This window comes from Trichosurus vulpecula, chromosome 8 (assembly GCF_011100635.1).
Source record: "Trichosurus vulpecula isolate mTriVul1 chromosome 8, mTriVul1.pri, whole genome shotgun sequence".
NCBI classification, from domain to species: Eukaryota; Metazoa; Chordata; class Mammalia; order Diprotodontia; family Phalangeridae; genus Trichosurus; species Trichosurus vulpecula.
The window spans coordinates 249,710,860-250,864,292 of record NC_050580.1 but is presented as its reverse complement, the minus strand read 5'-3'; the positions used below and the strand labels follow the sequence as shown (position 1 = coordinate 250,864,292).

Genomic DNA, 1,153,433 nt, shown 5'->3' with positions numbered 1-1,153,433 from the left:
ACCAGGTCCCTCCAAAAACCTATAAAAAATGGCTCTGAACAAATTCTAGAACTGCAGAACCCACAAAATAGCAGAGGGAAGCAGGGCTCCAGCCCAGGACAACCTGGATGGTTGCTGGGTGAGGTCTGTTGTGCACGGAGCTGGGAGTGGAGGGGAGCTGAGCCCAGTGTGGGTGGCGACAGGACCAACCAGACCGGGAGCCAGGCGGAACAGACCCTAGCACTCTGAATCAGTGAGCTGTGGCAGTTACCAGACTTCTGAAACCACAAACACCGAAGACAACAGAGAAGGTCAGTGGGAAAAGGTGCGGGGGACAGAGTAGAAGGAGTTCATAGTTCGGCCACTGCCCCGGGGGCAGCGGGGGTGGTGCAGCTACAGAACTACAGCTGCAGTTGCTTCTGGCTCCAGGCACACCTGGTGGGAGGAATTAATTGGGGGATCAGAACAGGAGTGCAGAGCCTGCTTAAGATCTGAGTCCATTCCAGGTTGGCGGTTCTTAGGGAAGGAGGAGTGCTGGTGTGGCAGAGCTGGCTGTATAGAAATAGCTCTGAAAACAACAGTGCATCCCCTGAAGCTTGGAACAAAGTACTCTCTACTCTACAAGCAGTCATACACCCACGAAAAACTCAAGGGTCAAGTAAATTGACTGGGAACATAGCCAGGCAGCGAAAACAGACTCAGATTCAGTCTCAGACTTTGGAATCTTTCTTTGGTGACAAAGAAGACCAAAATATACAGCCAGAAGAAGTCAACAAAGTCAAAGAGCCTACATCAAAAGCCTCCAAGAAAAACATGAACTGGCCTCAGGCCATGGAAGAGCTCAAAAAGGATTTGGAAAAGCAAGTTAAAGAAGTAGGAGAAAAATTGGGAAGAGAAATGAGAATGATGTGAGAAAATCATGAAAAACAAGTCAATGACTTGCTAAAGGAGAACCAAAAAAATACTGAAAAAAATGCTGAAGAAAACAACACCTTAAAAAATAGACTAACTCAAATGGCAAAGGAGCTCCAAAAAGCCAATGAGGAGAAGAATGCCTTGAAAGGCAGAATTAGCCAAATGGAAAAGGAGGTCCAAAAGACCACTGAAGAAAATACTACCTTAAAAATTAGATTGGAGCAAGTGAAAGCTAGTGACTTTATGAGAAATCAAGATATTATAAACAGAACCAAAGAAATGAAAAAGGGAAGAAAATGTGAAATATCTCATTGGAAAAATCACTGACCTGGAAAATAGATCCAGGAGAGATAATTTAAAAATTGTTGGACTACCTGAAAGCCATGATCAAAAAAAGAGCCTAGATAGCATCTTTCAAGAAATTATCAAGGAGAACTGCCCTGATATACTACAGCCAGAGGGCAAAATAGAAACTGAAAGAATCCACCAATTAATTGCCTCCTCAAAAAGATCCCAAAAAGAAAACTCCTAGGAGTATTGTTGCCAAATTCGAGAGCTCCCAGATCAAGAAGAAAATACTGCAAGCAGCCAGAAAGAAAAAATTTGAGTACTGTGGAAACACAATAAGAATAACACAAGATCTGGCAGCTTCTACATTAAGAGATCGAAGGTCTTGGAATACAATATTCTGGAGGTCAATGGAGCTAGGATTAAAACCAAGAATCACCTACCCAGCAAAACTGGGTATCATGTTCCAAGGCAAAATATGGATTTTCAATAAAATAGAGGACTTTCAAGCTTTCTCAGTGAAAAGACCAGAGCTAAATAGAAAATTTGACTTTCAAACACAAGAATCAAGAGAAGCATGAAAAGGTAAACAAGAAAGAGAAATCACAAGGGACTTACTAAAGTTGAACTGTTTTGTTTACATTGTTACTTGGAAAGATGATGTGTATGATTCATGAGACCTCAGTATTAGGGTAGCTGAAGGGAATATGCTTATATGTGTGTGTGAGTGTGTGTGTGTGTGTGTGTATACATATACATATATATTTATATTCATATATATATATGTACACACACATATATATATATATTTATATACATACATATATATTTATATTCATATATATATATGCCCAGGGTGAATTGAATATGGAGGGATGATATCTAAAAAAAAATAAAATAAAATTAAGGGATGAGAGAGGAATATATTGAGAGAGCAAGAAAGGGAGAGATAGAATAGGGTAAATTATCTCACATAAAAGTGGCAAGAAAAAGCAGTTCTGTAGGAAGGGAAGAGGGGGCAGGTGAGGGGGAATGAGTGAATCTTGCTCTCATCGGATTTGACGTGAGGAGGGAATACCATACACACTCAATTGGGTATCTTACGCCACAGAAAAGAAGAGGGAAGAAGATAAAAAAAGGGGGGGATGATGGAGGGGAGGGCAGATGGGGGTGGAGGTAATCAAAAACAAACACTTTGGAAAGGGGACAGGGTCAAGGGAGAAAATTCAATAAAGGGGGATGGGTTGGGAAGGAACAAAATATAGTTAGTCTTTCACAACATGAGTATTGTGGAAGGGTTATACATAATGATACACATGTGGCCTATGTTGAATTGCTTGACTTCTTAGGGAAGGTGGGTGGGAAGGGAAGAGGGGAGAGAATTTGGAACTCAAAGTTTTAAAAACAGATGTTCAAAAACAAAAAGAAAGTTTTTGCATGCAACTAGAAAATAAGATACACAGGCAATGGGGCATAGGAATTTATCTTGCCCTACAAGAAAGGAAGGGAAAAGGGGATAGGAGGGGAACAGAGTGACAGAATGGAAGGCTGACTGGGGAACGGAGCAACCAGAATATATGCCATCTTGGAGTAGGCGGGAGGGTAGAAATGGGGAGAAAATTTGTAATTCAAACTCTTGTGAAAATCACTGCTGAAAACTAAATATATTAAATAAATTAAATAAAAAACAAAAAAAAAGGAATAGTCAATGTTGGAGCAAGATAGGTACTTTAGTGCATTGTTGGTGGAGCTGGGGATAAGTGCATCTCTTTTGAAAAGCAGTTTGGGGTTTTTCAAATAAAGTGAGTAAAAAGTCCATACTCTTTGACCCAGAGATTCCATTACTTGGCTTATACCCCAAGGAGGCCATTGATAATTTTAAAAAGTACCTATATGTACTTTTTATGATAGTGAAGACTTGGATGCAATTAGTATCTAATTAGTAAGAGGTTAAGATTCTCTTACTCAGAGAAGGAGGGGATAGGAGAAGCACAATGTAGAGAGGTTTTGAAGGGTAGAACAAGGCAAAAAGACAACTAAATGCAAAAGGTATCAGTTTTCTCAGTAAAATAGCAGCTAAAGGCCTTGCTAAGAGGGAAGGGGCAACGATAGCAGCCTTGAATAGAATGTTTTGAACAGCCACTGCATGGAGTGTGATAGAAATCGATAAGGGAAAAGTAAAAAGATTGCTGTGGACTAGTGCTGGCCAGTTAAGATTAAATAGCAAAAAAATTTATGTCAGACTTCATTTTGATGGTTACATGACTTCCCCTAGCAGCTTCAGCAGCACAAGCATAGGAACAGAGAAGGCAGCTCAGGGTTTGACTTTGCAAGGTATGGATAATGTGACAGGACTAACATCTACTAATGTTTCCCCTGACTTGGGGTAGGCCCAAGCACTCCCTTTTTCCCTCCTCTGACAGGGGTGAGCTTTCCCTCACAGGAGACAAAACTGTCCCTGGTATGTGATTGGCTCCGGCTTCCCTGGCAAAGCTTCTTGGTCATTTAAGGACATAAAAATTCCAGCTAGGTGGATTCTAGGCCTCTCATACTTGGATTGCCATATTCTGATGACCTGCTAACCAGACTCCTTTCCGTAAGCAAGAATTGGAAGGCCGCATCTACCAAAGCTGAAGGGCCCCTGTATCCCTGTTGCATATCTGTGACATGCTCCTTTTTGTTAACTTGTCAGTGATGCCTTATTCCATCCTCAAATCAAACCTGAACTAAGGGAATGCTGACATTAGGCCAGTCCTTTACAAACATCAATAAGATAAAGGTACAAGGAATTCCAGAGTAAGAGAGTAAAACTGAACAGGTCAATGGTATGGGGTCAGAACTGCGAAGAAAGGAGAGGCCAGAATAGATACTATGGTTATTTATGGATGTCTGGGTAGGTATCGTCTGAGAAGTGCGCTTATTTGCCAAATTTGTATTCTGTAGCTACCTGTCCAGATTTCTATCCCAAACCTTCCTTCCTCTTTTTAATAAATAGTACCTATCTTGAACAATGGCATATGTTAAAGATGATATTTCTGTGATTCCATCTGTCCATACAAAACAGCTTTAGTAGCCGTCTGTGTTATGCTATCCTAATGGATTATTTTATAATTAAACAGATGGAAAAACTCTAGTTAGTACAAGAAGAGAGGAAATCGACAAAATTCAATAAGAGGTCATGAGCTTTAGTTAACCTTCCTGAAACATGGCCTGTATATCTGAATAGTTCTAACCTTATATGTGTAGTGTTTAGCTTTTGTTAACTTTGAACTAAAAAAATAAAAGGGGATTTTAACAGTCGCTTTTATTCTTATCTAACAGCATGAAATTTTTCATTCAGTAAATAACGTAGGCACAACACTGTACCAAGTACTGTGGAAGACAAAAAGTATAAGACAATCTCTGCCCTCAAGAAGCTTATCATCTAAAAAGGGACTTTCTGTCTTAGATCTCTTATCAGTTTTTTTCTCTTTTGAAGTAAACTAACAGTATCATTAGAAATTGCTGTTTATTTAGCTTATGATTACTAATTACTATTTAAGTTGTCAATGTTAAATGCTTCCGTTATTTAATTTAGAAATTCATAAGTCATGTTATGTTTTTTCCTTTTCTGCCTTGCTCATAATAAATGATTGTAGAAATAAACCAGGTGGGGTAAGAGAAGTTTCTTGTAAACATCAGCAGAGTAATTAAAGGAGTAACTAGTAAAGGGAAACAAGAAGGGGGGTAGAGAAAAAGTGTGAAAAGTAAAATTAGATGCTGAATATTATTCTCTGTTTTAAGGACCTATACAGCAGCTGTAGTTATATGATGTCATAATTAGTTGAATGGCAAAACAAATTTAGTCAACAACTTCTTATTTTTTAATCAAGCAATTTTTTGAAACAACTTAAAATTAATGTTAAAATGTTTTTTTTTTTAATTTTTGATGTTAAAAATTTTTGGTTAAATCTCTGCAAGTTATTGGCTGAAGTTTGATCTAGTTTGGATATGTTTTCATAATAATCAATTTGAATTTTTTAAATGAATTATTGGATATCATATCAGATGGGGCACAATCAGTAAAAGGCAAAGGTGATCTGAATAAAGAGCCAGGAGCAGCAGGTAACTTTGTGAAGAACTGACATTGTGTTGAGGTCAGGGAAATTAAGTGGCAGGTAAATTCAGGTAAATTCCTTAATACCTTTTAAAGAATGAAAGGCTATAGCAACATCCCATCTGGATGTTTGCAGTTGATGAAGAAATGTGCCGTAAGACTATTTCTGGCACTTTTAGATACCTAGGCTTTTAAGTGGATTTGGGCAAAACTGATTAGAGAAATACCTTTTTTAAAAATGCATGAAGATGTAAGACATAAACAAACACTGTGAATCAAGGAACTAACATTGATTGAGTTGACAACCAAGTCAATTAAAAAATTGAATAAGTAGGTCACCTCAGACCTTCACCCAATTAAAGAATCTGTATCTTAGAGCTTTTACTTGAGCAAAATTTCTTGTGAAATAATCAGTAAGCTTGAGTAATGCTAGATTAGATGAATCATTTATACAGTAAGATCGTTAGGAGATTATGTGTGAGAGGGAGAAATGAAAGGAAAATAGAGATGGAAAAAAGCGACTCTTCATAAGTCATTGCCGTTCTTGGAGATAAGTTATAGTCCTAGAGTTTTAAAGATAGATGTTTTAATAGTTAAGATTATCTATGTGATAAATCATTTCCCATCTACTCAATCCATGATCTGTATTCTCTGAAATTTCCCCAAAATGAAATTCAACTCAATTAAGTAACCATTTGTTAAGCACCTATTATATTCAGGGAATTATGCTAATTGCTGGGGATAGAAAGACAAAAATGAATCAATCCCTGCCCCAGCATGTTTATTATAGTCTGCTGAGGGAAAATGCAACATATATAGTTGTGTAAATGCAAATGAATCTGAAAATGCAAAGTAATTTCCTGACTTAATAACTGGGAAGATGATGATGATGACGAGGACGATGATAGCAAACATTCATCGAGCGCTTTGAGGTCTGTAAAGTTTTTTACACGTGTGATCTCATTTGGTACTCACGACAACCCTACGAGGGAAGTCCTAGTATTATTCCTGCTTTATAGATGAGGAAACTAAGGCTAAGGCTACATCCTTTAGCGTCTCTAGATCAGTCTTCTCTCTAAAATGAGAGGGTTGATCTAGATTTTCCCTAAGGACTCTTCTACTCTAACATTCTGTAGTGACAAGCATCGGTTCATTTCCATGCCTCAGTGACAATCAAGAGGCATGCTTTATTCATATTCTCAAATGGCTCTGTCATCTCATTATTTTTAAATATTCCTTCCCACAATGTAGATTGCAACCCACACACACCTGCCCATCCTGTATACCTTTTGCTGGTCCTCCCACAAATTGGCCACCAGATGCGTGGCCTTCTTCACTTTCTCCTGATATAATGCAGATACCGGTGAGGTGCAAGGGCAGAGCACCTGTCCGTCCTCACTTTTTACTTAATCAGAATATCTACTTGATTGATTGATTGATTGATCCAGCAAAAGAGACTGAGAAAGAGCGGTCTGAGAGGTAGGAGGAGAGAAGCAAGAGAAAACCCAGAAAGGAGAGAATGTCTAATGGGACAAGGTAGTGAAAGAAGTCAAGGGTAATGATTGAGAAAGACCATTAGATTTGGCAGCTAGGAGATCTTTTGTAACCTTGGAGGGAGCAGTTTTAGGTGAAAGATGAGGTCAGAAGCCTGGTATGTAGATGACCTTTTCAAGGAGCTTAGCTGAGAAGGGAAGAAAAAAATACATAAAGATGATAGCTGGAGCACATGGCAAGATCTAGTTAGGATTTGTTTTAAGGATAAAGGTGAACCGGCCTTGTTTGTAGGCAGAGGGAAGGAACTAGTAGATTGAGAACAGAGGCAATGTTGGAGAAGCCGGAAGATCAAGGACTTATATGGCAGGGTTGGCTTTCACGTGGAAAAAGACCCACCTCGTCATCAGCTATTGGAGTAAAGAAGAGGATAGTATCAATGAGATGTGTAATGAGGAGTAGGGGAAAAGTCAGGCCTCAATTTGTTGGGTAAAATCTGAAGCAAAGTTCTCAGCTGAAAAGGTGGGAACAGGGGGTGGCCTAGGAAGCTTGAGAAGAGAAGATATGGAATGGCAGCTATGATGAATGGAATATGGAATCAATTGAGGGGAGCAGAATTGCCTTGCTGCAGTGAGGGCCCAGGTGAGATGAGATCTGCAGTTACGAGAGAATATATAGATAGTTCTGGAAAAGATGGTCAGGAATTCAGGGCCATCCGAAAGAAACCAAGTCTCAGTGAGTGCCCGAAGATGGAAAGAGAAAGCTGAGGTGGTATAAGATAAAAGAAAATTTGTTAATTTTTTGTTATTGTTCAGTCATTTCAGTTGAGACTGGCTCTTGTGACCCCATTTGGGTTTTTCTTGGCAAAGATGCTAGAGTGGTTTGCCATTTCCTTCTCCAGCTCATTTGACAGATGAGGAAACTGAGGCAAACAGGGTGAAGTGCCTTGCCCAGGGTCACCCAGCTAGTAAGTGTCTGAGGCCGGATTTGCACCTAGGAAATCTTCCAGACTTCAGGCTCGACGCTATCCACTGCACCCCTCAGCTGCCCTATCGCTGTGCTCTTTACTGCTAATTCTGTAAACACAGCCCTGTTGTGTCATGGCCAGCTGTCCCCCTCCCTGCTGTAGGTCCTCTTCTCTCAGACCACTGAAGTTGGATGGAATCTGCGACCCTCAAAGGATAAAGACGAGCGATTGGCACGCCACTGCAGGCTAACTTCAGGAGTTTTGTTTTGGGCCTTTGTTTCCCTGGCTCACGATTAGCTTTTGTTTAGGTACCAAGAAATGTAGTTGGGCCTGTTTTCTCCCATCGCATCCCCAACCTTCTCCCCCCACCCTCTTCCCAGTAACCAACTTTCTTTAGGCCCTAAGCAAAGGTTAGATTCAAAGACTCCACCCTAAAAAGGAGTTTGGAGAGGGTGTTCTGGGTGAACCACAAAAAGTCTTTGCATTTAAGTCTCCTCCCCTCTTCTCTTACTCCTGCTGGTCAACTTTTTTGTCCTGCTAAGTGTTAATTACAACCAACACTTCACTTGGGGCTCTTCCGTCTTCCACCATCTTCTCTCCCTGAGCTTCGTGTTCTTCTGCATTGAACCCCTTCCCCTCTCCAGTCTCTGGCTGCTCTGATTCACTAGCCCGTGACCCTGCCAAGGGGTTAACTCTCAAAGTCTGTACCTATTGCTACAACTCTCCTGAGGGATGCAGGGCTGGTGTAACGGAGGGCTGTGTGAGGAAGACACCAGAATGAAAGAGATAACTGACTGATGGGCTCCTGTTTTTTTCCTGTAAGAATTAGCTTTTGGAACTCTTTTCTCTTCTTCTAGGAATTACTGATTTGGTGGCATAGTTGGGCATTCTTCTTGTCTGAGCTATGGAAACAGGAGTTGAGCCCAATGTTACCTTTCCCCCTGCCATCTTCCAAGAATTGCTTGGCCTTGTTTTTCTTAAGTCAACAGTGTTTTAAGGATTACATATTGTTCCATTGTCTCAGGCTTCTAGGAGCTTAATCTGGTCATTCTACTTTTCCTTTATTCTTATGTTTCGATTGATTTTTTCTTTCCATTTAAATGCTCTGTCAGATCAATCAAAATTTTAATCATCAGTTTACAGAGTCTTATAAGCATTCAAAACACTCTCTAATAGTTTATCTTCCCCACTAGTGTTTAAAGCTAAAGTTTACGACAAAACCTGTAATATTGATTAGATAAGAGAGTTACTTTTTAATGAAATTCCTCTAATTGATACACCAGTGCTTCGATTAAACTCACATTATTCTAAGGACACACTTCCCAAAGACAGCAATTGTAATTAAAGGATTAGTGGAAAGTTTCCAAATGTATACTTACTATCTAAATTTAAAATATTTTGGCAGGTTTTTTCCCCAAAAATTTTTTGGAGTTTTCAGTTATGGTAATGAAATAACAATGTAGTAGATACCAGTGTGTCCCCTTCCTCATCACTTACTTAATCTTCCATCTGCCCCCATTCTTGAGAGATTGCCAGTGACTCTTCAATTGAAAGATTCAGTGGCCTTTTATGCAGACCTTATCCTCCTTAGCCAGAAATCACTTTAAAATAAAAACAGAAATGTCAATAATTTTTTTAAAATGAATGAATGTGTCACTCTAAATTGTTGGAGTACCAGATTCATAAAGGAAATTCTAGAAGCCGTATATATGACAGAAGGGCAATGGCATCTATAGAGGAGAAAGAATGCAGGAGCTTAGGGTCAAAAGACCTGAGTTTGAGTAACAGTTCTAAAACCAAATACCTGTGTGACTGTGTTGAAGTCAGTTACCTCTCTGAAGCATACCTTCCTCATGCTGAGACAGAGAAAACACTTTATGAACCCTAAAGTATTATGTGAAGATGAGCTGTTAATATTATGTTACTACCATTCTCCACAAAAATCCTCTCCCCAGCAAGCCTTATCATAATGTTGTCCTGATCTGTATCTTACCTCTGGACCCACATGGCTCTGGAGGAGAAAGCGAGGTGGGTGATTCTGCACAACCCTCCCTCACTTAAATCCAATTCATTTCCCAGTCATGGCATCATCTTCCTGATGTCGTAGTTCCACTTAGAGAATGAAGGACAAACAACAACAAAACAGACAGTCTTAATGTGGAAGTGACCTTGGGTGCTTTAATTCTGTGCCAGTCGAGCTGTAGGAGGTTTTAAAACGAGATTAGTAAGGACCTGTTAACAAATTGTCTCCAATTTGAGGACTAGCCTAAGTATAGAAACGCTCATCACCACAAGGCTGGCCAAGTATTTGCCCATGGCAACCTATGATCCAGATAAAAATACAAAATAGTCTTTAGTCCTACGTACTTACCCTTTTACTCTTGATGTAACTGTGGTAAATTAGTAGGAAAGGGGGCATAAAGGTTAACATTCAATTTTCAAACCATCTAGAAACTCCTCATACTCTTAATGTTAAATTTTTAAGCAGTAAGCAACAACTCAAAACACTAGTGGAGGAACTGAACCATAACCATGTTGACCCTCTTTAAATTCATAAAACCAAAAGATCTAGAAAGCAGCTTGGCCAAAAAAAAAACAGGTTAGACCTGAATCATACTAATATATATCAATCACACCAAAAATACCAATATAAGTTCAAAAAGGAGAATTTACACATATAAAAGTCACATAATTTTTTTTAAATGGAGGGAGTTGGACATAGGCATTTTTTACAGTTGTGTCTGACTGAAGACTTTTTAGCCCAACAAGGAATAGAGAATATCGTAAAATATAAAGCAAATAACTTTGATTACATAAAAATTTTTATATAAACAAAACTATAAAGTTAAGATTAGAAGGGGAACCGCCACCATCAATTGAGGGAAAAACACATTTTTGCCAAATATCTCTTGGCAATTCATTGGAATTCTTACCATATTAATGTCCTTCCTAAAATATTGCTATGTAGAACTGGACACATTGATCCCAATGTGGTATGGATCTGATCTAGAGCCAGACATCCTGGAGAGTGAAGTCCAATGGGCCTTAAGACCAGAGTATACTGTAACTATACTTTTCTCGTACTCATCCCTCATTTTCTTATTCTCATTATGCTTTTCTTAATACAGCCTAGGATAGAATTAGTTTCTTTGACCGCCATATCACACTCCTGACTCATTGAACTTCCAGTCCATTAACAGCCCCAGATAAACTTCTGACCATGCCTCATTTTATGTTCAAGTTGATTTTTTGAACCCAAGTAGAGGACTTTATATTTATCCCTACTATAGCATATCTTACTAGCATCAGCTCAGCATGATAGTCTGTTGGGATCTTTTTTGGCTGTGTCATCCAACACGCCAACTATCTAGCATGCTAGATTTGTGTCAACTGAAAATCTGTTCCATGCCTTTCACTACATCATTAATAAACAACAAAGCGCCGGGACAGATTTCCTCTGCTAGAAACCTCCCTTTCAGTTGATTTTAAGCCAATGTGATTACTCTTTGGGTCTAGTCATTCTAACATATCTGAAATTACTTAACTGTACCAACGTCAAGGCTATAACTCTCTCTATATCTTGTTCACAAAGATGACTTTGTTCACAAGGACTTAACCCAGTGCTTTGTTGAAATCTCGGTAGACCATCCCTTCTTGGGTCACTTCCTTCTGGTGGAGGGGCTTACGTAGCTCAATGAAACTATAGGCTATGCCATGCAGGATTACCCAAGACAGGTCATAATGGAGAGCTCTGATAGAAGGTGATCCCCTGGAGAAGGAAACAGCCTAACTGAATGAAAAATTTCAGAGAATAGCAAAGAGAGATGAGAAGTTTTTCTTAAATGAGTAATAAAAAGAAATAGAAGAAAACAATAGAATGGGGAAGACAAGAAAATTAGAGATATCAAGGGAACTTTTCATGAAAAAATGGACATGATAAAGGACAAAAATGTTAGGGACTTAAAAAAAGTAGAAGAGATTAAGAAGAGGTGGCCAAAATATACAGAACTATACAAGAAAGATCTTAACATCACCAGTAACCACCATGGTGTGTTTCCTGATCTAGAGCCAGACATCCTGGGGAATGAAGTCAAATGGGCTTTAAGAAGCATTGCTAACAATAAGTCTAGTGTAGGTGATGGAATTCCAGCTGAGCTATTTAAAACCCTAAAAGATGATGCTGTTAAAGTGCTGCACTCAATATGCCAGCCAATTTGGAAAACTCAGCAGTAGCTACTGGATTGGAAAAGATCAGTTTACATCCCAGTCCTAAAGAAAGGTGATGACAAAGAATGTTCAGATGACCAATGCAATCACTTCACATGCTAGCAAGGTTATGTTTAAGACTTTGTAAGTTAGGCTTCAGCAGTTTGTGAACCAAGAATTACCAGAAGAGCCGGCTGGTTTTCAAAGAGGCAGAGGAACTAGAGACCAAACTGCCAACATTTGCTGGATTATGGAGAAGGCAAGGCAGTTCCAGAAAAACATTTGCTTCTTTGACTACGTAAAGCCTTTGACTGTGTGGATCACAACAAAATGTGGTGAATCCTCAAAGAGAGAGAGGTATCAGATCATTTCACTTGTCTCCTGAGGACCCTGTACGCAGAACCAAACACAGAACAATTGATCGGTTTAAGATTGGGAAAGGAGTACAACAAGGCTGTATATCACAACCTTATTTATTTAATCTGTATACAGTGTGTATCATGGAAAATGCCAGGCTGGACAAGTCAAAAGCTGGAATTAAGGTTGCCAGGAGAAATATCAATCTCACATATGCACATGATACCACTCTAATGGCAGTCTCTGGATAAGTGTGAAAGAGGAGAGTGTAAAGGCTGGCTTGAAGCTTAACTTCAAAAAAAAGCCCAGAATCTTGGCAGCTCATCCCATCACTTCTTGGCAGAAATGGAAACCATATCAGATTTTATATTTTGGGGCTCAAAGATCACTGCAGCCATGAAATTAAAAGGCGCTTCCTCCTTGGGAGGAAAGCTGTGGCAACAGCATACTAAAAAGCAGAGACATCACCTTGCTGACAGAGGTCTGTGTAGTCAAAGCTGTGGTTTTTCCAATAGCAACTTATGGCTGTGAGAGTTGAACTATAAGGAAAGCTGAGTGCCACAGAATTGATGCTTTTGAATTGTGGTGCTGGAGAAGACCTTTGAGAGTCCCTTGGACAGCACGGAGATCAAGTCAGTCAGTACTTAAAGAAATTAATTCAGACTATTCGCTAGAACGTCAGATACTGAAGCTGAAGCTTAAATACTTTGGCTACATAATGAGAAAACAAGACTCATTGGAAAAGACTCTGATATTGGGAAAGATTGAAGGCAAAAAGAAAAAGGGGGATGGCAAAAGAAGAGATGATAGATGGTGTCATGGAAGCAACAAACCTGAGCTTGGACAGACTTCAGGATTTAGTGAAGGATAGAAAGGTCTGGCATGCTATGGTCCATGGGGCCATGAAGGGTCAAACACTGCTAAATGACAGAATAACAATAACAAAGGTAAACCACACCTACAGCATTCTCCTGCTCTATTAGGCCAGAAACTTTGTTTGAAAAGGAAATAAGCTTAGTCTGCCATGATATGTTCTAGGTCACTCCTTCCCTTTTGAGACATTCACAGACCACATAATTGTGCTGTGAAATAAAGTTAAATTCACTGACCAATGCTGTGCATATTACATAACCTCTTCCTTGTATAACAAGTTGGGAAAATATTTGCCCTTCTCCAGTCCTGTGGTATATCTCCCATTCTTCAAAATCTTTTTGAGATCAGTGGCGGTTGTTCAACAATCACGTCCAACGGCCTTTTCAGGATGCTGGACCTGGTAACCTGAACTCATCAGGGCAATGAAGCTGTCTCTTACTATGCCCTTATTCATTATGGTTGCATTGGTATCATATTAGCCATTTTTGTTCTGTACTTTCCCATTCATAGATAATTCTCAGCAGAAGTAGAATAAAAATTGGGTAGTTCGGATTTCTCTCTACTTTTCCGTTATCATTTCTCCCATCTAACAATAGGCAGCTTTGATAGTCCTCTTTTTCCCTATCAGAGATTTTTTTAAAGAAGAAACCCCAATGTTTTTATGCTCCTAACATTCATAACCAGTCTCAGCTCATTCTGAGCTTTAGTGCCACTAACTATTCTTACAAGACTTTGACACATTTTCTTCATTCATCTTCCACTGTCTGCCCTTAATTCCATGTCTTTTAAACATCTATACTGTCCATTGAGTTCCCTCTGTATCCATATTGGTTTCTTTAGACAAATCTCTCTTTTTATTCCTCCTTGGAATCGTTTCTCTTTGTCTTAAGATTACATTCTTGAACCTGGAAAAACCTACACAACATAATGCTGAGTGAGCGGAGCAGAGCCAGGAGAACGTTGTGCACAGCCACAGATATATGGATTCTGTGAGGACCAACCCTGACATACTTCGCTCTTCTCAGCAACCTAAGGTGCAAGGACAACTCCAGGGGACTCACGATGGAGAATGCTATCTTCATCCAGAGAAAGAACTGTGAAGTTTGAATATAGATTGAGGCGCACTACATACTCGCCCTTTTTGCTTCTCTTTTGTTTTTGTTTTTGGGTTGGTTTTTTTTTGGTTCTGTTTCTTCTTTTTCATTATTCATTCCATTGGTCATAATTCTTCTCCACAACTTGATTAGTGTATAAATTAATTCAATGCGAAGTTATACATGATAGTTATATGAGATTCCATGCCGTCTTGGGGAGGGAGGGTGGAGGGAGGGGGGAAAATCTGGAACTCAAAATTATGTAGAACCGTGTGTGGTAAACTAAAAATAAATAAATAAATTTAAAAATAAATAGATAAGTACATTCTTGAGCACTACCCATCTTCTCTGGTTTAATCTCCTTAAGAGTCCTTTAGCTTTTGGGACCTTACCTATCCCTTCTTTGAACCCTCTAAAAATCTGTTCCCCTTAAAATATAAGGTACCTGGCCAGATTATTTTGGATATCATTCCCTCTCCTTAATCACAAATTCTAAATTGGAACAGTAATTTATCTAGAATGTTCTCATTGTTTCTACTTCAGCAACTAGTTTCTTTTTAATGTTTAGAATTAACTCTGAAATAGTAGTTCTTGTCATTTTGTCCACCTTTTAAAGAATGAAATTATCGTTAAAACAAGGTAGAAATTTATTAGGTGCTCTGCTTTAGATGTTCTAATAATTATAATATCATACTTCTGGGTCAGACGTTTTACCTGTTTCCTGAACTCATCATCTATTTCCTCCTTGTAGTTTAGCACAAGAAATCATGTTAAAATATTACTGATGAAGATGACAGAAGATTACAAGAAGCTACATAGCTTCATTTAGCAATGAAAACCTATCAAAGAGGTAGCATATTGTATTGGGACAAAAAACAAAACAAAACATGGGATTTAGATTCAGAAGAACTGGATTTTAATCTCAGCTTTGCCACTTAGTGTATGACATTGTTTAAGTCATTTAATCTCTTTTGACCTGTTTCCTCCTCTGTAAAATTAGCAAGTTCATCTAGGTAACTTCTGAAGGCCCTTCCAGTTCCAAAACTATCATTCAATGATACAAGCCAACATCCAGACTAAAGTGAAAGCCAGCTAATCTAGAAAATCTTGAAACTATCTGTAGTTTGAAGGATTAAAACATGAAAAATAACACAAAGTAGAACAAAGTATCTAGCATTTATATAAAGACCTATATTATCAATGATAATGGGACCATCATATTTAGACTTCAGTGTCTCACTTTGGATATACTGTGTGAGGAAATGACTAGAATGTTGTGAGATGAAATCGAGAAAAGTAGCTGAACCCGACTAAATACTGTAGAAAAAAAATCTGCCAATGGTCACATAATTTTTAAAGCACTCAGGAATCTGGGGGTTTTCAAGATATCTCAAAGAGAAGATTCCAAAGTAATGAAAAAGATCATAAATAGTGCTTTTAACTAAAGGAAAAAATGACAAAATAGAAGACATCAGCAAATACTAACCCATGTGCCTGACTACTTTCTCATGTCTATAAAATATGAGAACTATGTACCTCTCAAAAATATCTTTGATGGAAAGCTAAGGAAATAGATGTTTGTAGACCATTTTCTATTTCACACCATATCTTCATAGTCACACAGCTGATTGAGAGGTATATGGGATATCGGATCCACAAAGGCATAGAGCTGGGTGGCAAAGTATCACAAGGAACAGCAAGTCAACGTGGCTAGATCCTAGTACTCTGCCGGAAGAGTAAAGTGTCAGAAGACTGGAGAGGTAGGAAGGAGTCATGTTGTGAAGGTCTTTAAAAGCTAACCAGAAAGTTCTGTTCAACCTTGCAGATAATAGTTTACCACTGAAGTTTATTGACTAGTGTGTATGACACGGTCAGACCTGCACTGTAGGAAGGTCACTTTGGCAGCTGAGTGGAGGATGGGCTGTAGTGGGGAGAGATTTAAGTCAGAGAGATTAACCAATTGCAGCAGGCGCGAGGTGATAAGAGATGCCAAGAGATGCCAAGATGGCAGCAATGTCAGAAGGGAGAAGGGAGCGTAGATAAGAAAAAAAGTATTAGATCAAATGAGCAAACAAGATAGAGACTCCAATAGGAAATAATATGAAGCAAAAGAAATTGACTAAGACCGATCTCATTCATGTATATTGATGCTAAATTTTAATGAACTCTTAGCAAAGCAATATATTCAAATGTGGTGGCTAGGTGGTGCAGCGGGTAGAGCACCGCACTGAGAGTCAAGAACTGAGTTCAAATTTGGCCTCAGACACTTATGAGCTGTGTGACCCTGGGCAAGTCATTTAACTTCTGTCGACCTCAGTTTCCTCATTTATTAAATGGATACAGTAATAACACCTACCTCCCAGAGTGGTTGTGAGATTCAAACAAGACAAGAACTGTAAAGTGCTTAGCACAGTGCCTGGCAAGTAGTAAGCATTATGCAAATGTTGGCTATCATTATTATTATTTGGTGATTATCACCAGGGTCAATCTATATCTTAAATGAAAGTATGGTTCAACATCACAGAAACAATAAGCATCATTAATAATATAAAAATTAAACTGACATGATCATATCAATAAATGCTTTGACAAAGTATAGCACTGGTGTTAAATATCCTAAGAAGCCAAAGTGTGGAAGGCCCCTTCTTTCGTATGCCTATTTAATTTTAATTTAATATGCATATATTTAATACACACATCTAAACCCCAAAGTCAGTAATTATCTGCACCAGTGAAACACTATAGCTTTTCTAGTAAATGAAGAGGTAAAGGAAGGCTAGAAGAAGGCCAGTCCGTCTTTCCCGTTGCTGTTTGGCACAGTCCTAGAAATCCAAACTATGGCAATAAGACAAAAAGAAAATTAAATTATAGAAATGGATATAAAGAGGAAGCAAACTTGTCCATATTTGTAGAATCTTTCTTGAAACAGATTATATTTTCAAACCGTTTCTTCCCTTCACGGTTAATATATTCCATATTTTCCACTGTTATGTAAAGTGAAAAAATAGTTGTGGGGACAGGGGTAGGTACCAAAATTACTTTCTTCAAACTTTGGTGGATGGCCTGTTGCCATAGTATTCTATAATTTTGCAAACACCATTTAGCCCTTCATAGTTTTAAAACTTGTGCTCTTATCCCCTCTCAGTCTTAGTCTTTTCCAACTGGTGTTCCAATTCTATAACTCTTCTCATTATATTACATTATAGTTCTCTGAGCTTTATTGGACTTTATTAAAAAGACATTTTGGATAATAGTAGGAATTTTTTCTTTATAAAGTATGATTCATTTTTTTATGTCTTGTATTGTTGTCCATAGGCCCAAAGGTTGTAAATACTAGGAACGTGTTACAAACTGTAACATAAATAATTAAATGAATACATCTTTGCTGAACTGATGCCAAATTTCATGTTAGTTTGGTGATGAATATAAATGAGGAATGGATGATGCCCGAACTTATTTTTACTAATGGAATGCAAAGTTTAATGGAGAAAAAGTCAATATACAAGCATGCCGTATTAGCTACTCCAGAAAAAAACAGCTAATTGAATCGAATACTCAAATAATTTTAGTATTTTTTTCCATAACTAATAAATTAAGGATAAATCAGATTGAGCTAACTTTACTAAAATGTTACCGTTAATAGAATAGCTTATATCCAGATAGCACTTTATGGTTTGCATAATATTTTGCATGTTATCTCATTTAATCTGTGTGAAAATCCAGTAAGACAGGATATTCTGTAACTAGCCTCATTTTACAAAGGGGAAAAAAGGGATAGAGTGTGGCTCGTTTTAGTATCAGAAGACCAGGGTTTGAGTCCTGGCTCTGCTGGTTGTGTGGCCTGGAGAAGTCACATGATCTCTGTAAGTCTTCATTTCAACATTCTTTGATTGCGGGGATTGGAGTAGATAATCTCTCAGTTCCCTTCCACTTATAAAGTCCTTTGACTCTGTGATTTCACTCAGATCACACAACTTGTAAGTGACTTAGCCAGATCAGAGCCTAGATCTTGTGAGTAAGAATACCATACGTCCCACTGCCTTACAAGAAGTCAGATCAATTACTATAAGCATCAAAACAAGCACTCAGAATATCCAAGGCTTCAGAACAAGTAACAAAAAGCATTAAAAACAACTTCTAGACTCGAACTGAAGCTTCATTTTAATTAAACTGTACCCAAAGCCTTTTAGTTACAGTTGGGTCAGAAAAAGATTCAAGCTGTAGTAAGTGATGGTTTATCTATGTATCAATACTTAAGCTCCTAAGGATCAGCCAAGGAGACAAATGGTAGTATTATCCTCCTTTCCTGCTAGTGTCCCCATTGAGTGAGAAGCCCACCAGAAGAAAGACTCCCTAGAAAGGTATTAGTAGCAGAGCCACAGCTTGATCAGAGGAATTGTGGTATAATGGATAAAATGATGGATTAAGAAAGACTTGGGTTCAAATCCTGCCTTTGACACTTATTGGCTGTGGGTCATTTACACTCTCTGAGCCTCAGTTTCTTCCTCCATAAAATGAGGAGAATACTTGTAGCACCAATTCCATAAGTTGTTGTTAGGCTCACATTCAATATTCTATGTTAAACACTCTGAAAACTTTGAATTTTGCTACTACCTCTCACAGCGCTGTTCTCATACTGCCCATCTCGTAGGACTCTTGTCCATGGCCTCCCATCCTTCCCAGGAGGCCCATCTAACATGTGGGGATGGATATTCCTCCAGTTTTCTTTACATTGTGTGGATGCCAGTGGAGCACATGGCTTATCCATTAGTTATCCTTCAATCCCACTAGAGCAAGACCAAACTTTAAAGCATTAGATAAATGTCAACTGTCATTATCAACTGTCATTATTAATATCTTCAACCAATCATCACAGATACCAGAGAGAATGGCCCTGTGACCTCTAGGGACAACCAACATGGCATTTAAAAGGATCCACTTCAGATAATATTACTGGATATAATATCACATGCTGCTCAAAAGCTTCTAAAATTTCTGGAAAATTATGAAGAATTCCAAGTATTTCAAAAATCACTTTCAGACAACACAGGTTTTTCTGTTTGAAAGTACTCGGTAAACGTTTGAATAAATGGATAGATGGATTGAAGGAATAATTATGCAGACACACAAGAGTCAAATTTATTTCTTAATAGTAGTCAACTCAAAGTTTTGTTTGGAAGTAGTAGACTCGACTATTATTAGGAAAGAACATCACTTTCTATAAAGAACTAAAAATGCGTATCACCTAGAGGGCAATGGAAAGGTGCATGGTAGAGATAAGAAGGCTGAAACATATAACCAATGGAGAATTCCATAGAAGAACTGGAGTAATGGATGTCACCAGGAAATGTTATAATAGGAAGAAAAGATGGTCTGGTCACATGTCAAGAGTGAAAGATGACAAGAAGTGCCAGAGACTCCCCTGGTACCATTGTGGCATCAAAAAAAGGCTAGAAATTCCTTCAGCATATAGGGTGGATCTCCAGTAACAAACTTGGGAGAATACAGTTGAGAACAACACTGAGTGGGCAGGCATGAATGGTGGTGATCCGGCTTGCTGTAGGGAATTTGTGAATGGAGAAACTATGGATTCATTTGAATATTTAATAGCAAGCAAAACATTATGTCGTCCTAGAAGGTGATAGAGAAAAAAATCCTTCAAAAATTGAATTCTTTACTTTTCTTTAACCTAATTTATTTAGGATTTATGTAGTTTTAGGTTTTAGGTTCTTATGTAATTTTATTATGTTCTTGAAGAAATATTCCACATTGAACATACAATGGGAAACAACTGTCAGTCTCCAGTGAATGTCTTCTGAGACTCAAGAAAGCATACCTTCCCGTCTCCTTTCCTACCACATAGGGTAGTTAGTCCCTTTTTATGAGCAGTGTATTGGAAATGGTTCGATGCTTGTAGTTCACATTTCAACTCCTCCTCTATTTGTTGCATTAGCAAAGTGAAACTCATTAAATGTCATTACTCCAGCCCATCTTCCCGAGCGCATGAACCCAAGGAACACTCAGCTTGCTCGTATGGCCACACATAATCTCTCCTACATTATGCTTGAAAGTTCGGCTTGCTTCCGAACCCTCAGTCAAAGGATATGAACTTGGTACTTTCAAAAAGGCTGCATCTGTGAGCTCAGCCATTATACCATCTGTTAAAGTGGTCAGAGTTCGTTTTATTGCCTCCTTTGTGGAAGGACTTGCTGCTGTAAAAGCCTGTGTTATTGAAAAACATAATTTTCCTCATCATTATGCTTTCTTTCTAGCCGGATCATAACCTGCTAGAAATCTATTGAGCATAGAGTGAAAAGCTCTTCAGAATAGCAGTTCTTAAGGAATTAAATGATTACCATCTCTGTCCCATTTCTTTTATCTCATAATCAAGTTCAAGATGATACTAGATATCTCTGTTGAAGTGATTATATATTTGAAATAGAAATGGCTTTATCTCCATTTAGTGATCACAGTGTTGAAGGCAGAACTATTTCTCCTCATTTGTGTTTAAATATGTTTATAGTTCTTTACAACTGTCCTTTTGGTTAAAGACTTGAACTACATTTTAGAGAGTAACTCGGCTAATGGGAGTGTTTCAGAATGCTTTATTCATGTTAATGATGGGGATAATGAAAATCTACTTTAGAATCTGAGAATGTTAAGGCTAGAAGAGACCAAAAAGATCACCTCGTCCAACTCTCGCTTTACAGATGAGGAAACTGAGGCCTGAAGGGGTGAAATACTAAAGGCCAGGTAACTAGTTAATGGTCACAGCAGGGCCAGCACTTGGGTCTTTACCAACTGTCAAGTCTGGTTCTTTTCACTCATCCACACGGCCTCCTTAAACAATATCTTTATCGTTCGACAAGTTTGGTTTGGGGGAAAGAGGAGAGGGGTGGTGCAGTGAGAAGTATGGAATAAAATAGACTAGAAATGCAGCATACAGGTCCTTTTGAGATTGGTTCAAGGTCATCATATAAAATTAGATTGTCTTGATCATCTTATGGCAAAGTCTGAACAAGACTATTTACCCAGACTTGTCAGTTACATACAAGAAAGAAAACTTAGATGATTTAGTAGGATAAAGGCTTAAATTGCTTTGTCACCTATAGCAATAAGCCTTTTCAAAGCATGAATAGAGATTGCTGTTCCTAAAACCAGCCCCTGAATGGTTGGCACAAGGGTTCACATTACCGTTTTATCAGATAAAACTCAAAATTGCATTTTAACTACTTTCAGACACAAAGGACAGCTCACACAGTTCAAATTTTGGCAAGTCCTCTCTCAGTTTTTCAGGGACTGATTACCATGGCATTTGATTTCTTATTAAGGCTGCCTGAATTTTTATTATTTTCCCACTTACTAATTCCTCTATCAAGGAGTGCAACTGAGGAAATAATTTGATGTGACAATCCATCTAGCCCGTTATTTTATTCTGGTAAAGTGTTTAATGATGAAGGAAGCTGAAACCAGAGGCAAAAGTGCTATTTTTCATTTATCTCCTTGTTTATCCAGATTTTCATTGTCTTCCGAAGCCACAGAATAAATAATATGGCACAGCACGTAGAAAACATTTACTAAGTTGTTTCTGTATAACAAAATGCTTATTGACCATGCTATCATTCCATCTTGGTGCCCTCTTTCTTGAGTTCCACGTTTTTGTTAAGTAAAACATTTTTCACTTTTCTGTTTTAACTGTTAGATCGAATTATTGAATCATTTTGAATGTTAATCTCTTTTGTCTGGGGTTGTTCCTATTTCACTAGTGATCAGGAACAGTGAATGGAGAGCTAGACACACCCATGTAAAGCACCTAGTAATGTACAGGACCGCATCAAAAATAAGTGAGACATAGTTCCTGCCTTCAGGGGGCTTCCAGTCTAGTCTGGCTAGGTAAGATAGGCACAGAAATAAATAATAAGGTAAACTCTGAAAAGACATGAGATAGAGAGTTAACATGATTTAAAAAAGACTCAGTGCATATTTTATAGTAACAGTGGATCAAATTGCTTTATCTTTTCAACCAAAAATTGTACTTTTTTATATTAGGGAATAGATGATCTCTTCCTCGAAGGAACTCAGTCTAATCACACTATTTGCTATTGGCAGAATAAATGAGATTAAATGAAATAGGGTCTTTAAAAAAGAGAGAGGAAGAAAGAAGAGGGTTCCTATTCTTATCCTTGTTAAATGACATTTCTGTTTTCTTAAAACTAACACTTCAAGATTCCTTTTGAAGGCAATATTTAGTTTCAAACCTGCTCTAAAAATAATTTTCCAAATAGAACACTCCAGCCTTTTCCAAGTGGTAAGATCCTTTATACCTGAATGATAGTATGATGTGACATGCTATGCTGATGACAATTTAAATGCCTCCTTGAGGGCTTCATCTCTCAAAATAAACTTTCCACTACAAGTCATGCATCAACGTTAAGTCATACAGTCATCTAAAAAGGAATCGAAATTGTCTGAAGATCTTTCCTGTGTTTACTTGAGTGTGTGAGTAGCTTTTCTTAACATTGGTGTGTTTAAAGGAGTGAAATTAATATACGCATTACCAACTCGATTACTGTGGAACCCTGCAGGAGTTTCTCATCGACAAAGAAGGAAGCAGTACAAGAAGAAAGGGCTAGACTAGAGCTGGTTAATCAGAAGAGAAGGCAGCTTGTTGGAGAAACTGTCAGCCTTACAACTTCAATTGGTGGGTCATTTCATCCCCGGCAGGCGCTCCCTCCATAAAGTGTAATTTTTTCTCTCACTGTTTGTTCAGTATGACAGTTTTGGCTCTAATACAATGGCGGGTGTTGACTTAGGTTTAAATATTTCCCCTCACATTCAAAAAATGGTGAGGGAGGGGAATAGGGAAAAGAGAGAGTTCCCCTCCCCCTTTTCCCTCCTTCACCATCTCCAACTCATGAAAATTTTCCTAATTTAAACCTCTGCCCCACTGTTGCATTTCAACTCTTCATGTTCCAGTTGAAGCTATCATCCGCAGTATCAACTTTCAGAGCTCTGTGTGGTTGTCATGGTATCTCAGAATAAAAAATGTCAGTAAGTTTATTGTTTAGAAATAACCCCAACAGTCAGCAGGGTACCTAGATACATCCATCTACACACACCACGAACCACACATACCGTCTAAAAATCTGTAGTGTTGGCTCCTCTGCATCCAGGATGTGGACGTGACCAGGTGTTAAAAGTCACTTCAGTTGCAGGATATAAAATAGACTCAGATAAATAATCAGCATTTCTTTATATTACCAATAATGTCCAGTAGGAAGAGATAGAAAGAGAAATTCAATTTGAAATAACTGCAGACTCCCTTACATCAATCCTGTCTAACAAAACATGTGATAGAATCCACCTGGATATTCCCAGTCAGCCGTGAACTTTTGATGACTTAGTGACATTTCACAGGCAAAACCACACTCCCGGTAGCCAAGCTCTGTACTATTTCCCAGTGAACTCTGGGTAAGATACTTGCTCAGTAGATACAAAAAGTGCATGTTCCTTTAAGAACTGACCAACCCCCTAATCACGCCTCGACCACTCCTTGATCCCACCCCAAAACACCTAATTGACAAGTTTCATCCCTAAATCTTGTACTTAAACTTTCCCTTTATGGTTGCAGGTTCTCTAAGAACTCTTGCACATTTTATTTACATAAAGAGTAATAAATCTTTGCCTCCTTGACTTAAAGAATGCTTGGGTCTGCGAATTCATTCCAGGTGGCCTTGCCTTGGGAACTTTGGTTTGGGATTTCTACATCCCTGGGTTCATTTCTCCTTCAACAGTAGAAGCAGGATGGTGGCATCTGCCAACTTCCTTCCTTAGACTTAGTCCTCCAAGGGAGACCATGAAAGGTGACAATGAAAGGAACAAGTAGTAAGGTGTAAGACTCTGTTTATTATCATAGGTGCTTGCACCAACAGCAAGAAAGCTGAGGGGAAAAAAAGACACTGAGGAACTGAAGAATTGGCATTTCTCACTCCCTTCCCCCTGCCTTATTGCAGAGGGATTCAACTGGCATCCAATCCTGATCGTGTCTTTGTAATCTGTTAAAAGCTACATCTGCCCACATGTACAAAAATATTTATAGCAGCTCTCTTTGTGGTGGCCAAGAACTGGAAGTTGAGGGGATACCCATCAATTGGGGAATGGCTGACCAAGTTGTGGTATATGAATGTAATGGAATACTATTGTTCTATAAGAAATGATGAGCAGATGGACTTCAGAAAAACCTAGAAAGACTTGAAAGAACTGATGCTGAGTGAAGAGAGAAAAACCAGGAGAACATTGTACACAGTAACAGCCACAGCGTGCGATGACTGATTTTGATAGACTTAGCCTTTCTCAGCAATGCAAGGACCTAAAACAATTCTGAGGGACTCATGGAAAATGCCATCCACACCTAGAGAAAGAACTATGGAGTCTGAATGCAGAGTGAAGCAGACTATTTTCTTTTTTTGTTTTATTTTGTTTTGTTTTGTTTTTCTTTCTCATGGTTTCTCCCATTCATTAAAATTCTTCAATACAACATGAATAATGTGAAAATGTGTTTAATAGGAATGTATATGTAGAGCCTGTATCAGATTGCATGCTGTCTTTGGGAGGGTGAGAAGAGGGAGGGGGAGAAAATTTTAAACTTATGGATTTAAATGTTTAAAACTAAAAAATAAATAAACTAATAAAAATAATTAAAAAACAAAAAGAAATAATAAAAAATAAAAGCTATCTATGTCTAAAAAAAATAACTGCAGACAACTTAAAATACTTGGGAGTCTCCTGCCAAGACATACCCAGGAACTATATGAACAAAATTATAAAATGCTTCTTACACAAATAAAGTCAGATGTAAACAATTGAAGAAATATTAATTGCTCATGGGTAGGCTGAGCCAATGTAAAAAAATGACAATTCTACCTAAATTAATTTACATGTTCAGTGCCATACAAACCAAATTACCAAAAATTATTTTATAGAGCTAAAAAAAATAATAAAATTCACCTGGAAGAACAAAAGGTCAAGAATATCAAGCAAATCAATGAAAAAATGTGAAGGAAAGTGGTTTAGCAGTATCAGCTCTCAAACTATACTACAAAGTGATAATCATGAAAACAATATGGTACTGGCTGAGAAATAAGAGTGGTGGATTAGTGGAATAGATTAGGCACACAATACATAGTAGTAAATGGCCATAGTAATCCAGTGTTTGACAAACCCAAAGATCTAAGATCTTGGGCCAGCAAATCACTATCTGACAAAAATTACTGAGACAACTGGAAAGCAGTTTGGCAGAAACTAAGTATAGACCAACATCTCACACCATATACCAAGATAAGGTCAAAATGAGTACACAATTTAGACATAGTGATATAAGTCAGTTAGGGGAGCATAAAATATTTTACTTGTTAGAGTTATGGATAAGGGAAGAATTTATGACCAAACAAAAGATAGAGAGCAATACAGGATGTAAAATGGATCATTTTGGTTACCTTAAATTAAAAAGAGGTTGCACAAATAAAACTAATACAGCCAAGATTCAAAGGAAACTGGGGATAAAATTTACAGCATTACTCTGATAAAAGCCTCATTTCTCAAATATACAAAGAATTGAGTTAAATTTATATGAATATGTACCATTTCCCAATTGAAAAATGGTCAAAAGATACAAACAGGCAATTTTCAGAAGAAGAAATCAAAACTAACTTAGGAAAATATGCTCTAAATTACTATTGGAGAAATGCAAATTAAAATAACTCTGAGGTTCCATCTCTGATTGGCTAACATGACAGAAAAAGAAAATGACAAGTGTTGGAGAGCATGTGGAAAAATAAAGATACTAAATGCACTGTTGTTGACATTGTGAAAGGATCTAACCATTCTAGAGAGCAGTCTGGAACTATGCCCAAAGAGCTATCAGACTGTACATACCATTTGACTCAGCAACACCGCTACTAGGTCTGTATCCCAAAGAGATCAAAGGAAAAGGACCTATTTGTACAAAAATACTTATAGCAGCCCCTTTTGTGGTGGCAAAGAATTAAAAATTGAGGGAATGCCCATCATTTGGGAACTGGCTGAACAAGTTGTGGTATGTGATTCTAATGGAATACTATTGTGCTATAAGAAATGATGAGCAGGACACTTTCAGAAAAACGCGAGATGACTTATGTGAACTGATACAAAGTGAAAAGATCAGAACCAGGGGAACAATGTACACAGTAACAGCAATACTGTACAATGACCAGCTGTGAATGACTTAGCTATTCTCAGCAGTACAATAATCCAAGACAGTTCTGAAGGACTTGTGATGAAAAATGCTATCCACCACCAGAGAAGGAACTAATGGAGTCTGAATGCCGTTCAGAGCATACTTATCCTACTTTATTATTGAGTTTTTTGGCCTGCATTTTCTTTTGTAACATGGCTAATATGGAAATGCTTTACATGACTGCCCATATATAATCTATGTCAAATTGCTTGCCTTCTCAAAGAGAGGGAGAGAAGGGAAGGAAGGAGAGAATTTGGAACTCAAATTTTTTTAATGTTAAAAAATTTTGTTTACTTGTAATGGAGAAAAAAAATTAATTTAAATTGAAAAAAAAGTCACCAGTAGAGTATTGAGGAATTACCTGTGTAATTCAGCCAAAGAATATTATTGACTGGGCTACTTCAGAAATAATTCATATTTTGTTTTGTTTTTCCAAACTACCCTTATGTGAATTATTTTAGTGAAATGTAAGTTTAATCAGAATCATCTAACCAATTGCCACAACCCTCAGTTTCACTTTAGTTGTGTAGGCACAGCATGAAATCTGAAGCATAAGGCCAAATATTTGAAAACTTCAGAAAAGAAGAAGTAGTCACTCCTCCAAGCTTTCCAGTGATGTAAGGAAAATCCAAGGTTTGGCCTTGAATTATCTGAACATTTTGGGCACTGTGAAACTACTACTACATGCTTTCAAAATCATCGTTTTACGAGTATATTTTCTAAAAAATAACGATGGTCAGGACAATTTGTAGCATCTTTCTGTTTTTGGATAGAAATTTTCCATGCAAGAAATATTTGTTACTTATACAATAAAATGAACCTGGTGTGACTTCTTTATCAGTTAGTGTTTTCCTTCAGACTGTTCGAGAAGCAGTGTGACCTGGCTTAATAAAAGATTCACACAGTATAACACTGGCTTATAGAACTATCTCTACAATTCACACTTAGCCTTAACTATTTAAGTTAATGCTTAATTAGAAAAAGAAATGGCATATTCCTTCTTATTGAAATCAGACTAAAAGGAGAATACATCTCCAGGTTTATCTTGGTGATAGGCTTTTTATAAGCAGGTTTTAATACAATGAATTGGAAAATGTTAGTATTTTAATAGATTTCACAACTGTCAGAATCTAGTTGAAAGAATTAGAGCTGGATCTGTTTGAAGTTCTCTCTATAATCTCTGATAAGCACTTTGAAAGTTCTGAAATAAGTTACACAAATGAGGAGTTGCTAGAATACCAATCATGCCATTGGAGGAAATCCTTCTTGGATTGTATTACAAATGCAGTTCACATTCATTTAGCTATTTACATTGGTTCTAGGTTGCCTACATTTTCAAATCTAATCTCAACCTAGTGTTCAGAGCCTTCCATCAGTTGCCACAACTGTCTCATAAAACCCACTTCATGTTTCTCTTTCCTGAAAACCATTCTGATCATTCCTTTTAATACCACCTAAGAACTTTTATGTTTGGCCCATGCTGTAATCTTGTATTTGTCAATAAATGAAATTGGCTGCTTAATGAGGTCCCTGTAACTGACGTTGTTCAAGCAAAGGCCTGATAACCATTTGGGAGTGCTGGTTAGAGTAGGGGGTCAGATTAGATAGCATCTGGAGTCCTTTCTATTCTGAGGTTTTATAATTTCACGGAGGTGAGCTAATGATGCAGCATGAGTGAGGAGTGGTAGATGGCACAGTAGATAAAGCACTAGGCCTAGGCAGTGGTGACATTCAGCCAGTTCGCACCGGTTCGGGTACCTAATTTTAGGTTGAGTTTGGCTAACTGGTTATTAGCGCGGGCAGGGCCTGCACGTGCTAGGTCAACGGCTGTGGCAGTGCCCCAGCTGGGTTCCGTGGTCGTTACTTTATTTGAATCTTACCACTAGGCCTAGAATCAGTAAGTTTTCAGTCATTTTCGATCTAATGACTCTTTGTGACCCCATTCAGGATTGTCTTGCCAAAGATACTGGAATGGTTTGCCATTTCCTTCAAGAAGATCTGAGTTCAAATGTGCCCTCAGACAATACAGTGTGACCCTGGGCAAGTGACTTAACTTCCATATGCCTCAGTTTCCTCATCTATAAAACAGGAATGGTAATGGTAGCACACACCCCCTCCCAGGGTGGTCGTGAGGATTAAATGAGATATTTTAAAAGCACTTGGCACGGTGGCTGGCACGTAGTATGTAAATGCGTATTCACTTTGTCCTTCCTCTCTCTTCCCCTCCCCTCCTCTCCTCTCCCCCCCTCCTCTTCCATTTCCTCCCCTCCCCTCTTCTCTCCTCCCCCCTCCTCCTCCATTCCCTCTCCTTCCCTTCTTCCTTCCCTTCTCCCTTTCCTTCCTTCCCTTCCCTCAGGTGCTAATTGTAAAAAACAAAAACCCCAAGTTGGAAGCTTCCAAAACTTTGAGTGGATCCTTTGTAGAGTACCTGTGGAAGAATGTGGACAAAAGTCGCCAAGGGTGAGGGGCGTGGGAGGGTAGAGGGAACATGTACAAACATGAGATGACAGATTCGTTGAAGTATTGATAAGTTCCCTTGGGTGTATGCTCAGCCTTACTTCCAAGTTGGTTATGTATATTCCTCAAGGGTTGGGGGTCATATATTCAATTTATGTTTTAATCTCCAAGTAGCACCTTGTTCACCTAGGTAATTATAAGAGCTAACATTTACGTAGTGCTTCAGGGTTTTGCAAAGCACTTTACGGACTTCATTTCATTTGAGACTCATAATAACCCTGTGAGGTAGTTATACTAGGTGTTATTGTCCCCCTTTTATGGAAGAAGACCCTTAGGTGGGGAAAGATTAACTGACATGTGCATTGTCACACAGCTAATAAGTACCAAAGGCAGAATTTGAATTCAGGTCTTCCGGCGGCTGCTAGCGTTCAGTTGTTTTTCAGTCATTTCTGACTCTTTGAGATCCCCATTTGGGGTTTTCTCAGCAGAGATACTGGGGTGGTTTGCTATTTCCTTCTCCATCTCATTTTACAGATGAGGAAACTGAGGCAAACAAGATTAAGTGCCTTGCCCAGGGTTGCACAGCTAGGAAGTGTCCAAGGTCAGATTTGAACTCAGAAAGATGAATGTCTTCCCAATTCCAAGCCCAATTTCTACCCACTGCACCACCTAGCTGCCCCTCAGATCTTCCTAATTAATCTGCAGAGGGAAGACACTAGAACTGAGGGGGCTCAGAATCCATTTATTCCAAAGCATTTAGGAATGGCCTCTTCTCCCCATAGTGCAAATCCGTGTCTGTCACACCTGGCTCTTAGGGGGTACAATGGATATACTTTCTGGAATCAGAAACACCTAATTTCCAATCCAGCTGCAGAACCTTACTAGCTGCGTTACCCTGGGCAAGTTGCTTACCTTCTCCCAATCTCAGTTTTCTCATCTGTAAAGGGGCTGGGGAGGTAATAACACCTGCCTCACTGGGTTATTGTGAAGATAGGTGTGATAACTTATGTAAAGCTCTTTTCAAACCATAAAGAGCTGAATGAATGTTAGCTGTGTTAAAGAGTAAGGTGGTACAAGTAGATAGAGTGCCAGACTTGGAATCAGGAAGATCTGAGTTCAGATTCAGCCTTATTAACTGTGTGATCCTCTGCTCCTTCATCCGTAACATGGGAGTCAGAACAGCATTCCCCTTCCAGTATTGTTGTGAGGAGCCGATGGGTGACATGGGTAAAGTTCTATCTAAGCACTAGCTCTTACAGCCTGTCCCAGCTTTCAAACCTGGTGCAAAATCTGCCTCCAAGAAGCACCCCCTCCCTTTTTCCTTTCTTTTTTAAAAAAATTAATCCCATCCAACTATGGTTCCCTCATTTGCTCTGAATTGCCACAGCACTTGTGTTCTTGCTTTGGATGACACTGGGATTGGAGGAGGGGACTGAGGCATGAAGAAAGATTGTGGGATAGTACAAAGCATCCTGGAATCCCCAGAGCATCCGATGAGACCTCCTGCCTCTAACTGTGTATGACCTCAGAACAAAGGGGTTTCACCAGTTGGGGCTTTGGCTTCCTCCTCCATAACATGAAAGGAGTGAGAGTAGATGGGCTTTAGTTGAATGACGTGCTGATTTTATTGATGTTCTTAAGCCATTTTATATAGCCTTTAATGTTTGCAAAGCGCTTTACATACATTATCTCACATGAATGGACAGATGGATGGATGGATGGATGGATGGATGGATGGATGGATGGATGGATGGATGGATGGAAGGATGGATGGATGGGTGGATGGATGGATGGATGGAAGGATGGATGGATGGATGGATGGATGGATGGATGGATGGATGGATGGATAAGTGGTTGGAATAAGCATTTATTGAGCATCAGCCATGTGCCAGGCACTGTGCTATAAACATTATCTCGTTTGATACTCACAACAACCCTGAGAGGTAGATGTTTTTGTTGTTTTAATAGTTATTATTGTTATCCCAGTTTAGAGACGACTATCTGGCATGGTGGATGGAGTGCCATGCCTGGAGTTAGGAACTCCCGAGTTCAAATCCAACCTTGGAAACTTACTAGCCTTGTGACACTCTACCTCCATCTACCTCAGTTTCCTTAAATGTGAAATAGAGATAATGATAGCACCACCTTCTGAGAGTCATTATGAGGATCAAGTGAGATGCCTCGCACATAGTGTTTAATAAATGCCTATTCTTTCCTTCCTTCCATTTTAAGAGACTGAGGCTGAAAGTGGCTTCCTTGGGGTCCCAGAGCTTACAGATGTCTGCGGTAGGACTCAGCCTCGGGTCTCCCTGCCTCTAAGCCCAGCACTCTATCCATTACGCTCTGTAGCTGCCTCAGGGCAAAAGCTTCTCTCCACCTCATCACAATTCCAAATCTGGGTTTCTCTACCTATCTGGCACTCAATAAATGGCTGGACCAGACAAACTTCATCAAACTCTTCTGTAATTATCATTCTCAATAGGAGACATTTACAATTTACGAACTGCCTCAGCATGGTGTCCTGAAAATTTTGGAAACGAATCTTTTTTTTGGGGAGAATACAATTAGAACTAGAGGAAGCACTTGTCAGCGTAGAATCCTGTGGAAAAGAACAATGAAGCTTTATGTTCCACCTCCTGCCTTCCTAACGGTATTTTATTTCTCTCCCCAAATCACTGCAAAATTTTACCCGCATGATCCATCTGCTGTCCTCTCACATGAATGATTTGTGTGTTGGTGCAATGGAATATTCCTTCAGAATAATGCAGTTTCTGCAGTAAAAAAAAATGTAATAATATATCTTCCCTTTTAAAATTACAGCTATGAAACTCATACTTTTGCTTCATTTTCCTCTTGACTACCAGCCTTGTTCACTGTGATATGATGAGGAAAAAAAGGTCATGAGACATTAACTATTTTACCCTTCTACATTCCAAAATTCCATAAATTCAGCAGTACAGCCTATTCTGTGCATTATTTGGATAAACATGGGTACTGATCTGTAAATTAAAAATTGTCTCTCAATCCTGTCCTCCGTTGTAAAAGTACTTGGTTATATTGCTTAATACTGTGTAAATGTTACTGCAGTGAGAACACTAGCAAAGAAAACAAGGAAAGTAAGCAACAAATAATATAGTATTATGATAGAAGAATTACTGAAAGCAAATTTTTGAGATCAGGCAAATACATCCCCATTCCGTTATCTCAGTAAATGAATAAAGCAGAAATTATCAGGAGCTGCTCCTCCTCAATGCCACTTTTGTTGATTGTTCATTTAAACCACACAGTAAGACGTGCAGTTCAAATATACCAGTCGAGAAGAGGAAAGGTACTGTTCATCCAAACCGCGTCCTTAAGAAAGAATATTTCAGCAGTCTTGGGAGTCTTCAGTTGTATAATTTAATGAGAGGAGCAATTTGTATTCCATAGACAGTAATGTGTGATACCAATCATTACCAAATAGCCAGTAAAAGATTTATTGTTCTGCTTTCAGTTCTGCATAATATGAAATGCTTCTGTATGTTTTCGCCAAATAAGTAACATGAAGCTATGGAGATAGCCGGGCATTTTAGACCAACCCGTTGCAACTGGGGTTTGGTCTAGGACAGAAAAGTAGGGATTTTCTGTATTTCAAAACAGTGAAAAATTGGTATCAGACTGTCTAGGACCATTACAGACTTGGACACTGTTGAACAAAATATTCCAGAAAGTTTATTTTAGAACTCGTTATTTTAAAAGCTTGCTTTACAGGTAATTCAACATTAACAGCCTTTTGTGATTTCAGATGTAAGGGTCTTCTCGAGGTATTACTCTTAGGCAGACAGGTGGCACAGGGATAGGGTGCTGGACCTGAAGTCAGAAAGACCTAAGTTCAAATGCAGCGGCAGGTGCTTATTTTAAAGCAGTATGATCCTGGGTGAGTCACTTAACTTATATGCCTCTGTTTCCCCATGTGTGAAAGGAGGATAATAAGAACACCCACCTCTGAGGGTTGTTATGAAGATAAAATTGGGATATTTATGAAGTCCTTTCAATCTTTAAAGCTATTTTTATACTCTTTTTTCAACAGTAAGATATATATATATATATATATATATATATATATATATAGGATACATGAGGTTTTAATAATTCAGAGGAGATTTTTGACAACTGGTCATCAAACACCCTTTCAGATACACTCCTCTGGATGTTATTAACAGTCACTGAAGGTCGGGTTTGTTGTTTGTGGTTTTTGAACTGAAGATTCCGTGTGTTGTTTCTGTAGCCCATCCACCTTTTGCTCTTCAATTCCTACAAGGGCGAGGGTCTTTGTTCCAATAGCAAAACAACAGGGTACCTGCCTTTGGAGATTTGGGGACCTGCACAGATGGCAGGTGGAACCCCCTCCTCCTTCCCCAGAACCCTAGGGAACCGGCTGGCGCAGCAGTTCGTTGAGACTTCCTAAGCGTTTGAGCTGTCCCAGAGCGGGATCAGCCCCTGCCCGGACGCCTTTAAGCACAGACGGAACCGTTCCTTTGGCAGAGATTTTGTGGGTCAGATTCCCATTGAGGGACAACGGCCCGGTTGACTCCTGAGCTTCCGCGGCACCCCGTTCAGCGCCCCTCGCACGCAGGCACAAAGATGGGGTATCAGACGGCGCCTGCCTACGAGGAGATGGCAGTGTGTGAGGGGGTTCGGTCAGAGAGTCGGGGGGTAGAGGCCCCTCTTCCTGGGGTAGGGGGAGAAGCAAAAGCAAAGGTTTGCGGGGGTTGGGGTGAGCTTGGGTTTTTTCAGTAAATATGTATATATGATGATGGCTTTGGCAATAAACGTTCTCCACTTCGGCACCGTCATGTATTGAATTTTATTAGAAAGGGTTTTTGTAGGAGTGCCACATGTGCCCCCAAGGCTTTATTTCTTATTTTGTTCATGGGTAGCACAGTGAATAGAATACTGGACTCAGGAGGACGTGAGTTCAAATGCAGCCTTAGACACTTAATAGCTGTGTGACCCTGGTCCGGTCATTTAACCTTGGTATCCTCAACTGTAAAATAGGGATCGTAGCAGCACCTGCCTCCTATCGTGAGGATAAAATGAGATAACATTTACAAAGCACCTCATGAGCCTTAAAACGCCACATCAAGGCCAGCCAGCGGTTGATACGGTTTCATATGACACAGAAGGTGCAGCTATAAAATGCCGAGAATGACTTTGCGTGCACCTTCCGGAATGAGTTCAGTGATCTTTACGCCTCACACGGAGGGCAGACACATCTATCCTATTGCATTCGATGCCGTTAGTTTCGTGGGCATTGTAGAAGAGGCAGTGTGGTGTGGTCCAAAGAACTTGGGTTATCTGGTAACGAAGGACCTCCCTTTGAGCCCTGACTCTTGTTACCTGCTTCCTATGTCACTTAAACGATCCAATTCGGTCATTTATTAACCACCCTCTGCCTCAGTTTCCCTACCTGTAAAATGAAGACACGCCCACTTCCCAGGGTTGTTGTAAGGATGAAATGAGAATTTACTACATGCGGGTAACCCTTCATGCCAGGGACTGGATGCAAAAATAATATAGAAAACAATAGCCCCAGCCGTCAAGCCATTACACTCCAGTGGGTTGAGGGATACAGTATGTTCACTGAAAAGAAAAAAAAAAAAACACGAACATTTGAGGAGGAAGAGAATCCCAACAGCTAGGAGCATCAAGGAAGGCTTTCCTTAGGAGGCGGCCCACGAGTCAAGCCTTGAGGAAGCTCGGGTTCACAAGGCAGAGGTGATCAGGGGATTGGAGATGGGAGAGAAAATATTCAATTTGGGGAATAGTTTCCCTGCGGCCTTCACTTTCCTCCTCTCTAAAACAGGAGGGGTTGGCCAGATGATGCTTTAAATACTTGGATCCTCAGACCCATGCAACTTTGCAAACGAAAGGAAAATACTCTCGTGTGCTCCTGAAGCACAGTTTTCTAATCAGCCAATTTAATCTCTTTTTTTCTTTTCTTCAGGGAGGTAGATCAGGACTCAGATGGACATGTCAGCTTTAAAGACTTCGAATACGCAATGAACTATGGTCAAAATGAAGCAGAAATATCCGAATCTACTTATGCCAAATTCCAGAAGGCAAGGGATTTTAACTTGGGATCAACACAACGTCCGGCGTTTTGAGAAACTGCTTTCAAGGCTGTTGTAAAATTTATCCTGTTCTTAATAGATTATAAATATATAATTGAGTCTGTTTTCATGTTGAATCATTCCAATTTACCAATAATATCACTTTAATTATGCACTCCCCGTGATTAGACTCTTTCTTGATTCTGGTTTTTAATGTGACTTTTAGCTTTTATAATGGCCTAGTCTCTTTGCTAATAATACATTAGAGGAAGTTGGAATATGATATGATAAAAATTTAAGTGTCTCAGAATTCTAGCGGATAATCACATGTAGATTATTACTGATAAAAGGAGAGTCTATTACCTGGCCAATAGCCTTAAAGGAGAATGTATTAAAAAGTGAAATGTCCAAATTGTAATTCCATTTGGAAAGGCTGATTAGAAACATTAATGTAAAGGGAATTTGAAGGAAGAGGTTGTTGAAGGGCAAACCAATTAAATTGAGAGAAAGAAGTTACTTTTAAGCCTTTATGGCAAAAACTGAGCAGAGTTTCTATTCTCATCAATTTAATAGTTGCTGGACTGGATAAGGAATGGTGGAAACACCATGGAAGAGGAAGAGGTCATGGAGTTTCATTTCCCAGGTATACATTGTGAATATATGTAAAAGATACGTGCACTTACATACGATAACTTAATTGTATATGCCAGAATACCTGCATAGTTTAGAGTCATTGATTCTTTCAACAACTGCTTCCTGAGTTTTGGAATTGTGAACTATGCAGATGCAAAGAAAATTAAGACATTATTCCTGATCTTATGGAGCTTAATCAGTCAGTCAGCCAGTCACTAAACATTTATTAAATCCCACTGTAGGCCAGATACTGTGCTAAGCCCTGGAGACACAAAAGACAGTCCCTGCTTTTAAGGAGCTCACTGCCTTTATTTAAGTTTCACTGCTGAATCTGGAGTTGACTTGCTGATGATAAAAAAGTTTCCTGAGATGCCATCAGTCACTTCCAACCACAGCTATCTTCTCAGCCAGCCTACTATCCCAGAATCCGCCTTCTGAAATGGAGTAAATCCCTGAACATCACAGCACATTTGAGCTTTATTTCAGATCTTTTACCACCTCCTGCACAAAAGTTTATAGCATTAATCCAGTATTTATCAGAGGTGAGAGGGACGGGCATGTAACAGATATTCTCATTTATCCCAATAGCTTTTAATATCACTATCAAACTACTTATTCCTCTCCAGGCTGCCCTCAGGACTTTCTCTACCCTACCCTTGAAACCTCTTCATCCCAGAACTCACTCTAGCCTTGGAATTCACACATTGGAAGTATCCCCACCCCTCTTCCTTTGATCGGATAGTTCCTCCTAGAATTTCCATTTAAGGAGGTCACCCAGGCCTACCATGCCTCATTTCTCTGTGGGCTGCACTCTGGACTTTTTCTAACATGTATATGTATATACACACACACACACACATATATATGTATATGTAATGTATATATACATATATATGTGTGTATTTACACACACATACACATACATATGTATATATATATATGCACATACAGTCTGTGTGTATATATATATGTATCTGACAAACAGACGACACATTTTATAGCAGCCACTTTAACACTCTGCTTTTTTGCTCTGTGCTTTAAAACATCAGAAATAAGCAGCCTCCCATCCTTAACACTGCTGTCACTCTGCCTTAGATACGTGTAGATGTTTTCGATATAGCTGTGTCTGTATCTCCAATAAGGAAAACTCTTAGCTTTGTATGTTTTAAAATGAAAGCACTCTATATCTCCTCTGGATTTCATAAGAACCTCTCTATTGCAGATATCAAAAGCCTTTTTTGGCTGATTGATCTCTCTAGCTTGCCTGTAAGTGGCTATCAATTGAATAATATGGTGATGGGTTTTTCAATATCTATGCGTGGTTTCTCAGCGACAGATTGCAATAGCGTTGCCAGTTCCATGCTGTGTCTTTCCTTCAGAAAAATAGTCGTAGAATCTCAGAGGTAGAAAGGACCTCTGATCAGGTCCTCTACTCTGACTCATTCCTGAACAGTAATCCTTCCTACAATATCCCCAAGAAGAGGTCATCCAGTATCCACTTAAAGTTCCCCAGCAGAAGGAAATTAACTTTCTACCGAGGCAGCATACTATACTTTTTGACGGTTTTAATTGTTGGGAAGGGTTTTTTTTTCCTTATATAGAAGAAATATTTTACCAAATCAGGTAGATTTGTTGAGAGCTTACTATGTGCCAGGCACGACCCTAAGCACTGGGGTACAAAGAAGAAGACCAAAAAACATGGAGTCAACACCTGCTCTCAAGGAATTCGCAGTCTAATGGGAAGACAACATACAAACAAAATATATTGTACACAGGATAAACGGGAGATAATCTCAGAGGTAGGGCAGCTAGGCGGTGCAGTGGATGGAGCACCAGGCCTGCAGTCAGGAAGACTCATCTTCTTGAGTTCAAATCTGGCCTCAGACACTTACTTGTGGTGTGACCCTGGGTAAGTCACTTAACCCTGATTGCCTCTCAAAAAAAAAAGACTGGAAAGGTAGGGAGGGGTCAGAAAATAAAGAGCTTTAAAAGCCAAACAGAACATTTTATATTTGGTCCTAGGGGAAACAAGGAACCATTGGAGTTTGTTGAATAGGTGGGGGATGTGGCCAGGGCTACACTTTAGGAAGATCATTTTGAGAGCTGAGTGGAGTGGGGAGAGACTTGAGGCAGGAACACCAACCAGATAGCTCTTACCATAACCCAGGTTTGAGGGCACCGGGTTGGTGCCAGTCCTCAGAGAAGAGAAGAGGGGTGAATACCAGAGGTGTTAAAAAGGTAGAATTGGTGGAACTTGCAGCTGATTTGATATGGGGCATAAGAAACGTCAAGTTGACACGTAGGTTGTAAGCATGGGTGACTGAGAGGATGGTAACAATAACCAGGAAGTTGGTAAGAGGGATCAGTTTTGGGGCAAAGATAATGAGTTCAGTTTTTGCCAGTTCTGTCTTTCGGGACCAAGTGAAAATCAGGTCTTTCTTCTATGTGACAGCCTTCAAACAGAATCATGCACTTGGGCCTGGAAGGAACATTCAGGGCAGGGGCATACTGGACTCAGCTCTAGGCCTTGGGGTTAATTTTTCAGCTTGAACGTTTACACCTCAGAAATCAGCAAAGGCTATGAATCAGGGCTTTATTTATTGTTTCGTTGAGTAACATTAAAGAGGATCGAGAAAGGCTTCATGTAGAAGGTGGGATTTTAGCTAAGAGAGTTGAAGGAGACCAGGAAGTAGAGATGAGGAAGCAAAGGATTCTAGACACAATAGACAAGCCTACACAGTTTAGACCTTAGAAAGCGGTGGAGAAAATGTTAACAATGCAAATTAAACTTTAAAGTGTGTCGCAAGGATATATACTTTTTGAGAACCAGTTAAACACTTATCAGTACACCCTTGCTTATAGACCCTCTAAGCACCTAAGTCCAACCTCCTGATTTTAAAGGAAGTTCAGTGACTTGTCCAAGGTCAAACATAGTAAACAGAGCCAGACTCTGAACTCAGATCTTGACTCCAAATCAAGTGCTTTCTCTACTGTATCAAATACTTGAATTTAATTAACATTCTCAAATATTTTCTTCTTCAGATCAAGCCTCATTAATTTCCTTAATCCTTTTACAGCATCATTCCAACTCTCCTCAACATCTTGGTTGTCTTCTTAATGCACTCCAGTTTATTGGTATCCTTTCTAAAATGAACAGCATTCTCTGGATATGGTATAATCAGGGCAGAGAACACTTGAGTAAATAAGAACTATGGGACACCTTCCCCTCCCCTTCCTGCCAGTGCTCCCTTCCCTTTTACATTTCCTGGCTGAGCATTTACGTCCACTTCACCCTGCATCCACACCCAAGCAGGAGAGAACACAGGATCCCCACTCCACTCCAAACCTTAGTTCCACTCCTCCCCTCCCATTGACAGTAGGCTGGGCACCTCCAGCCCTTTCCCCCTTGCTAGTCTACTCACAGCACCCAGATGTGCAGGGAGTCACCAACTGCAATCCTGCAATCACCAGGCTAGACCATCTGCCTTCTGCTGGACCCTTAGGTCCACTGGACACTGACCTTCCACCGTGTACTCCAGATCCTTAGGCATTGCTATCTGACCTGCTAATTAATGCACCCGAAGACTCCTGGACCTTCCAATCTGTCCTGGAGCTATACATCCTCAGGACCACTAGACCCATCTTCCCTGCAGCCCAAACTCCTCAGATTAGAATATGAACTCCTTAAGAGCAAAATCTATTTTACTTTTCTTTTCTGTAAACCAAGCCCTTAGCACCATGCTTAGCATATAGCAAACACTTAATAAATGCTTTTGTGTCCACTTGTTCATCCATTCTTGGCACTGTGCTTCCGGTGTTGCAGCCTAAGGTCTTTTTCTAGTAGACTTTTCATTAGCAGACTATCGATTGAATAAAACAGTATTGGTTTGGTCAGTATATCTACACTATGTCATAGCTACCAAATAGATTGTAAAAACATTGAAAGCTCAATATCTCAGTGTCTACCCCTTCCTAAATTTAAACAGCTGATCTTTAAAATGCAAGTGTAGCTGTGTAAGGGAAAGGATGTTATTGCTGTTCCATCATTTTAGTCATGACTCACTCTTCATGACCCCATGGACCTCTGTACATGGAGTTTTCTTGGCAAAGATACTGGAGTGGTTTGCCATTTCCTTCTCCAGTGACAAACAGAGGTTAAGTGACTTAACCAAGGTCTCACAGATAGGAAATTTCTGAGGCTGGATTTGAACTCAGGTCGTCCTGACTCCAAGCCCAGCACTCTATCCACTGTACCATCTAACTGCCTCATTATAAAGCTGGTATACCTTGGTTCAAATCCCAGCCTTGCCAATTGACCTAAAATTAAGGAACTGGACAAGTTCCCTTCCAGCTCTAGGGAAGGACCTATAATCTTATGACTTTACTTTTCCTATTATAAATTTCATTTTATTAAATCTAGACTTCCATTCTAGCTAGTCAAGTTTTTGGTGGATGATGACAGAAGTTTTCCACTGTTAGCTATCCCTCCAATTCTGTATCATCTGTCCCATCCCCCAGTAGAATGTAAGCTTCCTAGGGGCAGAGCCTATGTTATTTTTCACTTGGGTCCACATTACAAAGCACAATGCCTTAAATATAGTAAGTATTTTTAATAAGTGTTTCTTGAATTAATAAAATCTGCAAATCTGATAAGCATTTTATCCATGTCTCATTTCAAGTAATTGATAAAAATGTTGAAGAGACCTAGACCTAGGACAGTGCGCTGTGGCACTCCACTATTGATTGACCTCCGGGATGACATCAGTCCATTAATTTCCATTTTTTTTTTGGCCTAGTCATTCAACCAGCTGCAGCTGGTTTTATACCACACTAATTTATTATTCTGTGGCTATTTATACTCTCTCCATCTTTTCCATAAAAACGTCTTGAGAGACTTTGGAATGTACCTTGTTGAAGTCTGTGCGTGCCGTATCTGTGGTATTCCCCTGATCACCGCATAGAAGTGGAAATTAGTACAGCATTACTTGTTCCTGATAAAGTCATGCCAGTTCAAAAGAATCACTTTCTTCAAATGCTCATTACCCATTCCTTTACAGAGGCGTTCTTGAATTTTGCCAGAAGTCAAAGTCAAGCTCACTAGCCCATAGTTTCCAGAATCCACCTTCATTTTAGTTTTTTTTTTTAAAAGTGTAAAAATGTGCATTTCTTGTCCTTTAGCACTGTCCTCCATGGTTTTACAAAGCAAAACATTAGCAGCCAAGCTATCACATTTAAAAGTTCCCTAGCATATAGTTTATCTAAGCCCACCTACTCACTGGAGGCTGCTAAATACTCTTGGTAGTTATTCAGTCGATTTTCAGTTGTGTCCTACTCTTCATAACCCCCTTTGGGGTTTTCTTGGCAAAGATACTGGAGTGGCTTGGCATTTCCTTCTCCAGTTCATTTTACAGATGAGGAAACTGAGGCAAATAGGGTTTATTGATTTGCCCAGGGTCACACAGCTAGTCAGTGTCTGAGGCCAGATTTGAACTCGGGAAGATGAGTCTTCCTGACTCCCAGTGAAGCGGTTCTATCCACTGTGCTATCTAGCTGCCCTTAGATACTCTATTACCATATTTGAAATTTGAATTTCAAATCCCTATTAACACTTTTAGGAGGTTTCCTCTTTCCTAGTCTAAAGGTAATTCACTTTAGGAGAGAAATCAGAAGGAAAATAGGCATTGAGTTCTACTTTCTCTCCCATCTACCTCACCCAGAGGTGATTTCCCTTTGAGCTTCCTCTTATCCCCAGATAGCTTTAAAAAACCCTCTTTGTTTATCTTAGTACTCATCACTAGCCTCAGCTAAACTATCATTCCTTGATACTTTTGAGATCCTCTTCAGTTTTCCGCCCTTGCTTCCATGTTGTGTACATGTCTCTTTAATATCTAAGTTGATTGACATGTTTCCCTGTGCATTCATGCAAGTCTCTTTATCACTGTTACTTCTTTACTAGAATTACGTGCGCTTGTCATCAGAATTCCATTCTTGAATTTAAGTTTCCCTGGAAAATCTTACGCCATGAGATCCCACCTAGCTTTTCTCTGAACCCTTTGAAATCAACCCTCCCAAATTCCAGGTTGCATGACAAACCATGGGGGCCATTTCTTTCTTATCGATTATTAAAGGTGCTCACTTCCTCCCAAGGTTCCCAGCATTTTGACTTTGGACATTTCTTGCTCTGTTTGAGTCAGAATCATCTCCAAAATAACTTCTTTCATCCACATTCCAAAGAACAATATTATCAGAAATGAGAGTCAAGAATACCTCAGCTGCATAGATACGAATGTTTCCATGATGCCAATTACTTTGATTTCAACATTTCTAATTAGTTTGCCTGAAGGCTTTATCGTTGAAAAATGAAACACTTTGCCATTTTATGTTGGAATCGGTGATTAATATGGGAGTGGAAGTAGGATATAAAGAGAAGTAGGATCGAGAGAGAGGCATGAATAGAGGGCTAACCTTGGAGTAGGAAGGACCTGGGTTCAAGTCCAACCCATGACACACATGGGGCAGGTTTACGTGTCTGCTCCCAGACAATTCCAGAAGATCATGAGTTACAGATAAGTAGCTAATCTGGATTGATGGAAGAAGTCTCCACACGGAGTCAATTATACAGATGAAATAACACCCCCCACACACATACCACCACCCTCACCTTTTAAAAAATATGTATTTGTCATTTAGCGGATTATACACAGAATTTTGATTGAAAAGGTCCTATCTTCTGCATTACTGCTGACTACAAGTCCTTCTCCCTTGAATAAAAAGTTAAATACATAAAAACACTAACGTTAAAAAAACAGGGTTTTACATCATTTCTGACTTAAAATAGCCATACGTTTGTGTACTTTACAAGTTTAATAGTAAATATACAATTCAACAAGCATCTATTAAGTATTTCCTGTGGCTAGGAACTGGATTAGACAGAGTTTCTATTAGTTACCAGTCCTACCCTCCTATAGTTTATGACCTAGTAAAGGGATAAGACATACATAGATATGAGTCTCTCACTACATATGCCCCCCTCTCTCCATAATTACTGGGACAGTGGAGAAGGAGGAGAGGTCAAGCTTGGCTGGTAATTGGAAGAATCAGAGCAGAAGTGATAGGGTGCAGTAGCAAGGCAGAGGTGATGGGTAGACTGAGTCAAGGAAAGAAATGCCAGGGCAGACTATCTCAGAATAGGCCAGCTGTTGAGTTCTCCCTCCTTGAATTGAACGCGATGAGCTAGCCACAAGAAGAAGCATGTTAGCAACAGGACAGCAAAGAAAAAAGAGCCATACCCAAGAGCTTCAGTCTGTACTTACTCCTACATCTCATGCCTCATTCTTTGATAGGAAGAAAATGAGTTGTCTTTGGCCCAGAGTTCCAAAGTCTTCACCTAACTGGCTCTTCTGAATGACATGAGTAGGACATCAAATGGGCCTATGTTTTATTGTCTTACTCCTTTGTCTGCTTATGGGACGAGTAGCTGCAGGTGACTAAACAAACCAAACAGTCCCAGAACTCCTGCCCTTCGAACAGTCTATGCAGCAATTAGGGTAGGAGCTGAAATAGGTAGTGGGCTTGCAGCTATATGGCATGTGTTTTATTATTGTTCGTCCTTCATTTTCAAAGAGGACCAATGACATCACAAGGTGACATCTTTTTTTTAATTAGATTTTTTATTTTTAGTTTACATGTTCTTGAGTTTCAAATTTTCTTCCTTCCCTCCCCTCTCCCTTCCCCCCAAGCCAGCATGTAGTCTGATATAAATTCTATATAAACCTTCGCATTAAACTTATTTACACAATAGTCAAGTTGGAAAGAAGAATTATGACCAATGGAATGAATCATGAGAGAGAAGAAACAAAACCAAAAAAGAAGAGAAAAAAGCAAATAGTTTGCTTCAGTCTGCATTCAGACTCCACAGTTCTTTCTCTGGATGTAGCTAGCTTTTTCCATCATGAGTCCTTTGGAGCTGTCTTTTGAGCCTTGTATTGCCGAGAAGAGCCAAGTCTATCAAAGTTAATCGTCACAAAATCAATGTGTCTGTGGTTCTGTATGATGTTCTCCTGGTTCTGCTCTCCTCACTCAGCATCAGATCATGTGTAGGTCTTTCCAGGTTATTATGAAGTCCATATCTTCCCCATTTCTTATAGCACAATAGTATTCCATTACATTCATGTACCACAACTTGTTCAGCCATTCCCCAAGTGATGGGCATCCCCTTCATTTCCAACTCTTTGCTACCACAAAAAGAGCTGCTATAAATATTATTGTACTTACAGGTGCAAGGTGACATCTTGACTTGTGTGAGAATTGTATTTAAGTGAAGCAGAGTTGTGCAAAGTTGTCAGCTTCACCATCTTCCAGAGTCATCCCAGTCTAGTGGCAGGACAAAAGTCAAGGTGACTCATGGTGGCCCAGAATGTAGTGGATGACCTTGGCATCTTCAGCGTCTGACCAAGCTCTAGCCCTCCATTATGGCTGCTCCAGCCAGCCGCCTTTGTGGCCATTGAAACAAATTGCTCTCATCTGTCCGTTCTACTGGGGGAGGTCTTCATATGCTTGGGGTAAACATCTCCCTACCTCACTGATAGGCTTGAGGATTCTCAGTTACCCTAAACCTGGTTTAGCCCGTCTGCCCAGGACGTTTCCCGGGGTGTGGCCATTGAGCAAGCGGCAGCTTCTTAGAGCCACAACTGAGAGTTGGGTGAATGAGGTAGACACCAAAGGCGGATGAGCATCTCTGAAAAGGGCTTGGCAAGCCCTCGTATCAGAGGTGCTAGTGCTCCTTAGATGAGAGGAAGTGTGGTACAATGGATGGAGAGCTGCCCTCTAGACTAGGAAGACCTGCCTTTCAGTTTTTACCGCTGACACGGGCTGGTTATGTGATCCTGGGCAAATCACTTACCCTCTCAATGCTCTGAGCAATTACCCAAGTCAACAAGTTCCAGAGAAAGCACTTGCACTGACACAGTTGAAATCACAGGTCCTGTTCCTATCCATAGCTATTATTTATTGCTTTTGCTTTTCCTAAACCAAGAGTAGAACGCTGTATACAGGTGACTATGTTCAGTTGTAATTTTATTATGCCAAGGTCATGTGACCAGGGCTCACTGAACACAACAAACGCAAGGATGTGGAGCTGATTGTGTCTACTGACAGCACCATCTACACTGATGAGACAGTGTGGGCATTCCAAGAGAAAAGGAGCTAGATAGACAGTAAGAGGCTGTTTACTCTCTGAGAACCACAGAGAACTCAGCATTTCCGTAACACTTGTGGCCAGAGATATGCTGGTAAACATTTAACTGGATCTCGGTGGGGGGGGTGGGGTGGAGAGAGGGGAAAATGTACGCCAACATATTTTTAAGTTTAATCTGCATTTTCTCCCAACAAACTAACAAGCAGACCCTCATTTGCAGCATTTGCTGATTCCTAAAGTGTAAATACTCACAATAAAAATTTAACAATTGGCTCCACAAGCAGGTGGAGGAGGGTGGGAGGGTGGCATGGTAATTTAGAGGACATGCAAGAGAAAACAACCTGGTGAGATAGCAAGATGATAATTTGGAACCTGTAGATTGGTGGCATCAGACTTATATTGACCTACTGTATTGATATGTATGAATAGTAATGTGATTCGATTGCCTCTGAACCGCATCTGGTTTTTATAGAGAAACTTCCTGATGGAACTTTCCATCCCTCTCAGAGAAGCAGTTGGAACAGCTCTCCTTGAAATATTGGAGGTGGCATCAGATTTGGCGCCATGCCACTCATAATGTGGCAATGTCATTGCAAATCTGAGAGAGCTGCAGCTTTGAGACACTGAAAATGATTTTATTTTAATTTAAAACTGATTTTCCTGGTTCTTCAGTGTTTTTATCATTATGTCATTGGAGTTTCACTGTTTAATGTATCTAGTTGGATCCATAGCTTATTACACCAAGCATCCGCAGGACATACAAATGGATTCATAAAGTAGATTTTTCACATTATATTAATAAGAAAGTAATAACAAATATCACTTTTACCGCACCATGGTATCATAGGAATAGTGCTAGACTTGTATTCAAGTTTCACCTCTGAAACTAATTGCATGGCCCCAGACAAGCCATTTCCTAATGCAGAGTTTCCTCAAGTGGGTGTTCTCTAGCTCTGCTGAATCAGAGGTCCCACCAAAATCTTACCTATTCACTCAAGTCTTATTCTGGTCTTTATATTTCTTGTTTATCAGTGGAAGCTCTTGGGCTGCCCATGTGGCCTCCCTTCCTCTCACCATGTGAGCAGCCCACCTCCTTTTCCAGCTGTGCCTGGCTTCAGTGATGATGCCTTTCACACTGTTGTTGTTAAGTCATCTTTCAGTCATCTCTTACTCTTCACTATCCCATTTGGGGTTTTCTTGGCAAAGACACTGGAGTGGTTTGCCATTTCATTCTTCAGCTCATTTTACAGATGAGGAAACTGAGGCAAGCAGGGTTAAACGACTTGTCCAGGGTCGTACAGCTAGTATCTGAGGCCAGATTTGAATTCACAAAAAGGAGTCTTCCTCACTCTGCGCCCAGCACTCTAGCTACTGTGCCACTTAGTTGCCCGTGCTTTTTACACTATTCACATATGTAAATGGTAATAACTGCGGCTTACTCAGTTCTAGCACATGCCTTTCTGTTGTCCCTTGAGTCACCTGCCATCTTGTTTCTTCGGAGATCAATCAATGAATCAACAAGTATTATATGAACCTATTGTGTGCCAGGTGTCATGCTAGATTCAGGAAGTACAAAACCAAAAAGGAAACTTTTCCTGCCCCCGAGGAGCTTGCATTCTACCGGAAGGAACAATATGTACATTATATAAGCAGATGCAAAATATGTACAAAGTAATTTGGTGGGGATGGGGAAGACACCCTAACAATCGGGGCTGTCAGGAAAGACCTTGAGGAGCATTTCAACTGAGCTTTGAAAGGAGTTTGGGATTCTAAGAAGTAAAGGTCATGGAAAAGTGCTTTGTAGGTGGGGGTATTCCCTGTGAAAATGAACAGAGGTGGAGATGGAATGTTATGTGTGAGATCGTGATGTTGCATTCTAGCCACGTATCATCACCAGAAGAACATTGTCATGGCAGCAAGTAGCTTGGTATCATTGGAAAGTACTGAAAAGTTTCCAAAACAATCTAACCCAATCTCTTCCTGTACAACTCAGGACTAATCTGTTGCCTATTGGTAGAACTGGTCTAAAATATAAATGCTGATAGACCAATTGGTTTACCCATCCAACTTCATATAGTCTAGGAAATATTCCATCTTTATCCATTTTGGTTTTACTGTGTGGATGGCTAAGCTAGTCCTCTTGATTGACATGGGTGTCATGAAGCCTACATTCAGCACTATGTCATCTGTGAGTATCTGGAGAACCTTGCCATCTTATAGCAAATCCATCTTTTATTAAGACTACCCTCCATGAAATTGATGAACATGCCTCTCTATTTTATGTCTGACCTAGTGTCGATCCTCATTAGATCTTCAAGAAAAGTATCTCCATGGTCATCTCTGCCATAGCATCTTATCTGATTTTAATATACACATGGATGGTACCTGATCTGAAATTAGTCTTCAAAGCTACATTTTTCTTCTGCCAAGTCAAATGTCTTTTCTGAAATCACTGAACTATGTACAATGGAATATGAAACACTAAATTTCTCAACTAACTGTGGGACTATGAAGATGATATGCTGTAGAAATTGATCTTTGAAAGCCTGCTTGTTGTTCCTTTCTCATGATTTCACCAAAGAAACTCTAGTTATGTGTTTAGCCTATTCTGTAAAACAAATTAATTAAAATGAAAAAGGTATATGGTCATCAGTGTCTTACTGGTCACTTTTTTGGGTAAAAGTAAATTTTTTATCTTTTTCATTCTTTTGGAATCTTTCCCCCAAGGAATCTTGAAAATCAGTCCCTTGATTCCTTTTTTTTAAATAACTTCTGACATATATTTCTTTTGTTTTTGGTGAAGACCAGGTGCTTTTCCAGATTTCAGCTTTTTAAGATTATGGAAACCATTGACTTTGCTGCTAGCAGGAATGCACACCAAAGGCCTCAAAGTAGAAGAATAAAACTGGGACAGAGGTTATCAGCTTCAATGACTCTACCTGGCCCTTTCAATCTTGCTCCAAGTTGGTTTGAACGGCAACCAAGATATTATAAAAGGTGAAAAGAATCTCATGACTCTAGCACAAATTCCTTTTCAATTTTTCCATGTGGATTTCCCAGGATGCAAAATAATGACCAGTCTATTGAAAGAGACAGAATTAATTTTCTAACCCTGAGTCAAAGAGACTGAGAGACCAAATCTTGAACCCAAAAAAAGGAAAAGAAGTTGAAATGACATGGCTAATTAATTTTAGCATGAGAACTAATGGTGGGGGGGTGGTATTTGGTTGCCCAGTTAAGTGTGGCTACAGCTGTGTTGCCAAGGACTGTGAGTGAAAGAGGGAAAAGGTTGCCTAGCAGCTTCATTCCAACATATGGCAGCAGAGGACCTGAAGAGTCTGAAGACCAGCAGATGGTAGCAAAGAGCAACTCAGCCCATATGCGAAGTAGCCTCAATTGAAGGTACCCCACGGTAATGGAGGTGTCCGGCAAAGAACAGCCCAGCAGAGATAATGGAGCATCATAGAACTCCAGCTCAGTGAAATCAGGTCACCTGATGGCATCAAGTATACATGGTTTTTGAGTGATTTGGTTTTGACCCCCAACCATAACATATCCCAAACCTGGGTATCCAAAGAGGCCCACAAGGCTACATAAATATTCATTAACTTCAAGGTATTAAGTATCAAGGTACATACTAACCCAGGATGGAGGATTTTGTCAAGCTCTTAATAGAATTTCTCCATTTCTCCGTTCTGTACAATAGATGATGGTGCATGAGTGGCAATTATCTTTACAGCTGTCGATCTGCACTCAACATGAGTACTGTAAGGTGAAATAATCAAGATTCCCTGAGATTTCAACAATTGCTTTATTTGTTTCTCCAAACAGAACCTGTGAGCCATCCTTCCACTGAGCCAAAACTTCTTTATAAATGAATGAATGACGCATTTATTAAGTACTTACTATATACAAAGGACTGTGCTAAGCTGCTGGGGATGCATATAGAAAAGTAAGAGAGCCCCTGCTCTCAAGAAGCTCATATTCGGATGGGGGAGACGATACATATGGAAGGTTTCAGCTACAAATCAGATGGAAATATCCCATGGTTCTTAGGGTGCAAGGCAAAGAAGATGCTAATATCCTCTTCTTTATGTGTTCTTCTTTCATTTATAGTAAAAAATATCAATATGGATGTGGTTTCATTTCCCCCAGTGATGCATTAACTTGCTCATTGGAAAAAAATCATGCATTAAAAATCCGTAGTGGTATTCAGCCAGTTCGCACCTTTCAGTAGAACAGTTCCGTGAACCGGTTGTTGGCAGGGGCAGGGCCTGCACCCACCACGTCAGCGGTGGCAGTGGCACCTCATCTTGATTCTGTGGAGAACCAGTTGTTAATTTATTTGAATCACACCACTGTTAAAAATATGAAAAGTTAAACTAATGTTTGTAGGTGGTCTAAGAACAGTGGGATTCTTAATACCTTCTGCCCCCTTTCTCCTTACTTTCCCATTGTGACTGTGAAAACAAAGCCATAAAAGGTCATTCTGTTTTCAATCTGTTTCATAGGACACCATAACCAAAAAATTCATTACCTAACAGCCAACTTACCTTCCCTGACTAGGCTGGTCCAACTTGCCTTACTTGGCTAGGTTGAACTATAGAAGCAACCACGTTCTGCCTCTGAACCCACGCTTGACAGAAGTTGCCAAAGCTTGAGTTCTTCAGGCATAGCATTTAAGAAACCAGGGTGATCTTCCTACCGCAGTGAGGCATCATGGTACAAGTTGCCAGGAACTGAAATAATTCATAAAACCAAAAACGGAAATAAAAATAAACAATCACAATCTAATCCCCAGGGTTTTAACTAGACTCCTTACCCTCTATTTATTGTTGCTGTTGAGTCATTTCAGTCATGTCTGACTCTTCCTGACCCCATCTGGGGTTTTCTTGGCAAAGATACTGGAATCGTTTGCCATTTCCTTCTCCAGCTCATTTTATAGATGAGGAACTGGGGCAAACAGGATAAGTGACTTGCCCAGGGTCACACACCTAGTAAGTGTCCGAGGAGGGGTTTGAACTCATAAGGATATCTTCAGTATTTAGTACAATTTAAAGAGCTTAAGCTCCTTACGTATAGGTAAATAGACAAATTTATATATTAACAGGAACATGTTTAGATTTATTTTTATATTTTGCGGGAATATATATCAAACATATTCCTGCTATCTTTTGGAAGGGCTGAGGAGCTATAGAACTTTCAGTAGTAAATTAATTCTCTGTAGTAGTGAGTGGTATCTTTGCAGCTCAGGTGAATGAATGAATTTTTAAAAAGTATTTATTAAGTGCTTACTATTTGCCAAGCGCTGTGATAGAGGCCACCAGGGGTCTAATATATAGCTTCTCAGGCAGACCTCTATTAACAATTAAAAGGGTGGAAGCCATTAAAAATGTATAGTGGCACTGATGGTACCTCTAATGAGCTGATTTATATTAACTTGTGGAGACCACAGCCGAAGTCATTCCCAAAAGCCATTCTTCACCTCCTTACCCATGCCAGCCCTGACCTTCTGACCACTGGCTTTATGATCAGAGTCCTTTGGTCCAAATTCTGGTTTTATCGCTTACTATTGGTGTGACTGGACATGCCACTTATCCTCTCTGGATCTCAGATTCCTCTACTAAAAATGAACTTCTAAATCCCTTGCAATCCTAAATCTATGAGCCTATAATTCTCCTTTGGAGAACACTCAACTCTTTCCCTGGGGTCATATCCCTGATCCCAGTAGCCATCAATGTACTACTTTTAGTAGTCTTGGCAACTGCTTTTGTTCATGATTGATGATTAAAAAAAAAAAAAAAAACAAAAACCGCTGACCAATTTCTCTTAGGTTGAACGGACTTCTCTTTATCTCATCCTCCTCTTCAGCAGTTAACCTGTGCTTGATTAGGTTTTATTTGAAGAATTCAGGGCTGTTGTTGATCCTTTGAATGCTGACCCATGTGTGAGAGTACATGGGTAGGCAATAGACCATCTGGCCCTCATCTTAGCTTAGATCAATAGGGGGAGGTTATGTGACCAGGGATTCCAGTAACTCAGTAATAATGGTATATAATTACCCTGCTCTCTGTTATTGAGTTTTGAATACACTAGACAAATTGAAAGTCTAAGAAGCAAAAAGCCTCTTTTTTCATTCATTTTGTTTTTGAGGAGGATAAAATTATATGAGCTCCATAGCCCATGCCTTATACAAATGCAAAGTTTACCATGGCTGTGATTGAAATACTGATTACAGTCTCCCTTTTTTTTTCAAAATCAAGTAAGGGGAGGGGTGAATAAGAGCTTATTAATTTTCTGGGTTTTTCTCTTGGAAATGAACATGCTGGCACAATTTTAATTGGGTTTTAGCTGTTGTTGTTGTTTTAATTCTCACAGCGATGCCTTGGCTGTGCCTTTGGGGACTACAGAGAGAAACCGGCATCTGGTGTTTGAGGATTCTAGGGATTTGCACCATATTTTTGTGTAATAACTATACAGTAAATAAACAGAATGAATAATTAAGTGAATAATGAGTTTCTCAAAAAAGATGACTCTTCTAAAGATATCGACAGAAAATCTCACATGTGTTCTTCACTCCCACTTGGTGTTTCTCCTGTGTGCCATTGGTGTGTCATATGCCCCCGTGGAAATGAGCGAGAGCATTTTCCAGGCAGAAACCAAGAGTGCCATTAATCAAGGTGGTTAGATCCAAATAAGATGCCTCCCTCCTCTTTTACTTTTACTTGAAAACACAAGGATATCAGGTTTAGGTATTTTTTTAAAAGACTATCCCCATGCTCCTCCCCTAGATGTAGATTTCCCTTATTTAAATGGTCACACATTTGAGTTTCATTGAATTCATTACTTCCCCAGAAAGAGCGCTGAATTTGAAATCCTGGCCCTGACTCTTACTACTTGTATTTACTAAACAGTTACTACACAAAAGTACCTATGTGACCTTGGGCAAGTCTCTTAACTCAAGGTCTCAGATTCCCCAACTGTAAAATGACGAGGTTAGACAAGGTAGCATCTGAGGTCTTTTCCAGTTCTAAATATTTAACACTGACTACATGACCTGCTAAAAGCCATGTTAGGTGACTAATACTGGTCATCGCCTACGTCAGTTGTCTCTAAGAATACTGTTTTATTGTGTACCATGATCAGAAAAAAACCCTCAAAAATATACCACTATATACAGGTATAAATTATAAGATATACATGTACTATTATGTTACCCTAGCATGTACATTATACATAAACAAAAACAGAAATTGAACAGGATGAAGTAGAAATTAAATGAACAGTACTTTAAATGCTTTTCATTTTGTTTAATTTTTTTGCTTTCCAAAAAGTATTTTTAATTAGATCATAGAACAACGTGATTGGATATGGATTCTTTTTAAAATATTAGTTGAACATTTTATGATTGCCATAATTCAGAAGTTTGGTTCTAAGATCAATTTATTTCAGTATTTGGATGTAATAGATGTCATAGCTTTAAAAAAAGATACATCACAAAGATATGTAGACCCAAGTGGAAAGAGGGCATGGACGGCTTGACTAATTAAATCATGATACTCATTTTTCAATCTTATCTACCAATTATACAAAGGCTTTTTTGAAATTTGTCTTTTCATCTTCCCTAATGTCAATCGATAATTACTGCAAACTAACCAGGTGGTGCTAGATTTTTAATATTTAACAAAGGGATTTAAAATCCAGGGAAATTCTATTTGGAAGAGTTTTAAAGAGAATTAGAAAATTATTTTCAAATTTTTTAAAGTGAGCGGATATGAGTGTTTTAGGCATATATCGTGTAGTTTTAGGGTAGCAAATCTTGGAACAATAGAAACCTTTCCGTTTTCAAAATTTTCTCTCTATGTAGCACTAGTTTGTCTGGAAAAGCAGTTACTTTCTTACTCATTGTTAAAAATATCACCTTCACCTTAGAAAGACAGATTAAGTGTGTGTGTATGTGTGTGTGTATATGTGTGTGTGTGTATGTGTGTGTTTAATATCTACAAGGCAACGTTCCACCAATAACCATTTCCATTGTAGAAAAAGTACATTGGATCATTTTTTAAAAAAGAAACACGAATAACATCTTTCCATTTAACAGTTCTTCTATGTATTTTGCTCTGAAATCATCATTTTTTAACCTGATAATATGGCTAACAAAGAGCTTATATCAAGAGTAGAAGTATTGGCTTTGCCATTTTCTTGGTCTTAAATTGTGTTTGCACTCTTTGTATTATTGTCAGTTTCTTTGCAGAAATCTTTTTGAAGTCAATTATCCATTTTGTGTGTGTAAAACTGGATAAGATCACCTATAATCTTGATCAACCGAGACTAGGTAAACTAAAATCCATCATGGTCCACTGAAAGTGAGCAAACCAATGGGGATGCTACTCTGTTAACCACTCCATATTGTAGAGCTGACTCTTCCCTGAGGATACCTCAGATACCACTCATGATATGGCCACCCGACACAGAGACTAAGTGAAGTGTCAATATGTATAATAAATATAGAGAAGGGCTGTCCAACCTTGGGTTTTTATTGAAACAATAGACAATATATTTTGATTTGCCATTTTAGTGAGAGCTCTGCAGTAGCTCAGCTTCGTTTACTAAAGCATTTGTGTAAATTTCTGTGCTTGTAGGCGGGCCGCATAAATCGCACTGCCGGCCACATGCGGCCCCCGTGGGCAACATTTTGGACAGCCCTGATGTAAAGTATTAGTGTAATTTTATATATTTTATATTTATGTAGCATTAGTATAATTAATATAATTATATTATAGTATTTGTACAACACCCCACTGGAAAACTCCCTCCAGCTGGTACTTGACACTTGAGGATTGGGTCCCCAGAGGGGTGAGTACTACTGTCTAGTTTAGGGGTAACTGCAAGGATAGATATTCCTACTACTGAAATTTCTGAGCCCCCACCATTGTGCTTTCCATTATAAATCAGGACTAAAACTAGTTAGCATTTAGCAAAGGTATTTATACTAAGATGGTACAGGAAGAACAGCTGGTATAAAACATTTCCTTAAAAAAACTGGGGTATGTCCTCTCACACATATGCACAGGTTCATGGGAAGAATGGGCTCAGACCTTGAGTACAATGGTAGGGAGGAAAATACGTAGGGCACATGTGTGTCCATGAGTAACTCACAAATCCTGGTACTTTCTGACCTGGAAGTCCTTTCTTGAGTCCACAGCCAGTATTCGTCTTGCTTCTTGAAGATGCTTGCTCTCCTGAGTGACCATCTTTTTGCATCCGTGTCTGTCCTCAGTGTGTCTTTCCACTTCCTTTGCATATGTTTCCCCCGCTGTCAGCCACTGACACTCTGGGGACACCATAACTGCCATCTCATAAGCCACCCTGGCTTCCCGACCTTTTGAAGCTAACAGAGTCACTAACAGTCACAGGATCGTCATTCACCTAAGATGAGGAAAAAACAATTACAAAGAGACAAAGCAGGATATGTACTCCCACAGAGGCCTGGTGGGTGGCACGGAAGCCACCAGCTTTCTGAGCTGAGTCTTGGGACTTGCTCTAAATAGTCCTCATACTTCACAGTTGGGGGGAAAAAGATCTTCAAGAACTGAAGGCTTGTCTTTACATATCCCCTGACATATTGATTCTTGAGGCTCGGCAGCCACTTAGAGGACTCTTTAGCATCACACGGTACAATCCCCTGCACATGGCTAGAGGTGGGCTCCCCCAAGCTCCTACATGGTAAAATGGAACCAGGCAGGGACTTACTATGAAGTAAGACTTGATTTCTTTTTATTTTTTTTTCAGATAAAAACTACATGGAAATAGGAGTGCTAATAGTTTCTTCCCACACCCCAGTGAATCATCATGCATGCCCCACTTTAGCGTCCACTACCTTAGACGATCTCTGAGCTCCCTTCTAACTCTTAACTGAGTAACACTGTAATGACCAGAAGTTTGGCTTATATAAATAGCCTCCATTGTTTAGACAGCTAGGTGGTGCAGTGGATAGAGCTCCAGACCTGAAGTCAGGAAGATCTGAGTTCAAATCCAGCCTCAGACACTTTCTAGCTGTGTCACCCTAAGCAAGTCACTTAGCCTCTATTTGCCTCAGTTTCCTCATCTGTAAAGTAGGGGATAATAATAGCTCTACCTCCTAGGATCGCAGTGAAGACCAAACAAGACAGTAATGGTAAAGTACTTAGCGCAGTCCCTGGCACACAGGAAGAGCTCCATAAATGCTCACTATTATTATCATCTCAAGGTTGGCTTCTAGAAACAGCTCCCATGTTTAGACAGCTAGGTGGTGCAGCAGATAGAGCGCTGGACCCAGAGTCAGGAAGACCTGAGTTCACATTCAGCCTGAGACTCTTACCAGCTGTGTGACCCTGGACAAGTCACTAAACCCTTGCCTCAGTTTCCTCAGCTGTAAAACGGGGATGATAATAACATCCACCTCTCAGGGTCGTTGTGAGAATCAAACCAGACGTTCGCGAAGCATTCCTCGGCACAGTTCTTGGCACGTAGGAAAGGCTCAGTAAGGGCTTGTTCCCTTCCGTCTCCACTTCAGACGAGGCATCTTATCTCTGTAAGGGAAAATCTTACCTGTACACACATGGTGTGGCCTTCGAGTCTCCAGAACAGCGTTGAAAGCAAGTAAGTTAGTAGGGGAGATGAGTGGTGACGCCGTCTGTTTTAAGCAGCACTTAACAAGAGAGCACGCTAATAAAGAACTAATAAAGAACTTCGTTAAGTGGCTGAAATCGGTAGCACCCACACGATACAAGCATCTTTCACCAAGGCGTAGATCCATCCATACGTCACTAATAATATGCTCCCTCCAGGTCGGAAAGCATCAATTCGACGTGCGTTTACTGAGCATCTAACGTATGTCGGGAGCTGTAGTCAGCACCGGGGATACGAAGGCAAAAATGAAACAGTCCCTACCCTCGAAGAGCTTATGTTCCGCTGGAATGGCTCCTCCCATAGTTCATGATCATCAACGAAATAGCGAGTTATTTTTTTTACATATTTGCATTTTTTACATATTTACATATTTTACATACATATTTTACATTACATTACATACGCATTACAAATTTTACATATTTTTTCACATAAGAAAAGCAAGGATCCAAACTGCATCACCCACAAGGCAGTCACCAACTTCTCAGCTGATGAAATATTGACATCGAGTACTTGAAATGGGTGAGTTCCTGAAGATGTGTCCTACTCAGTGATACTCAGAAGTACGTGGTTTGCATGTGTGAGGTCAACCCCGGCATCTTCATCAGGCTCGAAGATCTCAAAGTGTTGTTCTAGAGGCAGAAACAACAAATAAAACCTCGCTTCCCTACCAGTTGCTACCACACCCAAAAAACAAAGCAGTGTCCCCAACACGTAAAAAGTGGAACATTTTCTGTACGAAAAGGGAAAGTGAAGAAGCCATCTTTGGTGCTACCGAATGACTGCTCCAGTATCTGTGCAAAGTTGGGAGATGACAGCACCCTCCCTCTCTCCAGTCTTGCTGAGATCTTGGCTAGCTATGCCGAATATCCTTTAATAAATCTTGTTTGGACATATAAGTCTCCTGCATGAGATTTTCTTTTTTCTCTCCCCTGCATAGACACTGACTTACCATATAATCAATGGGTTTGAAGAGTCTTTTGCCACCAAATATAAGAATTGATACAGAGGACAGGGAGATTAATCAGGGCTCGTTCTCATCATAAAACACCTAGAACTCCCCCAAGTAGCCCTCATTCAAATTTCTATACTGAGTAAACCCTAATTCAAGTACCCATTTAGAAGTGGTACTTGTCCATCATATCAGGAGAAAAAATGTCCTAAATCTTTTTAACAATTCCAACTGTGTTTTGTCCAATGTTAAAGCAACCACCCAAAGATATTTTTATCCCAGTCCTATGAGATTATTTGCCTCTCTAATACAAGAAGTTTTCCTTCAAACTAGTTAATGTGAATTTTATGCTTACTCGTTGCTTCAATTCAATTTATTTTAAAGCAGATTCTTTGGGGGGAAATTGTAAAACTCATTTGAATTGATTCTTTAGAGATTCTGTTTTAAATGAAGTGCTATAAAATTGGCAAAGTGAAAAAGTAGGATTGAATTGCATTCTTCAGCTCTCCATTGGATCCTGAAATCCCTTTTTTGACAATGGCCAGGGTTTTGATATGATATGATTTATACAATTTTCATAATGTTTTTCCTAAACATGGTTTCATTTAAGTTTTGGATATTTGATCACCAACAGTACCTTAAAAAACAGCAAAACAACTAATTCCATATCCAAGCAAAGGATTGGCTGAGAGAAGGAGAAGAAGTCTGGTACTTTGATGCAAACCTACGCCCAGCTCCACACCCAACCTAAAATGACCTCCTCATTCAAAAGCGGATGTTTTCATTCTGGAGAGCGAACCTTTGCAGATAAACCCCGGGGTGGGGGTAAAAAAACTCCTCCTCCTCCTTCCTCCCGCTTGGTACAATTTATACACCTCCTTTTCATATCTGATGGATTTACAGTTTGGGGCAAGTGTGGAAATAATAGTTGGGAGGCCTGATGGCTCAGTTTCCTGTCACGCACAGTACCAGAGAGGTGTTCACTACTCCATCAGCCCTAATCAGAAACAGCAGTTAATATATTGAGAAAGGGGCCTCATTCATTGAGAAAGGGCTTCATTTTTATTGATTTAGTTGTGATCAATGACAATATGACAAAATACATGGAAAGCACATGTCTACTTCGAAGCTAGGACCCTCCTCCTTCCAACCCCCACCTCTTCCAACCAGCTTCTTTTGATGTCCTTTAAAAGGGGGCTTTATTTTGGGTTGCCTTTTTCCCCCGGTGACCTCTAAATAGTGACATCCGCCCCCTGTTGATTTAGTACATAGCCATCGCTGGCAGTTGGAGTTTTTTCCTAGCATCAGTCATAGAATCACAGATTTAGAGCTAGAAAGGTCCTCAGAGGCCGTCTAGTCCAACCCTATCTTTTTACATATGAGACACTAAGGTTGGGAGAGGTTAAGAAGAGACTTACCCAAGGTCACACTGGTGAGTGGTTGCTGTTCAGTCCTTTTCCGGTAGTATCTGACTCTGCACAACCTCATTTGGGGCTTCTTGGCAAAGAGACTGGAGGACTTTGCCATTTCCTTCTCCAGCTCATTTTACAGATGAGGAAACTGAGGCAAACAGGGTTAAGTGACTTGCCCAGGGTCACACAGCTAGTTAAGTATCTGAAGCCAGATTTGAACTTGAGGAGATGAATCTTCCCGACTGCACTGCACCACCTACCTTCGGCAAGGTCCTTAGAGGTCATCTGGAGACCCCCCCCTCCCTCATTTTACATATGAGGAACTAAGATTAGGAGAGGTTAAGAAGAGGCTTGGTGAAGGCGACACTGGTAGGTGGTAGATCTAGGATTAATCATAATCATAATCATATTTGTAGATTACCTTTAAGGTTGGCAAAGTTCTTTAGATATTTATTGCATGAATGAATTAATCCATAGTTTCTGGGCCCAAAATTAGAATAATAGGTTAGTAAGTAGTCCGCTACCACCCAACAGGCACCTGCTATGTGCAAGATTCTCTGCCCTGTAGATGCCAAGATAAAACCAAAGAGAGTACCTGCCCTTACCAAGAGTGAAGTGCCGTTCTCAACCCTCTTGCACCATGGGATTCCTACACTTTCCTTAGGGTACATTGTGCATGCTACATGACATATGACCGTCTGACATAGACCAAAAGTGGACACAACCATCAATCCAGATATTAAGTATTAATAAAACTTAGCTTCTTTTTAAAGATGAAAATAAATGGAAATAAATATACTGATATTTTCTTACCACACCCACTCATATTATCCTGGGCACCCCGTAGAGTATGCACGCCTCACTTTGGAAACCACTGGGCTGGACAGTAGTATGGCATGTGGAGTTGGAACCAACCGGTTGATGGGATCCCAAGAGCGGTGATTAGTGGTTCCCTGCCAGCTTGGAAGAAGTGCAGTGCCCCAGGGCTCTATATTTGGCTGGATACGGCCTAACACTTTTTATCAATGACTTCAATAAAGACATAGCACGATTATCAAATCTGCAGATGACACGAAGGTAGAGGGGCACAGTCGACCTGCTAGATGACAGAATTGGGGTCCAAAAAGATCTCAGTAAACTATGAGACAGCTAGGTGACACAATGGATAAAAAACCGGTCCTGGAGTTAGGAAGACCCGAGTTCAAATCCAGCCTCAGACATTTACTAGCCATGTGACCCTGGGCAAAGTCTCTTTACTGCCTGCCTCAGTTTCCTCATCCATAAACTGGCAGTAATGATAGCGCCCACACCCCAGGACGGTTGTGAGGATAAAATAAGACATTTGTAAAGCGCTTTGCAAACTTTAGAACGCTAAGTAAATGCTAGCTCCTGTTATCATTCTCATCATCATTCTTGGTTTGTTTGGGGTTTTTTGCAGAGGGGAAGGCAGGGCAATTGGGGTTAAGTGACTTACCCAAAGGCACACAGCGAGTAAGTGTCAAGTGTCTGAGGCCGGATTTGAACTCAGGTCCTCCAAGGCCGGTGCTCTGCTCACTGCACCACCCAGCTGCCCCATCATCATCCTTTTTTAAGATTGGGCTGAATCTAATGAGATGAATTTTTGGTAATGATAAATGCAAAGCCTTAGATTTATGTTCAAAAAAATCAGTTTCACAAGTACAGAATGGGGAAGTTGTAGACAGATGAGATTTTATCTTAAAAAGATCTTGGGATGTTAGCAGACGGAAGCCCCAATATGAGTTAATAGTGCTCTGTGGCAGCCAAAGAAATGATGCAGTATTGCCAAGATCATAATCCTGCCGGACTTTGCTATGGTGGGAATGCTTTATCGGCCACATAGAACAGTCTCTTTGCTGTTTGCTAATGTTCATTATGGCAGCTGGGTGGCGCTATGGATAGAGCACTGAGTATGGAGTCAGGAAGACTCATCTTCCTGAGTTCAAATCCAGCCTCAGACACTAGCTGTGTGACCCTGGGCAAGTCACTTAATCCTGTTGGCCTCAGTTTCTTCATCGGTCAAATGAGCTGGAGAAGGAAATGGCAAAACTCTCCAGTGTCTTTGCCAAGAAAACCCCAAATGGCGTCACAGAGTCTGACATGACTGAAATGATTGAACTCATCCCCCTGTCTTTCCTGCCTCCTTTGGTGTGTTTTCTCTCCGCTTCCCCATTAGACTGTAAGCTCCTTTGGGGGCAAGTGTTATCTTTCTTTTTATTAATTGTATCCCCAGCACTTAGCACATAGTAGGTGCTTAATAAATGTTCATCGGATTGGATTTGGAAAGGAATCAAACCTTGGATATAAAACTTGGGGTCTCCTTTCCCCATTAAGACATAATGATCAGGAGTTTTACTTGAACCTTAAAGCTACATTTCCCCCAAACTGATGATAAAAATGCAAAATAATCATCAGTCTTATGTGGCCACCCTCCCTCCTTCTGTTCTTCCATGAAGACACCACAGTGGTAGAAGATCCCTATGGCCCTGTGGCCCCCTCCTCCCATCAGTTAGTTCCTCCTGGAACCTCCATTTTGAAGAACTGCCCAGAGCCAGGGGTGGGGAACCTGGTGGGGAACTTATGAAGTTTGGATTCAATCAAAGGGCCGCACTTGAGGACCTAGAGGGCCACATGTGACCTTGAGTCAGCAGGTTCCCCATCCCTGGCCCAGATCATCCATCTTTTACTCCATTCCTACCCCTGCTCCTGACTGTATTTTGCCACCAGGGCTAAACTGCCTTCTCATGCTGGATGATCCCTATGCCACTGTAGCTCCTCCTCTCCTGGAACTACCATTTTAAGGAAGGCTAGCCATTCTTCACTCCTTTCCCAGTTCTACTTCTAACTCTCCAGGTACTTCCTCCCCTTCCTACCCCAGCACACCTCCCACCCCTGGCCTTTTTTCCATTTGTGTTTGTATTCCCAGTGCTTAGCCCCGTGCCTGTTATAATAAAGGCTTATTGACTCAAGAAAGGGACAGAAGGTGCTATGAATCACACAGTTTTTTAAACTGTCTATAGGTATTTACTTAACCATTAGTACTCTAAATATCTTAAGAAGGAAAGCATTTTTTATAGAACCTTTCTTCACATCGCAAGGAACACCACAGCTTCTTCAAATATAATTTTGGAAACACCAGCTTAAAATGTGAAGAAAGAAATTGAAAGAAAGCTCAGTGGACCCATATTTAAATGACTACAGGTTTCCCATCCTTTGTTCTTTGTCTCTGAAAAGACGTCAGAGTTGAACTAGAGTAAAACAGTCAAGAAACATTTAAAATCTGCACAATGATCTTTGGAAAGGGCCAATATAGATATTGTGACGTAATACAAAAGCACAGAAAACCTCTTGCAAAACAAGAAATATATACAACAAACATACATATATACATAACATGTATATGTATGTACGTAACGTTCCATATGAAGAGAGACCAGAACATGTAACTGCGATACCCTTTAAACAGTTCTAAGAAGCACACTATATAAATGATTTAGATATCAAGAAACTTAGTTCAGGAAATAGGAATTTCATCTTCATTCTGTTCCATTCTAATGTATAGCTTCCAATTTGAGCCGAGTAAAAATTAATTTTAATATATAATATATGTTTCATATATTATTATATATGGTAATATTATATAATTGAATATAAGTGAAAATGTATTATAACAATATATAATGAAAATGCATAATACAATATATTAATAATATATAATTTATTATGTAATATGCACCGCCATTCTTAAAAATGTCCATCCATAGCATGCAGCTCCCCTACACAGAGAGATTACTGTATTTGAAAAACTATAAAGCCTTAGAGAGACCTCCACAATGGGGATGGCCCATTAATCTGAATTGACTGGCTGGTTGACTGAACTGACCACGTTAGTCAAAAGAGCCAAATCAGTTGTGCATATAGGCATAGACGGAGAACAAGATCAAACACGAACGATCAAAAGTAGCCAAAAAAAAGTAAGAATGAGCCAAAGAGAAATCAGTCAGCAGAAAATTTAAAATGTTAATACAAATTGAAAGGGTGCTCTAGTGCAGATTGAGACGTATTCTTTTGGACATGGCAGATGAGTAGATTTGTCTTGCTTGACTATGCTTGTTTTTTACAAGGTTTTATTTTCTTTTTTAATCTGGGCAGAGGGATTTGAAAGGAGCGGGAAGACAGTGATGATAATGATACCCCCCCAAAAGAAAGAAAAGATCACTGGAGCATTTTTTAAAATGAATAGAGAACAGGAGTTCAGAAGGAGTCATAGACAAGCAGGACAGCTTTGAAATTAACACATTAAGTTTATAATATAATTTAGAAAAGAAATGAAAGTTACATGTGGAGATTCAGGATTTCACATGCAATATCTTTCTGTTCTTTGTATGTACAAATGTCCATGTTTGTCGATGTTTACCAAGTTCTGTTTAACAACAACAACAAAATTAAAACTACTATTTTTTTTAAAGAGTTCTATATGTGGCCAGGCTACTGAGAGTTGTCTAAAAGTGGGATGGAGAGTAGAACCAGGAGGACCCTAGGTTCGAGTCCTGCTTCTGAAAATATACTCCCTGTGTGACCACGGCTCTCAGTGTCTCTCAGGCACTTACTTTATATAATAAGTAACAGTTGAGTTACCAGATATGCGTCTGTGGTGGGACCTTATAGACTGGGGTATCATGCAATGATTTCCAGTAATGAAATCACAAGTCCAGAGTGGACAAGTTCCAAGAGTGGGATTGGTTGCCCTCAGAAGGGGTAGTTTCTTCCTTCCAGGAGCAGAAGGCAGGGTGGCCATTTGTCAGGGATGTTATAGAAGGACTGCCTGTTTAGGGAAAGGTGGGACTAGACTGGCCTCTGAGATTCCTTCCAATGGAGCTGTGGTTATTCTGTGATCACTAGAATCAGATTTATCCTCACTATAACAAGGATTATAGGTCAGGCTGATGAATATTTTACAAACTGATTCAAGATCTCTGAGTTGATAGATTTAAAGGAAAAAAAATTCAGTACCACTGGAGTGGACAAGAGACTGGACAAGTAAAAACACCTTAACACACTGCCTTGCATATGGTCAGTGTACAATAAATATTTATTAACTGAGGACAGCCTACTTTAGATGAAAGAGAGGAAGGAATAGAAGATACAGGGCCAGGCTTGGAGTGGGTAAGACCTTGACTAAGTCTTGCTTCTGTGTGACCAGAAGCAAATCACTTAACCTCTCAGTGTCGCAGACAACTCTGTAAGAATATTAATTGTGAACTGAGTTAAGTTCCCCACACTGGTGCGATACCTCTCTCTCCCGCCTCCACCTCTGAACATGGTACATGAATTCTTAAAGTACCTTTCAGCCCCATGATTTTATTCCACCAGTAGAAAAACCAAAAACGTTCAAGATTGCAAAGGTCCTAAAGAGAGGCTAGGAATGAGACTGAGAAATTCTAAGCCCTTGATTGAAAGGCTATCGCTCAGAATCCTAGCTTTACCTTTCAACTCTCTCTCTGTAAAATGGAATTCATGCTTATTAGTTGGATTGCTATGCCAAACACTATGATATATTGCTCTTCTGAATTAATAGGAGCTTAATAAAATCACTTTAAGCTAATGGCAACAAATGCTTTCAGCAATTTGATTACCCAGTAATACGCTGTAATTACTACTATTATTTCCGTTCAGGTAGGCAACAATTACTTAGGTCTCTAGGTAAATTTACAGTAGAAGGAAAAATTGAATTTAAAAACTTAGCACCATTTCTCAAAAGCAAATTCAAAATCAAACACTAATACCCATTGCAATTAACGATCCCTTCAGTGTACTCTGTGTTTTATTCTGTATTTGAGATTATAGGATCATGGGGTGAGTAAGTTTTAGACCTGGACAGGACCTTGGAAATCATCTAGTCTAGTTCCCTCGTTTTACAAATGTGGAAACTACAGCTCATTAAATTTAAGTGACTTAACCAAGCCCTCCCCGGTGCTAAGTCCCAGAAAAGAATTCCCTCCTAGATCTTTGCATTCCAAACCAATCAACATGCCAATGAACAAGCACCTACTATGTGCCCGGCACTGGGGAGACAAAGACAAAAAAAAATCCACATACTGAAGGCATTTGCTTTCTATCAGAGGAAACAATATGTAAACGAATATGTAAATACCAAATATGTAGAAATCAAATGCTAAATAAATATGGTGGGAGAGGCACTGGCACTTGGGGCAAGGGGGAGAATCAGAAAAGGAGTCACGTAGTAAGGGACTCGAGCTGAAGAAGTAGCACAATGGTGGTCGCTGTTCCATACCATTTTAGGAGAGGGTGGGGAGTGGAATACTCTCTGGTCAAAGTGGAAAATAACTTCAATCATTTGGATCATTCAAACCTAAGTTTATTAGCCTAGGTTATATGCCTTCTGAAGTGAAAGTGAGGCTTCCACCTTGACTATTTAAAAAATTGTCTCCAGGGCAGCAGGTGTCCAAAAGTCTGAGGAACTGGGTTGAAATTATGCTATTAACTCACTGTATGACCTTGGGTAGGTCATATTTTAGGAAGTACATTAACAAACTAGAGCAAGTCCCAAAGATGATGGGGGAACTAGAGACCGTCATACAAAGATAATCTGAAAGGACTAGGGATGTTTAGCCTAGAAAGGAGAAGACTTAGGGAAAACATAATATAGCTATCTTTAAAGGTCTGGAGGAGGAGATAGGCACAGCCTGCTTGGCCCTAGAAGATAGAGCTGAGAACAGTAAGTGTAAGCTAGAGAGGGACAGGATGACGTAAAGAAAAACTTCCTAACAGGTATAGCTGTCCAAGAGTGAAATAGGCTGCTTCAGGAGGCGATGGATTTCTCCTTACCTGGAAATCTTTAAGTAAGGTTCAGATAGACGTTTGCTCGGGGTGTTATAAAGGAGATTATTCCTCAAGTGTTGATTGGCGTAGACGGCCTGTGGGGTTTCTTTTAACTCTGAAATTCTATGATTAATTTCCTGTCATTGGCTTTATTTTCCCATATGGAAAATCATGGGTTTGGAATTAATGATCTCTAAGGTACTCAAAAATTCTTGGAGATCCGTAAGAAAGTTCTATAAATGCTACACTTCCCCCTGCTAATGTAGACCTGACTGCTGGCTGAGATAGGAGTATTATTATGATAAAATTATAAAAAGACTCAATTGAATAAATGGACCTTGTGTCATTGACTAATTGCCAGATTCTTGGCCACCTGGACTAGAAACCATGCTTGGCCTCGCAGATTCAACCCTTTCAACTCTGGGACTCCCCCCCAGGGTCCTTGTGGCTCTGTTTGGTGAATGGCTCATGTGTGATCCACTATATCGGACTGACTGCTCCAGCTATCCTTCATTTTACTCTCCTGCCATGTTCTTGACAACCACCTTGCCACCCATACCCCCCACCTTGCCACCTGTGCCTTCCTTTTCCCAGTGCTGGAATCATAATCAAGTCAATACTACCTCTCCCTAAACCTTCTCAAGCCAAAATATCCCTGGACATCACTCCCTATGTTTTGTGTGCCCCTATTAGAATGTAAGCTCTTTGAGAGCAGTAACTGTCTTCACTTCTGTTGTTGTATCCCCAGCGCCTGGTATAGAGGAACTGCTTGATAAGTGCTTTTTTATTCCTTCCTTCTTTCCTTCCTTCTTTCCTTCTTTCCTTCCTTCCTTCTTTTTTCTTTTTTAATGACTGGGTCTCCCTATCTTGTCCAGGCTGGAGATGCAGGAGCTGTCTGGGATACTGAGAGGTCAAAGGGCTTGCTCCTGACCATATACCTAGAGGCCGAACTTGAACCCAGATCTTCCTGACTCCAAGACCAATCTTACATCCATTATTATGTGCTTCACCTCAAATATTAGTGTTTTAATTAGGTGAGGTGGAGAATATGCTGGGCTTAGAGTTGGGAAGACTTGAGTTTGAATCCTGCTTCAGACATTTATCACCTCTGTGACCCTGGGCAAGTTACTTAACCTGCCTGTCCGTCATCTGCAAAATGAAGAAGTTGGACTCAGTGGCCTCTAAGGTCCCTTCCCGATCTGAATCTATGATTCTATGAATGGCCAATCTGTGGATCTTTCAAAATCTAAATCAAACAGCTTATTTCTATCTGGGATGAGGGTCTTCGCCTTTCTCCATGATCCCTCTACTCTGATCAGCTTCAAGATGTTCCCCTGATCAGACTTCTGATCATTTAAGGTCATGGAAGTGGCTCTGTACCTATGTGTCTGAGGTGATTCACATGAAAACAATCTCTTCCCCCTTTTTGAGTCTTGCTCCATGTCAAATGCCACCGCCATGACTTGGCCCATTGTGGTGCTTCATTTTTATTTACTTTCTCTCTTGGCTCTTATTGATTCACACAGCTTTAATTATCACTTATACACAGATGATATTCAAATTTGCACTTCATTTCCAACCATTTCAGATGATGTCACCCTTTGCATCTCCCCAAATTTGGCTCATATCTCATCTTGGAAGAGCCACAATTTTCTCTGATTGAATATGGATGAGATTGAAGCTTTGCAGTTTAGTTGTAAATAAACCCTAAATGTATTGGAGTTAATTCATCTCATTGATATCCTGCCCCTCCAGTTAAGAGTATGGGTGTTCTTTGACTCCAAATTATCCCTCTCCATTCACCAGGAGTCTGTCACTGCCAAATGATTAATCTCCACAAAATATCCAAAGATATTTGACAGTTTCCATCATCCTTGATCTTGGCCTGGATCCTGGTTATCTCACAGCTGGAATTCTGCCGCCATCCTTTGGAAAGGCCTCCTCTAAGCCTCTTGTTTACAGCCTGCTCAGAATATTTGCCGCACTTCGGACTGGGCCTGTACATCACAATGCCCAAGACACTCTTTCCTTTAGGCAGCTCAGCTAGTTCTTGTGTGCTGGATAAAATGTTAATTGTTAGCATTATAGTAAAATCCTGCGCAATCATGCAAAAGCTTCTGATGGCGTGCTCTAAACTAATTACCTTTTCCCTCATTCCTGCGTGCTTTCTTCTTTCACTCTCTATTTTTCTTCCAGAATTCTTTTCTTTCTCCTTTTTTCCTTTTCTCCCTCTTTCCTTTGTCTTTTTCTCCCTTTCACATTTGTTTTCTCTCTCCTATTTCTTTTTTTCTCCCTCTCTTCCTCCTTCTACCTTCTCCTCCTCCTCTTCCTCCTTCTTTCTCTCTCTCAAGTTTTATGCTATTGTTTCTTCTTGTTCTTAGGAAAGTGCCTTGCACCCACATTAATTTATAAAGGACGTATGAAGAAATATGTTCTATGCATCCAGAGAAAGAGCTGATAAATAGAAGTATATGTAGAATAATTTTGCACATATATATATATATATATACTTATTTGTGTTTCATGGTGGCCATCTCTAGGGTGAGGGGAGGGAGGAAGAAAAGAAAAGAAATTTACATGATAACTTTGTTGTATATTTAAAAGGAATAGCAAGTTGTACATAAGAAATTTGCAGTTTCATGTACAATCATTTTTATTATACTATGTTATGGAAATGTTTCTTTTGTTCCATAACTTAAAAATAATTTTTTTTAAAAAAAGAAAGTACCTTGCCCCAAACCTTGCCTTTAAAATTAGATTTCTAAAATCCAAATTTTTATGTGAAAGCATCAAGAATGTGTACGTACATACATTTCAAATATTAAGATAATCTTTTCCCTTTGCAATCTTTTGTTTCTTTTTTCCAATCTACATTTAGATGTTTTACATAACTCAGTGAAATGATTATTTCAACTGGACTGAACTTGAAATGTCCAATCACATACACCAATGAGTACAAAAGAGCATGTTTAGAGTTGTCAATTAGCTGATTTGTCTTCCTTACTTCAGTGGGAGCTAATGGTTCATTCAACACATTTTAATTAAAAGCAAATACATGGAGGCCTGCTGAACATTCTGGTGTCTGCTAGCTTAGCTTAAAGAGGAATGGCAAATATTTCTATCAGTGACCATATTAGATTTTCCATTTCTCACCGTAATAATCGCTAATCTTATTATTTTCAAGATGACAGCTGCACTGAGTTAGGCTGCTTTTAAAGTGTATTTCCTTACCCTACGGATTTATAACAATTTTTTTCCAGTGTCCCTTGAGTTTCTAAAAGAGGACTGCTGCCAGCAATGCCAGTTCCTTGGATGAAATCCCATCAGGATCAAGACTTACAGACCAGCTGTGTTCAGTGGTGAAGGTTTGTGTCAGTAAAGCAAGGACCCGATCTGCTCTGTGTGTCGCTCTCCATCTCTAACTTAGTAGATCAGTCTTAGAAAGTTGCCTGAGGCCCCGAGCTGTTGAGTGACACAGTCAAAGAGTAAGAGGAAGGGCTTCATCTTAGATTTTCTTGACTCTAAGACAAGCACCATCTCTATTACACCACACTGGGATTGGGGAGCGCTAGACATTCTTTGTCTATGTCACTCACCCAATGGAATGGCAAGGAAGTCTATGTCCTGTTTACAAGAGCTTTTTCTCTGTAAAACATGTGCATGTGAGTATGTGTATACATCCTATGTGTGTATATAGGTGTGTATGTATACACATTAAGCGTTCAATATTTGGATAAGAGCAATGCAACTTATATTGATGAGGTCCTTTACCCTTGAGTCTAAATTAAAATGTGACAGTACTCAAGTGAATCCACAAATGCTAATAACCTGTTATGTGCGAGGTATTCTGTGAAATTCTATAGAGACTGCAAAGGTTAATCGGAAATCCTTCCTGCCCTCGAGGTGCTTAGAGTATAGTGGGGGAGATAAGAGATAGATACACAAAATGTGAACGGCCATATCGTTGTTCGTCCTTCATTTTTGAAGAGGACCAATAATATCATGGAGTGATGTTTTGATTCATGTGTGAATTGGATTTAAGTGAGGCAGTTGCACAAAGTCATCAGCCTCATTCTGTCTTCCAGTGTTATAGAAGTTCAGTGGCAAGACAAAAGTCAAGAAGACCTGTGATGGCCCAGAATGCAATGGATGACCTTGGCATCTTCAATGTCTGACCAAGTTCTAAGTGCTCTACGGCACCTGCTTCAGCTGCTTTCATGGCTGTCAGAATAAATTGTCCTCATTTTCCCATTCTCCTGGGGAGGAAGCCTTCATATGCTTGGGGTAGACATCCCCATAATTCACCAATGGGTTCAAAGCCTGTTGGATAACCTCGACTTAGTTTAGCCCATCTTCTCAGATGGTCAGTGTGGCCAGTGCACATGCTACAGCTTCTTGGAGCTACGAGGGAGAGTTGGGTGACAGGTGACCACCAAAGGTAGCCCTGAAAAGAGCTCAGAAAGTCCTCACACCAGAGGTGCTAGTCCTCCCCAAACATAACTTAAAGAAGTATAGGGAGTAATTGTCATCGGTATAAAAGGCCAATGCTACATGTTTAGAGGAGGAAGAAATCACTAGGATTTCTTAAGGACCACATACAAACTTTATCTGGCATTCAAAACTCAGTCTTATCTCTGCCTGCCTCTCCAACCCTATATTTCCATTTCTTCAAACCAACCCTCTATTTCAACCCAACTGGTCTACTCCTTGTCCCCCAAACAAATCATCAGCATTCATGCCCCTAAGACTTTTCTCATGCTGTTCTTCCCTCTTGGAATGCTCTCTGTCTTCATCTCCATGTGTCAAAGTTCTACCCTGCCTTCAAAACCAAGTTCAAGTCCCACTACCTCCAAGAAGTCTTCCATGACTACCTCAATCCATAGTAATCACTTTTCCCCCTGAATTCCCATATATATGTGTCCTGTACATGTGTTCATGTAGTTTATGTATGCCCACATGGGCAACCCAAATGAGGACAGCAGAGAGGCATGAATATGTACCTCTTGAATCTCACCCATCCTTTCCAAGGGAAACTTTGATTCTCACCCAAAGGGAAGCCAGAGATTAGAGCCACCAGCCTAGCTTCTCTGCTCTCCTCAAAGGGTACAAGACTAGAAGTACATCAATCTTCCCCCCCTAAATATTACTAGTCTAGGGAAAGTGATTTCATTTTTAAGCTCAAGTTACTTTCCTGGTCACTATCTCTTAAAAGGGCAGGTTTATATTCCAAGGTTTCCCACAAAATGATAGTTATGAAAACAGTATTATAAATAGTGAAGTGCAAAAACCAGAAATCAGAAAAGTTATGCAGATTAGACTATGCCAGATAAGAAAAGAGTGAACTAGTTCTCTCACTGGAAGCAAGATATGAGAGAGAGACAGAGAGACAGAGACAGAGATGTAGATGTAGATGTAGAAACAGACATACAAATAGAGACCAAGAAAAAAACAGAGTCACAGAGATGGGAGAGACAGAGAGATAGAGAAAGAGAGTTTCCAATCTCATCCAGGGGAAATTCCTCAAAGTCTCAAGAGAAGCAAGCTGCAAATTTGAAACATGGTAGGAGAGGCAAAGGGGTTTCCCTTACATGTCTGTCACTTTCCAGATTCTTTTCTTTTTTTCTTCAGGTTTAGGTCGGAACCACATATGCCCTCTCTTGAAGCAGGAAGAAGAATGTCTCTCTTCTTTGATGGTCAGCCAATTCTGCCACTCATGCGAGCATGCAGCACCAGAAAATCGTGCTCTCCACCAATGAAGAGAGTCTCATGCAAATACTAAACTCCAAGTTCCCTATGTCCTATATCCTCAAGTTCTTGGAGGGAACAAATTCTATCTTGTGACTCTTTGTATCTCTCTCAGTGCCTAGCAGAGGCATGGGGAACCTGCAGTCTCAAGGCCACATGTGGCCTTCTAGACCCTCAAGTACAGCCCTTTGACTAAATCCAAACTCTACAGAATAAATTCCTTTAATAAAAGGATTTGTTCTGTAAATCTTGGACTCAGTGAAAAGGCTGCACTTGAGGATCTAGAAGGTCACATGTGGCCTCGAGGCTGCAGGTTCCCTACCCCTGGCCTAACACAATGCCCTTCCTATATGTAATAGGTGTTCAGTAAGTGTTTATTGATGATGATGATGATGAAGGTGATGATGATGAAGGGAAAGGTAGTTGTCATTTGGCAGGGGAAACAGAGTCAGCAAAAATTCAGAATATTTTCCCCCAAAATAGGAATATTTGTGATAGCAGGGAACATTGGTGTAAAATGTCAGGCAAACGTATAGCCGTTGCCTATTTTTGCCCCTTGGACACTGGAGGTCCATTGCCTTTAATCTTCAGCAAAAGTTATAAAACTAACTTTTATAATGTGACAGTGCTTTTTTAGACTCTGATAAAAGGAAATTTTATACAGCTGTGTAGCTACTAACGTTACATTGCTTTTGATCTATGAATCTTGGAAGTTGTGAGGGTCTGTTTTTCAAAATTCAAAACTAAGACTTAAAAGAATGAAAAAGTGCTTCCTGTGTTACAATTTTGATTACATCCCCTCTCGGGCGGATTACTATATGTGCACCAGGATGAGGTCAATATATACACCCATGGAGAAGAATGATGGCTTGTGAATTGGGTATCTCTTCCTAGTTTGATATGGGAGGAATTGATCACAGTGCTTGAAAAGGAAGGAAAAAGCTAACCAGCTATCACTATTTTCTCTTGTTAGAGTCTCTAGATTTGAGGTTAAGCTACCCTTATCCTTCTTCCTCTAAAAATGCATCTGTCCTGGTGGGATTCCCATTGGAAAGGAGCTTCAGCTGGAGGCTGACAGATGAAGATGGTGCCACGAGGTCCTTGACCCCTGCTGACCCATTCTTGGTTTCCCACCTCTCTACTCATCTGGAAGGTATTCTCTAGCAATTTCTCCTTAGTCCAGAAAAGTTCCTTCTAAATCCTGGTGTCAGGTGGGCCTCCAGACTTGCCTGTGGATGAACCAATGAATGAACAGATCAGCATATTTCTCAGAATCCCAGAATTTCGGAGTGGGAAAACCATCTACTGCAGGGGTTCTTGGCCTTCTTTGAATCATAGAAGCTCTTTGGCAGTCTGGGGAAGCCAATGGACCCCTTCTCAGAATAATAAAATACATTAATCCTAATTGCCTTTATTAGTATAGCTAGCACTTACATAGCATTTACTATGTGCCAGGCCCTATGCTAAGAGCTTTACAAATATTAGCTCTCTCATTTGGTCCTCACAACAACCCTGTGAAGGAGAAGCTATTACTACCCCCATTTTATGGTTCAGGAAGCTGAGGCAAACATATATGAAGCTACTTGCCCAGGGTCACACATCTAGGTTGAGTACAGGTCTTCCTGACTCCAGATTCAGTTCTCTGTCCCTGTACCGCTGTAAAATACATAGGATTACAAAGGAAAAGAACACAATTGAAGTATAGTTGTCAAAATATATTTATTGAAAAGTTCACAGACCCCAGGTTAAGAATGCTTCATCTAGTCCAATCCTCCTGCCCAGTGCCAGAATCCCTTTTACAACAGTCTAGAGAATCCAACCTCCTCTCAAACATTCCCAGTGACTGGGAATTCCCTCTGAGTAATAGTGATAAGCGCTCACATTTCTATACTTGGGGGCAAGAGTGGGAAAGCACAGGGCAGCTAGGTGGTGCAGTGAGTAGAGCACCAGCCCTGGAGTCAGGAGGATCTGAGTTCAAATCCAGCCTCAGACACTTGACACGCTTACTAGCTGCGTGATCTTGGGCAAGTCACTTAACTCCAATTGCCCTGCCTTCCCCCCTCAAAAAAAGAGTGGGAAAGCATTTATTCGGTGTCTGCTGTGATTTGTCCATCACAACAACCCTGTGAGGGAACAGATGAGGGAACTTGGGCAGACAGAGCTTAAGTGACTTGACCAGGGTCACATAGCTAGTGTTCAAGGCTGGATTTAAACTGAGGCCTTCCATCCACTGCAGCATCTAGTTGCCTCTAGACAGAGCAGCCCTGTGAGTTTGGTCATTACTGTCATCCCCAAGGTGGCCTATTGCATTTTCGTGTAGCTCTAATTGTTAGGAAGCCCTAAATTGTATTGACCTGAAATCTGACACCCTGCAACTTTTATCTATTGCTCCTGGTTTTCCTCTTTGGGGTTCTTCTTCCAAGTAATAGCTATTAAATTATTCGAAGGTAATGCTAGGTCTCGATTAGTATGAATAATGAATCCCCTGGAAGTGGCCACATTATTCATATTCAGCCGTTATATTTCCATTGGGCTCGAACAAATTACCATATTTGACAAAATTATAACTTCAAATAGTGCAGATCTGAATACATGTGTGTGCTTCAAGGGATTTATTATTCATACTACTCAATACCTAACCAGAGTCATCTTCTCTCCAGTCTTCTCTTCTCCTTCAGCCAGTCCTTGGATAGCATGATTTCAAGGCTGCCCATCATCCTCATGGTTCCTGTCTGGGACCTCCAACTCATCACTGTCCTTCCAAAAATGTAGCAACCCAAACTAAACACATACTCCAGATGTGCACTGACCAAGTCAGATTTTAGAGGATAGTTCTTTCATTATAAGAATATCCCAACCTGAAATCATGGAGCAACCCCAAGACAATACATCAAAACTCTCTCTGGCCTTTCAATGTTCTGTCTTGACCATTGCTTTCATTCGGAAGTGTTTCCTTTTCTTCCTTCCCTTCCTTCCTTCCTTCCTTCCTTTCTTCCTTTCTTTCTTTCAATTTTTGACATGGGTGCTTTTTAAAAATTGAATTCCAAATTCTCTCCTTCCCTTCCCTCCCTCCTTCCCTGAGACAGTAAGCAATTTGATATAGCTTATACATGTGAAATCGTTCAGGCAATGTTTCTTAAATAGAATGATAGGATATTAGAACAGGGAAAGACCTTAAAGACTGTCATAGTTAAAATGCCATTTTATAGACCAGAAAATTGAGGCCCAGAGAAGCAGAGGGCCTTGCCAACAGTCACATAGCTCATTAGCAGCAGTCAGGATTGAAACACAGATCTTTTCATTCTAAATCCACCACTCTCTACCTTATACCCCTTTAAAGTGTTGGCATGCTGCATTCCGAGTACAACACGCTTCTTAGACTGATGACCAAGTTTGAAAATGATGGCAGCTACCTGCCTTTGGATGGGTTGCCCCATAGAACCACTGGAATTTTTATTTTTGGATATACGCACTCTGAATTCATAAAATTCCCCTAGCCTAAACAAATTGTGCCAACATCATAATGGCTTCTTTTCCACACAGTCTGCACTTCTGGAACACTACCATCGTTTGAGCGGTGTATTGCCATTTCGTGCACATTATATTGTGCAGGCAGCATGTGTGAAACTTCCTTATAATAATATCATGTTTTCTTAAAGCACTTTAGCACAATGTCTTTGCTAATTGTATAATAAATGGCTGCTAATTAATTGATTACAGGCAGCCATGGCACGTGGAAAGCACTGAGATCAAGGCTCAAGCTCAAGCCTCCACTGTGTCCTTTTACTTACTCGGATCTCACTTACTTACTTTACTTACTGGACTCTTGGACACATTTCTTCACCTGTCTGACCCTCAGTTTCCTTCTTCATCTCTTGTATTGTTGCTGTTTAATCATTTTCAGTCATGTCCAATTCTTCATGACTCTATTTTTTAGGGTTTTCTTAGCAAAGATACTGCATTGGTTTGCCATTTCCTTCTGCAGCTCATTTTCCAGATGAAGAAACTGAGGCAAACAGGGTTAAGTGACTTGCCCAGGGTCACACAGCTAGTAAGTGTCTGAGGCTGGATTTGAACTTAGGGCTTCCTGATTCCAGGGTCAGCACTCTATGCGCTGTGCCACCTACTTGCCCTCATCCATACTTACAGTACGAGTGTATCAGTAAGGCAGTAATAACAATGTAGATGATAATTGTCCAAATGCCCATGTAGTTCTGTATCACAAAGTATATGAGACTCTCCACATAGAAGGTAGAAGAAGTGAACCATTTATGCAGACACCGGAGAACCACATCCCACAAGCCATTTATCCAGTCTGTCAGAGCAGTAAAACATTCCATACACAATATCACAACTTGGAGCCTCGCCTTCCCAAAACCTCTCCGACCCCCTGCTGGGGTCTTCCCTAAAACAAACTCATAGTACAGCTAAGTCAGCCTGTTCAGCTCCAACTATCACAATGGCGGCCATTGGCAGCCATTACTGCTCTCTCTCTCTCTGCATTTCCTGTGACATCACTTCCTTTTCCTGTCAGGAAGCTCCTCCCACCACATCTGACTCAGGCTTCCTGTGATGTAAGCAGGTCACATGGCCCATTAATGGGTGGGAAAGATCTTCAAATCTCAATTGCTACTACAGCGAGACAGTGGCATTGTGAATAAAGAGCAGGCCTCAAAGTCAGGAAGCCCTGGGTTCAAGGCCAGTCCCTGACAAATTCTAGCTTTATGACCCTGGGCAAATCCCCTAGTTGCCCCAGGAACCTCTCTAAGTCTGTAAGTTGCAGGGCAGGTGCCTATCTTCATTGGCAGAGTAAGTTTCCTCAGTGGCAGGTCCTTATAACAACGAAATCACAGGTTCTGTCAAAAAAGAACCACTATCTCCCTTACGAGGTAACTCTCAGTTAAATGTGAGGTCTTAAACAATAGAATTTGTGAAGGCAGAGGCCCTCAATTATCTAAACTTTGTATTTCCCACTGCAATCAGGACCCTACCTATTAGATTATAGACATCTGTACTCCAAATGTCCATAGGGATTATTTGTGCCCGGCCTGGGGTAGGGCATTCTGAGCTCACATTGGTCTGATCAGCCACAGTTGGACACACTGTACCTTGACCCCAACACAATGATATCATTTTGTTCCTCCTCGAGAACAAAGGACAACCAACCAACCAACCAACTCTACAGATAGTAGATACTAAACACATTTGTTGAATGAATGAGAACCATTATTACAATGCCACAGTGTCCATATTCCCCAGTCAATCATATTTTTTTTTTACTCTTCGATTGTTACTCTGATTCACTTAAATTCTCAAGCACTGCTCTGTGGACAATACACTTATCCCTTTCACAACATGACTTTTCCCATTGTGGTTTTGATATATTGGAGGGGGGTCGGCATAAGGAATTAAATGGGAATTTTGGGGGAAGTTTTGCAGAAGCCACAGATGACATGTGAAGACACAGAAAAAGCTTAGAAACTCAGAAATGCATAAAATATATGCTTTGCATTGTATAATATTAATATATTTTATCTTTTAATACCATAATAATTCAGACTTCTACGGTATGAAGGGATAGCCAAAAAATTTTACTCATATTTCCAGGTCATGGGGGCACCTAACCCCTATTATGTGGAAGGGATAACTGTATTATAAGGTCCTGATATCAGTCAGTCAGTCAACTAGCATTGTTTAAGCTCCTACTGTATGTCAGGCACTGTGCTAAACCTGGGAGGGATGCAAAGAAAGTCGAAAAACAAACTTTCAAGGAGCTCACAGTCCAGTGGAGGATTTACGTATTGCTGTTCCTTAAGAAAGATGCCCAGTCTTTGCGGGGTAGAAATAGAAATCTTTACTTTGGGAATTCTACATCTTTGTCTCGGTTCTTTTGTGCACTCTTGGATGATTTGCATGTACATTGGGATGGTTGGTCCCTCACAATGGCCTTGCTTCACTTTCCTCCCCTCCCATCCTTTCAACACTCTTGGTCTGGGCTTTACTCCAAACTCAAGACTTTCCTCTTTAATCTTCTTATTGGGTTAAATTATTTCTGTTAAGGTGCCCAGAATATTTTAAGCATCCCTACCTTCTGAACATAAGCTTCTTTGTTGTTCTTTTTCCCCTTGACTGTTCCAAATGTATCATACTGATAATGAAACCAGAAAGGCATTTACTCTCAATATGATTTTACGAAAGTAAATAGCTCAGAGCCGCCATTTAGGAGCTCTGTTATTAGGTTCATATTGATGTCAATTTCAACATGCCTGTTAGGATTCTAGTAATTTCTACGGAAGCGACTGTGTCTGTGTTTATATGATGTCCAAAATTCCTTATATAGTTATCATATTGCAACATTATACTGCAAAGTTCCCAGCATAGTGAAAATATATGCAATAATGGGATATTTTATTTATGAGCTTCTGCAAAGAATTCCAAGTACTTAGTGGGATCATGGGGACCCAGGAAAATTCTGAAAATTGATACAGTGCAAAGTATGGTGATTTTTCCATGTTCACTGTCAAGGAAGGCCCTGCTCAGGGTTTCTTGGCATGGTTCTCAATGTCATTGACCTTGATCTTCCCTGCCCCATATAAAGAAATGGAGTCTCTGTCAATTAAAGGATTCTACTCAAGATGAGCCCTTTCTAATAAGCTTGAAGGGATATTAACGTTATTTTAAATGCCGCATTTATATAAATCTCTGTCATTATTATTCCCCCTTCATCCTCCAGTAGGACCAGTGACATCACGAGGGTGATGTCTTGACTTGCACATGATTTAGAGATGAGTGGAGCAGAGTTGTACAAAGTTGTCAGCCTTACTCTTGTAACAATCGTGTGGCTTGCTGCTACTATGGCTGTATAAGACCAACAACACCAGCACACAGAAGGGCTGCCAGCGCAGGTCCTTTGATCTGCTTTTCTAAGGAAAGCAGCTTTAAGGGGTTAACGATCTCACTTTAATCAAACATACATATATCATTTACTTAGTTCAAGGGGAAAAGCCAGCACCCTGAGCTTCAGAGCAAATACAAACAGAACTTACAAACAGAAAATATCAGCAGTAGACATGGTTACCGGGGAAGCACCAACATCTGGGTTTTCAAGCTGAGGGGCTCCTTAACAACAGCTACCCACAGTCTCATCTGGTCAAATCACACAACACTCTTCCACTGAGTGAGAGCCCCAAAGCAAAACTCCAACCTCAGAGCTCTTATACCCTGTTCAGGGCCCCGAGGGCTGGGAGCCTACTTGACAAAAAGGTGTGGGGGCCCGGGGCTCGGGGCTTTCTTGTTTCTGAAGTAGGTCAAAGACTTTTGATTCCATCAAAGAAACAAAAGACAATAAGAAGTCCTCTTTGCTTGCCATTACATTTGAAAGGCAAGACTCATCAAAGGTACTAGATTACCTCAGTTTTCTAAAAGAGGAAACAACAGAGTCCCACCCTAATTACCATAACAACTCTCTCCTCCAGAGTCATCAAAGTCCAGTAGCAAGACAAATTTCAAGATGACCAGTGATGCCCCAGCAAATCTCATGAAAAGGAAGGTCTAGGAATACAGTATGCAAAAGGGAATTTTGTTGTTGGTCAGTCATATCCAACTTTTTATGATCTCATTTGGGGTTTTCTTGGCAAAGATACTGGCATGGGTTGCCATTTTCTTCTCCAGCTCATTTTACAGATGAGGAAACTGAGGCAAACAGGGCTAAGTGACTTGCCCAGGGTCACACAGCTAGTAAGTGTCTGAGGCTGAATTTGAACTCAGGAAAATGAGTTTTTTCTGACTCCAGACCCGGCACCCTATCCACTGTACCACCTAGCTGCTCTAGGCAAGGGAATACACTCTACTATTTTAATAGGATAAAAAATGGGACATCTTTATTTTCTTTTATCTGCAAACAATATATTTTTGAGGAAGGAAGTATGGTGCAAAAGGTGATATTTTTCCTTTTCAAAATTAGTGGCTCCTAAAAAGCTAAATAGTTCTTTCAATTCAATTAACAAATATTTATTATATGCCCACTATGATCAAGGCACTAGCTTAGGTCCTGGGGATGCAAAGATAAAGTAAGATAGTACCTGACCTCAAGAGTCTTGCAATTTTACTGAAGCAACAGGAGGGGGAAGTGAATTATGCATGTGTGCCTCTATCTGTGTCTGGAGATAAATTGTGCGCAAATAACTATAATTCAAGGCAGTATGTGATAAGTGCAAAGGTGATGTCCAAACAACTCACTAAAAGAAGTTTGAGGAAGGAGATACCACTTTCAGCTGGAGCTATAAGGAAAAATTTCCTGAAAGTAGCACCCAAATTGGGTTTGGAACGGCTTTAGCTTCCGACTCTAATGGTACTTGACTAAAATGCTATGTAGTTTTTTTTCAGATGATATGTTTGTCAAAATGTTTAGTTGGGGCACAGCTAGGTGGCACAGTGAGTAGAGCACCAGCCCTGGAGTCAGGAGGACCTGAGTTCAAATCCAGCCATAGACACTTGACACGCTTACTACTGACCCTGGACAAGTCACTTAACCCCAATTGCTCTGCTTTCCCCCCTCCAAAAAAACCAGAAACAAACAAACCCCTCAAAATGTTTAGTTGGCAGAATTTGCAGGTTTATTATTAAATTATTAAATCTAGATTATCATTCTATTCCATCAAGATTTGGGTGGATCGTAACAGAAGTCAACTGATATACTGGCTTCCCCTCCGAGTTCTACGTCATCTATCCTTCCAGTAAAATACAAATCCCTTGAGAGCAGGTACTTTTTTGCCTTTGAATTCTCGTCACATAGCATAGTATCTTACATATAGCAAGCAGTTGATAGATATTTGTTGAATTGGATGGAATGTACAGATTTGATAAGCATCCCATCTATGTCTTCGTCCAAGTAATTGACAAAAATTTTTAAAACATCCAGACCAAGGACAGCACACTGTGGCATTTGATCTCATTGGGGATCTCCCTTCAAGATGACATCATTCCATTCATTTCCATTTTTTCTGGTCTAGTCATTTAACCAAGTTCAAATCCTTCTAATTACACTGTGGTCCAGTCCACATCTCTCCATCCTTTACATAAAGATAACTTGAGAGACTTTAGCAAATACCTGGCTAAAACCTATGCATACCACATCTATGGGATTTTTCCTGATCTGGTCATCACATCAAAAAAGGAAGTGATATTAGTCCAGCATTACTTGTTCTTAATGAAACCATGCTGACTCATAGGAATCACTTTCTGCAAATGCTCATAAACTGTTCCTTTACAGAGGCATTCTAGAATTTTGCCAGGAATTGAAGTCAAACTCACTGGCCATAGTCAGAGGATATGCTGGAGCCAGCTTGTAATCCTTTCAAGAGTCCATTGTTAAATTTTCAGTGGGAGCATTTACATTTCAGAAATCATCAGTGGCTGAAAAATCGAAGCTTGATTTATTGTTTTGTTGATTGTCTAGACTTAAGAAAGTATTAAAATGCAGTTTAAACCTCCAAGTGTATTTATATGCATTTTTCCAGAGATCCCTGTTGGTAAACATTTACGAGCATATCCCTACCCATAGTTTCCAGAATCTGCCTTGATCTCCTTTATAAAAATTTAGAATAATATTTTGTCCGTCTCTTGTCCTTTATCCTTCACCATGGCTTTTCACCATGGCTCCATGGCTTTTCAAGAACATCAGTAGTCCGGCAATCATATTTAAAAGCTTCCCATCATATAATTCATCTGTTGCTGTCTTGAACCCATTGGTAGCTGCTTTCTTAGAATATCTGTGATTATTTTGGATTTCAAATCTCTGTCAACTATGTTTTGGTTCACTTATTCCTAGTCTAAAGGTCATTCTCCTCATCTGAGAAATCAGAAACAAAATGAGTAGTTCTGCTTTCTCTTCATCACTCCATCAATCCCAAGTATCGCCAGCCATGTAGTGAGAATGAAGGACATTGTATGAACCACCTCAATATTGCACCGCCACTCAGAAAATGTAAAAACACCTAGACCCTCTAGAGGGTCGTAATCTTTTTTGTGCCATAGACTCTTTTGGTCATCTGGTGAAGTCCCCATGGGGTTCTCAGCTCCTTGAGAGAAGGGACTAACTTTTGCCTTTCTTCTTATACTCCAGTGCTTAGCCCAGTGCCTGGCATATCATAGGAGCTTAATAAATGCTTATTGTTGTTGTTGAAGCCTATGTACTGCCATCTTGGAATGATTTTAAATGCATAACATGGAACACATCAGATTATATTACATTGAAATAATTATCCAAAAAAGCAAGTTCACAGACCCCAGATTAAGAACTCTTGTCCTTGGGGGCTGAGCCAAGATGGCGGTTGGAAAGCAGGGACTAGCGTGAGCTCCCCGCCGAGTCCCTCCAAGAACTCTTGACCTAGAAGAAGGCCTTTAGTACAATGGGAAGATTCACTATGGACTGTCTACTACCTACTATAGACAAGAATCTTGGAGAAGACATAGATGGATCTTGACCTGCACTGGTGAAGAGAATACACACATTAGTGAGATCACAGAACCAATGAAATCTTGAAAATCTACCTGTAACCTCCTATTTAGACTTTAGTAAAATTTTACTTAGGGCTGGTCAAATATTTTAGAACTCTCAATGTGACTTTTTCCCTCAAAATTTCTCCATCTTCCAATAACACAACATCAGATTTTAAATTCTGTTTTTATTATTGGGACAACGGTAAACTTACAAGAAAAGAGGTGAGTCAGATAAACGATGTACTGAAATTCACTTGGCGACACTGAAAAGAACATTAAATTAGATAGCAACACTTTCTTCTTCTCTCCATCTGTCTTTCTTTGAATCTCCATCCAGGTGAAAGGAGCTTGCATTGTAGGAATGCAAAATATACAATAGGCTCCTTGGCAGAAAGATCTAATATGGATGGAATGTTTCTATGGCTAAGGCATGTCAGAGACATTTATCTAAAGCTATATTTTCCTCAGTGGAATATTGGTAAAGCAAAATACCATTCCCCAAAACAACTTCAGCCGCTTTGGCTGTCTGGTTATACAAGGCAGATATTTAATAAAATCTTTATTGAATTGTGAGACCATAGATCTAAAGCTGGAAGTCACTCTAAAAATCATCTGGTAGGCTCCTTATTTTGCAAATAAAGTCTAGAGGTTAAGTAAATTGCCCAAGGTCCAACAAGTAGTAAGTGGCAGATCTGAGATTCAAACTCAGTACTCAAACTGTAACATGCTGCCTTCCTGATTTATAATAATAAAAATAATGACTGACATTCACATCTTGCCCCTCCCTTGGAATGTAATTTCCTTGAGGACAAGGAGTATTTTTTGCATGGTATATGACAGATAACAAGTGCTTCGTAAATATTTGTTGACAAACCGATGTCAATATGGTACATTAAAGCTTGAAAAGCAATCTATATTCAGAGTGTCATTTGGCCCTCACATCAACTTTCTATGATACATACTACAGGTGTCATTATGCCTACTTCATGATGGGAAAACTGAGTCTACGATAAGTTATGTGTCAGTAGCAGGTCTGCATCTAGTTCCTCTTGACTGAAAATCCAGCATTCTGTCTACTTTGCCTCTAACTGCTTCTCTGATTCCTGAACCTAAAGAATAGAGATGTTAGAACTGATCCAACCATTCTGGAGAGAAATTTGGAACTATGCCCAAAGGGCTATAAAACTATACATACCCTTTGATCCAGCAATACCACTGTTAGGTTAGCAAACTTGAGAGATTTTTAAAAAAAAAAAGAAAAGGAAAAAGACCTATATGTGCAAAGATATTTATAGCAGTTCTTTTTGTGGTAGCAAAAACTTGGAAATTGAGGGGCTGTCCATCAATTGGGGAATGGCTGAACAAGTTGTGGTATATGAATGTAATGGAATACTATTGTGCTATAAGAAATGATAAGCAGGATGTTTTCAGAAAAGCCCAGAAAGACTTACATGAACTGATGCAAAGTGAAGTGAGCAGAACCAGGAGAGCATTGTACACAGTAACAGCAATATTGTACAATGATCAACTGTGAATGACTTAGCTATTCTCATAAATACAATGATCCAAGATAATTCCAAAGGACTTGTGATTTAAAAAAAAGTTATCCACTTCCAGAAAAAGAACTGATGGAGTCTGAATACAAATCAAAACATATTTTTTAACTTTATTTTTCTTGTTTGGTTGGGTTTTTTTGGTCTGTGTTTTCTTTTACAGAATAATGGAAATGTGTTTTGCATGACTGCACACATATAATCTATATTAAATTGCTTGCCTTTTTAATGATGGAGAAGGGGTAGAAGGGAGGAAGAGAATTTGGAACTCAAAATTCTAAAAAACAAATGTTAAAAATTGTTTTGGGGGCAGCTAGGTGGCGCAGTGAGTAGAGCACTGACCCTGGAGTCTGGAGGACCTGAGGTCAGACCCGGCTTCAGACACTTGACGCACTTACTAGTGTGACTTGGGCAAGTCACTTAACTCCAATTGCCTTGCCCTCCCCCCTCTAAATTGTTTTTACACATAATTGGAAAAAATAAAATATTTTTAAAAGAATATAGACATTAAAACATCCTTATCTTACAGTGCTAATGTATAAGGAAGGGTTTGATCCCCATATGGTCATCCATTCAATAAACATTTATTTTTATTATAAATAAAATTATGAATAAAAAATACATTTATTAAGTGCCAAAATACATTTATTAAGTGCCTAATATGTGCCAGGCATTTTGCTAAGTGGTGGGGATACAAAAAGAGGCAAAACATAGTCCCTGCTCTCAAAGAGCTTACAATCTAATGGAGGAATAGCGGAGGTATATAGGATAGAGAAGAGCTCATCTTTGAATTAGGGGGTACCACAAGGGAATATCCTAGTCCCCACATGTAAGGAGTATGTAGCTGATTCTGCTGGTTCAGGAAACTTTCCCCTAGAATGAATGGATGAATGAAAAATTTATTAAGTGCTTACTATGTGCAAAGAACTTTGCTATTAATCCAGAAGAACTAACCTATCTTGGGCTAGGTTTCTCTCGGTTTAACCTCAGATTTCCTGGTCAAAATCATCCACATGTAGTATTTCTCAAAGATACCATGACCTTGGCTTGCATCTCACCCCCGCTTAGAATTTTGAGCTCGAGGAAGATCTCTAGTTATAGTGTATGTCTTCTCATTTCTCATTAAGACTCTTGTCTCTATCCTAGCTTCATATAATCCAAAAGGATAAAATACTTATATAACAAGTTTAGGTTCTCTTACAAGAAAGAGATGGGGGAGGGGGAGAAGGAAAGAAGGAAGGAAGAGAGGGAGGGAGGCGGGAGAAAGGGAGGAAGGGAAGAAGGAAGGAAGGAGGGAGGGAAGGAAGGAAGGAAGGAAGGAAGGAAAAAAGAGGAAAAGAAAGAGGAAAGGAGGAAGGGAGAAAGGAAGGAAAGAAAGAAAAGAAAAGAAAGGAAAACAAAAGAAAGGAAAACAAACGAAAAGAGAAGAAAAGAAAAGAAAGGAAAGGAAAAGAAAAGAAAAGAAAGATAATATACAGTATTGCAACTATCTAAATAGCTGCTAGCTTCTCAGGCAAAAAGTTCCTGTGAGGTTGGCTCCATTAAAGGCTTGAGTTCACAACTTCATTTCTTGGGCTTCATACTTAAAGTTTCTAAGGGAAAAGGGACAGAATCATTCCATCACCTTTCCAGCTCCTGTAACCCGAGTCTCAAGAAGTCACAATGTCTGCATTAAGTTCCAGCGGCATCCCCAGCAAAGAGTTCCTATCTGAAAGCCAGAGCTGACCTTCTCAGCAGTTGGCCCCAGAATACTAAGTCTGCTTCTTCTCTGGCTGGACACCACCAAATCTCTATATAGCAATTCTTTAAGACCAGAATATCTTAAGGAATAGTTGCCTAATCTGAACTGGTAGAAGGAGTTCTCTCTCCTCGAAACTCCCAACACAGAAAATCTCAGATCTAACCCTTGCCACCTGCCAAAATGTACCAGGCATTGTGCCAGTCTCCGAGGATATGACCAAAATTCAAACAGTACTTACCCTCAAAGAGTTTATCCTCATGGGAGAATGGAACAGAACGTGTGAGTTGGAAACTGAGAGAGACAGAAAGGCACCATAGAGACAGTTGCCCTTCAGCTGATTCTTGAATGAGCTTAGGGATTCCAAGAGGAAGAAGTGAAGTAGAAGGGCATTCCAGGCACAGGGGAGGGCCTATACAAAGGTGTGGAATGTCAGGAACTGGATTATATTGAATTAAAGTACTGATGATGTTGGGAAAGACTGAAGGCAAAAGGAAGAGGGGATGACAGAGAAGGAGATAGAGAGATAGTGTCAGGAAACAAAGAACATGAAAGAGGACAGACTTCAAGAGATAGTGGAGGATGGAAGGGCCTGCCATGCTGTGGTCCACGGGGCCAGAAAGAATCAGAAATGACTGAATGGCTGTACAGCAACACTGATGACTTCGGTTCTCTAGAACTGCATGACTATAGAGTCTGGAGCCATAAAAGGCTGATGAAGGAGGGAGAAGCCATGGAAGGCTTTGGACAAGACTTAACCAGGTAACAATAATTCCACATGATTGGAATACTGTTTCAGAGCTCACCATGCGTTCATTTGATATTCCTAACAATGCTTTGAGTTAGTTAGGCGAGATGGAATTACCATGTCTCAGATTGGGAAGGGATGTTAGAGGCCATCTAGTTCAACTAAAACTGAAATATCATTCACTCTACAACACAGCTGAGAAGTCATCATCTTGGCCTCTGCTTAAGCAATCCCAGTGGGATGGACTCCTCCCAAAAGGGCTTGTTCTAACTTTGGTTTGCCCTAATTGTCAGGAAGTTTCTCCTTCTATTAAGTCTAAATATTCTACTTTAGCACTTCCATTTTATTTATTTATTTATTTATTTTGTTGTTGCTAGTTCCCTGTGGCCAAGCATGACAAGTCTAATTCCTTCTCTAGGCTTTCCAGTATTTGAAGGCAACTATCATATCCCCCAGGCAGCTAAATGGCTCAGTGGATGGAGTGCTGGGCCTGGAGTCAGGGAGACCTGAGTTCAGATCCAACCTCAGACACTTATTAGCCGTGTGACCCTGGGCAAATCACTTAACCTCTGTTTGTCTCAGTCCATTGGAGAAGGAAATGGCAAACCACTCTAGTATCTCTGCCAAGAAAATCCCATATGGAGTCACAAAGATTTGAACAAGACTGAACAACTGAGCCATCATATTCCCCGAGGGTTCTTTCTGCCAGTTAAAAATCCCTGGTTCTTTCAACTGACCCTCCATGGTAGGCTCAAGGTCCTTCGCCATTTCGATTGCTCTCCTCTAAATATTCAATAGCCTAACAACATGTTCCTAAACTTTAGTGCTCAGAACTGAATGTAATGCTGTAGGTGTGGTCTCACCAGGGCAGAATGTCAAGGGCCTGTCGCCTCCCTAGTCCTGGATATTGTGCCTCTCAGTACGAGAAGGAAATGAGTATTTATTAAAGCACCTACTATGTACAGGCACAATGCTGAGCACTTTACAAATATTATCTCCTTTGATCCCCACAGGAACCCTGGCCAGGAGATGCTAGCATCACCTCCATTTTACAGCTGAGGAAATGGAGGCAAAGAGAGCTTATGTGACTTACCCGGGGTCACACACCTAGTAAGTGTTTGAGACTGGATTCGAACTCACATCTTCCTAAATGCAGGCCTAGCACTCTACCCATCGCACAACCTCGCTACACATAGCCCAACTTTGAATCATCGAGTTTGCAACTCACTGAACCCCCAAATCTTCTCCGGACCAACTCTGATCAACCTTTCCTTCCTCATCTTGTACATTTTTTAAAATTTATTTTTATTGGGGCAGCTAGGTGGCGCAGTGAGTAGAGCACCGGCCCTGGAGTCAGGACGACCTGAGTTCAAATCCAGCCTCAGACACTTGACACATGTACTAGCTGTGTGACCTTGGGCAAGTCACTTAATCCCAATTGCCCTGCCCAAAAAATAAAGAAATTCAAAAAGTTAAAAAAAAATAAAAAAAAAATTTATTTTTATTTTTAGTTTACAGCACTAAGTTCCACAAGTTTTTGAGTTCCAAGTTTTCTCCCTTTCCCTCTCCCTCTCCTCCCCCATCCCCCCAAGATGGCATGTAGTCCAACAATTTACCTTCACATTAAACTTATTTACACAATCGTCAAGGTGTAAAGAACTATGACCGATGGAACGAACCATGAGAAAGAAGAAACAAAACCAAAAAAGAGGGGGAAAAAAGAGAGTAAATAGTTTGCCTCGATTTGCATTCAGCCTCTACAGTTCTTTCTCTGGATGTGGATAGCTCTCTCCATCACCTCATCTTGTACTTTTGAGGCTGATTTCTTTAACCCAAGTGTAAATCTTCATATTTTCTTTTTTTTTCTAGCTTCATATTTTCAGTGAATTAACATATGTAAAGCACTTGGCCAATCTTAAAGCCTCAGATAAATGCTATAAAGAAATATAATATTTAAATAAATAATAAATAAGTTGAATAAAATAAAAATAACAAATATACAAATTGCCCATCCTTATTGCATTTTACCTCACATAAATATATCATAACATAAAAAGAATAAAAATATAAATTACCCACCTTTATTGCATTTCGCCTCATTAGATGTAGCCAGATGGTTTATCCTTTCAATATCATTTTTATTTGACTCTGTCATTCAGAGCTATCTCTCCCATATTTATGCAGATTTGGTAAGTCTAACAGCTCCATTTTACAGATAAGGAAACTGAAGCTCAGAGAGGTTAAATAATATAACCAAGGTCTATAGTTATTAAGTGGCAAAGTCAAAATAGAATTCAGATCCCGTCTGCTAGTCCTGTGTTACTGCTGGGTTTTTTCCCACTGCAGTATGGAGTGGGAGGCGGGGTATGTCATGATAGAAGCTAGAACCGATTTGAGGAAGGCCGCAGAGATGAGAATGGACATGGTATATTTCTGAGATGGCAAGGAGACCAGCCTGTCTAAAGGGAAATCTATGTGTTTGTGAATTAGAAGTAAAAGAAACGACAAGGTGCACTGAGTTCAGGGTCTACAAATCTGAACACCCCGGGCCTATTCTGCTCTAACTCCTCTGGTCGCTTGCTCCCTTTGATTCCCTGCCCGGTTCCCAATTCCTGCTTTCCATCCAGCTGCCTCTTATTTCTGGAACATCTTCCTAATTGATACATGCCGGGTCCCATGAGCTGACGAGGTTTCAATCCACAGAAACAAATGATACGAGCTTGGATGAAAAGCCAAACAAAGCTATAGTAAGCAGGGGGTGTTTGAAGCGAGCAGCATTATGAAGCAGGTGAATTTCAGGGAGGTGTTTTTAGAAGAAGGAACCTGGCCTGTGTCAGCTCCTGGTCCATCTCAGTAACAGGGCAGTTTGGTGGCAGGTTTTAAATGAAACAAAAAGGGGGACAGGGAGGAGGAGGGTTAAAAGGAACTCTCCAGCCCAGTGGAAGATAGAGTATGTAGCAAGAAGAGGAAAGAGTTCATCACTCTCTGTCATCTCGTGTGTATCTATAGACTGTTCAGTCCTTAGGGCAGGAGACCTTGTCTTTTGTGTTTTGTAAAACATTATTGTATAAAGAGCCGTGGGCACAAATAATAATATGGTCACTGCACTTAGGACTCAAGCCAGCAGAGAATACGTGGTGCTTCAGAAGCCCCGGCCGGCAGTAGATTTGGGCTTAACGAGAGGCCAATCCATCCAGGGCAAATGTCAGCTGCTGCACAAGGCCAAAAGAGGGATGTGCAAAGGAGAGAGCCCACAGAAAGGAGGGAGGGCGCAGGAAATGTATCTGCATGGAGCCAGCACTGACATCATGTAGCCTAAGGGAGTCAGTCAGAAATGATAAGCGGGGGAATGGGAACATCAAAATGCATACCTGCAAGTCATATGTGTGGGGACAGAAAGAGAGAGAAGAGAATTTGGATTTTCCATCTGTCAGTGGAAAATACCTGTGGGTGCTGGCAGTGGATTGGGGGCAACGAGCAAGGGAACACGGTCTCCCCTGCCCCTTAGCTGCTCTGGATGGTGCTCATAAGCAAGCTGTTTTCTCTCCCCGCCTAACCTGTTCTTACTCAGGGGAATGAGGAATCCAAACATGGGTTGAATGGGAGAAGGAAAAGTGTAAGTAGAAAGAAGCCTGGATTCAGAGTCAGGAGACCCAGGTTCTAATCCCAGATTTGTGTCAGCTGTGTCATCTGTGCTGGCTGTGTCAGTCAACAAACATTACTTATTAAGCACTTACTATGTGTGAGACACACATAGTAATAAGACTCTCAGTGCCCTCATCTTTAAAATGAAGAAGTTTGAATGGATAGTTTAAGGTCCTTTTCAGTAATTCAATTCTAAGACTATGAGGGGGAAAAAATTAACTCCTAAAATTGATCCAGAGACACAAGCGGCAGCTAGATAGTGCAGCGGCTGGAGTATTAGGCTTGTTTTCAAGGAAGAGTGTGTTCAAATACTGGCTCAGGCCTTTACTAGCTGTGTGACTCTGAGCAAGTCACCTAACATCTCTGTGTCTGAGTTTCCTCACCTGTAAAATGAGGTGGGGGTGGGGGAACCCGGATGACCTCTCTAACTTCTTGTTCAGCTCTACATCTATGATTTTAGGTACTGCCAGCTCTTTTCTGTCTTGCTCTTCAGCTGCAGTTATCCCCAAAAAGGCAACTAACTCATACAGTATCCATACGATGAGCAATTCTTAATTTGGTGTATATCATAGAATTACCGAATTTCAGATGGCTTTTGCAAGGATTAAATGAGATCATGTGTGTCGAGTATTTTGCAAATTTTTATTTTTATTTATTTAAATTTTTATTATTATTTAGACCAATCTCCAACTGAACTATGTAAGAGTCTTTTCACTAATACCATACACCTCAAAACAAGGACATGACCAATCAATAAGCATTTATTAAGCACCTACTATGTACCATTGAGTCAATGAGGATGACCTTAGGAAGATTCCTTCTCCACGGAAAGAATAAGCTCAGAAAGGTTGATTGAGTCAATTTAATCAATAAGGATGACCTTGGGAAGATTTTTCCTCCATACGTCACCTCCCCAGGCTTCAATATGACATCTATCTCTACGGTCCCTTAAGATTCTAAAGTTCCAACACCCCAATCCAAAGGAGGATTAAGAGACCAGATCCACAGTGTCTACTGCTCTGGTGTTCTGCCATTGGCTATTAGCTAAATATGAAAAGCAAGAAACTCTCAACACTGGAAAGGGTGCTAGATAAGGAGACGTGAGACCTGGGGTTGTGGTCCCAGTTTTTTGGAACCATGAGACTAAGGAATTACATGACCAGAGGCAGTTCCATAATTATTAAGCACCTACTATGTGCTAGTTCTAAGGATACAAAAATGAAAAGCAATGTTGTCCTTGTTCTGAGGGAATTTACAGTCTAATAGCAGGTAATGTGATGTGTAAATATATAGAGGCAGTATGGTGAAGTCTAGGGGTGGAAAACCTGCGGCCTTGAGGCCTTCTAGATCCTCAAGTGCTGCCCTTTGACTGAATCCAGTAAAGGCCACTCTTGAGGACCTAGAGAGACACATATGGCCTTAAGGCTGCAGGTTCCCCAACCCTGGTGTAGTAGATAAAGAGCTTGAAGCAAAAAAGTCTGGGTTCAAGTCTCCCTTCTTATGCATACTGGCTATTTGAGCCTGAAAGTAATTTATTATCTCAGTACTGTAGCAACTCTCTCTCTGTTGCTCTCTCTCTGTCTCTGTCTGTCTGTCTGTCTGTCTCTGTCTCTCTCTGTCTCTCTCTCTCTCTCTCTCTCTCTGTCTCTCTCTGTCTCTCTCTCTCTCATTTGCAGACAAGGGACCAACCTAGATTGGTAGAAAGAGCTTCCTCAAGTAGGAGATCCCTATACCAATTAAATCTTAGGGCCAATCTCTAACCCTATTCCATGAGTAAACAGGGCATCAGGTAGAATGCGATAAGTGTAATAAGAGAGATCTAGACAAAGTCTTGTAAGAAATTTAAGGAAGGCTATGTCCCTTCCAGCTGAGGGGATCAAAGACAAGTTCCATGAAAGAGGTCAAACCCAAGATGAGCCATGAAGGATTTCAACAGGTAGAGTTGTAAAGAGAATATGTTCCTGGCAAAAGAGAAAGCCCATGTGATTATGTAGAGGTAGGGAAGAGAAAAAATGAGATTGGGAAATAGCTAATTTTATAGTTTTTTGGAATGTAAATTGAAATGTCTCTAAAGGTAAATTAGAACCCAATTGTTGGTCTTGAATGCCAACTAAGAAGTTTGTATTTGTATTACTCATTGGGCAATGGAAAACTAAGTGGTGCCGTGGATATAGGGTGAAGCCTGAAGTCAAGAATGCCTGAGTTCATATAGAGTCTCACACCCTTACTAACTGTGTGACCTTTCACAAGTCACTTAACCTTGGTTTGCTTCAGTTTCCTGAACTGTAAAAGAGGAATAACGAGAGCCCCTACCTCGCAGGGTTGTTGGGAGGCTCAAATGAGTTAATATATTTTTTCTTTTTCATTTAGTATTTTATTTTTCCCCAGTCACATGTAAAAACAATTTTTAAAAATCATTTTTAAAACTTTGAGTTCCAAATTCTCTCCCTTTCTCCTTTCTAGAAGGCAAGCAATTCAATATAGGTTATACATGTGTAGTCATGCAAAACATTTCCATAATAGTCATGTTGTGAAAGAGAACATAGACAAAAAGCCCATGAGATAACATTTGTAAAGTTCTTAGTACCATGCCTGGCACATAGTAGGTGCTTTATAAAAGTTTATTTCCTTCCCAGGGGGAGCCGTTGAAAGTTTATGAGCAAATAAAGGACTTAGGAAGAAATGTACATTGGCACGATTATTTTTGGCAAATGTATGAAGGACGGATTGGATACGCAAGAAAATGGAATCAGGGAAACCAATTAGGAAGCTATTGTTCTGGTCCAGAAAAAAAGGTAATAAGGGACTTCTAAAGTGGAAGCCATGTGAATGAAGAAGATAGGACCGATTCAAGAAATATCAATCAATAAGATTTGGCAACTAATTGAAGGTGGTAGATAAAGGAGAAGGATGTAAAAGATGACTCTGAGTTCCAAAGCCTTAGGAGACGGGGCAGCTAGGTGGTGCAGTGAGTAGAGCACCAGCCCTGCAGTCAGGAGAACCTGAGTTCAAATCTGGCCTCAGGCACTTTACACATGTACTAGCTGTGTGACCTTGGGCAAGTCACTTAACCCCAATTTCCCTGCCAAAAAAAAAGCCAAAACAAAACCAAAACCTTAGGAAACTGGGACAATGATAGTTCCATCAACAGAAATAGGGAAGTTAGTGCAGACATGGAGAAGAAGATAGTGATATTCAGTTGTAGAAATGTTGAGGTGCCAATGGGACAACCAGTTAGAAATGCCCAGAAGGCAGTTGAGAGTGTGAGACTTCAGTTCAGTCTTGTGGATGAGTACATAGATTTTGTGTTCATCTTCATAGATGTCTCCATTGAAGTCATGGGAGTGAGGTCACTAAAGGAATGAGTGTCAGTAGAGAAGAGATGAAAACCAGTTACAAAATCTTGGGGGATAGCCATACTCAGGCAATTGGAGAAGAAAATCAATCAGTGACGAAGAAAGAAGAGATCAGAAAGACAGAAATCTAGGACAGCAGCGTCATAGAAACCAACAGCACAAAAAAAAGAAGGTGGTCAACAGTGTTGAGTGCTAGATAAAGGTCCAGAAGTATGAGTACTAAGAAAAGACCAATGAATTTGACAATCAAGAAGTAACTAGAGAGAGGAATTTCAGTAGGACATTTAGGATGGAAACTAAATCTCAAGAGGCTGAGGAGTGAGTGGGCGGTACAGAGGAGGAGAAATGGAGAATGACATCTTGAGGGAATAATATGGTCTAATGAAGGTTTTCTCAGCATATCAGAGACCAAGGTATGTTTATAGGCAAAGAAGGAACCGCAATAAAGGTAATAGTTGAAGCAAAAGCTAGAGAGGGAATAATTGATGGAAAGGAGGAAACAGGGAGGAAGAACATCAAAAAATGGTGGGGTTAGTATTAGCAAGACAAAAGGAGTTGGCAAATCAATTCATGTCTTTGGAACTCAGTTTCCTTATCTGTAAAGGGTTTAATTTATCTAGAAAATTGGATAATAATACTTATACTACTCATCTCACAGGGATACTGTAAGGATCAAATGATCGAATATTAGCTCTTCTCTTTGGATCCTTCACAACTGGCCCCAAGCCATGTTATATATTACTGCCCTTCCCTGTCCAGTCTGTGGATTATCCACACTGAACTTCGCCCTGTTCCTCACTTATGAGCTCCTCATCTCATACCTTTGCACAGGTTGTCCTGTACACCTGGAATGCCTTCTCTCCTTACTTCTGCCTTGTTTCTTTCAAAACTCAGGCCACATGCCATCTTCTGTAAGGGGCCTTTGAAAGGACTGTGCTGGTAAATGTTTAACAACCAGCTCTCTGGAGGGGAAATGTGCATACAACACGCTTTTAAGTTTAGTTGGCAGTGTTAACATTTTCTGCGCTATTTCCTTAAATCTAGATAATCAACAAAACAATAAATCAAAAAGAGAAAAGGACCTACATGTACAAAAAATATTTATAGCAGCTCTTTTTGTGGTGGCCAAGAATTAGAAATTGAAGAGATGCCCATCAATTAGGGAATGACTGAACAAGTTGGGCTTTATGAATGTAACGGCATACTATTGTGCTGTAAGAAATGATGAGCAGGCAGACTTCAGAAAAACCTGTAATGACTTATATGAACTGATGCTGAGTGAAGCGAGCAGAACCAGGAGGACATTGTACACAGAAGCAGCAACGCTGCGCGATGATCAACCGTGACTGACTTAGCTCTTCTCAGCAATACAACAATCCAAGACAATTCCAAAAGACTCATGACAGAAAATGCTATTATCCACATCCAGGGAAACAACTATGGAGTCTGAATGCAAATGAAAGCATAGTATTTTCACTTTTTTTTGGTTTTTGTGGCTTTTCCCTTTTGTTCTGTTTCTTCTTTCACAATATGACTAATGTGGAAATATGTTTAACATGATTATATCAGATTGCTTACCATCTTAGGGAGGGAGAAAAATCTGAAACTGAAAATTTTATAAAAATGAATGTTGAAAACTATCTTTACATGTAATTGGAAAAATAAAATGCTATCTACTAAATTAAAGAAAAAGAAAAAATAATAAATCCAGGTCTGATTTATGACATTTGCTGATTTCTGAGGTGCAAATGCTCACAGTGAAGATTTAACGGTTCATCCAGCTGGTAGGAGCTGGTTCCAGACCCCACTGGCTGCCTACATCCATCGCCACTTCTCCATCACTGCCGTACACTTCTTCCTTCCAATTTCAGATCCTGGAAGCCAATAACCCTCTGGGCTAATGAATACCTTTCCATTTCTTTGGTTATTCAGGCCCATAGCCCTATACTGAGAACAGACAAAGATGCTGATTCTCCAGTCTCAACTAAATATCATAGTTGTCACCTCCACCTCAGTCTGGATGAAGAACTTCATTCACCTTTTTCTTTGGCTCAGGCTACAAGTTGTATGGGCAGCTAGATGGCGCGGTGGCTAGACTGCCCAGCCTGGTGTCAGGAAGAGCCTTTCATCTTCCTGCATTCAAATCGAGCCTCAGACACTTACTAGCTGAGTGAGGGCAAGTCACTTAATCCTGTTTGTCTCAGTTTCCTCATCTATAAAATGGCCCGGAGAAGGAGATGGCAAACCACTCCGGTATCTCTGCCAAGAAAACCCCAAACGGGGTCGCAAAAAGTCAGACACAACTAATTGACTGAACAACATAGGTAGTGTGCCTCCCATTGTGTCTACACCTCCCAAAAAATCTTTCACATTCACACCTCTCTCTATTTACCTTACAACTCTAATCTTCACAGTCCTTTCCCATCCTCCACTCAGGCTCCCAGAAGCTTCTTAAAAGAAACTAGAAATACCTGCAAAGAAAAGGCAAAGCTGACCACTGTCCACTCTGCTACGATGATGATGGTGGCTAGCATTTACACGGTGCTTTAAGATTTGTGAAGCACTTTACAGATATTATCTTATTTGGTTCTCCTAACAACAGTGTGAAGTAGGTGTTACTTCATGGGATAACGGGATAATTCCCGTTTTACAGATGAGGAAAATGAAGCAGGATGGGGTTAAGAGCTTGCCCAGGGTCACACATTCATCTGAGGTCAGATGTGGACTCAGCTCCTCTTGACCCTTGGGCCTGCGCTCTTATCAGTTACGTCACCTTGCTGCCATGCTGCAGTAACAATAGGTCATGTCTCTGTTGTATTATTACTATTATTATTATTATTATTACAGGCAACTTGGTGATGTGCCGGATGGGGTGCCCGGCCTGAAGTCAGTGAGATGAGTTGAAATCTGGGCTCAGGCCCATACCAGACTGTGTGACCCTGGGCAAGTCACTTCACCCTGTTTGCCTCAGATTCCTCATCTGTAAAATGAGCTGGAGAAGGAAATATTATCTCTGTCAAGAAAACCCCATTTTCTTCAAGGGGCCTTTCCAAACCTTCCTCTCCCACTCACCCCCAGTGCTGTGACATTATTTTTCATTTACACATCTATGTTTATCTTGAATGGACAAGTTTATGCCTGTAATCTCCCCCCTTAAAAGGTGACTTCTATAAGAACAGGGCCTCTGATTTTGCTTTTCTTTGCATCTCAAATGCTTAGCACAGAGTCTGGGACACGATAAGTACTTAATAAATACTTGTTGATGGATTGACTGTAGCTGTTTAAATTTTCTGAGAACAATAACATCGATGTTTCCTCCTCCCCCCCCCATCTAGTCTTCTTCCTCTCAGGGAGAGTGAGTTCCCATTCCAAAGCTTATCTCTCTTCTTTAAAGTTGCATTTATATTTCTGTTTAATTAGTTTTGAATACTGGCTTAGATAAAGGTTTGATCAATCATAGCTGCATCTGCTACTGTGAATCTACAGAGTTATAAGATACAACAGCAGAGAGAAAGGGAGAAAAAGGAACAGTGAACATTTAGACCTCTTCCCCACTGCCCCTCAGAATTGTCAAGGGGTCATACTGGCTGGGGGCCCCGAAGCTATATGATAGAGAATATGATTTCATATTTTATATGAATATATTATTTCTTATCCAATAAAACATAACTTCCCAAAGTGAGACAAGTATGGATCTGGTCCTTTTCCCCTAGGCCAAAACTTTAATATAATAGTGCCTGTCAGATAGGGCATGGACTGCTGTTGTGGTCACAAAGCCTTTTTCCCCACTGCTCTCCTCCACATAAGCTTAGAGAAATCCCTCACTAGGGCGGGCGGTTGGAGGGAGGGAGTGGGAGGTAGAGTCAATGACAATGATTTTAACACAGGTCGTATTAGATGAGAGGAGAAAAGGAAGGGCTATGGAATAGCAATGTCCGCACTCCAAGGGTGAGGGCCACAGGAAAGGCAGCGAGATTCCAGTAGTGGGTCAGCTGGTGAACTTTCCCACCTCATACAAACAGCCTCTCAGTAGTTGGTTATACTTTATTTGTTTGTTTATTTATACTGTGTTACTGTAAAACAATAAATCAACATTTATTAAGCCCTACTACTGCCAGGCACTGTACTAAGGGCTGAGGACACAAAAACAGGCCAAAGAGAGACTCTGCCTCAAGGAGTTTACAATCTAATGGGAGACACAACATGCAAAGAAATATCTAGAAAGCAAGCTATATACAGGATAAATGGGAAATGACAGAAGGAAGACGGTAAAATTAAACAACACTGTCAAAGTAGCAATGATTCCAATCTAGTACCTGGGAAGGATAGATGAGGAGGTTAAAATACAGGAACCACTTAAGAATGTCAAAATACATGGAAGCTTTTCTCAGGTAAACCTTCTATCTATCCATCACGTGCCCTGCTAGAGTATTTTTTTCTGCCTTTCTGAGTTGTTCTTCTGGAACCCTAAATGGCTGATCATTAACATTCATTCAACAAGCATTTATTAACCATCTAACGTGTGTAATCCCCTATCATTGGAAGAAATATAAAGCCGATAAGATCAATTGAACAAAGTTGTCAGTCCGGTAAATAAGGCCTGAATTATTTCAGTTTCCTGAACAAAAAATCAATTGCATGTTTTCCTTGAGCAAAAATTATTCTCAAAGCAAACTGGACCCACTAACTTTAGGGATCCAAACTGGCCAGGGCAAAGTGCAAAGAAAGCAACAGGAGACAGGCAATATAAGGAAACATTATAAGAGAAGAATAGAAAAATAAAGGTCAGCTTTAAGAACCTACTATAATGTGACCAATCGTAAAATCATAGTCACATAGATATAAAACCATTATTCCCAATTACTCAGAGTACCATTTCCAAAAGTTACTCATAGTATATCCACTTCTCTATGGGAGATCATTTATTTCAGAGTAGTAATAAGTGCTATCCCCTTGCCTAGGATGCGTCCTGGTGTGGCAGAAGAATCAAAGGACCTGGGTTGAAGTTCTGGGTTGGCCATTCAGACTCCATAGGAGCTCAGACAAGTCACTTAACATCTCCATCCTTCAGTTTCCTTATCTGTCAAAAGATCAGATAACAATGTATAGGAAAGTACACACATAAACTGCAAGGCCCTGTACGAAGTGGGGGGAAAGCAACAGTAATTAGCTCATTTACTAGTAATTTGAACAAGAGATGGGAAGAAACCAAAGACAATAAGATTGTCATTTACGAGATTCCAAGAGAGTCTGTCATAAAGAAACTCCATTTGGTTCAGAATTACTCTATTTTAAAAATAAGTTCTTCTAGATAATTAGTTTCTTTTTTATGAAAAAGAACTGCAGCTAATATTTATATAATGGTTCAGGGTTTGCAAAGAACTTAACAAATATTATCTCCTTTGATCCTTACAATGATCCTGTGAGAAAGGCACTGTTTTTACTCCCAGTTTATAGTTGAAGAAACTGAGGCAGATAGAGGTTAAATGACTTTCCCAGGGTCACACAGATAGTAAGTGTCTGAGAGAATTTGAACTCATGACTTGCTGGCTCCAAAATCAGCCCTCAATCAGGCCACCTAGCCATATCACAGAATCACAGAATCTGAGATTCAAAAGGGACCCCAGAGGTCATCAAGTCCAAGTCCTCTACAAAGATTCCTTCTACATTCTCTACTTGAAGATCACTAGAGATAAGGGAATCCATCATTACCCAGGGTAGCCTATTCCAACTTTTGGGTCGTGCCAATGGTTAGGGAATTTTTTTAAGCTGAAATTTGCCTCTCTGTAATTTCTGTCTTATTCTTCATATCCCTCCACTTCATTTTCATGACTAAAGGAGAAATACGGATATATTATACTTTCTAAGAAAAAGTGGAGGAGGAAGCGTTGAAATGGGCATCAATATAGAGTTTATCCAAATCTAAGGAGGGCAGGAATTAATAGTTCAATAACCTTAAGGATTTGCAAGTATTTCTAATAGCCCAAAGACATTTTAAAGTCATTTTAAAGATTAGTTTATAGGTTCAATAAGCTAAATATTTTTAAAAGAATGTATGTGGAGACAATAAAATTATAAAATACAATTTTGCTTTGTCTGCATGATATTTTCTATTTCATGAGGCATCTCAGGATAGACGGAAATTCTTAACCTGACATCTGTCAACTTTTCAAAAAGATTTTTAACTAATATTTCAATATGATTGATTTCCTTTGTAATGCTATGTATTTATTTCATGAATTTTAAAACATCCTGATCTTCCAGATTAGACCTCTATTCAGTGGAGTAGAGAAGTACTCAGCTGAGGTCTCTCACTATTCCCTTCCAAATAACTTTAAAAAATGCCTCAAATCAAATCCTGGAGTGGCAAAGCAAATAAAATAACAACGTGAGACATTCTTTCAGCCCAAGACAACTTAAGAAGCCAGAATGAGGGATCTGTGATACAAGAGAGGAGGCTGATCCAGAGCCTGGGTGGATGAACCCTGGTGATGGAACTAGATGGAAGCAACAGAAACAGCAGCAGCTTCAGGGGCTCTCAAGCCAGAGATAGTAAAGGGACCTGGCAACTGGTCAGAGAGAGATTCTAGGGTACAGCTGTGTTAGCACTAGAAGCGGGACCAGATGCTATTTGGCAACTCTATTGTCTGTACCTACTTCTGGGTTCAAGGACAAAAAAAGGGTACTTTCTGTCAAGAAGGAGTGGGATCCCTGAAGGGCAATATCACTTCCAGCCCTAAATGTTCAGGGACCCCAAGGTCCTAAGAAAGGAAGGACCCAGAGAAGCAATGTTGATTACAGTTCCAAGGGATCAAGGGCCCTTCAGGATGAAGTACAGACCAAGAGAGCACTCCTCTCCCCAGATTACACAACCTGGGAAGCACCAAAAACTTTGAAACCCTCAGAACTAGCTCTAAAAATAGCAGTGAGAAAAAGCATGAAGTTTGAGACAGAGCTTCTCCCCCCTCCACCACAAACTCAAGGGGAACAGAGTCCAACATGAATATAAAATTCCAAATTAAGAAATAAAGTGGAAAAATGAGGAAACAACCAAAAAAGAACTTGACCATAAAAAGCTATTAGGGTGACAAGGAAGATCAATAAAGAAACTCAGAAGAAGACAATGAAGTCAAAACAACCACAAGCAAAGGTTTTTTTTTGTCTTTTTTAATGTGAATTGGACACAAGCTCAACAAGAATTCCTGGAAATGCTAAAAAAATTCAACATCAAGTAAGCATGGTAGAGGAAAAATTAAGTTAAAAAAATGAAAGCAAAGGAAGAAAATTATGAAAAGACAATTAAGAACTTGGTAAAAGTGGCAAAAAAAACACTGAAGAAAATAACACCTTTAAAAAAAGAATGAGTCAAATGGAAAAAGAGGCGCAAAAATTTACTGATGAAAATAATTTCTTAAAAAACAGAATTGACCAAATGGGAAAAGAGGTACAAAAGCTCAATGAAGAAAATAATCCCTTCAAAATTAGAATTGGGCAAGTGGAAATTAATACCTTCATGAAACATCAAGAAACCATAAAACAAAGTCAAAAGAATGGGAAAAAATAGAAAAAAAAATGTGAAATCTCTCATTGGAAAAACAACCTGGAAAATAGACTGAGGAGAAATAATTTAAGAATTATTGGGCTACCTAAAAGCTATGATCAGAAAAAGAGCCTAGACATAATATTTGAAGAAACTACAAGGAAAACTCTCCCAATATCCAAGAACCAGAGGGTAAAATAGAAATTGAAAGAATCCACAGATCACCACCTGAAAGAAATCCCAAAATGAAAACCCCCAGGAATATCATAGTCAAATTCCAGAACTCGCAGGTCAAAGAGAAAATATTTCAAGCAGCAAGAAAAAAAAAACATTTAAAAACCATGTAGTCACAGTTAGAATCACACACGATTTAGCAGCTACCGTATTAGAGGAGCAGAACACTTGGAATATGATATTCTGGAAGGCAAAAGAGCTGGAACTACAGCCAAGAATTACCTACCCAGCAAAACTCCCCTTCAAGGAGAAAAATAGATATTCAATGAAATAGAAAACTTTCAAACATTACTGATGAAAAGACCAGAGCTGAATAGAAAACTTGACTTTTGAACAAAAGACTCAAGAGAAACATAAAAATGTAAACATGAAAGAGAAATCATAAGGGACTCAATAAAGTTAAACTGATTACTTACTCTACGGGAAGATGATACATCTATCTTCTAAGAACTTCATCATTATCGGGACAGTTAGGAGGATTCTACACTGAAAGAGTGTGTGGAAATGAGTTGATTATGTTGAGATGATATAAAAGATAAATAGGTTTAAAAAAGGATGATCAGGGGAAAGAGGGGAGGGGAAAAATGGAGAAAATTATCTCAGTACAAGAAGCATTCAAGAAAGAGCTTTTACAATAAGGAAAGAAATGGGGGAGGCGACCCTTAGACCTCATTCACATCTAAATTGTTTCAAAAAGGGGAAATAGCTATATGCATACTCAGTTGGTAATAGAAATCTGTCTTGCCCAGCAAGGAAGTAGGAGAGGAAGGAGATAAGAGCAAAAGGGGTGCGTGAATAAAAAAAGAGTTGGTATAATGGTAATGGAATGGGAAGATCTTTCCCATCCATTCATAGGTCTATGTGACCTGCTTTGAGCCAGAGTCACGCGGAGCCTGGGGTGGGAGGAGCTTACCGAATAGGTGGAGCAGGGAGTTGGAGTGAGTTAGAGCTGGAAGAGAGAGGAAGCAGAGAGAGCAGAGCAGCTAGTGTGAGTGAGACAGGGAGGGGTTTTGCTTAAGGGAGTTTGTTTGTGGGGAGGCCTGATGGAGGGAAGGCTTGGGGAGGGCAATGCCTCCTGCATTGATAATGCCTATAGGTTTCTTTGCTAGTATGATGAATTTGGCTTTCTGGTGTTGGAATAAATGTCTTGGTTTTGTCTTTGAGTGAGAGATCCTGTTACACCTTGCTATTCCAACCTGGAAATACGCCTGTGTATTCATAGCAGCCACTGTAGGTATCATATTGGCGATATAGTAGGACAGATAAAAGAAGGCAGTCATCAGAAGCAAAACAGAGAAACGAGGGTAAACAGAAGAAAATAGGATGGAGAGAAACGGACGCTTAGTAATCATAGCTTGGAATGTGAATGTGATGAACTCACCCATAAAACAGAAATAGATAGCAGAATGAATTAAAACCAGAATCTAACAGTATGTTATTTACAGGAAAACAAAGAAACACACACAGAGTTAAAGTAACGGGCTGTTTCAGCTGAAGTAAAAAAAAAAAAAAAGGTAAGGGTAGCAATCATGATTTCAGAGAAAGCAAAAGTGAAAATAAACCTAATTGAAGGGGATAAGCAGAAAAACTACATCTTGCTAAAAGGAACCACAGACAATGAAGTAAAATGAATACTAAACATATATGCAGCAAATGGCATAGCATCCAAATTCTTAAAAAAAAAACTTCAATGAATTACAGGAGGAAATAGATAGTAAAGCTATATTAGTGGGGGACCTTAACTTTCCCCTGTCAAAGCTAAATAAATCTAACCACAAAATAAACAAGGAAGAAGTCAAAGAGATGAACAGAATCTTACAAAAGTTATATATGAGAGACCTCTGGAGAAAACTGAATAGCTATAGAAAAGAGTATACCTTTTTCTCACCTGTGCATGGCACCTTCATAAAAACCGACCATGTATTAGGGCATAAAAACCTCACAATAAAATGCAAAAAGGCAGAAATACTAAATGCATCCTTTTCAGATCATGATGCAATAAAAATTCCATTTAATAAAGGGCCATGGAAAGATAGATTAAAACGTAATTGGAAACTAAATAATCTAATCCTAAAGAATAAGTGGGTCAAAGAACAAATCATAGAAATAGTTAATGATTTTGTTAAAGAGAATGACAACAATGAGATGACATTCCACAATTTTGGGGATGCAGCCAATATTTCTAAATGCATACACTTCTAAATGCATGCATCAATAAAAGAGAGAAAGAGCAGATCAATGAATTCAGCATACAACTAAAAAACACTATAAAAAGAACAAAATAAAAACCTGCAATAAAACACCAACATGGATATCCTGAAAATCAAAAGATAGGTTAATAAAACTGAGAGTTAAAATTAGTTAATAAATAAAATTAGGGGCTGGATTTATGAAAAAACACCAATAAAATGGATAAACCATTGGTTAATTTGATTTTTTAAAAAGAAAGAAAAATAATTGACTAGTATCAAAAATGAAAAAGGTGAACACACCACCACTGAACATGATTAAAGCAATTATTAGGCATTATTTTGCCCAATTATATGCCAGTAAAGCTGACATTCAGTGAAACGGAAATGAATGAATATTTACAAAAATATAAATTGCCCAGATTAACAGAAGAGAAAATAGAATACTTAAATAAACCCATCTTGGAAAAATAATTTGAATGAGCCATCAGTGAGCTCCCTAAGAAAAAATCCCCACAACCAGATGGATTTACAAGTGAATTCTACCAACATTTAAGGAACAATTAATTCCAATACTATATAAGCTATTTTTTAAAAAAATCGGTAAAGAAGGAGTCCTACCAAATTCCTTTTGTAATGCAAATATGGTTTTGATAACCAAACCAAGGAGAACGAAAACAAAGAAAACTACAGATCAAGTAGCAGTGATAATAGACATCTTTTGTCATGCCTAGATGGCTCCACTGTCCTCATCTGTAGGATGGACATAATATTAATAAATATAAACATGTAATATAATACAGTATAACATAATATTTATACTACCTACCTCACATGATTGTTATAACAAAGAAAAACTTCAAGACTATTTATAAATGTTAGCTGTACAATAGCTTCTGTTTTTTACTTTCATTTTAGTTCGTACTCACCTCAACTCATTCATTCATTCTTCATCCAACAACACTGATTGACTCATTGAAGTATACTTATTTTAACTGACATTTACAAACAATACTTAGAATAATTTAGAATCTCTTAGAGGTAAAGAAATAAAAATTAAAAATAAAGTCGGTAAAGTTGTATGTGAATTGGCTGAGCTAGGATCAGAGAAATGAAAAGTAGAAAAGCAGGAGAAGACAGTTTGGGAGAAAAACAAAAATAAAAACAAAGAAAGGGTAGGAAAACAAAGGATGCTAGCAGTCAGTGGTCTCTCCAGGGACAGAGAAGAATTGAAAAGCAGACTCCATCCAGTTAGACGTGCAGCCCTATACACAGATAAGTATCATACTGTATCAGTCTGTTGCGAAGTACAATTGATTTTAGTTTTGTGTATGGATTTTTAGGCTAAAAACAGTAAGCACTTTGGAGTGGATAGATGGAAAGTGAATGGTACCGGGGCCAGAAAGAGAGCCCAGTGCTACCTAAGGAATGCCTCCTCTCTTCCACTAAAGACATAATGACTCTGAGTGGGACTTCTATCATTAATGGAAATGTCCCACACACATTTTGCCCAGCTAAGAAAACAAAGGAAATTAACCAACAAATGACATTCAAAAACAAATCAAAACAAAGCCAAAAATAATTAACATCCTGACTAGAGGTGCCTAAAAACAATGAATTTAAGAGAGAAGACAGCAAATCTCTCCCGTAGATAATTGGTGGCAAATGTTTTAGTCGTTAAAAAGGAACATTTTTTCAGTTCATACACAGCTAATGGGGGCTAGGGACCCAACATTCCAAAAAGAATTCCTTTCGTTCAGTGTGGTTCTGCAATTTGTTATTTTAAGTAATTTATGCAGATATTTACATAGACTAGCAAGCATATTTTTGAGTCGATCCATTCTGTAACCTCACTTATCCCTGCAGGTAGTAAACAATAAATACTAGTATTAAATGTTACCCAGGGTTTTGTATATGTGTATACCAATAAAACAACGTACTTATTAGAGACAATAACTGCTTTCTACCATGCTTACCCTGTACAAATTATGTATGCACTCAACTCCCAATCGAGAAAATAGTTTATTCCCTGCCTCAAGCTTTATATTCACATGAGAATTCGAAAAGCTAATTCTCGATAGTAAAAAAACTGTAAGATAGCAAGATACATTCTCCTACAGAATACAGTAAAATGGTGATGGAACTGAAAATCAGGAGTTTTCTGTGAACCTTACCCTCACTCTTTCTTTTCCCCCACCCCCCAATCTATTCTATCAATCTAAGAGTTGAAATTCTTCCTAGAGCACCTGAAAAGATTTAGAAAGAACAGCTATGTTTGCTGCATACTGATAGCCATCCCTAATCTATTCTGAGAAGGTCAAGTTTTCCATAGTTAAAGCCTGTTTTGTTATTTAGGCCTGGAAGAAGTTAGAGGCATTTTCTTTTAGAAAATAGAATTTAGATTGAGCATTCGATTTCGGAGTGTCATATCCCATACCTACACGGAATAGGTTAGATGTTGCAAGGATAACTTCTCAATAGGAGAAGTTGACAGGTTATGTTTTCTCTTGTTAGTGACCTATGGCATCTGCTATCTTCACTTCCTCAGAAGCCCGCTACACTTGAGATTTGATGGGACGCACAGAAAGACTGGCTCTTCTGTAGCTGGAATCACAGCAAAGGGAAGGAGCTGAAATTGACTGAAGACGAGTTAAGAAACACATACCCAACATTGCAGAGCACCAGCAGTGAGAAGAGTGAGGGAGAGGAGGAGGAAAAAAGAAGTCCAATGAAAACCAGCCTCTCTCAGAAAACCATGCAAAATCCTACCTTTTCCTGCCGCTCAAAGGTGTTCCCCAAGCCTGGAGTCCCCCGCTTGGACCCTTTCTACCAACCCAAGGCACAGCTCACCTTTTAGATCCTTCATGATGTCAGTCTCTTCTTGAGGCTTCTTTTCTGTACTATTATCAAATTTATGAGCCTGTGATCACACCATTCAGAGCTTGGTTAAAGACTATTGTTAAATGTTCTCTGTTTCAGATACATCTGTTTTTAATCCCCCAAAGAAATCATAAGGTCCTTGGGGGAGCTAGGACTTTTTTCCATTTTGTATCCCCAAGACCAGACACAGTGTTTTGCACATTTTAGGTACCTAATCGATATTTGCTGAATTTGATTTATTTATGTTTGTAGTCACTTGTCTTGTCCTCTAGTGCCTAGCAATGAATGTTTGAATGACTGATGAGTAAGGAAGGGGTGAAGTTCACTTAATCCTGTATAATTTGAGCCCAGTCCTACTCAGAGGTTTGTTGGAGCTGATTGTTAAATTTCCCAATGTAAATACTTATACCTCATAAATCTACAAATACTACAAATCAGGGCCTGACTTATTTTGTTATTGTCCAAACTTAAAGTGATGAAAAAAATGTTAATAATGCAGATTAAACTTAAAAGTATGCCAAGAACACTTCCCCCCACCCCGAGAGTCAGTTGTTAAACATTTCCCAGCATCCATTTCCTAAGAAGACTTCATTTGGTGGTTTATACTATAAGTCTTCCAGAGAGATATGAGAAGAAAGGTAATCAAGCTGAGAGCAAAGGTTAAATGAGATCAGAGACTCAGGATCATAGATTTAGAACTTTAAGAGGTCTCCTTTTACATACCAAGAGCATTGGACCTAGAAAGGTGTTCTATTCAAGGTCACATAACTTTAAATGGCAGAATAAGAATTTGAACACAAGCCCTCAGTTATCTCTTCATTACACCACACTGAATCCTAGTTTTCAGTTTTTGTACTTGGAGAGTAGAAGAGAGTCACTTAATCTCCTTGGGCCTCGGTCCCCTCATCTGTAAAATTGAAGGGGTTAAACTACATGGCCTCCGAATTCCCTTCTATCTCCAAGTTTATGATGCTATGAGATAATTCCACGTACTCACTGCATCTGGGCAAAAGAAGCTTGGATGTTTAAAAAACATACAATTTATTTTTTAAAAAAGAGGTGTAAGTTACAATGAATTTGGAGTCGGAAGATTTGCAATTTGCTTTTGCTACTTACTAATTATAAGTATAACCTTAAGTCTCAATTTCCTCATATTGGACTAGTTGAACTCTCTCACTTTTACATCCGAAGATTCCATGATTGCAAGTCAAATGCCAAGGCTGCCCTGAGCAGAAAAAAAGTAGTCTGCTATGAAGAATTGAGAACAATTCTTTGCTTCGAGAATGAAGGCTCTTTGAGGGCAGATTGTGTTTTATTTCATTTATGCGCTCCCCAGTGGAGCCTGAAACAGTACCTTGCCCACAGTATGAGCTTGATAAATTTATTGGATTGAGCTGAATTTATTCCAAGAAATTAAATTGCAGGGGGAGGGGGGGGGGCGCGGGCGGGGGATGTGCCTTATTTAAGCAAGAAAGGATATGTAAAGTGCATTGCAAATTTTAAAGTGCTGTACAAATGCTAGCTATTATCATTATTCTTTAAATATTTAAATTTGCAGGGCTCCTTTGATGTGTTGATTAGTTTTGCTTAAAAAAATTCTCGGGGCAGCTAGGTGGTGCAATGAGTAGAGCCCTGGCCCTGGAGGCAGGAAGACCTGAGTTCAAATCCAGCCTCAGACACTTGGCACACTTTACTAGCTGTGGGACCTCAAGCAAGTCACTTAACCCCAGTTGCCCTGCCATCCCCCCTCTAAAAAAATTGATTATAAAAAGATTATAAAAAAATAAATTCTCTTCTTTTTACAAAAATTCTTTGTCATAAAGTAGAAGTTCTTGGGGAGGGGAATGTCCATGAACTATTCTTGAATTTTTTTTGATAACTGTATTTCAATATAACTGGTTTCTATTGTAATTCTCTGTATTTTAATCATCTAAAAACATTATTCTGGGAAGGGGTTCATAGGCATTGGAAGACAGTTAGAGGGGTCCATGACCACAAAAAACCACAAGAACCCTTGTTATATGGTATGGTTCTCTGGGAAGGAGAGAGAAAAGGAGAAGGGAGAAATCTCCTACCTTACTGACTGCTCCTTCTCAGTCTCTTCTGCTGGATCTTCATCTAGGTCATACCTGATAATCATGGGTGTCCCATGGGTGTCTCTTGGGCCCTCTTTTCTTCTTCCTCTATACTATTTCACTTGACGGTCTCATCAACTCTCATGGATTTAATTCTTATCTCTATGCTAACAATTCTCAGATCTACTTAATGCAGATCTAACCTCTCTGCTGACCTCCGGGATCACATCTCACATTGCATATTGGGCAGCTAGAACTAGATAGAGTTCCTGTAGACATCTTAAACTCCACATGTCCAAAACTAAAGTCATTATCTCATCAACTGCTACTGTGAATCACACGCTAAACCACGTAAATGCATTTCACAGGATTCCTACTATCCTTGATCTAAACCTTAAAAAGTTTTCAATGTTGAACAAGTCTATCTCATTTTTCAGACGAGGAAAATGAGGCCCAGAGAATTAGAATGATTTCTCTTAGGTCACTCAAGCAATAAGCATTAGAGATGAGATCTGAACCCAATTCCTCTGGCTACAAAGCCAGTGCCCTTTGATACTACCCAGTTCCTGTTAACCCACTTGGGCTAAGCAGCTGAATTCCTCATTCTGACACCTGACGCACTCCATTTCAAACTCCTTGTTTACCCAGGTGAGGAAGCCTAGAAAAGGTATCAGATGCATCTGAGTCCTGAGCTCTGAGACAAAAGGCTTTTGGACCTACTTACAGATTAGTGATCCCCTTCTAAACCACCCTCCCATGGTATTACTTCCTTCCCTCTATAAATCAGTTAAAATGATTAGTTAAGTAGAAATACTCTGTATGTAATTCCCTTTCCTAATAAGTCACCTCTGAATTTTACTTATACATCAGGCATACTGAAAAGTTGAGCGATCTAAAATGTCAGTTTATTTTAATATGTGCCTTTTGAAAATGTAACCTTTAATCTGGGCATTTATTTAGAATTTTTAAAAAATGAAAACAGATGTATCCATGTGGTTTTTGCTTAAAGCTAAAAATAATCAGAATATCACCCCTTTCTCCTTGATTATCTTTTTTCTCTAGGCTTTTGTGCCACTGCTCTCCCCTACTGCTCTTCCTAACTATCTGACCATTCCTTCTCAGTCTTCTTCACTAGATCTTCATCCATGGAATTCCCACAAACTCTGCAGGTAATACAGGACTTTTTCCATCTATGCTATTTATATTGTGTTGTGTTGTTAAGTCATTTTTTCAGTCATGTCTGACCCATCGGACCGGGGTTTTCTTGGCAGAAATACTGGAGTGATTTGCCATTTCCTTCTCCATTTCATTTTACAAATGAAGAACTGAGTCAAACAGGGTCACACAGCTAGTAAATGGCTGAGGCCAGATTTGGACTCACGAAACTGAGCATTCCTGACATCAGGCCCAGCACTCCATTCACCAGACCACCTAGCTGCCAGTTTATATGATATAGGGATTCAATTTATATAGTATAGGGATTCAGTTATACTATACTAATAATTCACAAACCTATTTATCCAGCCCTAATCCCTCTCTCGACCTCCATTCTCACATCTCCAACTGCCTGTTGAACATCTCAAACTGGATGTCCCACAGACATCTTAAGCTCAACATGCTCAAAACTGAACTCATTATCTTCCCTCCTTTTACATTTCCCTATTACTGCCAGGATCCCATGATCCTTCTAGTCAACCAGGCTTAGCTCCTCACTTTCTCACACAATCCCTCCATATCCAATCAGTCCTCAAGTCCTGTCTTTCTATCTTTGCTTGTAACATTTGTTCTAAACCGTCCCCCTCTCTCCTCTGACAGTGCCACCACCCTGGTGAAGGTCATTATCACCTCAGGCCTGGGCTACTATAATTGCCTGCTGATGGGTCTCCCTGCCTCGAGGCGCTCCAGTCCATCCTCCGGGTCAGCTGTCAAAGTGATTTTCTTAAAGGGTAGACCTAACCAAGTCACTTCCCTACTCAATAAACTCTAAGGGCTCCTTATCCCCTCCAGGATCTAATTTAAAATCTTTGGTTGTCATTCAAAGCCCTTCATAACCCCTGCCTTTCCATTCTTCTTACATCTCTCCAACCCCTTCATCCCCCAACTCTTCCATCCGGCTACACTGGCTTTCTCGCTGCCCCTGGAACAAGACGCTCCAAAGCTGGCATTCTCTCCGGCCATCCCCATGCCTAGAATGCTTTCCCTCCTCATCTTCACCCGCAGCCTTCCCTGGTTCCCTTCAGGTCCCAGCTAAAATCCTGCCTTCTACACGAAGCCTTTCTCTGATCCCCTTTAGTTCCAGTGCCTTCTCTCTGTGATTATCTCCAGTTTATACTGTAAGTAAATCTCGTCTTTGTTAATTGTTTGCATAGTGTCTCTCCCGTTAGCCCGAGCTCTTTGAAAGTAAGAACTTTCTTTTGTCCCCCAAATTTAGCACATTGCCTGGTACTGGTAGGTGTTTAATAAATGTTTATTGAATGACTGTAAAAACAAAAGAGATCAATAAATTTAAAAAAAATACCAGGGAAAATAAAACTTTTTAAAAGAGAAAAATTTCAGCGATCTTTGTTCTCCAGACTCAGGGCACAAAACGAAAACAAGAGGTCCAGGGAATCGACGGGGCTCACTTTGATCCGTGGATACGAGGAAAGCAAGATGGGCGGGGGGGCGAAGGCGGCAGGGACTGGAGACATTCTGGCACCGCTCCGCCTCCTGGGTCCCCTCTTAGGAGAAACAGAGGGCGGTCTCCCCACGCGCATGCGTCTAGTCCGGATGTCTATATGTTATGGCCAGGAAAAATACTAGCCAGAGACCGCAGAAACACTGGGAGGGGAAAACAGACGTCAGGATGCTGTTTCCTAGGCGACGGGACTCCGCCCCAAGCTGCTGTTTCCTAGGCGACGGCACTCTCTGCCTCCTCCCTCTTCCTCAGGATTGGGGAGGAGAGAGAGAGGAGGGAAGTAGGTGGGGTCATTGGTTGCTATGGTACCGAGGCCACTTCTGTCCAATCGCTGGTTTACCGGAGGGATGGAGAGTCTCCTTCTCTGGAGGGTAAATGAGCTTGAGGACTGGATGCGTGTGAATGTGGCTGACTTGTGTGTAGACGTGCTAGGCCGGTTGTAGGCGCTTAATAAATGCTTGCTGATTTCTTGTCTCTTAGTAGAGCTCCAGCTGGGCCAGATAAACGTCCTCACTTCACTTCTGGCCCCATATATAGACATTGCAAGTTGTGTGTAGACTTATTAATAGGCAACTAGACGACAAGCGGAGTCGCCGTACCTCAACTAAGGATAGTAAAGAGGTTCTGGAAGAGTGGTTTATAGGATATTTGCAGTTTAGTTTATAAATTAAAGAGCTGCTTTAGTTTATGGGATATGAGTTAGATCTGTAAGGGAAGGGCATCTAGACCCAACCCTTCTTACTGAAAAAGAAACTGAGTACCAGGGAGGGGATGTAAAAAATAGGAGGAAGTCTAAAAATAAAAAAAAAGTTATCTTTACAGTTTGCATATATTTAGAGGATGGACATGAATTTTGAAACTTCTGTCTTGCAGCTAAGAGTTGGAATTGAGTTTTCAAGGACTACCCTGAAATCACTAACATGTACTCCTGAAGAAAAAACAAATGAAGCTCGGACATACTGTATTGGCAGCAGTAAGAAATTCAACTGATGAATTTTTATGGAAATAATAAAATGTCTTATTACAAAAACCAAACAATCCATCACATGTTTTTATATTGTAGAAGAAAACTGGTCCTGTGGGTTTCAGTTTGAATTTTAGAACACTGATTAAATGTTAGGAATAGCATCATTTGCTCCAAGGAATTATTTTCAACTTTTTCACAGTCGAAAAAGATTCTAGAAATCTTCCATATTCCACAAAAATAAATTATATAATTCATCTTTTTCAACCACAGGATAAGTTGTAAATCTGCTTGAAAGAGAACATGAGCTCATTTATAATTACAGTAAAGTTTTAATAGAACTAACATATGTGTCCCAGAAAGATCTATTAGTGCACTTCAAAATGAATCCTGTATTTGTCTCATAAAAGCATTCAACTAGAGGATCTTCTTTCTCAATTATTGAGAATATTTTCATAAATGATATCATTTGCTTTTTATTGGGAAAAATTATAAATTATTTAGACCCTTTTTTTCTTCAGCATTGTCATTTATGGATTGGTCAGTTTTTCTCTTAAAGATTGGGTTACTTAAGATGTCTATTCCTTTATTATTTGGAGTATTTTGTATTTTTGTGAGTAATTATTCACTTCTTTCAAGTTATCAGCTTTTTTGGAATATAAATGCATTTGTTCCTGTTTAGTCATTCAGTCATGTCCGACTCTTTGGGATCCCTTGGAATATAGTACTCCCCATCCTTCCAATCTGAGGGGCTCATCTTCCAATGCCATATCTTTTAGCATTTTAACAGTCCATGGTTTGTTTGTTTGTTTGTTTTTAACAAAGATACTGGAGTGATTTGCCATTTCCTTCTCCAGTGGATCATCTTTTCTCAGAGCTCTCCACTACGATCTGTTGTGTTGTGTAACCCTGCATAGCATAGCTCATGATTTCGTAGAGCTATACAAGCCTCTGATCCAGGAAGGGATATAAATGCGTAATTTCTGATAATCTTTCATTTTTCTGTCAATTACTTGTGAATTCACCTGGTTCATTTTAATTCTGGCAATTTGATTTTCTTCTTCTTATTCTTTTTTTGGATCAAATTGGCTAATGACTTATCAGTTTCGTTATTCTCTAAAAACAGCTCTCAGGTTTTTGTTTTTCATAATTTTGATAGTAGGTTTGCTTTCAATTTTACCTATTTATCCTCTAATTTTAAATATGACATCTTTTGTGATTATTTAAATATATTAAATTTATTTAGTTTTTTAAAATTATATGCTCAATTCATTGATCCTCTTCTATTTTCTTGCTATATGTTTTGGAGCTATAGTTTTTTCGCTGAGGACTGTTTTAGCTGCATCCCTAAATTTTTGGTAGGTTGTTTCATTGTTATCATTGCCTTTCACGTAGTTACTAATTGTTTCTTTGATTTGTCCTTTGTCCCACTTATTCATGATGTTATTACTAAGTCTAAACTTATGCCTCTATTTTTTTCTGAAGTTCCCTGTATTAATTACTATTTTTATTACATTGTGGTGTATAAATCATGAGTTTAACCTTTCATCCTTCTGACATTTACTTGTGATTTCTTCGTACCCTAGCACAGGATCATTTTTTTGTAAATGAGCCATTGATGCTAAGAAATACATCTATTCTTTAATGTTCTTATCCATAAGACACCAGAATTCTTTTACATCTAATTTTTCCAATAATCTACTTAGCAATATGGGGGAGGGGGTCTGTTTATCTTTCTCTTAGACTTACTTTGCTTTTGAAGAGGAATATTAATGTCTCCAGAAAATATTGAGTTATTACTGTTTTTTAGTTTTTTTCTTACTTAGATATATGTCATTTGCTCTACGTATTTAATAATAGAATTGTTTTATTTCTTATGGTATCTTTAAACACAATGCAATTTCTTTGTATATTTCTCTTGATATTATGAATTTTTATTCTGACCTTGTCTGAAATCACAATTGTAACTTCTGTTCTGGGGGGACCACCTGACACATAATTTCACTCCAGACTTTCAGTTTCGTTTTGTGTGCATCTTTATTTTTTAAATGTGTTTCTTGTGTGCAGCAAATTGTAGAATTTGCTTTTCTTATCCAATCCCATTCAGTGATTAAGACTAGGTAAGAAATTTTTTACCTAGTCAAAATAAAGCAATCTGGGAGAGGAAGACCCCCAATGTTTCTGGCCAAAACAGAAACAATTAGTATTTACACTCAGTCTGAGCCTTCAGATCCCAAATAATGACCAAGTGAGGCTTGGGCTGGCACTCATTGTTGGCCAGAGTGATTTGGGTTTAAGGCATGGTCCTTAAAAAAGAAATCTAGCCTGTAAACCCCAAGATATCTTGGGAGGTTTCTGTGATTAAAATTTATATTCCATTGGGCAGAGCATCCACAGGTAAGGGTATGATTGCCTATGTAGACAGAGGGAGAGGAGAGAAGGAAGGAAAGAAGGAAGGAAGCAAGGAAGGAAGGAAGGAAGGAAGGACTGTGACATCAAGAAGGTGATGTCATGACTTGCAAGTGAAAAGGATTTAAGTGAGAGAGGGCTGTGCAAAGTCACCAGTATCACTCTCTCTTTCCATGTACTTAATATAAGGTAAATCTGGGGGTCAAAAGCATTGCTCTGTCCTTTGTCATATTCATCTATTAATATGATCATTGACCACATTATCTTCTTTTCCCCTCTTTTTGTTTATTTGTTTAGTTTTATTTTATTTTGTGAAAGACTTTTTTATGAGTCTTACTCTTTGAGATCTTAATTCAGAAACAGGACATTGTGGTATGGTAAAATATACTTAATGTCTGTCACTTGGCTTTGTACATGACCTATGTGTTCTTCTTGTGATGCTGTCCTCTTTTGACAAATTTTCATGCACATCATATTTTTGTGCTCGAGATATGTCATTCTGTTTCTCAGAATAGCCACTCTCGTAGAGATATTCTCTATAATGACTTTTCAATTACCATTTGTTTTATTGATTTTTTTGCAAGAATTTTGATTTTCACTTTAATTTCAGTACAAATTTATTTCATTTAAAAATTTTTCACTTTTGAACGATTATGGGCTATCTTGATTTTGTTCTATTATTTCTGGGAGTCCTATTGAATTTGTTATCTTGTTTTCTTTTGCATAGGGTGTACTCAGGTCACTTCTGGAAAAGTATAATGTTTCTTCATTGTGTTGTGACCTTTTCTTGATTCTGTACTCGTTTTTCCTTCTTTCTTTGAGTTTCTTTGCTGACTTTTTCACCTGGGTGCATCCCAGTCTTTCCCTGTCTGCCTTCTTGCCCTTTGCCCCTTAAACTTTTGCTCATGGAGCTTTGAATCAGGTCTCTGCTCTGTTCAGCATCTTCCCTGGTTACTGTCAGGACATTTTCTCTTTTCCAGATCATTAGCACTAGACAATTTCAGAGCCCACCTCAAATTGAGAGTTGAGGATGACTGATTGGCTTTCTGACATGTAAAGAAACTCAAGGAGGGAAGGGGGAGAGGAGGGAGAGGATGATTGCACCTAAATTTATATGCAACTTCCCTCTTTCTTTCACACTGGTGAGAGGCTTCCACCCACACCCTTTCTGGCTTGGGTAAATAACATGTTCCACCCCGCTTAGAGGGGGTGGACATTGGAGGGTCAGCCTGAGTCATTACCAAGTAGGCAGTGATAGAAGCCACTCCAAACAAAGCTTGAAACAGAAGTCTATATGGTGGTTTGTGTGGTGGGGATGAGTGGGGGCTCAGCCTTCTGTGGTTATCTCAGTAGGTAAAAGAATTCTTAGGAATCCTAGATGCCAGGCAACTGAGACTGGTTTGGCCTTTTTCCTTATCAGGTTCCCAGTTCCCAGTTGCTTTCAGAGCTACCGTGTTTCTGAGGGGATTAAAGTAATAAAATCAATCAGTCTGACTGCTGCCTCACACAAATTAAGATGAACTATTGCAATGAAACTAGGGTTAACTAAGTGGGACCCAACATGCTGACTTCTTCAAAGTTTCTAGCAATATTATGAGAATGTAGCACCACCATTTTTCCTGCTTCTAGAAGGTTTGTTACAACTTCAGAAACTTCCCAATGTGCAAGGACGATTTGTGCTATATCATCTGTGTGTCATCTCTCTTACAACCAGATACCCTAAGGGCAGAAAAATGCAGGGTTATCTCTTCTACTCATCTTCCAATTTTCCTCTGGCCTTGGACCCTTATTCTGAAGCTCTCAAGATTTTGTTTAGTCTTCTAACTTCATCCTTCACCATGTCATAAGTAACAGGGTAAAAATAACTTTGGTAGAGAGTAGGTAACATATTTAGCTTGTTTTTAAAAATGTTAGGGGGTACCTTTAGATAGATTTATACTTTGTCTTTTTAGGGAAATGCTGATTATTTTAACTTTTATATTAGCGGTTAAAACCACTACTATTTTTGAATAGCTAAGGCATGAGCAAAAAACATTTAATTTTCTTCGGTGAGATTTGAATACTCAATACACTGTTGACAAATAACTGAAGTGTTCATCAAACCCATAGTCTGAAAAACTAACACAAATTAAAAGTCCTTCATCGCATCCATTCAATAAAAAATACTGTATGAAACTCAATATTTGTATATATTTTAATAAGGTAAAAAATTCCATTTCTATCATGAAATATTCTGTTTTTGTTATCATCTAGTTGTTTCAGTCATATCCAACTCTTCATGACCCCATTTGGGGCTTTACTGGCAAAGATACTGGATTGTTTGTCATTTTCTTCTACAGCTCATCTTACAAATGGGGAACGGAGGTAAACAGGGCTAAGGGACTTGCCCAGGGTCACACACCTGGCAAGTGTCTAAGGCCAGATTTGAACTCAGGAAAATTACTCTTTTTTGCCTTCAGGCCCAGAGTTCTATCCACTGGGCTGCCTAGCTGCCAAAATATTCTATTAACCCTTAACAGATTTTTGAAAAATAATACAGTATCCATCTCAGAAATAAATGTCGTTTACCAGAGCTGTAACTGCCAGTTTTGGTTGCTGGGCCTGGTATTATGACCCCATACCTTCAGTTCAGTTTGATAATTCATGATGTGCAAATGACAAAAAACTAATCGAGAGAAATTCCATTGGGCTGGGGGTGAGCAAGGGATTATTTATTATAAGGGCCTACAGATGGGTTTTATTTATAATAGTTAACTGGGTGCTAAGTTCAGTTGTTCCTACAATGATGAATGAGCTCATATGTTGCACCTTTCTGCTCTCTGAATTTCAGCACACTGGGGATAAGCCCTAGCTATCTACTCTAGTTACCGCTCTGACACTTGCCATACAATCAACATCTAGGATTCTATTTCAATCTAAAACAGGGTTTCTTAACCTGAGGTCTGTGAACTTATTTTTAAAGACATTTTGATAACTGTATTTCATTACAATTGGTTTCCTTGTAATCCTATGTATTTTATTTTATGCATTTAAAAACATTATTCTGAGAAAGGATCCATAAGCTTCACCCAATGACCAAAGGGGTCTAAAGCTAAGAACCCCTGTTCTGAACCAAATGCATTAAGAAGTAAGCCTCTCTTTGTGCTATCACCAAGAAAGCTTAAAACAGGCCCAGAATTAAATATAAATGCATTTGGTCTTGCTATATTATCTAGTGTCTTACAAAACCATTTTTGAATGTTTTATTTGGAAAACTGATCCATAAGGGTATAAAATCTTATATAGATATTGCAGATAATAAGTTAGATATGAAGTAAGAAGGAGAAGGTTTAGTGAATTGCATATGGAGGTCCCTAAAACAAACAAAAAACCTTACATTTCTAGCAACAATATTTTCTACAAATCATGGAACACTCAAATCTATAAAATTGTAGGTCACCCAAAAGGCTGTGGCAAGACTCATAAATTACCAATGAAAAGCTGAGTGAAAGAAACTATATAAAATATATTTTAATATAACATTTTTCTGATTCTAAACTTGATAAATACCAATAAACATGAATGTTTCTGCATACAGAGAATAGAAAAAGAGAATTGTCTATGAAAACAAATCTCCTTCATGTACCTGCATTTCTTCCCCAAATCATTTGACAAATTCAACATATTGGTTTCAAAGCCATGTAAAAGATATCATCAAAGAGATGTAGAACCACAAAAGGTATGGTTTCAGAGAAACTTGAGATGACTCGCATGAACTGATACAAAGTAAAGCGAGCAGAACAAGGAAAACAATTTCTACAATGGCAACATTGTAAAAATAAACAACTTTAAAAAAGTCAAGAACTCTGATCAATGCAATGACCCACCATGATTCCAGAGGACCAGCGATGAAGAATGCTATCCACTTCTTGACAGAGATATGTGGGAATGAAGATGCAGAATGAGACATACATTTCTGGACATGGCTAATATGGAGAATTTGCTTTTCTTGACTATGCATACTAAATAAAAGTTTTTTCTTTTTTCTTTTTCTTTTTTTCTCATAGAGAGGGAAGGAGAAATGATAGAAGATAAATGCTTATTAATTTTTTAAAATTTTAATTTAAAAAGTGAATCTGCTTAATGCAGTAGCTCTACAATTACAACTGTAGTAAAAACGTTGTTTGTCATTAAAAGGTATAGTAGAAAAAGTACTGTGTTTGTACTCAGATGACCTTGATCTGAGTCTCAGCTCTGTCACTTTTATACTTGTATGACCTTGGGCAAACCATTTAACCTCTGTGGGCCTCAGTTTCCTCATGTGTAAAACAAGAGGAATAGAGTAGATGCCCACTAAGGTCTTTTTCAACTCTCTATGGTGCTATGATCCAAAAACATATAATGGTTGGAATTTAGTAAGAATAGATATTGAATTAAGATGTACAAAAGGTATGCATGTGCTTAGTACTTTTGATGGGTCCTCTCATCCTTCACCCATTGCCCCAGTCTTCTCCTTTGCTTTTTAAGATAAATTTTTATTGATGCCTTTTGTTATGACATGATAGCCCTTCCTGGACAAACCAATCTTCTTTTAAAATAGCTTGCATTTAAAAAAGCGTAGGCAGAGGACAAAAGAAAACTTAGAAGGAAGTACCAAAAAGCTGGGAAGCATTGAAAACAATGTGTACTATCTATTATATAGTTTTTTTTTTAAAGTAAATAGTCTGAAATGGAAATTTATGGTCTTATATTGAATCCTTTCCTTATGCTCTGCTGTGCACATGGAAGTGTTCTCTTTTTTCCTCCTTTTGTATTTAAGTTTAAGGTGAATGAAAAAATTTTTAAAGAAATAAATTAATAAAATAGCTTGAATTAAAGAAATGAAGGAATGAACGAATAGATAAACGACAAAATAAAATAGTTTGACTCTCAGCATGTGACAAAATCCCTAGATTATGGGATGTTGGGAGAATTCTTTCTGACTCTGTGAATCAGCTCTAGCATTTCTAAAACATAGTTTGAGCAAGTGGCTGATGAGATCTGCTACATAGCTGGTTTTTGGTCCTTTGTCAATTCAGGATTCATTACACATCTGATTTAACACATATACTTTACTGAACATTCTGGAGACAGTGCAGAATAATTAAAGAGGCTCTATAGAAAATGAATGGATTTATTACCGTGCCTTATTTTATTAATGACGCTGGCATGCTCATACTATTTACACATAACCTCATACTGGGTAACATTTATAGAGTGCTTACCATGTGCCAGGCACTGTGCTCAGCATTTTACAATTATCATCTCATCTGAACCTCACAACAACCCTGAGGGGCAGTTACTAACATTATCCCCATTTTACAGAAGAAGAAACAGAAGTTAAGTGACTTGTCCATAGTCACACAGCTAGTAAGAGTGTGAGACACTCTGAGGGCCTTCCCCTCCCAGAATGATACTTTTGTGATAGCAATCTGAGCCATCTTTGTCCCAATTCTTACTTAGCCCTAAGTCATTTAATGGGTACAAACTAAGACCTGGGAAAGATCTAAAGTTGAAAGGGCCAAGGTCATCCCCTGGGCCATTGCCTGCCATCTTAAGTTTTGCCTTGCCACTGGACTACAGTGACTCTGGAGGAGAGAGTGAGGGTGACGACTTTGCACAGTTCTGCCTCACTCAAATCCAATTCACTAGCAAGGCAAGGCATCACCCTCGTGACATCATTGGTCCCCTTCAAGACTGGATTTGAACTCAGTTCTTGCTGACTCCAGGCCCAGAGCCCTGTGCACTGCATCATATAGTTACCAAATGGCAAAAGGAAATAATCAGTCTGCCTCTGTTCCAGCTAATCCTCAGGAATTGCAAGACTTTTCAACTTTATCACTTATGATTATATTTTCGGGTACTCTGTGTTTATCAGACATAAAATCCATTTTGCAGACTTACCTTTTCCTATTTTCCAAATAATCAGTGACCTTAAGCTTTAAGCATCTTATCGTTATTACAGACTACCAAGCTCTCACCTAATCTAGCATTAAACTCTTGATTTACTGACTTACCTATGCTACTTCAGTCTCTTAGAGATTTAATATAATATGTACTCTAATGAAACATTTTATCATAAGAATAAACCAACCTTTCTCCTCCAGCTTTTTTTCCAAGCTCTTCATTTGCCGACACACTTTCATCTTCTCTATTCACATTGTAGAAACATATTAAAAACCTCATTTTTTGTAAAACTGAAAATATTAAGAAATAATATTTTCTTCTAAAGCCCTTTCCAGAGTCCTGGGAAATGCCTCTTGGAAACGTGAGTGATAAGTGAGAAGACAAAAAGGCTTTTCTTAGAGAAATGGATTAAGGATGGTGGCTTAAGTTTTGTCTAGTATACATCTTAGCCTAAAGTTATTGGTGCTGGGACCCACCCTTCTCCACTGAGAAAGGATTGATGGAAGGAAAGAGGTCCTTCTATTTATTCCCAGAATGAGAGAATGCTAAACTCAAACTGCATTTTAGGATGTCATTTCCTTTTCCAAGATTCCTATAAATGTTACCTGAAATCTTCTTGGGTCAGTGAGTCATGGTGGAAGGCATATGCCAGTCTGGACCTCTCTCTCTCTCTGTCCAAGCTATAAATGGCTTGAATATATATGGTTGTTGTTTAGTCATTTTTCAGTCATGTCTGACCCTCAGTAACCCCATTTTGGGTTCTCTTGGCAAAGGCACTCAGGGGGTTGCCATTTCTTTCTTTTATCCAGCTCATTTGATGGATGAGAAAACTAAGGTAAACAGGATTAAATGACTTATCTAGGGTCACATAGCTAGTATATGTCTTCTACTCAGGAAGATGAGTCTTCCTGACTCCAGGCCCAATGCTCTCTCCTTTGAATCACTTACTTGATCCATATACACACATACATACAGTGAGTACCATATGTCTTAAAGCAGTTATATCTAGTACATACATTTAAATATATGCATATGTATTTGTTCATGTATACATGTATATGTATATATACATAACGCACTACACACAAATACATAAATGTATATACAGGGTGTCCCAAAAGTATTAGGGCAGTTTGGGACCATTCTGTATATCTGCTGTTCAATCTTCTTGAACAAAACTAATAAGTACAGTACTCTGGTTTATGAAGGCAGGTAATAACAACATATATCGGTAATAAATAATACATAGGTATTAATAATAACATATATACATCATATAAAAAAGATCATTATTTCCATTTAATTTTTCTGACTTTCTACTCATTTATTCTGATCCTTCCTTTTCCCAGTGTCCCAGCATATTTTGAATAAAAGACAATGATAAACAAAGTGTGACATTCTCCTCGTGTCCGTTTCCACAGTCGCTTCGCCCATTTGGTTTATGACTTTCCTTTATTCAAATTAATCATCTCTCTGTTAGACACACCACCGGGAAAGATTGTCTAAGGTGCGTGTTGTCATGTTGGCATTGAAGAACATTAATGGAAGTTAAATGCAGAAATTCTAGCATGCTGAGATAAGAGCTTACGAAAGTAGAACCTTGTTAATTTACTCCTCAGTCTTTTCAAAACTGAAAGATTGAGGATGGCTCATTAATCTCTAATATTTATGTGGTTTTGATATTATCAGGCATGGCACTCCCCCCCCATTCTTTATTTTATCCTTGTCTTCTTTCAGCTTGCCTGATAATTCATTTAATTGGATTTTCCCTACATTAAGGAGGTGGGTAGATCCACATTTGACCATCATCAGTCTATGATCTAGTCTCCCAGCACAAACATCACTTTTGGCCTTAAAGTAGGTGCATAGTTCCCCCATGTGCTTAATTCAGAGGAAAAATTTAAGGCAGAAACAGGACCAGAGGGCACTTAAAGCCTGCCTTTTATGATCAGGCTTAGAGCTCACCTTTGCATGCAAAATATGTGCACTTGGAAAGCTCCAACAGTGACTGTGAAAAACTAGTTAAGAGCACAATTTCCAAAGGTAACTAGTTCTTTTTCTCTTTTACCCAAACAACAGAGAATAGTCCTCTCCAACCCCATGATTGCCTCCTCCCATTTCATCCTAAAGCTCATCATTCCCTATGTAACCAAACCTTCCTAGACCTTAGGGATACTCCCCTATCTCTGTTGTTCAGTCATTATTTTGTTGTTGTTTTCAGTTTTGTCTGACTCTTCTTGACACCACTTGGGATTTCTTGGTAAAGACACTGGAATGGTTTGCCATTTCCTTCTTCAGCTCATTTCATACATGAGGAAACTGAGGCAACCAGGGTTAAGTGACTTGTCCAAGCTTTTCCAGCTAAGAAATAGACATTTCTGAATGGTAAGTGTCTGAGGCCAGATTTGAACTCAGGAAGATGAGTCTTTCTGACTCCAGGCATGGCCCTCTCCAGGATACAAGGCACCCTGTAGTAAAGCTAGTGATAACTAAAATAATTTTCCTTCCTCAGACTCAGAGTTTATATATAATTCCAGAGGAATCAGTCCTTGTCTGACCAACCCAAGCTAAGCAGGTAACGGGTACCCCCTGTAGAGGTAGAGAGTATATAGGCAGAGGCAGGTATTTTTCTGATAATTAGGCCCTAATTAGGCCCTAACCTAGCTGGTAATCTGTAACAACAATGTTACTTGCAGCTACTGTGGCTGTGTAAGGCCAATAACACCAGCGCACAGGAGGGCTGCTAGCACAGGTTCTTTGATCTACTTTTCTAAAGGAAAGCAACTTTAAGGGGTTAACAATCTTACTTTAATTAAACATACATATACCATTCACTTAGTTTAGAAGAAAAAGTCAGCACCCTGAACTTCAGAGCAAATACAAACAGAAATTGCAAACAGAGAAAATAACACAAATCAACAGACAGGCTTCTAATTGTCTGACCATAGCAATACATACATAGTTACCAGAGAAAGAAGCACCAACTTCTGGGTTTTCAAAGTCAGGGAGCTCCTTAACAGCTTAACAGACAAGACTGGCCAAATCACAAGAACACTCTTCCAATGAGTGAACCCCAAAGCAAAATGCTAACCTGAGTATATATACTGTTTCCAATCAAGGACTCTTGATTCAGTCAAAGACTCTCGATTCAAACAAAGGCAAGACTCAATCAAAGGCACTTGATTGCCTTAGTGCTGAGAAGCACTCCAAAAGAAAAAACAGCAAAAAGTCTCACTTTGCTTGCCATTACATCATCCTTAAGGTGAACAAAGAACAAGACATAAGAAAAACAATTTAGGAAAGATTGGCCGATACATGAGCTAAATGGTATTCAAGGATAGAGTTCTGGGCCTGGAGTCAGGAAGACTCATCCTTCTGAGTTCAAATCTGGCCTCGCACACTTACCAGGTGTGTGACCCTGGGCAAGTCACTTAACCTTGCTTGCCTCAGTTTCTTCATGCATAAAATGATCTGGAGAAGGAAATGGCAATTCACTCCAGTATCCAATCTCTCTGTAGGGTGGATAGTAGACTTCCATGTATGGTTCATCCTCTGTTTTACAATAACCGAAGTAAAGACAACATTGTCTTTGCTTTGGTAAACTATTTAAAGCTATCACTGTTAATTCGGGCCTGGCTATTTTTGGTGTTGTTTTCACTTACATTTTTGTAGTCATAACATATACTTTTCTGCTTTTTCCACTTTGCATCAGCACATATTAAACCATTCTAGTGGGAAGAGCTGTAGACCCGGAGTCAGGAAGACATAAGTATGAATCCCACCTCACGCACTTACTTGGCTATGTGAGCCTGGTCAAGTCACTTCCACAAGTCTCAGTTTCCCCATCTCTTAAGTGGGATTAATAACAGCACCGACCTCACAGAGTTGTTGTACAGCATCGAATGAGATAAAACCTGAACAGTATTTTGTAAACTGAAGCCAATATAAATGCTATCTGTTATTTTTTAATATCTTAGCAGAGATCACTTTCCTATTCAACAGCTAAGAAAGTGAAGCTACTCATAATGGGACAAGGGTCAAGGAGAAGATCCAGAAGGAGGGAGGAGAGGGCACTGAGAAATTGAAACATGAGGCGAGAAGATGCCAAACACAAACTCTACCTCCTCCTCCATCCCTCCTGACCCTGTGAACTTCTCTACTGGGCCCCAAAACCGTGTTCCTATTTCTCCATACTTGTCTTTATACATACACCAAGAGCCAAGTCAGACACTCTCATATACTCAAGTACCATGTGTATTACAGATGACACACAATTCTCCCTCCCTACCATTACATTTTCAATTCAGTTGCATATCACAGTTAGATTGCAGGACATCTCAAACCGTCACTAGTGGCAATAAAAACAGTTCATGAAAGAGCTCTCAGAATTAGGAAACCTGGCTTTGAATCCATAACAAGTACTGTTTGTGGGAACAAGGTCACCTCTTTATTTTAAATTTCCAAGTCAAAATTTTCTCATTTGTAAAAGAAAACAAGTTGAGTTATTACAGGGTTGTTCCAAGAAAGCCTTTTATGACATATGTGATACAGTGAGCTTGGAATCAGAGGATCTGGGTTCAAATTCATTCCCTGCTACTTACTATCTCTGACCTGGGACAAGTGCATATTCGTCTCATTATAAATGAATGAATGAACAAAAAAGCATTTATTAAATACTTACTATGTGCCAGGAACTGTAAAATGGCAAGAGGGAGTATTGGGCTAGAATTCAGGGGTGTTCCCTTAGTTACCTTTTAGCTCTAAATCATGATAAACGTGAACTATTTGTGTATTTTTTGCATTTTTTGTATATTTGTATAGTTAACACTTAACAAATAATTTCCTCACAATAACTCTGAGAGATAAGTAGTGGTAAGTACCAGTTAAATACAATTATTATTATTATTAATTATTAAGCATGTCTTTTTGCAAAATAAAAAAAAGAAAAATAGGTTCCTTTGCCTATGATCTTAACTTCAAAATGAAGGAAAAAGGGGAGGGGGAGGGAAGAAGAGGAAGAAGGGAAGGACTTTCCAAAGATGGGAGGGAATTCGAGGCAAAGATTGTACGAGAATAGGGATGCCTGAAGGCTTGTTGAAAGTTGAGAAGTCTTTGGGGGAGGAAAAACAATCAATACAGGTTATGAATCTTTTAGTATGGTCTGATGGTAAAAAGTGTCTCTCTTTTTTGAGATTTAAAAATAATTGCCCCTGTGCATTAGCTTGGGTTTCTTGTTTAAAGGGAGGAGGTTTAGGCAGGGGTGGGGAGAGCAGATGAAAGAAAAAGGAGACGAAATAATACAAAAGCACTTTGTTTCAAAAGGATTTAAAAATATTAGACTTGCTACACATGTGCTAAAAAATGGATGATATATCCCTAAGTGACGCCTGGTATATGAGCTGCAAATGCAATGTTCTCATTGAGATCACGTCTGTTACATGGGGGCAGTTACTGACAATGTCGTCAAAATAAGAATTATGTTTTTTTCCTCCAAAGAATAATTTTTCTTTATACTGTTCAAGGCCTGGATTCCTAGACGTATATTCCAGAAATGTGGTCATACTTGAGATCAGCCCCAGACAGTTGGCATTATCCTTCTTTCAGAGGTTGCTTCTCCTTCTTCCCCTGCTCCTTTCATACCAGCTAGTCTGCACTGTAAGGAAGCAGACACCATATTGAATTCTCGAAGGATGCGATCTCTGCCATCCAGCTGCTTATAATCTGAGTCAGTCCACGTAGGGTCATTTTTTTGTTTTGTTTTGTTTTTTGCATTTGGAAGTTGCATTCTATTGTAAATATTCTTGTTTTGCTATTTTAATATATTATCCCTTTGGGAAGTGATGGAAGGAGGGATGATGAGGTTAAAAAAGATTGACAAGAACAAGAAGAATAAGGATTAGTTCATTCATTCATCTAGTATGTCGAAAGTGAAAATCTACAAAGCACCACAATCAACTATCTCACGAATACCGCTTTGATCTCTGTCCAAGTGAGCTAGCGTTATGTCTTCCTATTAAGTTTTTTATCTATAGTCAGCCTCAGAATGTGGACACTTTTTGCTTCTACAGTGAACATGTAAGAACCAAAGAAACAAAGACAGATGATACTGAGAGTAATAGCTAATTCATTAACTGTTAGTTTAATAACTGTTACTCTCAGCATCACCTGTCTTTTTAAACAGTTTAATAACTGTTAGTTTATTAACTGTTACTCTCAGCATCACCTGTCTTTTTAAACAGTTTAATAACTGTTAGTTTATTAACTGTTACTCTCAGCATCACCTGTCTTTTTAAGCAATTTAATAACTGTTAGTTTATTAACTGTTACTCTCAGCATCACCTGTCTTTTTAAGCAATTTAATAACTGTTAGTTTAATAACTGTTACTCTCAGCATCACCTGTCTTTTTAAGCAATTTAATAACTGTTAGTTTAATAACTGTTACTCTCAGCATCACCTGTCTTTTTAAGCAATTTAATAACTGTTAGTTTAATAACTGTTACTCTCGGCATCACCTGTCTTTTTTAAGCAGTTTAATAACTGTTAGTTTAATAACTGTTACTCTCGGCATCACCTGTCTTTTTCAAACAGTTTAATAACTGTTAGTTTATTAACTGTTACTCTCAGCATTACCTGCCTCTTTTTTCTTTGGCCTTATAATAAAGGACTAGAGATTGAGCCTGGAGCTATGATGTCATTAGTAAAAGGAAGTCCTAGCTGGGGAAATTCACTCTGCCAATGCAGGTCAATATCTTCTCTACAGCTTACAGTCTTTGAGGGTTGTCTAGAGTACCAGGTGGTTGGTTAATTGACTTGCCCAGGGTCATGCATCTGGTATGTGTCAGAGGTAGGACTTGAACCCAGGTCTTCCTGGCTACAAGATCAGCTTTCTACCCACTATTCCATACTATTGATTTAAAAGTTGATACTCTAAATATGAGATCCTTATCTAAGAACCAAAGAGTTGATATACCAGAGGAGATGCTGAATGATATCAATATTGATACTTTGGTTATAAATGAAACCTAAGAATCTAAAAAGTTGCAGCTAATGGAAGCCTGGTATACGGGTTGTCTCCTAGAAGAGACCAACAAAGGAGCTATGTCTAAGAATAAGAATTTCACACACAATTTCATGGAGAGCTTGGTCATCTCCCTATGCAAACAAAAGACTACCTCAAACACAATTGCGGCTTATTTGCCGATGTCTATCACAGAGGATGAGAATGTAGAAAAATTATTTGAATGAAAATGTAGAAATATTATTTAAAGAACACAATAAAACCCTTTTAATTAAATTAACATGCACTTTAATCCTGTTGGTTGATAATATCAAAAGGTCCGATTTTGCTAATTACAAGGAGAAAAATACCAAAGTGGATGAAGAATGCCTGTTGCCCAGATTACACCATTCAGTTATATAAACCTATGGTAATCACCCATATGTATTTGTATCTATACATACATATAAATAAAACCAAAGAATCTAAGAAGTTGTAGCTAAATGGAAGGCCAGCACATAGATTCCTCGCTACATACACACATATGCCTCTTGGACAGAACAAATTGGCCTATAATTAAAAAGAAGAGCAGATCGTGAGGCCTTTAGGAAATTGCAAAAGTCCTTTAATGCCTCCCTGACTGGTGGCTAGGTGACTGTGTTGTTGTTGTTGCTGTTGTTGGTCCTTCTTTCTTGAAGAGGACAGATGACATCACAACAGCCATATGTGAATTGGGTTTAAGTGAGGCAGAACTGCGCAAAGTCGTCAGCCTCGCTCTCTCCTCCAGAGTCATCAGAATCCAATGGCAAGACGAGAGCCAAGATGACTGGCAATGTCTCAGGATGTAGCGGCCTTTTAAAATTAAGGTCTTTCCTAGGTCTTGGTTTGTCTGAGGCAGGGGCCATTAATGACTAATGGCTAGGTAAGAATTGGGACAAAAGATGGCCCAGTTTGCCATCACAAAAGCATCAGTCTAGGAGGAGAAGACTCTCCCAGAGTTTTGGGCCAGAACGGAAAATAGTTGCTATTTGCACTCACTCTAAGTGGATAGAGCGCTGGGCCTGAGGTCAGGAAAACTTATCTTCCTGAGTTCAAATCTGGCCTCAGACGCTGTGTGACCCTGGGCAAGTCATTTAACCCTATTTGCCTCAGTTTCCCCAGCTGTAAAGTGAGCTGGAGAAGGAAATGGAAAACCACTCCAGTATCTTTACCAAGAAAACCCCAAATGGGGTCACAAAGAATGGGACATGACTGAAACAACCGAACAGCAACCAAACTGTCCAAGAAACGAAAGCTCATCTTTTTAATAATAGTATTGTACCAGTGTTGTTGTATGGCTATGAATTATAGAACACTGAAGTAGCTGACAAATTAAGAATGAACATCGCTCAGAGGGCAACGGAGTGGGACGTTGTGTTAAGCAGTCTGCAAAGATATCACAAATATGGAAATCTGAAGAAGAATGGGAGTAAAGGATGTCATCAAGAAAATGCATGATTGAGAAAGAAGATGGGCTGGTCATACGGTGAGAGCAAGGAGGGATTGATGGAGAATGCTAATGCTCCACTGCCAGCCTCACTCTCTTCACTATTTTTTATGTATAACCAATAGGGGTTATTTCTTTATTGCATTTTGCCATTTTTAAAAAGAAATGTACATTGGAAATCAGTGCTGAAAACCAAAAAGTATTAAATAATAAAATATGGAATTAAAAAAATGTACAATCAAGTTGGAACATATACTCTTTTTTTAGAGGCAATCAGGGTTAAGGGATTTGCCCAAGGTCACACAGCTAGTAAGTGTCTGAGGTTACATTTGAACTCAGGTCCTCCTTACGCCAGGGCTGGTGCTTTATCCAGGAAGTGAGGAAGGCCCTGATGTCTTGGATGGATCCTCTGTGGAGAACTTATGGGAGGACATGATAACGAATTGCTCAGGAGCAGGAGGTATGGATGAGTTGCTATCCATAACCTTGGAAGGAACATCAACATTGATAAGATTGCAGATATATTTGAGTATGCTTCAATATTCAGTGACTTTAATGCGTAGGTAATCAAGGATAAAGGATAGGGACTGGAGACTAGACCCGTGATTTCATTGGTATTGGGAACTCCCATGTGAGAAGATTCTTTAGACCAATGTAAACTGGGGCCTTCTCCTATCGTCATGGGGAATTAGTCACCTACAGCAATCATATCAAATTTAAATAGAAAAAGTGGGGTTTTTTGGTAGATGAGAATTGGAAATTGAGAGGATACCCATCACTTGGTGATGGACTAAACAAGCTTTGGTATATGATCGTGATGGAATATTATTCTGCTGTAAGAAATGATGGGCAGGATGATTTCAGAAAAACTTGGGAAGACTTACAGGGACTGATGCAAAGTGAAGTGAGTAGAACCAGGAGAACATTCTACACAGTAACAGCAATATTATACTATGAATGACTCAGCTATTCCCAGCAATACAATGATCCAAAACAACTCTGAAGGACTGATGACGAAAAATGCTATCAATCCTCAGAAAAATGCAATACATCTTCAGACTGAAGCATGCTATTCCTCACTTTCATTCTTTTTTTTAAATTCAAGTCTTCTTGTACAAAACAACTGATATGGAAATATTTTACATGATTGCACTTGTACAAACTATATTGGATTGCTTACTGTCTCAGGAGGGGGAAGGAGAATGAGGGAGGAAAGAATACAATTTCGAACTCAAAACTTAAAGTTTAAAAATTGTTTTAACATGTAATTGGGGAAAAATATTAAAACATATAGAAAGGTGGGCCACTAAATCATACATAAAGATCCCTGTGGATGCATATTGAATTAGAAAACCACATACTAACATTACCTATGTCTTATGGTATTTTTATTTATTTGGTTAAATATTTCCCAATTACATTTTAATTTAGTTCTTGGAGAGCATTGTATGCAACACAAGGCATGTATTTGATACCTCTGACCTACAGTACTGAGAAGTTATATGATTTGTCCAGGTTCACATAGGCAGTATATGTGGGAGGTGTAATTTTAACAAGGTCTTCCTGGCTTTGAGACCACTCTATCCACTATGCCATGTTGCTTCTATGAACATAGAGGAAGATAGTGAAAAAAATTGTTGGAAGATACGACTTAGGATCAAATAGTGAAAAAGTACAAAATGTTCTAGTCTCCACAGGAGCCTCACACTCTTCTTGAATATTTTTTTAACATCACAATAATTTCCTTATATAATCTTTCATCCTTCACACCGCAACTTTCTTGCCACCAGATGCTTCTTTGTAACAAATCCAGTCAAGCAAAAACAACCAATACAACAACTTGTCTGACCATGTCTTTCACATTCAGCGTCCATAATCATCGGACATCTGGATTCAATATCATTCAATTCATTGATTTGGAATTCAGTTGTCTTTTTGTGTTGTTCTAATTTACATTATGATGAGAAAGGCATGCCATGCACGAGAACTGGTTTGAAACGGCTCTAACCTGATCTATTCATATGGGCAGCTAGGTTGCATAGTGGATAGAGTGCCAGGCCTGGAGTCAGGAAGACCTGAAATCAAATCCAGCCTCAGACACTTACTAGCTGAGCAAGTCATTTAATGCTGTTTGCCTCAGTTTCCTCATCTGTAAAATGATCTGGAAAAAGAAATAGAAAACTAGGCAAGTATCTCTGCCCAAAAAACACTCAAATGGGGTCACGAAGAGTCAGATAGGATCACAATGACTGAACAACAACAACTGATGCTAAAAAAAAATTTAGAAACAGATAAAGGAAAAGACATCAAAACAGATTATCACCATTTCTATTAGACATTTAATGTAAAGTAAATTATACAAAGGGGTGGCAAAAAGACTTCATATATTGCCTTGGTCAACAAATCTTTGATTTTTTTCACCAAATAGACACAGGGCAGTCAAGGGTAACACCAATTTAGGATATAAACTAATTGGCAAAACTTCACAAGGAGAGTGGCAGAAGATTATGTATAATGTTGCTTCACAAAACAGGAGTAGTGGAGTGAAAAAAAACTTTGCAGAAGGTTTGATTTGAGACCAATTAAAACCACCCCAAGAATACTTAAAGATAAAACTAGGTGGCAGACAACAATTAGACTAAAAATGGAAAAAACTCACCAACATTCTTACAACAAAGCATTTTATTCACCAATGACATTGGTGCCACTAAATTTGGCCCGAATGTACCATGTATGGAAATGGAAATAGCCGTAAAGAAAATGAAGCCAGGAAGAAAAGCTAGCCCAGAACAAATATATACAGAAATATTCTATGATAGAGATGACACGGCTTTCAGAGTGTTGTGGGATCGATTCTCAAGATATTGGAAAAAATGAAACATAGTGGATAGCTGCAAAAAATGACAGATGATATTACTACTGAAAATAAGTGGTCCAAAGCAGAATTGTCAAGACATGGTTCACAAACCAAATCTGCCCCACCACCTGTTTTTGTGCAGGCCTCAAGATAATAATGGTTCTTACATTTTTAAATAAAGCTTTATTATATTTTAAAATGCAAAAGCCATTCTTAACTCGTGGGTAGTATAAAAACAGAGTCCAAATGGAAGAGGGAGTCTGTCTTGTTGACTATGGGGAAAAAAAGATTTCCTTTAGTAGAGCAAAATACAGCTTTAAAAGCTTTCCTCCCCCCAAAAAATCTCTTTTTTCCAAAAATGTTTTTTATTTTTATTTTCAGTTCTAAATTCTCTTCCTCCCTCCACCCACTCTCCTCCACCCATTCCCTGTAGATGGTGTTCTCCAGACATTCACTCTTTCTGATAATAATTGTGCTCGTTGTATTATATACTTAACCACTACAAAGCTTCATAAATGAGACCAAAAGACCTTGGCCCAACCTTGGAAATACCAAGTGGATGAAGACTCTCTATCATGCAAACTTTAACATATAATGGGATTAACAGCTCATTGAATTAGTCTGTCAATACATATATCTTGTCAGTCAGTATATATGGTTTCTATAGATAGGCAACAAACTGAATAGGAATAGAACTGACCATAAAGAAGAGGATGGTCTAGACCTTCAACCTCCCTGCATCTTAGTTTCTTCATCTATAAACTGAGGTTTTCGAGCCTTTGAAAACTTATCTGGTTTTGTATCTTAAAACTTCCCCACTTCCCTTTAACCAGAAACCCCAAATGAGAGCAAGAAGAGTCAGACATGATTAAAACAACTGAACAAGAAAGCTCTATTGGAGTGCCCCAGGTATCTAGTCTTATCACGACACCTTGGCAACAGATTGCAGTGAGGAGTTAAGGATGATACCGATGGGGGCAGCTAGGTGGCGCAGTGAATAAAGCCTGGCCCTGGAGTCAGGAGGACCTGAGTTCAAATGCGACCTTAGACACTTGACACTTACTAGCTGTGTGACCTTGGGCAAGTCACTTAACCCCAATTTTCCTGCCTTTTCCCTTTCAAAAAAAAAAGGATAATGATACTGAGGTTGTGATACTGAGGGACTGGAAGGATGGTGTTGACCTTTATGGTAATAAGGAAGTAAAGTAATACAGTAATAGGGGAGGGTGGGTTTAGGGGACATGTTGAGTTTAAGATGTCTACTGGACATCCAGTTCAAGACTCTGAAAGGCAGTTGGAAATGAGAGATTCCAAGTCAGCAAAGAGATTGGAGAGAGAAAGGCAGATTTGAGAATCATCAGAAGAGATGGTAATTAAATCCACAGACACTGATAAGATCAGCAAGTAAAATAGTTTAGAGGGAGAAGAGAAAAGGGCCCAGGACAGAACCTGAAGGACACCTGTGCTTACGGGGCATGATCTGGAGGAGGATCCGGCAAGGGAGACAAAGAAAGAGGTGGAAAATTGGTAGGAAGAAAACCTGGAGAGAGTGGTGTCCCGAAAACCTAGATAGAAGAGAGGACCAAGGAGGAGAGAATGATCAACGGTATGAGAGATTTCAGAGAGGTCAAGGGGCATGAAGATGGACTTGAAGATATCCATATATGCATATATCTGTTCCAACCAGATTAAAATTGGGAATTCCTGGATGCCTGAGCACTACATCTGATTATATAGTCAGATCTTCCTCATCTAAATGCTGTTATCTTGACATTTATTAACAGGACAATTTATTATTTATTTATTATTATTTATTTACATCAAAATACATTTCTGAAGTCCCCTGAGACTGAGCAGTTGGCACTTTTTGCTGGTGCTAACAGAAGCTAACCAGAATAGAACAGAAGTAGCTAGATGTTGCAGTGGATAAATAGCCGGACCTGGAGTAGGAAAGATGAGTTCAAATCCAGTCTTAGACGTTTGACCCTGAGCAAATTATTTGAACTCTCTTTGGGTCAGTTTCCTCACCTGTTAAATGAAGATGAAAAAAACCTACCTTCCAGAGTTGTTGTGAGGATAAAATATGATGTTGTTTGTAAAGCACTATATAAATGCTAGGCATTATTTTTTATTAATATGATCATCATGTCTCCCCCAGGATAAGCTCCTCACCCGGTATCTCATCCACACCTTCTCAGCACCCTCCCTGTGTCTCCCCTCTGACTGGCAGGCTGGAGAGCAGAACAACAAACTCCTCCCCAAGCCTTCCTATATGGAGAGCTCAGAACTCTTCAGCTAGACGCTCCATGGAAACATCAGCGCTCTCACCTCTTTTCAGCTTCCTTTTGTGTATTGCCTTCCCTCCCGTTAGATTGTAAGCTTCTTGAGACTGTCTTTCTTTTTCTTATTTGTACCTGCAGTGCTTAGCGCAGTGCCTAGCACCTAGTAGGAACCTAATAAATGTTTGTCGACTGCCTGACTGACGGACTACAAAGCATCTTCATCTACACAGTTAGCAAAGTAGCAGAGTGGGAACCCAAACTGAGAATTAGCATTCTCTCTAATCATAAACTCCTGTCCTTCCGCCTCTTCCTCTGCCTGGGTTCCAAACCCGCTCTTCCTCCTCACTGTGCCCTCCTCATCATCATGCCTCTTCTTTCTCCCAGTATATTATCCCTGACCTGGCCTAACTTTTCCCTCTCCCCGGTCTTGCCCCTATAGCTAACAAGTTCCCTACGCTCCGTCCTCTGTCTTTGTCTCCTTGTCCCCTCATTCTTCCACTGCCACATTTTCCTAAGTCTCAACTAGTAGTCACCCCACCCTCTGACTTCTCTTTCTTACTCCCATGCATATAGGTAAAGTGTCGGACCCAGATTCAGGAAGACTGAGGCCCAAACCCTGCCTGTGACGTACTAGCTATGTGATCATGCGATGCTCAGCTTCCTCAACTATAAAACTGTGATAATACCTATAACACTTACCTCAAAGGGCTGTCTTAAAACTCAAATTAGATAATACACGCAACGTGCTTTATAAGCTTTAAAGCAGTATGTAATTACTTACGGTGCCGATGATGATTTACCACCATGCTGGCTGGATCCGCTACAAAATCAGGTTATTTAATATTACCTGGGGATAATTAAGCGCTACTTCATCATGCTTTTAAGGCTACTTTCTATCTGCTCTGCTTTTATCCTGTCTTTAAGTATGTGTTACGGCCCCATTCACTCCTACTGACAAATAGAATATAAAATCCTTGAAGGCAAGGATGGTTTTTGTCTTCGTTGCCCCAGCACCTAGCGTGGTTCCTGGCCTCTAGCTGGCATTTAACAATTGTTTGTTGATTGATTTCTTGGAAATATGTTTGTCCTTCTTTATTAACCCTAAAACTTCGCTTGTCAAGCCCACTAGGCTGCCCCCTATTCTTCATCTCCCAGCAAATGGTCTAACCTCCTACTTTACTGAGAATCTAAGAATATCTATCATGAGCTCCTTTACCTCCCGTATGCAACACCTCAAAGCTTCTTTACATCTTCCCTCGCCCTTCCTTTGCTCCAGTCTCTAAAGAAGAGATGGCAGTCCTTGCCAGGACCAACCCCTCTACTTGTGTCCTTGGTCCCATAATTTCCTTTCTCCTCCTTCTACTTACTAAGCAATAGGCAGATTCCCACCTCATAGGTCTTTTGCAAAGAAGACGTAAAAACTTCTAAACTTGGTGCCCTTTCCTTTGTAGGTCTTTTAAAAAGGGGGCAAAAGAAACCTCCTGATTTAACTCTCAATTAACCAAATTTTGTCTAACCAACACGGCTACTCTATTGCTCTCACATGCCGTGTGCAAAGCAGTCACTGGATGAATGCGGTCATGTATTTTTGCTAGAGCTGAATATTTTCCAAGAGATAAATTTGTCTAGAATGTTGGCTGAGTTGTATTCAGTTTTATGTTTGCACGCATAGTACTGCTGCTTCAGTAGACATGGTTTACTCCCAATCTGCAGTAAGTCTTTCACTCCTTCAGAAATACATATTCTATTTTTATAGCTCCCACTCTGTGGTGCTTGCTATGCTAAAGTCCCGGAGGAAGCCTGCTGTGTTTGAGGTCCCAGAGAAATCCTGAATATATTTCCCTACTAAACTACGACTTAGCTGTTTGCAGTATCCTTCCATCTTCGTGGTTTTGCAGTAGAAGAGGGTTCTGGGAAGTTAATTTATACCTGATATATGATTTCCACTTTGAAAACAGTGTTTATATCACTAACCCAAAGATATACTAGGAAAGTAGGTCACAGAAAGACTTAAAAGCACTGGATTTCTACACCGTAGTAAGAAGGGATTTTTTTTAAACAAATGTTGAAATCAAACTCTAGTTTCCAATGTGCTGAAATGTTGTTCTTGCTGTGAAGCAACAGCTAACAAATCCAGTAAGCAATCCAGCCTCTGAAACATGAGCCAGAAAAATATGGAGTCGTTTTAAATTAACGAGGATTGCTTGCTGTCCATATCTCTTATAATAGTGAAGAACATGAAGGCTCTGCGTTTCATGGAGCTTTTAACTCTGTCACTGAAATGCCATGAATGCTCAGACTTTAAACTAAGTCTTGCATTTCTCCATTGGAAAATAAGGCAATGAAGAAATAAATAATTGATCTGACAAGTTTTCAAGTACATTAAATTACTTCTCATAAGCATGGGGGTAGGATCAAGGAGGTCGAATGCTATGAGTAACACAGGACTGAGGGTTAGCAAAGTGTGACCAGTGGAAGAAGAAGGAGAAAAGGAACTCAAATATGTCCCAGTGCTACCTTTAGGTTCCTAGAGTGCAGGGATTCTTAACTTTTTGTGTGTGCCATAGATCCCCTTGGCCGTCTGGTGAAACCTATGGACTTCTTAAAATTATGTTTTTTAATGAGTAAAATACATAAGATTACAAGGAAACTAGTTTATTGAAATGCAGTTATCGAAATATTTTTTTAAAAAATTCAAGTAAATGAACCCTTTGGAATCCACCCATGGACTCCTTTGGGGGTGTGGAGATGGGGGGAAGATTCATAAGCCCTAGGTTAAGAACCCCCACTCTAGCCCATTTACGTCCACATCAAAACCACTGCTTTTGTTGGTCAGTGGTTTTTAGTTATGTCCAATCTCATTTTGGTTTATTCATTTTAGTTATGTTCACGATCTCATTTGGGGGTCTTTTTTTGACAAAGACACTGCAGTGGTTTGCCATTTGCTTCTCCAGTTCATTTTACAGATGAGGAAACCAAGGCAAATAGGTTTAGGTGCCTTGCGGGGGGTCACGTAGCTAGTAAGTATCTGAAGCCAGATTTGAACTCAGGAAGATGAGTTTTTCTGACTCCAGGCCCAGCACTCTAACCACTGTACCACATGCGTGCCTATTTTTGTCTGAAACTTCCCCTAGCAACTAGAATTAGTCACCTGACACCACAATAAAGCAAAGTTATTTACTTAAAAGGAATTAAAAAGCAGATACTAAGCTATTTCCCCAAATTACCTCTTCCCATCCCTCAGGTCCCCGATAGATACAGTTGCAGCCATCTCTGCTCCAAGATGTCTTATTAGCCCAGGACTGCCAGCAAAAATGAACAAACAAACAAACAAAAACAGAAATGAAGAAGGTACAAATGAAAAAGGTCTGTTAGATGAACAGGGGCCTCGGGGTCTGATAGCACAGTGCCTTGGCACATGGTAAGTGCTTAATCAATACTTGTTGACCTGATAGACGCTTTAGACTCAGTGTCCACAAGCTTTGATTGGCCCGATGCAGGACAAACCACCTGTTAATAAGAACTGAAGGAGTAAAATACAGCTGCAGGATGTGGCTTTAGGTCCTCTTGCCTTTACTTTGCCTTCCTCTCCAGCTCTCCTTTCTGTTTCTGTTGCTCAAATCCCCAAAGAAACTTTTTTTTTGCAAGATTCCTTGGCTGGCTAACACACCAATAAAGGGAAAGATGATAAGGCGTGATGGGCGATCTCTGCCCCCTATTATGTCTGCACAGATAAAAAGGCCAGGCCAATCTCCACCTTCTCCCTTTTCCCCTACCTCCCATTACACTTTCTCATGGAGGCAGAAATGTGGTATATACGATGGCAACTAGACTAGATATTAGACCTTTACTTCCTCTGAATTCTTTAAGGTCTCCCTAGCCAGGAGCAGTGGCTCACAATTATAATCCGGGTTTCTCCACCTTGTGGTATTGTTGACCTTTAATGCAGTCCTTCAACCTCTCTGCATCTGTTTCTTCATCTATAAACTAAGATTTACAAGCATTTGAAAATTTAATCTGGTTTTGTGTCTTAAAATTTCCCCACTTCCCTTTAACCAGAATCAACTATCTGTTTCATCTTCTGGGTGTTAAAAAGCCCTTATAGGGAGGCTTTGACAGGTTATTTGGGGGTTTGGGGTTTTTCAGAGGGGTTATGTTTTGTTTGCACCAAACGTCTGATTTCAAGGGGTAGTACACTCCCCATCACGGAAATGACTCCACCAAAACAAAGTTTTGGAGACTCTCAGGATTAAGCACGTGTGACAAAAAAAATGCAGTGACTCACCTGTGATCTTATAAAGTCAGTGTGTGTCGGAGGGTCCCCTCCCAGATTTATATTTTTGTGATGGCCTAATTTACTGTCGCAAAAAATGGGCATTAGCTTAGACAAACTGAGGCCTGGGAAAGACCTGAAGTTAAAAAGGCCAAGGTCATCCACTGCACCTGGGCCATCGGAGGTCGTCTTGGCTTTTGCCATGACACCAGACTCTGATGATTCCAGAAGAGAAAGTGAGGCTGATGACTTTGCACAGTTCTGCCTCCCTTAAATCCAATTCACAAGCAGATCAAGACAGCACCCTCTTGATGTCATTGGTCCTCATCAAAAACGAAGGACAAACAACATCTCCTACTACTACTACTACCACCACTACCACCACCACCACCACCACTGCCGCCACTACTACAACTACTACTATTACTACATGTCAGAGGTTGGATTTGAACCCCAGTCTTCCTGAGTCCAAGGCAGGGTTGTGCTGGAGCCAGCTCACAGGCAATTGCTAAATTTTCTGCGTGGGTATTCATTCATACCTCAGAAATCAGCAAACTATAAATCAGGTTTGATTTATTGTTTTGCTGACTGTCTGGACTTAAGAAGGTGATGGATAAAACATTAATAATGCAAATTAAATTTAAAAGTATATCTTGCACATTATGTTCTGCCTCCAGCCATTTGTTAAACATTTACCAGATCACTTCTGCTCCAAGGTGAGTTCTCTAATTATACCACAGTACCTCTCAAAGGTTATCTTTTCAGAGATACGCAGTCACGTGTTAACTTTTCCTCCCAAAGAATCCTAGGATCAATTTCCCTTGGCCACTAAATATTCTCTTTTTTCCTTTTAAAAAATAATTTTTTTCTCTTATTAATCTGTCCCTCCCACTAACTTACCCTATTGAGCGAATTTTTAAAAAATGAAAAATGAAACCCTCAGGACATAAATGCACAGTCTGGCAAAATAAATTCCTGTATCAGGCATTTCCAGAAATATATTTCTGCTTCATTGTAAGTTCTTCATCTCTGGCAGGAGAGGAGTGTCGTGTTTCATCTTCATTCTCTAGGGCTTAGGGTTTGGGCTTTGTGGACCTTGAGCTTGAGATGGTCAGAGTTCAAATGTCTTTTAAAGTTGTTGTATGCCTAGCTCCACTCATTTCACTCTGCTAGTATTGGTAGAGGTCTTCCAAGTTTCCTCTGGAACTGTTCATTTCATCATTTCTTATGGTGCAATGCTATTCCATTACATTCATATACTGTCATTTGTTTAGCCATTCCTCAACAGGAGGACAACCCTATTAGTTTCCAACTTTTGGCCACCACAAAAAGATTTCCCAAAAGTATTTTCATATGTGGTCTTTCCCTCTTTTATTGATTTCTTATGGGGAATGGAATGCTCTAGGCCTAGTAGCTAGGTCAAATGGTATAGATGGTTTAGTAACTTTGGGGGAATAGTTTCAAATTCATTTTCAGAATAGCTGGACCAATTCACAGCTCCACCAGCTGTCTAATATCTTATGGATCCTCTAACATTTGCTGATTTCTTCTTTAGTCAATCTTTATCAGTCTGAAGGGTGAGAGGTGGAACCTCAAAGTTGCTTTAATTTGCATTTCTGTAATTATCAATTTAAGAGTTTTTTTAAATACGACTATTGATAGCTTATATTTCTCCTCTTGAAAATTATCTATTTATATATATTGACCATTTATCTACTAGAGAGTACTTCTTAGTCTTATAAATTTAAATGTATTCCTTAAACATCTTAGATGTGAGACCTTTATCAAATAATTTTGCTGTAAGATGTTTTCCCCCAGTTACCTGTTCTCTTTCTAATTTTAATTACCTTAGGTTTGTTTATGCAAAACCTTTTTACTTTCATATGATCAAAATTGTTTTTCAAGCAGTTTTTGACTGAGAGTGCATACTTCCCTCACTAACTGTAGTCTTTGGGCTTATCAAACACTATGCTACCATGCTTGTTTGCTTCTGTATACTGTATACCTAATCTGTTCCATTGATCGATCTCTTTCTCTTAACCAGAACCAAATGATTTTAATGATTACTGCTATGTAGTACAGTTAGACATCTTTTATTTATAGGGCCCACCTTCTCATTTTTTCATCATTTCTAGAACTTTTGTTCCTCCATGAATTTCATTATTTTTTTTCTAGCTCTATAAAATATTCCTTTGCTACTTTGGTGCAGTCCTGAACAAGTAAATTAATTTAGGTAGTATTGTCATCAAAATTGGCTCAACTTATCCATGAGCAATTAATGTTTCTCCACTTATTTAGGTCTCTCTTTATTTTTACAAATAGTGTTTGTTTTATGGTTGGATTCATATAGTTACTGGGTGCATCTTGGTAGATAAACTCTCAAATATTTTATGGCTTCTGTAGTTATTTTTAGTGACAAGCATGCCACAATGTGCTTCTACTGGGTCCCTGGATAACTTAACTTCCTCTGTTCTTCCATGGGGAGGAGGGAGAAGAAGCTACTAAAGAGGGATATGGATCTAAAGACAGGCAAAAACATCCCGGGGTTGAGGAAAAACCAGAGCCTTATGATGGGTGAAGTGAAATCAGAGCCCTTCACCTCCACCTGAGCCATGTTCTCCGGGGACCGGGGATCATAAGAATGAAAGATGAAGGCTGCAGAAGCTTAGGGGCCCTCAGAGCAAGTTGGAAGGGGTGGGAAAACTCAGACCCTAAGAAAAAGACAGTAGCCAATCCATGAGGAAGCCATATGGAATGGATACAAAGTGTCTGGAGTCATTCATGCCACTGAGCTTCACTCCCACTCTTGCTGTTTCTCAAGAAATAAATGAGTTTTGTTTATTCCCAATTGTTTTCCTTTTGTTTATTCCCAATCCTTTCTGCTTTATTATTTCTCTAAGATAAAATAGTTAACAATTGTGCCACTAGAGCCATCTCATTGGGTAACTCAAAACATAAAGTAGTTTGCAGAACGGCTTATTAGACATTTTACATTTCACCAGCACTGTCTCCCTTAAAGTTCACATCTTTTGTAGGCCAGACCAGAGGGCTTGGGCACATTTTCTTATTAGTGACTTTCTTTTCTGATATAGAAGCTTCTATTGAGTCCAATCAGCTCTAATCATTGGACCCAGGACTTCTGGATCTCTCCAATTCTCCAGTTCCCATCTTGGATATAGCTTGTTCTCTGATCATCATTTCCATCTCCTCCTCATTGGGAACTTGGACTTTGCCCCTGGAACCATCCTAGGCTCTGATAAATGAGATCTCACCTTATCTTAAATGATCCCGGCCTCTACCTTTTTCCCCAACATTCTTAAAACCATCCTATTCCTTGTGTACCCTTCTTCCTTACTTTCCAGCTCCATTTTGCATGTTATTTTCTCCAATTAGAATATTATCTTATTGAAGACAGAGACTATCCTGCTTGCTTTTGTGCTCTGGAACTTGACACAGTGCTTAGTATTTAGCAAGCACTTAAATACCCTCACTGACTTCTTATCTATTCATCTATCTATCCATCTGTCTGTCTGTCTTTCTATCTATCTAGAACAATGATCAATTACATACTCATGAAAGAAAACATAGCTCCTTCCAAGGGCAGAGCCAAGATGGCAGGGTAGAGAAAGAATTCAGCTGAGCTCTCCAAATATTCCATTCCAAACAACTTTAAAATAATTCCTCAAATCAAATTCTGAAGTGGCAGTGCCAACAATAGGTCAGAGGGAGACATTCTTCCAGCCCAAGACAACACAGGAGGTTGGAAATATCTGTGACATGGGAGAGGAGGCTGAGTCAGATATAAGAATTCCAAATCAAGAAAAGGGGTAGAAAAATAAGCAAACAAAAAAAACCTGACCATAAAAAGCTAAAGTAACAGGGAATATCAACACAAAAACTCAGAAGGCAATGAAAGTAAAACAGCCACAAGTAAAGCCTCAAAGAAAAAAATGTGAATTGGACAAAAGTCAACAAGGATTCCAGAAAGAGCTAAAAAAATTTTTTGAAAACAAGCAAGAGTGATAGAGGGAAAATAAGGTAAAGAAATTAAAGCAAAGGAAGAAAATTATGAAAAGAAAATTAAGAGCTTGGCAAAAGAGGCAAAAAAAAAATACCTGAAGACAATAACATCATAAAAAACAGAGTGGGCCAAATGAAACAAGAGGTACAAAAATTCACTAATGAAAACAACTCCTCAAGAAGCAGAACTAGCCAAATGGAAAAAAGAGATAACAAAAGCTCGCTGAAGAAAATAATCTCTGAAAAATTAGAATTGGGCAAGTGGAAGCTAATACCTCCATGAGATACCAAGAAACAATAAAACAAAGATAAAAGAATGAAAAAATAGAAGGAAATGTGAAATATATCATTGGAAAAACAACTGACCTGGAAAGCAGGTCAAATAGAAGAATTCAAAAATTATTAAATTCCTGAAAGCCACGATCAAAGAAAGAGCCTAGAAATCATATTTCAAGAAATAACTAAGGAAAACTTCCCTGATAGCCTAGAACCAGAGGCAAAATAAAAATTGAAAGAATCCAACAAATGCCACCTGAAGGAGATATTAAAATGAAAACTCCCAGGAATATTATAGTCGAATTCCAGAGCTCCCAGGCCAAAGAGAAAACATTTCAAGCAGCAAGAAAAACTATTCAAATATCATGTAGCCACTCAGGATCACATAACATTTAGCAGCTACCAAATTAAAGGAACAGAGGGCTTGTAATATAATAATACGGAAGGCAAAAGAGTTAGGATTACCACCAAGAATCATCCACCTGGCAAAACTCAGTATAATCCTTAAAAGGAAAAAAAAAGCCCATGGATATTTAATGGAATAGAGGACTTTCAAGTATTCCTAATGAAAAAAAGAATAGAGCTGAATAGAAACGTTAACGTTCAAATACAAGACTCAAGAAAAACATAAAAAGGTAAACAAGAAAGAGAAATGATAAGCAACTCAATAAGGTTTAATAAATAGTTTAGTTTATCTTACTATATGGGAAGATAATATATGTATCTTTTAAGAACATTATCATTATTAAGTCAGTTAGAAGGATTTTACATAGAAAGAAGATTCAGTAGTGAGTTGAGTATGTTGGGATAATGTAAAAAATGGATAGATGAGGAAAAAGGGATACCCAAGGGGAAGTGGGAAGGGAGAAGAATAATGGGGGAAATTATCTGACATAAAAGAGAAGTGCAAGAAGAACTTTTACAGTGGATGGAAAAATGGGGGGGCGGGGAACAGACAACACTTGAACCTCACTCACATCTAAATTGGTTTGAAGAGGGAAAATACACATATTCAATTAGTAATAGAAATGTATTTTACCCAACTGAGAAGTAGGAAGGGAAGAAGAAATGAAAAAGGGGTGGGGTATGTGATAAAAGAGAGAGTAGATGAAAGAAGGCAGTAGTCAGGAGCAAAGCAGACTTTAGAGGAGGGACATAACAAAAAAAGAGAAACAAGGATAAACAGAAGAAAATAGGATGGAGGGAAATGCACACATAGTAATCATAATGTGAATGTGAATGGGTTGGACTCACTCATAAAACAGAAGCAGATAGCAGAAAGGTTTAGAAACCGGAATCCAACAATACATTAACTAGAAACACGCTTGAAACAGAGAGACACGTACAGAGTTAAAAGAAGGGGTTGGAACAGAATCTACAGTATTATGCTTCAGCTGAAGCAAAAAAGGTAAGGGTAGCAATCATGATCTCAGACAAAGCGAAAGCAAAAATAGACGTAATTAAAGAGGATAAGCAGAAAAACTACAATTACATCTTGCTAAAAGAAACCATACACAGTGAAGTAATATCAATATTAAACATATATACACCAAGTGTCATAGCAACTGAATTCTTAAAGGAAAAGTTAAATGAATTATAGGAGGAAATGGGCAGTAAAACTATACTCATGGGGGAACTCAACTTAACCTCTCAGAACTAGATTAACCATAAAACAAATAAGATAGAAGTCAAGGTGATGAATACAATCTTAGAAAAGTTAGATATAATAGATCTCTGGAGTAAACTAAATGAGAATTAAAAGGAGGATAGCTTTTTTCAGCTGTGCATGGCACCTTCATAAAAATTGACCATGTATTAGGAACAAAAACTTTACAACCAAATGCAGAAAAGCAGAAATATTAAATGCATCCTTTTCAGACCATAATGCAATAAAAAAATTACCCAAAAAGACCACAGAAAGGAGCACAGAAGCATATTTCAAAAGGTCATTTAATACTAAATAATTTAATCCTAAAGAATGGGTGGGTCAAAGAAAATCATAGAAACAACTAATAATTTCATTAAAGAGAATGACAACAATAAGACAACACCAAAACCTGTGGGATGTGGCCAAAGAAGTACTTAAGGGAAATTTTATATCCTTAAGTGAATACATCAGTAAAAGAGAAAAGGAGCAGAACAATGAATTGAGAATGCAAAAAAAAACCTAGTAAAAGAACAAATTAGAAATTGCTAAGTAAATACCAAAATGGACATCCTGAAAAATCAAAGAATAGATTAATAAAATTGAACTAATAAATAAAACTAGGAACTAGTTTCATGGGGGGAAATGGATAAGCCACTGGTTAATTTGATTTAAAAAAAAGAAAGAAGAAAAATAAATTGCTAGTATCAAAAATGAAAAGAGTGAATGTATCACCAATAAAGATAAAATTAAAGTAATTATTAGGAGTTATTTTGCTCAATTATATGACAGTAAAACTGACAATCTAGCTGAAATAGATAAATATTTGTTGTTCAGTCATTTCAGTTATGTCTGAATCTTCAGGATCCCATTTGGGGTTTTCTTGGCAATGATGCTGAAGTGGTTTGCTATTTGCTTCTCCAGTTCATTTTACAGATGAGGAACTGAGGCAAACAGGATTAAGTGACTTGCCCAGGGTCCCAAAGCTAGTAATGTCTGAGCTCAGATTTGAATTTAAGAATATGAGTCTTCCTGACTTCAGGCCTGACATTCTATCCACCGTGCCACTTAACTGCCCCAGATGAATATAAACAGATTAACAGAAGAGGAAATAGAATATTTAGATAGACCCATTTTAATAAAAGAAATTGAACAAACCATCAATGAGCTCCCTAAAAAAAACCACCAGGATCAGATGGATTCAAAGCAAATTCTATCAAACATTTAAGGAACAATTAATCCTAATACTATATAAATTATTTGAAAAAATAGTTTATATAGTAAAGAAGTATTCCTACCAAATTCTTTTTATAACAAAAATATAGTTTTGATTCCTAAAACAGAGAGAGGCAAAAACAGAGAAAGAAAACAGAAAACCAATTTTCTTAATGAATAGTGATGCAAAATTTTTAAATAAAATACTAGCAAGGAGATGACAGTAATATATCACAAAGATCATACACTATGACCAGATGGTCTTTATACCAGGAATGCAGGGCTGGTTCAATATTAGGAAAACTATCAGCATAATTGCCCATGTCAATAACAATAAAAACAAAAATCATATAATTATATCAACAGATGCAGACAAAGCCTTTAACAAAATACAATACCCATCCCTAATAAAAAAAAACACTAGGAAGCATAGGAATCAGTGGATCCTTTTGTAAAATGATAAGTAGTATCTATCTAAAACCAAGAGCAAGCATTATCGCTAATGGGGATAAACTCGAAGCCTTCCCAGTAAGGTCAGGAGCAAAGCAAGGATGTCTGTTCTCACCACTATTTTCCAATATTGTACCAGAAATGCTACCTATAGAAATATGACAAGAAAAGGAAATTGAAGGAATAAAAATGGAGAACGAGGAAACAAAACTCTTACCCTTTGCAGATGATATGATGGTATACTTAAAGAATCCTAGAGAATCAACTAAAAAACTGGTCAAAATGATTAACAACTTCAGCCAAGTTGCAGGATATAAAATAACCCCACATGAATCATCAGCATTCATAGATACTGCCAACAAAACCTAGCAAGAAGAGATAGAAAGAGAAGTTTCATTTTAAATAATTGTAAACAGTATAAAACACTTGGAATTCTATCTGACAAAACAAACTTAGGGATTACGTGAACACAATTGCAAAACACTTTTCATACAAGTAAAGACAGATTTAAACAATTGGAGAAATATTAATTGCTCATTGGAAGGCTAAGCCAATATAATAAAAAATGACAATTCTACCTAAGTTAATTTATTTATTCAGTGCCATACCAATCAAACTACCAAAGAATTATTATATAGTGCTAGGAAAAAGTGACAAAATCCATCTAGAAGAGCAAAAGTTCAAAGATATCACGGGAATCAATGAAAAAAAGTGTTGAGGAAGGTAGCCTAGCAGTTCCAGATTTCAAATAATATTACAAAGTGGTAATCATCAAAACAATCTAGTTCTAGCTAAAAGATAAAGAGGTGGATAAGTGGAATAGATTAGGTACACAATAAAACAACATCGTAATCTAGTGTTTGATAAGCCCAAAGATCCATGCTTTTGGCATAAGAACTCAACACTTGACAAAAATTGATGGGAAAACTTGGCAGAAGCTAGACATAAACCAACATCTCACACTGTATAACAAAATAAAGTCAAAATAGATAAATGATTTAGACATAAAGGGTGATATCATAAGTAAATTAGGAGAACATAGAAAAATGTACCTGTCGGATTTATGGATAAGGAAAGAGTTTGTGATCAAACAAGACATAGAAAGGATTATAGGAAGTAAAATAGATAATTTTGATTTTATGAAATTAAAAAACTTTTGCACAAATGAATCTGATACAGCCAACATTATTAAGAAAATAGGCAACAGGGAAAATTTTGCATCAAATTTCTCTGATAAAGGCCTCATTTCTCAAATATATAGGGAATCAAGCCAAACTTACAAAAGAGTCATTCCCTGTTGATAAATGGTCAAAGGATATGCACAGGCAGTTTTCAGAAGAAGAACTCAAAGCTATCTATAGTCACATCAAAACAAACATGTTCTAAATCACTATTGATTAGAGGAATGCAAACTAAAACATATCTGAGAGAATATCTCACGCCTATCAAATTGACTATCATGACAGAAAGGGAAAATGACAAATGTTGGAGGGGATGTGGAAAAATTGGGACACTAATGCATTATTGGCAGGTTTTGAACTAGTCTAGCCATTCTGGAGAATAATTTGGAATTACAACCAAAGGGCTATAAAACCATGTATACCCTTTGATCTATCAATACCACTACTAGGTCTGTATCTGAAACAGATCAAAGAAAAGGAAAAAGGACCTATTTGTACAAAACCATTTGTAGCATAAGATAAGTCAAATTGCTTGTCTTCTTGGGAGGGGTAAAGGGCAAAAGAGAGGGAGAGAATTTGGAACTCAAAATTTTTTTAAATGATGGTTAAAAAAAATTTTACATGCAATTGGGAAATGTTTAATGAAATAAATAAAACTATATCCCTACATGGGAAGATGATACTTGTAATTCTTAAAAAACATATCATTAATAGTACAGCTAGAAGGAACATACATAGGCAGAAGGTAAGGGTATGAGGGAATGTGAGGGAATGACATAAAAAAATTAAGGGATGAGAAAGAGGAGTACAATGGGTGCAGAAGAAAAGAAGAGGTAGAATGGGGTAAATTATTTCACGTGAAGAGGAACAAAAGACCCATTAGAAGGGAGAGAATGATGGGTGGCTGGATGATAGGCATTGCTTACTCTCATCAGTATTGGCTCAAAGAGGGAATCATATATATACACAATCAGTTGAATATAGAAATCTATTTTACCCAACAGGGAAGTAGGAGGGGGAGGAAATTAAGTAAAGGGTGACGGGGATTGACAGAAGAGAGGGCAGATTAGGGGAGGTGGTAGACAGAAGCAAAACACTGGTGAGGAGGGAAAGGGTAGAAGGAGAAAGAGGACAAATGGGAGGAAGAATAGGATGGGGGGAAATACACAGGTAGTAATCATAACTGTGAATCCGTGTGGAAGCAACTCCTTTCACAGGGAATCTAGAGTTACACAATTTGCTAAACAGGAGAAGTAAGAGAAAGACAGAGACAGAGAGAGAGGGAGAGAGACAGACAAAAGCTATTTTTTCTTAAAATGTCCATTTAGTGACCACTTTTTCCACCTCAGCAGCCAATGAAAGAGATCTTTTCATCATTTCCAAGCACTCACGTACTTCTGTGTTGGGCCACCACATGATCAGAAGCAGTCAGATAGTTCATCATTTCAGAGTGTTGACCGGCCAGCATATAAGGCTGGCCAAAATCAGGAAGGGAAGATCTGACACTGCACCATGAGAAAACCTTTGTTACACTTTCATTGCTGATCTATGTATTTTGTTATTCAAATTCAGCCAAGAAAGAGTCCATGTGTGTTAAAATACATTGAAAAAAGAAGTAAAAGATTTTAAATTGTGACATACATTTACAAAAGAGAGAGGTTATTTTTCTAATTGCTGGAGATACAAGCCAGGAAAAAAAATCAAATTATTAATTCCTATTTGTATAGCTTCCCCAAAGCAGTGAAAGATCAGAACCACCTAAGATACAAAACGTATCAGCTGTTGGTGGAGGGAGTTGAGAACTAGTATTTCTGAGGCTGTTGACCCAGGCAGTTCTTCCCATTGTTCTTGTGACAGCAGATTTGAAAGGAAAACCATTTCCACAGGGAGGAGAGCTGAATGTGTTGACTAGAGAGAAATTCACACATGAAGGGAAGAACTGAGAAAGAATGAGCTGGTTTTGGCAGCATAGGGGTCAGCCAAGAGGAAGTTACTTAGTGCCTTCCTCATCAGACTACAGAGCTCTAATAATTAATTATTAGATTTATAGCTTTTGCTCTTACCTACATTTTCACTTCCAAATAAATATATCTCCCTCTCAAAGACTAAAAAAGGAGACAAAAAGCTGGTCATCAAAAAAAAAGATAATAGTAATTTTGGTGTCACAGCAGCATCAGCACATCAACCATGTTTGACAACATAGGTGCTTTCCCACACCTGTAGACTCCCGTCCTCCATCTCCGTAAAGAAGGGAGGTGGGCAGCTAGCTAGTTTTGTCTTTTCTTTCTGGTCATGATACAGCTCAGTTTCCATGTCCAACCCAACTTGTGTTACCCAGCTCTCTTTTGCTTGAAAATGTGCTAACAACCCTCAGCGAGTCTGATGATAGGGTAAAGTTTACTTTTACTATCAATCATGCCACTGGAATTCAAATCCTCTCTCTGATTGCTTATTACCTGTGTGACCCTGGGCAAGTCGCTTAACCTCTTGGGTCTGCATTTTTACCTGTAAAGTGAAAGGCTTGGATTACATGACATCTGAATTCCCTTCCAGCATTAGATCTGATTCTATAATCCATAATTTGATGAGGCAGTGTGTCATCACTGGAGTAGTTCTGAATCACAAAATATAACAGACTCTCTGTATAGAAGACAGAACCAAAACATTTATTCAGACAGCAGAAAGCCAAATCCCAACACCAGTAAACCAAATCCATCATAGCAACAAAGAAGTTCATACACATTATCACAGCAAGGAGCAACACCACCCCAAAGCCTTCCCCCTGCTCCTGCCTTCCCACAAATCCTCGAAATCCTAGCTATCTGCTTGTCTGCACCCCCTTCCTCCCACCGCTCTAAGTGCTCTGACCAACTTCCTGCTCCACCCTTCCTGTTCGACCCATTCAGCAAGCTCCTCCCATCATGTGTGACTTAGGCTTCCATGTAATTTAAACAGGTCACATGGGCCTATTAATGGATGGAAAGATCTTCAAGTTAAGCAAAAATACATTAACAATACAGGCAGGTAGATAGACCAGTGGACAGAGTACTGTGTATGGAGTCAGGAAGACCAAAGTTCAAATCTAGCTTCAGATATACTTACTAGCTGTAAGAATCTGGATAAATTACTTAATCTTTGTTCATCTCAGTTTGCTGGACTGTGAAATATAGATGAGGAACAACCAGGTGGCGCAGTAGATGGAATGCTGGGCCTGGAGTTAGGAAGACTCATCTTCTTGAGTTCCCATCTGGCCTCAGACACTTACTATCTATGTAATCCTGTGCAGTCGCTTAACCCTATTTGACTCAGTTTCTTCATCTGTAAAATGAGCTAGAGAAGGAAATAGCAAACCACTCGAGTATTTTTTGCCAAGAAAATCCCCGACGGGTTCACAAAAAGTCAGACACAATTGAAAACCACTGAACAACAAAATAGAGACAACAACACCTTTCTTGCAGGGTGGTGAGGGTCAAATGAAATACTGTTTGTTTAAAAAAAGTGCTTAGCACTGTGCCTGGAACATAGTAGGCACTATATAAATGCTTCTCTTCCCCTTCTCAATGGCCCCTAGTTGACTTGTTCCTCCACTTTTCAAGTTCATTGCAAGTATAAAAATTATTTTGTATACTATGGCTTAGAGTGACCAACTAAACAGGCTAGATTCTCACCTTCTAGAAGCTTTCTCCACACTCCAAGCCTCATCATTAAGAACTTTACTTACCCCTGCCCCAACTTTAGAAGACTAGAGCATTACCAGACTTCTCCATTTGAGAACATATCTCTTACAGAAAAACAAAGATATCCTGTGTTCTCAATGTACATTTGTTAGGTAATAGTTGGTGAAAAGGCATAATTTATACCTGCCTGAGGGGCTAAAAAACTACTGTAGCAAAAGGAAGATCAGGAAACTTTAAAATTTCTTATGCCTGCTTTTCCTGCAGACACGCACATGAACAAAACACAGCTGTAACTAATATGACCGTTTAGATCCAGCTTAAATTGCTGCCAGTCTTCATTAATACTCTCTTACTTTGGGTCAGATGCTATGAAACAACTGTCCAATCTGCCATATAGAGAATTCATCAAAAGGATGGCAGCATGGGATAAAACCCCTCGCTTGAGAATTGGCTTGCATTCTGTATGCAGACTAACTTCCAGAGAAGGCCCAAATCTAATTTAAACAGGGACTGCATGGTTTTTTGATGGAGAAATGAAAGGGCTGCAGCATGGCCAATCTGATATTGGGCTATTGTAATGCACTTTGATGATTCCATGACTGATTTAGGTGAAATGGTTGTTAGTAATCATGAAGACAGTTGAAATGAGATCAGCCATGATATGATCCAGGCCTGTCTAGCCATAATATGTGTGTATGCAAAAACACATGTATTTATATATGTATTATATACATATTTTATGTTTGTGTGTGTAAGGGGAATGAAGGAAATATGCATTTAATAAGCACCTACTATGCGCCAGTAATCATGCTAAATGCTTTACAAATGTTATCTCATTTAAGCCTCATAACAACCCCGGGAGGTAGGAACTATCAGTATCTCCATTTCATAGTTGAGGAAACTGAAGAAGTAGAGGTAACTAAGTAGAAGTAAAGTCACTTGTCCAGGATCACACAGCCAGTAACTGGGGCTGGATTGGAAGCAGGCCCAGTCCTCTAACCACTGTACCACCTGGCTTCCCCTGGGGGGGACTGGTTAATATACAGAGAATACCAATGAGCTCAGCAGATTTCCCACGTAGGAGAAGCTGGAAAGCCTCCTTCCAGGAGAACTGTGACAGCGTGTAATGGAAGTGCTTTGGGGAGACATTGGAGAATGAATAGTCAATCTGTAGCTGGTTCCGGAGTGTTACCCACGCTGTGAATAGCAGCCCCCTCTTTGATTGGACACACAGCATGACCTGGACATGCCTTCACAAAGGCACTAGCTGCCAGAGCTTCGTCCATTTTGCTCTTTGGCTATGCTCTGATGGTTTGACTCCTTCACTGCCGACTTCTGTGGAGAGGCAGTGACATAAGGAGAGAGGCATTGGCCATTCCTCATGCCCACCCTTCAGGCCATATGGCCCCAAGAAAATGAGCCTCAGTTTTTTTCCCTAGCCTCCAAGTACCTTTGCCCATTTTTGTAGTCAGCTCAGTATGGATGCCCTGAGGAGCAAGGACTGACCTTTGGGAGTGACCTTTGATCAGCTAGTCAGCAAGCATTTATTAAGTGCTTACTATGTTCCAGGCCCTGTGTTAAGTACAGGATAGAGAGAGACAGAGAGAGAGAGAGAGAGAGAGAGAGAGAGAGAGAGATCCTGCCCTCAAGGAGCTTATGCTCTAAAGGGAAAAGACAACATACAAAAAGAAAGCTAAAGGGATGGACACAGGGAAGCAGAATGTGGGAGAAGGGGGATTGAAAGAGTTTGGATTTCAGCCTAAGAAGAAGTGAAGAAATGGCTGGCCTGGGTGCCTCTCTTAAATGGAAATTCTGGGAGAAGCCATTCAGTCAAAGGGAGGGATTGAATAGACTGAGCATACTTTTGAACTGTGAAGTCCAGGGCTAAAGTGATGGAGAAATCCAGATTGTAGCCTGGTGTGAAATACAGAGCAACCCAGCACAGCGGAAGCTGAGACAAACACTCATCTGGCAAAAAATATCTCCTTTGCATGTGAACTCAGTGGGACCAGTGTTAGGTAGAAACTGTTAACAGGCTCATTCCTCCCAGAGACTGACATAGGATAAAGAGCTAGAGCAAGGGTGGGGAACCTGTGGCCTGGAGGCCACGTGTGTTGTTCTAGGTGGATGCAGTCTTTTAACTGGGTCCAAGTTTTACAGAATAAATTCTATCATTAAGGGGATTTGTTCTGTGAATTTTGAATTCTAAGGGCCGCACTTGAAGACCTAGAGAGATATGTTTGTACTTTCATTCTTATTTATATCTTTGAAATAAATATCCCTTTGCAAAAGTTAATGGATGTTAAATGATACTAGGTGTCTAAGTCACTGGTGTCTAAGAAAAGAAGAAACACTACTAAACCAGTTGGAGCTTGACCTAATAGCCTTAAACAAGGGAGATCCCCCAGCCCCGTAGGATACCCTTAGAAACCTGAAGGGGGTAGCTAGGTGGCACAGTGAATAGAGTGTTGGGCCTAGAGTCAGGAAGACCTGAGTCCAAATTCAGCCCCAGACACTTAGTAACTTCGTGACCCTGGGCAAGGCACTTAACTCTTTTTGCCTCAGTTTCCTCATATGCAAAATGAGCTGGAGAAGGAAATGGCAAATCACTCCAGTATCTCTGACAAGAAAACCCCAAATGAGGTCACAAAGAGTTTTCCAGGACTGGAAAACAACAGAACAACAAAAAGAAACCTGAGGGGCCTCACTCTGGGAGAGCGATGACAGAGCACGATCACTACATGCACTCACATACATATGTGTGTATATGTATGTGTAACATATGTTTTACATGTACATATTTTATATATATATATATATATATGTATTATGTGTAGAAAGAGAGAGCTGGAAAGAATTCAGAATGTGCATATCTATATCAGAAAATTAGTTGTCATCAATGCATATTTAAGATACCGTGAATTATAATCCAACTACTTAGTCTAAGAAATTGGTCTATCATGCATGGCTATTGATAGATAATTATTCAATTACCTATTTTAATCTACTATGAAAGCTGTAGATTTATTCCCACAGGAGAAAGGGAAAACATTCTATTGCTAAAATAAAAGCTGCCTTTTCTTGGATTAGAAGTCAGGGGATACTGGGTAAATGTTTTGATTTCTTTTTCTACAATAAAAACCAGATGGGCTAAGCTAACAACAGTAACACAAGCAAAAAAGGAAGAAGATTGGCAGAAAGAAGTCATATTTGGTAATTAACTCAATTGTTATATCTTACATTACTTAATGAGATATTCATAAACTTAGTTTGCAAGATAATGTGGCTCATGGTCTCTGATTTATCCCAATATAATTTTCAGCCCCTGGTTCATTTTTTTCCTCCAGAGATAATTAAGTAACTAGACAATAATAAAGTAGGTCTTTTTTATTAGAAACAGAAAATTCTATGCCCACAAAGAGCACTTTTAGTAAAATCTCATGTATTCATTTAAATATTTATACATTCAAATCTGATACTCCAATTTATATGCGCCTCCTCTGTAGATGGATTCACAATATGAATCTAAGTAATTACTAAGAATGTGCAACATAGATTTTTTCCAGAAAGATTTGAGTTTTAGAATAAGTATGAAAAATAAATGCTCTGCGTGTTTACAAAGTGGATATAAAGTGTAGAGCAGGAATGATTATCCAGATCATTCAGTATTTAAAATACTGCTTTTGAAGAAAAAAGAAGCTATTTTTATCTTGCCTATCCAGATGGTTTATCCACATATCTTGCATTCAGTGGCTAATTATTCAAACCTTCACCTAAAATCCAAGAATATTAGGACTCAAAGATATCTTCATTTTATAGATAAGACTGATAACTCATAATTCTTAAATTTTTTAAAAATATACAGCTTCTGAGTGATCCTAGGAAGATGCAACTCAACAAACATTTTAAAAGCATTTACTGTGTGCTAGGAACTGTGGACAAAAGGATAAAAATTAATATAGTTTCTGCCTTCCAGGGGCTTATATTTGACTAGACCAAAGGTTATACTTTTCTAACTATATGATCACTAGTTTCTGTCTCAATGACTCCCAGTGTGGGCCAGCTTGGACTTCCTAAGCCATGCCCACTGTAATTAACAATGTTTGTTGCTGTATGTCCCTACTTGATTACTTCCAAATAACTTAAAATTATTATTAATATAAATATAATTGTTTGTTATGTTAATGAAAATGGGAAGATCTTTTCCATCCATTAATAGGCCTATATGACCTGCTTGAGTCACATGGAAGCCTGAGTCACACGAGCCTGTGGTGGGAGGAGCTTGCAGAATGGGTGGAGCAGGAAGTTGGAGTTAGAGCTGAGAGACAAAGGGAGCTGGAGCTTAGAGAGAGGGAAGGCAGGCAGAGAGAGTAGCAGCTAGCATGAGTGAGAGAGGGAGTGAGTTTGTTTGTGAGAAGGCCTGATGGAGGGAAGGCTTGGCAATGGCAGTGCTCCCTGCATTGATAATGTGTATAGACTTCTTGTTTACTATGATAGATTTCTTTATTACTATGATGGATTTGGCCTTCTGGTCTTGGAATAAATGTTTTGGTTTCATCTTCCATGGAGAGAGTCTGTTACATTTTGTGATTCAGAAATATGCCGGCATATTCATAGCAGCCGCTGCGGGTATTGCATTGGCGCTATGTTATCACTAACAATAATGCTAGACATTTACATAGTGTTTTATGGTTCACAAAGTATTTTATATACATTCTGTCACTTAAACCTGTGCGGTCTATAGTAAGCCTCTTAAAGATGATTATTTTTATAATATTGCTGTTACTACATTCTCCTGGTTCTTCTCACTTCACTTCGCATCTGTTCGTGTAAGTCTTCTAGGTTTTTCCAAAACCATCCCCCTCCTCATTTCTTATAGCACAATAGTATTCCATCACAATCATATGCCACAATTTGTTCAGACATTCCCCAGTCGAGGAGCATCCCTTTGATTTCCAATTCTTTACTACTACAAAAAGAGCTGGTCTTATAATATCTTTTTTAACAAGGAGAGAAGCAAATAAATAGTACAGTGGATGAAGCATTGGATCTGAAACAGGAAGAACTGAGTTCAAATCTGGCTAATAATACTAATAAAAGTAGAGTTCCCCCCCAAAAAGGAAAAGAATAGTCCAACGTTTTAGTGCTGCATTTTAAAAGAATTATTGATAAATTAGAACAAGTCAGGATAAAGGCAAACAGGACAGGGAGATTTGAAATGATAACATATGAGGACAAATGAGGATCTAAGGATGTTTATCCTGGAGAAGAAAAGACTCAGAGGAAATCTGACAGTTATCCTCAGATATTTAAAAAATGTCAAGCAGAGTAGGCTTAGACTCATAGTTTGTTGTGAGGCTTAAATGAGATAACAGATGTGATTTGTTGTGGTGGTTCAGGGGCTTTCAGTTGTGTCCAACTCTTTGTCACCCCATTTGGACTTTTTTTTCAAAATTGTATGAGTGGTTTGCCATTTCCTTTTCCAGCTCATTTTATGGATAAGGAAACTGAGGTGAACAGGGTGAAGTGACTTGTCCAGGGTCACACGGCTAGTAAGTGTCCTCAAGAAGAGGACTCTTCCTGACTCCAGGCCCAGTGTTCTATCTACTGCTTCAGCCTTTTGCAAGTCTTAAATACTATACAAACGCTAGTCGTTACATTATTATTGTTATCCTACAGTTACCAAGCCTCCAGTCTAGTGATGCTTCATTCCCTCAACATTTTAGGGCACACCTATGGAGATCAAGCAGTGTTTATACAAAGGTGTGCCAGCTAGTGTTTTAAAAGCTAGGGCTGGGAGGTGGGGGAGGGAGGCACGGAGACAGGCATGGAAATGGATATACACCATACACACGTTTAGATTCAATCTGCATTATTGACATTATTTTAAATCTAAGCCAATCAACAAAACGATTTATTATGCCCTGAATTGTAGCCTTTGCTGATTACTGAGATGTAAACGCTCAGACTGAAATTTTAACAATGGGCTCTCAAAAGAAGGCATGAGCTGGCTCCAAGCACCCCATGGTTAGACTTGTTCTAGCAAATGATGAAAGGCAGAACTAGGACCACCAGATGCTGGCACAATATAACAAAGTTCTCTCTAACAATTAGGACTCTCTAAACCTGTAATGGATTTCCTTGAGAAACAACGAGTTCTTGAACTGAAGGTGTTTACATAGAAGCCATGTTCCCATTTTGTAGATGTTATAGAATGGACTTATGCAACAGATAGGGTCCTGGACTAGATTGGATTCTTTGAACTTTGAGATTCTTTGATTCTATGATTATACACCGGGGGGTTCAAAGTTCATGATCTCATTCTGTTTTTGCCATTAAGAAATGGCTCATTTTCTTTAACCTGCTCTGCCCAGGGGTGGAGCCAAGGAAGAAACCTAAAAGGCAAGATGGCAAAAAAGTCCTCCAAGAGACCATCTCGGACTTTGCATGGTGCTACAGTTCTGGGCCTTGGTCAGTGGCCAGCAGAATTAACAATTCCTAGGCAAAGGAGCGTGCCATTCAAGCTGGCACTGGAAAGATTTCAAGAAGCCGCTGTTGAAGGAAGAGGGAAGAAATTCCAGGTGTGGAAAATACTGTGAAAAAAACCTAAGAGACAAGAAGGTTTGGATGTGTTCAGGCCTTCAGCATCCTCAACATATGTGTAAATTATTCTCTTTGTGGATTCTGTAAAGATGAGAAAGCAGACGTCAATACGGATTAATTAATATCATTTCCTAAGGAAGTTTAACCAATGTAGGTGAATTGACACAGCAAGGAAACCAAAATAGCCTGGAAACCTCTGCCAACAAACCCTCCTTCCCAAATAGAGAGAGATAACGGCCAAGGGCAACGTCCTTAGAATGTAAAATTTTTTTTTAAATCATACTGAAAAGGATGCTGCAAGGTTATAAATGATATTGGTTCATCAAATAGCAAGAAGCAGTCAAAGGAGGAAAAAACAATTTGACAGAAATTTTCTAATTAAGTCAAATCACATCAAGGGCATTTAAGGATAAAACTAGAAGGAGGAAAACAGAAGGAAAATGAAAAATGTTGATGAAAATTTCCAAAATAAACTTCTGTTCTCCTTCAGTGATGATGGAGTGACCATATACCTACTCTAACATCACATTCACCAATGTACTACATTTGAAAGTAGATATGGCATTAAAGAAAAAATTAACTACAAACAATTATAATATTGATAACAACACCTAGTATTTATATAGCACCTACTATGTGCCAGGCACTGTGCTAAGCACTTTACAAATATTATCTCACTTGATCCTCACAACAACCCTGGAAGATAAGTACTATTATTATCCCCATTTTACATTTTGGGGAAACTGAGGCAAAGAGGATCAGTGACTTGCCCAAAGTCACACAACTCATAGGAGCAGCTAGACTAAATCATGTATACTCAAATGTCCTTGCTGGAAGGGACATAGCTTTGAAGACATGAAGGGATAATTCCTCAAGCTATCTAAAAGAGATTTCTAAAAGATAGCAAAAGTTTGGTAATAATTACCTTATTGTTCCCAAAATACCCTAATATTACCAAAAATAAAAGGTGACTGGAAAAATATTAACTACTAATCTATATATGCCTACTTTTCCATTTTTCCAGATCTTTTTGAGAACTGTCTACTCACATATTATAAGCATTTTTGTTGAAGGTACAATAAAGGAAGAGATAGACTTTTCCAAGCAATAATTTATAGTAGAATATATATTTACATTCATTCCATTGACTTTAAAATGCTGTCTGCTGACTGTCTATATTTTTAAAGCATTTTACTTGGTAGAACAAAATTCTACCTTACAGGCTCTCTTCCAACAAAGCATCTCCAATGGACATTGAAAAATCATACAAGACTCCCCTCGGCAAGCTCCAGGCTCCTGGTTTTATGTCTCACTTGATATTAATAATCAGACAGTCCTCAGACAAAATTGTTCCTGTTGTTCCATCTTTCCCTAAGAGGAGGAGAGTGGGCAGGATTGCCTTTGGGAAATTCCATAATGCATTTAATGATCCCAAGCTTTTCCCTGAAACAAAGGGGCCATCTTTTCAACATCAATGGTACCACCGCGATACTATGTGGCTTCGAGTTATAGAATAAAGCTCGTTTTATTTGGTGTTTATTAAGTTCAGAATTTTAAAAGAAAAGAAGAGGAAACAAAACAGTAGTCTCCAAAGAACTAAAATGATCAGTCCCTCAAAAAGCAATGGAGAAGCATGTGGGAAGTGTAATTAGGCTATAATATTTAACCAACATAACTGTGCAGGAGAAGCAGCATAAAAGAGATCAGCAAAGAAATGTCTAACTGGAAAAGCAAGTGAATCAGTTATGCAGCAAGATGGAGGAATAGCCAGTAGACAGCCTGAATGGAGTCCTCCACAGGCAGTGAGACGTCAAAAGAACAAAAGGAAGGCTCCAGAACTTTGAGTGGACCTCCCTCCGAGGATTTGTGGGAGGACGTGGAAATGAGTCGCACATAATAAGATGTGGGCAGGTTATGATCTGTATTGTTGAAGAGAATACCTACATCAGTGAGATCATGGAGCCATCATTAAAGCATCGGAACAACAGAAAGTAGCCACGTGGGTTGTGCTTAGCATAGTCCCTGGCAATAGTAATATGGCCGTTCAGCTGTTTTCCGGTTGAGTCTGACTCTTCAAGATGCCATCTGGGGTTTTCTTGGCAAAGATACTGAAGCGGTTCGCCATTTCCTTCTCCAGCTCATTTTACAGATGAGGAAACTGAGGCCAACAGGGTAAAGTGGTTTGCCCAGGTTCACACATCTAGGAAGTGTCTGAGGCCAGATTTGAAGTCAGAAAGATGAGGCTTCCTGACCCCAAGCCCCACACTTTGTCTTACCGCACCACCTAGCTTCCATCTGGCAATAGTAGCCGCTTAATGAAAAATAGTTGACTGACTGACTGACTGATGGATGGTTATTATATTGTTGAGTACCATTTGGGGAGGTAGTAATCATGGCCACTTCCCAATTACTTTGTTATCTTCTCCTTTTTCTGGTTTCTTGAGACTCAATCCCACATCACCCTCCAAACTGTGTCACTCAGCCCAATCTAGCTACTTTGCGCATTTGTTTTCTTTAGTACCAGTTTTACTTCTTCATAAAGCAAATGAGGAGCTGTCATGATAGAGTCCAAATACAGGGACTCCGTTGTCCTCAATGGAAAGAATAGTTTAGGGTAGAAATTCGAACAGATTTTCCCCATTTTTTGTGTTTGTTGTTCTTCTTCCAATTTCATCCTTAAATGCTCTCGTAACGATCTGATTTAATTGGATCTCATGCCATGCTTTCTGCAATGTGGTTTTTCCCTACATCATTTCTCACTCTTTTATGGGGTGATACTGCCAATAATCTTCCACCATCCTCCTCCATAAAAATTGACAAAGAGTTTATATTCCAAACAAGTGTCGCCTTTGATTGCCACATGGCTCCACTTGGCAGGGAGACGGAGTATCTGCTGACTAAGGGAATATCTGCAATTTTTGAGTCTCCTCCCCACAGCCATTGATTTACAACAACAGTTAACTTCTTTAGTTAATGGTCATTACCTACGATAGATACACAGCTGAATAGAAAAAATCCAGGTTCAAATCCAGCCTCAGGTACTTCCTAATTGTGTGACCTTTGTGGCAAGTCACCTAACTTCTACCTCAGGTTGATCATTTGTAAAATAGGGGTAATAGTAGCTCATACCCCCCAAAGGTTGTTGGGAGGCTCAAGAGAAATAACATTTGCAAGGTACTTTGCAACTCTAAAAGCAGTATAGAAAAGAGTTCTTTTTTATAATATATTATACATGATATTACATAATATCATATATCATATAATATATTATTTATATTATGTACAATATATTATATACACATACATGTTATATATAATATATTATAATATATAATTGTATATTACATATAATTTTATATAATTATGTATAATATATTATAATTATATTATATTATGTCATATCATATATTATCATATCATACAATATATTATGTTATATTATATTATTATATAACTATGTTAATATTAAATAATATATTGTATTGCATTATATTATATTAATATATAAGATAATATATTGTATATAATATATAATTTTATATATTGATATAACATATAATATAATGATTATATGTCATATATTATACAATATAATAATATATAATAAATTTTGTTATTGATAATAAGAGCTAACATTTACATAGCACTTACTATGTACCAGGTACAGTGCTAAGGACTTTACAATTATCATATCATTTGTTCCTCACAACAACTCTGGGAGGTACATGTTATTATTATGTCCATTTTACAAATGAGGAAACTGAGGCAGACAAGAGGTTAAGTGACTTGCCCAGGATCATAAAATTAGTAAATGTCTGAGGTCAGATTTGAACTCAGGTCTTCCCGATTCAAACCTCTATCCTCTATTCACTGTGCTTCCTACCTGGGATTATCTAATTCACATGATCTGTAGATCCATGATTTTGTTGGGGAATTCCCAGTGTGGAAATTCACTCACCAATACAAATCACTTAGTGGATCAATCTTAAGGGGTTGTCTGAGATGCATATTTGTCGAAGATTCTCCAGCTAAGAAGTTTCAGAGGCAATTGGAATCCAGATCTTCCTGACACCCCAGCGTTCCATCCATGCTGCCCCTTTTTTGTGCTCATAGGTTTAAAGCTAGAAGGCATCTCAGAGGCTCTCTAATCCAAAATTCCTCATTTTACAAATAAGGAAAGTGAGATCCAAAGAGTTAAGTGATAAACAAGTCACACACATCAGAGGTTGAATTTGAACCCAGGACCTCTGCATTTTTTCCTCTGTACCACCATGGATCTGCCATCTAAATAATCATGTTGGAGCTGTTTTGATTGCATAACATATCTTCTCTCACTTATTCTTTATTTTTTCTAATTTGGTGTTGGTGTTAATTATCGCACTGGCAATTCCATAGCCTGACTGTACACAGACTGCTGAAACAGAAATGGATCCCACTGCAGTAACTAGTCATTTTCTGTCTGCTAAAAGACAGCCAATTTCATTTTTATGACGTTATTAGGGAAACACACTTCTGTAGAGTCTACAAGGCACACGTAATTTTTTTTCTTGATTCCGCATCATATCTTCCAATATATTTTCCCCATCTTCCCCATGCCTACCTTTGCATTGGAGTCACTGAACATTAAAGTATATGTTGATTTAATTTGGAGAGTATTATCCAGTTCTTTCATAGAATTCTTCTAGCTTTTCAGCCTCTGCAAAATATGTTGGTACACGTTGTCACTGAGTCATTTCAGTCGTATTCCATCCTTCATGACCACACTTGAGGTTTTCTTGGCAGAGATACTGCAGTAGTTTGCCATTTCCTTCTCCAGCTTATTTTACAGATGAGGCACTGGGGCAAACAGGGTTAAGTGATCTGCCCAGGGTCATGCAGCTAGCAAGTATCTAAGGACAGATTTGAATTCGTGAAGATGTCTTATAGCTAGCAAGTGTCTCATCTAGCTACAGGGTCATATAGCTAGCAAATGTCTGATGACAGATTTGAACTCATGAAGATGACTTCTGGGGTCCAAGCCCAGTGCTCTATCTACTGTGCTACCTAATTGCCCCATGTTGGTACATAATCTGCAATTATTTATCTTCATGATGGCCTTTTGGTTTATGCTCATCATGAACACTGACAAGCGGGATGATCGAGTGTTCTATGAAATGATGCTTCTTGCTGCCTTCAGATAAAACCAACTCTGCCCATCCCTTTATTGGCCTCTCCTGGTAGAACACTGAGACATCCTTCTAATTAAGTCGCAACCTCTGATGTCTTCTGTTTTCTTTATAGTGATATGACAGTAGGGTAGGCTACATGTGAAATTTAGGGTATGTTTCAACAGCAGTGACATTCCACATCATCTCAGCTCTTATACTGCCTTCTGTAAGCCTACAGGATGGAGGTTATGTCATTGAATTAATTGCCCAGCAAGGGAGTGTAATTCTTGGTTTATCCAATAGGTGGCTGTCTACTCAAGTCAGAGTTTTTCTGATGAGCTTCTGTGATTCTTTTTCTGATGTGCATGCATGAGCTCATTTCCACCAAGCTACCATGGCCTCAGATTGCCAGACAAGAAAGAAACCAACAAGTTTCTGAATCTAAACTAAGGCATGGTCAATCAAAAAGTATTTTTAAGTGTTTAGTAAGTGCTGGGCACTGCGCTTATCCCCAAGGATGCAAAGAAAGGCAAAAATATGGTCCTTGCTTTTAAGGAGATCCAATTCTATTGGGAGAGACAACATGCAAAAAATTTATACAGACCAGACATAGGCAGTGCAAATGGAAAGTAATATCAGAAAAAGGCACTAGTTGGGGTAGGGGACTGGAAAGTCCTACTGCACAAGGTGGATTTTAAACTAAGATTTAAAGGAATACAAAAACACCAGGAGACAAAGATGAGGAGGGAAAAACATCCCAGGTATGAACAGTGAAAAAGCTCAGAACTTAGGGGATGGAGTGTCATGTGCTAGAAATAGAGAGAAGATTGGTATTGCTGGATTAGACTGACACCTGTTGGACAAGCTAAGAATTACACTTCCTCTTTGGGTAATTTAGTGACATACTGCCATGCTGTAGACTCTCAGAAGGCAGTACATGAAATGTCATGGAATATTATTATTAATGTAGAGTACATTGAGGGAAGTAATGAGCAAGAAGACCAGAAACATAGGAAGGGATCAGGTTGTAAAGGGCTTTAAAAAAAAAAGGCAAATAGAGGATTTCATATTTGACACAAGAGCCTGTAGAACCACTGGAGTCTATTGAGGAGGGGAGTGACATGGTCAGAACTTCTTGACAGCTGAATAAAAGATCAACTAGTCAATATGGCTCTGAATTATTGGAAAATTATAAGAAAATATATGACTTCACCCCTAGCACAAATCTGAAATTTTCCCTTTTCAGTCAACAACCCCCACATAGGCTACAATAATTCAATTCACAAGGTCCACATGGTTTATTAAACAGCAAAAAGTGTTTAGGGGATGAGAATGAGAACATTTATATTCTCCAGACAGTAAAATATCAGTTCTCTTTCTTCTTTAGAGTTGAATGTTGCCACATTCCACTTTCCACTTTCTTAAATAACAGAATTCACACACACACACACACACACACACACACACACACACACGTATATTCACATATAAATTATACAGTGTTTCACACTTCATCTTATATCTTAAAATACACAGATATTTCTATTTTATTCCCAAAGTTGCATATTAAGTACATCTTTAAAAATAAAGCTTTGTCATCCTGAGACAAAGAATAAGATAGGAGAATGTCAATGTAGGAAAGTATCAGTTTTCCCCGAGAGTATGTGAAACTGATTGATATCCTGTCTCTTTGGAAGACAAGGCAAGGATCCCCAATCTTAGTTTCCAGTCAAATTTCTCATTTGGGAAACTTTACCCTTGTAATAAATAAGCATAGTCAGGCAAAGTGAATCCACACAGGAACCATGTACAAAAATATATATCTCTTTCTGTGTTTGTTTCCGTTATTTCTCCTTCAGGAACTGGAAGAATGGGTAAATAAAAAGGACAAAATAACTGGACAAAAACTTATCATGATGCTGCAGACTTCCAAAACGTAAACCCAGAAGTAAATAATTCCAAAAATTAGCAAGCAAAAACTCAAAGAGGAACAGTTTGGCCACAAGATCAACTAGAATTCCTGGAAGAAATGGGGTAAGAGTATAAAAAAAAACAAACTAAAAAATTATAAATGAAATGAGAACACTAAGAGAAAGAATTAGAAAAGAAATGAGAGCTTTAGAGGGAAAACTAATAGCTTAAGGCACAGCACCTTACCCAAGTGACATACTCCTTGAAAATTAGAAAGGACCAAAAATAAATTAATGACTCCTTGAGACAGTAAGACATATTAAAACTAAGTCAAATGATTAACAAAACAGAAGAAAACATAAGGTATCTCATATTTTAAAAACTTACCTGGAAAACAAATTAAGAAGAAATAATTTAAAAATCATTGGACTACCTGAAATCCATGATCAGGAAGAATCTGGGAGATCTAGGCATGTTTGTAGGCAGGCTGGAAAAAGCTAGTGGGATCACAAAGGTACAAATAGGACAGTTCCCATTTGCAAGAATGGCCACCTTTTTATCTGAGACTAGAGTAATTTATTCCAACAAGCATATATTAATATGCCCTGCATTATGTAAGACTCTGATGGTATGAAGATAAAAAGGAAAATAATTCCTCTTCTCAAGAAGTTGACTTTGGAGGTGATGGTGCACATTCTTTGAGAAAGCAAAGACTGAAATGGTCCTTCAGAGTCATGGGTGCACAGAGGTACAAAGAAGTTTGCACTGCTCTATTTTTTTATGAATCAGCTCCCACTCCAGCTGTTGATCTGGCACCTTTTACAGTCTTAAGTTACTATGAAGGAAGAGAAAAGCCTTTTCTAATAACCACCTGTGTTATTCCAGGCTGTAGTGATCCCCTGCTGCTTAGAGTCCCTTTCAACTTATCTCCCTTGGAATATTTCCCAGGACAAGTTGTCTTTAAATAATAAAGTTCTCTTTCCTCCTGATGGGCAAATGCTTGTAATGACTTCCATGAAACATTTGGGTCATTTTTAGCCCTTGTGGCATTTATGTGATTCTCATCATTACAAAATATGTCCCATTAAGATGATGCATAATCCGAAGAGAAGTTAATGAACCTGCACCCTGGCCGGATAATTCAAACTTTAAGGGTGATATTAACTAAAATAAAATAAGAAAAAGAAGAAAAATCAGGTTCATTGTACACCAGAGAGTGCAGGCTTTATCCTCTTGGTTCATAAAGCCAAATCTACTACTCAAGAGCTTCTCAGAGTGTTATTAGAGGAGCCGAAGAACACCATCTATGTACATAATTAAGTACTCCCTTGGGAACCATAAAAGAACTGGTCCTGGCTCCACAGGGAAATGTGTGTGGGGCTTGATTCACAAGCCAGGAAGAGAACGACATTACCTTTAACCTCGGTATAATACAGAAATGGAAGATATTGCATGTGCCTATATGCCGTAGGAAAGAAAACATTTGCTCAGCACCTGCTGCAACACACACAGTTGTAAAGGGAGCTGAGATTATATCGGATCCTTCCAGTCTTTAACTTAGGATTTAATGTGTGTACTAAAACGGTAGAAGTATAAGACCTATATTTGACCTATTGGAAAATTTAAGGAAAAAGCCTAGCGTCAATCGGTTGGGGAAGGGGAAGGATTGTTTAGGAGGCAGCTGGGTCAGAGCAGAAAATGTCACTGGATTCGGAGCCCAAGGACCTGGGTTTGGATTCTGGCTCTGCCACTTACTGCCTATGTGAACTTGGGGGAGTTGCTTCACCAGTCTGGGCCTCAGTTTGCTCATCTGTAAAATGAGATTTTTATTTTTGGAGTGTATGATCTCTAAGGTCTTTTCTGGCTCTAAATCTATATGATCCACTAATCTCTTTTTTGGTTGCCAAGAATGGAATTTACAAAGCAAATAGCCACTGGTTTTGCAAAACCTACTGAAATATAAGGTCTTGTGTTCCCCTCATGACTCTGTAGCAGCTGTGAACTATCAAATACTATTTCTAGGAGTGTGCTGACATCAGTCGATGATCGTACACCAAGCTGTTTTGGCATGACACACTGTGCACATTGAGGCTGTGGAAATGGAAGAGCTAAATGGATAATGTTAGAATTAACTCTATTTGCTGCATCAGGACCACATCCAGGTTTGCCAAAGCAATACCTTCCGGTATCACTCAGGAAGAACCATGGCCCAACCTCTAAAAAGACTATACTGTTGTGGGAGATCAGAAAAAACTTATTTATGGTAAAACAAAACGGTAGAGTCCTTCCAAAAGTATGAAATGTAATTCCAAACTGATTTTATAGACTATTTTTTCATCTAGGTCCTTTTTCTTTCTTTTTAAAAATAAGTTTAATTGTTGTTGTTTGTTTTAATACCACAGGAATTCCCATATATACATCTCCTCTCCTGCCCCCACCATAGCACCTCTACCATCTCACCCAGGCTGGAAGTGTGTCAGCCACTCACAAGCCAATCTCAGCATAGGAACCTCTAGGTAGGGCCAGTTTTCCTCTCCTTAGGCAGCCTGGTTTCCACATATGGCTCTTTCACCCCTCCCCCCTCTCAGGGGCTCACCATATTGATGCTGGATTTATTAAGGACACCTGATTGGCTTCCCACATTGTAGTTCAGAACTCTCAATCTTAAGTGATGTATTAACCTCAGCCTCCCCCAGTAACAGAAAACACAGGTATTTGCCACCATCTCCACACTGACATTTTGTGAAGTAAAATGGAGCCTCAAAAATGAGAGCTTCTACAAGGTGACTCCCACATATTTTATAAGCTCATATAAGATTTCATGATGGATTTAATAACAGAAATAACTTTATTCAATAATCTTCTGACTTGACATTAAACGAGGCATGAAACATTGAGACATACTTACCAAAATATTTTGTCATTGTTACTGAAGACACTTAGGGCAGAGTCCAGATGGAAGGAGTTCGTGTAGATGTTGACATCTTCCAGATACCTCTTTTTGCAGGTGGCACTACACTGATTACATTAAACCCTGAAATAGTACGGTTCTTCCCTATTGAGCTCCATGACCATTCAAAATTTCAGTCTAACAATACACACAAGCAAAACCAAGTGGGTGAAGAATGCCTATGTTCTTTATTATTCTATGTAGTTAGATGGGCTGTCCGTCGATTTGGTCCATTAGTACACATATTTTGGACAAACACTGCAAATGAACAACAAGCTGGTCCCAGAGTGGAAGAGGAGGAAGACAGAGGGTGATAGATAGATTTTGAGAAGCTGGGCAAAACTTTCAACTATAGCAGGTGCCTGAGACTTACAACTCAGAGAAGGTAGAGATCACTATAGGTTGTTTACTTCCCAAACTTGGCATTCCATCTCCTATCTTGGTGGCTTTGTGTATAAACTGTCCTTTATACCTATAATTTAATCTCTTCTTACCTCTGCCTCTTAGAGTCCTCAGTTTCCTTCGAGGTTCAGCTCAGCTGTAACCTCCTATAGAAAGCCTTTCCTGATCCAACTAGTTGTTAACAATTTCTTCTTTCTCAAATTATCATATATTTGCCTCTCTGGTTATATATTATATTCCTAAGTATACCAGAAGCTCCTTGAGGGCAGAGACTATTTTTGGTTTTGTATTTATATCTCTAGCACCTGACAACAAATCTTGTAAATAATAGCTATTTAATAAATGCTTGTTGAATTGAATCCGATTAACTGATCCTACACTAATCCCTGAAACAAAACTCTATTTAAAAAAACACAGTATTTTCCTGGTAATGCCACGTGACTATGAATCATAGCACATCACAGCCTCTGAAGAATCAAAATTGTAGGGTATCTCACAGGGCAATTGATGAGCACAAATGGGCTGTAGCATATTATAAATTATAGCTTGTATACACAAGAAATGTTTTAAGAGAAATTATCCAGAAGATATGTGTTCTGAAAAGGAGATGGGCCAGTTATGTTACAATAGTGATGGAGGAGTGATGGAAAGCCCAAATCCTGCACTGCCACCCAAAGAATGGTAAAGGATCTAGAGGAAGGCCTTTAGAACAGTGGATTCCTGGACCTCTTCCCATTCTTACCCTTGTGGAAGATTTATGGTAGGATACAACCAAGAATCACACAGAATGAGAAGGTATGGATAGGTTGCAATCTGTACTGTTGAAAGAGGTGCTCACATCAATAAGCTTACAGACATATTGAAATAATGAGGTATTCTCTCAATGACACTGTATAAGTACAACTCACGGGGCAACACTATATCTGAAAAATTAAAATTACAGGTAGTTCAAAGGGCAATGAAGAAAAGGTATGGTAGACATAAGAAGGCTACATGATAATCAGCCATAGTTAGGGGAAAGCAGCATGGTACAGTGGAAGGAACACTGATTCTATGAGGCAGAGGACCTGGGTTCAAGTCTTACCTTTAAAGCTTGCTACCTCTGCCTCCTTGTGTAGGTCATTTAACCTCACTGGGCATTGGTTTTCTTCTTAATCTGTAAAATGAGATGACCTTTGAAGTCTCTTCCAGATTTAGGTCTCTGATCTACATAAAAAGTCCTTATTATGTGTAAGCAGTTGCAAATGTATATTATCTAACATCGAAGATTGGTGTCACAGTGGAAGACAGAGTAACAGAGTGCTGGTGGGCAGTCAGAGATACAGGGCCCAAGTCTAAGTTGAACCTGGGCCATGGAACAAAGTGGGACTTGTGTTGTAGAGATTTGTTTAAATGCATAAGATCTGGGATCTGGCCAACTCTGTCTCCAGGGAGACTGCTATTTCCACCTTTCTGGGGAGCAGGAAGAAGGTCTTGCATCGACATTCATTCCTTCTTATAGCTCCAAGAGGGCTGTTGTGTTAGAATTTTATCTATTACATATCAGATATTTTCAGTCTAGGGGTTCGGTGTTCTTTTGGAGTTCGAGATAAAAATCATTTTCCCTGGTCAGTCCAAAGGAGAGGGTAATAGTTAGCTTGAGTTCCCATCCACAAATGCTAATTACACAAAAGCCAATCAATCTAAAAACAGTAACTAACCTAATATGGCCTACATACTGAACACCTCTAATTTGCTACTCAATAAACTCCCCAAAATATCTCTCAAACTCAACATGTCCAAAGAAGAGTTCATCCTTTTCCCCCTCAAACACACCGTTCTTTCTAAGTTTGCTATTTCTCTAAAGGGTACCAAAATTCTTCCAGTTATCCAAGTTTGCAACACTAGAATCACCTTCAATTGTTCTCTCTGTCTCTCATCCCTTATGTGCAATCAGTTGCCAATTCTTACAGATTCTACCTGAGTAACAGCTTCTTGCATATAAATCACTCTCCCCACTCATACCACATCCACCCTAGTTCAGGCTCTCAACAGCTCTCATGTGCACTATTGCAACTACCTCCTAATTGCTTTTCCAATCTCTAATCTCTCTCCTCTCTATTCCATCCTATACACAGCTGCCAGATCTCAAGATGTTAGCAAGAGATTGAGTAACTATGGATTGTCTTATCTGTAGCATTGGCTTTAGCATTTATGCTTGGCTGAGTAACACAATTCCATTTTAATACTTCATAGATTCATTATTTCATTCTCACAGGCACTCCCTTCACCTGTGTAGGTCTTGGTTAAAATATTCATTACTCTATAGTTCTCCTGTTGATGAATATCCTCAAATTTAGCTATGCTTGGACAACCCTGGAGCCCATACATGGCAGCATCTTCCCCAGCTTGTATTTCACAGGCATAGTCCTCAGAAACCTAGAAGTCAATATGGTGAAGCATCAAAGCAGTATTTCAATGGAAAAACAAACTTGAACCAGTCAATTTAATGAATAATCATTTATCAAGCACCTACTACGTACACACAAGTAATCAGCAAGCATTTGTTAACTCTCATTCATTAAGCAAGCAAGCCACCGTACTAAATGCTAAGGACACAAAGATGAATAAGACATAGTGCCTACCAACACGGAGCTTACTACAATCAAGGAGTTTTACATACCCGATATACAAAACCACAGACTGCAAAATTGAGAACTGGAAGGATTTCTTGTATTAAGCACAAGCTGACTCATTGGTTCTGCCATCTAGTGGCCAGATTTACATCCTCAGCAAGATGCTGAGGAACACTAGCTAATTATGTTTAGAGGGTCACAGATTTAGCATTTAAGGTCAAGTCAACAAGTATTTATTAAGTACTTAATATGTGCCAGGGACTGTGACAAGAGTTGGGAACACAAAAAGGCAAAAGTCACTCCGTGCCCTCAAGGAGCTCACAATCTAATGTGGGATGTTAAAAGTCCAGCCACCTAATGGGATCATAGATGTAAAACTGGAGGAGACTTTCAGGGATGAGGAGACTAAGACCCAGAGCGATTCAATGACTTACCCTAGGACATACAGGTAGTAAGGGCCAGAGCCAGGTTTCTAACTGTAGTCTTTCAATTCCAAGTCAAAGTCTCTTTCCATTACATGATACTGCCTCCCCAACATAGGTAACTAATACCTAATAAAAATTAGAGCTTTATCTGAGATGACTCACCATTCTTCTCACCCTCAAAAACCAAAGCAAACTATATGGCACCATGAGGCCATATGTAGTTTTAAAAATCATATTTACAACCTAAATTCTTGCTAGAATACCTTACATAAAAAGAAATATTTGTAATTAGGTTTCCTCTTCTATTACTCTGCTCTCTCAGTTTCCAAAAATTCATAATGTAAAACTGACACATGTGTAAATTGATAACTAAATGTGGGTTATTGGGTCAGAATAAATAGTATTCAAACCTTTGAACCAAGAAGTGTGATCATATCACCCTCCCCACTTACTCTCCAACTCAATAAACTACAGAAGCTCCTTACAATCTCCAGGATCTTCTTGATACATCTATATAGAATAAATAATATAAATATAATATTTCTCAAATACAATAATGTTCTCTGGCTTTGAAATCTCCTCACAGCTTAGCCACTTCATCCCTTTCCAACGTTCTTATATTTCACTCCCCCCACATAGTCTAAAATCCACTAACACTACAAGACATGCCATCTCTCAGTTCCTTGTCTTTTCTCTAGCTCTCCCCCATGCCAGGAATCCTCTCCCTCATCCCTGCCTCTGGACTTCCCTGGCTTCTTTCAAGTCCCAGCTAAAATCCCATCTTCTACAGAAGCTTTCCTCAATCACCTCCTTAATGTTAGTGCCTTCCCTCCGCTGATTATTTCTAATTTGGCTTGTATATAGCTTGTTTGTACATAATTGTTAGCATGTTGTCTCCCTCATTAGACTGTGAGCTCCTTCAGAATAGGGACTTTCACCTTTTTATTGCATGTGCTTGCAGAGTAAGTAATTAATAAATGCTTGTTAATTGAGTAATTGATTAAAGTCCATTTAAACAGGTAGTAAGAATTATTTATATTGATGTATTGTTACAAAGCTTTTTCATATGCATTATTTTATTTGATCCTTATAATAACCCTGGGAGTTAACTGGTGCAGGTCACAGAATCTCAAAATTAGAATAGGCCTGAGAGGTCATTTAACTGGAGGTTGGACAAGATGACCTCTAAGGTCCTTTCCAGCTCTAGAGCTATGATCCTTTGATTCTAGCCTAAACAGAAATTCCTTCTATGGTGTCTACAGCACTAATTAAAGACCCTTGACATCCAAATCCTTAACAAATAGTCATTCAGCATCCTTTTCAAGGCTTCCAGAGATACGGAACACTCTGTGGATTGAGGCAACCCACTTTTCTTTAAGGTAGCTCTTTTTAAAAAAAATTTATTTTCAGTTCCAAAATCTGTCCTCCCCATCCACCCCTCCTCCCACTGAGAAGGCAAGGAAAACAAAACTCATTACAAATATATAAATATATATGTATATATATGTGTATATATATATATATGTGTGTGTATATATATATGTACATATATACACACACATATATGGAGAGAGAGAGAGAGGAAAAACAAATTCCAGCAGTAGATATGTTGAAAGAAAGGGGGAGGGAAGGAGAGAAAGAAAGAAATAGAGAGAGAGAGAGAGAGAGAAAGAAAGAAAGAAAGAAAGAAAGAAAGAAAGAAAGAAAGGAAAGAAAAGAAAGAAAAAAGAAAGAAAAAAAGAAAGAAGGAAGGGAAGAAAAAGAAAGAAAAAGCTTTGATCTATACTCTGAGTCCATCAGTTCTCTCTCTGGAGGTAGATGGCATGTTTCCTCTTTAGTCCTTTGGATGTGATGGGTCATTGCATTGACCAGAGCTACCAAGTCTTTCACAGTTGATTAGCCGTTTGTTGTTGTATACACTGTTCTTGTTCTGATCGCTTCATTTTGTATCAGTTCATATACGTCTTCCCATGTTTTCTGAAACCATTTTCTTCATCTTTTCTTACTGCACACAGTATTCCATCACATTCACACAACTTGTTCACCTATGTCCCAGTTGGTGAGCATAACCTGTTTCCAGTTCTTTGCATGCATGCATACGCGTATGCACCCATGTGCACGCACACACACACACACACACACACACACACACACACAAAATGCTGCTATAGATACTTTTGTACATATGTGCCCTTTCGCCCTATCTATGATCTCTTTGGGATATAGACGAAGGAGCAGTATTGCTGGGTCAAAGGGTATGACCAGTTTTATAGCTTTGGGGATATAGTTTCAAATTGCTTTCCAGAGTGGTTGGATTAGTTCACAGTTCTACCAACTGTGTACCCATGAGTGTACTCATTTTCCCACATCCTCTCTAGCATTTGTCATTTTCCTTTTTTGTCATCTTAGTCAATTTTGTGGGTTTGAAGTTGTATCTCAGAATTATTTTAATTTGTTTTTCTCTAATTATTAGTGATTTAGGGCACTTTTTTCATATGACTATTGAGAGGTTGTATTTCTTCTTATAGAAACTCTATTTATATCCTTTTACCATTTATCAAATTGGGAACTGGCTCTTACTCTTATAAATTTGACTCATTTCTCTATGTATTTTAGATGTGAGACCTTTATCAGAGAAACTTGCTGCAAAGATATTTTCCCCCAGTTTCCTACTTTTCTTCTCATTTTAGCTGCATCAGTTTTGTTTGCACAAAAATTTCTTAACTTTAATCAAACTATTCACTTTACTTCCTGTGAACCTTTTTATCTCTTTTTTGGTCATGAACTCTTACTGCATCTGTACATCTGATAGGTAATTTCTTCCACGCTCTACTAATCTGCTTAGGATAGCATCCTTTATGCCTAAATCATATACTCACTTAGAGCTCACTGTGGTAAAACTTTATTGCATTGTTTGAACCTATCCCTGAATGGTTGAGAAGCCATACTTGTGGCTGAGTGTATCAGTAAGGCAAGATTCATGACCTCGAGGAGGACCATGAATATGCCTGTATGGTTCAGATTTAAGTATGAAAAACTCTCTAGTAGAAGGCAGAGGAAGTATAACATTTATTTAGACAGCAGAGTACCAAATCCCAAAACCAATGACTCCAATTTGATATAACAGTAATTATATTCCAAAACCAGTAAGCCCTCTTCAATGTAGCAACAAGGAAATTATAACACAGAATTATAGCAAGGAACCAAGTCATCCTTTAACCTTTCCCCCTGCTAAGGCCTTCCCATAAACAATGATTTGCGAATCTGAACTATCTGCTTGCCTGTGTCTTCTCCTGCAGTTCCGAGTCCTTCCAGTCTCGTGGATTCTCTTCACTCTGTGCTCTGCAGTCTCTCGAGATGCTGGCTCTCTCTCAATGTCTGCTCTCAATGTCTTTTTGATGTCTGCTTCTCAATTCTGCTTCTCTCACACTCTGGGCTCTCTTTATATACAGTCCTAGCCAGCATCTGATTGGCTAGAACCCAGGTCTCTGATTGGCTGAATTCATGTACATTTGATTGACTCGAACTCAGTGCACATACAATTGGCTCTGGTCTTAGCACCTCTCCTTAGGGCCCTGGGGGCTTACTCCTAGTTAGTGAAAAGGTGTGGATCTGGAGCTTCGCACCTGGTAAGTAAAGGGTGCAGGTAAACTCCCTATTGAATGGGCAGGGAAGATCTTTAATCACATTAACACCACACTTAAAGACCATATTTGTTTAATACTTAACTCAGATTATTGTGACCCCAAAAATTTCTAGGGAAGCCAGATCCAAAGATGAATATAAGGAGTTTTCTCCCACTATACATCTCAAGCCACCTACGTGCCTTATACAGAAACTGCCTCTGTGCTGGCCGGTTAGCTGCTGTTTGCTTGTTCCTTTATTTAAATCCTACATACCGTATAACTCACAGACACTTGAGAGGAGTGGGCTGCCCTTTTTTGACTCTACCCGATGACTTAATAAAGAACTTCCTTCTAAATTATTTCAGTTCTGGTTTTGTTCTCGGCACATCACCACCCTAGTATATGACGTGCAATGCTGGTCTATATCCAATTTCTGCCAGACTACTTTCCAGTTTTCTCAAATGTTTTCTGTCATATAGTGAGTTCTTGCCCCAGTAGTTAGGGTCTTCGGGTTTATCAAACGCTAAGTTACTATGTTTATTTGCTTTTATATACTGTGTTCCTTATTTGTTCCACTGATCACCCTCTAATTTCTACCCAGCACCAAGCTGGTTTAATGATTATGTGGTACTGGAAAATCAGTTACCGTTAGGAACCCCTGAGATCACTCCTAGCTACCGACAGGCACCCCCAGAAAGAATGAACTCAGGTATCTTTGACACTTAGCAAACCTCCTGGGACTCCGTGGCTCCTCCAAGGAATGTCAATAGATAGGACCATCCCACTGAAGGATAACCCGGCAGACCCTTTCTAGCAGATATCCCTGGGGCTCCGTGACTCCACCAAGGAATGTCAATGAGATTATCCCGGTAGTACGATAACCTGACTGAATCTTTTGATCAGCCAGGACCTTTGTTCCTGTCCCCCCCATGCTGTACCCACATATCCTATAGAAGCCAAGCCGTCACCCCAACACGCGGCCATCGATTTGTGGTGCCGTGCCCCGATGGCCGCCGGCTAATAAATTCTCCACTTAAACCTTACGCTCCGTGGCGCGTCTCGCTCACTTCTGGTGCAACAGTTACAGTGTCGTGGTGTAGCTCGAGACCTCGTCCTTCCTTCCCGCTTTTCTCTCCATTGACTCCCTTCACATTATTGTCCTTTTTTTCCTCCAGATAAATTGAGACTGAGAGACAGACAGACAGACAGACAGAGACAGAGACAGAGACAGAGAGAGACAGTGAGACAGAGAGACAGAGAGACAGACAGAGAGGGAGGGAGGGAGAGAGGGAGGGCTCCCCCTTTGAACAGGAGGAAGCTACAGCCTTAGACAGGGATATGGAGTAAGGCCTCTATCAGAAAAGCCATCATACATGGAATTACAAGTATCCCTAGGGATTTATAAATATCTTTAAGATTAACAGTTGCTTAATCAGGAATTTCTGTTTTGTTTCCCTCCTTCATTCTGTAATAGTGTGAATTATACATCCACAAGTGGGTAATTGTCCTCAGGATCCTAGGGAATTCCCTGCATATGTTATCCCACGAGTTTTGAGGGTGGAGGGATAGAAGTAGGGGTAGGAGGGAGGCCACAGATATAACTGGAATAGAATAACTGGGGTTTTATCCCAAGGCAGAAAATTTTGAAGGTGCTAATAGTATCAGACTAAAAGGAAATTGCTCCTTCTTCCATCTGCCCCACCCTTGCCTCTTCTATGGGGCACTGCCCCTCTCCCCTTCAGTGGCTTATAAACCTTTTGGTGTCATGGGGTTGGGCTCTCTTCCTCTGGTGGCCCCATATCCTAGGTGTTCTTACCACTTCCATTTACCCCTACAAGGCTATTCAGCCCAAGGTGAATAATATAGCCCAATGGCTATTTATGACTCTGCCATGCAAATAACCATAATAATAATAATAATAAACACTTATATAGCATTTTGAGGTTTTCAAAATATTTTCTATACCATATAGTATGTTGTGTGTGTACGTATAAACTGACTTGATGTTCACAAGGACTCTCTGAGGGACATGCTGCCATTAATCCTATTTTATGAACAAAAAAACTGAGGCCGAGATCTAGAGAAAACTTCCAAAGTGTACCTGGGCCATTTACGTCCTAACAGAATGTCTGACATAAAGATTACTTATGGTATATGTCACTTATATCACTCAGCTTCGAACCCATATTCTGCTCTGTAGCTGAGATTGTTCTGAAAGTTCTAAAGAATTACAGTAGGAAGAAATGGTAGATTAAAGGTAGGCTGAACCCTTTAGGGCCTGGTCTGCTATATTCCACGGGGTCACAAAAAGTCATACACACCTGAACAACAAACCCTTTAGGACACAACTGGCTTGTCAGCGCAAAGAGAAGCTGACCTGAGTAAGCCTATTGAGCACAAAAAAGGGCCCAGGTGCTACTGAGTGAATATCCCAGAGAGTCTGGCATTACACAGGCACTTATGTGTGTTCTGCCAGTGTTTCAGCACCCTGGGAAAGCAGCCCAGGGCCTGGTCTCACCCTCAGGTAGGTGGCTAATTCCCTGGGGAGTGCAAGTCTGTGATGATTCAATAACTCAGACACAGCCCAAGGAACATATTTGCAAAGCTAATTAATTCAAGACTACCCTGTTCCCTAGGGACATGGTTGAGAGCCCCAGATGTTACCCTGATGACTAACCGACAGGATCCAACCAGTTGCCAAGTCCTGAAGATTCTAGCTCTGCAATATTTTTCAGATCAATTTCCATCGTTCACTTTAAGCCATTCCTAATCCCGGAAGGCACTCCTAGCCTCACTTCCACCTATCAGAATCCTGTCTCCCCTAAGCTCAGGTACCACATCCTCTATGAAGCCTTCCCTCCTGGCTTAAACTGTTCATACTACATCCTTCCCCCAGTTATGGAGCACATATTGTATCCTCCTGTCAGAATGTAAGCCCTTTGAGGGCAAAAATATTTGTCTTTGCATTCACTTAATTAACCTCTTTGGGCCTTGGTTTCTTTATCTATAAATATATTTTGTTGCAGGTCAGTTGTTTTTCAGTTGTGTCCAACTCTCTGGGGTTTTCTTGGCAAAGACACTGGAGCAGTTTGCGGTTTTCTTCTCCAGCTCATTTTACAAATGAGGAAACTGACGTACACAGGGTGAAGTGACTTGCCCAGGGTCACACAGCTGGTCAGTATCTGAGGCCAGATTGTATGACCTCTGAGTTTCCTTCCAGTTCTAAATCCTGGTTGGAATTCCTTGAATGGATTCTTATCCTTTGTTTTAGTTTGGCCAACTAAAGATTAGTACTGAATATCTATAAAAGACAGGACGAGAGGAAAGCTTTTCAGAACAATCTCAGGGGCAGAGCGGAATATAATTTACAATATGGGTACTATTACTGAGTACATGATGATGAGGATGGTCATTTAATTAGTAATTAGTAATGATAATTACTAATTAATACTTTAGTAATTATAATTACTACTAATAATAGCTCACATTTTTATAACTTTAAGTTTGCAAGTGATATACAGGTTATACATATTTGATTCTCACAACAACCCTGGAATGTAGGTACTCTTAATATTCCCCATTTTACAGAGGGAGAAACTGAGGCTGAGAGAAATTATATGATCTCCCAGGGTCACACAGCTAGTAAGCATCTGAGGAAGGATATGAACTCAGATCTCTTAACTCCAAGCCCAGCACTTTTATTTTTTGAGCCATATATTAATTAATTGAACCATATATTATAGGGTCTAAGTTCATGGGAGGTCAGAAGAAAGGCCAGTAATGACAACAGGTAACATTTATAGGACATGCAGCTAGGTAGTGCGATGGATAGAGTGGAAGTCGGGATAGCCTGGAATCAGGAAGACTTATTTTCCTGAGTTCACATCCATCCTCAGACTCTCACTAGCTGTGTGACCCTGGACAAGTCACTTAACCCAGTTTGCCTCAGTTTCCTCGTCTATAAAATGAGCTAGAAAAGGAAATGGCAAACCACTCCAGTATCTCTGCCAAGGAACCCTCCAATGAAATAATGAAGGATCAACTGAAAATGTCAATCAATCAACAAGCTTTCGCTTGTTACATGCCAAATTGGATGCTGAGGTCGGAATACAAAGACAAAAGCAAGACAGTCCCAGGAAAGGCCTCCCAATAAGCAGCGACACTAGAAAAAAGGATTGAAAGAAACTAGAGATTCCAGGAGGAAGAGTTGTGGGAGGAGAGCCTACCAGGCATAGGGGACTGTTGATACAAAGACACGAAGGTGAGAGATGAAGCTCAATGTGTGGAAAACACCAAGTAGGCCCAGTATGGCTGGACTGTGGGAGGCATGGAGTGGAACAATGTGCAAGAAGACTGGAAAGGCAGCAAGCGGTCAAGTTGTGAAGAGTTTTAAATATAAAATAGAGAAGTTTTTATACAGAAAGATGAGGACAATGTGGGTCTAAGCAACTAGGAAAGCTTCGTGAAAGAAGTGGCACTTAACCTGGATCTTGAAGGACCAGTAGAATTTGAAGAAGTAAACAGTGGGGAGGGGAAGGAGGGCATGTTATTCTTTTATATACATACACACACTTACACACACACATACACACATATACATATATACATATATATAATACACATATATAAAGTATATTTATGCCTATCTATACGTACATGTTTATACGTACATATATGTACGTGTATGTGTATATATGTATTTGTATATGTATGTACATTTATACATACAGAGAGGGAAGAGGAGAAAAAAGCAGTTAGGTGGCATGGTGGAACAGTAGATAGGACTCGAGATGAAGAGGAAGATCTGAATTTGAATCCTGCCTCATACATTTGCCAGCTGTATCATGACACTGGGTAAATCTCTCAGCCTCAGCTTCCTGATCTGTCAAGTCAGAACAGTAATGGCATCTCCCTCATGGGGTTGTTATGAAGATGAAGTAAGTCAATACGTGTAGAGCACGTTGCAAACCATAAAACTCCACATAAATACTGTTTTTATTGTTAGAAGTAATTAGTGGTCACTAAAATTGATTGAACGGGAGGGAGGAGGGCAATGTGAACTTTAGGAAAAGCACGTTGGTGGCCATGTGGTGTATAGAGTGGAACGGGAAGATGGACTGACTCGAGGCAGGAAGACCTAATGCAATGTAGTCCAGGAGAGAGTGGAGAGGAGGAGGCAAAGCTGAGAGATGTGAGAGTTGGAAAGGAACGACCTGTGGGGTAGGTGAAAGTGACGTGGTGTGAGCCCAGATGACTGGAAGGATGGCCGTCCCCTCAGCAAACATGGAGAAGCCAGGAAGATGGTGGGTTTGTGGGGAAAGAAAGGGAGCTTCTGTTTTGTACGAGTTGAGCTTGGATGCCTACATCCTGTCTAAAGTGTCCAATAGTCAGTTATATGCAAAACGCTTTACATAATTTCATTCAGTGCTCACAACAGCCAAGTGAGGTAGGTAGGTCAAGTGTTTTTATTCCATTTTATAGCTGAGAAATGGAGTGTCAGAGGAACGAGAGCAACATGAGGCTGAGTAAGTAGTCTGGGAAGACTTCATGAAGGGTATAGCACTTAACCTGGTCCTCTAAGTATGAGGAGGATTTGAATAAGTCAGTGGTGGTGGTGAGGAGGAGGAGGAGGAGAGGAAGGAGGAGGAAGAAGAAGGGGGGAGGGGAGGAGAGGGAGAAGGGGAAGAAAGAGGAGTGGCAGGAGAGGGAGAGGGAGGGGAGGAGAGGGAGGAGGAGGGGAGGAAGAGGGAGAAGAAGGTAGAGGAAAGGGAGAGGAGGGGGGAAGAGAGGGAGGAAGAGAAGGAGGAAGAAGGGGAGGAGAGGGAGAGGAAGTGGGAAGAGAAGGAGGGGAAGAAAGAGGAGGGGGAGGAGATGGAGGAAGAGGAGGGGAGGAAAGGAAGAGGCAAGGGGCAAGGGGAGGGGGAAGAAAGGGAGAGGAAGGGGGAGAAGAGGGAGGGGGAGGAGAGGGAGGAGGAGGGGAAGGAAGTGGAGGGAAGAGACAGAAGGAAGAGGAGGAGAGGGAGAAAGAGTTGGAGGAAGAGAATGAAGAGAAAGAGGAAGAGAAGGAAGAAGTGAAGGAGAAGGAGTAGTGGGAAGGAGGTGGAGAGGGGGAGAGAGAGATGGAGGAAGAGAATGAAGAGGACCAGGAGGACAAAAAGGAGGAGAAGGAAAAGGAAGAGGAGGAGAGGAAGGAGGAAGAAGAGGAGGGAAGAGAGGAGAGAAGGAGTAGTAGCAAGGATTCCTTAGAAGGTACTGGACTAGATGGACGCTGAGGTCCCTTCCTACCCTAAAATTCTATCATTCTATTGTTCTGTGAAGGTGCAGACAGTTAGGTCAGCTAGATTTGGAAGCAGGAGACTTGAATTCAAACCCCAGCTCTGACAATTTTTTTTTTACCTCGGTACTTTGGACAAGTTACTTAACCCTTCTAGGGCACATTTTCATCTCTGGTAAAATGAGGGGATTGAAACTAGAAAACTACTAACATCCCTTGAAGGCAAAGGCTGTTTGGGGTTTTTTATTCTTATCTTCAGAGTTTAGCACAGTGCCTGAAATATAAGAAATGCTTGATTAATCTAGGATCCAGATGAGGGAGCATAGGATTTATATCTGCAAATAATCCTTTTCATTGCTATTGGTTTTTTTTTTAAGAAAAGGAAAAAAAGAAAAAAATCCTTACAATTGCTAGAGTGAAAAACAAAGTACTAGACTATGAATCAAGGGGTCTGAATTCTAACCCCAGTTCTGTTCTGACGTGCTGTTTGACCTTGCATAGTTTTTTTAAACTTCCCTAGGCTTCAGTTTTCTATGAAAATGAGAGGTTTTGAACTTTTTATCTCTGAGAAACTTTCGAGTTCCAAGTGTTCTATACTCTTTGGCCATGAGGAGGGGAAAGGGAAGAAATAAAAAAGGAGGAAAGAAAATAAATAAAATGAAATTTTATTTAAACTTTTACTCTAAAAGAAAAAAGAAAAAGGGCAAAGAAAAAAGGGAAGAAATAAAACAAAATAAAGGTCATGATAGTTCACATATACAAGAGACTAAATATGCAAACACTCGAGATATTTTAGGGTTTTTTCTCCCACTTTGCAACATAAAACTTTTATCCGCAGCTTACTTTTAAAAATTGCTTCCCTGCTAAGAAACTACAGGACTTTTCGATGCAATTACACCTATTCTACATACAGGCAGCTCTCTTCTTTCTCTTCTTTTCCATTAATGAGCCATTGATGACTCATGAATGAGTTTTAAGAACCTCTTTAGCGACTATTTTGTTCTCATGAAAATCCTTTCCCATTCGTGCCCTTCCAGGTGTTCTATTTGTGGTTGCCTTGATTGGTTATATTGGTGGCATGCTCATTTAATTACAAAAGATTTCTTTTGCTGGCTTCAGCTTCCTCATTGGTAAAATAGAGGGTGGAAGACTTCTCCCAAAGGTGATAATGATGTGTCAGTTTCCAATGTAACCCAGCTCTTCTGAGAAATACTACAGCAAAGAGCAGTACATAAAGACATATTTCAATAAAACTAAAGAGATTGGTAAGCTCCTCCTTGAGGTCTAAGACTGTGCAAGATGATAACCAGAAACCTGCAAGTGTCCCCAGAGAGTGATGTCCTGTAAATGGGACCAGAAATGAAAATCAGGTCCCAACCTGGCAGAGAACAACCCATAACAGAGAACAAACCCTTGTGACCAGGCAAAAAGATAGAAGGGCTGAGGGAATCAGGCCATGCCTGGGTCCCTTCTGGAAGCCTGAAGCCAATTTCATCTCAGATGTCTGGTCAGGGACAAGGGACAAAGTCAGTTCCCAATAGATGTAAGGAGATTGAGATGGTGCAGAAGTCAGCACAAAGTCTTTGCACCACCAGAAGATAGAGCGAAAAGGCAGGGATTACATGGAAGTCAGGGCCAAGTCAAAGTTGTAAGGAAAAAAAAAACCACTTTTGAAAAAAATACAACATCCATTTCTGTTTTTAAAAAAGCATCAGAATAAATGGGCCTTTCTTAAATATGGCAAACTGTATCTTTCCAAAATCAAGAGCAAGCATTATCGATACAGGAGAAACACTGGAGGCCTTTCCATTAAGACCAAGGGTAAAACAAAGAAGTCCACTGTCACCATTATTACTTGATATAGTTCCAGAAATTGCTAGCAATTGTAATAAGACAAGATAAAGAAGGATTTTCATATAGCAATTACAAAACCTGAAAGGAAACAATAGAAAAGGAAGTCCCGCTTAAAATAACTAAAAAATGCATAAAATATCTGGAGATTCATCTACCAAAGCATACATCAATTAAGGAGGTTGTTTTCTTTTTTTCCCAAGGTAGTTTATGTTTTCAGGCTTTTGTTCATCAAACTCTACATTATTGAGGTGACATTTCTTACTCTTCTTTGTCTAGTCTGTTTCATCTACTTTTCTATTTTCTGACTAGTACCAAATAGTTTTGATGATTACTGCTTTATAATATAGTCTGAGTACTGGAAGTGTGACTTCCCCTTCATTCCTACTTTTTTCATGATTTTCCTTGATTTTCTAAATCTTTTTCCTCCTCCAAATAAATTTTCTTATGACTTTAATTGGCATAGCACTAAATCCATAAATTAATTTTCATAATATTGTCCTATGCCCAGATGAACAATAAATATCTCTCCAATTATTTTTTTTCTTTATTTCTTGAACGAGCACAAGTTCAAGAATTAAAAGGGAAATAGAAAAACAAAGTAGGAATGAAAGAGGCTTAGAACTACCTTCTCTGAAACTTTTCTATAAAGCAGTGGTCTCCAACCTGAGAGCAATGTCATAATCTCAAGAAAACTGCACAACCCCAGGGAGTATATGATCAACCAACCTCTGAACACATGACTCATATCCAGCCCTAGTTATGCTGACAAGTGTTTAATAACCATTTCTCAGGGGGGAAATGTATATACAACACACTTTTAAGTTTAATCTGTATCATTAACATTTTTTTCTTTCACTTACTTAAGCCTTGACAATCAACAAAATAATAAATCAAGCCCTGATTTGTATTTGCCAATTCCCAGGGTGTAAAAGCTTTTAATAATGGGCCAGAAAGAACCAGCTGGATTTCATTCTTGTATCCTACCCTCCCTTCAATAGTCAACTTCAGAACTTGTCTCCAATATCTACACCTACTTTTCACTTCCTATAGTGCCACACTGTCCCAATTCACCCTACCCCCTTTTCATTTTTTCCAAACTCCCAACCTTTTCCTTTGTGAGTTGAGCATCCCAGTTCAGGATAGCAATAATACAATCCCCACTCCCTCACTCAGAGCAGCTATACATTAGGAAAAGGCCATTATCAGAAATAAATTGGAAAACAAAAGAGATATTTTTCACACCTATGAATAAAGAGGGAATTTTTAACTAAACAAAGGAGACAGATTACCATAAAAGATAGAGTGGAAAATTTTGATTATATATTATAAAAAAAAAACCATGCCACTAAAATTAGGGGAGAAATATTTAACTGGGGAAAATCTACATAACAATTTTGTCAGATAAAAGTAATATTTAAAACATATAGGAAATTGATATTAATATATGAGAACAAAAGTCATCCCCCAATAGATAAATTGATAGAGGAGAAGAACAGCGGTTTTCAAAAGAAAAAATGTTATTACCAAACAAGAGATAAAAAGTATTATGAGTTGTGAAATATATAATCTTGATTATATCAAATATTTTTTATTTTCTTTTTTAATTATTATGAATTTGACAAACACCAACATTTCCTTATGCCAAGGAATACAGAAAGAATATTGTATATGACACTGTGAAACTCTTATATATGCTTGCTTTATGTTTAAATTTAACATGATAGTTTTAACCTTGTCCTGCCTATCTCTGTCCCCTTCTGAAATACCTTCTGCTCCTTTCTTTCCTTTTCCTCTCTTTTTTAAGCTGTTTCACTAATGCTTTTTTTTCTAAATTTATTTTTAGTTTTCAATATTCATTTCCACAAGATTTTGAGTTACAATTTTTTTCCCCATCTCTTCCCTCCCACCTACCCTAAGATGGCATGTATTCTGATTGCCTCTTTCCCCAGTCTGCCCTCCCTTCTATTACCCCACTCCCCAATCCCCTCTCCCCTTACTTTCTTGTAGGGCAAGACAGATTTCTATACCCCATTGCCTGTATATCTTATTTCCCATGTGCATGTAAAAACAACTTTTTCTGAGCATTTGTTTTTAGAACTTTGAGTTCCAAATTCTCTCCCTTCATCTCTCCCCACCCACCCTCCTTGAGAAGGCAAGCAATTCTACATAGGCCACACATGTATCATTATACAAAACACTTTCGTAACAGTCATGTTGTGAAAGACTAACTATATTTCCCTCCATCCTATCTTGTCTCCCTTTATTCAATTTTCTCCCTTGACCCTGTCCCTTTTCAAAAGTGTTTGCTTTTGATTACTTCCTCCCCCTATCTGCCCTCCCTTCTATCATCCCCCCTCTTATCCCCTTCCCCGCTACTTTCCTGTAGGGTAAAATACCCAATTGAGTGTTTATGTTATTCCCTCCTTAAGTCAAATCTTATGGGAGCAAGATTCACTCATTCCCTTTCACCTGCCCCCTCTTCCCTTCCAATAGAACTGCTTTTTCTTGTCACTTTTATGTGAGATAATTTACCCCATTCTCTCTCTTTCTTTCTCCTTCTCCCAATATATTACTCTCTCACCCACCCCTTAATTTTTATTTTTTTAGATATCGTCCCTTCATATTCAACTCACCCTGTGCCTTCTGTATATATATGTATGTATGTATGTATGTATGTATGTATGTATGTATGTATGTATATTCCCTTCAACTACCCTAATACTGAGAAAGGTCTAATGAGCTACAAATATCATCTTTCCATGTAGGAATGTAAACAAAACATTTCAACTTTGGTAAGTCCCTTATGATTTCTCTTTCCTGTTTACCTTTTCATGCTTCTCTTGATTCTTGTATTTGAAAGTCAAATTTTCTATTCAGCTCTGGTTTTTTCATCAAGAATGTTTGAAAGTCCTCCATTTCATTGAAAATCCATATTTTGCCCTGAAGTATTATACTCAGTTTTGCTGGGTAGGTGATTCTTGGTTTTAATCCTGGCTCCTTTGACCTCCAGAATATCATATCCCAAGCCTTTCGATCCCTTAATGTAGAAGCTGCTAGATCTTGTATTGTCCTGATTGTGTTTCCACAATACTCAAATTGTTTGTTTCTGGCTACTTGCAATATTTTCTCCTTGACCTGGGAATTCTGGAATTTGGTGACAATATTTCTAGGAATTTTCTTTTTGGGATCTTTTTCAAGAGGTGATTGGTGGATTCCTTCAATTTCTATTTTACCCTCTCGTTCTAGAATCTCAGGGCAGTTTTCTTTGATAATTTCTTGAAAGATGATGTCTAGGCTCTTTTTTTGATCATGGCTTTCAGGTAGTCCAATATTTTTTAAATTATCTCTCCTGGATCTATTTTCCAGGTTGGTAGTTTTTCCAATGAAATATTTCACCTTGTCTTTCATGTTTTCATTCTTTTGCTTCTGTTTTATAATTTCTTGATTTCTCATAGTCACTAGCTTCTATTTGCTCCATTCTAATTTTTAAGGCATTATTTTCTTCAATGGCCTTTTGGACTTCTTTTTCCATTTGGCTAATTCTGCCTTTTAAGGCATTCTTCTCCTCATTGGCTTTTTGGAGCTCTTTTGCCATTTGGGTTAGTCTATTTTTAAGGTGTTTTTTCTTCAGTATTTTTTGGGTCTCCTTTAGCAAGTTGTTGAGTTATTTTTCATGATTTTCTTGCATTACTCTCATTTCTCTTCCCAATTTTTCCTGTACTTACTTGCTTTTCCAAATTCTTTTTGAGATTTTCATGGCCTGAGACCAATTCATATTTTTCTTGGAGGCTTTTGATGTATGATCTTTGAACTTTCTTGACTTCTTCTAGCTGTATGTTTTGATCTTCTTTGTCACCAAAGAAAAATTCTATAGTCTGAGTCCTTTTATGCTTCCTGCTCATTTCCCCAGCCAATTACTTGACTTTTGAGTTCTTTGTCAGGGTACGACTGCTTTCAGAGTGGAGAGTGCTTTGTCCCAAGCTTCAGGGATTTTGTGCTGCTGTTTTCAGAACTATTTCTATTCTGAGGTGGTATGATGCTCCTCTCCTGGCCTGTGCTCTGGTCTGTGGGTGTAAGCACTCCTTTCTGCCATGTAATTACCAGAACTTCCTCTTCACAGCCATCACACGCTCTACCACACCAGCGCTCGTCCTCCCCCAAAGACAGCTAACCAGGACTGTGACCCAGATCCAAGTAGGGTAAAGCAAGAGAACCCTGCCTCAGTGCCAGCAAAGAGACCCCTGCACTCCCATTCTGATCAGCTGCTTGATTTCCCCCATCATCGGTGGTCCTGGAGCTCCAGAAGCAGTTGCCACAGCTGCAGCCACCTCCAACGCCCCGGAGCTGGGGGTTGGACCATGTACTTCTCTCACCCAGGTCCAACAGTTTTCCCACTGACCTGCTCAGTTGCCTTTAGTGTTTGTAGGTTGAGAAGTCAGGAAACTGCCACAGCTCAGTGGTGCAGTGCCCTGAGACCTGCTCTGCCTCATCTACTCTGACCTGGTCTGTCCTGGTGCAGCCTGTGCTGGACTGTGCTCCACTCTTATCACAGTGCAATAGACCCTTCCCAGCAACCATCCAGGCTGTCTTGGGCTGGAGACTTGTTTCACTCTCTCATTTCATGGGTTCTGTAACTCTAGAATTTGTTTAGAGTCATTTTTTACAGGTGTTTGGAGGGATTTGGGGGAGAGCTCAAGTGAGTCCCTGTTTTCATGCTGCCATCTTGGCTCCACCCCCTCAATTATATTAAATGTAAAAGTTTTTGTGCAAACTAAGCCAATGCATCCAAAATTAGAAGGAAAACAGAAAGCTGAGAAAAAAAATTTTACACCAAGTGCCAATAATAAAGGCTTCATTTCTCAAATATATAGAGAACTAAGTCAAATTTATAAAAATAAGAGCCATTTCCCAATTGACAAATGGTCAAAGGATATGAATAGGCAGTTTTCCAACAAAGAAATCAAAGCTATCTAGATACATATGAAAAAATGCTCTAAATCATTGTTGCTTAGAGAAATGCAAATTAAAATAACTCTGAAGTGCCACCTCACACCCCAGATTGGCTAATATGACAGAAAGGGAAAATGATAAAAGTTGGAGGGGATGTGGGAAAATTGGACACTAATGAATTGTTGGTGGAGTTGTGGATTGTTCCAACAATTCTGGAGAACAATTTGGAACTCTGCCCAAAAGGCTACAAAATTGTGCATACCCTTTGATTTAGCAATACCACTACTAGGTCTTTATTCCAAGGAGATTTTTTTAAAGGGGTGGGGGGAGGGAACCTGCTTGTACAAAAATATTTATAGCAGCTCCTTTTGTAGTGGCAAAGAATTGGAAATTGAGGGGATATCCATCAACTGAAGTATGGCTGAACAAATCGTGGTATATGATTGTAATGGAATACTATTGTGCTATAAGAAATGATAAGCAGAATGGTTTCAGAAAAACCTGAAAAGACTTACATGAACTGGTTCAAAGTGAAACAAACAGAACCAAGAGAACAGTGTATACGATAACAGCAATATTATACAATTATCAATTATAAATGACAACTATTCCCAGCAATGCAATGACCTAAGACAATTCCAAAAGAATCATGATGAGAAATTCTATCCACCTCCAGAGAAAGAACTGATGGATTCTGAATGCAAATCGAAGCATACTATTTTTCACTTTGTTTCATTTTTTCATGGGGTTTTTGTCTGTATTTTCTTTCACTACATGGCTTATATGGAAATATGTTTTACATGATTGCATATGTATAACCTATATCAAATTGCTTACTATCTCAGGGAGAGAGGATGGAAGGGAGGGAGGGAAAGAATTTGGAACTCATTTTTTTTAAATGAATGTTAAAATCATTTTTATGTGTAATTGAGAAAAAATAAAATATTGTTTAAAAAAGAAGACATGAAATCTAGCAATAACTAGATGAAAAAATGCTCCAAATTATTAATAAGAAAAATGTAAATTTTTTTAAATGCCAAGCTTTGGAGTTTTTAACTCATCAGATTGGCACTGAGAAATTGGCCTTACTCAGGGTCACATAGATTAATAGACATCAAAGGCTGGACTCAAATCCTTGTCTTCCTGCCTCTTAGACCAGCCTTCTATACATTTCAATGTGGCTACAGTTGTTTTACTTATTAAATTGAAAAGCCAATATGTGGTCAGGAGACCTGGATGTCATGAGATCACAGTTTAGGTAATCTAGTCCACCCTCATTTTAGTTTATCACTTGAAAACAATTTCTTCTTTATTATGAACATGATACACATGAACGGTTCAATATACAAAGAAGAACAGAAAATTGTACATGAAACTGAATTTCCCTTGTGTGCAGTTTCTTTAAAAATAGCGTATGTTAAATTAAACATGGTGGCAACAAATTTGCCTTGCACACTTATGTTCTAAACTTCTTTCTGTTTGCTTCTGTGTGTATTTTAATGTTTCATTGAGAATATTTTCTTTAATTTCTTTTTTCTATCACTGTTATTACCCATCAACTGTCCTCCTTCCAAAAAGGAGCCCTTCCTTATTAAAAACAAATTTAGTCAAGCAAGCCAAAACAAAACATTGGCCATAACTGAAAATGTTTATCTCATTTTGTATCTCTAGTATTTTTTAATCTACCAATCTGCCAATCTGCCAATTCAGATAGAAAAGAAATAGTGTCTTCTTTTAATAATATCTCACTTATCTAAAAGTCATTTATCTCAACACACTTGAGAACCACAAAGGAAATAGACAAAAAAAGACCTCCATAAGAAGCTAAAATAGATATTGCTAAAACATATTTTTTCCTCAATCAATCAGTTAAAAAACAAGCATATTAAGGGATCACATTTAGGAGAAAGAAAAACAATTTTTAAAATCACCAACAGAAATTCAAAAGCATGGTGTTCTGGATCTGTTTAGTGTGAAGGGGAAACCACATATGTGAATAGCTCTTAAGGATATCACTATATTACAATATGGCAAAATAATCAATGCTTTCAATAATTAACTTAAGATATGAAAAAAATTAAATTTCCTGGCACTCTATCCCCTGTGCCACCTAGCTGGCATGGCAGGCGAAAGATGAAATGACCGAGGAAACAAAGGTTTGAGCTTCTGAGCATATTGATTTGTTAAGTAATGCAGGCCAACTGCCTAACAAATTGGGACCAGTTGCTTTCCTCAGCTTTGGTACTAGAGCCTGAATACAGGGGGAGAGAGACTTTTATGCATTAAACACAATTAATCAAATAAAGCCAATCAATTAAAAGAAAACAGTTAACCAGGATACAAAATTAGGTAATCTGATTTCTAATTGAAGAAAAGATTAGGGACTTTCCAAGTTTGGTTGGGGGGGAGTGAACAAGTGCAGTTCCCTGAAATCAGAAAAGGATCTGTTCCACTCCCCCCGAGAATCTGCAAATAATCAAAGGAACGTGGAAACAATGACTGGTTGATCAGTACAGGGCCAGTTTTCAAATAAAACATACGAGTCCCTTGAGATGCACAATTGTAAGAAAATTCCTTGCATCAGTCTTTGGGTCTGACTGAATTTCTGGTCAGCATAAGCTAGGTCCTTAGTTAAGGGTCTCTAAACAGCAGGTAAAAGTGGTCCAGTTTCCCAGACATGGAAGGTTAAGTTTAAACAATACAGTAAAGTTTTCTCCCAATCCCCACAATTGAATAAAGTTTCTCCCAGGACAGAAATTGGACTACATCCATAACTGAACAGAAAGGAAACTGAGCTAACTCCTGAGTTGAGTCACAAGAGGGAATCAGTGTGGTTCACTCAATTCCCACCACGACTTACTGCTCCGATCCACCTAATTCCTTCACTGCCCCCATTTGACAGAGAACTGGTATTAAAACCAGGAAGACTTGGGTTCGAGTGTAGTTTCTTACACAAATGTGACTGAGTAAATCGTTTAATCTCTCAGTATCTAGGCAGCTCTTTAAAACTGAAGTTGCAAAGAAGGTATAGACCAACATTGATAGAGAAGGCTTCTTCACGAGGAGTTCCCTATATCAATGCAATTATAAATCTAGCTTATTGAAAACTCTAAGGATGAACAAAAATATTTATAATTCTTTTTGAGATGGCAAAGAATGGGAATCTGAGGAGGCACCCCCCAAATTGGGGGATCACTGAAAAAGTTATAATATAGAAATGCGATGTGATATTATTTGTAAGAAATTTTGAAGAAAATGGTTTCAGAGAAACCTAGGAAGATTTATATGAACTGATGCAGAGTGAAATGAACAGAACCAGGAGAACAATTTATACAATGATGACAATATGGTAATACCAAATGACTGTGAAAGAATTAGGGACTCTGATAAGTGTAATGACCAACCATGATTCCACAAAAATGATGAAGCATGCTACCTACTTCCTGATAGAAATGTGGTGGACTCAGACTACAGATTGAAATATATATATATGTATATATATATATTTTTGGACATGGCCAATAGGGAAATTTGTTTTGCTTTACTATATGTATTTGTAACAGGGGTTTCATTTTTCTTTCATTCTCTATTGGGGTAAAGATAGAGTAGGAGAGAAAAGTACTTCTATTAGATAGTTAGATAGATGGATAGATGAATGGATAGATAGACAGATAGATAGACAGACAGACAGATAGATAGACAGATAGATAGATATAGATATAATTTTTAAAACAATAAATATTTATTAAATTAAAATTTCTTAATGCTTATTGGCTTGACTTGACAATCTCTATCATATAGGGAATAAGTAGTAGGGCCAAGATTTGACTCCGGAATTTTTTCAGATACAAAAGTTTACATTTAAAAATTGTTCCCAAAAATGGTGCCTAAAGAAAGAGTTTCAGTTTTCTATAAAGAGTTTCTTTATAGAAAATTCACCGTGATTGAAATTTTTTCTTCCTCATGGCTGGATAAATGCGGTAATGCTAAAATGGCACAAATATCAATACTTCAAAAAGCATATAATTTTGTCAGCGTAAGCGCACCCTCCACTGAAGGAGGTCATGCTCTCTTTAGTCTGAGATTTCCTGAGGCTGAAAAATCCGTCAGCCTCTGGCCTACCTAGTGACGGTCCTCTCCAAAAGCAGTAAGGCTGATCTTTAGACAGCTGATGCCCGGCTCATTACCAGCCCCACCCCCCATCTGGCAGGATTTGTTCTATTTATTCCGTATTACCAGAGCCTTCAGGAACCCAAGAGTCTTTCCTTGCCACGCTGCCATTATATCCTCTCAAGATAGGAATAGACCATTTAAACAGAAATATCAACGCAGTGCTTCCAACTGTGTAAAATCCCACAGAAAATGCCGTGGCACAGCTGCCATTCCACAAGGACTCTGGGAGATGCGGCAGCTGGCCTGTTGTAATGAGCATTTGCCAAGTTTGGGTTGACGTCGGATTGGGTCAACATCGCAGCAACTGCAGTGGGAATCATTGTTGGCAGGAGTTGGGTCAGCTCTGCAAGCAGGACCTCAGACAAACCCTACAAGGCACACACTGGACTTGGAATGGTTAATCAGGGTTCACCCACAACCCTTCACAGAGTTCCCCTCACGTTCCCTAGCACTTTGGGGCTTTTTTTTATTTTTCTGAATACAGTTTTTTCTTTTTGTAGTTACTCAGTCATTTCAGTTGTTTCCTGTTCTTCATGACCCTTTTTGGAGTTTTCTTGGAAAAGATACTGGAATGATTTGCCATTTCCTTCTCCAGCTCATTTTACAGATGAGGAAACTGAGACAAACAGGGTTAAGTGACCAGCCTAGGGTCACACAGCTATTAGGTGTCTGAGGCCAGATCTGAACTCAGGAAGATGAGTCTTCCTGACTCCAGGCCTGGTGCTCTATCACTTTTATTTTCCAATGCACCTCTCCTTCCTCTACAGCCATCCCTTACAATAAAGATTTCTCCAAAAAGCAGTTCAGCAAAACCAACCAACATATCAACCCCATCTGATAGCGCATGCAATACTCTCTACCACTTCTACAAAGTTCATTTCTTGACTCTTCTTTGGGGCCAAGTTTTGTTTAACATTTGGGAGTCAAAAAATAGTCAATATATTGACAGGTTTTGCTAAACTGCTTTCTTTTTAAATCTTTGTTGTACAGGATAGGAGTAGTGGAAGGAGAGAAGAGAAGGAGATACAAATAACAACAATAGCTAGCACAAGGGTGACAGAGTGTATAGAATGCTGAGCCTAGAATCAGGAAGATCTGAGGTCAAATTTGCCACTAGGAGGGGACTAGAGGTCCTTCCTGGGCAAAGACTGGATTGTAGACCAGGAAAGCAGTGACCATACCTCTCCCAGAATCATCTCATCTTGGAAGCACCAAAAACTTGCAGACACCCCTGAACTAGCTTTGAAAACAGCAACACAAAGAAGCCTGAAACTTGGGATGGTGCCTTCCCACTCCTAGGTGAACAGAGCCCAGCTTTAACATAAAGTTCAAAGTCAAGAAATAGACTGGAAAAATGAGCAAACAACAACAGAGAAAAAAGAATTTGATCATAAAAAACTACTATAGTGGGAGAGAAGACCAACATATAAACTCAGAAGACAACAATGTGGAAACAGCTACTGAAAAAAAAACCTCAAAGAAAAATGCTAATTGTACGCAAACCCAACAAGAATTCCTGGAAGAGTTAAAGAAAAAGACAAGTGTGGTAGAGGAAAAATTGGGGGAAAGAAATGAGTGATGCAAGAACATTATGAAAAGAGCATTAAGAGCTTGGCAAAGAGGCACCAAAAATACTGAAGAAAATTACATCTTAAAAAACAGAATTGGCCTAATGATAAAAGAGACACAAAAATTTATTGAAGAAAAGGACTCTTTAAAAAGTAGAATAGGTCAAAAGGAAAAGGAAGTACAAAAATTCACTGAAGAAAAGAATTCCTTAAAATTAGAATTGCCCAAATAGAATAAGAGGTACAAAATCTCACTGAAGAAAATAATTCCTTAAAAAATAGAACAGGCAAGTAAAAACTAATGTCTCCATGAGGCATCAAGAAACAGTAAAACAAAGTCAAAGGAATAGAAAAATAGATGAAAATATTAAATATCTCACTGGAAAAACAATTGACCAGGAAAATAGATTGAGGAGAGATAATTTAAGAATTATTGGACTACCTGAAAGCCATGATCAAAGAAATAGCCTGAACATCATATTTCAAGAAATTATGAAGGAAAACTTCTCTGACATATTAGATCTAGAGGGTAAAATAGAAATTGAAAGAATCTACTGATCACCTCCTGAAAGAGATACCAAAATGAAATTTCCAGGAATATTATGGCCAAATTTGAGGGCTCTCAAGTAAAAGAGAAAATACTTCAAGCAGTCAGAAAGAAACAATTCAAATATTGTAAAGCCACAGTCAGGATTACGCAAGATTTAGTGGCTTCCATGTTAAAGGAGCACAGAGATTGGAGTATCATATTCTGGGAGGCAAAGGAGCTTAGATCACAACCAAGAATCAACCGGCTAAACTGAGTATATAATCCATCAGGGGGAAAAATGGAAATTTAATGAAATAGAGGACTTTCAAGCATTTCTGATAAACTGAGCAGAGCTGAATAGAAAATTTCATATTCAAACACAAGACTCAAAAGAAGCATAAAAAGGTAAGTATGAATGAATAATCATAAAGGTCTCAATAAAGTTAAACTGTTTGCATTCCTATATGGAAAGATGATTCATAGGACTCCTAAGAACCTTATCATTATTAGGGCAGTTAGAAGGAGTTTCCATAGAGAGAGGGCATAGATATACATCAATTATGTTGAAGTGATCCCTCCAAAAATGAAGGGGTGAGAAAGGGGAATACACTGGGAAAAGGGAGAAGGGAGAAGTAGCATGGGGAAGTTTTTCTCACATATAAGAGTCATGCAAGGAAGAGCTTTTACAATGGAGGGGAAAATGGGGGGAGGTAGTAGGAAATGCTTGAACCTTACTCTCATTGGAATTGGTTCAAAGAGGCGTGTGTGTGTGTGTGTGTATACACACATATATTTATGGTGTACATATATATGTATATTACGCACATATATATATACATGCATACATATATGCATATATATACACATACATATAGTACATATTCGGTTGTGTATAGAAATGTAAATTAAAAGGCAAATAGGAAAGGAAGGGTTAAGAGAAAGGTGGGGGGGAGAAATGATAAAAGGGATGACAGATTAAGGGAGGCACCTGTTAGAAGCAAAACAGACTTTTGAGGAGTGACAGGATAAAGAGAGAGAGAAAAAAAACAGAAGAAAATGGGATGGAGGGTAAAGCATAGTAATCATAGGATGAGCTCACTGATAAAACAGAAGCAGATAGCAGAGTGGATTGAAAACCAGAATCTAACAGTATGTTGTTTACAAGAAACACACTTGAAACAGAAAGATACACACACAAAGTTAAAATAAAGGGCTGGAGCAGAATCTAATATGCTTCAGCTGAACTAAAAAAAAAGCAGAGGTAGCAATCATTACCTCAGACAAATCAAAAGCAAAAAATATCTAATTAAAAGGGATAATCAGGGAAACTACATTTTGCTAAAAGTTACCATAGACAATGTAGTAATATCAAACATTTTTACAGCAAGTTTCCCTAATAAAGTTCTCATTTCTCAAAAATATGGAGAACTCGGTCAAATTTATAAAAATAAGAACCATTGATAAATGGTCCAAGGATATAAGCAGGCAGTTTTTAGAAGAACAAATCAAAGCTATCTATAGTCATATGAAAAAATGCTCTAAATCACAACTGATTAGAGAAATGTAAATTAAAACAACTCTTGAGGTATCATCTCACACCTAGCAAAAATGACAAATGCTGGAGGGAATGAGAGAAAAATAGGTACATTAATGACCATTAATGAACCATTCCAGAGAATAATTTGGAGCTGGGCCCAAAGGACAATAAAACTGTGCATACTCTTTGACCCAACAATACCACTACTGGGTCTGTATCCCAAAGAGACCAAAGAAAAAGGAAAAGGACCTATATACACAAAAATATTTATAGCAGCTCTTTTGTGGTGGCAAAGAATTAGAAATCAAGAGGTTGCTCATAAATTGGGGAATGGCTAAACAAATTGTGACATATGATTGTGATAGAGTACTATTGTGCTGTGGGAAATGATAAGGGGGTGGTTTCAGAAAAACATGGCAAACTTATATGAACTGATGCAAAATGAAGTGAGAAGAACCAGATCATTATACACAGTAATGACAATGTTGTAATGATGTCCAGCTGTGAAAGATTTGGCTGTTCTGATCAATACAATGATCCAAGAAATGACGAGGGGGTGATTTCAGAAAAATATGGCAAACTTATATGAACTGATGCAAAATGAAGTGAGAAGAACCAGATCATTATACACAGTAATGACAATGTTGTAATGATGTCCAGCTGTGAAAGACTTGGCTATTCTGATCAATACAATGATCCAAGAAAATTCCAAAGGACTCGTAATGAAAAAATGCTATCCACCTTCAGAGAGGGAGCAGATAAACTCTGACAGCAAACTGAAGTATAAGTTTCTGACTTTATTTTTCTTGCTTTAAAAACCGGCTAATATAGAAATATAATTTGCATAATTTGATAGGTATAATCAACATCATAAACTTGTCTTCTCAGTGAGTAGAGGAGGGGTGTGAGGGAGGGAGAGAAATTGGACCTCGAAATTTAAAAAGAACCAAATGTTTAAAATAAATAATAAATTTAATTTTTTAAAAGTACAAACTGACTAATGTTATCTTTACGTAATCTTTACATCATCTTCCATGGAAAATTCTCAGTGTCATAAAGCACTATAATGTATAAGCTCTTATAAGGCAAGAAGTAGAATTTTGGAATGTTCTTCTGCACAAAGAATAGCCCACCAAAGAACACTGACAACAGTAAAATAGTCATTAAATACATGGAGTGAACTGTTTTTTTAAAGTGCCCTCAGATATTTCCTAACCATGTGACCCTGGACAAGTCACTTAACCTCTGTCTGCCTCAGCTTCCTCACCTGTAAAAGGAGTATAATAACAGCCCCTACCTCCCAGGATCAAATGAAATCACACAGCACAGCACAGGGCGTCCCTAAAGTCTAGACACATAGGACATCTCGTTAACATCTCATTAACATCTCACTAACCATTTCACCAGACCTTCGCCCCCATGCCATCTTTTTCTGGGGCATGCTAAAGGAGAAGGGGTACTCAATGAAAATCACAGATGCAACACACTTGGTTGAACCCGTAAAGAGTGAATGTGCTAAAACTGACAGTAATGTGGAGTTAGTGCATCGAGTTCACGTGAATCTCACAAAGCACATCAATCTTTGCATCACAAATGATGGAAATCATATTGAAGATGTTATTTGTTAATATTCCAATTAAATAAAATGCTGTTGAAAATTTCATTCATTTCATTTCTTGAAAATATGTATTTTTGCCTATGTGTCCACAGTTTAGGAACACCCTGTATAGACAGCAGGCACTTAATAAATGCTTATTCCCTTCCCCTGCCTCTAAAACACTTTCACTTTATATTGGGATACATTGGGAAAGGAGGGAGATATAAAGACAAAAAGTATCAACAAAAGTAAGAAGAAAAACCTCAACGTTAGAATTTTCAAAACAAAGGTTGCAAACTTGGTCGCAAAGAAGAGTTGAAAAAATGAACATCTCTATCTTTCATTGCACATGTGGGAGCCTATGGGTGCTGAATGTCGCACGTATCATTAGAATGGTCAGTGGGTTAGTCTGATTTGTTGACCTACCTTTTTTTTCTCTCCCTTCTTTAATTCTTGTTAAAAGGGAAGACTCACTGAGAAGATGGGGAAGTATGGGAGGGGTGGGATATATGTGGAGATGAATGTGATGTAAACACAAAAGATCAATTTTTTAAAAATAAATTTTTAAAAAAATTGCTGCAAGATGACAGTGGCAATTCGAGAAACCTCTTTACTACCATTCTGCCCTTTCCTGTAGTATTTTTCCTGAGCCTGTTGATTGTCTGAAAAGAACCCCTTAGAGACACTAGCGTGAATAGGAGGAGATGCAGCCTCAGACATCGGTTTCAACCTTTCTTTTCCTCCTTATGATGACATAAAATGCGTGCATACTATCACACCTGAATCTCACAGGTTACTCTTTCTACCACATTGCTTTAGCACTTATTAGTTGTTTAATAAAAATGTGCCTCTGTGTGTGTGTGTGCCTATTTGTGTATGTGTGTTTATCAGGGAGCCCAGTGGTCTGCGATGTTTTACTGCACAGTTTAATGGCTCACTAAACAAGGTTTCACATTAAAAGTTTTTTCCCTGCCTGTAATGAAAGAATTAACCATCAGTTTTGAATGTAAGGGCTTCTCAAGGAGCATGCATCTGCTGCACACTTGTGCAGCTCAAATAAATTCTGGAAGGAAATGTTATTTGCTAATTCCTTTTTCAATGAACCAAGTGGTTTGCCCACTGAACTGCTTCTTTAATGCAAATTTCTGATTAAATTAACTAAAGTGATGATTTTTTTCCATGATAAATCTTTATTCTTTTTGACCCCTTCAAATCTAATTTGACTATAGTAAGGTCTAGTCTATAAAGTAATCTTGGCTGCAAGTCTAGGCTTCTTTCCATTCCATTTATTATGCTACGTGCCAGGCACTGTGCGCATGTGAGGCACTCCCCACTCCAGGGCATTGGTAATATAAAGACCAAAAACTGAGGCAGGAGCTAACATTTTACTTCTCCAGATATTTACCATAACTTGCACCTATAACATGATTTGTAGCAGTCAACGTGTTCAATTGTTTACTCATTTTTCAGTTGTGTCTGGCTCTTTGTGACCCCGTTTTGGGTTTTCTTGGCAAACCTACTGGAGTGATTTGCCATTGCCTTCTCCAGCTCATTTTACCAATGAGGAACTGAGGCAAACACGGTTAAGTGACTTGCCCAGAGTCACACAGCTAGGAAGTGCCTGAGGATGGATTTGAACTCCAAAAGATGGGTCTTCCTGATTTCAGATCTACTGCCCCACCTAGCTGCCTCCTCCTTATCTCATCTTGGCTAGAAATATAGCCCAATATCAATACGGATCAGCAAGGAAGTTTTAGCCTGCTCTGTTTTTCCATCCTGGGCCAGTTCACCCCTCCTTAGGCAGCCTGATGGCCCTCTCCTCTTGGTGGAGGTTGGTGGGGGGGGGCGCTTAGTAGTGGTTGCCATATGGAATTTAGTTTAAGCATCCTAAATCTTCCTAAAATATAAGACCATGTCTATTCTGACTATGTTACTCCCCTACTCAACAAACTCCAGGGTCTCCCTACTACCTCTAGGATTAAATATAAAATTTCTGTCTGACTTTTAAAGTCCTTCATTATGACTCCTCCCTATCTTTCCGGTCTTCCTAGACCTTACTCTTCCTCCACATTCTCAGTGATCAGTGACATTGGCCTCCTTGCTCCACCTTGAACAAGATGCTTCGTCTCCCAATTCTGTTCATTTTCTCCGGCTGTCCCCCACACATAGAACGCTCTCCCTCATTGTCTCTGCTTTCTGGCTTCCCTGACTTCCTTCAGCTTCCAGAGAGGATACTACCTTCCACAAGAAGCCTTTCTGGATCCCCCTAACTGCTAGGGCCTTCCCTCCGTTGATTATCTCCGATTCATCCTGTGTAGCTTGTCTGTGTGTAGTTGTTTGCATGGTTTCCCCCCATTAGACTGTGAGCTTCTTGAGAGTAGAGCTTACGGTGGGATTGGGTTTTGTTTCGGGGGCTTGGGGGCTTTTCTTTGCATCCTCAATACCTAGCACAGTGTCATTGGGCACATCTCATTGTTGATTTGACTCAACTAGTCTCTTCTTCTCTCAACCCCAAATAAAGTGCAGGATTTTGCAGTTTACTGAGGCAATTAACCTGATAGACCATTCAATCAGCGTTTAAATTCCATTTAGAAGGTGCTGGAGGTGATACAAACCAAACAACACTTATGAGAGAAGATCAGGCGGAAATCAAAGGTGCCATTGTTCCCTCCCACGGGCTCTGAGGTGGCAGCCCCAATCATCTCCAGATCTCAGCTTCTTGTACTCTGACGAACGCTAGAGATTCCACTGGGTACCAACATAGAGACCCCTTACCTGCATGAGCTGAAACAAAGCTCCCCTCAAAGGAGAGATTCTCTATACTCAAGGAGAGCTCGATGGAAGCATATTTGCTACGTTCCCATAGCGTGACCTAGGATAGTCTTGTGCAAACTAATTTAGGGAAGGTAGCTATTGCTGGGAAAAGGAGTCCTTAGGAGCTGAAGGTTAATGCTATGGGTCTGCCACATTAAATATTAAAGACTCAGTCCTTCTAAGCCAGGATATGGGCTCTTAGTCTTCTGAAATGCTCTCAAATGCTCCAATGGGTCTGTGGTCCAGTGGACTTGGATGTTTCCTCCAGTGATACAGATTGCAGCCCATTCATGCCTGCCCATCCTATGCAATTCATGATCTAGGTCCTCCCATAAATTTTCTACAAGGGGTCTTCCCAAGGTCCTCAAGGCCTTCCTCACTTTCCCTTGATATCATGAAGGTCTAGTGGAACACTTTAGGTTTCAACCTGTAATCCCTCACCCTTACCACATGACTAGCCCATCTTCTTTAATTGTTGTACATTTCACTAGTGAATCAATCAGTAAAAATTTATTAAGTGCCTACTATACGCCAGCATTAAGTTAGGAATACAAAAAGAGGCAAAAACTGTTCCTACTCTCAAAATGGGGAAGCTGGATGGCACAGTGGATAGAGCATGGGCCCTGGAGTCAGAAAGACTAGAGTTCAAATCTAACCCTAGACACCTACTAGCTGTGTGACCCTGGACCAGTCACTTAACCTCTACATTGGAAAAAAAACTGGAGAAGGAATTGGCAAACCACTCTTTTTTAGGAGCAGCTCGATAGCGCAGTAGATGGAGCACTGGGCCTGGAGTCAGGAAGGCACATCTTCCTGAGTTCAAATCGGGCCTTAGATGTTTACTAGCTGTGTGACCCTGGGCAAGTCACTTAATCCTGTTTGCCTCAGTTTCCTCATCTGTAAAATGAACTGGAGAAGAAAATAGCAAGCCACTTCAGTATATTTGCCAAGAAAATCCCAAATGGGTTCATGGAGAATCAGATGCGATTGAAAAATGACTGAAAACCCTCAAGGAACTTAGGATGTGATGTGATGACATCTTTCCTTTTCTTCCAAGCTCCTCATTGACTGTATGTTGCAGCCTACTTGCATCCACCATGTGCCTCTCTACTGCCCTCTACGTATTATTCATTTTCAATTTCTAACAATTTAAACCACTTTGTTCCCAAGAGGCATTACACCCATACCCTCTCCACTGCCCTGGACCCACACATGTGGTAAATTAAGTCTTTAGGAAGACTAATCACCTAAAGAAAGGTCAGGTCCTTTTGTTCCCACTTTTCTACTCATTACGTCCCCACACTGGGTCTCCAGGGTTAAACATATTTACACGTATAGTTGTATGTATATATACACTTATATGTATGTGTGTGTGTGTGTATATATACATATATATATATATATACACACACACACACACATACAAAATAGTTTACATTTGTCTCGCGTCTAAGGGCTCTCCAAAGGAAGAAATAGGAATGTTCTTGCTAAACAATATGAATAAATTATGGGACAGCTATTTATTTCTTACACACAAAAGAAATCCTTAAAACATTAAAGACTTATCCATAAGCATGCTTTGAAAGTGTGGTGGAAGAAATATCTTAACCCCTCCCCCCCCATGTAAATTCAGCTAGTTCTTCCTTAAAAGGTTTTGAGATGTTCCATGAAAGTTGGTTAGCGCCAGAGAATAAAAGCTCACACTGTTGATATTCCTTCATCTCCTAAGTACTAAGCAGAAACAAGGAGAACAAGGAGCATGCTGATGCTTGGCTAGAGGATCACGACAGGTAAGTTCACTTAGCCGAGTTGATTCACAAGTTTGGATTCTGTCAAAGGGCTGTACTTGAGGACCTAGAGCGCCACGTGTAACCTTGACACCGCAAGTGCCCCATCCCTGATTCTAACCCAAGCCAACAAGGGACTAGCCTGGCTCAGGTCCTGCTCAGAACAGCTGATTTCGTTTTACAGGACTGGAACATAATGGATTTGTTGAAATGGAACACAGGCTGCACGGAGAAAGGTGAACCCTGACCGGCCTTCATGCTTCTGACAGCACTATGGGTGGCACCTCTAAAACTGATATAGAGGCAGCCAGGCGGTGCGGTGAATAGAGTGCTGGGTTTGGAATCGGGAAGCCTTATCTTCCTGAGTTCAAATCCATCCTCAGGCACTTCCTAGCTGTGTGACCCTGGGCAAGTCCCTTAGCCCTGCTTGCCTCAGTTTCCTCATCTGTAAAATGAGCTGGAGAAGGAAATGGAAAACACTCCAGCGTCTTTGACAAGTAAAACCCCAAAATGGGGTCAGGAAGAATTGGACATGACTGAAATAACAGAACAACAACTTAAAATGGTGATTGCTTCGTGTGAGGCACCCCGACACACGCACTCCTGGGAAATGAGAGAATAAGTGTTGCCTGTGGCCATTCAGCAAGGAGACGATAATTGTGCTGAATGTACTCACTTAACATATATCAGGAATAGCTAAGTGGAACAATGAACTTGGAGCCTGACCAAGAACCGAGTTCAAATCTAACCTAGCTGCGTTACCCTGGGCAAGTCACTTAACTTTTGTTCGTCTCCGTTCCCTCACCTATAAAATGAGAATAACAACGGCACCGACTCCCCAGAATGGTTGTGAGGGTCAAACGAGGTCATGTTTGTAAAGCGCTTGGCGCGGTGCCCGGCACATAGTAGGCGTTTAATGGATGTTAGCTGGTATTATTATTATTACGTCACGTGACTTGGAACTTGTTACTATAAAATGCATACAACATAAAGTTGTGGAAGTTTATCTCTGACTCCACCACTCACAGGGAGAAGGAAGGATTCCAGCAAACCTCCTTTTCTACTAAATTTCAGCTGCCGGCTCCAGCAGCGTTGTCCAAATCGTTTCCCTTCTTCTTCACTTCATAAACGTCCCTAGTTCCTTCAGACTTTCCTTGGCTGGTATAGTTTCCAGTGCCCTCATCGTCCTGATCCCCCTTATCCGGATGTGCTCCAGCTTCTTGATGTGTCTTCTAAAATATACTTACATTCATTCATTTGTTCAATGTGCACTTATTAAGCGCCTGCTGTGGTCAATACACTGTGTGCCGGAGGTGACGCAGAGATCGCAGAATGAGAGAATTCTGGATCCAGATGGAATCTTCAGAGTTAATCTAAGGCAATTTCTTCATTTTATATTTGAGGACGTTGAGGCTTATAGGGGTGAAGTGACTTATACAAAAGCACATAGTTAGGAAAAGCAAAGGCAGAGTGTGACCTGGGTCTCCTCCCTCTCACTGTCTGACTCCTACAACCTGACAGAACAATGCCCCTTCCACAGGTCCCTGCATCCTTCTCCCATCCCCCATTAACACATAAGCACCATCTGTAAATCTAAAGATCTTTGATTAACACGACTTACAGTCTTATTGTCTTTCCATTTGTTCATGATTATATACATGAATGCACCTATAGGTGTACTTAAAATAGCATATGCTGATAAAAATACATGTGTAAGGAGCTGATTAAAATATTCGTCGTCATCATCATCATAATGAGCTGGCATTTATGTAAGAGACAAAGGCAATGAGCCTTTACGTGGTACTGCCTATGTGCCGGGCACCTTGCTGAGTCCTTCACAAATACTGTCTCATTCGATCCCCACAACAATGCTGGAAGGTAATCACTGGGATTATCCCCATTTTACAGATGAGAAAACAGAAATAGAAATCAGTCAACTTTCCCAAAGTTACACAGCTAGCGTCTAAGTCTAGATTCGCACTCGGTTCTCCCTAACTCCAGGCCAGTTCTCTACCCACTGTGCCAACTAGCTGTGTTTATATAGCACTTCAAGGATTGCAAAGAGCTTTACAAATATGTTAACCTCACAGCACCCCTATGAGGTAGGAGTTATTAGCATCCCCACTCTACAGATGAGGAAACTGAGACTTAGGAAGGTTAAGTATCTCTGCCTAGAATTACAGCTATTAAGTGTAAGAAGCCACATTCGAACTCAGTTCCCCCTAATTTCAGGCCTGACCCTCTAATTCCTGCGCCATGTAGAGCCATTGGACAAACGATCAATTTGGCCAATCAATGGACAGTCAGTTTGCAAATGAGAATACCAACGTAATGTAATTTCATAACATGATTATGATGGAAAACATAAAGAAAAGAGCAAAGATCTCTAGGAAACAGAATGAAAGTGTCGTCTTCCTTCTTCTGATCAAACATATGCATGTGTATATGTGCGTGTATGTATGTGTGTATATACAGATATGTGCGTGTCTATATTTATAGACATATACATATATATACATACACACACATATCAGCAACATGTTGCATGCCCTAGTTTATTTATTTGTTTGTTTGTTTATTTTTGGAGGGGGTAAGGCAGGGCAATTGGGATTAGTGACTTGCTCAAGGTCACACAGCTAGTAAGTGTGCCAAGTGACTGAGACTGGATTTGAACTCAGGTCCTTCTGACTCCAAGGCCGGTGCTCTACTCACTGTGCCACCTAGCTGCCCCTGCGTCCCCTAGTTTAAATACAAGTCCTAGAGTGCAAGGACCATCTTTGGTCTTATCTTCGTCTCTCAGCCCCTAATACAATGCCTCCCACCTAGAGGACACTTAATACTTGTTCTAGATTACAAAAAGCAGAACCAGAAGTTCTGTACCCCGTGACTGTGTGAAAGGGAAAACATCTTCATGGAGAGAGGAATGGGGTGGGGTGGGGTGGGGGTGGGTAGATTAAAGAGGACAACAGAGGAAGGGCTTGACAAGTCACTGTGGACATTCTGAAAGCTGAAAATTATGTAATCAGGAGTAAGTGGTTGTAAGCGTGCTTAATTGGTTTTTGTTACCATTTGAGGTTGTTAATAAATCATGAATGAAGAAAAAATAAACATGAGCTATTATTGTTCTTAGTGGTTGATGGTAACCATTATTTAAGTCAATAGTCGGCACCCTGGCCCCCTCACTTTGTACTGGCAGTTTTAGTTTTGAAAATTCAACGCTGTGCTTTGCATATAACATTTGGCTTGATGAAAGGTTGTTAAATGGAGTTGAAAAACCACCTACAACCTGCCAATCAGAGGACATTCTGGGGCTCAGATTTCTCCTTAGGCCTAACTGAACACTCCTGAGGACTGAAAGAAAACTAAGTCCCTTGGGCCTGGATATTTTCTCCTCTAGAGGTCCTCCCAGGGCCATGGCTGTGGGTTCAACCTTCAGGGAATGGGGGCGGGCATCTTACAGGATCATAAGCTGGGAGACCTTTGAAATCCTCAAGTCCAGTCTTCTTACTTTACAACAAGAAAGCTGAAACCCAGAAAGGTTAAATGATTTTTTTCCAGGGTAACACAATGTGTAAACCCGTCACTCTTCTTCAACCCCCACCATGGTTTTTTGTAGACTATTCCTTCTCCCTCTTAAAGGGTAGGTCTGACTTTGCCAATCCCCAATTGATAAACTCCAGTGCCTATTCTCTCCAGAATCAAATACAAAATCTTCTGTTTGACTTTCCAAGTCCTTCTTTATCTGGCCCCTTCCTACCATTTCAGGCTAACACTTTACTCTTCTACATACATTTTATGATCCAGTGACACTGGTCCTCTATGCTGTTCCTGGGCCAAGGCATTCTATTTCCAGGTGCCGGGCATTTTCACTTGGCTGCCCTTTCACATGTAGAATTCTCTCCCTCCTGTCTCGGTCTCTTGTCTTCTGATGTCTCAGCTAACTCCACCTCTCCTTCCTAAAGAAGCTTTTCCCCATTCCTCTTAACTTTAGGGACTTTTCTTGGAGATTAAACTCAGTTGATCCTCTACATATCTTGTTTGTACCTCGCTGTTTGCATGTTGTCTCCCCTATTAGACTGTAAGCTCTTTGAGGACAGGGAGTATTTTTGCCTTTCTTCATATATACAGTACTAAGCACAAAGCCTGGTACATTCAGTTGTTCAGTCATTTTTCAGTCGTGTCCAACACTTTGTAATCCCATTTGGGGTTTTCTTGGCAAAGAGACTGGAGTGGTTTGTCATTTCTTCTCCAGCTCATTTTACAGATGAGGAAACTGAGGCAAACAGGGTTAAGTGACTCACCCAGGGCACACAGCTAGGAAGTGTCTGAGGCTAGATTTGAACCAAGGAAGATGAGTCTTCTTGACTTTAGGCTCAGAACTCTATCCACTGTGCCACCTAGAGGCCCTGGCACATAGTAAGTACTTAATAAATGCTTGCTGACTTGACTTAATAAATGCTTGTGGATTTGATCTAGTGACCAACACCCGAGCACTGGATCTGGACGGAGAGAAAATGAGTTGGAGTCCTGGTTCTGCTACTTATTTCACTTGTTATCCCGGGCAAGTCATTCCCAAGCCTAAGTTGTTGTTTGTCTTTGTTTTCGAAGAGGACCAGTGACATCATGGTGATGTTGTATGGCTAATGAGATATGACCAACTGTTATGAATATGTATATTATGTATATGTATATGTTTTAAGGCTCAAATTGCAAGGCATAATAAGCACTCTTCACTCAAAACTAAACCAGTATAACATTTACTCTGTACACTAAGACCAGACAAAACATCAGGAAAATAAAGCTCAGCAGAGCAACGAAAATATTTACACACATTACCAGCCCCAGGAGGACCGCCATCTCAGCTTACCGCCGGGAAGCTCTTCGGTAACAGCTACTTAGAAAAGGGCTTAAGTTAAGTGTCCTTGCCATGGGCCGGTCCCCCTCTGGCCAGGTCCCCTCCTAGCAAGTTCCTGACCCCTAGTGAGTTCTCCTCCCAGCAAGTTCCCGCTGCGCAGTATCAGTCTTCCAGGATGTATATATGGTTTTCAAACAAAGACTCGGCACCTGATTGTCTCAACGTGGAAAGGCTTGAGAGCCCACATGCCTAGCGCCAAAAAGCTTGAGAACCTACGAGCCTAGTTGGCTCTGTGTGCGCAGCTGTGAACCGGGCCAGAAAACCCTTCTGATGGAAGGCAAAGATCTTCATATTCCATTAACCCTACAGATGTCTTGACTTGATCATTAATTGGATTGAAGTGAAGCAGAGTTGTACAAAGTCATCACCTCACTCTCTCCTCCTGAATCATCTGAGTCCAGTGGCTGGACAAAAATCAGGATTACCTCACCAATCAAGTGAGAGGCTGGACCAGAAGCAATCAGCTAATAATCAACTAATATTTATTAAGCACCTAGTATGTGCCAGGTACAATGATAAGAGCTGGGAGTTACAAAAGGAGGCAAAGACAGTCCCTGCCCTCAAGGTGCTCCTAGTCTAACGGGAAAACCTCTACAATCCCCAGCAGATTATATGACCTTCCAATGACCTAGGACTTCCTGAAGAAGATCCCCTTGTAGAGGGGAGGAATTTTAAGTGATTCTATCTTGACTGTGACCATAGGATCACAGAGTTGAAAGGGATCTTAGAGATCATCTAACCCAACCTCTCTATTTGACAGGTAAGGAAACTGAGACCTTGGGTCACACAGGCGAGAAGTAGAAGAGCCGGTGTACCAACCCAGGTCATCTGAGTCCCCACCCAGTACTCCTTCCACTGCACAATGATAAATCAATTCATCAGTCCTACCTTCCCCAAGTCTAATATGCTCTTGGGCCATACTAGGCTTTGAGGGCAGACACAAACAGGGAGTTTTTGTTGTTCAGTCACATCTGACTCTTCATGACCCCATTTGGGGTTTTCTTGGCAAAGATACTGGAGTAGTTTATCATTTCCTTCTCTGGCTCATTTTAAAGATGATGAAACTGAGGCAAACAGAGTTAAGTGACTCGCCCAAGGTCACATAGCTAGTAAATGTCTGAGGCCAGATTTGAACTCAGGTTCTCCTGACTCCAGGCCTAGCACTCTACCCACTGAGCCACCTAACTGCCCTCTCCACCTAGTTGGTGGTAAACAGGGAGCACTGACTTTTAAATCAAGACACCAATGGTCGTTCCAATTCTTCCATTAACTAACTGTAAAGCCTTGGGCAAGTAAACTTTATTGAGATCACAGAGACCTTAGAGGTCATCTCATCCAAGATCCTGATTTTAAAGATGAGGAAACTGAAACTCAAGGAAATCCAGTGACAGACCCAAGGTCACACAAGTAGTACGGGGCAGAGATGGGATTTGAATCTAGGCCCTCTGATGCCAAGTGGAAAGCTTTTTTCCCCCAATGTATCAACCTGCCTGTCTAGGCTTCATGTTCCCCATGTGTAAAATGAGAAGGTTGGACCAGATCATTTCTAGGGCTTCTAAAGCACAGTAACCCTCAGTCTCTTTTGCATCGGGTATCTTATGATTCCTTGGGCATCCTCTCATATCTTATCTTCATGAAAGCCCATACGGAAAGCACCGGCTTGAAAGATATGCTTTGATGAAACGTTTACTGGAGAGAGAGAGATCTGGTCTTGTTTTTAAGGGCACTATCCTCCCAGGTCCATTTGCACCGGCTAATTCCTTTTCAAAACATTGTTTTAACATCATGTTGACACAGCCTTTGTGTTCCCTGTGGAGGCATGGCATGAGCCCTGCTTTTCCTCCCTGTACCCAAGGACATGGTGCTCTTTCTTTCTCTTCTGGCCTCAGGATTCTCTGCAGCCTTCTCCTTTCTCTTCTGTTCCTCTGCTTCAATATCAGGCCAATCTTCTTGGAGAATCAAATTACATTTCCCGAAGGGGTTGAAGTTTTATAGGGTACAGACTATGCATAATAAATATTGAGCACCTTCTGTGCGGTAGGCCCTGTGACGGGCCTTATAGAATAATATTGCTTCATCTGGTGTTGGAATAAGTGATAGCTAAGGTCCCAAGTAACTCTGATTTTATTTCTTTTACTGCCTATCTTCTGTTGAACTAAAAACCCCTGTTTTTGTCCCCAGCTGTCCTCTAGCTCCTACGTGAATACCTGTGCTCCCATGTGATCTCTTATTCTTTCAGAGCTAGTTATTAGCATCACCTGATGGCAGATAGGTGGCACAGTAGATAGAGTGTTGAACTTGGAGTCAGGAAGAATTCAAACTCCCCTTCAGATATTTACTAGCTATGTGACCTTAGGCAAGTCACTCAACCTGTTTGCCTCAGTTTCCTGAACGATAAAATCGGGAAAATAATAGCACCTACCTCACAGGGATATTGTAAGGATCAAATGAGATAATATTTGTGGAGAGCATAGCAGAATACCTGGCACCTAGTAGGCCCCATATAAACACTAGCTCTTAATATTGTTAATGTTATTATCATTATTAATTACTATTAGCCTAAAGGACATAAAGAAACAGTTTATCTACTGACCAGATACATTTGTACACAAAATACTTCAGTCTAATTATGCCAAAAAGATGCTTATACCCAATACAGCAGCAGAAGTGATTTCCCGTACGTCTCCATTCTCCTAGTCGGTCGTAAGAACCAAATGGAAAATGGATTTGAAAAAAGAGGTAGGTCTAACGTATCCGATGTCCTTTTTTTAATCCCACCATGCTTTTTTTCACAAGCTCTCTCCTAATTTCATTTAGGCCTCTATTTTTTTCAAGACTACTTAAATTCCAGGTCATTGAAATTATTGGTCGTGTTTCCTTTTCTGGAGAATTTTATGGATGCCTTTTGTTTTTGTTACAGTCGTTTGTGAATATGTGATTCGCCACCCTATACCATGGCATTTTCCCTTAAGTAACTCTAATCACGTGGTATGGACGGCCTCTCCTTTGGAGACAGATCAATGATGGTCTGAAATATTTACCAAGGGATATTTCAGGCTGGTATAGATACAATTACAAAACACCCCTTAAAGAAACAATTACTTAAATGATTGGAGGGACATTCAGTGATCATGGCTAGGACAGGCCAATACGACACAAAAAGATGATACTGCTTAAATTAGTTTATAGGCTTAGTGCTATAACAATCGTGTTATCAAGATATCCTTTATAGAACTAGACGAAATAATAACAAAATTCATTTGGAGGAATAAAAGGACTAGCACCTCAAGAGAAATAGTGAAAAAAGTGGAAATGTAGCAGGAATAGCACTTCTGAACCTCCAATTATGCCTTAAAGTAGCAATCATCAAAACTATTTGATAGTAACTTAAAAAAATAGAAAGCAGATTAGCAGAACAGGCTAGGTAGAGAAGAATAAGAAACAATTGACCTCTGTAATACAGTGTTGATAAACCTGAAAAAATAGATTACTTGAAGAACTCCCTCTTTGACAGTAACTGCTAGGAAAACTGGAAAGCAGTCTGCCAGACACCAGGGTTAGATCAATACTTTATACCATATGCCACAATAAGCTCAAAATAGATTTGTGACCTGAGTAGTTGAGGTCATACCATAAAAAAATTAGGAGATAACCAGCTCAGTTACCTTTCAAAGAAGGCTCTGGCTGGTCAAGAATTCATTTTGTTTTGTTTTTTAATAAACACTAAGTCTGTCTCTCTTGCCAAGCCTGGAAATACAAGGCCTACCCGTGGGCCTGGATCCCCTCTGATTGAAACTGGAGCTTTGACCCACTCCACTTTTTCCAATGTAGAAATGTTCACCCTTCCTTATACAATCTGAGCCTCACCGTATCAATGATGAACTTAGTGCAGGATATACAATTGTCTTGGGCCTTTGCAGCTTAAAAGATCCACCAGCCTCAAACTCCTTGGTATAAAAGATTACAGGCCTGTAGCACCATACCCAAAGAGGGTAACTAAAAAAGCAATAAAAATAATCACAAAGATAAAATAAACAACTTTGAGTCCATGAAATAGAAAAACTTGTGCATGAATAAAATCAATATAGTTTGGATAGAAAAGGAAACTGTCAATGGGTGAAAAAGTTATACAAACAATCTCTAATAATAGTCTGATAGTCAAAATATATAGGGAAAATAAATAGATGAGACCAAGAGCCATTCTCTGATGGATAAGTGATTAAAGAATACAAACAACATTTCTCAAAAGGAGAATTGCAAACTTCAAAGCCATATATATGGAGGTTTTCTACAAATCACTAATATACGGCATTTTAACGCCTATGTCTGTACTTTTGCCCTGCGTGTCCCTGATATCTGGAATGTTCTCCCTTCTCACTTCTTTTCTCTTAGAATTCTTGGTTTTCTTCAAGATTCAGCTCAAGTGCTTCTGCAGGAAGCCTTTCTGGGTCCCTCCAGGGCTGATGCCTGCCCCACTAAGGTTACCTTCTAGCTACTTGGTGCATGGCTTGATGTTCAGTTGTTCAGTCATATCCAACCCTTTGTGACTCTGTACGAGGTTTTCTTGACAAGGAAACTGGAGTGGTTTGCCATTTCCTTCTCCAGTGAATTAAGGCAAACAGAAGTTAAGTGACTTGCCCAGGGTCATACAGCTAGTGAGGGTCTGAGGTCACATTTGAACTCAGGTCTTCCTGATTCTAGGCCCGGTGCTCTAACCACTAAGTCACCTACCTGTTTCCACATGTATCAATCAAGATAATAAGTAGCATTTATATTGCTCACTTATATAACTCATTCTATCATCACAGCAACTCCAGACAGTAGTTGTGAAATATCTCCATTTTATAGATGAGAAAATAGAGATAGAACAAGTTTAGGTGACTGGCCCAGGGTCACACAGCTAGGAAGTGCCTGAGGCTGTATCTGAACTTCTGAGTCCGGGTCCCACACCGTCCCGCTGCGCTGTCTCGCTATCTATACAGGTTATACATGCAGGTGCCTAGAGAGGTGCCTATGGGACACTGAAAGACTTAGATAAGAACTTTCAGAATACGTGGCAGGTGTTCTGTGGAAGATTTACAGGAGGATAGGGAATAAAAGCTATGTAGATAAGAAAGTCTGGATGAGAATACGCACAACAATGAAAGCAAGAACCCATTGAAGCCACCATTACTGCCTTTCAAGGCGGCACTTTGACCGTTATGTTGTTGTGTTTCAGTCATGTCCAATTCTTTGGGACCCCATTTGGGGTTTTCTTGGCAGAGATACTGGAGTGATTGGCCATTTCCTTCTCCAGCTCACTATATAGAGGAAGAAACTGAGGCAAACAAGGTTAAGTGACTGGCCCAGTGTCACATAGCTAGGAAGTGTCTGAGGCCAGATTTGAACTCAGGAAGATAGCCTTTCTGATTCCAAGCCCGGCACTCTGTCCACTGCACCACCTAGCAGTGGATTGTTTTTCTCTAAGGTGTTAACCTTCTTAACAGAGACTCTGTGTTATTCCATCAGGGGCATGTTTGAGAGCTCAAGACCTAGCATAGGCCAGGGGTTTTCTCTGGGGTCAGCAACTGTTTTATTTCATCTTTGAATCTCTATAGTAACCTGTACATAGTAGGTTCAAAATACATTTGTTGGATCTAATTAAAGTCCTTTCTACCTCCACTGAAAAATTAGTCTAAATAAACCACAGCAATACAAGCATATTTGTACTGTAAGTATGAGACATGACTATGAAATAACGTGATGTTTTATTTATGTTTTGGTGGACTCAAGCATACTAAGCCAGCAGTAAGGAGATTTGGGTTCAAGCAGTAATGGTTCTGCATTTACTATTAATCAGCTGGCCTTGGTCAAATGATTGATCATCTCTGCTCTTTTGTTCCCTGTCTGAGAAATGGGAATAATAAACCCTGACCTACCTCCCAGATTGTTTGGGAGGAGTATAGTATTATAGCTTTAGAACTGGAAGAGACTTTAGAAGCCATCAATTCTAAATGCCTCCTTTTACAGATGAAGAAACTGAGGCACAGAGAAGTTAATGACTTCCCAGGGTCACAGATATGAGTGCCTTTAGCAGGATTCATACTCAGGACCTCCTGACTTGAGTCTAGCAATGACCTTTTGTAGGGGGCTAGCTCTGAGATGGTCTGTGGTGAGAGAGGTAAATGACAGCTTTTCCTTTAACCCTAAGCCTGTTCTAGCTACGCTTGAGGACGTGCAGGACGGCATGTGGAGATCCAACTATATCTTGGTAAGCCTCCTAGGCCTGTGCAAGGCAAGACCATACAAGATAAGAGGTCGTGGGTCCAGAACCCCCCTCGCAGCTGTGATCCGCATGGGAAAGAATAGGAATGTTTCGAGAATGGGTATCTGCATGGGAATGATCAGGAATGTTGCAATATAGTGAGCATCTATGTATCAGAGCTACATGGACTAGTGAGACACGAGGCAGGATGTCCCAGTAAAGTAACAAGGCAATGCATTAAGTAATGGTTCAGAAGCATTAGGTAATGGTCAAGAAACGGTATAAAAGTCTGTTGCTTGCTTGAATAAAGTTGAGTTCTGATTCAGACTCCACCCGAAGCTGCTGGTCGGCTTCAATCTTTACTCCACCTGCAGCCATAATGGGATGATAGGAATGTTTTTGAGAACTTCTTGGATTTTACATTTAAATTCCTCTGGGGTTCTTAACCTGGGGGGGCCTGTGAACTTTTAATTTATATTTGGATAACTATATTCCAATAGAATTGATTTCCTTTGTAACCATATGTATTTGATTTTATGCATTTTAAAACATTATTCAGAAAAGGGGTCTGTAGACTTTGCCAGAATGCTCAACGGGTCCATCTACAGAAAAGGCTGAGAACATTTAATGGAGTCAAGAGACCTAAAAGGCCATCTAGACCAACCCCCCACTTTACAGCTGAGAATACTGAGGCCCAAGCCTTCCAAGTGAAGTGTCTTGACAACACAGGACTTGGTGCAGAGTCGGTACTTGACAAATGTTGGTTGATTGATTGACTGCCCAATGTGGCATTGGTGGTGTCGGTGATAGAATTCAAACCCAGATCCTTTGACTCCATTGCCCGTGCTCTAACCACTGTATCATCCTGATTCTTCTTCTTCTTGGTGGTCATCTTTTTTTTTTCTTTTTTCTACACAAGAGGTTATTGCTACCAAATGGATATGGCACTTTTGGACTAAAAGCAGGGGTTTGATTACTAGGCACACGGACCTATCCGAATACTGAATTAAGCCTAGGGGGGTCTCTACCACAGAAGTAACTGTATTGTTGTGAAACATAATAGGGAAAAATAAAACAAACAAAAAAACCCAAAACAAACACATGCACTTTGCCTCTTTTCCTGGAGTATCTCAAGACTTAATTAACGTGTGTAAAGTGATCTGAAAGGCTGGGATGGGAAGAGCCAGAGAATTGCAAAGTGTCACTATTACCACCTGAGGCAAGAGAGCTGAAAAAAAGACAGAGAGAAGAAGAGGAAAAGGAAGCAAAGCCTGAAGAGGAACTAGGCCTCCCTTGGCTTCTGCAGCCAGCTCTTTGGCTCACAGCCAAATTGGACTCCTCTCCTGGCAGCCGGCTTTGGCAAAAGCTGTTTTCTCAAGGCCTACATCCCAACTCTGCTCCCGATTCAGCCCTCTGGATCAAGACTTCTTAAATGGAGGGAGTCTGCTAGAGGAGAGGATGGGGATGCCGCACAGGGGCAAACCTTGGCCATCAGCCCAAACTGAGTAACGCATAGTGGTGAAAGGGCATCTTTAGAAGGCAGAGAGTCAAAGGAGAGCAGAGACCATGGGACATCATGAGAGCTGGAAAGGGACCCTAGGGGTCCCTTTTGTTTTACAGAATAAGCAAATTGAGATCTAAAAGGTTAAGTGACTTGTCCAAGGCCATACCTAATCACAAAATTTGAGAACTAGAGGGGACCATAGTGGCCCATATACCAAAGGAATCCCCCCTAAAAATACCCAACAGGGGTGCAGTAGGTAGAATACCAGCCCTGGAGTCAGGAGGAACTGAGTTCAAATCTGGCCTTAGATACTTACTAGCTGTGTGACCCTAGGCAAGTCACTTAACCCCTGACTGCCTCAAAAAATAAAAAATAGCCAAGAAATGTTCATCTTCTCTCTGAAGACGCCCAAGGAGGAGGAATCCACCACCTCTCAAGGTAGCACATTCCACTTTTGGTGGTTCTATTAGGAAATTTTTCCTGATATTAAGCTCAAGTTGCCCCCTTTACAAATGTCCACCTGCTGCTCTTGGTTCTGTTCAATCCATCTACATGTCTAATCCATCCTACGTGGTAGCCCTTCAAATACTTAAAGATATAATAAGTGCCCAGGCCAGGATTCAAACCCAGTCTCCTAGCCCCTCTTCAGGCTAGTGCTCTTTCCACTAGCAAATCTAGAACCCCCAAAATCTTCAATAATGGAAGGGCAATCCCTCTTACCATCATCCCCCGACCCCCTGAAAATTCCCAGATTTTCTCAATTAGGGGATAAATTTTGCAAAGATACAATATAGTGAATAAGCCATAGAGTATATTTTATTCATTCATTCTGACATGCCCAGTTTTGTTGTAATGATTTAGGGCTGTCACCCACAGAAGGCTAATAAATGCCCTGTAACATGAAGGGGGAAAGTAATAGAGTCCAAGACACAAGCTGTAAATCTTCATTAGTAACAGAGTGAAGCTAGTGGGTTCACAGATGATGGTGAGGCTTGAGAAGATGAGCAACATGAGGACAAAATAGGGCTCCAGTAAATCAGAGAATTCCAGAACTGCAGAGGGGAAAGGGACAGTGGAGGCCATCTAGACCAACTCTTCTTTGGAGTCCAGTCCTCTCTGTGATATCTCTTATAAGTGGTCATTCAGCCTCTGCTTTAATCCCTCCAATCACAAGAAAGTCCTTATCTCACACGAAGCGGCTCATTCCATTATTAATCTCTTACAAGTGTCAGGAAGACTTGCCTTATGTTGAATTGAAATCTGCCTCTGTATAACTAGAGAACCAGCATGGTATAGGAGGAAATACACTAGCGTTAGAGTCAGGAAATTTGTTGTCATTTGTTGTTGTGTCTGACTCTTCATGACCTCTTTTTTGGGTGTTTCAGAGCAAAGATACTGGAGTGGTTTGCATTCCCTTCTCCAGCTCATTTTACAGATGAGGAAACTGAGGCAAACAGGGTTAAGTGACTTGCCCAGGGTCACACAGCTACTAAATGTCTGAAGCCACATTTGAACTAGTGCCTTCCTGACTCCAAGCCTGGCACTCTATTCATTGCTCCAGCTAGCTGCCCCCAGAGTCAGGAAACACATGAGTTTAAAGCCTACCTCTGATACTTTCTAGATGTGTGACCCTAGGAAAGTTGCTTGACCTCTCTGGACCTCAATGTGCCCATCTATAAAATAAAAACACAAATTTCTAGAGTCCCTATTTCATAGGGTTATTGAAAGGATCAAAGAAGATAATGTATATAAAGCACTTTGCAAATATTATATATATATACATACACATACATATGTATGTATATATTAATCTATAAAGATAGATGGTATAGAAAAAGAGATAAAGGAAGTGATAGTGAAAGCAATAGAGGCAGATGTTTTGACTTCTAAGTGGTTATTTCATAAGGCACCCTGTTATTTTGAGCAGGGAGCTGACAATGAGCAGTGCCCTCTACCTCTGCAGACTGGCACCTGTTCTACTTACCATAGTCTTAGGGAGTTGTCTGAGATGCTAAGAAGTTATTTAATTTGCCCAGGGTCATGCCACCAGTATGCGTCAGGGGCATGATTTGAACCCAGGTGTGCTTTGTGATATATAAATCAAATAGTATACGTATTTATACATATCAAATGTACACACACATATGCTCTCTCAGATGCTGATCCTACTTGCTGCCAAGCCAAATTTTCAGTTGCCCCAGGACATATCAATACTACCCTAAGGGCCAAGACCAAGAAGAGATGTTTAAACTTCTAATCATCTTTTCGTCTGTTTCCCAGTGGAGTTCCTCCCAACTACTGATATCCTAACTGGACATATGCCAAATGGTTAGCAAACTCCTATCCCTTCTTAATCTCCCCAGCCTAGTGATATGGAACCCTCAACTGATGAAGATTGCCCCCTAACTTTTGCTGTTTGCTTCCTCATTCCTCTCCTTTTCAACTCTGCCTCCTCCAATTTCCCATTCTAATTCTCTGTTCCCTTTCACTGTGTCCTCTGGAATTTCCACTCTATCACTAAGAAACTTCCTTTCATAGTACACTTATTCCTCTGTTACTCCTTCTAGTTTCAGGCACTAATTAACACTTGCCTTACGGCCTCCCTCCTTATCCCCTAACTTTGTAGCACTACATTCTTGGCCATCCTTTCCAGTACTCGTTTCATTTTCTTTCATACGGTGCCCCCCAATTCATTGTTCCCAGAGAGGGAGTAGAAATGCCCCTTGCTCCCCCCTGTTACTTCCAGACCCTACCACCATCACTCTCCTCCTCTGAGGTTCGTGCTTATCCACATACGTCACCTAATCCAAATCCTGGTGCCTGTTCTCTACTGACCCTCAGAATAGTTTCTCTGCTTTTTCCATCAGCTGTTGTTTGGTTGTTTCAGTCACGTGCAACTCTTTGTCACCCCATTTGGGGTTTTCTTGGCAAAGATACTGGAGTGGTTTGTCATTTCCTTCTCCACCTCATTTTACAGATGGATTAGGTAACTTGCCCAGGGTCATACAGCTAGTACGTGACTGAGGCCAGATTTGAACTCAGATCTTCCTGACTTCAGGCTCAGCACTACACTACCTGAGCTAGTATCCATTGAAAGCTAGTGCTTTTCCTATGAGCTAGGAGCTCACAGTCTGCCTCTACACCCTAACCCCCATCCTCACACTAGGGAACTCCGGCATAAATGTTGATGTCACTTCGAAGGCCTTAAACTTCCATGCTTCTCAATCTACTCAACTTCTATGACCTTCCGCTCCACTACAGATAGACACAGGAATGGGCATACCTGTGTGTTATCATCCTTCGCTCCAAAATTTCCATCTTGAAATGACATCATTTGCAAAACCCTGGAATTGTATTATCTAATCACAAGCTCTTATTCCATTTCTCCTCATCCCTTCCTACTCATAAGACTAATCCATGTCCTCACTGGGGACCCCAGTCTCTCCATCTCTCAATACTTCCTCAGGCCATCACCCCTGCTTTGGCTGCACTCCTCTCCCTGCCAATCTCCATCCCTTAGTGGAACAATTCAATACCACGCTATTCTCTCTTTAATTCTTCACTCCCTTATCCTATCAACGCTCACGCCTCGTCAACACCTGGATCGTTTCTACCACCTACCTCCTTTGCTCTTATTCAAGAGCTGCTGGGTAGAGTTGGAGTGAAGTCATGACTGAGTCCACTACGCATTTGTTACCTTATCTCAACTGGGCCCTCACTGCTGCAAAGCAATTCTCCCACTCCTCCCTGATGAATCTCCTCCACTTACCGCAGCAGCTATTCAATCACATTCCCATTACCCATATCCTGCTATTTGCTGCCTCATTCCCAACTCCACCTCCCCCAGTGTCTAACATTAACAATGTGACTTGAAATTTCCAACAAAAGGAAAGGGTCAGGGTCCTGTGACCTCTGCCACAAACACTCAGGAAAAAATAGTGAAGGGTTCAGAAAGTATTGTCAAGAATGTCATTGTTATGTACAGCTGATCTTAGGACAGAGCCACCACTACTCAGTCTTTAGATGTTTTCTGTGTCCAAGGTCTCCAACAGTTCATAGTATAACATAGCTTACTCCAGTTCACACAGATACTAAGTGGCTTAATTGGAATTAGAACGCAGGTCCTCTGGACTTTCCATTTTGGTTTAAGAAATGCTCTGACATATGGAAATCTGAAATTAAAAAGCATGTTATTTGACACTTGGATTTTTAAAAAAGTTTCCTCATTTTACAGAACAATTCATCAGTTGGAGTCCTCTAAATAGATGTCATGATACTTATAATTTAACAGTATAGTAACAATTTAAAAGATAACTTACAGAATTATATGAGAAACTAGAAGAACTTAGAAATAAAGTAACAGTTGAAAACCTATCAGAAATGAAAATAAAGAACAAACTATAATTCTCAGTGCACAGGGGGAAGGGAATAAGCATTTATTATGCATCAACTGCGTGCCAGGCATGTACTTAGTTCTTTTCAAATACTATCTCTTTTGACCTTCACAACTACCCTGGGAGGTAGGTGCTGTATTATCCCCATTTTACAGTTGAGAAAAGTGAGGCAGAAAGATGTTAAGTGACTTGCCAAGGGACACACAGTCATTAATTGTCTGAGGAGGGATTTAAACTGAGGTCCTCCTGACTCCAGACCCAGTGGTCTATGCATTATGCAAGGCAGCTAGATGGCTTATACCACTTAACAGAGACATATCAATTTCACATGTAAGGTACACCAAGCTCCTTTGGAGTAAGGACTGCATCATGTTAACCTTTCTATGTACCACAGAACCAAGAAGAGTACCTTATACAAAGTAAATGCTAAAAACAAAATATTTTTCTTAAATTAAGTTGAATTGGATTGTTGAAGGTATGTACTCTTCCCTCCCATCCCAAATGCTTCTTCGACCTACTGAATAAAATAATATCATTTAGCACTTTATTTCATTAGCCTAAGGCTTTGAGCCCTACTGTGTGCAGGTAGGTGATATAGTGAATAGAACACCAGCCCTGAAGTCAAGAAAACTCGTGTTCCCTAGTTCAAATCCGGCTTCAGACACTTGCTAGCTGCGTGTCCCTGGGCAAGTCACTTAACCCTGTTTGCCTCAGTTTCCTCATCTGTAAAATGAACTGGAGAAGGAAATGGCAAACCATTCCATCTTTGCCAAGAAAACCCCAAATAGGGTCACAAAGAGTCAGACACATCTAAACAAACTGATCCCTACAAAAATGCCATTACAGGGTACATTAAACATTAAATACATTAAACCGATGGTCTCTAAACTTTTTGATGGCATAGCTTTCTGAAAAAAAAAAGAGTATGTGCATTCATCCTCAAAATGTGTATATTTACTTAGTTATAGACAGTATGGTACATGGAGAGCAGTTTTGGGGATGGAGAAAACCTGGGTTCAAACCACTTCTGCCACTGGCTGACTATGTGACCATAGGCAGGGTACTTAATTTCTTTGGCCTCTAAGCAACTCTCTCTAAGACCATAAGTTAGAGAGAAAGTCCTGACTTTTACGGGTAAGAATTTCCTCATCACATAGTTCCCCATATTAACAAAATCACAGGGCCTGTCCTTACCCCCTATAAATCACAGACCCGCTCCATTGTACTAGTAATTGTGTACATGATAAGACTTGCACAGAAACAGAGATTTTAAAAGGTGAGATAAAGATGGAATAATAGTGAATCTCACAGTCAATAGGGAATTATAGGAGTTTATTGAGTAGGGGAGTAACAGAGACCTACATTTTAGGAAAATCGTTTTGGCAACAACATGGAAGATGGATTGGAGGGGACAGAGACTTAAAGTAGAGAAACCAATTTGGAATATACTGTAATAGTCCAAGTGAGAGGTGATAAGAGCTTGAACTAGGGTGGTAGGTGTGTGAGCAGATAGATGAGAGAAATATTATAGAAGGAGAAAAATAAGAACTGGTGACTGATTAGATATGTAGGATAAGGGAGAACTAGGCATTGAAAAATGACATTGAGCTTGTGAAACTGGGTGACTAGAAGGACAACGGTGCCCTGGACAGCGATAGGAAAGTTTGAAAGAGGGGTGGGTTTGGGGAGAAAGAAAGATAATGTAATGAGATCTACAATGCAGGTCACGACCCATGAATTCCTGCTCATCCTGTATGACTCACTCTGTGGTACCAAAATAGAAAGGAAGGAGATGGAACTCTTACTCATAGGTCGCTGCCCTGAACTTCAGAGCCCAACCTCTGAGGGGCATCTGCCACAGCCACAAGGTAATATGGCAGGGGTGGGGTGGGGCAGTAGTAGGATATGCTGAGGGCCTCGGCAGAGGAGGATGGCTGCAGAGGTTTTCCCAATGGCAACCAAATCAGCTGTTGCTGTCAATGGCTGCTGGGTTATAACTGACCTTAGAGGCTTTTGGCGACCTCAGAAAGAGGGATCTCTATATTGGAGGGAGGAGGTGGTTTGAAGGAGTATTGAGAGAAAAGATAGGCATGTTTGTGTTGAAGATAGGTCTCAGGGCTGAGAGGAGGGGCAGGATGGATGAGACTTAGCTTCTCACCTTTGGATTGGTTGGTGATGTTCAAGCACTGGCTAGATTTTGTGGGGTTTTCCTGTTGCTTTAGCCATTATTTTTAGAAATTCTGCACTTAACAATGAAAAAGAGAGCATTTCCATGTACAAGATAGAACATAAAAAGATGATTGCAAATGCAACTGTGATTCTGCACGATGTACAGCTTGCTTTTTTTTAAGTGTGTAATAAACTCAACTTGCTACTTTCAAAGCTTTGTTTATTTGTGCCTCCTTTTGAACTTCCTTCAGTTTTCTTTTATATGTTTCAATGACCTTTTCTTTCTTTTCTCTCTCTTTTATTTGGCAATACTATGACTGCCCCCTACTCCTATTTATTCTCTCCACACACACCCCATTAAGAAGAAACTAAACCAAACTCTTGTTAACAAATATATATAATCAAGCAAAACAAATCCGTACATTTGCCAGGTCCAAAAATGCATCTCTCTCTCATTCAGCACCTTGAATCCACCACATATTTTGGTTCCGTGTTGTGGTTGGTTATTGCATTGATTAGAGTTCCTAAGTCTTTCAAAAGATTTTTTCCTTTACAATATTGTTATTGTATAGATCATTCTGGTTGTGCTCATTGTAATCTGCATCTGTGCACATAACTCTTCCCAGGTTTCTCTAAAATCATATGTCATACTTTGTTGAGCCATTCCCCAACCGGCAGGCATCCTTGTTGTTTCTAATTCTTTACTACAACAAAAAGAGATTTTAGAAATATTTTCATCCATGTATGTCCTTTACCTTTTTCTTCGGTCTTTTGCAGGGTCTTTTGCAAGGGTAAGGAACCTGAGGCCTTGAGGCCACATATGGCCTTCTTGGTCCTCAAGTGTGGCCCTTTGACTGAATCCAAACTTCACAGAACAAATCCCCTTAATAAAAGGATTTGTTCTATAAAACTTGGACTCAGTCAAAAGGCTGCACCCAAAGACCTAGAAGGCCACATGTGGCCTCAAGGCTGCAAGTTCCCCACCCCTGCTTGAAGGTAAGTCTAGTAGTATTATAGTGGGGTCAAAAGGTATGGACAACTTAGTTATTTGGGGGGCATAGTTCCAAATTACTTTCTATAATGACTGGAGCAATTCACACCTCCACCAACCACGTATAAGTGTACCTGTTTTCCTAGTTCTTCCAACAACTGCCATTTTCTTTTTTGTCATCTTTGCCAATAGGTTCAAGGTAGAACCTCAGAGTTGTTTTAATTTATAGTTATCTAATTTTTAGTTTTTTGGAACATTTATTTTCATGGCTCTTGAGGGCTTTGATTTTTTTTCTTTCAAGAACTGCCTATTCATATTTTTTGAACAAGTACCTATTGGGAAATGGCTTTTATATATATATATATATATATTTGAATCAGTTACTTATATACTGTAAATGTAAAAAAAGAGAAACTTGCTACAAAAATTTTCCCCAAAAGTAATTATTTCCCTCTTCATGTTGACTTTTTGACTTTGTGCAAAAACATTTTCAATTTTAAGCAATAAAAATTATCCATTTTATCTTTTATGATCTTCTCCCTTGTTTGAGATTGAACTTTCTTTGCCTTCATAGTGGTGAAAGCTATTACCTCCCTTGCTCTTGTTATGATCTGACCTCTTATATCTGGTTCCTGTACCCTTCTGGAGCTTATCTTGGTATATGCTATGAGATGCTAGTCTAAAACTAATTTCTGCCAAAATGCTTTCTACTGTTCCCAGCATTTTTTGTTAAATAGTGAATCCTAACCTCAGTAATTAGGGTAATTGGGTATATCAAAGACTTTGTTACTGTGTTCATTTTCTTTTTGCTTAGAAGGCTTCTGTGAACTGAGTCTTCTGGCCGGAACATTTTTCTAGGGTCCACAGGCTTCTGGCTGTCTCTTTGTATGAATCTAGGCTGGAAAAATGAACTTGCTGTAGTTTCTCCTTGAATTTTTGATCATTACTCGGGCCAGTGTTCTTTTTTTTTTCACCTTTGCTGGGGTGGTTATAGGAGAATTGGGCTGTTCTGCTCCCCATCATTCCCACTTTGGAGACCATAGTTTAAGCTGTTATTTGTGACAACACCGTGATACTATTAACTAGAAAACTAGATGAGAAGTTAGGACACTCAGATTCTAGCCCTAGCTCTTACACTGACCAGCTGTGTGACTTTTCCTTAAACTTACCAGCTACGTGACCCTTAGATACACAATGGGCCTGGTGGGACCACACCTACTCTCATGGATTCTGCCAAGTACCTGATCATTGCAGGAATGCAGGCTCTTCTCATTGTCACAGCAGATGACCCTACGTGCCACATAGGTGGAGCTTCCTGTAGGGAAGTGTTAAGGGGGAAGATGGATGAGGCTGACCCTACTGCAGGTTGCTGAAGGCAAAGACTCTGGGAAGAAGCTGACATGAGAGGAAATAGCAGTCTCCCTCATGTCTCCATCCCCAGTTACACAAGGGGCTTCAGGGAACTTCCCCTTGCGTGAGATCTGGGACTCCTCTTCGTTAAACTGAGTTACCTCTCTCCCACTGGGAGAGCTCTATCACTCTGTGTAGTCTGGCTTATGTACACCTATGTATACTTTCTCAAATTTCTGTTTTGCTACAGATTTGGATAAATGGGTTTTCCTTGGTAATGGCTTCATGCATTCATCTTGGAACTGGTATGTGGTGGGAAAGGGGTAAAGCTTTGAATATGGAGTGTGGAGTCCTCCTGCTTTGCCCAGTAACAAATAGTAATCACAGGTTAGCTTGAACCTGACAACCTCATCCCCTAGACTAACAATATTTAAGGGAACAGATAGATATAATTCTAGCCCAGGGGTGGGGAACCTGCAGCCTCGAGGTCACATCTTTGGTTGTGGCCTTTTGACTGAGTTCAAGTTTTACAGAACAGATTCTTTTATTAAGGAGATTTGTTCTGTAAGGCTGGAAATTAGTTAAAGGATTGCACTTGAGGACCTAGAGGGCCACATGTGGCCTCGAGGCCAAAGGTTCCCCATCCCTGTTCTAGCTTTTTTTCTGAAAATTGCAGAATGATTTCTGACCCCAACCTCCTGCTTCCTTTTGTGGCAGAATTGAAAGTCTCTCTTGGAGAGGGGTGTGGGGGAGACGAGGCTGGAGATGTGTATCCTGACTCCCTTTGAGCCACATGATACCCCCATGCTACAAATGGGAGGGGACAGACCATGCTATATCAACATGTTACAATTCAGAACAAGGTTTAAAGAAATGGTATAAACACCCAAGTCCCACTATGGACTTGGGACTTGCCTGCCACCCCAGTGTTTCTATTGATCAATAGCTCTCTCTCTGCCTGTCTTTCAAGTGATCATTCAAATGCACAGTCACATCAATTAATTTAATTCACACCAGGTATTATACAAGGTGTTGAGGGTATAGAAATGAAAAGAGGAAAATTCCTCGTTTCCAAGGAGCCTACATCCTATTGATGGAAACATTGTGTACCCAGAAAAGTCAAATTCATCCTCATCCTCATCCTTTCTCTCTCTCTCTCTCTCTCTCTCTCTCTCTCTCTCTCTCCACATATATATGTGTATATATGTATATATACATGCATGGGTGTGTACATGTGTATGTATGTATATAGACACAAACCAAAAAGTAGATATACAAAATAATATAGTTGGGTGAAAACACTAACAACTGGAGATTAGGAAAGGCCTCATATGAGAAATGGTATTGAATTTGATCCTTGAGGAAAGCTAGTCATTCAAAAAGATGGAGGTGAGAAGGTAGAAAATTCCAGTTGTAGAGACAAGCTATATAAAGTCACAGGGCTGGGGGACAGAATGTTTCATACAGGAAACATCAAGCTAGAACATAAGGAGCTTGAAAAGGTATAATATGAAATCAGTCTAGAAAAATAAATTGAGGGGGGAAACCTCCCCCCAAAAAAAACAAAAAAGAAAAAAGTTGAGGGCAGTTAGTTGGTGCAGTGGATAGAGCACTGTTCTGAGAACCAGAAAGACTTATCTCTGTGAGTCCAAATCCAACCTCATATACTTACTAGCTGTGTGACCCTGAACAAATCACTTAACCCTGTTTGCCTCACTTTCCTCACCTATAAAATGAACTGGAAAAAGAAATGGCAAACTGCTACAGTATCTTTGCCAAGAATACCCCAAATGGGGTCACAGTGAGTCGGATACAATAGATACAACTGAACGACATAGAAGGTGGTACTTGTTCTGCATATTCTTGTTTGTGGTTTTTTTTGACAGGGCAATTGGGGTTAAGTGACTTGCACAAGGTCACACAGCTAGTAAATGTGTCAAGTGTCTGAGGCTGCATTTGAACTTGGGTCCTCCTGACTCCAGGGCCAGTGCTCTACTCACTGCACCACCTAGCTACCTCTTGTTTTTGTTTTTGTTTTTGTTTTCTTAGAAGTGGAGATGATGAGGGAATGCATTTTAGGTTACGGAGGAGAGTGGCCAGTTCAAAAACAGAGATAAAATATCGAGTGGATGGCAGAGGGAAGACCAATTTGCCATGGATCATGGAATGAAGAAAGGAGAATTATATATAATGACACTAAAAAAAAGAAAAAGAAAGAAAAAGAAGTTGAAGCCAGATTGTGAAAGGCTTGCAAAACCAAACAGAGGCGTTCATAGTTTATCCTAGGGGCCAATGGCAGCCACTTAAGCTTCTTGAGCAGGTGTATGATATCAAACTTGTCAAACTCATATTTTGGGAATATCAGTTTGCAGTGGTATGGAGGATGGATGGGCGTGAGGAGAGACTGGAGACTAATTGGGTGACTATTGCATTAATCTGGGCAAGAGGTAACATGAGATTGAACTAGGGTGGTGGGAAAAAAAGAGAAGGGGAAGGTTAAATCAACAATTTTTGGAAACTGATTAGATATAAGTTAAGGTCTGCAGATCCCAGTGTAGGAGGTGCCCTATCAATCTGTCCTTTATATTCAATTGAATTTTATATTCAATTATATTCAATTTTTTATATTTTTTATATATTTATATTCAATTAAATTGTCCTTTATGTTCTATTCAATTATAATATAAATATATATTTATATTAAGCCTATTTCAAACACTTTCATCAGCCTTTTAGTTTAAATATGCTATCAAAGACAATTCTCCCTTTCAGAGGAAGTGGAGAAGTAGAGATTGTCTGAAGACAGAGGAAATAGGTTCAAATCTCAGCTCTGCAGTTTAAAACCCCTGTGACGTTGGACAAAGCAGTAAACCACTCTGGGCCTCAGTTTCCTCATTTGTAAAATGAAAAAGTTAGATCAGATGGGTTAGAAGGTCTCTTTCTACTCTAATTTAAATTAAATTAAATTCAACAAGCATTTATTAAGCATCAGCTATGGGTTAAGTGTAAGAATATACAAAGATGATAATGAAACAGTTCCTGCCCCCAAAGGAACTTATATTCTACAAGGGAAAAGCAACACGTATGCAGATAAATAAATATAAACTATAAACAAAATTAATACACAAAGTAATTTTGGGGCATTGTGGGGAACACTAACAACGGAGGGTGGGGGGAATCAGGAGGGTTCTTGTAGGAGCCTTGAAAGCAACTAGAGAGGTTATATGAGAGGGAGATGAGGAAGGAGGGCTTACGAGACCCAGGGAATTGTCTGTACAAAAGGTGTAGAGATAGCAGATAAAATGTCACATAATGAGGACACCAAGCAGCACAATTCAGTTGGAATGTTGAAGGCACAATTGTCCTGCTCTGCCGTTTGCTAGCCAAGTAACCTTCCTTGGGAAATCATTTCCTTGTTTGGACCTCAATTTCTTCTTTTGCCAAATGAGGGAATTGGATTAGACGAGTTCTAAGGTCTCTTCCAACTCTCACTTTCTATGATTGGAACTTTGTGACTTCTGGGGTTACCCATTTGATGCTTTCCCATATGCCTACCAAACAGGGATCTTCTTGGCAGAAGAGAGAGTTTGGAATTTTCAAGGTGCCGAAGCCACAAGACAATCATCTATATGAATTGCATTTTCTTTTGTTTCTAGACATACTAAAGGATTTTAGAAATGAAAACTTCTTTCCTTAATGACTCATTTCCAAATTTTTGTGTCTTTTCATTTGAAATATCTTAAGGTCTGAGAAATATGGCAAAAACAAACAAATTAAAAAACCACACGTTCCTCAGGCTCCAAAGTCAACCACGCTGCTCTTGTAGACATTTCATCATTTGTCAGAAGACACTTTTATTTTTATTTTTTCACCTGAAACCTTACTTAAGATTTTAGATCCAAGGAAATTAGTTGCTCCACATCTCTTTGAAATCATCTATTTCCTCGTTTCTTATAGCATAGTAGTGTGACAGGTGACTTCAAAGAGACATGGAAAGACTTGGAAGACCTGATGCAGATTGAAGTGGGCAATTTACACTGTAGCATCAATATTATAAAAACCAACAATTTTGAAGACTTGTGGAAACTGAAGAACCAAATGAGCAGAGCCAAGACAGTAATTGGTACAATTAAGAAAAAAACCCAACACTGTAAAGACTTTGAAAGCTGTTAGGATTCTGATCAACATAATAACCAACCATGATTCCAGAGGACTGATGAAGGCTGGGAGAGTATAGATTCAGGGTTCAGAATGAGACTTTATTTTTTAACATAGCCAAGAGGGAACTGGTTTTCCTTGGTTATGCATATTTGTTATAGGGAATTTGTTTTTCTTTTTTTTTCTTTTTCACTGGGAAGGAAAAATAGATTTCTGTTCATTAAAAGCATAAAATTTGATTTAAAAAAATAGTAAGCCTAACATCAAATTCCTGGTTTCTTCTGCCTCTACCACCAAATACTATCATGGAACAGAACACATGATTCTAGTTTCTAGCTGCAATTAGTGTCAAGTGATCCTAGCATCCTATAAAGGTTCTAGCATAGCAACAGCCATATCTAGATTGTAAGCGGAGTATCACTCAAATGCCTCCACCGAAGGAACTGCCACCTCCAGCCTCATTATAAAAAGGGTCTCCCTTCCCAGGTCTGCTGAAAAGGTTCATGGCTGGGTCACAGAATCATAGATTTCAGGCTAGAAGGTACCTTAGAGGCCATTTAGTCTAATGGACATTTTATACGTGAAAAAATTGAGACACAGGGAGATTAGGTGCCCAAGGTAGAATCTGAAGCCAGGTTATATTGCTTCTTTTATAAGTCAATTCCTACTAACCTAGGTGGGCTATCCCCAATGCCTCTGGATACAATGTTAATTCCAATGATAATATTAGTACAGGTTGGGTGACTATGGCCAAAGGAGCTCCTTTTGTGAAGTACTTCTACTCTGTCACTAACTCAACAACCATCCCCTTTTGGTCCATCATTCACCTAATTTGTAGGTGTATTATACTGTTGTTCAATCATTTTCAGTTGTGTCCAGCTCTTCGTGACTCCATTTGGGGTTTTCTTGGCAAAGATATTGGAGGGGTTTGCCATTTCCTTCTCCAGCTCATTTTACAGATGAGGACACTAAAGCAAATAGGGTTAAGTGACTTGCCTAGAGTCACACAGCTAGTAAGTGGCTGAGGGAGATTTGAACTCAGGAAGATGAATCTTCCTAACACTGAACTGCCTAGCTGCCCCTATGTATTACCTCTATTGGAAACTCTTCTGGGGTGGAGGACCTGTGGCCTTGAGGCCACATGTGGCCTTCTTCTTGGGTACAGCCTTTTGACCAAGTCCAAATTTCACAGAATAAATCCTTTTATTAAGGGGATTTGTTCCGTGAGGTTTGGATTCAGTTAAAGAGACACACTTGAGGACCTAGAGGGCCACACGTGGCCTCAAGGCCACAGGTTCCCCACCCCTACTAGGGTCATAGAAATTGGGGGAGGGAATAATCTCTTTGCTACGCTAGTGTTAGTGAGAGAATTTTGTAATAGCTGACTGTAAATTCCCTACAGGCTTTTACAAAGGCACACTCGAGATAAGGAAAGGCTCAGAAGTTATTGTCAAGGATGTCATCGTCACTGGCTTGGTGAGTAATTTATCCCTAGCATGTAAGTCTGTGTCCAAGACCTCAGGCAACTAACAGTCTAGTCTGGCACATAAGACTTCCTTGGGGAAATACAAAACACATGAGGAACACAGTTATACCCAGGGATAGCCATTCGGGAATACCACACCCCCAGATCTGTACTACTCTGTCAAAAAGATGTCTCACCTGATTCTCCTGCTATCTGTTCATCCTTCCTCCCTCACAGATCAATTGCTCTGCCTCCCCAATTATGATAATATCATTTAGGATTGGGGAATGGAAAAAGGCAATGGTTTATGGACAAGTGTGTACATCATTAATATTTTCTCCCAGAAGAGAGTTGGAAGGCACTGAACAAGACAAGCATTGAATAACATTATGAAAAACAAAACCGACCCTATGTTAACAGACAGGAAAAACTAGTTATAGATAGTCCCTTCAAAATCGGCGTCTGTGTGCAGACTGCTTAGAGCAAAGGTCAAACTAAATTCTTGCTAAAGAGGAAATGCCAAATTACTAGAAAGAATAAAGATGAGAAGCAGACATTACATGTAATTACAATTATTGCTGCAACTTAACCTGTGTAAAAAATTTTTTTTGATTTGAAAAAATAGTGTAACCAGGCTTAGCATATGTCCAGATCACCTAAGATGAAGGTGACTCATGTGGGAGACAGCAGGGACTCGCCTACCACATAGATAGGAACAGCCGCTTTTCGTTGGTTATATAAATGGAACAGGCTTCTTTTTCAAATCTGACTGAAGCGCGCGCTCTCTCTCTCTCCCTCTGTCTCTGTTTCTGTCTTTCTCTCCCATGCCTTCCACGAGTGAAAGTGTTGCTTAGTCACATCTTGGACACTATGTACTAAGCTGGGCTAGGCCAGAAGGTTCACCTTCGACTTTAGGCCCTGGGACCCCCCAAAATGGGTTTGAAGTTTTGGTCTCTTTTGTTTGTTCCTTGCTGATCAACCTCAGACCTGGGAACTCAAGACATGGTAACTTTGGATCCAGGATTTCAGTCTAGGTGTTGCTGCCAGCCAATTTAGGGAGTCCTGAGAAACCAGAGTCTATGGGTTTCGGGCTTGGAACTTGGCCAACCAGAAGGAGTTACATAATATTCTTTCCTCACATGTTATCATGATTCTCTTGGATCTAACTCCTTAATTTCTTCCACATGGAGATGCTGTTGGGGACTGCACACGGATCAGACCTCCATTACTTGTAGATATAGATTTTGGACAGGCAGTATGGGTGAACAAAGATCTGGGTCCAGAATTGAATAGAAAAAAAAATAGTGAATGAATGAATAAATGAAAAAGCATATATTGTTTGTCATGAGCCAAGCACCTTGTTTTGCTGACAAGTAGAAAAGTGAAATAGTTCCTTCTCTCAAGGAGATCACACTCTAATGGAGGAAATAGCATATATTTGGGGGTGGGGATGTGTGAGGTTCAGCTGTAAGCCAGATGGCCCAGGAGTCCTTAGCATGTTCGAAAAAGGTGAATGACAACACCCAAGAGGGAGCAGCAGCAAGGTAGATGGTAAGGCTTGGGCGGGGTGGGGTTCTCTATCTTACTGTAAGGATTATAGTTGGTTGGCAACTCCCTACTCACTGAAGTCATGCTACTGGCTCTCAATAAACGTTTGTTGATTGTTTCCAAAAATCAGATCCACTCAAGAAAGTGTAAGTTTTGCCACTACTGGGGGCTAGAGTTTAAAGAACGTCAGTCAGTCAGCCGACCAACATTTATTAAGTACCTGCTATGTGCCAGGCACTGTGCTAAGCACTGGGGATACAAAGAAAGGCAAAAAGTAGTCTCTGCTTCCAAGGAACTCACTGTCTAATGGGGGAGATTATATGCAAACAAGATATACACACATCTAATATGTATATGTGTATATATATACATACAACATGTAATGTAATAGATACACATTATATATAATGTACACATTAATAATGTATACATTATACGTAATATATATTATATAATATGCACATAATATATTATATCCACATTATAGGTATATGATGTACACATTAATAATATATACATTGTATACATATAATATACACATTATATATGCATAATGTAATTATATACACACATATGTAATATACACACACACACATACACATGCATAATATGTAATGTAATAAAGAACTTCCACTAGCCTTAGAGGGAGGGCACAAAGATTAAGAAGGACTGGGAAAGGTGTCTTGAAGAAGGTAAAACCCGCTTGAATCCTTCCAAGAACAAGGAACTCACTGCTTGTCAAGGTAGCCCATTACACTTTTGGACAGCTCTTAATTGTTAAGCACTCCTTCCTGATATGAAGTCTAAATTGCTCTCTTTCTTCCTGATTCTGCTCTCTCATACCAAACAGAACAAATCTAATCCCTCTTTTGCATAATATTCCTTCAAACACAGGAGGACAGGTATCTTGCTCCCTGAGAGTCTTCTCCAGGCCAGATATGTCCAGTTCCCTTGACCTATGCTCACGTATCATGGACACAACAATATGCCCAGGGTCTGAAGACAAACCCAAAGGGGTACCAGGAATATTCTGAATAATGTCCACTTCATCATTTTAATTTGTAATAAGGGCCAGGAAACAGTATTCTAATAGCAGCCTACCTCCCAGGCTTGTTGTAAGGCTCAAGTGAGATCACTGTAAGTGCTTAGCACAGTGTCTGCCATATAATAGGTTCTATATAAATGTCAGCTATAATAATTATTGTGATCGTTGATATATTAATAACAAATATATAATTTAAATAATATGAATAATAAATAGATAGCAATACTTCTATTATTATATGCAACAGGGCAAAACGCCCCTTTGTATAAAGGCAGAATGGATAGTTGACACTGTGATGCTACTTGGATAACAATTGCCCCAAAGTGTTTCTCATCCTGGAGCCTGCCAGCCCTTTGAAATTCCCCCATTAGCCATTTCTCTTACGTCCTGGTATTGAAGGATGCTGCGAATATGCAAATGTGTTGTTCACTCATCTCACAATTTTTCATTGAGTCTTCCCCATAGCATATTTATTCATAAATATTCGTTACAAGGACGCATTCAATAAATGCAACATAATGGGGGATATACACCATATCATTAGTTAACTTATCAGTTCATGGCCCAACTATTTATTCCCTTTATACATTCAACATCTTAGACCTTTATAACCAATCCCAGTCTGTCCCCAACTTTAGTCCCAAATCATCTGCTTCCTGGATATCACCAAATGAATCTTCTATAGACATCTGAAGCATGTCCAAACAGCATTCATGATCTTTCCCCACAAACCCTCCCCTTTCCTGTTTCTATAGGGGGCACCAACCTCCTTCTAGTCACAAAAGTTTACAAACTTGTAGTCATCCTCAACTCTTCTTCAAATTCTTACCCCTGACATCCAATTAGCTGCCAAGTTTTATTTTATTTTTTTGCCTCTATATCTTACACCTGTTCTTTCTTTCCACTCACCCCCAAGCTGGCCTACTTCAAACCCTTGTTATCTCTTAACTGGACAATTAAAATAGCCTCCTAATTGGTCTTCCCACCTCTAGTGTCTCCCCTCTCCAAGTTATCTTCCACAGTGCTGCTAACAGATTAGTATACCTGAAGCCTGAAGTATATAATCCCTTCTCACCTCCACCTCATGTGATGCCTAACTTCCTGGAAGTTCAGCTCAAATATGATCACCTACAGAAAGCCTACCTTGATTCCCTCAGTGGCTAGCACTCTTCTCAAAATTACTTGTACAAATCTACTATTTAATTTTCTATCGATGTTTTCTCCCAATGGAATATAAGTGCCTTGAAGTCAAAGACAGTTTTATTCTTGCCTAGTACAGTGCTTGGCACATAGTAGTTGTTTAATTATTAATTACTTGCTGAATTATGAATTGTTTGTTTGGTAGAAGGCATCTAGTCCAGCCTTTTTACAGGTGAGGAAACTGAGTCCCAGAAGGAAGAAGTGACTTGCCTAATTCCCAACCAATTAACGGCCAAATTCCTACCTTCTAGTCGCTATACCACATTTCAGGGCTGGATAGAATGCCACAGTAAAGGCTAGAGAGACAGAACCAGAAGAAGGGATTAGGGGAAAAAGGAGATTACAGTCAGAACTGTGAATAACTACAAACACTTGACGATTTTGTCTATGACCTTTCTACCCCCTTGTGACTTTCTTAACGTTAAATAGGGCTCACTGGTGAGGGTAGGGTTGGGAGTTGGGTGGGGTGTGGAAGGGTGAGTGTAGCTTCCAGCTAGAAGCAAAGGGGTGGGGGGTGGAGTGGGGTGGGGGTGTTATTTACATTTTTATATGCCTCGAAATTAACTCTAGGGTACCGACTTCCTTCACACAGTCCTAGAGGGGCAGTTAGCTTGCATAGACTTAAATGAAGAAGATTCAGGGAGAATGTTCCCCTGGGCACAGCCCTTAATCATTTCCTGAATTTAGGAGTTGAATAGTGAGAACCAGCATGATGAAGTGGAAAAAGTATTGCTCTTACAGTCAGAAACACCTGGGTTCAATATTTATGAAGAAGGAGCATGATATAACAGAAGGAATGCTGGGTTTGTTATAAGGGAGCCTGGGTTTAAACTTGGCATTCTACGTGATCTTGGCCTGTGCGATCTTAGGTGAGGCGTCACCTTTCTGGGCCCGAATTTTCTCATCTAAATGAGAGGGTTGTACTAACTGACCTTCTAAGGTGTCTCTATACCCATGATTCTATGATCCCAAGTCCTACCTCTGACATATATTAGGTATGAGATCCTGGACAGGTCCCTTAATTACTTAGTGCCTCAGCCAACAATCTTTATTACTGAGGTGTCTCTGATCTGTAACAGTGGAGGGAGTTTCCACACTGAGATTTTCACTCAAGACAAATCACAAGTCTGGACCTAAAAAAAAAAATAGACAGTGCTTTGCATATAGTAAAAACTTAATAAATGCTTTATTCATTCATTCAAAGAGCAAAAAGAATTTGAAAAAAAAAATAGAACATTCAATCATTCTCTTCTTTCTTCTCCCCTACCAATTAAAACCATGGCTGATGTTGATTGACAGTTCATCCACAAGGGACACTGGGAGAATAGGGGAAAGGCTGTGTCTCCTCCCTCTCTACTTTGATGTGCCCCACAGCTATGTCTGGGGCCCCTTTGATACAACATTCCTTTATGTGGCTCAGGTGTCACCGTCTTAACTTTTCAAGGAGAATTAAGACTACCTTGGTGGCTTTTCCTTTAGCTGCAGCTAAGACAACTCATCTGAATGTTTTTTTTTTTTTCTTGCGGGGGAGGGGGAAGCAGTTGAAGGTGGCAGATGACTGTTGGGACTCACTATCAGTCTCTCAATATTTCCTTTACCGTGCAGGGGAGGAGGAAGTGGACTACCACAAACAGAATTCATTGGTGATTTTCCCATGGGTCCACCTAGTACGAGATGCGCAGCCTGACTTGCCTTCCCCAGAGGCCTTCAGAAATGTGATCCCCAGAAGCCCTTGTTACACACCAAGCTTGGGTAGTGAAGCACTGTACTATCCATGTCAGGAGCTGCCTAGTTGGTCATCTTGTGTCAGGAAGCCTTGTGGTTTCACTATTTGTCAAACCTTAGGAGAGTGCAGCCGCCGTGTAACCAACATCATCTTCCTGGAGAAAAGGTCACTCCTGGAGTTTGTAAAGTAAAGGCCAGTTCTTGGCCTTTGATAAAGCGGAAAAAGGCAAATGCTGACAGGGAAAACCTCTCTCCTCCAGTGGAAATTTCCTGCTATCTATCTATCACTAGGCTGGGAGCAGATTTGGACATCTTCCCTGTGTAGGTCTCAACCTCAAAGCATCTTTCTCATTAACCAAGTTGAAAATGAAGCTGAGAGGGATATTGGTTTAAAACAACAACATCAACAACCAACAACTATTATAGATCTTCATTCTGGCAAAAGACTTCAAAAATTTATAGGCAATGATCATCATAGCTGTGGAAACTTACTCCGAGTTTTAGTATCTGAGATTCATATTTCCACTTCTAAAGTAGGATCATAGATTTTAGAGTTTCCTGGAAAGGGTCTTAGAGGCCATCCAGCTAAACTCTTAATTTTTACATATGAAGAAACTGAGGCCCATAGAGGTTAAATGATTTGTCCCAGGGCACACAGGAGGAGCATATGAAAAGCAGGATTGTCTCTTTAATGCACATAAGGCAGCAGTGTCATTTACAATTCATAAAGCTTCATGACATACATTTTCTTACAACAAACTAGTAAAGTAGATAAGGCAAGTATGTTCATTCCCGCTTTTGACAGATGAGGAAACAGGCTCAGAGCAGTAGGAGTGACTTATCCAAAACCAGGATTATTTAGCAAAAGATAAGGGCAGCACCAGGGAGCAGCTAGGTGGCTTAGTAATAAGGAAGGAGGACCTGAGTTCAAATCCGACCTCAGATACTTACTAGCTGTATGACCCTGGGCATGTCATTTAACCTCTGTTGGCCTTGATTCACTAGAGAAGGAAAGGGCAAACCACGTAGCATCTTTGCCAAGAAAACCCCAAATAGGGTTATGAAAACTTGGACACAATTGAAGAACTAAAGGCCAGCACTAGAATCCAGTTCTTCTGATGTTTTTTATGGCTAATAGATAGTATAATCTTTAATTACATTTATTTAGATGTAGATATGAGGGAATATCATAATGTTTTCCATATATTTGACTACAAAAGTGTAACAATAGGACATGATCTGGCATAATTGCTTCTAGTTACTTTTTACAATTAGGATCTTTAGGCTCTCTTTAGAATGTGAAGAAAGGACTTGATATTTATTACACACATCAAGAAGTCACTTTCTAAAGTATAAGTTTCCTCAACTATAAAAAAGAGATAAAGAAAAGAAAAGGGGGCAGAGCAGATGAGATGGCCTGTGAAGCCCCTGCCAGCTCTAGATTTTAAGTTCCTATGATCTTTTAAACAAACTTAAACTTGACGCAAAGTCCAGTAGAATTATGCAAAGGTTCTCAATAACTTTCGTGCCATGGACCCCTTTGGCAGTAAGATGAATCCTAATACTACTATGATTTGTTGCCTATATTTGTAAGGATACGCTAAATTTCAGTTCAAGATTAGTGAAAATAAAGATATATATGTGTGTACATGCATGTGTGTATATGTATATATGTATGTGTATGTCCCCCCCCCTTCCAAGTTCACAGACCCCTTGAAATCGATCAGCAGATACCAGGTTAAGACCTTCTGGTCTTGAGAGTCACTATCAGCCGTACTATCACTTGGGAGTTGAAAATTTACCTTTCTTGTGGCCTGCAGTGACTAAACATGTTGACCCAAGGTCACAGTATATAGATTTAGGGTTATCATAGTGTCATAGATCAAGAGCTGTAAGGAAATTCAGATGCCCACCAAGTCCCACCACCGCATTTCATAGCTGAGTTTAAGTGGCTTGCCCAAGATCACACAGGTGACAAAGCATTACCTTATGTTAATTATGGTTCTGCTTTCAAGCACTCCTGTGGGCTCTCTTTCTCCTTTTCTGACCCATCTTCCCCTTTTCCCTATCTAGAATACACTCCCGCCCACTCCATAACGCTCCCGGTGGAAATCTGCAAGGTCTGCCTCAGGTGCTATCTCTTCAGTCAACCTTTGCCTCAGCTAAAAATGATTTTGCTTTCATTTTTCTTTAGGGTATTTTGTCTGGATCTCTCTTTTGCCCTTATCACATTCTATATCATAGCATATTTATTTTGGCAGATGTCATTTCCCCAATAGACGGCAAGCTCCTTTAAGGAAAACAATTAATAATCAGCTAGCTCTGGCTGGCTAGCTGATAGTTAAATTTTCAGTGTGCGCATTTATAGTGCAATCTTCCAACGCTACACATCTGGGCTTGCAAGATTTTGTGGTTGTTGGTGCTGCGAGCCTAGACTTCATAAGTGCTAATAGTGCGGATGGAAATGTAAAAGTGTGTCTCGCATTTCCCTCCCTCCAGTCTATCGTTAAACATTTACCAGCACCCTACCGATAATAGTTTACTTACGGAATGCTCTAAGATTTGCCAAGTATTTTACATACATTATCTCATTTTGGGAGTCTTTGAAAAAATATATCCAACAGGGCTTTGCATACAGCAGGTGCTTTATAAGAGTCGGTTGAATTAAATGAACCTAAATTGAACAGAATGTTTGAACTTCTAGGTTAATTTAGAGATCATCTGTTCCAACCCCTTCGTTGCACATCTGAGGAAACTGAGGCAGAGTGGGGAAATGATTTGCTCCAGGATGAGTCATTCCAATTTGTTGCGCTAGCAAATTTTCACAGGTGTCTCAAATACGCATCAGATCTTATTTCTGAGGCAATCTATGTCTTAGCACTAATCCCTTTATTTTTATTTCTTCTTGACATTTATGTGTATGAATGGCTTGATGAGATTTTTGAGGTTTTATGAAAGTAAAAACGTTGCATGTTTGGACATGCAGCCTCCTCCACCCTCGCAGCCCAAAGGGATTTCTCCCTCTTCTGACCTTCCACTTTTTAAACTACTCATTCCAATATGTACTGTAATTATTTAAGTCTTATTCCTTCCATATAATTATAAACACCTGTAGAGTAGGATGGTCTTCCTTGTCTATACAGAATGCCTAGCACAGAACTTTATACACATAAGTACCCAGGAAATGGTGCTGGTTTTTAAAATCGTTCATTTAGATCTAGGATAAATATCTTCTTGTCCAAATGCTTCATTTTTACAATTAAAGAAACTGAGTCCCAGAAAAGTCCCAGAAATGATTTGTGTAAGATCACACAGAGATTAGATTTGAACTCATATGCTCCATATCCCCCTCAGCTTAATGATTTTTTCCTGTGATTTTAAAAGTGTAGGGCAGTCTCTGACGTGGAAACTCAGTCCACCAGTGCAGATTAACAACTCATTTGTAATTTATAGTCTTAGAGAGTTGCATAGGTCTCTGAGACGTTAAGCAGCTTGCTAATGGTCCAAGGCTGAAGTTAAATCCAAGTTTTTCTGTTTTTCATTCCCTGCTGATCCTGATCATATCTTAGATTCAAAGAAAAGAGGATGCAAAAGAGCTGGTGGGGGAATGATGGGAGGAATTAATTGGAGAACTCTAAAAGGCTGTTAAAAAAAAAAAGAACCTCGCCATTCTGGTATGGTTTTAAAAAAAAATCCACGTTTTCCTTATGTCTTCTATGATTTACTGTAGTTTATGCACGCGAATGCATAATATGCATCTTGGGGACCACAAACCTTGTTTATTCCCGTTCCTGCCGGGCCCTGGAGGTTCCTGAGAATTGAACGGATTAAAAGTGTACTTTCTCAATCGTTCAGTTGCATTTCACCCTTTTTCCCCCTCTTTTGGCGTCTTTGCCCACGACTCCTCTCCCTCGCCCCCCACTTTCGTGGGTGAGAGACCCAGAGGCCCTAGTCGTGAGCACAAGGTCGTTTTCCATCAGAAAACAAAACAAAACAAACCCGGGGCTGGCTGGTCAGCTGCGTGTTCACCAGCGCCTAATGGCAAACCGGGCAGCGGCCACCTCCTCTCGTGGGGCCCGGGTGTTGGGGAGAGGGCGTGATGAGCACTAGGACCCAGCAGGAGTTTGGGTAGTTCTCGGGGTTTCAGCAGTCCCTCTGACACCACCATAGCCCCGGGAGCATGGAGCCTGGGCTACGGCCGCGATCCGCTCGCAGGCAGAGTTCTCAATATTGAGCCGAACCAGAATGAAAGCATTAAGCGGGAGACTCTAACCCAAGTGGAACGTCAGCCTGGGCCGAGGGGAGCCCCAGCGGGGGGACAGACGATAAAAGGTAACTAAAATGGTTTCCATTTCCTGCCTCCTAATCTCCAGCTCGGGGTTTAGCATTGTCATTAGGAGCCTATAAAATGTAGAGGCGGCTGCATGAAAAAAAATAAGAATATTGCAAAAAAAATACTCCGCAAACTTTAATTTTTCCTTTCTTTTTTTAAAAAAGGAGCTTTTCCCCCCTTTAAAAAATTTCCACCTGGTTTTCGCATTGATTTACAGCATGCAGTGAAAATAAGAAAGCCTCAGACAAGAGCAAGGTAACTTTAAAAAAATAGTTTTATCTTAAAACTTAAGTTCACTTGCATAAAAAAAAAAAAGTTTTTTTCCCCCAAGCATTTGTGAGGGTCAGCGTCGTAATTTTTATTTTGTGCATTTCATTTCCGCGGCATCTGCCAGCAGAGAAAAATCTTTAAGTGACTCAGTGAAATCCTTGATATGGTGATATTTAATGACTTGCCGGACGTGGAGATGTTCTCCAGATGTTACTTTTATGGCGATGGAACTCACATGTGAAATGTGCAGTTCGGCGGAGTTGACGGGGCTGCGGTTCCAGCTGCTTTATTGTTGTTATAAACAGAGTGTCAAATCTGTGGACAGTTTAGACCAGCCTTTCGAACGCCGGGGGCTTGGCAGACAGACCTTGATAGGACGTGCCCGCAGGAGAGTTGAGACGAAAGGGGAATAAAAACATTTCTCTCTCTGCGACGCACATTGTTCCGAGGCGAAAACCATTAGGGTTATTGGAAGCTGAGAAGCATGTTTTGCTTTATGCTTCGAAAACGACATTCGAGGAAGAGAAGCCTGATTCTTGGCAGGTTTAAACGGTGGGTTTCTTTTCTCCTTTTTTTCCTCTCCCATCTTATCCGTTTCAATAGAGGCTGTCCTTTAGAAGCACTCAAAGGGCAGGTTGTGGGGTTTTTGGGGGGGCGGGGAGCATTTGGGTTGAGAGATTATAATAATGTGAAAATGTATCTAATCTGAAAGGGCTGGTTTGTTAGAAGCCCCCATGTGGAGCCTGTCATATACAGTGTGCTTCCAATTGGTGGACGAGGAAAAATAATCATTTTCCCAAGCTTGGGCAGACATCCTCTTGTATTTCTTTTGTTCCCATCTTCTTCACTGATCGCCAGCTTTGCCTTACTGAGGACCCCAGCCCGGAGAATGCGTATGGGAGAGTCTGAAGCCCTACTTTTTCCATAGAAACTGACTGGTCAGGTGTATTAAGACGGACTCTTGGGAAACCTGTCAGAGTACACTTAAAAACAAAACCTTTCTCTAATATCAGATGACTTTTTTCCCCCAGGGCAAACACTGTTGCAAGATTGATTTTTCAAATTAGGTGTAAACTGTCTTAGTTGTTTTTTTAAATTATTGACTTAAAAAATGTATATTTTTTTTCCAGGATAAAACAGGCCATTCTGGTGGCAAATGCTTTTGCAATAGTATCCTGCTGGCATATCCTTATACACATACTAGCCTAAGTAATTCTCACTTTTTCTTCCTTGTTGTAAGTTGTAAATTGTAGAGAATTTTAACTTATTTTTTCTGTTCTTCTCCCCACTTAAAAAAACAACAACTAAATATGTATTGACATTAGCAGACGTTTTTTAACTCATTATTTGATAGTTCTGGTGGTCTGAGCACCACCATGTTTCATGCACCAAATTTAAGACTGTTGATTAAAAAAGAAGTAAAAGAGCAAACAATGAAAATTAGGTTGCTCACCATTAAAGGAATTGTAGCATCTGGTATGAGAATGGACAGAATGGATTTCACAGGGAAAAAAAAAAAGGCTTCCTCCACAGTGACTCATGTGGACTAGTAAATATTGTGAAACATTCTCCTTCACTTCTTAAACCGCAAGCTATAAGACCCTTGGAAATTTACATTTGAAGTCTCCCGTGCCTTTAAAAGCACCTCGGCTATTAAAGGGGCACCATCCTGTAAGTTGTGTTAAATGTATAAACACTTTTCTGATTGGCTTAAAAATTTAGAGACAGGAAGTGGATGGTATCTAATAACCGAAGAGTGGAGACGAGGTTGCCATGGAAACTGAGAAGACTAACCATCTCGTCTTCTCCACACCACCTCCCCCCACCCCCCCAACACTTAAAAAAAAAAAACCCTGCGTGTCATCACAAATGCCTGCAGAACATGTTGGCTTCTGTGAGATTCCCACAGCATCTGTTGAAACCTGAGAACGTGCCTGTCAAATCAAGGTCATTTTTCAACAAAACTCTTGGTCTCCTGTATTTCATAACCATCTCTTTTTTTCTAATTAGGAGACTATGCAAAGAGCAAAGACTTAAGAAAACTAATGTGCTTACTTTGCATTTTCTAGCTGGAAAGGAAGGCTCCAAAGGAAAGGGTTTGGAGACACTGTAATTGAGATGCTTCTTCTACTTAGTTCCAAAGGCCAGTGCTTCTCTAAGAAAGGCTTTTCAGGGCAGTCGAGGTTGGGCTTTTTTACCTCTGGGGAGAATATATCTTAATGAAGTTTTACTTTGTGCCAGAGTGTGTTCAAAGTTAAACTAAAGCATTTCAAGTGGGAGGGGCATTTAGGAATTTTGCTTGAAAGCAGCCTGGGAAGAAGACTTGCTGGGACTGGAGCTCCCTTAAGAGGAGGCATCAGAGATAGCAGTGTTCTCCAGCAGCAGCTAGGTGTAGAGTCAGAGGAGGGGGGACAAGTGGTATCTCAGCAAACCTTGGATTAGAAACAGGACCCGATTCAACACTGCTCAGATCATTCGTCCCACTGTGCCTATCTATGGATATATTTATTGGGTTAGCTTTTAAGTGAGCCTTTGTGAGTGAGGAAGGGTGATTTATCCGTTGGGGAAATTGCAGTGTTCCCACAGATTTCAGGGTAAAAATGACACCCAAGCCACCCCGGCCGGAGAGGACCCCTCTTAACTGGACAGCTGTTGGCTTGGTATTTGGCAGAGGGTAAAGGGTTCTTTAAAAAAAAATTGGCTTTGAGTTTCCCAGTTTTAAACTTCTGAATCTGATCGGACCAGATTTCTTCATCCCTTATGGCTCTTGTTAATAGCTTAAGTATATGTTTTCTTTGGAAGTCTTTAATTTCTTTATATTCCCTCAGAAGTATTTCCCGTCCAAACAATGTATTATATGGGCTTTTAATGTTCTCTCTTAATCATACATACTCAGTTTGACGTGTCTCTAAAATCACCACTTGTCTTCACTAGCAAATACCCTTTGTTTTAATCACTTAATGATTTTTGCAGGAAAAGAGTCCCAACATAAATGTTTACTGGGTTTACCTAATATTCTGTGGCCATGTAACATATAGGAGAGCTTTTGTGATTTGGCAAATACTTGGCAGACCTAGTAGGTCAGATTTTAACTGATTTGGAATTTAGTGAAGAACTCAGACTTTAATAGCCCAAGTGTTCTCTTCTAGCAAAGGATTTCCTGTTGGGAGACTTCTTATCTGAAAGTGTGTTCATTGGCAGGAAATATGTCAGTTGCTTGTTTTTGCAAACTGAAGGAAATGAACTGGATTCATTGATTTCTAGAGTCTCCCTAAATTCTCCCTTGCCCCTAACCCCTTGTCTCACCATAGTTCTTTCTAAACTTGTTACTGCAGTAGTCGCTTTGGGGGAATGGCTTAGCCACAAAAGGAAAATGAAATCATATTACCAAATATTCCTTCAAATTTGGGGCTTGTTATTTTTTGACTTGGCAGTAGAAAATAAAATTTAATGTTACCTTGTTCAATTTGTTTCCCATGCAAAACTCTTCATCTCATGCCTTTGAACACAAGTGGGCCCCTGGCTAGGAAAGCTCTACTTTCTCAACTTTGCCTCTTTTGGACACCTGGTTTCCTTTAAGGCTCAGCTCTTGGGCTTCCTTTTACAAAAGGCCCTTTCTGATCCCTTCCCCCCACTTTGATTTCCTTCCCCACCCCATTACTTTGTTTTTATTGTGCGTATCTTTTGTATTTAGGTACATGCCTGCCTGTTCCCCCCTCCCCCCCAAGTAAGCTCCTTGAGGGCTGAAACTTTAATTTTTTTGTCTGTATATCCTCTTGGCCTAGCGCCTGCCTATTTAGCAGGTGTTTATAAATTCTTGTTGAATTCAGCTTAATTTATTTTTTGAATCCAAGTAAACTAATAATAAGATGTTGAGAAAAATACAAATTAGTCTTATTTGTCAATTAACAGCGTATTTACCCATTAACGCTTAATTGCATTTTCTTTTTTAGCAAAGAAATATGCCTCAGTTTGAATAAATAGTAGAGAATGCTGTTGAAATTCAGCATTAGATTGGCCTGGTCGATAGATTATTCTGAAGACGAGAAGGCAGTTACTCAGTTTAGAAATGGTAGTCGAAGATGTGAAAGAGACATTGTGAATGTAGACCAGGTAAGTTTCCAGCTTTACTGTTGTCAGGAAAGGAAGAGATGAATTTTTGCTTATGGCCTCCGCCTTGGCCCTGCTAGCCAATATAGTATCTCTCACCCCCTTTCTGGGCAGTATTTTGTCTATAGTTGAAGGTAAGCTCCCTGAGGCTGAGGACTTTCTTCCTTGCTTATGTTTGTATCTCTAGCTCATAGCACCAGCCTGGCAAACAGTAAGTGCCTAATAAATGTTCTTTATGTATATCTGTCTATGTGAGGTATGAATAATAACTTGTATATAGGTTGTTTGGGACATGGTTGTTTGCATGTTGTCTCCCTCATTCAGCTGTGAACCTCTCAAGAGTTATGACTGTCCTTTGCCTTTTTTTGAATAGTCAATGCTTAGCAAAGTGCCGGGTACATAATAGGTGCTTAATAAATGCTTATCGATTGATTATTGACTGGAAATTAATTTTGTCTGGAAGACATATGATGTTCTTTCTTGGAGGTTGTGATACTTGTTTAAGTTAATGTTTTGTTCCTTCACAAAAATCAAGTGAAGGGGGCATTCCTGAGTAAGACGGTTACGAACATCCCTTTACAAGGCAGTTTGCTTACCAAAGGGAACAAACAGTATATGCTTAGAGCAAACCAATGTTTGTTGTTGTTTGGTAGTTTTTCAGTTGTGTCCGGCTCTTTGTGACCCCATTTGGGGTTTTCTTGGCAGAGATACCAGACAAGTTTGCTGTTTCTTTCTCCAGCTCATTTTACAGATGAGGAAACTGAGGCAGAGAGGGTTAAATGACTTGCCTGTAGTCACACAGCTAGTGAGTGTCTGAGGTAGGATTTGAACTCAGGTCTTCCTGACACCCATGTTCTGAATTCTAGCTGCCCACAATGCAATGTTTGGATCCTAACAAGCAGGGAATAACAGGTAGACTGTCTGTACTTGGCACCTTTTGTTTTTAAATATTTGTTCCCCACGATAAGAACCATGCTTTACAAGTAAGTCCATAAATTCTCTTCACATTTGCCGTTTTATAGGTGAGGAGCCTCTGAGGCCATCGAAATGATTAGCTCAAAGGTACTTAGCAGATCTGGGACTAGAATCTGTCTCCTGATTCCCAGTCCATTGGTTTTTTTCCTACTGTAACATTCTTCCTCCTAAAAAGTGGGGAATTTAAAAATTCTGATTAAACGATGTGTATCATTGTTTAAATAAGCATTTATGTTTTTATGTTATAAAAAATTAGGAATGACATTTTAAAGTGAGATACCTGCTTCGTGATTGATGGCAGAAAACCCACTGGGACTGGAAATAGCCCACCAGTGGTGTCAAACTCGAATAGAAGAGTGTCCACTAATTTGAAGATAAAGATCTTTGTGGGCCACATATTGTCTTAGAAAACCACATATTAACATTATCTTCGTTGCATTGTATTTTTACTTATTTTGTTAAATATTTCCCAATTACATTTTAAACGGATTCCTATAGCACTGGCAGGAGTGTTGTGGGCTGGGATCTTCCTCCCATTATGTTTCACATCTCTGGTGTAGATAGATCCAGCTTGGCACAATGGATGGAGCACTAGACTTGGAGTGACCTTGTGAAGCAAGTTGTTAATCTCTAGCCTCAGTTATACTCATCTGCAAAATAGACACGACAATTCTTTCCCCCCTTTTTTAAAATTCAATTTTTGTTTTATTTTCAGTTCAACAGTTTCTCTCCCTAACCTCCCCTTTCCCCATTCAGTGAGAAGGTAAGAAGAATAAAACTCATCCTAAATATGTAGTGTCAAACAGAACAAATTCCTACATTAGCCAACATCCTGAATCTGCACTCCAGAGTCCATCAGCTCTCTATGTGGAGGAGAAGAGCATGTTCCATCATTGGTCCTTTGGAATTGTGATTATTCATCATGTTGATCAGACTTCCCGAGTCTTTCATAGTTATTTATCTTTACAATATTCTCATTACTGAATAAATTGTTCTCCTGGTTCTGCTTACTTCCTTTTGTAGCAGTTCATACAATTTCCTGGGTCATTATAATCCTTGTATTATCTACTTACTGGGTTGCTGTGAGGGTCAAATGAAAATTCTTTGAAGTGTAAAGTGCCACCAAGACGGGAGCTATTACTACTATTAGTCGGTTCTTGCATACTGGAATTAGAATCAGAAGTCGATTCTCTGCCATCTAACTTAGCTAGGTAACCATAGGCAACTCAGTTAACCTCTCTGAGGCTGACTTTCCTCATTTATAAAATAGGAATAAATGCATACTACTGGTTCTAGGTGCCTTAATAGGATTCAACAACGATTATGAAAAACCTGTTCTATGGAAGGTGTTGTGTTAGGTGCTGAAGATCTGGAGACCAAACACAGAATGGTCCCTGTAACAACAATATTACTTGCAGCTACTGTGGAGGTATGAGGCCAATAACACTAGCATACAGGAAGGCTGCTAGTACAGTTTCTTTGATCTGCTTTTCTAAAGGAAAGCAACTTTAAGGGGTTAACAATCTTACATGCATGAATCATTCACTTAGTTCAGGGGAAAAAGTCAGCACCCTGAACTTCAGATCAAATACAAACAGAAATTAGAAACAGACAAATAACACAAATCAACAGACAGGCTTCTGTCTGACCATAGCAATATATACATAGTTACCAGAGAGAGGGAAGCACCAACATCTGGGTTTTCAAAGTCCGGGAGGGGAGGGGCTCTTAACGGCTACCCAGAGTCTTGCCTGGCCAAATCACATGAATGTTCTTCCAATGAGTGAGCCCCCAAGCAGGATGTTAACCTCAGAGTATATATATTATTTCCAGTCAAGGACTCTTAATTCAATCAAAGACTCTTGATTCAAACAAAGGCAATTCTCAATCAAAGACACTTGATTGCCTTAGTGCTGCGAAGCACTCCAAAAGAAAAAGCAGCAAAACGTCCCACTTTGCTTGCCATTGCAGTCCCTTGACATTAGAAGCTTCCATTTTACTTGGTGGATACATGTGCATAGATAAGAAAAGAAACAAAAGTATATAAACCCGTATATTTATGTATTTTATTATATATCCTTGATCTTAACTATTATTGTTCTCTCTCGAAATTATTGTAATATATAATGTTATTTGAAAATAACATAGAGGTTATAGAATATAATATTTACAACATATTATTCCTTATTATAATAAGTTATAAATAACATACATATAACGATGTTATAAATAACGTAATCTATATTATATACATATATTTTTAAAACACAGTATAATAATTTCAAGAGAAAAAGAAGTCACAGCTCAGATTAGGAAAGATTTTTCATCAGAAGTAGAGTCTTAGGAATGATTTGAGAGAAGTTGTAGAGTCTATGAAACAGGAAGAATGAGGAAGAAATACACTATGGATAAGGGTGGGGGGTGACCCTAGCTAAGGCCATAGAGAATGGAGGGTTTTGTGAGGAAGTATTTTCTGAAATCGAGTGTTAGAGGAATGTAACTCCGTGTATTATGACGATTATCTGATAGCGGGTGCTGGAGGCATGATAACACCAAAGAGAAATGAAAAAGATTTCTTTTACCCTTGCCCAGAAACCCTCAACTGACCTAAGGAACCTGAAGGACCTGAACGTTATCTTCTGATGCAGATTTTTAAATACTGAAATCAGAGAATAATAACGGTGGTATTCACCTTTAGCCAACATTTTGCAAAGTGATTTCCTCACGTTAACCCTTTGTGGTAAGTACAACAAGCCATATTAAAGAGAGGCCAAGCCACTGCCCATTGAGAACCAGGAAGCGATGGAACCATTTCTGCTTGAATTCAGGTCTATATGACTCCAGAGCCCAGTATTCTTCTTTTCACACCTTCCTGCCCTACCATGCCATGCTGCCATTCTCAGATGCAACATCAAGAGCCTTAAAAATGAGATCTTGATCAGTCTGGGATTTTTCAGCTGTTATTTTTGCCCAAAGTTGGAGATTTGACTTACTCCATCCCTCCCACCCTATTTATGGTCTACTGAAAATTTTTTGTGATTAATTGCCTTTTGTGAAATGAGAGTTCTTATGCCCTGTCTAGAAAACCTTAGTGACAAGTGAGATAACTTATTGGTGCCAGGTGAATATCGTTTGTTTCTATGCATGCTTAAACATGATATGAGACCCTGTGAAAATGGTAGTATCATCATGGGTCTCAGTCCTTCCTTTTACCCAGGTGTGATGTGTTAGAAAGAACACAGGATTTTTAGCCCAGAAGCCCTGGGTTTGACTCCCCTATCACTTACTAGATCTGTGAGCCTGGGCAAATTATTTCATCTATCTGAAGCTATTTCCAGATAAAGAGTCAACGTACCAATGTATATGGTGACCCTCGGCAAGTCACAGTGTCTCTGGGTCTCAGTTTCTTTATCTATAAGATGAAGGGCTCCAAGGTCAGTTCTAGTTCTAAACTGATGATCCCATGACCTTAAGTTGCTAAATAAATGTCAGTTATTATTATTCATACTAGGAAGGAGGGGAGGAGATAGGAGGTGAGAGCCTCATCTACATCCTCTGAGACCATCACCTTACCCTTGTCCATTCTGGAGAATAGACTGGTAGATTGTCAGCAATATAGTGAACGGGAAAATCTTCTGAGGTACTTTTTCTTAAGCATAGAAAGCCTGGCTCAGAACAGGGGAATGGCAGATCACTAAAGCCAAGTTTGCTTGCTTATTCATTCATTCATTCATTCATATGTTGTACTTACACCAAAAGAAAAAACATGGCATTTCCCTATATACAGAGGAACCCCAAAAGGGGGGTCGTATGTAAATCCACAGCTCTATTAATATAGTTTTAAAGGTAGGTAATAAGTCCACCTTTTATGTTCATATTCATCCTGCTTGTCTGTTTACTTTTGAATTCCATCTGTCCCTTCCCCTGCATTTTCTCCTAAGTACTTCAGTGATCCCCTTTTCTTTCTTTTTTTTTTGGAGGGGACGCATTATCAGTAGCTCCTTCCCTTCTCTCCCCCCACAAAAATCCCAGAAACAAAACCTGCATAACAGAAAAGCATATTTAGGCAAAAATAGCCAACACCATTGGCCATATCTGAAACTGTGTGTCTCCTTTTGCATCTTGAGATCATCATCTCTCCATCAGCGAATAGGTGTAATTCTTCATCATCAGTCTTTGCAGTTAACACCCTTCTCTGTTCTAACTTTATCTGTGACATACCTGCGTTTGGGCTCTCTTATGTAAATAGAAGAGCCTTTCCTATGAGAGGAAGAAGTGATTCCCCATTCTCTTTTTGTCTGCCACCCCTTCGGTGTGTCTATATTAGCCCTGACCAGTCGCATAGAGGTCTTGCAAGTAGTCTCATTACTTCAAGACACTTGATTAAGGTAATAAATATTCTGTGAAACCATAGACCTCCAAACAACTGGTCTTAGAAATATTTCTCAGCTACTTTCTATGAAAAAGACAGATAACAATGAAGAGTTTAATGGTTGGCATTGAGAGTGGTTTATAAAAGTTACCAACTCTTATCGTGTGTGAATCACATTTCATAGACTCAGAACATTAGAGCTGGGAGGGACCTTAGACTCATGGACTTTAGAGGCTTAGAACGGTGTAAGATAAGGGCAAGAAATGACTTTAAAGTCAATAGAATGTTAGGGCCATAGGGGAGTCTAGAGTTCAATAAGCTCTAAAAGGTTCTGCCTAGGAATAAAGACTGGTCACGGGCCCAATAATGAACTTGGTATCTATTTTCCAAGATTATACTAGACGATACTGGAACTAAAAGTTCCTTCTAGTGCTAAACCTATGAAGCGATGGCGAGCCTAGCTCAGTGCTAAAAGGCTCGTCATCATGAGTTTGGGTACTAGATGAGTTGGGTCCTACCTAGATGGAAGGGCTGGTCATAGACCCAGGAGTTAATTCAGTGGCTTGTTGTACTAGATGACCCTTGGATTGGAAGTCCTTTCTAGAGCTAAACTTAGGAGCCTATGACCAGCCTAGCCAAGTTGGGAGAGGCTCATCACAATAAGTTTGGGTACCAATTTTGAGGGGCTACTCTAGCTTACTACTAAGACATCCTGTATTTGTGGAGGGAAGGGGGGCTTGGATTCACAGATCCTTCAAGTAGAGAAGTGAATTATTTGTCACTTGTGAGCTGTATTGAACAGATGCTGTAGCCTCTACGTTCCTATGAATACGTTCAGTGTAGAGGCAGGATGTAGGCTAATAACCAGTGTAGTTGCTCTCTCCATCTATGCAGATTTCAACCATTGTATACATTGGTAAATGGTCTTTGAGAGTGTGTGTGTGTATACACACAACACATATCCATCCATCTATCGTAATCTTACTTATCTAATCTATCTATCTCTCGATCTATCTGCATGTGGCCAACCTGTTGATGGCCCTCTGGGAACTTAGAATCACTAGGCCTAGACTTGCAGCTTTTCTAGCTTGGTAACCTCTTCCATAATTGGTCCTCCATTAGCATGAACCCAGGGTCCTCTCCACTTCCCCAGGAGACATCAGAAGAAAACCTTTTATCAGTGGCGTTCTAGAACACTATCTAAATTAAGATAATCTATTTCTTGTGAATATGTTTAGTACCTTTTCAGCATTTTGATAAAAAAAACTATAAAAAGCAGCAAAAGCTACAGAGAAGAGGAGACAAACTTTTAACAAAAGGTATTTTGGGGGAATGTCTGGAGACCTTCAGCTAATCTATTAATTTCAGTAGGTCTTGTATCTTTTGATATTTTAATTGGCCAGGTCCTACCCTGGAGTAAATTACCAGGATCAAGGTAATCTGGTTTTAATTCCAGTTCTGCCGTTCACCTTGGCCAACTCTCTTCACCTTTCTGCAAGTCTATTAAAAATAGTCTTATCTATTAAAAGGGGGGGTTGGACTTGATGATCTCTAAGGCCCCTCTTGAAGACATTACAAATTCTTTGATTTTTCCCCTCCCCTTACCTACAAATTAGGCACATGGTAATATTTTGGGACTCTGAGGCAGCTAGGGTTCCATGCGTTTCTGGAGGAACAGTGATACAGTGAAGATATTAAATTATGCTAAAGGGTTAATATGTCCTACAGAGACCTTAGCCAGCCTAATTTGCACCCTATGAAAAGAACCACTGACTCACAGGTGAGCGGGAGCTTGCCCACTATAAGATGCTAGAAGGTACAAAAGAGAAATCTTGTGCGAAATGAGGCTATGGACTAAGTCTCTATAATGTCCTTTCCAGCTCTAAAAATTCTGTGCTTCTCTCTGTGTGTCTAGGATGTGTAAGATAGGGAAAGTTTATCTTTCTGGCTGGATACAGCTCTGTCCCATCCCGGCCCGGTTGCCAGCTTCGCCACCACTCAGCATCACTTACTTGAGTGTCATACTCAAAGGGACCAACTGTTCTCTGGTTTGTCTGTTTACTTAATCATAGAGCTAGGAAGTGTATCCAGTTGTTTCCCTTTGCAGATATGGAAACTGAGGTCCAGTAAGGGGAAGTGACTTGCTCAAGGTCATGAAGCCATTTAATAAGAAACATGGAATTAGAATCCAGGATTCCCGAGCCAAGACTACACCAAAGAGTCGTATATTTATTCCTGTTTCATTCATTCGGCGGACAGTTATTACTCTAGGTTGCTGCTTATCATTTGGGGCCCAACTCCTTCCTCTGCTTCACATGAAACTGGATTCTCCTTCCTTTCCCAATATTAGGGAAAACACTGTGATCCTGGCGTAGAAGACAGGAAGGAGATCTTGCCACTTGGCGGGGGCCATGAAGCTACGCCTGGGCATGAAAGCTGACGGTGGGAGGGACTCATATTTAACAGGGAGCATAATGGGCTTCTCACAGGCATCCCAGCCTTGTTGATCCTGCGCTTATCATGTGGGATGCGTGTCCTCTTATAGTGGAAAACTATAACTATAATTACTAGACATATATAATAAACTATATATATATATACACATTATATATACCGTACTATATATAAATATACTATACCTATAATTACTATATATAATATATATACTATGACTATATAAATATACTATACTATAACTATAATTACTATATATAAAATATACTATATATACACACACTGCTATGACTAAATATACTATACTATAACTATGATTACTATATATAATATGGCATATTATATATAGTATATATACACTATATATACCATGCTATGACTATATATAAATATAATTACTGTACCAGAAGTATAGTAGAAAGACTGGGAGTTGAGGAGCCCAGATTCTAGTCCCGACTTTGGCTGCTCACTAGGATCTTGAAGCTTTTAACAAGTCGTTTCCAGTTCTTTTTGTGTTATCTTCCCCCTTGAGGATGAGACCGTCTTGGTTGCTTGTGTTGATGCTCTCTGCGCTCGATACATGTTTAATAAAGGCTCTCCCTCTCTGTCGGTCTAGGTCTTCTTAGATTCCCCATTTATAAAAATGAATCCGGTAAAACCAGATGATCTTGAGTTTGAGTCTTGGTTCCAACCCTTAATTGTACCCTAGTTAAATTGCTTTCCCTTCTCCAAGGTTGTTTCCCCATCTGTAAATTGGGGACATAATAATACTCCCTATATCACAGGGTTATTGTGAGGAAAGCATTTTTTAAACTCTAGGTCATTTTCGAAAGATAAGGTTATTACTGTTTTCTCTTGGACTCCTTTCAGTTTCTGTGAGTCAGCTGGGAGTTGTACAGGCACAATGATAAAACAACTGGTAAAAAAAATGTATACTAGTTCTTTGACATAAATGTGGCAAAAATAGGCAGTTGTTTGCATTTGGTCATTGAATTTACCAGCTTGGTCAGAATTGGTGCTATTTTGTTTATAGAAGTGGTATCTGAGGATCACTCTTAAGTCTGACCCAAGGAAACTGCTTTGGTTATAAAGACCCTTTTTTTTTAAATGGGCTTCTCTGGGTCAGCTACAGAAAGCTATATCCCCTAAAGGATGAAGTTATCCCTTCCCATGGGAGAAATTGTGCGTGGGGTACCCCAAGATTGAGCATCATATAGCGAAAGCGGAGAGCTGGAGTAGTTTCCTCAAGGTGATTGGTCCCATTGGTAGCCACATTTTTGAACTTGGAGCAAATGGCACGAAATGCATCCTCAGACTTGCTACTGGAGGAGGAGGGACTAAGAAGGCGCTCACCTGCAGTATAGCGGCCAGGACAAGGAAACGCACCATCTGGTAGATTCCTATACTAACTAGTTATTCTTGCCAACTAGGTCCTAAGCTCGGTTGTTGCTATGCTACTGAAAGATGGCAAATGCTGTCAGCTCCCTCCAAATTTCATCACTCTGGAGCAAATCCCAGTTGCCTTACCCTAGTTAATGGCACTGTGCTGGATGAGAAAGGGATTAGAGTGGAAATAGCAGGAGTAAATTTTGTATATATGACTAGATTTCTATATTTTGTGTAGAAGAGATGGGAATGCAGCAGCCATTCATGGGACCTGCCCCAGTGCTCTCAGCTGATCAGTACGGACACTTTAACTTGGTCCAGTTTTCCCAATGTGGGCTGGTTTACCCCTACTTGGGAAGCCTGGTTTTGATGCGGGCCTTGGAGTGGGAGATAGGCCTATAAATGCTGCTCTTGGTGTGGATACCTGATTGCCTTTGGCCCTGCTCAGCACAGGTGAATTTAAGCAGTCCATCAGCCTGTGTTCTCCCGTGACTAGAGAGATATGGCAAAGCTGAGCTTCGTCCCTGTGACCCCGATTCTGTCTTTCCATTATAGCTGACCATTCCCAATAAAATAGTAGGTCAATTAGACAACAGTGAATTTACACCTAGATTTGTGTGCAGTCACTTCCGTATGTATTCAGTAGAAGGATGTTCACAGAATCCTAGATTTAAGAGAATTTAGAGGTTAGCTTGGTTGACTCCTGCTTGAAACATTAATCTCCTCTAAAGTATCACTGACAATTACCCATTCACCCTCTACTTGAATACTTTTACTGACCAGGAACTCTGTTGTCTCTAGTTAAAGTGGCTCATACCATTTTTGGATCGCTGTAATTACAAGGTTATTTCCTATTTTGAAGTGAAATCTGCCTCTCCAGCTTTTACCCAATAGTCCTGGGGTTTTTTTGTTGTTTGTTTGTTTGTTTTTATGGCAGCTAGGTGGTACAGTAGATAGAGCACTGGGCTTGGAATCAGGAAGACACATCTTCATGAGTTCAAATCCAGCCTCAGATACTTACTAGATGTGTGACCTTGGACAAGTCACTTAACCCTGTTTGCCTCGGTTTCTTCATCTGTAAAATGAGCCAGAGAAAGAAATGGCAAACCGCTCCAATATCTTTGCCAAGAAAACCCCAAATAGGGTCACAAAGGGTCAGATACAACCAAAACGACTCAACAACAACAAAAGGAATAATTTTACCCCATAGTCTCTTACCCAGAAGCTCTCTAGGGCCAAGAAGAATTAAATTTAATCCTTCTTCCACTGAATACTCTTTTAAATATTTAAGTACAGTGAAGCAGCCCATCCTACATGTATTCCTCTCCAGAACAGATATCACCATCTGACTGTTTTGAGTCCCCTCCTTCATCAAGCCTTCCCTGACTACTCCAGTCCACACCAGTCTCTCCTTTATCTGAATGTCTATTGTGTTTACTTTAGGACTACATAGTTTGTTTTTTGAAGCACTTAAGTCCTGCATTTGTTTCGTTGGTGTACATAGGACTTGGAACTGGAAGGAAACCTGAAGTTCTTCCTTCTGATCCTTCATTCTTCTAAAGCAGCTGAACAAGAAGCTGAGATACAGAGAGGGAGGACAGGGAAGTAAGAAGTCAATCTGGGTTTGGAATCTCCTCTAAATGCCTCTCTGAATCTACCCATTGCTCCGGAGGCCGTCCTTCTGTTCTGTGGCTATGAGTATGGTAATTACACTGCCCATCTGCCAGCTCTTGATCTTGATACATGATTGATCCACTTCCCTAAGTTCCTGTAGTACCTCTCGTGTTCTTCAAGTTCTCTCAGAGCTCGCTAACAGGGGTTAAACCGATGCATCTGCCAGGGGTTTTAATATACTACAATGTAGATCATCTGGGTCTGGTAACTTGAAATAGCATCCCAGATACAGGCTGTTTGTCCTTCTCCTCATTTCCCTTTGAGTTTTATTTTTCTTTATAGGAAAAAGCAGTACAATAAGAGTTGAGTAGTTCATCCTTCTCGTTGTCTGGTATTATCATTTCACCCACACAATGGAGTAAGTCTTATCCTTTCTTTGATCCTCCTCTTTCTTCTACTGTGGAATAATAATAATAATAAAATATCCCCTTTGTTCTCAATATTCCTTGCCAACCTCAGCTCATTCTGGGCTTTAGCGCTTCTGATGATACTCTTAGAGGACTAAGTCTTTTGTATTCATCCTCAGTTAGGCGGCCTTGTTGCTATTGTTTTTTTTACATGTGAGTTGCTGATGAATTCCATGTACTTTACCTTTTTTTTTTAAAGCATTATCATTATCAGAATAATTTCTGCTTAAATCTTGAGAATTTCACTCTTGAGTACCCTTTATTCCACTTGGGCCAACTTCCCTTGAAGAATATTAGACCAACGGATCCCATTTATTCTCTTCTAAACCTTTTGAAATCTGTTCTTTCTCAACATAGAGTGTATATCAGTCTATGCTTTCCTTTCCTGTTTTTGAAAAGCCTTAGAAAGCCCTTCTGGTACTAACTAACCTTCAGCCTCATTATTCGCTATTCCCTTTCCCGTATTCAACTTCCCTTTCTAAGCTCTGTGCTGTGGCCAACTGGTCTTCTCTCTGTTCCATACACATACATAGCCTTTCATCTGCAGTATCTGTGTCTTTGTATTTGCCAGTTCTCGGGCTTTGAATGCCATCCTCCTCACCTTTGATTGCTAGAATTCATCTCTTCTTCAAGATTCACCTTAAGCCCCACCTCTACATGAAACCTTCTTCCTAATTGCCTATTCCCAGTTGCTTGTTCCTCTCTCCCTAATTACCTTGTATTTATTTTAAATATATTTAAGTAAACATTGTTCTCCTCCAATAGAATGTAGGCTCTTAGAGACTAAGGATTTTGTTTCATTTTTTTGTAACTGTATCCCTAGCACCTGATTCAGTACCTGTTACCTTATTAGTACTAAAATGCTTGTTGATTGGTCAGTCATGAACTCTGATAAAGTAATCACTTGCTCCCAAGGTTCTCTTCATTTTAATTTCAGCACCCAGTTCCTTTTTATTGTTCAGAATTCAATCTAAAATACCATCTCCCTTTGTCATTTCCTTTACCTTTTAAGAGTGAAATTATCAGTAAGCCAAATCACAATTCTTGGGGTTGGGGTGGTGGGAGGCATTGAGAGAGTTTTTATCAAACATCCGATGAATTGACATTCACCATGACCACAGTGTCTCACTTCTGATAGAAGTCTTAGTTAAGGCATGATAGCTGTCTCTAAATATCTGAAGACCGGTGATTAAAAAAAGAAAGAAAGAAAGAGGCTCATTCTGCTTTACCCTAGAAGAGAGGATGAGAACCAACTGTTGTTAGAAATTTCAAGAAGACAGACGCATTGCCAATTTGGAGATGTTTCCAGAGCCCTTCATCCAATTCATCCCTTCTGTCCTGGGTGGTCTGTAGTACACCTGTATGACAGTATAACGTCTGTTTCTCTCTCCATTGATCCTTACCCAAATACTCTTCATTCTCAGGTTCCTGGATTCCCTTACATGGGTTAATCTACTTAATATGCAATCCTATTCCATGGCTCCTTTTATAGCTCTTCTCCTTTTGAATAAGGGATTCCCTTGCAGGGTTGTTCTCTAGGCTTGGGTCTCATCCCAAGTCTGAGTGATAATGTGGAGAGACTGCTGAATTTCGATTTGAAAGACCTGATTTCCAGTCTTGGCTCAGACACTCCCCTGTCACCTCTGAGCTTCAGTCTTCTTATCCGTAAAATGGAGGGATTAGGGCAAGGTGACTTCTAAAGCCCCTCTCCCAACTCTCTGTCTTTATGCCTTGCCATTTTCTTCTTTTCTTTGGGATCTTTCATTCACTCTGTTGATCACTTCTGTTTTTGTGCATGGATTTTTATGAAAGCTGTGGGGTTTATTGCGGATTCTTACTTGGATATTTTCTTCCCTCGGAGTTGCTTGCCTTTTTTTCTTTTATTCTTTTCCCCGTGTTGTACCTCTGCTCTGGTATATCAGACTCCAGTTCCTCTATTTTTTAGTTGAAAGCTCCTTTGATCAGGGACTGATCAATACCAAAATGTACAGGGTTCTTAACCTTTATTTTTTCTCATGATCCTTTTTTATAGCAGTCATAGACTCCTTTTCAGAATATCTTAAACACATAAAACAAAGTATATGGGATTACAGAGGAAATCAATTATGTTGAAATATAGTTATTAAACATTACAGAAATGATGGGCTCTAGGTTAAGAATCTCTGCCCTAGAGGCATGTTTCATACTTTGTATTTGTATCTTCAGTGCGTAGCATAGCATAGTGCCTAGCACATGTTGCTGTTCAGTTATTTCAGTCATGTCCAACTTTTTGTTTGGGGTTTTCTTGGCAAAGCTACTGGAGTGGTTTGCCATTTCCTAGATGAGAAAACTGAGGCAAACAGGGTTATGTGACTTTCCCAGGGTCACATAGCTAGTAAGTATCTGAGGCCAGATTTGAACTCAGGAAGATGTATCTTACTGACTGCAGGCCTAGTGCTCAATCCAATTACTCCTGGCACATAGTAGGTGCTTAATAAATGCTTGTTGATTGCTGTCCACCCATTTCTTTTTAGATAAAGATTGCACATTGAGTGTATCAAAATTTAATATTTATAGATGATTTAAAAGCTGTGATTCATCTTTTTTTTTCTGCCATGTTGTAGTAGTCCCTGGGTACCACACACAGGGTTTGGGATCATTTTGTGCTTTTTGTGGATTGCCATGACCAAAGAATTCATCGCTTAGGGATCAACCTACTGGTACTTAACTTTTCTGTACTTAGGTTGGCTCTCAGAACCCTGCACTTAGAATCTTTCCAGCTTTGTAGACTCTGTCAGAACTTGAGCTTCACTGGCATAACCTTTAAGAAGCCAGGGGTTACATTTATGCTACAGTGAGTCATTAGAGTAGGACATTTGTCAAAGTCACACAGCACGTTGGTGCCTTCACAAGGACTTGGACATGGAACAGAGAGGTCTTTGCTCTAGAGACAACAACGGGCCCATGTATGTGAGTAGAGTTTCCTTCATTCTCCACCTCCCTCTTTCTCCCTGACCCTGTGAGTAAGGGTACTAATTCTCATGCTGTGCCCTTGGGTCAGATCTTTGGATCACAGAGACAGATGCCCATGATAGGAAGTATGCGGGTTATTTTTTTTCCATCATAACCTAAAGGCTACACTGGTCATGTCCCCATGTAGTATTCTGTTCAAAATGTGTAGATGTGGTCTTTTTATAGCTTGCTATCGTAGGATAGGTAATGAACCAGACATATAATAATGACTTATGTAAACCAATGTTTAAGATAAGTAAGCACACTTTTCACCTTCCTGTATCACCATCACTCGCTGCCACATGGGCAGTCCGATTTTACTGGTGACGGTATTCTGCCATCTTCTCTTATGCCTTAGTATTAGAAGTAGACGGACTCATGAGTTGTCATGGCCAAAGTCATCACTGATGGGCAATCCTGGTGATGATCCTTTCTTAACTTGGCTAGTCTTTGCTAGGTCCACACTAAGCCAGCTTTTCCTAATGAAACTTGTGCTTTGAGTCACTAAAGGAGGAATTAAATTGGTGGAGAAATTGCGATGAGTTTAGAGTGGGTTTTGGAATACAATGGGTCTGTCTTGGATCACATCTACTATAAGACGACTTAGTTACTCAAATTCTCTTCGGATGCTATTATAGGGCAGTTTTATCCATCATTTTCTTTTTATATGTTGTCTCCCCCAATTAGAGAGGGAGTCCTTGAAAGCAAGGACTTTCTAGCATTTTGGTTTCTATCTCCAGTGCTCAGCACACTGCTTTATACATAATAAGTGCTTAATAAATATTTATTCATTCATTCAAGTTGGTTCCATGGCATTGACTCCAAGTATAATAGCAGAAATGCTCTGAACTAGGATGAAAGACATTTGTCTTCGAATTATTTGTAAAACTTTGGGCAAGCCACTCATCTCTGTATTTGCTACCTTATCTGTTAAGATGGGATAACACCATCCCTGCCTATCTCATAGAACCATTACGAGGTCCAGATAAAGTAATGTGCATGAAAACATTTTTATAGCATTTCTGTTAGAAATATTACATTTTCACTAGCTTATCTCCAATAAGCATTTATGAAGCATTTACTGTATGTGAGGCACTGTGCTAAGTGCTGGGGATAGAAAAAAAGGTGAAAATAAAGGCGTAAGGGATGCTGCTCCTACCTTAGTGGAAGAAACAACATACAGACAACTATGTACATGCGAAATACATAACATGTCCCAAAAGCCTTAGTGAAGTTTTAAGCTTTAGTGTTTAAAACTGTGCCAGGACTTTTGGAACACCTCGTACCTAGGTACGTATGAGCGTAAACGGGAGATAATCTCAGAGGAAAGGCACCAACAGTCGGGGAGGGGAACATTAGGAAAGGCCTCTTGCAGAAGGTGGCATTGGAGTGCCCAGGTACATAATCCCAAGATCTTTTGATGATTTCTCTCATCCCACGTATCCAGTCAGTTGCTGATATCTCTTGTACCCATACTTTTCTCTCTGCGCACAGGATTGCCACCCTAATTCATGCCTTCATTATTTCTCACCTGGACAATTGCAGTAGTCTCTTAATTGAATTCTACTGCTTTTCCTCTTTGCTCTCTCTAATCAGTTTTCCATTTAACTGCCAAATTGATATTCATAAAGCACAGATCTGACCGTGACATCCTCTGTTTAAGAAACATCAGTGGAGGAGGGTTGGACTCAGGAAGGCAGAGGGAGAGTCAGTATTTTTTCCTAGCTTTTTCAATATATCCCCTCCACAACAGTCTAGAGACTGAATTCTGATCAGGGAAATACCAAGAAAAGGTGACAGTTATTTTTCCTGCCCAGGACAGCTTAGAAAGGACAGATCTGTGGACGCTGGGGTAGGGACTGACCAGGAATATAAGTAGTATGGCAGCAGCAGCAAGACCGGGAGCATTCTAGTGACTGGGGACAGAAAGGGAACTGAGTGAACACCAGGACAGGAAGCAGTGGGACAGAAAGAGATTCTAGTGGACACTTGAACTAGCACTGGTGCAGGAACAGGTGCCTTCTGGAAGTTCTGTCACCAACTACCCAACTCTAGGTAATAGATATTGGGGGAAAAAGGAATGGCTTTGGTTCTGGACTGCCCGAGTTGAGTGGTGAGCAAAAAATAAATTCTAGATTCTCAATTAGCCATGGGGCTCTCAGCACTGGAGCACAATGGTGAGTTAGTTCTATTAGTCCATCACATAATTCTTCAGTCAAAGCAGGACACCAAGACCAAAGAGGAGGCAGCAGTTCAGTCTCTGAACAAGAAGAGCCTCTTAGAGGGCAAACAGTGACTGAGTCTAACCATAGTCTACTGAAACTCAAGCCAACAAACCCAAAGCTTATGGATGAGGAGCTTGCAGAGTTCAGACTGGAAGGTCAGTAGACATATCTCTCTCTAGATGACACCACTTTGGAAGCACCAAAAACTTGCAGACCCCCAGACTGAGTTGTGAAAGCAGGAGAAGGATAGAAAAAAAAAAGAAGCTCAAACCAGACTCTCACCTCCCCAGGTGAACAGAGCCCAACACTAACATAAAGTTATGAAGTAGGCTGAAAGAATAAGCAGACAAAAAAAGAACCTAACCATAAAATCTACTATGATGACGAGTAAGCTCAAGATACAAGCCAAGAAGAAGAGAATGACTTGAAAACATCTACAAGCAAAGCCTCAAAGAAAAATGCAGATTGGCAAAAAGCTCAAGGAATTCCCAGAAAGGTTAAAGTAAAAGCTAAATAGATAGAAAAAGAGCAAAAAAAAAAAAAGATTTTAAAAACTAAATAAGAGCTAACTAAGAAAGTTAGGAAAAGAAAAGTAATAGCTTAGTCCCAAAAGTACAAAACCTTACTGGAGAAAATAACTCATTAAAATTACGATTAATCAAATGGAAGCTAGTGACTTCATGAGACATCAAGAAATAGTAAAACAAAGTCAAAAGACTAACAATATAGAAGAAAATATTAAGTATCTGACAGGAAATTTCAACAATTGATCTGGAAAATAGTCTGAGATATAATTTAAGAATCATTGGTCTGAAAGCCATGAACCAAAAACAGCATAAACATAATATTTTGAGAAATTATAAAAGAAAATTGCCCAGGTATCTTAGAACCAGAGTATAAAGTAGAAATTGAAAGAATCCACTAGTCACTTCCCAGAACAAACCCCAAAATGAAAATTCCCAGGAATATTGTAGCCAAAATCAAAACTCCCAGGTCAAGGAGAAAATAGTGCAAGCAGCCAAAAAGAAAAAAAATCAAGTACTGTTGAGCCACAGTCGGGTCACACAAGATTAAGCAGCCACCACTAATAAAGGAGGGTTTGGAATATGATATTCTGAAAGGCAAAGGAGCTAGGATTAGAACCAAGAAAACCCTACCCAGCAAAACTGAGTATACTCCTACAAGGGGAAAATGGACATTTAGTGAAATAGGACTTTCAAACATTCCTGATGAAAAGACAAAGAGTTGAATGGGAAATATGACATTTAAACATAGGATTCAAGAGAAGCATAAAAAGGTAACCATGAGTAAGAAATCATAAGGGACTAAACATGCTTAATCTATTTAGATTCTCATATGGGGTGATGATATGTGTAACCTCTCTGAATTTTATCATCTTAGGGAATTTAATTAGATTGAGAACCTGGGTATGATTCCATTATATTGAGATGATTTCTAAAGAATGGAGGAGTGAGAGAGAGGGATGCTGTGGGAGGGGGAGAAAGGGAGAGGAAGAAGGGGAAAATTATCTCACATAAATGGGGCACACAAGGAAAAATTTATATGATGGAAGGGGCAGTGGAAATGAATGAGCAACACTTGAATCTCACTCTCATCTGAACTAGTTCTGGGGAGAAGACTATACATACACACACAGGTACAGAGATTCATGTTACCCAACAGGGAAGTAGGAGGGAAAAGGATTAAGAATAGGGAGTGGAGAGGAAGAACAGATTAAGAAAAGTAGTGGTCAGATACAAAACAGACTCTTGTGGAGGGAACAGGGTAAAAAAGAGTAGTATGATAGAATAGAATAGGGAGAAATACGTAGTAATCATTACTATGAATGTGAATAGGTGAACTCACCCATAAAATGGAAAAGGATAGTAAAACGAATTAGAGATCAAAATCCAACAGTATCTTGTTTACAAGAAACACACTTGAAACAGAAAGATACATAGAGTTAAAATAATGAGCTAGAACAGAATCTATTTTGCTTCAGCTGAAGTAAAAATGTCAGGAGCAGCAATCATGATCTCAGGCAAAACAAAAGCAAAAACAAACCCAATTAAAAGAGATAAAAAGGGAAACTACATTTTGCTATAGAAAATGAATTAAGGTCCATTCTGAACATATATGCACCAAAAGCCATAGCATCCAAATTCTTAAAGGAAAAGTTAATGAATTATAATAGGAAGTAGATAGTAAAAATATGATAATGGAGGACATCTGTTTATCCCCTCAGACCTAGATGAATCTAACCATAAAATAAACAAGAAAGAAGTTAAAGAGAGAGAATAAAATTTTAGAAAATTTAGATATGATAGAGCTTTTAAGAATATTGAATGGTAATAGAAAGGAGTATATCTATTTCTCAGCTATGCATGACAGTTTCACAAAAAAATGACCATGTATTGAGACAGAAAAATATCACAAATACATGTTGAAGAGAAGAAATATTAAATGCATCTTTCCTGACCATAATTATGCCATAAAATTATATTTAATAAAGGGTCTTTGAAGCATAGGTTTAAAATTATATAAATTAAATAACACAATCCTAAAGAATGGGTGGGTTAAAGACCAATCTTAGAAACAATCTCATTAAAGATAATACACCAGAATTTACAGGTTATAACCAAAGCAATACTTAGGGGAAAATTTATATATCTAAATGCTTTCATTAATAAAAGAGAGAACAAGCAGATCAACAAATTGGGCATGCAACATACAAATTAGAAAACCAACAAATTAAAACTCCTAATTAAATATCAAATAGAAATTCTAAAAATCAAAGGAGAGATGAACAAAATTGAAAGTAAAACAACTATTGAACTAATGAAACTAGGAGCTGTTTTTTTTAAACAAACAGATAATCCATTGACTAAATTGATTTAAAAAAGAAAACCAAATTACCAACATCAAAAGTATGAATTCATAAACAGTGAAGATGAAATAAAAGCGTTTATTAGGGGCTCTTTTGCCCACCTATATGCCACTAAAACTGACAAAATTAAGTGGATCAATATATACAAAAATGTAAATTGCCCAGATTAATAGAATAGGAAACAAAATGCTACGATAACTCTGTCTAGGAAGAAGAAAATTAAGAAGCCATAAATTAACTCCATAAGGGGGAAAAAACCAGGACCAGATGGATTTACAAGCAAATTCTTTCGAACATTTAAAGAAAATTTAATTCCAATATTATATAAATTACATTACTTTACTACTTTGCATACTTTATATAAAGAAGAAATTTTACCAAATTCTTTGACATATAGTTTTGATACCTAAATCAAGGAGAATCTAACCAGAAAAAGAAAAGTGTAGACCAATTTTCCTAATGTATATTGATGCAAAAATTTAAATAAACAGCAATGTATCACAAAGATCACATACTATGACCAGGCTAGATTTATACCATTAGAACAGGAACACTATAAGTATACAATTGACCATATTAACAACTAAAATCATATGATTATTACAATAGATGCAGAAAATTTCTTGACAAAACACAACATTCATTCATGTTAGAAACACCAGAAACATGGAAATAAATTGAACTTTCTTTAAAATGGTAAGTTACTTATAATAGGTAAAATAAGCTAGTAAATAAGCTTGTTTTAAAAATAAGCTAGAAGGCTTTCCTTTCCATTAAGATTGGGGTGAAGCAAGGATGTCTGTTATCGCCACTGCTATTCAACGTGGTGCTAGAAATACTAGCTGTAGCAGTAAGATAAGAAAAAGATGTTGAAGGAATAAGCGATAGACAATAACCAGTCAATCAATAAACGTTTATTCAAAGCCTGCTAAGTGCCAGGCACTGTGCAAAGTACTGGGGCAAAAGACAGTCCCTACCCTCAGGGAGTTTACATTCTAACTGGGGAATCAATATGCAGATATATCTGTGTCTATACACACACACACACACACACACACACACACACACACACTCTCACACACACACAGAGCACACCATTCATATAGGATGAGTAGGAAATAATTGGTAGAGGAAAGACAGTAGAATTAGAAGGGGGTGGGAAAGACTTCCTGTAGAAGGTGGAATTTTAGTTGGGACTTCAAAGAAGCCAAGGAAGCCAGTAGGCAGAGTTGAGGAGGAAAAGCACAGGCATGGGGGACAGTCAGAAAAAATGCCAGCAGGAACAAGCAGGAGGACAGTGTCACCGAATTGAAGATTATGTGATAGGAAGTAAGGTGTAAGAAGACTGGAAAGGTGTGAGGGGGCAGGTTATGAAGAGCTTTGGAGGAGAAGCAGTGGTTTTTTTTGCGTTTTCTCCCAGAGGCGAGAGGTAACCACTGGGGTTTACTGAGTACGGAGGTGACATGATCAGACCTACACTTTAGGAAAATCACTTAGGTGGCCTGGAGTGAGGAGAGACTTAAGGCAGGCAGACCCATCAGCAGGCTGTTGCAATAATCCAGTCATGAAGTGAGTGTTGGCAGTGTCAGAGGGGAGAAGGGGGCATATAGAAGAGATCTTGTAGAGGTGATATTGACAGACCTTGGGAACCTGGGGCCTCGAGGCTGTAAGAGGACCTTTAGGTCCTCGGGTGTGGCCTTTTGAGTGAGTCTAGCTTTTACAGAACAAATCCTTTTCTTAAGGGGATATGTTCTGTGAAGTTTGGATTCAGTCAAAGGGCTGCACTTGAGGACCTAGAGGGCCACATGTGGCCTCGAGGCTGTAGGTTCCCCACCCCTGGTAGAGGGAAAGATGAGTTCTGTTTTGGACAAGTTTACTTTTGAAGAAGGGCAGCTAGATGGTGCAGTAGATAGAAGACCTGAGTTCAAATTTGGCCTCAGATCCTTTTTTAGCTGTTTGACCCCGGGCAAGTCCCCTTTCACATTTCCCTTATTTTATTCATCTGTAAAACGGGGATATTAATAGCACCTACCTCCCAGGGTTGTTGTTTGGATCGCATGAGATAATAATTATAAAGCACTTAGAACAGTGCCTGGCACATAGTAAGCCCTATATAAATGTTGTAATTATTATCATTATTAGTGACTATCATCTATCTTATTTGATTCAAATACTACATATGGCAAATTACTTAATACCCTAATTGAGGCCTGTGTTATAGGAAAAAAAATGCTGAGACACTTGTATCCAAAACATTATTTTAAATCCTGCTAACCAAAACACATCCATTGAGAATAGGAAGTGGTATCCTGAATAGCATCATCAAAATTCCAGGAAGGGTCAGGCTGTAAACTACAGGATGAGGAAAGACTATAATTAAGGGTCAGCTTCAGTTAATTTTGATTAAGTTCGTCGTTGTCCTTGGCTCAGACATGGTGCTAAAACACAGCACTGAAGACAGATCTCTGGCCTGGATTCAGGCTATGGAGGAGGCAGGAGGCAAAAGTAGGAAGAGAGTGGAGAAGAGGAAGAACATGGAGATGATAAACAAAGGAAAGAACCCAGTGAAGAGAGTGGTTTGAAAGTTGTCATCAGCCCAGAGGATCTGAGTAGATGGGGTAAAACCTTAATTTGTCTTACTTAAGAGCAATTCTGTGTTCCCCCAAATTCATGGCAAAACTGGGGTCAGGCTGTGGTCACACAGTAGTTTAATGGGTCTTAGGTGCTGTCTCCCTGGAAGATGTCGCTTATCCCTCTTCCTATTTCTCAATGAGAAACCTGGGGGTGGGATGGTGTGTGGGTGGGGGGTGTTTCCAGATCTGAGGAAAGGAGACACGAGGGGAGAGAAGAATCAGTCCATCGGTGGGAGAGTGACAATGAAAAGTAAACGGGCTTAGTTAGCTCTTTTTAAAGACCTATTTTTAAGCTTTTGTTCAAGTTTTGGATGACCGGGAATATAGCTCCCATTTATTATAATATTCCAAAGGAGCTGATTCTTCTTCCTCCCAGGCCCATGAATTGCCTTGTATTTTCATGAACCAATTAATGAGGTTTGTCAGGGTAGGCTTGTAGTAGTTCAAGGCAAAGAGAGAAGAGATGTCACAAGGCAGTCCATGATTAATTACTAAATGAATGGTACAGAAAATAATTGCTGTAGGAGCCACGGAGCTTTAGGGCAGGAAAAGGACCTTAGAGATTATCTAGTTCAGGCCTCATTTTCCAAATAAGGAAACTGAGTCACAGACAAGTGACACATAGGATCATAGGCTTAGAGCCGGAAGAGACCTTAGGGGCCATCGAGTCCAGTTCTTTCATTTGACGCATGATGAAACTGACACCCACGGAGGTTAAGGCACTGGCTCAAGGTCAAACTACTACTGAGTGCCCAAGGTGGGATTGGAACTCGGGTCTTCTCAGCCTCCTAACTGCCAAGGTCACACTAGTTCACAAGAGAGAACTGTGCATTATCTCCCTACCCATCCAAAGTCTAGCTTAAATGCCATTGCCTCCTTATGGCTTCCTTTGAACCCTGTACCTGGAGGCAAGTTCTCTACCATAAGATCTCACACTACTTAATATTCTTCAAATGCACTTGAATTATCTGTGTATATATCCTATTCCCCCAACCCTTCTAGATTATAAGCTTATGGAGGACAGTGTCATATTTCTGTTGCCCTCCTCTGCACCCCTTCTCCCCAGTGCCTAGTGCAATTTATTACACATTGGTGAGTGAATGAATTAACATATGAATGTGTACCTGTGTGAGCCAGTTGAGGGCAGGGATAATCACATATTTCTGTACGTTCTCTACAATTTCTCTTGGTCCAGACCTGTGATTTCGTTGGTGTAGGGGTGTCCCCCTTCCTTGCCCAAACAGATCAGTACCTTTTCTATAATTCATAGTCTTAGAGAGTTTTCTGGAACACTGAGAAATGAAATCATTTGCCCAAAGTCACACAGTGTATCAGAGGGGATACTTGAACCCAGGTCTTCCCTGCCTCCAAGAGCAAATCTGTATCCACTACGTCATGGCAACTCTAGATACCTGGGATATAATAAGTTGCTTAATACAAAGTTGTTGTTTGGTTGAGTGACTTCCCTCTTCCCCGGCCTTGAACTACTCTGCTCATTCCTCCTTCCTCTTGTTCGAACTCTCTGTGCTCAACACTGTTTCCTTTGCAGATGGATGGCCATGGGCAGTGCTGGCATGGAGGAGGGTAAGGGGGCGGGGAAGCTGCATCCTAGCTGTCCTCAGGCCCCTCCTCCCTTCTTCTGCTGCCTGATTGCGAAGGCAGACCTTTCCCTGGTGCTGCCAGCCATCAACCCACCACCTGTCCCTGGAGCTTTTGCCTCTCTTGGCCAACTTGTCCGCCTTCCAAGTCTTTGAGGGTGCCAGCTCCTGGCTGCTTGGTGGTTCAGAGTTTCTCTTCCTCCTGGAAGCAGAAGGAGGACTCTCTTAAAATAGCCCGTGGAGTTTGGTGATGTAAATACAGCCACAGAGACCTGTTCAGAGTTGGTTGATTGTTGAAAATAAAAATCACTGGGTAGACGTCAACCTCCAGTTTGTTCCTACGACCAGGTTTTGAAACGCAGCATCGTCTACTACTGTTTCAGGTTAGAGTGCAGCCGACTTCAGTGTCTAGGGGGATGGCTTTAACGGCATCTCTAGTTTATGCTGCTTGGTGCTTACTGTGACGATTCTGATGTAGGTCTTGGTTGGGTGTTCTTTCTCTCCCTCCTCCCCTCTTGAAATTGAAGCTGTGAATGTTGACTGTTCATAAGACCTTATATGTACCTTGGAATTTTCAAAGTAAGGGACACAGATTATGTTACATGATTTTTTAATAAAGTTTTCCCTTCTCCGACCCCCTACCCCACCTCACCTTTCACTATCCCTTTCTCCATAACTGGAAAATTGCTTTCAGCATGAACTGGTCTCTTTCTCTCTCGTGAGATTTTAAATGAGCATCGTTTGGCTTTTATTTAGTAATTTATTCCCATGGAAATGATGGATGGCTCTGATGCCCCAACTCTGTTCTGAAAAGTGTCCTGGGCTGCAGGCGAACTCATGGTATTGACTTTGTTCAATTCAGAAAATATTTAGTAAATCCTTTTTTTGGTGCCAGACCCTGTGCTAGATGCTGAGGCTGCCAAAATGAAATTACAGTGATTCCCTTCCCTGTTTCCCTCCAGGAATTTATAATCCAGTGGGTGAGAGAAGACATACACAGAACTATGAGGGATTTGACTCAGCCTGCCATGATGGAAATAACATTGAGTCCAAAGAGTCCAAAGATCTGGGTTCAAGTCCCAGCTCTTGCTTAACCTGCAGCATGGGACAGTCACTTCACTTCTTCACAGTTGGTGTGATCGATTCTTATCCCTATTTTACAGCTAAAGAAACTGAGGCATACAGAGGACTTAAGTGACTCTCCCTCTGCCCCCCAGCTAGTAACTGTCTGAGGCAAGATTTGAATTTGGGTCTTCCTGATTCCAGGAATCCACTCTATCCTCTCTCTGCTCTATCCACCCACCTGCAGAGATGATGAGAAATGTTGAGGTTGAGGTGCATGAATCAAAAGCATTTCTTCAGTGCCTGAGTCAGGTCGACCAGCAGGTCGTAAGAGAGTCATAGGAATTAACACCTTTGGAGCAGGGTGGGTCACATTCCTCTCACTAGCACTGTTGTCAGATCCTAGAATTTAAAGGGTTGGGAGTGAATGGAGATGATTAAGTCCAGCTGTCTCACTTGACAGGGGAGGAAACTGAGGCTTGGAGAAATCTACCTAATTAGCCATAGAACTGAAACTTGAAGCCAAGCCTCCCGAGTGCTGGTTCTTTTTGCTTCTCCGCTGACCCCTGATCTCTTTCATGGACCCTTTGGTATGGTTCGCCGGTGTGGCCTCTCTGACACCACACTGCTTCTAGTGGGGGTAATGTTGATGTGGGGGATCAGTATCCTTGTTCTCCTGAGGAATACATATAAGTACAGTTTCTCAAGGTGAAGGACCCATGGACTTATTTTGGGTTCTTTTGTGTTCAGTGTACAGCTGCCCCTGTAGAAAACACTTTAATTGACTAATACTCTTCCTTTTCCCACCACTGTCTGACTCTGATACCTTGCTTCTTTTGGCCTGTAATCATCACCCATCTCTGTAATGCCCATGTATGCTCACAATTTTCCTCCTCTTCTACTTTTTTTTAATCCCTAAACCTCTTTTGAATCTTTTTTTTTCCCTTCCAGCCTTGAAGCCTTCCCTTTCTATCTTCTGCGATGATAGAGAAGTCTAGTGACTTCTAATGAATTCACTCTATTCTCTGTAGTCCCTGCCTTGCCTCTTCCTCTTCTCAAGTGTGACCTTTATTCTCTGCATCAGAGTTCTGTTTTCTATACCTCGTACATCCTTGCATCTGGTTACTGCTTTTTTTAAAATAGTCAATTGGGGTTAAGTGACTTGTCCAGGGTCACACAGCTAGTAAGTGTCTGAGGCTGGATTTGAACTCAGGTCCTCCTGACTCCAGGACTGGTGCTCTATCTGCTGCACCACCTAGCTACCCCCATTGCCTTCTTTAAGATGGGATGCAGGACTGGAGGAATTGTGAAGGGGGTGGAGGGTGAATGATGAAGAAATGTTTGTGGGTATATTAGAACTCAGCAAACCCAGAGTATTTCAGATTTTTGAATTTTAGAACTGGAAGAGACCAGAGTATTTCCCTCAAAACAATTCCATGAGGTAGCTGGTATAAGTCTTACTCTTTACATTTTATGGAGATGGAAACAGGTCAGAGAGGTTATTTGATTTGCTCCAGCTCCTACCTCGGCATTGTCAGAGCAAGAATTCAAGTTTAAATCTCCTGACCGTTAAGTCCCCATTCTAAATGGTCTTTCTGCTACTCTTTGCTTCCATGCTGTTTCTGCCCCTCGTGATTTATATTATTCCGCTTAGACCTGCCCCACCCTTCTTCTGTTGTCTCTCTGTCCTCTGGAGAATTATCCCCCTTTGGGCCCTTCAGCAGTGGGGCTTAGTGTGGTTACACAGTATTATCCTTGGGGGAGGGGTCCTTAGAAGTCATAGAATCATGGATTTAGAATCCAAAGGGACCTTGTTGTTGTTGTTGGGGTTTTCTTGGCAAAGATACTGTAGTCATTTGTCATTTCCTTCTACAGCTCATTTTACAGATGAGGAAACTGAGGCAAACAGGGTTAAATGACTTGCCCAGCGTCCACAGCTAGGACATGCCTGAAGATGGATTTCAGACCATCTAATCCAGAGTGGAGAACCTGCAACCTCGAGGCCACATGTGGCCCTCTAAGTCCTCAAGTGTGGCAGTCAAAGGGCCGCACTTGACCTAGAGGGCCACATGTGGCCTTGAGCCTACAGGTTCCCCACCCCTGATCTAATCCATCCCTTTGTCTATACCATCCCAGGAAGACCAACTTCTTTTTTTTTTTCAGGAAGGCAGTTCTACATGTGGTGCCATTACATGGCCCATAAGTCTTTACTGTATTCTTATGATCTCCCCATTTAAGTGAAAACCCTGAGCTGTTGTTTTCTTCACATCACTAATGAATTTTCAGTTAAAGCTTTTCAGGGCTTTGTGCTCTGCAAATCAAGCCCCCTGATGGGGTGTAGAGCATTTCTGAGACCCAAAGGGGCTGATACTTCACGAGGTCCTTGTGACATAAGTTGGTTTTTGGAAGAGAAAAATCAGAGCTTAGTGAGAAATGAGTTTCGTGAGTGCTGTTCTCTCAAAGCCCCAGGAATAGAGTTCCTCATCCTGGGCTTCATTCCCAGCACTAGCTTTTCTGTGGCCACTTTCTGACTCATGTAGGAGAGAAGACAAAAGCAGTTCAGGGTGAAGGCCAGCCCCTCGTACTACTGTCTCCATCCCAGTTGCTGAGAACATTTACTGGCTCTAGAATCAGAGAAAAATCTTAGTTCTAGAAGGGACCAAAGAGATCATCTAATCTTTTTTGTATGCGTTAAGAACCTCTATGGAAACTTTCTCCCCAAGGAAGTTTTAAAAAAATAATTGAAGGAAAGGAAATGCTAAATTTCAATTAGAGATTAGTAAAATGAAGGATCTAATTCTTTTTTTCTCATTCAAGATGACCAGTCCTCTGAAATTTATCTTTGAACTGAGGACTTCAGGTTAAGAATCTTCGATCTAATCCACACCCTGTCCCTATTTTACAGAAAGGCAAACTGAAGCCTAGAGAAAAAACAGATGTTTTATCCAAGATCACCCAGGCAGTGTGTGGTAAAGAACCCCCAATATTATTCAGCCCCCCCCCATTTTACAGAAAGGTAGACCGAGGAATAGGGAGGGGAGATTGGTCCAAAGTCATACTGACATCTGTCAGGTAAAAGAATCTCCGTTCTAATTCAACTACTTCTCCCATTTTACAGAGAGGGAAACTGAGGTCTAGAGCAGGGAAGCGAGGGGAAAGTCCAAGGACACACAACTAGAAGCTAGCTCTTGTAATTCCTGGTTCAGTGTTCTGTCTCCTACACCACGTACTGATCTTGTGTGAGCTTTTGCATAGAGGCCCTTGTTTCACGTCCTCAGAGCTGGAAGGGATGTTCCCTCTCATTTTAAATAGGAGAACGCTGACGGCCATCGAGGTTAAATGACTTTCTCAGATTACACAAGATGTCCCTTTGATTCCTGTACGGATGTCAAAATGGAGCTGAAAGTGTATCTGTCAGAGAGACCCCATGAAATGAAGGGTAGAGCTCTGGGCTTGCAGTTAGGAAGTCTTGTTGTCGTCTAGTTCTTTTCAGTCGCCTCTGACTCTCTGTGACTCCCTTTGGGGTTTTCTGGGCAAAGATACTGGAGTGGTTGGTCATTTCCTTCTCCAGCTCATTTTACAGATGAGGAAACTGAGGCAAACAGGGTGAAGTGACTTGCCCAGGGTCACACAACTAGTAAGTGTCTGAGGCTGAATTTGAACTTGGGTCTTCCTGTTTCCAGGCCTAGTGTTTAGGAAGCCCAAGGTTTGAATCCCACTTTAGACGCTTAACTGACTGTAGGATCCTGAGCAAGTTACTTAAGTTACTCTCGAATTTGTTTCTTCATCTACAAAGTGAGGATAAGAATCTCATCTGCTTCACAAAATTATCGTGAAGATTGATTGACATAATACCTGTAAAGAGCTTTACAAGCGCTAAAGGGTACAGGAAAGTCAGCTGTTATCGTTCGTTTGGTCACTGTCGTCAATATACAGATTCTTCTGGGCAGGTTGGGGCATTCTTTCAGGTGGATGGCTCACCAAGGTAATTGTCATTAGTCTCTCCTGCTCGTCCCTAAAACCAGGGTAGCCAGCCTGACCACAGAGAAGAGCCAGGACCTGTCTGGGCACTGACAAAGGATCATGATATTTTTTCCTTAAAATTGGGGGCAGCTTCATATCACTGGTTCAGTAGACCTGAATTCAAAACCTCCCTCACGTACTTACTAGCTGTGTAACACTAGACCAATCACATAACCTCTGTGTGCCTCAGTTTCCTTATTTGTAAGATGGGATAATAATAGCATTCTTCTCCCCCCCTCCCTTTTTATATTTGCTTCGCTGCTCATGAAGCATGAAAGAGTGTTATAAAATTCCAAGGGTTATGGCTTGGCCATCTTGGACCAAGTGGGGAAGCTAGATGGCTCGGTGGATAGAGCGGGAGGTCTGGAGTCAGGAAGACCTAAGTTCAAATCTGGTCCCAGGAACTTACTAGCTGTGTGACCCTGGACAAGTCAATTACCCTCTCTTTGCCTTAATCCACTGGAGAAGAAAATGACAACTCACTAAAGTGTCTTTGCCAAGAAAAACCTATGGAGTGTATCGGCGTGCCATGGTCCGTGGGGTCATGAAGAGTCGGACCCCACTCGATGACTGAACAGCAACAGCGTCCCAGGGTTGTTCTAAGGATAAGATGAGACAATATTTGTAAAAACTCTTTGCAGACCTTAAAGTACTAACAGATGCTAGTTTTATTATACTGTACCTAATTCATTTTTTTCATACTGAACAGAAAGGATAACACTTTTCATCTGTTTCTCTGCTCTTTGATATCACACAATCTAAGAACCTCAGAGTTGGAAGGGCCCTCAGAAGTCATTCCCTATTGAGTGATCATTCAGCCATTGTTTGAGGGAATTCATCCGCTCCTGAGGCCTCCCGCTCCACTTTTGGAGGGCGGAAGGCAGGGCAGTTGGGGTTAAGTGACTTGCCCAAGGTCACACAGCTACTAAGTGTGTCAAGTGTCTGAGGCTCTACAGAGCTGGTGCTCTACTCACTGTGCCACCTAGCTGCCCCGGACATTTCTAATTTTTAAGAAGTTTTCCCTTGCTTTAAACTTAAATATACCTCCTGGCAGTTTTGACCTTTGGGGCCAAGCAGAATGAGTGTTATTTATCTTCTAAGTGGTAGCTCATGGAGTACTTAGAAGACGGGGATGAAATTCCTGTCCCATCCCTCCCCGCTTACCTTCTGCAGGCATCCTCAGTCCCTTCAGTCTGTCTTAGTATGGTAGCTCTAGACCTCTCTCCATTGCCTCTCTGCATCACCCCATCCCTACCCTGGTTCTCTTCTCTGCATCTTTTCCAGTTCATTCATGTCTATTCTAATATGTGATATCCCCATCTGAACACAACATTCTGTATGTGGTCTGACCACAGGCCCAGGCTGCTGTGGAAGTGACTCCCTGATTGTGGACACTCATTGTTTTAGGCCACCCAAAGGACTATCTGGGGAATTATGTCACTCACTCTGATTCTCTTTGATTGGCCAATAATAGGTCCTCGGAGAAGCCTCACTTGGTGATTATTTGGGCTTCCATGGCTCAGAGTGAGTGTAAATAGTCATCGATTCTGTTTCGACAGAAATCCTGAGGATCTTCCCCTCCCAGATTGTTTGTTGGTTTGTTTGTTTTTTTGACTAGGCAAAAGAGGCCGTTCTTTGCTTCATTTCTCACCTAGCCTTAAGCACCGAATGGGTCAAACTGAGACCTGGGAAAGACCTTAGCTTAAGACCAAGGTTTTCCACTGCATCCTGGGCCATCTCCGGTCATCCTGATCTACGTCTTGCCACTGGACCCAGATGGCTCTGGAGGAGAGAGTGAGGCTGCCTCACTTAAATCCATGGCATCACCTTTCTGATGTCATGGTCCTCTTCAAGAACAAAGGACAAACAGCAACAAGGCCCCCCAAAGGACATAATGTTACTTCTGCTCACACCATAACTACAATTAGAAATGGAATTTCCCACCCGCACCCCCACCCTCCTTCTGCATTCGCTTCGCTGCTCGATGAAGCCCCAAGGGCCGTGGGTTGGCCATCTCTGATCTAAAGTGTGCTCTCCTTGGACCAAGTCGCTGCCCTGACTTAAGGATTAGTCTTGCCTTGTGTCTTCTCCGTTCTTAAATTCTTAGAGTTCACTTGATTCAGTTTGCCTAGGTGTTCATATAGTTCTGACATTTAACAGGGTAATTAATGCTTTAGGCTTTTAGGAACTGCTTCAGGGTTTTTATTAATCATCCTTGTGGTTGCATGGAGGAATTACGATGTGGTTATTTTGGTAGTTGGATTCCATCTCCCTCCCCGACACTCCCCTACCCCCAACAATTTCCATATTTGTTCATTCTGACTTTATAATAGCCTGAAGAAGACTAAAACCGAGGGTTTCATTGGTCCCCAGCAGGCTTTTCCAATTACCCAGACTCAGAGATTAACTCACAGCAAACAGAACAGAGCTTGAGCTGTTTGAAGTTATTGGTAGTAAGACGTTTTTCTCTTTCCCTTACTGTAAACTAATTTGAGATGCTTTGTGGCTGGCCCAACAGTCTTCGCTTTGTGAACTGATCAGACTCCTCCCTGAGAACATGAGAGGGGTTGGGGTGAGGGGAGGGATTTGCTTGGCTGGCTAGAGTAGTCACTGCTGAGGCACGGGCCTGTTCAGCATGTTGGTCTTTAGGGTTTTCTCCAGGAGGGCTGGTTATCGAAGTAGATGGGGGAACAAAAAAAGATGCCTCTCTGTGTAATCTGCTTCCTTAGGACAAACACAGCATAATCTGGGCCTGAATTTTTTAATTAAAAGCATTTGAAAGTGACTCATGAGAAGAAATGAGAATGTGCCTGATGCCTGTTGATGCCCAGGATTAAACACCCAAGGATGAACAGTGGCTTGGCTTTCTTAAGAGCTCTTCCTTGCTCGCCCCTAGGTGTGCCTGGAGTCCCATGTGGGGGTTCCCACCTGTTCCCCGATTCCCTCCCGTTGTGAGATAAGTGATGATCACTTAATGGTTAGCAGCAATCGAAGCCCGTGCTTTTGACTCTGACAGGGACAGAGAAGCTTCTTGGCACTGAGCGGGTCTCTCTTCGATGATTAGAGCGATTTTCCCTGATTCCACCATCCGCAGAACAGATTTCTAAGGCTACAAATAAAAAAGAAAGCAGCGATATCACTTCCCCACTTTACCGGCATCCAGTGCTCTGACAATATATTGGGTGAAAATACCTATTATTCCCCTGACTGTCATTTTTTCCTTTTCCTAGGGTTGTGACTATTTTGTGGTTGGGGGTGGAGAGGAGGAGGGGGTGCCAAGGTGTGTGTGTGTGTGTGTGTGTGTGTGTGTGTGTGTGTGTGTGCTGGGGCAGGGGTGGGGGTGGGGAGGGATGAGAGTAGCGGAGGGGAAAAGAAGAATCCATTTGGAAAGTTAACAGCTGAAGGATTCGGGTAGAATAGTAGACATCTGATCTGAATTTCTTGGAGATAAGGGAGAGATCCAATACCCAGCAGGCGAGCTGCCTTTCTCATTCCACACTAGCTTGCTGTGACCGGCATTATTCACTTCCACTTTGATGGCATTTTAACCTTTATTTGCTTAAAGCCCACTTTGTGGAAGGGGCAGTATTTCTGACTGAGATGACACAACTTGTTAAGGAGAGGAAAGGAGGGGAAGGGAAGGGAAAAGGAAAGGAGTATTTATGAAGGGCCTCTGTGCCGGGTACTGTGCCAATTATTACCTCTTTTTAATCCTCACAACAACCCTGGAAGGTAAGCGCTGTCCCTGTGGCCATTTCAAAGCTGAGGAAACTGAGGCTGCATTGAACTTAGGTCTGAACTCCAGGCTCAGCATTCTATCAGCTCTACCACTTAGCTGCCTCTAAAATCTAACTTAAAAAAAATCTCTTTTAATATATGTAGGATTGGGCAGCTATGTGGTACAGTGGATACAGCACCAGGCCTGGAGTCAGGAAGACTTGAGTTCAAATTTGACCTCAGATACTAACTATCTGTGTGACCCTGGGCAAGTCACTTAGCCCTGTTTGCCTCAGTTTCCTCATCTGTAAAATGAGCTGGAGAAGGAAGTGGCAAACCATTCCAGTATCTTTGCCAAGAGAACCTTAAATGGGGTCACCAGGAGTCAGACCTGACTGAGATAACTGAACTGCAGCAACAAAAATATATAGGATGGATAAAGAAGTATATATATGTACATATATCATGTATATAAAGTATACACACATGTACACGTATCATATATAAAGTATGTACATACACAGACATGTACATACACATTCATGCACAGACACGTGGTATATATGGTGTGTGTATGTATATATACATATCCACAGATACACACACACACACACACACGCACCCAGAAGGATATTTAAGGTCATCTAGGCCAACTTCATTTTATAAATAAAGAAACTGAGGCCTGGAAAAGCTAAGAGACCTGCCCAAGGGACCATATACATTTATGTGAAGAGATCGTAGAGTAAAAAATAGAGATTTTAAAGGGATATTTTAAGTTCAATAACATCTTACAGATGAGGAAACTGAAGTAAGAAAGGTTAATAATGGGCCTTCCTGCCCAGTATCCCTATATGCACGCATACACACATGACACATGCATGAATAAATACATCATATCCTATGTAGAGTACGTATATTTTTCCCTAGAGACTCATGTACCTTTCATGAATGAGACGTTAGGCAATAAAATGGAACTCTTCTTGAGGGTCTAAGATCTTTGTAGCAAAGCAGATTTTTTGAAATTTATACCAATGTTATATTCTTGTCCAAAAAGGGAAGGAAATTATGTGGGTGTGTATTTAAAAGCTTAGAGATCATTTCTTCAGCAATCAAAACCATCCAGTTAAGGCTGATTAAGCCAAAGTTCTTGCAGTAATAGTAAGTGGAAACTGTGAGGTATTCCACGAGCCTCCGATGCCACAGCTTGTAGCTGTTTTTGATATTTATAACATGTTCCCCCTAGGGCTCCCGCTGCTAACTAAAACGGGTGTCTCTGGAAAATTAACTTAGGGGCCATTAAAGGCTGAGGGAAGAAAAAAGGTTGAAAATAAGTAGAATACAGTGTCAGACTGAATTTTTTTCTCTATGTGATTATCTTGTGCCAGGAGTCAAAGATAGAGTTCTCTCCTCTCCTAGCTCGAGTCAGTGGGCTTATCGCTAAGGCACTTGAGCCTCGGGGTTCCTCTGAATGAAGTTTCTTAGCTTCTTAGAGATGGGAGGATATGTAGAAATGCTACCCTGAGTCTTATGAAGGAAGATGTCTCTGACGCGTGTCTCTCCAGAAAAGGGGTCACCCCAATGGCAGAACATGAGTTTATTAACCTTAAAACTAAACCACCTGTTTTGTGAAAATATATGGAGACCCAGAAGCTCCCTAACTTAGGGATGAGCTGAATTACTGCCGGCTGGTGCGCTGACCCGTAAAGTAAGATGCTCAAAGTACTGTTACAGCAGATGGGGAGATCCTGAAGAGAGGGGTTATAGACTACCTTAGGTGGCCTAGTTGGACAGAGAATTGTATCTGGAGTCCGAGAAGGAAATGGCAAACCATTCCAGTGTCTTTGCCAAGAACACCCCAAAATGGGGTCACGGAGAGTCAGACGTGACTGAAATGACTGAACAACAACCACAAAAATATGTAGGATGGATGAAAGTAAACATACACACACACCCCCTCAGACCTTTACCAGCGTGACGATCGTGGGCAAGTCGCTTCATCTCATTCTGCCTCAGTTGCCTCGTCTGTAAAGTGGAAATAGTCATGGTACCTACCAGCTGTCGTTGTGGAGATGAAATGAAATAATGTTTATAAAAGCACTTTGCACATCTTAAACTGCTGTATAAATGCTAGTTGCTATTGCAATTGGGGCGGCTAGGTGGTACAGTGGGTAGCGCACTGGGCTTGGCATCAAGACCCATCTTTCATGAGTTCATATCTGGCCTCAGATACTTCCTAGCAAGTCGCTTCACCCTGTCTACCTCAGTTTCCTCATCTGTACAATGAGCTGTAGAAGGAAACGGCAGACCATTCCAGTGTCTTTGCCAAGAACTCTCCCAAGGATCCTGGTCTTGAAGAGTCGGACACGACTGAACTGAAGTTATTGTTATCTTTGTCGCAGCTGAGTGAATACGGTAACTTCCAACAGTTAAAAAACCCTTCAAGTTCTATTTGTTTTAAAAGAAGGAAGAAAGGGGTATTTATATGGTTCCTACTATGTACTAGGTTCTGCATTAAGTGCTTCTTGCAAATCATTCAATCCCCACAACCCTGTGAGGTAGGTCCTATTAGTATCTCCACTGTACAATTGAGGAAACTGAGGCAAACAGAGATTGAGTAACTTTCTCAAGGTCTCACAGCTACCAAAGGGTGTCTGAGGATGAATTTGAACTCGGGTCTTCCTGACTTCAGGCCCAGCACTCTATCTACCTAGCTGTCCTAGAGAGTTGTCCACGGGCATGGAGAAATTAAATGACTTCTCTAGAGTCGAATTGTTGAGCAGAAACATGAATAGAACTCAGGGCTTCCTGCCTCCAAAGAGGTCTCCTACTCCTTCCTGCTTCTTATTGATGAGGCTGTCTCTAGTCGTCCTGATCTATATCTGGCCACTGGACCCAGATGGCTCTGGAGGAGAAAGTGAGGCTGGTAACTTTGCACATCCCTCCCTCACTTAAACCCAATTGGCTTGCCAGTCATGGCATCACCTTCCTGACATCATGGTCCTCTTTGAGACAGAAGGACAAATAATAGGTTGTTGTTGATAAGCACTTAAGAGAGAAATTAAGATGTTTTGGACTTCTAAACAAGTGGGCAATACTCATTTAAGTGTGGAGATCCCTTCCTAGGGGTCACAGAATCACAAAATAATAGAATCTTAGAGCCTATCTAAACCAACCACATGTTAAAAAGGGATCCCTTCTGTAATACCCTTGGAAAGTGGTCATCTAGAGTGGGCGTGTTAGACACAGCCCATAATGCTCCCAGGAACACCTGAGCCAAATTAAAATGTAATGGGAAACTATTTAACAAAATAAATAAAAATGCAATAAAACATAGAAAATATTAACATGTTGTGTGTGGTTTTCTGTGTCAATGGTGTGACCCACAGTTTGGCACCACTGATCTAATCTGGGCATGAAGACTTCCAGTGCTGGAGAACTCCTAATTCCTTATACGGGCCATAAGGAAAGAGGACATTGGGAGTTATAGTTATCATGTCTAAACTTGGAATCATTGTCAAGGACTCTTGAAATTGAAAGGCCTGCTCCCGGAAGAGTTTTTGGAAGCTAGAGTCAGCAGTCGAAAAGAGGGAGCTAAGAAGAGATTCCCCAGTCTGACAAAGTGTGGGTCTTCTGTGAGATAGGGAACACCCTGGAGGCCTTCCCATCTGGTGAAAACTATACTCAGTGATGGAGATTTGCCTGGAAGAAAGTAACTGGGAATCTTTATGGGCTTTTGGGATAAGGCTGCTCAGTGAAAGTTGTTAATTTTTCTAAAGGTTCCATTTTGGATTCTGTTTCTTTTCTTTTCAAGATATTTAAGCACAAAACAGCCTTCATTAATTTTGTAGGGTATCAGGGTGGGCTAGGGTAATGGGATCAGACAGTGATTCTCTCAGCTTTTATGGGGCAAGAGCTATGAACCAAAGTAAGAAATTTCCCAAGTGAAATTAGGACCTTTGGGATTAACATAAGAGTTACTGAAAAATGGGGAGTTTCAGCTAAAGTTTTGTGAATTAGTAACGGAAAGTATAAGGCCTGGAATTACACTTATCTGCATAAATACCTGGCTCTCCAGTCAAAAAGTTGGCCAATGGCTTCTGAGATTTCTTATGACTCCTCTAGAAAACTGAATTTCCTCTGCTTTAGACAATAAAGATCGGAGCTTGCTGTAGTAAGGTCACCTGATCCTTCTGTACCATACTCTTCCTCTGCAAAGAGTTATATAGCATGTGCTTTGTTATTGAATTCGTGAAGGTCCTTGAGCCGTTATAGCCCCATTTTTAGAACATGAGCCCTTTGAGGGCAGAGTGTGATTTTTTTTTTTAATCCCCAGATCCTAAAACACACTTTTGGGATATGGTTTACTCACAAGCACAGTTAAAAACAAAGAAAAAAAACTAGGTGGCACAGTGGATAGAGCCTGGAGTCAGAAAGACTCATCTTCCTGAGTTCAAATCTGGCCTCAGACGCTTACTAGCTGTGTGACCCTGAACAAGTCGCTTCACCCTCTCTGCCTCAGTTTCCTCATCTGTCAAATGAGCTGGAGAAGGAAATGGCAAACCACTCCAGTATCTTTGCCAACAAAACCCCAAAAGGGGTCACATGGAGTTGGACGTGGCTAAAACACAACAACAAAAATGTTTTCCAAGTTTCTGAATTTTTTTCTAATTTTCCAGGATACAGAGAAGCCTAAATGCATTTATTGTTCCTGGAACATTTTGATCAAAAGGGAGAAAAGGGTGTGTGTGTATGTTTGGGTGGGTGTATTTGACCAGGCCTGTGATTTCATTCATGGAGGAAGTACCTTTTACTATATGCATGGACTCTGTCGCTTTATAATTTTAGAAAGTTGCACTGGGAGGTTTAGCAATTTAGCAATTTGCCCAAGACCACATAATCAATGTGTGTTGGAGGTGAAACTCGAACCCAGATCTTCTTACTGGGAGGCTAGCTTTCTATCCAGTAACCCTGGCTTCTTTTCTCTTGAGGTTGTATATACATGTACTCTCATGCATGCATATAATACACACACCTATATATGGATATACATATATTTAATACATTATTTAATGCATATATTTATCATATACAATCACATATATTTAACATATTTAGCATAGTATACATATACTTAATATATACTTATGTGTACTAAATATTTATACATGTATTTAATGTACTATCTTTACATATATATATATATACACACTATATATCTAATATACTATATATTTCCCATCTGAACAAATCAGTAAGCATGTTTTAAAATTAAATATTTGCCAAGTATGAGTTCTCTTCTTGTTAAATTATCGATGACAAACTTTATAGCACTCAATTGGATTTTAGGATATTTCATTTTTGAGTGCCCTGCCATTTATTAGACTTTCTTTGCCCGTGAAATCCATTTCCAATTCAGATTGTATCTACTTTGGGATGGCTCACCAGAAATCTATTCCCAAGTTTCCCCTTATTTTAGTGAAATCTCTCTAGCTCAGCACCTTTCCCAAGGTGGCTGATATAATCATTACCCTATCACTTATCACTCTTCATTTCCTTTGCTGTCTCTGTCAGACTGTGAATGGACAGCATATTGGATGACATTCAGAAGTACTGGGTAAACCCCCCCCCACCCCAATAACCTTTTCTTTTCACCCTGGAAAGAGGGTCTTTCAATAAACTCCCTGGTTCCCCTGGTCACAGGCTTTAGAGTGATCCTGCCAGCCATTCTGACTGCCCCCATGTGCCAGGCTGACAGTGCACTCTACCAGATAGTAATAATTGTAAAAGTCTTTGCACTTAAAGCCACGATCCAATTACCCAGAGCAATTAGACTTATTTGCATGGTATGGATGGCCTGCTAAACCCAACATGCCTTTGTCACCTCCCTGCCTCCTGAGGTACCTTCCTCCTATTAGAAGCTCGATTTTTGGTTTTTCCTGGGGCCAGCTGGCAAGAGGACGCCAACTTGTCATCACAGAAATAAAATTTGTCACCTCTGTGTTCCCAACCCCTGTTCTCTCATGTTTAACCAGCACTTTGAATTGATGTAAACATGTCAGGTTTCTATTTTTATTTCCTAATTAATTCTATAAAAAGAACAGAAGATGAATCTAATGATAGAAAAGGGATAGGGCCTGGTAGAGCCAAAAGACACATTTTATCTTCACTTTAAAAAAGCATTTAATTGAATGAAGCTTGAAAGTGTGTTAACCAATTTCAAAAATACCTTAGAGTGTTGGTAGCTTTCATTCTTAGAACTTCCTTAAAAATGACCTGAATTTTTAGGCACGTCTGCTCTTAAGAAATATGATGATATCAACACATAGTTTAACCCTTTGTTTCACCACATGCACCGGGAATCCAGTAGTTCAATACACTGTTTTGGTGAGAAGCAAGTATTCTAGTGGAAAGAACCTTGGGTTTAGAATTAGGGCTCCTGGATTTGAATTTTGACTTTGTTACTCAATAATGTGCATCACCTTGGTCAATCACTTTCTTTTTCTAGTCCTCACTTCCCTCAGCTGTCAGGTGAGGGGTTAAGCCAGCTAGGCGTCTTGGAGGATAGAGTGTGGGGCTGAAAGCCAAGAAGACCTGATTTTGAATCCTGCCTCCTATTCTTTACGGGCTGCGTGACCTTGGGCCCTGTGACCCACTTAACCTCCCTAAGCATCAATTTCTTCATCTGTAAAGTGAAAATAGTAACAGCCCCAGCTTCAAAGAGGACGATAAAGGTACAATCTAAATAAGTGTAAATCCATAAAACAGGGATAATTAATAGCACTTATTTTAAATGGTGGTTGTGAGGATTAAATGAGATAATGTGTATAAAGCATTTTGCAAATTCTAAGACACATTGGCTGTTATTATTAGGTGATTCCTAAGCTTCTTTCTGGGTCTAAATTTGTATACTTTTACATGTTTTTTCAGATAAATAAAATTTCCCTTTTGCAGCACCAACACTATTTTTATATGGACTGTTTTGGGTGAAAATCTTTCCAAAATAGATTACACAGAAATGGTCCAACTATTCCAAAACCAATTTGGAATTACGCAAAAAAATAGCTAGCACTTATACGATGCTTTAAAGTTTGCAGAATGTTTAACAAATATTACTTAATTTAATACTCCTAACAGCCATTTAGAGTAGGTGCAGTTTGTTTAGTCATGTCAGTCGTGTCTGACTCTTTGTGACCCCATTCAGGGTTTTCTTGGCAAAGATACTGGCGCGGTTTGCCATTTCCTTCTCCAGCTCATTTTACTGGTGAGGAAAGACAAAGGTTAAGAGATTTGCCCAGGGTCACTTTAATGCCAAGTAGGGTGGGACTTCTCAGCACTAAGGCGATCGAGTGCCTTTGATTGAGTCTTGCCTTTGCTTCAATCAAGAGTCTTTGATTGAATCGGGAGTCTTCCGTGACCTGTTTAAGTCACAAGAAAGCCTAAGTCACATGACTCTGAGTCACGTGGTAGTGATGTCCTCTGTGGGCTGACCCTGAAGAAGTGTATATATACTCTGAGGTTAGCATTTTGCTTTGGGGGGGGGGGGGTTTACTCATTGGAATAGTGGTCATGTGGTTTGGCCAGACAGACTATGGGTAGCCGTTACGAGCCATACACCCCCCCACCCGCTTTGAAACCCCAGATGTTGGTGCTTCTCGCTCTGGGAACTATGTGTTATGATTTGGTCGGACAGATAGAAGCCTGTCTGTTGATTTCTGTTATTTTCCCTGCTTGTAATTCCTGTTTGTAATTTCCGTTTGTATTTTGGTGCTGACTTTTTCCCCTGAACTAAGTGAATGATATATGTATATTTAATTAAAATAAGATTGTTAACCCCTTAAAGTTGCTTTCCTGAGAAAAGCAGATCAAAGAACCTGTGCTGGCAGCCCTCCTGTGTGCTGGTGTGACGGGCCTTACACAGCCACAGTGGTGACAAGTAGCACTGTTGTTACAGTCACACAGCTAGGAAGTGTCTGAGGTCACATTTGAACGTAGGAAAATGCGTCTTCCTAACTCCAGATCTGGTACTCTATCCGCAGCACCACCCACCTGCCCTGAAGCTCGGTTACTCTTTATCTGCTTTGTGTGCCATTTATATATGCCTGTCTTGCTTGTTGCTTACTTGCTTTCTGTTGTGTTTTGTTCTTGAAGAAGACTAAAATGTTATCACTGTGTTGGGGTCCGTGTAAAGTGTGTCCGCCTGTGGCCGATCAGACCAGTATGAGCTCAGAAGGCTCTCCCACAGGTCCAGCATAATCTGTTTATGTATTGTCTCTCTGTTAGAAGGTAAGCACCTTCAAGTCCCTGGTCCCTAAGCATGGTACCCGCTATGCAGTAGGCACTTAGGAAATGCTCGTTGGTTGGTTGATCATAAGAATTCCAAGAAGCTCGCAGACGCTTGTGTGACTCGAAATAAAGAAAGCAGAGCCAGAAAATCAGAATGCCAATAATGTTAGCAAAAACAACACTAAAACACGTCAATCACCCAACTAGATGAAATGGAGAGGCCGTGGGCTTGAGAGAGGGGGGCAGAACGTTGAATAGACTGTTATGTGCAGTGTGTTTGGCTCTGCCTATTTGGTCAGTAAGCATATATTAAGTGTCTGCTGTGTACTAATAGCTAGGTGGTACAGTGGATAGAGAGCAGGGCCTAGTGTCAGGAAGACGTGAATTAAAACCTGGCCTCATATACTTATTAACTGTGGGACCCTGGACAAGTCACTTAATCCTGTTTGCCTCAGTTTCCTCATCTGTAGAACAAGCTGGAAAAGGAAACGGCAAAGCCCTCCAGTATCTTTGCCAAGAAAACTCTAAATGGGCTCGCCAAGAGTCAGACATGACTGTGTACTAGGCACTGTGCTAATAAGCGCTAGGGATACAAAGAAAGGCAAAAGACGTTCCCTGCCCTTAAATTTTCAGTGTGCGCATTTACAACCCCAAAGTCAGCAAACTACAAATCAAGGGTTTGACTTATTGTTTTGTCGATTGTCTAAAAACTTAAGAAAGTGATGGAAAAAATATTAATTAATGCAGATTAAATTTCAAAGCGTGTCATGGACATGTTCCCCAGCACATCTCTGGTTATATAAGGAAGGAAATTAGAGGGAAGGAAATTATTGAGAAATGAATGTAGAAAAAAAGGATCAACAAGATATTACAAAAAACCAAAGGACTGGATCCTTCCCTGCCCCCTTAAGCAGACTAAAATATCCTGTATGCTGAACATAGTTTACCATTTTCTTGATGACTTAGTTTCATCACAATGAGCATCAATTATTGTACCTTGGTCAAAAAACAGGGATGTCCTCAAGCAGTTGAAGTGTAACCATTCAACAAGACAAGGTATTTCCCCTCCCTGCGCCTCAGTTTCCTCATCTGTCAAAACAGGGTACTAAACTTTGTACCACCTACCTCACAAGGTTGTCGTATAGGAAACACTTTGTAAACCTTAAAGCACTCCAGCAATGTGGTATTTTACTGAAATAGTATAGTTTTATGATGACAATTCACTTTTTGTTATCAGTTTCACATATAATAACCATATGTCCCAAGTGTTGAAGGATGGTCCTGATTGTAGATATTCTGTATGGTCCCCATAAACTGATGAACTAGCCCAGAAATCTCAAAAGGAGTGACTGAGTGAATAGAGTTCAGTCAACAGCAGGATGCAAATCCATTGTGAAGGACTGAAAGCTACAACAGAGTGAGAATCACAGCCAAAAAGAAACATTGTGAAGAACTCATGAAAATGTGCACACGTCCGTATTTTGCACATCTGGAGTCAGATACGAGTCTATATGCTGGTGGTAGGTGAAGCACTGTCATCGGCTAGGCAAGCCAAGGCATCATGGCGCATGAATCATGGGGGAGGGTGGCAGCGGGAGAAGAATTTTGTTTTGGAAACACAGGTTACCACAACAGATTTTAAAAGTTGGAAGAGACTTCTGGGTCCGCCATGTCCAATCTATTATGGAATGCTTCTAGCTATGTTCTAGGAAGAGGGAACCCACTACCTCACACTCAGTCTATATTTGCTTTCTTGGCGATTGTATAGGGTCGTTGAGGCTGAACTGCATGGAACCTCCAAAGACATCCTGTCCAGACTCTTCTTTTTCACATATGGGGAAACCGAAGCCTAGCGAGGTTGTGTGACTTAACCAAGGTCACATGGGTGGTAGTGTTAAGAACTACTTGAAGATTTGAGATTTAAACCCAAGTCCTTTGACTTTAGAGGCATTATTCTTGCCCTCCTCCCTAGAGATGTTTGGTAAATAGCATACTCCAGCTGACAAGAGCAGTAGCTATGTTCATGAGTAAGATCCCTTACCGGTTCTTGGCTGTATTCCTCTATCCTGGAGGTCATCAGATTTGTTGTTCTTTAAGTCATTTCACTCATGTCTGACTCTTCATGACCCCATTTGGGGTTTTCTTGGAAGAGATACTGTAGTAGTTCGCCATTCCTTTTGCAGCTCAAGAAGAAACTGAGGTAAGCAGGTTAAGTGACTTGCCCAGGCTCACACAGCTAGTAAGTATCTGAGACTAGATGTCAGTTCGGGAAGATGACTCTTTCTGATTCCAAGCCCAGAGCTGTATCTGCTGTGCCACCTCACTGCCTGATCACCAGGTAAGTCAGTTGTAACTGTGGTTTGAAATCATCTTGGGAACCACTTGCTATGATTTTAATGGACAAGAGGGTGAATTTGCATCCAATTTCCACTTCTTTCGCATGAGCCTTTTAGGTGGCATGACTGCCTTGGTCAGACTTGTGTCATATTTGGGGAGGGGGTGCCTTTCAAAGTATAGACATGACCCAAGGCTCTTGGACAGAATGTGGGTACTTAAACTAAGGACCTCTGAGGTGGATTAGATGTGTTAACTGTGCGTCTGGGCCCTAGTCTAGACCTTTCTGGGAGTCATAAATTTAAACCTATTTGTTGCATAACGTTCAATCTGAAAGTGCAGCTGCAGAAATGAGGAAGCGGGCCCTATTGGTTGCCAGGAGTCAAAAAGCAGACAACAGCTGGGGCTGCAAGGCAGACGGGAAATCTTAGTGGAAAGACATAAGCTAGTTAGTTGACGGCTCTCACCCTTCTATGCTCCTTTCTCCCCAGTCTGAGTCTTCTCCCCGTCACTCCCCACCCTCCATTTCTGTTCATTCCTCTCTGCTCTAAATGTCTGCTGTAGGGAAACTAGGTCACCGTTACTGGGAGCATGAGAAGACACAGAGAAGAGACAAATCGAGAAATGACAGCCTTTAGGGGACAAGTACACTTCTTTCCATGCTGGTTGCCCGGGAGTAGCCCACATCCATCTATGAGGCCAAGCCCTTTGGTGTAGATACAATCGTGGATTTCCTACCTGCTTCATACACTTGACCATGACCCTTGGGAAAGTCCTAGCGAAGCCGATGTGAGAGCCATCACATTCGCTTCTGGTATCTGTATAACTAAAGGTGTGACCCCTGGGACTTTGTGCCCAGATCTTTGCTGTATAAGTGAGCCATGTTCCATTCCTGTAGTTACGTATTGAGGATGCTGCCGGGTAGTAACTGTGTAGCAACAGCTGTAAGATGCAGCCCAGAACACCTTATGTATCCTGGCCATTCTGCAGCTGAGGGGGTTATTTGTTGAGCTCTGCCTCCAAAAGAGCCACCCTAGGGCAAGGGTTCCTAACCAGTGGTCTGTGAACTTTAAAAAAACCCACCAATTCTATAACAAATTGGTTATAAGCCAATTTTTAATCAATATGATTGGTTTCCTTTGTAATTCCCATGTATTTCATTTTATATTTAAAAATGTTATTTTGAGAAGTGGCCCATAGGTATTGCCAGACTGCCGAAGATTTGGAGTTGGGGGAGGATTCATGATTTAAAAGGTTTTAAGATCTTTTAAGAACTCCTGGCCTAGGGAAGCTTGTTTGGATATATTCTATCATGGAACTCTGCACTTACAGCATCTGGTGGCCAGGCCCTCTTTTGCCTATGTGTGAGTCTTTTTGTTTCTTTTGGGGCCATAGTGGGCAGTGATTTAAGAGAAATAGGTCTTGTATTTTATGTTGGCAAGGGACCTTATTTTCCCTTCAGGTCCATATCTGTCAGTATACATATCTACATGAAGCCAGAAATATCTGGATGTGGGTCTTGAGCTAAAGAGGAAGTCATGGGGGAATGGGGGGAAGAATTGGCCACTGATGAAAATTGGCCTAACATTAGTCATGTTTGATATGTTTGATACATGTTTGAGAGTCTTTTTTAAAAAGTCCCACCTGTGTCTAATAGTAGATGGGACATCCAAAAAAGACAGAGTGTTTCTGACTGCTGTTATAGCATGGGTTAGATTTATCTAGAGCTCTTGGGCCTGGAGTCAGAAAGCCTGAGTTTATCTATGGCCTCAGACACTTACTAGATGTGAAACCCTGGACAAGTCACTTCTCTGCCTCAGTTTCCTCAACTGTAAAATGGAGATAACAGTAGGACTTACCTTCACAACATTATTCTGAGGATCAAATGAGATATTTGCGAAAGCACAGTGGACGGCACATAGTAGGTGCTCCTTCTTCCTCCTTCCTGAGTCAGTATATATTAAGTGACTCCTCTGTGCCAGCCACCATGCTAGGTGCTGGGGATACAAGTACAAATGAGTACTTAGTACCTGTTCCTGTGTGTCGCTAGATGTCTTTTTATATATATAGATATATCTATCTATATCTATATCTGTATCTGTCTATATCTATCTATCTATACATGTTTGGTTCATTTTTGTATCCCCAGTGTCTAGCCCATAATAAACGCTCAGTAAATGTTTGCTGGTGATCATGAAGGCATACTTGACAAACTCAGGGAGTTTGAGTTTAAAGAGAAGTAATGGTAATTTGAGGTGAAACGCAGTAAAAAAGGAGGGATTTGGGGTTTTTGTTTGTCTCTTTGACTGTGTTACGGTTTGGGTTTTGCATTTGGTTGTTTGTTTTGAGACTAGCTAGATTTGTGGCTGTCTTTTAGGAAGTCTTGTGAGGCTGATGAGGGATAAGGTAGAAGAGAAAAGTGGAAACTGATCTCAACTCAACACTCTGAAATCCATTCCCTCCTTCCCTTCCTTCCTTTGCCACTCATGTATTATCATTTGGTAGTGTTTTTGTTGTAAAGGCCTGCTCTGTGTCTTTTACTTCCCTTGTCAAGTGTGCCAGATTACCGTCACAGGGCCTTCTTTCCAGGTGATGGAGGATTAGGAGTAACTCAGCTGCTACAGTTTAGAGAGACAAGCCCTCTGTTGGATCCATCCACATCATCCCTTAATGTCTGCCATTTTGGTGTGGTCCTGGAGCAGTATGAGCTATGACCCCAGGCTGAGACAGACTCCTGCCTACATGACCCCCACACTGCAGTGGTGACCCGTGGGGGAGAAGACCCAAGACCAAGCACCGCAGGTACCACAGCTTGCACCCTTACATCTGGCCCCCTTCTCAGCCTTTACCCTACTGCCTTTCATCACACCATGAGGTATAGGTCTGTTCCATCCAGGCTACAGCAACACCTTGTAAGTTATTTCTGACCCACTTACATAGGTACTGGGGCAGTCTGCTGTTATTGGATCCAGGTGTTTCCCTTAGCTCTGATGTTGTGCAGTGTGGAAGGAGACTGTCCTGTGGCCCACGAGGTAATGCCTCTGCTTTCTTCTGTTACGAACCCCATTTTTGTTACTATACAGACATCTCTAGTCTTTCCCTCCCTCCACTTAGAAGAAAAAATGTGGGGAGAAGGAAACAACACTCTCCCCCTCCCATTGTATCTTTGGAATGGAGGGGCTCTGAGGGCAGGGACTTTTGCCTGAATATATGCTGAACATATACGTGAATGAAGGATTCATTGGAATAAGAATTTAGATAATAACAATCCTGTAACGGTCTGTAGTTTCAGGATTCTAGTGACGGACGCCACTGATACTGCTACCTCTTATTAAGTTAGAAGAGCGTTTCCGTGACACAGCCCATGTCCTGAACTCGTAATTTTTGACAAAGCAACATAATGAGGGCAGTGTCTTGTGATTTTAAAAGCTAAGCAGTCGGTGCATTTAAAGAAATTTAGCTATTTCTTCCCTGTAGGAAAGTAAAGAAATCTGCGATAAAATAATAATTAAATGCTGACAGTGCTAAATTTCCACCCAGTGTGAGCTGGCAGCAGTTTCATACCAAAACATTAGGTCACTTGAAGGAAAAAAAAAGTCTGATTAAATCCCTCTGTGGGCTTTTCTGATTGGCCCTTCTGAAAAGAGCTGGGGACAGTAATGAGAGGGTGCATCTGACAGTTGCAATTTGCCTTTGGAAAAAAGGTAAAAAAGTCAAGTGTGAGTGTGTGTGTGGAGTTTTTGAAGGAATAACTTGTTGGTCTTTGCTGGTGAGGTTTGTCTTTACTAATCATCAGCTTCTACCATCCTTGAAGAACTCCACCGGGAAGGAATCTGTGAAATCACAATTACATTGTGTTACCAGGGTACAAAATAAAAAATTAACACTTGAAATACCTAATGCTTCTCAGTTCTCCGCCAGTCACCCTCCCTCCTCCTCTCCCACACCAGACAGCTGTTCTCGTATTTCCAGGTTTGATGGCATTGGCATATGTTGGACCAAAGAGTATCTCCTTCTATTTACTCCCCGCCCAAGGAATTTAAACCGGACTTGAGGGATTACTGAGGGGAGATAGAATGATACAGTAGACCCAAGTATGGGGTACTTGAGTCAACCAGTTACCACTCACTTTCACCGAACCACCTGCTGTCCATCATGTTTTCCTAATCTTTGTGAAAGTTGTCCCTCTTTTTAACCATTTCCGTCCCCTACCTTATGAGACAATGCACCAGTTGACTTCTCCTCCATTGAGATGGAGACTCGTAGAATGTTTAAACTGGAAGTCACCTTTGAAATGATATTTTGCAGAGGAGAAAGTTGAGGTGCAGAGAGGGGAGGTAATTCATCCAAGGAAACACAGTTAGCAGCAGAATGAGGACAAGAATCCCGATCCCAGTCCATTGCAACATCCCCCGCTGTACCATGTTGCTTCTATGGGGGTGGAATAAAAATGGTGGTAGACATGATTCTCTGGCTCAGTAGCTCAGGCGTAGGATGACAAAGAACTGGGAAGGGGCATCTGTATTCTCAGAGCTTATTTTTCTTCCAGTGTTTCAAATGTAGTAATCTTTTTATTTCGTTATTAGTGATATCATAGGTTTCATTTTTTTGGCAGGGACTTGGGCAAAGCAACTGACTCAACACAAGTAGCGATCATGGAAAGGGCCAAGGGCGAGGCAGTGCTGCGAAAGGATCTGAGTTTACACCATTGCAGAGTATCTCAAGGTTATTTTGCAGTTAACACAAAACTGTAGCCAGGCTGCTGTGTACTCAGGCCCTATATGAACAACTTTACAAAGGGAATCTGCTGGTTCGGAGACTTGCCTCTGTGTTGGGAATCACCTTTATCCCTCCTTTTCTGCTGGGCTCTGTTGTTCCTTCCGTGTCCTGGCTCTCTAGCTGGTGTCAGATTCCTGTGTGAGTCAACACCTGCTGGTGGTTAGTGCAACCACTAGGCTTGACAATGAAGCCCTTCCTCTGGAAAGAGAATGGCTTCAGTTGTGATTCAGAAGAGGGAGTAAGTCCCTTCTACTCACTGGGTGCTTAACATTAGTTTCCTGATATTATTACTTATGTCATTATATGAACTTATGACTAGATTACCTCTTTCGTGGAAGGTTTCTTGTCCTTTGTATCTTTTTCTTACCTCGTAATGGAAATCCAACAACAAGCAGCAACAATAAGCATTTACATAGTGCTTTAAGGTTTGCAAAGTAGTTTTAAGGTATTATCTCATTTTAATCCTCACAGGTGGCTGCTACCATTTTATAGAGGAGGAAACTGAGGCAGAAGTTTAAGTGACTTGCCCAAGTCACAAAGCTAAGGAAATATATAAGGTTGCATATGAACTCGGGTCTTACCCACAGGGACCAGCCCTGTGCTGCTGCACATAAAATCATAGCTGGAGATCTGGGAGGGACGTTCATTGGAGAGACCCATCTAATCTAATCTAGCCCTTTCATTTTACAGATGAAGGAATTGAGGCTGAGGGATGTCAAGTGATTCATCCCATTTGTCACCTAAGGCAAGAAGCATGCAGGACAGAATTTGAGCTTACATCTTCTGGAAAAGTACACGGACTCTGGAGTTAAAATGCAACAACAAAAACTTAGCCTGAACTCTTCTAGTTAAAAAAAAAACACCTTCACAAGGACAAGATGGGAAAAGTTTGCTTAGTGTTTCTGAAAAAGATTTGAGCCTTTTTGTGTATTATAATAAGCTCAGTGTGATCAGCGGGGCTTTTTAAAAATAGGGTCCTGAGCTGCTTTAAAAAGACATTCTTTCCAGGAGTAAAGAGGTGATAGTTTCTTCTCTGGTCAGACTATATCTGAAGAAGTGGATTTGATGTTGGGTCCCACAACGTAAGAGGAACATTGATGGCTGGAAGACAATCTAGGGGGAGGAGAGCTAGGGATGGTCGAGGGCTTCAGGCTCTGTCATATGAACATGGGTTGATGAAACTGGAAGTGTCTGGCCTGGAAAGAGAAGGCTTAGGGTGATGGGATAGCTAGAGCAGGTTCAAGTATTTGAAGGACTGCGATGTGGAAATGGGATTAATTTGGGAACAAGTGATAATCTACTTCTTAGTAATCCTAATGGTTTTGGACTTGAATTCAAATGAATTGGAAGAGCCAAATACTCTAATTACGGACCTTTTGCCCTTAAAAAAAATCTAAATTAGTCAAAGGTTAATGTAGATAGTATTTTAAAACAGCTCACCTGTTATGGTACAATATAACACAAGGTTTGTCATTTCAAAACGCATGTAAATCCTTTGTCTTAACTGTTTAGCTGTGGGCATGTTACAGTGATGTACCTGTAGGAAGTAGTACATGTCGCAGAAAGAGTCCTCATCTTGGAATAAGAAGAGGTAGATTTTTACAAAGGAGAAAACTGGTTTTTCAGAGAAATGGTTTGGCCATTGGTCACATGGCTAAGTTAGCAAGTGTCCGAGCCAGGACTAAAAGCCAAGGCTTCCGACTTCATATCCAATATTCTTTCCACAACAGTGTCCGATACAGTGCTGTCTTTCTCTGGTATAAAGGAGCTGGGTCAGTACTAATAGGTAAATAACATGATACAGAGAAAACTCTAAGAAATGACATCTCGGTGTCGGTGGTATATTTATGAGCTAACGATGAACTCCATAATCTGCTTAAGTATGCCCCGATGATATGCAAATCATGTGCAATATGATGTATATACTCTTGTGGCATTTCTCTGGCACATGCTAGGATGTACTTTTTTGCCTACAGATTGGCCCTAGGATATCAGTCCAAAGCAGACATGACATCACCGTGGCAAACAAGTCTACACTCTCCTCAGTTTTTGTCCAGGGATAAAGTTAGAATAGCCTCAGAAACTAATATTGCTGCCTTTTCTCTAATATTATCCCTTTCCCCCTCCTGCATGGGTGTGTCCCCCTCCCCTTACCTAGTAGGGGATCATATATACAGTAGGTACTTAATAAATGTTTTCCTATAATGTATCTTCAGGATGTACCTTTTTAATGCATCCTCCACATGTGCCATTCTTGATGGAATTCTCTGTCATTACACAAGAAAAGCATATTTGTCATTTAGTTCCTCATCTGTAAAAATGAGCTGGAGAAGGAAACGGCAAACCACTCCAGTAGCTTTGCCAAGAAAATCTCCAAAAGGGTCGCAAAGAGTGGGACACAACTGAAATGACTGAACAACAACATTTCATGTACTATGGTAATATGCCCAACAAGTCTCATGTATATTTCTCACTGCACATATCTCAATGTTTGCAGGGAGCTGGGGATTGGAAACGAGTCGAAGTGTTGGAGTTGTTGGACTTCTCTCTAAAGGGACATTTCTAAATGGCAGAATGGGCAACACCACTTGTTTGGAGCTGAACTGCCACCTTACTATTGAAAGAGTTAGACCACACTTAGGAATTCCCACTCACTGGTCAACGGGACTAAATCTTTGGTTGAGGCATGAATGAAAAATGTCAAGCATTTGACATAAGGGCTGTCTTGAGGGTTGAGGGGACACAGCAGCAGAATCAGAATGAAGAGAGCTTTGGAAACATGGTTCCTTAAGTTGACAACTGTACCTCTTTATGACACACACACAGACACAACACACTTAGCTGTTGATTCAAAATGAACAAGTGGATAGAAAATAGAAATTGGTCATTGAAGGGGAAGGAGGAATTTCCTTTCCAGACTTTTCTATACTTGTATAAGCAGCTACGGGATACCAGAAAGATAATTTCAGCTCTTAGGTTTTCTAGCCTTGTGACCCTGGGTTAATCATTTGCTCTCTCCAGAATGCTTCTTTATTTTTATTTGTTTATTTAGGTAGTTAGATGATACGGTGGGTAGAGTGCAGGGCCGGAAGTCAGGAAGACCTGAGCTCAAATGTGGCCTCAGAAACTTCTTAGCTCTGTGACCTTGGGCAAGTTTTTTGACGGCTGTTTTGCCTCAGTTTTTCAACTGTAAAATGCGGATGATAGCATCTACTACTTAGGGTTGTCATAAGGATTAAACGAGATAATGTTTATAAAATGCTTAGCATAGTACCTGGCACGTAGTAGGTTCTGTATAAATGCTGTTGTCATCATCATCATCATTATTATTGTTATAATTTTGGTATGGATTCACAAATTGTGACATTTTATGCTGTAATGGGTTTTTATTGTTTTGCTGAGAGATCACAAAGTCTGAGATATGGAAGGGACTTGAGGTATCACTCAGTTCATTCTATACTCTTTAACATCCCTGACTCAGTTTCCTCATCTCAAAGATGAGGGGAGTTGAACTGGGTGCTTCCCAAAATTTCTTGTATTTCTAAAATAATGAACATAGAGGCAGTCTCCCTTAGAAGACCTTCAGCGATGGAGATCTCACTCATCAGAAGTTGGCCCATCTTTGGAGGGGAGGGGCAACTCTAATTTTTAGGTAATTATTCCTTACTATTGAACCAAAATCTGGCTTTATATCTTCTAGCCTGTGCTCCTGGGCATACCTTTTGGGGCCAATTACATCGATATTTTAATTGAAGAAAATAAATGGCCTTCTAAATCTCACATGCTCACTACTATTTCTTTTATTCTTTGGTACATTGTCTTGCTTGACTCAAACATAAAAAAGGGTTAAAGGTTTTTTGTCCTTTTTTTTTTTCTTAAAGCGGAGTTAGAACAGAGTATTTTCTTTTTTTTGTATGGGTTGGGAGTCTAGCTTTGGATGGATCTCATAAGGATAAAAGGGGAGAACTAACTTGAGTTGACTTCTTACAAGTGCAAAAAGTGATGTTATTTTCCCAGTTCTAATGAACCGACTGGCTGTGTCTGTACTTCTTCCTTGATGTGTCAGTCTTTATTTCTGGGATCTGAGTGGTAAACCTTGAAAAAGTTGTGAGCATCAAAACCTAACCCAGTTATTCACTGCTCCTGACTTTGCCCAAATTAACAAAGGCGTTAGCCTTATAGGTCTCTTGGTGCTTTCTGCGGGTGGAATTAATCTCTAGGGTCATTAGTCTCAGGTTGGTAACTGTTCAGGTTGCCTTGGGACCTAATTGGTGTATTGAGCCTTTGGAGAAATGACTATTAGCACTACCCTCCTGCTGAATTTGAAACTAAGTTTTCCTTTCCAGGGTTGGCTGCTTGCAGAATTTTGTTCAACCTTTTACAGCTTCTTTCTCTTTCATATTCAATTAAATTCAACAGGCATTTGAAAGCCCCTGAAAGCCAGGCATTGTACATGCAAAGATACAAAAATGACACAGTCCTTGCCCTCAATGAATTTACAGCCTAACATAATATAATAAAATTAGCACACATTCATATGTAGCACTTTACAGTTTACAGAGCCTATTTCTTGTTACATTAGAATGTGATCGTCTTGAAGGCAGGACAATGTTTTTGCTTTTCTTTTTATCCCCAGTGCTTAGCACAGTGTCTCCTAGCTCTTAGTAAGTTCTTAATAAATGTTTATTGATTATTAGTGGTAAGCTAATTAATGTAGGTATTTTTATCCTCACTTAATTTCTGTGACTCTCAGTTCCATGGTGACCCGGCTACTAAGTGGTAGAGCCAGCACTCAAGTGAAGTTTTCTTTGTTGAAGCCTACTGTTCCTTCCATTCTACAAAGGTGCCTCTCCCTTACTAGGATTGTAAGATTTAGTGCTGGAAGGGATCTTAGATGACCTCCTCATTGCTCACACCATAAACTCTTGCCAGGAAGAACTTATGCTCTGGTACCTCCCTTTCCTGATCAGTGATTATTTTCCAAATTGTTGTTTGTCCTTCGTTTTCAGAGCGGACCAATAACATCACCGGGGATGTTTTGACTTGCACATGAATTGGATTTAAGTGAGGCAGAGTTGCACAAAGTTGTCAGCCTCACCCTCTCTTCCTGAATCATCGAAGTCTGGTGGCAAGACAAAAATCAGGATGACCGGCCTATGGCTGGGATGTGATGGATGACCTTGGCATTTTCAATGTCTGACCAAGCTCAAAGCTGCATTCATGGCCATTGGAACAAATTGTTTTCATCTGCCCATTCTCCCTGGGGGTGGGGTGGAGGGGGGAGGGAATCTTCACATGCTTGCTTCATATGCTTGGGACAGACCTCCCTCTAACTTACCAATGGGTTTGAGGCCTGTCAGTTAACCTCAACCTCTCAGGCTACCTTTCCTTCCCTCCCTCTTCCTACTTCAGTTCTGGAGCCATGAACCAAGATCAAAATCAGTCCTGTCATGGTCCCTGGATAGGATGTGTCAGGCTCTCCTCACCATCCTCGTAATCTTCTGGACCAAAATACCCTTTCATGGCCACCATCTCCTTTTGCATTTTGCTTCTCCTGTTAGAAAGCAAGTTCCTTCAAATCAGTACTTAACACAGTGCTTGGAACATAGTAAGCATTTAATAAATGCTTTTTAATTTACCCCTCTAATACAACTTGGCAGCTAGGTGGTGCGGTGAAGCCAGGAAGACCTGAGTTCAAATCTGACCTTGGACGTGTCCTAGGTGTGTGCTCCTGGCCAAGTTCCTTAACCGTTGCCTGCCTCAGTTTCCTAATCAGCAAAATTAGGATTATATTAGCACCTCCCTCCCAGGTAGGTGAGGATTAAATATTATATTATTAAAGTACTTTGCAAACCTTGAAGCACTAAGAGCTTCCTCTTGTTATTCTATTAAAACTCATCGGAGCCCGGATAGATAAAACGGCTTGCCCTATGTAGGTAGTAAGCAGCAGAGCTGGCTTTTTAACTCACTGTATCTCCCAATCCATTGTATTATGCCAAAATTCCTAGGCCAAGGGTTTCATTCATTACTTCTGTCTTTGGAGGTAAATTGCTTTTGCCTAATTAGTCCACTTGAAGTACTTGTAAAAATTTCCTTTCAGAATTGTTCTCGCTGACTTTTGGAAGCTAGGACCATAAAATTCTAAAGGCAGAAGGAATTTTAGAGAGCATTTAGTTGACTCCATTGTAAGCCTATAGTAGTTGAGTATGGATGGTTTAACTTTGTATTTAATGAGAGGCGTCATGGTGAATTGGTTAGGGCGCTGAACTTGGAGACAGGAAGAAGTGGATTCAAATTCTACCTCAGAAGCTTCACTCTGTAAGTCTGGGTATGTCACTTATCCTTTCTTTGCCTCAGTACCTTCATCTGTAAAATTAGGGGGCTGGGCCTTCCAGTTCTAAAGCTGGGATGCTGTTGATCATACGGCCATGTTTTCTCTTCTCTCTCTTCCTCATTAAAGTAGAAAGCATCACTTAGGTTGTCTTTACTCCTTCCGAGATCTTCAGAACCATTCTAAAAGGGTGGTGGGCACGTCTCTTGGGTTAACGTACTACACCACAAGCTTCCAGATTGCGGGGAACGTCCACTTTAATCTTCCTTTCGCTCCTAGTTCCCAGAAGTATTCCTTTATATATAGTGGTTGCTTAACTAATTATTTGTCAGATGGGTCAGCTTCTGGAGAGAGAGATGATTCCATCTGTGAGCAAATAGGATGCATTTAGAATCTAACCCTATAGGGCTGTTTGAAAAGCCTGCTTCATGATTATAAATTTGAAGACTCAATCATGTAGAAAAGACAAGGCCCTCACAAAACCATTATATTATACCTCTGTCCGGACTAAAGATTAAATTTGGTCTTTAAGATAGAAATATTAACAAATTCACTCATGAAAAGCAGTGTTTGGACTGCTGTTGTCAAATCTAATTACTTGTTTGTTTGAAGGGAAACCCTCTTAGTTTAATTCATTAAAACTGGTCAGTGAAAGAGATACCTGAATTTCACAAATATATTTGAATTGCACACTTGCTTTTGTTTGCTGGGATGACGGCCAATTTGCTCAGAGTGACAGTTCTCAATAAGGCATGGGTTCTTTCTTAAGCTAATAAATGATTATCCTTTCATACACCAAGTACAAACAGACACGGATTTAATGAGCTCTCCAGGAAGAGAGTGACCCAACTTCTCTTCTGACATAACAAGCACTACAGGAACCCACAGGAAGTTCCCAATTGAAGGAGAAAGATGGATCTCAGGCTCACAGATTTCCCCCATTGTCTCTTCAGAATGAAGAATGAATGAAGTCTGTAACGAGATTCTTTTTCTTTTTTTTTGAGTGCCATTAAAGTATTATAAAGAAGACAGGCTAGCACAATCAGGTTTGCTTAAGTGATTGTCATTTTCAAAATGGCCACTTTCGGGCCTTGCATTTAAATCATCATATCTCTAAAACTCTTGGTAGGTAATGGAGACTTCAAACTTAAACCTCTGTTCTAGCCTACAAACCAGAGGATGTCATTGTATTCCACTTCAAAGGCTGATGGGATTTTAAAGATCCCTGAACCCTGGAAAGATCTGCTTTCTTTTAAAGCATAGCCAGGCACATTTCATGGGCAAGTTCAGCTATTAGGCAGAAAGACCTTTGAAATGATGAAGATCTGGCCTTGAGTTTCCAATATCATATGATGTGGCTTTGTGTTTTGCTGGCCTACAAAGCATTCTCTCTCCCCTACGATGATTGCTTTGTGTTCTGATGATAGATGTCCAGCAGGCATATATTAAAAACTTTACCTTTCCTGTCGGAACACGAGTAAGAAAAGCAGGTGTGTTACATGGTGGTTTTACTCCCTGGATGCCTTTAGATGAAGTGCTCACCCAAGGACTCTTGGTTGCCTTAGTTTGTGAGGATTATAGCAGACGTGGAGAAGGTTGGTGCTTCAGCTTCCTTGCTGTCTCTGATCAATGGTTGTCTGAAGCCTGTTGGTGACAAGTTACCCGGGTGTAGCCTGGAGTCTGCTGCTTGTCAAGGACACTCGCTCTTTTTTTTTTCCTTTACCCTTGGGCTATACCAAATGTTCTGGGTTTCTCTTTGCTGTCACCAGCAGACAGATTGGTGGAGCAGACACCCTTAACGTGCGAAAGGATGGATGGAAGATTTTCATTTAATTGGCTGGGAATGAGGGAATTCTTGCCGGTGCTGCGGTAAACGTTTGCTGCTAATGGCTCATTACTTTACACAGAGCGTCCTCCAACTGGATGAGGTCATTGGATGTTCTGGTTTTTTAAAATGGAGGCACAGATCTAGAAGGGACTGTAGAGATATCTAGTCTAACCTCCTCACATTACAGAAGAGCAAAAGTCAGAAACAATATGATATAACGCATAGAGCTCTGGGGTCAAATCCTGCCTTGTATATATATTTATTAGATAGGTGACCTTGGATATTCCTTTAATCTTTCTTGGCTTCATTTTCCTTATCTGTAAAATGAAAGGGTTGGTGTCAGTGACCTCAAAGGTCCTTTCGGACTTTATATCTTTGATCATGTGGGTCCCAGGAAGAATTGACTGGCCTAAGGCTAGAGAGATAGCAGTAGATTCTGAGCCATAATCCAGATCTCCTCACTCAGCCCTGCATTTCTACCATGGGCCTTCCTTTCCATAATTGATAACTTTAAAAATAATTTTATTTTATTTTAAATTAACAAGCATTTAATTTTTCTTCATCCCACTTTCCCAGGTGGTACAGTAGATAGGATGCTAAGACCTGAGTTCAAATCCAAACTTGGATACTTCCCAGCTCTGTGACCCTGGGCAAGTCACCTAACTTTTATTTGCCTCAGTTTCCTCAGTTGTAAAATAGAGAAAATGATAGCATCTACTTCCCATGGTTGGTGTGAAAATCAAATGGAATAATATTTATTAAAAGGACTCAGCGTAGTACCTGGCACATAGTAGTGTCTGTGTAAATGCTTATTCCCTTCTCTCTTCCTTAATTTAAGAAAGAAAAAAAGGAAGAAAGATAGAAAGACAGACCTAACTCTTGTAACAAATATGTGTAGACAGTTTAAACAAATTCCTTTGTTAGTCAAGTCAAAAAAAAAATGTCTGCCTCTTTTTGCATCTTGTGTCCATCAGCTCTTTATCAGCAGGTGAATAGCAGGCTTCCTTACCAGTCCTCTAGAATCATGGTTGATCAGAATTCTTAAGTCTTTCAGAACTGTTTGTCTTTATAATGCTGTTATCATTCTATAACTTCTGCTCTTGGTTCTGTTCACTTTGCTCTGCATCGGTTCTTAGAGGTCTTCCTAATTTCCTTGGAAAGTGACCATTTTATAATTTCTTATAGCACAATAATATTCTATTGTATTTGTATACCATAATATGTATGTATAGCATTTACACAAAGGTGGGTACCCCCTTAGTTTCCTTTTCTGCTACTATGAAAAGAGCTTCTATAAATATTTTTGTACATATGGGTTCTTTTCCTCCTTACTTCAATCTTTTTGGGATATAGGTCTAGTAGTGGTGTTTTCCATTATTTTTTTTTTAAGGATGAAGTCTCAGACTCAAAAATAGGGTGAAAACTTGATTGCTTTATTTGATAAAGATATACTCCAAAGTGAACTTTATTATTGTCCTCTCAAACCTACCCTTTGTAATGGTAATTAGGGTGGGACTTGTTTGCTGTTTCCTCTTTTAGAATGCTAAAGTAATCAAGTGCCTTTGATTAAGTCTTACCAGGTGCAAAGCCCCAGACCCATACCCTTTTGCTGATGAGGTGTGAAGTCTTTGGGCCAAAAAGAAGGGTATATAAACTCAGAGGTTAGGATTTTGTTTGGGGCTCTCACTCACTGGAAGGGTGTTGTGTGATTTGACCAGACAAGACTCTGGGTAGCTGTTGTTAAGGAGCCCCCCGGCTTGAAAACCCAGATGTTGGTGCTTCTCTGGTAACTACGTACTGAGATGTTGGATAGAAAGCTAGAAGCCTGTCTACGGGTTTATGTTATTTGATCTGCTGATATTGTCTCTGTTTGTAATTTCTGTTTGTATTTGCTCTGAAGTTCAGGGTGCTGACCTTTCCTCCTGAACTAAGTGAATGATATATGTATGTTTAATTAAAGTAAGGTTGTTAACCCCTTAAAGTTGCTTTCCTTAGAAAAGCAGATCAAAGAACCTGTGCTGGCAGCCCTCTGTGTCCTGGTGTTGTTGACCTTTCACAGCCACAGTAGCTGCTAGCAACATCATTGTTACACCCTTCTCCAGAATTATCTTTTGTATCTGGGGACCTCTTAGTCACCCAGGTTGTAACCTAAGTGTGATCCTTGACTCTTCCATAGCCAGTCCGTTGTCAAATGCTGTAAATCTTCCTCCCTAATAAAATAATCTCTTAAGTTGCAGAGTAGGTACTAGCGTACATTGTTTGAAGGAAGTACTCACTAGAAACTCCTACCAATGAAATGAAGAGGCATCTCTTGTGTTGGTCCTCTTCTCTTAACTCACATAGCTGCCACCCTAGTTGAGGTCATCATTACTTCTTACTTGGACCATTGTAATAGCCTCCTAATTGTTCTTCTTATGTGCATTTTCTCCTCCATCCTATCCACCCAAGTCTATCCATCATAAACTCCAGGGGATCGGTATCATCTCCAAGATCAAATATAAAATCCTGTTTGGCATTTGAGCCCTTCATAACCTACTCCTTCCCAGTCTTTCCAGTCTTGGACCTTACTCCCTAATGTGTACTGAGATCCAGTGACACTGACCTCTTTGCTACTCATTGAGCAAGATACTCTAAGTGCTGACTGTGAACATTTTTACCCCTGGACTCCCATGCCTGTAATGCTCTTCCTCCTCCTCATCTCTCCCTCCTCCTCGGCTTCCTTTAAGTCCTAGTTAAAAATCCCACCTCCTGTAGGAACCTTTTCTTGATCCTTCTGTTGATAATTTCCAATTTATCCTGTATCTATTTGTACTTAATTGTTTACATGCTTTCCACTCCACCGCTATTAGACTGTAAGCTCCTTGAGAAAAGGGACTTTCTCCTCTTCCCCTTTTCTTTGTATGCCCAGTGCTTTGCACAGTACCCAGCACATAGTAGGTGCTTAATAAGTATTTATTGACACTGCTGCTTAAAAATCTCAAGTGACTTCTTTTTGCCTCAAAGAGAAGATGCAAACTCCTCAGACTAGTATTTCAAGTCACCCCCTGGTCTGGCTCCAACGTATCTTTTCAGCTTTATTTGACATGATGCCTCTTTACTCACTCTACATTCTAGCCAAAGTGGACTACTGACTGTTCAGTGAACTTGGCCTTGTGTTCTGATTCATGTATTTGCCCCTGTTCCTGAAATGTGCTCCTCTTACATCTCTGCCTTTCAGAATCCTCATCTTCCCGCTGGGCTCGTGCTTGGGTTCGACCATATCCTTTGTGAAACCTTCTCTGGAACTGCCAACATTAGTGCTGTTTTTCCACTCAAATTATCTTGTATTTAATTATGTGGGTAGAAATTCTGTTTTCCCTCAGTAGACTCTAAGCTCTTTGAAGGAGGTAATGTTTTATATTTGGATTTGTACCCCCCATACTAGTCATAAATACTTTACGTAGACTTGGTTGATTGTTGTCCTTGGTACTTGAAGAGGACCAAAATAGCATCGCTATGTTGGAGTCGAGGTATAGTGTGTCCAGCTGTGGCTGGTCAGATCAACACCAGCTTGGAAGGCTCTCCTGCAGGTCAGACACAAATCGTCCGTATGAACATTTGGAGTGGAGATGTCTCTAAATTTGAACATTTACATATAGTAGGTGTTTCATGAATGCTTACTGGATTAAATATATTCACTTTCATCCCCATTGTTCCTGGACTGTAGGTAGCACCTACCTCCCAAGGTTACTGTGAGGATCAAGTGAAATAACATTTTTATAAAATAGACAACGTTTATATGATGATTTATATTTTTCTATTAAATGAAGGTTTTGTTGTTGTTCAGTTATATCTGTCTCTCCATTTAGGGTTTTCTTGGCAAAAATACTGGAGTGGGTTGCCATTCCTTCTCCAGCTCATTTTACAGATGAGGAAACTGAGGCAAACAGGGTGAAGTGACTTGCTCCAGGGTCACATAGCTTGGTAAGTACCTGAGGCCAGGTTTGAACTCACGTCTTCCTAATTCCAGGCCTGGCACTCTTACCAAGTGTGCCACCTAGCTTCCTCAGATACGGGTTTACAAACTCTCTCTTCACAATGATTCCATGAGGTAGGTCTTACAGGTATTTTTTGTGCCCGTTCTATAGAGAAAGGAAACTTCTGTGCCAAGAGTCATCTTTGTTCACACTGCCGTTAAGCATCAGATCAGGGATTTGGATCCAAGTCCGCGGTTCTTTCTACTCCGTATGTCTAATACTTCATGACAGCTTCGATGAGAATGAGGTCCGCGGCGTTGGCGTCTGCCTCCATTTCCCTTTGTCCTTTGACCTCATTTGTGGTCCTTAAAGGTGAAATAGAGAAGTCTCATATCACAGAGCCCTTCTGAACAGGCTGGCAGGCATCAGCTTTGCCCTCTCCTGGTGAGGGCCCCTGTTAGCCAGATGGCAATGAAATGAAAGTCGGGAGGAAGTAAAGATGCAGGCACCTTCCAGTCTGAAGCTCCCATCGGCCAGTACCAAACTGATACCCTGAGGCAGCACCAGGAGACCGCTAAATGCAAGCACATTCGTTACACTCTGCTTCCACAGATATCAAGCTACAGTGCTTGCCTACCTGCTTGTGCCTCTGAGTACGCCTGGCTTGGACCTGCCAAATAGGAGGAGAGTGCCCGTGAATCAGAGAAAGGAATTCCATTTAAGTCATGGATATTTGGATTCTTTGAAATTTCTCTCACCATATTTAATCTGATTCTGTGTTTTCTTTTGGAAGAGACTAACATTAATTTTTTTCCCTCCTCAGTAGTGGAGTTTGTTGTTGTTGTTGTTGGTTTGTGTGTTTGTTTGTTTTTTTTTTTTTTATTGAGCCTTTATAAGAAGTTGTCTGACCATACACTGAACCGTAAGTAGAGTCCCACTGTCTGGAATGAAACCTTAATTTTTCTGTTTCTTTATAAGATTTTCAGAGACACTGAGATTTCAGTGTTGGTATATGAAGGAGACAGTACGGTACAATGGAAAGTGCACCGATCCTTCAGTCACAGGCCCTGCATTCCAATCCTATCTCTCTGACACAATCTGTGTGACTTTGTGCAAGTCACACATCCCCCCTGTGCCTGGGTTTCCTCATCTACAAAGTGAAAGGTTAGGACTAGGTGGCTTCTGAGGTCCCTTCCAGCTCTATCATCCTAGGAGATTGGAGAGCCTTAGTGGGCAGTGATCTTAGCGTGATCGGAGCTAGGCTGGGAAAGATCAATGGAGAAAGACTGGCTGAGTTGGTGAGGATAACAGAGCACGTCATACAAGTCCAGTTTGAAGGAATCATATGTGATTAGCCTGGACAGGAAAAGACAGAGGGAATGTGATCACTGTCTTCAAGTGTCTAAAGGTGTTGTTACATGGAAGAGGGATCAGACTTGTGTTTCCTGGTGTTAGAGGGCAAAACTGGGACCAAACTGAGGAAGTCATCAGGAGGCGGATTGCAATCCAGTATAAGGGCACATTTGTTAGTAGAACTATCTAAAAATGGAATGGGCTGTTTGGGGAAGCAGTAACTCCTCCAGGGTCAGTGGAGGTCTTTGGGGGAGATGTTATAAAGAAGAGTCATGGGTAGGGGTTAGAGATTAGGCTTGAATAAACTCTAAATTCCCTCCTGTAGATCTATGGTTCTGTGATCACGTTCTCAATAGGGTTGAAAGACATATCTAGGGCAGGGCAACTGGGGCTTTCCCCCGAAGCATTAAATTTAGAGGGTGTTAAAAGCACTTGCAGTCCTTCAGCTGCATAGTAACAAAGTTTGACAAGAAGAATTAGCTAAAATGGGAATCAATCAGCCAGACGGATGGCTTATTACCTCTCCTTCCTAGTCCTAGTACCCCACCCTACCAGGAGTGGTGTTTTGATGCTTGGTATGTTCTGTCCATAGGGACCAGCATCCCAGATTAAAAAGTTGATTTGAGGTCATGTTTTGTTGGGCTTTTGGCAAGTGTGATTTGTCCTAAGTTGCCTGAGGTACCAAAATTGCTAGTTATGGCTCTGAAGGAATCTGTAGAGTTAGGATGGATTTTTATGCCCATCGGTATGACCTGAGGGGTTATTCCTAAAGGTTGTCTTTACTTTCTTCCCCCAAGCAGTGTTAGGAAAGGAAATTTTGTTGCCAAGAATCATACATCAACTCACTTTATCATATGGAGATTTGATAAACTTTGAAGGCATATTTTCTATATTGTGTCCTTCCTTTTGTCATGGAGGTATTGTGTGTTGTAATCAATCAATAAATCTATGAGCATTTATTAGGCACCTACTATGTGCCTGGCACCATAGTGCACAAAGAAAGGCATGAGATCTGGGTTTTGCAGGTTTACAGGTGACACATGACCTCTCAGACCCTAAGATCCTCCCTTTGCATGAAGAGAAAATAGTGGTATAACTGACACATAGCAGTGAGTGGTGTCCAGTGCTTGTTGGTTAGTTGACAGATTATCTCTCTGATCCATTCCACTTACTAGCATTCTGTGATTCTGTTCTAGTCAGTCCCCAAATAACCGCCCCCCCCCATTAGATACGGTGTGTTCACAGAATGTAAAATTAGCGTAGTATCAGCCCAAGACAAACGTAATCAGGAAAGTGGGTCAGTAGTTAACAACTAAGTCACATATTCCAAAGCCAAATAAATGATTTTTGGATCATGCCCGTATTTGTTTTGTCTGTTCCTCGGCATTCACATGGGTAGTCAAGAGAAGGATGAGGTTATAGCACCTTCATCTTTTTATAGACCAGGCATCCTGTAATTGCGCTCTTAGTTCAGTCACTTTTCAGTCATGTCTGACACCTTCATGACCCCATTTGGGGTTTTCTTGGCAGAGATACTGGAGGGGTTTGCCATTTCCTTCTCCGGTTCATTTTACAGATGAGGAAACTGAGGGAAACAGGGTTATGTGACTTGCCCAGGGCCACGCAGTAAGTGTCTGAGGTCAGATTCGAACTCAGGAAGACGTAGTCTTTCTGATTCCAAATGTAGCGCTCTATCCACTGTGCCACCTAGCTGCTCTACGCTTACAGAATGACAGCTACAGTGATAGAAATGAAGTGGGCAGAGATGAGAAAACGGGGAAAAAAATCCCAGCACAAGCTCTTTGACGTATATACATTTTAATATGATAATGTTGTGTACCCCACCCCCACTGACTTTCTCGGCTTGCTTCAAGTCCCCACCAAAATCCTGTTTTCGATAAGAAGCCTTTCTAGCACTTTCTAGTAGTTCTTTGTTGATTATTTCCAATTCATTCTGTATATATTTTGTACATAGTGTTTTCGTGTTGTCTCCCCTTGAAAGCAAGGACTATCTTTTGCCTTTCTTTGCATCCCTAAGCCTTAATGCTTAATATTTAGCACTCAGTGCTTAATAAATAAATGTTTATTGACTCACCATGTCAGAAGAGCACAGGCTTTAGTAGGGCCTACCAAGTTGGAAAGGTTTGGCCTGCAGGCGTGGCATTGAACTTGGTGAGGCTGATTCTCAGACAGACACAGATTAAGAGATGATTCTCACAAAGAGGGTGGGCCACCAGATGATGAATCCCTCCACTCCCCCAACCATAGGTCATAGGGTCATCTACAAAGACAGAGGGAAAGTTTGCTGTTGGTATAGGAGGGAGGACCCCAACCGATTAAATCCCCAGTCTTTTGAAATATGAAGGTTGAAGCCAACTTTTAAGTTTTTTCACTATGTGCCATCTCCAGATTTCTACTCCGTTGACTTCCCAGTGCCTTGGAGGGGATCTTGGGTCAAGTCAACAAGCCATGTGTCTAGCATAGGGGTGGAGAACTTGTGGCCTCAAGGCCACATGTAGCCTTCTAGGTCCTCGGGTCTGGCCTTTTGACTGAGTCCAAGTTTTACAGAACAAATCCTTCTATTGAGGGGATTTGTTCTGTGACATTTGGATTCAGTCAGAAGGCGGCTCTTGAGACCTAGAGGGCCACACGTGGCCTTGAGGCTGCAGGTTCCCCTCCCCTGGCCTAGCACCGTGCTAAGTTCTGATGATACAGAGAGGCCCAAAACAGTCTCTGTCCTCAAGAAGGTCAAAGCATGGAGATGGCCCCTGTTTAGAACAGTGTGGAATACTGTAGCCCATATATACCGTACCTATGTATGTATCAGTGTGTGGAGAAAGAATGTTACGTAGTGAGAAGTTTTTATATACGAATTATATAATGTAATCGTAATAGCTAACTTTTCCATAGCCTTCAAGGTTTGCAAAGCACTTCACATGTCATCTGATCCTACAGCAACCCTGCGAAGTAGGTATGATTGTTATCCCTGTTTTACAGGTGAAGAAACTGAGGTTGAGAACTTGAGGCAATTAAAACAACTCAGCAACAACAATTAAAAAAAAAACAACCCAGGGTCACAGAGCTGCAAGTGTAAGTCACAGAGTAAATGTTTGAGGGAGGATTTGAACTCAGGTCTTCCAGATGCCATGCCCTCTATGCTAATCTCCTCTGTGCTAATCTAGCTGCCTCTAGTATCTACATTCAGTTTGGGGGAAGAGTCGAATTTTAGCTAGTTCAGCTCCTGAGAAATTTGAAAATTATTTCTGTTTAGCCTAAGAATGTGCTTTTGTACTTTAACATCCGAATATGGGTGTGTCTGATGTCCCGAGCATTCCGTTGCAAACAAGATAATGATCTTACCCTCTTGCTCAAGTCCCTTTTATATCTCATCCGTGCCAGGAATCTCACTTGGTGACCTTCTCGTCAGACCAGCGAGCATCGGCTTCTTCTGAATCTGCCCAGGAAAGAGGAGAGGTGGTTTAAATGTTGGGATTTCAAAGGCTTCTCTGTTGCAAAGTCACTGGAGGGAATTAAGAGGTCAGAAAAGCTGTAATTAAACAAATTGGATGCCCAATTGTCAGCAGCGAGCCTGCAGTACCAGAGACACTAACCAGTCAAGGGCTTGCACGGAGTGGGTCAGCCAGTTGGAAAGAAAAAATTGTGTAGGCATTTGGGTAATTTAGTAGGCCGGTCATCATGCGATGACTTCAAGTTTTCCTTCTGTCTGCTTGCTGATGTATCGATATATCCTTGGGTATCGATATATCCTGTGTGAATTTGCAGAAAATGTATTTGCTCACTAAATAAACTTTATAAAGAGAGGGGTGTATGTAGATGGGATGACTAGGAAAGATTGACCATTTACTGCCATTTCTTTCTCTCTCTTCTCCCTTCTATGATTTTTCTTATTTCTGGCAGCCTGGAAAGTGAGAAGGGAGGATGATTTGGTGCAAAAAACACCAGTCTTGAAATCAGAAGACCTGGATTTAGATGTTTACTCTGCCTCTTACTAGCCGGATGACCTTTGGCAAATCCCTTCCGCTCTCTGAGCCTCCTTTTGTTCATAAAGTAAGAAAAATGAGGCTTTGCACAACTTAACTTGGAATAATAATAATAATAGCTAACATTTGGTAAAGTGCCTACTATGTGCCAGGCACTGTGCTAGGCGCTTTACAGTTATTATCTCATTTGATCCTCATGACACTCCTGCGAAATAGGTACTTGTATTATCTCCATTTTACAGATGAAGAAACTGAGGCAAACAGGGTTAAGTGACCAGCCCAGGGTCACACAGCTAAGATGTGTCTGAGGCCAAACTTGAACTCAGGAAAATGAGTCTTCCTGACTTCAGACCCTATTGACTACATCACCTAGGTGCTCCAGAGGGTCATCGGGAGGGAGGCATTTTGAAAATCCTAAATCACTTTATACACATGAATTATTATCAGAGCATCATCTTGCTGTTAAACTAATGATAAATTTTTTTATTCCATATTATCCATGCAATTGGACTTTTCTTTATTTTCTTTAGGATGAGATTAAATGTCATTTAAAAAAATCCCTTCTAACCAAGAGACTAAAAGGCATAGGGTCAAAGGATTTAGGACTGGAGGGGTTGTTAAAGTTCACCAATCTCCTCATTTCATATAGATGCAGAAAACGAATCCCAGAGAGATCAAGTGACTTGTTCTAAAGAATGGAAACAAGACTTGAACACAGGTCCCCTGACTCTAAATACACTGCTCTTCCCACTACCTGGGCTGCCTTTTGCTTACTGGTGGACATGCCCCTTGTGGCCCCTTCGAACATTAAAAACTTACTTATTCCTTGTGTCTTGAGGGCATATGGCTTGTTAGGGAGCAATCATGGTGTATAAATTTCCATCAAACTGCATTTTATCATCATCCTGGTTACAGAGTACTCCGTTTTTAGCTACTGCTGTGCATTTTAATGTGTTGTAAGAAACATGGAAACGCTTCTCAAGTCATAATGGATCCGTAATGGACATGCGGAGCTGGCCGAGTCCTGGAAGCAAGTATGAGGAGTGGAGCTGGAGTAGTGAAGTGGTTTGTATAAAATCATCTAAATTAGACTACATTAGGAAGAGACAGTGGGCAGGATTTGGCATCATCCGTTCCTCCTAGTAGATGTGGGGGCAAAATTGCCCATTCAAATTGGCTTTGGAGACGGTCTGCCCTCCATCACTTTCATGGGTCATGGATTACACTGTCAGAGAAGGAAGAGCATTCTGTGGGAGATTTCGCTTCGAGGTAGGCTGTTGCCACACACTATTGGCAGGAAGGAAGTGAATTTGAACAATTACAAAGAAATGATGTGGCTTTTTCAAACAAAGGAAAGGAAGAGTGAGAGAGGGACTAAAAATTAAGCCCGAATGTATTTTATGATAATTTTATTGTCCTTGGGAATAAGACTACCTCCCAGCCCAGCTCAACAGGTCAAAGTCAGAGATGGGATTTGAACCAGCCCGAATCCTCTTGGGAGTCTGGTCAGGTCAGTGAAGACAGGTGGTGGTGAAAGTGGTGTCCAAAGATGAACCAAATAAATGCCAAATTTAAGTATCACCCGTGATAGTGGTTGAAAACAGGAGGCATCCTTTACCCACTTCCCCAGTCCTAGGCCTACTGTGAGAGTCATAGAATCATTGAATGTCAAAGCTGGAAGGGACCCAACTGTCAGCTGGTCCAATCCTTTCGTTTTACAATGAAGGATACAGAGACCTAGAATGTAAGGACCTTACTCAGGCTCATACAGGTAGCTGGTGGCAGAGTCAATACTCCTTCAGGAAATGTCAGAATGGAGCAGAGACTATATCATCGTTCTTTATCTCCCCTGTCCCCACCCCCAACTGCCTAGTTGAGGGCTAGACACATAATTTAGTGCTTATTTGTCCCTGTGCCATGTTTGGTGCTACTTGCTCACCCTAAATGTTGGGATCAAAATAGAGCCAGGCATAAACTTGATGACAGCTGTAATAATACAGTTAATAACTTGACATTTCTTTAAGGTTTACAAAGCACTTTTTTCAAACATCCTATAAGGTATGTTTGAATTTAGTTCAAGTATTTATTAATTAGGGGATGGAGGGTGGGATCATATGTTTTTAAATTTAAAAACTTAATTCTCTATCAACTTTAATATCATACTTCAGTACAACTAATTTAACTTCCTTTGTAGCCATCTATATTTAAATTAATTTCAGTACATGAAGTACTTTGAACTTTGAACTTTGCAGTCATTCCTTCTGAAGTCTCTATCCATGAGGATGTTTTGGCCCATTCATTCTTGGTCATCTTTTTCTCTCATCATCATAGTTAGAATGTTCTCTGTACTTATGGTTCTGTTTATTACACTTTGCATTATTTTATCAAAAGTCTTTCCAGATTTCTTCTATTCCTCGTATTCATCAGCCCTGACTTCATTATAGTATTCCACTATCATAGTTTATTTAATGATCAGAATAATTTTGTTGTCACTTAGTCGATTAGTCATGTCCCAACTCTCTGTGACCCCATCTGGGGTTTTCTTGGCATAGATACTAGAGTGGTTTGCCATTTCCTTCTCTGTCTCATTTTACAAATGGAGAAACTGAGGCAAACAGGATCAAGTGACTTGCCCAGGGTCACACAGCTAGTAAGTGTCTGAGGTCAAATTTGAACTCGAGTCTTCCTGACTCCAAGCCCTAAGCTCTATTCACCATGTCACCCAGCTATTCCCTTGTTGCTAGGCATTTGGGCTGTCTGCCTTTTTTTAGTTATATATAAAAATGATCTTTGAACTGACAGTTGTTATTTTTTTTATAATCCTTTTATGGTATATCCCCAACAATGCAATTCTTGGATCAAAAGGTGTGATTATTTTGTGATAGTTCATGTATTATTATCACCCTGTTACTTAGGGAAAAAAATAAAAGGAGATTCAATAGAATTCCCGGAGTTCCACAGGTAGAAAGAAGCATCAGTGCTTCCATTTGAATCTCTAGCCCTCTTTCCATTATCATATAGTGACTCTCTGATGTACTTTGACCTCTGAAACCCACAACAAGGGAACAGAAAGAACTTTCCTTGAAGGAGATCAGCTTGCATTCCCAGTAGCAGGGGGAACTTCTGCCTGTATGGGGAACCCCCCAGCCTCACTGGCTCCATCCATCCGGATCAGGCGCTCTTCATCTTCTTTGTGTCTCATGGACCCCTTTGGCAGCCTGGTGAAATCTATAGACCCTTCCTTAGAGTGATATTTTTAAACGCTTTCTTAAAAAAATAGGATTATAATGGAAACCAATTGTATTAAAATATAGTTTTCAAAATATATAGATTAAAAAAGATCAACTCCTGGCGACAATCCCTGAATTCTGGAGATTTCAAGGAGCCCACCTAGCAAAGGCCTTTTTTTCAGGGAATCACATAGGTCCCTAGGCCTATATATAAGGGTGTTCACCTGACCAGTTTCAGAATGCTACCTGGCTGTGTGAGGGTTGCAGCTGATTCCTCTGGGTTGGTCAGAGAGTGGTCACTGCTATGACTAGAACTAGGGGAGAATCCTTCTTTACCCTATCTTTCCATGTAAAAATTCCCTGCCTACTACAAACAGCAAACTTAGTGTGTTGTCCTTTTTAAAGTTCTGTCTTTGTACGACATTTGATCTTGAAAAAAATAAAAAGTGTACAAAGCAAACAAAACCTCCATGGTCCTCAGAATCAGTTGTGTGGATGACCTTGATCCTCTCAGCGCTCTAGAGATGGGCATGAGGTAGCAAAGTGGGGGGAAGGGAGAACTTCCTGAAGAGTTTCCGAACTGTAAGGCAAAAGGGATCATCCATCCATGAGTATTAATTGGCCTTTCCTAACGACTCTCGTAACATAGTCCTCAGCTGCTCTTGATGTCCTCTTCCTTCCTGTCTCCCGAACGTTGAATTTGGAAATAAGGGAAAACGGCGGATTTTGATTCGGTTTCAATCTATCAAAATCAAGTTTAGTTCTAAGTGATGGAAGACTTTCCTGTGTGTAGTTGCTGCCTGGAGACGTCATCCAAACGCCAAAAGCTTGCTTGTTGCCTGGCAACCTTTGCTGAAGGAAGATGGATTTTCTGCCATTGGCTCCCTTTTCTGGCTGAGGTGGTATCTATTAAAATCGCTGTTCCAACACACGGAATCAGAGCAGTCGCTTTAGCTTAGCTTCTGAGAATGGTTGGGTTTTGTTCTTGGTAGCTCAGCCCTGTGCTAGGATTGGTGGAGGAGTTTTTTGGCTTCTGGTGTCTGCTACTAATTTCATTGACTTCTTTATAAAGACTTGGAGCCCATTCATTGTTACTCAACTTTGCCGGCGCTAAAAAGTTTCCCCCCTGTTCCAGCCTCCCCTTTAACCTCAAAGCTCATTGGTTAATTTTCCACGGAACATACTTCTTACACTGTTACCCAGGGAATCAGAATTGTAGGATTCTAGGAAATGGGAAGGGTTGTGGCCATTTAAATTAGAGGTTCTCAACATGGGGTTCCAAGGACCTAACTTCTAAAAGGTCTTAAGATAGAGTTCATGGGGTATATGAACTTGGATAGGAACCCCCCACCTATACCTCTTTATTTTCATTAACCTTTAACTGAAACTGAACATTTCCTTCAGTTGTGAATTTTAAAAACAAACAAAAAACCCATTATTATGAGGAGCCCAGGGGCTTCACCAGACTGCCAAAAACTTCCAACACATTTGTTTCTCTCTCTCTCTCTCTCTCACTCACTCACTCTCTGTCTCTTTCTCTCTTTCTCTTTCTCTCTCTCTCTCTCTCTGCTTCCCTCTCCCCTGCCCTCCACTCACTCACTCTCTCTCTCTGTCACACAGACACACACACACAGATACACGCACACACACACACATTAAGAACCCCTGATCTAAACTGAGGTAGCCTGTAAGCATGAAAGTTGAATGTGAAATACAGCAAATAATTATAATCACATCAGTTAACATTTATTTAACGAATGCATAAAGCAGTTTCCTCCCAGCAGCTGTGATGGAGATACTGCAAGTTAACATCCCCATTATATAGATGGAGAAACTGAGATTCACAATGGTGAAGACTTACCAGGAGTCATGTGGCTTTTGCTGTAAGTAGCATAGCCTGGCCTCAAGCTTACATCTTCTGTCTGTGAGTCCAAGCGGCGTTATCACCCCTTCCATCCATCCTTCAAGTCAGAATGAGAATGACTTTTCTGCCTTTTTTCTTTAGTGAAGTGATTCAGATTGCAGGATTGGTCGCTTCCATCAGACAGTGAGCGGTATACTTTCTGCTGCCGGGGCCCTTGTGTTACTCATACTGTTTATGTGATGACTGCGTTGGGGAAAGAGGCGATTGTTTTCCAAGCCCAACGTCAAGTGGCTGGTGTTATCCGAAGAATCAAGGAAGATCTCTGTGCATTAACCCCTCAGTAGTAAAAGGAATGAAAATCCCCAAGAATGCCATCTAATTAAACTACACTTGCATCTCAAATTAGAATCCTGTTAACAGATCTCAGAGAATCCCTCGGGAGGAGGGGGAGTGGTGGACTTTTTTTTTATGAATAAACATTGGCACCTCATCCCTCTCATTCACTCTGTCAGATTCAGACACCAGTGAGCACTGTGTTTTGTGGGGTTTTTTGTGAATTGGCACAAATGTGAACTTGTTAAAACCATGGGCTGTTGCATCATGGGACGAAGGCGCCCCGCTTGTTTGTTCTGACCGTTCTGCGGTGTTGTCGTGGTGATAGGACAGGCCCTCGTCTCTGTTTGGCAAAGCTTTTAAAGGTTGTTTGAGCTGGAGGCAACTGTAAGATCATCCAGTCCAGCCCCTTGTTTTATACGTTAGAAAAAAAAAAGAGGCCAAAGAGGTTAGGTGCTATATCCAGGGTCACTCAGTTAGCTAGTGGTGCAGCTGAGACTAGAATGTAGGTGTTTTCTTTTTCCCTAGGCTAGGTGGCCCAGTGGATAGAGTGCTGGGCCTGGAGTCAGGAAGACTCATCTTCCAGCCTCAGACACTTGCTAGCTATGTGACCTTGGGCAAGGCACTTAACCCTGTTTGCCTCAGTTTCCTCGTCTGTCAAATAAGCTGGAGAAGGAAATGGCAAGCCACTTCAGTATCTCTGCCAAGAAGATTCCGAATGAGGTCACAAAGAGTCGGGACACGACGAATCGACTATTAACAGCCACATTATTATCATCATAAAGAAACTATGATCACAGTCACAGTCAGACAAGACTGACTTTAAACGTTTTTAATGGATGCCTTTTAAAAAGATCAGGCTATACCCCTAGCACCACTGCTGCTTGCACGGAACCCTCCTACCCCTAGCACCACTGCTGCTTGCACGGAACCCTCCTACCCCTGGCACCACTGCTGCTTGCACGGAACCCTCCTACCCCTGGCACCACTGCTGCTTGCACGGAACCCTCCTACCCCTGGCACCACTGCTGCTTGCACGGAACCCTCCTTTGTAGTTAGGGAAAATGATTAGACGAAACGAACTTGAACAATAGGTCGCATCAGGAGATAGAACCTGCAGGAATAAGGAGGTGGTATTTCTGCATTCTGCTCTGGTCCCATCATGCCTGGAGTGTTACATCCTGAGTGCCACGGTAGGAAGGACGTAAGGAGATCATGCAGGGGTCAACAGGATGGTTGAAAAGCCTTGAATCCCTCTCACGTGAAGATGATTCGAAGGAACAGGGGATATTTAGACCGGGGAAAAGAAGACTCCAGGGGGCCCCTGAACCCCACATTCAAAGAACAACCATAGGCTTGTCGTCAAGAGAAACAGTAACGTAGTGTGAGTTGCCTTGGAAGGTAGTGAGTCCCCCTTCACTGGAGGTTTTAAGGCAGAAACTGGATAACCCCTTCTCAGGTGTGTTATAATGAGGATTCCTTCTCAGCTAGGAAATCTTCCCATGCTTCCTCATCTGCTTCATTTCTCTTGGTTGTAATAATCATTAATTGCACCGCCATGCCAGAATTTGTCCAGTCTTTTCTCACCTGTTGGGCACCCACTTTGTTTCTCAGTTCCTTTGGTATCAGATGTTCTTTTTACTTCCTATGTAGTATTGCTTTCAGAAATGAAATGACTCCTCCTCTCCCCTATCCCCTAAAAAAAAAAGCCAAGTAGGAAAAAAAACCCACAACTTGCTATTAATTCCTAGCTAGGATATAAAATGAATATGAATTTTGGGTGAGAAGAATTAGGATTTAGATTTGACAGGGTGATAACTAGGGACCACATTCTATGTTTTTGTAATTAACTCTGCAGGAGCAGATGCATTTCCTTTTCCTCCGTCCTCACCTCTTATGGAAAACTCATTTTAGTAATAAACAGGCTCTGTGAAGGCCTCAGGTAGACATTCTCAATTAGACATCAAACTCTATTTCAGCAGTTATTACAATGGTCTGCGACAGAATATTTCTAAGCCCCAGCCCATGACTCATTTCAAGTAATATTTCATGCTACCAAATTCCTGTACAGCAAAGCAATTTGGACAGTCTCTTGGAGTTTGTTGGAATAAGATTTGACCTGGAGGTCATAGCTTATATGTATTTTATTAAGTTTTCTCTGAGACTGGTTACTTTGGGACCCCAGACAACTTTTAAGTGAAAGTTTATTTCTCATGTGCCCTAAGAGATTCCAATGCGAAGAATTCCTTGAGTTCTGGAATCATCGGGGCCAAGGTGAAGGGACTTTTTCTCTGCCAGGAAAATAAAAAATACGTTTGTCTCATTTCGGTTTAGCCAAACACCAAGTTCCTTCTATCCAGTATGAAACCTGCTTCCCAAAGCTCTCTGAATGTACTCCGAGAAATATCCACAGGCCTGAAAGCCACCACTTAACCGGGGTGAACGGCTAGTGCCTTTTTTTGCCACCACCTTGTGGATTTGAAGGGAAAGAATAAGGAAAAAGACTGAAAGTGTTTATCCTGATGTTTTCTGCCTTTTGACTTCCAGATGTATTCAGATAATTAGATATCAAAGCAGCTAACCTAAAAGAACAACCCACACATTTAGTGCAGCTCCATAACAGTGAATATATGGGTACATGCATATCATAGACTTTTATACACAAATATGCACATTGAGTGTCCCAAAAGTCTCAGTGCAATTTCAAGTGATTAAAGCTTAATACACATACACTTCTTATTATATAGTTGTACTAAATGTGTAATGATTCTTCTCATTATGCTATTTTTAAAATAAAAAAAACTATTAAAGCTTAAAACTGTGCTAAAACTTTTGTAGCTATACTTACTACCTGTGTAAATGCTAAAGCGAAGCAATCAGAAGATTTAAGGCAGGGGTGAGGGACCTGCGGCCTTGAGGCCACATGCGGTCCTCTAGGTCCTCAAGTGCAGTCCTTTGAAGTCTTCAAGTGTGGCCTCGAGGCTGCAGGTTCCCCACCCCTGATTTAGGGGTTCTTAACCTGAGGGTATGCATGAACTTGGATGAGAAAAAAATTTTATTTTTGTTTTCACTTATTTCGAATTAAAATCCGGCATTTCCTTCAGTTATGAATGTAGGCACCAGATATTATTCTGCTTGGGGTTCTTTAGGCCTCCTCAGACTTTCAGAAGGAAAAAAGGTTAGGGACCCTTGATTTAGGAGGAGTTATTGATAACTTATTGCTACTTGTTTCTTTAAATATATATCCATATACATATATCATTATTATGATTATGATTAGAAATAGCCTTGAAAGTTTATAATGCACTTTCTTCCCATCAACCCTGTGAGGTTAGTAGTGCCAGTATGATTACCTTTAATTTTACAGATGAGAATACTGAGTCTAATGGTCTGTTGGACTTGGTCATTCTCCCAAGTATTTCACATCCTTTTTTGTTAAATTTCATTGTCATGCTTTATAAATATGGAGAGGGCAGGGTGGAATAGTGCTAGAATGCTGAGCTTGGAGTCAGGTGCCAGTTGATTGATTGTGGTTAAAATGGCGCATTGGATTGAGAGCCAAACTTGAAGTCAGGAAATCAGGAAGGTCTGGGTTCAAGTCCAGCCCCTAACAAATACTGTATGTTTGATGTTGCGGAAAGTCACATAACTTTTGAGTACTCTGAGTAAGTCTCTAAAACTGTAAGTTGCAAAGATCCTGCTGACCTGCTTTGGTAAAAGGATTTTCCTTATGTAGGGTAGCAATGAAATCACAGGTTCATTCCCTATCTCTGTCCAGGTCCTTTGAATATAATATCCAATTGTTTTTTGTTGTATAAAGTTAACTTTAAAAATCAATTTTAACGAAGTTATCTGGATATGAAATTTCAGAGGAAAGTAGATATAGGCCCGGAAAAAATAGCCTCAACTTCTGCCTTTGTACTTTCCTTAAAAATTAAACTTGTGATGATTTTCCCATAAACTCTCTTTGGAACTGGAAGAGAAGGGAGTTCTATACAACATTCTTGTTCTCCCAAGTGCAATTTGTGAATCATTTCTAGGAGGTAAATCAAGAGTGGATTGGTTTATTTCAGCCCTTGATGTGTGGGGGCTGTGGTGGCGGCGGGGGGCAGGGGGCAGGGGGGCAGTGAGAGGAAGAAATAGAATGTCTTGGGGCCCTGACATTAGAGCTTTCTAAAAGTGGAATGGTCCGCTTTAGGAGGTGACCCTGGGTAAGTCACTTAACTCTGCCTCATCCGTGAAATGAGCTGGAGAAGGAAATGGCAGACTACTCCAGTATCTTGGCCAAGAAAACCCCAAATGGGGTCATGAAGAGACGGACAGGACTGAAAAACGACTTAAACAATGAGCTCCCAGTCACTGGGAAGTCTTCAAGCAAAGGCTAGATAATAGGAGTTGTTGTAGAGGGTGATTCATGTTGTGGGTAGCTACTGGACCAGCGGGATCACGTCTCTTTCAGTTCTTTGGTCCCATTGAGGCATCCTACTTCATCCTGTGCCTCTCCAAGGCACTACTTTTTGTTCATCTTAAATGCGGTCTCTATTTGTTTAGGTTGACTAGTCAAGTAAGTCAAACTGTTTTTCTGAATACCACACTCCTTGATTGTCCCAGAGGATGGTGAGGCATTGTGATGACTTTTAGATCTTCCCATTTTCTTTTTAGCTCCTACCTCACACCGAGAGATGGACCTTCTCACTTGCCAAGGCAAACTCTTCTCTAGGCACAAGGGATTCCTTTCCATCCTGTCTCCTCCAGGAGACTGCTCAATCATCCCCACTCTCTCCCTTACCTTCATTTTCTCCCTGTTCCTTCCCTATTTCCTGTAAACAAACATCCATATCGTTAAAAAAAAAAAACCCTCACCTGATGTGTCCCTCCTTGCTAGTTTTAGTCCTAATTTTTTCCTCCTTTTCATTGCTAAACTCCTTTGAAGACAAGTGGTTCCTCCACTTCCTTTCGTCTCAATCTCTGCTCCTTTTGGCCTCTGACCTCATCATCTAATAAAAGCTTTTCTCCAAAGTTGCCAATGACTTTTTAAAAAAAAATTAATTTATTTTTAGTTTTCAACATTCACTTCCATAAGTTTTAAATTTTCTCTGCCTCCCTCCCCTCCCCAAGATGGCATTCAATCTGGTATAGGCTCTCTCTCTCTATATATATATACATACATATATATATATATGTATATATATACACATACATTCTTATTAAACATATTTTCACATTAGTAACGTTGTATAGAAGAATTAGAATGAATGGGAGGAACCACGAGAAAGAAAAAACAAAACAAAAAAAAGAGCAAATAGTCTGCTTCGATCTGCATTCAGACTCCATATTTCTTTCTCTGGATGTAGATGGCATTTTCTATGAGTCTTTTGGAGTTGTTTTAGGTCCTTGCATTGCTGAGAAAGGCTGAGTCTCTTAAAACCAGTCAGGGCACAATGTGGCTGTTAGCGTGTACAGAGTTCTCCTGGTTCTGCTCACTTCATTCAGCGTCCGTTCATATAAGTCTTTCCAGGTTTTTTTGAAGTCTGCCTGCTCATCATTTCTTGTAGCACAATAATATTCCTCAATGATCTTTTATTTGCCAAATCTAATGGCCTTTTTGCTCTTCCTTTTTCTTGAACTCTGCCACCTTTGACACTATTGGTCATCCTCTTAACATCCTCTTTTCTTCTAGGTTTTCATGACTCTTTCGCTCTCTTCTTTCTTCTCCTACCTCTCTGATTGTGCTTTCTCTGTCTCCTTTGCTGAATCTTCATCCAGTAACCATGTATGTGCCCCCCCCCCAAAGACTCTGTACTGGGCCCTCTTTTTTTCCTTTAAACTATTTCTCTTGGTGATTTCATCAGGTCCTATGGATTCAATTATTGTCTCTTATGTAAATGATTCTTAGGTCTGTTTGTCCAGCCCTTACCTCTCTCTTAACCTCCATTCTTGCATCTCCAACTGCTTATTAGACATCTGGAACTGGGTGTCCTATGGGTGTCTTAAATTTATGATGTCCCAGACTGAGTCCATTATCTCCCCTACCCCTGCCACCCCCACTCCAAATCCTGCCCTCTTCATAATTTCGATTTTGATGACGAGGACACTACCATCCTCCCAGTTACTTGAACTTAAAACCTAGGTGTCATCACTTTCGTCTCTCCTTCATTATCCAAGCAGTTGCAAAGTCCTGTTCATTCCACCTTTTTAACATTTCTTGTATATCCCACCCCCTGTCTCCTCTGACACTGCTACCACCATCCTGCTGCAGGCCCTCATCACCTCATGCCTGTATTATTGTATTAGCCTGCTGGTGGGTCTGCCTGGCACGAGTCCCTCCCCACTTCAGTCCATCAGCTGTTAGAGTGATCTTCCCAAAGCACAGGTCTGTCCATGGCCTCCCCTCCATTCGATCAACTCTAATAGCTCCCTGTTACCTCCAAGATCAAACACAAAATCCTTTGGCTTTTCAAGTCCTTCCTAACCTGGTCCTTTCTTCTCTCTCAGACTTCTTACACGTGGCGCCCTCCCACACCCTGAGATCCATCCAGTGACTCTGGCCTCCCTGCTGTTTCTTGCGTAAGACTTTCCATCTTATCATTGTGATATTTTTAGTTTGAGGAACAAACTGATCAACGTTATCTGATAACTCACATTTAATAATACTAACCAGCATTTACACGGCTCTTTAAGTTTCCAGGGGGCTTTACGTGGATTATTTCATTTGTTCCTCACAAAATCCTTGGGAGAGAAGTGTAATCACTGTTTCCATTTTACAAATGACTGGAAAGGTTGAGAAAGATTAAATAAATTGCCCAGGATCGCAGAGCTGGCGACTATCTGAGGCAGGATTCAAACTCAGGTCTTCCTTCCTGAAAGTTTTGGGTCGTGTCCACATTTTTGTAGCACTTGGAAGTGTGCGAAGCATTTTCTTCCCATGAAGCTTGTGGGCTGGGCAGTGCCAGTATGTTTACTCCTGCCTTACAGATGAGTAAACTGAGGCTGATGATCTGTTGGACTTATCCCTCTGCTCAAATATTTCACGCATTTTAATAACGCTTGTTATCCTTCGTAAATATAAGGAGGGCATGGTATATAGCGACAGAATGATGGACTTGGAGTTGAGTACTCGCTGAGTGCCCTGGCCCGGGGGCAAGTAACATAATCTTTTTGAGTCTATTTTCTCATCTGTAGAATGGGGAGAATAGTACCTGCAATACCTGACAGGGGTGTTGTGAGGTTTAAATAAAATAATGTAAGTAAAGAGATGTGCAGATCTTAAAATGCTATATAAATGTCAGCTGTCATTACAGTATTAAGAAAATTTGATGAAGACTGCTGTGCCTTCCCCAGGATTCTGCAGTGACTCAGCCCTAAGGCCCTGAGTAGAAGAATCACAAGGCCTGCCTTCTGGCTAAAGTTCTGCCCCAAACAGACAGGGTTTTCTCTGCCAGCTCTAACTCCCTGTTATTTGAATATTGACTCAAGAGCTGTGTGTTAAAGCCAATTCTATCTTATTGGGCTAGGTTCCCCGGTATGTGTTTTGGAAAAAGTGATGTGGATGCTCAAAACTCATATTTGGGAGATTGCCCAAGTATACTGATGTGGTTCAAACCTTTCTTCTGCTGGGAAAAGGCTTCTGGAGATGGCTTCTGATTAGGCAAGATAATTGTGCGGGCACTGCTTTAGGGGTTGAGATACTGGGAATTTCTCTCTGTCTTGTTGCCATGTCCTTCCTCTCCCCGAACTGAGAAATCAGCTTTCTTCGAATTGCTCCTTCTGTCCCTCTTGCTCTATCTTTGTCTTTATTGCTTTCTCTACCTCTGCCTCCTTTCTCTGTTTCTGTTTCTCTTTTTCCCCTCCCCCTTTCTTCCTTGTTTTTGTCTTTCTTTGTATCTCCAGTGGCTAGCACACAGTGCTTGGCACATGCCAAGTGCGCTCGCTCGCTCTCTCTCTCTCTCTCTGTTTGCTTCCCTCTCCCTCCACTTTGTATATATGTGTGTATACCTACATATATACACACATACACATGCGTGTATTTATAGATACATGTACATGCATATATATGCATATACATATGTATACATAGATATGTATATGTACGTATGTATATTTGAGTGTGTATATAGATGCTTATTTTCCTCTTCTTTTTCCTTCTTTAGTTTCTTTTTCTTTTTTCCTCTTTTTTCCCCCTTCCTTGCTCTTTTCCCCCTCTCCCCTCCTCCTTTTCCCCTCTCCCCTCCTCCTTCCCTTTCTCTCTTTCTCCTTCTTTCTCCTTGCCTTTCTCCTTCCCTCTTCCCTTCCTTTCTCTCCTGTAGTAAAGTAAAGCACTAAGTGTGAGACTTTTTAAAAGCTCATTATTTTTTTTGAATGTAGTAATTTTGTAGTGAAAAAAATTAAACTAAAAATTGAAAAGTGAGTATAGTATTTTAAAATATGGCGGGGTTTTTGGTTTTGTTTATTTCAGGAATCATGGAAACTTTGCCATGTTTTCCATTTATATTTTTGAAGTGCTAGTAAGCTTACCTAGGTATTTGCAATAATAAGTTTGATCAGTTGTGTAATGTAATGAACAGCATGATGGAGATGGGGGTGGGGGTGGAGAACAGAATAACTTGAGATACATCTTGAAGATAAGAGAACTTTTTTCAATACTGAATGTAAAAAAGCATTATCTGAAATGTCGATTTTTCCTAATAGTATTATTGATTAAGCTTAGTATAATTGGAGGACTTCAAGCAGAAGTTGCATGGGACAGGTTGCAGATTAGATTCCTGCTCAGGCATAGGTTAGACTACATGACCATTTCTTTATTAATGAATTAATTTTAGCTTTCAACATTCACTTCCACAAGATTTTGAATTCCAGATTTTCTCCCCATCTCTCCCCTACCCCAAGACTGGGTACATTCTGATTATCCCTTCTGCCTTTTCTTCTATCACCCTCCCCTTTCTCTTATCCCCTTCCTTTCTATTTTCCTGTAATGCAAGATGGATTTCTATATCTCGTTGCCTGTATATCTTATTTTCCAGTTGCATGTAAAAACAATTTTTAACATTCGTTTTTTAAAACTTTGAATTTCACATTCTCTCCCTTCCTCCCTCCCCACCCACCCTCATTGAGAAGGCAAGCAATTTGATACAGGTTGTAACATGTGTAGTCGTGCAAAACACTTCCATAACAGTGCATGACCATTTCTGTGAGTCTTTGTTGCTGCAATTCAAATGTAGAAATTGGGGTAGGGAGGTCCCAGTGTGGAAACTTGACTGTGGCAGGTCATCAATGGACAGGGCTGTGTTGATATGTGTTTGAGGACTGGTTCTGGGAGAAATATGTGTGCAGGACCCACTTAAAAATTTCATCTGTATTAATCAAATCAGCATTTTCTCCATTTATTTCTTAAGTATAGATAATCCACAAAACAATAACCGAGCCTTGGTTTATAGAGTTTGCTGATTTCCAAAATGTAAATTGTTCCTCTGACAATTTCACAGGTGGGAAAACCCAGAGGATTTTGTTCCAACATCCCATTGGGTCTGTGACTTCTAGTACAGGGCTGAGGAACCTGTGTCCTCGAGGTCCTCAGGTTCAGCCCTTGGATTGAATCCAAGCTGCACAGAAGGCTGCAGGTTCCCCACCCCCATCTAGTCTGATGATGATGATGATGATGATAGCTACTAGTAGCTAACATTTATAATAGTACCTACTATGCGCCAGGCACTGTGCTAGGTACTTTACAACTGTTACCTCATTTGATCCTCACAACAACCCTGAGATGTAGGTGCTATTATTATCCGCCTTTTACAGAGGAGGAAACTCGGGCAAATAAGGGTCAAATGACTTACCAAGGAACACACAGCTAATAAGTGTCTAAGGCTGAATTTGAACCCGGGTGTTCCTGGATCCAGGCTCAGCCATCTATCTCTTGGGCCACCAGCTGCCCACTTCTAGGCCACTGAGAGGTTAAATGACTTGTTCACAGGTCCTCAGCTAGTAAGCATCAGTGATAGAGCTCGATTCCAGGTCTTCCCATTTCTAGGACCAGCCCTCCAGACACCGGACCGTGTTATTTGTTCCAAAAAATTTCAGTTTAGTGACTTTGTCAAATGCCTGTTAGATGTATGGCCCTGTGCTAGAAGGGGATAAGGAAGATAATGAGTGTTAGACATTAGGTGAATTTGTTATTATTTCATATCCAATATTTCTGTTAAAGATAGAATTTTTTGAAAACCAAAATTCAAAGCAAAACTTTATTATACTTTTTATATTAAAAGTATGACCATTAAAAAAATCATAAACAAGTACTCTTTCTAGTAAGTGTTGGAGGTAAGTTAGTTCTCATGCATGTAGAGGTCATTTAGTATCTTAAGGTACTAAATAAACAGTCGTCTCATTTTATAGATGAGAATACTGAGGCTCAGAGAGATGGAGCATCTTGTTGAAGGCTACATAGATAGTGTACAGCAGAACAGTCATCCAAACCCAGGTCTAGGAGTCCAAATTGATTTTCAGAAATAGGGCTGCCCCTCACTCATTTCTACTTCATTTTTAATTATTCAGATTTACCATTCAGCAGCCAATTTCTCTGGGGAGGAGACAAATTAATTTTTACTATACATCTCATCAAAACATAGTTTGCACGGAGATCTTGGGACCACATTGACTTTGACATTTTAAAACGCTAGCAAGGAGCCAAATTAAATTTTTTCTGTAATTAATCCATTTTGAACTTGCTCTTAAGCTGTGGTCCATTGGTTTTGCTCCAGTTACTAAGTTAGAGAATAAAGTCTACTATCATGCAACAGATTTGGGCTCCAATAGGTTAATTTTTCCTTCTAGCGCTAATGTGAAATCAATCTACAGCTTCTAATCCATCTCTTTTGGCACTTCCTTTGAAGATTCTTATTAAGAAAAAGCATTATGAAGAATGAGGAAAAGCAAAGTTGAAGAGAAATGAAATTGACTAAGAGGGGTGGAGGACCCACGGGTAGGTTGCAAAGAACATCGGACCTGGAGTCAGAGGACCCGAGTTCTAGCCTAGTCTCTGACGTGCATTTATTTCCTCTGGGACCCTAGGCAAGTCTCTTTTACCTCCTGACACTCCAAGGAGCACTTAAAAGGGCTTCAGTTCCTTCATTTGTAAAATAAGATGTTGGGAGCTCATACAGTAGAAAGAGTGCTGGATTTGGAATCAGTGTTCCGGGTTCAAATACCGCCTCTGTCATCTCCTACCTGTGTGACATTGGGGAAGCTATTCCCTCTAGACATCTGTTTCCTCATCTGTAAAATGTATGATTTGGCCTGGAAAGATTCACATTAACTGATACAAAGTGAAGTGAGAAGAACCAGGAGAACATTGTACACAATAACATTAACATTGCACAATGAACAACTGTGAATGACATGGCTATTCTCAGCATTGCATGATTTAAGACAATCCCAAAGGACTCATGATGAAAAATGCTATCTGCCTCCAGAGAAAGAAGTGATATTGTCTGAATACAAACTGAAGCATCCTTCCTTCCATCCTTCCTTCCTTGATCCTTCACCCTCTCTCTCCTTCTCTCCCACTCTCTCTTTCTTCCTTTCTTTCTTTCTTTCTTTCTTCCTTTCCCCCTTTCCTCCTTTCTTCTTTTCTTCCTTCCTTCCTTCCTTTCTTTCTCTTTCTTTCCTTCTTTCCTCTTTTCCTTCTTTCTCCTTTCTTCCCTCCCTTCCTTCCTTCCTCCCTCTCTCCTTCTCTCCCTCCCTTCCTCCTTTCCTCCCTTTCTTTTTCCTTCCTTTCTTCCTTCCTTCCTCTCTTCCTTCCTTCATTCCTCTCTGCTTCCCTCCCTCTCTCCCTCCCTTCCCATTTACTTCCTTCTTTCTTTTTTTTCCTCCTTCCTTCCTTTCTTTCTTTCTCTTCTTGCACAAAATGACTAATATCACAATGTTTTACACAATTGCACATGTATAACCTATATCAGATTGCTTGCCATCTCGGGGAGGGGGGAGGGAAGGGAAGGAGGGATAGAATTTGGAACTTAAAACTTAAAAAAAAATAAAACCAACAAATGTTAAAAATTGTTTTTACATGTAATTGAGGGAAATAAAATATTATTTAAAAAATATGGCTTGGACTAGATGGCCTCTGAGGTCCCTTCTAGTCCATAATCCTATGATTTTTGATGACCTTTCTGGTTTTAACAGGATGGAATTCTGGGGCAGATATGAGGAAAAAAAGTTGCCCAGGTGCCGAATGAGGAAGCTAGAGCAATGTAGGGAAGTAGCTATGACATTAATGCGAACGCACACACACGTTCCGTTTGTTGTAAAGACAGCCTGGAGAATGCTATATATGCTTTACCCACAGGCAGTTGCAGTCCAAGGACAAGTTCACAGTGCCTTATTGGTAAAGTAGTTTATACACTACATTCTCTCTACACTAGGTCACTGGAAAAAAAAAAAGATGGCTTTATCTGCAGAACCATGAATGAGTGTCTTTAACTAAGGAGTGCTGCTTGACAATTCAGGGGGTACAAGAAGAATGATTAAAACCAAGTACTATTCTGTGCCTTTACCTGTGTTCTGTCTACAGAAAAGAGCTTGGAAAAATGCTCAGGTTGCACATTTTGTGGCATGAGAGAGAGGTTTTGATCAGCCTACGGATGCTCATGAAAAATAAATACTGACTTGTTCTTATATGGACTGATCCTTCAAGATCTCTCAGAGTAGGTTTCCAGCTGAAATTTCACCTCAACTAAAAGAAAACAGCTAGATCTTGTTTAAGACATTAGACATGCCTTGCCAGAGTAAAATGAATGTGAAATCATAAAAGGGAAATGCTCTGTTGAGACAAAACAGCTGGCCTTTGCATTTGCTGCTGGAGTAATTCATCTACTTTTTTGTAGCTTCTTTAAATCTTGAAAAGATACTAAGGAGAGAGTGATTGAATCTTGAGGGGCAAGAGTTATTTTTGCCCCTCCCCATCCCATTCCAAATGAAACCTGGCAGGTTCTGGAGTTTGGGACAGAATCCATGAAAATCCTGACTTCTGGCATGGATGGAAGAGAGGATGAAAAATAATGGAGAAGGAAATTGGTATGCTTTTATGCTCCAAATCCAATTTTCGGAGCTAAGTACTGTTGGGGAATCATTCCACGGAGGACGGACTAATTCCTCCCTCTTCGGAGGCTTTCTGCAGTTAGACAAACTTGCTCCAGGGCCAGATTCTCTAAAAGGGTCGTTGTCCCAGCCTGGCTACTCCAAATTGTTTTGATATCTTAAGGCCTTCAGACCTCCCCCCTCTCAAGGATGCAGGAGCAGCTTTGGCAGATTGGCAAGGGCTCACCAGCATGGCCTTTTCAATCAAAGTAGCATTTTGGTACCTCTAAGGTCAAAAGAGGAAAGTCATGATATACATAGTATAGATACTGTATATGTGTCATATTGTGTGCATTATGTTATTTATATAGCCTAATATGTATATATGTGTATATGCTGTTTCAGGCATGAGTAACTCTTACCACATTTAGGTTTTCTTGGCAAAGATATTGGAGTGATCTGTTATTTTCTTCTATAGCTCATTTTACAAATGAGGAAACAGAGGCAAACAGGGTAAAATGACTTGCCCAGGGTCACATAGCTAGTAGGTGTCTAACTCTAGATTTGAACTAAGGTCCTCTAGGACTCCAGGCTCGCTTCTCTATCTGCTGTGCCACCTAGCTGCCCCATATATAATTTTTAAAAAAGAAAGTGGGACCCCAAGGTGAGTGGGTCAGATAGGTTTACAAATATGACAACTATATTCTTATTGTGTCTTTGGTAAAATAATCACATGTGTTCCAGTTGCTTGAGAAAAATAAAAAACAAGGTAGTGATTAGCGTAAGGAAGTGTCCTTTTCTTTTATCGAGGAAACCTTTGTGTAGGTAGGTTTCGAATATTTTGTATTTGTCCCCAAATAGGGCCCTATGTCTAGGATCCTGAATCAGAGCTGCTATGTACTGTAACTTCAGAGGAAGATTTGTTTTTTTTTTAAATGACTGACTTTAGATTACCTTCTCTCACCTTCTTAATATGTAAAATGGGGGGAGAGGGGTGGGGGGTGGGGTACGGTGATTCTTCCTTTGCCTTCCTCACCAAGATGTAAGGAACAAAACTGAGATGAGATGATGCTTGTGAAGTTACTCAGATGCTGTCTCCATCATGAGGTCTTCCCTGATTTTCCATGTCAGTAAATGACCTTTCCCATCTTGGGGTTTACCGAGACCTTTGAACTTTTTTGATGCAGGCCTGATAGATGGTGGAGTGAATAGACCGTTCTCAGGCCCTGGAATCAGGAAGTTTGTTGTTGGCGTTGAGTCATTTTTCAGCCACTTCCGAACCTTCATGACCCCACTTGAGGTTTTCTTGGCCGAGATCCTGGAGTAGTTTGCCATTTCTTTATCCAGGCCATTTTACAGATAAGGAAACTGAGGCAAACAGGGTTAAGTGGCTTGCCCAGGATCACACACTTGTGGAGTCTTCTTGGCTCCAGGCCTACCACTCTATCCATTGTACCACCTAGCTGCCCCAGAAGCAGGAAGACCTGAATTACATTTGGCCTCTGACATTTACTAGCTGTGTGACCTTGGGCAAATCCCCTATCCTTTCTTCATTGCAGTTCATTTTACTGTAAAATGGAGGTTATAACGGCACAACCACCCAGGGTGGAGGATTAAATGAGATAATCCATGTAAAGCTCTTTGCAAATCTTAAAGCACTATAATATTGTTATCGTCACTGTTGCTGTTAAGACACTTTTTTGGTGACTCAGCCTCTGATTGTGGAGGAACCCCCTCTGCCAATGGAGAACATCCCCCGCTCTTTGACATCGGCCTACGGAATTGGCTGGGTCCCTCAGAAGTGGAGTGACTTGTCCAAGATCCCACAGCCTTTATATGTTAGAGACTGCACCTGATCCTGGGTGGTCTTGGTTCCAAGATGCTTTCTATCCATGACCCCATGTGTCCTTTTCAGGCTGGACTAAAATGTTTGGTTCCTAAAAATGTACCGTGATTGAAAAAAAACCTTGCATTACAAAGACTTTTTCCCTAAATTAGATGGGTAGGAATATTGTGAAAAAGAAATCTTTTTGGCTTTTGATTCATATGGCCTCTGGACACATAGTGTGATCAGAGGTGTTTTTTTAATGTTTTCAACTGCCACTTTAATAGGTACTAATTTTTGTATATTCTTCATTGATTATTTGAACTTCAGAAAATTTTGATGGTAAAAAGATCTTTCCTTAGCCATATTTTCCATTTTGATTAAACCCGAGAAGGGGACCCCCCTCTCCCCAACACACACACGCACGCACTTCCTCTTATATTTTGTTCAAGGCTAAACATAACAGATTGACTTCTCTATTATGTGTTTGCATTCTGGTGTCATACCGCCATAGGTGGAACACAGAATCATGGGATGTTGGAGCTGGAAGAGATCTTAGGGGTTATTTAGTTCAGCCTACTATTTAAAAAGTGAAGAAACTGAAACTCAGAGAGGGGGGAAATGATTTGTGTTAGGTCGCCCAGCATGGTGGTGGTCTCCTGACCCTTGGTCTACATTTCTTTCCATACCTTACAGTGCCTCTCTTCACTTTGGATCAGCAGCCTCCAAGGGGGAGTTTTTATAATCCTTTCATCTTTCATAGGCTACAGAGTTGTAATCTCACAGACTCCTAGGGTTTATAGCTGGAAGAGATGTTAGATATCATTTAGTCCAATGCCTTCCTTTCACTCATGAGGAAACTGAGTCTTAAAGAAGGAAAATGACTTTCCTAAGGAAGGTCACAAAGGGGGCAGGTAGGTGGAGCAGGGGATAAAGTGCTGGGCCTGGAGTCAGGAAGCCCTGATTTCAAATGTGGCCTCAGCCACTAGTTATGTGGCCCTGGATGAGTCATTTAACCCTGTTTGCCTCAGTTTCCTCATATGTAAAATGAGAAGGCTGGAGAAGGAAATGGCAAACCACTCTAGTCTCTTTGCCGAGAAAACCCCAAATGAGGTCATAAAGAGTCAGATACAACAACAAAAAAGGTCACAAAGGTAGTAAGTATATCTGGGTCCTCTCTTTGACTCTGTTACTCTGCTGATGATGCAGAATTGTTTTAAATAATTACCTGTTTGTCTCAGTCTCACCAGGAATATCTGTTCAGATGTTGATTAAAAAGATGGGGTGAAATCCTGCTTGCTGCCATCCCTGTACACTGGAACCTACAATTATACTGTTTACCCAACTAACAGACTTGTTTTATTCCCCAGAGATGAGCTGAGGGTGGGGGCTACACTGTGTTGGTCCTGATTCACTAATAACTTTTTCTTTTTTTTTTTTGCACATTACTTGAGGTTTGGAAAGTTTAAGAATAGATGTAGTTTTATATGTACTAATTTAAACATAGGGTTTGAAGAGAGAAGTGGGTTTTAAAAACATAGTTGTGACATGTTTATTGTAAACATGGTAAAAAAATGGAGCCTAAGATTATGCTGCTGAAATATATGCTACCTTGTCAACAAGGAAGCATTTATATCTGGGTATTTCACCATGGCGTTTTCTTTACATATTTAAAATTAAAAAACACAAAACAAAATAGACTGGTGATCCTGCCTAGAATATTTCACCATCTTCTGGCTAGGGACAGAGCTGGACTTCCTCCTGTATCATACATTTCTTTCTTTTCCAATTGCAAGTCCTTTGTAGGTGACACAGAGCTTTGGGTTTTTACTTGCCCCCGGCTCTTCCTTCCTACTGGAAATCATAATCGTCTTACTTTCGGCATTGCAAATTTCCTGATTCTGACATTCTGATGTCACAAGTTTGGGATTATATGTAGGGATGTAAAGGTCTCCGGGCAAACTGAACTCCTAAATCCAGATTTAGTCCTCCTTGGCATGAAAATATTCTTTGAAACAAGCTTGGGACCTTCTGATCATATTTGAATTTCAACAAATACGTTCGTTCAGTTAGGTAATATCCAAAATGTATTTAAGAACTATAACTTTTATTTTTGAAGTTAAAGAAAATGTTTGCTTAGGCCCAATTTTTTTAAATGTTCATTTAAAAAAAAAAAGAAACTAAGTGTGTTTGAGCTATTTAATCATCAGTCATCCAGAAGCAGCCTTCTTGCTGTGTTTTCAAATCAGTATTTTCCATTTTCTACCCCCTGTGCCGGTTATGTTCAGTTCCTGGAGCACGTTGCCTCCTCTCCTCTACTCCTCAGAATCCTCCCTTTGTTGCTGCTGTCATTGAGTCATTTTTCAATTGTGTCTGACTCTCCATGACCCTATTTAGGAATTTCTTGGCAAAGATACTGGAGTGATTTGCTGTTTCCTTCTCCAGCTTGTATGACAGATGAGGAAACTGAGGTAAGCAGGGTCAAGTGACTTGCCCAGGGTCACACAGCTAATAAGTAGCTGAGGTCAAATGTAAATCAGGAAGATCTAGGCCTGGCGCTTTATGCACTGCGCCACCTACCTGCCCCTTGGAATCCTTAGCTTTCTTTCAAGACTCAATAAACTGTGGGGCACAGTTCTTGGACATAATAGGTATTTAATAAGTGTTTACTGAAATGAATCAGTAAGTGCCAGAATTATCCAGAATTAAAAGAAATATGATGTATCCCTAAGCTGGAAAGCATGAATAATTAGATTTTTCTTGCATGGTTTGCCCCCTTTCTTTATAACAAATAAGAGTAACTAATTAGCGCTAGAGGTTTATTTTGAAAGACAGAATGAAACAGAACCCCAAAAAAATGATCTAGGGAAAGTCATAAATATTTACTAAATATTTAGTACGGTGACGTTAAATGGCCACAGTCTTTAAGTGTGCACTTAACATTTCATTAAGGTATGCACTCGGAATTTTTTTTAAAGCAGACTGATTACTCAGTCATAAACATTTTATTCCTCAAACTTAAACTAAAACTTAATTTTAAAATTTTAACAATCATCGAAGAAGCATTTATCACGTGCTTACTATGCCAGGCATTGTGGCAAACGCTGAAAAACAAAGAAAAGGTAAAAGCAGCCCCTTGCTCTTAAGGACCTTTTGTTCTAATGGGAGAGATAGCATAAAGGGTTAAAGCTTAAAACTTCACTAAGAATTTTGGAATACCCTGTATTGATAAACATCTGTAGACATTTACTAGCTGTGTGACCCCTGGGCAGGTTGCTTAACCCTGTTTGCCTCAGTTTTCTTATCTGCAAAATGACCTGGAGAAGAAAATGGCAAATCACAACAGTATTTTTGCCAATAAAATAAATAGCTAATTAGTTCAGCTGTATCTGTGCATTGGACAGATGCTGCGCATGGACAGCGAGTTGGCCTTGTAATTAAACAGGAAGGGAAGAACAGCCTGGATTGATGACAGGAGTCTTTTACTGGCTCTTAATTTTTCTCTGAAGTATAAGACCCTTTAAAAATCTCAATATGTTTCTAAGGTTGCCTTTCATCTACTGTGTGTATCTTGTACATACCTATGTTTTTACATACTGTCTCTCCCGTTAAACTGGGAGCTCCTTGAAGGCAGGGCCTGTTTTTTTTGTCTTTATATCTCCAGTGCCTGGCACATAGTAGGTGCTTAATAAATGCTTATTCATGAGTTGATCAAGCTTGAGCCTATTATTCCAAAAGGTATTGGACAGGGGACTAAGGAGAGGATAGGAGTTGGATTAGTTGAGCTGGAGTTGTTGGTGAGACACCAAGGTGAAGACATTTAGTAGGTGGTGGACTGCCCCAGGTGAATGAACAGTGGAGTGCCTTCCCACTTCGTTTCTGATGATTGGAACCCTTAGATTGACTTAAGGCGCTGTCTCCTTGAAGAGGTCTTTCCCAATTCTCCCATTTGTTTGTGCCCTGCTCCCGAGTCACTCTGCATTTATCTGTATATATTCTTTGTTTTCTTATCCATGAACACACAGCGATTTCTAGCATTTATACAGTGTTGGAAGGGTTGAAAAGTGCCTTGTAAATATTATTTTATCCTTACAACAACCTTGGTTAATAAGTGTTATTATTATCACCCACATTTTACAGATTGGGAAATTGAGGCAGAATGAGGTTACATGACTTGCCCCGGGGTGACCCAGCTAGGAAGGGTCTGAGGCCTGGTCAGAACTTGGGTCTTCCTGACTTCAGACCCAGCACCGTGTCCATTGCACCATTGCAGTCCCCAATAGAGTGTTAAGTTCTTTGAGGGCAGAGATTGTCCCTGCACATCTATACTTGTGTTTGCATTGCCTGGCCCACAGTCTGGCTTACAGTAGACCCTTCCTAGAATAATTGGTGGTTGGTTGAATAAATCAGTCAGATGCTTTCCCTGGTTCACAGATGTATGCAAGTACATCTTGGCCGCTCTGGTTCTATATGCAGCGGAGTAGCAAGGTGCCACCCTGGGTGTCTCTCTTTTAATCACTGGGGTCTCTTTGCACATCGTCCCTCAGTATTGTTTAACCAAAATGGAAAATACCCCTTTTGAAATGGCAGCAGAGGGTGTTACGTTTAGATTCAAGGAATGTCAATGTTAGAGGGACCTCAGATATCAATCTAGTAAACCTTTCCTTTCAAAGAAGAGGAAACTGAGGCAAGGAGAAGGAGAAAGACTCTCGGTCTGGTAAGAATCCAACCATTTGGTTGTTATTGTGGTTGTTAAGTCATTTCAGATTCATCCAACTCCTTGTGACCCTATTTGGGGTTTTCTTGGCAAAGACGCTGGAGTGGTTTGCCATTCACACCATCTTACTTTACAGATGAGGAAACTGAGGCAAACAGGGTTATGTGACTTGCCCGGGATCACGCAGCTTATAAGTGTCTGAGGCCAGATTTGAACTCAGGAAGATGAAGTCTTCCTGACTCCAGGCCTGGCGCTCTAGCCACTGGGCCACCCAGCTGCTGACCATTTTACTTGCATTATAAAATGAAAGAGTAAACAGTGGAGCCAAAGAAAGGAAACTGACCCCAGTCCAGTTGGGAGAGGTACAGGTTCCCTAAAGTGCAGGTAGCCAGTCCATATAGCAGTCCATATAGCGTCTGCACAGGACAGGCCTCACAAAGAACGCCAGCCCCCCACAGTCCTTTTCGGTTGCATGCGGGTGAAAATGTACTCTTTCTTTTGCAATTTGGAGCATTTAATTGCTCATTTTAAAAAATCCCCTTGGCATTTGGAAAATGCTAGAGCCTTTTTTGAGTTGATTTGCTTTGACTTAGATGATAAGCACACCTGCTCCAGAGTCCCAGTGGCAATTGGGTTGTAACAATTACGGTCCTTTAAACATACTTAAGGTACAAAAAGCAGCCGGAACAGACCATACAATAGCCGGGGACCCTCAGCATTTATTATTTGGAAATCCCAAAGCTGGATATTTTCTCCCTTTTAATTATGTGTGTTATTTTAACAATTTTGAGCATTTGAGTGCGTTCTGACTTATTTGGCGTTTCATTAAATGGCTCTACCTGTAATTAAAGCATTTGGGGCAGTAAAAATACCCATTTTGTGTAATGGTCACGTGGGCTATAGTTAGACTGGCAAGATCCCGTTGTCGTAGGGAACCTCAGGATTATCTAGTTTGGTCTGCCTTTTACAGATGAGGAAACTGAGACCCAGCGAAGGAAAGAGACTTGTTCAAAGACAGTGCCTGGCATTTCATAAGGCAGTTAATAAATGCTTATTGACTGACTGACTCGACCCATTAGTAGCTGAGCTTGGACTTGAACCCAGTCCTCCTCTGTCCAGGCCAAGGCTCTTTGTCAGCATAGTGCTTAGCATACATGGTAAACGCTTAATGCTCGTGGGCTTGCTTGACAGACTGTGATTGGTGTAACAAATTGAAACAGAAACTTTGAAAAAAAATTTTTTTCTTATTGCCTTTGCACACACAGTGGATAGAGTGCTGGGGTTAGGAAGACACATCTTTCTGAGTTTAAATCTGGCCTTAAGCACTTCCTAGCTGGGTGACCCTGGGCAAGTCACTTAACCCTCTATGCCTCAGTTTCCTCATCTGTCAAATGAGCTAGAGAAAGGAAACGGCAAACCATTCCAGTATCTCTGCCAAGAAAACCCCAAATGGGGTCACAGAGAGTCGGACACGACTGAAAAATGACTGAACCGAGAGCTAGTTGTCTTGCAATTGGCCTCTTAAATTAAAAATGGAATTTTTGCTGGCTCAGATGTTACCTTCATCCTTACATTGTCAAAAATGACAAATAGAATAAGATGAATTTAGGCTCTTGGATTCTCTCTCTGTTTCTTAACAAGGTTGATACAGATACATGTGGAGTGCAGTAGGGAATGGAGATAGAATGGTAAGATGCACAGATGGGATGGAGACTATAAAATTCCTTGAAAGCACAGGCTGAATGTGCGATGAACTAAAATTAAACCTCCATGTGAGAGGCAGTGGGATGTGGTGGGAAAAGATGAGCATTGAGCAAGGAACCAGGAAGCCTGGGTTCCAGGCTGGGCTCTGGACTAGTAAGCCACCCTTGCTGAGACCTCAGGTTCCTCATCTGTCAAATGAAGGGGTACAGACAAAATGATCTGCGAGGTCTCACGCATTCTATGAAGTGAATCATTTCTTGGTAGTTTATGTGAATGTTAATGAGGTACTGCTGTTGTTTAAGAAATAGGCTTGAATAGAGCTGCATCATGGCTGCTACAGAGTAACTGGAATGACCAATCTTGGGAGTGCAATCTTCTCTAAATAAAGAGTTGGGGCGCTCAGGATCAAGATCATTGGGCAGCTAGGTGGCTCAGTGGATAGAGTGCTCGGTCTGGAGTCAGGGAGACTATTCTTCTGAGTTCAAATCTAGCTTCAGGCTAACGCTTTGTGACCCCTGGACAAGTCACATAACCCTGTTTTCTGAGTTTCTTCCTCTGTAAAAGGAAATGTCAAACCACTCCAGTATCTTTGCCAAGAACACCCCAAATAGAGTCACTTAACCCTGCTTGCCTCAGTTTCCTCATCTGTAAAATGAGCTGGAGAAGGACATGGCAAACCACTCCAGTTTCTCTGCTTAAAAAAAAAAAAACCCAAATGGGGTCACAAAGAGTCTGAAACAACCGAGAAACAAGTGAACTGAACTGAGGTCAGGACCATTACCTGAACCAGGAATCAGGAAATCTCCAACATAAATTTGTTTTTAGAGGCTTATTATCTGTGTGACCCTGGGCGATTTTACCAGTGACTTGATTTTCTGAAGTGTAAGATGGCAATCAGAAGACTACCTAACTCGCAGGGCTGATGGGGATGTCTAACGAGCCGGTATTTACAAAGCACTGAGCAGACCGTAGGCAATTAACGCATCTTTGTTTTCCTACATTATTAGACGTAGCATCAGTGGTTTTTCACTTCATTGTCTTCCTTTGCTGAGCCCTGGCAAGACCACATAGGGGTATTCTTAAGGGAAAAGAATGGGAATATCCGGAAATCACTCCGATACAGAAATGTGGAGTCATCAGGGAGAAGGTGAGATCGTGACCTTTTGGCCACAGTCAAATCTAAGCAATCCTGAGGTCAACGGTAAGTCAGTTTATAGGACCCAGAAGACCTTTGGAGCTGGTGGCGGAAGTGGGCAACACTGTTGCAAAGCCGCTTTTTGTCCTGTGTGGTATCTGAGTGGCAGCCGCTGAAGGGCTGTTCTGACTAGTCCTGTGCTGTGTCTCTCCCTTCTATCCCCCCACCCCCATGTGTATACACAGTCACTCCCTGCTTCCCGCCCCCCCCCAGCATTTTCTCTGCTTCTCTGTTTGTTGTCTCCTTTATCACCTGCTTCTCCCCAGCCTTTCCTCATTAGTAACTGCCTCTTCTCTCCTGAAAGAAACAAAGGAAAAAGTGTCAGAATCTTCCTTCTCTCTCTCCTCAGCATCGTAAGGGGAGATCTCAGGATGAAGAAGTTTGAAGGCTGCTTGATTTCACTGTATTTTGGACATGAACCTTCTTTCTGGCTTCCAGACATTATATTTTATAACATATTATTATTATTATTATTATTATTATTATATATTTATTATAGACTATAATTTATTATAATTACATACAATAATATTATTCTATAACATAATATTTTATTATTTTATATTATGGTGTATAATATATTAATTGTTATTATATAATATATTGTTACATATAATATATAAAATATATTTCTATTTTGGTTTTGTTCCGAACCTGTGATTTCACCGGCGTGTATGCCAGAGGGTGGGTTTCAATGTAGTTTTTGCTGTTTACAATGCTGACGCCTCTTCAAACTTGCTTCTCCTTCTAAAGACACTTTAGTTGATTTGATCCTCCCAACAAACTTGTGAGCAGGGGAGAGCGGAGAATATGACTCCCGTTTTATGGCTGAAGAAACAGAGGCCTGGTGATGTTAGGTGCTTTGCCCAAAGTCATTAGCAGCAGAGCCAGCATTTGACCTTTAGATTCGCCATTCTTCCCTTCTACCCTTTGCCTTGTGTTAGCTTTGTAACTGGACTCCGTCAGAGCGGCATTGGGGATGCATATGTTAGGAAAACAGACCTTCTAAAAGTTGATGTCTATCAGCAGGAATTATTGAGTGCTTACTATGTGTGAGGCACTGGGAATGGATAGAAAGAAAGGCAAAGAGAGCCCCTTCCCTCAAAGGTCTTACATTCTTTTTTATTAATTAACTAATTTTTAGTTTTAGTTTACAACATTCTCTCCCTCCCTCTCCTCCCCCTCCCCACTCAAGATAGCGTGCCGTCCGATATAGGGTCTACATATACCTTCACACTAAGCGTGTTTTCAAGGATCTTACCTTCTAATGGGAGAGAGAACACACAAAACCACTTATGTACAAGGTCCATACAGAGCTGATTGAAGTTAATATCAGTGAGTGAGGCAGCAGCAGCTGGAGCCCAACGAAAGGCCTTTTGAGAACGGTGGGATTTGAGATTCGAAGGAAGGAACGTTACAGGAAGAGAGAAGGGATGGGGCAGAATGTTCCAGGTGTGGGAAACAACCAGTGTGAACACATGGAAAGAAAAGATGGACTGTGGTACGTAGGGAGCTCCTCATTAAATTGAATATGTTGCCTAAGCTGCCTTGCATCTTGCCCTCCCCCCCACTCCCCACTGGCATTCTACTCCAATTAGAGAGGCAGGACAGTCGAGTGAAATGAACCCTGGCCTAGAAGGCAGAGAACTTGGGTTCGAGTTCTGTCTGGGTCATTTATTAGCTGAGTGATTTGGGGCCAGTCACTTCATCTCTGACCCTCAGTTTCTTCATCTGTAGAAGGTGACCTCCACGGTCTCATTTAATTCTGAATTTGAGGATTCTGGTACTCTGGAGAGAGGCAGAAGCCAAGTGGTTTATAAAATACTGTGGCTGTCAATTCTTTTGCAGGCAGAGGGGCTTAATCCATTGGAAAAATCCATAGATTAAAAACATCCCTGGGAATTTGGACTGACCACCCTCAGCCGTAGGCTCCGTAAAAGCTGAGAGAGTTTAAGGATCTGTCCAGAGGTCCAGTTTGATTCCATTGTGGGTTTTTTTTTTTGGAAGAGGGGTTAAGTGACTTCCCCAAGGTCACACAGCTAATAAGTGTCTGAGGCTGGATTTGAACTTAGGTCCTCCTGATTCCAGGGCCAGAACTCTTTATCTACTGCACCACCTAGCTGCCCCTGTCTGGCTCCATTCTTGAGTAGCCTTGGGGACTCAGACTAAATTGGAGTCTAAGGCCTGTTCCCAAAGGAATCTAAGGCCTGTGAATCACAAAAACATAGAAACATAGACTAGCGGAGCCAGAAGGGGTCTTAGAAACTGTTGTCCCAATTTTCTCATTTTATGGGTGAGGAAACTGAGGCCCACATAGAGTAAGTGATTTGGCCACATGGCTGGTTAATATAATGATGGCTGGCATTTATATAATGCTCTAAGGTTTATGAAGTGTTCTACATGCGTTATGTCCCTTGGGCGTCTTGACATCAGTAACAATTAATAATACCGATAGCTAGCAACCATAGAGAGTTTTAAGGTTTGCAAAATTCCGTATATTATATGTGATTTTATATATATGCATATATACGTGTATATATGTAGGTGCATATATGTAATATATGTGTGCATATGTATATATCATATACGTATATAAAATCTCATTTGATCCCCACACCAGCCGTGAGAGGTGGGTTCAGTTATTATCTTCATTTTACAGGTGAGGAAACTGAGGCAGAGAGAAATACTTGCCCAGCTAATAAGTGTCTGGGGCAGGATTGGAACTCGTGTCTTTTACAAGTCCAGTTCTCTCTCTACTGTACCATCTCACTGCCAGCATTATGTGGTCAATATTATAGAGTATCTATACTACAGGGTATTTCTAAATCCATTGTATAGACCAGGAAATGAGCTAATTATAATAATAATGGCAACAAGGAACATTTATTTAGCATCTACTGTGTGCCAGGCGCTGCGCTAAGTGCCTTGTAATTATTATCTCATTTAATCCTGGCAGGTAAGAGCTCTTGTTAGCCTCATTTTACAGATGAGGAGTATGGAACAAACAAGGGTTAGTGACTTGTCCAGGGTCACACAGTTAGTAAGTGGCCATGGCTGGATTTGAACTCTCAGAGCCAGCATTCTATCCATTGCGCCACCTAGTGCCTGTCCTTGGTCCTGCATATACTGTCAAAAGTAGGATATGGATTCAGGTATTCCTGAGTTTAATCATGTGGAGCATCCTGTCCCTTGTACCATAGTACCTGTCTCTGGGTTTGTGATTCTTAATCTACTCCGCTCTCCATTTATACTACACCATAAATCCCCAGGCTTGCCTTTCCATCAGTCTGGTCTCCTGAGATCCCTTGAACAGGGATGAGTGGAAGCTAAGGTGACCTCCTTTGGGTATGCTTCAGGGCAGAATGAACCCCGCAGGCCTGCCATAGCCTGCATGTGTATCACTGGGGAGGAACAAGAAGTGGTGATGCCTTTGGGAATGAGCTGAGGCAAAGTGAGCTTGGTGAGTCACCTGACAGTGAGACTAGTCCTCCTGAGTCCCTGGGCCATAATAATACCTCTCATTCATATAATCATTTAAGGTTTACAAAATGCATTCCTCACAACAGCTCAATATGGCACGTAGAGGAGGGGTTGTGGTCTTTATCTCGGAGATGAGTGTGAAGCTAAGAGAAACTGAGAACTTGGTGCTGACAGTCACTGTGAAGAAGGTGGGGGGGACCCAGCTGGGTACAGTGTAAAGAACACTGGTACCAGAGTCTGAGTCCCAGAGTTCAAATCTTGTCTCTGATGTTTATCATCTGTTTGCTGGAAGGGACTTTATAAACCAAGGACCTTTGGCCAAGTCATTTCAACTCCTTTGGTCTCGGTTTCCATGACAGTAAAACATTGGGGTTGGACAAGAGGGTCTTCTAGAGCTAGGATCCTATGATTGGTCATTCAGTGAGCCTTTCTTATTATGTGCCCAGGTACTGATGAGGCTGGAGTAGAACCCAGGCCTTTTGACTCCAAGTCTAGTGCTCTTTCTACTATGCCATGTTTCTCTCAGTTATAAAAGTGACATTCCTGACCCTTCAAGCCCTAAGTATTTATTAAGTGCCTACTATGTGCCAGAGAAACTGAGTTAGTTGCTAAGACAAAAGCAAAACTGTCCCTGACCTCAATAAGCTTATGTAATAAGCATGTACACACATAGATATATGCAAAAGAGATCATGGGAGGGAGGTACCAGTAGCCTTAGGGAGCCATAAAAGGCCTAATCGAGGAGACTATGGGGAAATGCTTGAGCTGAGCCTTTGTAGGAAACCAGGGATTCCAAGAAGGAGATATGCCCTGTGAGGGTCCCCTTCCCCCTTCTCAGGCAAGTAGAGAACTGAATGATCCATGCCCTCCACCCTCTCACTTGGTCTCCCTTGTAACTGTTTTCACAATGTGCTTGTTCAGGATGGACAGCCATAGGACAGAATGAAATGTGCTGTCTATTGTGAAGGTAGAAGCAGCATTCTCTACAGTGTTTTAGGGTGTAGGGTGAACCAGCAGGGAACTTCTAGCTGGATTCTACCAATGGAAAGATGTAGCAGTCCTGATCTGGGAGTTGGGAAATCTGGGCTTAGACTGAGGTTTTGCCACTAACTTGCCCTGGGACCTTGAACACTAGTCTCTTCCTCAGTCTGGGTCTGAATTTTCTTGTAAATAATGAAGGAAAAGTCTTGTGTAGCAGATAGGTTGCTAGGCTTAGAATCAAGAAGACTTTGGTTTCAATTCTGCCCCAAAACATCAGAGCATATAACTAAGGCATAGATGAGTTGCAGTCTGAATTGGTAGAAGATGAGAGGGGAATTCCCACACCAGGAGATCTCATGCTAAAGAAATCTCAGATGCTGTTTGTTCTTGTACATTGAGTTAATACTCAGTGATCTCTAAGATTTATTTAAAAAATGATTAAGGGTCTCCCTGTCCCAGCTAGAGACACTTAGGTGACACAGTGGATAGAGAACTAGACCAAGAGACAGGAAAACTGGAGTTTAAATCGCACCTCGAACATTTACTAGCTTTGTGACCCTTGGACAAATCACTTAAGCATTGTCTGCCTCAGTTTCCTTCTCTATAAAGTGGGGATAACGGTAGCACTGGCCTCCCAGGGATATTGGAAAGGTAAAATGAGGTAATATTTGTAAAGTGCTTTGCAGACCTTTTAGTGCCATCTTGCCATTTAGTCATTTCACCTGTGTCTGAGTCTTCGTGACCCCATTTGGGGGTTTTCTTGGCAAAGATAGTGGAGTGGTTTGCCGTTGCCTTCTCCAAGTGCCACGTAGCTATTAGTATTATTAGCTCTGTGGTCCTAAGTCTCATACCATCATAGAGCCCACCGCCGAGGCTCTTTTTTTTCCAACAGGAACTCCCCCCTTTTTGCTTTCAAGCGCGTCCCTAAGGGATCCACATTTATATGCAGGAGTAGGAGGGAGCTCTCCTCTGGGAGGTCTGACTGCCAGGTCTGATCTACTTCACGAGCCCAGGGCTCTGAAGGAGGACCGAGCCTGTCAAGTTGAACTGGTGAGTGAGTAAGACCTACACAGGGGGAATTCCTTTCTCCACGAGAACACACATTCAAATTTCTTGATGGAGATGTGTCCCACCATACAAAATAACGGATGCTTTTGAAGTGTGGAAGAAATTATTTTGTCATTTTAAAAATAAGGGTCATTATCAACAGAGTTAAGCCGTGAGCCCTTTGGGCCGTTCAGGTAATAACCAAATTACTGATTAGCCTTCACAAATGAACTCTTTTTAATGAGAGATTATAATTAATTGCATTCGGTAGTAGAAGGAGCACCTGTTCAGAAGTCAGAAGGCATGAGTTTGAATCCCACTTCTCACATTTACTGGCTTTGTGGCCCTGGGCAAATTACTCTCATTTACCTGTCTGTAAAATGGAGGTTATGTGAAAACTACAAATACATTTTAAAAAAGAATAAAAATGAGAGATTTAAAAATGGAGGTTACGATACTTGCCCTCCCTACCTCAAAGGCTTTATGTAAAGGTCATAGATTTAAAACTGAGAGGGATCACAGATGACATTTACTCCAACATCCCTCATTTTATAGATGAGAAAACTGAGGCACGAGGGTGGTTAAGTGACTTGCCCAAGGATCCGCAATGTAGTAAGTGTCAGGGAAGGGATTTGAATCCAGGACCGCTCACTCCAGAGCAAGGTGATTTGAGAGGCAAGTGTTTTGTAAGTCTTAAAGCAACATAGCAACGTGAGCTACTATCATCAATTAATTAAAAAGACTAGGGAGACATAAAAGTGTTCTTCTCTTTGTTTGTAGAGCGTGCCATTTGGTAGAAGAAGATAAATATAAACTAGTGGTAGGACAGAGTCATGTAGAGGAAAGAATGCTGGCCTAAGAATTCGTTTCTAGTTTCTAGTCCTAGACCTGCCAGTTATTTGAACCTCAGTTTTCTCATCTATAAAATGGAATTACATTAGATAATTCTAAGGTCTCTTCCAGGTCTAACATTATTTTCTAAAGTCCTTTTCAGCTCTTAATTCCTGTGTTCTGATACTAAGCTCAAGATAGCTCTGAAATTCTGTGTTTCTGCCATCATTGTGGCACAAGGCATGATGGGATTCTATAGAATATGAAAGGATATCAAAGAGAACCTGCAATCTAAGTTATAAAAATTATAGGACTGTCTTTTCTTATCGATTGCTGGAAAGTGGAGTTTTTCTCTTGTGGTGGAATTTGGGTGGGCGTGAGGCAGGTGATGACTTCTGTCCATGAACCATCGTGGTGGTGAAACAGAACTAAGCTAGCTTGTCTGTTTTACAGCTCATACCCCCAACCTCTGTCTCACTAATATAGTGTGCCAACCAGCCGAATTCAATTCAGCATTTATTAAGCACCTACTGTGTGCAAAGTTCTGGACTAGGCAAGAGGGATTCAGAGATCAAAGTCAAATAGTCCCCGACTTCCAGATGCATGATCTGCCTCATATCTGCCATATATAAAGAAGTCTTCCCATGCTTGATGGAATGAGTGGATGAGAACAGTTCGTTCCAGGGGCCCTGAAGGCAGCTGAAGCAGGTGCTGTGGAGCCCTTAGAGCTTGGTCAGACATCGAAGACATCAAGGTCCTCCCTCATCGTTGCTAGTCGTCTTGACTTTTGTCCTGCTGCCGGACTTCACTGACTCTAGAAGAGAGAGTGGGTTCAAGCCCAACGCTGCCACCGGTCTGATTTGTCCTTCCGCAAATCGTTTAGCTTTGCTTGGTCTCAGTTTCTTCATCTGTAAAGTGAAGCAGTGGAGGGTTAATTAGATGACTCCTGTGCACAGGGCCCTGCCCTTCTTACTTAGGCTATAATGCTGAAAAATGGCACTGTTTTTACCCTCAAGAACTTTATAATATTAATTGGGAGGAAAGGTCGTAGAAGCATAGGATGATAGCTCTAGATCTAGACCTCAAACCGACTCCATTTTACCAGTGAGGAAGGTGAGGTCCAGGGAGGTTGAATCACTTACTCATGGTTACACAGCTTGTGAGTGTCATAAGGAGGATTTGAACTCACATCTTCTGGTTAACCTTACTGTTCTTTCCACTGTACTACACTGTATATATTAGTTTAAACAAATAGTTACGCCATAAGGTGGGATGCGATGGGGGCAAAGACAATTAAAGTTCTCTAAAAAAATTTCAGGAGGAAGAGAAGACTTTCAGAAGTGGGTTGAGATAAGTTTGATGTGTGTGTGTGTGTGTGTGTGTGTGTGTGTGTGTGTGTGTGTAGAAATAGAGAATAAAAGGGGATTAGAGGTGTGCATAGGAAATCCTTTCGGTTTTTGTTTAATGACCCTTGAATTTGAGAGCAGAGAGCAGCGTCTAGTGATGACATCCACAGGATACTGTCAGTGAAGAAGGAGGCCGGGTACTGATTTTTCATTGTTAATTTCTCAGTCATGTTTCCCATCCTTTTTCTATCTTAGCAAAATGACCGACTTAAAGTTAGAGTAAATCCATCTCTCTCCCTCTCCCTCTCCCCCTCTCTCACCCCTCATCTCCCTCTCCCTCCCTCTCCCTTTCCCTTTCCCTCTCCCCTTCTCTCTCTCTCTCTCTCTCTCTCTCTCTCTCTCTCTCCCTGTTTCCTCTGTCTTTCTCTCTCCCCCTTCTCTCTCCTCCTCTCTCTCTGTTCTTTCTCTCTCCTCTTCCTCTCTTCCTCTCTCCCCCTCTCCCCTCTCTCCTTTCTCCATCTCTTTTCTCTCTCCGCTCTTTCTTTTTCTCTCCCCCTTCTTGCTCTCTCCCTCTCTTTCTGTCCCCATTCCTCTTCTCTCTTATTTTGCCCAAGAACATACAATTTTATATATGTTGCATTTGCACCATATTTGCATATATTCTTAGATACATATGTCTAAGAACACATATTTGTTCAAAGTTAAATGCCTTTCCCAGCAAGGTACTTCTGAGAGTTGTTTCCTGTTTTTAACTCTCATCTATGGTATTATTAAATGTTAACTGCTAGATGCAATCAGGTTCTCAAATTTCTTAAGTGTTTTGTGGCTACCCAAGCCTTTTTGCTAAAAGCAGCCTTTATTTTAAAACAACTTATCGATAGCTTTTATTTTTTTCACATCACCTTCATTTCCAGACATATCCCTCCCTTCCCTACACTTGCAACCTTTGTAACATCCCTGGCCAAAAGAAAAAGTCTTTAAGAGAGGAAAAAAGCTAGTCAGCAAAACCAACACATCAACAGAGTCTGGATGTGCAGTGAGCATTCCATGCCCATAGTCATCCACCGCTGGAAAGAAGGGAAGGCCAGGCATTTCCTCATCTCTTCTTTGGGATTCAGCTTGGTCAGCGTAATTAAAAAGTGCTCCATTTTGTTGTTCCTCCTTCTGTTTACACTGTTGTCATCTCTGTGTATGATGTTTTTCTGGTTTTGCTTACTTCCCTTCGGTTTGAAGACTGGGTCTCGCTTATCTCACCCTGGCTGGAAGTGCATGGCCCACTCATGGGCCCAGTTTCACTATTGATCATCACAGAGGCATTCACCAGTTTGGTTTCCAACCTGGGCTGGTTCACCCCTCCTTAGGCAGCTCAGTCACTCTCCCCTAAGCCACAAACTTCCATTTCTCCCTTCCCAGAGGTGCCATGTTGGCACCAGACTTGGTGAAAAGACTTCTTTGACTTTAGCCCTTCTGCATCTCAGAACTTTGGAGTTCGAGAGGCCCACCAGCCTCAGCCTCCCCAGTAGCAGAGATTTTCAGGCATGCCAACACACTTGGCCTTACTTCACTTTGCATCGGTTCATATGAGTCTCTGTGCTTCTCTGCATTCCTTGTATTTATTGTTTCTTATTAATATTGCATTACACCTTGTACTACAGTTTGTTGAGCCATTTCCCAGTCAATGGACATCTACTTTGTTTCCTCTTATTTACTGATCAGCCGGTGTTTTTTGGTTATCTTCATTGTGGGGACAGCCCCAATGCCATTCTCCTGTCATAGTGGGATCCAGGGTCCCTCCAGGCAGCATGGAGCTTTTATTGGGTTCAAGTATTAATTTCATCATCTTTGTTACTTCACTAGTAGAGAGTCTGGGCAAATAGTAGATAGATCCTGGGCAGGTCACTTAACCCTGTTTGCCTCAGTTGCCTCATCTGTAAAACGAGCTGGAGAAGGAAATGGCAAAGCACTCCAGTATCTTTGCCAAGAAAACCTAAAAATGGGATCGCAAAGAGTTGGACACAACTGAAACAACTGAACAATAACAAAATATGTAGTCTGCTTTCCATATCTACCTGGCTGTTAGTCATTTGTTGTCCACTGTTGTGTGGCACAGGTGCTTATTTTAACTAGTTGTATAATTTTCAGTGGAAATTCACACTGGTGTAAAACCTAGAAATAGATTTTTAAAAGCTCCTTTGGGGTGGTTGGGGCAGCTCGGTGGTGTGGTGGATAGATAAACTCCTAGAGTCAGAAAGACCTAATCTGGCCTCAGATACTCACTCGTTGTGTGTCCCTGAGCAAGTCACTTAACCCTGTTTGCCTCAGTTTCCTCATCTGTAAAATGAGCCAGAGAAGGAAATGGCAAACCACTCCGGTATCTTTGCCAAGAAAACCCCAAAAGAGGTCCCAGAGAGGAGGACATGACTGAAAATGACTAAGCAACAACATAGATAGATCATCTCTCTGATGGATTTTTATGCTGTGGATATAAAGATTCTACTTCAAGAATTCAGCCTGGACATCACCATATGGAGTCGCAGACTCACTCTTTGCCTACTTTTTTCTTAGCCTAGCACTACTCAGCCTTGTATTACTAGTTTTTCTCTTGGCAAGTCATGTAATTTCTCTCAGACTTAGTTTCCTTATCTGTAAAATACCGGGATTGGATTTGATGGCTTGTAAACTTTCTTCCTTCTCTAAGTCTAGGATGCTATAAAAGCAGCATTTATGGCCTAGGAGCTTCGCCAGAGGAGTTCTCTGATTAACCTGGCTTCTAGCTTCATGAGTGTTTGCTTGGGGTCGTCATTACATCTGGCTATGAAGGTTGTGGCCAACTCCTAGAATATGGGTTTCGTTGATTGTAGAAGACCCGGCTGGTTCTGACTCTTAAAGGATTGGCATTTTGTGTGAGGAACCATTTTGTTTCTGGCTCATAAAACAGTAGATTATTTTCAGAGAACTAGAATTACAAGCATACAACTGGGATTCAGTCTGAAGGGGCCTGCCTATTTAACAAGCCCTAAGTGCAGAAAATTACATCAGTTCTTTGTGGGCCATCAGGAGTCCTTCGTGGGTTTTCTGCATTGTTTATTGGCTCCTGTGAGTCCTTTCTAGGTGCCTGTGGGATGGAAGGAGAGTATATTTATTTATGTAGTATATGCATAGTTACCTTGAGTGCTTGTATGGGATCTGGAATCTTTTACCCCATGTCTGTGGAGACCTAGACAAGAAGTTGTATTTGGAGATGTTTCCCAGAGTGAACTCAAGGTGGGAGCGAGCATAAAGGGGAGGGAGGAGGGAGAAAGGATGTGAGAAGATGAGAGGTGACGAGAAAAAAATGAGAGAATTTTTGATACAGTTCCCAAAATTGGATCCAGTCTACTTAAGCTCCGGGTGGTTTGTACAGGGCTTTGGGTTTTTATATGCATGCAGCACACGTGTATATATACATACATATACATATATGCATTGTTTCTAGTTATATACATACACGTGTGTATACACATGTATATACGTGTGCGTGTATGTGAATATATGTTGCTGTTTAGTTGTTTCCCATTGTGATTGACTCTTTGTGACCCCTTTTGGGCTTTTCTTAGCAAAGTTACAGGAGCATTTTGCTATTTCTTTCTCCAGCTCATTTTACAGATAAGGAAACTGAGGCAAACAAGGTTACTTGCCCAGGGTCATGCAACTAGTGTCTGAGGCCATATTTGAACTTGGGTCTTCCTGTACTCACTCCATCCACTGTGCCACTTAGCTGTCTCTATGTGTGTGTATGTATATATGTGTGTTTGGAGGGGCAGGGCGGGGGGGAGAGAGAGAGAGAGAGAGTGTTTGTGTGTGTGTGTGTATGTGTATGGGAGAGAGGTAAGACATACCTGGATAGATAAGCAGCTCTAACCATTATGGTTGATGAATGAGCTAGCCCTCTGAATGGGTTAATGGGAACCCGAGACTTAGTAACTACCACATTATACTGACAAGTTGTACTTTTCTGAAAGAGCTTTGCCTAGTGAACAGTGGCTACGGTGATATGTAGCCAATAATGAAGGCCTTCCATAGATAAAGGCTTTTCCTTGTGTGAACAGATGTTTCCTTCCCAGGTAAACTGGCTTTGTTTGCTGGCATGGGATGGGGTGTTTGGAGCTGGTCTTAGGTGTTCACAAGAAGTCTCTTCACTGTTAAGTGGTGACTGTTTTCTGTTATTGCTAATAGAGGCTCTAACACACTTGGTTCACAACAACCCACTGGAGTGGCTAGTGTGTGTATTTTTATCAAGACACCTATGTTTTAATTTAGGCACTGCTTTTTGACTTTACCTGGGTGACCTTGGCCAAGTCCTCTAGCTTTTTGGCTTCCCTTTCCTTTTTTTTAAATGAGAGGGCAGAATGAGGTACCTTCTGAGGTTTCTTCCACCTTTGTATCTGTGATCTCCATTTTACAGATAGGATCCTGAGGCTAACAAGGGTGAAAGTGACATGCCACGTTTACAGATGGCAGAGGCTGAATTTCATCGTATGTCTCGATGTCTGGTTGAGCGCACTTTCAAGTACTCCATGCTTTCTCAGTGACCTGGCACCTGGAGCTCAGATCAGAAGGCTATCCTACGTACCTCTAATTCTGTGAAATTGCCTTCAAGATAGAGGTGGGGAGAAATGTTTTGACTTCCATGTTGTGCTCTCAAATGTTGCCACCCCGTTACTTGGGGTCTTCATCCTCTCTTGCCTGGACTCTTATCATAGCCTCTGAACTAGTTTCTCCCTGTCTTCCTTTCCAAATCCATCCTTTGTAAACTCCTTACCCTGGCGTTTTAGGCCACAATCTGGCTTCAGCCTACTGTTCTGACATCATTTTATACTTCAGGGGCAGCTAGGTGGTGCAGTGGATAGAGCGCTGACCCTGGAGTAAGGAGGACCTGAGTTCAAATGTGCCCTCGAGACACTTACTGACTGGTCATTTATCCTGTCTGGACCTTAGCGCTTCCTCTGTAAAGTGAGAGGCGCTCTAACCCTTAATCTATAATCTTACTCTCCTTCTCACACTCTGTATGAGATTACCAGTTGCCCTCAGAACTCAATCTACTGCCTCTTGCCCCTCTGCATTTGGGCAGGCCATTGTCCCCATGCTCGGGAAGCATCCCATCTTCAACTTCCTTGATTGAAATCTTTCTCTTCCTTCGAGGTTCAAGTTCAGTTGTTACTTCATTTATGAAATATTCTTCAATCCCTTCAAGAAAGTGTTCTCTTCTTCACATTTTCCTAGAACATTTTTGTCTGCGTCACTGACTTGGAATCAGAAACATCCAGGTTCAGATCCTGCCTCAGATGCTTCCTAGCTGTGTGAGTATGGGTGAATCATTTGCCCTGTCTCAGCCTGAGTTTCCTGGTGGGTAAAAGGCGGGTAATAAATGTCCTTGCCTCACAGCATAAAAGGGGACAACATAAGTAACACTGCTTTGTGTCTGTGACCTTCTCCATTTTACAGTAAGTAAGGTAGTTTGCAAACTTTAAAGTGCTATACAAACTCTAGCTATTATATCTTTTATGCTTCATTATGTGTAGGTTGTATTGCTCCAGTGGACCGTAAGCCCATTGAGAGCAGGAACTGTGGTTTTTCCATATATGTATGTCAGTGTGTATGTGTATCGGTTTGAGTATAGTTCATGCTTAATACGTGGATTGAATTATTAAAAGAGACAGGAGATTGCCAATTAATTTCTCTTTTGAACCTTGCTATCAACTTCCCCAAATTCTCAGATGCCCAGAAGTCCAAAATATCTAAGCTTGGGTTCATGTAAAAGCATCCTGACTTTCTTCTGTGCATTGTCATTATGATGACCCTGCACTTCTGAGCTGTGACTCGGGGACGAAGCTCTCTGAAACCCACAGATGGCCGTCCTCAGTGATTTCATGGAAGGATAGGGACATGGTCTTTCTCCCTTCACCTCACATGAGTGCCCTGGCATTATACACAGGGTGGTTGTTAGGACCAGATCAGCTAATGTACGTGAAAGTGCTTTTTAAATTGGAGAGCCTCATATGAACTCATGCAGAATGAAGCAATAAGAACCAGGAGAACAATTTACACAGTGACCACAGTAACATAAGAGAAAGACAGAAAGAGATCTTGGCTCTGATCCGTGCAATGACTGATTGACTCTATGGGACTCATGGTGAAAAGCTTTCTCCTCTCACTACCAAGCAAGGCAGGTGCCTCTAGGTGAGGAATGAGGCATGTGTTGTCAGGTGTGATCTATGTCTCTATTACTTTATTTTGCTTAATTCTACTTTTTGGTTGTTGTTACAAGTGAAGGTTCTATTGGGTGTGTAATAATTGTGAAGTAACTAATTTTTTTTAAAGTATCAAAATTTTCTTTTCTTTTAACAGAAAGGCTTTAGGTATAAATGTATACCTGGGAATTTCAAAATGAATAGATTAATGAATTGGAAAGTGCTGTGGATGTGTCAGGGAGGGGAGGGAGGTTTTGAGATTTTTCCATGATCCTATTGTACGTACTGTATTTCACTGCATAATTGTTGCAGATTTTATGCTAATTTTTTTTGCAAAAAAAAATGGGGTGTGACCATTATATGAAGATTTTTTAAAAATTGTTCTCATATTATTTAAAAATAATTTATTACTAAACTATCTTTGGCACAAGATTACAATGCATGGAATACTTGTGAATATATGTTAAAATAGAATACTGACAATGCACTTGCTCTGAGAATTCTAGGCTGGCGGCTCGCAATGTGCAAGAGATAAATGCATGCCCATATGCCCCTGGTGAATACATTGCTGCTCTGTTTTCCCTTTAAATGGCCTGATGAACAGAATTATACCATGCGATGATTATGTGATGAAAGAATATAAACCAGTTTTTGAACTGGAAAAAAAACAAAAAAAAACCAGCCCCCAAACAAGCAAACAAAAAAGCCAGGGTGTGATGGTTATGCAGTGAAGTACGGTAGTTCTGTATGTGTGTTTGTGAACACGCATGCAAATCACTCATGTACATAGAAGTACACAAATTGTCCATGTTTGTTCCCCAGATCAGAACAGCACCGGGAAAGGACACTGGTCCTGGGATCTGGATTTAGATCTCATCTCTGATAGTACCTGTGTGAACTTGGCCATGTCAACCTCTCATGTCCTGTTTCCTAATCTGTAAAATAAGGGAGTTGGACTAGAGTGCCTCTGAGCTCTCTCTCAGCTCTGCATCTTTGAGTCGATATTCAAGTGGCGCCGTGCGGGAGCATGACCCAGAACAGCATAAAGGAAGCGCCACCGTGCGCATGGCCAGAAGCTCTTCCAGTTATTGGGTTGCCAAGGGAGGCCTCCTCGCATCTCTGCTTCGATACTATTCAGGAGATGCAAGCCAGCGTTTGAGCCGGAGAAGAGACTCCTTGCTGTATTATTTGGCTTCAGGCATTTCCTTGCTTGCTGTGTAGATAAATGAAAAAGAACGGGGAAAAAATGTAATGGGCTTCGTGCTTCCCAGTGGTAAGAAAATGCTCTCTTTAGGAAATAAAAATAAGTCATATTTACATAGTGCTTTAAGGTTTGCAAAGCACATTGCTCACAATAACCTTGTGAGGCAGGTAGTACAAATATCGTTATTCCCAGGGTTTTTTAAATTTAATTTAATTCTTTTTTTTTTTGAGCTGGCAGGAGAATTGAACCAATGATTAAACAGTGTAAGGAACTCCAGGCATGGAAACTCCCTTCACCAACACACATCGGAAACTCCTCCATCACTTGGTCTTAGAGAGTTGCCAGTGACAATCTCTGGATTAGTCTATCATCTCAATGTAGATACCTCCTGGATCTTCATATTGTGTCCTAATATTTGTCTTGAATTCTAGTCCTGCCTCACTAGCTGCCTATCGGACATCTCCCAATGCATGTTCCATTGGCATCTCAAACTCATTATATCTAAAACAGAACTTAAATTCTTTCCTCCCCAAACCCTCCCTTCTTTCTAACTTTCCTGTTTCTATGGATTGTACTGCCATTCTTCTAGTTATCCGGGTTTGCAACCCAAGTCAACCCATTTCCCTCACTTCCCATAGCCAATGAGTGGCCAACTCTTGTTGATTCTTTCTCTACTGTATTGCTCATATGGCTAGCCACCCTAGTTTAGGCCTAAATCGTCTTGCACCTAGACTGTGGCAAAAGTTTCCTAATTGATTTCTCTGCCTCGAGTCTTACTATCTCTAGATAACTGTCAAGCTGACATTCCAAAAGCACAAATTTCACTGTATCATTCTCTGATCAAGAAACTCCAATTGGCTCCCTGTTTGTCTTCCGGATATAATATGAATTCCCCTGGCTTTTAAAGCCTTTTCACTATTTGGTTTCAACCTACCTTCCCAGGTTTAACATACGTAACTCTCCTTCATAAGTTCTACGTTGTGCCCAAACTGGTCTTCTTCCTGTTCCTCATTCTTGACATTCTGCGTCCGTCCTTTGTCTAAGATGTCCGTGGAATGTATTCCCTCCTCACCACCATTTTGTAGAATCCTTGGATTCCTTCAAAACTCATCTCAAAAGCCAGCTCTTGAAGGAACCCTGTCTTGATCCTTCAAATTAGCGTTTCGCCCACTCCTACCCCAAATTATTTATCTATTTTGTGTATATCTTGTATTTAATTTTCTGTGTATTTATTGGTTCCCTGCAAATAGAATATAAGATCTTTGAGGGCTTTGGTTTTTTGGATTTTCTCTTTTTATCCCCCTAATATGACATACATTTTGATGCATAATAGGCGCTTAATAAATACTTGTGAAATAAATCAATGATGGTGGACTGGTAGATAGTTTCTTTGTGTTTTGGTAAGCCACTGGTGGCTTCATAGACTCTTATTTTTAAAAATTCACTTATGTCTTTGGAAGAATGCAGCCAGCATGTCCCTTGGGTAATTTTTACAAAATCTTTTGTGCTTTTGAATCCAGGTCAGATATAGCATACATCATAAATGTTAGACGCGCAGCCCACAACACTCTGGAGTGTGACCTAAACCAAATTAAAATGTAGTTCCTATTGGATTTTAATGTGTTGATTATCAATAAAAATACATGTATCAATAAAAAAATAAAATGTATGGTTTTCCAGGTCATTATATGATCTGCAGGGATCCTTGTATATAGTTTCATGGCCCCCACTTCTATTTGATTTTTACAGCACTGGCATATGCCCATTTGCCAGGAGGAATGACTGACATGGATATACGAGCTGGTCTAGCTCTCTCTTGCAGTATTGATCCACTCTTGTTTAGCTCATAGCTAACTGAGGAGGTTGCTGTCAGACCAGATCTCTGGTTCTGCTGTGCCCTTCATTTGTCTGTTCAAAAACTTTCCATTCTTAGTTTTTCCCTTGCCTTTTGACCGGTCGCTTGGAGTGCGCTTGGTGGTCTCATCTTAGGACACGTAGCCTTTGGGCATTGTCAAAATTAAAGAGTGTTTTAACAGATAGGTGTTGGTAAATATCACAGGGAAATATAGGCTGAACTTGCTTTTGCCATCTTTTTTCCAAATTTTCTTTTTCATTATGAATTTGAAATAAATTTACAAACATAAACATTCCCATATACAAAGAGGAAAAATAGAGGATTGTCTTTGAAACCACAAATCTCTATTACATACAGATTGTTTCTTTTTAAAAGTGGCTATTAATTAAATTTAACACTACAGTTCTTGTTTGTGTCCCTTTGTGAACTTCTGTTCTTTTCTGTGTGTTTTAAAATTGTTTCATTAACACACTTTTCTTTCTTTTCACTTTTTTCACATTTCTTTTACTCCTGCAGTCACTCCTCCCTTTCTCCTCCCTGTAAACCAGTACTGTCCTTCAACATGCATTCATGTATTGTCCACGTCTAAGCCTATGTGTCCCATTCTATATATACAGGCCTTCTCTTTTCTGGAGTTTGATGGATCATCGCATTCATCATTATTCTTAAGTCTTTGAGCGCTGTTTTCCTTTGTAATGTTGTAGTTGTTGTTTTCGTTTTTCTTCTGGTCTTGCTTGCTCTCTTTGTTCTGAATCAGTTCACGTAAACCTTCCAAGGTTTCTCTGAACAACTCCTATCTGATGGGTCATGCCATCATGTTTATGTACCACAGTTTGTTCAGTCATTGTCTCATTTTCTGAGTGCCCACTTTATTTGGTGCTTCACTGCAACAAAAGGAAGTGTTATAAATATTTCTGTACGTATGCGTCCTTTCCCTCGGTCTAGTATATATGCCTAGTAGTGGTCTGAGTGCATTTTCTCTCATTTGTGGTAGATGTGGTATGGGGTAGAATATCAATTTAGAGGTGGAAGGGACCTGAGAGGCCTCTGAATCTAGCCCCCCTCATTTTACAGGTGAGGAAACTGAGGCATAAGGAATTTGTCATCTACCCAGGGTCGCACAACTAGTAAGTTTCTGAAGGTGAAATTTGAACTCAGATCTATCTGACTACGAGTCCAGTGATCTATCACTTCAACTTGCTGCTTCTCATGTATGGTGGACACAGAACTGGTTTGGGAATCAGGAAACCAAGGCTCTATTCTTAGCCTTGACACTGTCTTGTGATTTGGGGCACATTATCTCATTTCCTTAGGCGCTGGTTTCTTCATTGGTCAAGTTCAGCAAGTCGATAGAATAGTCAACAACACCACCAAGTACCATATCAGTGCCAAGTGCTAGGGCTACAAAGAAAATTGTGCCCTCCAAAGGCTTGTATTCTAATGGGGAGGGGCAGCATGTATAGAAATAACTACAGTACTGCATGAAGGATGATAAGATAAAAGGAGGAAGAGTAAGTAAATGGAGGTGGAAAGAAATGTGGTTTAGTGGAAAGAACTTTGGGCTTGGATTTAGAAGACCTGGGTTTGAGTCCCAGTTCTTGCATTTCCTAGTATTGCCAAACCACTTCACCTTTTAAATCCTCGGTTTCTCTACCTATAAAATGAGAGATCTACAATTCTGTGGCACTCTGTGGGCAGTGTCCCCTGGATCTTGCTTAGGAAAGAAGACAACGTACCACCCATCCACGGGTGGGGAGAAGGACTGTCCTGTCCGTGCTTGATATCATACATGGACAGTCTGGTTGACTGTGCACAGAATCCTAGAGTAGGTAATCCCTCAGAGATCATTTTTTCCAGCCTGAGCCAGTAGTGTCTTCTACAGTATTCTTGATAGGTAGCCATTCAGTCTCCACTTGAAGACATCCATTGATGAGGAACTCAGTTTGTTGTAAGTAGTAGGTACTTAAGTTTTTATGGAATTGAATCTTGAATTTTCAGCTCAGTGTGGCATTTCTATGGATTTTCAATCAGAAAGGCTTAATTATCTCCTAAGTGTAAGCAATTATACTTAACATGCATAACCCTTAAAACATCAATAGGTTAGGTATGCAGAGGAAAGAATTGTTTGCAGAATGCTAGCTCCCTGTTTGAGCTTGAGATGAAAAGAACATACAGAGACTGAGTGATGCAATGTCTAAACAAGACAGATAACCTGCGAGAGTATCTGAGTGCCTTCAAGATGGCATGACAGTATGTGGGTTCTTTAGGCAGACACGTCTTTCTGGTAGTCTGCAGGTCTCCCATACCTCCACGGCACACTCAGAGACCTGATGAACTACTTGGTCTCAGCTGGAATAGACTATCTCTGAGGTTCTTTCCAGCTGGAAAATTTTTGTGATTTAAAAAAAAAAAAATTTAGCAGCTCCACCCAGAGCTATAAATAACAGTTCTGATGCCTGGGGCGAACACTACAAGATGTACCCAGGGAAAATCCTCAAATGAATGTGTCCTCAAATCCACTTTTTAAAGACAGATTTGACTGGGTTGGGAAAAAAGAGAGACCTCAAACCTAGGCTACAAGGGTCTTCAGGGCAAAGGATACTTGAAGGCCTGTAGGAGTGGGAATAAAGGAATCTTCCAGGAATTAGTTCATTGGAATTGGGGGGTGGGGGTGTCATCTTTTGCTTAATAGTTTCCTCTTTTGAAGCTCTTGACAACTAGGTGCTAAGCTCATTTGTTTCTAACTGCTGAGGTAAAAATGTTAGTTCCCCTCCTCATTTTAGTATTCCTGGGACAAATTCCATATCACACCATCCTAGTTACAGCTCTGGCTTTGCCTCCATTGCCAGGTTTGATGACATATCCTTTAGGTGGCCCCGGGAGATAACTTTAGAATCCTAGCATTGCACTGTTACAATATTAAAATACAATATTAAAAAATCCTTTAAACATGTAGTAATAAATGAAAGGCGTAGACGAGATGACCTCCAAGGTCCCTTCGAGCTCTAAGAGATTATGATTCTATGAAATTACCTCCATCCAGTGTCTCTTACAGTTCATCTCACACCCTCTCTCTGCTTTTAGCTTACATTTATATACCCCTTCGCTGAGGACTTTCCATATTTCTACTTCATTTGACTGGTTTAACAACCCAGAGGAGCAGATAGGGCAAGTATCATTATCTGTATTTTATAGATGAGGAAACTGAGGCACAACCAGGTAAAATGATTTGCCTAAGGTTGTACAGCTACTATCAAGTCAGGTCAGCAAGCATTTATTAAGCACCTGCTGTGTGCCAGACACTGTAATAAGCACTGGGGTGACAAAGAAGAGTGGGGAAAAAAGGACAAAAAATAGTCCACATTCCCAAGGAGATCATAATTTAATGAGGGAAGATAATATCAAAAGAGAGATGGAAAGAGGAAGTAGGAGGCAAGGCTGTTGGAGAGGAGGAGTCAGAAGCACAGATTTTAATTCCTGACTCCATCACATCTTGGCAGCATGACTGAGAGTGAGCCATTTGACCTAAGTAAATGTTTCCTCATCTGTGAGATGGGAAAAAATAATTCTTGTGCTGTCTGTTTCACCGAGTCGTGAGGGGTGGGCTATACATTTATGAATTGCTGCTATTACATCTTAGCTATTTCAGCTTGACAAAATCTTCTCATGGGCAGAATCTCCCTTGTAAAAATAAAGGGCTTAGGATTTATGAAGGAGGAGGAACAAAGCATTTATTAAGCACTTCATATGTACAAAGCACTGTGCTAAGTGTTAGGGATACAAAAAAAGTAAGAAAGTTTCTGCTCATAAGGAGCTCACATTTCTAGTGGGAGAGACCACACATGGAAGGTTTCAGCTGCAAGTTAGATGGAAAAGTCCCGTAGTCCTTGGGGTATAGTCACAAAGGAGATGGTGGGGCCTCTTCTTGAATGTCATTTCTGCTGACAAAATCATAAGTTTCTGATATTGATCCAGTATTCGACAGTGCCAAGAAGAAGTTATTCAATGCATAACTGAGGGATTCAAAAATTTAACACCTATTGAATATCTAGAAATGCATGATCATAATTAGATACCTGAAGCTCACTATTTTTTATAAATTAACAGACAGTAAATTCCTGTACCTCATATCTACATCTCAAGATATCTGCCCATCAATTGTGGAATGGCTGAACAAGTTGTGGTAAATGATTGTGATGGGACGCTGCTGTGCTGTAAGAAATGATGAGCTGGATGTTCTTAGCAAAACATGGATAGACTTGCGCAAAATAATGAAGAGTGAAATGAGCAGAACCAAGAGACCTTTGTTGTATGCAGTAAATGGCAGTAGTTTTTTTAAGAACAACCTTGAGTGACTAAGTCATTTTTATATGATTTGGATATAAATATCTAAATTAACTACAAAGGACCTATGAAGGAAGACATTATCTACATCCAGAGAAAGAACTGATAAGTAGAAGTACATAGAGAATGATTTTACATACATATATGCATATATATACATATATACACATATTTGTGTCTAATATAGCACTACCTAGGGCAGGGAGTGAGGGGAAGGGAAGAAAAAAAGGAAAAAAAGCTACATGATAACTTTATTATATATATTAAAGGAATAGCAAGTACGTTTCATGTGTAATCCTTTTTTAAAAAGTCTACTATGTTATGGAAATGCTTGTTTTATTTCATAAATTAAAAACAAAACAAATGAAATTTTTAAAAAATCACCCGGACCTAACATTGACCCACAAAAACTTAAGAGCAACATTTTCAGTAGATTTTCCCATCCTGAACACTCATAATACCTTAACTTACATGGAGAAAAACTTTAAAAACATAACAGAGACCTAGCAAAAGAAATCCCAACTATATGCAGACAGGTCCTCTCTCCTGTCATCCAGACTGCTCTTGGAATTGGCCTAGAGAGACGTTTGTTATGTGTTGAGTCTAGTCTTTAGAAGGTGCAATGGCAGCCCAGTATTGTCATTTGGTTACACAGATCAGCGGTTTTATCCACTCAAGCTGATGAATGTCTGATGAATGTTAAACGTAGAAGAGTTAAGAAAGTCACATTCATCTAGGAGCCCTAGCATCGGACATGAAGAACAAAATAAAAATAACCGACATCGTACAGCGCCTTAAAAAGCTGGCACACTGCCACTTCGGGTCCGTTATCTCCCTAGGCATCACAGACATTATCCCCATTTTGCAGACGAGGAAGCAGGCTCAGGGAGAAGGCGCTTGCTCTAGGTCACATGACCAGCAAGGGACCGATTGAAGAGCTACAGAGAACACGGTATCTTGCCTCCCAGACTTGTACTCTTAAAGGCAGGTGAATTATCCTTCCTTGAAGAATCATTTTAAAGCCGACTTCCCATCTTCATGATGCTAATCTGAGAACAAAGGCGATGTGGTCTGAAATGGGAAAAGAGAAATGAATTTCTCCCTAAACTGCGTCTGTGCAGTGGAGCACGTAGGGTATGACAGACACTTCCCCTGACGGTTCGCTTTCCCTAGCAGCTGGCAGGGGCCTGGGGCTCAGACCCAGAACTCTTTGCACCTGCAGAACGAGATTCTAAACTGGTAGCAGAGGAGCTGCTCTGGCAGGGTATGTGGGGGGCGGGGGAGCATTCCTAGATCCAATGGGGGTAATTCTTGAGTTTTATTTTAATACTTGCTATAAAGTGGGGTTATAAGCATGAAACTCTAGAATCCAGGTTAAAGAGGTGATCCTTAGAGACCGTGCTGAAAACCTTCAGCACCGGAGGTGGAGGAAAGCGTCCGGCTCGGAGGCAGAGGACCTGAGTTTGAATCCTGTTTCTGTTACTTGTATGCCATGTAATTTGCTATGTGTATTTGTCACTTCACCCTGAGACTACAGTAAATATAAATGAGGGGGATGGACTACGTGAGTTCTAAGGTCCTTTCTAGCTGTTAGAGCTAAGATTTAGTTACTCTTATAGCATCCATATGGTTGTGGGCGCACCCACCAACCAATAGATGGTCTGGGCAGCCAATGTTTTTTCTCTCAGTCCATTATAGTCTCGCTAGCATACCCTCCAGCTGGCCCAGCTTCTCTGTGACTCAGCTTCGATTTTGTCCTTGGTAGGAAGATGCGAAAGCAAAGACAGTGCTGGTCTTTTGTTTCTTTGTTGACATTGGGGAAAACACAGAGGCACTTTAAAGGACCTACTGCAGCTACAATGCTATGGTTGTGTCTCACAGAGCTCAGCTCATCCAGTTGTCCGTCTTGTTTGACACCCCTAGATCTTAGAGCATTATTTTCTTTATCTGGCAGTGGATTTTTGATTAGGTGTTTTCAGAAAGGTTTTCATTGCATGGATGACTTAACTGAGACCAAAACATATGTGCAGGGCATTGTAATAGACCCTGGAGTTGCAAAGATGGAAAAAAAGGCATTTTCCCTACCCTCAAGGAGATTAGAGTCTAGTAGGATATAAGAAGCATTCCACAGATAACTGTATAAAGCAAGCTAGACAATGCTAAATACATAGGAGAGATCAAAGAGAGAAAGATGAGACTTTCACAGAGGGAGAAGTCACTTCTAGCTGGGAGTTTATAGTGGCTTCCTGGAGGAAGCAACTGAGTTGGATTTTGAACTCTTTACCCAGCTTCCATGCACATAAAAGTAAATAATATCCACAACCCAACACCAAAACCATTTGGAATGAGTAGAAGGGCTGGCTCTATTTTGTATGAGAATCCAGGGATGTGGCATCTGGTGAGTTGTATCAGTAAATTAAATTTATTCCAGCAGCAATAATACAGTGACACCTGTCCTTCACTGTTCCCTAATGAGCTAGTATACCACAGAGGAGCTGTGACAGAAGAAAAAAGGTTCTTTGAATAGCCAGAACAAGAAAAATCAATTACTTATTAACCTCCTAAATGGCCCCTGTACCTCCAGTCTACCCTGCTTCAATCCATCCTTGACTCAGTTGTCAAAATAATACTCCCAATGTAGAACTTTGTTTTTAAAAACATTTTTATTGGTGCTTTTTTATGCACCACTGTCACTTCCAATATCCTTTCTCTCCCATAGAAACCCTCTTTCTATCAGAGAAGTATAGTCAAATAAACAAACAGTACCATGTCTGACAAAGTATGCCTCATTCCAAATCTGTAGGGGCCCCTGGCCCCTTTATACGGTGAGGAAGGAGAGGTCCCATTTATCGTCACTTTTCTGAAATTGATTTATTGTTGCATTGGTCTGAATGTTGGTGCCTTTACCTGTTGTTTCCTTTTACGTTATTGTGACCTTTGTGTGTGTGGTTCCCTTACTTTGGCTTCTTGTAGCAATTAAAAAAGCCTCGGAATTCCCCCTGTTCTTTTAATGGCACAATAATATTCCATTATATCCACGTACCACAGTTTGTTCTGCCTTTCCCCAGTTGATGGGCTCCAACTTTGTTTCCAGTTTTTTGGTGTCACAAAAATAGCTGCTCTCTAAATGTTTTAGTGTTTATGGGATCTTTCTGTCTGTCTTTGATTCCATTGGGATATATGCCTCATAATGGCATTTCTGGGTCAGAGGATATAAACAATTTAGTCACTTATCTAGTATGTTTCTAAATTGTCCAGAACAGTTGGCCCAATTCACAGTTCCACCAACAATGTATTATACCTGTCTCTCCACAGCCCTTTTAGTATTTTTCCATTGCTTAAAAAGAGTTTTTTGCCTGTTTGTACATCAAGTGGCAAAACCTTAGGACTGTTTTAATCTCCATCTCTCTTATTAATTATTTAGAGCATTTTCTTTAACAAAAGTGATTTATAGTTTGCAGTTCTTTTGAAAATTATTCCTTTCCTTTAGCCATTTATCTGTTGGGAAATGGCTTTTGATTTTAAATATTTCTATCAATCCCTTATATATCTTAGCTATCAGACTTTTGTCAAAGATATTTGATATGAATATTTTTCCCATTTGTCAGTTTCTCTTCTTATTCTAGTGAAATTGATTTTGTTCATCTAAAAGCTTTTAAATTTTATGTAATAAAAATGATCTATTCTGTCTCTTGCTTTTCGCTCCATCACTTGTTTGGTTATGAATTTATTCTAAAACCATAGTTATGGAAGCTAAATGTTTAGATCTTTTATGTTTACATCCTCATTTACCATTTTCATGATAATTCCTCTGCCCAATGACCTTTGGTGGTTCTCCATTGTCTATAGGGAGAAAATCTAAACTCACTCTTCGACCTGACATTCATCCTCATGGAAGCCTACCTTTTCAGTCTGATTTCATAGTAGTTCCCTTAAGGTTCTCTACATTCCAGCTAATCTGGACTAATAGCTATTTTCTGTTTCTTGTCCTGCCTCTTCTTCCTTTGTGTATTTGTATGGGCTATCTCCTATGCCTAGAATAGACAGCCTCCACATTTCTGCTTGATTACTTCTTTCTATTCCTTCAAGACCTTTCCCAGGAAACCACTGCAGTCTCCCAACTAGATGTGAATTTTCCCTTCTCAGTTTGACTTTTCCTGTGCAGTTCACACATTCTTACTTGCATCATACAATAATGTCTTGTGCATGTGTCTTAACATTCCCCTACCCCCACCTGACTGCAAGCTCCTTGAGGACAGCAATCATGGGGTTTTCCATCTTTGTAACTCCAGCCCTTCTCGCAGCATCCTACATGTCATAGAAGTTTACTAAATGTTTGACTCGGATTATTAAAGTGCCTACATGTACATGGTGCTGGAAATACAAGGAAAAAATAGGACACAGTTCCTGCCTTCAAGAAGTTTCACTCTAGTAGAGGAATTAGGGCATACACACAAATAAATATAATAGAAATTAGACAGGAAGTATAAAGAGGCAGTCAATTCAAAGTGCTATAAGAAATCTCAGAAGAGAGCACTTATAGCTGAGTGGAACATAATTTAAAACTCAAAAGGACCTTAGAGATTATTTCATCTTCCCCATTTTGTCAGGGAAGAAACAGGCCTTGAGAGGTTATGTGACTTTCCCCCCTGTCACACACAATAAAAAGTGTCAAATCTAGTTCTTTTTCTGCAGTACTATACAGCCTTCGCAAAGTTTCTGCACTGAAATCAATGTACCTACTCATAGATAATCCTCTCAGGGCCCTTTCTCAGACCCTAGTTACTCTTACTTTACACATTATTTTAACTATGATGTAACACTGACAAAATTATAGATCCTTGAAGTACGAGAATATCTAACAAGTGTAGAATCCTATAGTATATTAGAATGGGGAAGAAAGAAATGCTAATCTGTAGCAATAAGAAGTGACCATCAGGAAAGATAAACTATACTAAGAAGATACTGTATATATCTTTATATATATAGATATATAAAGGTAAGTATAAAGATATACTATAAAGATAAAGAACTATAAAAATAAAAAAATTTTTAAAACTATAACAAACTATTTACATTTAGTGTAGTGGCAAGTAGTCTCCAGGGCCATTACCATTTTGCAACATATTTGGTTGATGCTTGATCAGGAAAGGGCTAATAATGAAGGGGACAAAGTGTGTATTACATTTCAAAAATATTTCTGTGCCAAAAGGATTAAAAGAAAAGAAAAAGTTTGGGTATTTCAGGGAGTGAGCTTCAGATATCTGAAGAGTTCACTTCAGGAAGGGAGTATTTTATTCCTTTTAAAAATTTGTTTTATTCTTTAACATTCATTTTTAAATTTGGAGTTCCAACTTCTTTCCCTCCCTCCCCCATCCATTGAGAAGGTAAGCAGTATAATATCCATTACACGTGTGATCATGCAAAATATATTTCCATATTAGCCATGCTGAAAAAAAAACCAAGAAAAATAAAGGAAGTACAAAAAATGTGCTTCACTCTACACCCTCTCCGGAGGTGGATAACATTTTTTCATCATGTGTCTTTTGGAATGTCCATGGATTGTTATATTATTATATTATTATATTGTTATATTGTTATATTCATCGGAGAATCTAAGTCGTTCACAGTTGATCATTGTTGCAATACTGTTGCAGTGTACTTTACGCTCCTGGTTCTTCTCATTTCAGTTTGTATCAGTTCATGTAAGTCTTTCCAAGTTTTTCTAAACCCATCCCTCTTGTCATTTCTTATAGCACAATAGAATACCCTGTTTTTGATATTGAGTAAATGAGACATAAATGGAAAAGAAAAAAGAGCTTATGCTTTTCCAATAAAGATTGTAGATTATTAAATCATTACTGCCACAGGAAACCACCTCCCCACCCTCGCCTGGAGGCAGTTTCCTCATCTTAAAAGCTTTTGGCTTCCTTTCAATTTCAACTAAAATCCCACCTTTCCTGGTCTTGCTATGTCTTCGCTTTGAGAGTATCTCCATTTTATTTTTTGTATATCTTTTTTTTTGTCTGTAGTTGTTGGCATTTAGTCTTTTCCATCAGCACTTTGAGGGCAGGGACCGTTTCTGCCTTTCTTTGTAGACCCTGTACTTAACACATCCCCTGGTACATAGTAGGGGCTTAAGAAATGGTTGTTTATTTGACTTTCTTTTAGACCGGTTGATAGTGTAATTTTCTAGTTATTCTGGGAGGACCCAAAGACTTGATTTAGATGGCTGACAGCACAGTGCCTTTTTAAAAGAGTGTGATACCACTCATCTCCATTGAGATGCAATTTTTAGCTTTGCTAACCCTGGTTGAGGAAGGCTATAATAGAAACAGTCTGTTTAGGGAAATACTTCAGTGCTTTGATAGAACTGTGAGCTTATCACTGAGATGACTAACCTCAAACATCCTGATCTCAGTCCTTCCATGCCTTTGTATAAAGTCTTCCTGAGGAGCTACTTAAAAAAAAATCCCATTATGTCCATCCTTCTCCAGATGAGCCTCCCCAACTTTAGGCTGGTCCTTAGGAGACAGACAAACCATCTGTTTGCCTGCCTTGTACTTGGAATTTCCAACTCGTTAGGACTGGACCAGCCTGAGTTTCTGCTTTGCTGATAAAGCCTCCAAAAGCCTGTACACTGCAATGAAGCATCAGAATGGGACTTTGGTGGACGTTTAGGGAAGGAACGTTTTCTGGCATTGCGCCCCTGTGCCCTCTCCATGTAGCCTTCTAAGGCCATGGGCCTTGCATTATCATTGGGCCCAAGTCTCTGCCTAGCCTAGCCCTCTATTGTCCAGCTGTTTCCTGATCACTTAATCCTGATGAAAATATCTATACCCTAGCTCCATTCCCCTAGTCCTCTGTTGTCTGTCATCTCCATCTTCAGCTATTTCCCACCCTGGAGTCTGACCTCATCTCAGTCCCATCAAGCTCCTCCTCAGACTCTTCCTCAAGGCCCTCCCTAAACCCCTCCTCTAGTCACCCCAGACCACCCCTCAATCCCTCCCACAATCTTTGTGTATATAATCTCCATCTTGCCTCCATGAAGGTGCTCAGATTCAAACTAGCCCAGTAGATTGAATCTGGCCGGCTTGTGGAAACAGGCGTCACAAAAGGTGGGATTTCTTAAGACAACCCATTATGGTGAATTCCTAATAAACTTCTCCCTTGGCTGAGAAGGCTTGAGTCGAATTCTTTCGGCAGGACCCGACGTGACGTGTCTGTATTTTGGGGTCACGAGCACCCCTCAACCCCAAACCTCTTCATTTTAAGGGTTTGAGCTTTGTTGAATACACATGGCTTGAGTTCTACTTGTTCTCTGGATACAGAGCTTTATAGTCCTTTAGTCTCATCCCTTGCCCCTGACCCATGAAAGCAGCAGGCCGCCATGTTGCCTTTTGTCTGGTGGCACTGAAGGGTTGATGTCTTCTTCTTTCTCTAGCTACATAACAGTGCTGAATTTGGAATTTCCTTATATTTTGTGTGGACTGAAACACATCCTTGCTGTCTTCCTCAGTAGTCTGTAAGTTCCTTCTAATAAGCAAGGGTTATATAATTCTTTGTACTTGTGTCCCCAGGGCCTGGCGCAGCACCTAGTACCTAGTAGGTACTTAATAAGTGCTTGATAGACTGACTCAGTAAGATCTAGCTTCAAATCTTGCCTCTGGTATGTATTATTTGAATGACCTTAGGTGAGTCACTTAACTTCTCCCGGATTATTTCTTCATCTGATGGAGATAATAATGCCACAAGTACCTATTTCACTGAGTTGTCAGTTAGCAGTCCTTTATTAAATGTTTACTGTGTGCCAGGTACTGTGCCAAGTACTCCTCAAAGGCAAAACAGCCTCCCCTTAAGGAACTTACAGTACATTAAGGGAGACAACCTGAAAACAACTCTGTAAAAACAAGACATAAATTGGGGGTAATCTTAGAGGCAAAGTAAGAAGGATTGGGAAAGGCTTGTTGAAAGAGCTGAGACTTGAAGGAAATCTGGGAAGTGAGGAGATGAGGGGGATGAGTGTTCCAAGCATGGGGGAAAGTCAGTGAAAACACTCCTGAAATGTTGTCTGTGAGGAACAGCGAGGATGAACTGATAAAAATGATGAAAAGCACTTTGCTAACTTTCCAACTTTACAAGGCTATATAAAGATGCTGCTGCTTGCTCAGTCATTATCATCATCATCCCCATCTTCACCATGCCACCCCCACCCCTCCTTCATCTTCTTTTCCCGCCATCCACCACCATGTCCTCCATGACCCCTCTGGCCTCTTTCTATCTCATCTTGCTCCACTATCATACTCATAAAGGCCCTAGGGGCCTTCTTTACCTCTACCTAACATTTAGTTTTGAGAACAGATACTGTTTTTCTAGCGTGGATGTGTTAATTTTCAGGAATCTATATTTATAAAACATAAAGCTGATTGTTTAGCCTGGAGAATGTATTTAATTTAAGCTGGGCATTAGGCTGGATCTTAAATGTAACCATTTTCACCTAGATTGAATATTATTAACTAGCCCAAGGGGTTAAGAAGTAATTAAACATTTGAACAGGTTGCTTTAGTCAATGGCAATAAATAACCTTAAATATTTAAAGTGGCTTTTTTGAGTCTAAAATGCACAACTATTTTGGCAGACAATAGCTAATAAGTTGGGTTGTTTGTCTTTTGTTTTGTTTTGATTGTGTGCCTTCGGTTTGCAGTTTTTAATGCAAGAGTTTACTGTCTCTCACTAGATCTAACTAAATGAAAGCTATTTGCACAAACCAGGGTAGGGATTTGAACTCAGAGCCAATAAGGGAAGTTTGTAATTTGGGGAAAATTATAGTATTCTGCGATTGGCCCTGGTGTTCTTTCTCATTACTCAGTTATTCGTTATTTCTGATTCTTGGTCTGGAGTCTGGACAAAAGCAAAGCACAGGATGATACGTGGACCAAGCCCCGACTGAGCCCTTCTGCCTGATTAAAATGATGGCTTCCTTCATGCAAAATGTCTTGGAAGGGAGGAGCACAACTCTTTTCTGAGATCCACTTCAGAAAGTTTTCAGGGCCTGTCGGTCTGCCTTTCACAGAACAGAAGGGAGAAAAAGATTGTCCGGACACACATCTCTCCCCTGAAGACAGTTTCTCGAAAAAGGTTTTGTTAAGCCAGGAGATGATGGTTACCTCTCTGACCTTCCCAAAACCCTTAGAGGAAGAAAGAAAGTTGGGCTCCCCATTTTCCTGCGGGAATTGAGGAGAAATCTCAGTACAGCTGTGCCATCTTGCTCAGGCACCCAGCAGGCTTGGTTGGTGCCACAAGTTTCCGCCATCAGAATTTTTCAGGTGTGTCATATGTATTTAGTACCTCATTTGATAATGTGGGAAAAGGAAATATTAAAGCAGCAAGGGACTAAAGGAGAATGAAGATGAATGTTAGCGTTCCCCTGGGGTTCATGGGTGAAGGAATTAACACAGCTTGGCACTCTACCCTAGCTGTGTTTGTTTCCATGGCAACAGCTACGTACATGCTTCAGACTATCTACAGTGACACAGTTGCAGAAATAGTAGCTTGCAGGTTTCTGATATCGCCTCAGTGGACAGGCAGCACGCACTATATTAAGTAAGTGTAAAAGCATTAAAATATAGCCCTGGATTCGGATATACGCGAGTTTGGCCGAGCAGCGTACCAAGTGTTGCTGCATCCCTCCTCCCAGCTGTAGAATCATCTGGGCAAAGTTGGAAGTTGCAGGATCCGGTGCAAACAGTCGCCCTTGCTTGGGGGAATAGCATCAAATGTAGCCGACGTGCGTGAGTTGCAAAGGTGAGGAAATGATCTTTGCAGATGAGATCCTTGAAGAAGAATTTGGTCGCTGGGGTTTGCAGCCGGAGCGGAGGGGAGGGGGGAGGCGGCGGCGCGGCGTGGCGTGGCATGGGGAGAGTTGGCTGGTGCTGGTGGGGTGGGGGAGTCGGGTCTGCTAGGCTTGGTACAAAATAGCTGAGCCTTACAGCAAATCTAATTTGCGGCTCAATCTTTTAACTGCCGCAGAGTTTTGGGGAGCTAATGGCATTTTTTAGAAAGGAATTGTGTTCAATCTTTAAAAAAAAAATTAGGCAAAAACAAAAGCCAAGGATGAGGTGGGGAGCGGGGCGTTTGTTTTGTGGTGCGATTAATGCCGGATTGAGATTCCATTGTCTTTTCTGAGCACTTATGTAAATCTCCCTCCCTCCTGTCTCCTGGATGACCCTGGTTTGTCTTTGACATTAGTACTTTTTCGTGGCATCTTTGTTTATGTTGTTTTGCCGTAGCACAGACGGATCTTCCCTTAGTGTTGCTTAGAGGGCACCCGGGTAGGTAAGACTTTGCAAGTGTGTGACTTTGCAGTCCAATCGCACAATAATTTGGGGGAAGAAATGTACAAATGAGTATTTATTTAAGAGCTCGCCGGCCCTCAGCGTTTGAATGGCAGCCTAGGTATTAGGTTAATGGGTTTCAACTTCTGCATTGTGATTGTGAGGGCTTTCAAGGCTGTAGTAGTTCAATTTATATTGAGTTTCTATGTCACAATGTTTCTGTTTATGTCCATTATCCCATTTAAGAAATGCATTTACCTTATAGTTTTATTATTCATGTATCAGCTGAGGCAAATGGGATGGTAATTTAAGCTAATCTATTCATTTGAGGAGGATTATCTGCCCAGAAGTGGACTTCTGTGGAAAGTGGCGTGCCACATGTACCTCCTTCCATGTCTAGGAGACTTTTATGTCTGGGAGACTTTTATGAAACGGTGCTATTCCCACCACCTACAAGCCAGCTTGTTCCTCTGTCTGACAACGGTTGGGTTAGAAAGGGAAGAATTCCGTTTCTTCTCTTGTAAAATGAAAGGAATGGATGAGATAAATCTCTGTGATCCCTTGGCACCTCTGCATGGTGTGATACTGACTTCTGGTGATCAGGTTCAGGGGCAATTTGAATGTCCCCTGAGATCAGGGAGGCTTTGGAGGGTTGATCCAGTTGGAGGGTCATTTGACCAATTGAATCATGGGTTTCCCAGCTTTGCCAGTGGGGGTGTAGCTCACCTTGTCTAAATAAGGTGAGCCAAAATTAGACTCTCGTGGAGCCTCCCATTTATGCTGATCTGCAGTCTGGGCAATACTGGAAGGAATGGCAAAGCTTGTCCTCCTGGGGGGGGGGGGGATGGAAAGGCAATTCAAGTTCTAAAGCAAGCTTCTTCTTGAATACAACACCTCCTCACTGCCCCCCCCCCACTACTTACCCATCCCCCACTTCCCCACTCCCCCACCCCCACTTCCCCACTCCCCCACCCCTACCAAGCCTGCACTAGCTCTCAGGAAGGGGAAGGGCATCCTTCAAAAAAGACATCCTTCAAAGAGTCTGGTCCTGGTCCCTGGTGCCCTCTCTTTGCCTGTTGTGTAGTTTACACATCCCTTTGAGCTACTTGGCCCTGTAACAGCTGCTCCACAGCAATACATGCTTTGCCCTGGAGGCAGTTTATTGGTGGGTAGAAAGCACTCTACATATGTACTGCACATCATTGGTTAGTTGGAGTTTGCATAATGTTGGTTCTTGCATCTGAAGCGCCATGGGCGGGCAAAGCCATTAACCTTGAGTTCTGAAACAGGAAATCAGCAATGGTGAAATTAACCATTTTGAGTGACAAATTCTACTCCTGTCAGGGCAAGATGGATAGTTTAGATGAATTTAGCTTTGTGTATGTAATTTAATTTTTCATGATCTAGAGTTTTAGAAACATTAGAGTGTGTGTATGAAAATACATATACACATATATACGTAATATACGTACACATATGAATATGTGTCTTTCATTGGTCTGTCTTCATACACATAAGGGTCTGTCTTACATTGAATGAAAGAGTTAAATGTGTAGTTTTTTTTTCCTTTTTTTAAACTCTGAACAGAGTTAAAGCTCTTTCTATGTACATATATGGATATATAAGTACATACATGCATATATAGTCCTTCCTTTATTTTTAGCTCTCATTGCATGAGAGATAAATTTTATGTATGTATATGTGTGTGTATAGTCTTTGCCTTATTTTTAAATCTTATATTGCATGAAAGAGTTAAATTTCTTTCTCTCTGTCTATATGGCCTTTGCCTTAATTTCAAACTCATTGCATAAAAGAGTTAAATCCTTCTGTATGTGCATATGTGTATACACATATATAGTCTTTGATTATTATATTTTAGCTCTTTAATAGCATGGAAGCCCTACTCATGGATACCAAAAGTCAATTCAGATATTGAGGTTATTTGATACCTGAGGTTATTTGATGTGATCTGGATGTCTAATATCTAATGTATTTGTAAAAACAAAAAACAGACAAACCCCAGTAACGTTCCCTTGAATGACTAGATATCTAGCCAGAAAAAAAATCAGCTTGAGGGATTTCTGAACGACCCCAGCATGGGACAAATGAGAGCTAAGTGCTGTTTGACTGACCTTTTTAGTAAATCTGAAATTGTAACAAAGCAGCCTTCTTAGAACCTCTTAAGATGTAGTGAGAGCGGTGGCAGCAGAATTGACTTTTAGCTGCCTCGGTTGTGCATAATTTACATGTATGTAATGTTCTCATTTGAGCTTCCAGAGAACCCTGGGAGATGAGGTAGTATATGCACTGTTCCCTCCGTTTTACAGTTGAGGACACTGAGGCTTAGAAGGGCTTAAGCACCCAGCACAAAGGCACCCCCATGCTCTTGTTGCATCCTCTCAATAATCTCGGTAGGCAGGGGAGAACAACCGTTATTACCTCCATTTTAGAGATCAGGAAACTAAATGACTAGCCCCGTGTCACCTAGGTCAAGGTCTTCCGACTGAAATCCTTCAGTCCTTCTCTCTTTTCTGTACATCAACCAGCCAAGGTCTAATCAAGACTGTAGTCAAGCATTTATGTTCTTTGTCTTTGCATCAAAACAAATGCTCTTGGATATTGAGATGCTTAAGATTGCGTCTACGCTGTTAGGCATCCAGATGAATTCAGTTAATCATTTGGATGTTTCCAGGTTTCCCAGCATTTGGCAACATGCCCCTCATAAGCTGTTAAAACTGGAAGGTACCTGAGAGATCATCTAGTTGAAATGTCTTTCCCACAATCTCCTACTCCCTCAGCAGTTTCTAGGAGGTAGCTTGTGTGGTATAGGAGAAAGAGTGCTAGATTTGGAGTTAGGAGAGCCTGGGTTTAGATTCTGGCTTTGCCCCTTACTACCCATGTGACCTTGGCCAGCTTACCTTAACTCTCTTGCCCTTAGTTTCTTCATACGAAAAACGAGGAGTTTAGATTAGAACTGTGAAGTCCTTTCTGGGACTCAGACTGTGACCCTAAGAACCTTTCCCAAGGTTACATAATTCGAATGTGACTGAGCCAGAACTCAAAACCAGCTCTCCTTTTGAATGACTGATGGAATTGTTTATATACCTCCCAGCCATGCTAGAGTTGTATAACTGCCCTCTGCCCCCAAGGGTGTTTTTCCACTGGTCCTTCCACTGTACTCTGCCTATATTCTCTTTATTACATCTTTGAGAGACTTATGCTTTATTCATTTATCTGGATTGACTGGGAAGTGAGTGCTGCGTGTAAATCATTCGCCGTCAAATAATCCGGTAAGCCTCATGCTCATTGCTGGTATCAGCAGCACATAATTAAAACCCAAAGTGGACCTACCCTGGGGAGCACCAGGAGCAATACCGACGATGTATTAACAACCCTATCACCAAAAACACTGAAGCCGCTCACCATTGTCAAGTACAAACCCTTAAAGAGAATGGGAGGGGGAGGTCCTGTTGGAGGAGGGGAGAACACACATGCTTTGCTAAGGAATGCCTGGGTAAGCTGTGAATTAGCTGGATGCATCAAGATGTCAATAAGATCTCTTCAGTTTCAGAAACTCTAGACCCCCAACCTTGCAGCACAAAGCCAGGGGAATGTGCCGTTCAGCTTGGCCCGTCTCATGTTCTGAGTAAAATTCTGCCCTTGCTTCTATTCAGTAGACTTTTATGAAACACCTACTATGTGTCCAGGCACCGTGCTCAGCTCTGGGGACACAAAGAAAAGCAAGAGACGGTCCTTCTCCTCCACGAGGTCACAGTCTAAAAGTCAGGAGCCTTTTCTGTAATTTGAGAGAACCTGGATCTGAATCTCTGCTTGGCTACTTAGTACCTCTATGACCTTGGTTAAGTGCAAAGTCATTTAACCCATTCAGTAGTATCCTCACCCACAAAGTAGTGAGGGGAGTTGGACTTTTTTGTTGTGATTTAGACACGTCAGACTCTTCGTGACCCCATGGACCACAGCATGCCAGGCCCTTCTGTCCTCTCCTGTCTCCTGAAGTCCGTCCAAGTTCATGTTCGTTGTTTGCATGACACTATCTATCTCTCTATCTTCTGCTGTCCCCTTTTCCTTTCAATCTTTCCCAACATCAGAGTCTTTTCCAGTGAGTCCTGTCTTGTCATTATGTGGCCAGAATATTTAAGCTTCAGCTTCAGTATGCGACCTTCTAGTAAATGAGCCTAAATTGATTTCTCTGAGTGTTGACCGATGTGATCCTTCCTGTCCAAGGGCCTCTCACCAGTCTTCTCTAGCATCACACCTCCAGGACCATGAAGGGGGCTCCCTGCTAGAAATCTGCTATCTTGAGCTGAAATGAATGGTGAAATGTAATAATATTAACTGACATTTATATAGCACTTTGTGGTTTGAAGATGACTTTGCAAATATTATCGCGTTTGATCCTAATCACAACCTTTTGCGGTTTGTAACGCGAGTCGAATTATCCCCATTCTAAAGATGAGGGACTCGAGGGGAAGCAGCTTGTGTAAGGTCACAAAGCTAGAGAAAGAGGCAGAGTTGCAAATGTTATCTTCCCCGTTTGACAGAGGAGGAAACTGAGGTTTGGAGTTGTCAGAGGGTCCAAGGTCACACAGCTCCCAAGCGGTGGAGTAAAAACTAGAACAGAACTCTGTGTCCTTTTCATGATCTCATGCTGCCTCTCAGTAATTTAACTTTTTTCCAAGTCTCTCTTGATTCTCAGTCCTAGATTTTTTCCCCATTATGTTTTGTTTTTGTTTTCAGCCATGTCTGATGCTTCGTGACCCCGTTGGGGGTTTTCTTGCCAGAAATACTGGGTTAGTTTACCATTTCCTTCTCCAACTCATTTTACAGATGAGAAACTGAGGCAAACAGAGTTAAGTGACTTGCCCAGAGTCATACAGCTAGAAAATGTCTGAAGCCGGATTTGAACTCAGAGAAATGATTCTTCCTTACTTCATGCCTGGAACTCTATCCACTTCTCCACCTAGCACCCCTTTCCCACTATACTACATTGCTAACAGGTGTGTGTGTGTCTGTCTGTGTCCATGTCTGTATCTGTGTCTATGTCTATGTCTGTGTGTTCTAGTTATAAGACTTTGCAGTTAGCCACAAGATAGTGTGAAGGTAGTGACTCCAAACCCATGGGTTTGCAGTCAAGAGTACCTGGAATTGGTCGAATCCATACTAGGTAACTGTGAACAAATTCTTTCCACTGGCTTGGCCTCAGCTTCCTCATCTGTAAAATGCAGAGGTTGGATTAGCCATTTGTGAAGATCTACATTCTGTGTTCCTCAGGCTCTGAGGTTGACAGAGGGTTTTTTGTTATTTGTTATTGTTATTTGTTTCTTAAAGACAAATACATGTATCTTAAAGACATGTATTTCTCTGTAAACATATGCTTTCTCTTACCCAGGATTAGCTTATTAGGGAAATAAAACACAATTCAAGTTTTAGAGTTGGAAGCCTGATTAATCTATCTGCCAGGTATGTATGGAAATAAATTAATAAATGGTCCACTTGGGACTGAACGACTGCTGAGATGAAGAATTGATCCCCTCTTATGTATCTGTATTGCTAGAGACTGAGTTGTGTTCACTCCTGTTTGCTGAGAGCTGGCTGGGTGCACTGTATTGAGGCCAGAAAAAAACGCACTATATGTTAAATTTAAGCTACAACAACTTGTGGGAGAGGTAACAAAAGCGATAATTATACCTTGCATTTCTGTAGCACTTTAAAGCTTGCAAAGCACTTTGTCAATACAATTTCACTTGATCCTCTTTTCTTTGGAGGCGGTCAGGGTTAAGTGACTTGCCCAGGGTCACACAGCCGGTATCTGTGCTGGACTTTCATTTGATTTTCTTAACAACTCTGGGAGGAAGGTACTCTTATTAATCCCACTCTACAGATGAAAAAACTGAGGCTTAAGTGGTTAAATGACTTAAGAGCTTAAGTGACTTGCTCAGGGTCACATAATAAGCTGAATTTGAACTTTGGTTTTCTTGACTCCAGGTCCAGCCACAGTATCACCTAAGCTTCCATGTTAAATTCAGATTTACACCTCAGACTATACAAATATTCTTAAAAGGCTCATTTTAGGATCAGAGATTTAGAGACAGAAAGGACCTTCCTGGTCATCTAATCCAACCCAAATGACATCTAGGGGAAGTGATTTAGGATTATAGATGTTAAACCATCTGGCTCGACCCACTCATTTTATAAATGAGGAAACTGAGACCCAAGGAGGTTAAGGGACTTTACTGAGGTCAGATAGGTAGCATGTTGCAGAACCGAGATTTGCACCTAGGTCCTCTGACTCCAAATTCAGCGTTCTTCCCATGGTACCATCTTGAGAACATTGCAAGGAGACATTGTGAGACAAACATTAGGCTTTGACAGAAGACTGAAGTTCAAGCTTCTTTTCTGCCCCCTAGCCTCCTGTGTGATCTTGTGCAAGTCACTCCTGGTCTTTCAGGAATTCTCAAAGGATATAAATGATATAAATTACATTAAAATTATATTAAATTATAAATAAAAAATATGAATATAAATGTTGTAAATTACAGATTCAAAACAATGGAGGGGGTTTCCACACTGGAAGTGTACAATGCTGATGAAATCCTCAGTCTGGCCAAAAAGAGAAAAGTATATTTTAAGGCTTTAAAAGTGCTTTCCTCACACTCACTACCATCTTGTAGTGTAAAGGGAATAAATATTATCATCCTCCTTTTGAGGATGATGAAGCTGAGGTTCAGAGTGGTTAATTAATTGACGTACAAAGGGCTGCCTAGCTCATAAAGGATGGAATTAAGAACTTAAATTCAGGTCTTCTGACTCCTGGTTCAGCTCTCTTTTTACAGCATGGTGCTGTTTTCTTTTGGCAATTTAACTGTTTAAATGATTACTCAGGGTCATTAGTGCAAATATCAATGATACGGTTGGGGCTGTTGAGATGTGAGGTACTCATTTGTCCCAACTTGGAACTACTCTAGACTGCTGTCATCTTCTAGATCTTCTGTTTGCTTCATACCTCTTCTTTTAGCAGACCTTGAAATTTCTTGTTGTCACAGTACCTGCATCTAAGAGTCCCCTCTCTTTTAAAATTTCCTGAATCTAACCTGGTTTGTGCTGAGAAACCAGATATCTGAGCTTGATAGAATAGTGTGCAAAAGAAGAGCCAGAAGTCTCTGAGTATAAGCCTTGACGTGTCTTCACTGGGCTGCGTGATACCTTTTTTCTGTTGCTCAGAAGCTTTTTAAAAATCTCTTCCAATATTGTGGCTATGTTCCAAGAGGGCTGAGGTTGTCAGAATAAATGGTCGTTGAATGAATGAATGAATGAATGAATATTGGATAAGTGGCTTCCTTTCTGTGTTAAACACATAATTATGTAAGGTGCTATACAAAAAGTGCAAGACATGTTGTTATTGATTTAACACATAAGGAAAATGAAACAAGAGAAGACTAAATCATTGTAAATTGGGATTAGAGATGTGAAACCTCTGAACCCCAAACTGTTTTCAAGTGCAGATGGTCAATTAGGTATAAATTCCTAACTTGAATAGAATGTACATAGAGAATATTTATATAAAGAAGGGATGTGGCAAGTTCTATATTCTTTATCTGTGTTTCTGGAAGGTCTCAAGCATTGAATATTTGGAGCATCCGCACAAACACTTAGGAAAATGATCCTCCCTTCTTTTCATTAAAGACTCTATCCATTTTCCTTCTTGGAGGCTCAGAAATCTTCCACTGAAAATTGTAATGCAATCTGATCCACCAGCTTTTCTGTTTTGCGAAATTCCTTGAGATCACTCTGGTCCAGTAACTTGTGGTTCCGTTTACTGAATTGATTTACTGAGGTTGTCCTTGAGCGGGGAACCATCTTCTTCCCTGGGGGGTAAGCAGATTCATTTTCTTTTTACACTTCTTCAGTATTTCAAAAAATCTGTGTTTTCATAGGTGGATGTGTATGTGTGTGTGTGTGTGTGTGTGTGTGTGTGTGTGTGTGTGGGAGAGAGAGAGAGAGAGAGAGAGAGAGAGAGAGAGAGAGAGAGAGGGAGGAAGGGGTAATGCTAAGATCTAAGCCCATTATTGCTGTACTATGTGGTTTCATTAGATTCTGCGCCCCACCCCCAAATATATCACTTGGGGCTCAAATGTACAGTGATGAACCTTTCAGTACTAAGCTAGTCTGGTCTTCAGGAGACAAGACATCTAACCTGCCTTAGGCTGGTGCTTTTCCAGTGGAGGGCCCCTCCCTCTAGTTAATTATTGGTTTCGTGATCAGCTTATCAGGTCATAACTCTGCACTCCCCCCTGCCGCTGACCCCCCAGTGCTGATCCACTTGGTTGAGCTTTCCAGAATTTTGGGTGTTGGATCGGCACACAGGTTGGTTTTCTACGGGAAGTATAACGAATTCCATCGATAAAGATTGTACAGGACAATCCTTTAAAAGCTATAGGCTCTCAGGGAAGATTGATCTCTGGGATCACCTAAGGAAGACAAGATGAGCTGAGACAGAGGGACCAGATAAGGAGGGGAGTGACTCTGAGCTGAAGGACCTCCCCAAAGTGAGGTATTTCCATGAGGGTGGGGGAAGAGGGAAGCATAGGCTAATGGACTAGTGCGATTCCATGACTGCAGGTTATATAACCTGAAGGAGCATGGGCCCTGGATGAGGGCTCTAGTGTGCTTGTGGGCAGAGTTTAATGGTATAGGTCACTGTGAGGATCAGGCAAGCTCAGCCAGTTTCAGGGTACATGGTGTTCAAATTACTGTGTGTCTCTAGGGGCCTTGACTACAGGAAGAAGCAGGGGCTAAACTTAGGAAATTGGTGGGGTGGGGAGGTTGTCCCAGTGACTTGTCATTCACCGCTATATGTGTGTTTATACATACATATATATGTTTTTTTCCACAACAGTGAAGTATAGTTCTTGCCACTCTCAAGGGATTGCAGAAATTCAGCCAATGAAAGGCAGAGAGGGCAAATAATGAGGCATGGTTTGTTTTAGTCTGCTGACATGTTACAATCAGGCCCCCTCTTACATTAATGATGAGGTCCTTAAATGAAATAGTCATTAATGATAATAATAGCATTGATATAGTGCTTTGAAGACTTACAAAGCAGTTTATAAATGTTATTTCATTGGACGCCCATAACCCTGAGGAGTAGGTGCTAGTATATACTCCCCCTTTTCCTCCCTTTACAGATGTGAAAGATGAAGCTGAGAGAATCTGACTTGCCCGGGGTTAGTAAGTCAATAAATATTTATTAAACACCTACTGTGTGTCCTGAGAGATTAACTTTTCCTGAAAGCCTGTCGCTTTCTCAGGTTTGGATACAGTCCCTACTTTCAAGGAGCTCACAACTGAATGAGGGAGATAACACGCAAACAAATTATGTACCAACAAGCTGTATATAGGATAAATCATCTGAGATAGGATAAATGATCTGAGCTAGAATTCAAATTCTGGTTTTCCCAGTGTCACCACTATCCCACCATCACCTAGCTGCTTCTAGGAACCACTGGGAGTTAATGGTCTGTATGTTATGAACAATGAAATTCATTAGAAGAGATGAATCAGACTGGAGCACAGCTAATCTGTTAGTTGTATACTTTTTGAGCTTCGGGCAGTCCCCTGTCCTCCCTTCTCAACCCGGAATAATAATGTGTTTGTAGGGGCGCTTTATAGTTACAAAGTGTATTTCTGCCTTTCCTTGCTCAAACTAAACTGCAGACCCTTCGAGGGTGTTGGCATGAGAACCATTCTCCCCATTTTATAAATTTTTAAAGAGCCTAAAGGGAGGTGAAGGGACCATCTCAAGGTCACAAAGCTAGTAAGTGAGACTTGAAATTAGAGCCTATGTATGTCATCTACCACCAAGCCCATAGTGTCTTTCTGTTATTCTATGTGGCCTTTCGTGACCTCTTCAGCCTTCAGTGTTCAGAGTCTCACATCTTCTCTGAAGCCTTGCCTGATCACTTCAGGAAGCTCTCTCTCTCCTTTGAATTCATTGTTTGTCTGTAGCATTCCTTAGACCAGGGGTGGGGAACCTGCAACCTCAAGGCCACATATGGCCTTCTAGGTCCTCAGGTGTGGCCCTTTGCCTGAATCCAAACTTCACAGAACAAATCCCTTTAATAAAAGGATTTGTTCTGTAAAACTTGGACTCAGGCAAAAGGCCACATGTGGCGGGTTCCCCACCACTGCCTCAGATGTTTAACCATAGCCTCTAGGGTTAGTTAAATTTCCATGGGCTGTTGTTGTTCAGACATGTCTGATTCTTTGTGACCCCATTTGGGGTTTTCTCGGCAGAGATACTGGAGTAGTTTTCCATTTCCTCCTCCAGCTCATTTTACAGATGAGGACACCGAGGCAAACAGGGTTAAGTGACTTGCCCAGGGTCACACAGCTGGTGAGTATCTGAGGCCAGGTTGGAACTCAGGAAACTCCAGGCCTAGAACTCAGTCCACTGCACCACCTAGTTGCTCTCCCATGACAGGAGAGAGTAGTAGATAGAGAGTTAGCCTCCTAGTCTGGCAGATCTGGGTTGTCATTGTCACCCTCAGCATGTCTGTCCCCTCAGGCACCTCTCTAAAACTGTAAATAGCAGAACAGGTGCATGTCTGCATTAGTTAGAGGAATTTTCCTCCCTGGGTGTTCCCTATACCAAGTGATGTCAAAACTCAAATAGAAATAGATCCCTGAAAGCACAAATTGACATTATCTATGTTGTATTGCAGTTTTATTTGTTTTGTCAAATATTTCCCAATAATATTTTAATTTATTTTATGAAAAGATTACAAAAACAAAAGATGGGACCATTCCTGCCCTTGAGGCCCTTATATAGTAAACTGGGGAAAAGAATGACTTTGGGGAATGGTGGTCTGGTAGGGGCACTTTGAAAGGAGAGTGGGACCCTAAGAGTTGACGTACCCCATGCAGGAACAAAGGCCCACTTGATTTGGTTATGGTTTTTCAGTTCAATTCAGTAAACATTTATTGAGTGTCTTTTATATGCTAAGTATTTTTAAGTTCCAGAACTAGAGAGTTAGAGGGAGAGAAGAGTAAGTTCCCTAGAAGGAGACGATTATAGACAGAGAAGGAGGAAGAGGGGTGAAAAACATGGTCTGAGGTTTTCTGGTAGAGAGGTAAATCAAGTCCCTTCCCTTCTCTGAGACTCAGTTTATTCAAATGTAAAATGAGGACTTTGAGCTAGATGACCCTTTTGGTTGCACGCCTGTGATCCAAAGGCATTTACTTTCGGGACAAAATTGTGGTTGTGAGGAAAGCCCTCTAGAAAAACCACATGAGCTTGCCACTTCTCTGCTGCCATGATTCTTGGAGGTTGGGATGCCAAATTGGAAACACATAAGTACAAATAACTACTAGAAAAGATATGCCTAATAGAAATTGAGTTTACTTGCAAATGTTCGACACACAGTTGGTTTAGCAAAAATGATAACATCAGGCAGAAGAGCCAGGGAGCCCAGTGGGTTGCGTTGTCATTTCCCATGTCCCTGGCTTCTTCTAATCAGCGTTCTAAACAGAACGCACAGAGAGTCAAACGGAATCTCAGCTGATGAATGAACAGAATGTGGCATAGTAATCTATTCTGTGACTTGCTTCAAGGAACCCCCTTGAAAATTATCCATGTCTTTTTTTTAATGTACAAAGAAAACTAAAGAAATTACATTATGAATGAAAAATGAGATGGAAATTTCTAATCCTGTCTCATAAACAGTATAGGGCTAACTTTAAAATATTCTGCTTTAAGCAAGCATTTAATTTGTGCTCTGGGAACTAAATAATGTTGCTAAGATAAAACATTCTAATAATGATTTATGTAAATTTATTTGTACAAAGTAATGGTGTCATTGCCTATAGCAGATTGCCTAGAATATGAAATGACACTTAGGAGCTCACTTTCTCTCTCTTTCCCTTCTTCCTCTTTTATGAATACAATGGAGGAAATGAAAGATTCTGTGAAGAAAAAAGTCCACATTCAAAATGGAGTCTGAGGCCACGTTCTGTGCGGTTAAAGCCAATGTATGCAGTATGTATATTTAAGAAAATGACTCCCACAAAACAACCATTTAAATGTTCATTATTTAAACCTATTCCTAAGAGAAAGGTGTGTATTCTTGTCTCAGATGGCAAAAGGCACATCTTTTGTATGTTCTGGATGGTGTTTTTAGGTCAGGTCTAGAACATAGATCTAGAAGTGGGAGGGACCCCAGGGGCCATCTAGTCCAACTGTTCATTTTACCAACGAGGAAACGGAAGCCTAGAAAGGCCTGACTAAAACACCAACTGGAATCAAATCATAGAATGCTGTAGCTAGAAGGAATTTTAGAACATAGATTGTCAGAGCTATGAAAGACCTTAAGACAAAGAATGTTACATCTGAGAAGGAGCTTTAAAACATAGACTGTTAAAATTTGGAAGGAGTTGGGAAAATGGACTGATAGGAACTTTATGACATTGAAGGTTTAGAGCTGGGAAGGAGCCCAGAGCATAAGATGTTAGAGCTGGGAGGGTGCCCCCAGAACATAGGATGTTAGAGCTGGGAGGGACCCCAGAACATAAGATGTTAGAGCTGGGAGGGTGCCCCCAGAACATAGGATGTTAGAGCTGGGAGGGTGCCCCCAGAACATAGGATGTTAGAGCTGGGAGGGAGCCCCCAGAACATAGGATGTTAGAGCTGGGAGGGTGCCCCCAGAACATAGGATGTTAGAGCTGGGAGGGAGCCCCCAGAACATAGGATGTTAGAGCTGGGAGGGTGCCCCCAGAACATAGGATGTTAGAGCTGGGAGGGACCCCAGAGCATAAGATGTTAGAGCTCGGAGGGACCTTCAGAACACAGGATGTTAGAGCTTGGAGGTATCCCTGAGCATAGAATGTTAGCTCCTTCTCAATTATAAAACATACGTATGTATGTGTATGTAAATGTGTATTATGTGTATACATATACATACATGTATTGTGTATATGTTTATATGTGTGTGTGTATTATCTCCAAACCCCTCCATTTCCAGAGGAAAAAATTGAAGCCCAGAGAAAAGTGACTTGTCCAAAGTCACATAGTCAGTTGGTGCCAGAATGAGGTACTGACCATCTTTCCAGTGTTTTTACTGCTTCCTATAAGTATAATGGATAAAAATATGACTTTCCACATATCCTTAGCAAAATGGCTTCACTTAAAACCACAGCATCATAGAATGTTAAAGCTGGAAGAGACCTTAGTGATCAAGCCTAAAACAGAGAGGCCTGAGATTTGGTCCATTTTAAGCTATTTTGGAGTTGCTGTAACTGTGTGGGGGGAGTGAGTTAGTGTCCTTACTAGAGAGAACCGTTTTGAAATGTCGTCGGAGGCTGTAGTACGTCCAGAGCCTGTGGGTTGTAGCTAGAATTCCTGAGAGAATGGGAAGAATAAGCAGCATCTTTTAAACTGAATGCAAGATAACATTGACTTAAGAGGAAAGAAATGCTTTCCCAAGTTTTCAGCTGTACCATGGGTGGGCAGATGAAACAAAGCCAGTGTGTGGAGGTGCCGGCTGTCACTGAGGTTGTCCTTAGAACCTCCAACTGCAAATCTTCAGATGCGATCTTACAGGAAGGTCCGCTGAGTGTCCCTGGGAGATAAGGTTGTAAACCTGATTAAAACTGATGCTTCATTTAGATGTGAATTCACGCAGCAGGCTTCTAGATAATTTATTTTCACATGTCCAATGTGTATAGCAAGATGTACATGAACATTCATTCAGCAAATAAAGTGCGTCCACTTTAATGCATTATCTCTGCTGTCACGAAGCAAAGGGACAATTGTACAGTGTATTTTATGCCTCCACCTACCCACCTACACCTCCCTGAGGCTCCCAGTTGGTAACTCCCACACCAGAATGGGACTGTCCTTTCAAGAAGGATCCCAGCCATGCTTTACCTCACTCAGACCTTAACTCACTTTCCAGATTTCTTCTTCTCTGCAGCTGCCTTTTCTACCACCCCTACCGCCGTCCAGGTCTCTTCACTGTGTTGTTTTCTTCTATTAGATTGGAAGCTTCTTGGGGGTAGGGACTGTCCGTTGTATCCCTAGCACTTAGCACAGTGCATGGTACATAGTAAGCTAGCACTTGCTCTCATTCCCCCGTCCTCTCTCTTTTCTCTCCCTTTCTTCTCTGTCTGATATTTTTTCTCTTCTTTTCCTCCCCTCTCTCTTCCCTCTCTCCTCTCATCTTTCTTCTCTCTCCTTTCTTCTTTTTTCTTTATTCTCTTTCTTCTCTCTCTTCCCTCTGTCTCCTCTCCTTCCTCTTTCTTCTCTCTTTCCTCTTTCCTCCTCTCTTCTTCTCTTAGCTGTCTATCTTGGTAAGTACTGGGTGGTAGCAGACACAATCCCTGTCTGCTAGGAGTTTAGGTCAGAAATATGTCCCATCATTATTTGCTAACTAGAATCCCAGTCTAGAAAGCTGGAAAAGCAGTTCAGTTTTTAGAATTGTGATGCCAGTGCTTAAATGAAGACTTGTGCCGTGCCAAATGAATAACTACCCTGTACTCATTCTTTCCCTCTTCTTCTGCATGGGAAAGAAAAGTAACTATTCTTGAAAACTTTAATATAGGTCATTTGGGTTGAGTCTTTGGAGGGAGAAAACACAAATCCATTATTTCGTTAAATTAATGTACCATCAGAAGCATATGTAGAGGGATCTTCCTTGAAGAAGGATTTGAAATGAATTCTCTGTAAAACGACAGGTGTTGAATGTACTTTTAAAAGTAATTTTATATTGTTATTTTACGAGCCAAAATGTTTAATAAAAATCTCTTTCCCACCCCCGCACCCTCAATCCCTTCTTCACTGGTTACCCTAGTCCAGGATATACTTCCATTGTTAAAATTATTAGCAGGCGTTATAGCTATCTTTGGATTTAATTGAAGCATTCTCACTGATTTATACTCTGAAGAGTTGAAAGAGCATTGAAAAGGGAGAACTTTGGAGAGAAAGTAGACAGCAGTAAAGCATTTTTGTTGGAAAAAATACTGTGGATTTTTCTTTTTGTAGGAATCCCTTGAATTTGTTCTCTACAAACAGGGAAGGCTATCTTGCATTAGAGGGGTGTAGGACTTTGAAGTGGAAGGGACCAGAGAAGACATCCAGATCAGCTCTTTTCATTTTACAATAAAAAGAACAGCTCCCAGATACAGAAGCAGCCTGCTGTAGTGATTGATAAGAGAATTGCTTTCAAAGTTGGGAAGACCTGAGTTCAAATTCTACCTCTTGATACATACTGTCTTTGTTACCCTGGACAAGTCACTTAACCTTTGGTGGTCATAGCCACCCTCTTAGACTGTGAGTTGCAGAGAAGCTGTTGACCTACTTTGGTAGAGGGGGTTTGCTCATTCAGGGGTTACCTGTGTCACTGAAATAAGAAGTTCATTCTCTGTCCCACATTTATAAAGCCTTTTGTGCTTTACGTAGTGCTGTCCTTCCAACTACCTTGTAAAGCAAGTAGCGTAGTTATACCTCTTGTACAGATGAAAAAACGGAGGCCCACAGAAAGGAACTAATTTGCCTTCGGTCCCAGAGCCAGGGAGCAGCAGAGGGGGTCCCTAACTCCAAATCCAGGACCCAAACCAAGGAATAGCATGCTTCGTGTTATAAGCTAACTCTTTCCTTTGGAAGCTGTTGTGCTCCACTCAATCACATATTAATTTTGAATTATCATCCTGTATGTTTCTTCTATACATTTATCCCTTCCCCATCACAAGGGGTTAGGAGAGCACCCCTGCCCCGACAGTGGTCTGGAAAATCCATGTAAAATGTTGGCCCTCCCTTCCTACCAGAGAGGTCTGATTTTTTTCTTTTTCTTTTATGGGGTGTTTATAGTACCTTATTGTAAAATTTGGGTTAAATATTTGGTCATAGGCTCTATGTCGTCTGCTGGCCGTTGTGTGCTGTCTGCCACTTCCACAAAACTCCCTCAAAATTCCCATTTAATTGCTTATGCTAACCCATTATATATGAAAACCACGATGGGAAAAGTTGTAATGTGGAAGGGATAACTGTATTATATTTATTTCATTCTTATGTTGGGTGAGTATGAACTCAAAAATGGAATTGAGAATTTGGATTCATTCTCTTGGCTAGCCTCATGACCGTGTTCCACAAGCTCAGGACCCAGTGACTGGTGGGACTTGAGGCCCCCAGCATAAGTTTCCTGGATTTAATAGGACATAATTTTACTCAGAGGAACAATAGAAACTCAGAGCAGAGCCATCTAAAGCTGGGAGCCTCAGGAAGGGCAAAACATTTTAGAGCTGATGCATCTTCGTGTAATACACATTCCAAACTGGTCGGCGGAACAGGGTTTTCATTGGTAATGAAGAGAGAGAAGAGCCTGTGTCAAAGACTTATGGTCTCTCACCCCTAAGCCTTAGTCAGGGGGCATGTGATTCTGCTTGGTGTTTAACACTTGCTTTTGAGAGAAATACATCTGGCAGCCCCCCTTCTTTGTCACAACTGTTATAATCTGCTGAGGGGGACTCAACGACCTTTGATTGTGACTGAATGCCAAAAGATACTGATGACCAGACAGTGATGCATATTTTCCAGGTGAAAAAAAAAAAGCCAGGAAATTGGTTTTCGGCAGCCACCAGGAGGACTGAATTACTTGCCAATTAGAGCCTAATAGACTCTCCTTGTGATTAGTTTGATGTGGTAAACGTGCACCCTGACTCTTCAATCACAATCTTTTGTGGGCCAGCAAAGAGACAGGAAATGCTGAGTTCCATTGGAGGACCAAATGATTTTTCAAGTACCCCATCAAGAGCCTCCAAATGTAAATGAAGAAATGGTTGGGTAACCACTCTTGTGCTCATCATCGTCTGTGTTGATGGTGCAGGGCACTGGCAGATGCTTGAGCAATATTTTTAAAATTCTTATTATTTTTTGGTGGCGGAAGAAGGGGTAGAGTGCTCTGGGAGGTCTGTGGGTCTCATCAGCTCAAATAGCAATGCACTGTCTGGGAGGTGGGGTACACGAGTTGTGGTATTCCTCTGGTACTGAGTGTCTTGGCTCTTAGTTAAACGGTTTCTTGGATGGTGGACATGATCACTGGACCTGTCATCAAAGTCTGCCAGAGCTTCAACATTCCTGGCACCAGCTCTTTTCCTTTCTGGGTCTCAGTTTCCTCTTCCTTCAAGTGGGTTGGAATCGGGGAAACTCTGAAGTCTCTTTCAGCTCTTTGATTAACTGTGGCTCTAATCTGATTATTCTCTAATCTGAAAGGGTTGAAATTGGGGAAAACTCTAAGGTCTCTTCCAGGTCTTTGATTCCCTGTGGCTCTAATCTGATTATTCTAATGACCAAAGGAACTGGACCATGAGAAGCCAGAGTTATTTCCTTTGCTGAAGGATTGGACAGATAGATGAATAGAGCATTTATTGAACACTTGCGTGCCATGTACTGTGAATAGAAAAACAAGAGAACAAGACAGTTTCTCCTCTCAAGGAGCTTACATTCTAATGGGGAGATAAACAACTGATGAGGAGAGTTGGAGTTTAATTCTAAGAGGGGTGACAAGCAGCTGATCTGGGGATGTAGAGCAAAGGTGAGATGAGGTGGAAGTGAAGTGAGCAGCATGGTGGCTGGGGCCTCTCAAGATCTGGTGACCCAAGGCAGGGATTCACCATTCAGCCAGCCAGTCTTAGGTGAGGGTGGAGTCATGGGTATGGGGACCAGGCAGCTGCTGGTGAAGTAGAAGACCAGAGAGTGAGTTGGAAGTGAAATGGTAAGGAAGGATTTTGTGGAGGTTTGGTGATAGTCTTTATTTACATAACTTAATAGTAGTTATTAAATTTTGTTTTTGTTTATTTGTTTTAATTGAGTACAACATATAGTGTAAGATAGCGTAGCAATAGTACTGTTGATGAGTGTGTATGTATGTGAATATATAAATGGGCTTTGCTTTCTTCAATTCCTGGTGTGGAAATTTCCCCCATCAATATTTATGACCAGTAGATTCAGTTCAGTTTAACAACGTTTATTAAGTGCCTACTAGGTGTCGGGTGCTATTTTAGGTCTGTGCTGGTAAAATAAAGAGTTAAATAAAAACATTCCTTCTCCTCAGGGAGCTTTGATTCTCCTGGGGGAGGGGGGAGTGGGAAACAACATCTGTGTAGTAAATACAATAAGTAAAGGCAAAATAGACAGAAATTAAGTAAAGGCAAAATATACACAAATTATTAGACAACTAGGTGATGAAGTGGATAGAGAACTTGTGCCTGGAATTGGGAAGACCCAAGTTCAAATGTGACCTCAGACACTTCCTAGCTCTGGGACCCTGGCCATGCCATGTAACTCCTATCTGCCTCAATTTTCTCATCTGTAAAATGGGGATAATAATGCCATCTGTTTCTTGGGGTTGTTGTGAGGACCAACTGAGATGTTTATAAAAGAGCCTTAGTGCCTTAGAGCCTGATTCAGAACATTTGCTCTCTCATGCTTAGCAACCACATGAGTTTTTGTAAGAATTCCTTGGCCTGGGGGTGGAGCCAAGATGGCGGCTGGAAAGCAGGGACTTGCCTAGGGCTCTCCCCCAGGACCCTCCAAACACCTATAAAAAATGGCTCTGAACCAATTCTAGAACTGCAGAACCCACAAAATAGCAGAGGGAAGCAGGGCTCCAGCCCAGGACAACCTGGATGGTCGCTGGGTAAAGTCTATCGCATGGAGCTGAGAGCGGAGTGGAGCAGAGCCTGGCATGAGCCATGCCTGGACCAACCAGACCAGGACCTGGGTGGAACAGGCCCTAGTGCCCTGAATCAGTGAGCTGTAGCAGTGACCAGACTTCTCAACCCACAAACACCAAAGAAAACAGAAAAGGTTAGTGGGAAAAGCTGCAGGGACAGAGTGAAAGGAATTTGCGGTTCGGCCACCACCCCAGAGGCAGCGGAGGAGGTGCAGCTACAGAACTATAGCTACAGTTGCTTCTGGCCCCGGGCCCACCTGGTGGGAGGAATTAAGAGGTGGATCAGAGCTGGAGTACAGAGCCTGCTTAAGATCTGAGTCGAGGTACTGATTGGCAGTTCTTGGGGGAGGAGGAGCACTGGTGTGGCAGATCTTGCTGTGTAGAAATAGCTCTGAAAACAACAGTACAGCCCCTCAAGCTTGGAATAAAGTACTCTCCATTCTACAAGCAGTCATACCCCAAAGAAAAATTCAAGGGTCAAGTAGTTGGCTGGGAACATGGCCAGGCAGCAAAAATGAACTCAGACTCAAACTCAGACTTTGGAATAGTTCTTTGGTGACAAAGAAGACCAAAACATGCAGCCAGAAGAAGTCAACAAAGCTAAAGAGCCTACATCAAAAGCCTCCAAGAAAAACATGAACTGGGCTCAGGCCATGGAAGAGCTCAAAAAGGATTTGGAAAAGCAAGTTAGAGAAGTAGAGGAAAAATTGGGAAGAGAAATGAGAGTGATGCAAAAAAACCCATGAAAAACAATTCAGTGAGTGACTGGCTAAAGGAGACCCAAAAAAATACTAAAGAAAATAACACCTTAAAAAATAGGCTAACTGTTCAAATGGCAAAAGAGCTCCAAAAAGCCAATGAGGAGAAGAATGCCTTGAAAGGCAGAATTAGCCAAATGGAAAAGGAGGTCCAAAAGACCACTGAAGAAAATACTACCTTAAAAATTAGATTGGAGCAAGTGGAAGCTAGTGACTTGATGAGAAATCAAGATATTATAAAACAGAACCAAAGGAATGAAAAAGTGGAAGGCAATGTGAAATATCTCCTTGGAAAAACCACTGACCTGGAAAATAGATCCAGGAGAGATAATTTAAAAATTATTGGACTACCTGAAAGCCATGATCAAAAAAAGAGCCTAGATATCATCTTTCAAGAAATTATCAAAGAGAACTGTCCTGATATTCTAGAACCAGAAGGTAAAATAGAAATGGAAAGAATCCACCGATTGCCTCCTGAAAAAGATCCCAAAAAGAAAACTCCTAGGAATATTGTCACCAAATTCCAGACCTCCCAGATCAAGGAGAAAATACTGCAAGCAGCCAGAAAGAAACAATTTGAGTACTGTGGAAACACAATCAGAATAATACAAGATCTAGCAGCTTCTACGTTAAGGGATTGAAGGGCTTGGAATACAATATTCCGGAGGTCAGTGGAGCTAGGATTAAAACCAAGAATCACCTACCCAGCAAAACTGAGTATCATGTTCCAAGGCAAAATATGGATTTTCAATAAAATAGAGGACTTTCAAGCTTTCTCAGTGAAAAGACCAGAGCTGAATAGAAAATTTGACTTTCAAACACAAGAATCAAGAGAAACATGAAAAGGTAAACAAGAAAGAGAAATCACAAGGGACTTACTAAAGTTGAACTGTTTTGTTTACATTCCTACATGGAAAGATGATGTGTATAATTCATGAGACCTCAGTATTAGGGTAGCTGAAGGGAATATACATACGTGCGTGCGTGCGTGCGTGTGTGTGTGTATAGACAGAGGGCATAGGGTAAGTTGAATATGAAGGGATGAGATCTAAAAAAATGAAATTAAGGGATGAGAGAGGAATATACTGAGAGAGGGAGAAAGGGAGAGATAGAATGGGGTAAATTCTCTCACATAAAAGTGGCAAGAAAAAGTAGTTCTGTTGAGAGGGAAGAGGGGGGAGGTGAGGGGGAATGAGTGAATCTTGTTCTCATCAGATTTGACCTGAGGAGGGAATAACATACACACTCAATTGGGTATCTTACCCCACGGGAAAGAAGGAAGAAGGAGTTAAAAGGGGGGGACGATAGAAGGGAGGGCAGATAGGGGGATGAGGTAATCAAAAGCAAACACTTTTGAAAAGGGACAGGGTCAAGGGAGAAAATTGGATAAAGGGGGATAGGTTGGGAAGGAGCAAAATATAGTTAGTTTTTCACAACATGAGTATTGTGGAAGGGTTATACATAATGATACACATGTGGCCTATGTTGAATTGCTTGTCTTCTTAGGGAGGGTGGGTGGGGAGGAAAGAGGGGAGGGAATTTGGAACTCAAAAGTAGATATTCAAAAAAAAGGTTTTGCATGCAACTAGGAAATAAGTTATACAGGCGATGGGGCATAAACATCTATCTTGCCCTACAAGAAAGTAAGGGAAAAGGGGATGGGGGGGAGTGGGGTGACAGAAGGGAGGGCTGACTGGGGAATGGGGCAATCAGAATATATGCCATCTTGGAGTGATGGGAAGGGTAGAAATGGGGAGAAAATTTGCAATTCAAACTCTTGTGAAAATTAATGCTGTAAACTAAAAATATTAAATAAATAAATAATAATTTGAAAAAAACTAATTCCTTGGCCTGAAGAAGTAGGAAATACTTTGAAAAGGCTTAGAGACTGGCATTGAGACCCATATTTGAGAACATAACGCAGTAGGTACTGTATAAATGTGAACTATTATTATTTTCATTATTACTATTAATGATGATGATAAGAGGAGGGAAGTACTATAGCCTAACCCCTCACCCCTGAGGCCCCACAGGAGAGCTCCTCCTAGATCCTCCATTTAGTTCCCAGAGCAGCCACCTCATCATCGTTGAACCTCCTCAACTCCTCTGGACTTTATCATGCTCTTCTCCCCCCTCCCCTCCGCCTTAAAGTTTATGTTTTATCTTCTCTCCTTAGATTAAGTACCTGGCTCTTAGCAGAGCACTTAATAAATATTTGTTGACCAATGACTAGGGGCTTAACTTAACCCCCAAAGAGGTTAAGCAGAGACCTGCCCAAGGGGGTCTCACAGTCTCATCAATGGGATTTTATATTTTATTTTATTCTTTGTCCATATGCTAGGTGTCCCAAAAGTTTTAGTGCAGTTTTAAGTTTTAATAGCTTAAAGGCATGTACTCACATATACACACATCTATCCATGTACATGTATTTCCACACACCTGTACATATGTATGTGCACGTATATGGAAACCTGTGTACATGCATAGGCGTGTGTATATGTGTGTATGCACGTGTGTGTGTACCCCCACACACATATGTTGAAGATTGCCCCACCTTGTCTCCCACCCCTTGTTGTCTCTCCCATTAGAATGTAAGTTCTTTATTAGTAAGAATTATTTCATTTTTGTCTTGTATCCCTAGCACCTCAGCACCTACTAAGTGCTGACGAAATAGTTGTTGATTTATTTAAAGTCAGGTCTCCCCAATTCCAAACGCAGAGCTCCACCAATGATGCCATCCTGCCTCTTGCATGTGTGTGTGTGTACGTGTGTGTGTGTATGTGTGTATATACGTATATACACACACATACATTTTTGTATATGTAGATGTGTGTATATCTATAGCTATATCTGCCTGTTTAATTTAGCAAACAGCTATTAAGCTCTTGCTGTATGCAGGACACTAAACCCTCTTGATTTTGTTAACAGAGAGCCAGAATTCTTACCTTCTGAATTATCCTTGCATAATTAACCCCCTCCCCAGTTCCTTAAGATGTACAAACACTCTGGTTGCCATGATAACTAGCTTTACCCTTAAATCTTCACATTCATTTCCCTTCCTCTACCAGAGCCACAAACAAATCGTTCCCTTGTGTTTCAGTAATTATGCCAATGAGGCACAGTGCTGTATTAAGTTGTTACAGTGGACATTTGGCCTGTTAATCTGTATGTGTCTGTGCCTCGCAGTTCTGTCCCACTTATTCTTATCCTTTCATTTTTACCGCTTATCATGATCATTATCACCATCATCATCTTCATCATTATTATGTAACGGAAATTTATTTGCAGAATCTTTCATGATTCAGAGCATTTGCTCTTTCATTTCTAGCAACCACATGAGTGTTTGTTGAATCCCTTGGCCTGAAGAAATAGTAAATACTACGAAAAGGCCTAGAGACTGGCATTTGGGTCAGTCTCTTGAGACCTAGAGTTGAGAACATCAACCTCCCGATGACCAGCTACAGAAGTGGTTGAATATACTGTTTGTCAGGCTGCCTCTCTGATGGTTGCTTATGGGAAGAGCACTTCACTAACCATGAAGAAGCCTAGTTTCTAAGCCCATCTTTGCTGCTAATTCTCTGGGTGATAATGCTCAAGTCCTTCCCTTTTCTGTTTCCTCCTCTGCAAAATGAGAGCTTTGGAACTAGACTTACAAAGGTCTCTTCCACCTTTAATGTTCTTTGTTTATCTATTGCTCCAATCTGATTATCCTAATGACCTAAGGAATTGGACCATGGAACTGTTATTACAGTCTTTTACATTGCCAGAATTGGCAGGGCTCCATTGATTGAGATAGTGATGCCAACTGCAGTGATCAATTCGTCTAGAAAATGATGGAATCGATGGCCTCATAGAGACACAGCCTATGTCTGTCGATCCTGATTTGTAGATGTGGACATTTAGTAAATTCTATGACGATGATCTAGAAGATGATGAGATCCTCAACCCCAGATTCCAAGTCCTCAGGTCTGTCAATCTACTGCAACTGTATAAAACGTAGATATATTTGTCTTCAACAGATATAACTTGCCAGTAGTCCGGCTTAGAGATTTTAAAGTGTGTCACACATAACAGGATTTACTTAACATTCATTTAGGGAACAAAACAAAATTTACTGATGCTTTTAAAAATATATATTACTATGGGGGACAGCTAGGTGGCACAGTGAGGCACCAGCCCTGGAGTCAGGAGGACCTGAGTTCAAATCCTGCCTCAGACACTTGACATATTTACTAGCTGTGTGACCTTGGGCAAGTCACTTAACCCCAATTGCCCTGCCCTCCCCCTCCAAGAAAATCAAAATAAAATATTACTATCATTCCCCAATGATATCATCTCTTTCCCCATAAAAGAACTTTGCCTTAGAACAATGAGATACAATTAAGAAAAACAAAATTGGCTGCTGTGACAATGTGTGCTTTATTCCTGCCCCCCTGTCATCTCCCACCTTGATGCCAGGAAAAGAGATTTATGTGTCCCAGGCAGTGGTCTGAGGTCAAGTTTGGTCTCCACCTCATTCATTCTTCACATGACGTGAAGGGATGTTCTGAAACATACATCAGGAGAGATGAGAAAACGACCCACACTCTGAGTTACACGTCAGCCCAGAGCACAGCTTAAGGAGCCACATTTGTAAACTTTGGATTTAAAATGGAAAGTCAGGCAGAAGCAATCATTTCTATTTGGCAGGTTCTTTATGACCCTAGCATACTTTTATGAGAACTAATGTAGTTTATTGGTCAAGAGTCTCATTCATCGTAGGGAAACATTCCAGTGCACAGAGTAAATCTTTATTGTCAGAAATTATAGTGTTTCCTGAAATGATTGCTTTTTCCTCGACTCATGGTGCATTAAGGGCAACTTCTAAATGCCTGGCATTAGCACTTGAGAATCTGTTTGCTAGTGCTTGGTGAATTGATGTGAGGTAAATTAACTTCCTGGAGTGGCTGTGGGGACTGTTGGTTGGTTGGAGTTTTAGAATTTACATGGTATATAGCACTTTGGTCTCCAGTCTATAAAAATGGTGTGTGAAGACATAAATAAACAATGCAGCCATAAATAAACAACAGATTGAATTGAATAATTGAAAGTAAATCCCAAATCTGGGAGCAGTGGGCATGGTTGTTAAACTGCATAGTTCTTGAGGATTCCAGAAGAAACTCTAGCAACCTAACTCACTTGGAAACAAATAAGTTTCCTGCTAGATAGATCACGAAATCATAGATGTAAAGTTAGAAGAGAACCTTTCGAGGTTATCAGGTGTAAACAACCTCCTTTTACAAAGATCGAAACTGAGGCATATAGAAAAGAGGTGACTTTCCCAAGGTCATGAAGGTAATTTGTGGCAAATCCTGAATCTCAGTCTTCTTCTGTCTACCCAGGGCTTTCTGGGAGAAGGTGACTAAAATGCTAGAACTCGGTTCTAGTGTTGATTCTGCTGCTCAGGCAAGATAAAATATGTGACCTTGGGCAAGTCACCTCTTTGGACTTTTGTTTGCTAGTCTCTAAAATTGGGGCCTTGATGTGCCTCAAAGTTAGAGGTTTGTTCAGTGTGCTGTTTAATAATACACAGCAGCACTTCAAACAGTGCCTGGCACGTAATAGGTGCTTAATAAATGTTTATTGAATGGCGTTCGGGAAAGAGAACATAGACAATAATCCCAGGAGATACGTTCCCAAGACACCTACAGTATCCCAAGTATCCCAAAGGACAAAGTGAGTTGGACTGATGGATATAAGAGGGGAGTGACCAGGGCAGAGCAGTTTGTTTAAAGCTCTTGTAGATCACAGATGTAGAGCTGACGAGGACTGGGTCATCCTGTCCAGATGAAGAAACTAAGGCCCAGAGAGGTTAGGAGATTGGCCCAAGATCATAAGGAGTAAGTTGCAGAATTCAAATCTGAACCTAAGTTCCCAGGGTCCAGATCCAGTGACTTTGTACTGCAGGAGATTTAGCCTATCCTCCCTTACCTTAGAGGGTTGGGGTTGGGTTTTTTTTTTTTGGTGCATTTGATTTATCTCTTCCATTAGTCTAAGCTCCTTGATGGCTGGGGCCGTAGTTTATTTTTCATTTGTGTGGTCCCCCTTAGTGCTGAGAGCCATGTGTTGCTGGGTCCTTTATAAATGTTTGCCAGGTGAATGAATGAGATATACAGGGGGCTTAATACATACTTAATCTATGGGGGAAAGACACAAGGGTCGAATAATTGTTGACTGGTTGAGTGAAAACCAGTCCCTTCCGTCAAGGAGCCTATGATCTAGTTGGGGGAGGATGGAGGGCGGGGAGAAGATCAAAGCTGCTGAAGCAAAATTGGAGAATAGTGACCAAGATGGTAAATCCCCCGCCCCAGAATCCTCTACTCTCTGTGTGCTTTCTCCTATAGCTATGATTTTTAGATCTCGTTGACCACCCGGAAGGTAAAGGTCTGTTTACTAAGAACAACCACAACCATGAATAATATAGCTAGCATTTACATTGCATCTGCTGTGTGCCAGGCACTGTGCAAAGTGCCTCACAAATATCATCTCATTTGAGCCTCACAATAACCCCGGGAGGGAAGCGCTACGTTTCTTCCCATCTTATAGTTGAGGAAATTGAGGTAAATAGAGGTTAAGTAATTTGCCCGGGGTCACACAGCCAATCAGCGTCCGAGGTTGGGTTTGAACTCTGGTCTTCCTCATTTCAGGCACATTTCTATCCGCCATTTGCAAAAAGCAAGAAAAGATAGCTGGCTGATGTGGATCCCTGCAGGCTACTAAACAGTGTGAATTCCCCATCATAGTTTGGGAGGAAAGGGGCACTGAATACAAGAGTGGTCAAGGTGTATCTGAAGGTTTCCTGCTCAAAAAAATCTCTCCTTCACTCTGCCAGTTGGAGATTAATTTCAGCTAACAAGCTTTTCTTGGAGGGCACGCATATTTATTACCTGGGAAGGATTTCTAGTAATCATTTACCCCTTATTGAAGATTGCTGTAATTTCATTCTCCGAAAGGAAGGGAAATGATAAAGAAAGGGGGAGGAGGAATCAATCAGCAAAAATATGTTATACCCTGCTTTGTGCCAAGCACTGTGTTAGGTGTGGGAGATGCAAAGATAAAAGAGAATATAATCCATACCTTTGCAGAGTTTCAGTCTTAAGAGGGGAGACAGCATGCAGATATGTTGTTCAGTCACTTTTTAGTTGTGTCCGACTCTGTGATTCCATTTTAGGGTTTTCTTGGCAAAGATACTGGAGTGGTTTGCCATTTCCTTCTCCAACTCGTTTTACGGATGAGGAAACTGAGGCAAACAGGGTTGAGTGACTTGCCCAGGGTCACACAGCTAGTAAGTGTTTGAGGCCAGATTCAAACTCAGGCCTGGCATTCTATCCACCAGGACACTTAGCTGCCCATGCAACGATGCAGATATATAAAAATATATATAAGATATGTATAAGGTAACTTTGGAGGGTGGCAGGGAGGAATGCATTAGCTGGGAGGACCAGGAAAAGTGTCATGAATAAATATGGTGGTGTGTGAGCTGTGTCATGGGGGAAACCAGGAATCCTAAGTGGCAGTGAAGGGGGAATGCATTCCAGGCATGGGGGACAGCCCTGAGAGCCACAGGAGATAGTGTCGTATGTGAGGAGTAGAAAGAAGAGCAGGTGGGTTGTACCTTACAATGTGTGGAAGGGAGTTATAACTAATAAGGTTAAAAATGTAAGATGGGACCAGTTTATGAAGAACTTTAAATGTCATAGAGAGGAGTTTATAATTGATCCTAGGTAGGCTAGGGAGTCACTGGAGTTTTTAAATAGAGAGATGACCTAGCTAGGACTACATTTTTGGAAAATCATTTTGATGGCTGGGTCAGTCAGTCAATAAGTATTTATTAAGCACTTATCACTATGTGCCAAGCATTGTGCTAAATGCCGAGAATACAAATGTGAACAAGAAGAAAGACAGTCCCTGCCCTCATGGACCTTACATTCTAATTGGGGAAGACAACACAAAATGAAAATGTGGGAGGAGGAGAAAGTATCCACAGTGAAGATGGCAGTGAAATCTGTCGCGTTACCAGTGGAACTGGGGAAGACTGAATAGTTAGCCTAGGCCTTTCCTCAAAATGGAGGTTCTGGGAGGGACTCCTCAGTGGAAGGAGGGGGTTTTTGGGGTGAAGGGATCTGCCAGGTAAGAAGGCAGCAGGGACATGGTGGAGAAGTCCAAAGAAGTCTGTGTGGAAGATGGATTGGAGTAGGGAGGGATTTGAGACAGGGAGACCAATTAGGAGGTGACCGCAGTGGTCTAGGGGAGAGGGAGTGAGGACTGGATCCAGAATGGTGGCTATGTGAATGGCGAGAAGGAAACCAATGTAAGAGATGACATAAAGGTAAAAACAACAAAGGAAAAAGAGAAAGTTAATATGATGTAGTAGAAAGAGGACTGGCTTAGGGCCAAAAGACCTGGTTCCCCGACTTAACCATTGATGAACTTGGCTAAACTGTTAACCCAGGGGTGGGGAACTTGCAGCCTCAAGGCCACATGTGGCCTTCTAGGTACTTGAGCACAGCCTTTTGACTGAGTCTGAGTGTTACAAAACAAGTCCTTTTATTAAGGGAATTTGTTCTGTGAAGTTTGGATTCAGTCAAAGGGCTGCACTTGAGGACCTAGAGGGTCACATGGTCACAGGTTCCCCTCCCCTGTGTCAACCTAACTCAGGTATTGGTGAGCAGTCTTCTCCAAGGAGATGGACGCCCAGAGGGGTGAAATCTCTTGCCCTCAGTCACACAAATTTTATCTTCTAGAGCCTAGGTTCAAGCCCAGATCTTCTAGCTTCAGAACTACTACTTTAAACCATTTGACAGGTTGGAATTGATAACCTCTGAGTTCTCTTTCAGCTCTGGATATCTGTGACTTTATGGATGAGGCACCAGCACAGAATGAAATCTTTCTCTTATATGATCTGCTTTATCATAGATTCCCCTTTTCTTTCCCCCAAACAAAAGCAAAAGAACAAAACAAAACAGAAAGCCCTATTCCTTCTCCATCTTTATTGTTGGTACTTGGGGATTTCCATAGTAAGAGGATCCTCATGAAGCTAGCTTTCACGTTTCTCTAATATCCCTCGCATAAGACTAAGTGCTAAAAAAAAATGCTTTCTTAAAGCACATCTATGTACATTAGAATGACCTGAGAAAGCTTCCTGGAGGAAGGGGAAGCTGGGCCTTATTCTTGCTCTGCCTGTGTTTTTTCCTATGACTCATTTGGGTTCAGGATGGCTGAGGCTTTTGAGTTTGGTGCATAATTTATAAATGTAAATAAAGCTAATAGGATAGAATTGTGGGAGGAGCAGAAAATCTAATGACTAATCCCCGGGTAGCAGAAAAACCCTCTGCAATAAATTACTAGAGGACTGCAGTAAGCATTTAAAATTTGTTGTAAAAATATGATCTAGAGGAATGATCTGTGCAACCTACATGAGAATAGGGCAAGATTTAGTATCTAAGTTACAAATCCATATGGACCCAAGGATCGCAGTGGTGACAACAGCAAAATCCTACTGGGTGGACGGTAACATGGTCTTATCATGTTATATACTAAACTCTTGGCTTATAGGATGGTAAAGCCTGGAAGTGACCTCAAAGGCCATCTAGTTCAACCCTTTCATTTTACAGATAAAGAAATTGAGACCCTGGGAGATTAAGGGGCTTGCCCAAAGTCACAGAAGTAGTCAGAGGTGGAAGCTGAAGCTAGGTCCAGTGATTTCAGAGAGAAATTAAAGTAGAGGAGATAGTTTGTCTTATTTGCCAAAATTTCAAGAAGTGCCAACAAAGTTGGAGGAGGTCCTGTCCCTTTGCCATTATCCAGACCAGAAAACCTTAGAAAAGTTGCTGCCAGATACATCGGGAGGCCCAAGAGACGAGAAAACCTCTTTCAGTGTGGGCATCTCCTCAATGAAGGAGCTTCCTCATAGATTGAGAATGTCAGTTGCCTGGAGTAGCCCAGCCTGTGAGGGGAAGTTTTCTTAATGGAAACTGGCTTGGCGAGGACATATGGAAAAGAAGTTTGATATGAGGCCCAAGTGTACATGATACCAAGATTGCCTTTCATCAAGCATCAGGGCCTCTTTGGCTATCAGGTACCTAAGGGAACCACTGGCCAGCTGAACCCTCAGCTCCCGACCTATTCAGGAGCAGACCCCATGCCGCATTGCTAGGAGTTGGCAAATAAGAGGGTTAGATAACCGCTTCTGAGGGATGTTCTAGGTCAGTGGTCAAATTCAAATCGAAAAGGGACCACTAAACTGTGGTAAGGATCCTTGCAAGCCACGTATTGACTTAGAAGACAATATCTATGTTTTTTGTATTTTTATTTATTTTGTCAGCTGTTTTCCAGTTACATTTTAATCTGGTTGGGCCCAGTGGTGGGATTCAGCCGGTTCACACCAGTTGGGTAGAACGGGCACCTAATTTTAGGTTGGGTTTGTCACCCCCATTGTTAGTGGGGGTGGTAGGGGCACGCTTCGGCTCAATTCCGTGAAGAACCGATTGTTAGTTCATTTGAACCCCAGCCCTGGTTGGGCCTCACTCTGGAGTGTTGTGGGCCGGATGTTGGACACCTCTGCTCTCAGGGGTCAGGGACACCATTTTGCTGTGTGACCTCGGACAAGTCACATTGTCTCAGTTTCCTCATCTGTGAAATGGGGATAATAGAGCACTTCCCTCTCGAGGTGGTTGCCAATATCAGTCAGTTGACATTTATTAAGCACCTACTGTATACAAGGCACTATGCTAAACACTGGGGATAGGCCAAAGACAGCCCCTGCCCTCAAGGAGCTCACAATCTAATGGGTGAGACAGCGTGCAAACAAATATATACAAAGCAAACTACATACAGGATAAGCAGAAAATAATTAACAAAGGGAAGGCACAAAGTTTAAGGGAGTTTGGGAAGGGCTTCCTGTAAAAAGTGGGATTTTAGTTGGGACTTAAAGAAAACCAGGGAAGTCAGTATACAGAGTGTTCCAGAGATGGGAGAAAGGCAGAGAAAATGCCAGTTGTAGAACAGTAATTGGTGGAACGGCCAGGAGGCCAGTGTTAGATATAACATTAAATAAATATAAACCTTATATAAATAAATTCTATAACCCTATATAAAAGACCTACATAAATACTAGCCAGCTAGCTCTTCCAGTTTTATAGATGAGGAAAACTGACCTTCAGAGGACTAAAATTTATTGGTCATGATTGCCTTACTAGTCAGGGAAGGAAGAACGCAAACTAGACTTTGTTTAGTATTTTCCCCATGGGACAGGTAGGTGGGCAGTGGATAGAGTGAGTGCCAGGCCTAGAGTCAGGAAGACTCATCTTCTTGAGTTCAAATCCAACTTCAGACACTTAGTAGCTGTGTGAGCCTGGGCAAGTCACTTAACTCTGTTTGCCTCAGTTTCTTCATCTGTAAAATGCTCTGGAGAGAGAAACGCCAAACAAATCTAGCGTCTTTGCCAAGAAAACCCCAAGTGGAGTCATGAAGAGTCAGACATGACTAAACAACTGGTTTTTCCCCACTGTATCATTTTTGCTTATTGACAAAAAAATAAGTCTGCATGCCCAACTGTGACCTTGTTCCCCATTTCTTTTCTTTGGGCTATAGAGTTGATATAGATAGCTATAGATAATATATCTATAGCTATCTATCTATATATATATATATATGCAACTAGAAAATGGTGGTTTGGTAACAGATTATAGGATAGCCTGCTTTCCTCCCTGAAACCTATCTCAGTTAAATGTAAGTTGAAGCCCAGAACTGTTTTGGCTCTTCTCTTTGGATCCCCTGAATTTAACTTAGTGATTGGCATACCATAGGTGCTTAATGACTGTTTGTTGAGTGAATGTTGAATATACATGGCCCAAGAGAGAAGGCAGGTCCAAACAGGACTATCACCATTATATCTCAGATAGGGATTGGAGAGTTTATTGTGAAGACAACAGAGAAAGGGAGGGAACGGATCTTCCTATCCTTACATCTATCTACTCTGACAAGATAAAATGCTTCGCTGCTAAGCGTGCTGTACGCAAATATCACTGACATTTATTAAACATGGAGAAACCCTCGTGCCTGCTGCTATTTAGATATCTCCTCCAAGTCCCCTTATTAGGGAGAGCAATCCCTGTCGACTGTAGTAGCATATGCTGATTAAAAAGGAACGGATCATCAGAAGAATCTAAGTTCAAACTGGGAGCTTTCCCGTTCCTCTCATTTTCATGGCAGCATTTACAGAATCAGGATTTGGTCGTGACCTTCTTAAGGTTGTCGCTTCCTAAGAGCAATCCTGTTATACACAGCCGATGACCCTCATGCTAGAAGAGCAGAAGAGCAGTAACTAGTAATGTTACTGTTTTCTCGGCCTAAGATGGAAGAGAAAGGAGGTCATTATTTTTTCAGATTTCTAGAGAAAGGGGAAGTGAATTGATTCTGGATTAAGTATAAAATTTACACACCTTCACATCTCTCAGGGGGGCTTCCAAAAGAGACTTGGCGTGACATTGGCACATTATCTCTGTGCTTTCGTGCAGCTGTCCAGGAGGGTTTGCACCATCCCTCTCTCTCCCCTGTTATATTTTTTGACAGTTTTGAGCCAGATGTCAGCTCCTACAGATGTGCTACTCAGTCACTCTTCATCAGAAATCCCTCTTAGCTGTTTGGGCCCCATGCACCAAGCTCTAGAAAGCCCTCCCCTTATACTCAGTGACTGAAGGAAGAGTCACCAGCCAGAGGGAACTGCTGCTTCATTAGTCAAGATTTCTGGGTTTCATGATTCATAGGGGAGGGATTGCTTTTCCTAAGTCTACGCAACTCTTGGGAAGTGGAGAGGGGGAGAATTTATAGTATTTTTGTAATATCAAAATGTTACATCGTTCACTCGCATGTAAAAGTCTGAACTGATGGGTTGCTGCTCAGCCTGTAAAGATTGATAGACGGCCAAGTCAGTGAGAGACATAATTGAGAAGTGCTGTACTTTCTGGGGCCAAAACAGGCTGTGATACCTGGGACATGATTTGGATAGGGAGTTAGTTTCTACCCTGCCAGTATGTATGAGAGGATTGTGACTTAAAGGGACAAAAACACACTCTCTCCTTTTTGAATTGAGGGCCCCCCTGGATGACAGCCAGCGTTGGAGGGAGTGGTACAGTGGAATGAAAAATGGGCTTGGAATAAGGAGACCTAGTTAGAACCCTGGCTCCTACAATTCACCTGGGTAATCATAGTGAAGTCATTTAAACACTCTGAGTCTCAGTTTCTCCATGTCAGATGGGAATTTTTTTTTAAAAAATACATGAAAATACATGGGTTATTGTAGAGAATGTACTTTGTGAATCTTGTGAAACACTTCATCCATGAGGGTGGCAAGGACTGGACCAGGAGGCATGCTAGCCTTGACAGTGGCCAGCTGCGTGATATTTGAACAAATCTCCTTGTCTCTGGCCCTTAGTTTCCTGTGAAATGATAACCGAGGTCCCTTTTCAGTTCTGATATCTGGATTCAGAAATAAAAGGCCAGTTGAGGAGATGGCAGTGGCATATAACTACAGATTGGGTTAAGAAACACAACCTCACATTGTTTTCCCTACCTCTTAATCCTCACCACCTTCCATAGAAGAGGACCTTTTATCTTTTCCCTCTCCGTTTCAGAAAGTTTTTAAAACATTAATTAACCCCAAAGAGCAGTTATCATAAAGAGGAGAACCATTCCTGAGGTCTAGAGCATGCTATTTTCAGTATTTGCATCATTACTTCCTATCTCTTCCCCCTCCAACCCAATCCTCCACACAGCTGCCGATTAATATTCCTAAATCACAGATCTGGCCGTGATGTCTCTCGACTGCTCAAAGGAGCGTCAGTGCCTCCCATTGACTTTATGATAAAACAGCATTTGAAGCTAGAAAGGGCCTTATAGGTCATCTTGTGGATGGTCAGCCCCTCATTTTTACAGATGAGAAAACTGAGTCCCAGAGAAGAAATCCAAAGTTCCACTCTACTTGTCCCAGATTGATTTCATGTGATCTCCCACATACTCTGGAACCAAACCGACATCCTCGATCTTCCCCGTATATGAAATTCCATCTTTTTCTTCCCTGCCTGTCTGTTTCCCTTCTCCTACTCCTCTTACCTCTGTCTCTTGGAAGTACCCTTAGCTCCTTTCCAATCTCGGCTTAAGGGCCATCTCCTGTAAGATATCTTTCCTGATTCTCTAACTGTTGGTACCTACTACCTCCCTGAAAGCACTCTGTGTTTATTTGGAATTCATTTACCTTGGTCCATGTGATCACCTCTTCTTCATACTCCCATTCCCACCTCTACTGCCTAGGGCACCATAAGCTTCATGAGGACAGACTTTTTTGGGAGGGTTGTTGTGTCTCTACCCTCCCCGATCCCAACAATTTCTGGTGCCTGACACATAGTAAGGACTTACTAACTGCTTGTTGCACTGCACTGGGTTTTGAAAAAAAAAGGTTTTTTCCCTGCTTCTTGTGGCTGCTAAGCAGCAGCCCGATGGGGAGCAGATCAGTGCTTTGTGACTCGGGGATTCCCTCAAAGCCTGGCCATTAGTTAAGTCTGTTTCCTAGATGAGACAGGACCATGTAAGGGAAAGGGGATTGGGAATTCCTTGCTGCTCCCCCCACCACAACACCCCCCTTCTGTTTGGAGAGCTTGCAAACAAAATTTGTTTCCTTTTGTCCTTTTCCACTCAGCAAATATCGACTTTGCCCCCCTTGGCCCTGAATGGAACTGAAACGAGCTTGGCTAATCTTTCTTTAAAGGCTTTATCACCAATCAGTCAAAACAACTTGGGGGGAGTGGGGGTGGGGGAGAGTGATGGACTGGGACCAATCCAGAATCATGGCCAGCCCAGGCTGCTCCCTGCAGCTAGGTGCACCTGAGCCAGTGGAGAGACTCCCCGCAACCTGTGTCTAAGTGCCAGCCTGGTCGATCAGGCAGCTAAGTAACTTTTTATTATTATTTATTTTAAGGCACGTCTAGGCTACACTTGAAAACCAAGTGATCCCGAGCGATAATAACAGAGCTGACAGTTAACACTGTACCACCCTGCTGAGGCCAGAGGAACAGGGTAATTTTCCTGAGAGCTGCATTAGAAAGCATTTGGTAAAATGGTGTAATCGAGGCAGTTGGCATCCGGCTAATTCTGCCTGCTGGGTTTTCCATGGAAATGATACCAAGTAATCCTATCGAGGGTAGATTTGCTGTCTCTCCCTTACCATCCAGCTTCTGGGCACACATCACACAGGAAAAGAAGGCTGGCTATGGAAGAGGCCTTTCCTTTTGTATACATCTCTCATACCTGTGTTAAAAGCAAGCATGCCAAGCCCAGAGAGCCCCTGTCAATGCACAGGGAAATCAGGTGGGAAAGGAGGTGAAGAAAGTGAATGATGGATTAAAGAATACAAGGGGAGGAGGGAAAGTGAATGCTGGGTCAGGATTCTGAGAGCACTATCTCCCTCACCTGCCACTTTGACCAGACCACCTCCCTTCCACAAATCCTCTAACAGCTTCCTAATATTCTCTCCATCAGAGTTAAGCTCCTGACCCTCTATCAGTCCATCCAAATCGGCTTAATCTCCCTTATTCTCTGCCTGTCTTCCTACCTACTTCCTGTATTTTGGCTTCGGCTTTACCTCCACACTTGACCCCTTTGTGTAGTTCCTGTCTTCTAAGCTTATCCCGCCTTTCCTGCCTTCTTCCTTCTGAACCACCTTCTCCTTCTAACAGAAATCATTGATTCTTAGGTGAAGTTTTGTCAACAGTCCTTATAGAGTGTCTAGTCCAGGAGTTCTTAACCTGGGATCCGTGGACAGATTTCAGGGAGTACCTGAACACAGATGGGAAAAAATATATATATTTATTTTTGTTAACCTTTAAGTGAAATATAAAATTTCCTTTAGGATTTTTTTCTATTCTGAGAAGGGGTCCATAGGAGTCACCATAGTGCCAAACGGATCCATGACCCCCCCCCCAAAAAAGGTTAAGAATCCCTGATCTAACGCTGGCCCAGGAGTCAGGAGGACCTGAGTTCAAATATGACCTCAGACCTTTGCTAGCCGTATGACCCTGAGCGAGTCATTTAATCCCAATTGCCCCCCCCCCAAACCCCTCAAATCCCTGATCTGGTCCAACAACCTTATTCTACAGAGGCAGAAACAAGCCTAGAGAGATTGAAGGATTAATCTAACACACCAGGTGACTGGCTAGTGGGAGAGCAAGACTAAAGCTCGGTAAGAGGATCATCAGTTTTTAGTAGCTGAGTGTGGAGTGGATGGAGGAGTGTTAGACTTGGGAGTCTGGAAAACACGAGATCAAATCCTGCCTCTGACACGTTGCAGTCGTGTGATCCTGGGCAGGTCATTGCGTTGCCCTTAGGCTCAGTTTTCTTTTCTGTAAAAAGCAGATAATAATAACACTTAGCTCCTAGGGTTGTTGTGAGGACTAGATGAAATAACACGTAAAGGGCTTTGCAGACCTTGTCGCTATGGTGTAGCTGACTCTCCATGACCCCAGTTGGGGTTTCCTTGGCAGAGATACTGGAGTGGCTTGCTATTTTCTTCTCCAGCTCAATTTACAGATGAGGAAACTGAGGCAAACAGGGTAAAGTGACTTGCCCAGGGTCACAGAGCTGCCAAGTGAGGTTGGATTTGAACTCAGGAAGATGAGTCTTCCTGACTCCAGGCCTGGCACTCTATCCACTGGGCCACCTCACTGCCCATTGCAAACCATTTTACAGATGAGAAAGCCCGAGGGTGTTGTAATATATAAGTGCTGTATGAATTCTGGCTCTTATTGTTATTTTAGAGCTGGAGAAGGCCTTGAGCATCATCTGGTCCTTCGTCCTCACTTATTCCTACGGATGAGAAACCTGAAGCCTGGACAATGGCTTATCAAGGTTCCCACACTTAAATAAGAGAATCATAGTGCTTAAGAGATGAAAGGGGCCATACTATACCCCCTCCTTTTATAGATAAGGAAACTGTGGCTTAGAGAAATTAAAAGTGCTTTTGCTGTACTCATTTGGGGAAGCAATTGGGAATTATCCTAAGAACATGACTAAAACATCCTTGCCCTTTAACCCATCGATCCCACTGCTTGACATATATACCCAAGAGGCAAAAAAAAAAAAAATGGACCTATAGACATCCAAATATATCTAGCTAAACATTGTGTGGTAGAAGAGAACAGGGAAGAAGTAGTTGCCCATCCACTGGAGAATGTCTGAACATGTGAATAGAATGAAATATTATCGCACCAGGAGAAACCACAAATAAGCATGCAGAGACTCGGGAAGACTTATGGGAATGGATACATAGTGAGACCAGCAGAGCTAGGAAAATAATATAAAGAATGGTGATAATGTCCTAAGTAGAAAAACATAAGAAGGTGGATCTGAATGACTGAATGATTTCTAATTAAAATAGCTCGTTGAAGACATAAGGCCCTGAAGAAGAAGTAAGAAAATATTATCTCCCTCCGCTGAGGAGGTGAGGGACCATGGGTATGGAATATTTTTTATACTGTGATATATTGCTCAGTTTTATGGGATTTTTTTCTGAGCTGATGTGTTGCTTAGTTCTGTGGAACTCTCTTTTTCTCTTTTGATAAAAGATGGCTCTCTGGATTGGGGTATATTTGGAAATTTAAGGTGATATGAAAACAAAAGATATCAACAAAAATTTAGTGTTTAAAAAGTGAATGCCAGAATTAAAACCTAAGTGTTTTCATTTTCTAGCCTAGGAATTTTCTTTGAGGAATGACCTTGTAGCCAACAAGCCATCTACCCTCTGAGGGACAGATTGAGTTTAAAAGCAAACCTATTCATAATTTACTAGTTGGTAAGCTCCCTGAGGGTGACGACTGTGTCATTTTCCATCTTTTTAGCTTCACTGCCAACCACAGTCAGCGTTTGTTGAATTACACCACGGTGGCAAAACACAGAAAATGTGTATGCCTAGAATGTCTTCTCTTGCGTGGGTGTCCAGGTCTCTTCAGGTGGGTGGGCTGGTCCATTTTTGTAATTACCCACAAGGCTGCTGTAAATATTGGCCTCTCTGAGAAGCGTCTGCCATGTGAACAGCAGGCGGGCGGTCTCCTGAGAATACCACACAGCTGACTGCACAGCTGAGAACTGTTGCTCCTTTAAGTGGATCTGCCCGGCTTCTGAGAGTGCAGTCGTCACACGCATGCCAAGCTCTCTCTCTCTCTGTTTGGCAGACTAGGAGACCTTCTCTGGCAATCAGCATTTTCCACGCTCTTTAATGGTTTGATTTCCCCAATCGAGCGTGTTCAGGTCTCATTAGCCTGATCCAGACCCAGAATGGAACCGTTTTGACCGTGGCCTGTGATAGGCTGTTTGGCTCAGCCGGTTGATGGTGTTCATTGTGAAAGGGGGTCAGAGGGACCTGGGTTCAAATCTCAAATCTATTTTTCCACTTGTTGCTGGGTGAATCTAAACCAATAGAGACACCTCTGTGAGGCTCAGTTTTCTCTCTTAATTGAACGTTTTGGAATTAATAATCTAATAATCTATCTAGAAGTGTGATTTATAATCCTCACCATTCTCTGTGTTTCTCCTGAACACATCCCCAGGAGCTGTTCTCAAGGACCCCTGAAGTGTGGCACAATGGAAAGTGTACTCACTATGGAGGGAGAGGATTGCAGGTTCAAATCCCACCGGTGTGACCGTGAGCAAGCTTTAATTTTCTAACCTGTAAAATAGAAATGGATTGGACCAGATGGCTTCAGAGCTCCCTGAGATAAGATCTATGGTCTTACGGTCGTGCTAGAAATAGCGTTATTATGTGTTCCGTTTCCTAAGACCATCCCAAAGGCTTGACACTTTCTGAAGAAGGTAGAATAAAGAGGCAGCTTAAGAGTGTGATAGACTTGGAGTCAGGAAGACCTGAGTTCTAATCCTGTCTCAGACGTTTATAAGCCGCGTGACCAGGGCATGACTTGACCTCTCTCAGCCTCAGTTTTCTCATCCGTAAAAACGGGCGTAATAGTGATAGTGCCCACGTCACAGCGTTGTTGTAAGGAGAAAATGAGGTGGTGTGGATATCTTACGGTGCCATATAAAATCCGAGTTATTCTCGCTCACCACCAATGATAGTGTTCAAAGAAGAGACTGTTAACGTTTGGTTTCTAAACAGAAAAAGGCAAGTTGTAGCTCGTTGTGAAGTGTGTGATCACTGAGAGGTCAAAGTGAGTGGATTATTTGTGAATAAAGGGCTGATCTTGAAATCAGGAAAGACTTGGGTTTGAATCCTGCCTTTGACACTCCGTGGCTACGTGACGGATGCTGGCCAAGTCACTTTCCTGCTCGGTCTCTGCTGCTATAAAATCGGAGGGGTTAACAGTAGCACCCACTTCGTAGCCTTGTTTTGAAGATCCGGTGAGAATGTATGTAAAGCATTTTTCAAGCTTTTTTTTTTTCAGTGGGGGCAGAGAATGGAGGGCCTGGAAAGGTGATGTCATAGGTGTAGAGAGTTTGTGCGAGGGGAAGCCCTCTACCAGTGTAGATGAGTGACTTTTCTGCCATTTGCAGCCTTTAATTCGGTTAATATGTCAGAAGTGGAGCTTTGACCTAAGTCCTTCTGACTCTGAGATTAGCTTTCCTACCCGTTACAACCTGCTATGTTGGCTGTGAGTGGTTAATAATACCATTCAAGAAATGCAGGATCTCCACATTGAAAGGAACCTCAGAGGTCACATAATCCAGTCCGTGCTGGAGAACAAATCCCTTCTAAGACATGTCCAATCAATTGTCATCCACTGATTCTGGAGTTGGAAGACCTGGGTTCAAATGCTGCCTCTGACATTTATGACCTATTGTGACTGTAGGCAATCCACATAACCTCCCTTTCCTTCAGTTTTGTTATCTTTAAAATGAAGGGTTGGGACTAGATGACCTCTCCCTTCCAGCTCTGTCTCATGATTATGTGAATCCCTGCTTAGAGAGCTTCCTGCCATGCCTGTGAGGTTGCCCATTCCATTTTCATAATTCCCATTATTGGGAAGTTTTTCCTTATGTAGGGCCAAAGTCTACCTCTCCCCATGTTATTGAGTACAACAAATGGTCTTCAGTTGCCTACTCTGTACTATGCTACGTGCCAGGCAAGACCCAGAAATTTAGATAATGTGTGGTCTTTGCCCTCAGAGAGCTTGTGATCTAGTAGGAGCCTGAAACACCAACCCAGATAACTGTAAGAAGCAAGATGTATGACAAGTGCATTAAAGACCAAAGTGCATATGAAGTCTGAGGGAGAAGTTGTTAACAGCTGGGTAAATGAAATACCCACACTGCACTGCAGCTCGAAGTATATGCTGGGTAATAATAGACTAAAACCGTAGCTTTACTGATGGGCCTCTAGAAATAATAATACAAATGTGAAAATATAACTGGAGTGGAGAAAGGGATGAGCAAGCGAAGCTTTCATCTGGGGAAGGGAAAAAAGTAATGATTAACGTAAAGTGCCTACTGTGTGCCAAGCATTATACTAAATGCTGTTTACTGATAATGTCTCATTTGATCTTCTCATCGACTCTAGGAGGCAGATGTCATTATCATCTCCACTTTACAGTTGAGGAAACTGAGGGAAACAGGTTAAATGACTTCTCCAGGGGCATATTTTAAATGCCCTGTATAGTTATAGCTTCATACCAGGTATTCAGTAGGGCCTGAAACAAAGACACAGACATAAGGCGATTAAGACCTAAACCTAAAACCTTTATCAGCAAGCTTAGAAACCACTTTCAGGCAGGTGAGTAAGAGGTTTTATTATTTATCGGTTGGTTTTTTAAAGCATCTATCATAGTGGAAGATCTGAAATCTACAATCCTTGGGCTATATAATTTATAAACTTTGATTTTTGCAGATTTGGGTTTAAGGGTCACAGATTGAGATCTGAAAGTGTAGGCTTCCATGTAGCTTTTTCGCCAATCTTATATTTTCCTCATCCCTCCTCCCCTTCCCTGTGGCTATCTTTGCTTTATAAAGGGTTTTCATATATTTTATTTCATTAGAATTCTGTGAAGAAGATAATGAAACCCAGACAAAGACTTTAAACAACTTGCGCAATTAACAGTCAATTTTTAAGCACCTTAAGTTTTTTCGTACTATAGATTTAATGAAAGTTCCTGGTACTGCAAAGTTCCTTGGGCAGTATTTAGACCATGTTTCCATCCCCAGATGGCCACCTGACTGCAGAGAGTGAAGGCATCATCCTTCCCTGACTACTTACTGCCACCCCTATGGTTTCTGCTAACAGTCTCAGCTGTGACAGTTCTTGAGTTTTTTTTTTTTTCAAGCTTTAAGTTCCAGGTACTATTTGAAGCACTGGGGATATGAATATAAAGAATGAAACAGCCTTTCCTTGCAATAAGTATAAATTTCAAGGATGGCTATAATCAATACATATAAAATATGCACAGCATAAATATTAACAAAAATACTACTATATATAAAGTAGTTAAATATGTCGCCCTTCCTCCTTCGTGCTCTCTTCTCTCTAGGGTTAGAAGACCCTGCTCTCTCCTGGTTCTCCTACCTGACTGATCGTTCCTTCTTAGTCGCCTTTGCTCATTCTTCATCTGGGTCATACCTGATAACTGTGGGTATCCCCCAGGACTCTGTCATGGTCCCTTCTTCTCCTTCCCCCCTACATTATTTTACTTGGTGATCTCATCAGTTTCCATGGTTTTGGCTATCATCTGATTCTCAGATTTATTTGTCCAGCCCCAATCTCTCCCCGATGGCTAGTCCTGCATCTCTCACCGCCTGTCAGATATCTCAAACTGGACGTCCTGTTGACATCTTACACTCCACGTGACCCAAACTGAACTCATTATCTTTCCTCCCAAATTCTCCCCTCTTCCTAAGTTTCTTATTTCTTTGGAGAGTATCATGGTCCTTGCAGTCATCTGGACTTGAAATGGAGGTGTTATCCTCACCTCCCTCTCACCCCTGCTGCCCCATCCAAAATGTTAACAAATCTTGTTGATTAATTTATTAAGATAATTTTTGTAGAAACAAAAAGCAAACAAAAATCCTTAGCACAGTGCCCAGCATGTATTTGGCACTTTATAAATGCTTATTCCCTTTCCTCACCCCTACATCACACTGAAAGCCACAGTTGTGGAAGCAGTGATGGGGTACTCTGCAAAGAATACATTTAAATAAAGATTGTTCAACCAGGATTCAAATCTCAGCTCTTCTGCTACTTGAGAACCTGTGTAACCTTGGGTCTGTTGCTTAACCAACCTCCTGGCCCTCTCTTTCCTCATTTGTAAAATAAGAGACAGGGATTGGACTAGATTATTTTTAAGGTCCCTTCTTCACTCCAGGCTATGAGCTTTTTTCCAGTCCTAGATCTCAGTTCTGGGGCGAGGGGTGGGGGATGATAAGCATCAGGTCATTGGGGAGCTGGATGGGGGAACCAGCCTATGCGGTGACTAGAGAAGGAGTGGGGACCATGGATCCCATGGTGTAACATGAATGTGTCAGCATCTTTTTCTTTCTGTCTGGAATAATGTACCTCCATTATGCTAAAGGGTTAAAAGCAAAGCCAGTGTGTTTTAGATAAGTGTTTCTTAATAGGTTTTTATCTCAGCTTTTGGAAACCTGAAACTCAAGTCTGGGCCTTTCCCACTAATTTTTTCTCCAGCATTGCATGTTCATGCTGATTGGTTTACTGGAGGGCTGCCCATAAGCTCTGGACTGCTGATTCATTTGATCTTCACAGACCAAATGAATCAGAAGACATTTGTGAAGCCCCCGGATGCTCATGGAGTGGCGGGAAGGCATAGAGTAATGGGAGGGCTGAGGTAACATATTAAAAGTAATTTCCTACTGTAGCTTTAATGAAAGTTCCTAATACAGCAAAGTTCCTTGGGCAGTATTTAGACCATGCTTCCATCCCCAAATGTCCACCTGACCACAGAGAATGAATGCATCATTCTTCCCTGACTCCTTACTTCTGCCCCCATGGTTCTCAGCTGTGACAGTTCTTGAGTTCTCCACCTTGGAAGTTGAACTCTAAGGTAAAATCATCCTTGGTGGGTTGGGGAGAGTCTCCCCAAAGGTCTCCTGGCAGTGAGTGAGGATATGATTTTCAAAACTAAAAAGACTGTGGACACCATCTGGTTCACCACCTTCATTTGACAGAAAAGGAAACTCAGACCCTTATTGAAAGCAGTAGATTGTCGAGTTACTAGGAAGGGAACCGTGGCTGGGGATCAGCTCCCTGGCTTTCAGGTCTTGCCCATAGAAAATGAAGTCACTGTGCTTCTCTTCTAGCTACAACTTGGCCTTTGGAAGCCTTTGTACAACTAGATTTTCCAACTGCCTTTTCTTTGAACATCATTATTGGTTAGTCTTCAGAATGTTTCTCAGGAAATGACATTCAGAATGATACTCTGGAGCCCTTGAATACAGCTCATGAAGGAGGAAGGAAACAGACATTTATTAAACACTTAGTATATGCCAGGTCCTTGACAAATATTATCTCATTTGACCCTCTCAACAGCTTGTGAGGTAGATGCTATTATTATCCTTATTTTACAGCTGAAGAAACTGAGTCAGGCAGAGGTCAAGTGGCTCATCCAGCGTCTGTTATTGTTCAGTTGTTTCGGTCGTATCTGACTCATCCCGTCCCCATTTGGGGTTTTCTTGGCAAAGATACTGGAGCGGTTTGCCCTTTCCTTCTCCAGCTCCTTTTACAGAAGTGGAAACTGAGGCAGACAGGGTTAAAGTGACTTATCCAGGGTCTGCTGTTGTTCGGTTGCTTCAGTCGTATCTGACTCATCACGACCCCATTTGGGGTTTTCTTGGCAAAGATACTGGAGTGGTTTGCCCTTTCCTTCTCCAGCTCCTTTTATAGAAGTGGAAACTGAGGCAGACAGGGTTAAAGTGACTTGGCCAGGGTCACATAGCTAGTAAGTGTTTGAGGCTAGATTTGAACTCACAAAAATGAGTCTTCCTGACTCTGAGCTCATCCCTCTACCTGCTGTACCACCTAAGCTTCCTCTTGAGAATATGTTCAGAGGAGGAGTCATATAATCATAGATTGAGAGCTGTGAGGACTTTAGATGTCAGCAAATCCAGCCCTCCTTGAGAAATGGAGAAATATGTGGGTGAGGTCACATGATCTACCAGAAGTCACACAGCAGGAGCCAGCAGAGCAAGGACCTAAATCTTGGTCCTTCATCTCTAAATCCTGTACTCTTTATACCACGCCAAATTATACTTTGTTTTTCTGGGCCTCAGTTTCCTCATCTGTAACATTTATATAGCACCCACTGTGTGCCAGGCACCGTGCTAAACACTTTACAAATCCCATCTCATTTGATCTTCACAACAACCCTGGGAAGTAGGTGCCTCTATTATCCTCTATTATCCACAGTTGATAAAATTGAAGCAGACGGAGGTTACATGATTGGCCCAGGATCACATAGCTAGTTAGTGTCTGAGGCTGGATTTGATCTCAGGTCTTTCTGACTCTAGGCCTCTGCTCATTGCACCACCCAGCTGCCATAATGAAGGAACTAAACTTGATGGATCTCCAAATGACTTTGTAACCTTCTACTTTTGTGAACCTGGGCAAATAACTTCCTTTCTGTAGACCTCAATTTTCTCATCCGTAAAATGGAGATATTTATACCTCCTAGGAGAGAGGGAGGGAGGAAGGGAGAGAGAGAGAGAGAGAGAGAAAGAGAGAGAGAGAGAGAGAGAGAGAGAGAGAGAGAGAGAGAAAGAGAACTTTAAAGCACTATATAAATAGGAGTTTGTTCTGTTCTACCACCATGGGCCTTACCAGCTGTCCAGTTATATTCCATCCCCCAAGGGGTCTATCCATTGGCAGTTTATTCCATAATTCTGAACATACGGGATATTGGCCATAGATAGCAAATCCCTGCATTTGGTTGACTGAATTCTGAGAGTTTGATGTTGTGAATGTGGTAACTCCTCCCTTGGTTCAATTTAGAGCATCCCATAAAAGATGCCCTCTGCTTTCCCTCCGCCCCACCCCCAGCTGGATGGATTCCAAATGTCAGCTTTGCATTGTGGCATTTTAGGCTTAACTGAATTCTGTTTTGTTCAGATTGTAGTAAAACCAGGACATGGGTTTTTTTTGAACACCTGTACTCTCTTCAGCTTTTGACTGCTGTGAAAATGCTTGGTGACAGGTTATATAGTGAAATTTCTTGATGGTAGACAGTGAGACTTGATATTAATATTTTCCCAACTTTGTGGTCCACAAAAAGCCACTTTCTGTGTGATGTGACTGTTGGTCCAAGAGAAAGTTTGGATTTCAACATCATTTTTCCTTCAAAAACCATTAAATATGAAATTATATATATATATATATATACACATATATATGTATATATGTGTGTATATATATATATATATATGTATATACACATCAAAAAGACATAGAGTGATTTTCTTCTTCCTCCATTTTTGCCCAAAAGGTTTATAGAAGAGGCCTTCATCTCATCTCATCCAACCGTTTCATTTTTAAGATGAGCAAACTGAGGCCCAGAGTGGTTACATGACTAGGCCATTATTACGCAGATAGTGAATTGAAGAGCCGGGATTTGAACCAGAGTTTTATCATTTCAAATTTGACATTCCTTCTGCTTGCACTTGACCCAGACATCAAAGTTATTAGCTGTAGTTCTGCACTAGGAAGAAGGGGGAAAGAATCCTATTTTAGAGGAAGTAAAAGGGGAGCAAATAACTGTACGAAATGTAGGATTTGAATCCAGTTTTCTTGGCTCATTATTGTTGAAGAAGGGAGAAACCTTCTCTTCACTCTCCCCAACTTCTATTTCCCCCTTTCTGTTTTCCTTCTCTCAGAGAAACTAAAGAGTTTTCTCTTAAGCCAGTTTAACTGGTCCAAGGCAGACGCTGGAGGGAGCAGGGGAAAGGTGGTCAGGAGAGATTGAAAGAATAAGGGTGATTAAATATGGGTGTCAACACCAGAAATGTCTTTGTAGGTAGCAGCTGTTCAGATCCATCAGCATACTTCCTCAGAGAGACCAAGGAAAAGAGAAAGCACACAGATTTGAGAGTTTCTGACCTTGGAGAAGCTTCAAGTTTCTTAATGAAGGCCAGCCATACAAAGGGTTTGAGCCAATCACATCGCTGCCAGAAGCAGGGTATGGCATGAGCTCAGTTGCCTTTTGAACAAATGGCTTCCTAAAGCATCCCAAGAAGAAAACCAAGGTGTGATGGTGATGGTGATGGTGGGCAGTCGATTTGAAAGCTTGTGATATATAAATACATTTAGACTTCATTTCATTCATGTGGGGAAAAAAAGGAAAAAGTAATTATGGAAGGTAATTAATTTTATTTATTTAAATTATTTAATTTAATGAATTATTTTGATTTAATTTCTCTTTCTTTTCTTCTCTTTTTCTTCCTTTCCATCTGTTTCCTTTTTTCCCTCATCTTTTCTCCTAGCTTGAAATAATTTATTAGTTATAAATTAAATAACTCTCAACAAAAGCAAACAACCAGATAAACAGTGAGTGAAACCTCATAAAGACAAACAACTTTGAAAAACTTAGGAACTCTGGTCAATACAATGACTATCTATATGATACCAGAGAACTCTTGAAAACAGGTTACTTATGTCCTGACACAGAGATGATGGACTCATCGTAAAGATTGAGACACATTTTTTTTTATTTTGAAACAGCTAATTTCAGGAATTTGTTTTGTTTGAATATACATTTTTGTAACAAGGGTTTTTTTTTTCTTTCTCAATAATGAGGGGGTTGGGGGAGAAGTTAGGAGAGAGAGCAGGGGAATTTCCTTCATTGAAAAAATTAAATTAAATTTATAAAAAATATATAAACTTTAAAAAAAATCTCCATAAATCCCCGGAGTTCAACAAAGCAGAAACAAATGAATTATAAACAATAACTAACAAGCAAAGAAAAAAATGAATTTTTTTTCCTCCTATGTTCCCTTCTAGGAGCATCTGAAGTTCTTTTTTCTCTGGTTTTGTTGTCTTCTTTCCAGCTGTGACGTACACTCTTCTGGTTCTGCTGATTTGGCTATTCAGTTTTAATTGTAGATATTTATAGAAAAGGTGAATAAGGCATAGATGATGCCAGCACGCTATGTCCAGATCTCTGTGGGGATGCTATTTATCCAGAAGGGTTGGGCATTCTGAGGGAATGTGTAGAAGAATCTACTGGGTTTGCAAGTGTGCAAATTTCTTTGGGCATGCTACTTACTTAGTTTATAGAAAGGGATGCTTTTTCCAACCACGTAGGGTAGGGTTTTCCTTCACACTTTATTAAACTGGCAAGATGGCCAAGACAGAATAGTCAGTATTGGAGGGGCTGTGAAAAGATAGGTACACTAATACACTATTGGTGGATCTCTGAATTTTTCTGATTATTCTGGTAAGCCATTTGGCATTATGTGAGAGAAGCTGCCAAACAATTTGTAACTTTTGACCCAGCATTCCAAAAAAAAGTCAGTGACCTCCACCCACTCCCCCAAAAAGTCCCATTTGTACTAGAATATTTGAATCCATTTTCATAGCAGCTAAAAAATAGAAATAAAATGAGAGTCCATCGATTGGAAGAACAGCTGAAAAGATGTGGTATATAAATGCAGTGGAATATTATTAGCCGTGAATATGAGGAATTCAGAGAAATGTGGAAAAATTTGCAGGAGGGTGATTCCTACTAAAGAAAGCAGAAACAGGACAACAGTGTACAGCATTAGAATTCAGCTTGAATGCAATCTTGGTTCCAGAAGATCAATGAGGAAAAAAAGAAAAAGAAAAAGACAACTTTAGACGGGGCCTTAATGGTTCCATATTTCGAAACCATTTCAATCTGGCAACCAGAGAAGAGAACTGAGGAGCAGCAGGAATTTGAGAAACAAATGTCTGAGGTTGAGAGCCAGAAAGCCCAGAAACTCAAGGAACCAGACAGTAAAAGGGGGGTGGCCTGGGGGGGGCAGGTGGTGCGGTGTTTCTGTGGGGAGAGGAAGAAGGAAGAACTGATTAATGTGTAGTGAGAGCTGGTGAACAAGGAGAATCCCATTTGCAAATATCACTTCAGAGAGTGTTCATTTGGACTTGAGCTAATTTTATCACATCACTGCCATCCAATTTCTTCCCGCCACTGAGGTGGGAAGGGATGTCTAAAGCCACGTCCTATTCAAAACCCCCACTGATCCTTTTAATTGCTAGTCTCCTCTCCTTCCTCCCCAAATTGTTGTGTTTACTAATATGCTTATACGTTGTGTCCTCACAGTAGAATGTAAGCTTCTTGAAGGCAGGGTCCATTTTAAAATTTTTTCTTTGTGAATTCATACACAACCAGCACACAATGCCTTACCTTAACCTCTAGTAGTCTTGTAATAAATGGTTGGATTAGACTGAGTTGGGATTTTTAAAATGGATGCAGAGGTGAAAATCCTTTCATTATGATACACCATGTAACATTAATAGGAATGGAGCTCAAATGCACAAATTCTCATTTCCAAATAAAAGGTTGATATAATGGATAGAAAGCTGGCTTTGGATTCAGAGGACCTAGGTTCAATCTGACGCTGCCACTTAAGACCTTATATAACCTGGGGCAATTTATTCACCATCTCTGGACCTCAATTTATTCATTTGTGAAAAATAGCCAGATTAGATCAGGATTTTTTAACCTTTTTGTGTGTTGTGGACCCTTTTGGCAGTCTGGCAAAGCCTAAGGACCTTTCCTTAGAACAATATTTTTAAATGTATAAAATACATAGGATCTCAAAGGAAAACTGATTTTATTGAAATAGTTATCAAAAAAAAATTTTTTTTAGAAAAGAAAGCAAGTTCACCGACCCCACTCTAAGAACTCTATAGCTTCTAAGGTCGTTCCCAGCTCTAAATCTATGCTCATAGTATGACTCATAACTGGTTAGGCCAGAGTTGTTTAAATTGTGATCTATAGGGCTTCAAAAGCACAGGCAGGATTTCTGGTGGCTCTCCTTCATCATCCTCCTGGGCTTTCAGGGTCCTCTCTCCTGTCTGCTTCTGAAGGCCCTGGTTAGTAATAGTGGGTGAGTAAAAAGGAATAAAAAAAATCAGGTTAGACGTGATGAAATTTTAATTGGAAAGCTGAAGAGCCATGTGTGTTACAGGCCGATTATACCCATGATTGGGAAGTTCAGTTGATTGAATCAGGGTTCCTGCTTTATTTTGTTCTTCAGCCATAACCCGTACCCCAGTTCCCAGCCACTGATCTGGAATGCTTTTGCTCTTGGTTGTAAAAGGTGTTAATGGATTGATCAGTTTGTGGGCAAGGTGGTTCAGTGGAAAGCCTTCAGACTTGCCAAACTTCAGGTATATTCTCTAATTGAGAGCTAGGGTGGTATAGTAAATAGAGTGCTAGATTCGGAGACCTGAAGTGGGATCTCACTGCCATCCCCTTTGGAGCTGTGTAACCTTGGGGAAAAATCACTTACATCTGTGAGCTTTGATTTCCCCATTTGTAAAATGTAAAGTATAAAGTAAAAAAGTGTCGTCGTTCAGTCCTTTGTCTTGTCTGACTCTTTGTGATCCCATTTGGGGTTTTCTTGACAGAGATACAGGAGTGGCTTGCCATTTCCTTCTCCAGCTCATTTTGCAGATGAGGAAACTGAGGTAAACAGGGTTAAGTGACTTGCCCAGGGTCACATAGTTTGTACTAGGACGTGTTGGTTATGAAGGGGACGGTGAAATATGAGCTATTTTTAAAATGGAGGCAGAGATGAAAATCCTTTCCTTATGATGCACCAGGTAACATTAATGTAACAATGTAACATTATCAATGATGAGTTAGTTACCTTATCGTCATGTTTCAGAATGTTATCATATATAGAGTATTCAATATATAGAGAGTATATGATATGCACACACAGAGTGTTTACTAGGAACATAGGATTGGAATTGATCTAGAAATAGACCGTAGAGGTCATTCCGCTCCTCTCATTTTACAAAAGAAGAAGCTGAAGCTCTTTTAACAGAGTCCCTCTCTCTTCTATTTAATACATCTGAACGTAAACCTCAAGAAAATCCCACTACAGACAATTACATATTTCGAAAGTTCCCTCATCTGGCCTTTGATACATACTAGCTATGTGACCCTGGGTAAGTCACTTAATCCTATTTGACTCAGTTTCCTCATCCGTAAAATGAGCTGGAGAAGGAAATGGCAAATCACTCCCCCTGTCTTTGCTAAGAAAACCCAAAGTGGGATCATGAAAAATTGTATGTGACTGAAACAGCTGAACAATAACAAAGTTCCCTATGTAACTGCTCTTCTTTGTAACCCCTGTTATGGAGAAGGAGCTCTTCAATGATGTGCTACTCCATTAACATTGAGGTAACTTTTGTATTGTCGGAAGTGGTGCTGGCGATGGCAGGTATCCTTCCCCTGAGAGGAAAAGGTAGGTTTAAAAATAAAAATGTCTTAAAAAGCTAATTGCCAATGTATTTAGCATATCCCACCTGACTCCTACATAGGAATGAATATTTTTACAAGGGCAACTTCCAGCACACGGTTGACTGAACCATTATGAGGTGATTGTCATTTACTTTAAGAAAATATATTCCTTAAAAATCAAACTAAAAAAAAAAACACAACTATTTAGATGTTTAAGTATAGTTTCTATTCTAAACTTACAAAAGACCAATGAAAACAGAATTTTTGAAACCATATGTTAAACCAGAAACTGAAAAATAAGAAAAAAGCATGGGTACAGTGTATTAACAGTATCATCGACAATAATGGTGGCAACTGGCATTTGTTTAGCTTTTTGAAGTTCACAAAATACTTTACACAAACTGTCTAATTGGAGTCTCTAATAATAAAAATAATAAAAAGCAAATAAAAATCTCTTTTACTTCTGTGCCTCCTTCTGAACTCTTTGAGAAAATGCAATCCAAAGTTCTGTTCTTGGGGGCAGCTAGGTGGCGCAGTGAGTAGAGCACCGGCTTTGGAGTCAGGAGGACCTGAATTCAAATCCGGCCTCAGACACTTGACACGTGTACTAGCTGTGTGACCTTGGGCAAGTCACTTAACCCCAATTGCCCTGCCTTCCCCCCTCCAAAAAAACGAACAAATAAACAAAAACAAAGTTCTGTTCTTCTAAACCTGGTCATCAAAAACAAAACAAGACAAAAAAACCCAAACCAGTAGTAGGAATTGGGACAGAAATTTTTTTTCTTGTTGGTCTACATTTGTGATTTCATTGATCCAGGAAACTCCATTAACAACAGCAGATTGACAAGAGTTGCCACTGTGCATTTAGCACTTAAGTCACTTGGGTGAAAGGAATGAGAATTAATATAGCACCTACTATGCAAGTACCTGGCACTATGCTAAGTGCTTTTTACAAATATTACTTTCTGTGATCCTCACACACACTGGCTTTGCTGCATCTATAGCGATGGGTGCTGTGAGGTAGATACTCTTATTATCCCCACTTTACAGTTGAGGAAACAGGCAAACAGAGGTTAAATGACTTGCCCAGGGGGACACAACCAGGGAGTATCTGAGGCTTGATTTGAACTCAGATCTCCTTGTCTCCAGGCCTGGCACTCTATCCACTGTACCACCTGGATCCCACCTTGATTTGCTTGCCAAATTTCCCATACCCAGACAGCATAGTCTTTCGGGGATCCTCAGAAAATTATGGGAAGTATAAGTGTTTGTTAGAGGAGAATTTTCTTTGGTTTTTACACAGCTAAATGTAAGAGAAAAAAGAAACTATAACTCTAGAGGAACATGAACTAGTGATGTCCAATGAGGGGCTCAGGAAGGAAATGCTTAAAATGAGATCTATAAATTTGCTCTGTTCTCTTTAATAGTATAGGTATTTTTAACTGGATTTGAGGGAACTGTATTATTTTAATATGTTAGTTATTAGGAATATAGACCGGTAAAATGTCTATTTAACTTGGATAGGAATTAGACTGTGTAGGACAGTGCCAAAGACTGTAGAGTGCTAAATAAATGTTTATTGATTAAGAACAAGATTTAGAAGGTAAAGGACCAAAGTACTCATAATATTTCTGATATGCATGTGTATATATGTTATGCATATATATATAATTTGCCGTGATTTGTGGTTTAGAAAATGACTTATTTCCATTGTGTCTTTAGACTTTATAATAATTTTTAGGTAATGCAACATATTATTTTCTTTATTTTACATATGAGGCTTTTAGAGGTTACATAACATTGCCAATAAGAGGCTGATTAGTGACAGGATTTGAACCAAGATCTTTTGAAGTGCTATCCTTTTTCTGCTCCCACCATGATGCCTCTTCAGAGTATTAGGTCTCCCTAGTGCCTTAGCATTGCAAAGGTATATTTCCCCCACATGACACCTTAGAGTTCTTGGAGAGAATACAAGGGCTCTATGATTCCCCAGGTATGGGAAAGTCCTGGTGTGGCAGGGTAGAAACTCCTTTCTATCCTGTGGAAACTCCCTCTACCAGATAGGTTCCTGGGAATACATAGAGGATAAAGGACTTGGCCCCACCACTTAAGTCAAAGGTGGTGATTTTGAAGCAAGGTCTTCCTGATTCCAACCTAGCATGCTATCTAATAAACTGTGCTGCATCTCAGTGTGATTTTTCAATGAACATTTACTAAGCATTTATCATGTACAAGGCTCTGTGCTGTATACCGTAGGGAATACAGAAAGGTAGGAACAACGATCTACATGTTCTCCTTATACAAAAAATACTATATAAAGCTATAAAATATTATGTACATATAGGTATATACTATAAATGTTTTTTAAAAACCACTCTATGTTGGATCAGTGGAATAGGTTAGCTACACAAGATGCAGTAGTCAGTGACTGTAACAATCTAGTCTTTGATAAATCCAAAGAGTCCAGCATCTGGGTTAAGAATTCAGTATTTCACAAAAACTGCTGGGACAACTGGAAAATAGTATGGCAGAAACTGGGCATAGACCAATATCTTATACCATATACCAAAATAAAGTCAAAATGCGTTCATGATGTAGGAATAAAGGCTGATACTATAAGCAGTTTGAGAGAGCAAGGAATAGTTTACCTGTCAGATTTATGGAGAAGGGAAGAATTCATGACCAAACAAGAGATGAGAGTGTTACAAAATGCAAAATGGATAATTTCGATTATGTTAAATTGAAAAGTTTTTGTACAAACAAAGCCATGCAACAAAGATTAGGAGGGAAGCAGAAATTAGGAAAGAATCTTACAACCAGTGTCTTTGATAAAGGCCTCATGTTTAAAATATACAAGGAATGGAGCCAAATTTATAGGAATACAAGTCATTCCTCAAATGAGAATGGTCAAAGGATATGAACAGGCAGTTTTCAGAGGAAGAAATTAAAGATATCTATAGGCATATGAAAAATGCTCTAAATCACTATTGATTAGAGAAATACAAATCAGAACAACTCTTAGGTACCACATCTCTCCTGACAGATTGACCAACATGACAAAACAGGAAAATGACAAATGCTGGAGAGGATGGGGAAAATTGGAACATTGCTATATTGTTGGTGAAGTTGTGAACTGATCCAGCCATTCTGAAGAGCAATTTTGAAGTATGTCCAAAGGGCTATAAAATGTGCATACCCTTGACCCAGCAATACCACTTCTAGGGCTGTATCCCAAAGAGATCACACAAGTAGTGGAAGGGACCAGTATGTACAAAAATATTTATAGCAGCTCTTTTTGTGGTGGCCAAAGAATTAGAAATCAAGGGGATACCCATCAATTGGGGAATGGCTAAACAAATTGTGGTATATGAATGTAATGGAATACTATTGTGCTATAAGAAATGAGGAGCAGATGGACTTCATTATAACCTGGAAAGACTTATATGAACTGATGCTGAGTGAGGGAAGCTAACCAGGAGAACATTATACATGATTACAGACACATGGTATCTTAAAAACAAACTTTGATAGACTTGGCTCTTCTCATCAATGCAAGGGTTCAAAGACAGCTCCAAAAGACTCATGATGGAAAAAGCTATCCATATCCAGAGAAAAAAATTACAGGAATCTGAGTGCAGATTGAGGCAAACTATTTGCTCTCCTTTTTTCCCTTCTTTTTGGTTTTGTTTCTTCTTTCTCATGATTCATTCCATTGGTTATAATTCTTCTTTAAAACTCGACTATGATGTGAATAAGTTTAATGGGAAGGTACCGTAGTTTCCCCGTGTATAAGACACACCCTTTTTCAAAAATTTGGGGTCTAAACACTGGGTGCATTTTATACAGTGGTTGTAGATTTTTTACTTGCATTTCCGCTTTTTCATGTTTGCTGTTTTGTGCTCATTGTTTCGCATTTGTTACCAGTATATTAGGTTACATTTTGCCACGTTCTGCCCAGAAATGGCTCAGAAAAGATTTTCGTACAGTGCTGAATTCAAGTTGAAAGTGATCCAGTTTCCAAAAGTGAATGGAAATCGTGCTGCTGAACGTAAGTTTGGGGCCTCCTCCAACTGAGAAAAACATCGAGACTGGCTATGGGAAGAAGAAACCCTACTGAAAATGCAGGGCAGAAGGCGGCCATGAGAGGCAAGTCAGCAAAATGGCCTGATTTTAGGAGGGAATTGAAGGTATGGATTGAAGAGCAAAGGGCAATTGGAATTCCATGCGTCCACAAAGATGGTTCAGCATGAGGCAAAGAAGAATTGCTGATGAAAAGGAAGTTACTGATTTCAAAGGACACAATTGGTGCTTCAGGTTCATGAAACAGAACGGACTAAGCATGCGTGCACGTACCAGACTTGCCCAGAAGATGCCTGAAAGCTATGAGCCGATGAATAAAACTTGAGTTCAATAACTTTATGTAATACATTTTTTTTTCAAATTTTGGGGCCCCAAAATTAAGGTCTGTCTTATACCTGGGGAAATACGGTATATGTAGAACCTATATCAGATTGTAATTGTATGCTGTCTTGGTGGGGAGAGGAGAGGGAGAGAGAGAAAATTTGGAACTCCAAAACTTGTGGAACAGAGTGTTGTAAACTAAAAATAAAAAAATTTAATTAAAAAAACACTCTAAACCAGAGCTTCCCAAACTTATTTGGCCTACTACCCGCCCGCCCCCCGAAATCTATTTTCTTTAACCTGTTTAGTGTTTGTTTTTTTTTAATTTGCATCATTTCAAAAAATACAAGATTTTTTTAAAAAAAGGAGGCATCTTAAATTTAACCATTTATTATAAATTGGTGGAGTTTTTCCTCCTTTGAAATTTTGATGATGCAATATTACATCATGTAACCTTATAGTATTGTATTATAAACAAGTCATCACATGCACACATTCCTGCTCACTGCATGCTGGACTCACCTGCCAACACTTGCCTCTCTGACCTATTACCTGACTTGACCACTTATTGATTATAACTTTCATTTTGTGTGTTTATTTCGGAAAATAATGTAATCACTGCGCCTTTATCTCTGTTACACACAGATAAAACAGGTAGGAATAATCTTTCAAAATTTTCTTCTCTTCTTTCCTTATGCTTCCACCCGCCCCCTTGATTTTTATTCAATGCCCCATGGTACCTGAGGTACAATGTACCTACAGCTGCCCCCTGGATCCTTCCTGCACTCCGCCAAGGGAGTGCCCACTTTGGCAACTTATGCAACGAAAACAATAATCAGCAAAGGAATAATACATGGTTTTATAGAAATAAACTTTTAAAAGGAGATATAGTTTGTACCTTTTCCAGCTATTCCTTTCATTAATTTGTTCTTTCTCTAAGAGATGAACTTTGGTTTTTGCATAGATCTTAATAGATGAACTTTAAATCTCTGATAAAATAAAAGCTTCTTGAGTGCAGGGACTGTTTTATTTTTGTCTTTGTATCTCCAGTGTATACATATTAGGAACTTTAAATGACCTTTGCTGATGCGTCATTTGATTAGAATGCTCTTTGTTATCATTGTCCTCATCTTAAAGTAAAAACAAAGAACTTGCTTGAGGCATCTGTAAAAACCTGAAAATTTTCTCAGTTGCTTGTGTGTGGATCAGGCAAGCTTGGCAACAAAGTCCTTCTTGGGGTATGCTCTCCCCTCAGCAGCCAGTGGTGTTTGCTTTTCTGTTAAGAGTTCTATTATGACTATTTACTCCTCAATAATCACAGCTTTATTTTTTTCTGTGCAACCTATATGCTCTGAGATCTTTTTTCTATTCTAATAGGAGAAAAAAAGAGAAAAAGTTCTTATTGTTGTTATTATTAACACAGCGTTTTAGGCTTTAAATGGCTTTAAACTGCACTAAGACTTGTGGAACATTGCGTGAATATGTTGTCTGTGTAGATATACTATATACATACATTGTATTTATGTGTGTGTGTTCAATTCTGCTCAAAGTACAAAAGCCCCTTTAATTGTTTTCACACCAAAACAGAATGAAATAACTTTGTATTTAACTCTCTCTTGATTTTCCCCTTTCCAACTAATATTTAACTTTTAGCTAGAGGTAGAGTTAATGAAATCTGCATACAGTACTTAATTACTTATTTAAAAGCCTATTGCTTCTTTTAGTGATTTGAGGGGATCTTTTAAGGGGCCTTGGTGTTGCCAATCTTGTGGATCTTTTTTTGGTAGTTGGAATAAAACCCCATGGACGCCTTCTAAGAATCATGGTTTTTAAATTTTGCTTTTTGTTTTTAGTGAACAAAATTTGTATTCTCTTTCTTCCCCCTTCTCCCCCCCCCCACTTAAAAAGAAGAAAAAGAAAACCTTTGTAGCAAATAGAGCATAGTCTAGCAAACAAATTACCACATAAACCATGTCCTTGGTTTTCAGCCTGAGTCCATTGCCTCTCTGTTAAGAAGGGAGGAAGTTATTTCTCTATTGATGCTCTCAAATCGTGGCTGGTTGATGCATTGATTAGAATTCTTCAGTCTTTCAAAGTTATTGTCTGTCTTTACAATGTTGTTAATGTAAAACTGTCCTTGTTCTCTTCTTCTCATTCCCATCAGTTTATACAGTTCTTCTCAGGTTTCTCTGAAATTGTCCACTTCCTTGGTTGTGACACAATAGTCAGAATGTTTTTAAATAATTGAAGGAAGGGCTAAAATTCAGTTGCACATGAGTGAAAATAAAGATGTAAGACCTAAGTTCATGGACCCCCTGAAATCTGTCTCCCCTAGACCTCTTCTGTGAGCCCCATATTAAAAACCCCTGCTTTTGAGTAACCAAGAAGATTTATTTGGAGATGTTTTCTAAAAGCACCAGTTTTTCCTGTGTTGAACCAAGTTTGAACTAAGCTTGTGAACACTGAACATTAAGCTGGTTTTACTGTCTCTGTAGTGTTGGGTTCTATAAACACTGATTTGTTGTTGTTCAGTCACGTCCAGCAGTCATGCCTGACTCTTTGTGACCCCATTTGAGTTTTTCTTGGCAAAAGATAAACGGTAATGATTACTACTTCCTTCTCTAGCTCGTCTTATAGATGAGGAAACTGAGGCAAAACAAGGTTAAGTGACTTGCCCAGGATCACACAGCTAGTAAATCTCTGAGGCCAGGTTTCAACTCAGGTCTTCCTGTCTCCAGGCCCAGAGCGCTCCCACTATGCCACCTAGTTGTCCCTTAAACAGCATTATGCAGCATTAACCCAAATGATGACCTTTCCCTGTTCAGTGAGAAGATAGGCCTGTGGTCAAATGGTATTCAGTATAACTTTTCCAACAACTTCTATCATTGTTTTCTGTGTCTACCTTACAGGACTGTTGGTCTGGCTGATTGATGGTAGCCAGGTGGCAAAGTAGATTGAGTGCAGGACCTGGAGGCAGAAAGACCTGAGTTCGAATGTGGACTCAGTCACTTCACATACGTGTTAAGTGCTTTGCACAGTGCCTACAATATGGCGCTTCTTGTCCTTTGTTCTCAAACAGGTCCAAAATGATATCACTATGCTAGAGTCAAGTTTCAGTGTTGTCCCGCTGTGGCTGATCAGACCAGAACGAGCTCAGGAATGGTCTATCACAGGTCGGGCCACGAATGGTCTATGCGAACATTTGGGGTGGATTCTCTAAATTTGCATTATCTTGGGTTTCTTTTGAGCTATTTCAATTCTACTTGTTTATATACAGCACCTTCTCTGGTGAGGGCATGCCATGCTGAGCGGATCCTGTGCCAGTGTCCCCCATGTCACACAAGCAATTCCACAGTTCTTAAGAGAGACCTTGAGTGTCCTTGTGATGCTTCTTCTGACCACTATGCGAACGCTTGCCCTAACTGCTATATAATCTTAGCTATTATTGTTATTAAAAGGGCAATTAGGAGGTAGCAGTGGATAGAGCGAAGGCCCTGGAGCCAGGAAGATCTGAGTTCAAGTTCGGCTCAGATACTTTGTAGCGGTGTGACCCGGACAGTCCCTTAACTCTATTTGCCTCAGTTTTCTCATCTGTAAAATTACTGCAGAAGGAAATGGCCAAACTCCATGTCTGGCCGAGAAAATCCCAATGGGCTCTCAAGACAACAATTGTTATTATTTAGGAAAGCACATTGTACAGTTAAAACATGCAGAAACGGGAGTTCTTATTACCAGCTCATCACAGGTATCACTGAACAATTACCAATTACTTAAAATTTATCAGGTGCCCTAGGAAGAAGAAATCAAGTCTCTTGGAAAGGTTAAGAACTTCTTGATGAAGAAAGACCAAAGCAGATCATGTTGGAGAACAAAACAAGATCATCTGAATTGAATGCTAATTGGGTGATAATGAGAAGGAAATGAAACAAAGCATTTTAAAAGCACCTGTTATGTGCCAGGCACCATGCCAAGCTCTTTATAGATATCTCATCTGACTCTTATAAAACTCCTAGGACAGAGCATTGGGCACTGGAATCTTCTTGAGTTCAGATCCTGGCCCTCGGATCCGTACTAGCTGGGTGACCTGGGCCAGTCACTTAACTTTGTTTGTCTCTGTTTTCTCAATAGTAGAAGGAGCTGGAGAAGAAATGGCAAACCACTCCATGTATCTCTGCCAAGGAAAACCCCCAATGGGTCCGAGGACGCAACCCTGAGAGGCAGGTTCTGATATTATCCCCATTTATAGTTGAGGAAACTGAGGCAAAACTAAGTTTAAGTGACTTGCCTAGGGTCAAAGAGATAGCAAGTCTGAGGCTGAATTTGAACTCAGGTCTTCCTCCCTCTACATCCAGCCCTCTAGCCCCTGTGCTCCTGAGCTGCCCTAAAAGGAATTCAGAGAAGAATAGGAAAGTGCAGGGGAACAGTCTTATTGCAGTTTAAAGCTACTAAAACTGAAAACTGTGCTTTCGTAGCTTAAAACCGGGATAGACCTTTGTGCCCCCTGTGTTGATCTGAGGTTAGGTGACTTGGTTTCTAGTACTAATCCTGCACATAATTAGGTAACTTTGGGTCATTTCCTTAATCTCTTTGGGCCTCTGTTTTCTTGCCTGTAAAATGAAATCTGAACCAGATGACTCTTAAGGTCCCTTCCAGGGCTTGAATTCAGTGATTCTGCGTATAGCTTCATAGATGGGGAGGGAAATGAGTTAGGCCTTAAAGAACGACCAACGGTTGTATAAAGGGAAAGTGGGACAATAGGCCCATCAATAGGCCCATGGAATCATAGATTTTGAGCTGAGGGGACGTTGAATTCATGCAGTCCAACCTGGACAGATGAGGAAACCGAGGCCCAGTTAAGTGATTTGCCTGGGATTACGCCTATAGTAAGGATGAGTCAGCAGTGGGATTTGAACGTAGGTTCTTTGACCCTACAACCAGGCTTGGTGTATTTCTCCATTATACAACACAACTTTATTAAGGAGTCATGGAGGATGCAGTTGGCCCTTCCTCAGTGAAGACTAACAGTAGAGATAGTGAACAGGACTAAGATCTATGTTGGGGAGTTTGGGAAACTGTTGTACGTGTGAGTTTCTTGCTTGAGTTAAGTCCTGCATAAGGAGGAAAGAAGAAGGGCAGTGTAGGAAGAGAAGTCATCAGGTAACTGGGCAGCATCCTGGATGCGTGCCAGAGTACCACGTGGCAATGCCAGGACTGCCATAGGAGCCCTTCTGTGCCAGTCCCTAGGCTTTCTTTCCTTAGACATGGTCTTCTCCTCTTGGATACTTGATTTGCAGTCATTGAGGGGTTAGTTGGTCAGTGTAACCAAGGAGCTGTCCCTGGTAGGTGTAGAGTCAAATCTTGAACCAATGGCAACCCTTCCTCATAAGTCATTTATTCAATACTCATTTATTTATTAAGTGCCTATTATGTTCTCTGTTCTATTCTGGTCCCTGGAATTAAAAAAAACCCCAATAATTAAATAGTTTTCAGAGGGAGTTTGGCATAATAGCTAGCTAGCATTGGAAGCAGAGAGATGGCAATGGCAAGCAGTCCCATTGGGTTTGAAGGTGGAGTGAGTGAAAGGGAATGATTTTGGTAGAGGGAAATTTTTATAATACAATCCTTGAGGCAAAGCCCTAGAAACCTCTGGGATTGTCATTTCTCTCAGGGTATGGGCCATTTCAAACCTAAAGCTTGGATGTGAGGTAGTTAGGTGGCCCAGAGAGTGTTGGACCTGGATCAAGGAGGACCTGAGTTCAAATCAGGCCTCAAATGCTTACAGTGTGACCCTGGACGGTTACTTATTCTCTGGCTGCCTCAGTTTCCCCCATCTGTGATATAATAACACCTACCACACAGTTTCTTGAATAAAATGAGATATCATTTTTAGAGCAGTTAGCACAATGTTGGGCACATAGTGAGTGCTTAATAAATGCCTATTCCCTTCCCTTGCCCACCTAAAGCCCATCTTCACTTTCGTCTGTAGTGGATCTGGGAAGGCTTGTTTTTCTTCGGGGCACCGGTACAAGGGAAAAGTCTGCCTTGATTCCACCATCATCTGGAGGAGGAGGAACAGTTTAATTTGACTGAGTGAGATCCAGCCTTGACATGGACAAAGAATCATTCTCTAATGGCTTGTGGAATAAGGTCTTTGTAGGTGGCTGAGTGTTTCTCACAAATAAACCACAGACCTTAACTTTCTTTTTGACCCACTTTCTTGGCAATTCACAGTGTGACTTAGGGTGCCGACCACAATGCCATGACTGAGTAGGAGCATTTTTTCCTATGTTGTTGAACGGTTGCATTTCTTCCTTGAGTTAAGATCCCTTGACTATTGATTTTTGGGAAATGATTGCTGTTATTATATGTTTGTAAAGTTCCTTATGAATCTTGGTATCAGACTTTTAACAAAGAAATTTGCTGCAGATATTTTTCCTCAAATTGACCTTCTGTTGTTTATGTTAAAGCTTTTCGATTTTATGTGATGAAAAACTGGTCAATTTTTCTTCTCTTGTCAATATTATTTCCTACAATCTATCTTGAATAGTCAAGAGCTCTTCCCTTGTCCATGGATCTTCTTTCTGTTCTTCCAGTTCATTTATAAAATGACCTTTTATATCTAGGTCCTGTATTCATTTATAGTGTTTTATGGCATATGGTGTGAGATGTTAGTCTATACCTAATTTCTGATAGACTACTTTCTGATTTTTCCTCAAGTTTTTGCCAAGTAGGAAGTCATTAATTACTCCAGTAGCATGAGCCTTTGTTTTTATTGAATACCATGCTACTGTACGTGATTGCTTTTGGATCTTCAGTACCTAATTTGTTATATTGATCAACTATTCTTTTTTTTACCAAGTAGCAAATAATTTGGATGATTACTGCTGTGTAGTATAGTCTGAGATTTGGTACATTTAGGCTCTCTTCCTTCCCACTTTTTTTCATTATTTACCTTGAGATTCTTGACCTTTTTTTCTCCAGATGAATTTTATTATTCTTTTTCTCATTCTTTAAAGTAATGCTCAGGGAGTTTGCTTGTTATGACACTGAATCTATAAATTAATTTAAGTACTATTGTGTTTTATAATATGGACATGACACAACTGTGAAACAATTCATGTATCTCCATTATTGTCTTTTTTTCCTAGAAACAAAGAGCATTATTCGATATTCATTTCTGTTGGTCTTGGTAGATGGGTAGTTGCCATGACTATTTTACATTATTTTGGAAGGTAATTTCTTTTTCATATCTCTCCTGCTAGGTTTTGCTGGTGACATACAAAAAGGCTTCTGAGTTTTGTGGTTACATTTCATATCTTATATTATATTGAAATTATTAGTTGAATTTTTTTAGTGGAAACTTAGGGTTCTTTTAACAAGGGACTGTCAAAACTAAAATAGAATATAAACCGTACAAAAGGATCCCTGCCTGTGACATATTGCTATTAAAAACCACCAGTGTTCTATTGTATTTTGTTTATTTTGTTAAGTATTTCTCAATATATAAGACTTATTTGCAAGGCTGATCTGTAGGTGGCATGATGCTTAGGTGGTACAATGTGTATGTAGAATGCTAGACTTGGAGTAAGGAAGATCTGAGTTTGAATCATGCTTCAGATACTTACTTGCTCTATCACCCTGGGTAGGTCACTTAACCTACTGAAATACTGACTATTGAAGCACTGAATATTGAATTGAAGCACAAATACTGAACACTGAAGCACCATTAAATACTTTTTAAAAAATTAGTGTAAAGAAACCTCAATTTGAATTTAAGAGCAAGTAGCAAAGCTAGGATCTAGTTCATTATACCACTAGCTAACTAGTTGTCAGTAAACATTTATGAAGCACCTACTGTGTACCAGGCACTGTGCCAAGCCCTGGGGATACAAAAAGAGGCAAAAGAAAATCCCTGCCCTCAAAGGAGTGTCACAGTCTAAGGATTTTGAGCAAGCTAATTTAATTTAACAGAATGTCTTAAATTTTACTTTGTGCTTTGTGCTCTGGGGAATAAGAGGATTGATATGACACAGCCCCTCTCTTAAAGGACATATATTCTAGTTAGGGAGAGACTTAGGCCTGGGAAAAGTACTGTGAGAATATAGAGAGTAAGAGACCCTTCTCATTGTAAATTTGGGAGGGGAGGAACAGGGAAGTGTTCTTGGAGAACTGAGGTTAAAATTTTGAGAAACGGAGGTATTACAATATATAATGTGAGAGAGACTTCCTGGAATGAATTCGGAACTATTTTACTGGCTTGGAATGCACTTGCGCCTTGTTGCCTTCAGAATAGTCTTCAAGGTAGGACACCTTCTCTGTGGCCCTTTCCTGATCCTCTCCAGTTGCTAGTTACCCTTGTGCCCACTTACCTTGCTTTAAGTTCTGTCTGTAGTTGTCTATGTCTGTGTTGTCACCCCTAGTGAATGTAAGTTCCTCGAGGATCATCCATCTATGGATCTGTGATCCGATGAGATTACCACCAACTTATCCATCTCTGTGGGCAGCCCTAGTGATGTCCTTCCGAAAGTTGCCATAGGGAGTTCCACCCAATGTGCTAGAGACCGGAGGCAGCTGGTGCGCGCAGTGGATAGAGCACTGAACCTGGAGGCTGGACAGAATGCATTCACAACTGGCCTTGGGCAAGGTGCTTAATCTTTGCCTCAGTTTCTTTTTTTTTTTTTTTAAAGCAACTACCTTCCAGAGTTGCTCTGAAGATGAAATGAGATATTTGTGAGGAGCTCTGCAAACTTTGAAGTACTATATTAAAAAATGTTAGCTATTACTGTTATTAGTAGTAGCAGCTTTTTATATTATTGCTTCCCCCCCGGCCCCCAATATTGAATGAGTATCAGTGGTGGTTTGGCTATTCACCTTCTTCTAACAAATGGAATGAGATAATATTTGGTTATATGTTGCAGCCTGCTCACACCCACCACGTGTCCATCCACTGCCCTCTGTTATGATAATCATTTTTTTAGTTCTTTGGAGGCAGTGGTATTCCATGTCTTGCTGCCATATAGCAACACCAGTAGAATGTTAATATTCAAAAATAAAATAGGCCTTTGCATTCATAGGAAGCTTGGGGTCAATTAGACGAGCTTTGGCAATTTCCTGAAGGCAATTCAGCCTGTTCTCCCCTTTTTTTCCCACTCTGGGCCCAACTTATCCTTCTGTACTTTCTATTCCAGATCTACTAAGGGATATAAAACACATTAAATTATGGAAGGTATTTGCCTTGCGGAATTTAAAACTTTGTGTGTGTGTGTATAAACACACACACATATAGGGCTGTGTGACACATATACAAATAAAATGTAAAATTGAACACTAGTGTATAAATAAATATATATGTATATGTATCCACAATTATCTTTCTCTTCCTCAGGCTGTGTATGTGGGGGGGTGGGGTGGGGAGGAGATAACAAAAGCCATCCTAGAGGATATAGTTAATTTCATAGGATTTACAGCTGGGTAAAAACCTTAAAGATCATCTAATCCAACTCTGTTTTGGTTACAAGTGAGGAAACTGAGACCTAGAGAAATTAAATAGCTTCTCCACGGTCACGGTTAAGAAGATGCACAGCCAGGATTTAAACCCAGTCCTTCCAAGTTCCTATCTAGTGTTCTCTTCACTGGACTGCAGTCCTTTTTTCCATGACAACCCATCATGGATCTGTTGCCCAAAATTTATCTAAATCTTTCTTTAACCTGTTTGTATTTCCAGTCTCATTCCTCACTGTTCCAAGAAGGAGATCTGTATGGTCATTCCCCTTCTTATTTTATATTTTTATATTATTATTACTTTGCAAAAGTAATTACTTTGCAAAGTGTCTGGCACAGAGTGTTTAATATATGGTTGTTTATTGACTTTTATAAGTCCTTTGGTTTTGTCTACAGAATCACAGAATGTCCCAGCTAGATGGGACCTCAGCTCGTAGATGTTACAAGATGGAAGATCATGTTGGATATGATGGGACCTCAGAACATGGAATGTTAGAGGTGGCAGGGGCACTAGAACATAAAGTATAAGCCATCAGAACCAGAAAGGGGGTTGAAACATGAGATAGGGTAGATCTGAACTGGAAGGGGCCTTATTGTTCATTTGGTTCTATTCCACCATTTTACAGAGAGAGAGATTGAGGCCCAAAGAGGAAAAATGAATTGGCCAAGGTACATTTAAGTTGGGTCTTGAAAGAGATGGGCACACTTTCAAAGAGGCGGAGGTAGAGGGGAGAAGAAGCACGATGGAATACGATTTTCTTTGTTACTTAACAGCATTTTGTTCAAACTGAAAGATGAATTCTGGGAGATACAGCACACCAAGGCCCCTGGAAATGAGGATTGGGTGCATTTTAGAGAGGAAACAAATATATGTCGACCCCTGCAATTTTTCTCCACTGTGACCAGCCCTTAAAGCACTGTGCCATTTGACTCAGACAGGAGTATCCCCCTGGTATGCTACTAAGATAATTGCTTCACTGCCACTTATGTGTGTGTATGTTTGCACTTTGAATGTTTATGGATTTAACTAATGGCTATGGATTTCCACATTTGCATAAGGAGTTAATCTAGTGAATAGGAAAGCAACTCTTAGCCTTTTCTGAAGATATGCTCCTGAGGTACAAGCTAGACACAGTTAGTAATGGTGTAAACAACAGGTCACTGCCAGTAATCTTGGCTGTACAGTAGCGCACTGGATGGAGAATTTGCCCAAGGACTAATTATGTGGCATAGGCATCTCTTAAGGGTCCTACTGTACATCAGCAGAAAGATGAAAAGCATAGTCCCTACCTTCGAGGAGCTGACAACCTACTAGGGAGATTTAACTTGTTTACTAATAATGTTAGCAGCAATAATTCAAGTTTATACTGGGTGCTCTAAAGTCTTTGGGCATTTTTAAGCTTTAATGGCTGAAAAACAGCAGTAAGACTTTTGGGACACCCTGCAAGCTTTAATCATGTAAAACCATCCTAAGAATTTGGGACATCCAGTATAGATTTACAATGTGCATTACATACATTACCTCATAGGTGTGGTACAAGGTAGAGGAATATAATAGGAGGAAGCCAGGTTGATTAATGGATAGGGTGGTGGACTGGGGTCCAGGAAGTCCTGGATTTAAATAATGCTTCTGACACTAGCTCTCTGACCACAGACAAGTTATTTTAACCTCTGTGAACCTCAGTTTCTTCTTCTGTAAAGTGATATTACTAATATCTGTAGTATTTTAGTATTTTTCTTAACAGGGTTATTGTAAGGAAGGCTCAAATGAAATAACATATATGGGACATAATGGACTATGTAAATGTCTTCTTCCCCCTCCTTTTCCTCCCCCTCCTCCAAAGAAAGAGTTAGGTCTAGACAGAATACCTCACCCCCCCCCCCCAAAAAAAATTCTAAGGTCAAGTCATTTTCCTCTCTGGTCCTCCATTCTCCATCTGTAATTTGAGGAGGTTGGACTGTCAGATGAGCCCTAATGGTCCTTCTGACCATGAGCTCTGACATTTTAGAAATCAAACTGTCTCAGTCTCTTTTGAATCTTAAGTCTTTTCTCTGTTTTTGCCTCTAATGGTTCAGTTGCCATCAGTTTCCCCTGCGGCAAACATGACGTCACTTTGGGTCCTCCTTGGGAAAAATCAGGAGCTGGGTGTGGAGCTGGGCCAGCAGGAAGCTCTGTGGTTTCCCACCAATGAACTGTGAGGTGAACTCACTCGTTAGACAGGTTATTGGGGCAGGACATGTGACAGTCTTTTCAAAGCCCTATTTTGCAACACCCCTTAGCTATGAGAAGTACAGGAATCTAGTCGGGTGGAGAGATCCTGAGAAGTTGAGACTTGTATGTGAGGTTGTTTCTGGCTTTTCCATTACTTTGGGCCTTAAAAAAAAAAAAGTTACTTGCCAACTGGCCAAAAGGGCCCTGAAACACTGCACAGACGACGGAAAGAAAAAAGTGACTTCCTACTAGATTGAGGAACTTGGAAGGGAAAAATTGTCTAAGTACATGAAGGCAAACCAGATTGCTGTCGGTAGGTGGCAAAGTACTTTACTATAAATATTGCAAGAGGCTTCTTTCCCTTTTTTTTTTTTTAATCACTTTGCATTTCAGACGACTGAAATGACTGGAGAAGCTTCCACTTCATGTGCTACAAATTCGAAAACAAGTGGAAGGGGTATCCTTACATGGAGAAAAAGTTTGGCTCTGCATCAAATTTAAAGTGAAAGTCTCAATGTTGGCTGGATTCCCTTGTTTAGTATTATTTCACGCATGTTATATAAGGTCTTGGAGACCATTCATTTGGCATGGTACAACGTAGAGGGGGCTGGGTTTGACGTCAGAGAACCTACCTTCAAATTCCAGCTCTTCCCATTCACAATCTGTGTGACCTCGAGGCAGGCCATTTCACTTGTGGGGTCTTCTTTCCTTATCAGAAAATTGGGGGGATTGGATTATACCATTGGTGTCAAAAGAAATGGGGACCTGTTAAACCCTTCCTAAGGAACCCTCCAGGCCCCATATTGACTTAATCTTAAAATGTAATATTTTAATTTATTTGAAAATTTATTTGGAAATATTACATATTTCCAAATTTCATTTTAATCTGGTTTGGGCCCACACTTGGGGGTGTTGTAGACTCCATATGGGCCAATGCATGTTTGACATCTCTGAACCAGATGACCAGTTAGGGATTTGTGATAATGCTATCATGTTCGCAGTGGTCCCAAGAGGTATCCACAATAGCCAAATTTATTTTCATTTCCTTACTTTTGCTTTTGTCTATTTAGCTGTTATCCTTTAGATATGACTCTGTGATTTCATTATGTGGTTTTTTCTTTGAGATTGTTCTTTGCAATATATTTTAGAGAGCAGTATGGTACAATGTAATATGAATTGTCGCTCTGCCATTTAATATGTCAGCTACCGCACAGGTCACTTAAATTCTCTAGGCCTCAGCTTTGTCACTTGTAAAATGAGAAGGCTGGTTGAGATGATTTCCAATGCCCTTTCTAGCTTCAAATCTATGAACCTAGAGATTTAGAGCTGGAAGATCCTTCAGAGGCCATCTAGTCCAACTCCTGAATTTTATAGATCAGCACTTGAGACCCAGAGAAGTTAAGCAACTTTCTGAGGTCACACAGCTAGTATGTTTGGTGGACACAGCATGTTTTTTAAAAAGCAAAAAGACAAAACCCAACAACCCAGTAACAGCTGCTTATGCAGTGAATAGACCAAGCATGTCAAAAACACATGTGACCTGACCATGTGTTGGTGGTGATTTCTTTTACATGTGTTCTAACTTTTTCTTTCCTGGAAATAGATAGTAAGTTTTAAAAATTATCTTAGGATTTTAAAAACATGGACTGCTTATGCAAACAGTTACTCTGCTTTTAGTAACAACATCAGTAGCAAACATTATGGTTTATAGAAACAAGGAGAGTTTAAAGTCTCTATTTAATATCAAACAGGAAACAGAAAGTTATCTTCAGCCATGTGGCGGGCTATTTTTTCTCCCCTCAACAAACCTGCTGTACTCTTTATCGGGGCCCCCCAAGTCTACGGGAAGTATTCTTTCTTAGATTTGGTTTGCAGATCCTAAGTTTTCCTGGCAATCCCAACTGCAACATGACCCATGGAGGCAGGTTAGAAAGGGGTGTATTGCAGCAAACAGTTAATTGCTGGAGCTCAATCTAAAGCTTTATAAATGGTTGAGAATGATTTGCTCTTTTTCACCTCCCCCCCCCCCCATTTGTGTCAATGATACCAGTCACCCACCACATGCACATGAATATTCTTTCTGAAGACCTAGGATTCATTTTAAGGTCAGCCTTCAATTTTCAAAGAATATAATTTGCCGCTATATATAGAGCTTCATGATTGCTTCTAATAACTAATGGGGGGAAGGGGGGAAGGGGGGAGACGCAACAGAGAAATAAATGCCTAACAGCTGTGTCTGTTTAAACTTGATTAAAGGCGGTTTAAAAAAAAGTAAACAAGTACAGAGGAGAGACAATGGGAATGGAGAAAGACAAGTATCTCTTATTGTGGAAAGTTTTACAGACAGAACTTGTTCTGCTTAGGAGGCCTGAGATGTCTGTGTTTAAAGTTTACTTTGCTGTTTGTCTTGAGTGGGATCAGTGTTGTAGTGAATAATTTATAGCCAGCATGAATGAGCTCATTAGTCACCTTTTCAGACTTTAACTGAGTTTCGTGGCTGTCATTACACCAGCCTTCTGTTCAGCCACTGAGCAAAATGACAGTTTGGCAGTTGGCTGCCTGTCCTAGGGCAGGCTGCCTCCTTTCAGGTCTGCTTTGCCTTTTGTGTGCTATTGGAACCTTCCTCTTGTGACCCTGGGCTGGTCCAGTAAGTCTCAGGCTTCAGATGGTTTTGCTCCTCTGAGTTCAGATGACATGTTTTTGACGGAAATCTTTAGAAATGCTCTCTCCCTGCTAGGCAAGATTAAGTGGAATGAGATGAGCACTAGCCCGTCCTCCCCTAGAATATAGGTTTTCTTTGGACTGTGTTTGATATTGTGTCCTGAGGTCACTTGAAAACACAGAAACTAGGTAGCAATTCTGTCTAATAGAGTGCCCCAGTCTTTTTGGCAGGTAGCGTTACAGTCATGAGTGTGTTTCAGTGAAATCATATTAAAGCTCTGAAAACCGGTATGACTTTGGATTAGCACTTTGCAGCAAATTAATCAATTTGGATCATCACAATTCAGACCAAGATCGGAAGGGTGGGAGTAGACCAAGGTCCTGCTCGGCCTTAGGATTTGGAAATTATTTTGAACCCTCCATTTCATCTCTGGACCCTGCTCCCCCAAGTTAGCAAGAAAAAGCTGGTAGTCACGTTAAATTCCCACAGCACTTTAAATTTGGAGACTAGTGTTTTATGGCAAGCCCGGATTCTAGGACTGGGCATGTTGGAGGCAGATGGTAGTTATGTGGAGGGAATTGCCAAAATGGTAAATGCCTCATACCTTTCGAGCCTGGTCATGGAGGCCTTTAGATGTTGTATGACATAACGCTACCCTAGAATAAAAACAACAAAAGAGTAAACTGCCCTCAGTAAAAAAAAAAAAAATGGTGGTATGCCCACCACTGGCCAGGGGCTGGACCCTTCTGGTAGGGGACCTACAGTGTCGACACTTACGGAGGATGGAGTTCTCCTAATCTTGACCCAGTCTGGCCCCAGACAGCTTGTCTTGAGGCCAAGAGAGAGTGGAGGCCTTAGTATCGTGTAGTATGCAGCAGCACTTCTTACTGGCTTCTGTCATTGACACGGGCAGCACCCCCTTCTGAACTCCATGTTAGACAGCTGGCCTAGCAATGTCTGTGGCAAGTAAGAAAAGAAATTCAATGCTCTACTGTGAATAAAAATGCTAAATTAAAAAGTAAGCTTTTGGGGGGCAGGGGGAGGAGTTGGGTCCAATTCTGACACCTTCGTGGTTCTTTAGGTACAAAAATGAGGCGCTATTTAACTCTACCGATAGAAAGAAGGATCTGATACCGAACTATCAGTGACCAAATTTATCCTATCTATAGCTTTTTTGGTACATAATTGCTTACATGTCGTCTCCCCCATTAGACCTTGAGCTCCTTCAGACTCTTTTTTTGCTTTTCTCTTTTTAACTTTTCTTTGCATCCCCGGTTCAAAAGCACAGTGCCTGGCACATAGTACTTCACAAATATTTATTGACTGAATGACTGACAGAGAATTTGCAATTCTGTTAGCTTCCTCCTCTAGAATCAGATTAGTTAACATTTGTGTGCTGCTTAAGGATCACCAAGCTTCACTCTAGGAGGCAGATAATGAAAGTATTATTAGCCTCATCTGAGAGACGAGGACGCTTTGGCACACAGGGGCCAATTGGCCTGCGCTGCTTTGTAACACGGTAACACAGCTAGCAAGTGTTGGAGGCAGAACCGTAACCCAGAAGCTTGCGCCTTCCTCCGTAACTTGAATCTTACACAGTATTCAAGTGACCGGTCACTTGCAACCACATTTTGACGCTTGAGGGTACATAGGATTGGCACCTGAGCTGCAGTACTCTTTAAAAAGTAGAGGGAAGAAATCTAGGGGGGTTTCCTCTGAAATATTTATCACTTAGGAGAAGTTGGGTCCAATCTGGAAGAGGATAGTTTGCCTTTAATTTTTCTGCATGAAGTCCTATCAGTTCTGTTGTAATTCAATACTAGTTGCTGATGGAACAATTCTTAGGCGGATGCTTGTTGTGCCTTTTGGCCCAGCAGGGAATAATCCAGAAAGTTCATCAAAATTAGAGCTTATACTTTGCTCCAGAGGGAAAGTTTTGCTTGTAAGGATTGACTAGTTTCCCTCACTCCCCTACAAAGAAAATAAAGTGAGAGAAGTTTGTTTTTTGGCATTGTTAACACTTTGGCAGGCTCACTTACAGAGACCCATGAGACTCAGGGACTTGGTGTACTCACTGAGAAAGGCAATAAAACCTCTTGAAAACTTGGAAAAAGGAAAAAAAAAGTTGTTGGGGTTTCTGTCCTATGGCAGGGCTATGAATTTACATAGATAAAAAGTTTTGAGAAGAAGTATTTTCCAAGAGCATTATGATTCTTGTAGGGTGAAGCAGTCAGTCAACAAATATTTCTTGATCTCCCACTTTGCACCAGGCAAAGAGTGGGAACAAGAGAAGTATAAGACAAAGAGTCCCTGCCCTCAAGGAGATAAAGATTAGTTGGCACTTGTAATCTAATTTCCCCCCTTTTCTATTTTTGTTCTTCCTTTAAGAATGTTTTGATAATTTTTTTTACATCACTTATATTTTCACATGTATCCCTCCACTCTTTTCCTTTTGTTCTGATTATTGTGAAGACAACCTACCATGCTGATCATAAGATAAACTAATAATACCAAATTGGAAGGAAAAATATGCTGATATTTGTTTGTTTTCAAGTAACTAACTTTCTTTAGGTTTACAGGCCCTTCTCCATTCCTTCTCCACATTGCTTGGCATGGAGGAGCAAGCCCTGAATGTGGATCCCAGAAGCTGATTTTCAATTCTGGATCTGTAACTACCTGTGGATTGCTGGGCAAGGAAGGAGTTTCACCTCCCTGTGTCTTAGTTCCTTCACCTGTAAATCAGGGGATGGACTGGATGGCTGCTAAGTACTCTTCCATGTTCTAGAGCTCTGATTGTCTGATGTCTCCATCTTTCTCTTGGTGATCTCATCAGCTTCCGTGGGTTCAGAGGTCATCTCTTTGCAGATGACTCTTAGATCGTCATATGAAACTCTCATCTCTTCAGAGCTCCAGCTCTGCATTTCCAATTGCCCGCTGGATGCATTCACCTGAATGGCCTATGTTGTTGTTGTTTGGTTTTCTTAGTTGCGTCTGATTCTTCATGACCCTGTTTGAGGTTTTCTTGATGGTGGAGTTTGCTGTTTCCTTCTCCAGGTCATTTTACAGATGAGGAAATTGAGGCAAGCTGGGTTAAGTGACTCACCCAGGGACACATAGCTAGTAAGGCTAGCTTTTGAACTCAGGAAGATCTTCCTGCTCCAGGCCAGGCACGCTATCCGCTGTACCACAATCTCAAACTTTCATATCCCAAGCTGAACTTCTACCTTTCTCACAAACCCTCCCCTCTTCCTAATTGATCTATATGTCTCAAAAGCACCACCATTCTTCTAGTCACCCAGTTCCCTGACAAGTCTCATCAGGTTTTTCCTCCTTAGAATCTCTCAGATTTATGTCTGTTTCCTGGTTCATGCTCTTATCACCTGTACTACTGAATTAACCTCCTAATCGGTACCCCTCTCCCCTGTTGTAGTCACCCCCTCCCCAATCCATTGTCCACCCAGTTCCCAGATTGATATTCTTCAAACAGGTCTGACCATGTTACTTCACAGCCTGAGAAACCTCAGTGACTCCCATTGCCTCTGAGATAACCATACAAGCTTCCATGTTTGATATTTAAAGCCCTTTACAGTCTGGCCATAGCCTTCCTACTCCTCCAGCCATATTGGGCTTTTTTATTAACCTGCATGTTCTGTTATGGTCCAGTGTATATAGTCCGTCACTTCATTTCCTGAGAAATGGGAAACGGGGAAAGTTTGTACTACTTCCTAATATTAGAAAGCTAGGTGATCAGTGTATATAGAGTGCTGGGCTTGTGTTCAGGAAGACGAGTTCAAATGTGGGTTCACTCGCTTAGTAGCTGTGTGACCCTGAGCAAGTCACTTAAATGCTGTTTGCCTCAGTTTCCTCAATTGTAAAATCGGTTTAGTAACAGCACCTACTTTCCAGGGTGGTTGTGAAGATCAGATGAGATAATATTTGTAAAGAGATTAGCCTAGTTTAGTACCTGGCACATAGATGACACTATCTAAATATTATTATTATCAAATACTGCTTAGCTCACAGGGTCGTTGTTGCATGGAAAGCTTTTGTAAACCATATACCATTATGGAAATAGGAAGAGCTATCAGAAAGAGCTGTAGAAATGTCTGCTGTTGTTTTAGCAGGGCCTGCTTGTTTCTGATTTGCAAGTCTAGTGTAACCGGAGGGGAGGCAGGGACAGAGGAAAGTTTATACACATAGAGCCTTAGCCTGACAGAATAATGCCATTATGTTTGGGTGTGAGGGAAGCCAGATATGTATAGACTAGTCTGGAGATAGAAGGCTTAATTTAAAAAAAAAAAAAATCAAAATCATTTAATTCAAGAAGGGTTCACCTTATATTTGGACCCACATGGGAGTTTATAGAAAGTTTGGTAGTAATATTATAGATACTGTAAGCCTGTTCACATCAGTACAATAGAATCCCTAATGGGAAATACAGTGTTTATTATACTAAACAGCTCTCCAGTTTACTCAAAAACAGCAACACTTTGAGAAAGGTATAATTTTGTCCCCACTGATTGATAAGATTTTTAAGCCTTTTGTAAAAAGCTCTGCAAGGATACTTATTTTCCCATAAGCTGTCTGCACTGATTCTGTGGAATTTTCGCAAATTGTTTCATGAGCACAGTACACGAGAATATGAGGAATGCTTAAATGAAAGGGTAAGCTTCTCTTAGGACGATGGGGAAATTCAAGTGGAGGTCTGCCATTTTTAAAATGGAATAGAACTGTAATGTAGTCAGAACTCATTTATTCATTTAATTCAACCAGCATTTATAAAGTGCTTACTATAGACTAGGTACTGAGGGAAATAAAGGGAAAAGTAAGAACAGTTCTTGCCCACAGGGAGCTTACAGTTCTACTGTATAATATTCACCAGTACCTCTAGACTCAGAGGTTCCCAAACTTATTGGCCTACCACCCCCTTTTCAAAGAAAAATTACTCAACATCTCCCTGGAAATCTGCTTTCTTTAACCCTTTAATGGTCCCCCCCCCGAAATTTGCATCATTTCAAAAATACATAAAATGCCTTTAAAGTGACATCTTAAATTTAATAATTTATTGTAAATTTGTTCCCCCACACACACACATTGAAATTTTGATTGCACAATATTGCATCATGTAACCTGTATCATATTGCAAATAAGTCATTATATGCACATATTCCTGCCAGTGCATGCTGGACTTCCTGACGATTCGGAACAGGCTTGCCTGCCAACACTTGCTTATTAAGACCTGTCAGTGGACTTGACCACTGATAGGTTATAACTTGCATTTTGTGTGTCTATTTGGAAAATTATGTAATCACTACGACTTTAACTCTTTTATACAACAGATGAAACATGTATGAACAGGTTTTCAAAATTTTCTTCTCTTCTGTCCTTATGTTTCCATCTGTCCCCTTACTTTTATTCAACTCCTCTTGCCCCCAGATTGCACCCCAGGCTACTATCAGTACTACTGCTGCCCTCCCTTCGCCATTGTTCCAGCTCCCACTTTGGAAACCTCAGTAAGACATTCTCTTTTCCATTTAGGCAGAGAAGCCATCTCTAACTACTCTGAATCCACCTTGATTTTCTACTGTCCCTGAACTTAGGAGTACACGTAGCCTCTGGGTCACATCACTTGCACAACTGATTAAATATTGGTTCACAGTGTTTTCTGATCATTTCATTTGTGTTAATCTTGTTTCCCCTGCTAAATCATAATCCCCTTCTTGAGGGGAAGGACACATTGTGTATGTCTCATTCTTTCCTCCAGTGCTGGGCCCATGGTAAATGCCCATTACTTATTGACAGAATGGAAAGACTGAATCTGGAGTCCAGATTCAGTCAGTCAATCAACAAATATTTATTAAGTTTCACTGTGTTACTCAGCACCAGGAACGGTGCTAAAGATCAAGGGATACAAAGAATAACAAAAACAAGGTGATCTCACTTTTTAATGGAGGAGATAACATGCCAATAAATATATACCTATGCACACACATAGTACAAAAAAAAAAGGATAATAAATTGGAGATAATCCCATAGGGGAAGGAGAGAGGAGGGAAATGACCAGAATAGAAAGACTTTCTGCCGACAGTGGGATTTGAACTGAGTCTTGAAGGAAGCTGAGGAAACCAGGAGACAGGTGTGAATAAAGAGAGCCTTCTAAACAAGTTATACCACTAGTGAAAAGATACAGAGTTGGGAGATGGAATGTTGTGTTTGAGGGATAGCAAGCAGGCCAGTAGGCAGCTAGATGGCACAGTGGATAGAGCACTGGGCTTGGCATCGGGAAGATTCATCTTCATGGGTTCAAATCTGGCCTCAGACACTTACTAGCTATGACCCTGGGCAAGTCACTTACCCCTGTTTGCTTCAGTTCCTCATCTGTAAAATGGAGAAGGAAATGGCAAGCCGCTTCAATATCTTTGCCAAGAAAACCCCAGCTGGGGTCATGAAGAGTCAGACACGAATGAAACAGCTGACCAACAACAGAACAAAAGTAGGTCAGTGTCGCCGGATCGTTGAGTTCAGTGGAGGGAAGTCAAAAATCTATTCTTCTTATCTGTTTATGGCTTAAAAAGCAAAAGAGATTGTAAGCTCAGTATTTCTGCTTTTCCTCTTGATACAGTTTAGTTTTGGATACTTCATTTTACCTAAGGAAGGAAAAGGCACTGTCTCTTTCTCACACTCCACCAGTCATGATCCTGCTTTCTCATATATAACTCTTATGTGCCTTCCTTTCCACCTAGGGAACATATACAACTAGTCATTTCCTAGGGACCTCCCATTGCCTACACTCATGCTTATGTCAGTTATCCACCAGAATGAAAAGAATGAGGAACTAAAAAACATACTCATAAGTTATTCTAGATGTGGCCCTCTAGGTCCTCAAGTGTGGCCCTTTGAATCCAAACTTCTCAGAACAAAACCCCTTAATAAAAAGATTTGTTCTGTAAAACTTGGACTCAAAAGGCCACACCCAAGGACCTAGAACGCAGGCTCCCCCACCCCTGCTCTAGTATATCCAGGATAGTCATTATCTAGAACTGTCATTGTCTAGAATAGTATTATAGCTGGTCTCTAATAGGATTAAATTTTGCAAACTATCCATTTACACTGAGTTTCCTTTACTCTTCCTACACTATAGGAAACAAAGAAAGCTTCAGTTTACAAACCCCAGCAGGCATCGGTAATCAATCTGGACTTTCTGCAGCCATCTCTAAATTGGTTCCTTCTTACCACTTGAAATGCTGCCGTGTAGTTCAAGCCCTCATTATCTCCAGATGGGTCCCTCCGCCTCTGGTAGTCTTCAGGCCTTCCGGTTCATCCCATAACCATTAAAAGATTAATCTTCCTAATGAAAAAACTCTGAGCGGTCACTCAGCTGCTCCAAAGCACTCAATAGCTCCCTGTTGCTCATGGAAGAGACTTCTCATGGTTCTTCCAATAGTAATGTTCCATGCTTCACTCCCAAGCTTCTCTACTTATTTATCTGTGTGCATACCGTTGGGGTTTTTTTTCCAGTAGAATGTAAGTTCTTTGAGAGGAGGGATTGTTTCATCATTGTTTTTACATCTTAATCTTCTAGTATGATATAAATAAACCCTTGTTAAATGGGTGTTACTCATCTTGGTTTCCCCAGCAGAATATCCACAGTGTCTGGTAAGTCGTAGGCATAGGAATAAGGAGAAGGAATAAGCATTTATCAAGTGTCTACTGTATATCAGACACTGTGCTAAATGCTTTGCACATTTATCTCAATTGATCCTTGCAACAGCCCTGAGAGATGGGTGTTATCATCCCCTTTTACAGTTAAGGAAATGGAGGCATATAAAATTTAAGTGACTCACCCAGGGTCACACACAGCTAGGGTAAGTGTCTAAGGCTGGATTTGAACTCTGGAGTAGCTGACTCCTGGCCTGGTGTTCTACCTCCTGGGCCACATCGCTGCCCCGGAATGGGCCCTGTGCCTTTATTGATTATTGAGAAATAGATGAGGAAATTCTCTTTGCTAAAGCAAGTCAGCACCTTCTCTGCAACTTACAGTCTTGGAGAATTACCTAGGAGGCATTCGATAAAGGGTGAGCGAGTGAGTAAAATAGGGAATGGAGAATTGAAATATCACAGGGCAAAATTATGGTATGGAAAATGAGAGGTATCACAGAATTAGGGCCAGAAGGGGCCATCTTCTGTGCCTGGAATGTGCTTTCTCCTCATTTCTGTTACAATCCTGATCCTCTGGGAAGGTCCATTCAAGGGCTGCCTCATCTGAAGTGTTTCCTGATTTCCATCCCCACCTCTTCCAGTTTTTTAGGGCTCTTTTCCCTCCTTAAATTACCTTACCTACGTACGTAGAAAGCCTCTTGTGGGCAGGGATTGTCTGTTGTTTGTCATTGTATTGTGGTCTAGGGGTGCTGGGAACCCTGAAATGCAAGGGTCTGCCTTGAAAGAATCCAACTACTCAAGCCTTCCAGTCCAAGTGAGTTTATTTGTGATGCCAATGCAAGTGGGCCAGACTCCTAGTGAGTCTTCACATTTGACAGGGACAAGACTGATATTTTTATAGGGGAAAAGATTGTGGGAAGATTTGGATGCGATTCAGGAGTATCAAGTAAGCTAATTAAGTAATCAGGGTAGATTGGGGTAGGCAAGATGCCTTGGGTGGAGGCACCTGTGACTGAAATGTATGGGAAAATTCAGGGACTGGGGAGGTTCAGGGTTTAGGTTCCTGAAATTCGTGGGAAAGTTCTTTTTCTTTTTTCTTTCTTTTCTTTCCTTTTTTTTGGGGGGGAAGGCAAGGCAGTTGGGCCCAAGGTCACATAGCTAGTAAGTGTCAAATATCTGAGGCCAGATTTGAACTCCAGTCCTCCTGACTCCAAGACCCGTGCTCTATTCACTATCCCACCTAGCTGCCTCTATTCATGGGAAAGTTCATGGAGGAATCCAGATCCCATATCCTATCAATTGTGGCCCTACTGCCTAGCACAATGTGTCTTATACTTGATAGGTTTTAGTTTATCCACAAGGATTTATTAAGTGCCTCCTATGTGCCAGGCCCCCTGTTAGGTGCTAGAGATACAAACAAAAAAGTGACAAGTTCTCATCTAGCAGCGGTAAAGGGAGAAATCAAGAGTAGTAACATGTCCATATATGAGCATATATGAAAGCGCTTCACTGAAGGATGGCACTGGTAACAGGACAATCAGGAAAGGCTCTTTCCCAATACAAGGGAGTGTCTGAGCTGAGTCTAGGCACGAGGGATTGCTAGTGCTATGCTTAAAGAGAAGTTAGAAGGCCCGAAGGAGAATAATGTGCAGTAAGACTGGAAAGGTCAGTTGGAACAAGGTGGTGAAGTCCTTTAAATACCAAACAGGAGTTTAAACTTGATTCTCAAGGTAATAGGGAGCCAATGGAGTTTACTGAGTTAGAGGAGTGCTTTAGGAAAATAAGGTATTTAATGAATCTGTTCATTGAGTCAGAGGACGTTCCATGGGGCTCCTATTTCAGGGTCTAATAAACTCTTTACCCAAGAAATTATTTTTCAACTCTTTTTTTTCAAGTAATGAGCATTTATTTTCTTTCCTTACCAACTTTCCTCCCTCAATGAAAAAAGAAAAAAATACAAACACTTGTAATAAATATACATAGTCAAGCAAAATAAATTCATCATTGATCACGCCTAAATATATTTCTCATTCTGCATATTGAATCCCTCATCCGTCAGGAGGTGGCATACTGAATCAATGTTGGCCCTCTAGAATTGTGGTTGGTCACTGTACTCATCAGAGTTCTTAAGTCTTTCAAAGTCCTTGTCTTTGCTGTGTGGCCATTATTAAGCCATAATTCGTTCAAACATTCCTCAAGTGATGTTTTCCTCTACGGTTTCTAGTTTTTTGCCACCACAAATAAATAGCCCCTACAGTTTTTTTTTTGTATGTATGTATGTATGGGTCCTTTCCTTCTTTCTTGGGAGCTTTGGCCCAATAGTGGTATACCAGGGTTAAAGGGTGTGCACTGTTTAGGGACCTTTTAGGCACAATTTCATATTGCTTTCCAGAACAACTAGACCTATTCCCAAGTCCACCAACAGTGCTTTAATGTGCTTGTTTTCCCTCAGCTTCTCCAACATTTGTCATTTTCCTTTTTTGTCCTTTTCGCCGGTACAGTGGGTGTGTGTGTTGAAACCTCAGAGTTGCTTTAAATGTGCTTTTCTCTAATTATTGGTGATTTGGAGCATTTTTTCCACAGGGTTATTGATAGCTTGGGTTTCTTCCTTTGAAAACTCTTATCCTTTGGCCATTTATCAGTTAGGGAGTGGCTCTTAGAAATTTAAATCAGTTCCTCCTATACTTTGGTTGGGAGACCTTTATCGGAGTCACTTGATGCAGAAAGGTTCTTTCCCCAGGCCAGATCATTTTCCTTTCTCATTTTAGTCTGGAAACTCATCTTAATGTCTAACTTCCATTTCTTCTGTTAGAGTAGAAAGGGAAGACAGGTCAAGAATGTATGAAGATGGAAGCAACCAGAAAGGCAGCAGAAGGAAGTCTCACTCTTTGTATTCTCCTTAGTACTTTGCGGGGTATGTTACACCTAGTAGGTGCTTAATATAGTTCCTAAGCTCTCATTTCTTAAAAAGCTCCTTACTCCACCCTTTGCATTTCTAACCTGCTCTTTTTAGGGCTGGAATTGTCCTGACCCTAAATTAGCTTGTGCTTTTACTGTAGGTGAAGGTACTCTGACTTGTTTAGACCATAAATGGGGAAGGGGAAGTGGGATTTTAAAGAGCAGCATAAGATAGCTGACATAAGGTGCTTAAAGATTTTCAAACATTTTGTGTGTTATTTCATTAGTGAGGTAGGTATTATTAGCCCCATTTTACAGATAGATGATCAAAGAGAGGTTGTGATGGACTTGCCCATGTTCACACTTGTTAGGCAGGATTTGAACACAGGTCCTATGTTTCCCTGTACATCCTCTATTTTAAAATTGTAATAGCTAATTTTTTTAAATATAATAGTTAGCATTTCTGTAATGCTTTATGGTCACAATCAATTAGTAAACATATATAAAAAACACCTGCTAAGGGCCAGACACTGTGCTAAGAGCTGAGAAAAAGCTTACAGCTGGTATTTTCATTCCCACTTTATAGCTAAGAAAACTGAGGTTTAAAGAGGCAAACTGACTTTCCCACGGCTTCACAGTTAGTAAGTGTTATAGGCGGCATGGTTTCAAACCAAGGTCTTTCTTGACTGTCTGCCCAAAGTTTATTCTACTACATTCATTACTCCAGACCTCTTATATTCCAAGGAATATAAAGGAAGTGAGAATAGACTAGTGTGCTATATTTCTATGGAGATTTAGAGAGAACTTCCATTCACATCCTACTCTGATGCCTCACTATAGTGTGGAGGTGATCCTGGGTTCTCCAAGGCTACTTTCCTTTAGAACATAAGATCCTTGAGTGAAGGAGTTCTCTTTTTTACTCAGAATTCTCAGACACAATAAGTGCTTAATATTTGTTGAATGGAATTTAATTGAATGCCAGTGGAACGTAAGCTCTGCCAGGCCCTCCCAGGTTGGTCAGTTCTGAAGACTGGGCCGGTGATTATACCCTAACCAGCTACTGAGAGGCTTATCATGAAAAGAATAACCACACACATCAATTCATAAAGACCTTCATGGGCTTATGAACTGCCTCTGTGGAGGGAATACCCACATTGACGAAATCAATGATCTTTTGAATTATTAAAAAAGGATGTGAAACTCTGGTTTGAGTGAGCCAGTCAATCGCTTGGGGGGGGGGCGGGCGGGGTCAGGGGCATGGAAAGGAAAGGGCTGCCGTTCTACTCCTGACCAGTAACGTTAGCAGCACTTAAGGAACTTGTCTTAAGAGACTTGAAATGTAAAGATAGGGAAATAGGCTTTGTTTGTTTGTTTCTTTCTTTTTTTCTGTGCTGGTCCTATTGTTCTCCAGGTCCTGAGAATACCACGATCTTTACACTACAGTTGGGATTAGTGTCAAAATCTCCTCCCTTCCCCCCACCCCGGGCTGTTTTGTTTTTCTCAGAAAAAAAAAAAAAACAACAAAAAACAACTGATTTTTTTTGGATGGGCATTGTCTTTTTTTTTTTTGGCATCCCTTCTCCTTTGGTTTGCTGTGAGGGTGAGGGCATCTCATTGAAGGACCCTACCATCTTGTGAGATGGATGAATGGTAGAGGATTCTGTTTTCCCTAGTGAGGAGCTGGTCTTGTACTGAATAATTTCCAGGCTGGTTTCCTTCTTTTCAGGAATGAAAAAAAAAATCTAAAAGCAAGTAAGGTCATAGCCCTCTACTTCATGCAATTCGGCTAAATTTTGCTCCAAAACAGCACACAGGTAAACGAGCTCAGCATTTTCTTAGGGCCCATGAGAACTGGGAGCTTTAAAAATGGTCTAGTTCAGTCTCCCATTTTACAGGTGAGGAAACTGAGACCTGGAAAGAGAAAGTGTACTTGCCCTAGGTCACAAGGGAGAGAGAGGGGCGATGGAGCCCAGGTCTTGGGACCACACCCCTTTGCTTTACCCCCTTTAGTCATGGCCCTTCCATGCACCAGCCGGTCAACAAGAGGTTATTAGGAGCTGACTGCGTTCCAGTGCTGTGTATTGTTTCTGTTCTGTCTGGTCCTTCCAAAGCTTCTGCGGGTTCACTGGGGTGGGAGGACAGAACCTTTTACTCATTAAAGACTCGGACGAACTCTGAATCGATTGCCTGTCAGTGCAATGGCTAGGTTTCTTTTTCCCCTTTGCTTAAAAAACAAAACAAAACGCTAGGGTGTCCTGTTGGCCAGCGCTATCACCCTTTGAAAAAAGATGGGGGGTTAGGGAAGACTGTTTGAGCGGTGGGTGGCCAATGCTCCGTAGGCTGCCGAGGCTCTCTCCTCTGGGGCTGGTGCTCATTTGTGTGGGTGGAACCATGAATTGGTAATTGGGTTTGTGCGAACCTCCTGGAAGGGGCTGGGAGATAAGGTTTGTTTTAGCGGCTGGCCTAGAAGTCTGCCAGAGTGTGGCAAACAAACAATTGGCAGCTCCCCTTCGGAGTGCCTTTTAAAACCCGCGCTTTGCTTGAAAACGGACGTTGTTTTTTCTTTAATTCTGTCTCGGGCAGAAGGCTATCTTTCATCTGTTAGATAAGCGAGGCCGAAAAGTGTAATTTTAGCTTGGACTTTTCTCCTGGGGCGGGGGGGGGGGTGGGGTGGAGGGGAAAAAATTGGAAAGGCTCTGGGAGTTATGATAGGAATTTGGAGTTTGGGAGGAGTGCAATATTTTTTTTTCTGCGCTGAAGACTCGACCGCATCGTAATTCCTTTTTAAATTTTTACTTTGTACCATGTATGGCAGAAGGATTGGGTAAGACCCGACTGGGTGACACGTTGGAGCTGAGGTGGCTTTCAGAGAATGGAGGTGCCACCCGAATCAGGGGGCACTGCTCTGCTTCAGATTTTGGGCTTCTCGGCAACCCCCTCGTCAGCTTTTAAGGAGACAAACTTGTGCGGGGTTTGGAAGCCCCCTAGCACGCATACACCCACCTGGGGGTGGGGTTAGGGAGGAGAAGGGAGCTTTTAGGACCCTTGGCCGGCCGGAATAGGTTCGTTTCTCTTTCCTTTCCTTTCCGAGTCCCCCTCCGCCCCGACCCCCGCAGCAGAAAGGGAAAGTGTGCTGTGGCTCTTCGGGAGCCGCGTCACCCCCCTCCCCGGCCCCCACCCCCGCCGGCCCAAGGGGCATAGGGAGAAGTGCGGGAGGAGAGGAGCCGGAGCCGGTTGGGGAAATCTCCAGCGCATGATCCCAGAGTGGAGCTGGGCTAGGACCTGGAGCCGAGGTAGCCGGGGAAGGAGGGCAAGGGGGCCCGGTGGGTGACAGGCTTCCTCTTCCTCAGGGCAGCCGCTGCCTCCTCCCAGCTTGCCGCCCCAGACGCCAACAGAGAGCCCTGGGCTCCTCTCCCCCAGTTAGTCTCACTGCAGCTCTAGTCGCGGCTGCCTGCCGGCGGCCCAGCCCACGTTTTCTCTCTCTCCGGCTCCCTCCCCCCTCCTGCTTTCCCCTCCCCTCCCCTCCCCTTTCTTCCCCCCTCCTCTTTCCTGGTCATGTGTCGCCTTTTTTTGTTTGCAGTGGAAACAATTTATCGCTCTTCTGCTAGCCCCGGCCCCCTAACGCTGCTGATCTCGAGTGGGGAGGTCGGACGGGCCGGGGAGGGGGCGGGGGAGAGGAAAGAAAGGAGGCCGACTGCAGCAGGTCCCATGTCTCTCTCTTACCCTTCTCTCCCCTTCCTCCTCCTCCTCTTTCCGCTTCTATTCCCCACGACCACCTCCTCCCTCGCTACTGCCTGCTGCACATTGTTAGCCAGGGGAGGAAGCGATGTGCACTTCCATCAGATGAAAGTTTGTAACCTCACGCCCAAGGGCAGCGGTGGAATCTAATCCCACCCTTCACCCCTTTCCCTCTCCCCACCCTACCCTGACCCTACTCCCAGCTGAAGCCAGGTAAGTTTATTTCAAGCTTTTGCAGGCGTCCACAGTGGGAGGTAGATCGGGGGGAGGTCGGGGGGGGGGGGAAGTGAAGCTGGGGCCCAGCGGGATGGGCCTGAGACGGGTGAAGGACCAACTCATATGTTTTCATTAATGAAGGTGGTCCTCACCCCTCTGCAGCTGGGCATCCGGGTGGGGTGGGGAAGGATGTTTGCTTTGGGGTGCGGAATGCGGCTGGGTTGGCCCAAGTGGGCAGAGGAAGAGAACCCCAGCGGAGCTAAGTTGGTTGGTCTACAGAGTTTCCTGACCCGACGTACAGGATGTTTTCCTTTTGCTTCGATTTCCGAAAGAAAAAAAAGAAAGAAAAGAAAAAGAAAGAGACCCCTTCAGAAACAGGCAAGAGTTGGCATTGTGTGAAGAGGACTAGGGTCTCTGTCATTCACACTGGGGTCGGGGGGGGGGGCATAGTAGTGGAGGAGACAGACCCCGAGATAAGGAGATGTGCTTAACAAAGATTTTCGCTTTCTTTTCTTTCTCTTTCTTTTTTTTTTTTTTAACTGTCCAGCCTTGGCATGGGGTAGAGGGGAGTAAGTCTCCTGAAACGTAACCCAGCCACTCAGGCCCTCGTACCCCCTTCTCTATCGTGGTTCCTCGGGTGCATGATAAGTTGGGGGCTGTATTTATTTTTATGACATGCAGCCCTTAAGGCCAATAAAACGTTTATGACATCTGACCAGCAGTGAAGGTATGTGAGCTCGCAACTGCCCTGTGTGTGGGGAATAAGAGCAGTTTCCCCGTCTCCTAGCAACAGGACTGATTGACTCTAAGCCCAGCCAATCGCTGCCTTCCCTGTTCCCCTTCAAATGTTTTTGACAAGTACAGTAGAAGGGAGCCCAGTATGTGCGCGCGCAGAAGCTGGGGTGGTGGGGGGAGATGGAGTTGCCCCTGGCCCCTCAAACTCTGACTCTCTTAGCTTTGCTATTGAAATATCTATCACCCCCCCCCTTTTTAAAACCCACAGTGAACACCTGTTGAAGGCTCAACATTTTAATATGTCTGCCAGTTATTGTGAAAAATTTTTAGAAGTGGGCAAGAAACAAGCTTTTCTAAAGCACTTTATCTCTTAAAAAAAAACCAAGGCATAAAAAACAAGGTGTGGGGGGGTTGTAATATAACTAATTCCAAAAAGAAAAGTTTTAAGGAGGTCACCACAGAATAACTATTGACTTATTTTGTGGAACAGCCTAATTGGCAGCAGATTAAAAAATGTTTGCTTAACTACATACTCAATTTTTTCCCCCTTTTCTCTAGAATAGGGAGGGGGAAAGATTTGGCTAGTGATGTAGTTAGAATAGAATAATGGAAAAATCCTCAGCTGTGGTTTCTGGAAAATGTGTTTTAAACCAAACTTTGAGGTCAAGAGCCCTGCACACTGTTGCTATAAAATGCATGATTTGTAGGTATGTACTTGGGGTGGATTATTGGGGGGGGAGCTTAAAAGGAAGGCTGTCAAAATATAGGCAAAGCAGTGAAATACAAGGTCATTAGACCCCGGGCCCTTACTCTTTATTTTTCTAAACTTATTTTTGAAGTATCATATAAAGAAAGAAACTATTATTGCTGGCCTCTGAAAATGTTTGTTTAAAACAAAAGAAAACATGGAGAATAGCTTGTTCATTCCTTTGGGAAGCTACTGACAAATAAGCAAATTAAACAGAAAGAGAGCAGCATGTTGTCATAGCAACAGTGCAATTAAATTACTTTACTGTCAGCCATGATATAATTTTCCTGTTTAGAAGCTCATGAGACATAAAACTTTCATTTGGAGCTCTAGTTGACTTGAGCTTGAATAGTTGGTCTAGCTTGTTCCTCTTTGAGGAGTAGGAAGTTAGGTTTGTTCACCAGAAATTCACATATTTGTTGGGAGCTCTAGGACCTTTGAGAAAGATCTAATTATAAAGAAAAAAAAATTTCAGGTTGTGGCAGAACTCCTCCACCTTGCCCACTGTAGTTGCTCCTGTTTGGCAGGAATAAAATATAGTTTGTAGGCAAAACTTCATTCTTCTGATTTGGGGAACTTCACACTGGTGTTGTGCATTTCCTTTCAAAATAGCAGATGAAACTCATACTTTTCTTATCCTTTTGAAGTTGCAAGGGACAGTAGAGGTCATTTCAGGTACCACCTTCCCCTCCCTCCACCCTCATTTTACAGATAGGGAAACTGAGACCCAGAGAGGTTGGGAAGGGACATGCTCAAAATCACACTGATAGCTCAGGTTTAACTGATATAACTTTTTGGAGTAGAAAAAGTACTCTCACAGTTACTTTTTTTCATTCATTCAAAATATGGTTATTAAGCCGTTGCTCTGTGTGGAAGCAGCTAGGTGGTGCAGTGCATATAGACTACCTCGCCTTGAGTCAGGAAGACCTGAGTTCATATGTGTCTTCAGACACGTACTAGCCTTGTGACCCTGGGCAAATCACATAACCATTGTGTGTCTCAGTTTCTTCAACTGTAAAAGGGGCTAATAATAGCACCTTTCTCTAAGGATCAAATGAAATATTACTTGTAAAGCACTTAGCATGTGCCTGGCACGTTGTAGATGCTCTACAAATGATTATTCCCTTCCTGTGTGTGTGTGTTGTGTGTCAGGTGGGTAGGCGATGTGTTTAGTATTTTGGGAATAGGACTTGAATCTAGGAAGAGGTTTGTCAGTAAACATTTATTAGCCACTTACTTTGTGCTTCATTCACATAACGGCTTTGTGCGTGATGTTGGTCAAGTCATGGAAAAGCTCATTGCTTTAGGCAGCTCTGAGACTGCAGTTGCAGAAAAAGGTGTGGACCCCATTTGGTTGAAGGAATTTCCTCATCCAGGGAGTTCCCTTCGAGTGAAGCCAATAGTCTGACGGTGTCCCAGTATTTGTAATGTGCTGGAAGAGATACAAATGTAAATAGGACAGGGTCCTAGTAGAGGGATAAGACTTGTCTACAGACAGATTCTAATACAAATTAGACTATAATAAGCCCATAGGAGGAATCCCAAGGGTTAAGAGATGAGGAAGAGATCCCCTTTAGCTTTGGAAAATCAGTGAAGACTTGCTACATACATGTGCCACAGTGGAGAGAGAGATCTTAGGTCAAGATTGGGAGTCAGAGGACGTTGTTTGTATCCTAACTTCCATTTACTTACTTGTGAGTATGACCTCGAGTAAATCACCTGCCCCTCTCTGGGTTTCCTCATTTATGAAGTGACGAGGTTTCACTCTATGACTGCTAAAGTTTCTCCCAGATCCAAATCCTGTGATCCTTTGAGTGTCAGGGCTATTGGAGACAATCTTGCTGGTTCTTTTGATAGACTTTGGCGTTTTGTGTGTCTTAGCTCCTTTCCAAAATGTATGGCTTTGGGTTCTACCCTCCCCTCCCCCAACTTTTAAACAACACACTAAAAAAGTAACCACATCCAGAAAACCAAACTGTCTTTCAGCTGTAAAACAGAGCATCAAAATGCCCTTTTGCATAACTTCTGCTGTGTTTCAAAACTCGTGTGGGATTTTAGAAAGTTAACCAAACTTTCTATCTCTCTAGGTCATTCTGTTGGGTACTGTTTGCCACTCCCTCATTTAGTTTTTTAGTTGCCGTTTTATTATATGGGTCTTGTTCTAGGTCACTGATAAAAGTAGGGAAATAGAATTGTGTAGTGATACATGTATTAGCCTTTCTAGCTTCTAAAGTCACTAGTGGCCCTTCTGATCCCTCCCTTTCTCAGGGCTTCTAACTTCAACCCGTGCTGAATGCCTTTAATACATGCCTGAAGTTACTGCCTTTTCCTTTCCGTGCTTCTTGCCTCAGTAAATAAGCTTGCTTCTTGTTTCAGCCCAGATCTCTAGGGTTCCTCCTCATTTTTCACTGTACAGCTATACTTAGAATTTCAGATTTTGTAGCTTATGAATAGGAGAAGTGCTGGAGAAAGAGGGAGAAAGAAATCCAAGAACACACTAAAATTGATGTGCCTTCCTGGCAATGCAGTTTAATCACAATGTAGTCATGATGTGTTCAAAATAGGAACAACTAACTTAATCTGAAAACAACTGGCCGTATATGTATTACGTATATGTATAGGTATGTCTAGGTAGACATATGTATTATCTACACACACACATACACAATATGATACATATCCCAGTTAAATACTGTTTTGCTTTCCTTCAGTAATGTTTATGGTAGGATTTGGGGGAATATAGGTACAAGTAAGTATTGATACCAAAGGAACGCAGGAAAAGCAGCGTGGCTGAGCCCTCTTTGACTTAGTTTCAGGACTTGTGGATGTCAGCCCCAGTTCTGACACTTAGGTCATAGGGAGAATCAGTTTTCTCATCTGTAAATTGGAGATAATAATACTTTACTCCCTACCTCACAGAATCATGAGAAAACTGCATTGTAAAATCTAAGGTGCGATAGAAAGATGAGTTGTTGCTGTATCTTCCTATCTCCTGGAGATGGTGAAACCTTAGCGTTAAAAATAATGACTTACATGGGGGGGGGGCGGGGATGTCACTTGGGGTTTCAGTAGAGAACCCAGGAATAGTGGGATTCTAATTCGATTTGAGTGAAATTTCTAATTTTTAATTTATTTGTACCTCATCATTAATGGCGTATGGGTGTGATGTAATATCACAAGTATCCTACTATTTCCCATGTCAGTGTCATTGTCACTATCCTATTTAGAATAGGTGCCTCTTCCAGATTGCAAAGGATTTCATTTATTAGCTTTTTCACATGTAGAATGATGTGAGTAATGCATAAAGAGATACGGCCATGTAGGGGAGTGTGTGGGTGAAGGTGAGGGAAAAGGGAGGGAGGAAGGAAGCTAGTTTTGTATACTTTCTTACATTTACCAGCTAATTTTTTTCCTCTCTCAAATTTACTTTGCTAGGAGCCTCCACCTAAATGGGTCCAGTCATGCCTCCCAGTAAGAAGCCAGAGGGCTCAGGAATTAGTATTTCCAGTGGCCTGAGCCAGTGTTACAGAAGTAGCGATTTGTCCAAGTCCCTTCACGATGACGACGACCTCGACTTTGCCTTGCCTGCCATCCGATTAGAAAAGGGGGCGATGGAAGATGAAGAGCTCACTAACTTGAACTGGTTGCACGAGAGTAAGAACTTGCTAAAAAGCTTTGGGGATTCGGTCCTCAGGAGCGTTAGCCCTGTTCAGGACATCGATGATGACACACCTCCATCTCCTGCTCACTCCGACATGCCCTATGATGCCAGGCAGAACCCCAACTGTAAACCTCCTTATTCTTTTAGCTGCCTCATATTTATGGCCATTGAAGACTCTCCAACCAAGCGACTACCAGTAAAGGATATATACAACTGGATCTTGGAACACTTTCCGTATTTTGCAAATGCACCCACGGGGTGGAAAAACTCAGTGAGACATAATTTGTCATTGAATAAGTGTTTTAAGAAAGTGGATAAAGACCGAAGCCAGGTAAGCCTTTCAGGGTCTGGAAACGATGTGTATAATTCTATTGCTGCCTCTGCTAATTTTGTTTTAATCTTCTCTGCTAAAGGAAAAAAAAAAACAACATCCTTTTGAAGATCTCCTTTTAAGGGAGTGCAAGTTCATCGTGCCGAAAAAACCAGCACAGTCTTTAGGATGGCCGATTATGACTTTATTTAACTCATTGTCTAGACGACCCAAAGAATTCTTCCTCCTTTGCCCCCCCCAAAGCTGGCATTCTTATGCATATTTAGTCTGACATGGTTTTTAGATGTCATTGCTGAGACTACTGCTTGTATTTCTACACCATCATTATATGAATGATGTGCATGTTATTAGTAGTTTTCAGTCTTGACCTTTCCCCTGAAGTTTTAGTTTAGGTTAAGGATGCTTGGGTTTTAGAGTTCAAGGAAGGTTCCATGTGTTGTCACTAAGTGCTGAAGTTTGCATGTACCTAAGCAAGTTGGCCGCTGAAGGGTGCATATAGAAGAGGGCTGTGTCTCTATCTTCTCTGCATTGTTAACCTAGAGAAAGGGGAAAGTCACCTTAATACTGAGGTGTACATGGGTATTTGAGAGACCTTGGTTTGAGATTTGATATAAAACCAAAAATAGACAGTGGCAAACTACATAGATTACTTTCTTTAACTGTTTGTGTAATGAGTGGTTGGCAACTTGTGACTACTTTGTGTGAAACTATTGGTGGAATTGTATTCTAGGATAACTCACAACTGAAATGTGAAGTTTTTTTTTAAGTTGTACAGAGAAGAGTTACTTGTTTTTTCATCATTTCTGTGGGCTCTCAGGGATGATAGGTATACTACTTGCTGTATCAGTATTGACTTGGAAAACTAAGCTGGGATCTGATGTTGAACGTCATCACTATTTACAATAAATTCCTTTCTTTCTCTCTTTTTCTCTCTCTTTTTCTTTCCTTCTCTCCTCTCTTTCTCCCTTTCTTTCTTTCTTCCCTCCCTCTTCCCCTCCCCTCCCTCCCTCTACCTCGCTCCCCTTTTGAAATTTCATTTCGGTCTCAGGGATAGATAGGTGTTGCGTAGGGTCAGCTGCTATGGAGAATTTGGGCCTTGGCTTCTATCTGGGAGAGAGTTCTAGTTTAAAATAGAATAAGGAAGCTGAGGAAGCTACTCATGCCTTGAGTGGAGTAAAACTACAGGGCGAATGGAAAGAGCAATGGTTTTCCATCTGCTTCTTGGATTTATAAAACCCAGCTCAGAGTTCACGTTCAAGATTTTGAAAAGCTGAACAGGGGAGACAGGGAGGAGGATTTGGACACTGAGGGACTAAGCCTTTGATCTCTGGCAGAAGAAGCCTGCCTAAAGTGTACAGATCTGAGTATTCGTAAGTGATCCTCTTCCCTCCTTCAAGCCCTTCTTTCTGGAGTTTCCTGTTTTGTTATTGTTGTTGTTTCAGTCATGTCTGACCCTTTGTGACCCCATTTGGGGTTCTCTTGGCACAGACACTGGAATGGTTTGCCATTTCCTTCTCCAGCTCATTTGACAGATGAGGAAACTGAGGCAAACTGGGTGAAGTGACTTCTCCAGGGTCACACAGCCAGTACATTCTGAGGTCACATTTGAACTCAGGTCTTCCTGACTCCAGGCTTGGTGGTCTATCTACTTCTCTACTTAGCTGTCCTCTTTTAATTCTATGTTTTAATGTAGGCCTAAGTATTGGATTTGCGCGGCCTAGGACCCCATTATTCCAGTCACCCTCAGTTTTTGAGGACTGTGCTTTGGCTTCATCTGCTTGCTGTACTAGGTCACTCTCATCCTGGTGTTCTCTCTTTTCTTTGCTCTGAGGCACTGTGGCATTTGGAGGCCTGAGGGTTAGCCAGTTGTCGACTTCAGCAAGTGCACCAGGACTCAAGTATGGACTTCATTAGCAAAATGGCCTTACCCATTTTAAGCTCCAACACTCGCAGCCCTGGGATTGTTTAAAGGCAGGTTCCCTGGAAGAAAGAGAAAAAGTCATGTAATAGCCTTCTAAAAGCAGAATCACTAAGAAGAAACACCCCCCACCCCTTTCAAAAAAGATGGATCATATCATTAATTAAGCAACTTTCACAAGATTTTTAGCCTGTTGGGAAATGTTCTTGCAGGTTACCACACGTATGTGTCTACATGTTTGACGAATTGTACATGTGCATAAAAGTAACTCTGTAAGTGACCAGTTCTGAAACTGAAAACAGAATGAATTCCAAAGCATGAGAAGGTTTTGGAGGATTATTTATTAGCTTTGGAAATTGAAGGCAACTGCTAGTTGGTATTGTGTCAATACACACCCCACTGGGAGGAGAAGCTAAACCCTGTCCCCTTCTTCTCCTGAGCCCTCCCGCCACCCCCAGTTTCTCCAGTCATGTTTACCTTGGTGCCCTTTTCGGAAGAAGTTCAGATACCAAAAAGCGAACAAGTGTTTGTTTTAAAGACTTGAAAAGATTAATCCTAACCGACTTTGAGTTTTTGCCTTCTTATCCATTCTGACCTGTATTGGCATGTTTTTGATAGGCTTCCAGGCTTAGTTCTTGCGGTTTAGGTGTCTGTGGCCAACATGTGTGATGCCAGGAGAAGAAAGCAAAGGCTTTTGGAGGCTTTTCTCCTTTTGATTGATTGATTGATTGATTGAGTTTCTTCTTGAGTATCTTGGGATCTGCTCAGGCCGTTTTCAGATGCATAGAATTTCACTGAGGGGTAGCATAGGAAAAGCAGACCAGTGAACCCATAGTTCTTTTTACTAGTTAAAGACTTGCTCTTCATGTAAACTCATTTTTTAGATCCAGAGAATTTTACTTGGCTGTCTTCCTTACATAGTACTGAGACTTGGCATTGGGATGGTATTTGAAATGTGCGTTGGATTACAGGAAAGGCAGCCTGGTACACTTGCCTCATACCTTGAATGCTGCCTCAAAGACTTATAGTCATTTCTGTCCCCCTCTCCCCTTTTTATTTGTCTACGGCAAAATTTGCCGCTAGGTTTTGAAGTGGAATTTGGTGTTTTGTGGCCTGGACACATAAAGCCTTTCCTGATTCCTTCATTCCCACAGTTGCCAATGCCTTCCCTGTCAAGATTACTTTGTACAGATTTTGAAAATACTTAGCTATGTAAGCTCCCTGATAGTGAGAACGCTGACTGTTCGATGTCTTCTCAGTGCCTAGCACAATGCTGCTGGTAATTAGGCAGCTAGACAACATTGTGTCTGCACATGGTGCTGGGTCTGGAGCCAAGAAGACCAGCGTTCAAATGCAGCACCAGGTGCATAGTAGCTGGATGACCCTGGACAAGTCACTTAATCTCTGTTTACTTCAGTTTCCTTCTCTGTAAAAACAGAGGTAATAATAATAATACCTATTTTTCCAGTATTGTTGTGAGGATTGAATGAGATGATATTTGTAAATCTTAGCACAGTGCCTGGCTCATAGTAGGCAATTAATAAATGCTTGTTTCCTTTGATCTAGCCCTCTCTACATAAATTTAATTGCATGAGGGTATTGGTCTGAGATGTATAAAAGCTTCTGCTTTTCCTTTTTTAAAATGTTAAAATTTTGAACGTTCTAGGAATTGCACGATAAAGATGGTCTAAAGGCTTGGCAGGAACGACACTGTTCCGGGAGCCAGGAGATATGGGTTCTAACCCATATCTATTACTAGCTGTGTGACCTTGGCACAGGGGTTGTCTGGACTAAATGATCTTTCCAAGCATCCTCCTAGCCCGCACATCCTCTGAAGCCATTAGTACTTGCAAAAGAGAACTAAAAGCCAGTCTTGTTTTTAGAGTTCAGATCATAAAGGTTTGAGCATACATTCATCCTCCTCTTCATCATCTACCCCTACTACTTTTTAAACAGAATGCGATTCAAAATACATGCTGTTTATAAATAATAAATCTGTCTTATGGACTGTTGAGACCCTGATCAGAAAACTTTGTCTTTTGAGAGTTGGAAAGGAATTTTTTTTCAGAGGTTCTTAATCTGGAATTGCCCTTAATGGGTCTATGGATAGATTTGACGGGGTTTATGAACTTGTATGGGAAAAAAAATTTGCATCTTTATTTCAATATAATTGATTTTCTTTGTAATGCATTATATTTTATGCATTTAAGAACATTATTCTTAGAAGGTGTCTATGGCTTGCACATGAGGGATATGACACAAAAAGGTTTAAGAACGTCTGCCTTCTGGGGTGTGAAGAAAACATTGGGATCAGGTAGAAAACAAAGTCATCTGGGAGTTAATAGATTTGGGTTTTAGTCTCAGAATTGCCACTCTCTTTGTGACCCTGTGCAAGTTACTTCAAATTCTGTCTTCTTGTTGGTAGAAATAAAAGTGGTTAGACAGTGAGCTCTTCTTCTAGCCCTAAAAAATTTATGAAAACTTGAGGACCTAGAGGGCCACATGTGGCCTTAAAGCTGTAGGTTCCCCACCCCGGCATACCCTTCAGAGAGAGAGTGGTAAATCCAAATATTTGGAGCTCTTCAGAAGTCAAAAAATCCTGTTGTTTATAGATGGTAAAGTCATTCTGTTTGCATTAAGCTTGGCCTAGGTGGCTTACTGTTGGTAGGCTCTGTGCTTAACCTGGTTCCCAAGTCTTTCCCATCTTGTTTCTCCTGACTATGATTGGGCAAAGTTTCCCCCCACCACATCCCCCAAAGCCCGCTGTTACTTTCAAAGTTTCATTTCCCTACCTCTGTGGGCAGTTATCTTTTTGTTTTTTTTTTTTGCAAAATGGTTTGGCAAATGAGCTCGTCTCTTATGTGATAGCACCCCCATATGCTCAAAAATATGATGTGATAATAGCTTTTAATCTCTGCCACTTGATAGAATGAAACATGGCCTCTGAAGCTTCATTTCCCATTGGAACTAGTCACAGATTGGTTGGTGTGATTTTTGGGGAGGGGGAAGGAAGGAAAGAATAGTTTTAGTGGGAAAATGCCCTGTGAATCAGTGCTTTCTGGATCTAGAGACTAAAACCCCTTAAGACTAAGCAGTTGCAAACTGTATGAAGTTATGACGGTCTACAGAGCTTCTCTGGCCTGACAGCAGGGGCTGTGGGTCTTGGAATTCCTGCCCAACCACTTACTAACTATGACTTGGTCAAGTCAGAATCTCTCTGAGCCTTTATTTCCTCATCTATAAAGTAGGAATAATTTTATAGATGCCACTTGGTGATGAGACATGAAGTTTGTAAGGTGTTATTTCCGCACCTTCCTTGGTCATATTTGCATTGCTGGTCTCACAGGATTTTTTTGAGTATCAAGGGAGATAATATTTTGTCATATCCTAATAAATGTGAGCTATTTGTGAGGCTCCCATAGGCAGAGGCTGTTTACCATGGTGTGAGGAAGTTGCCTATGTCAGAAAATGGTTTGTGGCTCATTTGCATTTTCACTGTCCGACGAGGTATTTTTAAGTTGTTACCTCCTGCAAAGCCTTTCTTCAGTGGTAGGCCCAGGTGGAATTTATTTTGACTAAGATGAGTGCAGAATAAAGGCCGAGGAGGCCGAGACTGCTCGCAGCCTCTGTGTCCATCTTCTTCCTGCTGAAAGTTCTTAAGGATCTCCTGTTTGCAGGTTGTTTTGCTAGGCTTTTTGAGTAGCTTCCTTGTGATGCTTCTCCAACCCCTATAGACCTGGTTTTCTGACTGTTTGAATGGACTTTGGTTGTCCCGCCTACTCTTTCTTCTGGTATCTATGCCCTCTGATTTGTTTGCTTACCTAGTTTCTAACCCGATGGGTTGTTCTGATTTCTGCTGTGGTTGTTTCCCTCACCTTTATATTTCATTTGTGCTGTGCTTTTCCTATCCTAGCTCTTCACCCCATATCCTGGGATTTACACCTCTCAGTTCAGCAAGACATAGACAGCTAATGAGAGATGACCCCAGAGGGGAGGATCAGACAACTAATGAGAGATGACCCCAGAGGAGAGGATCGGGAAGACTGGAAACAGTGGGTGGGAGTTACAGGGAGACAGGTTTCAAACGATAAGCACTGTCCGAAAATGAAATGAGTTAACTCATGAGGTTGTGAGCTCCCCATCACAGGAGCTTTTCAGGTAGAGATGAAATGAAGGATTCATGTTTCAGATAGCATTCACCTAGATTCTTTGTTTACTCTTAGACCATGTGAGAACTGGCCAGAATGTCCACGTCTTTGTTGAGAAACCTTCTTTAGACAGTCCAGCTAGAGACATTGCTATGGACCGAGTGGTGATATAACCCTAGTATATTTTGCCCGTGCTTATCTGGTGTCTTTTAGGAAGGTGGGTGGCCTTATCTCTCTTTGGCAGATGCTAGTGGTGTCTGATGGTGGCCACGAAGTCCATCCTTTAACTTGTTGTAGTTAGAAGGAAAGTTTCTTCAGGTAAACTCTTGTGTTTGTCAGCTTAGAGTGTAGGAGTATTAGGATCGTTTAGGGGCCTTTTCTCTTTCTCACTTTTTAACTGGTGTATAGTTCTCCTTGTAGTAGGGTGCACTGCTGATCTGATGTCAGTAAGTTATGCTTTGTGAGGCTCCCAATTATAATAAGACGAGTTGATGAGGAGTTAGTCCTTTTCCAGCTCACTCCCTTGTCCTCTAGAAATGAGTTATTCCATGTTCCCAGCTGTGGCATAATGGTGTGTTCTGGAGAGAATCCTAGGGAGTTTTTAATCCTAAGTACCTGGGGCTGGGGGATGGGCCATCTTAGGGGATTTATCTTATTTAGTGGAGTCTTGTATCAGTAGCCTAAATGGACAAAAAGCTTAGCAGTGTGTCCGGCTTAGTGATTTTCATCATTCCCAAGTCCTCGGCCCAAGTGAAATAGGTTGTCCTTTTGGCTCTCACTGCCAAAGCTTTTCTGTTTCTAGTTGATTCAGAAGTTCCACATTTTCAGGTTGTAGGTATTCAAGGAAGAATAGGGTACATGTAAAGTGGGGCAGCTAGGTGGTGAACCGGATAGAGTGCTGCGCCTAGAGTCAGGAGTTCAAATCTGGCCTCAGTCACTGAAGATGAGGGAAGCAGCCACAGCAGAAATAGCTGTGTGACCCTGTTTGCTTCAGGTCTTCCTCTGTATAATGAACGGGAAAAGGAAAGGGCGAACTACTGGAGCAGTGTCTTTGCCCAGAAAACCCCAGATGGGCTCACGAAGGACCAGATACGATTGGAACAACTGTATAGCAACAAAATATATATGTAAGGCAACAAGGTGGCTCAGTGAGTAGAACATGAGGCCTGGAGTCAGGAAGACCTGAAATTCTGAGTTCACATCTAGAGTCCGAGGCTTACTAGCTGTGTGACTCTGGGCAAGTCACTTAACCCTTGTTTGCCTCAGTCGGAATAATAATAGTATCTAGGGGTGCCCCACCCTTGGGATCAAATGAGATAATACTTGTGACAGATGGTGTTGTGTAAATGTTAACTATTACCTATTATTATTAAAGCGTATCTTTTTTGTATTTTTATTTTTTAAAATAAATTTTCATGGATCATTTAAAAAAAATTGTCATAATTTCTGCTAGTATCTCTCCTTCTCCCTTGCTCCCAGAGAGCTATTCCATATGGCAAATAGTATTTTTTTTAAAGACATAAAAAGAAAAGGAAGAAAAAGTCAGTGTAACTGAATCATACATTAAAAATCTGTGTAGTATCCAACACTTGTGTACCTCCCACCTCTGCAGCGTGGTGAAGGATGGGAGTGTCTTTCTACATTTCTTCTCCTGAGGCAGCCTTCTTCTTGATGATTTTGCAACATTCACTTTAAATTTTTGTGTGGAGGGGTGTTGTTTCGTTTACATTGTCGTAGTCATCATATAAATTGTTTTTTGGCTCTACTTACTTCACTCTGCAACAACTGATAGATTTTTCCATGCTTCTCTGTATCCGTCACGATCACCATTTTTTTTTAACAGCATAATAATATTCCATTACTTTCCTGCACCACAATTTGTTTAGCCATTTCCCATTTGATGGGCATCTACTTTGTTTTCAATTTTTTGATGTCACGAAAAGTGCTGCTATAAATATATTGGTCTATATGGGCACTTTCTCATCATTGACCTCCTTAGGGCATAAGCCTACTAATGTAATCTCTGGGTTAAAGAGTATGGTAATTTTAGTCACTTTCTTTGCGTGTTTCCAAATTGCTTTCCAAAATGGTTGTACTGATTCATGGCTCCATTGAAAAGTATCTTCTTTAGTGGATATTCCCTAGATTACATATTTATAGGGATCTTGATAGTTTAATGAACAAGTGTTGCAAATGGGTAGGTGGCCTAGGGGGTGGAACACCAAACTTGGTGTCAGGATATTCAAGTCTCAAGCTTTAAAGCTATAATCCTCTTTGCAAGAGATAGAGTATACAAAAGTATTAGAAGCTCCAGTCTCTATCCTTGAGGGACCAAAATTCTACTTGGGGAGACAAGATAGACACATAAGAAACGAATGAAAGACTAGAGAATTTTTTAAATAATAATGTAAAGACTGTCATAAGTATTGAAGGATGTAAAGCAGTGGGGTGACCTATATGTATGGATTGAGGTGAATAATAAGTGTAAATTTTATTTATATCTATTAATCATACCTGTGATTTCATCCATATGGCAGAATCTCGGTAAGGAACTCATTTTAACGATGGAAATTGGCACCTGATCTGCAGTTTATAATCTTAAAGAGTTCCCCAGGACCTTAAGAAGTTAAGTGATTTGCCCAGGGGCATACAGTTTATGTGAGAGATAAAACTTGAACCCTCTTCTTTGAGAACTTTGAAGTGTTCTGAGGTCTCCTTGATTCTCTCCACTATGCCATGCCACCTCTCAAATGTATAGTGGTTTTATAATTTTTTCAGAGCCCCTTCTTCACAAATAACCCTGTGAGGGTTTTTATAGATGCAGATCCTGAAATGAAGTGATTTGGACAAGGTCATCAGTGGCGAAGCCAGTAACTTGAACTCTGGTCTTTTGATTCAGTCTTGTCTTTCTACCATACTCTCCTGCTCTTTCTGGAAGAATAATGTTATGAGCTGGTTCTTTTTTTTTTAATATTATTTTATTTTTTTCCAATTACATGTGAAGACAATTTTTAACATTCATTTTAAAAAATTGAGTTCCAGATTTTCTCCCTCCCTCACCACCCCCCTTCCTAAGATGGTAAACAATTTAATATAGCTTATATATATGTGCAATCATGTAAAATACAGTTCCGTATTAGTCATGTTATGAAAGAAGAAACAGGCCAAAAAAAAGAACCATGAAAAAATAAAGAGAAAATAGTATGCTTCAACCTGTATTCAGACACATCCATTCTTTCTCTGAATGTGGATAGCATTTTCCATCATGCGTCCTTTGGAATTAATTGTCTTGGACCATTGTATTGAGAAGAGCTAAGTCAGTCATAGTTGATCATTGAACAGTGTTGCTGATACAGTACACAATGTTCCCCTGGTTCTGTTCACTTCACTGTGTATCAGTTCATGTCTGTCTTTCCAGCCTTTTCTGAAATCCACCTGCTCATCATTTCTTATAGCACAATAGTACTCCATTACATTCCTCTTACCACAGCTTGTTCAAGGCATTCCCCAACTGATGAGCATCCCCTCAGTTTCCAATTCTTTGCGGCCACAAAAAGAGCTGTTATACATATTTTTGTATGTTTCTGTGATCTCTTTGGATATGGACCTAGTGGTGGTATTGCTGGATCGAAGGGGATGCACAGTTTGGTTGCCCTTTGGGCATAGTTCCAAATTGCTATGAGCTGGTTTTTAAAGAAGGTGAATTTAATGGAAAGAACCCTGGGTCCAAATGCCAGTTCTGCCACCTCTTAACTATATTTCACCTCATAAAATGAGGTGCATAGCCATGCAAAATTAGAGAAAGGTGGGTGTTAGGGGACAGTGAAGGGAACTCCCCTGGCTGGAAGAGTATTGAGGGGATGTGTTGAAAGTACAAGGAGAGATAAGGCTAAAGAAATGTTGGGGGTGGAAGCAAAGAGTGGAGGATTGGTGGAAAATCTGGGATTCTCAACTGAGAAATCTAGACTTGATCCTGTAAAGGCATACCATGAAAATGAAAGAAAAGCATACTCTTCTTCTATTCTCTAAGCATCCCAGTTAATTGAAGTGTTGTAATTTTTTTTAACCGTTAGGGATATCCCCCCCCCCCCCCCCCCCCCCCGCCCATCTCGAACGCTGTTGGGAGCTCCATGAACACAGACTCAACTCTAGTCATAGGGGAACAAAACTCCATGATTACTTTCTCATTTTCCTCTTCAGAGCCCCAGAGAGTTTGCCCTAACACTCCAGAGTTCCACAGACCCCTCTGAGCCAAGTCCAGTATGGGCCCTGTCAATTACTTTGATTGTCCTGCCCTCAAGAAGGAACCAAAAAAGGAGAGAAAAAGACATAATTTAATAATATCACACTGTAAGAACTTGAGCAACCAGAATTTTTCTGTATTTTCTAGTTAGAGTAGAAATTTGAAAATCTTTTTGAAAAGCCTACCCCCCCCCCCCCCAACTTAGTCACATCAGAGAGTCAGTAAATAGAACAGAACCAGACTTCCAGCCCTAATGCTATTTTGCTAGTCATGGGATTTCTCCATCTTTTCTGTCCACATTGCTTTTGTTCCCTGAGATTTGGTATTCTAGCGAACCTAGATCTGAAGATAATATTGTTTACTTTGGTGATGCAATGCAAAGAGCATTAAATTTGGAATTAGGATACTAGGGTTTAAAGCCCTATTTCTGCCCCTTATTACTTGCTCTGGGGCAAGTGACTTAACCTCTCAGTTTCTCTATCTGTGAAATGGAGGTAATGATAATCCTTCTTCTTCAAGGCTGTTAATCTGGCTCTTATCAGCTTTCTTTCTGAACTGTAGACTTCAACTGGTGGGAAAATAGCCCAGTTTGCTGTGGGAAGATTTTTAGCGTAGGTTAATTTAAAAAGACTTTTCAGGTTAAACTTCAGTTTAACCAAAAAACTTTGTTTTGATTAATTAAGCTGTTGCTGTAAATAATATTCCACAAAGCAGATGATTGGGCAAAGTGAAGAGATGTAGCTGATGTCGAGTATTACAGTGAATGAGAGCGATGAGGAGTATGAGGTAAGAGGCTGTTATTGTTGTCTCAAGGATAACTGAATATTTGGCAGTGTAGGATTTCAGAGAATCCCACAATGAAGTGGGAGCCTTTGCTTCTTGTTAAGGAAGCTAAACCTGTAAGCGTGGTCAAGGGCTCAGTCTCCTTGCTGATGGGGAAACAGAAATGTGCTACAGTGAACATCTCATTTAGCAGAGCCTTCCCCCCCTTAGCCCATGACTTTCCCGAGTTAGCTGCCATCTGGTCCCTGGCTGGAGAGAAGAATTTTTCTTGTATATGTGTCTCCATGACAACCAGTTTGCGGTTGATATGGAAAGTAAGCAGTTGCCGTAGCAACGGAGTTACTGATGTGGTGGCTTTCCTGCTTGCAGAGAAAAGGATAAACTGACCAAACTAGTTTAGATGCATTATGTAGGATTCTTGTAATGATAGCCGGAGCTGCTAGCCTGCTTGTGTTAAGATCAGCCCACTTCCCCTTTGGATGGGAGGCTTGGAGGGTTTGACAAATCAGACAGAAGTAGTTGCTCTCAGGTAAAGTAGATTATGAGAAATACTCTATGGAATTGATTTTCCCCCCTTACGTTAAGGAAACATTTCTCAGAAACTTATTAAAACCCCAATGGTTCCTTAACAGTAATACTTACTACCTATAAGAAAGGAGGGACTTTGTAGTGCTCTATCTTCTTCTCAACAACTGTCATTATATTGTATCCCCTCAGGATGGAATCATAACATCGTAGATTTAAGAGCTGGAAGACATCCTAGAAGTCATCGAGCTCAACCCCCTTATTTTACACAAAGGAAAGCTGTAGCCAGGCAGGCTAAGTGACTTATCCTGGCTCACAGAGGCAGAATCTCAGCTTGGGTCTTCCTTACTCCCCATCCGGCGCTCCGATCATTATACCACATCGCCCTTGTCACCCTTTCCCTCAAGGGCATAGGTGTTGAACAAGAAAGTGCAGCGGACATTCAGTACAACGGTCTTTTATCGTGGTGGGGTAGGCACTTTGAGACTGTACCTTATCTGGTATGTTGCTCTGACCCTCACTTTGGTTACACCCTTGTTTCTAGGTTGTAGATCTTTGTGTGCACACCTACTCCCCCCAATTTATTACCAGATTGTATCTCTTAGAAGAAGGTTCCCCCCGCCCCTTCAGTGTTTCATACTATTTCACCGTCTTTCTGTTGTCTTCATCTCCATGGAGTTTGTTGATTGTTGCCAAGCTAGTGAAGCTGTTCATCGGTGATAACCTCTTCCTGTCTGTGGCCCTCAAATTGTGTGCAATCCCAAGACTGGAATGACCTTTCAAGGTCACTAGGTCCAGCCTCTACCCTTCATAAGTGCAAGATAATGCAGTACATATTGGTGTCTGTCCCAGTCTTAAAAATTTCTAGGCGTGGAAATTTTGTGACCCTCCTTGTTATCGATCCTGACCTTGTAATTACAATCAGTATATGTTTATGGAGCACCTACTTCTATAAGGGGCCATGCTAGATACTAGGAATACATATAGTTCTTATTCTCAAGGCCCTTGTAGTCCAGTTAGGGTGACAGGAAATGTATATAAAAAAAAGGTAATCCAGGGTTTATTTAGCATATGCTAAATAAAACAGGAGAAATGAACTCAACCAGAGTTAGGAGAAGGTATGTCACGATTATAGAGGTCAGATGAGAATCCATGCAAGAGGCAGGTGTTGAGCTATAGATTTTGAAGAAAGAGTAAGACTTAGATAAGTAGGAAGGAGAAAGGAATTTTAGGCAGAGGGAGCAGCTAATGGAAGATGCGAATGTGCATGATGTGTCTGAGGGGAGAGGCAAGAGCAAAGAATTCATGTAGGGTAACAGTGAGAAATGAGGTTGGCAAAGTTAGTGCCAGATAGTGGAGGGCCTTGAATGCCAGGCTAAGAATTTTGACTTTTGTCCTATAAACAGTGGTGATTCATGGAAGGTTTTTGAGTCGGAGATGAATGTGTACAAAGGGGTATAAAGAAATCCTTCCCTAAATTTATCATAGACTTTTTTTGTAGGCCTGCTTCCTATAGCAAGGTTTATTATTCTCAATCAGCCACAGATAATTAGATATAACTCTTGAATGGAGCCTTGCCTATTTAGATAGGTTGGGCCAATATTCCATTTAGAAGGGAAATGAAAAAATTGTACTCTGGTTCATTATACGTGCACTTTCCCTTCCTTCTTCATAGAGTCAAAGGAACTTTGAGTTGGAAAGGATTTTAGACGTCATCTCCTTTAACAGAGGATGAAACTGAGGCCCAGAGAGAGAAACGACATGTTCTAGGTAATACTGAGAGTTAGTGGCAGAGGTGGAATTCCAGAACCTTGGTCTCCTCAATCCCAGTGTAGTGGCTATTCCACTTTACTTTCTTTTCAGACTTTTGTTTTTATACTGCCTGCATTTCCCAGTGTAGCCCTCACCTTTCCAACTCTCAGAGAGTAAAAGAAAACAAAAAGTACTCCAAAACCAATTAAAAGGTTGGATAAGTCTGACATTTTAGGCAGTGTTCTCCAGCTTTAGTTTCCCATCTTTGCTGAGAAGCAGGTGAAAGAACCCCTTCTTCTGCTGCTTCTTTTGGGCCAAGTTTGGTCAGCCTCATTTTGTAGCATTCAATTTCAATGATTGTTTTTTCCACTTACCTTGTTGTAAGGGTGTGTGTGTGTGTTTGTTTTCTGGTTCTGCTTACTTAACTTTATGTCTGTTCATATAAGTCTTCCGTGTTTCTACATCTTCATATTCCTGTGTTTCCCATGTAAGTTTTCCCCATGATCATAATCATCACTTTTTAGAGCACGGCAATCAATGTTATGTTACAGTCCTCTACTGTAATTTGCTTATCTGTTATCTTCAGTTAATGATTGTCTACTTTGCTACTAGTTCTTTGCCTCTACAGAAAATTCTGCTGTAAATATTTTCATATATATAAGGCCTTTGGTCTCGTCATTGATTTCCTTGGGGTTATAGAACTAGGAGTGGAATCTCTGGGCCAATGGGTTTGGATATTTTTGTCCCTTTCTTTGCAGAGTTCCAAATTGCCATCTAGAATGGTTGTGCCAATTCACAGCTCCAGCAACAACGTTTTAGTGTGCCTATCTTTCCACACCCCTTCCAACACTGCCTATTCTCAGCCTTTGTCACTTTTGCTAGTTCTCTGGGTGTGAAGTGAAATTTCAGGGTTGTTTTGATTTGTTGTTCTCTCATTATGAGGGATTTGGAGCATTTCCCCACCATGGCGGTTAATAGTTTGCTTTCTTTCTTTTTTTTGGTGGGGGGTGGAGGGGGGGGGAGGCGGAGAAGTTCTTTTATTCAGATACTATTGGGACATATTGAGGCATAGGAGATAATGGGCTGGGTTTTAGAGTCAGGAGAACCAGGGCACAAGTATTGTGCTGTGTAATGGACAAGTCAATTAACATCTCAGTTCACCTACAAATGATTTAAGACTCTTAAATTGAAGCTAAGTTGCTGATCGGTGGAAGGAGTTTATAGGATCATAGATAGCTGGAAAAGCCTGAAGAGGCCATCAAGCCCAACTGCCGTATTTTATACATGAGGAAATTGGGGTCCAGCGGTTAAGACCAAGGTAACGCTGTGGACTCCAGTCTGGGTTTTCCTTTACACTATCTGTTTTTACCAGGAATTCTCCACATTTATGAAATTTATGAAATCACCGATCTAGATTAAAAAAAAAACAAACAAACAAAAAACCCCTGGCCCGTTTAGTGTTAATTCAGATATTTTGGGATTAGTGAAGTGGTCTTTTGTCTTCTCTTCTATATAGTATGGCCTTCTTGTGTTTAATGGTAATTTTAAATGACAGACTAGAGTTTTTTCTCAAATAATAATAATAATGGCTAACATTGACATAGTGCTTACTGTGTGCCAGGCACTCTGCTAAGTGCCTTACAATTATCTTATTTGGTCCTCACAATAACCCCAGGTGGGTGTTATTATGTACCCCATTTTTCAGATGAGGAAACTGAGGCAAACAGTTCAAAAAGTTCCAGTCACTCATTCTATAGAACGAAATACAGATCCCTTTGTTTGAGGCTGAATTTGAACTTGGGTCTTCCTGACTCCAGGCCTAGCCCTTTACCTGCTGTGGCACCTGTATTTACACTGCACCACCTATGTTTGCTTTGCTTCAGATGTATGGAATAACCCAGGGGTGGGGAACCTAGAGGGCTGCATGTGGCCTTCTAGCTTCTTGGGTGCGGTCTTTTGACCGAGTCCAAGTTTTACAGAATGAATCCTTTTATTAAGGGGATTTGTTCTGTGAAGTTTGGATTCAGTCAAAGGGCCGCATTTGAGGATCTAGAGGGCCACGTGTGGCCTTGAGGCTGCAGGTTCCCCATGGCTGGGATAAGCTATTGTTTACATTAACAGATATTTTTTTATTGCTCCGGGTTGTAGAACCAAATAAGTGAGTTCAGGGGCTTTGGTTTCAGGTGAATGGTTTTCTCTTCTAATCAGCTTGATTGAGGGTCATGATCTCTATTTTCTCATCCATGCCATTTATTCAGATAGTCTTCCCTCGTTGACTTATGGCTACTTTGTATGGGGTGGTGAAAATCAGGCATGAAACATAGTCTGAACCATATTTTCTGATCTTCTTGTCTTGTGTGTGCCATATCCAGGACATCATCACTATGAGTAAAGTTTGAGTAGTCGACAAGTAGGTAGTCCCATAGCAGGTCTGTGTTTCTTAACGTCTCTCGTGAACATACTGAGTTTCCTTAACCCTCTCTGTGCTGCCACAAATACCTGATTTTTTCATCAATGTGGATGCTCCTTTCCTTGATAGAGAGAGAAGCCTCCTCCCATGCTTTGTCATTCTTTGTTATCTCTTGTTCATGGCTTTCCATTAATTCTTCAAAGAGAATCTTGCCTAATGTACTACGGTTATTCTTCTGGATCTTCTTATATTTTGTGGTTATTATGTTTTTGATATCCTTCAGTCTTTCCAAGTAACTGGCCAGTAAGATTCCCTGATGCTGGTTTTTATGTTACTTATCACTGGCAAGCCACTCACCTGCAACAGTGGCCTTGTCCTTTGGATCACCTGTGATGTGGACTAATCTGAGCTCGGAGTGGTCTATGATTCTCAGGTGCGCAGTGTCGCTAGGAGAATATTGGGATTAAAAAATGGGCTTTGTGCTCCTGGGCTCAGGGTGCAGAATGAAACATTTTTTTTAGATATGACCAGTTAGGTAATTTGTTTTGCTTGACTATGTATCTTTGTTACGAGAGTTTTGCTTTTTGCTTTTTTCTTTGTAGGAGAAGTAAAAGGGAGAGAAAATGGATTTTTGTTCATAGAAAAAATTATATTTAAAAATAGGAGACAGAAAAAAAAGATGGGCTTTGGAGGTAGCATGTAATGAAGTCATTGAAAGAGCTCTAGTTTACCAAATTGAATTCAGTTCCATTTACTTTGCTGAATCCTTTCTGGATCCATCAGCAGCCCGTCAGAGGTATGTGTTCTGGTGGATCAACTCATTGCACATTAATTCATTGTAATCACCTCGGCAGTATGGGGCAGTAAATGGGCAAAAAGAGTTTTATTTTTTGAGTATAGACTGTTAGTATAGGGACTCCTAGGTGAGGAAACTCCCTCCTTGATTTCAGGTAGGCGGCTTCTCTGCAGCTCTTTGTTTTAGAATTGCCTAGGTCAGGGAGAGATTAAGGGACCTCCCCAAGTCTCAGAGACCGTTTGTTTCAGAAGTGGGACTTATAGCCAGGTGGGGCCAGCTCTCTCCATTCCTGTGTGGCACTGCCAAGTATTCTCTTTTGAATGACTGCATTTCACTGAGGAGGTTTCATAGTATTCTGGGAACTAAATACAGTTAGTAAAATGAATATGAATGTATGCACACAAAATACCAACCCCTTGATGAAAGCAACCACCAGTCTTTTTTCTCCCTATAACTTCTGTGATGATCACTACTTCTGTACTACTGGTCAAAAATCAACCCAAGGAGATGATGAAAATTCAGGCTATTGTAATACCACAAAGGCATCTTCATGACATGCTACAAAAGCATCTTGACCTTTTAGATGGTGGTGTGTTTAAAAGAAACAATAATAAAAATTCAGCAGTTTGTGTTCTTATAGATTCTGTTGTTTATCACTCGGTAATAATTTATGAAGCATCTGCTGTGTACCAGGCACTGTGCTGGTGTATTAGGAAGGCAGAGTTTATAATCTCAAAGAGGATCATAAACATGTCTGAAACGTTCGGAACCGCCGGATATAAGAAACTCTCAAAGTAGAAGGCAGAAGAATCAAAACATTTATTTAGGCTCCACAGTAACCAACCCATGAACCAGCAACCCCATTTTGATATATTGATCAAAAGCTTCCAGGCCCAATAAGTACGCCTTGAAAGAGTAACCAGGAGGCTACAGAGAAGCATGATTGCGTAAAGCAAAATCATGTTTCCCCCTCTATGGTAATAAGATTACCCACTGGCCTGAAGTCTTTGTTCAGCTTTCTCCCGTAGGTCAGCTCTGCTACTGGCAGCTCCTGCTTCAGCTGTGGCTGTGTCTGTAACTGTCGCTGTAACTGTCGCTGTAACTGTCTCTGGCTCCAACCGGAAAAGGAAAAGAGGATCTTCAAGCTGTCCTCTCCCCTCTTATAGAGTTTTTGACATCATCAAGCACCGCCTGAACGACCAGGGCCGATTGGTTCTTGACTTGGCCCCTCCCCCTAGCGTAGCCGTTAACACCTCCCCTCAGCCAGCCCCATGACTCATCACACAGGAAGTTGTCTGCTTCCTGGAATGCTCTTTGGGCTTCCTGCCCCGGAAGAGCAAGCCACAGTGTCCAGAGGCTCAATGAGGTAAGCTGAGTCATTCAAAGAAAACAAAGGCCATTCTGGCTACAGCTGGGTATTGGGGGTAAAAAGCAAAAAAATGGAATAAACCCCTGCCCTCCAGGAACTCATGTTCTCTTGGGAGAGACAACGTGTAAAAATAAAAGTCAACATGAAACATATACAAAGTAAATTCAAGATATTTTAGGAAGGACAAGCAGTAGCAGGTGGGAAAGGAAGGAAACAAACATTTATTAAGCCCCTACTACGTGCCAGGCACAGCTAAGCACATTACCCCCTTGAGCCTCACAACAGCCCTGTTAGGTAGGTCCTATTATTATCCACATTTTACAGTGCAAGAAACTGAGGTAGATAGAGGGTACAGAGCTAGTAAACATCTGAGGACTAATTTGAACTCAGGACTTCCTGACTCCAAGTCCAGTCCTGTTTCCACTGTGCCATTTAGCTGTCACTGGGGGTGGGGAGGAATCAGGTACCATCTCCTGTAGGAAGTGGTGCTTGAGCTGAGCTTTGAAAGAAGCGAGGGATCCTAAGAGATGGTAGGAAAGGAAAGTGGCCATTTCAGGAATGAGAGAAAGCCTCTTTTCTGTGCTTGATCACAGACTTGGAATGTGGTGTATGAGGAAAGGCAAGTATGACAGGGTGACTGGAAGGTAGAGTTATGTGATGGGAATTAGCATATAAGAAGTCTGGAAAGAGAGGCTGGAGCCAGATTGTGAAGCGTTTTTAATGCCAAACAGAGGGATTTGTGTTTCATTCTATAGAATGAGTCATTGGAATTTTTTGAGCGAGGGGGTGACATGGTTAGGCCTGTGTTATGAGAATTATGACTTTGGCAGCTGTGGGACATAGATTGGAGAAGGGAGAGACCTGAGGTAGGAGACCGGTTGGAAAACAGAGATGGGCCTGAAACAGGATCTGAAAAAGAGTGGTGGCCATGTGAATGGAGAGGAGGAAAGAGAACTCTGGTGACTAGAAGGATGATGATGCCCTTGACAGAAATAGGGAAGATAAGAAAAATGGGTTTGGGGTGAAAGATAATGAGCTCTGTTTTGGATGTCCATAGGATATATAGGTTGGGATGCTAAGTGGGAAATTGGAGATATAGGACCGGGCATTGGGGCAGAGATGAGGGATGGTAATGTGGAGTTGGGGGTCATCTGTCTAGAACTGCTAATTGAATCCATAGGATGGATAAGGTCATCCACAGTAGAAAGAAAAGAGGACTCAGAATGGAATCTTGGGAGTATACTACTACAGTTGGAAGGCAGAATATGGATGAGGTCCAGACCCAGTTTTTCAAATTACTCTATGTTCTTTGCTTAGGGAACATTATTATGGTATGTCAGTCTAATTATAGAACTGTTTTATTCACTTATAAACAATTGTTTTCTTGGTGCCTTATTATTGGTACCTTTTGTCTTAGGAGATCCTGTACAGAATCCTAGGCAATTAGAAAGGAAATCAATTCCCTTAAAACTTAGGCTGCCCCCCTCCATTTTACAAAAGAGGAAGCTTGAGGCCATTACAAAGTAAATTCTTTGCTCAATTTTGTGATGGTGGTCGGTAATTGGGTTAGTAACGTAACCTATCTCTTATTCCTGGTCAGCTGTTTGTTGTGACACCAAACTGTCACCTTCATTCAGCCTTTCCTTAGGATCTCCCAAGGGCCTTGGCCCTTAGATGTGACTTAAATTTGAGTAGTTTATGAATACTTTTTTTCTATTGGTATTTTTATGCCCCTTTTTTGAGACATTGATTGTATTGACTTTTTTGTTAATGGATCATGTAAAATCTGTGACTTTTGTGATTTTTCGAAACATGACATTTGATTTGTTATTAGCCTTTTAAGATGTCCATGCTATTACTTAGTTTTCCGAGTTTGTAGATGCTGCTGTGTATTAACTAATTAGGATTACAGTCCTTAAAAAAAAAACAGCACAGTCAAGTCTTTCATGACCCTAGCAGAGGATCTGATCCTGCTTGTTGGTAGAGATGAGGTATGGAGAAAACTTAACTTGTCCCAGAAGCAGAGATAAGTGTATCTTGAGGACACCTATAGGATTTTTTACTTAACTAAGTGCCTACCATGATTAACTCTAGATTCATTATCTTTGGTTCCTAAGCTGGTTTTGAAGGTATTTTCTTCTGCCTTACAAATCACAGGTTCTTTCTGGGAAGTTTTGTTTTTCTTAAATGATGATAACATTTTTTACTTTCTCAAAGTTCTTTTCCATCAATTGGCCTATTTTTTAGGTGGTCTTATGTCTTTGGGATTGATGAGTAAAGGTCCTGAGGGAAGTTCGTTCTAAAACAGTGAGGTTGTCCTAGGGAGACCATTGAACTAGAGTAGGGTTCGGGTTCTGTCTCTAAAACTTAACCAGATCACGGGAGCTTGACTTGCTTGACCTTAAAGTACCTCTGGGGATGAGCAACAGAAATGGAGCCTTCAGATCAGTTTTAAAAGATATATTTACCTGTGAGGCAGGGGAGAGGGAAGGAGATCTACCATGCCACATGTGCGGGAGAGGAGACAGAGAGGCCAAGGATATCAGAACTTCATTTAGGCATAATCTGATAGAATTATTTTGAGAGAGGAGCTGAGCCAGGATTTGGGTCCTTTAGTTTCAGTAAGATGGGAAAAAGAATCAGGCCAGCCGGTAGCTTCCTATCTTAACTAATTATGGTTACCTGTATACTAAGCTTAATTGTTTCTACCTGCTGACGGGGAAAACAATTGCTGTCAGTGATTTCTAAATTTCAGAGCAAACTCAGCAATTGCTGTCTGGGTCTCAGTTTCTCTAGGTGTAAAATTGAGAGGGCAAAACTAGGTGATCTCCAGTTTTCCGTCAGTGATTCAAAAGGCTTTGTTCTCGAGTCCCACTAGAGTCCCTTTGGAGTTTCCATCATTCCATGCAGCCTCTTAAGTGACAGGTCAAGATTAATAGATTTAGAGCTGGAAGGGACCTCCGAGGTATGAGTAAAAATAAAACCATCTCTCTTCCACTCCCATAAATATATATATACATGGAAGGAAAATAGATTGGAGGATGATAGAGAAATAAACAGGAACGTTTAGTTATTTTTGTTCATGCAAATCATCTTTCTAACATTGTAAATAATTTGGAGGTTATGGTTTCACATATTTAAATTATTGTTTATGTTGGTGACTACTAAATATGAGATTAAAAAAAATCTTACTCTCCTGAGGGTTTCTTGCTTAATCAGTGGGTTTTAGGAATAAAGACAACAGACTTTCATCTCTGTGTGATAACAACTGTCCAGGAAACTCAAGGATATTCCTGTTCCACTCATCATTCTAGAGTTACCTCCTTCACTGGAATCTTCAGGGTACACCGGTCTTATAACAATATATTTTCCATTGTTCTATGTACGATACATTTTACTTAAACAGTCTTCTTCACTAGAAAGCAAGTAATAAGCAGTCAGCTATGCATTGGTAGTACGCCTGTTTGTTGTTGAGTCATTTCAGTCATGTCTGACTCACTGACCGCATTTGGGGCTTTCTTGGCAAAGGTACTGGAGGGGTTTGCCATTTCCTTCTCCAGCTCATTTTACAGATGAAGAAACTGAGGCAAACAGGGTTAAGACATGCCCAGGATCACACAGCTAGTAATTGTCTGAGGCCAGATTTGAACTCAGGTCCTCTTGACTCCAGAGCTGTGGGGCTCTACCCCTCTGTGCCACCTAGCTCCTCAGAGTGCCGACTTGCCCAATCCTGGACATTTATCCAAACATACCCCTCTGCTTCCCAGTGTGTACTACTGTTGTAATCTCTGTCTTTCTCAGTTTTACCTGGGTGTCTTGTCAGTTTCTCTTCTGTCTTTTCTCCTTAGATGTTAATCTTTCCTTCAGTGCCCAGTCCACTAGGCTCTTGCTTTTTTGTCTTCTAAAGAGCGGAATCCTTCTTGTGCTGTCACCAAAGAAATTTGACAGTTGAAGTAAGAAAAGGACCTTGTTGAAAGGCAGTTTTCCTTAGAAATGAGTCCTGTGTTGGGCCTTTGAAGAATGGGGTTCTATGGTCATAGCAGACATTTGTCTATCACTTTGGGTGTTATAAAGCACTTTGTATACAGTCATCTCCTTGAGCTTCATGGTAACCTTTTGAAGCAGTTAGACATAGCGTTGCTATAGGAAATCTGAATTTAATACCCAGCTCTTCTACTTGCTACCTACATGAACTTTTATCATATCACTTGATTTTGGGGCCTTAGTTCTTCCTCTTTAAAATGTGGGGTTGGACTAGAGCAAGGGTTCTTTTTTTTTTTTTTTAAAGAGCAAGGGTTCTTAATCTGGGGTCCATGCCCTCTAAGAGGTCTATGAACTTGAATGAGAAAAAAGTACATCTTTATGTCAATATAATTAGTTTCCATTGTAATCTTATAATTTTACTTTAGACATTTAAAAGCATTATTCTGAGATGTCCATGGCCTTCACCAGACTCTCTGAGGGGTCCATGACACAAAACAGATTAAGAACCTTTGAACTAGATAATTTTTAAAAAGTCCCTTTTCAGTTCTAAATACTATGAGCAATCTTCATTTTAGAAACAAGGAAACTTGGTCTGACTTGCCCAAGTTCACACATCTTTTAAAAGACCATTTATGAACTCGAACTCAGATCATCCAACTCCAAGTCTTTGCCACAGCCTGTGCTTTGTCCATTAAATAGGTTTTGATGCTGTGGAATCATGGAGTCACAGAATGTTGGAGTTAGAAGGTACTTTATGCCTGATATGTAAAGAAGACATAGTTATTCTCTGGTAGATTTAACCTCCTGACTACTACTTTTTTAGTTTCAGAAAAAGGATTTCAATGTTTTGATGAACAGCTTCAGAGCGTGGTTTTGCTCTTTTGGGCAATGATTGCTTTGAAATTACTGTGTTAATGATGGGCAAGGGTAATGACATGTAATTCCAGAAAATGTATTACTCAATTTATGACAAGTTATTCTTGCAACTGTTGTGATGGGCCATGGATACCACCACCATTCCAGAGAGTACTTGTGGTCTTTGAACTTTTGGCTGTTGTTTTATGCAAAAGAGGAAGGAAATTTTAGCAAAGAGCAGTGCAGTTACACATTCGGTACCTTGCTTATTTTCCTTAGCTGTTCGAAGACCAATAGGGTAGTTAAGTTTATTTTTACTTATATTTTAAAATAAGTTTTATTGATGCCTTTTTTAAAATAGCCTCATAAGTTTCTCCAATACCTCCCCCCTTCCAGAGTGTCATGCCATTTAGCAAATAGTATGTTTATAAAGGAATATAAAGGAATAACATTGAAAAAATCTGGAAAGATGAACATTGTACAAAACTTGTGAACTTCCATGGGATGGGGTTGGCAGGGTTGGCAAACTGGAGGTTAGGGGTTGGGGTTGGGGAATCTTCTCATTTCTGTTCTTTTGGGCCATGCTGATCCTTTATAAATTTACCATGTTTGCAACACTTTTTTTATTTTTTAGACGGTTCTTTCTGTTTATGTTGTCGTAGTCATGTATATTATTTTAAAAATTCATTTTTATTAACTATTAATTAGTATTTTAGCCATCAAAGAAACACATTTCATTCTATTTCCTGGCCCCAGTAGCTTGTTAATATATAGAGATGCTCTGTGGAGAAATGTAACTTAGCCCCGAAGCAGAAACTTACATGTTCTTAATGTGTACAGATTTTGGTTTCACATTGTACACACACATTGTACGTTTTGCTTTTCCAAGCAGAAAGGAATGGGAATTAGTTTTTGTCTCTTCTAGAAAATTTAGTCATGGAAGTAACCTCTAGTTTCTTGAAATCGTAAAACTTCACAGCTCAGAGAATCCTAGGGAAGGGACCTAAGAAATCATCTGTCTCTTGAGTTTTCAAAAGTGAGTGGAACTTAGTCTCACAAAGGAGTGACTTATGCTGATTACCGGTTACGATGGAGGGAGGGACTCAGGTTTCTTGGTCCCTAAAGTTTTTACCACTACATTGAGTTAGCTGGCACTTTTGACTTTTATGAAGTCAAAGCTGAACCCAGTTGTATTGGTAAGGATACCTAACTTCCTAGCGCTAATCCTTTTAACTATACATACGAAGTAAATTGTACTACTTACAAATACTGTCCGATGTAGCTTCAGATTGGTAGACTCGAAATAGACTGAACTTCTTCCCTACCCCTACCCTCACATCCCTAACATGTTTTCTCTTAATCCATTTATGATTTTTAAATTTAGGTGAGAGTTTTTATGCTGATTAATTGATTTATTCCTACTCATAATAGTGCCACAATCTAGGAATATCAAGTATGTCTTTTTAATTTTTTTTTATTCTGTGTGATCTGATCAATCAATAAATAAGCATTTACTGGGCACATATTATGTACTAGGCACTGTACTAAGTGCTAGGGAGAGAGGGGATACTGTGCTTTTTAGGGATGCACGTTCTAATGGAGAAGACAGCAGCATGCAACTATGTACGTGCAAGGTATACACATTGTAAATGAGAGGTAATCCTCGAGTGAAGACAGTGGAAGAGGGGAAGGATGGAAAAATCCCTAAAAGGAGGTGGCATTTAATCTGAGTTTTAGGCAAAGCCTGGAGGCTGAGGTAAGGAGAGAGAGCCTTCCAGGCATAGGGGACAGCCAGTGAAACGGTATAAAATCAGGAGAGTTGGAAGGTGACACGTTGGTGTCCATTGTCACTAGGTGATTGAGCGTGAGGGAAGGAGCAAAGTGTAAGAAGGAGCCAGATTGCAAAGGGCTTTAAAAGACCAAGGAAGTTATATTTGATCCTGGAGGTAATAAGGAGCCACTGGAATTTATTGCGTAGGGAAGTGACATGATCAGACCTGTGCTTGAGGAAGATGACCTTGGCAGTTGCTGAATGGAGGGGGAAATGGAGTGGAAAGAGACTTGATGCTACTCAAAAGAGTGGAAGTGGCAGAAACAGAGCCCAAAGGCCACTTGTTGCCTTACTCAGTAAGTTATTATTGAGATCATTCCTGGCAATTTATACAAGTCTTAAAATAAAACAAACTGGGAACCTTAGCAGAAAACAGCCCATGACATTCATGCCTTGGAAGAAAACTGGCCACACTAGAGTATGTATGGTTTATCTTCTCCCTCTTCAACCCTACACCCCCCGCCCCCCTTTTTTTTAACAGTTGTGAATGAAGAGATCACAGATCTTGAGTACTTGACTCCAGTACAGTGGTGGCTTATGCAGTACATGCTGGCTTTACTACAGAAATAGCAATCTGATGGCACAGTGGCATGAATCAACTGGTCTTAATTCTAGGACAGTTGATGTTTGGAGTGGATTTAAACTATTCCCTTTATTAGAAACCATTTGTACTAAGAACTAGGGTGGATGTTTTCTTCATTTTTTTTCTTCCCTTCTTTTATCTGCTTGCCCCCTCCCCCCTCAAGTTAAGCCCTTGTGACATATTTTAAAAGAAAAATAGAGGATTTTCTCTTTATCTTGCAGTTAGTAGGGAGCCTCTAGAGTTTATTGAGGAGGGGAGTGACATGGTCAGACTTGCACTTTAGAAAGTTATTTAGAATGTTCTTATTGTCTTTGTTGTTTAATCTTTATTCTTCTCTCCAGTTAATAAAAATCAATGAAACCAAAACTGTTTCCCCCATATTTACTTTAAAAATTAAGATACTCATCCCAGCTAACCTGCTGATGCTTTAAATGTTTTACTTAGGAAATGGAGCCTTTGAATCAAATCAGTGAGGAAGTGCTTGCAGCATGGAGCTTATCACTTTAATTTTTAAATTTTTTTAGACTTAATTCTTATATTATTTTTTCTCAATCACATGGAAGTTATTACTTTTATATTTAACTTTTAAAAATCATTTTTATTTAATATTTTAGTTTTCAATATCGATTTCCACAAGATTTTGAGTTACAAATTTTCTCCCCATTTCTACCCTCCCCCCCACTCCAAGATGGCATATATTCTGATTGCCCCATTCCCCAGTCAGCCCTCCCTTCTGTCACCCCACTCCCCACCCCATCCCTTTTTCCCCTTACTTTCTTGTAGGGCAGGGTAGATTTCTATGCCCTATTCCCTATATATCTTGTTTCCCAGCTGCATGCAAAAAACAACTTTTATTTTTTGAGCATCTGCTTTTAAAACTTTGAGTTCCAAATTTTCTCCCTTCTTCCCTTCCCACCCACCCTCCCTGGAAAGGCAAGCAATTCAACATCGATCACACATGTATCATTATGTAAAGCACTTCCAAGATGCTCATGTTATGAAAGGCTAACTATATTTCCTTCCATCCTATCCTGTCCCCCTTTATTCACTTTTCTCCCTTGACCCTGTCCCTTTTCAAAAGTGTTTGCTTTTGATTACCTCCTCCCCCATCTGCCCTCCCTTCTGTCACCTCCCCTTTTTTTCCCCCTTCCCCTTACTTGCCTGTGGAGTAAGATACCCAATTGAGTATGTACTTTATTCCCTTCTCAAGTGGAATCCAATGAGAGTAAGATTCACTCATTCCCCCTCACCTGCCCACTCTTCCCTTCCAACAGAACTGCTTTTTCTTGTCACTTTTATGTGAGATAATACACCCCATTCTATCTCTCCCTTTCTCCCTCTCTCAATGTATTCCTCTTCCACCCCATAAACATATTTCATTTTTTTAGATATCATCCCTTCACATTCAACTCACCCTGTGCCCTCTGTCTATATATAGGTATATTCCCTTCAACCCCCCTAATACTGAGAAAGGTCTCATAAATTATACATATTATCTTTCCATGTAGGAATGTAAACAAAACAGTTCAACTTTAGTAAGTCGCTTATGAATTCTCTTTCTTGTTTACCTTTTCATGCTTCTCTTGATTTTTGTATTTGAAAGTCAAATTTTCCATTCAGCTCTGGTCTTTTCATTGAGAAAGCTTGAAAGTCGTGTATTTTATTGAAAGTCCATATTTTGCCTTGGAGCATTATACTCAGTTTTGCTGGGTAGGTGATTCTTGGTTTTGATCCTAGCTCCTTTGACCTCTGGAATATCATATTCTAAGCCCCTTTGATCCCTTAATGTAGAAGCTGCTAGATCTTGTGTTACTCTGATTGTGATTCCACAATATTCAAGTTGTTTCTTTCTGGCTGCTTGCAGTATTTTCTCCTTGACCTGGAAACTCTGGAATTTGGGGTACAGTATTCCTAGGAGTTTTCTTTTTGGGATCTTTTTTAAGAAGCAATGGGTGGATTCTTTCAATTTCTATTTTACCTTCTGGTTCTAGAATATCAGGGCAATTTTCCTTGATAATTTCTTGAAAGATGATGTCTAGGCTCTTTTTTTGATCATGGCTTTCAGGTAGTCCAATAATTTTTAAATTCTTTCTCCTGGATCTGTTCTCCAGTTCAGTGGTTTTTCCAATGACATATTTCACATTGTATTCCATTTTTTCATTCCTTTGGTTCTGTTTGATAATATCTTGACTTCTCATCAAGTCACTAGCTTCCACTTGCTCCAATCTAATTTTTAAGGTAGTATTTTCTTCAGTGGTCTTTTAGACCTCCTTTTCCATTTGACTAATTCTGCCTTTCAAGGCGTTCTTCTCCTCATTGGGTTTTTGGAGCTGTTTTGACATTTGGATTAGTCTCTTTTTTAATGTGTTATTTTCTTCACTATTTTTTGGGGTCTCCTTTAGCAAGTCATTGACTTGTTTTTCATGATTTTCTTGCATCACTCTCATTTCTTGTCCCAATTTTTCCTCTACTTCTCTTACTTGCTTTTCCAAATCCTTTTTGAGTCCTTCCATGGCCTGAGACCAATTCATATTTTTCAGGGAAGCTTGTGATGTAGCCTCTTTGACGTTGTTGACTTCTTCTGGCTGTATGTTTTGGTCTTGTCACCAAAAAAAAAAAAAAGATTCCAAAGTCTGAGTTTGAGTCTGAGTTTGTTTTCGCTGCCTGTTCATGTTCCCAGCCAACTACTTGACCCTTGAACTTTTTGTCAGGGTATGACTGCTTGTGGAGTAGAGAGTACTTTGTCCCAAGCTTTAGGGTCGAAGCGCTGCTGTTTTCAGAGCTGCTTCTACTCCACCCTCACCCCAGGTTCTGTCCTAGCAGTGCTCCTCCTCCCCGAAGAACCACCAACCAGGACCTCAATCCAGATCCAAGCAGGGCACAGCAAGAGAACCTGCCTTTGTGCCCACAAAGCACACCTTGCACTCCCGCTGTGATCTGCTGCAAGATTCCTTTCACTGTGTGAGACAGGGACTCGGAAAGCAGCTGATGCTGGAGCTCTGGACGCAGCCTCAGGAGCTTCCTGGTGCTGCCACTGCCACTGCTACACCACCTCCACCACCCTCAGGGCTGATGGCTGGACCGCTCTGAACTCTATCCCATAGTTAACCTGCTCTTTGGTGTTTGTGGTTTGAGAAGTCTGGTAACTGCTACAGCTCAATGATTCATGGCCCTAAGGCCAGCTCTGGCCGACTGACTCCCGGTCTGGTCTGTCCTGGTGCGGACCACGCTGGGCTGTGCTCTGCTTCCAGCACCTTGTGATAGACCCTTTCCGGTGACCATCCAGGCTCTCCTGGGCTGGAGACCTGTTTCCCTCTGCTATTTTGTGGGTTCTGCAGCTCTAGGATTTATTCAGAGCCATTTTTTTACAGGTGTTTGGAGGGATTTGAGGGAGAGCTTAAGCAAGTCCCTGCTTTCCAGCTGCCACCTTCGAAGTTATTACTTTTAGATAATTGAGATATGTGCTTCCAATTTTCATTTACTACTTGCTTAGACTTTGAACTTCTGAAGGAGCAGCTGGCATTGGTTTTGTGGAATTGGAATGATATATCAACATTCAGGTATAGGTGATTACATTTAAAGTATGAAACCAATCAGGCCTTGAATCTAGGGAAACAGCTTGGCAGTCTAGGTCCTAAATCTGTAACATGGTGACCTGCCTGCATCAGGAGTCATCTCTAAGATGCTGGAATTGGATGGGCTTTGGGGAGTTGGGAGGAGAAAGAGAATAATATTGCTGCCTAATATTTCACCACGTAGGCCATGAACCAGATAGGGAAAAAGATGGGTTTTCAGAGAAGGCTCCAGTTTGGTACAGGTGCTGCCTCTTATAAGAACCCTTCCTTGGTAGCCTGGTAAAGTAGAAAGAGCTTTGCATTGACTCTGGAGACAGGGAACCTGGATTTGAATCTGACCATTGATGATGACTTTTGTAATGTTGGAAAAGTCATTTAACCTGCCTGGGCCTCTTTAAAGTGAAACAGTTGAACTAAAAGGCCGCTGAGATCTGTGATTCCATATGGATATAGCTGTGAATACTCTCTCCCTTATCAAATAATACATACATACAGAGATATTTGTGCATATATGTACGTGTGTGTATACACATGTACATATATGTGTGTATACATATATATGTGTGTGTGCGTGCATTTATTTATTTGTTTGCTTATTTATTTATTTTCACATTGGCTACTTTGGTAAAATGTAAGATCCCCAAAGGTAGAGACAATTTTTCATTTTGTTATTGTACTGCCAGTGCCTTTGTGTTTTGTGCTTAGTAGGTAGTTAACAAGTGCTTGCTGAATGAAATTAAAAACCAAACAACCAAACAAACAGGAAGGTCTAGTTACCTTCCTAGAACCAGCCCATAATTGTTTTCTTCTCTTTCCTCCACCTCATCCCTAGTCATCAAAACAAACTGGGTATTGCTGTTCTCTGGCCGCCTATGCTGGGAGCAATGTCCTGACTGCTCTCCTCCTCCCCCCAGACACACCCACCCCCTTTTGAAGATTAGGATAGTTTTCCTTAAAAGGTATTGAAATTGTTCTTGAGATTTGATTAGCTCTAGGGTCTAAGACTTCAGCCACTGTTCTAGCTTTCTGATCACTGGGGGACAAAATAGAACAAGAGGACCTGGAACTCCTTTATGAGGCTTCTTTTTGTAGACTAACAGCATGAACAACAGTGGAAAGTTGTGCTCAACTGAATTGGGGTTTATCCTGGTTGGACATCCTTTCCTTGAATATTCTTACTCGACTATGGTTGGGCAAACCTCCTTTTGTTAACTGATAGTTGAATTACAGGTGTTTCATTTTATTCCAAAATTGGACCTACATTGCTGGGGAACCACCTGAGTCAGGCCCAGCATATTATAATACCCCAAATGACTTTTCTCTTCTCACTCATGATTGTTTTGATGTTCATTTTAACTTGTGTAAGATTTGTAAAAATTCAAGGGGAAGGAACGTCTTCCCCTGCGTATGTATTTTTGTCTCAGTCCTAGACAACTTCCCTTCTCTTCCATTCTCCCCAGACATCTGTGACATCAGTTGTGTCATGTCATAAGCTGGACAAAGATTACTTTTCCATACTTGACTGGTTGAACAAAGTGTTTGTGTCTAACGTGCCTTTCATAGGAAAAATACTTAAAACTGTCCAGTAATGAGGTGTAACTGTCCTTGGTGCTGAATCTTGAGGCACCTTTGAGACTGTTTGGACAACTCATCCATTTGGAGGCAGCTGTTGCATAATGGAAAGATCGTTGGATTTGGAGTCATAAGATAAGAGGTCTAACCTTGCTTCTGCTACTTACTGGCTATGCCCCCTTAGACAAAGCACTTAGCATCTCTTGGAAATGGGTACGTTACTTGACAGTGTGGTTGTGAGGAAGCAGCACTGAGATAGTCTAAAAATGTGAGTTGTTTTTAGGGTGAAACTTGTTAAAAATGACAATGGAGCCCATATTGAGCCCTAGCCTTTGGGTTGTAAAATCTTACACTCATTATTCTGAAAAAGAAATTCAACTTTCAGTCTAGGTTGGTTTTGATGGTAGGGATCTCTACATTAATACTAAGAATGGTGTAAATAACGGGCACCCAGAGTAAGCAGTGAAATTGTTCAGCTGGTCGTGTTATAAGGAGTTTTCATGAGGTCTTTCTATCCCTCCATCCCCACCCTGAAAGGAATTGTCTTTACCAGTATTCATTTAATCTCAGGAGACCTCCCCACCCCCCAAAAAGTTACTGAAACTTCTATAACTGTCTCTTAAAATACAAGATAGCTAATATTGGATTCAAAACTGCCTTCACATCTTGTTGAAAGGACTGATGGCTGAACATGCCTGTCCTTTTAAAATATAATGGAAGGACAATGAGCTCCCTTTTCTAAGTGAGGTGGGAGGGAACTTTGAAAAGAAACAACAGTTGGCTTCTATTTATGCTCTCTGTGAGAATTCCCCTGTCTTTGGAATTTGAGGGGCAAGAACGCATGAACAGGTTCTTAATGGTCCCCATCTCGCCTGTGTTAGAGATGGAGTTGAGAGTCACTTGTAACCCGGAAGCTTTTTCTGATGGTTTAATTGTGGAACTGGGTTCAATTGCTTACTAAGAAGTTTCTTTGTGGACTTGGTAGTATCATTATTTAACAATTCACACTACTAATGTTCTTTTTTCCCACCTCCTTCAAAAATAAAGGCATACTCAATAAATACAATTCTCTAGTATCCAATGTAAAATGATACTGCTTGTCGGTTTGGGGAGAAAACAAATTGCTTGCTCTGTGAATTGGGATTTCCTCTCTTTAAAATCAGCTTAGAGCAAATCCCTAGACATAACATCCTGATTGAAAAATGCATTAGAGGATCCCATTGCTATGTTGTTTTCTTAAAGTAACAGTTTTTCTTTTTATAAGAGATGATTATAACCAGAACGTGTGTTATTTTAAATATTACACTTATGATTTACTTTTGAAATATTACCACTCTGCATAACTCAAAATGGTTTTTAAATATAATAATAATAATAATAACAAACATTTGTTTAACATTTTAAGGTTTGGAAAGTGCTGTATATATATTCTCAATCAATTTTCACTACAACACTGAGGTGCTATTATTATCCTCAGTTTGCAGATAAGGAAACTGAGACTGAGGTTCTGTGACTTGTCCAGAGGGACACAGCTAGGAAGTGTCTGAGGCAGAATTCACATCCAGCTCTTCCTGACCCTAAATTTAGCATTCTGTCTTGTGTTTCCCAGTTGTGTTGACTTGTGTGTACCTGTTTAACTTCCATGTAACTCTAGGATGGAAAATCTCTCCCAACAGGGTGAGGTAGTTTAGCTTCCCTGCCTTCCATTCCTACTCTCCCAACTTGGATCTCCACAGCTGTTCTCTCCGTCGTACCTTTCTTGCTTCCAGGTAAAGTAAACCTTTGGGTTTTGCTTAGGCAATGGTTTATGTTTCTTGGATATTAAAACCATTTCTTATTAGTCATAGAGTCTGTATGTTAGATTCTGCTCTTCATTTGGAATCCTTAGTGGGAGAGACATTTCTTGTGATAGGCTGATGTGTGTACAGGTTATGTAAGTAACATTTACCTTGTTCTCCCTTCCTTGCCCGTCTCCTGGGAGCAGAATTTAAGAGACTAAAGAAAAAGGGTAAAGACTTATTAGCATTGACCAGCCCTTCTTCATGACTGCCTCTGGCATTCCCAGTGACATGGGCTTCACCCTCTTCAGATCAGGGGCTTCCATGATAGTGATTAATTAACCCCTGTCCTGTTGAAAGTCTTTGTGTCGCCCTTTTGAGTTTGGGCTGTTTCAAAGAGATTAGCTGTCTTGAGCCTCATTTTGGACCTAGCTACAGTGTGGTCAGATTTATTGACTTTCAACTTCCAGACTCCAAGCAGAAGCAGTAGTCAGAATTGAGGAGAGGGTGTCAGGGAGGCAGGGGTTAAAAGAGAGTGTACCTTCTCAATAAGGGAGAAGCCAGACTTTGTCAGCAGGAATTGCCTATCATCTGGTACCTTTCATTGATGGTCTTTGATAGTAAAGCAAGGCAGCGTACTTGGCTCAGTGGAAAGACAGCAGATCTCATTATATATATTGTTAAGTGCTGGTAGTGAAAGTGCATAAAACATAAAGTCAGGAGACCTAGATTCTAGTTCCACCTCTCTCACTAACTAACGCCCTGATTTGGGGCAGTTTGTTTTCATTCTCTCTCCACTTCATTTTCCTCATCTGTGAAATGAGGGAATTTAACTAGATCTCTCAGGTCTTAGGATCATAGTAGCCTCATTGATCTCTGAAGTTGGGTGGGAGCTCAGGGAGTCATCTAGTCATTTTGTGGACAGGGAAACTGAGTATTAAGGGAGTTAAGTGAGTTGCCCAAGGTCACGCAGATAGTAAGCATCCGAGGCAGGATTAGAGCCCGGGTCCTTTTGACTTGAGTCTGGACTTCAGAGCTCTTTCCACTGGTACCCACATCATCAGTCTCTGCAATCGTGTGATGACTTTCTATTCACTCCTTTCTAACCTACTTTTCTGTAGATTCTCCTATTTCCCCTCCTCCCATTGTGCCCCTATGTCTAGCCAGAGACATCTGACATGTCTGATGACTTCATTTTTAGTATGTCGTGTAAGATGCATATGAATTTCAGAACTCAGAGGTTCTTTAGAGGTTGTCTGCTTTAAGTGCCTCATATTACAGAAAAGGAAATTCAGCCTTTAGCAGGGCAGAAAGTTATTTGACCAAGGTCAGATAGCTAGGTAGTGGCAGAATCAGGACTAGAATCCGATTTCCTGACTCCCAGTACTGTCTGCACTCCTTGAGCATTGTCATTTAATCAGCTACAAGCCCACTTACCTTAGCTTCCACTGATTCTTCCTGTCTGCAAGTATATCATGAGAGGTTTTGTCTCATGCCTTGCTGAATTCCAGCTACGTAGCATTTCTTTGATTTATTCATCTAATAACCTGATGAAAATAGGAAATGAAATGAGTAAAGCAGGACACACAGTTAAGTTCTAGCTTTGCCACTTAATAAGCGTGTGACCTTTGAGCGTCATTTTAACTCTCTGATCCTCAGTTTCCTCACCTGAGAAGGAAGGGCATGGACTAGGTGAGGTCCTTTCAAAACTCTAAAAGTCCTACAAAAATTTCTATTCAAGTCTGTTAATAAAATTTTTTTTGTTGCTTCCCATCAGTGCTTAGCATTATGGCCCCTGCCTTTTGGAAGTGCTTACTAAGCATGAACAGCTCCTAGGGTCTCCTCACAAATCAATCTATGCATTAATCTGTTTAAGAATTTTGTGGGAGATGGCCCTCAAGCTCACTGGTCTGGGCTTTCTAGAATCCATCTCTAGGATAGAGCACTGTAATTTAATTCAAGAAGACCCAAGTTCAGATGTGACCTGTGTGACCCTAGGCCAGTCACTTAACAGCTTTTCTTCCTCAGTTTCCTCATAGTATAATGGGGATTATATTAGCCTGTGCCTCCCAGGGTTGTTGTGATCATCAAATAAAGTAATATTTTTAAAGCGTTTTATAAATCTCAAAGAGTTTTATAAATGCTACCTTACTATTATTACTGTTTTCTCCATGATAGCTCACAGATTATAAATGTTTGGGAAACATCTGCACGTTATTTCCATACTTTAATTTAAAATGCATTTGAGCCAGGTGATCTGAACTCATTTAAAGCAGCTGAGTACTTTCTTAGTATCTCATTACTTACCTTGGTCATTAGTTTCCTCCTCAACCATATTTGTTCATCCATTTCCAGTTTAAAGATCATTTTGTTTGATTGAGGGTAGAGACAGAAGCAAAATAGGAGTTGAAAGCAAGACAGCTTGCTCCCAGTTTTGTGTGAATGCTACCCTAATTGCAGGCATTTAGTTTATTTGGTTTTATTCCTTCTTTATTCCTTTTATTGGGCAATAAAGGGCAAAATTTAGTGTATCCATGATGCCGTCTATGTGGATTTTCCAACCACTGGTGAAGGTTACAACCCCTATATGTTTTAGTAGTCTATCTTCATGAATAGCTGACTAAATAATTCATTACTCTGTGACCATTCCAGTGATGAGCTTGTCTGAACTTACCTAGGCTAGGCCTCCCTCAGACAGCACACATCATGTCTATTAGTCAGGCACTTATTTGAAGCCTTTCTAGATTGGTGTGGGACCTGTCAGAGCTTATACTTTTCTGGTGTAACTCTTAGGGACTGAGATCAACTCCATGCCACAAAAAGGCAAAAGAGAACTTTATTTTGCCCCATATACTCAACATACTCCCTCCACTTCCCTGCTTTTTTTGTTTGCTTGTTTGTTCTTAGCATTCTTCACAAACTTCAGCACATTTTGGGATTAAACTTTTCTGATCCTGTTCTTAGAGATTCTTGTTACTTTTATATTTATGCCAGTTAAATGCTCTTCTGTCTTTTGGAGTTTCATTTTATAAAAATCTAAATTTATACAGAGAACTCCTTTTGCAGCTGTCTCCTTTAGATACTTTCTCCTTTTCTTGGTCATTAGAATTATTCAGGGACTTTTACAGTCAGTTTTGTTTTGTGGCTTTCCTGAATCTCTTCAGCTGTCTTCGTTTTTGACTCTTAATTCACATGATGATAACTGTTTTTTCCCTGAATTTTTTGAAATCTGCTTTCCTGCATGTCTAAGGTGTGTCAGACTGCGTCCTACATGGCTATCTTGAACTGTAAGACAGTCACTTTATCCCAGATGACCAGTTTTCCTCTACTTTTTGAATTGTTTGGGCAACCTAAAATATATTTCATTTAACTACTTCAACATGCATCTGCATACCTGAGACGTTAGGAGAGAGGAGAGTCATAATCTTTTTCCAGTTTATAGACTTATGCACATTAATTAATTGTGTGTTTGTGTGTAAACATATGCTTAGCGCAGGCTCTTAATAAATACCTATTGAGGATTGATTGGTTCCCTTTCTCTCCTTAACTTGTTGTTCAGGCTGCTGTTAAAATGTGTTTACGATTCCTCCAGAATTTTGTTTGGTAGAGGTTCCGTACCGTGACCTGGAATTCAGTAATTTACTAACTGACCTGTTGTTTGTAACTTGCAGTGCAGGATGCTTAGGAGGGATACAAAGAAATGGACAGCGAGAAATCCCTGCTGTCATGGTTGTTATAGTCCCATAGCTAGAAATACAATGAAGAGAGTGGGTACTGAGTACTATAGAGATCACTGTGGTTTGGGTGTGGGGCATCAAGGAGAGATGAACCCAGGAGTATTCTGGACATTGGTGGTAAATAGCAAATAAATAGCACATGAAGGCTTGACCACATTCATATGAGTAAAGAAAGAGCAACACAGTATAACAAAATGTCCTGTCTTGGAAATCAGGAGATCAGAGTTCTCTTCTGGGTTTTGCCACTCTGTGACTTTGGGCACGTGATTTCACTCCCACGGCCTCAGTTTCCACTTCAGTAAATCATGGGATTCAATAAAATCTATCTTTTGCATAGAATTGCCAGAATGGTGTTAGGCTGTTATTATCTTCAGTAACCACAATGCTACTTGCCACTGTTGTGGCTGTGTAAGGCCAATAACACCAGCACACGGGAGGGCTGCTAGCGCAGGTCCTTTGATCTGCTTTTCCAAAAAAAGCAACTTTAAGGGGTTTACAATCTCACTTTAATTGAACATGTATGTATATATCATTCACTTAGTTCAGGGGAAAAAAATCAGCACCCTGAACTTCAGGGGAAACAAACAGAAATTACAAGCAGAAATTATATAAACAGAACAGAATGACACAAATCAGCAGACAGGCTTCTAGCCGTCCGACCAAGACATTATATACATAGTTATAAGAGAGAGAAGCACCAACATCTGGGTTTTTCAAAGCTGGGGTGGGGGCCTTTAACAACAGCTACCTAGAGTCTCCTCTGGTCAAATCACATGACACTTCCAGTGAGTGAGCCCCAAGCAAAATGCTAACCTCAGAATATATATACACTTCTTTAGGGTCAGAGGGTGTCACAACCATGAGACTTAAACCCATGTGACCTAAGCCTTCCCGTGACTTAAGCAGATCATCCCAATTCAATCAAAGACTCTTGATTGAAACAAAGGCAAGACTTAAAGGCTCCTGATTGCCTTAGTGCTGAGAAGCACTCCAAAACAAAAGACAACAAAAAGCCTCACTTTACTTGCCATTACACCTTCCCTTTCACACTGGTCTAGAGAGACAGTCTGAGAGTTAGGAATACTCAAGGTTCAGTGCTCCCTCTGACACATACTGATGACATGACCCTGGGGAAGTCACTTAACCTCTCATTGCCCCAGGTAACTCTGGCATCTTGAGCTGCAGAAGAATTGCTGATTGGCATTGGTTGAATGAAGAAGTTGGCTTCATGAAGGCAATGGGAGTAGTCTGGGAGCAGTTGTATCGTAATGTTGTCTGATATCGGAAAGACCATGTAACATTAAAAAAAAAAAAGCAAAACACCTCAGCATCCTAAATCTATGTGGTTTTGTAGTCCTAGTCAGTGTTGAAGAGCACAAACTGCTTGGGATTTGTTTTGGTAACAGTCATGATCATAATCTAGAGTACAGAAAAAAAAATTATCTATTAACATGAGTAATTTTGAGATGCTGAGGAATGTAGACGGATTATTTGTGGGTCACTCAGAGAAGGAGTTTTTCTTTTTACTTTGGATATGTTTTCAAGTCTTGAAAAAAGTTTCGAGTATTTCAGAGGTGATATTTCTTACCAAGCATGAGATTGACATGGGTCAGCTAGGTGGTGCAGTGAATAGGCTGCTGGACCTGAAGTCAGGAAGACTCACCTTTCTGAGTTCAAATCTGGCTTCAGACACTCACTAGATGAGTCCCTTAACCCTGTTTGCCTCGGTTTCCTCATTTGTAAAATGAGCTGGAAAAGAAAACAACAAACCAGTCTACCAACTTTGCCAAGAAAACCCCAAATGGGGTCATCAAGAGTGGGGCACAGCTGAAATGACTGAACAACATAACAGTGACTTTCTCAAGATTCTCAGAAGACCGTCATTTTTCAGCCCTGTGAGGTTATTGACACTTTCTTTCCCAGGAAGGACCTCACTTAAGTAGGTAGGTAGGTGGTGAGGGTCTGCACCTGAGATTTCATTGCTGTAAAGAACTCCTGGTAAGAAAACTCCCTCTACCACTGCCAGTCAGGGAACATAAAGAAATGCAAAAGTCAGACCCTGCTCTCACAGAGCTTTTAGATTGTAATGGTGTAGACAAAGTGCAAACAACTACATACCAACAAACCATATCCAGAATAAATTGGAAATAAGCAGAAGGAAAGGTACTAGAATAGAAAGGGATCAGAGGAGGTTTCCTATAGAAGGTGAGATTTTAGGGACTTGAAGGCAGCCAGAGAAGGCAGGAGGTCGAGATGAGGAGGGAGAACATTCTGTGCATGAGAGACAGCCAGAGAAAATGGTCAGATGGGAGGTAAGAGTGCTTTGTTGGAAGAACAGCAGGGAGTCCAGTGTCCTGGGACATAAAGTACTTCTCTTTCTATTTGGACACACAGCCACCACTCCACTATCATTCATTCCCTCATCCGTTCTTGCCTGGACTACTTTGAGAGCTTCTTAATAGGTCTCCCTGCCTCAAGTCTCTCCCTTCTCCAATCCATCCTTAACATAGCTACAAGTGATTTTCTTATGTCACGCTCTACTCAATAAACTCTTGCTGCTGTTGAATCATTTTCAGTTGTGTCCTATTCTTTGTGACCCCATTTGGGATTTTCTCGGCAAAGATACTGGAGTGGTTTCCCATTTTCTTCTCCAGTTCATTTTACAGATGAGGAAACTGAGGCAAACAGGATTAAGTGACTTGTCCAGGGTCACACAGCTAGAAGTGTCTGAGGCCAGATTGCAACTTAAGATGAGTTTACTTGACACTACCTAGCTCCCTACTGTCCTTAGGATTGAGTATCATTTAATTTTAATTACATCCTGGTAAAATTTCTCATTTTGTTTTATAATGTAGATTAACTCTTGGTACAATAGCACCTGGTCAGCCAGATGTTACTGTTGGCAGAGTGATGGACTTGGGAGTCAGGAAGTCAGTTCAAATTCAACTTCAGATATTTACTTGCTGTGTGACCCTGGGCAAGGTACCTAATCTTGAGACTTTCAACTTCACTTTCCTCATCTGTAACATGGCAAATAGCCGCCACTCCAGCAGGACTTTTGTGAAGATCAAAATGTGTGTGTGTGTGCTTGCGTGCGTGCGTGTAAAGCACTTTGCCAACCTTCAATGTTACCCTTACTAAATATGTTCATGTACTAAATTACCATGTACTGAATTGCTAAATATGTCACGTCATTGGGGGTGTATGCTCAGGGTTTTGGGTTATTGTTGTTTACTGAAAGGGATGTGTAGTCCAGAAAGTTTAGAGCCTACTGTTCATGTCTGTAGAGTCTCACCTTCCTTTTCAAGAGGCAAATGATAGAGCCCCGTCTTAAATAGCGTTTCTCATAGAGGTGTCGCATCTCTTTTAGAAGGTCGGGTCAATCTTGCAGGCGTACTGTGGAGGAAGTAGGTCTTTTTAGACTGCCTAACACAGTACCTGGCCCATGTTATTCATTAGTGTCTGACTCTTCCTGACCCCTTGGGAGTTTCTTGTCAATGATACTGGAGTGGTTTGCCATTTCCTTTTCCAGCTCATTTTGAGGAAAGTGAGACAGACAGGGTCAAGTGACTTGCCTAGGGTCACACAGCTAGTGTGTGAGGCTGGCTTTGAATGTAGGTCATCCTGACTCCAGACCTGGCACTCTAGCAAACATTGTGCCATGTAGCTGCTCCTCCTGGCACATAGTAGGCACTTAAGAAATTTTTATTGACTGATTGGTTGCATGAGGTAATCTTTTCTATATCATGTCAAAACTCTAGCAAAAAGAAATTAAACTTTACAGTCTCTGGCATGAATTAAGTTTCTTTCGTTTGGATCTTTCAGAGTTATTGAGAAATAGATTGTCAGAAAATGAAGTGCTTGGATATAAATCTTCAAGTAGCAAGAAAACAATATAGGAAGAAAGTATGGTGAGCTTCTAAAATTAAATTTGGGTTTCAACTCAACAAATTATTAAATCCCTCTTGTGTGCAGTACACTGTGCCATAGGAAAGATGCAGCATTTGTATCTTTTGGGGGTTTGCATTCCTACGTTCTTGGGGTTTGCATTCTAGTTGAGGGATTGGCTACAAGCCCATGATGAGTCTTAGAGGTCAGGGTTTTAGTCTGAGTTTAGCGTACTCTGTGACTTTGGGCAAGTCATTTAACTTCTGGGCTCAGAAAGGTTTCTTCTAAATATTACTAATTAAATAATATTTAATTTTTATCTCATTCTAGGATTGACAATTTCAAACCATCTCAAATAATGCATGAAAGCTTTTTACTTTATACTAGCACAGTCCTGGATAACACCCCACCTCCCAAAAGTCTAAAAAACCCCAAAACTTGAACATCATTTGATAAATATGGAACATTTTTAAAAATTGAGCTGTATTATTATTAATAAGTGTGCTGATTTGTTTTAGTATGAGGTGAAATACTTTTAAAAAGTACACTTAATGTGTTCTATGCATCCTGACCTATCTGTATTCACTTACGATGCTTCAGTTTTTAATGTTATCTCCCAAGATACCACTGTTACTGTGAGCTATCGGTACATCTCTGGCCCAGAGATGAGGACTTCTGATTGGATAGGCAGCTTCAATTCCAAGCTGTCTGGGTATTCCCCAGCTGACACTCTAACCATTAAGTCACTGCTCTTATCTGAGCCCCCCTCCCCCTCCACCACCCAAAACTTGGAAAGACCAGGACCAGCTGCAGGGGGTCCCTCCTTAGAGTTAAGACTTTAGTATGTAGGAGATTCCTAATCTACCCTGCCCAGCATGAAGGTCCTTAGGCACAGATGACCAAAAAGTGTTCCCCTGATTGGTTGAGGAGCACAGCACTGCCTCCCTTATGGGAAAACTGTTCTAAGAAAGTGTTGGGAGTGGGGAGGAGTTAGGGCCCTTCCCCCATCCTCAATCCACTTGTGTGAAAGGGACCCCTAACATAATCTCCTTTCACTTATAAATCTGAGTCTTGGATTTGGCTTCAGTGAAAGTATTCTAACCCTTCTGGCCTTTGTCCATTTTTAAATTTCCTGTTAATGAGATGGTTTAGGTAAATATCCCAAAACTCCCCAGATTCACTTCCCAACCATCTATTCTTCTTGTGAAACTTTCAATGAATTGCAGTTAAATCTTTATTGAATCTGTGGTCAGTCTTTGGGTTTTAGATTAATGTTTGTTGAGATATTTCTTGAGGAATTTTGATTGAAGGTTACTTGGGATACTGGACTTGGAGAAGACCCAATTTCAAATCTCGCCTCACTTCTCTACGTGAACCTGTGTACCCTGAGCCTTGCCCATATTCAGCATCAAAGAGACATCACTTGAATCTAAGTCTTCCAGACTCCAAGCCCTTTGTCCTCTCTTCCATTTTGCTGCTTTTAAAAAGCCTTTACGTTTTTTTGGGGGAAAATCCTCATTTCAGTTTTTGGGTTCAGTTTGTCGAAGAGGATTTTTCTCCATGAAACATTCCATAACTTTTTTAGGCTTTTAACTTTAAACTCAAGTTTCCTGTAGGTCTCTCTGACCTGGTATAAAATATCATAGCAAATAATGGTCCTCAGGATGGGGGTGGTTGTTAGGTCTTGTATTCATGAAAATTTTATTTATGATGTTAAGGTCATTATAGCTAAATTCTTCCTCCATCGTTAATCATTAATTACTATATATGGAAGTGTTTTGAATAAGGCATAAAGTTTCAATTCATGATTTTGAAAGCTGTTTTTTTTTACAAGTTTGGAAGCCGTCCATCAAAATTACTGAATGCTACTTGCTCTTCATACGTTGTTCCAGTGGTTCTAAGAAAAGAGTCTTAAAATAGTAATTACTGGCATTGCATTCAGAAGGTTGTACTCAAGAGAAGTAACAAGTTTCCTCATGTTAGACAGGGGTTCCTTGATCCCCTACATCCTAGTCATGGCTTTGTCACTAATTCACTGTGTGATCCTGGCCAAGTGATTTGCTCCTTCTTGTCCTTAGTTTCTCTGTTTGTGAAATTTTAGGGTTAGATTAGATGATCTCTGAGGAGTCTCTTCAGGACTGCAGCATTCAAGCTCTCTACTCTAATCCAGTATTCTAGATTTCACAAGCAGTTAAGTGTCTCCTTGGTGCCTACTCCATTGCATTTCATAGGACGTCTCCCTTTTTGAATAAGTACTTTTTTTTTCTTTTTCAGGGTATGCAGCTATACCGTTGGTGGTGGCATTGTTTTTCTTCCCAATCGAAGCACCTTTCCCTAGCCCCCAGCCCCCCATCCACCCCTCTTCTGATGTATTGTAATTGTAGAGAAACTGGTTCACCTATGTTGTTGAATCTCTTAAGTTCTCTGGCTACCATGGACCAAACAAATGAAATGCTCAGGGTAATCAACTCGATTTCTTTACACAATGCAGAATGCAAAAGCTTTTGCAGTGGTTTCCACATGCTTTGAAGATTTTATTGGAAGAACCTTTATCTTTTGGCCAATGCCAATAACTGAGGGTTACTGACTGGGAGAACTTGAGAGGTTGGGAGATTCCCTCCGCCATATCAACAGTGTTGCTAGCAGCTGCTGTGGAAGTGTAAGGCCCATCACACCAGCACACAGGAGGACAGCACAGGTTCTTTGATCTGCTTTTCCAAGAAAAGCAACTTTAAGGGGTTTACAATCTCACTTCAATTAAACATACATATATCATTCACTTAGTTCAGGGGGAAAAGCCAGCACCCTGAATTTCAGAGCAAATATAAACAGAAATTACAAGCAGAAGTTATGTAAACAAAGCAAATAACACAAACCAGGCTATCCATAGCAATACATCCATACATACATAGTTACCAGAGAGAGAAGCAACAACATCTGTGTTTTTCAAAGGGGTAGAGGGGGCTTCAGCAGCTACCCAGAGTCTTGTCTGGCCAACTCACCAACACTCTTCCAATGAGTGTGCCCCCAAAGACAAAACACTAACCTCTGAGTATATATACACTTGTTCAGGGTCAAAGGGTATCACAACAATGCCACTCAAACCCATGTGCATTAGGCTTTCCCTTGATATAAGCAGATCATCAAAGACTCCCCATTCAGTCAAAGATTCCTTAGTGCTGAGAAGCACTCCAAAAAAAGACAACAAAAGTCCCACTTCACCTGCCCTATTCAAACAAAGGCAAGACTCATTAAAGGCACTTGACTACCTTAGCATTCCAAAAGAGAAGACAACAAAAAATGTCCCACCCTAATTATCATAACACCTTCTTTAAAAAAAGGAGTATTGAAAGCCAAGATGGAAGTTTTTAATATTGATATTTGGGTAGCCTTTTCTGCTTGAATTTCAAAACAAAAAGAAGACAAAAACCCAACTAAACTCAACAACCAAGTAAGGCTTTCTTCATTGCCAAGCTTTTGACAACTGCTTTTCCATTAGTGGTGGATGGTGCAAAGGCAGAGAGAGAGAGAGAGAGAGAGAGAGAGAGAGAGAGAGAGATCTTTCCAAAAGGGAAAGTGAGTCTTTCTTTGCTGTGCTATCTTTGAGAATGAATAGAACAGAGCTTGCCTTTCAGAGCAGTGTTCATCATAGCACAAGTCCTCTTTGTGTCTCTGAAAAGCTCCCTGCCCTTGGTGACCCCTGGGTGCTGCACTGCTGAGTCAACAAGGCTCCAATGGTCACTGTGCGCTTTAGGTTTCTTTTCTTCTCTTTCTTGCTTTTTTTTTCTTTTTTTCCTTTTGGTTTTGGACACTGTGACTGAGCCACTCGCCTCCACTATCATCGAGGATTGAGTATGTATGCTACCAAAAAGGGCTAGCATGCCCAGGGAAGAAAATGTTAAGTGGGACTTCCATTATAGAGGAATTGTTTGTGAAACAGTTGCAAGGTTGGCCTTCTAGACCTACTAGAGGGACACTCTGGTGTCTTATGAGGCTGAAAATAGGGCCTGTAACTGTTTAGAAATCACTTCCTCCTGGAGATATGAGAATACCACAAGCTATAAGACCTTTCCCCTGGTAGTTGTTATAGTGGTCCTTGGGTGACCTCAGTCCTAGCATTATAGGTGAGCAAGGAGACAACTAGTAAAGCTACCTCACCCCTTTTAGGGAATGAATTAACTCCTGTTGGAAAAAGGACTTCTAACCCAGAAACCTCTATTACCCTATTCCTTTTCAGAATTATTTTGTTTTTGTTTCTAAACGGGAGAGGGAATAAGCATTTATTAAGTACCTAACATGTGCCATCCACTGTGCTAAGCACTTTACAAACATCTTCTTTGGTCTTTACTGTAACTCTGGGAAGTAGGTACTATTATGACCCCCTTTTTACAAATGGGGAAACTGACGCAGTTTTTTTAAGTGACTTGCCCAGGGTTGCACAACTAGGAAATGTCTGAGGCCGTATTTGAACTCAAGTCTTAATGATTCCAGCCCAGTGCGCTCGCTTTCCACTGTGCCACTTCACTTAAATGCTAGGGGAAAAAAATGAAAGGTTCCTTGACTAGTGGCTGTTTGCATTCAGAAGCACTGGCCCCCATGTGAGAGTGGGGAGGATGCATGCTCTAGAAAGGACATTTGCAGGTTGTATGGGGTCTTAACTAGTTTTGTCCAATGCTTTTGACAGATGTCTGAGCCGTCCAGACCATCCAGAAGCCTATTTACAAACATTTCCAGCAAATCCTTGCTTTCCTGTTGAAGTTATTGTGAACATCTTTGTAGGAAGAATTGAAGTCTCAGCAACCCAGATACAGATGCCCATTGTTGCTAACGTGATATGCAAAAGTTTTTTTAAAGTGAAAGGTTTCCACCCGATCAAGATTTTCACCAGAAATAAGTATTTATATTGGAGTTCACTTTTGAAAACAAAATGTTTTTATCTTCCACTCTCTACCCTTTACCAGTGGAGGAAAGTATGTAGTGGAGCCAATCACCCAATATAGTAGGTTATCCAATAATAATTTAAATTTGGCTGGAGAATGTATTATGTGGTTTTATTGCAGCAGATTTACCTTTCCAGTTATGTTTAGCTTAGATTTATTCATAGAGTTTGGTTGCAAAGCCTGAGCATCCAAGGGTGGGGATTGGGGATGGACTTGATGGTAAGGGCTAGATGACTGGGGAATATATTGAACAATAGGAGAAAGCTAGTCAAGGAATAACAGTTTGACGTGGGTAAATCTGTCCATGGGTAATCAAGAATTTAGAGTGTTTTGGAAACAATAGAGATATGGCCCCTGAATCACTGGGTTTTCACGGATGACTCATTTAACTCTTTTTGCCATGTTTTCTTTGGTAGAGAAATGGGGATACATACTATTGGCTGCCTGTTTCCTTCCCAAGGATGTAGTTGAGGATTAATGAGATGGTATTTATAAAGTGCTTTCAGACTGTCAGATGAAATGGGCTGTGTAAAGTGTTAGTTAATCCAGGGATTTCTTTTCTATGCATTATAATAAGGTAACTCTTAACCCTTGGCAGAGTGCTTCCTGGGCAGCTTTCGTTCATTCATTAGTATAGTGCTCTGTCTGCCTGTCAGTTATTAATCGAGTTTGTAGTAAACTTGACTGAGCCTCTTTGAATTGTCAAGCACAAGCCTTTCCTCGGCGTTACTTATTACCTCAATGCAGATAAACTGAGAAGCATCCAGGATCCCTAAGTGGGCCTTCTTCAGTTTGTGGTTTCTTGTTCATCTAAAAAAAAAAAACAAACAACAAAATTTAGATCTCCTTCTTGTGTGGTTCGAGACCTGGGGACTTGGAATAATTTGTTCTTTTTATCACATTTCCTCCCTGAAACCATGAGCATTTTGGGAGTAGGAGGTTGGGAGAGGGTGGTCCTTTCTACTACTTCAGAAGTACCAGGCTTCATCTTTATTAGGCTTTTCTGAAATTCTCCATCGCAGTGATATTATTCATACATAACTTGGAGGCTAGTAAATGTTGTCTACTTCCCCACTCCCACCCCAGAATGTGTGTGGATTTGGGGGGGAAATGTGGTGAGGGGATAAATTATCTCAGTTTCTCAACCAACATTATCTGTAAGAGGACCTGTGTCTGAACTTGGAAAGAGGCTTCTGATGCTGACCAGAATAGTGGATGGAGAGTTGGTGTTGGAATCAGGAAGAATTGGTTTTAAGTCCCCTTTCAGACAAAGCTTGGCTTTCTCTCTTCCCGCCTCCACATCCTCTAGTGGTTCACCAATAGTCCTAGAAGTGGGGAGAGGTAACAGGTACATATCTCGTCATTCATCTTGGGAAAATGACTCCTCCAGAGGGCAATGCACACTGGTACCATCATTTTTATACAAGAAGGACGGCACTTAAAGCGTTAAACTATTAAGCCCAGAGCATAACTCACAGCTTAGATTTGTACAGAGTAGTTTAAAGACCTTTTGGTGCACTTGTGTGCCCATTTCTGTATGCCTTCATGGGCTTTTAACATTGTTTTTACCACAGAAATGAGTAGCGCATTACAGTCAAATGTGCCAAATGTGTAGGATCATTTCAGGCCATTTACAAATAATTAATGTGTGACAAGTACAATAGAAAACTATATCAGTTATAATAAGGCAGACAAGTGATAAAGAGGTTGTATTTTCATCTATTATATATATGTATACTATATATCATATATGCATGTATATATACATATATATGTGTATGTGTCTATGTATGTGCATTTTTTTTGGTTGATTAATTGTATCTGACTTTTTGTGACCCCATTTGCAGTTTTCTTGGCAAAGATACTAGATTGGTTTGCCATTTCCTTCTCCAACTCATTTTACAGATGACGAAAACTGAGGCAAACAGGGTTAAGTGACTTGCCCAGGGTCACACTACTAGTAAGTTTCTATGGCCAGACTTGAACTCAAATCACCGTGACTCTAGGGCTGGCACTCTATCCACTATGCCATCTAGCTGCCTCTTTCATCTAGATACACCTGTCTCTATCTTTCCAGAGACATTAAGCAATTTGCTAAAGATCACATGGATTGTAATAACTCACAGAAAGTTAGAAGAGTTGGAATTTTAATCTAAGTCCTTTGATGACAAATCTATTCTTCTTTCTACTTTAAAAATCAGTGATGAATCCATTAGCCCTTCCTTACTGGGGACTCCTTGTATATAGTGTCTGGATAATTATAATAAGCTCTTGTTTGATATAACACTTGAAGGTTTACAAAGAACTTTCATCCTAATGACCCTCTGAGGTGTGATGGTCACTTTTGTAAAAAAAAAAAAGCTGATGCAACTGATTCATGGGGCTAAGTTGTGGTTAGTAGAAATATCACAGCTGATTTTAGGTCCTGTGTTCTTCCCTGTAGGATTACGTTTGCCTAATTATTTAAAATTCAAAATGACATGCTTTCACTTTCCCTCTTTAAGCCTCACAGTCATCTGAGAGAGATTCTTTCCTTCAACAACCATGTATCAGGTGCCTACTGCGTGCCAAGCACTGTTCCTGATATCAACCTCATTATCTTGAACTGATATTTGAACCCAGCCAGGTCTAATGATCTCAGGTCTCTCTGTCTTTCTATTACATAGTTTTTGCTTTTACAATCTCATTTTTGTTATTCTGGGTTTTTTTCGTTTGTTTGTTTTGGCAGAGCAATTGGGGTTAAATGACTTGCCTAAGGTCACACAGCTAGTACATGTGTCAGGTGTCTGAGGCTGGATTTGAACTCAGGTCCTCCTGACTCCAGAGCTGGTGCTCTATGTACTGTGCCACCTAGCTGCCCCTGTAATTCTGAATTTTTTAACCAAAAGTCACTTGGGTTGTCAACATTATAGAAATGACCTAACGTCTTTCTGATGATAAGCAGTCGATCTTTCCTCAAATTTGGTGGCCTTAAGTTATGAGAATTGTAGAACATTTAGTTTACCTTCTTATCATCAAGAAGAAAGTTAATGTGGTAGGAGGCATAGGGACTAGACCTGTTATCTTACAAGCATAGGAAACTTCAGTAATAAAACTCTTGCTGCTAATGCACATCTGACCCTTCTCTGCAATTTCATTTGCCCAAGGTCACACATGGTATGTGACAGGGGCAAGACTTGACTCCAGGATTTCTGACTGCAAGACCAGCTCTCTATTTATTGTGCTTTGCTGTTGCTAGTGTGCTATAGAATGGCTCTATAGAAGATCTTAAAGTTCTTTTGTATGGGGGAATGACAGAAAAAAAAAATCTAGGGATGACATTTTAAAACAAATTTTATCCAAGTTTAGCAGAACTCCATTACATACTTGTATTGAATGTTATTTCAGATCTTGTGACCAAAAAACTTTAAAACTATTCAAGTTTATTAAAAGCATAAAAGTTTACAAGGCTATCGAAAGACCCTGCGTAATGATTAGATACCATAATTATTTCCCTTTTTTTTACTCAAAATAGTCCATGAAGGCCCCTTTGTAGAAGCCTAGCACACCCACTCTAATTTGGTTTTTATAGTATTATCATTACAATATAAATTGTTCTCCAGGTTGTTCTCACTTCATTCTAAATCAGTTCATAGAGACCTGAAACTGCCCCCTTCATCCTATCATACAGCACAGTAGTATTCTGTTGCATTCATGTACCATACTTTGCTTATCGTTTGGCTGTTAGCAGGAATCTCTTAATTACTAATTCTTTACCAGCACAAAAAAGATGTGCTATAAATTTTATTGTACATGTGTGATTTTGTTTTTCTTCTTTGATTTCTTTGGGGCATAGGCCTACTAGGGCTATCACTGTGTTGAAGGGGTATGTATAATTCAGTAGTTTGGGGGACATAGTTCCAAATTGCTTTCGACAATGACTGGGCCAATTTTTAAAAAAAAATTTATTTAATTTATTTAATATTTTTAGTTTTCAGCATTGATTTTCACAATTTTTCTCCGCATTTCTACCCTCCCCCCTCCACTCCAAGATGGCCTATATTCTGGTTGCGCTATTCCCCAGTCAGCCCTCCCTCTGTCACCCCACTCCCCCCATCCCCTTTTCCCTTACTTTCTTGTAGGGCAAGATAGCTTTCTATGCCCCATTGCCTGTATGTCTTATTTCCTAGTTGCATGCAAAAACTTTTTTTTTGAACATCTGTTTTTAAAACTTTGAGTTCCAAATTCTCTCCCCTCTTCCCTCCCTAAGAGGGCAAGCAATTCAACATAGGCCACATGGGTAGCATTATGTAAAACCTTTCCACAATACTTATGTTGTGAAAGACTAACTATATTTTGCTCCTTCCTATCCTATCCCTCTTTATTGAATTTTCTCCCTTGACCCTGTCCCTTTTCCAAAGTGTTTGTTTTTGATTACCTCCTCCCCCATCTGCCCTCCCTTCTATAGTCCCCCTTTTTTTATCTCCTTCCTCCTCCTTTCCTGTGGGGTAAGATTCCCAATTGAGTGTGTATGTTATTCCCTCCTCAGGTCAAATCTGATGAGAGCAAGATTCACTCATTCCCCCTCATGTGCCCCCTCTTTCCTTCCTACAGAACTGCTTTTTCTTGCCACTTTTATGTGAGATAATTAACCCCTTTCTGTCTCTCCCTTTCTCTCTCTCTCTCTCAGTATATTCCTCTCTCATCCCTTAATTTGATTTTATTTTTTTTTAATAGATATCATGACTGGGCCAATTCTTATACCTCCACCAGCAGTGTGTTGATATGTCAGTTTTCTTGCAATGCCTCTAACATTTGTCTTTGTACTTTTTTGTCAACTTTGCCGGTTTGATGGGTATGAGGTAAGAGTTGCTTCAGTTTTCTTTTCTCTAATTGTTAGTGATTTGGAGAAGTTTTATATGGTTATTGATAGCTTGGATTTCTTCCTTTGAGAACTCTGTTCACAGCCTTAGATCTTTATCAATTGGGGAATAGCTCTTATTCTTATAAACTTGCATCACTTCTTCCTTATATATCTTGAAAATGACACCTTTGTGAGATAAGAGATTCCCTATTCGCTCCCCAGTTGTTTCCCTTTTAATCTCAGCAGGGTTGGTTTTGTTTGTCCAAGACTTTTTAAGATTTTTTTGTAATCGAAAGTGTTTGTGTTATCTTTTATAATCCTCTCTAACTCTTTTTCTGGTCTTGAACTCTTCCCTGTCTGTATATTTGAAAGGTGCTTTCTTCTTTGCTCCTCTAATTTGTTTATAATGTGACCTTTTTATGCTTAAGTCATGTATCCAGTTGGAGCTTATGTTAGTATATGGTATGAGGAGTTGATCTGAACCTGATTTCTGCCAGACTGCTTTTCACTTTTCCTAGGAATTTTTTTTAATCAAATAATACATCCTTATCCTATTTGAGCATTTGGGAAGTCATCTTTTAACATATATAAAGTGATTAGCCTTTTTTGCTTTCCAGGTACAGAGGACTCTTGAAAGGGCTTTTTCATAGCTTAGTATATCAGCACAGTCTGTCACTGTGCCCAGATTGCCATTGGTTCTTGATGAGGTTTTAGATAAGTACAGAATTGGTTACATTTCTGCATTCTTTACTGGGATGAAGTTAGAGTATGGAGGCCTACTCTCTCTCTGTAATTTTGCTATCATTAAGTTACGACTTTTTTCCCTAAGTCTAAAAGAATGAAAAAAATCTCCTAGAGGGGCTTCTGCCACAAGTTTTGAGTCCTGGGTCTAATACTTAACTAGCTGAGTGGCACTGAATGTGCTAGCTAACTTCCCTAAGCGTCATTTTTCTCATTTTTTTTTACAATGAGGATAATAGTTAATCTGCTCCTGGAGAAGATACTTCGTAAAACTTAAAAACAGGATCATGGGACCAGCAAGATGGTGGGATATTTGCTTTCCACAAACTTTTTCAACCCCCAAACCTCAAGAAGGGAATTATGTAGTAGATACATATTAATTATGGTGATAAGATCTGCGTTAGATTATAAGCTCCTTGAAAGCATGGAGTGTTTCTCACCTTTCTTTGTATTTTCAGCACTTAGTAGTGCCTGGCACTTAGTAGGCACTTAATAAATGTTTATTGACTGATTGATTGAAAATAAGGTAATGTCTACATAAGGTAAAATCTCTTGAATTAACATTGGAGAACTTGACTTCTTAGAACTGCCACACATCATCCCCATGTCCAGCTAACTCCATGCACATACCCCAGTGAGTACAAGAAAACTTGGAGGCCTATCACTTAGGAAGCCCAGAAACCTGAACCCCACCAACCCCCACAAGAGGGGCAGACACTGCTCTTCTCCAGCCTTTAGAAGGAAAGGGACAGTGTTTGGAGTGGGGAGGAGGGGTCAAAGACACAGGCTGGATGAAAAATGTACAGGTGGCTCTTTTACTACCCCCCCCAGAAAGGAATGAACATTTGGGTCTAAGGGGAGGGAACCTGGAAACCCAGGTGGGATCAGTCCTCTGTCCCTGGAGATAATTCAAGATAGGGACAGGGGCCAAGCCAATTTTTCCTCCCAAAATGTACCTGTCGAGGAGTTAGAAGCTGCCCAGTACTCCAGCCACATGTATATTTGTAACAATGGAATGGGAAAGACCCAAGAATGAGAAAGATTGACATCAAGACCTTGAATAAAAATCTAGCTCACAAGAAGATAAAACAACAGAGATGATCATAAAAGCAGAGTGAAGAATGAGCAAAACCTTAAAGAGAAAACATACATTTTGAACAAATATTATAACATTAAAGAAAAGGAATTGTATTACCAAATGAGAGGAAATCCAGTGAAGTCTCCAGGTATCATGGAACATCACCAAAAAACTGCAGAATAGTTCTAGAGAGAAAACAGAAAAAAAAATTAAGAATGAATATAGGTTAGAAATCAGAGCTCTAATTGCAGAATTAAAAAGAATGCAACAGAGTAAAAAACAAAGCAAAACTGAGTACATGATAAAGAATGGCTCCAAAGAAGTATAAGCTGTCAAAGAATAATGAATTTGGGTAATGAGAAAACACTGAGGTGGAAGAAAATTTGGCAGAAGAGAAGCTAAAGGCAACAGTGGATGAACTCTATGCAAGTGACTTAAATCTTCAAGAAACAATGTTCTGAAATAATCCTCTAGAAGAATATGACAAATTCAAAGACCCTAAATCCCATAATGCAAGAAACTGTACAAGAAGTGGTCTAGGACTTTTGAATTTAGACAGCACACATTGAGAGTATCTATAGATAGCTTCCAGGAAAAAAAAGGAAAGCTCCATTCCTCAAACTCTAGTTCCACGGGAGAATAGCAAAGGGGTAATTAGTAATATAGCAGCTAGGCAACATGATAGAATTCTGGACCTGAAGTCAGAGAAATATCTGAGTTCAAATCCAGGTGTGAAACATTTACTAGCTCTATGTATAACCATGGGTAGGTCACTTAACCTTTGTCTGCCTCAGTTTCTTTATATATGTAATGAAGATAATAATAGCACCTGCAGGTTATTATGGGGCTAAAATGGGATAATATTTTTAAAGTGCTTGGCAAACTTCAAGCAGTTCTTTAAATGCGAGCTATTATTATTGTATCAATAAGAGAGGGAGTGAGAGAATATGATTAAAAACAGTGTAGGGGAAAATCTGAGATGGAAGGACAAGAAAGTTCAGAGATGACCTGCTTTACAAGGAGAGGAGAAGTGAAAGGGATAGAACAGGATACCACTAAGGAACATTCTCGTGTGATAAAAGGTATGTGTTTGCAGTGGCAGGCAGAGACTTTGTAATGGGCTTCATCTGAGTAGAGTTTTCACACTCTTTGACTACCCGCTTTGAGAATGGGTTGTACCTTCCTGAATAGCATCCTATCCAAGGAGAGGATGTCTATCGGTCCTCAAGAGCAACCAGCTCCCAAAATGGTGTAGAGTGGCCTAACACCAGAGGTAGAATAGCATGAATTTAGAATTGGAGATTGGGGGCGTTAAGGGCATGGCATAGGATCGGCCCCATTATTGGTGACACAGAGTCACTTCTGCTATACGATAGTGCTTCCTTCTGACATGGATTCTCTTACAAATAGATATTTCTAAGATGAAGACGCAGCAGCACCTCCCCCCCACCCGCCACCCCCCAAAAAAGAGAATAGGTACATCTTGTACAATAGAAATTACATAGTTATTGGATAGAAGAAGAAACTCATGATCGCTCCTTTAGAAGCTTTATCCCCATGAAGGATGCAGAGAAAATTGAGAAGGAACAAGTCAGGGTGTAGCCCAAGAATCTAGAAAAAAAATTTGTAATAGACTGAGAGGGAAGAGCGATAATGAGGAGAAAGCAAAGCAAAACTTCTTAGAGTTGAATAGAGCAAAAAACAAGAAGTTGGAGGGTAGGAGGAGAGATTTTTGAACCACATCTTTAACCAGATAGGGAAATAGAAAGGAGAAATAAACAAGAAAATATTGATTTAAATAAATTCCAAGAAATTAAAGTAGAGCAGGTAAATGACTGTGGGAGTCATGGGGAAGGGAACCTGTTGGAAGAGACTAGAAAAGGGATGTCACACTAAGAAGGAAAGGTGAAACAGATAATAAAAAATTAAGGTGCTATAAAACAAGCTATCAGTGTATATTTTCTTAAATCCTAAAAGCAGTGTAGAAATGTGAGCAGTTTTTGGTGCTTGTTTCCACAGGCCTTTTGATTTTATACAGTATTTTAGGATATAGCCCCAAGGTAAAACAGTTCATATGGACAAATAGTATGATTCTCTTTTAAGCGGAGACTGGAGGGGATTTCTGCTCAAGTATGGATCTTAGGGGATGATCTCTGAAGGCCTTTTCCATTGCTGAGATTCTGTGCATTTTTTGTTGTTGTTGATAAGAAAAAAACAGTGACTGTCCTACAAGGGTTACAAAATAAACTGTCATGATCTTGGAGATTGAGTGTTTCAGGAAACTACCTAAAGTTCCAAATGCTTTTGTACCAAAGTACCAGAAATGGTTGGAACTTTTGGTATTCACTGGAGAGATGTGCCCAAGGTATAATATCCTTTCTTAATATTAAGTTCCTCAGAAACTTAGGAAATATACATTAGGAAAAAATTATATGAAAGCGTCATAAGGACCAGATGCACAGTGTACATACAGAACATTATGGAATGATTTCTGTCTTTAAGGATAGTGATGGGGACCGGACCTATGATTTTAGGAAAGTATGGGAGAAAAGAAGTGTTAGACTGATTACCAAACTGAAGGTCTACCGAGCCATTGTGCTGACCTCATTGTTGTATGCCTGTGAAACCTGAACAGTCTACCAGCTCCATGCCAGGAAACTGACTTGCTTCCATTTGAATTGTCTTAGGAAGATTCTGAAGATCCCTTGGCAGGTTAAGGAACCAGACACTGAGGTCCTTACTCGAACTAAAATGCCAAGCATTCAAACTCTGCTTCAGAGAGCACAGTTTTGATGGGCTGGCCACGTTGTTTGAATGCAAAACATACGCCTGCCGAAAAGACTATTTTATGGAGAACTCACACAGGGCAAGCATTCACATGGTGGTCAGAAGAAGTGATATAAGGACACTCTCAAGGTGTCTCTTAAGAACTTTGGAATTGATTGTTGTGACATGGGAGACACTGGCACAGGACCGCTCAGCATGGTGTACCCACATCAGAAAAGGTGCTGTGCTCTATGGGCAAAGCAGAATTGAAACAGCTCAAAAGAAACACAGGATGTGCAAATTTAGAGTATCCACCCGAAATGTTCATATAGACTATTTGTGCCCGAATTGTGGTGGAGCATTCCAAGCTCATATTGGTCTGGTCAGTCAGACACATTGAAACTTGACTCTAGCGTAGTAATATAATTTTGGTCATCTTCAAGAACAGAGGACAACAGCCAACCAACCAGGGACCAGACCTATGATTTCACTGGTACGGGAAAGTCCCTAGTGAGGAAGCCCCCGTTTATCGTTGTAGAATCTTCTGTACAATTTATAGTCCTTGTGAGTTGATTAGAAAAGATATGTCAAAAAACACATGGCTAGAACCACATTAAAATGTAACTGGGAAATGTTTAACAAAATAAATAAAAATGTAGTATAACATACATAATGTTAATTTGTGGTTTTTCTAAATCAACGTCTGGCCCACAAGCATCTTCCTACTTTGAATTATACATCACCATCTAGAACATTGAGAGGTGAAGTCATTTGCCCTGAGTCACATAGCCCATATGTGGCAGAGGCAGAATGTCTATCTTTCTAGCTACATAAACAATTATTACTGTCTTTAAAAGACTTCTGTAAAGGTAGGGATTTCTACATCTGACATTAGGAGGACATGTTGTTAGTGAGTTTGAAATATTCCTTGGATGTTATTGGCACTTTTTTTTGGTACAAGGTGTCCCCAGAGTCTTATTGCAGCTTTAAGCTTTAATAGTTTGTTTTCAGGGTGTTTTACTTTAAAATAACTTATTTTAAGTTATTAAAGCTTAAAACTGCACCAAGACTTTGGAGACACCCTATACGAGCCCTTACCACTCCTGTACATCTCCTGTTGCCTAGGAGACCAGTGCCACAGGAGACCAGCATAATCCAAGTGGAGAATTCCCCTCCCCCACTTTTAAATTTTTATCTATGTATTTACTTTTTACGTTACAGCTACTGATTATTTTCATGCTATGAGAGCTCTTTTTTAAGTAAATCTATTAATAGTGCTGTAACTTTACCTGAAGGTAATGGCATGCACTGTTCCATTTCTATACCCTCCCCCAGTCTCTTTTATTTAAAAACAATTACACAAATCTAGTTTTTCACTCCCTCCCATTCTCTGCCTCATTTTAAAAAAAAAGGAAAAGAAATTCCTTGTAACAAATATGCGTAGTCAAGCAAAATAAGTTCCTTCAAAGACTGTACACAAAACATATTCGTTTCATTTTACACCCTACTAGTCCATCATCTTACTCATAGATAGCATGTTCCATCCTTGATACTTAAGATTCATGAATGGTCACCATATTGATCATAGTTTTACAGCTTTCAGAATTGTTCTTACTGCATTGTTCTTGTGGGTCTCCTGGTTCTAATCATTTTCTTCTTCTTCAGTTTATAAAAACCTTCAAAATTGTTCATTTTTATCATATTAATATTATTGTATTTGATTGGTGATGACATCAACCATTTCGTGGAGACCCACATATACCACCACAGAAGATAAAAATTCATAACTAAGCAGGCAAGTAATTCTTTTTAAAAGAATTTTTCCCTACCTCAGTCTGCATTTAGCATAAATTAGAACATTCTGAACACTGGGAATAGTCAGGAGGAACATTTTTAGATTTTTTTGTGTGATGCTCACAAATCCTTTCCTTCAAACTCTATTTTTCCCCCTTTTTGGAGTAATTGTCTGTTATCCTATGGAAAATGAATAAAGGGGAACTTGGAAAACAAAATTCATTATAATCAATCATTGAGCCTTTGTTTTATGAGTCCTTTTTTTTTTTCCCCCTTGCTCCTCTCATCCCATCTCCATTTATAAGCCTAGGAATTCCCCAAAGAAATTTTCTTTCTTCCATGCTTCTGTGATCAGTGGGTCTTATATCTCATCAGTGGGGGCACTCATGCACCAGTGCAGAGCACAATATAATGACAGTGGGTTTGGAGTCAGGAAGACCTTCAAATCCAGCATTTACCAGCTGGGTGATGCCAGACTAGATACTCACTTAGCCTCTGAGCATCAGGTTCCTCATCTATAAAATGAAGGAGCTAGACTTGATGACCTCTCAGGTCCCTTCCAACTTTAAATCCCTGATCCTTTAATTAATGAAGTACAGGGTGTCCCCAAGGTCGTGGTACAGTTTGAAACTGTACTAAACTTTGAAACAGTTTCAAACTGTATTAAGACCTTTGGAACACTCTACATTTATTAAAAACTAAGGAAGGCCTCTGGTACATTGGGTGGTTACTGTTGCAGACACAGAAACACATTAACAAGAATCACATGTGATGCAAAGATGTAGAATTATACATCTGGAGCTAGAAGGGACGTTAGAGTCCATCTTGTCCAGGAGTGGGGAACCTATGGCCTTGAGGCCACATGTGGCCACTAGAAATTCCCTAGTCCAACCCCCTTCTTTTTACAGATGAAGTGAAATAATATGTCCCAGATCAGGTATGTAACAAGTAGGGAAACCAGAGCTGGGAGTTTAATCATGGTCCGCCTATTTTCATTGGTCCATCCATGAATGTAGACCAACATAGGTGTGTGTGGTATGTTCCAGTGTTCATGTCTATAGTGTGTCCTTAGCTCAACTTCCTCACGAAGGAACCAGTTTGTCTCTGTTCTGACTTTTCCACCCCAAATTCCCTCTTATCCCTTGCTTTCTAAGCCCTGATAGTGTTCAGATCAGACCTCAGTATTACTTTAGAACCTCAGGCCAATTCTGTTGGTTCCCACAGCTACTTGATCTTGGGGCCTGGCTCTAAGGCTTTAGATGCTTTGGGAATACAATTCTTGTTCCTGGGAGCTAGAACCCTAGAGCATGTCTCTGGGTGCCCTAAATAATTTTTTCTAATCTTGTTGAGCTTTTGAAGTTGTGGTCAGTGAGCTCATGTCAGTCAGGAAGAGTATGTCAGTTGGGTTCTTTAAGGTACCTTAGTCAGTTCTTTCCTGGTAGGATTGCAAGGGAATTTTCAGAGCTGAGACTTTTTTTTCCTAGAATGCCCGTTCTTCCTCATTTGTTTCTCCTTTTACAGGTTTTTTGTTTCTTTGTTTTCTGGATTCCCTTCAATGTTTTGATGCCTTACCAGTTCAGGAACTGGATTTTGGTTCCATGTCTGCCTTTACCATGATGTGTGACTTGGGCAAATCACTTCCTGTTTCTGTGTCACACTTTGTTCATCTGTAAAATAAGATAGTTGGATTAAATGTTCCCCGAAGTTTTTTTTCAGCTCTGTCATTTTATGAGTCTTATGATTAGATGTCTGTAAAAGATAGATAGATGGATGGTATGCATATATATATATACAGAGATTTGTATTGATGTCTTTGTACACACATGCATACATATAGTGGGAGTTTATGTTTATGTATATTTATGTGTCCTCAAAACATATCTTTTCCCCCATAGATTTTTAAAAATTTCTCCTTAGTTTTGGAATCCTTTGACACTTTTGGTATCTAGCCCCATGTATGATATTCTGTCTCCCTATGATTGTGTAGCCATTTAAAATGTTATGTCGCCTGGTACTAATAGCCATTTCTGATAGAAATCCAGGCATCCACATTAAAATCTTGGGGGGAGGTGCTTATATTACTGTAAAAGCTCTGATCCCCCAGCTCATGACAAAACTAAAATCAGATTAGGCTTCCTCTGATGTCCCTTTTAGGTGCGTTAAATGTAATTTTTCCTGACCTAAGACACTTGAGCTTTCCATCCTTCTGTATGTTTCTGTGTTAAAAGTTTTCAAAGCCAGCATTTGCTGTTCTGAGCGGATACATGAAACCAATTGTAATATTTGAAGATGGGATTGCAAACATCAGCAATTTCTATATTCCTTTCAGTTGCCGCATGGAACCCTCCCTTAGAAACTCATTGGAATAATGGACAGCATCAGTATTTTCCCTTTTGGAATCTCAGAGATTTGAAGTGTGAAATGTTTCCAGGGTAGTGTCTATTTGCTAAACTACTTAGCAATTATAGACAGCTCTCATTGTAAGTCAAATTAACATTCAGTTTCAAGCAAACAGAATTGATAAACTGAGGAGCTAGGGTTTTGTGTTTTGTTTTGTTTTTAAACTTGAAGCCTTCAAATTAAGAATTTTTTTAGGCTGGAGTACATTACCAAGTACTTACTAGGGAAGAGTGATAACACACAATTCTATGGCACTGTAAGATTTCCACAGTATTTTCCTCATGTCAGCCCTGCCACTAGTGAAAGTTTGAGTATCATTTTACAAATGGGGAAACTGAGGTACAAAGAGGTTGAATGACTTGCTTTCATTAAGTCTTCTCTAGTAGCTTCCCTTCCCCCAGCTGAAAATGTTCTTTCCTTTCCTATTTCTAATTATCCTAGAGCACTTTCCTTCTCTCGTTCTTTTACTCTCTCACTCACCACATCTTATCTGTGTTCCTATCAGAAAATCCATTCCTTTCCTCCCTTTTGCCCCTGAAAGAAAGTAATCTCTTTTAAAGGTAGGAATAACATTTTTCTTTTTCTCACTGTATCCCCAGTGCCTCATACACAGTAGGCATTTAATAATTATGTTTTATTGAATGAATGAATCTAGAGGCAGCCTCCTATAGGAGGCAGGAAGAAAAAAAAGCATTTATTAAGCTGAGATAAGCCTTATTTAATAGAAGAGTAGCCAAACATGTATTAAGCATAAGAACATTTTTCTAGGAGCTAGGGAAGATGCAGGTTTAACCAAAACATGGTCCGTAGCTTCGTGGGGCATGTGGACTAGGACCGAGGTGAGAGGTCCATATTTTCCACTTATGAGCTTTCAGGTTTTGGATGTCGCTTCACCTCTCTATGTAATAGTCCTGGTGTGATCCATCTCAAAGGTTGGGATGGTGATCAGATGAGCTTCCATGTCATGTATGTGAGTTGTTGAGATTGAATGAACCTGTTACGAGGGACAAAGAGAGTTCCCTTGTTCCTGCTCACCATGTCAGTCCACTCAGAGTCTTTCCCTGTTGCTTTATTGTCCGTGTTTAATGATGGCTGTTTGAATGACAGAATTTGATTGACTAAAATTCATTTTATGGTTAGCTTTGTATCAGTGGCTCTGACCTGCTGAGAGATCTTCACCTGTTAAGATGGAGAGGCAGTTCACTTAGTCATGGCAGCATGCCATGTGTGTAGGATTCATTGAGTTTGTCTTTAAACAGTGGTTTTGTTTATTGGTTTGGGCCGGCCCTATGTTTTACCTGTTTAGTAGAAACTCTCTCCTTGGCTTCAGAATCTCTCTGATTTATAGCCTTAGAGTTCCCAGGGGCAGTGAGACGTTAGAAGTGGCTTGCTCAGGGTCAGCTAATCTGAACTCAGGGCTTCTTAGCCCTTTCTCCACTGCTTCTCTGTATAATTTACATTTTCAAATTCCCTAATGACTCTGTCATCTAATTGAAGTAGATCCCATGCCATTTTGAGGCCCGCCCATCCCGAGTATCTCCTCCATGGCCTCTGCTTAGTTCACCATGAGGGGTCTGCCCAGCATACTCAAAGTCGTCTTTCCTTTATTTTAACTTCACGCAGGGATCCATGAAGGACATGAACCGTCTGCCAGACATATTCTCTCTTCTCACCCACCGCACAACCAGTCCATCTGCTTTTTCTTCACATATTTATCATTACTGTTGTTCTTCATTCACTTTAGCTGTGTCTGGCTGTGACCCCATTTGTGGGGTTTTCTTGGCAAAGATACTGGAGTGGTTTCTCATTTCCTTCTCTGGCTCATTTTACAGATGAAGAGACTGAGGCAAGCAAAGTTAAGTCATTTTCCCACAGCAATGCTGCCGATAAGCATCTGAGGCTAGATTTGAACTTGGGTCTTTCTTACTCCAGGCCCAGCGCTCTACCCACTGCCCCATCTACCTGGGCTCTTCACATATTTATTGGATGCCATTCTTTATTCTGGTTGCTCTTCCTGATTTCTCATTTGTTAAGGTCCCATCCACACCCACTATGTGCCACTTCCTTACTCTCCAAGTAATACCTGTTTTCATCACCCCCACTTATTTATATTGGGTCCTCATGTAGGACTTGGTACATAGGTATTTACTTGTAGATTGAATGAACGATTCATTGGCTTCAGTTCTACTTAGCTTTGTTTTCTGTGCAGCGGGAGAGGGGCAGCTTCAGCTACGGTCATGCCATGCCCTTGCTTTAATGTGGTGCAAAGGCTCATTGTAGCAGGTGCTTTATAGCATTTATCACTCTCATTTGGTGGCCTTTGTCAGCTTACATGGAATTCTCATCTCTGTGTTAAATGACTCCTGGATCTATGTATCCCACCCTATCCGTTCTGCAGACACCCACAATTGGATATCCCATAAACATCTTAACTCATCATATTAAAAAATTCATTCTCTTTACCCCTCACTCATTCTCTTCGCCCCTCACTCATTCTCTTCGCCCCTCACTCATTCTCTTCGCCCCTCACTCATTCTCTTCGCCCCTCACTCATTCTCTTTACCCCTCACTCATTCTCTTCGCCCCTCACTCATTCTCTTCGCCCCTCACTCATTCTCTTTACCACTCCTTTTTGACCTTCCCTTCGTATGTCAAGGGCACCGCTGTCCTTCTAGGCTTCCAGGCTTTGAACCTCGGGGTCATCCTCGACTCCTCAGTTTTTCTTATTGAGCACCTCTTGTGTGTGAGGCATTTCGCTAAGCTCTGGGGATACAAATAAAGGCAAAATTCAGTCCTTGCCTTCAAAGAGCTTACAGTCTAATGGGGGAAGGCTACGGTCAAAAGCTGCGGTGAGAGGAGAGAGATTTGTTTCTATCTCCACAATGTCTTTCTTTGCCTTTGCCTTAACTACTCTATTCATACAACCAACCATCCTACTTCAGGCCAGCATCCCTCTGGCCTGGACAATTGCAAAAGCCTCCTGAATGGTTTCTCTTCGCTCCAGTGGCTAGTCATTTTTCTAAAGCACAAGTTTGATCTTATCGTCTCCCTTAACAAACTAGTAGCTCCCTATTATCTTCAGGGTTATATAAAAAACCCTGCTGCTTGATATTTGGGATTAAATAAAAACCTAGTGCCAACCCACCTTTCCAGACTTATTAGTCTTTACCCTCTTCCCTCCCACCGTACTGGCCTTTTGGCTGTTCTTCATGCTTGGCACTCCTATCCCCCATCTCCCTTTTTATATTGTTTGTCTTTTGGGCCTTCCTATCTCTGCTTCTTGAAATCTTTGATATCCTTCTGGGTCCAGTTAGAGCTCTCCTTTCTACCTTAGAATGTTCCCCCACCCCACCCTACCTCTTCCAGCCGCTAGTGTCTTTACCTCCTAGGTTATCTCCTATCTGTTTTGTTTGTGTCTGTCTATAAATGCCTGTGTTCTCTCCCCTGTAGAACTGCAGCTCCTTTGGAGCAAGGACCGTTTGACCTTAGAATTTGTACCCTCCAGTATTGTGACTGAAACTGAGGGGATACTTAATGCTTACAGAATACATCATTCATTGATATGTGAATGCCAGAGAGCTGAGACTAGGTGTTGGCCAGGTGGCTAGTCTCATAGGGTGCAAAATGCAGTGGGTGGACATGAGGTACACTTCTACTTCTCAGCCGTAATCTCATCAGTTTGGATACTCCTGCCTCGGTAGAGGGTCTTCATGATTTACTGGAACAAAAAACAAATTGTTAGTTTATGACCAACATTCTTACGATGGAGTTACCCAAACTTAACTAGAATGGTCCTTGGATAACAGATAGTCTCTCTCTTAATAGGGCTCTACTTAAAACCCTTTCTAGCTTGGTGGGACCAGAAAAAAACCTGGGCTCTATTTAAAGGTTCTGGCCATGAAGAATGCAGCATTACCTTCATGCCACAATGAGGCATCAGAAGAGGACTTGAACATTAATTTTATAAATGTACATGATTCAATGCCAGAAAAATCTCCCGGCATGCTGCATAATATTTACTTTGTGGTGCAGTGGGTAGGACTGCACCTAGAATCAGAAAGACCCGAATTCAAATGAGATCCTTACTCTGATACTTCCTTGCCCTGTGACTCTGAACAAGGCACTTAACCTCTCTGCCTGCCTCAGTTTCTTCATCTGTAGGATGAGCATAGTGATAGCACCTACTTCCCAGGTTTGCTACAGGTGTAAATTAGACAATATTTTTAAAGTGCTTTATAAATGTTCACGTTGTTAAAGCCAAATTGCGTGTGAATGTCCAAATCCTGTGGTGAACAGAAATGCATGATGGGAAGGGAAGGGTGGGGAAGCAGAGACGGAATTTTCACACTTGCCTCATTTGCACAAATGCTATCTTGTCACACTTTGGGTGGTAGTTCCCTTGCCATTAGGTGTTGGTGCTGTTTTTTGTTTAATTTTTTAAACTGTCTCCTTGTTTAGAAAGATCTTTAATACTTACTCTGACTTCTTCAAGGGAGAAGGCTGGTAATTTTAGTGTAGGTTATTTGCCCGTGGTTCACCCAGTATTTGGAAAGTATGATCATAACTCCCCAAACAATTTGAGTTTTGAAAATTAATGCATGAATTGAAAGTTTCCAAACAGATAAGACCACACATATGTCAAAGTGAAAGCCTGTTGTGTTTTTAAACAAAACAAACAAAAAAGGACCCAAACTATTAAGCTGGGAAATGTGATGTTTAGAATAGAAACAACAACTTGCTTTAGGTGGTGTGTCTGTAGTTAGTTATGTTTTTATCCATAACAGATGTCTGTGTTAAGCATCGATGTGTTCCTTTGAGGCCATACTGAAAGGGTTAAACAGTTCCGGGGATAGTGATGATAATGATGGTAAAGTTGTGACAAATTGCATTTCTTTACAGTTTATATATAGTTCTTATATTTATATATCTTATAGTTATGTGTTTTATATGTAATATATAAATATAATACATATTATAATGTATATCATGTTATATAACAACCTATATCTTACACATAATAGTATAGAAATATTATATATCTTATCATTCTTTATAGTTTTGTTTACAACTCTGTGAAATAAGTCATCTTCCTGATGGAGGCAGCTAGGTGGTTCAGTGGCTAGAGTCCTAGGTATCTAGTCAGGAAGGCCCAAGTTCACTTCTGGTGCTAGACACTTACTTGCTAAAATGGGGATGATAATAACAGCCCCTACCCCCCCCACCAGGGTTGTTGTGGGGATCGATTGAGATAATATTTGTAAAGCTCTTTGCAAACCTTAAAACGCTTTGTAAATAGTCACTGTCATCATCATCATGTTTTTTATTATTCTCATCTTAAAGATTAGGAAACTGGCTATTCCGAAAGGTTGGGAGTGGCCTGGGTCACAGGCTTGTGTTTGTCCTTCCTTTTCGAAGAAGACCATGGCATCAGGGAAGTGATGACATGACTTGCAGTTGACTTTGATTTGAGTGAGGGAGGGCTGGGCAAGGTCACCAGCCTCACCTTCTCCTCCAGAGCCCTCTGGATCCAGTGACCCGGTATTCATCAGCATGACTGGAGATGGCCCAGAATGCAATGGGAGACCCTGGCACTTTTAGGCTCAGGCCTTTTTAGATACTCACATAGAGTGAGGTAATGCCCATTCAATGAAGGGATGGCCCCTTTAATTAGAAAAAAAGAAAAAAAAATCAAGCTGGCAGGGGAAGACCCTCAGTGTTGTTGTTCCAAAGAGTAACAGTTACAGTTGACATTGACTCTAAGTCTGAAGGGCCCAAAATATAACCATTAAGTGGAGCTTGGGCAGGGACCTATTGTGGTTGAATCTATGGGCAGGGACCTATTGTGGTTGAATCTATGACGTTCTCAGTGAACTGGGTTTAAGGTTTTGTAGAAGGGAGGGAGGGAGGAAGGAAGGAAGAGAGGAAGGGAGGAAGGAATCTAGGAATCTAGCCAGTAAACCCCAAGTTAAGTGGGCAGCTTCTGGCCATCAAAATTTACTCTCCTTTGGAGAGGAGAAGGAGGAGAGGGAGGGGGAGGATGAGCTGAGTTACCCAACTAGCTGGGTTCCCATTCAGGAAGCTTGATCTACTAACAGGTTGTGTTTGTCCTTCATTTTCGAAGAGGACGGTGGCATCAGGAAAATGAAGGCATGACTTACAATTGACTTTGATTTGAGCGAGGGAGAGCTGTGCAAGGTTACCAGTGACTGAGCCTCCAGTTCAGGTCTTCTGCCCTCCAAGCCTATTTCTCTTTCATTACCCCGTATTGCTTGATCATTCCATATACGGTGTCACTAAAGTCTTAGTGCAGTTATGAAACTATGGAAGCTTAAATACTACACTAAAACTTTGGGGACATTCTGTGTTTAACCAAACAGTCTTATCCAGAAAAATTTAATCCCACCATTGTGAAGTAGTTCCTGCTGTTCATTGAGAGACAACTTTTATATGCTTTTCGAGTGAAGTTCTAAGTTAAGTGTTCTGTGAAATTATGTGAGAAGCACAAGTTTTTAAGGATCAAAATGATAAAGTTAGAGATTTTCAAAAACATGGTACATTGAGTCTTCCCTGGGTGTGGTTTCTTCCCATCCCCACCTAACCTGCTTAATTTTTCTTTTTCATAACAGTTTTTGTTTTCTTTACAAGTGTTGTAAGACAAATGTTAATCTTACTACAATAGTTTTTAAAATGGAGTGATTCTCTGGCTTAAAGTACTTGGGGAAGAGCAAAGGTTATGTAATTTAACTTTTTTTTTCCTCTCACTAAATCAGTAAATATTTACAAATTACCTTATCTGAATACCTTGGGTACATTGGGTCACTTGGAAGCATGCAGTTAATGCAGTGAACACCATGAAGGGCTGCTGCCAGGTTTCCTGTGTGTCTAAGAATTTTATGGGGGAAAAAAATCCTTTTTCAAATTGCTCACACAAATTTCTCAGTCAGTAATTCATGTTGGACTTGAAAGCAAATCGCCGGGCTGTGATAGAACAGTTGAGAAAAATCTACATTTTTAGATTGGCCTCTGAAGATACAATTCTTAAGGGCACATTGCTGTGTACTAAAGAATAAATATTGAATTTTGGCTCGGGCTTAGAGAGACTGCCTACGTTCTTGTGTTTGTTAGGGAAGAGTAATTCCAGAGACTGTTGGTTAAGGAATCAGAATTGCACTCCAAGCTGAAACTTTTGTTCTCTTATGAACAAACTGAAGAAAACAGACTGATTAATTTTCTTTTGTGGTGAAATGGTTCTGATGTCATGTGGCTGAAGGACTAAATCCTTTCATTTTAAGGAAGAAGGCAGTTGCTAGGATGTTCTAGCCTGTTTCTTTTTCCTGTTTTCTTTTCCTTCTCATTTAACTTACTTTCAAAGAGAATGTATTGGTCTTCAAAGTTGACAGTGAAATATAGCAAAGCCCCTTTGTATTTTCCTTTGGTGGGTGAGGTATGAAGATTACAATAATATTATTCTAACAATATAATGTGGTAACAATAGCTATTCATTTTCCACAGTCGTTTTAAATAACAAGAATGAACTGCATTCCGATGGAGTAATGCTGTCAAATAGTCAACAAATAGAAAGCTGATGCCTTTTAAAAATAAATGCTGCTCCAGCTACACACACTTCAGCCAATTTACCTTTTCTCTTTCAATTCTCTTTGCAGAGTATTGGAAAAGGGTCCTTGTGGTGTATAGACCCGGAATATAGACAAAATCTCATACAGGCCTTGAAAAAGACACCCTATCACCCATATTCACATGTGTTTAATACACCTCCCACATCTCCTCAGGCATATCAAAGGTAAGAAAAACAAACTTTTGTTTTGATCTTATAATTTGCTACCTGTTTTTGCTCTTTCTTTTCTACTTAAAAACAACTATAATAGTAAAAATACTGTGGATCTTTAAAAGGTATAGTTGCAGATAATCAAGAGAACTAGTAAAAATTCAGTTATTGGTCATATCTGTTGTTATCTTATTGAATAAATCTTACCCCTTCCATGACTTCTGGGAGTAGAGGCAGGTTTGTCCCAAAAGCAGCCGCATAATTGATGAGGCAAATCTTTCCACATAGTAAAAGTTACTTGAAAAGAAATACCTTACAAGGTTGGTTTGTCAGATTTTGTTAGGCTGAAAGCACAAGACTGAGAGAAGGTGAATTCAGCTTAATTTAGCCCGGCTGTAGTTTTCTCAAATATGAACTGCGAGACTTCACGCTATTGTCCTTAAATCCAGTCTCCATGTTAACCGTAGTCTTGAGAGATAATTTTGTTGTGGTTACTCAGTGTATGTGTTTGTCTCTTCAAGGTGAACGGCAGAGAACAATGAAGGCTTTTATTTTCTTTCTCACACACTTATTTGTTATGGTTCTATTAGATCAAGGAAGTCATTTTTCAAAAAGATATAATTTGAAGGGAGGAGAAGCATTCTGACTTTTTAAGGTACTGATTTAACAGGTTTGAAAAACAATGCAATTAAAAAAAACTTCATTGTAAAAAATGGTGTCTGGGTTTGAAATGCCTTTTTGTCTCCTGTGCCTACTGAAATGTTTGTACCACAGCTATACGATTAAGAGAAATGATCTTTCGATAGCTGCTTTATGTCAGTTATGAACTGTATAGATTAACAAGTCAATTTCAGTAGTTAGTTGTTTTTTTTTTTACAGTGCACTCATTTACCAAAGTCTTTCACAAGTCTAATACTCTGTAAGAAGGGAGCACAAAGTGAGCTTTTGAAATAGCATTAATGAAGTTCTTGGGCATCTCAGTTGAGAAGCATTCCATCACATGCCTAGACAATCAATCTTTAGCAAGAGACTGGGAAGAACAGCTGGGCTTTCGGGGAAGACTGCTGTACGTCTGCCCTTGCTAGACGATTAGCGTGATGGTAACCATGGTAACTAGAGCGTCTCCATAGCAACACATAGCTGAGACAGGTGCAGTTGCATCACAAGACTGTTTGTTGCCTGGCAAAAGGACAGGCCATTAGCACTCAGATATACGCTGTTGCCTTGGTAACAAATAACCCTACATAGCAACTACAGTTGGCTTGAAGGGTAAAAAAAAATGTTGTACCTGCTTTTGTCTGTTTTCACAAAAATCAGCGGAAGCACACCTTATAGGAAATGACAAGTTAAGGTTATTGGAATCTTTTGGTCGACTCTTTCCTCTGCTTACCATTCTCTAGGTGTTCCCCCCAGCCCCCCACTTTCTCTCCCCAGTTTCCCCCTGAGAGGCGGTTACCATTCTGCCTGCTCCTAGAAAGTTATTAGGAACATAAGAGTTGCCACACAGGGTTAGAGCCATGGTCCATTTAGCCCAGGATTCTGTTGCCAACAGCGGCCCCAAGGGGAACTCAGTAATTATTCAATAAATTGAAAGATTATGGTGCAGCTCTGGGATTGCAAGAGCAGAGCAGATATTTAGATGAGTCTCTCTCTAAGCTGGTATAAGCCTAATGGCTTTATTTGATCATTAATGTACTTGTAAACTCTGGAAATAGCGCATAATGGGCTGAATTTTTTTAGGGAGCCATTGTTGTACTGGGCATAATATGAGCATAAAATACTTGGATAAAAGAAAGTTTGTGTAATAAAAAAATAAATTTTGAAAAATAACTTCTGAGTTACTTCTTGCCTGGGCTAGTTGAAGGGATGCTCTCTCTTTCTCTTCTACTCTATTCTATCATCTTTTAAAAAAAAAAAAAAACAAGAACCTTCCAGATATGAAAGCTTAAGAGGATGCCTGTGAAGGATCATGTTATTAAAGAAAGAACAGTACTCTCAGAATCAAAAGACCTGCATTCAAGTCCCAACTTTGGGAGTTAATAACCTTGTAATCGTGGTAGGTGATAAAACCCCTGTGTTCTTTATTTTGTTCTGCTCTAAAAGGGGGTTATAATACATTCCTTACCTCTCAGAGCTGTGAAGAAGGCACTTTGTGTAACTTATAAAATATTTTATAAAACTACATTGCTGTATCATTGGTGGCACTAGATTCGGTGTCAGAGAACTTTGGTTCATATACTGCTTCTGACACCACCTCTCTGTGTGACCCTGAGCAAGTTTCAACTCTCTTATGTTAAATAGAGGTGTTTGGATTAATTGAGTTCTGCAGCCCTTTTCATTACTAAAGCTATGATTCTGTTAGCTTTGCAAACCTTAAAGCACTGTATGATGTCAGTAACACTAGTTTTTATCACGATTATTATCAGGCAGTTGTGGTGTAGCAGATGGAGTTGGCCAAGACCTAGGAAGATGCTGGTTCAGATCTTGCCTATGAAATATTCTGTCTGTGTCTCTTAACCTCTTAGTGTCCTATCTGGACCACTCTTTTAGACTATAAATTGCAGAGGAAGTACTAACCTGCACTGGTAGTTGGTTTTCTCATCTTATCCCTGTATTATTGAAATCACAGGTTCAATCTCTATCCACCACCATCATCATCACCACCATCATCATGATCCACTGTGTACCACCATTATCATCTACCATCACCATTACCACCACCGTCCACCTCCATCTACTACCCCCTGTACTTCTGTGGATCGTCAGATGCCAGGCCCACTTTCAATCCCATATGCTTGGTAGGGCAGAGGATGGCCTCTCTTAATTTAATCTCAGCTTTGAAAATCAGGAAATCTCTTTTTCTGTTCCTTCATTTCAGTATTTTAGCTCCTGCACATTGTAGTATATGGAATGTAGAGGATTTGGCAAAGACCACAACAGTAGTGGCTTAAAATTTTATATGCTTCAGTTGTGAAGTTTAGAGCTCACTTCTAAGCCACTGAATAGTGTCCTGGTGGACTGTGTGTGGGTATCAAGTGAGTTATTCATTAAGCAGGGATGGAAAAGACCCTGTCAGATGATAGTTACTTGGCAAAACTCCAGCATGATTTCCTTAACTAATTTAACTCATATCTCCCTTATAGCAGCTGATGTGAGGATCCAGTAACTTTGAGTTACTTGAAAATGGTAACTGGGAGGATGGTAGAGAAGGTGATGCAGCATGTGGCGATGTTTTTGCTGCTACGTTGTAGGTGCATCTGGCAAATTGTGCTCTGTACCCAGCCACTGGTGGCCAAGCTCTTGGGTAGAAAGAGAAGCACTATGAAAAACTTCCTTAGAATCAGGCCTGGTCCATCATCTCCTCCTACCTCTTTGTATTCTCACAGACATGGGATACTCCCCTTCTTCATGTCTACATCTTGGAAACCCAGTCTTCTTTCAGAGTCCAACTCTAGTACCATCTCCTGCAAAAAGCCTACCATGAGTCCCCTAGTTGTTAATGTTGTCTCCAACCTCAATTTTCCTTGTTAGGTAGTAGGGATTCTTAACTTTTTCTTGTGTCCTGGACTCCTTTGGCAGTCTGGTGAAGTCTATGGACCCCTTCTCAGAATGATGTTTTTAAATGCATAAAATACAATACCCAAGAACACCAAAGAAAATAGTTATATTGAAAAAAAAGTTATCAGAGTATTAAAAACAAGTTCCCAGACCCCACCCAAGTTAAGAACATTTTATTTGAGCCCATGTTGTGTTACCTGCTCCTCCAGTGCAAAGTAAATTCCTTGAGGGCAGGGACTGTTCTAGTTATGTTTTATGTATGTTTAAAAAATGTTTGTTGAATTTTTAGATCAGAAGGTGTTGCTAAAAATGTGACCATAGTACTCCTATGTGTTTTCTTCATACACTTTCTAGGGCACATAATACTGTGCTTGCTAATTTTGATAGTACATGCGCTAATTTTTAAAAATGAAAATGTGATGCTAAGTGACATAAAGCCTTTTCTCAAATAAGGCATTTTGCTGTTAAAAATGTGAGTAATTATTCTTAGAAATTCAAGCAGATAGATTTTTAAAAATCTTACACACCAAAATAATTATTGGTTAATTGAAAGCAAAATTACTATATCTTGCTGCTGGTGCTTGTCTTGTCTTAATATCTGTCTCTGTAGTTGTAAAATACATTTCGAGAAAATGATTACCTCAATGGGACTGACTCAGTTACTTTCTAATCATTGTTAAAATAAATTTGGGAGGGGGTGGAGGAGAGGTTATCAGCTGTGTCTTGTTTTCATTTCAAAACCATTAGTCCTGAGACTGCCCTTATTTATTGTCTATTTTTAAAAATAATGCCGAAGGTGATGTTGCAGGCTCCCAATGGCCTGATCTCCCCAGCTCCAGCAGGTTAAGCCCAGTCAGTTTGCCTAAAGGGGCATGAACTTTTGCCAAGAAGGGAATGGGGTCATGAAGTGATAGAATCTCAATCTGGAGAAACAAATGGTGTGCTGTATGTAGTATCTGATCTGTCCAGAAGCCGAAGATCTACTTTGCAAAGGTCTTATCTTCATTATTTTGTAAGGTATTTTGGTGTCAGTTGTTTTAAAATTAATGGGTTTTTCCCCCCCATCTCCAAGCATTTGGTGAGGGGTTTAGGTCTCTTTAAAGTTATGTTTTTGGAGCAGCTAGGTGGCTCAGTGGATAGAGTCCTGGCACTGGAGTCAGGAAGACGTGAGTTCAAATGTGGCCTCAGAACCTTACTAGCTGTGTGACTCTGGGCAAGTCACTTAACCCTGCTTGCCTCAAAAAAAAAAAAAGATTTAAAGCTATGTTTTTGCTGTTGCCTTTGTTCGTTTCCTCTATGTATTACATCATTGCACTAGTTTATAACTTTCCCCATTTGAAGTTGATAGGGGTATGTGTGTGTGTGTGTGTGTGTCTGTCTGTCTGTCTTTGTTTTACATCCTAGCTAGTCACCCTGATACAAGTCTTTTGGTTTTTCAGTCTCATGAGCTGAGTAAATCCAGATGGCTAGAGAAGTCCCAGCATTGAGCGTTATGATGCTGGTGAAATTGTTCTGTCTTTAAGCTTATAGTTGAACTCCCGCATAACCATTGACATCTGGAAGGAATATCATGTTTGCAGCCTTCTGTGACCTGTTGGATGGGAAGGGATGAAAGTAGAGAGTGGAATGTATTCTGACCTGAGGCCTCCAAATGAATTTCACGGGATAGTTTTGCCAGTCTTAGGCTATTTCAAGGATCATTCTTTATCACCAAATTCCTAGCAATATCCTCAACTTGATTTCATGTTACAGTCAGTGTAGTATGATGGAAAAACACTTAAAAGACTTGGGAGTCAGAAGGCCTGGTTCAACCTACAGCTCTAGCATTTCCCTTGTCATGTGATTCAGACTCAGTTTCCTCTTCTGTTAAAATGATGATGATAATAGTTGTACTATTCATCTTACATGGGTGTTGGAAGTAAGGATTAAATGAGATCATATACATGAAATGTTTCCTAATAGTAAAGCATTTTCATACATTGTTGTTCATAGCTCTAAGTTACAGTTATAGTAGATAGAGAACCAGTCCTGGGAGCAGAAAGGCATGGAGTTCCCCCGCCTTGACCAGTCACATCTGTGTGAATCTGGTCAACTCACTCAACCTCTCACTGATCTAGGCTAGCAGTTCTCAAACTTTTTGATCTCAGGATCCGTTTACAAAAATTATTGAGTATTACAAAGAATTTTTGTTCATCTGAGTTATATTTATTAGAAATAAAAATTTATAAATTTTTTTGTCGTTCAGTCATTTCAGTTGTGTTTCAACTCTTCGTGACCCAATTTAGGGTTTTCTTGGCAAAGATAAAAAAATTAGGAATATTTATTAATTCATTTAAAATAATAATAAACCCATTATGTTAACATAACTAACATTTTGATGAAAAATAGCTATTTTCCAAAACAAAAAAGATTGACATTTTATACATGTTTTTATAAATCTCTTTAATGTCTGGTTTAACTTAAGATGGCTGGATTCTCCTATCTGCTGCTGCATTCATTCTGTTGTACTATGTTATTTTGGTTGAAGTATATGAAGAAAGTCTGGGCTCACACAGTTCCATAGTTGGAAAAGGGAAGAGTATTTTATTAGGCAGATAATATCTTAACGTTGTTATGGAAATAGTTTTGACCCCCTGAAAGGAACCCCTAGGGTCCTCAGACCATACTTGGACTCTAGTCTTGTAGGTTGCAGACAAGGTGTCAGTTGGCATTGATAGTGGGAGTTTCCTCTCCTTTGGGGTAACATGCAATGACTCTTTTTTTCTGCCCAGACCCTCTCCTAACTTGAGGAACTGCATAACATTATAGATTCACACTTGTGGGGTTGGAATCATCCTCAGAGATCGTGTGATTCATCTCCCTTACTTTACAGATGAAGACATTGAAGCCCATTGAGGATTACGAGGCCAACGGCACACGGGTTCATAGGTGGCAGAACCAGATTACAGACTCAGATCCTTCAATTCCACTTTCAGTGCTCCTTCAGCGATGCAACACACGTCTTTTTGGTTGATTTGAAAGCAAGTTGTTTGACTAGAGTAGGGAAGAAAAAAGGACCTTAGGGAATAATAGATGGGGCTTACTTTTGGATCTGAGCATTTAGAACACTAAAAGTCTATAAACAAATTATAAAACAAATCTTTGTAGGTAACTTTGGGAAGAATAAGTAAGCCTAGATGGGATAGGGAATTTAAAAGTTGAACAGAACCACACCAGGAACCAGTGTTTTATCATGTAGACTCCTGCCTTTCAAAGGAAGATTATGTGGATTTGTAGTGAAATGAATGGATTTAATACTATGGAATGTTGATCTTTTGAGTTCACTAGGTAAGTGGCCTTTGAACTGAAGTTGGGAAGGACTAAGTTCAAATCCTGCCTCAGACACTTACTAGCGGTCATAGCCCTGGGCAAGTCAGTTAATCTCTGTGTGCCTTAGTTTCCTCTTCTGTAAAATAGCATCTACCTTCCAGGGTAGTCACGAGGATCAAATGAGGTATTTGTGAAGGGCTTTGCCAACCTTAAAGCACTTCATAGACACCAGCTGTTTTTATTCGTAGGAGTAGGAATGGCGTGGTAGGGGTGGTGCGAGCAGTGGTACGGCAGTGATAGGATGAGTGGCAGTAGTGCCAGCCATTGTAGTGGTGGTTGGTAATAGTACAGTGGTGGTGGTGGTAGTGATGGTAATGTTAACAGCAGTAGTAGAAAAAGAAGAATGAATGAGTAGACTAAGGAATTGGCCGTAAACACAAAGACCTAGTTAGTAACAGTATAGCAGTGGTAGTGGTGGGAGTAGGGGTAGTCTTAACAGTTGTAGGAGTAGCAGTTGTGGTGGTGGTTGTAGAATGAAGTAGTGGCCTATAAACATAAAGACCTAAAGATAGAAGGTTATTTCATGATGCACAGGTGCCAATCTCAGAATTTACCCAGCAGTTGCAAATTGGACAAAGCTGGGGAGAATGTACCCCGTTGTTCTCAGACCCGTCGAGTCTATAATATGCATGAGTAGTAGAGCCCATGAACAGTAGTTATGGTGTGAAAAAAGGGAACCTGTTTACGAAAGAGGGTTGATGTTCTTTTTTTCCCCCTGAGTCAAGGCACTGTAACATTTTTAGAAATAATCATTTCCTGATTCCTCATATAGCTCGATATTCTGGAGCAGGCTCTATTTAAAGTGCTTTCTGTAGGATCCCCAGGACTAAGAAAAGAGTTGGATGGTACGGAGTCTTTTTTTACATGCGGCTGCTGTCGTAATCTGTTAACTGAAGGGGCACGTTGGTTTATTTCACTTAAGCTTGGACAAGATGCTGGGTGTGGTGCTGGGGACCTGGGTTTGAATCCCACCTGTGCTACTACGTATTTGGAGCAAGTCGCTTACTTGACCTCTCTTGAGCCTCAGTTTCTTCTTCTGTAAAAAACAAAAGGGACTCGGTGATATTAGAGGGCTCTTCCAGCTTGCAATCTGTGATTCTCATAAAGGGGCCAGTTTCCAAGCTTTTTGGTCTCAGGCCCCCTTTACATGCTGGCAAATCATTGAGCACCCCAAAGAGCCTGTGTTTATTGGGTTATGTCTATTTATGTGTGTAGTATCAGAAATTTAAAGGAATAAAATTTTAAAATATTTATTCATCTATTTAAAAATAACAAACCTGTTACGTGTTAATGCAGCTAACATTTGTGAAAAATAACTTTTCCAAAACAAAAAAGAAATTCATGAGAATGGTGGCATTGTTTTACCTTTTTAACAAATCTCTTTCCCCGTCTAGCTTAATAGAGGACAGCTGGATTTTCCTATCTGCTTCTGCATTGTCTGTTGTACTGTTATTTTGGTAGAAGTCTATCAAGAAAATCTGGTTTTACACAGATATATAGTTGGAAAAAGGAAAAATATTTTAAGAGGCAAATGTTATCTTATGAAAAAGTTTTGACTTCAGGGACACCATGAAAGGATTTCAGCAACTGCTAGGGGTCCGTGGACCACATTTTGAGAAGCACTTTTCTAAAACTTATTCTGGCTTTATGCAATGCGATATTATCCTACTTGAGGATGAAAATAAAATATGGGTATATAACTTCAACATGATGAATTTGGAGTCAGGGATGCCTGGGAATGAGTCTTGAATATTTCTGTGCTGTAAGAGACAATATGGTGAATACCGAGAGAGTGTGGGAAGAGTTAAATGAACTGATGCAAAGCAGAGTAAACAGAATCAGAAAGATTATATACACAGCGACTACTACAATACAAATGGAAAGAACATATCAGTAATAAAACAGTAAAAACTGAATGCTGTGAAACTTTAATGACCAGGTCTTTCTCTGAAGAACAGATATGAGACAAGACTCCTTTGTCCGTTTCTTTGCAGACGTTGGTGACCACTGGTGTGGGATGTTGCAAGTATTGTCAGATTTTCATTATGTAGGCTAGTTGTGCTAAGTTGTTTCTTCCCTCTTTATTATTTGGTACCTGGGGTTGCTCTGAAAAGTATAGGTGTTGTAAAAGTAAAAAGTGCTAATAAAATTTGATTTAAAAAGAAAATTAGTGATATATCCCTGTCATTAGAAGTATTTTAGTAGGGTCCAAATGACTCCGCTTGTCAACAGTATTTGTAGAAAAGATAGATGGCTGTATGTGGGGGTGGGGTAAAGAAGCAGATACTTTCCAAGTTCTCTTCTAACTTTGAAGGTCTGTGATTCTAATTTGAATACTACTGTACTTTTATGTTTTGATGCTGAATTGTGCAGATTCAGCAGAAGTATGATTCGGTTAACTTGTACAGTTCAGCCTTTTGTTCTACTCTCAATGAGGTGATTTGTTGTTGTTCAGTCATTTCAGTTGTGTCCAACTCTTTGTGACCCCATTTAGCATTTTCTTGGCAAAGGTACTGGAGTGGTTTGCCATTTCCTTCTCTGTCTCCTTTTACAATTGAGGAAACTGAGACGAAGAGGGTTAAGTGACTTGCCCAGGGTCCCACTGGGGCCAGATTTGAGCTCAGGAAGCTCAGTCTTCCTGACTCTAGGTCCTGCACTCTATCTCCTGCACCACCTAGTTGTCCTTCAGTAGGGTAATGGGGAAGGGTAAGGGATTCATAGACTGCCTCTGGAGTTAGTGAGCACCTCCTTGCTGATCATCTAGAAGCAGAGGCTGGAGAACTATTCCACAATGACATAGTAGAGAGGATTTGTATTTCAGGTAGAGATTGGATGGGATGACCACTGAGATCCTTTACAGGTCTGGGATTCTGCTCAAGTTAATGGCTGTGTTGGTGCCATCTACTTTGTGGGCACCCAGCAAATTAATTTACTTACTGCTACCATGTTTGCCTGAATGAATTAGCTTGCAAATAACAGTATTAGTGATGCTTCGCTGTTGGAGTTCTAGTTTCCATGGTGGTGGAAACAGTATATGTATACAAAGGGAAAGTTTATCAAGAATACATTTTCATCTTCTGTACAACAGTACTTGGCACATAATAGACACTTAATAAATTCTTGTTGATTGATTGTGCGCTTTGTTCTAAGGTTAAGAATTTGTGGGGAATGATATTTATCATTTTGCCAGATGTTCGTGTTCTCTCTCTCTCCTGCTCTACCACCCTCTCTCCCTCTCCCCTTCCCCCTCAGCCTCCCCCTCCCCCCCCCCCTTTCTCTCTCTCTCTTACTGTCATCTGTGCAATGAAATGTGGAAGTTTTTTTTACAATGTGCGTGTGCACAAAACTTAATGTGTCTGTGATACCATGATATTTATACAGCATGTAGATAACATATGGAAAATCTTAGCTGATGTAGATTCTACCTAAAAAATTACCTTTATGAGAAACAGTCACATTAATTCACTCATTAAACATTTGTTGAGCTCCTACTATATGCCGTGCCTGCACCGTGCTAAACACAGTACACTAAATTCTTTTCTCCAGTGTGGCTGGGAATGGGATATAGTGGTAGCTATCATATGAGTTAATCAACAAGCATTAATTAAATATATATCATATGCCAGTCACTAAACTAGGCACTAGGGATGCAGAAATAAAACATAAAGTTGTTCTTATGTTTAATTAGCTACATGCTATTGAGGGAGACACTACCAGGTACATGTTAATGTTGTTGTCCTTCATACTTGAAGAGTACTAAAATGACATCACTGTGTTTGGGTCAGCGTACAGCGTGTCTGACTGTGGCTGATCAGATGAGCTCAGATGGCTCTACCATAAGTTGGGCACAAATAGTCCATATGAATATTTGGAGCAAAGATGTCTCTAAATTTGTGCATTTCATGTTTCTTTGGAGCTACTGCAGTTCTGCTTTGCTTATAGAGCGTGGTTCCTTCTTTGATGCAGGAAGGGTGGTCCTGTTTGAGTGTCTCCCATTTCTCTTAATTCCAGAGTTCTTTTGAGAGACCTTGAGAATATCATCCTGTTGCTTCTTCTCACTGCTGTGTGAACACTTACCTTGTGCGATTTCTCCATAAAATCGTCTTTTAGGCAAACGTACATTTGGCTTTCGAACATTGTGGCCAGCTCATCAGAGTTGTGCTCTCTGCAGTAGAGTTTGAATGTTTGGCAGTTCAGCTTGAGAAAGGACTTCACTGTCCAGTACCTCATCTCGCCAGGTGATCTTCAGAACATGTTCTAAGTATATACTGAATATATACAAACCAAATACAAGGTTGTTGGGGAGAAGGAACACTAACAAAGGAGGTAGGTTTAGGGAAAGTATCATCTTTGAAGTCGGTTGGTTCTTGAGCTGCATCTTAAAGGAAGTGAGGGATTCTGTGATGTAGAGGAAGGAGATAGGAAATGAAGTCTCCTGTGTGAGAGAACAGAGAAGTCCTATGTGGCTGGACGGTAGAATGTGGAAAAGATCATAATGTATGCTGGAAAGATAGGTAGCAGCCATGTTTTGAGAGCCACGTGGAAGGTTTTATATTTTATCTTAGAGGCGTAGAAAAGCCACTGCAGTTGGAATAGAGGAGTGATGTGAGCCTGAAGGAAAGTCATACGAACCTAAAGTACAGATTTTCTTTTTTCTTTTTTTTAAAAATCAATTTATTTTTAGTTTTCAACATTCACTTCCATAATTTTAAAATTTTCTCTGCCTCTCTCCCCTCCCCTGTCCCCAAGACATCGTGCAATCTAATAAAGTCTCTACATATACATTCTTTAAAATACCAATTTTCAAAGAAATAGTACATAGTTGTTACATGCTTAACATTATACCCGTGTTAACAGGAAACAGTAAATGTTTGTTTAATTGAAGGATTCAAAAATCCATTCCATCATTTTACATGGAGCCTAAAAGGAAGTATATAGGAGGGCTTTGGGGGACAGCTAGTTGGTGCAGTGGATAGAGCACCGGATGTGAGACTGAGAGAGATAGCTTCCTGAGTTCACATCCGGCCTCAGACACACACTAGCTAGGGTAAGCCTTTTAACCCCGATTGTCCTCGTTTTCCTCATCTGTAAAATGAGAGAAGAAAGTGGCAAACTACTCTAGTATCTTTACCAAAACAAACAAACAAAAACCCAAAAAGGGCATTGAAGAGTCAGAAGTGACTGAAAACCACTGGACAGCAATAGTAGGGCTTTAGTACCAACTACCGTTTGCCTTGAATCAGTTGTGTGACCGTGGCCAAATCGCCTCCCCTTTCCGGGTTTCCGTTTCCACCTTTGTAAAAGGAGGCGGTAATTGATTCCTTTTGGCCCTTTTAGCTTTAAAATTAAAAGTTAATTTAGATGCAACATCGTATGGAAAAAACATAGGATTTAGATTCAGAGGACCTGATTTTGAGTCTCAACTCCCCATTGAGTCATGGTGAAGAGAACATTCATCTGTAAAAATGGGGATAGTAGTGGTTGTCCCGTTGACCTCATAGGGTTATTCCAAGGAAAATACTTTGTAAGGTATAAAGTTGCGTATAAGTAACTGTGCATACCCTTTGATCCAACAATACCATCACTAGGTTTGTATCCCAAACAGATCCTAAGAAAGGAGGAAAGGATCTACATATACAGAAATATTTATAGCAGCTCTTTTTCTGGTGGCAAAGAATTGGAGATGGAGGAAATGCCCATCAAGTGAGGAGGGACTGAACAAATTGTGGTACATGAATGTAATGGAATATTATTGCGCTGTAGAAAGTGACGAGCGGGTAGATTTCAGAAAAACGTGGAAAGACTTAACATGAACTGATGCTGAGTGAAATGAGCAGAACTAGGAGACCGCTGTAAGAAGTAACAGCAACCTTGTGTCATCATCAGCTGTGCTAGACTTAACTCTTCTCAGCAATCCAAAGACGATTCCAAAAGACTCATGATGGAAAAATGCTATCCACATCCGGAGAGAGAACTGTGATATCTGAATGCAGATCAGATCATACTATTTTCATGTTTTTTCTAATTCTTCTTCGTGGTTTTTCCTTTTTGTTCTGATTCTTCTTTCACAACATGACTAATGTTGAAATGTGTTTAACTTGATTCCACATGTATAACCTGTATCAGATTGCTTGCTGTCTTGGGGAAAGGAGGAAGGGAGGGGGAAAATTTGGAACTCAAAATTTTATTAAAAAAATAAATATTGAAAACTATGTATAATTGGAAAAAATAGAATACTACTTACAAAAAACAATGTGAACTGGCAGTATTCATATAATGGATATTTCCAAACAGTATCTTCTAGTACTCTGACTAAAGTAGGGAGAAAACAGAGCTGTTTTGCTTGTGAGTTGAATTGGCTCAGTTGGTCAGAGAACAACTGGAATGGTGGGTAGCCAGATATCTTGAATGATTTAATTGTACTTTGTCTTGCATATGCTTTTTGCTTTCTGAACAGTGTTGTTTGGCATTTGTAGTTCTAAGAAGAAAACATGAAACTTTCCATCGCTGGTGTTCTTCCAAGGATTAACACTAAGTTTTTTTTTTTCCTCAACAAATGAATTTGGCCAAAGCTTGCACATTCAGAAAATTTAAGGGAAAAAATCAAATTTCGTGCCCTTATTTAAAAAAAAAAAAGAAAACCTCATCATTTTAGCTTACCATTTATCACTCCTTGTTTTTATTTGGTTCTCTAGAGCAATTTAATGAGCCACTAAAAATATGTAATGGCTCCTCCAGTTATTTGGGGCTTTCAGATATTGATGATCTCTGTGAAAATGGCTTATTTTTGTGCAAACTCAGCAAATACTTTTATTTCAGCCTGTCAGCTGTCATGCACATGTGCACTGAGCTTATTCTTAATTTCTTACAATGCCTATGTGGAGGGAAGGTCATCCTTCCAAGAACATGGAAATCAGATCAAACCTAAATTCAGTCATGGTAGAGTCTACGAGGAATGTGTTGACATTTTGTTTTTGTCTTTAAGATTCATCATTTTGCCAAATGCCTAGTTCTCTTGGTAACCAAGAGGTTTAATTTATGCTACCCAATCAGCCTCTAGGTTTATTTAATTTTATTTCATTACTCTTGTACTTCTCTTTCTCTTTCTCATCCTTCTTCTCTTCCCTCTTCTTTTATCATCATCTTTTTCCCCCTTTCTCTCCCTCTCTAGCTTACCTTTTTTTTTTCTTCCCCATTTTACAGATAAGGAAACTCAGGCCCAGAAAGGTTAAAATAACTTGACCTAAGGTTTCATAGCTAGTAAGGGACAGACCAGAACTTCAACAAGTGTACTGATTTTTCACAGGCTTTTTCTTCTTTCAGTGTGTGTCAACAATACACAGGTCTACTATGCATAGTATTGCCCATTCTGTCATAATTTGCAGCAATAGTATATCCTAAACAAGTCTTACAAGAATATTTTGAAACTCTGCTGTAGTGTTTTTTTAGCCAGTTGCCTAAGTCATATATATGTTAACCAGCTGAAACCGAACGTAATGAAGACTTCCTTTTAGAAAATTGTCTTTTCTCCCTAGACTTGAAAGTACACTTTGGCACTGTCAAACGGATCCTTCTGGCACACCTGTCATATCCTTGACGTGTCCTTCCCAGGATATAAGCATCCTGGCCAACTTCCCCTTTTGCACAGTACCTTGTAACAGCTCCTTCCCTGGCTTCTTCTCTTGAAAGCCGCCTGAAAGAGCGATACAAAGATCCTGGGCTTAGCCTTTCCTGCAGTTGCTTGGCTCTAGGCACAGGCATCACTTTCTTGACAAGTCAAAACAAAGGGAAGAGACCCTTTCCCAAAATGCAGCCACCTCTTTACTTCTTCTTTTCCCCATCACATGGGCCCTCTGTGAGTCTTTTATGGGTAAATGCAGCAACCCCATGGGGCTTCTCCTTAACCCGTCTTGTCCAGTCACTCCCTGATCTCAGCTTACTGTTTTGATTCTTTGTTATAGTAAAATATCTGTAAAGATCTATTTAAAGCTTTTATTGAGTGAACTTTGGCTGCCTAAGAATTCATCTCCCATTTATAACATGGCTTCTGTGGAACTGACTACCCTGTGGAATGTTGTTTCACTTAAGGGCATGGGTTCGTTTAACCAAAATGGTTGTGGAAAAAGAGCTCTGGATGTGGAATTAGATAACTTGGCTTCTGAGTCCGGCTCTGCCACTTACCTAAGATCACAGGATCATATGTTTAGAGTTATCAAGTGATCTTGGAGGACATCACCACGTCTAACGTCCTCATTTTATAGTTGAGGAAGCTGAGACACAAGAGGTTAGGTCATTTGCTGTGGTCATATAGCTAATAAGAATCTGAGGTGGAATTTTTTTTTGGAGGGGGGAAGGCAGGGCAATTGGGGTTAAGTGACTTGCCCAAGGTCACACAGCTAGTAAGTGTGTCAGGTGTCTGAGGTCACATTTGAAATCAGGTCCTCCTGACTCCAGGGCCGGTGCTCTATTCACTGTGCCACCTAGCTGCCCCCTGAGGTGGGATTTTAACCAAGGTCTTCCTGACTCCAAGTCTGATGCCCTATCCGCTATGTCCCGCTTCCTCCTCATAATTTGTGTGACCTTGGGCAAACCACTTAGCTTCTCAGTTTTTTGTTTCCTCACATGAAATATGAGTTTGGACCAGATAAGCTTTTAGCTCTACATGTCTGATCCTGTGTGTTGGCAGAATATGAATGTATTGAACTTCTACACTTTCTACATGGCTTAGTGAAAAGAGCGTGAGTGAGACTGAGTGCTCAGGTGCTCTGGACCTGGTTCTAACCTTAAACCTCTCTATATGACATCTAGCGGATGAGTGACTTCACTGCCATAGACCTCAGTTTCCTCTTCTGAAAAATGGGAGTAGTGATTGGTCAGGCTTTTCCCTTCTGAGAAAAGCCTTAGGTACTGTTTTTAGGCCTTTAATCCTTGAAGAAGATGAATAACACAATTAATCTAGGGCAGAAAAGCACAGTTAATCTATGTAAAACCTCATGATGAATAGCGAACAATGATATTTAGCTGATATTAGTTCTGTTCGTTTGTTAGTTATTGAGCAACCTTTCTACGTGGGATCTGCACTCTCTAGCCCTACCCTCCTCCCCTACCCAAAAGCTTGTGGCCTAGCGGACTTCTGGAGAGAGTGTGTGTGTGTGAGTCTGTGTGTTCGTGTTCATTTCCATTCACTAGGCATTTATTAAGTGCCTGCTATATGCCAGTCTTGGTGCTAGGCTCAGAGTATATACATATAGAAATGAAAACAACTCCCGTCCTGTTCTCCAAACACTGAAGATCACACAGCCCATTGGAGAACCATCCCCAGACCTGCCTAAGATTTGTTCAAGACTGACCAAAGTTTATTAGTACATAGTGATTTAAGGTATGTTAAAGTGCATTCATTACTGCAACCCTCTGATATCAGTAACTGGCCATTCTCTCCCCATTTTACAGATGAAAAAACTGAGGCTAAGATAATCCTATAGCTAGAAATGTTCAATACTGAGCTCACCCTATGAAGTAGCAGAAATCCTGGCAGAAATCCAGGGAGATCAAATGAGGCCCCTTGGGAGGTCACTCATTTAGGTACAGTAATTAGGGTATTAGGTAGTCCACTGGAGCAGTGATTCCCCAAATGTTGAGCCAGTTAACACCGAATGAGTTAATACACTTGTAAAAGTGCTGAATTGACATCACCAAATAATTGACTCTCAGCTGGGATGGGCCCTGATCATTTAAATGTATGGAACATATTTCATTCCAGTTACTCAAGTGCTCTGCATTTTACAGCGGTCCAAGTACTGTGGAACCACAGTAAAATCAGCTTGCCTTGAAGTGGTTTAATTGTTTGATTTTGCGCATCATTGCAAAAGTTTCATTGCAGTCAGGCATGGAGAGAGTGCCAGGATCCAGGCTCAATGAATCATTATCATATTTCCTGGTACCTGCTTGTTAGTAAAGATTTTAATGGAAAGCATAAGTAGTTTTCTGTAAATGCTCTCTCTCGTTTCAACATAGATGTTACTTATACTTTTTAGTAGGGTGAGGTGCAGTCATGGGTGGGGGTGGGTAGGTGTGTGTGTGTGTCTATGTCTGCTTAAGCACAAAATATGCATTTTTGCCAGGCATGATTTTACAAGGACATTAAAATAGCTTCATCAAATATGAAGCTTTCCCTGTAGGAGATTGTGCTAAATGCATGCAAATGAAATGGATTTATGTTTAAATTACTAGGGTGTTTTTTTAACATAAAATTACCCCAAATATGAATTTTATTTTGTTAAAATATTTGGACTTAAAAATCTATACATTCTCTTGAGGGGAAAAAAAAAGCAATATTATCTTCATTTTACAGATTAAGAAATTTAAGTTCTTCTGTGTTGAGCTAAGGATTTAGGGAATTTCCAAATTTAAATAACATTTTGCCTCTGGAGGTAACCTGATGAAGTGGAAGGAGTATTAGATTTTATGTCAGAGGATCTGCATTCAAATCTTGGCTCTTACACTTGTATGAATTCTCTCTGGGTCTCATTTCCTCATCTATAAAATGAAGGTATAAGATTTGGTGACCTCTTGGATCACTTCCGGTTCTAAGACTGTGAATCACACACACGCACACATGTATGTACATACACATGCATGCACTACAACTTTAAAAAAATAGTCTATGATTTCCTATTTTTAGGTAAATTGATTTTTTTTGGTATTTATTAGAGAAGAAAGTAGAGAAAATTATCAGACCATATTATGTATGACCTAACTAATATCCCTTATGAATATGAAGTGGAAGCGATGAATAGATTTAAGAGATTAGATCTGGTAGATATAGTACCTGAAGAAGCACAGAGGTTCACAATATTGTACAGGAGGTAACAATGAAAAACATCCAAAGAAAAAGCAGAGCAGGAAAGCAAAATCACTGTCTGATGAGGCTTTCCAAAGAGCCAAGTAAGGAACAAAAGCCAGAAGTAAAGGAGAAAGGGAAAGATCTGCCCAGCAGAATTCCAGAGAATCACAGGGAGTGATGAAGTTTTCCTAAATGAGCAATGAAGAGAAATAGAAGAGAACAATAGAATGGGAAAGACAAGAGAGATCTTCAAGAGGATTAGAGCTATCAAGGCGATGTTTTATGTAAAAATGGGTGTGATGAGAGACAAAAATGGTGGGGACTGAACAGAAACAGAAGAGATCAAGAAGTGACAAGAATACGCAAAAGAACTGCACAAGAAAGAGCTTGATATCGCCAGAAACCATGATGGCCTGGTTACTGATCTAGAGCCAGACATCCTGGAGAATGAAGTCAAGGAAGCGTTGTAACAATAAGGTGAGTGGGGAGGTGATCAAATTCCAGCTGAGCTCCTGAAAACCCTAAAAGACTATGCCGTTAAAGTGCTGTACTCAGCATGCCAGCAAATTTGGAAAACTCAGCAGTGACTGCTGCATTGGAAAAGATCGGCTTACATCCCGGTCCTAAAGAAGGGCACTACCAAAGAACGTTCAGATTGCCAAACAATCCCACTCATTTCTCACACCAGCCAGGTTAGACTTACAGTTCTGCAAGCTAGGCTTCGTAATATGTGAATTGAGAATTACCAGAAGAGCAGGTTAGTTTTCAGAGAGTCAGAGGAACTACAGACCACATTGCCAACACTTGCTGAATTATAGGGAAAGCAAGGGAGTTCCAGAAAAAAAACATCTACTTCTGCTTTATTGACTACACGAAAGCCTTTGACTGTGTGGATTACCACAAAATGTGGCAAGTCCTCAAAGAGATGGGAATACCAGATCATCTTATCTCCTAAGGAACCTGTATTTGGTCCAAGAAGCAACAGTTTGAACAGAACATGGAACAACTGATTGGTTTAAGGTTGAAAAAGGAGTACGACAAGCCTCTATATTGTCACTTTATTCAACTTATATGCAGAGTACATCGTGTGAAATGCCAGGTGGTACAAATCAAAAGCTGGAATTAAGGTTTCTGAGAGAGATACCAACAATATCAGATATGCAGACAAGATCACTCTGGTGGCAGAAGAGTGAAGAAGAATTAAAAAGCTTCTTGATGCGGGTGAAAGAGGAGAGTCTAAAAGCTGGTTCGAAGCTTAACAGTAAAAAAAAAAAAAAAGAAATAAAAAGACAACCTAACATCTTACAATCATCCCATCACTTCCTGGAACATAGAGAGAGAGGAAATGGAAGCAGCGTCAGATTTTATATTTTTGGACTCACAGATCACTGCAGCAATGACATGAAAAGACGCTTGCTCCTTAGAAGGAAAGCTGTGGCAAATATGGACAGCACACTAAAAATTAGCAGAGACATCACCTTGCCTATGAAGGTCCGTGTAGTCAAAGCTATGGTTTTTGCGGTCACAGTGTATGACTGTGAGAGTTGGGCTATCAGGAAAGCTGAGTGCCACAGAATTGACATTTTCAAATTGTGGTGCTGGAGAAGATTTTTGGGAGTGCCTCGGACAGCAAGGAGGTCACATTGGTCAATACTCAGGGAAAATAATTCACTGGAAGGTCAAATACGGAAGCTGAAGCTTAAATACTTTGGCTACTTAATGAGAAGACCAGACTCATTGGTAAAGACACTGATGTTGGGAAGGATTGAAAGCAAAAGGAAAAGGGGATGGCAGAGGATGATATGGACAGTATCACTGAAACAGCAAACATGAACTTAGAAAGACTTTGAGAAGTGATAGAGGGTAGAAAGGCCTGGCGTGCTATGGTCCGTGGGGTCATGACGAATAGGACACAGCTCAACAACAACAGAAAACCAGGATAAAGTCTTGAGCTCAGTTGACCCTTGTTTTTCTTATAAATTAGACAGTGCAGTCTCATAAGTCCAGTTTTGATTATTTGGTCAGGAGTACATAAGATATTTTCCACAGATCCTTAATGTGCCAAGAAAGGATGTAATAGAGTGGGGTGATCCACCCTGAAAGCCCATTTTAATTAACAATTTGTCAGTGAATCATCTGGAGGTGTTTTCCAAGAGTCTCTTTTAGGGCTCTTTTATCCTAATCTGTTGAGATGATCTAAATCGACATAGGCAAGTTCTGTCTTGACTATTGTGTAATGGAAAGTTTTTATCTTTTGTCAAGTAGTGATTTGCTATCCCTATAGCTCTCCAACTCTCTTGGACTTTTTTTTTGGTCACCCCTTCTTATTTAGATGGACTCCTATCCAATTATCTTCTTGGAGTGGGGATGTGGAAGGAAAGAGGGACCCGAGATTTTAGTTGCTTAGTGTTACTAGTAGGTAGGCTTTTCTCATTCAAAGGATACCCAATATTTCATATTTCATACAGTTATTACTTCTTAATGAAAGATGGTACTCACTGCCACTATAACCAAAGCTTTTTATTTTAGAAGGAAGAGGTTACATAAAACATATAGTCCTATGTTATACAGTTAGATGGCCACACATTTTGGGGTCTCTAATGAATGCTTTTGATGTCAGACACTGAATTAATTAATGAATCTAGATACTTTTTTTTCCTTTTTTTCATCCTTTGGCTTTCAGGAAACTATAATCTCATAGTTCTCCTATCCCTCTGATTACATGGTAGTGTGACTTTTCTGTCTACTGTGTAGGTCATTTATTCTCCTCTTGCCCCCTCCATGTAGGTATGCACCAGAGAGTCTTTCTTTGGCCCTTTTCTTCCATTCTTTCTATACTTTCTCCTTTAGTTAAAAAAAAATCCACTTCCATTGCTTCCCTCATCCCATCTATGCAGATAATATATCTATATTCCTAATTTCCCTCCAACCTTTGTTCTCCTTCCTATAGCTGATAGAATATGAGCTTCCTGAGAGCAGAAACTTTTTTTTAAAAAATGTATATCCCTAGTATTCAGCTAAGTGCCTAGCTCATAGTACAGACTTAATAAATATTTCCAGAATATGTGAAGAAGTCATCTACTTGCTTTTCTATCTCTCTGAATGTTACTCATTGGTGGCCTGGTACCCTGGGCCCTGGTTCCTCCTCTGACATTATGTGGTCTTCAGCAGACTATTTGGTCTCCTTATCATCTGTAGAAATGAGTATATTGGAGCCTTCCAACTGTGAAACTCTTTGATTTTATAAATCAGAGATTGGAGGCCCAGTTCAAGCCCTAAGACCTCTTCCGTGAATTGATGATTTAGAACTTAGAGGGGCCTTTAGAATTCCCTTTGTTCCGCACCACCTCATTATTTGCACTGATCTCTCTATCACTTCCTTCTGTGAATTCCTTTAGGATTCGTTATTTATAAACTCAGATCTTTTCAGCTTGGTTTGTAGTACCCGTCAAAGCTTGCCTTCCCTGGCATGACCTTCAGGAACCCAGATTTTTGCTTCCTGGGAATGATGAGTCATTGAAGTATAACTTTGGTAGGGAAGTTTTTTTCATAGGGGTGCGCGTGTGTCTGTGTGTCTGTGTATGTCTGTGTTTCCTCTTCCTGAGATCAAATCTGACTTCAAACACTTATTAGCTGTGTGACCTTGGGCAAATCACTTGACCCTGTTGGCCTCAATTTCCTTGTCTATAAAATGATGGGAGAAGGAGATAACAAACCCCTCCAGTATCTTTGCCAAGAGAACCCCAGATGGGGTCACAAAGAGTCGGACGCGACTGAAACATCATGTTCTATGACCAACAACACAAGTGCACACTATGTATGTGTATGTGCATGTGTGTGTCCCTTTACCTTCACAATGAGATAAAAGCTTCTTGAGGGTAAGAACTTTGTCTTTTATGCGTCTTGGTATCACGCACAGCATCTAGCGTAGTACTTTTGGAGAACCCAAAACACTTTATTGATTCAAAAAAATAATAAGCTTTTATTAAAGGCCTGCTATGTGCCAGCTACTGCCCTAGGTGACGGGAATATAAGTACAACAAATGAAACAATTCTTACTGACAAGGAGCTTCGCTTCTGATTGGGGGAACAACAATCATACAGAATAAATATGAAGAGAATAAATACAAATAAATGTAATGTAGCTAAAAACAACATGTTTGATGGGGAAGGCAGTAGCCCATGAGAAGATCGGGAAAGGCTTCATACAGGTGATGCCTGTGCTGGGTCTTGAAGAGAGGCAGGGTCTTGAATGGTTGTGAGGCAGTGCATTCAAAGGATTGAGCAGGGTTGAGAAGCCTGCGGCCTTACTGAATAAATCCTTTTATTAAGAGGATTGTTCTGTTAAGTTTGGATTCAGTCAAAGGGCCACACTGGAGGGTTCCCCACCCCTGGGATAGAGCATGGCTGGTGCAAAGACATAAGATGGGAAATGGAATATCTTGTATGAGGAGTAAACCAGTCTGACTGGATGGAGTTGCTGGGAAAGAGAACTATATCCATTAAGGCTAGAAAGATAGCTTGTATAGGACTTTAAAAAGCTAAACAGAGGAGTTTATTATATTTTATCTCAGAAGGCACCCATGGAGTTTGAGTAAAGTTACATGGCTCCGATCTGTGTTTAAGGAAAATCGCTTGGGCAGCAGTATGTGGGATGTGACCAGAGTGGGGAGAGAGGGGCCAAGGAGGCCATTATAGGAACATAGGTGAGAAGTGATAAGGACCTTGAACTTAATGTGGTAACGGTGTGAGTGGACATAAGGGGTGTGATGGGAGAGACGTAGAGATAGATATAACAGTATATGACAACTAATGAATTGGTTATGTGGAGTAAAGGAGAATGAAGAATAGAGAATGATACTGAAGTTGCAGATATGGGGGACTGAAAGAATGGTGTTGCCTTCAACAGTAATAAAGATGTTTGGAAGGGTGGTGAGCTTGAGGAGAAAGATCACGAATTCTCGGACATGTTGACTTTGAGATCTCTTTGAAACATCTTTGAAATGACCAATAGGCAGTTGCTAATGCCAACTTAAGTTCAAGGGTGAGGTATATAGATTGTGAATCATTAGCATAGAGGTGATAATTAAACTTGTGGGAACTGAAAACTAAGGGGCCTAAGAAGGAGCCTTGGGGAACACTCACAGCTAGAGAAAGTCGTACGGATGATGAACCAGCAAAGGAGACTAAGAAGCAACGGTTAGATAAGGTTGGGGAAGTATTCACAAAAGCCCAAAGCGGGGAAAAATATCTAGGAGAGAGAAGAGCAGCCAATGCTCAGATAACATCAGAGAGGTAAAAAAAAAAAAGACCATATTGTTTGGCAGTTGAGAGATCAATGATAACTTTGAGAGAGCAGTTTCAGTCTGAAATCGGGACTGAGGAGCGAGTGAAAGAAGAGGAAATAGACAGGGAGTATACACAACATTTTCTTGGGGTTTGAGAAAGGGAGCAGAGATAAGTAGGCTCTAGTGAAGGTTTTTTTAAGGATGGGGAAGACTTGAGCAAATTTGAAGGCAGTAAGGAGGAATGCACCAGTATATAAAGGGAGGTTGAAGATTTAATAGAAAGAGAAGAGATAATTGAAGTTGCAATCTTTTGGAGGATATGGGGTGGATGGGATTAAGTACACATGCAGAGGGGTTGGCTTTGGCAGTTCTCGAAAGCATTTATTGTGAAAATTAAAAAAATAGTACAAGCTTACCTTCGTAATTCAGAGTGACTCTGGTGATTGGCTTTCCCTTACAGTCACCAGGAAGGGATGTTTAATAGGTGAGAGAAAAGTAAATATCCTTTCCCTTGTGGACAAGATAATTTAGACATAATGCTTTATCATTATCATGGCCCTTTGCCTTCTTTACCATCTGTCTACCAAAGTACAGATACACTTCTGGGTATGCCGGTGGTCTGACATTTTAGACTTAATCTCTGCTGTAAGCCTTGGAGGCCCATCAAGCTACTGCAGGATGGAAAGGTGATAAATTCCAGGCAGTTGACTCTGACACAAAATATTTTCAGGTGCGAAGCATTATCGGACTACCATAGAAAATGCAAATGCTGTTTGTTGGTTCAGGCCGGTAATTACTCCAGCACTGCTTCTCTGAAAAGGGGCCTTTCCTTTTTCTCTTCTGTGTACTCCAGTACAGAACACAGAACTTGAAAGGTAGGTAGGTAAGGTGGAGAGCCCTGCTTCCCTAATTGTAATGGGAAAAGGCTGGCCGAAACATTCTATTGTATTTTTCCTCTCGCAGATACATAATCCCCTGGCAGCAACTCATTACTTTTTCCTCCTTTCTTTTTCTTTTTTTGATGAGAACAAAGCCAGACTCTCCTCCCTGCTCCAGATCTTACTTCCTTCTCAGAGGAAATCTGTTCCCCTTTCATCCCTGAAGAAGAAAGTCACCCAGGTGTTTACCCTTTCCCACCTGTGAAGAAATAGGGGGCTTTTAGATTAGCTATACTTTAAAATCTGTGTTGAGAATCCACAAATGTATATGAGTGAAAGGCCTGGATAAATGGCTAATAGTGGGTTCCTAACTGCCCCACGTTGCTATCAGATATGCCGAAGTCTCCCTTCTTCAGCCCTCCCTAGCCTTCCCCTTTTATTTCATTCCCCCTTTAATAAACTTCCCTTCATGATAGAAGGGCTTATCTACCATCTGATTACTCTGTGAAATTTTCTTCTTGTTTTTTTGTTTTGTTTTTTAGGGGCTCATTTTATTTTGGAGTTCAGTTGATGCACTTCCTTGTCATGAGAGATGTTGGAGTCCAAGGTTTCCAAAACCCAAGCCAAGCTCTCTGTAGTATAACACTTTAATCAAGGTTAAAAACAAGACAGAATACCTCCTTGTTTGCAGGTCTAGTATCCTGAACTTTTTAATGAGGATAGAGATAGGAACTGGACCTGTGATATTATGGGGAACTCCCAGGTGAGGAAACTCCCTCCACTAATGTAGGTCAGCCCCTTCTCTGCATCTTAAGTCTTAGAGACCTGCCTAGAACACAGAAATTAAGCATCTTCTCTGGGATCACATGGTCAGTATGCGTCAGAGACAGAACTTGAACCCACCTCTTCATGGCTTTGAGGATACCTTTCTGTCTGTCATACCATACTGCCCCTCCTTAAGAAGTGAGCTATTAAACTGGTACTTTATAACATCATATAATTCCAAGGGATTCTGAAAGTTTTACTAGTCTCCTTCCCTTGCATATCGAGCCTCCCTAATCCTTCCTAATGGGCTGCCTTCTCCCTTGCCTTAATTCCCTCCACAGCTTCTTTTTGGAGTCCAACCCAGTCTGCATTAGTCATTCGTTAGTGCATTAGTTAGGAAGTCCTTCTTTATACCTTACCTAAATTATCTATTCTCGATTCACAGACTGAATTTCGGAGCTGGAAAGGCCCCTAAAAGTAACCTAGTAGAAATTCTTCCATATTCTTTCCTTTTAAAATTGTCTCAATTTTGGAAAAACACTTGATAGCTGCACGCTGAGGTGTTAAAATAAAAACCTTGATTTAACCAGACTTAAACTCAGTGGAACCCTTGCTTACTAACTGGCTTTCACCCAAGCCCCTCTTAGTTCTTTGTCTTAAAAGAGAAGTCCTAAGAACACAAAATCAAACCTCATAGCGAGTGAATGACTACAAATAGATTCAAACCAAAATTGTGTTACCTTTATACCTAGAGGCAGCTAAGGAGCGCAACAGATAGAGCGCGGGGCCTGGAGTCATTAAGACCCAAGTTCAAATCCAGCATCAGATGCTGACCAGTTCCGGCATCTTGGACAAGTCACTTCACCTCGATTGCCTCAGTTCCCTTCACTGTAAAATGGGAACACTCATAGCCCCTTCCTGGCGGGGTTGTTGCGAGGATCAGATGAGATGCTATTTGTAAGACACTTAGCACAGTGCCTGCCTATAATAGTTACTATAAAATCTATAAAAAGCTCATTGCTCTGTCTCTTCTTGCCACCCCCACCCCAGTCAGACTCTCTCTTCCCATTCTCCTGTTGTACCCAGTGAAGACCAAGTCTTTGGATCTTGGAGCCCGTAATGGCTTGTTTTGTATTTTCCTTTTCACAGTAGGATTGACAGAAGCAACGGCACATGCTCAGTCAGGGCTCAAACTTGTTCTTCTGAGACTGAAAGGAAAAAGAGGATGGATTTATATGTGGAAATCCAAGTAGTAATAATATTAAATTCTCCTTTATACGGACCTTAGAACAGCCCTGTGAAGGAGTCAGCACGTGTGTCGTCATCTCCATCTTAAAGATGAGAACGCTTCAGGGCGGTTAGGTGAAAATGACTTACTCACATCACACAGCTGACAGAAATGACTGTTTCTCTCATGTTAATAAACCGTTATTGAATTAGGACTGAGGTTTCTCCACTTACTATTTCCTCATTCAGAAATCAGCCCCTGACTGTACATTATTCAGCCAGCCTCTGAACGACGTTGCTGATAATGAGATTGAATTCACTTTCTCCTCAATATTGTTCAGACCCCACCTGAGTGAGGAAGCCCATGGTGTTCTACTCAGGCTTGGGGGTAGGGGCTGGGGCAGGTGTACATCCTTTGTCTAGATTGTCCTGCGCTTCCCGAGGTCTGGGAGCAAAAGCCACATAATCCAAGTCTTGGCCCCTAGCCTCACCTTAGAGTAGGTCTGCCTCTCTTTATAATATTCTCCTCATTAATTCTTAATCAGTCCAAGCTGATTGCTGTCTACACCACTCTTCCAAGGGTATAGAAGCAACATGAAGCAGCCATGATCGCCTTTGGTTCTCAAGAGGCAGCCAAATGACTATTAATATTAATTATTTACTAGTCATAATTAAAAAATGATTAATTACCCAGAAATTATGTCTCTTGAACTTTTTATAAGTCATACAACCAGCAAGTGGCAGGGCTAATTAGGATCTGAACCCAGATGTCCAAATTTGTTAGCCAGTTAGTTGTTCCAGTCCAAGTTTGGCATTAAATCTGTAGGAGGCATAAGAGTGTTTTGTTTTTTGTACATTAAAGGGCATAGCTTCAAGTAGCCCCTAAATGATTTTCACTGAAGGAAGACAACCTGACATTTGACTTGACCTTACATCAGAGAATCAAACCCTGTCAGGCCTTGATCATGTAATCTTTAGTAAATGAAAGTTTGTTTGAGTTACAAGGAGTATAAGCTTTTCTCAGCAGGGAGCCTTTGCTTAGCAAATACACTTTCATATGCTAAATAGCTTTGATTAAGATGGGGCCTTTACTTAAACTAACAAATAATTAGCCTTCCAAGGCTAAACAGAAACACATCTTATGAATGTTTGCCCCTTATTCTTTCTTTAGCATCAGTTGGATTCTGCCATGGCATAATATTTGCTCTTATCTTCTGCTGCCCTTCATCTGTGAAGAGCTGGAAGCTCCATTCCCTCACCCCCCCACCTCCCATATCTAGAAAGGTTATTGAGAGCTAAGAATCCAGCAGGTGATGAAAGGAATTGGTTGAAGAGGCATTAGGAGGGTAGAGGGATTAAGGTCAAAGAAAGGTGGGTTTCCAGTACAAAGTCCAAGTGGTTCCTCGGGAACAGATAACTAACTCATGGAGAAACCCTCAGAGCTGGGAAGTCTGCCTGGAAAAAGTAGAGGCAGAGGGATGCTGCTAGGCTTTGATGGAGGTGGGCCTTGATGACTCCTCTCTACCAAACGATCACCCTTTTTTCTTCTGGCTCATCCCTTGGTATTGACAGACTGTACTGTTGGTGCTTGGGGCCATTTACTTGTCGGACCTTTCATAGCCAGCCGTTGGCATTGGTGATGGAGGGAACTTGTTTCCTTCATAACGTCCGTTCTAAGTGTTTCAGGACTTTAGGAGATGCTTACTAAGGAGCATAGAGGCTACTTTAAGAGAATTAATTTTTTAAGCTAATTACAAAGAGAAGAAGGAAGAAGACACATTGGATGCAACTGATAGGTTGTTCTTTGAATCCAGTTAATGGGATCCTGATAGCACAGTGCCCCCAAAAGAGAACTTATTAACTATGTAAACAGTTAGTCATTTAAGTGTCTGTTGTGTACCAGGCACTATGCTAGGCACTGGGCATAGAAACACAAAGAATGAAATGCAGATTTTTAAATTTTTTTTTTATTTTTAGTTTATAACACTGGGTTCTACAAGTTTTTGGGTTCCAAATTTTCTCTCCCTCCCTCTCCCCTCCCCTCCCCTCTCAAGGCAACATGTAACGCAATGTAGTTGAAATGCAAATTTTGATAGTATTTTAGACAAAATAAGTCACTTTCTCTAGACTTCAGTTTTTTCACTTGTAAAACAAGGGAATTCAACTAGGTTTTGAAGGTTCTTTCTGTCTTGCCTTTTTTTTTTTTAGGAAGAGAATTTTAACCATAAATTCTCATTGGTAGTCAGTGAGAACTTCCCAAAGTGGGCATCACTGCCCCCTGGGGAGCACTGGAATGATCCAGAGGGGTGGTAGTAGCCTCAGGTGCAATAGGGGAATGTTGAATAAAAATAAGGGGGGCAAGGGGGCAGTGGAAGCATATGGAAAGAAGAGAGGAAAATTTTGAAAAACCACTCGTACATGTTTCATCTGTTGTATAACAGAGTTAAAGTTGTAGTAATTACATTATTTTCTAAACAAACTCACAAAATGCCAGGCATAACCGATCAGTGGTCAAGACTTCGGACAGGTCTTAACAAGCAAGTGTTGGCAGACAATTGTGTCGAACATTGTTGGGAGTTCCAGCATGTATTGATAGGAATAAGTGCGTGTAATGACTTGTTTATAATATGATATTATACAGGTACAGGACACAATATTGTGTCATCGAGATTTCAATGCAGGAAAAACCCCACAAATTTACAATAAATTATTCAAGATGCATCAGTTTGTTTTTAATTTATATTTTTTTGAAATGGCATAAATATTTTAAAAAGTTAAAGGGTTAAAGCAAGTAGATTTCTGGGTGTGCTGAGTATTTTTTTTTAACAGGGTAGTAGGCCAAATAAATTTGGGAACCTCTGGTCTAGATTATGAGTGTGTAGACTTCAGTAAAGATGAAAATTAGTATGGTGTAGAAGAGACCCTTCAACTTTGAATCAACAGGCCTAGGCCAAAGTTCTGATGCTTAATAGCTGTGTAATCATTTAAGCAAATCATTTAACTTTTCTAAACTTCAGTTTCCTTATCTGCAAAAAAAAAAGGGGGAAAAAAGGGAATAAGTTCATGGCACGATGCCTAGTTGCTTAATAAATGCTTGACAGACTAATAGTACTTGGCCTACCTATTTAAACAGAGGTATTGTGAGTAAAGAGTCTTGTTTTTTTTTAAACAGGAGGTGTCTACATTTGTCTGACATCTCTCTGTTAGGCTTGTATACTTGTAGGAGATCAGTGATAAAAAGAAAAGGTTCCGTGTACACCAAAGTATTTATAGCAGTCATTTTTTGCAGTACCAAAGAATTGGAAACAAAGTAGATGCTTGGAAGTTGAGGGATGGCTAAACAAGTTGTGGCATATAAATATAATGGGAAATTACTCTGTAGTAAGTGACGACAACAATTAATATGACCAATACAAAGAAATGTGGGAGAACTTCTATGAAGTTTTTAAAATTAAATAAGCAGAACCAGCAAAGCAATATGAGCCACAATCTAAATAGAAAGAAGGACTGCAGAAACCCAGTTGAAGCCAGTTGCTGTGAAACTATAGCGACCAATTTTGAGTGCAAAGAAGAGCTTTGAGAAGGTGCCTCCGCTCTGCCTTTGCTGCAGGATAAAAGATGGTATATATTAGGAAATGTAAGCGATTTAAAAAAACAATTTCAATAAAAATTATCTTTTAAAAATATGCTTTATAAATATGAGTTGCTGACTATATTTGTCTTAGATACAGTGGGGAATTGAACAGTTATTGTCGTGCCCCATCCCCTACATCAACTTTGGCCAGTGTCCTCTGCCCAAATCGGTCATTTTGGCTGGGGATGATCTACCACATTGTAGCCACTTTAGAAGACCAGTGTCAGAGGATGGGGCCAGAATCTATGTTATAATGCAAATAAGAATATGGAGGGCGCAGAATAGAAGTGAAAACGGTGTCACAGACGGCTAGGTGATTGAAAGTATGAGTTTTAAGTGTAAGTTCCTTATGAATAGGCAAAACTTCTCCAGATCTCTGCTTGTCTTAAAGCATTTCCTGCATTTAGTTATGCTTTGGGAGGTATGAGTTGTGATTTTCTCTGATTCCTTATTTTTTAAAAAAAATTCCATGTTATAATGAATTTCTTCCCTGAGATGAAATCTATCCAGTTGTAGAATAATACTTCATCCTTCGTGGTAAAAGTACAGCGTTGACAATAACAGGACAGATTTAGATGTATGAACACTATTATTCATAATAGCCTGTGTAGTTCATGGGATTTTCTTCTTGACTTCAGCAGTTATTTGACTGGCATTGATGAGTTTAATTCTAGCCCTTTCTGTGAGTGTTTTCTAATTTACTAAAAGGACTGATGATACCCACCCTCTCATCTCATTAAGTAGTCATGAAGGTCAGATCTTGTGGTTTGTACAGGTAAATACTGACTCATCACTTCACCTTGTAAGAGCAGTGTCAACTGTTTTAGGTCATGGGACTCTTCATTAAATCTCTTCCATAACTACCACTGAGTACCAGGATTCCAGCATGCAAAATGATCCGCTTACTAGTTTGTCATAAGCAAGACCAATTCTAGAGTTTCCTTGCTCTTTTTAGCTCTTCAGAAGGTAACTCAACAAATATAGCATGGTGGTGTTCCTTTTCAATATGATTTGGAGGCCATGTGGTATAATGTAGCACTTCTCAAAGTATGGCACCAGAGACTCCTTGGGGGGAGGGGGGGTCATCTCTGAGATTGTAACAATGTTGCTAGCAGCTGCTGTGGCAGTGAAAGGCCAACAACAACAGCACACAGAAGAGCTGCCAGCACAGGTTCTTTGATCTGCTTTTCTAAGGAAAGCAACCTTATGGAGTTATCGATCTCACTTTAATCAAACATACATATACTGTTCATTTAGTTTGGGGGAAGAGCAAGCACCCTGAACTTCAGAGCAAATACAAAAAGAAATTACAGACAGAAAATATCAAGAGATCAAATAATACAAACCAATAGACAGGCTTCTAGCTTTCTGTCCAACATCTCAGCACATAATTGTCAGGGAAGCACCAGCATCTGGGTTTTCAAGCTGGGCGGGTGAGGTGGGGGGCTCCTTAACAATGGCTACCCAGAGTCTCATCTGGTCAAATCACACAACACTCTTCCAGTGAGTGAGAGGCCCAAACAAAATGCTAACCTCTTGAGTTTATATACCCTGTTCAGGGTCAAAAGGCATCGCAACCATGTGACTCAAACCTATGTGAACTAAGCTTTCCCTGACATAAGCAGGTTATAAAAAAAACTCCCCATTTAATCAAAGAAACAAACGCCAGACTCATCAAAGGCATTTGATTACCTAAGTGCTCCAAAAGACAAAACAGCGAAAACATCCCATCCTAATTACCAATACAGAGATTCTTGCAGGGGGTCCATGAAGTCAAAATTATTTTCACAATAATAATAATAATAATAAGAAGAAGAGAAGAAGGAGAAGAAGACATAATTTCTAATCCAGTAATTCTTATACATAATATAAACAGTAATAACCCACATAAACAGAAACTCCTTAGGGGCCCCTCAATAATTTTTAAGCATATAAAGGGGGTCCCATGATCAAATATATAAAAATATACATTCTTATATAATATGAACTTATATATTAACATAAAATTAAATAATGTTATATGTATTATAATAATATTGATAGGTATAACCTATGTTAACAAAAATTCTCTGGGGGATATTCTCAGTAGTTTTTAAAATTATGAAGGGTGTCCTGAAATCAAAAACTTTGATCTCAGGTGAAATGGAATAGAACACTAGTGAAATGGTAGTTACAGGTGTACATGTTCCCAATTAGCCTGAGTTCTTGGAGAACAGGGACCATCTCTCCCTAGGGGCATTTTCTGTTCTCTATGGCAGAGGTGCACTAGGTTTCTATGGTAGGTTGCCTGCACAAATAGTTACTGAAATCAAAAGAATCAAAGTGAAAGTGGATGAATATTGCTTCATGCTTTAATGTTCCCACTTTGTGATGGTTTTAAGACTTGCCTGTGCACTAGAGTCTTCTGAGTAATATTACACTGCTTATCTAGATAACCACAAAGCTTTTCTGTGCTTCGCAGCCTAGTGTCTCTCCTTCCCTTCCAGCAATGTTTACTATTTCTGGCCATTATGTGATCTAATATAAAAATTTAATTAGGTTCTCCCTTATTCAGTTACTGATTACAGCTCTCTTTGTTTGCTCTATCAACATAACCTACATAATGAGAATAAGCAAGATCAATTTTGTCATAAAATTCATTACTTTGGACTAAAGGCTGGTGGTGACCTGCAGAGAGCATAGAGCTTGGAGTCTGAAGTCCTGGATTCAGGTACAGACCACCTTGCTGTTCACTTGGAGTGTTATGTCAAGTTACTTTATTTTCCTGTGTCTCTGTTTCTTCCTCCATAAAATGAGGGGTTTGGACTAGATTAAACCTCCCTTCTACTCAGATATTCAATAAATACATGACTATAAGTGTTCGTTATTTCAAGCTTTTTTTTTTTTTCAGTAGTTGGGAAATTTTGGGATGAAGCATTGGTAGGTATTCTGGTATTCTGCCAGTCTCAAGAGGTGGCTCGTTGAAGTTTGGGTACACTTGAGAACATTATCTTACAGTAGAGGAAACTTTGAAGAATTAAGTTGTATGTTTGTGTTGGTCCAAAGATTGGCTGAAAAGTATATGTGTCTTCTCCATTCATCATTATTCAGAATCTTTAAGCCTCCAAAGAATTAAAAAACTGCATACAACATGTTTGTTCCCCCAAGGAGCTTACTTTCCTTTAAAAGCAGCTAGCTCTTAGATGAGTAGGTCATTAGGAGGTAAATAGAACTGAATCAACTTCTTTCTTAGAAGATATGATTTTTGGCACATCTGAATCTGTAATGAAATATGTTATGATGGGATTCTATCAGAAGGTGAAATAATATCTAGTTTTTTAAAAACTGTTATTAAAAAATGATTCTGCATAAAGAATCTAAGGGGAAAAGTCTTCTGTGACCAGACCTTTCACGTCCCAAACCCGAGGCATGCATAGTCAGCTGTTGTTTGGAAAGAATCTTGGTTTCATGGTCATCTTCAGGGTATGCCAGACCCTTTAGTATGAGAGTACTTGGTTGAAGAAGAAAATACTTGGCCCCTAGAATCACAATTACTGAATGGATCCTTCTAGGTAATTTCCATTCACCTTGGGCATGAGAGTGCCCAGTGACCAGGAGCCCTTCTGTGCATTTTCCACATCCTTTACTGATTTCCAACAATGTCACTAGCCTTTGTGTTCCCATGGGTTCTGCCAATGACATGGGGCTTCCCTGGCTTCCTTAAATTCCGGTTGCAATCTCACTTTCTACAAGAAGCTTTTCCTAATTTCCTTTAATGCCAGTGCCTTCCCCTCTGGTCATTATCCCCAGTTCTGTATCTTACTTGTACATAGCTGTTTACGTGTCTCTTTCATTAAACAGTGAGCTCTTGAAAAGTAGGGACTCTGAGTCCCCAGCACTTAACACAGTTTCTGGCACATAGTAAGTACTTAATGTTGTTATTTGTCCTTCATTTTCAAGAAAACCAACTTCGTATCTTGACTTGTTCAAGAATTGGATTTAAGTGAGGCAGAGTTGCTCAGAGTCGTCAGCCTTATCCTCCTCCCTGGCTCACTGAAGTCTAGTGGCAGGACAGAAGTCAAGCTGACTGGAGATGCAGTGGATGATCTTGGTTTCTTCAATTCCTGACCAAGCTCTAAGCCCTCCACAGTACCTGCTTTATCCACCTTCATGGCTGTTGGAACAAATTGTTCATGTCTTCTTCACATGTTTGGGGTAGATGCTCCCCTAACTTACTCATAGGTTTGAGGCCTGTTGGTTATGCTCAGCCTGGTTTAGCCATCTGCCCAGATGGTTTTACCAGGGTGTGACTGCTGGGCATGCTACAGCTTTTTGGAGCCATAGGTGAGAGTTGGGTGACAGTAGACAACAAAAGTGGATGAGTTTCCCTGAAAAGGGCTCTGCAGGCCCTCGTACTGGGGGCTGCTAGTCTTGAACGCCCCAGGAAAGATATAAGAAGATTGCTGAAGGGTTTGAGAGGGCCTACCTAAGGGTTTTTTAAGGGTGGTCTTACCCTTTACCTTAAAAGTGTTTACTCCCTCACTTCAGACTCATTAAAGTAAACATACAAAGTTGTTTGTGTGCTTCTAGTGAGAATCTTAACACCAGCACAAGGGTAAGCTTCTGTTAAATCTGTCAGAGAAACAGAGTTTGTTTGCTAATTAATTGAGCTTATCTTCACATTGCAAATTCTATTAATTGGTGGTTTTTAATGGTATTAATTTAGTTATAGCCACGCATCTAATATGTGTTTTCTTCCAAGATTATGAACATTTTTAGTCAGGCTCCTCTGGCCAGCGTGAATATTAGCTGTATAATGTTGACATTTGCCAAAGTGTGGGTTTTAGTATTTCAGTGTATACTTCCTGTTCTCCCTCTTCTCTGTAGACTTTCTTCAGGCCAAGAGTGACTAGTGAGGCTCACTCTATAATTGAAATGAAATATGATGTTTCTATATGATATCATATAGAATCAAAATTGTTCCTTTCAGAACTGTGAGAGGTTTCTCAAAGGCAGCTTAGTTCTGTGGATTGTAATACGGACCAAAACTGGAAAAAAAAAATGTTTTTTTGGAAATCTCCCTTCTCTAGACTTAAAGTGTTTCTCTGCCTCTACAAAATCTTAACTGTTCAAGCTGTGAGACTTAAAGACAAAATGCTTCCTGCTAATTATTAACAGTTACCCTGTAAGAGCAGAGCCATTATAGGGGCAGTGAACTTTGGCATGCTGCCCCCTTTCACCACCCAAACAATGCAAAATGTGTGTGTTGGGGTTGCGGGGGGGATGGTGGCAAGGGATACCAGAGTGTTGGCACCAATTAGTCCTGAGATTACTAAAAGAGGATTGCAATTTCAAGGCCAAAAAAGAGTAGGGAGTGGGTAAAAGGATTTGAAATGAGATTATGGGACCTAAATGCTCCTTGCTTTTGTTCGGGAAATACTTCCACAGTTTTGCTCAAGCCAGTGAGACAATCCAGTTTAGGGTCTGAAGTGGTGGATCAATGTCCTGGGGCTTCTTAAATGCTTAAAAATAAGTGGATCTCCCCTTGTGCTTGTCAAGCTTCTCACTCAGACAGCAACAAAAAACCAAAGTCTGCTAAACAAACAAACAAAAAGAGAGGAGAGCTGCCAGAGCACCAAAGTGCTGCCTTTTCTTCAAAGGAAATTTTACATGTACTATCTGTCTTCAAGGAGAAGGCTTTACACTCTCTTGGTAGCTGTTTCTCAACCTAGCGTTTATGCTCATTTTGAAACAGAAGCTGAAGATCAACTTTTTCTTCAGTCTGACTCAGTTCATACAAACGTGTTCGTCAAAGCTGATGTTTAGATAGCCTTTAAAGCTGACAAAGCATTTTTACACCAGCTGGGTGGCCCAGTAGATAGCGTGCCAGACTTGGAGTCAAGAAGATGTGAGTTCAGATCTTGCCTCCGAGGCATCATAGCTGTGGAGCCTTGGGAAAGTCATTCAACCACTCTGGGCCTCAGTTTCCTCCACGGTGAAATGAGGGGTTAATAAAGGCGTTTAAGGCACATTGTTGTGCAGATCAAACAGAATGATGCATGTAAAACTCTTTGCAAACCTTAAAGCACCACGTAAATGCTAGCTATTACTGTTCTTATCTCATCTCATCCTAACTCCAACCCCATCAGGTCCTTAGTGCATAATCTACATTTTGAAGAAGAAATAGCCTCAGACAGGTTCAGTGACTTGCCTGCAATCACAGAGATGATAGTGGCATATAGATATTGGCACATAGATATTTATTAAGCGCCTACTGTATGCCAGGTACTGTGCCAACTGCTGGGGGATGCAAAGAAAGGTGCAAAAGACAGTCCCCATGCTTCAGGAGCTCATGATCAAACAGGGAGGACAACATGCAAACAACCACAGTCAGTCCTCAATATTTGTATATTTAAATTTGTCAACTTCAAGCATTCCCATGATTTTATTAGTAACCTTGTTTTCACTTTCACGCTGGCTACTGAGCGCATTGACAGCTATGAGAAGGAGTGAAGAAATGAGAACAAGCATCTGCTCTCTCCTGCTGCTGGTGGCTGGGCTCCGCATCATCTGGGCCGGGGCAGCAGGGCCGCCCCAGGTGGGTGTTTCAGGCGCAGGCGGGGGGCCGGGGACTCACCCAGACGTGTGTTCTTTTTATCAGAGAACAGTTCGTGGGAGCCCAGAGGGCACTTCGTGATGGCAGGTTACCCTTTTCCCACTTTTACCCTGGAGTTCTTCTGCCGTTGCTGCTTGCCCCTCCTGCTCCCATCATGCATTGCCTCTCCTCTCCCCTGCATTTTATGGGTTAGTTCATGGCCACTGTGTTAGAAAAAGTACATATTGTCAGAATTAATGTTTTACTATAAAGACTTGTATACAGAAAAGTGTATTTTCAGCCATCTCTAGAGAAAGATTACAGTTTTTAGTGGTTGTGGGAACCTAACCCCCTATTTCCCAGAGGGTCAGCGTATCAACATTATCATTTTTAACTTGCCTCATTTTCTAGGAACATTACCCCTGCAAAAGTTGAGGATTGACTGTACGTATAAACAAGCGACATCTGTGATAAACTGGAATAATCAACACAGGGAGCCCCCCCTAGAATTAAGGGGGTCACTTGTGCTCAGAGACCGTTCAGAAATGTAGCTGTGTTTCCCGCCTAGGTAGAGTGTCCTGAATGGCGTTCTGTCTTGGGTCATGGAGGTCTTTCTGTGATGTGATGATCGTCCTTCTGTGTGTGCATCAAGAGTAAAAACTCCCATTTTACAGATTTCTTTACTGAGTACTCTAGAAGGAAATCATCAGCCTCGCACCCTGCCCTGATCTTTCTCCTGCTTGTTTTTGTATCATCAGGGCTGGGCACATAGTAAGCGCTTGGTCAATGTTCCTTGACATGACCGGATGGAGGCTCAGAAGAGTAACATAATTGGCCTGTGGACATAGAGCTGGTCAGTTGGCATTAGATTCAGGTATTTGAACTCAGGTGTAGATTCTAAGTCTAGCCCTATTTCCATTATAAAAATATGTTGCCTCTCTAGTGCCTTACAATATTTTCATTTTAGCCCCCTCTGTGAGCTAGTAGGTGCAAATATTTATTCATCCTTATTCGACGGATGAGGAAACTGAGGCCAAGAGGAGTAAAATGACCTCTTCAAAGTCATACTGCCTGTAAATGGCAAAGTCATAACTGAAACTCAGGCCTGTAGAATCCAGGTCTCTTGTGCTGTAACATGAAGCATCCCTCATTGTACAGTAACATAGGCTTAAAAAAAAAAAGGAATACACGTCTCGGGGCATCATTTGAAAATTATTTTGAACAAGTCCTTCCCTTGTATGTGTTTGCTTGTAATTCACAATTTCTCTTGAAAGCAAAAGCAAAAAACATTTCATCCAAGACAGAGGTTGCTTGGGCTCCAGTTAATTGAAGCTTTAATTGCATTTGACTCCATAATACACAACATGGTTCTTTTTGCAGCAGACTTACCTTCCTAATTATGTTTACTTATGTTAATAATAAGATGAGTTTGTATTCCCTGTGCATACCCTGGCTTGGCAGCCTGGGGAGGTAGCCTAGAAACATTCTGGACGTTGAAATAAAAGCCAGCCTGAGGATAAAAAACGGACTATGCAGCTAAACTTCCCATCTGTGATCCCGATTTTATCATCGACATTTTGTTAAATTGGGAAGAACATGTTTGGTTTACAAGTCGTAGAATCAGTTTGATGATTTATTTGCGGTGGTGTCACTCTGGACATCAGGAGCTCTTTCCCTTCTGAAATTTGGTTTCTTTAAAATAGCTTCTTGATGTCCCTTCTGTTCCCTGAATTACCATTCTTACCTCCAAGCGTTTTACAGATGAACTTTGCTCCCATCCCTCAGCTGGGGGAGACTAGGGCTGAGTGGTAGAAGAGTCTCGCTCCCCTAGTTTTACTTGTCGCATAGCCAAGGCTGCTGCTCGCAGCGGACCGGTTACAGGGAGCCCAAGGTCATAGAGTAGAAAAGTAGCTGGGGACGCGGAGCCAAGATAGTGGATGGAAAACAGGGACTTCCTGGAGCTCTCCCCCAAAAACCTCCGCACACCTGTAAAAAATGATTCGGGAGCTGCAGAACCCACGGAATGACAGAGTGAAACAAGTCTCCAGCCCAAGATGGCCTGGATGGTTGTTTGGGAAGGAGTCCATCAGCACCATGCTGGGAGCGGAACACAGCCCGGTGTGGGCTGTGCCAGAACAGACAGGGCAGAGCAGGCCTCAGGGCAATGAATGACTGCCGTCACTGGTGGTTCCCAGACTTCTCAACCAACAAACGCCAAAGACAACTTAGCAGGTTGGTGGGAAAACTCTGTTGGACCTGGATGAGAGAAGGGCATGGTCCAACTCCAGCCCCAGGGTGGCTACAGCAGCTGCTTTGGGAGCTCTAGTTCCACAGATGGTGGGGGATCAAGCGGCTGATCAGAGTGGGAGTGCAGGGATCTCTTTGCTGGTGCGGAAGCAGGATTCTCTTGCTTGGATCTGGGTCGCGGTCCTGGTAGGTGGTCCCGTGGTGAGGAAGAGCACTGGTGTGGCAGAGCTTGTGGTGGCTGTGGAGAGGGAGTCCTCCTGGTAGTTACATGGCAGAAAAGAGTGCTTGAGATCACTCACAGATCAGAGCACAAGCCAGGAGAGGACTAAACACCTCTCATTGGATTATACCACCTCAGAAGAACTGAAAATTTACAGGTACCTACAAGTAGCTCTGAAAATAGCAGCACAAAACCCCCGAAGGTTGGGACAGAGCACTCTCCACTCTGGAAGAAGAGTTCTACCTTGGCAAAGAGCTAAAAAGCCAGGTAATTGGCTGGGAAAATGAGCAGACAGCGTAAAAAACCTCAGACAATAGAATCTCACATTGGTGACAAAGAAGATCAAAACATACAGCCAGAAGAAGACAATGAAGCCGAAGATCCTACATCAAAAGCCTCTGAGAATAATATGAATTGGTCTCAGGCCATGGAAGAGCTCAAAAAGTATTTGGAAATTCAAGTAAGAGAAGTAGAGGAAAAATTGGGAGGACAAATGAGAGTGATGCAAGAAAATCATGAAAAGTGAGTCAACAGCTTGCCAAAGGAGACCCCCCAAAATACTGAAGAAAATAACACCTTAGAAAATAGCCTAATCCAAATGGCAAAAGAGCTCCAGAAAGCTAATGAGGAGAAGAATGCCTTAAAAAGCAGAATTGGCCAAATGGAAAAGGAGGTCCAAAAACTCACTGAAGAAAATAATCCTTTAAAAATTAGAATGGAGCAAATGGAAGCTAATGACTTTATGAGAAACCCAGAAATTACAAAACAGAACCAAAAGAATGAAAAAATAGAAGACAGTGTGAAATATCTCACTGGAAAAACCACTGACCTGGAAAGTAGATCCAGGAGAGATGGTTTAAAAATTATTGGACTACCTGAAAACGATGATTAAAAAAAAAAAGCCTAGATACCATTTTCAAGAAGTTATCAAGGAAAACTGCCCTTGTATTCTAGAACCAGATGGTATAACAGAAATCGAAAGAATCCACTGATCACCTGTTGAAAAAGATCCCCAAAGGAAAATTCCTAGGAATATTGTAGCCAAATTCCAGAGTTCCCAGGTAAAGGAGAAAATATTGCAAGCAGCCAGAAAGAAACAATTTGAGTATTGTAGAAACACAATAACACAAGATCTAGCAACTTCTACATTAAGGGATCGAAGGGCTTGGAATATGATATTCCAGAGGTCAAAGGAGCTAGGATTAAAACCAAGAATCACCTACCCAGCAAAACTGAGTATAATGCTTCAGGGCAAAATACAGATTTTCAATGAAGTAAAGGACTTTCAAGCATTTTTGATGAAAAGACCAGAGCTGAATAGATAATTTGACTTTCAAATATAAGAATCCAGAGAAGAATGAAAAGGTAAACAGGAAAGAAAAATCACAAGGAACTTACTAAAGTTGAACTGTTTACGTTCCTACATGGAAAGATGATACTTGTAACTCATGAGAACTTTCTCAGTATTAAGGTAGTTGAAGGGAATATACATACATACATATACATATATATATACATATATATATATATATATATATATATATATATATATATATATATATATATATATATATATATATATATATATATATATATATATATATAGAAAGAGGTCACAGGGAGAGTTGAATATGAAGGGATGACATCTGAAAAAGTAAAATTAAGAGGTGAGAGAGGAATATATTGGGAGAAGGAGAATGGAAGAGATAGAATGAGGTAAATTATTCCACATAAAAGAGGCAAGAAAAAGCTGTTATAATGGAAGGGAAGAGCAGGCAGGTGAGGGGGAATGAGTGAATCTTGCTCTCATCAGATTTGGCTTAAGGAGGGAATAACACAAACTCAGTTGGGTATCTTACTCTGCAGGAAAGTAGGGTTAAGGGGATAAGAGGCGGGGAATAATAAAAGCAAACACTTTTGAAAAAGGACAGAGTCAAAGGAGAAAATTGAATAAATAGGGGATGGGATAGAATGGAGGGAAATATAGTTGGTCTTTCACAACATGACTGTTCTGGAAGTGTTTTGCATAACGATACATGTATAACCTATATTGAATTGCTTGCCTTCTCAAGGAAGGTGGGTGGGGAGGGAAGAAGGGAGAGAATTTGGAACTCAAAGTCCTAAAAACAATGTTAAAAATTGTTTTTACATGCAACTGGGAAATATGCCGGCAATGGGGTATAGAAATCCATCTGGCTATACAAGAAAGTAAGGGGAAAAGGGATAAGGATGGGGGAAGTGGGGTGATAGAAGGGAGGGCAGACTGGGGAAAGAGGCAATCAGAATACATGCCATCTTGGGGTAAGAGGAGGGTAGAGATGGGGAGAAAAATTTGTAACTCAAAATCTTGTGGAAATGAATGTTAAAAACTAAAAATAAATTAATTAAAAAAAGAAAAGTAGCTAGGAAGGGAAGGCCCTTGGGGAGCAGGGGCTGGTAGATCCCCTGCAGTGCTGGAGTCCTTAAGCATTGCAACTTCTGGGGTCTCCCAATGGGAGATAGTGGTAAGGAGTAATTACTTTCCCGTGTGTCTATATAGACAGGACAATATGAGAACTAATACAGTGTGAACAGTTTATGACACTCTACAAAAGGAGTGGGGGGTGGGTGAGAGAGATAATAAAGAAACATAAGATACAATCCCAGCCCTAGTTGGGAGACAAGACATTTGAAAAACAGTATAAGATAATATATGCTTGGTAACCACGTGATCGGTCATGGGCATAAATTTAGACAAGGCAAGGAATCAAGGGAGTCAAATAAGGAAACAGAAGGAAAACCTGAATTCTAACAAGACATTTGACAAAATCATAACATACCTCCTTGTACAAGATAGTGAGATGTGGCCTGACAGTGCAGCAGAACTAGCAGATTTGGCACTGGTAGAACGGCCAAATACAAAGAGGGAGGGAAGTTAGCCTGTAACCTCATTCTGTTTAACATTTTCATCCATAACTTGAATGAAGACTTGTCACCGACCAATTTGATAAGCACACCAAGCTGGGAGAGCTAGCAAGAAAGAACGTGGATTCAAAAAGATTTTTTAAGGTTGCCATTGTGGACATAATCTAATATGGGGGAAAAATACCGAATATAAGATGTAAGATCCTGACTGAAAAATCCCAGCTCTGCAAATACAGAATGGGGGGGGAGAGGGCATGGGTTTTTAGTGAATTCACTATGAATTTACAGCATAATGTAGCAGCCAAAGAAATTAATGCAATCCTAAGCTGCATTAATAGGACTCTGGCGTTCGGAGCACGGGAGGTATTGGTCGTATGGTATTCTGCCCTAGTTAGACAGCATATGGAACATTATTCTCAGTCTTTTAGGGCACGTTTTAGGAGTAACTTTGACAAGCCAGAGATTTTCCAAAAGAAGGAAAGGGAACTGATGAGAGGACTCCAAAGGCAGATCATTTGAAAGAACTAGAGAAGGTGGGGATGGGGTTAGTCTTATATTACTTTTATCTGTCTTCAAAGATTTAGGAGGGTTAGGTAGAAAAGAGATTAGGAGGCTTACCCTGATTGACTCAAGAGGACACAACTAATAGAAAGTCTGAGGGAGCAGTTTTCCACTCAATATAAGAGCCCCTGCAATGAGACTGACCACCAGGTTGACCACAAGGTAATGAATTTTTCAGCTGTAGCAAGTTTTTTTTTTAATTCAGTTTATTTTATTTTCAGTCCCATATCCTCTTCCCTCCTCTCCTTTTACCACCCATTGAGAAGGTAAGAAAAACAAAGCACATTACAAATTTGTATAGTCATGCAAAATAAATGGCTGCATTAGCCATGCTTGCCCCCCAAGAGAGAAAGAAAGAAGGAAAAGAAAATATGCTGGGAGTCCATCACTTCCCTATCTGAAGGTGGATGAGTCCTTTGCAGTTGTGGTTGGTTATTGTGTTGATTAGAGTTTCTAAGTCTTTCAGAGTTGATTTTCCTTATAATATTGTTGTTACTTTATAACTTGTCCTGCTCACTTCACGTTGCATCTGTTCATATGAGTCTGCCCAGGTTTCTCTGAAACCATCCCCTTTCATCATTTCTCACAGCATTGGAAGTATTCCATCACATTTGTATGCCACAACTTGTTCAGCCATTCCCCAGTTGATGATGGGCATTCCCGTTCTTTACCATTACAAAATGAGCTGCTGTAAATATTTTTGTGCATGTGGGTCCTTTTCTTTCTTTGGTCTCTGAAGATACCTAGTAGTGGTATCACTGAATTAAAGCATATGCACAGTTTAATAGAAAGGTTAGACCAATTCACACCTCCACTAGCAGTCTATTAATGTACCTGTTTTCCCACTGCCCCTTCAGCATGTCTTTTTGTCACCTTAGCTAATTTCATGGATGTAAGGTGAGTTGTTTCACTTTGCATTTCTCTAATTATTGGTGATTAGAACGTTCTTTCACGTAAATATTGAGAGCTTGGATTTCTTCCTCTGAAAACTCTCTCTTCAAAACCTTTTGACCATTTATCAGTTTGGGGAATTGCTCTCATTCTTACAAACTTGACTCAGTTCTCTTTATATTTTAGAAATGAAACTTTTATCAGAGAAACTTGCTGCAAAGATTTTTTCTGTTTCCTGCTTTTGTTCTAATTTGAGCTGCATTAGTTTTGTTTATGTAAAACCTTTTAAATTTCATGTAGTCAAAATTGTCCCATTTTACCTCCTGTGAAACTGTTTTTCTCTTGTTTGTAAGGTGACATAGTAGATAGAATGCTAGACTTAAGTCTGGAGACCTGGGTTCAAATCCTGCCTCTGATAGTAGCAGTGTATGACCATGGGAAAGTCACCCACTCTCTCTGAGACTTAGTTTCCTTATCTGTGAAATAAAGATATTGGACTACATGTCCTCTAAGGCTAGATGGCTTCGGGCTCTAAATATGTGTTCCTAAGACTATTAACTCAAAGTATTATCTATCCCTTTGGAACCCCTGAGTCACACCTAAGACTTGGTAAGTTGACCAGGTTTTGAAATTCCATTTCATATTATATCTTCATGCCCATCTTAAGTCTCCTGTTGTATCAATTTCCTTGAGTTTAGGGACTATATAGTTATTTCTCCCCTAGTCCTCCCCACCTAGCAAGTCTCTGGATCTTACAAGAAAATATGAATGGATCACACCTGCCATGATCTTTTCCCTACAACCCTGTTTGTCTATTGAAGTCCTTCCTGTCAAGCCCTATCCCAGATACTTTTTTCTTCATGAAGCCATCCTTTCATGACAGATAATCCCCTTCCCCTTTTCTCTTTCCACATATGTCTCAAAGTACTTTGCCTGGACCCATCCTTTGCAGTTATTTCATTCTCCCTAGCATCAGTTATTTGTATACCCATCTCTTCTTTTATCACTCAGCACAACACAGTTCATAATACTTAGGCATTTAGCTCAAATCTAGAAAAACTCAGTGCTTATTTTCATACGTGAATTGTCACATGTAGCTATGATGTAGGCATATTAGGAACTTCCAGATGTTTCCTCAGCATCCACCGTGCTGTGTCTGTTCTCTGGACTTCAATGTTTCTGCCAATATTCTTGCAAAGTAAGAGATATGACTGAATTGGCTCTCGTTTTGTGATGGACACTTGAAGGCGGAGGCCAGCCCATGTTAGAGCCCTTGTCATGTTAGGCAGCATGATCTAGTGAAGAGGGCGCTTGACTGGGAGTCAGGAATTGATGGTTCTAGGCCTGGCCTTTCCCATCTTGGGCAAGTCACACTAACCCTCTGGGCCTCAGTTTTACTCCTTTATACAATGATAGGGGCAGGGCCAGATGACCTCTTGGGTCTCTTCTTTAGGGTTCCGTGATTCTTTACATGGCCTCGTATTGACACATTGAGTGCCCCTTACAGTGTAATGGATGAACAGCTAACCAATGGAAATCTGACTCCATCATCACAACAGTCATGTAGAGATTGATAGTCATGTATTTAGTGCTATAAAGGAGCCTTGGAGACCAGCTAATTCAATCCCCTCATTCTACTGATGAGGCACTGAGACCCAAAAGAGGGCATGTGTCTTGGCCAAAATCACATTACAGATTCGTTTACAAAGAAAAAAAAGTAAGCATTCAAACCCAAACCCTCTATTTGCAAATCCAAATCACTTTTTATTATACCGCTGTCCCTACACAACTAGAAATCTCTAGTGACTACTATAGGATTGCTATTGCCAATTAATTTCAGTATTATAACTGCACTAATTTGGACCAGGAATTAGAGAAGCGTTTTGAGATCCAATAGATTTTAGGGTGCCCATGGGCAGAAGACAATACAGAAGAAGGGGAAGGATGGACTTCCGTCCTCCCATTTTAACCAGCCTTGATCTCAAAAACTAAATTCTCTGTACAGAGAAGGGATGATTTAGAGTTGTTAGAAATGACATACAGCATCTGGATTAGTTGCAGCAGTAACAAGTAGGAGCCATACTTAACATCAGATAGCTAGACAACCAGTATTGGGGGTCCTGGAGTGCATTTGAGCCTTAGGCATCACAGGCAGACTCATTACAACTGAAACTGTCTGGCTCAGACAGGTGAGGATGATGGATGAGTACAGGATAGCTAAACAGCTGCTGCCTGGCGAGTCAAGTTGGAGGCGGGGGTGGGGGGGGGGGGGGGAATGTGTTTGAAGAATAGAGCCAAAGCTTATGACTTGGAACAACATTGCATAAATCTTCTTTGTTACTAGATTGTAAGTTCTTTGAGGACGAGGAAAATGTCGTCTGAACTTTATATTTTCCCCCTTACTTGGCATATATTTTATGCCCAATGGATGATTGATAAATGTTGGTTGAATTGTTATATTATGTTACTGCTAGGGAAATAAATTCTGTAAGCCAATCACATGGATAGGCTCCAAACAAAAAATTGAGGGGACTCGATTTGAGTCGTTTGGGTTGCACAACATCATCTTCAAGGACTTACCGGGAGACAGATTATAATCATTATAGAGAAAATTATAGGCTCCTTTTTCCTATATGTAAGTAACAGAGAAGATAGTAGCAGAATTCTTGCAAATGAAGGATATCTCTATGTTTATATGCAGCCCCAATAATTATCACACTGTATGCCGCCTAGTAGGTACTTAGTAAATCCTTGCTGGCTGACTCTACGTGTGTGGAGCAAGGCTGAGTGATGTAGGAATAAGAATTGAAAGAGTAATGCCCCATATGTACCAAGACTTGAAAAAGAAGAAGCCATCACCCCCACATGAGTACTAGAAGAACGATCAGGGAAGTTTCTAGGAAAATCAAAGGACAACAAATGTGAACCCAAAATGAAGCTGTAGGATTTATATTATTTCCTGTCTGAAGTTCCTCAGTCCCAGAAAGCTAAAGCTGCTGCTTTTTTTTTTTTTCCAGGATATAACAATAAAAGTGTGGAAATTGTTGGTATAGTGCTCAACATAGGAAATCTCAACCTAGGGGGCTTATGGACTTAAAAAAAATTTTTTGGATAATTTTACTTCAATGTAATGTTTCCTTTGTCATTTTATATAATTTTTAATTTTACGCATTTAAAGGCATTATTTTGAGAAACAATCTAGACCAGGGGTGAGAAACCTGTGGCCTTCTAGGTCCTTGGGTGTGGCCCTTTGACTGATTCCAGGTTTTACAGAATAAATCCTTTTATTAAATATGATTTGTTATGTGAAGTTTGGATTCAGTCAAAGGGCTGCACTTGAGGATCTAGAGGGTCACACGTGACCTTGAAATTGAAGGTTTCCCACCCTTGGGCTAGTCCATATGTTTCACCAGAATACTAAAGGGGGTCTGTGACAGAAAAGGTTAAGAACCTGTGGTCTAGTATTTTAGGAGGATTAGTTTATTAATAAGCAACTCTTCACTTATTAATTGGGATTGATCAGGAAGGAAGAAAGTCAAAAAGTAGAAAAACTTTGGGTTATGGCACATTTTAAAGGTTATTAAACCGTACTAAATTTCTAGTATGTACAGTACCTTCAACTAAATATTCATAAGTGTTTTCAAGCTGAGCTCCGGTCCATTTTTGGCCTTTAATAATATGTACTGATGACTTGTGCAATAATTGTTTACCAATGGTACTTCTAAAGTGCTTTTAAAATATGGTTCAGTTCTTCCCCCCCCCCCCTTGCTTGTTATTCACTTGTTTAGCACCCCTCCCCACCTTTCTCCTTGGATAACTTAAAAGTAAACATCACCCCAGCCTTGGCCAAGAATTATCACAAATTTGATAGTGGTCCAGTTTAACAAGTTCTGTTTTAAGTAACCTAGGTCTAGAGGAACCCTTCAGAAGAGACTGTATCCATCTAAGTTCTAGTGAACTGAGAAAATGTGAATTTTCTTTTCAGAATAATTATGTGATTTGTGATCTAGCTATGTGAAGAACCAAATGAAAACAAAGACACTGCCCTCTCTGCAGAAATCTTGGAAAGGTCGACTCTATATAATAATAAACCCTAGAAAGTTAATGCCTCTCATTGAGGATGTCTTTGTGTAGAGAGTGAGCATAGTGAAAGTGCCCTGGTCATCATGAGTCAGAAAACCTGACTACTGCCCCTGGCCCTTCCACCATCTTGCTGTTTGACTCAGGCAAGAGACTTGGGCCTTAGTTTCCTCATCTCTAAAAACACAGAGTTGGATTTATTGATTGAAGGTCCCTTCTGGTTCTAGTATGGAATGACTCTCAAAAGAAAAAAATTTGGCAGTCTTCTTGTGGGGTATCAACTGGAAAATCAACACCCCAAATCCGGATCCATAGTGAAGAGGCTATACAAGGTCAACTGAGGTGATAAAGGTAATAAAAGCTAGTGTTACTTTTAACAAGGACATGTAATCCACATGTACTCATAAATTGGTTGTCAGTATTTTCATTTTAGCTATTTCCTTAACCGATCAGCTATGTCTAGTGAATTAGCATTCAGTTTTATTTGACCAAAGTGGAGAATGTTTCAGGGGTTTTTTTTTCCATTAAGGGAAAAGAAGTTCCAATTCTGTTAAATTATAAACAGCATATAGAGAGCACTGCACCAGAATTAGGAGACCTGGATTCTGGTTCATTCCTTCCCTTCCTCTCCCTTTCCTTTCTCCTTCTTTCCCTTCCTCTCTTCCTTCCTTCCTTTTTCCAAACTGATAGCTAGAGGAGTTGCTGTACTCAGATCTTAGTAAGGCCTTTCATTAAGTATCAGATGAGATAATATTTATGAAACACTTATCATAGTGCATTGCACATAGTAAGTGGTCAATAAATGCTTCTTCCATTCCATATCTCATGCTCTTCTCATGTTTTAAAAGTTGAGAAGATGTGGACCAGGCAGACAATAACACAGCTAATTAAATGGATTCAGACCTGGATGGATGGCCAGACTCAACAAAAAATGATCATGGAAAGTAGTCTCGAGTAGAGTACCCCAGGGATCTGCATGTGGTATTGTTATGTTTAAGGTTTTAATCAATGACTTGTTAAGGGTATAGATGGCACACTTATCAAACTTGCAGATGACACTAAGCTGGGAGGGCAGTCAGGATCCAAAAAGATCTTGGCAGGCTGGAACACTAGACTAAATCTAATAAGATGAATTCAGTGGGGATGAATCCATTTCAGAAGTATATGGTGGGGGAAGTAGGGCTTCACAGTGGAAAAGATTCAGAGATTGTTAGTACATTATGTGTCGAGAATGTGATGTGGCAGGCCATAATACTTTCATGAGTAGTGTTGAGCAGTACAGCCTCCAGGACTAAGGAGGACAGTCCCTCCGTGGTCTGCCCTTGTTAAATCTTATGTGGGGGATTGTGTTCAACCCTGAACTTTACATTTTAAGAAGGAAATTGATAAGCAAGAGAGTTAGAAGAGGAAGCAGCCTGGATGGTGAAGGGCCTTGGGTTCATTTCATAAGATCAGTGGATGAACCTAGGGCTGTTTACTTTGGGGAGGAGAAGACTCTGGAGAGACATATTAGCTTCAACAGCTCATTATCAAAGGATTAGACTTTTTCTATCAAAGAGCCAATTTAGGCTTTTTGTCAGGAGAAACTTCCTAATAGAGGTGTTCAAAAGTGGAGTGACTTGTCTAAAGTGTTGCTGGGTTTCTCCCATCCCCCACCCCTACGATATTTCATTTAGAAGCTGGATGACTACTTGTTGGTTATACTACAGTGAGAATTCTTTTGGGGTATGTGTTGGCCTACCAAACCTCCTTCCAAATTGTTGAATTCTTTTTAGGCTACCAAGGCCCCTTCCACCTTGAAGAATTCTGTAATTCTATGTTCTTTTCACATAGATCCTCTGTTTTCTTACTTGTGAAATGAGGGAAGTACATTAGGTGACTTCTTAGATACTTTCCAGCTCCAAAATTCTATGATTCTGTGCTAACCAACTTACCCAAGATCTCATAGCTGATGGTTAGTTGAATGAAGGCTGAAACCAAGGGAGCACCATTTTGAAATTTGCATGAAAAGAATTGGTTTGTTTTTTTTTATTGGGGTGGAGGGGAGGGAGATAAAAAAGGGGATGTAAGGCTTCCTTCCCAGTACATCACACTACTTTCTTCTAGCTTTATGATTCACTTAGCAGTAACTCCCATTTATATGGCACCCTAAGGGTCTAGGTCTTCAGATCCCATGATTCTTTCTCTAGGATTTTGTGGTTCTCTCTGAGTGTGGCAGTGTAGAAGAACATTTCCATTATGCCTGTAGGCTGGCTTTAGGAAGTGTGTTAGGTAAGCTATTAAAAAGCAATGCAACATTTTTCCTTCCCTTGGAGAAGTGGGGAGGGGGCGGGGAGACTATAGGTGTCAATCAAATCAGCCAATCTCCCCTCCCCCCTTTTTTTAAATGACGGAAGAAAAGCTCACTAGGATTGGGGTTGTGGGCCTGTTTATATCTTGAAATGACTGTGCCATAAAAACAAAAAGCATCAAATAAAGATGAAAGAAAGAAAGGGTGCTCTAGGGGTAGCAAATCAGGAAAATGATTTTGGGAACCTAAAATTATCTCAAGGACTTTGGCATGTTTGGGAAAGCAAATACCACTATCACCCCTACCCTCTCACCCATAAATAATAGTGAATTTTTGTGCCATTTATTCTCAGGAGACAATATTTATAAAAAGCACTTAGCGCGGTGCCCGACACATAGTAGGCACTGTATGAATGTTTATTTCCTCCTCCTCTCATCCCTCTAGAAGAACTACAGGGTCTGAAATACCAATGAAACACACAGATCTTCCTAATACTTCAGTTTGGTGAAGGGCCTAATAGAAATAGATCTGGGTGTTTTGGCAGTTGTCAATGAGTGAGAATGGAGGCTTAACAAGTGACCCATCTTTTTTGATTGGTTCAGGGAAGGGTTGGGAAATAGAGGCTTGACTGCCCTTAGATCTTAACTTACTGGTTCCTATAGTTATGCAACATCCCTGGCTGTAACATGATACAAAACATGTGTCTTCCAGAGTGTCAACAGAGATTGTCTGCCAGTGAGCTTCAAGGAAGTCCAGTGGAAATGATAAACTGAGAACCCCCGGGATAATATCACAGAAGCAAAAAGCCCTTTTTGGACTGTGCTCAGAATTGGAGCATAGGCAAAATGTTCCCCAAACTCTCTGTGACTTTGTAGTTTTCTTATGAAGTTCACCAACCATAGTAGAGTTACATTCGTGTAAACACAGTCTTGTTGCTGGTTTAAACATGAAAAGCAGTTGGTGCCACATGTTGCGGTCCTCAAGGCTGGTCCTGTTACTTCTAATAAAAATTATCATTACTTTCTTGTAACTTACATACAGTTAAGCAAAACAAATCAACACGTACTGGTCACATTTGAAAATGCATGACTCATTACACACCTGTAGTCCCCCACCTTTATGCCAACCAGGAGGCCTGTCAAGCCACAATTAATTGCTGCATTCACCAATACTGAGGTCTTCGCTGCTGTTTTGGTTATGTTATTATAGTCATTCATTATGTAATTTTTTTCTCCTTAGTTGCACTTTGCCTCCATTCATGTAAGATTTTTGAGTTTCTCTGAATTTGAATTTGTCATTTCTTTGGCGTCGTGGTATTCTATTTCTTTTAATAGCTTTAGTTTTTATAGAGCTTTAAGGTTTGCAAACTATACATTTTATCGCATTTAGTAATAATAACAGTAATAATTGTAGCTAATATTTAGATAGTGCTTACTGTGTGCCCAGCGCTGTGCTAGGCACCGTACAATTACCATCTCATTTCATGCCCGCAGCAGTCCTGTGAAGTGACGCTATCATCATCTCCATTTGATAGAGAGGAAACTGAATCAGAGCTTAAGTGTCTTGCCTAGGCTCAAGGATCGTGAGTGTCCAAGGTGGGTTTTGAACTCATGGCTTCCTGACCTCAGGCCCACCATTCTATCTACTGCCGCATCACCTAGCCCGCCTCATATGCCGCAGTTTGTTCAGCCATTCCCAGTCATTGGCCGCTCATCTTCTTTCCAGTTATTTACTACTGTAAAAAGTACTTCTAGAAGAACTGGGCTACTATTAAAATATGAGGGGGAGAGAGAGATCACTGGATCCATCAATCTGTAGATATGTTTATCTGTGTACATGCGTCTATCCTTACCCACCTGTTTCTTTTTTCTTCTTTCCTTAGGAGGGTTTATGTCTAGAACAGGCATTACTGGGTTGAAGATTATATATGATTGAGTGACTTTTTGGTATTGTTCTCAAAATGCTTTCCAGAACAATAGAAACTAATTCACAGGTCTGCCAGCGGCGCGTTATTAATGTCACTGTCTTTCCACATGCCCTCCAGCATTTGCCACATTGAGTCTTGACAATTCTTATTGCATGCCAGGGAAGCACTCTCCCCTCACCCTCTTCAGTCAGTCACAAGCATCTGTTAAGTACATACATGTGCCTGTCAATGTGCTGGACTTTGGGGATACAAATGTGAGAATGAAACAATTCTACTCAAAAGGTACTTAGATTCTTTTTTTTTTTTTTTTTTGGTGAGGCAAACAGAGTTAAGTGACTTCCCCAGGGTCACACAACTAATAAGTGTCAAGTGTCTGAGGCCAAATTTGAACTCAGGTCCTTCTGACTTCAAGACCAGGAGCTCTATCCACTATGCTACCTACTGCCCTGGTACTTACTTTCTAATGAGACAACAAGTAGATATATTTATATACATACAAAGGAGTTTGGAAAAGAGAGCATAAGCAATTGAAGAGGGTTAGGGAAGGCTTCATGAAGAAAGATGTGCTTAAGCTTTGACTTAAGGAAGGATGTAAAGGGGGAATGCATTCCACAAAAAAGGGGGAAAGAGGGACTTTGAGAAGGAAGTACCACGGGCAAGTACATTCCAGGAACAAGAGACTGCCAGTGTAAAAGCAAGGGGTAGGAAATAGAGTGTCTTATGTGAAGAACAGAGAGAACACCAGTTTGGCTGTGGAGTGCTAGAGGGAGAGTCATGTCCAATAAAGAACGGTTTTCTCCCTCTGTATCAGGAGGGCCGAGTTTATAATCTCAAAGAGGATCATAAACATGTCTGAAAGGTTCGGAACCGCCGGATATAAGAAACTCTCAAAGTAGAAGGCAGAAGAATCAAAACATTTATTTAGGCTCCACAGTAACCAACCCATGAACCAGAAGCCCCATTTTGATATGTTGATCAAAATCTTCCAGGCCCAATAAGTACGCCTTGCAAGAGTAACCAGGAGGCTACAGAGAAGCATGATTGCGTAAAGCAAAATCATGCTTCCCCCTCGATGGTAATAAGATTACCCACTGGACTGAAGTCTTTGTTCAGCTTCCTCCCGTAGATCAGCTCTGCTACTGGCAGCTCCTGCCTCAGCTGTGTCTGTGTCTGTAACTGAAGCTGCAACTGTAACTGACGATGTAACGGTCGCTGTAACTGACGTAACTGTCGTAACTGTCGCTGGCTCCAACCGGAAAAGGAAAAGAAGATCTTCAAGCTGTCCTCTCCCCTCTTATAGGGTTTTTGACATCATCAAGCTCCGCCCGAATGACCAGGGCCGATTGGTTCCTGAGTTGGCCCCTCCCCCTAGCATAGACATTAACACCTCCCCTCAGCCAGCCCCATGACTCATCACACAGGAAGTTCTGGTCCTGCCCCGGAAGAGCAAGCCCCAGCGTCCAGGGAAGCTCAATGAGGTAAGCTGAGTCATTCAAAGAAAACAAAGGCCATTCTGGCTACACCCTCTGAGAAGTGAGGACAATAATATTTGCGCCGTTGTGTCATGGACTGTTTTGAGGAAAGCTCTTTTTTTTTAATGAAACTCTATACAAATTTGAATTACTAGAATCTTAAAAATTTGTCTTGCTTGAAGGAAAGGGAAAAGGATGGTTCTTAGAGAGTGAAATCAAGTTTCTTCTTTCTTAAGGATAAGAACTGGACCTGTGTTTTCACAGGTACGTGACTCTTGGGTGAGGAAACTACAGCTTTGCTTTCTTTCGAGGCAATCAGGGTTAAGTGACTCGCCCAGGGTCACACAGTTAATACATGTCCCAGACTGAATTTGAACTCAGGTCCTCCTCACTCCGGGGCTGGTGCTTTGTCCATTATGCTATCTAGCTGCCCCTCTCTGCAGCTTTTCACCTTAGGTGCCTGGGGCACCTGAAGGTTAAGTGACTCGCTCAGGGTTATCTGCCATTGTGTTTCATAGGTGAGCCTTGAACCTGGGTCTTCTTGCCTCTTATTTAACTCTCTATCCACTACACCAAAAGGAAATCCTATTCTCTGTGCTACCTAGATCTGCTTTATTTTGTTTTCAGCTGAAACAGAGGCTTTCACGGTTGTAGAGATGGCAGGCCCCCTGACTACAGGGAAAGGGGACCCCTCATTTTATATTTCATTTGCAGCAGCGACCCTGTTTAGGGAAGGGGTTAGTGTGGCCTCTGTAGTAGCTGGGGGAACATTTCTCAGCAGAGGAGGCTATGAAGGGAAATGTTAAGAGTTAAAGGAGTCCCTCAGAGAAGTGGGAAGGAGGAGAGGAGAGAAGTTGAGTTGAAGGGCTGGGGCTGGTGCTTTGGACGGGCTGCATGAGCTTTAATTGGTGGCATTTCCCTTCCAGCTATGTGGTTTGTCTGAGTACAGCTTAGCTCTCTGGTGACAGGTAAAAGCCAGCATCCTATTCATGGGACTAAACAGAACCCAAGAGTTTACATCATTCGGGAAGTTCAGGTCACACCCTGACGTTGGAGTGATTGTTAAAACATCTCATTTTCCCAAAGTAATTGATCTTTTGTGTTACGGTAAAAACAAAGATAAAAATGTGTTTGTGGTTTGCATTTGATCTGAAATCTATTTAAAAGCATCCCTTTTTTATTGCAGTGGGGGAAAACTTAATAAATACATATATATAGCTTCCAAATATTTGTTCCATTTTATAATTAGTACTGATTTAGCAATGGCTTTTCCTGATTTGGGAGGAAGCATGCTTGACTGTTACTAGGCAACAACTAATTGTGATATTAACTGCCAGCAAGCTGTTGGCAGTAACTGTAAATTCTTTTGTCTTGTTAACCAAAATGTGTGTTAAAGGTACAGCAGCATATAAAGTCTACACTGTTCAGAAAATATATGACTTGGATGATGAATTCCCCTGCTAATATAACCTTAATGTACTGCTGCCTTTATAGCATATTTAGATAACCTGTTTGCAGTGAGTTTTTGTTGTTCTTAGTCAGTTTAATAATGGCAGTGAAAAAAAAAGTGGTGGCGTAACAGAGAGGTTACTTTCCCAAGGTCCTTCTGGAAAGAGTCTGAAACTTTTTTTGTTAAATTATGGATACAGGGTGGGGGAGGGAGGATGGGGTGGGATGTGCGTCTATGTGTATGTGTATCTTGAAGACTTGAAATGAAAGGCAAATATCCTCAAAGAAGAGTAGTTCAGAAGCATACATTCTCAGTCTCAAATGTCGTTTTCTGTCTCTCAGGGTCAAATCATTAATAAAAATCCAAATATGCACAGCCCTGTTGTATGACTTCTTGCCAGAGTGAAAATAGCTGCCATTTACCTAGTGCTTCAAGGTTGACACAACCTTTTACTCTCCTCAACCCTGTGAGATAGTAAACCAAGGTCTGCCTTACTCTGGTTGTCTCTGTGAAACTATGTCGTTTTCTAGACATGAAAGCAATTCTCATTTCACAAGGGAACTTACTGTGAGTCATACTGTGGAAACATGAAATTAGGAAAGGAAAAAAAAAAACAGTTTGGTCAGTGCATTTTTCACTTGATTGGACCAGGCCCCCGACTTGCCCCCAAATCATTTCAACATGAAACTAGCAGAGTTTGTGGGTCTGAGAACTTTGTGTCTCCTGAGTAATAGATTTCTCAAAGAAGAGACCACAGCAGCCTTCCGTTGGGCACCGTTTTCACGAGGTATCTACACAGGGCTACGTGCTCAAAGGGATGTATTGTAGGTATTAAATAGAAAAAAAAAAAAGATTGCTAAATGCCTTTACTCCTGATTTACTCTGATGTCAAGTCTGGTTCAAGTATACCTCTTCTCCTTTTTTGAAATAGCAAATCCACTTTTAGCCTCTAATATTCTCCCTTTTTAAATTATCATCTCTTCCTATCCTTCCTCTACTTCTCCCCTACTCCAGCACTGTGGAAAATCATAGGATCACAGGTTTACAGATGGAAGAGTCTCCTATATTGATGGGAAGGCTTTGGAGGGTGGCCTGCGCAGGAAGGGTGTTGGTGAATGCAAAGAGAGTCTTCAGCAGAATTTGGTAACCTTTTTGGTGCTGGGTCCCCTTTGGCAGTCCAGTAAAGCCTGGGGAATAAACCCTTCTAAGAATAATGTTTTTAAGTGTATAAAATAAAATTTGTAAGATTACAAAGGAAACCAGTTATTTTGAAAGACTGATGTATATATTATAAATGTAACAGATACGTACATACAAATATATATATCTATACACCTATATGTGGGTGCCTATATAACACACACGTTAAGAACTAATTATTTAGAATAAAATTACTTGCTTTGGAATCCTGGTTCCGATGCTGTTTACCTCTGTGATCATGGGCATATCACTTCACACTGATGGGCCTCTTTTGGTTGGTCCAGATGATCTCTAAGGTCTAGCTCTAAGTTCCAAGAATCCCTCTGAATTTCTTATACGTGTAGTGATTGTGTTTGTGCTCTGCCTGCAGAGGCAAGCTGGATGGTACAGTGGATGGAATACCTGGAGCCAGGAAGAACTGATTTCAAATGTATTCTCAAACACTGACTAGCTTGGTGAACCCTGGTCAAGTCATTTAAGAGCTCTGTCTGCCTCAGTTTCCTCAACTGTAAAATAGAAAGTGTTGTGAGGATCCAATGAAATAATACTTGTGAAGCACTTGGCACAGTGCCTGGCACATAGAAGGCACTTAATAAATGCTTATTTCCTTCCTTACAAAGTTCTGAAGATTAAAATGGAACACTTTGGAGAATCTGCTTATAAATACTAGTCATCCTTCTCATGTCCCTGCCCCCGTTCAGCAGAAAGAGAAGGAAAACACATCTTGGTCATAGCGTGTCATTGGTAAGAATGCTCCCAGGACTGACCGAACCAGTCATATATGGGCCATTTGGCAAGGCCCTGCTGCAGATCAGTTTCTGACCCTTTTTGGGTAGTGTTTCCGTGACTGGAATGACTTTAACAAGATATAAACATGGTCAAGTATGGGAGCGGCTGCCTGTCTTTTAAGGTTGAACCAGCCTAGACTCTGGTGGAACTGCTTTCAGGTTCAGCTCGGGGTTTGGATCTGACAGCATCAGCTATTTTTAGCCGGGGAGGGATCACCGGGAAAGGCTCTCAGAAGTGCGCTTTCAGCTGCAAAGCTGTGGAAAGAAAGGATCATTTATGCACTGCTGCTACTCCTAAGTCCATTTTTATGAGAGACAAAAGGCCTGTGTAAATCTCCTCTTCAAAGTTATGCAGGCGACTTGTCCCTTTTCAGAGCCCCATCACCTCTTCAGAGTCAAAGTGATGTTAATTTAGCGCTTGGATGCCCTGGGGGCACCAGACTCTGAGATGCCGTGATAAGAGAGGGATTTAGGATTGATCTCTCTTCTCCAGGACCCCCACTCTAAAAAGGAGACAATGTAGAGACCCCAACAAATTTACTTGTCTTAAAGTGAAATGAATGATTTGTTTCCTGGGATTTTATTTTTAGCTCCTCAGAAAGGCCAAGGATGCAAAACAAGGAACAGGAGGCAGCTTTCTGGTTATGAGAATTCTACATGAGGGATTCCTAAGGATAAATTAAGTCTAGTCAAAACATCCTTCGGATGAACAGATTTGTCGGGATGGTTGAAGTTTAGGCAGCTCTGGACTAAATGACTTCTTCAGAGGACAGATTGTGGCCTGGGGAGTGGGGAGGTGGGGCTGGATTTGGATATGGAAAACTTGGTTCTGTCTAGGATTATGATCTGTATCCAGTAGGAACCCCAGAGGTTATGTAGTCCAAATCCTTCATTTTGCAACTAAAGCCATGCTTAAGTGACTTATTCAGGGTCACTTACAAGATAGTTTTAAACCTGTACTACATTACCTCCTTATCCTGAATCATTATCTGTGTGACCTTGGGAAAGTCTCTCCCCCTTCCTGGGCCTCAGTTTCCTCATTTGTAAAATTAAGTATTTAGGCAAGATGATCTCTAAATTCCCTTCTCATGCCAAACTCCAGGACGTGTAACAGGAGATGCAAAGTATGCATAAAGTGAATATGTGGTAATGTAAGACCAAGTCTTTGCCGCCACACCCCTCAGCCCTGTAACCAAACAGTTTTGTGGCAGTAATGCGGTTGATGACATTAGTCTGTGGCACTGGTGCTGATAGCGAGGCATAGCCTAGGATGAAGAGCTGGGACAAAGGCGGAAAGCAGAGGTCAGTATAATGGAGTGGCTTCCATGAAGATTGACTCTGACCTGGAAAAACTGGTGGTCGGAGGTTCTATGGGTAGAGTGGAAATTGGTTCAACCATTCTGAAAAGCAGTTTGGAAACATGCAATAAAGGTTGCTGAATTGCTTATGATCTTTGACCTAGCCGGAGATCCCACTACTGGTACCATGCCAAGAAAATTATCAACCGGGGCGGGGGTGGGGGTGGGAGGGACACTTACAACAATGTACATTATTTAGCATAATTAAGAGCTGGAAACAAAACATGTCCCCATCCGTTAGGGAAGAGGAATGGCTGGACAAACTATGGTCTCTGAATGTAATGGGATGTTACCGTGGTATAAGGCTATGACAAAGATGCATAATTCGAAGAAAAATGGGAAAACTTGTGTGAAATAATCTGTAGTGAAAGTTAGAGCCTACTGACTGAGGCAGTGTGAGTTCGAGGAGTAGAGGTAACTAAACTGGTACAATGACCAATGTCAGTACAGCCCTACCGAAGGACATGGAGGGAGGATCCGCGGCAAAATATTAACCGAAGCAGTTACATTTGTCAAAGTTTAGTTCTGGGAGGGACACTTGGAGCCAACCAGCCTTACAGAATTCTTGTGAGCTAGAAAAAGACACTACTTGAAAATGGAAACCGTTCACTCTTTGCTATCTAAAGCTGAGCAGCAGTCTGAAAGCTTGGGTCCAGAGCTTTTGAGTCACTGTTTGGAGAATCAGGCAGCTGTACATCGTCATGGATTTTGCAGAAGCAGCCACAATGCTTTCGTATGCTTATAGCAGCTGCGCTTACCTAAATGAACTCTTGCCCTAACAGTTTATAATTGTGTATCTCATTGAGATTCCTACTGTTTCCTTAGGTTAAGGAAGTGAAATTCTTCAAGGTGATAGTATTATCCTTTTAAACTTGATGTTTTGCTTTGTCTAACAAGTTCCCTCAATTCCGTAGGAGCTTCCTTCCCTGGGTGCCTTTGTTTCTGCTAATACCACCTTCCCCTCCTATCTCTCTAACTTTTTAAAGGTCCTTCTCATCCTCAAGCCAGTTGCAACGCTTTGTGGTTGTGTCTGACTCTGTGACCTGATTTGGGGTTTTCTTGGCAAAGATACTGGAGGGGTTAGCCATTTCTCCAGTTCATTTTACAGATGAGGAAACTGAGGCAAACAGAGTTAAGTGTCTGGCCCAGGGTCACACAGCTAGTAAGTGTCTGAAGCCAGATTTGAACTCAGAAAGAGGAATCTTCCTAATCCAGGCCTGGCATCTAGCTACCCCAGTTCCATTGCTACTTCCTTCAAATAGTCCTCCTTATTTATTCTAGTCCCTTCTCCCTCCCTCTTAAATCAGAAATCATCTTTACTTCTTCCTACTTCATGTAGTACCACAGTACCATCTTACCATATGGTACCAAGTACCACACTTCACATAGTACTAAAGACTTCAATTCTATTCTTTTTTATCATATTTTATTCTCTAGTTTTTATAAATATAAAATATTTGAGTATCTGTCATGCCCCCCTGCTCATTGTAAGTAGGAAGTATTGGTCCAGAATGATATCTTACTTATTTTTGTATCTCCTCAGTGACCTAGTAATACTTTATATCCAGTAGGCCCTTAATATACTGTGTTGAATGAATGTGAATGCATGAATGAATGAATATAAGACATAGGAAAAAGTACAGGATTGGATCTGACTTAGATACATCAGTAAAAAGCTAAAAAGAAATTATTCTAAAGACATGTCTGTGCTAATGAGACGTTTCTTAAAGGAGCTGGTATGTCAGTGCATAATGTTAATTATTGCCAAATTAGGGTGGTTTGCAGATGTCCTTCATATCTGAACATTGTACGCTTGATGAGCCTTTCTATCCTTCTGTGTGGATAGGATTCTTAAATCCCTTCCAAGTATAATAATCTGTGGGTCGCTGAGCTGATGTGTAGTTACCCGCCCTTTCCAAACTGTGAATGAAGGCGGCCTCGCGATTCACAGAACCTGTCGTTTAGCTCAGCATGATGCTTTTTTACGCCGAGAGTTCTTTTCTTGTAGAGTAATGTCTGTTTTTAAAACTAGACTGTCATTTGCTTCAAAGCTTCCCAACATGTCAGGTGGCTCTTGGGTGGATCGGAGCCTCTCTTGCCTCCCTGTCAAACAGAGGAGCCAGTACCAACCCCACCAGTACCTCTGCCCTATCATGGCAAGTCCTAAAGAAAGAGGAGGGTAAGGAAGATTTTCTACATCAGGGGTTCCCAATCTGTAGGTAGGAATCACCTGCTAGATATAGAAGCCTTACCTAGTAGATGTCTGTTGTTATCTTCTCTTTTTCCTAACTACCTTGGAGTATGTACCTGGTATATATTTGTATTTTCCCTTTGCGTTTTATTTATTTTAATTAATTTATTATATTTAATTTTATTTATATTTTCAATTTATTCCTTCTGTATTTTTTTCCCTGTTCATCCTTCTCTCGCTCATCAAAACTTGTCTCCATCAAAATGCAAACTCCTGAAAAGTAGGAATTCTTTCATTCTTTGAATTTCTCCCCCCAATTCTTGGCCTAGGTACCTGGCCAAAGCTTGTTAATTGATTGATCGCACACTAGCTCACTCTCATTTGTAATAGGCTGGGCTTTCCGGCAGAGAGCCGGACCTGTTGGCGTAACCCAGCGCTTCTTAGACTGTGGGTTTCCATACCATATGGGGTGTTTGGCAACAGTAAAAAGTTTCTGAACACTCAACGATCAAAAATTAATTAAAAATCAAACTCGTAATGGATCCGAGGTGTTTCTGGCAGTGCTTGTCCGTGTTGCATCGTGCAACTTCACTGCAACCTCAGTCCCGAACACAAAGCATCCACACTTCACACTGTGCATGGATGGCATCATGCCACATAACAGCAACAAATGCTGCCAACACACGAAAAGTGGTCACGAGCAGACAAAGTTTAAGGAGCCCTGGCATAACCAACACTCCCAGGTGGTTTTCAGGAAAATGAGAAGTAGCACTTCCTTCTCCCAAATTTTGGGGAACCTTCTTTAGCTGCCGACGGACCCACATCATCAGTGCCTACGTGAGTACTGTCATTGAGATCGTTCTCATGTTCTAACGAGTCCACTTGTGCCACGTATGCTTAACTAAAAACCCATAGCTCTTTTGAACCTCCCGTATGTCATTTAACATACCCAAGGGTAAACTAAATGACATAATATGTATGAAGCACTTTGCAAATCATACAACATTGCTTCTATGCCACCTGTTATTATTGTTCTTGTCACTGCTAAAGTAACACAGGAGAGATGAGAGGCAGTGGGTGTAGTGTATTATGACCTAGGCTTGAAGTCACGTGGATCAGGGTTCAAGTCCCAACTCTGACACATACCGATGGAGCATCTCATTTTGAGCAAGTTAGGCAGTAGTCTAAGCTGATCCTTGGAGAGAGGAGGAGGAGGGAGCAGTTCTTCAAAAATGACTCCATTCCTGATTTTCCAGTCTTCTTATATCTTACACCCCTCCCAGTACTCAGTGATCCTGTGATGCTGGCTTCTTTGCCACTTGTTCCTCATGGGAGATATTCCAACTCCCAACTCCAGGCATTTTTCCTGGCTGTCCCCTAATGCTCAGAACTCACTCCCTCTTCATTTCCACTTCTTGGCTTCCTAGTTAGTCTCACCTTTTGTAAGAACTCTTTTTTGGCCCTCCTTAATCTTAGTGCCTTAAGGAAAGAAAAAAGGTTTATGTGTGTTTATGAATATCTATGTATTTATATGTATGTGTGTGTATGTATATATATTTATATATCCCTGTTTAATTGTAGCCTTCTGGGGGAGGAGTGTTAGGGAGGAATGGAAAAAAAGTAAAAAGTGCACAGCAGAGGGCAAAAGAAAATATACAAGGAAACAAAGAATAGATGGACAGCTTTGAAAATAATGTGTAGTATTTATTATGTAGGTTTTCTTGAAATGGAAATTCATTGCTTTATATTGAATCCCCTCTTATGTATGTTTCTTTTCTTTTCTTAAGTTTAAAATAAATTCAAATATAATGAAAAAAAGAGAAAGAGAACCAAAAAACCAAACTTAACAGCTTCTGAAATTATTTCCAATTTATCCTAAATATATCTTGCATATATATATATGTGTATATATATATACACATAGTTATTTGCCTATAATGTGTTTGCATATAGATTATGATCTCCTTGAGACCAAGGAGTGTTTGTTTTGTCTTTTTTTTTTTTTTTTTTTATTTCCAGCTTATACCATAGTGCCTGGCACATAGTAGGTACTTACTAAACCCTTCTTGACTTAACCTTGGCATCAGAGAATTCCCTGTGTTAATGAAATATCATATAGTCCATATCCTTAGATGGCTTCTTCCTTTTCAAGAGCTTATATTTTTGTTGGGGAAGATGTGATTAATTCATAAGAAACAATTATGAACTATGCGAGGTAGTATATAATTGTGTTAAATTGTGTGGCTCATTTTCCTCATTTGTAAAATTAGCGGGTGGAACTAGATTATCTCTAATATCTCTTCTAGGTTTCAAGTTAGATGATGTTGAGAAAATAATATAGTAAAAAGAAAAACAAATTTTCATTCAGAAGACCTGGATTTGAGTGCTATCTGAAACTGATTCTCTGACTATTTGTGAATCATTCCAATTTTCTCAGCCTCAGTTTCCTAGAAATGAGGGTAATACCTTGTATGACCTACCCTGCTGAGTTGGTGTGAATAAAGTGCTGTGTAAACTGTAAAGTGGCCTATAAATTTGAGTAGTAATTAAACTGATAAGAACAGATCCATTTGAGCTGCTTCTGGAGGTGTCAAGAGATATCGACTGGTCAGTACTATATTGGATGAGATTGCTGTTCAGATATGCATTGGATTAAATAACCTCTGAGGAGCCTTTCGACTCACAGATGCTATAAGAAGCACAGCTAAATATATATATATATATATGTATATGTATATATATGTATATATGTATATGTATATAGATGTATATGTATATATATGTATATGTATATGTATATGTATATATATGTATATATATGGCGTAGGCTAGTCCGGGAAAAGCTTCATGAAATAGTTCCTAACTGGAAGGCGGGGTCTTTAAATCAGCTCCTAGTAGGTCTTAGAATATGAAAAGTAGAAAATGGCTCCATTGGAGCAATTTCCACCGTGAAGGTTGGGTAGACTTTGATCAGATCCTAACAGGCCTTAGACTATGAAAACTGGGAGGTGGCCTGGGGCCAATAGGGTCATAGATTGAGAGCTGAAAGGCACCTTGGAGAAGCCATCTAGTTTAATGTCCTCATCTTACACATGAGGAAGCTGAAGTTTGAGTAGCCAGAGGTGACCTGAGTAATAAGTAATAAAGCCAGGTTTCAGACCCACATGCTTTGACACCACGTTCAGTGCACTTTTATACCTCCTATAGTCAAGCCCTCTTATTTTTTTTTTTTTTGGAGGGGAGAATGCAAGGACAGTTGGGGTTAAATGACGTGCCCAAGGTCACACAGCTAGTAGGTATGTCAAGTGTCTGAGGCCCTTTTTGAACTCAGGTCCTTCTGACTCCAGGGCTGGTGCTGTACTCACTGTGCCACCTAGCCGCCCCAAGCCCTCTTATTTTTTACAACTTATGGAAGCCAATCCTCATTTTACAGATGAAGAAAAAGAATGTTGGAGAGATAAAGTAGCTTCCTCTTACCAAATAAGTGAAGTAATTTAGCAGAAATCATTTAAGTCTTAGATCAATCCATAACTCTCAGGGTACCTCTAATTTTGCTGTTGAAGGTCCAGAAGACCAGGGAGGAAAGATACCTAAGATAATATTCCCCACCCCATCCCCATCCCCAGATCATCACCATTAGTAGTATTATCACTCCCTTTTTGCCATCCTGGCTTCAGGCCAGGATGCTCAAAACATGGACCAGATTGGGTTAACATGAGTAAATCTTCCCTACCCTCTGTTTCTGTTGGGACTTCCCATCCCTCCCTCCCTGAGAAGTTCTGCTCTCCCCACAGGCCACTGGACAGATCCCCTCTGGGAGCAGTTAAAGGCTGCTCTGGAGTTCAGCTGGATATGAACTGGCCCCAGAAGGGCAGCTCTTGGAACATCTGTTCTGCCTTCTTAGGCCCTGCCATTTTAATTGTGATTAGTAAATTCATTTACATTTGAAAAGGGTAGTTTTCTTATCAGCGCCATTGAGTTTGGTGCCAGGGTGCTCAATTTATATAGAGTGGCCCATTTAAAATAGGTCCCATTAAACCGGGAGGGGAGAGGAGGGGAGTGGGAAGTGGATGTGGGTGTTTTACAAATGCAAATATATCATGCAAATAATGTATTTTATGCTGAATGATGCCATGGTTTTCATATGTAAAGTTAGAAACTGCTGCACAAAGATGATGATAAACACCTTTGCATCTGTTCCTGAGATGCATCACCCAGGAGCAGTAGGCTTCTAAATTGTAGCAGTGATTTTGAAGTGGAGTTGCTTCAGTATACCCAAACCTACATCTTATATTGTGGGGGGGAAAATACATATGTACTTATCTCGTTATTTATGTATTCCCAAGTAATCAGGAAATCACCGAAAAGAGGAGTCCAAATTACCTTAGCCTATTACTTGCCATCAATGATGCAATTTAGACTTTTTTTTTCCCTTTCCATTCTAAAGATTTGGGATTTGCATGTGATTGTCACAGGAAGGAAGAAAGAAATAATGTGATTGGGGGATGAATTTGTGATGTTCTCTCCTCTAGGATTAGATTCCGGCCTGTATACATTTTTCCTCCTTTCTTCTTTTTTGGCATTTTGATCTAACCTGGTGTTATTCGGAGCACTGAGGATTTAGTCCTCCAGTAGTGGCTCGTACTTTATTTTTCACTGTTATTTAGGAACTTTTTTGAACATTATGCAGGGCACTATACTGTGACTGCTAGCTCATGTTTTATGGCACTGTGTAATACAAAGTATTTGAGGGGGATTATTTCAGTTGGTCCTCATAGTTCCCATATTAGGATACAAAGACTTACACAAAGGTCCCTGCTCCCCTAAGGTTTGTAGTTTAATTGGGAAGATCAGTATAAATAATATTAAGTTGCAATAGGAGACAATAGTATAGGAAATACATATCTCTAGGTTGTGGTGTGTGTTGCCATTCTAAATGAGTAACTATGTAGAGGAAAAAAAGAAGACGCTCTCCACCACATGGGCAGGGTGAGGGAGAAGGGAAAGGACTAGACTTATTTTCAACGCTAGAAGATGCCCAGCATGGAAATGCCTTCCACCCATGCTGCATCTAACACGAGTTCCTTTCACTGGGATTAGGATGGGAAGCTTAGAGGGGACTTGGAAGTAGCATCTCAGTTGTTTTTTAAAGCAAGAAAGGACTTTGACAAAGGGTAGCTAAGCTAGTTTATTCCTTTTAGGCAGCTGTTGACAATCAAGGAAGTTAGTGCAAGTCTCCAATTTAAAAAAAAAGTTTGACTCAGCTCCCAAAACTGATTCCATTTCTTAAAACACAATCACTGTTCTGCTATCAGAGTAACCATACAATTCTTTTGCTTGTGATTTTTGAGGCATTTGACAGTAACTCTTATGATCATTTCGATAATGTATTTCCATCTGTTACCATAGTCTGAGATAGGACCATTCTCAGTACATTTTGACTCACTCTCCGATGAGCCTGAAAGGTCATACTTTTGCAAAGTGAAAATTGTTTATTTTGATCTGTGGAAACTTATAAAGAATTATATTTGTGAAATCATCTATTTTAATTCTAATCCATTGATTTAAATGAAATAGTTCATCCCTAAGTTTGACCTAAGTAGAGTTCTTATGAGCAAAGCATGAACTGATACAGAGTGACGTGAGCAGAACCAGGAGAACGTTGTATATGGGTGTTTTTTTTTAACATCGTATACAGTAACAACAATATTGTACAATATTGTACAACTGAGAATGACTTTGCTATTGTCAGCAATACAGTGATCCCAGACAGTCCCAGAGGACTTACGATGAAAAGTGCCATCCGCCTCCAGAGAAAAAACTGATGGAGTCTGATACAGACCAGACTGTTTATAAAGCACTTTACATAAATCATCTCATTTGATCTCCAGGATGATTCCTTGACACAGAGGCAGCTAGGTGGCACAGTGGGTAGAGCACTGGACCTGGTCTGTATCAACGTTCTCCTGGTTCTGCTCACGTCACTCTGTATCAGTTCATGTAAGTCTTTCCAGGTTTTTCTGAAATCATCCTGTTCGTCACTCCTTTTGGCACAATATTCCATGACAATTGTATACCACAACTTGTTCAGCCATTCCCTATTTCATAGGCATTCCCTTAATTTCCAATTCTTAGCCACCACAAGAAGAGCTGCTACAAGATATTTTTGTACAAATAGGTCCTTTCCCCCTCCCCTTTTTTAAACCTCTTTGGGATACAGACCCAAGCAGTACTGTCCTATAATTCTTATAAGGTGCTTTGCTGATGTTTTAGTAGTGGTGAAAAAAAAAAATACAAGGTAGTTGCATGTAATGGGGGATTTTGAGCACCCTGCTTGGATTCTGTTTTGTCTCCATGAGAACGCAAGCTAGCTGTTGAGGAAGTGTCTCCCCCACCCCCAGATTTCACTTCCCCGTTCTCGGAAGATTACAAGAAGTTACTTCTGCACTGACTTCAGGGCACAGGGGACATGCAATCCTTTTCCCAGAGCCCTGAGGTTAGATCAAGATGGTGTTGTACCCACTACCCCCAGTTCACACTGGACTTTTTTTTTTTTAATCTCGATCGTTAGGTTGCTTTCATTTCCAAAGTGCATCTCTCCACCCCTACCCATTTCCCAGAAGAGTCATCCCTTGTAATAAAGTATGAAGAGAAACGGGGGGTGGTGTGGGAAGTAGTTCATAGCCAACATATAGTAATAATAGAATATAATAGCTACCATTTATATAGTGTTTTAAGGTTTGAGAAGCATGCTATATTTATTTCATTTGGCCTGTATATATAGTGCTCTTCACTCATTACCCCTCTTCCCCACCCCTCTCCTTTGATTCTAAATGCTCTGTACTATCCACAGTGGATAGAGTGTGGGACCTGGAACCAGGCAGACCTGAATTCAAATCCCATCTTAAACACATTTAGGCTGTGTGACCCTGGGCAAGTCACTTAACCCCAGTTTGCCTCAGTTTCCTCATTTGTAAAATGAGGATAAAATGAGATAATCAGTGTAGAGTGCTTAGCCAAGTACCCGGCCAGTAATAAGCACTACACAAATGTTAGTTGTTTTCATTATTGTTATGGGCAGAATCGGGCTTGATTTTTCACAGGCAGTGGTGCAAAGGAAATCCAGAGAGACAGGCAGGGGTTCAGGGGCATGCTGATAAATGTTTAACACTCAGCTCTCTGAAAAAGGTAACATACACCTGACGTACACTTTCAGATTGAACCTGCATCATTAATATGTTCTCCATTAGCATCTTAAATCTTTTCAGTCAGCTAAACGTTAACTCGGGCTCTTATCCGGAGCGTTTACATGCCACTGAAGATTTGACGGTTGGCTCCATCTGAGCTCTCTCTAGCACACCCCTGAGGATGGGGGGCATAGAGTTGTTGGTCCTAGGTAATAACCAACAGTCGCCTTTGTCTTTTCAGTCACTTTTTCTTTATCCCCATTCCACTTAGTGGATGCCGCCTGTACGTTTGTGATGAAACCCCAGGCATCCCCAGCTCTTAGCATGATGCCTAGCACTTGGCAGGCACTCAACAAATGCTAGTTGACTGACTAGGTGACTTTTTAAGATCCCTTCTCATGCTAAATCAATGATCCTATTCATATAGAAAATACATTCGAAATACTTTGGGTCCGGTGTTGCCTTGGACATGTGTTACCATTGGGTCTGTGGCGTTCCCTTGTGTATTTGGCACGATGCCCATTGGAGAGTGGGGGTTTGAGGGATTCATTTAGGACACTAAATCTGTCTTGGAAATAGAGCTCGTTGTTCAAGTTTGTGCCACGGATCCCTTGGGTCTTGCTTGCTTAGACTGGCTCTTAATGATCAACCAAATCAATATACTGAAATACCAGTTCTCAAATTGCCTTTCTCGTAGGTAGTAACCTCTTAACCTATGGGTTCCTCTTTTAAAAAGGGGGAGGGGTATTATCCCACTAAAGGGCAAATCATCTTGTTAGAACACCAAAGAAATAAAGTTTTTGATACATTTGCTCCACCAATATGGTATTGTTTCTACTAATATGTGCTCTCTAATCTGTCTCTTGCATATGGTAAGCTTTGATAGCTTTTTCTATCCTGGGACTTTGCCTTCCTTGGATAGTTTCCTAGCCAGATATATCATCTCCAGCTTTCTCTCATAAGTATGTAGATAGCTGAGACTCTAGAGACTTGGAACGCTATAAAAGGCAAATCTTGAAAGACTAGAAATTAAATTGTGAATTATTGATTTATTTAGGTAGGGTGATTTTATACCGATTCATAAAATTTTGTCTATAGTTTCCAAACCAGTACCCACCACCTGGATAGCTAGCTAGCCCTCTGCCCATTCAGGGCTACTGCTTTGTGTGATGAGGATGTGGTTTTGCTTCAGTGAGGCCTCAGTTTCTCATCTATAAAATGAATGGAGTGGATCAGGTGACCTGACCTCCAAGGTCCTTTAAATCAGTGCTTCTGTGACAAGGCTTCTTGTCCTGTTGCACTCCCTTACTCAAAATACTGATGAAGCATAGGGAACCTTCACTCTTTCCTTTTTATAGATTGTCATTGTATTAAAATTTTTTGTAGATCATCAGTGTATTAATGACCTTCCTCACCCCCTTCTCTCTCACCATCATCCCACTTTTTGTGAATAGTGGTATTTAGTAGCATATACAGGGATAATGTTAGGATGGGTGATGGCCACCCCCCTTCACGTCTCACGTGGGTCACAGATTGAAGAATTTAGAGCTACAATGGACCTTACAAATAATCTAGTCCAACCCTTTCATTGTACAGATGAAGGAACTGGGACTTTGCTGAGGTCACAAAGGTATAGTTATTAAACAATCTCAGGATTTAAACCCAGGTCCTCTGATGCTAACTCCCGCAGTTCTTCTGTCATGTCTACTAGATCGCTTTCCTATTTCGTAATTTTCCTGTGCACCTATCCTGTAAAATTGTGCATGAAAATTAAGATCATCTGTGATGACATCTCCCTTCTAGAATGTAAGCCCCACAGGGGGTAGGGACTGTGACTTACAAAAGCCTAATCGACAGATCCTAGTACCCATCATGGGGTTCTTCACTTATTCAGGTATTTTAATGATGCATTGAAATCAGTGATACAATAAATCTTTTATGTTTGCTTAGATTTACTCTGAAATAATCATGTGGAAAGTAGATTTATATTTAGTAGTTACTGCAGAGGATATTAGAAATACAAAAAGATGTTTCCTCTTTATCCTTGTGAGGTTTCAATGAAATCAAATTGTGAAAGTATGTATTTTTGCTTTGGAGCGCTCTCTTAAATTGTATCCCTTTACGAATGTCAGTTTTCTACAGATTATCTCTAGGGTTTTGTTTTGTTTTTTTTTTTTTTTAAGTTCTGATATAATTGTAAGTCACTATGACCGTCCAAATCCCTGTCTCCAAATTCATTTCTTTTAGGGAAGCCTTACCTTGTTAGTCAGACTAAATTCCTCTTCACTTTATTTTAAATATTAAGGTTTAGGAGCCTAACATTGCAACAAGACTTTTGGGACATCCTGTATTCGAGGCAGATTGGGATACTAGAAATACTTGGTCAAAACAAGTGCATTGAATATGGTACTTGCCTGTTAGTAGACCGGGATGAGGAAGGAAAGCTGGGGACAGAGATTTGAAACCTCCTCCTGTGTTTGAAGAGCTTTAGTCCTAGTTGTCTGTTCCAGAATACCTTCAGGGACCCTCAAGGCCCACATTGATCCTGCCATGGTTCAGCTCCCTCTTCAGGGATTCTTTGCTTAAGCCTGGGTGAGGCTGAGAATTTTGGGTCCCTTACTGAGGTTGCTGCCTGGCTCGTACAATTGATAACAACACAACAAGAATAATGGCTAGATTTATGTAGCACTTTAAGATTTGCAAAGCTCTTGCACAGGTCCTCGTGTTTTTTATATATACACATACATATATAAAAATATGTGTGCATACGCGTTCATGTGGGGGTGGGGTAGGAGGAGTGAGCACTTTGAGGGCAGAGACTGTCTTTTGCCTCTTTTTGTATCCCTAGTGCTTTGCACAGTACCTGGCACATAGTAGGTGCTTAGTAAATGTTTATTGACTGATATGCCTGTTTGTATGTAGATATGTATGTCTGTACATGTGGGTATGCATGTAGGGATTCTTTCTGTCTGTCCCTTTGTCTCTGTCTCTTTCGAAACTCTCCAGATGTCCGTCTTACAGCTCAGAGTCACTTTCAGGACTGAGAGGATGATTGTCTCTCTGAACTACAAATCTTATGATGCCAGTCAAATCCCATGTGATATGATATCCAGAAATGCTAGTGCCATCTTGTTGTTGGGCTATTTCAGTCGAGTTTTCTTGGCACAGATACTGGAGTGGTGTGTCATTTCCTTCTCTAGCTCATTTTACACATGAGGAGCTGAGGTAAATAGGATTAAGTGACTTGCCCAGGTTCACACAGCTAGTAAGTGTCTGAGGCCAGATTTGAACTAAGAAAGGTGAGTCTTCCTGATTCTAAGCCCAACACTCTATCCACTGCTCCATCTAGCTGCCCGGTGCCCTCTTAGGCAGGCCTGACTTCCAGGAAGATGGAGAGGATGCTTTGGATTTACTTGCCCTGGATCAGACCATATCTAGAACGTTATGTTCTCTTTCTTAAGTGCTACGATGTAGGAAAGGCATTGATTAGCTGGATAAGGTCCAGACGAAAATTACTAGGAAAAGCTCAAGGACTTTAAGATCCTCCAAGGATTGGGGGGTGGGAGGAGAGCAGCCTGAGGTATTCAAGTATTTTGTGGAAAAAGAGATTAGAACTATCCTGTTTGGCTTCAGTCAGTCAATAAACATTTTTCAAGTGCTTCCTGTGTTCCAGGGGGCTGTGCTAGGCACTGAGGATAAAAAGAAAACTAAAAGACAGACCCTGTCCTTGAAGAGCTCACAGCCTAATGAGGGACAGACAACATGCAGACAGCCATGGACAGACAAGATCTATACAGGATAAATTGGAAATAATCAACAGAAGGAAGGCACTGTGATTAAGAAGCCACAAGCAGTTTCAGAGAGCAGAGATGTGAGCAGTGGGGAGAGTGGTGGTGCCACGCCGTGGTGGAATGGGCACGTCGTAGGATCACTAACTTTTCTAGTGGAAGAGACCTTTAGAGGTCCTCAAGTCCAAACCCCTCATTTTACCGATAGGAAACTGAAGTCCAGAGAGGTGAAGTGACTTACGCAGGGTCATTCAGCTAGAATTATCTAAGGTAGGAGTTGAACCCAGGTCTTCTTGACTTCATATCCTGCCAATATACCCTGCAGCATGATGGCTTGTTGATTGTAGTCTCCTATCCCTAGAGGTCTTCCAAAAAGAGCCCTTGGGCAGAGTGTGGAAGGGATTCTCATTCCAATAATAGCTGTGTTATGGAGCCTCTCCTGTCCCTTCTGGCCCAGATTTAGCAGCTCCCTGTTCTTTGTCCATTCTGTTTGTGCTCTGTGATCCTACCCTTACTGACATGTTTCTTTTCATGTGTGGTGTGTGTTTCGTCTCCCAAACCAAGAGCACTTCGATTCTACCCCATCACTGCTATGGTGGCAGTGAACTGCCTTTTCCAACCTTCTCAGTGCCGACAGCCATCCTGAAATTTGGGAGAGAGGAGTAGTGCACTGGCTGCTTCCCTTCCCTACCACCTCCTGTAGGCTTCTATTTCCTCCTCTTTTGAGTCTCTTTGCCTAGAAGTATTAGCCACAGATAGATACGAACCCTGAAAATTCCAGTGTTTAACAAGAGATTATCAACTCTCCTTGGATGACGCGGGTCATCTCATACTCAAAATATTCAAAAGCTCTTTCTTTAGGTCTCTTCTTCACTCTTCTCCTAGGAAGGAAGAAGAGTGGGGTGGGGAAGAAGGCATCAAATACATCATCTGAATTCCAATTCATATATTTCTGGGACTTTAGAGGTTATCTAGTCATAAATTAATCATCTAATTTTACAGAAAACTAAACTGAGATCCAGAGAAGGGAAGTAACTTGCCCAGGGTCATACAACTAGGTAGTAACTGGACCAGGTTTTGAGTCAGGGTTCTCTGATTCCGTGCCTTCTCTTCTGACTTGGCTCCTTTTGCCTGTATAGTACCACCATTCTTCTGGTCACCCAGGCTTGACATTTCTGGGTTGTTATTTTGAGGGTCCTTCTGTCAAAGAAAAGTATAACATTGTGGGTGATGATCTCATTTGTCAGAGCTGCCTTGGAAGCCAAGTGAGCTTTGTTCTGTTCTTAGATTGTATAAGCCTTAGACCCTTCACCCCAAACTGTTCTCTTGGGAATGCTTACCGTTGTTTACAAAGATTTATTGAAAGAATGTGGATGGCTCCTCACTCAGGCTATTGTTCCCTCTTCCTTTCCACTCCTCCTGAGGGTTGTGTAACCATGTTAAGTGTGTGCTTCAGACCCATTCCTCAAGTGAAACTACTCTCTGCTAGGTTTCCAATGATCTCTTGACTGCTAAATTTAAATAATATATAAAAAGTGCTTTGCAAACCCGAAAGCTCAGTCTAAATGTCGAATATTATTGTTGTTGAAATTTGGTGGCCTTTTCTTAGTCTTTACTCTGTTTTGCTTTTTTTTTTCTCACTTTTGGTGTAGGCAAATAGTTTGCTTCTCTCAGAGAAAGCCCCCCTTGGCCTCTGTGACATCATCCTCTCTTAGTTCTCCTTCTGTCTAATCATTCTCTGTCTCTTTTGCTCAATCATCTTTCTTCCCACTTACTAAATGTGGGTATCCCCCAAGGCTCTGTCCTTGACCTTCTCTCTATTCTCTTACTGAATGATCTTATCGCTTACTGTCAGTGTAGTTATCATCTCTATGCAGATGACTCCCAAATCTATACAGTTATCCCTTCCCCATGGATTGGGGGAGAGAAGGAGCGAGTGTTGGGGATGCAGCATACTGAGATCTGGAAAATTGACATTGAAATTTTTTGGCCCTCCCTTTTACCAGAGAAGAAGTCTGAATTATTATGTTATTAAAAGATAAAATATTGGTATTATACAAAACCATACATATATTTTATGCCTTTCTGAGTTTCTAAACTTTTTCTGTGTCATCTAAGGCTTTCTCAAAACTCCCCCAAAATATCCATATAATTTCTTATGCCAACCTGCGATATATTGAAGCTGCAGTTGGGAAATTCATGATGCGGAGGGCGTAACTGTATAGATTTAGAACCCTCATGCTCTCCTAAATTCCAGTCTGCCATTACCAGTTGCATGTTAGACATCTCTTCTGGATATCCCATGGGCTTCACAGACTTAACACATCCAATAGCAAACTCATATTTCCCACCAAAACCATTCATCCTCCAAATTTCCCTATCTCTGTGGAAGGGATCCACCATACCTTTAATTACTCAGGTTACACCTTTGGAAACCTATTGATTTCTTTCCTTGATCTTACCCTCCACCCTCTGATCGAATCAGTGACCACATGTTGTCAATTTTACCTCCCCAATATCTCCTCCTCTCCATTCATACAACCTCCGTCTTAGATCAAGCTCTCACTGCCTCTCTCCTGGGCTACTGCGGCAGGCTCCCAGTTAATGGCCCTGCTTCCAGTCCTTCCTGTTTCCAATCCATTTTCAACACATATCTGGCCACTTTACCACAGTTCAAATCTGCCATGGTTCCCTGTGTTCTTTAGGATAGAAGATGAAATCCTCTACAGTGCTTCGATTTGATTCTGTCACCTGTGGGTTTTCCATGGGCACCATACTTAACTTCCTATCAGTTCCCTTCATATATTCTCCATTCCAGTCAAACTGACTCAATAGCGTCCTTCAGTTATTCACATCACCTGGGGAGCCATCTCCAGTTGTCCTTATCTGTGTGTTGCCACTGGACCCAGATGGCTCCGGAAGAGAAACTGAGGCTGGTGACCTTGCCCAGCCCTCCCTCATTAAATTCCAGTCCACTCGCAAGTCATGGCATTGCCTTCCTGATGTCATGGTCCTCTTCAAGAACGAAGGACAAGCAACAACAGTCTACACCACTTCCTATATGAACTCTGTTCTGAATCCCCAAACCCCAGTTCTGAGCACCCTCTCCTTCTTGAAATTACTCTGAAAAGACAATATATTTACTTACGTGCGTATCTGTTGTACTTACTCGATAGAATATAAGCAACTGGAGGCTAAGGCTACTTTCTTTGCTGTTTTGGTTTTACCTTAATACCTTCCATCGTCTAGCACAGAACCTGACGTACCTAATAAATGTTTGTTGCTAAATCGAATGGACAATTCAGGACAAATTTATCTCTCCCATTGGTGAAGTAACTTAAAGAAATGATGTGCCTGATAGGTAACTTTATTTTTTACATAAAGAGGCAGGACCCCCAAATTACCAGAATTATTAAAAAATTGCCAGAAAAGTGACTTTTTGTTTTTTTTAAACACTTAGCCTCTCTGTCTCACCCAGGCTTAGGAATTCGGTTGCCAATCCCAGTATTAAAAGGTACTGAAACTTTAACCTTCTCTGTTTTTCTACCCTGAGCTGCTTTGTCTTACCCCTCTGCAGGCAGCCTGGTATCCCTCTGCTCCCCCAGGGTTCGCTACACTGGTGCCAGATTTAATTTAGACACCCAGTTGATTTTAGCCCAACTGTGGCTCAGAACTCAGAAATTCAGCGATCACCCAATCTCAGCCTCTAGTGGCATATGCTGCTATGCTTGGCACCTATGCCAATGCCATACCTGGCACAGCAATAGCTTCTAAAAGAATGTTGGCACCCTTAAATTCTTCTGCATTTCATCTTACATATCTGAATTACTCAGAAATCATCTTGATGTTTACAAATTGAGAAAATCTAAAACAAAAATTCTTGATTGCACAAGCCATATCCTGTTTGTCATTTTTTTTCTTCTCCAGGACTTAGGCAGAATCCTGCACATAGTAGGGGCTTATTACCTTAATAAAGTACCTTTGCTTACTTAGTAAATGTGTATTGAACAAAGGAATGAATGAACCGGATTTGCCTGCCTTTTCTTTCCCTCTAATGTCACCTCCTCTTTGGAAAAGTCAGAATAAAGCAGTACTCTGAATGATCTGATAGAGGAGTGGCCTCTCTGTATTCTGAGGAAGTCTAACATGATACATCCATTAATAAGTCCTTGGGGACAGCAGTGTTTAAAGAAATACGTGAAACCCAAATGATAAACAACTTCATAAATCATGGGAAACAATGTTGGTAGTAGAGAAATTGCTGTCTACTATTTTCTAATAAGAAGTAGGTTGTAAAACTACTGTTTATCTGCTACAGTAGTTAACAGTCAACAAGAATTCACTAAGCTCCTACTAGGTGCCAGGCACTGTGCTCAGTTCTAGGGATACAAAGAAAAGCCAAAACCAGTCACTCGCTCTCAAGGATTTCACAGTCTAATAGGAGAGACATCATGCAAACATCTATAGATCAACAAAATAAAGACAGGTTAAATTGAGGATAGTCTCCACGGGAAGGCGCTTAAATTAAGGAAGTACTGGTAAAGACTTCTCGCAGGAGGGTAGGACTTTGAGATAATTTAAAGTAATTTTATGCCTTTTGATTTTTTTTTCTTTCAAGCTCAAATGTTTGGAGAGCCGGAGTCAGGTAGAAGAGAAATATGTTTACTGATTCCCAGCCCTTAGCTATAAGAGCCACAGTAGGTCCATCTGTTGCGAGAGCAAACCTTGGCCCCCTTCTTTGGCTTGCAGGCCTGTTTATGGAGAGGAGGAGGCAGTAAAAGCCGCAGCACGGTACATCGGATGTATTTTTATATGCACTGCAGCGTACCGATAATGGAAACAATGCTTTATTGAGAGTCAGATCACTTGGCTCCAGCTCTTATTAGTTGTGTAAGTTGGGCAAGTGACTTTGCCTACTCTTTCCCCATCTTTTCCAGGAATCGTTTCCAAACCCCTCTTCATTGTAGTGCCTTTTCTCTCTCATTTACTTCCTGCTTATCCTCTCTATAACTTGTTTGTCATGTTTGTTTGCTTGTCTCCTCCATCCGATGGTGACCTCCTTGAGGGCAGCACTGTCTTTTGCCCTTTTTTGTACCCCCTAGTGCTTAGCACAGTGCCTGGCACGTGATGGATACCTAATAAATATTTATTGACTGGCTATGTATAAAACAAGAATATACCTTTTACTGTCTTTCTAACCCTCCAAAACACTACTGCCATTATCTTATTATTTTCATTTCATATGGTTTTTTAAAAATGTGCTCATTGTTTAAAAATTCCTATCGAGACGTGTTTTGTTTCCTGGCATGTTTCACATCATTTTAACATTTGAGGATCTTTTTGTATATTAAGTACTCCTTTAAGTCTGAGTGCATACTACCTTTGTGGCCTTGCATGGACTTATTGTAGGAAGGTTAAAATACAAGAGACCTTGCAAACACATAAGAAAAAACGGGACCACGGCTAGGTCACTCACATAGTAAATAACAGACCTGAGACTCGAACTCAGGTCTTCTGATTCCCAGGCCAGCATATACATATATATGTATATACTATGCCATGTTGCCCTATTAAGTTACCCTCTGCCCACTGTTTCTAGTTTTAAAAAATAGAGGAAACGTTCTGCTACAAGTCTAGTTATCCTTTAGATGTCCTGTTCCTCATATACACTTTTACCTTGCTAGTCTTTTATTCCATCTGACATATATATGTATGTATACACACACGTATTCAGATGCATATATTTTAGGTTTGATATAGCAATGTTTTGGGCTGATTGCTTTCTGAATTGACCTAAACCTTTTCTTGATTCAAAAGACTTCTTCATTCCCAATTTAAGTCTCAATATTTGTCAAGACCATCTTGGTATAATTTTTTTTTCCTGTCTGGATCTGGGATTTCATTAGGCTAGGAAGTTCTCAGTGAGGAAACTTCCTTTACCAATACAGGTCAGCTACTGTGCTGTACCTTATAGTTATGGGTACCTGTGATACTCAAGGCTCAAGGATTAAGTGACTTGCCCAAGATTCCTTATGGATTACAGGTGGGACTTGAACTTTAGTCTTCCTGACTCAGACACCCTCAGTTCACTCTAGTGCATTTCATCTCATTACTTACTTTAAAATAGGGTCAATTTTCAACTATTAAAAGCAGCTGGAATTTCTATGAAATATTTCTGTTTTTCTCATTTTCCCCCCATCTGTCTGTCTTCCTGAAACTGTGGTTATATGCACATCTTTTAAATCTCGTGGAGAAAATAGAACGTAGTACTTTAATGCATGAAATTGACAAGACACACTGAGTCCCAAAAGTCTTGGTTATCTTAATAATATAAAACTGCTATTAAAGATTGGAATAGCACTAAGACTTATGGGACAGCCCATGAAAGAAGTTGGGGACTAAAGTCATGAAACCAAAAAAAATCAGTAATTGACATAAAAGGAAAAATAGGTTTAAAGAAAGTAGTAATAAGTCCCCATGAGTGTAAAATATTGTGATTCAACACAGGAGTCAGAGACTACACACAAACACACTGAGGTAGTGAAAGGCAAAAGCTAGTTTTAATGAGAGATGGGTGTAATTACCTTGGGTAATAAGGAATGCAGAGTTCAGAAAGACTTCTTGTGGCTTCTTTAGGATTTTTGTGTGCAAATAATAGTGCTGATAAATGATTGAGTTCAAATAAAATGGACTTGATGCTCATTTCTTATTCTATTTTAGCACATCAGGTCCACCCATCTGGCCGGGAAGCACCTTTTTCAAGAGAAATGGAGCCCTTCTACAAGGTAGGTCCCCAGCTGTCATTTGTTTTTACCACCACTGTGCCTTAATTGTAGCAAAGAAGGGTTTTTCTCACAATTCACAATGGATGTCCTCATTCTGGAAAATGAGGAGTTCTGTGGGTTGGATCATTTTATTTCCTTCTATTTGTTTTCTCCTCCAGTCTCTTGGAAATGACGAATTACTGGTTTGAGATGATAGAAATATATGTCTCTGTTTTGTCATTTCTTGGGCTGTTGCCTTGCTCGCTTGCTTGCACAGTTCCAGCTGTGTTTGGCTTTCTTGGTGAAATTGGGGTTGTGTGGTCTTCATGGTATGATAGCAGCAGAAGCGAGATCAGTAAAGTCAACTCCTCTGTGAAGGTCCCCCTTTTTCCTTATTTCATATGTCTGTGCTATTTAGCAAGTTGTGATGGCATTCAGGGACTTATTGGTACATCATAACAGTGTTTGGTTTATCCTCAGATTTGGCAAAGTTAGTTTTCCAAAAAGTGAATTATTTCCTTTGCTCTTCCCCCCCACCCCCACCCTGTTTCCGGAATATGGAACCTCACTCTTCAGCTGCCTTCCCCCAGAGCCTTGCTCACATCCTCATGGAACATAAATTGCCTTTAACATCCGCTTAGAGTAAACTAAGTTGTATGGGCAAATATTCATGTAAAGCCCAAATCGAAAAAGTTTGGGGGAACTACCCAATATTTAGGGTGTGGATGGTTGGGGGTTGGTGGCGTACCAAGAACAGCTTCACCTTCTCTCTAACATCTCTTCACTAGCTGGGATTCAGAATTGTGGCTTCTCTCAAGAATGGATGACTTTTCTCCTATCAAAAGTTTTGATTGATAGCTCTTCTGGGTAGGAGGTAAAGAGTTTGATTTAGTTGTCACACTTTTAAGTCTCTTTTTCCTAAAAGGTGCGGGCCTAACACCAGCCTTCTGTGTAGGGAGTGTAATAAAGACTTCTAGAAATACATTTTACCTGAAGATTGTGGAAGTAGCTCACATAGTGTGTGCAATTGAATGACCTTGTTGTTGTGCTGTAGGCTGAATAATTTGGTGTCTGCATTATCAGGAGGCTATGAAATCAGTGAACTTTGGAGTTCCTTTGCTTTTCTTCTCTATACCAGCTGGCTTTCGGCAGGTAGGTTCCATTAACACTAATCTTAATTACCATATTATGTCTCCAAAATGTTGGCAGGAGAATGAAAGCCTCTGTTAATAGCTTCTAGGTAGGGCTCTATCTGTAATCAGTGAGCACATTTTTTTAAGGGTCCATTTTTTATGTAGCCAGTCTAAATAGAAAGCAGTACGAAATGAAGCCGTAGTCTTTCTTGTTAATTTCAAGGGATCATTACAATTTTTACTCCAATATTGGAACCTTCTAATGAAAGTAATTTTCACAGAATTTGTAGAGTGGTCAATTCTCAGATCGTTTTGTCCTGTATCAAGAGGATGGATGGGTTCTTATTAAGTTCTAATTCATTCATTAAGAGGATAGCCTGGCAGAATAGATAGCGTTCTCAGTTGAGGAGTTCTGAGTTCAAAAAACACCTCTACAGCTACCATGTGACCATGGGCAAATCACTTAACCTCTCAATACCCCAGGCAGATATGCAGTGGTACCTGCAGTTCCATACGTGATGAAACCATAGATCCAGACCCTTAATATTTCTCCTTAAGATGTGATTGCTCAAAACATCCTCAAATTTTCTTTTAATTGTCATCCAGGCTGTTGACCTGCCCTTGAAGGTCTGTTCTGTAAAATCCTCTCATCATGATAATATACTTTTCTTCTAACCCTTCCCCCACCCCACCTTTTTCTGTCCGTTTCCATCCTATTAGCCATAGATCCTGAGAACCAAACCTCTTTAGATACTCATTGAATTCAAAGCCATTAAATGAAAAGGCAGTGTGGTATAAAACCCTTAGTTTGGCAGCGGAAGACCTGAGTTCAAATAATTTCTATGCCACTCTCCAAACTTGTGACCTTGGGTTTCTCCCCACTGAATATCAGTTTCCTTATCTATAAAATGAGGGTGATGGGGCACATGGTTATAAGATCAGAGAGGACCTCAGAGACCATTTTGTCCAACACTGTCATTTACCTGGTAAGGAAGCAGAAACCCGAGTAGGTTAAGTGATCTGTCTAGGCTTATGCAGGGAGTAAGCATCAGAGGCCCTGTATGTGACCCAAGTTCTCTGACTCCAGGCCACTTTTCTTTCAGCCCTAAATCCTGTAGACATCATCTCTTTTCTTTTGTACGTTTGAAAATTGTACAAATTTGGGATGAAAGGGGTGGGGTTGCCAAGGTTAAAGCCAGGAGAATACTTGTTAACTTCAGTTTTCCATTATAGGTTTCCTTTACTTTCTTCAAAAAATTAATGTTTTCCAACAGTGGATGGTTTTAATTGAGTAACTTACTTCTATGGTTCTTTGATAATTTTATTATGACTAGATATTTTTAGGGCTGTGTGTGATACAACCCAACTAATGTTTTTTTTAATTTGTTTTCCCTTTAGAAAATTCCAAAGCACTTTTATGATATTAATGTTGATAATAATAATATATTACTTATAATTTATATAATGCTCATTTAACATAATTCTTTAAATTTTATAAGGTACTTTCTTCACAATAGCCTTATGATGATAATATCACTGCCCATATATTACAAATGAAGACTTGGAAAAATGGAAAGATAGAAGAGTGTTCAAATTATGCCAAAAATAAATTGAGAAAATGGAGAAATCTAGAATCTCTGTGCCTTTCTCTCTCCTCTTCCCACCAAGAAGTTCCCTGACATAATTCAGTATGATGTATACAGTATTTTTTTTTAATCAAGTAAACCCAAGTTGAATTCAAATGAACCAAAGGGTAGTAGTTATTTTAGTTTAAGATAATAAAGACCTGTGATAGTAGCAAAAGTATGACTGGAGTGCAGATGTTTTCCATCTCCCTGGAAAGACAAGAGAAAGGAAGGAGGTTCTGATTTGCAGCCTGAGGGATTTAAGCTAGACATAAGGAAGAATTTCTGACAGTGATGTGATTGCGTTTACACATCTGGAAGTGTTTCCTGGGGGAGATTAAGGAATCTTCTTGTTGAGGGAATGAATGTTTCAAAACAAGATAGATTCTTCTCATTTATTCATGAATTAATGAATGAAAAAGCTCTAATTAAAGGTTTGCTTATTGTACACAACGGTGTGAAGTTCTGGGGATACAAAAAGAAAAGCGAGGCACTCATAGCTCTTGAGGAACTCACATTGTAACAGAGGGAGCCAACTTGTGGAAGAGGGGTGAGGTCCAGGGCAGATGGAAAGGCCCAGTCATACTTAGGGTGCTGTAGAAGGGCAAATGGTAAAAAGCCCAATAGTTCAGATGGCAAGTTTGAATGGAGTGTAGAAAGGACAAAAGGCTACACAGTTCAGTCATATTTTCTTTTGTGTCATGAATGATAAAACCATATCCAATTTTTATGTTAAGCCATTTGGCAGTGCCCAGGTACTTTAGTGATGAGAACGTTCTCTTCTGGTTCTTACTTCAAGTAACTGTCTAGAAGGAGATGGGGGTAGGGCACAGTGTCAGCTGTATCTCCACTGGGGCTGCTCCTCTGAACAATAGGAGAGTGTGGGGAGGGGAATAAGGGGACAGATAGGTTGGAGGCAGGGCCAGTGGTCTGGGGCACTGCTACTGCTTGGGGCCCTTGTGCAACAATCCTGGGTGACAGCCTCCATTAGAGCCTACTGGGGGAGGGAGGCTAGTAATGGTCTCTTCCTCCATGTTCATGCTACTTCCTATCCTTTGCTTAGGGTTCACTGAATGAGCATTTACTAAATGCATGTCATATACCTTGCTACATGGCTGCGGGTAAAAAGATTGGATGTCTTGGTGTCTGTGTGTATCCAATCCCACCTCCTTTATTTTGCATATTTGTTACACCATTTTGCCCTCCAGTGGAGTAGGTATGAAGGGATAGGGATGGAAGGAGAGAGAGAGAGACAGACAAGAAAGGGAGGGAGGGAGGGAGGAGGAAGAGAGAAAGAGTCCATAGAGCATCTTCATTTCATGAAGTAGGGTGGTGAATCAGCTTTCAGTGAAAATTGATGCTTGGGACAGTGCCCCTAATGTACCACGAGATGCTGAGTCATCAAAGAAAGATTAAGTTATGTCCCACTTGTGGTACTTACCAAAGCAGGAAATTGTAATGATATGGTCTTAGGTATTAACCCTCAGTGAACCAGAGTACTACATGCCCTGAGTATTTTGGTCAATCTAGGGTTTTATTATACATCCAAAGAGAACATAGTACAGGATAGCAGCAGACCTTCCTAACAAAATAAAGTATGCAGTAATGTTTTGTAAATCCTTCTCTTTTTGTCCAATATTTATTTTGGTATATAAAACATTAAACTGAAATCTAACATATATACTTGGCTCCCTGATGCAAAAGTGGTTACACACCTTTATTAACTGTCTGTGTGAAATGATGAGAACTGGGAAAACAATTTATACAATGTCAACTTTATAAAATATAAACAACTTTAGAAGACTTAATAATGGTGATTAATGCAGTGACCAACCACAATTCCAGAGGATGGTAAGATATCGTGTTAGCCCCCATCTTGAGAAAGGTAATAGACTCGTGATGCAAAATAAGACATAAAGTTTTGAGAAAGGCTAATGTGCAAATTTGTTTTGCTTGACGATCATATTTGTTACAAATATCTTTTCCAGTGGGGCAGGTGTGAGGAGATAGGGATGGAGTTGGGGGTGGGGGGTGGGACAGAGTCTATTGAGCATCTTTTAAAAAAAATTCACAGAAGAGAACAGAAGGAAGGCAAGAAAGAGTCGCAGACAAGTAGCTTTAACATAGCATAGACATGTTAGACTTACTATACATTTAAAAGAAAAGCAAATTATGCGTATTAGAGATCTGCAGTTTCACGTACATCCTCTTCTTACACTGTGTATACGGGAATGCCCATTTTAGGCAGGGAAGGAGAGGAAGTGAGTATTTATAGAGCGCATTATATGTGCCAGGCACTGTGCTGAATGTTTTACTGCTATTATTTCATTCAATCGTCCCAGAAGCCCTGTGAGGTAGGTAAACTGAGGCAAACAGAGATTAAGTGACTTGTCCAGTGTCCCACAGCTAGAAAGAGGATGGATTTGAACTTGGTTCTTCTTAAGTCCAGGCCCAGTACTCTATTCACTATGCCTCCTAGCTGCCTCTACGTAGTTTAACTAATTTGCTATTTAAGTTCAAAAGTTTTCTTTAAAAATCCTCGGTAAAAGAAGACAGTGAGAGGAGACTCAGTTTGCGTTGTTTGAGGCACAGAACCAGACATCAATATAGGGAATTCCCAGAGTGAAAATTCACCGATGCTGTATGGTAACTTAGTTTTGAAAAGTTGCCGACAGTTTGCCCAAAGTCAGATTGCTACTATGCGTAGTTATCTTCTTTCTACTTCGTGTCTCTCTTCCATGAACATGTTTATTTACATATTGTCTCTACCAGTTAGGGCAGCTTAGGCGGCTCAGTGGATAGAGTGCTGGGCCCAGAGTCAGGAGGACCTGAGTCCAAGTGTAGGTTCAGAATGTTTACTAGGGGGCAGCTAGATGGTGCAGTGGATAGACTACCAACCCCAGGGTCAGGACCTGAGTTCAAATGTGACCTCATACATTTACTAGCTGTGTGACCCTGGGCAAGTCACTTAACCCTGTTTCCCTCATTTTCTTCATCTGTACAATAAGCTGGAGAAGGAAATGACCAACTTCCCCAGTATTTTTGCTGAGAAAACCCCAGACAGGGTCATAAAGAGTTAGACACGACTACTCAACTAAACAACAACTTTATCATTAGAATCCAAACTCCTGGAGGACAGAGACTGTTTTTGCCCTTTTTTTGTACTTTCAGAGCTTAGCGCAATGCTGGGCACTAGAGTAAGCTCAAGGTAATGAGCCATGTATGTAGTACCTACTATATACAGCTAGGTGGCGCCATAGTGGATAGAGTGCCTGGCCTGGAATCAAAGACTCATCTGAGTTCAAATGTGGCCTCAGACACTTCCTAGATGTATGACCCTGGGCAAGTCACTTAACCCTGTTTGCCTCATCTGTAAAATAAGCTGGAGAAGGAAATGGAAAACCACTCCAGTATCTTTACAAAGAAAGCCCCAAATGGGGTCCTGAAGAGTCAGAAACTACTGAAAAACCACTGAACAATAACTGGAAGGAGGAGAGACTGCCCTCTTTCTTCTAGTAGAAAGGAGGCTTCTTGAGGACAGGATCTGCTTCACCTTTCTTTTCATCTCCAGCTCCTAGCACGTGCCTTTCATTGTAACAGGATTTTGGTAATGTCTGTTAAGTTGAATGGAAGGCTTCCTAAAAACTGAAATTAGAATCCACACCCGCAGATATATGTTGTAAATTGGTCCTCTTTCCTATTTGGGGGACATTAATGAGGCATCTTCATGTGATGGCTGGAACACTGGTTCTAATACTTTGTCACCAGTGACCTGTTTGGTCTTCAGCACATCAGTTGACTTTTCAGTTTCCCTCCTGGACTTGGTCTCTTCTCTAAAAAGTCAGATTCTCTGCCCTATTACTTTTTAAATTACTTCATGTAACTAAATTTATATAACAGTTACATCTTACTCTTTTTCCCCAAGTAGGAGCTGCACTTCCGTGGCAGAAATTGTGTTTATTTCTTTTCCACACTTACAAATCCACCCATTCCCAGTGCCTTTCTTACTATGAACATAATAGTTGCTCAGTAAATGTGGCTTAATGATTGAAATACCTCCTGAATAAATAAGAGGTGGCTGAACCAGCTCTATGGAAGACACAAAGCTGGGAGTGGTAATTCAAAGAAGGACAACACAATCAGAACTCAAACTGATCTTGACTAGTTGAAATGTTGGGCTTAAACCAGCAAGGTGACATTTTAACAGAGATGAATGTAAAGTCCTATGGTTAGGCTCAAAAAATTAATTGTACTAGTACAGAATGGGGAAGACCTGGCTTAGCAGTAAGGAGTCTGGAGTTTTAGGTAAATCTTTAGGCCGCCAGAGTGACTTAAAAAGTCATTTTTAGGTGGCATTAATAAAATTATGATGATCATACAAATCATGACAAGTAATAGTTCTACTGTAGTTCTCTCTGGTCAGAAAGTTTAATGAAAAGAACATTAGTTGATATTGAATCTAAGAGCATTGAGGACTTGAGCTGAAGTCCCCAGAGGTGGGAGAGAGGGTGACATGGTCGGACTTCTACTTCAGCAAGATCATTTTGATAGCTAGGTCAAGGATGGCCTGGAGAGGGGACAAGCTTGTGGCAGACCAACCAGCAGTCTGTTAGAATTGTCCTAGAGTCTTTCTTCTAATCCCGTGGGGGGGAGGGGGTGACAAGCTTTTGAGCTGTTTTGCTTTTGAGCACATATCTGCCTTGTTCAGAATTCTCAGGCACCATGCCTTTGTCCCTACCAGGTCCAGAATACATTATTTACACAGGGCCTACTTGAATGCACCACACCCTATTTGGCCACAAGTTTAAGCCTCTAAGAACCTTTCAAATTAGGAATACCTCTCACTCTTTCTCTCCTTAATCGAATTGCTCCTATTGTGGGACATTTGTAAGAGTCTATATGTAATCTCAACAAAGAGCACAACTCATTCATCTTGTTGAACTTGAGATAAATTGAAAGGAGGCATTCTTTCTACAGTGTGGCCCATTAAAGTTTTATGTAATCACTGAGTAAGTTTTGTGTGTTCGTTAAAAAAAAAAAACAACCAAATAAATACTATAAAGAAATGCATTTACAGTAGAGTGAAAAGCTAGAGGGGTAGGAAAGGAGAGAACTTTCAGTTCTGTTCCTAGCTCTTTAACCAGTTGGGAGTCTGACCTTTGCCAAATCACTGTGTACCTCTGCTTGCCATCTCCACAGGAATATAATAGATCAGAGTACAAGTTCAGCACAATCCTGTTCTTGTGAACAGTGACACTTGGTCATTGACACAGCTCAGATACACAGTTGTGGTTCTTCATCTTGTTTTCAGACTCTGCTCAGGAGGCCATACAGTAGCTCTTTGGCAAGTGTGTTGCAGTATTGTCAACTCTTGGTCAATTTAAAGTCAATTAAACTTTTCATTAATTAGTTCACTTTTTTATTGATTATCTGCTGCCTAAAAGGCATGACGGAGGATGTAAACGTCAAAGGACCCCTGGGCCTTGCCACCCTTCCTGCTACTACTACATGCTCAGGACTGCCAGGGATTTTCCTGTGTCCTACAGATGAATTTCTTTTATGTGTTGTCTACCTCACTTACGTTGTGAACTCTTTAAAAGCTGACTAACTTACTTTTTCCACTTTAAATCCCTAGTGCTTGGCACATAGTGTTTAATAAATGCTCCTTTCTTCCTTTTTTTCCTCTCCCTTTCTTCCTCCCTCCCTCCCGCCCTCCCTCCTTCTCTCCTTCCCTTCCTTCCTTCCTTCCTTCCTTCCTTCCTTCCTTCCTTCCTTCCTTCCTTCCTTCCTTCCTTCCTTCCTTCCTATTCTCAGGAATCCATAGTCTAATTGAGAAAATATGTAAGTACCTGGTAACATTTAATCATTGCTATTTCAATGTTAAAGTTAGTAAGTATGTAGGAATTCATTAGAGAGCCCTTTGCATAGCCCTGGGAGGATCAAACGGTATTGTAGCCGTGGATTGGCAGTGCCTCTATTCCAGTCCCATCTCTGCCCCTCCCCCTGTGTTGTATGCCCTTGGGGAAGTCACTTAACCTAGTAGCCTCAGTTTCCACACCTGGAAAATAAAGGGATTAGACCAAATAATCTTAAAGCCTCTTCACCATGATGACTTTGAAAGCAAGACTTATTTTGAGGAATGGGGGTGGGGAATGATAGTGGCTTGACTTGTCTTTTGTATGCTGCCAGTTGAAAAATATCCTTCGGTTTCCATCTGGTTCAGATTGCAGTCTGTCCTTGTTTTCTTGTCCTGTGGGAATCTTGTCCCTGTCTTTCTATAGTCCTAGCACAGTGATTCCCACGTAGCCATGTAGTAGATGTGAATTGAATTTTGACCATAACTCAACCTGTCTTCTCAAGATGAATGATTAGTATAAAATATACTAATTTGGGGGGTGGGAGGTGTCTGGTCCTATAATTTTATTGTTGTAAAGGACTATTGGCATCAAAATCCCCTTCTTCAGTGTAAATTGACAACTCACTTATAATTTAGAATCTTAGAGAATTGTTTGGGAGGTTAAGTGACTTTGCCTGCTGTCCTATAACTGTCAGAAAGGAGACCTTAGCACAGATCTTCCTGACTCTGAGGTTGGCTTTCTGTCTGCTAGAGCTGGCATTTCTAGAGAGGCTTAAGGTTTATAATTTGCTTTACATGTGTTACCTCATTGAAGTATCTACCCTTTTTTTGTAATTTGAAAAAAATAGATGTAGAATCCTGCTTTTTAAATTTTCCTTCTTTGGCTAATTAAGGATACTTTCTCTTTTGTGTGTTAGCTGGATATGAAATTAAAAGATTTTTTAGTAGATATGTTTAAGATCTTTAAAAAGTTGTAAAGAGACAGGGGAGGCAATCTTAGGATTCTCAATCTAAAAAAATTAATAAAATCGTCAATTTCCATAACTCAACAAAGTATTCATATTACCTGAGATTCTAGGCAATTCTTTTAAAACTATCGTACATACAAATAGGCAGAATGGTTTGTTTAGACCAGTGGTGTTAAATTCAAATAGAAGCTGGGCCACTGTACATAAGGATCCCTGCCACTGCTTATTGACTTTAAAAGCCACTTATTAACATTATCTGTGTTCTATTGTATTTTCATGTATTTTATCAAATATTTCCCAGTTGCATTTTAATCTGGTTCAGGCAGCTACGCTTTTTATGCTTTTGGTGTGGATGGATGGAGAACTTACCTTGGAGCCAGGAACCTGACTAGATAGGCTGAGTTATTTAACTTCTCTGTGCTCTAGGAATCTCTCTCACACTATAAAGTGCAGAGAAAGTGCTGACCTATGTTGGTAGAAGGAGTTTCTTCACTTGGGAGTTTCCTCATTTCCCTAAACCAATGAAATCTCAGGTCTACTTCCTATCCCTATCCTTTATACACATTTTTAAAAATTCACATTAAATTACCCAGAAGAATGTATATTTGTAATTTAACTCTTATTTCAAGTTTTCTTTGTTTATGAAACAGAAAGACTAGAGCGTACAGAGCCTGGTTTTTTGCAAAGTACACATAAGTTTGCAAATGCTAGGGGGGAAAAGTTAAGGTACTTTAATATTTTGGGGGGAGGAGGGTATCTGTGTGTGTACACAGAGACATTTTAATGTAATTTCTAAGAGTTATGAGATAAACTTATTAGGAAGAAAAGTCATTTTAGAAGACCTTTCAAGCAAGTTGTTCACATTGGAGTGTTATAGGAGAACATTTCAGTAGCTACCTGTAAAGGACTCTGGGTAAAGTTTACTGTGATTGTTTAGTTACCTAGACAACTGAAAGGTGTGGCTGACTACTTCATGATAGGTCATGTTATATAGTACAGATGGAGGGGTGTGTGCTATAATTTTGCTTGTAGTTTGACTCTTAGTTCTTAAAAAAAATTACATCACTTTTTCACAGACCCTCTTGCCCTGCACCTCCTTCCTCCACCTTTCCTTTTTGCTTCTTTGGTACTTACCAGAATTTCTCCTTCCTTTCACTGGCCTTGTGGAGTATTGGCATGGTTCATGGGAAGAACGCTGGACTTAAGAGTCAGAAAATTGGATTTGAAACCAGGTTCTACCACTTACTGTGGGCAAGACACTTAACGTTTCTTATAGAAACTTCTCTGTTTCTGTATCTGTAGCAGTGGAGATGGTGCCACGTATGGTGGCACATATCTGTAATCCCAGCTACCAGGAAGGCTGAGGCTGGCAGATCTCTTGAGCTTAGGAGTTCAGAGCTGCAGGGAATAATACCAGTCCCTTATCTTAACTAAGTTCAGCATTAATATGGGTGAGCCCCTGGGAGGGGACAAAAAATGGGGTGCCACCAGGTTACCTAAGGGGGGGGGGCAAATTGGCCCAGCCCCAACACGAAGCAGATCCAAGTTCTCATGTGATTTCCCATGTGAGATGAATCAGCCCATGGCGCTGCATGTCCAGCCTGGGCAAGCTAGGGAGACCCAGCCTTGAAAAAAGAGGGTGGGAGATAATAACATAGCAACTTTCTCAAAGAGTCATTATGAGGGTTGAAAGAAAAATTGCCTGTAAAGTTTGTTTGAAACCCTAAAATGTTGTGGTGGTGGTGTAGATGTATATACATGCTTCAAGAATCCACATTTTCTTCCAAGTGCTAACTGCTTTTACCCATGCAGAGTTTACCCCCTTTGTCTTAATGTACGTTGTCATGAATTATGGCTTGAAAATCATTTCACCACCTAGTGGCCATCCAGGGTGTAGCAGTGAGTCTGGTCCTCTAGTGACTGAGCCTTCTCACTCGGCTAGCTCTTCACATGAGAGACATATATCTGTGGGAACCAATACTTGAAGCATGTCCAGCTTGGCTAAGACCTGCCAGAACTTCAAGTAGCTGTCTGTACCTCCCTCTGTGCTACCTAGAGGCATTACACTTGGAGCTTAGCAGAGATGCCATAACTACTGCTAGCATTTACATGGTGCTTTAAGATTTGAAAAGCTCTTTTTCCATGTATTACCTCATTTGAACCTCTCAATAACCTTGTGAGGTAGGTCTCCTCATTTTATAGATCAGGACATAGACAAAGGCCAAATGACTTGCCCATGGTCACACAGCTAGTAAGCATTTAAGGCAGGATTCAGACTCAGGTCTGAGTAACTTTAGGTCTGTTTCACCACCCAGCTGACTTAAAACAATCATGAGGTTTAGTTCCAAGTCCCTGCTCCCTGTGGGGTTGGGATTACCTTCCATCTATGGCATTTGCATTGTGTATTCACCTAGTTATTTATATATTGGCTCCCTCATTAAAATTTGATCTCTTTGAGGGCAGGGATGGTGTTTTTTGCCTTTCTTAGTTATCACCAGTGCTCGGCACATAGTAAGCACTTAATAAATGCTTGATGACTGACTAAACAAACATGACCTAGCCAGTCTTTCTCTGGGAACTGATTTTGTTATGAGGGTGTTAACGTGGTGATCTTATTCTGTTGATAAAAATTGTGGCCGGAAGCTAGAGGCGTGTATTGTTTCATGATCATATCTGGTGGTGAGGGTAGAATGGTCTAGGAGTCTGGCATGATAAGTCATTTCGTAAGGCCATAGATCGAGAACTAGAAGGTGCCTCAGAGGCTGGCCAGTCCAACCCCTTAATTGTACAGGTGAGACAACTGAGGCTGAGGGAGGTTAAATAATGTGCCTGAGGGTCAGCCAGTCAGCTAGCAAACATTTATTAAGTGCTGATATGTGCCAGATACTGTGTCAAGTACTGAGGATACAAAGAAAGGAAAAAATATTTCCTTCTCTCAAGGAACTCACTGGCTAGTGGGGGAAACAACATGCAGACAACCATGTATAAATAAGATAAAGGTGGATACACAGTTAGGTGGCACAGTAGACACAATGAGGGGCCTGGAGTCAGGAAGAACCCCCCCCCCCCCTTCCTGAGCTCGACTTTGGCCTCAGACACTTATTAGCTAGCTATGTGACCACAGGCAAGTCACTTAACCCTGTTTGCCTCAGTTTCCTCACCTGTAAAATGAGCTGGAGAAGGCAGTGGCAAACCATCCTAGTATCTTTGCCAAGAAAACACCAAATGGGGTCACAAAGAGTCAGACACATCTGAACTGACTGAAGAAAGAGCGATAGATAGATCTATAGATAGATAGATACATATATATACACACATGTATATACGAATACACATACACACATATAGGGAAAATCAGAAATAATCAACAGAAGGAAGGCATTAAAATTAAGAGGAGTAGGAAAATTTTAGTTGAGACTTGAAGAAAGCAAGGTTGGCAGAGATGGAAAGAGGGAGAATTCCAGGCGTGAGGCGACAGCAACTGGAAATGCCCAGAACTGCCAGATGGAGTGTTTTGTGTTAGAAGCTTCAAGGTGGCCACTGTCACTGGATCACGAAGGAGTATGGGTTAAGAAGACTTGGAAAGTTAGGAGGCCCTATTATGGAGGCTTTGAACAGCAATTAGAGGATTTTTGATCATAGGGTTATAGGGAGCCGGTGGAGTTTATGGAATGGGGAGGGATGGGGGTAACACTGTTAAAACTGTTATTTGGGAAGATCCGTTTGCCAGCTGAATAGAGAGGGTGGACTGGAGTGGGGAGAGACTTAAGGCAGTGTAAGGGCAACCAAAGTGGGACTTTTTGTTGTCTTTTGTTTCAGAGTGCTTCTTAGCGCTGGGGCAATCAAGTGCCTTTGACTGAGTCTTGCCTTTGCTTGTAGGGAGGCCCACAACCTTTCTGCTAGTTAGGTCACAAGAGGTGTGAAACCCTCTGACCCTGAAGAAATGTATATATACTCTGAGGTTAGCATTTTGTTTGGGGTTCACTCATTGGAAGAGCATTGGTGTGGAGACTCTGGGTAGCTGTTAGAGCCTGCCAGCTTTGAAAGCCCAGGTGTTGGTGCTTCTCTCTCTCTGGTAACTATGTATGTATGGCTTTGGTTAGACAGCTAGAAGCCTGTCTGTTGATTTGTGTTATTTGCTCTGTTTATATTTTCTCTGTTTGTAATATCTGTTTGTATTTGCTCTGAAGTTCAGGGTGCTGACTTTTTCCCCTAAACTAAGGGAATGATATATGTATGTTTAATTAAAGTGAGATCGTAAACCCCTTAAAGTTGCTTTCCTTAGAAAAGCAGATCAAAGATCCTGTGCTAGCAGCCCTCCTGTGTGCTGGTGTCATTGGTCTTACACAGCCACAATAGCTGCAAGTAGCATTGTTGTTACAAGCAAGTTCCACCAAAGTCATTTGCTTTCAGAAATAGGATTTGAACCCAACTCCTTGGATTCTAGGTACAGTGTTCTTTATATTGTAGGTTATTGGTTCTCCGATTTCAGGCACAAAAAGTGTTCTCTGGCAAGCTTGAAAAATCTCCAGTAACTGTCTAGTCTGATTCAAAGTCTACGGGGTTTGTGGTTTGTTTGCCTTATTTTTCAGACTATAAGATACTGCAAACTATAGGACATATCAAAATTTGGAGATAAAACATTGAGAAAAGAAATGTTTATTTCCAGAAACTTGCCGTATCTTTACAGTAAAAAATTGTAGTTCAGATCCATAGAAATAGTAATAATAGCTAGCATTTACATAGCATTTAAAGATTTGCAGAGTGCTTTACAAATATTAACTCATTTTTATCCTCACAACAATCTTGGTAGATAGGTGCTAGTATTATCCCCATTTTATAAGCAAAGATCAAGTGACTTGCCTGAGGTTACACAACTTAGTAAGTGTCTGAGGTTGTATTTGAACTTAGGACCCTCTTTCTCCGGATCCAGCTCCCTATCCACTGCACCACCTAACTGCCTAAGTGATTTGCCCTCTGTGTGCTCAGTGTTGTCAAAGTTCCAATTTCTCTGTTATGCCAAGATCCCCTAAATGGTTGGGCAGGCACATGGGAAAGCTTAAAGGGTGTGGCCCCGGGGGTCAGAGCTAGAGGGAACATAGAGCTCATCTTGTTCAACCCTTTCATTTTGTAGTGGAGGAAAATGAGTCCCAGAGAATGGAGTGATTTGCTCAGGATCACACAGTGGCAGAGCTGGGACTGAAACTCAGGTCCCTTAACTTAGTTCTTTGAGTATTCTTACCCCATGCTCAAAAATTTCATTCCATCTCACCCTTTTTTATCAGGTTGACCGGCATTGTGGGTCTCCTCTTGTAGATGGCTTCATTTTCTTCTAAGCAAGCAAAGCTTAAAAGCTATCAATCATATTATAAGACAGATGAATATTTAGACCATTTAAAGTAACTCATAGTCTAGTATGTACAGGCTTTACCAAAAATCTTAGTGCAGTCTTAGTGTTTAATAGTTTAATGTATGTATACATACATTAATACACGTATAGAGGTATATATAAATACTTGCATATCTGGTAAATCCTTTCTGAATTTGCTTGTGTAGTGACACATTCTGGTTTGCCACTCAAACCGAATGACAACATTTCTAATTTTTTTATATTATTTTGTATTCGATGTGAATATTTTAAGATTTTGTTGATAGCTTTTTTAGTCTCATTAGACATGTTAATTTTAAAAATTAAGTTGCTATCCTAGGAGTGAGATTGAATCTGAAACTGATGCATCTTTGGTTCTGAATTGGATTTCCATTACTCAATTACTCTGCAAATTACATCGATTTAAGATCTGATTATTTTTTTTCCTCTAAATAGATTAGGTAATGAGAAAAATGAAAAGGCAACACAGTCTAATGGTAATTTGTGGGCCAAGTGACCTATAATATGCTTTTTTCATCCTTCCCTTTTCTTCCTCCCTAACAATAGGACCGCTTACACTCCTTCTTACCCCCCACCCCCATCCAAGTTGTTGAAACCTATTTGCTCTCGCTTCTGCATCTTCAAAGGCACATATGTCCCTGTCATCATTTTCGATAGGTACAAAGCCAGTATCTTACCAGTTTTCTTTTTTTGCTTTGACCCTATCATATAACTCCCAAACAGCCTGCAGTATGACTTTCTGTATTCTTATAGAGCAGGTGCAAGGTTCCCACTCTCTGCTCTAAGCCCCTTTCAACATACTAATCTCATTCCGTCATTCAACAGAGATTTTTTAAAGCAGCTGCTCTGTCCAGAGCGCTGTACTAGGTGCTGAGGGGAAGATTATAGCTTATATACAAACTATTTTCACATTTCATTTGGTCCTCCCAACAGCCTTGTGAAGGGTGGTATGATCCCCACTTTTACAGGATTGAAAGCTGTGAGGGTTGTTGGTATTTGTCTTGTCCGAAGATTCTAAACCTTCTTTGTGGCATGAACCCCCGTAGCCATCTGAGGAAGTCCAAAGACCCTTCCTCAGAATAGTGTTTGTTGTCTACATTCATAATTGAAGGCAAAGCTAAATGTCATTTAGAGGTTAGCGGAAATAAAGTTGTCATTTTTTTCTCTTCCAAGTTCCTGGGCCTTTTGGAATCTATCCACAGGACCCCAGGTTAAGAACCTTTGATCTAGTCCAAACCCTTTAATTTTACAGATGGGAAAACTGGACAATGCCAGAATTAAAGGGACTTGTCCAAAGTCACACCACCTGTGAGGAAAGTGTTAGTATGAAAATCCCAAGTAGAACCCAGTAACTCTAAATCCCATACACTGTCCTCTACATCAGATTTTTGCCCAGAGTCACAAAGTGAATGGTAAAGCCAAGGAGACAGAGGGATACAGTGAGAAGCACTTGGCTTTGGATTCAGAGAACTGGGTTCAAATCATGCTTCTGTCATTTTGTGACTTCTGTGGCCTTAGGTGAGTCACAGCATCCCTGGGCTTTAGTTTCTTTTTCTTTTAAAATGAGGAAATTGCACTAGAGAGCCTCCGAAGTCCCTAATCTGTATCCACTATCCTGTGATTCAAACCCACGTCTTCTGCCTTCAGAATCAAACTTTTCCCCCTCCCCCCTCATCTCCTCATCCTGGTTTCCCTGGCTTCCTTAGAGCTTAAATTCCACCTTCTACAGGAAGCCTTTCCCATCCCCCTTAAGGGCCAGAACCTTCCTGCTGTTGATTATCTCCAGTTTGTCTTGTATTAAATCTTGTTTGTCCATAGTTGTTTACAGATTGTCTCCCACATTTGACTGTGAGCTCCTTGAGAACAGGGATTTTTTGTTGGTTTGTATGTTTGTTCCTTGACCTATCTCTTATATTCTCAGCGCTTGGCACACTGTGTATCAACGTATTTAGACCTTGAATGTTTATTGATTGACTCTAGTTTTGACTTTCTCAGTGTAGTAGTGTCTTATCTTTCCCAAAGTGAAAGTTACTCATTTCTAATTTTCATCATTACAAACTGGGCAGTGGATAGACTGCTGGACCTGGAGTCAGAAAGCCCCGAGTTTGAATATTGACCCTGACACTTATTAGAGGATCTAGGCAAGTCACATATCCTGGACCTGCTTCAGTCTCCTCTTATGTTAGGTGAGGATGTTAATAGCCCATACCTCCCAGGGTTGTTATTAAGATAAAATGAGGCAATATTTGTAAAACACTTGGAAAAACCTTAAATTGCTATGTAAACGTTAGCTATGATCTGCCCAAACCACTGTCCCCTCACTTCTCCACTCCCAGAACCCTTTGCTCCTCCCTTATTTTCCCCCCTTCCCAGGATTCAGGGAACTCAGGCATTCTGACCTTCTCTAGAACACTTACGTGGACAGACTTGATGAGAGATGAGATTTTTCTCCCTCCAAATCCTAAACAAATCGTTTTGCTTTCCTGTTTGTGGTCCCATTTACCTGAATGTTACATATCTTGTTTATGTATCTGTTCAGTGTTTGCACAGTCACATGTGTGTGTGCTTTTCTGTATAGATATTTTAGATAGATAGGGCTTCAGAGAGCCTGGTAACAGTTTGTTTGGAGGCCTGAAACCCTAGGGTGGTTTGGGGAGTGCGTGGCTGACAGACACAGGCTATACCTTGGGCAGTCTCAAGGGTCGGGCAGAAGTGGCAAAAACAAAAGTGATACTGTGAAAAGAACACTGGCTTTGGAGTGAGGACCCGGGTTCAAATTCTACCTCTGCTAGTACCTGTGCGATGCTGGGCAAGTCAGGAAACCTCTCTGAGCCTCAGTTTCCCAACCTGTAATAATGAAAGGGTTCCTTCTAGCTATATATCTCAATCCTATGCTCCATCCTCCTTCTCCGAGCCTTCCTGATGGAAATTATTCTAACTTGGTAGACACCAGGTAGCACCAGACAACAATGAGTGGGTTGTTTAGGAATATTTGCATGACAATACCTATGTGAGAGGGCATACAAAGGACTGTGTATCCTTAACACAACTACAACAGAGATTATGGATTCACCTCTGTGAAGAAATTCTAAATATGGTCCTTGAAGGAAGTCTGTCAACAAGCATTTGTTAAGTGTTCACTGTATACCAGGCACAGTGCTAAATGCTGGAGAGCTGAAGAAAGACCCACCCCCCCTTTCTCCTCCCCTGCCCCCTAATCTGACCAAAAGTTCCAGTGTGCCCCGGGTGTGTGCCGGAGTCAGCTCCAAATGATTCCAGTAGATATTTAATGTGAGTATTTACACCTGGGAAATCTGCAAACACTACTTATCAGTGCTTGATTTATTTTATTGATTGTCTAGACTTTAGAAAATGATAGAGGAAATGTTAATAATGCAGCTTAAACTAAAAATTGTGTCCTAAGCATAGAAAAGCCTGTTGTTAAAACATTTACCAGCCCATCCCTGCCCTTCCCTGCCCTCAAGGAGTATACATTCCAGTGGGGTAGACATGTAGGTAACTGGGAGTACAAGATACAGATGTGTTTGTGTGTGTGTGTGTGTAATAGATGGTATCTCATCTGAAAGGGGAGACATTAGCATGAGGGGAAGGTAGGAAAGGTGTGCTATGGAAGGTGTTCTTTAAGCTTTGTCTCAAAGGAAGCCAGTGAAACTAAGGGATAGAAGTAAGGAAGATGTATGGGGAGTGGCCAGTGTAAGAAGGCACAAGAGACAAGGCGTGTTAAGGGAATTATCTTTTTTTTTTCTTTCCCTCTTTGTATCCCTTGTGTCTTGAAAATAGCACTTAATGTCTATTGGATTGAATCAAACGTAGCTAAAAAGTGGGTACTGGTAACACAAAACAGGAAGTTGTCACTGGAGTCTGTACAAATGCATTGCACTATGATAAAGGAGGACCAAATGCACAAAGTCAACAAGTCTTTCAAGATAGTAGGACATCAGTGCAAAGATGCATTCCCCAGTAAGGCCAGACTCCCATATAAAGCCTTGTAGCAATGGGATAGCTTCCCATGTGGCTTTAGGATTAACATCTGTCTTGAGCCTATTTAGATTTTGACCCAGTTCAAGAACTTTGAGGTCTACTGAGAGCAGAGATCTCAAATGAATTTAATTGGACAGACATTTAGTACACACCTGTTTGTAAAACGTTGTGGTATGGGAGGCAAAGAGGTTATAAAATATAGGTAAGAGAGGATCCCTGCCCTCATTCCAAGGGAGGGATAAGATATGATAACAGACATAAAAGGCAATATCACAGAAGTGGATTTAGGAAGATGCAAAGCTCAGTGTGGTAGAAGGAATGGTCCCAGGCCAGTTGTCATACCTCCATCAACAAGTGGCCTTTCCCAACACAAGTATAATTGGATAAACATCATGTGCTGTAGCCTTTAAAGACTGATTTCAGGAACATTAAAAACCAAATGAATCACTAACCCCATTTGGAAGAGGGCTCAGTCTAATACAAATACTGAGTTACCTCTGGCCCAAGCTAAACAAATCAAACCAAACACAAACCTATTAGGAGGTATTTGTGAGACTGGTAAGCTCCAGGAACCTTGATTAAATAACTAAACAGCTTGGGAGTCTATGTTGCTCAGGTCAGAGTGAACATCCCTGGTGGTTTTGAATGGCCCCAAGTGGTTCTCCAAATTTGGGCAGAGCTTAATGATGTAGATTGGGAAGATTTTCTCATAGGTGTCGGTCCTTGATTCTAACCTCCCTTACATATGTACGTCCACCTCAGCTGAGTCGCCACAGAAACTCCTCTTTCCTGCCAGCTCTCACCTTTAGAATTGCCCTCCCACCTCCTTCCCTTTTGTCATTGTAGACCCTATTACTGCCTAAGATTTCCTTTCCACTGACCCCTTTGCATTCCTCATTTTGTCTTAGCTCTTGCCCATATTGGGGCCTATGTTAGCAGGATTGTCAGCAACCAAAAAAGAAGGCAGAGAATGAAATAGCCCCCACTTACCATCTCCCTACCCCCTTTATCGATCTCATTGGATTCCCCTTCGCCCCTGATCTTCCCTTCCCTGCACTCTTTCTCTACCAGCTGTAATCCAAATGCCCCTTATCTCACCTCTAGGACCTCTGATCTTTTCCATTCTTTGCCCTCAGGCAACAAACATTCTCAAGTTCCCCCCCCCCCCCAATCCTCTTAAAAAATTCTTTGACCCCTTTCCTGTCACTATATTATCCAAATTTCTTGCAAGGACAATCCGTGGGCTCCTGCCTATACTTCTTTACTACCAATTCACTTTGGAGTCCCTGACAATCTGACTTAATACTCAGCTGAAGCTGTTTTCTCAAGTATCTTTTTCTTAATTCTCATATTCCTTCACTGTCCTGTAGCATTTGACTCTGTTGACCGGCTCCTCCTGCTTTTAAACTTTCCTCCTCTTGGTTTCTTTTGCCCCACATTCTGCTGATTCTGTTCTTGTCTAACAGCTTGTGTTCTAGTGCCTTCGCTTGACTCGTCCTCTCTGCAGTCCTTTAAGGGATCCCCTCATTGTCACTCTCATCTCTTGGCCCTCTTCTTTTCTTTCTCTAGAAAATTCAGGTATTCCTTGAAAGCAAAGCTTGGCTAAGATGGAACCAATCACAAGATAGAAAAGTCAGCTTCCACTTCCAAATCTAATCATCTAAAGAGGTGTAGTAACACTGTATCATCTTTCTCTTCCTGTCCCTCCCACCCCCAGCAGCTCAATGCATATAGAATGGGACAGCCATTGACGATACTGTTGTTCTAAATCAAACGGAGAATATGGAAAAAAAATGCCTTAAGTGCACAGGATTTAAAGTGGCTATTATTTGTGCTTTTTAATCATTGTATTATTAAGATGCATATTCTGTGCAGTAAAATAAAAAGGAAATTCATTTGCATTTTGAGTTGTCATCCGCAGATGGGTTATTACCAGCTCTGTCTGTTAATCTCTAACCCTGAACACTCTTTATAAGTTTCAGATTCACCCTGTCACCTTTGGCCTTATTAGAAAGAGCACGGGGACACCTGAGTTTAAATCCTGCTTCTGGAGCTCGATAGCTGTCTTACTATGGGTCAGTAACTGAACCTATTTGAATTGCTTTCTTTATCTGGGGATAATAGTGCCTAGGCAGTCAGGTAGCTTGCTGGTTAGAGCTCTGGTTTGGAGTCAGGGAGACCGGAATTCGAATCCAGCCTCTGACATTTACTAGCTGTGCCATTCTGGGCTGGTCACTTAATGTCTAGTTGCCCCATCTTCCTCAATAGCAAAGGGGAGATAACGCTGTCCTCGAGGGGCTGTTTTGAAATGTGCTTAACATAGTGCCTGACATGTAGCAGGCGCTTAATAAATGCTTGTTTCTTTGCTGACTTCACAGGGTTGTTGTAAGAATCAGATGTGATAATTTATGTAAAATGTTTCAGTGATCTCAAAGCTTTATTTATAGAACTCTTAGTTAAGGAGAAGAAAAGAAAGTCAATCAATAAGCATGTATTATGTATCCCAAACTGTGCTAGCCACTGGCGGTACAAGTACAAAGATGGAAACAATCCCTCCTGACCCTCCCACAGTCTGGCACCATCTTGCCTTTCTAGGCTTATCTCCTTCTATGATCCACCACCTATTTTGTGCTGTACTCAAACTGAATTGTCCATGGCCCTCCATCAACAAAACATTTTCCCCTACCTCCGAATTAGGAGTACCTTCCACTTTTGCATATTCAAAACCTTACACATCCTACAAGTTCCGTCTCCAATGCCACCTCCTCCACATACCTCCATGGAGCCTTTCCTGATTGTCCCAGTTCAAAATGATCTTCCTTCTTTAAAGCTGCAGTATTCTATGCCTTTCTTATGCATCTGGCGTATTCGTGTTGTATTATAGCAATGCGTTTATGTGTCCCATCTCCTTTATTAGGTTCTGAGCTTCATGAGGACATCTTTCCCATCTCAACAGAGATTCTCCTCCTCTCTGTCAGTGACTTTGGCTACCAGATTCGTAGATGCTAACTGACTGCTGCAGGGTCTCAGAGGCAGAATTTGAACTACTTCTTCCCAGTTCCAAGACCACTGCATTCTAGGCTGATTCATCTCTGAATTCTTCTCTATAGTATCCAACACAGTGCCCTGCATTTAGTAGACATTTACTATCTATTGAATTTCATTAAATTGATTTCTACAAATATGAAAGACATATGACATTCATGACACCATGCAGGATGCTGAAGATGCAAAGACAAAGAGTACAGGTCTTGCCTTCATGGAGCTTACATTCTTTTTAGGAGAAGTGGGGGAGCAACATGGATCTAGATAAGTATGATACAAGATACAGTGTAATTGAGGCCAAGTGCTTTAGGAAAGTTTGAGGAGAGACAAAACCTTGTTTAGTTGCAAAAATCAAAAAGGGCTTGAAAGAAGACAGAATTTTAACAAGCAGAGATGAAGAGAGAGGAGTGCATTCCAGGTATGAAAGAAGGCCTTAGGAATGCTGGAAAAAAAGTGTTTGAAGAATAGCCTGGGTTTTCTTTTAATAGGTAGGTGAATCCTCAGTTCTTGGGGTATTTGAGGAACCATCATTATCAGCTTTGTGTCTTCTAGGGGTCAGATCCTTAATTTTGAGGAGCCGGGTGGTACAGTGGGTCTGAAATCAGGAAAACTCATCTTCTTGAGTTCAGATCTGGCCTCAAGACCCTTCTTAGCTATGTGACCCTGGGGAAGTCACTTAACCCTGTTTGCTTCAGTTTGCTTGTGTAAAACGAGCTGAAGAAGGCAATGGCAAAACCACTCCAGTATCATTGCTAAGTAAACCCCAAATGGGGTCATGAACAACTCAACAGCAACAATCCCAAGTTTACACAGGATCATAGCTTTGAAGCTGGAAGGAGCGTGAGAGATCATCTGATAGAATCATAACATTTTACAAATGACTCACTGAGGCCTAGAGAGATTAAGTGATTTGCCCAAGCACCCAGATGTAGTGTCAGATCCAGGTTCCCAACATAGGTTTTCTCATTCTCTAGCTTGAGAGCTTTTCCTCTATAGTCTACTACTTTTTCTGAACACATTTTCCCAAGGAAGCATTTTTATATAATAGTGGCTAACTCTAAAGCATGGGTCTGACCATGTCTTCTCTCCCCTGTTGACTTAAGCCAGACCTGCACAACTTGGCAATAGGCAGGGGCCAAATTAAAATAGGCTAAACTTCTTTGGGCTGCAGATAGGTTTTCAGTGGCTCACTTTTCAAGTAAAGGTATAATTAATAGTTAAACTATTTTGCAAATAAACCATAATTTTAAAAAGGGAAATTTCAATTAATTAATTATACTAATTACTTAAGATTTTTATCATGAAATCATATCAATGTTTAAAAATTATTTTGCTAAGCAGTACAAGTTTTAGTATGTTTTTCTATTTTTCTTACTGTTTACATTTCCTTAATGGGAGGTATTACACTTGTCAGTAATCAGCTTATCAAACTCTGGAATCATGTTTAAAATCGATTTCTTTAGAAATCTGAAAACTAACCTTAGTGGTCGCCTCATTTTCTGAGTTTACTTTCTTGAAAAACCATTGTTCCCCAATGAGATTTTTTTCAACAATTTGGATGCTTTAATTTGTTTTTCCTTGGTGTCCAATTTGCTTAAGTCAGAATGTTTTGATTCAGAATGGCGATGAAGATTGTATTCCTTTGAAACGGCTATTACTTCTTGGCAAACAAGGCACAAGTAAATAGATATGTAAACAGGTATCTATTTGTCCACTCCAGATTAAACACTCAGTGTTCTGATTTGATCTTCCGTCTCCTTTTATCACCCATTTTACAAAGTCACCTCAAAAACTTTAATGTTAGAATCAAAAAATCTCCACAGCAACTGCTCACATAGAAAGAAATACTGAACTGAGTGTCTGGCCTTGGAGAGACAGACACTCATGTAACATGGAGGGTAGCTGCACATCAAGGGAGCGGAAAACACCATTGCGTTGTTGCCTGCTCATCATTGGTGCTTGGCTGCATTCACTTTGTCCCTGTTCAACTTCAGTAACGACTAAAAACACAGCAAAAAGGTACGACTCTCACTTCTCTGAGACTGGAGACACGCTGACGATGGTTGTTGCCACAGGTCACGTGACAAACAGAAGAGTGATCGGTGGCAACCCACCGGCCAAGTTACATGACGGACACAAGGGTGACGAGTGGAAGGTGAGTGGGTTATGGGAAATGGATGAAGCACTTGTTACGGCTTTACTTTCCTTTGCATCTTGGTCACCCGAAATCCTTTGGTGGGCTGCAAGCCACCCATGGGGCTCTGTGTTTTGCAGGCCTGTCTTAAGCCTTCACTGGCTTCTCATTACCTTCAATGTAAAATACAAACTTCTCAGATTAGCGTTTAACTTACAGCTGAGCTCCAGGCTGCCTTGCCATTCTTACTTCTTATGATTCCTATACGCACATACACACACACGCACGCTCTCTCTAGCCAAAAGGGCATATACGTAGTTGCTGTTCTCTGAACTCAACATTCCCTCTCCACCCTCATGCCTTTGGATGGGCTGTGAACCCTATAGGTAGAATGAACTTCTAATCCCCTCTTCTTAAGAATTCCTGGCTTCCTTCATGTGCCTCTTTCTTTGGGAGATCTTTTCTTGTTCCCCCTAGTGGTTAATACTTTCCCTTCTCGACTTATCATGTACAGTATTTAGTTACCTGTTTAATTCTTCATTCAGTTCATTCAACTAGCATTTATGGTCATGCCAAACATGTTGCTGTATGCTGAGGATATGTTGTTATTGTTCGTCCTTCAGTCTCAAAGAGGACCCTGACATCAGGAAGGTGATGCCATGACATGCAAGTGACTTGGATTTAAGTGAGGTAGGGCCGTGCAGAGTCACCAGCCTCACTTTCTCCTCTGGAGGCATCTGGGACCAGTGGCAAGATATAGATCAGGACGACTGGAGGTGGCCCTGGTTGCAGTGGGAGAGCGTGGCCTTTTTAAGCTAAGTTCTTTAACGGATCCCAGTTTGACTGAGGCAGCACCCATTCAGTGATTAAGGATTAGTAAGAAATAAGGCCTCTTTACCTAGTGAAGGAAAAAAAAAATCAATCTAGAAGGAAAAGACCTTCAGGGTTTCAGGCCAAAACAGATACAATTACTATTTACATTCACTCTGGGCCAAGCAGGGCCCAAACGGTGACCAAGTGGGGCCTGGGGACATATTGTCAGCCAATCAGTGAGAGCCAGAGTGGTTTTGGTTTAAGGTGTGATCCTTAAGAAAAAAAGGTTTCAGGGATCAAAATGGATATTCCTTTGGGCAGAGCACAGACGGATGGGAGAGAAGGGGGAGAGGGAGGGAGAGAAAGAGAGAGAGAGAGATGTTGCCCAACTGGCCCGTTCCAGTTTGGTCCCCAGTGGGGATATAAAGAGAAAAACACAGCTGTCCCTTTCCTCAGGTAGATTTCCTAGTACTAAGGGTGGAAACATGTATGATGATGCTTGACATTTGTTTTATTTAATTATTTTCAGAGGTTGTTAGGGACCGTTAATAGAGGGGATTCAAACCGTGTGTTAAGGGGGACAAGGTTTTGCTGATTCTTACATTGGTGGAGGAGTCCAAGGAATATGTAGAAGAGAAAGAATTTTTGAAGTATGGAAGGATAGCTTGTGCAAAGACACTGAAATATCATGTTTGAAACTTAAGATGTCCCAGGGAAGAAGCAAAGATCCTTCAAAGAGAAGTTTCTTAGTTCTTGCTAATAGAATATCAGGTCCTTGAGGGCAGAGGGTGGTTTTTTTCTTCCATGTTATCTATATTTTTGGTGCCTTGCATATAGTTGGTGCTTGTTGGTCAGATTAATGAGGTTTTTTTGTAGCCTGGCCTGGAAATCCAGTTAGCTAGATAGCTAGACAGTAGTGGCTAGAAAGAAGAACCTGTAGTTAGAAGACCTGAGTTACTAAACTGTGTAATCCTGGGCCAACCACTTAATGGACCAGTGCCACCTGTAAAATAGGAATAACAGTAGCGCTGTCTCTCTGGGTTGTTGTAAAGACCCAATAAGTTAACATATATGTGTAAAGTACTTTGCAAACCTTAGTGGACTATACTGTATTAATGCTAGCCATTACACTGTTTCTATGGACAACCCTATTCAAATTGCATACAAGTGACTTAACATGGGAACTTTTGAAATACAACCCCCTTCCTTGACTCTGTATATATATTTAGACAGTAAGCTCTTAACAGATTATTCTATGTTGCATTGTACCACGGCCCTGGGAGTTATTGAAAAATGCTTTTTAAAAAATATTGAACAGGTGGCAATCATCCAGACCAGGAGGCAGTACAAATTAGCATAGCCTCGGTCTAGCTTTGCAAAGCAATACTTGTCCTTAGCATTAGACTATAGAGATTTACATGCCTCCTGCAGTAAAAACAAGGATTTAGGGAAAGAAAAGAACAGACAAAGTTATGTGTCACTACAGATAGCTGATGAGAAATGTGTCATCGTCATGTAATAGAATACAAAATTGTGTAAGGACGTTGTATTGTAGTGAATTTTCTGAAATCAATGTGGCTGGTTTTAGGTCAATTAAAGTAATATCATAATACCAATTTCAATCACAAGTTAAATATATTTCACTGAGGCTCTTAAATCTGATTACTATTAATAGTAGTTGTTTCTGGGGTGTTAAGAGCCACAGGGTTACAGTGTTAGAACTAAAAGGGAATTAGAGAACATCTAATGTTTTCCTCCCTCATTTTACAAACGAGGAAGCTAAGGCACAGAAAAAGCTAAAAAGTTAAGAAAAGTTGTCTGGGGTCACAGAACAAATAGCAGAGTCAGGATTCAAACCCAGGTGTTCTGACTCCCAAGTCTAGGACTCTCCACTAAATCAAAATTTATTTATTTTGTACTGTTATTGAGATGTCACTCATGGCAAGTAGCTAAATTTTAATGAAATTCATTCTTACCAAGCTTTGCTTATAAATTTAAGCTAAAGTGAACCTACATGCAAAGCTAGTGAAAATCGTACAATTTGTATATCCCACATTTTGATGAGGCAGACACTGGTTTGCGTTTAGCCTGTATACAAACACAATTTCTTCTTCTTAAGTTTTCATTCGCAGATATGGTTTAAAATATTCTATCTGAGAATCTTGAGTACATGGACTGATGATGTATGTCATGGATTGATCTGCTTCATTAAAACCCTGAAAGTTTGCTATCATACTGTTATTTTGTTCATTTAACAACATTTAACAGATATTTATTAGATACCAGAAGAACTGTGCACCTGAATTGGTGAAAAAATTTTATTATAATTTTACTTTAAAATGAAAAATTTCATCCTTAATGCATTTTTTTTATCCATGTCAAAGAAAATAGACAATCAGTTGATGCAGCTTGGGTCTTCTGGGTATTATTAAATTCCTCTCCTTCTAGTGTTAAGTGCCTCAGTGTGTGAAGCACTATGCTAAGTGCATTGGGACGTACACCCACCTGCCCTCAGGAGGCTTAGAGCCTTCCCTGTAGCAGGATTAGATACAGTCACAGATATGATGTATTAATGTATGTTATAGTTCAATTCATTCGAGGAGTTCACAACAAAGTGCTGTGGGAGGTGCAGGAAGAAAGTTGCTTGGAAGTGTGTTAAGGACTCATTATAACAACCCCTAAGATCTAGTAACATGTCTGTCATCCATTTTATGTGTTATCACCTCTGTATTCTTAATTTGGTTAATATTTTGAATAACCAGCACCTTTTTTTTTTAACTGAAAGCAACTTCCATTTTAATTTTGCCTTGATTTAAATAGTATTGGGAAAATAATTTATTCCCCTGAAGACCTTTGTTGAAATGATTAAAGTGTTCAGTAAAACCTGTCACATCACACTGAGTCTGTCATTATACTGAAATGAACCATGGGTCTTCACATTCACCCTTTTCTTTAAAATGCTAACACTTTCCACCGAATCTTCTAAGAACACATCTCTTTTTAATAACCAACACTAGAATAAATATTGGTCATAGAAAGTAAATTCTTACCTTATTTATATCTATATAATCTTCAGATTAGTAGTAGACTTTAAAATAGCTTAATATATAAACATCTTGCCTGTACAGCATGAAAAAATATTAAGAATGTGTAAACATTTCACGGCTCCAGAACAGGGAGCTCTAAAGTGGACATTTTTGGGTCCATTTCAACAAATATTTACTTAGCTTTTATTTCATTTAAAATATTGTCCTGAGAACTAAAGGAACAACAAAGATGAATAAGAAATGGTTCCTGTCCTCAAGAAGCTTATAATCTCACAAAGTAGGATGGATGGAAAGGAAGACAGATAACACATAAAATAGAATGTTCTAAGGATATTAGAAATGTGCAGAATACTAGACATAGAGGATAGAGAAAGAACATTGGTGGCTTCTAGGAAGGCTTCGTGGAAGATCTAGCATGTGAGCTGGTCCCTGAAGGACAGGTTCGATAAGTGGAGACAAGAAGAGGTAGTCCGGGGAGAACTAGGGCACAGTGATGGGAAAATGAGGACGGTGTTTGAACAGTGGCTGGTAGTCCGGTTTTACTGGGTTGTAGGGGATATGTGATGGTAAGAAATAGGAAGTGAGGCTTTACAGTACTGAAGCCTTCTGCCACTTGTTGGAGATATCCTAATTTGAATTATATAACCCTGAAGTATCATCTGTCAGTTTTTATGATTCTGTTATCATGATGGGCCTTGAATGACAAGCTAAAGAGTTTCCATAGTCAGTGGGAAACCATTGTAGCTTTTTGAATGTAAGAATGATGTGATCTGACCTGTGCATTAGAAAGACAAATGTACCTTCTTCCAGAGTTTCAAGCCCACTGAGAACTGTGTTCTGGATTTAGGGGCTGTTGCTAGACTGAATGTAGCCAGCTGCCATATTGAAGTTTGCAATCATCTGTTGACCTAATGAGAGGCAGCCAGGTGGCACAGTGGATAGAGCACTGTGCCTAGAGTCAGCAAGATCTGAGTTCAAATCTGGACTCAGACACTAACTATGTGAACCTGTGCGAATCACGTAACCCTGTTTGACTCAGTTTGCTCATCTGTAAAATGAGCTAGAAAAGGAAATGGCAAACCATTCCAATATCTTGGCCAAGAAAACCCCAGAAATGGGATCATCAAGAGAGACACCACTAAAATGACTGAACAACAGTGACTTTACATTTCCAGGACTACTCATCAGTACGTTAGCATTTCAGGGCTCTGTGATTTCATTGATTTGGGTACTCCCTCCTTTCAACACCAAGCCTAACTTTTTAATAACTTAGTAGATTACTTTGGGGAGTTGCTAGGGAAGAAAAACCCAACACCCTGTGGCCAACCTCGTATGAAGTGTGCATAGTCTAATACACAGCCCTGGACTTGAAACAAGAAAGCCATTCTAACTTGTCAGGACCCTCAAGAATTTGCAGCCTGCTAGTGATAGCCTCCAGTGATCCACAGGCACTCCCATGCCATGAAGAGATGTGGGAGTGAGGCTTTAGAGGTAGGATGATGTTAGGTGTTAATGAATTGAAGCCTCTAAAAACTTCTCTCTTCAAGCAAGCAAGCTTTATAGATATCAGATATCAAGAATGCTTGAAGTAATTTGGCTGTTTAAATTCTTCAGGGGTCAAATTTTTTAATTTTATGGTACCTGGTTTATCTGTCCTAGAATATTTATCTTTTATATGAATGCATCAAGTTGTTAGATGCAGGATTCTAAAATAAGCAAAACGTGATGCAATGGTTAAATCTGGCTACAACTAGACAGGAGCTACCAATTTGCTTTCTATGGAAGGGACTGAGAGAGGTAAGAGGAAAAACAGAATGTCATTTGATTTTGACATTTTATAATGAGCATATATGACATGTAAACTTTTATATATTATCCCTCAGTAAGCATTTACCGAGTATCTACCATTTGTCAGACTGTGCTATGATATGGGAACACAAATTCAAAGAACAAGCAATCTCTACTCTCAAGTGATTTGCATTCTAATGGAAGAGATGAGTACACACAGAAGTCTATAGAGAATAAATCCATGTCTTTATGTATAGGTGAGGTACATATTTTGATTTTAAGTATGTGATACTCAATGGTATGTGATAGATGCACATATGCCTGTATACATAATACTTCAGTAGATCCATAGGCCACTGTGGGTGTCCATCCTCCACTGGCATAATCGTACATGCCTACGATGCCTTCTGATCCTGTGCAGCTTTTGTTTACATCTCTTTTGTGAAGTCAGCCCTGGCAGATGATGTAACATTACGTTCCTTCCTCTTTCCTGTAAGACTTGCCCATCTTTTCTAGTCCTGCATGTCCTTTATAATATCTTCTATTATGTACATTATCACTGCTATTTGTGTGTGTGTGTGTGTGTGTGTGTATACACACGAATGTATACACGTTTGATGTTGTTCTGTCATTTTCAGTTGTATCAACTTTTTGTGGCCCCATTTGGGATTTTCTTGGCATAGACACTGGAGTGGTCTGCCATTTCCTTCTCCAGCTGGTTTTACAGATGATGAAACTGAGACAGACAGGCTTAAGTGAATTGGCTAGGGTCACACAGCTAGTAAGTGTATGGGGCCACACTTGAACTCAGGAAGATGAGTCTTCCTAACTCCAGGCCCCGTGCTCTGTCTCTCCACTGCATCACCCAGCTGTCCAGTATTGGTAAGTAGCTTGGCACAATAGAAAGCATGCTAGACTGAAAGCCGAGAGACTTCCATTCAGGTTCCACCACAGCCCATCTGTAGTGCTGGACAATCGCCTGGCCCTTTAGGGTCTCAAGTTTGTTTTACTAAAAAATGGGTGTAATGCCTACACTGTATATCTCACCAGCAGGTTGTGAGAAAAGGGTCTTTGACACTTCCATGTTCAGTTAAAGGCAGCTAGGTGTAGATGCACGCAGTGCTGGGCCTAGCGTCAGGAAGACCTGCGTTCAGAAGCAGCCTCAGGTGCTTATTAGCTCTCTGACAGTGGGCTATTTATTTATAAGTCTCTGCCTGCCTCAATCTCCTCAACCGTAAAATTGGGTCAATAATAGTGCCTTAGCTGTCAGGATTGTTATGAGGATTAGATGAATAGTATTTGTGAAATGCTTACCATAGTGCCTAGCACATAGTAAGTGCTTAATAAGTACTTGGTTCCTTCCTTCCTTTCTGTATAAATGGGTATGTATGTATATGCTTATTTTAAAACTTATAATTAATAATGTTACTAATTTCCCAGGGGTCTTATGATGATCAAATGAGATAATATTGATAAAGGACTTTACATGCCTTACAGCATTATATAAATGCTGGTTGTTATTATTGGAGTTATGTGTACGTAGACACATACTCGTAAGCACTTTAGTCATGGGGCTTTTACAGCATTGGATATGGTCAGTGGAGGATCTTCCCAGAGTCAAAGGTAAAGCACTGGCCAGCTGGCTTTGTGCCTAGAACATCAGATCTTAGCAACAGATATGAGGAGCATCTTAATAGAGATCAAGATCTCTTTGATCCAATTTGGGAACAGGTAGTGAATCAAGAAATTTGGGGTACTTCGTGTTTCTAAAGATAGGGAGGTATGTTATAAAAGAGTTGGAAGTGTACAGTCTTGTGGGTTTGTTTTTTTAATAATCTATGGTGTAGTATCCAAGATGATCTCTTTGCACTTGGCTTAAACAAGGAAATTTGCTATTCTGTATGGTAGTGGTGGTGGTGGTGGAGCCGTACTGCCCATGAGGTTTTCTTGGCAAGAGTAGTGTAATGGTTTATGCTTTCCTTCTCTAGTGGACTAAGGCAAATAGAAGTTAAGTGACTTCTCTAGTCACACAGCTAGTAGTAAGTATCTGAGGTCAGATCTGAAGTCAAGTCTTCCTGACTCCTGACATAGTGTGTCACATGCATGTAATTCTGTGCATTATACTCCTGAATTTCCACAAAATCAAGCCAAGGATTCAGAGGAGTGTGTGTGTGCGCGCATGTGTGTATGTGTGTGTGTGTGTGTGTGTGTGTGTGAGAGAGAGAGAGAGAGAGAGAGAGAGAGAGAGAGAGAGAGAGAGAGAGAGAGAGAGAGAGATCAGGACTTGAATTTTAGGCTTCCTGAGTTTGGTTGTGACCCTTTTCAGAAAAAAGAATGTTTACAATCTTAAAACTTTTTTAAATAAAAATTTTAATTTTGTTTCCAGATATTTATTAAGAAATTGATCCTTGAAAAGGAATTAATTCTGATGAATTAATAGTTAATCCAGATACTGTTTCTATCAGTTTTGCTTTTGTTCTGTTATGCCAGGATGTCTCAATGTCCATAAAATGCTACTTGTGCCTTTCTTCAACACTTTTTTCCTATAGTCTCTTCCTGGCCTAAGGTCACAGAGGAAGTGTCAGAGACTATATCCAAACTGAGACAGCTGACTCCACATTCAGCCTTCTAGAGATGCATGACACTATGTTGCCTTTCTCTGCCTGAGAAATTATGGTGCCTCTAGTATTGTTTGCTAGGGTTTTTTGTCCACTGTTTAAATACATCATTATGTGATTTCTGTGACCCTCTGTTTTCTCCCCTGATTGTGGCTGCAACTGTTCTTTGTAATCCATCAAATGGTATTAGTAGCTAACTTTCCACTTTAATGTTTAGCCAGTTGGTTTGACTCTGCTTCTATGCTTGATCCTCATATACCACCATGACCTCATCTGTATCTCTTCAACATAAAGCTAAATAAGGCATCTTTTGGGTCTCTTTTTTCTAGGAAACCACTTAATATTTTTTCATGCAGTTCACTCCTGCCTACATATTAAGGACAATGATTCTTAGTAGTGACTGCAGGCTGGAGTGAAGCTATTGGTAATTACAGAGACTAGTAAGGAGATAGTGACACAAGTCTGTACATGAGATGATCATGACTTGGATAACACTGTGGTTATGGGAATGAAAAGGAAGGTGAAGAAAGACTTGGCAAGACTTGGTGACAGATTGGATAAAGAGGGCAATGGAGGTAAAAGTTGAAGAAGTTTCTCAGCCCCAGGGGATTAGGAGAAATATGATGCCTTCAGTGGCCTTTATAAGTCAGAGAGGGGAATTTCAGGGCTCTTCCTAGTGGACTTGATGATGTTCACGGGACAGTGGGCCATCTAAGGGGATTTATCCGTGATGTAATGAGATGTTCAGTAATAGAGATGGGAAGAACTAGAAATGTTGATTTGAGAATTGTGCATGTACAGGTGGCGATAAATACCATGGGAACCAATAAGTTTCCAAAGGAGTAGAAAGAATGTGGTGAGAAATGCACAGGGCCTAAAGTAATAAATACCAAAGGTGGGGTTAGGAGGAATACGATACCTGTGGTTAGAGATGAAAGAATGCTCATGGTGAATATCAGATAATTTTGTATAATAGAGAGGACCCAGGACTTGGAGTCAGATAGACCCTAGCGTATAATAGAGAGGACCCAGGACTTGGAGTCAGATAGACCCTAGCGTATAATAGAGAGGACCCAGGACTTGCAGTCAAATAGACCCTAGCGTATAATAGAGAGGACCCAGGACTTGCAGTATTGCAGTATTGCCTCTTGAGCCCTTACTCAATCTCATTCATAGAGGTACCTGCTTACCTCTCTGAGCCTCAACTTCTTTATCTGTAAAGTGAGAGTAATGATACCTGTACTGCCATGGCCAACACCACCACTAGTACTTTTAAATAATTAATGTTTATATAATGCTTTAAAGTTTGCAGTGCCCAAGAATCAGGAATAGATAAAAGAGAGGACTGATTTAATGCCTGTGAACTCATTTGCATATTCCTGTCTGGGTTAATTATAAGATCATAGATTTTGTAAGTGGAAAAGGCTATAGGTGATCTAGTCCAACCCCTTCATTTCACAGTGGAGGAAACTGAGGCCCAGAGAAGTTAAGTGATAGAATTCTTCATTTCTTCTTTTCCTCTCTTCCTATCCTCTCACACACACACAGTTCAGAAAGGACAGTGGGAGATTGGAGGATGCGGGGGAACGTGTACATATTATTTTATAAATGTATTACAGATAAAATATTGCATGTATCACTTGAATTAACTCAAAATATTAGCTTATAGTTATTTATGGAACACAACAGCTCTTTTAATTAGAAAAATGTTTAGACAGAAATTGAGAGCTTAAAATTAAAACAACACTCCAGCGGCATTGCTCATGGCATCACATGTCAGCAAACCATTACAGTTAAGATGGAGTCATTTCATGGAACTAAATAGTAAAATACCTCTGAGTAACCTTAAAACCCTGGCACTCATCTGATGGGGGTGTGTGTGTATAAGTGTACTAGGATTTTCATCAGGAGATATAGAGTTACCACTTATTTCATTCTTTCCAGAGTCTTGTTTACTTTGTAAATCTTGGAAAATAAAAACTGTCAATAGACAGAGTTCTTGCCAGTATATCCTGATGAAATGCTACATCTTAGCAAAGGTTTGGTTCAAAGTCACAGCTGCTTGTTTATTTTAGTTCACCCATAGTACTCTGTGCCAGGTACTGAGAAGGAAAGGACACAATCCCTGCCCTCCAGGAGCCTACAAGCTATTAGGAAAAATAAAACATGCAGAAGTATTAGCAATAATACAAGCTTGAAAATGATAAATGCAAAGGACAGTGCCCAAGGAGGGAAACTGTAATTCCTGTGCTCTCCTCTCTCCAACAAAAACATCAGTTACGATTTTAATAATGATGATAGTGGTAGCAACAATAAAATTAATAACTAGCATTTATTATCTTATCTGATGCTCTAACAGCTCTTAAGAGATAGGTGCTCATATTATCTCCCTTTTACAGAAGAAGAAACTGAGACTGGAAAAAAGTTTAAGTGATTTTAGATTCATTGTTCAAATAGATTGTGAAAAGGGCAAGATTCAAGCTCACATCTTTCTTGCTCCTGACTGTGGCACTCTATCCACTATGCTATCGTGCACTTCAGTCTAGGAACCCCCTCGTTCCCAGGCACACACATGGAACATGGGACACATTTCCTCTACTCACCGTTATTTTTGTTGGCTGTTCCCAAAGCCCAACAACAGTAATACCAGCCTCTGCTGTCCTGATAAAAGATGATGCTCTTGACCTAAAGGGTGTGTGTGTGTGTGTGTGTGTGTGTGTGTGTGTGTGTGTGTGTGCTGGATTGTTCCTGCAGTTTAAAAAATGCCTTTGACCTAATCCATGAACAATCCTTTCCTGGAGTATACATTTGCAAGATTACTGCCTGGGATCAAGGGTTCAATCAGTGGCCAACGGACAACTTTTCTCTGTACAAACCTGTGACCCTGAATTTATTGGTACCTTGTTTTGACCAGCTGAATTCACTGGTGTCAGTGTGCATGCAAAATTAATCTTTTCCCTCTCCTCTCTGCCATGACCAGAAAGTAGGCTAATAATTTGGTGACTCTATCTACTGATTTTTGCACGTGTGCACGCACCCACCCACACAAAACTCCTTGTTAAGAACAGCACTAGAATATCTTTATTATTGACTGATATAATCCTAGGTTCTGGTTGTCAAAATGCTGTACTCTGGTTAAATGAATGTGGTTTTTTGTTTTGTTTGTTTTGTTTGTTTTTTTTTTTTTTACCAAATAACAAGTCAGTTTCCAAATGTGCAGAAAGAGAAATCAGGAAAATTGAATTTCACTAGAGCCTATGGAGAAGGAACTTTGTAGCCTAAATGAGTTGCCAAGTTCTGTGCATTCTGCCTCCATAATAATAATCTCACACATCCAGATAACTCTTTACACGCCTGTGCTCAGACCCTCAGCACTTGCCCTCTAGAATATCATAGCGGCCTCCTAATCTCTTTGATATCAGTCTCCTGCCTGTCTCATCCACCCTTCACACTGGTACCCTGCCATTGCCCTTCCTCTCCTCCATGAGATCTCCAAGAGCCATGTCAGCTACCACATTGTACGAATTTGGAAGATGATCTACATTTGGTGTGGTATGACTTCCATACGAACATCCTGCAGGGCCTCAGGATTTTGCAGGGTCTCTTCTCATCCTCATTCATATTACTACCTTAATGGTCTTGGTCTTGTTCAGTTGCTGTGGCCAAAAAAAAAAACGTCCCTTGATGGTCAACATTCTGATTGCTAAACTTCTCCACGCTTAGCCACTAGTCCTTGGACAGTAGATAGCTTGACAGTAGATATTTTACGCTGATGTAGGGAGTACCCAGCAAGATCCCCTCTGTGCAAGGATGGAGGAGAGGACTAGGAATTAGTAGAGGTACTTGTGACACAGACTAACAACCAAGCCCCTTCCTTCAGGGAATTTAGTCTTAGAGGAAGAAGCTTGTGTAAATACATTTACGCTACTACCAAAAGTATGAACTTGAGACAAAAGCATTGTGCCATTATCCACGTGAATAACAAAGTCCATACAGCTTATATAGATTGTACATGAATGCATTTAAATGCATTTTGAGGACTGAGGAGACAAGGTCAGGAGATCCGAGAGAATACCTGTGGGAGTTCTTATGTTTGGGCAAAAGAAAGAAATGGCTCAAAGCCTTCCTCTAAAGGAGATGGTAGAATTTTTTTGGTGCTGCTTAAGGTCTCCCAAGAGGTAGGTCAGATTTTGTCTGTCCTTCATTCTCGAAGAGGACCATGACATCAGGGAGATGATGACATGACTTGCAGGTGACTTTGTTTTGAGTGAGGGAGGGCTGGGCAAGGTCACCAGCCTCACTTTCTCCTCCAGAGCCCTCTGGGTCCAGTGGCCTGATATTCACCAGGATGACTGGAATTGGCCTAGGATGCAATGGGAGACCCTGGCCCTTTCAGTCTAAGGTCTTTTCAGGTTCTCACTTTGAGTGAGGTAATGCCCATTCAATGACTAGGCCTCTTTAAGAAATTAATCAAGAGGTGGCCCCTTTAATCAAAAACTCAAAAAAAAAAAATCAAACTATCAAACCGAGAGGAAGACCCTCAGGGTTCCTGGCCAAAAGAGAAGCTGTTATTAGGCATATGATCCAGGCCCATGAAATTAAGCTTTTTTAGTTGAAAAGGTTTAGAGGTGAGTGTGAGATGAGCCAAGTGAAGGGAGTATGCTGTATCTGTACTGAGATAAAGGCAGAAAAAGCTTGATATATAAAAAGAGGAAGAAGGGAAAATCTTGTACTTGATGAGAAAGATAAGAAAAGCACTCTAGAGCTTTGGGGGTGGGTGGAGAGAGTCATGGTAAAAACAGATTGCTGACTGGGAGCAGCGATAACATTGACCAAGGTCAAGGAGTTTTGAATAGGTGAGGTAACAATAATTTTGTTAGCTCTGTAATTAATGTAACATAAATATTTGTCACTGCATATGTTTTTCTGACACAGTTTCACATTTTGTTGTGGTCATTTGCTTCTGGTTTGCCCTTGTTCTTAAATGAAATTATTCTGTGATTATGACAAACTTCAGAAATCAAATCATTTGTTCGTTTGCCTTTCAATACACATACACGCATGTATGTGTATAAATTTATATGTAATTTGTGTGTGTGTGTGTGTGTGTGTGTGTGTGTGTGCGTGCGCGTGTGTCTTGGTGTCTTCCATGTCTGACCAAGCTCCCAGAATGCAAATTGTTTTCATCCATTTATTCCACCAGGGAAGTCTTAACGTGCTTGGGGGAAATATCCCCCATCTCATCGACAGGTTTGAGACCTGTCAGTTGCTGCTGCTGCTGTTTGTCCTTTGTTCTCGAAGAGGACCATGATATCAGGAAGGTGATACCATGAGATGCAAGCAAATTGGGTTTAAGTGAGAGAGGACAGTGCAAAGTCACCAGCCTTACTTTCTCCTCCAGTGCCATCTGGGTCCAGTGGCCTGATATGGATCGGGACAACTGGAGATGACCCTCAACCTGGTGCCTGTCTGCCTAGGTGGTTTGCCAGTGTGTGGCCATTGTGCATGCTACAGCTTCTTGGAGCCACAAGTAAGAGTTGGGTGCCAGGTAAACACCAACCGTGGATGAGCAGCCCTGAAAAGAGCTTAGCAAGCCCTCATAGCAGAGATACTAGTCCTCCCTGAGCACCCCATTCATAAGTACATAATAGGAGTACAAAGTGCTACAAAATCAGATGAGAGAGTGGCTCGAGGGTCTATAAATAATAGCATGTCTGGGAATTGAATAGTATGGATTTTTATACACATTCCTAGACATTTGCCCAGCCAGAATGATAAGAAGCTAAATGGAATTGATGGGACTTATAAGATGGTATTTTCTTTTTGTCTCTGCCCAGTTTCTTGCCACACCAACCAGCTTTATAGGAAGGTGTTCCTTGATTTCCTCTTTGCCGAACTTGTAGAATGTATGTCCAGAGAGGGAGGGAAGGTGGGAAATAACATTTTAGGTTGGTAGGGACCTGCTAAAAATCTCAAACTCATAGTAATGTTACCCTACACACCTCCTGTCATGCCTTCTTATTAGAGTTCAGATTTAGGGTTCCAGAACCTTAGAGCAGTGGTATCCAAACCTGTCATGAACAAGGGCCTGGTGTTACTACAAGGAGTCTCTGAATCCATATACAGACCACATAGTGCTGTTTTTATTTAACTCCCAACAAAATAAGCGACGTGAATGACCAGTTTTATGCCCGCTCTCACTGCTTTATTTGTGCTGATAAAAAGTATTCTTCCTGGACGTTTATTGATGAGATAGCTTTTCATGCAGTGGGCCATCTGCCCTGTTTATTCCAAGGTATCAAATGTGCTTTCTCATAGATAATATTATTTTGTTTTGAATTGATATTTGGAGTACTCAGAACTGTCTGATAAAACTTCTGAGTGCCTGAAAAGAATCTGATGCCTTCTCCTACAATATATTTCTGGGCAGGAGGCTGTGTAGCAGAGAGGCTTGTCTTGGAGCCAGAAAGACCTGTGTTTATGTAATGCTTCTGATACCTACAAGTTGTATATGCATGGGTTTAAGTGTATATGTACTTAACCTCTCAGTCTCCCCAGGCCACTCTCTCCACTGTGTACCTGTGTCCTCTTTAATGGTGTGTTCCTTCCAATGATGTAGATTGCCATGCATTCGTGCCTGCCCACCTCCATGCACCTCATATCCGTTTTCTCTGTTGTTTGCCACCCAATGTGCCATGGAAGCCTTCCTTCCTTCCCTTTGACATTGTGAGGATACTTGTGGAGGAGTGGGGTTGTCTGCTAATTTATCCCTTGCCAGGTAACTAATTCATCTCCTCTTTTCTACATTTCCCTGATGACTTCCTTTATTCATTTTGCACTGAAGTTTCTCCTTTGTAGCTCTCCGTTGCCATCTGGGTGATGCTCATTTTCATTTCTTCATTGACTGTTAGGTTTCATGCTCCACAACCATATGACAAGAGCAATAGAATATTGGTATTAAAAAGATGGGCCTTTGTTTTAGAGAGAAGTTTGGGAACATTAAAAGGAGCCTTGCAATTTCCTGAAATCAGTCCAGTTCTCCTCTTCTTTATCTCTGGGACCAGTACTCATTGGTGTCCCTCTATATCTTCTGTCCCAGATAAATAGACATAGATAGCCAGATAAACAGGTCTAGATCTAGGTGTCTTTCTATCAACACACACACAAACTATATAGATTGTCCATCCAACTTCATCTTAACCTAGGGACTAGATAATCTTCATACACTTGTGGATGGTCAGGCCAAACTCTTTCAAGGATGTGCATCTCTGCTATGGGGATTCACAATTTGTTCCAAGGCTTGATACAACCAGCACAATGTTACTCACGAACAAGCGTCTTCAGGAACTCCCTCCTCAACTTGAACTCTACACTGAATCTCCATGAAGTTGGTTGTTTTGGCAAGCATATTCTCTGTTTTAAATTAAGTGTTTTTCTTATGTGGGCGGGCCCTGTTCTGAGAATAGAGCCTGTAAGGCATCATTTTATTCTCTCAAATCAAATACCTTTTTACTGATTAACAAACAATAAGTGTCATAGGAGCTGATATTTTCTGTATCTTTTAGTCATTTGCATAGTAAATGTACAGTCCGCTGTAGAACACTTGTGAAAGCCGGCTTCTTCCTTTACAATACCTTCATCAGGGATAGCCCTAATGTGTGTGTAAGTGGTTTTCACAAAAATTTTATGTAAGTGGGAAAGTAGACATATGTTCTTGATGTTTTCTGATTGCCCTTTTTGGTGTTGTTAAGGTCCAAGATTTTTTCCATACCCTTGACGTCTTCCCCTCCTAAAGATGCCCTGTGAGTTTATCAGAGAACATCCTCAAAGTGATGTCTCCATCATAGACCTCTTCTGTGTCTAATCAGTAACTTTTTGGTGCCGTTGCTATCTCCTCGATAAACTCATCATAGGCTATGATATTAGACTCCCAAGTGTGGTGCCTCTACTGTCCTTGATAAAAATGAAGATGAAGAATGTTTGTTACACAGATCTTTGCCTATCTTTTCCAGTTTGCTTCTGTTGTCCTTCATTTTCGCCCTTAAATGCTCTTGTGATAATTTGGCTTAATTAGGTCTCTTGCCAAACCTTTTAAAAACTGATTTTACTCTCCGTGCTTTTCAGCGCTATATACTGCTCATTCTCTTGAATCTTTCTCCATAGGATTTTACAAATACGTTTATTTTGTAAACTAAGGTGCTTTTAAAGCTTTTTGGTTCTCCCTGTTATGGAAATTAGGGCAGCTAGGTGGTATAGTGGACAGAGTGAAGAGCCTGGAGTCAGGAAGACTCATCTTCCTGAGTTTAAATCTGGCCTCAGACACTAGCTGTGTGACCCTGAGCCAGTCACTTAACCCTATTTGCCTCAGTTTCCTCGTCTGCAAAATGAGCTGGAAAAGGAAATGGCAAACCATTCCAATGTCTCTGCCAAGAAAACCCCACATGGGATCAGAAAGATTTGGATACAACTGAAAACAAGCTAACAACAACAAATTTATGGAAATTTATGCGTCAGTATCTTTTTTCCTCTAATAGTCATTTCCATTACCAATAGTTTGTTAAAAAAAAAGATTAGGATCGAGTTACTTAAATTGTATATAATGTCCTTATTTCATTAGCCTTCTTTTATCGTATATTAATTTTGAATTTTCCTTTAACAAGTCATTGGCGTGACTAGACACAGACATCTATTCCAGGAACAGCTGCCGCATCAGTAACAAGTGTTTTCCTGCCCATTAAAATATAATCATTTTCCTTTGGGGTGAGGTGATTTTGTTTTCACCATGACCAGCACCTAACAATTATTTCCTTGGAAAAGGTATGTAGAGTTGGAGTCGTCAGCGTGCGGGTAAACTTAAACTTCTTAGGCCTCTCTGGCCTCTCGTTCCTTATTCCTGACCCATGATTTCCAATGTGTTTCTCACTGTCCTTCCCAGTTCTAATGTTTGCAGTGAAGCTTCCAAGTATCAAAGTATGTTGATTTAATCTGAAGGTTTTTCAGGTTCTTCCTCGAACATCTCTACCTTTTCATCTTCTGTGACTGATGTTGGTAAAAACTGTCGGTATTTTCATTGTTGCAAAAACTTTTGAGCGCTGCAATACCGGACGACCAGATTAGGAAATAATCGTTTCTTCTTGCCTTTGGGCACACAAAACTATATCCAGCAATTCTTTTTCCCCCATCTCCAAGGAGAGGCCATCCTTCCATTTTACCATCTCTTTTTTTCTTCTGGTTTAATTTATCTCAAGAGTGTTAAGATTGCCGTGATTCATTTCCTCCGGTAGTACGTCCGTTCATTGGTTATTGGACAAGGATCGCACATTTAGACCGCCAATGGCTTGTTAAAGATGACAGACGGTCTCATCACTGAGTGATCCAGATCACCTCTACCTTCTTTTCTGCTACTCTGGTATCCTGGTTGCAGAAGTGGAAAGGGGCTTTACAGGATGGAGGGCCGTTTTGTATTTTTCCTTGTTGTATGACCAAAGAAATTCATCGAGTGACCAGCCTGCTGGAGGTGAGATTTTACTCAGCTATGCTGATCCGCAGGAAAAAGACTCATTCTATTACCAGCCTTTCCAGCACGGCAGAACCAATCAGAGCTTACGCTGTGTTGACATAGCCTCTGAGAACCAGGGTCAGGTCGCCTCCTTGTCACAAGAGAACTTTGTGTGAAAGTAACTCTCTGCATCCATGGAGCAAGTGTCCACACCGGGGCCTCTCCACATCGGCTGAGGCCCAGATCCAGACCGTGAGCAAACAAAACAAAAGAAAAAACATGTGTTGCGTCATCCGGGCTTGTTGCGTTGAAAACTAAACACTGAAACAAACTGAACATAAAGCCGGATCTAATGTTGGAACTGTCATCACTTCAACCAGACTTATCTCTATAAACTGCAAAACACCAGCGGCCACTCTCTCATTAAATGGTTCGTTAAAATAAGTGAGCAAACATATCATCTGTAGATGGAATAAATAATCAGCCCTACTAATATATGTATTACTATTTTGTGAAAATACATAGATGTTGTTATGATTAATATCATATATATTTATTTTGCAACATTACTGGATTAAAGGTAGTTTTTTGTCATTATGTAAAACAGAGATAGTGTCTGGTGAATTTTTTTTATGTTAAATTTTCCCACTGGGAAACAAGAGATACCTCTGTCCTAGATAAATTAGTCAGCCAGTCGATAAACAATTATTAGACACCTTCTGCAGTCCAGGCACTGTGCTAGAGCACATGCTAGCTTCTCCGCTGAATGGATTCCCAGAATCTTAGTGAGTCTTCACCATCCTGAGATATGAGATGGTCTAAGGTGCCCCAAGCCCACATCACCTCAGAATTAAATCTGACTTGAGCTCACGCCATAGAGACGTACCTGACTAATAACTCAACTACAGTAACAGAAGACTGATTCAAGCACCTACAGAGTGTGGGAGGCACCATGCTAGACCCTGGCCCCCACATGCTTCATTCTTTTCTTTAGCAGCATCAAAGTGTATGAAGACCAATGTGGTTATTCTTTGACAGGCCCGTATGGAAAAGTACAGCCCTACACTGAACAAACCGGCCTCAAACTACCTTTAAAAGCTTACCTCCTACTACCCACTAGCCTTGAACTAGCTTTCCATATCTTCCTCTCCTCTTCTCTATTCAAATCTTCCACATTCTTCAGGTCCTGACCCTGAGTCCTACCATTCCATCACATTTATTGTTTGTACCCCTCATACTGCCTGGTGATGTGTGACTTGTATTATCACACGTATTGTTTAACTCTCGATTTAACTTTTCACCTGAATATGTTTTGTCTTCTCAGTAAAAGATGTCCTTGAGGGCAGGGGTCAGGTATGTAGGTGCTGTATACTTCCTTGGGCCCTCACAGTGCTGTTCATGTAATAGATCCTCAATCAACGGTCATTAAATTTTAATTTAAATCAAATGTACCACCATATCCTCGGCTCCTTTGAGTGATACCACTCATTGTTTCTTCAAACATTTCCCATGTAAAAATATTTATTTTAGTCATTGAATCAAAACAGATGTTTTGGGCCTGGAGTGACAGAGAAGTACTTTGCAGATATTTTTTTTTTTTTTTTTGCCAACCAAAATCCTTGAGCAGAATGTCAGGAAGAAGCTTAAAACAACGAGAAAAACCAGTGTGCAGCAGAAATAACAGCAATGCTTTCTAAAACTTGCCTGAGTAGTTCTGAAATGGCTTCCCACCCCCATGATGCAACATCTGCTTATATAGAAATATACTCAAAGGTACTTATTTGCATCCTGATTTCTCAATGGCTGATTTGCCCCATGGCTGCTTCAGAAATCAGCCACTGTTCCTAAGAGTAACCTAGTTGAAGAGGCACCGACCCGAGTGCTGATAGGTGAAGAATATGCCAGATCAAAAGGGAATGGGCTTTGAAAAACCAGATGAGGAAGAGACAGGTAAGACGGTAGGAGAGCCCTTTTTATCATAAAGGTGTTCTATAAATAGATGAAGCTACATACTAAAATCTGAGTAATTTTGTATTCATTGCTAACAAATTTTCCTTACTACCTAGTTACCTGCTGCGTTGTTTCTTAAGGGGTTTGTTTAACAAACCCATAACATGCCTGTCTTCCCTTGCCGCCACCCCCCCCCCCCCAGTTGATTTTAATTTCATTTGGTACAATTTCAAGTGGGAATAATGTTCAGCATTCAAATAATGTGTGCCTGTATCTTACCCCCTCCTGCCATGATAGAAATAGAAACCCTAAGTAGTTCTAACTAGAGAGATAGTCAAAGATGGTAAATATTAATACTTCTTTGTGCATAGAAGAAATCATAAGCATTTACTTGTGTATTCTTTTCTCAATTTTGAGCGTTTGAATTACAGAGCTCTCAAATTAAGCAGTTGAATTCCTGGCATTTTTAAAGTGTGGCACTTGAATAAGCTCTTTAAACTATTAGAATGATTTTTTAAAATTTTGCCCATTTCTTCAATGAGAATTATTTAATTGAAGATTTTTGCAATACTGTGCCCCCCCCCCCCCTTTTAACTTCAAATCAAAATTATTTTCCCAGTTAAGGAAGTTTTCATTTTGTTCCTAGGGATGAATTGGATTTCCTGTCTCTCTTGTTTATTCTCAGACTATTGGAAGTGTACCACTTACTTACTTACTTATGAGAAATATAGTATACAGGTGCAAGCTCTCCCTCTACATTTCTTCTCTCTTCACTCCCCACCCTTTCTTATAATCATGGGGGACCATTATCTCCTCTCCTCTCTCTTCCTCTATCCTCCCCTTCTCCTCTCCTTTTCTCCTCCCTCCCCCAACTTCATGTGCTTGATCTTTTAAAAGGGTATTTTTAAACCACTGACTCCATGAATACAGAGTGCCCCCAAGTCTTTATTATTTTTGGTTCATATCACTTCTCTTCTCCCCGCCCAATGCCCTGGACTGAAACTGGTCATCCGGAGGGCACACCTGGAGGCAGGTAAGGGATACAGCGGATGGAGCATCAGATCTAGAGTTGGAATTCCTGAGTCCTTGATGAGGCTTCAGACATTTACTAGCTGTCTGACCCTCGGCAAGTCACTTAATTCTGTTTTCCTCGATTTCCTCATCTGTAGAATGGGAAAAAATAACAGCGCCTACCTCGAAGAAATGTTACGAGGATCGAATTAAAATGCTTGACGCAATGCCTGGCAGACCGCAGGCTCTAAATAAATGCCTGTTTCCTTCCCCCTTCCAACAGGTGGTTATTATTAAAAGTGATCATAGGAGTATAGATTTAGATTTAAAAGGGACCTTTTACAGGGGAGGTCACTGAGACCCAGGAAAGGTGAGTGACATCTCAACGGTCACCCAACAAGTGTACACAGCAGGATTTGAACCCGACTCCACGTCCACTGCATTTTCTCTTCAGTAATTAAAGGCTGACGATGGGAATGAGCTCAGGCATCTAGTTCACCTCCAGTCACTGAAATTCACCAAGCCCAATTGTGCAGGATTGTCGCATCAAGACATCTTTCGGAGCCATCGTTGTGTTTTCCTGCAGGTGCTTGGTTAGCAGCCCAGTACAGAATGTTCAACTCGTCTGACTCTTTGCAGCCTGAATGCTGGGACGCTTTATGCCGTAACCGTCGGTGACTTAGCAGTCGTGTATGCTTCGCCTATGATACTGTCTAATAAAATCTTGGTGTTTGCTCTCCTGAGCCACATCGCGTGTTTGACTGTTGGGCCCTGGGAGGAAGGGCAACCCTAGGAGAGCGATGCTGGCGTAAAGACCCTATAGGTTAATGTACTACAATCCCAGAGCTGGAAGGAACTTCAGAGAAAATTGAGTATAAACCAGTTCTCTTACAGATGAGGAAATTGCCTTTGCCAAACTATTGTCAGACTTTGGAAAACTCTAGAATCCCGGGGCTGAACAGGATTTCAGAGATTATCTAGTACGACTCATAACACACACAAAAGATTTCATTTAGTAGAACCCAGGCCATGTTTGTTTCAAGATATGTTTTCTAGCCTTGTTTTCCCCATCCTAGAGTTGAGTGGTTAATTTTTTAAACATATATAGGACTTTGCATTTATCCCATTAAATTCTATTTTATTAGATTCATCTCATTATATATGCTTTTTAAATCCACCGTATCAGCTGTTGATTCCATTTTGTGGTTGCTCTTTAGTCATTTTTCAGTTATGTTTGACTCTTCGTGACTCCATTTGGTGTTTTCTCAGCAGATACTGGAGGGGTTTGCCGTGTCCTCCAGTTCATTTTACAGATGAAGAAATGGGGGCAAACAGAGTTAAGTGACTGGCCCATGGTCACACAGCTAGTCAGTGTCTGAGGCCAGATCTGAACTCAGGTCTTTCTGATTCCAGGCCCGGTGCTCTATCCACTGTTCCACCTAGCTGCCTCCATCCGTGCCAGTTTTGTGCCATTTATGAATTTGATGACTATGTTTTCTGTTTATCCAAGTGTTGGGTAGATGTGTTGAACAGAACATGCCCCAAGACTCCATTAGATATATCCCTCTAGGTTAATCCTAATCCTTCTCTTTCTAAATCTTTTCTTCTTCTCTTCTTCCTTCAACCAGTGTTTATATGGTTTAATCTGATCTCTAAGTCCTTCACTTACTGGGTCACCAAGCTGAACGTAATTTTTATAGACTGAGCAACACCCATCTCTGGTCTGAGCCATGCTGTTGTATTGATGATTACAGTGGATCTAAGCTGTTGCAATATCTTATTTGCTTTTTCTACCTAGGTCTTACTTATTTCATATTAACATTTACAAATCTTGGCCGAAGTTGACGCATAATCCTCTTTTACTAGGGTCTGCGAGCCGCCTGTGAAGCCGGATAACTAGATACTAAATGGGGAGGAAAACGTAACACCCACATAACAGGAAAGCTCCATTCAGAGAAATAGAAACTAGAGAAAGCAAACCCGCCTGTTACTTTTTTCCTCTATCTCCTTTGAAGTGCTAAAAGGCCAAGAAAATTCAAGATGAGAAACCTACAGAGAAATGTAGTCTCTCACTTTCGACCAAAGGAAACATTTCTTGCCCTTTTAAATTGCATGTCTTTTGTGCTCAGAAACACTTTCTTGACATGTTTCATGCTTCAGAGTGAGCATTTTCAGCCGTTGGTCAATGGATCGATGCAATGTGGGAAGTTAAGAGAAAATATAACCAATCTTATACCACGTGTTTCTTTGTCTGTACTTAAATAAGTTGGGCTGATTATATGATATTTTCCTCAACATGAAATGTTTGAGTAGACTACAGAATTTTATCCTTCAATAAGCTATAATTTCTTTTATTGGTTATAAATTTCCATGTTCTGAATTATAATGGTAGGTGATGATGTGGGGTTGTAAAGAGTATCCCTTTTTTTTTATTTTTAATTTTTTTTTTTAGGTGAGTAGTATAGTCTGACTATAGACTGATTTTAATGGGGACAGTGACAATCTTTTATACAGGTTAATTGCTGAGTCATTCTGACTTCTCAGAAAAGTACAATGTAAAGATTTTTATCTCCTTGTTCCTGGGAATGAGACACTAGTCTCCAACTGCCAACCAAATTGAAACATTTCTGTTCTTTCCCATGCGGGTAACAGCTGCGAAGGCAGGTTAATTTTTAAATTTTTTTATAGTGCTTTTACCTTCTTTGCAGGGGGCAGCTGGGTGGATAGAGTGCTGGGCCTAGAGTCAGGGAGACTCATTTTCCTGAGTTGTCATATGGCCTCAGGCACTTGTTAGCTGTGTGACCCTGGGCAAGTCACTTCACCCTGTTTGCCTCAGTTTCCTCATCTGTAAAATGAGCTGGAGAAGGAAATGGCAACCCACTCCAGAATCTTTGCTAAGAATATTTCAAATGGGGTCACAAAGAGTCAGACATGACTGAACCAGCTAAACAGCAACAACATATCTTCTTTATCCTTGTACTATCCCTGTGAAATAGGATAAGTGTTTCCCTTTTTAATAAAGTACTTCACCTAGGTAAAGTCCAGATCAAAGTCAAGAGCTTAAGTAATCTCTTTAAATTCCAAATTTCTGGATTTAAAAAAATGTTTATAAAACCTAGTGAGCAGGATACCATATAAACCAAAATATTTATATCAGCAGTCTTTGTGAACTGGAAACAAAGTGGGTACACATCAGTTGGGAGAATAGATGAACAAACTGCTGTTACGTGAATAGTGCTATGCCGTAAAAACCAGTACTGTATATAGAATTAAAAGAAACATGGAAGGCTTGTTAGAGTTGTGACAGATTGAAGTAAGTAGAGCCTGGAGAACAGAATGCACAGTGACTACAGTAACATCCATGAAAACAACACTAGAAAACCGTCTGAGCTTAATTCAAAGATCCATCTTCCTCCTAGAAAATACATGGTGAAATGCACTTCCTTCTTCTTGGTTATGAGGGTGGAGGGGGCAAGGCCAAACTCTGGGAGCACAGTGCTGCATATGTGTGCTCTGATGAGGTTGTTGAGTTGGTTGGGTTTCCTTAGGTTTTTCTTTGTTGCTGAGCTGAGGTCTGTAGATGGGCAGGGAGTGATGGGAATTGAGGTCCTGTTGGGGGTTTGGGAAGGAAGGAGAATCGAGCTTAAATAACAAAACCAGAAAAGTGGTGTGGAATAGTTAGTGGATCAAGCATCAGAAGGCATGGCTAGAAGTCCTAGCTCTGCAAGCCACTACCCCTGTCAGCTTCAGCGTGATTCATTATTTTAACAAACATTTGAGTGCCTACTACTGTATTTGGCACTGTGTAAAATGAAGGGCTCAAACTACAGAATCTCTAAGGTCCCTCCCATCTCTAAAATCCACTGTTTCTTGTGACAGGAATTCTTTGGAAATTTGTATTTTAATAATCACTTCTCTGTGAAGTATTTTGACATTCCTTGATTTTAACGGATCTTTTTTTTTTTGAGAGTAGAGAAAAACGAAGTCCAAGGAATCCTCACTGTCGTGTGTATAAGCATCAAACTCCTGGTATGCCTTCTGCCTCTTCCCCTGCTTTCTAAAAGCTTATTGTCCCTAACCCCAAGAGGGTTCCCAGGGACGTCAGCCCTTCTTTTAATACCTTTTATGACCTGCAGGAGCATGTGGTATGGGGGGAGTTATGAAGATGATCAGGCACATTATTCGTGAGTGGAGTACTTGACAGTTTCCCTTGCAATTTTGCTATGTTTAATAAACCATGTGGCCACAGGAAAGTTGATTGCCTGTGTAATATCAACATAGAGGGTTGAGAGAGAGCTCAGAAATTTCCCACACAGCAGGGAGGGTGACTCTAGAGTTCTATAAATTGTCTGATTTTTTTATAATCCCGAGCAAAAAATTTTTTTCATACCCTAGATTCCTGAAGAGCCCAGGTCAGTAAAGTCTTTGCTTCTAGGTCTTTTTCAAGCCAAGACTTGACAGGGTTGAGCTTCTTACACAGGCTAGTAGATTCTCCTTGGCACCATTAGATTGTGAGCTTCTCAAGGTCAGAGTTTGACCTTCAAGGTAATTAATAAAGACCGGGTTTTGATGGAACCACTGAACTGTGGACTGGAGCAGAACACTCAATTGGACAAAATTCCGAATGGCATTCCCTCAATGGTTATCTGTTAAGTGACACTTTTTCCTCTTTGTAGGTTTATAGAAGGAAGGGCAGGAGCTAATGTACTTTATTTAAACTAGTACATTGCATCAGGTGTGACTTGGGACGTTCACCAAGTCCACACACAGCACATAACACAAGGGAGATAGAAGCACTTTTGTTTGATAGTATAGCAACCTTCATCTGGTTAAGTCCTTCTCAGATTTCTCATCAAGGTGACCCTGGGTTCTGGGTTTATATCCTACTTCTTTCTGACCCTGGGCAAGTAATTTCACCTTTCTAGTCCTTAGCATCAGACACTTACTAGCTGTGTGACCCTGGGCAAGTCACTTAACTCTGTTTGCCTCATTTTCCTTATCTGTAATATGAACTGGAGAAGGAATGGCAAACCCCTCCATTATCTTTGCCAAGGAAATCCCAAATGGGGTCACAGAAAGTTGGACACAAGTGAAACAACCGAACAACAGCAGCCAGTCCTTAGTGTACTTATCTCTAAAGTGAGGGGAGTGGACTAGATGACCCTGAGGTCCCTTTCGGTTCTAGATCTGTGATCCTTCTAGAAATGACTTGCTCATGGTTACTCAAGTAGTAATTGTTGGAGTTATGATTTGAACCCAAGGTGTCATCTTAGTCCGTGCCCTCATTCCATCGCCAGTAACTAGTTATGTACCTGAGTCAGTGGTCTAGCCCAGATAAGTTCAGGGGGGTTTGTTGCCACCAGATTGTCGGCTAGCGTGAAGCTCTTAAACACTGTTTACGAAGGTGTAAAAGACATGTGAGCCCTGTCAGAAAAAGGACTCTGCCATCCACATTGTAGAATTATAGATGCTGGATGAATTGAAGATCTACCCATATCTTACTGCCAGGCGAGCTAAGCAGATAGAGCACTGGGCCTGGAGTTAGGAAGAACCCAGTTCAAATCCTGCCTCAGACACTTACTCTGGACACATTACCTGACTTCTCAGATTTTCTCACTTGTAAAATGGTGATGATACTAACTATTTCACAAGGTTGTTGTGAGGAACAAGTGAGGTAACATATATAAAGTGCTTTGCAAACCTCAAAGCAGTATATAAACCCCATCTGTAACCATCTTCCTCCTCTTCCTCTTCCTCACTGTCATATTCCTAAGGCCTTCAGGAAATCAGCCACCCAAAGGAGAAACCCTTCTAACTTGGCCTTGACTCAAAATGACTTACAGTTCTCAGAGGTTTTCATGGAAACTCTGGGCACATTTACCCAATAATAGATTGTTTTATCTATCCTTATTGAAGTCAAGTATAATAGCATAGTAGATATTAAGGGTGGCCTTTATGAGTGAATTGAAGTGGTGAAAATATTGGTAGGTCTTTTGAAGCACAGTATGTTTCAGGGGAGAAAGCACTAGCCTAGGACTTGAGAAATCTATGCAGTAGACCTCATGCTGCCACAAGCACACAAATGCAAGACATCAAGGATGTGCATATATAAGCACCTGTCCAAAATAAATATAAAGAAGATAAATAAAAATTAATGCCAAATATTTCAGTACTTGCCACCTGTCTGCTCCATTGGGCTTCACCATTATCCAAAGAAAATCATCTTCCTGAAAGATCAGATTGACTTTAAAGCCCCTACTTCCTCAGTAATACCAGTCCCTTGGCCCCTTCCCTTCCTCTTATTGGAGAGGGTGGAGGGTATATATCAGAGAGCTCCTCCCTTAAGGAATGGTCCCAGTTTAATAATTTCCGTCACAATTTCCCACCTGGCTACAGGACTTCCCCCCACTCCCCTCCATCTTTTCTTTTCATATATTGAGTTATTGTCTTTCTCCATTAGATTGTAAACACTTGGAGGGCAAGGACTGTCTTTTGCCCTTTTTTGTATCCCTAGAGCTTAGCAAAATGCCTGGCAATAGAAGGCACTTAATAAATGTTTATTGACTAGCTACCAGATTGGGGGGTGGGGCAAGGGAGGTCAGGGACTGGGAAGGAATAAATATTTCTGTAGAGCCCACTACTATGTGCCAGGCACTATGTGAAGAGCTTTGCACATATTACCTCATTTGATCCATATGGCAACTGAGAGATATGTTATTAGCCTCATTTTACAATTGAGAAAACTGAGGCAAACAGGTGAAGTGACTTGTCCAGAGTCACACAGCTAGTTAGTCTCTGAGGTAGGATTGTATTTTCATCCTCCTGGCTCCAAGCCCAGCAATGTATCCACTGTGCTGCCCCTAGTAGTTGGTATGGAAGCTTTGTTTGAGCTGTACCTTGAAGGAAGAAACAGGATTTGTGAAGTGGAAGTGAGGAATACATTCCAGACACGGGGGACAATAAATGATCAAAATAAGAAAACACTCTTTTTTTTTATTCACAGGTTAATTGGGGGAGGGAGGGAGCCATCACATGAGATCCTGTATTTTTTAAAAATGTTTGGGATGAACAGAAGACATCTTTGTGCCAAAGCAACGTTGTAGATGCCGTGTGCTGAGAAAAAGTAAAAAGCAGGAAGGGTCATTCACAGCTGTAGCTCTTTCCATCAAGTGCAAACCACTGTTTCTGTGACCTTCAAGTAGTAAGGAAATCCACTTTATAACACATGCAAAGTGGCCTTGCAATACCTTACAATTAGTGGGTCACAAAAGTCTATGTTAAAAGGAAGGCCTCTTGAATCCCCCATTCTCTCTGTTTTTAGCATTAAGGACTAGACTCAAAAGCGTGTCCCAAGATGCAAAGGTCATAGACAGATGAGTGTTCCCTTTGTGAGAAACAGAAAGAAGGAACGGTTTGGTTGCATCACAGAGGGTAGAAGGAGATGTCCAGTACCATGAGGCTAGAAAGCTAGATTGGAGCCAGGTCCTGAAGGGTTTTCAAATAGCCAGGCACTAAGTATGTAAATAATTTTACCTCATTTAAGTCTCACTTTTCTCATCTGTTAAAATGTAGGGGATTGACTCCGTGATCTCCGAGTACGCTCCTAGCATTAAAATGTTGCTATCATCTGTCTGCATATGTATGTCTGTGTAATACAGGAACACATGTAGGGGACAGGTGAGATAACTCAAGTCATTTATATTCCTTTCCTTAGAGAATGTGGACCTTTGTGTCTTTTGAAGCACTAGGTCTCATTTGTCTCAGCGTTCTGGGATTTGTGTGTTGCCAAGGCTTGATGGGGTAAAAAAGATTCTTGGACGTTTATAGTTAGATTCACTGAATATTTTAACCTGTTGACAAAAGAGTTTAAAAGGGGAAGAAAAAGCATCAGACCAATTTTCCTTGAGCATCTCTACCAGGAAATAGTATCTCTCTTGTGTTGGAAGAGCTGAATATAGCTTCTAATTGTTTTCATTCGCCTGCATAATGTAGCTTAGGGGAGTCCTTATATGAACTCATGCATCACAATGAAAGTGGTCATGTGATCAGATTCCATTTAGCATGCAAGCTAGTCCTCGTTGCTATGTTTAGATTCTTCTATCAGATTTGCTCTGTGGCAAATGCACCATCGATAGCTCTTTCACTTACCTCCATAGGTCATGGAAAGCATTAATAATAGAAGTTTTTAGATAGAATTTTGAAAGCCCTGTTTCTGCAGGTGACATCACTCATTTGGGGCTGCAGTGGTTTTTCATGATGTCAAGTTTACTATATTTACCTCCTTACTATATTTAATTTATGCCCAAGTGGAGGGATTAAAGGTGAAAATAAATGAACTCTAGCGGGGATATGGCCAGCATTGGGTTATGAAATCAGGATAAAACCTCATCGCCTATCATTTCAACCATTTAGGATAATGTGTCCTTTTATAGAAAAACAAGATAAGGCAGATGCTTTAAATATTACAAAAGAACACTTGTCGAAACAGCGTCCAGGTTTTGAAAATTACTCGACATTCTTTTGTCCCATTTGTAACAGGCCATTGATAATCCACTGCAGATATCTGTGCAGCTTGTATTTCTGTGTGGCTTGCCACTGACGAATTGGATGTTCATAAACTATGGTGAAAAATAAACCCATGTTGTAAAAAAACAAAATAATCAGACTTAGCCAAGAAAGAGAGAGGAGGCTTGCTCGTATGTTGTTAGATAGAACCTCCTCTTCGTTTCTGAAGCATGCTCCTTGAGGTGTGGGTTAATTTGACCTGGTACTTGTGATACACACACACACACACACACACACACACACACACACACACGCTTAAAAAACCAAAAAACACCATTATGCTCATGGTGGGGCGGGGTTGGGGCCAGGGCCTCCTGGTGGATAGGCAAACTGCCTATAGGATTTTTTTTTTTTGAGTTGTTGCTGCCCCTGTCCCTTTGAGGTTTGGAAATCACTCACATCCCAAGTTTCTGTATTCCTCTGGGGAATCCAGTCTTGGAAGGGAAGTCAAGTCTTAGTCATTCAGTCTTTTCCCCCTAGCACTAGATCCCTACAGTAATGGGTCATGTGGTAGGGTGAAGAGACTCCTAAGTTAAAGCAGCCTGGTAATTAACTATGTCCTTATAATAGTCTAGGGTCTTGTGGCGGTGGTTTCTGTTTTTAAATAGCCCTCTCTTGCTGGTGTTTTGTTTGGGGGATGGGGATTTTTTACTTGGATTTTACTTATTTTTAAGAATCTTGAGGATGCAACGGGAAATCACAATAGTGTAAGATATTTAATTCCAGAGACGATTCACTCTGTCTCTGTAGATTGATTTTACCGCACGTCCCCCCAATTACTTTAACACTAAGTCGTTGGAATTTTCCTAGTGTTCCTGTTGATTAAGTGGTGCATATATCGTTATGATTATGCGAAAATTACTGTCTTCAGCTTTAATCTTGCAAGTATCAAACCTCAAATATTTTACCTTTAGGCGATCTTTTTCCTCCATACGAGCATTTACCAGTTTGATTAATGTAATCAGGTAGAATATAATGGAATAATAATCCAAATTCAGCATTTTTTATGGCACTCCTTTGTCTCAGGGTGAAAAATCCAATCTCCACATGTGATTCCCTCAGCATGCTGTTCTCTCGTCTGCCCAGGGTGACTCACAAAGATAGAATTGGGAGCTGCTTACATACACCATGGCAAAAGAGCTGATGCCTGCCTCCGGCCTATAGCTTGGCTTTTATTGATCTCTTCACACTCTCTTCCAGAAGTCAAAAATACAACATGCCAAGACAACAGAGAATTATAAGGAAAAAAATGCGTTTTCAAATTGATAAAACTAAAGGAGTTTTCAAAAAACTAACGACAGTCCCTTATTCATCAAATGAGAGGGAAGGGTGGCATGGCTAGCCACAGATCATTACCGTCTTCCTTTGTTTTGCAGTTAGGATTTCTTCTGCTGGAGGTTCCCCTTCCTCATGCTTTTCTTTGGCTACTATTAAAGTTGATTTGCATTTCAAGGAAAAGAGGACTAAGAGTAGAAGGGGAGGTGGGGCAGGAGGAGAGAAATTCATCCTGGGGGAAAAATTGTCCTGGATTAAACTACAAACTAGAAGACAGTTCACTTGTTTCTCAGTCGTGTCCAATTTATCATGACCCAGTTCGGGGCTTTCTTGGCAAAGGTGCTAGAGTGGTTTTACATTTCCTTCTCCAGCTCATTTTACAGATAAGGAAACTGAGGCAAACAGAGTAAGTGACTTGCCCACAGGTAGGATCATACAGCTGGTAAGTGTCTGAGACCAGTTTTGAATTCAGGAAAAGGGGTCTTTCTGATTCCAAGCCCAGTGCTCCATCCACTGCCCTACCTAGCTGCCCAGAAGATTTTTATTAGGGTATAATTGTAAGTTAACTACCTTTAACATGAACTTTGTAGATGGGAGGAGGACTCAGAATCATTTTGTTATTGGTTAGTCGTTTCATTTATGTCTGACCCTCTGTGACACCATTTGGAATTTCTTGGCAAAGATACTGGAGCGGTTTGCCATTTCCTTCTCTGGCTCCTTTTACAGGTGAGGAAACTGAGGTGAATAGGATTAAGTGACTTGCCCAGAGTCACACGGCTAGTGTCCGAAGCCAGATTTGAATTCAGAAAGTTGAGTCTTCCTGATTCCAGGGTCAGTCCTTTGTCCACCACACCACTTAGCTGCCTGGGTTCAAAGGCCAACCCTTGGCTAACTATGTCAGCACGCCATAGGCTGTTTGATTTTCAGCTTCCTTACCTGTAAAATGGTGATAGTAATGCTAGCATTTCCTGTTTCAGTGAGTAGTTGTGAAGGCAGCCCTATAGGTCTGAAGCACTCGAAAAATGTTCTTGAATGTTCCGTGTGGTATCCAAAAAGCTGGAGACAATAAGGCGAGCATAATTGGGTCATTAATGCTTCTCTCGGTCATTGGGGAAACTCCTGCTCAGTACGCTTCACGGAGAGAAGACAGAATGTCCCTGGACTAGACATTTTGCCAGGCTTTTTGGCTGTTCTTCCTGTGAATGTGAAGGCAATGATGTATTAATGTGGTGTTAACTTGAAAATTGTGACTTACCGGGTCAGAAAGAATTACCAGAATCACAGAGCACAAGAAACAAGCCTTTTTCTCTCCTAAAGTATGTTGGTTATAGACCACAAAACATTGAATAATGGAGAAAAGCCTAGGAAAGTGATCTGTCAAGTTGTATTAAGGGAAATCAGCCCACTTTGTAGTAAGAAACTTCATTAAATTGTGAAATGATTGCTGTGAGGACACATGTAGTCACATGTGACTTTCCTGGAGTAGTAGATAAGAACACTGCCCTTGGAGCCAAGAAGACACAGGTTCACATTCCACCTCAAGCATGTACTAGGTATTTGACTCCTGAGCCTCAGTTTCCTCATCTGTAAAACAGAGATGATAATACGACCTGTTGTCTTTCTCAGAGGGTGAGGCAGCTAGGTGGTGCAGCGGATAGAGCACCAGGCCTGGAATCAGGAAGACTCATCTTCCTGAGTTCAAATCAGGCCTCAGACACTTCCTAGCTGGGTGACCCAGGGTTAATCACTTGACCCTGTTTGCCTCAGTTTCCTGATCTGTAAAATGACCTGGAGAAGGAAATAGCAAACCACTCCAGCATCTTTGACGAGAAAACCCCAAATGGAGTCATGGGGCATCAGACGCAACAGTAATGACTGAACAACCACAGCAATCTCCAAGGCTGTTCTTGAGTCTCAGATGCGATGAGGTACTTGACGTGGATTGCAAAATGCTACAGAAGCAGTATAGAAGTCAGCTTTCCACAACCTTGCCTTCCCGGCACTCGGATAGTGTCCTTAACAACTGGAAAATTGCGTGCATGGGGACCTTTAAGAAATACGCTGCCAGTGCCCTGTGCTAGCAGTTTGATAGTTATTCAAGTAAAATGCCTTTTCCACAATGGTGTAGGAGGATTACTGACATTTCCATTGGAACCTAACCACGTTATAGCAGACAGTTATTACATTGGGTTTGTAAATTTCAGGTGGCGGGATTTGACCCATGTTTTATCTGAAGCTGTGAATAATAAATCGTTTTTAATGGGACTCTGCTAGGTTTTATTTATTGGCCTGGAGTTTGGTTTTTTTTCTTCTTTCTAAAGATACAATTGCATTTTCTTCAAGATTTGTGCCCCTGTTGCCAAATATAGTACATAATTCTCATCCAGCTTTGTCTACTTGAAAAGGGAGGGTGACTTGGAAGTACTCTCCTTGAATTCTAAGTGAAAGAATCTGAGACTCGCCAATAAGTACTGAGGGAGGGAAAAATAGATCCTTCTCTCCAGATTCTTAAGCACAGCTCCTGAAGTCAATGCACCGGAATAAGACTTCTGGAGAAAAGAAGGGGAACCTAATTGATTCTCACAAAGCCGCTGGTTATTTACAACTAGGAAGATTGTCTGCTTGAAGATACCAATTCTGTCCTCTGGTTCCGCCTGTTTGACAAGATACATTCCATTGCACTTTGCTGGAAAGGCTCTTAGTGAGGCTGAAAGAGGACAGAATTCTATCTGACTGTTGAACACCATTCTCATTCATGGGTTTGTACTTCCCTTTCCCCACCCCCTAGCCTCACTTGATTATTCCTCAACTCATATAGCATTTAATTGTTCATGTTAAATTTTCAGGTTTGCTACAGCAAGTGTCTGTTAATTACCTGCAGACTGTAATTAGGGTGTCTGTGGTTCACATACAGGCGAATGTGGTAAGACAGGATTGTGCTGAGGGTAACACTGGATCACCTCTCCGTCCCCGCCCTTTACCCCTTCCCAGGTTGTAAACAGATATATTTCATTCGCTGTCTGTTATGGGCTTGTAGTAGAACTAGCCAGGGGGAAAGATATTTTTCAGAATAGCAGATCCTGTGTGTATTTTCAGGCCAAACACACAAGGCTATGCTGGGAAGGCTTGGGATATTTTGAAAGAAGCTAACCAGTATAGAGGCGTCTGAGTCTCCTCCCTGATTATCTATCCGCAAATGAAATCTGCCCTGAAAATCAATTCACTAACTACCATTCTCAAAAAATCTTTCTCCCTGGCTATTTCTCCCCAAAGCACGTAGCAGACTGGATGTCCATTCGTTTCAGTCATGTCATAGGGTTTTCTTGGCAGGTGCTGGAATGGTTTGCCATTTCCTTCTCCAGGTCATTTTACAGATCAGGAAACTGAGGCAAACAGGGTGATGTTACTTGCCCAGGGTCACACAGCTAGTTAAGTGTCTGAGGCCAAATTTTGAACTCAGGAAGATGAGTCTTCCTGACTTCAGGCCCAGCACTCTATTCACTATGCCACCTAGCTGCCCTGATCATTTAGTCTTTAATTCAAAGATCATCAAAATGTGTTCTGCGGACCTCTGGAGTCCTCAGCACCCTTTCAGGGGATCTCACAAGGTCCAAACTATTTTCGCAATAATATTAAGATGTTGTAGTTTCTAATACAATAAATCTAAATAGATATAACCCACATTGAAAAAAACTCTTGGGAGGAACTCCTCTATATTTGCTTCTTTCAAAATATCTTGGGCTTCTCCTGCATAACCGTGTGTGTGTGTGTGTGTTTTAGTGTGATATTCAAAAAAGCCATGAAAATCTTTCACAACTGGCTTGTAGTGCATTCCAGAAAGGGTTAGAACCTAACAGAGTCAAGATGTACGAGGTTTCCTAACATGGCACTTTGCATTTCTAATTGAATTTTCCTTTTCATGGTAGGTTTGGATTTTTGACATGTAAGGAACAGGATAACTCTACCAGAGTATGGCAGCCCTATCTTCAAGTTCCTTTTGGGAATAATACTGACAGCAGATGGAAATCAGGATGTATTAAACAGAAGTCCTTTTAAAGCCCTCCATTATAAAGATAAGTTATAGAATTAAGGCTCTTGGGACCCCACAGCCCACCATTCCAACTCATACTATTATAGAACCACAGTTACAGGTCCTGTGATGCAGAGTCCTGTTTTTCCCTTTTCTGGATTTAGGTCTATTGAAATATGATAAAAGATTGCAATAGATCATAATCTCTTCTTAAATGTGAGGCAGTAATCTATTGATTGAATCAAATAGAGTAAATTGGTAATATGAGGAAAATGAGACCCAGGGAAATTAAGTGACTTGTGGAAGGTCACATAAATTTACCCTGAGACAGTAAAATCTAATTCCTTGAGGGCTAAGTGAGACTCACACTCTTCTGGGGGAAAAATTAAAAGGTTATAAACCACTGGTGCTAATACAGCCCCTGATCCGCAGTGGGGAAACTCTAGGAACTTAATTGATACTGGAGTGGTGTGATCCTTCCTGCAGTTAGATGGGATACTTCAGAAGAAGTTTGCTGAGTAGCTAAACTAACCAGTCCTAGCTGGAGCTTCAGGCCACAGGTTTCTGGATATCATCAGCGGGAGAGGAGGCAAACTGCAGTGAGTCAGGGCAAAAAGCCCACCTGCAATCTAACTCTTAATAGAGGGAGTGCAGAAACAGGCCCCCTGCTGTTGGCTCATCACTAGCTAGCTGTTTGAATTTGGAGTACTTGCTTCATTTTGGTTTAGTTCATATGATTTCAGTTAATATTTATTAAACACCTACTATGTGCCAGGTACTGTGGGCTATGAACACAAAGAAAGAAACTGCCCCGACATTAAGTGTCTCATACTCAACTTCTGTTTCCTGTGCCTTTGTTTCCCTATCTTAAAGGTGGGGAGGCTATGCCAAAAGCTATTTAAGGTCCCTTGTAACCGACTACTGGTTATGATTCTATGAATGTCTCTGCTTCCTTGGGCAAACTCTTCGTTTCAGAACCTGGATATTTAACTTTGAACACTAGATCTTCACTGAGAGAAAAAAGGCCAGGTAGATTTAAACATTATTTTGACCTTCAGAAAGAAGATTTGAAAGGATGATTAAGTGTAAGTGGCAAGGAAAAAAATACTGTGAAAGGACAGTAATACAATGTTTCATTTCTAAAAATACTAAAAGTTTGGGAAGTTTCAGGCTCATTGCAGACATTGGTTTGAGCACGGTACCTTGGTATTGCAGGGTTTTAGAACTCATAAAATCAAAAGCTGCTCTGATTTCCTCTAGGCACAACAGACAAGTGTTTTGTAGCCTGCCTTGCTTTTGACTCTCCTGTCCTTCTGCAGGTCGAAGTGGAGGAACTAATGTCGTTTCAATAGATTTCAGCTTTTTGGACCTGTTTTAAATCATGAATGTGGAATGCTGGGTAGGTTGGGTTGTGGCAGAAGTGATGCATACAGGGCATCCTTGCAGCCTGAAATCAATATATCTCTCAAATGTTTCTCTGGAATGTCATATAGAAGGCGCATTGCCTGCCAAAAACATGTGCCCCTCTAATGTAATATCCATCAGCAAAAGAAAAAAAGAAAACACAAGCTTGGGATTGTTTTTCTTGACAGTGCACAGCAAAAGGAAAGGATTTGTGTTGTTGTTAGCTTTTTAAAAAATCATCATCATCATTATTATTATTCCTTAGCTCTCTCACACAAAGAAACGCTGTATGGCTTTCAAAAATCTCTTAGTGGAAATGCCTCCTGTCACAAGTGATCAGTGTTCTGCCATCTTGAAATGACAGAAGTGGCTACAGCAGCGTTTTAAAATTATCATCCCATGCTTGAAGCTAGAGACCAGGCTCTCAGAGAAATTGTAGCTGTTGTTTTCAATCTCCACATATGTCTTGTAATTGCTGACGTACTGTCACTTTATAAACAGTCTCCCTGAGATGGGACTGTTTCCTGGGATGCAGTTTGAAAATGAGGTTAGACGAGCACAAGACTTTTGTAGATTGGCAAGCAATTGGGATTAGTTTGGTTTTTAAGAGTTCTTTAAAAATTTATCCAAATGATTCTCTCAAAGTTTGTACCACATGTATGAAGACCATGCCAAAGAAGTCTCGCTAGTGTATCTTCCCCTGGCGTTGATACAGTTCAAGTTAGAACCAGAGTTACATTCTTCTAAAAAAAACCTTACAGGTCTTGGGATGTAGAGTCCTATTTTTCCTTTTCTGGATTTAAGTCTGTTGAAATATGATGAAAGGTAGCAGTGGATCATGTTCTCCTCTTAAATGTGAGGCAGTAATCTATTGATCGAATCAAATGGAGCAGATGGTTTTATAATTTGCCATGTATTGGTTATTTACTGTACATTTTGAGAATGAAGAGGAAAGAATTTCAGACACACATAAACTGTTGAGGTATTTAGATGGACTGAACGTCAGATTGCCGTTTATCAGTATCTTCTGATTTCTGCCCCATTTTTCCTTAATTCAGAGGTTCTTAAACTAGGGTCAGTGGACTTTTCAAAAATTTGTTTTGATAGTGGTATTTCAATACAATTAGTTTTCTTTATAATCCTAAATACAGTTATCCCTTCCACACGTGACTTTCCCCATCTTGGTTTCTTGTGCAGGTCTGCATGAGAAATCAAAAGGGAATTTGGGGGGAGTTTTGCAGAAGACGCAGATGACTCAGAAAAAAGTTTAGAAACTCAGAAATACATAAAATATATGTATAATATTGTGTATACGTTTTATCTTTTAATACCATAATAATTTGACCTTCTCTAGTAGGAAGGGAGGGACAAAAATTTCTCTGTGGTTTTTTCAGATCTCTGGGGTGCTGTGTCCCCAACCCCCACAACGTGGAAGGAATAATTTTATTTTATTTTATGCATTTGACAGCATCATTCTGAAAAAGGGGTCTATAGGCGTCTCAGATTGATAAAAGGGACCATGACGCAAAATAAGGTCTGAGTAGTGTAACGTCTGGCATACATCCGGTTGATTTGATTTAAAACAAAAACATTAATTAAACATCTGGCACAACGTCTAGAGCCCCCAGATCTCCTATCAGGAAGACCTGAGTTCAAGTCCAACTACTGTCATCTAACGGCTGTGCAGTCTTGGGAAATTTACTTAACTTCTTAGCACCCCCCAGACGGTTTTCCAAGGCTATAAATTTGAGAGAAGGTACTGATCTGCATTGGTAGAAAGGGCTTTTTGTGAGGAGCTCCCTGCATACATGGAATAACAGATTTGTTCAAACACAAACTACTCTGCTCCATTCTACCATGCTAGGTTCTAGGGATGCAAAGATGGCCACAGCCCGGGTTCTCATATCAAGAGGCTTACAAATTTAATGCTAAAGAAAATTTGTGTCCACCAATGATTCAGATAAGAGGGAAATTAAGATAAATGCTAGGACAAATACAAAGGAGAGAGTTCCGGGCCAACTGTAGTGACAAATTTGAGGAAGAAAAGGAGGATCAGGGACAGCTTTATTGAGAGTTCGAGCCTTGGGAGGAATGGATAGATGGGTGGGAAAGTTGGAGCAGGAATCAGGAAGAATGTGGGAAGGTCAAAGAAGAGATCCATTTCAGACTTGGGGGATGCTACGAGCAAAGTCACAAAGACAGATGGTAGCACAAGAAAGAGTTGAATGGGAACGGTATGAAGAGGAAGCGAGGGAGAATTGCAATTTGTTTGGAATGTAGAGTTGTTGAGTAATAATAGTTGGTGATGGTACTTTGAAGTTTGCAAATATATACAACAATCCTGAGGATTATATACCATTATTATCCCCACTTTTACAGGTGAAGAAACTGAGGCTGAGTGCTTAAATGAGATGCACAGGGTCACCACAGTTAGTAATGTATAAGGCAGGATTCAAACTCAGATCTTGCTTTATCTAATGCTTTTTCCGCCATGTTACCTATCTGCCTCAAAGAGAAAATGTCATGAGAAGATTAGAAAGCCAAGTTGGAGACAGACTGAAAGGCCTTGAATGCCTGGATCACACATTTATCATTTCTGTGGCTGGATGCCGCTAGTAGTTTTTGAGTAGAGGAGTGATGTGAGCAGAGTCATGCATACATTGGGAAGATTGGTAGTGGCGTAAAGGTTGAACTAACCAGCGTACAAATAAGCAGCAGAACCATTTAGCAGGCCTTTCCAGTGGACTGTTCAGGAGGAAATGAAGAAGGGGCAGTGTAAATGGAGAGAGAAAGGAACTAGATGCAAATTATTTGGAAGTGGAAATCTGCAGGACTTGTCAACCAATTTGATACAGGAGATGAGGCAGAGGGAGTCATTAGAGGTGACCTTGAGCTTATTCACTTGGGCACCTCTGAATGTGGTAGCACCATCAGTAGAAATAAGGTAGTTGGGAAGAAGGACTGGTTAGGTGGGGTGAAAGTGAGTTGGAAACATAGGGACAGAGGTTAGGGGAAAGATGATGATGTATATGACTAATATTTTATTTGGGATTCATCTGCACAGAGATGATAATTGAAGCTTTCAGAGAAAAGAGAGCCAAAGATACCAAAGATAACACTTTGGAGGAAACCATGTTTTGTATGGAGAGGGAGGCTGAGGAGGCAGCTGAGCCAGATTTGAATTCTGGTCTTCCTGACACCAAACCCGGTGCTTTATCCACCGTGCACCTTGATAGGGAAGGAACCACTAGTTATAACAATATAATAAGGTAGTTTAGGTTTCTTTGTTGGTACCCTTTCCAAAGCCATCCCTTATCCAATGTTGGACAAACCCCATACTCTGAAATCTATAGGCAAAGGGCCCACAGGTCATGAGAGGTCATGTAAAAGTTGTTGTCACCTTATTGGAACACTAAACATAACACTTAATGTTTCAGTCAGTTTTACCTAAAAGAATGTGTCTTCTGTAATAAGTCAGTTAATACAGCAAGCTTTTATAAATGCCAACTATTACACAGGGTGTTATGTTAGTGTCTTGGCTTACAAAGACAAAAACAAAACAGACCCTGCCCTTGGGTTACTGAAAGGATGAAGTATTTCCTAAAGTAAGCTATTGCCAAATAAAACAAAGACAAAATTTTAAAAACCTAAGCAAGCTCTTCCTTATTGTCAAAAACTAAATGGTTTTTCACAAGGGGGCAGTGCATGAGAGAGTATTTTAATTTCCTTTTTTTTTTCCAAGTCAACAAATATTTATTAAGTATTTACTATGTGCTAGACACATTGAACTAGAGACTGAAGACTGAGCTAGGGACTAAGGAAGAATAAGACATTGTACCTGTCCTCAAGGAATTTACAGTCTTGTAGAACCCATCTGACAGGAATATAAAAAACAATAATTTGCATAGTATAATTACTATGAGAATGCTCTGAATTCACGATGCGGTAATCTGCAGAAGGCATTTGTTATCAGAATGCTCTGAATTCACATAAGGGAGAAATAAATCAGAACCATTTGTATGTAGGTGAGTGAGAATCCAGGAAGGCGTCCTTGAGCTGGTTATATTGGATACGGGCCTTCAAGGATGACTCGGGTTTCAGTAGGGAGAGACTGGGAAGAGGTTTGACCAGGACAAGAAAGAATGGTACGAGTTTGGGGGAAAGTGGGCGTAGAGTTGTTTGGCTGGGATATATAGAACACACGCTTGGGGGCTGAGTAATTTGTACATACATACCCATTCACAGATGATGGGAATGAGGATGATGACGATGACGATGACGACAATGATGACGATGATCAATAGCTAGCATTTATATAGCGCTTTAAGGATTTTTGCAAAGTGCTTCACAAATTTTATTTGATTTGATTCTCACAACAGCCCTAGGGACGAGCTGCTCTTAATAGCCCCATTTTACAGGTTAAGTGGGTCACACATCTAGTGAGTCTCTGAAGCCAGATTGGAGCTCAGCTTCCTAACTCCAGATCTGGCACTCTGCACCACCTGTCAGCTCCCCGATAATATTTCACATTTGTGTGAGTTTACGTGGTACTGTCTCTACAGCAGTCATACAAATAATATTATCCCAGTTTGAAGGCCAAAGACATTGAAGATCAGGGAGTTTATGCATGCACTTAAATTGTTTAATCGTTCCCTCGTATCTAACCCTTCGTGACCCCATGGACTGTAGCAGACCAAGCCCTTCTATCCTCTACTACCTCTTGAAGTCTGTCCAAGTTCATGTTCGCTGCTTCCATGACACTATCTATCCATCTCATCCTCTGCCTTTCCCTTTTCCTTTCGCCTTCAATCTTTCCCACCATCAGGGTCTTTTCCAGCGAGTCCCATCTTCTCATTATGTGGCCAAAGTACTTAAGCTTCAGCTTCAGTATTTGATCTTCCAGTGAATAGCCTGAATTAATTTCTGTAAGTACGGACTGATTTGACCTCATTACCTAAATACTTCCATGGGTCTGCTAACCTCCTAATGTAGAAGAGGAGTCCTGGGTTTAGAGGCATAAAACTTGGGTCCACACCCCGGCTCATCCACTTATAACTGTGTCTTTAGAGTCATTTAACCCTACTGGGCCTTCAGTTTCTTTGAATGTACGATGAATGGATTGGACAAGATGACCCGACTGTAGATCTACAATTTTTTTGCCACTCATAACTAGTATTATAGAGTGAAATGAGCAGATAAATGTGAAGGCGCTTGTATCGATGGAAGCTCTTGTTGCCAATAAGAATGAAGTCTACAATCTAGGAGTGACCTGTTGAAAAACTATTCAGTCATTTTTCAGTAGTGTTTGACTCTTCATGACACTGTAAGGTGTTATTTTGTTGTTGGTGCTATCACTTGTGCAGCTCATTTTACAAATGAGGAAACTGAGGCAAACAGGGTTAAATGGCTTGCCCAGGATCACACAGCTTGTAAGTGTCTGAGGCCAGATTTGAACTCAGTTCTTCCTGATTCCAAGCCTAGTGCGCTATCCACCACACCACCTAGCTGCCCCTGAAAAACTGTAAGTGTGAAAGAGAATATAAAAGTGATCTTCCTATTGTGAGAGGTCGCATAGTAGAACATCTAGAGAGCTGGCTACCAGGTCTGAAAGAACTTGGTGCAAATCCTACTGCTCTTAAATACCAGCTCTATGACCCTGACAGTTACCCATCTAATTTTATAAATTGCCCAAGGCGAGGGTGAGGAGACAATGGAATTGTTCCTCATTGTTAAGGGAAGTTCCTTCTTGTGGATTCCCTATATCTTTGAAGTCAGGGGTGGGAGTGGGGCTGCTATGGGGTTACTACCCCCATAGGTCCTACCCTGTCATTCTCTGCTGATAAACCTCTTGTAGCTCTCTGTTGCCTCTAGGATAAAATGCAGGTGAGCCAGAGAAGGAAATAGCAAACCACCCCCAATATCTTTGCCAAGAAAACCCCGAATGGGATACGACTGAAGAATGACTGAACGACCAAAAAAGCTCTCTTTGGTATTTAAAGCCCTTCAGAATCTGGCTCCTGTCTTCCTTTATTCACTCCAAGGTCCAGCCAAACTGACTGACTTGCTATGTCTCTTATACAACAATCCATCTCTTGTCACCTCACCTGTCCCCAGGCCTAGAATGTTTCTCTCTCTCTCTCTCTCTCTCTCTCTCTCTCTCTCTCTCTGTCTCTCTCCACCTGCACTTTTTCACATTCCCTAAATTCTTTCAAAGCTCTTCTGGGTAGGGTATACGTACACACACACACACACACAGAGTCTCTCTCCCACCCTCCCTTTCTCCTCCCCCCCCCCCCCCCCATCTATCTATCTCTCCCCTCTCTACCCGATTCTCTTATATTTAATTGGTTATTTTTACTTAAATGTTTTCTGGTTGTGCCAGCCACCCTTTCCCCTTGAATATGATCTCCTTGAAGACTTGGTCTGTTCCCTTCCCACCCCCACCCTTTATCTTTGGTTCCCTGGTACATAGAGTAAACTTATTTAAGTGCTTGGTTGATTGATAAACTTGACTTGGAATCCTATGGTCTACTCAGTAGAATGGATATTGAGTTTAACTCTTTTTGCTAAAGCTATTTTTTACCCTTTATTGCCTTTCTCTTACAAATGTCTAGCTTTGGGGGACTTTCCCAGGATTGATGACCTCTATCCCTAAGGATATTGATATAGTATCAATCACCTTCTCAAGAGATTGCTTCTAGAATAAAAAGGTCCATTTCATGATTAACCGATTTGTTTAGAGTATGGGGTTAATGAGACCAAGGTCGTAGGTTCCAGCCCCGTATGACGGTTAACTTCACAAAGATCTCCATTCTTGGTCCAAACCGCCTAAATTTGAATGTTTTACAAATGTGGACCTCTCAAAGAGAGAGTGACAAAAAAAAGAGTAGAGATGGCCCAGTTCAAAACCATGGCTGTGATAGGAGAAAGAACCTGAAATCCCTTCCCTGTTAATGGTGGGTCAATAACATTTACCTCCTACCCTAAAGACAGAAGCAGATTTATTCCTTCAATTCATTTTCCTTATGAAATTTAAAATGTCATTAGTGGTATTCACTTAGCTGATGGTGAATCCAGCACATCTTCTAGAATAGGTCCATAAACATGTTTGCCTTTAATATTTTGAGAACTACATTTCAGTGTGTCTGTTTCATTTGTAATTCTACACACATTTTTTAGTATATTTAAAAACATTATTCTGAACAGGAGTTCACAGACTTCGCCAGGCTGCCTAAGGCATCCATAACACAAAAAAATTAAGAACTCCTGATCTAATGTCTCTACTTTTTTTTTCCTTCTTCATGAGTAACTCAGTTGCCATCAGAATGGAATGACATTTCTGTCTTGTGAGTTAGGCTGCTTTTATCCAGGTGTCAGAACTTAGAGGCCTCAGATCTCATGATAAATCATCTTGGGCCGTGTAGTTCCTAGGGCACTGTTGTTTACTTTTATTTGGTTTTAGGATTTTTCTTTCCTTTCTTATCTACTACCATCACTGAGTAAGTCAGTATCTTCAGTACCATTTAGGTTTAAACTGAATAATACAATCTCAAGATAGATCAGACATCTGTTTTATTCCCTCCCTGAATTGTCAGTGGAAGGATTCATGTTTTCTGCTTAAGATAGGTGAATATAGCTGTGGTAGTGTTATTTTTAATGTTTTATTGTATTCTTTATCATCTCTCTTTTGGGGGTGGGATGGTGAGTGGAAGGATGCTAATGTTTTCATAAAATTTTTTAAAAAATATTTTTTTCCTGCGGGAGAAAAAGAGCTGGTCTTTTATTTCACAACATCTAATTTTTTACTTTGTGCCTGTCATCCTGGTTAAAGAAAGGAAGAGTAAACATTTTTTCTCATGAATTAACAAATTTGCTTCCTATATTGGCATCATATTTTTCTATCTGTTCTACACCGGTATGGAAGTGTACTTTTAAATTAGAGGGTTTTTGTTGTTTTTGAGACCCAGAGCAAAATCAGTTGGAATTATCTTATTTCATATTTTTATTGGTTGTTGTTGTTTCAGTGGTGTCCAATTTTTCAGGACCCCATTTGGGATTTTCTTGGGAGCGAGATTAGAGTGGTTTTCATTTCCTTCTCCACCTCATTTTACAGATGAGGAACTGAAGCAAACAGGGTTAAGTAACTTGCCCAGGGTCACACAGCTAGCAAGTATCAGAGGCCAAATTTGAACTCAGAAAGAGGAGTCTTCCTGACTCCAGGCCTGGCGCTCTGTGCACTATGGTGCCACCAAGCTGGACTTTTATTGGTTAAGATGATGAAATACATATAAAAATGTTGTCCTTATCCTATTCATTATTTCCTGTAACCTTTTTCATTTTCTAAGATACTGCTTGACATAACTCTATTTAACACGTCAATGTCATGTATAAACTTTAAAGAATCTCTTGTTGGCCTACGTAAAACATTTTAATTTATTTATTCATCACACATTTATTGTCTGGAGAGCACTCCTCAGGTGCTGCTGGGGCAGGGATGCAAAGTTTAAGAGACACAGTTGTTGCCCTTCCTGCAGATTGTTCTTTAATAAGTAAATAAGGCGTTGTTGATGCCTTCTATTATAATGAATGCATCTGAGAGGTGTGAAGCCGAGTTCTGTATAAGGAGGGGCAGAGAGGCTCCTGACAGGCTCAGGGATGATTTCATTGAGAAAGTGGAAGGATGACATTCCAGGCATAGGGAACAGCTTCATTGAAAGGCACAGGTATAGGAGGATGAATAGCAGGAGTTGGAAAATAATCCTGCTGGGATTAGGCCTAGGCTTGTTCAAGGAAGGGTAGGAATGAAGAAGTAACAGTAATGCTTAGGAACAGCTTCCTTTGGTTTGGTTTAGGATTCTTCTTCCTTTCTTATCCACTCGCATCATCAAGTCTGGATTATTTTCGGTACCACTTAGATTTAAACTAAGTAATACGAGATGGGAAGATTAAGGTGGCAAGATTTTGGAGATGTTGGGGTATGAGATTTAAAGGAGTTTGAACCTTCCACAAGAAGCAGTAGGAGGCCGCTGGAAACACTTTTAAGTGGAGAAATGACAAGACCCTGAAAACAACTCTGCCTCAGTTTCCTTATCAGTAATATGGGGATAATCTCTCTCCCAGGGTTGTTAGGTGGATCAAATGAGATAGTTATTTAAAAAAAGAGCACAGCACAATGTTTGACACATATAAGTACTACATGGGCAGCTAAGTGGCGCAGTGGATTGAGTACCAGACCTGGACTCAGGAAGACCTGAGTTCATATCCAACCTCAGACAGTAGCCATGTGATGGGCAAGTCATTTGACCCTGTTTGCCTCAGTTTCCTCATCTTGAAAATGAGCTGGAGAAGGAAATGGCAAACCACTCCAGTGTCCTTGCCAAGAAAACCGCCCACTGGGGTCACAGAGAGAGCCAGTCATCATTGAACGACAACAAAACGCTACATGAACGTTGGCTGCATCGTGATTATCATCGTCATTATCATTCCTGTATCAGTGTGAGCTGCAGTTATTTTTCTTGAGTAGAAAAGCAGTGTCATGGAGATCTCATTTCAGATCACAGCTCTTACACAAACTCTTGTTGTGGACTTAGTTTTTCTGCGTCTCAGTTTCTTCATCTGGAAATTAGGAGTACCTACACTACATCACCGTGAGGGTTGGTGTGAGGAGAAGACTTGGTAAGCTTTAAGTCAGTATACATAAGCCAGTTATCTTTTTTCCTTTTCCCCCCAATATTCAATAGCTCCTAGCAATGTCTGCATATAGCGGATGCTCATTAAGCATCTGTTGGATAACAGAGTATTAATATATACATCATTTTTTTGCCAGAATTATCCCTGGTTTCTTTAATATTCCTTAAGAAACAAAATTTTAAAAAAGCCATTAAAAATCCTGAAACGTCTTCTCCAGCTGACCAGGTCTGTAGCTGTGTGTCAGGGATTTTATTTGACTGTTAATTCAAAATCCAACTTTTCTAGCTGATGTTTCCATGCAAACTTTGCTTACAGAAATCCTGGAGCAGCTGGACTGCTCGTAAAAATAAAATGCTAAATGAGGGGAGAGCCCAGAGGGAGCAACTGTATCACTGAGAAGTCATTGCCCATGGAAACTTCTTCAGGGGAGTCAGCTCCAAAGTTTTTGCTCTCTCGAGACTAAAGCAGCCTTTCCTCTAACCATAAAAAAAGAGGTGGCATCCGTGCTCTCCTTTTATTGGCATGTAACACAAAGATTTCCACACGGAAGATTTTAAATAATGATCGACCTTTCTGATCTCGAAAGGGAAAAGCTTAAGAGATCTAGATTGTTGACTTAGGAATCTTTCCGTTCTAGATAGCCAGCTGAGTGGCCCAGTAGATAGACCGCCGGACCTTGCTTCACTTTTGTTTGCTTCCCTTTCCTCACCTGTAAGATAGGGATGATAATAGCATCCACCTCCCAGTGTCGTTGGGGAGATCAAATGGGATAACCTTTGTAAGGCAGTTCGCACGGTGCCTGGAACATAGTAGGCACCATATAATGCTAGCTGTTGCTGTTATTAGGTAAGTTGCTGCTCCACTTGGGAGCGAAATCTTGCAGATGTGGATAAAAAAAATACAGTCAAGGGCCTCTTTCTCATGTCAGAAAGTTGATAAACAAAGCTTTTATTCTTGTTTTGGAAACCAGTCTTGTCTTACTTCGTTTGGTATAGATTTTTGAAAGGGTGAAGACTCTTGCTACCCTTTGATATGTACATCATAAAGCATTCTGTACCCAAAGGTTAGAATACGGTATTCTGAATAACGCACTGAGTGGTAAAAGATTAAAAAAAAAAGGTGGCTTTTAAGTATAGTATGGCATTTCCTTTTCTGCCATAGTGATACATGATATACTGCTCTGTGGTATGTGAAATGTTACTGGTTGCCTTGGCAACAGAAAGCTAGCTGAAGACCAAGGAAGGAAATGCTCCCATCAAGATGCCTTTGCTAGAATAGAGGTACAGTTGTAAGAAAATGATGATCATTAGGACTTGATTTGTGGTAGGAAACTCAAGCTGCATTTTTATTGATGGAAACATTGAAGGGCATGAATTTTTTGTTCCACTATAGGCATGATCCTTTTAAGTTTCAAAATTTTGTACATCTTGCGTTTGCTGCAGTGACTTCTCAGAATAAAAATAGCTTTCTTTAAGAGAAAAAAATGCAGTTACCTTGTCCAGCTCTGTCAGTTTAAAGATTTGGACCCAATTGGCATACAATCCCATAATAAATCTTGCTGCTACCTTTTTTTTTTTTTTTTACTGTCAAGTTAAGCCTCTAACTCACTCACTTTTGAGAGTTGTTAATAAAATGTTTAGACTTTTAAACCATAGTACTTCTAATAGAACAGCCTACATGATGCCTTGTCTTTTGTTCATAATAGTTCCCGTGATATTTCTCGCCATCCAGTAATAATCCCCAACTCAAACTGTCTTTCATAATGTGTGCTCTGATCCAATAGCAGATGATGATTTGTCTTGACTGGTTTTTTTTCCTTGTATATTGACTGGTTTTGCGGATTCAGGCTCTATTCAGCACAGTCTGCTTTCCTATGTCATGGATTGCACCCAAAATTCTGGCCCACCCTTTTGACAATTCCAGATGTTTATCACAAGGAGGCCCAAGGTTAAGGTCTTTGAATGATTGATGCATGATGTCATTCATGCAGGTACTTCCTTAACTGGAGTTGATCCCAAACCCCTCCACATAGATATTTAACTAGGGCAGGATGACTGGGGCTTTGTCCTGGGTGCCACTTTCAGCACTTGGGAGTTCTTGAACAGCCTAGAAACACCAGAGCTTAGCACCTAGTGAGCAAGAATAATTAGTTACAGCAAGAAACTACCCAATGACCTACTGGGGTGAATCCCACCAGCTCAACTAAGGACTTCATGCCATTTGCCCCAGGCACTGTTTGTAGCCCTTCCTTCCTGGAGGGGGTGGGGGGAATTGGACTTATGCTTCGGTCTTCTTGACATCTTATCCTGTTATTCTTTCCTATTATTTTCCGTATGCCCAGTCAAATCAAATTTATTAAGCACCTACGATGTGTCACACACTGTGCTAAATACTGAGCATACAAAGAAAGGGAAATAAAATAGTCTCTGCTCTCAAGGAGCTAAGGAAGTCTTATGGGAGAGACAATGTGCAAACAAATATGTACAAACAAGATATAGAGAATAAATTGGGGATAGTCTCAGAGGGAGACTGTGTGCTACAGAGAAGATCATTCCAAAATCCTGGAAGCTTTCCTCTGGCTCTTTTAGTGTTTTACGAGTATAATACTTGGGCTCTCTTGTTTTCCCTCCCTTTCAATACATGACCAGTCTGCCTCCTTTCCCAGTGACATTTTTAATGCTACCTTTCTCATCTAAGTTATCATTGGTAATATGCTACAGTTTACACCCACAAGGCATTTTTCCCTTAACTTTTGTGTCGTCTAGCACCAATGCTATGTCATCTGGCCACCAGTATTGGCGATAGCAACAATTCAAAACACATCCTCCAAAACAGAGGTGTCATACACCTACAGTACTCCTGTGTGGGAAGAACCAGGTGAAAATGTAATTGGGAAAGAGTTAACAAAATAATTAAAATCAATAGAACTGGGATAATATTCCTATGTGGTTTTCCAAGTCAACATGTGGTCTCCAGGGATCCTTATGTCCGATTTCGCGCCCCTTCCCTATCTATTTCAGTTTGATGCCCCTGCTCTGAAGATGGTTATGTAACAGAATCTTCACAAAGAGCCAGCATGCTAAAATTAACCATTTATCATGACTTTTTCCTTAAGAGTCTGAAAATTGCTCAATTAGAGGTACCTACAACTGTCTCTTTACTAGAATGTGACCTTTGGTACATACCGGTATATACATTGAGTCCCTACTATATCAGTGAATCTCAATGTAGGTTCTAAAAAATGTGAAGGCTCACAGGATCCAAAAAAAAAAAATTTAGAGGAGAAATAGGAGTATGCTATTATTGTTAGGGGCAGTTCTAAGAGATAAAAAGGAACAGAAGATAGCACAAAAAAATGAAATAGATGATTTAGACTATAGGAAATTGACAAGCTTTTGCATGAATAAAATCAATGAAGATAAAATTAGAGGAGAAATGGCAGAATAGGAAAAATACTTGCATCGTATGTCATCAGTAAAATCTGGTGGCCACAACAACACATGGAATTGATATTAATACATAACAACAACCATTCTCCATTCCATAAATTGTCAAAGTATATGAAGTTTTTCAAAAGAACTGAGAACCATGAATGGCCATATGAAAATATTCCCCAAATCACTGATAGTAAGACCAATGCAAATTTAAACAACTCTGAGGTTTCTTTTACCTCCTGCCATACCAGTTGTCAAGATGACAAAAAAATGAGAATTACGGGAGGGACTGTAGGAAAACAGACACAATAATATGCTATTGATGGGGGTGAGAAGCGATCTTCCTGTTCTGGACCTCAGTTTGGAATAAGAAAAGTGACTAAACTGTCCTTATCCTTTTGTCCAGTAATCTCACTAGTGAAAAAAAGAGAGACAGGAGTTTACTCTCTACCCAAATCTTCGTAGCAACACTGTTTACGGTAGCAAAGAATTGGAAATGTGGGCGCTCATCAATTGACTGAAAAGCCATGGTAGTCCTTAATCTGTGTGAGGCACTGTGCTTAGTGCCGCTGATACAAATAGTAAAAGACAGAAAGACAGAAACAGACCTTGTTCTCAAGGAGCTTACGTTCTAATAGAGAAAGATAATATGTATAGGAGAGAGATGACCAGGGAAGGAAGTTTTATTTTGGGCAAATGAAAATAGGGGGATTTGACCGGTTGTGAGCTCCAGGGCAGGCAAATGGAGAAATGGCCAGGGCTGGATGACCAGATGGGGATGTAAAGCTATTGCATGATTTGTTATCTAGAGTCAGCCAGTAGATCAGTTGAGCTAAGCAGGCTAATTTGCACACATTTGATTACCAATCAGCTGGATTGGGCCGTAGGGTGGGAGCTCCAAAGACAGGGGGTTAACTTTGTCTTCCTGGATTCAGGGAGTCCTGAGTAGGGAGGTCCAATTGGGTAATATCTGGAGGGGAAAATAACAAGTAATTGAATATTATTTTCTAGTTAGAAATGAGAATTTGAAAGAGACATGGGAAGATTTGAATGGACTAACCCAGCAAAATAAACAGAACCAAGGGAACTATATACACCATCATTACAACAATGTATAAGTAAAAAGAGATCACTAAAAGTTGAAATCTAAGTGACTGAAAAACCAAGGAAGTCTTAGGGAGCAGATAAGGAACCTCACCTCCCCCTTCATGAAAGAGATGAGGGGACTGCCAGGCTATCGTATACATTGTCTAGTACTAACACTATAGCAGTGTTTTTGCTTACTTGTTTTAATTTGTCACGAGGTAAAAGTATATGGGAAGGGGAGTGTCCAAATGATTGTGATGTAAGGAGAAAGGGCAACAGTAAAATTTATGTTGAAATAAAATATTTTTAAAAAACAAAAATTCTGTGATTAAAACATTTACTTTGTTAGTTTATGCTCAAGCTTCACATTACCTAGTGCTATTCAGTGTAGGATTTGCAAGTTACTGTCTAGTCCATGAAACAAGATTAGACTAACGTACATGAAACAATTAGAGAACAGTTAGCATAATGAGCACTAGACTAAAAGATCTCCAAGGTCCTTTCCAGCTCTAACAGTCTGTGATTCTGTAATTCCAGTATGATTCAGTTCAGTAGACTTTTATTAAGTGCCCTATTATAGGTAAGGCTCTGTGCTAGCATCTGGCCTTGCTAAGATAGCTACTTTGGACTAGTCTCCAAAAGCTTACAGTCCGAAGGTAGGAGTGGAGGGAGGTAGCAGAGATCATATGCAAATAACTGATAACAAGAGAAGATGTCATAGCAAGCAAGAGGTTGAGGCAAGGTGAAAATTAAGGAGGAATTGATAGATTACTTGAATAAAAAAGAAACACAGAAAATCATGGATGATACAGTACTTGAATTTGGGATGCGAAGAAAAGCAAGGGTTTCAGTGGCCAGAAATCAGAATGGGAATGGAGGTGGACTGGAAGGTGGAGGATAACCTGAGTAACTGGCATGTTATTGGAAGAGGGTAAAGAATTTTCTAGTTTAGTTAGAGGGGAAAAAAAGATTAAGAACAAAAGAAAAGATTAAATAAATGGGAGTTGTTGATATATATGCATCATGTATAAAGGGGCAGCTAGGTGACACAGTGGATAGAATGTTGATTAGGAGATCTCATCCCTGCCTTTCCATTATAGGATTTCCCTTCATAGTATGTATGATAGTGAGCCTGGTTAATAGAAAGAAAAACTGAAATGGAGGGTAATAAAATTAGTGCCAGAAGGAAGGCCCAGGATCATACAAATACCAAGTTCTAGAGCCAGGATTTGAACACATATCTTCTGATGCTAAATCTAGCTCTCTTCCTTTCTTTTCTTTTCCCCTCGTCTTCCCCACGTGTGTCTTCTAGGGCAGCTAGGTGGTGCAGCAGATAGAGCTGTGGGCCTGCATTCAGGCCTCAGGTCAAATCCAACCTCAGACACTTACTAGCTGTGTGACCCTGAGCAGGTCTGTCTGCCTCAGTTTCCTCTTCTATAAAATGGGAATATAATGGCACCAATCGCCCCATGTTGTGAGAATTAAATAAGATAATATTTGTAAAGCACTTAGCATGATCCCTGGGGTGGCTGGGTAGTGCAGTAGGTAGAGCACAGGGCCTGGAGTCAGGAAGACCTAAGTTCAAATCTGGCCTCAGGCACTTAGTAGCTGTGTGACCCTGGGCAAGTCACTTAACCCCATTGTCTTCAGTTCCTTCACCTATGAAATGAACTGGAGAAGGAAATGGCAAACTACTGTGGTCACTTTGCCAAGAAAACCCCAGATGGGGTCATGGAGAGTCATGACTAACTGACGGAACAGCAACGGTTATGTATAATAGCCACACAGATACATTATTTTTAAGGATAAGGGGAAGCCTGGCATATTTATAGGTTGGAGAAAAGAAATACACTATTGGAGGAATGATTGAAGATGTTTGACAAAGGAGAGAAATGTGTAGGAGGAGGCCGAAGGGGTGACGGGTGCGCTGATTTACAGAAGGCATTGTGGAGTATAGTAGAGAAGACTTCATGAAGAAATTGGGCCTTGAAACATTAGTAGGATTTGGTGACTGATGGAACAAAATGGTAGGGGGTTGGGAACAGTGTTTGTAAAAGCCTGGAGTGGGGAGGAGGGGACGGTGAATGGGCATGACCCGTGCTTTACACAGTGAGTTCTTGGTTGAAGCAAAATATTCATGTCAATGAACAGGAAGAAAAATATAAGATAGGATGGATGGAGCCCCATGACGAGATGGCTTTTAAAAGCCAATTTAGGCTTGTTACCAGATATTTTTAATATAGAATATTTGTCTTAGGCAATGAGGGACTTTTAAACCTGCCTCAAATAGGTATAGTAGCTACTGTAGAAAGATAAGAAAAATTAAATCTACAAGACACCTTAGTCTCTCATTTTCTAGATGAAGGATCTGAGGTCCAGAGACGTGATGTGACTTCGTGTAATTAGTGGCAAAGCCAGGACAAGAACCTAGGTCTTCTGAATTCCCCATCCAGTAACACTTCCATTACACTACACTGCTTCTCGAATATTATACACAAACTAAAACCCTAGAAAATGAGAAAAGAGTTGGTTATCCTACTTATGGTACCCAGATATTTCAGTAGGAAGAAAAATCTTCACCATCTAAACAGGGTTTTAGAAAGTGTGTGTGTGTGAACTTAGAGAAGCCCAGAGTCAATTGAAAAACTAATTGAAACAATAACAACTTCAGCAAAATTGCAGGATTTAAAATAAACCCAGATAAATCATCAGCATTTTTGTATATTACCAACTAAATCCAGCAGGAAGTTAGGGAAAAAAATCCATTTAAAGTAATTACAGAAACTGTAACATCTTTGGGCATCTTCCTGCCAACACTTACACAGAAACTATGTAGACACAATGATAAAACACTTCTTACACAAAGAAAGGTAGATCTAAATAACTGGAGAAATATTGTTTATGGGCCAGCTGAGCTAACATAATAAAAATAACAGTACTACCACAATTAATTTATTTAGTGCCATACCAATCAAAGTATGAAAGGGATACTTTTGAGAAATAGAAAAAGATCATAACAATTCATCTGGAGAAACAAAGGATCAAAAATCTCGAGGGAAATGATGAGAAGGAAGGGAGCCTGACAGTACCCACTCTCAAACTATACTACAGAGTTTGAGAGAAATCATCAAAGCAGTAATCATCGAAACAGTTTGGGACTGGCTAAGAAATACATTGAATCAGTAGAAGAGATCAGGTACACAATACCACAGAAGCAAAAAGCATGTGATAAAAACCCAACATTCCAGCCATTACAGCAAGAGCTCAGTATTCATAGAAATTGTTGGGAAAGCTAGACAGCGGTCTGGTAGAAATTAAGGGCAGACCAACATTGCACACTGTACACCAAGATTATCTCCACCTGGTCACACGACTTAGATGTAAAGAGTGACATAAGTTTGAGGAGCAAGGAAAAGAAATTATCTGTCAAATCTACAGATAAGGAAAGAGAACATGGCAAAACAGAGAGGATAACAAAGGAGTAAAATGGATAATTTTAGTTATATAAAATATAAAAAGTTTTGCACACACAACACAAGTAAAGTTCAGGTAAAATTATAAGAAGAGCAGGTAAATGGGGAAAAAATCTTTGCATCAAGTTTGTCTAAGTCTCGTTTCTAAGATGCACAAGGAACTGAGTCAAATTTATAAGAATAAAAGGTATTCTCCAATTGATAAATGGTCAAAGGATATGAATAGGCAGTTTTCAAAGGAAGAATCCAAGTTCTTAAAAGCCATATGAGAAAATGCTCTAAATCACCAGTAATTGGAGAAATGCAAGATAAAACAACAAAGATGCCACCACAGATTGGCAAAAGTGAAAGAAAGGGAACGTGATAAATGCTGGAGGGGCTGTGGGAAAGCAGGTATATCAGTGCACTGTTAGTGGAATTGTGAATTGATCCAGCCAGTTTGGAAAGCAACTTAGAACTGTACCTCAAAAAATATATTATGCACACCCTTTGAAGATGTGATACCACTACTAGGCCACTTCCCCAAAGAGAGCAAAGAAAGAGGAAAAGGACCCATGTATACAAAATTATTTATGGAAGAAACTCTTTTTGTGATGGCAAAGCCCTGGAGACCAAAGGAGTGCCTGACAGTTGGGGAATAGCTAAACAATATATGGTATGTTATTGTGATACACTATTGTGCTATTGTTTGTTTATACTGTTGTGCTTTAAGAAATGAGGGGAGTAATAGTTTCAGAGAAACCTAGGAAGATTCTTATGAACTGATACAAAGTGTATCCATCAAAACCAAGAAAACAATTTATACAGTAATGACAATGTTGCAAAGATAAACAGCTTTGAAAAACTTGGGAACATTGACCAAAACACAGTGACCAACACACAGTGACCAACTACAGTTCTAGAAGCCTTATGATGAAACATGCTGCTCATTTCCTGATACTGCAAGTTGAGCATTTTTTTTGTGACAGGGCTAATGCAGGAATTTGTTTTGTTTGACGATATATGTTTGTAACAGGGGTTTTGTTTTTCTTACTCAATAGGGAGGTAAGAGGGTGAGAAGGCAGATTTTGTTTTAAAAAAAATTTAATTTGGAAAGAGAAAAAAAAAGTATGTGAGAGAGAGATTTTTTTTTTAAAGTAGGGGAAAAAAAGCCCTAAAACTTTTAATGACATTAGTATTCCAAGCAGCTAAATCCCAGGCAGGAGAATTGTAGAAATGATGATTGCTCATTAGCAATTAGAATACAGATGTTATGTTCATTTTGCCTGAGTGCTTCACATAAACACCTTGGGGAGTAACTGGCACCAAGTACTGAACTCGATAGCATTTTACTTTGGGGTTGGCAGCGTAAGTTCAATGCAGCATTGGAAATGGGTAAAAATGCATGCATTTCCAGGTTCTCAGGTGGTTGGGTAATAAGAAATCTGCCCCCCTACACACTTTTTTTTTCATTGTGAAGGAGAGTAGAAAGAAGAATGAACGTGGAAAGAATTTTGATACCATGTGGTGATAATTAGCATTTATTTTCCTAGCCTTGAATCTTGGTTGTTGGAATTTGCAAGAGAGTGAAATATAAGAGGCCAGCAGAGTATATGGCAGATAGTAGGTACTTAATAAATAAATGTTTGCTGGATCAGCTCAGGAACAGGTATATAAGCACTTTATCTCATTTGACCATTAAGGGTGTTGTGGGAAGAGTAATGGACTAAAAGCCAGTTCTGGTTTTGAGTCTTGACTTTGCCTCTAACTAGCTGTATGAACCTGTACCTTTAAAATGAGGGGAAGAGACAAGAAAGGTCCCAACATTTAGTAAGCACCTACTATGTGCCAGGCATTGTTAGGTGCTTTACAAGTATTATCGCTTTTACTGAGATTAGACTTAGTTGATTTCTAAAGTCCCTTTCAGTTCTAATCTAGATCCTGGAACACTTTACCCCTACTAGGCTCTTAAAAAGTGTTGGAATCTGTGACACCATCTATGACCCTATTTGCTAAATAGTACAATATATTATCCCCATCTTATAAATAAAGAAAACCCAGAGATGTTAAGTGGTTTTCCCTGAGTCACCCAAACTGCTACCAAGTCCTATCAGTTTTACTTTGGTAACTTCTCTTGTATATGTCCCTTTCTCTGGTGAAACTTCGATCACACTAGCACAGCCTCTCATCACCTCACCCCCTGGACTATTTATAACCTCTTGGTTTGTCTCCCTCCTTCAGACGTCTCCTCCAGTTCATCCTGAATCCATCAGTAAACATTAAGCACCTACTGTGTGCCCGGTATTGTGCTAAAGGCTATGGATACAAAAAGAGGCAAAACACCTCCACTCAGCAGTCACTTTGATCTTCCTAAAGTGCAGGTGTGATGTCTACCTGCTTCCCCACTCAGTAAATTCCAGTGGCTCCCTAGTGCAGGTGCTTATTTATGGAGGGGGGTGGCGTGGTTTGAGGGGAGAGAAATATTGAAAACTATTTGTAATTTATATTCTTACTCTAGTCACCATTGCTAAGGGTGGAGCTTAATATAGCTGATAAAGGGTTAAGTGGCAGAGGTCACACAAACACACACACCCCTCAGCTCCAATGACTCCCCATTGTCTCAAGGATCAAATATAGAATCTACTTTTTAAAGTGTTTTAATCTTTTAAAGTCCTTGCTAACCTGACCAATTCCTACCTTTCCATTCTTCACCTGTCCTGTCCCACCCCATCCCAATAAATATTCTTACATCCAGTGCTGCAGGAATCCTCATTTGAACTCCATACCTCCCAAGACACTCTGTAGCCCCATTCTGTGCAGTCTCCTTTACCTGGAAATTCCCTATCTTCTGGACTCCACTCTTGACTTCCTTCAAGTCCCCGCAAAAGTTCTACCTTTTTCTAGAAGCCTTTCGTAGTCTCCATCAGTTCTAGTGCCTTCTGAGATTAGCTCCAGTTTACCTCATGTATATCTTGTAAGTACAAAGTTGTTTACCCATTATATCCCCTATTAGATCTTGAACTCCTTGAGGCAGGGAATGGCTTTTGCCTTCCTTTGTGTCCCTAGAGCTTAGCACAGTGCCTGGCACATAATAACAGCTTATTAAGTGTCACATATGATGCTATTGTAGCAATGAGTTCAGAGGAAGAAGAGAACAATGGGCTGGCAAGGCTTTACAAAGTGTTTGAGATGTATGACTTGGGTCTTGAAGGATGGATGAGAGTGGGAGGTGATGAGGGCATTACCAACAGATGGAATGGAATGGGAAACTCAAGGCATGTTCAAGAAAAAGTGACCAGAGACTCTGAGAGCTTAAGAGAATGAATATTCAAAAAGATGGTAGGAAGAGTTCCCTGGAAAATTAAAAAGCAAACCCATTCACCAGTTTCCCTCTAGTTACCTTGACCTTCCTACCAAATAAAACCTTTGTTTTCCACGTAATGGAATTGTCTGTCTTTTATCTCCTTTCTAGACCCACAAATTCCAGGAGGATGACAGTACTAGGTTTTCTCTATGCTTTGTATCTCACTCAGCAAGCTCTCAATCCCTATAATTCTAGTGCCCTCCCTTCTTTTAATCATCTCCTCTTTGTCCTTTATGTAGTTTGTTTGTGTATATTTGTTTGCTTGCTGTCTCTCCCATTAGATTGAGAGCTCCTTGAGACCAGTCTTTTGCTTCCTTTTGTATCCCCAGTACTTAGCACAGTGCCTGCCACATTGCAGACACTTAATAAATTGATGTGTGAGTACTTTATGTGTTATATCATTTAAGCATATTCACCCACCCCCCAGCCACTACAAGCATTGTCCCCATTTTGAGAATGTGGAAGATGTGGGTCAGAGATGGGATGACTTGCCCATAGAGTGGGATTCCAAACCAGTTGGGTTCTGTCAAATGAGACATTAGTAAAACGTTTAGCACAGTGCCAGGACACAGAGTTGTCTAGTTGTTTTTCAGTTGTGACTGACTCTTGACTCCATTTGGGATTTTCTCAGTAAAGATGATAGAGGGATTTGCCGTTTCCTTCTCCTGCTCATTTTACAGATGAGGAAACTGAGGCAAACAGTTAAGCGATTTACCCAGGGTCACACAGCTAGTAAGTGTCTGAGGCCAGATTTGAGCTCAGGAATACTCATCTTCCTGACTGCAGGCCCTGCACACTATCCATGAAGCCAGTAGGTGCTGTGTAAATGCTTATTCCCTTTCCTTCCCCTCTTCCCTTCTGATTCTCAAGTCCAGCGTTCAATCTACTATGCCACATTACCATTCTCTCATAGTAGGCACGTAGATGATGTACGCAAAGTGCTTTATGCTATATAAATGCCAGCTGCTGGTGATGCTGTTAATAAATACTATTCACGAAAGGTAGTTTGACCTGATCATGGAAGGCGTTGAAAGCTGGTATAAGAATACTCGACAGTGAAGTTTTTGGAGTAAAGGGTAGGTCTTTCATCAATATATAGAATAGATTAGAGCATCACAGGCCAGTTGAAGCCATTGGGGTGACCAGAAACGATGTTGCAAGGGTTTGAACTAGGGTAGTGGCCGTGCCTAAACAAAGAAAAACAAAACAACAAAAAAAACTTGTTGTGAGGAATTTATTTGCAAACTGCTTTTCAAGAACATCTCTCCTGGGTAAAGCACAATCCACTTGTCTATCAGTCATGCTGCAAATAGGTTGCATGCTAGTCTCACGGCGATTCATGCGCTCTCATTGTATCTCTCCTGCCAGATTGTGAGCTCCCTCCTCGAGGGCAGTGGTCACGGTTTTTATTTTGTGTGTCTGTCTCCCTCCTTCCTCCTTCTAAAGCATCATATGGTGCTCTGTACACAGTCAGCGTTGCTAACTAACTAGATGTCGCATAAACAAAATGTGTTGGCCTACTAAGCCGTACTCGGACTTCTTTCTAGTGGATTTTTTAAAGCGTGTGGATGGCTGTTGGCCCACTTTCAGATCCTCAGGAGAATGTCATGCTTTTGAAATTGACCAGAAAGAAGCAGTAGATAGATGGACCTCAGGAGAGACTTTCAGCAGAACTATATAAACTATGCCAAGGAGAGCATTAATTTGGGGAGATTTGTTCTTCCATCTTCCCCTGAGACTCTAGCCTACCTCCAAGGCCAAGTAAAGTGCCTTAATTTTTAAGTGTTGTGCTACATTCTGTCAGCATCTACACAGCTGTTTTCCTTCCATAACCCTCCCCCTCCCACCCAGGACACACCAAGTGCCTTGTTCATCACAGCTGCCGTTGGCTTTTTGAATCCAGCGGATTCCCTGACTGCTGCACTCCCAGCAGTCCCATGGCAGAGGGAGGAGCACTGTGAAGGAACCACGCATGCATGCCCTAAAAGTTCTCCAAGCTTTCTTCCGCATTCAGGTTGTCGGGGTTAAATAATCATGGGACACTGAGTAAGAATAGAAACACTGCTGACAGAAATTAGCTGACTTAGGACCCGTAAGTTTTGCCTACTTTTTTTACTAAGCAATCCAAGAGTTGTCTCCAAACCCCACATCCCCTTTCATTCCCCCTACCCCTCCTTTTTAATAGCATCACTGAGCGTGGTGCTCTGGAGAGGCTGTAAAATTAATTTATGAACAACACTTTAAATAGTGGAAGTCTTTCTTTTATGATGCAAAATTGTTCTGGTTTTGAAAATCAGAATCAAACTTGTAGCAGTGTGTGTTTTTGTCGAGAAGTCAGATGTCTTGCTGGGTTATTACTTTGGCCATTTGCCAAAAGGGAAAAAAAAAATCTGGATTTTTTTTTTCCTCCTGGGTGGTAAGAAATAAAAACAAAGGCAAATTTGGGGAGAGGAGAGTTGTTTTTTCTTGTTTTTAAAGCTAGATTTACAAACACAACTTAGCTATTAAATCACACATGCATGTTGTATGTGACATACTATACATATATATATATGAGTGTTGTGTGGATATATTACATATTACAGGATATGTGTATGTATAAAAACACAGGCTTGAAGATTTGTGGTAGCCCCAAATGGAATCTTCAGATTGTGCCCATGCAAACTGGAATTGCTGGTTTGACTTTTCAGAGAATATGGCCCCTGCCAGGTGCTGACTGCAGCTTAATTGGAATATAAACACACCAATCCTGATTCTTATCTGTTACATAGACACCTTGCAAAATTATTTTCCATAGAATATTAACTACATTCATTGTACATTAAGCTCTGTACCTCTCTCTTTTTGTTAATTGTTTGACAGAGATATTTGTGGATGGGTTAGTTTTTTGTTTTTCTTAAAAATTTGTCCCCTTTGAAGCATGTTGACTTACTTTGTCTCACCTTGCCAGCCAACTGTTTGAGAGTCAGCAGCAGGGATCAGCCCCATGAGCTGAATCAGATAATGGACGTGAACTCCCTGAGAACTGCTTATTGTCTGCGTTTTTCTTTCTCTTTTAGGTAAATACTTTGCTTAGGCAGAAGGAGTTAACATTACTTTGTCCCTGCTGAGTTGAAAACTATCTCTCCAACTGCAGAAAACATGACTTAATTCACATCAAAGTTAAACAATTTCTAGGGGCAGAATTAAATTAAAGTCAAGTGAAACAAGTTGGATCCAAATGAAGTGACTGATCTATAAAGAGTGCTTTGCATCACTCTATCTTTTCACAACCATAATTGAGAGAAGAATATCCCCAACTTCACTAACTAACCAAAGCTGCCCATGGCCACCTCCTCTTTGCCCTAAAGCAAACAAAATAGGCAGGTTCCCAATTTGGAGACGGCTGAATGAAACCATGGCTCTTGTTTGTAGTTGAGTTGTCTTGGTAGCAAGGCAAATAAATATAGAGAGATTAGCCTGACAGAAAGCCTGCGCCCACTCACTGTTGGCCAGTCTTGGAAATATAGTCGATTCCATTCAGCTGGTATTTCTCACGTGCCTACTGTGTGTAAGTGAGGATACAAATTTTTAGGTTTGGGTTTTTTTTTTTTTCCTTTCTAAGGGAGAGAGGGGACCCAATCCCTGCCCACAGTCTTGAAGGCGGGTTTGCCATCTGTGCAGATACCTATATTAAAAAGTAAAACAGGAGATGTGCAATGAAAAAGTCCGAAGAGAATTGAGAAACGTGGAGAAGAAATCACTTTCTTTCTTGAGACCATAAATCTGCAGTAAGTGCAGGTCACCAGTCAGATGCCACCTAGGTTTCAAGAATTTGACCAAAGAAGTCACTCCCAAGATCCACAAGATTTGGAGGGCACAGATACATGTATATAAGTAGAGATTGCAGAGAAAGTACAGATTGTTCCTTTTTTTGGAGGGGGGCGGGGTGTATTTGCATCTTAACATTCAATCAATCGGTAAACCTTTATTAAACCTCTACTATGTGCCCAGGTACTGTGCTAAGCACTGGGGATACAAAAAGAAGCAAAAGATAGGCCCTGCCCTCAAGAAGCTTACAGTCTAACGGGGGAGACAACATGCAAACAAATATATACAAAGCAAGCTATATACAGGATAAATAGGAAATAAAGGAGGGAAAAGCAATTGTCTCTTAGCTTAGTGCTTGGAGTGTTACAGCCTCTTCATAAACACTTGTACATTATGGTGGGGCCTACCAAAGAGGATGTATGAGAGGATTTAAACAAAACCCAACAAGATAAGGAGAGCAAGGGTGGATTGAAATCCCTACTGATAGAGGTTGCGCCGACTCCTGTCTTGTCAGAGCCATCCGATGAGTCATTAACAAAAAAAAATTCATGTAACTTGGAATAATAGGTGTCTTATGCTATAATAGATGCAGGTTAAGCAAATTGGAGATATAGAGACTTAGGTTTTAATACTGGCTCTGCCATTCACTAGCTGTTTGACCTTGGTGAAATCACTTAAACTCCAAGGGCTTCTATTTCCACAACTGTAAAGTGAAACATCTAGACTCAGTGATCTCTGAGGTCCTTTCGAATTCCAATTCTCTGATTCCTTCACATCCGAGCATCAGCCGGACTCGAGCGGCCCTTCCTGGGTGAAGCAGAAACAGAAGCAGCGGGGTATAGTTGAAGGAGCCCTAGAATCAATAGAGGTCAGAGTTCGAATCCAGCCTCAGACACCCATCGGGTGTCCCTGGACAAGTTACTTAACTTCTTCAAGCTCGAAGTTTTTTATCTGTAAAATAAAGATTATCATGCCTGTGGTACTCACTTAGCTCACGGGTGGGTAAAATGAGGATGATGATGTCACCTCCTCTCCCGTGGTTGTTGTGAGGCCCAAATGGGACAATATTTGTAAATCACTCTGCAAGCTTTAAAATGCTGTGTATAAAATGCTAGCTATTACTATTTTTACAGATGAGGAAACTGAGGCTGAGGGTTGTTAAATGACTCGTCCTGTAGTGTCAGAGCTAGTCCTCAAACTTAGGGTTACAAAAACAAAACTAAAATAATGGGCCATAATCTGTCACATGAGAGTAAGCATCACTAGTTCTCTGAGGAAAGTGAGGAAAGACTTTGTTGTTCATTTGTTTCACTCATGTCCGACTCCTCGTGATCTCGTTTGGTGTTTTCTCGGCAAAGATTCTGGAGTGGTTTGTCTTTCCTTCTCTAGATCTTTTACAAATGAGGAAACTGAGGCAAACAGGGTAAAGTGACTTGCCCAGAATCACACAACTAGTCTCCTCTTTCCCCACTCCTAGACAGCTGGCTGACTCACTTATCCTTTTGTTTTACGCTTCTCTGGTGCTTTCGTGTAACGTCTGTAAAAATTAGATCATCTCTTGCAACCTCTTAGGGAAAAAGGTATAAATATTGTAAACAAAAAGTGATGGCTTACGTTCTAACATAATTGTCAAGAACTTATAGATTGATGAGATCACAAATTCATGCGAGTGTTATCATGTATTTTTAGTTCAGACCTGTGGTTTCACTAGTGCGATGAACTTGTGATGAGCAAATGACTTCTGCCAATGCAGAACTTTTTTTTTGCAGCTTTATTGTCTTGGAGTCACCTGGGAAATTGAAACAATAAAGGTCTAGCCCAGAGTAACACAACCGGTTTGTGTGTGAGGTGGGCCCAAACCCAGGCTCTTCTGACCCTGACCTCTCTGTCTCATGCTGTCTCTCTTATTTTTATCATTTCTACTGTTTTCCTTCAGCACATCAGAATGTGCAAGTTAATCATTATTCCTCTTGAGGGTAATACAGAAGAGAGAACATTCTTTTGAATCCTAGATAATCATAACTCTTTCTTGAAGTGCAGTTGCCAGATCTCCTGTAGACTCTGTACTATTCCCTAGCACAGAGGAAGGGTAAGACTCCCTATATACAGTGATGTGAGCAGTTCATGTTTTGTTAAAGAAAAGTGTCTGATAGAGACCTGAATTCAGCTCCTGATTTATGCATTTAGGAGTTGACTCTAGGCAAATCACCTAACTGTCCTATGCCAAAGTTTTCTCATCATTTAAAGTCAAAGGGGTTGGAATGGATGGCCTTTAAAATCCCTCCCAACTCTAAATCTGTGATTCCCATGAAATAATTTTTTGGAGCCACTCTTTCCTCAGATGTACTTATGAAGAGGTGAAACGTTGAGAGGTGCTCGACACCCCAAAATATTGACACGCCGGGTCCTGCCGAAAGAATTCGACTCAAGCCTTATTAGCCAAAGAAAAAGACAAAGTTTATTAGGGACCAGCTACACTGGCCAGATCCTCCAGCAGCCCCACCAGAGGCTAGACTCCTAAAGAATCTGAGCGCCTTGTGGAAGCTGGATGGGATTTAAATACATAAAAGATTGTGGGAAAGATTCAGGGGTTGTCTGGGGTGACTGGTGGGGGGCTTTTGGGATGGTCCTGAGGGGAAGTCTAAGGAAGATAAGGTGGAGTCAGAGTCCAGGATCCAAGAGAATGGGATCAAGGGCAGGAAGTTCCTGAAGGAATATCAAGGTTGGGAAGTAACTGAAGGCATGCATGTCTGAAGTAACAATAGAGGGAGAGATTCGGGCCCGAATCAAGCAGGGAAGAGTCAAGGAGAATTCCTAAAGACGAATGGGCTTTTTTGGGGTTAGGAAGAAAAGGTCTCTGGGCCTGTACCCCATCATTTAGATTAAGATCTGCCCATCTCTCTTATTCATACCTTACTATGATGCAAAAATCATTCCTTTCCTAACAAGAAATGTACAAGCACACTGAGCTATCAAAATGATGACTCTTTCTTTACAGTCTATAAGTCTCGAAGATCATAGCTTCCCGATTAGGCTCCAAGCCTCTTGTGAGTTGAGATTGTGTTGGGGTTTTTTTTTTTCATCTTCATAGTCTTGTTGCCTAAAATAGTACCTCAGCGCATTTATTACTTATCTTGACCTGTGATTTTTTCAATGTAGGGAACTCTAGGTGAGGGGTCTCCCTCTATCCATGCATTTCAAGAACTGTTATGTAGCTTACAACCCTGGCTGAGGACTTGCCGTGGGTCACATAGCAAGTCCGTGTTGGAGAGGGAACTATATACCTAGGTCTTCTTTTACTCCGAGACTAATTGTCTGTCTACTCTAGCATTCTGGTGTCTCTCTGCCTTGCACATAGTAGGTACTCATTAAATGTTTTCTTGAATCGAGTACTCAAGCACTCTTAGTATCCTAGCTTGCCACCTGTCCCCCACCCCCACCCCTAAGTTGTCTGTTCTAACATTTGCTGATGAGCTTTTGAGAGCCAGGAAGAGAATATGTGTGAGCAGGTGCAAAGCAGCCATTGTTTCTGAGCCAGGAAAGTACCTAAGAGGCTCCTAGACTCCTAGCAAAGCAAAAAACAGATGGGTCACAGAAAAAAAATGTCTTCACGCTAGTACTACAATAGAAAATATGATGGGGGATAATGAGACTGAGGTGTAACCTGTGGAGTAAGCATAGGTCCGCAGCCATTGGATTAGAGAATCAGGCAGAATGTCTTGAAGTTGTATTTCATTTAGAACTGTGAATATAGTGTATTTTGATTTGCTTATTTTAAAAGAGGAAATTGGAGGGAGGGAGGGAGAGAGAGAGAAAAGAGAGAGGAGAAGAAGAGGAAGAGGAGGAGACGGAGGAACCCCAAAAACCAAACCCAAACCCTCATAGTTAAGCAGGCAAGGTAAGGGCTTAGGAAAGAACAGAATGTCTAGTTTAGAAAGTATTGGAAAATGAATACCCTGGAGCTAAAGGCAAAGCCCCTGTCCATTGGTTCCTAGGAGGAACTGATGACCCAGGAAACTGATCAAGACCTTAGCCTTCCCAAGCACCATGTTCTATCAGCTAAGCTAACTAGCCCCAGTTCAACTATAGTCAAGAGGTTCTCACTCATCTTCCTCAGTGGCCATTTTGGCAGCTTTTAGTACTGAGTTTTGATAATACAAAGTCTTGATCTACGTATCTTTCACAGCACTGGAGAATTTCTGGTGAAAGATTCTTAATTCTTCCTATCAGCAGGGAAGGGAGCAGCTCTTAGAGTAAGAATCCAGCTCTTGGCACTTTTTTGAAGAACTCTGCTTTCTTTTTCAGTCAATTATTTACCTCTAAAAACTCCTCTTTTGTACGGGTGGTTGTCCAGGAAGCAGTCGTGCAGCCAGTCTGGTCATACATCACATTAATCTGGTACTGCCCGTGCTAGGTAGAGACTCTAAAATGGCTGGAGACCTGCTTGCCCCACCATTCCCTAGAGCTAGCTCTGAATTGGAATTGATCCGTGCTGCCGCATACATTGGTGGCTCTGATCAGAATCTTTTCTTATTGCCTTTAGTTTTTGGTCATGACCAACGCGGATTAACCATTTTTTGTAGCACAGAGCATGGTGATAAAGTGAGTTACATGAATAGCTTCATCTCCATAATGACTTTGCATTTGGGTTAACACACCACAGGCTAGGCCACTTGGCATCTGGGAAGATAGTCTGATAGAATGGCACACACAAGCTTAGTACAGGGGTGAGTGTTCGGGATAAGAGGTATTAAAATGAAAAGAACTGGATAAATGAACATTTCCTGTGCAAATGGGAATTATACTAACATTAAATATACTTTGAAGCCATTGGTGATTCTGCTTCTCAGTTCCCCCCTCCCACAGTCCCCCCCCCCCCACACACACACCCAGTGATAAAACAGGGAAACCAGGTAGCTAGAGAACATCAAGCAAAGGAAAATGAATTGTGTGGACGAAAGTATAGTTTCTTTGGGGAATAAACTAAAGCAACAGAGTAAGCTTGATTTGCTGTACAGCAGATGCCAGGATTATATGATGTGGAAGGAATTTTGTATGTTTCAATCCTTTCAAGCCAATGAAATGCAAAAAAAAAAAAAAAAAGCGCTGACCTAACAATGCCCTTGTTTTTAACCCCTCTCAGTCCCATGTCAGGAGACCGGGTAGTTCACGCAGACACAACTCATTTGTCTAGCTATGCTTTGGTGAACACATAATTAAATGAAGTGTGCAGTTCAGAATCCAAATTTAATTGAAATAGAAAATGATGGTGTTTAATTTGTGGCTTGTTTGTGTAAATTAATGCACCACACAGGAGTGATGGGCCAGTGAAAGCAAGGCAGATTCAGGATTCACTGTGCCACAGGACAAACCTCTGGGAATCCAGCTTTCATTTTAATAGTAGACTGGACTGCCAACAGTAGCCTAGGTGCCCTGCTGAACACATAGGCCACAGTGCTGCTGGACCTATGAAGCTTTGAGCAGCCTTTCTCAAAATAGCTAGTTGGATGGCTGAATTTCCAAGGCATGTATTCACATGCAGTGCCAAAATACAAAATATAAGCTCACAAATTATCCCAAGGATGACAGACCTAATACTGTAATAGAATGAACTTTTATCAATTCATTTACATTGGTATATCATGCACTAGCTACATTGAGATGCAAATGAACCGGTCCCCATTGAATACCTTTGTTGTGATCTATTGAGGCGGGTTCCTTTGACTTGTATGACTGAACCAAAAAGAAAATAGTATAAAATAGCCTACTTTCTTAATAGTAAAGGGCCCATAAGAACAATGGAGCAGTGGTTCTTTTATTGAAATTGTAGTTTTGAATACCTTGTAATAATAAAGTTTTTGTTTCTGAATAAGAAGGCTTTTCTATTTGCGGAGACCACATCGCTCATTCTATGAGTGTTCTCTTCCAGAAAACTTAGAGCATATTGATAAAACTGTATTTCCCAGGGCTATTTAATCTAAGCCCTTGCTTTGTAGCTGAAATCAACATGCAGCTCCGTGAATGTTTTGAATTCATATCAGCCATTGTCCATTTGAAACTATTTTTGTCGGTCTTTGGTGTTTTCAATCCTCTTTACAAGTGGGAGGAGATTGCCTGATGCTGAAATTTCTCTGTGTCTTGTTCTTTTGCTCTCCGGTTTTTCAAGTGTTGGGTGAAGATTTAGGATACTTTGCTTGATGAGAAGTTGGCTTTTTGTTAGGATTATTTAATGACTGTGTAGGGAAAGATCGCAGGAACAGATGCTGCTAGAGAAGAAAACGAAATAGACAATCAAAAATGAGTTAGACATAAGTACTCAGATGGAAGGGCTCGATCACTAAATAGTCTTAGCCGTAGTATGCTTCTAAGGTACTCCCCCCTTTCCAGCTTGTCCTTGCTCTTGCCCATTCTCGAAAAACAGCTCAGGCTCTATTTGTTGTAATTTCTTATCCTTGACTTTTCTCATATAGTTTTACATAATACCTAATACGCAGCGCTTTATAATTTACAGGGTGCTTAAGCGATGCTTTTTTCCTAAAAATACTTTATAGTACATTATAGAATAAAACTAGTTGGTATTGCTTTTGTTTTTCATAACCTCTTGGTACAGAGATCATTTTATTTTATAGTGACCATAGTCACCGTAAGGATATAGTTAGAGTGTTGGACTTGGAGTCAGGAAAATCTAGGTTCAAATCCTGCCCCTAGCACCTTAATAGTCGTGTGACCCCAGGCAAGTCTATTTAGCCTCTCTGCGCCTCACTTTGCTTTTCTGTAAAATAGAGATGATGCTGATGATAATGGCATCACGTATGTAAAGCATTCTGCAAATTGTGAAGAAATGTATAAATGTCGGATGCTGTCATTCTTACTGCGTGTAGAGAAACTATATACTTTGTGTTTGTATTTCTGTAAATATGTTCTGTCCTCTCCAAGAATGAGGGACTCTAGGTTCTGTCCTCGTTTCCCCAGGAGCTTACACGATGCCCCACACACAGTGGGCTCTTAATGAATATTTGTAGAATTGCATTGAATTAAAAACTGCTAATGCTTCAGCCTTCTATGCGTTGTCTCTAAACTCTCAAGTGAATGGACAATTATCTCTTCCACATCATGACTTACCCCATCGAGACTTTCACCATCATGTTTTCAATATATCGTGGGTCGGCATAAGAAATTAAATGGGAATTTGGGGGGAGTTTTGCAGAAGCTGCAGGTGATACGCAAAGGCCAGCAGACAATACAGAAAAAGCTTACAAACTCAGAAGTGCATGAGATAAATGTGTAGTATTGTATAACGTCAACATGTTTTATCTTTTAACACCATAATAATTCAGATTTCTTTTCTGGTACAAAGGGAGGGCCAAAAATTTTACACAGATTTTCCAGATCATGAGAGCACAGTGCCCCTAACCCCCACTATATGGAAGGGAGAACCGTACTTGCTTGGTACAGGTATTAATTTGTCTGTAGGAAAATTCCCCTAGTTAGGCTTCTCCAGACTGTCCCCACTCCCATTCTCTACATTTCTACCCTGATGGAAAAAAATAGCCAAAAATGATCAACATAAGCTAATAATCTAATGGGCAGGGGATTGGATTACTAGAAGTTACTGGAGCAGTAGGAAATTTTCACATTTTTAAAGAATTAAACCAATCTATGTCATACTTTTGTATTTTGTCATTAAGTGAATAATTTATACATTATAATTATTTATAGTTGTGGATTTCTCTTTTATTGTCTCTGCACACACACACACACCCCCCCCCCATGCTTCAAAGTATTGACACCTTAAAGTCAGTCCCCTAGTAGAATTAAGTAGCTGGTCAAGATAAAAATGGTCACACAGAGGCCCAGAACAGCTACCAGGACGTGCAAGAGGGAAGAGATCTAGAAGCCTGACCCCCAAAGGGAAAATGTGTGTCTTGCATCATCACTGCTATTAAACTGATGTATGGGACCTGAGTTGTCTCCTTTATGCTATTTCACAGCATGGAGGCAACAGTGCCACAGGAGGTCAATTTGGATACTATGGTTGCATTTTTTAAAAAGAGGACCATAATTATGACTTCTGATTATGTACAGTAATGCCTGCTGAGATAAAGATAATGACACCTCCTGCTTGGGAGTATAAGTTAATTGCCTTCAAGGGTCAGACACATACTCCATCCCACCCCCAGCCATGCATAACCCCATCAGATTGACTAAACTGGGCTTGCCGTGACTCTTCATGCTGGGAAGCACCAGGTACTGACCACTGCTTAACACTTATTACAACTGAAAGGTCGGGTGTTCATGGGGGAAAGCTTTAGTGGCTTGCTAAACCCCTACTGTCTTTCCTGTTGGCCTTCTTAAAAACACAAGGAGCAGCTGGGCCCTTTTGGTGACAAAGTAGGCTTTAACTCCAGAAGGAAATTTGTCTGCTATTCCTGGGCTATTTCTTTTTCTGTGAATAAAGCCACCAGGCTACTTTATTTTAACCAGGGACTTAGCTAAGAAAATGAAGGCTAGAGACTGGAGAAATTAAGCCCGCCCTGGTCTCCCAAATGCCAAAGTGGCCGAGAGGATCTTAGAAGCAACTAGGATCCAATTAGAACAAAACGAAGTCCTGCAATATAACCCATTTTCTTGCCTGTATAGAAAAGTTCATTGAGGTCAGGCCTGGTTAACATGCTCTTCGTTACCACCTTTGTATTTTGGCACCTCCAAACATCAGTTGATGTACAAGGAGACCCTTGCCTTTTTGGCCCCCTTTTCTTTGTGATAACAAACCCACACCCCCCAGTTTCTGATTTTACTTCTATTTGGTCTTGGATAAGGCTCGATAGGTTTCTCATAAGCAGGGATGCTCCAAGTCGAGCCTTCCTCATTTAGTTGGAGAGATGAGACCTACACCCAAGAAACATTTTGAAAATGATAGACTAAATTGCATGGCCTAAGTAGTAAGTGGATTCTCTCAGACTCTAAAGGAAAAGTGGTTGAGTTTACTGATTCAACAAATATTTATTACTTTCAGACACTGTCATAGGTGCTGAGGAGATAAAGTCTAGAGAAGAAATGGTCCCTGTCCTCATGGAGCTTACCAGTCTCCACACTTAACCATTCAGTCTGTTTCCAAATTCTATCGATAGAATCTCTAGTGTCTGGATTACTCAACACTGGGCTAGATCTGGAAATTTGAAAATTCACACAGTTCTCCAATACATTCTTTTTACCTGTTCTTTATTCCCACCCTGGCCCCAGGCCGGAAATGATCTCGTTGCAGGATTAGACACACAGATAAACAATAACATGAAATAATACAAGATCTGTGCATCAGAGAGATGTAGAGCCAAGTGTCAGTGAAGTCCCCAGGGAAGGTAATGGGAACCAGGAAGGTTTCATACAGGGAAAGTAAGAGGTGGCATTTCAGTACTTCTTTACAGGATGAATAGGAATTCATGAGGTGAAAGGAAGACTACCAGGTCAGGGCAGGGATTGGTAGCTACTCTCAGAACTGTTGCCTCAGGGCTCCAGAGTAACACAACATCCCCGAGGCTGGCATCACCTGATGGTCACTAGAGGTGCTGTCCTAGAGCTGTTCTTGGCCCCCTGAGAGAGTGATGAGATCACCCTGGGGCACTCTTTTGTAAGAGAATATTGGCAACTCTGTTTGATTTTCTGCATGCCAAATGTTTTACAAAGTGCTTTCTGGAGAACATTATTCTGAAATGTGGGAGTCAGAATTAATGCATTTTATTTTGTTGTTGATTCTGTCAGTCTGGAGAAGAAAAACAAAACAAAAGACATTGGTTGATGAAAGTAATTTTTATATACTTAAAAAAAAAATCCAACCTGTGATTCCATTCCATTAGGGAACTCCTGGTGAGGAACTCCTCTATCCATGCTGATCTATACGTTCTCGGGAAATCATCATTTTAGAGATTTATGTGGAGCAGTGAGGGGTTAAGTTGACATACCCAGGGTCACAGAGCCACTGTGAGTCAGTGGTAGGCCTTGAATCTAGATCTTTCTGACTCCCAGGCCAACCATCCATCTACTACCACATGTAACCTCTCTCTTGATTATAGTAATGTTGAATATCTATCTTAAGCAGTTATGCCAGGACTATTTTAAAGAATAGAGTGTCATTTCTTTAAGAATCTTTTCCTGATTGCCCCAGTTATAGCGTAGTAAGAGGAATAGGAGGCCATCAGATGAAGGGTATGGTCTGGGGGTATAGTGGAGTCTACTACTCGAGGAGGCTTGTGGGGAGTATAGTAGATAGTCCAAGATGAATTTGGATCACTGTACAACACCAAGGGGAGTCCATGTGAAATTAGATAACATGAACTTTTTTGATGGACGTATTTAGCACAGTTGTGTGTTTTTCTGCCATGGCACTTGGGAGTAGGAATGGAGAAAGGGAATGATGAAGGCCATGCCTAGAGTTGCTCGCACCTGTGTATGAACAGCAGAGAGCTGCAATCAGGGCGATGAAATGAGAGAATATGGAGGGATCAAGGGTTTGGAAATGTTTGGTGGAGAGAGAGAAAACGAAGACAGGAAGTTGTGATCCAAAGGGCAGGGTCAGAGTACTATTAAGGCACTGTAAAGAGTTGTGTGGCCAGGCATTTACCATCTCTGAAGTTCTATTTCCTCACCTGTAAAATGGGGATGCTAACCCTTCTATTACCTGACTCACAGGGCTGTTATGAGGAAAGGACCTTGTAAATGCATAAGTACTCTATAACTGTTACTGATATTACTCTATAATTAATACTGTTATTAATGACCAGGGAAAGACAGGACATTGTTTTTAATGAATTTTAATTTCCACTTTATTATTTCTCTGGTCTTCCCCAAGGCCCCACCCTTACCTTACAAGTTAAAAAAAAAAAATATTCCCTTGCTATCCTTTGCCTGAAACAGAGTCCCGTGCTCTTTTAAGTTCAGGCCATTATAAATTTCATTGATTAAAAAATAGATAAAGTGCCTTTAACAAACTCTCCTGGTTGAATGAGAGCAAGTCACAGGTGCCGAGCTGTGTCAGGCCTTGCTCTTCTGCTCTTTGCTCCTCCTCTGATACCATGTGTGACTACTTATTTCTACTATGAAAACGAGCTACGTACGGCTTTCTTGTTAAGACTGTTACTCTTGTGACATAACCTGATTCTCCAGCTTGAATGCTGTCTCTAGCTGCTGCTGCCACCGTGGTAACGGAGATGGGAACTAGTCCTTTCCCCACCTCAGTCCCCTTATGCAGATTAGAGCTTTTTGTGGATTAGTTAAATGTGAATGTCATCTGGAAATCGACTAGGCATTTTTTTCATATTTTTCTAAAAAGAAAAAAAAACAACCTCATACACAAATCTCTCTTTATGATTCTATAAGCACCAGGGAGAATGGACGGAGAGAAATGTCAAATATTAGAGCTAGAAGGGACCTTAGGAATGGGATCAGATAATCCAAGTATTCTTAACCTGTGGTTTATTAATGTAATTCTTTAAAAAGATATTTCAATAACTGCTTCTGTGTAGTTGGTTTCCATTGTAATCCTACATTTTTTTAAAAAAAAAAAATTTTTATACAGCTAGTGTCACAGTGGGAAGAGTGCTAGACTTGGAGTTGGTAAGACCTGAGTTCAAATAGGACTTCAAACTTCAGACACCTACCTGAGTAATTCACTTAACTTCTGTTTGCCTCAGTCTCCTTTTCCAGTCATTCTAGTTTTGTCTGACTCTTCATGACCTCATTTGGGTTTTTCTTGGCAAAGACACTGGCGTGGTTGACCGTGTCCTGCTCCAGCTCATTTTTCAGATGAAGAAACTGAGACAAACAGGATTAAGCGACTTGCCCCAGGGTCACACGGCTAGTAAGAGTCTGAGGCTGGATTTAAATTCAGGTCCTCCTTACTCCGGGGCCAGCACGCTATCCACTGTGCTACCTGGCTAATGTCAAATCGAACTGACTTAGATGATTCATTCACCAGACTTGTCTTCATCAGAACATACTCAGTGGATAAAGATACAGATCATTTTGAACAAATCATGAACCGCTGTTTTCTCAGAAGAATCAGAATCGCAAGAAGGAAGGCGGTGGTTACGCGGCGTGGGCCAAAGTAGATCAGATAGCGTCCAGGACATTGTGACTCTGAAAGCATAACAAAAACAGGTGGTGATTAATTATCTGGGCCCTAAGTGATCGTCTTGTAGAAGAAAGAGAGATTAGACTTGGATCCAGTGTGTGGGAAGTTACAGATGGGCAGATTCTTGCTCAATTTGAAGAAGTTTACCTAACAGAGCTTGTCGTGGAGTGGAATGGGCTTTCTCCAAGGATAGTAAGTTTTTCATCATAGAGCTCTTCAAAGACTAGACGGCCGCTTGTCCCAGGTTCATGGAATCCTAGATTCAGAGCCCAGAAGGGGACCTTAAAAGAGTATTCCTTTCTCAGGTATGGATTTGTCTAGATGGCCTCTGAGGTTCCTTCTAATTCTGGGATTCTGTGAAGTGCTTTATCAGAGTCTTGTTTTCATATTTTTTCCCCCAAACCCACAGGCTGAAAGTGCCGGAAGTGCTTTTGAATAAACATTATGCAGCAGTGCGATTCTACTGGCCTTTCTTTTATCTTCTTTTTCCATATCAAAGATTTGGGAGAAAGGATTAGCTCAGAAAGAGTAAAAAAGGTTAAGCATTAAAACCTGGTCCCAGACAGAGTCCTGTTAGACAGCGATACTGTTGCTAGGACTAGCAGCCCTGGGCCTTGAAGCTGCTTCAGAAGAATAGAAAGAAATCTCCTCCCAGCAGCATTCAACATTACTCCCTGTGGAGAGTGTTCAACAGTTGTCCCTAGAGCAATGTAAGGGCTTTAAATTTTCGTGACTGTGTGTGTGTATGTGTATGTGTGTGTGTGAGAGAGAGAGAGAGAAAGAGAGAAGCTCTGTACAGATTAGGGTCGGAATCAGGATTTTCAAATGTTCTAGGGGGAAATGTTCTTTAATAACTCTTTTGGTTCCTTTTCTGAGAATTCTGTATCTGATCCTTTGGTCTCAAAGGGAAATGGGGATGTACTCTGAAAGGATGTCCTAGAGAAAGGAAGAGTATTGGGGAGGAGTGGCTGTTGTGGCCTCTCCCCCTTCGTTTTAGAGTTGTTTTTTCCCTAAGAGGCCCCAAGGGGTATCTAAATCATTGAGTAGCGCTAAATTCTTCCAGTCTTTTGTGGTTTTTAATCTTCTTAACCAGGAACAGGGCTGGGGAGGAGCATCCAAATTTGATTCCTTTGAGTGCTGGACAATGGTTTTTCTTTGGAGTGTGTGGTATGTTTGCCCTAAAGACAGGTTTAAAAAAAACAAAACAGCTTTGGTGAAGACCAGGGGTTATGTGACCAGCTGAGGTCTGTGAGCTTGCTTTAAAAAAATTTTTAATAATTGAATTTCAATATATTGGTTTTCTTTGCAATCCTATGTCATTTATTTTGTGCATTTAAAAACATTACTCTAAAAAGGGATTGATAGGCTTCGCCAGAGGGGTCCATGATGTGTGCGCGCGCGCGTGCGTGCGTGTGCCCGCGAGTGCCCATTCTGGAGAAGGAACACCAGGCAATATTTCAGCTAGAAAAAGATGTATGACCTAGGTTAAAAGTATAAGCCCTTTATTAGAACAAAGAGACGAAAAATTCTTAAGAGCCATCTCTCCTCCCCATCTGTCCACATCCTCTTCATTCTCCAAAGGTCCATATTAAGTCTTTCAAAGCCTTTGTTGACTCTCTCTCCATTGTTCCCTTCCCTGACTCCATTTTCACTAATTGTCTATGCTGCACATTTAACATTTTATTATACGTTGTCTTGTTCGTGATTTATATTCTTGTATACTAGTCTTTTCTTTCCCAAATAGGTTGTAAGCTCTGTGTGCACCGGGACTGTCATGCCTGTTTTTCTGCTCCATGGCACCTCATAACCCAGAGCTGGGCAGGTAGGAGGTGCCCCACAAACGCTTGTTTACTTGACATGGACCTGACTCCTTCGAATAGAATGTATGAAGAGTCAGGTGGCAGTATACAGGATCTGCAGGGAGGGGAGGAGAGCTTCTCAGGGCACTTTGTAGATGTGCCACTCTTGGGGCCAACAGGCTGGTAGGTAGGAAGGTAGAATAGGGGTAACTGGAAAACTTGTCTTTTTCTAATCACTGGGACCACAGTAGAGGAAATGCCAAGTTTTCTTGCACTGTTGTGAACTGAGTTCCCTGCTCAGACAAAGAATGGGACACCACCACTGTCTCCTAAACTTCCTCCCCTCGAAGTGTTTTTATTCACCTTAAAACTTGGCCTTACTGCTCTGTGTTTTTTCCCTTGTGTCTCAGCGTCTACTTGATTACAGCACTAGGGTTGACCATCATGATTTATAGTGAATTTTCTTTTTAAGTTTGCTCTTTTTCAACTTCTAGTTTTTAAAACTTCAGGTAAGGAATGTGAAAGGCATTGGAATTCAGGGTCTTTTCACAGTTTGGTAAAGTTTCACTATTTGGACCCCTTCTCAATCAGTTAATCAGTAAACATTTAATAAGCACCTACTATGTGCCAGGCACTGAGCTAAGCAATGAGGAGACAGAAGATAGTCCCTTCTCTCAGGGAGCTTAGTCTAATGGAAGAGACATCATGCAAACAAATATATACAAAGTAAGCTATGTACGTGTTTTTAAATGCCCAAAATAAAATAAACTGGATTCCAAAGGAAACTAATTATATTAAAATGCTATCAAATTTAAAAAAAAAAAAAACAAATTCACAAAACACAGATATTAAGAAGCCCTGTGTTTAATGACATCTTAGCATTTGGAGTTGGAAGGTGCCTTAAAGATCTCTTTTCTTCCCCTTTCCCCCCATTCTTTGAGCAGTGAATAAGTCTTATGTGCTCTTATCAGTTTTGAATTAAGAATTAGATCACTACCATTCGTTATTTCAGCTGTGTGCACAATAGAAAATTCAGAACCCAGTTTTCCACCTTGTGCTAGCATCTTAGCACTTTATGGTTAAAAACTGTTGTTAAAATATTTGTATTCCAAAAGTTGTGCAAATTTTTTTTTCCACCTCTTTGGCAGGTAGGTTGCTTTCTCACAGACTTTTAAAAAAAAGCCATTCCATTAATTTCTTTTTGTTTTTCCCCCATTCCATCAATTTTGACATAGGAAAAGCTTTTTTTTTGTAGGGACAGTTTCATTTTTCTCTATGTGTCCTTAGCACCCAGTCTTAAGTGCCTCCCACATAGGCACTCAATAAGAACTTTGTTGATTGATTGCCAAGTAATAGTGGATGCCGTTTGTACCTAAGTAATGAGCAGAATGACTTTTTAGCACACATGCATCTTTGTGGTTCAGTGTATTTACAAGGGAAGAGCTGGGTAAGTTTTTATGTTGTTTGTAAAGGCTCTCTGTTACATAAGCAATGGTATGATGGAAAGAAGGCTCAACTTTAAGGAAACAGGATGCAAGTCCAAATTTGCTCAGTCTGTCTTTCTGAGGCTAGGTCCATATCTGTCAACTGGAGATAACAATATTTGGTAAACCCACCTTAACAAGTTATTGTGCAATGATCAGTCAGTGAGTCAACAGGTACTTATCAGGGGCCTCCCACATGCCAGGCACTGTACTGAGGGCTGGGGAAATGAATGTAAAAAAATGAAACAATTCCTGTTATCAAGAAGCTTAAACTTCTAGCATGTGCATATGTGTGTGTATGTATGAATATAAATACAGAATATACATACAAAACAAGTACAGGTTTTAAGAGGGGAGAGCATTATCAGGAAAAGCTTTGTATAGAAGGTGTGTGTTGAAGGAAACCAGAAATTCCATGAGGTGGTAGAGGACAACTCTAGCATAGATCAATGAGAAAAGTCATTCAGTTCATCCAAATATCCATTTAAGTACCTACTCTGAACAAGATGGTATGCTAGGGAAGGTTTGTAGTACAAGCTCTGTGCTTGGATTGCAGAGATAAGCTTGATGTTCTGCCCGCCTTCAAAGAGTTAATGATCTGGTGGGGAGGATAGGCGGGGATGTGCATATAGATAACCACAACACAAGATATTAAAGGATTAAGATAAAAATGAGGTCAAACGAGTTGCTTTGGGAGATTCCAGGAGGAAGGTTCGTTTCTCCTTGGTGTAATCATTGGACAATATACATGTACAGAAGCAAGAGAGGGATGAGGATGGGGAACCACTGGGAGTCTAGTTTGGATGGTGGGTCCAGTGCATGATGGGTAGCTATATGAAATCTAGAGAGAATGTTTAGGGACCTGTGAAGAGACTTGATTGCCAGGGTAAGGAGTTGATGAGAAACACCTGAAAGTTTTTGAGTGGTAACTTGATTTGACCTGTACATTAGAAAGATCCGTTTTGATAGGTGTATGAAGGGTTGTCTGGAGTAGGGGTGAGAAGGACTGAGACAGAGATGCCATTTAGTTGAGAGAGGATGAGAGGGCCTTGAACTAGGTTGATCCCAGTAAGAGTGAAAAAGAGAATACAGATGCCAGAGATTCTGCAGAAGTAAATCAGCGGGGTGGGACAACAAATAAGTGTAAGGGAAAAGGAGGTGTCCCTTAAGGTGTCTGAGGTTTTGAGCCTGGATGACCATCAGCAGGTAAAGAATAAAGGTGTGTGCCATCAACAGAAATCATAAAGGCAGGAGGGAGAGGCAGGTTCAGAATTACTCTGTAACCATAAAATAAACTTAATCACCCTGAATCAGAGTTTGTCAGGACCTTAGGGATCATGTATTGCGTTACAGGTGAAGAAACAGGGAAAGTGGCTTGTCAAGGATTGCACAAAGTTATGTAGCAGAGATGAAGCTGGTGTGTGTGTGTATTTTTATATATATATATATATATATATATATATATATATGCCAGTATTATCATACATTGCTTTTTATTATGTAGTAGTGCAATAGGATCTAGTTGTGTTTTATTTAATCATGTTATTGCCCCTTTGGAATGAATACAAGTGGGCATAATGTTTACCACTTTAGGGCAAAGCCTGGGTTCTGAGCCAGGTATTCATCCCTCAAACGGGAAACTGTCCCTAGCAGATGATTGACTTAGGTCCTGGAACTTTTAACTCGGTGTCCTTTCTAAGTTGCTCCATTCTGGCTAACACTTGCAGTTGTCCATTTCAGTTTGATTGGGAGCATCTAGAAAAACAGCCATTCACGTAGCTATTTAAGTCACCTTCTCTCTGTACACATATGTAGAGCAGAAAATAGATTATGTTTTGCAGATATTATTAACAGGATTCTATTTATACATATAATTATATATGTATTATGTTATGATACATTAAAAATAATAATAAGTTGGTGCTCCAACAAACCCAATCACTGGATCTCTTCTACTCTGGAGGAAAGCAGTATACGTATTATCATTTTGCGTAAGAAGCAATTGAGACCTAGAGAAGTTCGAAAATGACTTGTCCATATCATATGACTAGCCTTCCCCCCAAGTTCTGCCCTGGACTTTTCTGATGCTGGCAGGATCTCTTTCATCAAGGCCTATCTCAGATGCCACCTCCTCCATGTAGTCTTCACTGATAACCCATAATCGAAGAGAGACCAAAAATTGGTCCCTTTCCCCAGATATTTTACTTAGCGTTTTATCAACCTCAAGCCTAATGGTTTTTAAATTTCATTCTATTTTTCAGTTATAATAGGCATTGATTTTCTCTTCCTCTCACCTACCCCCCCACCCTTTTAAAAGAACAAAGATGGCATAATCAAGCAAAAACAAATTGCCATGTCTCTAAAATTGTCCATGTCCAAAATTATGTCACGTTCTGCATTCTTGAATCTGTCACTGTGCAACACTACTTGTCATCTAGTCCAGCCTCTACATGTTGCAGACGAGGGGGAAAAGGCCTAGGAAGATAAAGGATGACAACAGCAGCTAACATTGAAAGTTTGACGATTCCTCCACATATGTTATCTCATCTGATCCTCCCAGCAAACCTGCGAGACAGGTTCTATTATGGTTCCCATTTTTACAGATAAAGAAGCTTGGGCTGGCAGAAATTCATGATTTGTCTAGGTCGGTGGTGGGGAACCTGCGGCCTGGAGGCCACCCCGGTCTAGGTGCACATAGAGAGCAGGTATCTGAAGCAGGATTGAAACTCAGGTCTCCCTTACTCCACATCTGGAGTTCAGTCCACTTAGACCACCAACTGCCTGAGGTCAGAAAGTTCTTCAGTGGAAGGGCTGGGTCTAGAAACCAAATCCTCTGAAATCTACTTCCGTAGCTTTTCCTGCTATACCACATTATATTCTAAATCTTGGAGGTGTCCCTTCCCCCATGAAGTAGAAAGAATTAGGCTTCTCAGGGATAAGGAAAGATGGGATTCATAGGAAATTGCTTTCCCATGCAACTGTTAGCTGGTAGGAATTCTTGCTACTCACCCAGGTGAAGATGCAGACCTAACCTGGACTTTGGAAAGTAACACTGCAGTAGAGAGCTGGATTTTCTTTTTGTTTTTTGGAAACTCCGTTTAGAGTTGCTCCATCACCACCTTACACTGAGAGAGAATCTCTTTTTGTGGATAGAGGACATAATATTGTATAAAAGGAAAGTGCAAGTTAGATTATCTTCTCCTATTATCTTGTCAGACAAAATATTTATTTTGGTTTGCTCAGTTTATTCAGAGCAGAAAGGTTTTTAAGTTGGGGGGAAGGGAGTAGCACATATTTTTTTCAAGATTAAAGGTCACTTTGCTACAGCACTATTCTGTCATGGCTCCTCTGTCTCCATGTCCTGTATGACAGATTTTTTTATTTCACAAATCAGAATCCAGTTTATGGCTTTCTTTAATCACATCATTTATGATCAAATCATAGTACTTGGCCACTGACCTCAGCAGGGTCACTTTCTCTCTAATCTCCATGGATGAGAACATCTCCAGTTTTTACCATGTAAAGGATAGCATCATGTCCTGTGGTGAATCCCATCTCCCATTTCCTACTTCATTCCCTCTGCTAATCATCTCCACTGTCTCTCTTTCTCTTTTAATGAATTGTCAACTAACACTAGAAGGGATAAAGTAAAATTCAGGGATGGTAGCATGTCTTTGTAGCTCAACCCTGTCCCTTTGAATTCTTATCAATTTAAGCCTTCATCTCTGGCTGTTTCAGTCTTGCTGGTTTGGATGTCAAAAGTAGTGCCACTTGAACTCAAATCCTGCCTCTTGTGTGACCATGAGCAGGTCATTAAACTTTGAGCCTCAAAATTTTTCATCTGTTATATGGGAGATGCCCCAGAAGAATGTTAAGCACTTTGCAAAACCTCAAATATCCGATAAATATGAGTAAAGTAGTTACATATTAATAACTAATGATACAAAGCACTTTGTGACAAGTGACCTGAGTGGTACGGTTTGGGAAGTGTTCTTGATTTTGGAGGCGGCAAAGAGCATTGTCGGCTGCCAAGTCAAGGCGGGCTTTATTCAGGAGGTGGTTCCTACGATGGACCTTGAAGGATGGACGAGATTCAGATAGGGAGAGAAAAGTGAGAAGGATACTTACTCAATTACTTACTCATATATGCTGTTCTTCCGTGGGGACAGCAAGTAGACTTGTTTGGCCAAAGTTCAAGATTTGGCGGGTAAAATTGGAAAGTGAAAGGGGGAAAAAATTTGTTTCTTTCCCCAGGAAGTAAAAAAGACAGGAGCAACCACAACTACACAAGGATAATTTTAGCAAACTTCAGATAGAGTAGAAAAATCTGAGATGTTTTGCTAACTTAAGAGAAGGGCTGAGTTAGCTAACAATTTATTTCTGTTAAAGCCTTGTAAGAAATAAAAGGGATTTGACAGACTGATAGGAATTAAACTAGGTGGACAGAATATCAAAAAGTGGCCAATGAGTTAGGTGTGTTAGAAGGCCTAAGGGATAGGCTAGAAGACTTGGGTTAGATTTAGAACAGTGGTCCAATGAAGCCTGCCATATAGGTGTTGGGTGCTAAGAAGAGGTGGCAGTGGTGAAGGTGGTGGTGGTGGTTCATGATAGTGGTAGTTGGTGGTTGGTGGTGATGGTAATGGTGGGGTGGCAGTGGTGGTGGTAATAGAAGCAGTAGCAACAGCAGCTGGCATTTATGTAGCACTTAAAGGTTTAAAGTACTTTACAAATACCTCATTTTATCCTTACAACAACCCTGGGAAGTGTTCTTACTATCCCCATTTTGTAGAATGTAACTCTAGAAAATAAATACATAACAACAAAGCAAATTTCAACATCTTAGATTTTAAAAAAATTTGGTTTATGACTTTAAACTTCTCTTTCTTGTCAAAGTCTAGGATAGCAGGCCTCATTATAATCATTGCACTAATAAATTAGAAAACAATTAAAGACACCACTGCCCTCACCTCAGAAAAGGGTAGTCACTTGCTGTTCCAGTTTACACTTACTCAACTCTGTTTGTGTGAATTGACTTAATATGGTAAAATATGCACAGTTCAGTTCTTTGAGTCCAGTTTTTCAAGGCTTAAGTGCATCACCTTCAAAGTCAAACAGACAAAACCCTGCATCATTTCTGGCGTTGTTGTCAAGGCTTCTGAATTCCCTCACCTTATAAAACTACAAAGGGCTTGATCTTCTGGGCTTGTGCTGTCCAGCTTTCAGTCCTCGGAGGGGAGAGAAGTGGGACTCATTGGAAATCATGTGAGTGAGATAATGAAAAGCTTGGTTATCTATATTCAGACTAGAAACTGAAGGGGATCCTGTTTCATTTGTTATGAATCTCTTTGCATGTGGATGGTTGTGTATTCTCCTTTCATTAGCTTTTCTTCTTCTTTCATATAAAAATATCTACCTTTCCCAGTGCTCTCCAGTGTCTGAGTATGCCCTTTCTTCTGAAGGAAAACAGAAATATTTCACCTACTTTACTTGAAAATTCCATAAAAAAAAAAAGATCTTTAGCCACTTCATTGGATTCCATTTGTTCTGCTCCCTGCAGATCTTCTTATAATGACACTTAAGTCGAGCACTCTGGGTAACTAATTTGAAACCACCTAGCTGGGCAACTAGGAATTTACTTTAACCTTTACCATTCTCCAGTGTCAACAAGCAAACTTGATGAGAAAGAGAAAATAAATCGTTTTAGTAACTATTACCACAAAAAGGGACAAACAGGAAAAAAAAAAAAGCAGTTTTAGGCTATTTGGTATGTGAGAAGAAAGAAAAAATCTCTTGCTAATGTGCCCATAATCTATGGATCATTCTTCACACTTCCCAAAATGCCAGTGTGAACTCGAGTTCACAAAATCCTATTTCTTCAGAAGTTCTCTAGCAAATCTTGACAAAAAGACCATGGGAAAATCTGCAGATAAACACCTGTTGGTCTCTGTGTTGGCCACCTATGTAAGTTGGAACCATGTTAGTAATATCAAGAGTCCTGGGACCACTGTTACAGACAAATCCATTTTTAGTCAATCAGTGAAGACTTATTTGTGGAGTGTCTACCAGGTTCTTAGCACCGTGAGATGGCTGTTTTCAGGAATTCAGTATTATGGGTTGCTGAACAAGGTGTTTCACCTGTTTCTTGTGGGATGTATTCATTAAAGTTAAGCCCTCGCTCCATTAGGGATTGTGTGCAACTGGTCTCCCACAGGCAAAAAGTACTTCAAAGTCTAGTTCGTTTACCTTGTGGGGAGGGGGAGGTGTGAGGACAATGTCCTTTATAGGCAGCATCACGCACATTATTAATAGCTTGTGGGGTTTTCTCCTAGATCACATTATCCCCCTGGAAATTAAACGGCACATCTAAAGCATGAAAAATGTACTTTTTTTTAAACAGTAAAAAGTAATTTTCCAACATAATACCCCAAATAAAGTGCCATGGAGCTATTCACAGTAAATTGAATTTTTTGGTATGTAATCTAGTACAAAAACTGACAAATAACAACTCCCCCCACCCCCCAAATCATTAGTCATTCAGTTTGGAGGCACAGAGGCGGTAATCTGCAAGGGCAGGCATTTTGATGTCGGCTTCAATTGCACACTTCATTTATTTGGACAGGGTACAGGCGGCGGCTCCTGTCACGGGGCATCACTGCACTATTAGCAAGTTTCGCCCCAGGGCAGCTGGGACACTGTGCTGGGGCAGATGTTCTTTTCAGTGTATTCAGTGGCCATTCTTGAGGGTTGTTTACTGTTGCCATGGTGACCTTTATTTCCATAGCAGCGGCCTCTGCTGCTTCTCAGAGGAAAGTGAATTTAGTTATAAAAGGATAATATTTTTCTCTGTCTCTATAACCTGCCATCTGTCAACTGGCGGATCGGTATGGATTCAGAAACCTATTAAGAATAACGGCAGTGGTGTGATGACTTCTTTTTTTTTTCCTCTCTTATTAAAGAGCAGCAATAGATTTTGAAGCAAGCACTGGTGCCCTCAAGAAGGGAACTTTATATTTCCCCAAAATATATAGAGGTTCTGCCACCACCATGCGCACGCACAGTCTCTGAAGTGACCATGAGTAGAAATGACCAGATGCCATGTTTGTATCCCCCGCCCCCCATGCAGGTGTGCTTAATTTTTTCCCTGAGCTACAAGAAAAATGGCTAGACCTTTGCTTGTTTTGTTTTTGGTTTCTTTTCCAGGGGAGAAGGGGGTGCCAGGCAAGTGGCACAGATTACTTCTCAGGAAAGTACAATGCAAGCTGTGAAATGAATGCAGTGAAAAGGAGCCCTCTTTGCCAAAGCAGAGGTCTCATTTTTTAATGTCTTTTTAATTGAAGCCTAGGGACACATCCTTTGAATGATTCACCTAACTCAAGAATAGTCTTTTTCTATCCTCAGATGCAAAAAAGGGAAGGAGGACACTCTTGGGATGTCTCCTCTATTTCCTAGTTTTCACTGTTGCATTCAGTAAACAATAACTTACAGGGGGAAAAACACACACACACACACTGGCCCCGTTGTAAATAATGTATTTATTGGTTGATTTTTCCAGATCCTGACATTGATGCCGCCACTGCCATGATGCTTTTGAATACTCCCCCTGAGATACAAGCAGGTTGTGAGTAGATATTTCTATAGCATACAGCGCCATAGACTTGTCAACTTAACCTTCTCATTCATGTGCCAGACCCTAGGAGAAACTAATGCTCAGAAAAACCAGCTTCCCATGAAGACTTCGCACTTTCTAAAATACATAGGCTTATGGACTTGCCCTCATGTACATGTATGTATGTATACAGCTGTAGTTAAGGCTGAAGGAAGAGCTTGATGCTTACCGGTTAGCGTGGGGGAAAGTGAAATAGGCCATCCGATGAACTATTGTGAGTATTTTGTTCTCCTATGAGCACAGGGGCTCCAATCAGAGAGACTGTCTGGGGATAGATGAGCACATGAGCCCTAGGCAGTGCACACTCTTAGAAATCTCCCTCTCACCAGGACCAGCGTGGCCTTCACTTTCCAGCAGCAGGCTCTTGGGGATGAAGTAGAGAGCATTCCAGGGAGGAGAATCACTTCATTGCAACCACAGCCTCAAAATAGATACCCTAAAGCACTCTTCCTGGCTGAAGTGCATCCCCTCTCCAGCCCTTCCTGATTATAAAAAACTGGGACATTGGAGACATCTCCTAGCGACACTATTCCTTTGTTCAGCCCCCACTAACTCTTTAGAAGTACCAAGTCTTGGGGGAAGAAGCTCCTTTCTTTCTAATGAAAATTTCTTCCTGTTACCCTCTCCTAGTTTTCCTGGCACTATTCAATGAGGCTAGGATAAATCTTGCTCATCAGGCATGAGAAGAGATCTCTATGGATCAGATTTGTGGTCTCAGGAAGATCTTCTGACATCCGAGTGAAGAATTGTGCTAATTAAACAAAGCTTCATTGGATCCTCGAAAAATCATCCTTCATGAGGCTGGTCCCACTCTGCCTGCTCTCCAAACTCAGAATTTCTGGGGACAGGTGGCCAGCTACTTCCTCCACAACCTGAGCTCGGCACGAGCAATATGATAGAACACAAAAACACACATTCAAAACTAGGAGCCCCATTTAAAGAAAAAATAACACAAATTCAAAACCAAGAGCTCTGCAGATCTCCAGCAAAAGTACCTCTGGTACAACTGGCCAACCAGGAGCTCTTCTTTTGGAAGCATTGGCTTTTGTAGACTACCCTGACCAACTTACCCTCCTGCACAAGTCATTGGGATCTTGAAAGTTTCAGGGGCCCACAGGTCTGAGAATTTGGACACCATTTGGTTGCGAAACAAGTCATCAGCTTGGGAAACCCCCAAGTGTACTTCATATTGGTAACAGAGGTGTACTTTATTTATGACTTTCCCTACCATGAGTATTCAGGGTCCACCTCTCTTAGAAGACATCTCCTTTACAGTCTTAGGAAACTTGACTCAACCATTTCTCTCCATTGCTTTTGAAATCAATCTAGGAATTTCAGAGTTTACCCAGGAGTTGTTAGCATGCCTTGGAGTTAATGTTGTCCTTATCTTGTAATCTCCTTTTAAAGATACTCTCAATTTTTCTTCTCCGTTTGCATTGTGCCAGTACTAGAATTGTATCCAACTGCCCACAACATAAAACACATCCAGTAAGCAGATAGACATTAGCCAGCCTATCTTTCACCCTGCACTCGAAAATATGGAGAAATGGAAATTCTCCATCCAAAGATTATGGTTTAAGAAAAGTAAATCTCAGGGTTGTAGTTCCAAGTTATAGATACTATAGTGGCTTATAGATCTACTTGCCTAACCTATCGTATGACAACCAGAAGGACTTGATCATAGCAGCGTAAAAAAGACCTTCTCCACATGGCTTGTCTATGCTTACTTGTGATCACAGCAGCAAAATTCCTTTTGAGAATCAAGCTGCTAAGGAGGAGTTTAAAGAAAGGGGAAGATGACCCTATGGGTGTGACTGGGTTATTCATCTGTAACCATGGACCTGGTGACTTTGATCTCAAACCTTCATTACTGTATCTGTAGCAGTTACTTTTAAAGAGAATGAAAAAAAGAAAAGCAGAAACTGCAGAGAGGGATCTTGATTTGTCTAGGACGGTTATCCTATGTGACTCACCAGTCGTTTTCTAACGTGCACATCATAGTGGCTAAATGAGGTTCAATTCTCCTGACTGCTGGCTCTCGCAGTTTCCCTACTGTTGCCCAGAAAAGCTGTGGGCCATGAAGAGAATGCTTTTACATTGTCTCTTGGCCTTGCTTGTTGCAAAAGCGTGAGCATTCAAACAACAACAAAAAACCACCTTATGTTTCCTTTTGAAACTGTGTTGACTCTCACTCCTAGTCGGCTCCTCATTACTCCGGTTCATTCATTTAAGACCCACACTTCCTGTGTGATGAAATGCTGAGAAGAGAACTGGGCCATTCTCTGGAAGGATGGAAATGGAGATGCCAGGGTGAGTCCTGGGAGAGGGCCCAGGGCAGCGAGAGGCTGATCAGCACAGAGACAACATGAATAATCGTGATGATAATAGCTAGCATTTATGTAGTGCCTACTGTTTGCCAGGTTAAGCACTTTATAAGTATATTTTTTTATTTGATTCTCACAACAACCCTAGGGAGTAGGTGCTATTCCCATTCCCATTTAACAGTTGAGTAAACTGAGGCAAATAGAGGTTCAATGACTTAATCAGAGTCATACAGCTAATAGGTGTCTTCTGCTAGATTTGAACTCAGGTCTTCCTGACTCCAGGCCCAGCTCTCTATCCCCTGCTCCACCTTCCTGCCAAGTAGGAAGTGTGCTGGACCAGGAGTTAGCTGGCCAGACTTGCTGATTCACTACTAAGCTAGGTCTGTTTTCATCATTCCAGATAAATTACAAAAGAGAATGTCATTAATGGATGGAAGTAATACAAGCAGGGTGTTAGGAGAGTTCCAAGGAGAAAAGGTCATTTTCATTTCCTGAAGGAGAGAGTTTCATGTAGGAAACAGCATTTGAGGTAGGCCTTGAGGATTAGATAGGACTTCAACAAGACTGATGGGGGGGGGGGCATAGATTTCAGGTGTAGGGAACATGACACGAGCAAAGGTGCAGAAGCAGGAAACCTTCAGATATTTCCCTAGAACAGTAAGTCTCTTGGAAGAAAGAAAAAGGCTAAGGATGTAGAATCTAAGATTTTTCTTTTTAAGAATGTGCTTCTCTAAGGAAGCCACTATATAAGGGTAGAGGCATTATTTCCGGGTCTCAAAAAGTTTAATTATGTTAAGTCACTCCATTGTCTTTAGAGGTGTGACCTTCAAAATGGAATTGTAACGGCCCAAGTAATAACTCGGTAACTCTCAACCTTCAGTTTTTCCAAGATGTATGTGTACTGTAGTTATTTTTTTCCCACTTCTCCATGCAGAGCCATTTGAAAGATAATATCTTAATAACCGATTGGTCCAGATAACAGCTACATGGCGAGGAAAGCAACCAGTGACTGTAGATGTGGGTATACAAAAGCAGGTGTGTGGGAATGTTTCTCAGTACGTTGGAAGACCTTGCTGCTCACGGATGAGCATGACTAGAAAACAGCAAAGGAGCCAGAAGCTCTTGACGGGTTGAGTAGGCCTGGACCCTTTCCTCCGGTTCACAGCTGTGGCCAGGCTACTGTTTACAAGGCCTCCTTTGGTGGTACTGTGCGGCTGCTTTTTTGAACTGCCCTTACTCAGATCACGGCCCCCTAACCCGATCCACCCGCCGCCGCCTCCCGTTTCCTAGCAATTAATGGCTGCCATGCTTTGCCTGAAAGGCCTCCCTTTTGCGGACTATTCTTGCCAGTCACCCCACTTGAGCTCTCCTGTCCCGCAGCTCCTTAGATCTCTTCCCCCCATCCACACCTGCCCTGTAACTCGGCTCCATTGAGCTGGCTGGCTGTCGAAAACCAAGCTTCAGTAGCAGTGAACTTGGCAGAGCTCCAGGGCTCTGTCAGGGAGCCAGTCTTAACCATTTGAAGTTGTGTAGACCTCAAGAAGGGGCTATTAGCACGGCTCTTGGAAGCTAGGTAGGAAGTCTGTATGCGGCCAGTCGAGGCATAGCTATTTTGGAGGTTAGAAGATTGCAGCTGTTTTATGGGATCACATTAATCTGGAAACTTTCCTGTATGGTCGGGGTTTTGGGTTTTTTTTTGTTTGTTTGTTTGTTTTTTGCCATCCTGAGGAGTATCCTGGTTTCTTTGCCTGTTAGTGCATTGTTTTTGAGCTGCTGCCTTGAAGAGTTGCCTACCACTTTTCATCAGGGCCTCTTTTGTGATTATCATCAGTCCTTCCAAGGAGGCAGATTGTGACCCATCCATGTCTGCCCATCCTCTGCACCTCCTAAGCATCTTCTCCCATAAATCCACCATAGGGGGCCTTCCCCATCTGCCAGCAGTGTATATATAATGGAAATCTAATTTTGTGCATCCGTTCTTGGGGTGACCTCAGAGTTTGTTTAAAGATTAAGACAGTCCAGAGGTACAGTGTCTGTTCTAAAGAACAGCCTCTACTGCTTTGGGGATCTCTATGTGTGCAAGTATAGTTTTAAAGAGAGTTCCTGCCTGACTAATCTCTAGGACATGGGCTTAAGATTACAGTCCATCACTGAGCTCCCAAACCCTGCTCTGCCATAACCTATCACGATATAACAAGTGGCTATAAGTGAAGATTCTGTGAGAAAATTTTAAGGTTATTAATATTTTCCCCTCCAGCATACAAATTTGAATTTATGAGTGCATGAACAATGCATACCTATCCACATCTGTTTTTCAGCATGAAGATATATTTGATTTCCCTCCTTTTGCCCCCAAATTCTCCTGACCTGAGCATTAGTAGAATCATGAGATTGTAGAACTGTGAAGAAACCTTAGATATCATCCGGCCTTACCCTCTCATATAGGAAATGAGGAAATTAAGGCCTATTTGAAGGGGAAGTGATTCGCCCGCGGTCACAGAACTAGTAGGAGGCAGAGCTAGTGCTCCAGACCAGCTCTTCTGAGGTCAGTCCCAGTGTTTGGTTTTCGTTTCCCTCCTCCCACCCCATTATACTTGCCTCTTCTAACCAGGAGGGAGATATTCCGTGTTTCCAGACTGCTCCAGTCCTACATGCTATTCTGTTTCAAGCCCCATGCTATCCTGTGGCCAAATTAGTTTGAGAAATGCTGAGACAGAAAATTTTCTCAAAAGATTAGAGGTGCCATCTTCAAGGTTTGAGCTCTGCCGTGCTTTTCTGGCAGGGTGTGAATTATCCTTAACCTCAACTGAAGTATTAGGAAGTCAGGAGAGACCAAGTCACCATTACTCATTTATATCACCTGTAAAGTCTTATCACGTATTAATTATAGTTCATATCTCTGTGGTGTTTTAAGGCTGACGAAGTGCTTACTTAGCCTCACAACAACACCCTTGGGGGAAGTTGTGTAGATCCATCGTCCCCCCCACTTTTACACGTGAGGAAACTGAGCCTTAGAAAAGAGAGATACCATATCCCTCAAGTCATAGAATTTCCAGATTTTAGAGTAGAATTTTGAACCAAAGTCTTTTGGATGCCAGGTTCAATGCCCCTTTTCATACACCATAAACACTTTGCTTACTCTAACTTATTGGAAGTGGGCAGAGACAAGCCCCTAGGTAATGAATCAGACATCCAAATCCCGCCTGGGAGAAGGAAGCAAGTTACCCAGAGTCACATAAGTGTGGTCATTATGCCAGCATATGAAATCAGAAGCCCCAAACAGAAAAGGAGATGACAAGGTCAGAAATAGCAGGCCTCCCCAGCAACACGGAGGCTTTCTGCCTGGAACCGAGGATCTCCGTCGTCTGTGCCAGCGGGAGTAGAAGGAAGGGCATCCTGGAAACAGTGTGTTCTCTCTCCCTTTCCCCGTCACTTCCAAAGAAGCAGGTGGGAGAAGAAACTTCAGGAAAAGGAAGGATTAGCGGAATCACCTGCTGCTCAACTTATGGCTTCTATTAGTGTTAGCCAGGGCTCTCCTCCAAAGGCCCCAGTGGGAGCGCTGAACTGCATTTAGTAACTGAAGCCATCAAGGAGGCTCAGCACCAGGATGGATGCCGAGGTAGGTGGTGGTAAGGGTCTTCCAATTCCAAAATTTCTTTTTTTATGTACGCCAAAGTGTTGTCCTTTTTAGAAAACCAAATCTAGTCAGGAGGGGTTTATTTCTGAATGGTAATCTTAGATTACTAATCGAGTTTGTGTCTCTTGAGTTTTTATCCTGGCGAAAATAAAGATTTCTTATGTAGTCTTATCATTAGGATATAGTTGGCAGGCAGGGGTAGGAGAAGAATATGCGGATACCCTTCGCATCATTTCATCCCTCTATGAAACTCGCAGGCCTTCGTAGCTTGGCCTTCCCAGCTGTAGGTATCAATGGTACAGTCTCCCAAGAAGTAAAAACAAAATGTGCTAAATTCAAGTTATTTGCTAGGTGGTTTGGGCCTCAAGTCAGGAAGGCCCGAGTTGAAATCCTGACTCAGACACTTCCTAGCTATTCGCTTCAGTTTCTTCAACTGTAAAATGAGGATAGTAGTAGCACCTACCTTCCTTCCCCTGGTTTCTTGTGAGGATCAAGTGAAATAAAGCACTTGACACAGTGCCTCGCACATAGTAGGTACTTAATAAGTACTGGTTGCCTTCCATCCTATTTCCAGTCCATAATGAAGAATTCTGTTTTGAACAAATAGTTTCTCTGCTCTAATAACTCACATGTTTACGTACCTGCAAGCCCACAAAACGTTTTCCTCACCATGACTTCTGTGAAGTAGGTTGTGCCAGTGACGTCCCCACTTTATGGATGAGAAAACTAAGAGATTGGAGATGGCAAAACAGCTTCTCCAAACCAGTGAGTATGGTAGCCAGCGTTTGAACTCATTCAACTTCCCTGGCTCCCCATCTGGTACATGTCTGCTCGACCATACTGCCTTCTAACTGACTAGAAGCTGGAATTCTATCTCTCTCCTTTCGTCACCTTCCCTTCAATAAAATAGGAATGTTGCTTTGGGAAATTTTTAGATTTCTGTTGCATGAAGGGTGAATGAGAACAAGGGAGAAGTGTGATGGTAGGGAAAATGCCTGTGACGTGATACAGAAATTTACCTAAACAGGCCTGAGTAGAAAAGCTTGTTATTAAAAGAAGTATATACCTTTGAGTCACTTTGGGATAATTCATACGTCAGAAGCTTAGTTTAAAGCAGTGAAAGAAAGAAAAAAAAAACTAGAGAAAGGAAAAGAAGCAGGTAAGTATATGTTGTTGGCTTATAGCAAGCAGCAAACCATCCTAGACATACTTCTCTATCTGTATGGGAACAGCTTTGTAACCGAAAAGCCCTGATAAATATTAAAGTTGGAAGAAGTTAGGGGCTGTAGTTTTGATTCATCTGTGGTTGTTTCGCTCTCTTTCAGCCGTGTCTGTCTCTTTGTGGACCCCTTTTGGGGTTTTCTTGGCAAAGATACTGGAGTGGTTTGGCATTTCATTCTCCAGCTCATTTTACAGATGAGGAAACTGAGGCAAACTGGGCTAAGTAACTTGACCAGGGTCACACAGCTAGTAACTGTCTGAGGCCAGATTTGAACTTACGTGAGTCTTCCTGATTCCAAGCCCAGTGTTCTATCCACCACACCACCTAGCTGCCCTGCATTTTAATCTAAGAATGTTCTAAAGGGCTTGGTGGGATGAGTCCAGGTTAGAGAGCCAGAAGTCCTAGGAAATATAAGGAATTGCTTGAAAAAAAACAAAACCTAATTTAGTGAGACAGATTTAGCCGTTGATGGTCCCTTTGAAGTGAATACATTTCACCCATCAGGATGATGCTTTCATGGGTTACTTTCATGTTGTAGCTGGTCACTACCACCCCCCCAAAAGAAACCTGATAGACTCTAGGAGCTTTTCCCCCAAAACCTTCCACCCCACCCCTTACCCGGCCTAACTGCTATCCTATAGAAAGCAAAATAAATAAAGCTGTTGTTCTTTTCTCCTGGTTTGTCACTGTGTTTATTTGCTGTGGGCATGGGAACATGTAACTTTCTGCAAAACCGGAGCACTATTGTAGAACCACTTCTCTTGGAACTGAGATGAGTTTGGCTTGACTATGAGTGATTTATTAGGCATGTGGAAAAGAAAGGCCTTGGGAGCTTCGAAAACTAGATCAGGAAACTATATTTAAAGTTTGTCGCCATGTATTCCCTCCTTGCAGCTTGTGATGTGGTAGATAGAGTGCTGGGCCTGGAAGCAGGAACACCCGAATTCAGATCTGGACCCAGATACTTCCTCACTGTGTGACTCTGGACCAATTACTTCTTAACCTCTCTCTGTGTGTTTCTTTAACTATAAAATGAGGATGATAACAGCACAATAATATGTGTAAAATGCTTAGCTCGGTGCCTGGCAATCAGTAAGTGCTGTATAAATGCTTATTCCTTTTTTCTCTCTTCTCCCGTAAGGGAGGATATCAGGTAGTGTCACTTTGATGAGATTTGAGGGACGTACGTGGGCCAGGTGACTGTCAGGGCTCAACTGTTCGATTCAGGTTTATAGAGCAGCTACCAGCATGCACTGAAATAAGTATACGCTGTAGTCCCTGCCTTCATGGGACTCCCACTTTGTCGAGGAGATGTCTAGCTCATGTGAAAAGATTCTAGTTCTGTCGCAATATAAAACCTAATATACTCAGTCGCCCAGATCAGTGGCACTGAAAGTGTCGGAGAAGAAGACGTCACGTGGGAAAGCATGACTTGCCTTTGGACCGTCCTGTCAGCGACTTTACCTCCTTTCGATGTTTCGATTCAGTTCAGTTTGGTGAACGCTTCAGCCAGGCTGTGTATGATCCGGTGCTGAGCGCTGATGAGAAGTTTGGTTAGTTTCTCAGGTATTTTTGAGTGTTTCAAGTTAGCAAGCCCAGCGTAATATGTCCCCAGAGATGACCGTGTTACCTTGAACACTATGGTATGTTCCATCATGACTGGTATTATTAGGGCACCGTGTGTCCGGCAGAATTGCTGAGTCTTTCTAGGATTTTCTGTTCGGTCCTATTTTCACTTGCTGTCGTTTTGTTGTCCTGACTGGTTGGAAGCTGAAATATTCCCTAGCACTGTTTTTACAGCTTCTAGGACGGTTCATATGTCTGTTTCTACAACTTCTGGATATCCCACGTGTTTATTCATTGCCGCTCAAAGGGATTTTATGTCTTCCTAGCTTTTTCACTGCAGGAGACCCATTTGCCTTTACTAGGTTCACACTAGATGTACTTCCCCAAACTGCTTTTTTGTGGCAGGACTGCTCAGCTGAGTCCAGTTGCCTCATTATCATGCATTCTCATTCTACCCCAGCTCACCCATGTCTACCACCCAGACCATGATACTGGGGCAACTGCAAGATTCTTCTGGGCTAAGCACCATGACCTCTGGAGAGATGTCAAATATATAGCTTATTGGATCAGATTCGTTTGGGACATTGGTGGAAAAAAAGAAATATTTGGCTTACTTTTTCCTTGATTGCATTAGAGAATAACTTAGAAGTAGCTTTGAACTAGATGCCAGATTAGGACACTTTGAGCATTGTTATCTGGCTTGTTGGAATCTAGTTCAATTCAAACCTTATCAGATTTCTTATGTGCTAGGTGCTTGAGATGCAAACAGAAAATGAAAGATGTTTCTTCCTCCAAAACTGATATATTCTACTGAGTAGATAGAACATATGTGTAAGTGACTTAATACTACAAAGAACATACAAAGAAGCAAAGCAAGAGAGAGCATAAACACGTTCTAGTAACTGGAACAGAGAACCAAAGACCTTGCATAGGAGGAGGCACCAGGGCTGGGCTTTGAAGGAAACTAGAAATTCTGCAAGGCAAAGGCAGGGAAGGACTACACTTCAGACAGAGGAAACTGTGAACAAAGGCATGAAGTCCAGAGGTGAGACACTGTGCGTGGGGAACAGAGAACAGGTCAGTATGACGAGAACAGAGCGTACAAAAAGGGGGAGCCAGATTATGGAGGGCTCTGAATGTCAGGCTGAGGATTTAGTATTTTATCCCCGTGGCAGTAGGGCAGATTGAGGGCTTTTGAGTAGGGAGTGACATGGTCAGATCTCTTCTTTAGAAATATTTCAATTTGGTGGCTCTGTAGAGGAAAGAGACTAGAGTAAGGAAAATTAATTACAAGACTTTGAATATGGAAAAATAATTGATTAAAAGCTATCTTATTTTAAGAAGAATTTGGACTTTAAATACACATCTACATGTGTCTAATATTATGTTGCATATATCATTATGTACTTAGATAATTTCCATCTAATACTTATTGTATACTACTTACCTCTAAACAGAAGGTTTTTTGGTTTTTTTTTAAAGATGTAAGCTGTGTCATTTAAGTGAGTTGTCACATAGTATGCCAGAATGCTTTGTTATTAAATCAGTTTCTTGATCTTGGTACTTTGGCAGTCTGTTGTCTTGAGTCAAGGAGACACAAGAGACTTAAAGGGACTTCTGAAATCATGCAGCCCTCTCTCAATTGTAATAGAAAATAGGTATGGTCTGATTCATTGAAATCCACAGATAGTCATAAATCCATGTTTTAGCCGACAGCTTCAGCCTCATCTGAGCCATTCGCCTGAGTTGGTAAGAAGGAACCAGATTAACTTTTCTCTTTCCCTACCTAAGAAGGAGTGAATTGGCTAAAAGGCAGGCATTGCAGAGGATAAAAAAGAGAAGCTAACTGTCATGAGTTTGTCACTCATTTATAAAGCACTTTCCTCACGGCAACACTGTAAGGTAGGAAGTACAAATATTATTATTCTGGTTTTATAGATGAAGAAATCAAGGCCCAGAGTGGCTAAGCCACCTGACCTGATCATCTCACGGTGAGAACTCAAACCTGGGTCTTATAACTCCTGCCACCAGCTCATGCTGTCCTAGAGGGTCTTGTAGAAGTAAGAAAGTGAGGTCATTTTCTAAATAATTGAGATTTGACTTTCACAGTATTCCTTTCAGTTTTGTTTGACTTAGAATATTTGTTATAGAAGAGTATTTTGTATATGAATGTGTTGTGGGCATGTCTTGGCCTTTTCACTCTCAGAATTTTATGTAGAGACCATACTTCACAAGAACTCCTTTTTTATTCTTCTTAAATGATGATGATGGCTGACTTCCAACTTAAACACCTCTGGTGGTTTCCATTTTTGGACTGAAACTCCTTAAATCCTCCTACATACACATTAACCATGACCTAGGACTCGATCTGCCTCCCAACTAGCTATGTGAATCATTACTCTTTTCCCAGCTTCAGTTTTCTCTTTTGTAAAAGGAGGGAAATTGGATTCAGTTGTGGCTAAGGTCCCCTCTAGCTCCAAATGTCTGATCTTAGGATCTTCCAGCTGTAATGTTGGATGTACTGTGTTGTAAAAAGTTTACTCGTCATATTCGTCTTTCAGTGTTATGCCAGAAGCTTGAATGGTAACTGTCCCTGTCCTCTTAAAGTGTTGGACCTGAATGTGAGACCTTAGAGACCAGCTAGTTCACTCTCTCTCATTATATAGAACAGGAGATAGTCCTAGGGAGGTGAAGTGATTTACCTATCATACGGCAGGTAACATCAAAACGGAGCACTGGAACTCAGCTCTCCCAACACAAAGATGAATTTACTGTGTTAGATGGACACATGCTGTCATGGACAGAGTGCAATGATTAATTACTGACTTTTCTTGGGGAGGAAGGATGTCCCAGTGCTTGCCTCCTTGAACATAGAAGGCCTATTCCATATTGTTTTGGGAGGATTGGGTGGAGAAGAGGGAGGAATCTGCAAGACCTGAGCATGCTACTTAGGAAAAAGTTGGCAAGTTGATCATTCCAGATCTAATGTACCATTTGGGAGAGGCGTGTTGAGGAAATTTTCCTGGAAGGAGGTGAAGGCAAGGAACTTAGTTGTCCAGAGCAACCCCCTGCGTGGTTTGGAAGCAGAGGCTAAGGGGCTGTTTGAACCTAATCCTTAATCCCTTTAAAGTCTCTGAGGAGGAAAAGGAGTGTGCTCAAGGTAGAGCTTATGACCATTTTAGCCGTTAAGATGCCAAAATGCTTATAGAGCCAGGTTTCTGTGTTTCCATTATTGGCTATGTTGGTTTAAAAAAATGGGAAAATGTCGACTGTTACTAACCAAGGCCAGAGGACTCTATTTTAAAACAAGGAAGTGCTCACTTCTAACTAATAGTGTTCTCTGAGTGTGTCAGACAAACATAATGACATTAAGTTTTGTTTCTTGACTAAAGTTTACCCAAAGATGAAAATTTTCCATTCAGTAAATTCCAGTCACTAAGAGAAAAACAAAATCTCTGTCTCTCACTTATGTTCTCTTTGACCTAGGCAGCACTACTTTGGCTCGAGTTATCAGTCTGACCCGGGCTGACTGTATCTGCCTCTCAGAGCCATCAGCATTTTATTAAGCCCTTGAACTAAAATCTTTACATTTGATTTCCTGCATTGTTTTCAAAATGTTGTCCTTTTTTTGTCTTTTTCAGTCCCTCCAGGAGTCATACAAAATGGAGCCCGGGTTCTGAGTCGAGGTATGTTCCCTGGAGTTAGACCATTGCCAATCCACCCCATCGGAATGGCTGCTGCCGTGAGGTAAGTTATGGTAGTGATACCTACAGGGTCAGTCAGCAACACAGACTTGAAGGCAGCCCTGATTTTTCCACAGTGGAAATCCAGTTGCATAGGAGAGAATAACCTCCAAATAGGCTTGACAAATCTACCTGTGTTTTCCTAAAGGGTTAAAATAATTCTCAGTGTTTAGAATGAAAACACTTTTTGTGTGGGGGGAAGGTTTATCTGGTGCATTTTTCAGGCAGCCAGATCCCTGGGCTTCTAATTTTTTCAGTTGAAGAAATTAAAATACAGGGAAGTTAAACAAGTCGTATACACTTACTCTGAGAAGATTTAGAAGCAGAGATCTATGAGAAGTGTAGGAAGTCCTTCCTTCTAGCAAGGACCCTTCTATCTCAGCACCTGTAAAGATCACATAGTACTTCATTCCAGCCATTCTTGTACGACCGTACTCCTTCCACACTGGTGGGCTGTGTTTGTTCTCATAGAGCTTCTTTTGACCCATTGGAAAAAGCCCTTCTTGAAACTGTGAAGAGCAAGGTTGCTTCTGTGTGCATCCTGCTGTTTAAGGTTTCCATGCAGCTCAGAATACTGATAGGCTTCAGTGACTGCTGGGGTCTTCTGAAACCCAGTATTATACCCAGTTTTGCCGTGGTGTAAATAATAACAGAAAGGGAGCTTGCTTAGCAACCCAGGAAGACCTGGGTTCAAGTCTCACTCTCATCTCTGAGATATACTAGCTATGTGACTCTAGGCAAGTTGCTTAACATCTCAGGGTTCTAGGGAACTTTTTAAGGCTCTCAAGTTGCAGGAAAGGTGCCGGCCTGCAATAGTAAAGGGAGTTTGCTCACCTAAGATCTCCCTGTAACAACGAAATCTTATGACCTATATCCCTATAAATGATAGCATGATTTTTTGAAGGAAGGGAAGAAAAGAATAGATGTGAAAAGGTAAGAGGGAGGAGGGAGAATGGGATTGGAAGGAAGCCTGTGTTATGTCTACTAATCATAATGCTGGGTTGCTTTGAAAATAAACATGGCTCAGACAGGCTCTTTTCTTCTAGTCCTCTATTAATAGGTCATGTTTACCCTTAGATTAATGATCTTAACCCTGTTCCATAAAGTAGGGTTACTGATGTCCATGCCTCAGGTTGTGAATGGCCTTTGATTTCTTGTTCTTTTGTTATAAACCATTTTTTCAGGCCCCATTTTCTCTCTCTCCTTCCTTGGGCTATTTTAATAACATCTATCCATTTTCATTAACAAAACCTAAACATAGATTTCTGCTACGATATTGATCATTCTTAAATCTGATCCGATACCATTCTTGCTAGGAAGAAGATTGAACAGGGGTGATGAAGGAAATCCATAGACAAGAAATTGCCTTTCCCAAAATGTAGAGAAGGTGACCTCCAGCAGGAGCTGAATCAAACCCTGCTGGTTTTAATTGTTACCTTCACATCCTGTCTTCCTTGCAAATTTTAATAATCAGTGTCTGTAGTCCCATTTGCTTTGGAGTAGTGAGAATATTCAGGTTGAGAGGTGGCAGAGCGTTTGAAAGTGTTGACACAAAAACTGTTAAAAAGTACCTCGTTATTAATAAATGCCAGAAAATCTAAAGAGAAACAGAAAAAATAGAGTGTTTCCAGTTTGCTCTGCCCATGACTTGACCATTTTGAAACATGTTGGTCAGGGAAGATTTAACCTGGCTGGGTGGCAGATCTTATGAATTCAGACTTAAATTGTCCAAGAGAAACATATAATTTGGGTTTCAAAACCCAAGACACATATAATATGTCTTTAGGTTTTAATGGCTGAAATTCTGTCTCTGAAAAGGTACATTGGGAAGTGTTTGAAAAGTGTCCTAATTGACCTCTTTCATAGCAACTATCATTGGATGTCCGTCATTTTATTTCCCTTTTTAAAAATGTATTTGTTTTTGCAGTGTGTCCAAGAAGCCTCAAGACCATTTAAAAGAAAGAAAAATTAAAATACAGGGTGGGAGGTGAGGGGTGAGGGGATAGAAAAGAGGAAAAGGAGAGGTGGTCAGAATTATACTGGGACCTCAGATAAACCCCCCTGGAAGGGACCAAGGGCTCTTGTGGTTGTAAACAGTTTGTTCAGCAAGTGGAGGAAGGGGGTAGGGGGGGCAGTTAGACTCACTAAGGACCTATTTCCTGCTCCTTTTCTCATGATGGAACGTGTCTCTGTATGAATGTGCCTTTGTGTAAATGGCTTCTTCTTAAGTGAAAACATTTTCTTTGCGGAAGTGCTTTTCTCCCTCTGCTTAGTGTCACGGGCAGTGTTTGTTTACCTTAACTCTGAAGGTGCCATTGATATAGATGAAGTGTTATTTTATTAGCTGATCATTACCCAGCTTGTGTTGGCTGGATTCTTCTGCATATAATTATGATGTAAAACCTCTTTGTTAAGAGTATCTGTCAATAACATAATTGACTTCACTTTGTTGACTTTTTACATAATAACTCCAGGTATTGGCCCATCAAAATAGATGTGAAATCTGCCTGTTTTTAATTTGCCTGGGAGTATATTCCCCATAACACATTATGCTCAAAATAACAACTCCTGACGTCCTTCAGCCTAAAGTTATCTGAGTCCCCTGTAGCTTTCTCAGTCGAATGTGTTACAGCAGTTACATTGCAAAATAGGAGAGGAAGTATTTCTGACATTTTGAGAGATGAAGACGTCCCAAATATTTTAAAATCATCACTGGAGAATTCTGTATTCAGGAGCTCCACTGATACCTCCAGGTATCAACCTCTAGCCCTCGTCTAAGATATTTTTGATCCAGGAGACTCTGGAGTCAAGTCATTAGAGGATTAGAGGTGGAGGGGGTCAGTTGGTAGAGAGTCATGGGTGGGATGTTGGGTGAGCAGGAGCTGGTCCTTCATCTGGAAAAGGCAAGGTTCTTAACCTGGGGTATTGGAGATATTTTCAAGGGTCTGTGAATTTGAATAGGACTGAAATTCAGCATTTCCTTCAAATCATTTAAATCATTATTCTGAGAAAGTGTCCATTGGCTTCGTCAGACTGAAAAAGGGTCCATGACACAAAAAGATTAAGAATCCTTATTGTAAGAGTAGCTCACTAGTTGGTCTTGCTCCCCATCCACAAGCTTGGCCTCTGCCCAGTACTTAAGTTTTAGCAAATTTCAGGAGAGTGAAGGCTTAAATTGGATTACTTGTCCCACTTGGTTGCTACCTAGAACCTAGGTGGGAAACACTACATCTCTTTAGTCTCAGATGTAGACATGGTAGGGAAGCCATTGGTTTAGGACTGAGTTGCTTTAGACTGGCCTAGTTATATTCCAAACTACACTACAAAATTAAAATAAAATGACTCTCTACAATCAATCCCTTTTGAGGTTGCATACAGTTTGAATGTGTGATACAGGACATTTCTCTCCCTTGGCTTCAAAGAAACCATCTTGGCTATATAAACTCCAAGTGCATCCACCAAGATCACAAGGCCAGGCCCCTCCTGCAATCAATAAATCTAGTTTATAAGTCATTGTCAAAAGAGAGCAATCAGAAAGCCAATCCCCAACCCTAAGACTTGTCACTTGTCAATTTTCTTTGTTTTTCCACTCATCAGTATCTCCTGTTTGCTCCTAAAAAAGAAATGAGGTGTTAGTTCAGTCTTCCTCATCAGACTGGGCCTGAGATGCAGTAGTGCAGGGGTTTTTTGTATTGTTGTCCTCTCAGGTAGTCTGGTGAAGCCAATGAACCCCTTCATAGAATCATATGTATAAAATATAATACATAGGATTACCAAGGAAATCAATTGTATTTGAATAGAGTTATCAAATTTTTTTTTTTTTGAAAGAAGCTCCTGGCCTTTATCTCCCTGGCCAGAGTAACTCAAGGGAAAGGGCCCAGGTTGGTAGAGAAGGCACATTTTTTTTAAGCTCAATCTCCAGTTTACCTTGTCTCCTTGATGCTTTCTTCAAGAAGGCAAATGGTAGAGGGCAGGACATAATTGAGCTTTTCAGTGGGGTAGGAAGAGAAATTAAATTTACCAAAAAAAAATGAATGGAGGACATTAGTTAGAGACAGTTTATTTTTTAAAAATAATAAAAAGGATTTCAGTATGTTTGAATTGCATAGTGAAAGCTTTTTTTTAAATGTTTTTGGGTTGGTTTGGGGTTTTTTTGTTTTTTTTTTTTTGCTTCTCTTCTATGTTGTCCATGGTCTCTGTCATCTATAAACTTACAGCCTAAAGGAAATGCATATGTATAGGGTATATGGACAGCAGAATAAAAATATTAATCCAGTGTATTCTGTCCTACTGATGTGGCAAATGGTATCAGCTGTTTTTTTCTAATAAATTTTGTTGCAATAAAACAAAGAGAAACAAACACCCAAAAGTATATTTGAAAAATTGGACAAAATAAAATAATGATCATGGAAAAGAATCAAAGTACAATTTCCTTGTAATAGTGACGTAAGAACTCATCTGGGAGTACTAGCAGACCAGATAGGTGGTAAAGTAGATGGAGCTCTGGACTTAGAGTCAAGAAGGCTTGAGTTCAAATCTTGCTTCAGGTACGAAGCCACATAAACCCGGGCCAGTCGCTTATCTGCCCCAGCTTTCCTTATCTGCAAAATGTCAATAATCTCATCTAGCCTACCGAGCTGTCCTGAAGAACCAAATGAGGAAGTGTGTGCAGCGCTGTGCAAGCCTTAGAGTACAATGTGAATGTAGCTATGGTTATGATTATCGTATTACTATAGCAATATGTTAATGTACTAATTAATAACTATTAAATTTAACAGCTTATTAATAGTGTCCTATTTTTCTTACTATCTTTTTTATTTTTAGAGGGAGGAAGGCAGGGCAGTTGGGGTTAAGTGACTTGCCCAAGGCCACACAGCTAGTAAGTGTATCAAGTGTCTGAGACCAGATTTGAACTCAGGTCCCTATGACTCCAGGGCCGGTGCTCTACTCACTATCTGGGGTACCTGTCTGCCTCTATTCTTACTATCATAAGAAATAATACTTTCTACTGGGGTGGGGTGGGGTGGGGTGGGGGAGCAGTAAGAGAGGGTAGAGGAAAAATGTATGGGGTCAGCTAGACCCCAGCTAGGCCCACCGCTTCCACCAAGCAAATTAATGTAAGCAGCATTCGTCATGTTTTCTGTTTCTGATTATTCTGAATTCTAAGCCATTACCAAAACTTTTCACATGTAAAATATGGTGTATCATAACGCCACACATCACCTGCCAGCCCTCTGCGCTCTTCTGTTTTGCTCTGTTTTTAACGTTAGTCAGAATACTCCATCTCAAGATAACAACTGGTAGAGAGCAAAAATATTGATAACCCTTTTGTCTATGATGCTTTGATCCAGTTTTGTTGGTGGTGTTCTAGGAATCATTGTAGAGATGGGGGTGGGGGGAGGTAATTTTTCCATGAAAGAACATTGGAGTTGGCCCATTTTGAAAGTACCATGGCAAAGCCCCTAGTGCTTTTGAAGGTCCATTAAGGTGCAGCCTCTGTTTCAGCAGAAAAGGACAACTTCTTCCAGGCCTTATCATCTTCCTGAATATGTGATTTACCACTTAGAGCTTTATTCCTGTGCATTTAGAGAACCCAGATTTAGAAGGGGCCTTTAAGGATCATTTAAAACAATCTCATTTTCTAGACATGGACACTTATAAGACTGAGCTAAGATCATACTGGGTTATTTGAAGTGGCTCAAAAGGACTGTGTTCCAACCAGTTGAAAAGAACCTATTCTCTCTAACACTTTTTAGAATTCAAAAACTGTTATGGGAGCAGCTAGGTAGCAAAGTGGTTGATTAGAGCACCAGCCTTGAACTGAGTTCAGATCTGGCCTCAGACACTAGCTCTGTGACCCTAGGCAAGTCACTTAACTCTGTTTGCCTCAGTTTCTCATCTTCAAAACAAACTGAAGAAGGAAATGGCAAACCACTCCAAAATCTTTACTAAGAAAAAGAGTTGGACACAACTAAAACAACTTAACAACATAAAAACTGCTTTTTTAAAAAAGCTTTATATTTTAGTTTTCTAAAAAATTACATATTGTAATATTTTTCTCATTTTCTCTTCTTCACTTAACCTCTTCAGAATTCTTCATTATGTTTCATTTTTCATTCTGTCTTTCCATTGGGGTCTTGTATTTTGTGGGATTTTTTTGACTATTAATGTCTTTAAATTTTTTTTACTAATTATTTTTTTAAAAAAATAGTCATTTCCAGATATATCCCAAATAGAATACTGGTTTGTTTTTTTTTTCCTTTATAAAGAGGAATTGAGCAAAGCCATTCTTTAGGGATTAAGTGACCTTTTTGTCATAGTTTTCCTGAGTCACTCGTCTCTCCCAAATCTTTCTAGTTCTAATTCTTAATAGACAGAAACTAGCCTGTCTTCAGACTGTTGCTTCAATAATCCTGTGATTTTGATCCATATGTTTAGGCTTGCTAAAGTATTGGACCCTCCAGGTAAATCCTTTCGGTAGGTGACGTTGCCCTAAACGATAACAGGAAAGTTCAAAGATAGTGACTCCAGTGTGTTCACTATATGGAGGCGATAATGCCCACCTGCGTCTAGCACTGGGTAGATTACAAGTCAACAAATTTATGTGCCAAGCACTGTGCTAACCGTCCGAGATACAAAGACCCTTGGATCGAGGAGCTCACAATCTAACGAGGAAGACATCACACAAACAGCTGTATACAAACAAGACACGTACAGAATTACAAAATTCTTTCCTTCTATCCATGGTCAGCCCAACCTAAATGTCACATAGGATTTAGAGATTTACTATTTATAAACATTTAAGTTGTGTCTGTATTTACTTTTCTGTGTCAATGCTGTTTCTACCCCTGCCCCCATTGTACTGTAGGCTTTTTGAGGGCAGGACCTGGTTGTTTTTGTCTTATAGTCAGCTTCTAGCCAAGTGTCTGGCGTATGGTAGGTATGGAGTAAATGCTTTTTGAATTGCGCTTTAATGCCTGCTATACGACAAGGCACTAGACCAAGACCTGTGGGGGATATAAAAAGTAAGACACGGTGCCTGCCCCTGAGTGTGTAGTCTAAAAGGGAAAGGGCCCATTATTTATGAAAATATGGTAACAACCTGACTCCCCCGCCCTCCCCAGCGTAGGTTATTGGAAACGTTGATTTTTCTTGGTCCGAACTATTACGATTTCTTCTTTGCTGAGTATTTTCAATTCTACCTGACAAGAGAATTAATACCAGGTTCATTTTGAAGATTAGTAGCATATGGTTTTGTTGAACCATATTGCTTAAACTATTAGAGGCTTAGTAGAATCAAGTGACTTTAATTCATGCTAATGTATGATAATTTTGAGCATCTTTACATGTAAATTTAGGTAAAACAAAAAGAAATGCAGCCATTTAAAATGCATCCCTTGTTTCACGTTAATGAATGATTTTGAGGCAATAGTTATAAATTCTGCTTACAACTAGTTTGGGATGGCTGATTTCTCCTTTAGAGCATTTGGTATCCTGTAATGACAACCCCTGCAGTGGTGAGCCATCTCCAAGCAAATGCAGCTGGCTTGCACAATCATGAATGACTTTGCACCGAGTTATTAATAATTGAAGGAGCTTGTCTCTTCCCGCTGCGTTCCATATGTAATTTATGGCTTTTAAGCCCATGCTAAAATCTAGAGAAAAGTCAGCGCTATTAAGTAGGAGACGTAGACTTTTATATCTTATTTCCCTTCGCTGAAGTTCTGTCATCACTGCAGGCACTTTTTTATTTTTGAAGTTTGAAATATTGTCATTAGAAATGGTGAGTTCCTCTTTTGGTGATAGTAGTAATCGTCCCCTGAAGGCCAAAACTTGACTTTGCCCTTGACCTGTCCTTGAGGGCTGAGGCCAGTTACTTCCCCACCTCTTCTTGCCCTCAGTTTCTTTTGTCTGTAAAATGAGAAAATTAGATTAAATTGATGACTTCCTAGGCATTTTTCAGCAACAACATTCTCAAGTACTGTTCTATGCCCTTTTAATTTAAAAGAAACAAAACACCCAAAACCACTTCAGTACATTCACATGCAAAGTTGTACTTGTTCCAGGCTACTCTGTCAACAACCAGGGAGGGTCTGGTCTTACTACTCTGCATTTATAGACCCTTGAAGATCATCTACTTGAACCTCAACTCCAGACTATGAATGGAAATTCCAGGGGGACATATGAAGCTTCTAAAAAGCCAAGAATAGCATGGCCCCCGAGCTCCAAGCAGTGAGACTGTTTTTGTACTGTTTTTGCAGGATTTTTTTTTTCTGTTACTTTCTTAGTATTTAGGTGACAAAGACCAGTCAGCAAATCATTTATTAAGTACATTTATCCTTTCCACACAGTAACTTTCACCATCATACTTTTGATATATCATAGGTTGGCATAAGAAATTAAATGGAAATTTGGGGAGAGTTTTGCAGAAGCCGCACATGACGCAGAAAAAGTGTAGGAGCTCAGAAATGTATAAAATTTATTTATAGTATTAGATAATATTAGCATATTTTATCTTTTAATACCATAAATGTACCCACATTTTATAATAAGGTACTGTAAACACTCCGTAAAAGAAAAAATTCGGACTTCTTCTCCAGTATGAAGAGAAGACCAAAAAATTTTACACGGATTTTCCAGATCATGGGACTGCCATGCCCCTAACCTCCCAAAGATGTGGAAAGGATAACTGTACCTATTTGCTATGGATCAGACACAATGCTAGGCACTAGGGATACAGGTATAAAAAAAGAAACAATCCCTATTCTCAAGAACCTTAACTTCTAACAGAGGAGAGGATGAGTATAAGAACCTTTGATTTTCATACATCTTTGGTAAAACCACAGTTTTTAATTTTTTTGTGAAGTCACTTAATTACCAGAGCTTGTCGACTTCACAGCCTATTTACACCTCACCCACACAATCTTGGCTACCCTGGTGTACAACCAGCAACCATGAAGAAACTCCTCCCCTCCCCCGCCCAAAAAAAAAGTGGGAGGAAGGAAAGGACGGGGCTCCAAAGAGTGGAAATAGCTACCTGTGTACTAAAACCCACCTATTTGACTCATTGGGTGAGCCCTCTAGGTCCTTACAGAGTATGAACCTGTTTGTTCTTTACACTCAGTTCTAACAAGCCTGATTATCAGGTTTCTCAGCCCATAGATTAGAAGTAGGATGGGAGCTGCTGGAGGCACCTTCAGGGAGAACAGCAAGAAGAGACCTCAGAAGCCTAATGTGTGGAGGAAGAGAGAAAACTTATGAAAGTAGATGCCTGAACTTTTTTTGTTTTTTCAAAACCACAGTATTCTGGGACCACTTTAGTGCACAGCCAGAAGACTTCACAGAGTTCAGTGATTTCCTGAGGTAGCCACTCACCTCAGTGAGTGACAGTTCTGTGGCAGCATGATCATTGGCATTCATAATTAGAGGCAAAGAAACTCCCTTTAATCGAATCAGCAGCTGTGTTCAGTGTCACAGTCTTGGAAAGCAGCCTGGGCCACCAAAAGTTCCAGTGAATCATCGAGGCTCAAAGTTTGTCTCAGAGACAGTATCTGTATCCAGCGGCTTCCTGACTCTGAGGCCAGCGCTCCATCTGCTTTGTCAGTCTGTCTCACTGTGAAAACATATAGCAATCATTTATGCTTATAATGATGTTCTGGAGATAAAGTATACTTGTTTATTTGTGGTAGCTCTGCGTCTTTTTAATTGGCAGGGATTTAGCACAAGCTTATCTGCATGATCTTAGGAAGAGGTGTACTGACTTTAGAAGGCTGACCTGGGTTCAACTTGAACTCAGATATTTTTTGTGAGCTCTTTGAGGGCAGAGACTGTCTTTTGCCTCTTTTTGTATGCCCAGAGCTTAGCGCAGAGCCTGGCACAAAAGTGCTTAGTCAATGTTTTTTGTTTGCTTTAAATTTATGGACTAAAACAAGCATTTCCATAACATAGTATAATACAAAAGATGATTGCATGTGAAACCGCAGATCCACTATGTATAACTTGCTATGCCTTTTAAATACACAACAAAGTTATCATGTAAATTACCTTTTTTTCCTTCCTTCCTCCCCCAAAGATGGCTACCATTGGACATAAATATGTGTGTGCATGTATACATACACATACATACATATATATATGTACATGTGCACATATACATGTAAAATTATTCTATACATACTTGAGTTTATCAGTTCTTTCTCTGGATGCAAATCGTGACTTTCTTCATATGGCCTTTACAGTTAATTTGGGTGTTTATAATAGTCAGGATGACTTAGTCGCTTTGTAAATCACTATATGAATGCTAGCTATTGCTGCTGCTGCTGCTGCTACTTACAATCACCATGGTTAGTCTTCCCCAAGGTTAGGGGGGATTTCTTTCATGAAGGGCTAAGCAAGAGGAGATTCTTCCTCATCATTATCTTTCATCAGTGAACACTTCTGTTAGTCAGTCCTTGTGACATGATCATAAGATAAAATTATTTTAGTCAGAATGGGTGGGAAAAAGGGTGTTCTGGTATTAGTATTAGTAAGTATTAAAAGTTCCGATGCTCGCTCTCTCTCTCTCCCCCCCCCCTCCCTCCCTCCTTCCCCCATCTCTTTCTCTGTCTCTCTTCTTTGTCTCTCTCTCTTCACCCCCTTCCTCTCTCTGTCTCTCTCTCCTCCCGTGTCTCTTCCCTATCTCTCTCTTTTCCCTCCCATCTTTCTCTGCCTCTGACTTCCCTTCTCTCTCTTTGTGTCTCTTCTGCTTTTGTCTTCCCCATCCATCTCTATCTCTCTGTATCTATCGCCTCCCTCACTTCTTCTTCTCTTCCCACCCCCCCCCCCTCCCCATTCCTCAAGGATTCTGGATGGCTGAGATTTTGCTACACTTAGTTTTAGAAGACAGGAGAAGGGGATTGTATATTACAGCAGGCTTTCCATCCTCAGACATTTAAATTTTTAATGTTTTGGAATTTTGAAGGAAGAAGGAATGATCAAACTCCATTTATCTCAGAAATTTAGTTTCAAAGAGCACATTTCCCCAATGATGGCTGAGTCACTGTCACTTAAGGTTGAAAATCCACGTTTCAAAGTTCTTCCTCACACTCACAGGTCTTTAGGGTCAACACAAGTTTGGGAGGGGAAGTGCATTCTCTTGTCTAGGCCAGTGAGGTTTTATTAAGTCAATTCCATCTAGGGTCAGTGAATCAAGGTGGCTCCAGTGCTGACCCAGAGTATGCAGGACACATCTGCTTTTACTCAGTTTTGTACAGTGTGTTCCCTTTCATCCAGCATCCAAATATCCCCAAAGCTCAAGTAACTAGAATTTTCCCCACAGGACTATGTAGTGATAATTAATGTTCATCATGATGACCCTGAGGCAAGATCCCGATGTCCCTTCTGAATATTTGAAGATTAAATTACATTTGTTAGGATTTTCAGGTTAATTATATTCTCATTTGTTGGAAGTTGGTGATGTGGGCACACTAATGCCCACTTAACCAAAAATAGTCACTTAACCAGGATGCCCTTTTTCCCACCCATTCTGACGAAAATAATTTTATCTCATGATCATGCTGCAAGTACTGACTATAGAAGTGTTCACTGATGAAAGATAATGATGGAACAATCCCCATTTTCATAGCCCTTCGTGAAAGAAGTCCCACCTACTACCAAGATTCTCTCTAAAGTTAATAATTCAATTAAGTGTCAAGAGCCTCCTGGATTCCAGGCACTGCACTAGACTCTGGGCGTAAGAAGACAGAAATGAAACAATCCCTGCCTTTAATGAGCCTATAGTCTCTCTAGGGAAACAACATGTATACATAGAAGTTTATGTAAAACATATAGTAAATACATAGTAATCTTGGAGCTTTGGTACTCATGGGGAAGGGGTAGCATCCCAGAAAGGCTCCTTTAGGAGGTGGCATTTGAGCTTGTCTTTGAAGGAAGAGAGGGATTCTAAAAGCTGATAATGAGGAGGAAAAGGAGGTACATTCCAGGCAGGGGACACAGCCTGTGCAAAGTCACAGAGGTGGGAAATGTGATATAAAAGAAGTAGTTTGATTGGAATGTGAAGTCCAGGAAGCAGGGGAAGGGAAGAGAACAAGCATTTATCAAGCACCTACTATGTGTCTTTGTACTAAGCATTTTAAAAATGTCATCTCATTTGATCCTTACAAGAGCTCTGGGAGGTAGATGCTGAGGAGTGTTAAAGGAAATAATGTGTAATCATCCTGGAAAGGTATTTGGAGCCAGATTACAAAGCACCAAATAGAGAAGCTCATATTTTATCCCAGACAAGGAGCCACTGGAATTTTTTTTTTTTAAATCAGGCCGGTCATGTCATCGTACTTGTGTTTTCAGAATATCTCTTTGGTAACTCAGTAGAGGATGGATTATACCAAGGAGAGACTCGAGTTTACTCAGTCGCTGAATCTTGTCGTTCCTACCTCCCCAACATCTCTCACGTCCATTCCCTTCTTCCTACTCACATAGCTGCCATCCTGGTTCAGACCCTTGTCACTCCTATACTGTTGCAATGGCCTCCTCGTTGGTCTCTCCTCTCCAAGTCTTAGCCCCCTTTCCAATGCCTCCTTCACAAAGTTGTCCAAGTGATTTTCCTAATATGCAGTTGGGCTGCGCCACTTTCTAATATGCTTTCCATTCTCAGTACATTCCATTGGTTCCATATTACCTCCAGGATCAAATATAAACTCTCTTTGACATTTAAAGCCCTTTACAACCTTGTCCCAATCTACCTTTCCAGTCACCTTATTGTACATTATCCCCATTCACATACGCTGTGGTGCGAAAAGACTGTCCTTCCTATTCCTCATGTAAAACATTCTCCTGCTTCTCTGCTTAAAGCCTGGAATGTACTCATTCCTCCCCTCTGACCCTCAGGAGGCCTTGTTCATCTTCAAGGCACAGCACAGGTGCCACCTTCTACATGAGTCCTTTCCTGATCCCCACAGCTACCAGTACTTTTTCCCTGAAATTGTTTGGTATATGTGTGGGTTGTTTTTTTTTTTTTTTCTGTATCTCTATATATGAATGTTTGTCTTTCCTGATTAATTAGACTTTAAGAAGTTTGAAGACAGAGCATGTTTTTACTGTATTCTTTGCAATCCCATAACCTGGCACATAGTAAATGCCTAAATTTGTGTGGTTTGATTAATTAATAAGTGACTATAGCAGATGATAGATAATGAAAAGGCTGAACTACGGATGTGGCCATGTTAGTAGAGAGAAAGGAAATGGGTGTCAGAAGTGCTGTGGAGTCATAATTGACAAGCTGGTCAGGAACAGTGAGAAATTAAAGATTGTTCAAAAGTTATGGACTTAGATTCCTGAAAAAATGGTGGGCGTATCCACAGAGATAGGGACGATAGGAAGAGAGGGATGTGTTTTAGGGGGAAAGATAATGAGTTCTGTTTTAAACGTGGTTGAGTTTGAGATGCTTATGGGATATTCACTGAAAAATGTCCCCTGAGCAGTCGGTGATTTAGGACTGGACCTCAGTAGAGAGACTAGGACTGGATATATAAATCATCTTAGAGATAGATTGTAAGAACTAGGGAGGTATCTTAGCAATCATATGTATCAGGTCAGCAAACTACAGCCTACAAGTCCCATTGAGCCCAGCTCCTGAGCTGAGAAGGGTTTGTGAGCTATTAGAAACCACTGCCCCTGTTTTGCAGATGAGGAAAATGTTTCCTGGGTCATTTGTGAACCTGAAATCTAGCTCCTAAGGATCAGATGGGAGAGAAGTTGACCACTCTCCACAGATGAGCATCCTATAACTCATCTCTGCATCCCTGGCCTTATATTTAGTCTCCTGGCCAAAAAAAATACCATAACTTTTTTTCTGTGGGCAGTTGCCCCTGAGAAAAGAGTCTGATTCCACAATCTTTGCTAATTCATGGAATGGAACAGTAACAGCCTGATTTTTCAAAAGTTATTTAAGATAATAAGCTTCCACCAACTGTCAGAGAAGTATTGTTTTGACTTCTTGGTTCTCCACACTGAATGGAATTATCAGTGATGGAAGAAAAATATGGGTTATTGAAGCATTGGTATTGGGCACCATTTCTTCACACCAGTTCTACTTCCTCTCATAGGAGTTCTGATGTCCTTTCACGTATAGCTGTGCCAATTTGCCAGGTTTAATCTTGAATAACTTGATCACAATTTGACGTTTCTGAGGTGAAAATAGTTTTTCTGTAGTCAAAAGCAAAACTGTGTTGTTTTTTTTTTTTTTACCTGCCTCTGTGTTGATGCCGTACCTTCTCTCCTTTCTTCAGGAATGGCATGACCGGTTGTCGGATGCGGACAGAAAGTGAGCAGTCCTGTGGCTCTCCAGTTGTTAGCGGTGACCCAAAGGAAGATCACAATTATAGCAGTGCCAAATCTTCCAACCCCAGGAGCACCTCCCCAGCCAGTGACTCCATTTCTTCCTCCTCTGCTGATGACCATTACGAGTTTGCTACAAAGGGCAGCTGCGAGGGCAGCGAGATTAGCTTCCAGAGCCACGAGAGCCATAGTGAAACAGAAGAGGATGACAGGAAGCATAGCAGAAAGGAGACCAAGGATTCTTTAGCTGACAGTGGGTATGCGTCCCAGCACAAGAAAAGGCAGCATTTATCCAAGGTGAGGAAAGTCCCCAGTGATACGCTGCCCCTTAAAAAGCGACGCACAGAGAAGCCCCCCGAGAGTGATGATGAGGAGATGAAGGAAGCAGCAGGGTCCCTCTTACACTTAGCAGGAATTCGATCCTGCTTGAACAACATCACCAATCGGACGGCAAAGGGGCAGAAAGAGCAAAAAGAAACCACAAAAAATTAAAACAAATCACTTGATTTGTTTTGAACTTACTAAAAAAAAATTTGTTTCAGCACGTCAGGAGAATTCTAATGATTTGTGGCAATATCAGCAATTATTTTTTCCCTTTTGGTTTGGTTTAGTTTTGTTTTTGGACCCTTAAGATTTTTTATTTTTAAAGGAGATTGAAGCCATAGAACTCGTACTGACACTCAGCTGTTTTACAAAAGCTTTTCATTATCTGAAGACAAAACCATAAAAGCCAAAATTTACATTGCTTTCTCCAGCTTGTCAGAAATACATGGTTGAATATGCCGTGACACCCGCTTTAATGCAATGGAAGTACAATTTGGCACCAGTTATCCCCTTGGCACCTAGAGGAGATATGCACAAATCAGTCATTGGTCAGGCCCAGCCCCTAGGATTAAGAAATTAAAATGATCACAAGATTGGGTTAATGAGTTGAATGTGAATTAAGGAGATTTGGGGAAAGCGGGAAGCCCTTCCATCTTGACAGAACCAGGAACCAGCCAGTGGCACTATGTGTTCCAGTGGTGACGTTGCAAGTCTGGAGTTGCCACATATCAGGCACAGTTGTTTCCTGCTTTTATATACCCTGTGGCTTGGAAATGTAAAGACTGATGCCTTTCTAAGTGGTAGAAACTCAACTGTATATGTGATGGGTTTCAGTGAACGATGAGAAACAGGGCAAATTGTTAGAGATCTCGCTAATCATTGAATTGTCTTCTATAGTAGATTCAGAAGCCATAAACCCGAAGATTGGCACTGCGTATAAAAAATAACAATAATACAGAGAACAAGCTATGTCTTCTTAACTGCCAGAGTGAAAAGCAATCAAGTCTAAGAAATTACAGTAGATATTAAGGAAGGAAATATCATAATGATACAGAGCTTTTTTCTGTGGATCAAAAAATATTTGATCTAGTTTTTAAAAAATTTAGAAGCTACAAAACCTGCCATTAGTATTATGATGTGTTTAAAAAAATTATTTTCAAGGCATATTGGTGGACGGGAAAATAATATCTACCAAAAAGAGCTCCTAAGCTGCCCTCAGAATGGAGTTTGCAGTTAATGTCAGTCAGGATTCATCTGTGCAAAAATCATTGATTTCCAGATTCACCCAGTGTAGCCAGCAAGAATATCTGATCCACAGTGCATGGATTCCTTTGAGGAAAACAAAACAAGAAATCACAAAAAAACAAAAAAACAAAAAAAAAAACCTTTTTTTATTCAGAGATAACAAAGTTCTTGTAAGGTAAATAATGTATTTAGCATGAAGCATGAATTATTTTCATATAAATATAGAAAATAGAGAAAAGGCTATGCCTCTAATTTTTAAGCCTTTAGGCTTAGAAGTTTTTTGTTTTTTGTTCCGGTTGGGTTTTTTTTGTTGTTGTTGGGGTTTTTTTTGTTTGTTGGTTTTGTTTTGGTTTTGGTTTTTTGAAGCAGGTGTTTAAGGTTTAACCTTCTTCAGGGACAAACACTGACTGTTGGGGAATTTACTCTGCAATATATATAAATATAAATATATATATATATATATAAATAAACTCCACGCTCTGGTAGGGCTTGGATGGTTGAACTCTACTGCCTTGTCTGAACATTCAGCCCCCTTCTCCCCCCACCCTGACTTCTCTGTTTAAAAAGTGTGTCCGTTCTCTTTGTCTGTACATGTCTAACACGACGCAATAATTCGAGGGCAAATTCAGTAGTGAGTGTGTATGATAGAACCAGGAGGATAATGGGAAGCTGGAGCTGAGAAAATCGTGATGATTTGGTTCTAGGAGAGATGGCAGTGAATAATTATGCAAATTTGCCCCTAAGGAGGAAGAAGAAATTGCTAACAGGCCTTATCTGATGATGGTGTGAAATACGGTACAATGTTCAGGAGACAGTGACACAGGTGGTAGAAATGCAACTCCCCGGACATTTTATAGCAACGATAGAATTTAAAAGGAGGCAAGAGGAAGGCCCTGGTCTCCGTTTCCTCAATGCTCTAGAATCTTCTCCTAAAATCATCTGAATCAGGATACAGTATAACAGGACAACCTAGTAAAAAAGCAGAAATCCCTCTTATTTTTCATGTATTTAAAAAAAATGCAAATATTCCCATAATGTCTTGGATTTTTCTCCTTTTCAAAAACCTGAAAAGCTAGCAACAGAAAGATTTGATTTTTTTTTCTCTACCTCCCCAGTCAATTGAAATTAAAACAAACCGATTACCACCTGATATAAAAGGACTCAGGTAATTTTGATTAAGAAAGGGAAGGCTTATGCAAGGGGTTCATATCCATCTGTGGGTTTTGGAAAGGGGAAAGTAGGCCTTTAAATCAAAGGAAGACAACCAATTGACCCACACCACAGAGTTGTTTTCCTCTGGTTCATTGAAGAGGGAACTCTTTGTCTTATAAATATATCACAAGTAAAACCAGTTAATTGAGCCTGAATTCATCTTTTAACAATTCAGCAGCATTACTCAGGCAAGATTCCGTCACTGAAGGATAAGTACTTTTTGTCTGGGTGAATGGAGGCAATCTGTTTTCTCAGGCTCACCTAATAAGATCCCTTGTGCCATGAAGGAGGTCACTCAAAGGCAGAATGAATCTGAGTTCTCTTTCTAACCATCTTGCATTGTTTTCTGCCCTGCGATCCCTGCAGATTAATGGAACAGATTCCCCTCCCCAGCTTCTCTCCCTCTAAGTCATATTTAATCCATATTCTGCAGAACACATTCAAGCCTGGTTCTGGCAAGGTGCTGTTCCTTCCAGTAAGTACCTGTAAACAGTTCTTGATCATTTATTTCACTTTTAAATGAGCAAAGACCTTTTTTAGAAAACCGTAAAATGTATCGTGTAGTTTCTTGTTTTGATCCCTTTGAAAAACCAATCTTAGTGAGTGTTGTATTGAACCACTCTTGCTTAAATACCTCAATCAGCAACTTTCCAAGTGTCATTTTCCCAAGGCCCGCTTTGTTGGGGCAACTTTAACAGGGGGTCTTTCTTCTCTTCTTTATTTTGAAACCTACACATTGTACATAACCAAAACAACGAGTCAGTACAGAATCACAGGATCTGAATCGGAAGGGCCTGTGAGGCCATGCTGTCCAATCCATACCAGGCCAAGAGTCTCCTCTGTAACAAACCTGAAACTAGGTCATGCAGCTTTTCCACGAAGACCACTACTATGGTGGAACCCACTATCTCTCGGAAGAAGCCCTTTCAACAGTAGCTGTAATTATAAGGAAGATTTTCCTTCCAACAACCCTAAATGTGTGTCTGTTCTGCTTCCCTCTGCCCCTCATTCCGCCCTCTGTGGACAAGTTTAATCTATTCTCCACCTATCTCCCTCTGGTTCTCTTTCCCCCAGTTCCATTCCAATAATTCTCATATGGTGTGATCTTCAAGGCCCTTCAGTATCTTGGTCATTCTTCTCTGGATACTCTCCATTCTATTCGTGTTCTTAAAATGTGGCACCCCAAACTGAGCACAATTCTCCACATGGGGTCTGATCAGGGCAAAATGCACTGGGATTCTCCCTTCCCTTGTCCTGTACTAGACCTATCTAAATGTAGCAAATGATATCAGATTTTTTATTTTTTTATTTTTTGGCTACAGTATCCCTCTGTTCACTCGTGGGACTTACCATCCCCTGGAATCCCTAAACCTTTTTCAGATTAACTGCTATCTGACCACACCTGACCCATTTTGAAACTGGGAAGTTAATTTTTTGATTCCATCATAAGATTTTATTTACATATTCCCCTAGTAATTTTTGAATCTATGCCCTAGCTTTTTAGCGGCTCTTGGGCTCCTGATTTTGCCATCCAGTGTGTTGGCTAGCCCTCTGATCTTTGTGTCATCTGCAAGTTGGTCAGTATTGCATCTAAGCCTTTTATCCACGTCACTGGGGCAAACTGACCCCTAAGACACTCTAATAGATACCTCCTTCCAAACTGGCATCCCACCATTAATTACTGTTCTTTGAGCTTAACCTGTTTCAAATGTACCTGACTTTACTGTGGTTTAGACAGCATCTGTCCATCTTTTCCACATTACTAGAATGAGAGACACTGTTCTAAACTTCATTAACATCTAGGTAGTCTCTATCTACTACATTCCTGGGACCTACAACCTGCACTTTTAGCATAGATAAGAGTCACTTGCCTGGGGCCAAAAGATAAGCATGGAACACACTCTATGCAGATCATATAAAATTCACCTTTCACCCCATGCTTTCTCACTCTTGCTAGTAGCTCTTAGGGCCGACTCCCCTGAAAAGCAATTACATTTAACATTTTAAAAGAAAATTTTTAGCAGTGAACCTGGGGGGAGGGGGAGAAGGAGAAGGGGGCAGAGAGTTCTATTTATAATGTATCTACTTGAAGGACAGGATGGTCAATGCCTTTGAAGGCAAAAAAACAGGAGACATGCAGTGCAGTAAAAAAAATTTAAGCAAAGCCCTGTTTGTGAAAGAATATTTTGCATAAACTTTAATCCACTTTAGGCCTAAGATTCCCTTCCAGACTTTTGATCATTCAACTTCCAATACCCATTTATTAGTTGGTCCTAATAAACTTAGGTACTCACCGTTAGGAAGTGTTTCTCATTTCTGTTTTCATGTTTGGTCTTTTGCACCTTGGTGGCGCCCCTGTTTGTTATATGTCAGCAGCATTTAAAGCTACCTTAAGTGGTCTAGAACATATTTGTACTCTGTAACCTAGAATCACGTATTATTGGCTCTAACACGTTTAAGAGAATATCTTTAGATTTTTTTCTTAAATGATGTACATGTAGACAATTTTTTTTGTTCTATTAGATGTCATTTAATCTTTCCTCAGTACTCAGAAAGGGAATTGTAATATTCCATAACTTCTCCCTCCCTACCCCAACGGATCTTTAAATTTCCAGGAGTTCCTTGGTACAGTTGCCTATGTAGGAAATTACCAAATCTTTGTTGCAATGGTGCCCCCCAAGAAACCTGGACCCAGCTAAGCAAGCCATGAAAGATTTTTGACCTGATCCGATCATGGCAATTATTTTAAGGGCTTTGGAAAGCTACATAGGTAACATGAAAGAGATCTGTAACAGGTCTGGACTGAAAATCCTTCATCTTTTCTAAGACAAATTCAGGTATTTGGGATTAGCATAGTTGTTACTGATATAGCACTTCTGATGAAAAGCCAGGCATGCCTTGAATGGGATTCGGGAAACACTGAGCTGCAAATGACTGGAGCTTCCAGAAAGGAAATCCTTTTGATGGCTTCTCCCACTCCATGCCCTCTTCTCCTTCCCACTTGCCCCCTAAGTCTTGCTATACACAAGGACTAACCAGTGTCCAAGTGATGTCAAACATATGCCTGAAAAATGACGTGTATGTTCTTCCCACACTGTGTTCATGGGCCTTCAGCCACCTCACTGAATGGACCGAATGGAAAGGTAATCAGAAGTTACTCACAAGTGACTTGATGAGAAGAATTTAGGCTATGAGATTGGATTAAATGTGTTGGTTTGGTTTGGTTTGGTTTTTCTTTGAACCCACCTCACCTCATTCAGAATGGGAATGGTTTCTTTGCGGTGGATCACAGCTGCCCAGATATTACAATATTATTATATTTTTTTTGGTAGACAAGCAACTTGTTTAATCTTCTAGGTTCTGCCACCAAAAGACCCTTTGGACCATGTGCATCCTCCTCTTGACCATGCCCGCATTATCAGTGTTGACTGTTAAATCCCCAGTTTCATAGTTCACAACCCTCCAGTTATCTATCAAACACTGTTATGCACATAATCCAGCACTGTGATCTAATTTAAATAATACTTTTTTATTATTTATACTACTATAGATGATAGACATCAACACTTTTTTGCTATATAACCTAAGTGATAACCCTCTCTTAGTTACCTGCCAAACTCTGAGATTGTTTGGTTTCTATCGCAGTTAGCACAGCTACAATGTCGTAACAATGTCTTTTTTCTTCCTTTGTAACGTGTAAATCAAAAGCATATACATTGTGTGTGTGTGGTTTCTGTTTCAAGCTGGAGTTTTGCAAGGATTTACACATAACATTTGATGTTCTGTATACTTTTGTGAATCCATCTGTTAACTCCCTCTCCCTTGGGACAAGCATCCACCGAGGTTGGTGGTTCTTTTCCTTTTTTTTTTTTCTTTCTGTTCTTCCCTCATACTGGTTTATTCTTGAATTAAGCACAGACTTGTCAACTGGGTTGCTTTATCATTAATAGTATACTCGACATTGCGATTCTTCCATGTTTTGACAAATAAGTGCTAATTTCATTGACCAAAAATTAAGGGAAGGATAAGGAAAACAATAAAGAAAAACAAAACAACTCTTAAAAGTCCAAACCTGATGTGTCTATGGTGCTGCATCATTGTTGTTGCACAGTTGAAAATCAGAGATGTTACGATCACTTCTGACTTACCATGCTAACAAGTAGCCTTCCTCTTTGTCGTCGTCATCGTGGTGATCATTGAAACCAAGAATATTTATTTGGGAAGATATGAACAGTGTTGTATTTTTTCCCCACTGTATTGCATTTGCAACAGGTGCAGAATGGCCTTCTCTACCTTTTGCAAAGTAATGGATGTTCCATATTGGATTCACAAAGACTTCGATATGGTTGAGCTATCATACCTAGCAATCATGTTTCATCCTTTTTTATTACTGTGGCCTGAAATCCCCAATCCCTTCTTACAGATTGAAACTGAGCTCACTTTCAGTTATTTAAACCTGGAACACTTCTCGAGTATGTATGTGACGGCCATTTATTTAAGGTCATGTTGTCTGGCATTCAGTAACCAATTTCACATCTGTGTCATTCACACTCACTACTTTAACTGTCATGGTAAAAATGTCAAGGGGAAAAAGTATTTGTGTGTCTAAAAAACATTATACACATGTGCTCTTTTCTACTCTGATTTTGTAACGTTTCTGAGTTTAGTTTTTTATTTTGCTTAACAAAGAGGGAAAAAGTGATGAAGCAATCAAACGATTCAGAGGTTTAGGAGTGTTGCTTAGGGGTCAGTTGATCTTCGCTGGCCAATAACCTCACCTGGCCAAATTAATTTTAGTTGAGAAGTGATTTTGCAGAAGCCAATTTTTTTTCTTGTATTTGCTGTATGAAACTGCCAATATCATGAATAGAAAATGAGAACCACAATGGAGGAAGAAAACGTAATGTTAAGTTGTAATTTTGTGTTACCTAAGTGAGCAGTCTGAAGGCAAGAGCAAGCAGCTGAACTTTAGGGCATGAGATGGTGTTGATTTAGAGACATACATACCTGCATTTTACATTTTCTTGATGTGTAATCATATTGCCAAAGACAAACTATTTCATCAATTATTGTAAATAACACTTTTCCCCAAGCCTACCATAAAGTTTCTGTGATGTATTGTCTTCCAGTTGCAATAAAAATTACTGAGTTGCATCAATTGAAGAAAAAAAAAGTAGTATTGTGTGTACTGACTCTCAATATGTAAATGTTGAGCAGTAAAATAATTTATATTTCTTACCTGCTTTAGGGCGTCTGCTTGTTTTTGTAGTCCAGCTTTAGCGCCTAAATCACACATATGAGACCCAGTCCATGCCATGCTTATCCTAGTCTGATGGAATATAACTTTCCTCTCAAGAAGCCTTCCATTTACTGTCCAGATAAACCGACTGAGGCCGTGGTAAACAACCTCCAGCAAGATTTACATGAGGCTTGCATGTGTTCCTCAGACTTCCGCCCACCAGTACCCTGTTTATCTTCAAATTTCCCCATCACTGACCTACCTTGGAGATCATCTAAGATAAAAGGTCAAAATGGATAAGTTATTCATGCAGAGTCATCCCCAATTAGTCCATTTTGGTTCCTAAGGCTGTATGAGACCATAGGCTAAGGACCTAGAAATTTCATCTACAGTTATGCCCTACCTATCACCATCACCAAACCCTCCCATCCCCCCAGCCCAAGGACCAATACAGTGTGGGAATAAAAGGAGAGAATGACAGGTTGTAAGCTAATTACCATATGGATGAGGTGGCCACCTTTCCCATCCTCCAGTTTTCTTAAATTCCTCATGTGTATGTCAATACCTTCAAATCCAAGATGATATTAGAAAGCAACACAATTGATTTCATCCCAGACACCAGGACTTACACATCCACATTATGTTGTCGTCCCCCACCCCAGAGCTATCATCTGTAGCCTCCTGCCACACCATGTTTCCAGAACACATGAAGTCTTTGGAGATCCCCTTTTGGACTTGCCAATGGCATATTCTTTCAGGTGCCTTTCATGGGGGCCAGTCTTGATCTTTGTGGTGACAGGATTGGATTTTTGGAAACAGCCCAAGATCATTCAAAGCCAAGTCTGGTGAATAAGTGGTTGATTTATATATACATATGTACATACGTATGTGTGTGTATGTATATGTGTATATATATTCTAGAAAGGAATATCAAACATTCATTGAGCCCCTTAGAAGTGAGTGGATTGTAGAAGATATGAGGAGATATCCCCCTACAGCAGGGGTTCTTAACCTAGGATCTGTAAATTTGTTTAATATTTTGATAACTCTGTTTTAATATATTGGCTTCCTTTACAATCCTATTTTATTTTATGCATTTAAACATATCCTGATAAGGGGGTCCAGAGGCTTCATCAGACTGTTGAAGGAATAGATAACACAAAAAAGAGTAAGAACTCCCTGCCCTAGCTCTAAAACTTATTCATAGGGCAGACAAGCTATGAAAACACGAGAAGTTAAATAACAATGAAAGATAGTTTCTTGAACATTTCAAAACGATGGGACAAGAGTTCTTGATGAATCGCCAGATTAGTCTTGCAGAATAATGAGGCCATTTTCTCGTGAGGCTCATGAGGGGCCCTGAAAATGGTTCTAAAGTAGGCTTCTGAACAACTATTGGAATAAATGTCACCATCCAAGAAAGTTACTTTGGAGGATGACACTCATTTGAATGGTAAAATTGTAGTGTATTTAAAAATCCAATTTTGGATGGAAGCCCAGTTTGGGTATTTAAAGTAATTTACAAATTTTCTTCCTTTTGGATAATCTAGACGTGAGATTTCCCCATTTGTAGCTTCATGGTCATTATGTGTGTGTCGCACCTGCTCTCCATGGTCTGACCCTTTATAGACTTTTTTCTTGGTTTCTGTCTCCCTCTGCTCTCTAAGAAATAACATTTGCTTCCCCACAACCCCTGCCCCAGAGAGGGGAGAAAAAGAAACAAGACGATGACAAATACACTGAATCTGTGATCTCATTGATGTGTTCTCTCCAATAATGCGCATGACATGCAATGCCAGCGCATTCTTGCCAATGTCCATGTGCCATAGAGAGCCCACCCAGAATACTGAGTGTCTTTCCGGAATTCTGTCATCAGTAGATATCAGTGAATCACATAGGCTTTTTTTTTTTCAAGGCAGTCATGGCTAAGTGAGTTGTCCAGGGTCACACAGCTAGTGTCTGAGGCCACATTTGATCTCAGGTTCTCCCAACCCCAGGGCCAGTACTCTATCCACTCTGCCCCCTAGCTGCCCCTCATTTAGGCTTTTAATAAAAGGGAAAGAAAGTTTTTGTGTTGGTAAATTTTGAACTCCCCCCCCCCTTCCTCTTTTTAAGAAAAATGTTATTTGTTCTATGGCAGGGGTGAGGAACGTGTGGCCCTTTGAGTCCAAGTTTTGCAGAATAAATCCTTTTATTAAGGAAATTTGTTCTGTAAAGTTTGGATTCAGTCAAAGGCCACACTTGAAGACCTAGTTGGCCACATGTGGCCTCGAGGCCACAAGTCCCCCCACCCCTGGTTCTATGGGGTGACTTTGCAGGAGGGACACTTACACGAGGAAAAATTAGGTGATGTTAAGAAAGATATCAACAATTTTTTTTAAATGACAAAAAATGTACATGGGTAACCACACTAAAAAAGCAGTTTATTTCCATAAAGGGAGAATTGGGTTTTTTAACTGCTCCAGTTTGGAGGGGGATTTTTGAATACGGTGCCATTTCTGTAATAGAAAAATACATGAGTGCTTGCTTCTGGGTGCCCTCCAAACTAATAAAGTACAGGGTATTCAACCTTTTTTGTGTCCCAGGCCCATTTGCCAGTCTGGTAAAGCCTATACCCCTTCTCAGAATCATTGAAGTAATCGAGGGATATGCTAAATTTCAGTGAAGACAGTAAAAATAAAGATGTAAATATTTTTGCTTCCAAGCTCATGGACCTCCTGACATCTATTCACAGACCTTGGACCCCAAGTTAAGAACCATGTTTTACAAGATTCTGGTCTTTGACTTGAAAATTATAATGAAATTATTTCTTGAATGGACACCCAGTTTAGGTATTTAAAACAATTTATAAAGTTTCTTCTAGTTTTGGGGTAATCCAGAGAAACACCCAATTTCCCTCTCTCCATGAATAAGAATAAGCACTCTTCTGAAAAATTCAGTGGGATTTTCTTCAAAACTCTTGTCTTGAAGGAGCAATATTATCCATTGTCTCCCTGAGTGCCAGAACTTAGGAGCAATTCCTTTTCTTGCCTGTTTTCTGAAAGAGTAGTCGAAGGGCCGAGAGGGAGAAGTATGTTTGGACGGAATTACTGCCTTTCTCCTCCTACCATATAAGAGGAAATCATTCTAATACATTAAAAAGTATCACTGAGGAATTTACTACTGAATATGCTGTACTCAGATCATTTTAAAAGGCCAACAGAATGAATTCTAGTATCAATAGAAATAGTGCATCCAGAATGAGGGACATATACCCGAAAATTCATTCATCAAACATAAAACATCCACAGTGTAAGGAGCCACTGCATTGGTTGGTCTCCATACGCAATCCTGGGTTCAATTCAGTTCTGTTCTATCAGTAGATAGAATATTAAACGAGAGAATCCCAGAGGGTGTTGAGGGGATTTGCAATCATGTCATATGAAGAACAAGTAGAGGGACAAAGATTATTGATCTTGGAGAAGAGATGCCTTAATGGAGAACAGGAGAGCTATCCCCAAAGAGAAGAACTAAGAGACATAATACCCTGTATTGAACATACTACCCCAGATGTGGACTAGACCACGACAGAGTACAATGGACCTCCCATGGCCTGCATTCTGGGTCCTGGGCTTCCTTCAGTGCAGCCAGCTTCAGATGACCTTAGTTTGGGGGTTTTTTAAGCTGTCATGTCATTTTGTTGACCTCAAAGCTTATAGTTAGCTAAACACCTTCCTTTTATGTAAATTGTTGCTTAGCCATATCTTTCTCATCCGGTACTTACAAAGCTGATTCCTTTAGCTCAAAGGTAAGACTTCAGGCAGGCAGGCAGGAATTATGGTAGTTAAATGAGTCCTAGCTCTGCATTCAAATTCAACCTTGGCTACTTCCCAATGTGTGACCTTGGGCATGACACTCTTCTCCCTGGGCCTCATTTCCTTCATCTGTAAAAAGAAGAGATTGGACTAAGTGGTCTCTAAGGTGCCTTTGAAATCTAGATTTATGCTCCTATGACTTTAAATTTATCTCTATTAAGTTTAGTCATATTGAATTCGGTGTTTCTAGCCTGAGTGGCGGAACTATATTATATTAATAATAAGGATTAGCAATTATGTAGGGTTTTCAAGCCAGCAAAGTGCTTTACATATTGTGACATATAAAAAGTCCAAGAGACATAATTTCCGGGTAATTAATCATTTTATTAATTATGGCTAGCAATTAATAAAAGGATGGTCATTTGGCTTTCTCTTGTAAACCAAATACGCCTCATGGAAGCCTCTTGATGTTTCTGTACCCTTAGAAGAGTGGGTGCTCCCAACAGGTAGCAATCAACTCTGCTCAATCATTAATGAGAGACTGAATATTGTCATTACAATATGTTCTAATGAGGGGCTGGTTACATGACTGCGCTCATCTCAAGCCAGACTGTTCCCTCCTCAACAATCTATATGAAAGGATCTAGCCTCCTCTCAGTCAGTGAAAGTGGATAATGGTGGGTTAGGAATTCCACCCAGATTAGATTCTCCTTGTTGTGGTTTGTCCTTCATTCTCAAAGAAGACCATGAATGACATCAGGGAGATAATGGCATGACTTGCAATTGACTTTGATTTAAGTGAGGGCGGGCTGTGCAAAGTCACCAGCTTCACTTTGTCCTCCAGAGCCATCTGGGTCCCCTGGCCGGATATGGATCAGGATGACTGGAGACGGCCCCAGCTTCTCCTTGAAAGGTCTAGAAAAGCACGTATCTCATCTATTAGCAATGTCCTTCAGATGGTGGCTGAGTAACCTACAAGGGGCTGATTTCTGAATGAAAAAATAGGAAAGGAAAATCTTTATCCCAATTAATAATGGGTTATCAATATAAAAGAGAAATAATAATTTCTCTCAATGTTATTGAACCTCGCAACAACCCAGTGAAGGAAGTGCTATTTTCTCATTTTACAGATAAGGAAACTGAGGCAGAGAGTAATTAAAGTGACTTGCTCAGGGTCACACAGCAAGCATAAGAAGCAGGATTAAAATTCAGTTTTGTCTGATTCCAAGTTTAATACCACCTCTGTAGCGGAGAGAGTACTGGACTTGGGATCAGAGGCCCCAGGTTTGAGTCCTGACTCTGCCCCTTATGAGGTATGTCGCTGCGTCCCCATCAGTAGAATGAAAGTGTTGGACTTAATTTCCAAAATCCCTTCAAACCCTAAATCTATAATTATCTATTTAAATCTTGATTTAACATGTTAGCTCTCCATCCCAGCTCATGCCACCTGCAGTTTTGAAAATAAATAAAGGAACAAGGGTTGTCTCTGCTGAAGGAACAAGGCCATCTCTGCCTACTGATGTAACCATCTGCCCCACCGATAAACCCTAAGGACTTGTAGGCCCTTCAATCTGCCTTTTAGTTGAACTTTCTTTTATGTTCGGTGTTCCCCAGTTAGAATGTGAGCTCCTTGAGAAAAGACACAGCCTTAACTTTCTCTGTTTGTATCCCCAGAGCATAACTGCACTTAATAAATACCTTTTCTTTCATTCATACATTCAACAGTTCAGTCAAGGCAGATAAGTCATGTGCTCCCCACTGCTCCCTAGAAATCCCATACCTTGGTATGATATGGTCAGAGTTCCATTATACCTCATTTGCAGCATTGGCCAGCAGCTGGCATCAGATCTGTAATCAAGGAGACCCATGAAAAGGCTGTACCAGCCTGTGAAATGGAATTGATAAGATGGGACACAAAACTGGAGTATTGGCATAGCACAGGAAGAATAATTGGGAAGGTAAATATAGATAAAGAATTATTAAGGAAGGAGGGAAAAAGAAAAGGGAGAGGAAAGGAGGAAGGTAGGGGGAAAAGAGGGAGAGAAAGAAGGAGAGGGAGACAAGAAAGGAGGAAAGGAAGAAGGACAGGAGTGAAGAAAGGGTGGGAGGGAGGAAAGGAGAGGAGGGAAGGATAGAAAAAAGGGGGAAGGAAGGAAGAAAGGATAGAAAGAAGGAAAGGAAGAGGGAAGTAGGAAGGAAGAAAGGAGGAAATAAGGGAGGGGAGGAAGAAAGCAAGAAGGGAAGAAAGGGAGAAAGGGAAAGAAGGAAGGAAGAAAGAAGAAAGGAAAGAAGTACAGAAAGAAGGAAGCAAAGGGAGAGGGAAGTAGAAAGAAAGAAAATAGGAAAAGAGGGAGGAAGAAAGGAAGAAGAGGGAAGGAAAGAAGGAGTTAGGGAGGGAAGGAAAGAAATAGGAAGGGAGGGAAGGAAGAAAAAAAGGAAAGAAGGGAGGGAGGAAGGAAGGACTAATAAATGGCAGAGTCAGGATTATAGACTCATAAACGTAGGACTAGAAGGAACCTAGGGTCATCCAGTCCAACCTCTTTATTTTATAAATGAAAAACCTAAGGACCAGAGAGTTTAAGTGCTTTGTCCCAGTTCACACAGATAGTGAGAAGTTGTAAGATTTAGATTTGGAAAGTACTTAAGAGTCCATCTCATCGAACTCCTTCACATTATCGATGAGGACCCAGGGAGCTTAGTTGACTTGCCCAAGGCCAGACTAGTAGTAAATAACCAAGTTAAGATCCGTATTGTTACTCCATATCATCATTTACTTTTCCCCTATACTCTGGTCATGTTTATTAACCAAGGAGCCACATCCCATACCTATTGTATTTATTAAAAAAAAAAAAGGAATCAGGCTGTGGCCTGGTCTTTTGCAATTGTTCCTTAATCTGCATCAATAGGCCTCAGTTCTTGCTCCAGCTCTTCCACCTGCCAGCTATGTGACCTTGGCAAGTCAATTCTTCCCTTTGGATTAGACCGATGTTCCTTCTAGCCTCCAGACTCTGTGACTCTGAGTTACTGTGCTGTTTGTGTCTCCTTGATGCAAGGGAATTTATCTTGGGCTGGTATTTTTCCAGGTCATGAAAAACAAATACCCTTGATCTACAAAATGCTCTGAAATGGACTAAGGGGAAAGTCAGTCAGACAGTAAACATCTAAAAGTGTCTACCATGCGCCAGGCTCTGTGCTACAGGCTAAAAATAGGAAAGACAGTTCTTGTTGCTGAGGAGCTCTGCATCTAATGGGGGAAGACAGCACATAAAAAGAAGGGTACCCAGCACACGGGGGATGTGGTCAAGGGTGGGAGCCGGACAGGAGGTGCTGAGGAGGTGAGTTTGGGAGTTGATGTGATCTTGCAAGATGATGAGATTCCAGAAAGCACCATGAACATAGCTGGTATATAATGAGATGGCTGCCCTGGGCATCCTCCTTAAACAGGGGATCTGGGAGAAGGCCCTGGTTTGGGAGTCAGAAGACTTGTTTTCAAATCCCGCCTCTGAGGAGCACTACTTGTACAACCTTGAACAAGACACTTAAACTATCTGGGCCTCAGTGCCCTCATCTGGGAAAAGGAGGGGGTCGAACCGCTGAAGCCTTTTTTTGTTGTTGTCGAGTCATTTCAATTGTGTCCCACTCTTTGTGACCCCATTTGGGGTTTTCTTGGCGAAGCTACTGGAGTCATTTACCATTCCATTTCCTTCTCCAGCTCATTTTACAGAGGAGGAGACTGAGGTAAACAGTTAAGTGACTTGGCCAGGGTCACATAGCTATCAAGTATCTGAGGCTGGATTTGAACTCAGGTCGGTCTGGTGCTCTATCCACCTAGCTGTCCAAGGTCTCTGTGGTCCCTTCTGACTCTAGATCTCTAATTCTATGTGCTTTTGCTATTCATACACCAAAGCCCATGAAGAGTGGGATGTGAAGAAAGCTCATGAATTTGGGGTCAGAGAACCTATGTCCAAATCTGGCCTCTGCTACTTACTCCCAGGCCCCTTCAGTCTCTAAATCTTAGGATCTGATTCAGTCAAGGACACAAAGAATACAGTGTGTCCTTTTCAGAAGGGAGGTTGAAACTTGTGCTTCTGGCCCCGAAAGTCACATAGCTTGCGGGGAGGAAAACATTCCATAAACCTTCAAAGTGCTGCAGAAATAGGAATTTGTATCACAGCAAATTTTGTCCTCAGTTTACCTTCTTTTCCCCATGTGCCACCTGAGAACGTCAAAACAGGCACACTTTGGACCTCGGCCTGGGACTGAGGCAGCTGGCCGCACCATAGAATAGGCTAGGGTTCCATTTGAGATGGAAGGTCCACGAAGGCATGGATTGTGTCTTACCCTCTTCACATCACCCACAGAGTCTGGCATAGGACCTAGTCATTAAACCAAATTTGATACCTAAATTATGATAATTCACAAAGTCCTTTATTCACAATATTTCATATGCTCCTGCACAGCCCAGTGAGATATAGCTAGAGAATGTTAGAATTTAGAAAACCGTTTAGTCTAACCCTCTCCTTTTTACAATTGAGGATACCGGGGTCTCTCCCTCAGTCAATAAACATTTATTAAGTGCCTACTGTGGGTCAATAATTGTGCCAAGTGCTGGGGATACCCAAAAAGGTAAAAGACAGTCTGGCCCTCAAGGAGCCCACAATTTAATGGGGGAGACAACATGTGAACAACTATGTACAAACAAGTTACACAGATGATAAATAGGAAATAATTAACAGAGAAGATGTAGATGGTGGAATTTTAGCAGGGACTTGAAGGAAGTCAGGGAGCAGAGATGAGGAAGAAGAGCATTCCGTATAGGAGGAACAGTCGGTGAAAATTCCCAGAGCCGGGAGACCAAATGTCTTATCCCAGGAACAGCAAGGCTGGGGCCATTGGATCAACAAGTATGTGAGAGGGAGGGGGGAGCATAAGGCTCCCAAGAGATCGTGTGACTTGTCTAAGGTTACACAAGTGAAACAAAATCTATCCTTGGCCTAGGTCTTCCGACTCCCAGGAGAGCACTCGAATGGTTTCTATAGAACTTTATACCGTTCCTTTTATCTCCTTTGATCCAAATGACGCCCCTTTGAGGTACAGAGCGCAAATGTCATTATCCATTTTGGAGGAGTGAGGATGAGGGGAAAGGTCCAGGACTAAGATTTTACCGATGTAAAAAACTCCTGGTGCTGGATACTTCCTCCTCCGATATAAATGGACAATTTGGCTACAATGTATAATCTTTTTGTAAAAAATTTTTTTCTCCTTAATAATATTTTTTTTCAATTACATGTAAAGATACTTTTCAACATTCATTTTTGTAAAATTTTGAGTTTCAAATTTTTCTCCCTCCCTGTCCCCTCCCCAGGACAGTAAGTAATCTGATATAGATTACACATGTGCAATCACGTTAAGCATATTTCCACGTTAGTCATGTACAACTTATAATCTTAAAGCGCTGCCTTAGTACGCCCATTTTATAGGTGAGGAAATAGGGGTCCAAAGAGGTTGAAAGAGATAATTAAGGTCACCCATAGGTTGTAAATGAACTCAAATACACAGCGATCTCCACCATACCATCGTTAGGTCAATAGGCATCGAATACATATTTTACAAGTGAATGAATGAATGACTAGTAGGAGACAGAGATTTTTTTTTAGATTCAGAAGAGGAGGCCCAGATGAACCTAGAACACAGGTGTCCTCATGCTCACTGACAGCTGTCTCCATAACACCTAGCTGTACTTGGTGGGCCAGATGCCCCGAATCCCCTACAACTTCTTGGCCCTGCTGCTTGTTTTCTGCTTGATCAGGGATTCGGGAACTCATTTTCAAGTAGGAAATCGAATAATGTGAAGGTGGCAACGTTTCAGGCAAAGAATTCTCCACCTTCTCTGATGGAGACAATCAATGTTCTCACCCAGCTTTTAATGCCAATCAATTCCCTCTCCAGGTCTTTAGTAAATAAATGTCATCAGGAACAATTGCGTTTTGTAAAAACTGGTTGCAAGCCCTGAGTTTGCCGCTTCCTCCAGCTGATGAAAGACATAACATCTTGTTAGCTCTCTGCTTTCAGTCAATTAGACAATATGCACAGATGTACCAGGAATATTCTTCCTGGGCTGGTTATTCAGCCAGGGTGGCAGCGCCACTAATCAGAACAGCACAGGAAGGCCCGTGCGCTCTCCTACCTGAGAAAGTAAATCAGAGACTGGAACTGCCTGAATAGAAAGGAGCAGGATTTACTATAGCCCACCCTGTGCTGTATAGGATGCATAGAGGAAGAAGTACATAGTAGATTCCTTCATTCATGCATTTGACAAGATTGAATAAATATTCAGCACTTCCTGTGTGTGAGGAATTCTAGCAGGCAGTAAGAGCAAGAAAATGTTATCACTGAAAATATAAAATAACAAAATGTTTAAAAGGGAAGGTTACCTGAGCATGCAGCTAAAGATCCTAGAGAATCGTCAAATTAACAATCCAAAAAGGAGTACAAAAGAAGGAATCTTGAAAATTAGAGTAGATAAAATGGAGACCAAAAAGGCTAGCAAAATAATAAACAAAATGAAAAGGCTAAGGAGCTCAATAAATCTTTAACCTATTCAAAAAAGAAAGTCAAATGATCAAAATAAAATTTGAATAAATTGAGTTCACATCAGAGAAGAAATTCAAAGAATCACCAGAACCTGATGTACACAATTATATACCAACAAAATGAAGAACTTCATGAAAACTGATGATTACCTACAAAAACATAAAGTACCTGCATTAACCAAACAAAACATAGAAACCTTATACAATCTAATCTCAGAAAGTGAAGCTGAAAAAGTAAAAAAAGGAGCTGTCAAAATGGGAGGAGAAGAGAACCCTGGTCCAGATGGATTTACATGGGAATTCTATTAAATGTTTAAAAAGCTATTAATACATTGTCTACACAAATTATTCTTGACAACTGACAGAGAACTTTACCAAACCCCTTTTAGAAAACAAATATGTCCTAATAACTAAATCAGGATGGGCCAAAGCAGAGAAAATAAATTATAGGTCAATATCACTAATAAATATTGATACAAATATTTTAAATAAAATTTTATCAAAATGCTGTAGCAATATATATATTTTAAAATATTCACTTTGAAAAAGTTAGATTTATACTAGGGATAAAGAGCTAATTCAACATTAGGAAAAAACCTTTAACAGAATTAACAAAAACAAACTACATTATTATATCAACAGATTATGAAATTTTTCTTTCAGTCACGTCCTTCTCCTCATGACCCTAGCTGAGGTTTTCTTGGTGAAGATATGGGAGTGGCTTGCCATTTCCCTCTCTAGTTTGTTTTACAAATGAGGAAACTAAGGCAAACAGAGTTAAGTGACTTGCCAAACTAGTAAGTGTCTGAGGCTAGATTTGGACTCAGGAAAATGAGTCTTCCTGATTCCAGGCCCAGCGCTCTATCCGCTGTACCACCTACCTGCCCAAATGTATTTTACAAAAATGTATTTTACCAAACACAGTAGTATAAATGAGTCTTTGGATTATTTATTTGGAAAAAACCAAAACAGAAAGAAAGCAAAAAGAAAATAAAGCAATGACTGTCCCCTGAATAAACAAATACCATAAATCCTAGGCTTTGCCTCCCCACTTTAGGAAGAAAGGAAGCAAAAGCTTATTAAGTGCCTACTATGAGCCAGGCACTGTGCTAATATTCATAATTGCTTTTTATTTGATTCTGACAACAACCCTGGGAAGTAGGTGCTATAACTGGAGGCAGCTAGGTGGTTCAGTGGATAGAGCATTGGGCTTGGAGTCAGGAAGACCCGAGTTCAAATGCAGCCTCAGACACCTAGTAGCTATGTGACCTGGGGCCAAGTCACTTCACCTCTGTTTGCCTTAATCCACCGGAGAAGGAAAGGGCAAACCATTCCAGTATCTCTGCCAAGAAAAAAACCCATGGACAATATTGGTGTGCTGTGGTCCACTGGGTCCTGAAGAGCCAGACATGATTGAACAACGACACGGTTCTACAACTGTCTCCATTTTATAGTTAGAAAGCTGAGGCAGAATGAATGAATTGCCTAGGGTCATATAGGTTCAGGTTTTCCTAACCCCCGGCCCAGAGCTTTATCCACTGCATCATCTACCTTCTTCTAGGGACTTGAAAGGCCAAGTCCATATCTAAATGATCAGGTACATGTGGTAGGTGATGCCAGATTTTTGAAGTTCACAGTGGGTCTCCCAATGTAAAAGAGAAGCCAATGAGCAGGAGTGGCACCAGGAACAGGCTATTGTGAATATGACGGCATGTTCTGTATAGTCACTGCTCCACGTCATGGGTCAGAGTCATCTGTAATAAGGTAGTTAAGAGATAATTACCTTCTTGAATGCAGCGTATTCCAGGGCTGGGTGGCACAGGGGATAGAACACCAGGACTGAAGTTAGGAAGACTCATCTTCCAAAGTTCAAATCTGGTTTCAGATACTTACTAGCTGTGTGACCCTGGGCAGGTCATTTAACCCTGTTTGCCTCAGTTTTATTATCTGTAAAATGAGCTGGAGAAGAAAATGGCAAACCTCTCCAGAGTCTGCCAAGAAACCCTCAAATGGGGCCATGAAGAGTCAGACGTGACTGAATCTACTAAACAACAAAAACCAGTGCTGGAGTCAATACCAAGAATAACTCCATACTGCTCACTGTTCCCTGCCCCACCCCACCCCCAGCCAGGACTTCTCTGAGAGGCTAGGATGGGGTGGGGGTGGGGGCCAGGAATAATATGGGGAGGAATACCAAATCTTTGCCCCTTTGGAGGCCTCTGAGGGTCTGTTCCTCTTCTGTCAGAACACACAAAGCAAGCAACCTCCCAACAGCATCGTCCATTAGTCCTCCCTGGAAATTGTCAGGTGACCACTTGTGGAGGGGCTCCATCAGTTCTAGGTTATTGGAACCCTTCCTCCTGCCCATGGTAGTGCCCATGCCATGAAGGTCCATGTGGCTTTCCATTGTAGTTGGGGCCTCTTCTGCATTCCAATGGGCGTAAGTGCTGCCCACTATGGTAGTACTTAGGAATGCCCCGCAATGCCAATGCCTGAGCACTGCTGCAGGGACCGCCATGTCCCGCCCCACCCCCTATCCCCAATCCCACCTATGAAATAAGTGCATTGCTTCAGGTGCTACCATTTCTGGCCCTAGGGACTGGACTTCCAGGATCCATGTTCCCAGTGCCTGGGGAAGTTAAGTCACTCATCTTTGGAGCTTTTGCCCTCTACCCTATTACTTGCTAACTCTTGCTCTGGACACAGTCAACAAGCCATTACTTCTTGGAAGGGGTGTGCTAAATGACTTCATTATACATCAACTTCACAATTCTAGACACTCTAGGGTGGGAACCTGTGGCCTTGAGGCCACATGTGGTCCTCTAGGACAACTCCAAGAGAAAGAGCAGCAAGCGAAAGCTAATGCGTTAGCTGAAGAGAAAGCAAGGAGAGAAAGCGGCCGGCAACACAGCTTTCAAGTAGCTTGGAATACGGCTGAGTTCCTGCGCAATGAACTTGCTGCCATTCATAGAACAAAGATTGCAGCCTAGCCTAGACCCTCCACCATTCCTTCACACGTGTTGTCCTACCCCATTACTACATAAGCTCATGGAGTGTAGGAAGTGTCTGTATTCCCATAATTTATCACATAGCAAGCACCTAATAAAAGTCTCTATTCATTCTTTCCAAACCTTAAATTGTTATATAAATGTCAGCTTATTCCATGAAACATTAGAGCTAGACCTGAGAACAGAGCTGGACCAGTCCTGGAAACACAGAATGTTAGAACAGAGAATGTTAAAATCTGGAAGTGTCTTTAGAATGGAGGTTATTCAATCATAGAATGTCACATTTAAAAGAGGCCTTCGAGATAATCTAATGAATTCAAGCTCTTCACTTTACAGATAAAGAAACTGAGGCCCAGACACATGCCCAACCTTAGACAATGGATTGTTGGCAGAGCCAGGATTAGAGTACCAGCGCTGATGTCTTCTTTTGTTTTTCACCATATAAAGCCTTTCGGTGAATAAAGAAACGGCAGGGTACCTTTGCATTACCACTTAGAAAACATTAGACTATCGATGAGCACAAGCCCCTGCTTCTTCTTCATGCCTGTTTTTTTTAACAGCTACAAAATATAGAACCAGACAGTTTTGTGGGCACCCACTTTAATCATCTCCTTACATAATTCCTTCCTGCATTTGTAGTAAATATCGATGCTGCTCAGTGGTTTAAAAATAGATCCATTCTGCTATTAGCATACTAATTAACACATTTGCTTCTCCCTGCCTGACTCATTCATAGTTTCATGTGAGAGGAGCTGGGTTACCCGCAGTGACATTAGAAAGCCAATCATCTTTACTGCCAGATTCTGCCAATCAGAAGATCGATGGGGAGAAGTTATTGGGGTTCACATCCTGCTCCTAGACTTCCCCTTACCTCTTCCCACATAGGAATTAAAAGGAGCATTGCTTGAATTGGACAGGAAATAGTAGACTACCCTGCAGAATGCATTTTTTTTTAAAACCATGATTTAAAATGCACTGTTGGTGGAGCTGTGAATTGGTGCAGCTGTTCTGGAAAGCAACTTGGGACTCTGTCTCCAAAGTCACCAACCTTTGATCCAAAGATACCTCCACTAGACTTATATCCTAAAGAAATCAAAGAAAGAAGAAAAGAAGCCACAAGTACAAAAATGCTTGTAGTAAACCCTTTTTTGTGGTGACAAGTAACTATGTAGAAATTAGAGGGGATACATTAATTGTAATGCTTACATAAATTGTGGCATATGAATTTAATAGAATATTATTGTGCTGTGAGAAATAATGAAGAGAATGATTTCAGAAAAGCCTGGGAAGACTTGAATGAACTGATGCAGAATGAAGTGAACAGAACCCAGAGAGCAATTATACAACAACATTATAAAGACAAACAATTTCAAAAGACTTTAGAACTCTGATCAACGCAATGAATGGCCACAGTTCTTCGGGAGTGATAATGAAGCACATTACCTGTCTCTTGCCAGAAGGCTGATAGACTCAAGGTACATGATGAGACATTAATTTCTGGACATGGAAAATGTGGTGATTTGATCTGCTTGACTGTGCTTATTTAATACAAGGATTTGGGGTTTTTTTGTATTGGGGAGGAGAACTGGGAGGAGAAGGGAGCTGGGGTTGTCAAAAAAAGAAAAGGGGGTCATCAAAACATTTTTTTTAAATGCACAGAAAAGAACAGAAGGAAATGCAGACAAGCAGAATAGCTTTGAAAGTGATACGTTGAATTTACTATATTCTCAAAAGGAAAAACAAATTGTGTATAATAGAAATTTGTGGTTTCATGTATAGTACTCTTTTTTTGTTATTACTTTGTGTCCTAGAAATGTTTGTTTAATTTGGTGTTTATTAAATACTGTGAGCCATTTATATAGTGATTTTCCATATTCACACTGAACCTCCCTGGGGAGTCTCTGGCTGGGAAAACAATGTGAGGCACAAGTGAAAAAAAAAAAGTCAAAGTCAATAAAGAGGGTTTTGAGGGGGAAAAGGCATCTGTAGGGGAAGTGCTGTAATCACAGGAGCTAAGGTCCAGGATTGGGTCAAAGGCATGGTGACCTTTCTTTGGAGTCTTCTGTTGCTTAGTGAAAAATATGTAGCTATGAATTGGTACGACTATTCTGGAAAGCTATTTGGAATTATGTGAAAGATATGTCTAGAATGTCCATTCCTCTTGACCCTACAAACAATTTCTCTAGAAGTCATATACCATGAAGAAGGTTAAAGACGGAAATCAAGGTTGTATTTGCACCGAAGGAGCACCTTTGCATTACCACTTAGAAAACTTTAGCCTATCGGTGAGCACCAGACCCTGCTTCTTCTTCATGCCTTCTTCATAGCAACACTTTGGTACCTGTTGTGGTAGCAATTAGATTTGAAGATCTTTCCCACCCATTAATAGGCCATGTGACCTGCTTACAGCACAGGAAGCTTGAGTCACATGTGGTAGGAGGTGCTTCCAGACAGGAAAAGGAAGTTATGTTACAGGAAATGGAGAAAGAGATGTGATGGCTGCTAATGACCACCCTCGTGATTGTTAGAACTGAACAGGCTGACTTAGCTGTCCTGTGAGTTTGTGTTTGGGAAGACCACAGCAGGGGGTCGGAGATGTTTTGGGATGGTGAGGCTCCATGTTGTGATAGTCTGTATTGAATGTTTTGGGTTCCTTGCTGTTATGATGAAGTGGACTGACTGGCTGTGGGAGCTGAACATTGAGTTATGGGATATGGTTCTCTGGTGTCTGAATAAATGGTTTACTTCTACCTTTTATGTGGAGAGTCTTTTATACTTTGAGATACAGAACTACATATGCATTTTGACGATTATCATCTACATCGTTATTATTGCCTACTTTACACCTGTTGACTGGGGGAACAGGTAAACAAATTGAGGTTCATTAATGTAATGGAATGTAAAAAATGCTAAACATGAAGAATACAAAAAGCATGGAAAGATATGAGAATTGATGCAGAGTGAAGTAAGCAGAACCAAGAATACAATGACTACCAAAAGCAAAAACAGTATGGTATAATTAAAATAACCAAGGTTGACCCTAGAGGAAAATTGCAAAAATGCAGAGATGAAGGACTCTGCATATGGAATACTGCATATACTGTCAGATGTAGCCAACATATTGATAAATCTTGCTGAAGTTTTCTTTCTTTTTTTAATCTTCATTACAAGGTGTGGCTCTCTGGGTAGGGATATGGTTAGAAACAAATGTGATATAAAAACAAAAGTAATCTATATCTTATCAAAAATCAGGTAATTCTAAAAATTTAACTTATTTTATTTTTAATTTAAACAAGTATTTCCCAATAGCATAGCATAATTTTTAAAAAAAGATGATCATACATGAAACTGCAAATCTATTGTGTATGACTTCCTATTCCTTTTAAATATATAATAAAATTATCATGTAAATTCTTCTTTTTCCTTTTTTTCTTCCCTCTCTCCCCACTCCACCACCCTAGAGATGGCTACCATTAGATACAAATATGTATGTGTATATGCATGTAAAGCCATTCTATCCATGCTTCTATTTATCAGTTCTTTCCTTGGATGCAGATAGTGCCTTCCTTCATATGTCCTTTGTAGTTAATTTTTGGGATTTATAATAGTCAATGTGACTTGTTTGCTCAAAGTTGTTAGAATAATGTTGCTGCTAACGGTGTGCAATATTCTCCTGGTTCTGCTCATTTCACTCTTCATTATTTTTTTTAAATTAGATTTTTTATTTTTAGTTTACAACACTCAGTTCTACATGTTCTTGAGTTTCAAATTTTCTGCCTTTCCCTTCCCTTCCCCCTCCCCCCCCCAAGATGGCATGTAGTCTGATATAGATTCTATACATACCTTCACATTAAACCTATCTACACAATAGTCAAGTTGTAAAGAAGAATTAAGACCAATGGAATGAATCGTGAGAGAGAAGAAACAAAGCCAAAAAAGAAGAGAAAAAAAAAAAAGAAAGTAAATAATTTGCCTCAATCTCCATTCAGACTCCATAGTTCTTTCTCTGGATGTAGCTAGTTTTTTCCATCATGAGTCCTTTGGAGCTGTCTTTGAATCTTGTATTGCTGAGAAGAGCCAAGTCTATCACAGTTAGTCATCATAGAACCAATATGTCTGTGGTTGCGTACAATGTTCTCCTGGTTCTGCTCCCCTCACTCAGCATCAGATCATGTAGGTCTTTCCAGGTTATAATGAAGTCTGTATCTTCCCCATTTCTTATAGCACAATAGTATTCCATTACATGCATATACCACAACTTGTTCAGCCATTCCCCAATTGATGGGCATCCCCTTGATTTCCAATTCTTTGCCACCACAATAAGAGCTGCTATAAATATTATTGTACATACAGGTCCCTTTCCCACTTGTGTGATCTCTTTGGGATATAGCTCTTGGAGTGGTATTGCTGGGTCAAAGGGTATGCACATTTTTATAGCCCTGTGGGCATAGTTTCAAATTGCTCTCCAGAATGGCTGGATCTATTCACAACTCCACCAACAATGTATTAGTGTTCCAATTTTCCCACATCCTCTCCAGCATTCATCATTTTCCTGTTTTGTCATGTTAGCCAGTCTGACAGGAGAGATGTGGTACCTAAGAGTTGTTTTGATTTGCATTTCTCTAATCAATAGTGATTTAGAGCATTTTTTCATATGCCTATAGATATCTTTAATTTCTTCCTCTGAAAACTGCCTGTTCATACCCTTTGACCATTTCTCAATTGGGGAATGGCTTGTATTCCTATAAATTTGGCTCAGTTCCCTGTATATTTTAGATATGAGGCCTTTATCAGAAACACTGGTTGTAAAGGTTTTCACTCTTCATTATTTTTAAAGAAGATATTTATACAAGGCCCTTGGGCTAGGAGTAAAGTACTGGGGATGCTGGATTCAGTACCAAGGATGGAGATGAGGATGGAGCTGTGTTGGGTTTAGAGGACCAAGCAACAAGACTGAGGGGTCAGGGATAGAGTCAATCACCAAGCATTTCTTAAGCATTTGCTATGCTGAATATAAAAAGAAAGGTAAAAAATAGTCCCTGTTTTCAAGAAGTTCACAGTCTAATGGAGGAGAGAGCAAGCAAATAATGATGTACAAATAAGCTATATACTGGACACATTGGAGATAATCTCAGAAGGAAAGTACTAAGATTAAAGCAGATTGGTAAAGGCTTCCTGTAGAAGTGGGACTTTAGCTGAGAGTTGGAGGAAGCAGGGAAGCTGGGAGATAGAGATGAGGAGAGAGTTCCAGGAAGGAAGGACAACCAACGAAAACACCGAGAGTCAGGAGATGGAGTATCATGTGAAAGGAACATTAAGAAAGCCAACGGTCTGAAGAGTACTTGATGAAGGGGAGGGGAGAAGGTTCAGCAGAAGGTGTAAAAAGACCAGAGAAGGAGGTAAGGACCAGGTTACAGAGAGCTTTAAAAGCCAAACAGAGGATTTTATAGTTGAATCTGAATGCAACAGAGAACTAGGGGAGTTTATTGAGGAGGGGAGTGACCCCTGTCATTTGGTCCTCTATCCCTTATACCAATGGTGGCTGCATTATGAACACAGATTGTAAATAGCTGTCATCCTCTTCCTTCCTGAAGGAATAAATCCTTCCTCCCTGCCACCAAAACAGTTTTCTTTTCTTGTCAAGGACCCATTGGTTTATATTGAATCAAGTCAATCTTGCTAGAGAATCATAGGCTTTAAAGCCCAAGGGAATCTTGGAGATCATCTATTCTAGTCCATTCATTTTGTTGTTGCTTGTCCTTCGTTTTCAAAGAGGATCAATGACATCACAGGGCGATGTTTTGACCTGTGAGTGAATTGGATGTAAGTGAGGCAGAGTTGCACAAAATGGTCAGCCTCACTCTCTCTTCCAGAGTCATTGAACTCTTGTGTCAAGACAAAAGTCAAGACTGGGGGCGATGGCTGGGTTGCAGAGGATGTCCTTGGCAGCTTCCACGTCTGACCAAGCTTTAAGACCACTCATTTGATGCAGGAGGAAAGTGAAGCCCAGAGAAGTTCATAAAATCAACAGGTATAGAGGTAGATGGGACCATAGAGGCCATCATGAGGAAACTGAGGCAGAGAGGGTTTAATTGAATTGCTGAGGATCACAGTTAAGTGTCTGAAGCAGGATGTGAACTCAAGTCTTCCTGACTCTTAGCTCAGCAGAAGGAGGATTCAAACCCAAGTCCTTATATTCCTGATCCAGTCACTTTCTCTTCCCTGAGAGAGAAACCTTGCCTTGGCTGCATTCTGCATTTCATTTCTTAACTGTCCCCTACTATACTTTAAACACCAGGAGTATTTGGCAGCACCGTGGTCAGAGCTTGGAATAGGAAGGCTCATCTTCCTGAGTTCACATCTGGCCTCAGACACTTACTAGCTGTGTGACCCTGGGCAAGTCACTTAACCCTGTCTGTCTCAGTTTCCTCATAGGTAAAATGGGCTGGAGAAGGACATGGCAAACCAATCCAGTACCCTTGCCAAGAAAGCCCCAAATGGAGTTACAAATTGGACACAGCTGAAACAACTCAACAGTGACACTGGCCCCATGTTCACCATTTTCTTCATAAGTCCCTCCAGTATTTTGCACACAACAGGTGCTCCATATACATCTTCCATCCATTAGAACAGGCCTCTCTACTCTATTGGGCTTGTGACTTGTCACCTGCCTCCACTTGCCAGGACAAGCCATGTGCCTTCTATTTTTGACTTCAGGGCAATGTCCAGCCAGCTCCTGCCTCCATTTGCCTTGATAAACTGGAAGACTTAAATAGATGTTAAGGGCTTGAGGTTGTGTTGAAATCTGTTTGGCCAAGGGACTAATGACAGAGCATTGAGCCCTCCTAGGCTCTCCGGAGCTGACTGCTTGCCCTTTTGTTTCCCTCACTCTCCACAAATACAGTGTATAGCTGTGGGAAAATTAATGCTCTGTGACTGTGCCCCCTAACTACTCATTAATCACTGGCTCCTGACAAGCAGGCAATCTCACTAACACCAATTTGTGTAGACTGTAACAGGGCCAGAGTGCAGGGGCCACAGGTCTCCATTCTCAGTGATGGCTCGATGTCCTGGCAATAAAGTCTTGGTGTGGGTTCATCTTCTCTCAGATGAATGGGAATGAGGACTGGGTGACCTCACACTGGGGTCAAGTAGTAAAAATTAGGATAAATTATTCAGAGGGAAGGTGTTTTTCTGGTGTCTCCCAGACCTCAGAGCTTGAAAGCAATAGTTTCTATTTAGCTAGGGTTTGGTGGGATGGAGCCACCTGCTTCCATGTCATTTTAGCATGGGAATGAAGATTGTGGGCTGACTCAGGGGAAGGTGCTTTCCTTGAAGCTGACAGGATCACAGCATTTTAGAGCTGAAAGGGACCTCTGAAATCCTGTAGCCTATTTCATTTTTCAGATGATGAAAGTGACTGAAAGAAATTTCATAATATTGGGGTTTTAGAGCTGAAAGCAGAGGTTTCTTGGTAAATGTTTAATAGTTGGATTTCTGTGAAAAAGGGGGCAGCTAAGTGGTGCTGTGGATAGAGCGCTGGGCCTGAAGTCAGGAAGGCTCCTCTTCAAACGTTTACATCTGACTCTAGACACTTAACTAGCTGTGTGACCCTTGGCAAGTCACTTAGCCCTGTTTGCCTCAGTTTCCTCATCTGTAAAATGAGCTGGAGAAAGAAATGACAAACCACTCCAGTATTTTTGCCAAGAAAATCCCCAGTGGGATCATGAAGGGGGGGGCGGGGAGAAGTACGATGACACATTTTAAGTTTAATCTGCTTTATTAACATTTTCCCATCACTTTATTAAGTCGAGACAATCAGCAAAACAGTAAATCAAACCCTGATTTGAAGCATTTTCCTATTTCCAAGGTATAAATACGCACACTGGAAATTTAACAATTGACTCTCCTAAGCTGGTTTGAGCTGGTTCCATCATGCCCCTGGCTGACTGGAAGCATCTAATCTAACCCCTCGTTTACATGTGAATAAACTTAGGCTCATAGAGGCCAAGGGATTTGCCCAAGATCGCTGAAATATTAAGTTATAGGCAAGATTTGAATACAGATCCTTTGATTTAAAAGCTACTGCTCTTTCAGCTGTTCCACTCTTGCTCAGGGCTATTCAGTCAATCAACAAGCATTTATAAAATGCCTACTATATGCTTGGCACTGTGTTAGGTATGGAGGTAACAAAGGCACAAGTGAAAATAGTCTTTGCATTCAAGGAGCATAGATAGAAATAGAGGTATGCTATTGTTGTTTGGCCATTTTTAGTCATGTCGGACTCTTTGTGACCCCACTTGGGGTTTTCTTAGCAAAGATACTGGAGCGGTTTGCAATTTCTTTCTCCAGATCATTTTACAGATGAGGAAACTAAAGTAAACTGAGTTAAATGACTTGTCCAGGGTCATCCAGCTAGTAAATATCTGAGGCCAGATTTGAATTCAGTTCTTTCTTACTCCAGTTCTATCTACTGTACCACCTAGCTGCTCCTTTAGATATAGATACAGATATAAATATGTAGATAGAGATGAAGATAAACATAGATATAGACTTGCACTTTAAGAAAATCAATTTGTTAGCTTTGTAGAGAATGGATTAGAAAGGGGGCGGAGGGAAGAGATTTGATGCACAAAGACCAATTAGGAAGCTATTTCAACGGTCCAATCATAAGGTGACGAGGGCCTGAACTGGGGTGATGAATGTGTGAATGGAGAGAAGAAGATGGATGTCAGAAATGTTGGAGGGAAAAGAAATTTACATAATAACTTTGTTATATATTTAAAAGGAATAGTAGCTTGTACATAATAGGTCTGGAGTTTCATGTGCAATCATCTTTTTTTTTAATTATACTATGTTATGGAAATACTTGTTTTATTCCATAAATTAAAAATAAAACAAAATTTTTTAAGAAGGGAAATGTTGGAGAGGTAGCAATGGCAAGCATGGACAACTGACTGGATATGTGGAGTGAATGAGAGTGAAGAGTCTAGTAAGACCAAGATTGTGAACCTAGGTGATTGGGAGGACAGTGGTGTCCACCACAGAAACTGAGTAGAAAGTAAACATTGGTAGGAAATGGTAGAGAGGTGGGGGGAGGGGGGATGGAAGTGGGGGGGTAGGGGTGGGAGTGGGGGGGTGGGGAATGCAAACTAGCTCAGCTGATTTCAAAAAACAGGTTCCTTGCCATGATAAAACACTTCTGGAGAGACATGACAACTTAGTACCTTTACCTCTTCAAAGAGCTTTATTGTCTATGGCTTCATTTTATTTTCACAATCACCCTAAGAGATAGATGATCTGAAAAGAAAATGGCCAGAGTTCAGAAAAGAGATTAGGACTGAATATTCAGATTTGGGAGACAATTACATAGAGGTGGTAGTTGAAACTATGGGGAGCAGATGAGATCCTCAGTGGGGTGAGTACAGAGAGAGTCCAGAAGAGACCATCAACAAGCATTTATTGTGTTTCCTTTATGCCAGGTGAAGTAGCAGAGGGGATATGAAGAAAGGCATACCCTACCTCTGCCTTCAAGGAGCTCTCTTTCTAACTTGAGAGACAACGTGCAAAACATGTACATACACGATACATCCAGGTAAATCAGGAGTCCTTAACCTTTCTGTTTGTTTGATGGGGAAACTTCTCAAAATAATACATTTTTTAAACCTACATTCATAATTGAAAGAAATGCTAAATTTCCACTATTAGAGGTTTTGTTGTTGTTCAGTTGCATCCAGGTCTTTGTGACCCTATGGACCATAGCACACTGGTATTGTCTGAAGGGTTTTTGTGGCAAAGATACTGGAGTGGTTTGCCATCAAATACAAAACGTACGCTTGCCAAAAAGACTATTTTATGGAGAACTTATGCAGGGCAAGTGCTCACATGGTGGTCAGAAGAATCGATACAAGGTCACTCTCAAGGTGTCTCTCAAGAGCTTTGGAATTGATTGTGTGACATGGGAGACAATGGCACAGGACTGCTCTGCATGGCGTGCCCACATCAGAGAAGGTACTGTGCTCTATGAGCAAAGCAGAATTGAAACAGCTCAAGGGAAACACAGCATGTGCAAATTTACAGTATCCACCACAAATGTTCACATGGACTATTTGTGCCCCACCTGTGGTAGAGCATTCCCAGCTCATTTTGGTCTGATCAGCCACAGTTGGACACATTGAAACTTGACTCTATCATGATGGTCCTCTTCGAGAACAAAGGACAACAACTAACCAACGCAAACAGAGGTTAAGTGATTTTGCCCATGGTCACATAGATAGTAAGTGTCTGAAGTCAGATTTGAACTCATATCGTTGTGACTTCAGGCTCAGTATTCTATCTATTGAGCCACCTGTCCACTGAGACACCCAGCTGCCTCCTATTAGAGGTTAGTGAAAATAAAGATGTAATTGTTTTCCCATCACAAACCCCCTGAAATCTAGATACAGAGTCCTTGGGCGGGTGTGGGGTGGGGGACATTTGTATGAATCCCCAGTCAAGAACGTATGCTCTAAAGAGATTCCCTGACCTTGTTTGGCCTTCCCTTTGGTAATGAACTTAAGAGAAGTCAGCAGGAATGTAGAGGGCGGAGTCAAGATGGCAGCTGGAAAGCAGGGACTAGCATGAGCTCCCCGCCAAGCCCCTCCAAAAACCTATAAAAAATGGCTCTGAACCAATTCTAGAACTGCAGAACCCACAAAACAGCAGAGGCAAGCAGGGCTCCAGCCCAGGACAGCCTGGATGGTCTCTGGATGAGGTCTATCCCGCACGGAGCTGGGAGCAGAGCGGAGCAGAGCCCAGCGTGCGCTGCGCGGACCAACCAGACCAGGAGCCAGGTGGAGTGTGCCCTAGCGCACTGAATCAGTGAGCTGCAGCAGTTACCAGACTTCTCAACCCACAAACACCAAAGACAACAGAGAAGGTTAGTGGGAAAAGCTGTGGGAGTGGACGGAGTTCGTGGTTAGGCTACCACCCCAGGGGAAGTGGAGGTGGGGCAGCTACAGAAGTATAGCTGCAGTTGCTTCCAGCCCCAGGCCCACCTGGTGGGAGGAATTAAGTGGTGGATCAGAGCAGGAGTGAAGAGCCTGCTGAAGATCTAAGCCCAGTCCAGGTTGGGGGTTCTTGGGGAAGGAGGAGTGCTGGTGTGGCAGAGCTGGTGCATCCCCCCAGGCTTGGAACATAGTTCTCTTAACTCTACAAGCAGTCATACCCCGCTGAAAAACTCAAGGGTCAAGTTAGTTGGCTGGGAATATGGCCAGGCAGCGAAAATGCACCCAGATTCAGTCTCAGACTCTGGAATCTTTCTTTCGTGACAAAGAAGACCAAAACATACAGCCAGAAGAAGTCAACAAAGTCAAAGATCCTACATCAAAAGCCTCCAAGAAAAACATGAACTGGTCTCAGGCCATGGAAGAGCTCAAAAAGGATTTAGAAAAGCAAGTTAGAGAAGTAGAGGAAAAATTGGGGAGAGAAATGAGAAGGATGCGAGAAAACCATGAAAAACAAGTCAATGACTTGCTAAAGGAGACCCAAAAAAATCCTGAAAAATATACTGAAGAAAACAACACCTTAAAAAATAGACTAACTCAAATAGCAAAAGAGCTCCAAAAAGCCAATGAGGAGAAGAATGCCTTGAAAGGCAGAATTAGCCAAATGGAAAAGGAGGTCCAAAAGACCACTGAAGAAAATTAGACCGCTTAAAAATTAGACTGGAGCAAGTGGAAGCTAGTGACTTTATGAGAAATCAAGATATTATAAAACAGAACCAAAGGAATGAAAAAATGGAAGACAATGTGAAATATCTCATTGGAAAAACCACTGACCTGGAAAATAGATCCAGGAGAGATAATTTAAAAATTATTGGACTACCTGAAAGCCATGATCAAAAAAAGAGCCTAGATATCATCTTTCAAGAAATTATCAAGGAGAACCGCCCTGATATTCTAGAGCCAGAGGGTAAAATAGAAATTGAAAGAATACACTGATCACCTCCTCAAATAGATCCCAAAAAGAAATCTCCTAGGAATATTGTCACCAAATTCCAGAGCTCCCAGATCAAGGAGAAAATACTGCAAGCAGCCAGAAAGAAATAATTTGAGTATTGTGGAAACCCAATCAGAATAACCCAAGATCTGGCAGCTTCTACATTAAGAGATTGAAGGGCTTGGAATATGATATTCCGGAGGTCAGTGGAGCTAGGATTAAAACCAAGAATCACCGACCCAGCAAAACTGAGTATCATGCTCCAAGGCAAAATGTGGATTTTTAATAAAATAGAGGACTTTCAAGCTTTCTCAGTGAAAAGACCAGAGCTGAATAGAAAATTTGACTTTCAAACACAAGAATCAAGAGAAGCATGAAAAGGTAATCAAGAAAAAGAACAAGAAAAAGAAATTGCAAGGGACTTACTAAAGTTGAACTGTTTTGTTTACATTCCTACATGGAAAGATGATGTGTATGATTCATGAGACCTCAGTATTAGGGTAGCTGAAGGGAATGTGCATATATATATATATGTTTATGTATATGTATTATATATATATATATGTTTATGTATATGTGTATATATATATATAAGTGAATGTGTATGTATGCATATATGTATGGGTGTGTGTATATATATACATACATATATATATATATATATATAGAGAGAGAGAGAGAGAGAGAAAGAGAGAGAGAGAGAGAGAGAGAGAGAGAGGGAGCAGACACAGGGTGAGTTGAAGATGAAGGGAAGATATCTAAAAGAAATAAAATTAAATTAAGGGATGAGAGAGGAATATATTGAGAGAGGGAGATAGGGAGAGATAGAATAGGGTGGATTATCTCGCATAAAAGTGGCAAGAAAAAGCAGTTCTGTAGGAAGAGAAGAGAAGGCAGGTGAGGGGGAATGGGTGAATCTTGCTCTCATCAAATTTGACCTGAGGAGGGAATACCATACATACTCATTTGGGTATCTTACCCCACAGGAAAAAAGGAGGAAGAAGGTAAAAAAAGGGGGGAATGACAGAAGGGAGGGCAGATTGGGGTGGAGGTAATCAAAAACAAACACTTTCGAAAACGGACAGGGTCAAGGGAGAAAATTGGATAAAGGGGGATAGGTTAGGAAGGAGCAAAATATAGTGAGTCTTTCACAACATGAGTATTGTGGAAGGGTTATACATAATGATACACATGTGGCCTATGTTGAATTACTTGACTTCTTAGGGAGGGTGGGTGGGAAGGGAAGAGGGGAGAGAATTTGGAACTCAAAGTTTTAAAAGCAGATGTTCAAAAACAAAAAAAAAGTTTTTGTATGCAACTAGAAAATAAGATGCGTAGGCAATGGGGCGTAGAAATTTATCTTGCCCTACAAGAAAGGAAGGGAAAAGGGGATGGGAGGGAAGTGGGGTGACAGAAGGGAGGGCCGACTGAGGAACAGGGCAACCAGAATGTACGCCATCTTGGAGTGGGTGGGAGGGTAGAAATGGGGAGAAAATTTGTAATTCAAACTCTTGTGAAAATCAATGCTGAAAACTAAATTTAAAAAACTGCAAAAAAAAAAAAAAAAAAAAAGAAGAGAAGTCCGCAGGCAAACAGGAGGCAGTCACCAGAGAAGACTAGAAGTGACGCTCAGCAATGAACTCTTCTCTGGTGTGAGATGAGGGATCATTGGGATATCTGGCCACCATACAGTGTTCTGTCCCTGAAGTGAGTTGGGCTTCTGCTCACTTTGCCCAGGACTCTGGTGTTTGATTACAGAGTGGCAGGACAGACAGCCTCCTCAGCAAGTCTGGCAGTGTGGCAGGTCTGAATATGAAGGCTACAGGCCAGTAAGAGAGGATCTATATCTATGCAGTAGGGAGGTGCCTTTAGGGAGTAGGCAATGAAGAATGAATGGGGCTGGTGAAAAACAAAGTCCTACCTCCCTGCCCCAAGGCCTTTGGACTTCTAAAGTGGGAAAGAACTTCAGAGAGCAGAATTTAACTTAGATAGCCTCACTGGGTCATCTTAAATTATAATTACAAATCTTCTGAAACCCCAGTTTAGTTTCCTGTCGGCTGAAGTCTGGCATGTTGAGTTCTGATTGATTCTGCACATTAGGGATCCTTGGCTTTAAGAAGCCTATATCAGTTTGTGCTTGAATAAAAAATAAAGCCATCTTTATGGCTGTGCTCCTTCTCCAGCCTTGATTAAAGCTGTGCCTGAATACAGTGGCCTTGTTAGCTAGTCAGCTGGCATTCATGTTCCCTTTAAGGTTTGTAAAGTCTCGTACATGTGTTATTTCACTTGATTGTCATAATAACCCTAGGAGTTAGGTGCTATTATTTTCCCAGTTTTACATATGAGAGAAACTGAGGCCCAGAGATATTAACTGATATGTCCAGGGTCACACATCCAGTTTGTTTCTGAGGCAGAGATTTGACCTCTCATTTCAGGGTTCTATCTAATGTGCCACCTAACTATGGGTGTGTTTTTTTACAAAAAGTCTGAAGAATGTACTCAAGGAATTTCAATATTAAAAGGGACTTCAAAGGGGGCCATCTAGTCCAATCTGGGCTTCATCTATATAGCCTTATAAAGCAGGGGTTCTTTATCTGAGATCTGTGAATTGGGTTTTTAAAAAGAAAATTTTTTTTACAACTGTTTCAACATAATTGGTTTCATTTATAATCCTAAGTGTTTTATGTTAATGCATTTCAAAACATTATTCTGACAAGGGGTCCGTAGACTTCACCAGAGTGCCAAAGGGGCCTATGTCACCCAAAAGAGTTAAGAACTCCTGTAAATGTAAAGGGTCATTTAGTTTCTCCCAGAAGAACTCAACCTGTTACCTCTCAAGGTAACCAGTTTATTACACTTTTGGACATCTCTAATGGGCAACTGTGATAGTGTAGAGAAGAGAGGGGTGACCTCGAGTCAAGAAGATCTGGGGGTTTAAGACCCATCTCTGACCTATCTGTGTGACCTTGGCCCCAAGTCCTATGTTGGCTCTTTCATTTCTGCATTGATGGTGGTGAAAGGAAGAATTTCAAGACCAACTTATCAAGAAAGTAGTTTTCTTGGCATCTATAAACAGTAAATTAATTCTTGGCATATTCCAAGTCAATCAATAAACATTTATCAAGTGCCTTCTTTGTGCCAGGAACTGTACTAAGCAGTAGGGATACAAAATGAGGGAAAAGACAATCTCTGCCCTCAAGAAGCTTACAATCTGTGATGTTTAAAAAGTTGGAGAGACATAGTTTCTGGGTGATTAATCATTTTATTAATAAAAAGAATGGTCCTTTGGCAATCCCTCTCTTAGACCAAAGACAACCATGGTGGTGAGTTCATGGTGTATATGCCCTTGGACAAGTGGGTGTTCCAGAGGGTGGCGATCAACTCTGATTGGTTAACGATTAATGATAGGTGGACCTATTCTAATGAGGAGCTTGGGAGAGTGATATCCTATCACTCTTATACCAAGGGACTGCCTCTACACTTAGACAACCCACAGCCTTGGGCAATCTAGATCTAGAGAATCCACCTCTGCCCAAATTAGTTTGAGTGGAACAATGGGCAGGAATTCATTTTAGATTAGACATTTGATCTAGTTGGGTAGAATAGCAATACCCAGAATGAAGAGAATGTTACTCCTATCTTCCATCAACCCAGTCCTTTAGCAAAGCTTCTTAAACTTTTTCCACTCAGGCACCTTGTCGTTGTTGGTGGTGGTGTTAGTTGTTGGTTGTGTGACCTGAGGGTGTGCACATACTTTGTGTTCAGAACTAAGGCTGCAGTGAAGTTGTGTTGTGCCACAAGGGCAAGCACTGCCAGAAACAGCTTGCATTCCTTACATGTTTGATTTTTAATTTTTGGTTGTTGCGTGTTCAGAAGCCTTTTACTGTTGCCAAGTTTTTTTCAACCCCATATGGGGTCTTGACCCACAGTTTAAGAAGTTTTCCTTTAAAGACTGCGCTTCGAATAAGGAAATAGGGCTTTATTTTCACCAACCTCAAGGATGAAGAGGAGTACCTGGGTCTCCCCAATTTTCATTGGCTATTAATGTGAGAAAGAAAACATGATTTCTCTCAAATTTAACAGGACAGACAACATGCAAAAATGCAAAGAAAATTATATACAGGACAAATAGGGAATAATTAATAGAGGGAAGGCATTAGAGAGAAGTGTGAGATCCTTGTCCAGTGACTGATGAGTTGACAAATAATTAAATCAAATGATATGTTCTGGTTATCTGTGTTTTGATTCTTTTCCTCTGCTTAGCCTCCCATGAAGCTGAATGTCACCAGAGGAAGTTGCCAACTGAGACTCCTACAAAAAGACATTATCTCATTTCAAATGGGCCCTCACGATAGCACAGCAGTACATTTATTCTTCCTTGATTGACTCTATCACACTCCTTGCTGCAATTGTTCCAAACCATCTATTCTCTCTGTAAGCCCCCAGTGCTTCCCTAGCCCACTCTCTACCAGGAGATAATGTTGCCTCTGACTTTACTGAGAAAATTGAGGCTGTCTGCCATAAGCTACTTCCTTGCCCTGATTCTATACCTCAAAACCCTTCAATATCTTCCTCAATCCTCTCCTTTGTTCCCATCTTTTGCAGATACAGCAAAGTATTTCTGTTGTGCTTTGTAATCTACACAATTATTTTCCAAATCCTAGCCTAAAATATCATTTTCCAGCTTCCTAAGGGTTTTTTACCTTGTTCTTAGGATGGTTTTCCATCCTAGGAGTCACCTTCTGTGTATTTATGGCAAACAGGTGGGTTTCTGTCAAGTTTTATGCATCCAGGGCCATTGCCAGTTGTCTTGACTTTGTCTTGCCGCTGGACTTCAATGATTCTGGAGGAGAGAGTGAGGCTGATGACTTTTCACAGCATTACCTCACTTAAATAGAATTCACACGCAAGTCAAGACATCACCCTCCTGACGTCATTGGTCCTCTTTGAGAATGAAGGAGGAACCACTTGTGTTCTCATCTATGACAAAAGAAAAAAGATGGGCAACTCTCTACCATGGCCATCCCCTCTACTCCTGCCTAACCTGAACTCTAATCTCCCTTCTCTCTTCCATCTTCTTATCATCTATCTCCACCTTTACCTGTCCATAACATCTTTATAATGCAAGAGTTCTTCATCTAAGGTCTGTGACCTTGGTACAAAAAAAACAACAGCTTTTTAAAAAATAACTGTATTTCAACATAATTGGTTTCATTTGTAATCCTAAGTGGTTTATGTTTATGTCTTCCATCTTCAGTCCTTTCCTGTCTATAGGTTCCTTTCCCACAGTCTAAAGCTTACCCTGAATTTCCTTACTCTAAACAAAAAAAAAGGCAAAAAATATTTATTTTTATCTGCTATCTGCTCTAGCTATCATCTTATAGCTTTAGCCATTAGGTGACACAGTGCTGGGCCTGGAGTCAGAAAGACATGGGTTCAAATCCAGCCTCAGACACTTACTAGCCGTGTGACCCTGGGCAAGTCACTTAACCTCTCTGGGCCTCCATTTCCTTATTTGTAGAATGGGGCCCAGGGTTGTCATGGAGATCAAACAAGATAATAATAGTAATTGTAAAGTGCCTGGCACATGGCAAACACTTTATAAATGTTAGCTTTATTAGCTTTTATTTTTATTTAATGCATTGAGCAGCTGGGTGTTATAGTGTGGCTAGAATGCCAGACTTGGAGTCAGGAAGACTCATCTTCCTGAGTTCAAATCTGGCATAGAACACTTACTAGCTGTGTGACCCTGGGCAAGTCACTTCACCCAGTTTGCCTCAGTTTCCTCATTTATAAAATGAGCTGGAGAAGGAAATGGAAAACCACTCTAGTATCTTTGCCAAGAAAATGCCAAATAAATGAGGGATTCGGGGAAGATGGTGGAATAAGTCAGGAAACTTCTAGGCTCTCCTAAATTCCCCCACAAATAATTTAAAATAGTGCCTTGAAGTGAACTTTAGAGTAGCAGAAATAATGAAAAGTTGGGGTAAAGCAGTTGTTGAGCCTAAGACAACTTGGGAAGACATTAGGAAAGATCTGACTTCCCAGGGTGGTGGTCTGGACTGAGTGAAGCCAAATCAACAAACAGCAAGCCCTAGGGGTAGCTGAGTCAGTAGTACCCTCAGCTTCAGGAGCTGCCACCCCACAATCAGTGTAGGAATCAGACAGCTGATCAGGGGAAGATTGTAGGGTCCTCTACTGGCTCATGCTGGATGCAGGGCTCAGGTGTGCTGACAGACATGGTTCAGGCTGTGGCTGTGGCTGTGGGAGAGGATGAACAAGGTCACTTATGTGAGTGGGGTCATGGAAAGGGGAGCTGCTGGCTGTGGTCACTCTCAGGAAAGTCAAGTCCCTAGTTTTGGTTCCGGGGCAAAGGAGTGAGCTGAATCTTGTAGCCACTGGAGGGACTTTAGGGAGTAAGAGCATTTGTAGCAACAGCTTTCTAGGGTCCCTAGTCATGGGTCAAGAATGGAGAGGAGTACCTGAGGTCAGGCTCCCATGTAGAGCTCGGAAAACAACAGCACAAAAACCTGAAGCCTGGGACATCAATCCTTTATACCTCTAGACTAGAGCCCAACTCTACCATAAAGTTAACAGCCAAGAAATAGGTCACTAAAAAACATGAGTAAGCAAAAGAGGAAGAACTGGATGATCTAGTTAGAGAGAAGATCAGGGTTCAAGCTCAAAATAAGACAATGAAGTCAAAATAGCTACTTCTAAAGTTTCAAAGAAAAATGTAAAATTGTCACAAGCCCAAAAAAAGTTCTTGCAAGAGCATAAAAAAGAGTTTTAAAAATCAGAGGCGTATACACATGTGACCTATGTTGAATTGCTTGACTTCTTAGGGAGGATGGGTGGGAAGGGAAGAGGGGAGAGAATTTGGAACTCAAAGTTTTAAAAACAGATGTTCAAAAACAAACAAACAAAAAAAAAGTTTTTGCACGCAACTAGAAAATAAGATACACAGGCAATGGGGTGTAGCAATTTATCTTGCCCTACAAGAAAGGAAGGGAAAAGGGGATGGGAGGGGAGTGGGGTGACAGAAGGGAGGGCTGAATGGGGAACAGGGCAACCAGAATATACATCATCTTGGAGTGGGTGGGAGGGTAGAAATGGGGAGAAAATTTGTAATTCAAACTCTTGTGAAAATCAATGCTGAAAACTAAATATGTTAAATAAATTTAAAAAAAATTCCCAATTAAATACTGAATTAGAAATTCCAATAATCAAAGAAGAAATTAATAATATTAAAATCAAAAAAACTATTAAACTAATAAATAAAATTAAGAGCTGGATTGATGAACAAAAAACAAAATCAGAGGCGTTGAGGAAAAATGAGGAAAAAAATAAGAGTAATGCAAGAAAATTATGAAAAGAAAGTCAACTAAATGGAGAAAGAGATCCAAAAACTTATGGAAGAAAATAACTCCTTAAAAATTAGAATTGGGTAAGGGGAAGCAAATGATTTCATAAGACACCAAGAAATAATAAAACGAAATCAAAAGAATGAAAAAATAGAAAAGAATATGAAATATCTCATTATGAAAACAATTAAACTGGAAAACAGATTGAGGAGAGATGATATAAGAATTGATGGACTACCTGAAAGTTATGATTTTAAAAAGTCTAGACTCTGCACTTCAAGAAATTAAGGAAAATTGCTCTGAAATTTTAGAACTAGAGAGTAAAATAGAAAATGAAAAAATCCACCAGTCACCACCTGAAAGAGATCCTAAGGTGAAAACTTACTCAAACATTATAGCTAAGTTTCAAAGCTCCCAGGTCAAGGAGAAAATACTACAAGTAATTAGAAAGAAACAATTTAAATATTGTAGAGCTGCAGTTAGGAGTAACATAAGATTTAGCAGCTTCTACATTAAAAAACCAAAGGGCATGGAACATGATATTCTGAAGAGCAAAGGAGCTAGCTTTGCAACCAAGAACAACTTACTCAGTAAAGCTGTGTGTAATCCTGTAAGGAAAAAAAAAGATATTTAGTGAATTAAATGACTTTTAGGTATCAGTGAGGAAAAGACCAGAACTGAATGGAAAATTTGGCCTAAACGAATCAGGAGAAACATAAGAAAGTAAACATGAAAGACCAATTATAAGGGATTTAATAAGATCAAACTGTTTACTTCTTACATAGGAAAACATCTGTAACTCTTAAGAATGTTATCATTACTAGGGTAGCTTAAAAGAACATACCTAGATGGAAGACTTGGGGTTGAGTTGATTATGATGGGATGATCCTAAAAAATAAAATTGGGTAAGGAAGGTAAAATGGAGCAATTATCTCATGCAAATAAGTTATGAATGGAAGAACTGTAACAGGGGAGGATAGGAGGGGGTGAAGGGCTGGTAGTGCTAGAATCTTGTTCTCATCAGAATTGGCTTTAAGAGGGGATAACATATAGATCTGGAAGGATATAAAAGTCTTCTTAACTTACAGAGAAATAGGAGGGTGAGGTGATAGGACAATGGAGGGACTCTTAGAAGGGTGTACAGATTAAGAAATTAGAGGGCAAGAGGACAAGATAAGGAAGGGCCTCTTTGAAAGGGGTTCAGATTAGGGAGACCATGATCTGAAGTAAATCAGATGTCTGAAGAGGGATATGGTAAAAAGAGAGGGAGAGAAGGATAAATAGTGAGGAAAAACAGGGTGGAGGAAAATACACAATTAGTAATTACAACTTTGTGCGTGAATGTGATGAACTCATCCATAAAACGGTAATGAATAGCAGAATGCATTAAAAACCAGAATCTGACAATATGTTATTTATAAGAAACACATTTAAAAATGAGAGATGCAAATAGAGTAAAAATAAAGGGCTGAAGTAAAATTTATTATGCTTCCCTGATGCAAAAAAAAGTCAGGGATGGTAATCATGATCTCTGACGAAGTTAAAACTAAAATAGTCTTAATTAAAAGAGATAAACAGTGAAGCTACATTATATGAAAAGGTACCATAGATAATGAAGTAATAGCAATGCTAAAACTATATGCACCAAATGCTATAGCATCTAAATTTTTAAAAGAAAAGCTAAATGAATTACAGGTGGAAATAGATAGCAAAACTAGTGGGAGACTTCAATCTTCCCCTCTCAGAGCTAGATAAATCCAACCCAAAAATAAATAAGAAAGAAGTCAAGGAGATGAATAAAATCTTAGATAAGCTACGTATGATAGATATCTGGAGAGACTTGAATGGTGATAGAAAGGAATATACCTTTTTCTCAGTGGTACATAGTACCTTTACAAAAAAAATGACCATATATTAGGGCATAAAAACTTCATAGTTAAATGCAGAAAAGCACAAATATTAAATGCATTCTTTTCAGATCATAATGCAATAAAAATATATATTTAAAAAAGGGCCATGGAAACACAGATTAAAAGTTAATTGAAGACTAAATAACCTGATCTTAAAGAATGAATGGGTTAAAGAAGAAGTCATAGAAACAATAAATAATTCTATTATAGAGAATGATAACAATGAGACAACAGATCAAAACCTATGGCATGCAGAAAAAACAATGATTAAAGGAAAATTTATGTCTCTAATTGCTTACATCAATAAAATAGAGAAAGAGCAAATCAATGAATTGGGTATGCAATTAAAAAAAACTAGAAAAAAAACAAATTAAAAATCCCCAATTTTTCGCCAAATGGGAAAAACCTAAAAATTAAAGATGAGATTAATAAAATTGAAAGTAAGAAAATCATTGAATTAACAAGTAAAACTAGGAGTTGGTTTTAGGACCAGATGTGAATTCTACCAAGGGAATTATATCAAACATTTAAAGACCAACAAATTATTTTGAATAATAGGCAAAGAAGGGGACCAACCAAATTCCTGTTATGAAACAAATATGGTACTGATACCTAAACCAGGAAGAATAAAATTATAGATCAATTTCACTAATGAATATGGATGCAAAAATCCTAAATAAAATACTGGCTAGGAGACTACAACAATTCATCACAAAGATTATACATTGTGAGCAAACGGGATTTATGCCATGAATGCAGAGATGGTTTAATATTAAAAACCTATTAACATAATTGATTATCTCAATAACAAAAATAAAAATTATATGATTATATCAATAGATGCAAGAAAAAAACTTTTGGCAAAATACAACACTCATTCCTATTAAAAACACTTGAAAGCATAGGTATAAATGGATTTTTCCATAAAATGATAAGAAGCATCTACCTAAAACCATCAGCAAGTATTATTTGTAATTGGGATGAGCTAGATGCCTTCTCAATAAGATCAAGAGTGAAAGAGATTGCTCTTTATCACCAATATTATTCAGTTTTTTTAAATGCTAGCAATAGCACTACCAGAAGAAAATAAGCAATAAGAAAAGAAAAAGAAGGAATCAGAATGGGCAATGAGGTAATAAAACTATCTCTTTTTGCAGATGATATGGAAAATCCTAGAGATTCAGAAAGCCAGCTGAAACAATTAAAATTTTAGCAAAATAGCAGGATATAGAATAAACCCACATAAATCATCAGCATTTCTATATATTATGAAAAAAACTCTGCAAGAAGAGATAGTAAGAGACACCTCATTTAAAATAACTATAGATAACATAAAATACCTGAGAGTATACCTGCTAAGACAAACCTAAGAACTACATGGATATAAGTATAAAATGTTTTATTCAAATAATGTCAGATTTAACTAATTGGAGGAATATTAATTGTTCATGGTGTTCTTGACCTTTTGTTCTTTCAAATGAATTTGGGTTTTTTTTTTAGCTTAATAAAATAATTATTTTTTTGTAATTTTACTGGGAAGGCATTAAATAAGTAGATGTATTTAGGTAGAAGACTCATTTTATTATGGTGGCTCTGGCCACTCATGAACTGCCTCCTGCCCCTTTATTTGGTGCTTCATGTGAGATCTCCTGGGTGCCAGGAGACAAAACTAAAAACTGTCCCTGCTCATAAGAAACTTAGATTGTTATAGTGGTGAAACAACATGTGCCTAGATAAGTAATTACAAAGTACCTCTTCACAGTTTATCTGAAGTCATTTTAGGGTGGGGAGAGCACCAACAGGCCCTGCAGAGGGGCTGACATCTGAATAGAACTGAAACTGGATATGCAGATGTGAGCATTTTCTGCATTGCCATGAAAATTGAACATATGGAAACAGATGTGATTTCACATGGAGCAAGTCTAGAGTGGACATAAATTACTAAGTGCCTGTTGAATTAAATTAAGCTGAGTAGACTCTGCCCCCTGAGAATAGGGACCATGTTTTAACTCAAATTTATGTCTCTATCAGAATTTAATATAATATTTTATACGCAGAAAATATGAATGTTTGTTGATTAATAGGAAGGTAAGGGAAACAGGAGGCAGCTAGGTGGTACATTGGATAGAGTACTAGGCCTGGAGTCAGGAAGACTCCTCTTTCTGAGTTCAAATCCAGTCTCAAACACTTACTAGCTGTGTGACCCTGGGCAAGTCACATAACTCTGTTTGTTTCAGTTTTCTCTTCTGTAAAAGTGAGCTGGAGGTGGAAATGGCAAACCACTCCAATATCTTTGCCAAGAAAACCCCAAATGGGGTCACAAAGATTCACACATGACTGAAACAACTGAACAACAAGAACAAAAAGGGATATAAGGTAAGGCTTGCCATTTCAAAGTAATGTAGTGTGATACAGTGCAAAGAACACTAATTTTGTTGTCAGAGGGGCGGTGGGTTGATGGGAGAAGGGATTTTGGACATGGAATATTGCACATACTGTCACAGTCTAGCTTGTCATACTAGGAGTGATACTGACTGACTGGCCTGATGGGTGATGGGTAGGGGAAGGTGAAAGGATATATTTGGAAATGAATGTGATTTGAAAACAAAAGACATCAATAAACATTTTTTAGAAGAATGTATGAATTGTGGTGCTATATCTGGGCATTGTTCCCAAGATGGTGGCAGTCTCTCTTTAGTAGGTTTCTAATCCAATATGGCTGACATGGGAGCCATGGGTGAAAGAAAAGAGAGTTAAAATAGGCTCCAGAGAGATCAGTGATATCAGAAGCAGCAGCAGTTATGCTTTTAAAATTATTGTTTTTCTTTGTGTTGCTCATTTGGGGGACCATAAGAAAAAGAAGTAGGGGGATGGGATGGGGCAGTCTGAAGAACTAAGCTCCTTTTGGATGTAAAAAATGAGCAGGAGAAAGATTCCTGAGCATGAGATGGTAGAAAGAGCACTGGACTTGAAGTCAGGATACTTGAGTTAGAGTCCCAGCTCTGTCATTAACTAGCTGTTTGATTAGTTCATTCAGTTTCTCTTTTTGATCCTCAGTTTCCCCATCTGTAAAAATGAGAGAGTTGGAAGAGAAGATCCCTAAGGCCAATATGATTGTATAAGATAATGAGGAGTTTGCAAAGTAGGTAGTAAAGTTGCTGCCTGGAAGAGGAAAGTGGGGTGGCGACAAGTGATTGTTTAGGGAATGACCTTTGGCAGAGTTTTAACAAGAAACAAGGGAGTGATGGGAAAAGTGAGCATGACATTGGTCAGGATAAAGAAGGGCTAAGGCTCCCGAGAGTCATGGGTTCAGGTGGTAGCTCTGCTGCTAAATAAGTCGTGTGGCATAGAAAATGTCAGTTTAGATTCAGAACCCAGAAAATGGTGGTGATACTTCCTTGGACTTAGCTGCCTCACGATGATGATGTTGGTGTTACTATGGCAATCTCTGTAAGATGCTTGGGTGTTGTCTTCATCCAAGAAAGGTGGCTATGTTAGGACTCATTTTTACCCCTCCTGTGAGCACCACTTTTCTGTACTGTACTTTTCTGCAGTGGTGTCAAACTCAAATAGAAATGGGGCATGAAATCAAACATAAGGATCCTTATAGGAGCATACTGACTTAGAAAACTACATATTAACATTATCTATGTTTTATTGTATTTTCATTTATTTTGTTAAATATTTGTCAATTACGTTTTACGTTGTTCTGCCTCACTCACCCAAGAGTGTTACAGAGTGTTTGACACCACTGCTCTAGAGGTCCCTGTTCACCAAAGGCTGTGCAGTGATCCCAGGTATTAATTCAGAAGGGGGCATTTTACAGCTGTTTGATTCAGGAATCCATTTTCCTGGTAGCAAATAAATTGAGGTTACAGGAAATTAATTCTCGAGAAACCAAAATCTTTAGATGTAAGAAATACCATATTGGGTCTCAGCCATGGGGCATTCAGCTTAATATTCTGCTTCTAACAATGTTACCAAGGGATACAGGGTAGAGGTGGCACTGCCCAACTCCCTCCTCCCCCCAAGCTGTTTTGTGTCCCTTCTTCCCTCCTTCCTTCTTCCTAAATGAGTGCTTTGAGAAGGAAAAAAAAAGCTGAATCACTTGTTATCTCCTGAGCATGCCTTACCATCCAGTTGTTGTTCATCCTTTGCTCTTGGAGAGGACCAATGACATTACAACTTAGGATGGCCAGACTGACCTACTTCCTTTCTACCACTTGACCTCTTTAAGGACCGATTCAAATGCCTCCATGGAATGTTCTGTGATCTTTCCAATTGGATGAGATTTTTCTCTCCTACTAATTCCGTAGCCCTTTATATACTTATCTACTCTTCCTGTTCTAATTTCCATTCCTCTTATTCAAATTATGTTCTAATTGGTATCCTATTTATTTATCTATGTTCATGTCTTGTTTTTTCCTATTTGAGTGTAAGTTCCTTGGGTTAGCCTCATTAATTAATCAATTAATTATTAAATAATTATTATTTCACTCATTCAATATCCACAAAATATTTATTAAATAACTGCTGGAAATAAGACTGTTGGTGCAGCTAGATGGTGCAGCAGATGAAGCACCAAGCCTGAAATCAGGAAGACTCCTTTTCCTGAGTTCAAGTCTGGTTTCAGACACTTCCTAGCTGTGTGATCCTGGGCAAGGATCCTGTTAGCCTCAATTTCCTCATCTGTGAAATGAGCTGGAGAAAGAAATGGCAAACTATTCCAGTGTCTTTGCCAAGGAAACCCCAAATGGGGTCACAAAGACGAGGATATGACTGAAAAACAACTCAAGTGGAAATAAGACATACTTTTTAAAGAAAGGGTCAATGTGGAGATTGTGGTTTTTGGCTTAACTATGTCTATTTCTTATGAAAGCTTTGTTTTTCTTTTTTCAGTTTGGGGCAGGATGAAAAGGAGAAGGTGACTGGAGATGTGGTAGTCAAAAAAATGGGAGGGGACAGAAAAGAAAATAAAGGTCACAGAAGAATTTTTAAATATATAGAAGAAAATAGAAGACAGGCTGAGAGGAATCCCTGACAACAAATCCAGATTGAAAGTTCCATGCCGTGGTGTGAAGGTAAATGTTTAACAACTGGCACTGCATGAAGGAAAGGGAAATGTACTCAGGACACACTTTTAAGTTTAATCTACATTTTCTCCATCACTTTCTTAAGTCTCAACAATCAACAAAATAATAAATCAAGCCCTGATTTGTAGCATTTGTTAATTTCTGAGATATAAATGCTTACACTGAAAATTTAAAAATTAGCTCCCTCCAGCTGATAAGAGCTAGTTTCGGCATACACCTGGTTACGTGCTGAATTTATTATATATTTAGAAATAAAAGCAAGCTGTGCATAATGGAGGCCCACAGTTTCACGTTTTCTCCTTTTCTTTTTTTGTTCTTTTCAGATAGGGTGCAGGGTCTGGAGTCAGGAAAAACTGAATTCGAGTCCAGCCTCAGACACTTATAAACTGTGTGACCCTGGGCAAGTCACTTAACCACTACCAATCTGTAAAATGAGTCCCTTAGTTTCCTCAACTCTAAAATGGGGATAATAACAGAACATACCTCCCATTATTGTTGTGAAAATCAAATGAGATGATAATCGTAAAGCACATAGCACAGTGCTTGGCACAGAGTAAGCATTATACAGATGTTAGCTATTATTGTTTTTATTTGTTTAAGCTTTTTTATTTTTAAATTTATTTTTAGTTTTCAACATTAATTTCCACAAGATTTTGAGTTACAAATTTTCTCCTTATCTCTATCCTCCCCACCACCCCAAGATGGCATGTATTCTGATTGCCCCTTTCCCCAGTCTGCCCTCCCTTCTATCATCTCACTCCCCCCACCCTATCCTCTTTCCCCTTACTTTCTTGTAGGGCAAGATAGATTTCTATAGAAATTTGCTTGTATATCTTATTTCCCAGTTGCATGTAAAAACATTTTTTAACATTTGTTTTTAGAACATTGAGTTCCAAATTCTCTTCTTCCCCCTTACTCACCCTCCTTGAGAAGGCAAACAATACAATATAGGTTACACATGTATCATTATGCAAAACACTTCCATAATAGTCATGTTGTAAAAGATTAACTATACTACCAGGAGGACTCCCTTTCCACAGTCACCACAAGCTCTGCCACACCAGCACTCCTCCTCCTCCCCCAAGGATCACCAACCAGAATTGTGACCCAGATCCAAGCAGGGCAAAGCAAGAAAATGCTGCCTCAGTGCCAGCAAAGAGATCCCTGCACTCTCACTCTGATCAGCCGCCTGATTTTCTCCACCATCTGTGGGCCTGGAGCTCTGGAAGCAGCCAGAGCAGCTGCCTCCACTTCCACCACCCCGGGGCTGGGCCCAAACTGTGCACTTCTCTCACCCAGGTCCAACAGTTTTCCTACTGACCTGCTAAATTGCCTTTGGCATTTGTGGGGTGAGAAGTCTGGAAACTGCCACAGCTCAGTGATTCAGTGCCCTGAGGCCTGCTCCACCTGACCTACTCTGGACTGTTCTGTCATGGCGTGGCCCACACTGGGATACACTCTTCTCCCAGCACCGTGTGATAGACCCTTCCCAGAGACCATCCAGGCTGTCTTGGCCTGGAGACTTGTTTCCCTCTGTTATTTTGTGAGTTCTGTAGCTATAGAATTTGTTTAGAGTCACTTTTTACAGGCGTTTGGAGGGATTTGGGGGAGAAATTAAACAAGTCCCTGTTTTCATGCTGCCATCTTGGCTCCACCCCCCTATTATTGTTATCATTATCATTATTACTTGGTGTATGGAAATGACAAATGCCTATTGTGTTCAGACTGTGCCTCATTTATTGCTATGTGTGTCAGAGACTCCCCCAGTATACGGTTGTATTGCAGTATGGGGCATTCAGGCTAGACTACAAGCATTTGTTAAGTACTTTGTATGTGCCAGGCACTGTGCTAAGTGCTGGGGGATACAGATACAAGCAAAATGAAAAGTCCCTCTATTCTCATGAGAGAAGATAATGAATAAAAAGGGGGCTTAAAAGTACGTGTGTTTATGATGGGAGGGAGAGGAGTAGATGGAACCAGTGGGACGTGATGTCAGAGCCCATAAAATCAGAAGCACAACTGGGAGGGGGATGAAAATTGGCCAGCCTGGGCCCTTCCACAAAATGCAGGTCCCAGAAGGAACTTACCAATAGGAGAAGGGGGCCAGCACGATGGAGGGATGTTCCAGGGTGAGAAGGCCAAAAGTACTGAGAGAAATTTCCAAATAAGACAGTAGCTAAGGTACAGTGACAAAGTCTGAAAAGTCAGGACCAGGGCTGAGAGGGGAATTTCAAGAACATACTCTCTTTTTTTGGCTTATATGGCCCCTCACAGAAAACTTGGGGAAATCCTTGCGTAGCTCCACCTAATATGCTGGCACCAACTCCCAACTTGCAAGCTCAGACTTCATAGTATTACAGAAAGGGTTTTTTTTTTGTTTTGTTTTGTTTTTACTTTTGAAAGCATGGAAAACAAAATAGAAACCCTTGGCAGAGCTCCCATTATTCTCAGAGATTGCACAGAGTGAATCTCTAGGGTCACTCATAGTCCCAAATAGGAAGGCTCCTCTGGCTCAGGCTTCTCACAAGTCTGGTTTCTGCTTGCTGAACTCTGCTGATCTTTCTCAGGACTGGTTTTCTCTGAAGATTACAACTGACCTGCTTTAGCACTTCAACTTGGCTGTTCAGTTTGGTATAGTTTCTCTAACAAGAAAAGGAAAAAGATGAAGGGTCTCTTTTGTCTTTTGGTACCATTTCTAAAGTGGTACCCTAGATCATTAGAGTTGGAAAGGCCCTCATAGGTTACTTTGTCCAGTTACTATCAAAAGCAGGAATCTCACTACATCATAACCAACAAATGGTCATCAAACTTCTACTTGAAAACCTGCAGGGATAGGGTTCTCCTCACCTACTAAATCAATCCACTTCACTTGGAGACAGCTCTGTTGCTTAATTTCCCCTCCACTGAGCTGTAATATACCCTCCCCATCCCCATTACCTTCATCTATTAATCCTAGTCCTGCCCTCTGAAGCCAAGCAAAGCATTTTCAATCCCTTTCCCACACGATAGCCATTCAAATATTTGAAGTGTCTTTCCTAAGTTATGCCTAGTTTCTTCAACTGATTTTTTCATTCATTATTCCATCCATTCATTCCTTCACTTTTTCATTCAGCTGATCCTTGTATGGTGTGGTTTTGAGTCCTCTTGCCATCTTAGTTATCCTCCTATGGACATGGTCCAGTTAATCTTCTGGTGAGGCTCTTCTTCCTTTTCCTTCTGAAAGGTCAATGTTCAACTCTCAAATTCAAATAATGGCCAAGGCATTGCCTTCGCCTGCCCTAAAATATGGCACCTAGAAATAAATATAGAAGGAAGATTGGTCAGGGGAATTCCTGATCAATTTGATGAATCGCCCCCAATCAAGTTTTTGTTGTTGCTTGTCCTTCCTGCATGAAGAAGACCATGATGTCAGGGAGGTGATATCATGACATGCAACTGAATTGGATTTAAGTGAGGGAGGGCTGTGCAGAGCCACAAGCCTTACTTTCTCCTCCTTAGGCATCTGGGTCCAGTGGCCTGATGTTCACCAGGACAACTGGAGATGTCCCAATCAAGCTGATGAGATTATGTGGCTAGGCCTTTTTCTAAAAGGCTCCTCCCATAATGCTAGATTTATAGCACTAGCATCTTGCTGAGAGGATACAGAGAACTCCTTGGATTTGTCCTTAGTAATTGGAGCTGCTTCCAGGATGATTGGCAACTGAGAATCATATAGGATGGACTCGTTTCAAGAGCTACCCTATCCCTATGTCAGCCTGAAGGAGAAACATGTGGTGAGTGGTCCAAGACTGTCCAGGTAGTATGATGAGAGATATCATGGACCTGAGTTCCTGGTTACTTTATCTGCCTCTCTTTTCTAATGAAATATTTCACATTGTCTTCCATTTTTTTATTCTTTTGGTTCTGTTTTATAATACCTTGATTTCTCATAAAGTCACTAGCTTCCACTTGCTCCAGTCTAATTTTTAAGTGGTCTAATTTTCTTCAGTGGTCTTTTGGACCTCCTTTTCCATTTGAGTAATTCTGCCTTTTAAGGCATTCTTCTCCTCATTGGCTTTTTGGACCTCTTTTGCCATTTGGGTTAGTCTCTTTTTTAAGGTGTTATTTTCTTCAGTATTTTTTGGGTCTCCTTTAGCAAGTTGTTGACTTGTTTTTTGTGATTTTCTTGCATCGCTCTCATTTCTCTTCCCAATTTTTCCTGTACTGAGACCAATTCATATTTTTCTTGGAGGCTTTTGATGTAGGATCTTTGACTTTGTTGACTTCTTCTTGCTATATGTTTTGATCTTCTTTGTCACCAAAGTAAGATTCTATAGTCTGAGTCCTTTCATGCTGCTTGCTCATTTTCCCAGTCAGTTACTTGACTTTTGAGCTTTTTATCAGGGTATGACTGCTTTCAGAGTGGAGAGTGCTTTGTGCCAAGCTTCAGGGGTTTTGCGCTGCTGTTTTCAGAGCTACTTCTATTCTGAGGTGATGTGATGCTCCTCTCCCTGGTCTGTGCTCTGGTCTGTGAGTGCAGGCACTCCTTTCTGCCATGTAACCACCAGGAGGACTCCTTCTCCACAGACACCACAAAGCTCTGCCACACCAGCTCTCCTCCTCCCCCAAGAACCACCAACCAGGACTGTGACTCAGATCCAAGCAGGGCAAAGCAAGAGAACCTTGCCTCAGTGCCAGTAAAGCCATCTCTGCACTCCTGCTCTGATCAGCCGCTTGATTTCCCCAAGTGTGTGGGCCTGGGGCTCTGGAAGCAGCCACCGCCGCTGCTGCCACTGCTGCTACAGCCACCTCCGCCACCTTGGAGCCGTGGCTGGACCAAGAATTTCTCTCACCCAGATCCAGCAGTTTTCTCGCTGACCCGCTCCATTGTCTTTGGCGTTTGTGGGTTAAGAAGTCCGGTAGCTGCCGCAGGTCAGTGATTCAGGACCCTAACTCCTGCTCCTCCTGAATCCCAGCCTGGTTGGTCCTGGCGCGGCCCACGCTGGGCTGTACTCTGCTCCCAGCACTGCGTGATAGACCCTTCACAGTGACCATCTAGGCCGTCTTGGGCTGGAGATTTGTTTCCCTCTGTTATTTGGTGGGTCCTGTAGCTCTAGAATTCGTTTAGAGTCATTTTTTACAGGTGTTTGGAGGTATTTGGGGGAGAGCTTAAGCGAGTCCCTGTTTTCACGCTGCCACCTTGGCTCTGCCCCCGCCTCTCTCCCACTTCTATTCCTGAGAACGCCCTGACCGTTGCTTATGGTCAATACTGAGTTCCTGAGTTTGAGAATTGAGCGCCGGTCCCCCGGAAGGAGAAGAAAGAAGAGCCTCGCCGGACCATAGCCCAGCCATGAAGGAGGGAGGGATCCGGACCTTACTAACTCCGCTGTTGGCTTGAATTGTTTGTTCAGGCGGTACGGGCTCAAGGTAAATGGGAAGTATTTGTTCAGTAGTGTCTTTCTCTTGTGTAGGAGATTCTAATGGGCTTTTTTGAGTGCTTTAAATTTCTGTATTTGTTCGTGGGTTTCTAGAAGCCTTTTTGTCTTCTGTAGTTTCTACGGTAGTGAAAATAAAGGGTGTGCCATACTCAGTACCCGTATCATACACTAATTACCTGTGAAGGACCAGGGGTCTACCCGCTGTGGGGAAGGGCAAAAGCCGTAAAACTTTATTTTGGAGATTTTCTTGGGTCAATGCCGGGTGGGGATAAAAAAGAGATAATGGCACCTTTGCAGGGAGTCATGGAGTCAGTTCCTATTGGCTAAGGAGAGCTGATTATTAAATTTCAAGGGAAGCATTTTATACCTTGGAAATCAGCAAATGCTGCAAATCAGGGTTTGATTTGTTTTGTTGATTGTCTAGACTTAAAGTCTAGATGATGGAGAAGAAGTTAATAATGTAAAGTTAAAAGTATGTCATATATCGTTCTTCCCACCCCCTAAAGAGAGTTATTTGTTAAGCATTTACCGGCACACTCCCGCTCTTTGAGTCAGCCCCCCAAAGCTGGTCCCTTCATTTCAGAGCAGAGCAAAGTTATCTTTCCCAATCCTCTGGACTCTGTTTCTGTTGCTCTATTATAATAGATGACACGGGTTTATGAGCCTCATTCATGTACCTGGAAAACACAAAAATGCCGTGAGTATGGCTAAGGATATTTCCATTAAACACGTTTCCTCTAAGCTCTTGATTCCTCAGAGAGGAGAATTTACAGTCATTGCGCTTATTGACGGCTTTGCAATAAACACCAGTGAATCATCAGCATATGGTGCTGTGTCATGTTTTTGCAACATAAATAAAAATGTTTAAAGTGAAAAAGTAGTGGGATGGAGGCTCCTGGATCCCACACACTGTATCAACTGCAAGAAACTGTGAAGAAACTAATGTGTTCCATGCCACAAGACTCATTGTGGTGGCACTCATTCCTGAAAGTGTTGGCACTCTGTGGCTGCCCGTGCCCAGTTTGCGCTTCCCCTTCTTGTAGCAGGTGGGCCAGATTTGTAGGAGGAGAATGTTTTTGGTTAATCTGATTCCTTACTGAGGAGCTCAGATTTTATGAGTTGCCTGGGGAGAAGGGATATAGAGTGGCTGGAGAGGACCAATTGTTTTATGTGCTGCCTTCCCACAGAACTGAATGTCTTCCAGGCACAGGTGGCTTCTCTATGCCTGGGCACTGTGCCTGTGGGCTGACCGACTGTCATGCTTCCTCCTTTTCAACATTGTAAAGAGAATTGGCGGCCTTCATAGGGGAAAGTAGGCCAACTACTAGTCTTTTTTTTTTTTTTGGCCTGGCTAATAGCAACTCACATTTCTATAGGACATTAAGGTTTACCAAGGCCTTTCTTTTCAACTACCTGGCCAGGCAGATAATATAAATATTAATTCCATTACCAATGAGGAAACAAAGACACACAGAAGCTTAAAAACTTGCCCAGAGTCACACAACTAGTAATTTTTTGATCTGGAACTCGAACTCAGATTTTTCTCAATCTATAACTGGTGTTCTATCCATTGACTCTTACCACGTTAACTCACTATTACTGTTGATACCCAGCCTTATTTATATAGTGTTTTAATACTTCTGAAAATATCTCCACCTCTGACATCTCATTTCGTCTCTGCTACAACCGCCGGAGTGCTGGAGCCAGCTCTAACCAGAGAGCCCATTATTAATTTTTCAGAGGGAGCTGCCAGTGCAGCAGATGGCCTAGAATCTGGAAGACCAGAGTTCAAAAGTGGCCTCAAATACTTATTGGCCATGTAATCCTGAGCAAGGCACTCCGTTTGCCTCAGTTTCCTTAACTGTTAAGTGGAAATAGTAGTACCGACCTCCCAAGGTTACTGTGAAGATCAAATAAGGTATGTGTACAAAGTGACTGGTACACAGCAGGCAGAATATAAATGCGCTTATTTCCTTCTTTCCCTCCTCCGTTTCAGTGGGAGCATTTCCTCCTCAAAAATCAGCATTTTTACATAACAGGGCTTGATTTACTGTATGGTTGAGTATTTAGACCTTAATAGTGTATAGGCAATGCCATTTTGGGGAGGGGGAAGGGGTGGAAAATTTAGAACTCAAAAGCTTGTGGAACTGAATGTTAAAAACTAAAAATACATAAATTAAAAAAAATTTTAAGTATATATGTAAACTTTCTTTTTTGGTAGAGAGTCTGCTTGTGAAATATTTACTAGCACACCTCTGTATTGCTTAATAAAACGTTGTTTAAGCTCGGCTGGAATATAGTAAAAGGCTCAGGGAATGAAGTCATCACCAGACTGGAGGCTCATAATAATGTTATTGTATGATAGGAAATATGATCTATAATAGCATAAAATGATTATATAATAATAGCGATTATTATCGTAACTGGCATTTACATGGTACTTTAAGATTTTCAGAGTGGGTCACATACAGCACCTGCTGCTAGCCTCCCAACCCTTCTGACCACGACATTCCATTAAAGCCCAACTCGTGTGTCAATTTCGGACCTTATGTGGTGCTTGGTTCACAACTCTAATTGTCATGTATTATTTTGCGTGATACCTATTAGCATTTCCCCTTATGAGACATTAAACTCCACGAGGGCAAGGCATCGTGTTTTGTGTCCACTTTGTACTTAGCTCAGTGCTAAGATCCAATAAATGTTCAGTTATTTAACAAGATTTTAGTTGTTTTGTCATCTTTCAGTTGTGTCTGACTCTTTGTGTCCCCATTTGGGATTTTCTTGGCAAAGATAGTGGAGTGGTTTGCCATTTCCTTCTCCAGATCATTTCATAGATGAGGAAACTGAGGCAAATAGGATTAAGTGACTTGCCCAGGGTCACATAGATAGTAAATGCCTGAGGCCAGAATAAGAGGAGTCTTCCTGACTCCAGACCCAGCACTCTGTCCACTGAGTGACCTAGCTGTCCTTAACAAGATTGGGTAGGCATTGTTACATTCATCCTTCAGATGGGAAAAATAAACAAAGACAGGCAACAAAAACTGTGCAAGTTCACACAGTTAGTCAGTGATTATGAACCAGGACAAGAAACCAGGTTTCCTGACTCCCAGCTCAGTGCTTTTTCCTTGCTATTACACAAATACAGGCATATCTCTCGCCTTAGAGAGGCAGTGTGGTGTAGTAGACAGAGAACTAGACTTCCATCGATAGACCTGGGTTTGAATCCTTCTTCAGACGTTTAGTTGTGTGGCCCTAGCCAAGTCACTTAACCTCTCTGTGCCTCAGTTTCCTCTTCTGTAAAATGAGGATAATAGTAGCACCTGTGTCACAGGGTTGTTTTGAGGACCAGAAGAGATAATATGTCACACACTTAGCAAAGTGACATATAAGCACCAGTCATCATTATCAATATACAAAATCTCTGGCACTGGATCAGCTGACCCATGCCCAAAACCACAACAGCTATGATTTTAATCGCCTAGATGAGGTGCCTGCTATAGCAGAAAGCCTTGGGCTTAGAGACCAGAAGCTCTGCAGCTTGCTACCTGTGTGCTTTTCTGAACTGCTTTCCTCATTTGTACAACAGGAGAAATAAACCCATCACGTCTCAGGCCTGGGTTGAGGAAAAAGTCCTACATAATAAGATAAGTTATTAAATACTTTCTCACCTTAAACCTTTCACCATTTTGGTATATTTTTGAGTGTCTACCAACACTGGAATGAAAATAACTCATAAGTGTTTATGGATAGGATTTAGGGATAGTGTCACAATTTCCCTCTAACTCTGTGAGGTAGGTAGTACACATATGAATTCCCTATTTTAGGAACCAAGAAACTGAGGCTTAGGAGGTTAAGCCATCTGCCCATGGTCACACAGCTACTAAGTATCAGAGGTGGGATAGAAGACCAAATAGATGGCTCAGTAGATAGAGTTCTGGGCCTGGAGTCAGGAAGACCTGAGTTCAAATCCAGTCTTAGACACTTACTAGTTGTGTGTCCTTGGGCAAGTCACTTATGTCTGTCTTAGTTTCCCCATCTGTAAAATAAGCTGGAGAAGGAAATGGCAAACCATTCCACTATCTCTGCTAAGAAAACCCCAAATAGAGTCACAAAGAGTAGGACAAAACTGAAAATGACTGAACAACAACTGCAAAGTTAAGTGACTTGACCAGGGTCACACAACCTGTATGTGCCAGAGGCAAGACTTGACTTGAACCTAAGCAGGTGCTCATCTATATTGGTAGAGGGAGTTTCCTTATTGGGAGTTCCCAGAACTAATCCGTTCAATTGCACATAAATATGCACACACACTCAGTAAATATGCTTTGTGGGTACTCATTATTGGAAGAGTCCCTGCCCCACACATTCACCCCCTGACCTTTCAAATTATTTGGATGTATGCCATCCTATTGTCTTTTTCTAACAAGACTCGGGCAAAGGTAACACATGGATCCAGTTAAATCAGCTTCTATATCAATGTAGCTCTTAAGCAAAATATTGATCAGTGAAGCTTTGGACCCACTTTAATCAAGTAATCTAAACAGGGCTTAAGCTTCAAAAGCCTAGTGATGCTCCTAGCTTCAAAGCTCCCTCTTACACTGAATTAATTTATCCTGGATGTTCTAATGCTTCCAGCAACCCTGCGGATTAGAATGTTAGAGGTTGCAATCATGTCTCTGATAATATTCCCAAAGCACAGCCGCCATTGATCGGAATGTAAAAAGGCACAAAGAAGGGTGGGAGGGGGAACAAAAGGATTTGGCTTTATTGAGCCAGGCTGAATCTTCCTTTACATTCCTGCTCTGGGGCCCTCCTGTGGAGTGCAAAGACTCTAAGTCAGTCATTCACTTTGAGGTAGCGGAGTGAGCTGTTGGGCCATAGTCAGGGCACTGGTAGTAGGGAAGCCATGGAGGCATGGGCTACTTGATCTGCCGTGAGAAATGGCACTATGGGTGTCAGCCACAGTCCAGTCTAACCATGACTGGATAAAAGCACCAAGGGAAGGGACGAGGCTCCTCCTCGACATTACCCTCTGTGGTTAATCCATTAAATGTTGCCAAGTAGTGTCGTGTCATAGAAAGGACAACGGGCTCAGTGGTGTTATTTAACCCTTCTCAGTCTGTTTCTTGGGAAGTGAATCAATCAGTCACTGAACATTTAAGGATCCGCTGGGGTAAATGGGGTGTTCAGGGAGGACTAGCACCTCTCCAGCCCTTTTCAGGGCCGCTCATCCACCCTTGGTGTCCACCTTCACCCAATTCTCACCGGTGGCTCCAAGAAGCTATAGCGTAAGCAATGGCCATACCCTAGTAAACCACCTCAGCAGATAGGCCAAGTCACGTTGAGGGTAACTGAAGGGCCTTAAACCTGTCAGTGAGTTGGAGGAGTGTCTGCCCCAAGCATGTGAAGACTTCCCCCTGTGGAATGGCCAGATGAAAATAATTTGTTCCAGGGGCAGCTGGGTGGTGCAGTGAGTAGAGCACCAGCCTTGGAGTCAGGAGGACCTGAGTTCAAATCCGGCCTCAGACACTTGGCACACTCACTGGCTGTGTGACCTTGGGCAAATCACTTAACCCCAACTGCTCTGCCTTCCCCCGTCAAAAAATTAATTTGTTCCAGTGGCCATGAAGGCAGCTGAAGCAGGAATGCTGAAATGCTTAGAGCTTGGTCATATATTGAAGATGCCAAAGTTATCCATTGCATCCCAAGCCTCTGCCAGCTTTCTGACCTTTGCCTCACTGCTGGGCTTCGATGACTCTAGAAGAGAATGAGGCTGATGATGGCAACTCTGTTTCATTTAAATCCAATTCACACACAGGTCAAGACATCACCCAGGATGTCATTGGTCCTCTTTGAAAACAAAGAACAAGAAGTATGTGTTGTGTGTCAGGAACTGTCCTAGGTGCTGGGAACATGAAGACAAAAGCTGAGTCCGTCCTGGCCTTCACTGAACTTAACATTTTACTAGGGTAGCGGTTCTCAAACTTTTGGGTTTCAGGACCTGCTTATACCCTTAAAAATTACTAAGTCTCAAAAAAAATTTCTGAGTCTCCCCTCAAATGAACTTTTATTTGTGTGGGTTATTTTTACCAACATTTACAAAATTAAAACATAGGTATTAAGAAAATAGTTTTGACCTTGTAGACCCCCTGAAAGGAGAGATCATGGACTACACTTTGACAAGTACTATGCTAGAGTGATACAACATAACTACAAAGAAGTAAATGCAGGATGTATACTATATATATCATATACACAGTGATGGAAGGGGCATAGATAATTGGGGAAATTAGGGAAGGCTTCTTGAAGGAGGTAACACTTGAACTAAGCCTTGATGGCAGCTTTTGGCTCCAAGAGGTAGAGATGAGGAGAGAGAACATTTAAGGAATGCTCTTTGCAAAGACATAGCAGCAGAAAGTGGAATCAAGTAGTGGGGGTTGGGAGGGGCAGGGGCAGCTAGGTGGTGCAGTGGATAGAGGGCTGGGCCTGGAGTCAGGGAGACTCATCTTCCTAAGTTCAGATCTGGCCTTAGACACTAGCTGTGTGAACCTGGGTGAGTCACTTAACCTTGTTTGCCTCAGTTTCCACATCTGTAAAAAGAACTGGAGAAGGAAATGGCAAACCATTCCAAGATCTTTGCCAAGAAAATCTCAAATGAGGTCACAAAGCATCAGACATAACAACAAAAAGGGGAAGGACAAATAGGCCAGTTGAGGTGGCACAGATGTGGAATAATGCATCATCATCTTGGAATGGTAGCTTTTAATGACAAACCTCCCACCACCACCACCACCACCACCAAATTTGGATTTTCTGTTAAGGGCAATGAGGAACCATCTGAGCTTCTTGTGGAGAGAAGTGGTATGACACCTGTGCTTTAGAGATAGCCATTTGGTCGCTATGTAGAGAATGAGGGGGAGAAGGGAGAGACTGGAGTCAGGGAGAACAATTGGAGGGCTGTTGCAATAGTGTGATAGAGAGGTGATGTGGGTCTAGAATAACAGTGGTGGGTGAATTAACTGGGAGAAAGAAAGTCTCTTAAATGTGTTGATGTCTACAATCAACCTTATAACTTTTTACCTCTTTAAAAAGTTTTAACATGCAATACATCCTCATCTTGCTACAATCACTTGTTTTACATGATTTGCCAATGAATCCACAAGCCACAAGTGTTGGGACCATCATTCATAAAATGACTCTAAATCCTGGTTTTTTTCCTTTCTTTACACACTGCTTCACTGTAGTAAGCATGGAGAAGGCAGTTAGTGGATAGAGTGGACAGAGTGCTGGGCCTGGAGCCGAGAAGACCTGAGTTCAAATGTGATCTTCAACACTTCCTAGCCTTGCAATCCTAGGCAATCTCTGTTTGCCTCAGTTTCTGTAACTGTAAAAAGGGAACAGTGATAGCACCTACCTCACAGGGTTGTTGTGGGGATTAAAAGAGATAATAGTTGTAAAGTGCTTAGTGTAGTTCCTGGAACATAGTAGATGTTACATAAATGCTACTATTACCAATTTTATCTTTATTAGAAAATTTTATATAGGGAAAGGGCCCTAAACTTGGGATCAAAAGATCTTTTTTTCGTATGACTAACAATGGCATTTATAGAGACCTTTAAGATTTTCAAGACATTTTTACATGTTATCTTATTTGATCTTCAACAACTCTGTGAAACAGACACTCATTCTTCCCATTTTTACAGATGGGGAAACTGAGACTGAGAGGTAAAGTCACTTGCCAGTGAGTCACACAGCTAGGAAGTATCTGTGTCTAGATTTGAACTTAGCCTTTCCTGACCGGCAATGGCCCTGGATGCATAAAACTTGACTGAAATCCATCTGATTGACAGAAACATACAGTCCAGAGCTCTATCTGCTAGGTGCCAGAGATTGCTGGCTCATTGTGTGACCCTGGTCAAGTCGCTTTGTAGATGAGGAAACTGAAGCCCTGTGAGAAGATGTGAAGAGATTGAATTTGATAATCACATTTCATTCTGGCACTCTGACTTTTGACCTCTTTTGTGCTGGCTGGAAGTCCGGTCCGTCTCTCATCACCTATCCATCTCTTGCTTATTGCTGGATATCATTGCCCAAGATACCACCATCTGGACAAAACCTACCTGCGAATTACATAAGATTGTTGGGCAGTTGGGGTACGTTCCCCCACTGTTTTAATAGGTGATTACTTGGTGCTGGTAGACAGATGTAGCTCAGTGTAATTTTTAATACCCAAATGTCCCTAGCCTGGAGAGGGAGGCATAACCCTATTGAAGGGATTTCACACAGAGAGCCCTGATTACTCTGGCAATAATTTCTTTCAACAGCCATTAAAATACTTTTGAGTGATTTAAAAAGAAGAGGGGAAAAAAGAACAGTTCCTAAGCTTTTTTCCCACTTTGCAGCAAATATCAATGTTCACAGTGTGAACTTTAACTAATCAGATGAAATTTTCATATCTTTATGTTTACAGTTATTAGTGCTGTCAGTTTCAGGCTTTTATCTTTCCGATTGAAGTCACTTTGGAGATAGGGGATTGTGGGCAGCTAGTATATTAAGCAAGCTGCCACTGAAGATTCCACAGATGAGGGGAGAGATTGGAGAGCACAGTCTTCCCAGGTTGTTCCTCTGAATTCATTTGGAAGCTTTGATTATTGTCTTTGTTTTTATACCAGTCATTTTCCCTAACTATCCCCTCTCTGCCCCGTCCCAAACCCTTCCTTGAAAAAAAGGGGGAAAAGTCAAGCAAAAGCCGATAAACCATGTCCAAGTCTAACAGGATACGCCATATTGCACATCCCTAGTCATCATCTTTTACTTAGAGAAGGAAGATACGTTGCCTTAGCACTTCTCCAGAGCATTCATTATAATTCACCAGAGTTCACCTGCTTTCTGGCATTATTATCATTTCCAGAATTGTTGTCCTACATGCTATTCTCTTGGTTCTGCTATCTTCACTCTGCATCATTCGGATCTTCCTGTTTCTCTTAATTTGTCATATTCATATTCTTAATATTTATCATTTCTTACAGCATAATAATATTCAATTACAGCCATGCAGTGGTGGGATTCAAATAAATTAACAACTGGTTCTCCATGGAACCAAACCGAGGCGCTGCCGCTGCTGATGTGGCAGGCACAGGCCTAGCCCCCGCTAACAACTGGTTCGCCAGACTCAACCTAAAATTAGGTATGGGTTCTAGTGAACCGGTGCAAATTGGCTGAATCCCACCGCTGCATCCAAGGAACATAATTAGTTCAGTTATCTCTCAATTGATGGACTCTTACTTTTGTTCCAGTTTTTTGCTTGTCTTGGTTTGATTGTTGCTACCAGGAAGAGGGCTACTATGAATATGACCTTCTCTTCTGTCATTCACCTCCTTGGAGTATATAGCCAGTTGTGAGAGGTCTGAGTAAAGTGGATGTGAACAGTTTAGTGACTTTTCTTAGATAATTCCCGGGAGCACACACATGTTGTTTGTCCTTCATTTTTGAAGAGGACCAATGCCATCACGAGGGTGATGTCTTGACTTGCACCTGAATTGCATTCAAATGAGGCAGAGCTGTGCAAAGTTGTCGGCCTCACTCTCTCCTCTAGAGAGAAGTCCGGTGGCAAGACAAAGTCAAGATGACCGGCAATGGCCCTGGATGCATAAAACTTGACTGAAATCCATCTGATTGACAGAAACATATAGAAAATGACTCCTAGGATGGAAAACCATTTCAAGACCAAGTTAAAAACCCATAGGCAGTTGGAAAACTAGATGTTTCAGATGAGGATTTGGCAAATAGTTATGTAGACTCTGTATAGTAACAGAAATACTTTGCTGTGTCTTTAAAAGATGGGAGCAAAGGAGAAGGTCGAGGAAAATATTGAGAGGTTTCAAGGTGTAAAGTCTGGGCAAGGAACGAGCTCGTGGCAGATGTCCTCAATTTTCTCACTAAAGTCAGAGGGAATATTATCTCCTGGAAGAGACTGGGCTAGGGAAGCTTTGGGTGCTTACAGAGAGAATAGATGGTTCGGAAAAATTGTGGCAAGGATTGGAATAGAGTCAATCAGGGAAGAATAAATGTATTGCTATGCTATTATGAGACCCTTTCACAGTTTCACCAACATTGTATCAGTGTCTCCATCTTCTCATAGCACCTCCAAAATGGATCATTTCTATCTTCAACATTTTTGCCAATTAGAGGGGCATAACAAGCTCTGTTGAATCTTTGCCTTGTAGAGCTGGAAGGGACCTTTGAACAGAGACTATAGTATCATAGATTTAGAGCTAAAAGGGATCTTAGAGATCACCTACTCTATCCCATCATATAAAAGAATGAGGAGAGTGAGGTAAACAGAGCATAAGTGATTTGCCAAGATATCACACTAGCAAGTTGGAGACATTAGAACTCAGGTCCTCTGCCTTCATAAGCAACTCAGAACCCACATTTGCTGGGTTGGATTTTCTTGTTAGTTTTTTTATGAAAAAAATTCTTTTTTTGAAAAAAATGTGCCTTTGATAGAGGTTTATAAGTTACTTTCCTCACAATAACTTGGTGAAACAAGTAGTGAAAATATTATTCTTCTGATTTTAAAGGTAAGGATTTAGAAGGTCACAGAGTCAAATGACTTCCCAAGGTCATGTAGCTAGTAAATAGGGAAGCCAGTCCTTGAGCCCAGGTCTCTAGGATTTCAAGTTCAGTGCTCCTCATTTGTCCATTCCACCCTTCCCACCATCCCCACTTCTCCACCAGCAAAGTAAAAGGCATGTGCAGCTTCTTTCCTTTCTGCTTGACTGCCTTCTTGTGATTCTACTTCCGACCTTTCCTGGATGTTCATTTTTTTTTATTTCAATTTTTTCCTTCTTTTTCTCTGTATCGTTTTAAAATTAAATTGTATTCTTTTTATTTGGGACAGCTAGGTGGCACAGTTGATAGAGTGCCAGGCTCTGAGTCAGGAAAACTTAATCTTCCTGAATCCAAATCTGGTCTCAGACAATTACTAGCTATGTGACCCTGGGTAAGTTACTTAACCCTGTTTGCCTCAATTTCTCCTCTATAAAGTAAGCTGGAGAAGGAAATGACAAACCACTCTAGTACCTTTGCCAAGAAAACCCCAAGTGGGGTCAGGAAGAGTTAGACATGACTGAAAAAATGATTGACTGATTCTTAGAACAACAACAAAAAGCAAAATAAAAGTCTTGTAATAGATACATATAAACAAAACAAATGTCCACATTGGCCTTATCCGGAAATCTGTGTCTCATTTTGAATGTCTAGTTCATCCCCTCTCCATTAGGAAGTGGCAGCAACTTAAATCATCAGGTCTCTGAAATCATGGTTAGTCATTATATGGTCAAAAATCTTAGTCTTTCAAAATTGTTGGTTTTTATAATATTGCTATAATATAAATAGTTCTCTTGGTTCTGTTCACTTCACTCTACATCAGTTAATATAAATCTTCCCAGGTTTCTCTGAGGCCAGAGGTTCCCCTCACCTCCTGGGGCCTTATCCACCTATTTCATCAACTCCTCTCTGTGTGGGCTGCTTATCTGGCTATGTTGCCAAGGCAAGGTAGGTAGAGGAGACATAGAACTAGTGATATGATTTCAAAGGTCCCGGAAAGGCTTCCTCTTTAAAAATTAACATTCCCCTCAGAAGGTGAAGCTCTAACAGTCATTTATACCTCAGTATAAATTACTGCAATCAGATTGCTTTGATATTAACAGACGATATTCACTGAGAGAATAAGAACTTTGACTGAGACCAAGTAGGATGTGATTTGAAGAAATAATTTTGGAATGCATAGACATTTGGAGTGGTGAGGAGTCTGAGAAGAGAAGGACTATCTAGATAAGTACATACAACCAGGGGAAAGCATAAGGACTCTGGATAGTTGGAAGGTTGAGGAGAAGAGCATTTAAGAGGTAGGAAAAATGGTGATAATTTAATTTTGGGAGGAAAATTTTGTATTTTTTCCCCATTTCATGTAAAAATATTTTTAACCTTTGTTTTTAAAAATTTTGAGTTTCAAATTCCCTCCCTTGCTCTTTCCCCTTCCCCCTCCTTAAGAAGGCAATTTGATATAGATATGCAGTCATGAAAAACATATTTCCATATTAGAATGATGATGATTTAAAAAAAAAATCAAAACTTTGCCTCTCCATCTGCATTGACTTCTTTTTGTTGAATGGCTATAGAATGAATCCTGAACTCCAGTCTAGAGTTTCGCAAGAGCACCCTCTTGAGGCAGCCAGGTGGCACACTGGGTAGAGCACTAGGTCTAGAGTCAGGAAGATCTGAGTTCAAATCCAACCTCAGACAATCACTAGCTATGTGATCTCAGGCAAGTCACTTACCCTCTTTGCCTCAGTTTCCTCATCTGTAAAATATGGATAATAAAGATAACCTACCACTCAGGGTTGTTGTGAGTATCGAATGAAATATTTGTAAAATGCTTGTCACAGTCCCTGGAACATAGTAAACACTTATTAATTGATCATCTTAAATAAGATTAAATATTGACTCTTACCGATGGATTCAAAATCTCAACCTCAGAAGTACAAGATAGACAAGGTGTAATGACATTTGTATCAGTTATTCTCAAAAAAGATCATTGGGTTTTAATGACCAAAAGCTCACCATGAGTAGATGGTGTGATGTGGCAGCCAAAAGAGCCGGCGCCATTTTTGTTTGCATTGAGACAGACCTGGCAAGCATTCCCTGGATAGTTCCATTGTGTTCTTGCTAGGACTGATCACAACTGGAGAATTAGGTTCAGTTCTGAGCGCTGCATTTTAGGAAGGACATTGAAAAACTGGAGATTATACAGAAAAGGGCAACATGTATGGCGGTGGTTCTAGAGTTCATGGCATATAAGGTAAAGGAATTTAAACTGCTCGGCCTGGAAGAGAGAAGATGTGAGGGTATAGGAAAGCTGTCTTCAAGTATTTGAAATTCTATTACTCAGAAGAGGGATTAGCTTTGTTCTACTTGATCCCACAGTGTAAAAGTAGGAGCCGCTTATGGAAGTCACAACAATGCAGGATTTTAGGATCAATGTAACAAAACACCTCCCAACAATTAGAGCTATCCTGAAGTGAAATGGGCTGCTTCTCCAAGTGGTGAACAACCCTATAGTTGAGGTCTTTAAGCGAAGGATGGATGAAGATTTGTTAGGTATATGGTAACGTGGCTTCTTTTTCAGATATGTGTTAGACTAAATGGCCCCTGAGGTTCATTCTATCTTGGAAAAACTTTGATTCTGTGAACCAATCTATGTTTGAGGTTGATTTCAATTCAATATATGGGGGGGATTTGTCCCCCAAAAGTTTCTTCATTAGGTAGTGGATTGCCCATCTGGAGTTCTTGAAGTCATTACTCATCCTTCATTTCAAAGAGGACCAGTGACACCACTGGTCACTTGAGAATCAGATTTAAGTGAGGCAGAGCTGCACAAAGTTGTCAGCTTCACTCTTTTTTCCAGAGCCGTTGAAACCCAGTGGCAAGACGAAAGTCGGGATGACTGGCAATGGCTTGGGACACAGTGGATGACTTTGGCATCTTTGATGTCTGACCAAACTCAGTCTAAGCATTTCGTCTGCCTTCTGGCTATTGGAACAAATTGTTCTCACTTGGCCATCTGTCAGAGGAATTTAAGGTCTTTGTTAATTGTCAGTCAGTCATTTTTCAGTTGTGTCCAATTCTTTGTGACCCCATTTGGGGTTTTCTTGGCAAACATACTGGAATGGATTGCCATTTCCTTCTCCAGCTCATTTTACAGATGAGGAAACTGAGGCAAATAGGGTGAAGTGACTTGCACAGGATCACACAGCCAGTAAGTGTCTGAGGCTGGATTTGAACTCACAAAGACGAGTCTTCCTAACTTCAGGCCCAGGGCTCTATCCACTGTGCCTCCTGGATACCTCTTTAAGGTCTTTAACTACGGGCTCTATGACCACTTAAAGGTCATGAAATTCATGGGTTGCATTACACTAGTTTTGAAGTCCCTTCTAACAATGATTTTATGAGACTTGAAGCAGATCAAGTCTAAAAGCTAGCATTTATGCAGAGCTTTAAGGTTTGCAAAGCATATTATACACATCATTTCATTTGATCCTCCCCCAAACCCTATGATGTAGGTGCTATTACTATCCCCATTTTTTAACAGTCAAGGAAACTGAGGCCGAAAAAGTTACTTGCCCAGGGTCACCTAGTCAGTGAGTATCATTAGCAGGATTTGAACTCGGGTCTTTCTGCTTCTGAGTTTGGTCCTCTATTGTGCCACCTTGCTAACCTTTATGGTGGCCCTTCAGGCATTTAATGAGGTGTCATTCCTCTTCATCTCTTAGCTGAACATCACCAATTCCTTTATCCAATCCTTAGATGGCAGGGTTTCCAGGCCCCTCACCATCCTGGTTACCTTTCTTTGGACTTATTCCAGCTTGTCATAAGGTGAATCAGGCAAGAGAATGTGGGCGGATCAGCATGAACCTTTCCTTGCTAGTGGAAAGATATTTCAAAGGGCATGCCTTCCTGAAGGAGGGTCAGGAGCACCATCTGCCTATAGGCAGGAGAGCACATGCCTGGGATCAAAGTGATCCCGGCTAACATGGGGACACCCACAGATACCTGGGACAGATGGAGAATCACACTGGCAAGGATGGAAGCTTTCAGAGCCTGGTGGGGGGGGGTGTCAGAGGACTTAATGGGAGAAGCCATAAAAGAACCCAAGAAAAGCACCTCTGAATTGTTTCAGTTTCTGGATAGTTTATATTAATTATATCTGGCAGACTCCCGATACCCAGCACATGTAGGATAGGGGGAAAGATTATTCTCATTGTGAAAATAAAATTACTTCATTTCATTGGCATGTTTTTTTTTAAAATGCAGCAATCCGGTTGGGGTTTCTTTTTGCATTATATTTATTATAAGCTCCTACTATGTCAAAGCTGGAAGAGATCCTAGAGTTTAAGGACTTCTATATGCAGTTAGATGGCATGTAGCAACTAGGTGGTAATGAATATTGTATGGCCTTGGAATTAGGAAGACCTGAGTTCAAATGTAGCCTCATTTACTTGCTGTATGACCCTGGGCAAGTCACTTAACATCTCTCTGCCTCAGTTTCCTCACTTGTAAAATAAGTCATGTAGCCTCTTCTTTTGACTGGATGGTTCCTCCCAGATCCTCCAATTAAGGAGGAAGCTCAAACCAGCCATGTCTCACTTGGGTCCAAATTTTCTCTACCATGCCCTTGAGCTGGGTGCCTTTGTCCCCTTATTCTCTTCTTTACTTCCTTTTATATATTGTCCTCCCCCTTTAAAATGTAAGTTCCTTGAGGGCCGGGTCTTTCTTTCTACTTGTATTCACATTCCTAGTACTGGTGCCTGGCCCATTGTTAATAAATGCAAGTTGACTAACTGGCTGAATAGACGTAATAATAGTATCTATCTCATAGATTATATATTAAAAATTGTTTGGTTTTCTTTGCAGGGGGGAAGGCAGGGCAGTTGGGGTTAAGTGACTTGCCCAAGGTCACACAGCTAATAAGTGTCTGAGGCTGGATTTGAACTCAAGTCCTCCTGACTCCAGGGCTGGTGCTCTATTCACTGCACCACCTAGCTGCCCCCATAAAAAATTTTACACATGCACACTTTGCAAACCTTAAATTGCAAAACGTTAAGTTTTGTTATCTTAAATTGAGGTCCAGAAAAGGGAAATTACTTGTCCAAGATGCCACAGAAAGTTAGCAGCAACTTGATGTAGCATAAAGTATACCGGGTTCGGAGTCCGAGGATTTGGGTTCAAATCTCAGACACTACTCTCGTGTGACATTAGGTAAAACTCTTGGGCTCTTCATTTTCCTGTTCTGTAAAATGTACAGGGATTCTTAACCTTTTTTGTGTCATGGACCCTTTTGGCAGGCTGGGAAAGCCAATGGACCTCTTCTTGGAATGTTTTTAAATGGATCTAACAAAATATATAGCATTACAAAGGAAATCAGCTATATTGAAATACATTTATCACAATATTAATTTTAAAAGCCCCACCAAGTCATAGGTCCCAGATGAAGAACCCATAGACAAGATGGATCTCTCAGGTCACCCCGGTACGATCTATGGTTTAATGACTAGAGCTTAGGGCTCCTGAATTCCAAGCCAGTGCTCTCTGTCATACACCATTTTCGTTCTTGTTCCATCATTTTCTGGTCATATCCTACTCTTCCTGACCCTATTTGGGGTTTTCTTGGCAGAGATACTGGAGTGGCCATTTTACAGATGAGGAAACTGGGGCAAATAGAGTTAAGTGAGTCGCCCAGGGTCACACAGCTAGTAAGTGTCTGAGGCTGGATTTGAACTCAGGAAGATGAGTCTTCCTGACTCCAGGCTCTATCCACTGCACCACCTAGCTGCCCATCTTAAACCCTACTCCCTCTTCTATTCCCCTTTCATATTCTCAGCAACCTGTAGGGCAAGTTGATGACTATCTAAAAGACCAAACCAGCATGCTAATGTCCTTTCAGGTTTCTGTCTAATCAGATGTCGTCTCTAATGCCCCCAAATCTGAAACATCAGAATATATTAAATGACACGTGACCTCTAGCAGTAATGACAACAGTCACAACAGAATTTGAATAGTGCTTTAAGATTTGTGAAATGCTTTATCCTCACAGCAACCCTGCAAAGTGGGCGCTATCATCATCTCTGTTTTATAGAGAAGGAAACTGAGGCAAACATGATCAAGTGACTTACCTGGAGTTGCACAGCTAGTAAGTGTCTGAGGCTAGATTTGAACTCAAGTCTTCCTGATTCCGGGGTCAGCACCCTATACACCGTACCATCTACCTGCCTTAGGGGCAGTGTGACCACATAGAAAAAGCACTGGACCAGGCATCAGGAGACCCGGGTGCTAGTCCTCAGTTTGCCTTAAATCTGTGTGACCGTGGGCAAGTCACTTTACTTCTGGGGCTATTTTCTTCCTGATGAAATGAGGCCAGGGAAGGGAGAAGAAGGTTGGTCTTCTACCTCTGATAAGCTATTAGCTATTACCCTATTTCTGCCCCCCCTTTTTTTTTGGTTATTTGTGGCTTTTTCCACTCCCTACCACCAACCCCTGCAAACACAAGGTTGTTGGGTTTTTTTTTCATGCCTCTTACAGAGAAGAGAAATGATTGTTAATGAATTGTAAGCATGGGGTATGGAGAGATCAGTTAACTCGGCCAAATGTTCAGTGATGCAAATGTATTAAGATGATCAAGGCATGAATAGAAATTCACCCGAGGAGCAGGTTCCACAGAGACATCCAGCATGTAAATTACTATGGCTTGATGAAATCTGTGGTGTCATAGCACAGCAGAGACCCCGACACATCCCACAGAATGCGAAAATAGGCTTTTTTCTTGAAAAGAGTCTTGAAAAATGTCACTTTCACATCTTTCTCAAAGTATAAACAAAGGGCCTTATTACAGAGAAGGTTTCTTAGCAGCTGTCAAAATCCCGAGTGTTCTCAGGAGCTGACCGGTGCTCCATTTTTAAATTTTCCAGGTTCCCCACGTTCCTTCCCACTCCAACCCCATATGGAGACATGAGCAGCAAAGGCAAAGCTAACCGAACACTACAGTCCAGAGGAAAAGCCTCTAAATTTAGGGTCAGGACATTTGGGTTAAGCCTCAGTCTGCCCCTTAATACCTGTGTGACTTTGATTCACTGTCTAGGTCTCAGTTTCCTCTCTTAGAAAATAAAGAGTTTGAACCAGTGAATCTGTAAAGTTCCTTCTAGTTCTGAAATTTTGTGAATTTGTGGATGAGAAGCATTCTTTTTTAAAAAATTCTAATATTTTCCTATTATGTCCTAATTTTTAATTTAAAAAAATTTTTAAGTAACACGTATTTTTTTTTCTTTAGGAGAGAGGCAAGGTGATTGGGGTTAAGTGACAAGGTCACACAGCTAGTCAGTGTCAAGTGTCTGAGGCTGGATTTGAATTCAGGTCCTCCTGAGTCCAGGGCCCATGCTCTATTCACTGCACCACCTAGCTGCCCCAGTAACATGTATTTTTAAAATTAATCTGTCCTTCTCACTACTCCTCTCCTCTTATTGAACAAATTAAGAGAAAACGACGCCAAAACAAATCCCTTCGTATATATCTACATAGCAAAGTAAATTCCCACATTTGTTGTTGCTGAACCGTATCTGACTCCTCATGACCCCATTTGGGGTTTTCTTGGCAAAGATACTAGAATGGTTTGTTATTTCCTTCTTCAGCTTATTTTATCGATGAGGAAACTGAGGCAAACAAGGTTAAGTGACTTGCCACACGGCTAATAAGTGGTCTGAGGTCAGATTTGAACTTAAGAAGATTAGTCTTCCTGACTCCAGGACCAGCACTCTATCTACTGCACCACCGAGCTACCCAATTCCCACATCAGCTTTGCCTGAAAACATACACCTCTTTCTGCATTTTATTAGTCCTCTGTCAGGAGGTGTGCCAAATCGCTTCCTGATTCCCAGCTTCAGAGGTGTTGCCTCCACTCTGTCATACACACCTGCACGTCAAAGGAACCTTGGACTCTTCCCTAGTACCTCCCTGAGCTCTAGTAGATGACCTTTTTCCTTGTCCTGCCCTGGCCAGACTTCTACCCCATTTCCTAGCTGCCAGCCCCAAACCCTACTGCCTAGTCTATATGCCCTTGCCCTTTTCAGCTCCTCATTAAGTGTGGCCTTCACCCATTAGAATGTAAGCTCCTTGATGGCAAGGGCCGTTTTGCTTCCTTGTATTTGTATACCCAGTGCTTATATTTCTAAGCATATAGTAGTAATTAATAAATTTTCTAATCTATCTATCTATCTCTCTGTCTGTCTGTCTGAATGTGTCTATCTATCTGTCTATCCATCCATTCATCTATCCACCCCTCCATCTACTGCAATATTATTTCCCAGGAAAATACAGGACAGAAGATTTGAGATTTGTTTATGCGAAACTGCAGGGAGTGGAAATGACCCAGTGGGAAGGCATGATATCAATGGATAATGAGAATGGTAGATTCCCTTACTGGAAAGAATGGGGTCAATAGACTTCAGACTCAGAAATCACAGCATCTGGAACCAACAAGGCTCTTAGAGAGTGGTAGTATCGTTAGAAGGATGGTTCTGGAGTAGAAGGACATAGGTTTACCATCCCACACCTGAGTCTTACTATATTACCTTGGGCAAGTCATTGAACTTTTCTAGGTTTCAGCTTCTTTATGTGTAAAATGAGTGGGTCTCTGAAGTCCTTTCTGGCTCAAGATCTATTATCTTTTCCAGTTCTAAACTTATGATCCTAGCACATTGAGGTTTTGGTTAAATCCCAGATCACCTAAAATGAAAGAACCCATGTAGAAAATGCCAGGGACCTGCTTTTGGGAGGACTGGTATATGCAAGGACATTCTGCATCTGTCTGCCACATTTTGGGGAGCAGCCTCTTTCCATTGGCTGCCAGCTGGAACTAGTTGTATCTTTAAAACTACTAGATTGGAACAGCTTTATTCTCGTTTTCTAGTGGCATCCACAGATGAAGAACTCATTCTTTCACAGCAGGGGCACCATGAGGTAAGTTGGCTGGGAAAAGATCCAACTTTCCTTTCCCATTAGTCTCTGAGGCCCTGTGGAATGGGCTTGGGGTTTTGGTCTTTTTCATTTGTCTTTTTCAGTTCTAGGTGTAGGGAGTGGAATTCACTCAGCCAAGAGCTCAAACTGTGGGAAACTTGGAGCCCGGGATTCCAGGCTGCATATTACTGCCAGCCTAACAGGGATGCCCTGAAAAGCCGGGATACTGGGATGAAACTTGGTGGGAACAATGCTATGCAAGAATTGAGTTAACCTGCAAAATTAATCCCCCTGCCTTACCTAGAAACCAAGGTGGTGAAGGAGCCCTAGAGGGGTTGGGGGAGATGTTTATGTGAGTGGCCTTGCTGTATCTTTGAAGTAAATAGCACTTTGTAACATTTAGTCTAACTGGGAAGTGGTTAAATAGAACTAGAATGCTTGGGTCCCCTAAGGGTGTAACACAATTGGTGAGGGATTGAGCTGATAGCAAGGATGAGAGACCTCCTCCTGATACTCTTAAGGGTACTGGGGAACCCTGGGGGAGGGCCAAAATGTCGCCTATCTGGCCTTCAGACAGAGGACTGGAGGCATCTCTGCCACGCTAGACTAGCCCCCCATTTTATAGAAAAGGAAATTGAAAACTAGAGTCTAAATGACTTGCCTAGGGTGGTACGGTAAAAAGCAGAGTCAGGATTTGAATCCAGACCTTAGGACAGAGTTCTTTCTACTACGTCAGGCAAATTGTTACTAAAAAGATTCAGACAGATGTACCCGCAAGGCAATAATCACATCGACAATAATTGTGAATATGCCTGTATAGTTCTGTATCTCAAAATATAAGAGACTCTCCATATAGAAGGCAGAAGAAGTAAAACATTTATTCAGACACCAAAGAACCAAATCCCAAAACCAATAAGTCTAATCCATCAAAGTAGAAAAGAATTCAATACACATTATCACAGCAGAGAACCACTCCATCCCAAAGCTTTCTGCACCACCACCCCCCCCCCCCTGCTACCACCACTGCTGGGGCCTTCCCGCAAACACACTCACAGCACAGCTAGCACACATCTGCTCTCTCCCTCAGCTCTAACTGGTCTCAGCATTTCTTCCTCCACCCTTTCCTGTTCCTCTCTTTCAGCAAGCTCCTCCTACCACGTGTGACTTAGGCTTCCTGTGATATAAGCAGGTCACACGGGCCTGTTAATGGGTGGGAAAGATCTTCAAATTTATATTACCATTACAACAAATAGGTTACTTTCTCACTGTCATTGATCTGTCATTTCTTCAGCCAGTATGTCCAGAAAGAATAACCCACTCTGATCCTATCTCTCTGGTGAGATGGGGCCTAAGAGATGAGGCTATACCATGCTTTTTGACCTCCCTCTTGAACTAATAGTTTTTATTTGTAGTTTCTGTCAATTGTGACAATGTATAGCTACAAATTTCTTGCCTTTGGTTCTCTTCTCCTTTATATGTGGCGGGGGTCCTATTAATTTTTTTTTGTAAGAATGAAATATAAGAAAAATAACACAAGAAGAAGTCAAGGACAAAGAATACTTGTTTTCTTAAAAATCATATATTAGACAAGTGAAACAGTAACATAATACTTGAACGAAGCCTACAAAGCCTCCCCGATTCCCCCGTAGAACAGAAAATTGATGAGAGACATTACACATGTCTCTGTCACCCTCATTTCCTCATTCGCACTGAATTTGAGTCCAGGTGACATCAATATAGACACCACTAAATGGCTTCCATCTTTACTTAGTAAGTTAAGATTAAGCATGTCAATTTACATTAGGATAGGCTAACATTCAAATGTACTGTAAATTCTGTTGAAAAGTATAACCAACGCAACAAGTGGAAATCAAAGATGTCAGTTTGCATGAATGAGTCTTGGGGGTTTTAGTGAGCTGAAGGCTCAGTTGGAGGCAAGAATGTGATGACAAGAAGTATAGCTGGCATCTATATAACACGTTAAAGTGTGCAAAGTATTTTAGAAATATTATCTCATACGATCCTGACAACAATCCTGGAAGGAAGGTGTTACATGTTGTTGTCCTTTAGTCATTTCAATGGTATCCAACTCTTTGTCACCCAAGATACTGGAGTGGTTTGCCATTTCCTTTTCTAGCTCATTTTGCAGATGAGGAAACTGAGGCAAGCAGGGTGAAGTGACTTGCCCAGGGTCATGCAGCTAGCTAGCTTGAACTCAGGAGGATGAGTCTTGGTGACTCCAGGCCTGGCACTGTATCCACTGCACCGCCTAGCTGCCCTAGAGGGTTATTATTATCCCCGTTTTCCAGATGAGGAAACTGAGGCAGATAGGGGTTTACTGGATTGTCAAGGGTCACACAGCTAGTTAGTGTCTGAGGCTAGCTTTGAATTGAGGTCTCCCTGACTCCAGACGCAACATGCTATCCGCTCTGCCACCTAGCTGCGTCATTATGACATAGCATGCAAGAAAACTCAGTTTGGGGCTTTATTGAGGGGCATAGGGTCCAGGACTAGGAAGATGATAGAGGCCTTCTCTGTATTCCCCTGGTCAGACCACAACTGAAGTATCACGGATGAAACATTCTGAGAGAGCATCCAGAAGCTGTTCTCTAGGATAGTGAAGAGTCTCAGGATCATTCCATATGGGTCGAAGGCATTAGAGTTGATCAGCTTGGCAAAGAAATGACTTAGGGACATAGCCTTCCAATATCTGAAAGACAATCAAACAGAAAAGGAAGAGACTCGTTCTCCTTGGCCCCAGGAAGCAGAACTAAAAGCAATGATTGACTGGAAGGATTCTTGAATGTATTATTAAAGAAATTATTTTTGAAAACTTAGAAAAGGAAATGGTGGTCACTAAGCACCAGCATGGCTTCATCAAGAACATGTCATGCCAGGCTAACCTTGCTTCATTTTGGACAGGCTTACTAAACTGGTATGTAAGGGGAAGGTTGGTTGTAGACGTAGTCAGTGTTGTGCTGGTAAATGCTTAACAGATGACTCTCTGGGGGAAACGTATACACGACATACTTTTAAATTTAACCGGCAATAGTAACATTTTCTTATCATTTTCTTAAGTCTAGACAATAAACAAACAATAAATCAAGTTTTGGTTTCTAGTATTTGCTTCTTTCCAAGTTGTAAATGCTCACTCCGAAATTTTAACAATCTGTTCTTACTGGACTTAATGTACTCTTGGATATAGTCTCCCCAGACCAGGGGTGGGGCCCTCTAGGTCCTCAAGTGCAGCCCTTTGACTAAATCTAAACTTCACAAAACAAATCCCCTTAATAAGAGGATTTGTTCTATGAAACTTGGACCCAGTCAGAAGGCTGAATCCAAGGACCTAGAAGGTCCCATGTGGCCTTGAAGCCACAGATTCCCCACCCCTGATTAGGGGGATTCAGACGTAGTGAAATGATTGGATTCAAAGAATAGGCATAAATGGTTTAGTGTCAACTTGGAGGGACATTTCCAATGGAGTTCCCTCGGGGATCTGTGCTCTGCCCTGTGCCTTTGAAAATTCTTATCAGTGACTTGGATTAAGGCATAGACATCATGCTTATCAAATATGTAAAAGACAAAGCATGGAAGGAGGGACTACATTCCAGATGAGAGAATCAAAATTCAAAAGGATATGGAAGATCTTTAGAACCTTGGACCAAATAGAATACAGTGACATTTCATTGGGACAAATGTAAAGTCTTAGCTTTGAGTTAAGAAAAAAAAAATCCGTTTCAGAAGTAGAAAAAGAGGCAGAGTGGTGGTAGGGCTAACCAGTAGCTCCCCTAAAAGATATCTGAAGGTTTTAGTGAGCTACAAATTCAATATGAGTCAAAAGCTACTTTGAATTTAGACTGTATTAAGAGAAGTAGGTAGAGAGCATAGTAGATAGACCACAGGTCCTGGAATCAGGAATACCTGAGTTCAAATCCAGCCTAAGACAGTAACTAGCTATACGACATTGGGCAAGTCACTTAACTTCTGTCTGCCTCAGTTTCCTCAATGTAAAATGGGGGATAATAATAACATTTAGCTCCTAGAGTTGTTGTTAGGAAGAAATGAGATGTTTGTAAAGCACTTAGCATACTGCTTAGTACACAGTTGGTGCCTAATATATCCTTATTACTTTCCTTTTCCTAATAAGGAATTAATAGTCTTTTGACAGATCACACTGAGAGTGTTGTGTTCCATCCTGGGTAACACATTTTAGGATGGAAATAGACAAGCTGGCAGGTGGGTGGTACAGTGGTTAGAGTGTTGGACCTGAAGTCAGGAAGACTCATCTTTTGTGAGTTCAAATTTGGTCTCAGACACTCACAAGCTGTGTGACCCCAGGCAAGTCACTTAAGCTTGTTTGCCTCAGTTTCCTCATCTGAAAAATGAGCTGGAGAAAGAAATGGTGAACCATCCAGTGTCTTTCTCAAGAAAATTCCAAATGGGGTCATGAAGAGTCAGACATGATTGAACAACAATATTGATAATCTGGAGAGCTTCTAGAGGAAAGATTAAACATCATGCCATATGCCATAAAGACCTGGGAATATTTAATCCGGGAAGGATGAAATATAGTGACATTAAGGATGGGACAAGATATTGTGGAGTCATTATTATTCAGGGTCTCATAGAATAGAACCAGCAATGGGGAGAAGTTGCAAAAGAGGCAAAAGACAAAGAAAAGGTAATAATTTGGATTGTCCTGAAGTGGGATGCATCACTTAGGGAGATAGACTTGGAGTCTTTAAACAAAATCTGGGTGGCTTCTTAGCATTTATATCATAAAGAAGGTGTGTTTGTTGGTTTTTCCAGTTATGGGTTGGACTGAACTTCTGAGATCCTTTCCAGGATCTCTGAAATCTTGATTCTTTGATTCATTGAGGTTGCAGAGAGGTAGCCAAAATGGTGTTCCCTATATATGCCATTCCACTTTCTTGTCTCAGTGCTCTTGCCCTGGCTGTTCTCCATGCCAGGAATGTTCTCTCTCCTTACCTCCACCTCTTACAACTCCTACCTTCCTTCAAGGCTACTCTCATGTTCCACTTCCTCTAGAAAAGCTATCTTGATCCTTTCAGTTGTTAATACTTAATAATTTCCTTATCTGTGTCTATGTAATTTTCCTCCCATAGAATATAAACTCCTTGAAAGCAGGAACTGATTCATTTTTTACTTCATTTCACTAGTGCCTGGCATAGTGAGTGACCCATAGCAAACTCTTAATAAAGGCTTGTTGAGCCAGTGAATGAATAAATGGATGAATGGCTTCCCTCGAGGGGTAGTGGATGCCTTCTCACCACGGACCTTTAAAAAGGCTGGATGAACACTTGTTAAGTACATGTTAGAGGGTATTCCTGTTCAGGCATGGGTTGGAATAGATGGCCTTGGAGGTTTCTTCCCATTCTAAGATCTGTGATTGTTGACTTTGTCATCTGTGCAGAGGAGAAACAAGTGACTTTGAAAGAACGTGAGAGAGAGAGAATTCAGAGGAAGATGATGACCTACTAAAAAGTAGTTTCCTATTACATTGGAACAGTATATTTGGCCAGCGATGAAACTATTTTTTTCTTTTGAAAGTCTTTTAAAAATAAGAAAAATGTTTTCCTGTCAAATGGTTTGGGTATGATAATACTTCAAGACACTGAGATGGGCTAGAAAATTTCTGGCTGTTCCTCAAAACTCTATTATTCTTCAATAGACTAATTAAAGAACAAACAGTGTTTATATTGTGTACTATGTGTGGAACACTGGGCTAGGCCCTGGGGGAAATAGAAAATTTATGTAAGACGGTATCCTGGCCCTCTATGTCGTCAAGTGCTGGGTGGCGGGAGTGGTGGTGGTGGTATACTAACACACGTAATAATATAAATACATTAGAGCTACAAAACAGTGTTCTACATTCATTTCCACAACATATTCATTTCCAAATATGTCCCTCCCACCCACTGAAGCTTTCCTTGCAACAAATTAAAATTAAACCCAAACCAACCACGGCTGCTAGCATAAGCAACATTCCACATCCAATGCCTTCTATCTCTTTAAGGAAAGGAGGGAGGTGCATTTTCTCATTTTTTTCCTCTGGGGCCAAGGTTGGTCATCATAATTACACAGCATTAAGTTTTACGTTGTCATTCTTCCCACTTACAGTCTTGTAGTTATTGTGTATATATTTTGTTGGCTTTATTTACTTCATTCTGCAACAGATTATATGCTTTCCTAAAAGTCTCTGAATTCTTTATGTTTCTTTGTTTCTTATGGTGCAGTTAAATTCATGTGATATGAAGAGAGACAGTATAGTGCATTGGATAGAGAGCTGGCCTTGACATCAGGAAGACCTGTCTTTGGGTCCTACTTCTGATACAAACTGGCTTTGTGACCTCTCAGTGTTCTTAGGCAATTACTTCTAAGGTCTCTAGGGAGTTCCTCTCCCAGTGAAATATGGTCCCTGTCCCCTGCCTTTATATTCCTGTGCCACAGTTTGATTAGCCATTTGCATCTGATGGGCACCTACTTTGATTCCAGTTTCTTGCAATAAGTATTTTGGCATGCATAGGACTTTCCTTTCTATCTTTGACTGCCTGAGCATATGTCTTGGTGTGAGATTTGACCTGTGGATCAAAGGATATGGACATTTAGTATTTTGGGGGACATGATTCCAGAAAATTCATTCAACTTTAAAGGGCCACTTTCACAGAAGTCAGTCCCCACTGAAGTCCTGTTCTGCTGCCCAATCACGGCTTGCTGGTGACCCTAGCTTATTCTCTGTGACTCTGGGTCCTGGAAGGCAATGCTAGCAGAGAATAAGCTCTGACAGATTCATCCAAGATGGAAAGATTTGGAGTGTGAGGCCTTTCGTGGAGAGTACAGGTCCATTGATGGACTGCATATCTCTTGTCTGAAGAGAAGCTTAGCTCCTCTCAGAGAGTGATTTATTCTTTTGACTATTTTTGTTGTTCGTTTGTTTCAGTCATGTCTGACTCTTCATGACCCCATTTGGGGTTTTCTTGGCAAAGCTAATAGAGTGGTTTGCTATTGCCTTCTCCAGTTCATTTTACAGATGGGGAAACTGAGGCAAACAGGGTTAAATGACTTGCCCAGGGTCACACAGCTAGGAAGTGTCTGAGGCCAGATTTGAACTCAGGAAGATGAGTCTTCCTGACTCCACTCCAAGCCTGGCACTCTGTCCACCATGCCACCTAGCTGCCCTGCTTTTTTGGCCGTAGCAGTTTTCTAAGACCTTCCCTCCCACCCCCGCCCTGCCCAATAAGTTAATGTGGGATTTTGACTTCTGTTAGTGTCTGGAGTGTCCCTCAAGTATTACTGTACGGTCAGCACTTATTGGATTGTGTAAACTAGTTAAGAGCAGAAATCTCTGATCTTTGGTAATAGCCAAGAGCATTTAGCTGCAGTATTATGTAGGTAGTTAGAAATCACAGGAAGTCTGTCTAATTTCCGTCTTTCCTAAAGAGATTTCTGTCCTAGACTAAAAAGATTTAGGCTTAAGGGTAGGGTTAGGGTGGCATACATATTCTTTATAGCTACCCTGGGAATCCAGTTCACTTAAAAAGCTCAGACTTAGCAAAATCCTTTTTTGCTGTGTACCTATTTCTTGGATCTCACAGGCATGCACGTAGACCTTTTAATTGGGCGGAATTTCCATTTCATGTGGATGTGGCCTTTGGGCTCTGCACTATTTCTTCCCTCCCTCTTTGTCTCAGTAATCTGTAGGCACTGCGTGTCATGTCTGATCGGTGAATACAGTACAACTGCCTGCTTTTATACGTTATTAATTTTGCTTGGCTCTCCGCTCACGTAAATTCTACTGGGTAGTGTTGGCATTTTCCGGGTGAAGGATGTTTCACACAAATCAGAGGTGCTCAGTCGGAAAATGAAACAGATTGCTTTGAAAGGAATACCACATTTACTCACATAATTCTCCAGAGCCAGTTTATAGAGGGCCTTGAATGCCAGACAGAGGAATTCACACTTGATGTGGTAGTCAATGGGGAGCCATTGTAGGTCCTTGGGTAGGGGAGTAGTGCAAACAAAATGTTGTTTTAGGAAGATTAATCTGGCAGCAGCATATAGGATGGGGTGGGGTGGGAAGAGAGACCAGTTTGGAGCCTGCTACAATCATGTAGATATGAGATAACAAAAGCTTGGGCCAGGGAGCTCACTGCTTATGGGAATGGAGAGAGGGTATAAATACAGGAGCCTCTATTCAATTTTGTGCCTGCTCTGTTCCACGTATTATGCAAAGTTTTGGAATACATAGATAAAAACAACACAAACTCAGTTCTCTTGAGTAGCTTACATTATATGGAAGATACAAGTAAATGCTAGGTAATAGGGAGGGGAGGGAGGAAACAAATATTTATTAAATACTTGTTATCTGCACTAGGTGGCCCAGTGGATAGAGCACTGGACCTGGAGTTAGGAAGACCTAAGTTCAAATCTGGCCTCAGACACTTACTAGCTGTGTGACCCTGGGCAAGTCACTTAACCCTGTTTACCCCAGCTCCTCATCTGTAAAATGAACTAGAGAAGAAAATGACAAACCACTCTGGCATTCTTTGCCAAGAAAACCCCAAAAAGGGGTCTTGAAGAGTCAGATAAGACTGAACCACAGCAACAATGAAAATCATCTGCCAGGCACTCTGCTAAACACTTTATGAGTATTATCTTGTTCGATCCTCACAACAGTCTTGGGGGTAGGTGCCACTATCACCCCCATTTTACAGTTGAGGAAACTGAGACATTCAGGTTTTGTCTTATCCGGCACCACATATCTAGTAAATGTCTAAGGCTGAATTTGAACTTGGGATTTCCTGATCCCAGTCCCTGTGCTCTACCCCTGTGGTGCGTAGCTGAAGGAGAAAGTCCTAAGAACTGGGAAGATCAGGAAAGACTGCATAGAGACGTTGAAGCGGGTCAACACTTTTTTTGTGTGTGTGGGGGGGGGAAATTGGAAAAATAGTTACAAGAATTAACAATAATAACAGTGATAATAATAAAAATGTGGTATGGCCTACTGGATAGAGAGCTGGCCTTAGAACCAGGAAAACCCTGGGTTGTGTAACCCTGGGCAAGTCATTTAACTTCCCAGCATTCCAGGCAACTCTCCAATCAATCAACAAACATTTATTAGGCATCTATTAAATGCCAGGCCTTCTGGGACAGGAAGACAGAAAAGAGAGACAGCATCTGGCCTCAAGGGGTTTACATATATAAAAAGTAAATAACAAACAGGTCATTTTTAGGGCTGAAGGAAGTAGTAATTGGGGGGCTGTAACCAGAATGGCCTTTGTTTTCTTTGAATGACTCAGCTTACCTCATTGAGCCTCTGGACACTGTGGCTTGCTCTTCCGGGGCAGGAGGCCCGGGGAGCATGCCGGGAAGCAGACAACTTCCTGTGTGATGAGTCATGGGGCTGGCTGAGGGGAGGTGTTAATGTCTATGCTAGGGGGAGGGGCCAACTCAGGAACCAATCGGCCCTGGTCATTCGGGCGGAGCTTGATGATGTCAGAGACCCTATAAGAGGGGAGAGGACAGCTTGAAGATCTTCTCTCTTCCTTTTCCGGTTGGAGCCAGCGACAGTTACAACGACAGTTACAGAGGCAGTTACGACAGTTACGTCAGTTACAGCCACAGCGACAGACACAGCTGAAGCAGGAGCTGCCAGTAGCAGAGCTAACCTACGGGAGAAAGCTGAACAAAGACTTCAGGCCATTACAGCGACAGTTACAGCGACAGTTGGAGCCAGAGGCAGTTACAGAGGCAGTTACGACAGTTACGTCAGTTTCAGCCACAGACACAGCTGAGGCAGGAGCTGCCAGTAGCAGAGCTGATCTACGGGAGGAAGCTGAACAAAGACTTCAGGCCAGTGGGTAATCTTATTACCATCGAGGGGGAAGCATGATTTTGCTTTACGCAATCATGCTTCTCTGTAGCCTCCTGGTTACTCTTGCAAGGCGTACTTATTGGGCCTGGAAGATTATGATCAACATATCAAAATGGGGCTTCTGGTTCATGGGTTGGTTACTGTGGAGCCTAAATAAATGTTTTGATTCTTCTGCCTTCTACTTTGAGAGTTTCTTCTATCCGGCGATTCCGAACCTTTCAGACATGTTTATGATCTTCTTTGAGATTATAAACTCTGCCCTCCTGATACATTTGGCGTCACGAACAGGATCGCTAGGTATAAGATCTCTATTTAGAAGCAGAACAATTCCAGAGGAGGAGATAAATATTCCAGGATGGGAGGATCCATTTTATTCCTCCCTAGCAAAAGAATTGGCTAAAAAAGCTGGACCCTGTGAAAACTGGGAACCAAGGCTACGGAAAGGAGATCCTAGGGATTTGGAAAAGTGTTTACGAGAAGTTGGGATTCAGTCAGGGGCATCACTATCTAGGCAAAGCTGGATAGTGTTATCAGCCTACCGGCTAGTATACGAAAGATTGAGATTAAGTGAAAGACATGGGGGCACTCCTACCCCACAGGAAGAAGGGAAATCTCAGATAGCAGAAGACCAAACTGACTCAAATGAGAACTTTTCTATTAATGTGGCTAAGAGCAACAGGAGACCAAAAAAGCCCAGAGTGCATTTCAACCCAGCCCAGAAAGAGCCGGCTGAGGCACAAAACACTACTGGGGTTCAGGATGTGCCTCACACAGAGAATAGGAGATGGTTAAATGATCAGACAAGGGCTCGACCCATACAAAGGAGGAAGACAGAAACCCGAGGTGAAGATTCAGTTACAAGGGAAATTCAGGAAGATTTCTCACCGCAAGAGGTCACAGATATTTTGAGTAGATTCAGCCAAAGAATAGGAGAACCATTGATATCTTGGATGGTAAGACTCAGTGATCAAGGGGCCGGTGGAATATCAGTAGATGGGACAGACTGCATGAGATTCATAGGTATCAGCCATGATCCTCTAGTTCAACAAGCTTTTAGGGAACATCATCAGCAAGGAGATGGTGATAGCAGGACTACTCTGTTGGCATTAGCCGCTGTGGGATGCAATAAGAGATATGCTACTGATTCTATGTGGCCCACTGAGCACAGACCCTGGTATTCACTTAGAGATTGTATCATGAGACTAAAGGAGGAGGTAATGAAGACTGCCATTATGACAGGAACTGCAGACAAATATTACAATGATTCAATGGAACTGCCTCATAGGAATTTAATAATTAGGACAGCTCCCCCTGCTTATAAACAACTAATTTTGAATTTATTACTTGGAGAAGTAGGGAGCCGTCTTACAACAGTGATAAATAAGATTTTACAGTTATATGACTTAGGTGACTGGGGAAGGGATAGATCTCCTCAAGAGAGAAGGGTGAATAACCAGCAAACTTGGCGCCAAAGGAGAGTAACAAGGAAAGAAATGTTTACTGCTTTATTGAGAGCAGGGGTAGGTTTTGAAATGATAGATGGAATTCCAACCAATGAATTATACAGAATGTATAGAGGACTTGATAACACGAGAAATAGGGAAATAAGAACTGCTCCTGCAAGCCTACAAGCCACTCAGAGTGAAGGTGACCTTGTGTGATTAACGGATGAAAACTTGTACATTTGGGGAAAGGCTGGGAGGACAATCTTAGTCTATATCTAGGGTGGGATCCTCTTGGCTTCCTCATTATGTTCCTTTTGAAAAGAAACATTTCCCACCTGAGTTTGGCTCTGATGTTGGATCTTTGCATAACTGAAATCTCAACCAAACTTGAAATGATTTTATTTGAAGAATTATAGTCCATACTTGTCTATTCTTTTTGTCCTTTGTTTTGGCTAACCTTGTTGCTAGTTTTGTTTCCTTCAGGCTTAAGCACCCTGCACTTTCCGGTGACTGCCTAAGCATGTAGCATTCTTGGAATTCCTGCCACCTTGTTAAAGAAATGACCTCTGGAATGGGACTTTTTGGGGGCAGGGCCATCTCTACATCCAATTTCAGCATGAAGAAGCTATGGAAAATGAGACCTTCACCCCTCACCCCAAGATTTTGAGCCCCAATCGTTCAAGGGGGGTGGAAATGATGATAGTGTTCTGTTTACTTATTTTGTGTTATCCTTGCTGTGTTGTTTTATTGTTATGATATTATTGATCCTATGTAATGGATACAAGGATTTAGGGGTGGACATTTGAATTATTAATAATTATTTTGGGGATGATTGATTGAAGAGATTATTTTGCTGGGATCTAGGGGTGGATCGCATTTGAATCGTTAACCAATGTTTGGGAATGTCACTGAATGATATGTTTTGCTTTATAATGAATGATATGTTTTAGTTTCCTTTGTAATTGGATCACAATGTATGTTCTAGGATACATGGCTGATTAGATTATGTATCCTATAACAAGGGGTGGAGTGTAACCAGAATGGCCTTTGTTTTCTTTGAATGACTCAGCTTACCTCATTGAGCCTCTGGACACTGTGGCTTGCTCTTCCGGGGCAGGAGGCCCGGGGAGCATGCCGGGAAGCAGACAACTTCCTGTGTGATGAGTCATGGGGCTGGCTGAGGGGAGGTGTTAATGTCTATGCTAGGGGGAGGGGCCAACTCAGGAACCAATCGGCCCTGGTCATTCGGGCGGAGCTTGATGATGTCAGAGACCCTATAAGAGGGGAGAGGACAGCTTGAAGATCTTCTCTCTTCCTTTTCCGGTTGGAGCCAGCGACAGTTACAACGACAGTTACAGAGGCAGTTACGACAGTTACGTCAGTTACAGCCACAGCGACAGACACAGCTGAAGCAGGAGCTGCCAGTAGCAGAGCTAACCTACGGGAGAAAGCTGAACAAAGACTTCAGGCCATTACAGCGACAGTTACAGCGACAGTTGGAGCCAGAGGCAGTTACAGAGGCAGTTACGACAGTTACGTCAGTTTCAGCCACAGACACAGCTGAGGCAGGAGCTGCCAGTAGCAGAGCTGATCTACGGGAGGAAGCTGAACAAAGACTTCAGGCCAGTGGGTAATCTTATTACCATCGAGGGGGAAGCATGATTTTGCTTTACGCAATCATGCTTCTCTGTAGCCTCCTGGTTACTCTTGCAAGGCGTACTTATTGGGCCTGGAAGATTATGATCAACATATCAAAATGGGGTTGCTGGTTCATGGGTTGGTTACTGTTGAGCCTAAATAAATGTTTTGATTCTTCTGCCTTCTACTTTGAGAGTTTCTTATATCCGGCGGTTCCGAACCTTTCAGACATGTTTATGATCCTCTTTGAGATTATAAACTCTGCCCTCCTGATACAGGGGCACCAGAAAAAGCTTTATGTAGAGGGTGGCATTTGATCTGGGTCTTGAAGGAAATTAGGAATTCTATGAGGTGGAGGTGAAGGAGTTTATTACAAGCATAGGGAACTGCCTGTGCAAAGGTGTGGTGACTAGAGATGGAATATTTTGTGATGGAATGATGTGAAGAACAGTGGCATTAGCCAATTTGAATGGGCTATATGAGTAGGAGTAATATATAGTAAAGCTGTTTGTGTAGGGTGGACCAGGTTGTCAATGGCTTTAAATGCCAGAGGAATGTATGCATTATCCTAGAGGTAATAGGGAGACACAAGAGTTTAATGAGTAAGGGAGTGACATAGTCATATCTTTGTTTTTGGAAAATCTCTTTGGCAGTTGTGGAGGACTGGATTTGGGAGAGACTTAGAAGGCCAGCAAGAGATGATGAGGGCCTTGAACTAGGTTGGTCATTGAGTAAGTAAAGAAAAAAGGAGATGAATGTGAGATGTTGTAGAGGTAAAAATGACAACATGTAACAATTGAATGACTACGTGGGGTGAGGAGAAGTGAGAAGTCAGGAATGACAGACTCCAAAGCTGGAAGGCTGGTGGTGCCCTTGAGAGGAATAGGGAAAGTTTGGAAGAGATGGGTTAGAAGGGAAAGATGATGAGTGTTGAATTGGAGAGACCCATGGGACGTCTCGTTCAAAATGTCGAAAAGGCAGCTTGTGCTGTGTAACTGGAGTTCAGAAGAGAGGATAAGGAGGAGTCGGAATTAAAAATGATAATTAAACCTAATTAAACTTTAAGACCAGGAGGTTCCCTTTACCATACCAAGGAAATCTCAGGTCAGGCCCAACAAGAATACTCTATTTTGTTAATACTTTCTAGTTTAAAAAGTATTTTCATCTTATTTGAGCCTAACAACCCTATAAGGTGGCCAGTGAAAACATTATCAGCCTCATTTTATCAATGATGACACTGAAGCAATGATGAAACTCACAAGCATTGACTGATGGGATCCAAGGCTGATTAAGTAGAGAAGCTGGGGCTCAAACTCAGCTTCTCTGACTTCAAATTCAATTCTGTTTCCACTGCAACACAAACCTTATTGATAGTATGTTTCTGAGTCATCACTAGGGTGGAAGGAGCAGAGCTTTGCCTCAAGGTGTCAAAATTTAGAGAGCCCAGATAGCATTTCTATTCTTTCATCACGTAAGACACAACTGAGCTTAGAATCTAGATAGCAAGAATAATTAGGTCAGAGAGGAAGCCAGGCTGGATCCAAACCCAGTTCTTTCTGAGCTGAATCCTATGCTCTGACCACTTTTCCACACTGCCTCCATTCTGTGGTCATCATTAAGAGAAAGGGACAAAATTTGTAGATTTATCCATTGATTTTCCCTGAAACTTTGTCGACTTATCCATTGATTTTCCCTGTTATTTGATAACCTTTCATTCATGCATCAGTGTTCACACAGTTGTACCAATTATCTTTGAACTTGAACATGTGTTCTATGATCATTGCTATCCCTGCCTTTGAGTCTAATATTTTTAGGCACATTTACAAAAGAGCAGAATTGTAGAATTACAATCATAAAATTAAAAAAGAAAGAACCGTAGGAAGGGACCTAAAAATCATCTGATCTAAGACCCCAATTTATTTTTTTTAAAAAAATTATTGATGCTTTTGGAAATTTGTTTTTTTTTAAATTTAATTTAATTTTTAATTTACTTTCCTCCAGTTACATGTAAAAACCATTTTAACATTCATTTTTAAAACTTTGAGTTCCAAATCATCTCCCTCCCCACTCCAGCCCCATGGAGAAGGCAAACAATTTGATATAGGTTACACACGTGTAGTCCCACGAAATGCTTTCATAATAGTCACGTTGTGAAAGACTAACCCTTCTCCCTCTCCTTTCACCCCATCCCTCCCCCAAAGTGGTTTAATTTTTGTTATTTTTAGGACACTTGTGGTGTCTTCCTTCCCTTAACAGCAACAGCAATAATAATAACTAACACTTACAAAGCACCTACTATGTGGCCTGCACTGGGCCAAGCACTTTACAATTATTATCTCACTTGATCTTCACAACAACTCTGGGAGAGAGGTGCTATTATTATCCCCATTTCACAGGCTAGGTAAAACCGAGTGAGACGGCCATTAAAAGACCTGCCCGGGGTCGAACATTTTTGTAGTAATCGTATCTATTGTTCTCGTGGTTCTAGTTTTTTTCTTGGCATCAGTTAATCTACGTTGTTCAAACTTCCTCTGACCTATCCTTTTCTCATATCACCATAATGTTCCATTATCATCTGTATGCCATAATTAGTTCAACCATTTGCCAATCAATGCCAGTCATCTTGCTTTTAATTTTTTTAAGTCCTTCATTTTAAAGTTAAGGAAACTGAAGAGCATACAAGTCAAGTGACTTACCCAAGGTCAGTGAGAAAACATGAACTAGAATCTTAGTCTCCTGACCTTTAGTCAGCTGCTCTTTTTAATATGTGGGGAGAGCTTATAGTTCGTGACATATTGCAACTAGCACAATTTAGGTTTCTAGTTTTCTGGTAGAAAGCTTTTCATTTTTTACTTCAGGGAAAATCATGTGAGGTGAAGGTTTTAAAAGGGCAATATAGCTCTTGAAGAATGAGACCGCAACTTGTCTCATTTAAAATTTCATCTGAAACATGCAGAAGACCTTTTCTACTCATGTTGGAAGCAAATAAATCTAGAGGATCAATGAAAAAATATGATTGCTTAGTGTTGTCTGGTTAGGATCCAATTATATACAGTGTATTTATTTTAAATTTAGATGATGCACACAAGAGATTTCCAGGAACAAAATGAAAAGAAATTGGCAGTATGGTGAATGGAAAAATTAATGATGTGAATTACATAGCATGTGAATCGAAGATGACAGAAATGGGATAGGGAAGAGGGGATGAGACTACGTTTATTTACACTGTACTTTGCTGATTGGGTGGAGCAGAGGCTGCAATGTGGTCCCTCTTGCTGGGCCTCTATTGTGATGCATCTTCACCGTGAGCCCAGCATATCGATGATACCTGAAAGTGTCCCTCGTTAGAGCACCCCAACCCAAGGGGACCACACAGATATAACCTTCAACCTGAGGATCTGCAGCCCAAAGGAAACCTTGTTCAACCCCTCTCCCTGCCCCCTTCATTTTACAGGCAAGAAAATGGAACCCCAAAGAGGTGAGGTGATGAGCAAAACAGCAGACAGTAAGTGATGGAGCTGAGATTCAAACTGCTGCCTTCAGCCTCCAAGGTCAGCACTATTTCTATCATATGATCCTTCTTTTTCTTCCAGAAGCTTCACATCAAAATGTCAAGTTAATCAGGGAGGAAGACAGAAAGACAGACAGAGAGACAAAGAGAAACAGCTAGACAAGCAGAGATTGACAGAGACACTGTCAGAGAAACAGAGACACAGAGAGACAGAGGGAGAAGAGAGATGGTCAGAGACAGAAAAAGAGATGGGGTGGGAGAAATAGAATAAGAAAGAAAGAGATGGGGGAAGGAGAGACAGAGAGAGATAGAGAGAAAGACAGAGAGACAGAGGGGGAAGAGAGACAAGCAGACAGAGACAGAAAGAGATGAGAGAGAGAGAGAGAGAGAGAGAGAGAGAGAGAGAGAGAGAGAGAGAGAGAGCACACAAAGGTACATAGAGCTAAAACTGGAGACAGTAGGTACATGGATCTTGAGCTCTAAAGGGCCTCAGAGAACATCTAGCCCAAACCTCTCATTTTACAAATGAAAGAACAAAGGCTCAGGAAGATCAAGAGACTTGCCCCAGGTCATACAGGCAATCAATGATTGAGGTGAGATTTGAACTCAGGTTTCCTGACTCTGATTCAGGGCTCTTCCTCCTCCATTGTACAGGTCTTAGCTTATTAACTCAGAAATAGCTCTTGAGCTTTGTCCTATCATTAGTCATAGACTTTTTGTTTCAAGTTTACTTTTTTCCACTTAATGGTATTTTATTTTTTCCAATTACATATAAAGATAGTTTTCAACATTCACTTATATAAGATTTTGAGTTCCAAATTTTTTTTCTTCCTCCCTCCTTCTCCTCCCCCTTCCCCAAGATGGCAAGCAATCTAATATAGGTTATACATGTGCAATCATATTAAACATATTTCCACATTAGTCATGTTGTAAAAGAAGAATCAGAACAAAAGGGGGAAAACCACAAGGAAGAAAATAAAACAAAAATAGTATGCTTTGATCTGCATTCAAAGCTGGAAGGGAGCTTAGAGATCATCATGATAATCTCCCCACTTCCACCCCCCACCCATTTTTCAGATAAAGAAACTGAGACACAGAGAAGGAAAATGGTTTGTCCAACGCAATGCAACTAGTTAATGGCAGAATCAGGACTAAGAATCAGTGTCACAAGATTTCTAGTTCCGTCTCTATTACATCCTAATTCCTTTTTTATCTCCTCAAAATCCAGATTTTTTCTTGGGCCGTCATGTTACTGAGATCCTGAAAAGGCAGGAAAGAGAAAATGGGGAAAGAGGGAGGGACAAGTGTGTTCTTAGATTTGACAAGGATAGAAATATGTCTGGCCCGGAATGATTTATATGCTCAGTCACTACGCCCACTATATTCTCAGAGCCTATGTTGTATAGAACGGAACATAAACAGAGTAGAACCTAGGATTGCCCATCATTCCTTACAGGATTAGGGGCCAATCCGAGGGACCACTAGGAAACCAGTGTATCACAGGATGGTGAGGTTCTATTTTTTGAGATGTATTCAAGTTCTTAGTTTTTAAATCCATTTTTTTTTATTACATCCAAAGTCACCAATAGAGAGGCTAAAGACAACGAGAATTTGAGAAAGTATAACAGCATCTTCACGTTACCAGCCGGCTACCCAGAATACATAGCTGACATTAGCCCAGTGCAAAATGGCTCTTTGGCCATAAGTGCCGATATCAGGTGTATAAGTGAGCATTTCTTCCCAAGTTTATCAGTTTCATATTTTTCCTCTCCACCAGTCCATGCATCCCTCACCCCCAGAGATGTATTTCTATGGGCACCTCCCCCCCCCCCCCCCCCAGGACCACTTGTTCCTCAATCCCTGTAGGAGTGAGAGCTGAATCACTCTCCCTCCTATTACCACCGGACCAAAAATGGGACTGTATTCTGTCCCTCTCCTCCTTCCTCCCCTGACTCTGCTCATAAACTGAACACTCTAGCCCAGCAGTTCTTAACCCAGGCTTTGTGAACTTAGTTTTTTTTAAAAATAGTTTAATAACTTTTTCAATATAATTGGTTTCCTTTGTAATTCTATGTATTTTATGTTATGCATTTAAAACATGATTCTGAGAAAGGTTCCATGGGCTTCACCAGACTGCCCAAGGTGTCTGTGACACAAGGAAGGTTAAGAACTCTCTTCTAAGATTAAGAATCCTGCCACTCAGTTTCTTTTCCTCTTTCTCCATGACTGAAAATTCTTTGGCTTTTGTCTCTTTTTCTCTAGGTCTTGCTAAATTATTGGCTTGTTAATCTGATAAATTATTTCATTACAATGTCTTCATGGCGGCCAAGTGTTACCCCTCCCGAGATTATTTTCTTTTTTAACCAATTAACAGGATTACTTGAATTCAGAGCTGGAAGGGATTTTAACATATTTTTTATTCCAATTGCCTTATCTTACAGAAACTGAGGAAACTGGGGTCCAGAGAAAGAAAATTACCTGAGGTCATATAGATAACAAGTGGCAGAGTTGAGATCTGCATTTACATCTTCTGACCCCACATCTCCTGCTCCTTCTACTACCAGGTCCTTGGCTTGAAGTTTATGCACCTCTACATTTTGGCCTCAGGCTACTTTATCAGCTTTAGCTCTCGTTAACTCTCCTTTACTTATTTCAATTCAATAAAAATGTACTAAGTTTATTCTTTTCCTTTTAAAAATATTTTCCCCCAGTTATGTGTAAAAGTAAATTTTAACATTCATTTAAAAATTTTTTTTGAGTTCCAAATTTTCTATCTCCTTCCCTCACTTTCCCCCTCCCTGAGACAGTAAGCAATTTGATACAGGTTATACATGTTCAATTATGCAAAACATGCTACCATATTAGTCATGTTGTAAAAGAAGACACAGACCCAAAGGGAAAAAATACAAGAAAAAATACAGAAAGTGAAAACTAGTATGCTTTGATTTGCACTCAGACTCCAGTTTTTCCTCTGGAGGTGGATAGCATTTTTCATAATGAGTCCTTTGGATAGTCTTAGATCATTGTATTGCTGAGAAGAGTTAAGTTGATCATCATACAGAATTGCTGTTACTGTGTACGATGTTCTCCTGGTTCTGTTCACTTCACTTTGTATCAGTTCATATATGTCTTTCCAGGTTTTTCGGAAGTCAGCCTGCCCATCATTTCTTATAGCACAGTAATATTCCATAACAATTACATACCACAACTTGTTTAGCCATTCCCGTTTATGGGCATCCTCTCAATTTCCAGTTCTTTGCCACTATAAAATGAGTTGCTATAAATATTTTTTTTGTAGATAGGTCCCTCCCCACTCACTTTTTAAAATCTATTTGAGATACAGACCTACTAGTGATATTGCTGGATCAAAGGGTATGAATGGTTTTACAGCCCTTTGGTCATAGTTCCAAATTGCTCTCCAGAATGGTTGAATCAGTTCACAATTCTACCAATGGTGCATTAGTGTCCCAATTTTCCCACATCTCTTCCAACATTTACTATTTCCCTTTTCTGTCATGTTAGCCAATCTGACTGGTGTGGGTTGATACCTCAGCATTGCTTTAATTTGAATTTCTCTAATTAATGGTGATTTAGAGAATTTTTTCACATGACTATGGATAACTTTGATTTCTTCATCTGAAAACTCAGTGCTCATTATTTTCAAGGCACTCTCTTAGATACTGGGGATACAAAGATGAAAAACAGTCCCTGAACTCAAGGAAGTTACAGTTTAATAGGGTAAGATGTATAAAAAGAAATAGGATACAAAGTAAGATGTAATAAAGACAAATGGGGTGGGTGTGGATCTAGAAAAAAAAAGTTATAAGAAACAAAAAGAGTGGAAGCAGAGCCAAGATGGCAGAGAAAAGACAGGGACTTATCTGAGCTCTCCCAAATTTCCCTCCAAACAACTTTAAATCACACATCACAAAAATTCTGGACACAAAAGGAGAGGGTAAAACAATTTTATAGCTAAAGACAACTTAGAAGGTCAGCAGTTGAATGAGAGTAAAGCACATTCCAGCACAGGTTGAGTCCCAGCAGACCTCAGGAGCAACTGAATTAGTGGGGCAGGTGAAGCCTCCAGAGCTTTCAGCCAACAGACAATAAGAGGAACAACTGATCAGAAGGAGAATACAGGGGTCCATTTACTGGCATTGGGGTAGGACTTTGTTGCATCGGCCATATGAGGATCTTGGTTGCAGTCTCAGGGTGAGGAGGAGCACTAGAACATCAGGGCTTGTGGCTCCAGGGGAACTAGGACCCTGGTCTCATTTCCACAGCAGAAAAGAGAGTGTCTTGGTTGCTCACAGACCAGAGCATAGGCCAGGACAGTAGTAAACACACTCCTCCTTAGATCCTACCACCTTGGAAGAACTGAAAATTTACAGTCTTCCAGAACTAGTTCTTAAAATAGCTACACAAAACCCTGAAGTTTTGGACAGTATCTTCTATACCCCCAGAAAAGAGCCTTACCTTGACATAAAGTTAAAAGTCAAGAAATAGGATGGCAAAATGAGCAAATAACAAAAAAAAGATTCTAACCATAAAAAGTTATTATGGTGACAGAGAAGATCAAAACACAAACGCAGAAGAAGAAAACAAAGTTAAAACTGCTATATCCAAAGCCTCAGAGAAAAATGTGAATAGGTCTCAACCCCATGCCACCCTCAAATTCCTGGAAGAGCTCAAAACAGATTTTAAAAATCAAATAAGAGAGATGGAGGAAAAATTGATAAAAGAAATGAGAATAATGCAAGAAAATCATGAAAAAAGATTCAATAGCTTGGTAAAGGAGATGTAAAAAATGCTAAAGACAGTAACATCCTAAAAAATAGAATTGGCCAAATAGAAAAAGAAGTGCAAAAATTCACTGAAGAAAATATTTTCTTAAAAATTAGAATTGGGTAAGTGGAAACTAATGACTTTATGAGATATCAAGAAACAATAAAACCAAAAGAATAAAAAACAGACAAAAATGTGAAATATCTTATCAGGAAATCAACTGACCTGGAAAAAGGTTGGGGAGAGATAATTTATAAATTATTGGACTACCTAAAAGCCATGATAAAAAAGAGCCTAGACATCATCTTTTAAGAAATTATCAAGGAAAACTGCTCTGATGTCCTAGAACTAAAGGGTAAAATAGAAATTGAAAGAATCTAGCAATCACCTTTTGAAAGAGATCCCAGAATGAAAACTCCCAGGAATATTATAGCCAAATTCCAGAGCTTCCAGGCCAAGGAGAAAATATTGCAAGCAGCCAGAAATAAACAATTCAAATGTCAAAGAGCTACAGTCAGCATAATATAAGATTTAGCAGCTTCTACATTAAAGGATGAGAGGACTTGGAATATAATGTCTCTGAGGGCAAAGGAGAATCACCTACCCAGAGAAACTGAGTATAATCCTTCAGGGGAAAAGTGGATACTCCATGAAATATAGGACTTCCAAGCATTCCTGATGAAAAGACCAGAGCTGAGTAGAAAATTTGATTTTCAAATACAAGAATCAAGAGAAACATAAAAAGGTAAACAAGAAAGAGATATCATAAGGGATTCAATAAAGTTAAAGTGTTTACATGTCTACTTGGTAAGATAATAATTGTAACTCTTAAGCACTTTCTCATTATTAGGAAAGCAAATACATAGACAGAGGGCACTGGTGTGAGTGGTGGGGGAACTCACACCACCAGATTTCTTTGATGAAGGCATCATTTCTCAAATACATGGAGAACTGAGTCAAATTTATAAAAAATAAGAACCATTCACTCAGTTGGGTACAGAAATCTATCTTAGGAATGTAGGAGGGGAAGGGGAGTGGGGAGCTGGTAGAAGAAAAGGATGATTGGAGGAGATGGTAGTCAGAAGCAAAACACTTTTGAAAATGGACAGGGTGAAGGGAAAGAGAGACTAGCCTAAACTGGGGGGAAGATAGGATGGAGGGAAATTCAATTAGTATTCATAACAGTGAAAAAAATTTTACAGCAGGTTTCTTTGATGAAGGCGTCATTTCTCAAATATATGGAGAACTGAGTCAAATTTGTAAAAAATAAGAGCCATTCCCCAATTGATAAATGGTCAAAGGATACGAATAGGCAGTTTTCAGACAAAGTAATCAAAGCTATCTATAATCATATAAAAATGGTCTAGATCACTATTGATTAGAGAAATTCAAATTAAAACAACTTTGAGGTACCACATCACACCTATCAGTCTGGCTAATCTGACAAAGGGATATGGGAAAATTGAGACTAATGCATTGTTGATGCAATTGTGAACTGATTCAATCATTCTGTAGAGCAATTTGGAACTATGCCCAAAGAGTGATAAGACTACACATAAAACCTTTGGCCCAGCAATACCACTACTAGGTCTGTATCCCAAAGAGATAAAAAACAAAAAAGAAAAAAGACCTATATGTACAAAAATATTTATGGTGACTCTTTTTGTGGTAGCAAAGAATTGGAAATCGAGGACATATCCATCAATCGGGGAGTGGCTGAACAAATAGTGTTATATAGTTATGATGGAACACCATTAACCTATAAGAAACAATGAGCAGGATGCTCTCAGAAAAACCCAGACAGACTGACATGAACTGATTTAAAGCGAAATGAACAGAACCAGGAGAATATTGACACAGTAACAGCAATATTATACAACAGTCAACTGTGAATGACTTAGCTATTCTCAGCAATAAAATTATCCAAGATGACTCTAAAAGACTTGTGTTTGAAAATGTTATTCATCTCCAGAGAAAAAATTGGTGGGGTTTGAATGCAGACTGAAACATACTTTTAAAAATTTTCTTCATTTTTCATATTTTGTTTTGTTTTGGTTTTCGGTCTGTGTTTTCTTTCACAACATGACTAATATGGAAATATGTTTTGCATGACTGCACCTATATCGAATTGCTGCCTTCTCAAAGAGGGAGAGAGGAGGGAGGGAGAGAATTTGGCACTCAAAATGTTTTTTAAAACGAATGTTAAAAATTGTTTTTACATGTAATTGGGGGAAAATAAAATGTTTTTTAAAAAGAAACATGAGTGCACTAGACCACTTTCTACTCTCTCCTTCCCTCTGGGTTTGAGAAAGGACTCAAAGCATAAACTAAGTGGACCCTGAACTAGGCATTGAAGCGAGAAGATTATCAACAGTAAGGAAAGAGTATGAATAAAGGCAAGGGGGTGGGAAAATATGAGATGAAATTGGGGAAACAGATATTAGTTCAGTTTGGCTGGAATACACAGTACATGAAGGGGAGTAGTATAAGCAAAGACTAGAAAGGAATGAGTCACAGAATGGAAGAGCTAGAAGGGACCTTAAAGGTCATCCATCTCTACCCATGCCTGCACAGGGATCTCCTCTGTAACAGGTAGGACAAGTGGCTATCCAACCTCTGAGGTAGCCAGGTGGGAAAGCAAATAGAATGTTGAGACTGTAATCAAGAAGACTGGAGTTCAAATCCAGCCTCAGACACTTCCTAGCTGTGTGACCCTGGGCAAGTCACTTAACTGCTTTCTGCCTCAGTTTCCTTATCTGTAATATGGGAGCAATATTAGCACTTACCTTACAGAGTTGTGAGAAAAAAATAAGATAGTATTTGTAAAGAGCCTAGCATAGTGTCTGGTACACAGTAGGCGCTTAATAAGGCCTCTAGTAAATAGCAACCCAACTAACTACCTTGTTCATTTTTTGGATAGTTCCATTAGGAGTTTTTTGCTTATATTTCCTTTTCTCTTCTCTGTCTCTGTCTCTCTGTCTGTCTGTCTGTCTTTCTCTATCTCTCTGTCTCTCTTTGTCTATCTCTGCCTTTCTTTCTCTGTCTCTCTGTCTCTCTTATCTGTCTCTGTCTCTCTCTCTGCCCCAGCATGAGGTAGTGGAAAGAGAGCTGGATGACAAGTTGGGACGAAATATATTCAAGCCTTGTCTCTGACACCTAATGGCTGTGTGACCCTGGGCAAGTCACTGAATCTTTCATTGCCTTCAAGCAGCTCCCTAAATTCTAGAAAGCGCCATCTTCATTGGCAGGAGTTTTCTTACCAGGCAGCTCTATAACTATGAAATCACAACTCTAGATCAATATGTGTGTATGTATATAATATATATATATAATGTGCACATATGTGTATTACATGTATTTTAAATTTTAGATAAGAAGCAACTTAGATCCAGGGAGATTAAATAGCTTGCTTCTCTAGGTCACATAGCTAATAAGCAATAGACATGGAGGGAGAAGACAAAACACACTCCTGTGTATTATTGCAGTATTTTTTCTACTAGCAGGATGTTTCTCTTTAATCAAATCCTTTATTTTTATAAAGTGCCAGTAATATAGAAGGAAATCCTCAGGACACAAAAGGCTATGATACCTCAAAGAACTTGAACTGGCTTCCCAGGCTTCCTTTAAGCCCCAGCTAAAATCCCATCTTCTACGGGAAGTCTTTCCTGGTCCCCCTTAATTCTAGTGCCTTCTCTCTGTTGATTATTTACAATTTGTCCTCTGTATAGCTTGTTGTCTCTCACCCCACTGTGAGCTCCTAAGAGCAGGGACTGTCTTCTCTTTGTATCTCCAGTGCTTAGTAAAATGCCTGGCACATAGTGGGTGTTTAATTGCCTGACTGACTGCCCTGAAATCCACCAGATAAATCCTGGTCCAAAGAAGGATCTTCTTCACCTGAGACCTGTTTAGTTTGTAATTAAGCAAGGATAAAGGGAGGGCAGAGGGCTGACCCTTTGGAGGAAATGTTTGCTTGGAGGACCCAATTTTAAACTCTTACTACCAGCTCAAACTGTTTAGTCTGGAAACCTACTACATAAACTCACAAGTGATCTTGTCTTCTTAGAGACCTCTCTTCCTGCTGAGAATTATGTGTCTTTGGTCATCTCTCTGGAGTTGAAGCTGGGCCCTGAGGAGGGCTGGCAGTGGCCAGAAGTGTTCCTCGTTCCCTCAGAGTGATTCCTTGGGGACCAGGAAGCCCAGGAAAGGAAAGTTTGGTTTTGCCTCCCAAGGAAAGAAAGAGCCAGCTGTTGGATTATGTTTACTCAGCCTTGCTTACATAGCAGTTTTTGGATGAGATATTTTTTGTTTAATGTAAGCACAGCAAATCTATCTGTAGAAAATCAGAGAAAATAACTTGTTGATGTGTAAACCAGGATGTCACAAATAACCCTGTTTGTTTAATTATAGCCCTACGTTGCTCTACTAACTAACATTAGTGGGGGTGGTGGATGCTGGGAAGAGGATGAGTTCAGGGTACTTCATCCAGCATTATAAAAGGATTGAAAATGAGGCCTGGAGAAAAACTGTGGGGCCTTCAAACTCAACGGATAAATGCAGAGACAAGGTAACGGTGATTCAGGCTAAATTAAGCCGGTAGACGGCCTCTGCCACTAATAGAAGCATACCATAGAGTTGTTAGACAGACAAATCAAATTATACATGATATAGAAGACATGTAGAAATAATAAGGTCGTGATCATGGGAAACTTCAACTAGAGAGTTTAATAATTACTTTATGAGAAAATATGATCCTGGAGTATAATCAGATTTGCCCTGTGTGTGTATGGGTATATGAGAAACACTTTTTTTCCCTATAAATTGTGAATGAGGCAATAATCACATTAGAAAAATGTGGGATATGAGCACTCTCTAGAAACTGAGATGAGCGGAATACTACGGATTGTTGCACCAGACCAGGCTCTCACCAAAGTGGAAGGGGATTATCTAAGTTGTGTCATTTAAAGAACATAAAATTTTTTTCCGAATAAATATCCTTTACCCTCCTCATTAGTTTACCTTAGGTGTCTAAGCATGCCTCTTCAGTATTGGCATTTGGAGTCACTTCCAAATGATGAGAACTATCCAAAAGCGAAAACAGTGAAAAGTGAAAATTTACATCTAGAAGGGACCTTCAATGTCTTTTTTGTTTTCATTTTGGAGGCAATTGGGGTCACACAGCTAATAAGTGTCTGAGGTTGGATTTGAACTCAGGTCTTGTTTTGTTTTTGTTTTGGAGGCAATTGGAGTCACACAGCTAATAAGTGTCTGAGGTTGGATTTGAACTCAGGTCCTCTTGACTCCAGGGCCAGTGTTCTATCCACTGAGCCACCTACCTGCCCCCAAATGCCATCTAGTACAAGACCTTCGTGTTGCAGATAAAGACACTAAAGGCCAAAGATATTAAGTGATTTGCCCAACATCACATAGGTAGTAAGTGGCAAAGTCAGACTTTGAATCCAGGTCCTCTGACTCCAAATCCACCACTAAGGTCATAGGCTCCCCATCATTGGGGATAAAATTATGTTCATGATATAAGGAACTTGAAATGTTATCTAGGTCAACGTGAGGAAGGAAGAAAGGAAGGAAGGAAAAGGAAAAAGGAAGGAGGGAGGAGGAGAAGAAAGGGAGGGAAAGAAGGAGGGAAGGAGAGAAGAAGGGAAGGAAGGAAGGAGGGAGGGAATGAGGAAGGGAAGGAAGGAGGAAAAGAAGGAAGGAATGAGAATGAGGGAGGGAGGTAAGGAAGGAAGGAGGAAAGGAAGGGAATAAGGGAAGGAAAGAATGAGGGAGGGAAGGAAGGGGAAAAGGAAGGAAGGAAGGGAGGAAGGAAAAAAGAAAGGAAAGAGGGAAGGTGAGAAAGAAGGAAGGAAAGCCAATGTCAGGCTTTAGGAACCCAGATGATGTTAGGTAGAGGAAGACTGCCGAACAAGGAATGAGCATTAGACTTGAATGTGTCAAGTCCTGGTTTTTTCACTTAGATATGTGTGACCTTGGACAAATCACTTAATTTCTACAAGCCTTAATTTCCTTATCTGTAAAATGGGAATTATATACTTACTGTGTATATGAAAATGCTCTCTTTTTTTGTTATGTGCAGAATTTTTAAAAGTACAAAAAATTCTATCTACATTTGTAAGCACCTACTTTATGCAGGGCCCTCTGCCAGGGTATGGGGATATAAAGACAAAAATGAAGCAACCCTTGTCCTCAGGGAGCTTATAGGCTACCCTAAATCTTTATAGTAATGGGATTCATTGCATGTGACTTCTGACACAAGGTCCTGAAACTCTGGGAACTGACCACTGACCAGGTCTCTCTCCAAAGGTTTCTGTCTCTGTGTCTCTATCTGTCTCTTCTCTTTCTGTCTCTGTCTCTCTCTCTGTCTCTGTCTTGCCAGGCCCTGAAGTCCTCATATATGCTCATATCTAGTTTACCAGAAATATGGAGTTTGCTGCAGATACGGTGTTCCGTGCAGGCACTCATGGTAACAAACAGCTTTTATTTCATTCTTCAACCCCACCCCACAAAATGGAGACACTATGAGGAAACCCACAAATACAGAAAACACATATAATACTTATATTCATTCCCCTTCATAGAAACTGAAATCAGGGTTGCCATCAGGGCAACACTCAGACATTCCAGAGAAATTTTAGCTTTCCCAAGAATCTTACACAATTTACCCTTACAAGTAAGGGTAAATTCACTTTGGGACTACTAGAAGACACGCCTTTTCCTATCAGACCTATACTGTCTACACCACTCATAGGGAATAGAATACAAGTCTTCTGCTTTCCTATCTCAGGATTTTAATTCTCTCCCTGCTACTACTCTGGAGGGGGGAGCTGTAAGGGCAATCTCTCTTCTTTTCCCACATGATCTACTGTGCAGGAAATTCCCCTTTTCTCTCCAGAAAGGCTGAACTATTGAACTTGGGGTTACTCTTGAGGCATTCTCGGCTTAGTTCTCCTTCTTACTCTCTCTACTACTAGCTTTGGCCAGAGGAAGATTTTGTGAATTTTGAAGGATCTAGAGAGTTTTGGACTTCTCGTCTTCCCATCAGCATCCTTGTATCCTCAGATCAGCTGACAGTAGTGTCAGCCAAGAACAGACTGCACATAGATTTATAATTTCTGGAATTGTAGGAATGTCTTGAGTACCTTGAGCACCATCTACGAACACCACGAATGGGAGAAAAGGACTTCCAGCAAGCAAGAGCCGTGAGTTACCCCTTTGCCACATGTGCGCTCTAAGCTTGAGCCCACTTTGCTGAGGACTCTGTATGTTCTTGTGGGGAAATTTGTCACAGACTATTTTTTTAGTGGAGGGGGGATGTTATTCCTATTATAACTTAATAAATACCCCCTTTCTAAAATGGGCTGACTAAAATGTTTCTCAACTGGTAATCTTGTGAGGAAGTGATGGGGGCTCATATTAACGACATTAGAGAATCACCGCTGACCTTTCTGGGATACCTCTAGAAGCTTAAGAGGAGAGATATAGCTAACCTCCAAGAACTCGAGCCTCCCTCATCAGTCAGAGTAGGAGCTGGGATAAAGATCCTTAGAGATGATGCAGGCTACAATAATTTGAATTGGCATTTACATAGGACTTTACTTTTTATAAGGTACTTTCACATATATTCTCATTTCATCATCACAGTAGCCTTGTAAGATGGGTGGTATAAGCTTTATTATCCTTACTTCATAGATGAATAGTCTGAGGCACGGAAGTTGTAACTAACCTACAGTTTCCCAGTAACTGTCAGAGTTAGGACCAAAATCCAGGTCTTTTCCCTTCAAGCCCAATGATCTTTTTAATCACATAACTCCTGTGCTAGCTGAAACCTCTCAGAAGGACTTATAATCCAAGGCATTCAATTATCTCAATTGTCCAATTATCTCAATGTCCAATCAGAGGTATAAAAAAATAGAAAAAAAGAGAGGATTCTGGGAAGATGGCAGAGTAGGTCAGAAAATTTCAAGCTCTCAAGATTTTCCTCCACAAAAGAGATAAAATAGCACCTCTAGGCAAACATAGAGCCCAGAAAACAAATAAGAGTAGGGGTAGGGGAAAATTGGAGAAGACCTGAAGATAAATCCCAGAACTAGATTTCCTCCCTGTGAAGACTAAACACCTCCAGACTAGGGTCCACCTTAACCACAAGTGGCAAGCTGCTTAAACAACAAGTGGCAAGTCCTGGGGTTAGCTGAGTTGGGAGGCTGCCTCCACCCAGCCACAGGAACATTTATACCTCCCACCTTGAAAGTGAGGGGAGTTGGGTGTCTGACCTGGGGAAGATCTAGGGAACCTCTGCCGACAAGGAATGCCAGACCCAGCAGTGTTGCAGAAAGCTGCTGGGGAACCAGCAGGTGCCCAGGGAGTGCAGAAACATTGGGGCCAGAGGCTGACTGTGGGCACTTACAGGAGCCTGGAGGTCTTGGTTTGAGTTCAAGGTTCAAGGGGAGAACTGAAGAGGATCAGAGGACAGAGGCACCATCGGCCATACCCCAAGACTAGAGGTGATTATAAAAATTATATTATTACAAAAAAAATGCACAGGAGAAGGAGAAAGAATCCAACCATAGACAGCTACAATGGGAATAGAGAAGACTGGAGTTCATCTTCAGAGGAGGATACTGAAACAAACAAACCTTCTTTTACCCAAAAGAGTAATGTCAAATGGTCACTTGCCCAAAAAGAATTCATCAAAGAACTTTAAAAAGACTTTAAAAATCAAATGAGAGAGATTAAGGAAAAATTAAAAAGAAAAATAAGAATAATACAAAGAACCAAGAAAATTATGACAAGAAAGTCAACCAATTAGAAAAGGAGATCCAGAATCTTAAGGAAGAATATGACTCCTTAAAAATCAGAATTGGGCAAGGGGAAGCCAGCGAAGTTATAAGAGATGAAGAAATTTTATATATATATATGTAGAGAGAGAGAGAGAATGAAAAAATAGAACAGAATGTGAAACATCTCGTAAGAAAAACAACAGATCTAGAGAGAATGGATCAGGAAGAGAAAACATAAGAATAATTGAACTACCTGAACATTCTGATCAAAAAAGAAATCTTGATTCAATAATACAAGAAATAATTAAAGAAAATTGTCCTGAAGCATTAGAAAAAGAAGGGAAAGTAGAAATAGAAAAAACCCACCATCACCATCTGAAAGAGATCCTACAAGGAAAACTCACAGGAATATTATAGTTAAATTCCCAAATCCCCAAACTAAGGACAAAATATTATGAGCAGCAAGAAAAAAAAATTTACAAATGATGGCACCACAATTAGACTCACACAAGACCTAGTGTTGGTGAACCTAAAAGATCATGGGTCTTGGAACACTATATATTGAAGCGCAAAAGAACTGGGCCTCTGGCTGAAAATATCATACCCAACAAAGCTAAGAATAATTTTGAATGGAAAAAATTGACATTTAATCAACTGTCAGACTGTCAGAACTCTGTTAAAAAAACCAAACCCTGACTTCAATAGAGGATTTGACATAAAAGAGCCAAGAGAAATATAAGGTACACAGCAATGACCAATTACAAGAGACTAAATCAGGATAAAATACTTACCTTTTATGTATGGAAAATGTAAAGCCTATGTCTAAGATTGTTACTAGTAATTAGGCAGCTTATAAGAATGATTGGGGTAGATCTGAGCATGATATGACTTTAAGAAGTAAAACCATTCAAGAACAGCTAAAAAAATAATTATCCTATAGAAATGAGGTGCAAGAGGAAGAACCAATATAGAGGAATTAAATGGAGGGGGGCTGTTAGTTCTAGAAACTTATTTTCATTGGGAATGGGTTAAAGAGAGGAAATACAAATACATCTAGAAGAGTAAATTTAAAAAAGACATAAAACTCTAAGGGGATAAGGGTGGGGAGAGGATAAAGGAGGGATCTTTAGGGGGGAGGGTGAGGGAATACGTTAAAAGCAGGGTGTAAAAGGGTGTTTAGATTTAGGGGAATGGGAGGATAAGGGAGGGATGGCTGGAGTGGGGGTAGGTTAAGTAATAGGAGGCAAGATAGCAGGTAGATGTTAAGTAGAGGAGTAAGGAGAAATAGGAAAAAAGAGATATGTACAAGCATAAAAACAAGATTAGGAGCAGAATCTTTTGGGGAAAATATATGTTTAAATACGTATGTATGTGTATATATAAATATATCCATGCTCAATTGTAGCCTTGGGGTGGTGGGTAGGGGGGAGGAAGGGGGATAAAAGAACAAAGTAAAAAAAAAGGACTTTAAAAAATAGAAAAAAAATCTCTAATAGTTCCTGTCAGGCTGGTCCTTTGGAGCAATTTGAGAGCTAGAAGAAGGGAAGAATCCCTAGTAGTGTATCTGAGTAGGGAAGTGCCTGGTACATAGTAACTGCTTAATCAATGCTTTTTCATTCATGTGTGCATTCATAAAAACAGATGACATCCGTATATTTGTGGTTAGAAAACATTTTCATAAACATATACTCATTTGACTCTCCTAACCACTCTGTGAGATATTTGGGGCAGGTATTAACATTATCATTCCTATTTTACAGATTAGTGAACCCAAGCTCTGAGATGCTTGGTGATTTGCCTGAGGTCACAAGGATAGTAACAGAACCAAGATTCCAAATCCAGTGGTCTTCCACCACACAATCTTTTGGCTTCTAATTCCTCCTATCAATATCCACCTATGCCTTTAAAATGATAATAACAAGAAAAGCTTCCAAACTTTGCCACAGTGAGGCTTTATTTTAAATCTAAAGAATTCCTAGGGGGTGGGGAACCTGTAGCTTCGAGGCCATATGTGGCCTCCTAGGTCCTCAAGTGCAGCCCTTTGAATCCAGTTTGGATTCAGTCGAAAGGCTGCACTTGAGGACCTAGAGGGGCCCATGTAGTTTCAAGGCCGCAGGTTCCCCACCTCTGTCTAGGACTTGGGTCACACTCATATTCAAAACATATCCAAAAGACCAATATGAATGATTTTCCCATCATTAGGGCCATCCCACCTCTTCATGCATGTCAGTAACTAAGAGCGAATGGCTCAAACACAGGTGTTTATGCTGGTATCATAGACAGCTTTCTCTTTGGTGGGATGACTTCTTCAGGGATAGAGAGAGTCTTGGGAATCAGCAGCTTGGAAGGTTTCGGAGTGAAGCCTCCCAGGGATGTGACCAAGTGAATAATTTGTGCATAAAAATGAGATTGTTTTGTGGTGTTGGCGGCATAGCAATGATGTGCATTATTTAAACCCTTTTGAATATCTAAAGAAAAGACATTTGTACAAAATCTTATTTAATTAGTTTGTTGAGTTAAAACTGGATGTTCACTTAACCCGATTGGCACATAGGTGAACAATGAGGAGGAAAGAAACAAACATCTATTAAGTACCTACTATGTACCAGGGTCTGGGCTAGGCACTTTACAAATATTAGTAACAGTTAACATTTACATAGTGCTTATTATGTGCCAGGCACTGTGCTAAGTAATTTACAATTATCTCATTTCACCTCACAACAACCCTGGGAAGTAGATGCTATTATGATGTCCTTTTTACAGTTGAGGAAAATGAGAGGGTCACACAGCCAGGAAGTGTCTGAGGCTGGATTTGAACTCATGTGTTCCTTACTCTAGGTCCAATGTTCTATCCACTGGACCACCTACATGCCTTTAAGAGGCAGAGAAGAGACAAATTATTTTTTTAATTTAATTTATTTATTTTAATTTAATTTAATTAATTAATTTAGTTTTCAGCATTGATTTTCACAAGAGTTTGAATTACAAATTTTATCCCCATTTCTACCCTCCCCCCCCCACTCCAAGATGACAGATATTCTGGTTGCCCCGTTCCCCAGTCAGCCCTCCCTTCTGTCACCCCACTCCCCTCCCATCCCCCTTTCCCTTCTTCTCTTGTAGGGCAAGATAAATTTCTACGCCCCATTGCCTGTGTATCTTATTTCCTAGTTGCATGCAAAAACTTTTTTTTTTTGTTTTTGAACATCTGTTTTTAAAACTTTGAGTTCCAAATTCTCTCCCCTCTTCCCTCCCCACCCACCCTCCCTAAGAAGGCAAGCAATTCAACATAGGCCACATGCGTATCATTATGTAAAACCCTTCCATAATACTCATGTTGTGAAAGATTAACTATGTTTTGCTCCTTCCTAACCTATCCCCCTTTATTGAATTTTCTCCCTTGTCACGGACTTCCGAAGCCTCGTGACTACGCTCGGGGTTCCCCCCAAGCCCCAGGCCTCTGCCTAAGCAAAGGACCTGATCTCGCGGACAATGTACGGGGCGGGAGCCGAACAAGATGGTGAATGACTCCATTTATTATTTCAGCAAGCAGCACATTTATACCTTTAGTGACGTAGGTACATTCTTTGGTTACGTGGATGAAAGACAGGTAAAGCTAATCCACCTGGGTCCTAGGACCACCCTGACTCCGCCTACTCTCCTCCCACACTACCCAAAGCTCCCTGCGGGCAGGCAGTCCAGGCAAAGACCGGAAACTCCACGTGGTCCAAGTTCCACATGCTCTGCCAGAGAGCCGGAAGTTCCACGTGGTCAGGCAGGTCCGACCTGGAATTGCCAGGGAGGCAACAAAGGCGAGACCCCTCCTCCTGGCTCCACCCACATCCCAAAGCCCTGAGTTAATCTCAGCAGGCCCCTGGGCCTGGAGGTCCGAGGAGGACAGGGCTTGGCTCTAACTCTGCCCGTAACATCTCCCCCTTTTCTGTTTAGCAACAAGAGTCAACGGGTACTGACTCAATGGCTGTATTCAGGGCCCCAAAAAACATATTTGTCACTAAAGCAGTACAACATAGCAAAAAAGGCAAAGCCCCCACAATGGCCACAGTCTCTAAGACATGACTAAGCCAATTGAGGGTTAAAAAGATCTTAATATGACTCAAAGTTGTCTATAACACTGTCAGGTTGTAAATTCTCAAGTACTACCCCTCCTTCCTCAATGGCCAATTGTAACACCTGGGTAATTTCTGCTGTAATGTTCTGAATATGAAATAAGGCTTAAACATAACATTCATTATCCTAAGGACACAAGGTAGACAAAAACTTATTCTGACCTAACAAAAACATAAGGTACTGTATGGAAAATAGTCAAGAATACATTAGGAAATGGGTAAATGTTTTGAAAATACTAATAATTTTTGAAACTATCAATAATCAATAATTGTTCTGCTACTTCAATATTCCACTCAATTACTTGTACTCCCCTTTTTTGTCTTTGCTGACACCTCACCACTACAGGTACATCCCAATTTTTTCCTTTAACTATCCCTTAGTAAATAAACATTGGAAAGATAGAATGACGCATTGATAAATCAAAGGGGGCAGTCCCCTTTGTAAATACAAATACATAGACCCAAAAGGAAAAGCAATGATGTAATTGTCCCTTTAAGATTCAAAGAGTCTTTTCCTGTATAGCAGGGAGCATCAAGTCTTCTGGTCCTTGGCATCTGGTCCAGTCATCTCCAGCAGAGGCTTCTTCTTCTTCTTCTTCTCTTGCAGGAACCAGCTTTCTGTCCATTCTCCTACAAGAGTAATCTTAGCAGAATTTTAAGTTACCATTTCTAATCCTTATAACCCTGATCATTTTACAAATTCAAAATTGGAATCTTGACCAATTGTTCTAAGAAATTCACATCAGAACCCAAATTCTTATACTTTCCATTACTCATCATTAATTTTCCCACCAGAGGGATGAAACTCCAGTACATGCATAAATACATTAAATAACCCATTTTTAACACAGTACACATAATGTCATAAACTTTTGTCATGCCATGTTTCTTTGATGGCATTTAGCGGATAATACACAAGCCTTTCTTCTTTTAACATTACTAATTGTAACAAAGCTTTAGACAAGCTTGATATTAACCAAATAGCAAAATAATATTCTCACAAACCCTTGACCTAATTGTCTCCATACCATTACTGAGAGAAAATCTAACTTATGCCTATAGAAAAACACTGATCCCAATCCTATAGTAATCTAAGATGTTCCATAATTAATATTAATAGATTTTCCTGTGCTTACAAAACCTTCTGATTAATAGAAATTTTTGCCACCAAGAGAGTAGGGACTTAAATTAAGGGGACCATATTTTCCCCAGCTTCCTGTCAACTCCAGGCAGAGGCCATGTTAAACTACGAGCTGCACTGAGCCAGGCCTAATCTGCCAGGCTTCAATTAAGGCATCAGGTCAAAACGGTCCCACCTCAGCACATGCTGAACAGTTGCCCTCTCAACCCTGCCAAGAAATCATACCTGCAGCTCATGCTTGCCCTCTCACAGGGGTGCTGGCATCTTGGGTCAGCCTTCCTTGATACTCACACCTGGAGTTAGACTCAGAAAGACAGTCAGTTAACAGTCCCATAAAGTCTGTGAATGGCAAGATTGAATGAATATAATCTCACATTGCTTCAGGAACATCCTTAAAACTAGCTCTAAATAGCTTGTATGCATTTTCTCCCTTGTTCATAAAATCTTCCCCTTAAGATCATAAATTACTGCTCTAACACATTTGCATCAGTTTCTCTTCAATCTTCCTATCCTTCTCTAATTATGCCTGATCTGAAAGAACTGAACCATATAACTTTATCTTTATGTTTTAGATGATGGAATGAATTCAAACCCACATTTAACTTTTTCCCATTAATACAGAAATATTCTACAACTTCTCTTTCGTCATCATATCATCTCACCCAGAACTTGGATAACTCACAGAAAACTGCAATCAATTAGCTTATAGGTGGAAATTCAGCAGGCCTTCTGAAAATCATACAAAAAGAGTTTACAGAGCATTTTAAAAACAATTTAAAATATAACGTGATATAAACAGGGATGGTCACTAAACTTTCATGAAGAAAAATTATTTGGAGAGCTTTAAAATGAGATGTGTCTCCTACTTAAAGCAAAATAACCTTTAAACATTTGGATTCATTCCCAAATTAGACCAGAAACCTCCAGATTAACAAAAATACAGCTTTAGATGATGATAAAGGATTGAATTGTTGATCCTGTGACTTCTGGTATGTCTACATTAATATATTAATATATAAATACATGCATAACATATATTAATACATTAATATCTTAAATACACTTTATTAGGAATATTTGCCTGGCCACGAATGAACTTATAAGAAAAAAGAAAAAACTTTATTTGCACCTAGCTTTCTCCAAGCTTCATCTTATGCATTCCAATCCCTGACTCTAGTTCTTCCACTTTTACAAAAAAGGGTTTGAATTAACAAAAAACCTAAGGAATTTAAAAGAGGTGAGCCACTTCCTTTCAAGCAAAAAGAGCAAGCTAAAACAATTTTAGTTGCTGAGCAGAACTGACAAAGGTGAGTTAAAGAGGAACTCATGATTATCCATGATAAAAATCTCAGCCACAGGTAAATTACCTTGGGCTGGGAAGTCCCATTGAAAAAGAAAAGAGCCTGCTTATGTTAATTTCCCAGGCGGGGAGCTTCCTAGACCAAAAGTAAAATTTTTAACATTTTTAACACAGTCATACCTTACATAGAGCTTAATGAATCAAAATCTTTCTGATAGTAAGTACCCAGAGATACAATAAAACCTTTCATCATTAATTACAGGTTACAAGTTTCTTTTAGTTTCAGCTCCTAAGGTGGAGTGGGGGGAGGGGATGGCCCCGAGCCACGTGGACCCCAAGCAAGCCACGTGGACGGCCTCTATCCCCACAATCAAACTCCTCCATACCAATCTCTCTCACCTTCCCAAACTTTTACCTTTTTTTTTTTCTTTTCTTTTTACCCTCTGAATCTCCAATTATAATCTTTCTTTCCCAAACTAACTTGAACATTTCAAGCAAATAAATTACACACTCACCCAGCTTTCCCCTTCCCCAGCTGGCTTACTTTTCACCTTAAAACTTAAAGATTAAAATGAGCAACAGCTTAAAACTTTTTGGAAGAAAGAACTTTGAACTTGCCAGTCAAAGGTGAGTAGGACTCTGGAAAAAAGAGAATCCAGTGGTACCTTGTCCCCTCTCCTCGTACTGGAAGACTCAGAGTGTCTCTTTATTAGAGATTCAAGCATTTTTCGAATTTTCCTTAGTGCCAAATGGTATAAGAAATTCTGATTTTATCTTAAGCCAAATTAGAACACATTTTCACTTAAATTGTAAGGGAAAAGTTCCTGCTTTCTTTCTTTTCTCTCTTCAGATCCTTCAAACTGGCCACATTTGAAGGAATGAAGTGAAAAAGAAAAAGCATTATTTTCCAGCACTTTTCCAAACTACTTTTTTCTCTCTCTTTCTCTCTCTCCCCAGCCCCACCCGCTGCTCCAAAGAACCTGGGGTCAGGAAGGGAGAGAAAGAGATAAGGAAGATTACAGGGTGGCTGATTACACACTCACACAGAGACACAGAGACAGAAACACAGAGGATTTTTTGAATCCTATACACAAAAATGCTTGGCCCTCTGATGTAACAGAGGCCAGGTGCCATGCTTTGCTGGGGTTGTGAAGACCCTGCTTTTAAAATAATCTGGGGCAAATCCCCGTTGGTCTCTTCCAGTTGTTTAGGAGATATTTTTCCTTTGCTAGCTTCTTCCGAACTTTCTTGTAATGTATTTTAAGTTCCCAAATGCACGGATTGAATTTGTGTAGAGCAGTTGGGGGAGGGGCCGAAGGAGACTTCATTCTTTCCTCCGGATCACAGTCTAAGTTGCCTTTTTCTGGTATCTTGTCCTTTAAATCTGCCAAGTTTGCAAGTCCCTCCTCTTGCTCTGTTCCAATAGCCCCAAAAGTCTGTAAAACTTTTGTTTTGAGGAACTTCAGTGTCTGCAGCTGCTGCTGTGATGTGATGCCCCTAACTTTTCTCAAATAAATCATGCATCCTTGCTTCTTGCTAAGCTTATGAAGTATTCTATGGAATGTCTCTAAGTCCTTAGAGTCTGTGAAGGATGCATACTGCCCCGTGATAAGAAGATAAACCTCCTACCTCATCAGCTTTGTTGAAGCTGAGTTGTCCGCGGAGACGAGAAGATAAAGCATTTCTCGCTGAGTTGAACCTGGACCAAGGCTGTGCGTGCACGCGAAGTCTTCCCTCCTGATCGTCTCCTTCTTGTTCCCCGAAGGAGGCACCTTGGTTGCCGCGGGAACACACAGACGTGGCCAAATCTGTATCTCCGCCCCGCGTTGGACGCCACTTGTCACGGGCTTCCGAAGCCTCGTGACTACGCTCGGGGTTCCCCCCAAGCCCCAGGCCTCTGCCTAAGCAAAGGACCTGATCTCGCGGACAATGTACGGGGCGGGAGCCGAACAAGATGGTGAATGACTCCGTTTATTATTTCAGCAAGCAGCACATTTATACCTTTAGTGACGTAGGTACACTCTTTGGTTACGTGGGTGAAAGACAGGTAAAGCTAATCCACCTGGGTCCTAGGACCACCCTGACTCCGCCTACTCTCCTCCCACATTACCCAAAGCTCCCTGCGGGCAGGCAGTCCAGGCAAAGACCGGAAACTCCACGTGGTCCAAGTTCCACATGCTCTGCCAGAGAGCCGGAAGTTCCACGTGGTCAGGCAGGTCCGACCTGGAATTGCCAGGGAGGCAACAAAGGCGAGACCCCTCCTCCTGGCTCCACCCACATCCCAAAGCCCTGAGTTAATCTCAGCAGGCCCCTGGGCCTGGAGGTCCGAGGAGGACAGGGCTTGGCTCTAACTCTGCCCGTAACACTCCCTTGACCCTGTCCCTTTTTGAAAGTGTTTGTTTTTGATTACCTCCTCCCCCTGTCTGCCCTCCCTTCAATCGTCCCCCCTTTTTTGTCTTCTTCCTCCTTCTTTCCTGTGGGGTAAGATACCCAATTGAGTGTGTATGGTATTCCAGTCAAATCCGATGAGAGCAAGATTTACTCATTCCTCCTCACCTGCCCCCTCTTCCTTTCCTATAGAACCGCTTTTTCTTGCCACTTTTATGCAAGATAATTTACCCCATTCTATCTCTCCCTTTCTCCCTCTCTCAATATATTTCTCTCTTATGCCTTAATTATATTTTATTTTTTTAGATATCATCCCTTCATATTCAACTCACCCTGTGCCCTCTCTCTCTCTCTCTCTCTCTGTGTGTATATATATATATATAAATATATATATATGTATATATGTATACATATATACATAAATAGACATATATACATACATAGACACACATATGTATGTGTATATATATGTATATATATATACACATACACACACATACGTATATGCATATTCCTTTCTGCTACTATGATACTGAGGTCTCATGAATCATACACATCATCTTTCCATGTAGGAAAGTAAACAAAACAGTTCAACTTTATTAAGTCCCTTATGATTTCTCTTTCTTTTTTACCTTTTCATGCTTCTCTTGATTCTTGTGTTTGAAAGTCAAATTTTCTATGCAGCTCTGGTCTTTTCACTGAGAAAGCTTGAAAGTCCTCTATTTTATTGAAAGTCTATATTTTGCCTTGGAGTATGATACTCAGTTTTGCTGGGTAGGTGATTCTTGGTTTTAATCCTAGCTCCATTGACCTCCGGAATATCATATTCCAAGCCCTTTGGTCCCTTAATGTGGAAACTGCTAGATCCTGTGTTATCTTGATTGTTTTTCCACAACACTCAAATTTTTTCTTTCTGGATGCTTTCAGTATTTTCTCCTTGACCTGGCAGCTCTGGAATTTGGCAACAATATTCCTAGGAGTTTTCTTTTTGGGATCTTTTTGAGGAGGCGATCTATGGATTCTTTCAATTTCTATTTTACCCTCTGGCTCTAGAATATCAGGGCAGTTTTCCTTGATAATTTCTTGAAAGATGATATCTAGGCTCTTTTTTTGATCATGGCTTTCAGGTAGTCCAATAATTTTTAAATTATCTCTCCTGGATCTATTTTCCAGGTCAGTGGTTTTTCCAACGAGATATTTCACATTGTCTTCCACTTTTTCATTCCTTTGGTTCTATTTTATAACATCTTGATTTCTCATAAAGTCATTAGCTTCCACTTGCTCCAGTCTAATTTTTAAGGTAGTATATTCTTCAGTGGTCTTTTGGACCTCCTTTTCCATTTGGCTAATTCTGCCTTTCAAGGCATTCTTCTCCTCATTGGCTTTTTGGAGCTCTTTTGCCATTTGAGTTAGTCTGTTTTTTAAGGTGTTGTTTTCTTCAATATTTTTTGGGTCTCCTTTAGCAAGTCATTGACTTGTTTTTCATGGTTTTCTCGCATCACTCTCATTTCTCTTCCCAATTTTTCCTCTACTTATCTAACTTGCTTTTCCAAATCCTTTTTGAGCTCTTCCATGGCCTGAGACCAGTTCGTGTTTTTCTTGGAGGCTTTTGATGTAGGCTCTTTGACTTTGTTGACTTCTTCTGGTTGTATGTTTTGGTCTTCTTTGTCACCAAAGAAAGATTCCAAAGTCTGAGACTGAATATGAGTGTGTTTTCACTGCCTGGCCATGTTCCCAGCCAACTTACTTGACCCTTGAGTTTTTCGTCAGGGTATGACTGCTTGAAGAGTAGAGAGTACTTTGTTCCAAGCTTGATGGGATGCAGGGCAGCCTTATAAGGTGACAGATTTAAAATGGGCAGGGACCTTAGAGGACATATATAGTTCAACCCATCATTTTATAGATGAGAAAACAGAGGTAAGAAGACTTTCCCCAGGTCACATAAGGAATAAGAGCAGGGATTCAAATACCAGTTCTTTGACTATGAATCCAGTACTATTCCCAGAGCCTTAGTTGGCCCTGATGTGGATGGAAGGGAGAAGATGACACAAAAGAGACAGTAAGCCATGTATATCGTGCATATTGATATAGAGAAAGGTTTATTGCCAGGCAACCAGCTCCAGTTCTGTCCTATTACCTTTATATAAATATTACAGACTGGTTACATATATACAAATACTGAATGGATTATTTTAGCACCAGCTGTTGGTGATTTCCTGTACTGATTCCCCAGTCACTAGAGCTCAAGCCATCTATTTGGTTCCCTGGAGTATTGGGCAGAGATGAGAGTCTGGGGAAGTGGTATGGAGCAATTGTCCCAATTTACCATATGTTCACAATATACTAAGGGCAACTGTACTCTCTGAAATTTTGGATAAAGCATGTTGGGAGAGCCAAGGCACAAATAAAGGTCTCTATTAGAATAGAAGACTTGGGCTTGTGGCATAATGTCTGTATTCAAATATTTGAAGGGTTGTCATGGGGAAGAGGAATTATATTTGTCTTCTTGGCTTCAGAGGACAGGGCAAATAGCCAGATTTCAGCTGAGTATAAGTGTAGGGAGACAGAAATTTTGCTTTTAACCACTTCCTCCTTTATCTACCTTCCCTCTAATCACCGCCACCCATTTCCCTTAGCCCCTTCCCCTCCTATGAATCTCTACACCAAAGTATGTGTGCATATGCATTCTTCCCTCCTTGAACCAGTTAGGATGAGAGTATGGTTCAAGCGTTGCCTACTCCCCTATCCCATTTTCCTCTCCATTACAAAAATTTCTCCTTGTGTGCCTCTTTTATGTAAGATAATTTTCCCCATTCTTCTCCTTTCCCATTTCTCCCAGTGCATCCCTCTTTCTCACTCTTACAGTTTTCTTTTAAGATCATCCCAACACAATAGACTCATACTCATTCCCTCCGTCTAAGTAGATTCCTTCTAACTGCCCTAATGATGATAGGGTTCTTATGGGTTACATGTATCATCTTCCTATATAGGAATGTAAACAATTTAACTTTATTAAGTCCCTTATGATTTTTCAATCATGTTTACCTTTTTATGCTTCTCTTGAGTCTTGTGTTTGAATATGAAATTTTCTATTAAACTCTGGTCTTTTCTTCAGGAATGCTTGAAAAACCTCTATTTTATTATATGTCCATCTTTCCCCCTCTAGGATTATACTCAGTTTTGCTGGTTAGGTTATTTGTGGTTGTAATGCTAGCTCCTTTGCCTTCCAGAATATCATAATCCAAGCCTTCCTCTCTTGTAATGTGTTAGACACTAAATCTTATATGATACAGACTGTAGCTTCATGATATTTGAATTTTTTTTTCTGGCTTCTTTTACTCTTTTCTCCTTGACCCAGGAGCTCTGGAATTTAGCTATAATATTCCTGGGAGTTTTCACTTCTGGGGATCACTTTCAAGAGGTTATTGGTCAATTTTTTCAATTTCTACTTTGCCCTTTGGTTCTAAGATAACTGGACGGTTTCTTTTATAATTTCTTGGAATATGATATTTAGGCTCTTTTTTTGACCATGGCTTTCAGGTAGTCCAGTAATTTTAAAATTATTTCTCCTTGATTTATTTTCCAGGTGAGTTGTTTCTCATACAAGATATTTCACATTTTCTTCTTTTTTCCAGTCTTATTGTTTCTTGAGGTCTCATGGAGTCATTAGCTTCTGTTTGAGCAATTCTAATTTTTAAAGAGTTATTTTCTTTGGTGAGGCTTTGTTCCTCTTTAACCATTTAGCCAATTCTGATTTTTAGGGAGTTATTTTCTTCAGTATCTTTTTGTGCCTCTTTTACCAAACTATTAATTCTCTTTTCATAATTTTCTTGCATTGCTCTAATTTATTTTTCTTCTACTATTATCTGATTTTTAGAAAAATTTTTTTCTCTTTTTTAAAAACCTCTTTCTTTAGCTCTTCTGGGAATGCTTGTTGGGTTTGTGTTAAATCTGCATTTTCTTTGAGCTTTGCTTGTAGATGTTTTCAAGTGATTGTGTTCTTTTGAGTTTGTGTCTCAAGCTTCCCTGGGGAGATATGGAAATTTTGCATTAGGCAGAATTCAGTATGAAAACGAGGTTGTTTTTGTTTCTTTGCCAGTGACATATATACATCATAAAGCAGAGACATAGTCCAGGAAGGTAGAAGAGGATGATCTACCCTATTTTCATTTAGTTTTGTTCTTATTTAGATTTATTTCCATGTCAATCTAGACAGGATCATGAGAGTAAAGTGGGTTTTGTGACTCCAGTTTCCACACCATTTCTGTGTGATTTCTTTGTCAGAGGCTACCAAAACAGATTTAGGTGGCACAAGTACCTCATAATAGTTAAACAGGAGTTACTAGGAAATTCTAACCCTATGTCATATGTTTGCCTAGGACAGTGGACTTTGATTAGTATCAAACACAAGTAGTTAAAAAAAAAAGTCAATTTTAGCCTGGAGGCACTGCCTAGTTTTACTCAGCTGTTCATAGTTCCTTGTAATGGCTCATTACCTTGACTACGACTGAAAAGCCTTTACCAGGGTTAGGATTCAGATACAGGTGCTTTTGAAAAGATAAATCTCAAGAGCTGGTAGCCAAGAGAAGCACAGCAACCAGGAAACTGACAGAATTACCCAGAAGAGAATAGAAATGTGATGCCTAGGGGAAAGCAGTCATGCTACACTCAGGAGCTATGATGTGCCCATTACAGAAACAGTGTGTCCTTTGGTCAGCAGAGATATGATGCCCCACAGAGAATAACAGAGAGGAGGATAATGACTGAACCAAGGACAGCAGGAGCTCTAAACTGCCAAAGGTGTAAATTGCCCAAGCCACATATGTGCATCTTGTAGGGTTGTCATGGGGAAGAGGAATTATATTTGTCCACTTGGCTTCAGAGAACAGGGCAAATGGCCAGATTTCAGTTCAACGTAAGTGTAAGGAAATAGGGAATTTTTTCACTGGGCAGAATATAGTATGAAAACTAGAATTGTTTTGTGCCATCTATGCCTATGACCTGAACACAAGGGTGTTCTCTTTTCCATTGGTGGTATTAACCTATGGAAAAAGATACCTCATGTTTGTTGAGGGATTATTTTCTTGTCTTTTGTTTGCTATACTGTAAATAAATGTCTTTTAAAATAACATGTACTGTCAGACTAGAAAAGCTACAAACATTAGTGGGGGCTCATGAACTATAATTTTTATTGAGCTGACTCACAGAACAACTTGAAGGAGTAGGGTAGCTAGATTAGGTAGCTACTAGGTAGCTAGTTCAGGTCTCCACACACAAGAGAAGATACCCTAGGGCAGGGATGGGGAACCTGCAACCTCAAGGCCACCTGTGGGGAAGGTCTTTTGGCCAGTCTAAGTTTTACAGAACGAATCTTTTTATTAAGGGGATTTATTCCATGAAGTTTGGAGTTAGTCAAAGGGCCGCACTGGAGGACCTAGAAGGCCATGTGTGGCCTCGAGGGCACAGGTTCCCCACCCCTGGCCTACAGGCTAAATAAAGAAGAGCTTCTAACCATTAGAGCTGTCAACAAATGGAAGGAGCTGCCATATGTAATGAGTTCCTTGTTACTGAAAGTCTTCTCTTAAAGGCTGGATGACCATTTATCAGAGATATTTTTAAAGGAGCTCTTGCTTTAGTGTTTCAACAATCCGGCTAGCAGCTGCTGTGGGGGTGAAAGACCAACACAAGCCCAACAACAAGCATGCTACCAGCATGCTGCAAAAGCCCAGGTTCTTTTGATCTTCAACGTTAAGGGGTTGACAAGCTTACTTTAATTCAGCATACAAATACCATTCACTTAGTTCAGGGGAAAAAGCCAGCAGCCTGAACTAAGGAGCAAATACAAACAAATTACAAACATCAACAGACAGACCAAATACAATTCATAGTTACTAACATCTAGGTTCAGCCCGGGAGCTCATAACAAGGGCTGGCCCAGAGTCACACGCACCACCATGGCTATGGGTAAGAGCTCCAAAAAAGAGAAAGCCAACCCCTGGTTTTATATCTTTTTCAGGCTCAAGGGTGAGTCACACATGCGACTCACCCATGTGACCTAGAATCGTCACAAAGAGGCCACTTGAACGCACATGATCTAAAAGCCTCTGTTGTCCCAAACATGTCACTTAAACTCATGTGTAAACTAGGCCCTCCCCTGAGGCAAGGAGGACTCCAAAGACTCCCAAATCTAATCAAGGAAACAAAGGCCAAACTCTTCAAGGGCACTTGGTTGAACTGAGCCCCATTTTGTTTACCAACACATTTAGACAGGTGACAGACTCAGTGATCTCTGAGGTCACTTCCTACTCAAATTCTGATAGGCTGGAAGATCTTCCCAGTGTTGATCAAAAAGGCATCTTTTCTCCAAGGGAAAAATTTATGGGATAAAAATACACTTGAAGATTCTTTCATCTCATAAATGTGAATGTGAGGCAAGGGTGAAAAATATGTACATTTGTTTGGCTTTTCCTAATGACAATTTTGTATGAACCAAAGCTCAAACTTTATCAGCATTGGACAAACCCAAGTGGAAGGCACAGCTAGGGAGAAAAAAGGGTAAATCTCCCCCACTGCAACCTTTCCAGTGGCCAGAGCTCAAACAACTCACTTTGCTGCCAATTGCCCTCTCAAATCAAGGAAAAATAAACTAATTTCATACCTATTCAGTGCAATAACAAGCATTGTTCCAACTATGCTTCTAGTGATAAGAGACAGGAACAGTTCATTTTCCATCGCTAAGCAACCACTAAAACAGTGTGCAGAATCTCAGCCAGGACTCATAGGCTGATAGAGATCAGTAGCTAAAGTTCTTATTTGCATTCTAAAGTCAACAATAATTGTGGTTCTCTATTACTGTTCATTAAGATGGTTTATGGTTGGACTAACTCCAATCGCCATCCGGCTTTAATGGCATTTTGAATGTGTTGTTCTCCAAGGAAAAAGAAATATTTAGCCATAAGAACCCTGGGCTGATTTACTCTTCTTGGTTCCTGTGACAGGCTGGGAAACAGCCGCCCAACATCACCAGTATCCTAGAGTCAGAGAACAAGGCCCTGTTGAATGGTTCTTCAAGAGGTACAATGTCAGGCCTAGGCTAGGGGATCGTGGCAGACCTTGGGTTGCTGCCCTCTTTCCACACCATGCTGAAAAATAGGCCGGGAGAGTAAGAAGCTATTATGTGAAGCAAATTCCTGTTATTCACTGGGCTGGAGTAAGTCCCCTCTCGCTGCTCATCTTCTCCTATTGCCTCCCTCCCCCAGTTCTCTTTCTAAAGTCTGGAAATGGCTTCTTCGCGGCTTGTCTTCACAGAATATGAGAGTCTGACCCAACCTTTCCACACTAGGGAAGGAGGTTATTGGTACCTGGGTCTCCCTAGTTTGGGAATGGATCAAATGATGGCCTCTTTGTGAGTGCAGAAAGCTCTGACCCTCCTTGTGTGTTGACTCACCCCAACAAAGCTGACTACTCGCCAGCCCTGACACAGGAGGCAGGTCCCAGCTGCCTTATGTAACCTTCTCCTTATCTCCAGGGCATGTGTTTCAGGTCAACTCCCAAAATAAAAACCAGAAAACAGCTTAAAGCAATTAATAAAAATGTTGTTTTCCTTATTAGGCCCCATACTAAAATACCCTTCTACTCTCAACACTTTCAATTGTGGCCCCGGGGGCGCTTTTCATGTTCTCTGCCTTTCCCCCCTCTATTAAGAGAGCAGTAAGAGCAGTCTCTTGGATGGGATGATAAATAAGCCCGCTTGCACCCCCTCGTGGACCTATGGGGCCATTGCTGAGTAAAGTTTCCTCTGGTTAAACCCCAGCTTGTCTTATAAGGTTTCCAAGATGAAAATCACCAGACCTTGGTAGGATTTTGAGGGGGTAGGGACCTTTTTGGTTTTCTCACTCAATTCCTTCCCTTTATAAAGGAGAATATTGAGGTTTAGAAAAGTAACGTGATTTTCCAAGGTCACAGGGAGTAAGGAGCAAAGCTAGAATTCAAGCACTGGTCTTTTGACTGCAAACCCACTACTTTCATCAGCATGCACAGGCAAAAACCTGACCATTCGCAAACAGGTGTTTCCAAGTCAGAGGAAACTTCATATGCCTATTATGATAAGTCACCTATACTCCGATTCTGGAAGACCCAAATTCAAATTCTACCTGAGACACTTATTAGCTGTGTGACCCTGCGAAATCTCTTAACCTCTCTGTGCTTCAGTTTCTTCATATGAAAAATGGGCATGATAATAGCAGCTACCTCCCAGAGCTGTTGTGAGGGTCAAATGATATGAACATATTCAATAGACCTTAAAGTGCTTATGTCAATGTTAACTATTTCTGTTAAAAGTTCATGTCTGGAGTGTTGTTGGCAACTTTGGTTGGGTAAAAATGGGAAATGGCTAAAGAAAACTTGGTATCCTATCTTCTGCCCTGGTGCCTTTTTGTATGAGTTATATCCCTTATGCCTGGAATGCATTCCTTCCACCTCTGTGTCTTAGAATCACTGGGTTTCTTCAATTTTCAGTTCATATGTCACCCCAGCGGGAATCCTTTCTACTTGTTAATCCCCCTACTTGTTAATGCATTCTTCTGTCTAAAAATAATCATTTATGTACTTAACTGTTTCTATGTTGTGCCCCATCTGAGGTACTAGCTGAGTACTACTGTGACTAGCTTTTGTTTTGTTGTTGTATCTACGGTGCCTAGCACAAGTGCCTGATGTATTGGAATAGATCATATGGTTGGATTATGCATCCGGGTCCATGTAATGGGCAGCCTTCTGCCCTTTGAGCAGAAGCATAGCATGGTGCTTCATACAAATCAAGTAGGCAATAAATAATAAGCACAAATGTGTTGGGATCGCTTAAGCTTCCTCTCTCTCCCTTTCTTACTGTGGGCTAGAAACTCTCCGTGGATGACAGTGGCAAAGGGAGGTCGTGCTGGAGACACGAGGCTTCCCCCCAAGGATGTGTGGGAGAGTAGAGAGGTCGGAGCTCTGAGGGATACAGTAGCTGTCGGTGACCACGGGGAGATCAAACTAGCCAGGTGAGACTGACCACACTGCTAAGTGGTCCTGAGGAGGAGGAGATCTGGCGACTGAAAGTGACCGAGCCGCTGAGCAGCTCTCTGCCAAGGGATTCCACTGTAATTCCGCCCATTGAAACTGATTAGACCATGGATGGAAAAGTGAAATTGACTCTTCTGCTCAGTGGGGAGCAGCAAGTGAAGTGTACACCCCAGAGACGCCGCCTTTTCATCAGAACCTTTGAGTGGACCGTGATTAAATGCCGGCTGTGAGTTTGCAGAAGTTTCAGAGCTGTGAGAACCTCAATGGGAGAATACATTCACTGGAAAGGGGTTGGGGCGGATCCTATTTCTATGACATTTTTTCTTACTGTCTTATATGAATAAATCTATTCTATGTTAAATATTTGTGAACTTCAGTGCTTACAAGGGTAGAAGAACTCACAGAGAGCCATGAGACAAATCCAGATATTCCCAGGGGCTAGAACTATTATTGTTGAGAGGTTTATATAGCTTGATCCGAGACTATATACATAGATACATAAAGTTTCCTGTTGTTATTCAGTCATTTCAAACTGTGACCCCATTTTCGGGCTTTCTTGGCAAAGATACTAGAATGTTTTGCCATTTCCTTCTCCAGCTCATTTTGCAGATGAGGAAACTGAGGCAAACAGGGTTAAGTGACTTGCTCAAGGTCATAAAGCTAGTAAGTGTCTGAGGCTGGATTTGAACTCATGAAGATGAGTCTTCCTGATTTCAAGCTCAGTGCCCTATCTTCTGTGCCACCTAGCTGCCCTGAAAAGTTTTCTGTACATATGTGTATATATATATATATATATATATATATATATATATATATGTTTATACATGTGCTATCGCTTTAGTTAAAGAGGGAATACAAATATATAACTGCCTTATTATTATTTCCACTGGTCCTGAATCATCAAATCTACTAGGAGGCTAATAAAACTAAGGCTTGGTAATGAAAATCTGGAGTGTAAATTTCCTTCTTCTCTCTATTAATTCAAATGCTTCTTTTCCCTTTCTTTATGTTTGCTCAGAAGAAATATATTTAAATTTTTTTAAATTTTAAATATTAATCATTGATAAATATTTTAAAATATTTAAATACATTTAAATTTAAATGTATTTAAATTGCATAGAAGAATATGTATGTCAATTTAACACTGGATGAGCTACTGAGTCAGTTACCGTTTGTCTCAGCTCAGACAAGAGGTTGCCAAATGACTTGGAGGTCGGTCAAATGATCTCTCAAGTTCTTTCCTTGATCTCTTATTCTATAATCCTTTGCTTCTTTTCATGCATGACCAATGTTCTTCATGGAGAGGAACATGGGGGCTTGCTATGCTTTATCAGAATCACCATGTCCTTTTCATTGTTTTTACTCATTCTTATATTTGAAGACACGGTTGGTTGATGGTTCTATTTTCCAACTTCGGGTTGTTTAATAGTAGTTACTCTCTTTTATATGTCCTATGTTACTGCCAAACTAGCCAGCTTGCTATTCTTCATACATGACATGCCACCTCTTATCTCTGTGCACATAAAGAGTATCTGCAGTTCCTGAGATTTGTTCCCTCCTTACTTTCACCTTATAGAATGCCTAGCTGCTTTCAAAGCTCAGTTCAAGTGTCACCTTCTGTGGGGAAACTTATCCTGATCTCCTGAGTTGTTGTTGCCCTTTCCTCAGAAATTGGGTATATTTTGTATTTATTCTCTGTTGTATATGTTGCTTTTTCCTGATAGAATGTAAATGCCTTGAAGGCAGAACTGTTTCATTTTTGTCTTAGCATTCCCAACACCTAGTGTAGACACAGTAAGTGCTTACTAAATGCTGGTTGAATCAATGAATGAATGAATGCGAACTTGCATCATGACAGACAAATATCGTCTGAGCACCTACTAGTATGTACAGTGCTAAGTGATATGAAGGATACAAGACAAAAGACATATATAATGATAGTACATATGCCCTAGCTGGGGAGGTGAAACATATCAACTAGAAATTAACACAAGCCATTCTAATGTAGGCAGTGGGAGATGGGATACTCTAACACAGTAGATCTCATAGTATGGTCTGGGGGTCCCCAAGATCCTCTGAAGAGGTCCATGAGGTCAAAACTATTTTCATAATAACACTAAGCTATTTTAAACTTCGAATGCAATAAATATCAGCAGATGTAACTCATGTAACAAAAGCTCTTTGGGAGCGGGTGACCTCAATAATTCTTAGGAGCATAAAGAGGTCATGAGATAAAAAAATTTGAGAACCACTTCTATAATTTAGCACTATCACTGACCATGCACATACACAAAACACGAGAATGTGCAAAGTAAAACAGGGAATCAGCCAATGGTGTACTGATAAATATTTAACAACTGGCTCTCTGAAAAAAAACCAAAGTGTGCCTATTACATGCTTTTAAGTTTAATATGCATGGTTAATATTTTCTCCATCAGTTTGTTAAATCTAGGCAGCCAACAAAACAAAAAATCAAACCCTGGTTTGTAGAATTTGATTGTTTTCAAGGTGTAAATGTTCACACTAAAAATTTAACAATCAGCCTAGTTGAGCTTATCCAGAGTTCTAGAATTGGAAGATAAGATTCAAATTCTGGCTCTGACACTTGCTTACTATGTGACCTTAGTCCAGTCACTTCTCATTGGGTATGAGTTTCCTGCTGTGAAATAAAAGGGTTGGATGAGATGATTTCTGAGATCTCTTCTAAACTCTGACCTTTTCTAATTCTGATAGCCTAGGGCTGCTCAGCTCGTTTTCGTACATAGCCAGAGATTTTATAAAAGCTGCTTGGTCTTAGTTATTACTGTTTGGGAGTGGGAGAGCTAGTCTACTATGCCCTGAAGTCAACAGGGTGTGATGATAAAGGGGAATGAGATAGAAGCTTTATTCAAGTCTCAGCCCTCCATTTTCAGCTCTCACATAATCCTCTTCAAACATATCTAGAATCCCAGAATCAAAAAGAGTCCTGGACTTGGATGGGATATCATAGGTTGCCTGGATTATCTATAACATCCCCAAATGGTTGCCCAGCCTTTTCTTAAAAACCTGCACTGACAGACAACTCACTACTTCATGAGGTGATTTATACCATTTATTTGTTGTCTTTGAATATAAGGTGTAGTCAGAGAAAAGACACATTTCCTCACTCGTGTGGGTTTTATATTTCTAATTAATCATCAGGAGTTATAGAATGGCCATTTGTGACAAAAAATAATATATGATAATAATATATTTTATTTATATAAGCTTTATAGTTGACAAATGATATGCCTAATTGACCTCATTTGATCCTCACAACAACCTATGAAGTGACTTGGGTAGCTATTGTTCTCCCCATGTTATAGATGAGGAAACTGAGGCTTTGAGAGGTTAACTGACTTACTAAAGGTAATATAGAAGGTAAATAGCTAAGCTAAGATCTGAACCCAGGTCTTTTGACTCTAGATCTAGTTCTCCTAAAGCCAACCCATGCCTCTTCATCCAGTGAGACTCTCTCTGTCTCACCCAAAATTAAATGGGGAGAAGCAAGGTTTTATTCACCACTCATTGATCAGGAGGTCAAAGCCTGCTCTCTAAGGACTGCTTGCTGTAGCTATAGGTGGTTTGATAAGGGTTGGGGTGAGTATGCTGAGTGGTACCTGCTTAGCTGCTGCTGTGGCTCTGCTTGTATCTGTTAGATTCTAACAGCAGCTAGGGGGCATGATGAATAGAATGCTGAGCCTAGAGTCGCAAAACCTGAGTCGCAAAACCTGACTTCAAACCTGAGACAAGTACTTATTAGCTGTGTGACCTCTCTCTGCCTCAGTTATCCCAATTGTAAAATGGGGATGATAATAATAGCGCCTACCTCTCAGGGTTGTTGTGAGTATAAAAATGAGAAAATATTTGTAAAGTGCTTGGCACGTGCCAGGCACTTAATAGATGCTTGTTTCCTTCCTCCTAATTGCTCTAATTGACCTACAATGGGGAAGGTTGGGAGTTGGTACAGCAAAGGGAAGGGGAGTGGAGTGGAAAAACTTTGGGGGAGATATGGGTAGGTATGATTGAGTTGAAGATAAGTACCATAGTTGGCTATTGTGGGGAGACTGTGATGCAACCCATCTCTCTACCTTTTAATTAATTAATCCCTTACTCCTTGGGGTCAGCCTACAGCCCCTTTGGGGATCCTCCATTTTGGAGACTACTAATCTGAAGTATAAAGCTTCCCATGATATTCTTGTTGAGGACATAAGCCACATATCACCAATGAGAAAACAAAGACAAATTAGTTAAGTGACTTTCTCAAGGTCATATACTGGCAGCTAGAACTAGAATGTAGGCCTCCTAACTTCTAGCCCAGTTTTATCTGAGCTACCACAAGTTGTATTTCTATGACATTCCTCTACCCCTAACTAGATCCCCTGACGGAGGCACCTTTATTCTGTCTTGTGGCTTATTTTCACTGCCGGGGATAGGGCTAATTCTTTGGATGTTTGTAACTGACTTTGACCTCTGCTCCTTATAGATCATAGACAAAGATTTTAAAAACCTATGGACTTGATACCAATAGCAAAAAGGATTTCCCTAGTTCATGGATTGGCACGCCTCTTTGCAAAAATCTGAGCTCTGTTTATTTTAAATTTTAAAGAAAGTTTTCACACTTGTCATTTCATCTTAATCCTCACCCTACTTTAGCCAACCCTTATGACAGAAAAACATAAGAAAAGCCAGATGATACAGTAACTGTCTGACAGTGTATACAACACTCCACATCTGTAGTCCCAACCTCTCTACTTAGAGGAAGAAAGAATATTTCTCTTTCAATTATGAGCTCTGCTTTTCCAAGGTTACAAGAAAACTTTTACGGAATATGAGGCTATGGTACCAGAACTACATCTTCAAATTTGTAATATTCATTTATGTCAAAGAGTGGTTGTAAGAGAGGGACACTGTAAACTATAAAGGCTATAGAAATATGAATGCCTATTACTGTTATTTTTAAATTTTTATTCATTTTAAACTTAAATACAAAATCAGAAAAAAGAACATTCACATGTACACAGCAGAATATAAAGAGATGATTCAATATGAAACCATAAATTTCCATTTTGAGCTGTTTGCTTTTTTTAAACTATGTAATAATTGCTACACATTGTTTTCAAAGCTATCCAGCTTTTCTGTGCTTCCTTCTAAGTTTTTTTTTCTTCTCTGCTGTGCACTTTTTTTCTCCCTCCCCATCCTGCCCTAGAATAGGCTACAATTAAACATGAATATATATATATATATACACATATATCTATATACATACATATATAAAGATATATGTATATATATATATGACATAGGTGCGTGTAAGACAATTCTATACATATTTCTATTTGTCAGTTCTTTCCCTAATGGTGCATAGCATCTTTCTTCATAGGTCCCAGTCTTTCCATGTTTTTCTAAAATCCACCAGGTTATCATTTCTTCCATCACAATCATATACCACAAATTGTTTAGCCAATCCCCAATTAAAGGGCATCTATCATTTTAGCCAGTCTGATATGTATAAGATGATATCTCAAAGCTGTTTTAATTTGCATTTCTCTAATCAATATTACCATTATTTTTAAAAGGAGCATCTTCTCTTGAACTTTATAGGCAGGAGGAAAGTAAATCAGACTGACTGTGATAATGACCTGGGTGTGTTCTCTGAGTAGTCTAAAAATAGCCTATATTTCTATACATTTGAGGCAGCATCTGAGGAGACCCTGAAGCCTGACTGCCACATAGAACTATGTCCTATTTACTCAACAGTGTGTTTGGGGCCACTGAGCTCATTGTAATCTAATAAAGAGCACAGAGAGATTTTGCAACTGTATGTTGTTTACAAGGCAGACCCTAAAGGCTTGTTATGACCCATTAGTCAGCTGTGTAAATTAATACTTTGTGTGTCTGTTTAAACATAAAAGAAATTCCTTGTAGGAGCTTTCCTTCAGGGTTTATACCTTGTTGTCATGATGGGTATCTTTTCTCCTGGCATCTAGTCCAGCATCAGTGAAGCTATCAGATTGGGGAGGGGAGGTTCTACTTGTTTGGGCATGGTCATTACTGAAAAATTTGGGCCTTGCTTCAGTAGATTACTGCATATTTGTTTCTTATTTTCCCACTGGGGGTGGGGTGGGAAAAGAAAGAGGGCATTAAAATGTCAGCTTCACATATTAAAAAGTTGTATGGGCTGAGGCAATTTGGAAAACAAAAGACTTAGATGAGGATATGACAGCTGTATTTGAAAGTCCCTCATATGGGGACACAGGACATGGCAGCTGGCCATGTCCCTATATTCCTTTTCTAGGCTCCCTCTCTGGGTAGGCTGGCTCACCCAACCTACATTCTCAACCATAGATTGGGAGTTCCAAAAGGAATGGCCATACTACTACAACTCACTGTCTCAGAGTACTGGGGGTAACCCTGGGGACATACACTCCTACTACTATATACTATAATCTGTTGAGGGCAACGAGGTGGCGCAGTGGATAGAGTGCCAGGCCTGGAGTCAGAAAGACTCATCTTCCTGAGTTCAAATCTAGTCTCAGACATGTACTAGCTATGTGACCCTAGGCAAGTCACTTAACCCTGTTTGCCTCAATTTCTTCATCTGTAAAATGAGCTAGAGAAGGAAATGGGAAACCATTTCACTATCTTTGCCAAGAAAACCCCAAATGGGGTCATGAAGAAGTGGATACTGCTGAAATGACTGAACACACACACATACACACACCCCACATCTGCTGAGCTCCCACTGGTGTGCTTATTTAATGTATCAGCCAAGATGATATCATTGATTCTCTATCAGAAATATTTATTATACAGAAGGCAAAGCATGAGAAATCAAAACCTTACCCATAAACATGGGACCAAAGCATGAAGTATCTGCTGGGCAGAATGAACAAAACCCATGGAATGGAAGCAAATGGGTAGGGGATCCATGAGCTTGGGGCAACTCATAACCTTGATGGCTGTGGTCTCTTTCAGGAACAGTCAGAACCACAAGTCACTGATGGGAAGAACTGCTCCTCCTCATTTGGCTACTAAACTTGGGCCCCGCCTCTTCTTGTGTGTCTGTTCTCCTGCTGATGGCTGATGTCATTCCTCTTCTGGGGTGCCTAGGCAAGAATTAAGCTCTTTCTGCACAAACAGCAATCCAAAGCTTGGGAATTGCAGTTTTTCCAGGATTGTTCCCTTGGCTAGGCTCTGAGGCAGCATTACATTCTTTCAGTGAAAACATCTGGGATTTGCACAGCTCTTCCAGGCTTGTTCTATTGGTTGGGTTTTAAGGGGTTTCTAATTCTCAGGTAGTGGATGGCAGGGAAGGGACAGATAAAGTACACCTTTCCCTTCCAGTGGGCTTTTTCAAGCATCGAGTTTTTTTCTCCAAGCAGCAAAACTTTTTTTCAATCAACTTTTCCAAGAAGCCAAATTTTCCCTTGATCTGTTCTTCTCTATAGCAGGTGATAGTACAGTCCCTGAGGTCTTCCTTTGACCCAGCTCTGAGGACTCTTCTCAGACCTACTTGGATGTTTTACTTTGACCAACTCTATTTTTCCAAGGCAGGTTCTCTTCCATGAAATGATTCATCTATAATTTATGGTGAGAAACCAGAATCCATATATTTTTCAGCCAAGTCAAAAAATAGATACTACACAGTTGTTCCATAGTCTCCAAATAGATCTAGGCATCAGGGTTTCTGAGCTTTTAACCTCAAAGTCCTCATGCCTGTCTCATATAAATTAGATGCTGGTGTAGGACCTGTTACAAGAATTGTTCTAATCTTAAAGGCGATATAAGGACCCCTCAGTTCCACATGGTTCTTTCCTCCGAAAACTTAAGGAGTTAATTTTAGATGAAAAGTTATGATTTCACTCACAATTGCTTTGAGCCCCCAGTTAGAAAAACTCTTAACATTTTGACAAAGGTTGGACTCCCTGCCTAAATTTACATTTATATTTATATCTATGACATTATATACATTTATGTCTATAAACCCTGGCCTCTTTATGCTTGAGGCAAAAATTCAGGTTGCTAGAAATGTTTGGGTGATGAAACAGCAGATTACATTATAGTACCTATGATTAGATAGGCACCTGAAGGAAAAGTTGGAGAACACGAAGACCTTTCCTTGGGACTTCTCTCAGGCCTTGAGTAGATGGGTCCCTTGGTGGCATCAGCCCCATCCTTCTGTTCTGAAATAGCTATAGAATCATGACTTTCTTCAATAAGTCCTCTACCACAGCTCAATCCCACCTTCTGTCCTGGCTATCCTGGGACTGCTGACTTTTTGTCTTGGCAACTAAATAAAATAATTTCTTCCTCTCTGCTTCTAAACCCTCTGAATTTCTCTCTGGTTCTGAGATAACTCCTCCTTTTCATATAAATTTCCTAGGACCTGACTAAGCCTCTTACACACGGCTTTGATTTGATTCAAGTTGGTGTACAGACCCTATTCACACAGTTCTTATTGACTGATTCAACCAAGAAGCTTTCTTACCTAACAAAAGTAATTACTTTTAAGTAGATGGGATAATAAATGGATCCCTACAATATATTGGGAAAGCAGACTCCTTGGCTACCTTTACCCTGAGTCAATGTCTTTGCTCTATGGACTGTTTTTTCAGTGTTTCTCATGCAATTGCCTTTGTTTCTGTTGTACTTAGAGGGAGTTAGGTGGCACGTCGGATAGAAAGCTGAGCCCCGAGAGGCAGAGAGAATTCAAGATGCTGTTTCTTTTGTTGTTTATTGTTTACTCATCCCTTCCTCCCCAAAGCTTTTGAGTTTTGGTAGAGCAAAATATTGACATAAAGGCTCTCCCTTCTATAATAAGGCGTCTCCCACAGATACATTAAGAACATTCAAGATTTGTTGATACTGTTTTTCCTCTATTAGTTATCTCCAATTTATCCTGTATATATCTTGTTTGTGCATAGTGGTTTGAATGTCATCTCCATCATTAGACTGGGAGATCTTTGAGATCAGGGACCATTGTTTGACTTTATATCCAGAGCCTTTAGTACCATACCTGGCACATAATAGGCACTTAATAAATTGGTGTTTGTCCTTCATTCTCAAACAGGACCAATGACATCAGGAGGGTGATGTCTTGACTTGCAAGTGAATTGGGTTTAAGTGAGGCAGGGCTGTGCAAGGCCATCAGCCTCACTCTCTTCTCCAGAGTCATTGGAGTCCAGTGGCAAGACAAAGGTCAGGACAATTGGTGATGGCGCTTAATAAATGCTAATTGATTGATTGACTAGGCTACAAATGGAGAGAGAATGTTAGTCAGTGATTGTTCATTGAACCTTTGATTATTAGTGTCAAGTGAAGCATAAAACAGGGATGTAAGCTCATCAGAAGGTGACCATTATCATGGCGGATGCCCAAATGAAAGAGGGATTTCCTGTGGAGGGTGAAGTTTTTTTTCAGATTTTTTATAGATGAAACTGTGATGATGCATCAAGACCTAACATACATGGACCTTCCCTAATGATATACATTAAAAGAGATTGGCTTAACAATCCATACATTTAAAAAATGTTATGAACAATGCCTATTGGCCAGGCCATGCCACGTAGATGGAGAGAGAACCTACCCATTGAGTAAGGCTATTAGAACACAAGTCCTGGAAAGGCAATGCAAAGGGACGATGAGCTTGTCCAGAATTGAAGGGGATGAAGAGGGCAGTGTGCTTTCCATTTGGAAAATTGTATAGCAAAAAATGTCAAATGTGGAGCCAGGAAGACCTGCATTTGAATCTTGTGTCTGATATTTACTAGTTATGTGACCCTGGATAAGTCACTTTATGTCTCAGAACCTCTCTTTCCTAATCTGTGAAATAGGGATGATAGCAGCACCGACTTCACAGAGATGTTGTGAGAACCAAATGTTTTGCAAACCTCAAAGTACTATATAAGTGTGAATTATTATTAGTCGCTTACACCAACCTCATCCTTTAAGTTAAAAGAGATGTTTTACAGAGGCCTTGTACTTTCAGATCACTGTCATTTCTAGATATAGCTACTGGTTTGCTGGAAAAGGTTTAACAACTAGCTTGGGGAGGGGAAAAATGCATTTGCACTTTTAAATTTAACCTGCATTATCATTTTCTCCATCACTTTGTCGACTTGAAAATCAACAAAACTATAGATCAAGCCCTGATTTGTAAAATGTTTGCCAATTTCCAAGGTATATATCAGTGGTGTCAAATTCAAATAGATATATATCCCTGTGGTTTCATATTGACTTAGAAATCCACAAATTAACATTATCTATGTCGAATTGTATTTTGATTTATTTTGTTAAATATTTTCCTACTGAATTTTAATTTGGGTTAGGTTTCTCTTGGGAGGTTGTTAGGCCTTGCGCCCAGGCCTTGAGTTTGATGCCTCTGGTATAAATGCTGTGGCCAGAATGGCCTTTGTTTTCTTTGAGTGACTCAGCTTACCTCATTGAGCCTCGCTGGGTGCTGGGGCTTCTCTTCCGGGGCAGGAAGCCCAGCGACCATGCCTGGGAACAGAGAACTTCCTGCGTGATGAGTCATGGGGCTGGCTGTGGGGAGGTGTTGACTCCAGAGCCACGCCCTATTGGGTGTTAACCTAGTCTACGCTAGGGGGAGGGGCCAACTCAAGAACCAATCGGCCCTGGTCATTCAGGCGGCGCTTGATGATGTCAAAAACTCTATAAGAGGGGAGAGGACAGCTTGAAGAGCTCCCTTTCCTTTTCTGGTTGGCTCGGGAGCAGTGGCGAGCGTGACTCTGGGCCAGCCCTTGCTCTCGGGCTGAGCCCAGATGTTGGTAACTATGAATTGTATTGGGTCTGTCTGTTGATATTTGTAATTTGTTTGTATTTTGGTTTTGAGGTTCGGGGTGCTGGTTCATTTCCCCTGAACTAAATTAATGTTCTGAACCTCAGGGTGCTGGCTTTTTCCCCTGAAGTAAGTGAATGAAACTGTATTTGGTCTGTCTCTTGATGCTTGTCTCTTTGCTCCCCTGAACTAACTGAATGCTAACTGAATGCTGGCGTTTTCCCCTGAACTAAATGAATGTTGTCTGTATGCTAACTGAATGCTGGATTAAAGTAAGCTGGTCAACCCCTTCACCGTGCTTTCCTTGTTTAAGCAGATAAAAAGAACCTGTGCTTTCCTGGCAGCCTCCAGGGTGTTGGCTGTTGGGGGGATCTTACACCCCCACAGAAGCTGCTAGCTGGATTGTTAAAACAAATGCTCACACAGAAAATGTATTTTTTGGTATATGTACTGTCTTCTTTCTTTGTGCCTTGACCTTCTTGGGGTGTATGACCAATAGTGTGATCTCTGGATCAAAGAGTATGAATGATATAGGGGCATCTGGGGCATAATTACAAATTAAAACTCAACTTTTAAACATAACTGTTTCCCCAGTGATACTATATGGCTTCAAATCATGGAACATTACAATCTCTGAATAATTAAATTTGTAGGTACACCTTGAAAGTTAACCTCCCAGATTGACTTGCTTAGCCCCTATTTTATAGATAAGAAAACTGAGATATGGAATGTTTAGATTTGACTGAGGTCATTGAGCTAAGTTGGTGACGTAGTAGGGACCAGGGCATGTCTCTTGGTGCCCATCCTCAAACTCTTTTTTTCATTGAGTACCAAAGGTCATGAAATTGGAATAAATGATGTGGAAGGAAGTGTAGGTAGACCATAAAAGTAGGAAGGGGCCGGGTTGTGAAGGGGTTGAAAAGCCAACCAGAGGATTTTCTATTTGATCCTAGAAATAACAGGAAGCCACTAGAGTTTGTTGAATGGGGTAGAGGAGAGTGAGAATGGCATGATCAGACCTATGCTTTAAGAATATGTGTGTGTGTGTGTGTGTGTGTGTGTGTGTGTGTGTATGTGTGTGTATCACTTTGGAATTAACTAGAAGAGAGATATAGAGTGGAGATTATGGGAAGACAGTAGCAAGCTAGGAAGCAGAGAATGTTATCCGCTTTAAAAATACCCCATCATGGGATAGAAATACACCACTCTGATAAGAGATAAAGAGAATCATGTCTAGACTCCCCCCACCCAGTCCAGAAATCCACAGACAGAACCCTGGGGTCCTGAAGAGATTCTGCGATGAAACTAGAAGGACTAGATTTAGAGTCAGAAGACCTGGGTTTGAATCCTGCAGTTTCTAGGCTCAGAACTTTGGGCAAGTTAGTTGCCTTCTATAATTCTCAGTTTCCTAGCACATAACATGGGAATAATGATAGTTGCACTGATTTCTAGCAGGATCCCTGATGATCAGGATCCTCTGACCTTCGCCGTCCCCTGAAAAAGAAGAAATAGCTCAGAAGGTACTGTCAAGAAAGCAGTTCTCCTTACTCTGTGACAGATTCAACATATGCCAATTTTTTGGTGTTCTCTGTGCCCCTAAATATTGGGCAACTGGGCAGCATCACTGGCAAGTGCTTCCTCCCTCACCCCCCTCCTGACTCTGCATCAGTCCCTTCCCTGTTGTCCTAACATCTCCCTCGAAGGGTGGTTGTGCAGAAGGAACTTAAGGAACCACAATAGGACTATATAAATGTGAGCTATTACCATCATTACCATATATAGACCAAAGACAATTGTGAATTGTCTTTGATTCTGCTTCTTAGACTACTTAGACTACTGAGAATCTTGAGCTCTGTTTGAAAGTATAAAAGACTATATTACATACACACACAAAATAAAGCAATAAAAGAAAGTATATATGCAATATAGTATAAATAACATATAATGCAATATATTACATATAATAAATTATGTGATTTATAACACATTATGCATAATATGCTTCAGAAGCCCATAAATGAAGCCTTCGTTACAATGGAATATAATATCAAAGTATTTAATATTCACAGAAAGCCGCCAATAAACCGAAACGTAGGACTGTAAATGTAGGGCGACAAGGGAGCTCAGAGATCATCTAGTCCAACTTCTTTTTTCAGATGAAGAAACTAGGGCCCAGAGAGGTGAAGTGACTTGTGTAAGGTCATACATTTGGTAAATAGTAGAGGGAAAATTTGAACCCATGTCCTATGGCTTGCAAATCAATTGGGATGTTGAGGTTAGCTTAGTATACAAACTCACATCACCAATATGCTTAAAAACCCTTAGTGACTCTTTGTCACCTACTGCACAAAGTCCAGATTCCTTCATGAGGCATTTAAGGCCCTCCATAATCCGTCCCTACTCTGTTTGGCCCCTCATTTTTCTCTTATATCTGTAAACAAATGTTGTTTAAGCCTTTACTATGTGACAAGTGCTCTAGGGCTACAAATAGAGAGAAAGATTGTCTCTTCCCTCAAAGTGTTTACGTTTTAATGGTGGAAGACAATGTAGAAGGGAGCTAAAAGGAGGTAGAGACAGAAGGTCATCAGCACAGGGGCATAGTGAAGCAAGTCCTAAGGAGAGATAAGTCAGCAGTGCTGTTAGGAGAGGGATGAAGAAGTCTTTGGCCTGGGGTTTCTCCTTCGGTTGGAGAGTACTTCCAGTGTGAGAAGTAGTCCAGGGGTGGAGGGAGCTTCCAGAGTGAAAAGGTTTCTATAACTTGGTGGAGAAGGCATATGAGCTATACTCCTGTCAAACCAAACTTGTTGAGTAGTCTTAATCTTATCCAACTTGCTCAACCCTAACCCTAAACTCTAACCCTGATCCTACCCTTTATTTGCAAAGAGACTGGAGTGGTTTGGCTTTTCCTTCTCCAGCTCATTTTACAGATGAGGAAACTGAGGCAAACAGGGTTAAGTGACTTGACCATGGTCACAAGCAAGTATTTGAGAACAGATTTGAACTCATAAAGATGGGTCTTTCTGATTCCAAGGCCACAGCTCTATCCCCTGTGCCACCTAACTGCCTTCAAACTAGACTACTGACTCCCCAGACATGGACTGAGTTTTCTTGTCTCTTTGTTTATACCATTCTCTGCACCTAGATGTCCAACCCCTTTCCCCATCAAGCTTGTGCCAGTGAAAACAAAACACAGAAATGGGAGATCCTCATGTATGGTCTGAGTTAATACTGACCCATGAAGTGTCTCAAACCTGGAGCAATTATAAACCCAAAGATGGTTTGGGCGGGTGGAGGCATATGCTTACATATGTCTCAGGCACACACTAAAGTCTGTATTTGTTTGAAAGGTCTTTCGGTTTTGAGAAAGTGGTAAGAACTCAAAACCTTATCATTTGATATCCCTGCTCTTATGCAATAAAAGCATCTTTTGAACAACCAGTTACTGTTGTTAACATCATCTGGCAGACATCCCCCACATTAGCTTGACAATTTAAAAGCAGCACCAGGATAACAACCCTCTGTGTCAGGGAGAATTACCTTGTGACCCTAGGGATACAAAGATGTCTAGTATTAACTGAATGACTTATGAAATAGTGTGGAAAGCCTTGTTTAAATGGCCTTGTCCCATTGGGAGCTCACTTGCTATTAGCTGCCCCATAAAGGACCAATGGTTCTGAAATTCTTCATTTTATAGAAGGCTGTTTTGTATACACCAAGTGATTATCTGCTGGGCATGAATGCGGGGTGAGTTCCCAACTGAAACCGTAAATCAATGATGGTAAAAAGCACAGTAACAAGTGGGAGAAAGAAATATGAAAGGAGACCACTTATTGTCCTTCGAGAAAAGCACCATGCTGCCTAGTTGTCTTTTGAAATCCCAGATTTTGACCTGGATATGTTTGCTAAAGGGAAATCTCTTTCCCGTCTTGCCCTGGGGAAGAATAGAGGTAATGCCTCCTGGGGAAACTGTGTGTGAGGGATCTGACATATGAGAGAGAACGCAAAAAGACATCGCTTAAAGGGAATCAGATGGAGCCACAGGCTGGCAGCTTTGTAACACTTGTCGGGACACGAACATTCCTCAGCGTGCCACTCAGAGAGTCGGAATTCCAGACTCTCTGAGTTGGAAGGGAACTCAGAGCTCATCTAATCTGACCTGTACCTGAATAGGAATCCCTTCTACAAAGTTCCTGAGAATCCAATTCTACTAGATTGTAAGATCCCTGAAGGCAAAGACTGTCTTTGCCTTTTTTTGTGCACCCATAGTGCTTAGCACAGTGCCTGGCACATAGCAGGCACGTAATAAATGTTTTTTAACTGATTAAGTGCTTCTGTTCAAATTCAAATGCAGCCTCAGACACTCAGATGCTGAGCAAGTCACTTAACCACTCTCTGCCTCAGTTTGCTCATCTGTAAAATGGGGGTGATAATAATAATAACACCTACCTCCTAGGGTTGCTGTGGGGATAATATTTATAAAGCACATACATAGCACAGTGCTGGGCACATAGTAAACTTCATGTGAATATTCCCTATTATGATGATGATGATACAGTGCTTTAAAGTTTGTAAAGTCCATCACATGTGTTATCTCATTTGATCATCTAAACTAGAAGTGTTAACTCTCCACTCACCACTGCAGAACTCCCAAGTACTGCCCCACAGATTAACATGCAATGAGGATATGTTTAGCAAATGAAAATACAATGTAACATAGATACTGTTAATTTGTGATTTTCTAAGTCGATATATAGCCCCAAGGGTCTGGTTTCTATTTAACGTTGACACTGTGAGGTAGGTGTTGTATCCATTTTACTGCATGTGGAAGCTGAGGCCAAGGGAGGTTAAGTGACTTTCCCAGCCTCACATGGCTAGCAGGTCTCAGAAGCTGAATTCAAATCGTGTTCTTCCTGACCCCAATTCCGGTGCTGTACCTAGTGGTTCAACTTAGCCATTCCTCTGTGCCCTGAATGCACCCAGCACCTCCTTCCCTCTCCAGGCAGAGATGTTCACAGCACTCTTTTCCCCACTCTTGCTTCAGCCTGTTGGAATCCTGTTTCTTCTGCCAAGTCTAGCTCTTCCTCCTTCAAGAAGCCTTCCCTTAACAGCAACACGGTAGAGTAGAAAAAGAGTTAGATTGGGAGTTAGAGGACCTAGGTTCAAATGCTCAAGCGTGCCCCCTTGGGAGGTACCTCCATGTTAGGCAAACTGGGCATGCTCCAAAAGCCCCTTCCACTGGCCTTGGGTAAATTATTTAACCTCTCTGGGTCTCAATTTCCTCATCTGTAAACTGTGTGTATGTGTGGGGACTTTGTAGACGAGAAGAACTCCGAGGTCTCTTCTGACTTTAAATCCATAATTCTACTCTGGCCTTCATCGATCTCCTTCTCCTTTGAACTCCCATATCACTTTGTACTTTTTTATGGCAATGGGACACTCTTGTATTCTGTAGTGTATTATTTCTGTATACATATTTTATTTGTTTCTTTCAAAGTAAAGAATCTGTCGTATTCTACTCTATTCCCCCACAGATCCTTGTACATGGATTTTGTTTTGTTGTTCCGTTGTTTTTCAGTCATATCTGATTCTTTGTGAGCCCATTTGGGATGTTCTTGGCAAAGATGCTGGAGAGGCTTGCCATTTCCTTCTTCAAAGTACGTAGTAGGTGCACATTAAATATCTCTACAGAGTGTAGTTTCTGAGGAAACAGACTGTTTCTTTATGACTTTGTATTCCCAGTGCCTAGAATAGTGCTTGGCACATGGTAGTTGCTTAATTTATGTGTATAAAGATCAGATGTGTTTCACTCTCCAGACTTCCTCCTCCTTCCATTCCTAGGGGCCCTTTCTTCCATTGATGATTACCTTCAGGAACCTCCATTTTGAGGAATGGCCCAGACCACCCATCCTTCATAATAGAAGAAATATCCAGACCAACTGCCATTCATTCTCCCATTCCTCTGTGTGAGTATCTTTCTGCCTCCCTTTTAGCTTATGTATTGTGTTCCCCCATTAGAATTTAAGGACAGCTAGGTGGCACAGTGGATAGAGTACCTGGCCTGGAATCAGGAAGACTCATCTTCATGAATTCAAATCTAGTCTCAGATACTTACCAGCTAGGCAGGTCCCCCAACCTTGTTTGCCTCAGTTTCCTCATCTGTAGAATGATCTGGAGAAGGAAATGGCTAAACTACTCCTGTATCTTTGCCAAGAAAACCTGAAATAGGGTCACAGAGAGTCAGACATGACTAAAAAAAAAACTAAACTGAAATTAGAATGTAAGCTCCTTGAGGTCAGGGATTGTTCCTGTCTCTCTTTTTCCTTGTATTTGCAACTACAGCACTTAACACAATGACTGGCATATAGTAAGCACTTAATAAATGCTTGTTAATTTGATTCGATTTATTGACTGATTAAATATTTGTTATACTAAGATTCAATGGTGATAAATCTCTTAATTATCGTGGTTCATCACACAAATTAGATTCTTAATAAATCTTTATTGAATGAATTTAGGGGGTCCCCAGCCTTTTAAAAGAAGATTTTGGCTATGACTTGGTTATACTAAGGGTTCCTTAAGAGCAATCAATGAATCAGAAAGCATTTATTGAAGGTCTACTATGTACCAGGAACTATGCTAAGTGCTTAGAATATAAAACAAACCAAAAAAGGTCCTGTCCTCATGGAACATACAGTCTAATGGGTGAGATGATATGTATATAAATAGATACATATGTAGCTAGTCCAATCTAGCTCACTCTCCTAGAGTGACGCTATAATTGGCTCCCTCTGGAGCTGATCTGGAGCTTATCAAATGAGAGTATATGTAGAAAAAAGGTAGGAAAATCCAGGATGGATAACTTTGTGTACACCCATAGTTAGGTGGGTATACCATGGATGAGTGTCCACAAAAGAAAGTGAGGACACAGGTAAGAGGAAAACCAAGTATCATGAAAAACCAGAGCAGAGAGATTATCAGGAGAAAACCACCAGTATGGCAAATGCTTCACAGAGGTCTAGAAGTCTTTTTTGTTGTTCAGTCATTTTTCAATAGTGTCCAACTCTTCACAATCCCATTTGGGGTTTTCTTGGCAGAGATACTGGGGTAGTTTGTGATTTCCTTCCCCAGCTCATTTTACAGATGAGGAAACTGAGGCAAACAGGGCTAAGTGACTTGCTCAGGGTAATCATTAAGGAAAAGATCATTCAATCTCCTCATGAGCTACCCCAGATGATGTTCTTGCTTGATCCGAAGAATCCCACAAAATCACGCAAGTCAAGGGGTTCAAATCCCTGAGCTCAAAACACCCAGGAAACTTTCCAAGTTACCAAGGACATACATAGCTGAAAAGCTACAAAGTATTTGAAAATTATTAAAAATATTGAAATAATTATTAAAATATTAAAAATTAAAAATATTAAAGAAACAATTATGTTCCCTTCCCTTTTGACAGTGGTAGAGTTGGCAATGTGTCCAGACTAAGCAGTGAGGCGGGACACAGGTCCATTGACTCAAAAAGAGTGCTGAGATTTTACTGAACATGCTCAAAAATGCAAAGTACTACAGAATCAAAGGGTTTGGATATGGATTATCTCAGCATTGAGCATACCCAGGTCAACAAGGCATCCCAAATGTAGATAGATGTACCTAATGTAGATGTAGATAGATAGGACTTAACAGCTGAAAAAAACCCATACGTGAATTCTCCTTGCTATATTGAAGATGATACTTACTGAAAAGCAATAAATTGGTCCTAAGCAAGAAGAGGAGGTTTCTCAAAAGAAATAAATATCCCAAAAGGAAAGAAAGAAACGAAAAGAGATGGCATGGGAGTAAATGTGACATCAATGTGCGATTAAATTAACATGTATTGGAATTAAAGTAAAACTAAATCTTAAGAAAAAGACATTTAGACTTGGCAATTAAGAGATCATCAGTAGCTTTGTAAGGAGCATTTTCAGTTGAACAAGGGCTGAAGCCAGATAACAGAGGATTTAGAGGAGCGTGAGGAAGGGAAGAGGAGCCATCTAGTATAAATGGCTTTTTCAAGGAGATCAGTTAAGAAGTAGAGGTGAGCTATAGGTGATAGCTAGTGGAGGCTAATAAGATATAGTGAAGGTTTTCAAATTTTTTTAAAAGAATGGGGGAGATCCATGAAACAATGGAAAGTGAAATGAGTAGGACCAAATAAATGTTGTACATAGTAACATAAATTTTGTGTTAAGAACAACTTTGAATGACTAATTCATCTTGAGTATCATAAATATTGAAACCAACTATAAAGGACCTGTGAAGGAAGATGCTATCCGCTTCCAGAGAAAGAACTGATAAATTGAAGTATACATAGTATAGTTTTACGTATATATGTATATATATATTATATGTGTGTGTATGTATATGTGTGCATTTAATTGTAACATTATTTAGGGCAAGGTGGGGAGGGAGGGAGAAAAAAATTAAAAGTGCACAGAAGGGAACAAAAGAAAACTTAGAAAGAGGCACAGAAAAACAGGGTAGCCTTGAAAACAATGTGTAGTATTTATTACATAGTTTTTCCAAAAAAAGTGAACAGTTTGAAATGGAAATTGGTGGTTGTATATCGAATCCTCTCTTTATGTTGTGCTGTGTACATGGAAATGTTCTCTTTTTTTGTCTTTTGGTATTTTAGTTCAAAATGAATGAGAAATTAAAACAAATAAAAGAATGGGAGAGAGCCAAGCAGTACATAGAGAGAGAATGAAAATTAGAGAGAAAGTGGGAGTGGCAATGGGGTCAATCTTCTGGAAAACATGGAATGGGATGCATATAGAGTGACTGGCTTTTGCAAAACATCTTGTATCTCTCTAATATCATCCCCCCATTATCTCCACCTTCACTCCAGTTTCTGCTGATAGGATAATGTTAGAAAGATACAAAGAAGGAAAACCAATGAAGACCTCATCAAATGGCCTCTGTGAAGTAGGAATTAAGGTCCTCAACTGAGAAGGTGGAGAAGCTTTGGAACAACTACCATATATTGAATGGAATAGTGAATCAGTTAGGGAGGTCCCAGTTGAGATTAGATCACATAAATTTATAGTGGATCCAGTCAGTATCCTTTTCTTTTAAATTTTCTTTAGTTCCATTCAATAGTACATACATAGAAACAAAGGAAGTGGGTATTGGGAGTAATCCAAGGTTTCAGTTGGACAAAGCATCATAATAGGACAAGGGGACAAGGGATTCAAGAGTGGAGAACAATGGAAAACTGACCTGGTTTACCAAGTGGGCAAGAATGAGAAGGAAGGTGAGTGTAACCTGAACAGAGGTGATGGCCTGGGAAAGTACTTAAGACGTAGAAGAACTGGGAGTTACACTGAAGATGAAGAATAAGATTGGGAATTATAAGGCATAGGAAGACATATAATGAGATAAGGATATGATCAGATCAAGGAATTTTGGAGCTCATGACCATGAAGATGGAACACTTAGGGGTGATGGCAAAGTCAAAGGTGTGATCCTATCTGTGTGTAGTTGAAGTAAAGTAGTAGATCATGAGAGCGGAATATATTGAGGAACTGGGAATTTAAGTATTTGAGGGAATACCAAACATACATGTTGAAAGTTCCTAATATGAGAGCAGGAGTTGGTGTAGAGGATACCGACCATTAGCCAGGCATTAAACTCATTGAAGGAACCCTGAGTTGAATAATAAATTTGGATAGCATAAATTCCAAAGGAGAAGAGGTGTGCTGAGTGATGGTGATGGAGAGTCTAGAAGGCGCAGAAGGGAATAAGGAATATTGTGACTCTTCGACTGAGAGTTGGGGGTGGGGGTGGGAGTTGAGAGTGAAGGGTATGAGAGGAAGCACAGTCAGTATTGGAAAGGGTAGCCAGGGATGCAGCATTGTCTGCTGGGAGCCAGGTCTTACTAAGTGTCAGAAGATGAAAGGAGCGCAGGGAAAGGAAGTATGTTAATCAGGCAGTAGAAACTGTAGAGAGAACAGAAAGCACGCAGATCTTGAGTAAGACAATGGGGGATTTAGGAAAAGGGAAATACAAAGAAGGTTTTATATGAAAGATATCGTCAATAAAAGGCTTTCCAACTATAGTAGTGACCCATGTCTGATCCTGGAAAGCAGAGTTATATGCAATACCTATTCAGTTAGGTAGTTGTATGAAATTGTCCTGGGAACTCCCTATTCCGTAACTGCCTAGAGAGCCACTTGACTCTTTATGTTATAAATCCAGGGTAGTGTGCATATAAGGGTTGACCCTAATAGGCTCTTTGAAGCATATATCCAGACTGAGCCAGCGATGCTCTAATGCCAAGAATTCTGCTGGGTCATCTCTCTGCTGCTAGAAATATGAGCTTATCCCAATCCACTAAAAGGGTTTTTTGGTTCCTATGTTATGGTTCTTGCTGTCCTGTTCTCCTGCAATTCATACCCAGGCCTTCTGTGGTCAATACAGAGGCAAGATCCCACGGCCTCGGGCTGAACCCATGCTATTGAACAAAAACAGAGGAAAAGGAGTCTCTATATACTAACAAAGAGGGAGGTGTTATCAAGAAGCCATTTAGTAATGGCCGCCATGTGCTATTTTGTATCCATGGACAGCTACTGTGGACCCCATAGGCCACCATGCCCTCTGCCTAAATTAAAGGAAGCTAGTAACTCCTAGGTAAGAGTAAGGTGCAGAGTTAGGGTCAGGGAAGGAAGGTCCAGCAGAGCTGAAGAGAAGGAGTTCTAGGTGGGGTTCTGGTTATTGCAATTCAAACTCAGGTTCTCTGAGCTACAAGGAAGTAGGGTTGAGGTGGAGGGAAACTACGGTGTGGATAGGTGGTTGGGTTTTTCTTTTCTTCAGAAGTTAGCGTTTGGTATCACAGGGATAGAGAGGGAGTAGGAGTATGCTAACTCCTCATCATTGGATGACATAGGCAGGTGATTAAAAAGTTCAAGATCATCCCTTGAGGCCCTCCCAGGCTTAGGGCAGAGAGTGTTGCTCTGTCTTGAGAGACCTTGTGAAGCCTACCTCACAGAAATCATGGGCAGAAGGTAGTATGTCCTAGAGTGTCCAGGAGCTGGGTCAGGAGGCAAGAGGAAGAGTAGCCCAGGATCCTGTCTCAGTACAAGCAGGAACATGGCCAAGAAGCCCAGGTCCCCTTATTATCCTCATTTTTCAGATGAGGAAACTGAGGTTTGAGAGATTAAGGGATTTTTCCAGGATCACACAGCTATTGTGTCTAAGGCAGGATTTGACAAGTCTTCCTGACTTCAAGGTCCAGCCCTCTGTCCACTCTACCCCTCTAGCTGTGCTCCTAGTCAGGAGGTGTCATTTCTAACAGCCTGCCTCAGCTATGAATAGAATTTAGTGGTTTTGTGGGGTCTCCAGGAGCCCATTTGGGAATCAGGATCATAGTAGGAGGGTTTTTAAGACTCACAAAAGGCAAGAAAAGGCAGAGGTGTGGCCCACTAAAATCTAGCCAGGAAGTATTAGTGCCAGGCTGAAGAAATTGGGAGGTTGTTGATTATAGCTAGGTAACTCCAGAAATCATGGAGTCCCAGATAGCATGATGTTGGCATGGATGCTGAAATCCTCTCTCCAGCACTTCTTAAACTTTGGGTCATAACCCCAAATGGGGTTTAAGAAGTGGTGAAGGGATAAGCCATCAATGAACTCTCTAGGAAAAAAATCTCCAGGGCCAGATGGATTTACAAGTGAATTCTATCAAACATTTAAAGAACAATTAATTCCAATAGTATATAGACTATTTGAGAAAATAGGAAAATAAAGATTCCCATCAAATTCTTTTTATGATACAAATATGGAACTGATACCTAAACAGGGAAGAGCCAAAACAGAGAAAGAAAATTATAGACCAATTTCCCTAATGAATATAGGTGAAAATTTTAAACAAAAGAGTAGCAAAAAGGTTATAGCAACTTATCACAAGAATAATATACTATGATCAGGTGGGATTTATACCAGGAATGTAGGGCTGGTTAAATATTAGGAAAAATATCAGTGTAATGGACCATATCAACAACAAAACTACCAGAAAAAATGATTATCTCAATAGATACAGGAAAAACTTTTGACAAAATACAACAGTCATTCCTATTAAAAATAGTAGAGAGCACAGGAATCAATGGAGTCTTCCTTAAAATGATAAGTAGCATCTACCTTAAACTATCAGCAAGCATTATATGTAATGAGGATGAGCTAGAAGCATTTCCAATAAGATTGGGGAGTGAAACAAGAATGCCCATTATCACCACTGTTATTCAATATGGTACTAGAAATGTTAGCTTTAGCAATAAGAGAAGAAAAAGAAATTGAAGGAATTAGAATAGGCAAAGAAGAAACAAAGCTATCACTCTTTGAAGATGATATACTTAGAGAATCAAGTAAAAAACTACTTGAAATATAAACAACTTTAGCAAAATGGCAGGATAGAAAATAAACCCCCATAAATCATAGGCATTTCTATATATTACCAACAAAGCCCAACAGCAAGAGATAGAAAGAGAAATTTCATTTAAAGTTACTGTAGACACTATAAAATATTTGGGAGTCTAACTGCCAAAACAAACCCCAGAACTATATGAACACAATCACAAAACACTTTTCACACAAATAAAGTCAGATTCAAATAATTGGAAAAATATCAGTTGCTCATGGGTAGGCTGAGCTAATATAATAAAATGACAATTCTACCTAAGTTAGTTTACTTATTCAGTGCCATACAAATCAAACCACCAAAAATTATTTTATAGAGCTGAGTATATTTTATAGAGCTGGAAGAACAAAAGGTCCAGAATATCAAGGGAATTAATGAAAAGAAATGCAAGGGAAGGTGGCCTAGCCATACTAGACCTTAAATTGTATTATAAAGCAGCAATCATCAATAGAGTGGTGGATCAGTGGAATAGATTAGGTACACAACACATAGTAGTCAATGACTATCATAATCTACTGTTAGATAAACCCAAAGACTCTAGCTTCTGGGATAAGAACTTACTCTTTGACAAGAATTTCTGGGAAAACTGGAAAATAGTATGGCAGAAGCTAGGCAGAGACCAACATCTTATACCATATACCAAAATAAAGTCAAAATGAGTGCACGATTTAGATATAAAGGTTGATACTATAAGCAAATTGGGAGACAAAGAAATAGTTTACCTGTCAGAATTATGGAGAATATAATAATTTATAACCAAACAAAAGATAGAGAACATTATAAATGCAAAATGTATAATTTTGATTACATTAAATTGAAAAGTTTTTGCATAAACAAAGCCAATGCAACCAAGATTAGGAGGGAAACAGAAAACTGGGAAAGAATTTTTATATCCCATGTCTCTGATAAAGGCCTCATTTCTAAAATATATAGAGAACTGAGCCAAATTTATAAGGATACAAGTCATTCCCCAATTGATAAATGATCAAAGGATATAAACAGGCAGTTTTCAAATGAAGAAATTAAAGGTATCTATAGTAATATGAAAAAATGCTCTAAATCACTATTGATTAGAGAAATGCAGATCAAAACAACTCTGAAGTACCACATCACACCTATCAGATTGGCTAACTTGACAAAATAGGAAAATGATAAATGCTGGAGAAGACGTGGAAAAATTGGAACACTAATACATTGTTGGTGGAGTTGTGAACTGATCCAACCATTCTGGAGAGCAATTTGGAATTATGCCCAAAGGGCTATAAAAATGTGCATACCCTTTGACCCAGCAATACCACTTCTAGGGCTACATCCCAAAGAGATCATAAAAATGGGAAAAGGACCCACATGCACAAAAATATTTATAGCATTTCTTTTGTGGTGGCCCAGAACTGGAAATTGAGGGGATGCCCAATGGAGAATGGCTGAACAAATCATGGTATATGAATACAATGGAATACTATTGTACTTTAAGAAATGATGAACAAGCAGACTTCAGAAAAACCTGAAAAGACTTATATGAACTGAAGCTGAGTGAATTGAGTAGAACCAGGAGAACAATGTACACAGTAACAACCATATTGTTCAATGACTGACTTTGATAGACTTAGTTCTCAGCAATGCAAGGATCTAAGACAATTCCAAAAGACTCATGATGGAAAATGCCATCCACATCCAGAGAAAGAACTCTGGAGTCTGAATGTAGATGGAAGCAGACTATTTGTTCTCCTTTTCTTTTGTTGTTTTATTTCTTCTTTCTCGTGATTCCTCCCATTAGTTCTGATTCTTCTTTACATCATGACTAATGTGAAAAATGTTTAATGTGAATGCATAGGCAGAGCCTATATCAGATTGCATGTCATCTTGGGGGTGAGGAGAAAATTTGAAACTCATAATCTTATGGAAGTGAATGTTAAAAACTAAAAATAAATTAATTATTTAAAAAAAAGAAGTGGTGAAGTGGTTGCAAGCGGAAAAAATTTAAGAAGCACTGTGGGAGGAAACTATCCACAGAGGTTTAATGGCCTATCTAAGAATGGTAAGGCTTTTTTTGTTTGTTTGTTTTTCAAGCAGGGAGAGAGTTATCTAGCCCAACCCCCTTATTTTAAAGATGAGGAAATTGGGGTTCATAGGGGTTAAGTGATCTGCCCACCATCAAAGAGGTACTTAGCAACAGAATCAAGATTTGAACCCGTGTCTTTTCCCACTACACTGTGCTGCTTATGACTGCTTTGTCTACAGTTACGTCCCTCCTTATATTCACCTAACCCAATAAGTGCTCTGGTTCCAAAGAGGTTAACTTGTAAGCAGGGGTGACTTCTGGCCTAACTGATGGGTGCTAACAGGTAGCTCTCTGCTCCTCAGTGCACAAAGCTAGCCATCATGCACTGACCAAAAGAAATACCCTTAAGCTTCCAGTGGCAATATACTATATAGAAAGGTTATTAAAAATACATTTGGGTGACCTGGCCCTGTCAATACTAATGCACTCAGGAAACTGAAGGCAGCTCCCAGGATAGCCATGTCAGGTCTAGAATTCAAATACTTAGTGGCCGAGTAATTACTGTAATAATTAATTTCCCTTGCTCAATCCAGCAATCAGATATGTCACTTTACACATGGGGAAAGGTTGCTCCCTGTAGGGTTTATATATGTGCGTGCATTTTTAAGAAATAGGGCAGAGAGATCAATATTTAGTTAAGATTTGGACATCAGTTTGTGGTATGAATGAAATGCTTCTACCTTGCCTGGGTTATGGCTTCAGGTTAGGTAAGAACAGGGGAAAATAACTGGTGAGCTTAAAACTTTCCAGAGGATGCTTGTAATTCTTTTCTTCCCCCAAAGTAGAGAAAGCACTGTATAACCAGTTATTATGGTTGCTGTATTTGAAACAGCAGCAGCAAAGTCTGGACTTTTAAATACAATGTGCCAGTATCTCTGTGGGAACTTGTACAGATTTACTTTCATCACCTTTTCACTGGAGGCCAAAGCCTTTAGCTTGAGGCAATGGGGTGAATGGAAGTCCTAATGTGGAGTCCCATGTCTTTGTGTGTGCTTTTTGTGACTTAGAGGTTTACTCAAAAGAGGCTGACTGGCTAGCAAGGCTGAATGGCAAGTGATACCAAATGCAACAGGCCTTTATTTAATACATTTTAACTTATACAAAGGAAGCCTTGGGGCTTAACATGAGATACCAAAGGGCATGAAGGGAGGAACTCAGGAAGAACTCTGGAAGATGGATACACCAAGATCACAGTCATCAAAAAGATAAGGATACAACCTGATCTCTAGACAGGAGAGAATACATCTATGAATTAACCAGTGGGCAGGAATCTGGGCCTAGGTCCAGATTCTCCCTCTACTATTCACATTATCCAAACCTATCATCTAGTTTGGATCCTGGTGGTCATTATCTACTTTTTTTTTGAGGCAATGGGGTTAAATGACTTGCCCAGGGTTATACAGTTACTAAGTGTCTGAGGTCAGATTTGAACTCAGGTGCTCCTGACTCCAGGACAGATGTTCTATCCATTCCTTGCAGTCCTCATCTATCAATCCCTAAGACATTCTCCTTCATTTTTTGTGAGTTCCGTGCCTGAATCACAGTATTTCTCTTTACCCCAAGTCCTGCCCTCATACTAGGGACATTAAGATACATACTGATGTTCTCTCAACTGCTCTAACTTCCCCACTCCTAAATCTGCTCAGTTCCTGGCCCACTCTTCCACACCACCTACAAAGATCATCACGCCCTTGATCTTGCCATTATCCAGAAGTATTCCACTTTCATTTTTATGAATTCCAAATTTCTTTTATTGTATCCTTCTATCACTCCATCTCTTCCAGGGTTTTGTTGTTCAGCCATCTCCTAGAGTTTTCTGGTTCAGTGACTCTTTGTGACCCCATTTGGGATTTTCTTTGCAAAGATACTGGAGTGGTTTGCTATTTTCTTCTCCAGCTCATTCTATAGATGAGGAAACTGAGGCAAACAGGGTTAACACAGCTAGTAAGTATCTGAGGCCAAATCTGAATTTAGGAAGTCCTGGCACCCTATCCACTGTCCCACCTAGCTGTCCCTCGCCTTAGGGTACATAAATCCTAAGCTAACTGATTGGTGATAACCACCAATCCTTCCACCCTTCAGTTCTTTCCCAGGCCATCATCCATGCACCAGATACACTTTCCTCCTTTCCCTACCTCTAGCCCTTGGCAAATCAGTTCAATTCTACACTGTTCTCCACTTTCAATCTCTTACCCTCCCCTTCCTCCCACCCCCGTTGCCAATCACACCTTGCTAAACCCCAGAGTTAAACTTCTCCCATTCCTTCCCTCCTATTTACATGCTACTCAGTGGAGCTGAAGAAAATCACAGAATTGTGTTGATTGGATCCATTACGAATTTTTCTACTCGTACCTCTCCAAACAACTTGCTATTCCACTCACCATAGAGGCTATTCCAAAAATTTCCATCCATCCTCAAACCACTCACAACTCCCCCTCATCCCAGACTCTTAGCTGAGGACCTTGTTTCAAGCTTCTCTGCAAAAAGATTAAGGCCATTCACGTAGAGCTCCTTCTTTCCCCCTCCTCCTCTTCTCACATCACTCAGGTATCTCTCCTCACAATCTCCTTTGCTTCTGTCTTGCATAAAGAAGTAGCCCTTCTTATTTCCAAGGCAAATCTTTCTCCATGCATCCACCTCCTCTTGCCTTCTCCAGCAGATTGGCCCCCCTATTATCCCTCTGTTTAATTTCAATTCAAGAAATCCTCAAATTCTCCTATCTCTTGACTCCTCTCCTGCTCGCTTGATCCTACCATCTCCAATAGTTATATAGCTTGTACATCTCCTTCCATTCTCCCTAAAATCCTTGAGAAAGCTGTTCACATTAGGTGTTTCTAACTTTCCATCGTTCTACACTTCTAAAACCCTCTACAATTTTGTCTTCTGACCTCTTCATTCAACTGGAACTGCTCTCTCCAAAGTCACCAATGATCTTGTAGTTGGGAGATCTAATGGTCTTTTCTCAATCTGCATCCTTCTTGACCTCTCTTCAGCTCTTGACACTTCTAATCACCCTTTTCTCCTCATTCTCTTTCCTCTCTAGGACACTGCTAGGTCCTGGTTCTCCTCCTGCCTATCTAACTGGTCCTTCTCAGTCTCTTTTGTTGGGTCTTTGTCCAAGTCACACCAACTAACTGTGGGCATCCCCCAAAGCTCTGTTCTAAGCCCTTTTCTCTCTTCTTTCCATAGTATTTCACTTGATGATCTCATCAGAGAACCATGGGTTTGACGATCATCTCATTATGATTCCTAGATGTAGCCAGAATTAGTCTCTGTTCTGAGCTTTACACCAACTGCTGTTGGATATGTTGAATGTCCCACAGTCAACTCAAATTCCATATATATAAAGCAGAATTCATCTTTCTTCTCAAGCTCTCACTTCCTCTCAGCTTCCCCGCTGCTGTCAAGAGTACCACCATCCTCCCGGTCACCAATGTTCACAACTTAGATGTCACTTTTGACTCTTCACTCACCCCTCATGTCCATTCTGTCATCAGATCTCATGTGAGTATATGTGTGTGGTATGTATTTTAACTTCCCAACACGTCCTGAATACATTCTTTCCACTCATACATCTACCACTTTGATTCAGGTCCTCATTACCTCTTGCCTGGACTATTACAATAATCTTTTTTTAAAGAATATTTTTACTTTATTTTTTTCTCAATTCTGTGTAAAAACAATTTTCAACATTCTTTTTTTAAAAATAATTTTTGAGTTCCAAATTCCCTCCCTCCTTAAGGCAAGCACTTTGATATGAATTCTACACATACAGTCATACAAAACATATTAGCCATGTTGCAAAAGAACACAGATAAAAATAAAACAAGAAAAATAAAGAGTTGGTTTTTTTTAAAAAAAGTATGCTTCAATCTACATTCAGACTCCATCAGATCTTTCTCTAGATGTGGATAGCATTTTTAATCCTAAGTCCTTTGAAATTGCCTTGTATCATCCAATAGTCTTCTAATTAGTTTTCCTGCCTCAAGTCTCTCCCCACTCCAATCTTTCTTCCTCTTAGCTGCCAGAGTGATTTTCCTAAAGCAAAGACCTGACCATGTCATCATCTTCTTCTCCTTTATAAAATAAATTCCTGTGGCTTTTTATTACCTCTGTGATCAAATATAAACTCCTCTGTTTGATATTTAAATATCTTAGAAACATTATGCCTTTGTACCTAGCTGCCCCCAGGACCTGATGCTACCCAGAACTAAAGAGGAAGTAAAGGAGGAAATGTGTGGTCAGTTGAGGCATAGACATATATATATATATATATATATATATATATAGTCAATGAGTCAACTAGCATTCATTGGTAGGTTGGTTGGTTGGTTGTTGTACTTTGTTCTTGAAGAGGACCAAAATGACCTCACTATATTGTAATAGTCCAGGGAAGAGGTACAGTGTGTCTGATTGTGGCTGATCAGACCAATAGAAGCTTGGGATGCTCTGTCACAGGTTGGGCACGAATGGTCCAGATGAACTAGCACTTATTAAGCTGCTACTAGATGCCGAGGGGCAGCTAGGTGGTACAGTGGATAGAGTGAGGGGCCTGGAGTCATGGAGATTCATCTTCCTAAGTTCAAACGTGGCCTCAGACACTTACTAGCTGTGTGACCCTGGGCAAGTCACTTAACCCTGTTTGCCTCAGTTTCCTCATCTGCAAAATGAGCTGGAGAAGGAAATCGCAAACCACTCCACTATCTTTGCCAAGAAAACCCCCAAATGGGGCCAGGAAGAGTCAGATACGACTGAACAATTTACTCTAGGATAAAACAAAAACTCCTTTAGTATTCAAAGCCTATCAAGATGTGGTTCTAGCTAATCTTTCTAGATTTACTTCACTTTACTCCCCTAGCACACAGTTTGCCTTCCAGGCACACTCCGACCTCTTTGACTTTGCACAGGCCATCTTTCATGCCTGGAATGGTTTCCCTCTACGCTTTTGCCACTTGGAATACTAAGCTCCCTCCAAGACTTAGCTCAAGTTCTTCCTTCTACATGAGGCCATTGCAGATTCCCTCCATATATTAGCACCTCCCTCCCTCCCCTCCCATTATCTCATATTTATTCTGAATGTTTTATATTTGCCTGTCTAAATATGTGTTGTTTCTGTCTAGTGGATTATAAGCTCCTTAAGGACAAGGACTGATTTCATTTTTGTCTTTATATCTCTAATACCTAGCACACAGTAGGGACTTAATAGGGTTTTACTGAATTCAACTGAATTGAATAGCACTAGAGTCCTGTCTTCAGCCTCCACCTTTAGCACTGAGGCCCATCAGTGGAGGAGCAGGTTACTGTGTGTGGAGGCAAACAGGGGAGAGATCACAGGAGCATACTATAGATTTAGAGCTGGACAGGACCGCAGGGGCCCCATTTTACTGGTGAGGAAACTGAGGCCTAGGGAAGTTAAATGGCTCAACTAAGGTCACACAAGTAGTGTCAGAGGCAGGATGGGTGATGCAAAATTTTGATAAGGCATATTCCCTAGCTTCATGCAGCTTATAACTCCAATGGGGTAAGTAAGCCAATGGCAGGCCACACAGTGTAGAATGCTGGACTGGGAAGTCAGGAAGACCTCAGTTAAAATCTTGCCTCAGATGCTTACTAGCTGTGTGACTCTGGACAAGTCACTTAACCGGTTTGGCCTCAGTTTCCTCATATATCAAATAAAAGCATCTCTTGAGGATCACATGAGATATTTGTAAAGCATTTTGCAGAACTTAAAGCATTATGAATTGCAAGCTATTACTATAAGCCATGATATTACATTTTTATTTGTTTTTGTATCTCCAATGTCTAACACAGTCAGTAGGGACTTAATAACTGCTTGTTGAATTAAATTGAATTGAAAGCAATAGAGAGCCCCAAACGTAGACTCAATATAATGGCCCCCTACCTGTACTTTGCCACTAAACAATGCTGGGTACAGTCACATGGAGCCCTAGCAGAGCTGGAATGGATAAGTTGGGAACAGAACTGGCATTTGAGTCGGGGCAACTTGAGCTTGAGTCATTCCTCTGACACTTTCTAGTCACTTAACCTGTCTGCCTCAGTTTCCTCACCTGTAAAATAAGCACTAGACATCCTCTATAGTTTCAGCTCCAAATCTAGTCTTATAGGAAAGGTGGATGCGGTCACAGGACGCCTGACAGAGCCGGGACAAGCGGGGTTTTCTCCTTCTCTGTCTCACGGGAAGGCTTCCCAAGGACAGAGAGCACAGGTGACCTGGCCTAGGGGACAGGCGAAGGTGGGATCAGAATGGCTTGGACCAGCGGCAGCAACAGCGTGCGGACAAGCGCAGGGTGGTGCTGCAGCGCCACCACGTGGCCGCCCGACACCCCAGTGGAGCGCAAAATTGCCCGAGCGCATCCTCTCGGACAGGCAGAGGATGCGGCTGAAGCGGGGCTCAGAAGAGGGACAGGACCCCGGCGGGCAGGTCGACTCCTTGCGTGGAGCGGGAGGGCGTGGTTGTCAAGGAGACGGGCCCTCCCTGCGCGTGTACGTGCACTGTCTAGCCAAAGCTTCTCCCACGGGCCAGTATGACCCCCCAATTACCAGCGCTGGCGTCTGGAACCGGGCAGCGGCGACGCGCACGTCCTCACGAGTCTTGGTAACGGTGTTAGGGGCTGACTCTGTATCTCAGTGGTTAGAGCACTGGCCATGTAAACCAGGAGTCTCCAGTTCGGTCCTCTCTGAGAGCTTTGCGGGGGGGGGGGTCCCCCTTTTACTGAGTGTGTCTGCATGTCTTCCTTTCCGGCCCCAGTGCAGTCTCTGATTTGGCTCTGCTGTGCCCTTCCAGCATTCTGATTTGGTTGTTGTTTTCTAGTTTGTTTGTTTCTCTACCCATCCCTTCCATTCTGCATCGGGGCCTGGCCTGAGCAGAACGTGAGGGGAGAACAGAAAGGGATTCAAACAGAAAGGAAGCAAGATCATGGGGTTTCCAGAGTGGGGGAAAGCCCCTTATAATGGAGATTGTTGGGACATAGACCAAGGAATGTTGGAGCTGGAAGGGTCCTGAGAGGCCGTCGACCAGTCAAGAGAAATTGTAGATGAAGTGATCTCTGAGATCCTTTTCTGCTCCAAGCTGAAGGAGCTAGGCGGTATAGTGTTTAGAGTCAGGGAGACCCGAGTTCAAATCTAGCATCAGCTATTTGTGAGCCTGAGCAAGGCATTTAACCCCTCTGTTAAATGGGTACAGCAATTGATCCTGCTTCTTGGGATTGTTGATGAAATAAGCTATGTGAGAGTGGTATAGGAGTGTGAGTGGTGCAGCAGGGACTCACTGGGTCCCTTCCAGTTCCTAAGATTCAGTCAACAAATATTTATTAAGGACCCACCATGTGCTAAGCACTGGGGCCACAAATAGAAAAAAATGAAACAAATCCTACTTGCAACGAGCTTACACCCTGAAGGGGGAGACAGGAACATATCAAAATATATGCAGAATACAAAAAACCCATATACAGAATACATAGAAAGTTAGTGAAGATGTCTACACCAAGTTACATAGAAGGGAGGGAAGTCACAGAGCAGTAATAACTGCCGCCGGTTGTGTCTGACACCTTGCGACCCTGCGGACTAACTGTCTGCAGAGTTTTCTTGGCAAAGATACTGGCCTGATTTGGCATTTCCTTCTCCAGTTTTATGCAGGCAGGGGTTAAGTGGCTCGGCCAGTTGGGGTCACACACCTAGTAAGTGAGGTCGAATTTGAGCTCTGTTCTTTTTGACTCCAGGCATCCACTGCACCACCTCGCTGCCCCAACGACAATAATAATTAGCATTTAAATGGTGCTTTAAAGTTTGCTGAGCAGTCTATGCTATCTCACTAGAACTTCAAAACAACCCAGTGAAATAGGCAGGAGATATTATCTCCATTTCACAGATGAGGAAACAGAAGGTGAGAGAGGTTTAGTGTCTTGCCCAGAAACACACAACTAGTAAGCATCAGTCAGGCAGTCAATAAACATTTATTAAACTCCTACTATGTGTCAGGCACTGTGCTAAGCTCTGGGTGTACAAAGACAGGCAAAAGACAAGTGCTTGCTCTTAAGTGTCCGAGGAAGGATTCAAATTTGGGTCTTCCAGACTCCATATCCAACTCTATCCACTGTACCACCTACCTATGTATAGTTCAGCCGATCTCCTCATTTTACAGGTGAGGAAACTGAAAATTGACTTGCCAGAGGTCACAGGGCTAGTAAATGGCAGGCTACAAACCAGAATCCAATTCAGTCAAACCAACAGACATCTATTAAATGCCTATGATGGGGGGCAGAGCTAAGATGGCAACTGGAAAGCAGGGACTTGCTTAAGCTCTCCCCCAGGTCCCTCCAAACACCTATAAAAATGGCTCTGAACAAATTCTAGAGCGACAGAATCCACAAAATAGCAGAGGGAAGCAGGGCTCCAGCCCAGGAAAGCCTGGATAGTCACTGGGAAGGGTCTGTCACACGGAGGTGGGAGTGGAGCAGAGCACAGCCCAGCATGGGCCGTGCCAGGACCAACCAGACCAGGAGCCGGGCAGAACAGGCCGAAGCTCCTGAATCAGTGAGCTGTGGCAGTTAGCAGACTTCTCAACCCACAAACTCCAAAGACAACAGAGCAGGTTAGTGGGAAAAACTTCTGGGACAGAGTGAAAGGAGTGCATGGTCGGCCCTACCTCTGAGGCTGCTTCCAAAGTTCCAGCTTAACCTTAACCTTTGTTTACCTTAACACACTGGAGAAGGAAATGGCTAAGAGTACAGTCCCAGACATTTGGGCAGATACTAAGGTCAATAAGGAATGATCATTGCTCTCATGGAGCTCATGGTCTGGGAATACTACACATTATAACTTACAGAGCTATCATACAAAATAGTACAAGGTAAATACTTAAGCAAGATACAAAGGAAGTTCTATGTTAGATAGCCAATCAACTAGTACTTATTAAACACCTGTAATGTGCCAAACACTCTGCTAGATTCTGGGAATTCAAAGATCAAAATGAAACTCCTTACCATCATGGGTGAAAGGACAATATATATACACCTCTAAGTATTTGCATATATATATATATGCAAATATATTTACATATGTGTGTATGCAAATATATGTATGTGTGTATGCACACACACAAACTGTACTTTAGGACTAAACACAAACATCAACAAAGAGTTAAAGAGGAAGAAAAAATAAATCCAACTAGGAGTACCAAAGAAGGCTTCATGGAAGCAGGAGTATTTGACCTGGGTTTTGGAGGATGGGTTGGAATTTTATAGGCAGAGATGGGAACAAGGGAAAAATATTTTCGATATAAGGAACTCATGAGCAAAATCCAGGTCTTCTGATGCCCTCCTTGAATACCAGTGGGTGCCCTCAGAAGTCATTTGGTACAACTTCTGCCCATACAGGAATCCTTTTGTATAGAGAAGGTTTAAGGTGTGGTAGCTCTACAACCTTGTTTTCAGTTCAATGATCTGGTGGTACCAGAGTTGGTACAGCAGGAATTCCTGCTAGGATTCTTTGGGGGCAAGGCCCAAGAGTAGGTTCCAGTGGCTCTGATTCCAAAAATCACTCCAAAAGTCAAATTGGATTTCTTTCCCCACCTGCATTCTATCTTATCCCCAATTCCTTGCCTTTGTTCATGGAATCCCCTGTGCCTGGAATAGCTTACTTCCTCCCTGCCTCCTTTAAATCATCTACTCATCACAGTGCGTTGGAAGACCCTCTCTGCTTTAGGTTCGACTAGAGGGCAGCTATATGGTGCAGTGCTAAAACCCGAGTTTGAATTTGACCTCAGACAATTTACTAGCTATGTGACCCTGGGCGAATCACTTAATGTTTCTCTGACTGAGTTTGCTCATTTGTAAAACGGGAATGAGAATAGCCCATACCCTTGAGGGCTGTTATACATAAAATGGGATAATGTTTTTAAAGGGCTTCTGCAAACTTTAAAGCATCGTGTGAATGCTAGCTAGTAACTTACTCGCCATCGCCTCCATTAATACTTTTCTGATTTTATCTCTTCCCCTCCTCAGATTTCTCTGAGCAGATTGCCCAGGCCTTTCCTTTGCATTTATACTACTCTCCCTCGTGGCACGATTATTTATATACATGCTTTTCCCTTTTTTTGGAGGGGGAAGGCAGGGCGGCAATTGCGGTTAAGTGACTTGCCCATGGTCACATAGCTAGTAAGCATGTCAAGTGTCTGAGGCCGGATTTGAACTCAGGTCCTCCTGACTCCAGGGCCGGTGCTCTACTCACTGCGCCACCTAGCTACCCCTGTGCATGCTTTTCCTTCCTAGTTGGTTGTAAGATCCAGAAGTAGGGGGTCACCAAGTTGCCTAAGGATGGGAGAACTAGTCCAAGTCAGTCAGTAGTGACATAGGGCCTGTAAGTGGCCCAGGTACTTCTAGCCTGTGTGGGATAGGAAGACACAATCTTTAAGGGAAAAAAAAGAAAATAAATGTTGCAAAACTATGAAAAAAAGATAACCTTGGCTCTTAAGAAGAGATATGAGAAGATGCCTCTCCCCTACGTCTTTGCAGAGGTGAGATAGGGGAGGGGATGGTCTACAGGTGTCAATACTCCATATTATGTCTGATGTTTTTCAAAGTATTGACAAGTTTTTCTGAAATTTTTCTTATCTTTTTCTTTTTTCTTAATTTTTTGTTGTTGTAAGAGATGGCTGTCTAGGAAAAGAGGAGATGCAAGGGGAAATTTAGGCTATATGAAAACAAAATAGATCAATAAATCTATTTTTAAAATAATTAATGAAAAAAAGAATTCATCTCCCCCATTGATCCCAGATGAATCCAAGGTAGGGCAGCAGAGCCTCCATTCCCCATCCCTTCCCATGAAGTCAATAGTTTCTTTTGAGTTAGGGTCAGGGGTTAGGGTCAGTTACCAAGCTCCTTAAGGAAAATGAATGCAGTTAGACATAGCTAGATTCCACTAGTTTTCTGACAGATACTGAGATCCTCTCCTCTTCACACATTCTCATTATTTGACAGACTGATCAAACCTTTCAGAGTAACCCTTCCATATATACTTTCTTTTTCTGTCTGTGTCTCTGTCTCTCTGTGTCTCTGTTTCTTTCTCTGTCTCTCCCTCTGTCCCTTTCTTCCTCCCTGCACATGCAGGATCACAGAAAAAGAAAAAGGTTTTCCAGAGTTCATGGTTCTCTCACAAATGAGTGATTCCCAGAAGGAGTCTGAGCTTCCATAATCACAGATTAGGTTCCCAAGGCACTTCTTAGTCTCCTTTGATGGACCAGAATGATTCTCTGGTTCCCTTATTGTAGATGTGCTCCAAGGGTTTTTCCTGGGTCCTCTTCTCTCTCTACTGCAGGGGCTCTTAACCCAATAAGAAGTTTCAGGGGGTCTATGAACTTTGACATGTTTATTCTCACTAATCATTGGCTTGCTTTGTGATCCTGTGTATTTTATTTTACTCATTTAAAAACATTGTTCTGCGGAATCCAAAGTCTTCACCAGGTTGGCAAAGGAGACACACACACACACACACACACACACACACACACACACACACACAATAGGAGGCCCTGTTCTATACTTTTTTTCTCTGGAGAGCCTTTCACCTCCCCTCTCTCTTAAGCTCTAGTCATATTTCCTGCTGGCTATTTTCTGCTAGATGTTCAGTTGGTCTCTCAAACTCAACATATCTAAAATGAAGCTCATTATCTTTCCCCTAAACTGACCTACCTTCAGAGGTCCCTGTTTCTGTTGAGTGCATCCAGGGGTGTGCTGGAGCTAGCTCAAAAAATGGCAGAATTGTGAAATTTTCCGAGTAAATATTCAGAAATGGGTAAGTACTAAAAATCAGGGATGTATTTATTATTTTTGAACATCAAGACTTAAGAAAGTGATCAAGAAAATGTTAACAATGAATATTAAGGGGCAGTAGTTGGTACAGTGGATAGAGCAGCTGGACCTCAAGTCAGGAGGGGCTGAGTTCAAAATCTGGCTTCAGATACTCACTAGCTGTGTGACCCTGGGCAAGTCATTTAATGCTGATTGCCTCCCCTGCCCCAATTAATGAATATTAAACCTCAAAGTTTACTGTGTGTACAACCTCACCTCCACCTCACACCGTCCATCCCCCTCCCCAAGCCAGTTGTTAAACATTCACCAGCATATCTGATTATACTCTCATCTCTCCTAATGGCCAGATTTGTAACCTGGGAACTATCTTGGCTCTTCTATTTCCCTCACTTTCCATATTTAATCAATGGCTAAATCTTGTCCCCAGTGACATCTCTCTCCTCTGTCCCTTTCTCTTCATTCATGTAGCTACCACCTTAGCTCAAGTTCTCATCACCTTTTATCTGGATTCCTCTAATAGATTCCTAATTGATCTCCCGGCTTTCAGTCTCTCTCCTAACTGATTTTTCATGTAACTGTCTCGTAATCTTCCCAAGGCACAGATCTGACCATGTCACTCCCCTGGTCAAATATATTCAGTGGCTTCCCATTGTCTCCAGGATAAAACATAGATACTTCTTTCTTCTGCATTTAGGGCCCTCCATAATTCGGCTCCCACCTATGTTTACGGCCTTGTTCCATACAACTTCCCTGCACAAATGGGATTACTAACTATTCTCAGACATTGCCATTCCAACTCTTTCTTCTGTACATTTGCCTATGTCCTCCCGAATGTACTCCATCTTTTACTCTCAGAATCCTTGTCTTTCTTCAAGGTCCTGCTGAAGTGCTTCTTTCTCCTTGAACCCTTCCCCGATTCCTGCCAATCCTTAATGGTCTCTCCCTCCTCAATTTTGCTTCTACTCCACCATAAAGGCAATCAGTAATGGGAAGATCCTCCCCACCCATTTGAGTGGGCTTCAGAGGCGGGGCTCTCAGTGTCCTGGGGGGGAGTGGCTAGGACTGGAGCCAATGGAAGCCTGTGGTGGAAGGAGCTTGTTGAACGGTTGGAGCAGAGCTAAGAGGCAGTTGGAGAGGCAGTTGGTGAGGCAGTTGGTGAGAGCAGTTGAGAGCTGAAGGAGAGAGGAAGCAGTCAGCTAGCTGGAACGCAGCTTGGAGATTGCGGCAGAAGCAGTGGAAGTGGCAGCAGGCGCTACCAAAAAGCAGGACTGACCCTCATGGAGACCGGAGAGTGCTGAGCAGGGGCTTGAGGCCAGTGGGTGGTCTTCCTGCTGGAGGGCCCTGGCATTGGGGGGAGGGGGAAGCACTAGTATGACTTGGCTTGCTGCCATAATGTTTTTCTGTGGCCTCCTGGTCACTATTGTGAGATGGGCATACTGGTTTTGGAAGGTTCTTGCCAGGATGTCGAACTGGGAACACTGGTCCAAGGGTCTGCTACTTTTGAGTTTCAATAAATACTTTAACTCTTCTGTCTTCTACTTAGAGAATTCCTTATATCCTGCGATTCTGGACCATTCAGGCATATTCATGGTTATCTTTGAAGTCATGAATTCTGCCTTAATGATATATCCACACATTGCTGTACATGTGTAAGGTGTGTGTGTGACCTTGTAAGATATACATATTATCTAAATGAAGCTCAAGGGTACTATGAATAGATCACTCTGGAATTTGGCTCGTTCCTCTCCAAGAGAGACTGAAGTTTTCCAACTTGAGGCAAGTAGTAGGAAGGTCATACCTGGGCTCTTGCTCCTTCTGTTCCCTATCTCCAGTAGGGGTACCAGGCTAAAATATCAACCTCTTGGTCTAGGGGTATGATTCTGGTTCAGAACAGAAGCTGCTTTGCTGGCAGGCACTAACCTGGTTAACTTCTTTCCACCAAAGGCTATCATAAATAGTGAATAATGAGTAAACTTCTTTATCCAAATAAATAGCAAAACAAAAATTGGAAAATTATACACGTGAGAATATACCAGAAGATACACAGTGGAGTTCTATAGATGAGTGTAAGGTGAGATCTCAGCTCAAACCAAGAGAAATACCCCAATCTCACACTTGAAGAAAGCCTCCAAAGATCCTAGGGAGCAAACTGGAAATCAGGGACATATTGAGAAGCCAGATTCCCCTACAAATTTGATAGCATCAAAAGTCTTTTTCTCTCCATATTGCTCTCAAAGAGAGTTAGATTGTGCATATCCCTCTTCCCAGAGATTCTCCCACTAACTCCACTCCTTACACAAACAAGCAGCATCCGCTCTACATCAAGTCTCCTTCCATGCCTGACAGGCAGCATGGGGTGGGGGGGGCACCCTCCCCATCCAACTAGGTTGGAGCCAGGTTATTCCTCTAGTAAAATGTAAGCTGATATAAGGCAGGGACTGTTTATGTTGTATCTTAGTATTCCTAGCACCTAGGACAGCGCCTTTCACAAAGCGGACACTTAATAAGAGCGTTTATTGTGGAATGAGTGGATCAAACTGTGAGTGGAAGTAATGAAAGTTCTCACAACATTGCATCGTGGGAAGAGCATTGAATTAGGAGTCAGAAGACTTGAATACCAGCCTTAGCTCTGGCATTTACTTGTTACATGACCCAGAGCAAGTCCCAGAACCTCTTTCTGCTCTATTTTATCATCTGTTAAATGGCATTGGTGAGAGTAGCATTAGGGCCTGCACTGCCGACCTATGATTCAATAATTCAATCCAGCAAACATTTATTAAGCATTTACTCTAAGTGGAAGACACTGTGGGAGGCCCTGGGTACATAGAGACAGATAGGTCACAGAAGTTGACCACTTACTGTGATCTATGCTCTATAATCTATCTTACTAGGTTATAGGCATTTAAAGAGATAATGTATGAGAAACTCTTTATATATTATAAGGCACTATACAAATATAAGTTACGGTTATATATGTGCTAAAGCTCATTAGTATCATTTTTCTACGTGTGGTTTGAACCGCATGGGGAGATATTTCCTTGTTTATAACAATCAACAAAATCTCTGGCAAATTTCCACCAATTTAAAATACTACGGTCATAGTAATTGTCTTCTATGACATCGTAAAGAATCCCTCTTCCATTTAGATTTTGTGCAGGGTGTGTGCCATGCAGAGCTATTTTTTTTTTAATCCTTTGGCTTTTTGTTTGGAAAATGTAGCACAGCGGGCAGCTAGGTGGCGCAGTGAGTAGAGCACTAGCCCTAGAGTCAGGAGGACCTGAGTTCAAATCTGGTCTCAGACACTTGATACACTTACTAGCTATGTGACCCTGGGCAAGTCACTTAACCCCAATTGCCCTGCCTTCCCCCCTGTAAAAAAATAAAAATAAAAAAGAATTAATTGCTTATTAAAAAAAGAAAAGAAAGAAAATGTAACACAAAAAGCATTAACTACAGCCCAGACAGACTTGCCTAGATGGAGGGTGGTACACAAAGTTCCTCTTCTGGCAAAATCCAGGCCCACAGGCCCCCTGAATCTGGCAAAGAACTGAATATGGAGTGGGAAGACATTGAAGGATGGTGGGAGGTGGGGGCCAGATGTCTGGGTTCTGGCGTGTATGAATTTGGGTGTATAGCTTAGCTAGGGGGCCTCAGGGACCCAGGCATCCTGGAACACCCTACCTTGATAGCTATACTGCATGTGAAGTTTTTGGTAAGTAGGCAGAGGGTAGAGAGAAAAGGAAAGTAAATGGGATGATAGATTAAGTGCTATGAAATTAAGAGGGCAGGAGAATATGATTCAGAGTAGGGTAGATGGGGGCCTGGGCCCAGCCTCCTAGTCACACAGGGAGCATCCACTCACGTGTGCCATCTCCACACTAGAAGCCAGTGTCTTCAGAAATCGCTTGACAATTCCATTCTCCATGATGGGAATATGGAGATGCTCACCCTGATAGAGTATGCAGTGAGCTGGTCACACTTAGTAGGCAATTTCAGAGCCAAAGCTCTCACACACTTGCTGTTCCTGCAGGGCTTGAAGCAGCTCTTGAATGGTCTTCTTTGAATACTCTCCCCAAAACTCATCTCAGATCTGGGTGGCCAGTGCTGAAGAGGGCTTTGCCTTAGGGCACCAACTTCCAGAGGGAGCATGCTTTCTCCTGGGGTGGCCCTCTGGCCTTCTGGCCTTGTTCAAGCAAACACACCAAGAATCAGTTGGCATGAATAGCATCCAAGATCCCAGGAATTATTAGAGTATCAAGCAAGAAAAAACATCAGAGAAACACCATATGGCAGGCTCCTATTGAGAAATCCAACTCTCAGATGTTCGTACACTGTGAGTGGTTGGGAGGTTTGAATTAAGTTTCTCAATTGGGTTTCTTTCAGTCTTTGAGGACTCAGGGAGAGTGGTTCTCTACCCTGGTAGAGAGTAGAAAGAATTGTGATGGTTGCCATTTCTGAAATATTATTGTGTCTTACATTTTATTATTGGTTATACAACTCCATTAAAATGCTTGTTATCACTATGAAAGGGGTAATTGGGAATAGCACATATAGCACATATAGCAAAGATAGGATGAAGGGGAGGCATTTCATGTGTAGGTAGGCACTGGACCAAGAAGGTAGACAAATTCACATCAAACTCTTAGTCCAAGTTGCAGCCAAGTGAGACCTCCCACAAAGCGGTGGAGCTAGGGAGAGAGGTAGCTAGCTCCCTGAGAACCAGAAAGAGCTTGTTCCTTCTCCCTCGCGTGCCTTCTTGTGCCGGGTGGTGGGCTTAGAAGGTGGGCATGAATATTGGACTGACAGCAGCACTTGGTCCTTACTACCAGATGGGATCAGTCCCTGGTGACTACATGCATGCAAATGATTCTCTTAAGATATGAAAAAGAGTTACGCAGGAGGTAAAGGCATGGATGGGTTATAGCACTGGCAGCAGTGACTGCACTGAGGAGAACACAAACCCAATTAAAGTCTTATTTTTATATGGCATTTGACTTTCAGAGCAATCGGTCAGTCAACAAGTATTTATTAAATGCCTTCTGTGTGTTAGGTGGGGCAGCTAGGTGGCTCAGTGGATAGAGTGCCAGGCCTGGAGTCAAGAAGACTCATCTTCCTAAGTTCAAATCTGACATCAGGCACTTACTAGCTGTGTGACCCTGGGCAAGCCCCTTAACCCTGTTTGCCTCAGTTTCCCCATCTGTAAACTGAGCTGGAGAAATGGTAAACCCCTCCAGCATCTTTGCCAAGAAAACTTCAAATAGTGTTACAAAGAGTTGGATATGACTGAAAATGAGTGAATAACAACAAAAAATGTGTTAGGTACTGTGTAAGGTTTTGGGGGTACAATTATAAAGAATGAAGTGGGCAGCTAGGTGATGCAGTGAGTAGAGCACTAGCCCTGGAGTTGGGAGAACCTGAGCTCAAATCCGGTCTCAGGCGCTTGATACTTACTAGCTGTGTGACCTTGGGCAAGTCACTTAACCCCAATTGCCCTGCCTTCCCTTCTCCAAAAGCAAAAAAAAAAAAAAGAATGAAACAGGGTAGGACTAGGTAGGTAGTCTGTGTAGAGTAAAAGAAAAAAAGGGCTAGACCCATCAGAAAAGTTCTGGTTCTGCTATTAATTAGCTGTTCGATCACATAATATACATATATATGTATATATACATATATGCACACATTCACCTTTGGTCCAGATCTATAATTTCATACACGAAGAGCACTCCTGCTGTGGAAAAGCAACTAGGTCAGTGATGGGAACCCCAATTCCTCAGTAATTGTCTTTCTAGGGTGCATGGCTTTACAGAGACATGACACAAAACCTCTGTGTATAGTGTTGGATTGATTTTTTTTATAAGCCAAATGATCTGTTTGGATGAATTACTTTTCACAGAAGGCAGCATGTTTCTGTTTCTACCTTAGTGTGGCCGCACATCTAATTTTTTTGGTGGGGAGATGGGGAGATTTGAATGTCTCACGTTATTTAGCAATGAAAAGCAACACGTGGAAATATAAAACTTAAAAATGCCAAGGGTGTGAGCGCATTCAGGAAGTCAGGGCAGTTGAGCTGTGGGGTTGGCAAGCAGCATCTTTAGGCAATAGACCTTAGGATTATACCACTCTTTCTACTATTTTGGGGTTGTCTGGAGGCAGGAGGTGAAAGCAGAAAGGATCAGACCTTCTGGGGTGGTTGTAGAGCTGATTGTCTTAGAAAGAGAGAGAGCACCAGATGAGACCACCTTTTATTAGAACATCCATCCCTGAGGGATTGTTGTTTCTGGGTGGCTTGTCCTGTATAGTTTTGTGTTCCCCTGTGTTGGACGCCCCCTGGGGAAGTCCTATGTGCTGGGCTATACTGTGAACTGCCTGAAGTTTGGAGCGCAGAGAGCATCAAAGGATATAAGGAAGATAACTCCATATCACAAGTCAAAAATAGCTGCATCCTCGACAAGCCATTCTGTCTGCTTTCTGGCCTGCTTAGTGTAGAGCTTGAGGAATCCCCAGTCCATAATGTGGCGTGGGGGTAGCATTAATTCCTTGCATACCTGAAGGTTTTTATTAATGTCATCATGATGGGCTTGTCAGCATCTTTTTATCAAGTAACTTGGGGAATGACAGGTGACGGTGTGTGAAGTGATTCGAATTTTGACATGATCTCTTTAAAAAAAACCATCTTTTTTAATGGGTTTATCTCCTTTTTGAAATTGTGATAGGCACTTTATCTCTCCATGATAATGAATACCGCTCACTCATTTAAACCCTCCAATCTTGTTACACCTAGGAGGCCCAGGCTCCTATCAGTCCCTAAGGATTCCCTGAGTACCTACTCTGTGCTCAACCTTGTGTACGGCAGGGAATACAAAGAAATGATGTAATGGAAAGAACTCTGCGCTTAGAGTCAGAAGTGTGGTCAAGTTCTGGGTGTGTCATATACAGGGTGTCCATAAAGTCCGTATGCAATTTGAAATAGTTGTAACTTGTAAATTGCACATGGACTTTATGGACACCTGGCATACCTATGTAACCTTGGGCAAGTCACAAGTAGGACAAACTGTACTCTATACTATGACTGTCTACTAAAACAGCAGGTCCACAGACTCCTGGAGAGTCCCTGTTACTTTTCATGGGATCCTCGAGGTCAAATATAATTTCATTTGGTCCTCCCAATAACAATGAGAGAGAGAGAGGTCCTTTTGTTGTCCCTGTCGTACAGTTGAGGAAACTGAGGCAAATAGGAGTTAAGTGACTTTTCCAAGATCACATAACTAGTAAGCATCTGAGGCTTGATTTGAACTCAGGTCTTCCTAACTCTAAGCCCAATTGTTTCTCTATCCACTGTGCCACAAGTTGCCACCAGCATATGGAAACAGACTGAATGCAGAAGCAGTTAGGAGAATCCAGCTGTCATCTATTAAGCTAGACATTAAAGAGATTTGCAAAAATATATAAAACAATACTATTCTTTTCACAAAAATATGTTATTTATCTTAATATATATTGGGCTTATTAGTATTTTAAATTAAATAGTTTTTTAAAAATCTGTTTTAATTTCTAATATGGTAAATGTCGATCTGTTTAACCCACATAAACAAAAGGTCTTTGGGATCTTCAATAATTTTTAAGAGTATAAAGGGTGGGGGTAGCTAGGTGGTCCAGTAGATAGACTACTGGCCCTGGAGTCAGGAGGACTTGAGTTCAATCCAGCCACTGACACTTACTAGCAGTGTGACCCTGGGCAAGTCACTTAACCCTGATTGCCTAAAAAAAAAAGTGCAAAGGAGTCCTCAATACAGATCAAAAAGTATGAGAATTCCTGTACTAGTCTCTATAATATATGGTGGATAGAGGGTCAGCCTGAGAGTTAGGAAGACCTGGGTTCAAGTTCTGCCTCTAACACATACTAGCTGTATCATTATGCAAATTCTCAGTGCCTCCACTCAGCAGTCTGAGGTTATGAAGTTACAGAAAAATCACTGATCTGTGCTACTTTTTCACACCAGAAGTGCTCTATGTAGATGAAGTTATAGATATGAGCCAAAGGAGGAAAATATATGTGATAAAATACTCACATAACATGGAAAGTGGGATTTTCTGGCATTAAAAATATATACATTTAAACAGGATGGTGTGGTGGGAGAAGCATTGGTTTTAGGATCTAGAGGCTCTGGGTTTGAGTCCTACCTCTGCTACCTAAACAGCCTTGGGCAAATCACTTCGCTTTTGGGGGCCTCAGTTTCCTTATTTGTAAAATTAGAGTTTGATTTCTCAGGTCACTTTCAGTCTAATTCCTATAATCCTACCAAAAAAAAATTTAAATGTCCTCTGTATTGTGCCCAAGTGGGAACCTTGCTTACTCCCAGTGCTGGCTCTGAAATCATTTAACCTTTCTAAACCTGTTCTCTCCTAAGTAAAATGTAGATAATGTGTAAGGGGCAAGAGTAGAAAAGTTGGAGGAAGCCAGGTTCTGAAGGGCTTTGAATGCCAGAGGATTTTCTATTTGATCTCGGAGATGATAGGGAGCCACTTGAGTTTACTGAGCAGGAGGGCGACTAGGTCAAAGAGCTCACATTTATGTCACACTCTCCATCACCAAGTTTTTTATATCTTTATCTCATTATCACTTATTTTTCTTCCTTTTATGATTAAGATGTAAATGGTTCAGATTTGGTTGTTTGGGCTGGAGATTTGCCCTGTTTGGTTCAATTAATGGTTAATTGAGATTTGTTTTAAAATTGTTTGTAGCAATAATATTTTTAAAAGAGTCTATGTTTCTATAAGTTGAAGTTTCAGACTGAAAAGAAACATTGGGTATTTTCTGAATAATTCCCATGGGGAAAATATCCCTCCTTCCTTCATTGCTCAGGTGGTAGACTATGAATGTAGAATATTGTATATACTATCAGACTCAGCTGATATTTTGATTTGTTTTCTCCAACTGCTTTTGATAACTCTTTTAGGGAGTAGAGTGGATAGAGTGCTGGGCCTGGAGCCAGGAAGACCTGAGTTCAAATCTGGCCTCAGACATATACTACCTGTATGATCCTGGACAAGTCACTTAACCTCTATTTGCCTCAGTTTCCTCATCTGTAAAAATGGGGATAATGTATAATGGCATCTGCCTGTGCATCGAGTGAGATAATAATTGTGAAATGCTTAGCATAGTTCCTGGCATGTAGTAAGTACTATATAAATGTTAGCTATTATTATTATTATTTTGTGAATTCATTTTTATTTTTCTCTTCTTTTTAATAAAGTTAGCAAAAGGGTAATTGATTGCTGACCTGCTTTTACTCTCTTTTTAAATCTTTGATAGAAAGAAGGGCTCATATAGAGAGGAAGGATTATATTTAGAAATGAATGTGAGGGGAAAAACATAAGGAATGAAGAAAAACTTAAAAATAAAACAAAACCTCCATGTGTACTAGTTCCATCTTTAACGCCCTCAGAGAGCTTAAACTGTTTACCTCTAGGTTCCCCTCACAAATTGAAAGAGACGCAGATGCTCCCCCCAGGCAGGATCATGAAGGTGTATTTGCCCTCTTGAGCATTGCTGTCCTTGGTTCTGAAACAGGACAAGATGTGCTTCAGTGACAGTTTCATGAAATACAAGTCTGTGTGTAGAATAGGATTTTATCTCTAGTTGGCCAGAAGAAGGAGGAGGCAGTGACCTCTCACCTTACTTACGAGTGTCATTGTGATGAGTTTACCCAGATTCCTCTTCAAGAAGAAACTGCTCACGTTGCTTGGTTTCTTAATTGATGTAGGGAAAAGCTGATGTTGCAAATGCTTGGGAACTCAGGGCTTTGCAGACATATCTTTGGAGTGTGTTATTTTGTTTGAGTGGCAATAATCATTCATGTTTGCTCATAATCAGAAACCAATAGCCTAAAGCTTGCTAATAATTTTTTTAAAAAAGGGATTCAACATATTTCAGTTATAATTAGGTTCAGCAAAATCCATCCTATCCTTGCTAATAATGGTATATAAATACTTCAGACATCTGTGATTTCTTCAATATAGGAATTCCCTTTAATGGGGCAAACCCGTTTGTAATTTAGTAAATACATTTGAGAGAGCTGCCGGAGATTCAGAGTTTAACTGACTTGTCCCACGGGCATACAACTAGCAAGTGTCAGAAAGAAGATTTGAACCCAGATTTCTTCCTGACATTCTGTCCAGCATTCTATCCATTATACTATGCTATTTATTAGCTAATTATAACCATAGCTCATCATTCTATTGCACTTTACATGACACTTCCCTTCCAACAGCCCGGCTTGATAAATAAGACCAGTTTTATCATCCTCATTTTACCAGTGAGGAAACTGAGGCATAAAGAGAGCTATTGACTTGTCATGGCCATTAATGGAAGAGCTGGGACTCAAACCTAGATCATCTGACTCCAAGAACAGTGCTTTAGCACTATATCATGTCTCTATCTCTTGTGTCAATGAATTTTCTATTTTCTAGGCTAGGAAATTGAAACATGAGGATTGTGTAATTTATTCAAAGCAGTATATAACAAAAGTGCCCTATATTACCAAGATCTCACCTCTTAAGCCTACTGTCATCAAGTATATGCCTGCCCTTCCATTCCCTCCTGACCCTGTCTTAGAAGTCTGACTCATTCATAGAACCAAATCTAGAGGGGTCTGAGACCCAAGGAAAACCAATCTGTGTGTTTCCTGTTTCTCTTTCAACATTTGCATCCAGGTAAAATTAGGTTGAAGTGTTGATCATAAAAATTCAATATTAAGACAATATTAAGTATGTGGAAGTTGCCTCCTAGCTCTCACACTTATTGTCTATTGGGCAAGCCTCTTGTTCTCTTTGAATCTCAGTTTCCCTATCTATATTTAATGGGATATGCAATGCCTTTTATCAGAGAGCCAGAGGGGTCCTGAGGATGAGCACAGGGGAAACTGAGTCAGTAATTCTCAGAGAGAACATACTTGCAGTAGGACTGTTAGGGTGTTTACTGGGGTCAAGGATAAAGCTGTGGAAGAGGTGAAGGGGTGGGTAAGATCGAATATGCCAGGGCATGAGTTGGCACCTTTCCCCTCTGCCTTCTTGTTTCCTGAAGATTTCATCTGCCACTCAATTTGGTTGGGTCAGAGGAAGGCTGAGAGGGTAAAGAAGGAACAGGAAGGGAGAAAAGGGTAGGATAGGGGGAAGTACAGGAGAGGGGAGGGTGACTTCCTATTACAGGGAAGGCTGAAGCTCGCATCCCAACAAGTAACAGTGGGCTTTGGGACTGAGAATCAGCTTCCTAGGTGGCACAGTCTGAGCTTCTATTTTGGATTGGGAAAGTGTGTGGGAGAGCTAAGTAAAATAACTCTATCTGAAGTGGAGAGGCAGCTACCAGCAGAGAATTTGTACGGTGTCACTGCTGGGGTGAGTACCAAGGGCTGCCAGCCATTATGGAATATGGAGGAGTAGAGACCAGGGCCATAGGAAGGTGAACCTTTTCCCTTTCCCATCCTTTCCTTTCTATTTAAGCACTGAAGTACTAGATATAGGACTCCCAGATCTTTCCTAACCCTGGAAAGCTGGGAGGACTTGATAGAAAGAGGTTTCATTTGGGTTAAGATTGGGCAAAATATTACACAAGATGGAAACACTTGACAGTTTCTATGTAATTTTATAATGTTTAGTAAACCATGTGGCTACTCTGAACGTTGTTTGCTTGAATATAATGAATTTGGTCACTGGTAAACAGAGAACAAGAAAATTCCTGAACTGTATTTGCTATCATACTCTGGATTCATTCATAACCAGATTAGGAAGGTTTCTCTTTGTTTAGCTTGTTTAAAACAAAGTGGCTTGGCAGAGTTGGCTTGCTCTCTAAAGCTCATGGGTCAAAGAGGGTCTTGATAGGACCTGAGGTCTGGAGGATAGCTGCTGAGCAAAGTTATTAACACTGCCTTGCTGGGTAGAAAGTGAAGTCAAAAGAATACTGTCTATGGCTTTAGAGGACCTGTTTTCAAATACTATTTCTGATATTTAGTATCTGTGTGACCTTAGGCAAATCACTTAACCTGCTGGGCCTCAGTTTCTTCATCAGTAAAATGAGGGGGTTAGACAAGCCCCTTCCATCTCTAGACCTATGGGTTTCTTCAGTTTTCCTGTTGCCTTAGGCTCATTCAGGGGCTATTCTCTCCATCTGTCCCCTGCTTCTGTCTGAGGGAATTGAGGGGATTAGGACAGCAAGTGGTTAATCTTGGGAATTGATGCCATCTTGTGATGCAATCCTGGAGCTAGCTCAGTTCCCTTTTGATTCAATTATGGGTTTAGTCCAAATTCTGTCTTATGAGAAAACTTTAATTGTGGGAATTAAAAGAAAATCTTATTTCATTGTTTGAACCTAACTCTGTGTGGCTGGAAAACTGGACCACCTCTATCTAATGTTTAGAGACCCTTAAAACAGGATGTAGGTTATGTTGTCCAGAAACCTGGTAAGATCCAGAGAGTTTTCTATATCTCAAGCAACCCATTCTGTGTCATCTGAAAGCTGGCCCCATAATGATCAATAAGCTATTGTTTCCATGTTCCTTTGGTTGTTTAAGACACTTTTGGGGAATGGGTCACCTCCTTTTCTGATTTCAGAGAATTGTACCTGTTTGCTTTTTCCCTCTCAACTTGGAAAGTTCCTAATCTTTCAGCCAATTAGAAATTAGATTACCTAATGTTGTATTGTTTCCTTTTAATTAATTGGCCTTGATTGTTTTTAATGTAGAAAAATCTGCCTCCCCCTGTATTTGTGGTCTAGCCCTAAGCTGAGGAAGGGGCCTGGTCTCAATTTGTTGGACCATTGGCATGCATCTCTCCATAAACTCATATGCTCAGGAGATCAAAATTTTGTTTTCTCAGTTATTTCATCTTTCACCCACCATATGTCTGTCAAATCTAATATACTGGACCAAACTTATAAATGTTCACTCTCATGCCTGCTAGCTCCCTTCGCATGTCAACAACCCCTTTGCATAGTGTTCTAAGGCTCATCAATCAATCAAGCATTTACTTTTAAATTTTTTTCAATTAACCAAAAAAAATTTTTTTTCTCCTTTTTCCCCTTCTTCCTCTTTCAAAAACTCTGATCAATGTAATCACCAACTATGGTTCTAGAGGTCTGATGGTGAAGAATGCTGCCTACCTTCCAGGAGAGAGGGGAGGGATTGAATATGCAGAGAGACACAAAAATTTTCAGACACTGCCAATGTGGGAGTTTATTTTACCTGACTTCCACCCTTTTGTTTTAAGGATTTTGCTTTTCAATCGGCAAGTATTTATTAAATGCCTACTATGCTAGCTGCTATTCTGGGCTAGGTGCCATGTATACAAATATAATGGATGAAACAGTCCTAATTTGAAAGGATCTCGCACTCTAATAAGGGGAGGTAACAAAGACATACATAAGCATATGCTGAATAAATATAAAGAGAATAAATACAAAGTAGTTCAATCCAAGGTAGTTTGAGAGGGAGCGCATTCTCAATGGAAGGAATCAGGAAAGGTTTCATGTAGAAGAAGATGGTGCTTGAGTTGTATCTTAAAAGAAGAAAGGAATTTCATGGAGCAGAGGTGAGGAGGGAACAAATGCCAGGCCTGAGGGACAGCCAGGGCAAAGGCGTGGAGATGATAGATGGAATGCTGTGGGTGAGAAACAGAGAGAAAGCCAGGTCGACTGGATCACAGAGTATGGGAGCATCAAGCAGGGTATGATTAGGCTGGTAAGACAAAACGGGACAGGGTTGTGAAGGGCTTTAAAAACTAAACAGTGTCTACCTTCTATTCTAGAGGCAATAGGGAGCCACTAGAGTTTATTGAGTAGAGGAGTGACTTGGTCAGATGTGCCCTAAAGGAAAATCACTTTTGTAGCAGTTTGGAGGACTAAAGTAGGGAGAGACTTGAGGCAGGGGGTCCAGTTAGACTCATGAAGTGCTTTTTCGCATGAGAATCCTGTGACATGAGTAGTTAACAAGTTATATCATCAACCCCATTTCTGCAAATGAGGAAACTGAGACTCAGAGAAATAAGCAATTTGCCCATGGTCACAGGTTGGTTTATGAGTGGCAGAAATGGGGACCTATGAAGGTCTTCAGAATGCAAGACTTCTGATCTGCTGTCATCTACTGCATCAAAGGAAATGCCTCAGGGCAGGGGCTGATGGTCTCTGTTATATCTGGGTGACATGAATATATATTAATTATTGGTCCACAGAGAAGAAGAAATTTCCTACTCTGTGCCAGGCACTGTGCTGAGTGACACAGATGTAAAGAAAAGCCCCGCCCCCCTGAAAAAAAAACCCAAACAATACTTTCAAGAAGCTCACAGGAGTCTAACTTTCAGGGAGTCTAATGGGGGAGACAACATGCAGATAACTATGTACGAACAAGCTATAGATAAGATAATTGGGAATAATGTCAGAGGAAGTCACTCAGATTAAGAAGGACTGAAAAAGGCTTCGTGTGTGTGTGTTTCTGTGTGGGTATCTTATCCTGACCCCAAAGGGAAGGTTGTGAGACCTGAATATTGGATCTCAAGGCCTGGCAAGCAAGATCATCATCCCCAGAGGCAACTGCTCTAGGTAGGGGCTGGTGATTAAATCTATTTAACCTTAGGCAGGTCAAAGAGAGTCAAGAAAACAGGCTGGTGATATCTTAGGTGGACAACTGTGGGCTCATCGGTCTAAAGCTTGAAGGAGCCATCTAGCCATCCCACCCCCCCACCCTGGCCACCATTTTACAGATAAAGAAACTGAGGCCCAGAAAGGTTAAGTGATTTGTCTAAGGTCACACAGGTGGCAGCCCAAACATGGAGAGTTCCACAGCCCAAGCAGAGCCCAAGCTTACCAGGGAGATCTAAGCAAAATGGGTAGGGAATGATGGCATTTGCATTCCAGAACTAAACTGGCACTTGGACAGACCCTCTGATATTAAGAATGATCACTTATGCTGGAGAAAAAACGGTTTTTCTTAGCATCTCATGGAATCACTCGTCAGAGACCTAGAAATCCTTGGTTATCATTATCAAATAAGTGATTATCTTGCGGCTAGGTCGCACAGTGGGGTAGACTGCTGGGCCCGGAGTCTGGAAGACCTGAGGTCAAATCTTTCCTCAGATACTTATTAGCTGTGACACCCTGGGCAAGTCACTTCACCTCTATCTCAGTGGCTTCATTTATAAAATGGGGATAATTATAACACCCACATTCTGGGGTGGTTGTGAGGATCAAGTGAGATAATATCGTAAAGAGCTTAACACAGTGCCTGGCGCATAATAGGGGCTATATAAACGGTAGTTATTGTGTGACCTTGGGCAAGTCACTTAACCCCAATTGCCCTGCCTTCCCCCCCTCAAAAAAAAATAAAAATAAATGGTAGCTATTAGGAGCTTAATAAGTGCACATTTCCTTCCTTGCAGATGCTCATGCATTTGTACAGTCCTTCGTTCTCGAAGAGGACCAGGACATCAGGAAGGTGATGTCATGACTTGCCAGTGAATTGGATTTAAGTGAGCGAGGACCGTGCAATGTCACTAGCCTCACTTTCTCCTCCGGAGCTCTCTGGGTCCAGTGGCAAGATATAGATCAGCAGGCCTGGAGATGGCCCTGGATGCAGTGGGAGACCTTGGCCTTTTTAAGCTAAGGTCTTTCCCAGGTCTCAGTTTGACTGAGGCAACACTCATTCAGTGATTAAGGCTAGGTAAGAAATGAGTTTGAGAATGGGAGAAGAAAGAAGAGGGAAGGAAGGAAGGAAGGAAGGAAGGAAGGAAGGAAGGAAGGAAGGAAGGAAGGAAGGAAGGAAGGAAAGAAGGAAGGAAGGAAAGAAGGAAAAGAGAAGGAAGCAAAAAAAGAAGGAGCCAAATTGCCCAACTAAAAGGCATCTCTTTTGTCTCCACACATTTAGGCAAGGAATTCCCCCATGCTGGGGAAAAAACCCTTACCTCATCTCTACATATTGAAATCTTTTTCTTTCTTTAAGGCCCAGTGCAGAGGCCACCTCTTTCATGAAGCCTTCTTTGATTTCCCCAGCTGAAAGTGATTGCTCCCCTCCTGAAATTATTCTGGAGCCCTTTGTTTGGATCTCCTCTGTCCCCCTACTGTGTTCTACTTCAAATGCTACTTATCTGTGTTCATGTCCTGTCAAGCTGTGCCTTTTGTTTGTTTGTATTTCCATTGTCTATCACATAGCAAGCATAGACTAAATAGATGCTTATTGAAGTGATTTTAATTTAATGGGCCAGGCCTCTGTGATTAATGATAATAATAAACTTTACACTGTTGTTGTTCAGCCGTTTTAGTTGTGATATTCAAACCACTATTGCTGATAAGATATTTCAGTATGTTTTTTTTCCTTCAGGCCTGTCCAGCTCTTCATGACCCCATTTGGGATTTTCTTGGCAAAGATACTGGTGTGATTTGCCTTCCTTCTCCAGCTCATTTTACAGATGAGGAAACTGAGGCAAACAGGGTTAAGTGACTTGCCCAGGGTCACAGAGCTAAGTGTCTGAGGCCAGATTTGAACTCAGAAAGACGAATCTTCCTAACTTGAGACCCTTCACTCTATTCATTGTGCCACCTAGCTGCCCTTAACTTTATATAGTGCTTAAGATTTGCAATGTGTCATAGTGTTATAAAAATCTCAATGCAGTGTTAAGCTAGTAAAATCTTAATTGCTTAAAATTGCACTAAGAATTTTGGGACACTGTAATTAGCTGATTCAATCCTCACAACAATCCTTTGAGGCAGGTCCTATGATCATTTCCATTTTACAGATGAGGAAACTGAGGGGCTTAGAGAGACTCCGTGGACTTGTTCAGGGTCACTGAGCTAGAGTCTGAGAGGTTGTTTCAAACCTAGGTCTTCCTTGAGTTCAGGGTCTAGCACTCTAACCACTGTATCAACCTATCAAATTTGCAGAATTTTTTTTTCCTTAAAATGAAAAGGAGAATCAATCCAGTTTTCCTACCCATGTTTTAAGAAAGTTTTATTGCTTTGCTTTGTTTTTATATTACAAACATTTACAGATTTCCTCTATTCTGCAAGGAAATAAAATAAGTAAGTGAAATTAATAATAGAGTGACCTCATCTGACAGTGCTGGCAACATTTCACAAATGTAGCATAACTCTACCTCTATTTCTTTAAAAAAAAAAAACAACCAGAAATCTATTTTCTCCCCCTCCTGCCCCTCCACTCCATAAAAAAAGAGAAAAGCAAATTCCTTTAACAACTATGCATAGTCAAGCAAAACCAATTCCCTCAATGGCTGTACCTCAAAATGCATATCTTCTTCTGCACCTTAAATCTGTCACTTCTCTGTAAATGCACAGCATTTCATCATCGGTCCCACAGAATTGTGAGCGGTCTTTGTTCTTACAACTTTTAAAGTTGTTAATTTTTATAGCATTGTTGTTATCATATAAATTGTTTTCTGGTTCTACTCATTTCATTCTTCATCAGTTTATAGAAATAATTAATTGTTCTTTGAATGTTTGTTAAAATTTTATTTGTGGCTCCATCTGGTCCGGGAGGTTGTTTTTGTTTTTTAATTTGGAAGTTTATTAATGGGCTATTCAGTTTCTTCTGAAATTGGGTCGTATAAATTCCCATTTTAATTCCTATACCCAGTGACAAATTCCTTTCCCCCTGCGTCATTTTGTGGTAAATCGGCATCTGCGTTTTAAAAAAAGGAAAAGGAGAGAACCCATGTACCAAACTTGTGAATCCAAATGAGATTGATTGAAGGATATTTTTTATAGCTACCTGAGGGTGACTGGAGACAAGAGGATACTACAAATCTTCAAGTCTGCCTCTGATGTACTGGGAGGGTGGGGTGGGGAAGAGGAGAGGAATTAGTAGCTCCAGAGATGGCTTCCCAGCTTTCCTTTTTGCATAGGAAAGGTTCCATCTTGGACCCAGTCTCATTTTACCAGATGAATTTGTTTCCTAAGGGTTCAAGAGAAGTAATTGGTGGAGAAGCAGATTTTTGCCTTAAAAACTTACTAGCTGTGTGACCCTGGCAAGTCACTCAACCCCGATCTCTATCAATTACCTCATCTGTGAAATGGGCATAAAAATAGCACCTGCTTCCCAAATGAGGATAAAATAAAATAACACACACAGAATGCTATTAAATGCTAGCTACTATTAAAAGGAATGAAGACGGAGCCCGAATCACTCCAATGAATACCTCGATAGCTTTATTGGGACTATTCTCACAGAAGTAGGGGTCTCTTCTCATGGCCTTGCCCAGAGCCCAGGGGCCCGCGCCTCTGCACCTGCAGTTACAGACTGGATTTCTGATTTAAATCTTAATTCTCCTCAGCCATTCTCTCATCTCCAAAGCAGGGGTTCTCAGCCTTTTCTCATATCCTAGACTTCTTTGGCAGCCTGATAAAGCCTATGGACCCTTCTCAAGATAATTTGTTAAACAATTGAAGAAAATGATCCATTTCAGGTAGAGATACATTTTTTCTTCCCCATGCAAGTTCATAGACTCCCCAGACATCTCTCCATGGAGCCCAGGTTAAGAACTCCTGCTCTGAAGCAAGTTTTGGTTGCAGTAAATACATTATGATTCAGGGATTTTTGTTCATATATGTTCATATAACTTGAATCTATGAGATAGACCAGCAATCAGTTAGCAGGGGTTAGATTAGACCCCAGTATGTCCTGTCCCCACTAGCTCTTGGTACTCTGTGGCTGCTTGGATAAGGGTTCATGTCCTAGCTGTGGGGATGTGAAAGGGATGTGAAAGAGCTAAATTCCTAGGTCAACAGTCTGAATCGCATCTACCGTAGAAACTCCCCACTGCAAGTGAGATAAATAATAGATACCTGTGATTGCCAACCAAATAGACCTTGTTAACTGGAGACTAGCTTCTCCATTGGTGGTAAGAGAGATTCTACCAGGGTTCTTCCCCTCCTATGGAACCTACCTCTATGTACATTAACAGCAGCCAGGTGGCAGAAGGGATAGAACACTGGGCTTGGAGTGAGGAAGATCCGAGTTCAAATTTGACCTCAGATTCTTACAAATTGTGTGACCCTGGGCAAGTCACTTAACCCTGTTTGCCTCAGTTCTTCATCTGGAAAATGAGCTGGAGAAGGAAATGGCAAACCATTCTAGTACCTTTGCCAAGAAAACCCTGAATGGGGTCATGAAGAGTCAGACATGGCTGAAAATGACTCAACAGCAACAACATGTATATTTGGTTAGATCTTTCCCTAAGAGGCAAGGACGCTGTCTATCTTGGCTCAGGCTTAAGATGACTAGCTTCCTGGTGGCCTGTGGTGGTATGGCCATGGCTTAGTGGTCACCGGAAGACATAAAAAGTCCTCTCCCACCTCCACCACAGGGAATAGGGGCCCTTCACCCTTGGTATATCCCAAAGTTACCACATCTTGCCCTGTTCGAATAGGGAAGGAGATGAGTGAGGTTCTGGTTCAAAGTAAAGCTCCATTTGTTAATTCTTGAATGACTTGTCTCATTTTATTCCAGTACTGGACCTAAACCACATCTGAGTCAGGGCCAACCCATGGCACCATGTCAAGTGTAGTCATAATTAGATTTTTTTTTCTCCAGTGGTATAAAAATAGTCATTGAGGGGAGCAGTAGAGGCAGTGGAGAAGACAGTCCAACTCATCGTGATGACAAGGGGGCTATCTGGCCTTCTCACCTATGGGAGAAGGTGACTTGGACAGGATTGAGGAGGTGGTGTCTGTACCACATGGCAGGTATAAGTACTAAGAGGTGAGGCATGGGGTGGAGAGGAAGTGGGTATGCCTGAACATAGGTGCCCTGAGGCAAAGTCCTGCTTCCCCCCCTAGTTATATCCTGGTCCTCATCTCAGCTATCAGGAAAGTGCCTATAACTCAGTTTCCTAGTTCTAGATGATCATTTTCAGCTATTCAGGTGATCATTAACAGAGATGCTAGATATATGTGCAGTGCTTCTAAGTAGTCATGGGATTATTTCATTTTCCTGCCTGTCATATGAGGTGATGCTGCTAGGTGACAGTATAATTATTCAAATGATTGGGAAACTCTTGGGTGGGGTTTTGATCTGCCTTGGCAGTCTGGAAGTTTGTCACTTCTAGGCCTCTTAATTGGCTGCAAGATTGACATAAGTGTGTGGGTTTAGAGATTTTATTTTAAGAATTGAGGAAAGCCTAGGCCTCATCTCTATAGTTGCATACAGAATTAGCTCAATTATATGATTATCGAGACCTAGTTTGTACTGAGCATGGAGTACATTTAATTTTTGAAAGACACTCTGATCCTCAAGTCTCCACCAAGAATTAAAGAGACAACTTTCTTTTTCTGTATAAATTGCAAAGATTTCATCCAAGTTGTTTCTAAGCCCCAAAATGCCCTCAAGGTCCAGCTCAAATGGCACCTCTTCCAGAAAGCCTCCACTATTTATCTCAGCTGTATACTAACACCATCAGGGAGTTAGGGTAATTGATCTGAGGAGCAGGTTTTTGTTGTTATTCAGGCATTCAGTCCTGTCTGATTCTCATGACCTAGTTTGACTTCCCAAACCTAGTGTTTAGTCACTGAATGGGTGTTGCCTCAGACAAACTGAGACCTGGGAAAGACTTTAGCATAAAAAAGCCAGGGTCTCCCACTACATCTGGGGGCCATTGCCAGTTGTCCTGATCTATGTCTTGCCACTGGACTCCGATGACTCGGGAGGAGGGGGTGAGGCTGGTGACTTTGAATGGCTTTGCCTCACTTAAATCCAGTTCACTCACAGGTCAAGATATCACCCTCCTGATGTCATTGTTCCTCTTTGAGAGCAAAGGACGAAGAACAGCAACTCTCTTAACCCCATGAATCCTAGCAAGAGTAGCTGTAATAAAGATATCAGCCTCTCTCCCTTCCTGAGGCCGCCTGCAGAATCAATTGCATACTAAAGGAAGGAAAGCGTAGGCCTCTGGACCTCAAATTTGTACTTCAGTGGCAGAGCTGCAATTATTAGAAGGGGAAGTAAGAGAGCCATTGAGATCTCTTCTTCAACAGAGCAGTGGGCAGCTACACAGGTGAACTGTTACTGGGTAGATTTTCTGGTACATTTGTGTTTCCCAGTGTTCCATGTGTCTCTAAGGAAGGCTTGTGCCCTCCCTGAGTAGTGTTGCATATTGCCTGAAGTCTTATGTACAGAAAACAGTAAGGATTTGGGTGATACTTAACTCTGAAATTCCAAGCTTAGCAAGAGCTACATCTTTGATTATACTCTCCCAAAATTGCATTTTGTGGTTTTTCTTTGGGATTAGGGGATAAAGTACCTGGTACATAGTAAGTACTTAATAAATACTTGTTTCCTTCCCTCTTTCCTTCATTCCTTAAAGAAGACAGTGAAAAACTCATGTTTATTTTGTTGTCCCCTTCTGAACTTTCTCCCAATTTTCTACATCTGTTTTCTTTTGCTGTTATTTACTTATTAGTAGTCGGTATGTATATATTGTATTTTTCTCTTCGTATATCTTCCCAGATTTTTGTATTCTTCATATTCTTTTTTTATTTTTCATATTCTTATGACTCAATAATATTCTATTTCATTCACATAAAACAATTTATTAAGCTGTTCCCATTTGTTGAATATAATAGGTTGTTTCCAGTTTTTTTCTTTTGAAAACAGCTTCTAAAGATGCCTTTGTACATACAGATAAGATTTTTTTCTTGTCAATGTATCCTTAGAATATAGTCTTAATAGTGGGATCACTAAATCAAAGGAATCTAAATACTTTTTTTAATTTACTAATTCCCACTTGTAGAGAAACTTTTTCTTAGTGGGCTGGTGAGCCTAATATTGGTAATTTCCCCAATTATGAGCCCTTTTTGCTAATAGTATTTTTTAATAAAAGATGTATCGTAAGGGTAAGACAACCAACGTATATCACCAAAGATATTTTGTTCCAGAAAAATGGTGTAAGAAATGTTCTAGTGGGCATACACGCCCAGAAAAGGAGAGCCTATAGTGAAAATAAGAGACAGCAGATGGACAGCCTGAGTGGTACATTGGTATCCCTGAGACATTAAAAGAACAAGGAAAAAAATATTGGCTGGATCCCTCAGGATGAGAAGGCACTGAGGACCACTTCAAGGGAAGGAGTACCCACATACACGGAACCACAGATATAGCAAAGTTACCTCCTTTGCCTCTTCCTAGTGGGATGCCATGTTGGGATAGAAGATTGCTAGACTTTGTGCTACAAGACTCGGGTTACAATCCCAGCTCTGACATTTACTTCCTGTGAAACGTTAGGCAAGTCAATTAATTTCTTTAATATGAGTATCGTCATCTATAAATAGGAATAATGGTATTTTTCTGACCTACCTCACAAGGTTGTTATGAGTCTCAAAGATGACATATCCACATTGCTTTGTGTATATATCATAAGGTGCTATACAAATGTAATCCATTATTGTTATTCAGAATAGGAAGAAAACCTTACCACTTAATGTTGCCTATAACAGGCACCACTGACATGAACTGTTGAACATGTTGGGAAGAATTATTATGGCAGAGCTTGAGTTCGAAGGGGAAAGAAAAAGCTGTTTCTCTGCCCCTTCTAACTGCCATTCATCTTTGGGCACCTCCCTAGCTTACTTTGGAAAGCGTGGAACAGTACAGCTAGCGTCTTCAGCTTTGTTTGGATTTGTATCTCAATTGCTTTGTATACCTTACATCCTCATAGAAATGTAATTTTCAGCATTTATTGTTATTGACATCATTGTCAATTACTGTTATTATGATTTCCTCTCCACTTGTCAGTCTAATCAGGCCTTTTATTAAACGTGGCGTCTGGACGGGTGAATTCTCCTTTTGCCCAGTGGCTGGCAGAAGGCATGGTTCCCCTAGCTCTCTTTCTTTTCCCCAACACTAAGCCCACATTCCTAGGCAAAGGAAATCAATAACTCTGCATTGGAGCATTGAGATATCAATCATAGGAAATCAATCCTTGCTTCTCCCTGAGCATTAGGAATGCCCAGGGGCTTCTCCCTAGGAGAGAGTTGATAAACACATCTGAGGAGTTGTCAACCCGGATCAAGTGAGCCTAATTTCCTGCCAGCTTGGCTGACAGACCTTGTCTTTACATTTTTCCATCTCTAGCAATTTGGCCTTAGCTACAGCTGCAGTTGCTAGGCATCCTCTCCACTGCCCTCTCCTTGGGTTTTATATAGTTTTTGTTTTTCTTTCATGGCCTGATATGAGTTTTGAAAGGCCACTTTGTTCATTTGGATTCCACCCACCACTCCTTCCCCGCCACCCCCCCGCCCCGCCCCCCACCTCTCTTTCTCGTCAGACCTTTTCCCTGTCTAGCGTACTTAAAGCCAAAACTAGCTGTGTGACTTGATTCACTTTATCTCTTTAGGCCTTCATTTTCTTATCTTTAAAGTAAGGGAGAGTGGGGTGGGGGAGGGGGTGCTCCCTGCTGGTCACAATATAATCTTAACACCCCTTATCACTCCAGCACTCTGAGTTCCTTTGGCTAAGTGTGCAAATGGATTGCTTTGGCCTGGGGAGAGAAACCAGAAGAATCTGTTGTTGTTGTTGTTTACTGGTTTTTCAGTTGTGTCTGGCTCTTCACAACCCCTTTTCTGGGCTTTCTTGGCAAAGATACTGGAGTGATTTGCCATTTCCTTCTCCTGCTCATTTTGAGGAAACTGAGGCAAATAGGGTCAATGACTTGCCCAAGGTCACACGGGTAGTAAAGTGTCTGAGGTTGGATTTGAATTCAGACCTTCCTGATTCCAGGCCTCAGGGTCTGTCCACTGTGCCACCTAGCTGCCTAACCCAACAGAACAATCCAGCAGAGGGTAAATAGGGAATCTCGAGATTTGCATATTAATCTCAGCTCTGATACTACTAAAGACATTAAGAAAGCATGCTTCAATTTCCCCAGCTGAGATTCCGAATAACTGTTATTCCTGTCACTTCTTAGGATGATGTGAGATTTAATGAGGTCATACATAAGAAAATATTTTGAAGCATTAGGACAGAAAGGTAAACTGAATGCCCAAGGTAATTTTATGTAATGTTAGTATCCACTAACACATGTGGTTTCTAAAAGCAAAGTTACTTCAGCTGCTCAAAGTTACAGATGATTATCAAGGGCCCACCCTCCCCAAATTTACTTTGTATTCATTTTGTATACATACTGTATGGATGTCCCAAAAGTCTGAGGGCAGCTTTAAGCTATTAAATTCATTAATTTAACATAATTATCAATAAGTTATCATAATTTAATGAACTTTTTAATTAATAAGCAAGTAATATATATATATACATATATACTTAATAAGTATTAATAATTTGAGCTTTAAAGCTAAGAACCTCAGTAAAACTTCCAGGACACTCTGTATATGACTATGTATGCCTTACATCAAAAGGATCATTTTTGTCTAATTTAAACTTCTTTCCGTTCAAAACTTCCTGAAATGAATTTTTTCATCCACTTAATTTTTATAGTGTAGATAGAGGAAATTAGGTCAATCACATTTGGGAAAAGGCACCACACTTTCAGTGATCCCAAACTTATTATTGCTACAAAATCCTTTTAGAATCATAGCTCTAGAGCTAGAAGGGTTGGTAGAAATCAATTTAATTTTAAAAAAATTAAATTACTTAAGATTATTTAAATTTAAAAATAATTTTAAAAAATAAATTAAGATCTATTTTCTTTTCTTCCCAGCTTCTACAACCCAGTGGGAAAACAAAAAGAAAAACAAAACCCCTGTAACAAAGAGCATGGCCAACCAAAACAAATTCTTATATTGGGCATGTCCAATGCAACATATATAAATATGTATGCATAAAATAAATGTGTGCACCTGTGTGTATATATATGTGTGTATATACATATACACGCATGTATCTGTATCACCGCCTCTCTGTCATGAGATGGGAAGCATGTTTCATCATCAGTCTTCGGCAATCACAATCGATTATTGCTCTGGTCAGATTTCTCAGTATTTCAAAGTTGTCTTTACAATGTTGTTATTATATAAATTGCTCTCCTGGTTCCTCTCACTTCTCTCTTTGTCAGTTCACATAGGTCTTTTCAGTTTTCTCTGCAACCATCCTTTGCATCATAGCATTCCATTATGTTTATTTTGCTCCCAAATTGATGGGTATGCCCTTCATTTCCAGCTCTTTGTCCCAACAAAGTGAGATATCCTATAAATATTCCATGTACGTGAGTCCCTTTCCACTTTATTGAGCTCTTTGGGGTATAGGCCTAATAGGCCACCTCTCTGATTTTATAGATGAGGAAGCTTGTGGTCAAGTGACTTGAGGTTAAGTCACTAATTATCCAGATTGGACCCCAGGTCCTCTGATTCCACAGCCAGAGCTTTCTCCTGCCTCCTACTGCCATCTACCTATCTGGAGTTCCTAGAAAGATGAGAAGTCTAATATTTAGTCCTGGTCAGAACAGGTGGGAGTCGTAGGTATCTGCTAAAGTACATAGGGCCCTTTAGGCCAAACCAAGTGCTGCTAGCATGCTTCCATGCTTTCCCATGTCCAATCCCTTAATTAGCAGTCAGCACCACAGACAGACCATGAAGTCTTCCCCTTTAATCCCAATCCATCTTCACCCAAGGGAAAGAGATGATGGCCATTAGAATTCTGACTCTGTTACTTTATACCCTGTGCTCTTCTAGGAATGTTGTAATCCCTCTGATGTTATTGTAGAAGGGATCCCTGTTGGGAGGCAGTGTTACATAATCAATCAATCAATAAACATTTATTAAGCACCTACTATGTGCCAGGCACACTTGGTTGGTTGGTTGTTGTCCTTCATTTTGAAGAGGACCACAATGACATCACTATGTTGTGGTCAATGTACAGTACGTCCTGCTGTGACTGATCAGACCATCATGAGCTCAGAAGACTCAGGCGCAAATACTCCACATGAACATTTGGCGGAGAGATGTCTCTAAATTTGCACACCTCACATTTCTTTTGAGCTACTACAATTTTACTCTGCTCATAGAATGCAATGCCTTCTTTGATGTGGACATGCCATGCTAGGTGGTTCTATGCCAGTGTCTCCCATGACACAATTGATTCCAAAGTTCTTAAGAGACACCTGGAGTGTCCTTATGTCTCTTCTTCTGACCTCCATGTGAGCACCTGACTTATTTGAGTTCTCTATAAAATACAGTCATCCCTTCCACATTGAGGCTTTACCCATTACAGTGTCAATATATCGAAGGTTGGCATAAGAAATCAAGTGGGAATTTGGGGGGAGTTTTGTGGAAGCCACAGACAACACTCAAAGGCCAGCAGATGACACAGAAGAAGTTTAGAAATTCAGAAATACGTAAATATATATATATTATTGTATAATATCAAAATATTTTATCTTTTAATACCATAATGATTCAGACTTCTTCTCTGGTACAAAATTTTACGTGGATTTTCCAGATTGGGGCGGCTCTGCACCCCTAAGCACCTACAGTATGGAAAATCTTTTAGACAAACATATGTTTGGCATTTGAATAAAATGGCCAGCCCATTGGAGTGGTAACCTCTGGAGATACAAAAAGAGGCAAAAAACAATTCCTGCACTTAAAGAGCTTAATGTAATGAGTATAATAGCCCATTTCAGAGTAAGAATCTAGGTTTGAATCCTGACTCTGCCACTTACTACCTGTGTGACCTTGGGCAAGTCACTGAATATTTCAAAGGCCTTCTTTTTCTTATCTATACAATGAGGGAATTGGACTAAATGTTCTCTAAGATCTCTTTCAATTCTGATCTTGTGATCCTAGGTACAATTGAGACTAGATGACCTCTGAGGGTCCTTCTTCAGTGTAAGAATCTATGATAGATGAACTCTAAGGTTCTGTACAGAGGTAGCTAGGTGGCTCAGTGGATAAAGTGCTGGGCCTGGAATCAGGAAGACCTGAGTTCAAATTAAGCTACAGGTGCTTACTAGTTGTGTGACCTTGGGCAAGTCACTTAACCTCTGTTTGCCACTGTAGAAGGAAATGGCAAACCACTCTAATATCTTTGCCAAGAAACCCCATGGACAAAGGTCCACAGGGTCACAAAGATTTGGACATGACTAACATGACTAAACAACAAAAAGATTCTGTCCAGTTCTAAATCACACATCAAAGATTTAGAGTTGCGAAGAACCTTAGAGGTCATCTAGCCCAAGTCCCCCACTTTACGTTATTTTGCATCTATTTTTAGAGATCCTGATAGGTCCCAGGAACTTTCTACCAGAAATCTGAGGAGGTCTTAGTGATTAATTAGCATCCTCCGCTGATGGTACACACATTTTGCACTCAAAATGAAATTGACAAAATTTGAAGTGGAACCAGGAACAGCTGGTTATAGAAACCCAGATGGTAGTCACATGATCAGGGTCAAAGTGTTACCCATTTTGCATCTGGGATTGGGTTAGGCAATTTTGGAACAAAAGGCACTTGGGGAAGGGGACAAGCTAAGGAAGGGAACAAGGGAGTTAAATGCCTACTAGGTGCCAGGCACTGTGTGCTAAGTGCTTTCCAAATATTATGCAAAAATTAAAGTATTGTAAAATATTTAAAAATCATTATTACATAATTATATATTATTACACATGTCATATGTTCAAAAAAGGATCTTAGACCTTAGAAGGTATCTGATCCAACCACCTCAGTTTAGTGATAAGAAAACAGAGGACCAGTGAGGTATGGTGATTGGCCAAGGTCACAGAGGTAATAAGTGACTCATGATATGTATCAACTCCAACTGATACTCCTTTGCGGATCACCTAGGTAGAGAGAGGACTTGAAAAGCTAGGTCAATATGTTATTCTGTTAATGTTCCAAGGGTCACTTCATTGCTACCAGCTCTGAAGAACCTACCCCTAGCCATGCTGAATTCCCATGATTTGGGATCCTGGCTTGGCTAATTATTTGCCCTTGGTTTGTTCCTTTTTTTGCTACTTCTCTCACACGCTACCTCTCTAAAATGTTATGTGCTTATCTACTGAGTAATGATTATAGTCTCCTACGCTGATGTTTTCTTTTCTTTTTTTCTTTTTGGAGGTAAGAGGCAGGGCAATTAGGGTTAAGTGACCTGCCCAAGGTCACACAACTAGTAAGTGTGTCAAGTGTCTGAGACCATATTTGAACTGGGGTCCTCCTGAGAGGAGCACCTCAGGGCTGGTGCACTGCACTACCTAGCTGTCCCTGGTGTTTTCTTCCTTCAGTTCTTAAAGTGCTCACAGGTAGAAGATTTAATATTCCTGGAGAACTAGGAATAATGCATGGAAGTTACAGTAAAGAAAATTTAGGTTTAATATAAGGAAAACAATTAGAACTCTCCAAAAAAGGGAAAAAAGGCAAAAGGCAAAAAAGGAAAAAAATGGCATTGAAGTTAAATCATTAGAATAATTCTACTTAAATACTCCTATTGCTTGAATCGAATTGTGGATTTTTTTTTAGGCTTCAGGAAAAGTCTATAAGAGACCTTCCTTGGGCAAGTCACTTGAATAATCAACAAGCATTCATTATGTGCCTACTACATACCAGGCCTTGTGCCAGTCCTAGAAATAGAAAGACAAAAGCACAACAATCCCTACTCCTAAGGAGTATTCACTCTAGCCTTGGGAGACAGTATATACGTATAGTTTGGGCAGCTAGGTGGCACAGTGGATAAAGTGCTGGGCCTGGAGTCAGGAAGACCTGACCTCAGGCACTTACTTGCTGTGTGATCCTGGGCAAGTTTGTCTCAGTTTCCTCATCTGTCAAATGAGCTGGAGAAGGAAATGGCAAACCACTCCAGTATTTTTGCCACAAAACCCCCAAGTGGGGTCATGAAGAGCTAGATATGACTAAATATGACTGAACAGCAAGAAGTACATATATTGGCATAATCAAAATAGATATAAGGTTATTTTGGAAGAAATACAGGTAGAGGAATTAGGAAAGGCTTCAAGCATAAGATGACATTTGAGCTGAGCCTTGGAGGAAACTAGGGATTTTAAAAGGAAGAGGTGAGGAAGAGTCACTCATTCTAGGCATGAGGGACAGCCAGTGATCAACAGTAAGAAAATCAGTTTGACCAAACCATAGAGTATGAGAAAGGGAGTTATGTGTAATAAGGCTGTGAGGATAGGCTGGGGCCAGGTTGGGAAGGGCTTTAAGTGTGAGACAACAGAATTGACATATGCTCCTAGAAGTAACAGGAAGCCACTGGAGTTTATTGAATTGCGAAGTGACATGATCAGATCTGCACTTCAGGAAAATCAGTTTGGCAGCTGTGTGGAGGACTGTTTAGAGTGGGGACATACTTAAGACAGGAAGACCAATTAGGAGGCTATTGTAGTAGCATAGACAGAGACGTGTTAAGGTTCTCAAGTAGGATAGTGGCCATTTAAATTGAGAGAAAGAAAACAGATTTCAGAGGTGTTGCAGAGGTAGAAATGGCAAAATTTGGAAACTTGATTGGATCTTTTTGTTGAGGAATAGTAAAGAATCCAGGAAGGCACCAATATTGTGAACCAGGGAGACTCAAAGGATGCCCTTGACAGAAATAGGAAGTTTGGAAGAGGGATGGGGATTTTGAGGAAAAGATAATGAGTTTTGTTTTGGACATGTTGAGTTTGAGATTTCTATGGAACATCCAGTTTGAAATGTTTGATAGGTGGCTGGTGATGTGAGACTGCAGACTATAAACTAGATATATAGGTTTGAGAGTCATCAGTATAGGGTTGAAAATTAAATCCATGTGAACTGATGAGATCACCGAGAGAGAGAGAGAGAGAGAGAGAGAGAAAGGTCTGGGGCACACACTCAGGGAGTTAGATTGAATGGTGATTCAACAAAAGTGACCAGGGAGTGATCAGATGCGTAGGAGGAGAGCCAAGAGAAAGCAGTGCCAAGCACCATCGAGTGTAAAAATGAAAGCGGTAGTTTAGTTGCACTCTCAGACACCTTCTAGCTCTAGATTTATGATCCTGTATCTACCTGTTGGGGCTATTGCCATAAAAATTCTAATTCAGATATGAGTTGAACTACATGGCCACTGAGGTATCTGTAGTCACTGAGATTCTGTGATCTCCTGATCCCTCTTCTCAAGGACTTCCACCATTATGGATTCATTCTTTGGCCAACAGTTGAACTCAGAACTCTAGATATCTTGTCTTAACCTCCAGTCAATGACAACAGCCAAACTAAAGGCCACAGTAGTGTGGACAATGAATAAGAAAAATCACTTTGATGCAAATAACACCTTATGAATCAACCATTTTGTGGCCATAGAGAGTCTGATCTGAATTTCTGAAGCTTAGCCAAACAATTGAAAGTGAAGGCTTTGGGCACTAGCTTCTACTGATAGGCCTGACATTCCAACCTTCTTTCTTTCCCCTTCCCCAAATTTAGCACCTATGTACTTAGCCCAGAAAAGATGTCACATTTAATTGTCCTATAGAATACAGAATCTTTGTTCTTCCTTTTTGGGAAGGAAGGAGAGATTCCTCTTGCTGTCTTGGAATATGAGGGTTCAGCTTGATAGGATATTGGGGAAGGTTCTGACCTCTTGGGGGGACAGAGGGGTCTTTCCATTCTTCCCCCCTCCTTTGTCCAGATACCTTCTGAACTTGCTCTTCAATTTCTTTTCATGTGTGTGCGTGTATGTGTGCACGGCGTGCATGTGTGTTGATGATGATAGTAGCAACGGAGAAAGAATGTCCCCTTAAGAATTGTTTCTCTTTTTCTGATTTCTAGGCCAATGGAAGATTACAGATGGTCCCTTAAAAACAAAGCCTTGTTTCATCAACCACAGGGTGATGCTCACAAAAACTATATAAGGCTCCAGGCCTACAGAGACTGCTCCTTAGAAGGAAATGTGAGTTCTTGTGACCTCTTTACTCCTTGGAATGCTTTGTTACCCTCTTCCTTCATGCACTGTGAGTCTGTTGCCCTAAAGGCACCTGGGGTTGTGGCTCTAATTTGAACACTGTGCACCTGAGGTAAAAAGAATTTTCTTTTGTCTGTTTCATAATTTTAGGGATTTCACTGGCTCTTGACATTTCCCCAGATCTAGCGGGTGCAGAGTGGCACTTCATTGCCCTTAGGGCCCAAATGTCATCTTGGTTAACTGATATTCCTCATCATTCAGGCATGTTCTTACATAGAAGGATTCATAGAAATCACAGACATAGAACAGACCTCAGAGGCCATTTAGCTCGACTTGCATCTGAAGAAGCATCGCCTTTGTACCATCCCATTTAAGTGGTCTTCCTTCTCCCTATCCTGTCCCAACTGAGTCTTTTCTTCTGTAGGCTAAACATTCACATTTGATCCTCATTTGGCATGGGCCTCAGTCCTCTCCCTATCCTCCTCTGGACATACTCGAGCTTAGTCATGGCTTTCCTAAAATGTGTCTGGAAACACAGATTACAGATATACAGAGTATAATTCAATAAAGAACTACTATGTGCAGGATCATAGAACCTTAGGGGCCTCAAGTGTAATGGAGTTCAACTCATTTGAACAGGAACCAGTTCTAACACCAACCTCTATAAATGGGAAACCAGCCTTTGTTTAAATATCTGCAGGGAGCCCATTATACTTGGGGACAATTTTTTAAAATGGATTTTTACTGCTATCTTTTTTTATGTCACATACATTTCCCTCTGCATCTTTCCTCCTGAGAGAAATGATTATTTCTCTCTCATATTAATAATCAATTATTAAATTAGGACCAGCATTTTTTCAGAAGCCTGTAGATGCTTCAGTCTTTGAAGGACATTGCTGATAATAAGACTGAATTAGCTTTCTCCCCATCTTGTTCAGACCCCACCCAGGTGGGGAAGCCCATTGTGTTCTAGGTTTGGGTGGGGTAAATTCTTTGATTAGATTGCCCATGACATAATCAAAGTCATATCCCCCTGCCCCAAATTGGAGTAGGTCCACCTTTCATTGTAATATTCATTTTTCTAACCATTTTTTTAACCAATCAGAGTTGATCACCACCCTCAGGAATATCCACTCTTCCAAGGGCATTTGAACTGTGAGACCACTGCCATGATTAGTCTTTGGCATTCGAGAGTGTCGCTGACCCATTTCGTTGGGAATATGCTAGCATTATTAATAAAATGATTACCCAGAAATTCTCTCTCTCAAACTTTTTAAGCATCATATCCCTACCCTCTCCTAATGAACTATTGCCTAAATTTTTTTAAGAAAAAGAGGAAGAGAAAAATTCAGCAAACATGATCACTATATCAAAAAATATATATGCAATGTTCCACACCAGTGGCCACCCTGATACCTCCAATCTCGGCAGAGGAGTAGGGAAAAACTGTTTTCTCACATTTCTTCTTTGGGGCCATGCTTATTCTTTGTAATTTTGCAACATTCACTGTTGATTGCTCTGTTGGTGGTGGTTCTTTATGTTTACAGTACTGTAATCATTGTATGTATTGTGTTCTTGGCACTGCTTACTTCACTTTGTATCAGCTTATGTAAGACTTTCTGCACTTCTCTGTCTTCCTCATATTCATCGTTTCTCCCAGAATAGTAATACTCTGTTACATTCGTGTACTCTGGTTTGTTTAGCCCTTCCTCATTCATGGGGCACATCGAGTTTGTTTCCAATACTTTGCTAGCTTTTGGACTATCTTAATGATAAGGAAGTCTTTCTTTTCACAAAGCCAAACTTCCACCCACTGTCCTAATTCTATCTTTTTGAACCAAAAAGAGTGAGTCCATTTTTAATAACCAGAATTTATATAACGCTTTCTGGTTTGTGAGATGTATTGCACATATTATATAACCAATCTTCACAACAACCCTGGGAGGTTGATACTTTTATTATAATACTCATTTCACTAACAATATTCATTTCACTAATACTTTGTCTGAAGCAGGTTAAGTGACTTGTCCAGGTACACATAACTAGCAAGCACCTGAGGCAGGATTTGAATTCAGATTTTCCTAATTCCAAGTTAATCGATCAATTTCACTAATATTTGGCTGCACAGCAACCTTTCAGATACATAAAGAGAGCTATCATGCTTACCATGAGCCTTCCCTTCTCTAGGATAAACACCCCACAGTTCATTTAAGCAACTCTATACGGCAAAAACAACTCTATGGCACAAAAGTCTTTCTCTACAATGGTTCCCTTCTAGTTTATCAACGACCTTTCTAAAACATGACACCCAGAACTAATAATAATACTCCAAATGTAATTTGAGCAGGCCAGAGCACTGTGGGCCTAGCTTCTGGAGAGTAAAGATTATTGCATTCTTTGTATTTGTATCCCCAGTGCCTAGCATGGGGCCTGGCACATAGTAGGTACTTAATAAATGTGTGTTGATTGACAGATTTATTGATTGACCACTTCCCTATCCCTGGAAAGTATGCCTCTCTTATTGCAGCCAGAGATCATATTGGCTTTTGTTGGCTGCCATATCATACTGTTGCCTCATGTTGAATTTATGATCCATTAGAAACCTCTGGACCTTTTTCAGATGAACTAATAGCAAGCCATGCCTCCCTGATCTTGTGCTTGTGAAGTCAACTTTTGAACCCAAGTGCAATACTTTATACTTGTCCCTATTCAATTTTATCTTATTGGATTCAGCCTGATTTTCTAGCCTTTCAAGCTAGACTCTATCAGCCAGTATGTTAAGCTCTCCCTCCCATTTATATCATCTGTACGTTTTATAATCATAATGACTATGCCTTTATTCAAATCATTGATGAAAATGTGAAATAACACAGGGTCAAACACAGATCCCTGAGAACACTTTACTGGAGACCCATTTGCAAGTTGAAATGGAACCATTAACTCTGGTCATTTAACTAATTTCAAGTCCATGCAACTATGCTATTATCCAGCCCACGTTTCCACATTTTCCCCATAAGAATAGCATGAGGTAATTTATAAAACATTTCACTAAAATCTAGGTATCACCGATTTCAACTGGCATGAGGGATGGAGTTAACAGGAGATCTTTGGAGTGGAAAGACATTATTTTTTATTCATCCTTCAAGAGAGAGACACAGATAGTTCCGGATTCTCTTTGGGGATAGAAGTAGAGAAAAAAGAAAGACTTTGGAAGGCAAACATATAAAGGAAAGCCAGATCCTCCATATATTACTGACTTCCAGCTTGCCTTCATAAAGACTTTTGGGAATTTCTGTTTGGGAAAGATCAGACACCTTGATCATGTCCCTATACCCAGTTTATTACACTAGAGACTTTGGGGGAATTTCCCCTTGGGTGGGATGTAGGACTCTCTTGGTCCGAACATTCATTCTGTATATCTTCTTGAATATTCTAATCTATATGACTTCTCTGATTTTTGCTTGCTATCTGCTTGGATAAATAAGCTTACTGTTCACTATTTGTGATGGTCTTTTATGTACTTATCCTTTGGTGAGAAGAAGTCAAGACTTTCAGGGGTGGGGAACCAGTGGCCTCCAGGCCACATGTGGCCTTCTAGGTCCTTGGGTGCAGCCTTTTGACTGAGTCCAAGTTTTACAGAACATATCCTTTTATTAAAGGAATTTGTTCTGTGAAGTTTGGATTCAGTCAAAGGGCCACACTTGAGGACTTAGAGGACCACATGTGGCCGTAAGGTTACAGGTTCCCCACCCCTGCTTTAGATATAAGCTTGATCTATTCCTTCCTCTTTAAGAAATAGTGACCAAGAAAATGACTTGAACTTCAAAAAAGAAATCATTCCATTAGACTGACAATATTTAGAGGGACCAATAGATACAATTCTGGTCCAGCACCTCTCTCTCTCAGAGGAAAAGAGTGTGGTGAGCCTCAGCATCCCTTCTCCTGCCCCCTTCCAAGTAAGAATCAAAATCTCCCTTGAAGAGGAGTGGACGAGATGCCAGAGATCTATTCATGCCTTCTCACCAGCTGCATTTAGAGAACCACATGGATATACACATCTTACATGGGCATCGTACATTTCTTATGTAAATATTACCCTGATTTACCAGTTCAGTAACCCAGTTTTAGAAAAGAATTAATGTTAGTCTGGCATAATCTGTTCTTAAAGAAACCATGCTGTCTCTTTGTAACCACTGCTTCCTTATCTGAAGGTTCATTAACCATCTCTTTAATAGGTTTAAAAAATAAAACCACAGTCAAATTTGACAGCTTGTAGGTTCATTTTTCTTCCCTTTTCTCTTCTAAAATCAGGATAAATATCTTTCTTTAGCTCTATAGTACTTCTCCTATTCTCCCTGATCTTTGGAATAGCACTGATGGTGATTGAGCAATCATCGCTGCCAGTTTTCTCAGTATCTGGCCAGGTGACTTAAATTCATCAAGGGCAGTTCAGTGCTCTCTCGCCATTTCCTCACTTATTTTGGGCATCAAACTCCATATGAGTCATTCTTGTCCTAAACTTTCCAGTCAAAAGAAGTAAAGTGGGAGTGAAAGAATTTTGCTTTTTCTCTCTAGTTGGTTTTCATCCAATCTACCCCCAAGCAGTGGTCCTATTTCTTATCTGATCCTCATCTTTTCACCAATATACCTTTAAAACAAACAAATAATAAGAAGAAACTCCTTTTTGTTGTCTTTTCATTTTCTCACAGCCTTAGATCATTCTGACTGCTAGAACTTCTGGTACTATTCTTTTTAAATAATATTTTATTTTTCCCCAATTTACATGTAAAGGCAATTTTAATATTCATTTAAAATTTTTTTTTCTTTCCCTCGCTCACCTTCCCCTTCCTGAGACAGAAAGCAATTTGATCTAGGTTTTACATGTTCAATCATGCAAAACATATTATCTGGTGCTATTCTTATAGGATCTTGCCTTGTTTTTGTATTCATCCTGTCACCTGCCTTTGCTTCCATTTTCTGTACAAATCCTGTACAAAATTCTGTACAAAAATAACACATGGAGTACCTACATTAATCTCAGTAGAACAAACATGAAAATGAAGTAAAATGCTGAGTAATTATGATGACTAACTAATCTTGGTCCCAGAGAAGAGGTGGGGAATTGGGAGTTTGGGCCAAATGGTGAGCACTCTATTCACTAAGCCACACTGCCTCTATGGGTATTCCTATTGCCATTTAATGGCTGAGGAAGCTGGGTTTCAGAGAAGTTAACTGACTTACTCATGGTTATGCAGATAAATGTCAGAGGCAGGATTCGAAACCAGAACTCTCCTGACTCTAGATTCAATGCTCTTGCTACTACACCACTCTGACCCCTAGATCCCTTTCCCGGGTCATGATAGATGTAGCTCAGAGTCCATCATCCTCTAAATTTGGGCTGAATTATTTGTTGTTGTTTGTCCTTTGTTCTTGAAGAGGACCATGACATCAGGAAGATGATGCCGTGACCTACAAGTCAATTGGATTTAAGTGAGGAAGGGCTGTGCAAAGTCACCAGCCTCGCTTTCTCCTCCAGAGTTATTTTTGTGGTTCTTTTTACTTGGCATCCTCAGTTCATACAAGTCTTTCTACATTTCCCTAAAAGTCTCATTATTTTCATTCTTATGACTCAATCATATTTCATTACACTCACATACAAAATGCATTCATCCATTCCTTAGTCAATTGTGATGTCACATTTTGTGAAAGATATTGACAACCTCAAGTGAGTCCATGGGTTGCATTGCACAGCACAAAAATATACTCAAAAGAGGAAAGAGGTACAGTATACTAGTAATGGAAAATTTCAATTACATATACATGTACAAATACATATCTGGGTACAATGGCAAGATATAGATGAAGATGACTGGAAATGGCTCCAGGGCTGGATTATTTGGCCATGAATGAATCCCTTTTTAGTTTCCCAGACTGAAACTTACTAGCTCTGGCTTGGCAGTGTTTGTGTTCCGAATCACAGTCTGTCTTGGGCAAGTCAGTCTGATGGTGAGGGTGGGATGGGAAAGGGAGGGGTACAGGTGTAATGGAAAGAGTAGTGTATTTAAAGTCAGAGGACCTGGATACAGATCTCAGCTGTGCCACTTACCTTCTCTATGCTTCAGCTTCCTCATCTATCAAATGCAAAGGTTGGACTAGATGGCCTCTAAAATGCCTACGTTTAAACTCCTAAGATACTGTAAAGACAGATGGGGGTGGGTAGAAAGTAACAGTGTGAGGGTGCCAAGTGAGATGAGAGAACCAGAAGAACCTGAATTCAGAAGTCGTGGAGTCAGCGGCCAATACAAGACAGGAAGGATCCATTGGCGCTTGCAATGGGTGGAAGACTGTCCGCCATTTTGCCATAAGCCATCTGCTTTTAAATGTAGTCCGCCTACACACCATGTGCTTAAATGATCAGCCTTATGGTGGCAGCTGCCTGAAACACCTACCACTTTTCTGCCCAATTATAGAATCTCACAAAAAAGCATTCTGCAATCTATCTGCATTTATTCACCTTTAACTAGGGGCAGATGGTATAGTGGAGAGGGTAGTGGACCTGAAGTCGGGAAAACTGGAGTTTAAATTTGGCCTCATATACTTAATGGCTGTTTGACTGAATGAGATATTTAACTGCTTCCTTCCTGATTCAGTTTCCCCATCTGTAAAATGGGGATAATAATAGCACCTCCCAGGGTTGTCATGAGGATAAAATGAGATGCTTGTAAAGTGCTTTGCAAACTATATACTAAATGTACAATACAGTTGGTAGCGAATAAAACAAAACAACAACCATGAGGAGGAATTCAATGGCTTTTTTTCTTTGCACGCCTTTCACTACATTACGTGTAAACATACTTGCCACAGCGCTTAATTAATTGATTAATTGATTAATGCTCATTGAATCGAGGATGGATGAATGAATGACATTGTGAATCTGGGTGGCTGAGAAGATGGTGGTGGCTTCAAGAGATATAGAGAAGTGAGGAGAAGGGGAGGTTTTGGGGGAAAGATTACATTTTGTGTTGAACTTGTAGAGTTAGAGGTATTCAAGGACATTTTGTTGAAAATATATAATAGGAAATTATGACTGTGGGACTGAAGCTCAGGAAAGAGACTAGAATTAGACATTGAAATCTGGGAGTCCTCTGCATAGAAGTGATAGGTGACCTTACGAGAGCCTTCTGACATCACTAAGAGATAGAGAGTACAGAAGGAGAAGAGAGGAGGGTCAAGGGCAGAGCCCTGGGGCACACCCTGGGTAGAGTTTGCAGGATGTTGTCATCATCTATTGCAAAGGACAAGAAGCATAAAAGACACTGCCAGTGATGCATAAAGACGGCATTCTGTTGGGGGCAGAGATAAATCACCAACAGCTGATCAGCAGCAGAGGATTTGCTGGCAGAAATACAAGATAAAGGAAGGAATGTGGTCTAGGTGTTTTGCCTTCATCTGCATGGCAAACAAAGAGGCTCTTAAGAAATAGGGAGACTTAGTTGCTTGAGCCTCCATTACCCTTCATATCTTCTCTTATTGTATGATTTCCCCCCCAAGTCTTTCTGAAAATCCTACATCAGCCTACCTAATAATAATAATAGTTAGCATTTGTTGTTGCTTTTCAGTTGTTTCAGTTACGTACAATTTTTCATTCCCCCAGTTGGAGTTTTCTTGGCAAAGATACTGGAGTCTTTTGCCATTTCCTTCTTGCAGCTCATTTTACAGATGAGGAAACTGAGGCAGACAGGGTTAAGTGACTTGCCCAGGGTCACACAGCTAGTAAGTGTATTAAGCCAGATTTTAACCCATGAAGATGATTCTTCCTTACTCCAGGACCTGTGCTCTATCCACTGGGCCACCTAGCTGCCTTTATGTCAATCTACCTAATAATAATAATAGCTAACATTTACATAGTACTTACTATTTGCCAGACGCTGTGCTAAGCCCTTTGTGATTGTTTTCTCACTTGATCCTCACAACAACCCTGGGAGGTAGATGCTTTTATTATCCCTCTTTTACATATGAGGGAACAGGCAAACAGAAGTTAAGTGACTTGCCCAGGGTCACATTATCTAGTAAGTGTCTGGAGCTGTATTTGCATTTGGGTCTTCCTGACTCCAGACCACTCCATCTACCATGCCAATACCTCCCTCACATGTTGTAGGCCTGCTACTTCCTTTAGTATTTCCTTGATATAAATGCAACGCTCAGTTTATCCATCTGTCATCCTACAGCATACACAGCCAGTTTGTTTTTGTTTTTGTTTTTAAATCTGAGACAACAAATTAATTTTGATGCACATGCACAAAACAGTGAATTGAGTACAAGTGGCCACTGGGCGTCTTACTAAATTCTATAGAATACAGAAAATAACTCCTTGTCTATACTGAAATAATAGCCACTTACTCCAGTGTGGTTTCTATGTACATAATGAGCTTGCATTATATTAATTTACACTAACAAGACTTCAGTGTTTTGCCCTATTTCATTTCCATTGCCAAGATACATGGTGGGCGTAAGCAGGCTTCCGCATGTTACTAGCAATGACTTAGGACATCATTGAGGACAAGTATGACTCAGAAAAGTGTCAGACCCTCCTGGGCCCTCTTCTTCCTCCCTTGTACTTGTCACTGAAAAGTCATGCATGTGTAGTACCTAGAGCATCCCACATTGACTTCAAGGCACTCTGTGGGTCAGTACTCACTCAAAGACATTGCTCATGAACGCCCACCACTATGTTCACTTACGTCAATTAGCCAGAGGACTAAACAAAAGGCATTTAATTAAGCGATGCAGCAACAACAACAACCAAAAGTGACAAAAAAGCCACTCTGTTGTGATTCTCCCATGCACACAGGGAGTATACTCCCACAGATTACCACATCATCATGAGGGAAAGCCACAGAGGCAGAGAACATGTAACCATAGAGCACACATAGAAGGCACATATGTAGCACCAGTGCTCACATGTAGCTAGGGCAGCTCACACCTCCCATGATGCAGCTGTAAGATATGCACTTCCTGGGCAGGGCCAAATCCCTGAGGAAGAACCATGTGATGGTCCCTTAGTCTATGGGGATCACAGGACCTCCCTAGGCAGGGTCAGACCCTGAGGAAGAATCATGTGATGGCCCCCTAGAATGGTTATGGGGATCACAGGACTCCCCAAGGCAGGCTCAGGAAGTAAGCCTGAGGTGTGCTTCTGCAGCTCATTGCTTTCCTGGTATGCCTTAGGAAGATCCATGTGATTTGCCCATTCTTACCCAAAGAACTCAGGACCAAAGTGGGCAGAGGAAGGCATTTATTGCACTCTTTGAGTGAGCAGGTATAAGTGCTCACTAGGAACACTCACACCCATACAGAAGCAGGAGTGAGGGTAACTAGTTCCTCCACCCCTGTTTGAGTTATGGTTAGTTTACATTCTTTACTTTTTTTTACATATTTTTCTTAAGTTATCCAGTTTATATAGGTAGGATAGTAAGGATATAGAAGCAAGAGTGAGGTTAATTAGTTCTGTCTTCCTTGTCTGAGTTAGGGTTAATCTACAGTCTTTATTTCCCTACCTTCCTTCTTTAACATATGCAAATTATGCAAATCAGTAGGTCTGAACCCTTGACCAAGACCAGACCTGTGAACTGACATGATAAGCTTGGACTGGTTCTACTAGTTTGGCCTCCCTACCTTCCCTGACACCAGGATGGCCATTGTCTTGATAAGCAAGCATTAACTCAGCTATATGGATAGCTTATGTGGGAGCAAAACCAGATACCATACTATCTTTTCTTACACAGGGCTGCCATCATCCTATGGGGATATCATTATACTGTCCTCTTGTCGAATGTTGTGTCTTCTCTCTTCTGGGTGTCATATGATCTCTATTGTACATCCATGTCAGTTGTGTGGTTGCTGGGCTGCTCTCTGCTCCCACCTGATTGCTTTGTCTCTTCAGAGTCATCTGTTGAACTCTCTGTTCCCTTCTACTTAGGTGCAACCATCAGAAACTATGTCTGGTAGCCTGTGGACTAAGAATGTTTCTTTTACATTTTTTTTTCAAATACAAGGGAACTTTATTTTAAAATGTAAAACCAGGTTTGGCCCACTGGCAGAAGTTTATAGACCCTGTTTTAGTGGTAACCTAGGCCAGAGGCATCAAATTCTAGAGCTTGCAGAGTATGGTGGAGGCAGATTAAAACATGATTGGGAAATGTTTAACAATACAATATAACATGGATATGTTCATTTATGGTTTTCTGAGTCAATATGCCCTGGAAGGGGTCATTTTCTATTTGAATTTGACACCTAGGAGGCTATAAACCACCATACCCAGATAGGAAGGAAAGAAGAAGAAAAGAAAAGCCAACAGAATGTCCAAGGCTAAGATTCAGTCTGTTCCCTGCACAGCTTTATCTGGTGTTGATTTCTTTTCCAAGGTCTTAGACAACTTTCTGACTTAGGGTTGGGAAATTCTTTGTAATCTTTGTTATACCTTTAATTGTAATTGTGCGTTTCCAAAGCCTACTTCTGGGACATTGCTTAAGTTCCACTTCCTTCCATTCCTATCCCCCCACCCCCAACTATATGGAGACTCAGGTTCCTAAGATCCTCTTTCATTGACACGCAAATAAAGCTAAGGTAAAAACAAAAGGTCAGGTGAAGTGCCAAGATCATATTCCTTCCTTTATTTTGTGTCTCTGTCAGCAAAAATCAACTGCTAGTCCTCTCCTCCCTCTGCCCATTAAAGAGTGCTATCTTCCACATATAGCTTTGGGGAAATCCTTATACCATTTGTCATATGCAAGTCATCATTGGTAATATCCTGCAGCCTTATTTAGACACACAGTGTGTCTCTGTGGGTCAGGACACCTGCAAGCATTAATTCTATTGAACTTAGGGTGTTCAAGGATCCAGTCAGAAAATATTACTGAGAGAATACTGGTGTCAAAAAGATGAGATAGGGATCATTGAAAGAGTTATATACTTTTCCAATTGTGATGCAGCCCAATCATCCTCTCCTACTCCTTTTTGGGATCAGCTCATTGTATAAGGTTTAAAAAGTTCTAAGAGATAGAGTTTCTAGGTAAAGTAAAGTCAGTTCTATTGACTACGTCTAAAAAGCAGTCAACAAAAACAGGTTCATCTTCCCTCGATAGCCAACAGACCAAACTTGTTAAACCTTCGATATTTATAATAAAGTCTTTTGAAAAAGGCGTGTACCTGAGAGTGAAAAATCAATTCTGGTTGGTCAATAAGCAGTAAGAGAAAATGACTATTATAATGGCAGGTGGGCTATATTACAATGAGGGTCTTTGGGGTACATGACTTGGATCACCCAAGTCTTGGTCAAAGAGACTTGTCAATTTCCATATCACCATATTTTCCCAGACTTGTCTGAGTAAGCACAACAAGCAGAAACCCACCCATTAGCCTAAACTTAGAATTTCTTTTCCTGGGGAAGTCTTTGAGAAAGAGTTCCCACACTGGTTGATTTCTGGATGAGGAAGTAGAAAAGGAGACAAACCTTGGTCCTGATTCAATGATTAGTTATTAATATAAGAGAGAAATAATCATTTCTCTCAGTTGGATAGCTTAACTCAATAAGCAGCTCCTACAACTGTATCCAATTCAATTTGATGAGCATTTATTAAGTTCCTACTGTTTGCCAGGCAGTGTGCTAGGTATTCAAAGACAAGCGAAACATTGACTGCCCTCAAGGACCTCCTATTCTACAAGGGGAAACAAGATGTGTATATAGATACTATAAGTAAATATACCTATATGCACAATAAATGCAAAGTAATTTCAGTAGGGGGTGGGGGAGAGTTATCAGGAAAGACTTCATTTAGGAGGGCTAAACTTTAAAAAGAGCCCTCCAAAGGGCAGAGGAAGAATGTTCCAGGCATGGATCATATGCAATGGCGGGAGATGGAATGCCATGTATAGGCAAACCACGACTAGATCAGTTTGATGGAAAATAATGTAGGGTATCTGAGGAAGAGTAATATGAAGTTCATCTAGAACGATAGGTTACAGCTAGATTGTGAGGGGCTTTAAATGCCAAAGAGAGGAACTGGTGTGTCATGATATGGGCAATATTTATTTTTGTATCCTCATTATTCCACTTTGGCTTGCCAAACCTGTCTTTTTTGAGTGACCTTGGGCCTCATTGAAGAGGCTCTGCTGTGTTCCAGCCACCAGTGTAAACATCATACTAAAATAAATTCAACCTCATCTGCCCTCATTTCCACCACGAGCATATTCTGGCTTTTTAAATAGGCCCAAGTAAGAGAGAATGGCCCCTACAGCCCTTTGAAACCAGGTGACCCTCAGTGCTGGGATCAGTTAGGGGGGAGGTGAAATGAGAAAGTGAGTGACTGCTGTCTTAATTGAACCAATAATAGATGTTTGTGCTGGGGCTTTAAATATTAAACAGCAGGAGCTCAAGCTTGTGATTTTGTTGTGTTCCTGTTCTGCCAAAGGTAAATGAGTCAGGCTCTTAATCTCTCTGGAGAAGCTGCTGATTTAAAATTGAGTACTCAGTGGAAAGTACAGGGATCACTAGCTCCAACTCAAAAAAACACAACCCTACATTTATTAAGCAACTACTAGAAGCTGGGGAGACACAAGGATAAAATTTAAAAAGGAAGCTCAGGGGCTGTAAGGAAAGTGAGGATAGGATTTCCTATGTCCACTCTGGGTGGAGGGTGGGGAGGTTCCTTTTCCCCTTCCCCCATCTGGCTCTGGAAACTGAATCTGAATCTGTATTTCACATGCAGCATTTCTTGTGAAGACAATTTTTGTACTATAATAGAGACATGAAAAATTCCTTAATATTGTTCATTTTCTAGCTAGAGGTGGCACAGGGGATAGAGTGCTTGGAGTTAGGAAGACCTGAATTCAGATCCTGCTTCTGGCACTTACTAGCTGTGTTGACCTTGGGCAAGTCACTTAAGTGGCCTCAGTTTCCTCATCTGTAAAATAGTGAATATTATCACACAGGCTTGTTGTGAGGATCGAGAAAATATATGTAAAATGCTTTGCAATCCTTAAGATGCTTTGCAATGCTTAAAGTGCAATCCTATAAATGTAAGTTTTTATTATTTAATAAAACACTTCTATTGGTCATTGAAAGCCCTTCACAACTTGGTCCCAGCATTTCATTGCAGCCTTTTTTCAAATGACTATCCTTCACATATTCCATTAATCTACTAAAACTGGCTTTCTTAGTCTTCTTCACACATTCTATTTCCAACAGAATCTGTTCTTTGCATTGGCTGCTCCCCATGCCTGGAATGCACTGCCTCTTTACAACTGTACCACTTTTCCTAATTCTCCCTAGTTGCTGATGCCCTTTCCCCCAAATCACCTCTATCAATCAGTCAATCAATGTTTATTAACTGCCTACTATGTGCCAGGCATCATGCTAAGTATCAGGTATATAAAGAGAGGCAACAGTACCTGCTCTCAAAGAGCTTAAAATTGAAAGGGGGAGACAATACACAAATACATATACATACATGCGTATATATACATATATATATATACACACATACATATACATATATATATACACATACATATACATATACACACATATGCATATATGTGTGTATTTATGTGTGTATCTCTCTCTATGTGTGTGTGTATATATATATGTGTATATATATATATATATATATATATATATATATATATAATAGCAAGCTACCTACTAGACAGGAAAAAATTGAAAGGGAATGAAGAGGGGTTGGGGAAGGGAAGGCACTGGAATTAAGAGGAACTGTGTAAGGTTTCCTCTAGGAGCTAGGACTTTAGTTGGGACTTAAAGGAAGCCAGGGAGGTCAGTGTGATCTAATGAATAGAGTTGGCCTCAAAACAAGGGAGACTGTTGTGCAAATCTCCCTTCTAACGTATGCTGGCTATGTGTTCCTGGGTATCTCTCCATGCTCTGGGAAAATTTCTGAGACTCTTAAGTTGCAGAGAAAGTGATGCCCTCCATTGACAGAGAGAGTTTCTTCTCCAGGGATCTTCCTAAACTATACCAATGAAATTTTAGGTTGAATCCCTCTCTATCCCCATCTATTTTTTTTTTGTGTGTGTGTGTGTGTGTGTATGTGTTTGTGTACCCCACACACATATACATACACATATATGTGCTTATATAAATATATAAGCTCATGTCACACAGGGGTTTGAGAATGAAACTGTGAATGTACTGCAAAGACTTAGTGGAGAAATAGCAATTGTCTTCAAGTATTTGAAAAGCATTAGATTTTTTTCTGCTTGACCCTAGAGGGCAGGGTAAGATACAGTAGATAGAAATTCCAGGAAGGTAGATTTAAGTTTGAAGCAAGGAAAAATTTCCTGACATTTGGAACTATCTAAAAGTGAAATGGGGCTGGCATGAAATTACTGGATTTTCCTTTACTAGAAGTCTTCAAGCAAAATCTGAATGATTACCTGTTATGGGGGGATTTCTGTCAAGTGAAAGTTAGTTGCGTTGGCTCCTGAGATCCCGCCCAGCTTTTATTTTGTGATCTGTTCCCATAAAGTCAGGGGAAAGTTTGGAAATGGCATGGATATCACATAAATTAACCACCATAGTTAGAAGAGAAACAGCTCCTTTTTAAAGAGTTTTCTATGGTAAATACACATGTGTTTCTTAACATTTCACCTTTCAAATGACCAAGTCCTCCTTGTCCTCCTTGGTCCCTGACTTTTAGTTTCTCTTAATAGATCATTTCAAAACAAAAGAGGATTTTATCTTGGGCAGGAATTAACTATCTTGCAGGAAGACAAGCGAGAAAGTAGCAGTGGAGACATAGCAGGGCTTCTAAAGTCTACCAGGAAAGCAAAAAAGAGAAGTGGGGAGAGAAGAGGGGAGGCAGAAAGAGGAAGAAAAGGTTGATAGAGCAGAGGGAGAAAAGGCACAGGGGCATATGTTTTGGGGAGTGGCAGAGTGCCACCAGCCATTATCTGAGACCCTCAGAGGTCAAGGACAGATTGTCAACCACAGATTCTCCTGTTTCCCAGCTCATTTCCCTGGGTGATGATGATGATGGTGGTCAGAATTAGAATAATTCCCCTTTCCGTAGAGCTCTCAGCTTTGTTCCCTGAGGTAGGTAATGGAAATTTTAGTACCCTCATCTTATAAGGGCAATACATGAGGATACCAAGATGTAGTGAAGTAACCTACCTGTGGTAATATGAGTCATAACAATAAGCATTTATTTAGTGATCTAAGGTTTGCAAAGCACTTGACAAATCTTATGTCACTTTATTCTCACAACAATCCTAGGAGGCAAGGGCTATTGTTATCCCTATTATATAATAAACTATAATCATTATAATCCTGTATAATATACTGTACTAACATACTATGTGATACTAATGCTATACTATACTGTACTATAATAATGATTATAGTTTATTATATAATAGGGGCAGATGGAGCAGCTAGGTGGTGCAGTGAGTAGAGCACTGGCCCGGGAGTCAGGAGGACCTGAGCTCAAATCTGGCCTGAGACACTTGACACACTTACTAGCTGTGTGACCTTGGGCAAGTCACTTAACCCCAATTGCTTTGCCTTCCCACCCTACGAAAATATATAATGGGGCAGCTAGGTGGCACAATGAATAGAGTGACAGGCTGAGATAGATCTGGCCTCAGATGCTTACTAGTTGTGTGACCCTGGGCAAGTCAATGAACCCTGTTTGCCTTGGTTTCCTCAACTGTAAAATAAGCTGGAGAAGAAAATGGCCAAGAAAACTCCAAATGGGGTTATGAAGAGTCAGACACAACTGAAAAAGCACTGAACGATAAAGATAATCTTCTAGGTTTTACAACCATATTTAAAGGACTTCATTAGCTAGCTGGTTGAGTGTGACTGGTTGAGGATCATATCACAAAAGGGTCAAAACCAAGGACTAACTGACTCCTCTGTGGGCAAAAGGCTGCATAGCAGGCAAAGACCAGCAGATGGTATTAAGGAGCAGCAACAACAGTAGAGGTGCCCAGGAAAGAGCAGCAGATTCAGTTGGATAGAAGCTCCCTGCAGTAAGCAATATGGTAGAGAGAGAACATAGGATCTCAGCTCAGAAGAAAGCAGCTTACCCAAGACATGGCCAAAATACTTTAGTGGATCTACCATAACCTCAGTTTCAGAGGAACGAATTACTCTGGCCACGTGTATTTTCTGATTTTGTGCCTTGCTATGTGTGATCCCTAATCACATGGTTCCTGCATATGTCCCCTATATAGTAGATTTGGGAACCTCTGGAAAAGGATACCTTGATGTGTGGAAGGAAATCTTTCTTGTCACTTATCTTGTTATACAGCTTAATTTAAATGACTTTTGCTTGACAGACATTGCAGTACAATGAAAAGAACATTGTTGAGTTAAAAGGATGTGAATTCAAATCTCAACTCTCATGGGTATTGCCTATGTGACCTTGGAAAAGAAACAATCTCTTTGGGCCTCAGTTTCCTCATCTTTAAAATGGGGAGATTGGATTAATCCTTTCCAGTTCTTGATCTGACTATGCTTAACATAATGTGCCTTCTGGTCGACTGGTAAAAAGAACTACATTAGTAGGGGCTTATGAGTTATTGTTTTGAATATACACTGACCCATGCCTATAATATGCCTCAAAACTAAGTCAGAATCCAGAAGGCCCACATATTGGAGGGGCCAGGCCCTGGGTACTACATCAGAATATAAGTTCATGAGAAGAATATAAAGTGATATGAGATCAGACGAAGTGGAAATAGTTCACAAATGTATACTTTTGCTTAATAACTGTACTCTTTCATCTGACAGTGTTTTAAGATGTTCAGAGCAAAAAAAAAAAGGCAAAACCTCTTTATAGGCAGAATGTAATGGGGCATCTAGATGGCACAGTGGATAGAGTGCTGGGCCTGAAGTTAGGAAGGCTCATCTTCCTGAGTTCAAATCCCACCTCAGACACTTACTAAGACCCTGAGCAAGTCATTTAATCCTGTTTGCCTCAGTTTCCTTCTCTGTGAAATGAGCTGGAGAAGGAAATGGCAAACCACTCCATTATCTTTGCCAAGAAAGCCCAAAATAAGGTCCTGGAGAGTTGGACACAACTGAAAATGACCGAACAACAACAAATAATGTAGCAGGAACTGGGAGTTAGTAGGCTCATTAAACATTAATCTTTAATATTCTATATAACAGTAAGTTTTGCATAATTGACTGGTTCCTGTTCAGTTATTCATACTTAAGGAAAATCCAATTGACCGTATCTTGAAACACCACTTATCACTCAGTGGCAGCTGTCTTCATTGTAGGTAGAATGCCTCAAAGGACCTAACTATTCTCATTCTAGCCTTGTTCACCCAAACATATAGAAAGCAGACCTACACTGGACTTAAATGATTACTTTTAGCACCCTCTTCCTCTTCAAAGGACTCTCCCCCTCACCACCAGCCTCTTCCAAAAGGTAAAAACCTGAATCCCTAAATATATTAGACTTTTGATACCCAAATTATCAGATATTTTCAAATAGAAAGGTTTCATACATACCAGCTTTCTCATTATGAGTTTACTGGGACAAAAAAAAATTTACTGAGACAACAAAAGAAGCTTCATGTTTTAGCCCTGTTTTAATAGCTTAGGGAGCACGTTTGCTTTGCCAGATGTTTCTAAGATCCAGCTGACATTTTACAGGCACTGAAAGGAAAGAGAGGGGAAAAAAGGAAGATGTCAAAATTTGTTCTAAGGGTGTTTGGGAGTATGATCTTGATAAGAATACTCTGGGTAAAAGAATAAGTAAAGAATGTAATTAAATTGGATTACAGAAGGTTAAACTCAAACAGGAACAAAATAATTGCAACCTGCAAGCTAGTAATTAAAGCCTTAAAATAGAGAGAATCAACATCACTTAAACTGTTTATTCCTTGAGGCTGATACCAAATATTAGAGTAAAAGCTTTTGAGGAAATAGTTCTCTCAACAATTAGTGCTGCACACTCCAAGATCAATAGAGTTTTAGGTCTGCAGCAGTGAGCCCTGTGCATATTAAAAGGAATTGAGATAATAACAAGCAGGCTACATAAAGCAGGCTTGCATGCTACATCTTTCAATTAAATTAGTGCTTATTAGATGACAAGTAAAGGGCTGTGTCTGCTCATTAAAGCATCATAGTACCTGGAAAGAGCACTGAACTTAGAGTTGGAAAGCCTTGGGGGTCGCAGTCTTGGCTTTGCCACTAACTCATTAGCTGTCTGATGTTGGGCAAGTTACTTCACTGTTTGGAGCCTGATTCCTCAGCTTAGGGAATGTGGATAATAATACTTGGATTATGATTTCATATGGCATTCAGTCAATAAGAGTATCTTTGCTACTACTATGTGCCAGGCAGATAGGGCAGATAGGTGGTGCAGTGGATAGAATGCTGGGCTTGGAATCATGAAGACTCATCTTCCTCAGTTCAAATCTGGCCTCAGATACTTACTAGTTGTATGAGCCTGGACAAGTCACTTAACCCTGTTTGCCTCAGTTTCCTCATCTGTAAAGTAAACTGGAGAAGGAAATGGCAAACTGCTCCCATATCTTGGCAAGGAAAACCCCAAATGGGGTCATGAAAAGTCAGACTTGACTAAACAACAAAATGTTCCAGGCACTGTGCCAGAAGTACTTTGTATATAGCAGGTACCCAACAAATTAGCAATAAATGCAGAGAATCCCAAAAGTCTCAGTGAAGTTTTAAACTTAAAATGCCCTTAAGACTTTTGGGGTACCATGATAAACATCAGCTATTAAGTCTCAAAGACACTATAATGATGATTAAAAATTTTTTTAAATCTTGTTTAAGCTCTCTTTTTATTTTTTAAACTTAAAGAGAAGGTAGATGGGAACCCCCTTATGAAATGGGACTAAAACTTAGGTTAAAGGTTATCTTATGTTTTTGCTCAGTAGTGGACCTAGCTTGATCCCATGGTGTATCTGAACTCAGTGCCTACTGTGTACAAGATCAGAGAGTAGGCAAAAAGTCAGGAAAATCTGGGTTCGGGCTCTGCCTTTGACACCTGCTGGCCATATGATCCTAGGTAAGTTATATAATCTCTTAATAGCCTAGGCCAGTGGGGTCAAACTCACATAGAAATAGGTGTTGATATACCCAGAAAGTTCATCATGAATTCAGTACCTTGGGTACCATGGACAGCACCACACACAAACATTGTACTCTTTCCTTGGCTAAAGCAGAAGAGATAACCAGACGGAAGTCTCTAGCATTTTGGGTGGATCTTCCATGGAGGATTTATGGAATGACACAGACAAGAGAGCATAATTTAAAGGGAATTTAAAGCCCTTTATTACACTCCTCCAGCCTATCTTCCTAGGCTTATTACATATTACTTACATTCGCGCAATGCAGCCAAACTTTCTTGCTCTTTCTCACTTGAGACATTCTATTTCCCATTTTTATGGTTTTTTTTTCACAGATTATCCTTCCTGCCTGGAATCCATTTGTTCTTCACCTCCACTTCTTAGGATCCCAAACTTCTTTCAAAGCTCAATTCAAGTATTATCTCTTAAATGGGGACTTTTCCGATCTCACCAGCTGCTAGTGCCTTCCCTCCAAAATTACCTTGTATTTCTTACATATGTATTTGTGTGTACATTTTGTTTCCCTCATAAAATGTAAGTTCCTTAAGGTGAGGGACTGATTAATTGTTATATTGGTATCCCCAAAGTATAGCACAAAACCCCCAAGTCTTTCTAACTTTCAGTTTGGTTCTCTTTCCATGAGCTATGATATTTTAATGAATAGACACAGCCCCTTACTTGTCATCTAATAAAACACTAATTTAATGGAAAGATGTAGCCTGTTTATTATCTCAACTATTTTTAATATGCGCAAGAGTGCTGATACAGTCCTGGCACATAATAGGCACTTAATAAATGTTTATCGATTGATGCTACTTATGATCTTGTTACCTTGAGCAAGTCACAACCTCTCTGACCCTCTGGTATCTCATCTGAAAAATGGGGCTTTGATGATCTCCTCCAGTCCTTTTCAACTTTCACTACATGATCCCCTGATTTGCCAACAATGAAGCTATTAAGAAGACAAATTTCGTCTCCTTCAGAACTTTCCTTAGGGTCCTTAATGAATATTTATTTAGAAATCCAAATGAGCCCACCAGGGCTCGTCTCTAGAACTTGAAAGTCAAAAGCGTCCCCTTTTCCACCTGACAATATAACTCCCCAGAAAAGCTAACAGGAGCCCTCATCATGGGCATGGTGGCAAAATCATCCTTTGTGGCTACTAGGAGGGTCTGAAGTTGATTGCAAGTTGTGACTCAGAACTGTATGCATTTATAGGATTGCAGACTTAGGAGATGAAATTACCTCATGAGCATTTTATACATAAAGAAACTGAGGCCCAAAGAGGGTAAAGGACCTTGTCAAAGACACACAATTAGGATTTGAACCTAGGCCCTCTGGACAGGAGCTGGTGCTCTTTCTACTGTGACATAATGATTTGGGAACTATGAAAAATACCCGACCTGCAGGGGGAAGGAAAGCACAGAGACGAGGATGGTCTTATGAGTCTGGAGGAAACAAAGAACATGCCATATTGCTCTAGAATGAGCTCATGAAAACAAGCCATTTTAGTTCTATTAAGCCTGCCTGTTTTTAAAAACTGGCAGCAGGTTTTCTTGCTTCCAATCTGCCCACCCAAAAAGGAAAATACCCATGGGATGTCTCAATGAGCTTGTACCAACATAAGGTTATAAATATTCCCATTTCCCTGGGACCAAAATGAGGATTAATGAGGTAATCCTTGTTCAGTGCACTAGAAAGCTAGGGCTCATAAAGGGAAAAGAAGTTTTGTTTCACAAGCAATGAAACAACAACATTACTAATAATAATTGTTACTATTATTATAGCTTCTATTTATATAGTGCCTATTGTGCGCCAGGCACTGCACTAAGCCCTTTAGAAATATCCTATTTTATCTGTGCAACAAGAACAACAATAATAATAGCTAACATTTATGTAGCATCTAATTATTATCTCATTCGATCCTCACAACAACCCTGGGAGGTAGATGTGATAGGTGAGAAAACTGAGGCAAACAAGGGTTAAGTGACTTGCCCAGGGTCACACAGCTGGTCAGTGTCTGAGTTCACATTTGTACTCAAGTCTTTCTGACTCCAGGTCTAGTGATCTAGCCATTGTGCCACCTAGCGGCAGGGTAATGTCAGGGTCCAAGATTTCTTTCTGAGAAGCAGCAGGGTGTATACAGAATCATAGATTTGGAACTAGAAAGGACTCTCCTCACCTCATTTTTTTTGCTTTTTTTTTTGACAGGGCAGTTGGGGTTAAGTGACTTGCCCAGGGTCACACAGCTAGTACATGTGTCAAGTGTGTGAGGCCGGATTTGAACTCAGGTCCTCCTGACTCCAGGGCCGGTGCTCTACTCGTTGCGCCACCTAGGTGCCCCACCTCACCTCATTTTATAGATAAAGAAATTGAGTCTCAAAGAAAAAGTGACTTGGCTAATGTCACACAAATAGAAGGTGGCAGAACTTGAATTTAGATCCAGATCCTCTAACTCCAAGTCTAGCATTCTTTCCCCCCACCCAGATTTGGACTCAGAGAACAAAGGTTTGACTCTCAATTCTGCCTACTCCTTATTACTTGAGTGACATTGAAAATACTCACCTCTCTGGAATACTCTTTCCTCATTTGTAAAGTGAGGGAGATGGACCAGAAGCCCTATAAGTACCATTTCTACATGTCATAAAGATCTAGGAACCAAAGGAGCAAATACCCTGAGGCAGGGTAAGCAGAGAGACGATCATGCCATCTCAACTCAGACACTCATGAGAGTCTGTGGCCTCATAGATTTGAATGTTCCCTGCAAGGATGCAGGTCCTACCTGTCCTGCCTGCCTTTCCTCTGCAATTATTTCAATGCCTTCCCATAATCTTGCCACAGGAGGTTGACCCAATATACTGTGGACTATCCTTGTTTTCTCCTGACATTATATGGTTACATGGCTACATGGCAAGTCAGTCAACAAATATTAAGCAACTTTCACATACTAGGCACTTTCCTAAGTGCTAGAGATACAAAAAAGGCAAAACCACAGTTTCTGTTCTCAAGGAATTCACAATCTATTGAGGGAGACACCACTACACATATTAATCACTACATATATGGGGGCGGAGCCAAAATGGTGGCTGGAAAGCAGGGATTTGCCTAAAGCTCTCTCCCAGGACCCTCCAAACACCTATAAAAATGGCTCTGAACAAATTCTAGAACTGCAGAACCCACAAAAGAGCAGAGGGAAGCAGGGCTCCAGTCCAGGACAGCCCAGATGGTCGCTGGGTAAGGTCTATCGCACATGGAGCTGGGAGCAGAGCAGAGCAGAGCCCAGCATGGGCTCTGCTGGGAGCCAGGTGGAACAGGCCCTAGTGCCCTGAATCAGTGAGCTGTGGCAGTTACCAGACTTCTCAACCCACAAACACCAAAGGCAACAGAGAAGGTTAGTGGGAAAAACTTCAGGGACAGAGTGAAAAGAGTTCGCAGTTCGGCCACCGTCCCGGGGGCAGCAGAGGGGGTGCAGCTCTGAGGACAGAACTACAGCTGTAGTTGCTTCCGGCCTCACGCCCACCTAGTGGGAGGAATTAAGTAGTGGATCAGAGCAGGAGCACAGAGCCTGCTTAGATCTGAGTCCAGTCTGGGTTGGCAGTTCTTGGGGGAGGAGGAGGGCTGGTATGGCAGAGATTGCTGTGTAGAAATAGCTCTGAAAACAGCGGTGCAGCCCCTCAAGCTTGGGACAAAGTACTCTCTACTCTACAAGCAGTCATACCCCACTGAAAAACTCAAGGGTCAAGTAGTTGGTTGGGAACATGGCCAGGCAGCAAAAACTGACTCAGATTCAGACTCAGACTTGGGAATCTTTCTTTGGTGACAAAGAAGACCAAAACATACACCCAGAAGAAGTCAACAAAGTCAAAGAGCCTACATCAAAAGCCTCCAAGAAAAACATGAACTGGTCTCAGGCCATGGAAGAGCTCAAAAAGGATTTGGAAAAGCAAGTAAGAGAAGTAGAGGAAAAATTAGGAAGAGAAATGAGAGTGATGCAAGAAAACCATGAAAAACAAGTCAATGACTGGCTAAAGGAGACCCAAAAAATACTGAAGGAAACAACACCTTAAAAAATAGACTAACTCAAATGGCAAAAGAGCTCCAAAAAGCCAATGAGGAGAAGAATGCCTTGAAAGGCAGAATTAGCCAAATGGAAAAGGAGGTCCAAAAGACCACTGAAGAAAATAACACCTTAAAAATTAGATTGGAGCAAGAGGAAGCTAGTGACTTTATGAGAAATCAAGATATTATAAAACAGAACCAAAGGAATGAAAAAATGGAAGACAAAGTAAAATATCTCGTTGGAAAAACCACTGACCTGGAAAATAGATCCAGGAGAGATAATTTAAAAATTATTGGACTACCTGAAAGCCATGATCAAAAAAAGAGCCTTGATATCATTTTTGAAGAAATTATCAAGGAGAACTGCCCTGATATTCTAGAGCCAGAGGGTAAAATAGAAATTGAAAGAATCCACTGATCACTTCCTGGAAAAGATCCCAAAAAGAAAACTCCTAGGAGTATTGTTGCCAAATTCCAGAGCTCCCAGATCAAGGAGAAAATGCAGCAAGCAGTCAGAAAGAAACAATTTGAGTAGTGTGGAAACACAATCAGGATAGCACAACATCTAGCAGCTTCTACACTAAGGGCTTAGAATATGATATTCTGGAGGTCAATGGAGCTAGGATTAAAACCAAGAATCACCTACCCAGCAAAACTGAGTATCATGCTCCAAGGCAAAATATGGATTTTCAATAAAATAGAGGACTTTCAAGCTTTCTCAGTGAAAAGACCAGAGCTGAATAGAAAATTTGACTTTCAAACACAAGAATCAAGAGAAGCATGAAAAGTACTTGGTGTACACAGATACACTTTTGATCTGTTACCTAGAAAATCTGACTGCCAAAGAACAAAGCAGGTGTCACAGAGAGGAAGACACTGACAGAGAAACCACATGGCCCTTATTGAAGAACTGTCAAGCTCCATCCTACAGTGTTCAGTTTGTCTGTAGTGCTTATCAAAGACCTGGATCTGATGCAGGAAATTAAATAATAATAATAATAAAAATCTAAGCACTGGACATTTATGAATGGAATTTGAAGTTATATTTAGAATAACTACAAAGAAGGGTTTTTTAACAATTCTGACAAAAGGACATAAAAGATTTTTTTGAAACATTTGCATATGCAGATCCATTCATATACATATATGACTGAGTATGGATGGAGGGATACCTCTACCCATTCATATATGTAAATGGAAAAAAAAACATTTTCCCATCAACCAAGTCCACTTAATAATCTCAGTTTAATAATCTTAGTTGTCTCTAAGTAATGCTAATTCCAAGTTGTCTCTTAGTAATGCTAATGAAAATATTATGGATGAAAATTAAACATTGTGGATTTTTTTTTAAAAATCACTATATATGCAAGATATTATACAATGTCAGTGGAAGATTGTCCTTTTATTCCTCATTCATTCATTGGCCATGTTGCCAATTCAACTTTTGTTCATTCATATCCCTGAAGATGTTTTCCATGGATTCTTTTAGATTCCTTATTTGCCACGTGTTGCATCCTGCTCATGCCTCCCACATGTCCCTTCACTACCTTCTGTATGATATCCATTTGTAATTCTTTGGCGATCGTAATGCTTCATGTCTCCTAGTCATAAATTGATATCAGTAAGTTTGTGATAAAGACATAAGTCTCTGCTTCTGGGATATGTTTGAGTCACTAAAAGAACTTTACATTTTCCCAAAGGCAATTCATCCTACTTTGCTCCTGTTTAATTCCATTGCCCAACTACTTGTACATTTGTGCAGTCTATCCCAGACATTTATACTGATGGACAAGCTCTAGAGGTTGTCAATGTGATTGCGTATCGTAATCTGGGCAATAGACACTCTTCATGCATTTGCTTTGCCCTGAATGAGTGGTCAGGCTAATCTCTTTTGAGTGGTTACAGATCTCTTCCAGGAGTCTCTGCAATGTCTCAAAACTTGGTGTAACAAGCACAATGCCATCTATAAACAGGGGTATCTGGAGGACCCTATCATCCACAGGAAATTCATCTTCAATTTGGACTCAATCCTGCATCCTCCTTCATTAAAATGGTGAATATCTTTCTGAGTAGACATTTCCATGTTTTATACCTCCTCTAATATTTATGATGAGAGGCCCATTGCACAGTTATCTATGTTAATATATCATGCAAGGAATATTTAATATTTTGATGTATGAATGGGAGACTCCATCTTAAAATAATGTCTTAAAGGCAGTATCTTGTTCTACTGAAGCAAATGCTTTTTTTTTACAACTGATAACAAAGAAGTACAATGGGATCTTGTATTCCTCACATCTTTTAGGCAATTATGTGATAATAAATGTGTAGTTGAATATAGACTATTGCTTGTGAAAGCCTGCCTACTCCCCATTAATACCTCCACTGAGGATGTTCTCAACGTATTTCAGATTATTCTCATAAAAATTTTATATTTTACATAGCAGCATATTGTACATATATATGTAATTGTTCAGTTGTTTCAGTCATGTCAGACTCCCTGTGACATTTGGCAAAGATACTGTAGAGTCAGTTCTTTCTCTGACTCATTTTACAGATGCAGAAACTGAGGCAAACAAGGTTAAGTGACTCACCCAGAGTCACACAGTTAGTAAGTGTCTGACGATGGATTTGAACTCAGGTCTTCCTGACTCCAGGCCCAGAACTCTATCCACTGCACCACCCAGCTGCCCCATATATCTGTAATAGTTGATATTTTTTCAGTATCCCTTTTCTATCATTCTTAAGTCTAAGTTTTTTTCTCTCCTTTAAATACCTTATGAATTTACCTCTAGACACCCTCATGATCTTGTCACCTCCAGCGCAGTTATCCTCTAGCATAGCTAACTGGCTTAGTTAAACCAATTAAATTGGTTTAATCAAACTGATTTTCCCTTTCTCGTACCTCTTTAGTATTGTTTCTGCCCCCGCTTCCCCCTCCCTCCACCCTCATAAGCACACCCAGGACTATGGTGTTGGTCTGAGAGTGGTGGCTCTCCTATCCTTGATGATGAAAGCAATTTGTTATAAAAATCTTGGTTCAAAGAGCCCTAGGAATAGCTATACCCTTTAGACCATCGGCCTTGTTCAAGCCAAGCCCCCAAATCAAAGGAAACAGGCATGGTACAGATGTCACTTGGCAACTGCTTTTATGGATGCTGAAGTCTCTGACTCCTCAACAACTCAAGATTGGGAAAATAAAGTCCTAGTCACCAGAGTCTTTGACATTATCACATAGTTCAACAGTTTTATTTCTCTTGATAGGTCATATCAGCAGAAATAATACTTAAAAAGATGCCTCACCATCTGCTTTGCCCCTGTACCCTAGGGACCATGGGATCTTTCCATTGACCTGTAGCTGAAACCTCCTGCATATGTTGCCTGCTTCTATTAGGGCCAGCTAGGTGGCACGATGGATAGAGTGCCAGGCCTAGAGTCCGGAAATCTCATCTTCCTAATCTCAAATCTGGCCTCAGACACTTACTAGCTGGGTGACTTAATTCTGTATGCCTCAGTTTCCTCACCTGTAAAATGAGCTGGAGAAGGAAATGGCAAACCACTCCAGTATCTTTGCCAAGAAAACACCAGATGGGGTCACAAAGAGTTGGACACAACTAAAAAATGACTGAATGACAACTTTTATTAGAACATGTGCTCCTTGAAGACAGGGCCTGTCTTACTTTTATATTTATATCCCTAACATTTAGTACATAGTAATCACTTTGCAAATGAATTTTCATTCATTCAGTTTGTGTTCCATTTTTATCCTCAAATGCCCTTGGGATGCCTTTGCATCGTTGGGTCTCCTGCCAAACTTTCCTTAAACTGTTCTTATCCTCTAGGGCTTATCTCTGTTTTAGGAGATGATACTGCTCATGATCATTGATCATCCTTTAGAAGCTTTTACAAGTGAGTTTATACTCTGAATATAGCAAGCAAGTCAAATGGTGCAGACTAAGGGTTCTTTTTTGGCTCTTTTGTCTTCTTTGTTATGGTATTTGAGTTATATCAGTTACGTGTATGTGAAATTATTGTAGTCCATTATCTATGTCCTCTTTCCCATTAGTTGCCTATATTTCATTATCAATAACTTAATTGAATAAGTCATGATGCAGTTGTTTCAAATTCATAGCATATTTTTTCTTATTTTTATTCTTTCTTGTAATAATGACCAGCATTGATATAGCACTTTAAGGTTTGTAAAGCACTTTACAATTGTTATCTGATCAATGAATCAATCAATAAACATTTATTAAGTGCCTGCTATGTGCCAAGCACTATGCTAAGCGTCTTCATAACAACCCTGGGAGGTAGGTGCTATTATCATCCCCATTTTACAGTTGCGGAAACTGAGTCAGACAGAGGTTAAGCATCTTGTCCAGAGTCACCCAAGCATTAAGAGTTAAAGGCTGGATTTTAAATTGAGTCTTCTTGACTCCAAGCCCATGTTCTATCCCCTGTGTTATCTGGCGGCCTCTGGTTTTGTGCCAGTTTTGATCTTTGTTCTAACATATCAGTGATCTGATTCTTAGTAAGACACCGGATTCAGTGATGACTACCACATCAGTAACCTCTAATTTCCTGTCATCTAAGATATTACTTAAGAGATTTTTATGATATTTGGTGATCATCATGTTCAGAAACTACCAATTCTTCTTTTTGAAAGTACTTATGATGTGTAGGCTTGAGACTTCTACAAAGTCAACACTGTCTTCTCACTTCTTATTTTTGGTCTAAGTTTCCCAACATATTTCTTGTGATCCTCTCTTATTCCCATAACTATACTGAGATTGCCTAGTATAAAACTTCATGTTGATTTAATTTGGAGGGTCTTATCAAGTTTTTGGTAGAATTTCTCTGCCTGGAACACGTTCTACAAGAGATATCAGTACAACTACAATAATTTCAATTTATTCTAGGCAGCATAGTGCAGCAACAGGAGAGAGCATGGGACTTGGAGTCTGGAACACCTGAGTTCAAATCTCACCTCAGATACTTACTCACTGAGTGACCCTGGTCAAGACACTCAGCTTCTCTTAGCTTCCATTTCCTCATCTGTAAAGTAGGGATAACAACAGTACCTATCTTACAGGGTTGTTTTAAGGGTCAAATGAGTTACCATGTAGAGTGCTTTTCAGATCTTAAAGCATTTTATACATTTTTAGCTATGAAACACTTTTTGCAAATATTTATGAAGACTATTGCAACCCAGCATCACTTTCATCTGAAGCAGGATTTGAATTATGTCCTAAGGTGACAATAAAATAGATGAGTCCTTTGTGAAGGTCTCATGATTTAAACACTCAGATAGGATATTGAGCATATATAGGCTACTGGGACTGGAAGAATCCCCAGAGACATCAAAGACCAATGAAAGAGGATCATGAACCACAACAGGAACCAGGGAACCAGTCAAAGAGAAGATGAGCAAGTACTAGGGAGTGAATGTTCAGAGAAGACTCTAGAGGAAGTCAGGTGTAGAGGGCAGTGGAAGTCCCAAGACAAACAAAGACCAGGGATCAAGTCCATGGGAATTGAAGGGCCAGGGTATCATCCAGAAAAAAGCACCTATGAAATCCCTGAAGCAATTTCCTGTGTTTTGGGGGCAAGAGTCAATCCCCTCGAAGCTAGTTTGAGCTCTACAGGTGAAAACAGGCAATTTGATGGCAACTGGAGGAGGAAGGAGCATAGGATTAGTAGTGGCTCCTAAGGAGCAAATGGAATTGATCATCTCCATCCTGATCTGGAGGCCATGATGTCACCCCTCCCCCACCCCCCCAGCCAGGAATGCTGGATTTGAAATCAAAAGGCTTGGGCTCAAGGCCCAGCTCTGCTAATGTGTGACCTTGGGCAAGTTGTTTAATTTCTCTGTGCCTCAGTTTCCTCACTTGTAAAATGAAGAGATTGGATTAGACGATCTCTAAGGTCCCTTCCAGGTCCTATGAAGTCTATGATCCTATAATTCACTATCTCTCCTTCTGTGCCAGGCACATAGTAGGCACTTAATAAATGTTTGTTCCAAGCCCTTCTCTTCCCTTCTGGATTTCAAGCCACTCATAAGGTTGCTTTGTTTCTAGTAGGATCAGGAGACAGTTCTACCAAACTACAATATTTGGTGTAAAGGCATTCTTTATTTTCTTCCCTTAGATTGAAACCCTATCATTATGGGACTTCAGCAAAGTACTTTCACTGCCTACTTTGATTTACATTCCCTTCATATTGTTTAGAAAAAGAAAAAGCAGTTGAGAACATTTCCTTCTACCTCCACTAAGTGGCTGTAATTTCACGAGAGTGTTGTTCATGTGTATATGAAAGGCATTTGCCCTGAAACTTGAAGACAGAAGGGCATCAAGCATAAAGAGAGGCCATGTCTCCTGCCATAGTTAGAGAAATGTTTCAAGATAGATACACTTACCTGTGCTTTGTAAAGGCAAAATGTTCAGGGAAGAAAATACAGGACTCCTTCATCAATGGGCTCTAGCAAAAAGAATTTCTTTAACGTATCTGCTTAGTATGGCTTATATTCTTCCTACATTGGTCAAGGTACTTATGTTACTATGCGGTTCAAATAACCTGATGAAAAAAATTTGTCCAAAAGAAATTAGACCTTAAAGCAGATATCTAAATTTCCTCTTTGTCCACTTTCCTCTCCTCCTCCTGTTTCTCTAGTTTCCCCTCTGCCTCTTCCTCTTTCCTTACTTTCCCCTCCCTCATTTCTTCTTTTTCCATTTTCCCTTCTTCCTCCTCTTTTGCTCCATTTTTCCTCCTCTTCTTCCTCCATTTTTCCTCCTTCTCTTCCATTTTCTCCTTCCATTTCCCCTCCTCCTCCTCTTCCTCTACTTCCCCTTATAACTTATCTCCTCTCAGAGGGAAAGAAAATGCGGTGACTTTTATGATGTGATTGACACCTTCAGAAATTATGGTAACCCGCAGAGGTTATCTTTAGAATGCATTTATGTCAGTTACTGTGGGTCACAGCTCTGCCTGGAACAAAGGGCAGCCAGAGTCACCTCAGCCCAAGAGATGATTCCATCTTGACAGTGATGCCAACCTCATCTGTCGAATCCCTCGCCTGATCTGTGAATAAGAAAAACCTCCTTCTTATGAAACAAGAGATACATGAGATGCTGACGATGTGTGAGACAAGCAAGAGAAGGGGCACAAACTATAAGGCTCCGATTGCCAGTATAATAAGAAGTCTGTCCCGTGGTTCTACCTCATTCAGTCTAATGATGATTATGACGGTTTTGTTGCTGTTCGGTCATTTCAGTCGTGTCCAGCTCTCTGTGACCCTTGAGGGGTTTTCTTGGCAGAGATACTGGAGGGGTTTGCCATTTCCCTCTCCAGCTCATTTTACAGATGAGGAAACTGAGGTAAACGGGGTTATATGTCTTGCCTAGGATACACAACTAGTAAGTATCTGAGGCCAGATTTGAACTCAGGTCCTGCAGCTGCAGGGGTGGTGTTCTATCCACTGTGCCACCCAGCCAACATTTACATAGTATGTTGAGGTTTGCAAAACACTTTACAAATATTATCTGACTTTATCCTCATAACCCTCGGGAGTTGGTGCTATTATTACCCCCGTTTTGCAGATGAGGAGACTGAGACCCAGAGATTAAGTGACTTGTCCAGGGTCATATAGTTAGTAAGTGTCTGAGCCTGGATTTGAACTTGGGTCTTCCTGACCCCAGGTCCTGTGTTCTCCCTTGTGCCACTTTGCTGCTTGAATAACAATAATGATAAAAGTAAAACAAATATCGATACCTCTGTGACCTTGGGCAAATCACTTCATCTCTTTGGGTCTCAGTTTCCTTATGTGTAAGGTAAGACTTGGACTAGATTACTTCTAAGGTTACTTCAAACTCTATCATGAGCCTAATAATATTAATAAAACAATACAATTACAAATCATATTTATAAAGAATTTTACGGTGTGCAAAGTAAATGTTATCAAGGAAACATCACCTATATGTGAGTGAGTGTTTGTGTGTGCATGTGTGTATGTGCATGTGTATGTTCTAAGCAGCTTTGTACCCATTACTTTAGAGTGGACACAAATCTTAATCCTTGGGGCGGAGTTGCTTTTTTCTTCGATTGAGTCACAAGTGCTGGTGCTTCTAGAATTGGCTCCACTCCTCCCCACTCCTGCTCCCATTGGGGAGCTCTTCCTAGAAGCACCTCAGGGTAATTTGTATGATATAGCCCAGCTCTTCCAGAGGAAAAATGAGAAATAAATAAATGAAGAGAGTGGGAGTGCCCCCTCTGAACCCCAAGACTTAGTGGGAGGGCTGATGCAATTGAAAGGCATACCACCCAGGCACTGGAAGAGGGAGGAGACAACTAGGACTGACTCACCATGAACTAACCTAGAGTGGAAAACAAAGACACAATACATTTCTTAACCTAGCATGACTTTTGTTCTTTCTGAAATGGTAAAGAGATTCTTCCTTGTTACTGTCTCTATCCAACAGCTGAATCTTAGAAAAATTTGTTCAAAGGAGATTGAACTTGGAGCAGATGGTGTTACAGGAGGGGAAAAGCATTGTGATGGGAATCAGAGGCTCTGAATTCACATTTCAGGTCTGTTACTTTCTGAGAAATGGGTTTCTCATCTGAAAAAAAAAAGAAAGGTATGGACTCGGTGTATGAAGTCCTTCAGGCTCGAAATCTATGGTCCTAGGATTCAAAATTCCTCTTCATTCAAGTGGCCCAAATAGGAGGTATTGTATCTCCAAGCCACCTGAAGAAGCCCTTTGTGCGGAGGGCTTAATCTCTCTACTACTAGGAACTGGTCCTTTGGTATGGAGGTAACAAATACTGTCTTATAGAGGAGAGCTGAATTGTAGAAAGCAGCCTAGAACTGAGTGAAATCAGGAAGAGAGAACCTGGAGTGACTAGAGGATCAAAAGTGTATAGATGAATGGAAGGGATCTTACAGGTCATTGTGTCCAACACTGGGATCTTCTGATGTTTATCTTTGTATTTCCAGAGCCTAGTGCAGTGCCCGGTACTTGGGAGGGGATTTAATGAATGGTTGTCGATTGACTGGTAGGTTGACAGCACTCTAGGAACTGACAGTCTAGCTGGGAAGATAAGACATAGATATCTAAATGTGTCAGTGTTTAGGTATTTAGATCTTGAGATGTGGTTTAGGATACACACACACACACACACACACACACACACATACATTCTGTACATATGTCTCCTTAGGTACATGTGTAATATACATACATCTTGAAAGCTGATAACAGCTAGCATTTACATAGTGCTTTAAAGTTTGCAAAACTTATTACAAATGTCATTGTTGCTGGTTGTTTCAGTCATCTTTCGGTTGTGTCCGACTCTTCACGACCCCATTTGGGGTTTTCTCGGCAAAGATACTGGAGGGGTTTGCCATTTCCTTCTCCAGCTCATTTTACAGATGAGGAAACTGAGGCAAACAGGATCAAGTGACTTGTCCAGGGTCACACAGCTAGGAAGTGTCTGAGGCCAGATTTGAACTCAGGAAGATGAGATTTCCTGCCTCCAGGCCTGGTGCTCTATCCACTGAGCCACCTAGCTGCCCAGGAAAATATTATCTCATTTTATCCTCACAGAAATCCTGAGAAGCAGGTGCTGTTATTATTCCTGTTTTACAGATGAGGAAACTAAGGCACAGAGAGACTTGCCCAGGGTCACACAACTAGCTGTTGTTTGTCCTTCATTTTTGAAGAGGACCAGTGACATCACCAGGGCAATGTCTTGACTTGTGTGTGAACTGGCTTTAAGTGAGGCAGAGCTGCACAAAGTCGTTCCTCTAGAATCACCAGAGCCCAGTGGCAAGACCTTTTTAGACTAAGGTCTTTCTCAGGTCTCAGTTTGTCTGAGGCAATGTCCGTTCAGTGATTAAGGGCTAGACAAGAATTGAGGCAAAAGACAGCTTATTTTGCCATCGCATAAGAATCAATCTGGAAGGGGTAGACCCTTAGAGTTTCTGGTTAGAACAGAAAACAGCTGCTATTTATACTCACTCAGAGCCATCAAAACCCAAACAATAAGCAAGAGAGGCTTAGGCTGGGACCTATTGTTGGCCAGTCAATGAAATCCAGAGGGATTTTTAAATTTAAAGGCCAGTCATTTAAAGGCTCCATTTGAATCATAATGGGCATTTTCAAAGCCTGTTTTTTCAGAACTATATTTCAAGAAATCATAAATTAAACTGTGCAAGACAAAAAGTTAATTGTCCCAGGTTTTTTTTAAATCATGATAAATAAATAGGAAATTTTCAAAATCATACAACATGTGACTGGGGATTTTGCCTACATCCTCTGAGCCTTGGTTTTTATTATATGTTAAATGTTTATTATATGTTAAATGTTAAATTGTATGTTAAATATGTTAAATTATATGTTCATACACTTGAGGTATAGAGTGTGATCAGGGGAGGGTGGTAACTCTGGTATGAGAGTTGCCAAGCCCTTTTCAGGGCTGCTTTCCACCTTTGGTGTCTACCTGATCCACCAATTCTCAACTGTAGCTCCAAGAAGCTGTAGCATGTGCAGTGGCCGCAGCCTGGCAAACCATTTTGGCAGATGGGCTAAACCAGGTTAAGGGTAGTTCAGGGGTTTCAAACTCTTAGGTCAGTTAGGAGGGTGTGTACCCCAAGAATGTGAAGACTTCCTCCGGTGTAATAGGTGGATGAGAACAATGTGTTCCAACAGTCATGAAGGTGGAGTGCTTAGAACTTGGTTACACTGAAGACACCAAGATCATCTACTGCATCCTGAGCCATCACCAGCCATCTTGACTCTGTCCTGCCGCTGGACTGTGATGGCTTTGGAAGAGAGGGCAAAGTTGATGACTTTGTGCAACTCTACCTCACTTAAACCCAATTTATGCATGAATCAAGAGACATCACCCATACCATTTTGCCATTTTTACCTTTCTCAAAGTCCCGTGGTGACAGGCAAGTGATGAAGCAGCAGGTTTGGATATGCTGGGAGCTGTAGTCATAAACCTGCTTACAAGTGGCCCAGGCCGTAGGGTCGTCTTCTCATTGGAAGTAGAATTTGTCAGCCCTCTGGGTGTCTGAGCAGCCTTTTAAGGGCCACACTGCTTACCTCCTGATGTGAAGAAAGGGTTAGAAAAAGTGTGCTAGAAATTGTTTGCTTTACTCAACCCTGGCCTGTTTACCATGGCAGGTAGAGATCCCACCCTGTAGTCAATGGACAAAAACCTCTGCAAAGATAATTCTACTCACTATCACACTTATGGACAACACAAAATCCTGTAGACCTGAACAGCTCTTGTTGCAAGAGAACTCAACAGGTATTACATCCAAATAGCAGCCCTGAGTGAAACGAGGCTGGCAAATGAAGGACAGCTTACCAAAGTTGTAACTGGACACACTTTTTTGGAGGGGCCCCAGTGAAGGGGAACACCTGAAGCTGGTGTAGATTTTACAATCAAAACTAATCTAGTCAATAAGCTTGTATGCCTACCAAAAGGAGTGAATGACAAGCTTGTGACAATGCAATTACCACTTGCAGGAAAGTGCCATGCCACCATCATCAGTGCCTATGCTCCCACCATGACAAACCCTGATGAGGTCAAAGAAAAATTTTATGAAGAACTGGAGACCCTCATCATGAGTGTATCAAAAGAAGACAAGCTTATAATTCTGGGTGACTTTAATGCTAGAGTGGGCACAGACTACAAAACATGGCAGGGAGTTCTTGGAAGGGATGGAGTTGGAAACAGCAACAGCAGTGGTCACTTACTACTGAAGACTTGTGCATCTCATGACCTTCTCATCACCAACACTGTTTTCCATTTACCTAAATGCAATAAAACTTTATGGATGCAGACTGGCATTTAATAGACTATGTCCTTGTAAGGAGAAGAGACAGACTGGATATGTGAGTGACAAAAGAGAGCTGCAGTGTGTTGGACTGATCATAGACATCCTCTCCAAGATAAATATTCCCATTCAACAAAAGTGGTGCCACCAGCTAACTTGGAGAGAAAGCTGAGCCAACACACAGTTGGCAACAATGGAGCAGAAAAAGAGTGGGTAGTTTTCAGAGATTGGTGTACAGCACTCCATTTACTCATCTTGGTCTGAACACTTGCAAATATCAAGACTGGTTTGATGAAAGTGATGGAGAAATTCAGAAGCTGCTAAATGAAAAACGAGAACTCCAGCAGGATAGTTCATCTTTCTCTAAAAAGGCAGCCTTTAAGTCTAAGGTAATTAAGTTAAGTTAAGGTAATTCTGTAGTTTTTGTGCTTGTATTGGGTAAAAACTTATTCCTGGTTAGATTGTGAGGCCACTCATCTCTGCAAATGGAGACAGGGGTCCAGCCTCTGGGGAGGGATTTCTTAGAATTATTTGTACAAGGGTATATATCTCCCTGCTTACCTTCTCCGCCTCTCCTCTCTTCACTGCTATCTCCACCCTGGTAGTGAGAGATACCCAATTCTCCCGAGACTTGATCAAATAAAGCTTCTGTTTTTTTCTGCCTTGAGAAACCGAGACATCTCTGTTTTTTTTTTCACTTGAGTCAGTGGTCTTTTGACCCACACAGGTTGAAGTCAATCTTCTCTAACCAAATTTCCAACTGAAGAAGAGGTTTTAAATGCCATTTGGCTCCTCTCTTGTGGCAAAGCACCTGGTGCTGATTCTATTCCAGCTGAGATTTACAAGGGGAGGTGGGGTCCATTGCTCATACAAAACCTGACTAAAATTTTCTGGGTTATATGGCAAGAGGAGGTTATCCCCCAGGAGTTCACAGACGCCTCCATATCTATAATGGTAAAGGAAATAGATTGTCCTATGACAATTACAGGGGGGTCTTTCTCTTAGTTATTGTTGGCAAGATTCTTGCCAGAGTCTGATCCTTCACCTGAAAGATGGTCATCTACCCAAGAGTCAGTGTGGTTTCAGAAAAGGCCAAGGAGTGGTCTATATGGTGTTTGCTGCCTGACAACTCCAGGAGAAATGCCAGGAGCAGAACTGAGTCTGTACACAACATTCATCGAGCTGAATATAAATGCTTATTAACAATTAGCAAAGATTTGTAAATGTTATGGTATGATCAATTAGAAGCTAAAAATAAAGAATAATTATGTATGTTATGTTTTCATATTCATTTACTATGTTGCATTTTTCTGCAAAATAAGATAGTAAAAACATAAGCACAGTGGGACAATACTTCATTTGGGACTCCTTCTGTCTCTGTAGGGGGTACAATACTAGAAAAGGATGAACCAAACCTAAGCAATAAATATTCTAGAACAGGAGTTCTTAACCTGGGGTAAATTTCCAAGGCTCTGTGAACTGAAGGGTAACAAAAACACACAAATAGACGCAAAACTATCTTTATTTTCACTATCCTCTAACTGAAATTTAACATTTCCCTTAATTATTTAAAAGCATTATTCTGAGAACAGGTCTATGAGAGATACAAAAAAGGTAAGGAGCTCCTGTTTTAGAGTATCTTTAGTTTACTTAGGATCATTGGATTCAGAGGCAGAAGGAGCATTATAGTTAATCTAGTCCAACTAAGAGGAAACAGTGGTCCAGAAAGGAGAAATCACTTGCAGGAGATTACATAGGAAGTAGGAAAAATATAAAAATAAGTAAAGCACTTTCCCTGCTCTCAATGAAGTTACACTCTATGAAGCATTCAGATTCAAACTCTGGCCTTCTGATTCACAAACTTTTTCACTATCCCGTACACCATGATGTCAATTCACTGTAGCATCGAATAGGTGTAGATACTTAAGTAAGGTAAATCTTAGCAGAAGGGAGAATTCTCTCTTCAGGAAATTCTTGAGGGAGGGACAAGGGGAAGCTTGGGGTTATTGCTCCACCCAGACAGAGACTTACTCAGGTCTCAGCTCTATAGAACCATAAAGAGGGAGTAGTCCCTGAGAGAGCTTCTAATTTACCTGCTCACATGGAAAGGAACAATCAGCAGTCTTTTTTGTTTGGCTGGCTTTTTTGGAGGGGGAAGGCAAGGCAATTGGGGTCAAGTGACTTGCTCAAGGTCACAGAGCTAGTAAGTGTGTCAAGTGTCTGAGGATGGATTTGAACTCAGGTCCTCCTAACTGCAGGGCCAGTGCTCTATTCACTGTGCCACCTAGCTACCCCAAGCAGCAGTCTTAATGCTGGTTCCCTCCCCCTCTACCTTTCCAACCCCAACATTTGACAATATGGTACTTGTTAAAAAAAAAAGCTGCTGCATTCCGGCTATTTTCGATCTAGTTCAGAAAGATAATTGCCACTTTAAGAGGATGCTGGTACCTGCCTAGGGTGGGTCCTGGCCTATGATTACTATGAAGTCTTTACACATCCTGGCATGTCAATATTTCCTTCCTCCTGCTGCTGAAGAAAGCCAGATACCTTTTAGCCAGGGCAGACAGAAAACAAATGTTATGCCTAAGTGAAACATAATTAAATATTGAAACTAAAAAGGGCTGTGGAACAGAGGCCTCTGATATAGATGACGTGTTTTGTTGGCATTTAGATAAAGAAAACAGAGGCTTCTGCTTAATCACGGGGCTGGTTTTATTTCTTCATGTAATGTAGTGTGGCAATAATAATATAGAAAGAGTCCTCACTGAATTTGGAATCAGAATATATGCGATTTGGATCTTGTCACTTAATTTGTCTAGTCTTCAGTTTCCTCATTTGAAAAAGTGGTAACAAGTAGACGAGATGATCCCTAATGTCCCTTCTGTGTCTAAATTTTATGATGCCACCATCCTTCCCTTCCCAAAACTATCTCATTCATTCTTGCCAAATTATATATTTTTTTGATTTGTTGCCTGTGGGTGTCAACTAGATAGGAAAGCCTGGGAAAGGTTACACTAGCCAGAGGTGTCCTTGCTTAAAGTAGGAGAAAAGGAAGAGAGCTGTACCGCTTAATATAATCATCTTCATATCTAATCAAGCTGGGAAGGCATGCTGTGCTTGGTGTACAAGCAAGGGTATTCCAGAACCAGCTCAAGCCGGCTAGGGAAAGTCTATTGTTAAATTTCCAATGTAAGCATTTACACTTTAGAAATGGACAGAGGCAACAAATTAGGATCAGCCTTCTTTTCTTGTTGATTATCTAGACTTAAGAAAGTGATGGAGAAAATATTAATAGTGCTGATTAAATTGAAAGGGCATTGTGGGTACATTCTGCCCCCCACCCCACCCCAAGCAGGTTGGCAGCATTTGCCAGCACACCCCTGGGTACAGGGGCCATAAGCCCCCTGCGTAGAGTCTCCTTAATTCTGCCTTACCCATAAAATTCTGTGGTACTTACTTGGATCTGCTCCTAGTCCTAGCCAACTTACCCTTCACATTAGCAAGTCTTAGAGCACAGCACTGGACCAGGCACATTGGGTCCCTGATAAAGCTTAACCATCATCCCTACCCTTAAAGAGCTTATAGCTTATAGAAACAACCCACGAATCAGGAATCCTCATCCTCCTTCAAACTCAGATCAGGCATTGCCTCCTCTACAAAGCCTTCCCTGACCCTTGTGTTCATTTCAATATGCATTTATTAAGGTCTCCTACCAACTAGCCGTTGGCCTAGGCTCTGGGGATAAAAGCAAAAATGCAAACAATCCCTGCCCTTTAAGAGCTCATATTCTACCATGAAGGTTGTGTTTACATACAACACGTCAACATATGATTCAATGTAAAATACATATACCACAAATACAAAGCAGTTGTGTTGGGGAATGATAACAAATACAGGAGAAGATCGGGAGGTGGATCAGAAAAGGTTTACTTGGACTGCTTGCTTGCTTTTTATGGAACTAGATATTTCAAGAGCAGTAATTTTCTCCAGTTGTCAGTACTGTTGGGGTTTAGTCTCTGCCCACACCAAGAACTGTTGGGGTTTCATGTTATGTTGTGGTGGAACTGTCTCAAAGAATTCAGAGTCAGACCACCTCTAATCCAAGTATAGGCATTTGTTAAGATTGACGCCTCTCATGAAACAGGCTAAGTTCCAAGAAGAACCAGTAACTTCAGAGAAAACAAGATGGGTTTTTATAGGGTAAAGATGCAATTACATAGCAGAAATTATGAATATTAAAAAGGCAGGAGGGGTTTGTTAAGGGATTAGATAATAGGGGAGGGGTCCCAACCATAGTGGAACTGCACATGCAATTACCCATAATGCATACAGAAAAATGCATTTGGGTGGGTATGTATATATGATAATGATACTTATAATAAGCCTCTCTATATCACAAGTTCACCTAAAGGGCAGTTTTTGCTGTTACTGCACAGGTGCCTACTTAGGGAAAGTCCCTTCTATTGTTTTGGGGTTCACATCCTGCTTGGGCAACCTGGTGGTGCTGCTTTCTAATTGGCTAGCTATTGTGGTCCTGTCTAGTCAAGATGAATGATGTGGTTGAGGTTGAGTGCATTGACACACCTGTTTCCGTGGGAATGGGTCTGGGAGCAGTGGCTAGCTAGAGGCAGTGGCTGGGATCCCATCACACAGACACCCCTGCTGTTTCTGTGACAACTGTATTCATGGACACACCTGTTGTTCTAGTGAGCAGTGAGGCATATATGAAGTTAAAATATTGAGTGTGGGGGGGTGAGTGCCTAGGCAGGGGCAGTGGACCTGCTGTTCAGTGGGGGCTAGAAGGAAGTTAGGATATTGGGGCTGGGGGCAGCTTTATTAGGATTCCATCAAGTACTATCTCTCTCCTCAATGACCTTCTATTGATTTGTTTATTTGTATACAAATTGTGTCCCTCACTAGAACATAGGCTGCTTGAAGTCAAGGACTGTTTCATTTTCATAGTGTTTGAGGCCAGATTTGAACTTTGGTTCATCTTCCTGAGTTCAAATCCAGCCTCAAGTCACTTAATAGCTGTGTGACCCTGGGCAAGTCACTTAACCCTCATCTTTTCCTCATCTGTAAAATGAACTGGAGAAGGAAATGGCAAACCACTCTAGTATCTTTGCTAAGAAAACTTCAAATGAGGTCTTGAAGAGTCAGATATGACTGAAATGACTGAAACAACAACAAATTGGGGATTGGGAGTCAAACTTGTATTCAGGAAGACCTGAGTTTAAGTCCTGCCTGTAACATAAACTGGCTGTGTGATCCTGGGCAAGTCACTTAACTGGCTCAGTACCCCAAGCAAGTAGAATATAAGTTGTAAAACAAGTTGGCTGACTTATATTGGTAATGGGAATTTCTCCACAGAGAGTTCCATACACCTAAGAAATCACTTATCTGGACCCCCCAAAAAGTGAAATCAGACTAGACTATAAAAGAGTAAATGATTAAAAATAGAATATTTCATACAAATTCTTTTTATCTTGGTACAGTGTAAAGAGAACTGTATTTGTAAGCAAAGGAGCTGGGTTCAAATTCCTTCTTTGTTACTTACTACCAGTGTGACCAATGATAAAGGGGAAGGGTAAGACTAGAGGGACCTAAGCTTCCTTCCACTTCTACATTAATGATCACTGATGCAGCTCTTCTCTCCCTCTCCCCCAGTGGAGGATTAGACAAGTGGCAATGCAGGGGACTGGAATAGTCCTTCTGCAAAGTGGAAGCATAACTCAAAACCCAGCAACATAGGTCTATTAAGGAAAAATCACTGCTTAGGTATGGGAGCTTTATTGAGATTCCATGTAAGCAGCGAGTGTGTGATTCATTCTGTGTTATCACACTGACAAGCAAAGTGTACCAGCAGGAGGACTGACCAGGTTTGTTTTAAGTGGTTTGGCCATTCTATTAATTGGAACTGCTGCTTTATCAGGACACCTCCCCAGGGGAATTGCTGCAGCCTAATGATAGTGCCTGGTGCTGCTATTTAATTAGGTCATTATTAGAAGAAATACAAATTGGGACTCTTTCATGATAGGTAGGACAGAAAGAAGCTGGATGGCTTCATAGGGGGAAAGATTTTATTCATGGTTTATGTTGCTGTGTTAGTATGTTAAACCAGAAGTATTTTCATCAATGCTGTGCTTCTGTGCTTCACCTGGGAAAACTCTTTGTATGAAGTCAAGATGGTGCAGAAAAATCATAATAATTATTTATACTTCTACGAAACACTTTCCTCCTGAGCCTGGGGCTCAAAGCCTGAAAAGGTTTGAGGATGGCTACATATGTATAATAAAAGAAAGAATTTGAAACAAAGGATGGCAGGATGGGAGGTGACATTAGTTTGACCTGGGACTTTGTATCCTGTGTCTTTTTCCCTTTCTATTCATTTGCAAGGGAGATCAAAAAGGGATTTAACCTTGAGAAAACTGCGGCATATGAACCAGGCAGTCTTTGATGGCTTGTAAGAAGAATAGCCTCTAAGATGATGCCAGGTGGATGCAATTTTAATGAGGAATTTCTAACCCTAAGTCAGTCAGAGGCTTAGGACAGATACACTGACCTTTGCAAGTAAGAAGTATAAGTTAAAAAATAGAATTAAAATATAAGATGAAAGAGGAAGAAAAGTACCTCTAAGTGGACCTATATAGGGATAAAACTGGAAAGGGTCTCAGTGGTGCTACTTAGTACCCTGTCTATTCTGTGTTCTAAAGAATTTGGCTCAGCCTTTTGTTTTAGAGAGGAAATGTCTATTATAGGTAAGGCTCTAAAAATAGACTCTCTTCATGAGGGAGAAGAGCCAAGAAGGGTTTTCCTTATTCTGACTGTGTGTGGGGGCCAGCCCTTCTAAAATAGATGTTTTTTAAGTGTTGCCTCAGAGGAATTGAGGCCTGGGAAAGACCTCAATTTATAGAGGGCAAGGTCATCCACTGAATTCTGGGCTATTTCCAGTCTTCTTAACTTGTATCTTGCCACTGGACTTCTATGATTCTGGATGAGAGAATGAGGCTGATGACTTCGCGCAGCTGTGCCTTGCTTAAATCCAATTCATGTGCAAGTCTTGGTGACCCCATTTGGGTTTTTTTTTGGGCAAAGGTACTGTAGTGGTTTGCCATTGCTTCTCCAGCTCATTTTACAGATGAGGAAACTGAGGCAAACATGGATAAGTAACTTGCCCAGAGTCACACAACTAGTAAGTGTCTGAGGCTGGATTTGAACTCAGGAAGATGAGTCTTCCAGACTCTAGGCCTGGCACTCTATCCACTGTGCTACCTAGCTGCCCCTCTATTCTTCCTACTGTGGATATGTGTGTGTGTATGGGGGTGTGTGTGTGTGTGTGTGTACACACATATACTAACATGTGTATATTTATATATACACACATATACATATATACACATATGTATATATATACATGTGTGTATCTATATGTATATGTGATGTATATTTATATGTGGGAGAGCATGCCCTAGACTTATGGGGGCAATGTTCTATTGCTATATTTCTATCATGTGACTTAATGTAATGCCTTTGCTTTGAATTAATCACATCCTGCCTGCGAATCCTGGCTTTACCACTTAAACCTTTGTGACTTGTAAAGGAAAAACATTGGTAGGGGCTTGTGCAATGTGATTTTGAGTGGAATCTGACCTGTGGCACCACAGAGAACTTCAAATCTGAGGTAGTAGCTTCACCTGGGGAGAGACCTATGTGCAAGCTGGAGGAGTGGGGTGGACTTGGGTACTATACTCACAAAACCCTATGAAAAGGGTAGTATACATATTATTATCCTCATTTTACAAATAAGGAAGCTGAGGCACACAGAGGCTGAGTGGCTTACCTAAGGACAACCTCCACAAGATTAGCCGGCCATTAAGTGGTATTTCTAGGTCCATCAAAAAGCGTTCAACCTTTTCAGATTTTAAGCTATTCTAACATGAGTTAAGTGCTTCAAAAATCTTCAAGTACTCTGTGTGAATCTAATGCCATCTTAATTTACAACTGGGATATGCATCCCTTTTTCATAAGTAAAAAACCAAGGCACCAACTTGAGTGGAATGTTTCTGCATTACCAGAATCACCAGAAAAGTAACGCTGACACCTTAGGTCAAAGAAAGGATGGACTGAGGTCAAAGACTGGCCTTGATATGTCCTTCTCACTTTCTCTCCACTCCCCTGAACCCTGACCTGTTATTATTCCACAGTTTCTTCATTACCTTGGGGTGCATATTATTATACTATCAACCCTTTCTCAAAGTCTACTAGGGTTGTCAAGAGGGAAATTTTTTTAAACAAATCTATTTATTTATTTTTAGTTTACAACATTCAGTTCCATAAGCTTTTGAGTTCCACATTTTCTCCCCCTCCCCAAGAAGGCATGCAATCTGTTATAGGCCCTATATATACATTCACATTAAACATATTTTCACAGTAATCATGTTGCAAAGAAGGCTTATAACCAATGGAATGAAGCACAAGACAAAAGAAACAAAACAAAAAAGGAGAGAGAGCAAATAGTCAGCTTCGATCGGCATTCAGACTCCATACTCCTTTCTCTGGATGTGGATAGCGTTTTCCATCATGAGCCATTTGGAGAGGTCTTAGATCCTTGCATTGCTGAGAAGAGCCACGACTATCAAAGTTAGTCATCGTACACTGTGGCTATTAATGTGTCCAGTGTTCTTCTGGTTCTGCATCAGTTCATATAAGTCTTTCCAGGTTTTTCTGAAGTCTGCCTGTTCAACTTTTCTTATAATACGATAGTATTCCATTACATTCACATACCACAACTTGTTCAGCCATTCCCCAATCGATGGGAATCCCCTCAATTTCCAGTTCTTTGCCACCACAAAAAGAGCTGCTATAAATATTTTTGTACATGTGGGTTCTTTTCCCATTTGTATGATCTGTTTGGGATACATCCCTAGAAGTGGTATTGCAGGGTCAAAGGGTATGCACATTTTATGGCCCTATGGGCATAGTTCCAGGTTGCTCTCCAGAATGGTTAGATCAGTTCACAACTCCACTAACAATGCATTAGTGTTCCAATTTTCCCACATCTTCTCCAGCATTTATTATTTTCCTGTTTTGTCATGTTAGCCAATCTGACAAGTGTGATGTGGTACCTAAGCGTTGTTTTGATTTGCATTTCTCTAATCAATAGGGATTGAGAGCATTTTTTCACATGACTATAGATAGCTTTAATTTCTTCCTCTGAAAACTGCCTGTTCATATCCTTTGACCATTTATCAATTGGGGAATGACTTATATTCTTATAAATTTAACTCTGTTCTCTATGTATTTTAGAAATGAGGCCTTTATCAGAGATACTAGTTGTAAAAATTCTTTCCTAGTTTTCTGCTTCTCTCCTATTCTTGGTTGCACTGGCTTTTTTTTGTACAAAAGCTTTTCAATTTAATGTAATCAAAATTATCCATTTTGCATTTCATAATGTATTCTGTCCCTTGCTTGGCCATAAATTCTTCTGTCAAGAAGGAAAATTTTAAAGGAGGTAAAGTTTGACTTCAGACCATAGGATCATAGAGCTGAAGAGGACTTTGGAGACCAGAGAGTATCACCTAAGATCAAACAGTGGCGGAGACAGAATTCAAACCATGTCTTTTGATTCCAAATCTGACCAACATATATACACATATGTATCTATATGTATACATATATGGAGAGAGACACATAACTTAGAAATTCTAAAGAACCCATTGTTTATGGTGACTAAATAAACAAAGGTTATTTTATAGACTATTAAGGAACGTTGTTTGAACAATCTGGCTAGCAGCTTCTGTGGGGGTATAAGATTCACCCACAGCCAGCACCCAGAAAGCTGCCAACAGCACAGGTTCTTCTGATCTACTTAATTAAGGAAAGCAAGGTGAAGGGGTTGACAAGCTTACTTTTAATTCAGCATTCAAATATCATTCAGTTAGTTCAGGGGAAAAAACCAGCACCCTGAACTTCAAAACAAAATGCAAACAAATTACAAACATCAACAGACTTTGTCTGATTCAAATCCCAACACATAGTTACCAGAGTTCAACAAAGTCTCAGCATCCGGGTTTACAAGCCGGAGGGCTCCTTAGCTACAGCTGCCCGGAGTCTCCTCATCAACACCATCTCCAGAGCCCTGCACCAATGGCTCTGTCCTCCCTTCTTATAGGGCTTCAGACATCAACCGTCATCTGAATCACCAGAGCTCAAGCTCTGGTGATTGGTTCTTGAGTTGGCCCCTCCCCTTAGGACCCTGGGAGGTTCACATCCACATGGATTAGGCTAACACCTAATGGGGTTTGGGCCTGGGGCTTAGCACCTAGTAAAGCTCACTGAGATAAATTGAGTCACTCAAAGAAAACAAAGGCCATTCTGGTTACAAACGCTTAATATCTTTTAGGATGGTTACCAGAGTAAAGGTTACATAAACAGAGGGCTCACTGTGTTGGGTGTTTTCATTTCATTGTTTGTCTTTGTTATGTGGGTTGGGTTCAGTTGGGGGCGGGGAGCTGGTGTTTCTAAAAATGACCATGATGTATAAATTAAAAGGTATCAATATTACTTGTTTTTTATAGAAGAGAGGAAGTAGATGAAAAGGGAGAAGAGATAAAGAAATGAAGAGAAGAGAGACTAAAATGGCTGTCCAGGTTTCCCAGTGAAGTGTCTAAGCATCATGACTGGCCAACAGGTGAGATGTTAGGAGTGGGAAGTACCCCTTGCACTCCAAATTGGCATCATCACCTGTTGATTGATAAAGCCTCAGGTGTCTCACCTATAAAATGGGGATGAACTAGATTATCCTTAAAGTCCCTTCTGAACCTAAATGTAGGATTCTATGATTTGGAAATTCTTCTGGTGAATTACCTCTCCATACAGAGCTAGCATTTTATTTACAAAGTTCTTTAAGATTTGCAAATCATGGACATTTTTTCATTTTCCTCACAACAATTCTAAGAGGTAGGTGCTACTGTTATGCTCATTTTACAATTGAGGAAACTGAGGCAGACAGAGATTAAGTGACGTGCCCAAGGTCAAATAGCTAGTAAATGTCTGAGGTCAAATTTGAACTCAGGTCTTCCTGAGTCGAGGTCCAGCACTCTATCCTCTATCTCACCTAGTTAATTTGCCCTAGCCACATATATTTCTCTTGTGTTTATTTCTCCATGTGTGGATGGTATCAATATGTCTTCTTACATACGTGCCTATCTACGTATACTTCCTAGGTGTGTCTACTATAGGGGTGAGAGACACCAGGAAGAGGAGAAAGGGACCTAAAAAGAGAAGTTGCTTTGGGTGGCTATAGGCCAATAGCTAATGTTGGAAGGGACCCTAGAAGTAATCAATTCCAAACCCTTCATTTTACATATAAGGAAACTGGTGCCCAGAGTCATTCGGTGTCTTGCCCAAGGTCATATAGGAAGTAAATGGCAGAGCAGGGATTCAAACCCAGGTCTTTGGACTCCACCTAGAATACTCTTTCCCTTGCACATTGGGAGGCAGTGGGGTATAGTACATCATGGTCGCTTTTAGAAATACCAGCCCCCCTCCCCCAACTGAACCCGACCCACGTAACAAAGACAAACAATGAAATGAAAACACCCAACACAGTGAGCCCTGTGTTTATATAACCTTTACTCTGGTAACCATCCTAAGAGATATTAAGCGTTCCTTAATAGTCTATAAAACAACCTTTGTTTATTTAGTCACCATAAACAGTGGGTTCTTTAGCATTTCTAAGTTATGTATCTCTCTCCATATATGTAGATACACACATATAGATACATATGTATATATGTACATGTGTGTGTTAGAAGCAGCTAGGTGGTGAAGTAGATAGAGCTGTGGTCCTGGAGCAAGAAAGACGAATTCAAATAGAGTCTCAGACATGTCCTAGCAGTGTGACCCTGGGTCGGTCACTTAACCTTTGTCTGCTTCAGTTTCCTCAACAGTAAGTGAGGGTAATCACAATACTTACCTTCCAGGATCGTTGTAAGGATCAAATGAAATAATATTCGTAAAGTGCTCAGCATAGTGCTTGGCACATAGTGGGTGCTTGGCACATAGTAGGTGCTTAACAAATACGACTTTCCACCATCCCCACTATTTGTATACGGAAGTGACCAGGAGACGTTGACTGTTTTTTCTCCAAACTTATAAAGGGAAATCCCCACCTTCCATCCTTTTCTGTCACTGTTCCCTGTAACGTGCAAACACAGCCCATTACAACCTTAGGACCTCTTTCTTGGCGGGTGGTACAACTTTATTAAGCTACAATGAAATGAGATCAGCCTCACACTATCCTAAAGTAGCCTCAGGTCCTCAGTTGGACCTATTTGGAGACTGATAATAGACTTCACCCCTCTTCCTATGCCCTCCTCAACAGAATTTACTACATTTGGTTACTGTACAATGGTAGGTACTAGGGAGGAATAGGCTGAGCCAAATTCCATTGTTTTCAGGTGTTACATCTAAGTTATCATCTACCCGAGAGTTTTCTTGGTGGCTCTAGGTATGTGGCGTTTACAAACATAGGTAATTTATCCTTTTTCCAGTTGCTACTGCTCGGTACCTAAGTGGTGCTCGGAGAGGCATAAAATAGATGCAAAATCTGAAGTTCCAGGCTCTTGCCCACAACCCTAAGATTATGAATAAGAAGTGGTGAAATAAAAGTGAATTGAAGAAGTATTGGTAATCAGAAAAAAGAGACTGAATTGAAATTCAGCGCAGTGTTTAGTTTCAGTTGTAGAGGGATTATCTGTGAGTATAGCTGATGGGTAGCAATCAAATGTTTGTTAAACATTTACTGCGTGCCAGGCACTGTGCTAGGTGCTGGGACACAAATGAGTTCATTTATATCCAAGTGTTTTTCAAATCTTAAAGGGCTATACAAGTGCTAGTTGTTAATGTTGTTATCGTTATCATTATATAAATACAAGGAAAAACCCAATCTCTACTCATAATGAACTTACAGGGGGAGACAACATGTATATGTGAAATATATATCAATCAATAAACATCTATTAAGTTCCTACTGTATGCCAGGCACTGTGCCAAGCACAGGGGATACAAAAAGAGGCAAAAGATAGTCCTTGGCCTTAAGGATCTTGCAATCAAATGGAAGAGACAACATGCAGACAAATATATACAAAGCAAGCTATGTACAGGAAAAAAGGAAACTATTGAGAGGGAAAGCACTGAAATTTAGAGGGGTTGAGAAGGCTTCCTGTAGAAGGTGGGATTTTAGTTGGGACTTATAGTAAGCCAAGAAGGTTAGTAGTCAGAATCAGGGTGGAGGAAGAAGAACATTCCAGGTATGGGAGACAACCAGAGAGAATGCCTGGAGCCAAGAGATAGAGTGTCTTGTTCATGGAACAGCCAGGAGACCAGTATCTGTTCCTGGACTGAAAAGTATGAGTTGGAGAATAAGGTGTAAAAGATTACAAAGGCAGGAGTGGGGCTGGGTTATAATGAGCTTTGAATGCCAAAAAGAGCATCTTTTATTTGCTCCTGGAGGTAATAGACAGTGTAAATATAAACTTTACATATTTACCCACACACACACTCATAAATTGTTAACTACAAGGTAGTTTGGGAGATAGCTAGGTGGCATAGGGGATAAAGCGCCAGACCTGGAGTCAAGAAGACTCATCTTCCTGAGCTCAAATTCAACCTCAGACACTTACTAGCAATGTAACCCTGGGCAAGTCACTGAACCCTATTTACCTCAGTTTCCTCATCTATAAAATGAACTGGGGAAGAAAATAGCAAACCACTCCAGTATCTTTGCCAAGAAGACTCCAGATGTGGTCACAAAGAGTCAGACACAACTAAAAAGACTGAACAACAACAACAAAAGTCTGTGGGGAAGGCATTAGCAGTTGGAAAGGAAATCAGAAAACAGATCATATGAAAAAGATTGCATGAAAATTGCATGTTAAAAGAAGAAAGGGGTTTTATGAGGTTGATTGAAGGAGGGAGGTCATTCTAGACACTGGAGCAGCCAGTGAAAATACACAAAGATGAGAACTGGAGCGAACAGTGAGGAACAGAGAAAAGGCCTTTGTACAGATCAAAGTATGGGTTGGGGAGTGGTGCCCGATGAAGCTGGAAAAGTAGATTGGGGCCGAGATGTGTAGGGCCTCAAAAGCCCAACGGAGGAGTTTATGTTTTATTCTAAAGGCAATAGGAAGCCATTGGAGTTGGTTGAATAGAAGAAAATTACTTTGGCAGAATGAACTGGATTGAGTGAGAGGAGAGAAAATGGAGACATTGAGTGCAGATAATGTTTTTGAGGAGCGCAGCTCACAAAGAAAGGAGAGATATAGTATGATAGCTTGAGGAAATGGTAGGGTCTACTGAAAGATACTTTAGGTATAGGGAGACTTGGTCATAGTGAAGGCATTAGGGAAGGAGCCAGTTGATAGAGAGAGGCTGAAGATTCCAGAGAGATAGATGATGATTGAGAAAACAATCTGTTGGAGAAGAGGGAAGGGGATGGAATCAAGAGAATACGTGGAGAAATCAGTCTTGGCCAGGAGGAGCACCACCTCTTTGTGCATGAAAGAAAGAAAAAATGGGAAGTGATGCCAAGGGGTTTTGAGATGAAGAAGATGGAAGGAGGGCACATTGAACGTCCTCAATTTTCTTCAGTAATTTAAGAGACAAGAGCCTCATAGATCCATATATTGTTTGCTTAAGATCTTCGTAGGTCTATATGTTGGTCCATGTGCTTACTCCATGGACTTTCTTGTCGTCCTGCTTGTTAGGAATGTCCAAAGACCATGCCCAAATGTACTCAGCAGGAGGGTTGCAAGTGAACGTACACTGTCCTGTCAGCTGCTAGCATCACCATACTTGTATAACCTCAAAACAACTTCCTGTGTTTATAAATGTGGGGGGACTACAAAACTTTTTTAAAAAATTAAGAAGAGAATCTCATAATTAAAATTAATAAATATAATAATAATAATAAAATATTAGCATCAGCAAACAAGAAAAAGATATTCATCTTCTAAAAATAACGTAGCTATATTAGAATGACAAGCGTATTTCAAAGCTTTCCTGGGTTTCTTGTTTTGCTTCTGTCGAGGCAGATTACCAGGCTATTAATAATAAGAGAGTATGGTTCAATCAAAAGAGCAGTGGACAAGATGTCAGGAGTCCTGGATTCGAGGTCTCTGGCTCAGGCAGTAGCTAACTGTCTGACCTTAGGCAAGTCACAACTGGCACAGTGCTGGTAACTTGCACATAGGTCCTGATAAATCTTTATTGAATTGGAGTCATTTGCCCTCCCTGGGCCCCTCATCTGTAAAATGGTATGTGTGGTGGGGGGTGGGTGGAGGGAGGGGTTGGATTACATTATCTTCAAGGTCCTTCTTAACCCCAATAATCTATAACCTTGAGAATGTCTGAACTCTGGCTACTTCTTGCCTTTGGAAACTTTGAAAAGTCATGTAACTTCTTGGGGCTTCAGTTTTCCCCATCCACAAAATGAGGGGACTGAGCTGGACAACCTGTAAGGCAGGAGGTTAATCTTTTTGGGGTCTGGACCCCTGTGGCAGTCTGGTGAAGCCTATGGACCCCTTCTCAGAACAATATTTTTCAACGCATACAATAAAATAATACAGTTATCCCTTCCACATCGTGGGGTGTTAGGGGCATGGCGCCATGTAAAAGTTTTTTGGCCCTCCCTTTGTACCTGAGAAGTCTAAATTATGGTATTAAAAGATAAAATATACTGATATTACACAATACTTTAGATATATATCTTATGCATTTCTGAGTTTCCAAACTTTTTCCAGGTCATCTGCCAATCTTTGTGTGTCATCTATGGCTTCCACAAAACTTCCCAAAAAAATTCTCATTCAATTTCTTATGCCAGCCTGTGATATATTGAAACCATGATGGAGAAAGGGATTTAAAAGGAAACCAATTATATTGAAATACAAGCATCAAAATATATTTAAAAGACATTCATAGACCCCTCAAAATCTATCCACAGATCCGTTAGGGGTCTGTGGACCCCAAGTTAAGAACCCTTGCTATGAGATTCCTTGCATCCTAAACCACAGGAAGTCCTGTCATTAGACTCTCAGGTGAATTGGAGCTGTCCCCAAGGAAGCCCCTACTTCCATTAGTACAAGTTATCATCTCTGTGTCCTATGTATTGAGCTTCCTCTTCCAAGTTTCTGTTCAGCTAACAGTTAGTCAATCACCACTCTGAACCATCCAACATGGCTCTCCCTCAGTTCTCCTTAGCTACCTTCCCCACTTCGCACCCCCAATCATTTACTGAGATTCATTTACTGAGATAAAATAAATGAAACACTCTTGCAAATCCTGGTGAAATCATTTTTTGATAATAATTATTCCATGCATGCACCCAAATCTTCTGAGCTTTGTGCTGTTTATGTATTCATGTGGAAATGATCAGGATAATGTTGCTTCATCAACTGGAGCTAAATCCACATCCCTATTTTGTGTAGGATTATGGGGTGGGTTTGGGGGGGGTCTGTTTTTGTTTGTGTTTGTAAATATGCTAACCTAAAAATGTAGTGTATGTATAGAGACAACTGATTAAACACCTTTGAGTCTCTGTCAATGGAAACCTAGAGATCATTAATTTGCCCTATATAAAGAAAAGCTGGTTAAGTGTGACTTAGAGTTCTGTCATCTTATTTCTTTAAGCCAAAATAAATATCCTGGTGCTGTTGGGTTTTTTAAAGGATTGTAAAAAAGCTATCCTAGTGTGTTGATGTATTCTCTCCCCCACCCCACCCCAACCCAGCTTCCGAGTAGTATTAAAGCTATGACTTCAAGGGTAGCATCAATATTTAGTTTTGAAATGGACATTTTAGTCTTAAACAGCAGAGGCTGAATAATAGAAAGGTTTGTAAATATGTGCAAGCTTTGGATAGATTTTTTCCTTTTGCATATCTTTCTCCCCCTCATTCTACAGAGATCTATCCTTACCTCTTTCCCAGCTCCTTGTCCCCTCATCTTGGCTGCATTTTGAAACAATGCATCTTGGCAGTCTCTCAGGCCTGGCATCAGATACCAGGATTGCTATATGCCATGCTTGGGAGCTATGGGTCTGATGAGTGTATTCTGATGGCAGGATTTTGGAAAAAAAAAACTAATGACACTTTTGAAAAACCAACCAACTTTAAGGAGATTTGTTCCAATCTGAAGATTTGCAGAATTGGAAAATATGCTGATAGCAATAGCTTATATACATACATACATACATACATACATATATATATATACACACACATATACATATCTATATCACCTTAAGGCTCAGAAAGTGCTTTACATATATTAATTATATTTATATTTATCTCATCTACATTTATTTGTATATATCTCCTTTATTATATTATATGTCTCTATTTGTATGTTATGGATATCTCATTTATACATTTACCTTTATTTCATTTGATCTTTTGGGCAGACAGGTGGTGAAGTTGATAGAGCACTAGGCCCGTAGTGAGGAAGACCTGAATTCAAATCCAGCCCCCTGGGCAAGTCACTTCTCCCTGTTTGCCTCAGTTTCCCCATCTGTAAAATGAGCTAGAGAAGGAAATGGCAAACCATTTCAGTATCTTTGCTAAGAAAACCCCATATAGGGTCATAAAGAGTCAGACTGGACTGAAATAACTGAATAATAACATTTGACCTTCATGAGGTTATTTGAGGAGAGAGAGGACTAACAAGTTGGGGGATAGCCTAGGGGAAGACAAAGAGGTGGCACCTTAACTGAGACCAGAAAATAGGCTTTTTTTCTTTTCTTTTTTCCTCAATTACTTGTAAACTAAGTCTTTTAACATTTGGTTTTTTTTTAATTTTGGGTTTCAAATTCTCTCCTTCTCTCCCTTCCCCCTCCTTGAGAAGGCAAGCAATTTAATAGATAATACATGTGCAGTCATGCAAAACATTTCCATATTGGCCATGTTGCAAAAGAAAATGCAGACAAGAAAAAACCCAAGAATAATAAAGGAAGAAAACAAAAATGTATGCTTCAATCTGCATTCAGACTCCATCAATTCTTTCTCTGGAGGCGGATGGCATTTTTCATCGTAAGTCTAAAAGATAGACTCTAGAAGGTAAAATGAGGAAAGGAATGTCTTTCAGGCAGCAACTTGGGCAAAGTTTGGAGTTGTGAGATGCAATTTGAGTTTGGGGAATAGCTTGGCTGAACTGTATAGAGTGTATTAAGAGGAATCCCATGAATGAATAAAGGAAATAATGAAGGAATGGTGGGAAATGTCTGCAAAGGTAAAAAGGAAGCTGAAGGTTAGATTGTGGAGGTATGAATCAATTTTAAAAAGCATTCAATAAGTGTTCACTCTATGCAAAGCACTGTGCTGAGACCTGGGGATATGAATGGTGAAGTAAATCACAATCCCTCCTCTTCAAGATCTCCCGTTCTGATAGAGGGAGACAGCACATATAGGAGGTTTGATCTGCAAGGCAGAAAGACCTTGTAGTCCTTAGAGTTCAGTGGCAAAGAATATGGAAAAATATCTTGTTTAAGGCCATTTCCATTGACAAAGCCATATGCACTTCTGATGTTGAACTATGTGTTGCAGAATAAAGATGGAGAAAAAAATCACACAACCACTCTAACTAGGTCAGCTACAAATTTATGTTACGTAACCTCAATTAGGCTCTCGTTTGTGGGAGGCAAGCCTGTTACACCTCTTTTATCAACTCACTATCCCAGTGTTCACATCAGCTCTTCCAAACCTTTTCATCTCTCTTCAAATCTCCCATGGCTCTCCTTCCCCCCATTCTCTCAGCTGAGATCCTTGCTTTATATTTTGTAGAAAAAAATTGAGGCCATTCCCTATGAGCTCCCTCTTCTCCCCTCTTCTTCATCTCATATTGTTCAGCCGCCATCTTCCACTATCTCTTCCTTCATTGTTTTTTCACAAGAAGAGGTGGCCTTAATCCTTACCAAGGCTAATCCCTCTACCTACTCAAGCAATCCCATTCCTTCCTGTCTCCACCAATAGATTTCCCCCTCTGTCATCCTCACTCTCTCACTTTTCTTTTTTTTATCTTATTTTCCAGTTGCATGCAAAAACTTTTCTTTTTGTTTTTGAACATCTGTTTTTAAAACTTTGAGTTCCAAATTCTCTCCCTTCTTCCCTTCCCACCCACCCTCCCTAAGAAGTCAAGCAATTCAACATAGGCCACATGTGTATCATTATGTATAACCCTTCCACAATACTCATGTTGTGAAAGACTAACTATATTTTGCTCCTTCCCAACCCATCCCCCTTTATTGAATTTTCTCCCTTGACCCTGCCCCCTTTCCAAAGTGTTTGTTTTTGATTACCTCCACCCCCGTCTGTCCTCCCCTCCGTCATCCCCCCCCTTTTTAAATCTTTTCCCCTCTTCTTTCCTGTGGGGTAACATACCCAATTGAGTATGTATGGTATTCCCTCCTCAGACCAAATCTGATGAGAGCAAGATTGACTCATTCCCCCCCTCACCTGCCCTGTCCCCTCCTCCCACAGAACTGCTTCCTCTTGCCACCTTTATGCGAGATAATCCACCCCATTCTATCTCTCCCTATCTCCCTCTCTCGATATATTCCTCTCTCATCCCTTAATTTGATTTTATTTCTTTTAGATATCTTCCCTTCATCTTCAACTCACCCTGTGTCCTCTCTTTCTCTCTCTCTCTCTCTCTCTCTCTCTCTATGTGTATATATATAATATATATATATATATATGTGTACACACACACATATATATATACACACATACATATATACATACATACGCATTCACTTATATATATAATATATACATAAACATATATATATATGTGCATATTCCTTTCAGCTACTATGATATTGAGGTCTCATGAATCATACACATGATCTTTCTATGTAGGAATGTAAACAAAACAGTTCAACTTTAGTAAGTCCCTTATGGTTTCTCTTTCTTGTTTACCTTTTCATGCTTCTCTTGATTCTTGTGTTTGAAAGTCAAATTTTCTATTCAGCTCTGGTCTTTTCACTGAGAAAGCTTGAAAGTCCTCTATTTTATTGAAAATCCATATTTTGCCTTGGAGCATGATACTCAGTTTTGCTGGGTAGGTGATTCTTGGTTTTAATCCTAGCTCCATTGACCTCCGGAATATTGTATTCCAAGCCCTTCGATCTCTTAATGTAGAAGCTGCTAGATCTTGGATTATTCTGATTGTGTTTCCACACTACTCAAATTGTTTCTTTCTGGCTGCTTGCAGTATTTTCTCCTTGATCTGGGAGCTCTGGAATTTGGCGACAATATTCCTAGGAGATTTCTTTTTGGGATCTATTTGAGGAGGCGATCGATGGATTCTTTCAATTTCTATTTTGCCCTGTGGCTCTAGAATATCAGGGCAGTTCTTCTTGATAATTTCTTGAAAGATGATATCTAGGCTCTTTTTTTGATCATGGCTTTCAGGTAGTCCAATAATTTTTAAATTATCTCTCCTGGATCTATTTTCTAGGTCAGTGGTTTTTCCAATGAGATATTTCACATTGTCTTCCATTTTTTCATTCCTTTGGTTCTGTTTTATAATATCTTGATTTCTCATAAAGTCACTGGCTTCCACTTGCTCCAATCTAATTTTTAAGGTAGTATTTTCTTCAGTGGTCTTTTGGACCTCCTTTTCCATGACTGCCTTTCAAGGCATTCTTCTCCTCATTGGCTTTTTGGAGCTCTTTTACCATTTGAGTTAGTCTATTTTTTAAGGTGTTGTTTTCTTCAGTTATATTTTTCAGTATTTTTTTGGGTCTCCTTTAGCAAGTCATTGACTTGTTTTTCATGGTTTTCTCGCATCCTTCTCATTTCTCTTCCCAATTTTTCCTCTACTTCTCTAACCTGCTTCTCCAAATCCTTTTTGAGCTCTTCCATGGCTTGGGACCAGTTCATGTTTTTCTTGGAGGCTTTTGTTGTTGGCTCTTTGACTTTGTTAACTTCTTCTGTCTGTATGTTTTGGTGTTCTTTGTCACCAAAGAAAGATTCCAAAGTCTGAGACTGAATCTGGGTGCATTTTCGCTGCCTGGCCATATTCCCAGCCAACTAACTTGACCCTTGAGTTTTTCAGCAGGGTATGACTGCTTGTGGAGTTGAGAGAACTATGTTCCATGCTTGGGGGGATGCGCCAGCTCTGCCACACCAGCGCTCCTCCTTCCCCAAGAACCCCCAACCCGGACTGGACTTAGATCTTCAGCAGGCTCTTCACTCCTGCTGTGATCCGCCACTTAATTCCTCCTATCAGGTGGGCCTGGGGCAGGAAGCAATGCAGCTGTAGTTCTGTAGCTGCCCCACCTCCTCTGCCCCTGGGGCAGTAGCTGAACCACTAACTCCTTCCACTCCCACAGCTTTTCCCACTATCCTTCTCTGTTGTCTGTGGAGTTTGTGGGTTGAGAAGTCTGGTAACTGCTGCAGCTCACTGATTCAGGGCGTTAGGGCACACTCCGCCCAGCTCCTGGTCTGGTTGGTCCATGCTGCTCACGCTGGGCTCTACTCTGCTCCACTCCACTCTGCTCCCAGATCCGTGGGGGATAGACCTCACCCAGAGACCATCCAGGCTGTCCTGGGCTGGAGCCCTTCTTCCCTCTGCTGTTTTGTGGGTTCTGCAGCTCTAGAATTGGTTCAGAGGCATTTTTTATAGGTTTGTGGAGGGACTCGGAGGGGAGCTCACGCTAGTCCCTGCTTTCCAGCCGCCATCTTCCTCTCACTTATTTTCAATCTCTCCCTGTCTACTGGCTGCTTTCCTACTGCCTACAAACATGTCTCCCCCATCCACCTAAAAACCTTACTTGACCTTTCTATCACTTCTAACCATGCTACATCTCTTTTGCTCTTTGTGTCTAAACTTCTTGAAAAGGCTGTCTACAATAGGCCCTTCTACTTTCTCTTCTCTCACTCTCTTCTTAGTCCCTCACAATCTGGCTTCCAAACCTTATCATTCCGCTGTCTGTTCCCTAATGATCTCTTGGTTGCCAAATCCAACGGCCTTTTCTCAATCCTCATCCTCCTAGATCTCTCTGCAGCCATTGACATTGTTTATCACGATCTCCTCCTTGATACTCTCTTCTCTCTAGGTCTTAGAGATACCATTCTCCATTCTCTCCTGATTCTCCTCCTACTTAACTGACCACTCCTTCTCGGATCATGCTCTTTCACCATAGGTTTCCCAACAAGATTCTGTCCTGTGCCCTCTTCTTATCTATACTTGGTGACCTCTCTCTTTTACTTGGTGACATCATCAGTTCGCATGGATTTAATTACTATCTTTACTCTTCTTTGCCCAGGGAAGGTTACTATAATCAACTATATCTAAATCTATGTTATTTTGAAATGTTCTTAGCTTTCCAACTGGATGGATGCAAGTGAGCCAGAGAGTTAAGAGTTGTTACTTGAAAATCTCCATGATTTAAGCCTGAATACTGAAGAGTCCAAAATTTATGGAACTCACTTTTATATATTGTCTTAAAATATTTCTTGTTTTCTTAAGCAATCATTTTCTTTACTTTCCTGGAAATCTCAAAGACTCTGACTAGTTCTGATTTACCACGGATCCCTTTCTCTCTGTCCTGCTTGTTTTTCTAGAAATAATCATTGTTTGGTTGTTGGGGTAAGTTCTACCCTTTGGGGTAAAGCTTGACTACTACTCCCATAGCTTTAGCCTGGTATCTGGGCTTTGTACCTTTCTAGAGCCATATGGCCATAGGCCTAGAGTTCCATTATTCTATTTTTTTTTGCAGGGGGGAAGGCTGGGCAATTGGGATTAAGTGACTTGCCCAAGGTCACACAGCTAGTAAAGTGTGTCAAGTGTCTAAGGCCGCATTTGAACTCAGGTCCTCCTGACTCCAAGCCCGGTGCTCTACTCACTGTGCCACCTAGCTGCCCCATAGAGTCCCATTATTCTAGAGCCTACACCCTTCATATAGTCTTCAGCAGATTGAAATCGTTCCCTTCATGTTCAAAGATTCTGTCCATCATTGGAGCTTCCACTAAATTTATGTTTCCAGGATGCTTCTGGTTCCCAGTTAGTTGGTAAAGCTGAGATAGAGCTCTGGATTTGGAATCAGAAAAACCTGAATTCAAATCCTGCCTTTGACGTTTACTATATAATTCTGGGTAAATTATTTAACCTCTCTGCAACTCAGTTTCCTCGCCTGTAAAATGACAGGATTGGACTTGATGGCCTCTAAGATACCTTCTAGCTCTACATCTATGATCCTAGAGATCCTAAAGAATTTAATAAGAGTCAATTACTCCCATAAAAAGGGCAGTGTCGTAGTATCCCACTGTACTATGGTTAACCATAGTCACCTTATATGTAAAAATATTTCTTCAATATTGAATAAGGAAAAGCCATCTGATTTTGAATTCAACATGAGTGATAAATTAGCCTAAATCATCCACAATGGATTTATAGACTTATGCAGGTACGGATTTCAAAAGGCCAACACTTATATAAAAGCAGGGGAAGATAATGAAAATGGTAATGAGATTGATGGAAAAATGGAAGCTTATGTTGACAACCACAAGAATTTTAATGCAAATGCACATCCTCCAGCTGTTAAGGAAGGAAAGCTAATGGCAAGACTTGTCCTTAAAACCTAGGCAAATGAAGCAAACCTTTCCCTGCATATTTAATTCTCCCACCCCGGAGACCAGGTAACAGAAGAAAGAATACCAAGAGACTTAGCTAAGTCATCTCATAAATTCTAAAGGGGCTTCATGCAGAGAGACAAGGGGAAAGGAAGCTATTTAGAGTAAAGCCAAATTGCATCCATCGGCCGTGCAGATGGTTTATGAAAATTCATAGGTTTTATTTAAAATTTTCTGTAACCAGCATTTATAAGCAACAAATGTCTGAACGCCTACTGTGTGTGATGCACTATGAAAATATGAAGAAGCACAGAAGATTTGAACTGGATGGCACCCTTGAGATTACCTAGCCCAGCTCCCTCATCACCCCTGCGGGTGACTCAACTAAAGCCTGAGGATAATGATTCTCCCAGGATCACACAACTAGAGAGTGGCACAGCTGGAACTAGAAATTGATCCTCTGACACCAAGCCCAGTTTACTTCCCACTATGCTATGCTTTTATCATCCAGTCTAATACAGGAAGCATTGATTAAGCACCTGCTGTATCCCAACCACTATTTTCTTGCCTTCAAGGAGTTTATAGTTTATGTCCAAAGGTGGAGAGTAGTAGTCATTTGGGAAATGGGGGAGGGGGGGAGCTAGGTGGTCCAGTGGATAAAGTGCTGGGCCTGAAATCAGGAAGACTCATCTAACTGAGTTCAAATCTGTCCTCAGACATTTACTAGCTGTGTGACCCTGGGCAAGTAACTTAACCCTGTTTGCCTCAGTTTCTGCATCTTTAAAATGAGCTGGAGAAGGAGATGATAAACCACTCCAGTATCTTTGCCAAGATGGGGTCATGAAGAATCAGACATGACTAAGACAACTGAATGACGAGAAGTAGTCATTTGATGAAAGAAGAGGCCAGTGTGGTAGATCGTATTTATTGTACTTTTTTGTCCTTTTGCCTGACCTCCAATGGTCCCAGCCTAATTTCTCTCTAGCCAAGTGCAAGTGATCACAGATATTTATTGATTTCAATAAGCCATCTTTAAAATAGGGGGTTTGCTTCAATGACCTGTATAGTCTTTTCAGCTGTAAAATTGCATGACCCTGAGGCCATTTGAGACAGTGAGAAAAACCCTGGCTCTGGAGTTAGGGGACCTGGGTTCAAATTCTGCCTTTGAACCTTATGACCTATGTGTCCTTGAGCAACTCACTTAACCTCTGGGCCGCAGTTTCTTTTTCCATAAAGTGAGAGAATTAAACTAGATGGCCTTTGAGTCCTCTTTCAGGTCTAAATCCTAAGTCAGTAGCAATAAAGCTATACCAACAAAACTGAGGGGGATTACTATTCAGATTTTGGACAGCTGAGTGGCACAGTGGATAGAGCACTGGGCTTGCAATCAGGAAGACTCATCTTCATGAGTTCAAATCCAGCCTCAAACACTTGCTAGCTATGTGACCCTGGGCAAGTCACTTAACCCTGTTTGCCTCAGATACCTTATCTATAATATGAGCTGGAGAAGGAAATGGCAAACCACTCCAGTATCTCTGCCAAAAAAAAACCCAGTGGGGTAATGAAGAGTCAGACACAACTGAAATGACCCAACAACAACTGTTCAGGTTTGGGTTGGATTAGATCACCTCTGAGGTCCCTTCTGACTCCATCTTTTTATGAAATGAATTGGGCCAAAGAATTCCCCTAAAAAGGAAAAAGTAAATGAGTGAAATGTATCAAGATATGAGAAATTTTAGTACTGCCTTATAATCTATCAATGTTTATTGGGCTCTTTCTATGGCAAGTCACTGGGGAGAGAAAAGCATATAACCTATGGATCTATTTATAATCTGTAAGTAGCTCAGATATGCATAACAAGGAGATTTGAGCTCAAGTGAGTTTGGCTGAATGTGTAACCCATTCAGCTTTCCTATGGGAGAACAAAGAGAGAAAATAACTTCCAGCATGTGGAAGGAAGGAAGTATATTTCTTTTCAGGTAACCATTCATAGTTGACTAAGCATAATTGGGCATTGTACTTTCTTTCTTGGGATTGGGAGGCATGGTGTGGGGAGAGGAATATCAGGCAATGAGGTGACAGGTTTCATTTTGGTTCTGATGTCATTTCTGAAAATAGAAAAAATCTCATTCCAGGTTTTCATACTTGGCTGCTCCATAAATTACTCTCTGTCTTTTACACCACCAAAAACGTTACCCCGTCTTCACATGACAGTTACCATTACTTGTGTCCCACTTGTTTAACTTTGGAACAACTAATGCTAACCACAGATGTATGTGAAGCCTTGGAGGAGTAGCCCTCCTTGGTGAGCATGTACCAATCAGCATCATAAAACCCAACCCTCTGGGAGACTGATCCCCAGCCCCTGCACAGAGAGACACAGAGAAGTGGATCTGTTAGGGAAATCCATTCTCTCATGAAAACACAAGACTTGCAGTCCCCCACAAGAAGCAAGACAAACTGATACAGCAGAGAATGTAAAAAGGCCAGCCACCAGATAGAGTGGGACTAGATAGATTTCCCTGGCTGTACATTTCCAAGATGGTCTTACCCACCATGTCACTATTCAAATAATGCCTTGAAAAAAAAGGCTCTAAGCAAGCTGGAGTTACTTACTGATGGGATAACCAGTGAGGTTTTTGTTGGTCCCTGAGCTCTTAAATTAACCCCCATCCCAGACATGAGAAATTGTGCGCATGAGATCTTCCCAGAATGTAACTCCACTTGCAAGCACAGAGATTGCAACATTACAGAAGAAAATTGTGTTAAATGGGGGAAAATAAAGCAAGCAGCCTTAAATAGGCAACCATTAGTCTCAAAGATGTATACCAGTCACAGTCCCAAACAGGAAAGCTTCTTGAGCTCCACTTTATAGAGGTAAAGACTGAGGCATCCACTTTTGCATGGCTCACACAAATCTTCAGATCTAATAGTGCTTTTCCCCCTAGAGAAGCCTTTTAAAACCACTTTAAATGTTCTCATCACTACATCCAACCCTTATACTGACACCATAGAAAAGCCTGTAATTACATCTTTTTAGAAGTCTTTGATTCTGTGAATATTTCTAGAAGATTTGGAATGGTGTTTTATTTCATCAGGGTGGCCTGTCCTAGATGAAAGGATATTCCAAAGAGCATAATCAAAGAGGGCTCTTCTTTATTTCTTCCTCTTGGAATAAGAATAGGTACCTCATAGAGATAAGAGAGCAAGCAGAGAGAATCTCTTTTAATAACAAAAAACTCATTGTCTGTTAACCTGTATGCACCTTTCAATGTAAATTTGTAACATGAACTTAACTATTCATGTGTTAAGTTTATATTTTTATTCTGTAATCTCTGTGTTTCTTCCATCTTAATCTATTCCAGTATCTGGTATTTCATTATAAGCTTGAAGAAGGTGGGCACCTGGCTTGAGTTACTATATGAGGACTACATTAATTTGGGTGTTTAAAGGATTCAGTGAGAGCAGAAGAAATAATGAAGCTCCTGTCCACTTCCCTCAGAATTTAGCAGCAAAGTATTCTCTGGAGTCAGTTCGTAAGGATGTTACCTTGTCAGGTTCTCTCTTCTTTTCCCTGTGAATTCAGTGGTAATTGCTCTATATCTAACACATGATTCCTCTTTTGGGGAAGTTTTGAGAGTTAATGGGGTTTAGAGGAAGTATATAATCCACCATATTATTGGTCCTGTGACTCAGAAATTCAATACAAGCACTCTCTAATTCTACTTAATGTAATTCCATATAAGGAAAAAGAGAAACCGATATGTGAGAAAATTTCTATATCTAGTTTAGCAATTCCAAATTCAGTAGGTTTTGGTCAGAAAGTAGGTTTTCCTCCAATTCCAATTCCACACATCCAGAAAGAACTGTTTCAGACTGAGAGAAAGAGAGAAGGAAAGAGAGAAAGAGAGAGAGAGAGAGAGAGAGAGAGAGAGAGAGAGAGAGAGAGTAAGAGAGAGAGAGAGAGAGAGAGGAAAAACTTTTAAGCAAAAAACATTGGATATTTAGATAGAGCCAATAAAGACAGTGTTAACTTTTATAGAAGGCAGTTATGGTATCATATGTTAAGTAGAGATATAAAAATATACATATACAGTATACAAATATACATTTTCTATCTAATACAGATGGCTTTTGTCTTACTTTTGAAAAGTAAGGAAATGGTTTTGTAAACCTTTGTTCCTTGCTATTGTAGGGAAGTACTTTTAAGCAAAATAAGTCCTCAGAAAGGAGAGAGAAAAATTAGTGAGAGATAGGGACTTTAACAAAGGTAGTTTATAGGATCATAGGTTTAAAACTGAAAGGGTAAGAGTGTCCGGCCCCCTCATTTTACAGGTAAGGAACCTAAGGACCAGATAAATTAAGCAATTTGCCATGAACCACAGGGCTAGTATCTGAGGTGGGAGCTGCAAGCAGGTCTCCTAACTCGGGATCCCGTGCCCTAGCTATTATATCACACCTCCTCTCAAGGTTGCTTGTGAAAGACTTGTTTTCCTCTGGTTAAAATGCTTGTTACCTCACTAAAAAAAAAGGTTCACTTATAACAGCTTTATTTCTTAAAAGGTATACTTATATGACAACAACGTCCTATGCTTTAATGGACAATACCTCGTATTTCAAATGGTACAAGATGGTAGAATTTTTTCCTCCTCACTTATCTATACAAGATCAAAGATGAAGTTTCATAAACAAAAGCTTCTTCAAAGAAGGACAAGGTAGGGGAAAATTAATAAATAATGGAATTTACATTATCTAACATATAGTTTTTCTTTATGTAATGGGGTGTGTGTGTGTGTTGGGGTGCACAGGAACATCTTTTCGTTGGCACTTAAAGGTAGGGAGACAAGTATGTACACTACTGGAACAGCTCACTTGCTTACACAAAGTAGGAAAAACCAGTGTTTCGAGAGTCTCCTATTGGGATGGGGCTGGGATAACTGTTTAGAGTTATATCCTCTGCACGAGCCACCAGAAAGCACTTTGAGTTTGAGCTGCATCAGCTCCCTCCCTTTTCACGTGCCCAAAGAGTGCTGAGTCATTTTATATCCTTCCATTCCCTCTGAGCATGTGCAGACTGGATTTGCTTCAATCCTGTGGCTCTCAGGGCCTCGGCCCAGGTTTCTGTTTAACCTGAAAATTCCTATGACAAATAATAGCATATCAAAATGGCTCATTCCTCATCCCATTTGAGATCCACATTCCTTTCCCAATAAGCAAGAGAGTGGCTTGGTCAATAAGAGTCCTGGAGTGAGGAAGACCTGGTCTTAAATCCTATCTTAGATATTTATTAGACATGTGACACTGGACAAATTATCAGAACGTTCTGAGACTCAATTTCCTCATCTGTAAAATGAGAGGGTTGGGCCTGAGGATCTCTAATTTCCCTTCCAGCTTTCAAAATCCCTGATCCTATGATTCATGGGATGCAAACGGACCATTTGCCCTTTCATGGAGAGCAGAGCACATTCACTGAATGAAATCGAAGGTACAGAGAACAGCAGCAGAGACTGATTCCACGTGGCTAACAGCCTGTTATTCCTATGAAGGTCTGAAATCCCAACTTCCCCACCCTTTTCTGCATCAAGCCTCATTTCTGTAAGAAAGGAAAAACAATGGACAAAAGGCCATCGTGTCAAGCATGCTGGGTCTCATTTACAAAGGGAGTTAGAAAGGGGTTGTGGTCTCACTAGGGGGGATGGTCATCTATCCTAACTCCTATGGGACAGCTCTATTTCCTGGCCAGGCAAACCTGAAGTCCAGTATGTCAACAGGCTGGTTACTAGAAGTTCTGTGGTCAAGTAGTGTCTTCTGTCTATCAGCCAGCGGTCCTCACTGGCTTCAGCCCCCTCCTTCTCATGTATCTCTCATTGCATGTGACTATGTTTGTTTTTAAATAATTCCCGGTAGGGAGAGAGAGATTAGAAAGACTCAGGCAAGCCTTCGTACATTAAATGCCCCAGGTAAGTCATGGAAGGAAAATGCAGAGTAAAAGAAAAACCGAGTCAGGAAGTATTTCAACAATCCGGCTAGCAGCTGCTGTGGGGGTGAAAAACCAACAACAACCAGCTCACAGAATGCTGCAAGCCCAGGTTCTTTTGATCTGCTTTACCAAGGAAAGCAACGTTAATGGGTTAACAATCTTACTTTAATCCAGCATACAAATATCATTCACTTAGTTCAGGCGAAAAGGCCAGCACCCTGAACTTCAGAGCAAATACAAACAAATTACAAACATCGACAGACAGACCAAATACAATTTATAGTCACCAACATCTGAGTTCAGCCCAGGAGCTCATAACAATGACTGGACCAGAGTCACACACGCCACCACTGCTGTGGGTTAGAGCTCCAAAAAAGAGAAAGCCAACCCCTGGTTTTATATCTTTTTCAGGGTCAAGGGTGAGTCACACATGCAACTCACCCACATGACCTAAAATCGTCACAAAGATGCAACTTAAACCCATGTGGTCTAAAAGCCTCTGATGTCACAAACATGTCACTCAAACCCATGTAAATTAGGCTTTCCCTTGAGGCAAGGAGGTCATCAAAGATTCCTAATTTAATCAAGGAAATAAAGGCCAAACTCTTTCAGGGCACTTGGTTGAACTAAGTGCTAAGAGTCCATTTTGATTGCCAACACAGGAAGGGGTTATACTTTATAGTAAGAAGGGGTCTCCCCACACATGGGTGTTCATCGGCAAAGTTCATTTTGCATTTCTTTTTTTCTTCACTTTATTTATGCATTTCTTTTTTTAAAAAAATACATTTATTATTTAAATTTAACATTCTTTTTTTTTAATTTTGAGTTCTGAATTCTCTCCCTCCCTCCTGCCCCTCCCCACCCATTGAGAAGGTAAGCAATGTATTATAAATTATACATGTTAAATTATGCAAAACATAATTCCCTATTAGCTGTGTTGCAAGAAGAAAAGCAAGAAAAATAAAGAAAATGAAAAAAAAATCATGCTTTAATCTGTACTCAGACTTCATCAGTTCTTTCTCTGGAGGAGGATAGCATTTCTATCATGAGTCCTTTGGAATTGTCTTGGATCATTGTATTGATCAGAGTTAGCTAAGTCTTTCACAGCTGATCATTAATACAATATTGCTCTTACTGTGTATAACATTCTCTAGGTTTTGCTCATTTCACTTTGCATCAGTTCATATACGTCTTGCAGGTTTTTCTGAAACCAGCCCCCTCACCATTTCTTATAGCACAATAGTATTCTATCACAATCATATGCCACAACTTGTTCAGTCATTCCTCCACTTATGATCGACTTCATGATTTCCAATTCTTTGCCACCACAAAAAGCTGCTATAAGTATTTTTGTACTATAGGTCCTTTTTCTTTTGCTTTGATCTCTTTGGGATAAAAGACCTAGTATTGCTGGGTCAAAGGGCATGCACAACATTTTCACCCTTTGGGCATAGATCCAAATTGCTCTCCAGAATGGTTGGATCAGTTTACATCAGTTTGCATTGTCTTAACGAGGGAATAAGGATTGATATTTACAGGAGAAGGTACCTGATAAATGTTTAGTAATAATGATGATAAAGTTCATCTTCTACGCTTCTTCTTCCCTATCCTTCTCCTTTATCATCCTCCTCCTCTTCCTTGACTTGGACTCCTCTTGCACTTGAATTCTTCCATTGACATGGATCAAGTACAACAATTCGGGCAGACTTGAACCCCAAGTGGAGGGAGACTCTGAAGCTCTTTTTGGTTCTGAGTATAGGATATGTTGCCCATGTAAAATATATGTCCATATTAATTATTTAAATATATACATGGCTTATGAGTGGCATCAATAGATAATTTTCTCTGTAATCTGGCCCATCACTCTCTGAGGGAAACTGTGATTTCCAGTTTAAAGGGAACAAGGGAAAGGCTATGGCTGAACCCTTGTTCGTTCCTTCCTTCATGAATCTCCAAGAGGAGATATTGGGTTAGATAATATCAGCCCTCTAAAATATTGGTAGTGCAGAGGTATAATTTTTGCAGGTGCAGAACAAAAATTGCTTCCTTGGAGACTAACTTTTGTCTGCTTAGCCCCTTCTCATCAAACACTGGTTACCAATGCTGAATAGTGAGTAAACCTTTTTATCCAAGCAAAACAGCAAACAGAAATTGGAGTTCCATATGTTTAGAATATACAAGAATATATATAAGAATGGTTTCTTCTGCTGGGAAAGAAATAAGATCTCAGCTCAATCTAAGAGAGTTCCTGTCTCATCTAAGGGGAAATTTTGTCTCTGAATTCTATTGGGAAGCAAGTTAGAAATCAGAGACATATTAAGGAGTTGACTTCTCCTATATATCTGCAGCCTCCAAAGTTTCTCTCACTTCCCTGTGGTCTCTGGCACCATATATGTCTCTCTCCCAAGAAGCTTGGGCACCAGCCATGTCCCTTATGCAGGTACACAATATCACCTCAGTATTCTCTCTGCCAATTAGGAGTCTCCTCTCCCTTCTCAGCACAGAGTTTCCTTCCACTTCCCAATCCATCTCCCCCTCCTAGTGAAGGAACGCCTATTCCATCAGGGCAGATCAGCAAACGCCATGGAAAATATAGTCTAAGAAAGTTGTTTGGGGCCCTAATAGGTGAAGCGATTTGCCCAGGATCATACAGCCAAGAGGTATCAGAGATGGGCCTTGGACCCTGCTCTGCTTGACTAACAGACCAACTCTCTATCAGCTATACCACACTCCCTCTCTTAAAGCAATTAGGTAATTTGAAAAATTATTGAGCTGTATGGCATATTTATCAATCAGCTTGGAGCACGGAGAGAGATTAAAATTGGAAAAGCCGAGGCCTAGCTTGGTTAGCCTCAGCATTTGTCCTTTCCCCTCCAACTCCCACCAAATCAGGACAATGGCTAACCCCATTACCCATGTTCCCCCACCCCACCCTTCAATGTAAATAGGTTTGGTTTGGTGGATTTACATAACTACTAGGGTCTGAGGGGCCTCAGCTGTCATTCTCCTCCAGCATTTAATTCCCTCCAGTGTTCTGAGTTAAGCAGGCTTATGAGATTTTCAGATCACTCATTTAAAGCAGAGGTTCATCATTTCCAGGACAGATTAATGGCTAAGGGAGAGTTATTCTAATGGGCCCATTTAGAGTCCCAACTCGGGGCTCCTGAGTGAGCTGAGACCCAGAAGGATGGGGTCAGGACAAGGAGCACAGGAGACATCAGCCCACAGTGTTGGGGGTGGGACTTAGATTCTAGGGCAGAGTGGTATTAGAGAGAGGGAAAAGGCAGATGCAGCTGTCCTAGGCATTCCCCAAAGAGATAGAGCTAATAGGATCTATGGCTTCATCAGAAACTGAGTTAATTTTGAAAGGGAAGGACCCCCCCATCCAGCTTCGTTTCTCCATCCCTTCCCTCCCCCCTCCCATTGCAGAATGATAACATCATATAACCAGCATCATTGATTTGAAAGTGGTTTATACAGTTTTTTTAATCATAGGAGGCTAAGCTTCTGACTATTAGCCAATGTCTAAAAACAGAACTCATCAAACTGTGGATATCTGTCACAGAGACAATTCCTGAAGATCCCAGAGCTCGGCAAATGTATTATCCTACAGGGAATGGCTTGAAATCCTTTTTTTAGGACTTATACTCAGGATTTTAATCTGTTTTCTATTTTTAACCTTTGTGAAGAAAGATGAGCTGTTGGAAACCAGAAACAGCCATTAAAACCTGTTAACTCGTGTGAGCTCAGGGAGAGAGCCTAATTTAGTTTTCAGGAGCTTGGCTCCTCCCACATCTGCCCTGGGTGCCCTCTACAGTGGAATGTGTTGAATGAATGAAATTAGCTGAGTTGAGCTGATTTTCTCTTTTTTGATGCCATTTCCTCCACCACACCCATCCCATGCCCTCCACCCCATGGAAAGCTGAGATCCTTGGTCTGAGCATAGGTTGGAAAGTAGGTCTAGGTATGCAAGTGGTCCTCTCTCTTTGGTCAGGGCCTGGTCACAGGCCATTTGGAGGGTGTTGCAACAATCTGCTAGCAGCTGCTGTAGGGGTGTAAGACCCACCAACAACCCGCACACAGAAAGCTGCCAACACAGGTTCTTTTGATCTGCTTAATTAAGGAAAGCAACGTTAAGGGGTTAACAATCTCAATTTAATCGAACATACAAATATCATTCAATTAATTCAGGGGAAAACGCCAGCACTCTGAACTTCAGAGCAAATACAGACATCCACAGACAGACCTTGTCTGATTCAAATCTCAATGCATAGTTACTAGGGTTTAACAAAGTCCGAACATCTGGGTTTACAAGCTGGGGGGCTCTTAACTACAGCTGCCCAGAGTCTCCACCTCAGCACTCTGCCAAGAGTGAGAGCCCTCTGCAAATAGCTCTGTTCTCTCTTTTTATACATGCCTTAGCCATCATCAAATGTCATCTAAGTGACCAGAACTCAGGCTCCTACTATTGGCTCTGGTCTTAGCAGCTCCCCTTAGGACCCTGAGGGCTTCACACCCACATAGGCTTAGCACCCAGTAATTAGGGATTTGGGCTTGGGGCTTTGCACCTAGTAAGGCTCAATCAAAGACACCCAACTTAATTGATATTACAGAGGGTCATGGTTCCAGGTGTATTTATTTCTAGGCAAGTTTCCTAATGTGGGGGTTTGCTATTGCCTATGGCTAGGAGCCCTATCCACAAATAGAAAACTGGTTGCTCTAGAAAGTCAAAGTCAAGAGGAAAATAGATATTTCACAGTCATAGATTATTGGAGTTGGAAGGGACTATAGAGTTTACATAGCCCCACCCCTGGTTCAAATCCTTCACTTTGCTGAGGAGGAAAATGAGACCCAGAGATGGGAGGTGATTTATTCATGGTCCCGCATCGAGGTAGTGACAGAAGCAAGACTAAGAACCTAGGTCTTCTGACACCTATATTTGTGTCTTTTCTACTACACCATACTGTATCTGAAGAATCTGAAGAAGCTTTTGGGGTAAAGGAAGTTAGAGTTGATTACTTTGATATGAAACTTCTCTAAAAACCTTGGACATCTAAAGATCTCATACCCTCAGCCGGAGGTTTGCAGGAGCCAACTCCAACCACCTTGGAGAGCCATTTGTTAAATTTTCAGTGTTGGCCTTGGAAATCAGCTGGGTTTGGAAGTGGCTAGAGCGCTAGGATTATAGTCAGGAAGACCGGAGTTCAAATCCAGCCTCTGGTACCTACTAGCTATAGAACCCTGGGCAAATCACTTAACTCAGCTTCCTCATTTGTAAAATGACCTGGAGGTGGAAATGGCAAGCCCCGTCACTATCCTTGCCAAGAAAACTCCAAATGGGCTGATGAGGAGTCAAAGATGACTGAGATGACTGAACCACAAGAAAAATAGGGGTGATCGTAGCACCTGCCACCCAGGGTTGTTGTGAAGACCAGATGAGAGCACTTCTAAAGCGTCTGCAAAGTGACTGGCATGTAATAAACGCTATATAAATGTTGGCGAGGATGAGGAAGATGATGAGGGTGAGGAGGAAGAGGAGGATGAGGAGGATGAGGATGACAAGGATGACGAGGAAGAGGATGACGATGATGATGATACAAATCAGGGCTTGATTTTTTTTTTTGTCAATTATCTAGACTTAAGAATGGGATGGAGAAAATGTTTGCATTGTAGATTCAAATTAAAAGTTTATCCCTCAGGAACAACTTGAAATCCTTTTTAAAAACTTATACTCAGGATTTTAGTGTTTTCTATTTTTAACCATTGTAAGGAAAGATGAGATGCTGGAAACCAGAAGTAGCCATTATAACCTGTTATATAATATAACTGTTAGAGTATATATTACAACCTGTTATGTAATATAATCTGTTGCATAATGTAATATAACCTGTTACCTCATGTAAGCATCCTTTTTTCTGGAGAGCTGGTAGTTAAACATTTACCAACATACCCACCCCCATCCCCTATACTCAGCTAAAGTAAGAGTGGAGTTAGTGTAATTAAGTTTGTATTGTGAAGAGGGTCGTAGACCCTTAGCTAGTAAGGAAGAGGCATGAGGAGCATTAGGGTAGGTCAGCCTGAATACCTCAAAGAATCAACCTTCTCTTTTTCACTTTGGCCATTATAAACTTGGACAGTGCTTAGGCTCCCAGGGAACAAAGGCCTTTCATCTAATCCAACAGCTAAGGCAGAATCTTCTACTGGCCCCTCTGCCAGTGACTGACTGTGTAACCTTGGGTTAAGTCCCTTAACACTTGCAGGCCTGAACTTCCTACCTGTACAATAAGAAAGCTGAGCTAGACAAGGCCTCTCATAGCCCCAACGTTTTATGATTCTATGAAATCTAACTTTGGATCCAGCTATGCTGATGGGAGGGAGGAGTATATTGTAGCAATAAGGTCAAGCTATGGATGATCTGAAGGTATTGCACTCCAGTTTAGGCCTCCATGAAATGATCTATTTTTCCTTGATTAGAAGATTTCTCTCTCTGGATGGTTGGTTCAGGCTGATGTTAAAGCGTGATTTTTATTCTCTAAATATAGTAGCAATAATTAGCACATATAGCACTTTAAAGATTTCAAATACTCGATGTGTGTCATCTGATTTGAACCTCCAGATAATGCTACTGGTATTATGCCCGTTTTATACGTGATGACCTGAGGCTCAGAGAGTAAGCTCTGTAAGGGAGTTACCCTTTGAGCCTCAGGTCCTCACCTATGGTCATATAGCTATTAAGTGGCTCCCTCTAGGATAAAATAAAAAAATACTTAGGGGCAGCTAAGTGGTGAAGTGAGGAGGGCACCTGGCCTGGAGTCAGGAGGACCTGAGTTCAAATTTGGCCTCAGACACTTGACACATTTACTAGCTGTGTGACCTTGGGTAAGTCACTTTAACTCTGCCCTGCCTTCACCCCTCCAAAAAATTTTTTTAAAAATAAAAAATACTGTCTTTTTTTAAGGCCCTTTATAACCTGGCCTCTTCCTACCTTTCCAATTTTCTTATACCTTATCCCCCTCTATATACTCTGTGATCCAGTGACACTGACCTCTTTACTATTTCTTGCAAAAGATACTCCGCCTTACCCCAGGCATTTTCATTGTCTGTCCCCACTTTTGGAATTCTTCCTTATCTCTAGAGGCACCTGTTTTCCCTGGCTTCCTTCGGGTCTCAGCTAAAGACTCAGCTCATGCACAAAGCCTTCCCAGTCCTCCTTAATCTTAGTGCTGTCCCTCTGATACTACCCCCAGTTTGTCCTCTATAGTCTTATTTGTACATGATTGTTTGCATGCTGTCTTCTACCATTAGACTGTATGCTTTTTGAGAGCATGAGTTTTTCGTTTTTAGTGTTTTATCTTTTTTTATGTCCCCATTCCCTGGCACACAGTTGGTTGTCCTTCATTCTCGAAGAGGACCAAAATGACATCACTATGTTGGTGTTAAGGTACAGTGTGTCTAACTGGCTGTTCAGACCAATATGAGTTCAGAATGCTCTACCATGGGCACAAAGAGTCCACTCAAACATTTGGGGTGGATTCTTTAAATTTGGCACACAGTAGGTTCTTGATAAATGCTAGTGGACTGATTAAACTGACAAAGGTCAGAGTTAAGATTTAAGCCTATGTCTAGCTAGACATAAGTCTAGCACTCTGTGAACCTGCCAGATAATGGTGGGAGAAGACCCTTAGATACAAGAAACCAGCTTGGGACTGGTGTCAGATGATTAAGAATGGAATAAAAGGGAAAATGACACTTTTGTATTAACATTTAGGATGACCTGCAGCGTCACTGCCGGAGGCAGCTTTGGCTCCCATGAAAATGTATAGCTCATCTTTCTTCCAGACAGGTCACTGGCCAAAGAGCTAGATAGTACTGTCTAGACTATACCTTGTATAGGTGTTAGAGAACGTCTAGAATGTGACACAGTGAGAGGGTCTGTCATGTTTTTCTCTAGACATTGTAATGTGTCCAATATCCCTTCCATGCCCCAACTTTCCACACATACCCTCTAAAAATTAACTTTAAAATTATTTTTAAAAACAACCAGGAAGCATCTATCAGGCAATTATTTTGTGTCAGGCACTGTTCTAGGATCTAGGGATAAAAACACAAAAAAAGAAATAATCCCTATTCTGGGGTACAGATCCAAGATCCAATTTGGGTTCATTTGGATTTAAAGGTATATTGGTATAGGTATATTACCATGTCTAGTAGTTTTTTTTTAAAGAACTTTAGACGGAGTGGCTTCCTGTTTTCCTTTTACCCAGCCTGTTTCTACCCATCCTTGAACGTCCATCTTAAAACAATCCTTCTTCATGAATTTCTCCCTGACATGCTAGCACTCCGCTATCCTCCTCTGAACCTCTGTCACACTTAGACACATGGAATCCTAGGCCCATAGAACTTAATTTTTATCCCGTTTCATGTTTACTGCTGTTTCTTGTGTTTTTGTCTTGATATTCCCATTGGGTTGTGAGGTCTTGGATGGCAGGAACCTTGTTCTCAAAATAAGCTGCATCTATGTAGTGTTGTGTGACTAGAAAGGATTTTCACATCCATTTTCTCATTTGTTCCTCATAGAAACCCTGGGAAGTAGGTAATTGGGGATGACGATGATGAAGATTGGCAAAAAGCATAGGTGAGGAAGGAGCAAAATATAGTTAGTCTTTCACAACATGAGTATTGTGGAAGGGTTATACATAATGATACACATGTGGCCTATGTTGAATTGCTTGACTTCTTAGGGAGGGTGGGTGGGAAGGGAAGAGGGGAGAGAATTTGGAACTCAAAGTTTTAAAAACAGATGTTCAAAAACAAAAAAATAAAGTTTTTGCATGCCACTAGAAAATAGGATACACAGGCAATGGGGTGTAGAAATTTATCTTGCCCTACAAGAAAGGAAGGGAAAAGAGGATAGGAGGGGAGTGGGGTGATAGAAGGGAGGGCTGACTGGGGAACGGGCAACCAGAATATATGCAATGTTGGAGTGGGCAGGAGGGTAGATAATGGGGAGAAAATTAGCAATTCAAACTCTTGTGAAAATCACTGCTGAAAACTAAATATATTAAATAAAATAAAAGTTAAAAAAAAAAGATTGGCAAAAAGCCTTCCTGCATCTAACAAATGCTATCCTCATTAACTTACCCTTTCAACTCTTCAGCTCCTCATGCCTCTCTTCCTTACCAACTGAGGTAACAGGTCTATGACCCTTCTCTAAATACATACCTGAATCAACCTGACTCCACCTTCGTCTTTAGTTGAGGTTAGGGGTATGTTGGTAAATGTTTAACAACTGGCTCTCCAGAAAAAAAAAAGTATGCTTACGTGAGTTAACAGGTTTTAGTGGCTACTTCCATTTCCAACAGCTCATCTTTCCTTAGAATAGTTAAAAATAGAAAACATTAAAATTCTGAGTAAATCACTTAACCTCTTAGTTCCACAGGCATCTTTCTAAGACTATAAATTGCACAGCAGGTACTGATCTGCATTAGAAATTTCCTCACCAAGAGTTCTCTATGCCAATTAAATCACAGTTTTGAGGGAAAAAATGTATTTTGTAATGAAGAAACTGAGGTTCATAGAAGTTTTAAGAACTTGCCCTGAAGAGCATAGCTAGTAAGTACAGATGGTACACTAGAACCCAGGTCTCCTGACTTTTAGTTCAAAGCACAATTTTTTGATATCTCTCAAAGAAAACTCACACAGTGCTGAGCCAACCATCCTAAGCTCAAGAAATACTCGTCTTTTGATAAATAATTGGAATCTTACAGTATCTTAAGGGTAAGAAACAGTGTTAGAGGCTCTGTCATCTAACCATTACTTGAAGTATGAATTTTCTCTAATTGTTCATCTATTCCATTTTTTAATGCAGAAGAGCTGTTGTGAAGAGAGGAAACACTTAAGTGACATTAAGGACAGAAAAACAAAAATCCTGTAAACAGCCCGTTGGGGGATTGCTGCCTGTAAGACGTTGTTGATCATTACTTTTCCTTGAAAGTAGGAGTGAACACCCCTTCAGTGGCTTTAGAATTTGGGTAGGATCATAGACTGAGTTCTGGAAAGGGCAGTAGAGACCATCTAGAATATCCTGGGTCTCTCATTTTACAGATAAGTAAACTGAGACCCAGAGAAGTGAAAGAACTGATTTGCCCAAGGTCACACATGGAACAAATGGCGGAGTTGGGATTTGATGGTCCATTGATTTCAAATCCATCATTTTTATTTGAACCCTAAGTTCTCAAGACTGGTGGTTTATAGATGTGGACACAAAGTTGGCTTATGTTTTTAACCATAAGCGTCTGATCCATGTTTCTCCCCATAAAAGGATAAATTCTACAAGCTGCCAGTAAAAGCTGTTATGCCTGTCACTTTAACCTTGGCAGGAAGGGCACCTATGCCTATGAATTCTATCAGATAATCTGTATCCTCCTAACCCTGCTTGCATATGGTGCCTAGCAATGAATCCCATTTTTTTTTGCAGCAACGGAAAGGATGGTGCATGATGGGAAACAAATGTCCCTTTCAGCAGCCACTCTGCCTAATGAATCAGCAATTATACAGATGGTGAGATTTATAAGTTGAACACTAAAGGGTTTGGATTTTGTTTGGATTTGATAAGCAAGTAGTACCAGAGCAGATTTTTCCCCCCTATTTGATCCTGCTGGGCTGGGGCATGTGGCTTTCCATATAAATGTAGGTCACTTAAAATTCTGGTGGTGAACTGCAATGTTTCGCTTGTTACCATGAGACCAGAATACCCATAGTAACTAGGAAAAATGATTTATAACCTGAAGGCTGATACAGAATAAGTCCAGTTTTCCAAGAGCATTCTAGCCATTCTTCACTCAGTGCCTTCACTCTGAGATTCCACAGTTTGTATCTTAGATCTGCATAGTTGTTTTCATGTTATCTCTCCATTAGAAAGTGAGATCCTTGAGGGCAAGGGACCATTTTTTTCCTTTTTTTCTCGAGTGCTTAGGAGAGTGCCTGACATATAGTAAGCACTTAATAATGTTTGCTGACTGACTACAAAAAGACAGAGGCAGTAGGCACTGTCCTAAACACTGGGGTTAGAAAGGCAAAAACATGGTCCCAGATTCTACTCAGATTCTAATGGGGAAAACATGTAAATAACTATTTGTGTACAAGATATATATAGACATACATATATTTATATATATATGTGTATATTCATACATGTGTAAATATAGGTGTATTTAAATATAGGTATGTATGTGCATATATACATATATGTAAATTTATGTTGAGGGAAATGAATATTACATTGTGAGCCTTTACAGTATAATATTACTGTGCAACCTATCCTATTCCCTATTTTGTCAAACCCCATTTCTCAGCCTAGCTCAAAAGACAATTTCTCTCAGTCTGAACTAAAGGCGTAGTTGAAGAATGGGATGACTCCTAGTACCTCGCCCAATTCCCACCCCCGCCCCCACCCCCCCACCCAGGACGTTTGCTTACTAATCATTTTTAAGTGGGACCCTTACTCCTGTTTACCTATAAACAGAAGAACCAGCTTGGGCTGGGATCCACCCCAGGGGATGGCTCTCCTTTCCTTGCTTTTCCTCATCAGAGTTAAGAATGATTTGGTCTCCATAGGGAAGACTGAGAGGGAGTCCTGATTAAGGTTGGTCTGATTTTTCTAGCCAATATTACTAGAGGCAGCTGAGTCTCATAAAACAATCAACATTCCTTAATTGTCAGGGGGTGATCAGCCATACCTGAAGGCCAGCCTACTTTCCCAAGCTGCAGCTTATCATTATGTTTTTCTGCTACCCAACATTCCTCACCTTCTTTGGAGCCTCAATAAATATAGTCTTTTCAGTCCCAACACAGTTATTGACTTAACTTAAAGGAGACAGTCCAACCCATTTTATTAACAGCTATAATGTGTCACTATTAATAAACTATTATCTCGTTGGGAAAACTTGCCTCAGTTTACCTTTGTTACATTTTAACTCACCACAATGTAAATCTCAAAGGGAAAGCATTAGAGTGGCGAGGACTTAACCTCCTTGGTCCTCACTTTTCTCATCTGAAAAATAGAGGTAAGACCTGGACTAGATAGCTTCTTAGGTTCCTTCCAGTTCTAGATTTATGGTCTGATGATCTCAGTGTTCTGGCTCTGTCACTTAGCTTTAGGAATATAACATCTTGTTCCTCATTTATAAAATAAGGATGAAAATATTTGTTGTATGGATTGAACAAGGTATTTTACATTAAGATTTATAATTTATATTTTAATATATAATTATATATTTATATATTACATATAATAAATATAATTAAGATAATATAATACATATGTTATATATATAATTTATAATTTACATTAACATTTATAATCTATAACCTCCTCCCTCACTTTTTTTTTTGGCCTAGACCAGGGGTGGGGAACCTTTGGGCTGGAGGCCACATGTGGCCTTCTAGATTCTTGGGTGTAGCCTTTTGACTGAGTCCAAGTTTTACAGAAGGAATCCTTTAATTAAGGGGATTTGTTCTAGGAAGTTTAGATTCAGTTGAAGCGCCACATCTGAGGACCTGGAGGGCCACATGTGGCCTTGAGGCCACAGGTTTCCCACACCTGGCCTTAGACCAATGATTTCATCAATATGGGAGATTCCCAGTCAGTCAACAAGCATCTTTTTCTATATATGTTATTATTACACCAAGGACTTCGACAAGCTCTGGGGATAAAAAAAAAATCAAATAATTACATTTAATTAAACTTAAAAAGGCAAAAAGAAAGTCCTCACCCTCAGGGATCTCACATTCTTGTAGAGGAGACAACATGAAAACAACTGTGCACATATACAATACATGCACTCTAATTGGGAAATAATCCCAGAGGGAAGGCATTAGCAGTAGGGAGGGTAGGAGAGAGGTAGGGAAAGAAGACCAGGAGAGACAGAAAATAGGACATGAGCAGTCTTTGTATATAAGGTGGGTTTTAGTGTCTGTAAGGTAGGTTTTGTCATTCTTTTTTAGATAATAGTACCCAAGATCATAGATACTAGTTCCCAGAATCCACGGCCATAGCAATCCACTAGTTCCCAGGCTCATGGCTTATAAACATCTTTGCTGTGCTTTGGCAGTGAGATAGAAGGATGAATAATATAAACATTTGAGTTAAATTGTAAACAGCCCAGTGCCTGTGTGTGTGCAGTATGCTAAGTCACTGCTATCTTGCTAAAGCTAATGTAAGCTTGTGAGGCTATTTCTGGCAAATTGCCTTCTTTGTGTGTTGCCCTATAAATTGAGTCAGTACTGGTCAGTATGTGGGAAATAGGAATGCACAAGGGGAATGTGCATGTGTTCATGCCTTGACCAGCCCCCATCAAGGCTTAGGAGGGGAATGACAAGCCCCCATCGAGACTTAGGAGAGACTGTAGGGGTTATGCTCCTGTTATCAGCAACCCTTTTGAGAAGACTAGAATAAAATAAGCTTAATTAACCCCTTATTATGTCTCTGTTCCTGTCTTCCTGTCTGCCCAGATCTAGAGTGAACCTGCTAGAAGCTCTCCTGTGGTACCTCCCACCCTATACTTGGCACGGTCGGTGTCTCCTGTTCTACAGACTGGAAGGAAGCCAGGGAATCAAAGACATGGAGGAGAAGGAAGAGAGCATTCTAGAGATGAAGAGTAGACAGTAAAAAGGCTCAGGTTTGGGAGATTGAGTGTACTGTGTGTGGAACAGCAAAAAGGTCAATGACCCTAGATTGGGGAGTTTGAAGAAGGGAGTTAAGTGTAAGAAGACTGGAAAGGTAGGAATTGGTCAGTTTGTGAGAATTTGACATTTAGTACTTGAGGTAATAGGGAGCTACTGGAGTGTACTGAATAGAGGGAGGAGGTGGGGTGACATGATCAGACTAGGACTTTAGGAAATATGCCCTGAGAGTTGAATACAGGATGAACTAGCATGGGAGAGATGAGGCAAGGCAATTAAATAGCAAGCAATTGCAAGAGTCTAGGCATACGATGGAATATCTGGGCGGCGCAGTGTGTAGAGCTCCAGGCTTGGAGTCAGGAAGACTCACCTTCCTGAAGTCAAATCCAACCTCAGATACTTCCTGGCTGTGTGACCCTGGGCAAGTCACTTCACCCTGTTTGCCTCAGTTTCCTCATCTACAAAATGAACTGGAGAAGGAAATGGCAAACCACTTCAGTATCTCTGCCAAGAAAACCCCAAATGGGGTCACGAAGAGTTGGACAGGACTGAAAAATGACTAAACAACAACAAAGGCATGAGATGATGAGGGCTTGCATAAGAGTGATGGCTGTGTGACTAGAGAGAAGGGACTTACATGAGAGATGTTGGGAAGGTAGAAATGACAAGAACTAGCAACCGACTGGATATGTGGAGTGAGTGCTAATGAAGTGGTGAGGTTGGATCCAAGGTAACCAGCCCAAAAGAGTGGGAGGATGTTGATGTCATTGCTGATAATAGGGAAGTTGGGAAGAGAGGAGGGTTTGGGGAGAAAGATAATGAGTTTTGTTTTGGAAATGTTGAGTTTGATATATCTATGGGACATCCATTTCAAGGTGCACCATAGCATTTGGTGATATAAGAATGGAGGTCAGGAGAGAGGTTAAGGCTGGATTAATAAACCAGAATCATCATCATAGAGGCAACAATTGAATCCTTAGGAGCTGACAAGTTTACTAACAGTGATTATATGAAAGAGAAAAGAAGAGAACCAAGGACAGACTCTTGGGGACTCTGAAGAAGGTCCCAGCACGGAAACTCCCAAATGGGATCCCAGATGGGACCATGAAGAGTTGGACACAACAGAAAAATGGCTGTCAAGACCCTGCTGCTAGCTATGTCAAGGTTCTGAACTTAGAAGTCTCCTTTGTTCCATCATGCCACTCTTTTTGCTCCCCTCCCCCTTTCTCCCATGTGGGTCCTCATTCCCCCCCCTCCTTTCTCTGCCAACTCTGTCAGGGGTAGAGATTATGGAGGCAGTGTGACATGGGCTGTACCAACTGTGCTTCTTGGACATCCTCTGCCCATGCCTGGACCAGATGATGCTTAGAAGAGATTGAGTAGGGTTTTTAGAACCGGAAGGGATCTTAGAGATCATATAATCAAATGACTGCATTTTAAAGATAAGTAAAGTTTAGGCCCCTCTGAAGAAGTTGAATGAGTGCTCCAGTCTAACAGCTGCCTCTCATATTTAACTAAACTGAAGCTAAATAGAGCCTAAATGACTCACTCAACACTGTCCTTGCCGTCATTGTAGGCCAGGTCACTGTAGATAGCTTCCTGCTATCATTACTCTGCCCATTTTCTAAAACCTGAAATTATTTTTCTGTGACTCAGTGATTCATGGGAATAAAAAAAAAAACAACCCAGCAATATGAAGGAAAACTCTCCACTCTAGGCAGAGTTGTCCTGGGGAAAAGGAAATCTGTTTCTGGACAATGACCTTGGAAAGCTACTGGTGGCAAAGAAGGTAAATTTCAGAAGCTGGTGGTATATATTTTCTTTACAAAACCCCCTAAAGCTTATTAGAGAGGTCTGTCGGAGCCAGCTCTGACTAGCTTGTGAAACCAGGATGAACATTTGCATCTTGTATATCAGCAAATGCTACTGATCAGGGCTTGATTTATCGTTTCATTAATTGTCTAGACTTAAGAAAGTGATGGTGAAAACTATAATAATGCAGATTAAACTTAAAGTGTGTCATGCATATATTTTTCCCCAAAAAAATTGTTAAACATTGTCTAGGATACTTTTGCTCATATAGACATATAGATAATAGAGGGAATTTATATCTATCTATTCTAAATCTCTGATCCTATAGCTCTATTTATAGTTATAACTATATCTAGATCTATCTGTTCTAAATCTATGATTTTTATTCTAGTTATAGTTCCAGATAAATCTATCTATATCTACCTCTCTCTCTCTCTAGCCAGCCTATAATATATCCCCACCATTGCCAGAGTACAAAAGACATCATGGAAGGGGCATTGGTCTTAAAGTCAGAATGCCTGAATTTAGAGTCCCAACTTGGACACTTACTAGCTTTATAACATTGGGCAAATCAACCTTTCTGAGTCTCATTTTTTCAGCTGTACAGTCACCGAGATGTGGCACCAGACCTACTCATGCCAGCAGTGCCACCCATGAGGGTGGCATCTGATTTGACATATGAACTCTCTTTTCCTATGGGACTTTTTTTCTCCCACAGTGAGGGAGCAGCCATATTCATGGCCATTTTGTGATAATTCAACCTCTGTTGGGATCCTAGAGGTCACCCCGATGTGGGGGTGAGGATGGTATACTTTATTATTCACCGTCATCACTCCTAAATACCATTGTGTTTCTCATTTGCACAGAATCAGTTATGATCCAATTAACTCATATACATAAAGAATTTACTAAATTATAAGACAAAAGCAACAATAATCTTGTTATTCAATAGGAAGCAAAAGCTAGAAAAATCAAGCATCACAGTTACTCAATAGCATACAAAAGCAGGAATAATCAGAACATGTAGTCTACTAATAAACTTGGGTCACACTATCCCACTAATGAATGCAGTGTCCGTGGGGGAGAGGGGGCACACACTTATAAAAACCTAGCAGAAAAGAACATCAGTGGTGAAACCCATGTGCCCAAAAATACTCTCCACTATGAACTGCTGGTTTTGATGTGTTTGGTGCCTCTTAAGATCACCCATTTCATTTTTAGATAGCTTTACTTGTTAAGGAAGTTTTCCTTTCCTTGGATACCTAGATGGGTTGTGATTTAATTATTAAGAGTACTCTGTCTAGTACAGATTGCAACCTCCTCATGGCCTCTCATCCTATGGATCTCTTTTCAAGTTCTGTAAATTCTTCACAGAATGTACCCAACACACTGGGGAAATTTCTTCCAAGTCCCTTGGCACTACATGGGTATGAATGGAACATGTATACTGTTCGTTAACCCTCCCTCTTAATATGTGACTGGTTTGCCTACTTTAAGTTGACAGTTAAGTCAACAAGAAGTAACTCAGCAAGCATTTATTAAGCCAGGCAGAAACAGTTGCCACTTTCAAGGAACTCACAATCTAATGGGGGAGACAATATAAAATATTCCTGTACAAACAAGATAGATAGGGGATGCTTTGGAGATAATATCTGAGAGAAAGCACTAAGGTGAAGGAAGCCTAAGAAAGCCTTGTCAAAGATGGGATTTGACCTGATGCTTCAAGGAAGCCAGGGAAGCCAAGAGGCAGTGAGGAGGAGAGAGAGAGTTCTAGGACAGAGGAAAAGCCAGTGAAAATGTCCTGATTTGGAGATGGAGTGTCCTGTGCAAGAAACAACAAAGAATGTCACTGGATTACAGAGTATTTGGTGGTGAGTAAAGTATAACAAGACTGCAAGGTAGGAATGGGCCAGGTTGTGAAGAGCTTCAAAAGTCAAACAGAAGGTTTTATATTTGATCCTGTGACATTGTTAGACTGTGTTAGAAGCTGAATGGAGGACAGACTAGAGAGGGGAGAAACTCGACCCAAGGAAACCAACCAAAAAGCTATTGAAATAGTTCAGGCATGAGGAGATAAGCCCCTGTGTCAGGGTGATGACAATGTAAGAAGAGAGAAAGGGGCATATATAAGAGATGTTACAAAATTGGAAACAAGAGGATTTGGCAACTTAAGTGAGAAGTCAAGAATGATACCTAGATTATAAGCCTAGGTAACTAGGAGCATGGTGGTACTCTTGACAGTAATAGGGAAATTAGGAAGAGGAAAGGAGTTTGTGAAAAGATAATGAGTTCAGTTTTGGACATGTTGAATTTAAAATGTCTGAGATATCTAGTTGAAGATGTCCGATAGGCAATAGGAGATGCAAGACTAGAGGACAGGAGAGAGGTTAGGCTGGATAACTATATCTGAGTCATCAGTATAAAGATGAAAACTGAACACATGCACACTGAGTAGGTCAAGATAGGAGAGAAAAGAGGTCACAGGACAGAGTCTTGGGGTTGCCCGAATTTAGAGGATATGACCTGAATGAAGATCCAGTAAAAGAGACTGAGGAGCTGTCAGACAGGTAAGCAGGAAAATGCAGAGGGAGGTGAGTCGTGAAAAACTAGGAGGAAGAGAGCAATCAACAGTGTCAGAGGCTCCAAAGAGGTAAAAAAGGATACGATGTGAGAAAAGACCATTTGATTTTACAATTAAGAGATCATTTGATTTAAGTGATAATTTGATTGATATTAAGAGATAATTTGATTAAAAAAAGAAGAAAACCAAATTACCAGTATCAAAAATGAAAAGGGTGAATTCACCTCCAATGAAGAGGAAATTAAAACAATAATTAGGAATTGTTTTGCCCAACTGTATGCCCATAAATGTGACAACCTGAGGGAAATGGATGAATATTTACAAAAATATAAATTGCCCAGGTTAACAGAAGAGGAAGTAAAATACCTAAATAACCTCATCTCAGAAAAAGACATTGAGCAAGCCATCAATGAACTCCCTAGGAAAAAATCTCCAGGGCCAGATGGTGTTACATGTGAATTCTATCAAACATTTAAAGAACACTTGATTCCCATACTTTATAGACTATTTGGGAAAATAGGTGAAGGAGTCCTACCAAATTCTTTTTGTGACACCAATATGGTACTAATACCTAAACCAGGAAGAGTCAAAACAGAGAAAGAAAATTATAGACCAATTTCCCTAATGAATATTGATGCAAAAATTTAAATAAAATATTAGCAAAAAGATTGCAGCAACTTATCATGAGAATAATACACTATGACCAGATAGGATTTATTCCAGGAATGCAAGACTGGTTCAATATTAGGAAAACTGTTAGTATAATTGATCATATCAACCACAAAACTAGCAGAAACTATATGATTATCTCAATAGATGCAAAAAAAGCTTTTGAGCAAATACAACATCCATTCCTATTAAAAACACTAGAAAGCATAAGAATAAGTGGAGTGTCCCTTAAAATTTTAAGTAGCATCTACCTAAAACCATCAGCAAGCATTACATGTAATGGGAATAAGCTAGATGCATTCCCAGTAAGATCAGGGGTGAAACAAGGATGTCCATTATCACCCCTATTATTCAATTTAGTACTAGAAATGTTAGCTTTAGCAATAAGAGAAAAAGAAATTGAAGGAATTAGAATAGGCAAAGAAGAAACTAAATTATCACTCTTTGCAGACGATATAATGATTTGCCTAGAGAATCCTGGAGAACCAAGTTAAAAAACTACTGGAAATAATAAAAAACTTTAGCAAAGTTGCAGGATATAAAATAAACCCACATAAATCCTAGGCATTCCTATATATTACTAACAAAGCCCTGCAGCAGGAGATAGAAAGATAAATTCCATTTAAAGTTACTGTAAACACTATAAAATATTTGGAGTCTACCTGCCAAGACAAACCTAGGACCTATATGAACACAATTACAAAACACTTTTCACACAAATAAAGTCAGATCTAAATAAATGGAAAAATATCATTTGCTCATGGTTAGGCCAAGCTAATATAATAAAAATGACAATTTTACCTAAATTAATCTATCTATTCAGTGCCATACCAATTGAGCTACCAAAAATTATTTTACAGAGCTGGATAAAATAATAACAAAATTCATCTGGAAGAACAAAAGGTCCAGAATATCGAGGGAATTAATGAAAAGAAATACTAAGGAAGGTGGCCTAGCCATACCAGATGTTAAACTGTACTATAAAGCAGCAGTCATCAAAACTACTTGGTACTGGCTAAGAAACAGAGTGGTGGATCAGTGGAATAGGTTAGGTACACAAGATGGAGAAGTCAACAACTATAGAAATCTACTCTTTGATAAACCCAAAGAATCTAGCTTTTGGGCTAAGAATTCACTATTTCACAAAAACTGCTAGGAAAATTGGAAAATGGCAGGGCAGAAACTGGGCATAGACCAATATCTTACACCATATACCAAAATAGTCAAAATGGGTTCATGATTTAGGAATAAAGGCTGATACCATAAACAATTTGGGAGAGCAAGGAATAGTTTACCTGTCAGTTTTATGGAAAAGAAAAGAATTCATGACCCAACAAGAGATAGATGGATTATTTTGATTATGTTAAATTGACAAGTTTTTGTATAAACAAAGCCAATACAACAAAGATTAGGAGGAAAGCAGAGAATTGGGAGAAAATCTTTACAACCAGTGTCTCTGATAAAGGCCTCATCTCTAAAATATATAGGGAGCTGAACAAAATTCATAGGAATACAAGTCATTCCCCAATTGGAAAATGGTCAAAGGATATGAACAGGCAGTTTTCAGAGGAAAAAATTAAAGATAACCATAGGCATATGAAAAAATGCTCTAAATCACTATTGATTAGAGAAATGCAAATCAAAACAACTCTTAGGTACCACATCTCTCCTGTTAGATTGGCTAACATGACAAAACAGGAAAATGCTAAATGCTGGAGAGGATGTGGGAAAATTGGAACACTGTTACATTGTTGGTGGAGTTGTGAACGGATGCAAATGTGCATACCCCTTGACACAGCAATACCATTTCTAGGGCTATATCCCAAAGAGATCACAGAAGTAGGAAAGGGACCTGTATGTACAAAAATATTTATAGCAGCTCCTTTTGTGGTAGCAAAGAATTGGAAATCAAGGGGATACCCATCAATTGGGAAATGGCTAAACAAGTTGTGGTATATGAATGTAATGGAATACTATTGTGCTATAAGAAATGGAGAAGATACAGACTTCATAATAACCCAAAAAGGCCTACATGATCTGATGCTGAGTGAGGGGAGCAGAACCAGGAGAACATTGTACATAACCACAGTCATATTGTTTTCGTGATGACTAATTTTGATAGACTTGGCTCTTCTCAGCAATACAAGGTTCAAAGACAGCTTCAAGGGACTCATGATGGAAAGAGCTATCCATATCCAGAGAAAGAACTACAGAGTCTGAATGCAGATTGAGGCAAACTATTTGCTCTCTCTTTTTTTCCTTTGGTTTTGTTTCTTCTTTCTCATGATTCATCCCATTGGTCATAATACTTCTTTACAACTTGATTGTTATGTAAATAAATTTAATGCAAAGGTGTACGTAGAATATATATTGGACTCCATACTGTCTTGGGGGAGGTGGGAGGGGAGGGAGGGGAAGAAAATTTGGAATTCAAAAAGTTGTGGAACTGAGTGCTGTAAACTAAAAAATCTAATTAAAAATTTAAAAAAACAGTGTCAGAGGGTACAGAGAGGTAAAAAAGGATAAGATGTGAGAAAAGATCATTTGATTTTAAAATTAAGAAATCATTGGTAATGTTGGAGAGGGCAACTTCAGTTGAAAAAATGAGACTGGAAGCCAGACTATAGAGAGTTAACACACTGAAAGTAAAGGGTGTGGAGATATCTATTCTAGACTTCCTTCTCAAGGCGTTTCGTTATGAAAAGGAGTAGAGATATATGGATATGGAATGAGACATGCATTTTCAGACACGGTTTATTGTGTGGATTTAATTTGTTTGGCTGTGCTTTAGGTTACAAGGCAGGGGTTTGGGGTGAGGTGGGGTTGGAGTTGGGGTAGGTAGAATGGAACTAATGATAGCAAAGACACCAAAAAAAAAGTATCAACGAGACACTTGTTTTTAAAAATGAACAGAAGAAAATAGAAAGATGTTGTGAGGGAGATGCTTTTGAACTAACTGGTTGATTTGTATTATCCATTTTAAAAGTTCTACATAATGGAGATACACAGTTTCACATAATATCCTCTTTTTATTCTTTATATTTGGAAATATTAACATTTGTTGACATTTGTATTAAAACAATTTTTTAAAGGAAAAAGGATAGAATTTACGAAACAAAACCCAACTCTTTGAGAAGGAAATCATTTGCTCTGTGCAATTCAGGTGCCCAGTTATTGCAACTTCTGATTCTGCAACTGATCTGTGAGCCAACTGTGAGTTCCTTTGTCAACTTACCCTGCTGATAGCTAAAAGCATAGCTCAAGCTATTCTAAATACAAAACTCTGATTAAGTCATATCCCTTTATCCTAGAGAAGTCATACATTTAAGAATTAGGCTGCATTAAGAAGAGTACCATGTCCAGAATGAGGTGGGAGGGAGGGTGATAATTCTGCCGGTCTGACCCACATAATAGTGCACACAATTATTCCGGTGAGTTCCATATCAGACCTTGAAAACAGCTATGACAGCCAGGTGTGTTGGCCTACTCCTGTTGGACTAGGTACTGCTGCTACTGAGGAGGCTGAGCCTGGTGGTGAAAGTTTTTAGGTATAGTAGTGCTAAAGCCAATTGTGTGCATGCACTGAGTCTGGTGTCAGTATGAGGAGCTTCTGGGAGCTGGGGGTCACCAGGCTGCCTAAGGAGTGGTGAACTGGCCTGGATCAGAAACAGAGCACATCAAAACCTCCATGTTGATCAGGAATGGAATCTAATAAACACCTGAGTGGCCACTGCATTTCCAGTCTGGGCAAGATTAGGAGACTCAGTCTCAAAACAAACAAAAAACCTCCCCAAAACCCTACACCTGGAATATTCATTTCTAGGTGACACATTTCGGACAGGCCATTGAGAAGCAGGAATAGGTCCGGAGGAGGATAAAGAGGATGCCTAGGGGTCTAGAAATACATATGCAACCTGCCACACTCCTGAATCCAAACCGGAGTGAAATGTAATTGGGAAATATTTAATGAAATATATAAAAATCAAACAGAATATAGATAATGATAATATATGGTTTTCTAAGTCAATGTGTGGTCCACAGGGATCCTTATGTACAGATTTGAGTTTGACACTACTTGTCTGGAGAATGTGCCATATCCAAGGATCACTTAAAGGAATGAGGGATAGTTAGCTTCAAGAAGAAAAGACTTGGCTTGGGGTCATGATAATCTTTAAGAATTTAAAGAGCTGTAGGATTTGGCTCATTCTGTTTCTCTCCAGACAGTAGAACTACAGACAATAGATGGATGTCACAGAGGCAGATTTTGCCCTGTAAGGACAAATTTTCTTAAAATGAGAGCCATCTGGGGCAGCTGGGTGCTGCGGTGAGTAAAGCACCGGCCCTGGAGTCAGGAGGACCTGAGTTCAAATCCAGCCTCAGATACTTGACACACTTACTAGCTGTGTGACCTTGGGCAAGTCACTTAACCCCAATTGCCTTGCCTTCTCCCCTCCAAAAAAAAAACGAGAGTCATCTAAAAGTGGAATAGGCTTCCTTAGGAAGTACTGAGCTTTCTCTCACTAGAGGTCTTCAAGCAGAAGCTGGGAGGGCTTGCTGTCCAAGTATAGGTTGGACTAGTTGCCCTCTGTGGTCTTTTCCAACTGAGATGCTGTGAATTATCCTTTCTCAGTCATAGGAAGCAAAAAAAATCTAAATAAATATCAACATAAAAATTCTTGAGATCAGAGAGACTTGAGGAGATACTATATGCTAACAGTAGGGCACTGACACTATCATCTGTCTGCTGATGAAGGGATGCCCTAAGCATGATAGGAGGTGGGTGTTTGGGGTTTTGAAAGTCTGTAATGGGATTACATTCTCATCTGAATGCACAAATTGCTATATGCTGTACACTCTGCAGATAGCCAAATAGAAAAAGCACGAAGGAATTGATTTTTCCTCCCTGGAGGAAAAAAACTCTGTGCATTAAAGGACTAAGTTCCCATACTCACTCTGTCCTGTAATTCTCTACTGAAATACCAAAATGCATTTTAGAAGACCAGGCCTGATGTTATCTTATAAATCCATTAAAAAGCTAGTCTTATATACAGCAAACTTGTTTACCCAGAGTCTTAGCAGAAAGACACCTCAAATAACCACTTTGGGGGAGGGAGGTGGAGCACACATTCTCTACTAGCATTTATATTGAGAGACAAAGGACAAGTAAACAAGCTGATATTCAGGGATTTGTTTTAAAAATATAACTTCTCACATATGTCAAGGTTACTGTAGGTTTAGCTCTGTCTTCTACAGCTCTGCATTTATAATATATAATTCCTTCTCTTATTCCTTTCTTCCCTGCCTTTCCTTCTTCCTCCCTCTCTCTCTGTTTCCCTCCAAGAGGAAATAATAGGGCTTCCTTTCAGGTCATTTCCTTGCTTGTGTTCTGAGCATAACCCCAAAAAGCCAAATGATCATCTTAATGAGTCTTGAAAGGTGCTGGGGGGAGGGGAAAGAGAGTGAATCCCATAAAGCTGCATTAAAGGATGTAACATCCCCTTTAGCAAAGATATATAAACTGGGCTTCATCATCTACTCTCTCATATACACCCAGAGCCTGAGTACCAAGCCCTGGCTTTCTATGCTAGGGAGCATCTGTCAGAAAGTCAAGTCAATAAGCATTTATTTAACACTGAGTGTATGCCAGGCATTGTGCTAAGCACTGGGGATGCAAAGAAAGGCAAAAACAAAAACAAAAAACACTAGTCAATGCTTTCAAGGAACTCAAATTCTATGGGGGAGACAACATGAGAACAGCTCTTTACAAGCAATCTCTCTCTCCCTCTTTCCCTCCCTCCCTCCATCCATCTATCTATCTTATCTAGTTCTTGGAGATAATTTCAAAGAGAGATCCCTAGGATTTAGGAGGATGACTTTGTCAGCAAACCTTTGACCCATTCCAAAGGGATAACATGATCTCCCTGAGACTTAGTTTCCTCATCTGGAAAATGGGAATGATAATGTCTGCAGCAGTCACTTTATAGGGTTGTTCGATAATAATACGAGCAGCACTCACTTCATAGGGTTGTAAGGATCAAAGGAGACGAGGTCTGTAAAGCCCTTCGCAAATTGAGAGTATTGTATATATACAGTCCCCAAAGTCTTAGTGAAGTTTTAAGCCTCAATAGAGGGATGCGTATATCTATATATGTATATGTGTGTGTGTGTTATGTGTGTATGTAGGCATGCGCATATATTTGTATATGCCTTTGAGCCAAATTAAATTGAAAATAGATCCCTGAGCATCTTTCAAATTGTGATCAAGTTGCAGATTCTATTTCCTATTTTCATAGTCTTTAATGTTGTTGCCACTTCCTTTCATTGCACATCAGGCAATAAGTTTGCATCTATGTGAAGTTTTAACCTCTCTCTGTATGTATATGTATATATATATATATATTTATGCATATACATATACACACACATACATATATGTCAAATATAAATTTGACATGGTATAAAATGTATAGAAAGTATCGATCCTAGCTTGAACAGTTTGTATTTTCAATCCCATAGATTGCTGAATACAAAGTTCCGGATCATTGGACTTGGAACCAGAGGACCTAGGTTTGAGCTTCAGCTCTGAGACTTAACTAGCTTAGCCGTATGATGTTGGATAAATCACTTCCCTTCTCTGGACTTCAGTTACTCCTTGGTAAAATTGAATCAAACGAGTTACTCTCTAATGTTCCCTCCAGATCTAACATTCTGTGATTGTGCGAATGAAGCATGGACAAAGCATTTACTTTATCTGGACCTCAGTTTCCCATATAAGGGGAGGAGAGGAATTTGATCATCTCTAAGATCTCTCCCAGCGCTCAGATTTTACAGGTTCTATGAGTCTAAAAGATCGAGCTAATGTAGGGGCAAGCATCTGAGGCTGTAAACAGTGTTGATTCTCTGGATAGAAGATAATTGTTGGAAGCTATGACAACTTAGTGCCTAATGTGTGATGGAAGGAAGTGGCAAGAGCACTAAAGACTGTGAAAATGAGAAACAATCTGAAACTGGACCACAATGTAAAAGATGCTCAGAGATTTATTTTCAATTTAATATGTCCTTTGGGATTGCCTCAGAGAAAGAACTGATATTACCTAAATACAGACCAAAGTATACTATTTTTCTCTTTTTCTTTTTCTTTCTTCCTTCCTTTCTTCCTTTCTTTCTTTCTTTCTTCCTTCCTTCTTCCTTTCTTTCCTTTCTTTCTTTCTTCTTTCTTTCTTTCTTCCTTTTCTTCTTCATCCTTTCTTCTTTTTCTTCCTTCCTTCCTTCCTTTCTTTCTATCCTTTCTTCTTTTTCTTTCCTCTTCCTTCTTTCTTTCTTCTTCATTCCTTCCTTTCTTTCTTTCTTTTTCTTCCTCCTTTCTTTCTTTCTTTCTTTCTTTCTTTCTTTCTTCCTTCCTTCCTTCCTTCCTTCCTCCTTCCTTCCTTCCTCCCTCCCTTCCTTCCTTCCTTCCTTTCTTTCTTTCTTTCTTCCTCTCTTTCTTTCTTCCTTTCTTAGTCTTCTTGTACAAGTGGCTAATATGGAAATGTTTTACATGCTTACACATGTATAACCCATATCAGATTGCTTACTGTCTCAGGGAGGGGGGAGACAGGGAGAGAGGGATAGAATTTGGAACTCAAAACTATTTTTTTTTAAAAATGTAAAAATTCTTTTAATATGTAATTGGTGGAAAATAAAATATTAGTTAAAATTTTAATATAGTTCAAAGATAGGAAAATTCCAGAAGAGCAGAAAAGATATCAGATAGGGCTTTTATTTCTTTAGGAAAAATAAACTTTAAAAAATCCTTAAGAAAATGATAGGAACTAGTGATACATTCCTAGAAAATCCCTGGAAATGGTCTACATGCATTTTGAGAGTATCCTTGATTTAAAAAAAAGAAGAGAAAAAAGCTTTCATAGTTGGCTTATACACTAGATTGTATACTTATGGTCATAAGGGACAGGGGAAATTATTGAGAGGCATTATAGCACTCTCAATAGAGAGCTGGCCTCAGACCCATGAAAACCTAGGTTCAAGTCCTACCTCTGACACCTACTGGCCATGTGACCTTGGTAAGTCACATGACCTCTTAGGGCTAGAGACAACTCTCTAAGACTTCAAGGTGCTGACCTAAATTAGAGTTCTCTCAATCTTAGAGTTCCAGGTAATATTACCCTAGACTATGACAAACAACTGAATGGGATGGGGAAACTCTTCAATTTGTCTAATGATATATTTCTCTTGGATCAGTACTCCAGTTGGATTATGAATAGGAAGAAAAGATTGGGTTGAGTGATATTTGGACAATTAATGCAGAACTTTTAATGAATCTATATTTCTTACAGTCCCACAATGTCTGTGTCCTTAATACCAATTTTTTTGTGATGCTATATGGCTATGAATTATAGAACATTATGAATTTAGAAGAATTAAAAATCTGGTGAACAATAAAAAGATGTATTTTGGGTATAACTATGGCATATTACCAGTGATGCCTGGCACAAAAAGTTAAAGTTACGTAAAAGACTGTTGAGTATGTGTATGGAAGGAAAAAGAGATGGGTTGTTCATGTAGAGGGAATGGGAAGCAATAGACCAAAACCCAGCAGTCCTGAGGCCTTAAAAGAACAAAAGGAAGGCTTCCTGCTCCTTGGGTAGGTCTTCCATGGAGAATTTGTGGGAAAATATGAAAAGACTCACACAAGGCTGAGAAAATTTGGAGGGATTGAATAGACAGACAGACAGACAGACAGACAGGTAGATAGATAGATAGACACTCACACCTATGAAGTCACAGATCTAGGTAGATGCCAAAATACTAAATGTGGAGGCAAGGATCCACAAACTGACAAAGCTTAGTTTTTTCACTTAGTAATTAGTCTGAGCCAGTAATTTAGGCTTGGATGGAATGCAATGAAATACTCATGATCCATAAAATGCAATAGAAATAACTTTACCTATAATAAAATATTAAAAGAATATAATCACTATAAACAGATGCAATTGCCCTCTTCTTCCACATTTGTCATGGCAGTAATGCTAGGTCTAAAGACATCCCATGTGGACCAATGAACTACCAAATTCCCATAGGGCAAGCCTCCACGATCTTTAGAATCAACAAAATCCAGAAGACTACCTCCTGACCACCTTAAAGGGAAACCATTCCAGCAAAAGTAAAATAGATAACATTCCTCCCATAGTCATCAAGAAATGAATGTGAATATTAGTTTGAGTTATAAAATGGTTTGTAAATAAGCACTGCAGAAACTGCATTGACCTTTGTTTCACAAGAGTAGTGTCACTGTAAGAAGATCGGGGTGACTGAGGCTTTGCCCCAAGACTCCAAATTTAGAGTGTAATGCCAGCCCTTGCAATCCTTCAGCAGTAGGAAAACAACATAGATTAGTGCCTAGTTGGTAAGAATAATCAGATAAAATTGGAAGCTACCAGCTGGCAGACTGGGATGAAGTTTTCCATTGCCCTGCCCTGCTCCCACAGTGGCAACCTCGTGCTGATGATGCTTCCTCCGCCCCCCACCCTCCATCTCAGCTGTGCTGCTTGCTCTGGGTGGAGTTTTTGGTATTTGCCTCTGGCTCAATAATGTCTAGTTGGATCTGGCAGAAAGCACTGACCTTGGAATCCAAAGACATGTTCAAGTCCCAACACTGAAATTTTTCCAATATATTTTTATTTATTTTGTTAAATATTTCCCAATTACATGTAAAAAATTTTAACATTTTTTTTTGATTCTGAGTTTCAAATTCTCTCCCTCCTTTCCACCCTCATCCCTTCCTTGAGACAGCAAGCAATTTGAGATCCATTATACATGTGAAGTCATACAAAATATATTTCCATATCAGCCATGTTGCAAAAGAAAACAGACCCAAAAAAACCCCAAGAAAAATAAAGTTTACAAAAGCACGCTTCAATCTACATTCAGAGTTCATTAGTTCTCTCTCTGGAGGTGGATAGCATTTTTCATCCTGGGTCCTTTGGAACTGTCTTGGACCATTGTCTTGAACAGAATAGCTAATAGGTCTTTCACAGTTGATCATACTTATAATATTGCTGTTACTGTGTGATTTTCTTCTGGTTCTTCTCACTCCATTTTGCATGAGTTCATATAAGTCTAACATTTTCTGGCTGTGCATCTATGAAAAGCAAGGGACTTTTTTCTGAGCCTCAATTTCCTCAGCTGTAAAATATTTGTCCCACCTACCTCACAAGGTTCTTCTGTGGGAAGCATCTTCGAAGCTGCAAAACATTATGTTAATAAGGTTAGAATGCATCCTATCATTTGAAGGTCTGAAGCTACTTTACCCAGGATGTTCATCTAGAAAAATAGCTAAGTATCCTGCTTCATTGGGTGTGGATTAGTGTAGGGCTAGGCAACAGCATTTGCTAATTGAGCCAAGTCACATTTCCATCCCATTTCACTATAATGTCTCCAATTTGAATATAACCTATGAGATTCCCAGGAGAATGACCATGATGTCTCTGAAACACCTTGGAAACTGCTTGCTCTGTGCCATCTTTGATGACTGAAAGCCAGTTTGCTTTTCTATGCCACAAAGCCACAATGTCCCAACGTCTGACATTCTGGGTTGGTAATCTCTGGCCCATGTCAATTGTTCATAAGAAGTTCTGCCTTTTTCAGGTCAGTAAAGGAATAAAACAATAGAGAATTTATTTCTTGGCTAGTTTCACATTTCCCTTAAATCAAGGGACTACATGAACTATGGAATGGTATTATTTGTATATATCAGATTTGGTAACAGCAATTCCAGGTCAACCATAAATGCTTTCTTTGGTCAGTTCATGTAAGCCTTCACTTGTTCCTTTCAATTCCCCATATTCATTTCTAGTGGCATAATATACTGTTACATCACATACCAAAATTTGTTCAGTCATTCTCTGATTGATGGGCACTCACGCTGCTACCATAAAAAGTAGCGTTATGACTGTTTTGGCCTACAATTTTTCCTTAACTTATCAGTTTGACTTCAGGCCAGGATATATTCAGATATGTTAATTTTGATTTCTGAGTTGGTCCTAAATATTCTGTGTTTTTTAATTTTATTGATGAAAAATCTATTCACTTCTTCCAAAGAATGCAGTTGAAGACTGAGAACACTCAATTTGGCTACCCTAGATCTCACCTTTGCCCATTTGTGGGGCTAAGGCTCATAAACTTTCAAAAAAATTTTGATAACTATATTTCATGTAATTAATTTCCTTTATAATCCTAAATATTATATTTTATGCATTTAAAACCCTTCTGAGAAGGGTTCCATAGGTTTCATCAGATTGCCAAGGGGGTCCAGAGAATAAAAACTGTTAAGAGCCCTTAGTATGTTTTTTCCCAAAGGTAAATTTTGAAGGAGTTAAGGAGTTTAAACAAATTGGAATCCAAATATAGATTTAGATGGTGATGATAATAACTCAATGCTTGGAGTTTATAATGTGCTTTCCTCACAATAACCCTGAAATGTAAATACTATATGATTACCTCCTCTTCTCTTTATAGATGCTCCTTCATGATTTACGGCAGAAAAAAATTTATCACTTGTTGGCTAACCCTTTGATGACAAAACATAAAGTCCTTGAGTGAGTGATTGATTTATATTTGTCTTTGTATGCCCAGTGCATGACACATAATATGCATGTAACATGTACTATTGGTTGATATATTGGTTGACTAGTGATAAACTTCTTCAAACTTAGCCAGACTAGTCCTCACTTCATAGGCACATAATCCATTTCTAAGACTATACTGGAAATCTTTCTAACTCAGTAGGCCCTGTCAGAATTTATGGTCTCCTGGCGTAGCCTTAAAGAGTCTAGAGTCCTCTATAAGCTGAGATGAGGCACTGGAGAACTTTAGTGGAAGAAACATGCTATAAATTAAATTATAATTGCACAGGAAAAAAATTGTCCAACCAGCCCTTAGTGATGTCTTTTTGTCCAATGCATAATACTACTGGTGTCAGAGAGATGTCCAACTGCAGCTAAGGTAAGGGAGATTGGAAGGCAGCTGTAGCCAGACACCTGGGCCCTCAAAGCCAAGGGCTTCGCACTGTGCTGAGAGCCATACCAAAATAAGAGCCTCTTTGTTCTTCCGGCATCTGCCTAACCTTCAGATCACATCTTTTTGCTTGCTTCTCAACATCAATTGGCCTTGCTGATTGGCTCATCCATTTGGGCTGGATCCCACCTTTTACCTCTGACCCCTCAGCTCAGCATCTGATATCTCTGGTAAGAGAATACCAGTTTTGCATTACTATTCCAATGATTCTTGCCCCTGCATGAACAGGAGCCTTTCCTAGCTTCTTGGCTCCAGAAGTCACAACCAGTCTATGCCAACCTGAATTCCCCAAACTGGCAAATTTTTATCTCTCACTACACCTAGAGAGACAGGTCTGGGAGGAAAATTACAGAAAAAAAATTCACATCTGTTCTGGAAAACTAATTATGCTAGAAAAATCACTAACTTCTGTGTTTTTTTCTTTACAGATAATGCTAGCTCTCTGTTTTAGATAGATAACTATTTAGTGTAACGTGGAATGGCTCACTTATTCCTATGATGTTTAATATAAATCTGTGTTGTATTTCTTCATATGGGAGGGAGATTCTGTCTCCTTCTACAGGGCTGATTTTGAGCATGACCTCTCTGAATGTGATTCTTTCTGGTCCCTGCCTTGACCACCTTTTACCCTCTCCTCTTTCTTTAGTTGAATTAGAGTTTACCTAAAACAACTGTGTTTTAAGTGACCCAGTGGGGCTACAAAGAGATAACTCACAGTTTTGAGCCTAAAGGAAAATGGCCCTCAGGTTCATGTGGTCTTTTCTGGTTTAGGAAGTTTATTAAAATAGGTTACTAGTAAACCATCGTCATGTAGCTCTTGTACTCCCTGTTAAGAGTAAATTATGTAATGATTTGACCAGACATGAAGATTTTGAACCCGTTTAAATTCTGTGCATTTCAGCTAACTACTCACTTCTACCATTTTGCTCCTTAGATGCAACCAATCTACAGTGCACAATATTCATGATGAATCATGAGTTTTTGTGTGAAGAAAAAAAAATCAGAATGGAGAAGCATTTTAAAGAGTTAGCAAGAAAAAAATGTATACAATGTCTGTCGTACATGTAATCACAGGGAGAGAAACTTGAGGGAAATTAAAATCTTCCACCGGCTTTTTCTAATCTCTAAGGGGTAATCACCCAGACTGAATGCAGTTTGAGTTCATTGTTCCATAAGGTGGAGGCTGAACTGCTCAAGCCAGCCTCTCTGCTCATTCTGCTGTCCCACTCACCACGTCAGTGCCTACTGCCTCTCAGTTCCACCCCCATCTCCCTTCTCTGCCTTTCTCCCTTTCTGTTCTACCTTTTTGCAGAGTAGTTCAAAACTCCTAGTCTCCTGAACTCTATCCTCTATCTACCCACAAATCAGCCAGTCTGAGACTTAATAGGCTGTTACGTAAAAAAGGAACAAATTCAATTATGTATTCATTAAGTACCTACTAATGTGGAGCACTGTGCTAGGCGCTGTAGGTGATAACAAAGATAACTGAGACATAATCCCTGACCTCTAGGAGTTTGCTGGAGTGTTATGATGCTCATATAAGTAACTATTTTGATATAGAACATAAATACATTAAAGACGTGCAAAATAGTACATAAAGCCAGAGGAAGAAATTTCATTTCCAACTCAGAGAGTCTGGTCAGCAGAGGCTTCATGAGGTATCTATGCAACGTAGTAGATAGAGTGGTTAACCTAAGGTCAGGAAGACTTGAGTTCAAATCCATCCAGTCCCAGATATTTACTATCTTCATGACCCTGAGCCAGTTACTTAATATCTGACTGTCTCAGTTCCCTGAACTGTAAAATATAGATAATCATAGCATCTACTTCCCAGGGTTGTTGTGAGGACCAAATGAAATAATATTTGTGAGGAGTTTAGTACAGTTCCTGGCACGTAGTAGGGGCTTAATAAATGCTTATTTTCTTTTTCTCTTCCTTCATGACAGAGACAGTATTTAAGCTGCATCTTGAAGGAGAAATGACATTTCAATACACAGAGATGGAGAGAGAGCCTTATAGGAATAGGGGATAAATGTGAACAGAAGCATAGATGCTGGAAAAAAATAAGATGAATTGGGGGAAGTGCAAAAAGTACAAGTTAGGTAGTAATATGAGATAAAGATGAATAGAAAGGAAGATGCTCAATTGTGAAGGGCTTTAGATGCTATGGTGTTTCAACTTTATCTTGTAGGTAATAGGGAGCCATCACAGGAGTTTGAGCATAGGTAACCTGATCAGATTTCTAGAGAAAAATGGCAAGAATAGGATGGTCACACGGGATTGGCCCCCCAGAGGAGTGTTTTAGCATGGCTTTGATATATTGGCAATGTTTCTCTTGCACGGCATTATCTCCAAAGTTCAGGGAAAAAGGCCCCAAGACAAATTACATTTGAGTTTTTAGAATATCAAATATTTATAAAAAAGACAATTTGAGATCCTCACTGAAGCATCTGGATTTCATTATCTCCAGATTTCCCAGCGCAATAACTTCTTGGCTATGACTGCCTCATGTTGGATGCATCCCAAGACCAATTCCAAGTACCAGATCAGAGATCTTTGCCCAGAAGCTTCTAACATTCCCCAAGGTGCTGCCTGGTTTATGGAAGCCTCTCTTGGGCTGATTTGTATAATGGATGACCTTTCAGTCTGGCTGTGTTCAGATCTGGCATATCACAGCGAAATCCTTTTAGGCCATGGAAATGATTTTCACAAATGTAGCCCTTTTAGCACAATCTCTATAACAGAGGCACACTTGGCAGATAATTGGTTTACATCCTATTTACCGGGAGATGTTGAGGTTATTAAAGAAAATGATAGAGAGGGAGGAATTTCGAGCTCCTAAAAATTGCACGCATTAATTCTAAGTGAAATTGCCTAATGGATGCCAAACACACATACCTACTTCCTTCCCAAGACCACATGGAAATGAAGACTTCTATAGCAATAGGTTTCAAGGACTAGGTAGCAGTGACCCATGTTCATTCCTTTCTGGCCAGCTTATAATTAAAAAAAAATAGCAGTTTTCCATTAGAATAAACTACCATCAACTTCAGCAAATACAATAGACAATACTAAAAAAAAAAGCAAATTCCTCTGGTAATCTTTTGTTTTAGGGGGAGGAAAAAATGTTTTGCTAAATCACTTGGGGCAGGGTTAGGGTTAACCTTTTTCTATGTCATAGATCCCTTTGGATAACTGGTGAAGCCTATGGACCTCTTCTCAGAATGATGTTTGAAAAAATTGAAGAAAATGCTAAATTTCAGTTAAAAGTTAGTAAAAATAAGGTCGCAATTTTTCCTGTCTCCTAAAATTTATCCATGGGCTCTCTGGACCCCAGGTTAAGAAGCCCTTCTTTAAGGGTTTGTTGTAATGAGACTAAATCAGGGAAAATGGTTGGGGGCTGGTAAGATGACAAGAGGCTCACTTCTTTATAAATATATTTAGAAGCAGAAGAAACAGTCTGTTCCATATGGATGCCAAGTAAAAATAAGAGAGAGTAGTGGGTAGCGTGCTGGACTTGGAGACAGGAAGAGAAGACCTGGTTTCTAATCTCACCCCTGACATTTCTTAACAAGTTCCTTCCCCTCCCCGAGCTTCTGTTTCTTTGTCTATACCATGAGGCTAATAATAGCTGCCATACCTACCTCACAAGGTTGTTGTGAGGCACAAATGAGGTAATTTTGTGGTACTTTATAAATGCCAGGTGTAGTGTAACAACTCCAGGCAAGAGATGACTGGCCACAAATCCCCCTGAGATTTATAGTTCTTCCCAGGTTGGGAAGAGGGGAAACTAAAATGAAATCAACCCTCAGTCAGCCAGGGAGTAGGGCAAAGAATGGTGGCAGAGATTTTTGACAAACAGTTACAGTGGGAGTTTGGGGACTTTGAGGAGAGAAGAAAGAAATAGCAGTCACCACAGGTCAGTAGCTGGTGCCTACCACATCTGCAGTTCTCTTCTGTAAGATTATAAAAGATGACCTCCATCTAAACAGATGAGCTGAAAGTACATGTGATGGTGTTTTAATGTGGATTCTTGCCCAGGAGCAGAAGCTCGGAAAGAAACAAGGCAGCCAGCCAAGAGATGAACTAAGAGGTATCTCCTACCCTTCCCCAACCTAACTTCTTAAGGCTTTGTCTGTTTGCCACATGAGGGAGCAATGGGAGCCATGAAGAAAAGATGAATCTTTCCTAGCACAAAATTAGAAGCTCAACTCCCAGCCCACTGTTACAGTTATGCTCTCTAGCTAGGTACATAAGCATGAGACATTTAATCACTACACTTCTAGGTCCAGAATTACTATGAATTCAGGCTCTAGTGTATAGACTGACCTCATAAACACAAGTCAAGGCTTCATTAGTATTATTAATAAGGATACTCTAAATAAAGACCGATCACATCCCCCGACTTGACCAATGATTTCCAAAGTGAAATGAACAAGATAAGCCCTTGAAATATAAGGAAAACATTAAAATGTCTGTTTCCATTTATTTTTCTTCCTCTGGGAGATCTATAATCCTTAGGTTGTCTCTATGCATCCTATCTTGGAGATAATTAGGTTTTATTTAAATAGAGAGCATGTTTTCTTTTAATTGTTATTGAATTTTTGCTTCTCTTCTTCTAGATTGTCCTTTACTTCATTTATTTGCATTTCTAATCAGTTGTCCTCATTTGTGTTTCTTTGGTGAAACTTGCACTTACATATTCAAATTTTTCTATTCTGCCAATTATTTCTGCCGTGCAGGTCATAAATTCTGCTCTCGCAATTCTCATTTCTCTTTTAAACAGCTTGTTTTCCTCGAATCCACAGAATCTTCTGTCTTATCATATTGAATCATTTTCCTTTCTTTATTTTGCAATGTTTATTTCTCATTTACTAGAGCTGGGGTCCATATTTCCTTCTATTGCTAATGTTTTTCCTATTGGTTTATCTGCTTATGCTTAAGGTCTTTGAGTTTTCTTCCTCCTGTAATCTTTGGAAATTTCAGTGGTTATTTTCCTCTATTGCTCACTTTCTGACTCCCTCCCCTCCAGCACTGTTTTCCCTTGGGGCTAGATCTCAATTCATAGTTCACTGTCTAGATTTTTGCCTTAAGTGACTTTTGGGGATGGGGACAAAACTTCCACCAGCTTGATGCTGGATTCTTTCCCTAAGGTTTAGTCAGTTGCCACACTATGTACTGTCCCATTCCCTCTGTTTCTCAGTTCTCTGACGTGGCAGGACAGAGTGCTACCATGTTAGTACTCTTGCAGCCTGGGTTGATTTCTGTCATTTGGATTTTGGATTTCCTGGAACTGGGGAAGGGAGAAGGGTAGTATGAGGATGGGTTCTATTTCAAACCCATATACATGTCCTGCTTCTTTCTCTTTGTTCCTTTACTCTCCTATAGAGAACTTTTGTAGCACCAAACACTGCCCAGGCACTATCTATTAAGGCCTCCTAAAATTTCTGCAGTTTGACACTTGGATCTCCATGGTACTGGAAAGAGGGAGGGGGTGCTGAGATGTGGGATTGCATTTTGTTTCAAGCCCATGGGTTGACTAATACAACCTCGTTGTCAATGATGTGGAGGACAATGGGAGAAGGGAGTGAATGTTGTTGTTGTTCATTTGTTTCAGTCATGTCTGACTCTTTGTGGCCCCATTTGAGGTTTCCTTGGCAAAGATATTAGAGTGGTTTGACATTTCCTTCTCCAGGTCATTTTTACAGATTAGGGAACTGAGGCAAATAGGGTTAGGTGACTTGCCCAGGGTCATACCACTAGCAAGTGTCTGAGGCCAGCTTTGAACTCAGGCCTCCCTGATTCCAAGTCTAGTGCTCTATTCACTGAGCCACCTAGCTGCCTCACTCAAAAGTAAATGAGGCTGAATTAGTCATTATTTCATAGAGTTTTTTACCTTCTTTAGGGTCCCTAGTGTCCTAGACCCTGAAGACAGGTGAAGTTGCTTTGTCTTTAGCCATAATTTATATTTGGAGAGGTCTGAAAGGTCATAAACATCAGAGAAAATTTCTACTCCTCCATCTTGATCATCTGTCTATTTTTTTCTCAAAAAAAGAAGGAAGAAAAGACAAGAAAGAAACTAAGCTTTCTTTCCATTTCTTTCCATTAAATATATGGATCAACACTGGTATCCTCATTCAATCCATATGTTTGACAGTCTCATGTCACATATAGTACACAAGATATATAAAAAGAAGAGCGAGAATTCTACAATGCAAAGATTTGTCAGTGATGTTCTCATATAATGCCTGTCTTATTGAGCACTTAATAAATCTTTGTTGAGCAATCGGTTTGTTTTCAGTGTTTTACAGTTTATGCGTGCCCTTTTAAGTGGATTTACAGACTATATTATCTATTTTTAATCAAACTGTCACAAAGTAGGAATGTCAACCCAGCTAAGATGCACCTCCCTTCCCCTACTTGAAATTGTTATCATACAGACCTAGGAGGCTAGAATGTCCCAGGAAAAGATCCACAGATCAAAGACGGTGCTAGTAAGTGTGAGCACAATTAACAAAAAAAATGAAGGAGATGAAACTTCTCCTGCGCCTACTGTGAATTCTTTGTCAGCTACATTAGGAGATAAAAACAACAATCATCTAATTAGATTTGGCAAGAAGGCCAAAAAGTTTATCAAAATTATTTGAAATATGAATTTAGATTCACCATTATTTTCAATGAACTTCACCTTTAGTGCATCCTGAACCTTGAGATATTAGCCTTAAGGCAGGTAGGTGGCACAGTGGATTGAGCATTGGGCCTGGTGTCAGGAAGTTCAAATGTGGCCTCAGACACTGAGAGTGTGACTATTCAAGTCACTTAACCTCTGCTTGCCTCAGTTTCCTCAACTACCTACCTACCTTGCAGAGTAGTTGAAGAATCAAATGAAATAATATTTTTAAAGTGTTTAGTGCAGTATTTAGCATGTGCTATAGAAAAGTTTATTTTGTTCCCTTTCCCACCCCTCTCCCCATTAGCTAATAATATGAAGCCGTCATTATCAGCAAGCCATTTCTAAACTAAGCTTTGATTGCTAAAAATAATAAAAGTATGTCACCTTCGAAAACTCTCATATCTAAACATTTTAAAAACTTGAAAACAGAATTTTCTAAGCTGTTTATAAATCTTCCAAATAAGGTCTGTCAGTAGTCTTAAACCTACTTGTTAAATATATATTATATATATATATATATACATATATACATGTACACATATACATATGTGTGTATATATATAAACACTACTTTACAATTGATTTGGAAGAACAACTGATTGACAGCAGGAAAAATGGGCCTTTACTAGTTGAATTTTGGCAAAAATCTTTGCATAATTAGTGGATGGGATTAAAAAATGAGTGATTTCAGATAAATGCAATCAATGATCCATAACAAACTCATCATGAAATATACTGTCCTCCTCCAGAGAGAGAACTGATGCACTCTGCAAATTAAAGCATTATTTTTTACTTTTTTATTTTTCTTGCCCTTTTTTTTGGCAATGTGGCTAATTGGGAAATATGTTTTGCATTACTTCACATGTATTATAGGTATTATATTACTTGGCTTCTCAATGGGTAAGAGAGGTTGGAGGGACGGTGAGAATTTGGTACTCAATTTTTAAAAAAAAATGTTAAAAATAAAAAAATTTGAAAAATGAGTGATTTAACAAACCTAGCTTTCTTCCATGTAGCTTGGATCTATATAGTATTGCAAGGTATCTTTTCTCTTTTACTTTTGACAACCATTAAAACCAAGGATTAAAATAAACTGAACTTAGGACCAGACCTTCATATTGCTTTACCACAAAGTGTTTAAGTAAGATTATCAAAAATAATGAATATTAAATCACATTTCTTTCACAAAATATTATTATTACTAATAAAAGGTTGTGAGAGCAAAAAGTTTTTATACTGTTAGTGTATTTAAATTTATCTCATCCTTTAAAGAATCTTTTTCTGTTTAATAATGTTCATGATTTTTATATAGTAGCATATGTTTGTAATTTACTTGTAAATAAATATGCATGTGTCACATGGTTAGACTGTTCTGTGAGGGCTAGTACTTGGAGTATGCCGTTATTCTCTGCCTGGTCCAATCCACCACGCAGAAACTTGCAGTGAGCTTATTCCCAATTGTGTATGACAGATTGGGAGGGATTGGCATTATGTAATGATAAAGCATTCCCTAATTGGCTGCTGCTAACTCAGTGCATATACAAAAGGGCCAACCCACCCCTCTACTCTTTCTTCCTGAATACAAATAAAGAAAGACAAAATTAAGCAGCAACCCTAGAGCCAGATTTGAGGGGGAGAGTGGTGGTGAGGAAGGAAACAAGTAGTGTATGCTTCAATATTTTTTTAGCAATGCCTATTTCATAGGCATGTGTGACCAAAAAGTATGGACATCATTAGCTAGCCTGCTACGAAACTGTTAAAGGGTAATAGATAAACCTGGCCACACAGGCTTTGGCATTAGGATCCTCTTAAAGCTCAGCTTGATGTGGAAGCATTAACTAATAGAAAAAAATTTGAGGCCGGGAATCAGGAGACCTGGGTCTAAGTTTCAACTTTGCAAATGACTATCTGGGTGACCTTGGAGAATTTATTTTTACCTCTCTTTGCTTTATCACCATATGTATAAGGAGGGAGTTGGATTAGATAATGGATAAAAATCTCTTCAGCTCTAATAATAATAACAAAAGCTCCTGTTTCTTTAAGGTTTACTAAGTGCTTTCTTCCTAACCCTTAAACCTCAACTTTGATCAGAACTTCCTGGTAGGGAAGTCACGTACTGAGAGATAGTAGTCCCACAATGCTTTAGCTATTAGTTGGAAACTATACAAAGGAAAGAGTTCTGGATATGTATTCAGAGCACCTGGATTCATATTTCTACTTGACCTCTTATTACCTATGTGACCTTGGGCAAGTCACTTTACTGGGCCTCAGTATCTTCTTCTGTAAAATGAAGAGATTGGATTCAATGCCCTTAAGGTCCCTTTATTTTAACATTCTATGAGACTGTGACTCATAATACTATTATTTGGGGAACCTTCTCCAGAGGAAGGATTGTTCCACTGGCTTCCCTAGAAAGGAGTCCTTAATGGGTCACAAAATCTATTCCATTTCATTATGAGGGATGAAAAATCATGACCGAGAAGCCTCAAGGTCAGTACTTTCATAGTTAAATGCTCCATTGAATGGAATGTTGGCAATGTAGAAGACTCTTCAACACGACTAGAAGCATTCTCCATGCTGGAAGTATGCTATAAATGCTTGCTATTTCTTATTTCCACAGAATATTACAAGACCCGGAGGGAAGCTCTCAGAATGTTGGACAGATCCTCTGTGGAGGATTTATGACAGGATATGGCCAAGAATTTTGCAGGATGGTTAAGTGTAGGCTGCCCACACCAATTAGATTATGACTACATCAAAGTATTGATTTCTCTTCCCTCTTTCTCTTTATTTCAAAATTCCTTGCCGCCATCCTCCATTCTTTCGTTTGCACCAGTTTGATGATGAGTTAGCTTCTCTTCCCCAAGACCAGTCCTTCTGTGTCTACACTTACTCCCATGCTCTCTCATTGTTCCCAGAAAATCTCCTCCACAAGCATTCCCCTCCTCTCTAATCCTCAGTCTCTATGTACTGATTCCTTCCCTACTGCCTACAAATGTGAGTATCGATAGATGAGCATAAATGTGGATTCATAATGTTCTGGATAATAGAACTCCAGATATCCATATATTATTTACCACACTAAACTCAAAATGAATACATGACTTGAATATTAAAGATCAAACCATTTTTGAAAATAGGAGGACCATATCATACCTTTCACAGCTAGGGCATAGGGGTGAATTCTTTACCAAACAAAGAATACAGACAATTAGAAAAGATAACTAGAATATTCCAAATACATGAAAGTGAAAAGGTTTTGCATGAAGAACGGAAACTCCCTAGTAGCCTCAAATTCTTTCCCTTTGTAAGGGAAATACAAGTTTGGAAGACCATATAGTTGCATGGTCAAAGCCCAATAGGAAGGAGTTGTATGGACTATTTATGGGCTCAGCTATATTATTTGCTCTTTCCACTGGGCTAAATAAAACTTTACCCTATTAAAATTTTTATTAGTAATTTTTTTGGTAGCCTGGGTGCTTATATGATAACTGAGGGTTCTTTTTAGACATGTCAAATTCTGATGTTCCTTAGAAAAAACTTCAGATGAGGACATGAGTCATTAAGGTTTTAGAGAAAAATCCTCGAGATTTAACCTGGGTTCTATAAACCAAGAGCTCTGTTCTGATCCATGGGTTGGTTAAGTTCTTCGCATTCCTGCCCCCCCCAAAACCTACTCTTCTTAGTAACCTACATCCCCAGTTTCTTCCATTCATTTTCAGATCTGTTGAGCATCCAGACTAGAACCCTTGTGTTCTGACTCTAAGTCTAGAGTCCTTTCCACTACATCATGTTTTCTCTGAGCCCTGCCTCTTGCATTGAGAAGTCTGGTTTTAAGGGTTATGACTTTGTTACCTTTCCCTCTCTGCATTAAAAAAAATAGATTTAAAAAAGGAGAAGAAAAATTTCCAGCTTTTCATATAACATGGATTTTGTGCCAACTCTTGAAATGGGGTTTTAAGTTAATGCAAGGTTGTATAGTAAGTGGTCTTGGAAAATGATAGTGAAATGACTTTCAAACTTAATGTTAGATCTTGTTTCTAGCCAGGCTTTTTATTCCTTTCTGTTTTCCCTCACAGACTCACAAGGGAAATCAGTCTTTTGTTCCCTCCATCAAATTTTAAAAGGTAGGCCTATGGAACATATAGAGTGGTATGCTGTTGTCATGACGACTATTATCTTTTTTTGGTAATTCCTTTTATTTTCTAAAAATAATGTGCCCTTTCTTAAGGTCTCTATATTGTTTTTTTCTTTAAATCTAGATTTCCATGGAGAATCTGTCTCCACTGGACCCAAGGGCCACTCTTGTCTTGCTTGAGAAGGGCTGATCATAAGAAAAGTCCAGAATCAACCATAAAATTGAATGCCAACATCCCCTTAGCTCTAAAGGAGAAAACTAATGAGTATATATAGATATGGTAGACATGAAATAATAATAGCAGTTTCACGAAAACAGAAGCATGATCATGCCCTTTTGCCATGTCGATGGAATACCACTTTATTTTATTTTCAGACTGTGAAGCACTTTAAAATCACAGAATACCAAGGCTGGAATAGATCTCAGAGGCACAATCCATGTGCCTAAACAAGAAGCCCTCCACAACACCCTGGAAAAGTAGCGGCCCTTTGTAAACACGTCCAGCAATACAGGGAGTTTACCGATCTCCCAAGGCAGCTTGCTACAGCTAAAGGCAGTTCATTCCACTTTTGGGTAGGGTTAATTGTTACAGAACCTAAGATGTGTCTCTTTAACTTACACCTCTTCCTCCTTGTTCTGCTTTCCAGGGCCAATCAGAATAAATCTAATCTCTCTTTCACAGAAAATCCTTCAAATACTTAAATACAGCTAGTGGAACCCACTTGGCCTTATTTCATCTGCTGATCTCAAAGCACTTTGTTCAGCAAGTGCTTTTTTCATCTGCCAGTCTCTTAAACACTTGATCTCCATTTTATAAATGGATAAGATCAGAGAGTTTAAGAGACAGGGTTAGGCCCTGAAGCAAGTAGCAGCTGGAATCTCAGTTGTTTGGGCTCTAACCAGGCAATGGCCTTTCCCAGGCACTTTATATTCTCAGAGAGTTTCTTTTACATCTGGAAAGCTCTTGATGATTCATAGGACAAAGGCATTCCTTTCTAAAGTTTGACTATACACAGTGGAAAGGAAGCTTTGGAGCCTACAGACTGAAGCACCTACACCTTCGCATACCAAAGACTGAGTCTTGATTAGAATGTCCTCTAAAAGTCAATGTGTAGAATTTAGGAACTAAAAGGGAAACTTATTGGAAAATGTGATTTTTCTTCCTTTTCCCAAAGGCCATTTTTGGAAGCTAGTTTTGAATAATGAACCATAGCTATTAGAATTTCTTGTATTTCTTAAACGTATCATTTATAAAAAGAAAAGTAGCTTGTAGACTGTAACTTGCTGTATGTTACATTTACGAAGCCCCTTATAGCATTATCTCATTTGATCTTGATGGGGAAGAGGGGAGGGGCCAAGTGGGAGGGAATAAGAGCCACAATCATTTCAAGACATCTTGACAGACTAATCTCCCAATGACCTAGTGGCCTCATGGTGGAAATTCCCTAACCACTACTGAGAGACAAATAAAATATAATAAACTATGCAAGGACACATTAAAGTGGGTTGTCTCTATCTTCTCTCTTCTGTAAAAAGTTCCATTTCTCTACCTAAGTTGTCAGAATGCTGCTGATGAACTGACTATGTACTCTTAGCAGGCCTGAAAGGTTATAAAAACCAAATCTGTGCTCTAGGGTTTGAAGCTGCTGTCAGTGAGAGCAATCTTCCTTAGCATGCCAATAAATTTCTTTGCTTTTAATTTGACCTCCTATCTTTGACCATAGTGCCATTGTGGATGCATCTTTCAAGAGGTCCTATTCCTCTTGGTAAAGAGAATTCTCCAATATCACAAAGTACCCCTCTTGGGAGTTAATCCAAGTATTGCTATTTTCCTTATACAGATGAAAAAATTGAGCTTCAGAAAAGTTACACATCCAAGGTCATACATAGCTCATGTATTTTTAGAGGGGGGGCACCAGTGATGGACTGTTAAATCATCCGGCAGTTCTGACGATCATTTATCGACAGATAAATAGATATAAAGACCTACATAGATATCTCTACCAGTATTTGTAGTTCTATTTCTATATGTATTCCTAATTATTTATCTATACCTCTGTATGTATGTGTTTATGCGACAACCATGACAACTATGAAAACATCACTATGCGGCAGAGACATAGAGTCCAACAGAGCCAGGCTTGAATCGTACAAGACTGTGATTCTGATCCCTAATACTGACCTGAAGCAAATCACTTAACATAACTCAGTTTCAGCTTCCTCATCCATAACGTGGGAATGATAATAATAGTACTTGGAACGTATCCTTCACAGGGTTGTTGTCAAGCTCAAACGAAACAACAAATGATTAAAAAAAGAAACGAGGTAGGAAGACACGAATGTCCTTAAAAGTAGTTTCCAGTAAGCTTAGGAAGATCATCGCCAGGTATGGTTATATACGCACACACACATGCCCTTATGAATTTATAACAGCGCACACGTATTAAAGTCACATAATACAAATGTTCGTGTAAATGATGAACTCTGATTCATTGAATGAATGAATAAATAACTTCCCCTAATTCAGGTAAGTCAGAGGCAGAATGACAGTGCAGAGAGAACTTTGTCAAACCCAGGAAGGCACAGGTTCAAAGCCTATTCTGATACATACTATAGGCAAGTTACCTAAACTCTGGAGTTTCTTAGAAGTGGCTGATCTGTATTGGGGGAGAGAGTTTTTTCAAGAATTCACAAGTCTAGTACCTATCTGGCTGAGCCGTCCATTCTATAACTGGAGATCATGACAAGAAACTATTTTTCCCCCAGCCAACCTCACTGTATAGTTCTAGAACAGAACCTGGGACCTGGCCTCATTAATAGCTCTATTGAATGAATCTATAAAGTACTTCTCTTATGTGTAGGTAAAAAGAATAAGTGGATTTAATGAGAGGAAGTCATGTGGGTTGCATGTCATAGAAAGGGAAGAAAAGTCAGAGGGAAATCACCATCCCTCTGGCATCTGAGAAAAAGAATTATCCAAAATTATTTCCCAATGAGATTTTCTTCCCTTGGACCCTGGCCCTTTTGGCAGAGCTATGCAGAAACCCTACACTGCTCTTTATAGGGCCGTTGCTAAGTGGGAGCCACCTCTCATGGCTCTGATCACATGCTGTGGCTGGAAGCCCAGGCTGAACCTTGAAAGTCATGCTGCTCCCAGTTGATGAAAAGCTTTCCTTCTGTAGAGCTCAGGGTAATTTTGAAAACTTCCCTACTTTGAACTTCTTATAAGGCCCATGTGCCGAAAGCACCATTTGAGAGCAGGGTCTCTATCTTTCACATCTCTGTATATCCCCCGTACAGTTTAGCCTAAGAGCTGGGACATAGGAGGTCATTCATTCTTTCAACAAGCTTTTGTTCTGTTTTGCTTTTTTTTTAAAAAAAAATGTTCTTTTTATTTGTGAGTTCAACAATCATCTACAGTCACAAACATCTAAAAAGAATAGGGAAGAGTACCACGCAAGAAACTGTAAACTTTTACCACATACAGTGAACGTCTATGCACCCATAGACATACAAACCTGGCTGTTTTCACGTGGTCCTCCTCCATTAGATTGTGAGCTCCTTGAGGGTACCTCTCTTGGTATCCCCAGCACTTGGCATAGCTCCTGAGACATTATTGTTATTCAGTCATGTCCAACTCTTGCTGTCCATGGGGCTTTCTTGACAAGATATTGGATTGGTTTGACATTTCCTTCTCCAGTGAATTAAGGCAAACAGAAATGACGTGGCTTGCTCAAGGTCACATAGCTAGTAAGTGTCTGAGGCCAGATCTGAACTCCAGGCCCAGTGGTTTATCCACTGAGCCACCTAACAGCCTCTTCTTGGCACACAGTAGATGCTTAATAAATGCTTATTGACTAATACCATGTATATGTATATAATATATGATATCCAATATAGATATGTAGCTATTTCTGCTTTACCAACTAATATACATACATATGTAACATCCAGTTACTCTCAGGCTCATGTCTCTGGAGCAGACATGTAATATGATATAATATGATATATGTGTGTATAATTCAAAGGCAGAATCACTATGATAAGTCTTCTATAAGTATGTATATATGTACATATATGTACTTACAAATGTGTACGTATATACACACATAGACATAGATATACTCAAAAGTATATACCAAACTGTACATGTAACTATACACACATATACACATATACACACGTATTTATCAGCAGACATCACAGTGATTCAGCCTTTGGAATTATCATCTGGGTGAGTCCCATTATGATCTTCATGCCGTAAACAAAGGGACTACTGGTATTTATTATATAAAATAATATTAAATCTGGCAAATCTATTCTGTAGCAGAATTTTTTTAAAAACACACAATTAAAGAGAAATAAGGTAGCAGTGAGGCAGTCTGGTTGGTTGGTTTCTGTCAGTGCTCTTGCTGAAGGGAGCACTACGATAAAAACATATGGTCATACACAACCCTCTTTTCTAGTTCATGAAGGCGTCATCTCTTGTGGTCTAGAAGAAGGGATCTGCAGATATGGCAGACACCGGATGCTGCCGCTACTCTGATGCTGCCATAGAAAACTGCTTTGTCTTTTCATTCTCCTTGAGTTCCCAAACTCATCTCATATCCGGTCCATGAAAACTTTTTGCCATTGAGAGTCGATCCTAGGTTAGTTTTCTCTCTCTCTAAATGGAAAAACACTCCAGATCCTAAGGCTTTTGTGGTAATAATGTATAGTGACTGTCAAAAATTATGCTTTTAGAAATGGAAAAAAAGAGGATTATAGAGACAGCATAGTACTTTAACTCAAGAGGCAATGAGGTGGCCCAGTGGATAGAGCACTGGGCCTGGAGTTAGCAAGACCTGAGTCTGAATCTAACTGCAGACACTAGCTACGTGAGCCTGGGCAAATCATTTAACCTTGTTCTGCCTCAGTTTCTTCATCTGTAAAGTGAAAGTAATAATAACACTTACCTCCCAGAGTTGTTGTAAAGACCAAATGGAATAATAACATTTGTTAAGTGCTTTAAAAACCTTAAAGCTCTATATTAATGCTAGCTATTATCAACCCTTTGACTCCACCCTGAGGAGAGGAATTAGAATCTGAGTTCTTGAGAACTCTGCAGAGGTCGCCCCACCATCATGGCCCCAGCAGAGTTCCCTGTGTACCCTAAGAGGCAGTGTGGTACAGTAGAGAAAACACCAGGTTTGAGGCGAGGAAGACCCAGGTTCAAATTTGTCCTCTAGCCCTTGCTAGCTGTACGACCATGAGCAAGTCCATCAGCACCTCTAAAAATTAGGACAACACGATCTGTAGTACCTATCTCACAGGGCTAAAACTAGGCTTAAATAGAAAGCACTTGCAGTCTAACTTTCTAAACGCTAAGTAACTAACCTTGAGACACTCCTTACACTTTCCCTTTTGTATCCTGTTACCCAGGGCATTGGATTGGACCAGGTTCAGTCCTGGAAGAGTTTGCCTCTAATCAGAATATTTTCTTTTCTCACACTAATTGGTTCACTAAGCCCCCCACCTTGTCTCACCCAGGGATGACTCTAGTTATAGGAAACTGTATGGCTCATGAGTCTAGAAGTTCTCCAAAAAGGGGAAATAAAAGAGGTAATAAATGCACAATACAAATGAGATATGGGACAGGTAATTTATTCCTACACACAAAAAGAAATGCTAAACAATGAAAATGCATTGTGTTTATTAAGAAAATTCAGAACAGTAGTATTCAATAATTTATAACAACTTGTTGCAATCTTCGTGGAGGCTAATATTTAATCCTTAGCAGAATACAAAGTTTTGCAAGACAGCTAATCAGTCATTTTACATTTCTTTTTTTTTTTTTTGGAGGGGGGAAGGCAGGGCAGTTGGGGTTAAGTGACTTGCCCGAGGTCACACAGTTAGTATGTCAAGTGTCTGAGGTTGGATTTGAACTCAGGTCTTCCTGACTCCAGGGCCAGTGCTGAAGTCACTGTACCACCTAGCTGCCCTGCCATTTTATATTTCAACTTGGTTTGGTACTGCCTCTTTAATGCAGAAACTTCCCCTGCTGCCCACCAGTTCCAACCTGATGGGTCTCAAGAACTCTGGACCTTCCCAATTTGCAAGGTTAATTCCAAATTCCTTCACATTAATCTTGGAAGTGCTCTTCACCTAAAATCAGGGGAAAAAAATCAACAAAAGAGATGCAGAACAAGTAGGGACACAGGCAAGATCTTGCCAAGGCCAGGAGTGTGTTCATGGCAATTTAAGAGTGGCTTTACTGCTTTTAAGGGGAAGTCTACAATACACTTCAGTTTCTTGGTTATGGGTTTTGCCATGATAGCCCTGGGAAACTGCAAAATGAAATTGTTCAGCCATCTTCATGGAAGGTACCACATTGTTGCTGTTTTTTTAATCCATCCTTTACTTTCCATATAACCATGGGCATATTGCATCACCTCGTTGAGTCTCAGTTTCTTCCTACGTAAAATAGGGACAATACTTGTCCGAATTAGCTTAAAGAGTTGTTGTAAGGAAAACAATGAGTAAGCTCTTCCGCACTATAAAAACACGAGTCACCATTATGATATTTTCTCTGGTTGGAAGAAAAGGGCAATATCACTTCCCCCACCTAACTCTCAGAAAATAGCTCAAGGGAGTCTTCGCATAATTCTAATCCAGAAAGGAAGAAAGAGGTGGAGGAGAAGGTCAATCCCTTTTGTATATCTACTGAGTGAATCATCAGCTCCCCTGGCTCAGCAACCAATTAGGTGACTCTTCATCATGTCAGTGTAAACCCCTCAATGATGAGTCATGCATAGCTAGAAGACAATCCCAAAATTCCCCCAAAGTTGACTGGAAACAGGAAGGGCAACTCTGAACATACGGTATGGATTGGCCCATTCAGCCTTTGCTGTGTGTAAAAAGGTATTAATACCTCCTATGACATAGGACTCCAGGGACAAAATAAAAACATTAGTTTCACAGAGCCCAGTTCCTCTTGGGTAACTAGAGTCCTTTAAGCCCAGGCCAAGACATCTTTTCCCAGAATGGGGTTGTCTAGAAAACTTTGAATGAGAAGGACTCTTTTTCTGGGAGATTTCAGTAGTATGTCTGACTCTGCTCTCACTTCTGACCTAACACCTTATCCTGACTCGCTACTTATTTGACTTCTCTTTTTCCAACCCAGTTCACTGAACACATCTCTGTTCCTCCAATTGTCCAGTCTTCATTTTTGATTAGGTATGTCCCCTGCCCACTTATCTACTTCATCGAGAAATTCTCATCCTCTTTCTATCCCATTTTGACCCCTGACCAGTCCTTGCTCTGCTTTTATCTTGGCTCCCCTCTTTGCCCTCTCCATTGATGGTCCAAGGCCCAAGGCTTGCATATTAATAATTGGTCAGCCACTTAGGTAACCCAGTTTTGACCTTAGCTTTGGCAAGCCAAATTATTTCTTTATAAATGAGGGGTTATATAGATGATTACTAAGGTCCCTGATGGCTCTAGCATTCTATGAGTTCCTCCTATACTACTTATACCTTATGCTCCTCTCTGAGTTTCCACATTGCCATCACAGTATAGCAATCTGCTAGACCACCTCTAACCTCTGGCCCAGTGGGCAAGTCAAAGAACCCAGCTAGGAAGTTCCAGGGGAAACCTGGTTCATTTCAGGTAGAGACAGAGTGGGGGAAAGCCAATATTCTGATCTCTGTCCTAATGTTCTACATACTATCCATCTCAGAATGAATGTCTATTGAATGTCAAAATCTGTCTCCTCAGGAAAGATGTTTCAATACTAAGATTCATTCTGTTCTTTTCCCAATTGATCTCCTCCCCTCTTTTTCTGTCAGCATATTCCTCAGCATGGTAACTTTCCTCCCACTATGATCTTTTCTTTATAGTCTTGAAGACCTGGCTCCTGGCTGCTGTTAAAGATGGCTTTCAAACCTCATTTTCTAGTTAGTTGCCTAATTTAGAGTCCTTGTCAATTTGCATTACAGAGAAATAGCACAGTAGACTTGAAAGCCACTGAAGTCTCTACATAACAGTCTCATCTTTCTAAGTCTTCTAAAGCAGGCAGGATTAATTGTAGATTATATAAGGACACAGGATTTCCGTCAGGCAGGAAGCAGGGAAGAGGAGATCAGATACACTTGGGGGGACCAGAAGAGGAAAAAAAAGACAAAAACATAAACAGGGACAATCTACAATACAGTTCAGTTTCTTGGTTATGGGATTTATTCTGATAGCCCTGGTAAACTGCAAAAGGGAATTATTTAGCCATCTTGATGGAAGTTTCAAGGGTTGGTTTGTTTGTTTGTTTTAAATCCAGCCTTTACTTGCCATGCAACTATGGGCATGTGGCTTCACCTTTTAAGCCTCAGTTTCCTCATACGTAAAATGAGAATAATACGTATACTACCCAGCTTATAGTGTTGTTATGAAGAAAATACTGGTAAATCTCTAAGGCACCATAGAAATGTGAGCCCTAAAAAGTATGGTAATATAAAGAGCAGGAAGCAGTTGATAGTAAGGGAATGCTAGTCAAGTATTATAACCTAGTTACTTTGGTATACAGCATTGTATAGTGGATAAAGTGCTGCACTTGGACTCAGGAAGACTTAGGTTCAAATCCTACTTGAGTCACTTACTAGCTGTGTGACCCTGGACAAGTCATTTAACCTCTCTGAGCCTCAGTTTTCTCACCTGGACAATGAAGATAATAACAGCACCCATCTTACAGTTCCAGTAAGGATCAAATTTGTTTAAAGCACTTTGCCAAACTTAAAGCATTATATAAATGTGAACTCTTATCATTGGAGAGAAGCACAGTCACAACCAGGATTTTTTGCCTCCATAGCTAGTGCACAAATTCTTCTGCAGGCAAGCAGTTTGAAGCAAAACCACAGTTAAGAGGTAGTAGGGATGGGATCACGGAGCTGGGTGGTATGGGGGAAATTCATTATTCTTGCTACCTAGGTGCTAAGTACTATTGTTTCTAAGTTGCCTGAGGACTTCAAGTACTCTCAGGACACTCTCAATTCAGCATCTTCAAGCTTATTCTATGAATAAATGATTCCAAGATACCGTGACAACCAGTATTACATATGGATACCAGTTCTATTCTCAACAAGCTCCCCTAAATCCTTAGACTTTCAACCAATATTCCTTCTATTACCTCTATGTCAACTGACTAATAGTTCTTCCCTACGCATATCATATACAACCTTATAACCTTTTCTAGTGTGGAGGGAAAGTCACTTTCTCCCACTTTCCTTGACTCAGTATCCCATACTCCTCCCTACTGTTTCTGGACCACTTCTCTACTTCTCTACTCCTCCCCCCAAAATCCCTTTTCTTTTTTGAAATCCACATAGGCCATTTCTGTCACCTTCTTTCTATTACATCCTTATTGTTATAAGCTATCATCCTCCAGGTCTTTCTCTCAGGTATCTCAATAACTTTTGTACTTGGTTTCCTTTCTATCTCATCCCCAGAAATAACCCTCAGCATCTTCAGTATTGATATTGATGGTCCCTCTAAAAACCTGAACACCATTTCTTAGCCCTGCCCCCTCCCCACCAACTTCAATGATTTATTTCTCTATCCAATGTTCTTTCATTGTATTGGTTCCACACTTGAATGAATACTCAAATGGCAGAGCTGATAATGAAAACATCCAGGAATTAGTTATGGTTTTTAGTCTCTCTGGAAATGATAGAGGAGACTGAGAAATTTTTTTTTACCTTTGTGACCGTGATGACGATAAATGCAGTCACTTGTGAGAAAAGCTAGCTCTTCTTATCCATGAATGCTGGGAAATTCTCTTGCTACATCAATAATATACTCATAAGACCTGTTGATTCAAGTGAATTTTTAGCCTTTTCTAGCTCAGGTCATTTCCAGGATAGAAGTAATGACATTGCTTCTTTTCACTTCTGGTCTTCCTTTACTAACTTTATAGTAAAGTTCATGACAGCCATTTTCTCTGAGTAAAAGTAAAATATACTGATTGTCCTTGTGATACTGAGAGGAAAGTATGCAGTGGTTTTGTATAGTTTTCCTAGAAGCAAAGAGGACTCAAATCTATCTGTCTACCTTGTCTTGCTCCCTGTCTCTCTTAACTCATGGCACATACCTTCAAGATGATTAGCTAGAGTTATGATCCACCTATGACTATAAAACATAAATTTGCATGTTTTCTCCAGCAGACACACTCACTGTTTTTGATTGTCTTCCAGTGCTTTGCAGATCTATGCAAGGCTAATTAGCAACAATCAATCAAGATGACTACTTGGTGCTACTAGACACAAATGGCTACCCCTATCCTTTCTTTTCTTAAAAAAAATAGCTTCATTGATGTTTTTAAAAGACGCCATTGTCACTTTCCACTCATCCATATCCCCAGTGTTACTCTGCTTTGTAATAGATAAGCATTGTCAGGCAAAACAAATCTCAGTGGTCATATCTGAAAATGTATAACTCATTTCATACCTGCAGTCCATCAACCCTTTCCCAAGAGACCACTTGTGTGTTTTCAAACTGTTTGCCTTGTCTGGTTGCTGTCCAGTGTGAGGGTGAGTTCATCAATTATCTTCTTCCTTCTAGAGTGAAAAACTAAGAAGGCATCAGGAAGAATTTGACGAGTGGGCACCAGAGAAAGGAATAAGAATCAGCTTCCTGAGTCTTTGGCCAGCCAACTGGCTGCTTTTTTTCTGTCAAAAACTAACTGGGCCCATACATGTGTCAAATGTATAGCTAATGTTTAACATGATTACACATGTATGCCCCATATCAGATTGCTTGCTGTCTTAAGGAGGTGGGAAGGGAAGGAAGGAGGAAAAAAGATTTGGAACTCAAAATCTTATTTAGAGAATGAATGTTGAAAACTATCTTTACAAGTAATTGGAAAAAATAAAATACTATTTACAAAAAAAATTTTAAACCTATATCTATGCTTTCAGAAGCATTCTCTGACTGATTGAGCTAATAAGATTAAGCACTATCATAACTGCTTTCAAGACCTGTTATATAACTCTCTGGATTTTTTTCCCTTCACTGGATGTATACCATATTCAACCAGCCAAGTGTTTATTGTTCTTTGCAAAGAACTCTTTCACTATATAATTGGAATCTTTTAATAAAGTAATGAATAGAGCCCCATTTATAAGGTGTGGACTCAGGGTAATTAGGGAGAGCCATTTGGTGTAGGGGGAAATAGTAGACAGAGTCAGAAGATTTGGTTTTGAGCCCATAGCACTGGGATTGGTGTAAGAGTTCATTGGTTGAAATCTACCTCTTTCTCTTACTGTTGGTAGGATCGAATGAGATAATATTTGTAAAGTGATTAGCACTGTTCCTGGTGCATCATAGGCCTCTAATAAAAGCCTGTTCCCTTCTCTCCCTTGTGTGACCTTGGGCAAGTCTCTTATCATCTTTAGGCTTTCCTTACCTTTAAAATGAGAAGGTTGGACCAGAGAGCTTCTAAGATGCTTTCTAGTCAAGTCAAGTCAACAAGCACTTATTGAGCACTTACTATGTGCCAGGCACTGGGAATGCAAATACGTACTAAAAAAATAGTCCCTGCCCTCAAGAAGCATACATTCTAATGGGGGAAGACAACACATAAAAGGAAATTAAACACGTAAAAGGGGTGGGGATGGGGATAAGAGGAAGTACCTGTGTAGGAGCATGGTAGAGAAAGTCCATAGAGTCAGGGGCACAGTCTGGAATGAAAGGAAGACATGGCTGGTCTGGTCGTCCTCTTTAAAATGAAGTTTTGGGGAGGAACCAGCCATTCCGAGAAAGAGGTTACAGGCGGAGGGCACTTCCAGTGTGAGAAGTCCAGGGCGAAGAAGTTTCTGTGATGTGGTGGTAGAACCTGTGGTCTAAATCTTATGACCTTAGGAACCAGTTATGTGATCATGGGCAAATCACCTCATCTCCCTGAGCCTCTGTTCCCTTACGTGTGATGTTAAGTGGCTCTTAACAAATTACAATACCATGCAAATTGCCTACCTCACAGGTGGTAGGTGGAGCATAGCATGTTACCTAAACATAAGTGATTATAATTGCTCTTACAGCTCAGAAAGTTATAGTTGGAAATGCTGTATTTTCAACTCTGATTCTTACTAAGCTTTTGAAATAATTTACTGGGCAAACAAGTCTGGGACTACATCTAGGCTTTCTCTTGTTTACCTTTCTTCCAGCTCTGCCTGAGGTGAAGAATGGAAGCAAATAGATGTAACCACCTCTGATTTCCTCATCCAATTCCCTCTCCGGCACCTCTGGCTTCAATTTCCTTATATTTAAAATCAAGAGGCTGGGTTAAATAATCTCAGATCTCCCTTTCTTAACCTTCTCTGAATCTATTTGTGTTTAGAATGATTGGGCAGGAATTTGTCTGGGGTATTATAGAAAGGACTCGTTTTTCACAGAGTAATTGGGCTAGGATCCTTTCCAGTTTTAAGAAAATACTACTAATATTGCTGTTATCATTTATATCTTGTAATGTGCTCTACATATATATTATTTCATTGAGTCTTCAGCAGAATAAATGACAAGAAGATTACCCAGGTGGGTGGGCATGTCTGGGGTCAGTTAGATTTAGTGGCCCATGTAAATCTGTGCTCACATACTTGCCAAAAAGGACAGCACAGGCCCTGGGTTAGAGTTCAAATTTGACCAGATTAAGTCCCCAGGGTATGGCCCATGTATATTTTGGGGGGCTTCTCACTTTTTTGGCTTGTGGCCTATACCAAGATAATTTTGGAATTTCAGTAGCTGATACCACACAGGGAGGACTAGAACCTCTGGTATGAGGGCTTGCCACCTTTGGTGTCCACCTGTTGCCCAACTCTCACCTGTGGCTCCAAGAAGCTATACCATGTGCAGTGGCCACAACCTGGCAAAACCAGGAGCCACATTGGTAGAGAAACAACTATGGTACTGTGGATACTAGACTATGGAACAGAAGATCTGGATTGTAGTTCTTCCATTAACTGGGCATTCTATTAACTTGGACAAGTCCTGCAATACTTGGCCATTTTGCTGTTTCTTGGAAACAGGACTTCATCTCCCACTACCATACTTTTACATTTGCTATACTTCATGTCTAGAATGCTCTCCCAAATTTCCTGGCTTCCTTCAAGACTCAGCTCAAATCCTACCTTCTGCAAAAGTCCTTTCCTGGTCATTCCCTTCTTCACACCCCCACACACCCTTACCCCCATGTCTGCTCTCTGAGATTTGCCTCTAATTTAACCACTATATCACAATATATCTTTAATTGTTTGCTTGTTTCCTCCCCATCCGCCCCCCCCCCCATTAGATTTGGAGTACCTTAGATCAGGGACTGTTTTTGCCTTCTATGTATCCACAGTACTTTATATAGTGCCAAATAATAGTATGTAAGTGCTTAATGATGACAAGAAATCACTTTATCTCTTTGAGGTTCAGTTTCCCCAAATCTAATTCTTCAAAGGAAGAACCTGATCTTGCCCAGAGAAACAGTATCTGTAGTAGCCACTTCTTCTTATAAATGATAAAATGTATCACAGTCAGTAACTAAGTGACCTATTTATTTAGGTCCCTACCTCAATCTGGGTTTTTTCTTCATTGAGAGACTAGAGACTAGCAACTTATCAGATGTTGCAAGTGAGAAGCAACTGCCAGTCTAGATAGCCCTGAAATACTGTAAAGAGTAAATGTCTGAGAGTAGGAGAGACAGGTAGGATGCCCACAAACTCATCAGCCCAAACTGGCTCTGTTTTATTGAAGTACCCAGAAGGCTGTCATGGGCCCAGGTACCTTGAACATTGAGAAAACCAACATGATTCATAGGCCCTCTGGACTTCCCCACCTTGGCCCCCTCAGTTACCTCCTCCCTTTCCCTCTCCCCTTTTATGTATTGTCTTCTGCCATTAAAATGTAAGCTCCTAGAGGGCAAAGACTGGCTTTCCTTTTTGCTTGCATTTATATCCCCAGGCCTTAGCACAGTTCCTGGCACAAAGGAAGTACTTAATAAAACTCATTGCCTGCCTACCTGGAAAGAGAGATTCAACAAGCTTTCTGCTCTGAAAAGAACTTCAGAGGGCATCTAGTCCAGTCCAAAACTGGTCAGGAATGACTTCTCCAACATATTCGACCACTAATTAATCCAATCTTTTCTTAAAGACTTATAAGGAGGACTCCAAAGGTGACTCATTCCACTTAGGGATATCTCTAATTGTCAGGAAATTTTTCCTTATATTGAGCCTAACCGTGTATCTCTGAATGTTTACCTCACCCTACCTTCTGGGTATAAGCAAGAGGAGAGGAACAAGGCTAATCCCTCTTCAAAATACTTAGAATCAACTATAATGTCCCCATTAGGTCTCTTATTCACCCTAAACTTCTCTGGTTCCTTCATCAAATTCTTGTGTGGGCTAGTTTTATAGGCAACTGGATAGGGAGTACAGCACACAGAATGCTGGAGTTGGAGTCAGGAAGATCTGAATTCAAATCCTGCCTTAGGTAGTTCCTAGTTCTGTGACCCTCGAAAAGTTACTCAACCTATCTCAGCCTTAGATTACCCATGTAGAAAATGGGGATAAGAATAGCACATGCCTTACCGGGTTATTGTGAGGACCAAATCAAGTAATATGTGTAAATTCTGCAAATTCTTAAAAAAATACAGTAATGAAAAAATGCTAGCTAACGAAGGCTGCTGCCATTCAGGCCGTCCTCCTGAGCGGAACCTGGACTTAAATTCAGGGTTTCTGACTCCAGATCCAGTATTTATTCTACCATATGCTGGAGGCTGTCACAGGATCACAGCTTTAGAACTGAAAGGAATCTTAGAGGTCATCTTCAGCCCAACTCCCTCTTTTTAGAGACAGGGAACAGATCAAAATAGTTAAGTGATGTGCCTAAGGTGACACAGATGATAAATAACAGAGCTTAGATGGTGGTATCAAACTTAGTGTCCATGAGGAGATTGCTGTCAGAGCAGATGCACTCTGCAACTACATACATACGTACGCATGTATGTGTATATGCCTATCTATCTATCTAGCATGTACCGGGTTATTTACATGTTATCTTCCCCTATTAGAATGAGCTCTTTGAGAGCAGGGATCGTTTTTGCTTTTCTTTGATTCAACACAGTACCTGGCACATAGTGAATACTTAATAAATGCTTATTGGATGATTGATCGAATTACACTACCCAGATATGGGTAGGTAGTTGCAACAGTTATGGAGGATAAGATCCTTGCCTGCTTTCTTCTGCTATGTTTCCCTTGGCTGGGAAGTAACAGGAAAGAAAGGATATTTCTGTCTTCAAAAATGTTCCTGGTTGGCTGCAAGTTCTGTAAATTAGCCTCCCCCCACCTTCTCTGCTCCACTTGCTTTCCTTTATTCCCTTTGGCATATTATTCCCTTTCCTCCCTAATTATAGTCCTTAAGAGCCAATTTTCCAAAGTTAGTGTAAAAAAATCTAAATTAAGATCTCACCATTTGTATAGTAAGGTTTGGATGTTAATAACTTATTTTAATAAGATACCTTTTTTCAAGTGATTCAAGTTGTGAGTAAGGAGGAGGTTAAAAAATGAACTAATAAGCCATCACATAGTAGTTCATTAGTCTCCAGGGCAAATTTTTTCTCCAAAATCTCCCTCTGGGAAGCAGCTGTCCAATAGCAGAGTAACCTACTTGGTTGAGTCCATCAATAGCAGACCCTGGTGAGCAGCCCTGGGCAGGAGCCACCAAATCACCCACTTCACCCAGCCCAAAAGCACATTGGCCCCTCCAGCAAAGACACTGTACCCAGACTAAGCAAGCCCAGCTGAGCCAATAGTCCTGGGGTAATTCTGTTTCTGACAAAGAGCCAGCCCTCTCTTGCTCCCTAAACCATTTTGTATTTTACTACCTTGCATTAATCTCACAGATACCCTACATGTACTCATTCATGTAAATTTTCCCCCTGATAAGCTATAAGATCCTGGAGAATAGCATGATTCATTCCATTGGTCATAATTCTTCTCCACAACTTGACTAGTGTATAAATTAATTCAATGCAAAGTTATACATGGTAGTTATATGAGATTCTATGCCGTCTTGGGGAGGGAGAGGAGAGGGAGGGGAGAAAATCTGGAACTCAAAATTATGTAGAACCGTGTGTGGTAAACTAAAAATAAATTTAAATAAAAAAAGATCCTGGAGAATAGGGATTATTTTATTTTTTGTCTGTGTATCCCCAGCCTTTACCACAATATCTGGCATATTTCAGGTACTTAAAATGCTGGTTGATGTCATTAGACTATGAATTCCTTGAGGATGGGAACTGTCTTTTGCCTTTCATTCTATCTCCAGCTCCTAACACAGTACCTGGCACACAACTGGTGTTTAATAAATGCTAGTTGACTCACTGACTGACAGACTAATAAAAAAGTGCTAGGTTGTATAGGGCAGCTACAAATGCCATAGGAGAATGGTACCTAGCTGATAGAAAGATCACTTGACTATGAGTAAGAAGACCTCAGCTACAGTCATATACATGTAGCTCTTCAGTGTTGGAAGAGACCTCATGAGTCTTCTAGCCCAACCACAGCCAAAAAAGAATTACTTCTATAACTTTCCCAACAAAATGGTCATCCAGCCTCTCCTTGAAAACCTCCAATGAAAGAAATGCCACTATCTCTTGAAGTAGTTCATTAAACATTTAGGTAGCTAAGGATTGATGGTCTTCCAGAAAAACACCATGAAAAAAATGGTATGAAAACTATACTTCAGCAAATCATAGAAGAACACTGCTCCCAATAGTTGGAAATAGATACAAAATGTAGATTGAGAGACCCCCATAGAATCCCAATAGAAAGAAACCTAGTTAAACCCTAACTTGCGCAGAAAAAGTGTAGTCAAACATAAGAATTACAATATCAAACAGCAAATTTTGCAGATGGCAAGGTAAAAAACCTTTGACATTTCAGAGCCAACCATCAGGATTACTCCATGTTAATGAGAAATCAAAGGAAATACTGGAATATAACCAGAAAAGCAAAAATTGATTGATATCTTAAAAAGAACATATCTTATACAGCTAAACCTAAGCATCAAAGAAAATAATTGGACATCCATCAAAAGTAAATAGTTTTCTCTACATTAATTTTAATGTAAAACATTGTTTTGTTAACATAAATAACAAATGCTTATAACATAAAATACATATATTAATAATATCATATGTGTTGGGTGGGCTTTTTGGGGTGCAGTTTCTCAAAATGTGGTATCTTTAATGACACTAATAGTAATTCTTTTTCAACTACTTACCTTTTTTTCTTTTATAATCTTTCTCACCACTCCCCTATTGAGTACATTAAACAGGAACCTCGAAAAATAACATATGTGCATAGTCCTGCTAAACAAATTCTCACATTGGACACATCCAAAAATGTACATCTCTTTCTGTATCTTAAATTTATCCCTTCTCTTTCAGGGGTGAGGAGTATATTTCATCTTCATCCTTTTGGACTTATAGTCTATCATTTCATTAATCAGAGTTTTAAAGTTTTCAAAGTTGTCTTTCTCCATAATGTTATCATTGTGTCTGTAAATTGTCCTCTTAGTTCTGCTTACATCTCTCTATATCATTTCATAAAGGTTTTTTTCAGTTTTCTTCTGAAACTATTTTGTCTTTTCTTATATCACAATAATACTGTATTGTACTCATATAGAACAATTTGTTTAGTCATTCCCTGAGAGGAGGACACCCTTTTAGTTTCCTCTTTTTTGGCTACCATGATAAAAGCTGCTATAAATATCCAATTCAATAGATATTTATTAAGTGCCTACTGTATGCCAGGCACTGTGCTGAGCGATGGGGATACAATTAATAAAAAGAAGACAGTTGCAGTCTTCCAGAAGATTATGATCTCATGTGGGAGACAACACCCAGAAAAGCAGAAAGGGGCAGGGGGGACAGAGGGTGCTTGATCAGGGTGTATCCTAGGGGCATCTTGTTTCATACAGGCAAAACTAGGCAGAGTAGCAGATGAAGAGTGAAGGGAACCAAAGTGTCTAGTTTCTACTGTCTATAAAGGAAGACTTTGGGAAGAGTTTGATACTCCACTCTTCTGCCCTCCAATTAAAGGAGAGAGGAAGCTGAGGGAGTCAGTGTCAGTCAAGGCTTAAATTAGCAGCATGATATAAATGAATGCTATAAATGTTTTTTGTTGTTGTTGAGTCGTTTCGGTCATGTCCATTTCTTCATGACCCTATTTTGGGGTTTTCTTGGCAGAGATACTGGCGTAGTTTTCCATTTTCTTCTCCAGCTCATTTCACAGATGAGGAACTGAGGCAAACAAGGATAAATGACTTACCCAGGGTCACAAAGCTAGTGTGAGGCCAGATTTGAGCTCAGGAAGATGAGTCTTTCTGATTCCAAGCCCAGTGTTCTATCCATTATGCCACCTGGCTGCCCAATAAATGTTTTACATGTGCTATAAATATTTTTTTCATATATCTCTTTTTTCTTTGGTTTCTTTGGGTCATAAGCCTAATATTGGTATTGCTTAGTTGAAGGGTACGTACAGTGCAGTAACTTTGGGGGCACAGTTCCAAACTGCTTTCCAGAATGGCTGGATTAATTCATAGCTCTACCAACAGTGCACTAATGTGCTTGTTTTCCTACAGCATCCTCCCAACATTCGTTATTTTACTCTCTTGTCCTATTTGCTAGTCAAAGTTGTTTTAATTTACATTTCTCTGATTATTAGTGATTTAGGATACGTTTTCATGTGATTGTTGTTAGCTTGGATTTTTTTTTCCTTTGAAAACTGTCTGTTCATAGCCTTTGACCATTTATTTACTGCAGAATGACTCTTAGTCATGTAAATTTGAATCAGTTCTTTATGTGCCTTGAGTATGAGACCTTTATCAGATGTACTCAGTGCAAATATTTTTCAAAAGGGAAGAATTTGAGTCATTCCTTCAAAAGAATCTGGAGGTGAATAGAGTATTCAACATCTAAACTTATCTAAGAAGAAAGTACGTAAACACTTTCAGATAGTACTGAAAGACTTTCGTGTGACTAGGAAACAAGGCCATGAGTGGGGAGTAGAGGAGTCTTTTTAAAAAAAAAATTCTGATTAAAAAGTTACAAATTACCTGAGACACATTGACAAGACAAAGCAAGCAACAGTGGGATAAAGAATTGAAGGGGGAGTCAGGAGGAGAGTAGGGAAGAGTGAATTAGTGTTTCAGGGACAAAAAATCTCATTCCATCATTAATCAGTATTAGTGGTAGTTGGGTCATTTGGAGAGCATTACTCTTGAGCAGGTAGCAAAAAAGGGGGTGGGGGGAAGGGAGACCCAGGACCTAAGAGAATTGACTAATGAGATACTTTCAACTTCTCCCCTTGAGTTTGGGGATATGTGAGAATACAGATAGAACACTGGAAGGGAGGTTACTGAGGAAGGGGTGAGAGCTGAGTCCTACCAGCCTTAAAAAGAAGGCATGGGAAATATTATGATGAGATCCAACAGAAATGGGATGGATTGCAACAAACTCCATCAAGACGGTTTGGACACTTTGGAAGAACAGCTCCTTCAAACTGGGATCATACTTCTTGATACCAACTCCCCAACAGGGGAGGAAGATGTTGGATTGAGGGAAGGGGGTTATATGATTTAGAGGGACTAGAACATGGGATCATAGGCTCAAAGGGAAGATGGAGGACATTTAGCAAACCTTAGCAAACCAGAAGGAAAAAAGCAAAGAACAGGGTTAGCCAGTCTGACTCTAGAGTACTTTCCACTGCTCCTAAGGACCTCCATTAAGAATTAACTTTTTCAGGAATTGATTTTAGAATATCCTAGAAGGGAAAAGGAATAACAATGGAGAGAGACTGAAAATAATGTTTCTTGGCAAGGAGGTGTATCATGGTCACTATCTTGCATCTGGTATGATGGATCATTCAGAACCGAGAGCTTTAAGCATACACAGTCCCTTTACTAAAATAATACTTTAATATCAAGAAATAGAAGCAATTCTCAACATGGTTTTAAAAAGTCCAGAGGACAAAAATACATAAAAACCAGTAGCAAGAGCCCCCCTGGGGCTCCAAGGGCTTCCTGCCACAGTCCTAAAAACTGCTTTTATATTCTTCTTGCCCAAAGGACCCACAGCTGGGTCCCAGATCACTCCTCTGGGGGCAGTGTCAACATCAGCTACCCCAGGTCTGCACCACAACATACTTGCTTGCAATAGTCCTGGCTGGGTTATGGAAGTGGAAGGGAGGGCTAAAGAGAAAGGATTATCTCACACAACTCCACTTCCTAGTCTATAACATCATGTTACAAACGATCAGTTTTACCCCTAAGAGATCAGTGGAAGAGGAAAAGGAACCATATGCACAAAAATATTAATAGCAGCTCTCTTTTTGGTGGCAAAGAACTAAGACTCTGAAAAGTGAAATGGTTGTGTTGTTGTTGTCATTCAGTCGTGTCTGACTCTGTAAACATTTGGGGTTTTCTTGGCCGAGAAACTGGAGTAGTTTGCCATTTCCTCCTCCAGCTCATTTTATAGATGAGGAAACTGATGCAAACAGGGTAAAGTGACTTGCCCAGGGTCTCACAGCTAGTAAATGTCTGAGGCCAGATTTTAATTCATGTCTTCCTAATTCTGAGTCCAGCATTCTATCCACTGTGCCACAGTAGTAAGTTTGGAATTTGGAATTTGGAGCCCTTCTTAACTCCAAGGCCAATGCTCTGTCCATGGTACCATGCTGCCCCAGGTAAGTGGCATGTGTGTAATGATAGAAAGGCCGTTATGTAGCAGTACATCAAGTCAAATGATTGCAAAAGCAAACATAAAAACCCTGAAGACATTCATCAAGTGTCCAGCATGTGAAGTGAAAAAATAGCTTCCCTAAAAGCTCCAGAATAAAATGCAATTTAGATCATCTGATTCAAACTATGTGAGATCATTTGCAAAATCAACTTGCTATATAATGCTTTAAAAGGAATCTAGTTACCAGGAAGTGCTGGGAGTACATTACATGACAATATTGTAATATCCATCACCCAGAGATACGTGGCTTGCCAAAAATGGGGACTGCTAAAAATCTGTCATGTATTTCATTTATAGAAATATTGATTTGTAATTTATTGTATGTAAAACTGGGAGAAATGAAAACTATGCACCACAAGAGTGCAAGGACAGATGAGAGGGAAGCGAGGAAGATAGTAGTGCCCCTCAACGTCTACCCTCTGCCCCCTCCCCTTGAGTTTCTTCTTCAGTATGAAAATGGGTACGTTTGTAGGTTGTATTTGCCAAGTTTGTTTTTGCTTACTAGGAAGAGTAAATCCCAGAAATCCATGCTGGTTTGAAACACCACCACCCCCTTCATAAAATTGTTCTTTATTAACATCTTCCAGGATTTTTTTCCATAATTGTTTAAGTAAAGGGACTTCCTGGGGCTGAAATGATATTATGGCTGCAGTCACCACAGCGACATCCAGAGAAATTGTCTGTATGGTGATATTCTCAAGCATAAGGCAAATTCTCATATTTTTATGTTAATACACTGACTCCGTTAAATGATCAATCCAGGCAGAAAACTTGGAAAAATTCAGTGATGCAACCCTTTCAAATCATTTCTCACAATGAGTACGTGCCATGCAAAGTCAAATCAAAATCAAATTGACATTTGTTGACTGCATCTAGCGCCAAGCAGTGTTCTAGGCACAAGAGAGATTCAAAGATAAATAAGAAATGATCCCTGCCCTCAACCATCTAAAAGACCTAGTAAGCTTATTTTTCTGCTAAACACCTCTTTATGAGTATGTCATTTCCAAGAAATTACTCAAGACGTTCTAGCTGATATATTCGTGCCTTCATTCTCTAAGCAATACTTGTCACTGAGTAATTAATAATAGTAATAATAATAAATCACACTTTTAGGATTCTCTATGATTTAGATGTCACAGTGCATGAAGCACTGGACTTGGCATCAGTAAGACCTGAGTTCAAATTCTGCCTTAGATGCGACTATTTGTTTTGCCCTTGGCAAATTATTTAAACTTCAGTGCCTCAGTTTCCTCATGTGTAAAATGAGGGAAATAATAGAACTTACTTCACAGAGCTGTTGGGAGGATCGAGTGCAATAGCACATATAAAGTATTTTGCAAACTTAAGATATTATGAAAACACCACTTACTGTTGTTAGTGGTGATGGTGTTAAAATCTTCATAGGATTTGAATAGAGAAGCAACATTAGAGGTCATACGGTCTAACCTAATCGTTTTACACATAAGGAAACTAAGGCACAGAAATGTAATGCGTTTTTAACAAGGACGTATAAGGATTAAATAACAAAGCTGGGCGAGTCCAAAGGAGGCTGGTATAGAGAGGAAGCATCCTACCCTTTCTTTGATCAATTCCCACCCTAGAGCTTTCTAACAGAGAACCCATCTCTGCTTTACCCCAAACAAGCGAAGAAGAATCGCTGTCAAGGTGAACAAAAATGGTTTTAGATGCAAACCTTTGAACTGACTAGAAGGTAGAGGCTAGAAAGGGCCCTTCTCCAATATCTTATACCATATACTTTCAGCAAGCTTTAGTTAAGCTTTTCAAAAAAAATCAACTAATTCATCTGAATATTTGATAAGAACCCTAATTTGTTTCTTTTTTCCCTCTTATTAGCTTTGCCCCCAAACCTCATCTAAATTCAGCAAGCTAATATTTGAGTGCCAAGGTTGGTTTAATTTTTTCCACATTTTTTTTCATTCTGCTCCTGTATGGTTCTCAGTACAGTATAAATTCCATGACATTTCCCATTTTACTCTAGGGCGAGATGCCTATTTATTTTATATCAACACACTGTACTTCAGTTAGCACAGAGCTTGAAGCTGTATTGTGTCATCTTCAAATGAATTTTCCCAGAATTCCCTGAATGTATAAACTATATTAAGATAAATGAAATTCAGTATTTTTTCTGGTGATAATATATAGATTTAAAGAGCTACAACTTTATATAATTTTTAAAAGTGTAAACACACATATGGCAATCAGGATGGGAGAGGTAGAGAGATACAGACTCTTATAAACTAATAATTTCCTAGAGCAAATCCATTACCAAGCTTTTTGGAAAATTTGTTAAATTCCAGCTTATTAGTGCTATTGGATAAGCTGTCAATTAAATGAGAATGGCTAGTTTTCTTTTAGAACAGAAGACTGCAAACTAAGGCCCAGGGGCTGTTTTCATCCAGCCCGGGAGCTAGGAGTGGTTTTTTCCATTTGCAAATAAGGTTTTTTTTAATGCCCACAGGCCATAGTTTGCAGACCCGTGCTCTAAAAAAGATGAGTGATTTAAGCAAATGCAGCTATTTGGGATGTTTCTTCTTATATAGATGACTTGAGGGTTCATAGCCTGTAATTATCACCGCTGCGTTGTATGTCATCCATGGATACGCACTCCACACAACTGTCTTCTAAGACACTATGATGTGGATGCAAACAGTGCCCTAAGGGCTAAGTTGCCTTTTCCCTGGTTTGTCCTCTAACTTAGAGAGCCTTAAAGTTTCTTGATACAAAGGTGCCCTAAGGGATGAGTTTCTCTCTCCCTGGTGCCCTAAAAGTCTCCTCCCCTTATCTTGAAATACCACCAAACTTCCCGTTACCCTGGGCCGTGGAATTCTTTCTCTCCCCCATGGGGTCATAAAATTTCCGGTCTCCCTTATCTTGTGTCAGTTGTTGTCCTCTACCTGTGTCCTTATCCTGTAAGACTTATCCTATCCCTAAATCTCCAACCCCCATAAGAAACCCTAAAATCATCCTACAGACTTGTATAGCTTTTGATCTGTATAAGTCTGGTTCCTTCCCTACATCAGTGCCTTTGTTTAGCTCCTTGGTAAATCTCAGGCCCGCTGCTTTTGCATCAATAAAGCTCCCAGTGGCTACAGAGAAGGTCTAAGTGAATTCTTTCACATTTGATGAACCAGCTCTCCCAACTCTGACCTCATCAACTATGCATGATGTAGGAGAACAAATGCTAGCCTGGGAATAGGGGAAACTTGCGTTCTCATCATGACTCACAGTGCGACCAAGATCGATTACAATAATACTAGCAGTTCATATTTCTATAATACTTTAAGATTTACAAAGTGCTTTCCTTTTAGAGAGCATCTAAGGCAGATGGTGCAAGTATTATTATGACCAATTTACAAATGAAGAAACTGAGTCTGTGAGAAGTTAAGTAACTAGCTCAGACCTATATAACACACAACATGAGCCACTCATGGCCCCCTAGGCCACAAAAAATGTAGGGTTGCCACTGAGCACTCTCCTGTTTGTCACGTGACCAAGAGCAACCATCCATCGTCTGTCCGTCTATAGTCTAACCTATCTGCAGTTCTGAACATGGATTTACCCCCATCAGATCATACCTTCACAGACTAATCAGCAATTTTCTTTCTCTGAATCTGTTTCCTCATCTGTTAATTGGCCTGATGATGCCACCTTACCTACTTTACAGAGTTGTTTAAGAATAAATGTTAAATCACACTGTATTAATAAAGCTCTATTCAAAGGAAAGGTAGCATTATGTTGCCATCGAGAGGTGTCAAAACCACAAACCTGCCCACAAAATTCCTGAGTGAATCTAAAATGAAATTAAAATGCAACCAGAAATGTTCTACAAAATAAATTAAAACGCAATGCAACAGGGACAATGTTAATCTATAGTTTTCTAAGTCAATTTGCCCCCACAAGGATCTGTTTCTATTTGAGTTGACACCACAGGCCTACACAATAAAGTTCCACCACAAATGGGCCCCAACCTACCTTTGTAGATGTCTGGGTCATGGTTCAGTACCATTGCTTTCATCATTGCTGGGCTGGTCACTGAGGGCCAGGAAACCCCAATTTCACCACCACCCACCCACCCCATAATTGTTATTGTGGTGGTGGTTGTTGTTTTCAAAGAGAATTCATTAGATCAGATACCATCCTCTTCACCAGTTGTTCTGGTAGTTTCAAGGTTGAGGATAATGGATCACTCAGAGCCTAAGGGTTCAAATAATTAATCTCTTTAATAAAAATATATACAAATCCTCCTAAGTAAAAGCAGTTCACAGGGTGACTAAAAAGTAGTTCACAGATATTAAAACAAGTAAAAGCCTTTGGTAGAGAAAATTAAAAACAGTAAGAAGGTCCCTGGGGGTCCCAGGAACTCCCAGCCAAAAGCTCTAAAAACTGCTTTCATATGCTTCTTGCCCAAAGGACCCACAGTTGGGTCCCAGATTAATCAGCCTGATAGCAAAATTAACCCAAACTGCCCCCAGGTCTGAGGCACAGTTTCTTTGCTTATGATACTCAGTAGTCCTGGTTAGTGCTGTGGGAGTGTAGGCGCTTACCTCATACCTCCCCAGGTCCACTAGTATTCTGGTCCACAACCACAGACTTTTTAAAAAATTTATTTATTTTATTTTTAATTTATGAAATAAAACAAGCATTTCCCTCACATAGTATCATTTTTAAAAAAGATAATTATACATGAAACTGTACATCTATTATGCTATTCCTTTTAAATATATAATAAAGTTATCACGTAAATTTTTTTCCTTTTTTTCTGTCCCCCTCTCCCATACCCTACCATTAGACACAAAAATGTATATGCATGAAAAAACCTTTCCATACATAACTTCCATTTATCAGTTCTTTCTCTGGATGCAGATAACATTTTTCCTTCACGTGTCCTTTGTAATTTATTTGATTGTTTATAATAGTCAAAATGACTTATTCTCTCAAAGTTGTTCTTAAAACAATATTACTGTTATTGTATACAACATTTTCTTGGTTCTGCTCATTTTGTTCTTCATTATTTTGTGCAACTCTATCTGTTTTTCTAAAAATCACTGAGCTCGTCATGTCTTATAGTACAGTAGTATTCCATCACAATCATATACCACAACTTGTTCAGCCATTCCCCAATTGATAGGCATCCCTGCATTTTCCAGTTCTTTGCCACCACAAAGAGAGCTGCTATAAATATTCTGGAACATACAGGTTCTTTTCCTTTTCCCCTAATCATCTTTGGAAATAGACCTCGTACCCTTTGACCCAGCAATTCAACCATAGACTCACCCCCACAGTTCCTTTACTCATTCTTCTTTAGAAGGGAGGCCACTCACTTTCCTTAAATAGGTCTGTAAAAATCTTATCTTTTTCTATCTTGTCTCTCACTTTTCTCCCATCAATTAAATTGCCCAGAGTCACACAGCCACTAAATGGTAGCATTAGGACCAGAACTTAGCTTCTTTGAGTGCCAATGTAGTGTCCTGTCCACTACCCACTGCTCTCTCTTTGTTGGCCAACTCTTTGCATGTTAATTTCATCTTGCCATCTAGGCTGTATGCTTCTTGAAGGAGGCATCTAGAAGAAGTGAAGAAGACGCTGAATTGGCAGTTACTGGGTCTGAGTTCAAATCTAGGCTCTATCACTTACTACCTCTGTAACCTTTTAGAGAGTTGTTTAACCTCCCTGGGGACCTCAGTTGCCTTATAAGTAAAAATGAGAGGGTTAGAGCAGATTACCTCTAAGTTCCCTTCCAATTCTAGATCTATGATATTAAGAGATGTGGCCTTTTACTTCTTTGTAGGATTCACAGTACCTCTCATAATATTTGACAATCAGCTGGTTGCCATTATTCAAACATCATATGATATAGAGGCTAAGGAGCTAAATTGGCTAAAGGGCTGGGATGAGCTACATAGAACTGAGTAACAACCAGTTTGAGTACAAACATATAAAGTATGATAACATAGCTGAAGACTTAAAACTATGAAGATTATTCACCTGCATTGATAAGTAATGTGACAACTTTGTAAGCACCGTTGGGGATGGGAGGTGTGTCTGGAAATGGTTGTGATATAAATCAAAGGTGATCACTTATGCTTTCAGGAAAAAAAAGGAAAGGAGAGAAGGCCCCATCCAGCTGTGCTTCTGACTCTCTTGGTTTCAAAATCCTTCTCACTCTTGAACATCCCTCAGCAACTGGTGCCTTCTAACCCTCCTCCATATTAGACCCTTCTCCCATTGTTTAGTTCTTTCTAGGACCTCCATTTTGGGGACAAGCTCAGGCCAGCCATGCTTCATTCTCTATCTGACTGTTTCTGACTCCCCTAGACTCAGCTGCTTTCCCATCCTATGACTTATCTTATCACTTGGGGCCTTACCATCCTGAAATTTCCCTCTTACAAGCCATCCCCTTTCTCCCACTGGTGAGTTCCTTCCATTTTGAAGAAGGTCCTAGGCTGGCCATACTTCATTCTCCATGTGACTCTCCAAGACTTCACCACTATGCTGCCTGCAAGTGAGATTACTTATTGGATTGTGAGCTCCTTGAAAGTAATAACAATACTGTGTTCTTTTTTTCCTATTGATTAGCTAATAAATAGGTGCTTAATAAATAAATTTTGAATGAATTCATAGTAAAGGCTAGAACCATTACAAAGTTGAATTCTTACTACTTGTCTGAACAGGGTGTAAATGCTTCTGAAATTGTGATATTTTCATATTTCAGAAATCCAACCCACTTAATACTTCATTAGTTAGATGGATCCATGATCTCTTAAGTTATTCCCTCCACTGGGAGAAGCCACAACCCTGTCACATATTCTCAGAGTTAGATTTTTGTCCCTGTGTGGCAGAAGTGTTCCATAGAGAATTCATTTAGTGTTACTGAATCCTTTCTCTGGTACTGTTAACAATGAGGCATGTAGATGGTATAGCAAATAGATAAGAGCACTGGGCCTGGAGTCAATCAAACCTGAGTTCGAATGTGACCTGATACTCGCTAGCTATGTGACCCTGGGCTAGTCACTTAACCTCTGTTTGCTTCAGCATCAGCTTTCTTCATTTTTAAAATTTATCTATTTATTTTTAGTTTGCAACATTCACTTCCATAAGATTTTGAGTTCCAAATTTTCTCCCCTTCCTTCCCCTCCCCCACCCCAAGACTGTGTGTAATTTTATATAGGCTCTACATATACATTCATATTGAATCTATTTTCATATTAGCCATCTTGTAAAGAAAAATTAGAACCAATGGGAGAAACTGCAAGAAAGAAGAAACAAAAAAAAAGGAAAAAAAAAGAAAACAAGCAAATAATATGCTTCAATCTGCATTCAGACTCCACAGTTCTTTTTCTGGATGTGGACAGCATTTTCCATCATGAGTCCTTTGGAGTTGTCTTGGATCATTGTATTGCTAAGAAGAGATAAGTCTATCAAAGTTAGTCATGGCACATTGTGGCTGTTACAGTATATAATGTTCTCTTGGTTCTGCTCGCTTCACTCAGCATCAGTTCATTCAAGTCTTTCCAGGTTTTCCTGAAAGTCCGCCTGCTCATCATTTCTATAGCACAATAGTATCCCATTACATTCATGTACCACAACTTGTTCAGCCATTCCCCATTTGATGGGCGTCCCCTCAGTTTCCAATTCTTTGCCACCATAAAATATGAGAGCTGCTATAAATATTTCTGTACATGTGGCTTCCTTCCCCGTTTGTATGATGTCTTTGGGATATTTACCTAGACAGCTTCAGCTTTCCTAACTGTAAAATGGGAATGATAACATAGCACCTAACTCTCAGGACTGTTGTGAAAATCAAGTGAGATAATAGTTGTAAAACACTTCACACAGTACCTGGCACATGGTTGTTGTTCAGCTGTGTCTGACTCTTCATGACCCCATGGAATAAATTGTCCATGGGGTTTTCTCGGCAAAGATACTGGAGTGGTTTTCCATTTTCTTCTCTAGTGGATTAAGGCAAACAGAAGTTAAGTGAATTGCTCAAGGTCACACTGCTAGCAAGTGTCTGAAGCTAGATTTGAATGTAAGTCTTCCTAACTCCAGATCCAGTGTTCTATTCACTGAGACATCTAGCTGCCCCTACCTGGTATAGTGTAGGTGCTATATAAATTCTAATTATCATCATCACCATCATTATCATCACTATTATGCCAGTGCAGTTCTTGGACTACCTGCCAGGTCAATAATCATGAGAGAGAATCTTAGGAAAAAGACAGGATTGTAAAAGTATAATATTCAAACTGTCTTCTCACCTTAAAAATCTAGATCAGAGACTTGGGTAAATAGATACAAAAACCTCACCTGGTTTTTCCCTAAGAACTTAGTGAATGCATAAACTTAGACCAGATGGCCATCCTTTGCCAATAGCTAGATCATACCGGAGCAGCTTGTATGGGTGTCCTTTGGCTGCCAGGGCAAAGGCATGTCAACATAGCATGGTTTGGCAGCTCTAAACTCACATAGAATAAAGTAGCAAAGAAACAAATGAACACCCCCTCCATTCCTGCCAAAGAAAACCCTGAAGATGGAATTTGTAAGGCAGTTGTGTGGGCAGTACATGGATGTGTAAGCAAAGCCAACCCCAAAGTGTCTTTGAGCATTTATTCATCCTCCCACTGCCATGGAAAACACTGTGTCAAGTGGAAGATATAATTAACACCTTTACTGAGGTAAAGAATGGCTCTCCCTCCCTGGAAAATTTAGCATTAACAGATTAGAAATCGGTTTAAATGGGTTCTGAGGGAACCAAATGGAACTGAGGTGACCCGCCATTTTGCTGGTATCCTAGGAAAGTCAGTATAGTGAAAAGACTATCAGATTTTACAGGTGAGAAAACTGAAGGTCATTCATTTGTTCATCTGTACAACAAATATTTATTGGCCTAGTAAATAATTTAGGCAGTACCAATTAAAGCCGGTTATAGTCAGTCATAGGTAACATTTTATATATTACTATTTTCTTTCCCTCTGAGAAACCCTGTTGCTCATGTTTCACTAGGAGAGGACCTAGTGACAAGTACAAAAAATCAAGGGAATACCACTAACCATCGTGACTATATAAAGAAAGTCAAAATGTTAAAAACCTTTTGCTGAAAATAGTAATTAATGAGCAACTATATGTAGAATACTTTGTTCTTTGCAAGAGCTGTGCCCAATTTCTGTCAGGCAAAGGCATATTTTTTTTATTCTTTGGGGCATAGAGAGAGCAGAGTAAAAGAAAATAACAGGAGGAGAAGGAGAAAATGTGTGGTTTGGAATGTCTGAAGAGCTGAAAATAATATGTTTACATTACAGGTATAAACATATTCATTTTTCACACACACACACACACACACACACACACACACACACACACGCCAGAGAATTTTACTTAAAATTAGATATAGATTTTTGTATTCTATAAAAGTCCAACTCAGAAACCTCATCATGGCAACAGAACTGGGGACTCTGAATTCTCTTGTGGCAACACCAATCAAGGTGCTACCTGCTGGTTTTGGGGTAGAATCTTCCAGTCCTTCTTTTCTCAACCCCACCCATATCCTTTTAATCCCCTTTCCTTGTCCATAGTTTGTCTTAATCTGGGGAGAAGTCAAAGGGAGCTGATGTGATTCATAGTCCTGCCTTTCCAGTCAAGGGATCGTGGACTGCTCTGTTGGGGAAAAGAGCGGAAGTGGAAAAGAGATGGGTGGCTCTGTAGAACACAGCAGAGTTGGAGACTGGGAGAACCAAATCCAAAGAAGGAAGCGGTAAAAACCATGAGATCCTCATCAAGTTGTGTGTGAGGTGTATTGGGATGGATGCTGTGCCACTGAAACGCCCCATGGACTGCAGATGCTCAATGGATAATTCCCAATTCTTCCCTTTTATTTCCTTCCCACTCTTTTCCCAAGAAGATTTGTGCCTGTTTCCCAAAACATTTCTATCTCTTGAGAGCATATTTAACTTTCTGTTTGCTTTATCTTTTTTGTATCACAATCATGGTAAACCATTGTATTACTGATCTATGTATATCCTTGCTCAAATGCAGCAGAGAGGGACCAGAAGGGGGCACCCAGGAGAGCAAAGAGACAGATTTACAATTGTAGCATCCCAAGTAAGCCATTCCCCATGTAGATTCTATCTTATTGTACTCTCTTCAATGGCAGAGCCATCCATACTACAGAGAGGACAAGACTAAGCAGACCTACCCATTCCTTCAAAGAGTACAGAAAAGAGTGGATGGAGTCTGGCCCTAGAACAAAGTCCCAATCTAGAAACTGAGGCTGGAAGATACGAATAAGCAGAAGAAAATGCCTACCACAATGAAGAAATGCTATAGGTTAAGAGAAGCACAAGAGTTAAACTCAGAAGAAAAAACTAACTCAGTAATAAGCCCAAGCAAAGCCTCAGAAGAAAAAAAATGGTTTGACCACAAGAACTGCAAGAATAACTGAAAATACAAAGTAGGAGCGTTTTAAAGATAAAACTAAAGCTCTTAAGGGAAAAATGGAAGTAGAATAAACAGCTTACAACAGAAAATGGAAACTTCATCCAAGTGTTAGACTCCATCAAAAATAGAATGAAACAATCAGAACCATGAAAAATCGTTCAATGAAACAGTAAGAATTCACTTTCGAGTCTTTTCAGATTGACAACTGGTCTTCTGGGCCTCTTTTCAGGTGTTTATTGGGATTTCTATGGGGGAGCTGGGCTTCTCTAGGACTATTCACATTCCTATCTTAACAAGCAGTTGTCTGTTCATAATGTTTTGGGGGAAAGAACATGGACCAGCAATCAAGGAGGTATTAACGATCTAATTTTGCTGTGTTACTAATAACCTATGATTCCTTGAGTTGTGAATTTTAACATCTCTGGGACTCATTTCTCCATCTGTTGAGTGAGGGGTTTGATCAGATTAAAGGACCTTCAAGATCCTTTGCAGTGTTAAAATTCTAGGCATAGGCAAGGATGGCAGAACGTGAAAGGAGACAGTACACAAAGATGGTTGAAGGTTGGGAGGTTCCTAAATTTTGCATTTTGTAAAGTCTACACGAGAATTTGTCCTTGCTTTTCAAATTATCCCTTGGGATTACCTTTCCTTTTAGTTCCAACAGTCCGATTCCTTGCTCAGCCCCTAAATATCTCTTTGTTGGGCATCTCAAAGGCCCTTTTTCTCTTCTCATCTCGTCTTCAGCTATCCTAATGGGTTCATACAAAATTATCTTTTTTGCTTGCTTCACCCAGATGGCACTCTAGCCTAGTATTTCCTTTTGCACCTCAAAAGATCTATGATTTCACTGGTGGGCGTATTTTCCTCAACTAAGTCAAACTAAAGCCCCTTTAGGCCTTAATAGACAGTTTCATGAGTTGCTGAGCCCAAAAAATAAAGTCTTCAGCTGCTGTGTAGTTTTCTGGTGAAGATGTTCTCTAAACTTAGCTAGGCTGGCTCTGGTCTAACACAGTCTATCTATGGGCCCATACTCATAGACTTGTACCATGTGGTAGGACTGCCAGAGCTTATGGCTCCACTGGCATACCCTTTGTGAATCAATCAACTAAGCATAACTTAGGCACCTTCTGTTTTCCAGGTATCATGCCAAATGCTAGGGATACAAATACCAAGAATCCTTAGTCTTCTCAAGGGAGCTGTGAACCTCTTATCAAGGACAGGATAAGACTCAATGGGAGAGAAGTACTTGGGCTTGTAGGCAATATTCCTACCTGGGGTGTGGTAAGCTCAATGATGTTAGGAAACCTGTCATTTATTTAAGTGTTCCATGAAGCACCTAGCTGCAGCACCTAATAAATGTTAAACAAATGAACAAACAAATGAATGAATAAACAAATGAAGGCTTTCATTTTGCTATTCAGGTGGAAGATTACAGTTTAATTTTAGGCAAATAATTCCTGATCTCGAATTGAAATATATGTATTGTTACAGCAATAAATAACTCATAAACTCTGGTCTGCAGAAATGCTGCCACAGCACCGAGAGGTCACACAGCCCTAGAATAACTTTGTTACAAAGATGTATACAGCTTCTGATGCAGTGTTATATTAGGTCATAATAAGTCAACTACAAAGTATTTTGCCCTTGGCCACTCTGACTCATTCTCTGCAGCAGTGCTCATATTGAATTAACATAAAATCAAGATAAAACCTTTTTATATCACTACTTTAGTGGACTCGTTTTTCACATTTCCACATGCAATTTAAATAGCACACAATAATGCTCCTGTATAAATGAGCTATGCAAAATTTGACTCTGGATAGTGAATGCCCCAAGAGCCTTAGTGCAGCTTTAAGCTTTAATAGACTTTTGGGACATCCTGTATTAAAAATGTTGATGGTAACTTTAAAGACTTTGAAAAATACACTAAGATATTGGCTGAAGGCAGAAATGAGGAACTTGTGGCCTACTCTATAGCAGTCTTTTAAATACCTATCTAAACAAGTACAAACTGGGCAGTGACTTGGATAACGCAGTGAATTTAAGCATATTGCTGAACAAAATCTTTCCGGTTTACCTGGGATGTTATAAACAACTTTTTGTTTTTATTTTTACAACTTCACTGTTTAATGGATTTTCCAACATGTAATAACCCTATTGTTAATCAACATTTCCCTATAATTGAAATTAAAATATTACTGTACCTAAAAAACACAGATACATACTCGAAAGACAAATGGATGTCAAAGATAATAGTGGGTGTTAGGAACTTAAATACAAACAAGTAAGCATTAAATAATTAAATCGTGTACATTTCCATATATGTGTATTTGAATATATACATATTCAGTTTGAGAATGAAGGAATTCGGCATATAGATGGATTTTTCACTGATTTTTGTGTGTATACATTACATTGAAATCACTTGTTTGCTGTTGCTGTTTGTCTAAGAGGACCATGGCATCAGGGAGGTGATGCCATGACATACAAGTGAATTGGATCTAAGCAAGGGAGGGCTATGCAAAGTCACTAGCCTCACTTATTTACAGAGTGTATGAAATGTCCAGATACATTAAACATGCTTCATGGGAACTCTTAAGAGATTGGGGAGGGGGTGGAGCCAAGATGGCAGCTGGAAAGCAGGGACTCGCTTAAGCTCTCCCCCAAATCCCTCCAAACACCTGTAAAAAATGGCTCTGAACAAATTCTAGAGCTACAACACCCACAAAATAACAGCGGGAAACAAGTCTCCAGCCCAAGACAGGCTGGATGGTCACTGGGAAGGGTCTATCGCATCATACCGGGACCAGAGCACAGCCCAATGTAGGCCGTGCCAGGACCAACCAGACAGGGAGTCTGACAGAGCAGGCCCTAGGGCCCTGAGCAGTGGCAGTTACCAGACTTCTCAACCCACAAATTCCAAAGACAATGGAGCAGGTTAGTGGGAAAACTGCTGGATCTGGGTGGGTGAGAGAAGTGCGCAGTCCTGGGGCAGCGGAGGTGGTGCAGCTGCAGCAGCAAGAAGCTCCTGTAGCTGCTTCCAGAGCTCCAGCAGCAACTGCTTCCTGAGTCTCTGGCCCACATGGCAGGAAGAATCAAGCAGAGCAGGAGTGCAGGGATGGCTTTGCTGGTGCAGAGGCAGGGTTCTCTTGCTTTTCCCTGTTTGAATCTGGGTCACGGTCCTGTTTGGTGGTTCTTGGGAGAGGAGGAGTGCTGGTGTGGCAGAGCTTGCTGTGTAGAAGTAGCTCTGAAAACAGCAGTGCAAAACCCTAAAGCTTGGGGCAAAGTACTCTCTGCTCTACAAGCAGTCATACCCTTACAAAAAACTCAAGGGTCAAGTAGTTGGCTGGGAACATGAATAGGCAGTGAAAACAGACTCAGACTCAGACTATAGAATCTTTTTTTTGGTGACAAAGTAGACCAAAACATACAGCCAGAAGAAGTCAACAAAGTCAAAGGACCTACATCAAAAGCCTCCAAGAAAAATGTGAGTTGGTCTCAGGCCATAGAAGAGCTCAAAAAGGATTTGGAAAAGCACGCTAGAGAAGTAGAGGAAAAATTGGGAAGAGAAATGAGAAGGATGCGAGAAAACCATGAAAAACAAGTCAATGACTTGCTAAAGGAGATCCAAAAAAATACTGAAGAAAAAATAGACTTAAAAAATAGACTAACTCAAATGGCAAAAGAGCTCCAAAAAGCCAATGAGGAGAAGAATGCCTTGAAAGGCAGAATTAGCCAAATGGAAAAGGAGGTCCAATAGACCACTGAAGAAAATACTACCTTAAAAATTAGATTGGAGCAAGTGGAAGCTAGTGACTTTATGAGAAATCAAGAAATTATAAAACAGAACCAAAGGAATGAATAAATGGAAGACAATGTGAAATATCTCACTGGAAAAACCACTGACCTGGAGAATAGATCCAGGAGAGATAATTTAAAAATTATTGGACTACCTGAAAGCCATGATCAAAAAAAGAGCCTAGATACCATCTTTCAAGAAATTATCAAGGAAAACTGCCCTGATATTCTAGAACCAGAGGGCAAAACAAAAATTGAAAGAATCCACCGATCACCTCCTGAAAAAGATCCCAAAAAGAAAACTCCTAGGAATATTGTTGCCAAATTCCAGAATTCCCAGATTAAGGAGAAAATACTGCAAGCAGCCAGAAAGAAACAATTTGAATATTGTGGAAACAATCAGGATAACACAAGATCTAGCAGCTTCCACATTAAGGGATCAAAGGGCTTGGAATATGATATTCCAGAGGTCAAAGGAGTTAGGACTAAAACCAAGAATCACCTACCCAGAAAAAGGGAGTATAATGCTCCAAGGCAAAATATGGATTTTCAACAAAATAGAGGACTTTCAAGCTTTCTCAGTGAAAAGACCAGAGCTAAATAGAAAATTTGACTTTCAAATACAAGAATCAAGAGAAGCATGAAAGGGTAAACAAGAAAGAGAAATCATAAGGGACCTACTAAAGATGAACTGTTTTGTTTACATTCCTACATGGAAAGATGATGTGTGTAATTCATGAGACCCTTCTCAGTATTAGGATAGTTGAAGGGAATATACATACATACATACATATATATATATATATATATATACACACATACATATGCATATATGCATATATATGTATGTATAGGGAGAGGGAGGGAGAGAGAGAGAGAGAGAGAGAGAGAGAGAGAGAGAGAGAGAGAGGGCACAGGGTGAGTTGAATATGAAGGGATGATATCTAAAAAAAATAAAATTAAGGGGTGAGAGAAGAATATATTGAGAGAGGGAGAAAAGGAGAGATAGAATGGGGTAAATTATCTCACATAAAAGTGGCAGGAAAAAGCAGTTCTGTTGGAAGGGAAGATGGGGCAGGTGAGGGAGAATGAGTGAATCTGCTCTCATCAGATTTGACTTGAGAAGGGAATAACATACACACTCAATTGGGTATCTTATCCCACAGGAAAGTAGGGGGGAGGGGATAAAAAGGGGGTGGGATGATAGAAAGGAGGGCAGATAGGGAGAGGAGGTAATCAAAAGCAAACACTTTTGAAAAGGGACAGGGTCAAGGGAGAAAATTGAATAAAGGGGGACAGGATAGGATGGAGGGAAATATAGTTAGTCTTTCACAACATGACTATTATGGAAGTGTTTTGCATAATGATACATGTATAAATTATATTGAATTGCTTGCCTTCTCAAGGAGGGTGGGTGGGGAGGGAAGAAGGGAGAGAATTTAGAACTCAAAGTTCTAAAAACAAATGCTCAAAAAAAAGCTGTTTTTACATGCAACTGGGAAATAAGCAATGGGGTATAGGAATGTATTTTGCCCTACAAGAAAGAAAGGGGAAAGGAGACTGGGGAGGAGTGGGGGTGACAGAAGGGAGGACAGACTGGGGAAAGGAGCAATCGGAATATATGCCATCTTGGGGTGAGGGGGGAGGGTAGGAATGCAGAGAAAATTTGTAACTCAAAATCTTGTGGAAATCAATGTTGAAAACAAAATATTAAATAAATAATTAACAAATAAAAACATAAAAAAAGAGATTTTGGACTTTCAATGAAAAGAATTTACTTGCTTTATAATATTAGGCCTAGGTGAGTTGGAATGGCACAATATGCCACTAAGAAAAACAGGGAAGTTGAGAAGAGGTACAAGTTTTTTAGGAGAAATTATGAGTTCAGTTGTGGACATGCTGAGTTTGAGGTGCCTCTCATGTCCTGGTGGTGATATCAGGCAGGCAGCCAGAAATGCATAGTAGAGAGATTGTATGTAGAGATGCTTTTAATCTGCAAAGAAATAACTGAAATTGTGGGAGTGGATGAGATCATATCAAAGCAAAGAGAAGAAATAGAATTCAATTTGATTCAGTAATCATCTATTAAATGCCTACCACATATCAGGCACATTGTGAGGCACTCAGGATGCAAAGACAAAAAATGAGATAGCTCCTGCCTCCATGAAACTTCTATTCTAACTGGGGAGAAACAATTTACAAAGATAAATAAATACATACAAAATCAATGGGGGCGGAAGGGAGGCATTAACCTCCTCGTGTGTGTGTATGTATATATATGTATGTGTTTATGTATATACATATACATACACATACACACATATATGACCTCAGTGCATATGTATGTGTATCTATATGCACATGCACAGAGGTCATATTTGAACCCAGGGAAGATAGGAGAGGCTAGAGGCTAGGACATCCATTGGGAGGATATTGCAGTCATCCATATGAGAGGTAATGAGGGGCTATGATTATATGTGAGGAGTGGGAATGAAGAATGGAGGATTATTCTAAAGTTGTAAAGTTGGCTAAAAGGATGGTGGTCCCCTTGAAAAAAGTGGGAAATTAAAAAGGAAATATTTAGGGGGAAAAATTAAGGAATTTGGTTTTGTACATGTTGAGTCTGAGAACCGAGTTGATGATGCAGGACTATAGCTCAGGAGAGGAAGGAGGCTTAGACTACAGGAGCTGATAAGATCACTGAGAAAGCATCAAAAGAAGAGGGGTCACTGGGACAGTGCTCTGGAAGACACCACACACAGCAGGACATGGATGATCATCCCACAAAGGAAACTGAAAAGGATCAGACAGGTGAAAGAACTACCATAGAGCATGCTTAGAAAAACCTTGATTTTTTGCATATTTTTTTCTACAAAATTGTAGAATAACACATTTTTCACTTCACACTTGACTTCAGAGTATAATGATAAGGAGGGTGAATGTTAAGAGCATGTGAGGCAAGGGGCAGCTAGGTGGTGCAGTGAGTAGAGCACTGACCCTGGAGTCAGGAGGACCTGAGTTCAAATCTGGCCTAAGACACTTGACACATTACTAGCTGTGTGACTTTGGGCAAGTCACTTAACCCCAATTGCCCTGCCCAAAAACAAAAAAAAAGAGCATGTGAGGCAGCATGATACAGTGGTGAGAGATCCAGCCTTGCAGTCAAGAAGTCCCTAGGTAAAATTTCTGCCTCCAGTGCATACTGGCTGTGTAACCCTGCACAAATCACTTCACTGCTCAATGCCACAGGAAACTCTCTTAGATTACAGATGGCAAAATAGTTGTTGATTCAATATCAGTGGAAGAGGTTTCCTTTATCAACTAAATAACAAGTCTGGGCAAAAGCAGAATGCAGTCAAACTGTGGGGTTTCAGATAATAAATGTTCGGGTAAATGAGAAATCCTTACAATACACACAGACCTAATCTTCCACAGTCTCTTAATGCTAGTTAGCTATTTATATGTTCGTTTATTTATAGTCATCCTTCTAATAGGATAAAGGGCCCTAAAGAGGATGCTTTCCTGATATTAAGTCCCTGGGCTGACAGACCTTGGGTGCACAGGGTTATTAAAAATTTAAGCAAAAAGTAACATATAATACTAGGGAAAAGTCAAATAATTCCATTTTGGTCTTTTATTTAAGAAGTATTGGTTGTAAAACACTGAAAAAAAATAACAACCTGTTTCCAGTGAAAGTTGAAAGGTACATTTATTATGTATCAACTGTTTTAATGTAATCTCAAATCCAAATTGGAATATATAGGAATAATCCTTTCCCAATTACATATTTTCTTTAATCAAAATTTTAGTAACAGTTCAAGTATTGTTTAGCAATATAAGGAATTTTAAGTAGGGAGAAATATTGCCTGGGATATGATTAAATTTTGATAATCTCATTCTGACTTTAAATTTTATCATACAAGTAAATAATTAAATTTATAAATGCTGTAGTAACAATACAATAGTCTATAAACAATTGTTAATGTGTTGACGCCATTCCATCTTAATGGATATAATTAATATAAAGTAATTATTTCATCCGTAGAATCGTTGCTTTCTTAATGCTTTGTGTTTAAAAATCTTAACTGAAAACAAACCCACATAATAAAACAAAAGAATTGAACAAATCTGTGATAAATAGATTAAATATTTATTTTAAAATATAAGAAACTAGAAAATATACAGTATTCTTAGGATATTTAATAAGAAAAGTTTTCAATATTTTTTTTCTTTTAAGAAGTAACAACTCCATGTAGAATAAATGCACAAACTCTTAATAAAAATGCAATCTGAAAAACAGATTTTAGACTTCTCCTCTTTAATACACTTAATGGTTTTTCTAAGAACATTAAATATCAATTATACTTTTAAAAATCCGTTCAGATATTTTGTAAACATTACAGGGAAGCATCTACCATCTATCTACTAAGCCCATGCCTTTCTTCAATAGCTCTTATGTGTGTTTACAGCCAACATTTTCTAAAAATTCTGTATTAGAAAATTTTTATTATGTACTTTAAAGTTAAATTTCCTAATCCTCCAATTCTCTTCTCATCAGCACAGGGTATATTATTAAGCTTCATGTAATAAAATATCTGTACTGATATTATGATCCCTGCCTCTTCCTAAGAGCATATTTGGTAGGAGCAGCAATCAAAGCATGGCAAAGTGCTGTTTTAACTGTTTGATTAAATGCTGTGTGTCAATGTGATCTGGAAATGCTGCTTCAGACTTCTTCGCGGCCACGTAGCTTCTCTGCAGGTCTCCAATCTGTAAGAAATAAATGCGGCGCTCAAGGACACGTCAAAAAGGTACAACAGATGCATATTGTACAGACATAGGATCTCAGGGCTAGGAAGGTGCATCCAGTCTTACCCTTCATTTTACAACTGAGGATATAAAAGCCCAGAAAATTAAGTGATTTGCCCCTTGTTACCACAGAGAGCCAGGATTCAAATCCACGTCTGTGGACACCAAATCTAGTGTTGTTGTCACTATACCAGAAATACTGGATCAACTGACTGTACCAATTTTGGTTTTAGCCACAAACAGATTTTTTATTTTTTTAAAAGACTTTTCTCATCTAAAGTATTGTGTCAAGTTAAATATGAGCAGCCCAGTTAGAAATAAATAGATTTACTGGGAGGGTGGGGAGATGGGAGAAGGTAGGCCACATAATTATGAGCTGAATAGCATATGAGGAATTAGAGGTATCAAAGGAAAAAACCCTACAATATACTTCATACAAAGACATACTTCTGATTAGGGACATGGAAATAAATGTAAAAAAGAGTATTCATAACTAATGTATTTTGTGCCCTATTCACCTTCTTAAAGAAAATAACATTGAGATAAATATGGCTAAAACTTTTAAAATGAGGTTTGGGATTTTAACATTTACAGGGAGCAGATAATGAGTTTGTTTTAAAGTCTGGTCCTAAAGAGACGCAAAGAGGAAAACTGAAAGGATCTGCATTTATCTACTTCTGTAACAAAGAAAGCTGAACAGACTTTGTTGAGATTCAATCAGTGATTGAAGGAAATTTAATTATTTCAATTCTAGTCATTTTTCTAGTTAGAATACTGCTTTCTTTTGCCAGTATGCAGCATTTTGCCATAAAAGGTCTTTCATGTGCATGTTACTGGATTAAAATACAATAATGCGCCTAAGAAGACACATCATACTTAATGCCTAATAATCTTTTTCATTTTTTTAATACATTTTTATTGGTCTTCTGTTTTTTACATCATTGTAGTTTTCCCCAGTATCTCTCCCTTCCCAGACAGCAGCCATCCAATACATATGTGTGAGTGTGAGTGTGAGAGTGTGTGTGTGTGTGTGTGTATGTATGTGTGTGTGTGTGTGTGTGTGTGTGTGTATTTTTTTAAAGAGGTAAAGTGTTGTAGTAAATAGAAAGCTGGCTTGAGAGTAAGGAAGACTTGGTTCAAATGCTAGCTCTGACACAGACTGGTTGTGATCCTGCACATATCACTTAACCTCTCAATTTTCAAGGCAACTTTGGGAGACTAAGTTTCAGAGAAGTTGATTATCCACATTGATCGAGAGGGTTTTTGCACTGGGAGTTCATTACATTAATGAAATCATAGGTCTCTAACAATCTTATTTTTAAAAACAGAATGATAAGTAAAGATAGATAGCTTCTTCATGTTGACTTTTTCCTCTAAAAAATTCTTCATGTATTTGGGGTTTTGCTGTTGGTCGTTTTTTTTAGAACACACTTTTGTTATAAAGGGTTAAATTTATGTCTACACTTGTTAGATTTTTCTCTAAAGCTAGGGACACTAAGTTGTCTAGGGCCACCCAGCCAGTACTATCAGGGTCTGGAATTGAACTCAGGCTATCTTGACTGAAAAATGGGTGTTCTATGGACTATGGCATATTGCCTCTCAACTAAATAGTTTCTTTAACCTATGTGCTGAGAAAAGTGATCATATTCAGGCAGGCTAATGGGATTTTGTCTAGAAGAGATCTCAGAGATCATCTGTACTGCTTATTTTACAGATAAGGAAACCAGGGTTCAAAGAAGATAGTGATTTGTCCAAGGTCAGACGGGCAATAAAGGGCAGGGACCAAGATTTGAACCTAATGATTCTACTGAATCCATAGTCAGTGTTCTAATAGACCATACTGCCTTGATATGGAATTTACCAAGAAAATAAGGATTTCTTTATCCAGCTACACTTTTATTTTAACCAATGAAGAAGAAAATAGGACTAATAAAAGATTAGTACAGTTGGGCATACCTTATCAGAGAGTGCTGCAAAATTAAAATGAGGCTCATACATATGGGGGGCTAAAGATGAAGCAGTTTGCAACAGGGCTCTTGCCTGGGTTAAAAGAGAAATATACAAGCACAAAAGAGTTAATGAAGGCATTTTGATGAATGTTCTGTAAGAAAATTTGAACCTTAAACAAATTATGTCATTAATAAAAGCAACTGGCAAAACACATAAAAAATATTTCACAAGAACCAATGAGAAAAAGTTTCTATCATATTTAAAGATTTAAAGGCTGAATCACAGTTTTCATTGTCTTACATTTCTAAATAATGCTCAACTCAAAACACTATCTTAGGTAGGAAAGTTTTATAAAAGGGGAAAAATTCTTCATATATTTGGGGTTTTGCTGTTGGTTTCAATTTCAGTTTTACTACCTGTTCTCTATGGTAAATGAAGGGCTATAGTAATTTTCAAAACCCCATGTAGTAAGCTGAATGAGAGAGAAATACATGCTGGGAGCATCCATCCATCATGGAATCCATCTTACTCGACCCTGCTGGCTATCCTTCTGAGGGAGAAGGGAATTGAAGCTGACAGGATATCTGCTCTCTGAAGTGTTCAAACAGCAAAATGCTCATCCCTTCCTGTCCCCTGAAGGGCCAAAGGAACAAATACAATAGAGAGAACTGAGATGTGTGTACAAGCATTCTCCAGACTCCAACATAGCAACTGAAATGCTGTAGCTGAAATGCTCAGGCTGACATTAAACTTGCTGTAGCATACATTTTGTCAAGAAGGAGTGGAGGAAAATAAATGTCTAAATCAAACAATATCATTCCCTGACCCTAAGATCATATTTACATAATGGGAAAAAACCTACTTACATTTGTATGGTGCTTTTAGGCATTCAAAGCACTTTATCAATCAGGTAATGATAAGCATTTGTCAATCACCTATTACATATGTCAACTACTGCACTTGGCACTGGGGATATGCAAAGAATGAAACAATCACTACAGTTATCCCTTCCACATCACAATATATCGCAGCTTGACATAAGAAATTAAATGGGAATTTGGGGGGAGTTTGTGGAACCTGTACATGATATGTGAAGGCCAGCAGATGACACAGAACCTATGACCAAATAGTTAACTCAAATTTTACAATTAGGTACTGTAAACACCCCATAAAAAAGAAAAAAACTCATATTTATTCTCTGGTACAAAGGGAGGGTCAAAAAATTTTAGGTGGACTTCCTAGATCAAGGAGCTGTGTCCCTAACCCATGATGTGGAAGGGATAACTGTACTTTCAAGAAGCTTCTATTCCAATGGAGAGTCAAGAAGAAGGGAGTGTATACATATCTACACACACCCACATACACACTTACAAATGTATCCATACGCACATATATGTACACATGTAGAATAAATATATAAAGAAAATAAGTATGAGTAGTGGGGTTCAATACAAGGCAGTCAAAGAAGACTCTAGCATTTGGAAGGATCAGAAAAGGTCTGGTGTAGAGGTAATACTTGAGCTGTGTCTTGAAGGAGAAACAGAAACTCTATAAAGCTGAGGGAAGAAGAAAATGCATTCCTGGCATGAGGGACACCCAGAGCAAGGGCACAGAGATGAGAGTTGGAGTGCTGTGTGTCAGGGACAGAGAGACCACCATGACTACGGTACAGGAGAGGGAAGGAATATCCAAAGAGGCTGGAAAGACACACTGGGGCCAGGATGTAAAAGGCTTTAAAGCTCCAGAGAGGAGTGTATATTTATATTTTATTCTAGAGGTAATAGGGAGCCACTAGAATTTATTGAGTAGGGGACTGACATAGTAAGATCTGAGATGAAGGAAAATCACTTTGGCAGAAATGTACGTGTCCAAAAGAATGAAGTGGAGAGAAAATTGTGGAGGAGACCAATTAGAGGTTGTTGCAGTAATCTAGGGGAGAGGTGGCAGACGACTGTGTGGATAAACGGGAGGTATTTGATGTGAGAGATGTCGTGGAAGCAGAAGCATCAATCACTATTTGGCAACTGATTGCATGTATAGGGGGAGGAAGAATGAAGAGTCAAGTCTAATACTGAGGTTACACAGCTGGGAGAATGGAAAAATGATGGCAACTTCAACAGAAACAGAGAAGTTTGGGTTGAAGAGAGGTAGAGAATGAATTCTATTTTTGAATATATTTAATTTGACATATTTTGGAGACTTCCATTTTGAAATGTCCAATGGGCAGCTGGTAATGCTAGACTAAAGCTTGGGAAAGGACTGGGACTAGATGTAGAGATTTGAATCATCTTCATAAAGACAACAATTAAACTCAGAGGCCCAGGAAAGAGCCTTAAGGAACACCTACAGTTATGGGGCATGATATAGATGATGTGCCAGCAAGAGACCGAAAAGAAATGATCAGACAGGTAGGAGGAGAGCTGAGACAGCAGTGTCCTGAAAATCTAGAGAAGAGAGTATAAAGGAAGAAAAGGTAGTCAGCTCTGTTAAATACAGCACATAAATTGAGAAGGATAAGGACTTAGAAAAGACCATCAGATGTGGTCACTGGTAACTTTGAAGAAAGCAGTTTCAAGCCAAATGGCAGATCGAGAAGGACTGAGGAGCGAATGAGAGGAGAGGGAGTAGACATGCATTGCCTTTTCTAGAAATCTGGCTGAGAAAGGAAGGGGAAACATAGCATAATAACTAGGGACACGTAGGCATGTGTGAAGGAAGCACTCAGGGAAAGGCTGAAGATTAGAGGCAGAGACTGCAAACTCCTGGTGAAGAAGGCAGAGAGGATGGGGTCAGGAGCATAGTCTGGGCAAGGAGAAGGGGCCCTTCGTAGTCAAGAGACTGGAATAAAGGACAGTGAGAGTGGGGGTAACATCAAGGGCTTCTGCAATGAAGAGAAAGGGGAAGGAAGGAGCTCACGCCCAGTCACTCGATTTTCTCAGCAAAGTCAGGGGTGAGGTCTTCAACAGAGAGGGAGGGGAAGGTTTGGGAGGTCAGATGAGGGAAAGTTTAGAATCCCTTTTGTGGGGAGTGAGATAGGAAGTCAGTTAGTGAGAATTAAAAGTACTGCTTTGTAGCAATAAGGGCCCTGTGGAAGCAGGATAGTATGAATAGTGGTGCACCCAGTCAGCTTGGTTTTATGTCTTCCTCCAGTTCCATTCAGCAGCACAGTAACTATGGAACAGAACGAACCTTTGAGTTCACTGACACAGAGAACTTCTTAAGAAGAAACAGCCAACCACTTATACAGCTTTAGAGAACTGCCTGGGGCACTGAGCCATTAAATACCTTATTAAGGGTCACACAGCCAGGAGTGACAGAGATGGGACAGGAACCCTGCCAGGTCTGTATCCACTATGACATGCTGCTTCTGAGTATCCATGGGGGAAGGAATTAAACATTACATAAAGGCATGCAGAAGACAGCTTTTTAAATGGTCACTATGGGTTGGTCAGATAACAATAGCTCATATTTATTTAGCACGTTACATATCTTATCTCCTTTGTTATAACAGCCCGGACCGGATCCTGTAGCAGTAATTACCATTACCCACTTTATAGGAGAAGAAAAAGTGTCTCAGAGACATTAATTGCCCCAAGACGCACACTTAAGTGGAAAAGGTGGGACTTGAATCCTTATCTTCTGAAGCTAAATTCAGTGTTATTGCTACTACTCTGGGCAGCTTGTCACTGGAACCATTTCACTAAAACACAAGATATGAGACATAAGATATATGAGAAGGGACAAAACAAGCCTTTGTCCTTTTAATATAATAAATACTTGCCTCTTATAGACGCAGCTTCAGCATCTACTATATAAGATCTCATTTTAAAACATCAATTTATTCACAGTTTGCCACTGATTAGAAGCAGAGTGGAATAGTGCGTAAAGAGGGACCAGTATCCACGCCTTGCCTCTGACAAGGACTCGCCCTATGCCCTTGGACAATCACTTCATGTCTCAGGGTCCCAGGCCATTCTCATGGACTACAAACTGCAAAAGAGTTGCTGACTGGCGATGATAGGAGATTTCTCACAAGGAGTTCCCTAAGCCAATGAACTCAAAGGTTCAGTCAAAAAAAGTTCTGTCGCTAAGAATCAATCTTATTAACTTTGGGGGACCATATAATTCTAATGGGGGAAGACCACCTCTAAAAGAAAGTTGAAAGGGGGAGAAGAAAGAAGGTACCAGCTCAGGAACTTGGCAAAGGAAACCTAGGGGGTTAGGAGGGAAGACACAGCTTGCATAAAGTTTGTTGGGTATCATTTTAATTTCTTCCTCTGACTGGTTGGCTTCTCCCAGAACTTCTATTTTAAACAAAGTTCCCAGGCCAACATAATACTTCTGCCAGGGTTGATTATCTCACTCCACTTAAAAGTAATTACCTTTGTTAGGTAAGACCTGACTGAATAAATCAGAACCAAGTGTGAATATGGCATCCATGTGTGAACATGCATTCCTTGGAGCTAGAAGCAGAAAGGAAGGAATCCGGTCATGCAGAACTAAGCCAAGAATCAGCAGTCCCGCAGCAACCAGCTAAAGGAGAAAAAGAAGGTAGGACTGAGCTGTCCTAGCAGAGAAAGGAGAAAGTAGGGAAGGCCATAAGCTCTACAGGCATCTCAGAGCAAAAGACCCAGGCTGATGCCACCAGAGGTCCTATATACTCAAGGAATGAAAGCAGTCTTGAAAAAAGATCTGTTCTTTCTTCAACTTCCCCTCCAGGCTATTTCATCACCCAAACATTTCTAGTAACCTCAATTTTGCCTCAAACACAAAGAGGCAAGGGGTTAACTAGAGCTAGACATAAATGGAAATTTAGGCAGAGAGCCCAATCAGCCTAAATATTAGAAATTTACTTAAATGGGAGCTCAAAGAGATTATGATGGAATTTATAACTGCATTTAAAATGAACTTCCTAAAAGCACATGGGGGAAACCATGTGGACCTTAGGGACCATTATGTTGCCCCTAGGCTTGAAATGAGCTAATTATTATAACGGTTACGCTACAAAATACAGATAAAAGAAAAATAATTTTATAGAAGGTCATATTTAAGTTAATTTTTCATAAAATTTAGTGGACATTATGACAATTATGCTTTACAATAAAAGAAATTCAAGCAACATATGTTCCTTAACAAAATAATAATGAAGCTTTACTTTCACCTTAAGAAAAAAAATAAACCAAATCAACAGACAGTTGAAAAGACGCTGGTACACAAAGTGCAGATGAACACTGGAGTTTGATTTAAATGTTCCCATAGTGAATGCTGGCAAGTGTAGCATTAAGCCTAATAAACATTTTCCTTAGAGGTCAAGTGATTCGTGGATGTTGTCATGGCACTTATCAGACTCTTATGCCATTTCAAGCTATGTATTAACTTCTGTGACTAACTTACATTACTAACAGACAATGCTAGCTGAATATTTTACCTTTTTTACCAAGTACATTAAATCATTTTAAAGGTAATGCAATTTGCCTTCTTCGTAAATCTACCAACCTGTTCAACACGGCCCTTTCGCATCTCCAGCACAGCCAGGTTGTTGTAAGCTTCTGCGTGGTTGTTGTTGTTAACCAGGGCCAACCTGAAACACTGATAGGCCAAATTCAGATCTCCTATTCCCTACAAAATAAAATATCTTGTTTTTCTTCAGCAAAAACAGAGTTTTTCTCCTACTATCATTTTTTCTTCCTTTCTCATAAAAGACTTCAAAAAAAAGTAACAACAATTACATTTCAGTAGTCCCACTTTTAAATTTGTAGTGGCTAAAAAGCCAGAGGACCTGGGTTCAAATCCTGATTCTACTACTTACTATCTTGTCTGCCTTTCGGGCTCAGTATCCTTATGTGTAGAATAAAGGTGTTAGATGATTTCTAAGATCCCTCTAACTCCAAGCCCCATGTTCCTAGATCCATCCTACTCCAAATGGATGTGACCATTCCTTCTTCCAGACTCCCATAGGACCCTGTTTATAACTCATACAATTTGTCATATTTTGCTTTGTGTGCATGTCTGTCTCACTGACTATACTAGATGTAGGTTCCTAAAAAGCCAGGGAGGGACCTAGTCTTTATTAATTTTTGTATCCCCCTCAGTGTCTGGCAGAGTCATTTTTTTTTTTTTTTGCATACAGTAGGTTCTCAATAAGAATTTGCTGAACTGAACTGTCATGACTGTTAGGAACCTCTAATCTTCCTGTCGGAAACACAAATACCCTGGGTTTTATAACAGCTGGGGAATATGTACAGCTCAGCATTTTATGGTAAAATGGTCACATCTGAAATACGTACCACAGCTATATGTCCCAAGTTATACCAGACATCAGCTGCCTCCTCTTCATTTTCAGACAAAGAAAGGGCACGTTCAAATGAGGTCAGAGTCATATCATACTGCTGGGCATAGAAGCAACAGAGGCCCAGATTGTTAAAAAGCTGGCAATTATAAACACCCATCTGTAATAGTCGCCTGTGTGAAGAGACACAAATCTTAGAAGATAATGTCATAATGTCAATTTCTGCTTTTAAGCCAACATTAAATTTTTAAACTTTTAAAAAATTAGAAATAACTATATTATATGATTATTATTCCTTCCAAAGAATGTAAAGGAAGCATGATTATAGTAAATTAAAACACACATACACCCACATATATACACAAAAAAACTTATTCTTTGTAATTACATTCATTATTCATGGGAAATGTGTGTCTAAAAGTCAAATCAGGAAAAAAAATATACACTCCTTTCTCTAGAAGGTTTTTTTTCTTACATTAGCAAAATAAAAATATTAAAAAAGTGAAATAGTCTTCACAATCAAATACAGCAAGTGAATACTAACTTTTTACAATTCAGTTTGGGTATATGATAGGAAATTTCAGGGCCCTTTTATGGATTCTTTTGGGACTATGTTCATGTAACAGGTGTGCCCCACCTGGCACTGAGACAGCTCCCTTCCCTGCCCTTGCGTGGGATAGCTGGAATTTTAAGGCACACAGACACAGGGGATGCCACCAATCAGGCACAGCAAGCCTTAAGAGTGGCTGGGTTAGGAAAATAAACAAGAGATTTCATATAGGGATGGTTGACAGTTGACAGGTTGGCAGTCTGCCAGAGCTGAGCTGAGGGAGTGTGGGGAAGAGAGCAGGCTTAGACTGGAGTGAGGGAGCTGGGCCTGACTGCTAGAGCAACACTGACCCAAGAGGCAGAGGAGTGGCACCAGGTGAGATGCTGCACCAGCCTCGAGACTGGTGATTCTGCTTGAGATTTAGGGGCCCCACTAACTTGCTATGAGTTTACAAGGACTATCAGCTGAATTTCCAAACCCAATGCCCTTACCATGGTGCTTGGTACATAATAGGTGCTCAATAAACGCTTACTGACTTGATCTGATTCTGGACCAGGATACAAAGATCACTGCAAGGGGCTCTCTTAATTGCTTTTCGAGGGGCTTCTATACAAGTCCTTTCTTTGCTCCTTACTGTCTTAGATACATTTTTTCTATATTTAATGACTCTGATAGCCTGAATGCTTGTAAGGGAGCAGAGGGCCTTTTGAAAAACTCAAACCAGATATGTATGTTGTTAGGAGAGATGCTGGCTGGGGACACAAGCTATCAAGGGTATTATTAGAAAAAGGACCCCAAGACTGAACCCAGTCTCCTAAGTTAGAAGTTGTGATCTATCTGACATAAGGGTCGGATTCAAAATGTGCCTCTAAATTTTGACTTGTGTTGTCTTTTTTTCTGTTATTTGTTTTCCACTGAATGTCTATGACTGGCTAGTTCAGGTCATTAGATCACGGTGATTATGAAGACCAGATCGTAGGTTTGGTCTCTGTCATTCAGTTAACTTTTCTGTGTTCTAGCACCAAAAACTAATACCATCTGGCAACTGCATGCCATGGATCTCAAGAGGAACTGGGCAAGAGGGAAGAAAAAGGGAAGGAAAAAAAATTGACTTTCACTGATACATGTCCTACTAGGAAAATATTTTGGTCAAATCTAATACAAAACAAACCTGTAAAATCGTAGAGCTATTTCGGGTTGATCAGAATAAAAATGGTTGCTTCCAATGCATGCAATAGCTTCCACATGTGTATTATCCTGCTTTAAAACATCTTTGTAGTATTCAGCAGCTGATGAGATATTATTCATTGCCTATTCTCCATCAAAACAAAAACCAACAATGTAATACTATTATTTTTGCCTGGTTTCTCTCTCTCTCACATACACACACACACACACACACACACACACACACACACACACACACACACGCACACACATGCTCACACATGCACATGGATGCCTCTGTGATTTCATCAGAGTAGCAAGCTCCTGAAGAGGAAACTCTACTAATTTTGAACTGCCAACTGTTTTGCAATTTAAAATTTTTGAGAGCTTCCTGGAGCAACTTGCCAATGGTCAAAGCTGGTATGTGGCAGAAGTGGAAACTGATATAGATAAATTACTGTTTCCGAAAAACTTTTCACTGATGTAACATCTTATCTCCAAACACCGTTGCCCATCCCCGTCTCCTCTGGGTATTTTTCTGACTGCTCTCGATGCTCTCTCCCATCCGTCTGGCCACCCCTTCTCACTGTCCTTTGCTGGATCCCCTTCATCTTTACCTTACCCTCCATAAGTAGGAGTACACTCTCTTTCTACAGTCTCTCTCATTCATCTCATCAGCAACCATGAGCTCAGCTCTCATCAATGTACAGATGACTCCCAGAAAGCAGGGGGCCAAGCATAACTCCGTAAGTAGTCCAGGTAAAATGTTACAAGTAATTTGAAGACACAGTAAATTCTTAGAACACCCTTATGAAGCAAGTTACTTTTCACATTTCTATTTAAAGCCAACATACCCTTTAAGGATCACTTATAAAGGTTCACTTTAAAACCCAGAAGGAGAAACTCCAATTTTTTTTTAACTATTCTCTCCTCCTACAGCGCCCTTTCCATGATATTGGGAATTTCTCCCAAGGCTCGGTAGGAATCTTTTGACTCCACACTTATAGCTTTCTGAATTTAGCTCTGATCTCCTCCATCTATCTGTATATTTATATTTAGTAGGGCAGAGCTGCAATGTCACACTTTTTGCTGATAGCAGACACCATCTAACATGTGGTATACTTCAGCCTGAAAACTGCCTAAAAAAAAAGCTTTCAACTTCAGAAAATTAATTTTACTACTTCTACAAGTCTGAGTGTCTAAAATATTCATTTTTATAAGATTACGGCTACCCGTGCATTTTCATAGCAATTACATAAAATTAATTTCAACAACTTATTTTAATATACTTAAATATAATTAAAATAGCTAGTTATGTGAAACCTTTTGTGTGCAGATTTAATTTTCCCCTCAAGTTCATAAACATTTGACTTAAGAAAACCAAAATGAAACCACCTAAATGATTTTACAAAGATTATTTTTGAGCCATTTAATAAATTATTATTTCATTTAAATTAATTGAAAATACTATGTAAATGGAAAGCAAGCTACAAAAGAAGCTGAATAACAATTCTGACTTATACCCCTTTTGATTAAAAAAAAAACCCAGAATGCCAGTTTTAGAAATGAAAGAATACTTGTTTTAAGGAAAACAGGAACCACAATAGAAGGCAATTAACTAAATAAATCATTCCCAACACTAACTGGCATATGAAAGGAACAACAAATGATATGGAATACTGAGATTTCACTTTAAAATGGGCAAACAATAAACAATGGAAAGATAAATTTTAAAAAAAGGAATACATGACTATGGTGAACAAATGCTAATGCCTCCAGAGAAATAACCGCTTTTGGGAGGTAGAATAAAGTCCCCAAAGGCAAAATAAGTGGTAACATCCAAGTAACAAACTTTACCAATTAACTCTAAGTCTGTTATTCCATAATGAGGAAAGAACTACATTAGAAACCTCATTTGGTGGTACAGGGCTAAAAGTTAGGAGAGATATCACAGCCACTCACTTTATCCATTGTTCCTGAGTGCACCAGGTACATTCCAATTGCATCCCTATGCTCTGCTACCTCCTCCTTCATGGGATGTGCTTGACTTTTTTCTTCACTTCCTGGAATCCTATCTATCCAGTCATTCATTTATTCAGTCACTCAATAAATATTTCTTAAGCACTTACTATGTGCCCTGGCACAGAATTACAGATTTAGATTTGGAAAGGAGAGGAGGTCATCTATTCTAACTCCATCACACAGATGGGGAACTCAAGTCTGGAGAATTTAAGGGACTTGCCCCAGTTTGTACAGCTACTAAGTGGCAGTCAGAGGAACTGTTCTGCATACCCTGGATGCACTGAACATGCAGCCTGCAGATTAAAGGCCTCCTTTTATAGTGTAATTACTGTGACATATTCATCTCTGTCAATTTTTTTTAAAAAAATAGGTGTTACTTAATTAGTACTCTTTCGGGTCCTGAGGCAAAGACTCCAGTTCAAGATCATGGAAAAGGTAGCAGTCATAGATCAGATTCACAGTAGATACTCAATAAATTTTGATTCCTTTGTTTTCTGTTTGATTATGAAAATTTTATGTCCAACTATTTTTTAAAGAACTGTACCCAACCCTTTCAAAGGATTTAAAACAAGATTGCTAATCTACATCTTATTTTAGCTACATTCATTTCTTCAACAACAGATTCAAAAATAAAAATAGTCAACCATAGAATCATTTTGGTGTAAAAAAGCTAGCATTTAACAATAACCATAATAATAATAATATCTAGCATTTATATGGAGCTTAATTGAGGCTATTCACTGGAAGGTCAAATACTGAACTTGAAGCTTAAATACTTCGGCCACATAATGAGAAGAGAGGACTCATTTCTAAAGACCCTGATATCGGGAAAGAGTGAAGACGAAAGGAAAAGGGGCAGCAGAGGATGAGACAGATAACTAGAGTCATGGAAACAACGAACATGAACTTGGGCAGACCTCGAGAGAGAGTGGAGGATAGAAGCCACGGGCTGCTACGGGTCATGGCGTCACGAAGAGTCAGACACGACCCAACACGTGGAACTTTAAGGTTTGCATAAGACTTCGCAAAGGCTATCTCATTTTATCTTCAATACGACCCTGGGAGGTAGGGGCTATTACTCAATATGACGTGCGAGAAAATAAAGATAGAGGTTAAGTGACTGGCCCAGGATCACACAGCTATTAAGTGTCTGAGATGGGCTATGAATTCTGGTCTTCCCAACCCCAGGTCTGGCACTCTCTCCATTGCATCACTCAGCTACATGAGAAAACCTGTTTTGGGGTTTTTTTTTAAGAAAACCTGTTTTTGCTAGTAAAAAAACACTACTAGTTGGAGCAAACTGAAAATGCTGTTTCTTTGCCTCAAAGAACAATTGGACTTTCCTTTTCCAGTCCTTCTTAAAATGGAACAGCTGTTTCCACACCTAGAATAAACTCAGTTAGCATCAACTGAGTACCTACTAGGTGAAAGGTGCTGCATTAGGTGCTGAGAGAAATAATTAAGACACAGTCCCTACCCTTCAGGGGCTTACCACAGAATAAGTGAGACAAGATATGGATACAAATAACTAAAACAGGGTAAAGATCAGAGAGAGATAAACAATGAGTTTTGTGAACTCAGATGAAGAACCAAGGAGAATTCCAAGGCACTAGTACTAAGCCTTGAATGGTGAGCAGACTTTCAAAAACAGGGAGAAGAGTGATCAATTCTGTTTGGTCATAATATGAAGTATATAAAAGGGAACAATATGAGATGATGGTGGAAAGGAATGCTGGAGTCAAATTTTAGAAGGTCTTGAAGGACAGGTTAAAGAGTTGGCCTTTATTTAGGAGGTTGCAGAAAACCACTGAGAAATTTGGAGCCAAAAAAAAATGTGAAGTAGCAGATGGGAGACTATATGTTAGGAAGATTAATTTGGCTGTTCTATTAGACGGTATGAATTCAAGAACAGATGTGAGGAATCTGATGAGGAAGCTTTGCAGTAGTTTGTGTGAGAAGCAACAAGTTAGGCTGGTGGCAGTGAAAATGCAAAGGAAGCAAAGAGATGTGAGCATGAAACTAAGAGGACCTGGGTACTGGATATGGAGGGTGAGAAGGAGGGTCAGAGTCAAAGATAGCTCCAGCATTGTAACTGGAAGACAGCTGGTGACAAAAGCAGAAATACCACAGTTTGGTAAAAACTTTTTGGTAAAAACGGTCAAAACTTGTGCTCTGTAGTGATAGCTTCTGAGAACCCAGGGCCACATCTTTACACTACAGAGATGCAAGCTTTTCTTCACATGGTGTTTCCATCTCCAGTCACAGGGGTTGTTCCCCATGCCTATATTTCACTCCTTTCTCCCCTATGCTTCACAAAATCCTTTATTTCCTTCAAAATGGAGCTCAAGCATGACTTTCTACCTGAAGCCATTACTGGTTCCTCCCACTGCTAGTATCCTCCCTCCTACACTACCTTACCTGTATTTGATACATATTTATGTATGTACATATATATATGTCTCATACGAGAGAATTCAAACTCCTTGAGAGTAGGGCCTATTTCATTTCATTTCTGCCTCTGGATCCCTACCACAGTATATGGCATGTAGTAGGCACAATAATAAATGCCTCCTGATTGACTGAGGAGAGCTTTAGCAGAGGGGTAAAAATTAACTTGATTAAATAAACACACAAAAGCATTCCCCCCACCTCAGGAGGGAGCAGATCTAAATTGCAGGCCTCTTGAAACTGTAAAAGTGTGTTGTTCTCCTCCTCCCCTCTCCCATCGAACCTTACCCTCATCTTCATAGCCTCCCCCAAAGCAAGGAGACTTTAGGAGCTATGAGGGCAATATTTATGTAGGCACCTTTTATTATAAAAGAACTTGTTCAAGAATCTGTACCTCATATATCCTAGCAATTCCACAAAGAAGGGCCACTTCTCCTGGAAATTTATCTAAGCCTTGTTTGAAAAGATTTAAAGCTGTGACAGGCTGATCCAAGGAGATATAAACCTAAAAAAATCAAGATACATTTTATTACATCACAAAACATATCTATTCTTCTACATGTTTTTGCTAGTGAAAAGTAGAATTCTAGAATATGAGTGAAAAATTCTCAGAAATGCAGTGATACCTTTAGTTATCATATCTGCAGTTTAACCCCTATATTTCCACATAATAAATTCTAAGTACAAAATCTCTTCAATTCTTCTGTGCTTTAAATTAACAACACACAAAATAGATAAATTAACCTACTACATACATACTTGTAAAAGAACTTCTAAAATGGAAAATATAGTTTGCAGCATACAAATTTAGAATTACAGTTTTTCACTTTGTAATTTCTATGCTTAAAACATTTTTCAAACAAGTGATTTCATTGCTATGGGTACTCCTTCTGCTGCTATACATCACAGTCTTTCCACATCTTACAAGGAGGGCTCCAGAAGGTCATAAATTTAGAGTTGAAAGCTTTTTTAAAGATCATCCTATTTTACATAAGGAAACTGAGGCCCAGAGAAAGGTAAAAGAATTTGCCCAAAGTCACAGTATCAGACCTGGATTGTGAACCTAGGTCCCCACGCTGACAGAAAAGTGATTTACCCAGGCTCACGCATCAGTATGTGTCAGAAGAGACTTAAACCCTGATTTTCCTGGCTCCAATACCTCACTATCCATTACGCCATGGCTAGCTTTTCTGGTCCATACTACACAATGGAAATTTTATTTCATTTATTTCTTAAATGGTGCCATTTTAAAGGACTAACCGTCCATTCTTTTACATCATTTCCTTTTCAACTACAATACATTAAAAAAAAAAAAGCTCTTCAAAGTTAAGCAAGAAGAGAGGACCTTCTTTATTTTATCCAATATTTTTAAGCCTCAGGAATGCCCAGCATTAACTTTGCTTCGATCCTGAAAACCCCAGAAGCCCCACCTCCTGTGGTTATAGGAAGCAGTTACAGGAAATGACCTCGCTAGACTTAACCTCAAAGAAGGGAGCCTCGTGGGGAGGGGGGGTGGGGCAGAGCAGAGGTGGTTGACATTCTCTCATCCCCTCCCCCCCCCCCCCCCCCGCCCCATCACACCTTCAAATCTGTGTGTACAATGGTTAATTATATTCATTTTTGGAATTGAGTCTCTTTAAATACATATTCATCATGTTTTTCTTCTTAAGAGGAAAAAAAGGGTCAGCTCTGAACTTGTGATGCCTTCCTTAAAAAGCTGGCAGATCTCTCCCTTGAAGAAGCCAGAATTCAGTTATTCTCAGATGACAGATTTCATTTGAATGAATTAGGGCTAGTTACTCACCTTAGCCAAGTAGAGGAACGTATCCACCATCTCCTGCTGCTTCAGGGCTGACTTAAACTGTTTTTCTGCTTCACGGTACATTCCTAGCCTAACAGCAAACACAAGAAGGTCACAAATCCTATTCAAACATAAAAAGTACTGCATTTAATTCTACCAAGACAATAGGGAGAAAGAGTAAGCAAGTTCTATACATGTTACTTTCATAAAATGATAGTAATTTACTAGAGAAAGCCTCCCAGGCTAGAGATACTCTTAGGGTAATGTCTACACAAAACCAGGATGGTAGATGGTAGATGTTCACTGGCCACAGGAACCAAAAAATGGCTTAGTAAAGTCACCCAGAAACAGTTTTCTCTCAGCCAGGTCAGGGTAGTCCATGTAACCAACTGGCTACACAGGGATTCACCCAAATCAGTGCTTTTTCTTTTAATCTTCATCACTAAACAAAGTCATTTATTTCTTTGAAAATCTCCTTTGCTGAAATGAAAAGAGTTTTTTAAGGGAGCCAACCTTGAAACTCTTTGGGTGAAAAAAACACTTTCTACTTTTTGGATACCAAAAATTGTGCTTCTTTGATGGTCAGCATTTCTTGTTTTCTGAGGAGCAAGCTCAGGATGTGTTTTCTGCCTCAGTGTGCATAAACAGGTTGTTGTTGCTGTTGGTCCTTCATTCTTGAAGAAGACCATGACATCAGGAAGACGATGTCACGACTTTAAGTGAGGGAGGGCTGTGCAAAGTCACCAGCCTCACTTTCTCCTCCACAGCCATCTAGGTCCAGTGGTCAGAAACACATCAGGACGACTGGAGATGACCCTGGATGCAGGGGGAGACTTTCCTAACTGACATCAGGAACCAAGCTGCTGATTTTCAGGTCAGTCTTAAACCCTACACAGCTTTTGTTAAACCTGGCCCTCATGGCACGAGCTCGTCCTTTTGGCTGTTCCCAAGGTCACAGACGTAAAGTAGAAAAACCAAGATTTAATAAACGCAGGCCCTCTGTTTTCATATCCAGCATTTTTTCTACAATGCTATGCTTCTCACCTACTCATAGCTTTTTCCCATTCCCTAGGGATTTATAAAGGGTTATTAAGGCAGATCTAAGTTTCTACAAATTCTCTCTCTCAAATTTCAGGCCTTGACACCCTTGTTTTATGATTCTTTGAATTCCCCTCTGCCTTCTCCTCAGTGAATTATATTGACATCAAAGATTTAGAAGTTAAGGAGAAATAAATGTAGTTTAATGAATTCATCACGTTCCCAAGTGAATAACAGGAAATATTAACTTTGTCTCATTAATTCAAATAATCTCTAATCACATCATACCTTTTATATAAACTGTAATGCTTCTCTATAACACTCCAATATTGAAGCACATTTTAAAAAATATTATTTAGTATTTTTGTAAATTAATCACAAATAATTCTTGCTAAACTTATTTAAATATTCAATCGATCCGTAAACTGGTAAGTGCTTACAATGTACCAGGTAGGCAGCTAGGTATGGCTAGGCTACAGTGCCCAGCCTGGAGTCAGGCAGACTCATCATCCTGAGTTTAAATTTGGCCTCAGACACTTACCAGAGGTGTGACCCTGGGCAAGTCACTTAACCCTATTTGCCTCAGTTTCCTCATCTGTTTCCTCATTGGTTTCCTCACCCATCCTCTGAACTGGAGAAGGAAATGGCAAGCCACGCCAATATCTCTGCCAAGAAACCCCCAAATGGGGTCACGAAGAATCAGATATGACTGAAATGTGCCAGCCAATGTGCTAAGCACTGGGGCACTGTGCTCCTATACATATTAAGTGAAATTTATGCCAGAAATCTTTAAGCACCAAAGAAAAGTGATTAATGGCATAAAAATCACTAAATCCTTCTGCCTCCATGTGGGTGTTAAATAAATATTTTCTTAAACCATCCAAAAGTACATTTCCCATCTCCTTGTGTCCACATCTATAGTACCAAAAGAGGTTTATCAGATTTGGGACTCTGGGAAATTCTGTCCTATTTAGGCTTAAAAAATAATTATAAAGAGTTTTACCTGTAATAACATTTTCCAATCTGTACTTTCCACCACCAGTCCTTGTACTGAGAGTGTTCTGTGGAAAGGGCGGCCAAATCCAAAGCCTTTAAAAACAATTCTTTTAGTTTGCTTTGTTTTTTGTCTTTAGAAACAAAAATTAATAAAATATTACAACTGATATCAACCAAAACATTCATATGAAAATCAAACATAAAATTAAGTTTCTCATTACTTCCAGATGGCCTTACCAGTTTTCTTTACAGAATTACTTCCAGACCATAGGGCTGACAGCAGATGAGAAACAAACAGTTGATCACAATCAAAGCAGATATGCTTAATATCTGGATATTATTTCAATAAGCAAGGCAAAAAATAATACTTAACAATTATAAAAAATACTATTGGGTAAACTGGAAGTCCGAGATGAGGTACAAGTATTGATTTACACACTGAATCCTACATTTATGGCATTAAGATTCCCAGTGTGGTTTAAGTTGTGGGAAAATATGGCAATAGGTTTATATACTGGAAATATAACTAAGAATGTGGATGTAATAAAAATGTGCAGTGAGGCTAACATATAGATTCCTATCTTATGTTTGGTCCTGATAAAGGTTTATATGAATTTTCCTGAACCAAAGGTGACGTTTTTTAGCTGTTAAAAAGTATCAGCTCCTCTAGGTTTTGTGCATGTTCTATAGACACCTCAAACTCAATATTTCCAGAACAGTTCATTATTCCCCACCCTTTTATGAGTTTCCCTATTTCTGTAGGGGCACCACCTCATGAGGGCTCCATCTGCCCAAAACTGCCTCAAGCAGCCTAAAGAGCTTCCTCAAGCCATGTCTACCCTCTTCAAGAAACTCCAGGAATCCCAGGCAATAGCCTGAAGCACTGATTATAAACTCTACTGTTTGGCATTTAAAGCCCTTCACAAATTCACAAATAGCAAACAGGCTAGCCACCCCCCAAAAATACCTTCCTGACATCAGTATCTCAGTTAATGTGTGAGGGAGGATCCAAACCTATGATTTTATCGCTGTGAGGAACTCCCCAAAGTGGAAACTCTCTCCACTGATTGTAGATTAGCCATCTGTGTTTTCAGAGTGTCCCCAGGGGCACTGAGACAGTGATTTACCCAGGGTCACAAAGTATGTGTCTCAGGCAAAATTTGAACCTAGTTCTTCCTGATTCCAAGGCCAGTTCTCTATCTACTCTGCTATGCTATCTCTTCTTATTTTATTTAATAATGATCATTTTTTTTAAATCCACATGGCTATTTGAAAACATTAGTGCTAACAAAGCCGAATATTTTACAATTAAGGTATATGGGGTTTTTTTGGATCCAACACAATTTTTTAAAATTTTTATTAGATGTAACCTTTAACTCTCCTATCTTGTGGTAAACCATTTGAAATGTTAGATGTACAAACCTTGCCATAATACTAATAACTGATAGACCATTTCTATTCCTTAGCTTCAGATTTAGGATAGTTGTTACACAGTTGTAAAAACATTTCTCACACTGGAGATAACTGACTTCCTAAATTTGCCTTCTTTTAACATGCCAGAGTTGCTCCCTGAGTCTCCTGGCCATAATATGCCATGGTGGAGATCTTGGCTGCAAAATTGATTACTTGCCTTTCTGTTCTCAATCTTCTCCTGGCCCAAGGAGAGACCCCTGAATGTGCTGACAAACTATGACCATCTATAAAGAAGTGGTGCTGCCATGCTGAGTCTTTCCTGGGCTTGAGAAACACCCTTATTTCAACTTGAAAGATAGAAATACAGAGAAATAGCCTAACTTTTAGGCTCTTGGGGTTTTTTTTCCTATGTCCCCAAATAAAAATAAAAATGGCAGCAAAAGCAGGAGGAGAAATTTCAATCAATAAGATCACTAAGATCTTATTTATTTTCAATCAACCCTACTGACTGAAACTATGAAAATATCTGTCATTATATGAATCTTAACACAAGTCTCTTGTATTCATATACTGTATTCATTCACATTTTACCTAAAAGTAATGCAAAAATAGAAGAATTATAAATATGTCTCATTTCTTATATATTACTAGGTAAAAAGTATACATTTTTAATTAATATATGATTTACAGACATAGATATCTTCATATTAGTGTCTGATGTTTAAATATATTTATGGCTATGGTACATTTTATTATTCTTATTTGATCTTATTTTTACAGTTTAAATTCTAGATAATTCAAATAATTTAAACATAATAATGCCATTATGTGCAGTTTAGCAAAAATATATCCATATATGTCACTATGATTGTATAGATATATTTATAGATATGTCCATATATTTATAATATTTTTTTATCTAACTAGTGATATCACAAAGGGCTTAATTTGCTTTTGGAATATATCCCCAAAACATATAATAGTGTATTATGAATTTTTTCTAAATTACATGTACTTCTATTTTTATATTTAAATGATTTTATCTACTTATTTGACTTCTAATTCTTTCCTCCAGAGCTTTTCTTTCACTTATAATTTCATTTGCAACTCGGCTTTATTTCTGCCAGATATTTTCATAATCCTTCAAGTCAAGCCATTTTCTCTCTAAGGCTCTGTTTTTGGCTACCTCCACAAGTTATTACTCGATTCTCTTGGGTGTATCTCTTGGGTATCTCTTAATTCATACTTTTTTTTCATAGTGTTCAGCGTCATCTTCTCTTTATTCATATTGCCAGTCTCTGTTCCTGATTTATAACTTTGATCCAGGGCCAAGTTCTGTCCCTCTCACACTCTTGGATGAGATGGTCAAGTCATATTTGGTCCTGACCTCAATTACCTGAGCTCCTGCCACTAACTTCTCCTTCCTTAGTATGTCTGACAAGTTTCTGGTTCCCCTGGATTATCTGCTCAGAGAATAAAGTCTTCAGGGCCCTCTGAAGCATCTCAGATTAGGCTGCTGTAGTCACCCTTTCCCTTTGCGGGCAGTATCTCAGTCAGATTGGTCAGAGAGTTGCCATGTTTCTGAAGCCCTTGGACTTCCCCATATGAGCACTCTGGCCTTCTTGTCCCCACAGAGAATACTGTAGGTGTCAGGACTCTCTAGATCATCTAAGGTCAGAGTGCTACAGGCCTCTTTCCTAGCCTGGGTTATCTAGGTCAGAGTGCTGCCTACTCCTGTCTCAGTCCAGAGAAAAGCTGTCAGAGCTTCTTGTCCTCTCCTCTCCCTGCCCTCCATTCAGGTGATGGTGGAGCATCTCTGATCCAAGCAGGAGAAGGCTTCTGCCCATCTCTTTGTGAGGCTTGGTATGGATGAAAACACTAAATTTTCTCTTTGGACTTCTGTACCATTATTTGTTCTGATGCAATTTTTATCTGGGGTACAGGTGAGAGAGCCATGACCTTTCACACTACGGCCTTACTAGAATTCTATTAATCATCTCTAGAATATTCAAGGAATTCAGTTTTATTATACACATAATGTTTACAATTAAAAAACAATAACAGTTCACATTTACATATTAGCTTAATGCTTAAAAAGTATTTTCTTTACACAAATCTATGGGGTAGGGAGTCCAAATATTATCACCTTCATTTTACACATGAGAAAACTGAGATTCAGAGAGGAGCCTAGAAGCAAAGGCTTTAGAACTAGAAGAACTGGACCTTAGGGATCTAGACTAAGTGATGAGGTTCTGTGGCCTGTGCACAGTCACATAACTAGGATATGCAGAGACTGGATTCAAACCCAGGTTTTGCAAATCTAAATCCAATGTTCTTTCTATTGTGACACACCACTCATTCAACGGACGTTTAAGAGCCTCCTAAATGCAGTACTGTATGCTGGGTGCTAAAAGAGAGATACAAAAGTTCATCGGATATGAAATAATTCACACAGCAGTTTTTCTTTCCCATGGTATTTTATGTAACTGGTTTTCATTTTCTCTGATTCCCACCTGAAACTCACATATTTCCTCACTTTTTTTGGAGTGGGGGAAGGCAGGGCAATTGGGGTTAACTGACTTGCCCAAGGTCACACAGCTAGTAAGTGTGTTAAGTGTCTGAGGCCAAATTTGAACTCAGGTCCTCCTGATTCCTGGGCTGGTGCTCTACTCACTGAGCCACCCAGCTGCCCCATTTTCTCACTTTCTTGCCCTTGATACAAGATTTCAGCTAGTACTAAGAATCCCAGCTGTATGTTCTTACTACCTGAGTTCAAATGCTTCTATTTCTTCAAGGAAAACTTGCAATAAAAAAACCCCAGTATTGATAAAGAAGAAAAGCAATCTTTATAAGTTCACACGTAAAATATATGAACACAAAGTCTAAAATGCATTTATACCACAGGTAGCAGGAGTGCTTTTGGTCCTCTGCATGTGTACTCTTTGGAAGTAAGGGCTATACCTATATGCTCACTTAATACAGCTGCTGTTTCTCAACAACAGTGGATTCTATCCAAGATGTCCAGAGATATTCTCAGATATAGTAATAATTAATTATTAAGGTATTAATTACATCTTCAAAGAAATAAAAATCTTCCTTACCGTGCTCAACCACTCTACCTTGAAATTTGACAAATTTACCCTAATTTTTAAAATAGATATGTGTGCTTTTCTTTCCTTGTTTTATAAGTAATCAAACATATACGATGGAACTGAAAGCCTCTGATAGCCCAACTTAATGGCATTTCATTAACATAATGGTTATATATGTAAGTAATTTTGCTTTATTCAGAAAAATGCATTGTTTCCTGGTTACCTCTGCCCTCAGCCCTCTGTTCTTTCTTTGCTCACTCCCTCAATGATTTTATCCATTACTAAAATATTTTCATGATTGTCGGATAGCTCCCAAATCTACTTCTCCTGCCCTGACCTCTAATCTACGCTCAGTCCTATATTTCCAAATGCATGCAGGACATTTCCATCTGGCTATCCTCATGTCACTTCAAACTCAGTATGTTTAAAATGTACCTTCCCTCAAAACTAGTTGACCTTCCCAACTATTAAAAATATTCTTTTTATTTAAAGGGCAGAGTACAGACTCGTGACTTCACTCCTTCTGCTAATATAGACCAGTAACTCCTCTGAAATTTGTATGTAGTCTTAGAGAATCTTCTGAGGATAATGAATGGTAAAATGTCTTACTTGTCCACGGTCATACAAATAGTATATGTTAAAGGCAGGACTTGAACCCAGTACTTTCTAACTCCAAGGCCAGCTCTGTATATACTGTGTCATGCCACCTCTCATATTAAGACCTGACATTTATACGGTGCTTTAAGCTTTGACAGCGATTTTGCCAGCATTATTTCATTTGCTCTTCACAGTCTTATGAGGTCTTCAGAGAGGTATCATGAAGGTATTATTTCACGGGGGCTACTAAAAGCATTATTATCCTCATCTTACAAAAGACTGGTCCAGTTGTGGGTTTCCTCTCTCCATTCAGGATTTCAGATTTATGGGACGGTACATTCAGCCCCTTTTATCTTCCTTAGTATTCCAAGCCCATCAACAACATGGTACATTCCAAGGCACATACTACAGTGCTTTCCAAAATGTCGTTTTCACTTTTTCACCCCTTCCAAACTGCTTGAATATGATGTTCTCCCACTGACTCTACCTTCACCCTACCTCCAATTCTTACATTCCCTATCTTTGCATGTATCATAGCTGCATGTTTCAGATTTCTGGTTCTGCCCATGTTTTCACTTCCCTTTATGAGTTATGTGTGAAAGTTTTTCTCATCACCTTAACCATCTGCTCCATTCCAAGCCTACTCCTTTACCCCTGTACGTTTTACAGCCAATTCACCTACAATCCTGTCCCTGCCCCTCATCCCTTCTTACATTGGTACTGAAGTGGCTTGTAGCCTTCCTAGCCTGGTCTCCCCACCTACTTGTTTCTTATCATTTATTTTAATTTTCTATTAAATTATTGAAATAAAGTGGGATTGCAAGAGGGAAAAAAGAAGCTAAGTGATTTACTCATAGTCACACAATTATTCATCATCAGTAGGATTCAGACCCAAGTCTCTCCTGATTCCATGTCTAATACTGCTCTCCCAACACCATACAATCTATCAGTGGAAACATCTCCCAGGCTGCAAAGAAGGGATCCATCTTTATTTTTCCCTGTCCTGAATTTCTTGTTACCAAGTTGTTATTTCTTTTTTTCTTTCCAAATGTCTCTTGCAGGGGGAGTGGTCTTCTCTTTATCTTTTACTGCGACAATTTTGTTCTTTGCCCCTCTTACCTCATTCTGGTTACTGCAAATCCTTCCTAATGGTTTTGCCTGCCTCCATTCTCTTCACCTTCCATTGCAAATGGCACACATCTGCCGGAGGAGCTGTCCTTACAGTCCAGTAAAATGGGACGATCACCCAGAGCTCTGCCAGGCATGATGCCACTGCAGTTATCAAGGAGATTCAAGTCTCTCTAACACATACATCCTCACTGTGAAACCTCAGTGCTCAAGGCAGCTCTCTAAGAGTATAAGATGCCATGTGGGTGTTGATTTCCTCAGAGTTTCACATGTCAATGAAATCATCAGTCTAGTTAAAAATTTAAATAAAAACTGTGCAGATTGACAGTAGGTAAGAGGAAGTATGAAGATGAAACTGTTTATTTGTGTTGTTTAAAAAACATTTGACTCTTTCTGTTTTTTAAAACAATGTATACACAGACTGCCACTAAGAAAATGAAAATGGCACTGATGCTGGCTGCCTAGCAACAAGGTCCTTCCTATACCCCCTACCACATACAGATCTGTTGCTGCAAGTGGTCTTTTTAAGGCATCTCTTCTCTGTCTATTTCGTTTCCCCTACAACACTTCTATGTATGGTTGTTCTTAACGTTTACACTCTCACTACTATGGATCAAAGCTGTCCCTGATGTTTGTTTTAACTGGATTTTACTGGTACAAAACTGTCTGTTGGAAGATGGGGAAGGCAGACGCAGTGTATACAATTTGCCCCAGTTCTCACAAGCCCCAGGGATAGACCTGGGTGCCAGATGAGTCTTTCTAAAACATTCTGTAACTCTTCAGATCCAAAAGCTACAATAGCTTTCTATCAGCCCATTATATTAAGTCTAGATGCATCTTCCTGACTTTCAAGGTCTTCCATAACATGAACCTACTCTGTTTATCCAAACTTATTTCCCATCACTGTATTCCCCAGTACAAAATCTCTAGTAGCTTAGATCTATCTCTTCTTTGTCCACTGAAAACAATGAGCTAGTTACGGTAGAATAAAAACGTGCTGGATTTAGAGTCTGAATATAAGTTCAAATCCAAACTTTGCCCTCTGCTGGCCATGACCATGGCAAGTGACCAAATGTCATCTTTCTCATCGGTAAAATGCTGATCTTAAGAGTCAGGAAGACCTGAACTCAAGTCTTACCATAGACAACTATATGCTGGTGCCTTAGACAACACTTTCAGACCATACGTTTCAGAGCGAGTGCTGAACGCTGAGCACTCTACCCCTACAAAGTCACGTCTGGTTTAAAAAACACTTGGGATAATCCTATCTGCACTCCTCAGCAGAGCGGGCTGGTGTGGATCTCAAAAGAGCTGTACGTAAATGCTACATGGAGAGAATTTCTACTGCATCTTTACTCGAGTTATTTTTCTCACTTAGAATGTGCTCATCTCCCATTTCAGAGAATAACTCTGCCCTCTCTTCCACTCGGTTAACATACCAGCTCACGGCTGACGACTCCAGCTACAGCAACGGCCTCTGATGTCTCCCTCCCTATACATTCACTACCATACAGTTTATCCATTAATGTTTCCTAAACATTTCATGTAGGCCAGCTCTGATTCCACAGCTTACCTATAAGCTTCATAAAGACAGAGAATATACCCTATGCTTAATATTTGTACTCTCCATAGTGTTCATTCAGATACTCACTAATGTGCTTGTGTGTATATACACATACATATACATGTAAAATTTTTTCTAATTAATGAGAAAAATTAAACAAAAAGTACCATTTTGGAACACTATGCAAAATCAGTTACATTTAATTTGACAGAGCTCATAAAGTTACACCTTATTTTCTACTTCTAAATTTTAAATATTACCATGTTCAAATTCAAAATGAGTTTTAATTAAAAGACTAGATGATCCGATGAGTTATAGCTAACAACTATAAACTTGCTGTGACAATATTAAGAAATGAATTTAGGCAAGACAGCTATAAATATTAACTAATATTTTCTTCTCATTGCCTGACTGCTCGTTAACTAAAAAAAATCCCCGTCTCTCACTTTTTGTTCTCATATACGTTAAAGAATCCATTCTTTATTACTTAAAAAGAAAATGTGCTCCAAATAACCATCACACTGACACAAAATCTATGGAATATTCTTAACTCAATACGGTTTGCCCATTTCTGTGGTTGTAGGGATTTTTGCATTCATACTATTTAAATGCTAATGTTATATGCCGGGAATTTAAAAATACTAACACTTGCATATTTGTGCTACATTTCTCATCTAAAGTTGTCAGTAGGTTTTTTAAATATTTGTACCTGTTGAATGCTTAACAACTTCCATCCACTGAGAAATGTAATATTTTATAAATTTTAAAATCTAAGTAAAAGATGAAGAACTATGGTATAAGAAAATGGTAGAAATCAAAAACTTACATTCTTAACATCGTTTTCATGATGAAAGATGTATTCAAACAAAGCCTATTAAGAGAAAATATTAAATTCAATGTTGAATCTTATTTTATAACAAAAGCACTTTGCTCCTCTATTAAGACTCAAAAGCTATTCTGACAACACATGACCCGAACCAAAATAACAACATAGCCTGGTATTTGTAGAAATTTCTCCTCTTTCACAGTCACACATGGCTAAATATTTATATTGTATACTTAACTTGAATATACTCCAAATCCAAACAATAAAGGTCAGTTGAGTAAATTTTCCCCCTATGTTCTAAACTTTCAGGAGCAAGAGACATCGCTACAGTGGTGTCAAACAAATAGAAATGGGGCCACTAAACCTTTCATAAGGATCCCTACTAGTATATAATGACTTAGAAAACTACATACTGACATTATTTTATGTTCTATTGTATTTTTATTTATTTGTATCCCCAGAGCCTTACACAGCACCTGGCACCAAGTAAGCATTTAATAAATGCTTTTTGATTGATTGATATATTTTATTGTATTCTTTGAAACTCAATGCTCCATGTATGTATGACATTTAATAACTGTAACCCAGAGTAATCAATGAACCCCAACTTCCCATCCAGTCTGAATAAATGTTTAACTTAGTTCAACAAACATTGACCAAGTGTTTGCTATTTGCAACTAGATGAGTTAGGAAAGGTTTTCCAGGGGAAGCAGGACATGAGCAGTCTTAGAGGAAGCAGAGGATTCTGAGAGGCAGAGGTGAAAAGGGAATGAATGCCAAGTATGTTGAATAGCTTTGTGCAAAGGCCTAAGGGCAAGAGACCAAATGGAGAGTTTGACAAAGGAAGCTACTTTGGCTAGAATGTAGCAGTGTCTATGGTTGAAGACAGGTAATATGAAATGTTTAGCAAGGGAAGCCGGAAGCAGGATGTGCAGGGCCAAGCTAAGGAATTTTATTTTTCTAGTCAGGACTTCTTAACTTTTCTTTGACATTCTAGCAAAGCCTATGGACCCCACCTCAGAATGGTGTTTTTAAATACCTAAAACACATAGGATTGCAAAGGAAACCAGTAATACCGAAATATAGTTATAAATTTTTTTTTAAAGTTCACAGACCCAAGGTGTGTGCTTCTCCTTTTACTAGAGGTAACAAGGAACAAGTGAAGAATATTGAATAGAGTGACTTTTGCTTTACAACAACTATTTGGGCAACTGGAAGAAGGAATTAAGAAGGGAAAGACCGATGAAGTGGCTATTTCAGTAGTTCAGGAGAGAGGATATAAGTGCCTGAACCAGGGTAGTAGCCATGTAGTAGCCGGGGCGGGGGTGGGGGGAAGGGAATGGATTGGAGAGATGTTTTAGGGGTAGACTGATAAGACTGGGCAACTGGCTGGATGAGGTGAGGAGAGGGAAGGAAAAAAATCAAGCATGACTTCATTGCGAAACTGGTTGACTGTTGACCATAACATTACTTTTTAATATTTTAATTAAATTTATTGCTTCTGTAAAGTTTTTGCACTGACAGCCAAGAAACACAAAAGCATTTCTTTAAAAAAAAAAACCAACCTAGTACAGGTTTTTATCTCTTAGGAATATATCTAAATTAGATAATATTTGTCTAAAATGCAACAGGAATCAATATTAGTTGCCATGAACTATATGTTCAGAATACCTTAAGAAGTCATTAAAAGTAGTTCTTCACGGAAAATAGGGATGGCTGAAGATTTTATAGTTCAGTTGTGGAACTATCTGCCGGAGAATGCTATTAATAAATTATTCCAAAATTTCACTCCCAACTTATTAGCATAGAGAGGAGTTGCCATGGATCTGACCTGAGGCAAACGGTTTCACTGAAAGCTTGCCTTCATTAAATGCAGCTGCTGAGTCAATACATCAGTAGCTAGTTTAACTAAATGCCTCAAAGAAGTGAGGGACCCATTCCTTCATATGATGGTTTTCTGTAATATTCTACTTCCTGTAAAGATACAAAAGCAAGCCAAGTCTCAATGATTCTACCTAGACAAAGATGACTAATATAATATTTAAATGAAGAATTCAAGGAAAATTACACCAATTTCATGTTCAAAGTAACTGAAATGAACTCAGTTCCTTTCTACTAGCCTCTGACACTGCTCTGATTTGAGTTTGAATTCATTTGGGCAGGTGCCGACTCGGTTTTGTCCCAAATAGTATTCAACTGGCTATTGTGCTCAGCTCATGCTAAATTCTAAGAGAAATGAGCTCACTTCCACAGAGTTTGGTCAACTGACACCAGCCAACAAGGGGAACAAGGTTTTAATCTATTACTAGGAGATAAGTGTTCTAGGCTCCTGAGTTATCTCTAGATCAACTCTAAAGCTTTTTGTTATAGAAAAAAGTTATAAATGTTTGGGTTATTTTTCTTAAAACAATTTTTTCCAGTAATCTTCCTAACTTCCCTATTTCTATTAAGGGTGATAGCATCCTTCCAAATCCCCAGGTTCACCACCTAAGTCATACTCAATTCCACCCTTTCCCTTACCCAGAGTGTCCAATTGCCAAGCACAACTTGTTGATTTCTCCTCTTCAGCCCCTCTTGAATGTCCCCTTCTCTCCACTCCCAAATCACCACTCTGGTGCAGGCCCTCGTCACTTCTAACTCACCCTTCTAGCCTACTGCAATAGCCTACTACTTGATCTCCCTCCTCTGCGTCTCTCCCTACTCCAACCCATCTATGACACAATTTCCAAAGTGATAGTCCCAAAGCACACCACTCCCCTGTTCAAGAGACTGACGCTAAATCCACTATGGCATGCTGCCTCTCGTTATGCACTACATAAGGAAAACGGTTCTCTATAAATGGGTTTGACTAGATATTAATAATATAAAATACAGTCCAGAGAGCTTAATGTGTTGGTTATTTTCAGCACTGTAACAATATACAGGAGGAAAAAATTGATAGTGCTATTACTTTGGTCCTAATTACTAATGCACACATACTTTCTTAAGAGCTTGCCAACTTATAGGTCCATCTGACTGCTAATAGAAGAGGAAGTCAGGACTTCATGAAAAATACTTTCTAATTTCGGGAAGTTCCAATCCTAACTCATAGTAGCAGCATATGATATAAATATTACTGTCTTGAAAGAGAGGGGCTAGTAATTGGAAGACAGGCATCTCCTGTAGGCAATAGCAGAGGGTAAATTACTATGAGGGAAAAGAACTGTTTTATTCCTATGACTTATGAACTTATTTTAGTAATCTCCATATATATAGGCAGGACCATTTTTGATTCCTTTATTCCTCCTTCCCATTCCCCAACCTTGATTCAAATTTTCCTAGACTTGTCTGAGAAAAAAAAAAAACCAAGGACCACTCTAATTAAAGAAAATATCTAGTGATCAGGTTGATTCTTCATTCTTTTGTCCCCTAATCAGGGGTTCAATGTATTATTCTTTAGGGCAAGCCACTAGAGGTTTCTGAATTCATGTAATATTTGGGAAAATTCTCCCAACTCAGAGAACTTGAATAATAGGGTTTGATATCCACAAATTTATGCAAACATGTTTTTGAGGTATTTAAAATATATATTTAGATTAGAATAATATCATTTATACATGTACCAATTTGCATGGGTTTTCTATATTTTGTTTTTTCAATTCTAAGTAAATTGGAAAAATCTGATTCTACATGTATTTACATACATAAATATGCTGCAGGCCCAGTCTTCATAGCTAAGTCCTTTGTACCTTGGTTCTTTGGTAATAAGATCAATTTGTGACACTCTGAGAACAACTTGTCTTAAACGTCATAAAGACCCTTAAGGACTGGGTATTGTGAGAGGCTAGGGTTTGTTTTTTTAAACAACCCATAAATATATATTTAGACTAAGGGTTGTATTTCTGAGAAAGAATGTAATAATAAACTGCCGTGGGAGTTTAGGTTATAAATCTGTCCTAGGATCCAAAAGCCAATCTCAGATTATACTATGCACATAATGTTTCTTTGAGAGAATCAGACAAAGAAAGTCAAAGAAATTCTGAGAAAAAGAGGGAAAATAAAGAAAACGTCTTTCTCTCCAGAAGCTAAGAGTCTTTATTTAAAAGGAACTGAGTAATGAATAAGTGGATAAGACCCAGAGCTCTATGGGTGCTTGTAACCATTTGTAATCACCCCAGATCATCTGTAGTCAAAATAATTATTTTTAAAATGCAATGCAGTAACGGTTAGTTTTATACTAAATTCATAACAGTGAGATTTAGAAAGGATGACACAAAAAATTCACATACCTTTGCAAATTTTGGTTTTTGAGCATATTTGGTTAAATTCAATCTAGATAAATTTATAAAAGGCCCATCAGGATTTGTAAGCATTGATGCCTATGGAGAAAAGCAATTTTGAGATAAGAAATCTGAAGCCTTTACTTTGTAAAAATACAACCAAATATAATTGAGGTAAACATTTTAAAGGCAGAATAAGTAAGCAAGAATCACCTTCAGAAATCCAACAAGTTCACAAAGGTAAAATTAATCACATTACAAAAAAGACACTTTTGTTATATGGCATTGTGGTAAAGGCAGAGTTATTTACCGTTCCCATCCTGACATATCTTCCAGAAGAGCTACTAATAGGGTGAGCAGTATATGCAGTTCTGGGTGTTCTAATAGCCTGTTCCATAGTGCCAGGCCTTCCACTCTGCGTGCCAGGCCGGACAAAACCTGTAATGGGTCTTCCAGCTTGTGTTATTGGCCTGTAAGTATAGCAAATTGTCAGAGCAAGGAAAATATAAAAATGTAATTTTGAGAAAGATATCTGAGGGTAGCGAAAAATAAAAGATGTACCTAACAGCTGGACTAGGCCCTCCTATCTGATTGGCTCCAGGGAGTTTCAGAGATGTCCCAGGCCCTAACAGATAAGAGAAGAATTTTAGAACTTGAAAATCTAAATATTTTCTAATGCATTCATTTAAAATACACATATAATTTATTTTTAGTTTTCAACATTCCCTTCTATAAGATTTTGAGTTCTAAATTTTCTCTTCCTCCCTCCCTTCCAAAACAGCATGCAATCTGATATAGGTTATACATTAACAATCATATTAAACATATTTCCACATTAGTCATGTTGTAAAAAAGAATTAGAATCAAAGGGGAAAACCACAAGAAAGGAGAAATATTAAAAAAAAAGAAAAAATAGTATGCTTCGATCTGCATACAGACTCCACAATTCTTCCTCTGGATATGGACAGCATTTTCCATCATGAGTCTTTTGGAATTGTCTTAGATCCTTGCATTGCTGAGAAGAGCTAAGTCTATCAAAGTTGGTCATTGCACAATGTTTTGTTACTGTGTACAGTGTTCTCCTGGTTCTGCTTATTTCACTCAGCATCAGTTCATCAGTTCATGTAGGTCTTTCCAGGATTTTCTGAAGTCTTCCTGCTCATCATTTCTTATAGCACAATAGTATTCAATTACACCCATGTACCACAACTTGTTCAGCCATTCCCCAACTGATGGGTATCCCCTCAATTTCCAATTCTTGGCCAATACAAAAAGATCTGCTATAAATATTTTTATGATCTCTTCGGGATACAGACCTAGAAGTGGTATTGCTGGATCAAAATGCATTCGTTTTTAAGATACAAGCTTCTGGCAGAAAAGATGTGATGTGATATTGTTGTTCAATAATTGAGAAACTGTAAAATGGTTATTATATATCATAGTTCAATTTGTTTTAATAATTCAAACTCCCTAGGGAAGTATAATTACATAGTATTAAATTTAATTTTTTAAATGTGACATTAACAAAATGTTAAATTATACTCTGGTAGGGAATGAATTCAATCACCGAATATTAAGTGGCAACTATATGCCAGACCCAAACAAACAAAAAACCAGTCCCTATCCTCAGGAAGCCTATGCTATATTTATCATCTACTTCATATCTGAAATGCAGAATGATCTTCTTGTATTATGTGGAAAGTACACTTGTCTGGACTCAGGCATAGTAAAGATTCATTTGCGATAATATTCTGCTTCACAACACATACTATTAGGCACAGAGGGAAGGCTGTTTGACAGAATTGACAGAACTCTAGCCTGAGAGTCCAAAGAGATGGGTTCAGATTCTGGCTCTGCCTCATTGTAGCACTGAACACACCAGGGAACTTAATTTCCCTTTCTGAATATTGGCTTCATTATTTGTAAAATGAGGGCATTAGACTGAGTCCTAAAATCCTTCCAGGTACTTACGAGCAACTTGAGCGATTGCATTTTCATCCAGGACCATCTCTGCAATTCCTTCTTGATCTACATCAATTTCGTCTACGTATACCATTTCAGTCAGTGCTCGTGTTTTTAAAATCCAAGCTGCCTAAAAATCATAGATAAAAACAAAAACTTGTACCTTAAATGGCACTGGAAAGCTAGAAGAGCTTATAAAACCTAGCCACTGAAAAAATTTTCAAGATTAACAACTCCTTATGTTTAGATTTCTTATGTAGGTTTATACACAGATGTAAAAGACCTGGTGATAATTATATATCAAAATACAAAATAGAACTAGAAATAGAAAATACAAAAAAATCAAGGTCATTCTTGGTCACAGACACAGTAAATGGGGCAATGCCCCGGTAATTAACAGACCGACCAATAACTACTTAAAAGTCATAAGGCAAATTTTCTTCTTTATGTAGTTAAAAGAGGGAAAATTTTAAAGTAGAAAAATCTGAAAGCAAATTAATTGGGATATGTATTACGTGCAACACTTCAGGACAGCCTCCAGAGCTTTCTCTTCTTTGGGGCACTGTTTTTCCCAATTAATCAGAACAATGTTAGTTGTTTTGGAATCCAAACAGTAGAATTTTAAAATAGGAAAAATGACAAAGATTATAACCTGGAGAATATCTTTACCCCTTTATTTTGAATGTTGGGTACAACTGATTCAAAAGCTGGACATTTTTTAGATTAAACAACCAACTATTTCTTTTTACCTCTAAAGCTGTTTTTCCCAGGGCCTTTGTGTCTGAGTATTGTGATGTTTCATAACAGGGTAAAGAAGAGCCTGCCTCTTGAGGACTCTGACTGCTAAGGGCAGGCTCTGGTTCTCTACTAAGAAAGAAAAGCTTCTCATAGGGGCTTGACCAAAGACCAGCTTTGCTAAATTTAGAGAGGCTAAGAGAGCAAATCATTAGTCAACAGGTGATGGTTTTTGTTTCTTTTTAACAACCATAACTTAATACCAACTTAGGGGTTATCAGAAGATATACGTTGTGATCTATACTTGTTAAGACTGCCAATGCAGTCCAAAGTCTTCACAGACTGCATTCAATTTACACAGGAGCTAGTGACCTCTGCCCATCCTAAGTTATCTCACCAGATCCTTAGAACAACCCTGTGAAGTACTTAGTGCATTTTACAGATGAGGAAATGGAAGCTCTGAGAAGTAACTTCCCAAAGTAACAGTTAATGAATGGTTAAAAGCCATTCAGTTCTCTTTCCACTAAACAACAGATGCGCCGCCTCCTCCTCTGACCCCACTCTGTGGCACACCCAGAAGACAGCTCCTGGAAAGTTTTAATTCCAATCTGACTTTACCCTGCCCTCATCGTCAAGTAACCTCCTACCGCTGCTATCAGCTTTTTGCTCACAGGATTAAAAACATTCTACCCTTGTCCTAATCCAATAATCCAAATATAATTCAAGCAGGGAAATCTACAAACCAGTCCCCCTGCCCCTAAAATTGAATAATACATACCACGAACAACAGAAATTATTTTTAAATTATTCACACCACCACTTTTCTCCAATAGCATAAATAATCAAGAATTCACTGGGGGCTTTCTTGTAATGTGCATAGATATATTTTAGTTTTGATTTCATTATTATTCCTGCTACAAAGTCTTATTCCTGAAAAGCAAAAATTGTATTTCTCATTTCAGAAGCTTAGAGAACTATAATAAAATCTAGTAAAACAACAATATTCAATCCTTTACATTTTTACTAGTGCTTTAGAAAAAGAAAATACTTGCTTTGCTTCCATCCTAACCAAAAATGACCTTGAAAATAACATGTCATTGCTTGATTAAACATCAGCTTGCATTCAAAGAATTGCTCATGGCAATGGTAACAGTTCTCGGGATTTTAATCAAAATAGCAGATGGGAAGACTGATTCTTGGCTTTAAAAAATTACAGCATTTTATGCTGGCGACAAACCAAATATTGTTTCATAGCTTCTAATATCCTTGTATGCCAGTTTCAATGTTGAAGACAAGCCAGATACTATTGCATAGCTTCTAATGCCCTTGTATTCCAGTCTTTGAGAAAACACAAAGAGGTTCAAGTATGGTCATGATCAAAAACAGATGTATCCGCTGCAAAGAAGCATGAACATAAACGGTCCAAAATAATCTTGCATTTAATAAAATATACCAAATGATAACATCATCTTTAACCTCTGAAATAATATGCAAATGCAGTTATTAGTACTGGTTCTATGAAATCTTGTGGATATGGTTACACAGGAATACAGTCACCTGACATTGTATGTAAGTAATGAGAATAACTTTCTTTTGAGGGGGAGAGGGAAAAGTGTAGTAGTTTTTTTTCCATTTAAATGAATAGTCACCATATCAATTACTTGCCTAAAAAACAGGATCCCATCACATTCACCTACTTATTGGTTCTTTAGTATACCACGTTGACTAGCAATGCTGTAATTAATAATCTACTAATGAAATACCAGAAAAATACTGACTCATTTGTTTTTATCTTTCATGGTAATAAGATTCTGACTCATGGTAATAAATACATTTTTTAAACAAAGCATATACTTAAAATAAAATGGCTCAAAATCATAATTGCCATATTTCTTTAAAATGTAAACCTCATAGAAAAGGGGGACACATATTTGGTATATGGTGTACACAGGGTGAATGTTTTTCTTAAATGACATCTTACACATAAACCAATGATAAAACATTTTAAATAGGACATGGGCATAAGAATATGTGGCAATTTTAGGCCAGATTTTTAAAATTCCTTTGACAGATGCTTCTTCGTGTGTTACACTAGAAAAACTTTTGCACACACTTGTGTTTCCTCGGCACTGACAAGTTCAAGAGGATTATACTGAATTTGAGAAGATAAAGCACTTTAAAAAAAATCTCTTGCACTCCCTTCTAGGTTACTCACTCCAAGTATTCCCTGAGTAAAGTAAAACAATTTTGTTTGACCAACTATTTGACAGAATATAGGGTTGTGATTTAGCTAAGATGCAGATAGCTAACATTCAACATTCTGCTTCAAAGTTTAAACTTCAAATTCTTTGAACAGTTCTAAAGATACTTCAAGGCATATCCAGGATAGTCAAGTTGGACTGCAAATCATCATTTCCTTTGAAGCTGTTTTATTTTTTTAAAAAGTGCAGAGAAAAGAAACCCTAAAAGTATGACTAACAATTCAACATTTATTAAATTCACAGCAAAATGAAGAAAACAGATTTAATTTTGTTCCATTTATTTTCTTATGTCACTACCCAGTGGCTAATAAGTTTGGATGTATCATAACAGAACAAAGAGTATTACCACATAGCGTCTTCACAGACAAATCTTTGTGAAGTTTTCAAGATCTTAAACTTTAAAATTCTACTTATTGCTTGTTTCTATCACAACTATAACTTGTGGGTAAAGTTTTTAAGTATAAAAGGCCTTTATGAAGACTGTATTAAAATCTGTATTGAACACTTACAAATGAAATGCTTATGTCATTTATAAAGTAGAGCCTTCTTAAATAACTTTTACACATAGGGTCCAAAAATACTAATGCACTGTTTTTGTCCCATCCATTGATAAACATCAGTCAAATTTTATAGACAGTCAGAAAATACATCTGTTACCTGTCTAAGATAAAATGCTTCATTTTACTCTGTTTCATAGCCCTAAGAAAGATCATTATGCACAAGAAGTGCCTTCACAGAATACCTTAAAGATAGGTTAAAAACACACAGGCTGTAAAGGGTTCAAAAAGTTCACTCACCTGATGACTATGAACAGATTCTCTCAGAAGAAACACTTGACAACACTTGTGCTCTAGTTGATGACAACCTTCATTATCGCCCAATTCACTAGTGACCACCTAATTTAGGAGCTTCACTGACCAGTCCAGCTTTGGCTCAGCAGTGATACAAACAATGGTGCTTCCTTCTTTCTCAGCCTGAATTGGCCATGTTGTTCAGAATAGCTCCCCATCCACCCACCCATCCTTCCTGAAGCAGGTCCCTTGGTATCCTTGCCATCTTACTCACCATGGTGGCACCAATTTTGGCCTCTCTATTCCATTTGCCTCTTTTTTATTCTTTTGAATGGCCTTTAAGTGATTTTCCCCCCAAGTTTCAGATCTCAAAATCTAGATTATATCAACTATCCAATGGTACCCATATGCACAATTTTTCAACTTTGTTCTTTACTTAGAAGTATAAAGAATGTTTCAGAAGTTTAGCTAATATCAAAACACTACATTTAGATAAGCAGCGCATGATCTAAACTACAACTACATCTAGAAAATAGCAGTAAGGTGTCTCCAACTAAGAAGGCTTGCAACCATCAAAAGCCTTTACCTGAGACACTGGTACATCAGAATCAGGTTCCTGGAAAGCATTAAAAAGGTAGCAATATATTTTTGAAATGATGCAAATTTTTTAAAAAAAACAAATGTTAAGGGGTTAAAGAAAGTAGATTTCCAAGGGGATGCTAAGTAATTTTTTAAAGGGGGCAGTAGGCCAAATAAGTTTGGGAACCTCTGAATTAGCCAATATCAAAACACTATATGTAGACAAACAGCACATGATCTAAACTACAGCTATGTCTAGAAATGGCAATAAGGTGGTCTTCCAACTATCCAACTATCTTGCAACTATCAAAAATCTTTACCTGAGATACTGGTACATCAGAATCAGGTTCCTGGAAAGCATTAATAAGGTAGTAAATAGTTTTAGGAAACAAACTTTCCCCTCAAAAAAGAAAAAAAAAACCATGCCAAAGTATTAATAATAAAGCAAAAGTGAAACCAATTTAAACTAACATCTCAAAAATCCAAATACTGATGCTAAACTTTTCTCAACACTCAAAAGTTTCAAATAAAACTAATATTACTGCTAAATTCAATGTTCAGTTTTCTAAGGTTAGCAAATTGTCACAATCCTGAATCAAGGATATTCACAGGATTTCCAAGTAGGCGGATGTAACTTATTATTAAAGGAGACAATGCTGTCTAGGAAACCGCAAATAATTTTAAATATCTAAGAGACAATTATCTATCTTACGAAATATTGTTTGTTAGGGACTAAACATTCAGACTCTATTTAAAAAAACTAAAAATCATTAATCATTTTATTACAAATTGACAAACTGGTGTAATGACAGAGAATGAGTATGTTTTTATATTAAAAGGAAAGGTGTACATGTTTTGTAACTTTACTTTTGTTTTGGAAACCAAACCTGTTTACAAACATTCTGCAATTATAACACTACACTATGAAACTTATGTAAAGAACATGTCATTGACAGGTATTCTATATCTTGGTAGTCTCAGGTATTTATGTGCTTAACTGTTTAGACCTAGTTATATACGTTCATTTATAAAACTTTCCATTCACATATTTGTAGTGATTCATGCTTACTGAACAACCAGCTATGGGGAATTACACGAAAAGTAGAAGAAATTATTTCTCACTCCTAGAACCTTATAAGCTAAAGACGGAAACCACGTCATATACATCCCAATTCCAAAAAGGGGTAATTACATCTATACAGGAAATGTGCAATAAGGTCTTGTGTCTCCTTGCCAAAGCTGCTACTAACTGAATAAAACTAAATAGATGGCATAGCAACTAGGAAGGCAAAAAATAAAACAGAACCTAAAAAGCAGGGGGGGGTAACAGGTGTTAGAGGACAGGGTATATGTGGATCAGCTGAACAAGGAAGCCCCGCCCCCCGCCCCCATGGTAACAAGTACTCAAGCTCTGATCCTCTCTTCGCTAGCCCCAGCTCCATCCTAGGGAATAAACTGGGAGGAACCGATGAGATGAAATCTATGGGAACTTAAGGCGAAGAGGAAACAGGAACAATGCAAGCAAGCTGACAGTGACCATAAGAATAGCTCACAATTACACAGCGCTTACTATCCAATAATATCTCATCTGACGCCCTTGAGAGGTGGGTGCTATTGTGAGTCCCATTTTATAGATGAAACACCAAGGCAGAGGTTAAGTGATTCGCCCAGGATCACATAGCTAGTAAGTGTCTGAGGCTGGATTTGAATTCAGCTCCTCCTGACTCCAGGCCCAGCTTTCTAGCCACTGAGCTTCCTAGTTGCCCAAACAAGAGATGGAGACCTGACATTTATAGGGAAAGAAATGGAGAGACGAAAAGTGATACTTACAAAATGCTGAACATGATAGGTGACATATAGAAGACACGAGAAATAGTGAGGAAAACAGCAGGGACGCAGGGGAGGCAGAAGTGAACAGGATTCTGGAAGCCGTTTGCTCTGGAGCTCCAAGGTCTATTTCCATTGTCTGGTTGTTTTGGCTTAAGCCAACACTTTGCTCTCATCAGGAAAAATCTTTCTACAGCAGCCCACCCAGACAGACCCTGATGCTGAGCACTGTTTTTGTAATAAACAGCACCTTTAATCTGTTGAGACAGATGGGAAGAGGGGTAGGGGGATATCCAAAGGTAGTTTAGGAGAGTCTTTCTTTGCGGTAGGGAAAAAATAGGCGGAGAGCTCCGATGGAGACCCAGTGAATCCTCTTGAGCCGTGACGCTCTTGGTCACTGTCAGAGTCTGGCTTCCAATGACAGCAGATGGGAAGAGAATGCAAGTGGGTCCAGGCACAGGTCTCCGGAGGGCACATAGCACAAAAGGCAGTAGACAAAGGGATGGTTGAAGGTGGACTGCACCAGAAGAATAATGCTAAGGCCTTTGCCCAAGGGGTGATTCCAGAGCCAATCAGCAGGGTCAGCAGTAGCTGAGTAGGCCTCGGGTGGGGAAGGTGTAGAGCAAGAAGGGAAGGTTGAGCTGTGGTCCCCTAGCAGTCACCAAATGCATGCATGACCTGTGCCACAGTTTTCCCCCTTAGAGTCCAACGGCCATGCAGGCCATCTAGTACAATTCCCTCATTTTAGAGAGGAAGAAACCCAGGCCCTGATAGGTCAAGCAACTTCTTCCAAGGCCACACCAACACTAAGTGACAGAGATGGGACTGAAATCAAAGCCTGATCTTTCCACTATACCCTGTGGCCACTTGTGGTATGATGTAAAGATCAATGGATTTGGACTCAGATGACCTAGGTTCAAAATATGCCTCTGTCACTGTGTGATCCATGTGACCTTGGGTTAAGTCACTTAAGCTCTTGGACCTCAAGGCCCTCCTCTTTAAAATGAGGAAGTTGGATAAGATGGCCTCAAGGGTACGTTTCTGCCCTACGATCCCCAGCATTCTCAGAATTAGGAGCAGGGAGAGGTCTTCAGAGTACTAGAGTGAGACTCTGGGATCTTCATTCACCACCACATTGGTTCTCTGGAAGCCTGTAGACCAGTCAGATATCCAGGACCGGTGACAAAAGAGTTCTTCTCTTTACAGATTCCCATCCTTCCATCCACTGAGAAAATGTAGAGGGATCAAAAGGCCTCTAGCAGATCACAACTCATTTTCAACCACAAATGTTTTGCAGGTTACTTACTAGCACATCTAGCAAAATACAAGTGGCAGAAACAAATGTAGCCTATGCTAATTAGAGAAAATTAGGTTCAAATGAGAATCATAAAGTAAACTTCTAAAGGAAAACAGCCACACTATCTTTTAGTACAAAGATCTATCAAGAAGGGAAAAAAACAGAGGATTTAATATTTCAATGTGTCAAATCTGTATTCTTTTCAAATTTTGTTCTGTGAGAAAATCTATCAGTCTCCACAAAGAAGTTCTTGTGGAGTATGTTTTAATGGAAGGTAATAGGGTACAGTTGAAAAAAAAACAAAACAAAACATTGAACGAGGCATCAGAAAATCTGGGTTCTAGATTTTCTAATGGTGTGACCTTGGGAAAATCACTTTATCACCCCCTCTCCCCACCTCCCAGCCTTGATGAACAGGGATAATAATTTCTAATCTTCTAGGTTTGTTATTAATGTTAAATGAGATAATGCATGTGAAAGTACTTTGAAAAAACATAAAACCCAATGCAAAGTTAAAAAGTATTACTTCCATTCAAGTAGATGGTCTAGCTCAGGGGTGAGGAACCTGTGGCCTCTAGGCGACATGTGGCTCTCTGGGTCCTCAAGGCCTCAAGACCACAGGTTCCTCACCCTGGTAGCTACAAGGAACTCTTTAAATATAGTTTGTGTTAATACAGAATAGCACCATACTATATTGCATCCTTTTCAGAGAACTAAGTGAGCTTCCACCTGTGTCATTTTGTTGTACCGACAGAGAGCAAGACACGTCACAAACCCGGCAAGCCTGTGTTACTTCACTTTATGACCCCCATGTATGTTTAACCATGATACAAGAAGAGGAACTTCCTTAATGGAATAGATTGTAAATACAACAAATTAGATAGTTGTCAAAGTGTCAACTGAAATTACAACCCAGGATCTCTGTGTCCAACTTGCCATTAACATTCCACAACATGGTATATGCCCATAAAATATCAAGATAAGGAAAAGTCACATAACTCAAGATAATGTCTGGGGTCAAGGTTTTCACCCTTAATGGCCATGGACAGAGGAAGGAATGCTCCATCTGGGTTTGTTGACATAAGAGAGAGACATCTCTGAGCCCACTCAGAGAACCAAGAGACTGTTAGGGTCAGGCTTTTCTTCTAGTTAATTAGTTCAGGCTCTGAGTCTTATCTAGTGACATTCCTTGGAGCAGTCACAGGGCCCCAGGGACATTTGCTGAACGCCAAATGGCAGGGTCTTAGTCCATTCTTTCTTATGCAGACTAGGGTTTTTATCAGGGGCTGTGGGGCAGGGATCTTCAGCAATAAGTGGTTTCTCAAGTACCACAATTTAAGACGAAAACTCCCCTATGAATCTTCTTCAAAATAGGTAAAGTGACAGTGAAAGAAGTATGGCATCACTGCCTCAGAACTCGTAATTATTCAACATCATCTTCCATTCAGATCCCTAGGGTACACCTGTCTCAAGTTATTACGGTTACCACTGAGAATGGTCTCCTGGAAATTCTTAATTGCCACAGATACTTAGTTTGGTTCTAATGAGTTTACCAAACTAACTGCTTATGTCACGGTTCAGTTATTTCAGAATTTAGTAGTAACTGATAGAAAAAAAAATGCAAAGGAATACAGAAATGAGTAAAATGCTATTAAAGGTTAGGAATGCCTCAGAACAATTCAACAAATAGATGACAACAACCCTGTGAGACAGGTGCTATAATCATTTAAGTCCCTATTTCCTTTTGAAATTCAATGTAAAAACTACCAGTGACAGTGCTAAGATAACCACATAAAAATACATTAAAAAAGTTTTTATTATCATTATATTAAAAAGTGTGCACAAATTTAAAGAGCTTTAGATCGTCACCACATTTATAATTTCCCAAAAAGTAAATTCTGATAATTCTACAAGAACACAGTTTTTGCCCCTCCCACCCTCCAAACTTCCTATATGTTTATAATTTGTATTTACATAGCTGTGAATGTGTCATTTCTCCCAACAGAATGTAAGCTCCCTGAAGGCAAAAACTGTTGTTTTTGTCTTTGTATCCCTGAGGCTTAGCACCATGCCAGTGTGGCACTTATGGTGGGGTTATATACATACATACATACATACATACATATATATATATATACATATATATATGTGTGTGTGTGTGTGTGTGTGTGTGTATATGTGTGTATATATATATATGTGTGTATATATATATATATATATATATATAAATGCTGGGTGACTCAATGAATTTTTGCTTGAATCACCACATAATTATCCCTTCAAATGTAGAGACATAGCCCTTTGATAGATTTTTCACATAATTCCTCTAAAAAAGTTGAAAAATCATTAATTTGGTAAACACCATTATTTACTAAGAGCCTACTGTAAAGTATTGTACTTTCTGGGGAAAGAAGGATGCTGAAGATCCAGGCCTTGGCCTGAGGCCAGGGTCCCACATACCTCTTTCCCACCCCACCCCCTCATTTTTCCAATTACAGTACTTAAAAATGGGGTATGCTGGTAAATGCTGAACAATCTGTTGCGGTGGCAGGGGAGAGGATGTACAAACACCACACTTTTCTAGATAGTCAACAAAACAATCAATAGAGCCATGATCTGTAGCATTTCCTAGGTGAAAAAAGCTTGAGGAGCTGGCTCCAGCACACCCCTACTGGAGGTACAGGCTGCATCCTCCCCTTTAGCCCACCAGTAGACTTTATTTTTTGTCTGTGGTTCTTCAGAGGCTGGCATCATGCCCTGCACATAATAGGTGCTAAATAAATGTCTACTGAATTGAATTATAACATGGGAATGGGTGAGTAAAGATAGCTATAAAACAATACAGAATATTTCAATTTCAAAACAAAGGGGTTATAAGGACAAAGAAGCACAGGCAGGTGAGTAACTATAGAGTCATCAATATAAAGCTGAAAGGAGAAATAGCCCAAACCCCTCATTTTATATATGAGGAAACCAAGGCCCAGGGGATATGAACTGATTTACTCAAGGTCATGTTGGTAGTAAGTGATAGAGATGATATATAAACCCAGGTCCACCTTTAAAACATTCTAATTTTTATTTAAAATCCAATGCAGTAAAATGTTTGTATTATCTAAGATAAATCACACTTTAGGATTGCTTAATTACAACAGAACCAGAAAATCAGTGCTGGTTTTAAAGCCTTCTATCTGACATATGGACCGCAAAGAACAGTAATCAGATCAGACAACTAATCAGGATGATCAACATAAGCCTCAGCAGAGAGTGTTCCCTCTAGGTCATCTTCCTGTATGGAAGGTCTTTTAAAATTTCTTCCTTTTATGCATTTATAGTGACCTACTTTTTCGGTCACAATTAAAATCATGGTAAGTGAACATTTGCCATGCCCTTTACTAACCAAAATAAGATAATGAATAAAGTGTGTTGACTCAGTAATTAACATAAAACCATTAGGTATTAAGAATAACGAAATTCCAGCCTTGAAGTATAACCAGCTTTGGCCTAAAGCTGTCATTCCCCCTCCCCCCCCCATCTTCAAACACCCAGCTGAAACTGGCACCACAGGGATATTCCACTTAGGTCTCCTCTCCATAGTTCTCATTCGTCACACGAGCACGTCCTCCTCCCCACCCCCAACTCCACTGACTGTCCCTCCCAACCCAGCCACGTACGCCAGGCTAACTAATGCTATGCTTCCTTTCTCCTCAGCTTCTTATTCTACGCTTCACTCCTCTGATTCTGGCTTCCTCTGCTTTCCACAGGAATAATTAGTAATCTGAAAATTTGTCATACTAAGGAGCACACACTGAAGCTTTCTAGGTTCAAAAAGGAGCTTGAGTTTCCTCAGCCTTAGAGTTCATAAAGTCACAGATTTGAAGGTGGGAAGGCACATTAGAGGCCACCTCTTCATTTTACAGATGAAGAAACTGAGGCCATAGAAGTCAAGGGATTTGGCCAAGGTCACATAGTCAGCCAACAAGCATTTATTAATCACTGACCATGTGCCAGGAATTGTGTTAAATGCTATAGATGCTAAGAAAGGCAAACACAGTCTTTGTCCTTGAAGGAGCTCGCATTCTAACGGGGGAAAAACATGAAAATAACTAGATACGTACAAAGTATATACAGAGTAGATGGAAGGTAGTATGAGAGAAGGAGCTAGCAGCTGGAAGGACCCAGTAAGGCCTCTGGTAGAATGTGGGACTTGAGCTGAGTCTTGAAGGAAACCAGAGAAAACCAAGAGGAGGAGGTGAAGGTGAAAATTATGCCAGGCCTGAAGAGCAGCCAGGAGATGGCCAGTGAATGGGGCAGCTGGTAGTGCAGTGCTCAGATAGAGCTCAGACTCTGGAGTCAAATATCTGACGTCAGCTACTTGTTAGCTGTGTGACCCTTGGCAAGTCACTTAACCCCAAATGCCTCCAAAAAAGAAACAAAGACCAGTGAAGCTGGACCTTAGAGTGTAGAGAGGAGGGGAAAGTTTAAGAAGCCTAGAAAGGCAGGAAGGACATGACATAGACATGACATTATATTTGATCTTGCTAGTAATAAGGAGCCACTGGAACTTACTGAGAAGCGGAATGACAACTAAGACCCACGCTTCAGAAAAATCACTTTGACAGATGAGTAGATGAATTAGAGCAGATTCCTGAGGCACAAAGACTAACTGGAAAGAAGATTACTGCAATAATCCAGAGCCTGGATTCAAACTCATGTTCTCTGAGAGCAAATCCAACATTCTTTTCACTACAATTATGCAGCAAAGAATACTATGAGTGCAGATTCCACCAAAACAGATTTCAACCCTCTACATATTGGTGGATGGTCTTTATGAGTTCCAGCAGTTGAAAAATTTAGCACCTTTTGGCCAACCTGATAATGCATATCTGTGACCTGAACTAGGCTGGTTCTGCGATGACAAGCATAAAGTCCATCACCTGGCCTGCACTCAAACTTGGTAAAATTTGTGTTCTCATATATAGCTTTCAAGAACCCATGCTAATAAATTCCTGATGATTAAAAAAAAAATACACTCACATCCATATATAATATGATTAACCCATGCATGCTCTCTCCCCTGACAGAATGTGAGCTCTTCTAGCCTCAGGGCTTAGCACAATGTATGCACATGTAATATTAATTAAGGTGTGACTTTTTTTTTATTTTACTGTTTTCTCTTTTAGAATACTAAGGTAATCAGGTGCCTGTGAGTAACTCTTACTGGGTACGAAGCCCCAGGCCCACACCCTTTTGCTGATTAGGTTTGAAGCCTTTGGCCCCTAAGAAGGGTATGTAAACTCACAGGTTAGCATTTTTGTTTGGGGTTGTCACTCCCTGGGACAGTGTTGGTGTGGAGACTCTGGGTAGCGGCTGGAGCCCCCCGGCTTTGCAGAAAACCCAGATGTTGGTGCTTTTCTTTTTGGTAACTATGTATATGATGTCTTGATCAGACAAAGCCTGTCTGTTGAACTGTGTTACTTGATCTGTTGATATTTTCTGTTTGTAATTTCTATTTGTATTTGCTCCAAAGTTCAGGGTGCTGGCTTTTCCCCCTAAACTAAGTGAATCATATATGTATGTTTGATTAAAGTGAGATTAACCCCTTAAAGTTGCTTTCCTGGAGCCAAGATGGCGGCTGGAAAGCAGGGACTAGCGTGAGCTCCCCACCAAGTCCCTCCAAAAACCTATAAAAAATGGCTCTGAACCAATTCTAGAACTGCAGAACCCACAAAACAGCAGAGGGAAGCAGGGCTCCAGTCCAGGACAGCCTGGATGGTCTCTGGGTGAGGTCTATCCCACATAGAGCTGGGAGTGGAGGGGAGCGGAGCAGAGCAGAGCCCAGCGTGAGTGGCGCAGACCAACCAGACCAGGAGCTGGGCGGAGCGTGCCCTAGCACCATGAATCAGTGAGCTGCAGCAGTTACCGGACTTCTCAACCCACAAACTCCAAAGACAACAGAGAAGGTTAGTGGGAAAAGCTGTGGGAGTGGAAGGAGTTCAAGGTTCGGCTACTGCCCCAGGGGCAGTGGAGGTGGGGCAGCTACAGAACCCCAGCTGCAGTTGCTTCTGGCCCCAGGCCCACCTGGTGGGAGGAATTAAGTGGCGGATCAAAGCAGGAGTGCACAGCCTGCTGAAGATCTAAGCCCAGTCCGGGTTGGGGGTTCTTGGGGAAGGAGGACTGCTGGTGTGACACAGTTGGCACATCCCCCCAGGCTTGGAACATAGTTCTCTAAACCCTGCAAGCGGTCATACCCTGCTGAAAAACTCAAGGGTCAAGTTAGTTGGTTGGGAATATGGCCAGGCAGCGAAAACGCACCGAGATTCAGTCTCAGACTTTGGATTCTTTCCTTGGTGACAAAGAACACCAAAACATACAAACAGAAGAAGTTAACAAAGTCAAAAAGTCTACAACGAAAGCCTCCAAGAAAAACACGAACTGGTCCCAGGCCATGGAAGAGCTCAAAAAGGATTTGGAAAAGCAAGTTAGAGAAGTAGAGGAAAAATTGGGAAGAGAAATGAGAAGGATGGGAGAAAACCATGAACAGCAAGTCAATGACTTGCTAAAGGAGACCCAAAAAAATACTGAAAAATATACTGAAGAAAACAACACCTTAAAAAATAGACTAACTCAAATGGCAAAAAAGCTCCAAAAAGCCAATTAGGAGAAGAATGCCTTGAAAGGCAGAATTAGCCAAATGGAAAAGGAGGTCCAAAAGACCACTGAAGAAAATACTACTTTAAAAATTAGGTTGGAGCAAGTGGAAGCTAGTGACTTGATGAGAAATCAAGATATTATAAAACAGAACCAAAGGAATGAAAAATTGGAAGACAATGTAAAATATCTCATTGGAAAAACCACTGACCTGGAAAATAGATCCAGGAGAGATAATTTAAAAATTACTGGATTACCTGAAAGCAATGATCAAAAAAAGAGCCTAGATATCGTCTTTCAAGAAATTATCAGGGAGAACTGCCCGGATATTCTAGAGCCACAGGGCAAAATAGAAATTGAAAGAATCCATCGATCGCCTCCTCAAATAGATCCCAAAAAGAAATCTCCTAGGAATATTGTCGCCAAATTCCAGAGCTCCCAGATCAAGGAGAAAATACTGCAAGCAGCCAGAAAGAAACAATTTGAGTATTGTGGAAACCCAATCAGAATAATCCAAGATCTGGCAGCTTCTACATTAAGAGATCGAATGGCTTGGAATATGATATTCCGGAGGTCAATGGAGCTAGAATTAAAACCAAGAATCATCTACCCAGCAAAACTGAGTATCATGCTCCAAGGCAAAATACGGACTTTCAATAAAATAGAGGACTTTCAAGCTTTCTCAGAGAAAAGACCAGAGCTGAATAGAAAATTTGACTTTCAAACACAAGAATCAAGAGAAGCATGAAAAGGTAATCAAGAAAAAGAACAAGAAAAAGAAATTGCAAGGGACTTACTAAAGTTGAACTGTTTTGTTTACATTCCTACATGGAAAGATGATTCATGAGACCTCAATATTAGAGTAGCTGAAGGGAATATGCATATATATATATATATATATATATATATGTTTATGTATATATATGTATAAGTGAATGTGTATGTATGTATATATATAGAGAGAGAGAGCGGGCACAGGGTGAGTTGAAGATGAAGGGAAGATATCTAAAAGAAATAAAATCAAATTAAGGGATGAGAGAGGAATATATTGAGAGAGGGAGATAGGGAGAGATAGAATGGGGTAAATTATCTCGCATAAAAGTGGCAAGAAAAAGCAGTTCTGTAGAAAGAGAAGAGAAGGCAGGTGAGGGGGCAATGAGTGAATCTTGCTCTCATCAGATTTGACCTGAGGAGGGAATACCATACATACTCAATTGGGTATCTTACCCCACAGGAAAGAAGAAGGAAGAAGATAAAAAAGGGGGGAATGATAGAAGGGAGGGCAGATGGGGGTGGAGGTAATCAAAAACAAACACTTTCAAAAGGGGACAGGGTCAAGGGAGAAAATTCAATAAAGGGGGATAGGTTAGGAAGGAGCAAAATATAGTTAGTCTTTCACAACATGAGTATTGTGGAAGGGTTATACATAATGATACACATGTGGCCTATGTGGAATTGCTTGACTTCTTAGGGAGGGTGGGTGGGAAGGGAGGAGGGGAGAGAATTTGGAACTCAAAGTTTTAAGAACAGATGTTCAAAAAATAAAAAGTTTTTGCATGCAACTAGAAAATAAGATACACAGGCAATGGGGCGTAGAAATTTATCTTGCCCTACAAGAAAGGAAGGGAAAAGGGGATGGGAGGGGAGTGGGGTGACAGAAGGGAAGGCTGACTGGGGAACAGGATAACCAGAATATATACCATCTTGGAGTGGGGGGGAGGGTAGAAATGGGGAAAAAATTTGTAATTCAAACTCTTGTGAAAATCAATGCTGAAAACTAAATATATTAAATTAATTGATTAATTAATTAAAAAAAAGGAAGAAAAAAAAATAAAGTTGCTTTCCTTAGAAAAACAGATCAAAGAACCTGTGCTGGCAGCTCTTGTTGGGTCTTACACCTTAGCAGCAGCTGCAAGCCACATTGTTGTTACAGCACATAATACTTAATAAGTGTTTGTTGTTTTGATATAATTGACTGTTCTGTGCCTTCATTTCCAAAAAAAGGGGGGAAAAGGGTTGTCATAAAAATTACTATTATTATTATTAGCAAATATGGTGTATCATCATCATAATCACCATCAAAAATATTTATATATTATCTTTCTTTCTGGGTGATTTTTCATTCACCATTCATCAATCAATCAACTATTAATCACTACTATTAAGCACCTACTATGTGCCAAGCACTGGAGATAGAAGTACAAAGAATGAAATAATCCCTACTTGAAAGAAGCTTGCAGTCTACCAAGGGAGAAAATAAGTACGCATAAAAATACACATCACATAAATACAAAGTGAATCAATACAAACATATACAAAATAGCAAAAGACAAGGTAGCTCAGGAGTGAGGGCACTAGCTGTTGGGGCTGAGGTCAGGAAAAGCTCCATGCAAAATCTGACATGTGAGCTTCACCTTGAAAGAAGGGAGGAGCTGGAGGGAGTTCATTCCAAGCACATGGATTAGCCAGTGCCAAGACAAGGAGACCGAAGCTGGTAAAAAACAGAGAGAAGGCAGTTAGGTGGATTCTCAGAGGAAGGGAGGAGCAATTTCAATAAAGCTATAAAGAGGCCACATTGTGTAGGGCTTTAAGACCTAAACAGAAGAGTTGATATTTTCTGCTAAGGGCAAGAAGAAGTCATTGAAGTGACTGAGTGGAGGAGTCACATAGGTCAGATCAGTCTTAAGGAAAATTACTTTGACAGCAGTATGTAGACTGGACTGAAGTGGTAAGAGATCTGAGGCAGGGAGATCAAGTAGGCCAATGCTGTAATAATCCAGAGAAGAGATAAGGAGAGCCTAAAGTTGAGGTGAGGCCTTCTGGGTCCAAGTTTTACAGGAAGTCCTTTTATTAAGGGGATTTGTTCTGCGAAGTTTGGATTCAGTCAAAGGGCCAGCCACACTTGAGGACCCAGAGGGCCATATATGGCCTCAAGGCTACAGGTTCTCCACCCTTAGCCTACACTAAGGTGGTAACTGGGTGAGTAGAGAGAAGGGGTCAGACATAAGACACGCAAAATTAGTGTTGTGGGAGTTTCTCCGCCTATGTCCCTTAAAAGGCCAAAGGGAGAATCTCAAGCAACAGCAGGTCTGCATGACCAGAAGTCAAATAAAGTGAGCTGCCAAAGTAAAAAGATATTTATTAGTGCACTAAGGAAGACTGCTCAATGGGAACAGCTGCAGCTTCTTAGGGCAGCAACTAGGTTTTTACAGCTTTCTAGACTTGCTTTGAGTACAGCGTCAATCTACAGCAGAGAAGAAATGGGAGAAAGTGTACAGACCTTGGAGTCAAAGGAGTTACTAAAAAATCATATTTATTCCTTTTCAGAATTCCCTGTGTTGGCAGGAAATCTCTAAGATGGTAGCGTCTTCTCTAAAAATAAAACCATTCTTGTTAATCATGTTGTTGCCAATAAATAAAATAAAGTACAAATAAAACAATTCTTTTTCCTTGGCACAAGAAGTTACTTTATCCAGGGTAAAAATGCATCCCCAAATTCAGAGTATTCATGTTTATCCTCCCCCTCCAAGGTGGGAAAGACAAGTTTTAATACCCAATTGGATATAAGGGCGAAGGAGAAGGGAGAATCTAAAATGGTGCCAAGATCATGAACCAGAGACACCGGCAGTGCATTCAACAGAAACAGAGAAAACTGGAAGAGGGGAGGGTAGGGAGTAAAGATAAGTTCAATTCTGAAAATGAGATTAAGATATTTCTGGTCATACAGTTTGAAATGTCTAGCAGGCAACTGGTGATGAGAGACTGAAGTTGAGGGGGGACACTAGGGCTGGATATATACATACACACATACATACATGCATACACATAAATAAGCACATATATGTGTTGATATGTGAGTCATTTGCACAGAGATGATAGGTTACTGAGAATGTGGAAGAAAAACATTACAGGGCCTAAGTCAGAAGAGTGTGACATGAATGATGAGCCAGCAAAGCAAACTAAGAAGGATGTGGTCAGAAAGGTGAGAGAACCTGGAGAGACAGCTTCCCTCTGTCCCATCCTTCAAAGCTCTCACAGTCTGCACATCAGCCCACTAGGAAGGAATGTCAGGACGCTCGACTTTTTGGATGCCCCCCATTACTGAATTAATAGCCCACTGAGGTCCAACTAAAGTAGCAAAGCACTGAGAGAGAGAGAGACAGAGACAGACAGACAGACAAAGAGAGAGACAGAAAAACAGAGAGACAGATTGACAGAGAGAGAGACAAAGAGAGACAGAGAGAGAGAGGGAGAAAAAGAGAGAGAGGGCAGTATGTGCCAGGTAAGTCAAACTACCACCACCTGGACTACCATATCCCTTCAGACTCCAATGGAGACACCTCAGGACTCTGAACCTGATAGTCTTGGGAATAGCGGTGTTCTCCAAACCATCAGACCTGCTTTCAGACCAACTTCAGTAGCCCTCATTGAGGGGAGAAATCATTGTGAAGAAAGGGCCCACTTTTCTCACTACCACCAGCTACCACCACTACTGTCCAATAGGCAGAAAAACACAAGAGCCCTGGGAGCGACAATATCTCTAAAATCCTCTGTCTTGCTTCTAGTCCGGCCCTCACAGCCACCATCCAGAAAAAGCAAATTCTATGTGGAAAGGGCTAATCATCCCCCACCAAGAGCCAAAGTCAGACTGCTACCACAGGGCAGGTGAGGCAACACAGCTGAAGCAGCAATGAACCTTGAGGGAAGACAAGAGGCAAGTTAAACCACCACCATCACTTTGACCATTATCCCTCCTTAGACTCCAATGGAGACAACCCAAGACCCTGAACACAAGAGCTTTTGGAATAACAACATTTCCAGCACAGTGCCTACCATCATCCCGGAGAGATGCAACCTAGCAATTGCAACAGACATAGCTACTAAAGACCCAGGAAAAAAAAAAAGTTCTTCCCACCAAAGTCTTTGGCACTGTCCAAAGGCTCAACATCAGGAAATGATTTGATTTTATCGAGGGAAATGACATCAAAATAAGAGGCATGATCATCTGCTTTGCAAGGGACTTTTTCCATCTCACTTGCAGCTGAAATCTTGCAAATGTGCTGTCTTCCCCCATTACAGTATAAGTTGTTTGAGAGCAGGGACTGTCTTTCTGTTTGTAAACCTCAAGCTTAGCAGTGTTTTACATATAGTAAGCATTTAATAAGTGCATCCTTCATTCATTCAACTGCATATACCTTTCACTGTGCCACAGATAACTCTTATCAGAGTCAATGAAAGGAGTTTCCATCCTTGGAATTCCCCATACTATTGAAATCACAGGCCCAGATGAAAATAAAAATCCCTTATGAATAATTCATTCGAGGGGAAACTTTGCATAATGTTTATAGAGGCACAGGTGGAGATATCCATGTGCATACAGGCGGATATACGTAGATCTATGTGTGCATATAAATGTGTATATACACCTATGCACGCATATTACAAAGTTTCCCAAAAATCTTAGTGCAGTTTTAAACTTTACTTAAAAGTCCTATAAGTTTTACTTAACTGCACTAAAACTTTTGGGGAACCCTGTAGACGAGTCTGTGTGTCCGTGTCTACACACGCACGCGTTGTCCAATGTTTCTCAGGACACACTCTGCCTCTGGCATACACCAGACAAAGGGGCAGCGGGTGCTTTCTGGGACCCCACCTCTGCAGCCACACGTGGGTCAGCTCCGATAGGGGTCGACACCCGCCACACCCTCGGGGGGGGGGGGGGAGACGACCCCTCCCCTCCCCCGACTCCCTCAAACCCAAGCCTGGCATCCGTGTACCTGGTCACAGGGAGCTTTCTCCAGCACCTGCGTGCAGAGATCAGCGCACTGCTGGAACTTCCTGCGCCTGAAATAGCTCCAGGCCAGGAGCAGCGGATCCATCTCAATACTGCCCATGGCAGGCCCCTGGAGCGTCCACTCCTGCCCAGCAACGCCGGGCTGCGGGGGCCTCAGGGAGAGTGGAGATCCTTATCGCGCCTGAATGAAAAGCAAACGAAACAGCAAGCCCCGCCTGCCTGATTTCGACCTAACGTTAGGTGAATTCGGATAATAACGGAGTACATGGGCGCTTGTGAGACCGCTTCTTAAAATGTGTGGGAGGGCCTGAGGCTGGAGTGAAGCAGGGAGGCAGTAACTTAGACACCTCTGTCCCGTTTCCCCTCCCTCCCCCACCTTGCAATAGCCGAGGCGCGGTTGCCTAGCAACCTCAGGAACGCTCTGCTCTCGGGGAAGAAAAGGGCCCCAGCTGGGCTCTCCAGGGTCCTTCCCGGGGTGCATGCGTGTTGTGCATAGTGGTCCCGCTGCCACGCCGTATCTCCTTCTCCTTCACCCCTTGAATGTTCTGTTAGCTGGGCCTTCCTACGCAGTAACCAGCTCTGCTCTTTCTGGGCCCTTTGTTCCACCTGGCGCCTTACTGTACACAGTAAATGTGTACAAAACACACTGATAAATTATTCTGGAGTTGACACCATTACAACACAATTAGTGTAAGTTAGAAGCAGGATTTGTTGCTCAGGTCTCCTTGGGGTTGAGCCTGCTTTACTACATCACGTTGTCTCTCCTTTAAGTCAGACTTTTAGAAGAAGGTTTACACATTCATTGCTTCCACTTTCTTACCTCCTAGTAGAAACCTTTTGGAATCTGGCTTCCATCCATGCCACTGAAAAGAAAATGACATATCCCAGGTCAATTTCCTTATTGCTAAATCCAGTAGCCTCTTGTCAATCCTCATCTCTCTTGACCATTTTGCAGCATCTGACACTGGAAATTTTCACCTCCGTGTGTTTTCATAATACTGTTCATACATAATACATAATACCTGGTTCTCTTCATACCCATCAGACCAATCTTGGGTATCCTTTTCAGAACTATCGCCATGTTCCACTACCAATGTGTATTCTGGGGTTCTCAGGGTTCTTCTCTCTTTGCATTCTTTGGATCAGACTGCTTCCATATAAAGATGACTATAATTGTATCTACACAAACCACTGCTGTATTTTTGCCGAGTCAAGCAGTTGTTAAATAAATATTTATTAATCGCTACTATGTACCAGCCACTGGGATAAGTGCCAAAGATACAAAAAAGGTAAAAAGACAGTACCAGCTCTCAAGGAGCTTCCAGCCTAGTAATGGAGGCAATCTGCAAATAACTATGTACGAATAAACTCTATTCAGAATAAATTTAAGATAATCAACAGAGGGAAGGCACTAGAATTAGGGAGAAAGGGAAAGGCTTTTTGTAAGTGGTAGAATTTTAGCTGGGACTTGAAATTCCATTCTACTGTCAAGTAAATTTCTTTTAATTAAATATCAGATGGTCAAATTGTTTCATTTCACTCTGATCCTGGGCCTGAATCTAATCTTGACCTACAGCAGCTAATTACACATTTTACCCTTCTGTGCACTCTATACTCTAGCTAATTTGTCCTATTTGCTATTCCTTGTACAAAAAATATCATTACTTGACTCTATGCTCTCCTTCCTTACCTTTGCCTCTTGAAACATTTAGCTACCTTACAGGCTAGCTCGAATGTCAACTCTTTGAAGGAGTCCTTCCTCTTGGTACAAATCACTTTGTATTTATTTTATCTATACCAACATTCACTTATTTGTGAACATGCTATATACCCAGCCAATAGAATTGAGCTCCTTGAAGGCAGGGACTTTCTGTCTCACTTTTGTATTTGTAGTCCCAGAGCCTAACATAATGCCTAGCACTTAGTAGGTACTTAATAAATGCCTTTTGATTGATCTATAATTTCCATCTGCCTTTGTGATTCTGTGAGAATAAGCACACATGAAGAGCTGTTATATTCATGAGGTGCATGACAAGGAGGAATGTCTTTTTGGAGCCATGAACAAAAGGATCTCCTGAAAGTCCCATGAGCAGAGAGGCTTCAACTTAGGGAAACTACTTGGAGGAAAAAGAATTTCAACATACTGTGGGCATAGGATGAGAGAAGTCTCAGATTCTGTTGGACGCAGAGAATTTGCGATAGGAAGGCTATCAAACAAGAGAGTAGATAAACTGTACACTCTCATCCTCTCCCCTGCCTGATTAGAGTTTATCTCAAGGATCATAAATTGAGAAAATTGGATGAGATCCATTCCAATATTTAACCAATCATACTGTCATCTAGGTGGTATGGTGGACGATGTTCTGTACTTGCATCCAGGAAGACGTGAGTTCACATACCATTTCAGTCGTATAACCTTAGCCAAATCACTAAACCACTTTCAACTTCATCTGTGAAATGGGATAATAATGTTGTCGTTGTCCTTGTCGTCGTCATCGTCATAGTTGTTGTTCGTCCTTCATTTTCAAAGACGACCAAGTGATGTCTTACTTGCGTGTGAATTGGATTTAAGTGAGGCAGAGTTGCACAAATTCATCAGCCTTACCCTCTCTTCCAAAGTCATTGAAGTGTAGCGGCAAGACAAAAGTCAAGACAACTGGCGATGGCTCAAGATGCGGTGGATGACCTTGTCATCTTTGATGTGTAACAAAACTTTAAGTGCTCCGCAGAGCCTGCTTCAGCTACCTTCGTGGACATTGGAACTAATTATTCTCATCTGCCCGTTGCAACAGAGAAAGTCTTCATATGCTTGGGGTAGACAACCCCCTAACTCACTAACAAGTTTGAGACCCATCGGTTACCCTCAACCTGGTTTAGCCTGTCTGCCAAGATGATTTACCAGGCTAGGGCTACTTGCCATGCTGTAGCTTCTTGGAAATACAGATGGGAGTTGGGTGACAGGTGGACACCAAAGGTGGATGAGCAGCCCTGAAAAGGGCTCGGCAAGCCCTTGCATCTGAGATGCTCATCCTCCCTGAGCACCCCATACATAGCACCTACTTCACAGGGATGTTTTGGGGATCAAATGAAAATATGTAAAGCGTGTATTTGTAAAGCAGATATGCAAATAACTTTGCAAACTTTAAAACCCTATATACATGTAAGGTATCATTATTATTATCTCATATGAACAGCATACGTTGATGGGCTGTTAAATAAATCTTCACAAGGAGATTTGACCTTGAAACTTCTGTGAGCTATATCAATATACTAAACATGACAACATTATCAAAGTTGATTTACAGATTTACTTTTATACCAGTCAAACTACCAAAAAATATACTTTACAGAAGTAAATAAAAATAACAATATTCATTTAGAGGAGCAAAAGATCAAGAATATCCAAGGAAATCATAAAACAGGTAGGAGCAAAGGAAGAATAACATACTTCTATACCATAAACTATATTATAATGCAGCAACCACCAAAGCCAGTTAGTAATTTAAGTACAAAAAAAATATGAATGGTAAACAAGATAAGGAAGAATCAGAAATAATGGAATTCAATAACCCAGTATTTGATAGACCCGATTTACTTAAGGAAAAAAAAACTCTCTATTTGATAAGAACTTCAGAAAAAAACAGGAAAAGCAGTCTGACAGAAATCAAAGCTTGGTCCAACATCTTACATCATACTCCACAATAAATTCAAAATGAATACCTAAATATTATCTCAAAAAAAGGTTTGGTACATAAGATATACGGACAACAGAAATATATAATACCGGAGCCATTTCCAACAAAATAAGTAAAGAAATGAACAAACAGTTCTAAAAAGAAGTGCACAACCAGCACTTCTAACTAGGCTAAGCCTCTGATGCCCTCCTCTACTTTTCCCCCTCTACTCCAGTGGACACAGGAGATACCTCCACCCTTGCAGCTTCCTCCTCCAATAAGGTGAGCTCTTGCCCGTGATCTCAACTGGAGAAGTTATCCATCCCAGTCATACTCACTTCTAAACTAGGTCACTCTGGATTACCTTTCTACCTTGTTCCCATGTAGTAGAACCTCCTCCTCCCACCCTTTCCAGATCCCTTTTATATGTCATCTTCCCCCATTAGAAATAAGTACTAGGACTATGCTTCTTGCTTATGTTTTTATTCCCAGTGCTTTGCATAGTACCTGGCACATAGTAAGCACTTAAATTCTTTATCTAATCATATGAAAGAATGATCCAAATCACTGTTAATGAAAGAAACATACATCACACCCAGAAAATTGGCAAAGGTTAGAGAAGATGGGAACAGTCACAATTGAGGTGTACTGGAAAGATAGACACACAAATGCATTGTGGTAGAGATGTGAACTATCCTGGAAAGCAATTTGGAACTATACAAAAATAGTGGCTAAATTTTCCAAAACCTTTGACCCAGAGATTACATGCTAGGCATATACTCCAAGAAGGACATTGATAGAAAGAAAAGTTCTGTATACACCAAAATATTTATAGTAACACTTTTTTTGGTAGCAAAGAACTGGAAATGAAGTGGTTGCTTATGAACTGGAGAGTAGCTAAACAAATTGGGGTACCAGAATGTTATGGAGTTTTTGGTGTGTTGTGTATTTAAAATTGTCCCACCTACTATGAAAGAAACTGAGGCAGAGCTCCGAACCAATAGCACTTTATTAAAGGGTCCATTGTTCCCTCCAATGAAGTGTACCTCAGATCTTCCTTGTGATCTGAGATGCCTCCTTCCTCCAGAACCTTTTATAAGGTTGGATACCCAAGTATGCAAAAGAAACATGGTAAAATACAAAATCTCAGTGGTTGCTAGACCTTGCTCATGAGGACCAAAAATTAAGATGGTGTTTCAACAATCTGGCTAGCAGCTGTTGTGGGGGTGAAAGACCAACACAAGCCCAACAAGAACGCTGCCAGCATGCTGCAAAAGCCCAGGTTCTTTTAATCTGCTTTACTAAGGAAAGCAACATTAAGGGGTTGACAAGCTTACTTTAATTCAGCATACAAATACCATTCATGTAGTTCAGGGGGAAAAGTCAGCACCCTGAACTTCAGAGCAAAACATAAATGAATTACAAGCATTGACAGGCAGACCTTGTCTGATTCAAATCCCAATACATAGTTACCAGAGTTTAACAAAGTCCCAGCATCCGGGTTTACGAGCTGGAGGGCTCTTAGCTACAGCTGCCCAGAGTCTTCATGCCACCAAGAGTGAGAGCCCTGCACAAATGGCTCTGTCTTCTCTTCTTAAAGCATTTCAGATGTCATCAAAAGTCATCTGAATGGCCAGAACTTAGGCTCCTATGATTGGCTCTTGAGTTAGCATCTCCCCTTAGGACCCTGGGAGGTTCACACCCACATAGGTTTAAGCACCTAATAGGGGTTAGAGCCTGGCGCTTAGCACTTAGTAAAATTCAGTGAAATACGCTGAATTAACCAAAGGAAACAAAAGCCAAACTCTTCAAGAGCACTTGGTTGAACAGAGTGCTAAGAGCCCATTTTGCTTGCCAACACAGATGGGCAAGGCAAGAACGATCTCCAGTGACCAAGCGGTCATAAGATTGTCACCTGCTCATGTTGGGCAAGAGAGGGTGGTCTGGAGGTACAAAAAATAAGTTGAGGAACTTTCCAAAGAATCAAGGCATCCCACCCATGCTGGGTTTAGACATGGAATTTGAGTGAAACAGGATACAGATACTTTCTCAGCATTCTTCTGGTTGCGCAAGTGAGCTTCATAGCTAGTAAACAAGGAGTGAACATTACAATAAAGTTCGAGGCCTGCTATAAAGGTTTACTATAAGACCCTATCTTATCTAATTATCCCTATATGATTTATGTAAAATATCAAACTGATTAATACTGATTGGAATAGAGTAGGGCACCAAATGAATCATTTCTCACAACTATAATTAATAATGAATATGATGAATATAGAGAAGCATTGCCAACTTGTATGGACTGATGTGAAGTGAATTAAGCAGAACCAGGAAAACAATAAACCATGACTCAACAATGTAAATTGAAAAGATAACCTCGAGATAATTTTAAAAAATGAATATTGCAAAATCACAAAGAACAAGCCTGACCCCAAAGAAACACTATAAGAAGATACTTCCTCCTACTTCTTTTCAGAGCGGGGGAAGCCCCTGGGTGTGGCTGCTGTGATTGTCTGGTTCACATAAGTGAAGGCATATTTTGCTGAGAAAGGGTCTCAAAATCTCCAGATTTCACTGGCTCACTCCAGCTTTAGGCACTAATTGACTGTTTAGAAAGTATGAGACCTTCAGAAGCCTGATGTAAATGACAGGATGAAACTGAACATCAAGGCAGAAACAAGGATGCAAAAAACATTTTGTGGGAAATGACGTGTCAACGGGATTTGATGGTTTTGAAGTTTGCAGACTATGGGTTTTGATGCAATGTTAGGATAAGTTAAAGCTAGTTGTCAGTTTGGATTTTTAATATATTTCTTCTTTTAATAGAGACAAGAGAAAGTTAATGCCAGTGCTTCTCCTCTGAGATTATCTCCAATTTATCCAGCATATATTTTGCTTTCATATAGTTGTTTGTATGTTGTCTCCCCCATTAAAATGTGAGCTTCTTAAAGGCACTTTTTTGTTTTGTTTTGTTTTTGCCTTTCTTTGTATCCTTAGTGCTTAGCGCAGTGGTTGGCACAAAATAGTCGTTTAATGAACATTCATTGACTTGACTAGGAATATAACCAATAACATCAGACCTTTGAAATGTATTGATCAATTTTCTGATTTTTAAAAATCTTCTTTCTTTTTTTTCTAATGTTATAAGATAGCTCTCTTTGAGGGGAAGGGGAAGGATAAAGAAAGAAACTATATGATGTAAGAAGAAAATATCAACAAAAATCTATTAAAATAGATGGTTAGGTGGGGTGGGAATAGCTAATAGATGCCACTTTTCCCGCCTTATATTCTATACTGCCTTGGGAGGAATGTAGTGAGATAGGAGAGAAACAGATCTAAATACTGCAGAATCTAGCTTATCTGTTTTTAAGATATCCTTTATCCCTCTCAGTGAATAAGATGCCTATCCCTAGCTATAATTCCTGACAATGCTTTTCCCTCATTCATTCATATGACATTTATTAAGTACCTGTGGTGCCCATTGCATTGTGTTAGGTGCTGGGGGAGATAAACAGGACCTGGTGGGCAGCCTCAAGGCTCATGTAATCTAGCAAAGATGATGAGACATGTATACTACAATACTTCAATATATTCTATTGATGTGGATACTCAATTCACTGAGCAAATCACAACCAATCCGTGGCTTCTCATGCTATGTGCCTTTTGGCCATGACCTTCCATAAATCTCCCACTGGGAGGTGTCCACCCAACAGACCTTCCTCAGGTCTCCTGGAGACCTCTGGAGACACAGCTGGAGTGCACAGCTGTCCATCTTTATCCCTTACTCTTCCTAAGAGACCACCTCCTTTTCTTGTTATACATTACTCTGATGGTATCTTTTATACCATTTCTGCTGTACAATTCTATGTTGGCAATATACTGTAGCCTATTTTCATCTAACAAGCATCTCTCCATTGCTTTTTGGGTGGCCTACAATTAATTCTTCAGACATTGGTATTCCATGAGTCCCAATCACTGGAAAAATATCAGCATTATATAGATTTCCATTAATTGGGGAATTGTTAAGCAAATTGTGGCACATGCATGTGATGGAATATTACTGAGCTGTAAGAAATGATGAATATAAGGAATTCAAAGAAGCATAGGAAGATGGTGCAGGAAAACCATGCATAACTACAACAATGTAGCTGGAAAGACTCCTCTCCCCACAAAAAGAAACTGAATTATATATTGTTATAATGACCAAGTTTGGCCCTGAAGAAGAGATGAGAAAATACACCTCTCTCCGGGGCTAGGCTGATACTCAGCCAAAAAGGCACAATATGTACTACTCACACTGAAAATTTAACAAGTGGCTCAAGAGGGCTGGTTAGATATGACTGCAATATACCCCTGCCTCTGTTTCTACTTTGCAGATAGGGGATATCCTAGGACTAGCGATCTTAGAGGCCACTAGTCCAAACCCATCATTTTACAAATGAAGAAACCAAAATCCAGAAAGGTTAAGTGATTTATCCAAAGCTACATAGACAATAGGTGGCAAGGGTAGGATTTAAACCTCTGCCTACAGCTCCATTGCCATTTCCACCATACTATCTCACTATCTCTCATGTGACTTTGGGTATGGAATATTATCCACGCTGTCAGACTCTGTTAATGTCTTGGTTAGTTTTGCTGAACTGCTTTTCTTTTTTTCTTTTTTCCTTCATTATAAGGAATGGCTTGTTGGATAGGGGAAGAGAGGAAGGGCAAGGGCAGTTTCAGAATTGGAAGTGATATAAAGTCCAAAGGTACAAATTAAAATTTTTAATTAGCTAAAATAGAAAAAATAAAAATATAAGCCTTTGAAGTTTCAGGGAGCATCAGGGGGTGATTAAAAGCATTATGAAATTTCCCAAAGGCAATCTAGCCTGCTCTCTTTCTCCTATTTAATTGTGGTTACAATTCACACTATCTAATTGTAGTATCTTTTCAAAATAGAGCAAGTCTAGGGGGGTTTTATACAACTGCATATCATACTATGAGAAACAGGTATTTTTCATCCACTGTATTTTTCCTGCTTGACTACTTAGACTGAGCTCTTTCGAGAAACTACGGGTCTAACTTAAGAGTCTCCATAGTGTTCCAGAACCTGTTACAATGAGAACAATATCATGGAAACAGAAGCTTATAGAGGCCATCATGACCATTAAAGACCCCCCTCTTCCTTTCAGATTCTGTGCTGACTAGCCTATATTATATTGGCAATTACCTTTGGGGTACATACAGCTCTTTTTTATGCTTTGCTTAATAATAATAATAAAATTGAACAAATTTATCTCTTGTTTCATTTTTCAAAAATTCTAGTATAATTTTGACATGTGCATGTGAGAAAACTTACCAAAAGTCCTTTGAAAAATACACTGCTTTCCTAAATGAAGTGCTTTCTTATAGTGAACAAGCAGTAAACACAGGAGGATCTTGCATTCTCCACACATTTCAGTCAATCACACGAGTATGAAGACGTGGTCTGCTGTCAAATATTGTTTGTAAAAGCTTGATTGTTTCATTATCTTTTCATCACAGGTGCCCTTGATGTGTCTGCAGACTATTTTCATGAAGATTTTGTAGAGATGGGAAAATAGGTATATGGGTCAATAGTTATTGACATTTTCTCAGCACCCTTTCTCAGTCAGATGTTGGCTATTTTTTTCAAGTGTTTGGTATTTTCTCCTATTTCAGACATATTTTTAATTGATCCCTCAATTTCTTCAGAATTTTGCTGTCTCTGGCAGCAAACTGTCCTTTGTATAATCATTCTAGCCACCTCTGCTTATCTTTTTTTCCCTTTAGCGCCATTTATACTTTATATAGCATATCTCAGATTGTGGTATTAGAGTCCAAATGCAATGGTTCCATTATCCCTGATTGAAAAAAGGGAACCCTTTCAAGACTTTTTTTCATTTTCCTTCTGTTCATTGTTCTTCAGACTCATCCTTAAATTCCATGAAATGACTTATTTGGCTTAATTTGGTCTCCCGCCAAACTTTCTGCAAGCTCCCCTTCTCTGCTTCCCACTGTTCTATGAGGCAATATTGCCCATCATCTTCTACCATCTATTGCTTATAGAGGGCCTGAGTTCAAATAGTTTGAGCACCAGAATAAGAACCAGTGAATCATGAATTTGAGTATGGCAGTAAAAAGAACGTTGACTGAAGGTGGTAAGTTCATGTTACAAGCAGCAGGGAAAGGGTTCGGTAAAGATTTTGCAAAACATCTACTTCCTGCATCACTAGCCTAACCAGAATAGAGACTTTATGGTAATATCTTTTACATGTATTCAGACAGTCAATGGGTATTCTTCATAGAGAGTCATGAAGGTTTCTAAACACTTGCTGCAAGTAAGGGAGCTCTACTGGTCACTACTTGGCTAAGCAAATGTTGCAAAGAGAAGTTCTGTTAGTTGGTTCAAACAGTATTCACTATTACAGTTAAGACAGAGTACCCCTTTGTTCATTCTGTCTTTCTGTATAAAGCCTTCCATAAATTCCTTGTCTCCTACTCCTTTCTCCTCCACAAGATCTTACAAATTTATTATCAAATTCAATGTTGCCTTTGCCTGCCAAGCCTCTATATTTGGCAAAGAGATCAAATGATTACTGTCTAAGGCAGCTTCTTAGTTTCTTTTTGCATACTTACTGTATCAACTGAATTGTATCAGTCAGATATCCTTAGGACCATTTGTCCGTGTAAATTCTTGAATCTATTTCCAATTTTTCAATATCAGGGGCTTGTATAAAGAAGTTATAGTAGAACTATTTTGATTGCATGGCATATCTTTTTACTGTTAATGCTCTAATTAGGCATTGATTTTGATATTTCCCCTAATATGTTGTTAATCACACTATACCTAGAAAGGTACTTCAGAAATTATTTTTACATAGGTAATCTATCATTTCCTGTCTACTAAGATATAATCTATTTCCTTTTTGTGACCTTTCACACTTGCTATGTCTAGCATCTCCCCAACTCTTTCCTTAAAGAAAGCCTTCATTCTAATATTCTTAGGAGCATAGACTTAAAATTGTAAGGGACCTTAGAGGACATTTAGTCCAACCCCTTCATTTTGAAGATGAGGAAACTGAATCCCAAAGATGTGAAATAACTTGATGAAAGTCACACGGATAGTAAGTAGTAGAGCTGGGCCTTGAACCCAATCCTCCTATTCCAAATCCAGTGTTCTTTCCCCTGTACCACATTCGTGTGGCCTCTGTATAGTCTATTTTTTCTTGATCTCTCTAATTTCTTAATCCTAAATTCTATTTTCCTACATATTTTGCCATCCTCTTCATGCCTACCTTTCAAATGAAGTCACTGAATATTAAAATAAATGTTGATTTAATTTGGGGGGAGCTTATTAAGCTTTTCCTAGATTTTCTTTACCTTCTGATCATGTTTTTTTTAAAAAAAATGCTTTTTATAACCACAGCAACATGAGATGACCAAGTATCCCATGAAATGATGTTTCTTCAAGAAGCACAAGACCAAATCTTCTAATTCCTTTATTTGCCTCTCCAAAGAGAAGGACTGTTTGCATTTAGCCTAAAGCCTATGACGGAGATTGATTGAGAATTCTTCTCACCTTGTTATGGTACCAGGATATCTTATTACTTATTTTAAGTGGGGTGATTTGGTTAGTTTACTCAACCAAATCCATTCTTATATTTGTTTAATGGATTGCTATGGTGAATTCTCATCACCTACCAGCCATCCAACTAATAATGAGCTTTTCCCTACTTAACTCATCTGGTCCTGGTTACTAAGATGGTATTTTGAAGTCTTTCCAATATGATAGAACAAGTTGTGCTCATCTGGTATAACCTTTGGGAATGCCACGTCACCTCCACAATCCATGAGGCATCAGAGTAGCACTTTTATGGACTTGGATGATGAGAAATAGAATACTTCACTATTTTTCCAAATGCAATTTAAGGAGTGTGAGGACTTCTTCCACCAATGTAGATAGTAACCCTAATTGCTTTAACAGATTATCTTTTAGAGTTGCCAAAGGTGAAAAAACTTTTGCTTTCACCTTGCTAATCTTGGGCTTCCATCCCTTTAGTCATGCTGATCAATTCTTACTAGTCTGAAGATCTTTGATAAAGGAATTGAAAGTAAATTAGAATTGAGTAGTAGATATCTTTTTTGCACCATCAATTGAAAAACCTTCCCAGAGTTTTGCTATACACTTCTAGTTTGTACTATAAACTTCCATACTAAATTTTTTAGGTTCATAGAGAAGGATGCTACTATTACTCAGAAAAAAATATAATTTGCCCATAGAAATAATTTTAACTGTTTAATTTAATAGAGCCACTTCACCTGAAGACTGCTCAAAAATATCTCTTTCTCTAGCAGTGCCACCAAAATTCCCATGATTAAAATCATTCCTCTTGGATTAATTTATCAGATCTTTGCAGAAATCATAAGCCTGAGGGAATATGAACAATTAACAGTGAAGTTAGGGTGGAGTTGCAGGGAGTGAGGCAGAGTTCTGAAAAATGGTTCATTTCCCTCCCAACAATGGGGAACCCTTAGCAGCTGCCAGATAACAAAAGAACCTTGGATGATAGTGGGGGTGGCAGAGACAGAGAATAGTTGTTGAATGGAGAAGACTTGGGGTTCAAGGGTAAGAAGAGAGGACTTTTCAATTTTTGCCTAAGGCCACTTCTGCCTCCAGCAATAAATTGTGTCATATTCTCCAGGCACTGAAATCCCTGCTTTAGGAATTAATCCCTTGAGAGAATCCCCATGAATTCTTTCAGTGATTATGATATCATATACTTGATGTAGACATCTATATCTTTCTGAGAAGAAATTGTGCCCTAAGTTTCTAAAATGATAAGAAAAATATTGTGGATTCTATTCTGCTTTTCTGCATAGGTGTCTTTTTCTTATTCTGTTTTTGTATATAGAAAGCTATTCATGATCCCTAGAAATTGTAGCATGTTTATAACAGTACATTTCATTTGGAGATTCCCTGGAAATGTATCTAAGTACATAAGTTGGCACGAGACATTGCTGTAGCTGTCCATTACTTATTGCCATAGGGTTGTTAGGAGTATACATTATTGCCTTGGCTGTTGGGCTCAGTTTTTCATAGTAGCTATGTCTTTGCTCTTAGGGGTTTTAAACCTGGGGATTTGTGGACTGATTTTAGGGGATTTGTGAATTTGTTTAATTTTTGATAATTGTATTTCAAATGGTTTCCTTTGCAGTCCAATGTATTTTATTGTATGAATTTAAAAACATTATTCTGAGATCTATGAGGTCTAGATACATGAGGTCTATGGGCTTCATCAAACTGTCAAAGGGATCCATGACATAAAAAATTTTAAGAACTGCCTTAAGGTTGTGATTGAAATGGTTGTCTATTAAGCCGTAAATGATTCCTCATATGCATTGAAATCACTGTCAGTTTTTTAGAGATAAAACAACAACAATAACAAAAAAAAAGTCCTTTCCTGAATGTTAAGAATAAAGGAGATAGTACAGTACAGTAGAAAGATAACTGAATTTGGAGTTAAATGACCAAAGTTCAAAGCTCTACTATATTGTGTTCTACCTGTGTGACCTTGGGAAAGTAAGTTATCCCCTGTAGTCCTCAGTTTCTTCCTTGTGATCCTGTGATCACTGAGGGTTTCAGGCTAGATAATCTCTAAGGTCCATTCTAGCTGTAAGTCTTGTGGTCTCCATTTCTTCTAGAAAAAAAAAGCGAACACAGGCAATAATTTTATTCAGTGGTAACAAGTAGTATAACATTGGACAAAGGCAAACATATATCCCACAGTATAGTTACACACATGCTAGAACACCACAAAAATATACCTCTAAAAGACTGTAAACATTTAGAAATAGCTAGCATTTATGTAGAGTTTTTAAGATTTGCAAGGTACTATATATGTGTTATCTCATTTGTTCTTCACAATAACACTGAGAGGTAGATGCTATTACTATCCTCATTTTACAGATCAGGAAAGTGAGGCTGAGAAAGATTAGGCGACTTGCCCAGGGTCACCTAAATGGTAAGTGTCTAAGGCAGCATTTGCACCCAGGACTTCCTCACTCCAAGTCTAGCATTCAATTCATTGTGCCCCCTATTGCCTTTGCTAGCTATTGATCTATTACAAAATTATTTATAATGCGATCGTATTTTGTAAATTTAAAGCTATCACTGATATCATCTTATTTATATTTTTGTAATCAGTTGATAAAAGACAGTGCCATTATGCTTATAACTAAGATATTTACTTGTTAGACAGGAAAAATCTTGATCAATTAATGCAAAACCTCCAAATAAAGGATGCAGGGAAGTATTTTTAGCTTTTTTAGCCTTTTAAGCATGTTATGGTTGTTCAGTCTGAACCAGATTTCTCATCATGGCTCCTTCTTCTGTGACCAAGAAATCAAATCTCTCTTTGGTTAAATCAGTTCAAAATCAAACACCTATCACAATATAGCACCTAGATACTATGCGTATATAAAAATCATAGACATTTGTAAATATATAACAATCAGAAAATATTTTTTAAAATTATTCTGTAAGTTTGAACTGTTCATTTAACAAAAGCATATGTTTAAATAGTCCATATAGCCATCTAAAAATCCTCATCCTTAACAAAATTTTCTGTTTGGAACAGTGGGTGCCTTGTAGCTTAAACGTATAGGGAGACATAGTCCCTTTCTCTGGCCTGAACATTTAGGCCCAGGGTGCCTCACACAAAGCACTGAAGCCAACCTTAATCAAAGCAGAGCCAAGAAATCAGCAGTGCATACAATCAGTTTTCTTTTTGGTTGTCAGTCAGCAAATAGCCTTTATTGCACAGAGCTGTATGTGTGCAGGCTCTTTACGGATCATCGGGCAATTACCAAAGAAATAGGAAAACTGTCCCTGTGTTTAAGGACCCAATAATCTGGTTGGGGAAATGGAACATTCACACTTGAAAAAATGATTTTAAAACACTTAAAAAGCAACATACAAATAAATGCCAAGTAATATTACAGGCAGATGGCACTCTTTTGTTCCCTCCACATCACCCTGAAAACCACACAAGGCTGTCCATTTGCTGAATGTTTCAAAAGAAATTATTTTCCAACAGAACGATTCTTCCCTCAAACTGCGCATAAGCTGAGTTTGACCTCAAGTAGGCTTGTGTGTTCTCAAGTAATTCAAAAAAAGTCGTATTTGTTCTTAGAAATAGTATAGATAAAATAATCCAGTTTATCCAATGACCTTGATATTTTTGAAGGGTTATTTTCATGTTATATCATAGCCCACAAATTTGTTCGGTTTTAAGTTGATGATTACATACACTTAAAAATTATTACTGGCACTGCTTTTCTGTACTAATTAAAAATAACTAGATGGATTTTTTCCAAGCCCCAAAATATTCTCATTTTTAGGTTGTCTTATATGTCTTCTTGCTGATTTTGTTTAAATAAGGATAGTGGGATTCAATCCATATTTGTCTGTCATCCTTATAATTCACACTAAAGACAATGTTTAAACAGGGAAAATTCATGACAAAAAAATCTTACAAACAAACTGTATTTTAGTCTGTAAAGCTTTGTACAAATTTATTCTTAGGAAACCTATTTCTAGCTATGAAGCAATTTTAATAAAATTACCCTTCTTTGCTCTTAATCTGAAAATATTTATATCTCAAATAGTTTTAAATTTTTTTTTTCAATCCACTGAATACTTTCTCTTAAAGTTCTCCTACTGTTTCTATATTAAAACTGACAGAAGAGAGAATGGGCTGTTAACCTAAGACTTAAAGGAAACTTGAAGTGTGTCTGGATTCCCATATGCTATATTACCTGTATACTTCAATTTATTGAGCACCTGCCACCAACATCTATTTTATTTTGCTAGTCATCTGGTGATATTTTCATCTATTAATTTGGTGAAGATGTTAAAAGTAATTCTATGAGAATTCAATTGTGTCAAACATACTTTTGGATTCCGAATCAGCTTGCTTCAATCTGAATTTTACTGATGATTACACATATACTAAGGTAATCCATCTAGGTGATCTTGGAAATATTTGTCAAGTGCCTCCAATTCATATTACATATGACAGCCTAAACAACTTTAAATGAAGTACATAAGGAATGGCTGATTAAATTCAATTGCCTTTTCCATCAATATTCTTGCACTGAAAATCAGATTCTGAAGACAGAAAATGAGCTGATTTTTAACTGTCAACAGAACTAAATTTAGAACTCTATTCTAAATTCTATTATATATGAAAGCCACCTTTGGCTACATTATCTTTTGATGTGATTCAGAATGACATAAGGCAGCACCTTATTCACATTCAGCATTAAGGATCTGCTGCTGCATTTTTCACCTTCTTTCCAAGCATATACATATATATGAAATAAAGAGACATGGTAGGGGCATTTCAGTAGAAACAAAAGTTATCCAATAGATTAAAAGAAGAATCCTATTTGTACTAATTTTTGATATAAACAATTTAAAAGGAGACATAATGTACTGGTTTTAAAACATAAATATATTTTAAACATATATTGACTTCTCTGTGCTCTTGTCTGCCCCTGCTTAAGGCATGTGAGAAAGAATATAGCTTAGGTACATCTTCATTATGTAAATGCATGTTCAAGACACATGAAGAGACTGCTGAGGTTGGATATATAAGAATAATATCAAGATTGGTTTCTGTCAGGAAGCTTCCAAAGGGATCATTCCTAAATCCAAAAAAGTTCTTCTACTTTATTCTCATCTGTGGACTCCTCACTGGTCATATTTCTTGCTTTCAACAGGAAAAGCCTCTTTGCTGAGGCAATATTTTTGCTTAATAGCAAGGTCTTGCTTTCTCTTGATGTCTTTTATTTATTCCCCAGACTATTCCCTTCAGGGGTGGGTAGCCTGCAGCTTCAAGGCCCATATGGTCTCAAGTGTGGCCCTTTGACTGAATCCAAACTTCACAGAACAATGCCCCTTAATGAAAGGATTTGTTCTATAAAACTTGGACTCAGTCAAAAGGCTACACCCAAAGACACACGTGGCCTCGAAGCTGCAGGTTCCCCACCCCTGTCTTAGGTCCTGGACATCCTGTTGCTAAGTTTCCTCATGAACATTCCTGATCTCCTGAGCTTCATCATCAATTGCCTATTGACTATTTCAAAATCTATATCCCAGAGGCATCTTAACCTAAATATGTTCAAAATCATTATGTCTGAAAATCATTATCCTTCCTCTAAAACCCTTCCCTCTTCCAAACTTTACTTTTTTTGAAGGCAATACTATCTTTCCTTTCTCCAGTGTTCTTAACTTAGGCATTATTCTAGACTCCTTACTCCTGTACCTCCAATAAATTTCCAAGTCTTGCCATTTCTACCTTCACAACATCGCTCAAATCTAATCCCCTCTCTCCAATCATACATCTAGTTCATGTCCTTATGACCTCTTACTTCAATTCGTCTCATAGCCTAATTGATCTCTATGCCTCAAGTCTCCCCTGATTCCAGTCCACTGTATATATTGCTGCCAAAGTTATTTTCCTTAAGTGCCAATCTATGTGACTCTTCTATTTGGTTAACTCCAGTGACTTTCTGCTGCTCCTAGAATGAAATATAAACTTCTCTATCTAGCTTTTAAAGCCATACATACCCAGGTCCCAACATATCTTTCCAACCTCATACGTTATGCCTCACACCCCCTCCCCATCCTCTGTTCCTTAGCCAAAAAAGGGGAAAAAGGGGTCAGACAAGTAGGATGATTACGAAGAAAGCCAAATTAGCTTTCTCTGTTCCTTTCACACGGTACTCCATTTTTCCTTTCAGTGCTCTGCCACTAGCCCTGCCCCATATCTAGAATGAACTCTCTCCTGACCTTAGCCTTAAAGAATCTTCTTCTGTAAGATGCAGTTCAAGCACCATCTTCATTGTGAAGACTTTCCTCATGTCTCCAGCTATTAGCACCTTCCTTGCCAAGATGCTTTGTGTTTAACTATTGAACATATAGTGTTAAACCTGAAAACTTGGTTGAAGGAAACAACAGAGCTAGGTGATAGAAAAATCCATGTTGTTTATTATTTTCCCTTAAAGCATAGCTAAGCTAGCTTGCTTGTATGTACAAGGAGTCAGAGCATGAACTCTGGCTGTCTGAACAAAGCAATGAGAAAACTTATATACATTATTTTAGCAGACCTAGCAAGCCTGTATTATCTCACGTTTATGACCCCCATGTATGTTTAACCATGATACAAGAAGAGGATTTTATTTGTAAAGAATGTTGACAAAGGTCAGTTAATATTAAGCGAGGTAGTCTCTCTTGAGGTTAGGGTCTCATCCTTTAATGGCTAACAGGGGTAAGAATATCCCTAGGTCAGTCTAATCTGGCCTTGTTGACAGAGGTAAGGGTATTTCCTGAGCAAACTTTTAGAGAGAACAAAGAAGCCCAGGTCCTGGATCTTTATCCAGTTACTCATTAATTCAGGCTCTGGGTCTGGTTGAAATTAGAAATGATATAAAATAGTATAATATTTTCCACAATAGTTATATTTATTCACTTTATATTTATGCTGGATAAATTTATATATTTACTTTTTGTCTCCCCCAGTGGAATATGCTCCCTGGGGGTAGGGACTGGCTGCCTTTTCTGATTTGTGTTTCTTTACCTGATCTTAGGTGACCCAACATCAAACTCACAACGGATGTGTTCACATTTGAAGGTGACCCTGTGAATTTGAGAGGTCCAGAGATCCCAAATCCTCAGGCAGGACTGGCTGTACTTTGGGATGACTCTCTACCAACTTCTTCAGTGCTTATTGGAGAAGACTACCAACAGCTTGAAGAGCTCTAAACCCTAGTCTGGCATGCCAGAAGATATGGATCTAGAGGGAGTTGTTTGGACAGCACAAAACTGAGGTGTAAAGAAACAGTGCTAATTCAGTAGTTCCTCCTTCATGTTCTTAACATAACAGTGGTATTATCATCACTTGTTTACCTGTTTTAATTTTCCTGTTAATCTGTGCTTGTGAGAGCCTTTTGTGTTATGCATTTCTTTTGTTTGGAGGAAATAAACACCTGACCCATATTTAAATAACATTGCATATTGAGTACTTTCTTACTCTCCACTTTGAGAAAGCAAACCATGGGCCAAAACCTAAGGTTAAAAAAATCCCCCCCCCAAGATACCAAGGTCAGATTATAGCTAACTAAAATGTACAAGGAAGGAATTCTGACCCTTTGTTTAGGTGGTCAGTCTTCCCTAGCACTGATTCTTTGTCCACGCCTACCACAGTCCAGAACTAAGAGCCCCTAACTAAGAGGAGAGGGTACAGTGCCCCAGGAGAGGATACAATCATGAAGTATGCATATTTTCCCCTGTAATTTCTTATTACACTTTTGGCCATAACTAACCTTTTGAATATAAGGTGGATTTGATTTCTTTTTAAGATACTAGTTCCCAGGATCCATGACCATAAACAATCTACTAGTTCCCAGGATTTCACATCATAAACATTCTCATTGAGCTTGTGCAGTGAGATATAATCTTAAGATAGTGTAAACATTTGTGCTTAAGTTGTAAACACCTACTGTGCATGCTCTATGGTACATCATCACGGTATTGCTAAAGTTAATGTAAACCCATGGGGCTATTGCTGGCAGATTGCCTCTTTGTGTGCTCTTCTGTAAATCAAGTGAACACTGGTCAGCAAGTGAGAAATGAACACGTGGGAATATGAATGCTGTGCATGCCTTGACCAGCCCCCATCAAGGCTTAGAAGGGATTTGTGGAATATGTGTGCTAGTCTTGACTGGCCCCCATCGAGACTTAGGGGATATTGTAGGAGTTGGTGCTCCCATTATCAGCAACCCCCTTGAGAAGAATACAGGAAATAACCCCTTATTATGTCTCCATTGCTGTCCTTCTGGCTGCCCAGATCAAGAATGAACCGGCTAGAGGCCAGAGCCCAAAAGCTCCTGTGTCTCCTGCCTGACACATTCAATATCATCGTATAAGCTAGTCAGTTATCAGGATGAATAGGCTATCACAGTAAGCACCAAACAGCATCACAAAAACAAAACAAAAACTGATGATATCTCAACAGAAATGAAGTCATTTCTTATAGATACAGCTGTGATTTGGAATTATCTGGTAGGTACTCAGAGCCTAACCAAAAGAAGTAAGGAGACACTACATGAAATTTTAACAGCTTCTAGCTCAGCCTGTTTGAATAATCTCTCACTTCTTCCCTTTCTCTCTTCATGACATGGGAAATGAACAAACTAAAGACCCTAACACAATTTCTTAGAAAAATTAACTCATGTGAAACATGAAAAACCTGAAAGAGCCTATAAACTACTTCAGTTAATAGATGTTTAATCTCCTTGTCAAGCAAGTGAGCATGGTAGCCAAGGGCTGGAACTGTTTAGAGAATAAGCTATTTGCAAAAAATGATGGGAGATAAAAATAGGATTGTTGACAATGCCACATCAAAATGCCATGAAAACAATTTGTGTCTTATTTTCCCTAATAGACCATATGCTTCATGAGGGCAGACAGAATTTAACAAATATTGAATGAATGGAATGTCTTCACATCTATGAAACTTTCTCCATGAAGCCTTCTCCTTCTCTTTAAACTGTTACAGCAGAAATTGTCCGTACTGTAGAATTTCTTCAATACTTCAAGGACCTAAAATTTCATGGATGTGGACACTTCTCCCATTGACACAGGTCACAAACAACCTAACAACCAAGTCTCATGGCGAATACAATGTTCTGCTCCTATTATCCGCCATATGTGCAAAGAAAAGAAAATGCATTGTTTTAATACTTATTTGGGGCCTCATTTGTTTTTTGTTTGTTAGTTTTTGTTCCTGTAAAGAGTAGGTCTTTCTATCTCGCCTGTCCAAGCTGGAACCACAGGGGCTATTTGCAAGTTCAGCCTTCCTACTGATAGACACAGAAGCTTGAACTTACTCTATTTCTGACTTAGGCTGGTTTCCTCCTACTTGGGCAACAGAATACCCCATCCCCCTTATCCCAGGGACTCAGTATATTAATGCCAAACTTTAATGTAGACATCGAATCAGCATAGCCCACTGTAGCTCAGAACTCCTGAGCTTAAGAGATTCATCATCCTCATCCTTCCTGATAATTTGGGATTACAGTGTGTACTACCACACCCACTTTATCCTTTTCATATAATTAAGCGGTATTCAGTTTTGCTTCTTTTGTGTGTTCATTTCTATTACTATAGTAATTGCATACAGTTTACCTAGTTTTGCTTACTCCACTCTATGTCAATTTGTGTGTTTTATGTTTCTCCAAATTCTTCATATTCATCATTTTTATGGCACAGTAATATTTCATTATGTTTAAATACCATAGTATGCTTAAATAGTTCTTATAAATTCATGTCTTACCTTGCTGCTAAAGTCATCTTTCAGGAGGTTGAATTGATGATAGGAGCTGCTATGTTAGCCTTAGTTTTGACTAACATGGAGGAGCTGGTTAGCAGAAATTCTGGGAAACATGCGAGAAGATTGTCATGCTATCTTTGAGTTTGTGATAACCAATTAAATTCATTTTGACAAATAACTGGCAAGGACCTACTATTCTAGAGGTGGGAGATATAGAGATTAACAACTGCATAGTCTCTATTCAAAGAATTTATAATACAATGGGGTGGTTATCATAAAAGGAAGAATTTGATAATGGAAAAGACAGAACTAAACAAAGTGCTATAGGAAGTTTGAAGAAGAAAAGGTTACTTTCACCTGGAAGGGCTATAGAAGACTTCATGATAAAGGTAGCACATGACCTGGGCCTTAAAGGAAGAAGATTTCAAGAAGTAGAGATGTGAAGAATTGGCGTTTTGGGGATGGTAGATGTTCTGAGTTCATATATTGAAGCAGCAACCCTCAAGAAGTTTATAGTTTCCTAGGGGGGTAAGGATATGATATGTACATAAAGTAGAGGGAATGGGTGCAAAAGAAAGATTGTGACAAAGTGATAAAAGACAATTTGATGAGGGAAAGAATTTTTGGTAGAGAAAATCAGAGAAGGCTTCAAAGAGGAAATAGCACCTAAACTGATGCATGAAGTAAAAAAAAAAGAATTACAAGTTGTGATGAGGACATGCATTTCAGACTGGGGTGGGGGAGAGCAGGGGGGTAGCCTGCATAAATGAACAAGGATGGTAGAATGAAGCCTGAATTTTAGAAATAGCTAATAGATTTCCAGGTCATCTGACCAAAATGATAGCAGACTAAGCAGTGGATAAAGCACTGGGCCTGGAATCAGGAAGACTCGTCTTCCTGAGTTCAAATCTGGTCTCAGATACTTACTAGCTGTATGATCCTGGGCAAGTCACTTAACCCTGTTTCCCTCAATTTCCTTATCTGTCAAATGAGCTGGAGAAGGAAGTGACAAACCAAATCTTTGCTAAGAAAACCCCAAATGGGGATCACAAAGATTTGAACACAACTGAAATGCCTTAACAGCAACAAATTTTCTCTGATCCTACTCCAAAATGAGAATTATGTGTAAATGAATTAATTAATCTCTTATCCCTAATTTTCCTACCTCTCACCTGATCTGGTCCCTACATTCTGACAAGACTACAGAGTTGGGCTTAAACTCTGGGATCCATTCAGTAATTTCCATGCTGCTACTGCAGTCCCTTCTAGTACACCCTCTGCCTCTGTCCTTCCCCCAACATTATGTTGAAACAAGCAAGAGAATTCAACTCTGTCATTTCCATGGTGGGGAGGAAGTAGAGGTATAGGAAAGCAGATGGTACTTTACCTGGAGTAGCAGTTCTCAGAGAACTAAAGAATAGAGGGAACTGGGACAAAGTGCCAGGGTACATGGGTGGTCCACTAGACTTGAGGGAAAGGGGTCTGGTATCCAGCTAGGAATAGTTCTGTTCTCATAGAACTTACTTGGGACAGGACTAAGGCCAATAAAAAGTGAATTCCCTAGCATGGGAGGAAGATGACATAGCTTTGAGGTCCAGTCTTCAGGCGAATCTGCCATCAAACGGGAAATAATTAGAAAGTGAGATATACAGGAAATATAAGAAATAAAAGACTGAAATTAATAAAGATCTCAGAAAGAAGAAAACCTTGAGCACAAGCAGTTAAAATAGTTAAGATATTAACAACATGAGAGAAGATGGTTTCCAGGACATCTAAATGAATCCAAACATTTCTGAATAAATAATTGAATATAAAGGAAAATGAATGAATACTTCACGAGGCAGAGAGTTCTGTGTATTCTCAAGGAAACATGGATTCATAGCAGGATGTTCCTGAATGGTTTGAGTGAAATAAGAGTCATGAATTTATGGTCTGCATAGAAAAAATAATTGGTAGAATAAAAAAACCACAACAAATACTTGAGTCCATTGTGGTAAGTTTCTCCAAAGAAACAAAAGAGAGAACAACTGATTAGGAATACAAATACACAGAAGCAAAAGACAATCTGAAAAAAAGAGAAGCAAAAAGTAAGAACATTAAAAGAGCACATTATCTCCATATAAGCAAAATATATTGATCAAGATATAGAATACACAGAGACAACTTATATATCATGGGTCTTCCAAAAGAACATGACAGTTCAAAAAACCTAATGCCATAACAAAAGAAACAACAGAAGACAACTACTTAGGATTTTAGAACACAGAAAATAAAGTGACAATCAAAAGCATTCACAGATCTACTCTAGAAAAAATCTTATGCTGCAAACTCTAAGACACAGTGGGAAAATTTAACAGTTCCAATGGGAAATAGCTAATAGTCCAATTTGGTTGTAACATAGCATGATTGAAGAGAAGTACTATAAAATAAAATTGGGAAGGGAGTTTAAAGCCAATGAAGACGCTTAAATAACAGAGTAAAATGTTTGTATTATATGTTACAGTAATTAGGTAAGTCTTTCAATTCTCAAAAACAACTTCATAAGTACAGGATTGCTGGGCAAAAGTTCAGGTGGGAAAACCTAAGTATTTTAATGGATCACAAGCTCATTATGAATCAACACTCTGACACAGCAGCCAAAAAAGTTAATAAAGCCTTCATTAATAGTAGTATCCAGAAAGAGGAAAGTGATATAGTTCTACTGTACTCTCCTCGCTTCAGAACACATGTAGAATACATCTGTGTTCAGCTATTATTCTGCTACATTTTAGGAAAGACATCGGCAAGGTAGAGTATTCCCAGGATAATTTGAGGATGTGCAAGCCATGATCTCTGCCTTGAAATATTTGAAAGCTTGCTATGTGGAAGAGGGATTAGATATGTCAATATGGTAAAATGAAGATTAATGGTTAGGAGTTACAGGAAGGGAGTATTCACCAAGATACAAGAAAGACCATTATAATGAATAGAATTGTCCCAAAATGGGAATGGTTTCCTTGGGTAGTTTCCTAGCACTAGAGGCATTCAAACAGCAGCTAGATCATCACTTATCAGCAATATTGTACAGAGGATTCACACTATATGTTGAACTGATGACCTCTTAAGGGTCCTTCTAATTCTTTTCTTTTTTTTTGAAGTTCAGCAAATGTTTAGTGAGCACATATACTCTGCTGGAGGCCGAGACTACAAAAATGAAGAACTGCCCAGTCCCTGACATCAAGAAGTTTATTGTCTACAGGGGAATGAGGCAGGAACACAAATGACCATGTGGCAGCTGGAGCACGTCCATTTGTACATCCCCCACCATCACCCCAGAAAAGCTATCCAAAAGTCAGATTCCTTGTTCTAAGTCATAGCTCACAAGCCCCCACTATTGAGTTTATTTTTACTTGCCAAGCAGAGGACGTATGAATCCAAAGCAAAAGACATTTAATCAAACAGCAAAGTCATTAGAGTGATAAGAACAGACTAGCAACAATGCACACATAGGATACATTCTTCTGTAAATTACCACAATGCTAATATTGAAGACACATTAGAGAGCATGTATGATTAGAGAACATATATGGAGTTCGTATATATAGGCAGTACATATGGCTAAAGAATATGTGTGAAGAAACATTGCAGAAATGCATATGACTAGGACATACTCATTAAGTGTATACATATAAGGGACATGTGTGGCTTTGGTCTAAGAGAGGTGGCCAAATTACCATCCTTTTATTAATAAACATGCTAGCCTTATTAATGAAATGATTAAATTACCCAGAAATTATGTCCCTCAAACTTTTTAAATGTGATAAAGTTCCTTTTAATTCTGAAATTCTATAATTTGGGGAAATATTTATTTCCCAAATGCAGAGAGAAGTCCTTCACTCTTTTTTTCTCACCCTGAATTTCATCCTAAAGTTGGGTTAAAAAGGTATTTCATTCTTCTAAAATGCAAGAAAAAATCCTCAATGGAAAAATAACCTTCATTGGATAGTCATGGCAACATAAAACTTATATAAAATGACTATTAACTTTGAAACTGCATGATGAAGATGTATTCCATTCACTGATTTTTTTGGTCTCATTACTCCTTCCTCCCTCCCTGCCCCCCAATTTGGTTTTGCAGAACCATTTCCTATAAAATATAAGCATTGTGGAAATGGATTCAACTTTCATTTCTGTTATGGCTCTTTTCTCTTTCCTCTCCCTATTCTTATCACCCTACATTAATTGCCATTTACTCTGAATGCCAATGGTTGTGCCTCTTAAAGATTTAAAAGCAACAATGTACCTTCTTTTCTGTCACCATTTTTTATCAGCTATGAAAATATATGTGTGTGCACTGGACAGTGGAGGAGGGATTCCACTGCTGCTTCAATGTAATCAGAGAAGTTAGATGCCTCAATTGAATCAATCATCGAACAGGATAATATTTTAAATGTGCACACAAGATAGTTTATACCCTGTGATCTCTTTAGAAGGTATAGACTACTTTAATTAGGTGTGCAGTTATGATTGTGTAAGGGGATCATTGACAGCACGTTTTTGTTGTTCAGTAGTTTCAGTTGTGTCCGACTCTTTGTGATCCCATTTGGGGTTTTCTTGGCAAAGATACTGAAGTGGTTTACCATTTCCTTCTCTAGCTCATTTTACAAATGAGGAAACTGAGGCAAGCAGGGTTAAGTGACTTGCCCAGGTCACACAGCTAGTAAGTGTCTGAGGCCGGATTTGAACTCAGAAAGATGAGTTTTTCCAACTCTAGGCCTGGTGCTCTATTCACTGTGCTGCCTAGCTGCTCTACAGCAAATAGGGGCTATGTATAAAAAGGCAGTCAAGTTCAGTGGTAGAGGCATCCAAGTTTGGGAATTAGAGGGGATGGGGTAGAGTGATGGGAGTGGGATAGGGGGAGGTTTAAAGAATTTATCTCTCTTCTTCAAGAGCAATTCTAAATCTGGAGCTGAAATCTTCAACTCCAGAACTTTATCGTATCCATCGACTGATCGAATTAATTGAGGTGAACTTGGAACCATCAATGCTTACATATATAAAGCCATTCCTTTTAAATTTACATACCATATATTACTGACCTTACATTTGCTTGACATTTTCTTATTTGTCCCTTGATGGTACGTGCATCTGACATTACTTAGGAATTTTTGCTTTTTATCTTTTGAGAACTATATTTCTATTCTAATTCATCCTTTAACTATCAGAATGTAAGTCAAATTCTTGTATGCCTTACAAACTGCATTAGGAATCAATATCCTTTAATTATTTTAGTCCCTTCCTCCCCAAAACTCCATAGTTATTTATCTTTTACATCTATATCATGGATTATATCTCTTTTGCTCCATGTTCACTAGGTAAGTTAACTACCTCCCCCTTTTTGAATATTCCATTAATTCTCTTAAACCGATTATGCAGTGAGCGATTTCTTTCTTTACCGCTATTGTAGTCTTTATGTATAATTTTGCTAGCTGCCATTCATTATTCGTCATTGTATAAAGCATCTATATAATGCTTTATATTCCAACTGGAACATTATTAATAGTCTCTCAACTTTTCTAGTTGTCAGTTAAGTACTCCATGTACTTACCCAGATCTAGTCTGTTAATATTCTTTTTTTTTCTTTAATGTGTGCACTTTTATTTGAACTGGTCTTAAGTCAGTGTACAGGTAAAACTCCTCCTCTCCCCCAAGTACTGGCACCAATCTCATAAAACTCACAGGGAGATCGTAAAGTCTTCATTTGCATCTATGTTGGGGGCAGGGAGGGAATTTAGGGGGCCATTTAATATGGCTGACAATTTTTTAAAAAAGGAACAAGTATTAAGGCGGAAGATACAAAAAGTTGTTTTTTAAAAGGATTACATAATTTCCATGTAAAGCAATATTAGCACCTCCCCCACCCCCACCCCCATCTGGATTTTTGGTACATAGCTCCTTTGCTCTAGCAGAGAACAGCCTTCACAGGCAGGGTTCCAGTTTTTAAATTCTGAGTCAAGCACAAAAAAAACCCCAAAACCAAACCAAACCAAAACCAAATAAAACCATGCCAATCTCATCTCTTTTGGGGGGCAATTATCAAGTCACACCCTTTGACCAAAAAAAAACCCAAAGAAACCCAACACAACAATGAAAAAACCCACAAATAGTCCATTTAGAAGCATTTGTGGTGGACAATGGAGGGCCCAGATTCATCATACTCTTACTTGATGATCCATATCTATTGGAAGGTGGAAAAAGACGCCAGGATGGAGCCTCTAATCCAGACAGAGTATTTGCGCTCAGGTGGGGCAGTGATCTTGATTTTCATTGTGCTGGGAGCTAGAGCGGTAATCTCCTTCAACATCCTGTCCGCAATGCCTGGGTACATGGTGATACCACCAGACAATACAGTAAATCCATACGGATGTCAACATCATACTTCATGATTGAGTTGAAGGTAGTTTCATGGATTCCACAGGATTCCATACCTAAGAAAGATAGTTAGAAGAGAGCTTCTGGGGATCGGAACCTCTCGTTGCCAATGGTGATAACCTGACCATCGGGGAGTTAATAGCTCTTTTCCAGAGAGGAACTAGAAGTAGCAGTGGCCATCTGCTGCTCAAAGTCTAGAGCAAGGTAACACAGCTTCTTCTTGATGTCACACACAATTTCCCTCTCAGCTTCACTACCATGAGAAACCGTACCCTCTCTTGGTCAGGATCTTCATGAGGTAGTCCATCAGATCACAGCCAGCCAGATTCAGGTGGAAGATGGTGTGGGGAAGGGCATAACCTTTATAGATAGGCACAGTGTTTGTCACACCATCACCAGAGTCCATCACAATACCAGTGGTATGACTAGAGGCATGCAGGGACAGCATAGCCTGGATGGCAACGTACATGGCTGGGGTGTTGAAGGTCTCAAACGTAATCTGAATCATCTTTTCTCTGCTGGCTTTGGGGTTCAAGGGGCCTTCTGTGAAGAGCACAGGGTGCTCTTCAGGGGCCACACAGAGCTCATTGTAGAAAGTATGATGCCAGATCTTCTCCATGTCATCACAGTTGGTGACAATACCATGTTCAATGGGGTACTTCAGGGTCAGAATACCTCTCTTACTCTGGGCCTCATCCCCAACATAGCTGTCTTTCTGGCCCATACCCACCATCACCCCTGATGTCTGGGGCACCCAACAATGGAAGGGAAGACGGCCTGAAGAGGCATCGTCTCCTGCAAAGCCAGCTTTGCCCATTCCAGAGCCACTGTCAACCACAAGAGCAGCAATATCATCAACCATGGCAAACTTTGAGAGAGAGAGAGGAGGTGGTGCCACACCTGGAGGGGGACGGGGCGAGGCAATGCACGCTGGGCGGAAGAGCTCACAGCTCCAGTCTGCTAACATTCTGAATTTCCCACAACCGTGCTTAGGGGATAAGAGGAAATAATAGAGATTAAAGAAAAAAATTAGAAAATTGTCCTCCATCCCTTTTCATTTACTCTAGACTCCTATGAAAACCATGCTGAACTGTCCATATACAGTTTTAAAATATTGACGAATATTTTTTAAAGCTCTCTAATATACATACTTAAGGCATTTTTTTATTTGTAGTCTTGTCACTCAGTAGTTTAAAAATCAATGTAAGATGTAATAAAGTAAATGTGGCAGCAAAAATTAATCTGCAGGTATTGGTTTATGTTATAGGACACTAATATCTAATGTATCTCATTCAGACCTTGTTTAACAAAATGGCTTAAGCATATAATAGATACTAGCTGATTGTCCTTCAATCAGTATCACTTAATGAGAGTGACAATTCTCTTTTGAGACTATATAAGTAAAATTTCTTAGATTTTAATGTCTTGATGATGTATTTCAAAATGCAGTTCCATATTTTAATAAAATGTTAGGATCATGTGCAGGAGTTCAGAGGAAAATGATGCTCAGGATAATTTATTTCAAAATTACAATCCTCACAGGTTTCAGAGAGTTCTGAAGCTCTTCAGAAATAAGGCTCCTTTCCAGTCTTCTAGGATAGCCCAGAGCGGAGTGACAGGTTTGGGAAGCTTTTTTGGAGGAGTTGGGATGTCTGGAAGAGAGACTGGCTCCAGAATCGTATTCTTCCCTAAAGAACATCATCAACTTTGAAAGCACTGGTCATATTTCCTCCAGCTGGTTATAAATCCCCCAAAGAAGTATTAACCAGTTATTCGCTTCACAGAGGTGGCTTGGGCATCTTTGCTAGGCTCTTGACTGTGGTCACAGGGTGAGCGATGTTAGAGGTAGGATTTGAATCCAGGTTTCTCTTTCCTTTGGATGGAGAGAAGCTGACTGTAAGGCCAATCAAAAGGGCATCAGGAGGATCATTTGGCCTGGCTTACAAAGAGAACCTCACATTTAGTAGGTGAAAAACTCATTACTTTTCAACTATGGGACAAAAGTAATTATCTCCTAGACTTCATATCAACTGCGATATTGTACCAAAGATAGTTTTTCCCCTTAATTAATACATTTACATATAAAGGGTCTAGAAAGGCATTTGTTAAATTAAAAAATTTTATTTTTATGAGAGCCCTATTGAGCAAATGTTACTATTTGTGTGTATGTGTATATTTATGTCTATATAGAGCTTTAAACATAAATATAGATAGGTCTATAGATACTTTATGTATCTGTATATAGTTTTAAAAATTATGACCATGGGCTCCAAAATCTGGAGCTTCTGAAGATTTCTAGTCTGCCTGGTGATTTAATACAAGGAATATTTTTGAAGCACTCACTATGTACAGAACACTATGCCAGGTGCTAGGGAAAGATACAAACTTTAGTGAAAACAGGGTCTTTGCCCTGAAGGAGTTTGTATTTTCCAGGTACATGATACTTATTTAGATAGCTATAATGTCAAATATTGCAGCCTAAGAACCTTACAGAGTTACAAAATGCAACATGGCGTCTACAGTTATTGCCGAGTGCAGGGATCATTTGCCTGGAGGCACTGACATTTGAATGGGACTCTTAAAGGATACATAAGCTGGAAAGATTCGTCATCAAGCCCTTTCAATTCCATTGGCACAAAGCTTGAATGCATTCTCTACTTCTTATCCTCACTACCAACATGTTAATACAGACCTTTGATACCTTTTGCTGAGGTTATGGAAATAGCTTCCTTGTGGGTCTTACCACTTCTGTTCTCTTGCCCTTACAATCCAATCTGTCTTTGAAATCATTGTCAGAATAATATTTCTTATGCTTTTATCTGGTCACCCTTTGCTTAAACATCTTCACTGTCTCCTGAATGAGTGTCAGGTAAGTTTCCAAATGCCTCTTCCTGGTATTCAAGGTTCTTCACAACCAGGTATGACCCTACCTTTCTAGTCTTTTATCTTACTCCTTTCTATGCATTCTGCTACAAATGAATTGGATAGTTCTCTGCCCCTAGAACACCCTGTGCTGTCAAGATCAAATATGTTTCAGGCATATTTATTTATCTAAGGATAAATTCCAGGATCCATGATTGCATAGATATGGGCATTTCTTCTATTGATGGAGACTGAAAAGCCTTCATAGTTTCTTGAGTTTCAGTGGCCAAAAAAAATCTATCACCTGGTAGTCAATCCTCTTTAGCTAGGCTTTCCCTTTAACAGAAGGAATATAGTCTATCATCAGATCTTTACCTGAAGCCTTTTAGGGTGCAAGGACTCGTTCAAACTTATACTCCATTGACACTACCATGGCCTTCAAGAAACCACAACCATTTCCGTAACAATTATAATGACTGATATTTATATGGTGGCACCTAGGGGGTATGATGGTTGAGTGCAGGTCATGAATCAAGTGAGATAACATATAAGACTCATTGCAAACCCTAAAATGCCACCTAAATCCTACCTCTTATTATTATAATATGTATGGTGCTTTAAGATTTGCAAAACACTTTATGTGCATTATCTCATTTGAGCTTCACAACAATCATGTAACAAGGGCCCTATTGTTATTATTATCCCCAATTTACATATTAAGGAACTAAGTCTCAAAGAGGCTGCCTGTGACCACACAACTAGCATTACAGGTGGATCAGAGGGTGACTCCATTATCATCTTCATCATGCCCCTCTGGTACTTCCCCCCATTTCCCTCAGCTTCCTTTTGTATATTGCCTTCTCCCTCTAAATTATAAACATTTTGAGGGCAGATGCTGTCTTATTCCTATTTATATCCCCAGGGTTTAGCACAGTGCCCAGCATGTAGTAGGCACTTAATAAATGTTTATTAAATGAGGTCGTATAGAAGTTGAACCTAGGTCTTCCTGATTGAGACCAGTGCTCTTTCTATTATACCCTGCTGTCTCTTACAATACATCTTCCTTGTAGGTCTTCCCACTTTCCTAACTCTATGTAAGGCCATGGGATGCTGCTTTGTGTCTTACCCATGTAAGTTACGTGTGTCCACATAGGTGTGTCTAGATGTGATTTACAGGGAGACAAGAACAGATATCTCTAGCGTTTCCTCCCTACACCCTTCTCCAAGGGAGCTTTTAATTCTTGCCAAGAAAGAAAGCATGAAGATGGGGCCAGAGGCTAGCCACTCTGCTCTATTCAGAGACAGGGTGTACCAGGTCAGAATTATATCTACCTGCTCCTTCAAATTTGTTAGTCTAGGGGAAATAATTTTTAGGTTCAAGCTGTGCTCCTGATCACTATTCCTCAAAAGGGAATGAGTGGCCCAATCTACATATCCAAGACTTAACTCCCTTCCCACCAGATGCCAGTTCCATAATAGCATATAGCAA

General features: G+C 40.3%; 3 protein-coding genes and 1 pseudogene across 8 annotated transcripts in view; 2 read left to right on the top strand and 2 right to left on the bottom strand.

The window, feature by feature from the left end:
- EFCAB11 (EF-hand calcium binding domain 11) overlaps positions 1–35,264 on the top strand; it is a 172,059-nt gene extending 136,795 nt beyond the window's left edge. The window contains exon 6 of one of the 2 annotated variants that reach the window (XM_036735947.1): positions 34,984–35,264. In XM_036735947.1, coding sequence (XP_036591842.1) covers positions 34,984–35,143 — 160 coding nt within the window. In that variant the 3' untranslated portion in view covers positions 35,144–35,264. The remainder of the gene's footprint in view (positions 1–34,983) is intronic. The other variant, XM_036735948.1, reaches the window with a different exon arrangement.
- Positions 35,265–236,988: 201,724 nt separating this feature from the next.
- FOXN3 (forkhead box N3) lies at positions 236,989–735,656 on the top strand. Of its 5 annotated transcripts, none has more exons than XM_036769520.1 (7): positions 236,989–237,154; positions 454,584–455,140; positions 521,114–521,250; positions 598,646–598,710; positions 706,641–706,706; positions 719,145–719,250; positions 733,532–735,656. In XM_036769520.1, the coding sequence occupies exons 2-7, from the start codon at positions 454,598–454,600 to the stop codon at positions 734,070–734,072; spliced, it is 1,458 nt and encodes a 485-aa protein (XP_036625415.1). In that variant the 5' UTR covers positions 236,989–237,154; positions 454,584–454,597; the 3' UTR covers positions 734,073–735,656. The 5 variants fall into 5 exon arrangements, with proteins under 5 accessions (XP_036625415.1, XP_036625414.1, XP_036625417.1 ...); XM_036769519.1 differs by lacking the exon at positions 236,989–237,154 and adding an exon at positions 432,674–432,805; XM_036769521.1 differs by lacking the exon at positions 236,989–237,154 and adding an exon at positions 449,271–449,662 and having other exon boundaries at positions 706,641–706,703.
- A 332,226-nt stretch (positions 735,657–1,067,882) lies between these two features.
- Positions 1,067,883–1,121,719, bottom strand: TTC8 (tetratricopeptide repeat domain 8). Its single transcript, XM_036735513.1, has 14 exons — positions 1,121,579–1,121,719; positions 1,101,673–1,101,793; positions 1,100,263–1,100,326; positions 1,100,012–1,100,171; positions 1,099,711–1,099,800; positions 1,095,443–1,095,487; positions 1,086,830–1,086,915; positions 1,084,792–1,084,879; positions 1,083,382–1,083,492; positions 1,078,522–1,078,661; positions 1,076,799–1,076,973; positions 1,076,008–1,076,130; positions 1,070,518–1,070,601; positions 1,067,883–1,068,522 (listed from the first exon to the last, which is right to left on the bottom strand). The coding sequence occupies exons 1-14, from the start codon at positions 1,121,693–1,121,695 to the stop codon at positions 1,068,406–1,068,408; spliced, it is 1,521 nt and encodes a 506-aa protein (XP_036591408.1). The 5' UTR covers positions 1,121,696–1,121,719; the 3' UTR covers positions 1,067,883–1,068,405.
- A 27,432-nt stretch (positions 1,121,720–1,149,151) lies between these two features.
- On the bottom strand, positions 1,149,152–1,149,944 carry LOC118829384 (annotated as a pseudogene).
- Positions 1,149,945–1,153,433: the final 3,489 nt, after the last annotated feature.

What these genes read in the sequence shown, in the direction of transcription:
- FOXN3 (XM_036769520.1), top strand. Translation starts at nt 454,598, where the DNA reads ATGGGTCCAGTCATGCCTCCCAGTAAGAAGCCAGAGGGCTCAGGAATT. An exon ending in AAATGGAGCCCTTCTACAAG is followed by an intron (nt 598,711 to 706,640) that starts GTAGGTCCCCAG and finishes TGATTTTTCCAG; the next exon opens with ATCCTGACATTGATGCCGCC. An exon ending in GGAATGGCTGCTGCCGTGAG is followed by an intron (nt 719,251 to 733,531) that starts GTAAGTTATGGT and finishes TCCTTTCTTCAG; the next exon opens with GAATGGCATGACCGGTTGTC.
- TTC8 (XM_036735513.1), bottom strand. Translation starts at nt 1,121,695, where the DNA reads ATGGGCAGTATTGAGATGGATCCGCTGCTCCTGGCCTGGAGCTATTTC. An exon ending in ATGAAAACGATGTTAAGAAT is followed by an intron (nt 1,086,916 to 1,095,442) that starts GTAAGTTTTTGA and finishes TTGTTTTTAAAG; the next exon opens with GCTTTGGATTTGGCCGCCCT. An exon ending in TTGCAGCACTCTCTGATAAG is followed by an intron (nt 1,068,523 to 1,070,517) that starts GTATGCCCAACT and finishes TATTTCTTACAG; the next exon opens with ATTGGAGACCTGCAGAGAAG.